Source organism: Lasioglossum baleicum, chromosome 9 (genome assembly GCF_051020765.1).
Source record: "Lasioglossum baleicum chromosome 9, iyLasBale1, whole genome shotgun sequence".
NCBI lineage: Eukaryota > Metazoa > Arthropoda > Insecta > Hymenoptera > Halictidae > Lasioglossum > Lasioglossum baleicum.
Window position 1 is genome coordinate 16,453,067 of NC_134937.1, and position 1,153,433 is coordinate 17,606,499.

The 1,153,433-nt window shown below is 42.2% G+C and overlaps 34 protein-coding genes and 3 long non-coding RNA genes across 71 annotated transcripts in view; 19 read left to right on the forward strand and 18 right to left on the reverse strand.

The window, feature by feature from the left end:
- The first annotated feature begins 300 nt into the window (after positions 1 to 300).
- Positions 301 to 157,734, forward strand: LOC143212325 (discoidin domain-containing receptor 2). Of its 2 annotated transcripts, XM_076430993.1 has the most exons (10): positions 301 to 835; positions 89,249 to 89,292; positions 105,974 to 106,105; positions 120,821 to 120,926; positions 129,579 to 129,810; positions 140,875 to 141,330; positions 146,615 to 146,822; positions 147,211 to 147,762; positions 147,953 to 148,050; positions 148,322 to 157,734. In XM_076430993.1, the coding sequence occupies exons 3-10, from the start codon at positions 106,030 to 106,032 to the stop codon at positions 148,487 to 148,489; spliced, it is 1,896 nt and encodes a 631-aa protein (XP_076287108.1). In that variant the 5' UTR covers positions 301 to 835; positions 89,249 to 89,292; positions 105,974 to 106,029; the 3' UTR covers positions 148,490 to 157,734. The 2 variants fall into 2 exon arrangements, with proteins under 2 accessions (XP_076287108.1, XP_076287107.1); XM_076430992.1 differs by lacking the exon at positions 89,249 to 89,292 and having other exon boundaries at positions 306 to 835.
- A 155,270-nt stretch (positions 157,735 to 313,004) lies between these two features.
- Positions 313,005 to 313,746, reverse strand: LOC143212069 (uncharacterized). The gene is made up of 2 exons (XR_013009599.1): positions 313,592 to 313,746; positions 313,005 to 313,422 (listed from the first exon to the last, which is right to left on the reverse strand). It is a non-coding gene; the product is annotated as an uncharacterized LOC143212069 (long non-coding RNA).
- Positions 313,747 to 345,756: 32,010 nt separating this feature from the next.
- Positions 345,757 to 588,892, forward strand: LOC143211967 (discoidin domain-containing receptor 2). 2 transcript variants are annotated; one of them, XM_076430163.1, is made up of 17 exons: positions 345,757 to 346,441; positions 421,584 to 421,640; positions 465,734 to 465,912; positions 474,354 to 474,459; positions 496,545 to 496,776; positions 517,754 to 517,901; positions 518,674 to 518,981; positions 534,197 to 534,404; positions 548,966 to 549,305; positions 553,354 to 553,544; positions 553,848 to 554,029; positions 563,318 to 563,440; positions 567,282 to 567,391; positions 574,196 to 574,396; positions 575,377 to 575,469; positions 585,582 to 585,723; positions 586,273 to 588,892. In XM_076430163.1, exons 3-17 carry the CDS (start codon positions 465,813 to 465,815, stop codon positions 586,624 to 586,626), a joined length of 2,838 nt encoding a protein of 945 aa, XP_076286278.1. In that variant the 5' UTR covers positions 345,757 to 346,441; positions 421,584 to 421,640; positions 465,734 to 465,812; the 3' UTR covers positions 586,627 to 588,892. The 2 variants fall into 2 exon arrangements, with proteins under 2 accessions (XP_076286278.1, XP_076286277.1); XM_076430162.1 differs by having other exon boundaries at positions 345,757 to 346,108.
- Positions 588,893 to 593,286: 4,394 nt separating this feature from the next.
- Positions 593,287 to 605,909, forward strand: LOC143211963 (small subunit processome component 20 homolog). Its single transcript, XM_076430150.1, has 11 exons — positions 593,287 to 593,997; positions 594,071 to 594,348; positions 594,951 to 600,185; positions 600,269 to 600,524; positions 600,598 to 601,203; positions 603,470 to 604,033; positions 604,106 to 604,288; positions 604,366 to 604,687; positions 604,766 to 605,199; positions 605,267 to 605,536; positions 605,604 to 605,909. The coding sequence occupies exons 1-11, from the start codon at positions 593,953 to 593,955 to the stop codon at positions 605,751 to 605,753; spliced, it is 8,343 nt and encodes a 2,780-aa protein (XP_076286265.1). The 5' UTR covers positions 593,287 to 593,952; the 3' UTR covers positions 605,754 to 605,909.
- Positions 605,910 to 606,364: 455 nt separating this feature from the next.
- On the forward strand, positions 606,365 to 620,852 carry LOC143211987 (putative cytochrome P450 305a1). Of its 3 annotated transcripts, none has more exons than XM_076430203.1 (8): positions 606,365 to 606,872; positions 612,251 to 612,505; positions 613,536 to 613,773; positions 616,092 to 616,251; positions 617,876 to 617,987; positions 618,129 to 618,309; positions 619,044 to 619,300; positions 620,674 to 620,852. In XM_076430203.1, exons 1-8 carry the CDS (start codon positions 606,785 to 606,787, stop codon positions 620,850 to 620,852), a joined length of 1,470 nt encoding a protein of 489 aa, XP_076286318.1. In that variant the 5' UTR covers positions 606,365 to 606,784. The 3 variants fall into 3 exon arrangements, with proteins under 3 accessions (XP_076286318.1, XP_076286319.1, XP_076286320.1); XM_076430204.1 differs by lacking the exon at positions 606,365 to 606,872 and adding an exon at positions 607,155 to 607,248; XM_076430205.1 differs by lacking the exon at positions 606,365 to 606,872 and adding an exon at positions 611,209 to 611,271.
- Positions 620,853 to 621,385: 533 nt separating this feature from the next.
- LOC143211985 (methyl farnesoate epoxidase) lies at positions 621,386 to 632,250 on the reverse strand. The gene is made up of 10 exons (XM_076430199.1): positions 631,564 to 632,250; positions 626,609 to 627,095; positions 625,828 to 626,079; positions 625,436 to 625,724; positions 624,049 to 624,287; positions 623,766 to 623,977; positions 623,485 to 623,571; positions 623,258 to 623,399; positions 622,189 to 622,417; positions 621,386 to 621,938 (listed from the first exon to the last, which is right to left on the reverse strand). Exons 2-9 carry the CDS (start codon positions 626,694 to 626,696, stop codon positions 622,212 to 622,214), a joined length of 1,515 nt encoding a protein of 504 aa, XP_076286314.1. The 5' UTR covers positions 626,697 to 627,095; positions 631,564 to 632,250; the 3' UTR covers positions 621,386 to 621,938; positions 622,189 to 622,211.
- A 1,966-nt stretch (positions 632,251 to 634,216) lies between these two features.
- On the reverse strand, positions 634,217 to 639,099 carry LOC143211980 (uncharacterized). The gene is made up of 3 exons (XM_076430186.1): positions 638,943 to 639,099; positions 636,577 to 636,680; positions 634,217 to 636,118 (listed from the first exon to the last, which is right to left on the reverse strand). Exons 1-3 carry the CDS (start codon positions 638,964 to 638,966, stop codon positions 634,507 to 634,509), a joined length of 1,740 nt encoding a protein of 579 aa, XP_076286301.1. The 5' UTR covers positions 638,967 to 639,099; the 3' UTR covers positions 634,217 to 634,506.
- Positions 638,791 to 694,080, forward strand: LOC143211986 (retinoid-inducible serine carboxypeptidase). 3 transcript variants are annotated; one of them, XM_076430200.1, is made up of 10 exons: positions 638,791 to 639,289; positions 688,855 to 688,977; positions 690,971 to 691,200; positions 691,627 to 691,857; positions 692,102 to 692,212; positions 692,645 to 692,879; positions 693,107 to 693,259; positions 693,346 to 693,423; positions 693,678 to 693,832; positions 693,917 to 694,080. In XM_076430200.1, exons 1-10 carry the CDS (start codon positions 639,184 to 639,186, stop codon positions 693,971 to 693,973), a joined length of 1,479 nt encoding a protein of 492 aa, XP_076286315.1. In that variant the 5' UTR covers positions 638,791 to 639,183; the 3' UTR covers positions 693,974 to 694,080. The 3 variants fall into 3 exon arrangements, with proteins under 3 accessions (XP_076286315.1, XP_076286317.1, XP_076286316.1); XM_076430202.1 differs by lacking the exon at positions 638,791 to 639,289 and adding an exon at positions 688,077 to 688,410; XM_076430201.1 differs by lacking the exon at positions 638,791 to 639,289 and adding an exon at positions 688,077 to 688,262.
- LOC143211825 (uncharacterized) lies at positions 659,885 to 666,741 on the reverse strand. The gene is made up of 3 exons (XM_076429828.1): positions 666,587 to 666,741; positions 662,700 to 662,761; positions 659,885 to 662,613 (listed from the first exon to the last, which is right to left on the reverse strand). Exons 1-3 carry the CDS (start codon positions 666,599 to 666,601, stop codon positions 661,038 to 661,040), a joined length of 1,653 nt encoding a protein of 550 aa, XP_076285943.1. The 5' UTR covers positions 666,602 to 666,741; the 3' UTR covers positions 659,885 to 661,037.
- Positions 672,887 to 677,483, reverse strand: LOC143212013 (uncharacterized). 2 transcript variants are annotated; one of them, XM_076430264.1, is made up of 4 exons: positions 676,293 to 677,483; positions 674,306 to 676,001; positions 673,352 to 673,538; positions 672,887 to 673,219 (listed from the first exon to the last, which is right to left on the reverse strand). In XM_076430264.1, exons 2-4 carry the CDS (start codon positions 674,381 to 674,383, stop codon positions 673,131 to 673,133), a joined length of 354 nt encoding a protein of 117 aa, XP_076286379.1. In that variant the 5' UTR covers positions 674,384 to 676,001; positions 676,293 to 677,483; the 3' UTR covers positions 672,887 to 673,130. The 2 variants fall into 2 exon arrangements, with proteins under 2 accessions (XP_076286379.1, XP_076286378.1); XM_076430263.1 differs by having other exon boundaries at positions 674,306 to 677,483.
- Positions 694,081 to 695,987: 1,907 nt separating the features above from the next.
- LOC143211997 (uncharacterized) lies at positions 695,988 to 698,742 on the forward strand. Its single transcript, XM_076430227.1, has 2 exons — positions 695,988 to 697,517; positions 697,977 to 698,742. Exons 1-2 carry the CDS (start codon positions 696,927 to 696,929, stop codon positions 698,178 to 698,180), a joined length of 795 nt encoding a protein of 264 aa, XP_076286342.1. The 5' UTR covers positions 695,988 to 696,926; the 3' UTR covers positions 698,181 to 698,742.
- On the reverse strand, positions 698,510 to 701,549 carry Gmd (GDP-mannose 4,6 dehydratase). The gene is made up of 8 exons (XM_076430222.1): positions 701,394 to 701,549; positions 700,916 to 701,126; positions 700,518 to 700,760; positions 700,246 to 700,438; positions 699,932 to 700,164; positions 699,633 to 699,848; positions 699,480 to 699,548; positions 698,510 to 699,412 (listed from the first exon to the last, which is right to left on the reverse strand). The coding sequence occupies exons 2-8, from the start codon at positions 700,967 to 700,969 to the stop codon at positions 699,350 to 699,352; spliced, it is 1,071 nt and encodes a 356-aa protein (XP_076286337.1). The 5' UTR covers positions 700,970 to 701,126; positions 701,394 to 701,549; the 3' UTR covers positions 698,510 to 699,349.
- On the forward strand, positions 701,503 to 702,982 carry Prosbeta6 (proteasome beta6 subunit). The gene is made up of 4 exons (XM_076430228.1): positions 701,503 to 701,717; positions 701,907 to 702,096; positions 702,416 to 702,652; positions 702,730 to 702,982. Exons 1-4 carry the CDS (start codon positions 701,620 to 701,622, stop codon positions 702,913 to 702,915), a joined length of 711 nt encoding a protein of 236 aa, XP_076286343.1. The 5' UTR covers positions 701,503 to 701,619; the 3' UTR covers positions 702,916 to 702,982.
- Positions 702,983 to 703,112: 130 nt separating this feature from the next.
- Mbf1 (multiprotein bridging factor 1) lies at positions 703,113 to 704,712 on the reverse strand. Of its 2 annotated transcripts, none has more exons than XM_076430257.1 (5): positions 704,445 to 704,712; positions 704,279 to 704,364; positions 704,141 to 704,192; positions 703,732 to 703,892; positions 703,113 to 703,633 (listed from the first exon to the last, which is right to left on the reverse strand). In XM_076430257.1, the coding sequence occupies exons 2-5, from the start codon at positions 704,351 to 704,353 to the stop codon at positions 703,478 to 703,480; spliced, it is 444 nt and encodes a 147-aa protein (XP_076286372.1). In that variant the 5' UTR covers positions 704,354 to 704,364; positions 704,445 to 704,712; the 3' UTR covers positions 703,113 to 703,477. The 2 variants fall into 2 exon arrangements, with proteins under 2 accessions (XP_076286372.1, XP_076286371.1); XM_076430256.1 differs by having other exon boundaries at positions 704,449 to 704,711.
- A 254-nt stretch (positions 704,713 to 704,966) lies between these two features.
- On the forward strand, positions 704,967 to 708,775 carry LOC143211981 (phosphatidylserine lipase ABHD16A). Of its 2 annotated transcripts, none has more exons than XM_076430188.1 (12): positions 704,967 to 705,011; positions 705,267 to 705,407; positions 705,480 to 705,533; positions 705,753 to 706,063; positions 706,134 to 706,318; positions 706,385 to 706,499; positions 706,583 to 706,718; positions 706,955 to 707,119; positions 707,244 to 707,371; positions 707,449 to 707,645; positions 707,730 to 707,881; positions 707,949 to 708,775. In XM_076430188.1, the coding sequence occupies exons 1-12, from the start codon at positions 704,982 to 704,984 to the stop codon at positions 708,051 to 708,053; spliced, it is 1,719 nt and encodes a 572-aa protein (XP_076286303.1). In that variant the 5' UTR covers positions 704,967 to 704,981; the 3' UTR covers positions 708,054 to 708,775. The 2 variants fall into 2 exon arrangements, with proteins under 2 accessions (XP_076286303.1, XP_076286304.1); XM_076430189.1 differs by having other exon boundaries at positions 705,483 to 705,533.
- Positions 707,887 to 711,680, reverse strand: Rangap (Ran GTPase activating protein). The gene is made up of 5 exons (XM_076430185.1): positions 710,816 to 711,680; positions 710,256 to 710,675; positions 709,393 to 710,183; positions 709,095 to 709,322; positions 707,887 to 709,009 (listed from the first exon to the last, which is right to left on the reverse strand). The coding sequence occupies exons 1-5, from the start codon at positions 710,931 to 710,933 to the stop codon at positions 708,791 to 708,793; spliced, it is 1,776 nt and encodes a 591-aa protein (XP_076286300.1). The 5' UTR covers positions 710,934 to 711,680; the 3' UTR covers positions 707,887 to 708,790.
- A 1,127-nt stretch (positions 711,681 to 712,807) lies between these two features.
- On the forward strand, positions 712,808 to 727,585 carry Erf1 (eukaryotic release factor 1). Of its 4 annotated transcripts, none has more exons than XR_013009584.1 (12): positions 712,808 to 713,060; positions 713,207 to 713,421; positions 714,590 to 714,765; positions 714,920 to 715,047; positions 716,141 to 716,291; positions 717,115 to 717,305; positions 717,378 to 717,507; positions 717,587 to 717,807; positions 717,889 to 718,036; positions 718,451 to 718,561; positions 718,629 to 723,193; positions 724,180 to 727,585. XR_013009584.1 is itself a non-coding variant. In XM_076430208.1 (12 exons), exons 2-10 carry the CDS (start codon positions 713,336 to 713,338, stop codon positions 718,528 to 718,530), a joined length of 1,311 nt encoding a protein of 436 aa, XP_076286323.1. In that variant the 5' UTR covers positions 712,809 to 713,060; positions 713,207 to 713,335; the 3' UTR covers positions 718,531 to 718,561; positions 723,177 to 723,193; positions 724,180 to 727,585. The 4 variants fall into 4 exon arrangements, 3 of the variants coding, with proteins under 3 accessions (XP_076286324.1, XP_076286323.1, XP_076286322.1); XM_076430208.1 differs by having other exon boundaries at positions 712,809 to 713,060; positions 723,177 to 723,193; XM_076430209.1 differs by lacking the exon at positions 718,629 to 723,193.
- A 1,981-nt stretch (positions 727,586 to 729,566) lies between these two features.
- Positions 729,567 to 737,109, reverse strand: Mcm10 (minichromosome maintenance 10 homolog). Its single transcript, XM_076430182.1, has 2 exons — positions 736,064 to 737,109; positions 729,567 to 732,996 (listed from the first exon to the last, which is right to left on the reverse strand). Exon 2 carries the CDS (start codon positions 732,985 to 732,987, stop codon positions 730,822 to 730,824), a length of 2,166 nt encoding a protein of 721 aa, XP_076286297.1. The 5' UTR covers positions 732,988 to 732,996; positions 736,064 to 737,109; the 3' UTR covers positions 729,567 to 730,821.
- A 2-nt stretch (positions 737,110 to 737,111) lies between these two features.
- Positions 737,112 to 806,057, reverse strand: LOC143212016 (uncharacterized). Its single transcript, XR_013009590.1, has 3 exons — positions 800,935 to 806,057; positions 741,865 to 748,154; positions 737,112 to 741,434 (listed from the first exon to the last, which is right to left on the reverse strand). It is a non-coding gene; the product is annotated as an uncharacterized LOC143212016 (long non-coding RNA).
- On the forward strand, positions 751,765 to 770,452 carry LOC143211993 (putative G-protein coupled receptor B0563.6). Of its 3 annotated transcripts, XM_076430219.1 has the most exons (6): positions 751,765 to 751,899; positions 753,699 to 753,936; positions 768,363 to 768,512; positions 769,137 to 769,387; positions 769,608 to 769,895; positions 769,999 to 770,452. In XM_076430219.1, exons 2-6 carry the CDS (start codon positions 753,732 to 753,734, stop codon positions 770,251 to 770,253), a joined length of 1,149 nt encoding a protein of 382 aa, XP_076286334.1. In that variant the 5' UTR covers positions 751,765 to 751,899; positions 753,699 to 753,731; the 3' UTR covers positions 770,254 to 770,452. The 3 variants fall into 3 exon arrangements, with proteins under 3 accessions (XP_076286334.1, XP_076286336.1, XP_076286335.1); XM_076430221.1 differs by lacking the exon at positions 769,137 to 769,387; XM_076430220.1 differs by lacking the exon at positions 751,765 to 751,899 and having other exon boundaries at positions 753,161 to 753,936.
- Positions 782,370 to 824,122, forward strand: LOC143212001 (frequenin-2). 3 transcript variants are annotated; one of them, XM_076430242.1, is made up of 8 exons: positions 782,370 to 782,650; positions 789,673 to 790,124; positions 815,150 to 815,174; positions 815,565 to 815,625; positions 815,681 to 815,770; positions 817,836 to 817,914; positions 818,827 to 818,915; positions 823,519 to 824,122. In XM_076430242.1, exons 2-8 carry the CDS (start codon positions 790,061 to 790,063, stop codon positions 823,684 to 823,686), a joined length of 576 nt encoding a protein of 191 aa, XP_076286357.1. In that variant the 5' UTR covers positions 782,370 to 782,650; positions 789,673 to 790,060; the 3' UTR covers positions 823,687 to 824,122. The 3 variants fall into 3 exon arrangements, with proteins under 3 accessions (XP_076286357.1, XP_076286358.1, XP_076286359.1); XM_076430243.1 differs by having other exon boundaries at positions 782,370 to 782,453; XM_076430244.1 differs by having other exon boundaries at positions 782,371 to 782,650; positions 815,565 to 815,613.
- Positions 824,123 to 836,618: 12,496 nt separating this feature from the next.
- Positions 836,619 to 848,421, reverse strand: LOC143211992 (uncharacterized). The gene is made up of 6 exons (XM_076430218.1): positions 841,373 to 848,421; positions 840,493 to 840,691; positions 839,776 to 840,027; positions 839,624 to 839,692; positions 838,658 to 838,893; positions 836,619 to 838,030 (listed from the first exon to the last, which is right to left on the reverse strand). Exons 1-6 carry the CDS (start codon positions 841,628 to 841,630, stop codon positions 837,878 to 837,880), a joined length of 1,167 nt encoding a protein of 388 aa, XP_076286333.1. The 5' UTR covers positions 841,631 to 848,421; the 3' UTR covers positions 836,619 to 837,877.
- LOC143211973 (uncharacterized) lies at positions 847,005 to 860,564 on the forward strand. 3 transcript variants are annotated; one of them, XM_076430172.1, is made up of 9 exons: positions 848,328 to 848,592; positions 856,839 to 856,953; positions 857,071 to 857,175; positions 857,748 to 858,554; positions 858,647 to 858,810; positions 858,872 to 859,030; positions 859,223 to 859,492; positions 859,574 to 859,825; positions 859,940 to 860,564. In XM_076430172.1, exons 1-9 carry the CDS (start codon positions 848,461 to 848,463, stop codon positions 860,291 to 860,293), a joined length of 2,358 nt encoding a protein of 785 aa, XP_076286287.1. In that variant the 5' UTR covers positions 848,328 to 848,460; the 3' UTR covers positions 860,294 to 860,564. The 3 variants fall into 3 exon arrangements, with proteins under 3 accessions (XP_076286288.1, XP_076286287.1, XP_076286289.1); XM_076430174.1 differs by having other exon boundaries at positions 848,494 to 848,592; positions 856,829 to 856,953; XM_076430173.1 differs by lacking the exon at positions 857,071 to 857,175 and having other exon boundaries at positions 847,005 to 848,592.
- A 60-nt stretch (positions 860,565 to 860,624) lies between these two features.
- Positions 860,625 to 863,761, reverse strand: Hemk2 (HemK methyltransferase 2). The gene is made up of 4 exons (XM_076429985.1): positions 863,508 to 863,761; positions 863,090 to 863,348; positions 862,655 to 862,978; positions 860,625 to 862,601 (listed from the first exon to the last, which is right to left on the reverse strand). The coding sequence occupies exons 2-4, from the start codon at positions 863,239 to 863,241 to the stop codon at positions 861,917 to 861,919; spliced, it is 1,161 nt and encodes a 386-aa protein (XP_076286100.1). The 5' UTR covers positions 863,242 to 863,348; positions 863,508 to 863,761; the 3' UTR covers positions 860,625 to 861,916.
- A 5-nt stretch (positions 863,762 to 863,766) lies between these two features.
- On the forward strand, positions 863,767 to 894,633 carry LOC143211984 (uncharacterized). 5 transcript variants are annotated; one of them, XM_076430193.1, is made up of 8 exons: positions 863,767 to 864,104; positions 864,667 to 865,725; positions 866,668 to 867,270; positions 883,298 to 883,406; positions 890,813 to 891,145; positions 891,464 to 891,696; positions 892,270 to 892,599; positions 892,776 to 894,633. In XM_076430193.1, exons 3-8 carry the CDS (start codon positions 866,984 to 866,986, stop codon positions 893,002 to 893,004), a joined length of 1,521 nt encoding a protein of 506 aa, XP_076286308.1. In that variant the 5' UTR covers positions 863,767 to 864,104; positions 864,667 to 865,725; positions 866,668 to 866,983; the 3' UTR covers positions 893,005 to 894,633. The 5 variants fall into 5 exon arrangements, with proteins under 5 accessions (XP_076286308.1, XP_076286309.1, XP_076286310.1 ...); XM_076430194.1 differs by having other exon boundaries at positions 864,667 to 865,440; XM_076430195.1 differs by lacking the exon at positions 864,667 to 865,725.
- A 1,077-nt stretch (positions 894,634 to 895,710) lies between these two features.
- LOC143212012 (lipopolysaccharide-induced tumor necrosis factor-alpha factor homolog) lies at positions 895,711 to 906,099 on the forward strand. Of its 2 annotated transcripts, none has more exons than XM_076430261.1 (4): positions 895,711 to 896,900; positions 903,004 to 903,137; positions 904,593 to 904,734; positions 905,045 to 906,099. In XM_076430261.1, the coding sequence occupies exons 2-4, from the start codon at positions 903,017 to 903,019 to the stop codon at positions 905,145 to 905,147; spliced, it is 366 nt and encodes a 121-aa protein (XP_076286376.1). In that variant the 5' UTR covers positions 895,711 to 896,900; positions 903,004 to 903,016; the 3' UTR covers positions 905,148 to 906,099. The 2 variants fall into 2 exon arrangements, with proteins under 2 accessions (XP_076286376.1, XP_076286377.1); XM_076430262.1 differs by lacking the exon at positions 895,711 to 896,900 and adding an exon at positions 902,630 to 902,650.
- Awd (nucleoside diphosphate kinase) lies at positions 906,036 to 907,509 on the reverse strand. The gene is made up of 3 exons (XM_076430254.1): positions 907,281 to 907,509; positions 906,639 to 906,740; positions 906,036 to 906,572 (listed from the first exon to the last, which is right to left on the reverse strand). Exons 1-3 carry the CDS (start codon positions 907,407 to 907,409, stop codon positions 906,333 to 906,335), a joined length of 471 nt encoding a protein of 156 aa, XP_076286369.1. The 5' UTR covers positions 907,410 to 907,509; the 3' UTR covers positions 906,036 to 906,332.
- Positions 907,510 to 908,279: 770 nt separating this feature from the next.
- Positions 908,280 to 927,868, forward strand: Sxc (O-linked N-acetylglucosamine (GlcNAc) transferase sxc). Of its 5 annotated transcripts, none has more exons than XM_076430159.1 (12): positions 908,280 to 908,863; positions 911,425 to 912,093; positions 913,448 to 913,562; positions 913,649 to 913,892; positions 914,748 to 914,816; positions 920,026 to 920,222; positions 922,636 to 922,725; positions 922,980 to 923,160; positions 923,733 to 924,850; positions 925,106 to 925,559; positions 926,037 to 926,413; positions 926,606 to 927,868. In XM_076430159.1, the coding sequence occupies exons 2-12, from the start codon at positions 911,880 to 911,882 to the stop codon at positions 926,796 to 926,798; spliced, it is 3,252 nt and encodes a 1,083-aa protein (XP_076286274.1). In that variant the 5' UTR covers positions 908,280 to 908,863; positions 911,425 to 911,879; the 3' UTR covers positions 926,799 to 927,868. The 5 variants fall into 5 exon arrangements, with proteins under 5 accessions (XP_076286274.1, XP_076286272.1, XP_076286275.1 ...); XM_076430157.1 differs by having other exon boundaries at positions 908,281 to 908,863; positions 913,412 to 913,562; XM_076430160.1 differs by lacking the exon at positions 911,425 to 912,093 and having other exon boundaries at positions 908,281 to 908,863; positions 913,412 to 913,562.
- LOC143212005 (uncharacterized) lies at positions 927,430 to 943,350 on the reverse strand. The gene is made up of 2 exons (XM_076430250.1): positions 929,934 to 943,350; positions 927,430 to 929,809 (listed from the first exon to the last, which is right to left on the reverse strand). Exon 1 carries the CDS (start codon positions 942,712 to 942,714, stop codon positions 942,208 to 942,210), a length of 507 nt encoding a protein of 168 aa, XP_076286365.1. The 5' UTR covers positions 942,715 to 943,350; the 3' UTR covers positions 927,430 to 929,809; positions 929,934 to 942,207.
- Positions 943,351 to 956,319: 12,969 nt separating this feature from the next.
- Positions 956,320 to 1,007,778, forward strand: Spg7 (SPG7 matrix AAA peptidase subunit, paraplegin). 5 transcript variants are annotated; one of them, XM_076430180.1, is made up of 11 exons: positions 956,320 to 956,459; positions 984,406 to 984,505; positions 1,004,076 to 1,004,165; positions 1,004,238 to 1,004,534; positions 1,004,890 to 1,005,112; positions 1,005,187 to 1,005,492; positions 1,005,571 to 1,005,739; positions 1,005,936 to 1,006,288; positions 1,006,379 to 1,006,875; positions 1,007,364 to 1,007,489; positions 1,007,562 to 1,007,778. In XM_076430180.1, the coding sequence occupies exons 2-11, from the start codon at positions 984,494 to 984,496 to the stop codon at positions 1,007,691 to 1,007,693; spliced, it is 2,205 nt and encodes a 734-aa protein (XP_076286295.1). In that variant the 5' UTR covers positions 956,320 to 956,459; positions 984,406 to 984,493; the 3' UTR covers positions 1,007,694 to 1,007,778. The 5 variants fall into 5 exon arrangements, with proteins under 5 accessions (XP_076286295.1, XP_076286294.1, XP_076286293.1 ...); XM_076430179.1 differs by lacking the exons at positions 956,320 to 956,459; positions 984,406 to 984,505 and adding an exon at positions 1,003,540 to 1,003,682 and having other exon boundaries at positions 1,003,988 to 1,004,165; XM_076430178.1 differs by lacking the exons at positions 956,320 to 956,459; positions 984,406 to 984,505 and adding an exon at positions 1,003,588 to 1,003,739 and having other exon boundaries at positions 1,003,988 to 1,004,165.
- On the reverse strand, positions 984,055 to 992,028 carry LOC143212015 (uncharacterized). The gene is made up of 3 exons (XR_013009589.1): positions 991,217 to 992,028; positions 984,617 to 985,255; positions 984,055 to 984,519 (listed from the first exon to the last, which is right to left on the reverse strand). It is a non-coding gene; the product is annotated as an uncharacterized LOC143212015 (long non-coding RNA).
- Positions 1,007,779 to 1,007,808: 30 nt separating the features above from the next.
- Nbr (exonuclease mut-7 homolog) lies at positions 1,007,809 to 1,012,888 on the reverse strand. 3 transcript variants are annotated; one of them, XM_076430165.1, is made up of 14 exons: positions 1,012,758 to 1,012,888; positions 1,012,384 to 1,012,634; positions 1,012,170 to 1,012,310; positions 1,011,643 to 1,011,827; positions 1,011,329 to 1,011,567; positions 1,011,082 to 1,011,263; positions 1,010,815 to 1,011,006; positions 1,010,553 to 1,010,750; positions 1,010,318 to 1,010,467; positions 1,009,864 to 1,010,139; positions 1,009,637 to 1,009,785; positions 1,009,255 to 1,009,551; positions 1,008,999 to 1,009,189; positions 1,007,809 to 1,008,928 (listed from the first exon to the last, which is right to left on the reverse strand). In XM_076430165.1, exons 2-14 carry the CDS (start codon positions 1,012,517 to 1,012,519, stop codon positions 1,008,622 to 1,008,624), a joined length of 2,643 nt encoding a protein of 880 aa, XP_076286280.1. In that variant the 5' UTR covers positions 1,012,520 to 1,012,634; positions 1,012,758 to 1,012,888; the 3' UTR covers positions 1,007,809 to 1,008,621. The 3 variants fall into 3 exon arrangements, with proteins under 3 accessions (XP_076286280.1, XP_076286281.1, XP_076286279.1); XM_076430166.1 differs by lacking the exon at positions 1,012,758 to 1,012,888 and having other exon boundaries at positions 1,011,329 to 1,011,564; positions 1,012,384 to 1,012,739; XM_076430164.1 differs by lacking the exon at positions 1,012,758 to 1,012,888 and having other exon boundaries at positions 1,012,384 to 1,012,738.
- Positions 1,012,889 to 1,013,272: 384 nt separating this feature from the next.
- On the forward strand, positions 1,013,273 to 1,018,105 carry Swt1 (Swt1 RNA endoribonuclease). Its single transcript, XM_076430167.1, has 13 exons — positions 1,013,273 to 1,013,448; positions 1,013,561 to 1,013,788; positions 1,013,993 to 1,014,473; positions 1,014,578 to 1,014,784; positions 1,014,993 to 1,015,231; positions 1,015,312 to 1,015,548; positions 1,015,624 to 1,015,854; positions 1,015,931 to 1,016,182; positions 1,016,267 to 1,016,459; positions 1,016,543 to 1,016,658; positions 1,016,743 to 1,016,900; positions 1,016,979 to 1,017,119; positions 1,017,754 to 1,018,105. The coding sequence occupies exons 2-13, from the start codon at positions 1,013,657 to 1,013,659 to the stop codon at positions 1,017,995 to 1,017,997; spliced, it is 2,631 nt and encodes an 876-aa protein (XP_076286282.1). The 5' UTR covers positions 1,013,273 to 1,013,448; positions 1,013,561 to 1,013,656; the 3' UTR covers positions 1,017,998 to 1,018,105.
- A 109-nt stretch (positions 1,018,106 to 1,018,214) lies between these two features.
- Phyhd1 (Phytanoyl-CoA dioxygenase domain containing 1) lies at positions 1,018,215 to 1,036,027 on the reverse strand. Its single transcript, XM_076430245.1, has 5 exons — positions 1,035,821 to 1,036,027; positions 1,020,600 to 1,020,743; positions 1,020,414 to 1,020,527; positions 1,020,177 to 1,020,327; positions 1,018,215 to 1,018,802 (listed from the first exon to the last, which is right to left on the reverse strand). Exons 1-5 carry the CDS (start codon positions 1,035,839 to 1,035,841, stop codon positions 1,018,384 to 1,018,386), a joined length of 849 nt encoding a protein of 282 aa, XP_076286360.1. The 5' UTR covers positions 1,035,842 to 1,036,027; the 3' UTR covers positions 1,018,215 to 1,018,383.
- Positions 1,036,028 to 1,047,715: 11,688 nt separating this feature from the next.
- Positions 1,047,716 to 1,153,433, reverse strand: part of Urm1 (Ubiquitin-related modifier 1) — a 386,421-nt gene continuing 280,703 nt past the window's right edge. For both annotated transcript variants that reach the window (XR_013009587.1, XR_013009588.1), the window contains exon 7: positions 1,047,716 to 1,050,404. The gene's annotated coding sequence lies outside the window, so the exon portion shown is untranslated. The remainder of the gene's footprint in view (positions 1,050,405 to 1,153,433) is intronic.
- LOC143211991 (uncharacterized) lies at positions 1,047,898 to 1,062,951 on the forward strand. Its single transcript, XM_076430217.1, has 5 exons — positions 1,047,898 to 1,048,039; positions 1,059,197 to 1,059,422; positions 1,059,794 to 1,059,961; positions 1,060,029 to 1,060,182; positions 1,060,575 to 1,062,951. The coding sequence occupies exons 2-5, from the start codon at positions 1,059,235 to 1,059,237 to the stop codon at positions 1,061,229 to 1,061,231; spliced, it is 1,167 nt and encodes a 388-aa protein (XP_076286332.1). The 5' UTR covers positions 1,047,898 to 1,048,039; positions 1,059,197 to 1,059,234; the 3' UTR covers positions 1,061,232 to 1,062,951.
- Positions 1,067,808 to 1,118,974, forward strand: LOC143211971 (uncharacterized). Its single transcript, XM_076430168.1, has 10 exons — positions 1,067,808 to 1,068,047; positions 1,077,021 to 1,077,312; positions 1,095,727 to 1,095,788; positions 1,109,687 to 1,109,889; positions 1,111,464 to 1,111,741; positions 1,112,323 to 1,112,763; positions 1,113,668 to 1,113,877; positions 1,114,532 to 1,114,698; positions 1,115,491 to 1,115,615; positions 1,116,754 to 1,118,974. Exons 2-10 carry the CDS (start codon positions 1,077,223 to 1,077,225, stop codon positions 1,117,731 to 1,117,733), a joined length of 2,556 nt encoding a protein of 851 aa, XP_076286283.1. The 5' UTR covers positions 1,067,808 to 1,068,047; positions 1,077,021 to 1,077,222; the 3' UTR covers positions 1,117,734 to 1,118,974.

A 1,153,433-nucleotide genomic window follows, 5' to 3' on the forward strand; every position in this document is an offset into this window, starting at 1 on the left:
CGACCGCATTCATCGGCCACCCCATTTCTACAACATATTTTGCAACCTCACCCCCAAAGCAAGCCTCACCGGGGTTGCCTGTTCGCCCCCACCGTGTGGCCCGCTCGGACCTCCCTCTTTAGCGGGTCCACGTGCTCGTTTCAGCCCCACCGCTGCGTTCTTTCAAGGGGAGGTGGAGGCCCGTACCGGAGAACGAGTTTGCGAGACCGCCACTAGGTGGCAATAGAACGGGTGGGAGGGAGACAGGACGAGCACGAACGCGATCCGACCATCCGTTCAACCAGTGCGAGCGAGACAGTGCTCCGTTCCCTCGACCCTTCGTCCCGCCGGCTACCCACCAACGAGCAACTGGAGGTTCTCGTCAGCCTGTCAGTTAGTGCCGTGGCGCCGTGACGGTACGGTGTAGGTTGCTACGTTGTTTTTGGCTGATCGTTCGCCTCGCGGAACGCGTGTCTCGCACCCGATGGGCAACGAACCCATCCGTGACAGACACCACACCAACAAACACAATCAGTGATCCCGCGAGCAAGTGACTGCGAACCGACCGCGTGTGATCCTTAGCCTGTTCGTTTGTTATTTTTTCTTTTTTTTTTTGACAAAGGGCTTTTGCCCGAAAGTCAGCATACCCAGTTGTAGATAGGACACAGTGCGTTTTGTACATGCGATACGTGCGGGCCGTGATCCAGTGCTCCGTTTCATCATCCACCGTAGATCCCAGGAAAAGGCGGGAACACCGAAGAGCCTGTCTGTGATCGATGATTATTTACGTGCTGTTCGGTGTGTGCGCGTTCGATGCCTGACCGACGTACAAACGGCACGCAGTGCGATCTCTGAGGTGAGCATTCTGCAGATTTCTCATTTCCGATCGGAACCCGCGCCGCGCCGGGATAAGTGACGGGAAGCGCCACGTGAACCTGCCGCTTGGACGCTGCGATGTAGCGTTTGGTGATCTTGTGTCGTGACAACTGCAATTTTTGATCATTGCAAAATTAGACCTTCCTCTTCGAGAAAGATTTCGAAGAGGTTCTTCCACACTCTTCGTTCCCCTAAATTTTCCGATAGATCCGTGTGAGATCAGGAGCCCCTAAACTCCAAAATGTGAAAATTAGGAAAGTTAGAGGAATCTCGAGGTCGTGGGTGCGAGGATCTCTTTTTCCTGAAATTCTGTAAAATATTTTTTCTTAAATAATTCAAGAATATTATCTGGTATCGCGCGTCTCTCGAGTTCCCTTGCAGCGTTCTCCATTGGCTAGATCACATCGACCCCTAAGTGTCCCCGATCCCTAAAACTCCCCGGTCCCGGGAAACAAGAGCAGGGCATAAAGAGCATAATCTCGAGGAGTGTATCATGGATCGTTTGAGCCGCGTGTCGCGTCAGTCGGCCTTCCATAATCCGACTTATTGTTCGCGAGCCGACGGCCGTCGAGCTGGAATCTGATTTCGTTCTTGATTCAACGTGAAAAGGGTCCGGTGTTGAAGTTGGCCGACGTTTTCACGGTTTTCGGGTCCTGGATAACATCGATTAATCCACTAAGCCGCGTTCCCGCGACAGAATCGACAGGGCGAGGAGAAATCGAAGGAGAACGGGCCGTCGGAGATGAAGAGAGAATAAGGTGGATTAGCGAGAAGAGACCCTCGAAGGGATTCGGAGGGATCGTTGGAGCTGCGGCACGCGAAAGGGAGCGGGACAAATGAAATTTCGTCGTGGCAAATTGTCCGAGAGCAATGCCGCCGAAATCGGCCCGACGATTAACGTTGGGGGATCTCTCTTAAGACTTGCTAATTTGCTGGCCGGGATAATATCGGTAGGGGCGATCCATTAGCGAAGCGATCTATTTGCCGCGGATCGTCCGGATCGGTACGTGGACTGGTTCGCGAATCGGTTGGACCCTCGGGATACATCTCACGTCCGGGAGCCCGTGACCGCCTGGAAATGATGCAACAGGCAATGATAGGCGAAAGAGAAAGGGGCAGAAACGGAATTGGAAACGGTCCAAGCGGACATCGGAATCGCGAGAACGCGTTGAACCGGCGGACGATCGGTCTGTGGCACGATCCAGGGCCTAAAGAAAACGATCGTTCTCCGGGATCTATCGAAGATGCTGGGACCAGGATCGATCGTCGAGGTCCTCCTGCTCGAATAGGGGTATTCCATTTTCTGAAGCTTCCGTCGGAAATCGGGCGATTGTAAAGTTTTACGATGAGAAACCGAGAATCGGTCGGTCCTCGTCGGGCCACGATCCCGGCACATCCGATTTCAGTGAATTTAAGCGCAGCCGGGAAAGTAGGTTTTGAATATTGATGAACCGGGTATGAATATATTCATAAGACTAACAGTTTATTTCTGCAGTCGAGTCGATTCGCCTCTCGCATTGATCAATCGACGAGGATTCGTGGAAACCGGGCTCGTAGTAAATTCGGCCGATTAATATTCGTAGGCAGCCGAGGTCCGTCGGTACCCTTGTATACCACGCTTCTTTCCGGCGAATCTGCTCCAGCAATGCCCCATCGGCGAAATCCCTTCGTTCAAGTTTCTCTTCTGGTTCGACGTCTGTCTCGTGAATTCGCGACATCTCGCTCCGCCCCCCGGCGTCTTCATTACGAAATCTCTCTCGGTGTGTTTTACGAGGAGGCTCGCTTGCAGACGAATCGACTGAAAGCGGCACGCGTCGTAACTTATCGTCTAGTTTATTATTAACAGCCGTGACGACAGTTTCACGAGCTCTCTCGTCGAACCCGAAGAAATACGGCGGATCCGCGAGCGAGCGGGCGTCATCGACAAATTCACCGGGCGGAGGGGAGCCGATAAATTTTCGTCTGGCCCGGAATAGGTGGCGTCGTTCGAAATAATCGAAATGCTAATTATTCATTTGCATAATTAACGCGAGCACGATAAAGCGAGCTGCGGCGCGCCGTGAGTGGTCCCACATGCCATCGAAGATTAACGGTAGCCCTGGCCCCTCGCTGTAATGTTCATTTTGAATATTAACTCCTCGAAAATGGACGCGCGGTCTGCTCGTCGAAACGTTGCCGACGAGTTTCCACCGGTCCAATGAATCGCGAATGACGGTCCCCCGAGCGAGCTCGCAGTTGCAAATCGCGACTCGCAAAATCGCGTCTCCTCGTCTCTAGGACAAACCGTTCGATCTTCGAGGAAAACTGTTTTTCCAGACGTTTTCAAACGCCCGCCGTAATTTTCTCGCCCTTGTCTTCTACTCCAATTAAGATTCTAGAAAGCTTCGCGTGGCGGAGGTCGTTTAAATTCCCATTTTTCTGCTACCCTCCGAGGCCGGCGGACGTCTCGCATCGATTCAGCAGAACCCAGCCGTCACTTTCGCCGGCGAGCGTAAATTGACCCGGTCGTTTACGGTCAATTTCCGAAAAATCTCGCGTTCCCACCGTCCCGATCCCGGAAACTCCCCTAGCCGTCTGGACGCCATAACTTCTTCTTCCGTGTCCCTTTCCACGTCTCTCGCGATCACGGCCAACAATTGGCGACGCGAATATCCTTCGTCTTGCAACGATGTATCTTCCCCGAGCTGATTGTATCCAATCCATTATCCGATCCGCGAAGGACGCAGCGATCCACGATCAGATTTATCGGTAAAACTTTTTTCCGAGGCTGTATTATTTGATCGTAATGGGGGAATATATCGGAGCTTGTAATAATGAATTACCATTAGTCTTCTGGTACGTTTCTTGCGAGCGTCGCGACGTTCAAATGTCAAATATTGGTTAACGATCGTTTTTGCTCGACAAACACTGATTTGTGCGTTACTGAATTACTGTTTACTAAATTATTGAATTGCATTAACACATATAGTGAAGTGATGATCGAACGCAATTTTTTTTATCATTGATGGCAGTTCTAGTCTGTTTTTCTATCATTGCCGCCAGTGAACAATTGTCTTTTTTTCTTCTGTTCTTTAACGTCGCATCACTATACCAGTGTTTAGGTTTCATCCCATATGTCTTATGAATTTCAGCAGATCTTCTCTGCTTTGTTTCGAAGTTGTAGATTTCGTCTAGTTCTTCAGGTGTGTCGAATCTTGTGCTCGTCTAATCTTGTGCACAGTGAACAATTTGACAGCGAAGTGTAATAGTCAATTTTTCAAGTCTCTCTATTCATCATCGCCGCTTCCGCTACCCTCTGGCTTTCCTCTCGCTGTCTCTTAATTTCGCACAGTCCCACATGAAATCAGCTGGCGCGCATCGCAATTAGAAAGCCATTATATCCTCCAGCATCGCGCGCGCGTGTGTGTTCATTCTCTGTCGAACGTCCAGAGGGGCTGGATTCCCGTGGAGTTTCTACACCTTCTGTCGGTGGGGGTAGATGGATGTCCAGCAATCAGGTGCACCGACCCCCAACTACCTTTGAATTCGTCCGCGCGCACGGCAGCTGCTTGATATATTCTCGTTGACGCGGTGCCATCACCGTGCCGCCCCGAGCCCGCCTGCTGTTTCCTTTTCATGTTTCGATGGTAGACACCAGCTTAAGAAAGAAGTCCCGGCCCGTTGATCCACTCGGTAACATCGTCGACCCCGAAGATCTCCTCGGAAATTGACCGTGAACGATTTACGCCACGCGTACCAAACGACGCGTGCGACAACGTCACACCCTGCAACTGAGCGTTTATCTGCGTTCCTGCGCTATAGGCTACCCTGCTCTTTTCATTAATCTTCCCATACGATTTTCAAATTTATCGCCTCCGATTTAACATCCCCGCGTATTCCTGGGTTTTTGTCTGGAGTCAATATTAACCCCTCGGGGACGAAGAGTTTTTGAAACGTTGGAAATATTTGCCTTTGTAAGCTAAATGTCTTCAAGTTTAGGAAAAAATATAAATGTGTACTGATCTGTTGCTACGATTTATAATAATTCAATTATTTGTTTGCGACTTTAAAAATATGTAACAAATACTGTAGCTTCAGTAACAGAAGATTTATAGTTGAATATTAACACTAAACCTACCACTGCCAGTCAAATGACCGGTTTTATATTTTTCATCTTACAATGATTGGAATTACGAAGTTGCTTACATGGAAATTGATTCGATATATTTTTTATCCAAGCACATATTGTAACTAAAGTTACATAAAATCTAAATAAATAAAGCCTTGTCATTTTTGTAAGGTAAAACATTTTAATCGCTTTTAGTACTCGGTAGATTTAGTGTTAATGACAAAGGCAGAATTTGATTTCGATTTAAAGAGATAGAGTGACATCCGTGCTTAGTAGATTCTCTTCGAAATTTTCATTACGAGTCTGACTGGATATTGTAATGCAAGGGGTAGTACATATGTATACGATTAGCATTTTCTTTCTATGTTTTTTTTTTTTTAATAAGTTAGAATTTTATCTTTCGTTAACACTGACTACCACACGGATTTTATACGTTTCACAGAAGCTTCACCTGTTTCATTCATAGAAGCGATCAGCGTTATCAATAACAATTGTTATTTACTTGGTAACTCACCTCAGGCTACAATCTAGTTAATTTCAATATTAGTAAATTGATACTCAGTGGCATTAATTTGATGAGAACCATTTTTAAATAATTCCATGAATAAATTATCATTAATAAGTATATATAGACTGCGGATTTTATGCATTTGTGACAAAAATGGGTAGGTGCAATTTAAAACAATAAACCGATTCAAAGGATTGAAGAATGTCAACATATTATTTTCAACATACATATTAAAATTCTCAACAATGCACAAAAATTTGATTTTGCATAAAGATCCGCCGTCTATTAATAAGCTAGTCGCATAAAATTTCGTTAAAATAATGATAATAGTGTGGGCATACATGTGCCACTGGTGAAGTGAAAGGTCAGATGAAATTCCGTTTTCCGTATCGAGAGTGCAGGACCAAAGAGTCACAAAAAGAAATGAAGTAGAGAATACAAGAATTCGACAACATTTTGGAAGATTTACGAACGGGATCAGTCGCACGGAAAGAATCGATAATCGTGGGTCCCGAGGTGTCCACCATTTTATTCCGCTCGTTAAAGGTCTCGTTGGATCCCGGCAATATTGACCGTCCAGGGGATAGTGATATCTCGGACGAGGGAGTACGGGGGCATAACTCTCGCTTAATAAAGTAAGACCGTCGGGCTGCGACCCCGCGGACCGACCGCAAAAGTGGTTTAATCGTCGGGTATCGCGGAGGAAAGAGAGAGAGGGTGGCCGGGTTGCGCTCTCGCACCGATTAGCGGCGATTTCTGTGGGCCGGGCCATTTGTCAGGGCCGGTTGTAAGCGACGCTGCCTTTAACCGGCGTTGTTGCGCTATAATGCACGGAAACGATTCTTTATACCAGCCGCAGAATCGATTCACCGGCCTGGGCTAAACCGATCATAAATCTGAATGGCTTAGACTTAACCCAAATGGCTGGTAGCGGAAGCGAGATGGAGTAACGCGGATAGAGAACGAAAGAAAGAGGAGAAACGTTCGACGGCGAAGAGAAACGTCGGTCGAAAGAAATCGACGGGATTCGACATGCTCGCGTTCCTGTATTGCTTCAATTTTAAACAATCGCTGATCCGTTCTACACTGTCTTCCGAGCTGCTCCTCGAAGAAAGGTGGTGGACCGACGACATCGGTTCAACTTTCGAGTCCTTTGTTTGAATGGAAAAATAGAGAACATTTTATGCACAGTATTTTCCATCGGTAGCTATATCCTTTTCACGTAGTAAGTGGATTCCGCAGATAAAATTCGACTCGTGTGAAGTAATCCAATCGGAAGGCAATTTTTTTATAATAAAAACTGAAGTACTGGTGGGAAACGCCATGTTGGATTAATCAGAATAAAAATCTCGTGTAGTAATATCTGGTGAATATGGCGGATGTGGTAGCGCATCTCGTCCAAGCAGTTCAACGTTTTCTTGACTGGTTTTGCAATTTAGATTGACCGATGATTTAGTAGGATTTAGAGATATTAAAATTTCATCTAAATCCATAAATATTACTAGCAGTCTCACGTTAAATAATTGTTAGTACTTTGGGTGGGACTCATCAATCCCACTTAAGGGCTGATGAACATTCTCAAGTGTGTCTTATTTCCATTTTAAACAATCGTCGATCCGTTCTCCGCGCCTTTTCGCGCAGCTCGAAGAAAAGCGGCGCTGGAGGACCGGCGACACAGCCGAGATAAAATATGCAGCGCATAATGCTACCTCCTGAGGGATACACCTGACACGGGAGAGAGAGAGGCTGTACCGAATATATCCGCCCTTGGGGATAAGCGTGCCGGCCAATAACTCATTCTAAATACTTGTATGCTAATAACGACGCCGCATTGCAACGAAAATTTACCGTCCCCGAGCGTTCCACAGCCACTCGTCCTCGCGGTGTCTCTTCGTTCTCTTCTCCCACGCGTCTCTGTCTTTCCTCTTCTTTTGCTTGCACGCGTTCTGCACAGCGACCTGTCGCCGTTCCCAAACCCCGTGGCTCGCAAACCTAGCCCCACGCCGGAACTCGAAGAACCAGCATATTAGCTTCGCATTATATATGCGCGTCGCCGAAATTTATGCAACGGACCGGTAATCCCACGGAACCATAAAGTCCGCTATCTAGATCGTTTATCCGCGACACCTCCTCGCCGACCTTCGCCCTCCGCCCCACGATTATCTCGGTTCTTTCCTCTCGACCTATCTTCGGGCCTCGTCCTCCGCTTCCAGAAAAGGAAATTGAAATCCTCCTGCTTGAATGACCCGCGAGAGACGAACGGGAGGTGCGGCAACGAATGGCCCGGAAAATTAATGGACAGGTACCTATACCGTGCCTCTCTTTGCCCTTCAATTATGGCACTTGTAGAATATGCCAGATATCGAAATCTGCGGATCGATCCGAAGTCGGTGCTTGGAACCAATGGTCGAAGTTTTTACAGTGACATTTGATGAAATGGATTTTTATGATTATGTTGTGTAGAATCGTGAAAATTCGAACAGATAGAATTTTACTTCCGGTATTAGAAATTTATACTGATAGATACAGGAAAATGGAAGTCTATCGAAGCTTTTTGTTTTAGTATTTTTGTAACTAATTTATTACAATTAATTTAATTGGTACAATCTTCTCGCTTTGAAAGCAAAATTTTCCATGTCAAGAAATTGTCGTCGTGAGACGGTTTGACAAGCTCTCCACCACCTGATAGCGAAAATTCCTTACGACCTGAATGGAAAGTTTGCGTGGGGCGTTTGCGACCCACACGGCACAGAACGAGTGGTACGAAAAAATAAGATTTATTATTCCCTCTTCATGTAGATAAAAGTATGGATGTATTTTCGATTTTAAAAAATCATTCTGCTAAAAGAAGTTCGTCCAAGTGAAATGACACGGTACAGAAGGAAACAGGAAGTGTCTTAAACCCTGATCCTTTCTTTCGTCGGGAGAAAGTAAGCAAAGCAAGTTGGCGTTAAATTTGGAACGCTTCTTTAAGCAGAATTTTCGAGTGTCTTATCGTCGAATCTGCGGGGACAGCGAGCGGTCGAGCGTAAGCGCACGCACGATCGTGCTGGGAATTGATTGGAGCTTATGGGTAACGTTTAGAGGCCGTATCCGCGTCGAGACGACCGGGTCTATAAAGTCGCCACGGCGGAAATTATAACTCGGATGCCGCGGCGGGCCGCGTAAAACGTCCCCTTTTACGAAATAATTTACCAGCCCGACTCGTTAGCGGGGCATTCAGAGTGAGACGCAAAGGAAGAGCCTTGTTAGCCACGCGTACTCGGCCCCCCCCTAGCATCTTGTTCTCCCTTTCTCTCGCTCTCGAACTGGCTCCGAACGGACCAGGATTTTTCGGCGAAACAGGAACGTTCACGATCTCGGCTCTCGCCGCTGGCGAACACTCCCTGCATCCCGATCTTCTTTTATGGCGTCTAATTGATGCGTCGCGATTTGCATAAAATCCGACGGCGGCCCGAGCTGTTGACACCTTCGAGAAATTTTAATGCGCACCCCCGTTACGCTCGTTGATAAAGTGCGAGACGCCGTCGCAGTCTCACCCGCGGCTAATAAAGTCGTTCCCTTTCTTTCGCGACGAAAATTATCCTCCGATTTCATTCGAAACCGCATGCCCCTCCCTGGAGCCCCGGGGGCCGAGAATTACGGTGTTTCTTTCGGTTTAACAAGCGTCCCGCCGCAAATTGTGAGGGCGTTCGAGAAGGGGGTGGGGGAGAGAGCGCCACGAGAGACCTGGAAATCATTTATTGCCGACGAAGCCATAAACTCGGATTCTCGGACAGCTGCACGCTGTGCCTGTGTTACTATTCACAGGCTGATTCCGAGGAATGCCGAAGTAATGCGCTCGTATGGGGAAGTGGCGAGGAAATAACCCGGTTTTGACGCCTTCGATCTCGTATCGGATCGCTCGGGCCGTGTACACTAATTACATCCGCAGGCTCCAATGAAATTATTGCTTCCTATCTTGCGTCACCTTAATCGGATTATGAAGACGCTCAGTCCTAATGAAAATATACCGTAAACGGACGCGATTAGGTGTACAAATTCATTTCTCCATCTCTTCGTGTAGCCACGGATGCGTGTAATGGAAATTAATTTGACGAGCACAAGAACAGTCGCGAAAATAGAGAACATGTACGCATATATACATTTTAATGATTTCAATGAACTTCGAAACATTTTAACCCTTCGCTGCATAGTGTATCATATCTGATACAGTTGACAAATCTGGTAGTAAACTAAGAATGTGTTTCTTACTATTCTACACATTTTATCTCATCTGATAAAATGTTGTTCTAATTTTTTAAAATATTTTTCCCTTGAAGAAAACATAAAAGCCGACTTTCTTTCAATTTTTTCATCCCAATTAAAAAAATCATGCAATGAAGGGTTAATATACACTATTGACGTTAAACCATGACAAGTACATTTTGGGAAAAGTGATTCATATAATTTTATTTCTCATCTTGTCCAAATTAATGGGACTGAAATTAAAGGAGCACTGAATTATTTACGTATCCTGTAACTTCGTGCAAAATTGTATTAAAATGTTCACTTTAAAGAGCGAGTTCTCTAATCCCTTTAATTTTGTGGAATTGAGTAAATCCATATATTGTAATGCCTATTAATTTATTGAATGGCATCAACCTGTTAGTACAATCTCTGATGTACTGAGTTGCTTCTTCAAATTCTGTAATTACATCTGTAGCACGTGTGAAGAGATTGTAGAACGACTACGAGTATCAAGGATATCGATTACCCTTTCAGTATTAGTTTGATCGAGAAATATTTTTAATTAGAGAAACACCTCGAAAAAACGACGACCTGGTGAAATCGGTAAGTGTCGTGGCTCGTTCCGGCAATCGTCGGTGAACGAAGAATATAATCGCGGTCCGGGTGGACGCATTTCTATTCTGTGATCGTTCAAATTTTACGAGAAGCCCCCTAGGGTTCCTCTAACGCGTTCGGGCATGAGCGGCCACTCTAACTTCGAAGTGGCAGCTTGGCTAAAAGCTTTCCGCAATTTTCGAAACGATTATGATTTCGCGAATGGTAATGAGGTCAGGACCGAACGCATTACGCCGGCCAGCCCTGGCAATTCTCGCTTCGAAGTCACGACAGTTTAATTAATTTATTGACCGGACTTTTCTCGTTATAGCAAGTCCGTCGTCGCCCGCTCGGACTGTTTAGCAAACACGAAAGCGCGCACGTTCTCAAGTAATTACCCCGCGCCGCTTGATTTACAGTTATGCCCTCTCGCGCGCGCGACGCGACTTCGCGTTTGCATCTCTCAAACATCTCGTAATCTTGCCCTCGAGAGCGGGAAATGGAAATTCGAGACCGACTTCGAAACACTTCCTCGTTCACGGTGACTCAGACCCAGAGACCGGATGCTTTATTTCGACAGGTACACTGCTAAATGGTCTCTCGTGGTCGCTCGAAAGCTTGGAGACTTTCTAATACTTTTATCAAATATTGTCTTGCCTGTTTGTCTAACTGGCAAGGCGAGGAACGAGCAGGATTTAGGTCCGTCGTAACGTCCGTATAAAGGAAACATCAAACTCGACGTTTACTTTTACATCGTCGTCTTCGAGCGAACGCCGTTCAGAGAATCAAATAGAGGGAGCAGGATAATTATTAGCGGTAATTTTCATGGTAACTTTCCGGTTCGACGTCGGAATGGTCGTTAACTTTGCTTCGAGTGCGACATATTTTACTGGGTTATGATTGTTTATGTCGCAATTCCGCTGTGCGCGGATCTGATTACTTCTCGAGCTTCGTTAATAGACTGCGAGCTTTTATGTGCATATTGCATAAGGGGAATTTAGAAAAAGGAGAGACAAAGCTCATTCGTGTTCTTAAATCGTCATTAATTTTCTCTTATAATAATAAGGTTAGGCACGTCTTAATAACTTACAGGAATATAAAATAAAAATCGAATCATTTACCACGTGCTCTGTCAAGTACTTGAAGAAGCCACGTCTTATTCCGAATTTCCGTGCGCTCCAAAAATCTCGATTCAACCTGCAACGGTAGATCACCTTATTTCTGCATCGCTCTCATCCGCCATTCATCGTGGCACAATCCTCTGCACACCGGCAGCAACAATAAAAATCCCGTTTCTCCGGACGATCTTTCATCTCTCCCGGTCCTCTCGCGGAACAATTCGTCACCCTCGGTTAAGAAGGAACAAAGGGCCCGAATCCGGCGTGAAATCAGCATGCAGGTCGGTGTCCTAAACGCGTGACGTTGTATAAAACATTATCCGTCTGTCTGGAGTGGGGTTAGAAAACGTCGTCGAGTCGCGTGGTCACTGGCAAACGACGACGACGACGAATTTTCAAACGTCAGACCACGTAGAATCGGCCTCTGTCGTGAAGGAATTGTTACCCTTTAATGCATGCGGGTGTCCTTTGTGCCTTTTGAGGATTTCTCTGTTGCCCGGCCCTCCGTTCCCCGTTCGGACCACGGCTCGTCCCCTTTTTCGAGCACCGGCCACCGTGTGCTGCTCACCCCGCATACAAAAACGCGAAAGTAAAGGGACCGGACATACAACGCGTGCCGTGGAGGGTCGAAAGGTGGCGGAGGGAGGGGGCTGCAGAATCGTGGAAGGGAACGTAACGCGAAGCGGGGGCAGACAGGGGGGTGTACCCGTGTGGTGTGGATGAAACGAAAAAGGACGGTATATATGAACAGAGGTGGGCCACGGCTCCGGCAGAGTGGGAACGAGGTGGTAACCACCACCTTGACGGACACAGTACAACGTGGACACAAGAAGCCTCCCTTCATTTCGTATTCCATTTCACTCTCATATTCCCTTTTACCCTGCTCGTCGCTCATTGTCTACTTTTCCCGTGGCCCTGTGTACCTCCTGGACACGCTCTTTGTTTTCCACGCTCGTTTCTTTCTCTTCCGTGTGTCGTGGGAGTTTGATGGACACCCGGCCAGTCGATACCGCTGATTAGAGGAGGCTCGGAGCTTTTTTTTCAAACATGAAAGACCAAAGCGCCGTTCACCGATATCGTCGAGGAGGAATCGACGATAACCCCAGAGCCTCCAGAGATCAGAGGATTCAATCGTGGCTTCAACCGTTCATTTAGATTGAATTCTTTCTGCCTCGTACTGCTGGCTTTCATTTAGAGCCTGCTTATCGCCTTCTGGCTGCGATCGTTCTAACGCTGTGATATGTGATATTACTTTAAAGCAATATTAATTATCAAAGTAACGCTAGGCGAATGTCCGAGTGTCTGTCTTGATGGATTTTAGTCACTAGAGCTTGCTGCAAAGCAATATAAGACATTTTCCCTTTCTCCTTTGTTAAAAATAAGATTATTGACTGTAGAACATAACAATTAATGACAATTTTGATGATATTATTTATTAATCATTTTCTTGCAACCCTAGGAAGGACGTTCGTCCAGGAAGGTTGGACATGTTTCACTTATAGGTTGCAGATTTGATGCATTAAATCAGTAAAGATAAACGCATTCAAATCAGTAAAGAAATTTCAATACGGATTGTGTTCCTTCGACACAGGAATGTTTGATTTTACATAAAGATATGAGCGAGCGAACGATTCTCAATACCGCTAAATCCAGCTGCAGATTTCGACATTTCCCGAGCTGCAAACTCTACCGGAAATGCGACACAGCCGACAATTTTTACTCGGAAAAACGTTCTAAAGTCGCAGGGAAAGTACTGTTTGACATACCGCGTGCTCGAAACCCGTCGTTGGCCCGGGCAGCAACTGTCCCGATTGTTCAATCGCGCACGATGGAAGCGATTCTTGCCGGTTCTGTGGAGCGAGTCGCCGGGCCAGATTTTTTCCTCGGTGCATCGGCGTGCCGGTGAAACTTGGAATCAATTTCGGATTGTTCCCGTGGAAATGGTAGGCGCGGTCGCGTGCGCCGGGCGATCGCGGGGGTGGATACCGAGGGGAAACAATAAAGCTCGCCACGGCGCGCGGAGCTTTAAGAATTCAAAACAAACCGTGAACGCAGCTTCCGCGGGATTATCCGGACGCTTCGGCTTGCCTTCGTCGAGGATCACCGAGGCTCGAACGAGATGAATCCGCTCTCCAAACAAGCGTGAAGCACCGCCGGTTTCAGAAGGACAATGAATTATTCTGTTCGGGCGAACGTTTTCATTCGTCTCCGCTGTACTCTCCGGCGGCCCACGAAGAATCGTGAAAGGGGAAAAGAGGAATAGAGGATGGCTCTCTCTCTCTCTCTCTCTCTCTCTCTCTCTCTCTTTTTCTCTTTCGTGCCCGGACCCCCTTTATACCACCGAGATTCTCTGCTCTCTCGAAGAGGTCGCGGTTGTGTATCGTCAGGCAGTTTTATCTCGCTAACCGAGACCACAAAGCTACGCTGCCTCGACCCCCTGTGTCAGCCGTGTCCCACATTATGCGTCATATGGAAAGAAATTTCCGGCATGACAAACTCAGAATTACACCGATCGAGGGGTGCGCCACGTCTGAGGGAGCTTTTTGGTCGGTCCCTGATACAACCGGCTGATATTGTCAACTTTGATCAACTTAATCTTCCCTGCTTATCAGTACTTTAAACCTAGGCCAGACCCGGTGCCATTTCCCCATGCATTTGTCTCCGGGTATCTTTACAGACGACTAGAATCCCATTATTTATGTTGAAGTCTACCTATTTATAATTCTTTCTGGTGATTATATTTCAGGTTACGTACATAAACTCTTTCAATAATCCCTTGCCGCATCTTTGTTTTTAATCATTTTTCAGTTACTGCAAAAGAAAATCTTTCGGAAAATTTTCAATTTTTAACCTTTGTTTTCCTAAATTTTGTTCAATTCACCAGTATAGGCAATCCTCTCTGATCATCTGTAGGCGGATCCACAAATTTCGATCTCCCAGACAAGCAATGAAAAGAAAACGGAGCGCTAATTCATCGTGCAAGCGATCGATAGACATCCCATAATTCCGGATTAAAAATCCAGGCGGCCGAAAGCGTTTGATTCCTTTTATTCCCTTTCGGGATGCACATTTCCGAATTCCTCTCGCGTTTGAGAAATTATACGGGCGAAAGGTTTCGACGATCGTCGACGGTTTAATTCCACGGAAAGCCGACACCAACGAGGTGGAAATTCGGGCGTGCGCAAGGAAATTCGACGGAACAACAAAAAGCAAACGGGGCTCGCGGAAAATTACGGGAAAAAAATGAAATAAAAAGAAAGAAAAACGGAAAAACAGCAGCGAGAGAGGCGGGGGCACTCGACAGAACAGGCAAAGGCTTTCGTGTAATTGGTGCCCGCGGTACGCGAACGGGCATTTGTTCCGGAAAATGAAGACGTATCTTTTTCGATGTTTGTAAGCGCGGGCATAAAGGCCGGTTCCCTTTGTGGAGCACAATTTTATCTCACCGTGGGGATCACGCGGTCCCCGATTCCCTTCCGCGTCCGTCCCCTATTATAACGTCACGACAGTAGGAAATTTCCGGGGCGACGGTCGCGCATGCACGATTAAACGAAAAATTGCCGTGAACGATGCCCGTTAAACTAGAAAGAGCGCGAGAGAGGGAGAGAAAGAGATAGCCCACCGGCTCGAACTTTTCATCTTTCTTTTGCTGCCAGCTGCAAAACTGAAGCGTGCGCGCGCTCGCCATTGAACCAGGCCAGAGGGTTTCGCTGTTCGAAGAGTCTCCGGTTGATCGACAGTCTGCTTACGAATTCAATTACGCCGGGTTATCGACTTTGTGACTGCGATCCAGTCCAATTACCGCTCGGCTGTTCTCGGAGCAAGCTGCGACAGCGATTAAAAACGAACGAAACGGCGGAGGAACAGAAAAAAAGGAGAGTAGACGAAAAGGAAAAAAACGAACGCGATGAAAAAGAAAAATAAGTTTCTCGCGTCCGGTGATTACAGATCGACGGTTTCAGTCTCCTTCGGATCGTTTGATCTGCGAGACGCGGTCCTTTATGCGTTTCCTTTTCCCTCCTCGAGTCTCCCGGCCGCGCGTATTAAACATCAAATTCGCCGTCTTATCGTCTAATTAACAATCGTTTTTTGTCGTGCGCCCCGCCGATGAAGGACGTCTTATCGATTCGCCTCGTCTGTGTTACGCGACGAGACGCGATTAACCGCCTCGACGTGTTCGTTAAACGAGCTTCTCTTCTCTTTTCTCTTCTGGTTTTTTTCTTTCTTTCTTTTTCGTTCCCGATGCCGGAACGGTGGCATTGTCTCGCAGCCAATTAGCTTACCGCGACGCAGCCGCGAGCATTTAGCCGATAAAGCGCTCTCGATTACGCGGTGGCTCGGGCTCGCTTCTTAATTTACCGCGTCGTGCCGCGCAGCCAGCAATTAGCGACGATGAAAAAACCGATCGGTCGCGCGAGAATTCCAGCGTGTCGGGCTTAGAAAAGCACGTGCACTCTCTCCTCTCTCTCTCTTTTCACCCTTCTGCTCCGAGGAGGTCTCCCCTCTCCTAGCCCCTCCGGTCCCGATCGGATTATAAACGCTCGCGGGGACCTTTATTAATCCTGTTATACGGTTCGGGTGGCCGACAACCAGCGAGGAGGTCAATCAGTAGTAATTACTCTTCCGGTTCGGAGATTCCGCTGAGCGGTGCAACGCGAGATTTAATCCTTGACCCTTCGCGCGCTTAGGTTTCGCCGAGCGATCAGGGGACTCCGGGATTATTAGCCCGCGACCTTGATCGCGCCTCGCTGCCGCGAGTTCATTCAGATTTCATGCGGCCGTCCGATGGGACGTATGCTGTTGCGGTTCATTAACCAATCACGCAGTTGTGTAACTTTATTATCCGATAGGTGGAGCCTGTGTGATGGTCTCCATTCTTCGATGATCCAGAGTTTTGATCATACGATCACTACCCTAGACAAATTGCAAAAACGAATCATTCTGTCTTCATAGTTTGAATATTTATATGATGTATCATGATGATCATCCAATTTACTAGTAATTCCGCTGACGATTTTGACACGACGGGCAAAAACAGACCCGGGCAATGCTGCATTAGGTTTAAACAAACATGGTCTGGGTTAGTAAAATACACGTCAGAATGATTGAATATCCACAAGGTTAGAGGGCACTATAAAGGGTTAAATTGGCATATATTTGTATAGGATGTTCCTAATGGGCAATCAAATTTTTTCTGAATGTTCTGTTAGGTTTTGGATAAAAACCTAGTATGTTAAATACATACGCTTTCCGTCAACCCTAATCGCCGGATTACTGTTGACTCGGTGTTTCGATTTAGTTCAAGCCTATTACATGAAACTCGAATCTTTTAAACTTATTAGGGATGATATGTAAACAGCTCATCTTACTACCCTAACTCTGAGTACGTCGCAGTAACTAGAGTACGAATGTTTGTATGAACATTTTCTGAACATACTCTGCGTAACATTTAATAAATCGAAATCATATTCATATATGTATGTACATTGTACATATAATGAAATGGATTAAAGAGACATTACAGCAAAAGGCGTAGTAAGAAATAACAACGAAGCATAAAGAAATCACAGCAACTATTAAATGTTCAATTCATAACCTAAAAATCGACATTTTCTGTTAAAACGGTCCCAGATCGAGACCGCGATAGCTGAGCTAGATCTACATTCGAATAAAAGATCTGAATCAGCTCCACCGTTGGTTTTCACTTTCCGAAAGCTGCCGGGGGGTGTTATCGATCGTTGGATTGCGGGGCATCGATCTGAAGAACGCGGAAAGAGAGAAGCGGAATGAATGGTCGTCGTCGACGTCGTCGTCGTCTTGGAAGGGGTGGTCCGGAAACGTGGGAGCGTGAAGCCATTGGAGTGTCCCTGTTCAAATAATAAGTCCGAATGGAAGTTAGATTCCGTCGCGATTGCCCGGGGCAATTCCAGAGCGCGGGTCGCAATATCCCCAACCCCGTTTGGTCCACCAGTCAAGATGGTGGCGCTTAGGGCAGAGGTGGAAAAAGGAAAAGCCGGCGAAAGAACTCGCAAGGCTTTCTATCGCGCTTCGCCTCTCTCTCCCAGGGCCGAGCTTTCGGGGACTTTAATCGCTTTAACTGGTTTTTGCGCGTCGAGGGACTCTGACAGACAGGACGAGCGAGCCGAACAGAAGGGATAGAAAAATAGACGAGGCGAAAGTGGCGGCCGAAGAACGAAAGGATAGGAGAGAAAGAAGTGGGTCTCATTGTTGGATGTGCCCGGCGGAGGAACGACTTTTCTGCGGATCCAGAAACGACAATAAGATTGTCACACGTCTTCTCGTTTTTTCCACCCGTTCCTTTCTCCTCGAACGCGCCCTCCCCACCGTTGGCCTCCCGTCGTTCATCCTTCCGTTCTCCTCGTTCTCCTCGTTCGTCTCTGTTCACCCTTCTAGGCTCATCCACCGTCGGATCGTGCCACCGGGCGAGCGTGACTCGTTATTTCGCTGGAGATCCCTCCAGAAGTCCCCTTATGGAACTTCTTTCCCCCGTCCAAACTCGGCTCCATTGTCGGATCATCGCGACCCCATTGAATCGAAACCCTCCACGAAGGAAGTCATCGTTGCCGGCGCTGCTGCTCGACCAGACCCACCAAACACCACGACCCACTAGTTCTCTTCCTCTCTGTGTCGACCACGTAACCCGTCAACCCGTGTCCTGTACTCGATGCAACTTCAGCTCTCTCGCACTCAAGTGACTACTACCTACGTGCATTTGTTTACCTCTACCAACTAGACTCGTTGGACCAAGTATATGTAGACTCGTTGCTAGCAACCAAACGTCCTGGCCGACCGCGCGAGCTGTGCCACGACGGCGACGAAATACGGAAAGGGAGAGCACGAGTTAAATCGATACCACGCTCTCTCGCTCCAGGCATCGACACACCGTCGACTCCACGGAACACCGGGGACAGAGTAATTAGAGGGAACAATCGTGTCAACGGGGCAGAAATAAGCGCGGACTCTTCCGCGAGTTTAGCACCCGAGAGATTGCTCTGGCCAAATGAGATCTCGCGCCGAAAGTTTGCCGATAACAAGCATATTTCACTCCACACGCCGCTGCTCGGGGCCACGATTTCTACGTTTGTGGGACTCCGGTTCGAGAAGGGACCTGCTATCTTTCCGAATTGATTTAAACGTTGGGATTGGTGAAAAATATATGTTGTGTCTATCAGAGTTTTTATTATATTCTGAAGGAAAGAGAGATTTCAATTTGTTCTTCGCTGATTAAACATACTAATTATCGAGACTAAATTCGTTCACAAGGTAACTCCACTGTTGGCAAAAGACAGCGGATGCGATAAAGCTTATCTGACGGAATAGAAAATTCATTACACATGCTCGCGATAAAAAATATGTGGGGGAAGGCGTATAACGATCCCGGTTACGAGCAAGTATATAGTATAGATCGTAAACCGTTAATGAAGCTATGAAACGCATCGATATCTAGTCATAACGATTATGTGTTTAATAAATTCCTAGTAAGCCTAATAACAGGCCTCGTAAAGGACCCATAACTCCTTAATTTTATTAACGCCTACGGCGGAGAAGAATATAGAAACGACCGTAAAAATGCCGTGACAGTATTTATATCGGTGTTATGCAAAATAGTTGCTTAGACCGAGGTAGTTCCGTTTCGATTCGCCGGGACGTCTTTCGCAGTTTCTTTAATATTCTTCATCTCGGCGGGCATGTTTTCGATATTCTATAAATATCCCATAGGTTTGCTCCGTTTCTGCGCCGCGTCCTCGAAGGAGACGCGTTCCGGAGGAGCACACGCTCGGTGCACAAAAGAAAAGAACTCCCTGAAATATTCAGTACGCCCTCGCGTCTCCGACTGTCACCCGCGCCAAACGAAAGAACTTATCCGCTGCACCTGCCCGAACTCGCGCACGGAAGTTTATCCGAGCCGCCCTTTCGGACGAGAGATCAAACGGATATCCCTGATAATCCACTTAGTCGAGGCAGGGAGTCGCGAAAAAAGGGGAAGAGGGAGGACAGAGAGGAACGATAATAGGACGTCCCGTGGAGAGGAACACTCGAGGGCGCAAATCGCAGTCTCTTCGAGCAAACCGACCGAGCGTGAGCTCGCATCGACCGTACAGAATCAAGCCAGGCCCTTTCTCTTCTATCCCAGCTCGTTGAACTAGGGCCCAAAAGTCATGGGGGCTCAAGGGTGGTGAACTAGGTCCGTCGACAATGGGACAGGCGATCACGTAGATCAGAGTCCCTCGGCTCAGCTGCGCATTGTCAACAGGCTGCTGAGAAACTGAAAAGGGGAGCTTTTCGATCTTCAAATCTACATTCTGTCGCGAACAAAATTTTCCAATGTTCTTCGAGGCGTTTCACTGTATAGTACTTCCCCTTCTCCTCTCACTACATCATCATGCCAAACCTGTTCCTGTCCAAATTCACATTAAAGGGATGAAATCAACCCCTGAAAATTCGGCTATTTTTTGACTTTTTTTCTAAGTATATGAAGAATAAATATTTTTAGAAATGTCTTTCACAAATTTCACAAGTTTTTGAATTTCCGGATTCGCGATCATTCCTTGTTAGAAGCTGAATGATGGATTATGAAAGTAGAGGCTCCAATTTTTAAACTAAGCTTAGGTTTATTATTACACAGTATCTTTTAAATAAAATTGTTTAACTGTATGCGGACCAGGAACTTCTAAAATGTTAGAAACATTTTCTTCGACAGTCAAAGTGTCTCGAGGTAGCAAACTGGGTCCGACGACAATGGGACAGGCGATCCTCGAAACTGGCGGGTCCCCCAGATCAGACTCCCCTGATTCAGCTGCGGTGCATTATGAACAGGCTGCCGAATGATTCGACATGGCCAGGAAAGGGGATTTCTCGGCGTGTTTAAAAGAGCCTAGCCGGCTTATTAATTCGCAGCGTGCTCCCTTTGTCCCCGTTCGTTATCCGGCTGCCAACCATGTCTAGGCGTGGAAGTCGGCTTCCCGATCCCGGACGGCGATACCAATCCGTGACTCGGTTTATGCGAGATCGGACGAATCACCATGAGATGGAAGACGCTCGTGATCGAGCGGATTTCGCGCAGATTCGTCCCGCCGGATTCTCATAGCAAGAAACGTGCGCTCGTGCACCACGGGCCATCACGGCTCCATTTCTTGCCTCGAAATCGTGGAATTATTCCGTACCGTCCGTGAAGATCCGCCGTTGAGAAACTTCCGTCAATGATGCTCTATGTTTCTGAAAAGTTCCCACTCTTCGGAAACTTTGACGACGTGTCCCAACCGATTACTGTCTACTGGCGGTTTGATAGCGTGGATTTTTCTCTGTATTTTGTGACGCGTGGTACTTTGCTTAGAGTTTTGGGGATGCATCTAATGGAATCCATTTTTACTTGTGCAAATGCATTATAACCCAGATAAAAAAATTTTTGTAATCGTCTTATGAGACCGGACAATACATCATATCTTCAACAGATAAGTTCGATACCAAATTCAACTTTTACCAAATGTTCCATGATAAATTCATCAATTTCAAGAGTCTTACCAATCCCAACATTTCCAAAACCAAAGATCTGACATCTATAAATTTGACGAGTTTCGTTAATAATAATTAGACTGCGGATTTTATGCGTCTATAACAAAAATGGGTACGTACAATTTAAAGCAGTGGACATATTGAAAAGATTTAAGAACATCAGTGTATTATTTTCTAACGTTTTTGATATTGCATAAAGATCCGCGGTATAATAATGATGTGTCGTGCGTCACAGCGAAGTAACGTGCTCCATCGCCAAACCGTGTCCGCTGAAATTCGCGGTTACGAATGGGAAAGGGTTTTCGCACGAGCAATCTGTAGCAGTGTCGCGCGCGCGAGACGAAGAACGGAAGAAAATGGAGGAACACGTTTATTAGAAATATCGCGTCGGGATATCGCGAGTGGACCTTCCACGACAGCGTGGCTCACGGAATCGGCCGCACGATATATCGTGGAATGTTGTTTCCCCGTTGAAATTCCGAACATCTGGAATCGGGCCAACCATTTTTATTGCCACGGGCCGCTGTGTCCGACGTTTTCCGCGGAGATCGGACGCGTACCTTCGAGACTCTCCCGCAGCAGGTCATGAATATATCTTTCTGTCCCGACCAATAAAATTCTTCGAGCCGACGACGAGACAGCGTGGAAGGTCGGTGTCCGAGTTGCGCCGCAGAGTTACATTCGCCGAGACCTTTTCACGGTGATTCCGGCCACAGTTGAAGATCAAGGGTGCATGGATCGATCGCGATTTTCACGGTGCGGTTAACTAGGACACACAGCTGATGATCGTTCCGGTGATATAGAGCCGACGAGTGAATGCGACGGAGGACGGCTTCGAATGAAAAAGAGGAAATTCTATCGAGAGGCAGATGCGACCGTGTTCGAGCAGAAACCACGCGCACAAAGCGCCGAAAATCCCCCACGGACCCTCCGATTTCGACGGGAGGAGTCGGCGTTAGATATGCTTCAGGGAGCATCGGCGGAGTCCCGAGGAATGAGCTTTTCTAAGCTGGCTGCCTTTCCCAGGGGCAAACTGCCGTTCCTTTTGCCCTCGTTACGCTTTAACGATAATAATTCTGCTCTCTCTCTGTCTCTGACGCGCGGTAGCTCGTCGACCTGGGAAATAGCAACTCTCTGCTCGAAATCTCTGATACTCGACCATCTCGCGTATCACCTCGGATTGTACGAAAGTTTATGCAAAATGTTCGGCAGATCAAAATTCTCGGTCTAATTTCGATAAGAAGCTATCTTCGAAAACTCATATTAATTATCTAAAGAATATGCGCAGAGACAATCAGTGTTAATACACCCAACCTAGCAGATTATTTATCCTAGAATTGTTGAATTAGAAATACTCTTCCATAGGGAATGATTGAATCAATTACTATTATCAAAACAGCAAAAATCTAGTAAAACTCAATCGTGTCAATCTTGTAAAACAACATATGCCAGTTGATTCAAATACAAAAAAATTAAAATGGACAATGGACCAAATAATCGTCGGTAGATAATATGTGAAAACTAATTGAACATGATATACACGATTTGCGGAGTTTTCGCTAAACAAGACGGGTAGAATTGAATCGCGAAAATGGTTAGTTACTTTTTTCGCCGACTTATCTCCGTTAATTCACGGTGGCCGTCGGCGATTCAATTTCGGCCGAAAACTAACGGGCAATTCGCGTAGGACGAGGCAATATCGTGTGCACCGAACCTTATTCGTCACGGCGATTTGCGAGCGTCAACGCATCAGTGGGAATCGTTAACCCGAACGCTGTTCGCTCGAAGTTTCGGTCACAATTTCACCTTTTGTCGTTGCAGTGCGACGAGCAGACGCGGGAGGGTTGGTGCGCGGGTTGGTACGGGGGTGTGCGAGCAGCGGGCGTTGTTGCGCGAAAATTAACCGGCGCGGCCGTCGTTTGGGATTGCAGCATCGCAGCTGGCCTTTTACGGGGACGAATTTGTATGTAAACAGGCTTCGATCGGCACCGGCTATCGGCAACTGGGGCCCGACGATCCGAGTTCCGAGAGCCCGTTCTCGGGAATTAATGTTATTAACCCGATACGCGACGCCTGCCGGTCGCGAACACGCGTCTAAACTTGCCGTCTCTCGTCTCGTCGAGGAGGCGACACGTGTTACTCCCGGTGTTATGAATCCCAAAATCCTCGGGGTTCTCCGGAGTTCGACAACGGGAAACGGGTCCAACGAGGCGACACGGTCGGAAGTGCGCCGCGTGTCGCGAGTTGCAAGTTGCAGCTCGCGAAACGTGACGTTTATCGAACGAACCGGCACGGCTCGACGGCGCGGGAAATCAAGTTTCACCGCGGCAATTGCCTGCGATAGCAGCGCACGTTTCAAGGATCGGACCCACGCGGATTATCCCGTGCACGTAATTTCGTCTCCGCGAGCCGACCGATTGACTTCGCACTCGGCTGCGAATAGAAAATTACCGGCGGCGAATTAGTTTCGAATTGCGTTAGCCGGGGACACACAATATAACCGGACGCATTTGTATGTAAACAAGCTTCGATCGTACCCCTGGCCGGGAGAACGCCCCCGCACAGCCCCGTATAATGGAATCGGAACGTCGCGCCACGCCGCACCAGCGAAGTCATTGACGGAAATTAATGATATTAACTCAATACGCGCGTCGGGCGCCGGCCGGATACGGATCGACATAACTTTCTAGACCGCACGTTTTCATCCCCCCGAGCGCTGTCCTTCGCCCCGTGAGACAAATACGCCCTCGCGGAAGCCATCCGGCTGATTCCTAGCCCCCTTCTCTCTCTCCTTCTTACTCTCTCCTCGTTTCCGCACAACGCGTCGAAGCGAGAACAGACGCCAGGCACCAGCTGCCCCATTTAATAGAGCAATAAAGACGCGAATGGGACTTTGATTTATGCGCCTCCTATTATTAACAATCCCGGCTCGAGACGACCGGCTCAATGCCCACGACTTCGGTTTCACTTTTAAGATCGAATTTACCCCCGTCGATCAGGATCAATGGAATATATCCAACCCCCATAGTTGCTGCCCCTCGATCCGATGAAAAGCGCCGGTTATAAATCCGTTTTTTACGGCGCGCGTCGATCCTATCCGATCTCGATCGTAAATGAACCACTATGCCGCGTGTACATACAGTGATGGACATAATTATATATTGTAACTTTTGATATAATTGAATGTTTTGTAGACTGCACAACAAGGTATGAATTAACACTAAACCTACCGAGCTTTACAAGTAGTTGGTAGATATATGTTGCCTTATAAAAATAACAATATCTGCTGTACTAAATGTGTTTATTTAATTATTAACCGCGGAAACATCTGCATAATTTCAATAATTGCGAATTAAAAGGTCTGGAACCGGTGGTGGTACGTGAAGTGTTAACAAACTCAACGGGTCTTCATAAAATATTGATCTGTGTTCAAAAACCGCTTGACAAGATCGGCGCGCTAAAGCCGAAAATCTGCTAGGCGACGACCTGACACAGCGATCTCCTTTCTTCCACAAACACCGTTCGTTCCCCTAGAAAGTCAATGCCCTTTTTTAATCACCCCGTGCACTTAACCCCCCGGCTGCCTCGCCGAGCTTTTCGAGGAAGCTGCACAGTCAAGTACCCTCACGTATTCTCCGCGGGATACCGATCTTCCTCGTTCATGGAAGAGGCCCATGGAAAAAGGAGACTCTTTATTCGTTCCTCGCGCACCGTTTATCGTGTGCCATCGCTCGTGCTCTTGACCGAGCCGAGGCACGAAGGGTGAGAGAGAGAGAGAGAGAGAGGGGAACGGTCTACCGTATCTCGATCATCGAGGCGCCAGCATGTAAATGAGTCGGGAAGCTCTCGGTAGCCGGGCTGGTAATCGAATCGGTGGCAAAAAATCGACCGATATCGATCCACCGAGCAAACTACCCGTGATTTCGCAAGCCCCAAACCAGACACACCGGAATCATCCTCAACCGAGAATCGGTGGCCCGTTCGACGTTTCCGGGGAGAGCCACGTGGCGCGCCATATTTTTAGACCGGTCGACCGATACACGACAGGTGGATCGTTAACTGTGAGTCTCCCCGTTGCCTCGTCCCTACCCTCGCTCTTTTCACGGTGCTTTCCTGCCTCATGGTCGGTGACGGGCGTCCTGAGAGTCGAGCAGCGCGAGAAGAAACGGTAACGGTGATCCTCGTGCACTTACAGGGCCGAAGAAAATACAGTAGGACCTCGGTAGTTGCACTCTCGATACTTGCATGCGGTAGGAATAGTTGCTTGATTGCAGAAAACACGTAGCACGCGATGGAAGCGAGTCTTCGACATAGTAGCAGTGGGAGATTTCATAGGCTCGTTCTACTTGGCCGACAATGACTCCCACGACTATGTCGGTGAAAACAGAATGTAGATGAAGTAGGATAATTGCGGGAACCTCGATACTTGTAGGTTTGTTCTAATGGGACATTTGATATTATATTCTAATATTTTGTACTATTACAAGAAGAAATTTTACACTAAATTTCTAACAGGTCTTCTAAAGTGAGCACAGTAAATTTCGTATAGCACACAAAAGAAAAGTTAGAGAAATAATATAAGCATTAGTTGATTTTGGGCGAACAAAATGATTCGGCTTCAGGATGCCGATTCTGAAGAAAGACGTTTCTACGAAGAGCGATCTAGATATGAGTAATTAGATGCCATAAGCGAATAAATGGCAACGAAATGGGTTAGGAATGTTAACGAAGAACAGTCGACTTTCTGTGATCAACGGTGATTTGCTGTGCTCAATCGGCTATTAGAACCCGACATTTCATGTGTAGCAATCTACAAGCTTTTAGCAATAATTACGTATTTTTCCAAGCAGGTCCAACCTGAATATTTTTCCAGAGCTAATCAACATTCAAGATAGAGTTTCAATAATGATTCGAGCACGCGATTAAACTCACACCGACCAATTTTTGATTGCCACTGGCTTGAAACAAGTCACTCGCGGTCATGTTGATAGAAGTTGAAAGGGCTGGGCTCGATTTTTATCGAATTACACCGCAACATAGTTTTCCCGAATACAACGTAATTACAGTCGAGCCACGTCGATTAGATCGCTGCGCGAAAACCGCGTCCGACCCGCAATTTTCTGCTAACCACCTGTTTCCGGCGTTCAGCGACCGGTCCACCTACAGCAACGCGTCGACCTGTGTCGGAATCCATTGGTATCTCTTGTTATTTATGCGAAATTACATGGTCGCGCCGACGCGACACGACACGGAAAAAAGAAAAACATCGACATGGATTTACGGGGGAGCGCGTGCGGTGTCTGGCCATTTTATTTCCGTTTAACTATAATTGCCGGGAAAAGGGGAGACTGCCGGAGTAGTTCTGCGTTGTCGAGCGGCGGGGTTATTACGGCGTTTAAATTCGTAATAGACCGTTAATTTCGAGGTTTCGTTTGCTCAGCTGCAATCGATTACAAAGAGGAGGGTTGCTGGCCGGTGCGTGAGCGACCCGCGTTCACGGGTTCGTACTCGACTATACGAGCAGAGCGTTAATCGCCGTGCGTTTTTCCTCCCGGTTCGAACTACTGTTTTCCGATTCATCAATCTCGGGCAAACCTCGTTGAAACGCATCGAAGTCGAAAAGGGCTCCGCCGCGAAAGGGTTCGTCACGGGGCCACGGTAAAAAAAGCAGCATTATTTCCCTGTCCGCCCCTGCTCCATCCCTCTTCGCTCTCGACGATGAAAATTGTGTAAACTGTACTTACGATGGAAGAGGCCACCCCCGCACCACTCTCCACCGCCCCTTATTATTTACCCGCGCATTATGAGCTTTCGTGAAATACGAGGACCACGGCGAGAGCCTACTCTACCGATGGTCAACTGAACGCTCGTTGTGTGCAGACGGATTTAATTAACGATTCGAGTAATGAAAGTTTGTATCTGTACCGCCGCCGTCGCATGCGCGTGCTGCCAGGGCAAAAAATGATGCACTAGACGCTCGAGAAGAGATCACTTTTAATTTAACTCGATGGGGGGAACCGTGCGGCCGCGTCGCATAATTGCTTTCCTTGCGATAATTTACTAATATTCCTTCCCAATCTCTTTTAATAATTCCGCTGCTATAGAAAACAGAGACAATTCCTGTTGATAGAATTTTTTAATTGAACGTTATTTACTCTTAAGTTGTGCCACATTTACTAAGACTGCGAACTACAATTTTGGGGCTTTTCTAAGATTCAGTAAAAATTGACTAAGGTAGTTTTAAGTATTTAATTTGAGACTGAAATATGGTAGCGAAAATAAATGTATAGAAATTTTATTGGAGTCGTGAGAGACCCCAGTACACATTTTATTCATTGATTTTATTTTGAATAAATCTTTTTACTTTTAATCTAACAGAGAATTATGTTTTTTACAGGTATGTCCCCTTCATGGTTTTACAATCTGGCAAATAAGTACGTACTAGCAGTTAGTGAGTAAAGGTCAGTAACATTCATAAATAAGTGAAACAACATAATTCAAAGTAAATGAATTGATGCATACTGTGCAGGTTAGCGTGGCTTGTATAAGATAAAAACGTAACACCTTTCAATATCACAGTGGTTTACAGAACATTTACTTAATTCCTCATTATTCAAGGATCGACTTGTACCATTTTTGCATCGAAGGACTCGAATATTGACGTATTTTCGAAAATCGGTAATTTAGTGAGCCACTGTAGATCGTACAGGAAGGTATGTACGCGCAGCATCGGGCTTGCGAATCAATTAGCGAATGGCCGTTAAATTATTCCGATGGGCAAAAAGTTGCTATCAAAGGCAGCCGAGTAATTTGTCTCGTGGCCACGAAGGGAAGGCGAAGAAGCGGCGATGAATCACAGCAGCTGAAAAATTGTCGCGCAGACGGCAGGTAGACGACGACGAAGGGGAATAAATCCGTGCGCGGTTTATAATCAGCTTATAATTAGAACCTTTTCCGCTGGCTCTGCCTCAATGCCCGCCTCGAGTTGACACATTCGAATCACGTAGAGGCCACGCTTCCTGACCAAAAAAATCCCTCGGCATTGCTTTGCGCGGAAGATTTTTCCCGTAATCCCATTGAGCGCGTGCTTCGCCCGCTTGCTTGTGCTCGGAGCGGGTGTTCGCTCGCTCGTACGCGCTTCGTACACGCGCGTATGCAATAGTATGCATCGTGCAACGAGCGCGGGGCACGTGCCGGTCGTTATGACTTCCTCCGCAACCAAATTTAATTTACAACGACCGCCCATGCCGCTCAATTTTCCTCCTGCACTCCCCCTTTCCTCTCTATCCAAGCATCGTTCTACAGAGCGTCTACCGTTTCTAGCATACTCCTCGCATTTCTCTGTCCAAAGAAACGCCGCTCTTCATAAAGAAGCTAATTCCATGTTTTCCGTCGGAAGGTTTATGGTGTCCTCCGTCGGCATACGAATCGCGGCATTAGGAACAATGAAGAGCGCAAGGGAAACGCTTCTGTGCGCACGCGGAGAAAATGAAAGCATCGTTATGGCACCTCGCTGCAGAGTGCTCGCATATGTCGCGTCGTACTGCGTACTCCTTGCGTCCAGTGCCAGCAATTGGAAGACGATTTTTAGAGCAGGTCGATCACATTAATGATCACTTGACTGCGGATCTTTACGCAAAATAAACATTGTGTGCATCAACTACAAGACACAGAAGTCATTCAGAAATTTCTTGCTTTCTTAAATAATCCTAACAAATTTAACCTAGTACATCAGAATTCTTAGATTCTTTGAATTTTTCTATCGTTTTAAATTCCACCAGACCGCTTTTCTTATAAATGCATAAAATGCCCAGTCACACCAACTTCAAATTAATTTACATCACTGGAGAACAGCAAATATTATCCTGTAGTGATAAGAATGAATTCACAGTTTTGAAAAGAATTGAATTTGGACTTCAAAGTTGCATAGAGTGGAAGAGTCACGTGTTATAACGAAAGGAAAAGAAGTTTGAATCATTGTCACGCAATGTGATTCGAATTCGAGACAAATGCAGACCAAATAAAGGAGCCCGTCGTTTCATTGAAGATCGATTTCACCCGCGGAAGGAGCAGAATTTCGCGTAGCGATCCGGAGAATGTCAATCGTCGGTTTTCCACGGGACGCTCCACGAAATTCCGAAAGTTCACCGAGCAAATAGAGAGTGTCGCGACGCGCGATGATATTTAAATGTGAACGACCGTCTCGAGACACGAATCCCGCGTATCAGCAGGACTGTTGGATTGCTACCCTACACGGGCATCGGCTTCCTAGACCGTGTCCTTAACGGGCCGCCGGTGATCGATTTCCAATAATCAGGAATCGAACCTGGTCGGCTTCAGTTCAGCATCGGCGTCCCGTCGTGGAAGGATGAATCGAGGAAAAGAACCGGCCACGGTCTGGTGAGCACCGGTTACTGTATTTGGCAAACTCGAACGCTGGAACCTCTGTTCTGTTTCCTCCGCGGTGTGCCATGCCGGTGTGTCAGTCAAATCGAGCGGCGCGCGCATTAACAGTTATTAAAGTGGCTGCTGGAATTGGCGCTGGGGCGAAATTGAAAATACTCGAAATACGAGAACGACGGGGTCCTCGGGATGGGTGGAGGGAGATAGTAGGTATCCCAGGGATACGACGTTTCAATTAAAACAGGATGGGGGGAGACTGGATCGGGAGCGATCCGTCAAAATTTATTACCGAAATTAACCGCGCGCCTCCATAGACGTCAATCATCCTCGGAACAATCAGTCGCTGGCCTGGACTCTGCCAAATACACAGCGGTGCCGTCTCCATATCCCAAGAAAATCGAACATAAATCTCCGAACAGAGGAAAACATCGATAGAGGAGAGAGATCGCGGGGTCCGGCAATTGTACATTTCGCCGGGCGAGAGTATAGAAGCGGAGGCGCGCCTACCGCTTAGTCAACCGTGCCCTTAATGGCCAGCCGGGGATCGATTTCCGATAATCAGAAACCGAACACCATCAACGAGCCGGCTGCAATCGGAGATGGTAGAGGAAGAAGAATATGAGAGGGACGGGAGGGAATCAAGCGACTCGAAGGAACCAAGAGAAAGAGAGGCGAGAAAGAGAAAGAGAAAACGGTACGCGCGCGAGAGACTCGGTTACATCAGCTGGGTGTGTCCTTAATCCGAGGAGAGACAGAGAGAGAATAGGGTCTTCGTTTTTCGGCTGCGGCGCCAGGTCGGGCCGATCCGGGCCGTTTAATTAAAACTTTTCCGCGTCATAATTGCAATTTTCGCGAGTCGGACGGAGCCGCGAGTGACATCGAGGCCCGGCGACGTCGTAGATCGACGCCGCGCGACGTCTAGAAATTTATCGTTAATTACTTTTTATTTACGCCGCGTGTCCGACCGAGGCGTTTATCAGCCTAAAGCGCACTAAAAGGTCGCCAGGATTTTATGACCTCGCCGTTCGACGGATTTTACGAGTCGACGGTTATTTACAGTCGGATTGATTCGGACGTTCCTTCGGGGCATCCCGCGCGAGTCTTAAATCCGCGGGACATGGTGTATATCTCGCGAAGAAGATTCGCTTTTGTGCCGGCCTCGTGGCTGTAAATCCTGCGCGACCTGTTAGTTAGTCAAATGCATAATTCTGCAGTACTCGGTGGGGGTTGCTGGAAGGAAAACAAAAAAAAAACATGACACGCGAATACGAATCGCGAAATTCTGGTTTCTTAGCGTCGTAAATTTCATTAACGGCGCGATAAGCGGTCGCCGCTGGCCGCTATCAGACCCTGCGAAAAACAAAGGACGCTATAAAGAGTTTGGCCGGCCGACTACCGGACTGCCAAGGATCATCGAGTGCCTGGAAGAACCGGCTGCCGGCCTCCGCAAAAGTACCAGTGTCCTGTTTGAGATATTTCTGATTAGGAAAAAGTATAATGCTTTGACTACCGTTATCTAATTTGATGCTTGGGTCAAAACATTTTTTCATGTGCAGGATGCTGATTTCTAGAATTATGCTAGCGAGAAATACAAGCAAGTCAGCAAATCTTAAGCTCTTACAATCGGATTCATAATCTCATAGTTATTTAGCTAATTAGCGTAAGTAGAGATCGTACTTTAGGTTCGTGTATTTATCATTGCGTTATTCATTTTGCTCCATTTATTTTGTTTGTTTTCTCACTTTGCTACTAAATTGGAGGATGTATGAAAGGCTTGCTTCGATTTTGGCAAATGGTACCATTTTGTAGACATATTCGATTGTCTGAACCGATAATGTTCGACTTCTTTATCGTCTAAATGCGTTCAACACGGTGGTATAAGATTTGCTTGATTATTTAAAATTCATATACAAGACAATAAACGTGGATTTTTAAAAAATAAAATGGTTACTTCATTTTAAGATGATCTAGCGACTTTTGGACCATCATGTACATCTAAATACTTCAATCTGATAGAATTCATGTGCCAAGAAAAATGAAATTGTGATCAGCTTATCGTCTGTCTAACATGTTGAGATTCTAATTTTAATTTCAACTGTATCGGGGGAGATTTATGAAGTTATTGACTGCACGCTTGTTAGCAGTCCATTACTATCGAAGCTGTGAGTGCATTAGGTTTTTCGAACACGGCAATCAGCGCATAAATTAGTGTTTAAGGAAATGAAACGGCACTAGAATTTTTGCTAGTATTTAGGAGAGACTTAACTGAGATACCAACGGCGATAAACAGGCTGCCGCGATGGAACACGGTGTTCGCGAGGTTGTTCGCGCGTGACTCGCCGCTTCCTCGGTCCATTGCCTTCGAAAGTCATCGGCGTGGCCGCGGGTAAGCGATTCGCGCGTTGTCTTCGCGCGTTAACGAGCAGCTCGCGTAATAAAGTAGTCGGCGGCTTGCAGCCGAGGCTTGTCAACTAGGAAGGAACGGGCTCGCGAGAACTTCCGGTGTTGGCGCGGTTTCCATAACGCATAGTGGTGCACATCATTCCGTAAATTGCTATTGTACACAGAAATAAATGAAATTAAATGTTTAGGAACGACGTCTCTGTGCACTGTACTGAATTCGTACTCCCCTCTCGCGTTCGTCGGAACGCGGTGGTGGGGATATCGATCGAGCGTCGGCAGCTCGTGAGCAATCAGTTGCCCAGGCCTGGTCTATGTTGTTGCTACAATAGATTTCTACGAACTACAGTAAAACATGATGGTAGATGTTCTTAGTTAATTGGAATCGAGATAAGCATTGCTATTTATTATGGATGGAATTATCAATGTTCATAAAAGAACCACATATTTAACAAAACATATTAGTAACACCAACAATGTTTAATTAAAGACTGATAATTTTTCCAAACGAAACGTTCCTTCATGCACACTCATTTCTTTATTTCGTCCAACCAATTTCACTTCATACACTTTGCCTTTCACTCATTGTGTCTCTACTTGGTTTTATTGATTTCATACTTACATCTCATCTACAATACAAACAATAATTCTCATAATTGATTTTCATACATTATACACGCTCACACATTACCTATTATACTTGTATCTTCGCTGGACAGGTGACCCCACGATGATGCGAGGACGACAGGAGACACGGGTCTGGAAAGACAGCGAGCGAGAAACGTTGAAAGCGAAATCGTTGGTCAATCCACTTAATATTCGATGACTCGTCGCGCTCAGGTGCGACAGAAGCTTCGACTCACCTACCGGATATACGTTCCTGTGGGACACGGGTTTACGAGGCACACGCGAACTCTTCCTGCCGCGCGAGTCCCACCGTCCCTGTCCCTTCGGTTTCCTCTCCACCCACGCTACTCTTCACGGGAGCCTTCCCCGTGTCACGAAGAGTCAGCCCACCTACCAGCGGAGTTTCATCAACACCCGTACGCACGTCGCCGCACGTGACGCGCATTTATCCGGCCGGTTTTTTTTGTTCGAGCCAGGGCCAATTTTCCAAAGTCCACCGGGCATTAATCATAGCAGAGACGGGGCTAATAACCGCCACGCCGGGAGAAAGTGAGCCCGGCAAACACGAGACCACCAGCCGCCATTGTCATTACCCAGGGTACACCTCGGGATTGCCGGACATAGTTGCCGGGAACCGGAACGGCCACGAGTTTTCTCCTGTTAATCAAAAAGTCTCATAACCGCCGGACATCGCGACGCTGATCTATCGGATGAAATTTCTAGCCGGTGTGATGTATATCTTCCACTTACTTCAACGCCACACCTAGCCCACTGTGATCCCGAATCAAGATCTACTAGTTCTCAATTAGTATAAACAACTTCGTTAAAAGTTTGACACAAGCTTCACTGTGTACAAAATTGTAGTTTGCAGTCTTAACACATTGTTATCTAAAGACGGCCAATTTATCATGTTTCGAATGTTATTGACAGCAAAAGTGTCAATTACATGGTGTCTATCATTTCGCAAGTGTTAGCAACGCGATAGGGCAAATGGCACTCCTCTATCTTAGTTGCGATTCCAGTAAAAACCGGTGAGCGCATCCGGTCGACAATGTGTAAATAATGACGTGCCTTCTTATAGGAATAGCACTCAGGAAATGAAACAACGATTTGCGAATGCTAATTTCAAGAGACATGCGACTCAAGCGTTCATTCAGTGGACAGGTCACTCTATTACTAATGCGGCAAGCCGACGCCCTTGCTGTCGCCCTCTTTTGCTGGCCCCAGGGGCGGTTTAAGAATGCGTCGACACACGACCCGCACGGATAACGTTCGCGAGAACAGGGAAAGAATTTTAGTGAATGCAGACAAGCCGTGTACGGCGCGCGGTTTGAGAAATGGTGTCTCTTCTGGGCTAAAACCGGAGCATATACGAGCGGACGTCCCGGCGACGACAGCCACGGGAAAAAAAGATCGAGCGTACGACGAAGGGCACGATAAGCTGCCAACCGGGTGATCTGTTAATTGCTTCGCCCGCTTTCTAACGGGACGAGAGAAGAATGCATCACCGGCGTCGTTATTTTCGAAGCTCATTACGCTCTTATAAACGGCGTCGAAGACACGTCCAATTTACCTCGTCATTTTTTCACCCATCACGAGCCCCGCGTGATCTGTTAATTGCTTTACTTGCTCCTTGGAATTCGTCGCCTTGGCGTCGTTCGTCACGAACTCGTCGCGGCCTTGAGCATTATTATTTGTGAGAGGGGCGCCAATTTACCACGTTGATTTTAGGGGGGACTGTGGCTGCTGTAATATTTTTCTTCGAATTCGTAATTATCATATATTAAAGGATTTTGACCTGTTTAACCCACTTAGACCGCCTGAAATTAATTCAGACAAACTTTATGGAATGTTTGTATGGAATAATACCGAAGACTCGTGTATGTCTGTATAAAAGTTAATTATTTTGTTATTTAATGAATTGTGAAACTGCAGACAAAATGTTTCTTATACCATTATTTAAGTGGACCAACAGATAGTTTCTGCTTCATTCAACTGAAACTAATAAAATAGAATTGTTTTATATTCTACGCGCAATCTCAATAAATCGATGCATGGTTTAAGACGCACGTGTCGGTACTCTGAAAAAATGCGATTGGTGTCAACAAATTGAAGAGCTCGGCAACGATCGACAGGGGTTAATATTTCAGCTGGTATCAGACGTTGCAACGGGTATCATCGAAAAAGCACTCGTCGGATCGCAGCCACTCCTTGTTAGTCAGGAAAATGTGTGTTCAACGAAGTATCAGTTCGGGTGTCCACGCCCCCGAATACATCCCTCGTCTCCTGGACTCGATCGAAGCGTCTACAATCTGTTCGTGCTCAATTAACGTTCGAACCTGTTCCCACTTGTCGCGAAACTTTTCCAATATTTTCGATTACCCGAGAGCGGTGACGAGTATGCTAACAAGCAGATGCTCATCGCGAAGTCGGGCTGAGAGCGGTAAAGAGAGAGAGAGTGAGTGAGTGGTTCGGGGGGCGGTGACCCTTTTCACTATTGATTTTCGAGATTTCGAACCGCGAAGGGCCACTCGCCTCCCGCGAGGGTAAATATTGGATCGTTGAGTCTGACGTTGATTACGCGGAAGGGACAAATGTAATTTTAATCGCTCGAGGGGCAAGGTCTCGTTCGTCCGGGGAACGAAAGTTTGAACGATCCTGTACACCCCAGTCGCTCGGGGAGTCAATGAAAATATCGAATTGGCGGTGGATCAAAGCGGTGACGGGGGAGGGGGTGGAACCAGACGACTTATCGAGGTCAGTGGACACATCGCATCGGCTCGCCGCAAGCCGGCCAAGCGACAGACAGTATCGATCCTCGGAAAAATCGAAGCGACCGGTTCCTTTGTTGCCGACAAGAGGCTAGCGACGATCCTCCACATCGGCTGACATTTTGCCTGATCTGTCTGAAACGAGCAGACACCATTCACCGGGCATTTCGATCGGAGCTAAATCGAGCACACGCGTTGTCCTGCGGTCACGTTCATTGTAGGCGGTTTTCTATGCATATGCTAGCTCGCCCCGTGTGCTGTATACTTCAAGTTCTCGCGTGGTGCTCGCGGAAGTCTCTCTACGAGATCGTAAACCACGCGTATAGTTTCCAATTTCATTGTTCACGACACCGATCCCTCCTGATACACGTCGCGGACGATCGAAGAAGACGTGAACGCTCGCGATATGAATCGATACGAGGTGTTCGATAAATACGGACTGAAGTGCCGTTGGCTTGTTGAAGGAAAGCTCCGGGCATATAGATCGTTAACGCGAAAGTGATCGTTACCTCTGGTTCTAGAACCTCTTGCGATCTAGAATATTTTTAACAATTTTAATTGATGATTTTATGTGAGTCGACGGCTAGATCCATTTGAATACTGACGCATCTAGTTTTTTATACATTTCTTCACCTGCTTATTTAATACCACAGCTACCAGTGAAAATGTTCCTAATTTTTTCTTTTACAATTGTTCAAATTACACATAAAACTGCTTCCATCAGAAATCTGTGAACTTCATTATTAGACTGCGGATTTTATGCATTCATGACAAAAATGGGTGGGTGTAATTTAAAACAGCAAAAACATTAAGACAATTCAAGAACGTCCATATGTTATTTTCAATTTATTAAAACTGTTAAACATAGAAATAAATTTTTACATGCTCTCTGTGTCTTGTAATTCACGAAGAAAAATTTTATTTTGCATAAAGATCCGCAGTCTATTCATTATTGAAGCACATGTATTAATAAAAATGGCATGAAGTGTGAATAGACACAGAAATGCTTTTATTGCAAAGCAATATACATCAGGGGAGTGTTTCTTACAATTGATCCAGACGATTTCAAGTTTTTAAAGTTCGTCAGTCTAGTTATAATGCATGGTCGAGTTAGTTAATTGTTTCATTTGGTGAGTAGGGTGTCGGTCACAACAAATTGTCTCCCGTGGTCTGCCCGCTTAGTTCGAGTCTAAGTTAATAATACAAGTTTCGTGAAGGGATACTCCATTACAAACTAAGCTCGCCTTCATAACTAATAATAGTATTACTTACACGTTGGGGTGTCAAATCTCTGTTATGCGATTCCTGTACGGAAGCGTCCAATAACAATACATATACATTGTGACATTTATTTGACATTTTGTGAAACAGTATTTGAAACCACGTTGTCGGCGAAATTTGATAATATTGCTGCAAGGTATAAATATTCGAAACTAGTGAAAAACGAATTTTTTCAATTTTTGTTACAGCCGCAGGCAAAAAAGTTATAGAAAAATGCTATTTACTGTTCTCGATTTCAAATGCAATTTTTACAAAAACGTTAAAAAACTTCAAATCATTTTAACTTATTTGCAAAGAAGTTTTTTTTTTAGGACACATCGAGACTTTTTATTACATTTTCGCTTATTTATTGGAGAGTGTAGACGGGCGAAAGTCGTGACAAGTTTGCTCGCAGCGTGTACTAAAAAGCGAGCAGCAATGACAACGCGAGTATGGTCGTCCCGGGACAAATACGGTCGGCGTAGGAGACGTAGGAATCGCGGGAGCGGAGGTGACATTAACGAGGAACGTGCATCATCGGATATCAGCGCACGCGAATCGCGTAGTCATCGAGCGTGGCCGGTCGCGTCGCGTCTCGCGGTCGTAGCACAATAACCGGGCCGATATTCGCGAAAAGATTTAACGACCGCTTCTGGTCGGTCGATGGGTGCAGTAACCTGCAGGGGCGTGACCGGTAACCTTATGGGCGCAACACGGTATCGATTCTATTTAACGATAAGAGGACAGGACGACGACGGTGGAGCAGCAGCGTGTGTCATATCGAAATGGAACTAACGGGGCTGATACTTATACTCGAAAGTGGACATTCTCGCGATGCTGGCAAATTTTACGATCGGCGTCCCGGTGAGAAAGAAACGAGAGATCGTTCGCGAGGCGAACCGCATAGGAACGGTGCATAAACACCGTTTTCACTATCTATACTTGGTCACTGAAAAGTGAAACATTCTTTAAGACGCCGTCGTCGGTGAACGAATTCGAAAGGTACATTGTGCGTTTTCGAGTGGTTGGATCTCTGAAAAGCGAACGATTGCTTCCATCAAAAGCCTTTCCCGTGTATTTGCAGTTATTGTTTCGAAAGCATTTTCGTCGGTACCGGCAAAGGGACGGCTGTCGAAGGGCTCCCCTTCGAGCCAGTTAAAATATTGTTTCCCCGCGTGGGAAGAAGGCGACGCCTTAGTTGTTCCGTTTTTTCAAATTGAATCGTGCCTGTCCATTCTACCGCGGCACACGTACTGCTCGGAAGAACGTGTAGGAGCGCGAACCTGTGTACAGAACCAGCGAAAAAGGAAGAACGAGCCGAGGAGAGCGGGGCTTCGACGAACAAACAGCTAGAATTCGATTTGTCGATTTGTACGCTCGAAAATCGAGCAGTCGTTCGGGCGATAAAACGGAGAACTCCGCCGAGAAGGAGGAGGAAGAGGGAAACCCCTGTAATTCACCTGACGTTCAAGATTAGTGGCGATCTTCAGAAAATCAATACTTCAGCCCGTGGACCAATCGAAAGTTTGTCTCGAGTCACGCACGGCCCCGATGGGGACCATGATTACCACCCCCAAAACACTTCGTGTTTAACCTTCAAATCTTTTCAAACCTGGAAACTCAACCTCTCGAAAATCTTCTGTCTTCGCAACTAACTAATATCTCTCGACAACTTTTACAAAATTTGTTTTACCTCTGATGTTTCTTTACTTTGCTTCATTTTATTTTGTCTGGCCGAAATGTCTACTTGGATTCATTTTATTTTATGTTTTTCAAAAAACAGCCAACACATTTAACAAATTTAAAGATATTGTTGTATTATATTCAACTTATTAAAATTTTTTAGAAAGGGAATAAACGTTTAGTTGATTTAATACACAGGTAGCTTCTCTTGTATAAAAGTTGAACATAGCAAGTGAATCTCCATTTGTATAAACACTGAAAATTGTGTGTGGTCATTATTTGTTGACCAGGAGCTGCACGTTCTACAGGGTGTTCCCGAAATTAGTGGTACAATCGAAAACAAATTAGAAAGAGGAATAAGATCTTTTTGTTTAATTTTCGTTTTCGAGAAGAACAATTTCGAAAATCATATCGTGGGCTCTAACAGGAATGTGCAGGAAGTAGTCTGCGTCACAGACGAACACTTGTGAGCAGAATTCAATGCGCTAGTAAGAAAGTTTTCTGTGAATATCTTGGGAACCTGTAATTTCCTTCAAAAACGAAAGTCATATTCGTATTCAGCACGTCGAAGCGTTTGACGTATAATAGGTACCAAAGGGGGCAATGGTAAAGTTCAGCCCAGTCGATTCCTCTCTAATAGCGTGCGTATTCCCCGAATTTTCAAACTCGATTTACTCGAAAACGAAGCGTCGAACAAAAAAGAAATGATTCTCGTCTTCCGACTTGCTTCTGCATGTGGAATCACTGACTGCTTGTACCACGATTTCGGAAACACCCTGTATGCGATGTTTGCAAACGAATTGAGACAGAGAAAGGGAGCAACAAGCAGCTTACAAGTCGCCGAGGCAAATAGTGATTCATTACGGGAAAATTCGCTGCATTCAGGCAGACATCCGACGAGCAAAAAAACGCAGATTTTCCGGGGACAGCCGCCGCCGCCGCCGCAGCGTTCGGAACGTTTGTCATCGGCGGCGCAGCCGGCACGTAATCTAAATAGTAAACAGGGCGGGAGCTACAGGTTGAAGAGGCCCACCAGGAAAGAGGCAGAAATGAAAATAAACTTGACTTCCTCGACGCGTTATCGTCGAGGCTGCGACCGGCGAAGTCGCTTCCCATTTTTCCCCCGGTGTTACACCACGCCCCCGGTCTTTTTCGTTCACCTGCCACCCCTTTATCGAGCATCTCGCGAGGCACGTACCGATGAACGTACGCGACCGTTCATGACTCCACCCCCGCAATAGACTGCGTCCGTAGTTTCGTGCGAACAATTTCTCTCCGCGGCGAGAATTTATCGCGCTGCATTTTATAAACCGTTTCTGCAAAATAGAATTTTCATGTCTTCGTTTCCATGTTTCTAATTTTAATCTGAATATTTCATTTTCTTTTTTTTCTGCAAAATACCATCTTGATGTCTTGCTGCGCTGCATCAGTTGTTCAGATTCAGAATATTTTATAAAATCATAATATTCCTAAATTTAATGTTTATCTGTTATCTTTTTTAAATTTGATATATTAACCCTATAATTGACTGTGGATTCCTACGTACGATCAAAATTATCTGTATTAATTTTAAGGTACATAAGCTACACAGACATTTATTTCTTTTTTTAATCATTTTAGTGAGTTGAAAATAATACAGGAATGTATAAAAATACGAGAAAATTAAATAATTTATAATAGTACTATAAGCCAAGGGTATAAACGCAGCTCTAAATCTAAAAATACGCGAATGTGTGAAGCAATTGCAGCAGCAATTCAATTAAAGCGTTGAAAGCGCTGATGCTATTGAGAGATCTTAATTGGCCCGCGATGATCGACGAAACGAACGAGAAATGAATCCGGGAGTGACGAGTGTCGGCATTAAATACTCCAGTATGCCCAACCAATTGTAGTTCACAACTTCCTAACAAAAGATTAAAATATATATTCATTTGCTGGACACACGGTGTTCAGCAAAAGAAAATCGCGACGCGTAGAATCGTCTCGATTCTCCTTAAACCCTTCCATGACAGATTTAACGTGTCCCCAGAAACGGGAACAGGGCCGATCTCTTAATGTACGACCCTACGAGGGTCCCGCAAGCGAGGGGAGCATTATCCCGGTTTTTGTTCGGCAATTTATTCGTCGACAACAGAGACGCTATTTCTGGCCGCGTAGAGAAAGCTCGATCGTGTAGATCCGAAGTGGTTGAAAACAACGGGCGCGCCTTCGGGACCGTGGGGGAGGGGACGATTTCTTGGTAATTGCTCGCCGCCTTAATTAATTTTAACGAAGTTCGCGAATCGCCGTTGTACAACGCGAAACTTGCCGTCCATTTTTCGAAGCAGTTTGCGCGCAGACAGTTCCGAGACCGTTCGCCGGGGGTGAAAGAATCTCTGATGAATAGCCGAGTCGCTAAATAGTCGCGTTAAGTGGATTGTTCGCTGCTTTTCTTGGGGATTGGTGTTTTCAACGTCGTAATTGTCGGCGATTTCGACCGAAATTCGCTTAAGTTTGTTTTGTCGATTACGTGAATACTGTCAACTTCTATCCAAAGAAATTTCTTTCAAACGAGAATCATCTGCTACAGGATTATAATTCTCACTTAACTTTTCCGAAGCTTTCAATGCAGTTCACGCGAATCATATTGCTGCGATCTTTCATTACCTCGAAAGCTGAGATTAACGAGTCTCCAGCATCGAAGCCTCGGAACTCTTATGGCTGTAACCATAAAAGCTAAAAATTCTTGAAATTTATTGCAGACCATGTACTCCCGAGATATAGTGTAGTCGAGTGTGCTATTTCAAGTAGTTTTTAAACAACTGATGGAATCCAGCGTGGCTGATCGCTACGTTAACGTCTTCATTGCTCGGTTACGGATCCCGCAGCACATTGATTCAATGATGCACATTTTCTATTACGTGAGGGTGCGTAATAAGTAGTCCTACGGCGCGTATCCAATAAGAAAAATGAATTTCGCGGTGGTCGGGGGTTATTCAGACCCACGGCAGTCTTGAATTATACGACTTTACGTGGGTACACCCGGTACGCAACGGCCGGAGGCGCCTCGTTAAACCTTTCGCAGTCGCGCATAAATACGCTGTTCGCGCGATGCTTCTTTTTCAGGCCGAGTAAATACGTTGATTATATTCCCGGTGCCACGAATAACGTATCAATTTCTCTCGCTCCTGTACAGGTATTACCGGGGATTTACCAGGGGCCGGCGGAGAGCGTCATTTCGAGCATCGAAACGCGCAATTACGGGCATTTCCTTTTTGCGAAGCCGCCTTAACGATCGATAGGAGACGGTCGTACACGGCCGATTAGTGTACCACGGTTATGTCCGACTACCGGCCGATACGCCCACTAGTATCGTTGCATAATTAACTGTCCTCTAATATGGCTGCGGATCGGAACTGGAAATGAAAATCATTGGGACCGAGATACGCGCGCACCATTACACTCTCTCCCTCCCACTCTTGCTCTCTGGCTCGAGAATTTGTTACGCGAAGATCGCAATTACCAAGACTGATGGTCTGTCACTTTCCGCGAGATTGAGCAGGACGCCAGGATGAGTTTGCGGTCATTTTTTGAACGCAAATGTTCCTCGGAGCACCTTGTAATTATGTGTATACTAAATTATGTAGGCTCGGAAGAAGATACGCGACTCGGCCGGCAACTAATTAAGAGGCATTAATAAACGAGTCGAACATTAAGCAATTCAGAGCAAGCAGAATCTCTCGGGTTGTTTCTCTGTAGAATCTGGATGTCGTTAAAAGAGCGGCATTACACGCGGGAAGTGGATGTCGTACGATTTTTCAGAATCGTTATTACAAAGATGTTACACTTAGGGAAAATAGAGTGTGTTTTTATTATTAATATGGTGCAGATGGCCGTGTAACGTGGCTGCTTTATGGTTGTCATAAATCTAAGATTATATCCTCTATTAAATGTTTCAAGAACCTTGTATTGGAGCGCCGTAAAATCATGTTCTATTGTATTTTATTCTGAGGTTAGTCACACATGATCATCTACATAATAATATTTTATTATTTAGTAGTTATTAAGTCCTCTTTGAGTACATGAGTCAATTTCGAATGTACCTACGCAACAAGCAATAATTATGTTCACTTGGAATAAAAATAAAAAATATTTTGTTGGTAATGTGGCTCCAACAATTTCAGTACCCACTGTATAATTTTTAATAGCTCCGGGAAAGAAGTGAATATGGATGTAAGATAAGGTTGAGGACGTGTAGAATAAAATTCTGCTCGTCTCAGATTTTATTTCCGAGAAAAACCGCCGCGTCGGATCATGACCTGCTGATTCCGTTGTACTTGTCGCAAGCGCACACGAAGCTGGGAGGTGTACAAAGTCAATTTTCCCGGAAACGAAGTCGTATCAAAAACAATGCTATTCCATCTTCACCACTTACTTCTTCCCGTGGAATCATCCTCTTTTTGTAACAGCGTATAAATATTTACCCCGCAGAAACACACAAAACCAAGCACTCGTATTCGGTTCTCGTCGCTTCGTGCTCAACAGCAATTAAATATTTATCAACCGCGACATATTTACCCGAAAATACAGAACACGAGAATGTTTTCGCTGCAGTGAACGAGTTGTACCAACATCCCACGTATGATTCCGCGTTTTATCTGTAAAGTGGAGCACGAGAGTGTCGGCAGTCCGGCAAAAAGCTACATACCAGGAACGACTAATAGAATCGTACACCGAGGAGCAGGGAACAAACGAGCGGCAGTAAATCCAAATAGATTTCCCGCGAAATTCCATTCTTATCTGTCACCGCTTTTTTCCCCCGGGTTATTGCCAGTGTACCAGCTCGGGGGCCTCGGTATCAGGTCGTCGTAGGCGTTCCGGCTGGTTCGTTGGGTACGCCTAAAGTGTCGTCGAGGCTGTGGCGGCGGCGGCGGCCAGCCAACGCTAGGACTATTATGCCCATCTGCCGGCATAACGAGACGTAATTGAAATCTCTCGTATACGAACGCACGGCCAGGCTTTCTCACGTTAGGGCCACAATTAGCTTTATTGTCGCGTCTGCTTGACGGGGCCATCTCCTCGCTCTCTGTTGTGTTCTGTTGGCTTGTCGCTCGGCCAGCCCGACGACGTTCACGAAGACAGAGGCGCCGGTCTTCCTGGTAGGACGAGAAGCAGGCCTGATTGCTCGGTGCCACGACGTTCCCCGGTTGCTGTTATCGGCGAGCCGGTCCTATCGCGAAATCCGATGCCACGGGAATTGCGAGGAAATGGCGGGGGGACGGCGTTGCGTGGCACTTAAACCCCTCCTCGTACCCCCACCCCTCGAGAATTACCTAACTCCGGCTCCCTACGCGATATACGTAATTATCGCGACGCTCCGCGGCACGGCGTCCCTTCCGGGTGGAGAGACTTCGACGATCTGCGCGACGATCAAGAAACGTTACGCGTAATTGAATATTTTTCGAACGGAGTGCTGATGTTATTACGCGCAATGTGATCGTAATGGCTGGCTACTGTGTGCGGCTGCACAGATAGCAGCCTACTATTCATCGCTAGACAGAGGATCTTGCAAAATATACGTTTCCTGCCTGAATCGCGACAAACTGGAATAGGTATCTTTTTTTTTTCATTTTCTTCCTCGATATAATCTAAATTCTTTAATGTTTTTCTGTTTTAAGTTTTAATTACTCGCATATAGTGTACATACAATCTCAAAACATAAATCGTGTGTTTCAATCATAAAGAAAGGTGTGTCGGATACACTAGAAAATACTTATTTTGCATTAAAGTAGTTGTTTTATTGAATAAAAATTTATTCATGTTTGAGTCATATAAAAGTCCATGTAACCAGTTACAGTAAAATAAGTCTCCATACACCCTATAAAACAGAATAACTTTTTTATAATTGTACCAAACGGTTATTCGTAAGCAATTAGAAGCATTGGTTTACTAGATGATGTGCAAAAAAGATTTTCCAAAAATTGTGTAACTACTATACATAGATCTACAAAACATATTTTATATTTTTATTAAGGGCCCAAATAAAAAGGTTTTAAAAAGTGCCTTTTTTATTTTTGCATGCAACCTTGTAAATTGTAATTTTTAGAAAATATTTCTTGCACATCATTCAGTGAACAAATGCTTGTAATTGCTTGCAAAACATCAGATCATTTGGTATAATTATAAAAAAGTTATTCTGTTTTAAAGGGTGTACGGAAACTTATTTCGCTGAGTGTATGTAGAAAAGTAAAAGTTAAATTATACCTACATACTCATTTTTTATCACAGAAGAAATTTTTGATGGTCCTGGTCCTTATAATAGATTGAATGATCATTTTGCATGAAGATCCGCAATCTACGTACATTGTAACTAAGAGCCTGCAAAAAAGCTGCATCCTTGCCGCAGCATTCTCAATTTCAGAAATTGCAGTTTAAGAAATCTGAAACGAGTTGTTCTCGTTCTACCAGCCAGCTAGCAGCAAGCACAGCAGTAAAGGCCCGTTTCAAAGCCTGATCACCACAACCATTTCCACAGAGTATTTCGCATTTGTAGGTGGTCGCTAACGCAGTCGGGTAGAAGATAGCAGAAAATCGGCTCGGCGGTCGCAAACAACGAAATATCATATTACAATTCGTTTCGTCAGACCAATTTCCACCGGTCGATTTATCTCGTTGCGCGAGCGCGCCTGTGCGACGCGCGAGGGGGTTTTAACCAGTCCGCGGCGAGCGAAGTTGTTGTTAATTATTACTGCCAGCCATCAGCGGCCGTAGGTATCCGTTTGGACAGCGGCAGTGCCGGTTCTCGAATCGTAACTCGGTGCGTTAATTAAACGTGAAATTTTCGAGCTCCCGCTTCTGCGGTCACCCGGCCAGTTCTCGTTTATAACGAAAAAAATCGTTGATCTACGGCGGATAAGAGGCGGTTGTGTGTCGGCTAACGGGATTTTTCCTGGACACCGTCCACCGGGGAGGAGCTGCTATGTTATTGTGTCCGGTTCGATCAAGAAAGTTCTCTCTCGTTAGGGCCGGAAAGGCGCGCGCATATGAAAGCGGGAATGCGAGAAACGGCGCGCGGCGTGCACACGCGTTCAGGATCGGAGGCGTTATAGTGATCTCCGGATCGGGTATATCGATACGCATCGGCCGGCACGTCCGCGCCCAGGCGACAATAATCTCGTTAAGAGCGGAATACGTACCCGTTCTCGCCCTGGGGAAATAAACGACACCGGCGCAACCGGGCCCACGATAATTTCGTCACCAAGGAACGTGGCTCCCGACCATCCTCGTCGGCTCCTTGGTAACCAGCCTTGTAACAGACGGGCCAACCAAATCGACGAAAAAAGAGCGAGAGAGAAAGAGACAGAGAGGGACACCGGGCAGACGGATCGTTCTCGAATTTCGTTACACGCTCGTAAATTTGATCCGGCGATAATGTAGTCGTCGACGACGTGAGGCCGACGTTCAGTATGAAAAATGACTGCGGACCAGAGCCACCTCCGAAATCGGAAAGAGTACGCCTGCCAGCGGGACTCCTTTGTGATACCCTCCGACACGTGATTGCGAACCAGCCAATCTCGGCAACCGAAATTTCCGACAGCCTCTTCATGCAATACTCCACCGAGTCAAATGAATCTCGTTAAAGTCGGATTTTACTATCGGTATTTCCGAAAACAAGGTTCAACGTCGTGTACCCTTTCCGTCTGTTTAATGTCACTCGTGATTCAGCTACTGTCTACAAACATTTTGCTACTGCCGCTCAAATGGAAGCACTTATTTAAATTGATGAAACATGAAATGTAACTTCAAGAAATACTTGTGTTAAATACTACGAAATTTATGCATGAATGACTTAAATGAATAATTCTCAACTCGTTAAGTTTACCACCCTCCTGTCACGTAATATCGAATCATATTACTCATTTTTTTAGATCAAAATCTACATATTCTTCTGTTGTGAATACTCACTTAAACATGAATATCAACTTTCTCTCACCTGGAAGGTTAATGGGAACAAAGAAAATCGCGCGACAAGGAGTTAAGAAAATAAATGAAAGTCTATGGAGCGCCTGTATGATGAACAGTAATTGAATTTATATTTGATAAAAATCGGTAGCATGGTAATAGCAGTTCGAGAACTCGATGGTATCGATTTCGCGGGTGGAAGTTATGGCCATTGATTCGAGAATGAAACGTTTCCAAGCAACGCGAGTCGAATCGGCCGTATCATTAGCCGGTCCCGTGGTCTTCGTGCAGCCTTCTTACCACGAATAACTGAACGGAGACATTAGGCACGTAGGTAGTTCGCGTGCTACCTAATGTAGGATCTTGATCTGGTACTAGAATAGATCGACGAGGAAGAATGTTCTTCCGAGCGAGGTAAGTCGCCCGCGGAATGTTAACCAGACGTCGTAACTCGCGTTTATCGGTTCCCGATGTTATTAGTTCCGCCCCGTGGTACTCGGAGAGCCATTCAGCAGACGCTCGTTCCTCCGTTCACTATATACCCACTCCTTTTAATTGTTTACCCGTGGTCTCGGTAAATTAAACTCCGCCAGGGTCGATCGATACCATACACCCGCTTCTGATGACACCTCCGGGATCGTGCGACTAACTTTGATTCCGCAGATATTTTTTTTCCTAGCAACACTATTTCGTCTCGAGCAATTCCTCGGCGACAATGCTACAGCAATCCACGGTTAAATCTGTGATTGAATGAATTTCAGTGAAATTTAACCGTGCGTTATTGTACTATTTTATTTAAAAAAGCTCGCGATGCACTGCCAAAAGGAACCTATCGCTGCTAATCGTTCGACTGCAAACTTTATGCACAATGAACATCTTCAGATAGTCATATATTCCTCACTTAAAATTTACAAACAACAATTTTTATTTAATCGTCGAGAAATAAGAAACATAGTGCGTTTCAAGTTTATCTATCGACAATAGAAATTCTTTCTGCAAACATTGCGTCCGTGCCAAATGGAAATACCTTGTAAGTTTCGAAAGGCTTCGCGCATTCGAATATCTCGAAGTATCGCCCCCAGGCCGTCAGAATTTCAATTACGTTCGACGTTTCTCTCGACATTTTTTCCGAAAATTCCCGACGTAGCCGAGCTAAAAGCCGAGTTTCGATGAAATACCGAATTTCGTAGTTGAGAATGGATTTCTCGAGCGTCTCGAGGTATCCTGATCCCGTCCATATGCTCGCCTCACGTGCAACGAGAGTTCAATCGTATCGAAGTTCCGCCGAATCCCTCTTGGTGCTCGAGAAACACAACGATCGGAATCGAACGGGGAAACTTGCGAACTCGGGATTGTACAGAAGTTTGCGGTGATGGAGTTTCGATGTTAAATGCAGATTTTTACAGCGGCGACCAAACTTTCGATCCAGCTTGCTACGACAGATCCTCCATTTGCCTGTTATGACACTGCCATCGGATTGTAGTTTGCGTTCTTACTTGATTCGGTTACGAATGCACTCCTGTCCCGCGTGTCGCTTAAAAGCATGCATTACGTAAATCATTCTGCAACTCTTGATTGCGTAAGGAGAAAACTCGACGCCACCGATTTCGAAGAAAGTTTCTTTAAAATTCTGAAAAATTCTATCGCTTTTACATTTGCTTATTTCTACGTGTCAGGGTTTGAAATGGTAGCTACTGAAAATGATTCGATTACAATAAATGGGAAGGGTAAATGTATGTTATTCAAATTTTTACATGTATAATTTTACATAATACATTTTCTATTTTAAAAATGCACGAATCACAATTATATACATATATGTATTGTACATTTTTACAGATGTATAATAATATAATTTTAACGTGCTCACATTGAGGTCTACTTTCACCTCTAGAAACGAGAACGAATACGTGCAGAAAAATATGGGATTATTTTCCCTCTGTAATTCCAGTAACGATTAATTAAAATCCACTCGTATCAGCTGACCGATCCCGAAGCTGCAGCTCAAGGTGCTATATTATTAAAAGCTGAGTGTTTGCTAGTAAAACATGTTTTATTCTGAACGTCTATTATTTCTGAAAAAGTCTACCAACCTTAAAATTCTCACTACGAGGATAATTAAAAATTCCCGTAAAAACCCGAGAACATCTACAACATGTGCTGAATATTTCCCTCTGTTCCTGCAGTAATTAATTGAATCAGTTGAATAAATTTTTGCGGAAATTCTTAAGCAGTAATTCAAGCTTCTTCGACAGCAGAAAAATTTGGTCGTTTGGAGTTGGTACGTGAAAGAATTATCAGGTTACAGTGACGGGAGCCGGTGGATCGATCGGGACTCGTTACAGCGGACCAATTAGAGTCGGAAGTCATTACTAATAGGGGGTAGGATTTTTACGGCGATTCCGGCCGTATCTTCTCGGCATAATATCTGCCGTCGGTGACGAGTCCTCGCGTATCCCGGGACGTATCGGTGGTACGGCGTCGGATGTCCATCGCTTCGTAATTAATACCCTCGCGCGGAGACACGTTGACGGCTCGTTTTAACGCTCTGTCGAGTCTCCCCGTTAAAATACAGGATGAGGCGTTCGACTGCGTTCGTCTCGTTTCTCCCCCCGTTCCGTCTCTCGTTTTCTCTGTTACGTCTGCTTCCGTTTAACTCTCGTTCCTCTCGCTCCGCGCCGTGTATCGGTACTCTTTCGTTTTCTGCCCGCTGACTCATCGATCAATCCGCGGAATGATGCCGCGCGTTTATACACCTGCGCTACCTGGCCCGCTTGATTGATGATATAAAGGTGTAAACGGTCCGTTGTCAATCGTTCGGAATGTGCAACGCGGCCGAATGCACTGCCCGAATGCAATGCAATCTGCAGGCCAGACGCGTACGTTTGACCGTTTCCTCCTCGACGTACAAATACGCGAGCGCGTTTCGTGCGGATCGGTTTAACAAGCTTTCTTTTTCCCATCGTCGTCTCGCATAGTTATTCTCCCGGCCAACGACGCGAAACCGATCTATCTGTTCCCCGTTCGATTATCATATCCGGTGACGCGGGCTCGATCGATAAGCGAGAGACATCGGTTCTGACGGAATAACACGATAAGCCGGGGAATTTATTGTTAATCCTGAACGCTAAACGTAATAAACGATCGCCGGTTATAGCGACGCCTATTTTTCGCGTTTCTTCCGCCGCTGCGCGATGGATCTACGGCCTGCAACTCGATACCCGCATAAATTCGACGGGTTTATTCGGAATTGGAGTGTCCAGGACGAACGATAATCACCTACGCAAACGTGCAGTGGAGTACCGGCGTCTCCGACGATGATCGTTCTCCTTCGGATAGAAGTCCGCGACACGCTCCAGTCTCGTGGCACTTGTTCAAACACAGTTCTCGCCAGGAAGACCTGGAGGAGAGAGGACGTCCTGGCCACGATGTTTGCGCAACACGGCCAGGGTTGGTTTCGCCCGCTAACAGGATTCTTACTTTATCAGGTAGAGCCGCGGCTGATTAGTCGGCAGAAGGAAGCGAGAGTAATTTCAAGGCTGGTTGGCGCAGCTGAACCCGGCAGCCTAGATAGCTATGACAAGACGGGAGTAATTACATCCAAGTTTCGGAGCTGGCCTCTCTCTCTTTAACCCGGCTTCCTCCTCTACCACCCCCGCCTCTCTCGCCACAATCGTTTCCACTCTCTCTCTCTCTCTCTCTCTCTCTCTCTCTCTCTCTCTCTCTCTCTCTCTCTCTCTCTCTCTCTCTCTCTCTCTCTCTCTCTCTCTCTCTCTCTCTCTCTATCTCTCACTCTCCGTCTCTCTTCGTCCCGCTGCACCGCGTTTCCGTGTCTCGTCCTCATCCTCGCGATGTCTCCCCGATGCAACCGGTGTAGCTCGACCTCTCCGGCTGCAGATAATGCCCGCGTGCGGTATTATCTGCCGCGAACCCGCCCCAAAACGGATGCCAAGGCTACGAGACGCAGGATTAATCAGCCGAAGACGGTGCCCTACGCGTTGACGGCACGGATTTCGCGGCTGTCTTGCTCCTCTGAGATGTCAGCCAACAGGGTCGATGACTCCCACACAGATATTACGATTATTATGATTATCACCGCCGCGTCTTTAGTATGCAATAACCGAACCCGGACGTTAGCTGCGCCTCGTTTTCACGTTATTGCGCCTGGACCTGCTCTAAACCCTGATCTATTATTGGTCGGCGCATTTTAATGACCTGTCCTGCGGTCTCCTGGTCAGTGCATGTGGGCAGCATCTCCGTTCCAGCTGAGCCGAATTTTGTTGGTCATCTTTTGGTTCATTCAATGTCTCTAGTGGAGGCTGTTAACTGGGTAACTACCGAACCAGTCAAAATTGTTCTTTCATAATTACTGAAACTAGACCAAATTTTTGATCGAAATTTTTCGAATAATATTGAGCATATATTGCAATAAAAATTGTATGAAGTCCGATTAGTAGACTGTGAATCTTTATGCATTTATGGGTTCTAAAAATGTTCAATACGTGCTATTAATAGAATATTACATTCCACAAAATTTAGTACGATTTTTATTTATTCCAGAACTATATACAAAGACTACCACCACTTTCTTAAAATTTGCCTACAAAAATTGAAAATTGCATAAACCTGCGCATTTTACTGATTAGATACAGTCCCGTCAGTATTACAGAGCAACAGAACTATTAGAACTCGGTAGTTCTAGTGTTAAAAGCTAACGGATAAAAAACAACGATATGTCGATCAATACCAGATCATGCAGGGGAAAAAGAAACTTCGGGATTGAGTAGAAGGGGTCGCGTTTAATCCGTGCCAAAGCACGGAAGTCGCCGAAGCTCGCGGGCTAATTGGAAGTTACGAGGACGTCCACGAGCCAGCATGAAGCCATCCGTGGTATTTCCAGTTGTCCCGTTTATAAATCATTCCACCCCTCCCAATGCACCCGCACGTAATGTAGAAGACAATTCTTCCTCGATCGTCCGGAACCCCGGCCACCAGGCCGCCGCTGGTTCCCCTAATTTCTCGGGCTCGCGCGTCCTCCCGTTCGTCGCGGGCTCCATTTTATCTCTTCCCCGCGGAGGACTCGTGCGACTGACTACTTCTCCTCGGGAGCGGACCGGTAAGAGGAGCCCTTTTATTGTGCGCCACGGACTTTGTCGAAGAATTCTTATTACGGGCGGGTCGCAGTGCTCGCGCCCGAAGAAATCTCATTACCTCGTGCGGGGATAGAATTGCGTTGACGAAAAGTTCGAAAGGAGGTGTTAAGGCTCGCGCGCAAAGAGAAAATCGAAGGAGACAAAGTCCATCCGGCTGGACCTCCCTCTCGGAAATCCCTTCTCCCTCAGTCCGTGTCTTCTCGTTCTTTAGCGACTGCGAGGGCGGGGCTCTCGGAGAAAAAGGAAACTCAATTTTCCACGGATAACGGAAAACAGAGGGGTTGTTACTTAGGGACGGAGAAGGGGGAAATTCGGTTTCAGTTTCTAGATGATGCGCGGGCTCGTTAGCCGCATTCTTCGCCGAATTGTTCGTCGGCGAATTTAGGCTTTAACCAGATGAACGGAGCTCTCGAGATCATTGTGCAAGCAGCGTTCATCGCTGATGGGAATTTCGCTCTCGTCCCGTAGCTCCTTCTTTCGCAGACGTTCCCGCGTATCACGGAGTCGTGACACGGGTGTATCGAGGGGAAAATCGATGACCGTGATGGTAAACGTTGTTTAGACACACAATACACGCGGGGGGAAAGATTAATGATGCCGGCGCGGTATCATTGCGCTGGAATGCATCCCGGCGTTCATTCATCATCTTGTTCTCGAGTCGCCTCCATTCTGTCGGTGACTTATTATTTATTACAACGAACCCCGCGTTTTCCGCCTTACGAGGGCCGTCCCTCGCGCGAGAAACGTTTCCCTGGTTCAAGGTGCACCGGGTACCCATAAATAAGGGCCTCGGACCCGTTAACGTATTCGTCACGTCTGCGTCTCGGCCGACGGTAATTAAGCGGATGCCTCGTGTAACACGCTGAGAATCAGGCGATCGTTTTCTTTTTGGGAGGATACAACACCTTCACAGTTTTCTGAGCACTTTGTTATCGTGTTCCAGCGAGAGAAAGATGTTTATGTATCAACAGAAAGATTTATGGCGGAATTTACCGTCAGGATGTTTCATCTGAAACTAATTAGTAAGGACATTTCATTGTTTATATTTATGTTCGCTAAAAATAATATAAAATTGTACGAACTGTCGAGTATAGAAGAAAAAAGAAGTTGACGTTCTCAGTGCAGTTGCAATAAATTTATTGATACATTCGCTACCAGCGTCACGCATGTGTCACGATTTTCGAATATGAAATTAATGTTCTGTGTGCCATCATTTACAATTGTGACACATAATATTATATTCAAAGAATGTCTATGTCATTCACATTTCATGAGAGGATGAGTTTGTGTTTGGCGTCGAAGATCAAGGATTAGATCGCGAGGAAAGTAGACAATAAGTTCCAACGAAGACTGAAAAGTAGGGTGTCGGGAAACGGCTCCGGCATAATTGTGGCTGGCAAATGCGAGTCGTATGCAGGCGCAGCGGGCTTAAAACGATCCATTAAACCATCAGCCGGCCATTGATTTACGTTTCCTTGTTGGCTGCTTATGCCTCCTTATTATCGCAGCTAAATCGTGTCATAAATCAAACGGCGTCGCATGAAGATCCCCCCGTACGAATGTATACGACACCCCGGACCCGGTTCCAACGACGTGGCATAATCTCTTTTGTAAACGCGTCTTCTTTTGTCCGGCGTTCCTTGCGCGCAGGCACCGTCGCGTTCTGTTAAAGTAGTACGCTCCCGTGGAAGAAGAAGCCGGCACGTGAATTACGACTGGAAACGAAATCTCGCGTGATCAAAATAAAATAGCAGGGGAGAATCGTTTCGAATGATAGAACCGGGGGGGAAGGAATCTATCGATGGTGTTCCTCGTTCACGATCGGCTTGGCTCGATTTATTCCAAGCAATAAATTGTATTCGTGTCCTGCGAGCAATAAATTAATTCCCGGTGGGGTTCATTGCCTAATTTAGAAAGGAATATTGAGACAGTTAACTAGATAGGCTAATACCTTCAGTTAAGTAGGTAATGTCACTAGCAGGGCTTTAGTCACTACTTAAGTAGATAATGGTAAAGTTACCGGTCGCTTTTCGCCCGCGATTACATCGTCCACTTTCTGCAGATGATTTAGATGATGCAACGCAGACTTTCCATCACTTACATCTTCTTAGCGACGCGACGAGTTTATTGAATTGATTGGAACGTTCATATTGCTTATGTCTAGCCAGCAAAATCTATAGTACATGGAGGGAATAACGTTGTTTTAAACAGGCTCTTCATTTATTTTGCAGCTACAGTGATTGAAACTGCTTTGTCGTACAACATTTCTTATATGAAGGAGAACATTGATAAAAGGACATACATGTTTAATAAATTGTGCTCAAAATCTTCCTTACGAGTCTGTTCTAATATTACAAACCAAGTCGTTGAATTGTATTATTAATTATACACTCGATTCTTCGTCGGTCAGAGGAAGAAAAGATGGCAGATTTACTTGAATGACATTATTGATCGATTTCCAAGGTCACTCGAAGCTCACTTTAAGGTCATTTTAAGATTGTAGTAAAATAACGTACATAATTGGTGCTGCCTTGTCGCCAGGAACAGGATAGAGTTAAGGAAGATGAAAAGAAAAGAATTCGTTTATGTGGTCGCAGCACATGCAGTTTGGGACATTTGCGTTGGGGTAAATTCCAGGAGCGATATTACAGGTTTCGGTTTCACGAGGTTGTCGTGCGGCAAGATTTGAAATCGCGGGGATATTCGTGGCGCGCTCGAAAATAAGAAACGAAACCGGGGAAAAGCGTATCGGTTTACCGTGGATAAAGGAGCTTTACGAGTAGCAATTCCTTGCGGCCGCGGCGCGCGTCGGGTTTTCATAAAAAGAAACACAGGTGTCGGGCGCGGGGCGTTGGATGCGCAATCTGCGGCACCTGTCGGCGGCAGGAGAATGAAAGAATCCGGGCAACGTCTTCGGCGTAGCCACGATGAAGCTGAAGGCCACAAGGCCCGGGGAATACAAGAGACGTTGCCGGGAGAGGGTGAGGGAGAGAAAGAGAGAGAGAGAGAGAGAGCGATCCCATGCTTCATTTCAGCCCCACCTTATATTCTATCGTCGGCCCTTGGTACAACACGAATAGCACCGTGCCAGGGCGACGCTCTTTCGTGAAGGTGCCGTTCCAGACATCTGTTGCTCGCTCTCTTCTTCCCCGCAACAAGGCATTTGCATAATTATAATCTCGCCACGGCCGTCTCGAAAACTCGAGCTCCGACGCGGACCGACCTGTGCCTCGTGTACCACCTTCCACATCCGTTTCTGGCCTTGTTGGTAGGAAGAGGAAGAAAAAAAACTGGAGAACTCGGGGAAGAACGAGAGGAGGAAGATGAGGAAAAGAAGGAAGGAAAGAACGAATTGCTTCCGCTAACCATCGCGTCCGCCCGGGCTACGTCGTGTCTTATTGAGGCAAAAACAATCTCGGCGCCGGCTAAGGGCAAGTGACGGCTTAGTTAAGCCATTTTTACCGGGCCGCGGAACAGGACATTTGCATACAATCTGTTTACGTCCGACGCTACGCGAGAAACTTTGTCTCGCCGAGTTATTAGCTCGGATGAGAATCTGATTCCGCTGGATGTCCCGACCTCCCTCTGATTATCCTCGGATTTTTGTTCCGTAATTAGGTTCGACTTCTACCCTGATCCCCTGAAAAGTCCTGCTGTGGTGGAGGTCTTCGTTGCGTTCTGGTCTGATGTTCAAATTTTTAATCAGTACTCGAAAACAAGAAACCAGATCCAGCAACTTGTCTAAACTAGTTACCATGTTGATTGCGAAATTACAACTTTCAGAAAATCCAACAAAATCAAATGAATTTGTTGGAACAACTGGAAACTTGGTGTTTGCCCAGAAATATTTTAAATGTGAAGTTGAAGAACAAGATTATATTTTATTTGATTGTGTGTAGATTGTCGGAACAAAATATTTTATTTTTCATGGTAACGTGCTGGCACATTGTCTTGAGAATGAGGACATTGTTTCTAGAGGATCTGACCACAAAGTGGAGCAGGCAAGGGTGCCTTTGGTAAGAGGACTCTGTTAGACCACGATACTTACCCTGGAACCTCGAAAGAGGGTCATATTCTCAGCATACCAAAATTTCCGAGACATTAAACGACTTGTAGCAAACAATGCCCTTTTGTGGTGTTAAATTGACACAACGATAAAAAAAACCAATGTGGTGTATAGACGAAAATTATTGCATTTACTACAACACAGTGAAAACATTAGACGTATAAATAATGAATAAAAGCATGAAGAGGTGGTATGAATTTTGATGCAACTCCCATATCTAAGAGTGAAGCATTCATCCAGTATCAGTGAGAAATATGTCAAACATAAAAAAGACGTTTAAAACAATTGTAGCCCGTTTCACGAAAAATATTAAGAAGCAATCTCCGCCAGCAAAGCGTTTTCTTCATGGCTGTCAGCAAGGGTGAGAAGATCGGGCCTCGATCAGCGGAGCAATCAGCAAAGTGACCGTAAGAGAAAGCCTCTGGCGGAAAGAGATCCTTTCTTTGTGCGTGGGGAAAAAAATCGGCGGCGATTCAGGCGGAGTCTTTTATAAATGGAGCATTTCGGGATCGTGAGAGGTGACGAAGGACCGTAGGGAACCTGAGGGAACCGTATAGACGACTCCGACAATGCGGGGGATAGAGGAGTCGTCCTTCGGGAGGATCCTCGAGAGTGTCGTCCCGTCTTCGGGTTCCGTATAGACGGGATTACCGTCGCAGGACAGCGGCGAGCTGTGCAAACCGGGCTGAAGGCGGAAATGAGTATGAACGGAGGTATTTTCGCGAGGATTTCGCCGGTGTCTGAACGCACCACGGCCGCCGTTATTCGCGGCGAGACCGAAGAGGCCGGAGATTTGACCCTGGCCGGTTGAAACGCTGGCGGGCCAGGAATCGGGAGATGGAGAAAAAGTCGGGTGTTCGAAAAAAAAATAATAAAAGAAAAGCAGAATGAAAGAGAAGCAGCTCAAACGATGGATCTTAAGGGATTCCGGGCGTCGATATAATTTTTCTTCCTCGGCCACCGGGATCGTCTCATTTTCCACGATTTCTTCGCCGTCATATAGCGTTCCGACATTGGCAGTGATTTCTATCTATTGAATTCCTCGTCCCTCTCTTTTCGACCGGCGCGTTCTCGCGGTTCCCCGCTCTCTTCCGTCTCAGCCGGGGTGTCAAATGATGCGTATAGAATAGACTGGAAAGCCGGCTGGATCCATTATCGATCCTTCTTCGCCGGAGGAATTCAAGCAACGAGTCCTAGAAAGAGGAAGAGAAGGAGAGGAGAGCAAGGGTATGGAGTCCAAGTGGAAACGGCGGCGGGAGGACTGACAGGGGGTTGGGGCGTCGATGGTAAGAGGGTCGTCGGGGAAGAAGGAGAAACGAACAACCCCTCGTGGAACTTCTATAGGAGGAGACCGGTTCCCGTGTCGGAGCCGTTGGATGCCGTGCCACCCGGTGATAAGCCCTTACCAGCCACGGAATTGCCTTGAAACATCGACCGGACCTTGCCGATGACGCGGAATTGCCCCCGAAGCTTTCGTTCGGCGAAATTATTCGATTGGCCGAGGAGCGGGGCTGCTCCCACGACGGGAAACCGTCTCATTGGCTTGACGAGTTTTCGGTAATCATCGGAACTCACGCATCGCGGCGCGACGACCGACGTTTAGCGTGACGGAACGACGCGACGCGACGCGTCGACGTCTCGACGAGGAAACGACGAGAGCGAGATCGAGACTTTCGATCGGCCGCGAATCAGGCGAACGAACCGGGTCCTGAAATTGTCGAATTACCGGTCGACAACCGGTGGTCACGTTAAATACTTCCAGGACACGAGGTTCCCCTTTGTTCTGGATTTTTACGCCGACGCGAGCATTGTCTCGTGCAAAGAAAGGTTCTCGGAAGGCCCGACGTGCTTAAAGGTTACAATTCTGACGATCGTTCCCCTCGCCGTTATCCGTACGCCGATCGGAGCAATTTATTATAATCGTGCATGAGCTTCGACGTTCCATATACCGTCGCAATCGTTACGTTTTCTCCCGTTCCTCGTGGTTTCTTCCTTTCTTTCTTTCTTTCTTTCGTTCTCCGGTCTCGGTCGGGCACAACTTCTTTCGTTGTTTAAAAACGGATCCCCATATATTTCCGTGGCAATCCGCAATGACCGGCCGGTGTCATTTGCATTCGACGTTGCATGTTCCATCAGTTTACTCTGGGAAAACATGCAACCGAGGCGACCAAAGCATTTACATTCAAATTCCTTTCTTGTCTGAAACGCATGCAATGTAGAAATGCAAACGTTGCCAACAATTGATCCTCGTACGTCGTTACGGAAATAGGAAGGAACGCTTAAGGAAGAAACAAAGCGAACTAGAGTAAATACGAAGCGTGCCTCGAGAATTCCGAAATAATCGCGCCATACTCGAAATACGAAACCGTCGTTCCCGTTGTTTCGCGTCCGTGCTGCAACTTTCGTCTACATTCCGCTTCCCTACGTGCACAATTATTCCCCTCGCCCCCGTATCGGAGGAATGCGCCAAGAATAATACCGTTTACCCGACATCGTTTGATAAGCGTATCAAAATAAACAGTCAGACAAACGGTTCCGCAGCCGCTCTAGCCAACCTGCTACCCAATTATCGCTGTTGCCTATTGCGCGGCACAAGATTTCCGAATATTTCCCTAACGAACCTCTCGCACTCGGTGCGTAATAACTGAATTCTCGAAGAAAATTCTCAACCCTTATGAATATTCACTAGCCCTTTTTCGTAACTACACCGTCTCTAGAACACTGTAGTTTCCTGCAATTCGCAGTACCGTGCGTTAACGTTCTTATAGAAGGAATGGCGTCAAAATTAAGATACAAAAATATTTAGTTCAATCATAATTAATTATTAGACTGCGGATTTATATGCATTTATGAAGAAATTGGCCGAGTGAAATATAAAACAGTAAAGGATTAGAAAACTTTAAGAATATTACAAAGTCGTTAAGGGATGAAATCAATTTTTATTTTATTCCTGCTTCCCACAATCTATGAAGAACATTTTTATTTCGCATAAATATCCGCAGTCTTATAATTATAAATTCCCACTGTATTTTTTCGGAGAAAGATTGGAAGAGTTTGTGAAGGTTTGCGTCGATGGTTCCGGCCGAGCCTGCTGCGGGTTAAATGGCGGATCGGTGTCGAATGCCTCGAAGTTCATCCGGAGAAAGAAAAACGCTCCTTACGAGTTTTAATTGAAAACCAGGCGGCGGGGTTTATGAAGAAGCCGGTGGCAGTCGAGAGGGCGGAAGGAAAAGGGAAAGCAAACAGACACTAATTGGAGCTCAACCGCCGATGTTTACCGGATTACCTGCGATGCCGACGTCACTGGCCAGATGGTTCCTCGTAGACGAAACTAAAAGGGGAGGCTAGATTTCCCGGTAGACATAATAAAAATAGAGAGGAGGGGTCTGAATGAGTAGAGAGAGAGAGAGAGAGAGAGAGAGAGAGAGAGCGAATAGTCTAACAAGCGATTCGTAGGAACCTTCGACCCCTGGACCTCGTGCCTTGGCATTAGCATATATTGGATTATGTAGATACTGGAAAGGGAATCGCAAAGGGCAGCACTCGGGATAAGCTGTATACAGAACGGAACCGAAAAGAATCAGTCGAGTTGAATGAAGTCAGGCTGCATGAAACGCTCGGAGCCGAATACTCGTTCGAGCGACGAAAGGACGACGGGGATAGTTAAGTTTTATTGATTCGGTAAAAGCTTCCTTCTGTGACGCCCGCGATGCATTCCGTACACTCGATTATGTCTCCTCCTTTCGCGGATTGATCCTTTTTTTCATGTTCCTGCCTTGTACGTACTCGCTGCTGAATCCTAAGCCGGCGAGCATTATTAGCGACTATTTCGTTTGTGTTCTAGACCTTGTAATTCATTTCTGTTATCCTTCTGTGCCTTTTTGTTATGTATAATATTTTTTCAATTTTAATACTACTCCCTAATATCTACTTTCGACGATCAATAATTTTTTGCTACACAAAGGTATTCATTGAATAACTCCTATTATTCTTCTGCGTCTTTTTGCACTCACAAAATAAAATATCTTCATGTTTTAGTGGGACTTTTCAATAGAATTTTTAAGTTAAAATACAATTGAAATTCTATGCTGTAATAAGTATAGCCAAATTATTACTCGTGTAAGAAATTCCATGGATTCGCTTCAAGAGTTAACATGACTCTCGCACATAGTGCCTCCGACTCCGCTGCCATTTACTTATTCAAAATTCCGTCCGACTCATACACATTCCATTACCAAATCCGCTGTAGCACAGATAAATCTGCGAACGAACGTTTCGCAGAAAATGAGAGAGAGAGAGCGAGAGAGACAAAATCTTATTTCGTTCTGACAGTGATTGCAGTAAATGATAAAGCCAACTGCAAGAGAACGTTCATACGCCCCTTACGAGGAGAGTGAAACAAGATAAGCAGCTTGATTAAATGAAGTCTCTGTTGGTTCAGAAAATTAGACAGACAATTCCAACCTTCTCTGCATCATACACGGTCTAATCTTGCCGCCCAGATCTGGAATTACGGCGCGTTCATCATTTTCAGTCCTCCGCAATATCATCGCGAACTTCCCTGCTGTTAGGTGACTGCGTGTCTCCAACGCGAAAGAATTTTTCAAAAATACCGACCGTCTCTAAAGAATATTTTAATCTTTCATACCACTGTGTAACTTTCAGGTCACACGTTTACTATTTCCAGTTTTCAAGTTCTGTTCTATTAACCTATCGTCGACGGTGCCCGAGTCTATTCTAGCCCAGAGTATTAAAATCGTAATTTAATTAGTCAATTTCTGGTGATTCACTTGAGTGAACAGCTCACACATCAGGAATGATAGAAAGACCAATGTATCTACAAGAAGTACATTACAAAAATGTGTTTTAAAAAAATTGATAACAAAGCTGAGAATGGTCTTAAGAAGGTCAATTGTAAAAGTGCGAAAAGGGTCCGCGTCGTTCGAGGGTTAAAACGTTAGAATTTTGATGAGATGCATTTATGACAAAAATGAGTATGCGAAGGACAGTTAAAATCTTCAACCTACTAAAATTGTTAAAAAAAAGTATAATGCTGATTTTGCATAAAGATCTGCAGTCCTCCAATTATGTTATACAGTTCAGGCTTGAAATTGGGTAAACAACTACCAAAAATTATTGACCAGCATCTATTAGTGCTCGAAATAGAACAAAAACAACGGTAACTATCGTAAAGAGTGAAATTAGGTGTTAGAGGGTAAAGTTAGAAGCGAGAACAAGCTACACGAAACGGTTTCTTGCGACCGAAGTCTTCTGGCCGGAGGTGGGCAGGGACGTGCGAGGGGTAACTCGTAAATTACGAGCTACACTCGAGAGAAACACTGTCCTCGTCGGTTTGGCGGCTCGAAAATTGCCGGGAACGCAAATTGGCCCGTTCAAGCATCAATATCGCCGGTCTTTAATTTCGGCTCGGCCCGGGTCTGGTCTCTCGTTTATATTCGCCCATGCACGGTAGCCCGGAAACTTTGTACCCCGGAGCCGGGGCTACTTAAAAAAATATTTGCATTCGACTGGTAGCGACGGATCCGCAAACTTCTACTTATTTTTACCGGGTGGCCGACGCGCGCAGCGCTCTATTTGCATAGATCTTCAGAGTCCGTATAGAGGGTCTCTGTACGCGGCGAATTGAATTTGCAATATTATTTCGCCCCTCGTCGGCCTGCTCTCGTCAACGGGAACCCCGTCAAAATAACCTGTACGGTTCAACCCGAAAGCTCAGCCTGTGATATTTTATTTATCGTGTTGCGATAGGCGCGATCAAGAACCACGACCCAGACTCTGCAAAACAGGAACTTCTTGCATAGATATCGACTCTTCTTCGAAAAACTACTTTTAGTATTTTCTCTGCAGTTAAAGAAAATTTTTCCCGTCATGTGGTGAATTAATTGTTCTAACTTCTCAAAAACATTTTTTTAACAGCATCAGAATATTAACGGAAGTTCCCGTACATAGAATGACATCCTGTATCATTCTTACTTCCTATTTCGTCATTTTGTATCTTTTTTGTATTCTCAGTACATTTTACTAATGATTGTACTAAATGAAGATAAATTTGCTTGACAATTATCCGTCTCTATTACTGTCATTGTATAATCATTCAGGCAACACGCCGCCCTTTACATCCACAGCTCCGATTGGCTCCCACTATCGCATGTCAAACAAGCGCGTCAAATTATAACACAATTAGGTCGAAATCAAACATTGCAGAGCGGCGAGCGGTTGAATTTTCACGCGACGGGCGTGGGTACAAAGGTTAACGACGAATCGTTTTGATAAAGCGCAGCGCGGCGTATCCTCGGCTCGACTAATTAAAACTTCCGGTCATTATCACAGGAAGATAAAAGATCAAAGTCGCCTATTGTTGTCTCGATCCGCGGGCGAAAGTGTTCCCCATTCACCGTTCGCCTCGTTCAATGGAATCGATCGTGGCCCAGTAAATTCTCGCGACTTCGATACATTGTTCCCTGGAGACCTCATTACGTCGCATTAAGCGGCCATAACTTCTAGCCGCGTCGCGTCGGCCTTGGAACTTCGCGAACTTCTAGAAACACGGCAATTTTTCACTGCCGTCTTGTCAGCGTGGAGTTGCGGGGAATTTTTGCGGCTTCTCATTACGTCCCGGCGAAGAGAAGGTCAGAACTGCGAGAGGAAGTTGCTGGTACCTGTTTCAGTGGCGATTGTATTCGAGATTGCCGGGTCCGCGGGAACCTCCCATCGCCTTACGTGTATATTTGCTGGACGAATTCGAAAAATCGACGAGCGGAATACGAGGGGGGAAACGGCTCGATCCGGTCTATCCGATCAATCGTTATAGCGCGGCGGAACGATGTGGTTAAGTGTGAACGCAATTACCACCGCAACCACCTACGGTGGTATCGAATAACACGTATTCGCGAGTAGGGAGGCGAAGAAAGAGAGAGAAACAACCGAGAGACCGGCACTAACGAGCATACCGGCGAGAAGCACGGTTGCAAAGCAACTCTTCGGTCCTCTCTGTTCCCCGCGCCCCTCTCTCATTTTTACCGGGTACACACGTCCACCTCGCTCTTGACCCGTACACCTTGCTCTGTCTGCACCGTGCGAACGCGTTCATCTTCGGCCATTGATTGCGATCTCCCGCTAACGAGCTTACCGCCGGGTGCGAAAATCTTACCTGGGGCACCAACGGCCCCGACCGACCTGTAGCTTCCTTTCATCCTCTTCTGTGTCGCCTTGGCCTGCTCTCCTCGTCCTCTTCGGGCGCCTACCTGCGTGCCCGACGATAATCGAACCAGCAGGATCGCAGAGCGCACCGGCTCTCCCGAAGCGCGATCTTTATTTACAGAATCGATCAGCGAGCTGGACACGATCTTTATTTATGACTGCCGCCGCGACGTGACCGTCCCGAGGAGCAAACCTCGGTGCAGGTGCAGCTTCCAGGTAATCGTGCCCGACTGCTCCGGGTGCAATCGAATCGATCCCGCACGACGGCGGCGAAAGTATCTCCGTTTTTTTGGCTGACGCGCCGCGAATATCGATGACCGGAAGATTACTCTTGAATTTAACATAACCCTCCGATGGAAACGTTTCCTCGAGGGGTGGAGAAGAATCGCAGGACTTTCTTCGGGATTAAAGATGTTCGGTCGCGTATGTGCGATCGATATTATACTGCCACGGCAATGTCGGGACGAGGATATTAACGTCGCGTTAATGGTATCGATTTTCCATTCCGTCTCCCTGTCGCGTCGCCGTCGCCTAGCATTGTCGAAGAAGAAACTAAGACCCGGAGAGTCAAACGAACTGACTCCGGGGTCGCTCTCGTTCCTAATCACGGAAATGGCAAACGCCACTTCGGACGGACGACACCCCCAGGATCGGTTTCAGCGCTGAATTACATTGCCCGAAAATCTTAAGGGGGATGCTCGCGACACAATGTCGTCCACGCCCACGCAGATGGCGCGGCCCGGGGTGTAGTAGTTAATTTCCTCTGTCCAAACAGCGCTAATCCCGAGTGACATAAGCCAACTGACGGCTAGACCTAGTATATACACTCGAAGTAGAGGGGCACGGAGCGGATGGCACCGGGGAGAGGGATATATGGAACCCGGTTTCCTAAACGAAATAGACTGTTGCCACGCCGCGTTTCTCTCTACTGGACCGTTAACAGGGAAACATTAATTTGTCTCGTTTTTTCCCGGCCCCTCTCTAGCTGTTACTCAATCTGGGATATGAGGGTCGCGCGTCTATCTGGTAGGACAATCTTCACCTGCGTCGGCGATATTGTCGCTGAAATTATAGTCTTTAACCCCTTGCACTAAAATATCCAGTTTATGCATTTATGACAAAAATGAGTAGGCGTAATTCAAAACATTAAAATGATTAATGAACAAAATAAATTTTTACTTAGTTCCTGTGTAGACTGCAATTGATGTATACAAATTTTATTTTGCATAAAGATCCGCAGTCTATTAATTACAGTCTAATAGAATTATGAAGATAGAAAATACTTGTTTATTTCTAGTTGTCTGAGGTAGAAATTTGTATTTTTTGTTGTCTTATTCTTTGTTTTCTGACTTATACTCTTTATTTCTCGAGAAATAAAATATCGGAACATTTTCGGCTAATGAAAGAGCCCGCCAATCTCTCTCGATCAATGAATAATTCCAGCACCAGGTACTTCGGCTCCAACGATTAGTTCTGGCGTAGTTCCTAATGCGGACATTCAGATTCAAATCTGCTCGTTGAAACCCCGATGATAAATACCCCGGGAACAAAATCACGAAATTGATTTGCTCCCTCGTCAGCCCTGCTCGCGCGCTCCACTTCCCCGGCACAATGGATGATTTTTATATTTACCATCCGGTTTATTTACCGAGCCGGTGTATTCATACGTTGGATCAGAAGGGGGTACCTTCTGACTCAGCCAGGCCCTTACCCTTTTACCCCCCGCGGTAAATAGAAGTACGCGTCGTAAAAGGATTTATAGGATGCCGCGTGACACGCCGTCATCCCATTACGGATCATCGTAAGCCTATTTGTTTAGGATCCGAACGGTCACGGGCTTAGATCGTCGCCTAATTGTCTAGCCAGTGCAGCTTGCAACCTGACGTTCGATTGGCCGGATCCTCGTTCGCCAGGATCCACCCTAATGTCATCTTGCCACGGCTGACGCGTTGCTTTTGTTGGCACCGTGAGAAGCAGATGCGCTAAATGCTCAGCCTTCCGTCTCCCTGTGGCTGTTTACTTTACTAACAAGACGAAAGCGGAGTCCTTTTCCTGATGAAGACGCGGCAAAAGTGGTGGCACAAGCAGGAAGATGAACTCCGGTTTCTATTTCAGAATCCTGCACACTTACAAATATTTATAGGAAAGATCTTACGGAGTGATCTTATCTCGTACAAAGAACATTGTCTTAATGAATCTACTGATTTCGTTAAAGCTATCTTGGCAGGAGACTGAGACTGAATTTACAATTTCATTCTCTTCCTTGTGCTGTTCCAAAATTTCATCCTTCCTTACAATTTTCTCATCGCGATATGAAAAGTTAAAATCAAATTGAGACATCGATGCAGTTAAAAATCTTTAGCAGACAATTTTATGTTCGAATTTTATGTATTTATGACAAAAATAAATTGGTCAAACACGAGATGATAAAGACATTAGTTTCGATTTTTCAAGTTGATTCAATGAGGAAATACATTTCCATTTAAGTTATCTAAGCTTCTTTAACTGGTCTCGCTTAATAAGTCATCAGACATTATTTACACAAACCAAGGACGTAGGGGGGGGGGGCTACCCTCAAAAACAGATGTAGACAATATTAAAACAAATGGATGATTTCTGAGTGTATCAACTAACGCTAAAGATCATCTTCAGCTACCTAACTTCAGATTTCAAGTCCATCGACGATCCAGAAAGTCCGAAAAGAATCTGTTTCATCTGCCTGCGCAGGTACACGTGTGTAATTAATAGGCGTGAAAAACGACGTTTAATAAGGTGCGAGGTTCGAGCTGTTGCGCTGGTGGACCGTTGTCAGTACAAGACATCGAGCTAATTCACGGCGAAGGATTAATTAAGTAGTAGGGAGAGCAAGTCCGGAGAAGAGCGATCATTCGAGTTGGCTCCGTGTTGGTACATCGGAATCTGTTATCGTTTCTCGGCTGACAGCTGACGTCTTACTAAAGGGCAATCTTCCTCCTACTCCTCTGTTTTTCCCCCAGCTGGATTCCGAGGTGATATATCGATCCAACGGTGCGATCTCGTACGTTTCACCTGGTGGATTCGACACGATGATGGTTTCACCGGGTTTTACCGGCGTGGAGCGCGTTGTTCAGGGATTCGATCTACTGTCCCGGGATTCGATGTGCCTCGTCGATGAAGGTTATCGGGCTATCTCACGAAACTAATTAATCGTGTGTCTAACCACGATCATGCGGACGACCGTTATCCATCAGTTGATCGGCGGGAGGTCAGCGAACTGACATATTGTAAGTTGACTTACTTAACCGGGATCAATCGGCCACGATACGATCGCGGACGGTGTTTTGTCTTACCGGACAGACTGCAGTTGTGCATCGATTAATCCCTTCAGCCGGATAGACAGGTTGTTTGACAGATCCGGTAGGAATGCCTGCGGAGGGATGAATGGTTCAATTTGTATGTTGTCACTGACCAGCTAGACCGTGCTCTTGAAAATATTAATTGCGACCTGGACGATCTTATCGCGGTCCTAATGGAAAGACGAAACGAGCATTCGAAAACCTAAACTCGTTAAGTCTCGCTATCCTCAATGTGGTCGTTCCAGTCGTTTTTTGAATGATCCCATTTAAACCGCGAATTCAACGGAAATTCTTCCAGAAGATCGCTAATAGACGAACATGCAAAACAGAGAGAGGGAAAAAGTTGTGTACAAGTGTTTCCTCTTTTCGAGTAAATTTGTCACTTTGATTGGCCGGGATTCTTTGAAAGTTGCTAAAGTTCAAACTTTCCTAATTACACACCATTACTTTAAGTGCAGCGTCTTAATGATTTCGCAACATCGCGAGAAACGCTGAGATTTTCTTTGCTCGAGCGTCTTAATCAGTCACGCTAATGAGTTCTTCATCCGGATGAACATTCCAGGAAAAAATCTGTGTATATGGAAAGTCCGCGGGTAACTTTTTGCAGAGTGTGCCTTCGCATGCAGTCTGCGGGAACTCTAGGCATGAGACGCGAAAGTAAAATAAAAGTTTGCTTCATTAAGGACTAGTTACCATGAAGACATTCAATTGACGTATCATCTCGGCCGTTTTGCCCCGTCGTCGTTCACGGAATTTCTCGTTTTACTACCAGCATCGCCCTCGGATGGTAAACTCTCGAAAAAAAAGGAGAAAATTCGTGAGAAACTTTTAGGCTACCGAAGTTCTGGAGGAAGAGAGGTCGCCTCCCCCTCCCTCCGGGGGAGAAAGAGAGGGAAACAGAGAGATCGTCGAGGTTGAAATTACAGAGTGCTCGGTACCGCCTAAAATCAAGGAATCCGCCGCGGGTTGCGGAGAACGATGGCCTCTCTCTCTCCTTTATTCGAAACACTCGAGATATCCGTCTAATCGGTCATTAATGAAACCGAGGGATCCCCAGGCGTAATTAATTTCTTAATCATAAAACTTTCTCGAGGGCTTCCGCGCGCGCTAGCAGCGGGCCTTCGAGTTTCGAACGCGTCTCCTCTCGAGTGTCAACGCTCTCCTCGCCTCGCAGAAACGCGTGCAGACGCTCGCGGGCGCAAAAGGCGAACATTAGCCTGCTCGTGACATGGTTTTCGCGAACTTTGCTACCCTAACGCGCGCTCTCGGCTTCAAATTATCTCGTCCGCTTTATACCCCGGCGTTGCCGGTTCGGTCAAAGGCGTGTTCTATCGTCGATCAGACTTATACTCGACTCGAGGAGGGTTTAATTTCGGATTAGAACGAGATGATGAGGATGATGTGCCTTATCGTCCGTTTCGGCGTATGTGTCGACAGATTAAACCGAAATCAATTGCCTCGTAAACGAGAATAATCTGCGCGACAGTGTTCGGTTCTTGATTATAAATAACACGCTAAAAATTTAACTATCATTATACAACTTTGAATTTAATTATTACTGGGTAGGTAGGTCGTATTCTTTTTGAGAGTTCTTCTTTTTTCTCAGGAAATAATCAGATTCCGGTTTAAGTGACGTTCTAAAGTAAATTGTTCGCGTAGAACTTTTATTATACAGATTAGAAAATATTTGGTGCACAAGAACACACTTCAGTCTTCAAATGTGTGGTAGATTCAGTTGCGACAACAATTGTCCAACATTTTTAGATACGTTTCAATTTGCAACAACTTCCAGAAGAAACGTGTGCCTGTTCCCATCTACTGTCACGCAAAACCACCTTACAAAAAAATGATTTAAAATAAACTCGGATTTTTAAAATAAAATTACAGGTGATAAATCCAGGTGCTTGATAAAAGGAACACTTCGTTATTAGTAACGCTATGTCTGACCTGCGAGGTGCAAGCATTCGACGGCCAATTACGCCGAGCACCAGTAGAAGTAACATCGTTCGAATCACGGTCGACCCAGACCCTGTCCGGGTCTCAAAAGTTACGTTCCGATGATCGCCCGTTTCCACAGTCGGCTGGTCGTGACCGGTCAGTAAAGGGAGTTGCTAAATTTAAGCGGTCCCGTCGGTCGTTTCTCAAGCGTCCACGGTTGTCTGGTGTCCGTGAGTCCTGCTCTGACGAACCAGATAATTGTCCGCTGTCGGATTAAGGAATATCGTTTCGAGGCCGCCGGTGTCCCGGTTTCGCTTGCCAATTACAACCCCTGTCTTCTTATCCTTCCCCATCCTTCGCCTTCGTCTTCATCCGCGTGACTTTCTCCATCTGTTCTGAAAGTGCCGGCACTCGGAGAGAGCCGGTAAGGAGGCCATTTGCCCGAAACGATTAGCGAAAACGGTGGCAGAATCTGGCTTGGTCGGGCTCTCTCGCCGGTGTTCTAAAATTACCTTCGAAAAATCCGGCGGAACGGATGAAACCTCGAGCCTAGGGCCGGGGGCCAGAGCTTTGAGGGTAACGTCGAGTGGCGGTGATCTAAATTTACTGCCGGCCGTGTAAACGACACAGGAGCCCTTCTACATACCGTAACATTCACGGACAGACTGTTGCTACGAGTACCATGAACGAGCTGGAGGTGACGGCAGCTTATCTATGCTCCGATTTCTCTGTGTACGCCATTCACGCCGGTCATCGTCTCCCATGCGTCACCCACTCTCGTCGGATAGCAGAGAGAGTTTGTACCCGGTGCGGTGTGTTCTTGTTACCACGGGTCCCCGACACAACGGCAGAGCATCCCTTTCTCCCGGGTATGCTAGCTCTCTCGCAATTTTTCTTCGGTTTTCTCGTCGGTCTCGTCCTTTTTGCTTCACGCCCACCTGTTCAGAGGCAGAGCGTAACGCGACAACGGCCCACCAGGAGATCGCCAGAGATAGAAACGCGATACGGTGCTCGGGCCGAGAGAGCGATGATGGTTTATCGGCGTTTTGACTCGTCCGCGGCCGAATCCGCTCGCTTGTTCTTATCCGCCACGAGTCTCTCGACACCCACCTGTTCAACGGAGACCCCTCCGTCGACAAATAAACGAGACAACTCGGCCGGTGGGACTGAAACACGGGGGGCAAGGGGCACCGTACACGGACCCCGTTATCTGGCTTTCAACGGAGAATGGAAAGAAGTGGTTCCCCGTGATGTTACCGGCGATCCTGACGCGATGGAAGGATCGCCGTGTGCTCTCCGAGCTGTGATAAGCCCCGCCGCGGAATCGCACGGAATTACCTCGACCCGGTATCTGGAACGAGAACTCGGTTTTATGAGCGCGCGAAACACTGTGAGCACAGCCTTTTCGGTATGAGAGAGAGGACGAGGAACATTCCTGACCTCGAGGAACTTTTGTACGGAGATAATCGATGTGGGTGGACCGGGGGCCAGCGCTCGGCTTGAACGCTGCACCGAGTCAAATTTAGTGGAGAATGGACAATTGCGACGGGAAATGAACGTCTTGGACGGCAGGTCGACTGGAAACGCCGGGGAATTGTTCGAGTAGCTTTTACAGGATAGTCCAAAATAGTGAGGGACGAGGTCGATTTGGATTCTCGCCGTTGTTCGGATCTCGACTTTGTTTTATTATGATTAGAGAGATTGCGGTCTTTTTAAAATGGTGGAAATGAGGACAAAGATACTACACTGTGAAGTTCCAAGATTTTTATCTTTTTCTTACATTTGTTAAAAGAAAAGAGACAGTTTTTCTTGCAATTGTTTCGGAAATTTTTATTTTGCACAAAGATCTTGCAGTTTCGATGATTTCTGGATATATTATAAATCTAAACATTTAGGTAGGTAACTGTTCTGCAGTTTCCCGATAAGTTATACTTCTGGGAAACGTGATTTTATACATTTTAATTGCTTCTATGGATCGGTCCGGTTCCCATAATTTCGATGAATGGCGGTACACCGGTTTCCGATTTCCAACAAAAGAGTGTTTATCTTTTCACCAGGTATTTACCTTCGGCGGCGAAATCGAGCAAAGAGGAGAGGGCCGGAATAGATTTCACGTCGAGTCCTTTAATTTCAACAAAAAGATATTTGCCGTCCGAAAAATCCGGGAATCGGACGGCAAGACGCCGTTGTTTAAGTAAAGCTAATCTTCTTGAAGAGGATCGGTCTTCGGCGCGGCCGTTCCCTATTGAGGAAAGCCGGTAAAAGAAAGAAAGGAGTTTCGATCCGTAGAATCGTCGAACGGATACTCGACTCTTCCTCCGTCCGGGCACCAGACTTGGAAACTGACGTCTTAAAAGTCCTTCGTTAGTTTCCCAGCCCACGAGACGAGAATAATCCGATCCGTCGCTCTTTTTCCACCGTTCCTCTGCCAGGAGATTGTGATTGCACGAGGGAAACCCAACGGAATCGACTCGGGAGAAAGGAAGAAAGAGAGAGGGAGAGAGAGTGATCCTCGATAAAAATCGTTCACGCATGAATTTCGACATTAAGGGAGAAAGAAAAAACGGCTGTCCGTATTATTACCTCCGACGTGAACACAGGGGTGGTAGCGTTCCGTCGACAAAAGCTCGAGAAGAAAGAGAGCTCGTGTCTGGTGGACCGTGTTCGAGGCTCGATCCTCTACGTTTTTCGAGTATTTTGATACGTCGAAAAATCCTAAACAATATCCGCGATCGATCGAAACGAAATCACGGGTCCTGTCGTCGCCCGGCTGCCGTCCAGGTTCTCATTATCGACGGACTGTGGTGTGCAGAGAGGGCGAGAGAAAGAGAATGAGAGAGAGAGTGAGAGGGAACACTGGGGAAAAATCCCACGAACCAAAGCAGTTTCCCCGATTCGCGATTGCGTGCACGCTTGATCGACCCCGGAAACGAAGGGGCTCGATTAGTCTGCGCCCGATACAAGGTAGCCGATGGATATTTGTGCCGGTGTTTGGTCCGGCGTTACGCACGGAGGCCGGGCCGAGTGCCGGCAATAAAAATGCCGCGGCCAGAGAAAAGCTAGACACAATGGAAACACAATAAGCAAGAGTGGATGACGATCGACGATGTGGGGAATGAGACAAGAGGCCGGAGAGGGAAAGGGGGCCGACTCGCTCCACCGCCGCTACAATTGGCGGCGGCGGTGGCGGTGGCGCACCAGCCACGACGGTGCAATCTCATTCGCGCTCTCTCGCATGAGCGAGCAGAGAGCGCACTCCGCCCTGAATCCCTTGTGCTTTCTGCACCTACGCCATCCAACCCCACCCACCTCCTAGACCCGTCACCCCTATTCCCCCTTCGCCCCTGCACCCACAACCCCTGACACGTCTAACTCTTCCACCTTCAACGTCTAATCCCGTCGTCTGTTTCCTCCTGACTTTCTAATCCTCCGGGTCGTTAATCATTTCCCGTGAAATTCTGCTACGTCTCGTGATGAACGATGCTCCCTCCCGACCAGACTGCTTTTTGAAATACTACTGTTTAGTATTTATGTTTGTTATTGACATACTTCTTTCGGATTGGTTGCGGGAGAAACAGTTTGTATCCTTTTATTATGCATAAAGCGCCGAACGATCATCCCCCGAAAAATGTAATCAGAGTCACTTCCGAGTCAAAGGTTATCACAGGGATTGCGTCTTCAATTCTTATAGATTGCACGAATCCCAATGAAACAACTGTTAAACCACTTGATACTATGAAACAAATGAATTTTTGAAGATAAACAAAGAATTGTGTCTTAATATTGCTATATAACTTATTAAAATTACTAATGGAAGAAATGCATTCGCGTCTACCTAGTATCCAAAGTCTGATAATAAATTTTCAAAGCCAGTACGATGCACAGACGTGATCCCTAAAAGGTCAAAGGGAGCCCCTGAAGGCGCGAGAAGAATTATTTATACCTAACCGTTAAAGCCCCAAAAATCAAGTTCGTAGCGATGACGTTGGAAGTCTTCACCCTCGACGTATTCGACGACAATCTAGCCGAACGATCGAGTAAAAAAGTTGGGGTTTTACCACGTTAGTGGCTCCAGTCTCCTTTGTGCTGGAACGGTGTAGGGTTTCATGGAGCCTGGATGCTATTGTTCGCCGAAATCGCAGTATAACGTATTGACACCTCGAGTCATCACCCTAGCGACGATCGCGCGCCGCCTGCTTGCCCAGTAATTCGAGACACACCCGTGTACTACCCCTGATCCTGCAGGATCTCGTGTTGCGTTCCGTTTCAAATGAACACGTGTTTGTACACATCCAACTGCTCCCGGAACGTGCGATTGAATATTGTTTCGCGTAGTCGCTCGAGTTACCGTATCCGTTCTCTTGTAAAACGAGTCTTAACGGGAGCAAGAACTCGCGCCCGGACAAAGGGGTTTAAATGCGATCCAGGACGTGACACTGTTCGAGGATACCAGATGACGATCAAAAAGGAACGATCAAATTGATTCTTACTTCATTGTAATCGTAAGCGCTCGATCTCTTTTTATTTCGTCACCCTTTATCTGATCTACGATTCTCTAAACTCTTTCATTGTTTCGTCTTCCCTCCACTGCTAGCTGAATAAATCAGGGCTTTTTGTTTGCAGAAAGGATACTTATTCTACACTTCGCTACTCCCAGGAACGTTTCTTTATCTGCTCTCGTTGAAACTAGTCATGTTAGAACCTACCAAAAATTCGTTAAACAGTCGTAGTCATTTTTTTTTTAATATAACGTAACCAGCGTCAAAAACGACGTGGCGCGAATGCGTTGAAAGAAGAAATATATTTCTATTGAACCTCTGTTTCGCACAACAGATTGTAAAGAAAGGTCTACTCATCACTTCTCATAAAAACGAGCAGGATCAAGCAGCAGGCGTTAACCGGGAGACCAAACAGGCGGATCCGCGCCGGTCCAAGAAAGAATCGACTTGCGTGTCAAGGGTAGCCGTCTGATTAGTAATTAGCCGAGCGTTAACCACGTTCTAGTACGGGAGGGCAGGAGGAAAGTTTCCGCGTGAATCATTGCTCCGCCTCACACCTCGCTCCTAACCAGCCTTCGGCTTCGGATCAGCCTTTTAACCTCAATTAACGCTTCGACTTTGCGCCGGCCGTGTAATCACGGTACAATGGGGAAGAGAACAGGCTTCACCTCTTTACCTCGGACGAAAATCGCGGGGATGGGTGAAAAACACTTCGCGAGGTTCTTCGAAAAAAAGAGTTCATAGGGCAAGGAAAACCGTGGGCCAGTGTCGCGCGTCGAACGTGCCGCGAGTTTTTCCTATTTACGCGGTGACGCGGGCCAAAAATGCAATCGCCGACGCGGCGCCACGCGATGCAATTACGGTGGGAATGCAAGGCACGCGGGGCTTGATACGGGGCCGACCCGCACGCCGCAGATACGCCGTGCCTTTGCACGAAAACAACCCCTCTGTCCCTCGGTGGAAGGAGGCGCGGCTGAAATTCCAGCCGGATACGAGCCCCCAAAAAGCGGCTGCCTCCGCGAGACGATCGCCCATCCGCGTATCTCGATCACCCTTCGCCGGGGCTGTCATCTGTGAAATCACTATTCTGGGACGGACATCGTTAAAACTCTGAACACCTTCGCCAAGACCCGGACAATTCTAAACATCCCTTACGAGAGAGAAATCTGAAGCGACAACTCTCTTTGAAAAGTAACTCTTACAGAACGTAGTTCATGCAAAAATATTAGGTACAGCCAATGGGCTGCCTCTCTACTATCTACTTGACGCGAAATATGGCTTCTCCAGGGACCTACTGTCCGTATTAACTCCTGGAGAAGCTAGCTTCAGACCCTACTGCACACCTGTTCTTTTCATAGAACACTAAACCTACCACCACCGGTCCAAATGACCGGTTTCAGATTTTTTATTTTACAATTATTGAAATAATAAAAATGATTTCATAAGGAATGGTTGTAAAGATATCTTTAGTAGAGCACGTATTACAATAGTAACTGGTACAATAGTACCAAGACTTCTTGTCAGCACTCAACGGTACATACCACCTTGAAAGTACTTGGTGCAGACCACTAGAAGTAAAGAATGATTTTGTGGTAGCTATAACTAGGGCCATTCAATCATACATTAATATTTATAAGGAGTAAAATTGGCAGGTGATGATCGGACACATCAACTAATTCTTATTTAATATCTCATTTAGTAGGAACTTCCTACACGCCATAAATACAGAATTATGTATTAACCACTCAACAAAATGTTTCTCAGTTTAACTTTAACTTAAGTGACGATTAAGATGATGACAAGGAAAGCAAGAGGTCTAGATAATTATGAAAAATTTCGCAGAATATCCTAAAAATTACGACAAATCGGGAGAAACGCGGACGGATGACAGCCCCACCCTCCGTTCAGTTATCGTTACCTGATGCCGATCAATCGCCTAACCGGATCCCCGGAACGACTGCCAATCAATGCGCCTCGAATGTCGGTTAAGACTCCGACGGGATAATAGCAGACCGCCTCAGGATGCTCGATTTCCTGCTCCGCCAGTTGCGAGATGGTGTTAAAGTGAACGGTACAGGGTGATCGGGACCGTTTCCTGTATTATCGCCCGATCGAAATCTACCGGTCTTCGGAGATCGTTTTCACAGATATGATTCCTTTATAATTTGAGGTTTGTTGATCGGCTTGTCGGCCAGGAAGTATTAGGTGTTACTGGATCTCCGAGTGTCGGCGGTTTCTTGTGGAAACCGTTCTGTATTCTATCACTGTCCGCTGTGTTAGATCGAAACGCTTGAAGCAGAAAAAGTTACAGATTGACGTAAATAACGAAAGAAATTTATTGGATAATACAGGGAAAAGGAAGCTTACAAGATTGCTTGTTGTATTTGCTCGTGTGGGAGTCCAACTTTTTGATGATTTGCTTTGAAAATGCAATTTTTAGTCTCACTGATCATGAGTAGCACGAAAGTTTTGAGTTTTGTGAAAATTGGATCTGGTTTTCCTTGCAGTGAGACTATCAAACAATCAGAGATTTCGTGTGCAAACACTTGATACCAAGTTATGAATTTAGAGACCTAAATCTTGTATCTACGAAAAAAGGTTGAAGCTTGCAATATGGTTTGTCTTACTGATTGGGAGTGACAGAGAGTTTCCATTGTTGTAAACATGGTGATTATCCTCGCAGTAAACCTGTCAAGAAATTGGACAGTTCGTGTTCAAACATTGGATACTCAATTATGAATTACGATCAGTGCTGAATGCGATGAAGAGCGCGATTGGTAACACCGTCGATCAAATGGGGAGCGTGAAAGATGCTACTGTACGGGATCGATCAAGTCTTCTCTATTTTCAAGCGGCATCGCGCTGAAGGTGGCCGTCTTGATGGCTGAAACGAATGCTTCTATTGGGTCACGGTGAATAATTCATAGGAAGGTCGGCAGCAGAGTAGCCTCCGATAAATAAATCGGTGGACCCCGTTTTTGGTCGTGCGTTATTGTTGCGATATCGATCAATCATCCGAGAATTATTGACAGGCACTGGCCAGTCCGTTTCAATCAGATACATACACTATTTCGCTGGACATTTCTGTTCCCGAACAGTTCAGTCATTACACTGTGGTCATTCTGTTCGACTCAGGTGACGTATGGACGCTAATCAAAGAAAACAGACACGTGCAGCGTAGAAATTAGAAATACCGAAGCATTTCGTAGCCCTCATTCTATTGAAAATTAGCTGAATAATGGCAGACGTATTTTATGTAGGAGAATATATGTTGATTGTATAGCTGTTACAATAGAATAATCAATCATTTGGTACTGAATTTTGTACTAATTTAATATGTATTGTAATTGTAATCTGCATTTACTGTCATATTACTGTGACTAACTTTTTCACTGTCATTTTTGCCTTGTCTGTTTTTGGCTTTTACCCCACAGAAATCACTAATCCTTTATACATAATGCAGTATAATTTTGAAGTAGCATATAACGAGTAAGTATAATCATATTGGCCTTGCGATTTTGTGGTTTTTATGCTAAAGAAAAAATTTGTCATCATTCAATTATCTTATTAAGTTAAAACTAATACACTGATGTCCTTAAATCTTTCTAATATGACCGCTGCTTTGAAATGTCTAATTATGAGATACATTTTTCACCTTTGATTACAGAGTTTTCGTCCACCTCAATGACAATCAGGTAGCGTTCGCAGCTGCATTTGAACATCGAGATATCGTTAGAAACGAACAAATGTCTGTTTCACCGTATTCAGAGGCTCCGAAACTTTTTAATGCTCGTGCCGACAAGTTTTTTCCCGCAACGGGCGAGGTCTGCGCGGGAATCCTTCGTAATGAAGACCGCGAGGAAAAGTATATATTCTCGACTCGAGATTCACTGGTTGCGAACGGCGTCGCAATATTTATTTCGCGACGGAATAAATGTCTAACGGCGGCGGCCTCCGGTCGCATTCCAGCGACTCCGCTGTTCTCCAGTGTTCTCCCTTGGGGGGTCTTTGTTGAAATGTTTTCCGGCGGCGAAGGCCGGTAGTCGTGCAAACAGCCGCGAAAAATAATGTAACACGGTCCCCGCGCAGCTCCGCGACCGTCGTAATACAAATGGGAAGTTAAAAGGCGGTTCCTCGCGTTTCCTAGCCGGCTTGCTATACCTTTAGTCGCGACCGCGGCCACATTTGAAATCCTCTTACCCGCGGAGTAGTAGGAAAAAGTCGGGTTACGAAAAGGGGGAGACGAGAAGGAGAATCGAGAGAGAGAAAAGAGGATGGAGTTGAGGGCTGTGAAGCGAAACAGCGCTCGATGCCCGAAGAAAAGAAAAGGAGAGACCTAATAAGAATGTCAATCGCAATAAAGAAGGCTTTGCATTTGATAAGCATCGTAAAAAAGCGCCGCGTAAGGTCATTACGTATACGGATCCGCGAACTGCAACAGCCTACGCCTCTCTCTCCCTTCCCTGTCCCAGTCTCTCTCGGAATACCTCGTTTGCCGTAGCTCATCCCGAACACGGTGATCCCAGGCTACGATCGAGAGTCTGCGCTGCTGGCCTGCCTTTGAAAGATCACTTCGGGAAGCCTGTATATCGCTGACTATACACATATGTATACCTCGTCCCCCGTCCGACTATGGGAGGCGCGGAGGTATCGACCCAGTGAAAAAGCTGTCGTAAAAACCCACGACGATAAGCCGGCCCTTTTTTCACGGAGCCTCTCGAAGATTGAAAACGGGGAGCCGTGTTGTTCGATCGGCGTTTAATCCGCTGCTTTATTATACAGATTTAATCGCTGACAAATTGCGCGAGAACGATGATACGATTAGAGCCATCCTCTGGGAGGATGCGGTAGTAGCTTGGGGTTAAGGCTTCGCACGAACCCTGCTGCACATCTTCGAGCTTCGGAATATCGTTGCCTACGTTTTCTTTCCATTTTTACGCCATATTTTATACTCAAGTCTGTACTACACCTCGAATTTTGCGACTTTCTTGATCTCTAGTTAATCAATCTCCAATATGGTGGTGGAAAAATTTCAAAGAGCTACGAATTAATGTGTATACTCATCGAAAACAGTAACCAATGTTTTCAAATATGCTCTATAGAATTCAAATTATTTTGCAACATGAAATTTTTAGTTTTTTCAATGAACGGTAACAATGCTTGAAAATGGGGTACGAATTATCTAATATCTACAAAATGAGAGCATGTAAAAAACCAGCAACGTGTTTGATCTTTTGGAAATGTAGAGCACAAAATGTATAACTAGAAAAATAAGTAAGGAACCAGTACTTCTTGAAAATAACAAATTATAACAAAATCAGAGGAGGTTCACATGCCAGTATTAATGGGCGTCGCGGCACGGAAATGCTGTCGAGGTAGCTACGCAAACGGATCCTTATGCCTCGAGTCTGGCACTTGAAACGGCCACCGTCTATGACTAATTATGAGAATCTAGGGTGGACCGTGTTTCGGGATGTTAACGGGCCGCGCGCCGCGTAATATCCCCGCATCCGGTTTTAATAGCGGCGTACGGAGTGGCAGTTTCGCGGACTCGGTGAATATATTCAGGGACAGTGTTATTCCAGCTGGCTGCGTAGTCATATATCAGCAACGATTCTATGCGCGGTCGCGTGCGGAGTAATTACTTTTCGGTGCGCGCCGGCATCGCTCAAAAGGCAACATTTGCACGCGACGTGGAGTCGACGTGCGGCGAACGCACGCACGCACGCATGCATGCGACTACACACGCACGCAAATACTCTCTCGTCCCCGTGGAAAGTATAAAAAAAAAAACGAGCGGAGAAAAAAGCAAACGGCTGCCACGTTTCGAGGATCGACGGCGACAATGGCTTCCTGTTTCATCCCTGCGGGGCGTCCAGCTGTCTGTCTGGACTATGGTTGCGCGAATGAATCGTCCTCCGACTCCATTGTGCCCGGTTTCCAGTTTTGCGTCGCGATTGTTGTCCGACATGACATCTTCACCGACCGATCCTTCATCATTTTAGCAGACTGTATTTTTTTTCTAGCATCGTCCTCCACCTAAATGGGACGCTTCCATTCGGCATCGTTGACTTTATTCCACGACACCTCCCTCCCCCTCCCCTGGTTTGCTCACTTTTCGGGAAAGGTGCGACCGTATATGGGCCGAGCAAATTTCCGTCGTTGGCAAATACAGACGTTCTGACAAATAGGCGGAGTCGCTGTCTGTACTTTGTCTGACACGTCGATGCGTGAGATATTTAGAGTTCTTTATAACATTTATTAAGTGTAGAAATTAATTGATAGATCCTCATAGAATTTATTGACTATGTATTTGCAAACGATCAACGTATAGTCTCCGCCATTGCGGATGCATTTGCTGTGTCCTACAAATAATTAGTTTTCCAATTCTCTTTTAAAATTGTAATTTTAATATCGGAAGCGATAACAGTGTAGCAGCAATTGTAGAAGTGCATTTCCGTATTTTTACTACAGTCTGTTTCGAAAAGGAGAGACCGGAATACCTCGCATGAGTCAGGAATAATAGCAGCGGAGTGGACAGCTATTACGACCATCTGTACTCTTCAGGTTTTTTCGCAAAACTGTTTAACGAGGGATGACTCAATCCATACATTTAAATACTGTCTTCCGTCACGTGTAACGTATCCGAATAATTCGTTTAAATATCATTCTCAAAACACTAATTCACTTCAGAAAATCAAATTCAAATCTAAATGTATAAAATATGTATAATACTTCCACTATAGTACATTGAATATATTCTTTGAGTAATGTTCCTCTGGAAATCACGCAGCTTCGCATATTCATTATCTAAAGAATAGACAATTAATCGTGACAAACGCGTTAATAATAACGCCTAATGAATATAGTTTCAGTGGGACAAGGAACCTTTGTCGACAAGTACCGCGTACACCTAAGCGTGAAACGATTAAATTAGGAATGTATTACGATTAATTAGGTCCAGAAGAAAGCCACTTTCTTCGACGACAATGCAAGTTTCTCACGCGGCAGAATCTGAATGCATGACTCATTAAGAAACTCTGTTGGGCAACTGTCGAACGAGCATGGTTCGGCTTCCAGTTGAGCGGCTCGATTAGTTTCTTTTCTACGTGACCTCATCGCGCTACACGAAAGCAACGTCTCTATCGCGTTCCCGACTCATTTATTTACCGAAATTAAGTTCTATTAGACGGTCCGTTGGCTGACCCGAGTTAGAACCGGCCCGTGTTAGAGGTAATTCGGTGGCCGCCTAAAACTGTACGTTCTCGGCTAAACGACCGCGGGTGTATTCAATGTTGCTCAACGCTTCGAAAAAGAAGATTGCTGGTCGGTGGCGGGGCGTCTTTAACGCCAACACGTCCGACGCTTAACGTTAATTAGCGGCCTAATGAACGCGGTGGAAATAAAACCGGAGCCATTTCGAGAGAGGTGAGAGCGTTAGAACCGGAAACCGGTGCTCCGAGTGTGTATTCTCGCCTTCCACGGCTGACAGCCGGCCCCGAGGAAAGGTCGTAGAAAAGAAGGGGACAGTTGTTTTACCGACGGTGGACCGGTACCGTGTTCGGGACACTCCTTTTTGCTAATAGCATGCACGCGACCATCCGGACCACACGTGCGCAATAATGGGTAACGCGTGGGTGTGTGCCGGTGCCGGCAGAGACAGCCGGTCGAACGACCGTAACACCATGACCTCTCTCTTTCTTTCTGGCGTCCAACTTTCCGTCGTTCCATCTGCTCCTTGTTACCCGTGGTTATTAATTAGCTTCGCCCGATGCATCTTCCGTCCGGCGATACGGCGTTACGCGACACTCTCTGACTCTGCAACAAGATATCCATCTATCGCGCCGCGACTTCCAACTTCCGATAGATACTTTGCCTCAGACCAGATCGCCGCATGTGTCCCCAAGACCTCACTTCAGGGGCCAGACTGCTCGAACCTGGTGAAAATACACTGGGTCCTTTGGGAATTTTTTTTGTATACAACGATGACGATTTTTCAGAAAAGTTTCGGAATAGTCACAGAGATACGCGTGACTATACATAAATATACTAGGTGAGGCACCATATGGTCTTCGTACGTTAAGTTATGCTTGTTATCTTTTTATTACCTATAATGTTACACTAATCAAAATACATCGTTCCATTAAAAAAAACGACGATGACCTTGAAATATCGGAAAATATGACCCAGGGAAAAAAAACTTCTGAAAACATTTTTTCGTATTACTAAAAACAACGGAGATATTTTTGGTGCGACTCTTTGCCGGTCTTAGTACACCCTGTGTACAATTCCCAATGATACAGCGAAGGAGCAGTACGCAACTTAACTATCCTAAAAATCGTTTCCGAAATGTCTACAGTCAGTCCAATGAGTATTCGTACACCTTTTAAAACAGAATAACTTTTTTATAATTAAACCAAATGACCTGACGTTTGGTAAGCAATTAGAAGCATTGGTTTACTGAATAATGTGCAATAATATTTTCGAAAAATTTTCAGCATGTATATAACTAACATAGATCTGCAAAACATATATCTTAAATTTTCATTGGGGACCCAAATAAAATAGTTTTAAAAAATGCTTTTTTTTATTTTTGCATGCAACCTTGTAAATTGTAATTTTTAGAAAATATTTTTTGCACATAATTCAGTAACCAATTCTTCTAATTGCTTACAAATAATCAGATCGCGTTTGGTACAATTATAAAAAAGTTATTCTGTTTTAAAGGGCGTACGAATACTTATTGGACTGACTGTATGTAGATTACGAATACCTAGAAAAGCGACAATTTTTATCACTTCCCAAGCCAGGAATACGTCGAAGAAGGCAGACCATACAGATATAGATAATCAGCCCCGAGGTGACGTAGAAGGAAGGCGACGCAGACGCGATAGAACAATTAACAACGTCGCTCCCGCCGCGTTTTCCGGTGTCCACGGTGTTGACTGGCAAACGTTTGTTTCTCGCGCGATCTTCCCGCAACGAGACAAAACGAGTGGCTCCGGGGTAGGTTTGAGTTCGATTGTTGTTATTAGGCCAGTCAAAGGGTCCCCCACTCAGCATGTGTTTGTCATTCGGCCGTGATTGTAACCATAGCAAACACGACGTTCTCGTCGAGCAATTGGTCGCGGTGTAATGGATCCGTATCTCCGAATGCTTTTCCGCTTACGTAGTTGGAGAGAACGGCTCTGGCGCAGGAGTCCGCTAAGTCTTAACGAACCGGGGAATCTTTCGGTAATGCCTCGCCGTGTCCGGAATACTTCTGTGGTAGTATCTCAACTATTACAGCGGCGGTAGCAGACAATCCAGTTGTTACGGACCGGGTACAGTCGGTGAGAGGGAGGCAGGGAAAAACTTTTCTCCCATAGAGTCCTGCGCACCAGCGAAACCGACGCGACTCGACGGTACGAGTCGCGACGAGACGGCTTCCGTTGCGATCCACCCCCGCGCAAAGTTCCCCAACTTTCCCGGATACCCAAAACCAACAACTTCTTTGGCCGATCATAAACCGCGAAATCTGGAACGCAACGACGAGGCAGCGGCCCTGAAACGGACTGAAACTACGCGAAACGACGCACAGTGCGTTGAAAGGCCCGTTTTCCGGACGAAATTTCATTACACGACGGTTATAGATGATATGAACAAAAGGGGAGAGTCTAGAAGAGACGATTATTGTATTCGTTTGACCTAGCGGTAACCTTGAAGAGCTGTGTAGAGATTACAATTGAAATTTTGAGCGGGAACTTGAATTTTTGATTACGTATTCTTGAAGAGGTGACACCAAAACGTTTTCAAAACACTAGAAAAAAATTGGTAAAGATTAACGGGCGGGTAGGGGCAGCTGAATCTTGCATAATTTTTGACGAACACATATCTATGTATATGTCGGCCAGAAATCACGATGGAGTTTTGGGGAGTATTTTTTAAAACCTCGATCAAAGCTATCAGCAGCGTTTAAATTGACATTATTAACCCCTTGTTGTATTTTGACGAGTCAGACTCGTGATGAAGATTTTAACAAAGTCCAGCAAATATGAATGTTATGCCTTTCTTTTTAGATGAAATAAAATTTGTTTCGCTTGCAATCAATATTTAAGCATTCAAATAGATGTAGCCATACAAAAAATATAAATTTTCTCTTCTCTTCTACGACATTTTTCGGGATAAAGACGTTCTAATTACTGTAACTGTAAAGGAAAATGGTACGACCAGGGTGTAATTTAGAATTTTAAAATATGAACTTGCACATGAAGCATCCAGGTATAGTTAATACTTATTCGTTGGTTTTGACATCATTATTTACCTTTGTAATAGATGTCTAGGAAGAGTTCCGCGAAGGGGGTTTCACATACCAACATGAAAGTTGCTTTTTGTCCATTGTCAACGCACCGAGCGGCGCGGCACGACGAGACTCGAAGAAAGTTAGCGAGGTTCAGCCAGGCTCGGATCGATCGTCTCGTCGAAGCGTGTCCGGTTCTCTGGATATGGTCCTTGTTGCTCGGCCGCATCTTTCGGGGCCAGTTGATTCGGCTCCGTCCCAACCAGCCCCCAGAACCTCCCGCCGAAGGCAGCCAACAGAGGCTTTCCCGCAGAAATGTAAATACCGGTCGGCCAATCAGCCTGATTGGTCCCATTCGCTCGAATGCTCGTCATTCACCGGCGCATATAGTGCGCCGTAAGGCACGGTGCCGGTGGCTGTTATATGCTCATGGATCGGCCCCATTGTTCGCCGACTATGCATGTGCTCTGGCACATGCACGGACATATACGTCTATGCCTTGATGTTGCGCGCCGGTTACATTCGCATTGCCCGATTCCCGTATCGCTTTTGATACCGTCGAATGAATTTGCGGGTACGAAAATGACGCTGCTAGTGAGCGTGCAACTGCTGACTAGAAAGACTCCTTTTGTCGAGCGCAGCCGAGTCCTCTTCATGTTCGCCACTTGCGGCGGGGGCTTCCCTTCGACCGACGACAATTCGCGGATCGATGCTGCAACGGTGCATGTCTTTCTGCGATTTCGGCTCTCTTGTTGTGCGAACGCTCCTCCGTCGAGATCTATTATCTCGAGCATTTACGTTGCCGCGTGTGTCTTAAATGTGGAACCGTTGCGAATTTTCCTGTGCCAAACAGTCTACGGAACTTTTCCAAAAAGAATTCACACTGTATTTAAGACTTTCTTACGATCTTATTCATCCATTTTAAACTGAAATACAATTTTATTCATCAACCATCAATATCTAAACACTCAGCATAGGAAAATTACAATTTTTTAAGTGAAGACTTCTTTAGGCACACCGCGTACACAATTGCTGGGCAGTGAATTAGTCTGATCCGTCACGCTCCGAGGTGAAACGCTATTCGGGTAAAATCAGGGGAACGTGTTTTCACTTCGGTCTTATGCGCATAGTATTCTCCTAGTATTCGCAAAGTCGTCTATTTATGAAAGTTTTGATACGCACTATTGCAACTACTTTAGAAGTTTAGCACACTATGTTTCATGTAGACAGATTTAGCCTCAAACAGTACCAAGCCTTCGAAATTCGACTTTCGCGAATTTTGAAAATGGCTAGAGCCCCAAAGAAGCCAGTACCAGAAATCGATTTGCATACAGAGTTCCAGGGCGCGGAGGGCGAGGGTTTTCTGCGTACTCAGGAAGTTCGCTAAGCCAGTTCGTGTACGCGGCTACGTCCGTTCAATTTGTACGGTCGTTAGACGGTATGGACGAGGATCGTTCGGGTACGTGGAAACGCGCCGACGCGACGATTCCTCGTGCTGATCCCCCGTGACGGGAATCGTTGCGTGCCGCTGGCTCATTGTTATGGCAATGAGCGTTCCCGCCGGTATCTTACAATTTTAGAGCGCGCCCTGCAAATTGTCTTCCTAATCGCAACGCGCGTTTCATTCACTCGATTACCTGGAAACGTTATTTACGAAATCGTGCGGGCATCATCGCGTGGAAATTTAAACGCGCGCCCCCTCTCGAACCGTAATAGAATAACACCGGGAACATGCGATTTGCAATCGTGGCGATTTTTCCGGGAACGTGGCCGCGACAACAGGAAACCAGGCTCGTCGACGGTGGAAAAACCGAAGCGAGGGATCATGTCGTCCATTCTCAGAGATAACGCATTCTTTCGCGAGCTTGTTTACAAGAAAGTCCAAATCCGGAGATTCACGGAAGAGGAAAGAAACGGTGAGCCCCACTCGAGAAGATGAAGCGCCGTGTCCTCTTTTCTTAAGTAGCCGAGCGGTTGTACCTTTCCTTCCTTGCTCTCTCTCTCTCTCTCTGGTTCGCTCGTTCGCCACCCCGTCGCAGCCCTTGCCCTTTCTTGCCGCGTCGGGTTAGAGGAAGAACAGGCGAGAGAAACAGTCTACGTACCGGCAAGAACGCTCACAGACTGTGCGCGAGTTTCTAATCTGGTTTAACTTGTTTACCGGTCCTCGATAAAGGAGCAACGCGATTCGCCGGTAGCTTTCGCGTCCGCTGCCTCAAATCTGACTCGAAATTTATGATCCCCGGTAAATATAACCCGTGGGAGGGTCGTGGAAAGTCCGAGGAAAGGGTAAGCCGGCGGAGACGACGACGTCGCAGAAACCACAACATTCGTGCCGGCATTCGAAACCGTGGCTGCTCCGCAGGCTCCGGTTTTTCGAAGACTCCGTCGAAGTCTCGGAGCCGGTGAGCCAGCTGGTGTTTTTACGACTTCGCACGGCACCGGTTATAAACCGGCGTTGTCCTAACACCGTTCTCCGTCGGGGCGTTATGGCGGCCGTTTCGAAAAATTTCGGAGATATCCCGCGCCGTATATTCCCTGTCAGGCTATTGAACTTTTAGTAAGAGCCGTGATTTTACACTCCCGTGTACTTCCCCCGGTGAATTATCAGTTTATTGGCTTCACGTTTCCACGTGCTCGCCAATGCCAGCCTGAGCTGGCTTTGCGGAAGTTGAAACCGCGCCGTGTTCGCCTCGAAGTGTTCTCCGAAATACGGATGGCGGATAAATATATCCTGTAGGTGACGAATTTTACATTGGAATTGTGTCTATCGAACATGGGGTCTTTGGACGCTACTGTTTCAGTGAATTTATTTGGAGACGAGAGACGTAAGTCTGTTAGAATTTTTTACGTGAATGCTGAATTTCGAATAATGTCTCAATTTGAATAAAACATTCACGATAATCGGAGTCGAAGTTAAAGAAGAATTTTCAGGAGTCTTACTCTAGATTGCTATACTCCGTATAGCAAAAATAACTGCGATGTGAAACTGTAAAGACCTTAGAAAAGTTTGAGAACACTGCTGTATTATGTCACGTCTAATTAAAACGATTGAACGAATGCATATTTACGGTAAAATAAGAAACTTCTTATTTTGCATAAAGATCCGCAGTCTGATAACATTTACCGCTCGGGGAGTTTGCTCGAAGATAAAATATCTCAACTTAGGGCGACACAGTGGAAAGTTCCCTTCGCGCGGTAAGGGAGTAACTTTGAATGCACGCGAGGAGAACGCGAGCGGCGAACAAAATGCTGTTGCGCTTTCTACCCGGGGAGGTTAATCTTATGAAATCGCGAGTGGTGTAGGAGACACTTTGATGTGTGTACGAGTTCCTTGACTCTTAGTATCACGCATCCGCGGTCACGTGGACCGCGACGACACGGAGGAGACGACGACGACGACGACTCCAGCGGTTTTAGCATCGCAGGATCCGCTTTAACGAGGTTGCTCGAGGGGGTTCATTGAGACGGCGGCTGCTGGTTTAGTAACCATGTGACTAACCCCTGTCCCCCTCTTTCTCTCTTTCTCTCTCTACCGCGAGTTCATTTCGTTCGTTCCTTTTATTATTTGCCTCTTACTCCCTTCTGTCGGACAGTCGTTCTCTCATCGCGTTGCCGTTACCACCGTCTAACCTTTATTTTCTTCTTCCCCGAATTCTCGGCATTATTCAACGGGCGCACGTCTCTCATTGAGGATGCACGCACGTACCCGACTACCTGCTACGACGACGAAGGTGAAGACGAGGCGAACGACGACGGCGACGAGCAGGACGACGTCCTGGAGTCGCTCGAAATCCACGATAAAAACGTCTCTCGCCTTCTCTGCAGCCGGTTCTACGCACATGGGGAGAGAAAGAGAGAGAAAGAGAGAGAGAGAGAGAGACCGGCCTCCCCCGGAACGGTTCGAATTTCTGCATCGCAATGAGCACCGGGAATCGGTCGTTCCTTCCCTCCCTTTTTCTCTTTATCTAACCCACCTCGACGTTGTCATTACGTTTTTCTACTGGCGAACGTGGTTTCGTGACTCGACGCGCTGCGGGACATGTCAACGACGCTGTTACCGATCATCACTGGAATTTAATATGCGACATTAACCCTTGTCACAGGATGTGAAACTTTCTGCGACTCGCAATTACCTTGTATCGGAAGGAACGGTGTGCGTATAAGCGTGAGTGCGTAATTAGTTTAATACAATATGGACGGCTCCTCGTCGCATCCGGCTTATCGCGCAATCTGACAATAACAGACAGTGAACGTGCATTCCGCAACGAAATTCACGCACGCATTCACCCGCGCTCACGCTAATACATACATATACTATTTCAGCCGGTATTTTTATGCCTCGAGTGTAGATCAATTTATAATTGCTCGAGAAAGTGGACGTCTACAACAATTTTGCTGTTGGTCAACGAGATCGTACAAAAATTTACAAACTAATTGAAATTAGATACACAGGTATCCGGATATTGACATAAGGGTTAGCATCCCTTGCAGCTGCCTTCTCGTTTACTTAGTTTTAAGGTAAATATTCACGAAAAGGCAGCCACGAGGATGAAACAATTACAGACATTCATTTTGCAACGCAAACAGAAAGAAAATGGAAATTTTGCGACATCAAGGAACAGAAAACGAGTGAATTTCGACCCTCGGGAATGTGTGAGGTCGAAACAACTATTCCCGACGCATCTATGACGCATTACCCGATTACTAGAGCAACTGGTGCTCGTTTAGTCGCACTAAATTTCCGAAATTCTATTGACGTAAAATACGCTTGCGGTATCGCGGTCGGAAGCGTGATTAAAGCTAACGTTACATAAGCGTTATTATAAATTTTATAGACACGGTTCTCGGCAACGTAACGCGATACACTCATCGATGCTAAATCCCGATTACACGGCCGGCGTTGCTAATTGCACGTATCACATTATAAACTTTAATCGCTTTAATTACTTATCGTATGTAATTAAGCGTTTATTGCTGTTGCTCCTCGCGCTGGCCGTTCGATGATTCTGGTTCAGTGATGCGCTCAACCCCGTCCCCCTTACCCACCCCCACCGCACAACCCCCCATCCCAGAATACTCACCCTTTCGGTTGTTCGCGTCGGTCCGGCCACTAATGAAAGTTTGAATCGCAATTTTACCAAATTAAAGCCAGACTAATAGTCAACGTTATTTCGAGGCGCAGGCCATCGCTATTTTAATTATTATTGTGCCGCGATACGTTCTGTGATCCAATCTAAACGTTCATTAGCCAATTCGAATAACGAACGTTCCGCCAGTCTACCCACACCCTTTTAGTTTAGTTACAATGATCACGTTCGAGCCTGCGAAGTTTTAATACCTTTCAATCTTACCGTTCCATTACAATTAAAACCCTTATGCTCGATCGAAAGGCAATGGGAATATTTTGAGAAATATATTTTATTTGCAACTGATATAATATCATACAGTTTATCATTTGTCTTCTGTTCAGACTTGAACATTAATGCTTATACTTGCACAATTTGCAAATCACAATTTTTATAGTCTACTTTATAAAATGTTTTTTAGAAATAGAATGTTGATTAGAAAATTCTCCATGTTAAAAAGCACTGGAATATAAAGTTTTATCATTTTTTTGTCGTATTGTATAATATTATTACATTGAGAAAAGTTGAAAATTTTTGATCCCCTCAGTGAAAGTTCAGCCAAAATTTAATTTAGTTAATTACTAATTTTCCTAATTAAGGTATAATTACTAAAATTAATTTTGGTTGTCATCGTTGTAAGGTAACATTTGACAGTTGCTTTCAGTAGATTTAATAAGAGGAACACGCAAGACCACAGAAAATTTATATTTCCGTTGATGGCAGGTTAATGTCAGATGATTGCCACTGAATGTTCGAACGTGAGAGCGTCCGAAATTTTGTTTCGGCTGCGAAATAAAGTCACGCGCGAATTTATCAGCCGTTTCGTACGTTTAACGATCGAGACGCACCGAACGCTTGCACGCGTCCCATCATTCCTCACTCCCTAACTCTCCTTCATGGGGTGGTGGAGTGTAATGAGCCCCAGAGGGCCTTCGTCCTTTTCTCATTAAAACGTCAGGAGACGTCTTATTGTGCCTCGCATTACCTTCATTATCGTCGGGCGCATCGCGACCTTGCGACTCAATGGGTGCCCAACATAGACCGGCGCCCAAAACTATTTTATCACTCGCTGTAATCACGAAGAGCCTGAAGACAATCCATTAGTATATGTATATTATGGAGAGTCTGTAGTCCTTAATTTATCATTATTATTTAATTTATTTAATTTATCATGATTATTTAATTTCGTCAAACGTAATTGGGTAGAAGCTGCATCAATTTTTCTTAAATAATCAAAGAACATTTTCTGTCAGGAGAATGTCGATTCTTTTGCCCTTCTGGCATTTGTAAATTTGAATCGACAACTATTATTTCTACATTCTATTATATATTTCCGTGTAATTTTGAACTTACATACTGACACAGTACATAATATTTTTAAGTTCAACTTTATTCCTTATTTAATAAACAGGAACATGGCTATTACCAAATCTTATTCCACACGTGAGTGTGAATTCATTGTTTATTTGTATCCAGAAAACATTTTCATGGTGCATAAAATGACGTTTACCTAAGATAACAAAATGTGCAATAATTTATAAATGTATAAAGATGATTGATTCAGAAGTTCCCCGCTAATTACAGATTTTTATGTTACAGGTGAGCAGACACAAACTTCGTCAAGCTGATCCGTCGTCGAAACCGTAAGTCCGCCAACGAGCAAAATCCGCTAAAATCAGAACGATTCTCGTTCCGCGTTTCTTGCATTCTCGTCCGGGACCTGAGAGTACGCAGACCGTGGATCAAATAAAACATCGCTGAACGCATTTACGTTGGGAACAAAGCGCCGGTAATTTCGAAATGAAGCCCGCGCTTTGAGTTCCCGTCGTTGTTCGTTACATTCCGTTTCGTTCTTTTTTTTGTATATCGCTCTTCCTTTGGCCGGGGCCGTGTGTACGATCGCAGCGTGTTTGATCGTTGAGGAAAGGATTCTAGTAGGAAACTGCTCGAGCCTCGGCGAGTTTTCGGACTCCCGTAGGGATCCCTCTTTTTCCATAGCAGTAAACTGTTTTCTTAGGCATTCGGAGAGCTCTTCAAAAATTCCTAAATATTTACTCGAGCGAAGGACCCCCAGACGGACGACACTTAAACGGTATTCCACGAGCACAGTACACGAAGATGGGCTTAAGCTCACTGAAGGACGGATTAGAGCCCACTCGTGCACATTCTCTCTTTCTCTGTTTCCCTGAGCTTCGTCTCCGTTCGGCTCTCTCTTTTTCTCAAATTTCCGCTTCTCCGACTCACGTGCAGTGCGGTGTTTGCACTAAGGGATGGGAGATCGTTCTTTGAATCGCGTGCACATCCCCGATTTTACATCGGGAAACGATAGACCGCAGCAAATCGTCCGTGAATATTGGAAAACCTCCCATCGGCGTCGCAAACAGACCAGAATAAAACGAGCAATTAGGACCTCGTTTATGCTGTTGTTGTTATTAAGCTTTTTTTTTTAAAGATTGTTCGCTTTCTCCTTGTCCTCCTTTGTGAGAACGATTATTGTCAACCCTGTTCCGCCGGGGTCAAACCAATTACTGCTCCGTGACCTTCTTGTTGCGGATCACGAAAGTGAAGTATATATTCCGAGCTCCTCGGCCACATAAAATTATACGGTAATTGCCGGCTCGCCTTATCTCCGCCCGTGAATATTCGAGACCGGGAACTCCCCATGATGGAAGAATTCACAGAAACACCCTCATCGATCCGCGGAAATGGGTCAAATGTGCTGTGCTTCCATGTAGTTGACCATGACTCAACGGACGTTCCACTCGACGTTCTTATCCATATTTATAAGCGATTGATATCTCGGTAATACTCGCTATGTTACGAGATAAATTAATACAGACAGTAACACGCATTCTATATTTTCTTGCAAGTTAATAAACATGTAGATTTAATGATCATATTTAATTAAGTTCTTCGAGGACGAATGTCGTCACATTGGCAACGTCACGGCCACGTATATTTAACTGTGAAAGTTGCAAAGAAATAATTGAATTGTGAGTACATATTTTTTCCCAGAACTCAAGATTTTGATACAGAATTTAGCTATGTGAAGAAAGTACTTCCAATAGCTCGGTTGTGTTTCAGTGATACAAGAAAATATGTAAGGAACAAAATGATCGTCTCAGAGAGGCAATTATTGTAATAGAAAAGATTTTTTTCTCCAGGTTATATTTTCCGAAATTTTCAAGGTCAGCGTCGTTTTTTTTAGGTAGAATGCTGTATTTTGATCGGTACAATGTCATAGCTAATAAATTAACGAATTGAGCAATATATAATAAATATATTGACCTTTAAATGACCTTCTTAGGAAGTACATCACTCTCCACTTAAAATATATTTTAAAGATTAAAAACAACAGAGATATTGCAGGCGATAATCTTAGATGATTCACTCTGTAACAATTGTAGACCGTTCATTTGCCGCTTAAAGTAACAGAAAGATTTTGGACGATGCTTGTGCAAATCGTTTTCCACGATATTGCCGAATATTCGCCGTTCCCTGCGTGAAGCGTCGATGTTTTCGCCGTGAAAGAGCCCTTCGGCCGAAGGATGGGCCGATAAACGACGGCAAGTATCCTCCCGGCACCCAGGATTCGACTCCTCAGTTTCAGCCGACGTTCTTCTTTCTCTTTCTTTTTTTTTTGCAGCCGGTTTCAGGCCACGCGCCGATGCAAAAGCATTCCCTTGTTCGAAGTTCCCGCGTCTCCACCCACCGATTCCTCCGTCGGATCCGCGATTTCCGTCTGAGAGCTTCGAAAAGTTTCGGCGGCGGTCGGAATACCGGACTGCATTAAACATGAATAAACGATTTATGAGGGCGGAACGGCTGCGGGGCGGAACAGGGAAGCTCCCTAACAAAACGAGGTCTTCCAGATAGCATCATGCTCTTTTTTCGATCCTCCTTTCAGGATTACGCGCACGCGATCTTGATCTCCTCCTCTCTCTTTTTTTTTCTCTCTCTCTCTCTCCCTCTCTGTGTCGGGCACGTCGTTGTTTTCTTCGATAATTAATCGTCGTCGCGGAACACATGTACCATCCAGTTCGAAAGCTATTTTCTTTGACATCGCGGCGAGTAATAACTCTCGGATAATCGATGAGCGCTTGTCGATACATCACGATCGCGCAAATAACGAATTATCCCTGCGCTCGTCTGATCCTTTGACAGAACCGATCTCCGCGTTCCCCGACGAAGCTTTTGTTTCAAATCAGCTAATGGAAAGCCCTGCTCTGAACCGTAAAATATAAAAATTAAAAATATCATGCTGCAAGATATCAATGTGAAACGTACCCGTGCCGCAAAAATAACCGAAACATCGCTGAATCGCAGAGAAATGTTGAAAACGTTCAATTTCGCGATAGATACTTTGATGTATCATTGATACTTCGTCCATTAGGAAAATACCTGCGTACGTATTAAATGTTCATACAGTTTTAAGGGACATCAAATTTTCATCACAAAATTTTTCATTCAATTTTATCAGGTGCTTTAGACAATTGTTCTATTTTTTTCACGGTAATCCTTTGAAATTAAATGAAATTCTATGTGATTAAAGGTACCATATGTTTTTTAAACTTATCATTTGTTTAAGCTCAACAATGATTCTTTTTATAAATTCAAAGACATTGCTGGTAATATTTGATATTAATATAAAGCAATATTTTGTAACAAAATAAACTGTCCGAAAGTTAAAATTATGGCCAAATAAAAATAGCGAAGATCTTCCAGTGTCTAATCAAAGAATTCCATGCAATGCACACTGTAAAACCAGAATAACAATACCATTCGAAATTAATGAGATTAACGGCGCTACCGCTGAATATAATATTAACAGCATTAAACGGGTAGTACAGCAGTATAGTTTCTAAATCCGCATCAAGGATTCCGAGTTCATTCGTCTTCCACCGAATCGCAAGTTTTCGGGATTTTCGTGGTAGAATACCGACGGAGGGCGTTATCGATGGGAAAACAGATAACGAGCGTATAATTCCTCTTTACGACGTCTCTATCATTGGTCGGGACTTAACGCGGCATCGTTCCCGCGAGTTCGGAAAGTTTGCTTTCCCGCGGTTCGCCGCGAGCTAATTTGCGAGCGTCAGCTGCGTATTTCGGCGACTATTCTGAGTTCTCCGTGGCGGCGTTTCGAACCGAGGCGGTCGGGGGATTAAAAACGCACACGATGAAACAATATTTCCGTTTCGCGCGGCTCGTGGCCGGGATTTTTTATGACCCTCTCGTGGCCACACCGAAAAAAATCCGTAACTATAGACCGCAACTCGAGTCGCTGCGAAGTAAACGGGTATATTAATCATTGTGCGTTTACTTAAAAATAGTTGCGAGATTCTTGGTTTATATCTGTGGTTGTCAGGAAAAACGCCGCATTTTACAATTTCAAAAAATTTGAGGTTATGCATTGATTAAGCTTTATAGTATAGGATTTACGTATTTACCAGAAAAAAGTCATGAAAATAAATTCGAAAGCCCCAAAAAACGTCCTATGTCAAACCATTAGTGTTCAAAACTTTAAACGGCAATATCTCGAAAGCGAAAGTATGTGACATGCGGCGTTCTTCCAGACAACCACAGATATTTCGATTGAAAAATATAAAATTAACACATTCGCACAGGGCCATTTCTGACACGGCTACACAATTCACGACACTTTGCACAGTTACGTAATTGAAAGACAGTAATACAACGTGTTGAAAAGTAACAATTAGCAACTCTCACCAATAACATTTGAGAAATGGAACATGCCAATTGGCGTCTCTGCTCAATAAAGTGCATTTTGCATATTGCAACCGATGCAGTGAATGTATTAGAATAAAAATTAATTTTCGAATTTGGACAATTCCATCTGCCATTCTAATTTGATCAATCATGTTCATTACATAACTTGGTATTTCAGACAAATAACGGGAGTATAGGAAAATGAAGAAATTGTTCAATATCTTCATCAGACAATCGGTGCATCTTCAAGTTCTTTCCTCTCCTGATATTTCTGAAACGAAGACGACAATTTGCGGAGCGATTGTGCTCATCAGGATCGAGGCGGCGCGGCGGCGCCGGTCACAGCCAAGAGCAAAAGTTGGACATCAGTCGCGGCATGTAATTAAATTATCACATTCGCGACATCCGCAATAACGACCGCTCGTAAAGGCGCGTCCGCGTCGGAAGAATCGCGCGTCTATCTGCGACACGTCCGGGCGCGTGTTTTGCGTTGAAAAACAAAAGAAAGCCGCGGCCATTAATTCTTCTTCGCGGTGATCTTTTACTGCGTCGTAACCGCCCCACGGGCAAGACGAACGCGCGGATATATTCTCGACGGTCTTGTGCGGTTATTTTTTTTTTCATTTCTCTCTCCGCGGAAACACGCGCGGTTCGACGCGGTCCGAGGAGTCGCGGCCGTTAGCCGACGTTAATTGCTCGGCAGATTTAATTAGCCGGTAAAAGAGCAATCGGCTCTCTCCCCGGAGTCGTTGATTAATTGAGCAAAGAACGGGAAGCTGTTAATCGATAATTAATTTGCGTCAAAAGCTAATGCGCCGGCAGTCGTCGGCCCCTGAGGGATACGGTTGAAATAAAACGGCGCATTCTGTCCCCGGTTAGAGTATCACTTCGACGCCGCCTTGTCAGCAATACGCATTGTTCTCGATATCCATTCCCAATGGAGTGTCGAGGCTCCATCCAATTCCTGGAGCCCCTCTCCATCCTCGACCGAGCCGCTGCTGCTACCGCTGCTCTACAGCAACCTCTACTCTCCTCGGCCAATCGAGCCTCTCGTTAATGCACCGTCTCTGGAGCGACCGTCACTGAAATCTGCATGGGAAGGCAGTCGAGGGAACTGCTTCCGAGCGGATCCGTTGCTCATATTTCGCGCACGAAGGATAATTAGAAGAGAGAGGAAACAGGAAGCCTTGATTGCCAACGAGAAAAAGGAGCAGGGCTCGACCGAGTGTTTCTCTTTGCTTTCTCTCTTTCACCTGTGCTTCCCGCATTCAGCCTCTCCATTCGAGACAGATTTTTCCTAAATACCGGGCTGCTTCGAGTTTATAATGACACAAGTGTCGTTTCTCTTATTTTATTCGTACATAGTTTTGCTGTTATCGATCATGAAATTGATGTAAAGTGGAGAATTATATTTTTAGTATTATAATACCTAGCTAGGTTCGAGGATTTATTTTTACTTGTTTAGAAAATTGTGCCAGCTGTACATGCAGAAAAATCTGTGGTCTAATTTTAATCGATTAAAAAATGTAGCTAACAGAAGAGAAAGGTACCTACATATTAACCATCGAGTAAAATGGATAAGTAGAGTAGGCAACCATAGTCAGACAAACATTTCAAGATGTAAGAATTACTGGACAGGTATTAAGAATAAAGGATGCATTGGAAATTCACGTAAAATAGGTAAGTAGAATAGGCAATCGTAGTCAGACAAGCATCTGAAAACTAGTAGAATTGTTGTACCTCTACTGCTATGAAGAAAAATAAATATATTAGAGAACGAATAAAATGGCGAAGTAAAATAAACGATCATGGTCGGACAGACATCTAGAGTCTAGCAAGAATTGTTGTACTAACGAACCATCACGACCAGACAGGACGATGAATTTCAATTTCTGCTGTATAAGAAATTATTGTTATCGGAATACGGTTCGAACAAACTTCTATTCCCAATTTTCGTACTCGAATCACGTAGTTTTCTGTCTGTAATTGGCCGTTCACTTTGATCGAGTTCGATTTACAAAATATGATTCTAACAATCTCGAGAGCCCCGGGAACCAAATATAATTCCGTTCACTCGACAGAAGAAGGCTCTGAAAGCGGAAAGCTTTTTCAATTCCCGACGCGATGCTCTTCCTTAATTCAATTACGGTCCATGGAACGCGCACGACAAAACAATGCTCGAAATTTACGGCCGAACCGCGGAACGCAGATATCAATCCTCTCGAGCTGCCTCAGCACCAATCACCGAGTCCTCCTCGTGGCTCGTTCGGCGAGGAACTACCTCGAGCAATCTGCATGAAAGGTAGAGAAGCAGAAGTGCACTCGAGAAACATCGACACGCATCCACCGTTCGGTTACTTTCTGTTTGTCTACCGTGAAAAGCAGCTGAAGAGCAAACAGAACAGAACGAGAGATGGAGAGACAGAGACAGGCAGCCGTAGAGAAAGAGGAAGGCAGATCCAAGAGACACGCGAAATCATTGATTCCTCGGTAAAATCGTGTTGAAAAAGGAGAAGCTTTGACGGGGGACTTTAAGACGAAAGGGGGAGAAGAAGAAAAAGAATAATAAAAAGTAGACGAAGAGGAAGGGATGAAAGGGGCGAGAGGCGTAGCGTTTCACTTGTTCCGAACATAAACTGGAACGGCAGACGTGTCGGTATGAAAATTTCAATCGGCCGGGCTAAAGTGTCGGCGTAGCGACTGTCGAGGAGGAGACGGCGGCTACGTTGAAGCTGGAGGTGGCTGGTGGTGGAGAAATTCAGGTGGCGGCGGAGGGAACGGCTGAACGGGAAGGGTAAAGTGGCTCTGGACCGTGCATAGGTGTGCGCTGGTCTCTCTCCGTCCTCTTTCGACCCGTTACCGGCTCGGCTGACGCCGTTTCACAGCCTCCCCCCTCTGGTGGCATTCTCTTCTTCTATCGTGCTAGGCCCTAGCCCCCGGCGAACTGCATAATTCATGGCCCTGCTACACAACGACCGCCTCCCCAGCGGACCCTCTTCTAGAGGACCGACGCCAGCCAGCCAGCCAACCCTTCTCCTGCCTTCACTGCCACCTTCTCTACCTTCAACCTTCCTCCACCTGGCGGGCCAGGGTTAACCTTGGTCGGCCGCGTTATTGTAACGTCACCGCGTGCGACTCACCGACAACCAGGAGGCCGCTAACTAGCCAGAAGAGTGAGGGAGAGAGAGTGAACGCCGCCCGTACTCTCGGATAAAGTTGGCCCCGCGTTCTACGTGCATCCTAATGCGCAGAATGTGGGCGAATATTTCGGCTGAGTTATGAACGACACACACCCCCCCGCCGAGCCAACCGAGACCTAACGAGAGAAGCACGCCGAGGGCGCTTTGACCGCTCTCGATCGTCCTCGAATACCTCCCATGACAGGGATCAAGAGACCGGGGTAATGGATTTTTACGAGTACCACGAGGAACACGGCTCTTCTACACGAAGGGATGCCTTTACATGGACCGCTCCGGCGCGCGTACCTGTCACTTTTTATTCGGCATTGTACTCTTCCGATGCTATTTTAGGCTGTCGGTCCACCGAGCCGAGGATACAGGAGGCTGGTGAACGGGTATCGTGAGATCTCGATGGGCACACAATGGCGGGACCAGTCAGTGAGATGCTCATTCCACTTAGAGATTTTGTAAGGGAACCTTGTGATTTTTAAGTTAATCTGTCAATCTCTGTAAGAAATGTAATCGTGTGGTTGGGTTGGAAGAGTAAACATTGGGATTAGCGAAAAAATTTTATAACATTGTTCGGAGACATCAGGGGCTGCAATCATTTATTTCGATCTTACAATTAGCCATTCAAACACTGTTTCTGTTAAATAAAATAATCCTGAAAAAGGAATAGAATAAAAATGCCACTATTCCTTATTAACATAAACGTTTCCTTGTACTTCACAGATTTGAAAACTTCAGCAATCAATGTCGTAAACTTGATACGCTTTAAGAAGCTGGTACAAGAAGACCTCGAAGAATCGTTTCTACATTTTGCGATCTCCTTGGGTTTCATTTATTCGTAGCGTCCTATCGCACGTTGACAAACCGCACCAGCGCTCTCTCAGAAGTGTCTCGTTTCTTCGCAGCGAGTTTCGTTCAGGAATGATTACTCATCCTACAGCCGACTAGCGAAACTTTCCAAATTTCCGTGACTCCGGCGTGATCCTCCGGCCAGAAAAGTACAAATTGCTCCACTTTATCAGCTGGTACCTCGCGACTGGAGTCTCTTAACCGTCTCACGCGTCGCCGCTTATCAAAACTTCCGTCGCGCGATAATTTAGTGGGTGGAGCGGTTTGCCAGAGTACATGATTACGAGAAAAAGGCGTGTAGTCGAGCGAAGTAGATCTGAGACAACCTCGCGTCGGATCGTTGAAGAGGACAAGCTGGACGCCGCGCCGGTTCGACGTTGAATCTTGATTTAGATACCGACCAGGTTGTCGCCGTTAAGTTCCCGGCGGCGGAATCGCGCTTAGGGTGCGAGCTGTTCAGCCTCCTCGACTGCGTGCTGGCCGATGGAAGACAAAGTGCTGACCCGAAGCTATGCTCGAAATTAATACGAGGCTGGCTCTGGACCGACGATGAACTGGACAGTGTTCTGGTCGCCTGACTGGAACGAGACGAAGATATCCCGGGGGCTGAACCCGCGACTCGCTCGTTTCCTCCCGTCCTCGTGCATCGGCAGAACAAGAAGAAGAAGCGTACCGGTTTTCGCGCTGAATAAATGCCGGAGATGCGCTGCCATCTTGGGCTGCCATCGGTTGCGCTCGAAGATAAACATCAGCGCCGGCAGCGTCGACCGCGCTAACAGCACACGGTAGTCAAAGGGAGCCCTCGTAATTAGCCGTGCTTGCGGCTCTCCTCTTTTTCGCGCTGCGAACGCCGATGCCCACGAGAATGCTTGATTACCGCCATTTGTGAACTGTCTGGGAGCCGATCAAAGCTCCGAACCGCGATCACCCGTGAAAAAGCAAAGAGATCTCGCGTCGAACGCTTCCCTGACTCGACTTGCCTCGATCTTTAACGTTTCCACGCTCCTCTTCTAAATGGCAGCATTTACCGCGCGAAGACCCGTTTGTGCGTCACTTCGTTATCGTGGAAAGAGAACACCGCCCGTAGAATTTTATAAATTGCATGGATCCTGCTCGTAGCAAATGACATTCTGGGATCAGCGATATTGCTTCTAATTTCATGGAAAGGTCTGGGTTCAGAGCCCTCGTAATTAGCCGTTCGTAAACGCCGAGAATGCTTGATGGCCGCTATTTGAAAACTGGTCAGCAGCCAATCGAAATGCCGGACCGCGATTGTTTCTGAAAAGCATCAGCGTTGAATTGAAGCACAAACGTTGCTTCTGAATCGCACCGTTTACGGGCGCAGACGCGTCTGTGCGTCATATCGGTACGGTTTTCATTGGTGTTCGCAATCGGGAAATCGTGGAAAGAGGACAGTACCCGTGGGCTTTTGTAAATTTTATGGATCTCGCTCGGAGCAAACGGCATACGTCCGGGACCAGCGATGTTGCTTCTGATTTCACGGAAAGGTCGGCCGTAAAACCTGTTTGTACGTATCTCCGAGGCGACGTACTGCGACGTCAGTACACCGGGGAGCGCTCGTTGCATTTCCGGCAAGATACTGTAAAGCGGGAGTGACTCGGTTGACCGCCACCGCCGCTCCGTGGAAATGCTATTTGCGTCTGTAGGAAAATCCGGAGAGCGACAGCGAGCCCCCGTCCACTTTGCCCCCCCCCCTCCTGATCCCCAGGCCAATCTGAATTTTGACGACGTCGTCAAAGGAGGCCCCGGTTCGAAAGGCTCCCGCAGTCGAAACGATACGCCGCGGGAATGAAATTAACAAATTGAATTGCCGCGCTCCGGCTTGAGAGCTCGCGAGAGCCCGGCTCGAGTGCCTTCCGAACGGGTCTTGATTTAAATTATGAGATTCGCCGAGTAGAAACAAACTCGGATGTATATTCGAATAAGTTGATTAACTTTATGAAAATTTCCGAGGACCGAGCGGATACTAGGCTACATTATTTCGATCGTTGTTTATCGAACGGCAACGTGACTGACGGGAACTGATTTTTATGACACATTTAGAACTAGAAGAGAAAAAAAATTTATTCTTACCGTGTTCGTGTAAATTTCACGCCCAGCACAATCGATAAAAACTGTTTAAAAGGACTGTTTGTATGTGTTTCATGTAGCAGTGAATGAACAAAAAAATGTTTATAAAGAATGTACACTTGCTGTCATGGAAGACAAGTTTTTGATTGTGTTGTAATTCATGTAAAGTGGAATTAATTTGATAGCAATCGTTTTTAAGCAATAGTGCCAGTCACCGGAAAATCTCGCGGCATCCAAAACGTGCTAATTTTGTTTAGTTTCAGAGGACTGTCGTAGTAAAAATAACTTTTAATCTATTTATTTTAGTAGGGCTGTTTTAGTGCAACGAACTTTCTCTCGCGTCGTGTGAAAGTTTATTATGCACAAAATGAATTAAAGTTCCTCCGTGTATTATTTTTACCTCGAAACCACGTTGGCTCAAACTTTACTTTGTTCAAAAACCGACCGTTTAATTCGGAGTTTGTCTTTGCCCTGCGATTAAAATACACTGTCGAGAGTTCATTCATCATATATTAATTTCTCCTTAATTAACTAGCTCTTTAAATATCTCATTGAAATTCGGAGATTGTTGCTATTTTACTTACTGTTTCCCTAATAAGGTTAGTAACGAAATGATGACACACCCCTTCATTTCGAATATTCAAAAACCATAATTCATTAAATATCTGAAATTGGTTTAGACTAAACACAGGCTATTTTGATATTACACCTATCAATTAAATTGTACGATTTGGACTGCAAATCGTAATCGACTAATGTATTAGGCACAAGATGCACGAATTTTTTTTTTAACAAAAAATCCCAACTTTCTGAACGACCGAATAATTAGGAGAAAAGTTTAAAAAACCGTTCGGACGCCGATCGTGCCCATAAAAGTTGAAGCAAGATCTATAGCTATAGCATATCGAGTCGAATCTGATCCCCGGACCATAAGAGAATCCACGGTGGATTCATAGATCTTCGAGAAACGTTTCCATCGAGAATCCCGGAATTAGTTGGAGGAGTTATTACTCGTCGGCTGGCCGAGCAGGGTGAAAGGAAAGAGGTCCCTCCAGCGCACACGTGTTTCCACCTTCCGCCTTGGCATCCAAGTATTAAAGCGGCGACGGCGGTGTGCGCGCGCGGACCCACCCGCGTCGCGAATTCTCTCTACCGTCGTCGCCGGAGCCATCGTCGTCGACGTCGACGTCGGGCGTCGGCGTCGCCACGAGAGGGTCTACGAAAATAAGTCGCGGCGCGCCCCGGCAATTACGGGAGGACGACTTCGTTGAGTTTTAATTTGCCTGGGCACTCGAGGAGCGAGCGCTGCCGCGCGCGCGCTGCCCGGTCTTTCCGCGAACTTGCGCGCAAATTTATGCGGCCGCACGATGGAAACAGCCGCTCAAAGAACGCCACGCGCGACTAATTCTTTCCACCGGTATCGTAAATCCCCCCCGGGCCGCAAACCGCGCGTTTTCCTGCTGCGGAAACGGACTGTTTCACCTGAACCGGAATTAAAATTAATTATTCTCAACCCCCCACCCCTGAACAGCGTTCAGAATTTCCTGCGGATTTAGATTTCTGTTTCGTCGAAATCCTGCCGGTTCTTCGATCAAAAGCTCGTCGCAACAGTCCATTAGTGCCGGTCATTAGCGTCTGGCTACTTGCTGTGATCTAATCGGGAGCTCAGTAGTATTACAGTAAATCCTCTATAAACGCAAAAGCCCCGGGGAGATTCGTGTGCATTTATTGTAGACGGGACACTATTTTATTTGAGCTTCAAAGGCCGAGCTGAACGTAGAGAAGGACAGCATGCCTAAAGAGAGACCGCGCGCGACCGAAACGACTGTGACTCTCCGCGTCTCTTTCTTTCCCATACGCTGTCCTTCCCTGCGCCCGAAACGGTCATCGTCAATTAAACCACTAAATACAATTGAAATTACATCGTGTTTGGTCTTATTAATCAGAGAAATGTCACAAATATATTGGTGAATGTTTCATAAAAAGATAAGTAATAATATATATAAAAGAGATTTTATATTGGTATTACATTGTGAGGACGCACGGGCCTTTGAACTGAGCCGACGACTGCGACTCTCCGTGTCGCATTAGTAGTGGTTCACACCGATATACCAGAGCCAAGATCAAATTACTACAGTGGAGGGGATACTTTTTTGCGTTTACCGTGTACGACCTCTTTGCGTTTATAGAGGATTTACTGTACTAGGATTGTTGTACGAAATGCTGTGGGAGAATCGTGGATTTATGGCGTGACCTTAAATGTAATTTTTTCAGCTGACGCACTTTCTTGAATCGCACTGTTTTAATCATCTTGATAATCTTACTCGGAGACTGTCCCTTTGTGTCGACCTCGGAGGCAATTAAGAAAGTACTTGTAAAGTACTCCTCAAGCTTCGTTGATTTTGCAGCAGATAAATTACTATCAGTACCACCATGTGTGTGCTTTCAGATAAAGTACTCGTTTAACAAAAGCTCAATTAATTTTGACCGCAAAAAATTCCAAAAGTCACATTTTTTTTCAGATTGTTAACATGACTTCTTAGTTGCACATATGTATTAAAACATAAGCCAAAACTCGTGGATATATTTATATCGAATGGAATAATAGATTATATCATATGTATGTTTTGTAGAAAGCTCATAAGTGTCTCATGGAGTACAATGTGCATTGGATATTTCGGTGGAGGATTCGTGCTCTCGCACTGAACAAGAAAATTATAGTGCAGCGGTTTTCCAGCTGACTGAGAATTATATATTGAAAAACTTGCGGCGCCTGATCCGTCGTTTTGGGATTTATCGATGGCGGGTCTCGCTATATTTTTCACGGCAGCGAAGCCACTCGAGGGTGCACGGAAACTAGTTTGGATACAAATTTTTCGCCTGCGCTCGAGAGTTTCTCGACGAGCTCCGGTTAACGATCCAGAAACGCCGGTAGTGCGGGGGGATGCAATGGTGTACGCTCGTTTATATGCCTGTATGCAAGTACTGTGCACCCCCTAAACCCCTTGCCTACCCCGGCCTCCATTACCAGAGCGTGTCTTTTCAAGAAAATCGCGGCTCCTCTATAAAACGACCGTGCAAACGTTCTCAAGCGCAGAAGAACTTGTTTAATTTTAATTGCATCTAAATTAGGGGCGGGGGTGGACTCGCGCGCTCGACACAGCTGCTTGGAAATTTACGACTTTCCGGCGTGTAAATATCTTGATACGATTAAATTTCCACAATGCCGTTTCCCATTCATTCTGTTTGCATGCTGCCCTTGTAATTGAAAAATTTTGTTCTTTGCACCACGCGGTACGAAAACTTCCTTAGAAAAACTTTACTTAAGGACTCGTTTCTGAAAATTTCTTTGCGCCCTTTCGTCCAGCAAACATTAATGAATTCACCGAGTTTGCCGTAACGCGCAACGAACGAAGACTTAGGAAAATTATTTCTGTACCGATCGCTCCACTACAAATGTTAACACCTTACATGTCGAAAGCCTAGACTTTTTAATGGCTGAATTTTCTTTTGAATAATATTTTCAGAAGTTGTAACATTATATCCAACCAAATAATTTACTAGATTGCGAACAATATTAATATCGTTTGTAAATCGTGTTTAAAAGATCGTATTCTAAAAGACTATTAGAAAAGCTGCAATTTTATTATTTGAACCCATTAAATTACACAATAGAGTAATTTCTAAGAAAGATCATACAAAAAATGCATATACGTCATGCTTATTCCGCAACTGAGCAAGGATTTAAACATAGATGGGTTTTAAATGTTGTCCATAACCTCCGAGAAAGTTCACAAAATGAACTTTTCCGGTACCTACAGGGAAGGGTTTATTTCGCAAGTCTGGCTTGTTTTCGAGATCCCTCAAGGCAGTTATTTATCGCGGGTTGGTCCGTGGCGTATCAGGTCGTCGAATATGTTAGAAAGAGAGGAATCGGACAACCGAAGGATGACTTATTCAAAGGGAAGGGAAAGGCGAATACCGTGGAAATGGAGCGTCCAGAGCCGGGCACAAAGGCACTTTATGTGGCTGGTCCGCGGTAAAAGTCGGCGTCCGTGGTGTTTCAGCGGATGAAAGATGGCAGTGTGCGTATCGTAGGAAGCTAAGAACAAACGAGCCACTAAATCCAGGTGATTTCTCCGTTCCCAGGCAGTATCGCGGGGGTAGATTTACAGGGGATGTAACATCGGCGCCAATGCTGGAAACAGCGCGCGAACCGTGGTCGGTTTCGACCAGCAACTATAACCCCACCCTCTAGTCGGCCCTATCGGACTCGATATACAGTAGATCCGCGATCGAAATTTATAAGAGTCCCGGAACCCTCTAGCTCCCCGAGTGGCTCTAGCTGAATTACGGGGCCGCGAAGAACAGCTCGAGAAATATAACGAGAAACGAACGTTCGAATCGGGACCGTCTTGCTCCGTAATGATGGCGAACTGGCAACGGGACCCGCTGGTAATCAGACAGGATCGATATTAGGGAATCCAACGGTGGGTTAACCGCGACGCGTTCCACGCGGTCCACGTGACCAATGATTAATCATGTGTCACGATAAATCCAAGCAGTCCGGGAACGACTCCGTCTGCGACACGGTCCGCAGACTCTCGTGAGTAACTCAAGCACGGATGCACCCTATGACCTTAATTACTGCGTCGACTAATCGATCCTCGGCATTGTGATCGTGCTATGCCAGACACCAGTACCGACGTAACCGCTTCATGCTGAACGGTATCTTAATTGCCGGTCGGATAATCCGATTCAGCCACTTAATCGATTACGCGGCTTCATGGAGCTGTCGCGGACTCATTCACCGAGTATCCGATGGAATTTCCCATTCGGTATGCCGCCGTTCCCCTTGACCTCAAAAACTCCGGGAACACTGGTGAAACCTTTCCGGACGACTTCATTAAAATCTCTTTCCACCATGGTTCTCGAAAGAATCGCGCGTTTCGGATTTTTTGGTGTTTGGCGGCCTCGGCAGCTCGCGATGGCGGCCCGATATACACGGGGGCCGTAACGGGCAAGAAACGCGTCATCGGTTCTGGGATTTTTTCACGGCCCGCTGAATAACGAGGTACCCTAAACTTCCCCAGATAAGCATCGCGGAGTAGTCGGTAGTCGGAGAAACTGCCGTTAATTAGCCAAAAAGTGAAGGCTCGCCTGTGCATCCCTCCCCCCACCACCTCTTCGGCCACCGTTCGGAGTCTGCTTCGTGCTTTTTTGGATGCGCCACGACGGCACCACCATGAATAAAGTGCAGTCCTCTTTCTCTTCGTGGCCCACCCTCCATCAGCATCCGCTGCACACCACCTCGTCGAACAGAAGAACAACCAGCCGAAGGTCCCCGCGGCGTTCTCCGTTTCATTCCTTCTCTCTGTCTCTCTTTCTCTCCGGTTATCTCTGCTCGTCTTCTTCTCCCTTTCTCTTCGCATCTCTATCTCGCTCTCTCTCTCTCGCTATTTCTCTCTTCCACCTCGCAGCCCGAACTCCCGATCCTAATCTCGATAATGACGCGTAATGGTTGCTGGCGTGAATGTAGCTCTTTGTCCGTGGCTGTTGTACCGGTCGTATATCTGTCCGGTACAAGAGCCGCGCCATTTCACACCGGCGAAAAGCACGGGGCAGGCCGAAACGGCCGTTTTCAGCCTGTTTTTCTACGCTCGTCGTGGTCCCTCCTCGTACTCGTGCTCCGAGAACTTACGTTTAATTGCTTCCTACCCCGGACGACCGACGAACCCACGGTTTGCACAATTTTATCGGTTTCTTATTGGTCGTTCGATGGTTAACCTTTCGACGGGTTAGCGAGCCCGACATGGCGCAGTGCCAACTGTTTGTTTGCCATGGGTTTAACCGGCGAGCACAGGAATTAGTAGCTCAAACTCTGTGATAAGAGTTTCATTCGTTTGAGAAAGGATGTAACATATGTTTGAAGGAAGAAGCTGATTCAGAGGAATTTCATCTGACACGCGCGAGATCAATGAATTTTATTATGAATTTTTATGAATTTTTGTTATGACCGTGGACGGGGAATGGAAACTACGCCGCGCAGACAACAAACAAGTATATGAAGTATATGAACTTCAAAGTTCCGGGTTATGATTTTGAGAGCTGTATTTTAATTATATAGTATGTCAAATATATTGTATTTCAATTATATTGTATTTCAATTACACATCTGATTAAAATACTGAGTAATTGAATTAATTGAAAGGCTTGAATTATGTAATTCAGTTCCGATGTAATTGACTTACAATGTAATTGAATTAGCACAACTCTGGTCCATACTTGGCTACTTTCCACTGCGACATAATTATCAATTAGATATTAGAAAAATGATATGTCAAATATGCTTTTTGGCGTGTTTCATCATAGTTCTTATATAGATTTAAATAATTTGGAATTGTCTTAATTAGATTGTCGAAGGGTCAGACTGTTTTATTGAATAATCGTTTGTGGGTTTTCGTTACAGAAGCGGTTATGAGAGTTCGATGACCACAGGCTAGCCGACCATCCATCGACGCCACCATGGGCTACCTGCAGACGTGCCTCACCTTCTACCTACTGATCCTCTGCACCTCCGGAGGACTGTCTATAGACATATGTGAGTACCCTTGACGATCCCTTCGACGACACTCGCCAGGAACGTTCAAATATTCAAGCACTATGCTCGCCGAAAGTCTTTCCACTCTCAATTAAGCGTAATTGACCGCCAGACGCCGATTCAGGAAAAATGAATGAAGACCGATCGGGGAACTGTCGATCTTAATACATTTTCGTAAACCCCACTGAGATTAAGGTTATCTCGAACTTCCTTTATCCTGGGTTCGACTCTCTAGACTTCGGGCTCCCTAGAGGGTCGCAAAGTGTTCTCTGCCGGGTCACCACTATTATTTTTAATTTCTACGCTTTTTATAAGAAACGATGGTTTTCACTTATTCCTACGGGGCTCATATGTCTACAAGACGCAATATCAATCTTTGACAAATCGAGAAACAGACTGAAGTTGAAATTCAAATACAAGATATCCAATTAGGTAGATGTTGTTACAGTGGAATTGCATTCTACAGAATGCATTCTTGGTACGTTCTTTCATACAACACGTTGTCATTGGTTTTTAAGAGCTATCTAATTAATTTTTGGATTGTAGATTTTTATGAAATTCTTTCATGAAATTTTTACTTCCTTGCGTTTCAAAGTCCTTAACCTCACGATGGTAGGACTTGGGTCCATTTTGACCCAGAGTTGCAAACATTCCAACATTTTAATTTTCTATTGGCCAGTTCAACTCTCTCTCTCTCTCTCTGTTTTCTTATCAGCTATTTTTATTAGACCGATAAGATTAATATTGATTTCAAACAAATAAATTCAAAAATATTTTTTTTAAATTATTGTGTACGCTTTTTGCGAAGATTAATAAAATTGCCATGAAAATAAAGTTTTAGTTTCTTTTAACACCAGAAGTAGCTAAAATGACGGGTTCGAAATTTTTTATTCACAATTACCGAGATTGCAGAGTATATCAACTGTTAAAAAAGTCTGACTAAAAATGTGGTATGTTAGAGGTTAAAACAGGAAGGGGTTGCAAGGTGTTTGGCAGCTGTAAAAAAGCCATGAGTCGAAAAGTTTGGGGGGGAGGGGGGACAATGCTCGGAACAGACAGGTTGTTCGCCTTAGTTTCTCATCGAAGTTACGAGAGATGTTCGAAGGCACGTACTTACATGGCAGGGTACGCTTGTTTACACTCGAGACCATAATTCTCGCGGTGGTAACAGGCTCTGTGCGTTTGGGGCGGCCGATAAAAACCGCAGAGGAATCCCGTTGCCTCGGGTTCTTGTAGCGGGTTGCCACGCATTAAACCACGGGCTTCTACTCGATTTCTGCACCGCGCCGGTCGCTTTCCATCCCATTGACTTCGGATACCCAGGCAAGCAGGGCAAGCAGGCAGGCAGGGCAAGCAAGGCAGGCCCGTAGAGAGTCACCCTCGTGTCAGGTAAACAGGCCGAGAAACTTGCAAAGTATCCGGTAAGAGTTCTGCCCGGGAAAGGCTCTCAGGTACTCGTTCGTGAAATCGAGCTCGAACCCGACGTCGTCTGCGAAACGTATTTCGCACCCTCCCCACCCACGCGAACTCCGTCGGAACCTGAAAGATGGATGGGGTTGCGCTGTTTCGGTCCGGGTTACATGTTTCGAGGTCTATGTACATGTGATATACATAACAGTTTTAGAAAGAAATAAATCCGACCGGCGAGGCGGCGGAATGTTTAATGGACTGGGCGGTGAGAAGGGGAGAGTGGGAGACTGGGAAACGTTTTTGTTAGACCCCCGATGGGGCGCGGCGCGAACCCAACCGGAATTCGAATTTATTGCGCCGCTTCGGTTAATGATAATCAAGCCGGACCATAATTGCCCTGTGACTCCTCCGATGGGAAGAGCAACTCCATTTTAGCGGCTCATCTCCGCTATTACAACTGGTATCAAACATAGCACATTACTATACAGACGCTAATCCAGCAAACTTTCTTGTTCTTAATTGTTTTTCTTTTTTAAACATTTGTGAACATGTTTGCCACGTTTTTCTGATAGAAATGATATCAAAGACGATACTGTTTGAATCACATTTGCTTCTATAATTTATAGAGTAAAATTTCAATTATCCGAACTGACAATATCTGTCTGTTTCATATGTAAGCAGTAGGGATGGATTTTTCGCAAATATCGTGCACATCTCTTGTACACATATCGAGACATTACTGCATATGGAGTTCCATTTTATATATTGTGTTTCATTTTACAATCATGGTAGTAGCTAGACGTATTAAATTGATGTGAAAAATTATAAATAAGGTTTATATGCTTTAAAATAATTTTTCTGATGTCAAGTTGTGGCATTTTAAGCTCCTATAAATTTTCAGAATTTTTAATAATTAAAAGGACAGGTAAAATTGTGTGAGTTTCGCTAAAAAGTCCATGGAATATTTGCAGTAGCTTGCTACAGTAAAGTTTCAGGCGGAAAATTTCAATTTATCTTAAACTTTATTGTGTCCAAATGTACCATCCACGTTTCACCCCGACAGAAACACGATGTAATAAAGTTTTACGAAACTGAAAACTCTTCTGTAAGCTCAGCTATTACGTTGAAAATCAAAAACGAATCACGCCACAAGTATCTCTGGCTCAAAAGGGGTCGGAGGAAGCAACAGATTCCATCACGCCCACATCCTCAAATCCGCAATGACCCTCTTACCCATTCTCCGTGCACCCTTGAGCCCTGCCATCTCTACAAATACATATTCAAAGCGTACAAATCCGCCCATCAGCCGATCCGAACACGCGAGAAGGAATCTCGAAGAGCCGTATCGTGCCGAAAGTGATGTTCCGTTCCGAGCAACAGATACGTGTCGGGATTAATCCTCATGTAGCCATTCATTATTTTACGTTCTTGGATATGATGGGAACATATGCATACCAAATGCATAATCATATAAAGGAAAAATATAGGCATGGAGGATTTGAATGGTGCAAAATTATTGTCTAATATGTTGACTGCGCATGTTATGCGTTTATAACAGAAATGTGAGTGAATATTTTAGATAAATTCAGGAACAGAGAGTACTATTTTATTGTCGATTTATAGAAATCCTTTAAACAGGAAGTACGTATTTAATTAATTCTTGTCACGCATAATTCTTTTCCAAAATTATAATTTTACATATAGATCCACAATCTGCTATTAGATGGCAGAGTTGGGCATTAATCGATTAAAATTTTAATCAAGATTGATTGATTAATGTGTACGATTAAAAAAGGTTGATAAAAATCGACAATTGATCCAATCGATTGATGAAGTTAATCGTCAGTCGTTGATTAAAAAAAGAAATCACCGAAACATCGGAGACTGATTCAATCGATTGATGAAATTAATTGTCAATCGTTGATTACAAAAAGAAAACATCGAGAAATTGGAGACTGATTCAATCGATTGATGAAATTAATCGTCAGTCGTTGATTATAAAACGAAATCATCGAAGAAAAAACGTAAAAGCACGTAAACAGAGTTTGTATTATAGACCAAATACACCTAAACTCAGTTTACATTTTTTTCAGTATTCATATAGTTTTGATTCCGTATTTCATTTCGAAATTTCAGCAGTTAATCATTAATCAATTATCCGATTGACGATTACAATTGAAAGGAATGTAACCGTTAAGAAGAAATTTAACCGTAATTCCCAATTAACGATTAATGAGTATTTAATCGTTAACCTCAATGTTAACGATTGATAAGTATTTAATCATTAATCTCAATTCACGATTAATAAGTATTTAATCGGTAACCGCAATTAACGACTAAACTAGGAGATTAATTGTTAATTGCGGTTAATTGAAGTAAAAATTTATTCTTCAATCGTTGATTAAATTTTCGCCCAACTCTGTCAGATGGTGAGTCGCGCAGAGTATCTATTATACAAATGCGATGTTTATTGGTCGTTGGCTATCTTAATTCCGAATTCTTCCTACCAGCTGTGAGGGCTGTGCCCTTCAGCAACAATCCCCTCCTAAGGAATGTGATTTTTAGCGAATTGATTAGTGGGAGGGAAAATTGCTAGTGGCAATCTTGGAGGGTATTTTCCCGTTTCCTTTAGCCCCCAACTTGCTCGGCATGGAGATGGAGGACAGGACATAGGGTCACCGGAGGCGTACAAGGTTCATGATACGTCACTGCTATTGATTCACGGGAAGAAATCCTTCTTCCTGTGAAATGAGGTAATAAAGCACTAAGAACAAAGAAGTCACGTCCGTGTCGTAAAGCTTGACTAAATGAAATTAGTATGATCTTAACGAACGGCTGCCTGAACGCCAGCAAGCAGATTCGCGTGGCTGGGTGGCCCGTGGCGATCGCAGACAATAAGTAACGATTGGCAAAATATAAACGGTGTTGATCCGACGAAAGCTAGAGCACCGGGTAGGAGTGAGGAGGAGGGACGTCGCGCGTCGGCCCTCCTGCGGTGAGTGAACTTGTGCGTCGAACCGCGTTGATAAATTCGCGGTCGTGTTAAGCGGGCCAGCCGTTCGTGGAGAGCACGAGGGCCGGCTGGAAGGGCTGCGGGGCAGTTAAAGCGCGCATAAATTGCAATGTTAATGTTGCCTGCGATACATAAACATGTTGTACGTCGGTTGGATTGCGGTCTGGCCGCTCTGCGCGGGCCTAGTCTCTGCACGCGTAGCGCCGGGACTACGCACACAGCCGCGCGTGCACGCACCTCGAGAGGGGACACGCGTTCGGTTTCGCGTATTCGAGTGCGTGCACACGGATGGAACCGACCCGGTGCAACGCCACGCGACGACGCACGCCTCGCCTCGCCTCGCCTCGCGTGCACAAGCCTCGACATGGCCGACTCGCGATATCGTCGGCGAGAGGGACGAGGCATACTCTGAATTCTTGGGCCTGGTAGCTAACCAACGCGCTCGAGAATGTTAGGCCCCTTTTTATCGCGGTTGGATCGTAATGGTGTGAAGTCGTTTCTTGATAATCTTAATTGGGCAGGTGGGAAATAATGAGATTTTTGTGGACTCTGAACTATCTAGTCCGGGATTTAGCTACTAAAGTAGTTTTTGTACGGCGATTGCTTCTTCGAGGTACAATAGCTTCTTTAAGTCAGCTTCCTTCACCTAGATGCTAGATGTTTAGTCCTCGGGTTAGCAACTGAGGTATCTTCTTTAACACGTTCACTATCGGGCGTACTTTATTGGTCTTCCCTCCGACATGCAATAGAGTCGCAATACGAAAAATATTTTGTAAACATATGATGAATAATATTACCTACAATGCTGGTAATGTACATTTTTAATTTTCGAATATTAATACTTCAGGGAGAAATTATGAAAACCGAATGTAACAAATATTCTTCATGCTTAAAAAATGAAAGGTCTTTCGTCTAATATAAAGATTGAAACAAAGTTAAATCGACATGGAATGTTAGTAAATGGTGTAAACTAATATTTCTAGGCACCGATTAAGAGAAATTGGGGTGGCACCAGATAAGCCATTTTCAGAGAAAAATACAATTAAAACAGATGAGTACATCGGCCATAAAAAGCACCAGCAGCAGAAGTCAATGTGTGACTATGGCTCACAATGTTCCTCCCGTTTTTTGCTCTTTTACTTAGACAAGAACTATGGCCCGACTTAGCTACATGAATCACCTAATACAGTGCGTGGGAAAGAGGGAAAAAAGGTCACTTTATTTTGAGAATGATGTGCTCAGTGCAGCGCTCGATTCGCTCATTTCCTTCCTGCTTTGGAGATTAATATTTAACACGTTTTACTAACAGGTTCTCACGACTAAATACGTTCATGATTTTAAACGAAAATTTAGTTATCTATTATCTCTAAAAATAAATGTTTCGTATACTTTACAGTAGAATGCGTACGTTTTAGTCAGACGTAAAAAGTACAAAACGATCTTATCGATTTTCGCATATACATATAAACAAATCATGAAACACTTTCAAATGAAAATGTTGTATGCAATTAATAATCAGAGGAAGGACAAAGTTTTAGTGAATGCCCTCTCATTAATTGCAGTGATATAAAACTAAAAAATTCTGTAATGGAATGATATATGAAAACGACTGTGACCAGTGGAAGTTAACCAATTTTTTTACGGCTTTTGAGAGAACCGTACCAGATCTGCAAACGTTGACCCTATCGTACATTTTTCCCGGCGTGTGTGTTATCAATCTAGTAAAATGTTAAAAGGAAGATCAATATGCAAACTAATTCACACAGACATAACAGTCGGGCCGAATTGTGTGCATAACTGAACTCGTATGTTCAGAGTAGTATGATACAACTGTGAACACTAGGCGGGAACATTCACCGGAGGGGAATCTCGTCCATAGTAGAGAATCGTTACGCGAAAACCCTCTTGCGTTATGGCATTGTCATCGGTCCGTTACCTCCCTGGAACCCCGGCGACCCCTCCTTTCCAATTATCCGCAGATCCATTAGGTACGCGCACGCCACTGATGAAATTGTCGACGTATTAACATAACCGAAAGACAATTAAAGCGTTATGGCACGTCTCGCGGCCGGCATACCTCGCTGATTTTCGGTTGGCTCGCCGGAATTTCACGGTAGATGGCATCTTAGGTGTGCCCGGAATTTCGAGTAATTTTTAAATTGCAATGAGTCAGTGGTATTCACCGAGGGACGCGGACGCGTCACGCTTGGACCTAGCCTCTCAGCGGACTCCAAAATTTTCCGGTAATTCGACAAATTTCTCGGTAAGATTAATTTCGCTTAACTCGACCTTTTTGGAGAAACTAAAAGTTTCGTACCCACTCGCATTTTTTTTATCAATATTAACTAATTACTTAAGGAAAGCAAACAGACACATATTGATTTAAACCGCGTATGTGTACAGTGTACCGCGTGCATAGATACATGTGAAGCAAAGGAACGCGAATAAAAGAATTTTATTTGAAATGGATTACAACTTGCTAATTACTCAAGTAGAATTCTCCGGGTTCCGGCCTCCGGAAAACGAAGGCAGAATTAAGCAATCCTCGTTACGGCGCGTTTCCACGAGACGGAAACCACGGGAAAAATATTCCCGTCCGCGAACAACGCTGAATTAATATCGCCTTGAGTTTCGAGCACGACACCGGCCCTTAAGAAAGGATTTTCTCGATAGTCGGGTTGGCCCGACAATTGCGATTGAGAGAGCAATCTCGAAGGGGGTTTCAGCCCTCGGAGGGTGCACTCGAGAGTTCGGGGATATGGTGTTTGCTTTTGCGGGCAGACTTATGAAAATACAGATCCACGGGACAGATTGACGGGCAGAGCCGAGCTGTTGGAGCCCGAAAGTCGTGGATTATTACGGCCGACGTCGACGTCTGACAGGCCTGACGTCCTTTCAGCGCGTCAGCCTCGACGACTGGTCCGATTGCAACCCTAACCGCTCTCGATACCAACGCCGGGTTAAGTCGATTGCACTTGAGATGATTTAGCCGGGGATCGTTAAAGACGAGAAGACATCGGGCAGCTCGCAAGTCCGCGTGTAAACTGTCGCTTCTGGCACGTGATCAAGCACGGCGAGATCGAGCCGCGGAACGGGGTAAGAAACAGATGTCGGGACACTCGCTTGGGAATGTTTACGCGGCGAGGATTTTATATCCGAGAGACATACGACGCACACGTGTACCGGAGCGCGGCCCCCTTTGTCGTTGCCAGCGATTCGACGTTTAAACAAACTCCGCGAAAGTAGCGTTGCAGTGTTAATGACGCCGCGGGATGCACAAAGGGATGACGGATCGCGACGATCACCGTGACGTGTGATTCCCGTCCGCGGACTGTCGCGAAGCCTTAGAAACCCGCGGAGTTTATTACGCGGCTCTGCGAACATCGTTCCAGCGATTATTTCATGCTGCGAGTGAGAAACAGTTCGCTTATAACTGGAACGCGGATTCTTTTACGATCGGCGGGACGTCTACAGATTTTATGGGACCCGCCAGGATTTTTGATGTGAGTAATAAGTGCTAGATAGATCTTATACATATTTACAGAATTCCTGACACGTGAACGATATTTTTGTGAACATCGGTGAGACAATATTGAGCCAATGGCGAAACTGTTTGTGTACTTAATTATTATTTTATATAAATTTTATATAGAGAATATTTGTGACATTTTTCTGATTAAAACAAAACCGAACGCGTATAAAAAAATATTCTTCAGGGATGATTCCTTCAATTGTTATACGTAAAAACTACCCTTTGAAATATAGTTAGTATAACTTTTCCTTAAATATTCTATATATTTTTATATTATACTTTTTATCATATTATACATATTATATACTTTAATTAAACCCAGTGTAAAAATGGGACTAGAGATTGACATTGTTTAGGGGCTACGAAATTCGATAGAGTTTGAAAGCGCAGCCAGTAATTGTTGAAACCTATATACATATATTGAAATGAGAGCTGAAATAAACGGTGCCACGAAAATAAATACAGGCTAAGTGTCAGCCAGAAATGCTTTCAAACCTGGCTGGAAATGTGACTTGAGATTGACGTTGCCTAGGAACTACAGAATTAGACACAGCGTTAATTCCATCAGAACTCTTCTGCGACCGCGACTTCTGTCATTTCGGGCTGCAGCCGCAGAAGTATCGTGCACGAAATCAGCGAGCAAACTTTACCGCGAGTATTTTCAATTAGCGTGGTACTCGCTCACGGAATCACGTCCCCGTTTCCCGCATCACGGGGAGCGTAGAGCACGACATCAAAGTCGTACGATGTCGCGATTAACAAGCTCCGCGAGGCGAACTCGGTGCGATATTCCATGCGGCCGAGGTCAGAAACATAACTCTCGCCCCGGAGCGACGTGGCGAGGTTCGCTTTTGATAAATCCAGGCCACGAAGGCGACCGTAACACATGCTCGCCACGAGCCCCGCGTACCTACAAAAGGGGTTGGAGCCTCGACCCCTGAGGAGTGAGCGAGCAACTCGCTGCACGCAACTCGAGACGGTGATTCCACGACTGCGGGGATGGGTCACGGCTGAGGGGAGGCTAGGAAAGGGTCCGTTATACCGTGCAGAGGGGTGCAAAAAGACTGGGACGTGGCGAGGCAAGACGAGGCAGGGCGAAAGGGAGGCGAAAGGGCCATGTAAAAGTAGTACTTCCGTTTCTCCAGCCGTCCCGGCGCCAGGGAGACGAGCATGCGCGAGACACGCGTTATCTTCCGCCTGCAACCGCTGTTTGTTTTTCCTAAAAGAGACGAAAATGGCTCCCCGGCTCCGACAATACCCGGGGAAAACGGTGTTTCGCTGCTCGTAGCTCTTTCGAAAGGGTGAATGCGCTGTGCCCTGGAGACGGAAAGAGGGAAAAGCGGACCTTCGTCTTCGGTGTCATCCGACAAACATTCATTCTAATTTCGCCAGGGCCTAGATGAGGGATGGGGAAAGAGGGAAAACACCGGCAGGTGTCCACCTGCTAATTCCGTTGAGTAAATAAAACGCGGCGGTCGTTGTCATAATACGGCAATTACCGAAGAGCGCGTAAGCTCCTCCTTTGTTTTGTTTGCCAGCGGCGCGGGTAACGTTTAGCTGAGTAATTCCGAGTAATACTCCGCGGGAAAGCAAACGTCTTCTCCGGTTCCGGGAACGCGCGTTATTCCTGGCTGAATCCGCGGTGAAATTTTGGGATTCCGATATTAGCCGCGCCGTCTCCCGGTGAAAAATAGTGATTCGTAAGTGAGGCTTGATTTATGCTGTAATACCGTGCCGTAATAAGGTGGGGCGCTTAATATGTTTTTCACGAAAGACCCGGCGAGTAATTAATTTACATTCACGCCCGCGCGGAGGAGGAAAACAAGGCGAGAGAGAAACGGGCAGTGGCGGCATGGCGGCACGGCGGCGGCGGCTGCCTGGCCAGAACCGCCGACCCTTGTACATCGTCATTAATAATAATTGTAGAGTTAACAAAGGCGGACCGGGGCGGAATTATTAAATCCGGCGAGATAGAAAATCTCGTTGCCGGGCTTTAAGCTGATCCTCGCCAGCCCCAGCCACGCCAGTCTTTCTATTTCTTTCGCGTGGCACTGCATTCCTGTCCTTTCGCTTTTAATTCGCTTAATGTCTTCTCGCCACGGCCGCTGACTAATTTTTTAACGAGCCCGGATTCGCGATAACTCTCACCCCCGAAATCCCTGATATTTTCGTTTGCTGCTATTCATTATTTAAGTCACCGAAATCAACTTATCCCCCGGACGGATAATGCCTGGTTCGAAGTTCTTGGTTGTCGGCGCATTCCGCGGCTTCGCTGGAAGCGCGGAGCGGAGAAGTCGTCCTCCCCGGAGAAAGGAGCGGTTATCAATTTGACAGTGACACGGTTAAGAGAGGGAGAAGGAGGACCAGGTGACGGAGGGTGCAGGGAAGACGACCGGCAAAGGAGGGGTTGCGAAGGCATTCAATTTCCCTCTTCTCGCGGAAGGAGGGCGGCACACACCCTTCCGTTCGGAGCTGCCACTCTGGGAGAGTTATGGTCGCCGAATGAGTGGCTGGGGCGGGCCAAACGTCGCATAACTTACTTCTTCTTCTTCTTCTCTCGTTCCTCTGCTCTTTTCCAGGATGTCTATAAATACGAGGATCGAACCTGCCTGCCCTGCCACCGGCCGACACGAGTTCCTTCGTTGTCCTTCCAGTTGGGGTGCACCCACTAACGATTATCGTTTAGATGATAATTTAACGGGGGACATTCGGTCAATGACGCGTGCCGATCTTTTCGGAACCTTGCAGAATTGTATCGGACAACCACGAATTTTCCTCTGGCTGGTGGAACTAATTTTGTATTTTAATGGAGGAGGACTATCAGGATTATTCTAGTTGTACCTTTTCCGAGATCTTCATGTCACTATGTTTGACAAGTACCTCAAGGGGTAGTTCTTGGAGTCAACGTGAGACGAAAATAATGAATAATGTTATCATGAAATTGTTATTTTTAATTTTCTTTTTTTAGATCGACTCGATTACTACTTAAGAGAACACCCTGTGTATTTGTAACAAAATATTCCTTAAAAATTAATGTTGAAATATCACCAGAAATTTTAATATTTTCACTTGGGAAAAAGCCGTCCTCTTCGATTCACCCTAATATGATAGAACAGTTATTATTAGACTGCGGATCTTTATGCAAAATAAAAATGTTTTGGATTAATTGCACGAAGCAAAAGATAAATTGAAATTTCTTTTGTTTCTTATTAATATACATATTGACGTGCTTCAACTGTTTTAATTTCTTTACTGTATTAAATTGCACCAACTCGTTTTTGCCACAAATGCATAAAAGTTAGTCTAGTTAAAAGCAGCAGTCTAGTTATTGTTATTAATTTTGTTTTAATCTTTAGATAAGTATCATATATGAAACCTGAACCTTTCGCTTTTGTCATAAATGTATAAAATCCGCAGTTTAGTAATTAATAACGTTATGTATCAGCGCCTGAACTTCATTTGCAGAGAATTTCATTTTCTCGTAGTATTAGCAATATTAATGTATTCGTTTTACATACCACTGTAAAGGCTTTTATTAGCTTCGGAGAGATTCCATTGAAAAGAAATAATTTATGGGTTCTCGTGAGACGTCGCAGCCGCAACGTGTTACTGCAATGGACAAGTTCTTGTTCCGTGGAAACTTCCTATTGTTGGGTTTCAGTCCTCATCTTGAAGCATTTGCTCCACTTGGAGGAAACTTCTCGTATTCAAGTTCGTTTGGTGTTCGAGAGAGTAGTCTTTCCTCTGTCGGGGAATAGTAGAGAGTGTGTTATGGTTGCGCGTCGGGTCCCCAGCCACAAGTGGTGTGTCCAATCTCTGGCTTTATTTTTCTTAACTACACTTGAATTACTAAAGCCGAGGTGTTTGTTCGAACGCGTCTCGTAATCTCGTGACCGTGTTTTCTTTCCTCCCGCTGTTTCTTCGCAACGAGGCTACCCTCTCTAATCAGTCTCTCGAAAACCTTTTCTCTCCGTTAACGCAGCTTTTCTTCCTTTCCTCCCTGGTTCGCTCCTTAAACAAACCCGCAGTCTCCAACGTGACATTCAACTTAGGAACTGCTCCATTTACGTGATGCTTATTCGAAACCGTTCGGCACTTCGTTTATTTTCAGTGTCACTGTTTGACTTCGCCATCTGGAAACCTGACACAGATGTGTCCATTGGAATTTAGGATTTCTGAATCACCCAGTCATTGTGTGCACTTCGAATAATCTTGTTATTGGTGATACGCTGAACATACATCGTTCAATATCTAGATTTTTGTTACTGTTCCTTCAAAAAATGAACACAGTGTTATCGTAATTTTTACTGATTAGAGAAACGCTCTAAATGGTAGGTTGCAAGCTAAAACTGAATGTTCCTCTTTTTTCAAGAAAATCATGCGATTAATTAGAATATATTTATTATACTACATTTAATATACAAAAATTTTAAGTGTGACTCAAATGAGCTCAAATGTTGTTTGGGACAAAATCTCTAGATTCTCCAAAATTTATAGGGCTGAGTGCTTCGAATAGCAAGTACTTTATTCCCACGTGATGTCGTATTGTATAACCACGTACGAAGTACTTCAGCGTACAAAACTTCAATTACATTTCTACTTTACATGCAGAAAAATTTTAGTGTAACATCTGCCTTGCAATTCACGTAGAAAGATACGATTTAACTTGAAGAATCCCGGAAAAAATGTAATTAAAAGCCGATTGATTCCCGACAGGCTCGAATACTACGGTCACAAGAAGATCCCGAACGCAAGCAATAAAAATCGCATTTCTCGTTGAAAGGATTACGTTGTAGTCGTACAGTGTTAGCGTTCACTGGCCGTTCGCAAGGAGGGGGTGGACGAGGAGGAACGAAAAACCAACGGGGCGAAATTTCATGCGGCAAAAACGGTGTTGTACGCGCGTCGCTTCAACTCCCGGGAACAAGTGCCTCCATGTAGAGAAGTTAATTACCAGAAATAAGCGGCCGTCGAGTCGTAAAACTTGCGTGAAGCCGCGACTTGCCGGGAACCCGCGTGTGTATCTCGTTAAAAATTTATTTACGAGGAAAGTTCACCGCCCGTATTAGAACCTTAATTTCGCGAAAAGTACTGGCTCGATATGTCCTCCAATCATTCTTCACTCTCCACGCTGGTCTTCGACATGGCTTCTATCAGCATCAATACCGCATTGTTAATATCCATTATTTTTTAGAAACGAATTCATTCTGTTACAATTAGAAATTCTCTTTCGAATCAGAAAATTGATTAAAATGTATTCTGAATTGCGAATTTTCAGTCACAAATGACTTTTTACTCATTTTCAAAATTAAAATATCGTTGACCCTTGTATATCACTTCCTTCAAACAGGTTTCATACACGTTTGAGCGAATTTAGTAACACGCAGCGCACCGCGACTCCGAATTTTCGCAAGCGATCATCAAGGGCGAATTTTATTCCGCAATGATCGCGAGTTCTCGCGATTCCTCGTGCTTATTTCGAACGAAACACGGCCCGTAGTTCATCGGGCTTTCATTACACGTCTCGAACGCGGCTTCCTCGCAACACGCAGCCCAAGCAGCTCACGATTATGGCCGACGCGATCGGACCCCGGATACGTCGTACGATTCTTCGTCGGCGATAATTGCGATACCGTACCTCGCGATACCGAGAACCGCTTTTCAATAACCAAGTCCGAGGCGCGAGAAACATTTTCGATCATCCGAAATTACACGTCTGATTCGGTCGCCGTACTGCACACGATCGTGTATCACGCGACCGGACCGAGCAGCCTATGTGAATAAAAATGAACGACAGTCCCCGAGAAGCATCATCAAAGCGGATCAGATTTGTTTATCGAGCGCGATCACACTTCCCGGGAATCGGGAAATAATATACGCTCGTTTAGCGGGAAACCGTGTTACGAAAGAAGGGGTTCGCAGTTCGGGAAACTCGATAAATCCGGCGCGGCGGAATGGCGATGAACGACAGCTGCTTCCTGAATCCGCTACGAAAATTGTCGATGATCGTCGACTGGCTCGTTAAAGTGCGCACACCTCCAGCATTCGTGAAGCCTGGCAATTACTTTTATTGCTTATACAATTTTACTACTATTTTACCGTCTGAGGTTAATGTACCGCATTTTTATTCTTACTTCACCGCTGTACATGGAAATCGCATTTAGCTCCAGATCGTTTCTATCTGCCTCTAAAAATGCTAATTTAGACACTTGATAAAATGTAAACCTGTATGCATGAAAATATGTTTCAGAAAAGTGCTAAATTAATATACTATTTACTGTTTCTAAGCGACGAGAATCTTTTATGTGGCATTATTAAGATTTGTCTCGTTGAATGTGTCAAAATTATTATGGCAAGCGATTGCCTTCGTTAAGCGAATATTTCCCCAGGGAAAGGAACAATTTTATTTTTCATTAAATTTAATTAAGAATGCAAAGAAACTTGTATTTGTATATTAATTTTGCTACCGTTGATCGACTTGACTGAAATAATGCAGATTGTATGTGAACGGATTCAGCCCCTAACGAAACACGAAATATTTTTGAACAATAATTACTGGTCACAGTTGGAAAAATTTAGGTTGCCGCGATATGTTCCCCGAGAGGCATTCGCAAAGATATTCCCATGATATGATTAGCGGCGCGCGATCATATCGAACAATTGAAACGTACGAATGATAATTACGCTGCTAGCGAACGAAAGAGCACGGCGGAACGAATATGGACGTATATATAATCAAAGCAATTTCCTTTGTTTGCAGCACAATGCATCGCTCCCCTGGGGATGGAATCTGGTGTGATTCCCGATGCAGACATCACAGCGAGCTCGAGTTTCGATAGCGGAAACGTCGGGCCACATCGCGGACGGTGAGTGAATTACCGTGTATTACCGTCTCGTTTATGGAGCGCATTATGCAGATGCGATGCAATACGCATTCGGAAATATGATAAAATTAACCCCTTTGTGAGCAACGTGGAACAGAGATGCAATTTCCCGAAATCAGCGCGCTTCGTTAAGTGACCTATTTGGAGATAAATGGAAGCCCGTTCGCTGGGAAAAGACACTACCTTGCAAATTCCCCTTGCCGAAAGAACAAACGAATCGTTCCGTGGATTACTAAGAACATTACAGTACGTCACAATCGTTTCAATTAGCTTTCCAAGTTTTTATTAGCTCGCCACCGTACGTAGCCGGCCGCCCGCTGAATACCTCAATTTAGAATCTCGAAACTTCCAAGCCACGGCGAAACGAAACTTTTTTACAGAATTCTCAAACGCGAATTTTATATTACGCATGCCACCGTGCAAGTCATTGTCCTTTTTCTCTCGTCGCGCGAACTCCCTTTTCCCGAACACTGCGAAATTGTTGGCGAGCTGAAGCGGAAAGGCACGAGCAAAGACTAAATATTTTATGGTCGTGGAACTTGAATGGAGTTTATTATTTTTCAATGGACGGTTTGTTCGTTATTAAATCAAACGTTCAGATAATATATGTATATCTGTAATTTCATATTGGCATCTCCTGATTTACCTACCTTTTCAATAATTGTGCTGTACCCAAAAGAAGTTTAAAAATCTTCTTTTATACAATACTACCTTATGAAATGATTAAATTAAATTACTGGGGGTGACTGTTGGTTTATGATTGAAGTTGCTATTGCTGTTCAAGGTACTTTTAAAAAGTCCTCAGCCATGGATCATAGACTATTCAAAATTATGAAATGTGTTGAGAAAGAAAGTAAAAATTCTCTCACTGCATCGATAGGTAAAACCTCGAATATCCACAGAAATTCGAAGTTGTATAGTCCCGTGTTTCGGTAATGATGTTATAAATTGCTCGTAGCTAGATCTATTTTACCCATGGAAAATTGTCAGTCATCCATCAATTTGTCAAGGGCGAGATTCAAAATAAATTTGTTATCGGTGCGGATAATGCATGCAGCGCTCTTCTTCCCAAATAGAAGAGACGATTTGTCAGGATACCGACGGCCGGACGTTTTAAAACGGGCTGCAGATTGATGTCGGGGCAATTGTGCGATGGTGATCGACGACAGCCGAGAGAAAGAGGAGAGAAAAAAAAAACACGGAGAAAGAACGAAAAAAAAAAAGACAAAACCGTCGACCGCGGCGCACGATTACGTTTCTGACTCTGAATGCTTTCTACGGCTTAAACGGATGATCCTCTTCCTGTCCGTCATCCTGTCCGCGGCCGAGATAGCTCACGATCGGGACTCGACCGGTCACCGTATTAATCACCGACTACTAAACTGCACGTCTAATTCGGCCTTCGAGCTGCAATGAGGATTAACGACGCGACCGTGTCCTGCATGCGGAGCCATTTGTATCGAGCGTTCCGAACGTCTTACGCGTCGTTAACGTACAGTCGACGAAATTTCTGTAACGACTTTCTCAATCAAAAATTTAAGCAGAAGTTTTATCAAAATTGCCCAAATTCATTGAACTTGTGGTAGGTCCAGGAGATCTTAAAAACTCGGGGCTTTGCAATCCTTAAATATTAGTTATAGAGGATGTTAAAAATTAGTAACTACGAAATAGTGTGACTGTTGTTCTATCTGTCAGGTGATAGTTAAAGAACACGGTATCACTCTACCCAGACTCCCCTAGCACCGCACGCACTATCGGTATTGGACCAATCGTCGTCGTCCTCGGCCAATAGCAACAGTGCGTGCGATGGTGGGGGAATCAGGATACAATGAGAACGTAAACACTTGGCCCAGCTATCATCTGACGGACAGAACAGTACATTTTAGTTTTTCTTCTGATGTTAATATTTTCCCTTTTGACATTTTCGTGGAACAGAAAATATTTAATTACTGTATACATGTATAAATAATTTCTGAATAACCTGTTACACGTGAGTAGCATTAGGGTGAGGTACATTAGTTGCTTTGTTTGTTCTCGATACCATAAATGATTGTGTCTCTTGTAGTCATGAAGAGAAGATAATTTCAGACGATATGGATTCGCATCACGGCAATAACTATAGCGTCATGCAGAGGTCAGTAGAGCTATTAGGTCGAGTAACAGAAAATATTCCGACATCGAAGGCGCCTTCCATGGTGTCCCCGGGATGAGGAAAGCGAACACGTAATACGAGTTAGATACGCGTATTTTAGGGTAAACGGAGTCGCATGGGGTAAATAGGGTATTCACCGGGAAGCCCGCAGTATCAGGAAGCCATGAGAGTGCCGTTGAAGAAGGTCTAGACAGTCTACTAGCGAAGAGTGCTCGCAAGCGACGATATCGGCATTGCATCGAAAAGGCTTTCCTTGCTTTTATATCACGGTAAAAAGGGAAATATCGCGACAGCTTCTTACACGTCACAAATGATCATTCCTGGATTAACAGTATTTGTCAACGAGCCTTCTCCACCGAGACCGTAAACACCTTCGTATCTTCCATTCAATTTAAAAGTCCAAGGCCGTCGATCGCTATCAAACAGTTTAATCATCATTAAACCGTGCTTCTCGTCCATTTCTAGAAGATAAAGCCGATTACAACATAATAAAATGAAACTCGAAAGAGGTTTAACGTCGACTTCATTTTCATCATCGCCCAGTAAAACCATTCGTGGGAATACTTGCAAATGTCCGGCCTGTTTTTATATATTAATCTACGGAGACGTTCATTTGCATGAAAACGCGGGAACGTGGAGAATGGGCGTAATTGCGTATTACTCATGCATTATCCTAAAACATTAGCCATCCTCTATACACCGAATGCAGGCGTTTATAAAATTTTTATTCCGGCTGACTCAATTTGCAGTAAAACTCGACGAAATCTCATCACCTGCCTGTGGGAACGTGGTAGTAACACCTATACACGGCGAATAAAATATTTCCAGGATTAAAACGCGGGCGTAAATTATTCAGGATTCGTTTAACATTCCGCCGCGGGGCATAAAAACGTCGGATGACACGGCCGTTCTCGCATTCTAATGCATCTAGACCCGGTGACTCTTTCGAAAAACGATCAAACGTTATCGCGGAATTTCAAGGGTCGTTCGACAATATGTTTTTCGAGTCGAACGATTCGCGAGCGCCGGTTCATTAACGCCGTGGGTGGTCTCGTTCGTATCTCGTGTTCGGATGGTGTCTCTAGTGTCGTCTCCTTTCTTCGATGCTGTTCTCGCTTGGTGAAATGGTAATTAGCTGGCACGAATAATCGGAGGATACGCGGCGACTGCAGTGGACAAGGACACTATGATTTACCAAGAACTATGTACCTTATGAAGCTTTATACTAGTTGTAAACGTTATAAACTTCACGTATTATACAATGTTTTTATTAAGGAACGATTTGTGCAATCATACAATTAGTACTCGCTGGTCGAGGTCGATGCGAAATTTCTACAAGAAGTATCGGAACAGTGAACCGCAGTAATATTCGGAGACTTTTAAAAGTATGAGAACTTTTGAAATATTAAATCATGCGACTTGGATGTTTTTTGAGAAGTTAGAGCAATCAGTTTACTACAAGATATGAACAAATTGTTGATTAAATTGCAATTGGTCGGAATTACAGAGAAAATATCTCTATTATTAATAATTTTATGGGAAAAGTATTCAGGACAAAGTTGTAACATTCTAGAGGGCACATCCAGAGACACGGTCATTATTCCAGATATTTCAATATTAGAAATTCGGTTGTGAGGCAATTTAGCCACCGAGTGATCCTGTCCCACGGACAGCAAAAGTCGGCCAAGCACGACGACGTCTTCTCGACCGAACGAAATAAATTCCAGAGCCGCCGTAAGCAATGGAACGCCCTCCTCGGCGTCGTCATTCGTCTTCGCATCTCGCGTGCCGGTGGATGCACGTCGCTCCCGGTCCAGAGTCGACACATTCACGGAAGAAGAACGTTTTCATCAAACGGCTCGGGGTGTCGCGAGGTCAGAAAGGGAGGAAGAAGGGGGGGGCTGGGGCCACTCTCCCCGGTCGCCGTGGGCAACAAATCATCTCCGTCCGGGGGACTCGTAAGTCTAAAGACCCGGGAATAGCTCGAGTGACTGGCTTCGTTCGCGTTCGACAAACCATTCCTCTCGATAATCGGCCTCTTGGTCTTCACTTGGGCCTGGCTTTCGGCGATTCCGCCGACGTGGCTTCTCGCAGGCTGAAGTCGGCGTAATCGTCCGTTCCGAGATTTATCGCGGAGCAGGGTGGCGTGTGCTCACCCACTCTCTCTCGCTCTCGTTCTCTCACGATCTCCCTCTCTCTCTCTCTCTCTCTCGGCGCTCGGAATGTCTTTGATGCCTTAGACTGTATCAAAGTGGCAGCCAAGGCAGTTCGAGCTCTCTTAATGGGCTATGAGTTATGGTCCGCCCTGGATACTCCTCCCTCTCTCTGTCGTGTTCCTATTTACCTTTCTCACTGATCCTCTTTACTTCGCCGTTCGCCTTTTCCGCTCGCCTTTTATCTTCGGTCTCGTTCTTTCCCGATCGGCCGCGGCTTCCTTAACCGAAAGCTCGCGCCGAGACACCGTCGTCGAGCTTTTACTACCATCCGCCATCAAAACAACACTTAAAATTCTGACACTTCAGAGAGCGCGGTAGCTCATCGCTTTATTGCGAACACTTCGCTCGGTGCTCGCGGATTCCCGCAAATGGCCCGCAATGCTTCGGAAAGATCCGCCAGCTAAAGCAAGGCTGCCGTGTGCGAGCTGCTTGTCTGGGGAGCTAATTTTTATGGCAGATTTTATGGCATGACAGTTGCGGCGCGTCCTGTTCCGTCTGACCGAGCTAGTTCCAAAGAAATCAGAACTGCATTAGCAATCGCAGCAGCTCGCTGCATATACCGTAGGGAAATATTTCAACTACGTTTCTCCTCCCTATGTTCTTTCTTGATCTCCAATTACCAGATCTCGAATTGATACGTCTACTTCTACGTACTTTAAATTCACATTATAACATTCTAAGATGGTAAATCTAACTAGCATATCGAGGCCTGAGAGAGGTACAAGATTAAAGGATCCGCTGAAAGTGGCCATTCGTGTTTTAATATTCCCTATAACATCTTCTATGGTCAATTTTCATTACCTCGCGGCGGAAGCTGCTCAAAGAGATCGGTACGCGAGCAACGGAATGTCATCATAGGAAATTACTTTAAACATGAGAAGTACTGTGTATTTAGAAATCATCTTCTACAACCTTGCTCCTCGAATTCGTTCAGCACAGCCTACCAGCTTTTCCGTTTGCACGGTTTCGTTTCGCGTTCAAAGGTGTTGCGCTCCAGATGTCGGTCGCTTTGCGATCTTCGGCGACGGCGCTGCTCGAAAAGTAATCTTTGGCGGAGCGATTTGGTCGTCGTGTATTTTTTTCTCTTCCGCAAACTTCAAATTGAGTTTGGAATACGGCGTGGAGCGAGATCGCGATCCGAATCCTGTGGTGGGGCACATTTTTAACGACAATACTGATAGACTGTTCGATCTGCTGCAGAGACTTTCATTCGTTTTTTATTTGTATTAATCCACTGATCAAAGATTGTAGCAGCTTCCAATCTTATAGATAGATATGTAGATGTTCTTGTCATTCATTCTTCATTTGTTCAGTCAAACCTGTTTTTGTGCGGTCTTTTTTTATGTGATTTTATTGTTGTGCGATTTGTTTTTTATGCGGTATATGAATATCGAGATTCTGTTCGCCATATGTAAGTTCGCCGCGAGGTTAGGTCAATCTCAACCGTGTACCGACTACATGCTAACAAAAAATAAATCAACTCTAATATTTGTCAAGTCACGAAAGCGATTTCGAACCAGTTCATCACAAGAATATGCGCGTTTTGGACTACGACGAGTAGTATTGAATTATGTACATTTTGAGAAATTCTCCGTGTTTAAAATGAGAAATTAAAATTTCTTAAAATGTTTCCATGTCTAATGTAATTATTTATTTTGTGTGGAAAGCACTTTCTCGCTATTTCGTAAAGCTTTGACATATTTTCCAAGTGAAACTTTCGCGGTATCTAAGTGAGAGCGGTTTCTCTCCACCGCATAAAAAATAGTTTTCTTTAATACGTTGTGAAAAATTATTTGTTATAGCTATTTTTTTTGCGGTTTTGTTCTGCGGTCCCTATCTACCGTAGAAAAACAGGTGTGACTGTATTAATTCGCTGGTTAAGGACTGTAGTAGTTCCCAATTCTATGTACATAAAATTTATTCAGACACGTTGAAATGAACGTAGATAATATTAATTCCTACAGAATCGTTGCAGGTAAGTGTGCATACATAGACCTGAAATTTAGATCTGTCCAGGGTTCATTTGAAAATGTAGCCAACACGTCGCAACTGCAGTAATTTAAGGAAAAAGGAAATTAACTTCAATCTTTATTTATGTACAAAATTGATCAGATAAAATGTACAATATCCGAGATCGATAAAAATTGATATGTATTACATGAACGTGGGTCTAACGCCCATCAAAATAATTCTTGGTTAAGCACACCTCGCGGTGAAAATCAGCTTAAAACCGTCTCGTCTAGCAACTACAGTAAAATCAAACGGGGCAGACAAATCGGAAATGACGTGTAGCATGTATCTGTCGGCAAAGCGGTCCGTTAATAATTCATTGTGAAGGAAGAGGTGCCAGGAAGTCTCCGGGAATCGCATCCTCGGGCGAGCGTGTTATCCAGCTCGCTGGTAAAACATTTATAGGACGAGATGCCGGTTAATGAGAAACTAAAATGATAATTAAGCACGGCGAGTGAGACGTCAAACGGAGAAACGAACCGATTATGCACGAACCGTCTTGTCCCCGGTGTTCCTCGGCGGATCGGCTTGAAATCTCAGCGGAATTCTTTTCTCTCGCTATCTCTCTCGCGAGACGCGTTTTTCGCGGTAATCACGGGAGCTTTTTAATGCTTTAGACGAGCCCGCGAAAGGTATGTGCGAATACAATTATTAGCCAGCTCGAAGTGGCTTCCCCGCGTTTCTGGCGGCGCGGAATGAAGCGGAGTGGAGCGGCGGTGTGCCGGCTCATCTTTAATTCATGCCATCCGGTGGCTCGACTCGATCGATAAATTATAATTTCACCCCGTATCGCCCCGGCGCGAGGTGACGGTTATCCGTCAGCCGCGCGGAGGATCACGTATTTATACGATTTCCTTTCTACAACGATGTAACATTTCCGATTATACCCCACGTCCTTTTTCGCTCGGGACTTGTCGAGAAATTTTTATCGGCACGTCGATTGCGACGTCTCGCTCGGCGACGAGTCAATGGGATTTCAGGACAAAAATCGTGTTACAACATCGCTGCAGGGGTGACGTAACTCAAAAGTACAGTGATTCACGGTAATATTCGGCCAGTCTTGAGGCCAGTCTCGTGCGAACGCTGCAAAATTTAATTTAATTCATGAATTCTTTTCACAATGATGCTACAAGACGTGATGTTTTCCCACATTTCCTCTTGTCTATCCGTGTCCTTCGTCTTTTTATAAAACTAGTCTGAATTCGCATTGGATACATTACAATGGGACAATCTAATCACTGAATTTTTGAAGTATCTACTTGTTTGCCTAACTAAGAAATTATGTAATTCTTGGACATAACAACCAAGGACAAACAGGGTGTCTCGGAACGGGTGGTACAAGCGAACGTGGGACGATTCTATTTACAATCAGTTAAAATAAATATCGTCTGGCGCGTCTGATCATGGCTAACCAATTCTACTTCTCCTGAATGGTGGAACAGTGGTAGCCGCTGAATTTTTAAACTAGATTTTCCCGGAAGCAAAGACTCAACCGGGAAAATCGTTTGTTCTTACTTTTATTGGTTAATACATAGCATCATCTCATGGTCGTTCGTACCATCCTAAAACACCCTGTACAGAAATGTGTAAAACTTCAAGTAGAATTCCATAACACTAAACCTACAGGGCCTAAAAAGTAACTAGTACATGTTCTCTTATAAAAATGACAAGATTGATTTTATTTAGACTTTGTGCGGCTCCTACTATAATACGTGCTTTACTAAACATATTTATACAATCAATTCTTATAAAATCATTTTTATTATTTCAATAATTGTAACATAATAAATCTGGAACCATTTTGAACGGTGGTGGTAGGTTTAGCTATAAACAAATGTTTTGGATCTTCGATTTCTAGTCGATTGCAATCTGATACATTTTCCAGGATATTAACACACGTGTGTGCATTAGTAAACAAATAAAAATTTGTGAACTATTCAATATAGAAATTTATTCTTAAAGCGTCTGAAAAATCGCGCAGTAATTTTGATCCGGCCTGTACGGCTTCGAGCGCAAATGCAAACAGGAGATTTCTTTCACGTGGTTGACAGCATCATAAGCCCTTGAAAAAAGAGGAACTTCAGTCTTCTAGGGTTCGCCGCGTGTCAGTTCCCAAGAAACGATTCGACGTTCCATTTTTCCGGGGACTCGCCGTTAAAAAAAGGTTTCTCTTGCTAAGGGAAAGAATGGTGAAGCTGAGGAGGAAGGGGAAAAAATAAACGCCGGTAATCCCAGAGTAAATATTTACCCTTACAGGCTGAAGCAAGAGAGCCACGGAGGCGCCTGGTGCCCGAAGCAGCAGATCACGAGGGAACCACGCGAGTGGCTAGAAATCGATCTTCACACGGTCCACATGATCACCGCCACCGGCACTCAAGGACGCTTCGGCAACGGCGAAGGTGTCGAATACTCGGAAGCTTACATGCTCGAATATTGGAGGCCGAAGCTCGGGAAATGGGTTCGATACAAGGACGTACGGGGCGAGGAGGTGAGTTCTTGTTTCATTCATGCGATAATTGAAGAGATTATTACCTAAGAGGTATCAATTACACCTTGTTTGTCACAGTGAACATTCTCTTTTTAAACACCCATTCTCTTTTTTTAGCCTACTCCAAAACGTTTGACTTCTTCCTGTTTATGCTGTAAAGTGCATTTCTTTAACCCTTAGACCCAATCAAAATTGCTGTGTCATTATCCAAAATATTTTCCACATTATTAAATTCATTTATATTGAATACATTTCTAAAAATGTAAATAACTACTTAACGTTCGATTAAAAATCATTTGGACAATCCAATTCATATTATGCAAAATATGATTTTATTAATGAATTACAATATATGGTGATACATATAATAGTTGAAGTTTTAGAAATTTCTTAAACACAAACAAACATAGCAATGTAAAAATTATTTTAAGTAGCAATTTTGGCTATAATATGGCTCTTTATTGATTCATAGTAAAAATTACATAGCAATGGATTATTATAACCAGAGAGAAATGTTGTTCTCTTTGGAGAACGCGTAATGAATTCCCGCGTGTCAGAAGTTGCGAATTATACTCTCGGCTAGTGAGGCTCGCGATCGATTTTCTAAACGAATACATCGATGTTAAGTTAAACGGAGTTTATGGCGGAGTAGTTATTTCTCGAACGCAAACAGAGGAGCAGACGTACGACAGGAAGTTGTAAATCACTCTGCTCGTATTTGTTGCCTCAGAAAGCATAGTGATCTTGTTGAGACAATGTATGGCTCGAAGGAGTTAATGTGATCATGTAAATATCCTGAGGAATTTTATGCTCTCGCTAGGTGAAACGGAGTTTAATTCTGTATGCGTTTAAATAAACTTTCACAATGTTCTGAGAATCTAAAAAAGGCAAAAATCTATGATTATATTAAAAATATGAACATATAGAATTATCGAGCATTTCAGACGCATACTTTTTTATACTGTAGTGTACTCAATTCTATTCGATAAAAGTGGAACTAAATTCTAATTTAATTTTATCAAAAATAAAACACGATCTCTGTAATACATATGTATAAGATTGTGTAATGAATGAAACCACTTTCTTAAAATTAAACCTGCTATAATAGATGTTATTATTTTAAAACTCAAATTCGGAACAGTAAAAATACGAGAACTAAGAGGACGGTTAAAACGAGGTAAGAGCGGTAAGGTAATTTAAAATGACATAAAAGCTTTATTCTAATTCTGAGATCTTGGATCAAATCGTTCGCCTCTACATTTGGCACGAATGTTCGGAAAACGCGGTGCAAAAATACCGGCGGAATGTGATCGGTAATCCACTTACCGAGCCAGTAGTATAATAAGAGAAACAATGGAGGGATCATTCGACAGTTGATAGGCAGATCGGCTATTAGCGTTTAGGGGCGTGCGGTAGTGTTGCTCGTCGGATCCCCGTTTAGAAGCTGAAACCGCACAGCGAGGAGGCGCATAATTCAATTCAATTAACCGGTCACAACAATTCACCGGCGCGAAAGATCAACGAGGTTACGTGTAAGCGGAATCTCGCGGTTAAATTTAGTCACGGGGCGATACGCGTGTGGAGCTCGTCGGCAGCTTGCTATGGCAGAGAGAAAGAGAGAGAGGGACGAAGTGAGTGCGCGCGGATTATTGAGAATGATTTGTAGTTGTGTCCGCAAGTCCGCGGGCCAGTAACTAAACCGTGACGTTAACAAGACGTAAATCTCGGCGGTAATATGCTGTGGCCGGTCAAAGTGGTTCGCGGCCGATGCAATTTACCGGAATAGATCGGTAACCGTGAACCTACGACTTTAATTAGCAACACCCAACAATAGGGGCGGAGACCCCGTTCATTTATTCCCCGTGTGGGGAATATATACGTCTCCTACCCGTGTTACTCTCCCGCTAGAGAATCCGGTGAATCCACCGGTTCGGGTCTGACATCGATGAATGAACTGTCCTCCGAGCGTACTACGGCCACGCGTCGCCAAACTGCTTCTGTCGCCCGACGATACGCTATTATCGCGCCCCGGATGCTTGCCACAGGCTCTAAATCATTTTGATTTAACGACTTCAGCAAAATTGTTTTGTTTTTGCCGACCGTAAATACTGGCCGATGTGTTTCGCTCAAAGCGATTCTCGAAGGAAAGAGCTCTGCTCGGTGCGTTTGAGAGATTCCTGCTGGCAGAAGTATAGTCTGGCCGACTGAGATTGGAATCGCAACCTCCTCCGAGTCGAAAGACCGAGCGGGAATGAGATCAAAAGCATTACTTAGCCCGGGAGACGCCGATTTTTGACGAGAGATTCTGGTGGAACAGATTCGAAAAATCAATTTCGCTTCGTCCCGATCGAAAGTATATTTGAAAAATGCGAACCTCAATTTTCGTTGACGAATTGATGTTATTCAGTGCATTCGATGATGAGTACCTTTGAAGTCCTTTGTGTTATCCCAGCGTGACTGTTTAGAAGAAAATCATTCATTTTTTGCATTCGCTTGGCTATGACAGGTGCTACACGTCACGCCAACGAGGGCTTGAACGCCACACAGGTTGACATGATCGCACGCTGTACGATAAATAAATAAATGCAGCTAAAAAAATGTTTTTGCATCGTTTGAAGATGTATCTCGCAAGAAAATCCATTCCCATAGTAAAAATAGTTTTCTGGAGAAATAAATTCGTACCAGTTACTTTATAACTTAGAAACAACCTCTTTTCTAATTGAAAATACTTAATTGATGCTCGTAACAGATATTTACTTCACTCTAATCACTTCAGGCCCATACAAGCTGATAATAAATATTAGCAGACTCTTGCTTCAGAAGACAGGCCCGCAGAATTGCTAGTTCGTGTCTGAGTAATAATAAGCTTGATTTTAACCTTCTGCACTCGACTTTCATCTGCAAAACGCCATGAACGTCGGACAATGATTTACAGGCTTATAATTATAACTGATAATACGCGTGTATTTAATAGATTGTGAACATTTACACACAATGTTTAATTAATTATTAGACCGCGGATGTTAAGCATTTACTATTGTATCATTTTAAACTCAATAAAATGATTAAGAAAAGAAATAAATATCTACGTAGCTTCTACATCTTACAATGAATACAAACAATTTTTATTTTGCATAAAATTCTGCGGTCTATTAATTGTAATGTTTCCTTTTATTGATATAAGTACTTAAAAATTCTTAAGAACTTACTTGTCCTCTTCAGCATAGTAGAATGTACAATTATTAATATATAAATAATCTTTTTACAAACATTTCTGAAGATTTCTGTGAACATCAATGTTGCACGCGATAAGTGGTAATTGAAATCCTATAACTTCGTCCGTGCACTTTCGCCAGGCAAACTTTATAACATATTCGTCGTCTATCTCGTAGCGCAAAATCGGATAGAGAGTGAAGACCGTGGACATGTCTCGAAAGAAGTCTAAATTATACCCTCGAGCGGAAATCGCTGTCAGACATGGCCGACAATTTTCATTGAATTCCGACGCTCTCGGCATCCTCGTCCCGAAACAGAAACAAATATAAATCATCTCGACTTAGCGACGTTGTTTTCAGTTTTCCTCGGCTTTATGATTTCCCGTGGAAAAGCGGGTAGCGAACGGAAAGGAGCACGTATCTAGGTGGAGTTCTAAGGAACTTCCACTATTTCGTGATATTTGTTCTGAAGAGCGACGCCGGAGCCAATATAAGTCATTTCGCTCTGCCGACAATAACATTATTTTCGAGTATTTTTATTTTATTTCCGACGGACGCGACGCGAACGTTTATTCCAGGCGATCGTGATTCCCGAGAACAGAAAGGATAGAGGAGGCGAAGAAAGAGGGAGAGCGAGAGAGAGAGAGAGAGAGAGAGAACGAGAAAAAGGAGAGAGGGTGGTAGAAGGAGGAAGGAGGTGAACGTCCAGTCGACGAGGTGGATTTCCTTGGAAGTTAGTACGTGGAGAGAGAGGGTGCTTCGAGCTTATTTGTATAGGAGGGTGGATCAATAAAACGAGAGAAGGGAAAGTCGTCGCGTGCACGCGGGTCAGACGATTTCGACTCACCTACATAGGCGTATACCTGGCTGAATAGTCGAGGTCCTTCGAACCTACAACGCCGCGCATCCCACGAAGGTCGGATTCGACGAAATTTAACCTCCCTTCTTTGACCGCGCTTCCATTTGCATACCGTCGCGATATAACCTTCACCTCGCGGATGCTTCCTTCGCCGAGGCAACCCGACTTCTCCTCTGGATATTCTCAACAATAGTCGGCGAGAATGTTTCTCTAGAGAATGGTCCGTTTCAATTTTCGATATTCGAAACCTTATTCCGTTCCTAAAAGCATTCTCCTGCCAGTTTAAAGTTGCCTTAGTTCAACGTGAAGGGTGAAAAGCTGGAGAAAAAGTTAAGAATTAATTAATTACGATGTATAGTCTTTGATTCCGAACAGAGTGTACTGTATCGCTATTTAGTTACGTAACATCCACTGTATTTTAAAATGACAGTTTACCATTTAATTGTGGTACAAGAATAATATTTAGACGATAGTATTTACAAAATAATATTTATTTATTTTTAGTAGCATTCACACACACACACACACACACACACACACACACACACAGTTCCATGAAATGACAGTCCACCATTAAATTGAGGTGCAAAAATAAGATTTCGAGGAAGACATTCAAAGAATAATACATACTGTGTGTTTATATTTTCTCATACATTTAAATCCAGATAATGAGTAAGATATTTCTACTGTCGTATCACAGAAACGTATTTCCACGACTCAGACACTCCGTTCATTAAACACATCGAAGCTTGTATAAGGCTGCGACTCTCCAGAGGATCTCGAGATCCGAAGATTTTAATTAAAACGTCTAATTAAATTCCCAGGCTTACATCTCAATCCAGGAATTAATATACGTCCGGCGATCGTGCACTGAAGTATGCATAATCCATAACATTTAATTTCAACGTCACATGTTTTACGAGTGACAAATCAATGGTCAATGGCGCCGAATACCGACGCGACGTCCAGACTATCTAATTTGGTATGATAACCTCGGTTTTAATTACCTACATCGTTCGCAGAGACGCACGGTCGAGGATGAGAAATTAAAAGAATGACATTTATGAATTCGTAATAGATTACGGTCCCGAAACCGCGCAGCCTCCCGCGGCTCGTTTTAATCTCGCCCACAAAGCGGTCTAATTGAGTAAACGAGTGGATACGACGCCGGACCGAAAAAGAGCGAAAGGAAATCGAGAGATTCTCGTTAATCGATGGCGGTCATTATTCGTGGAAGCGTGTGCTAGGTGAAAAGAAGTCGTTCGTCGAGCGTTCATTACCGTCTGGACATTCACCGGAAACAGGTACCGGGTTCGTATGAACCGGGCCACCCAAAAAACTTGGTCGACGGGATAAACCGGCAGAAATTCGTGTCTCTTTCCACCCGCTGCGAGGTCCACGCTGTCCCCCGCTTAATTACACAACGACACTCGGCTTATCCGACGAATAATCTCTCCTAACAGCTCGGCTTCGGCCGGACAACGTCGGTGGTACCAGCGCGGGTTGTCAACGGGTCGGCGTTTACAGTCCTCTCTCCAGTGAAACCGACGAAAAAAAGAGAAGGGCAAAAAAAACACTCATCGTGAATCGTCTAATATTTTCAAGCTGAACCGTATTTGGTATGACGGAGACAGGCGCGCGAGAATAAATTGCTGATCCCCGGTGCTGACCTCATGGTCTAGCCGAGTTAATCGTTTCCATAAAATATATCCGCTCGTTCAATATTTCGCTAAAATTCCAAGAGTGTAATTTGCTCGTAGGAGCCGAGAGAGGGTGGTATTTTACGTTTTATCCGGAGAGGAAAGGCGTATTTTTATTGCAAACGCTCTCCGCGATGACGCGCGGTTTAGTCCGAGAAGTATTAGCAGTGGCGCGGCGCTGCGGCGGCTGTCTGTATAATCCTCTTCCGATCGCGTTTATGGTAGTTTTTCATTGACGTCCGATGGGTAAAATATTGTTGTATCCGATGAAGCAATATGCTTTTGTCCTACACTAAACAAACCAACTGCGTCTATTTGCAGAAGTCAATTGACTGGCCAGCTCTTGTCAATAAACGTTATCGATTGAACGAGGGTTGGTTTGCGGAGTGGCGAGGCAAAATATTTGGACCTCTCCGTGCGCTGCGCGTCATGGGCTAATCGAACACTCGGTTTTTGTGAATAAAGCATTGTGGAAACACTGGGTCCACTTTCGTCCTCGATATCTTATAATTGGGGATCTGTATGCAAAATATATAAACAGTTTTTAAAGTTGAAAGTCTATTCTCATTCTCTTAATAATCTTAATAGTTGTGTTGTAACAAGTCGGTGATTCTGAAACTAAAAAATCCAGACGAGAATAGCGTTTCACCTCGGTGCGTGACGCATCAGACTCATTAAAAAAGTTTTCACTTCAAAAACTATAAACGCCAATAAATCTCCCACCATATTACATCTGAACGGGGCAGCACTTTACGTTGGGAACATTCACGCGAAACCAATATAATTAATTAATCGCTGACCAAGCTGCGGGCAATTATAGCGTGCACTTCAACTTTAAATTGACCCGGTTATTATGAAATGGAATAATCCGCGTAGGGCTGGAGAAGCCATTAAAATTAGACCAGTGTCAAGAGCCCTCTTGTTCGACGCGCATAGAATGACATATCCGTTTCTGTCAGGAGCGTCTGCCTTTACAAGAGGGTGGTCCTTATTTTTCAACATTCGATTATTTTTTGTCCTCCTAAATTGTTACAGTCCTCTGTATTTGCTCCAAAATGATGTGTTTCAAATGTGGAAGGAAATTGAACAAACTAATACTTCCAAAACAACAGAACACGATTATGTTGCAAAATATAAAGTGCTAAACAACTATTCAAATTACACAGCTACCTCCACGGAAAATGTTTCGATAAATCTCTTTATTCCAGCACATACACTATGATAAAAATTGTACACAATCCAAATACAGTCTTGTCATTTTTGTAAGGTAAAACATTTTAATCGGTTCTAGTGTTTTGGTGTGCTGTTATTCTAGTGTTAAGCGTGTACAGGGGGTAATTGGACCCCATACATTTTTGGAGAAAAATGAAAGAAAAAATTCGTCTGTATAAGTATTTGTGAAATTTTATTGACTTTTAAAAGATAAGTATACAATATTTAATTTTCCATTCCTCAACTTTTTATTTCCGTTTCTGTCAACCTGGGATGCATTTGCACCCCATGCACAGAGAGAAGGTGAAACACTTCATATCCCACGTTATTCTCCTATCATATTAGACAGGCAAGATAAGAAAAGATCGAAAGTCGAAGGATAAGGGCCACCCTATTTGACAAGCATCGCGTTCGTTTCTTTTTCGATTGGAAGTCAGAAACACGATTGCGTCGGAAGGAAACACGATTAAAAGATGATCGTCGTCGAGCGAACCGGGCACGTTCTCGGTAATTGGGACCGGTAGCTGACACCGTTTTATTTGCGCTCGTTATTCCGACCGCGACGCTGCTACCTGATGTTTAGCACATCGAAAAGCAAACGCGTGGAGAGAGAGAGCGTTAGTGTCGGGCCAAGGCGCGCGGCGCGGCGGGCTGAGCCGGGCGGGCCGGGCCAAGCTCTAGCGAACGGTGAAATACAATGAGCCGACACGTATGAAATTTCGCTGCGCGCCGCGGAACCATCGTAGACAACTACCTCCCATTCTCTACTTCGTTACAAGTGTTTAATGAGCGCGCCGCGGTGATCCGTACTGACCCGGCCAGCTACGCTCGTTAAGAGACTGAAATATGCCCGCGAATGGAACACAGTTCTGAAAGAAGCCCGCTCCAATGAGAAAATAAAATATCGCCGAGGCGGTCGCGGCGTCGGGAAAAATTTCGATGACGTCGCAGCCGAGTCCGTGCATCTGTGTACGTGTGCGCGGAAACAAGCCGTGACGTAAATTACGATCGTGTACACTCGCGCGACGCAGAAGTAATAGAGTAAGCACAATATACGCGGGGGTGTACCTGTTTTAATGGCGACGAACAAAATCGGGGCAACGAGACTGGTTTCTTTTGTACCTGTGCTGTAAATGCAATATAGTTTATACCAATATGAATTAATTCCGCATCCTTATATAAAAGATGAAACAACAATTTTTGAAACATCTATAGAATGGTTAAATTATTAATTCAGTTTACCTACCGGCCATTAATAGGATTTTTAATAGTTGTGCTGTATCAAAAGAAAGCATAGAAATTTTCGTTCACATTGCAATCTTAAATGAAACTATTAGATGACGTTATTGAGGGTGACTTGTTAGTTCACAATGAAAATTGTTGTTGCTGTTGAAGGTTCTATTAAAAAGTGTTTAGCTATGTACCATAGATTTTTCAAAATAAAAGTAGGGAAAGAAAACCACGTTAAAAATTATAGTACAAAACATAAGAGCAAGACATTCAAGTAAAAGTCATGATTACTGAAAGCACAATTACTCGAGTCTATTGAGTATTAATATTGAATTTTACGCTAGCTATAGATACATACGAGGCTGTTAAATATTAAAATAGAAGGATCTACGGGGTGCGTAAATTGCAGTGGGATCTTAAATCAACGAACGTTATTCCCATTGGAAACGGCTAAAGGAAGCTGGAACTTTAGCGAGGTCTTTGATGATTTCCGAAAGGATTCTGCAAATTTTTCGCTTATTCCGAGAAAAGCCGAAGGCGGTGGCCCGGCAAAGCGGGGCGAGCGAAAGGTCGAAAATACGACAGCATTTACGAGCCGTCGACTCGTCCTCCAAGAAAAATAAGTAATCTCGATATTTATCTCCACGCCCACGCGTTCCGCCGCGAAATGACTCGCGATCCCGGGACTTTTCCAACGTCGGGCCGAACGATCGTGTTTCTTAAAAATCATCCAGACTTCCCCCTGTCTCCGCCTTTCTGCCGCAACTCGCTCTCGCTATAGCGGTGTTCCTTGTCACATTTCGTCGCAGACAAATGCCAAGCCTCCGGTCGAAGAAGTCGTAGCAGGGCGTGGCCCACCACCAACGCCCATTTTATGTTAATGTTTCCGTGCGTTTCTTGATCCCGAATAGCCCCGGCCCGCGGACAGCTACCGAACAGAAGCCGCCGTTGATGATGAGTCCCGTGTCGTCGAGGAAGATCGTGACGGATAAGTCGCCTGACGGTTTAATTAGACGGATATTTACGCAACGGGTGGTCCCCGAGGTGTAGCCGCACGAATTTCCTCCGATGCGTCACGTGCTCGCGAAACTCGTTCGTTCGTTGACCTTTTCGAATTTCACCGGCGTTCATCGATTTCGGAGCGAACCGTTCCATCCCGGGACAACCGGAGTTACAAACGCTACACCTGAATTCGAATTTTTTAAATTGATATTTAGAAGTGTATTCACACGAATGAGAAATGCGTAAAGAATTTTAAATATTTGCTTTAAGCCTACGACAGCATAACGAGATGTTGAGGCCCAGACGAATTCTCATTTTACTTTTATTATATTAAATATTAGTATATTTAATACTAGATTTATATCCGTAGCACTGAAACTCACTGTTGTACAATATATCATAAAAATAACGAGAATAGGTTTATGAGTCCCGTAAACGCTAAACTAACATAGCATATTTAATTAGAGACTGTAATGAGTACCTCAGCAATATTTTCGAAGCCTAAGACAATAAGAGATCAATAAGAGCCATATTGCCAGCGGACTGTTAAACTAAAAATCAGCCAAGATCATAGATCAGAGTCATAGTAAATATTCAGTTGACTCGAACGTCAGAAAAGAGACTGGAGAGTCTAAACTTGCATAAATACCGGCAGCCTAATTACCAGGCTAGAATGGCTGCTTGTAGCTGGATGTTATCCGGGCTGAATTATTGTCTCTGTCCCGTCGGTTTCGCGTCCCCAGGGCGGAGGAGGAGCCGGGAATATTTTTAGGAACATTATTACGAGTCGTTAAGGCATACCACGGCGCCGCGATTTCTCGTTTCACGCGTTCTCAGATAGAACAACGGCTGTTCTATTCAGTCCCGAAGGCCGAAACGCGTGTATCAAGGAGGAGGATCGGGAATTTCTCGGACGGCGCGGCGTCTCGGAGGGTCGTCCCTTTCGAAACAAAGGACCTCTTATTTTCCACTTACCAACTTGACAGCGTTTCTCGACCCTGCCACACGAGATTCTCACGTATGCTCGCTTACGTGACCGTGGTTTATCGCGCTCGTGATCCCGACAGGTGTACACGCGTGCACTGTGCCCGAATCTTTATTATTGATACCCGGCATCGATGGTTTATGGCATTTTAATGATACCTTTCGGGAACCATACTTATCCCCTCCGGTGACGCTGCGGAGGAGGAAATTGCTGTAGAGATAAATATTCGAACGATTCACCGATTCGACCACTTTAGCGAATGTTTGCACGTTGGACGTCGAATTTAATACTTTCCTTAAGTACTGTAATCTCTGACTGGAGAACAGCTCTTCGGCACTTTAGTACTCGACTATGTGCTAGTTTGTGTAATCGAAAATTTGTATGTGGTTTTAGTGGTTTATTGTTCTATGCCTATGTTTTGTACTTTTGTTGATGATATCGTAACGTAATGGGTAATATTAACGTAATATAAACCTTGTCCGTTCTTTCTATCAATCTGACACATTTTTCACTGATTCTGGATAAATAATGTATCCCACCCATCGTCAGTGTAAATTCGGTATTACGTCTAATAAGTTGATCAGGTGTAATTCATTTTGAAACATGTTTTAATCCTCCAGTGCACGGATTGCTTCAATTTTCTGTAAATTATCTTGTAATTCATCAATGAATTTTTGTTTTACTACGAGTAATGTTATGCAATACAGCAAGAATAGCGTTACGTGATCAGCTCTGCATTGTTCTTGTGAGGGTTAATGATTCGAAGAGTGTAGAATAAACTCTCTCTTCGATCATGTCAATCTTGTAAGACAGATTGTTGTGCAGAGTATGTAACGAGTGGCTCGATATTGTCTGTTGCAGGTGATCAAAGGGAACACGAACACCTACTTGGAGTCGAAGCACGAGCTAGAACCGCCGATGTGGGCAAGCAAAGTTCGGTTCTTGCCGTACAGTTATCATCAGCGCACGGTCTGCATGCGCGTGGAATTGTACGGTTGTCAGTCGAAGGACGGTATCGTGTCGTACTCAATGCCACAAGGTGACAAACGCGGTATCTGGGAGTTCTACGACGCGACTTATGACGGCTACTGGGACGGCCAGCTACTGCGCGGCCTCGGACAGCTGACCGACGGCAAGATCGGCCCGGATAACTTCAAGATGAGCTATTACGATTACGATCGAGGCCAGGGATGGGTCGGATGGAGGAACGACACCAGATCCGGCCATCCGCTCGAGATCAAGTTCGAGTTCGACCACGTTCGGGAGTTCTCCGCCGTTCACATTTATTGCAACAATCAGATCACCAAGGATGTACAGGTCAGTCTCAAAAGTTGTGGATAATCACTAGACAACGGATCTTTATGCAAAATAAAAATTGGCTGCGTAGGTTGCAAGAAATAGAAACCAAATAGAATGCTGTTTCCTCCCTTAATAATTTTAATAGATGAGAAATCATATATTGACATCTTCAATTTTCAAAATTTTCCTGCAATTTTCAATTTCATCTACTCAATTTTCCTATAAATGCATGAAAATCCGCAGTCTAATAATCACAGTATAATCCGAACAGGGGGTACGAGCTGGATGAGGCAATTATTTACAATTATTTACGTTATCCTAACAGTTTTGTTGCGAATACCTAAAAAAAACTAAGGCGGTAACATGTGTAGGGAGAAGTTGTTCAGAATTTGACCTCGAGAACATATGTATTTCTAGGTCATCAAATCAGTGAGCAGGATCCACTTCTAAATAATTATCCGAGGTTCTACTACAATGGTGCACAAACCATTTAAATCGTTTTTCATGTTTAAGTTTTTCTGGAGGACTTTTATCATCTTATGATAAACACAATTTTTATCATCTTCCTCGCGATTCCAACCAAACGAAATTTTTTCATAATTTTAATTGCACGTCATCTAATAAACTGATTTGTTAACTGGTTGTTAAACACACTGCGATTCTTAATTCCGATTAATTTCAATAAACAGCAACATTCAGCTGCATCATAAAATATAGGCGATAACACATACATATACGACAATCCTGCAGGATATCGTTGAATAAAACTAGTAACAATTTATCTCCATTAGATTAAGAACGAAAGCAGCAAAATTATAATAATAACCGATCGTAATGTAATACTCTCTAGCCTTCAATAGACTTGAAGCTGCGAGGATGTTCAAGAGCAGCTATTTATCTGATAGTACTGAATGATTTACGCGACTTGCTGAACTAGCTCTTACATAGCAGAATATATTTGAATAGAATTTCCATGAAACATATTCAAGAAAACACTTTATACAGGATCAAAGGATTTATGTCACAAGTGAAATGTGGCTTACTATATCAATTCGACACGCCGTTATAGAATCCGTAATATGCTTCGTCGAGGTATTCTCAATTTTCCCATAAAAAATATTCCATCACTTTTTCCACTCAATTTGGAAGAGTCTGTTTTGGCGAATCTCGCGTTTCATTCAATGATTATTGACAGTAACGAAGTTTGGCGTGTAACCTGTAGGAGGGTCGATTTCGGCTCGTGATTTGGCAGGCAGAGCAGAACGAACAGCAACTAGAGCCTTCCCCAATCTTTGCGGGTCGTGATCTTTGTATCCCCACGAATAAACCCTCGGGCAGATTTTTGGCCCCTAGGACAGTCACGTACATAGGCTCTACAACAGACTAATTTAAATTCTGTATGTTGACACTTCATACTAATACTGCCACTCCGCTATTATTCAATTCTTTAAAATATCTGCAAACAAAAAAAAACAGATATTTTCCTAAAATTAGCCATTAACCCTTTGCGGAAACTCTACAGAATTTATTATGTTCAAGTAATATCAAACGAACTTTCATTTACACTTAGAAATATTGGAAATATGTTCCTCGAGAAGCTGAATCCTGCACCATCGTTCTCTGGGAAGAAATATATCGTTACTAAAATAATTAAACTATTTGTTTGCTTTAACTTTAAAAAATAAATACATTTCCACAAATGATTGCTATAGGTATGAAATTTTCATTGACGTACCGTCTAAATTACAATCATCATACACCTTTCTAAAAAAAAACTTACAGAAATAGTATTAACTTGATCCCTACGAATTTTTTTAGTTCACTCAATTTCACGTAGCAACGAAGAACCAGTCTTTTAAATGTGTTTTCCTTGTTCCGAGATAGAAAAGAAAATTGTGCAAGAATGTGTTAAACGCAGCACGTATTCCGTCATTTAACTTTCATACGCTGCTTTGCAGTTCATAATCTCGTTCGGTAGAAAAAAAAACCCTCGGGAAACAACCGAGAAAAGCTCTCCATCCGCGAAGGGTTAAACGTCGTCTTTTGCCCGTCCATTTTTCTAATTTCGAGATCGATCGGGCCTGACTTCCCTTTGTTACGGATATCCATTAGAGGATAGAATTTCCCCCGTAATCTCCTTATCGGCGGCTCGCTTTGAACGCGAGCCCGGCACCGCGTTATTTTCAAATTTCCTGCGTGATCGTTCACCGAATATCCGCGAGGATGTGCGAAAAAATGTGGATAGACGCTCACGCGCGACAGGGAGGAAATTGGAAGAGCCTGCGGCGGTGAGTCGCCAGAGCTGACGATACAAAGAAAAAAAGAAGATGAGGACGAGAGAGAGAGAGAGAGAGAGAGAAAAATAGTGGTACAGATGAAGAGAAAAATGCCAGGCGCGAAGTCGTGGCGAAATGTGCGCGAAGATCTCGCGCCAGTCTTTAATCCATGGCCTTGGGAGGATGAGGCTGGATGAAAGGAAGAGGGTTGAGGGGGTTGAAACGATGGTGCACGCCATGAAATCCAGTTTCCACGACCCGGAGTCAAGGTCGGGCGTAGAGGATGGGTAACGAGGCGCAACAACGCCGGGCCCCTGGGTTTCGAACGGATGAAAAGAGAAAGAGGAAACGAGCCAGAGGGTTGCGGGGGTGAGTCTTCTGCGATGCGATTTTACAGGGTGGCAACAACAGCCGCCCTAGGGGTCGCCGCGGTGGCGCTTGGGTGTTGCCCGTTTTCTCGGTGAAAATTTTCCGGCCCCGCGAGCTTCCGGCCACGAATTTCTATATAATGGCCTCGCCGCGGTATCAAGATTTATTTCAATAGAACCCCTCATTACCCTGGCCAGACCCCGCTCTCTCTTCGTCGCTCTCCTCTCTCTCTCTCTCTATGTTCCATAATCGGCCGGCGAAAAAGGGGCTCGCAACAACAAACAATCCTTGCAGAAAGGAGCAGCCTTTAAGACGCGCAATTTCCTGACGCTGTTCTCGCCGAATACCCGCAACCTCGGTTTCGTTTTATTTCTTTGAGGTCGGATGAAAAATCGTGGACAGGGTCAGAGAATGGACGACGAACATGGCGCGGTTTGCCTCCCCGGTTGCTTCAAATGAACGAACCGTTTTACTTTTATCTTACTTTTATATGAGATCGCGAGATAGTCGCGGGAAATCTCGGGCTGGTTGCTCCCGCTTTTAAACGGAGAATATTGTTCCATTTCCTTCTTTATGCGTTTTGGAAATTCTCGCTGGGTGTCCCGCGCGTTCTATTCTTCTACGTTTGGCATATTAATGTGACTCGGTCTTCGTGTGCACATTGTGCTTCTTTGAAATTCTATACCATTTATGAGTTGTCCAAAAAGAGTTCATACATTCTTGTTTTATATTATACTTTTGCTAACACATTTAATTAAATCATGATAGTGTATTCCTCGACCTCTTGTCACTGACAACAGCTGCCAGTCACAGTTAAGCGTCCCTCTGTGAAGGATAACAAGTAATGATAAACCTTTTCTGTCTAATATTTTTTATATAATACTTGCACCAGCACATTCGCGACACTTTTCTGCTCAAAACGACCCCAAACACGGTTAATCCACAATGTATTAGAGGCCCTTTTATCGGAGCAACTTAGTAAAACATGAGTCTTCGACAGATGAAGGCATTTAAAACTCCGATGGTACGAAGAATTTAAATGAGCACAAGCACGCATTTTCCCCGGGGTTCGTAGATCAAGGTATACCGATCCTGAAGACGGACTTCGGCGCGCAGAAAACGCAAGTTTTCCGGAACGACGTGGCTTGATGCGCGAATCTCTATGTAATGGGCCTCGAAACACTCTGCTCGCCGGTATCAAGATTTATTTGAATGGAGCGCCTCATTACCCAGCTCGGGGCTCGATTGTGTGCCGGAGACCAGGCAAGATGGAGGGCCGTGGAGAGGCAGAAAACGAGAGGTGGCGAAGGCAAGGGCAGCAGAAGCAGCTGCATCGGTTTTCGAGTGGGGAGTTCGCGAAAGAGGAAGGAAGGAAGGAAGGAAGGAAGGAAGGCAGGAAGGAAGGAAGGAAGGAAGGAAGGAAGGTTCGTGGAAGACGGGAAGGTTCTTAGGAGAGCGAGAGAGAAGTTGGCCTGGGTTAGGTGCGCTGACTCTCTCCGTCACGCACAATGGTGGCAAGCAACGAGCCGAAGGAGCAGATACGCCACGTATTCAAATACAATACCGACAGTCTGGCAAGTCGGCAGTCTATGACTGAGGTATGAGAATCCCGAGGAAAGGGGTGAGGGATCGGGCGAGGTGGTAGCAGCCACCCCTAAACGCCCCCTCCTATTAACAAGCGCTCGTTCGCGCGGATAGGACACGTCTTCTGAAAGACAGCACTTCAAAGCATCGCCGGTCTCGCTCCTCGTCTGTCCCACATGCCCTCGCCGTTTCGTGGCCGCCAGTTCGTCTTCCTCGGCTTCCTCATACTCCCGCAGACCGTCGAGCTTCCGCGGGCTTCGATGCCGTGCTCCCTTGAAAATCCATACGCGTCGTCGTTGCGTTCGTCTTCGGGGCTAAGAGAGTTAGATAATCTCAGCTTTGTAATCTCCGTTTCCAAGCCCTCACGCTCTCACGCTCACCCCCATAGACCACCCCGAGAACCCCCATAGACTCGCTACTGTTCCACCCGTTCTCAGCTTTTGCTCTTGCTCTTGTTCGCCGCACCGGTGCGTCAGCCTCTCGACCAAGCTTTCCTACTCTTCGTTTCCGGGCTGGTATTCCCAGCGCGTAACTATCTTACATTTTCCCGGAGTGGAATTAGCATTCCGCGCGACTACGACTACGACTACGACTGCGACTGGAAGCGCGAGTAGCAATTATCGGAATCGTCGGTGTCAACCCACTGTTGCCTCTATAAAGTTGTTCGTTACATCCCGTAATAAATAGTCGAGTATTCGGGGAATCGTACGATGTATTAATATCCGACGGGTTCTCTGGCACGCTCGATCCCATGGGCTCCAATCTCGCGCCACCAGATGGTGATTTATGGATATAGTTAATATTGAATATTAGTCGGTATATCATGTTTAGGAAGCACAATGAGCGGCTTAGTTTTGCTGGCTGCGAGAACCTTTACGAAGTGTTGCGAAAGACGCAGGAAGAAACATGTAAATATGTAATTGTTAAGAGACGATATTAGTGCAAATAAACCTGGAAGTACTATTAAATATAATGGTACCATATATTTTAACTGTTTGTTCGATTAGATATGCTATATTTCACACGGTCGAATGATCAAATTGTTAAACACACACTTCCCTTTCTGTCCGCAGGTATTTGCCGAAGCAAGCATAATGTTTAGTGTTGGTGGCCGGTATTTTACCGGCGATCCAACCGTGTACTCATATGTGGAGGACCGGATCTTCGAGCACTCGAGGAACATCTCGATCAAGCTCCACAATCGAATTGGCAAGTTCGTCAAGTTGAGGTTAAGCTTCGCCTCCCGGTGGATCATGATCAGTGAGATCACCTTCGATTCCGGTGAGTATATTTTACAAACACATTAATGAATAGATTGCTGCAGTTTGCGAATAAATAAATATTTGCCATATCGAAAATATGAATAATTTTTGCCAAGTGTTTCTATGCACCGCGCGTTTCGTCTCGCCGTAACTAAGAGATCGATTTATATTTATCCAAGAAAATAGTAACCTATGACAATTTTACTGCTTTCCAACGAGAACGTAAAGCGAATTTTGAAGATAGATTGAAAACGGTTGCCCGGCTATTGCCGTAAGGGTTAAAACGAGCGATTTACGTAAAAATGCTTGAAAAACGACGGAGCTCGGAGCACAATGCCGTACAGGCTCAGCAGAAATTGCGAGTACGTTACGAGATCAGTGAGGAGTGGTCGATTTGCTATTTCCAGACGTCGCTCACGGCAACTTCACCCCTGAAGCACCGCCCACGACCGAGGCACCCAGATTGCGGGATCGGATCTCAGCGCGTGACAATCCTCTCCAAGCCGAAGTGCCAGTCGTAAAGCAGGACGATCCTACTTACATGGCGGTGATCATCGGCGTTTTAACCGCGGTGATCCTCCTGCTGGCTGTTGCGATCTTCTTGATCGTCTCGCGGCACAGGCAAAGAAAGAACTTCGCCAGTCCGCTCGGCGCGAAGAGCGCGATACCCTCGGGCAATCATCAACACCTGTCTCCGGAGTCCGCGTACGGCACCACGGAGAAGGATCCCTCGTTGATGACCTACAGAGTCGAGGAGCTCGATGACCGATACACCGGAACCAAACTGACGACCTTACCCCGCGATCTGAACGATCGTCTGCTGGGAGACGTCAGGCTCGACGAGTACCAGGAACCTTTCCACGAGAACAAGTATAGGGAACCGCCGCACGCAGCTTACTATGGATACAGTACTGTTGTTCTAGACAACAAGGACCTCCATGATAGCGTTGAACAGTCTGGTGAGTACCAATCATTCTACCAACCTTTTATCTCCCCTGGGTCTTGCGATTTGGCCCTTTCAACCGAGTGACTATTTCATTATGAAAGACAAATCAAATTTTCCCATCCCTGGTTGAAAGGTTAACAAACCTTTCTAATTGTTCGACTGGCTCGAAAGTATAGTTAAAGAAGATCTGATTTTGTTTACAGATGCCACTTACGATTACGCAGTACCAATGCCCGTGCCTAGTGTAAGCAGTGACCAGGATAGCGTATTCTCGAAGTCTTCATCAAGGGGCAGCGCGAAGGTGAGTGTTTATTAACCTGATTTCATCATGTTTTAAATATTTTTTCAATAATTTCAATGTATTGAATGTTTCTCCCATGTCTTGCAATTAACTCGGACAATTTTTACCCTGCATAAAAATCCTACTTCGTTCTTTTCCATAAAAATTGTAAAACTGGTTTAATCAGATTTTATCGAAGCCGTAGCGTTAGCAGGGTATCCTGAAAAATACAACACGCAATTCCAGAGACAGAAAGTAACACGTTTCATTTCCTCTTCTGTTGTTCCGGCAGGCGTGCTTGCAGAGCTTTTTCCCTCCGCCCCCGCCGCCGATGAGCGCGCCGCCCCCTCGAGGTTCCAGCAATCTGACGTACTCGAACCCGCCGAGCCCGGAGCCAATTTCCGAGCGCGAGCGCAGGGGAAGCAAGCGCCGCGAACACTCGTTGCACAGATATGCGTAAGAAGCCCTGCACCCTGCGGAATGCATGCGGCACGCCGCTGGATCAAAGGTACGATGCAGTTTCGTACACTCGAAGTAGAGAGGTCACGCGGTAGATCCCCAACCCTTCAGCATCCACGAACCCTTCGCGAGTCATCTTCGCGTTCTAATCGACTCTACATCGCGTCACAATCTCTCGCTAACCGAAACGCGATCTGTAAATAATATAATCTAAATTATCCACGCAACGATCGATCCTTTGGTCGCTTTTCGACCAACGATCGTCTCTGCGTGATGGAGAAGGCATCAACGTGGATGCTGAAGGACTAGCGAGAAAAACAGAAAACAAGAGAACCGGAGGAGAAAAAAGACAGGTATATATCTCGAATCGACTGCACCAATCCGGAATAAATAGAGACAAGTACGCTCCGCGATCGGAACGCGTCGTTCTCTGCGTTCAAACTTTGAAGCACCCAATTAGATCGTATAGCGAATCGATATATTCGATGCAGTCGATCCCATCGACATCTTTCTCGACGAACACTGCCATCGGCGCACTTTCCGAAGCGTAGCATATAATACTAGCGGGTGTACCTCGAGTAACGTGCTCTAGAGGACTTAACCTACTTCCAACGGGTAGGAGGACGCGTAAACCGGAGTTGTAACTACAATTGGCATATCAGTTTAACGACGGCGCGCGATAGCGCTGTCTCGACTCTTCTGGAAACTCCGATACGTTCGGAACAACCGCGATCCTCGAGCATCGATGCTCCGACCGACCATCTTATCTCCGCGATTACTATTTTCTGCCAGTTTTACCGAGTACAGGGTGTGCATGACCACGAACCAAAAATATTTCCCGCGAATCGCCCGTGCGAAACAATCCATCGGTTTTTTACACGTAAGGGTCGGCGGAGCTTCGGCTCGACGGGTCGAGCGTGTACAATATTGATCGACAAACGCGTTTCACTCGTTGAGTTATAAAATTCAATTGTATCAGGTTTACGTCATTGCTTTTCCACTCGATTTCGTGTCGCTCTTTCATTACGGAATCGAGAGGCGCAAGGTGGTGTCGCAAATGAATATTAATTCAGTGGAGCTATCTGGTGATTTAAGATTTCGCTTGTGCTACAGCAGGTCTGTCCAATTCGCGGCGTGCGAGGCACGCTTGGCCCGTTCTCCCACTTCTTCATTCCGCTCAGGCGGAAGGTGACGTTCCCCCACTATTTATTACGACGGTCGTACCGTCAGAAGTGGGGGAACGCGACGAAGAAGAATTTGGACTCTCCTACAGTATACTTTCTTGATTCCCTTCACAATTGTCAATGGTTTTATTAAGTAACAATGATTTCTATACCTTGCGTATGCTTCTCAATGAGGTAAAATACAAAATGAAGTGGAGCTTCGTTGAATCCAACAATTCACTGGCCCTCGTCGATTTTGGCCGTTCTTAGGAACACGAAGGAGATCTAATTGTTCATGGGAGGCTGTAGCTTTTTTACATTATACAAAGCGAACGACGTAGAGAGATTCGGCTCGACCTAGAAACCTTCTGCAGCCTTTCACGAAGACAGAACTTGCCATGGCAAAATCTCCTTCTTGTTTCGAAATTGTTGTTAACAATTGATCGAGAATTGTCCTATTATCGCACAAAAAAGTGTATGTCGAAGCTTTTTCTACATTTGACCAGTTTACCTCGTCGGGACTACCGAATGCTAATAAAGCGAGCACCCTGTACATCTTCCGCAGACTTCTCCCCCCGAGACACGCGGAAAAAAAAGTTATTTCAACTCTCTCTTAAATTCCAAGCGACGGGTGAGTTACAGGCTTCTGCGGCCCCACCCAGCCTAAAAAAAGAGTCATATTTTTCGTTGATATCGTACACGCACACAGGGCTCGCGTGCTCCGAACGTTTTTCCGCTCACTGCCACAATTCTTTCCACGGCGCGTAACCACGCGCGCGCCAAGCGCGTTCTCCTATCGCGATTCCGCGCGCGGAACAAATCCGCGATAACGGAGCCGCGCGAACCGAACGGATTTCCAGAAGACGTCCGCGGATTTAATGGTTTCGTCTGTTCGGCGCGTATGTGCTACCGGATCGAGCTCGCTATCGATCCGTATTCCAAAGCGGAATGCTTCAAATCGTTTCTCTTTTATATCAAACATGGAGAACTACGTACACCTGGTATGCTTCGAACTGTCTGGAAAATTTTACTGATTTTGTCAACTGATTAATACGCTAACACGTTGACTGCCAAGTTGGGTGTGACATATGTGGGTGAAACAATTTTTCGTGTACCTTCAAAAATTAATTTTGTTCATAGCACAATTCTTTCGGCAGAGCATTATTAGGATCAGTATCATCTAAAAGAGTTCAGGAAGTAAGTTCATTTTCAATTAAGTTGGCGTTAAGCATTCAATTTTGATTAAAATTGATTGAATCCCAATTTTTGGTTAGTACCTTAAGTCTACAGGACTTGGTGAGTTTCAAATTTTCTTACAAAAGATCTGGCATGGTGTTACACAACAAGTGTAGATTATTTTAAAGAGATATTATAATAAAACGAAGCAAAATTAATTTGACATTACTGTCTTATCATTCATAGTGTTCTACACAATTAATGTGCCATAATAATTTGTATTGTGTATTACACTCGAATATATCACTTTATTATGACACGATCCAGATGGAAGATTGAATTTGTTCGTTCATGCAAATCTGATTTTTGTTCAACATTTTCCATACTAAAACTTTCAAAATTTATTTTGACGTTCGTTGATATAATAGCAACTGTTTATAAATATTCATACGCTTTTCGATTTATGTAATATAGTCATTATTAGACTGCGGATTTTATGCATTTATAACAAAAATTGGTACGTACAATTCAAAGCAGTGGACATATTTAAAAAATTTAAGAACATCAACGTATTAGTTTCGATTCAATAAAATAATTAAAACGAGGAAGAAATTTTTATGTAACCTCTGTGTCTAATCGACGTAGACATTTTTTATTTTGCACAAAGATCCGCAGTCTAGTCATTATAGATAATATATTTTGCCAGGTGTATGTAAATTTTTCTATTCGACCGTATCGTTGATTAAAATCAATAGCGTAGATCGGTGTCGATCAGCCGGTCGAACGTGATCGACGAAGATCAGAGAACGCTTTAATTTGGAAAGTCGCGAGAAAAAGGGAAAACGCAATGAAAATTGGCTGGAAATATAGGGAACGTTGGCGAGCTTCGATGCAGCCTCACACAAGACTGATGTCAAGTAAATAATTGAGTGTCCGGAGTAGCACGACTGTGCACACGCGCACATATACTCGACGTATTATTTATTACTGCAGCATATAGCGCCCCGTAACGAATCTTTAATTTATATACGTATACATATACACGCGTATATATGCGATATACATATTATACATATACGACGGCGGAGGATGAGAAGAGCGAGAGAAAGAGAACGGTAGAGAGAAGGAGAATGCGGGAGGAGAAACAAAATATATATATACATATAAATAGATATATATACAAGAGAAAGAGCGGTTGGTAATTATGTATTATCGGCAGATTTTAAGCGTATGATATAACGATATATTGTAATAAGCCCGACTTTATTTCTCTATCACTTACCGACATCGCCTTCATGCAACGAGGAAAATCGAGATATTAACCGACGTAAGGAATCGACAATACAGGGATGAGACAAACAATAATTAATACATGTGTACGTAAAGAACGAGCGAGCAGAAGGAATAACGGGGGAGTGAGGTGAATTGCGGAGAAGGGAAAAATCGACCACATTGTGATATATTAAGCAAATTAATAGTAATAAAGCGGAGCGGGAGGAACGAATCGGCTCGACGGTGGTTTATAAAGAGGACACGCGTCGGAGTTCACGCGTGAATCGATGGGAAGACTTTTCGTTGAACCTCCTTCGAACCAGCAATCTATCGACTTCTTTTTTTGCCCGAACCACTGAAGGATACTTCGATCCGGTTTAATTTCACCGTTCGAGCGCCGTAAGGTCTTAGCAATTGATCGACCACGATTCATTTTTTGTCGGAAAGTCCTAAGCTTGACGCTTTTCAGTATAGCGCGACGATGGCACTCGATCGGTCGAAATCTGTCTTCAGGTATTCTAGCCTGTCCCTGTCGAGTATGAGTTCACGTTTGCCCATTCGCAGCTCGAAGATGTTCGACGAAGACGTTCCCGGTTTCCGGCGCGGAAAGCACGCGTCGCATCTACAACGATCGGAACTTAACTATGTATATTTAGTGTTTAATAGTCGATATCGTCGCCACGTAGAATGTTAAAGTAAACCGTAAGAGTGACTGCTTCGAGTGCTTCGAGTGTAAATATAACCGTTAGGGACCTCGTGACACGTACACGGACACTCTATCTCACACGAACACATACACACACGAACACATACAATACGCAACACACACACATCTGTACACTCCTTTCAAGCGCCTTAAGTTGGGGGGCAAGTAATAACTTCGTCGCAATAATAATCGTCGTTTCCTTTTTCTATTCTACTTTCGTTTCTCGATACTATTTTCACGAACGCGAGAAGAGAGAAAGAGAGCGCGCGAGAGAGAAAGAGAGAGAAAGAGAGAATGGAAGAGAGAGAACATATATCACACGCAAGCGACTATCTTTACGTTAAGGATTCGGCGGCGGACTGATAAGAGAACGGCTGCTTCGGGGCTCTTCGATATCCTTCGATAGGGTAACGATTTTAATGTGTTTCGATCTCGGACAATGGATTGGACGCTCGAGCTCATTGATTTTGCACGATGCTGCTCCGTTCATGCTGTCGGGAATGTCAGCGCTGTCCGACTGAAACTCTTTCAAATCAGATTTGAGACAACGAAGTCCTTACAGAGAATGTAAATACTGCCAAAAGTTCAAAGGATAATTGCATTCTTACAGCATTTATTCAGACTTCATACAATTCTCATTGCAATATGTGCTCCAACAGAGAAGTTCCGTAATTTTTAAATAAGTTTCTGTTTCATGCAACTGGTACAGAACATTTTCGCTTTTCATACACAATTTTCATACACAAATTGATATGATAAAATAATGTGTTCAGATTTAAAAATGAATTTTGAATACTTGTTAGCCAGACACCGTCTATTCTTCATAAGGTTTTCGACGGTTATAATGCAGTTTGGCATAGTTTTGGGGGCGCAGGAGCTAGACCGGCGGTCTGCGAGTCGGAGAATTTCCGTGTGCGACAGCGCTGACGTAAATCTACGAGCGGGCTGTCATTCCGTGGAACAATGGGGGAGTTGACAAGGTGTAAAAGTAGGAATCGTGTCTGGCCGTGATTCACTGCCTCCTCAGAATGGTCTCGAGCGGCCAATTGACTTCGATCCGGCTATAGTCGGAGCCGTTCAGGTTTCGCGCTTCCGATGACAGGCTTTACGCGGTCGTGAACAGAGAAAGCATAGGAGATCCTTATCGCGCGCCGCAATTTTTCACCGAACTTCTGCAATAACCCCGGCACCGAGCATTAAGTACCTTGAACTTCCTGCACTTCCAGTACCTAGGAAGTTCCCCCCCCCCTGGCAATAATCGTCAATTTATCTTAAGCGTGCAGAGGCGGTAGGGAGTGACGTTCACGCGCGGACTATACGTTAAGGAAGAATTAAATCAATAACTGGGCCCGCGGTAGAGAGAATCAAGGGGGGTTAGATTGTAACGAAGAAAAGAAACGGGAGAAGAGAGAGAAAAAAGATAGACAGGAACGGGGCGAAAGAGAATAAGAGGAGAGAGAGAAAGAGAGGATCGTTAAAGCGATGCTGCTTTCCGACACGGAGAGGTAGATAAAGATGACGGAGGAAGGTACTCTCGTGCCTGCTCACAGCGTACTTCTTAGCGATACTTTATGGTTCCTTTGTGCATCGAAGCTGCATGCTGCCGACATGTCAATGACAACGCCAAGTGTGCACCGAGATCGTGGCGATATCGCACGGCCGTTCTAAATCGTTGCTGCAACGCCGCTTATTCCGCGAGTTCCGTTAAAGCTACCTCGTCTAGCGCCGTGATCTCGCCTCCTCTATATACCCACCGAACAAGAAATATCCTCTTGGTTTTTCTGCCTACTGGCCGTGCCAAATCGCTAGTAACTGACTGATTAAACCGTTCGATCAACGGAGAATCATTCCTCGGAGAAGTCGGTCCCAGAAGTTCCGAACTTTATCCTTTATTCTTAAATTACATCGTTCCCGTGTTAAGAGAGTCTTCGTGTGCATCAAACGATCGTAACTTTTCATCAGCTGTCCGAACTCTGCCGAGCGATTTCACGTCTCCGCGATAAATCAGAAGCAGCATTATAGCGCGGAACATCTGTACTTAGAAACTTTCCTAGGTATTTTTCTCTCGACGGGACGCTTTCCTGGAGTTTCGAATCGATTCAATATGTTTGTTGAACATATGATTCGTTGCATTCACATTTTATCTAAACACCAAAGAGTCAATTAATATTCTTTTCTCTTTCCTTGCCCAGTGGTTAGTAGACTGCGGATTTTATGCATTTATGACAAAAATGAGTAGGTGTAATTCAAAACAGGAAAAAGATTAAAAGAATTTAGCAATGTCGACATACTATTCTTAACATATAAAAATCATTAATGAGGAAAATAAATTTTTACTTAGCTCGTATAGTTTGCAATTGATGTATAAAAATTTTATTTTGTAGGAATGGAGTTATGTAGAATTCCATAAGGGCTCCTCCATTGTGGTGTCCGCAATTGATATCTAATTGGCAAATTTAAGTATAAAAATAATACGGCAATATGAAAATGTCTCTTTGAAGTTTTATTGGGGGTTAAATCTGCCGAGCGAAATTCCTCGCGGACGTCTTCTGTGCTGCAGGCTCGCAGCATGTTCGATGCAACGATCTGTTAATACTTAGGGTGACCAATGAGTCAATGTCCAATTGGCAAATTTCGGGGGACTTTTGACAAAGCCGAGACGGCTCGCTCGATAAAAATGTCTGCTCGAGGTTTTATTGGGAGTCGGGACCAGCCGAGCGAAATTCCTCGCGGACGTCTTCCGAGCCGCGTGCTACAGGCTCGCTGCATATTCGATGAAACGATTACCATTCCCGGCGACTTCTGTTTCCTGGCGCGCCCTTTATGAGCCCCGTAATTTTTTCTTGGTGCCGTCGACGTCGGGATACGAGGAGATACGGGAACACGGTCCACCGATATCGGCGAGATACGACGCGATCGGTTCTGCATCGGTACGCACGATACAGAAAACACGGAGCTAGACCGAGGCAGCCGGAGGAACTCCCGGGTATAAATCAGCCGTTACAACCCTTTTTCAATCCGACATGAGAAATGCGGGAAGAAGCTCGCCCCGTCACTGCTGGGGAACGGGGGGACGACTGGCCCATCTTTTATTCGACGACGACGACGACGTACAAGTGCGTGCGCGTACACGCGAGACTTGCGAGGGGAGGACCGAGTAGAGAAAAGAGGAAAGAGGAGAAAAAAAAAGAGGGACGTAGTGCCGTTTGATCGACCGGCCCTCCGGGCTGCATTATGCACAAGTGTGTGCCGTGCACACGGTCCTACGCGTATCGGTGCGCCGGATCGCTGAGAAAACTTCGGTCTAGCTCTTTCACTTGATTACCAGCACGGTCGAACTTGCGAACCAACTGGATTTATCGATCCTACGGTTTCGGAGGAAATCTTTTACCGAACGCTCGAGCCGGGGAACGTTATTCTGTTTCGTTAATTCCCGTTTTCCGGGACCATTTACCATTCAGTTTACGGGAAAAATGTGTTTCAGCTGCACAGGAGTTCACTTGATCACGAAGGTAATGAACGCTAAATGATCGAATCAAGGTTTGCAATTTTTTGAGCCAATTTCTGATACGTCAAAATCAAGGGTTCAAAGTTCCTTGGATTACTGAAATTATAGAGCTGCATTCATGGGGAATTATTCAATAATATTTATTATTTTATTGAGTAATATGAAATAGTCACTTTTGGTGATCTACAGAGCTTGTATTAGTATTCCAAGAATTAAGGAAAATTTAAGCAGCATTATTTAAATGAATTATATTCAACATAATCACAGCGTTTAGAATACTCTTTTACCGTACCAGGTTGTATTTCATTCAAGAATAAGGATAAATTCAAAAATTCTACATCCACCGAAAAAATGAAATTCGACGTATTGGGATAACATCGTGGACCATTGATTTTAAGCGAGTAATTGATATAATCACAGGAAAGCGAGGTAGCGGCACGTTCTGCCACGGTGCCAGACATTCCTCCGTGTGACTGTCAACGCGTGTCCCGTTACTCGTTGACAGTGGCGGTGTCGGTGCACACATTCGGTGTAAAGTGAATCGGATCGATGTTTCGTCGGGATTGGTACGTGGCGCGGTAGCCGAGTAAAGAATTCAGTAACCGAGCGAGAGGTTGTTAAGTTGACCCGCGTTGCACCGGCATTGATCGTATAAATATGAACGAGCAGAGAGAGAGTCGGTTCTGGTTTACGTGGGGTTTTGCTTTGGTGCACGCGAGTGTAGCGCAGGAGAAGGCGGTGAGCAGGTACGGGGTTGGAAACAACGACAACGGGTTTATATCATAGGTTTAATAGGGTCGACAAGTTAGAAACGTTTTCGCCACCCACCCCCGATACTATTAACGCGCCGCATTATCTCTCAGTGTATATAGCGATTGTAATTTATACATGTATGTGTAATACGTATTATAAATACGCCCGTCGAAACGCGGGACAGCGACCATTTTGTATATAATTGTATCATATAGCGTAACGAAAGAATTGTACGAGAGAATGGGGGTAATTATACAAAGTGCGAGAGAGAATGGGAGAGAGAGAGAGAGAGTGTGTGTGTGTGTGTGTGTGTGTGTGCGTGCGTATGCGTGTGTGTTTGATGGGGAATGTAAAAGGGGACGATGACGCCGCTGTGAGTGTAATTATAATTGATCAATAGCATAACGAGTACCGGATGCATATTTGATATTTGTGTGCCTGTATCCTTTTGTATGCTAACGAGATAGACGAAAATAAAAACTATACATATTATATTGTACTAATTGCGAGCGTAGGGGAAATCTACGAGTCAACGAGGTGTAACGTGCACACACACGACTTACACGCAAGAGAAATAACGCGTACAGAACACTCTTCCATTGCATACACGAACACAGACCAGGCTATCTGTCCTGGGTGGACGAAATAAAACTTTTAGCAAAGCGAAACCGTGTTGTCATTCCTCATTCCTGATTCCTGTCTGTCTTATCACCCACGGCGATAGCATCGTTGAAGAACTTCGACTGAATTAACCAAGAAGACCAGTTTTCGAAGCTAAGGACTTTTGCTGGTAAGAACAACAACAGACAGAAATAGACCATAAGTTCTTTTATTCAATTTCACCCCGTGCTGTACAAATTCATTTAATGTTTTAATTCGTTACTGGCTGCTGAAATTTATTCAATTTTATTCAATTATGCAATTTTAGTGATGAATTAACAAGCCATTCATATCTTCAGCTATTCATATCTTCAGCCATTCATCTTTATATTTTAAAAGAAGAGTTTCAATAGGATACTCTCAAGGACCAGGAAGTTTGCGATTTACAGAAATTCTTGAAAGAAATACAGACAACAAATTAGTGCATTCAGAGTAATTTTGAAGCAATTGATGTGGAAGCTATACAAAACCCAGTTACTCGAAAAGCCCTGGGTTCCATTTCCAATGAAAAAGCTCAACAACCTCCGCATCGCTCGCGAATATTGTATTTCGATACACATGTCCCTATTGGGAGAATCTTTATAATCGATGGTATTAACGATAGCGTAACACCGGCGCGTTCCGCGAAACTTTCCGAATCACCGTTCCCAGCGTAAACATTAATCCTAACAGAATCGATTGATCACGGACGGGATTAATCACAGGCGTCGAGAGCGCTCTCGCTCGCGTCGCCCGGAATTGATTCGATCGAGTACGATAATATCAACACAAATGGAGCAAGAAATCGCAGAGCGCAATTGGAGCAGCGGCGGGGTTCATCGCGGTCTAATTACCACGTAATGCTACGATAATCCCACTGGCTGTTTAATACGGGACCGATAGAGCTTCCGTAAACGCTACTTAACCTTAATGAATGGATCCGCGTACGAGCGCGCACCTTTGATTATTTCCCCGTGAATTCGCGGAGCGTTAATTGTCCAAAGGAAAAGAAGGGGGGAGTTAATTGCGAGTACTTCCGTCTGGAAATTAGAGTGCCGGCAGGACGACAGTAATAAAGGTGAAACGATGAACGCGCGCGGACCGCCGATATTTTATTCGCCGTCGCGGAGAGCCGCTGAACAGGCCGCGTCTTTTGGCAGAGATTTTACAAGCGGACTGATGCCGCCGCGTACAGTTCCCGTCAAGACAGCCTCTCCGGTAGCTGTTGTCCTTTCATCGCACTAATTTGGCATCGTCAACGACGTCATTTGTCATTCTAATAGCCGGAACGACGGGCCCCGCGTTTTTAATGACCGCGGACCGAGCCTCCTCGATCCACGCTCCACGCTTTTCCTCCGTTCTCGCGGGTTCCTCTTTAATTTGCCCTCGACACGCTGCTTCGCGATAGCGATGGCATCAAACATGCATCACAAAAATATTCCGGAATCAGCTTATCACGAAATTCAACACAAATCTAGGCTGCTTGAAGAAATTGATTCTTCAATGCACTGTTCTCGTTGAGCTTTTTCTCAATAATCATATTGCCAGGTTCGTCAAAAATGTTACAGATTTATCCATAAATTTTATTTGAAAGTTTACACACATGTCTTCTTGCATGAATGTTTCCTCACATTATAAAATTGCAAAGAACGAATTTAACTGAAAATTTCTATTCTGCGTAAAGATCCCCACTCTAACCATTATAATACGAACCTGTCAATACGAATGTCTATAAGTAAATGAACAGATTTACCAACGAACGAATAATTTATAAATGCATTCATAAAGCACGAGTAGTACCAAAATAAACTTGATACGGCGATATAAACGAGAGTAGACTTGAGGTTGGTCCCATCGCTAGCACACACTCCATCGTTTCTCTCGAATTTTTTCCACGCTCCTTTTCTTGCCTTTGCCCCATTCAAATAGTTTCTTCCACAGAAACGAGATGCAAAGACGAGTCAGAGACCGACGGTGTCTTCTTTTTCGTTTTCCCATCTTTTATTCCTTTAGAAGGCTCCCTTTCAGCGGTTTCGTATTTAGAAAACTAGCTACCGCGCGCGCGCGCGGGTTCTTCTTAAATCCTAGACGCACAGGACGCGTCGAGTGGTGTGTTTAAAATGTATTCTTCCGCGTTGAATATACTCGGGCCCGGGATTGTGCTCCTTTGCCTCCGCCGCTGTTAATTAATTCCAGTGGTTACTAGTGCTCGTTACGTTTCTTTAGAGAACCCTTCGCTCTTTGTTCAGACCAACCTCCCCTCTAACCTCTCGCTCCCCGCACGGCTGACCGAGCCTTTTTCATTTTTTAATTCGTTACACGGATAATTATCGCGTTTTCGAGTTCCAGAAGCGAAAACCGTGATTCTGGCTTAACGGTTTAGTTTAATACGGCGGAAACGCGACTTTTTCACGACCGAATATTGTACTTGCTGTTACTCGAACCGTATGGCACGTTTTGTGTTACGTCGGGCCATTTTCCGACGAAATTACGAGCTCGGGATGTGGTGTGCACAATTTTTTCATAAACTCAAATTCTGTGTTCAACAGAATATCACTGGTAATTTATTTAACAGACAGCTATTCTCCTGCCGTACGATTTTCTTCGCGGGAACAATCATTAGAACTTCTTCGTCTTTTTAACAATTACCTGAAAGATAAAAGAAATTCATATTTAGTCGATCCTTATATCTACTTTAATAATCTTTATCGCCTTCACCATTTTCATAAAGTACTAAATATACTTTGCAGATCTAAAATTCGAATAGCATTTTCGACACAGTTTGCTATTAGTTAAACACTGTAGATGTTTCTTTTGTAACTTCACTTAAGGAAAACACAGATCTCGGATTTTTGTTTCCATTCTGTAACAATCTTGACAAGAATTAATGTTCTCTGTCAGATTCCCGTGGTCGTTTTCTTAATCACTTATTAAACATAATACAGGGAGGGTATAAATAATAAATGAGCGTGGCAAAGGAAAAAAATATTCATTAGGGCACAGAGCTCGGGGAAGAAAAAGCGAGCCATTTTCACCCTCGCGGGAAAGTAAAACCGACGTTGTAACAGCGCTCGCGTTAATGCGGTCGCATTTACTCGAAACACCCTCGTAGACTGCTTCTTGGGTGGTTCGATGGAGGTTCACGAATAGCCGGTAGCCACAATCGGCTCCTTCACCTGGGAATGACGAAAAGGTGGGCCCCGTTAATGCGCTTCCTGCGCAACCCTCTAACGGGTGCCATTATTGTTTTCCATCCATCACTCAGCGAGCAGTGGAGCAAGTGTTGAGATATATATATATATATATATATATATATATACATATGTGTGTATATATGTATATAGATCTCACCTCGAAAATGTTGCTGCATCACGTCCGAAATTACAGTCGAATTCTATGGAGGCGACGAGCGCCTTTGTGCCGTGCTTTGAGTTCCGCTTTGACGGCGCCGTTATCGCGCGTCCTAATTTGCTTCCCGATTAGAAGTTCGTCTCTACCGCTTACCACGTTCCCGGATTGCGTGGATCCACCCTCGGAAAAGTCGAGTCATGCCTCCTGTAATTCCGAACCAACGAAATTTCGGCTCGAATTTAAGTAAAAAAGATCTCCGTTGCCGATTCCTTCCAGCGAACCCGGTTCTGGAATTGAAATTAGTTTGCGTGGACTGTATTTTAATAATCTCTGCAGATCATTCTGCAACTCTTCTCAGTAATTGTCTTACTGCCATGAACGAAATAAGTCCAAATACAACTTCGATGAAACCATTTTCAATTCTGCTGCAATGCACTCTGCTATTGATTTTCATATAATTTGTACAGCTGTTGGTCAGACCGTAAATGAACAATCTATTTGAGGAATTATTACTGTCCTATTAATTTAATATTACCTTATTTATTTTACATTTCTCTTATGTCACTTTTCATTTTCATCCAATTCACCAATGAAGCTAATATTAACTATGTATTAATATTAGCTACAATTAATGTAGATATATCAGGCGAGGATTCTAAGATTCATTTTGAATTAAAAACAAAAATAAAGAGGTAAATGTATTTCATTATATGCAAACAAGATTAATATATAAATGTATGTATTCTTTTTTAAATATAATTTGGGTAATCCTGAAGATATTTTTGATAAGATTTCACTATCTTCTTTAAGCCAAAACATTCTACCATCCATGATTCAAACCGTCCGATAACAGTTCAAGAATTGCAGTAATTTTGCTGCAGAATTTTCAACCACGCACGCTACAGTCCTGACCTCGCGCACAGTGATTACCACATTTTTCTGCATTTCAAACAATAGCTTATCTTACACAGCTTTTAGGATCACGAAGAATTGCAAAAGGGCGTTATCAGATGATTTATACCACAGGTGGAAGAGTTTCTTGAAACTGGACTTAATATGTTATGCGGAAACGTAGTGCATCTGTATATGCTGATTTCATTTTAACTTTAAATCAAAGTTTGCTTAAACAATGAGCCTCGAGTGTTACTTACGCATTGCATGTCTATATTTTATTCTAGCGTTACTGTATAACCGAAAACATTAATGAAAAGTTTATTCAGTAAGCTGCGGTCGACAAAAAGGAATTTCTGTTATTGTATAATAATATGTGTATGCTGATTTTATTGTAGAATAAACTTTTTCATTTTCTGTAGTTTTATTTCTATTGTAAATTAAGGGATGCTTCAAAATCAAGTCTCGAGTATTACTTACGTATTGTATGTTTATTTTATATTGTAACGTTATTATATACAAATACGTGTATGCTGATTTTATTGTACAATGAACTTTCTATTTTCTGCAGTTTTATTTCTATTGTAAATTAAGAGATACTTAAAAATCAAGTCTAGAATATTACTTACGTATTTCACGTTCGTTTTTATGGGAACTCGGTGACAAATACGGGCGCGAAGCAAACAACGGATCCACGAGTGTTGAAGCGTGAGAATGTATTCAAAAGATTTCTATACGATAAGCCTAATACGTACGTTATGCTAACCTCGGGCTAATAGCTGACTGTGCTAGCCGCAAGCAAATTCAACCCTCGCGCTGCCCATGGCGGAACTTTACGAACCGGATGACAGGCGTGAGGTTTAACAATCGCCTGCCCCTGAAATTCTGCGCGCGCGCGAACACACGAATACGAGATAACCACGAAATCACGGGATTCGACGCATGACTTGCCATGCGATTACAATTTTCCCGTGGTAGTCTCGAAAATTTGCGAAAACCCCTGTGATCCTGCAGCGCGCCCCATTACACGAATTTTAAAGGTACAGCTATCTGTCTATTTTATCACAATCACGCCCAACAATAGTAACATCCTCAACTGTGAATTTATAAACACAGAAGAAAAATTTAAAAGCAATGTTACATTATTTTTGTCCTAATAAAATGATCTATAAAAGAAATACATTTTTATTTACTGTAAATAATTGACTTCCTCGATTTCAACAAACAGAACTAAAATAAAAAATTGTTTTATTTCTCAATAGGTTCATTGTATCGAAAACAATACCACAATATTTTTTAATTCTTACATGTTTTTACAATTTTGTGTTTCCTCATTTTTATTGTTGCCTGTGTAGACATCACTACTATTAGTGTTACTGAGAATATTTTAGCTGCATAATTTACGAATGCTCGTAAATTTACAGCATTAATAATTCTATTTCTACCAGGGCTTTCTGTGTGTCCATTATTTCGTGTTAGTGCGCTCAGCCCCTTTGTCCGGGATACGCGGGATTTTGTTTCTAATGCCGTGTACTAAAACGCCACTTAATGAAAAGGGGATTAAGGGATCGAGCGGCTCAGTTGGAGATTAATCTCTTGAAAGCTTGCGCGATGTAATCCAACGCGTTCTCATTATTCACATTCTATGCAGAAGCCAAATGCGTGATACTTTGATCTGTCAAATTATGCTTTTCGTGTCACCAAATCCCCGTATCCTCACGTTAAAAAATATTTAATACATAGAACGTGAACAAAATTTTAATCTGTTTTTCTGCAACCAACATTTCAGTTACATTCTTCTTACTCAATTATACCATTTTATTTTATCTTATTATAATTCTCTGCATTAATTTCAAGATACAGAAAGTACATAGACATTTACCTATTTCTTTTCTGAATAGTTATAAAGAATCTAAACTATTTCATTATTTCCTACTTATTAAAACAATTAGTTCTGTAAATAATTTCACCCACATAAACAGGCTTTTAAAAACATATTTCGAAACGCCCATAAATTAAATAAAAGTCCAGATTGTTGTCACATTACAAAACGCGTGAGCAATGTATGAATAATGTTTGCTTCTGAAATTGTGTAGCAGGTTGGTCGTTCTCACGGTTAAAGGCTTTTTGTCCTCCATTAGGCGACAAAACTATCTTGTTTTCTTGACATACTTATTTCCTGCCGGAAGATCCCCTCTCGGTTCGACTTTTCCTTGTCGGAGGACATCGAGGAGAGTACACAAAGAATCTCATCGAGCGTCCGGCCACCAGGGTGCTATAATATTTCACGCAATTAGCAAGTTCGCGGAGTAACACGTTCTACGGGATCCGCAACGAGAGAAATCGAGAACGTTTCGAAGACGGCGTTGAAGGAGACCCGTGACGATTCTTCAACGCGTTCGGACGCCCCGGAGGAGTATCGGATGTCAAATGGCCTTGGTCGAAGACAAATATCCTCGGGAACGGAGGAAGATACCGACGCGATGTCCGTCGTTGTCCCTCTCAACGGCTCGTTAGAACATCAACCATGGCCCGCGCGACGTTTCGCGGCATTATTTTTGCCCCTGTTTCCCTCCTAATTGCTAGCAGGAAGCCACTACTCAACGCAACGCCGACACTTCGAAGCGGCAACGCCTGCGAATTGCGAATACGTCCTTTCGAAGCCGACGAAAATTGCTCAGCAAATTCGTAACAGCTTTTATAATTGGGCCGACGCCGCTACGGGTCGCCTTTATTTTTGGACCCGCTCGAAAACGGAGCGGAGGCGTCCTCCGCGGCGCCGTCGATATCGCGGATTATTAACCCCTGATTTTTCATCTGGTAAAACGTAAAACCTGTCAAGAATTTTCATTTTCTTCAGAATTCAAAAATTAAGAGAGCTTGGCTGGGAAGTTTTGATGCATCCACCGTATAGTCCTGATATTGCACCATCAGACTACTATTTGTCTCGGTCTCTACAGAACTCTCTTAATGGTGTGAAGTTGACTTCAAAAGATGCCTATGAAAATCACGTGTAGCAGTTTTTCGCCCAGAAATCACAGTAGTTCAACAGTGGCGGGATTATGGTTTTACCTCAAAAATGGCAAAAGGCGGTTGATCAGAACGGGACATACTTGATTTAATAAAGTTCATTTAAAATATGGAAAAATCTTGATCCATTTCTGCATTAAAATACGAAGAAACATTGTCTCCAACCCAATATTTAACCTCTTCTTCGATGAACAATGAGCGTGCACTTTGTACTGAAGGGTGCAGTCAACTTGGGTATAAAAATTGTTCGCAGTCCAATTATTATTTATTGGTGAATGAGGAAGATTCAGGATCTTAACCTATGAGGGTAAATGCCTGAATGTCGAATTTTCTAAAAATATTCGGCGTTCATTTCCATGTGCAGGGCGGAATTCTAAGGAGCCGTGGAACCCTCTCAAGCATTATGAGTTTATATGGCGAGTGTCGTGACGAGGGAGCTGGTTGCCCCAAGTACCCTGCCACTGACATCTAGAGCAATGGAACAAGTGGGTTCGATGAAATTGATCCGATCTGCCAGTCCTCTCGAGGCCACTTCGCCGTGCTCGAGCTGTTCGCAGCGAAATGCTCGAAAAGGACGCGGCCCGATGTCGAATTGGCCAACTAAATTATATCCGCAGCCTGAAGAAGCGGGAACACGATCTTTTTAATCATCCGATCGTACGCTGTCGCACGCTTCATTGTCCGGCATTGCTCCGGATGGGGGCCTCAGGAGAGGCTTGCACATTCAAATGTGCAACCAAGTTTCGCATTCGCAACCGCTGCTGGTGGAACGCTTTGTGGCTGCACGGCCGATTATCTAATTGATCAATTGTCTCCCTGCCGTGATAATAACCACTCATTTGATTAAGGCCACTCGTCGGTGTCGAGCCTTTCCTTCTATTGCTCGGTTCCTGTTTTGAGTTCCTAGCCGAATCACTGTGGCAGTTAGCGTCCCCTTGTAAACAGTTGCCACAAGTGAGGTTCTTGATGTTTTCATTCGCCATGCCAATTTACAAATGAAGCTTCTTCGGGTTTCCGGATGTCAGCTGCGTGGAAATCGCCGGCCATGAGGGCGCAGCCCTCTGTGGTTGATGAGGACGTCGCATTATAATGATTGCTGAGGAAGTGTCCTGAAGGTGCTGTATTTTTTGATATTTTATTCATCATAATTAGTAATTGTTGAGAATGGTAGGTGATAGAAGAAGTGAACGAAATTGGTTGTGCTTTTAATTGGTTGGCTGCGCATTTTTATACAAAATAGAAACGTTGTATATCGTTCGCAAGAGGCAGGAGCTGCGTAGATTTGTTCTTTTAATAATTTTAGTCAGTCACAAGTAATATAATCGAATTTTTAAAATTGTTTGATATTTCATGCGAATGCATAAAATCCGCAGTCTAATCATAACGAAAATACATTTTAACACCATGGCGTACGACTTTCTTTACAGCTACAATGATTCTTCTTTATCCTCAATAATTTCACAGGAGAGGAAAGGAAATTTATATTTCTTGTAAACCTACATGCTTAAACGTGGCTCACAAAAGAGAGGAAGATTGTTTGAAATGTTCACAGCGAGTCAGGCTTAACGTAAAACCACAGGAACGGAAAACCAGTTTATTGATTAAGCCTGAGTTAAAGGATTCGCAGTGAATGCAGAATGGGTAGTTGGTTGCAGCCGGTCCCTGTCGGAGAAATAATACTTCCTAATCGCAGAACGGTCGATCAGCGAGTCAATTAATTGGAGGGTCCCGCGGCAATCGAAATGGCAAACGCATGGGCCGTGCTTGAAATTGAGATTTCACGAGGGAGAAGGGTTCCGAAGCGGGGTCTCTGAAAGAAACGAGATAAAGAATTGCTGTTTGATTGTACGGTTAATTCTTGCCGGGGCTTTTGCGCCGCAACCGCAAAGCGACCAACCGCTGTGCGCTCAGCTGCGGGGACATCGAAACCGACTGGTCGTACTCTCAGTGGCTAACTGGTAAGCATGTCCCTAGCAGCGCTGTGATAATGGTGCCCCGGGCTCGATTAAAAGTACTCGTCGATATTAAGGCTTTCCTGTCCCTTGCTCTTCCACCGGCGCGGAGCGGCGTTTACAAGCGCCGCACACGTTACGCCGAGCATCATCGTTCGAACGATCCCTCCCCCACGGTAATTCCCGGCAAAATATCAACGCTGCACGCTGCGACAGCACATAACAGCGAATACTTTCCGACATTGCTGTTTGAAATTGACAGACGCTCCGGTGAAAAATTCCCCCATTATTGGAACGGCCTCTTCGCACATGTATTCATACATGCATTTTCACGGAAATACGAGATTGATGATATTGTGTTAGAGACATCAATAGTACGTCACTAACCCTTTAATAAATTTTCAAAATTACTGCAGATTGAGAAATAATGAGTATATTCAAAAGTACTACGAATATGTTGATCATAACATTGTATAAATATATAAACACATTTAAAGACAATTCTAGTAGTTTTGGTGGAGGACATCACGAATCAGCATCTTCCAGTATCAACGCTTGGAAAAAAGGTAATTAGTGTCTTCCGTCCGCAAAGTAAATTCCAATTGACTATACAGGGTGTCTCAGCTAAAGGAGGCCACCTAAATATCTTCTTTATCTTTAATGTCACAGAAAATATTTATGGCATAACTGAAATGGTATCGAAGGAGGAATATCATAGAAGAACAATTTTTTTTATTCCATCTTATAGCGGCTGAAAAAATACATGTGAACATGCTTAAGTCATTAACAAGATGGAATAAAAAAAGTTTTCTCCTTCGATACCATTTAAATTATGCTATAAATATTTTTTTGTGTCATTAAAAATAAAGGAGATATGTAGATGGCCTCCTCCAGCGGAGACACCCTGTATAAAAGAAATACAAGCGACTATAAAAAGGAAATTTCGTTTCGCAATATTTTATTTTGATGGAAGATACTCCATGTCCTACTCTTATATAGAGTTTTCCATTTTATTTTTGTACACAGTAGGTACTAAACTATTCTTCTTTCCAGTATCTCGAAAAAAAACTCGTTTGAAATCAGCCAATCTGCTCTAAAGGGTGCGCGATACTTTTTTAACGGACTGTACGCGTATGAAGCAAATTTAAAAGGGACCGGAAAATTTCGCAGACCGCAGGTTTGAAGCGGTATGTCGCAGCAATGTGGGCGACGGAAGTTCTGCCGAACAACTGTATGCCAAGTATTTTCCGGAACATTTCGAAAACATTTTTAACTTCGCTAAAGGAGCGGCGCGACGCGAAACAGATTGCAATCCTAGAATATTCGCTTAGTCAAAAATGAAACGGAACGAGTGCTCGGGGTTTTACGATTGTTTACCGCGGAAAGGGATGCCTCTCTGTGGATCTTATGAATTCTTTAGACGCCAATGGGAAACGGAAGGGTGAGAGCAATCCTGGGGTGGCGGTAGAATAGGAAGGCGACGCGAACTTTATTCGGGTTTATGTGAGGCACCCCGTTGTAAAATTCACCGTTCCTCCACGTATCGAATTTAATCCTGTGTTTTCGGCTTGAGCTCGAAAAGTCGCGTCACGTACAAGCCGGTGTAAACTAACAAAGATGTACGGAGACACGAATCACGTGTGAAGCAACGCGCGTAGCGTTGTAGTCGGTCGCTAAATTGATTAAGAATTACCGATTACCGCCGCAATTTTTATTTCGTTACTTTATCTTTCGTATCTGTGTGCTTATCCTGGATTTTAATGCTGTAGTACAGTATAGTATAGATAAATAAAATTTGCAAATTGTTCCCGTAAGCTCTTGGCACCTGTTATACGTCATTCTACTTGTTCTGATATGTTGAATATGTATAAGACTTTCGTATTTGCTGGAAATTATAATTTACTAGCACATTGAATTTTGCCAATAAGAATATTTGACAATATTTGAAAAAATGAAATGTTTCACTGTATACAAAGAATATCATTTGAAAACTTCGTGATACTGACGATTTGTAGTGAACGTTCCGTGCGACACTGAGTTCCGTATTTTCCGCGGGTCACATATTTAACGAATTTCGTTAGTTCTTACCAGGTATAAAAAAGGCAAATAACAAGTATATTCTTTAAAATAGTGTGCTTGGGTATTTCCACTAAGAAACTGTACCCTCAAAATCAAGATTAGAATACCTGAGAAAAATGACTTTCGTCCAGCTAGATTGGGCATTTTTCCCACGGTGTGTCTTCTTGCGGTTCCCATAACAATATCAGAAAGAAATTGACTGTTTTCCCGGCGGATTTTTCGTCGGGACAATAGTTATTCCGAAATCTGAGGGGACATTTTGGGGTTGCCGCGAACGTTACGAATCAGCCGCTGTCACATTTGGCCGTCGTGTTCGCAGCTCGAGGTGACAACTTATTTCCTCCGTTGCGTTACCCGGTGTCACAGCTTGGCCTTTGTTCGATGAATAATATATGGCGACGGGCGTCTGCATTGTTTTGCGTACTCGCGCACACGCAGGCACGCATGCACGACAGGCAACGACGATGATGCACCCACGCATACACCCTGGACACCGGATGCTGGGTCTCGCTACCTCCGCAGTCTACGCGATTTCCCGCTACGTGTCCGCGTGTACGGCGACGTATCCGCCACGACGCGTGCGAAACCAACTTTGTCGAATCGACGTCTACGGAACATCAAAAGCGCCGCGGCTCTCCGACTTCGCAGAAAATTCGGCAAGATTTCGTGGGGTGGCGAGTCGCGCGTGACCCAACACTTCCGCCCACGCAGCCTTCTGGTGGTATTTTTGAGCCGAGTTCGTTTTCCTTCGTCTCGGTACGCCGATTTTGAATTACGCGCCCCTTTCCCTTCGAAATCTGAGACATTGTACGATCTTCGTACAATGGATCGAGACAGCACTGGTCATTACTAGACTATGGATTGTATACATTTATGGCAAAAATGAGTTGGTGTAAATTCAGCAATAGAAAGTTACAAGAATTTAAGAGTATGAATACATTCCTGAAAATTTAATAAATCGAGTGGAATAAATTCCTCTTGGCTCCTCTGGCTTGTAATTAATGCGGATCATTTTTATTTTACATATAGATATTCATTACAGTAGAGCATCAATTATCCAAGCCACTGTTGCACCATTTCTATCCCCACCTCTACATTACTGTACTGTACGCAACTACTATATGTTTTACTTGTATCCAGTCTATTAAAGTAATATTCGGACACTTTTGAAAACGTATTTTTGAAATTTTGAATACAGACCCACATAAAAATTTGAAAAGACAAGTTTTTGTATTTTCTCTGTAATGTTTTCAAAATGCCTTCTTCACGCCATGTAGTAAACGGGATTTTAATTAATATATCATGGAAGATTTAAAATATTCCATTTGTCTTTCCATTTTGAAAAATATACATTCAAGAAAATGTTCAATTCCTTATCGAATCAACACTATAACTTTGAGTAGAATTATTCTTCATGCACATAATAATTCCTGCATATGCCTTAAAGTTTGAGTAGTAAAGCTACAAAGTTTAAATGTTTATTAGTTCCGCTGCAAAAAATTGTAGTGAAGCCGCCCTTCAAAGCGTATCATTTAAAGGAGTATCTTCGCTAACGAAAATTCTGTTTTCCAAGGCGATGAGGGCGATACATAAATCAACTAATCCGTGAGAACAAATTCAGGGCATATCTCCTTGTACAGACCGTCGTGTTACACCTCCTCCGTGGCATCGAAGATAAAAAGTAAAGATAGAGGGCGGTAAGAGGTTCGGCAGGTTTCACGGACCATCGAATTTTATGGGAAGACGAGAATGAATCGTGGGAATACGTAAATGCGGCGGATTTAGCGGCCTTGTCTGCGAGAAGGGTGGAAGAGGTTCCAATAAATGAGACGATTTTGCTCCGGGACGATGATTTCTATCCGCAAACAGACAGGGACGGAGAGCGAAAGAAAGAGAGAAAGGGGAAGAGAGAGTAGAATTTGTTTGCGTCACTTTCCAAGATTCATCTTGGATTTCCGAAGTCTAGCGGAGAACTTGTTGAATCGGAACTCGCCGCGAACGATCTCGCGTACTTTCCTGAAAGAAGTTCCGGGGTTTTGAAGAATTCTAATTGTTGTTTGCCAGGGATGTAATTTCACAAAGGTATCGGGGGGCTCTCCTTGACTGCTCGTACGGTCCGCGGAGTGAAAAGCACCGTGAAGGTGCCACTCTCGCAGGATGCACGAGACGGTGCTTGAATTATGAATTCATGAATTGTAAAATCGACGCGAGCATTATCGATCCCGGCACGCTACCCACGGCGTCTCTCCACGGTGACATTTACTTAAGAGCTCGTCTCGGTTTCATGCAAAGTAGAATTACCGGCTAAGTGTTGCCGGCTTCAGCTTCGATTCCGAGTGTCACATTATTTTCTCGTAAAATCAAGCTTATGACGTTATTCAGCTCTGTCCTCGGGACATAGAAATTCGAAGGCAATGTCTGCTGACTGGAGTCCCATAAATATCACTGTTTCTGCATTTTCTTGCAGGTTTCGAACAAGAGTTCTTAAACAACTGCTTCACATTCCGAACATTGGTGTGTTGAAACCATCATGGCAAAACAATTTCTGTTTCTAATCTTGCAGCTCTTGCAAATTTAAGAAGAATCGAACAGTTCGAAATACAGCTATTCTTTGAATTTTATTTTATAATTGTTTGAAATTATAACTCATGTAAAATACATCCATATAAAATCGTCAAGAATCGTAATGAAATCATTCATCTAAGAAACAATGATCGATGCCCGCAAAGTAGATTAAAACATAATGAAAAGGAAAGAGCACGTGATAATCGACTCGGAGCAACAATGTCTCTGCATAAATCAATACCAAGCGGTTTCAGAAGAACGTAAATTACCCGTTTCGCCTTTATACGCAGGCACAATTACCATCGGTAAGCCAAATTAACCGGTTATATTTTAATCGAGCGTCGAGCACGGTCTCTTTGTTTATGCTAATCGGAAACATAGCTTTGTATAAATCACCGTTCCACCGTTCCGTAAATAATCAGTATTACGGAACGAAACATCGGTTGACGAATGCGGTCAATAAATACTGTCGATGTGTATACGGTCCAAACAAATCGGTCCGTAGCCGGATTAATATTCATAATAGCACAAAACGTCGCCGCATAAATTATAATAGCCGGCAACGGGGAAAACTGGTGGGCCCGCAGTATGACGAATGATCGATACCGAGCTGGCGACGAATTTCGAAAACTTAATTTATACGCGGATGCGGGACGGTTACGGAGGAGCAGCGCGCGTGTCCTAAGTATCGTTTTCAACCGTCTACCCCGGCTGTAATTCAATTTAAATGACAAATGATACATCACGGCATCCATCAGAATGATTAGTAATTGCTTACGGCTGATGCGGACTAATGGCATCCAGGCAATATCGCCGGGGGTCGACCGGGGACAGACGATTCCACCAGACGCGACGAAAATTGTACATGACGTGTATAATGCGGTTAGCATTTATTTGAACATCGGACTGGGGATGCCACCCCTTCGGATCGGCCGTGTCGGATGATGCTTGAAGAAACATAAACAGCGACCGCAGGGGACCTTCCTCGTCGCATTTGCCAGGAACAGCATGATCTCGTATCCTTATTTACTTTGCTGCTCCATCAAAGCAAGCTTTATCAAAAAAAGAGAGCGCAAGCTATCTTGGGTTACGCTCGACAGAGCTGCGAGCGCCTTTGTTTTCTTTCCACCTGCGATTTTCTGAACCCGCTTGAGCTTTCTGATTTTTATGCAAGTGACCTGCGCTCTTCCTATATAGTATTTATTATGGAAAAGTGTGGACAAGACGTTTTTGATTGTGATTGTGTCTCAAATAATGTTAAATTACATTCTTTGACGATTTTTCTGCAGTGATGCAAAATTCTTTTAAATTTATTTTCTGTGAAGCACTTCCTGCACACAACAAATATAGTTCATGTTCTCATAGCATGTGGCCTACGAACTTTCATACTGTTCCTGTATAGTTATGGTCAGACTAAATGTCTCTAGGTTAATAGCTTGCCTATAGAAGATAGGCTGGCCCGATGATGTAATAAGCTATTGTAATATTGCTCTGAGAATATACTGGCCGATGTAGTCTAATAATAACACAAGACTGTCTGAATACCACTGTCCTTTTTCACAATAAAATTCGTTCATCGATTGAAAATTGAAAAATTGTCGATCACTGTTCAAGAAAGCCGGAGTCGAAACCATGGTTCGACTTTTGAATAAAACAGGATTAAACGCGACGTTCAATAATTGAGGGCAGAACAGTCCAGAGACCGAAGAACGAAGATATCGTGAAATACCATCGTAAGACTGATATTAATACGTAATAGGATTTCGTGCCTTGGAAGACAACCTTCCCTAAGACGATCCCACCCAGCTCTGCTCCTTTAACCGTATCCATCCTAAAGTCAACTTCCACGGCTGTAACTACCGTGCTATGGACCAACTCCGCGGCAACTCGGCTACCTCCTCGTTAATGAGATCGAATTTCAGGTACGAAGTTTGTTAGAAACTTCGAAAGATGGGCCCGCACGGCAAGAAGCCACGCGATAGCCTCTTAGCGAACCTCTTTTTCGGACGGAATAACGATCAAACGGAACCAACCGCACCTGAAATCTTATTGGTACCCTCCAAAATGGTGCACTACAGACTCCTGATCAATATTCATGTAATACTTCAATTCTACCATGCGCGCGTGTTTTATTCATAATCTCGATTAGATTACAACACGAGGGTGGAGATGTAAAAAATTTTGCAGGATTTAACATGCCAAAACAGGCGGATTTCTATGCGAAGGACCGTGTTAGGTTTAATTGTAATTCCACTGTGTTTTATTCAGAATCTCAAATTTTAAACGAATATATAAAATTATAACACAGTATTAGGGAAATTAAAGATTTTACAGGATCTGACACATACACACGGTGAATCTTTGCCTATATCTTATTCACTTATATCTTATTCTCTACTCTCTACTTATTACTAGACTGCGGATCTTTATGCAAAATAAAAAATGTTTGCATTCATTGCAAGACACAGGAGAGCCAAATAAAAATTTCATTCTTCTTTTAATTTTCTTATTAAGGTGAAACTAATACACTGGTGGCTTTAAATTCTTTTTAATGCCTCCACTGTTTTAAATTGTACGTACCCATTTGTGTCATAAACGCATAAAATCCGCAGTCCACTTATTACATTAGATAGTTTTAGTATATCTACTTTTTTACTAAAGAATGTATTACCATCAAGAGTAAGTTCAATCTTGTTCTTATTATAACGAAACGAGTATAAGTCGCGTGTTACAAAAATGTTCATCGAAAATATCCTCGAACAGTGAACTGATTTCACCACGGAAATAAAAATGGAACACAATGGAAAGGCTTGACCGCTTAAAACTATTCTCTCGAACCTCTCCCAGCAACTTCGCAAAAACTCGCTTCAACTGACCAGCCATCCGTTTCCCGTGCAACCTGCAGTGTCCCGCAACACTTCCGCGCGTATTAGCATCAGCATTGAGACAATGATCTTTCTCCGGAACCCATAGTATTCGCTCGATAAGCGGGAACGCGTGTCCGGGGCCCCTTTACGAGGCGTCTGGGTAAACATCGAAGCCGTAACAAATCATTCGATCCCCCACCCTGGCAATTTCCATAATCCAATTTGAAAAAATTCCATTTTCCTAGCCACCTTTAAGTAAATATTGAAATATTTTCTCCTGCGGGATCGCCGGGACTACCGCGCCGAGTGGTTCCCGTGGAAAGGGACTCGAGAGACCAGAGCCAGAAGGGTCTTCGTGGCTGGTGGCGTCGTAAAAGGGACAACCGCACGAGCAGCGGCGTCAGAAACGAGACAGGGTTGTAACTTTTCTACGAACAAACGGGACGGTGCACCCCCGCAGCGGCACGGCGCATAATCTAATTTGTACTTCGACAACTAAGCGCCTCCTAGGTCCCTCTCTCCAGTTCCTGTCTCACTCAGCTCGTCCGACGTCTTTCTTGGTCTCTTTGACTTCGAGACCCCTGTTTTGCTCTTTCTCTATCTCTCTGACTGGCTCTTTCTCTCTTCATCCTTCAGCTTTTCGCTTTATATTCCATCTACGTTCCTGTCTCTTTCTCCGGCGTTCTCCCTCATCGGACGCCCGACACATCTCTCTCTCTCTCTCTCTTGCTTTCCTTCTCCTCTTTCGATTCCCGTCTCGCTCCAGCCAGAGACTCAAACCGACGAGATCCTTCCGCGACTGACAAACGAACAAATTGGCTCTGGTTGACGAAACAAAGCGCCCCGTCGACTACCGCGGGCGAGGGACATGGAAATGATTGTTTTAAACCCTCCCGCCACGCTGCCGGACCAGCATCATACTCATTCATCCGTGTCGGTGTGCTTTAACGACGTCGTTAGAATACCGGCGTCTAAACATTAAGTAGGATAAAGGCAACTGCGACACGGCACCGATGCTGAACAGAGAATGAATATGCATAATGCGTGGATACAAGATCGTCGGCCCGATATGTTTACATTATGATCTACCAGCAATTGTTTATGGCTGTTCGATTTCCTCGCGTAGGACTACCCGATTTACTGTACACCGTGGTTTACTAACGAATTTACTGGTAATGCGTTTTACCTGATTTTGGAAACGAATCGAAAGATTCGAGCATCGTGCTCAGAAGTTACTCAACGTTCTTGGTTGTATTGTAAGTGTGTTGAATGCTTTTTTAGTGGAATTGTTATTTGCATGATTAAGGGTTCCGAGGCTGAGGAACGTAGATCTAGATGAGTGAAGAAGCATGAAATTAGCCCGACTCGTACCGTGTTCAGAAAAGGAAGTCTGTATTTAGGCGCCAAGGAATTTACACGCCATATTTCACCCTCGGGTTAATTTAAGGGTTCTTTTCTACATTCGGATATGTGTGTGTGTGTACGCACGAAATACCTGCAGGATGCCATGGGTGTTTCTTTCTTGAATATATTGGGTTGGCAAATAAGTTCGTTCGGTTTTTGTGATTTATTCCATTTTTAAAAACCGAACGAACTGATTTGCCAACCCAATATTATCAGTAGACTGCAGATCCTTATACAAAACAAAATTTCCTTTATTATAGTATAGTTTCTTCAAAAGGTGTTTTGCTGTCTTTAATAATTTCAGTGAGTTAGAAACACATACACAAAAATTATAAATATTAACGAGACATGCACTAAATTAATTTCATTTTTTCATATATGTAATATACAATATTGTGACAGTCATGTATGTGAGCGTAGAGTTAAAAAGATATGCACAAAAAGTGAGAACATTAAATAGACATACACTAAAGTAAGTTGGTCTTCGTTATATGATATACAATATTGTGACAGTCGCACATGTTTGTCGCTTCAACTCCACAGTTAAAAATACACATACACAAAAATTAAAAATATTAAAGAGATAAACTAAATTAATTTGATTTTCTTCAGATAATATACATACATAATTAAGTAACATATAATGAAAAGCAACCAAGCAAAGTTGGGGCCATCAATAGTGGGCGTTATAGAAAAATCACGGTTACACAGATCGCGAGTTTCATATTAATATAGTTACGAATAATTGTATTCACGTGTCTCTCGTTGTGAAATCACGGTGCATAATTCCGTTGAATAGTTACTCGTGTGAAAAGACAATGCGGTTATACGCAGGCGAAACGCGGTATCGATTCGCGTTTTGAGAAAAAGTCACATTGGTGGACATCGAACGCAGGTGCAATAACAATCAGGCTGATCGTGTGACGATCCGTATGCACATCGATATATCGGGGCCCTGTGAAACTGCAAGCAGGCGACTACACGTTATACTGGAATTTAACGGTTCAATTCCTATGGCGTCCCGTGGGCAGCCCGTAACGTTTTGATTAACGAGAATGGAAGTCAGTGCGTACGATGGTAACAGCTGGATTAAGGGCTAATAACTATCTCGAGTGACGGAGTCGTTTAAATGATTTTACTTCACGCTTCTGCGGTTTATGGTCCAACCTTCGATCGATTACGGGCTCTGCCTCGGCTCGGAAATATTATCCGAGGAATATTAAAACCTTAAAGTAGCCCTAAACAGCATTATGGCATACTTAAATTTTTAACTACTCCATCGTCGCCCATCCCAATAATAATAATTACAGATTTCTATAAGGAAGTTGCAAATACTAACTTTAATTTAATTTCAGCAAGTTTCTTGTAAATAATAATTTCAGAAAAGTACATTTTATTAATTCTAACAGTTTGTCGAATTATGAATGAAATTCTTGTCGATTGTGAAACAATTTAAATTGAGCTCAACTGATGGAAATAAAATGAATGCATTGAATGAAATTCTCAACTACAATTTTATTAGCAGGTAACATACTAAGCCCTTCTAAAATAGAATATACACTATCTTCTGAGCGTTTCAAATATTAAATTTGCTAGAGATTCGTCACATTAGTAGAGGCTAGTTAGAGAGCCACGGTAAATCAGAAAAACAAGAACAGAACAAGCGAGAAAAGGTAACAAATGTTTCGGAAACCGCCGGATTTATTTTCGGCCGGGAGTTCCTGAAAAGTTAAGAAATCCGTTCCCGGGGCGATAGATCTTTCGGTAGCAAACAATTCGGTGTAATATATTTTAAACGCGGTGCCATAATTCCCGTCGTGTGTCATATTTTATCCGGATATCCGGCCCGAAGAGCCTGTAGGAAACGTAAACGTTATTTTCCACGTGTCTAAGCAGCAACTTTATAAACGACACGCGAGCACGCTCGGCTGGTTGTACGGGAGATTGACGTTTCCCCGATAGTTGAAATCAATCGCACGGTACGTATTATTCTCCATGTGCATCCTGCCGCGAACAGAGTCGATAAACAGAGAGAAAACGGGAACGGCAAAGTTCGGAGCTGTACGCGGACGCCGAAGCCGGGCGGTTTTGACCGTGCGCGGACCGGGAACCGTGGACGAAGTGTAATTAACCGCCTTTCATTCGATTCTCCCGATATCTTACTGTCAATTTCCGGCGTGCAATCCGGAAACCGCAGCCAGCAGTTCGCCGATCGTACGGGGATTGTCTCGTCCGTGAAACGGACCGACAAATTATATCGAGAAAGGGGCTGCACAAGCAAACCCGTAGTAATTAAGCCGGTGGTGGGGGTCGAGGGGCGGGCGGTGGGGTGGTGGTCGAATGGTAATCGGGCAACTTTACGAAATTGAATCACAAACTCGGATTAAAGCAGTCGTCTCGGGGACCTTGAATGTTTGAAAAGATTCCATCGCGGCAGGGAAAGGCGTTTCCGCGCCGTGGAAATGATTATCGTTCGTCGCCGAGTGTTTGCCGCACGATAACGAGCGAAACAACCGAGCGCGTCGGTGTAACAATAAAAAGTCGAAGATCGTCGAGATCCACGGTGACCGAAAATTTTCCCGTGGATTTCGAGTGCACGCCTCGAGTGTGCCGCCATTAAAAGTTTCACAACGGTGCGTTTTATCGCGTCTCACCGACGAGATTTCGCCTCGGTCAATTATGGCGGCTCGGCACGCCGCGAAACCTCGTGGCGAGCCCTTCACCCTCTCTCTCTCTCTCTTTTACTCTTGCTGTAATAAAGATATTTAAAAAATTATGCACTCTAAAGCGCTTTATGGCCGTTGCACCGCTCGACGTATGCATCGAGGGAGATCCTCCCTCCTTCGTGTCACCTTCCGCCAACCGCGACTCCGTCTCGCTTTTTCTCGAAAGAGAAAAGCCGCCGCGCCGTGCAACGAAAGCCGACTGGCCTCCCAGCCGTCCCAACCCGTTCCCAGCATCCCCCTCGTTTTATAACCCGACGAGTTTAATACTCGCATCAAACTTTTAATTACCCGACTCGTCTTACAAATTACTAACAGATGGGCCGACGTTTATACGCCGCCCCTTAAAAAAATAACGCGTGGCGAAACAATACGATTCCATGCGGATGTCTTCGGTGCCGCCTTCGATTTTCTCTTTCCCATTAACGTCCTTATTGTCGCTTACTTTTTCGAGATTGTCACTGACAAAGAACTATCAACCTTGAAGTAATACAAAATTGATGCTACTTATTTAATACTTTGATGTTTGATTTTTTGTTATTTTACTGAACTTTGAATGAAAAGGATACTGCACTATAATGTATTAAAAATTGGATACTGTAAATTAAGTTTTAGGGGATTGTTGTAGATCAGTCACAAAAAAATGTTCTAATAATTTTGGAAACGTTTCAATTTGTAATAATTTCGAGGCGAAAAGTGTCTTAATTTTCCAGCTGCCATATCGTAAACGTTAGTGTTAGGGGCTAACATTAATAAATTGTAATATTTGTAGTTGTGTGTGTGCATTACAAGAAGCCTTGTGAAAAATAGAAATTTTAGTTTCCTTCAATCCTTTTTGAATTTTCCAATCTTAATTTTGAAGTGACATGGAAGAGCGTTTATAAAATATTAGTGGAATACAGAACGATTAAATCGATCTCGAAAGAAACCCTGACACAAATTAGACTCCGAATGAAACGAGATTGAAAGTTTTGAAGTATGCATACAACTAAAATTGCGAACGGTACCGGCGCCATTAAAGGGTCGAGCTATAAAAATGTATCCGAGGTGGTTACACGGCCTCGCGTGTAAAAACTGGAAAGATTGCCGTCGTTACAGCAGCATGAACCAACCGTTCGCGGAAGTTTCATTTTCGGCGGCGAACATTAAGCCGACTGCACTGCATACAAAAGTATATTGCGGGATACAACTTTTATACGCGGCCCAGACGATTCTCCTGCGGCGTTCCTGAAAATGTAACAGGTTGGACGGAACGGCAACCGGCGCAGCGCCCTTCATTCCCTTGAATAAAATCGCAATCGGCACGAAAATTGCCGCATCAAAAATACATGGCTCGCGATAAACATGCTCTTGCATAATTGTTCTTGCATAAAAGAAAGAATAATAACCAGAACCTCCGTCTCGATTTCATGAAACGAAGTCTCTTAACTTTTGACTTAATATTTCCATTCTAACTGTGCTTGCATCTCAATTCAAACCAAATGGCAACGATCTACAATAGTATTTGCACAAACGAAGTGAATTAGTGACAAATGTATTAATTATTTTAAATAATTTTTATTAACTCACACTGCACATAGTCCGTTATTTAATACATTTAATTAGAACGATATAATAATAAGTTACCTCCTTTCTGCAAGTTCCGAATTACTCATGTGACATTGTGACAAATGCACGACAGAGACGAAACGCGTCACGTGATCGGACCGCAGCGGAAGCGTGGGGAGTAGAGGGAGTAAGGGAAGGTAGAGTGGGGGCACAAGTCTTACAATTAATCTGGCGACTCTGCGTACAGCGGTGTATACATATACTTTTTTATCATTGATTTTATGACGGTCTACGTCTATGTACAAAACTGACCCTCTCCATCCCTTGTTTTTTCACGCCCAAATTTCGATACAAGCGGGATGCGTCCGCGTACCTGTGGCTAATAGTTGTTGTTATGAGAACGACCGATAAGTTCGATAAATACGCGGCGAATTCATCGTCTTCGATTCTCACCCTCAATGTCTCATTCAACTAGTATAGACGTGCCTTCCTAGTGCGAATTAGAATATAGTGAAGTGAAATAAGTAAAATATTATTTGTGAATTTAGTTAGGACAGTTGCTGTGTGTCTAAAGTATGCACGAGACTTATCGATCACCATCAACATCCATCAATGGATTACGGAGGAGAAGAACAGTGGCGCCACATCCATCCCGATCACTGCAGGAAATTAATTGAAGGTACCCGAGATTCTTTCTAAAAAATTAAAATACTTGATCCAACTAAAGTTTGTATAGTGATTTTGAACGAAGTTTGGTTAGGTCTAGTCAGTATCGCAGAGCGAGCCTTGCAGTCGTAAAATCAATGTCTCCTGGTTTCTCCGGGTTCGCAAAAACCTCGTTACTATCGGAGCTCGTTAAATAAGGTCGCGTAATTAAAGGCTTTCCATAACATCTCGAGTACACGGGCCGGTTATGTCGTGGCAGGGCGCGAATCAGGCGAGTTTCGAGTAGAATTTGTGTAGTTCAGCGTTTTCGCGTCTCGGGGACACGTAGATCGGCGCTCGGCCGTCGAATTAACACCGGGGAACATTAATTGTTATCGTAAACGTGTTCGTTCACAGGCAAGTTTCGTAGCATCGAATAATTGCCGACGATGCATAAATCCTCTGATGCAATCGTCGCCGTGCCCGACGCGTCCCTGCGTGGCCTCGGCCTTGTTTTAGCTTCATTGCCTCTACCCTCTATCTGCATCGGAATTCCCTGTGGCGTTTCTAATTTATGACAAGTCCGCAACGTCCGTGGGGGGGTCCTACAGGAGAGTCGTCTGCGTCGAAGCTGTCCTGACTATCCGATCGTTGGCTATTCGACGGCCAGTAATAGTTTGCGGCATGATTCCTACCCGAGCCTGCCGGGAATTGGCTTGTGTAGATCGTAGATCTATCGAGATCAGACGCGTTATTAGTTCTATCGTATCAAGCGGAACTGTCAGCTTTGTTCATCCGTTTAAGATTCTCATCTTACACGCCCAACTGTTTGCCAAAAACACTATGGCAAAGTGCATTGGACTCTACTGTTTAACAAATTGATTCTGGTAGTAGCAAAATTATGGAGAATTATCTTTTGTTCATCGGATATTATTCTTTAAAGATCTGCGTTCTTAGGGTCTCGTTAACACTATACCTACCGAGCCTCAAAAGTAACTGGCACACACATGTTCCCTTATAAAAATTACAAGATTAATTTTATTTAGACTTTGTGCGGCTCCTATTGTAATACGTGCACTACTGAAGATATCTATACAATCGTTTCTTATGAAATCAGTTTTATTACTTTTCTAATTGTAAAATAAAAAATCTGGAGCCGGTGTTGGTAGGCTTAGTGTTAACAGCTTTATATTTAATTGATATTTTATTTTATTTTTTTATCAATTTGTACAATATTATGTACATCAGAAACATGTTGGGATTATAAAGACTTCAGGTACAATCAAGCTCCTACTGTATATTATACAGGATTAATATACTTATTTAATTATATTTTAATTTAATTTAATTAAATATTTAATTACAGGATTATATTGTATATTATACAGGGTTAATTAAATTGTATTTTTATCTTTGTAAAAGAAGAGCAATCTCGCAGAATATGTAACAAATTTTTATGGACCGTGTTAGCTTTATTAATGGAGTATGTATGTATATTTGCAGTGAATCAACCAATTAGGGATTTTATTGCTATTCGCAACATCTCCGAGAAGTTGCACGGCTCAATTTAATTCTATGGAAATGTACATTCCATAGAATACAGCTGTCTAATGCATGTGCATCTAACGTCGGAACCATTAATTCGTTTCCATGGCACGTACAGTAAACTCCAGTTTCACGACTATCGCCAGTATTCTACCGATATCTTTCCCTGGGATGGTTATCGATGACCAGTACGTGATGACACGCGGCTACTCGAAGCACGATATATTGCTGTCGAACGTTCCTTACGAAATTTGAGACTCGGAGGTACTGTTGCCATTTATTGGAACAGTGAAAATAAAGTTTTATCAGTAGACTCGCATTTTATTACTTTCAAATTAAACACTTTTCTTGCAAAGCAATTGTTGTCTGTGATACTTTAGTTTCATTCCGAAATAATTCTTCTTCAGTGAATCGTATAATCATAGATTTGCAATTTATGTGACGTTTGCAGAATTGTTATTTACCAGCCTAAATTCTTGATGTATTACATGATTTTTAAATTTGTATTCGCTGATCACAGAGCCCTGTAAAATTGTAGATCACCTTTACTCTAGTTTAGTCGACAGCACATTTTACGTTTACAGAATTTCTAAAAAATTGTTAACCACCGTGTTTGATGTTATGATACAGATCGGATTTAGAAAATATGTAAAAATATAGATCCGTGAGGATATAAATGGATCTAGTCATCAGCTGTCACGAAATTATTAAAGCTATCCGCTTCGCGTTAAATATTTCTTAACAGGTTAAGGAGGCACCAATAATAGCGCATAACCTTCTTGTTTCGCTTTCAGGGTGGCTGCAGCTTCCGGTGGCACACTATTTTCTATAACCTGTTGCTGAAGTGGCGGCCAATAAAATTGGGGACATCATCCTCGCCATCATGAGCGAGCCCGGGACAAGCCCCTATGAACCGTTCCGTTTTAGAAACCGTGAACTTGATCTCGCGCGGCTCGCGAATCTTTCTCGGCAGAGTGGTTTTAAGGGAGGAGGCGTGTGTGGCGAGGGCAAGACCTTTGCCTATCCTCTCCCTTATTTAGAGCACGTTGGCTCCGTCGGAGGCCCGTGAGGTAAATTGCATCCTCAATTTTTAATAAAGCCCTGAAGGGGCTAGGAGGCTTTGTTGAACGTCGGTATAAAGTGAACTTCGACGTCGGGCAAGTCAAGCAGCGCGAGGAGAGACGCAACCCCCGAGCTCCGTGAGGGGGTCCGTGGGGGTGGAAGGATAGAAAGGACCCGGGGGTTGGGTTCGAAGACGAAGAGGACAACGCCGGAGAAGGACGGAAGGTCCTTTCTTCGTTTCATTGTAAATGCCAAGCTCATGACTTTCGCCACTGTGCCGACCCTGCCCACGTCGTCCACCTTTCCTGAAATATTGATTGCGGACGCCGTGGTATAACGATAGACTCGTCTAGAATATTCCTCCGGGCCTCGGCCTGCACTTTCTTATTTACTCCTTGTCTTTACTTGCGCGAAACGTTTCCACCAATTTCTCCGCGCCGTCCAGGAAAAAGTGAAAATTTCATTGTAGAGAGCGAGGCTACTGTTTCACTCTGGTTTGTGGATTTTAAAATAGCGTTCTTGGTGTGGGTACCGTGACGGGAAACTACTGATTTGCTTGAAAACACGTGTACAGAAGTTTGCTGATGACGCGGCACCTGTCGATGACAGCTGCTTGGAACAGCTATCCTATACTAAAGGCGTAATACTAAATGGATGTAACAGTTTAAGAAAATAGGATTCATGGAAAGGTATGAAATAGTTCATTGCGTTCGTTAGAGCTGGAATGAGATTTAAATCCCTGCGTTATCATTTTCTCCGTGGCTACAATGATTAGTAGTAGACTGCGGATTTTATGCATTTATTAAAACGGTGAAAAAATAAAAAACGATTTAAGACCGTCCATATGTTATGTTCGATTTATTAAAATTGTTGAAAGTAGAAAGAAAGTTTTATATAGTTTCTATGTCGTGTAATCGACTGAGAAAATTGCTTTTTAACATTCATGTTAACATCCATTGTGTGAATATTCATAACAAATGTATAGAATTTTACATCGATTTAAAGTAAAACAACATTCGCACTTGAGAGACTTCATTTGAAATCTTCAGCAAAGGGTTAGCTGTTTGCGTTATTTGAAATGAGTCAAAATTAGCAGTCCAGTCATAGTCGCAGGCTGCAAGCGAGATTTGTTGTTTAAGAAGGCACCGTTCTCACAATTAAAATGCGAGACGATAATTGTCCTGGCGACCAGGAATTCATCGCGAAAGGCAGATGCTATCGAAAATTAATTCACCCTAGCGGCGTCGCGCGCGCCATAAAAGTTATAAGCAATTAAAAGATCGGCCATCCGGTTCCCATTGCGGGTATTCACCGTTAGCCCCGCTTATAATTATCGCGGCGTGAACGGTCGATAACGATTCTTGAGTTGAACCTCGCGGTCTCATTAACAATTATCTCCGATTGATACGCTTCTAACGAGCCCCCGCGATCGTGTTGCTCGTTAACACCGTGTATCGCTAACACATTTAACGCGTACGCGGTGGAGAGGATAGACCATATCGGGTATCATTTTGCTCTATCATTCATTATATATTCCAGTGTATTAATATCCGAGGCGGAAGATGATATCTTCGCGGCGAGGAGACAAAACGGGCCCGTCCGGCTCGTGGGCCACGATCGATCGATCTTCCTGACGAATGAGCGGGATACAAGATCTGGAAACAGTGTCGTATGAATAAAAGAAAACGTCCGAAACTTTCGGAACGGACGGTGGTCCCTGCTCCTTGAAAACATTCTTTCGTTCCTCCCGAACTTCTCTTCTTCCGTGAAGTATGCGAATAAAATTCAGATAATGGCCGGTCGAAACTACTACAATTATGAATTTTTTCGACGTTATTTATACGGGAATATTTATTGCACAGCTTGTATCAAACTACTTTTTAAAGCAGAATGGACGTCTTGTTAAGATTTGTTACTGTTCTTCAATACGCCATTTTTCTGGAGTAGATAGAAAATAGTATATTGAATTTTAATCATTTCCGTTTGGTTACCATCTTATTAGGCAAGTAGTAGATTTGTATAATAAATATTTTTTCAATCCAGTCATCATTCGACGAAGGACCTTTACCGAACATAAAAATTGTTTGTATTAATTGCAAGATGTAGAAATCAAATAGTAATTTATTTCTCTCTTCAGCGATTTTATTAACCTGCATTAGATGCGTTGATATCCTTAAATTTTTAAAAATCATTTCACTGTTTGAAACTACACCGGGCTATATTTTCCATAAACACATAAAATCTGCGATCTAGTAATTTTTCATTATTGACATTGGGTTTATAAAACAGACTATTCTCCTTTTTCTTACATGAATAAAAAGCATAATTATGATATATTTATACAATATGTGTAAGTATACATAGGAAAGGGTGACAGAAAGTTTATAATTTATAATGAGGTTTCATTCTAGACCGTAACTTTTCTTGAAACTCCCTTAAATTAGTGAGAAGGCCTTTTGCCAATCCAATACATATTAATAGCCTTGCTTCCGTATAGAAATTTGCATGTCTCACTAGATTAAAAACCGTAATTATGAAGCCTTTGAAGCACAAAACCCTTTCCCAATAAACGTACTTCAGTTATTCTAACCCTAAACCTATCAACTTTGGAAAGTAACTGTCACAAAAAAGACATACAAGATATAGAGATTGCAAAGATTCATAAAAAAATTTATTTAATCATTTCTCAGGAAATGATATTTATAATTGCAACAATTATTAACCAAAAATCCTGGAACCGGTGATTTCACCGTTGGTGGTAAGCTCGCCGCTAAACCACTAATTTCAATCACAAATTGTGCAAAAAGTGGCGTCCTCAGACCCACTACACGTCGGTCCATTGGCCAAAGAAACCCACAAAACGTCCAGAAAAGCAGCCGCCTACTGCGCCAGCGGATCAGCTAACTGAAACATCTCTTGAATCGCTCCAAGCAGAAAACTGAAGGTCGCTTTCAAGCAGCGAGCACTCGGGACACGGTCTTCTTAATTATACAGCTCTTACTTTCAATCAAACCGCCTCTGGGGCTTCCCAAGGAAAGCCATCCTACACTTGTCATTTCATCGCGAGGATCCCTGTCCCCAGGAGGGACGGTTTAGTTCTTCGCGATCTTCTTATCGATCGTCGCGGCGCGGCGGGAAGCTCAGCCACACGACTCCGGAAGCATGCCGCGTCGTTTTGACTGCGGCCGCGAAACTACCAAGAAAGTCTCGGGAACGGATGATAATTAGGTACGAATATAAAACAGCGGAACACGTAAAGCTTCTTCGGGGAGATGGTCGCCGCGGGGGTAGACCCGGGGGGTTGATCCTCTTGTTTACGGGTCGCGCGTCATTGCGCGCGGATACACCCACGAATACGCTTCCAATAAAACTGCCATTACGTCGATGGTTATTCGAGAAGTTCTCGTGGCAAAGTACACACAGAACTTGTCCGTGGACGCCCTTATTGTTTCGTCGCCGGCTGTAAAATATCTGCGTCGAACGGTTTCAAGTTCGTTCGCCTTTCCGACTTCTCTTCCGTTCCCGAAGAAGCGATGCTTCTTCGATTCTTATTACGAGTCACCAAATGATGCTGTAGAAGCGACAGGGTGGACCAGACTTTATCAATCTGAATCGTTCTCGTTGGAAAGTCATTTATTGCACGAAATCTGGGTCCAGATAAAGGCTAAATTTTTTATGATAGGTTCGTACTACTTAGGCTTAGAATGATGAAAAAGTGTGTAAAAGCGCTCCATAAAAGTCGTAATAGAATATTTTCGCGAAAAATGAAGATATTAAAGATTAAATATTATTTTTAATCGACGCGATTCACACTATTTCCACGATTTTCTAAAATGATAAAACAGCTATTTCGTTTAGAGTGGTTAGTTTTATATTTTTCATAGAAAAATTAAAATAAAATTTAAAATTAAAATAAAAATTAAAATTTCATAGTTAAATTAAAATCGTAAAAAATAAAATTAATGTGTAATGTATTGTTGTATAAAACTTTACACCTTATCAGTAAAAATGTACTAATTTTAATATACATATTGGATGGCAGGACAAAACGGTTGAGAAACGCTGCCGCAGACATCGTTACGAGTAGATTGCGGATCTTTATGCATTTGTAGCTCGTAAAAATTTTCGTAGACGGTAGAATTCGAAGTTCGATAGGATTTAATATACAGGGTTTAGTGATTTTCATCCTGAAAGTATTACTGAGGGGATAAGAGTCAACAAGAATTTATCTTCGAGAAATTGACTGTAAAGATTGGGTATTCGAGCAAACGACGCAGTTCAGTTGTGGATTATCCATTAATATGGGTGTAGATTTATGATCGTATGGAGTTACCTTATAAGATCGTTCTGATTTTCATACCGATACTAATCTTGCCAGGACACGGTAACTTCATTGCTATGAAGTTCTTCATTATAAAGTTACTGCAGATCCGTGTTAGTGACTTAATGAAAATATTCTTGGTTGGTGTTCTCAACAATGTTCCTGCCTTGAAATTTATTAGTAAAGTGCTGCTCTTTATGCATACTTAGATTTTGAGTATTACCACAAAAAACAAAACCAGGATTTATCTTATTAAATTTTTTTTTAATAATTTCAACTATTAATGCAGAATGCAATATTTCAAGTATACAGAAAGAGAGCAAAATATTTTTTAATCTTGAGGGAACCGTGAGCATCTTGTTTCAATTGGTTTCATGTTTATCGATTGGTTAATTCAAATAGCTAATAATTGAGGGGAACAAATGTATAATTTAGTATTGCTTTGTATTTTATATTGCATTTCCGATTTCAATGATTGAGTTAATTTTGTTAAATTTACTCGAGAATTACGTCACGCAATCTCGTGGCAGTATGTAGGTAATAAACTTGGGAGCAGAATATGCTGAGGATTTGGATGAGATGGTCACTAAAACGGGGGAATCAAGGGTTATTAAAGCACGGGAAATGTACATTCCCCTCTTGAAGGCCGAGATGCTAGCTGCCTTAGTGGTGTGTGATGAAGTAGAGCTGAGAAAGTTTGTTTAAACTACTTCATCTTGATGACACTTCCGCTGGATATACGGTAAAATGCGAGTGTATTTGTTAGTTCTCGTGATCCACAAATGCAGATGTTCAAAAGTGGTTGGCCACAACTTCATCCTTCTTTTTATCGATAGTATTTTATTTGCGGAAATAAATGTTACAACAAGATGAAGACAATTTAAAAATACACTTTAAGTTAAATAGAACAGAAGTACAACAAGAGTAAGAATTAAAATTGAGTAAGAAGTACAGCTCCGAGAAGTTAGGACAACAAAATTAGCACTCGGTGAAACAAGTTATTTAATATGCGAAAATATAGTACATTAAACGGCAGTTTCGAAATAATGAACACGCCGGTATCGCGCAGCCGCGTTTTACGCGCGCAATTAACGCGCGAGCCTTATATGCACTTGAAAAGAACTCGAAGGGAATTACGTGACGTCATTGTTGCAGCGGAATTTACGCCCATCGTTCATTCCCACTCGATAACGCAGTTGTAATGTACTGCCAGGACGAGAATCGCTGGAAGAGTTTCACCGTGTAATCGAAGCTGAAGTTTAGTGGCACTAACTCGCTGCCGTCGAGCTGTAAGGAGCCAATTAATTTAACGAAGTGCGCCATTACCTTCCTCTTGGTGTCGGATAAGCAAAATCAAAGGCCCGAACTGCTCGAGAACCCGAGTTCTTTTTTCTCTTTTCTCCCTTGTCCAGCGCGAACCCAGCATCACGCAACTCTTCGAGTCGGAGACAGAACCGACCCAGGTATTTTTCAGATCGACGAGTGCCTATCGCACGTTCCCCAAGCAGATCCCTCCATTTTTTCGTTCGTTTTATCGAACACACGGGCCGGAATCCCTTCGTCCTTTTATCGTCACAAGATGTCTGCTGTCTGGCTGCCTAATTAGACGCGATATACAATGCAACAGGCTCTACGGTATCAGCGTCTCTTATTCTTCTGATTACAATGTTGCAGCACTCCACGAGCTATACCTTCGCAGTGAAGCTGCTTCCCCATTTAGCAGATATTCTCGATCGATATTTTAGTGGATAAGTATTTTTATCTATTGTCATCTGTCTTTGTGTAATTTATTTTCTAAATACAAAGGCACTATTAAAATGTAGAATCCAGCGCTCGTTAAAAAAGTCAATATTTGCTGCACAGACTCTTTCAAAACACGCGAAGGAAACTGCGGATTAAACATTCAATGTAAACGTAACATCTGGTTCTGTATATACTGTTACGCTCGTCGTAAAATGATCCAGAGGATTTTATTAGAAGACAGGTCGTCTATGTTGGCTATAATAACAGTAATTGCGCGAAGCAGACGCGGGAACGAAAATATAATAATGACTCGTTAACGCGTCAAACGCACTCGGAATCAATGTTGCTTGAACTAAACATTTTCTAAAATTTTATCATTTACTAAGATCTTATTATTAAATAATATCATTTCTTTATGAAAGTACATGTTGCACTTACATCTTTCCACTTTTATGTAGACGCGTTGTTTAAAATTATTAATTCCATTATTAACGACAGAAGTTTCCACGAAATTCAATACAGAGCAACACAACTTTCCCGAACCTAGCATTCACTCACCTCGTCCCTTTTATTCCCTTCCTTATTTACTCGTTACAGCCTCTCCAACTGATTTCCAACGACTTTTCCACAAGCAGCCCTTACGCCAGGCTTCATAATTGCGGGCTACAATATTTTCTCATTGTATCCCACTTTATTTGAGCCAATAAAGACCGATCATTACGAGTTTTTCCATAGCGTGGAGTGCGTGGCCGAGGCATTGAGACGTAGCCAGAGCATCGATACCGTAGCGATAAATGTCAATACGGATTATGGAAATTTATAATGAAAGAGACTCGTAATAATAAGTCTTGTTAGCTGCCGTGCCGTTTCCACCGGGCCACTAATGTTCCATAATACTGCACGTTGCATCGGGCAAGAAACCGTTCGGAAACGATAAGTTTAAGGGGACCCCCGAACCTGGGGGATACGGGGAGAACGTATATTTTACTTAATTCGAGGATCACGGGCAACCGTGGCGTAGTTTTTCTGGTCGAGAGGGGCCGGTACACGAGGGTCCTCGTTAAGAATTTCATTCTTAAAAATCGGCGGCAGCGGCCACTTAGCGGCAGGTGGTCGACCGGCATCAAATCAGACGTGTTACGTTAACTGAATTTAAATTGTCGGGGGGGCCTCTGGGCACACCGTGGGATTATCATAATTTATGCGCCCTTGCGCCTTCAAATCAGCCGCGCGCCACTATACGACCGGGCTCTTTATTATAAATCCAAATCGGCCGCATAATTCCACGAGATATAAACATCTCGCGGGAGCTACGGGGGGAAAATTAGATTACGTGCGATGAAAGATATCGCGGCTCAACGAAAACCCCGCCCATTCGACGCGGGTCTGCATTATAAAAGAATCTTCAATGCACTGTAAAAATAATGTCTCGGAGATAAGCCCTGGTGAGAGGAAACCGGAAACGGGTTAAGAGTTTTGAACATTATCGCTCAGCCGCTTTCGTGAGTCACGATAGACAATGACTGTTAGTCGAATCGAACAGCCTTGGTCTGAATTAGCTCGAACCAGGTCTGGTGCACGCACAGGTGTCAGATTTACGATCGTCGGTCAGCGGGACACGCGTCGAACCGACCCAGTGCAACAATTAAGACAATTTGACCATCGCATTAGCGACTCCTCTAAACTGTGTTTCCGTGTCGAACAAACCTTCAGTTCCTAGTATACGTCTGAGCATTGGGCTCTCTCTCTACCGAGCTACCTTAATATGCTTAGGAAGCCGCAGCAGCGCTCGGCTCGCCGGCAAAACAGTAATTTATCGGGTAAACACGGCCGTAAAACAACGCGGGGCCTGCAACGGCACACCGTGTCACCGTAAATACGGGTTCGCTGGAAACTTTGCCGTCGGATAGCTCTGAATACTTGAACGCCGTCGGTTCTTCACCGCTCGAACTTCCATAGGAATCGACGATCCGGCAAGAGGAAGACAGAGTCAGAAAGGAAAAAAGCTAGACAGAGATAGAGGGAAACCAATAGAGCGGTGATATATTCGTCCTCGAACCGGAAAACGAGTCCCCGGAGCGATGAAAGTGGGTTGTTCCGCGGGTGACGGCTCATTTTTTTCATTAAACAACCTCCATAACCGAAGGACCATTAATTCCTTGTTCTACCTGCTCCGTATCCGCGTTCTCATGACAAACGATCTCATACCATACTGTCCAAAATTTTGAAAATGCTCCTTTGTATCTGCATTTATATTTCGTTGATATTCAATGTTGACAGTTCTAGTGTTAAAACAGCAGTGTATCGCGGTGAGACAACAGCAATACTATAATAATACTTCTTGAACTTTCATTATTTCTTTATGCAACTTAAACCGACGTTTTCGCGATATTCTGACGGTTAAAATGATACCAAACACGACACAATTTGGACCATATTTACTTATGTAATTCGTGATACAGTGGAGCCTCGATTATCCGAACTCATCGGTGACACGTGAGTTTTCACATAATGGAACGGTTTCGATCTTTACGGATTTGTACAATGAAGTAAGTGTGCCTTATTTCGGCCTTTACCCAGTAGTCAGCCAGCCTAAAAATAAATTGTTTTAAAATAAGAGATATTTATTAACAAATTCATCACTTCCCCATACAAATTATTGAGAAAACATTATATTAATAATAACAATAACTTATCCGCTTCCTCTAATTAATCGCAAAATGCTACCACATAAAAATTTTTCCTCAGTAATGACGGTGAGAATTCATCAAAAAGCACGGCGACTATAAAATTTTCGGGCAGCGTAGTTTGCATCGCGCAATAAAACTTCCCGACAACGCCGCTGTCATCGATGAAAACCAACCAACAATGAAACGCCCATTCAGGGTGACCAATTACGGTCGGACCCGCGGTCGGCCGTCTTTTATCAAACACCCGGTAGCAGGTTCTGATCGTTCGAGTTTTCAATTCAGCGTCGATCAGCTATGTCCCGCAAACAAGCCCGTCATCGTCCCTTTAACGATTTATTATCGTCGCGTCGTAGTGACCAGCGCCTACTTACACGTCGTTAAGCTGCTTTCGGGGCCGCGCTGTGCAACGTCATCGTGATACAGCTGACACGATGCTCTCTTGCTTGCTTTCTGTGCGCCACGATTCTTCTGGAGGAGTTTCTGCGACTACCAGCTGTCGCTCTGAACTAGGGAGCCGGCGAGTTACTTAAAGTGTCACGAGTGCTTTTTCCCAGGGACTGACTAGATATGGAGAAAAATGATTGGATCCTGAATGGACCGCCACGATGAACATACACTTTCGGAATTTTCGAGAATTGGTGTTTACCTTCTACTCCATCATTCTTTCTCAACGAGCGTCGGTCATCCTCCGAGCATTGTTTTCGTAGAATTATCGATCCCCTGAGCAGGGGAACAATCGAATAGGAGATAGATGAGAAGCCCTGTCAGGAAATGGCAGTCCATAGAAAATGTTAGAGGGAACCACTTGTTACCCTCGACCAGTCACGTTACCTGGGAAGCTCGTCGTTGAAAATACGGTGTTCCGGTGTTTCTCGGTCGCCGTCTGGCGTGGATCATCGGCAGGGTGTCGACTGACTAATGAGGGTTAAGGTCGCGACGCCTTTTTTCGCTGTGAATCCCGCTCTCGAAACGGATCTTCGCACCTACGGTCTCGCGAGGATCCCCTTTGTGTTTCTTTTTCCGCAGGGCTCCGGTTCCAACGCGCCGCGGGCAGTCTGCTACACTCAAAATTGATTACCTTAATTTATGGAGCGGTTAATCTGAACACGCCGATTGCTCCGGGCCAGTCCGTGTGATTTATCTCCTTTGGCGAAATCGGCACCCTTCGATTGTTAATCCGACCCCGCGAAACCTCGCCCTGCAAAGACTACGCCCGGGGAGCTGAGCAACCCTAATCATTTATTTAGGACGGTTTTTTAATTTGGAAGCGGAGGTCGTGAATCCTGTCGGTTCTTGATGAATGTGGCCTTGATTAGCTGGAATAGGTGTTGAACGGGAAGTAGGGGAGAGAGGAAATTGAAAATTGTTGAAGAATTGTAGGTGTGTGCAAATGTTTTAGTCTTTTTCAATGTTTATGATGAATTATAATGGCTATAATCTTCCGCATTTTTGCTATGGGTGTGTATAAATAACTTCAGTATCGTTCTTAACACATTTACTCATTTATTTCATTCGTACCAACTATCAGCGTTATTAAGAATAATTATTAGTTACTTTTAATAAATTTTCCACTATACACTTAGCATTCGTTTTATGACAATCAGTTGTAATCAGTTTCCGACTGGATTAGTTTGAGGCATAATAGGTTAAGAAATAAGTATTCACGTAAAAGTGTTCTGCAGCGTCTTTAGCAAACTGAAAACAATTTCTCAATACCATACTTAATGGTTTGGTAGAGCCATAATTTCCTGCGCATGTTTGCTAAGTTGGTATTTGATTGCTATGATTAGCGGAGATGGCTACTTCCATGAACCGTCTTTGTAGCCGTATTTAACCCTTATGTCAATAACCGGGTTCTGACGTGCAACTAGTGTTTAACATGCCCTTTCTTCCGGTTAGTAAATTACGAAACCATTTAGGACCCCTACTATTTGAATAATTTTATGTTGATTAAAGTTTGCGGCATGAAAATATAAATCAGACGTTCCACACACGAAAGCTCTGAAGCTTTAATCAAACGCCACTGATAATTTTAATTAACTTCAGAAGATATTTGTTGATGAAACAATAAAAAAGCAAGACATGAAATTCAATCAAATTCGATATCGATCAATACACGTTTACCATCAGAAATCAGGCACGAAAATTGAAAATCAATGATTTTTCTGAGATATATCTCGCTAGAGCATTTTGTGTATAGTAGAGTATATTAGGACGAACTAATTGGTTTTAGAGCCTCGTTCGTTACAGCATCTGTTGGTTCTAGAATATATTGGAGTATGTATTTAGAGGTAATCCGTTCCATACCCATAGTCTAGGTCCCAGGCTCTAGAACAGAGTTACCATCCAGTGCAACAATATATCAGCTCAGAATTAAGTGCTAGATGAAGAGCATAACTGTGAAAGCAACATAAACTTAATTAATCTACCTTTCTTACTCATTGTAATGTCAAAACAATTTTATTTTTGCATCTTTAACCCTTATACGCTGCGTACAGTGATTCATATACATGCTCATACATAAGCATGAAGTCTACTCATTTAGTATAGGGCATAGGGTAAAGAACTAATATAATTTTCTCGAACATGTCCCCTATCTTCAAAGATAGGAAAATTGTCAAAAAAGATAGTTAAATTCTAAAAGACAAACATCATGAAAAGCATATACCGTTCTTCTTCAATTAACCAGTTAACTGTGCCGACCTCTTTTTAGAGTGCGCACCTACTATATGTATACCTATGTGTGGCGAAAATCAATCGATGACGTCAGTGCATACTGGGATGCATGAATCTATCTCAAATTATTTAAACTTTTTATTTGTTCGTTTTATTTCGTCCTGACCTCCAAATATTCTAAACATATTGAAATTTACGAATATATTTTAGTTTTCGCGCTAAAATTACAATTTAAATAGCCAATGGTAGCTAAATTTTACGGATGACGAGTATACTCGTCATGACAAAAAATACTACCGTTTCTCCATGATGAGTATACTCGTCAATCACAGCTAACTGGTTAAATTAGCCGTGATAGTAGCTTATTATATTTAGATGATGAACTTACTTTGTTCATTTTGTAAAGGAAGAAGTCACTACTGAATAATAAATAGAAATAATTTGAATACGTGTTCGCAGTAATATTTCAATTTCATTGCAGCATTTCTTACCACCTTTTTACTAATTTGTAACTCGACAAGTGGTCCCCCAAGTCCTTTTAGCAGTAGCACCGACGAATGTCGTTTCGGTTAGTCGATCGACAGTCGATCGGCTGGTTGTTTCCTCCTCGGTTCTGTTTTACGCCTGGTGTTTTACATGCATTAGCATCAACTTCAGAGTACGTACATATTAGAAGACGTCGTTAGTAGGTACACGGCCATATGTATGTATACATACGGAGAGAACAGCTAACAGCGTACCTACATAGAATACCGCTGGGATTCATAAGCTGGGTCACGGAAAGGAGAGCCCGAGGGGTTGAATTTGGTGCGGCCGGCGGTTTAGGCGACTATGCCGGATATTCGTGTTGCTACGCGCGACTCCGACAACAATCTCTTAGTCCCTATCGTTTAATCTCTTCGTGCTCGGTTTTTTGGTGCTGCTCGGTATGGCGATGATGACGCGAGGAATGCACCGCCAAAAATGCGGCTGTTCCGTTCCCTTTTACAGCCTAAAGCCAGGCATTCGCGTGATACCCAAAGCCATAACTATACTGCGGACCACTTTATAAAAAGAAATTTTTCTGCAGGAATTTATAAAAACAAGCATCAATCAAATTACCTCCTTTACTAGTATTTCATTCGACAATAACTGAGTTAATTGGAGTACTTTTTGGGATACTCATTCAATAAATTAATTAATTCGTGCTTATTTTTTTATTGGTTTTTGTTTTTATTTTGTTGTTGTATATATTTCTCCATATTTGTACATCTCTAGAAATGTTGTATGAAAATCTGTAGTTTATGACCTTTGCTGTCACGACAACGCCACGTCTAATTTTCACGATGACCAACTTTGCAAATCGAATACCATGACAACGCGACTTCTGGCTATTACGACACGAAGACGAGACTTTCTGTGTCATGGCAGTAAATACTGCAATTCACCATTACAGAAAAATGTAACTTTATTATACTCGCAATTTATTGCGACAATAACTGACGAGTAGGAAAATTGTTTGGGCTACAATGCTATTCAATTAAATTGTTACCAGCTTTACAAATCACAATCTTTATTTAGTTACCCCTTTACTTTCATTTGTCAAAATTATCACAGAAGCGATGAGTACTCTTACTTGTGTAATAAATATAACGCATACCATAGTGGCCCGGAAAGTTGCATGATATTTTCATTTTCCTTAAAAACAAGAAACAAAATTAACGCTCTGATTCTTGAAAGGGTTCCTTTGAAGTCTACGTAACCCAAAACCAGCCCGTCGAATGAATAAATCTTCAACAACACACACACACACACACGCCCTGGCTTTTCCACCTATAAAACCCATCTCTCTTCGAAACCCCTAGGTGCGCGTATAAATCACAACAAAGACCAACGTCCGCGGTACCGTTAATTACCCTAATTACTCGCCAACAAAGGCATGGTCGAGTGTTCGTTTCCTGCAACACGTATGCACATTAGGATGGACCTTATTTACTCGTGGCGAAAAAAAATTATTGTGACACTGGTTAAACAAATAATCCATGCAAAATTTTATATCAATCGATCGAACAACGGGAAAACATGCCGTATCGAAACTTGAAAATTTTTTATTTATAAAACTTGGTTTTTTCCATTCTACTACATCATAAATATACATTTATACATCGTTTCCATGCTCTATAACTATATGTATGCATTGGATTAAAAAAAAAATTTTCTTTAGCATTATATTTACTTTGTTGAACAATACAATTTTTGTTTGGCACACATTTTTTCATATTATTTAAAAAAGATTTCTAAATCTTAATGGAGTAACTAATACAAGAATACTAATAAAAGAAAAAAAATTATAGAGGAAAAAATCATATGTAATAATACGTCCTAACTTTCTATGACCTTATTTTTATGTGGAGGCACCGATGCACCCACCTGGAATAGCACTTTCATAATTGTGGGCGTATACAGTGCGTCTCAAAATTCCTTCAAACATCTGGCAATGGGAGATTCCTGAGATCATTCGAAGCAACATTTTCCTTTGCAAAAATGGCGCCCGCGGCTTTGTTGAGGAGTTATTAATGAAAAACACGGACCAATCAGAGGCCCGTCGCGCCAACTGTCAATTGGAAGACTGTGCCAACACGCGTCTAGGTCTCGCTCTGATTGGTCCGTGTTTTTCGTTAATAACTCCTTACCAAAGCCGCGGACGCTATTTTTGTAAAAGAAAAGTTGCTTCAAACGATCTCAGGTTATTCAGGTGGCTCGTCTTAGATGCATCACCCTGTAGTTTACCAGGTAAGGTTCATTTCTAGTTACGCTCCTCGAAATAAACGTATGCTGGACCGAGCCGAGTCGTTCCGTAGCACGGATGAAATAGTTTGGTCCATCTGGGGAGCCTGTTTCGGACAGTGCGCGAAACCGAGGGGGCGCATGGAGAACGGTTGTACAAGGCCGAGCAACAAACTCCCTCTCGTCGTTATCACGTTTTCTCATTCGATCCAGAAGGCTCCTTCTGGAAGGGGGCGGCCATTTCTATTTGTCCTCCAGAGAGCCAAACCGTGTCGCAGCTTCCGACGGCACGCGTTCGCCAACGTCGCCGAACACGGCCGGTCATCGGAGGGTGGACCGCCATTGCCGTTGCCTTGGCAGAAGGGGTGGCAAAGAAGATTCTCGACGGTGCGCACCCCATCTCCTGCCAACTGGCTGTTTTATGGCCGCAGTTACACACCGTGGCCTAACGCAGCTCGTTAATGCGCTGGGGTCACGTCTACGGTCCCGATGAACATTTAACGGTTGTTCTTCTTTCCTCCCCCACGTATTCGAAAATCGAGCCTGCGCAAAATGGGCTTGTCGTTGTTGTTCTTGGAACTAATGGGCTGCGCCTCTTCGAAGACGGTCTCCGTGGAAGTAACGGTTCGGACATGGGATCATTTAGATACGTATCTATGTAGGGTGAGTCATGTCGTTGGGATGCGATGGACATACCTATGGGGGTGCGTGGATGGCGATGGGAAAATATTTGGAAAGAGTTATGAACATGTTTCTATGGGGTTTCTAATGGGACTTGTTATTTCTGTCATTCTTTTTGGATATATCCGTATTCATTCTTCGTTAGGCTATTTAGTTTTGGTGTATTTTCATTTATTCTTCATCGTTTCTTTCTGTTTTGTCGTGTCATTATTTATTCTTCATCGTTTTATTCTTTTCGAGTATATCCTTAATAATTCTTCATGATTTCATTCTGTTTGGCTGTATCCTTTATTCATTCCTTATCATTGTACTCTTTCCGACAGAAAATTTCTTTCCGCAAAATAAATCTGTTTCTTTGAATATACAGGGTGTCTCAGCTGAAGGTGGCCACCTAAATATCTCCTTTATTTTTAATTTAAATGGTATTGAAGGAGAAATGTATATATAGAACAATTTTTTTTGTCCGGTTATTTTGTCAGTTTTTTTAAGGTCATCGTTATTTTTTTATCGGGAAAACTTTTTTTTATTCCATCTTATAGCGGCTGAAAAAATACATTTGAATATGCTTAAGTAATTAACAAGATGGAATAAAAAAAAATGTTTTCCCGATAAAAAATTACGATGACTTTGAAAAAACTATGAAAAAATAACCGGAAAAAAGAAATAGTTCTTCTATGATATTCCTCCTTCGATACCATTTAAGTTATGCCATAAATATTTTTTTTGCGCCATTAAAAATAAAGGAGACATTTAGGTGGCCTCCTTCAGCTGAGACACCCTGTATATTACAGTACTCGCCCCCAATAGTTTGTTATACGAGCTGTACTATCTTCGCTCGAATTTCCGTTCCCGTTTCGTGCAACGACTGTCGACATACCCTCGAGCGAAAGTGTACCTACAAAATGTGCGTTCCTGTTTGACGACACATTGTCGAAATAACCTCGCAAAGTCATTACAACAGCGAGTACGTCGAGAACAAGTACTACAACGAACACCAAACGTCCAGGCTGCTACTTAGCGGTTAAAACACTCGGGTCCGCGTTAATATCCATAATTAATGAATCGGTGGGTATCGTAAAAAGAATCTCGACTTGACCCTGACAATAGAATTCCTCGTGTAATGGCTCGTCCCTCGGAACGCCGGTGAATGATTAATATGCTGCAACCTCTGTCGCGGCGCCTCAAAGGTTAAAAAGAGGAGAAGCGCCGTGGATTCCGGTAGGCGAAGAGATCCAGCGACCATCCGGTGGTAGGGGACCATCTGGAATGAAGTATGAACCTTCGCGTTTCTCGAGTCTCGTGCTGGGAAGGGCAGAGCGAAGAAGGGACTGCCGTAACCTGTCGTGGCTTGTCGGGGAAACAAAAGCCCGCGGAAAGATGGTCTTTCGACAGGAACGATTTCACGAGCTTTGTTTCCCGCGATCCGATCGTTCCTGTCATCTCCTGGCTGCCAGAACGTTTTAGGGAACGTACCAATTTTCCCGCATTTCCCAGAACCCGCCAAAGGTCCAGTCACGAAGGCTCCGTCGGAAGAGAAAGGTGTGGGTGGAGCCCGACGAAGGAAGTTAAAGGGAAGGTGCCCCCATCGATATATTCTTTGACAATACCGGCGCCGATGAATTATTCAATCGGGTAATCACGGCCGTGTCGCGATTGCGAATCATCGTACGGTTGAATGACGGCGGGATACGTTTCTGCGTACAGCGATGCCACGACGGTGTAACTTTATCAAACCGGTCCTCTGAATGCCTCGCCATTTGTATTTTCAACGGGTGACCGATGATTGACTGTTTAGCGACTACTGAATACACCGTTGACCTTGGCTAATTGGACGCCATTGTGGCGCTGTTGTATTCCGATTTCCTGAAGGTGCGGTTTCAAAAAGTTCGCTATGTGTTTAGCTAATGTGACGCTATTTTTCGATATTTTAAAAAAAATTTAGTTATATAGATCGCAACAAGATCTAGGTCATTAGCAACCACTAGAATTTATACGTATGTATACAAAGTCGACTTATTATAAATACATAGACATATAGTTATAAGTACATTATGTGTGGGGAAATCAGTTCGCAGTTGTTAACTTAATTACAGGAATCTTAACAATTGAGTTCTGTTACTTTTAGACCAATTTTTCTCTATTCGTATTTCTTTAACGTTCATAGATTATTTTAATTAATTTTGATTTAGGAATAGCATGTTTTATTCATCTACTGTTTTATCTGTTTCGAAAGGATGCAACCTCACAGAGAACTGCATTATTAAACATTTTAAGTACACCCCATTTGTAACACAATCAAAAATTATTGTATCATAGGTTATGAAAGTCTAAACTGTGGATCTTTTTGCAAAATGGAATTTTTCGGTGTCAATTTTATTTCTTCGGTTAATAATCTTAATATGTTCAAAATAATGTCGAATGAAAGTGACAGTCTGAAATTCTTCTGTTTTTACGCTTTCACATTTCACCTCTTAATTTTCGTCATAAATTGACGAAATCTTTGGTCTATTAATATCGGAAAGATGTACCAAAGGCTGTTTGACAATCTTTTGAGAACTCTCGTAATAACCAGAGTTGTTTTATAATCATTACACGAGACACACAGACCGTAAACAGTACGCGTGTATTAGGTTACTTTTTAGACTTTCCGCATTATACGCGTTGTATGGCTTAAGCATTTCAATATAGAAGGATCAAATTCTTTGGAGTGTCTCGTTAGTGTCGTATATCAGAGCCAGGACTGAAGTTCATGAAGTCGTTATACCGTTGCCAGGTTTGTAACGCCTTCGGGACACCAGGCAAGTATAATGTCGTAAACGGCCAGCCAGCTTCTGTTGCCTGTAAAATGACCAGTTGACACGAAATAGAAAACTACACCTAACGAAGACAGAGACAACGCTTCAACTTCGTTTCCAAGGTACATAATCGGACTTAACAAATCTTCTTACTTTCGCTGTTATTTTCTGCGCTGATAAATTATACAATTCTGCCGGCCGTCCCGAAGTAAAGAATCAAAGTTTCTGGTTGGCTCAAATGACTGTTCGTTTCACGAACATTGGCTATCGATGGCAAAGTATATCGAGTGATACTTATATTTTATTGAATTTTGTACTTCATTTTATATCTCTTTTGCAGTTTGCATGAAAACGTACAACATCTGCAGATCACTTTGCTATCAATCAATCAGAATTAAATTGTTTTTCGTTCCCCCTTTAAATATAAGTCATGTATGTTTTAAATTTATTTACCCTTAACATTTTAGCTACCACTTCAATAATTGTGCAATACCAAAAGGAAGCTTAAACATCTTTTTACATTACTGGGGTTGGCTTGTTGGTTTATGATTGAAGTTGCTATTGCTGTCGAAGGTTCTATTAAAAAAAGTCCTTAACCATGAATCATAGATGTTCCAAAATAATTAAATAAAAGTAAGATTTTTTAAGGGACTCTCGTACAAGACATTGTTTCCATCTGATCACGATCATTTCCAATTCTGCTCACGCCCTTGTAATTTGCATTGGTATCACCGCGAAGACATAGTACTCGTCCTGGAGAAAAATCTGCGCTATCAGGTAACCCGGTTCTCTGCAGCTTTCTCATTATCGCTGTCCAGAAAATCCCGATATCGCGCGTCAGGCTTCTCGGGATCGTCGCGACGGCTACAGAGCACTGGAGGAGAAAATCGTCGGCGATAATTACAGGGTCGTGTTCCGTGGTTCGGTATCAGCCCGTTTATCCAGGAACGTCAAGCTCCGTGAGCCGAGTTGAATCGCATCCCTCACATCCGTCCGTATCGGTTTCTAACTGGATCCGATTAATATTCGTCCGGGTCTGGTCGCTCGAATTAATTATCGGGATGGCTTCAAAGTCAAGAACGCCTCGCGTTTAAGATAAAACTGCTGGGCATTCGGTATCGGGGAGCGATTTTTCCTCAATTAACCGTGATATATATCACCTGTCGGTATAAACGGTCACCGATAACGGGCTGTCGGGTACGTCGTCGCGTCGCGGCGCTCGACCACGTGGGTCTGGCCGGCCGTTTGCGGAAAAATCGAGGCGTGTCAGCGGCGACAACGAGGACAGAATTACTCGTGTTACCATGCCCGGGTGCACCGTATATCTCGGCTAATGGATCCGGTCAAGATAAATAGCCGGGGAAGAGCGTCTCTCTCATAGCAGCAGTGACCAAAGAGAACGCGAGCGGGTCGAAGGGGCCATCGATCGGATCTCGGATGCTTGCATGGACACGGCGACGAAGGCGCAACGTGTCGTTAATAACCGCTTCCACCGGCCGAGGAATGCCAGCTCGGTTTAATCATCGTCGGCCCCGATAGGTGAGAAACTGGCCGCGATTCTAACCGCGAAGATCCTGCCGCTAGCCGCACGAAGCGAATCAACGCGACTCGCCGCCGTGCTAGCTGGACGACGCTGATTTTCGCGGTGATAGAATGGAAAGGGGACTCATAAATATTCATGGCCGAGCGTGTTACTGTGATGCCGCGAACGCGCCTTCTCGGTTTACATTTTTCCCTTCCCTTTCGCGCCAAACGCTATGAATTTTCCCCGCGTCCCGACGCGGAAAGTGTTCCGGCGACGCAGCTCGACGCGACGCGTCATCGCGGATTCGAAAAGCTGTTCAGAAACGCGCTCACGTCGGCCCCACCGCCGCCGTGCTCTTTTTCTTCACCGCTCTTTATTTTCTCGACGCGCGGCGGTGGTGGTGGTGCGGTTCTCTCGCGGCATTTTTATTTCATAGTTGGTAGTCGCGGTGTGTGCTCGCGCACCGTTAATAATTACCCGGCGGATCCCTCCCTGCCAGGTAATCTTGTTTATTCTCGCGCCCCCGGTGCGCTAATAACCATGGTCCCCGCCTTCGATTCAATGTAATCGACGAACGAGAAGCGCACACGATATCGGTTTTTAGAGGCGGACGATACATACACACTCTCTTACCGGTTTACCGGCAGTTTGAACGTAATGAAAGAACGCGTCAATATTCATGGTCCCGCGCGCCATAATCATATGGTAAACGGGCCGCATCGGTTTTAGGTTTACGAGCCGTGAAGAGACCGACGGGACTCGGACGCGATCGCGTTTCACCGCGGGAGAAGATCGACTGCCGCTGTCCTCGCACCGTGTCCAAGGAGGTGTTAATTTCGCTGGGAATCGACGCGATGATCGCCCTGTCAACGTCGTCGACGGTCGACTTGAGTTATTACCGTGTTTTTAAACCGTGACTAAGGAGAACGCTTTTCCATGATCGCTGGTTACCATCGCCGATTATCTTTCTCATATAAGACTACACGATTTTTCACCGGGAATACTGGATTAAATTTTCAGGTTTTTGGTATACAGTTAAATTTCAGTGAAATTCACTGGATTAAATGTTCACGACCCACTCTTTCTCTACCACTTGTTACCTTGTTAGCTACAAAGGAGGAGAATAAATGCAATAAGTGCAAAAAGGACGCTATGCTATTTGTGAGAATTTCGTGAGGATTTGACGATGTTTTTCCAATTAGTGTCATTTTTCTTCTGTTTCAAGCCGTATCGAAATTGTATACCTCTAAATGAGACTTAAATACATGAAATTCGTGGTCTACTCATGTGTATAATTATAATTCCGTCCAACGAGCAGATTTATTGATGCGTCAATTGCATGATAGATTTATTAGTATAGATTTATTGGTTTCAGTTAGTGGAACCCCATTTCACAGAATCTTTGCTTTTGATAAATTCGAACGATAAAGCACACAAAAGGACCAGTGACAAATTAGGTTAAATCATTAATAATTTATTTCCCGGGTCGTTAGCGATTACTGGATGTGAGACCGCACAGCTGATAGCTAGGTCAATGTGACTCATTATGGGAGTCTCCAGGTGGTACCATTTCCGTATTTTACGATTCCTTGATTATATTCGGAGGATTGCTGGCAAACAAATAGAAAACTGTAATATTCTTTTGCATCGTGCATGACCAAATAATTAAACAGGACTGTTTATGTAATATCAATATATTTTTATAAATTACAAGGTAAATAGAAAATTTGAAAATAATTTTTATAGATTAAACATTGCGCCACCTTATTTGTGAAGTACATATACCGATCAAATTTCTTAACATTTAATATCTTATTGTAATATTGAATGTCAAGTAAAATAGAGATTATTAAATTATATGAATATCAAAAACGACGTACTTACACGTGGTCCTAATCAGACAGACTTATCTATAATTTCGCCGGGCAAAATTCACATTACCTTTAACGGATCATTTGCGTCAAACGGTAGCAATCTTCGGCGGGTCGAACGGCGATACCCGAGCGCAAAGGATTACTAATTGCAGCGCGATGTCCTCCTGAAATAGAGACGCAATTAACGGCCACCTACAATCAAGAAACAGTAACATGAATTAAACCAATAAGGAGATGTACAACGAAGCTTATCATCCCTGAACAAACCCATTAGCTTCACGATGGCAGAATGGAGAGCGACTCCGGATGTCCGACAGAACACATTCTCGCGAAGGGCCGGACACAGAAACGTCGTCGCGCACGTTCCAGAGGCGGGCTGGCTTTCAGAGACACCACGGCCAAGATACAATCGAGATTACGGCACGGAGCCACCGCGATTCGCCAATTAAAGCCCATAGAGGGGCCCGCTCGATAATCACGCGCTCGTGAAACACGGTACGCGGCACGTAATACGGTTATCGTTGCATTCGGAACGGCGATCTGTCCTCGGCTACCTAACGCTGAAAGTCCCATGGATATCTACCGGCACCCTGATGAATCTTACGGGCCGACTGCGCGAATCTCCGTGCAAAATATCAGCTGGTCAATGCAAAAGTGTAAAGTAATATTTGTATCCAATCGTAGTATAATTTTAGCATGACATAGAATTCACTTAATTCCTTCTTGTTAATACATTTCGTTTTAGAGAATGTGTTTATGCGTAACATAGTTTTTTTATTCGTTCGAATTACCTGTTTCCTTCTCATTAAGGTATTTCTAAAGAATTTTAACGAACTTACTTCCTGGTTATCAGCGAAGCCTCACTTTAGATAGCTGGTGTGTATTATAAAAAGTGAGTACATACAACCAATTGGAGACAGTACGTGCAAGAATGAGCGGAATCTCGCATCATTTACGTGAAACATGGGTTCAATTCAGCTCTGGCCAAGCGCTTCTTTCTGGAAGTGCTCATGAATCGAAACTATCCAGCGAAATTCGAACTCATTTACGATACTCTCGATCCCTCCTCGGCTTAACGGTCCTCGTGCAACGATAACCGAGCAGTCACGGGGCAGAGGGACGATGCTCTATTGAATACGCACCCTCGGGAAACTGTAAAGGGGTGTCTTTCGGGTGGGCCACGGTTTCCGGAATTTGTAAGGAATTTTGTTCGTTGCATCTAAACAATATCCCGCGGAGCATCGCGTCGGCTGGAGATGTTATTGGGATTAGGGTGTAGGCGTATCTCCGACGACGACAACGACGACGACGACGAAGACGTGGAAAGAGACGGTGGAAAGCCGGCGGAGAGTGGCATCTGTTGCGCCTCCATGAGCAACATTTACATAATCGCCCAGGCTCCACGGTAAGACGAACAGTGGCTGCATACCGTTTCCACCGACACGCGGCTTCTTTCTCCCCGCGCTCCACAAGCAAATCCATCGACTGCCACTCACTTTGCCATTGTGAGCAAGACGGCCGAGTTGATGCGCAATTACTTAAAAATACACCCACTCGCCGGGCCCCGGGACGAGCTCCCTGTAAAACGACGCGACTGCTTGGTTTGCTCCGTTCCTCGCCGACCTAACCAGCTGCCGGAGAATCGGCCGCTTTGAATGACAAACGTTCGCTCCGCGGTGTGGAAGAAGTATTTCGTGGGATAGGACGGCCACGGATCTTTGAGACTCCATTGTTGTTCGCCTCAAAACCGTCTGCTTCGAGTAGCGCGTCTTGGACTCCCCCGTTCAAGTAATTCGGACTGATATGAGAGCACCCAACATTGTTTGAGAACATTTTCGTGTTATTTATCTATCGGGCAGCAAGGCGTTAGTTCAGCTAGGCTCGTGGACGGTCCTCCATCCTTCGTTACGCTCCTTTTCATATTTACATTCCTTTGCATATTTATTTTATCTTCTTCGATTCCTTATTTTTTACATAATATAATTTATTTGTAGTTCAGTTAGGCTCATGGACCGTCATTCAATTTTGTTCTTTAACTTTGCTTCCAATTTTCGTTGTTCTCTTTCTTGTTTCTGTAAGTACTCTAACAATGTGAATAGAAAGGATGGAGGTAAGGACTGGTCACACGAAAATAACGCACGACAACTTGATAAAAAAACAGATTCACCCCATTGTAACCATGTACCGCACGAATGTAGAAAAGCAGGAAAACGAAGGTGAAAATACAACATAAAACTAGACACAGTCCTAATCCCAGGGCCGTACACGAAACAATGAAATATCTAAAAGAACGAAATATGCACATAAAGATGTAACTTATAGAAACGGTAAGACACAAAAGAAGAGGAAGACGAAGAAAAGTAATAGAGATTGATGCAGACACAGTTCAGACTGTATTTTGACAGGAATGTATGACTTGGCACTTTATAATCTGTTAGAAAAAGGTTAAGAATTAATGAAACGTTAATAAATGAACCTAATGCGAAAGAGCTTAATACATTTTCGCTTAATAGAACCGTTTATCGAAGTGGGAGACTTCCATCTGAAAAAGTGACTTAGCATAAAGATTCTCGGTCCAGTAATAACCGAATGACGTTCCCGGTGAAATGAATTCACTGTCACGATGAAATTGGCATTATCAGATCCAAGAGAAGGGAATCGGTTATTGTCAAATGTAAAAGAGGCACTTGGGACGCGCCATTACTTAAAAATCCCGCTCCATTCTACCGGTTGCAGTGGGGAAGGGAGCCGGCGAGAGCATTGATGCCGATGCGGATGGATATTTGACAAGGGAGATCTTCGTTTTAATGTTGAAGAAGGAAGGCTGCTGTTCATCGTTGTACCTCGGATAGCAAACGACGCATCAACTGAAATGTTTTCGAAAAGAGTGGCGTCTTGGCGTCCATTAATACGGGTCATTATACCCGGCGGTTACAGCTGTCTTGTTCCGCAGACTCGCAAGAATAGAGCCAGCCATCTTCAAGGAATCTGTCGTCGACGTTGTCGTCCGCATTTTTGTTTTATTAAAAGTCACGAACTCGCGCGGAACGTCTCGCGGTGTCTTGGAGAAGAAAAGACATTCCAATCTGCTACAATAAATGCTCGCAGCAGGGAAAGATCTTTATATCCCGGCTGCATGGTACACGATCGGTAATTTAATCGAAGCATTAATTGACATGAAAAATGGGGGTCGCCTTATACAGAATATTCAAAGCAGCTGCTGAATATGTAATTCTCACGTACAGAGAGACGAAGCAGGAAGTAGCGTATTATTTTTCTATTGAAACGTTGCGACGTTTATAGTTGATGTGCCGTAAATTTACATTTTATTGCTTTTACTTCTGCATATTCTACCGCGCCCCAGCCTCTTGAGGACTGCCTGATTTTGTTAAACAAGTGCTCTGATAATAGAACCGACTCGTTTCAAATATCATGTACTGAATGCTGTGGTAGAGTCGTGTACTTCTATAGGGTGGCACAAAAGAGTTCAATTTTGGAACCGAGAGAAATAACAAAATACTTATTTCTTAAGTAAACCTTCCATGAAATCAAAATAATTTAATTAATGGGACCGAAATTAGAGAGACAAAAGTCATCATGTTGGTGATTTTTAATGATTAGAATTCCAACAGATCAGAAACATGCACATTTATCACTGCAAGTATTATCTGCAGCTGCTAAATGTCTCGTTGAACCAATGGTTGCAATGAAAACATTAATACAGACATTCGCTCGGTGTTTTTCAAAAAAACGTGGATAAATGATCATACAACAGAGCTGTCCATTCAATTTCGGCTACTGCAAACTACGGAGAACAGGAGCGAGAGGTAAACAGTCATTGTGCACTTAGCTATGCAACATACACATCCCATTCGAGAAGATTAATTTCATTTTTAGCACAATGCTAACAAGACACTTTTATATTCACCTCCGCATCTTCCCTGCTCGCGAGGCCATTTTATTTCCAGCCGCCGTGTATCCGACCGCAACCGGTCCACGGCTTATTTGCGTAAAAGTCCGGGCTATCTCATGGAAGCCTCGGGAACAGAATATTTCCATGTCGCGCGTTCATTGTCCTACATTCACCACCGATCCTCCAATAAAACTGTCAATGGCGGGTAACGAAGTGAATCCCGTTCGAGAATAGGGAACAGTTAAAAACGGGGGTAGCACGAAAACGTCGCATGGCGAAGCGGAGAACGGAGAACGGAGCCGGGACGCGTTAATGGTATCGCTAATCGTAAATCCGATCGGGATTATAATAGAAACATATTTATATAAGCGTGTCGTTATACTATCACGCCCACGGCGGCATCAGGAACGCACGGTAGACGGCAGTGATATGATTTGCATGGCGTAGAACGTCTACCGAGCTGCCTGCCAATTCGCTCTCGGTGCATACCCCTCGACTCTGCCGTGTGGGAGCTACACGCCACACGCATTACCAAGACACGTGTGCCCAGAATCTTTAGGTTCCACCTACGAACCGATGGAGGCGTGCAACGCGCTACACTGCATACGTAACGAAAGCATTTTGCATTAACCGCATCCACCAGCCGAGGTGCATCCCCCACGGTGCAAGCATCGTCGCCGTCATTATCCCGGCTCGCGATCAAGCTAATGCACTCTTAGCAAATTCCATATTTCGGAGCCTGTCCCCACCAAGCCTCCCACGGGCCCTCCGAGCACTAGGGCAACTGTACCGAGTACTGCGGTATCAGGCTTCGGTCGTACTTTATTTTAATATTATTCCTAATTTAGCATGAAATAATGTGTAAGCATCTGATGAAAGAATGATGTGTTCTGAATACAATAAAAGAATATATACAAAAACTTTTTAAGAATCACGCTTATATTGAAATGCACTAAAAAGGAGAAAATAATTTTTTTAGAAACTAGTGACTATAAATAAAAGCGTGGAGCGCTAAACTATATTGGCGTAATCTTCGTGGGCGCTCCACGCTTTTATTTATAGTCACCAATGTCTAAAAAAATTATTTTCTCCTTTATAGTGCATTTTAATATAAGCGTGGCTTTAAAAAAAATTTTTTTATATATTTTTTTATTTTCTACTTTTTAGTCTTTTTTAAATGGAACGCAAGATATAGTAATACTGGTATGAAATAGTAAGATATAGAAACGCAAGATATGGAAATACGCGAGATAGAATAACGAAGTCACTAGCTTCTGTCATTATCCCGGCCCGCGATCAAGCTAATGCAATCTCGGCTAATTCCATGTTTCGGGGGCTGTCCCTAGCAGCATCCCGCGAGTCCTCCGAGGACTATTTTCGGAAATGGTTCGGCCGATCGAATCAAATAAATGGATGCTTCGACAGATGTGAACGAGCCACGAATCGGGATTTTCCCTTTAATGACGGCGCTTTTGTGCGCTACAGCATATCCCATATCTGGAATATAAATGGACCTTTCATTGCGTTCGATCGAGGAAATGTGCACGCTAATTTGAAGGGATTGCGAAGATTTTTTAGTGCGTTTCGTTGGGTTTGTTCTTTGATGGTTTGAAATGGAGAAATGGAGAGGATTGGGAATTATTTAATAGAGTACTTGAGCTATACAGCATGAGCCATTTCTGGCTTATGAAATCACTTTTATGTCACGATTTGTACTTCAGGTAAAGACAATCAAATCAATTTAATGCAGTATTTAAAATTATAACATACCTTATGGAATTCGTGCAATTCATGACTTTTCTGTGTTAACAATTTCTTCATATTTTATAAAAGGATGCAAACATACAATTTAATTATGCATATAATAAAATGTCAGTATATATTGTTCATTTTAACTCTCCTTGCCGTACAAGTCAGACTCGTCGTGAAGATTTCAAACAAAATTGTTAGTAAAAATCGCAAATGTACGATAAACATCAACTAATCATCCTGGTTATGGAGAAAAAGTTCTTAGCACTTAAAAATATTCTCGCTCGTAAAAGCTCCGTAGAATCTCGCGATAATGAAAACTGTTCTCGATAGAAACGATAGCGAGCGCATTAACTAAACGCTTTCGAAAAAGAAAATAAACCAAGGGTCCAGTTACACGTTCGCCGTGGTTTATTTTTCCCGTTTCACAGAAACAGAGCGCAGCCCCGCGATCACGACAGGCGATTCGCTTGTAAAATGTTGCTTTCCTAAACGAATTCCGTAGATATAATCATCGAACCAGAATTTCCAGCGATCACGCTCAATTATAAACATGCTCCGTAGCCCCGCGCCGCGTCGCGTCGGCGCAGTTCCTCGTTTACATCACCTTAACTAGAATTAATGTAACTTTCACCGGGCGTCAATTTATCTCGCCCATCGGCCGATGAATTTTCATTTGGTTTTTCGCTGAGCGGGGCCGCCTATTTGCTTTCTGTTTGACATTTTACAAGAACTGGTCGCGCGCTCGCTGACACTAATCGCACGATCTTCGCGAGTTCACGGCAATAAATATCGAGACTGCACGCACGAATGCCGGGAACTACGGAACAGGTCGTTCAGCCATTAAAAATCCCGATGTTCTCGGGACTTACTTGCCAGAGAACGAGACGGAGAGAGAGAGAGAGAGAAAGAGAAAAGAGAGAAGAGGAGGAGGAGGGGGAGAAGTTGCAGCACGGTATCGCGTTCCCATCTGTGTACGAGTTCCCGGTTGGTTCCCGTTCTTCGCAGGTTAGGCGTGCATATTAGGGTCGCTGCCGCTTTTACGCGACGAAGTTTCAATGAGTCCGAGATTATGCTTGGCGTGCCTCGTCGACGGGATATTAACCGCGGTCGGGCAAGATACGGCCGCGGTGCACGCGCCCGAGCACAATGGAGCGATTAAAACGGAGACAACGGGTCCGTCGACGTTTTCCATCGAATCGGCGACGACAGTTGAAACGAGGGAAACCGTGCAACGTGCAAGTGCGCAGAGCACAAGCCCGAAGACATCGGGGCGACGTTCAACGGCCGCATTAACCAGGCCTTTGTTAACGACGACCATCGAGTGGCTGGAACTCGCGAAAAGAAACCAGCTTCAATAACCAGCGACCCACATTCGCGAACCAACGACAGGTCCCTTCTCCTAGGGGCGTCTAAACATTTTCACGGGGAAAAGGGGAGAGAATGTAAATTACCGGCACACGGCGCACGCTTTCAACGTGAAACTGGAGCTGTCCCGGAATTTGCCTAATCGATTCCATCTTCGATGCAAAGGGCCCGCTTACATAAGCACTCCGATACGCCCCGAGTGCTCTTATCCGACGGGCTCCAAGAAATGTAGGCGAATCCAACCTGAGGAAAATGGAATCCCATGCATGACGACCGGGCGCGCACACCGTTCGTTCGGGGCACCAGTAATGGAAAACCGTGCAACGCTATTTGTGGAGCGACAGGGAATCTGTACTTGGCGAATTGGAGATTATTTAAGTATGGCTGGGTGCATCGCCGAGGCTCGAAGCTTTATCCCTCGGTCGTACAGTTCGCTCTGACCGAAATAATCATTTCGCGAGGAAAGAACCTTTCACGGAAAAATATTAGAGAAAGTGTTGACATTAACATACTTTATTGGGACGATTTGAGTGTACTATGCGATGGGCATACTTATCTTTTCTATATGAAAACTGGAAACTAGTAGAGCGGTACCTCGGTATACATCTATATCACAATTTGGAATACGTCCTGTTTGGACGTGACAAATTTTGCTCGATATACGACTTCTGTTCGGTATACGACATAAATTTTTTGTGTAAATTTTGCGTCACTTTAAAATAATTATCTCGGAGGAAAAACTAAATTAATAATCAATTATATTCGGAGTTGATGTATTATTAACTGACTGATCATTAAACTGCGGATCTTTATGCAAAATAAGAAATATTTGCATTGATTGCAAGTCACAAGAGCCAAATAAAAATGTCATTGTTCTTTTAATTATCTTATTAAGGTGAAACTAATACACTGGTGGCCTTCAATCTTTTTAATACGGCCACTGTTTTAAGTCGTACGTAACACTTTTTGTCGTAAATGCATAAAATTCGCAGTCTACTGATCATACAAGTAAGGACAGTCAAACCAGCTGAGCCTAGTGAAAAGCGACAGAAGACGGAATTAGAAAAGACACCAGAATGTCAGATTTTATTGCAAGGGGACTCTTCTTCCACAGAATGGAATATAATTTTTTCTTTTTGTATTTCACCTTTAAACAGAGTTTAAATTTAAAAATCTATGATAAAATCTCTTTTTTTATTTATGTGTTTAAACAGTGTTTAAATGATTTTACAACTCCATTAATGTAGGTACAATATCAATAGGAGTTTTTTTTACATGAGAACGGTTTACTCATTTTTACATTATTTCTTATGGGAACGGTTGATTTGGCATACGTTCTATTCGATATAAGTCCAAACATCAGGAACGGATTAAGGTCGTATACCGAGGTACCACTGTATAATGGTCCTTTTACTGAAGCTTCCACATAGGCTATGAAAGGTGGTCATAGAATCACAATTGTTCCGATAACAGTGGTCGACTTATGGTACATCGTGTGGTGATTCTACGTGCAAAAATAAGTCGAAAAATAAGAATAACATCTTTTTATCCAAGGCTTCGTTCTCGAGAAAAATGAGTTTGAAGAGTAAGTAGAAACGGTAGGTCATGAACAGACACATCGACAGATTTCTATTTAATTTCGGTTCGTAATCTCTTCCTCTATAAGGTCCGTTTGCGAGAAGAATGAGTTTGAGGAGTAAGTAGAAACGGTACGTCACGCACAGACATACACGCCGATTTCTATTATAATAGCGCGCAGAGTAGTATAGTACTCGGTGAATTTTCAATTTTCCCATTCGCGAGAAGTAAACTCGTGTAAAGCATGTTGCAAATATTTGGCAAATTTTCAGATACGGGAATAGTAAAAGTAAAAAACACCCAATCAGAGGAGACATCACCTAACTAGTACACAAAATCGATATTCGACTGTACAAGTGTACCTCTAACTGATCGACGAATTCAAATAGGGGCACGAATAACAAACTTCCTCGCCAAGACCATCACCAACCATCAGTTACTCTGTTTTCTCACTAATTGGCTGACTGACCAATCCCGATATGTTCTAGCCGATGGTGGCACAGAGTAATATAAAGTTAGACACTTTGTCGAGCTGGTATATCGGACAAACAAAAATGACTGATAGAGGCAAAGATTCAATTTACTTTTCCATTAGTTGCATTTACTTTTTGATTGAGCTGTTTCATAGGAAATTTTACGGAAGGTTAGAAAACTATATAAAACCTCACATGAAAATTGTCTTCAGCAATCGGATTTATGTCCTAATAATATACCTCTAATTTGCTTCAAATAATCGAGTATGATTCTTTGATTTTTATTTTTAAAGACCACTTGATCAAATCGAGCTTGATTAAAACTTGAATAAAATCTATATTTTTCTATTCTCTATAATAGAATGCAACTTTTATTTTTTGTCAAAAGATCCCCGACTCTATTCCTATTTTTATTTCAATATTATCATTCCACGTGTTTTCAGTTTTACAAATACAATCTTTCATGGGAGAGGTCGATTAAATTTACGATATACTAATTTTTTTTTAAATTGTCATCACTTGTGTTCCAAATGATCCACTGCCATCTAAATCAGCCTCGTTCCTATATCATAACACTGCCAATCGATGAGACCAACGTACCCAACCAGACGATCCCTAGAATCCCGTAACACCAGCAGGTATTTCTTCTTACCTGCTCGCGCGGTATGCGTTATTCAGACGCGTTTCGCATAATCGCGAGCGGAACTCACACGGTCGGCCGCAAACATCGTCTGCGGTGCAGCGACCAGTTTAGGCGTTTCCGCACATATTTGCCCACGCGTAGGTTACATCGGTCGCGCGGCCATGGAACACCGTTCCTACTGTACGGTATCTCGATCGTCGACAACTACACAGGGTAGATAGTCCATAGAATAGAAGGGGTTTGTATCAGAGGGAGTGGGATTGAGGGGGGAATGAAAACGAAGAGGATCAGCGGTAGAGAACGGCACGGATAAGGCACGGTCGCGTAAGAAAGTTATTTACGCAGTGATGATCTTATTTGCCGAGTAGTTTCCGCACAATGTCGACGCATCCGCGGAGCGGAATCCTCGGGAATCGGGCGATGCTGCGGGTAGCTGAGTCACGACAATGCCGGCACCCGGCAACAACAACAACAAGAAGTAGAACAACAACAACAGCAACAACAATGAGAAACGAGCCCCGACTAGGGTGCGCGACGGCGGCTCGTGTGTAGCCGAGAGGAAATGCGATAAGAGGCGGGGATAGGGCCCGCGATACGCGACTACGACCGTCTCGCGATCATTAGGTAAATGGAAATGCTATTAAAGCGGTGTTCGTCCGCTCGCGTCAAAACCGCCGTTTCTGGGACGTCGTTAGGCAACTTTATGCCCGGCAAGCACCAACAAACACCGATACACCCGCGCCCGTTGCTCTAATTAAGATAAGAAAAAGGAAGTCAACCCGGTCCGATGACTGACGTCCTTCTCCTCCTCCACCTTCTGCATCTCGTCCCCTCATACTATTTTTCTCTTTTCGCCATGGGATTATACCGTGAACGAGGGGTCGATCGTTACCACGACCTCGTCCCCGCCGCCGATTTATATCCGGCGAATCGCGCCCGTTAATCCCGGGGTTAATCGCTCCGGATCAGCTTAACTCGATTCAAATTAAGTTGAACGGGCTTGTTGCCGTTCCCGGTGTAATTGATTGACGCCCGTCATACGTGCCGGCGTTTTTTCACCGAAATAACTGTTGTCCGATGACCCCGGATAATTGCAGCAACCGAGTGCCGCGCGACGCTGTGTTTGGAATCAATTAGGAGGGTGTTTTATCGGGCTTCGCGAACTGGGAACCTATCACCGGTATTGTTCTTCTGATAAATTTGTCCTGTGCTCGTTTTTTCTTTGTATTAACCTCTGGTCTTTTGGTGGTCTTCAAATATTTCCTGTGTTTAAACAATTAAAATTAGACATTGTGTATGATGAGTAAACTGCGGATTTTTATGCATTTATGAATAAATTGGCTGAATGAAATGTAAAACAGTAAACGATCAGAAAAATTGAAGAGAGAGGGAGAGTGTCCTAATATTGTCTTTAATGCACTAAAGTCATTAAGGAATGAAATCAACTTTTATTATAGATACTCCTGCTTCCCACAATCAATGCATAACATTTTTATTTTGCATAAAGATCTGCAGTCTCGTTATGAGTATCAATTATTGCAAAAAATTTGAGTAGAATAAAAATTGATTTCCTCTCTCGAACATTCCAAGTAGCACTTAAATGAGTAACACTCTAAAATTTTTCGAATGTTTCACAGTTTTGTATGCCAAACGCATAAATGGTTAAGACTCCTCGAGCTTCCAGAATGAAAAACAAGTCGGTTTTCTCTTTTACTTTTGCATTGAAAACTCCTCGCCTATTTAATCCGGTATTAGTGTGATCGCTGCTAGAGCAGGAGCATCATTATGTTAAGGGGGACGAGAAAATCGATTCAATTGAGGCAGTGCTGCGGTTGGTCGCGGGATACAGCGTCTGGACTTTTCACGTGTTAATGGTCTTTAGTTCGTCAGCGTGGCCAGCAATTCTACCGCAACAGATTCCCAACAACAAAGGATATTTAACTCCCGTTCGCAGACACCAGAGCGAAATGAGTTTGGCTAACTACCTGTAAGCCGCTTACGAACTATTAGAGCACACAAAAGCGGTTAAAGGTATTCCCGTCCTCTTTTTGCCCGTTCCAGCGACCGGGCCGAAGCGGCGCGGCCGTCCAGTCGCGGCGCGGCGGCGAAAATTTAAAAACCATTATTAAATGAATCCCTTTTGAACGCCTCAACTCAGCCGTAAAGCTTGTACACCCTCGGATACCCGTGAATCGTAAAAACGTATCGAACGTCATAAAGAATTAAAGGCAGCCGGCGTGAACAGATGATATTTCGCTGATGGAGCACCGTCAATCCACTGTGCTGTTTCGTTACATTCATCGTGTATCTAGCAAACTGTCAACTTTGTGCAGGCAACAACGATGGTAAACCTTGCTGTACCGTTCGTCCATCAGTCTAGGCCTGTCGACGTTAACAAGTAGCCAAACAGCTTCAGAACGTAAAGTTCAATATCTTTACGATTAGCATGCTTTGATGACGTTGATGTACACACATGCAACATCGGAAACACAAATCGATAGGACATGACTTTCAGTGACAGATTCTCCACGTCTTCTATTACGTAAATGCACATGCGACACCATTAGAAAGAATTCAGAAAATTATAATTATTTTTTAATGGAATGTTTACCTACTTATTTTTGACATTATTCTGATTAGAATGAGTGCACACATGACATGGTTCGGAGCTTATTTGCTTGTTTAATTGACAATTCAGTGGAATCTCGATTATTCGAATACATGTTTCACATCTAAGCAATTCAATCGAAAATGATCCATTGGCAATTTGCATCTGTATATACAGTGTCCCAAAATGTTGTATTCCCTTGGAAAGCACTGGCGGTTCAAGTCAAGTGGAGGCCCCAAGCGATAAAAATTTTCGAGCCCTCAAACTCAAGTCAGATATAGAAGTTGCAAGAAAACTCTCATAAACTTATTAACAGAAAAGAAAAGCAATGAAAAATTTCATACCTATACACATTAAATGAATTTATTTAAAAATTCATAAATTTATTTAAAAATCGGAGCCCCACGCGGCCGCTTAGTTCGCTTACCGTTAGATCCGCTACTGTTGGAAAGGGTGATTTCCGACGTCAGGAAAAGTGTTGTTAATATGATCGTAAAAGTTTCATAAAATAATCCTTAGAATACATCGATACTTCGTTATCCATCGGTAACTCGTTGGTATTAATTTCCCACTGGCACATCTTGAAGCTTATGCTGCGTGCGTGCACGCGTAAACAAAGTTGCAGAAAACAGGAATAATAGTTGGCGGTAGGTCGACGAACCGTGAGCGAGCTGAAAGCATTCTAATAGAAGCGACCGGCGAACGAGGAACACTGATACCGGAATTGTTCGTACTCCTGCATTTCCGGTTTAACGACCGGCTGTGATACCTGGCACAACAGCGGTTCTGTACAGCTGCGTTTTTCCGCATTCTGTTCTCCCGACTCGCGTGCACACGGTTGACTTGCAGCATGATCGATCAACGCCGCGATCTTCGCTCGAAGACACGTCGCGTCGGCGCGAAAGATGTTTCGATCGAGGGGTAGTGGCGTCTAATGGATGCTATTAGTCTGTGGACACAGGTGTTAACATCGCCTGGACAATTTTCTTTTATTATTGTTCAGTGACGCTGCGAATTATTCTCGCACGAGGAACGACGCGACGGCTTGGCTTCCTGTGTCTCCTGAAAATTACATAGTGCTCGAAATTAATTGATGTACTCGGTACGTTGTCGAGTGAAATTTCTTTGAGCACCCATTCCAGGAAACGTTTCAGATAGCAGGCGTCAAATATTCGCAATTTTATCTATTGTATTATAAAGATAATACAATCTTTTAATCTGGCTAGCCCAACGGACACATTTTCTCGGAACTTTTCCAGGAGCAAGTACCTAATGTAATTTTAAATCTCCCCAGCGAGCCATGCTCGAGTGACTGCCTAACAGGTAATTAAACTTCGCTCAGGATCGGCAGTATGAATTCAGCGACCTCAACGACGGGTTTACCCAATGGTCAACGCACTCTGTCATGAGATATCCTGCCAATCGCAAAATCCAGCCAGGCGACCGTGCATTTTTCAACGTGAAAAAAACGTTCCTCTCGGCGGTTAATTGTACAGGCAATTAAGATCCTGGACAGTCGAGTGTCTACCAATACTAGAGCGAGGCTGTATACACATATTGACGTATTAAATTACGGGAGCGACGGTGCTGGCGGTCCAGGCGACGCCGGACCGACGACGCATCGCGGAATCGCTAATGGAATACTCTGGTCTGGCGTATTGTCGAATTTCGCCGTTCCGCCGGATAAAAGCCGTTAATTCGCAACCCCCTTAACGGGCCACACTAATGATTCCGTTTTGGCTTGGCGGTTCGAGCTGTCACCGAGCCGTCACGCGCAGATGCAGCATGTCCAGCTTATTCCTCCCTTTCTCTTTCTCCACTCTCCGTCGGCGTATACTCTCTGTGTTACAGTGTGATGCGATACTCTCTACCTCCTATCGATTCGGTTTCAAAATGATTACGAGTGTAGCCGTACCTCCTGTGAAATTTAAGAGGTCTCGTGTGCTCGGAACGCTCGGAGAGGAGAATGAACTTTCATGGTTCCGAGCAGGAGTTTCCATTGTACCTGGAAATTTTAATTCTTCCACCGGAAAATGTATATTTCCCGGCAAGTATATCAGGTGTACGAATTAATTCGCTGAACTCACAGTTAATCAATTGTGGTCTTAATTCTAGTTCAAGTCTTTTATCTACAATAAGTGTATGTTTGAACAAATATTAAAAATATTGCAAGATTTTAACACATCATCTACCGGTGATTATTACATAATTTCTGCAAGTCTATGGCCCATGACTGAGGATTTTTTTAATAGATCTTTCAACAGTTACAGAGAAACTTCAATGATAAACCAACTCGTCCTCAGTAACGTAATATGATAATTTCATTTATTATTGTGTAGAAGAAGATTTCTTAAGTTTCTTTTTGGTACAGCACAATTATTGAAAAGCCTATTAATAGATGAAGTGTTAAGAGTATGTATACATTTCTAGCAACTTACTAAAACCACTAACGAGAGAAATAAATTCTTATTGGTCCCTACGACTTGCAATTCAAGCAAACTATTTTTATTTTGCATGAAGATCCGCAGTCTACTGATAATAAGCACACGAATGATTGTTAAAGATTATGTTGTCTGATGTGCAACTTTTATTGAATGCAATTTAAATCTCCTGGTAGAGACTATTTTGCCATATATTATTTTCAATACATTGTGATGTTTTATATAATACAATACAAATTATAAATAAACGTAGATCAATACACAAACAGTTTTAAAGAAGGAAATCGATGTTGAAGAACCATTGTAATTGTGTGAAGTCATTCAGCTCAGGGTAACGGTGTGAAATGCTTGGCACGAAATATTCTCTATGCTCCTATTCGAGCAATGGACTTTTATTTAGAACGGAACTTCTTCGAGCACCTAATAGTTGTTTGGAGCCACACCTCTCGCAAACACGAGCATCGGTGACCGTTCGAATTCTGGGGCCGGAAACGGAGCAGAAGTCCCGGCCATACCAGTGTTCACCGTCGAATCGCACGGTCGAGGAGCGCGCGACGAGCACAGGACGGTGAAACAATGCGAATAAATATCTGACCAATGTCGCGAGGCAAAACGACGGTACGTAGCCGGGTTGGTTTATCTATATACGCCTGTTATCCCGCAATTTCGAAGCGTCTTGGCGTCAGGCCAACGCCGATATTGCGGACCTCGGCTACGTCCTCTGCCGGACTTCGCTAACCATTGTCCGGCCAAACGGGCTACAATGCGACGAGTAGGTTGCCGGGGTCATTGGAAATTCTGGAAATAATAGTAGCCGGCATCGGCGCGGTGGTTGTCGTCGAATTGGTTTCTCGGGGAATTAACGATAGGCCGTGGTTTATAACGTTCGTGGGAGAGAGCCGAGAGAGAGAGAGAGAGAGCTCAGTATCGATCCTTTCCACGGAAACTCGGGCTAATTCGTACGTTTCAGCTAGCCATTCACGAAAAACAAAGGAATTACATTAATAATCACCATTGTTCCTGCTTGTGTTATTCACGGGTTACCCTGGGATCGTCGACAACTCATTTCACCGACACGATTTGACCGACATTGACTTTCGTCGATACTAATTTTTCATGGACATGGTCAAATCGTCGACATGATTTGATCGACGCTATGTTTTCATCGACACGGTCAAATCATCGACATATGTTTTATCGACAGTCTGTGTTTAGCGACCGGTTTGAGTTTTTTCGTTTCCACTGACACCAAATTCGTATTTGCTAATGTAGATTAATTAAATTGTTATTATCATTGTTATGTTCTCGACGCATTTAGTTGCTTGTATAATAAATAATAAAGAGAATTACGACGCATTGTTATTTAGATCAAAGTTTTTCTGCTACTTTATTAATCAGAATTTCTTCAAACTTTACTAATAGGTACACACAAATGAACAAAAATCATAGTATTTCATTTAATTTCAAACATAACTGTGTAAATATAGGGTTATCCAAAATAGACTATAGGAAGTTTTTTTAAATAAGAAACACTATTATATTTTTAATTTTATTGGCTTTTTTAATTTAATTATTAGGTGTCATCTATGACAATTATGTGTGAAAGACGATTTCTGTCAAATGATCACCACGACCACATTTACAGACATCAATTCGAAGAAATGGACAATTCTTGAGAACGACGTGGAATTGATGTTGATTGGTCATTAGAAACACTTTCACGAACAGCAGCAATGTTTTCATTAGAACGTGCTGTTTTTGGTTTGTCAGACTTTGGTTTATTATGAACAGATCCAGTTTTATCAAGTTTCTTAACCAAATTTCGAATTGTTCTGATGGACGATAATGTATGCCGAAAAAATCACGGAACACTGATTTGCAAAATAAATTTTAATAACCTTAGTGTCAACGAAAATTAGTGTTGGTCAAATTGTGACGATGAAAACAGTGTCGGTGAAATGAGCTGTCGACGACCCAGGGTAATCCGTTATTCACGCCCTATGAGCAAATGGTGCTACAGAAATATTATAGCGTGCCTTAATTGAAAAAAAAATTTATATAAATTTCATATTTATTTAATGAAACTGAAAATTAAGCTTATACGAAGCTATTCGTCAACGATTCAGCTGCATCATCTGGTTTCTTGTAATCTTTGGGGTTTGTAAATATTGATCCTAAGTTCTTAGGAACTGGCTTAAATTGCTTTTATACTTAACGACTTTCTCTAGCTAATAATTTTTAAGGTAACGTGATTAGTTATAACAGCGGCACATTGCAGGTAAAATATATCATTAGTGGGCTGGACATTTCTCTTGATAAAACCATCCGCTAAATAAATAGTTACAACGAGATGTGAAGAAGGTTGCGTACTAGACAATAAATTGGTGAAATAGATGTTATTATTGTTGGTACGGTATTAAAACAATGTATAGCACTGTCAAAGGTGCAGGACACACAGTCGATCGTTCCATTGGCCTCGATGGTTCTCTACTTTTATCGACAGTTCTATCGTGGGGCTCTGTGCACGAGAAAAATCGTGCAATTCTGCTGCAGACAGAAACACCCAGGCGATATTGATGCCGCACTGTCAACATGAAGCAAGCGCAGTTAAACGTACACCAATACACCTATCAAAATCCAATATCGATACTTTCTAAATTTTTTAAAATCCTATAGATACCCGTGTGTAGCGCAATTCGCCTATAGGTCCGCGCAACAATAAAGAATGCCGCAGACGAACTGTCGATGCGAATATTCGCTTTGGTCTGCACCGTGCATCGATTCCCGACGTGTCTAGAAAAAATATCTTCGAGGCATTTACAAGACATTGATCCCGTATCTAAAAATTATATTGTCGAATTTAAATGAATAAAAAATTACAATTTACACTTGTATTTTCTCATCGAATATTTTATTATATCGAATGTTTTATTTCTAAGACAAAATAATTATTTAACGTTTACAATATACGCACATTCTGTAGAATTGGAGATAGATTCACAGACAATATTTTATTGAAAAAGTCTAAATGAAAGACATACGTTAATAAGATATTATTCGCAGATGACGTTAACAGTAAATGTAACTAACACTGGAAGGGACCGACGTGTCGTTTTCAAAAAATGGCAAGATTGAATTCAGTTGGATAAATACAACATGTTCTCGAATGAAAAAATGGATTTAATAATTTTCTAATTATGCGATTAAATATATAGAACCGGCCAATTTGGCCAGTGGTGAATTAAATTCATCTTTATTTCAAATTTCATCTATATTTAGTGATGAAACGTCACGAAATGACAGAAGTGATGTACGATTCGTCGTTTAAATCCACCGAAATTTCTATGGTAGTCCCGGACGCCACGGGGAGCACTTTGCTTATTACGTTGCCCGCAATATTTGAACAGTCGATCGGCTTCCCTCGGTTTCTCGGAAGAAAACTCATTATCTTAGGCAATAATACCGACGTTTCTCGATCCTGGCCCCCTCGCCCCGACGCAGCGGAGCTAGACCCCAAGGAACAATAACGCCCGGGGAAACGTCTTCTTTCAGAGGTAGGCTCAGCTCGGCACCGTCTTGAACCGTATCGGCTGTCCTCCGCATTAAAAATATCAATCCATCAGCAGGCGCCTCCGTGACAAAACACGAAGAAATACCGCCCAAAGCCTTGCCAGTACGACGAGGGATGGTACCCGTGTAAGAAAAGTGGCTTTTCGGTGAGCCACCACCGAGAGGCATATCGGTCGACCCCCTCGTCGCAACTTCGACCGAGCATAATCCAATTTGCGTTCTTCCTTCCAGAGGAACAAATGAAGAACCATGCTCGTCACTATCGGACGACGTGCGACGACTTCTCGATTCGGAGACAATCGGTTTTTCTTTTCTACCCACCGACAAGATGACAGCTACTTGCCTCTGCTACTCGATTTTTCGTACAAATAGTAATGAACAGATTATTTAACCTGTGTAATGTAACAATATTTTTAGACTTCATAGTTCCAGCTGATATTTCTATACTACACTTGTAAATTCGATCAATAGTGGCATAAGAAAGTAGAATGTTTCTATGACAATGAATGAGTGTAGGGCATGTTTGAAAAGCTTGTATAAGTCAATTCTTTTTACATTCACCCATTTTTCTTTGCGTCGTACAACTGAATTAATAAGTTGAAGAATATTTGCAGTTCTCTCACACGTTATAATCTCCATTTTGGCACGAAAAAATATCGATGCACTAAAGGGTTACACGCTGAGTGAACGCGTATAGCGAGTGAATCGATTCTGAAGAACGAGTGGGTGGAAAATTGGCAGATCCTTATGGTCAATGGAGTCTGCTTCCGGGAACGAGAACGCCATCCCCGTCTTTCGAAATATGAGAACATATCGAGTGTGCAAATGTCATCCCGTTCGTCCCCGGTCGACTAGACTAGACTTTACGTCTGCGAAACTTCCAGCGAACCAGCTTGAACATTCATGACACCGTATTGTTTACTGTCTGTCAGCGGTAATCGTGTTTGACAGTACTGGGCTGGCAATCTTCAGCTCGTTCGCAGGTCATTTTATTAATCCTGGAATTAAAGATCAATAATTCGCTGTTTCGTAGACTTCAGCCAAATTTTTCACTAATTTTATTTCTTATTCCACATTATTATTAAAGCATCGATTACTCGTGGAATTAACAGAAAAATTAAGAACAGTATATTCTTAAAACAAAGAATCGTATAATCGATATGCACTAAAATGTTCTATCCTAGTCTTGAGTGACAATGACTTGGAATGAACCCAATGAAACGGGCTCTATTTATAATATTCAGAAAAACTATTAATTTATGAAGCATATTTCAATATGCATCTTCTGTTTGGAGATCAACTTGCGAGAGGATAAAGTTTCTCTGTGTCTTCCACTGAATAGTTGTACACAGCAAGTAAATAAATCTTGCCTTTTTATTCATTCACAATCATTGCAGGACTATCCACGACCTGTCCAACCCAAACTGCGATGGGTTTACAAATTGTAACAGGGAGAATCCTTCATTCGCGTGAAGAAATCCTCGATCGATTTGTCGGCTTAGCGGCAATCACCGTGCGATGAGAGTACGCGGTTCGAAATCGCAATAAAAGAATCGCAGGGAATCGCGTGGCGCGGAAAGATGAGAAAAAGGGAAGGAGAGTGAGAGAGACAGAGACAGAGAGAGCGAGAGGGAGACAGGAAAAAAGGAGCAGAAGACGAAGAAGAAGGAAACCGGCGTTGGTAAAGGGAATATAAAGGGGGATGGTGGAACCCCAGTGTCCGCTTGGAGCAGAATCCAGTAGCCATTGCGCAGTCCATAAAGTTCTCTCTTGCCTTAGAATGGTGCTCTTTTCTCCCTCGAGCGTTAAGGTATACCCCATAGCGAGCATCAATAGGAATGCCATTTGGGACTGCTCTAAAAAACTGCTAATAGAGCGTCGAGCTTCGGAATGAAAAAACGAGGGAAAAAGAAGGGAAAAAGGGGATCGGAATTGCTCGAGGAAGACGAATTCAGGAAATTTCGTTTCGGGAGAGAAGTGTCGAATGACTCGAGGGCCGACACGTTTTGAGACTACATTTTCCGCACGTTTCCGACTCGCCAGGACCATCTAACTGAAAAATAATATTGCCATTTGCGTTCTACAGCGAGGCACATTCATTTCTCGAATCTCGGGAAATGAATTGTCGAGACTCCAAGTGTTTTCCAGGAAATTGATTTAATTAGATGTGGATAACGACTTTAAAAAAAAAAGTGTTTATTACCGGAGACGCTTTGAGAGTCCAATTGAAAGCGATTCTCTTCCCCGAGGAGTTACGTCTGCATTGTTTCGTTAAGAAAAGGGGGATGCTGGGGATGGAGGAGGCCGTCTTCGAATGGCTTTTGTTCCCTCGTAAATCCAGACGAAATCTTACTTTCATGCCCTCCTTTTTTCCGTCACCCCGATACAAAGGTCACTATGCCCAGTCGCCACTGGACGTTCTATAGGACCTTTCAGTGTTCGCCCATTAATGGGACTCGATCGACCCTCCTCGTGGCATCGCTTTATTTCACTGCTTGGACAAGACGCGAGAGAGGGCCCCGGCAGTTATTTCGAGAGGGCAGACCGCTGAAAGAAAGTGCTGCCTTATTCATTGGTCTCCTGCTCTTATCAAAAGGATCCCCGTTCTGTTCCTTTTGTGCCACATTTCTCTGCGGTGAAATTTTCATATTCGAGATAAACGTTGTGTTATTTATTCGCTCCTCTCGGCCACTATTGTATGGGCTCGCTCGCCAAAATACGATTTAAATTATTTCGTGTTTGCGAAGGCGGAAGCAGTTTTCTTTAAATTGTTAGACCTTTAATTGGGTGGACGTAGTATTAATATTTAATTTTTCGGATTATAGCGAAGTCACTATTACTATGCACCCTAGCAAAGATAGAAGTGGAATCTTTTTATTGATTTAATTGAGTGGACAAGGAGTCAATATCTAATTTTTCAGATCGTAACAAATTCCCTCTTCCTCTATACAAAGTCCTACAATTACAATTTCTAGTTTTTAGAATTTTTATTAGTGTTATTTTGACATTTTTATTCACTGTGGGAGGGGGAACGAATGTTTTATTCCATTTGTTATTTATTGGGGAAAAATCGAAGTACAAATTTTCTTATATTTTATTAGAGATTCTGTTCCATTTTTTTTTGTGACAGACACAGTTAGGGGTTGAAATCTGCGAGTCAGAACCGGTCTCTAGCGCCATCTCTGAGAGCATCCCTGAACCCAGTCATCCCCCAGTATCATCCCTCCCGAAAAGTAAGTCAGGGTTGTTTAAGACACATCGTTTACCTGGAATTTACCGCGTTTCGTTCCCGGAGCCGTTGAACGTCTGCTGCCATCTGTAATGACTCATTTGCCCTCGTTTCCAGCAACATGATGAATTATCGAGCGTCAACCAAACATTTTTTCCGCTTCATCCAACAGAAAATAATCACCGAATCGAACGATCAAATATTTCACGAATCGTCCAGCGTTCCACATTGTGTCCCATCTCCGTCGAACCAAATCCATTCTCGTTTATGCAACCGAGTCAGAGATCAAACGGTAATTTCGAAACACGATTTGCATACCTCTCTGACATGGTTTTTGACTTACTTCCGTTCGTTTCGCCCAGTACGGAAAGGCTCGAAGGAGCCAGCACCGCTTTGTGAATAATAAAATCCCTCCCATCGACAAACCACTCCATGTATCACCCTCTGCATCTCAAAGATGGATGCGCGTGTACATGCACATCCTTGTTGCTTTGCATATAGCCTAACTACGCGATACCGATACGAACAAAGAAAGTAAGTCTCCCAGGCAGGAGGGGATCCTTTTTGAAGTGGTCGTCCTCCAGAGCCGAATCGATTCGAACTTTCCAGCTCGCGTACGATCCTCGACACACACGTCCCCTCCTTCAATCTCGTGTTATATCCGAATTCCATCCATCCACCCACATGCCTAACCCATCTCTATCTGACTACCGTGTCACCCCTGCCACGAACAAGGCGGTGCCCTTTTTAAGGCACATCGGCGCGCGTATAATTTCATTCGTCGGCGAACCGCGAACCGGATGATAAACATGCTAGTGGCTGCAAGTTCGAGGAACGCCGAAAGCCTCGGAGAATTCTCGTTCCCGCGGCACGTTTAAATCTGCATGGGCCACGAGTGTACGTCGCCTCTCAAAAATTCCGCTTAACCTTATTCCCTCCGACAAATCAGCAGCAACGTGTGCGAGAACTTCGGGAGCCAAATATCACTCGTGCACAGACGGTATTTCTTACTTTGATTTCTTGAAAAAAATGTTTCAAGACAAGGAGCCATTACTTAACTGGATTTCAAGGTCGTGTGAATTCAGATACAGTAGGACCTCGATTAACCGGCTTGATCGAGAGACAAACAGCCCGGATAAATTAAGCCCGAGGAAATAATTAAAATGTACATTATATTCCACTTTACATTCCATTTTATTTTCGAAAATTTATTTCCCTTCATAATATAATCATATTTAAACGCATATTTGTTTATAATCTGGATCCGATTAATCGAGGTCCTACGGTATGATTGGCTCGGATAATCGAGGTTTTAAACAAGTAATTACGATCCAATTTGTGTCGTGTGTAGGCTCGTTTCAATCAGAAACGTGTCACGAATGTGTTGGTAAATGATTCATAAAAAAATAAATAACAACCAATACAGTTTCGTCATTGAATTAGTATTGTCTAACCGAGAATTTAACGTTACACTTCTCGGAAATCAAGCTTTTGGGCTCCTCAATGGTTGATGGGCATAAATATCGTGCACATCTCTTGCACATATATATCGAGGTATTACAGTACTCGAGGAACGTAACGCAACGCGATTCGACCGCGTCGAAATTAGGTACCGCTTGATTGTCTCCGTTCCGAAGGGAGCAGCTTGTTAATCCGTCAATTTGATTTTCCGCGATTAAATCTCGCGGTGGTAGATCTACCATGCTCGAACGGCCGTGTACGTGCGCGGGAGAGGTTTACGTGTATTATAAAGGTGTACGCGGGGGCTACGTAAGGACGGGCGCGAACTTGGGTCTGTTTCGGATCTCCTAAATACCAATTAGAGATGGAAACTTCCCCTTTCATGTTGATTCCGGCTCTCTGAAGTTATCCCGAAGTTCGCATTGTTCGCTTCTCTTTGGGAGCCTCCCGATCCTCTCCAACTCTCTTAGCTTCTTGCGTCTCGCATCGTGTCCCCATACCGCTACCAATCCGACCGACAGCTACCGCGTTAGGGTTACGCAATAATTGTAAAGCAGAATCTGCCAACTACTTTCCAAATATTGTGCCAGCCCCCATGTCAGACGACGTCAAAACCACCGGGACGACTCGTCCCCGGGAAACGACGAGCGCTGATGGACCTGCGGTTCACATTCTTGCTGGTACTTTCCGGTGATGAAAGTTGCAATCTTATCTCGCTGCTCAAATCCACTTTCCGATATGTCGCTGTAGCCTCTTCCCGTGAGTTTTATTGAGCATAGCTTCAAGGATTCGATCGAATTTTGCTCTTCATGCTCTCCAACTGCATCATTCAATATACGAAAAAGTTTCTCTAATCTGCAGTTCAAGGTCATCCAAAGTCATAGTGTACTATGCTGTTAATTTGCATCGATGACAGTTTTGATAAAATACGAAATTAAAAATAAACAGGTTTGTTTAATAGAATATCGATGATGCTAAAATAACTTGGAAAGTGGTGTGATGTATAAACAATGTTAGAAAGATCAAATTTGTTTGCATTACAATATTCGCTCCACTAGATAATTCAGTTTTTACATTTTCTTATATCTTTAGTATCAACAGAGAGATATTTTGTGTTACACGAAGAAGCAAAGAAAATGCTTTTCTTAATTTGTTGTGGACGTAATCGGACCCCAAGGCCATTTCAAGGTTTAGTAATCTTGACAACAACAATAACGTCATACTGTAAACATAAACACACGTCGTGCTATTTAAAAAAAAATCGATGCACTTCAAATAACTTTGAAGATAACGTAATACAGATAATTTTTGCATAATATACTTTACGGCAACCTAGGCAAGCAGGGGAGGTGCTCTTCCTTTCATTGTTGTTTTTTTTGGGGGGCAGGATAAACTTTGGGACAGAATAAACTGTCAAATTTATCCATATTATCTATTGAAAGTGATGTAACCAATTGTGTTGATTTTAACGAACTGATTATCAATTTTGCGGCAAAAGAAGCTCGAGAAGTAAATATTTAAATAAATATTGCAATCATGTATGCATTAGATTTATAATGCTATTTATATATCAATATGTGTATCTGTTTACTAAATATTTTGTATTTTCATGTAAAAGGTTTTCATGGATGAAGGAGAATTTATTTCACTTTTTATGCAATAATAAAAATATGTAGATGTTCTTACAATTATTTCATTTTTTCCGACATGAAAGTTATCTAGTTGGAGTTAGGGGCCCCGAAATTCTACTTTGCCCAAGGCCCCAACTAGCTCTTATTCTCTTGTGGGATATACTTTAATAAGAAATCGATAAATCCGGGACAGAAAGTTGCAGATCAACTTTTGGAAGGTCATTGTATAGAGAAACTACCCTCGAGAATTGTTCCTTCAATTTCGCGGAGCAGTCGGGGCAATAATAGCCGTCAGGAAGAATACTTTGAGCGTGCCAATTATTCGAGTAATATTTTGTCGGTGGCCGCAAGATTGTCTCCAGGATACCGTATGATCGTCGCGCGCAGTATTTTCATCGCGACACTTCATTCGCAGATTCCTCCTTAATCCCCGGTATGCAGGCATCGCGCTGGGTCGACGATCGTTGATATGATTTCATCGCGGGTTGTAACCGAGGAGAGAGCGAGCAAGAGAGAGAGAGAGCGAGAGTGAGAGCGGAATTTCCGCGAACATTTTCCGAGGACGCTCAAAATTCCCGTCACAGGCCGCGGAATGTGCGGGAGAAGACACTTGAAACATCGGCGAGGTCCCTCTCGCCGGAGAACTTAAATATTCTGCGGTGCTCCTCGGTAAGACCGATTCGAAGAAGATTTAGTTTCGCGTAGGGTAGAAGAGGGGTGGAAGAGAGAAGTAAGACAGGGACCAGGAAGGGTAGGCCAAAGGATGAGCGAAGGGCCGAGGGAGACAAAGGCGAAGAAAGAGACGAAACGACAGCGAACCCCCCTCCCGGTGTGTCAGCTTAATGGAACGGAATTGAAATCATTTGCCTTGCGACAGGCACGGCACGTCGTCGCCTCCTGAGCTTGGCAGTCCGGTCGTCGTCGTCGGTTTGTAGTTCTTTCCTCGGGCCCCTTACTCTCTGCTCCTCTCTCTTCCCTGATACCCTCCTACGCACCGTTTCGTCTCCTATAATTGAAATTCTCGAAAGGAAAAAAATGCGACTCGAGGGTTACAGGGGACCCGGGGAAGAACCGAGAGAAACAGTGGAACCTTTCGAGACGGATAGCGCTACTAATGGAGTCCTGGTTAAGCGTTGGTCCGAGGTACAACCTTCATTACATTTATCTCCCCGGGTTTGTGGTCCTCCCCAAATGTCGGCCCGGAGGGTCTTCCCCCATCGAAACATAAGGCCGTTAAACGATTTAATTCAATTCGCACGGCACGGGAAGAGGCACGAGGGGCTCGCCTCTGTGAATTTAACGCCTCCGATAGTTTCGCGCTTCGCTTCGGAATCCGCTCGCGTCGAACTCCGACACCTTACCTCAGCGCTTTTAACAGATTCTAACCCTAACCGGTCACCCCCTTTCCTTTGACACTACCTGGCTCTTTTTTTATCCTGCAACCCCATCCGACACGGTGCATTCGAAACCGTTTCCGAATAGCTGCAACGTATGGATTTTACCGGTAATTATTGACGCTACGAATTAGGGCCACGTTGGGAATAGCGCGCCCGGGCAATACGGTAAATAGTTTCCGATGATTATCCGATGACTATTCATAGTTATTCAATTACGTTTTGATTACGCCTGTTTCCGGAATTCATTCGGTTAATAGCGTCCGCATTCCATTCATCTTTTGGGATTAGTTTTGGCGATAATGTTGGTTTGGGGATGTTTCACAGCCCATGGAAATAAAAACATTAATGTGGGGTTGAATTTGTGCGAGTTGGTGCGTTATGTGATATTCATTTTAACACACAAGTTAGTAGCGTTAGTCGTGAAGTTGAGAACTTATGTTTAGTATATTCAAGAAAAGTAATTTTTAAAGAACAGATTTCTTGCAGACTTTTTAAAAAGTTTGAAATTTGTCATATTTATAAAAACTTCAAAATTTTATCTCTTAGCTGTCGATATCTCCTACAATTTCTCTTTTATAAAACAACATTTAAACAATTCACAAATGATTTACAACTGGAACTTTTGTTAGTTTTTCGTTCGATTACATATTGGAGAGCTGGTAACACGGGCGCAAAGGGATCAATTCTCCAGGCAATTGCGATCCAGCAACAGTGCGAATGGAAACGAAGTTGTGCAGCCCGGGAGTTTCGGCACCGTAAACATTTCGATTTCATTTTGCCTGGCTAAATTCACTTTTCACGAATCACGGCAGAACTATAAAGATTAAAGGAGAAAGGGCGTATAAGCTTTCTCGAGCGAACGGAGGCGAATGACTTTCCACCGATTCTCACCCTCCGCGAACGAAATCGCCTCCGGCGGGTCCCCTAGATATTAAACTGTTCAACATCGGCCGAATCGTTCGTTTCGATGCGTTTCCCGACGACTTCTCCTGGATATTAAATTTGGTTTCTAAATGCTACCGCCCAGATATACTTCGTAGAAAACTCCGTTCCCGACACGAAGACTGCGAGAAATTTTCTTCCCTGCTCTGCACGTCTGCCATTTTGCTCCTTTTTGTACACAAATACTTACGCAATTCTCTTTGCGACTAAACAAAATAAACGATTTCGAGTTTATTCAATTTTACGGGCAATCTACATTATTAACGCTTCTTACGTATACACAAATCCTTTAAAGGATTTCAATATGAAGGATTTCAATTTTATTAAATCTTAACAAACATTATGTTTGCTTTAATTACTGTGTGGCTATTTTGTTTAACAAATAATACACTTTTGCGTATTTTCGACAAATTGAATAAAACCATGTCGAATTTTGTCGACTTTTCATCTTTAATAACTTCGTAAGAGAAAAATTTTGTGATATAGGACGAATTCGCTACATTCAGTCTATGCTATAAGGGAGGCAACCACGTGAAAATTTTATACCAAAATTAATTTGATTAATGCTCGAAAAGGTACTTTTGTTTGATTAAAATAAAATGGAGTTAATTGACGCTGGACACGGGACGAGTTCGCTAAATTGAGTTTATAGATAAGGGGTAAAACTAAGGGTAGCCACTGTGCAGATTTTCGAATTAAATAGATGTGACGAGCCCTGGAGGAAGAACTTTTGTTTCATTGGAATAAAATGGAGTTAATTGATCCTGGACACAGGACGAGTTCGTCTTTCTCTGAGTGGGCGTAGTTCTGACAGTAGCACAGTTTCCACCCTTTGACCTTGCTGCTGCACTTGTGCAACTTGGGACCGTGAGATCGTCGGCACATGGCGGTCTCGTCACCCCCGAGCTAAATTTACGCAGGAACATTTCCCTCTATCTTTTCTTATTTCTTCGGAACCCCCGCGGCCTCGTCGGCGTCGATCTCTCTCTCTCTCTCTCTCTCTCTCTCTCTCTCTCTCTCTTTCTCGTTTCTCCTATTCAGTGAACCGTTCTCCAGCTCGGCGCGAGAGCCCGAGAGAGCCTCCCCCAGAAAAGCTCGTATATTTCATCCGGCCACGGTGCTTTCCTTTAATGGATGCGGTTAATAATATATCAATCACGTTTATGCCGAGTCGTTAGGAATATGTTGCACGCGCGAAACGAAAAGAGGGTGCTCCCGAACCCGGTCGATATCTCCTGAGAACAATCGCATTTGTGATTAATGAACGCGACAATGTCTGTATAATTTATGTCAAACTGAAAAATTGACATAGTCATCATCCATTAGGAAAGCACGGTGTAGTATCAATATTTTTCATGCATTTTCATGACGCTTTATAATTTTATGTTATCCTGATTTTTTAGGAAAATTGCATGGCTAATGTACGTAATTACATAAAGTAAAAAAAAAATTGATTGCCACTACTGTGTCAACCCTTAATCAGACACGTACCCTGTAACATTGTTTGATTAAAAAATTTCTGCTAATTCTTATAGTTTTACCTAAATTCTAGAGTAATATAAGGGACAAGTGAATGTTTCAGTATTTAATGTGTAATAATTTCTGAATAGTTTTGTTAATTTCTTGCTTTCCTACTTGTTTGATCGGTTTATAAAAGTCACCGTTTATGAATCTATATTTGTAATGTAAGATATAACGACTGAAGCTCGAATCTTTTATTAAAATTTTTATTATACATATCTATGAAAGCAAATTCATAGAATTAGTAGTAAATTCAATGATTGCAACCCTATTCGGCAAATGCAAAACTAGATTTGCTGTAGTTAGCAGCCTGCATATCATGGTTACCTGTCTGAATGCCACGCTCCACACCGAATTCAAAACAGAGGAATCTAAACAGAACCTCAATTTTGTAGTTCATGCCAATCCCCTACAAAGCTCAGATTTCATGGTGAGTTATCAAACAACTAATTCGAAGCCATAATATCGTTAGTCAAGCGCAAGATACTTGTAAACGTACATTTACACTATTACTAGTAATTTAGTTTAGAACTGGCAGCGGTTCCACAGATAAAAACTCTCCTCCATGGTAATGTTAGTTTTCTTGATATTTACATAAAAATTAAACTAATAATAGTGCTGATACTTTCTCGCAGTTTCTGCTAAACGTGTATCGAGGTTAGCAAAACTTTCAGTTTCTGTGACGAAATCTGAGTTGGACAAACACACACACACAATTGCATTCAATATATTAAAATTAATTAATCTTTGGGATTTGAACAAAGCTCTTAATTAAAGTCTAACATAAGAATAAAAGGAATATTAAAATTATTTGAGACCAAAAGCGAGTTCACAGTTTGTAATAAAAATTATGAAGGTAGCATGAACAAGTGAATGTATCCGATTCCCCATAAAATCAATTTAATATTTTAATACGTTGATTTTAATAATGATTTCAAACAGCACTTTGATGCTTCTACGTCACTCTGAAAATACCGGACGTTCAATTCGCCATACCTCGGTTCAGAAATATAAGGGACAATTTAACGGGGAACCGAAGAGAAGAAAAACTCGGCTGCATTATCATTTCAAATACCCGACGATTAAATTGGTCGGATCCGCTGAAATAATAAGGTTTGTTTTTTACGATGGAATTATTCCAGAGACTAATTCGTCGGGCCGGGAAAGGATGGTAAAAGGAATATTTTCGAGAGAGAATGTTCGTCACAACCTGTTCTTCTTCATTTGCGTGAAGTCTCATCTGCTTTAAGGTCATTAGCGACTGTGTAAGCTGCCGGTTACATTCTACCGTTCATCAAGTTATATCTTGCAATTTTCCAGAAAGCATACTATATTGTTTGATAATTTATAATTAGACTGGGAATTTGATGCTTTTATAAAATCCCCATTATGAGTAGATCCAACGCTAAATAGGAAAAACATCGAAAGAAATTAAAAATACTTTCATCACAAAATTATTAAAAAAAAAATGTCTATTTGCATCAATATTCGCAATCACTTATAATTCTAACATTGAATAGGTAAAATTGAAAATAGAAAGAGGATTAAGTGAATTTAATATGTGACAAAATTGTTTTGAATCTTTCAAAATTATTAGATGAACTTTCTATCTTTGGTACTTAACGAAGGGAACGTATATTTTGTACAAAGATCGGCATCCATTATTATTTCTCGCGCATCAAGTATAAACGGACGGAGAAAGGGAGAAGTACATTTGCGCTTTTTCCGCTGACAGAAATAAAAAACAATTCGCTCGCCAGCGAAGCGTTTCTTCATCGACAAAAAGGACGAGTTGGAATATCGATTCCACGAGTCGTTAAAGTGTCCATTACAAACACGTCATGGTTTAATTGACGAGGAGAGCGTACCGACGCGCGACGCGGCGACGCGTCTCGAAAGGTGCAGCCGGAAAATCAGCTTCTCGGGACGGTCGATTTAATTGCATCGTTAAAATTCAACGATCTATCGTTTCCGAGATGGCATTTCCGATTCGCCGGACGGTTTTTTTTTCCACGAAGGGAACCAAGATCGTCGATCCGTCGGGGGCGCAGAAGAAGCCGGGGGCCGCTCTGGTTCCGCGGTCAAAAACGGGCCACGGTTTTTCATGGTAGTTTTGGAAAGCGATTAGTCAACATTGTTTCTGGCGCATAGTTGCTGGCCCGGCTGGCGCCAGGACGTAACGAGCTCCCCGTGACAAAAAAGCTCTTGAAGCGCCGAATGTCTCCGGTCCCGGTAGCGTCATTCATCATCGCGGCCACCGACCATGCCATTAAACCATGCCAAACGATCGTCTGGTGGTTCGACAATGGGGTCGAGTCGGGTCGTCGAAGCTAAACAGAAAAAGAAAGCAAAAAGAGAAACAGGAAAGCCGTCGCTGGCGGACGGTCGGTGGAGATACACTCTTGGACAAAATGATAGCACGTGTGTGCTACCTTTAATTTTTCGAAAACCGCACAGAATTTCTGGATGAAACATGTTGAGTTCCGACGTTGATTATTGGAACTTGTATTGTGAGCTTGAGTTTTGATTGGCTCTCTCTGACGTCACATAATAAATCTAGCTGAAGGTAGCTGAATGGACAATTATTATAACAATTACGATACTGCATTGTTCATTAAGGACGGGCGTTATTAATAGACTGCGGGGCTTTATGCATTTATAGCAAAATCGAGAAGATGAAATTGAAAATTTTTTAAATTGAAGATGTCAATATATGATTTCTCCTTCATTAAAATCATTAAGGGAAGAAATAACATTCAAATTAGTTTCTATTCCTTGCAATCGATGCAGACAATTTTGATTTTGCATAAAGATCCGCAGTCTAGTTATTAATAAACAACACTGTAGTTCTTTTCTGTAGGACACGGGTGTCGCTTATTGAAGCCCAATATGTATCTGATCAGTGTAAAACATAAGTGGGCGGGGCTTACACGATTGATTTTCACCTTTCGTCGTGTACCAAATTAGTTGACATTAACCAACCTAGTAACCTAACCTAAATAAATAATAACCTAATAAATGTACTAATTATATACTGGTTCTTAAAGGGTTGAGGGTGGCATACACGTGTTATAATTTTGTGTAGGAGTGTAGAAACGGTGTCGCGCGCGCAGATAAGCGCTATCTGAGACAGACGTCGTGATCGTCGACGGAACGAAATAAAGCAAAACTGGCTTCGGATCGAGCAAACGGCTCCTGATAAAGCAGATTTATGGACTGTCCCCGTGAAATATGCGTTTTAAACAGCCCGTATATGGGACGAGGACGCACGAGGGTTGGAACAAGGTTGACTTCGACCCTCCTGTAAACAGCGCAGCGCGACCACCGAATTTACGCCCCACGGTAAAAGAACGATCTTCACAAGTCGACAAGTCGACCGGCGACCGTGGGGGTGGGCGACAGAATTAATTTCGAGCGTCGTCGAGAGTATAAACACGAAGGGGTCGAGGGACTATCTATCGCCTCCGGGCGCCGAGGACCTGTCGCTACGCCCCTGTTTCACTCTCCACGGATTACGAGTGTTTTCTTAAGGCAGTGGTCCTCTCCGGGTGGCAATTTGTATTCGAGATAAACCGGTATTGATGCCGCCGATATTTCTCAGTCTTATAAAATAGATGCTCCTGCCCCTGGAGAGGGGGGAGGAAACCACCCCCACGAAGAAGAGTCGCCGAGGAAGCGACCACGAAGAAAAAGTGGCCTGTTCCCACGGAACCACGACGCGCGCTGCTGCCGCGCCGGTGACCCCTGTTACGTGACCCCGACAAATGACAATTTATGCTGAAAAGTTTAGGGGCGGGGCGACGCGCGTGAAATCATTCGCACGAGGCCCGCGAGGGGTAGGAAATGATACACTGGGAACGTGTTTATTACCAACTACTGCAGAAGAATTTTTGACAAGTTAGGGACTGTGTCCTGGAAGACTCGAACAGCGTTGAACTAGTTTTGTGGTATGCGTTTGGATGCGAGGGTGGTTTGATTCATAGGTTCGGAAATGAAATTTTATCCCATGGGTGTGGAGGGATATTATAAATTGAATTATTTGTAAGTATTTGGTTGAAGTATTGTGGTTACTTGTTTTTATTAAATATTAAGTCGGAGAAAATGTTCGAAAATGCGATTTTAACCATGTACATCACAGTTCATTATAACAATCTTATATGAATTTATTTTCATTTTTTTTTTTTGTATTTTTAGACGTCCTTAATGGTATTTATAATATAACGACAACTCCTACAATTCTGCTTCAGTTTCGAGTTTAAATTGGTTAATTAATTGCCTCTCGCCAACCCAGTTGTGAATTATGAAACTTGGAAATTGGCTATTATAAGTTATGGCCAAACGTCACAGAAGAATATCTAATAAGTATATGCAAATTGAATTTATTGTATTTTCTAACCCTGTATAATTATCACCTTATGCATCAAAGGTTAATATTCGGCACACTGCAAATTCATAGAATACTAAATTGTCAACCGTGGAACACGTACCTATTCAACAATTACTGTATTCATTTGTGCACGCAAATAGTGAATACGATTCGAAAAACTTGGAATACTTAAATTGCGTACAATCGAGAGACATGTATATTAATATAGAGATAATAATTACGCAATTAACGGTGAACCGTTCGTGTTTGTAGTTACTAAATATTATTATTGCGAGCCAGGTACAAATTCGAAATTAATTATGCTTCTCCAGAGGAGGTTATTGCCACAGAATAATATTGGTCGAGTTCGCAATTGTCAGAAGATTTGATTCTTCTCTTATTTATTTATGTAATTATGTGCCCTCGTGCTATAGTGTCGTAATATTTGAAGGTATTACGCTGTGTCAATACATCATGCGCAGAGCATGGGGATGGATTTATATTGCGAAGCTAAAGTTGTTTTAATACATATAATTTATATCTGAAATGGTGTATGAAATTGAATAGCAATATATCAGGTGAACAAAATGGTAGTACAAGTTTGTGAAACAAGATCCGCGGCTCTACAACTAAAAAATATTATTTCTCTCACACACATTTGTAATTTCATCCAATAATACCAATCTATTAACAGTCGACATTAAATCCGGAATTACACGATATTACTCTAAATAACGTGGAATTTACATTGAAGATCCGGATCTACCAATAAGCTTATACTAATTGTAAGCCAAGCTATGTTGTGTCACGCCAAGCTTACAAATGATTGGTATAGTAACGTAACTGTTCCACCAAACACAAAACATGTGTAAAATTTAGCATAAGATAACACAATGTTTCCCAAACTATATGTTTCGTAGAACTGAGTCAGTGTTCCGTGAAAAATTATCAAAATCATTGAATCTAGAATGGTTTAAATGCTGCTATGAAAATCTAATTTATTCCCGATTCCAACTAAAAGCAATTTAGTAAACCAACCCCAACATTTAAAAAAGCAGGATGCTTTAAACCATTCTTACTAAATTACAACTATAGACTAAATTATAATATTGTGGCTGATAGCAAAAGTCTTAAGCTATTTAGACCCAGCTAAGAGATAGCAAGACACCGTTTTTGAAGAAAAACCTTTCTACACAGTAGAGTATCTACGGAAAAGGAATCCACTAGCTCGTAAAACGTTTGGAGCAGAGTTGGACAATAATCAACTAATATTTTTAAAAAATTACTAATAGTCTTTTTGAATGTTGGTCATAGCAAAATAGTCATCAGTCAAAAATTTTTGATTAGTTAGTGATAACTAATTAATAATATTCATGTATGTTAATCGCGCAATAGTGACTGATGACTAATCATCAACTACTAATTCACTAATAAGCAATTGCTAACGATTACTTAGAGCTGTGACTAACTATTTGCCATTTAGTTATCACTAACTAATCAAAAAGTTTTGACTAATGACTGTTTTGCTATGACTAACATTCAAAAAGACTATTAGTCATTTTTAAATATTAGTTGATTATTGCCCAACTCTGGTTTGGAGACAGTTGTAGAAAATGGTGGTAACTATACGTATGATTAACAATCCGTTTTATTTTCAAATCGAGCACGAACTTTTGCACCCTTTCAATACTTCGATTTCACAAAATTTCCGAGGTTGCCAGGTCGCCAAAGTGTTAGGCACTGGGCCACCAAATTCCATTACCAGCGTCTCCGTCGGCAGAAAAAACGGCCCGTTACCCAAAGGAGCGAAAGGCCGTCGATAACCCGCCCCCTAATCTGGCCCTAGAGATTAACGCGATCTCGTTTTAACAGCAGCGTATCTCCGCGCCATAATTCTTATTTTTCCGTGCACTTTGTCACCGGTGGCGTCCGTTGCCAGCCGTAAAGGGGCCACATCGGAAATGGCTGAGCTGTAAATACCTAGCTAGCATCCCCGTAAGTCGTAATAAACCTGGAGAGGGTGGGACAGAGGAGGGTGGGTCCGGCAACGTGTTCCCCGTGTAAGGCAGCCGAATTCCCATCGGGAAACAATACGCGGAATGTTAGGTGTGCGGTTTTGTCCCGGAGGGCGAGGGGTCGCACACCGGGAGGCTGCTCTTCTCCTAAGTTAGCGCGATAGCTCCTTATTGGTCTGGGCGGAACGACCTCGAGCAAGATCCGCTAGGTTTTCTATCGCACCCCCGAGCAGGGATATTGGATTACAGTGATTTTCAATTATGAGGGAGCCCCGTAGACGCGCGCAAAAACCAGGCAGCGGGTTTAATCGGGACAGCCTGGAGCGTGAATTTTTTTTCCCGGGTTTATTAAAATTTGTATTGACGCGGACGCTCGGCCGCGGCCCCGAATGAAATTTCCGCGTCGACAGGAAGACGGTAGGTAACGGGTCGCTAGCAGTGTCTCCGGTTTTTCTATTTCTCCGATCGTCGCCGTGGTAATCCGACCGTTTTTATTCGAATGGGTACGTGTAATCGAGATGTAAGGTGCCCGGAGATAACGGGGGTTGATAAATTCATCGGAACGACTCGAAATTTCCGCGAGCACCAGATCCAATATCGGACGAGTAACTGATAAAGAGAACTCTCAGTCGGGAGGATAAGGTGCGCGAAAAACTCTCCCGATGAGGAGCTTCCCTTGTTCGCAGAAGCCTCGAGGTTTCGCAGTTGCTCGTAGGGTGGCAGCACTCTTCAATCCTGCACCTCTGCACAGTGGTTTTCAGCCCGGGGGATGAAAGCTCGACGGGGATCGCTCGCGCACGTCGGTAGAATCGCGTTTGCGTTTAATAATCCGTTATTACCGAGCCCATTTATTAAATAATAAACAATCGATTACATCGCGTACGCGCATTGTTTCGCGTGTTTTCATTACGGGGCCGGCCGGGGCGAATCCCGTTTTCAATTCTACCCCGCCTACCCGCCTACCCGAAACGAGACTACTCGCCGGACACTGATTAATCGCGCGGATTAAAACGGACGGCCGTCAGATTTGTTCAATGACAGTTATAGGCGCGTAACGAAGATATTTCATTATTACAGGCATCGGCCGCCATTACCCGCTGACTCGTCCACTTCGAAATTCCGTGTGACGCTAACAATAAGCGATATTGTCAGGCCGGGAAAGGGGGTCAACGATCGGGCGCCGTTCGTTCTCGTATCGTTGTTACAAGAGTGACAGATTAAAATCGTCAAGCGACGAGTACACGTGTATACAAAAAGCCGAAGATGTCCTGCCCGCCCCAGGATGACACTCGAGACGACTGAGCGTCGAGGGGCGACGTGCTGTCTCGCCCCCTTGAAATAGAAATATCCTGCGAGCGCTGTAAACATTCAATTTATCCGGTGTCCTGTTTCAACGGAGTTTTAAGATAGGCCGAAGCGCTACGCTGACATCACTTTATTCTCGCGTAAAACGATCCGCCATTCATGCTACCCGATCGCGACTCCCCCACGGACGACGACAGGACTCTATTTGCCGGACAATAAATAGTCTTCATGGCTTTAGAGTTCTTCGGAGGGAACTCCTTTTCTAAGTTCAGAGATGATGGAGACGGCGCGAGGAATTAGATGTTGGTTTAAGGAGATGCAAACGTTTGTTCGAAGTTGACATTGTTGAAGTGACGGAAATTTGTAATTTATTGTGTGCTTGATAACAACGACGAGAAAGAATGCTATATTAATTGTTGTTTGCACTATTCTGGTTAGTTACCAGTTAACTAAGTTAAATGAAATTTATTCCCTCTTTCGCTTAGTATTTGTATTTATTTTAATCAACAGCTAAATGCATTGATGATAACACTAAAAAGGGGGTAGAATTTTCAATACGTCTACAATAATAAAAACGAATATTGCAACAGAAAGCCACAATTTGTCACAGTTACCATTCATTTTAGTTCGCTACTGCCGTTTATTTTAATAACAGTCTTCATACGTACGACCTATAATTCAATGCAACGTGTCCTCTATATAAAATATTAAGTTTAAGAGTTATAAACTGCTACAAAGACATTTAACACTTTCTGAATGTAATCTAAAAATTGTAGTTGACATGCATTTCTTTGCGACATAGAAAAATTATTATTGAGCGAACAGTAATTCAGAGACTAGTTCAGAGGAACAGGATTACGAAAACTCACCAGTTTTGATAAAGCATAACACTTCATGAGGGAATAAAATTTAAAAAAAGGTATTGGAATATCATTCTCTATATATTCAACTAACTCTCAAAAAGCAAAAATTTTATAATTTGGACAAAATCTTCTAATCTCCTTTTTGGCCAGCTTTTCCGGCCAAATACTCCACTGTGCACTGTATAAAACCGAGTAACAGAGTTTATCGGAACATCGCGTATTCGGTCATCGACAAAACGCCTGCTTGTTAACAGGAGCCTTATTTCCCGAGTCTCGAGGCAGTGTACAGACCTCGACGAAGACGTTGTAACATCAAACGGTAACGTAACTTCGTGCCGCAGTGTATCGTGTAAACGTTTTCGTTGAATTACATCGAGTCGATGGCGGTCGGTTGCGGTGGTTGTTGGTTCGCTGCGTTAAGAAGCTACCGCGACGCTTCTTGCAACACGGTGGCCGATCATTACGGCGCGGGGCGATCATTATTATAACCGGTATGAAAATGATCGGAATCATTATCGCTGTTAGCCGCCTCGAGACACCGTCGGTGCGACGTTGTAACCGGCCGCGACGTTCTCCTCTGGTCCTCCTTGTCAAATTTGTGGCCGGGCCGAAGGGCCGAAGTAAGTGCAATTATGCTAATCAAATCAAGGTGGGCAAGATGCTCGAAGAGCCACGGCGGACATGGGAAGGTAATGAGAGGTTACATCGCTGAGGGGTCGGAGTGCCGGTATTAGTTGAGGTGAACCTCAAGGTTCCTTCCGCAGAGGAGAAGGAGGAGAAAGCGAGTCGAGCGGCCCGGCGCGAGTAGAAATGGTCAGGTTTCTTGATCCCTGATTCTAGGGCCGCATAGAAGGTAAAAGGCAACGCCCTACCTCGTTCCCGAGACCCCGAAGAACTCTAATTTCAACGTAGATCCGCCATTATCTCGCCGCGCGAACTCCTGTTACGCTTAGCGGGCATCTCCTCTCCCAGGATTCCGATTCTCCTCCCTCTCTCTCTCTCCCGTGCTCTTGCTCGCTTTCTCGTCCTTTTTTCCACCGAGAAAACCATCGAGGGAACTCGTGTTCGTCGATTCGTAACTTTGTAGGGGGATTGGTCGAAAATTGCAGAATGAGTTATGGATGATCCTCGGGAGGCGCACCTGGTTCCTTTGAATAGATGGTCCGGAGTGTTAGGGCGCCGATAAATAGGTCAGACCATCAAGAGTTTCCTTTTGGGATATAAATTAAAATTTCATGTCGAATATCCTCGTGCAATCAAGCAGGTGGAACGACTTGATCGGATGCTGGGAGCGATAAGAAACGTTTTGTTTTGTAAACGTTGCGATGATAGGGGTGATAATACCTAGAACCCGGATTTTTATGCAAGATATTAATTATCAGCATCAATTACGTGAAGCTGAGGTTGTATGAGATTATATGTCTTTTACGGACAATTTTAATAAGATGAAAGTAATTTAATTTTGACCATAAATGAATAAAATCTGCAATCTTAATGAGAAGGATATAAGGATGTTCGTATGGAACTGTGACTTCTTTCGTTAGCTGTGGCTGCACAGTCTGCTTCATATTTATCCGCAGGCATATTAAAGAGGAGACTTTATATCTACTCTCACAAGGTTCAAAAGGTGAATTTAATTCGGAACTAATTGGCAAGAGAAATCCTCTTTGATATTTTGGTAGGTACAACAAGATCCTGTAAATTCACGATGGAACTGCAAAGATGCCAATGTTTTTACTGGCAGGCGTGACCAATAAGTAGAAACGGTAAGTCGTGAACAGACACGCCAGACACTTTGAATAGTACTTTAAGAACTTGTAAACAAAACCTCAAATCAAAAAAGGAAGATTATTCTGTTCTTCGTTAGATGAGTAAGAAGACGATGCGAACAAAAAAGAATTGACATCTCTTGATCTTCGACTTCAAGGTCCAAAATAATTTTGCGGCAACGTTTTTTCAGAGCTCCATCGATTTCGAGGTGCGGAATCACGTCATAGTGGTCGTGACACATAATTTCCTCGCACCCTATACAATAAGTATAAACGGCAAGTCATGAACAGACACGCACTATGAGAATTCATATACGAAATCTTTCAGCAGCAATACCTCAAATAAAGAAGGAAATGTTTTTCGATTTTCTCGAAAACAAAGCTTCGAATGAACAAATATGATTCTACATTTTCTTATTTTATTATGTAGAATTATCTGTATATAGAAAAATAGAAAATACTAATGACTAGACTGCGGATTTTATGTATTTATGACAAAAATGGGTACGTACAATTTAAAACAGTAGAGGTATTAAAAAGATTTAAGGCCACCAGTGTACTAGTTCACCATAATAAGATAATTAAAAGAAGAATGAAATATTTACTTGGCTTCTGTGTGTTGCAATCAATGCAAACATTTTTTATTTTGCATAAAGATCCGCAGTCTAATTAATAGTGATAATAATAATAAATCATAAGCCTCCGGACTTATATTATATCATAAGTTATGACTTAACATTATGAATTGCGAGAGCATTATACTTCAGCTGTTTATTAAAGATCCTCATGATAAGGAAAACAATACGATTTCTTGATAGAACAATGCGAGTGCAGAACAAGAGAAAATAATCTCAATTGTTAGCACTATCGACTGTTCCGTGTTTCCCAGCTCGCCTTTGAATTTGTTGGAAGGTAGAACGAAAACCACACACACACACACACATCGAATCTGTTGTAGCTGTTCATACGCCTGGATATTTTTTGCAAGCCGGAGAACGAAAGAGGAAAATTTTAGATTAAAAATGTTCGTTCAAACAGACTCGCTATTCCGCGAGTTAAAAAACGAAAATTCCGCGCGACGCAAATTCGAGGCTCCGAAGTAACTTCGCCGAGTGAATGCCGGCTACAACTTTGATCGAAGAAATTACCATACTTGTCCATAACTCGAAACCTTTTTGTCCCTTTGCTCCAGTTTTTAATCGAATCAGAAACGCCCTCGAAATTCCCATTGTTTCGCAAACAAGTTGTACCGCGGGGAAGTGGAGAAAAACCGCCGAGCCAGCGCAGCAGCGCGGGGAAAAACTTGCCGTTCCGTTGGAAACGAGATTAAACAGTCGGAAGTGTGAAAAGCCCACGCTTCTCTATGCCTTTTATTCCGGGTGTTCTTTAGACCTTTCTTGCCCCCCGCATAGGGTAAGGGCAAGCTTGCACCGACGCTTTTCGATCTCGCCGAGGAAAGGAGATGGCATAATTTATGCAAAGGCCGAGGTTAATTTGATTCTGAATTCAGACGAAAATAATCTGCCTGGATCCGGCCGTGCCACCGGATGAATTTTACCTTTTCGAATCAGAAAGGTAGACAAGGGGGGAAGGGGGTCGACGACGGTAGAGAGGAGAGGACGGTACGGGGGTTCGACCGGTCAGAAAGCCGGGGGCATGCGCGATGAGCTTTTCTCCGTCGGTGGAGCCAACGAAATTAATATTTAATTTTCTATCCCTCATCCGCCGCGGAAGTTCCTACGGCCCTCTTGGCTTATACGCCACCGTGCTCGTGGTTTTATTGCCCTGGTGGCCGAGCGTACACGGTGCTCCATTGTTTCGCGGCTGTATTATATTGCCACTCGAAACACGGTACTTTCTTCTTTGCTCTCTCCTCTCCCTCTCGACCCCTTGATTGCGCCAACGAGCCACGTACGGCCGAGTGGTGGCACACGGCCGCTGGCGACGAGCCGGACGTGCCAACATGGCGAATTAACGGCCCAGGAACCAATAATCTGACGGTGACCGCGTTCTTGCACCAAGATACGCGATACACAAAGTTTACCGGCGATAATAGTCCAATTGATCCGGTCGTTTAATCTCATTTAAAGCTTCGCTTTTTTAGAAACCACCGTTTCGCCCCGGGCCTTCCATTGGGCTTAACAGTTAGGGTACATGGCGAACTTGTTAGACAATTTGTCGTAAATGTTTTGAAAGTAATTAACGTTTTAATTAATAAATTACGTTATAACTTAATTATATTTTACTTCGCCCTCTTATGGTAGCCATAGAGACCAGCATTGCTCTTAATGCCCAGGAACCAATGATTTAAGTTTAACCCTCATCCGTCCCTCGTGTCAATTTGACACAGTTTTCCTGAAATAAGTTACATTGTTCTGTTATTTGTAGGTGAATTTGTCCGACACTTGGTGACTTTTATTTTTTAATACGAAACATATAACTGCAACCTAAAATATAAATGTTAACTCATCAATTTCAATGAAAAAAACATCAAGAAGTAACTGTTTGACTTATTTTATCGATTTTTTTTATCACTGTCGATTTGACACCGAGGAGCAGATTCAGTTCGTGAAATGAGGGACGGATGAGGGTTAATTCAATTTTGAACTTGGCTTCTTTGAGAAGTTGGAACAATTGGTCGGGACTGCAGAGAGAATACTAAAAGTTGTATTTTGCAAACTTAGAGAGTAAAGTGTATAATTGAAGACTAAATGTGTTCCAAATGTTCTAAACAAGATAAATCAACTTGATTTTTCCAATTATCGTACAAGCAATAGTTAGTGTACAGAAATTGTGCTTGGGTCATGAGTAGGGATGGGATTCAGTTCAATATGTACTCACGAATCCGAGTCAATTTCAATAACCAAGTTTTATTCCATGGGTTTCGATTACTACTTAAAAGCAATAATGTTCCAATGATTATATTTGAAAAGTATTAATTTTATACGAACTGATATCGAACCTCGGAATGAGTACTTACAAGTTTCGAAAAAATACTTATAAGTACTTCGATGTTGACAGGAATCGAATCTTTCACAAGGAAATCAGAACTGCATAGCAGATTTTAAGCACTTTCTTCATTAAATTCGTAACTATTTAAGAATAATATTTCCGATAGATTATGAAATTATAGTTATACATGTTGAATTAAATTATGCATTAGAGGACACCATAATTGATTCTAAAGGTAAAAAAAATAATGATTAGAAAAGTCGGATCGGAAAAGTTTCGAGTCTGTTTGACCAAGATTCGAATATACTTACAAGTATTATTTCCGTTTACCAAAGTACTTGTAAAAGGTTCGAGACTGTGTCTGGCATAGGTTCGAGTATACTTAGGAGTACTATTTCTGTTTTCCGAAGTACTTATAGAGAGTTCGAATTCAATCAATCAATGCTCGAACCTGTTTACGAAGTACTTGATCCCATCCCTAGTCATAAAAGTCCCAGTATAGTTAAGGGTTGTCCTAGCATCAAGATCGGAACATACAGCAAAAGCGTACCGTACCGTACAGGATCGCGACCGCAAGTAGCTCGCGCGATTCATCCGACAGCGGGAACATTAGCGTGCGTCCGGATCGCGTTCGACTATTATGAAGTAAATACGTCGTGTACGTGGAATGCATCGGGGTGGAGAGGGGGTGTGCGGTACAAAAAACACGGGCAGGTCAGCGAATGTTTCCTGTACGCAGCACGCGACGCCAGGCAATGAGAGGTCGGCGTGCCGGGAGGGTGGAGGGACAACTGTCGACGACGGAAATGCAAAAGTTCGATTTATGCTCCGGTACATTGGCGTATGCGTTTGTACATACGTGTACGCGCATATGTACGCATACATATACGTTTGTATACTATACATAGTATACGCGTATACGAATATGTATACTATATCGCGCTTGCATATCAAGGGATGAAGCGTGAACGATGATGCATGATCGTTCCGCGTGCGCCCGAAACCCTCTGTCCCTCTTCTGTTCGATGCTTTTTTTCTCTCCCTGACCAGCATTCTATCAATGTTTCATAGATCGCGTGATACCGGACGAAAAAGTACGGCCGAATTCCGACATCGATAGCGCGTACACCCCACCACCCCTCTCGCTGGATGAAACCCACTCTTGCGGGGCCCACAAACTCGCCGGGGTTCATCATAGTGATGCATCGTATCTCCCGCCAACGATAATACACGCGAGCCCGCGCATATCTAATATCCGCTCGCTCGACGATTCAAGATTTATACCCGCGAAAGGTTTCTGTTCTGTTTCGCCTCTTTTTTTTCTCTATGCCGGTGCTCCTGCGAGGCTGCGCGGTATGAAAATTGTTGCGAGACTCGCGTGCAACCATCGGCAGCCTTCGGGAGCGAGTTTCCCTCCGTTGCTCGGGGATGCGAATTTTTGCGACGGATATTCGCCTGCAACGGGACTGCGGAATATCCGGAGCCTGTTTAGACGTTTTTATTAACCTTCTGCATGTCTTTGATCATTTTATGAACCTCCTCTTCGGTTTTGTTTGTGACTTGCAGGGTAATACTGCTACAGCTTTCTTTCGATAGAAGACGACGATGTTTCTTTCTCAATAAGAAAATCTCTGTCCCCTGGCCCAGAGTAGGGCAATAATCAACTAATATTTAAAAATGACTAATAGTCTTTTTGAATGTTAGTTTAGAATGTTTAAAATATTGTTTACATTACTGGATATGTTGGTGTCTAATCAATTATTAAACATACAATTACTACATGAGATATATATCAATTTCGTATCCAGTAAATTTTAAGAAATCATTGAGAATGGAAATATTCTAGGTCGGAAGAAATGCTTAATTTTCGAGTTAAAATAGCTCCGAGTGCAAAGAGTTAACACGCCGATTTTAATCAAATTTATACAGGATGTAGCTGGATGTGGGAAGTGAAAGTTGGGAGTGAAAACCCTATTTTCGTTAATCAAGCCGAGTAGGTACCGTCATCCGCAATACGTCGAAAGAACATCTTATATCGAATAATCTTATTATTCATACCTTATCATATACTGAGTTGTATGGAAAGTTTGAATAGTTGTGAAAATTTTCTTCCAAAATTTTGTTGGTTTTGAGTGGAATGCGGGTCTTTATGCAAAATAAAAATTGTCTACATTAACTGCAGCATACATGAACCACATACACATGCATTAGTATTTTTAAATTCTTCGATTATGTAAATAATACAAAACTATGAAGATATTACAAGAATCAAGACTGCTATTATATTATTTTGGACTCGTTCAAATTATTACAAGAAGAAGTATATTGTCATGTAACTTGTATTCCATACAATCGATTTAGAAAATTTCGCATAATGATCTTAAGGCTGATTTACTGTGAACAAGACTCGACAGACCAACAACGACTAGAGCTTACCAATTGGTCACTACAGAGCACACGACGTTAAACCAGTCTGTTTATTCGTGAACAAAAGAATTCGGTGGTTCGTCGAAAATCCCATGGTTTTCCCGGCAGCGTGGGATTTACGTCGGACAGAGAGGACCATAAAATTTTATTCAAATGCAATTGCTTGGCGCAATAAATACGATGATTTTCAATATCCGCAAGGGCGCTCAATGCATCTGGATTTCGCTGGAAAACAATGTTCAGCGTGTTCCACTTTCGTGATTTTATTCGAACGGGAAAAGGGGATTACAATTAAAATCACAACGAAAGGGGGAATAATGAATACGGCAACGGGCATATGAAATCCCCGACGAGTCTCACCGGTGTTCGTGTGACGAACGTCGTCTGGAATTTTCGTGGAAATGCTCGATCCCAGGCGATCCGTCTTAATAGTTCCACGCTTCCAGCGGGCAACATTTGTTTCGCCGTCATGAAGTTACACGGGCCAAAGCAGCAGTTTACACGTACCGCAGCTACGTAGCCAGCGAGCGCAGTATATTCATGCCAGGTTTAGCCAGGTTACCTCGTAGAGAGAAAGATACCCGGCCGGGATTGAAAATAAATTTCACTGAGAGCCTAACTCGTACAAATAGCTCCGTACTGATTTTAATGGCGGTACCACCGTTTCAGAGTCAACGCCGTTTTATCACCGCTGTCTCGGAAGAAAGCTGACCGTTTAATGGAGTCCGGTGACATTCTTCAACGTTAATAAAGAACGGCGGCACCATTTCGCAAAATTATCGTCGAACATCCAGGAAACAATTAATATAGTAATGCACCATTCGTGTGTGAAGTGTGTGTTTCAATTAAATCTCATCAAAACTAGATAAGGAACAGAGTGTCACCATTTTGAAAAATTGTCGCTGAACAGCCAGGAAACAATTAATATAGCAATATTACATTCGTGGAAATTGATGAAGAGAACACGCGTGTAAAGATGGCGCGCTGTCTGTATTTGAATTAAATCTCATCAAAACTAGATAAGGAACAGTTGCACCATTTTCAAAAATTGTCATCGGACAGCCAGAAAACAATTAATATAGCAATAATTCGTGGAAATTGATGAAGTGAATACGCATGTAAAGATGGCGCTGTCTGTGTTTGAATTAAATCTCATCGATTCTACATAAAGAATGGCGCCATCATTTTGTAAAATTGTCACCAAATAACCAGGGAACTATTAAGGTAGCACTGTTACATTTTTTACATTTGTGGAAATTATTGAAGAGTACACTTGTGAAACGATGACAAACGTTGTCGGTGTTCGAGTTCATTCTCATCGAAACCAGAGAACTACAGATGTCATTCAGGTCATGAAACTGGATATAAAGCTCAATGGGTCCATAAAGCATGATATAGATCGTATTGGATCCGCGAGACAGTTCACAGTATATCAAGCTGGCCATATTGGATAGGCAGAACTTGATGAAGATGTTATTCGATCCGTAGAACAAAGGATCCACAGGTGTCCTATTTAAAGTCGCGTCACTTCGATATTCATTATTTGCATTATTTCTCACCCGGATGTTCTGCTAAATAATTTTCACCCTCGAACTGTGGATATTGTTTCATTATTTTCCGAAAAGTCTGTCAAAACAGCGGCATATAATTTTTATACGGATTTTCATTTCCGAGAGATTTTTGTGCTTTAGTATCTATTAGAAGTAGAAATAGTGAGCCATGTCGGACACCTCGATGAAGCATTTGGTTTTTTAAAAAAGAGACAATATAACCAATCGACCCTAGTACGTTATCAAGAACGAACAACTAGAGAAGTCTTACAGTACTTTTAAAAATTTAAACAACCTATGTATATCTTTTCTTTTATCGATATCCAGTTTCCAGAATAATAAGGTAAGCATATAGGTGCCCACTAAAATCTAGAAATGGACAACGAGAGAGGCACTACTGTACTCTCAAAAATGAAAATGAACTATGAATTACCTTCGGTGAATTCTTTGCGTCCATTGTGATTTACATCGAGTCTTACGGATTTGAAAGAACCAGGATTGTCAGTTGTACGAATGCAATAATACTTCTTCAAGATTGTGGTTACAATGTGTTCCACTACGCCCTTTATTAGATTCTATAATACGATTTGTATCGAGTTTTACATCAAGAAATTGCATCTTTAAATTCATCGAGTCTCGTAACAAGATCTCCACGGATTTAAGGCGGTCTTACTCGGCTCTACGGACGGAATGACATCAGTCCTGAAGTTTATGAAGCCGATGCCATGCTCTATCGGTTCAATAAAGTGTTCCTCGGATTTTATGACTCATAATGTCCGCGTAAAATTGTATGCTGCTTGTATTTATTGGATTTTACGGATGTAACTGTTATTGTCGTTAACCTAATGAGTTGTCCCAGGTCGTTCCGAGAGTCATTTCAATTACGCAATCCTTATCAGAAGCCATTAAAACTTCTCGCCGAATCGAATCTAAACCGGTAATATTATCCCGAGTGTCGTTTTACAGCGCGATAGTCTTTGCTAACGGTGACTGTACGGCATAGAAGAGTCTCTCTAGTCGTTTCAGAGACTCTTTAGTCCACGCTACGCTGGCTACCGGTTATCATTAGCGCGAGTGGGATCGCGTGAACAGTCGCTGCTGCGATTTCCCAGTCAGATGAAAACGGCACGCAACGAAACGCGGCGAATAAAACAAAACGGTTCGGCTTGGAAGGAGCAAACGGAAAACGAGGAAAGCAAGCACGACGTCCGGGCAATTCCTAGAACCGTTTGTAATTTCTTTTAAGCCATCGTTGAATGCTCTGCACCGTCACGTTACATTTTGTCCGACGCATACGTTTCATCAAACTGCTGATAAAAACTTTATTCTGGTTAGGAAAAAATTATACTGGTTAGGAACAACTTTCAATTGCAACCTCTGCAGGGTTGTTATAAAGGGGGGACTCCAATCTTCAAGAATCTTCAGATAGTACATATTCCATTGAAATTCACTTATATATTTATATACAGTTACTCGAATTAATATTCGGACGCTCTCAAAAAGACGATAACTTTTTGAATATTGTACTATACGGTTTGAACTTTTTTTGGAAGCTAGAGCAATTCGTTTACTACAGGATGTGAAAAGAAATTTTTTCAAAAATTGCAATTCATCGGAATTGTAGAAAAAATACTACAAGTTGCATTTTACAACTTTTTTATGTGGGCCTCTCTATATTGAAAATTAAAAAATATACGTTTTGTAGATCTGTTTGAATTAAACATATTCTGAAAATTTTGTCAAAATCGGTCGACGTTGCAATGAGTTACAAACGTTCAAAGATGGTAAAAATTGCAGATTTTCACGATTTTCGGCCTATATCTAACAATAAGAATTCTTACATCTTTCAATGCCTGTCGTTTTTTCCTGCATCAACCGATTTCGATGAAACTTTCACAGTGCATATAATTGACGCAGACCTACAAAACGTATTTTTAAGTTTTCATGATAAGCCCACTTTATATACTTTTATAGGCCAACTTTTAGTATTTTTCTACAATTCCGATCAATTGCTATTTTTGAAAAAAATTTGTCTTACCCTGTACTAAACTAATTGCTCTAGATTCCCAAAAAGTTCAAATCGTATAGTACAATATTAAAAAAGTTATCGTCTTTTTTAGAGCGTCCGAAATTTAATTTGAGTAACTGTACGTTCATACGTTATGTCACTTTCAGTTTAACTGGCTACATTTCTTCCACTTACAAAAATAAATTAATATGGACCATAGAAGTGGGGCAAATACAAATTGAATAAATCTATAGATAATCAAAAGGACCCGAATCGCTGTAATTCGTCCAACAAAAATGAAATTACTCTTATTTAGAGTTTATGGAAAGAATTAAAAAATGAAATAGGTAAAATTGCTGATTTTTCGTCCATTTCGCGATTGTTTCCTTAAAAATCCTCATTGCAGACGATTATTCGGTAACAGGCAGGTAGTCACAGGCTCCGAGACAGTTTGCAAATCCAAGAACGTTCAACATTTTTTAGTAGAATCGCTGATCGGCACCATCGCGCGTCGTTCTCGCAAACACGATTTTCCCGAGTGCCGATTATCAACCGGTGCTTTATGATCTTTTTTATTCGGCGCCGTTCGTAATTCGCGAGTACAGATTTTCGGGAATTTTCGTTTTATCGGAACATTTTGGAACAACGCGGGACCCGGTACTTTCGATGGCTATTAATAATACTGATACCATTGAAACAGTTGCGTCCGCGTGACTCCGTTCTTCCCGGGTCCCCCTGCCGCAGGTTTTTTTATGCGTCCTCGATAATCCCTGTCAAAATCCAATCGAATATGGACGAGAAATTAATGGAATATTTTCGTTATCGGCCGGCGCACCGTACGCTGTAGATAGGAGGAAGAAGAGTGGCCGAAACGCGGCGAGGAACGAGAAACGAGTTTATGGAACCCGCGGGAGCGACGCTAATTGTCCGCCCCACTGTTTCCGGCGTACTATTACGTTCGCGCCGAATACGCGTTTTGTTTCCAGGCGAGCCTGTCGCATTAAATTAATATTACCATCGCTAAAAAGCCTGAATGACTCCGCCGGACGCGACTCGCAACACCGACTACAAACGCGTTCGAATTTTAATAAACGATTGGCCCGCGAGTCGTTGATACACGGCGAAACATTAACATAAACAAACACGTGCTCGCTCGAATCGACGCGCCCTTACCTTCGCGAATAAATCGATCTTTTCACCGTTTAACGTGCAATTTTATCAGCCGTGTACGGGACCACCTGACGCCTTCATCACGCTCTTTATGCTAATTGCGACTTTTGTCAGCAAGATCATAACGAAACGGCGGAAATGCGCGATTTCATTACAATTCACTTTGTAATAGGTCTTGCATGATGTAAATATATTTACCATGTACACATTAAATGGTAATTAAACGTACGATGTTGGAATATGCTGTAAACGTTAACCGGAGTGATTCAGTCATTGTCTGACATGTGGCTGGAAAATTAGTTGTAATTATGGAGTAATTGTATGGAAACATTATTTTTTAACTTTGCTTTTGCAGTTGACTGCAGATTTCTATGCAAAATAAAATTGTTCCAAGTGGGTCGTTACAAATTCAACAAAAATATATGTCTTCTTCTAATAATTTCAGTATGTTGAAACTAATGTAACAGTCTCCTAAAATTCGTTTGTCTTTACAGTCCCCTTTTTCAATTATCCATTTTTGCCATAAATACTTTGAATTCGCAGTCTAATTATAAAATTTACATTGTCGAAAATTATACGAATACATCACATAATATCTTATAGGAGCAAAAAATTTATGTAACTATAATACTGTACTGTGATTAATGGCAATGATAAATTTTCAGAAAAACTTTTGTTAGAGTATCATAGCTTCTCTCTTCTTCGATGTAGTAATTTTTAAAATATCATTTCTTCATTGCCACCGTCGAGATCTATATGAAGAATTATTAACAATCCAAAAGAGGTATGCGACTATATGAACAAGTTCATATTTACCTAAATTGTACTGCAAATTTTCTGCATGAATGATATGGCCATTTAAAATAGAAGGACAAGCAGGGTTTAGTGCAACATCTCCGTCATTTTTAATTTATTACATCCCGCAACTCTCAAATATAAATTTTTTGTTAACCGCGCTGGGGAAAGTCGCCGGAGCCGGGATTTTCCGCAAATTTAATCTGCATTCCTTTCGCGACATTTAATCCAGCGTGGCCACGAAATTTTTATTTTGCGCGGACTCGTTCGCGGAGTTTCGAGTCCGCGAAAACATCCGCGCCGCCTAGGAGCGAAATTCCCATCTGGAATTTCATCCGGCGAAGGCTGCCGGTTTTCGCTCGTCTCGAACGATCGCGATAACGCTCGCTGTGAAATTTCATGTAACCGGCCGCGAAAAGAAGCGGGGAATAAACGAGACACCGAGCCGGAAAGTGAAACCCAGTAATTACGAAAACACGGGGCCCGGCCGGTCAATACGCGCCGGGGAGCAAATGCGTGAGATAACGCGTGCACATAACCGCTCGGACCCGGTGAGTTCGGTCGTGGAACGATAAGAAATGCCTTTAGTCTCGCGTGTCACGTTATTTCACGTCCCGTTTTGAATATTTATAAGGGCCGTCCCGTGGAAAGGGGGCCGCGTGCATTTTCATTTCAAAGTTGCAGACCTATCGCGGCCAGATTGGAGCGAAGATATTATAAGTGAAATATTAAATTTCTGTCTCCCCTGACTCCCTTTTAGCTGCTCACCTGTCGCGCGACGTCTAAACCACTCCCGTCGTCCCTTTGGACTTCCCGGAAACAATTAAACTGTTTTCCAACGTTTATCACAGTTTCTGGCTCGCGTGGATGCCGCACCTTTTTTTGTCAAACAGCATCCTTCTTCACGAGAGAGCTTTTAATATACTTCTTTAGTCAAGTAACTGAATACATCCACTTTTTTAATTATTAATTATGAAAGAAGATCAGTCGGGTTCGATGTTTCGTAATTCTACAGTCATACGAAACTTTTATGGGGTAAAGGGAAGTTCTTTTAAATTAATGTTTATCTGTATGTACATATTGAATTTTAATTGCAGATTGGTGCATTTTCCAATTACATTATGGCTTTGGATGTAGTTTCAGGAACAATATCAATTTTCACGTTTCATAATTTTACATTTTCCTGCTCACCTTTCACGTTTTCTGAAATGAAATTTTCATGTTTCGCAGCGTCAAGGGTTGAAGCGCGGTGCATTGAATTAAAATCGATAATTCAGAATTGTCGAGGAACGGTCACGTTTTTTTTTTAAATTCGTGTAAAACAATGGAGGTGTATGTGAGTTGGTTATCGTCAAGTCGTTCATAATATTAAGAGTACGAATCAATTTGTGATCCTCATAATTGTTAATTTACAATCAAAACATTGAAGTTTTAAAAATAATCTCCATCAATTTTTATGTAGTTCTACCATTTTTAACCGACTTCGAAAAAGGAGGAGGTTACTCTATTCCATCTGTATGGGCCTTTTTTCGCTTTTTTTCTATGTATGTTCACCGATTACGCCGAGATGGATGGACCAATCAGGACGAAACCTTCTGCATTTTGCAGGGTATGTCTCCCGATTGGTCCCTTGAAAACAAATGATCCATTTTTTCATTCTTTGCGGTTTTTATTGCAAATAACCAATAAGACCGAAAAACCATCCTACGGTGTTCTACAAATTCTGCTCGTTCCACTAAAAAAAGAGAAATAAAAAATTTTATAAAAAAACATTAAACCGACTTCGAAAAAACGCACTAGAAAAATGCACTAAAAAGTATGAAATTTCCGTTTAATTTATGTGAATACACACGAACTTAAAATTAAAATTTTCGACACTGGAAATTACGAAAATCCTTAAATTCTTCTACAGCTTGTGAAACCTAGCTGTGCGGCTGAATGTCCCCCGCAAGGGGAAATCTCCCCGCTGCGCAATGGTTGGTAGATGGAACCTCGCAATGATGGTGAACTGATCGTCACCTGTCAAACGATGCACGTGGCGACAGTTCAGTTAAAAAGTAAAGTGATACAAGTGTATTCACACAAACATATAAACAGTTGTTTTGTATGTTTACTGCTGTAAGAAATAATGGACAGTATGCACTTTTGACGAGGTGTGTGTGTGTGTGTGTGTGTACCTTACCGTTCATATGTTGCATTCTTCTCTCGTCAATTGCAGTCTTTGTTTTTGCCTGCACATTCCTAAGTTTTGGTCAACCGCACTGCTAGATTTGACAAGCTGTGCATGCTTTCACATATTAATGTATCTTCCAATGAAATCATAATCAGCAACATCTGTCATTCGGAAAATTTTCAATTTTGTGCCACCTCCCAAAAGATTGTATTGTATTTAAGTTCGTGTGTATTCACATAAATTAAATGGAAATTATTTCATACTTTTTAGTGCGTTTTTTCGGAGTCGGTTTAATTTTTTTTTTTTTTAAATTTCTCTATGTACATGTGAACCCTGTAAAAAGTTCGGATATGCAGCAAAGAGTAGGTACACCTAATATTTTTGAATTCATTACAGAATTCTATTTATTCTGAATATTATTATATAGTTTCCTTGTTTAAACAACTGCTTCAAAATATAATAATAAATACCGAATTATTGAAGAATAATTGAATTCAATGGAATCTACAATTTTTACAAATACCTGTGCTCGTTCTCGTCACCGTCGAGTTTCCCTCTCGAATCTCGAAACGTTCCGAGTCATACGTTAACGGGATTCAATAGTATAATCCACTTACCGAATCTGTTTATATTCTCAATAGCAGCGATAACTTGCAGAGCGGAGTTAGGGAAGCCAAATAAAGTACCCTCACCATTAAGATCCCTCCCCAGAATGAAAGTTATCCCGCTCGTTGCCGCATCAACGAACAGAATAATACAACGTGTTCCTGTGGCAGTTGTCACGCTGCGGTTGCGATATTTATTCGACTTATCGACTTCTAATGAAATTTCCCGAATCGATTGCGGGGGCTAGGCCCGCGACAAGTGAAACTTCGGCACGGTTGCCGACAGATGGGAAAGCACACGCGACCACCTTACACGTCATGGGGTAGAAAAACATGGGGGATGGGGGTGACAACGGGGAGAAGGACTCTGGGACATCTTGTAGGCAGCAAACCTTAACCACCCTTCAAATATTATTCCCCGGCAATCAAGGGTTCTTTAAAACTTTCTATTTTTGCGAAGCTGACATCGCCTGGTGACAGTGACGGGTACATCAAGTCCTGAATATTTTTCTAACCTTCGGCGATTGCATCGAATGCGTCGCGCTTTGTTTTCACAGAAAATAGCAGCGAAAATTGAACAGAGCCGGCAGAGAAACGCCGTCCGGCGGGCAGCCCTTTCGGAATATTTTCTTAACAATTTATCCGGTCGAGAACGATCATCGGAAATTGTTATGTATGTCCTCCATTAGCCGGAAAAGATAAATACCGGGCCGGCTATCCAAAGCCCATTTGCGGAAACTTTTCACGATGGGTATGTAGCCGTTCTGTGGATAGAACGTCTCAACCATGTGATGATTTTGTTTCAGCCATTTAAGTGCTCTATTTGTGTGTTTCTTATTTTCGTTTCAAACTGTACTGCAAATGGGGAAATTGTTGATTCGGAATCGTACCGGTCGGTCTCTTGAACCGGAAAGCTTTATTTAATGCCTTTTATCTTTTGTTGAGTCGAGCTTCTGCTTTGCCAAGCAGAAAAAACAACGGAAATATTTTTGCTTTAAACGTTTAAATCGTTTCACAAATTCCTTGTAATCAGAAGAGAATCCTTTTTAAGGTTGCAATTCTCTCAAGCTCAGACAAAAAAACTGAGAACCTATAATTAATATTTTACACATAATTCGTGCGAATAGCAAATTTCTCAAAATTTTAATCTGTCTAATTTCTCGAAAAAATTCAACTCGTTTGATCCAAGGTGATGAAGGGTATGTAGAGTTAATTTTAACCGACCATAAATCAGGAAACACTTCCTCACGGTACGAGTAAGGAAAACTGGATCTGCCAATTAGCTCCATCGGTTCCGATTCCACGAAAAGATTTTCCACACAAAGTTACATTATTTACATCCGACGATTGTCTTCCAATATCCTTTCCAGGAAATTTGAAGATCCTTCTCAAATGAAATATCCACGAAAATAGACGTTGTGCGACGGACAATTTCGCCGTTCTGGATCTACAAATAAAGTTGTCAAATCTTGAATATAGTTTATCAAAGAATAAACAAGGATACCAGGAAATGCAATAAGTATGAAACAAGCGGTTCCTCCGGCGCAAGGAAATTGTCCTCGGTCCCGGAGGGCACGCTGCGCGGGGTTCTCGAGCGTAAGGCGCGGCATTGCGTCCTGCTCGCAATTCACCGTCAAAGCGGCTACTTTATTAATGCGAAATCGCTTAATCCGTTGAACGGGAGGGCCGGAAGCTGCGCGGAAGGCCATGGTGTTCCTTTATTTACCGTCCGGTAACGTTAATTCCCCGGAGCGATCTTTTTCCTCGGCGCGGCGTTGTGCATGAGCGGGCGGAATCGATCGGAACCGGACTCCTCGCGGTAGCAGCGCAGCGCGCGCATCATCATCATTCGTCAACATTATTCACGGTCACGATACACGCTCGTAACACCGTAGCAAGGAAGGAGGGGGAGGGGGTGAAGGAAGGGAGAGGACGAGTGGCGCAACATCGTCTAACCCTCGGCGAAGGCGAGTCCCGCGTCGGGACGATTAAATTTCACGCGGCGGCCAGGAGAAACATCCTTCGGACGGTGCAGGGGCTCCCGGGGTGTGAACCCGTCGCTTCCCTGGACCATGGCCTCCACGGTGGTCGTAGACAGCCGCAGACCCTCTACTCTACCCCCATAGCACCATGGCTCTACCCCATGACGCAGCGTCGGCTTCCACGTGAACCCAGCGTAATCTCTCGAGGGCGTGGACGTGTCTCGTGAATGGATCCACCTGCCGGAACGTTATTGTCCGCGACGATGAAACCTTCCTAAAACGTCGGCTTACCCTGGATCATCGATAATTCCCCCTGAAAGGAACGCGACGAGTCATTTTTCGGGTCAACGATACGCGAGAGCTGTCCGCGAGGGCCCGGTACAATGGGCTCGGATAGGGTAATTGTTTACATCTACAAATCCTCATTCTGATGCCATTGGATTATGTTGTCGGGATTTGGCCCGACAATTTTTGTATGTACAGGGTGTCACAAAATTATATGTCGTAGACACCATAGCGCGATTCTACACCCCCGATTTAGTCGAAAATGACGTAAGAAACCCCCCCCCCCCCCCGCAAAATTGACCTTGAACGTGAAAAACAAGGTAAAGAAATCAAAAATTTTTTTAAGGATTAAGATTTTTTAAATTTTTATACCAAAATTTTCTTTTAAAATCTACAATCTTAAATCTTAAAAGAAAATTTTGGTACAAAAATGTAAAAAATCTTAGTCCTTAAAAAAATTGTTGGTTCTTTAACCTTGTTTTTCACGTTCAAGGTCAATTTTGCGGGGGATTTCTTACGTCATTTCCGACTTAATCGGGGGTGTAGAATCGCGCTATGGTGTCCACGACATATAATTTTGTGACACCCTGTACACGCTGTCGCTTGGATCTGTTTTTCGAAATTGGTTTGAAAATTGGTTCTGTAAAAATGGCTGGAATATACAGGGTGTCTCAGCTGAAGCAGGTCACCTAAATATCTCCTTTATTTTTAATGGCACAAAAAGAATATTTATGCCATTATTTAAATGGTATCGAAAGAGGAATATCATAGAAGAACAATTTGTTTTTTTCAAGGTTATTTATCGGGAAAACTTATTTTTTTTTATTCCATCTTGTTAATGTCTGAAGCATATTCCAATGTATTTTTTCAGCCGCTATAAGATGGAATAACAAAAAAATAAGGTTTCCCGATAAAAAAATAACGAATACTTTGAAAAAACTATGAAAATACAACCGGACAAAAGAGATTGTTCTTCTATGATATTCCTCGTCCGATACCATTTAAATTATGCCATAAATATTCTTTTTGTGCCATTAAAAATAAAGGAGGTGGCCTCCTTCAGCTAAGACACCCTGTATATGTATTCGCATGATTGTTGAACGAGTTTCTCTATATTGTACATGATTAAATTCGTCTTAATCTCAAAAACGAACGTATCCTTGACTTTTCTAGAAAAAATTGTGTTTTTACCACTTTTATATTTTTCATTTATTGAATATCGACTGTGACCGCTGAATACGTGTACATTAAAATAGGGACTTCAATACGTATTCCAGAATTTTTTAGGATTTTTTAAAACCTTGAACAGTAACAATAATTAGTCGTGAACGTAAACTATTATATACAGAGAGTTATTAATAATAATTTTTTACTCAGCAATAATATCTAAATGATTTTCATCTCAATCTTTACAGCGTAACGAGACCTTACACAGCATGTAAATTAAAAGTTCCATAATATACATTTTTTAAACGTGAAGTTTTATGTTTGCTCAAACGCAACACTAGAAACGTTTTCCTTTCGGCAAACATCAACCGTTAAATTTAAAACATAATAGGCAAAGGGATTGAGTTTTGTTGGAGCTTTGGTTTGTGTTTTATACAATCGAGCGCGATTGCATAAAATCTGCAGTTGAGGTGTCGGAGATTTCACCGAAAGCTGCTACAAAGGCGAGTTAGCGGTACGCGGTACGAGATTTCACCGTGAAATGTCAGATTCCGAAAAATCAGATAAAATTGCAAATAGCAAATAATCTCACAATAATCCAATGAAAACAGTCGCGTTCAGATTGCCGACAGTACGCTCGGAACATTCGCTTTGACGTTGTAAAAAAGCGAAGTTCGCAACAGTGGCATGAGAAATCTAAAGTTTTTACGATGACGAAAAGGAGGGTCGTAAATTCTACAGTGTTGTATTGAATTCCGTGGACTCAATGGAACATGGTTTTCTTGATTTTCGTCCAGTTTTTTTCTGACACAAGAGAAGCACATTTCGCTCTTTTCAGTGACAAGGCATGGGAATTGACAATTTTTGGGTAGCACCATTTTACTTCGAAGAGTACAATAGCTTCTGCGAGTTTCTATTGACTTTCTTGGTCGATCCACCGCCTCTACAGATATATATACTTAAATCTATTTCTTTTATGCTCATACTTCTCCTTGGGATTCGCTCTTCGAATCTTTTGAGTGCTTCGTTTATAAAATCTGAAACTCCTAAACTTGTGTTGTATACAGGGTGAGTCGCGAAAAACAGAACACGCTTAGAGATCACCTTTCGTTAATGGTATACGTGTTATGAGACTTCATGGCTTAAGAAATTAAATTTCCGTTCACCAAACAGAGTAGTCAAACTGTACCTATTTATAAGCCCAAGGTCATTGGAAGGTCATAGTGTACCACATCATTGAACGTGTCCTGACATCAGCTACAACTAGAGTTGGGCGTTTATCGATTAAAATTTTAACCAAGATTGATTGATTAATGTGGACGATTAAGAAAGTAATTATTGAAAAATGGACGATTGACTCAATCGATTGATAGTCAATCGTTGATTAAAAAAAGAAATGGAAAAATCGGAGAGAGACTGATTTATTCAATTGCTGAAGTTAATCGCCACAAGGTCTATCCATACATTGTAATAAGGAGGGAGAAAGAGACAGAGAGCGGAGATGGAGAATAGCCGGAAATATATCTCAACAAAAACTCAGTTTACATTTTTTTTCAGCAGTTAATCATTAATCAATTATCCGATTGACGATTACAATTGAAAAGAATGTAATCGTGTCAACCGCAATTAACGACTATGCTACAGTAGGAGTTTAATTGTTAATTGCGATTACCGAGTGAAGTAGAAATTTATTTGTCAATCGTTGATTAAATTTTTTTCCAACTCTGACTACATACAACACTATGAAGTTAAAAATTTGTACCGAACAGACAGACAGACAGACAAGAAAGCGAGCTAATAAAAACGTGGTGAAAATATATATAAAAAAATATATATATGTCGATATCATCATATTGCCCGCTTTGAACGGTTTCGTTTCATTCTTGAAACTTTCGTTTATCCTTCACACCAACAGAGAAATTCAGGTGTTCCGTTTTTCGTAACTCGCCCTGTATATGTACACTTGAAAAAACCTCCCACTTCTTTTCCACTTATTTTACTTTTACTCATGATTTACTGTTCGAAAGTAACATGACCAATACCGATCGGAACTTTGTTGTCTATAAATAGCAGGCGGGAGGGCAGTATCGATCTATCATTTTACGACTACGGAATAATCGTTCATTTTATGGAGAAGACACTTCATGGACTGACAAGTGAAGTGTCCGATATAAAACGAACCTTCTAAAGCGTACTTTTTGCATAAACTTATATCGGCAGCCAGTTTAATAAGCAATCCTCATCACGACCTGGAAATGGAACAATATTATTCCTTGATTTCTACAGATAATGTTGAATGACGTCGAGTACTTCATTTAGAATTCCTGACAGAGGAAGGTTTATTATTTACATGCGAATCGTAATTAAAAATAAATGAAACAGTATTTCGTCCCTCTTCATTACAATTCCTGTCCCGATAATTTATTGACGTGATGTTTAAAGATTCTATTTCAATGGTTAAGCACTATGTAAATACGTGAGTTTTGACTGATATTCTTACAGAAATTCGACTAACAATTAATAGAATTTCGTTTGACCGATCCATGAAAGAAACGTGCATTTCAACAATAATTATTGCTGAAATAATTAATACAAATAATAATCATTGTTCTCCATTCAATTTAATTTTCGAATGCACTGGAATCCAAATTAAATTAAAGTTGTGTTGAATTTCCTTTTCAATTATTATTTACTTTCGTGTGTGTAATGCTATCATACTCTATATTAATTAATAACGTTCGAAAGTGGAATCTGTACTACGTAACTACAAACTTCCAACAATGTGCTCATCGTCGACAATGTATATCTTTGAACAAATGTTTACACTCCTTGTGGTCCCTACTTGTATATTACTTCGTATTATTATTTGTAGGAAGCAAATATTTGACTCCGGAAAACTTCACTTTATTTCTCCACAGTTTACCGTCCTCGAAATAATTTAGTTGTCATATTCGTTTAAAATAACGGATCAGCTCTGCAAAATACATACAACATTTTTTTGTGACTCAATCCACTGTAGAATTGAAGATTGAAACTTTTCCAACGACCCCTTAAAATTTGATATATGATTTTTTCGGCTGTTTCATGGAACATAAATCAGGAACAAGATCGTGTAAAGCCCCCATGGTGTACTTTATATTATTGTAAAGGCTGAACACGTTCCCTTCATCACAGCTCGGTCGAACGACTAAAAAAAAATCGCACACCGGTGGATATGAAATTGATATAATACCTCATACAATACTTAAATGTTTAATAATTAATTAGATACCAACATATCCAATAATGTAAACAATATCTTAAATAATGGCACAGCAATTTTTAGTGGCGCCTCAGAGTACTCGAGAGTGCTAAGGGTTAATCTTTCGAAAATCGGTGAGCGTGCCAATACTTTTCGGAGCCACTGTAAAACAATTATCCGCGGCCCTCAGGCTCCCCAAATGTTATTTTTCAATTCACACCGAAAGTCGACGCGACGTGCACGAAACAGGACCCGCGAAAGGGGTTGCACCCCATCGGCGAATGGGCCAGGGCCTCGCCGATAGCTGCAGACGTTTTGAATAATTCAATGAGAAGAACTAATTGTGTTTATGTAAATGGTGTGTAGGGGAGGTCGCACGAGATGGAGAGCGGTGTGCTTGATTTCCCAAGGATGCGGGATGTCAAGATAAGACGTGGCCTCGACGGGAGTTATAACGGGGTTGGTTGTCGACTGTATCGGCGCCCCATCGAGCTTGAAAAGTTGGAAATGGACAAGGAGGCTGATCTGCGTTTGCAGACTTCAATCATACTTCAGTACAAGCATGGTTGCACTTTTCGGTACGGTGGGAGATATTTTCCCATTTGTATTAACAATAGTTGTTTCTTCATTACACTATGTTACAGCTGGCTTTTTATTTTCGTGACAATTTAACTCACGAACGTACTGATTTATTCCGGATTCATTTTGTTCTTGATTTCCCAAGGACGCGAGACCACGAGATAAGACGTAGCCTCGAAGGGGGCAGAAAAGGGGGGTGGTTGACTGCCGTATCGGCGCCCCATCAAGCTTGAAAAGTTGGAAACGCATCGGTACGGTTTGGGAGGGGGGTCGGGCACGCGTGTTTCCATGCAGCCAGGGCCACGAGCATATGCAGCCCCTTCGCTATTTCATGGACAAGAGATCCCGCCCCTTGATTAAGCCAAACATAACCTCCGAGGGATTATCTAAATTGCTTCGTGAAATGAATTAACGGTGCCCGTCGATGATCGCCCTCCCTCCTCTCCCTTTCTCTTTCGTTCTGGATGTGCCGGAGATTAGAGAGCCGCCCGATCAACGATAATGATAACTAAAGGGTAGTCGCCGGCACTTACGGTTTCGGCAATACGCCGCGCGCATTTCAATGTCGAATAGGGTGTCGGCAACGCTCCGTTATTTTTCTAGTGTTTTTTCTTCTAAGCGAGAACGAGGGTAAGCTTCCGTTCGGATTTTTCGTAGATTTCTTTGGGGGTGGTGAGCCAAGGGTGTTCAACCCTTGTGGACTGTTCAGCCCTTATGTCAGTACCAAAAATTTTCTGTGATGATCAATATCCTTTTAGTCTTCAGACTTCATGGTGGTAGCGAAAAAGTAAATTTAATTTAGAATTTAGTGTAAAATTTATATTTTTGTCAACAAGAACATGCGAAGAATGTTGACTCTTCACTACTATAGACGTTGAAACTAATTACTGGAAACTAAAGGTAGATTAATATTACTTACCCTTAGCAGTCGAGGGGTGATCCAGAGTCACCACTAAAAATTGCTGTATGTACCATTATTCACAATATTGTTTACATTATTAAATATGTTGGTATTTAATCAATTACTACTTACTACACATTTAAGTATTGTATGAGGTATTATGAAAAAAATCATACAGAACGGAATTATTCTGGGTTGCGGAAAAAATGTTTAATTTTGAACATAAAATAGCTCCGACTGCGAAGGGTTAATAACTGGATAGTACTTTTCGAATCCGATTTTCTCGAGAACGAGCGGTCAAATGAAAAAAATTTGTTGTATATTGGCAACTTATTTTTTAATGAAGAATCACCCTCTCTATGGTTGTACCACCAATACTAACAAGGGAAGGACCCCAAGTGTCCGATTTCGATTTTGATAATTTTTTGTGAGACGATGGTATATGGATGTCCGCAAAATATTAGGTGTAGTTACTCGATAGTTTTAAAGATATAAACAATTAAGCTTTCATACCTTGTTGATATGCCATGATTTGCAGCTCAATTTTTCGAAGTTCAATTGTTTATATCTTTAAATGTATTGAGTAACTGCACCTAATATTTTGCAGACATCATTAGGGATCCATATACAATTGTCTCACAAAAGATTATCAAAATCGAAGTCGGACACTTGGGGTCCTTCCCTTGCAAGACACCCTGCATGTTAGGAGAAACAAACTCGAAGAATTTCGAACAGCCCGTGGGTATGGGACTGAATTTAGATAAGTACTTGCTGAAGCATAGAATAACATAAAGAACAAGTCCTGAACTAATTGCTGACGCGCTGTAGGTGGCGACGTTTGTACTGGCAAGTTCATAATCTGCAACGAGCGTTTCTCTTTCCCCGGGAAAACCCTCTTAACGCTTCTGCATGGTAGGACAGCGCGGCGTTTACTGTGTGCAACCAGCTCGCGGCCACCGGCGCCGTAAGAAACCGCTGTAAGTGCATTGTCTTGTAAAAAGAGAAGCCTGGCGCAGGTTCAATTAACTTAATGCAAATTGCCTGTCGTAACCATGCTCATGCGCCAGTCGAAAAGAAGAAAGGAAGACCGGCCAGAAAAAACCACGCGAATCCCCTCGAAGGTGTTTAACCGAGCTCGGTGTTTTCCTCGAGCGGGAGAACCGTGATCGGGATGCTGCTCCACGATGTTATTGAAATTTTTGCTTCCGGGAACCCGTTTCAATGGGGCACTTACGGAAAGCAAGATTTTTTTAACAACATACATATTTTTGAATCCCACACGAATTACCCCAGGTACATGAAAGTTGATACGTAACGTACGTACTCGTGGAAATATTAATTACGAATTAATATTGCTATAGAGAGAGAGACGTTGTTTGTAATTGTCAACATAGCATCTTTCGTACTAACATTTCTTCACAATCGAAAAGTATATTTACTCTGAGTAGCAATTTTTTAATCATAAATATTTCTCAAAATCTTTTCATGTTATATCTTCTTGTTAGACTTGAAACGAGGCAACAATTTTAATATTCTTGTTGACTAAATTCTGTATTGCTTACACTAATTTCCGCTACTGCTAATTTTTATACTATCTTTTAGTTTATCGATTATAGCGGCCCTGGGAAATTGAATATTTTATTAGCCCCGAAAAGTCGATATTGTTGTATCAATATTTATGATTGAGTTTAAACGAAGCGGTTCCAACATGGTTCCAGCCACATGCGAATTAAAATAGCTTGATACCATGTTTTCAGTGGTTAATTAAATTTATCCTGTATAATAGGTATGAAATTAAATTAATTTGTGATCACGTTACATTGTCGTAGGAATTCTAGAAAGAGATATTCAAACCGTAATTTGATAACATCATTTCGCCATTTACTATGCGTATTAAATTCCGAAAGATGCTTGAGCAGCTATAGAAACAGAATAGCAGTGTGATGAATATGTTTACCACATTAGTAGATTTGCAGCACGGGGCACGTACTATTCAGATTTAGCACCTTCTCAGGTACTCACAGGTGTCTGTTTGATCAGATGTTTGTCTTTACAGGTATCGTAATTATCCCTGAATCCATTGAGATACGTCCCCCATGTGAACAACTCGTTAACGTTACTAACAATATGAAAACGAGTTGAGGAAATCACGTGTAATTTTAGCAAGCGAATCAATTATTTCAATAACTATCAATAAGGGAATTGAAGTATCAAGTACGAGCATTTTTACTAAAGGAGCAGAACTTCATAACATTTATGACAACGCTATCGATAGGAACCGTTACAAAGCATGAAAGATATCGGGAAAGACGTTTTCCAATATCACCTCCCATTCAAACATATCACACTATGCGAAGAAGCAAACATCTGTCATGGTTTTCCCCGAGAATTTGACGTATGAAATGCATTCGCATAGCGGAATGTCAGACAAATTGATTCTAAACTAGCAGAATACAATTTTTAAATGTATTCTCCACCGCGAAGATGGCGAAGAAGTTCCACTAAATATCGATCTCTCTGCTGCTTGCTTCTCAAACATACCGTTGCAATATTTTTACATTGGTATAACTTACTATTAGTCTTTCAATTTTAACTTGAATTATTACAATACTGAATCTCGTTAATTTTATTATACAAAGTAATGGTCATCCGTCCTAGGAGTAAATCTACACCTCTGGATCCGAGGACATTTGTTGTTAAACAATTTTTTACATCAACAGCTTCTACTCATCGAGAAGAGAAAAAGTTTGAAAGGAACCATATGTGCAAAAAAGTAGTTGTTCAGGTATAAGCTGTTGAAGTTTTTGCAAAATTTGATTGTGTTGAGTTATACGTATGGACATACCACAGTCAACATGACCATGTTGATGAGACAGAACATATAATCACGTTGCGTGCAGCGAGAGAAACGAAATTTAAAGGAACATTCGTTGCCAGGCCTGTGCCAGGTCATTTTGTTTGCCTGTCCATTCAGATCGTTTTAAAGTTGTAAAATAATATGAAAGAAAATATAACTATGTGTGTGGAAAGGATGTTATATAGCAGGCAAAAAATTTATAATAAACTTATAAATCACGCCCTTGACGACCGACGACAATACAAAGTTTCCCACTCCTCAACCTAAAGTTTTTCCAACACACCGGCGTCCAATTAACAAACTATTATTTCCCCACCTAAATCTACCCTTAATCATTCGCGAAAAACTGAGGTGACATTCGCAATACTATTTTGATCGTGGTGGGAGTCACTTCTTCTCGTTCACTGTCAAGATTTCGGAAAGTGGGTTTAGTGATTGTGTAGAAGTGTAGTGTTCTGTGCCACACAGTTATAATACGTATTCGCGTAAATGGCAGTGTCCTATCTATCTGATGAATAAACAGAAGATTCTGAAAAATTTGTGAGTACCTATACTTTACATTAGTGTTCCATAATGTAGAATCCTACATTTCCTTTATGCTTCGTCGAAGAAGATAGTTGCAGGATAACAAGGATTTCGTATATCTCAGTCTATGCATTACTGTTTAAGCTTAAAAGTTTTGGTACACACGATCAGTAAAGTACTCCGAAACTTGTGTTCTTGTTGTTCTGTTAATATTCCAAGTTTCTTGACCTACATAAGCGAACAAGGGAAATGTCGGAATAATTTCCATTAAACGTACTCGTGCTTGACAATCTCGCAACCATGGGAGAAAATATTCTGCTGGCTTGTATACAAGTCACTGTAATTGATATTTCATGGCATAGAAATGCTACGTTCTTTAAAATCTTTCTTTGCGTATTATATAACTGGGATTTCTTATTAAAAAATTCATAATTCTGCTACTTATAATGTTCTTCAACTGTACCAGATTCCGAGGAACTGAATTACATATGTTTGCCTATTTGTTATGGTTACAATTGTAAGGGTTGTTTCCAACCCTGCGATATTAACGATGATGAATAAATGAAATGCTTTATATTTTCTAAAATTCACCAACATTGCATAAAAAATAACAATAATAAAAAAAAACGATAACTTTTTAAATATTGTACTATACGATTTGAACTTTTTTGGGAAGCTAGAGCAATCGGTATACTACAGGATGTGAAAGGAAATTTTTTCAAAATTTGCAATTGATCGGAATTGCAATTTTTACCATCTTTAAACGTTTGTAGCTCACTGAAATGTCGACCGATTTTGACGAAATTTTCAGACTATGTTTAATTCACACAGATCTACAAAACATATTTTTTAAATTTTCAATACAGGCTCACATAAAAAAGTTGTAAAATGCAACTTTTTGTATTTTCTATACAATTCCGACCAATTGCAAGTTTTCAAAAAATTTCTTTTCACATCCTGTAGTAAACGAATTGCTGTAGCTTCCCAAAAAAGTTCAAATCGTATAGTATAATATCAAAAAAGGTTTGGTTTTGGCTGTTCATTGTAGCATATCCTCTGATGGATTTTAAAGGTATTCCTAATATACAATTTTGCCACTTACGTTAGACATTAAACCACGTTATCACGCCTGCGATATGATCGACACTTTCTAAAATTAACCAACAATGCACAGAACTAAACGCATGCTGTTTATTAAAAAATTTTCTTACGAGAAATAACCGTAATTCCAGTTTTATTTTTAAGTATCATAATTTTGTTGGAAGAGTCTGTTCACTGTAGCATTACCTCAAGCTTCTAAGGGTTGCGTATAGCTATGGGATTAAAAATATTATTGCGGTTAGTAGTCCGCGGCTGAATCTAGATTACAAACACGGTAAGCGTATCCAAAGTTTACATTCCCGCAGACGCGCGCCATTACCCTAATGTAGTGAACGTGCAATATTCTGTTATAATGCTATCCAGCGGATTGAAAAAATCCGTCAAAGGAAGAGACTCAAAGAAAGCAAAGGGCCGCCTTTGCGACGATGTCCCTGTTTTCGACTCGATTCCGATGGAAGTCCCACAAGACACAATCCTCCCCTTTCACAGACGAACGCGCGCCATCGCGTCACTGGATCTCTCCTGATCGACAGCATATGCGCAACTCCGATGAATTACATCAACGGAGATTGCGCAAGAATTGTGTTTCCTGTTGACGTCGTCCAACATAAACACCGACCGTCCAGCGCATTTACGAAATTACATCGCACGAGCACTGTGCTTAGGGACACGTCGGCTAAATTCGCAAAGCGATTTTCTTTACTGTCTCCCTCATTCAAATTACAAGTATTTATCGAAATTCTTTAACCAATTTATTTTATTCTAACGCGTGAACATTTAAAAAAAATTTTGATTCTTTATCAAATGGTGGGAAGACTGTGTCCATATGCGCAAAATAGGTACTGGAGTTAAATCATGTGTAATATGTATGTGGACTGTGATGTAATATTTTTATGGTTTCTCATCCAGGTGATTATATACGTCAGATTGTATAAATAATTTAATTTCTCATTTTATAAAATGGGCAAAATAGAGATGAAATTTTTGAAAGTAAAGTTTCTAAACATAATTGAGGGGTAGAGCCAGACAAAGGCACATTTTTTAACAGGAAAAGTTTGCGTCGTCTACAATAAAATAGTATTATGTGTTTTCATCAATACTTCCACAATAAAAAATATCTTCGGAAATGTTTATAATTCATAACAATCCGCAGTCTAGTAATTACCACGCTTATATTAGCTTGCCGAGTTGTCGTTGTCGTCGTCGTTGTATGCGTAAAATCTTGTAATCGAATTTTAAACCACTTCCCGATGAGCTAGAGACTTGAAACTTTAAACATAGCTCAGAACTGGATGACGATGCAATATTAAAAAACAAATTTTTAAAAAAACTGTGCGTCTAGGAGAAAAAAAATTTATTATTAACCGTCACACCTAACAATCACATTTCAAACAGAAATGTGGTTAGAGAATAGGGATACAAGAAGAAAAGATAAATGAATATTTATTATTTTTCTTTTATGCATATATCTAGATCAATCGTTTTGATTAATACTTGATGATTGGTAGAGAAGATGGCATCGAATGCCGGCACGCGAGTCACTTAATTTACTTGAAGGACTCTATCGTTTCTTCGTCAGGTAGCGTGATCGGGAAGCACCCGATCTCCCTGGTTAGGCGGAGAAGATTCTCCCCGACGTCAATTAATGAGAGCTAATTACGAGGCTTAGCCTCTCTGCCTGCGGCCGGAGCACCCAGAATGTTCCCTCCTTTTCTTTTGCGAGCGCTCTTAATTACGCAAAAATACGTCTCTACGATTTTTCTCCGTGATTCATCATTTCGCCGGTGAATAACGGGACGAAATCCGTCTGCGCGGGGGATCTGCTTGGCGAATAAATTTTGTTGACGGATGAATCGCTGTTTTTGTGCCGACGTTTCCGATAGTCTTTCGACGCTCGCTGCTTCATACAATTTTGATACCGTGGGAATTTAATCAATCCTAAACAGATTCATTCTTGGTAGTCTTTGCATTTTTGATCTATTTAAAATCAGACAAACGTAGTTGAATATTTGAAAAGGTCTAACGACATTTTTATATTCGTGATAATAGACAAGAGAACATTTCTTAATTTTTACAACATTATTTTTTTCAACGCAATCCAACATTTTTCAACAGCACAAGCATGTTTGGAAAATTTTAATTAATGCAAATTCGTATTTATCAATTTTAATTACTAAGCATTTATTGATGGTGACATGCTTTGACAGAAAACTTCGAAACTTCAAAAAACTGTTTGACCAAAGTAATATTAAACAGATGCTTATTTTTTTAATATTGCCAGATTAATATTTAGAAACATATTTTCCCTCACGTATTCAGAGGTATTCAATCTCGAGCGTCAGAAGATGCATGCTTTTCTAACGGGAAAAGAACTTTTTTATCTTGGTCTTAAAATGTCTCAAAAACCTCTTCACTCGTGTCTGAAGTGAGCGTAGAGAGTTAAGAAGCGACTGCTTATGTATACACATTGCATATACTCGCATTTCGTCGAATTCTCGAAATATGTAACATAAACAGAGCACATTGAAGCCGCGGTACAGTGACAAGAAGTCTTTTTATTCGGTATCCCATCATCTGATGAAGTGGATTTTTATTTGAATAAAAACTCGCCGGCCTTTTTAATTGATTAAAACAGAAAACGAAGCGTACACACTTAAAAGTTGTCACGAAACACAGTTCCAATATTTTTATCGGCGACTGCGTTCGATGATCGTAGTAACGCATACAACTGTAACAGAAACAATGAAATTTGATGAAATTCCTTCGGACGAGTGACGCGCGTTGTAGTTTGACGAATGAACTTTTTCAGTAGGAGAGGTTCATCGTTTCCGAAGGCTAACGGCGGATCCGACCGATAACAACGGGAATAACGATGGTAATACGATGACTTGCTTGCAAATCCACCGGACGCCCTCTTCCTCATCCTAGGGATCGCTTTTCATCTGGTAACGTGTAATCCGAAATGGCGTGTGTTGCGCTCCCGTGTCCAATGCAATAGACTCACGTGCATACGCCGCGTACTCCATACAGGGAATTATAAATGGGCGAAGCCCAGCTGCCGGATGGCACTCGTGCAAAGCCAAATCGAATGGAGACACGCGACACTTTCTCTCTTACACCGGTTCCCTTATTCGCGCCTGTCCGCCCTTCGTTTCTGCTCCATTCTTCTCGATAGTGCTCCGGTCACTTTTAACGCGACGACGAAACATCGCCGGCAAAAATCGATTCCCTCGGTATCCGTTCCCTTTGTCGACGATACGGATTAAACACGTTTTTTTACCGTCGCTGTGCGAAGACAACACTCGAATAGCACGACTATCGATGCATGTGCAAACTCCAGCACCGAAATTTTACTTATATCGTGTACATTGTTTCTTGGTCTACGGCGTCGAACATAAAAAAATAATAGAACTTGTTCATTACTTGTTCACACTTTTCCGATTAAAATGATTCCAAACACAACACTATTATCCCAACCGGAAAATGTGTATGCATTGACCTGGTCCAGTGAACTGGTCCAGTGGAGCAAAAACGGTATTTTCCAGTTTCGGACAATTACTTGTAACTCTTATAATAATATTATTCCGGAGCGGTATGTGGAAAATAGTATGTTCCCGTAGACGTTCATTGCTCAAAACGACGTCGATATTTCAATATTTGCCGAGCTATATTTTCCTTCGATCTGCTATTTTTTCGTCCGGTAGCCTGACCCGCCGATCCCGCGCCGCGTCGCCTAGAAAAACATCCGCAATAAGTGAATCGTGGAAACAAACGAAACCAATATTCTTCCGTCAATTTCGCGCGGCCGGTAGTTTTTCGGATTCGCTCGGAAGTTCGGTTCTTCTTTTTTTTTTGTTCTCTGAAAATGGGGTGCGAGGGAGGATTGGACTGGCTGGAGCGAGAAACGGAGAAAATCGATTCCGGTCGCCGAGGTTGCTTTTACAAAGCATTTGAGGACCGCCGGTACAAACTCGCCGTCGCGAAAGATTAACTCCGCCCTTTTAATGTTTTTATAGAGGTGATTAACTCTGCGCGCCAACCCCGATCTCCACAGACGACAACCATCCCCCTTTTCGGCATCGGAGCGCCGCACCACCGGACCATGGGCTTCTCGCCACTCGATGCAATTGCAATTGTGCACGAGTGTCGAGTGCCATTTCGAAATTGTCGTTGCGTTCGTGCCCATTAATCCTATAATCGACGCGCCCGGGTAGCTTAAGCGATATTGCTTGATCGCGGCGTTAAAGAGTCACGCGCGATTACTCTCACGCTCCTCCGCCGAGGAGAGCACGTGGACTCGTTCGAAGGGGTGTCTCCGGGACTCCAAAGGGGAGCTTATTCGTTTCGAAGCCCGTTGTTACCCAAGATCGCCGTGCAGATAGAGAACGGTGATCTGCAACCTGACGTTTCAATTTAAATTTTGAATAATGAAGTGCCGTCTATCTTTGAAGTTGCCGATCGGATAAATGGGGTGGTGGAAGGGTTCTCTTTTCGTTTCATAATTAATTAAGTACTTACTGTAAGGACATTTCTTTTCTTCATAGATATTTTGAGAAAACCTTTATTCTTCATTAAAAGACCGAAAAAACCATCCCTGTGTATATATAATATTAGTGTGTATTTTGTGGATACAGAGAGGGATGGTTTTTACCACGCTTATATTAGCTTGCCGAGTTGTCGATGTTGTCGTTGTATGCGTCACAACTTGTAATCGAATTTTGAACTACTTCCCAATGAGCTAGAGACTTGAAACTTTAAACATAGCTCAGAACTAGATGAGAATGTAGTATTAAAAAACAAATTTTAAAAAAACTGTGCGTTCAGGAGAAAAAAAAATGTTAATATTAACCGTCACACTTCGTCGCGCGACGCTTGGTAGTACGCGATCGCGTTCAGCGATCCCCACTTCGCGCGCCAGCGCTCCCTACTCCACTACGCGTTCCACTCCGAGTAATCCCCACTCCACTGACTCATTTCGCACTGAAGGAGCTCAGTCAGTGTGGTGTTCCGTTCATTCAGTTCCATTTCGGACAATTTCGGACTACATCAAGAGACGTCGTCTCTCGGACTCATCGCCTCATTCTATCTCGCGTATTTCCATATCTCGCGTATCTATATATCTTACTATTTCATACCAGTGTTACTATATCTTGCGTTTCATACTAAATACTAAAATACTAAAAAGTAGAAAATATAAAATGTAGAAAAAACTTTTTAGAAACCACGTTTATAATTATATTAAAATGCACTAAAAAGGAGAAAATAATTTTATTAGACATTAATGACTATAAATAAAAGTGTGGAGCGCCAACGAAGATTACGTCAATATAGTTTAACGCTCCACGCTTTTATTTATAGTCATTATATATACATATAATGTCTAAAAGAATTGTTTTCTCCTTTTCAGTGCATTTTAATATAAGCATGGTTTCTAAAAAGTTTTTTTTTTATATATGTTTTATGTGTTATGTATTCTCTCTTTAAAATGAAAGCTTCCAAAAACAATTCAAAAATAGAATATCACTTCAACTGGATAAAAATTACATTTTTTTAATAGAAAAAATGGCCACCAGCTATACACCACTTTACATAGTGTATAAATATGTATGTGGACCGCTGTACAATGTACAGAAAATTGAGTGTGCAAATTCGGTGGTCACGCGTGCTGTAGAATAGAAATAGGCTGACGCGTCTGAGCATGAACAACCAATTCTACTTCTCGCGAATCGGTCGAGCTTCGAACTCGATTTTCTAGAAAACCAAGCATCAACCGAAAAAATGTTGTTAGTTCTTTTTTACTTATTTTCGCATGTAGACCACATGTTCGCTTGTAGCACCCATCCTAGGACGCTTTGTACATGTGTCATTAAATTCTTTTAATCTGAAATAAAACTCTGTTTTTGTGTTATCGGCATTTAGCTGTTAGAAAATATATTAGCATACAATAAAAAGAGAGAGAGAGAGATCAACTTTCTTCTGGTACGAAATTATACGAATAAATCAAAAGGGTTTAATGTGAAAGATTAGCGGTAAATATTTTGCTAGTGCCCAGGCGCAGGATCAAGCACGCTCGTTAGCCTTCACAGAGGGTTCAACCGCTTCCGTGCGAATTAATAACCGCCTCATTAGGAAAATGAACGAAATTTACAATTTTATGTGGAACCGGAGCTTCCCAGGAATCCTGTTTGCCGCGATCCGCTCGCCGAGAAGTTTGGTCTTGACGGAAGCCCTTATCACGGAGCATAGACCCTGAAGCACTCGCTGGCTATTTTTCGCCCGCGGACTCACCACCACCATCGTCGTTGCCGTAGACACCACTGTTTTACGGTGCCGTAATCACGACCTTAACCTCCCGAAAGCTACGGCCGAATATTTCCATTGCTGACGGTTAATATGCTAAACATTCCGTGTGGAGGCCTACAATGCCAGCCGGGAAAACCATTGGTCCCTTTTTGCGGGAAAGTAATGGCGGGACATTACGGTACCCGCGAGGATACCCTTCGCGAAACCACCCCCGAAATTATCGTCGTAATTACGCAGCGCGTGTCGTGAAAGGCGACATCCTGATACACGAGCTCGTCAGGGCCGCCGGACGAAACACCTTTCACCCCGACATTTTCTTCCGCTGTAAAAATTAATCTTGATACGCCGACACGCATTGTCCTCGGGCGGAGTTATTACGCGAGTACGACCTGCGAATTACCGGTTCGTTGGGCACACTAGTCATTCTCCTCGCCTTCAACCCTTGGATCTTTGACTGGTAGGGAAATTGAAAATTTTCCGATTGAATATAATTTTTATTATCCTATAATTTGAATTCGAATAATTAGTTCACCCCCCACTAAGAATAATAATATTAAATTATTTATGCCTCGGTTATATGTTTTCACAATTTTCATGAAACAGTGTGCAACAGAATGCTGGTCGGATATCGTTAATTTTCCTAAAACATTGTGTATTCTGTGTTACGCTATTTTCCGTTTTCAACCAACGTTCAAATAATTCCTTCAACAACCACATTCGCGAATTTCATCGAATATTTTTTTACCAGAGGTAGCATTTCAAGCGTTCGGATTTCGTTTTCATTTATCTTTCCATTTTATGTATGAAAAATTTTTCGTTTTTTCCATTTTCAGATTGTACGCTATATGTACTTCCGAATTCGATACTAAAAAACAATACATAATAAAAAAGGTACACATCTTACTGGTATTTTAAACATTTCCGGGGTAGACGAGAATTTCCATTCGCCACTTCGCTCTCACAATCAGACAGGTTCCAGCAGCCAGGGGGTGAGCGTAGCGCTTTTTGAGACTGGTCCGTGAAAAAAGGAGACGCATAAATTCTCTGGCATAAATCACCCCGGTGAAAGGGTAACTTCTGACCGTCTGATGACAGTGAATTTATTCGAGTTCCCTCATTAACTGCGATATTTTCATATTTCCCGAAGCTCGCGCGGATCCCTGCCGTGAAAACGGGCCTTTCTTCTGGCGTGGCGTGGATAAATTATCGTCACCTCACGGATCGTGTCCTGGACCACGTGTTGGTCGGGTATCTCATGTGATTCTTCTCCAGGGATCAGGTTTCGTAATCTCGCGCGTGTACAGGACCTTTCATCGTACCTTTCTCCGGCGACATGATTAATGACGCCGGTCGTTTCATGCTCGGACAACAAGCGGCCGCTGCTGCAACGTTTTCGGACATCAACGTAGCAGCGCCGTGATTCTTACGACGGAATTGGAATAGTTTGCATGCGTGTCTCTAAACAGCCTGGAAAATGATTTATCAACGGCGGAGGATGGACGCGATTAATGTTGACGGGAGAGATTCGATGAAACGAGCTCGCTGCAAGCGTTCCCCGATTTACATTCCCGGACTCTTCTTCTTAGTCGGTTTCTGTTTCGTAATTTCCCCTTCGTGAAAAATGACGGACGCGTGAAGGCAGGAAATTAAAAAATAGAAGAGCGAACGCGCATACGGATAGTGTGCGCACCGTGTTTTACATAATTCTGCACGGTGAATTTTGAAGAACGCGAGCTCAGGTAGACCGCTGGATGTTGCAGATTTGCGGCAATAACGTTTCAGAAAATTCGCCAAAATTTTTGTTTAATCCTAGGCTTCTTCCCGCAATTTAAAAATTTCTAAGAAAATTCGACAGAAGTTGAATGGAAATGTTTTCCTTCTTTTAATGTCTGTAGTAAGTCGATAAAAGTAGAATATTCCAAAAATCTTGTTACGTCTTCATAGCCTTGTATCTCTCTTATTTATTTTTATCATAAATGCACAAAATCCGCAGTCTATAAATCGTAACTGTTATATATTACTCTCTGAAAATGTATATTTACAGAACAATTTCATATCTAGTTATATTATGTAAATTTGTTGGTTTAAAATCGTATTTTATATTCAGACTCGCACCAGTGAATACATTTGTAATAAATTATTATTTTTGCAAACTCGTGTCACGCACGAACTGCAAGATATTCAAATAACATTAAATCAGCTTCTGCAGGTCTCCGAGTTTCATACGTAACGCATAGAACATGATACGCTTCAAAAAGAATACTTTATTGGCCAAAAAATATATAATGTCCTAAAGGGAATTTCTGATCAGATGTAACCATGAACGTGTTAGCTTTTTAGGTATGTAGACACGTGGGATTTATCAATTGACTAATTAATGATCTGAGCAGCTAACATACCCTTGACTTCACTCTTTACTAAAATTATTTTCAGAGTAATTTTATACACGAATTGCAGAAATTTCATTGTAAATTTTTAACTAGAAATCTGTGCCAATTTTCATTTGTCCATTAAATTACCAGAAATACCAGCTACCGTTTAAACGGCTAAAATTTTAAAAAACAAAGATTGCGATTAAAAAATAGTACTAAACGATGGAATTGCAGTAATGCTTGAAAATGCGAAATGCGTTTGGAACGTATCAGAAGCGTCAATCACAGCAACAAGAAATAATTCCTTAAACTTACTTAGCAAAGATACATACAGGATATTCATTTGAAAACTTTTTTTCTGAACACCCTGTATATTCGAGGGGCCGCATGAAATCGTATAAATTGCATGCGGCATTTCCCGTATTTTTGGAAGCGGAGGAGATTAGCATTAGCTCGCGTAAGAGCTAATTGCCGCTGCATCCGCGGTAGTGCACATTCCACGGATATAGTATAATGAAGCACATACTCTCTTAAATAAAAATAATTTTTCTTTCATCCGACAGGGAGGGGGAAAAAAAATCGCTGCGAACAGTGTAATAGAACATCGTTGCAGGAGAGGGTGCACAATCCTAGGGAATTATCCTATTTAGCAACACGTTATTAATTCAATGTTATTCAGCGAACACAACGAAGCCCCGCGGAAATGTTTCTGCTCGATGGCACCGTTGTACTAAGTAATCAATCCACTTCACCATGAAACGTTTCCATTGGTGTCGTCAAACGGGCGTCGTCGCTACCCCTCGAGGGTCTCGTCTGCGGTGCGACGGCGAAATTTGCGCGCATTTCACCGACAATTCTGCCGCGCTACAGCCGCTGCCCTGCCGAAAGAGCGTGAAAGTAGAGAAAAAGTAAAAAGAAACGCGCCGCACAGAGGAAGGGTAGGAGAAAGATTGACGGTAGAGGGGGAAAATGTAGGGGTTGGTCGGGGCCAGGAGGACGGCGTGGCAGAGGAGGGACGAAAAAGGAGAGCCCACAGGAGGAAATAAAGAAAAGAAAGGACTTCAAACAGTCGCTGCATAATGCATCGGCTGGCTGGCGCGCAGTATCCAGCCGTTTCTTCCCGCACAACCCTTCGAAATAAAAAGCTTTTCCGCCTAAAGGCTAACTTTCGCCGGCAGGTACGCTAACGCCACCCCTCTCGGCCGTGGGCACTTACCCGATGGAACCACTCGTTAGCCAACGACTCAATGGAGGCACACGTATATCTTGAGGGCTCACGCGAGAAGGGGGTTGCGAACCACCCCTCTCGCCACCCCTGCGAAAGGGGTGGTTTTCCAGGCACATATTAGACCGATGCGCATATCGGCGCGAGCTCGCAAACGTGACTTCAATATGCCTTTGAACGCCGCGCGCGCTCTCGCGCACTTCCTCCTACCCGACCGTATTTGCATCGTGTAATCATCGATAATTACGGCAGAATGACGGGGGGGGGCCGTTCTTGCCTTGCGATACGCTCGTTTTGCTTCGACGTATCATTTTGTCATTATACGCTCCTGTGAGCCATCGCGCCCCGTATTAGGGTCGTCACCCGCTCGCAACCGACTCGGGACCAAACCGAGTCCTACGCGATAATTAGCCGCTTCAAATATTTGACATGCGTCCAGATATTCCCCGGAAAATATGCGAAAACTGGAGTGCGCCCTACTAACTCATCGATCGGCGCGTTTGTGCACCGCGAACGTGCGATTCTCTGAATGAGGGGTCGCGTTATTTCTTTTATGAACTGTCCTTTAATCCTCGAAATTGAGATCCAATCGATTCTTCGGCTTCTTTCAGAAAATTTTTTTTCAAGATTTCATCGATTTCAAACAGTCGAATATTACTGGTTTTTTAATTGTTCATTTAAATTTTCTCTGTTTTTAAAATTTCATTTTTTGCATAGAATCACTGTTTAAGGATTACAGTTTTTCAAAGACTTCGTGGTCTAACTGACTTCATCACATAATTTTATGTAATTTTCAATGTATGTACAATGTACCAAAGAGAAAGACAAAATTTAAAAAATTGTCTAGTTCGAGGTACGATTTGGCGATCGCGTCTTGTTAGCTTTATTGCAGTGAAACTCGAGATTCTAAATCGAGCAAAACGAATGGAGAATACTTTCCGGAAAAGTTTACTCACAGCATGGCAACGGGGATCGCCGAAAATTCACAATTCTGCCTCTTCAAAGTAGTGAGAAGCAGCATATCCACCTACTTTTCCACTTTCAGCTGTAGCATCCGTGCCGCAGACTCACTAGAACTTTCTAATTCCTATCTCCACACCAAATTCATAACATGCAATCTAAACTTTTCTCGTATTTCCGATGTAAAAAGCGCTCGGTACTTAATAGGTACTTATTACTAGACCTAGAGACTTTATGCATCACAGGGAATTCGTACAAAATATATTAGAAGTAGGACTGTAGAAGTCAATTTCACAATAAGTATTTTATTTTTCACAGGGGAAGTTACTTTCTGCTTGTCACTCATTCAGAAAAATCAATCTATAAAATTAATTTGGTAAAATCCTCGTTTATTCATAATTTTTAGTCAGCACGTATAAAACTTTGCATTAATATATTTATTTTCAGACCAGGACATGTAAAAACGAGGGAAGTGAATTTATTTTGGCTGTTATGTACTACAGAAAAATTATAATTTTAATTGTAATAATTTTAAATTGTAATTTTTAAAAAATATTTCTCGCACATCAGGTCATTTGGTATAATGAGAAAATGATTATGATGAAATAATGATGAAATATGATGAAATAATGATTATTCTGTTTTAAAGGGTATACGGAGACTTATTTTACTGAGTGTAAAGTAGGTCAGGCAGCAGGGAAGCATGCTTCAAATTCCGTCGGCGGTCAACGAAAGTAAAGGGTCTGGGTGAAAAAACAATTACAGAATGGAGAAGTCGCGTGTGTATTATTGAACGTTCAATATCATGCCCGACAAACGACCGTATTTCACCGCGAACAATACGTGCCGCTCCGGTCCGTGCATTATACATTTCGCTGCATCTCGGCCCGTGCAAAGGGTTAATATTTCAAGGCGGTCATAAAAGCTTCAAGGTAAAGAATATCTTGCCGGGGTATCAGAAAATAAAGGCAAGTAGGAGGAGGAGAAGGAGGAGTATAGTGAACCTGTAGTGACGGTGGGGGTCATGGTCCTTGGTTCGATGGTTTCCTTCGGCTGCAGGGGGGTCAGTGTCGTCGAAAGAGGGTTGGCGAGGGTGAGGTCGCCCATAATCTAATTTGCCGGCACTCTGCAGGCAGTGTTACCGGTTTCGCGCCGATGTTACGCCACCTCTGACAAGTCTCCACCCTCGGAGACTTCGACGAGCCGTTGCAGGGTCGCTGGCGATCCCTCGAGTGCAACGGCAACGCATTAATAGGCGCGGTACACGCGCATAATACGCGCGTCCATGCGAACGTGGGCGCGCACGCTTGTCTAACCCTTCATAAAGCAGCCCGGCCCTAACCTTCTTACCAGGCCCTGGCAAGTGCCCGGAACCCTTCGGGCTCCGAGGGTGAATCTCATCGTCGCTGTTGTCTCTTTCCTTTTCTCTCCCCTCCCTCTCTTTCGCTTTCACTACCGCGGAACGGGCTTTCTACACGATTCTCGCATTACCATGCTGACCTTCCGTATTTTCCACGGTCCGCTATTAGTTAACGAGCTATCAAAACATTCTGTGTTTATCGTACGCGATTACTCGCTGCCTTCCGCCACCGCAGAATCGCGAACATTTCCGGGAGAGAGCTCGAGTATTGATACAGTGACCACTCTTTGTTGTCTTATTGTGGAAACCTTTCTCTAAATTCTCGCGGGCTTTCCAGTGTTTATTGAACGAGAGAGGTGCTGCCTATGGTCTAATCATTTTTGGAGGAACCATATATACTACCCCTGGTCAAAAGTATTCGATCAAACACGTAAAATGTTTATCATTGTATTAATTATTCATATTTTCATACATCATGCAATATTTTCTGATGAGTCAAACAATTCATTATTTCATGGATATTTTTCTAAAATATATTCAATGTAATGTTAAACATCATATTTATTGATCGAACATTTTCTGGTAGGGATAGTATACCATTTAATGAAATATGTATTACATATATCTTCGACCTTCGTTAGAGATTTCTATGAATCGTTTTGTTCTAAAATATAAATTTGACTACAACATAAATTAGATTTATTTTTAGCTGCAGAAAACAACGATAAATTTTCCAGAAAACTTGTGGAACATTCGGAAAAGATAGCTCGTCGACCGAAGGCACAAATGCAAAAACCATGCCCACAAAAAGTATGTAGGACCATACAAGCATTACGTATAAGTTTTCTAAATGACCATAACAAATTTAAAATGTGGACAAAAATTTGACCGGTTCACAATCTGTCACGTTTGGCACCCAAGTGTCCCTAACTATTCAAATTAATGTTAATACGTACAAATAACGAACTTGTTGACGCAAGTAATTAAATTACCCGCGCCACCAACATGCAAAACGTGTGCTAGATTAATAGGAAGTAAGTGGTTTATTAAAATTCGCATCACGAGCCAACAAGCTACCCACCGGAATTCAATTTTATTTCGCAAAGTCAATTGAGCGAGATCTGCATATTTTACAATTAGCAGCGCAATAATTAGTTCAGCACATTGAAACGGTTATTAATTGCCGATTGGTCCGAAATGGTTTGCGAAAACCACGGACCGTTAGTCTGAAACCTGATACGTGAAACAGTACACCGTCGAACATGAAATTTCGGAAAAACTAGAAACACATCCGAACATAATATGGGTAAAATAGCGCGAGAAATGTATTTGCACAGACTCATAGGGGTGCGGGCGTTGTTGTTCGATCGGGACTCGCAAATGGTTATTTACTTGGCGCACGGCGAATTGTAGAAACAAACGGTGCCCGGCGCGGAAGTAATAAATATCGTGTTGTAGCGAAATGTAAATAGGATATTAAATATTACCAAACTGTTGCTGATCTGTCTAACAGAGAGGGTTGACGGTGTCGTTTCCACCCCCGTTCGACGCCCCTCTATTACGCAGCTCGCGAACGCGCGTAACAATGTAATTTGAATAACTACCCTAATAAATGTCTGTCGAGCACCGGAATTATATCTAACGTGTAAAAAGAAACGCGAAGCTTTTCCCGGCGAGACAAGGGAGGCGACGATGAAGCGTCGTCATCGTCGCGACGCGTCGCACCCCGGTTCGGCAGCGCATTTTCTCGAGTATCCAGTTACTCCACGAGGAAGAACTCGGCGAATTCTCATGTCCATTAGCGCGGAATTTTTCTTATAAATATAAATAAGCGTATCGCGACGGGAAAGCGACCGACGGGAAAATGAGATGCAACAGCGAGAGACACCCTCCCGCCGGCAGCGGCGCGTCCCATGGGCCCCCACGATACCTACCGTGAACGAATAAATTATCCAAGCGCGAGACTGCCGTTCGACGGCTGAAAACGTGCAAGAGTGCGCTAATTAAATTTGGGCGTGCATTACCGGATGACTAATGGCGGCCCACGTCAACCCGTTCCTAATCGTGACGATCCACCATTTTCCACGGCAACGTCACCCTCGTCGCGATATTTGCATCGACGCACTGTTACCTAAAATCCCTGCAGACGAACTTTTCACATTTTCCTAGCTGCTTAATCATTCGTCTCCATTCTCCAGATTTCTTCTGTCGAGAAATCCGAGTAGAAATGACTTTGTGCAATATAAAAATTTATCTTAATTGCAATAAACTGGAGTGACAGGTGGAAATAAATATAATATTTTAAAACTGGTCTCTTAAAATATAAATGCATATAATGTTAGAGATGATTCATTCAAGGTTCTCTCGAAACAGGAAAGATAATTACATAAAAATTCCAATTATTTTACAGCTATTTGAATATTTTTATTCGACCCTTGGTTAATGGAGTACAGAATTATGAATCAATTGCATAATTTCTCACTTTATGTGTGGCCCCTCTTCAATCTCTATTATGTACATTTGCAATCAATCATAATCGAGTTCATATTATCATTTAATAAATACAAAAAATTCAATGTGATAGAATATATTTTTGGTTACTATTTATCTGCTGAAGGTATTGAACAAATAGAAACGTGCAAAATCATGCACAGACTACGAACAGCAGATACAACCGAATGTCCAAACATTCCGAACGATTTAAAGGCGTAACAAAAATCAGGAGCAATATTTACAGAGTCGGTTCGGCTTCAGAGAGAGAGAGAGAGGGAGGCCAGAAAAAACAGCGAAAAAAGTCCATAAAAATTTACAACAATACGTGCGCTAATCTCGACGGATTTATGGGCCCGAAAAAACTTTTAAGTCCGACATATTGTTCTGTATATTATATAAAATAATATTCTCCGGACTCAATGCGAGGATCCGAGGTTAATCGGATAATGTAGCACCGCGCGTACACACCGAAGCCATGAAATTCATAATTCACCGGGTGAGCCTATCGTTTGGCCGTGCGAGCGAAAAAAAGGAAAACAGGGAGAGAGAGAAAAAGTAGTCCGAAATTCCGTCGAGTGTAATTCTTCACGCTTAAGCGGTGAGTTTCCGCTTAATCGCGTAATTGAATGAGACTCGCCGGCGCGGCGGCAACGGCGAATTCATAGTTCGCTTGTAATCTCCGTTTTCGGCTCCATTCGCCGCAAGTCGAGCGCGATCGAGTTCGAGAGGGGTCTAATAACAGGGTGTACAAAAGCACATTTTGAATCCTATGGGTCCTCGGGCCAGCATTGCGCCTCTCAGCCGCTGAAAAATAGACCCGACATATATATGTATGTTTGCTCCCTCGGCAGTAACCCTTCGATGGAGGCCAACGTTATGGCGGGTACCTTCGCTCTCGAGATGGGTCTACGCCGCGTCCTTAGGGATTACTAGACGACCCCACTATCCACCATTCGCGAATGTATTGAATATAAAAGTACCTAAGTAGACAGTGCCCCCGGAATAACATACTGCTCGTGCTCCTCCACCGTGGTGCATAAAAGAGGGGAGTTTCGGCTGTCTTCGAACCCTCGAGCGCGGTGTAAACGAATAATAACCACGAATTACCGTCGGCCATCCCCTACGATGCCTTCCCGCAGCCAAGAAAATATGTATAGTACACCATGTGGACTCCTTCCGCGGACCACCATATGCAGCGTCGCGCGAACAGATTTTCCGAGGGTCGAACACGGATACCGGAATACAATTGCCTTTTACGTTAATGGCCAGGATTTCGCGGCTGTTTCGATAGATAGCTGGCTGGACAAAGCTAGAGTGAATAGAACAAATGTTGGCACAGCTTTTTCGAGGAAACATTTAGGTTGTATTGACAGCCATCGTTCCCTTTTTGGGGTAATGCGCAGAATGCAAATTAGGAATGGTTTGCAAGAAAGCAATTCGCGTGGTTAAGCAAAAGCTGGGCAAATAATTATTCCGTTATATTGTGAAAAAATTTTTTGAGATAATTTAATGTGTACCTAAAATAGTAAAAGGTAGTATTTCAATATTTAGTACTTTGTCATAAATAACATACCATTAACAAATACTACACTGAAAATCTTATTCATTTTTTATTCATTATCTTAAGCATACGCCAATGCAATTAAAGTCCCCAGACAAATGCAACAGAAAGAAGAGTGGATGAGAGCATTCCTTTCTAATCTCAGAGACCGAAGAAATTCGCCTCAGCTGCAACATCGATATCAACCTGCTCAATCTTAAACAATGATAGGAGCTACGACGGCAATCTGAGACCCAAAAGACAAGCAGACATCAGCAATCAAGCCGGAAAAATTACTACGTCCGTTTCTTCTGTGTGGTGTCAATTTCGGTTAATTCTTTGAATCAATTAGTTCAGTCGGGGTTGAGTTTCTTCTGAACTATCTTTTACATTCTTCAGCGATGAATAGGTTCAACGGATGTTTCGTTTAATTATTCGCTCGCATATTACATTTCGGATTCTGTGTTCTTAATTTGTTCAATGAAGTTTTAAATTCAAGATGAGTTTAGATTTGAAATGAATCACATGCATTAACAATTCCGTGTATGTAGTCCTCTGCGAAATATATCTTATGGGTTTTCCTTAATTCTATCATACGCAATATGGTATAATATATGATAATTCAATATTAATTATTAATTATAGTATTTGATATTTTATTTCTCGTGCAACATTTTATAAGGGAAAGTATGAAAAGAAGATTGATTTTATCAATTATTACTAATGGCAGGACCACCGAACGTGACACTAGTGAATTATTTATATATTTCACGCACCCAAGCTACTTCATTTCACGTTTTTTAATCGAACCAACGCCGGCTTATAAAAAAATTCAACTGTAACTCATTTTAACCATTTTTGAATGCATTGTAAAAATCTGGTATGAGATTGACGATAATCGGTCTATAGGCATTGTTGTAAAATCCGATTTTCATATGAATAAGATATTCAGAAATAAAACGGAATATATGGTATTCTCGTTCAAATATGCACGTTCTAGTACAGAATTAACCGGAAATTTAAAATCATACATTATCCACTACGTCGCTCAAAACCGTTGGTTTAAATAAATTCATGTTGTGTTGCTGGACATGCAGTTTTATTTAAGCTGCAAATATTTTATAACACAGTTTTCTACTTCATATCTTAAATAATTCGTGTCTGATTCATACAGACGCACTCAACCGATTGTTAATTTAAGATGCAAATATAATTTCTGCAACATTGGTCTTCACTTCTCATCTCAAATAATTTACTGAGATAAACTGAAGACATAGCAGCGTAACTATGTGGCCCCTTTTTTTAAAAGGGTGATCTTTAAAAATGTTTTTTTAAATTTACGTAATTCACTTTTAAAAAGTTTGATCACAGTTCTTTAGACATAGAAAAAAATATTGATTTCGCCCACAACTGCAAGGGTTGTTTTGCACCCTTTCGACTTGGCCGATTGCCGGTGAAAGCCGAAAGCTGGTGGATTCGGAATGAGTAGTCTTTTGAGGGAAACCTGGGGCGACACAGCGGTCGGAATAAAACCGGCATAGAAGGCCGACGAGTAGTAGCAGTTATCTCTCGTTAGGCCGCGCAACAATGCTCGTCGCATTGCATTGTTTAGCCTCGCGCCAACAATACATACCCCTGAGTTGGTTATCGCCGTTGATAAGTGGCATCCGTTACTCCGTGGGTTTATGGCAATTTGAAACATTAATTGCAGATTAAACAGAGGTCGCAGGGATACTGTGCAGAGGTAATTATGCCGCGGTAATCTCCGGCTGACCAACCGCTCACTATGCTTGAGCCAATCCTAAACGTTGCATTGGTTTCGCCGTGCATCCATGCGTCGTTAATGTGGGCTGCTCGAGTGTGTACACACGCGGGACAGTTCTGTGTACGAGTGTCGAACACACGGACGATTTGCCATACGTGATTGACAGTACACACGTGCGAACGTAATGGACATCGACGTTTGCACCAATTGCCAACGTAAAATCGTAAACTGTCGTCGTCCGAGTCTGTTCGTGACAACATGAACCTTGACGCCGGATTTAGGAGCGTCCGGGGCTACTATACAAAATCAGGGACGTCTATCAAAGTTGAATCGATGGCGGACGTTTATCTATACGCGATTGACGTTACCCAATCGACGTTTTTTTCTTCATTGAATTATAGAGAAATCTTCGAAACGAAAATTGGAAGTGCTTTCAAACACTTCAGACCCGAATCGATTCCATAAGCCAACTATTTTTTTTTCCTGTTTTCGTATCGATTACCGATAGTCCGCGAGACACCCTCCACTACCATAATCGCAATCCCATAATCGATACAGCAAACATTTTTAATATCCATCGTTCCGGGAAAGAGTCTCCTTTGACGTTCAACATTAACCCCTTGCTGTGCAATAACGAGTCACACTCGTGATGAATGTTGAGCCTTTTAGTTTAGGACGAAATAAAATTGCACATTTTTGTAACCAACATTTAGGCATCGGAGTAAATGTGGACATACAATTTCTTTCTTGTTGTCTCGAAATTATGAATTATATTTCCGCTTGAAATTATCTAGGATTTGAAGGGTTGATACTTCTGATAAGTTCAGAAAAGTATGAAGAAATGATGGACGTGTCTCCAAATCGTATGCTAAATTAACATAACATTTTTATTACATACGAGTATAAAGAATATTTTTAATCATCGTCGTTTTTAATCATCATTGGTTCCACATGGCTTAGTAAGCTCTCGTTCGAGAGTTAAATTTTCTCATGTTACGCAGCGTATTTCCCGCTTATTCACACCGACAAATGATATCATTCTACAGAATAGCTAATAAGTTATCGATAACTGATCGATATTCATTAGCAGCGTGTCTATCGCGAGCTGGTACGCGACTTTTCAAAGGCGCCTGACCCAAAACAGATTTCAATCGCAGATTTAATCAAAGTGCATCCCCGATGGATAATTTCGCCGGTGTTTACGAATTCAGTGCTTTTGACCGGCTCGGCCTTTTCGAGGCTTTCAGGCGGATGAGAGGCAAAGGTAGAGAGTCGCCGAGGGCTCGTAATACGTGCCGTCGTTCCCCGAGCTCATCAGTAATGATAGCGCGACGCCATAACTGTTCCCATAATGGAATTCGTTAATACGGGATGTCGTTTGAGACACCTCGTTTCCGTAATCTTGCCCCGGCCAGGTGCGCTGTATTCCGGATATACACCCCGGCCCCGGAAAAAGCGAAGGCGTCGCCGAAGCGAAGGTATCGCGAACGGTAAACACCTTGTTTCCACGCCCGATGAGAACGCAATTTTCGAAGGACGCGACAAAAGATGCTGCCTGGTATCGCTCCGGCCTCTGTAAACTGTTCCTAAGTAGACGCAAATAGAAATTTGTGAGCCAGGATAGAGAGAAGCCGACGCTCTGAAAAATAGACTCCCGGCATCTTCGATCTTTCATCTTTTTAACACAAGTAGTGAGCATGACTCTTATATTTATGCCTGTGTTTTACGACGCATCTATCTTTTGCTTGTCAGCGATGGATCGGACTAGTTATTTATTTGTATCGTTCCGTATGGCGGTCATATTTTATTATTATTATTAATAACCTTGGTTATTGCGCGAATCCTTCATACTAGCATCTCCCACCACGAGGTGTTCGAGATTCTAGAACTGGTGGTGGGGATTGTGGTCTACGTCGAAACAAAAGAAGATCGACAGTACGAATCACTATGATTTCTTACGTATTTCTAATGTAGTATAAAATGGTCACTTTCGATATTAAGTCGTTCAGAAAGTCTGCAGATTTTTTGTTAAAAAAAAAATGTGTTCATCTTGTCCAATTGTTTTATTCGGTCACAAATAATAATTTTGCCTGTCTCCTTGCCTTTTCACATATTTATTCCAGAACACCTAATTTGTGAAAAGCGAAAGACAGCAGCCACAGAATATGAACGCAACATAGGCCAGAGCTTTCTATGAGCAATCCGCAGAATCGTCTGAACGACCTAATACTTCTAAAGCAAGGATAAGCGTTGATCCACGAGCCATTGCAGCCGAGATCCCGGCAAAGACGAAACCAGGAGTGTCTCGGGTAAAAGTCACCGAAGAAATCCTCCCCAGTTTCTAGTTCACGGTCCGTAAATGCAATAGAACAGTTCTCGATGGAGTACGAAAAAACTCGGGGGCCGAGATGAACCGGGTGACGCGGTAGCAGACCGTTCTCCGGTGATTCGAGAACACGGTGGCCCGTGTGTGTTGGCAACGATGGGCCACCATAGAGAGGAAGATAACATTTAGCCAGGGTCCTAGAAATATTCTGATCCGCCCCTATCCGACGTTTCACGTCTCGTCCCATACCGTGGCAGCTGACGGCCTCACAAAAGTTCTCCAGCCCCCTCTTTCCTCTCAGCTTCCTATCGTTCCATCCCCCTCGTCTCCCTCTCTCGCTCTCTCTTGCTTTCTTCTCTTTCGACTTTCCCCGTATCCATTCCACGTTCTCTTTCTCCGTCTCTCTGCTATGTCAGCTGAAGCGTTATGCACCGGGGCCACGGCCCTCGACCAGCCGCGAACTCCCTCTTTCTCTCGCCTTGCCGAGCAACAATGAGGGGATTTATTTTATAAACACGGGATATCCCCCCGCGAGGTATTGTGAAGGGAAAACCTCGGGAGAAAAACGTGGAACGGGGAGGACGCGGGGGCGGATCCAAAGAAATAGAGGTTCCCGTGACTCACGTGCCACTTCACGGACCGCTCGCTCGTTCGCTCGCCTTTCCTGGCCAACTCGGCCACGATCGAGCACTCCTTTAAACAGCCCCGGCTACCGATTCGGGGATAATCCCATTTCGGTAAGATAGACGCCCGATCAAAGGTGAACAGATTACAAATTTTTCCGACTGCGCCACGCCACGAATGAAGACGTCTTGAACTTGCCTCGATGGGAATCATTTCGGGCTCCGCTGCACTGTCGATGGAATGAAAGATCCTGAAACGTGGGCTGTGGTCTTTCCATGGGGCACAGTCAATGTTCCAACCTTTCATTTCGATCCCTTATTCTCTTTCATCCAATACTCTTATTATTTATTTGACGGATCTAAAAACGCATATATGCGTCGTCCGGTGCAAATATGTTAACTAGATGTTCAAGCAGTGGATAGAATTATCAATGTTTATAAACGAACCATCTAATTAACGAAACATATAACATGTAACACTTTTTATCGAAGTGCTAACGAAACCAGATATAATTGATAGAACATGTTTAATTTTACTTTATACTTCATTTTAATCGAAAAAAAGTTAGAGAGAAAACTTTGAAAAGTTGACCTCATCAAAAATGGTGTGTAAAATTTTGAGCACACAGTTTCTCAATGAATCGTTCGCTCCATGTCGGCCATGTACAATACATAGGCATGTATTGTTTACAATGTGTCTCGACACAGAAAAGAAAACATTTGCAGTGCCATCAGTGAGACAGCATCGTCCACAGAGCCTACAGCATTGAGTACGCCATCCTGGCCTACTACCCTGCTTTGTTCAACTCTCCTACGTTTGAAACGTATTAACTTAATTAGACAGTACCGCGGTAGTCTGCCATAAAATGTGGATCTTCAGATTCTGATCAATTTGCATCCCACGTAACACTTTTCACGATTTTTTAAGTACTTGCGATAATCTGACAAAAAGATATTTGAAACAAAAGTTGATCATTTCTCGATTCGCTATACATTGCAATAAAAAAAGTTCGAAAATTTACTTTTTGATTATTGCCAAGGCCACCTTCACTTTTTTAACATTCAACTTGTACATTCATTGTCAACAATTATCATTCGCCGTTGACAATTGTATATTTCTTCCTCACAATTTCTTTGATTTCCACACGTTTAAGGCGTCCGTACAACAGTTTCCAATTTCAAGTCTAAAGAGATTGAGAGAACATTTAATTATAGTTTAATTAAAGACCAATGCTGCAGACGTGCCGCTTCACGCCCAGAACGATGCAAAAAGAATACTCTGCAGCGAACATTCGCGTTCGAAGTCCTCCGGAAATGAATACAAGAGAAATCAATCGTACAAATGTACTTCAAGATCGACATTAACAAATTCGAAACAGTATTGTCTTGATTCTTTTATTCTACACAGTTCCTTTATTTTATCTCGAAGAAAATACCGTAAACTCGAGTGCATCCAAAACTAAAATTGATCAAATAGAACGACCTTTATCTAGACAAGTAATTTAAACTTCTATTGTAGATATCGCTTGTCCGCGAGTTTCCAGGAGAAGTCACCCAGATATCGGTTGACGTTTTTTAAAAAAGCAAAATAAAATGAGACGGTAAACTCAACCGAGAAGCGAGGTCGCGGAGTAAAAGCAAAGAGAAGAGCCCATAAAGAATACTCGAACTTAACAGGAGTAAAAACTGTCACTTTAATTTTCGTTCAAACATTTTTAACCCAGCGACAATGGCGCCGGGAAAGTAACAAAACATTTGTAATGCACTCCACGTTGTGCGGCGAGATACACAGTGCCGTAATACCATATCGCCGAAGGGTACAAAGTTTGCATCGGAGCTCTCAATATTTATCGAACACTTTCTATAGAATTGGAATTATACCGCGGGAGAGTTTCGAGTGCGACACTTACGAATTAATTGGCCAACGTTACCGTACACATTCGTTTCTGTACACGGCGAGTCAACCTGCTCATCTAGCACGGACAGCTCTTGTGCAACCTAGGAAGCTCGATTGTGCTGCTAGCGGGCCGAAGATAATCATATTTTTGGCGAGAATGGTGTCCGCGCGAGACATCACCGGTTTTTCTCGGATGACAGCTCGGGTTCTGGGACCCGCTCCACTTCCACACTGTGCCAAATAAAACACTGCGAACAGGCGCAGTCACGAACAACCGCAAGGGTGAAAAATTGTCTGCTTGTTGAAGTTTGGCCTAACTACGCCTAACCCAGACCCAGAGTGTGACAATTTTTCGGACAACCACTTTCTCAATATTCTTTATTCAAATGTTCTGCTTTTGACACTTTATACATTGCAATGAAATATTCAATCCTCAGACGACGAATGATGTCGAATGATGTCTGAACGGATCTATAGTGAAATGCAGATTTCACTTGTATTTCAAATGTGTAAGAATTTAAACTTGCTGCTGAAAGATTAGGATTTAAATGGAGCGTTTATAACCGAGTCAAAATAAACTTCTGTCTTTTAAGATTTTAACATGTTTGTTATCATCCCAGGATCAGTTTTAATATTATACGAAAATTTATGATTAAGCTTACACGGATGACAAGTTCATAAATGGTACATTTGATCATATCAAAATCCACATAATTTGTACGTCGAGGGTTAAATTGAATGGATGTATAACGGAAGTTAAAATTTATAGAAAGAGAAATATAGTTATTCGGCATAACAATAACAGAATCTATGTTACACATACAGCATTTTCCAATAATCGAAGTTATGCAAGTTCCAAGTCCAGATGATTTGTATAATTATTATTATTTAATTCCAATGCAGTGAATTGGAAAATATGTGGAGGTTTGAACGATCAAAGAAGCATCCCGTTCACGAGGGTTAACAGTGAACATAAGTTGATGCTAGTGCTCGTAGCAATCGACCGAAGATGAAAGCAGTTGACATTCGCATAACCGCTTCACCATATCCTCCATTCCTTCCAGTGGTTTTTTAATTGACGAACGCGTGCCTGTGAATGTCTCAGGGACACAGGACCCGATATCGAATGGCCGGTCTACTTTAACAGAGCGAGAAAAGATTCTGCGGATGACACGGGAAGAGTGGGACTATTAAGTTGTCAGGGAACCTGATATCCTTTGACCGCGTCCACTCGCCGCGATGTCCGCGGATGAGCTCATTGAAATCATCCGGGCAACTGTAATGAAAAAGTATCACGATGTCTGGCCGGTGCGGAAGAGAATGGACGCGTCTTTAATGGGACGTAAAAGAAGGTTTAGCAATGAATGGACGTCGTGGCCGGGCAAATGAGAAGAGCGTTTGGTGCGCTGACGTTCAAATAGTCTGCTCGAATTAGCTGCTAGCGACGATTTCTGTGGCTTTTGTGCGATTTAAATCTTAATTGTGACTTTGCGGATCGGGAGACGATTGTGTTGCAGTATTCAGGGAAAAATGGAGACATGAAATTAGCTTGTACAGCTTCACATAATGTGCACTTCTATCCTTTTCTTACAAACAATATGAGAGTACAAATTGGAACACGAACATCATTATTCCAACAACATTTATAATTTAAATGGTATCGAAGGAGGAATATTATAGAAGAACAATTTCTTTTGCCCGGTTATTTTTTTTTATTGTAGTTTTTTCAAGGTCATCGTTATTTTTTATCGGGAAAACTTATTTTTTTTATTCCATCTTATAGCGGTTGAAAAAAATACATTTGAATATGCTTAAGTGATTAACAAGATGGAATAAAAAAAAAGTAAGTTTTCTCGATAAAAAAATAACGATGACCTTGAAAAAACTGAAAAATTAATCGGACAAATAAAAATTGTCCTATGATATTCCTCCTTCGATACCATTCAAATGATGTCACATATATTTTTTTGTGCCATTAAAAATAAAGAAGATATTTAGGTGGCCTCCTTTATCTGAGACACCCTGTATATAAATTATTTGTGATACAGATAAATAGCAAGTTTGTTATAATTATTAAAGAGAGACTCGATGTTAAAAATAAAGCACGAGGTTCAAGAATTCGCAATAGCAGTAATATATTTTATCAATTGAGTTAATCCATTCCCAACGTTAGGGGTTGTTTTCACCCCAGAAACGTAAGAATCAGATTTAAGAAAGCACATGTCGAACATTTTCCAATAATTTGTTACAATAAGCAGCTCCGAAGCTACAGAAAGATATTAAACAGTATCCCAAGTCGTTCTGCTTGATCTTCTCTTATATTTCGTCTTAAACGAAGCGCCTTCCAAGCAATTATTTGCGATCCCTCGGCGCAGGGCCGCATAAGAAAAATCTATTTTCAGAAATAACCGCGAAGACTTAGTTTCCAGCCTAGTGCACTAAGGTAATCCACTTCCGAACGAAGGAACGAAGGCGGCACGCATACCGCTGGAAGTTCCAATTACAGAATGCGACTTATTCAAGAAGAATAATGTCCTTTCCGATAATACGGGAGCTGGTCTTTACTTAACAAGCAATAACTTCGATATTTCTTGCCCGGGCTCTCATTACGGGATCGGCGATGCGGTTCAATATTTCATGAGTCAAATCACAACGGTAATTGTGCCAACTGCGGCGCGGCCCTTCTAGCCTATCGAGGAGCAAAACTATTTGTCTTCGACGGCAAGACGGTTTTCCCGGAGTCCGTGTCCCCCCGACCCCATACGTCCCTGATAAATATTTCAATTGCACCTGACCGGGGATGGAGTGAAATAATGCGATCGCCTCGTGTTTTCCACGCTGCGCCTGACCAGTTTTTGCGTTCGCGGCTTCATATTTCATCGTTCGGTAACGTGACTCGCAAGAACCGACTCCGTAGCCCGCGAGGAACGCATGCGGGTGGTAAGATGAAAATCAGAAAGCGCCATGGGGATAGAAAGAGAGGGGAACAACGTGATGTTACCAATGGGGTGGAGAACGGCGGGAGAGGGTTCGAGGGGAGGCGGTCCCCGCGGATCGTTAATAATAATTACGAATTACCGTGTTGGTCTAAAGCCACGTCGGGGGGATTGAAATCGCCGCAAACGTAAAGTTACGACGAGGATTTATAACGGCCGGCTTGTCGACGTCTCCGCGAGGTGTAAATTGCTCGCGAGCGAAAGAAAGCCTGTACTTAAGCAGAACGGCCGGGCTGGAAATTATATCGGCCGCTACGCGTTATCCGTAGTTACGACTCTCGAAGAACGGATTTCTCGAAGAACAGATGGGAGGGAACAACGAGAGAAAGAAACGGGGAAGGGCGGAATTGTGCGACGACGTAAAAAATATTTTATGGGCTTGGCGAATTATTGTGCCCCAGCTTTGCTTCAAGCTCCTTCGACAAGGTTCAACTTCGAGGTCGTCTTTTATAATGCAAAGATTTTTTAATGTTTCTGTTAAATTCTTCTTTGTTTGTGTCATTCGTCTAGAAAACACGGAATTGATCAAGTGACACGATCTTCCGTAAAGCTGGCAGTCTTCAACAGTTTCTCTTCGGTGGTTGTAGGACGAGCGTGGGTTAACCAATCATGATCGATTTCTTGTATTCTGGTTGATAGACAATTACGAAAAAATTCAAGAACATTCTACCTAAAATAAATCTCAAAAATGCTGATTTTTTGTTAAAGTTATAAAAGTACACTTATATTTCCACAATAAAAATGCATTAACCCTTTAGCTACTGGTATATATTCGCAAATCTGTCTGTCTAAATATCGGTAAATATAAATTTTGTTTTTCTTCTAGGAAATGATTAGACACGAAGAAGATCTAATTATTATAACCGTGAAGTGTTTTAAGGGCAGCAGGACTAAATGGTCTGCATCTATATTCTGCTTGTAAAAGGGTAAGAGATTTAGTAATCGATGTAAAAGTTCTCGAAGTTCCAATTTTGGGGAAAGATTTTCGTGTGGGAGGACCTGTGAAAGCCACGACACGTTTCTTTACACCATGTACAGCGGCTGGCTTCGGAGCCGTAGATTCCGCTGGCTTGCCGGGGTAAGTGGACAGGAAATAGTCGTGGCTCGTTTATCTACCGGTGACGTTCTCTAGAGGCAATATTTTTTAATCCGACGATCAACGAAACGAAACGAACCCCCCCTCCCGCGCGCCGTTACGTTTTAACGTCTACAATTCCCGGCGATGACATTTTTCCGCGAGTGTACACGCGGACGCGAAAGCAGATGGAGTTACACGCAGTTTTATGGTTGGGGTCGGGTTATGGCGGCAGTTACCAGGCCGACACGGTGAAAAACATTCGTCCTGACCAGGCTCTCGTTCGTTCGGGTACAAGATGTAATCGGAGGATGTAATCAGAAGATCTAATCGCATCACCGACCACGAGGTAAGAGAAGCCGGAAAATGGGGCGGACGAGTGGAAACGCGTGTCGAACGGTGTCACGGCTCCTCTTGAAACTAGTTCAAGGAAAATTGTCCCGCTCATCGGCGATCTATATCCACGATTGTCCGCTCCGTCGATTCGCCGAGTGGAACCAATTATTCCGTGATGCACCAGTTGCAGTCCAAACTTCCGCCGTCACGTGACGAAAGTTCGACTCGACGGAGAACTCCCGCTGGGAAATTCGTGCCCGCGAAATTCAGCGACTTTCCGTTCCGGTGTTCCTTGCGAACTACGCGGTGGGGACTCTTTTCTAATTTTCCGTCGCAGAACGCTATCGGTCTTCGCCATCTTGCCCAGGAGAACTGCTGTTTAAACCCTGGCTTTGGAAACGCTTTCGGAATTTACAGGTCAGCGAAAAACTCCTCGTACACCCTTTAATCGGAATAACTTTTTCAAAAAGATGTCAAGTTGATTGAACTTTTTTTGAGATATTAGTAGAACTGGCTAATGTAATTTTTTTTTTAGAATATTAGACTGCTGTTTAAAGGCTTCAGAAATGCTTTCGAAATTTACTGTCGAACGTCACTGTTTGTTAATCTTTCATCTGTGCAATTGATGCACGGTTTTTGTCGAACTTTGTCAGTTATGTATATACATACTAAAAAATTCACCGAAATCGCTTTACGTAGAAACACGCGACAGACTAAAAATCGTGAAAATATTTAGATTTATTACAGTGGTAGACCGAAAGTCGTGAAGAACAGCAATTTCCATGACAATATTAATTTCAATAAAATTTTCACCATACATATAATTGATATTAATCAAATGCATTTTTCAATTTATATCCTCAGATAAAAAAGCTGTAAAGATGTGCGTATTTTCTTAGTAATTTATATCAATTGCAATTTTCTAAAAATGTTATTTATACACCAAAAAGCTCGAGTCATTTGATTTACTTTGTAAAAATTTATTCCATTTAAAAGGATGTTCAGAGGCTCCTTAACTGACTGCGTATTTAATATTCATTATTTAATATCACGTCTCACGGTAAGAATTTATAAAATATTCAGTTGTGCATAATTTGCGTAAATACAATGGTTGTATGAATGCGCGGATTAATATAAATGAGATTTGTACCGTGTTTTTTAACTAGTAATGGTAAAAAATTCAGCCAATTTTACTGTTTCGTATAAATTCGTTTGAGAAGAATCGTGGATTACACTGTGGTCTTAAAAGCGATCTTCTTAATTATCTTTAGCAGCATTACTTCGTTGAGGTTTGCTCCGTTTTTATTACCTTCCGTCGTAATTACAAAAGTGCGTGCTTCAGATTTTCCAGCAGAATATAAGAACAGAGTATAACGCAAACATGGCGCAGGAACAGTGGATGTAATTCTTTTCATACTTGAGGCACGTATTGTTATCCACCCGTAATTATTATACTTTTATCTTGTATATAAATCGACGTTACATATGTATAGTTTTCTTTATGGAACGCTTATTTTACATATTAGTATAAAATTAATCTGATCTGTTGTTTTATTGGATTTCATATTTTAAAGTAAAAGATCATGTTTATAGGAAAATAGCGTATATTGATGATGCATTAAATTTTGCTCCATATTATTTCTGCTATCATATCCTACATCAACTCTCCGTAATCACGTATGTACATATCACATCAACGTCCGTCTATTATACAATGTTTCCAATTGTTATCGACAGGCATAATGCTAGAGTATTATCTATTCTAAATCAATGATGTTGCAGCGAAATGATTGATCAACAAACCTATCACACCACACCATGTTCAGATAATCGAGTATTCATGTTTTAGTACAAGACGATGTTTGCTAACACGTACGAATGTTATTGGAACTGTAATTGTTTAACAGACTACATTGCACTGGTTCAATAATTTTTCTCACATTACTGAATTAAATCAACCTCCATTCTCATTTCGAAAATACTTAAACAGATAATTCACGTAACAAATTGCTCCAGCCATGTCAACAAGATAGAACGAATTATTGAAGAAAATAATTACATGCCACCGCAACACAATCAATCTTTATAAATAGTGCGAGCCGCAGGAACATAGTCCGTGCTCAATCATAGTTTTCAAAATCCAATTTTCGCGGAAACGAAGTCTCGCACGGACAAACATCATTGCACATTCCGGATTTATTTTTACACGAAGTGTCAGCTGCTCGTCATTCGTAACGCGATTCTCGGTACGTTCGGAATATCGATCCATAGACATGCTTAACCACTCGTATTCGAAATAACCAAAAAAGGGGACAACGAATTGAAAACTGTCAATCTAAATTGCTTTTCTCACGAAACAAGCATCGCGTTTTTAACAGTTACGAACTAAAACGCTTCGCCAGTATTCTATTCACTGCGAGAAATATCGAATGCCATGCGATCCGACTAAAAAGTCTCGAAAGAATAGAAATAACCCTATGAATAAACCCGAAACTTGGAAAGTTAGAATTTCGATTTTGCATTAGTGTCGTCGAACGTTTTTACTGACTGTCTGGTATCAAGGAGATCCCCTGGTGGTGGGGATAAAATGTTGACAGTTACGGTGGAGATCTTTGCGACAGTTACCGAGAGGTAACTAGGCTAAGCGCCGCTCTCTTCGCTAGTATTCCAATTAGTATTGCTCGCAGTATCGCAGCTCCGTGGTGCTTGTACTTTTGTTTGATTAATGTGTACGATTAAAAAAGTAATCATTGAAAAATCAGCGATTGATTTAACCGATGGTTGAAGTTAATCGTCAATCGTTGATTAAAAGAAGAAATCGTCGAAAGATCGGCGATTGATCCAATCGATGGATGAAGTTAATCGCCATACGGTCTATCCATAAATTGTAATAAGGAGGGAGATAGAGACAGAGAGAGCGGAGATGGAGAATTAAAAGAAATGTATCTCAACAAAAACTCAGTTTACATTTTTTTCGGTATTCGTAGTCATTCATTCCGTATTTTATTTCAAAGTTTCAGCAGTTAATCATTAATCAATTAGCATCAGCATTAATCAATTATCCGATTGACGATTACAATTGAAATGAATGAATCGTTAATCGCAATTAACGACTAAACTACGAGATTAATTGTTAATTGCGATTAACGGCTGAAGCAGAAATTTATTCGTCAATCGTTGATTAAATTTTTTCCCAACTTTGACTAATAGGGGAGGGATTTTTATCAATCGTAAATTTTGTTTGAACAAACTTGGAATAGTAATATTTTTCGGCGCAACGCAACGGTTCGATCAAATTCTACACTAAATATAATTTAATATAATATTATATTAAAATATTAAATATTAAATATTAAATATTAATATTATAGTAATATTAATAGGTATTAAATATAATATTGCCTAATAGGCACCAAAACTTGGAGTGGGGAGCAATTGTAGAGCTCAGCCCACTGTTCACCTGAATCTGTCGTGTTGTTTTTAATCCCGAAAAGAATACTACAATGCTGTCCCCAGTTGGCCTAATTCCGGCAAGGATCGGAGACGACGGTCATCGCGCGGAATCAAAATCTGACCCGTCGACAGTGACTCGCGGAAGATTCGCGCGGTGCGGACGCGCGTTCGTTCGCCGCACTTCGGCTAATTGAATTATTAACGCCGGTCAGGTGTGAAGGATAGATGCTCCGGGGTTAGCTAATTGTGGTGTCGTAAATAATAGAGACGATCCAGCGTGTTGCAGTTCACCGGGGCGGCGGCGCGGCGTCGCATGGAAAAGGGTGGCTGAGTTGGTCGACGTAGGTAACCGTGGCTGTGGATCCGCGGGCAGAGGGCGGTTGGAGGGGGGGCAGCGTTGAGTGCTCCCTGAATAAACAAATACCGAAGCGTGCTCATTATTTACGACGGTACCGCGTTGCGGGGTCCGCTGCGGACGCCTGACGGACAGGCTCGGTCGGTTATATATCCAGTTGCGGTATAAACGGGGGTGATTTCCGGTAGCTTGGCCACCCTCAAACTCGCAGCGGCGCGCGATGAATAACGAAAATTTCTGCGCGCCGCGGCCGGGCTACTCCTCGCCACGAATTTTTCCGATACACGGTTTCATCGGCCGTAAAATTCGACCGGGGAACCTGTTTTTTCCCCCCCGGTTCCGTTCTATTCCGTTTCGTTCCGTTCACAGCGCGGGCCCGCCGCACCGCGTCGATATTAAATCGGTGATGGATGCCCGGAGAATGTCTGTAAAATCTGGACCGTCCATTTGTTTTAACAATTCAGTTAAAGAGGATTACTACCCCCCGCTTGGTTTATTATTTGGACCATAGTAAACGCGACGGGTTGTACAACGCGCAAGATGCAGCCGACAACCGATGCAACACAATGCGCAAACTGTGCACCCCGAAATACTAGCGCGTATTTTCTGATCCGATAGCCGATAGATGATTCTTATAGATTTTCATGCGTCCCATGCGAATCTGAAAATTGCAACCCCCTCATCGCCCTCGCGGTTTTTTCGACTGGACCTTTCTCTCGATCCTCTGCGCGTTCATACTCTGTTTTTGAGTTCGATTAAAGCTGTATATAATCGAGTTTCTGAACTGTCTTCTTCGTTCTCTCTCTTTCACTCCTCGTTGTCAGTTTATTTTCGAGTTTGATTAAACCTTCAAGGATTGAGTTGTATTATCGGTTTTCAGCCATGATCTTTTCATCCTGGAAATCTGTCTGTATGACGTGTTTTTCGAGGTAGAAATATTCTTTGTAATTATTGGACAGGAATGCTTGGGAAAAATATCATATTCCAACGATTCGCGTTATTTTTGTTTCTACAACTCGTTTTGCTTATACAGAGTGTATATAAAAATGTATATTCTGCAAAAATTGAAATACCTCCGAGAATATTACAACATGCCTCAGCCAAGAAAAGAAAGAAAAGCTTCTAACTAAAATGTTGGACTGTAGTAACGAGATGTTTATACGTGGACTGCGGATTATATGCAAAACACTAAAGACATTTAAAGAATTTGGAAATACTGTTGTATTGTTTTCAACTCTATAAAATTATTACGAAAAGAAATAAATGCCTATGTGGCTCCTGTATCTTGCAATTAATACGGACAATTTTGATTTTGAATACAATTTAATTATTTTCAAAGTGTCACTATACGGGGTACATTTTTTTTTATAATAAGAACACTAATGAACCCTGTATAGTGTATAACAGTGTTGGGCAAATTTTATTTTAAATAATAAATAAACGTGTGATTTTAATTGCAAATAATAATTAAACTTTTTATTTAAATAATTCCAAAAAATCTATTTATTATTTCTTATTTGCAAATAAAAGACTATTTATTATTTGAATTGAGGTGGAAATCAAATAAATAGTTTTTGGTCCTCTCTTATTTCTTGTATTTTGTATATACATACAATGAACACGTGCGCGTTTTTTGTCTGCTACAGCAACCTTTTCAGGTATACCGCCAGTGGTCGGCCTGTAAAAAAATACAATTTAATTTATTATTTGTCAATACAATAATAATTGAAATTGTATTTGTAAATAACAATTAACTTTATTATTTTAAATAATTCATTTGGACTTGCAGAAATAATAAATAATTATACTTGTTTTTTATTTGAATATCCAAATAACAAATAACGTGTTCTTTAAATTTTTATTTAAATAATTATTTATTTCAATAAATTTATTTATTGCCCAACACTGGCGTATAGTGCCACTCTGTAATTACATTGAATTTTATAAAAATCTGTATACATGTTATTCTTCATTATAATTCACAATAATTCTGTGAAATGTCCATAATAGTATTTTCTTATTCATTAACATCAGAGTCTGACCTCCTTTGGAATGGCTCTCTGATCGATTATAATGCTGGCGACACCTTGTAACACCGACCCAATTCTGAGAATCCTTAACACAAAATTTTCAAACTTGCATTTCACTGCATTTCGTAAATTTTATGTCTGCAAAATCTCGTGGATATAAACAAATCAATATTTGAATGTTATTTTAAGGTATTTTCTAGATAGAAAGGGCCAAGTTTGCACAGTAAGGGAATATCGAGAATATCGAGAATATTTTTCTATTGATGCATCATGATATTTAATACGCGGTAAAGAAAGTAAAAGATATTTTCAAATAAATAAAAGTCGACCACATACGATTTGTTTTGTACGGCCATAAAATACTCGCTGGATATCATTTCATATCGGACCTGTCAACAAAGTGTGCTCACATGAAGCTATCGAAAATTCACGATTCGCATCATTTGTTCCAATACGCGTAGGTTGTAATGCTATCCGTTGGATACACGAATGGTACCACGGATTTGCGGAAACGTGAAAGATTTTATTTGTTATGGGAAAATATTGGATGGTATCCTATAAAAAAAAAGTATCTCAGGAAAAAGTAATGATCGGAAGATAAGCGTAAATGATTATACGTACATTTTCACTTCGTGCAATATGTCGCGGTTTACATAATTTTCCGCTTGAAAAAGTGGAATTATGCAGAATTCGATATCCGATATTAATTGCCTCTACAAACAATACGTTAGTAAAACTACATAAAAATTTATCGACTTTTAAATACAAAATCGTATTAAATACGTTGAATTTTAAAATATAAAATCGTGTTATACTCCACTGAATTTTATATTTCATTTATTAAATTTGGAAATATGAAATTGTTTTAAGACCTGATGAAAATATGAAATTATTTTAAACGGCATTGAATTTTAAAATATAAAATTATGTTATACTCCGCTGAATTTTATATTTTATTTAAGAAATTTGAAAATATGAAATTGTATTTTAAAGGCTATATTGAATTTTAAAACATAAAATTGTATTACAGTCTACTTTATATTTGATTTTTTTGGTGTCGCATGCTAAGAGTGCATAAAAATTCACAGTTCAGCATTGACCACTTTAGAAGGACATTTTAGGTAGGACAGGGTCGGATTAGCTGGACTGAGCCAAGGGTTGCAGCCACTGCGTCTATGACGTGCTTAGCACGTTGCTGCTTCGTTTATCTGCACTGACTCAGCTCGTTGAATAAACCCCGAACTTAGGAGAGAGTGATCAAAAGTGACCAGAGTTGTTTAAAGAGCGGAATCGGCAGTGGCAAACAAGTTTAAACTCTTCTTACATATATATTAAAAGTATAAAATTCGGCTATAATTTTCTATGTGCAAGAGGATTGGAAGAATAATTGTTGAATCTTAACTATTCGGTTCCTGTTTCATTAAATAAATAATTCAAAATAGGATCCTTTACGATTGCTGAATTTAATACACTGCTGATTTTGTTATTCAGTATATACAAACAACTATAACAAAATTTCATTCGTCATCGCACTGAAACTCTAAGAACGAAAATTTTATTCCGCCCGAGTTTCGAGAATCTGGACAAGAATTAAATTTTGCATAAAAATCCGCTATTCTCTAATCAGCATTCTCTCCCTCGCCTCGTCACGAAAGTTTCTAATATTCATCCCGAATTTCGTTCCCGGGCGAAATTATTCAATTCTTCCAGCAGGATAATCGAGCGATCTATCCAGGACCAAGTGAATCGTTATATGAACGAGCTGGTATCGATCTAAGTATCGGCTGTCGTTTCTCTTGTGTAACAAGAAAATTATGAGACAGTGACCAAAGAGAATTGGACGTATAACATTCGCGTCGACCTAGTTCCCTGTCACCGTTGTCTCCGCGGAGAACTCCATGAAATTACGTCCCCCCCCCCCTCGACGTTTATTCTTTCTCTGTGCCGTCACGGAGGGTCGTTTTCAATCGGGCCGATTGAAATTCGAAAATTCGAAACGCGGCGCAAAACACGAAAAGTCCATTACCAATTTTCGGTTCGTATTTCTATCGGCTGCGCGGGCTGAATATAAATACATTTTCCTCCTGATATCTGTATCAATAGAGCCGCGCGGATACGAGGATACACAAAGGCCTGACAATTTCACCCGGTTCCATGGAACACAACGCGAAATGTGAAAAATTCAACATCGCGTATCAGATTCCCCTGTCGGAGGATAATTTCCGCAACACGATACAATCGCGAATCGCTGGGAATCGGGGGCTGCGGAATTAGCGAGGCCCGCAATTTCGCGAGACAAGGTCGAAAGTCACTGAGGGACGCCATTAACTCCCATATACTACACCAATGAATTTCCTCTGTGTAAATACTGCAAAATTTTATACAACTGTTTATATAACGTTGATACATACGATGTTGGAAAGGATGAGTTTTATTGAATTAATTCGTTACTGTTTATCACTGATCCAAGGATCTTTATGAAAAATAAGAATTGTCTGCATCTATTGCAAAACACAATTGCTATATAAAGGATTCTTTCTTTCTTTCACAATCTTAATAATTATCCTAAAACTAGAAACCTAATAAAATCACTTCTACTCCTTAAAAGTTAACTCCTTGGCATACAAAGAGGTCTCGGAGACATTATAGGTTTTTATATTTTAATTTTTAATTTTTGTAGTCAACATTTTAAGAAAGTGGAAACAAATAAAATAGTATTTTCAGTGGTAGTACCTTTACAGATCTGATATAAATAAAAATCGTATTAAATTCTATGGAATTTTATATTTTTAAATTAGTTGTGTGAAAATTCTCGGAAGCTATAAACTCATAAAGGTCCGCAGTCTACTTTATGACATTGTAGACATTAACGCAAAACAGTGTTTAATATTTATAACAAATATTACCAGCAACTATTATTATTATATTATTCCAGGAACATATCCAGAAGTTAAGTTAAGGAGTTAAATATTATTATTGTTAACAACAGACTGCGAATCTGTATACAAAATGAAAATTGTCCAAGTCAATTGCAAGAAACAAACATTTTTTTTGCAATATTTTCGTAGAGTTGCATTTCACCTGTTTCTAATTGTCATGGATGCATAAATAATGAATTGGTACGCGTTCATCGTTACATATTTTAAATGACACACACTTATTTAAGGGACATTACAATTCACGGGGAGGAAGACGTATTATTCGAAGATTTTGATTATTAATCAGCCAACGTTAAATGCAGGGTGTTCGGTTGCATGCGATTCTTCGAGGATCGAGCGATGCACCGAGCGATCTTCGATCGAATGTTATACGTCAAGTCAATGTACGACCCCGGAGGATTAAATCTGATTCGGAGCTGTTTGCAGCTGGCACTTGGTCGATCGAGATCGTGATCGAGACGAGACGAATCGAATCCCGTTGATCTTTCGCCTCCGCGGACCTCTTCATCCGTGGATCATTGTCTCCGGTGACAATGGACGGTTGGCGCGTGCTGCTATTTATAGTGCGGATCATTAGAATTTAAACAACGCCGCCGCGGAGCCACGTTGCTGGGAAAGTCATTCATCATCGTTCTTCTATCGCGCGTCGTATAAACGTCCCGTATGACACGAATGTAATAAATGATGCCGCGGCGGTCATGTGTTTTATAACTTTGATTGCGGTCCGAGGCAGTGTTTGCACCATTGAATATGTACCGTTTGTTTTGCCTGCGAAGATGTAGATCGTTATACCGCGAAACGTAATTATTCGAGGCTTATAATACTAATGGAAATGTTAATGATATTTGAACGGACCGGACACGGCGTAAATGGCATCACGCGAACGTGTCCAATATTTACGGCCGGAAGCACGACAGAACTGCTTTATTTATAATTTGTAATTTGAAAATTCTACACCGTGGACAACGCCGGACGGAATCACCATTTCAAATATGTATAGCTGTACGAAAAATAGCTGGTATAATTACCAGGTTGCAATTTGTATATTTTTGGAGTGAAATCTTTGAAATATTTTAATGAGATTTTTTCCAATTCTCTCATTTCTCTGTCAATTAATCGTTAACAGTTTCTGGACATGATCAAAAATTTTCAGTCTACAGATCACTTTATCATAAAGTTCATAACAACAAGACGGAAATAGGCTTTTGTTTACATGATCCACCCTTTATACAAAATATGCTCGATGTCCATGGACATCTACATAACTACTTTATTTATAATTTGTAATTTGAAAATTTCACATCGTGGATTGCATGGAAGGAACTTTCAATATTTATGGAGGTATAAAATTTAGATTACTAGACAGTATATTCTCTGTATATTTTCAGTCAAATTTTTGAATTATTTTAATGAGGTTTTTATCTCCGTCCCCGTCAATTTTAATTTCTGTTTAAAAAGTCGTATAGTGATGTGTGTAAGCAATATATTCGTTGTTTATATTTAAAGGACTGCTTCGTTTATAATTTATAAATTGAAGATTGTTCGAGGCAGAGTGGTATCAAGTTAATATCTTCGGTATCTACAGGTGCACGGTTTTCCCACTATATGATACTGACCCTGCATAGGAGTAGCTCCATCCTTTCTACGTTTATTAAGACGTAGTGACTTTTGGCGCTACGATTTTTGTGAAGAGGAAGTTCAAACTTCTTTCGAAATGCGAGTATTGTAAAAGGTGCAATTCGTCAAAAACTAGTCCGTGAATTTCAAGCATGTTTCCCGCGACGACATTGTACAAACAATCTCGCGGTTTCGTGGCAAAGAAACGGTGAAGAGCAAACGAGTTTTTTAAGCCACGACGAGATCCACCTGAACGAACAGACTCGACGAAAGGAAACTCGTCGGCTCAGTCGATGACGAGAAAGTGAAGCTGTCATGAAATAACAGCTGCCGAAACGTTTCTATTCGGAAACATTTTTTGCTCGAAATCGAGGAGAAATGCTTCTATATTTATAATGCATCTTACAGTTGCACTGACACGTACGAGACGAACAGTTCTGAGCTGTTACGCGAGATTTTGCTTGCTGTACATACAGAATTCTGACGATTACAGTACACTAAATTGATATACAGGGTGTCTCAACTAACTTGAGTATCCTAAATATTTTGCTTATATTTTAGAACAAACAAAATCACTGTCAGCACGAACGCGGAGCCAAGAGTATTTTGTATTCCGTGTACTTCCCATATGCTATGTTTGCTCGTCACCTGAGCTCGCTCTATTTAAATGTATGTATGTATATGATCTATCTCTTGAATGTTCCCTCTCGCTCTCTCTCTCTCTCTGTATTGTCCTCAGTCGTGTCAGTCTAACTCTCGCCGTCAAAATAAACGGATCTAACTTCAAGTAATCGGTGTGCTTTCTTTCCTGTTCACTTCTTGTAACAGACAATCGTCGAACACCTTTTAAAAACTTATAACTTTTTTATAATTGTACCAAACGATCTGATTTTTTATAATCAATTAGAAGCCTTGGTTTACGAAATGATATGCAAGAAAGATTTTCCAAAAAATTATGATTAACATGCAAAAATGAAAAAGGCATTTTTTAAAACTTTTTCATTTGGATCCTTAATGAAAATTTAAAATATATGTTTTGTAGATCTATGTTACTTATACACATGTTGAAAATTTCATCGAAATCGATTAACGCAGGAAAAAACGACACGCATCGAAAGATGTACGATTCTGTGGATTTTAAGCAGAAACTGATCACAAGTCGAGTAAAACTACGATTTTCACCATTTTCAACCGTTTGTAACACGTGTGTATGTTAATCGATTTCAATGAAATTTTCCACATGTGCATAACTAACTCAAATCTACGAAACATATATTTTAAATTTTCATTAAGGAACCAAATAAAAACGTTTTAAAAAATGCCTTTTTTATTTTTGCATGTAACCTAGTAAATTATCATTTTTGGAAAATCTTTTTTGCATATCATTTCGTGAACCAACGCTTCTAATTGATTATAAAAAATCAGGTCGTTTGGTATAATTATAAAAAAGTTATTCAGGTGCAGGCACGACGATCATTTAGGTGCACCGAGAAAGTTTGATGACGGTCAGTTAGAAGAATTGGTCAACGAAAATCCGACCCAGACACGAGAAGAATTGGCAGAAAGATTGGGAGTTACCAAATAAGATTTTAGTACATTTTATGTACGTAAAATTTGAATGTGGAAAAGAAGGGGAGAGAACTTATTTGCACACCTAATACATATAACCTTGAAAAAAAAATGTACAATTGTTGTGTAATAGAAGAAGATAGCAAGGCAGTAATTCTCAAGCAAAAAATTATATCTAGACTGCGAATCTCTATGCAAAATAAAAAATGTTTGCGTTGATTGCCAGACACAGGAGTCAAAAATAAAAATGTCATTCTTCTTTTAATTATCTTAGTCCCGCTATCAGTATTTCTCAAGAGAAGAATGTCGTGGATTAATCGTGCGTTTTCCGTGGCTCTCAGTTCCGGATCAAGTGGCGAGACCCGTCGCGCCGTTTGTCTTTGATCACTCAAAATCGAATCCGTCGGTCTTGTCGCGCAAAGACGCGCTCGAGCCGCGTGCGTCGTCGTCGTCGGTGTTCTCGGCATCAGCATAAAACCGAATAAGAAGAGCACACCCGCGGCATCGGGATCCCGAATCCCCAAACGAGATTGACTGCGTCGAAACAGCTGAGTCTCCGTTACGCAACGAGCTTCCAGGAAATCCGTGCCCATCCACGGAACGGGTGCATTTCTTGTGGATGAGGGATGGCTGAAGTGTCCTTTTCTCCTGCGGCTCCTCCTCCTCCTCCACCCCGGCAACGGCGTGCACACTGGTACGCGTATCCTGTCTCGCTGTATCCAGGAAAATGTAATGGGTATCGAGCGTGAAGCAAGAGCGAAATTTGTTCTCGCGCGCCTCGGCCATCGAGTACAAGAAGACACCCTGAGCCTGTCCTTCCCCCCGCACGGTCGCAACCCCCTATTCCTTTCGCGCCTACACGCATTCCTTTCTTCCTCTGCCCCCCCCCCCTATAGTTCTAGGTCTCTGTTCGCCTATATTCCCGCAGAGAATCGTTCCACGATGCATTGAAAAATAAATCTCGGTAAAAGTCCGGGGTCCCTGTCGATACACCGACATTATGCAATATCTTTCTATGTTGCCGCCACCGGCGCTCCTCGCCCTCCAAAGGGGGCGAGGGTGGCTGCTGGGGGGATCGAAAGGAATGAGCGTAATATCCCAGATGGGCTGTACGTTTCGGATGCTTAGGTAAACCCGGCGCGTTTGTGTGCAGGCTGCGTGAAGCCTCTCGCGCGCATCCTATACACGCAGTATGTGTCTATTACAAGCCCGTTCAGCCTTGCCGTAAGCTCGGATCCGCGACGTTCTGGGCTCCCTCTCTCTTTCTCTCTTCATCTCCTTCCTACTCCTATACATCCTCTCCCTCTTTCTCTCTCTCTCTCTCTCGCTCTCGCTCTGACTACTTTATCCTTATATCACGAGTTTAATTTCCCATGGATCCGCGTCCGTAGGAGGGCCTGTCGGACGCCTGTCCCAGTGTAACGTCGCGCGAGAACTCTTACCCGACGCTACGCTTCGCAGGAACTTTCGAGCCGAAGAGATTGAATGGATTAAATTTTCTTTCGCAAATCTGCGTTCACCTTGCTCTTCCTCTGCACCCCTTTCTCGGCTAACTGCGATTTACTTTATTATGGCGCCGTTTAACCAGGGGATTCGAAGACGATTCCAATCTGCTATGGGTATAATGGTGATTTTAGTTGTTGTTGAAAAGCAGGGATCAGATAGAAACTTGTCCTTTAAAGGGCTGAAAATAATGTATCGATATTTTTTGTTCACTGGATGGAATTATCAATGTTTATAAACGAACAATTCAATTAACGACTGACTAATTTTCCAAACATACACGCTCGCTCATACACACTCATTTCATTATTTCGTTCAACCAATTCACTTCATACATTTTACCTCTCACTCATTATGTTTCTTTCTCATTCTCGCCACACATATCCACACATTCACCACCCTTGTTCTTATTGAATACATACTTGTATCTCATTTACAATAAAAACAATCATGCACACTTTTAATACATGCACCCGTTTCAGGGCTAACTGCGACGCTTTTTCGATTTTACTTTTTATTTGTCTATCCCGGGCTTTTCCACGAGAGGCAGGCGATTTAAAAAAAAAACTTGACAATATCCTGCGCCGGCTTAAATTTCTTATTCACATGATAATTAAAATTGTAACATGTGGCTGTCAGACCGGCTCAGGTTTTCTCTTTAATCTTTCGACGTTGTCGAGTACATTCACGTATTTTCGTAAAAATTCTTGCCAGAGGTCGTTGTAACGTACCTATCTCTAGATTATTTTCTGTAAAACCAGGGCGCATAAATAACATGAAAGTAATTACGCTTTTGATTTGATATCTTTCGAAAATGTCTCTCTCTCTCTCTCTCTCTCTCTCTCTCTCTCTTGAAAGATTAGGACTGAATTTGTAGTTCAAAACACAAAGTCATTACCGCTCGTTCAATAAATATTAACTCGTTTCGACTAGAGATCGTGGTTTTGAACACGTGTATTTACGTACACATACTTTAGTGCGTGTCATTTCACGTGTATTTAAACACACGTGCATTAATGCATCCTCAATTTAATTAGTATAATTTTTAGAACACTGATTATAATGTATGTATCGAGACTATGGTATCGTAAATTCCGCGATTGTTAGTACAACAATTTTAACCCTTTGCACTCGGAGCTATTTTAACTAGAATACATTTAATAATGTAAACAATATTTTGAATAATGCTACAGCAATTTTTACTGGTGCCTCGGAGGGGACAACCAAATGCAAAGGGTTAAACATAATTTTTAAAGTGAAATAGTACACGTGTACACGTGAAATAGAGATCTCTAATTTCGACCCATCTGCTGGACCTTAGAACCAAACAAACAGACACGAATTCGAAACAATCATTTTAAAACTGCAACAATCCCCGAAAAATTTTCTGGTTTTCCGCGATACAGACGGTTAGTCTTATACCACTAATATAGAAAATGGATATTAAAAGCTATCAAAGGGTTCAGCAATTGCTGGACGGCTGATCGAGCAACGATCGTCGAACCGCAATTAATAACGCTAAGAGCGGCGGGCGGTTTGGTTCGACAAAGTTCAGGAGCCGAGAGACGCGCACCGATCGGTTCTATCTCATTTCACTCGGAGCTATTTTTTTCGATAAAGCAGGCATTACCGATGACCTTCGACCGGGGTGCAGAGTATCCCAGGAGTGGAGGTCCCAAAACGTCGAAGTAAGCATAGCGTGATCCAAGGTGGAGAAGCATCCGTGGCGCGGCAGCTGGGTCATTTGTCGTTGACGGCACCCACGGGAAATCACGTGATCGAGTCTCACTCTCTGTGTGATTGCCACTTCGTGGACGATCGATTCCTCCAAACAGCCACAATGCTCCATTTAATATGTGTCAGATGGCAGGCCGCGTCACAATTTGACGTCGGTAACGACTTGGTCTGGGTCGACGTTTTTACGTAACACCACAGAATAGGTATAGGAGTAGGCCAACCCCACCATATTGGGTTTCGTGTCTCACATAGTCAGACATCCAAAAATTTTTATTCTTTATTTATTTGTTTACAGTTTATTTTACTGTGGTCCCATTAAAACAGCGAGGTTAGTAGCGACCACACGGTTTACACTTCGTTAGAACATATTTGACATGTAATCTGTAACATATCGAAAAAACGTAGTAAAAACGTGGTAACAAACGCTGTGGTAAAAATAAAGGTTCGACGAATATGACAGCGAAAGAGGTGGCACGAAAATTTAATGATACCTCCTTTGCTATTATGTTCTCCTATTAGAAACCCCAAAATTTCCGAAAATTTTTAAAAATCTCGATAGTTGAGTTTTGTATTACGAGAATATGATATCGGACAAGCCAGACGGTCAAAAATTTTTAGAAAACCTCGAAAATCGAATTTTGTATTAGGAGAATATGATATCGTAGGAGGTACCACGAATTTCAGTAGTACAAGTGAACGACAAGCCAGGCGGCCGAACATTTTTCGAAAATTCAGTAGTACAACTCGACGACAAGTCAGACGCTCGAAAATTTTTCGAAAATTCAGTAATACAACTTAACGACAAGCCAGACGGCCGAACATTTTTTTCAGAAATTTCCTTATTTTTACAATTCCAAATCAGTAGTGGAACTCAACGGGAAGTCGGGCGTTCAGGAAAAATTGGCGGTTTAATAAATATATACGCAGGTACGTATTTCTATTACATTGTCTTTATTTATTCATTGTAGATTCATACATAAAATGTTTTCACTTTATATGTACGTAACTTGTATTCTCAACATTTATAACAAGAATGTAGACTGGCTCAGAGAAACGCGGCAGACCGTCAGACTTCTACTGCAATACTGCAGACTGCGGTCACAGGCGAGGTACAGACAATTATATTAGATGATCAGTCCATTGCTCTCCTACGTCCTTGCTTGTGCTGTGGCAGCCGATGGATAAATCTGCTAACACCATTTGTCGCAAATGCTCGAGACACTATAATCAGTGTTGCTAGACCGGGGAAATTAAGAGGAACATAGTTGCCTTGTCTCTGTGATTATCGAATATCACGGTCCCCATCCGTGAGCGAGTCCCTGAGGGACCTCCGATCGGAGGAATACTAACCTTAAATCAGAAATATCAATTTTAATATCAGAAATTTTGAAAGTTCAGAATTAAAAGAAATTCAGGAATGGAAATTGACGATGCTGATTGAATGAACAGGTATTCCGAAACAGAAACTGAATGTTTGGATGAAGAACCCTGAAGCATTGAAGAATCATTGGCCCTTAACTCTTAACATTGTTGAAGGTGGGCCGAGGTAGCTCTGGATGACCCCTGGTCAGCCCATGGTCCAGGAGCTCGTCTGCTCCTGCCGAAATCCCCGGCCCGACTGACTGACTGACTGAGCGGTCGTCAAACTCAGGTGCGCACTGCGCACGTGCGCAGTAATGCGAAACTCTCTCCACCCCATCTAATTTCGGTTGATTTCAATCGCCGTGAAAGTAATTATTAATAAATCTATTATTTCTGGCTGGTTAATGTGTATAACAATTCCTTTTGCCAACCATGTCGACAAGCTCTCCCTGGACCATCTTGCCATCTAATTTTTTTTAGTAAAAATGCCTAATAGTATTCTAGACCCAGAGTAACTATTAAAGCATGTCTTGAGCATGTCTTAAAGCATGTCAAAGTAAGCATATTATATTGAGAGCTATACCTCGTCTATGGTAACACAGCGAACTAGACCGGTGTGCATAATGTCGCGACAAGGATGCCTCGTTGGCTGGCACTCGAAACAGTGAAAAATTATCGCGAATAAAATCAGATGGTTATATCCGTGCGAAAGTTACAAGTCGCTGGAGAGGAGCCAGCGAAACCCGCATTTTAAGGAGAACGTTTTGGAAGCCCACACGTCAACGTGAATATTTTTCCATCAGTTCAAGTCATCCAACAGTAAGGCAAGACCGTGATATATCTCGTACAGGTTTGGAGTTCAAACTAATGCTCAATACTAAATCAAGCGATCACTAAATGTGACTACTGCGATAGAAAAATCACAATACTGATGAACGCATTTATAGACCAACGCTATAGGATCCCACATATCAACGCAAATATCTTTCAGAATGACTGGCAATGCCGAATTGTGCAAAAACGATTACAAGATGAATGTTATGAAGTAAAAATTGTTTAATGAGATTGCTACAAGATGAATATCATAAAATAAAAATTGTTTTATGAGATTGCTACAAGATGAATGTCACCAAGTAAAAATGGTTTAATAAAATGACCACAAGATGAATGTCATCAGGTAATAAATTATTAATAAGATAAATAATTAAATAACACATCATATAAAGTAAAAGCCATACAAATAAATAATTATTAATAGTTGCTATATATATAACAATAAGGAATAGTAAGGTTCAATTTGCAATAGCTATGTAAAATGGTAGTAAATCTGCATAACAAATTTTCATTTTTTTTTTTTTAGTGTCGAGAACGACCACAAATATTAAAATTATTTCCGAGGAGGTTAGTAATCATCCATATTAAAGGATACAAGAAACCCTTCCAAAAAATGTAGAACGTTCAACTCTAGTTTCAAACATTCCCTTTTGTCTCCAAAGCAGTAGGCGTGATTCAGAAGGTGTGTGTTTCTGTGAATCACCCTGTATAACGTACGTGGCGTATTAGTAGAAATATTTCGCGTTGGCGTCAACAAACACGCGTGCTTCCGCGCGAATTCCGTTGCTGCTGCAAATATTCGTGTTGGTCTGCAGGTTCCATATAATTTACGCGACGGCTTACGCGTTTGTTCACACCGACGCGTAAAATTTTCGCCAAGACCGCGAATTTGCAGCGTTTCTTTATACGACTAATTTTACTCGCGATTCAAAGCTTTTTTTGCTGGCGCACTAATCGCCGAAAATCATTCTGCATTAACTTTCCTCGTGAACATTCCCAGATCATGAAAAATAACCGAGTATGATATAATGTTCGAAAAAGTAATGAGTATACTGCGGATTTTGTGCATTTATGATGAAAATGACTACGCACAATTTAAAGCAGTGGTCATATTAAAAAGATTTAAAGACATCAGTGTATTAGTTTCAGTTTAATAAGATAATTAAATGAAGAAAAAATTTTTTATTTGGCACCTGTGTCTTGCAAACAACGCAAACACTTTTTATTTTGCATAAAAGTCCGCAGTCTAGTAATAGGATGTGTTTAAAATTATTTTAAAACTTTTTCATTTTATATTTGCCTGCAATTGTCAGTTGCTCAGTTTTGCTCTAATTAGGATTCTTCAATATTTATACGACTCGCGATAACATAGATCACTCTAACGTGAACGTAAAGCAGGACCCTCTATAACGAGCTCAAAAAATAATTTAAAAAGGGAAATAGAAGGATCTCTGTATTAGCAATTATTTTAATCACAACTAGACGTGTGATTAAAGGAGAAAGAATATTTTCCTCGTTCAAGCGGTGCCAAACAGATGAGCACAAGTGAACTGATCAGTGATCCAGCGAGGAAGTTCTTTATTCTCTTATAGTGAGGAATGTTTGCGTTGATCAGCGAGACTTTTTTTAGTTTCACGGACTACATTTCATAGCGGAAGCCGGCACGGTGTTGAAGATCGACGGGTTAATCCTGGACAAGGCCGTAAGTCTCGTCGAGATCACGTCAAAGGCAGTCGAAGCGGAGACTCTAACGAAATAACTCATCTTACGCCCTTCTTACCGAAAACTGTCATACTCGTCTCTCGTCCGGTCTTAACGGATCGCCAGGATTTAGCTGGTAAGTAGCAATAAGCCTCGAGAATTTCGGCTTTTAGGAGAACTCGGGCAACCTGGCGGAAAGTGCACGGTCCCTGGAAACGGACCGACTTCGTCCACGAGTGCACGGTTCCGACACGGCATATGGCGACGTAGAACGAAGTTTACCCTTCCGGATCAGCACAGTTTAGGGTTGCCACGCACTGTGTGTGTTCGAATAGAAGATCGGTATAGTTTTGTTCGACGAGAGAGGACGAAACTTCCCCTGTCCCGTCGCCCATTTCGAAGTCCCGATCGGAGTATCCGGAACTCTGTTCGGGCAAGATCCATTTCGGTAACGTCCAAGTTCGCGGATGCGTCGCTATGAATCTTCGATTCGCCATCGGCGCTGCAACATCGGTCACTCTCGAGGCTCCGGGGGACTTTCGCGAACGCGAACTTCCGCGCCTGGAGAAAATTGAACGAGATTTGCGAAGGCCGGGGCCGGTGGCACGGACAAAAAAGAATGATTTATTATTCATTAAAGAGAAACAACGCGGAAGCGCTTAGCGCGGGGGTCGCGGAAGGAAGTTCTTCATTCTTCGTGGAGGGCGGGTCGAGGGGAAGGGATGAACTATTCAAACCCGTGGCCAGGGATATTCTTCATATCGTTATTACTTATTCCATGGACAAGTAATAGCGAAGTTTGCCGGGGTCTCGCCCTTATAAGGCGTTCTCTAATCCCTTGCATTACTTTGACCCGGTTTCGGCCGCAGCGTGCGCGGCGCTCGCTTGCTAAAACAATCGTAACTTTTCCTGTTTCCAACTACCCAAGGCTCGTGCTACGTATGCAGCCACGCTTCCCCGATGAATATTTCATATTTACGTTACGTTGCCGACTCTGCGCGCGGCGCGACGCGCGGCGGTCGCCGGATATAAAACGATGCGATTTTCGATGCCGAGAGTTAAATCTAAAAATACAATGCCTACTCGAGGTGGCGTAGCCCTGGCTATTCGGCGGCCGCATAAAATGTTTGCCGAAGGAGACGGGAAATTATTTGAGAGCAAATTCTACTTACCCGCGAGAGGGTGGAGAGGGGGGAAGGAAATGTTCCGCGCGGAAGTTCCAGGCAAAGAACTCCGGCTTCCCTTTCCGCGCTACTGTTCTTTCAAAGGATTTCCTAAGGCTTTCGTTTAATTAAATGATAAAACAATACAGCCGAGTCGGAAGTTCGCCACGGCTACGCCTCGCGCACCGCGTTAAATTCAGACCCCCTTTAGTCCCCGTTGCCCAAACGAACGAACCGTTTACACGACCCCACGGCCGTTTCCACGGTAAACAGACAGCGTATGGATGAAGAAGATTATCGGAATGGCGCGCGGTCGCCGAACCGCTCGATCCGGCCCGGTGAAAATGAAAAATCTGCTTACTGGACTGTGAAAAGCGTGTTACTAGTTCATTGTGGCCACTGGACGCCCCTGCACGTACTTTGGCGATCAGCAACAGTCGTTTCCTTGCTTCGATGCAGCAACGTTCCTGTTTCCAGTGGCGTGAGTATGTTATTTGGAAGTATACGGTAATGGCAACATTATTTATGTTTTATGAATTTTTTCTGATGTATTTGCGACATTTTTCTGATTAATGTTCGGATCGTATTAACTTGTTTAATTGACATTTATGTATTTCACATGTTCAAAGGTGTAATATATTCAGATGTAATAGTGGGCATGTATAAAGTGTTTAAAGCGTCATTTTAAGGGAAGAGTGTAAATGAAGAAGTTTATACAACAATTATCAAGAAACAAGACAGTTTGACCGATCTGGTAGTTCCAGCGTCAAATGTGCCGTTTATTTTGAAAGTGGCCTACGTAAGTCCATTTAAGTTTAAATTGATTTGTCAACTGACCACTTTCAAAATAAAAATTTGTATCATTCTATTAACCAGATAATCTCCTTTTTACAAAATCTTTGTGATTTTAAATATATTAGTTACAATTTGTTTCAGAACGAAAAGATAACGTAGAAATGTAAATATGAAAATTGCTGGCTTGATTTTTCTCGAAAATAGACTTAGGCCACTTTCAAAATGAACGGCTGAAATATCGAAAATTTTTGGAAAATTTGACGTACCAACGCTTCTCGTATTCGATAACGAGAAACCACCCCGTGCAGGATTGTAGCATTGCGACCGGAACGCCCTGTGTTTGACGAGCGTGAGTATCGTGGCGCGATATTAGAGCCGTCGGAAGATTAATTCGACATTCCTGTGGTACGCGTCATCAGGACTGGCGCAGGCAATAATGGATTACACGGTCATCGGATAAACTGCGGCCCCCATGGTCGTCGCTCGGCTGGCGCACGGGGTGGCGTCGCGTTAAGCCGCAAGAATAAGACTTTATGATCACGCCGAATGAGAAAAACACCCACTGCGAGAGTGCAGCGTGACTCACTGTTGCGAATATACAAACTCGCAGTCGTGCAAGGGGTGATCAAGGGGTAGCATGCCGGCATTTCCCTTCGCGGGGCGCCCATATCCGTCAATATCACCGAGTGTTCTTAAGCCCATATTACAGATCCTGCTGCACCTGCGTTCAGATCTCTCTCTCTCGTGCCGAAACCGCTTTGATGGGGCACAGAAAAGCCCTGTAGAAGGAGCTGGGGGAGAGAGAGAGAGATGATTGTGCCCTGGAATACCGGGGGAGGGAATTCAATTTATGGGGGTGCATATTAAAGTCGCTCGAATTGTCCAGCACGGCGGGAACCATGGTCCACGGGAACGAACATGCATAGAGTCCAGGATTTTTCTTTCCCCGTGTTCTCCTCGCTTTTTCTTTCCTCGATCTCTTTATACAGAGAACCCGGTGGTGGGTCGCTTTTCATCTCTGGCCACGGATTTTTTACCGGACCGTTATGCGGATCACGATTTTCGCTCAATTTTATGCATCGTTACAAAAGCTCGCAAATGAACGTTCATGGTGGGCTCAATGGGTCGGGTGAATTGGCGCAAACAAATGCACGTGATCATCGTTTACCCGAGATCTGATTCACCGTTTTGTGTCATTATAAGAGTCGAATATATTGGGGATGAACGTTTTATACTGCACAGCAGACTGATGTTTTGTGATTGAAGTAGTCCTTTATGCGATCAACAAATCAAATTTTTAATCGCTTATTGGTTCATCGAAACTCTCACGCGAAGTATGATTTTAACTTTAATTGTAGTTTCACTTTAATTTCAATAGAAACTATAAATCGTATTTTATGGATATTAACGTTATTGATTTTGCTGAAGTTAAGTGAGCTACTTTTCTTTTTATGTTCGACCTTCAGTGCAAACGTGGCTGTATAATGGGTACGGTGAATGAAATCGTGACAGAAATTCTGGGCCAAGTAGTTAAGTATTGAAAGCCTGACTCTTTTGACTTCAAAGAATTTTGCCTCTGGCCAGCTTTCAGGTGAAATGGATTGTTTGAACCTAAAATGAGACGCATTATGTAGGCCAAAATATAATAGACCTTCTGCTGATTGCATAAGCGTGAAAATGGTATTTGGAACCGGATTCGGTGTCAAGCCGCGTACGAAAATGCCTGGGCTCGCTCCGATAGATTAGGCAGAAGAAAGCTTATGCACTGTGTGTGTTTCGTCCATTCACAAATAAAAATTATCTCATCTGCTGATAATGGAAATTTTGCTTCGAGTCTATTTTAGTAATAAAATGTTATAATTACGTCTTGTATGATATATTGAATTTCATATGGTATTTGTACCTACACATTTTAATATGTCTTACAATTAGTTATGATTAATTAAATTTCCACAGACAATAATCTTTTCAATTGCGACGAAATTGAATTTTAAAATCAATCTAGCCATAAAAACATGTTCTCGTATGGTAAAGAATTCAATTGCGGTTATATAATTAAAAGAGGTGAAATATGAAAATTGACTTTTAAAGATTTTCAATATTTTATAATAAATAATGAATTTACAATTGTACAAGCAATTAGAACCTACTAAAGAAAATGAACTGTTTTCCAGGTTGAAGGGCATCTTGCGAATTGTTTCCACATTTTCTGTTACTTTAATCACAATTTTTTTCCTGCAATATACATATTTTTACCGCGTCTTACTGCGAGCTTCATTAAATAGTTCTTGCAACGGGAGTGGTTTTTGTTCACAGTCGGGTGGAGGACTGTTTCGCAGCCGAGCAAACAACGAAGCTGGATCTACTTTAGGTCGCGATAAAGTTTATTACCTTCAATAAAACCTAATCAAACCGTTATGTATTATAATTACTTAGGTTGACTAATCGAACACTGTAATCTTAATAAATTTATCAAATTATAATCGGATTACAAATTTTTTAACCTACAATAATTGAGATTGTAAACATAGGGAATTATGAATTCAATGAATTTGAACTTATAATAAAAATCGTTGGAGCTCTGAATAAACTCATTCTCGTATAATTTTTATAAAGTAATGTAAAATGCTCGCTTCTCTGGTGCTCCGTGGATGTATGTAGTATTAACTCTGCATGGGCAACCGGGGTCGTTTATGTCCGGAGCGGAATTTCACCCTTGAATTTCTTTCTTTTCAAAATTTAAAAATAATGCTTTAAACATTCGACGTCCCGACTATTATATATTAAAATATGGACTCCACTACTTATTCCAGAATTTTGTTAGATTTGTCGAAAGCGTAGAACAGTAAACAAATTATTCGTGAATATAACAACCCAGTATTTTTTCATAAAATAATCAGAGTACTGTTACTAATATGTAGACTGCGGATCTTTATGCATTTATAGCAAAACAGCGTATATGAAAATCGAAGTTGTTTTAAAAATTTTAAAAATTAAAGATGTCAATATATTATATAATTTCTCCTCTATTAAGATCATTCCGGGAAGAAGTAACATTCAATTTAGTTTCTATTTCTACAATCGATGTAGAAAATTTTTATTTTGCATAAAAATCCGCAGTCTACTAATAAGAATATATTTATTCTGAAGAGAAGAGTATTTGCAAAGCGGTTTCGCGTATGTTTCTGTCAGATCAGCCGCAACTTCCTCAGGGTTAAGCAAGCACACGAATCAATATGCTTAAGCATATACAGACATAAACCAAATGCGTATTTCTTCCAATTTCTTCATGGTACGCACGCGAGCGTTCGCATGCGCGGTTTGTCGGTTCGTCGACTCCTTCAATGCGCGTCTCCTCATAAAATCGACCCTTTCAAGTAGATTTTGGGCTCGTGCTCTGCACACCATCTCACAGACATAGAGAGAGAACCCCGCCTAAAATACTGCGGGTTATAAGTGATATTACCGAAGTATCTCCTACACTATGTGTTTCTCGGTCGAGACTCTTTCCGGTTCGACCCAAAGGGCGGACCTTAATCCCCGATTAGACCGGTGCCCGGTTAATTTTCAATTTGTTACGATCATGACTCGAATTTCTGCTTTTCATTCTGTGGCCATCAGTCATAAGGCGTTTACCTTTATCCCTGCTGTCCGTTCCGTCGACTTGGCTGCTCGAATCCCGTTCAATCGATAGCATTTCTGGATCCATTACGGTCTACGCCTTAATTTAATTTGATGCTTTCTCAGATCTAAGGCACGTCGTTTATCACAAATCATGCCCGCTATAACGAATCTAGGGTCTTATAGCTAACCCACGTTGCTTGTGTTCGATCCATTGCCTCTCGTATGCCCTTCCAATATTATGGGTGTACAAAATATCTTGTGGTTTCCATCCATTTTCACAGTGTACTTTAATTTTCCAGCACTGAAATTGGATTTAATTCATAATCTATCACAGACAATTAATTTCACTAAACCTTGTGCAAATATTTTTCTTCTCTACATAATTTAATCAGACCCAAAGAATTATTCATAGCCCATTAACACTTTCCAGCGAGAAGCGTGTGGTAATAAATTTATGCGAAATCAAACTTTCTTGCATCGATTATAAGAAGCGGAAGACAAATCAAAATTTAATTTCTCCTTAAATCGTTTTAATAAGATGGAAATTATATATATATATATATTAACACTGTTACATTCTTTTAAGCTTTCTATTGACCTAAATATCACCTATTCACGTTTCTCAGAAATGCATATAATTCGCAGTCCAATTATGACTTGTTCCAGTTAACAGCAAGCTCTATTTGTGTTTTTATTTGCCCAAAAAGTACATCATTCTTTTTGTACAAAGAGTATTCAACAGTAAATATACGTACAGTTACTCGAATTAATATTCGGACGCTCTAAAAAAGACGATAACTTTGTTAATATTGTACTATACGATCCGAACTTTTTTGGGAAGCTAGAGCAATTAAAAATTTTTTTTCAAAAATAGCAATTGATCGGAATTGTGGGGAAAATACTAAAAGTAGCATTTTACAACTTTTTCATGTGGGCCTATATTGAAAATTTAAAAAGTACATTTTGTAGGTCTGTGTCAATTATATGCACTATGAAAGTTTCATCTAAATCGGTTGATGTGGGATAAAACGACAGTCGTATTGAAAGATGTAAGAATTCTTAGATATAGGACGAAAATTGTGAAAATCTGCAATTTTTACCATCTTTAAACGTCTGTAGTTCATTGCAACGTCGACCGATTATGACGAAATTTTCAGAATATTTTTATTTGACAGAGATCTGCAAAACGTATTTTTAAATTTTCAATATAAGCCCACATAAAAAAAGTTGTAAAATGAAATTTTTAGTATTTTTTCTACAATTCTGATTAATTTTTGAAAAAATTTCGTTTCACATCCTGTAGTAAACTAGTTGCTCTACCTTCCCAAAAAAGTTCAAATCGTATAGTACAATATTAAAAAAGTTATCGTCTTTTTTAGAGCGTCCGAATATTAATTCGAGTAACTGTAATTACTACATTATGCAATCTGTTGATCTTTTGGCCTTATTATAAAATTTACTCTAACGATTATTTATTAAACAGAATTTCTTTGATTTTTCGTAAACGAAGTTCATCCTTAAAAAGGCAGTAAAATGAAAAGGAGAAAGGTCAAATACAAATTTTAAAATTTGATTGGCTTGATATTCGGGTACCGAAACGTTGCAGCATAAATAAAATCGTGTAAGGCTTTGTAGTTTTCTGATGAAGAATAAAATATTCATTGTATTCTACGCGTGAGAGGAAAATTGATGGAATCGTTACGAGCACGCAGTGGGATTTATAGTCGCAAGGGGTAAGAAACGCAAGCGCTTAGAGCGTCATTACGCAACATATTTCCACCCCGAGCCCCACTGTTTAACAATTCACGGGCTTTTCTTTCCCGAGCCGTCAGCGCGCGGCAAAAGCTAATTATCGTTCGCCGCGCGCTGACTGCAAAGTCATTATTTACACGGGTCTGCAATATCAGCCGTATAAATGCCTACTCCCGCTTTTAAGGGGATGGCCGAGGGAGGGGGGACAGTCATGCAGAAAGAAGCCGTGCACGTGCGGCTAATAAGCTTTTTTATCGCTGACACAATCGGCCGCGTTTGTGCGCGCGAAAAAGGGTTTTATTTAATTATAGGAGACATTATATATTATGCGCGTTGCGAAACGTCGCGCGCAGCGCAGAGACAGAGCGCCGATTAATTTCGCAACGGGCTGCTTTGTGCGCCGCGACGTCACGGTCCCGTTTTATTGAAGGGCGGAAAAAACGCTGTCCATAAAACGCCGCCGCAGTGGTACGGAACCGTCAGAACGGGGAAAGGCCAAATTTTCAACTTCGTTAAAAATCGAGGAAACAAAGGGGGTGCACTGTTTTTTAATTTTCAAGAAAGTTTTTTTGAATTTTATTCAAGTATTTAACTGAGGGACACTCTTCAGTCGTGAACATTTAAGCAGATTTTTAATTTCTTTTTTGGCTCATACTGATTAATAAAGGGTGTATGTTTTTCGAAATTTTCATTACTTTTACCTAACCAAAAACACACATATACTTCAAATGCCAATGAATGTGTGCGTAAAATCCCAATACGAGAGATTCAGTAATTTTACAGAAAAATATTCCGTAAAATTCGTGCAGAAACGTATTCTCGGAAACCAGGATATTTATTAACCATAATACTTACATAATTAAAACTGGACAATCTATATAAAAATTGTTACCAGAATCGAATTCCGCGACCTAGAAAATGGATAATGCATAAATGATGAATGAATTTTTCGGCGGTTCTCTTTTTTATTTAAAATTCAGCCAATAAGCGGGGTCCCGGTCTTATTTTGAATTTCCTACCGCGCGGGAGGAATCTTCGTTTCCGCGGGGTTTTAATCGAATCATTTAATTAACACTCTTGCAGTCGGCACCGTCGCGAAAGTTAACTGACAGACGGCCGCAGATTAGATCGAATTATTCGGGATTATTAGATTAATAGCCTGGGTCCCGCCTCTGCCACGCTGAAAAGTTATGATTTCAGCTTATCGGCGGGCGGATACAGCCTGATAAGCCGATTCGAGAGAGCGTGGTTTTATAACGTGAAATCGAATATCAGCGGACTGGCACGCGTCCGCGAATTTTTCCCGGGGTTTCTTGGGGATTCATAGAATTTCATAGCGGGAACGCGGCCTCGCTCCGAAACGTTCTCGTGTGAGCCAACAATCGACTTCAATCAATAAGCCTCATTCAACGGGAACGAACAAAAGTGCGCCGACTGTAAAGTTTACCCCCTCGCGGGGGAGGAGAGGTAGGTACCGCCTACCGTTAACTTTTCCCGTTTCGTAGTATAATTCTCCTATAAAAGCCAAGCGCCAAACATCGTCAACGAGGTCGGCCGGGCCGCGTGTCTGCGCGCGAATTACACCGATTCACGCGAATGAAATTAATTCTAGCCTGGTGCGTTAATTAGAACACGGCGGGTTGGTAATTCGAGAAAAACTTATTACCCCTTTACCTGCCGAGGCGGCAGGCTTGTTGTTCGCCGACAACGGGTATCAAACGGCCGATGCTCTTTCTCAACCTGTCCGAAATTGGATCGTCGATACGCGCGAAACGCGGGGGTTGAAAAACTTTCCGTCTGGATAATTCACTCCGAGGAGGGGGACTATCCGAACGGTCACGCGTGCTACGCGGCTACGTCAATATTCAACACGATTAAATATTATCAAGTAACATTCCGCGAATGCCTACGCTAACGCGCCCGAACGATCCGGACGTGGATGCTGTAGGGATGGTTAAAAGAACGCTGCAACGTTTCGTGAGGATGCTGAAAGCGAGGGTGCGGGATAGGTAGAAAAGGGAGCTGCGTCTGATAGAAGGGATCGAAGGGAGACACCGGGGGTAGTTTCAGTCATATCGACCACACCACTTTGCCCCGCTATGCCATGGCATGACGGTGAAAACACCTGAGCCCACCGGCTACCCCCTTCTCAACCTCCCGCAACCCCTGGCCGTCAGTTGACTCACCGAAGCCAGACATTCGAGCTTCCACCGGTCGCCATACTGGTCGAAATATACTAATTTTTACCGTTCTCGGTGCTCGAACCTTCTGGTACTATTGTCGACACATTTGTTGATGTGATTCTGCTCCATTTTCATAATTATTGATGAATTCGTGGTAGCTGAGCGACTTGATCATGAGTGTATTCCGAATTTTTATGCATTTAACTTATGTCGATAAAGTGTCTCTTGTGTCAGTAAGTGTACAGTCTTTTTAAACAGTTTTTGTATTATATATGTAAATTTACTGTCATAAAAAATATATAAACCTTTGTCTTCTAAGTCTTTGTAAACAGTTTTTGATCGCGTTGCACAGGAGTTTACAGTATCGACGACATCAGGTCCAGGTACATTTAACTATTAAACCTGCAACGAAATACTATAATTTAATTATTGTAGTAACGAAAGATAAGTACATATTTTTATTTTTTCGCTGAACCGAAGCTTTTGATATAGAATTTAGATTCCTACTAAATATATATACAATATTTTAGGAAATATAAATATCCATTAGATTTGAATCATATCTTTCAATATAATATGACAGAATGATAAAAAATATAGTGGAATGATAAAAACACGGAGTTTTAAAGCGTTCCATTAAAAATCAAGAAGCTAAAAATAATTAAATAATAAATAACAAAGCAGCGTACTCGTGCTTTCCAAGAAATAGGGAAGAAAGTGTGAAATATACTCAAAGAGTTGACGGGGGTTAAACAAAAGTTGGAGGGTCCCTACTAAAACAATAATTACCAGACCATAGACAGCGACTTACAGAGTACAACAAACGACAACAAGAAAGTGCAGAAAGAGCAAACCGACAGCTTCCAAAGGATCTATTCTGTCTTGTCCGGCTTTGCTGTGCGGCGAACGTGAAAATACGGGGAGGGAAGTACTTTAATGAAAGAATTACAAGTTGCAAAAGTGAGAGACTTCAAAGGCGAAAGCCTCTTATCTCCAGTTAGATATCGTGGTTGTCGAAACGAAAAACGAACGGGGGTTGGGGAAAAAAGAGTAGCAGGGCCGACTGGGCAAGGAGGGCACTCCGCGACGCGGCAGAAGGAACCGTCGGAGATGGTTGGGAGCTTTCGCGGAGCATTTAATCTACCCCCGGTGGGTGACCGAGCTTGAAAACCTCCGGTCGAGCTTTTGAACTCGGTTCCGCGGCGATTTAAGAAGAGTCACTCGGCCGGCTTCAGCTACGCGAAAAGTATTAAGCCCAACAAGGGGGCACTAATTGGAGCAAATGTCGTGGCGACGTTCAGTCGGGGATGGGTCCTTTAAAGCCCGAGCTTGTTTTCGCGTCGGCAAATGAGACGGAAACCTGGGGGGACGACTGTTGCGAAAAGGGGTAGTCGCGAGACTCGATCGTCGCGGCGAAAGGAGCGTCCAAAGGGAAATTTATTCGCTTCGGATAGTTTCGGCTGGACCCTAGGTATGCAAGGTTCCCCTCCGGCCGGTCTCTTTGTTCTTTTATAGTGGACGAAATTTTTATGAGCACTATGATTTACGAAGAAACATTAACCCTTGGACGACGGACCATTATTACAATTTCGTAATTAATGATTCTTAGGACTATTCACTGCTTGATTTATCCATTTTTTAAAGTACTTCTTGCAAACACGTTAGTCTTTCTACAGAGTATCCCAAAAATGTTGTACTTGATGTATTTGAGGACTGATAAGGTATTTTCATTGCATTTAACAATTACTGAAATGTTTTTTACTTTACCAATAATTTTAAGCTTACATGATGATGTACATCCTTAACCCTTTGCACTCTTTTGTCGAGTGTGACTCGACATCAGAGAAAGAAAAATGTCAACAAAACGGGTTCTTATATGTATTTGGTTCTTAGTTATTTATTTATAATTGTCGTATTTTTTAGATAAAAACAAACATAGGTTCCACGAATATAAATTACAACAACGTTTCTGAGCTATATTTAACATAATTAGGAAACAAAATTGTATAAAATAAGTAGCTAGTCAAGGAACTATCCTTTGAAGTAAATTTCAAATATAAAACACTCAAATAGTGGCAGTTGTTGGCAACAAAATTGAAAAACAATTCGGAGTGCACAGGTTTAAGACATCTTGGGTCTACAACGAGTTTAAACATGTTCGACATTCAAGAGTTTAGACGAGTTCTTACGAATTTGGACGACGAAATTGCTACTTAAATTTTTGATCGAAAACAGTAGTGTTCTTATAAAAATTTCATCTACTGCATTTTCCGTCAAGTGGCTTGTATTTCGCGAGAGCCGACGTCTGTCCAATTTCGCTCACTGCACGCGTCTCACCTGTCCGTGGAGAAAAATAATTTCTCGAGAGGCAGCGGCCGGTAACTACGAAAGGCGTGAAGAGTCCACGCGATTTCGCCTCCGGCCTCTGCGCGAGTGGCCGTGAAACAATACCCCTTAAGCGACGGTCTCTGGTCGGAAGAAGGAAGAGAGAGAGAGAGAGAAACGGAAGAAGAGGAATAAAAAGAAACTGTTTTAATCCATCGGCGGCCTTTCTTTGCCCTCCTCGCCCTCCTCGCCCCCCGATAACCCCCAGCTATTTTTTCCCGTTCCTTCGTTACCGCTTCCTGGACCTCCGACCGGCCATTTTTCTGCAGCCAGGTTTTTTCGAGATGGTTGCATTAAATCGTCGAGTAAAGGGCACGCGTTTCGCCGTAATGCAACCGTCCGGTTCAAGCACGCTCGTACGTAAACGTCAAGGGCCACAATGCGGACCGGCGAGCCGCTCCACGAATGCCTCAATCATTTTTTTAGAACACTGCCTCAAAATTCATTCCGTGGATAACCTGTTCTTCTTCGCCGCCGCCATCGAATACAGCAGTCCTATCCTTGTAATTTCATTATTCCGCCCGGTGAGTTTCTTTGCGAGCGGTGCGTTCACATTTATATTTCGCGCGTTACCCCCCGCCGGCGCGGCGTTCAGCCTCGCAACAAGGACGCGCTGCGAAACCTACAAGAACATAAACGTAATTAATCTGGCTGGAGATGTTAATGTATGGAATTGGAGAGGATTCCAGGTTTATTGGATTAGCATCGCAAAAACTGATATTCTTTCCTCTGTGGCGAAATTAGCCTTGCTGAGAGGTGCCATAAATGTTGCATGCTTTTCGCGACAAAGGCACATGTGTAGATTAGATTTAAATATTACGTGTACTCTTAAAAAGACCATAATTTTTTAAATATTGCAATACACGATTTGAAATTTTTGGAGAAGTTAGAACAATTGGTATGCTACACAACGCGACAAAAATTTTGAGAAAAACTGCAAGTTGTCGGAATTTCTGAGGAAATACTGACAGCTGTATGTTTTCCAACTTTTTTATGTGGGTTCATATGGAAAATTTATTTATTATCAATTAAACATATTGTGAAAATTTCGTCAGAATCGTTGTAACGGGCTACAAACGTTTAAAGATGGTAAAAATTGCAGTTCTTTACGATTTTCAGCCTCCAACTGCACTAATTCTAAGGATTCTTATATCTTTCAATGCCTGCCTTTTTTTCCCGCATCAACAGATTTCTATGAAACTTTTACAGTGCATATAATTGACACAGACCTACAAAATGTACTTTTTCAATTTTCAACATAGGCCCACATAAAAAAGTTGCAAAATGCAACTTTTTGTATTTTCTCTATAATTCCGACAAAGTGCTATTTTTAAAAAAGTTTCTTTTCACATCCTGTATTAAACTAATTGCTCTAGCTTCCCAAAAAAGTTCAAATCGCATAGTCCAATATTAACAAAATTATCGTTTTTTTATTTAGAGCGTCTGAATATTAATGGGAGTCACTGTATCTAAGGAAAGAGTACCTTATTTGGATAAAAATTACTTGATTAGTTAGAATTGAACATAAACTAGTAAACATTAATGTACCTGCCAAAAGATATTTCACAGTACTTACAGTTATAAATTATAATTGAAGACTTTCGTAAAATGTGTTTTTGTTTATATACATTCTTCTTACATAATTGAAACAAGCATCATGAATTTTGGAAGGATATGTTTACCTTTAAGAAAATAAAATCTTGGATATTTAGGTAGATTTTAAGTAAATAAATGTGTGAAGACTGTACATTTTTTAACCATAATTCGAGAAAGCTCCTGGTGATCGAAATTAATTGCAATATTCTTTCGAGCACATAGCGTTTGTCAGTCGTATTTTTTGGATCATCAAAATTGGTAAATAACTAGCTCGGTAATTGGAAAGCAGTTCCAATTCTAAACTCTGAATTAAAATTCTGTTTTTCGAACCCGTCGAGCAATCATCTGCCATACGATAAAAATCAAATGGAAAACGTTATACATATAGATTATATACAAGCATTAAAGCAATGTTTGCATTTAATCACATTTTGTATCACGAACAGTGTCACGTAATTCAATTAACAATACACACAGGTGATACCAAAAGTGCACGTAAACCCCCATCTTTTTAATCGGAATATTTAAACTATCAAAAGTGTGTAGTTATTACCTTGGTTACACTATTTAAAAGGTGTAGTTATTACACTGGTGTAAGTTTAACTGGAGCGTTCGAATTCTCATAAACATCCAAATCGATAACAGGTATGTATCTGAGAGACAGGTGTCGCGCGGGCATTGAAATTCATTCGTAACCATGGTTATAAATATTGGGTTGGCAACTAAGTTCGTTCGGTTTTTGTGATTTATTTCAATGTAAAAAACCAAACGAACTTAGTTGACAACCCAATACTATGTAAATAGTCTACAAGGAAGTGTAAGGTTTAAAATAACAAAATTCCTACGTCATCAACATTGTCAAACAATATACATATTAGGTGTGCAAATAAGTTCCTTCCCCTTTTTTTCTACGATCATAACTTATGACTGAATTCGAATTACTTGCCGATTTTGGTGCATCTGAAAGAGCGTTCTTTTAATTTTAGTGCATCTGAAAGAGCGTTCTTTTAATTTTAAGAAGAGTCGTGATGAGCACTCTAACAAGGGAAGGACCGCAAGTGTCCGACTTCGATTTTGATAATTTTTTGTGAGACGATGGTATATGGATCCCTAATTATATATGCAAAATATTAGGTGTAGTTACTCAATAGTTTTACAGATATAAACAATTAAAGTTTCATACCTGTGAATCACGCAACCTGCTCACACGGCTAATGATATGAAACTTTAAGTAGGTATGTGAGACTAAAGTAGGAGTTTAATTGTTAATTGCGATTAACGATTGAAATAGAAATTTATTCGTCAATCGTTGATTAAATGTTTGCCCAAGTCTGCTCGAGATCCTCTTCAATAGTGGTCAGTAGTTCAGTATTCGGTTCGAAGCAAAAAAATTGTCCCAAGGTCACTTTTTTGAGACTTCGAGACTAGAAGGTAAATGTAAGATTTGAATATAGTCCCAACGCTTCGTAATTAATTTTATTCGGATTATAACCATTCTGAAGGCCCAAGGTAGACCTGCGAGAACTGAAACGTGTGAATCCAAATTATGAACTATTTGAAATTTGCAATAGGGGTTGACAGTTCGAATAGTCCGAAACATCGAAATCGATACCAGGTAAATACCGGCGAGATAGGTGTCGCGCGGGCATTCAAATTCATTGGTAACCTTGGTGGATAGGTGTCCGGGCGGGTGTAGGATGGTCGCGTGTGCCGGGTCGGATGCACGTCGAACGAGCTTATTTTTATACATTAAACCGAGATCCGGGCGCAAAAGGGGGTGCTAGGAAAGCCCGCACGGCTGTCGGAGATGGTATCCTCATCCGGCAGAAAATCCCTTTGCTCGTAACTGAGGCTGGCTGGGCGCAGTAGTAACGCTAAGCTCGACGGGAGATGCCGCCTGCGGTCTCCATAAACAGCGCTTACGCGACGGGGGTGGTGTAGTGCGGAAGGGGGGGGGCTGAAGGGGTGGTATGGGTTCTTCGGGGATGGGTGGGTGTAATGTTCCCGACCCCTTGTTGTGTACGTCTCACCCTGCTACACCTACTACAACGGGGAGGAACACCTCGTCGTTTCGCGGCACCTTAGTTGGTGGCAGCCAGCTCGTGCCTTGCCAGGATACACGAGGCTTTAAGGATGCGCCAAGCGCGAAACAAGAGACGTCCCTTTTCGACGCCCGTGGAACCGATGGATCGTTTCTTGCCTCTGTTACCCGTGCCCGCCTCCTTCCGGAACCGTCACTCGTGATCCCGTTGGGAAAACCCTTCGAAATATTACCGGGTAAAAGTCCGACGCGAAGCCTCGTCGTCTATCTCGTCACGGCGACGTCTGTCTTCGCTCTGGTACCCTCCCCCAGACGATTCTACGCCCTCTCTTCTCGCGAATATAGCTCGACGCGGAAGAAGTCCTGGCGCGGCGCGGCCGTAATTAATATACGAGCCCAGGGTTTTAATTATCGGCCACGGAGAACGAGAGTATCGGGGGGGGGGGGAAGGCGGGGGTCGGGCCGCACGTGTCACGCAGTCGCGTGATTTAATTATGTAATTAAATCGCGGCGGACCCCAACTTATTGGGAATCGGCCGATGGAATGAAGTACGAGCAGCACGAAAGGTTGCTCGACTGGCGTTCCTCCAACTGGGGCTAAGTTTAACGTTTAAAAGCAGCGCAAATACTGGCTGGCGAGAGAGCGCGAGAGATTGTCCTGTTTCTGTTTGCCCGGTTCGATGTTATTTACACGTGTCGTTGTAACGCGATTAATTCCGAATCCGGTGTTAAGGAAACAGGATTATCGCGTCGGTTTTGCGGCCGATTCGTTTAAATATTCGCCCGTTTATCGGCGCTGCTGGAAAATCTCGCTGTCCCGATAACGGGTGCGCGCTCTCGGAAAGAACGGCTCGGCAAAATTAACCGGGGGCACCGTTCCTGCTCGTCGATGTCCTCCACTATTGACATAGAGTTGATTGTACCCTGGTAACAAGGCACGATCGTCCATCTAGCAGGCATTATGCGGACGCTATAGTCATGCCAGGCACAGTAATCGCAGCCCGTACGGCTGTAATGCGGATACCAAAGCCCTTCATCGTCGGAACAGCTACAGGGACACCCTTTCAGAAAGCGGGGCTTGTAAGGCAGCGCGGTATGGGTTGCGTGTTTTTAAAACATCAATTTGTCTTCGCTACCAAATAGGGAGAGATGGGCGAAACGGACGTGTATTGGCACACTGCAATTGTTTGGAAGATGGAGGGTCTTCCGTCAACCCTCGTACGAAAGACGAAGATTCACCATGTGGTATTTTAGATAATGGCAGTAAACAGATTATTCTACTCAAATATCGTCACACGACTTTTTATTCAACACATTTTTTCCTTCATTCGAGTCTGATAATTCTTTAACACTCGGACTTGCAATTTGTTTTATGAAAATTTTTATTTGAAAATTTCATATTTCAGAATTTACACAAACATATTTGTAAAACACACTCTATATGTGGAATATGCAGTCCCGATTGTATTCAGTCATGCTACTTGTACTAGTAAATGAAATCAATCACGATAAAGGAAAAACAATTTTACTTGGGTCCGAACGGACCCAAAAAATATAAATATAAATTAAAACATAAATTAGTATATTTATTGTGATTTTTATCGATCGATTTTATCAGAGATCGAAAAAACGTATTTTTAAAATTTTCAGTATAGGCCCACATAAAAAAGTTGAAACTACAACTTCCAGTATTTTTTCTGCAATTCCGATTAATTGCAATTTTTGAAATAATTTCTTTGCACACCCTGTAGTAAACTAATTGCTCTAGCTTCCCCAGAAAGTTCAAATCGTATAGTACAATATTAAAATAGTTATCGCCTCTTTTGTCCGCTACTATATTTGTATATTATAGAATATAGGTATAGGGACATACAATAAATATATAAACTTTCTTCTTCTAAGAGATTATGAACGACGTTCTAATCACTGCAATCGCAAAATGAATCCCAGTGTATGGGGTTAAATCTGCAACAACCTTGATAATCCAGTCAAACCGAAGTGTTTGAACTTGCAGTTCGTCGAATAAATGTTCTTCGTTCCCAGACCATAAATGCCGTCTCTACGTCGAGGTAGAAATTGGAAGTTGGAAGGGCCTGCGACTTCGTTTCGCCCTATAACCACAGAAATAACCTGCCGATACGTCGTCGGTTCCGCCGAATCTCGGCGCGCCGCGCCGGTGACACGTAACCGCGCAAGGTGAGCAATAATAGACGGACGGGTTGTGCATGTAACCCCGAGGCTGAAACAACGAAGCGTCACACATAGACATAGACACGCCTCGAATCGGCACTCTTTGCGCTCGCGCGCGCTCTATATTTAATGCCCGGCCCGCGAAATGTAGGTCGGGTTCCTGCTTCCAGACATTAAACAATTCAGAAGCCGGCAGGAGTTTCGATCCCAAAGTAGTTCCGCCCGCTTAAGAGAATCTCCTCGAAGCAATGAACAAGGGATCCGTTGGATTCCAGATTGCCCCGCGACCCAGTAAAACTAGCCCGTCAAAGGCTTTCACAATTACACCGTCGGACAGGAAACGCGTTAATTGAAGCGACCGTTTAAACATCCTCGCGCCCCTCTGACCGCGGCAGTGAATCGGCCCGGGGTTTTAAAAGAAGGGGGGTGGTTGGACAAATTCATTAGAATCTGCGAATTGAAAAAGGGGACGAAAGACGCGGGACCCGTTGGTGCCCGGGAACTCGGTCAAGGGATAACGAATAACGACAACCATGTATTACATGACCCGGTGGGACGTACCTTGGCTCTCGAGCGTTTCTTTTAGATCGTGCGATTCCGGGCGTGCCGTTTATACCAGTCGAGTGGCCGTAATGAATTCTAACTACGGCCGCTTGTTTCCGACTCGTCGTAGACGGCACGACGACGCCGCCGCCACGATTTACCCCCGTTTTCAAATCTAATTTAAGTTTAATCCAATAACCGTAGCTCTTTGATCGGTGCTTTTGCTTTCTCTGTCCTACCCTATCCTCTCGTCCTCTTTCTTTGCTTTCATTTTCTTCTTTTTTTTTTCGTTTTCACGGACGCGATTCGCCGACGAAACCGGGTCGAGCGGCTTCTCGCATCCCTATCCCCGCGCGTTCATTAAATAATACGCAGCGGATGTAACCGAGCGAATCCCTCTTGTCTTGTTCCGTCACGGTTACAATGGGTACGCCCCCTGAACCCGCCGCGCCAAGGAATTCGATCCTTTTCTGCGGTTCGGCGGCAAGCGGTCGAGCTAATTGGAATGTTTGGCCGGAATATCTGGAGCACTATACTCGGCGACGACAGAATGCACACTGCGACGCTATCGGCCGATCGCTGACATCACGGACATCCCTGTGTGGCCTGCGAACGGCACCGAAGCCGATCGACCCGCGTCGCGTCTGACCGCCTCCAACGAATTCTTTTTTAAAATATGTATCGGCCCGAGAACGCCGCGCCGGCCGGCACGGAAACGTCAACTCCTTCGAATCCAGAACATTTTCTGGCGCAGAGGAAACTTTTGTCCCGCTTCTTCTTCCTCCGTCCGGCAACTTCCTCAAACCGATTTAAGGAATTTTCACACCGGAACCGGTGTACCCGCCGGACCCATTCTTCGCGTGTTCGCGGCCGATCGAAAAATTTACGGTACTTCGGGGGTGGGATCTGTGTCTGCGACCCGACACGCGATCGAGGCGACGGAAATGTTCGGCTTATGGAGGGTCCCTGATCTCGACGATCCAACGGGTTACATACGAGGGTCAGCCAAATGTAGACCGGATTTTTTCGAAAAATGCCGGCGTGTTATTTTTCTGTGTTTGTTCTGCTACAATCTACACGCTCTTGCCATCGGAGTGGTCATTTTTTTATTCCAGCATCATAGAGAGGGCTTTTGGCCCACAGCCAATTGCACACGGAGTGCTCCACACACCCCTTCGTTACTATTGACATGATATCCGCCTAATGTCTGTTTGAGTGATGATAATCAGAAAGTGATATGCTTAGACACTGGAGGGGATGTTCGGGAATAGTCCGATATAGTTTCTTAATTTTTTCATGTGTTCAAATGGTCAATCAGGCCCTAAATGACTTAAATACATAGTGTCTTGTTTCGATGCATTTGTGTTGGCTTAACCCCTTGTCGTACTTTCACAAACCACACTCGTGATGAAGGTTCTTAACAAAGTCTAACAAATATGAATGTTACGCCTTCCATTTTAAATCAAATAAAATTTGATTCGTTTGTAATCAATATTTAAGCATTAAAATAAACGTAGCCATACAAAAAATATAAATTTTCTCTTCTCTTCTACGACATTTTTCGGGATAAAATCGTTTTGATCACTGTAACTGTAAAAGAAAGGTACGGCAAGGGGTTAATTATTACGAGTCTTTTATATGCAAGGTCACGCGAAGTATTATAGGTCATACTGGGTCATAATGGGTCATTTTTGTCATAAATGCATAAAATCCACAGTCACACACATTATTTTCTATCATCAGAAATAATATATAAATTCTGTTTAGGGGATGCTCGAGTTACATGGAGCAGCCTTAGATCCTCGGAGGGTCCCTGCACCTGTGGGGCGTTCAGTAGTAAAAATGGCAAGACATACCTCATTCATTCGAATTTCGTTGGACGCTTTTAGAGGAATATTTTCAATTTATGCCGCCGATGTATGTAAAAGGTCGATTTTTTGGATCTGCTACATCAGGCTGCTGAAGCACGGAGGATCCGGACTCTTCAGGCCGAATAGACGAAACGTCGGGAAGTAAAGCGTGGATACCTTGTGGCTGGCATCAGCGCAAGCAGGCGCGGCGCAGGGGTACAAACGTGAAAGAGGAGGCTAGGTTCTACGTAGAGTGGATCGATCCGGCTGCCAGGTCAACCCTCGCCGCGGCTCACTCTCCCTGTGCCCGTCCGTCCGCGAGGTATTTTGCGTTTATATCGCGACGTTATTACCGGCGCGGCACACACCGGCACACCTTTGGATACCTTCTGGAAATCGGCTGGAATTAGACGGGTCCTATTCCATTCTGAAACCCTCCGCGCGTAGGGACGAGCGCGAGGTCAGGTAAATTACCTGGCAACGACAAGGACCACGCGTCCAAATGTACCAACCGTAATTTCAGAGATTTTAGTACACCCGCTATACCCACAGCGGATTGTCACATTTTTGCGAAATTTTACAACTACGGTAGAACCTCGGTCGTTGCACTCTCAATGCTTGCATGCGAACCTCATCAGTTCCATTTCGTCAACACGCGGTGGGGATAGTTGGCTAGTTGCGGAAAACACGTGACACGCGACAGTAAGAGAACCGTGGATTCGACATAGTAGCGACATAGTGGAAGTGGGAGATTTCATACAGTTGATTGGGCACCTCGATAGTTGCAGGGACCTCGATACTTGCAGACTTTTGAGCCCCGTTTCAGGCAACTATCGAGGTTCTATTCTGCTCCACTCCCACTATAAAATTTACTTATTGTTGGACCAAGCCTATATCCAAATTTTTCTAAACCGTTACACAAAACCACCAGATCAAAATTGTTTCGAGTTCGTAACATTGTCGAAGCACAGCCGAGTATTAGAGACTTGTAATTCCTGCCTAATAAACTTGTTCTTCCGAGTCTGGGTTTCTAATCTCTGTATTCCAATTCGTCGTGGTCCAAGTACTGTAATTCGCGGACGGGGATACGGCACAACAGAGCCGACCCCGGAAGCCAGAAGAACGACCGATAACGATTTTCGGGCGCAAAACGCTCCATCCAACCGCCAGAGATCGTCGAGTCTCTGTGCCGGAGCAAATCGACCGGGATTGGTTACGATTAATTCATGCTACTTTCGGGCTCGAACCGATATGAACGGCTCCGATCGATCCCACCTGAATATTGGCTCCGGCAAACGAGAGGAGAACGTCGCTTATGATCAATCGTAAAGCTCCGGATGGGACCGTTCCGCGGATTTGGTTATTAGAGGACTTTAAGAGAGGATTGATAATGCGAAACGGTTATTAAATATCGAGGGGCTGTTACGTCGAGTAGTTGTGGACAAAGATCCAGCCGATTACTCGCGACACTGTCGCACGATGTTTCGTGTTAAAGTGTTTCACTCCCGCCGATTCGGATTATCGAGCACGTACGATTTTTTCTCATCGCTGAGTGGCTGTTTGCGCGGGAATTACATTTTAATGAACAAATTCTTCGCGACGATTCCCATCAAGCTAAATATGAAATGAATCTCATTCAAGAATAAAACTTGTTAAAAGTTTATAGGAATTTTCGCGTTCCGCGTGCTTTCGCGTGGCGCGTATGCATTCAGCCCGCGTTATAATTGTCGCGGACATGATGACATGAATTTATTCCTTGGTTCCGGAATTTTTATCTGTTAGACGCTGTACCGGAAACGTTTCGAATGCGCAATGTGTCTTTTAGAATTCTTTCAAAAGTGTCTTTCAAAGAAGAATTTTGTTCTAACTATGCAATTTCGCAGCGAATATCATTCTTTTTGCGACGCAAGTGACTTCATCTGAATGAATTTTCGAAGCGGACGTTCACGGTCCAAGAAAAACTGTATTTTTAAATTCTACCTAACTGATCAGGCATGCTCAGCAGACATCCCTCTACATTAAACATTTTAATTACACTGTTAGATTAAGCTTGTACGTTTCAAATGTAAAACTTGCATTGAATTAATTTTCATTTCAAACACATTATTTAAATTTGTAAAAACTTTTAGCCGGATATTGACGTCATTCATCTCGGAATATTTCCCTCTCACAATGAATACTGAATCAAAAATACCGAAGAAGTACCTTTAAACTAACATTTCAAACGGAACCATCCCTGAATAAATGTGCAGGTTTTTTCACCGAAAGATGAGTCAATATTTGAACAATTCCACGTGATTATAGAAAAATGGTAAAGCAACGATCATCAATGTTTGCGAGGACAGAGTGACCGGAGACATGTACTTGGACTGGTGGTAAGTGTGCAAAAGGAGAGTATAAGCGAGACAAAATTTCGCGAGATCCGTTCGGAATTGGCCAAGGCAGAGAGCATAGTCAATTTCTGTTGACCTAACGTGTACGGTCAGCGGAATCAGCACGTAGAATATAAGTATCTGACACAAAAATATCGAGGTCGCAGCAATACGTGGTATATCTACATCGGCATCGGATTATTCGACGTTTTCATTAGCCATTGACATCGGCCACGGAAAATATCGATTCGCAGCCTGCAGATAGGTGCGCGCACACACGTACGCGTGTATACGTACGTCGCTTTCTCTGGCCGACGCGTTAATATTAATTTTCGAGCTTTTACATCCCCCCACGCCATTCGGTACACTCGTAACATAGATTAATTGAGAAAGCCTGTTACCGAGAAACGAGACAGTAGTTATTAATGGCATAACAAAATATCGAACGCGCACCTCCGGGGCCCACCTTCGCGACTCCCACAATTTTAAAGGGCGATAAGTTTCGGGGTCGGGCCAGGACGGGCCGCGCGAAGGAACAACGAGCGGCCGTTGATTAATGGCTTCCGTTTTTTCAAGAATACAAATTTCTGCCGCACAGATTAATTTTTATTATCAATTTATCGTGACAAGAATTATTGTCCGCGTTGTATATACTCGGCCGGCCGCGCTGGAATCTGAAATCCTTCGTAAATTATTAACATCGTAGAGAATCGTATCGGACGAAACTTGCCGCCTTTAAATCACAGCAAAGCAGCGGCGGGTGCTCTTCATTTTTTAAACGGGACCGGTCACGTCTCGCTCTTTTTTCCCTCTTTCCCGCCTCCTAGCGAAGTTTCTGATGTACAAGCGGAGAGAGAGCGAGTGTCCCCGGTGAAATTATTATTTAACGTACCGGCGATGAAGCATCTGCGCGACGAGTATTACTTAATGACGATCTAATATGAATTAACATTTATATAGAACGACGAACAACGTTCGGACTATCCGATACCATATTTTCAATACTCACTTTTAATGCTTTGCTACATACTTCCGTTGTTCTTGCCGCGTAAATTCGACGAAACTTCGGGGAACGACTCGCTTTTTAATTCGAAGCGGACAGTTTTGAAGGGGAATCTAAAAGCTGTGCACCCTCTTATGGTCGAATAAGCCCCCGGGAACGGTAAAAAATGATTCTTGTTGTTCGCTACACCGAAAACATTTATTTGCGCACGCCACTAAATCTAAGCTCCCGAAAGAAAGGAGGGTGTGTAATGACGGCGTACTTCGCAGGAACAATTCCGGCTTCTCCTCTTCCAGCAGCTGGATAAGCTGAACTCGCCAGCCACTTATCAGGGAGAAATTACTCCGTGAAAATCTTATTTCGCCTTTCTGTTTACATCCTGCGCGGAAAAAGTCGCTCCGCTGAAAACCCGCTCCTGAAACGACGGTATCGGAATTGATGATGATGAAAGCGAGATTATTTGCGTCGCGGACCGACAGCACTTAATTATTATTGTAGTGCTAACACTATGGAAATCTCAAATAGAATGTTAATACAGCTTTATACAATTTTATTAAGACATTAAGTGTATCTATGAATAAATCCGCACACGAAAAGAAAGTAAATCAGTCTCAGATAATTCTAAGAATTTTTTAATATTATCACATAGAGCTTGAACTTATTGCTAAGTTTAGTTTAAAATAAGTTTGTTTGCAAAATCTGCTTGACGTATGCCTCCGAATGTTACTGAAACATAGAAAAAGCGATAAACAATTGGCGATTGATTCCTAATTTTTTCTCGACAAAAAAAAAAATGAAATTAACGCTTGTACAGAATTCTTCAAGTTATCCGGTTGAATGTGGGTCAAGTCACTTTGCATCATATATTTACGATTTTTATTAAACATGTCAAGATAAAGGAATGTATTGTAATTGGTTAAGGAGTGTGCCTGTGACATTTGCATAAACTCGAAAATCGGGTTTTTGAATGACGTCGCTTTTGCAGGCAGGTTGTGTCTCGAATGCAAGTTAGCGGAGTCGCTGACACCTACGAAGAGAGGAGAAGTGTAGTTGAAGGGACAAACGTAAAAATGGATCGTGACCCAGTGATCCCAGGGCGCGAGGCGCCGTTCACGTAAGCTGTCGATTTCACGGTGGCGTACGGTGGCAGGGAAGCTTCTCGGAACGAGTTAGAGCAACTGTCAAAGACGTCGAGTCAAATGGGATTAGAGGTTTATACGTCGTAAGGTCAGCGTACGCTTAAAGTGCTTCAACGATGCGTTCCATATACACGCAACAGAGAGGCGTTGCGCGTGTCGCTCGTACACAAACTCGCACGTCTTACAAGCCCCTTAGACGTTTGCGACGCGTTCGCTGATTGATTCTCTGAAGTGATTTCGCACTATCGACTTGCATTATCATACGCAAGCCAGTTCAGCGCAATACCTCGAGTGGGTACGGTTGATTCATGGCCAGGCAATATTGTTCTCTATCGCGCCACCGCGACGCACGCCGACGTTTCAGAACCGGCCATGCAATCAGAGACGCGAAAATTGACGTTCCGTACCCGAACGTCGTCGTAAATTCTCATTTCGAAATTGGTAATCGAATTATTAATGTTCCCGACTTGCTGATGGTAATTGCTACTGCTTCAACTTTCTTTTTTCTAATCAGAGCGTACATTCCCGTTCGCGGCCGTGCTTCTCTTAACGACCTGCTCCGCGGTCATGATAGTTAAACTAAAAACAAACGATGTGATACAATTGCTTTTTTAATTTACTCTGGTCAATTGTTCCATTCAATAACTGTCTGGAATACGCCGAAATCGTTTATTTTATTGCAAAAATTTCTGAAGCCCGTGACACTATGCATTGGTTATTTAATTGCCAATTTAATAGGAGGAACGCGGACATCGCTTGCTCTGATTGATGAAGGGATATATTGTCCGAATGTCATTCTTATTTCATATCAGCACAAAATTTAATTTTTGAGACTAGGAAAATAATTCTGTCATTCAATAAGGATTAATAAAATCGTAGTCATTCCAGCAACGACAATCTATACTCTATGTAAAAGGTTATTCGGTATGTTTTATCGATGAACTAAAATATTGTATCTTTTATATATTGAATCTTTTCTTGTAACGGGCTCATGGTAATCCTACACCACTATTTACGTTACGAGATTAGCACGGTTCCAGTTGAGCATTAATAAATTCATCGCTGTAATCGGCTTAAACGAACGAATAGGTTTTCGAAGTAGAAACAGACTAGGTCATGCGCAGACATCCGCCATTGACCATTGAGCGTCAGACACTGAAAACTCGTTCCACCAGTGAACAGAGTTGCAAAATTAAAAAACTCATCTTTTCTGTATAGTGACAATTTTTTCAATCATTCACGTTTAAGATTATTCACTGCTTCGTGAATATAATTGGCTTGTAAATGTTTCGATTGGCCCGCAAAGGGAAAAGTTCCTTCAAACACCTTCGGGAATTTCCCCCTTCATGGAAGTACAATATTTTTTAGATACCCTGTATAATAGCGGGTGTATTCGCTAAATTTTTATACTTGATTTACTCGAAAACGGGCTGTCAAACGAAAAAATGTTAATCCTACTTTTACACGTGTTTTTGCATGTACCTGTCTTCTCATTGGCACAAATGCTCCGAAATCGTGCATGTTCGATCTGTTTCATAGGTTTATCGTGCACACGAGCGCGCGGGCACATTTTTGCCCCGTGTGCGCGCAACAATCGATTCGCGCTCCGAAAACTGCATGTCAAAGTTTAATATTTCGTCCATTTTACCGTGTCAAAACATCCTTCACGCCGAGCTGTCCCAAGGTTACATTTTTGAAAGGAATCCTCTTACACGGTCCGTTCGCTCCTCCACAGAGCGGCTGAATGTTCGCGTCGACGTTTGACATTCGTCGCGCCAGACGAACCGAATCAGACCTCGGGCTCTACCGTGAATCGTAAAACGCGAATTGCGCAGGAAGGAGGCCTGCGTGCGACGTGGTCTCTCGTACACGGGGTTACAGTCATGAAAACGTAGTAATATCGGGCCCTGCCTGGGCTGGTGAAACTCGAATTCATTGTGAACGAAAAAAGAAAAATTCGGGAGGGCTAGGAAAACACCGGAAAAAAGCACGGGCCGATCGCAAAATTGTATTTCGTAAAAATGCGTTTGTTGAATGTTGCAAAACAAAAAACAGTCGGGTAAAAATTGTATTCAGCTACGAGCACCGTACTCGAATTTCGGAAATCCTTTGATGGCGAAATTTGTATGGGCGAAATGAAAAGACGAGATTGCTTATAAAAGCTATTTCTCGTCGAGTGATTGGGGTATACATATACTATAATATATACTATAGAATATTATGTTTCGGTAAAATTAATTTTGCATTATCATGTTACGATGTATATACTCGTTTGTTAATTAATGTACATGTTTGTTCACTTTTGTCAACAGATTCGAAAATAGAAATTTATTAATGTGAGTGTTTTTTAAAATTAAAGGAGGTATTGTACTGAAATTGTATTTGATTTCGTAGAATTATATATTTGATGACATTTTTTTAGTAGATGAGTATACATATACCATGAGGGACGAAAGTATTCGTACACCCTTTGAAACAGAATAACTTTTTTATAATTGTACCAAACGACCTGATTTTTTATAATCAATTAGAAGCATTAGTTTACGAAATGATATGCAAAAAAGGTTTTCCAAAATTTATAATTTCGATGAAATTTTCAACATGTGTATAACTAACATAGCTCTACAAAACATGTATTTTAAATTTTCATTAAGGGCCCAAATAAAATAGTTTTAAAGAATGCCTTCTATTTTTCATGTAACCTTGTAAATTATAATTTTTGGAAAATCTTTTTTGCATATCATTTCGTAAACCAATGCTTCTAATTGATTATAAAAAATCAGGTCGTTTGGTACAATTATAAAAAAGTGATTCTGTTTTGAAGGGTGTACGAATACTTTCGTCCCTCACTGTGTACCGTGTACGGGCTACACTTTTTATATTAAAAACGCGGAGAACAAACATTGTAAATATCCGGAGCTCGTGCAGGTAAATACTTATTACAAAATATAGAAAGTCAATAAATGTCGAACAGTCCGTGTTCGCAGTGCACTATTCATACATGACAATGCTATAGCTGCGAACTGTGAATTGCTTTAGAACAATATACTGTAATAACAATACAATAACACGTTCTCAAAAATACGTTTCGTATATTTTAGAAATAAAAGCGGTATATACTGTACGTTCCTGAACTCGTAAATCAACATGAAAAAATTAGTGAAAAATATAGAATGACATTTTCTTAGAATTCCTTTGAAATAACAATCGACGTTAAAATTTGCTTATTCTACATTCTAAATAACAAACTCCCATTGGCGACTATCTATACTATTTTCTTTGCCCTTGCAAGTAAAACTATGCCATTTACAAAAATGTAGATCTATAAAGAATGACAAAATTTGTACAGGGTGTATAGAAAGTAATGGTCATATCTCTGGATCGGTGGAAAAGTTGTAAAATAAACTTCCAGCAAAATTGTTTACAACAAAGAAAATTGTTGGTAAATTTGTTTTTTACATCATCACCTTCGACACATCCAGAAGAGAAAAAGTTTCAAAGAAACCACATGTCGCAAACAAATATTTATTGAGATATAAGCTGTTAATGTTTTTGTAAAATTTGATTGTGTGGAGTTATACGTATTAGAAAAAAGCCTTCTACTACAGTCCACCTGATCGTGTCGATAAGACCGAACATAATCGTGTGCATGCCTCGACACAAACGAAATTTAAAGGGATATTCGTCACTAGGCCCGTACAAAGTCATTGTCTCCCTGCTCATTCAGATAATAAATTTGAAGTTGGAAAATATGAGAGAAAACCTTATACTCATTGTTATACATAAGAGTGCTATAAGTAAAGTATAGGTACTTACAAATTTTTCAGAATCTTCTGTTCCTCCGTTGGATCCACAGCATACTGGTATTTACGCCAATACGTCTTAATAACTATGAAGCACGGAACATATCACATTCTACACAATCACTAAACACTACACATCACACTCCGAAGTGGTTAACGTGGATTCAGGTGGAGAAATGTAGCGTTTGTTAATTGGACGCGGGTGTGTCGGGAGAACTTTAGGTTGAGGAGGGGGAAACTATCAAGGAAATTCCTTTTCCATGCTCACACTTCCATCAAACGTTGCAGTGACATTGTATGTGTCCCTGCTAGCGGGGTTGCCTCCAACGTTTTTTGTAATAATCCTACATCTGTCGATATTTAAGAAAATGTATGTCTCTTGACGGTAGCAGCACTGTCGCGCCGCCCAATGCTTCTCGCGGCTCCGCTACATTCTGCCGAATAATGCAAATTACGCAACGAAAACGCAGAAGTAAACCAAATTGGGATACGTCCCCGCTAGATTGATCTTTTATCTAGCGACTGTGACTACGTAGGGGCCCCAAATGTGTATTAGCGACTCGTGCGTAAACTCGTAATAGCGAGACGTGGTTTGTTAAATGCCGGACCCTTGCAATTCTGTGTACGTATATGTGTCTAGCGGTGTGTGAGTGTGCCACCAAACTCTCGCTCGAAAGCGGATCTACACCCTTAAATAAAAAATGGCTGTATCTCGGGAACGGTGCGTCCTATCGCAAAAGTAACGAAATTTTCAAAAGGCTCAACCCAAAAGCATATAGGGTATGCCCAACTACATGACGTATGTAGTCTTTTGATTTTTTCAAAAAGAAAAACATACGCGTGGGAAACCACGCGCGGCAGAAGTGAAACGTCTTGCAGTCTAATAATGTTTAGAAGTAAATTAAGAAATGGTAAATAATCCTAATGCAGCGACAACAAAATCAGACTGCGGATTTTTATGCAAAATAAAAATTATCTGCATTGAGTGCAAGAAATAGAAACTACATTGAATTTTATTTTTTCGGTTAATGATTTTAATAGAGGAGAAATCACATATATTGACATCTTGATTTTAAAATTTTTTCAACAATTTTTAATTTCATCTATACTCAATTTCGTTATAAATGCATAAAGATCCTCAGTCTAGTTATCTTAGATAAGAAATGTGAAGAGTCAACAAATTACAGTTACATCGGAACTAATTGAAAATTTGGACAGTTTCATTCCACCACAATTTAAAACCGCGGAGCCGAACACCCTATATGTGCACGGATGCTGGTTTAGTTGGCGGTGTCGCCACGGGTCACGGTGGCGCTGCGCCGCCAGCGCGATCCTCAGTTCGTCACGGGGTCGCGAGGGGTACGCATTGCCTTCGTCGATTGGCCGTACCCACGTTCGTTGTTCGTGACGCGCGAAAACCATACGGGAGCGCGCTCGTCTTGTTTTCTCATTCAGTCGAACGTTGAAATCCCGTTGGCGGTGATCGTTTCTTGAATCAGTGCTGTCACTTTGAAATCATCGGCTTATTATTTTTGTTTTCTGTGCGGTGCCATGCGGCCAGGTGGCGGCTGCTAGCGTGATTTATCCCCGGCACCGTTTTGGCCACGGGACGGGACAGTGCCGTGAGGGAGGGAAGATCAAACGAAGGACACTGCGGTACCTGTGACAAAGAGGCTCCCCCCTCGCGCTGTCAACGAAACGTGAGTGCTTCCTTGCCCTCCTCGGGCTTGTTTGACTTCCTTCTGCCTTCTTCTTCTTCTTCGACTCGGTTATCCTTTTGGCTAACGCTTTCGGCAACGTTTCCACACCGGCTGCCGGGACCGAACCCACGCGTCCGAACACGTCCCACCGAGGAAACGTACCTAGACTCGTTACCGACAGGTTCGACAGACTACGCTTTTGACGCGTGGTTCGGAATTCCTGATCGAGGGACGTGCTTTCCTCGCGTGCACGCCGATAGATAGTCTTACTGCGATACAGTTCCACTTCCGGTCGGACCACGCTGACTGTGTTTCATCGCCTACTGCAATCTGGTGAACTGCCTTTTTTATTCTGTTGTTGTTGATGTGGAAACTTTTTGGTTCATTTGAGACACGTGAGTGGGGTCGGAATTACTAGGTAGAAGGTTTCTATATGTGCAGATTCGGGGAATGTTTTGCGGTGATTTTTAGTTCTCGTTTTCGGATTGTTCCCTCACTTTTTCAGATTTTTTTAGGTTTTACCTTGCTACAACATTATTTTCAATTTGCGTTCATTTAACTGTTATATGGAAACCCGAGTATATTCATGAAAATGAAGATTTGATACGTAAAAAATTCGGTACCATTATTCTTTAATGTTTTTAACATGATTTGATGGTGGAAAATTGGGACAGTACGCGCAACACTAATTATATGAATGTTAAATAAAAGTATAGACATTTTTTCAAGTGACGCAATTTCCAATACCACAAACTAGTTATGTAAGTGTTGCATATATTTTTGTAATAATTCACTTACGATTTGAAAATATTTTCCATCTCCATACATGTTATTAGACAATGGATCTTTATGCAAAATAAACTGTTCATGCATTATTTGCATGGGAATAAAGCTAAACAAAGATTTATTTCTTATGTAAATAATGTTAATTGATTGAGAATTAATTTTTACCGTTTCAAGTTTCACCTACTCATTTGTGTCATAAATACATAAAATCCGCTATCTACATACATATAGTAATCTGACAGCAGGGCCTTCTTTTGAATGAAAAGACGACCAAATGGAATTGATTTTTTATATTAATTTTTTATTGCTTTGTAATACACCAGCTGACAATTTTGAAGATCGTATAAAAAGTTTACACGTTCGATCGACAACTTCATTTACTCACAGTGCAACCATGTAATATTATACATAATCTTGTGCAATTACAAATATAATAATTTATATAAGATTATTTCTACCAGATTATTTCATGGAGGAAGTGTAAATTTCTGAACGCTTGTGAACTACGTATGTGTCACTTTTGCGATTGCATGTATTAAATTATGAATAGGCAGCGGATTTTATGCGTTTATGACTGAAATGAGTAGGTGTAATTTAAGACGGTAAAATGATTAAAAGAATTTAAAAATGCTGTTACATCATTTGCAAACTATTAAACATATCAAGAAAGGAATTTAATTTCTATTTTATTCCAGTGTGTTGCAATTCAGGTAGAACATTTTTATTTTCCATAAAGATCCGCTGTCGTTATGAGCTACAATAGCTTCGTGCTGACTATAATGAACGAATCCAGAAGTGGCCCGTTCTTGAAAGACATTACCAAAAGAAAGCACAAATAACTAGAAAATCATGTACCGAATAAAAAGTACAGTGAGAAATGCAGAGACTTAGTTTGCGATCTGCCACGTTGGAACGTGTTATCCGCATTCGTACCGTGTGACATATTCAATATACAGATCATACGTAGACGGGGTATGGTGCACTGCTTTTGACGTTTGCGTTTCACTGTGCGTATCGGAGTCTTTTTCCCCGGTGTTCGCTAGGGTGCTCGTAAAGTTCAAAAGAATCTGAACTACGTTTTAGAAATTCTCGTGAGATCTCGATGGACTTTGACCGATTCCACGCAACGTCCGTCCGATAAGATTAATTTGGAAATAAATCTTGGCTTAAACAAACTCTATTTAAAGACGCCATCTACAAAACAGGGGTTCGAAGAATACTTATAGTATCGGGTGGTTCGTGTATTCGTGGGAGACGATCCAGCTGTGTACATTGTTTGGCTCCAAAGTGAAACCGAAAGTCGTCATTGTTAGGAGATTAGTATTAAACATTTAATCCGTTCGTTGATCGGCGTACTGTGTATTCAAAGCAGGTATCGTTGTCTGATTAATCATACACTCGCGCTGATTTCAAGTTCAATACTCCATACAACATCACTGAATAACAGTGTACAAAACAAACACACGACTCCTGTTTTCCTTTGATTTAGATTTGAAAATGCAATCTACGTCGACGAGATATCGCTTCGAGTGTTTTGTTTCGATTCCACGAAAGATCGGAAGAGTAGAAGGACCTTCGAGGAATGAATAGACCCGAGTGAATAGATTATTTAAATTGATCTGAAAGGGGCAACTCCTTTCAAGCTAATTGCTCCACGTTGTTGCGAAACATTTTTCAGATATATATATATTTGCGAACACACCCAGAGAAAAAACATGCACTTCTGCCTACCACGAACGTATAATTTAGCAGAGCAATACATACATTTCATAACTATTAGCTACAACTATTCCAATCGCGCGAGCTCCATTTTCGAACACAGTCCGAAGTAGAGAACAACAAAAATTCCGCAAACCGAGCGTCCAAAATTCACGGGAACAAAATCAATTTAAGTCAGCAGAGTCGCGTACAATGGAACGCAGAGTTGTAACTCCTGACAATGGGAATAATCGAGCAACAACGCGATTGATACGATACAAAAGGAGTCGGGTACGTGGCGCGATGCTAAAAACAATCTACATCGTTATGCCGACCAGTTTCCGCGTTAACAAGGTTTACAACAATTTCACGGTGGGAATATTCCGTAATGATCGTTGGCCGCGTGCATCCCGGTGCCCGAAATCTGTGCGCATTACGAGGACGATCGCGTTTCGTACGTATACATATACCTACGTGCCTGTCCGGTAATAATCGCTCAGAGACGTAAGCTGTCAGGAGGCCACGTGGAGACTGCACCACTGGTTGCTTTCGCCCGTTAAGTGATTCTCTAACAATACCCTGCACGTTTCTATAACATCTCTGTTTTTGATTAAAAATTTAAGCAGTGATCTCGTCGAGTTTGTCCGAAATCGAAGGAACTCGACCAAACTCACGAATACCCCAACATGTTTAAACTCGTGGTTGGTCCAAGCTGTCTTACAAAGTCGAGACTTTGTGGTCCTCGAATGTTAAACAGCTTCAGAGGATGTTAACTCTTGAATAGTACCCTGGGGTCTTTCGTAACCCCAGCAAAAGTTCACGGCTTTTCTCTGATGCATCGCTAGGTAATTGCAAATATGAAGTCTCTTTAGATTATTTTGAACGTTTGAATCTTGTAGCCCTAAGTGAACCTCTGTGTTTACGGAATTTTCCATTATCCAAACGATAAAGAATTTTCTTTCACATTTAAAGCGAACCGTATGAAACACGACTTATTGCACAGATCAGTGAAGATTTCACAGACATCACTAGTTTGGATAATCGCGGTAAATATGATCCAAATTGTCGAAATGCTAAAAAATTAGTTATTGCCATTACCTTAATACGTCATCAGTGTCGATGCTATTGATTTGCTTTAAAACAAATGCCATCAAATCGGTGACACTAAAATCAATATATTCGTTCTAGAATTAACTAAACTATAGTGTAAGAGAGAGAGAGGTGCTTTCATTATCAAGAAACTAATAATAATCACATAATATTACTATAAAATATCTTCCACTAATTAACAAAGTATGAACAGGAATGCACAACTTCAGTGCATTACTTATTCGTGAATTGTTTTTATAAAAATTTCGTAGTGTATCGGGGCGTGTGAACGCCGTCATTCTACTCATGACGTTCGATGTCAACGACTTCTCGGGAGGCACTCACGATCCATTCACTATGCCGATCCTCGCCTCTCGCCACGCTTCGGCTCGAGAGATTTCAGCCAATTTTCTCAGATAATACGCGTTCCATGGAAATACAGTTTCGCGCGATTTCCCCGTTACCGTGCACTCCGCCCCACTTCCCCGATGCCGATAAAGCCGACCGACGCATAAATAATTAATCGCACGCAATCAGCGTGTTTGCGTCCGCTCCGCGACCACCGCACGCGAAAATTGCCTCTATCTGTCGCGGATCGCGCAACACCGACCACACGTTTTCGAATCGTTCAAGTTTAGACAAGCTCTTTCCCGGCTCGTATGCATGAGAAACGATTCGGAAGTTTCATTCTCGCGCGCCCCGCAAACGCGGTGCCGGTGTGAGGATTTCGGATGCGTGTAATTTGCCGGAAGTTTGTTTCGCCGTTTAGGCGGAGTTTCGAGGGGATTTGTTACTTTTTCTCGTACGGGGAGCGGTCAGAAACGCGTTATTGGAAGCGCTATTTTCGGAAACTGTTCCGTGTTTTATATCTGCATGTAATCTGACCAATTGTAATTTTTGGAAAATCTTTTTTGCACATCATCTAGTAAACCTTCTAATTGCTTACAAATAATCATATCGTTTGGTACAATTATAAAAAAGTTATTCTGTTTTAAAGGGTGTACGGAGACATATGTTACTGAGTCTAAATCTAGAAAATACATTTAAAAATTTTTTGTTACAAGCCCAAATAAAAATGTAAACAGCAACGTCAATATATTTAGTTACAAGCCCAAATAAAAACGTCGTGGACAGCAGCTTCAATATATTTTGTTAAAAGTCTAAATAAAAATGTTGTGAAAAGTAACTTCAAAATATCATCTAGTAATCTGATCCATCTAGCTTGGCAAGGAAACTCAACTCTTTATATTTATAAAGTAGTTAGTATGATTTAAAGTGTGCGCCATCAATTACAGTAAAAATCAATCATGACGAAAGTTGCTGAAGACATCGGAATCCATAATAGTGAAGTAGAGATGATCAGTGTACAAATCGATGAACAGCTGTATGAGGCATTATATCTCTCCAGACAGATAACAAGTAAAGGTTGTTCTCTGATAATTTCTCTTCCTCTTTTTGTTCCTGCGTCTTCCCATCGTCGATTTTTTCTCTGCCCAGTTTCGTCTCTAGCTTTCCTGTTATTCCGGACTTGTGTGCGTAACCGTAGGCCGAACAGGTGCCCATCTTCTTGCTAGCTAGTCACCCCACTCGTGCACAACAGCTTTATTGTCGGATTTCTTGCGCCTCTCCCGTGGATCACCTCACCCCCGAACCGCACAAACACACGGGTAGAAACGGACAGTGAGAGAGAGAGGAGGGACAGAGAGCTGAATAGTACTCGCAACTTGCTTGTTTATTGATTAACCATTAGCTAAATTAATGGTGGTCCCCGGGCACGATACAATGCCGCTATAAAGCTTATGAAGGTGAATTAGATACGGGACACTTGCGCGAATTGCACTTATTCATGCATCGCGTTGAGTAATCGTCGTCGTCGCAACGGCGAATAGAAGATCGTTAATTTATCCGGTAATTTTCATTGATCGATCCTCGCTCGTTAAGGAACGAAATGGTTTCATAACTAACGGGTTTGTCTGGAATGCTAACTGTTGTACATATGTACATACCTATAATATATGAATAAAGAATATAGAGTACATAGATGTTTGAAGTCGGATGAACACGCGTCTTTCTACATATATTTTACATTAATGGATACGGAGCGACTGGCGAAATCGTGTCGGGTGACGGTACCACCTTCCCCACTCGAACTACTGAGCTCATACTACCATTATATGTCTTCTTGTACGTGTAATTGTCTACACTAACGATACGTGTTGTATTAGGTTGCCGAGATGGTCGTGCTCGCTAGGAAATGTGATCGAGGAATTGCATTAGTAGGAGCGCGGCGTGTGCGAAATTGAAATGTGCTTGGCAATCTGTAAAAGGAATCGACACGAATCGTTAGATCGCCGTTCGTATTAATATTTTTCGAGCCTGTTGGAATCAATCGGCGATTTATGGTCTTCATCACAAGTGAAATGGAAAGTCACAGCCGTCGTATTAAACTTTGAATTTTTACAGAGGTGTATCTCTTTTTCTGGCTAACTTGAATTGTATTTAATTCACTCGTATCGTTTAGTGGAAAATGTAAAATTTATTACAGACTTCATTTTCAGTCTGAGATGATACTCGACGTTTTACAAGTGAAATGGTGCAATTTGATTTTTGAAGTTGAACGCACGAGATTTCGCAATTATTTAAATAACCGTAATCTCAGTGACGCGAACGAAAATCAGTTTAAGTTCTAGAAGTATTCATGGTCGAGATTCATAATATCCCGCATGAAAACTGGACACAGGAAGATAGATCTCGTTAAACCAGGCGAAATTTTTTCCCTGCCTTTCCCTCTGTCTTAATTTTAAAAAGGCAGCCGCAGTTCATTCTACTTTCTACAATCGTCCGGACTATATCAGCGTATCACAATTCTCCATTTTCTTTATTTGCTACGCCGGGATTTCTTTCCAGGAATTTCTCAATTTAATTAGCTTCTTAATAGTAGCCCGACTGATCTACAATCTGAAAATTTCAACAAAATTCCCTGAAAATAAACAGGCTATTTATATTAAAGTTCTTAAGAAGTGTAAATTTCTTTCTGATTGCGGCCATTCGTGTAATGGAAATCTGCGAATTCGCGTAAAGAACCTCGAGATGTCCGCGCGCGAGTATCTGCCATTTAAATATTCACTGTCTGTCTCGAAATATATCCTTGATTTCATTAAGCTTTCATTTATAATAATGAGTCCGCAGTCCCGTGCATAAATTCAATTAACAGAGACTTTGAGGCGGCCGACAATTAGCGATTAAATCTCCGAGAAACCGATTTCCACCGTCAAACGAAAAATGGATAAACCGACCCGGAGCGACATCAATCCGGGCCAGCAGCAGCGGCGGCGTCCGTCGACGTGTTATGAGATGATTAAACTTCCGTTATTTCATTTTTAAATAAAGGGAACCGGGGCCGCGCCGCTGCGACGTCCATTTTATAATGGCAAGAATGTCAAACAAGTAGGATGACAGTGCTCCGCGAAGAAGAAAGCAACACTTGACTATTTTATGTGCCGCTCGCTCCTTTTCGCTCGGGACCACGGAACCCTCTTGCATACGCTAGTTCAGTTTCAAACTTTAATTAAAAAGGTGGAGTCGCAATAAGCTTCCCACCGCCCCCGCGTTCAGCTCTCTCTTGCTCTCCCTTGCTAGTCCTCTCTCTCTCTCTCCCTCTCGCTCACTTGTTCTCGTTGTCGCACAGTTCTCCCCCCTCAACGTCACCGAAACCGCCCAGTCGGAGGAGTCGAGCTATTTTAATTTCATTTACGAGAAATAAACAGAACAATCAAATTAACGTAGGCGAGTGAATATGCACGTCCGGCAGTACCTTTGATGCATTCTCGAACTGCGTATTTTCGGAACAACTCCCGACCACCACTCCATCTCTCTCTCTCTCTCTCTTTGTTTTTCTATCTGTGGCCACCCTCACAAATGTATTTCCATCGGGTGTATCGTAATGCGCGAAAGGATGGAGCCACAAGTAGGATAGGAATTCGTGTACACCAGTACGATTTGGTATTCACTTTGTACATTTGCGAATTAACGAGACTCAGCCTACAAAATCTCCCGCCGATGCGATATCCCGCTCCGGATGCTGCCTCTTGCTGTTATTTATTTATTTAACGCCGCGAACCCATTCAGCACACAAAGAGAATAAAGAGTGCTGTTAATGCGATTAACGTAAGATTAGCCCCGAAGATTCCACCGATAATTTTTGTATTTCATGAAATTGCAAAATAGCGGAGCATTAAATGTTCGTCCAAATATCGTTGATTTTTGAACTGTCAGTCGACGTGAAAGCCGTACGATAATCATTCCGGACGCGTTTCAGAGCTTAAAGTTAAAGCCTCCACTTTCGGAATTCCTAATTAAACGGTAGTAATCCTTACTTTTTCCTTTCGATTATTGAAAATTTGATTGAAAATTTTTTTTTATAACTACAATCACTATGAATATGGAGATTAAAATCTCCCTTTTACAGCGACCTTTGAATTCTTCATTTTCCGTAACCATTTCACAGGTAACTATTATATTAAAAAAAATAAAATCGATGAAATACTAATTTTAAATATTAAAGTTCAAGATAAATCAAATTAAAAAATGACCATCATAGAGAAGCTAATTCCTCAAATTCCTTCCTAATTGTACAGTTTTTTTAACCTAAATAGGCATTAATTGAACAAGCCAGAAATAAAGGTAATTGTGCATTGAAAAAAGATGACTCCCACGTGAGTGGGACTATTAAGCGTTATTAAAATTAAACGTACATGCATGTGGGTGTTCTTGAAAAGGTTAAAATTTCAGTGAAAAATTAAATATAATTTACATGCAACTATTCAGATTTCTAATAATAACGACAGGAACATATTTTACTTTGATGAACGAGTAATGGAATATCAATTGCCTCTAAAAATTCAATGCTTCATTGGCATAGATTACATGAAACAAAACAACATTCCGGTCATACATGTGGTCGAGTTAAGGCTAATTAACGGGAACGATTTGATGGGTGATCCGGTGTTTAATCGGCGCATACCGCGGTAATTTCTTTCGTCGAATCAGTGATTCACATCCGAGAAGATGGATTCGAGACGATATTTCCCGGTAGAATGATAATCGAGAAGGAAGTACCGGGGACGCGCGGGGAAACAGATACGCGACTTTTTGCGAGCTCCGCGTGCGTAGAGCGAGGCGCTTCCCCTATGACTCAATGTTCGAGGAACCGGGAGCCTGGATTTATGGTCGCGATAATAGTTAATAAGCTTTCATTAAGGATTCGGGGAAAATCGCTCGCATATCTCGTGAAATATTCGCGAACGTTCAATTACGGGCGTTCGCGATAATAAATTCTCGAGAGCGCGGCGGCTACTATACGGTGTCAAATGGAGCCGGGCCGCGCCTCTGTTACGATCTAGAAATTAAATGAAAATTAGTATCGCGTTTTCGACGTTAGCTAATTAAAAGCGCAATTATTTAAGAGTTAGAACCGGCCGACGGGAAAACAACGAACGCGAAACGCTACGAAATTTCTGCGTTATTTCGCGGAAAACGGCCTGGACTAGCGGCTACTGTTCAACGAGAATACGCCGCTCGCGAATTCGATTCAGCTCGACTTCGCGCACCTAACAATAAGTATTATACACCCCGGAAAACATTTATCGCGAAATTACCTCGTCAACTTCCCGCACGAACAATCGCCGAACAAAAATTTCCTTCAATCACTTCGTCGGAATTAAATTCTTCCAGGGACTTCATATTGCATTTTATGTGCTAAACTAAATTAGTCTAGTTTGCGAACCGTTTCTGTCAAGAAATATCTGAATTTAGTCTTTTTCGTTTGACTATTCTTCTGTTATTTAGGTAGATTGCCTTTTTTAATTGTCTTTTTTAACATAATTGTAGTAATAATTTTTTGATGGAAGAAAATCAGATTATCTCAGATATTCAAGTGGAAATTAAAGAAATTGTAGAATATATTTTTATACATTCTGAACTTTCATAATTCTTCTTAATTCTCATACGTTCCTCGGGCTGGAGATTGCCCATGTTATAAAAACGGTAAATTGTAGTATCTTCTTCCTATTCGTAAGACGAAGAATAAAATAATTCTGTAAGAATTATCATAGAATCCATTGTGCAGCTACTTCTGAGGATCGTACGAGTATTAAACATTTATAATAATTATATCTAATTTGAGGGTGTTAGCATTAATGGCAAAACTGAATGGATAGAAATTAAGATTAATAATGAGAACTCTTCGTTTAACTCCTGTATCTTGCAATTGGCGAAATTTTTCAGAAAGATCCGCGTGCTGTGCACTTGTATCATTTATAAATTAAAATACAAGACCTCAGCGACGCGCAGCTTCGCAAGAAGCAGAATTCACAGATGAATATAGATTAAATCAGGGCGTGTATACCATTTATAAATGAGACTGAGAAATCTCATACATTTGAAATTCGGCGAGAGCGGAGGAGCTCGCAGATTAAACCGAGATGTTTATGCCGCTTATAGATTAAACTGCGAGTCCCAAGGAATCCGGAATCCTATAACACTAGAGGGGCAGTTGTAATTGGATAGTCCTCTTACGAGAAGAGAATTGCTTCTTTTATTAGCGGTGCGCTTCCAGAGAAAGGGCAGCGCTGCTCGTGTCGGAGCAATTATAAGGTCGTCCGAAGTAACGAACGATGACGTCCAGGTCATCGCGAAAAGACGTAGCCGTCGCTCGCAATTTGCTGCCGTGCTTGCACCAGTATTCACCCCGAGAATGTGGACGGGGCTTAAAGTCGTAATCGTTCGAAAACATAAAGAACTCTTTCAACAAACAAATTTTTTAATTAACAATCTCAATGTATGTATAGAATTATAAAGTTTAAAATTATTTAACAAGTCTTCCGATAAGCGTTAAGGAGATGCTTACTTCATTCAGCCATTTGCAATCGCATTCGTGGCACCCCGTTGGGCCAGGGAAATAATGTTGGCCATCGTTTTCGCACAAATACTGTCTTGTATAGTGTTCCACCGTGTTGTGCCGAAATCTTAATTTCGCCCGGACGAAATATTTATCGAGTGTACACCGGGCGAGCAGAGGCGAAGTAATTGCGTGCACGACATCGTCACATTGAAACGGGCCGGGCGACCATAATGAATAATCGGCCTGTTCGCCGAGTGATCACGCGCGTGAGATTACGCTCGCATTTTCTGCACGGTACTGTCAGCATCGCGTGCGATTAACACGTCGATTTCAACCGCTCGGAAACTCGACTTTTTCTCTTTCTTTTTCTCTCTCTACCTCGTCCGGTTTTCCCTCTCGCATTCTCGTAAACATTTTTATAGGGATTTCGCGATAAACGAGGCTGTATCGGCCTCGGGGATCGCGACCCGTTGTTATTACCCCCGAGTAATTCTTGCGTTAATCGTCGCCACCATTAATATGCCAGGCTTCTTTGTTTCTTCCTCGCGTACACGCGAAAATACGCTGTTTCATGGCGATATAATAAAGTGTCTGCTCCGAGACGCGGGCTCCTTAAAATAATTAGAACGTCACGGCCACGATAAATTCTATGGTCCAGACTATATTTAACAATCACTTTTTCTTTTTTTTTTTAATGCACAGTCCCTTATTAATTACGAAAACAGAGAGATAAAGCGAGTTATTATTCCCCGGGAGGAAGTTGTAGCTAGAAACGTGATCCCCGTGCAGGTGTTGTTATCGCAATGCATTCTTCATCGAGCATGCTTTAATGCTTTGATTATTTTAACACCAGATCTATGGAGCACTCGGAGTAGCCATTTTACATTGCTTTATACATACATATAAATAGGAAAAGCTGATTTAATCAGATTTCTAGAAATAAATTATTAAAGAATGTGTAGTTCTAATGTTATAGGGGCGTTTTCATAGTTTAATATTGAAAATATTAAGATAATTATACATTTTTTAAAAATCTAATCTACTAAATTTATTAGGTATTGTAAATATGGAAGTTGTGTAGAAATGGTACGAATACAAGGGGAAAATATTTCATTATTTTTCGTAGGTTACATACTCGGCTAAACCAGTTTTTTAATTGAACTTAAAAAAAAATTATTTGTATGAATTTAATGCAACTCCTCCAGAAGCTGTACGAATTTTTTCCGTGGCGTATTTAATACGCTTTAGAGTTCCGCATAAATAATTGGAGGCTTTATTTGCGATATAATCTTTTGTCGGATTTATTATCAGGAAATTGCGTGCAACAGCGCGGCGCATTCAACAGATAGAAGGAATAAATGCTACGTATACAAACGCATACTCCATGAAAAGCTTTATTTCCAGGTTGCAACAGAACGAAATGTTGTTACCGTACCGTACAATTCAATCAATGATTCATTCCGACATGTGGGCAATTGTTGTCAATATACAATTCATATTGTTGGAAATTTGAATTAATCACTACACAAATTTCATTCCGGTTTTTCGTTGTTTGAGGCAGGCCAATATTTTTTGTTCGAATGAATTGGATGCGAAATTTCTCCGTAAAATCGCGCAACGAAATGGCAACGACGGCGTTAAATAATAGCACAGCTCCACAAATTAGTGAAATAATTGTCGCAAATGCGTTCTATTTCCTCTCGAAATTAACAATTCTGCGGTCTCTAATTTCCACGTATTTTTAAACGCCGCACGCCTTTTGAAGAATTTGACTATTTCCATTTTTAATTTTCCCATTCCATTAATCCGAAAGTGGGAAATTATTTCACTCTTACTGCGTGTGATAAAATCAATAGAGTTACAGTATGAAAGACGTGTATTTTTATAATTTTTAAGCATAAACTTTATAAGAAAAATAATAAGCATGCATTCTAACTGGACATATGATTAAAAGTTTATTGTTTTAATGTAAACTTGTTAATTTGTGCAAGTGTTTCTAATAAGCATTGACCACCCACTGTGAGTGAAAATATTTTTCACAATTATCAGATTTGGGTTAAGTGAGTCAACAGGTCGTAAAATCTATTATAAAAATAATAAAAAATTGTGCATAGCTATATAGACTTCGATTACAAAATTTATCAAAGTGGCTGTAATAATTCAACCATCTGCAGTAAGTCCAAATATTTTTCACAATCAGGTCACAGACGCACCTGTTCCATCTTAAATTCAATTTAGGGAAGAGAATCAGTCGACACTGGATTCGCAGTACCATTCCCCCGAGAATGACAATTCGGGCAGCCCGGAGGGCGTGAAAGGGTCAATTTAATTAACCAAAAACAGCTGATGGCGGACTAGAAACGAGACTCTGTGCGCCCGTATTTTTCCATCGGATAAATGTTTCAAACAATCCGGGGTGGTCTGTTAAACGTTTCCTGGTTGTAACGTAACGCCGATCGGTAGTTGGTAAACGAACGCTGTCGTAATGGGTTAATGCACGCGCATACAGAACCCGCGTGCACGCATTCCCGTTGCGTTTGGCCCGCGATAACGCGTGGGTAGTTCGCACTTAACGGAGAACAGAGTCGCGTGCGTTTTTTATCTGCTGGTGGAGGTTTATGGCACGGAAACGGTATTAGTATCCCGATAAATTATAATGCACTCGGGTGGGTGGCAAAAGTGGTAAGGCTCGTGGCATTTCGGAGATGATCGGCCGCGAACTATCGCCGTCGGGGAGGTGGAGCATATTTCGCCCACCGAGACAAACGACGCATCGCCCTTTGCGAAATATATCAGGCGTGAAAGATAGGGCGCGTACGTCCGACCAGCAGGGAAATTTAACGTGACACCGTCTCGCGAACTTCCCGCGAAGTTTCGCTCGAGACGCCAAGCGCCGAAGATCGATTCTCGCTGCTGCTCGAGAGTCTCGATGCGGCGGCGGCTCCTCTCGCCGGATACCGGCCTTTATGCAACGCGGTTAGGCTTGCGAATCGCTTTCGCTGGCCAGGCCCCCGCGCGCTCTCGACTTTTCCCGGCCAGAACCGCAACTCGAAATAGCGAACAGAATGACGAGCTCGACCGACGGGCCACTCGAAATTATTTGGAAAGCCGCCGAGACGTTAAGTCGACGATCGAGACTGACTTGGACAACTGCTGATGCCCCCGTGAACAGGTGCTTCTCGGAATGCTCGTGAACTGGGCTAAGATCGTCGATCCGCATTGCAGAGCTTCCTCGAACTCGCGGAAAATATTTGCGATATTATTTTAGACTGGCATAGATCGAGACGAAATTCAGAGGATTTCACGCGCGGGTTACTCTTTTGGTAACCATACTTTTTATTGATATTAGAGTTCATTAATATACCACGACCGGTCGAATTGAAATTACAAAAATGCTTCCATTAGAAATTGTTCAATGAATTTCTTCATTGATGCACATATTTTCATAAAAATTTCGCCAAATCGAAATAAATTCAGTCCCGTCATTTTTATAAAACGACGAATAACAGTCATATTTCGTTCATTATTTTCATTATTTTGCATTTCACTCAATTTTCTTATAATTGCACACAGTCTGCAGTTATAATATCTCAACGCTGCAGCTTATCATAAGACTGATTTTAACCCCTTGTGTGACCAGAGCACATTTTTAGCATATCTGTATAATTACACTGCAGATAAGACTGAAATTTTCTGTGCTAATTTCAAAAACCAGAAGCTAAATAGAAAGTTATAGAATACAGACAAATGCAGAAACATAGATCGACCACTATGTTCTGCATAAAGAATGTCGATCAGACGAAAATGACAAATGGATTCAGAGAGTGAAAGAGACAATAAGAGAGAGACAGAGAGAGCGAAAGCTGGAATGCTCGCGAATTACGCGTGAAATAATTTCACTTCAGTGCACACGCATAGCTGTGTGCATAGCTGTTCCAAGTAAAATAATCTTTCAAATAGCGAACAGTCGATTTTCGTTTAAATGTGAAACAGTCTGTTCTAAAATATTATTTAAGCATAGTGTTTCATTTGAAGAGTACCGGGAATAGTGCTGGTTCATTTCGAAGTACATATTTCTATTTAGCTTTGCTGTATCTATGCGAGAGTAACGATGAAAGGGTTTGGAAATGTTGGAAAGTGCTTTTTCGCTTAGTTTAGTGTCATGCAAGTTTTAAATATGTATAGATTAAACTTCTCGAAACATACGTTACATTGAATTTCATTCGAATGGTTCATCGCGGGACCCGTTTCCTCAAAACGTGGCATTAGTTTCCGAATAACGTTTCTTTCATCTCGCATTAACTCCTTATCATGCGATTTTCTTCACAGCTACAATAACCGTTAGTGTTAACGTTACATTCAATTTACCGATACTAGGTTGTCCCAGAAGTTTCTTTAGCGATATGCACGTTTAATACTTGTTCATTAATATTTCATGTTGCACAGGCTCCCTCTTATTTAATGATGCCATTTGCCTAATATTATTGAGAGAAGAAATGAAATTCTACTTAAGTTCCGCTAAATATCTGCAGTCTAATTATAACCATAAATACCGAAAGTATTTGCGCAATGTTTACCAAACTGTCTCAGCATATTATTCCACCTAGTCCTCAGAATCCAGGGTACCAGTGAGGAGAGAAAGAAAAGTAAGCACCAACCCCTAACGTACCATCAAACTGCACCACTCCACCGAATTCCCTGGCCATTAATGCCCACTCCCGTCCCAGTAGCGCAGTGTACGATCCATTCCACTGGTTCGGAACGTCGGTAGCAGCTAATTAGAAGTGCAAACATCGTGTTCGACCCGTGGAGGCCGGCGCCGTTGAAACGCTAGCTTCCGCGAGATAATGCGTTATTAGAGTGCGGGTGGAGTGGGCGTCGCGGAAAATGCTTCAGAAGATGCGACTGGACGCAAACTTCCGAAAGACGTTAACTCGTTCCAGCCAAAATGGCCCCTGGCTCGAAGGTGGAACGGGGTTAAAGGCTACCAACGACGTAGGAATTAATTCAGTGCGTCAATTACTTCGAACCCTTCCATGCTGAAAAGAATAAACCATGCTACAAAATTCTGAATCGTGAGATTACTGTAAAAATTAATATTTGTAGACCCCAGGCATCAGCATCTTTCGAATTGCCACCCCCAAGCATTTGGCAACTGTTACACGTCGTTCTACTCGTTTTAATGTGCTGAATCCGAATATGACTTTCGTTTTTGGCGAGAATTGCTGTAAAAATTAACAGATGCAGCTCCAGGCGTTATAATCTAATTGTACGCAGTCAAGCAGAGATTAATCAAGGGCTTTAATCACTACATAGCTTGCGGATGCGTGTGCATTTATGGCTTCTGCAAATTTTCAAAAAATACTAGATAATGTAACCTTCGACAGGATTTAGTACAATTTTGATATACGGTTTTGATAACAGTTGATAAACACATCATTCATTGCTGTCGCTTGTATCGCTGCCAACGGACATCACTTTGAGCACTTATAACATAAACAGTTAGTTCAAATGTAATCCTAATATTATCCTACAATTTTATCATATTTTTTGGTACTCAAGGTCACCTGAATACAAGTCACCTACAAGATGGAATAAAAAAAGTTTGCGCGATAAAAAATAACGACGACCTTGAAAAAACTATTAAAAAATAACCGGACAAAAAATTGTTCTTCTATGCTATTCCTTTTTCGATACCATTTAAATTATGCCATAAATATTTTTTGTGCTATTAAAAATAAAAGAGATATTTAGGTGGCCTCCTTTAGCTGAGACACCCAGTATTTCTATTTCTGCATATATAATATTCTATTTGGTCCTCTCCCCTTCTTAAAATTCTTCTAAAAAAATGGCAAGTTGCATAAACTTCCACAGTCTATTGATCACTTTGAACATTTTCGCGATGACAAGAAGAAGCCACTAAGATCCAATTTAAAATGTCATGAAAATGATAAATAAGTGAAAAAAGTCGGTCCCGATCGCGGGCAGGTTTGTCCGCGTTTGCTGGCTCCCACACGATGGGAGCACACGTTGTTTCTGCGGTCCTCGAGGGCAAACAGGAAGCCCAGGATCCTTCGCAGGACCGGTCTACCGGTTTGCACCGCTATCTGTCCGCGGCAGCGCGGCGCAAACATTTGTTCAGGACAGAGGACGAAACCGGGACGAAACGCGAACGGCGGCGATGCGATATCAGTAATAAGATAACAACTGTCCGGCGAGCCCCGCCGGTTTCCTCTCACCTTCCACGTGTGAGTGTAACGGGGGCCTCTCTCTTCCCGTCGACTTCTCCGATCGGCCTGTTTCGCCGGCCGATGCCTAACCCGCGCCTCTAATGTGTAGCCGAGGCACGCTCGTTTGTTCAAACTTCCTTATCGAGGACCCTCCAGCGAAAGCCAGCTTAATTCACTGCCACCGGTGCCCCACGGTATCGACTGGCTATCGAACGGATTTTTGTCCAACCTGCGCAAAGTGCCTCTCCACGCAGAAACATTCCAGATAGCCCACGATGTCCACCGAGGGCTCGCCTAACTCCGAAAATAAGCGTCCGCACTGGATCAACCGTGGCTTTTGGTTTTATCGCTAATCCTTCGCGGCCCGAAGCGGACCCACTCGTTTGTTTCTTTCCTCGATGCACAGTGCGTCGGAATGCCCGTTTTTTGGACAAAATTCCATATCTTAAAAACTATAAGTCATATAAAAATACGTTTCAAATGAAAGTTATAGGGCATGAAGAGGAGTATATGATGATTGTATTTGTTTGGTATTGTTGTAACCTTGTGAAGCTCTATGAAGGTCACTTTTAAAATTTCATACGGTAATGTACATTCTTGATTACGTATTCTAATAGGTGAGGTTAAGACATTTTCAAAACACTAGAGAAACATTATTTTTGTATAAACCGTTGTCAAGATATAAGCATCCAAAGTTGGCGTACCGTCTATAGTGATATGGATTATATGTATAACTGCAAGTGAAACAAAAGTCAAAATCGACTGTTTAGTAACGTGTTTATTTTCGTACGATTTTATCATATAAATAATAATGATAATAATAACCATTTCTCGAAAATCTGTGCGTACGTGGTTTCTGGGTATCTTCTTAAATAAATATTTTTTTAAATTATAGGGGAGCAAGCCGAAGCAGAAAATTTTTACAGAATTCGGTAAAGAATACTCCTACGAAAAATTTTCTAGCAAAAATCACAAGACATGTTTTAGCTTTTTTGAGAAAAGCTTAGTTAAAGTTATAAGAATTTTCGATTTCGCGTTTTAACAAACGGATCACTTTGAATCAATAAAATACGATAAATAATAATTGTAAAAACCGCTAGGGAGCCAAAATAACTAGTACACACCTTGAACTAAATGATCCGTCGCAAATTATTCAATTTTTCGCTTTACATTACGTTGTATAATGTTTTCCCTTTATGAGCGTACTTGAGGTTATAACACAACAAAAATGGACGTGTCGGATTATGACGGAAGGAACATGTTCTGTTTCAATCGATGTACAGATTTTTTTTCTGGCGAATGTTCATGAATAAATGGTATTTTTAAATAGATTCATGTAAGCAGATATACATTTTAAAAATATTGATTTTTTTATTTTTGCCCTCTTGGCCGACGCACTGTGCGACGCCGCGTACAATTGTATTCCCATATATTTAACTGTACTAAATTATTTCGAGCAACCGGGATCTACAGTTGTCCTTACATATGTCACTTTGATATTATTGACGTGGTTTTGGTGGGAATTATTAACCCTTTGACTGGGGGTGTTCGAATAACGGTAACTTAACCCTTTGCATTTGATTGCTCCCTCTGTGGGGATGTCATAAATCTAGTCAGCAACTTGGATGTTCCTTCCGAGAGTACAGTATTGTCTTGATGTACGTGCAAACTTCGAGAGCGAAGTGTCACTTGCATTCTGTACAGACACTATTTCTTGATACAGATCCAGATACTGATTTCTTATGATGTTTCTATGAAACTTTTACTAATATATTCGCGACACTTTTCCGATTGAAGTGATACCAAGCATCGCACAATTTGAATTACATTTACTCGTTTAATCCTGAGTACAATAGAACCTCGATTATTCGAACTAATCGGTGGGTCATGAGTGTATCAACAACAGAACACTGTGCTAGATTATGTCCTTACTGATGTGTACATTGAATTGTATGTAGGTGATAATCGTCAAATTGGACAAGCAACCGTGCTCTAAATTATTTAATATTTCGGCTCATTTCAATCAGAAAAATGTTACTAATGTGTTTGTAAAAGTTTCATAAAAATATATTTAAAAACAATCAAGTGCCACAGAAATTGAACTGGGCACGTCAAAAATCTTATGAAATGGCTTCATAAATTTACGAAGTTATTTGTATAGAATAATATACAAATGATCTGTTGGAATTTGCACGAGGATTTGCAGTCTAGCCACACCATCACTTCGGTTTCTAAAATCGTTTCAAGACCGATATGATAATGATTTCTGAACCTCGGAAGGTAGAACGGAAAGGAGAACTATCGCACAGGGCAAATGTTGATCAATCGAGATAGAAGCAGCCGGGAGCTGATTGAATTAAAGTTGGAGTGTCGAAGCGTTGTCGCGATTATTTCGGTATTCCTCCCGATATTGAATACCTGATCCCCGACGATTACTCCGTCTTCCTGCCGGCGGGAACCGTACGGGAATTGAAATCTTTCAAATGCCTTGGATATACATGGTGGCTCGTATCCAATTTCATTCAGAGATTAATAGAACATCTTTATCAAATACGTTATCAATTTTAATACTTTTTTACCACATTGAAAATAGGTTTTTATTCGACAATTATGCGAGCTCTAAAAATGCTGCCATAGAAACTGAGTTAATTCAGTGTTGTTACTTTTATGAGTTTACGTTTACCACCTACTTTTAACCTGTTAACTATTTTGCTTCATTTTGCAAACGTGCAGTTGTATGCTTAATTATTTTCAAGCATTATTTTTCGCACTCTCTTAAATTTTATTTAATCGCAAATCGCGAATTTTTTCCTAAATGATGAGTATACCTACTCGTGATTAGACTAAAAAATTCCAATTTTTCATGACGAGTATACCGGACATAAACAGTTAGGGACTTCATACTCTTCATATGTTCAGCGTTCGCATAGTTGTTTACGGTTAAGTTCTTTGCGTAACAAATTTTAGAGGAAGATCCGATATGGCTCTGCAGTGACGTAATAATTGATCAGGTTCGAAGTTGAAGGGAAACTCGAGATGTTAATAATTTCTCGAGAACGTAAAAGAAAACTAGTGCACAAGAACTTTGCAACGTTGTCCAACAATTTCTTGTATATGCAGTAATGCGAAAAGTAGTCGGAAATGAGGGCTGCATCGCTAATTAAGTAACAATATACTTTCTAGTTTATGATGAAACAATAGTACGAAGAAGGATGTAATTATGAATGTTCCAGCTTGCATAAGAAAATGAACAACAAAACCTTAGTAAATTTCCATTATGATGTTCTCGTTGAAGAAATTACATTCGCCAGGCAAACATTATTCATCATAATTAGAGGTTTGGACTGTAAACAGAAAAATAAAAATTGTATTTGTTATGCTAGGAGTCCCATTGAATTACCAATGAATAAACTAAAAATTCTCACAAATCTTTATTTCAATTAAACCTAGAGTAATCCAAGAATTGAATAAATATTCATGGTCCAGTCGCACTAACCCCGTCGAATCAAGCAATCCGTTCATAGCAATTTCCCTATCAGAGAGGACCTCATTCAAGTATTAGGTGTGCAAATAAGTTCTTTCCCCTTTTGTTCCAAGTTCAAATTTTACGTACATAAAATGCACTAAAATCTTGTCTGGTGTGACTCCCAATCTTTCTGCCAATTCTTCTTACGTCTGGGTCGGATTTTCGTTGAGCAATTCCTCTAACTGACCGTAATCAAACTTTCTCGGTGCACCTGAACGATCGTCGTCTTCCGAATAAAAATTCCCGGCTTTAAATCTTTGGTACTACTTTTTGCATGTTCTGTAAGATACAGCGTTCTGTTCCAGTGCCGCACAAACCATTTCAGTAACTTCAACAGTTGATTTCCTAAGCTGGAATGTAAATACTAAGCAGTGACGCAAATGATGCTTCTCCCACGCTATATTGCTTGAAACTGTTGCATAGGACTGGAAACTCTTAGAGCCCTGATCACAACTCTCCTTAAAACTAAAAGAATGCTCTTTCAGATGGCACAAAAATCGGGTAGTAATTCGAATTCAGTCAGAAATTTTGATCGTAGAAAAAAAGGGGAAGGAACTTATTTGCACACCTAATAGTTTCGAGCACAGGTGACAAACTGCCCACCCCGTATATCGGCGCGCGTACGTGCTCATAATAGCGTTCTCTGGTTCGAAACTCCGTACATGGATATCTGGATGCACAAGAAGAATATATCCGGGAATATTCTTGGTCCGGTCGATCTTTGCAGACTCCCCTGGTCCCGGTACGCACGGACAAAAGGAGAAAAGAAACGATAGTGTACGTGTGCGCACCGACTCTCGCACACGCCTGTCGGGCTCACGCGTGATCCGTTTATAATAAAACAAAAAAGAAGGAGAGAAAGCGAGGAAGAGAGAGAGAGAGAGAGAAAAAGAATGGGGGGAAGAAAACAAGGATCCTTTTCGACGACTTTTTGTAATGGACCGCAGTTACCAACTCTCATCCCCCAACGTTGGCCACCCTCTTCTGTTCGAGCGAGTGCACGCACGGTTGTGCGTTTCTGCTGCCTCGCGACAAGGAAGAGAGGAATGGGCGAAGATTGGCATTGGGTGTTTGCGAGCCCGTACCCGTCCAACCCCATTTTCGTACGGTGTGAGAGTCGAGCATGTGGCAATAAACAATTTGTTACGGCGAGGGTCGAGGCCTGCAGCATACGCTCTCGCGCATTATGTCCGTCTTGTTCTGGTGCACGCATTCGCCCTGCTCTTGCACTGTGACAGCCTCGAGCGAACGCAACAATCAATAACGACGCGTCACGCGTTGTTTTCTGCGATACCTCCGTCCACGGCGATCGTTAACCTTTCGATTATCGCTGCGGACAGCACCGCGATCGACGGTGATTCAGACGATCACGGACAACGCCGCTTATCACCTCCACTCTACCACGCATTGATAATGGAACGCTCCGTGTTTGCGCGTCGGATACCTTAGATTCTCTCGTGTCGTTTCAACGCGATCGCTGTCAACGTTTGCTTCGGGAATACTGTAATGATTAGACTGCGAATTTGCATTAATCGCAACACACAGGAGCGAAATAAAAATTTCTTTTTTCTTTTAACCGTCGGATTAAGCTGAAAACAATACGCTGATGTCTTTATATCTTTTTAATATGTCCACTGCTTGACCCAGTTTTGTCATAAATGAATAAAATCCGCAGTCTAGTAATGATACATGCGGGAACCTCGGCCCGAAATTTTTTTCACGTGGTGTACATATTTCTTGATTTCTTGATATTAATTCTAATGATCTTTTTATTACACTTCCATCAACGCGTGACTTTTTTCTGAGTGCAATGATACCAAACGTGACACGATTTAGATTGTATTTGCTCGTTTAATCCACGATACAGTGGAACCTCGATTATCCGAACAAATTCTCGAAAAATTCTTCTGGAGCAGGTAGCTAACAGCACATTGTTACACAACGAATTTTTAATGAAATATCTTCCTTTTATCGTATCATTTATCCCGCGTTCATATTGCTTCCTCTAACACGTTCATTAACAAATGCCCGAACTAAACACAAAAAACACCTATCCGCCCCGATAATTGATGCAACACGACACATTTGATATAATTTTTAACGAGGTATTTTTACAATTTGAAATTCCAGTTTCTCTTCTCCCAGCCCGTTCGTCACGAAACATTTTCAACCGAAAAACGAAGACCCACGTTCCCAGTTCGAAACCAATTACTAAAAGTTCTCGTTACGACACCATTATTTCTAAAAACCACGCTGCTCATTCGATAGCAAGTTAAAAAATAATAATTTCATATAATAGAAACATCAGTAACGTTCGTTTCCCATCGAATTAACGGAACGGTCGCAGAACGCGCAAGAATGCCGGCGAAAAATCCACTTGACCATGGTTCGCGGGAGGAAGACGGGGAAACGTTGAAAAGGGGAACGGGGCACTCTTTCCCCTTTTTCTTCAGGGGCTGCAGCCCTGGAGCGAGGCGAGCCAGCCGGCGGCGTTTTGCAAACGCAGACGATAACGGGGTAGCGTAAACTAAAATGAGATCGTATTATGTACACCGGTGAAAAGGTCCGGGAAGGGTGGCCTCGCGTGCGGATCATATAGCTGCCGATGCAGGCTCTCATAAAAGTGTTTTGTGTATCACGGGTACGCGTGCACGCGTGCACAACTCCTCGTTTCCGGCGTCGTTTCGCACGCAAAATCAGTGTATGCGACGCGGAATTTGAAGTCTGCTCGTCTCCTGTTTCACAGAGGAGACCGGAGACCCTTCGAATCCGCGTCGACGCGCTTATAAGACGCGTTCTGCGCGCACCTGTCGCAGCCTCTTCATTAGACCCGCGTATCTATTGACACCTAGCCGCCACGCCTCCTCCCCCTGCGTCAATACAGCCAACGACGAGCTTCAACAGCGGATTTTCTTCGCGTATTTTCGAAAGCTAACAAACTTCGCGTAAAAATGCGACGCGCTGTCTACGATTCTCCCCGGCGCGGCGCCCCTATCTGTCGACGACTGGGCTTTTCATCCGCTAAACCATTCCGTTTCCACGCGTTTGTATCGCGCTCCACGAAACTTCTGACTGACGTGGCTGTCGGGGCGACGCGATGGAAACCGCGCGGTAACCGAACTCCATTAATCACACGGCTTTCGGCGCTTAATGAAAGGGCAAAATATCGCGGGCCGAAAACGCGGGACACGGACCGTGACAGCGGCCGCGGGGAGGGGGACTGCTGCTGATGAGTCCTGCTACGTCGAATCGCCAGCAATTTAGCACGCGATCATCCATACTCACCCGGTTGTGCTGGATGTCTTGAGAAATTCGACGGAAAATTTATGTTAATGGGCAAAACAATACTGGGCCAATTGCAAACAGGCAAGTGTAATTTCTCTATTATTAATTCATTATACAGGCTGTCCCAAAATTCGTGAAAATCCCGAAAGGGGGTGGTTCCTGAGACCATTTCAAACGACATTTTCCTTTGCAAAAATGTTATCTGCGGCTTTGTTTAGGAGTTATTAACGAAAAACACGGACCAATCAGAGCGCAACCTAGACGCGAGTTGCCATAGTCGGCCCGGCGCGCCAAATATCTATTGGCCGACTGTGGCAACTCGCGTCTAGGTCGCGCTCTGATTGGTACGTGTTTTTCGTTAATAATTCCTAAACAAAGCCGCGGATAACATTTTTGCAAAGGAAAATGTCGCTTGAAATAGTTTCAGGAACCACCCACTTTCGGGATTTTCACGAATTTTGAGACACCCTGTAGACACCTGCTCGTATATACATATATATACTCAAACTCTTTATTTAATTTGACTATCGTTGTGTTTGTCGGCACCGTTTATATAACATACCGTAACAACTTCACACTAAAGTAAATCCACTATAAACGCAAAAGCCTTGGGGGGGATTCGTTTGCATTTATCGTAGACGGGACACTATTTTTTTGAGCTTCAAAGACAGAAACGAACGTATAGGAGGAAATACGCTGTCCTTCCTTGCGCTCGAAACGGTCATCGTCAATTATACCACTAAATACATTTGAAATTATATCGTGTTTGGTCTTATTTCAATCAGAATAATGCCACAAATATATTAGTGAAAGTTTCATTAAAAAGTAAGTAATAATAAAAAAGATTTAATATTGGTGTTACATTGTGAGGACGCACGTGCCTTTGAACTGTGCCGACGAGTGCGACTCTCCGCGTCGCATTAGTAGTTCACACTGATATACCCGAGCCGAGATCAAATTACTATAGTGGAGGGAATATTTTTTTGCGTTTATCGTGTACAGCCTTTTTGTGTTTATAGAGTATTTACTGTATTATCTAAGTTGAGGTACCTAGTGTTATAGAACCTCGCTCGGGCATGAAACGGGGCCGAAAATGCGCGCAACGATCGAGGTAGCCGATTACACAATTTATTTTTCCACTTCCCGACGCCGTGGACATCATGTAGCCACCACTAATTCCACCATGCGTTCCGGAACATCTAACAACTCGTGGTGGGGATCACTAGTTTGCAATGAACGAGGTTCTACTGTATTTTTATGTATTTTTGAAGTGAGAGCTTCTTCAGGCGCACCGCGTGCACAATTGCTGAGAGGTGAATGAGTCTGATCCGTCACGCTCTGAGATGAAACGCTATTCGGGTAATCTCGGGGGAGCCGATAGTATTGGTCTGTTATTAAACCTGTACTTAAGTACATTTACAACCATTTCCTTATTTCTGTACATATGACTCAATGTCTTTGACAGGAAATAACTGTGACGCGTGTGTAAAGGTTAACAGTTAAAAATATATTAACAAATTCATTCTTTCGTCTAAATCGTACACAATTTGACGCCCAATAAACCATGCGAGTTCGAGAGGAAACGTTAGCATTGGAAACGCTTGCGCAGGGTAAACGAATTGAGCGCAGACTTCGAGCGTCGCTGCTGGAAACTTCGATGATCAACTTCGCCGGTCGGATGCTTTGTTTCCGTTCGCGGAACGGAAGAAACATTGTAGAGGCAGAAAATGCGATCCGCTTAAAGAGATTCCTCGTCGTTTTCTTTTGCCTGGGCACAAAGGGTGGCCCGTTGTGCTTTAGCTTTGTTGCGTCGCTCGAGTCGTTATTCGCTGTTTGTGTTTCTCTGTCGGGGACGACTTTTTGTCCGTCCATTGGAAAATATACATTCATCGACGGTCTCCTTAGCGGGAAATTTATTCTGCGATTGAATTTGAATTTCTCTCTGTCCTGCTCTCTCTCTCTCCCCTTCGTTCGCGACAAAAGAGTCTCTTGTTCCATCGTGAACGTTCGCCGGCACAATGCGACTTCCTCGAACACACTGGCCCGGGAAAATTATATCACTCTACGTTCAGATCTTTACTTGTAACTTACGCTATATAGCGTAAAAAAGAAGAAAGAAAGATCCGTGCACACCGGTAAACTAGGAGATAGCACGTGTGCTTTGGGATTCTATTGAAAAACTTGGAGCCAACTATTTTCATAAAACGCCGGTTGCATGTCGAACGTGTACTTATAAAGGAGCTGCAGTTTGGACGGAAAGTATGCCCGTGCAAATCTAAAGCGTGTGCGTAGAATTTTATTAAATCAGGCCTCCGAAAGTTGTTCTGCGCCGGGTACACACAGAAGCACCAGCCAACCAGATTGGATCAGAGATAGCGGAGACCTCATCAAATAAAAGCGCCGAGAATCCGATCCCCATTAGATTTACATCGCTATAGAGCAAAGTTTGCGCGCAGATTGTTGATATAGACCCCGTGGGTTCATGGAATTCGACGTGGAAGTCATCGTGTTCGACACTGACGTGAAAGAACATCGATATTCAACATGAATCGCGTTTGACCTGTCGGATTGAACAATGATCTCCGTAGATTTATAGAACTCGGCGTATTGAATACAAGCGGCCATACACGTCAATTAGTCCAGCAAACTAAAATTAATAGACGCGAGGCTCGTTCGATAGGAAATGCTCAACTAAAACCGTAGATCACTGGAAGGAACTTCAAAATTGAAGCTGATAATTAGAGACAATTTGAAACAATGTAGCTCCTGGTACGTATAACAGATGCAGAAAATTTGTATTTCGCATAAAGATTTGATCTGGTGATGATAGTCTGGATTCTATAATGAACTATTTTATGGTTGTTAGTTTGTCATTACTATTCGGTAGCATGTGTTAAGCTTCATTCGTATTTTTTCGCTGGAAAAGCAAAGATTACCGTTCAAGTGTAAGCTTCAGTGAAACCTGACAGGGATCGTGTTGGATCCACAGAACTGTATGCAAATTTCACTGGATCTGCAGAACTTGCGGTGGAGTTTCGCAGGTTCTGAATGTCTCAGGCGAATGGGTACTATAATCTCAGTTACCTGCACTTGTGACTCCGTATTCTTCGAATCCCACGAACACTGTGAGACACTTGTGAAAGTTGTGAAACATTTACTTTAGTTTTCTCTGGTTTATTATAGACCATTTTAGAACTATTATACTCGATCTGCATAATAGACACCTTTTTGGCACAATTGTCAAGTCTGTGTCATGTTATTCCTCCACCATATGGATTCAATAAAATTGAGATTTATAAATCCCCCAGCGAAGTTCCTACCAAGTTTTACGGATTCAATGAGGCTTGCCATAAGTTTCCCAGATCCAATGCATCGGTTTCTAAGAATACACTGCATCGATAGACTCTTCCACGGACTCAGCTGCGTCCACAATGTTCTACAATGTTCTGTAAGCCTTTCAAGATCGTCTTATGCCTTACGCTATTGACGTCTTTGCTCGCAACTTGCGAATGTTGACTCCTCAACTATTTCCGGAGTTCCTCTACAAGGCAAAGAAGAAGTTTCTTATTTGCAAACACACAGCTGTTCATTCTTAAGTGAGAAAACTGAAGTGCTCTTACTTAATTTAGCAAGTTTATGAACAAAGTTCACAATGTCCAAAGGGAAAGATATAAGTTCGTAAAATATGTCGGTCAAAAAGTAATTTCGCTTGCCTCAAGAAACTTCAACGACGACGTTCCCTGTATTATATTAAAATTTATAAAGTATATTAATGTCCTTTCACATTGTATAACTTCCTGCCATCTTCCAGATAGTTTCGCGGTTTTGCCCTTGAGGAAGTTCCTGCTTCTTTAAACATTAAAAATTGTGATTTTGATTCTTCGTCGTCTCGCAGATTACAGCTCGCAGTTCTATACAATTGGCTAAAAGTTAATTCGTGTACAATAATTGTTTTACAAGCTGAATATCGCGGTTATTACAAGGTTCCAACCGGATAATTTAACAGATAAAGAAGTACCGTGTTACTTGCGAAAGCAACAGTAGGAAGCCGTTATCTCTGTCGGCGAATCTGGACAACATGGCGGCAGGTTTCCAGCGTCTTGGTCCGACAATGGAACACCGACGATAATGCCTTATTACAAGGTGTACGCGTCATGCGTGCGCAACCCGTTCGCATTGTAAGTTCATTAATAACACGGTTCCGATCCGAGATAACGTTAGAAAATGGACACGGCCGGTCTGTTGTCGGTGGTTTCTCGTTCGTAGAACGCAGTCACGCATGAGCGGGGAACACTTGTCGCTCGGAATCGGTTAATCCATCGGTGTAGTCAACGAAACAGACGAGGAAAATCGAATGTGTTCTATATAGTGCGGGGGAACCAGATGTTTCCGGGAAATTATCGCATTTGCGTCCATGGTCCGCGTATATTTTAATGGTGGTACGCGTATCGGCTACGATACGATGCCCCCATTACTATTCATGTCTCATTTGTATGTGGCTGGCGCGGCGAGCGTGTTTTATTTTCTACGGCGGCGTCCCGCCGATCCCCAGGTACTTAAAAATCGGATTCGGCCCGGGGGATATCTCTCCTCGTGCTTGTCTAAATAAAGCAAAAATTTGTCGCGGCGACCGTTTCGGCCGCCGACGGAATCGCCCTTCATATACATAAAACACGCTGCGACCCCGTACATGCATATGGACGCCGCGGTTGATGACGCGTGACACGTGCGCGTCGTCGTTGGGAATCAATTAGCCCGACATGCACCGCTGCCCCTGGGATACGTGTTACACCTTCCCCGGCGAGTGGTCCAACACTTTTCGCCGCTCCACATCCACGCACACGCACGACCAAGGCAGCTTTAGGACCACCGGTATACGCCGCGCAGATTAACCCTTTGCGGACGACCATTCTTTCGAATGGGGTAGCTAAATCTTATATCAAAATTCTGAGAAAAAAATACACTGATCTTTTGCTACTATGACAATTGTATTATTCCTTTGCGATCTTAATCTTTTCACTGAGGACGGTGTACTAATACGTCATTCGAAAATTTTTATTTTCTTCTCGACGGGGTATTCTGGTTTTGCATTTTTTAAAAATCGGGTTTCCTTTTTTTACATTTCAGAGTTATAGGCGTTTGTGAGAAAATTGAATATATCTTCACAGATTTTTTGTACGATTTTCAACTTATTTAATCGTTTTCAAATAAACACAAAATGGAGATGACAATCTCATAAATACAGAACATATAGGATAAAAAATTTGATCAATGTTTTATTTAGGTAAAAATTGTTCGTTCAATATACCTGTTAAAAATCCGATATTCTATCTGTGGTTGCAAGGAAAAACGCTGCAGCTTCTTAGTATAGGATTGACGTATTTACCAGAAAAAAAAGTCATGGAAACAAATTCGAAAGGCTCGGAAAAATAGTACAAGTTTACCGATGTCCTATGTCGAAGTGATCAAAACTTTAAACGGCTATATCTCGAAAGTGAAAGTGTGTGACATGCGGCGTTCTTCCCGACAACCACAGCTATATGCAATAGCCTAATGGATAAATCCAAATATGTTTGGGAACCTCGAAGTGCAGTTTCTCAAATGGACGTCTGGGTCGAGGTGCATGATCCCTGACAAGGCTGATCCCCCATACGTTTTATAATGAACGAAGTAACTGAAGCCTGATGTCCGGTGACTATCCAGCTCCGGGTTTACGCGAATATGCACGTGTAATCCCAGAAGGGTTTATAGGGCAGCGTCGTCGCATATATGTACACGAAGTTACATACCTCCGGAGTGATCAGCTATGGTAGGTCGAGGGGAATGCGTTGAGGTTTCTGTTACCCTCTCGTGCCGCGCCACCCGTTAATTAAAACCTGCTACGCGAGCGTGAGTAAACAGAACTGCAGCGGCTCGTGTTAAATTTCGCTGATCATTTTTGAGTAAATAATTGGAAAGCCTTCTGGATAACAATCCGCATGTTCGTTCTTTTCTCTGCTTCATTTCCGAGTCTCCCCTCGCTTCCTCCGATCGTAAACGAACCACGTTTCGAAAAATACGAAAAAAATCGAGGCAATTAAACGTCTAATGAAAGATGAATACCGTGGGAGTGTCAGTAGCGGGGAACGTGGATGATCAATGTCTACGATCGCGCACAGCGCTTAGCATACCAGAATGATTTTTCGTCTATCAACTAGATTGCGGTTGGCCCGTTATCCGTTTATGCACCGCAACCAAGTGATACGTGGCCAGCAACAGGGGTCAATATTATCCAATAGCAGAATCGATCCATAATTATTAAGCAAACACAATGGAACGGGTTCCAAAGCATGCCTGGACAAATATGATTACATCGTTGATGTGAACATTCCGATCAATATAAACTGCGCGTCGGTATTCTCTATCCAATTACGCTTATGGGATTCTGTCTCTACGTCCGTGGAAATCAATCCTCGCTGGCCGCGCATTGATGGTATCGCCTAATTAGTTTGATTATCTCGTGACTTCCTGGAGTTACTTGATCATCGAACGAGCGCCGCTGTTCTGCGGTATTTTCGAAACCGAGCGAAAAGCCTTTGGTTTTCGATTATATTTCAGTTTCTTACGCTAGTTTTATCCTCGCCAAGCACGGAAGACATTGACGAATAAAAGACGAAGAGAATGGTGACAAGAAAAATATTCTTTAATTTACTATGACTCGGCAGTACCTAAATGTACCAGGGATCGAAAGTTCAGAATTTCAGAATCAGTTTGTAGAACTTTGGAAATAAAGTTACTAAAATTTATTTCAGATATTTCGGATTTGTCCGGGTGCGAGAAGTTAAACAAAGCTTAAAAATTTGAAACGAAATATTAAAAATTACAGAATGTTGAAAATATGTGTTTTTAATTTACAAAAGCACTCAAATATAATTCCATGCGATTGTTTTTATAGTATTCTGTGAAAATATGCATGGTGTGGCCGGACGGGTGGTACAACCGGGCAGGGGATAATTCTGCAATGTAAAAATCAGTCGAAAAAGGAATATCATTTTTTTGTTTTACGCCTCGTTTTAGAGAAGATAAACTTTAAAGATCCGTTGGGTTTGACAATTCCTATCAATAGCACGTACATTTGCTGCATTTTCAAAATCGATTTTCTCGAAAACGAGGCGTCAAACGAGAAAATGTTATTCCTTCTTTTCGACTTATGTTCACATGTAAAATCATCCCCTGCCTGGTTGTACCACCCGTCCGGCCACACCATGTATATTTTTATATGAACATCCGTAATTAAACGATTTCACAGATTCACAAACAAAAACAAAAGCAATAATCGAAATTACTCTGACGAAATACAAATATGTAAATATTTATTTTTATTCGTTGCCTTTATTAGCGCTGAAGAGGTTCCAGCAACAATCAAAATTTATACGAAATATATGTCATTAGAAAACATTGAAATCCCATATTGACATGAAATAAAATCATTTTATGCAATCTCAAATATAATAACTGTGGTTGTCAGTAAAACGCCGCATGTCACATACTTTTACTTTCGAGATATTGTCGTTTGAAGTTTTGATCCCCAATGCTTTGACATAGAGTATCGGTTAAATTGCATTATTTTTTGTGCCTTTCGAATTAGTTTTCATGACTTTCATAAACTTGCATAAGCTCAAAGTTTTTAAAATTGTGACATGCGGCGTATTTTTTTTGCAACCACAGATATTTCCTATCAGAATAAATGTATTCAACAAAAAAAGTGATCTCTCGTGGAAACAATACTGAATGAGGTTTATTGAATTGCGAATCGCAGAAACCATTTAGAAATAAATTGGGTGTCAGGTAAATACCATCCAATGCGACTGGAATTTCGTTTGATCCGATCATGCTTCTGATAAAATCGGGAAGCTAAGGGATGCTCGAACATGCGTGCGTCACGTGTTTGATCGTGGCAAGATGATCTATAATGATATATGCGATGATGTTTTATGACCAAATGATCAAAATGTCATTACGAACATGTGGTGACAGCATCGATATCATAATCGTTGCCATGGCCGTGACCACTAAGCAGCATAATTCATTCAAACCATTGGTTACTGTCATTGATCATTAACCATAATCAGGATCATTAGCTAAGACCATTAACCGTTACTAATCATCAATATCGTTAATCAGGATCATTAACAAAGACTTTAGACTTTCAACCAAGACTATTCGTCAGGATTATTAACCAAGCTCATCAGGATGATTGATCGGGACTTTTGATGAGTAACCAGTAACCATCAATCATCGATCATTAACCGGGATGATTGATCATTGTCTAGTACCATAAGACCATTAGCGATTAACCAAGATCGTTAACCACCAAGACTATTAATCATTAACCATTTGGCGGCTGTAATGATGTTTTGTTGGATAGGAAAAGGAAGAGGAGCGTTTCGTCCTAGGCCCGCTAGAGGACTCATCGGTAAGGCTATCTAGCGGGCCCTGTCTTAGACGCTGGGATATCGGAAGGCGGTAGAGGACGGTATACAATATAGGGATTGATGACGGATCAGGTATACTCTATCCAAGGAGAGAACAGTACTGTGTGAAGACCAGTTTTCGTTCGTCGCTGCGCATCTTCGCCCTAATTGGTTCAAGAAAGTGGGGAGTGAGAGATGATAGGCTCGCTGCGCCCCACCATCTTCCAAGCTGCGCGCAACGGTACTGTTCTTTCGTTGGATATACAATAGTAGCGAGAAAGGTCTTTGACTATCTGTCCATCTTGTGGCGAGTGTAGGAGGCTAGCCGTCATTAAGCATTAACAGTTGATCAGTAGTATTAGAGAATTCATTTACCATTGAAGATTGGCCAATGCCATTGACCATTGACCATTCATTATTGCCCAGGACTATTCACCATTTACCATTGATTTACTAAGACCATTAATCGTTGTCCGATGCTATGAACCAATGACTACTTACCACTGACACTGACCGTGACTGTAACCCCAAACATGGCCACTGACAACGGCCATTGACTACGGCCGTTGCCAGAACGATATAATTATCCGAGGTAATAATGCGGCAAGACAATGACCATGCTCGTTATCATGTAATAAATTGGAGCGAGCGATAGATGACGTGGAACCGCGGGGCTGGTGCGTGTTTTTGGGCGCGTGTAACGCTATTCATCGCGCGTCTAATTAACAGAGCCTCGAGGTGTCTTGACCCCGGCATTGTGCCGGCCACGTTGCGGAGTCCCTTTGCGAGCCGCGAGCGGTGAGAATTTAATTAACCTGCTCTGCATTTGATAGTCGGCAAAAACTTCCGGTCGGTGTCTTTTGTGAAGTGGTCGTAATTAATATTCGTCCCGACAGAGGCAAAGAGCAGAAGCGCCCGTTGGGGTGGGTACCACCCCCACTCGCGACGAGCAACACGCGACGCTGACTGCCAAAGGCGGAGCAGAAGAATTTTCGGATGACGAACTTGTCGCTTTTCAAGCGTTTCCCGGTGAACCGCCTGCGACGGGAAGAGTTTAATCGGTCGTGCAAATCCATCTATCTGGAATAGCTACGAGTGCTCCTTTCGCTTCGGTTCTCCTTCCTTAAGTAACTGTCTACCACCGGAATGTTGGTATGAGACTACCAACCTCGCGAATTTGCAAAATCAACCGTACATTAGACTTCGCTGGAAATTTCGTTCCGCGCACAGTCTGCACTTCCGTTTTATCAATTCGGATGTTGTACATATTTCTTAACCCTCAGACGGCGTGTCTGAGTCCACAATTTTATCTATCAGTATTTTTGAATACATTTTTGAAGGTACATCTCGTAGATCCTTTAGACTGTGGAAAATGAATGAAATGAAATAAATGAAAAATGATCACGAGAAGAGAGAGAAATCAATTTTTATATAACTTCCTTATCTTTTAATCGATGCACACAATTTTTATTTTGCATAAAGATTCCCATTTTAGATATATCTAATGTAATAACTACTCACTTAGTTTAATCGTCAGAAATCGAGTTCTTAAATGATTCGGATACTCCGGGTAGAGTTAACCCCTTGCCTTACAGTGTCGAGTCAGACTCGTGATGAAGATTTTGAGTAGAGTGTAATAAATATGTATGCTATTTTTTTAAATCGAAATAAAATTCTATTTTGGTTTTGCTAATGTACAGCTATTGGAGAACACATAGGCGTATAATAGATATAAAGTTTCTTCTTTGTTAGGGAATTAAGGATCAAAAAGAAAGTTTTAATCATTGCAATCGTAAAATAAATTGTCCGGCAAGGGGTTACAGATTTAATGAATCTGGTGAAGTGGACTGTTGAGATGAATCAAGAAATATTGTTTAGATAGCGTAGATTCTATTTTGGTTTGAAATTATAATATTATTTTAATGAGATGAGAAGAATGATGTTCGTAAGACTTCTAAGTCCATTAGGATTTCGGGGATTTCATAAGAGATGATTCAGACACCGTCGTGAGCACAAAGCACGCGCTATCAGGATCATCTTCATCTTCTCTGAAGAGGGTTGGAACGGTTTTTGTAAGCACGTAACTCCAGAGAAGAATCAGTTAATTACTTCAGGGCAAACTCGATTAAGTGCCCTTACACCTACCTACAGTGTGTTCCAATAAAAATGCTGAAAGATCAATTTAGACGAAAGTTCAAATCACCATCGACTGTACGTAAAGAGGTTATCACTATTTAATGCAACAAGTTTTCGAAGTGCCTGCCGTCGCTTATTCGTCGATTAACAAATTCCTTTAAAACAGCTTGAAACGTCCAGTCGAATTTTTTTTCATCCAAAGCGTGTTACAATGCTTGTAATTCTGAAGATACTTCACTGAATACAAGAGTTCGGAAACAAAGGCATCTCACTTGTAAATTCAGATAATCTGAAATCATTTATTTTTCAAAGTTCATGCGTACTTAAAACTTCCCCAGGCGCGCACATTGTGCAGCGAAACTTTCGCAAAACTGTCTGGAGTTGTTCGCACGAAATGGAAAAATAAAGTTCACTGTTTTATGTAGGGGACACTCTCCAGTCTTGTTTATACCAATTATTATGCTAGCTCAAAATGCGTAAAAATGCTTTCTTAAGGGATTCTGTTTGGGAGTACCAATTTTTAGAACTATTTTATTCTGGAGAACCACTACACTTCTTAAATTACGATTTTCACACACATTTAAAGGCATTTACAGTAAAATTACACGAGTGATAAAAAGATATGTCCAGTCCTTTTGCTAATCAAAAACAAAAAATGAGGATATGAAAGAAAATTAAAAAGAATTGATTTTTCAAATTAACCAAAATACAGTGCTGACAAGATTATAAACACTTCTGTTTTAATCAATGTTCATGATGCTGCAGTACCTAATACAAATAAAATTCAGCATCAGTATCAAAATTAGTAGGAAGACACTTTTCTGATATAAAATTAAATATATACATTTCCAGTTGTTCATTCACAGCTCAATGAGCTATGTGCGACATTCTGGATTGTAAAGAATTTGTTCGCACACAACAGTTTCCTTTAGCCAATTATACAGGGTGTCTCAAAAATGTTGTTCTTCCTTTGCAAAGATTTCCTACTTTGTTAAGAAGTTATTACCGAAAAACAGAGACCACACACAACCAGAGCGCGGCTACAACGAATCCGTCCGCAGTAGCTGCGCTCTGATTGGACCGTGTTTTTCGTTGATAACTCTTTAACAAATCCGCGGAGAACATATCTGCAAAGGAAAAAATTACTTCAAATGATCTGAGGAATCACCCCCTTCTGGGAAGTACAAAATTTTTGGGACACCCTGTATGCAAATCTTGAAGGAAGGAGGAAAAGCTCGAAGCTAGACTGTAGCCGTAAAGTTTCGCATTAAATCAGTACAATCGAAATTCCTGCAGCGGTGGGCGCTGAATAAAAGAACGGTAATCGCGCGTTCATTGGCCTAACCGCGGGAGTCAGTGTTCGGCTAGGTCCATCGAAAGTGAAATACAGTCGCGTTATGTTCCACCGCCGAATTCCATTCATGCACGGTATGGAAGGAAAGGGTGTGGGTGACCGAAGTAAGAAAATGGAGAGGAAAACGCGGAGCTAGAGTGTGGCGAGGTATGGTTACGGGGGCGGAGGGCGAGACACGCAAGGGTGGGGAAGATCGTATACGCGGGCGAAACACGGCAAAGCAATTTCTGTACAACCACGTTTTCTCGTTTCCGCGAAAGGAATCTTCGCCGAGACGTCGGAGAATTTACATGCGCGTTTCACATGTATGCGGTGCCCGTCTGTGAAAAAGGATGAACTCTCATGAATGGCCGAGAACGGCGCACGGGTTCCGCCTTATTGCGAATTATTCCGTATAGCTTCGTATAGCTTATCGACGCTCTCTCCGTTGGAACCTGACGAGCCCGCGCCGAGGCGAGTGCACTATCGATTTCGCTATCGTTAATGATAATTAAAGCCTGACACGATGAGATTTCGCTAATGGAACACAATATACGGGCACGCGGTATCATATTATTACTCGATTTTCCTACGAAAAGATGCTCGGAGAGCTCGCAGAACAGTATCGCACCCCATTCTTGACCTTGTTTCCCTCTTTCTTTCCTCTCACCTCGCCGATCGTATTTCTCAGCACCTTCCTAACGGATTGTCAGTAATATATCAAGGGTGAACCCGTTTGATTTTATTAATGTAAAATATAGAATTGTCTGAGCGAAACAGTCTCGTTGAGATTGGATTCCCTCGGAAAATACCTGTATTAAGCGCGAATTTTGTGTCTGCGGATAACCTTAAATTCTTGTTTGAAGATCTTTCCTTAATGCGTCGGCGGTCTTGAAAATATTTTCCCTTGAAGCTTCAATTTACAGCCTCATTTCCTTTGAAACTGAATGTAGTGAAAACTTTAATAGAATCCCGTGCAGGTTTATTCAAGAGAGCTGCGTTACTCCACCAAAATTAAAGGATCAGTAAATTATGACCGAAATATTGTTCATCTTTTAACTTCATGCAGAAATGTCGTGTGTGGAACAACGGTTTTTAAAATCCACGAGGCAGCTTAAATTGTCCAAATAGAACAGAAACAGGTTTACAATGTCGTCTCTCGTATCTGCACGAATTAAAAAATCCACCATTTTTTAAAATAATTTGTAGTTCCTTTAATTTTGAAGTGAGTGTCTTTCCTATTTTAATAATTTTGGTGAATTGAAAATATAAAAAATATAAAATCAAACCACCAAAGAAACCAAAACTAGGGATGGGATCAAGTTCAATATGTACTCACGAATCCGAGTCAATTTCAATAAAGAAGTTTCATTTCATGGGTTTCGATTACTACTTAAAAGCAATAATGTTTCAATGATTATATTTGAAAATTGTAATTGAAAATATTATCCACATTTTATACAAACTGATATCGAACCTCGGAATGAGTACTTACAAGTTTCGAAAAGATACTTTTCGATGTTGAAAGGAATCGAATCTTTCACAGGTAGTACTCGAATCTTGGAAATCAGAACTGCATAGTAAGTTTTCAGCACTTTCTTCATTAAATTCGTAACTATTTAAGAATAATATTTCATTTACAATACTTGGTTTTATACTATTTCTTTTTTTATCCATGATATCTTCTGCTTTTGAAAGCACTATTTCTGAAGGTACAGAAGTGGCCATTATACAAAGATAATCACGTGCAATTTTTTATAAAATCGGGTACTTCATTGAATTTTCACGGCGAAATAATAACGGGTCTTCTAAATATTGTGATTTTAGATAATTTTCCACTTCTAATACAGCAGACGATGGAAACATAATGATTAAAAAAAATCAGAGAATTACCGGTATACGATATTCATAAAAGTTTCGAATCTATTGGACCAAGAGATTCAAATATGCTTGCAAGTATTATTTCCGTTTACCAAAGCACTTGTAAAAGGTTCGAAACTGCCTGACATAGGTTCGAGTATACTTAGGAGTACTATTTCTGTTTTTCGAAGTACTTATAGAGAGATCGAATTCAATCAATCAAAATTCGAACCTGTTTGCGAGGTACTTGATCCCATCCCTAACTCAAACCTGAATCTTCAAAATTGCACTTATATAATTGAGTTATAAAGAGTTAATTTAATGTGTATGCTACGTTAAACTCTGACGAATACAAGAAAGTTCAAAGATTACATCAGAACCGCCCCCGATTTTTAATTGTGATTTTGATAGGCGTGCGACAGACTTCAATTAAGCGTAACGCTGCCGTGCAGAATTGTTTTCGAAAATGATAAATTCGCGCGATCAGGTGAAGCCTGCTTATTACGAGTGGAAGCAATTTGGAGCACGAATATCGTGTTCGCGGACTGCGGAAGCGATAGCCGGCAAACAAATGTAGCGAGAGCGTGAAAAGCGTCAGAGCAGCGTGTTGCGCGGCTGTTCCTTCGACAAAACGGGGGCGGGGGGCAGGGTGTTCATGCTCGCGCGGATAGCGGATGAATGGGTAAAGAAACGTGGTTATCGATTTCCGTGAAACGTCCTTCCTACTTTCGCCATTTATCGTTGAGCGATTGGCGCCAGCCGACTTGCCGCGGAACGGTTATCGCTTTTATTAATTGCAGGCTAATCGAGAATCCCGTGCAGCCGTAATGCGATCCCGTGTCATTGGAATTATCGTCCGAGTCCCATCTGCCCCGGTCACTTAACCATCGGCCCGCTTATCAATCCACTCGCATTAATGACGGCCAATAGAAATTAATGGCAGGCGTTAAGGTTAACCGCGCGCACGATCCCCCTTCCGGGTTTCCATCGCTGAGCGCACTTTCGCGCTCGGTTCGATCATGCCCGCGATCGAAGCCTGCGAAAACCGGGTCGACGAAGAAATATTTGCAATCGCGCGGCGAGAAATCACCGAGAGCGCGATGAATATTAAAACCGATGCAAATTGCAGTTCGCGTAACGAAAACAAATACGGAACGCCCGGCTAACGCGGTATAATTAAACCGGAGAGAAAATCCCGGTCCGATGTAAACCCACGGGATAGTTTACCTATGCTGCTTCCGGTCCGAGAAAATCGAATTTCAAAATTCAAGAACCGCCGGCGCGTAATTCGATAATCAGCCGGTCTGTTATTCATTGTTTCCGTGTGCGATCAACGGACGCTCGCCGTGCTTGATCTAGCTCCATCCGCCATTCTACATATTAGCTGCGGAAATGAACTGTCCTTTATTAAAGTAGATGCGACTATTCGAAGGGTAATATTCTATCTTTTCAATTTCTAAACCAGTGATATTTGCATACCACAGTTTATAATATAAAAAAACTTTTTCAAAACCACACTTCTATTAAAATGCACTAAAAAGGAGAAAATAATTTTGTTCCTGGTTCTCCATAAAATATCGAATCTAGTTAAATGATTAATAACATTTTATTATAATATAAAAATAAAAGCGTGGAGCGCCCACGAAGATTACGTCAATATAGTTTAGCGCTCCACGCTTTTATTTTTATAGTAAAATATTATTAATCATTTAACTGGATTCGTTGTTTTATGGAGAACCAGGAAAAACATTATTCTCTTCTTTTTAGAGCATTTACACATAAGCGTGGTTTTTAAAAAGTTGTTTTATACATTTTATTTACTAATTTTATTGTCATCGCGGAAGCAAGTGTGTATACAAAATTTCAGCAAGATTGGGCCATGGGAAGAGTTTCAAAATTCGATTACAAGATTTGACGAATACAAGCGTGGTAGTATAGAAACTGTAAAATCACGATAAAAATCAATTTCTTTATCAAAAAACGTTCCATAATGGCAGACAACGTATTAATTAACAAGTTCGTGTTTACCCACGAATTTCAATTATATCCTATCATAATTTTATCACAATCATACCTATTTCGCAAATTTTCCATGATTAAAGATCACGGAGTGTATCTGCTTCGTAAAGTTTAATGAATCGTTGTCGGATCAAGGTTTGCGCCGATCGTTAATTATGAAATCTGCCCCGGCGCTTTTGACTGGCGCGTACAAATTAATACTGCATCGCAGTCCATATTACTTTATCGTTTTATTATGTAAGAACTCCCCATAAAGCTTTTTATTCAACGAACACGACGTTCCGAAACACTTAGCATTCCCAGTTAAGATAGGGACTGGCATTCATTCGCCCGATGCATTAAGCAATCGCGTCACGTTTGCACCAAGCCGATGCATATTTAGATAACACAATCTAAACTGCGAATAATAATTCCTATCGGACAGCTTTCGCCAATTATTACGAATTACCGGGTCGCGTGGCAATGGAGGAAAGAAGCGCCGGACTGACGTGGAAGAACAGCAAAACATCTGGATTCGCGGGACGAATGATAACGTCCCTACGACGATTCCCGGATGCATATGCATCTCCCGTGCATGAAGACGCGTTCTCGGTAAGGTTAACGCCTGTGTAGTTGCGTGCCGATCGAACTGTTATGCTCGTTGAAAGTAAATGAACGACGGGCTCTTTCCCCACATAGTCTCTTCTTTGTAAAATTGTTTTACTGTTGACACGTTGCACATGCATTGCACAAACCATAGCAGTACCTCAAAGCGAAGTATTCAACGCGTTGTGAACACTGTAAATTAAAAAATATTTCTAACTTCTGTATTTTCTTTTAAATATCTGTTCGAAGCTATATGATCCTGAATTAATCGTAAAATAACTGATTAAATTAAACTCCTACAACAGAGTTGAACCTTCAATGTACAAAATTAACTCGGAACAGGAAAGAAATTCTTTGAAAAGTAAAAAGTTCGATGAACAACTTCCGTTTACAACAGTTAACGGTTTCGACCCTTGTTTTCAAAGGGACTTATTCTTAATGTAAAAAGTTCTGCATTAACCCTCTTAAGTGGACCTCCAAACTGTTAAAAATACGTGGACTCGATTAAATCATATTTAATATTCATCTGTATCGAAATGGTAACTAGATCCAGTAATAGTTCTATAATTAATAATCACATATTAAATAATTATTAACATTAATTTGAGTGGGGCCGCATCGGGCCCAATCACTTAAGGATCAATGAAACACTTTTACCGTGAAATGTCAATAAACTCGGAGGTTAATGGATTTGGTTCGCGAGCGGCTCGATTGCAAGAATAGTGCACCCTACGGAAGTGAAATGTGCGTGCACTCGAAGATCTGGTAGGGCAGACAAATCAATTTGCGTCTGGTCACGACCGAGCGAAAATAGAATACGCTCAGGAGGAAAAACTGGCATTATGTTCGCAGCCGACGCGACGCCGTCACTGACCCTCGACAATGGTCTCGGAATTTCCCCGGCGAGGAGGGAAATAAGGGACCGAGCGAGTGGCACCCTCGGCTTCGTTTAGTCGCAACTTGCTTTAAACGAGATTCAACGAGGAGCCTTATCTCGCCGGTCTATTGGCAAGATCGCTGATTGCTCCGTTCGTTCGTTTAATTTACGATGAATCGCGCGCGTTGCAAGCGTAATAAGGCTGGACGCGGGACGCCGTCTCTCGTGCAGAATGCTCGTAAGCTTACATTCGAGTAACGAGCACGGGTGTCATAATCGCGCTGCGTGTGCTACCGCGAGCAGCAACAGAAGAGAGCCACGATCACACGAGAGAGAGAGAGAGAGAGAGAGAGAGCCGAGAGAACGCGTAAATAAGGAACGCCGGCATGGCGAGTGAGTTATTATCATTTCTTAATTAACTCGAGAAATTCCTATTTACTTCTTCGCCCGCCCCCGGCCTCGGTCTGTCGCGAACGTTTATTATCCGGCCAACGGGGGCAGTAAAACACGCGTTCGAGATACGCAGCCTCGATGAAATCCTCCGTTCAGACCATGGCCCGTCGGTGATTGTGAACGTGGCGGCTGATCAATGGCGATTGAAAAGTACATTACCCGTGGAAATTAATTCTGCCACTTTTTATCCTGTCGATCGCAAAAAGACTTTCAATGTAACACGTTCCCTCGCACTTTCTCTTTCTGGATCGAACTCGGAAATCCCTTCTTTCAAGTGTTCCTTTGTGGCTACGGGAAATTGAATGGGAGACAATGCGTGTAAAGCTGTGTCCACACGGAACCAGTATCGAGTAACTTCCTGTCGCCTCTTGTTGCCTCCTTCTCCTATTATTCGGCATGTTTCTTCGGTGTGGACGTGGTTGAAGGGTCAATCGATAATGTTTCCGCTTGGTTTCTAAAAAGAAATGTATTACAGTTACGGACTACCTTTTTTGAGAATCACATATTCAATTCAAATTCGAAATTCATATTGAAATTAAAATTGACATTGAGATTGAAATTGAAATCCAAATTCAAAGAGGTCCAGTATGCGATCCAAGAGTGGTTACCCTAAAAGTTAAACCTTTTTTAATTTAAGGGATAGAAATACTGGTGGCACGATACGATAAATGTCTTAAATAGAATAGCGGAAATTTTGTCAGACTGCATTTCGTCGCGATGTCACAAGACAATCGCCAAGACTGAAAGATGATTCGACGTTTCCACTTGTCTTTCGTCACCAACCAGAAGATGCGCGATCTAACACAAGCGTGGAACACGCCTCGATTCGTCGAGGATCGGCTGTCGCGCGGTGTCACTCGTCGTCGATTTGCATAACGAGATTATTTCATCCGCGGCGCGAACGGGACGATAATCCCGCGCGTATGTAAATCGGCAACACGTGAAAGGCGTGCGATCATGCTTCTCGAGGATGAGGATCTTTCGTCGCGAGCCAGCACGCCCTTCTCGCGCGACAAGACGGCGACAAAAGCGACGTGTCTGTAGAAATTCAATGACCGACTCGACGATCCATCATCCGTGCGTCGCACAGTGTTTCGAATCGTGGATCTAGCTAGACAAAATCCCAAATTTTACAGCATCTACATAGTAGTATTACTTAAAATATACATTTTTACTTTGTGCGTACGAAGATTACTACATGATTTCTTTAGTTGCTCCTTGTTCGGTATCCCGTAACAGAACATTTCACGATGTCCACCAAAATGACTTTCGTCCAGTTCGATTGGCAATTCGTAGCACCGTGTTACTGAGCGATTGAAAAGTCCGTGGGCGACGAGGAAACAAAGGAGAACACGCTTTGTGTCGTCGCAGAAACCGTCGGGCTAACTCGGTTACAGCTTCGAATGAAAAATAGTAATTAGCCGCTATATTTCCTTTCGAAACGCGATTGTTCGAGACAGCAACGAGCCGTGTCGAGATCAAAGTGGTTGGCGGCGGCCCGACGTTGTTCTTCAAGGGCGAGTTGCGGCGCGACGACGGATCATTAATTCATCGCGAATTGAACAATGGGCGGTTGTCGGGCCGCTTTGCTCGGCGCGCCGCGATGTCAAAAGTTAGCGGAAAGTAGGCTAACTGGCCGGAGGGTCCGGCAGGAGGGTCTGTAATCGCGTGTAAGCTCCCATTTTCATCCCCGTCCGTCCGGATTCGCTGTGAAGAGGGTGGACGCACGGCTGAAAAGGATTTATATATCGTGATACAAGGGATACATGGGGGCCAGGCCCGAGTCACGGATAACAGAAAGGAGAACGAAGGTAGCAAACGGACGTGCGATGGATAAGAGCAGAGAGAGAGAGAAGGACAGAAAGGAGAGAGGCAGGGAGAGAGAGAGAGACAGAGGGGCAACGGCAACATCAAATTCAAGTACCGCCCTTTTGTTCAGCTCGCTAAATTATTAATGGGCGCCACGTTGTAAGAGCCACGCGAGCCCTCGTCCTGTGTTCGTGCAGCTTCTGCATATCCAGCGACGTGAACGGAGCCGGGCGTGACATAAATATGTAACGTAACGCGCTGCCATGAAAAATGTACTCGAGATTATAAGCGAATAGAGGCGACCGGCGAACGAAACACCCGTTGCACCATGGGTAGCAGTTTCCAATGCTAGTCTTGACATTATTTCGCACGTCAGCCTGATGTTTCCCCCGTTGCGTTGCTCCGACGAGCTCGACTCTCAGCCCAGATACAGCACGGATTGGCAGATCCAGCTACTTCGGAATTCCAAATCGAATTTCTCCTTTGCTCGGTAATTGATTTAACCGTATCGCAACCGGGAACCAACCACTGCGATTTAATCGCCAGGATTTTCTTTGTTTCCGCCGATTCACTTTGAATATTTAATCCTCCTCGGAAGGTTATTTATATTCGTTCCATTTGACAATCATCTATATAATTATGTTGTTAATCCAGATTTTTGAGAGATACCGTTAATCTACGATAACATTCGATTTTATGGTAATCCCAGACGCTACGTGTAAACCGTCGATCTGCAGATATCAATTCTCGTGCGCTAATTTATGAAAACTCGAATCAAATTGATATTCGTATACTCCATTAATCCTCGTATTAAGCGCGTCTAATTGCCACGTTCGTATCGATTTCGGAAACTGTGCCGATTGCGATATAATTGAAAAATTTATTGATCTGTAATTGGATTGAAATGCATGAAGAGTTTGGTTGAAAAATTCGAAAAGTTAAATATCGTTTACGGGATTTGTCATTTACATCAATTAGTCTCCAAATAAAATATGAAATCTAGATGCAATTTTCATTTTGTATTTTATTTATTCTTTGTCCGTGCCTTCGATCACTTTATAACAATATAATTTAGGATTTTTAAATAATTTAATTTCAAACGCTTCAATATTAAAATTTTTTAGAAGTAGTGATACAAAATGAAGTTAGGAAATTTTTATTTTCTAGGACATTGATGGTCAAAAATCACTTGTAACTCTTGGACAACGGACGAATTTTAAAGTTGTATACTTGACAATGCTTAGGACCGTTCACAGCTCTAATTAATAATTTTTTAAAATTCACTTTTGGTGATATCTCGTGTAGACAGATTAGTCTTCTTGATATCCTTAACGAAACAGCTATTCAGTTAGTTTAATTGCCACAAATTGAGTACTGAAATGACAATTTGGATATTCCCAGTCAAAAATGACTCCGGCACAGGAGGGTTAATTCATAAATATCAACATATTATCTAAAATATAGCTACACGGATATTCAAAAATTATATTCACTGCAAAAATGAAAACAATTTCAAGACTAATCAATTTCGAAACGTTTCTAAAACATCGATACTAAATTCGAATAAAATACTAGAAACTTTCAGAAAGTTGGATAGAAAGAAATTGCACGTTTTCCACCACGGGTATGATGCATCCTCTGGAGTACAATACCAACTCCGTCACCATTTCCCCGATGCACCAATATTTTCCTACGAAAAAACCACCCTTATATCCCCGACAATACTAATATTCTCCACGCAAAATGTGCCACCTCGGCGAAGTACAGGCATATGTCCGAATAAAATAATCGTGTCGGATCGGTCCCCGAAAAGTGCTGCACATATCCATTAACACCCCTAGACAGCATCCCCCTTTCCCCTTAAAAGCCTAATATTCGAAGATGGTCGAACGTGCTTCTCCCTGCGAAGGATTTTATGACCCGACTTCACCATTCAGCGCAGCCTACAAATCCCGAAAATACTTAAGAACGGTCTGGGGAGGGGGGGGGGGGGATAAATCAGACTCACCCCTGGCCAGGATTCGCGGCATATTTCACGGGGTTAGGCCGTGAGCAGCGGAGTATATATCCGCAGCGCACCTTTTTTCACCGTCCCTAAGTTTCGCAGGGTAATCGGGTAACCCGATATATCGACGATATTTTCGGTGGATCTAATATTAATTCCGCAATAAATCAGAGCGGATGCCTCGGTGAAAGGGCTCGCTCAGGATTTATTGGTTGGCAGGTATGACGATATGACGATATAACTCGATAAAGGTCTGGCACGAGCCTGAAAGGGAGGCGGAGAGACCAGAGGAGAGGAGAGGAGAGAGTGAGGGTTCTCCGTCCTTTTTTTTCGCTCGATGCTCTCGTTCCCCCTTGCCGTTTCGACACTCTCCGATTCTCCCTGTCCCTCCGCTGCACCCTTACTCTTTTTTCGCGGTTGCATCGCGCGGAGATCGGAGGATGGGGATGAGCGCAGCGCTGCACAATGCACCGCGGCAGATGTGCCCTACTGAATGCAATCATGACGCGGTTTCTCTCTCTCTCTTCCCAACGCTCCTCGCAACCCCTGTGCGTTCAGTTCTCTTCTTTTAGAGCCGTCTCTTTTTCGCAGATACGCTGTCAACCGATTCCACCCGCAGCCGAGATGGTTTCGCAGCGTTTCCTCGGCGCACGCGTGCATGAATTAACGTGCTCGATCTCGGCCAAGCACAACGGATACGAAACGACAGCAATTTCGTATATGAGCGGCGAAACGAATCGACGGTATTCGCTTGATTACCCTTCTTCCAGCCATTCCGTCGATTGGCTCGAACCCGTTACGCACCTGGTCTCATTAGCCCCGTTCAATTTGCTTAAACAGTGGGAAAACGAGCTGCCCGCGTAGTCACTTACGGTTCCGTGGCCGGGTAATTTCTTAGAGTTCGATGCTCGTAATCGAACCTCTAGCCGCCGCCACCGCTGCCGGTTATACTCTTTTAATTCACCGGAATGAGTATCGTTCCGCCGGTGCGTGTAATTATCTGCGCGAAGATGTTCTTCAATGTCTCTTCCTGCGTCAAGCCATGGCCGTCATATTTTTTCAACCGCTACGTCGTTATGTTCGTTGTATATTTTTAAGGAAAAAGAACGAGCTCGCAGTCTGTCCGTGTTAGTCTTGTAACCACGCTCGGCGCGCAGGTTATTTTAACTTGTAAATGGCGAGACGAGGACAACGTGATCGATACACCGAACGCCCAGGCTCTTTGAAGTTTGACTGATATTCCGAGGAGTTAATTATCGGTAATAAGTAAATTGAATCCCTTTATATCGCCGCTCTAATTTGTTAATGCACTTTTTAATGGGAATATGGTTAATTGGACACGGCGCGGCGCTTGTTGTTTCTGTGAATCAGCGCGACCGGGAATCAATCCCGGCGAATATTGATCGGCGCGAACGTTTCGTACTGTATTCAAAATTCCCTTCAATTACCGCGCGAATTACATACGATAACTGTGGGTCACCATTACATACTTCTCAACTAGCGCGAGTAGTGTTGTGCGTTCTAAAATTATTTTAGACTATCTGTCTCTACGTAAATAACAAAAGATATAAGTTATAACGTCTGATAATCACTAATGACAATAGATATTATTTGCCCAATTATTATGACAAAAATATACAGACTGTACATATTTAACATTTTACTAATGAGTATTTATTTAGGACACTAAAACAATAAGGATATTATGTAGAAAATGTGAAAAATATGTACTGATCTTTGTACATAATTAAATTATTTATTTGTCACTTCACGACTTAGGTGTACAGTTCTGATGTCAAGGTATCGACATTCGTCTTGACAGTGTCAAAAGTGATCGATACTCGACCGATGAAATTAACTATAGTTACAGAATATCAATTGTCTTTGAAACGAATTTGAAAATATAAAATCATTCTGTCAGAAATTAATCAAATTATCGGAATATATAATATATTTCATAAATTAGTAATTGATTTGAAATATTGTCAGGCTGGGATCGAATAATTCTCGCTGTAAAGAGATTCAGGTGCAAGTATCGTTCGAGAAAAAAGTTTGCGAGTACAGCTAACTTTCAGCAGCGGATCAAATAGCACGCTGATACTGTTACGGGTCGGGTGGTGGTTCACTATTAAATTGCACCCTGTTCATATTCCGGATCGATAGCCGCCGACCAAAGATTTTAATTGGCCAGTCGACTTATTAAGACAAATTAAAACAATTACGACCTTTTAATAGTGAGTCATCGGCCGACACACAACAGCACAGGTGTGACGTTTCGACCCTTTGATGAAGCGGCAATATTAATGAAACGTTCGGATAATTATTTTAAAAGGACATGATGAATATGGGAGAGTCTCGCCGGTGATTATATTAGACTGCAGAACAGTTTGTGCGCGTAAATTCGAAAGATTATGAAGTGTTTGATACTAATTTTATTTAATACTGTTTTATTTTAGTTGCGATTTATTGGGACCGCTTGTTAGAGGTGACTTTTGGAACTCTCTCTTTTAACAGAGTTCCAAAAACACTTGTTTCTATGGAGTTTTTGAAGAACTATTTAGACTTTTTGGTGTACTTTTTACTGTTACAATTTTCATCGAGGCTACAATGACTAGAACTTCTCAATCTACAATGATTTCACAGAAGAGTGCTGGAAATTTATATTTATTGTATGTCTACGTTCGCTTTAATGCTTAAATATTCTATACAAAAAAAGAAAAATTATTACATACAGTCAGTGTAAAAAGTATTCGTACACCCTCTAAAAACGAATAATTTTTAAAAAATTACTAGGTAATGCATAAATAATTTTTTTTACATCGCTATGCGAAAAGACTTCCAACCCAATAATTTGGAGAAATACCAACACAAGTGATGCCAGAAGAATAATCAGTGCGCCCAGAGTTTCGTTTAAAAATTGTTTGTAAAATCGACAACTTATGTAAGAGGTTCTAGCATTTTAACTAGCTGCAGTACGTTCGTCAGGAAACTCGCCCACCATAACCAGCAGCCTAACTTCTGCGTGTGAGGAGCGAAAACGTTAAGCGTCCAGTGTGCAGGAGGGGGCGAGTCGAATCGATTCGATATGGCATGGCGGCAGTCTATGACTGCCGCCGCAATAATGACTTTTTGTTTAGAAACGAAAGGTGAAATAAATTGAAGGCAACAGAGGGAACGGGAGAGCAGAAACGCCCGGTTGCTCGCCACTCCCGATATCAAACACGGGATCGTAGTACGTGTTCCCACTTGTCGTTTGTTCTTCCTTCGGACCCCGACACTTTTTCCCCCTTCAGAGACAGACGTACGAATTATTACCGGCAATAGGAGCCGCGTGCAAGTGGTTCGACTATAATGGACGCGAGGACAGAGAATTCAAAGTGTACGGGGCACTCGAAAAACGAGTGCACCGACGTGGCAAGGTATCGATGCTATGGAACCCTTGCTCCCTCATGGTGTATCGTTGTCGGTCTGTTCAATTAGAAGGACCGTCTGTCGCTCTTCGACGCAGCATCGCAAATTAAGACGGGAATGCAAATGCTCACTGTTTTCGCGAGTGCACCTCTATCCGCGACTCATTATACTGCGAAACTAATTCTTTCTTGGAACCCTTTGAGCCCGAAGCTATTTTAACTACACAATCAAGACATTTTCCTGACCTAGAATATTTCTACGCGCTGTACTTTCATGCATATGGGCTTTATTAGTACTACTCGTACTTGCAATGCTCTAGTTTTTAGAAACTTTTTAAATACAAACAAGGTAATGTTAACATTCTTTTAAATAATAATGTGGTAATTGGTACCATTTGCACCCGAAACGGTTTAGCTACACAGTGAAGACATTTTCCTAACCTAGAATATTTCCACATTATGGATACTACTCGTATTTACAACGCTTAAATTTTTAGAAATTTCTTGGATACAAACATGGTAATGTGAAAATTCTTTTAAATAATAATATGACAATTTTTAGTGGCGCCATTCGAGTTGAAAGGGTTCTTTAAACATTTTTTGATGGTTTCAATACTGTCATTTTCTTTTTTGGTTACAGGAAATATAGTTTTATCGCTCCTAAGACGAAGTATACCTAGATCCATCTACATCCAAAATAAATGCATAAAATCCGCAATCTCTACTAATGACTAGGAGTGCGCGGGTTCCCGCATATACGGGTTCGGGTCGAGCCGGAGAAAGTCGAGCGAGCTCGAGCGAGTACTCGAGACATCTGAATGTTCGAGTAGCTTGATCGCATCGAGTAGCTTGATCGCATCGGGTAGCTTGATCGCATCGGGTAGCTTGATCGCATCGGGTAGCTTGATCGCGTCGGATGCTTGATCGTCACGGATAGCCGGAGACATTCGGATTACATTATTACATAGATTAGCCAAACTCGGACGCGATCTTTTTATACTCGTGATTAAATTTGATTTCGGTTTCGGCTATGATTCTGATGATTTCGATGATTTTTTATAATGTTATACAAATCAACATTTTGAACAAATAATTACAAAAATTTGTATTATTATGTATTATTAAAGTATTATCTATTATTATTCTTTATTTGAACAATTTTTTAAATAAGTAATCTTTTATAATATTTTTAAATAAGTAATCTTTTATTATATTTTTACAAGAACGCTAACAGTCGAATGATTTTAATGGCTTTGTTCACGCGACAGAAACGTGCAATTTCCGCACGTCGTTTGTTTTAGTCTTTCCTTTGTTTTGACGGTTAAAACGACTTTGTTGCATTTCAGATTATTGAGATACAGCTAATGTCCGATACTAGGTGCTGTCCGGGGCTAGGGGAACTCCCCCTATATAAATATATATATATATTACAGATATTTATTTATTTAAATAATCGTTTTGACAATAAATTCTTATTGAAACAATAATTCAAATAATGTAAAATAAACAAGTTTCTATACATTATAAAAATTTATTTATTAAAAAATTGTTTAAATAAATAATAATAAATAGCTATATAAATAATTAGTATACAAACGGATTTGTATACATTATATTTTGCAGCATAAAAATTTATTTAAATAATTGTTTAAATAATAAATACGTATTTAAATAATGAGTATATAAATAAAATTGTAAATATTACAAAAGATTACTTATTTAAAAAATTGTTCAAATAAAGAATAATAATAGATAATAGTCTAATAATACATAATACTTAATACTAATTTTTGTAATTATTTGTTCAAAATGTTGATTTGTATAACATTATAAAAAATCATCGAAATCATCAGAACCATAGCCGAAACCGAAATCCACAACCGAAATATATATATATTGTATATTTCGTCTTATAAAACCGAGTACATAATTTAGGACCGCATTAGTGCGAATTACGAATCGTATGTTTAATCACGAGTATAAAAAGATCGCGTCCGAGTTTGGCTAATCTATGTAATAATGTAATCCGAATATCTCCGGCTATCCGTGACGATCAAGCATCCGACGCGATCAAGCTACCCGATGCGATCAAGCTACCCGATGCGATCAAGCTACCCGATGCGATCAAGCTACCCGATGCGATCAAGCTACCCGATGCGATCAAGCTACTCGATGCGATCAAGCTACTCGAACATTCAGATGTCTCGAGTACTCGCTCGAGCTCGCTCGACTTTCTCCGGCTCGACTCGACTGTCGGGTTCCCGTAAATTTCGGGAACCCGCGCACTCCTACTAATGACACAAATCGTTCCGCAATAAAGGCATTGCAGTGTACGTGATGTTCCAGGTTTACACCCAGAATAGATCATGAAATATATTAATATTTTTTCGTGAATCATTGTGTCCTTATAGAAATTTCGGCCATTGTACGCCCACTCGAAAAATCACAATGATTATGGGGCCATGGAACGCCGCGCTGAGTGGAAGCTCGTGCCGTCATGTAATCGAAATAATGAATTACTCGGCCTACATATTCGATGCTCCATCCCGCCCGACATTCTACACCTCGTTTTAATTAATTAAATTCCGCAGCGGGAGACTCGTCGAAACGGTTTCGTTCTAGACGTTAATTATTTTCCAAATTTTATGGGTTTTTCCCGCGCGACGATCGTGTTTCCGGAATTCCTGCGCTTTTCCGAACGCTAGACAAAGAATGGTGGACGTTCGTGGAACACGGAAATGATCAATACTGGAGTGAAAATGGTAATCGTAATAAAGGTTTCAAGTTTCCTTCGGTAGAGAGGAAAAAGTAATATTAAGTTTCGTGTGGGTGGAACAGAATAGAAAGGGTACATCTATTTTCGCTGGATTTAGAATGTTTCTTGTATCATTATTCGCGGGAAGTAGTTTATTGTAAATAATTTCTTAGCTGGGAAACAAATTACATATTTAATGCGATCGCGCGTTTACTGTACAGGTACAATATTCATAAGCTCAAAGTAATGATTTCCACCTGATTAATTCGGACTGATTCATATTTATTAAACTCTGCGCATTCCGCCCGTATAAACACATGCGCATGCATTGCCTCATTATTATCTACAAAAATACTTTACAATTTTTCCTCCTAACCGCATGCATTTAAATTTTGCAATTATAGAAGGGTCAGTGCAACAGAATTACCACAAGTTGCATAATATGTGCACTTTTAAATGACGTACTCGTTTAAAACAAACGAGTCCATTAATTTTCCATAAAGCTCTTAGACGTCATTGTATTATCGAACTTTTGAAAAATGTATTAATAATGCATTTTTCTATTTTTAATAAAACAATTTATAAATTCAATTATTTATTTTTGTATTATATTGTTTAATCATTCATTTCATTAAGTGTGCAAGAAATGTGATACAGAAAGCAGCCGCGATTTTTACAGTTTGTGTGAGTGTGTGTGGTCTTGTGAGGCTCGAAAAGGGTTTGATCGCAAGATTGTAGATTCTCATCTCGGCGGAGAGCAATGCTCGGCGTTTTATTATCTGTTCGAAGGCGACCTCCCCGAGGAAACGTGCCGTGCTTTCGGTGAAAGGCAACTGGACAGCGGAATAACTCTTTTTCGCAATTACTTCGGTGCCTTTGCCGCGTACGGAAACGCACGGCGACTAGCACGACTGTACACGCTTTTGCGTGGCACTTTACGCTTACGTCGTTGCGTGAGCAGGAATTGAATCGGTCGCGCCAGAATGAATTGCATTAAAGCCGATTCGATTTCGTCGTTTCGTTCTGCCCTCTCCACTGCAACAAGTACTCCTTCGACAACGGGACCGAAGGAAAGAAATTCTGATCGAACCTTTAATTACAATGTTGCACTGTTCGTTCTTCTTTTAAGCTTCTTCTGTCTTCTGTACCAGGGTGGCGCATTTTTGAAAAAGAATTTATGAAAACACTGTGCTGTATACAAGCCTATCTTCTTTCTGAAGAAAGAAGGGTTACGATTAACTATCGATATATGAGAGCCGGCGGGACTAGAAATTTTTTTTAAATGTAATGGACTTTTTTCAAACAGGTTCATTCGAGGGTGTATCTCACAAGAATTTATGTGTCTTGTGCCTTCGGGGACGGGTGGAGTCTCTTTTAATGAATCAAGGTGCACTATAAAGACGTTCGAGGAGAGATATCACGTTAATTAGTCATTCGTTTTGTTATGTCTCTTTGCAGGTGGCTCGCTCAATGCACGTGACAGATAATTAAAATGTAATTGAAATTATGCCAAAACCGTAGAAGGTTGACTCCGTGATATTGCTTGCAAACGTCAATAAACATGAATGCAATTTCAGCGGATAATTAAATTCATTATTTTAAAAGGGGTCAGTGCTTTATAACACACTAAATGAAGTAGTACCTTGTTATGAAATTCCATATCTTTAATTATATATGCACATATTTATTTCACAATTTCAATATTGGAGTGTGTTTCAATTCCATACCTAAGACGCCCAGCTATAACTCTAATTAATTGATTAAAACCGCTGGCCAGTGATTTTAGCAGGTGTTATATAAACGAAGTGTAACTAGAGTTTTCTTTCCAGATTTTGTAGGCAGACAGCAAACAATTGTAACATTAATGGCTTTTTGCAGGAACATTTACCAGATGTAAAGATCTCTAATCCTCATTAGATGCATCGGTTGGTACTTGGCGAGAATGGGGATGGAGATGTTATAAATGAAATTGTCAACGGTTTTGTGAAGGAAACACGTTCGTTAATACAAGTTCGAGCCGGTCGGTTCTTGAATATTCATCCCGCACGATGTTCCACAATGCGCCATTGTTGCATTTCAATAGAATGGTTCTCATTGTTCAAATGTAATGCTTGCACGAGCCGGCCACGAGGGGGTCGCTCATAAACACTGACAAGCGTGAGAACCACGAGGCCGGCTGCTACGAGCTTTCCGTGGTGCACGCTGATTTTTGCACGCTGACAAGCCCACCGAGCACCGTCGAATCTCATCTCTTCCTCCGATTAATTAATCTCTTCGCATGCCGAGACCCGCGAGACACGTAAATCAGATCGTGCCGAAAACCGCTGCACCCAGATCCACGTTAGATTGCTGTAATTACTTGCGGCGGGGTTTTCAACGCGACGCTAGTGCAAAGAAACCGCATTCTCGCGTGCATTACTTTCACGGGGTCGAGAAAATTAAGCAGACACTTTGGAAGAGAATATAACGTTCTAATTAAACAAACAGGAAATTTAAACATTTCAGAAAAAGAAACACTGTCAAAGATGTTGGAGCATAACTTTTTTTATTAATGTGTTAATTTGACGGGACTCAGTGTAGGTCTAGTGCAAAACTCAACCATTGTTGTCAATCTGATTTTATTTATATTTATCACTTTTGACACATGCTTTTTTTTCACTTTCTGACGAATAGAATACAAGGGTAAACTTTACTTTTACCGAACTCAAAATTAGTACCTTTCTCCTACGAATTATGATGTATTTGGTATGTAATCCAGTAGATTTGTACCCGGCGCGGATGCGGATCGAAGTTTCGATCCTCTAGGATCAATAGTTGAGGAACTATGGTCGTTTAAAGTTGAGCATTTTTGATAGATAAGAGCGCCGTCATATTGGTTTGTAGTGACGACCGCGAGCCGCTTACCTTGCCGCCTCCCTCGACCTAATCCTAACCAACTCAGTAAGCGGCGTGCGACCGTCACTACAAACCAATATGGCAGCGCCCTTACGTGTCAAAAACACTGCAGATTGCTCAACTTTAAGCAAGCATAACTCCTGAACCATTGATCCTACAGGATCGAAACATCGATCTGCAGCCGCCCCTGGTACAAATCTACTGGATTACATGCCAAATACACGATAATTCGTAGGAGAAAGGCACAAATTTTGAGTCTGGTAAAGTAAAGTGCAACCGAATACAATGCAATCAAAAAGAATTTTTTACCTGTTGACTTTGAAATTCAAGGTCTAGGTTGGGGGTGAGAACAAGAGATCTAAAGAAATCTTTGCAGAGGAATTTGATAATGTGAGAGATCGATCGTGATACGTTACTTCAGGTTTCTCAGGCAGAAAAAAGCGGTGCGTTAAGTCGGACTCGTCGGCGGACGCGTGATCAGCAAATTGTTATCCGGCTGGCAATCCAGTCGGCCATAATAGATCCTCATCAAAGATCTCACAAATGTCAGCAAAAAGTCCGGGGGAGAATCCCGATCGCGCGCAAACCAGTTCAAGTTGCATCTCGATACCCAGGATCGTTTTATTTTCCCAAGCTGTGGAGGCCTGTGGTTGTACGGGACGATCGGTTTCCCGGTTGTTCGATCGAAATCGCCAGGGCGCTCTCGCGCGGCCCAGCCTCCGCGGATTCTGTGATATTAAATGTAATTGGCCTCCGTGTCAAGTACTACTTTCCTCCGTAAGTGGATGATAAATGATCGCGACACACTCGGTGTTCGTGGTGTGTGTCAGATTTCTCGGGAAACGATTGCGTGAAAGTGGCTTAATCCACTTCGTCTCGGGCGGAGCGTGAGAAACTCGATGCCTCCTCGGTGTTCGGGTAAGCCCAGCAAAGAACGTTGTGGGGAGAGGGGGTTGGATAAAATAAAGGCTGAAGAAAAGAAACTGCTGCTTCCATTTTCGCGGAGAGGAAGAACGGCTCGTCTCGCCAGCTCGTAATAAGCGATCGCACGCTTGGCGGTTTAACGACTGGCGTGCGAGAAACCGGGGGTAGGGGGGGCGCGATTCGTGTCGAATTCACGGGGTCCGATTTCCTCCTTTAACACGCTTACAAGCGGAATTGCTTAATGACGATACTCGTCCTCCCGTTCACTTAGTTTAGTATGATGCCAATGGGGAAACCGCGACATAAGTGGATGGTGTCCTGTGTGCTTCCAAGCACTTCTACGGTTAAGTGCACCAAGGGATGCCGGAGGGTGCAATCACACCACCGCCGAGTGCGCGCTGCCAACGCGAGGGGGCTGCTGCGGCCAGACTGGTTGTCGTGTCGTTTTCGTGGCACTCCTGTTATGCTTTTTCACTACCAGCACCAGAAAAAACCTCCCGAATCTCCGGCATAATGAATCGTAGTTCTGGAACGAGATTCAACTCGTACAACTCTCATTAATATTCCAGCCTCCCTTTCAAAGGGAATAACTTTTTCAAAATTGCATCCAACGATTTGGGATTTTCCGGGAAGTTGGACAGGTCAGTTTACTACATACTTAGAATAAAAATCTTGAAAAAATCGTAATTGGTCGAGTGAAAATTTGATCGAAATTTTAATTGGCGAAGCTGCGAATGGTTATCGATGCTAAAAATCACAGTTCTTCGTGCACTGTTTCTGCATCATTTACACGGAAAAAGAATTGAATAAAAATGTATTTCTTCCGTTAATAATTTCAATTATTTTCATTTAATGAACTGGTATGATCTTGTATTGCTTTTACTGTTTTACCTTCCATTATAATTGCATCGTACATTTTTGCACAGTTCCTCATTTCGTAAATTATTTTATAAAAACTGAAATAACTTATATCGCAGACCAAAAAAGTAAATGTCAGAAATAATGGATAACCACAACGTTCCTTAGCATTCCAGCAATTTGAAAACAGCACAGACACATAAACATTCTCAATCTGCGATCGATCAATATTTATAACGGCAGTTGCCAAAGTTCCAAGCTCATTACATTCTAGCGGAAGTTCCGCACCCATTATCTCCGGCGAGTTCCAAATACAATTCAAAAAGCGCCCCATTGTGTCCGACCGAGGGAAATCATAATACCGGGTAAGTGGTCCCATCGTATCACCAAAAATCTGCTTTATCGCTCTCTTCGTTTTCCCGGGTCTTTTCATCGTAATTAACAGAGAAGCTTGTTACCGTGGGCCCATTGTTTAACTCCTTCCTAAATTAAGCGAAAGAATCATATTAATCTCCCTCGGAGGTAACATAAAATACGCGGCGCGGAGGTTGGGGGAACGGAAATTTATTTCGCGAAAGTTTCGCGAGCGCTCGCCACGCAAAATTATAGCCCTCGAACGACACCGGGGGCAAAGAACGAGACGAGACCTCGGTGGAGTTTTCTGCGGTGCCGTTCGTGCATAAAAGGTCGCCGATACTGCGTACACTCCTGTACAACACGACATGTGTGCTATCTTTAATTTCTCGTAAAAGTAATTTCTGAATGAGACACACAATATCATAATTTTTATGATGGAGAGGGAAGGATCCTGTTCGTAAATGAAGATGGCTGGCTTTTTAAGATGCCAGAAGAAACACAGGCGAAATAATAGCACACTCAAGCTTCTTCTTGATAATATTGTTTACCAATCTGTGAGTTGTCATGCCATTAATAGTTTTACAGTTACAGTTAACCCTTAAGTGGTATTTACACAGATCACGAAGAGCAGGACCTTTCTAAAATTCTATATAAATTTTCTCAGATACTTACCTTTAAGTTTACTCATTCGCAATAATATTAGGTACTCTCAAAAAGACGACAACTTTTTAAATAGTGGACCATATTTTTACGAGACCCTGCGGTTGGAGGCCGAAAATCATGTAAAACTGCAATTTTTAAATATTGTACGAAACGACGCAAGTTAATATGTAGACTGCGGTTCCTTTATGCAAAATAAAATGCGATCAAGTCTATTGCAAGAGACGAATTAAATAAAATTATATTTTCTCTATTAATAATTTTAAAAAATCGGAAATAATGCAGCAATATCATTAAATCGTTCTAAAAAAGCATGAAATCCGCAGTCTATTAATATAATTCGGTAAAAGCTACTGCAGACGATGGAAGGATAGAAATTCTGGCAAACCGTCAACATCATCAGACGGGAAAACGTGAAATTATTCACGTACGCTCAAATTCAACATTGACGTTACAAGAAGTTGCTCAAGCATCAAGCTGCAAACATCCAAAGTGTTTGACGTGTTCTCCGGACCAGTAACAATTACAATGTCGGCGAGTACAATTACGAATTCACGAAATTCAATGTGGGCTTGGAACAATCAGAGATAGTAGACACCTGTGCTATAATTTTGTGAATGTGTGTAGTATCCGCTCGGTGTAGTTACTTTTTGTTCCCGGCGCACACCCGTCTTTCCTTGCCTATTTTTTATCGGCGTGTCCACGTGGCCAGGGCGGAGGCACGCATGCTGTCAGATCAAAAGGATGAAAATGCGGGGGAGCTGCGGCCGGGTCCGGCAGAAACAATGAAAGCAAATACGGGCAATGGAAAACTACCAACACAAAAGAACGAAAAAGCGGTTATTGCAAGTTACAAAGGACCATGCCCGGAAAAGTACTGTGGATATCCAGTTTGCGCAAACACCAAGATGAATAAAAAACAACGCACATACTGATGGAGGACTGCAGCCGGGTCGAGAGAGAAGGAGAAAGAGTGAGGGGGTGGGGAGGGTGGCTGGAGAAAGAGGGAGAAAGGGAGAAAACAGACGGCTGCGCGGCAGCGATATTGACCAAAAACCGCCGACTGTGGACCCGATATATCGACGGTCACAGACGTAACCGTCATGCGCTCCGTTTTACCGACGTAGAATGCGCGTCAGAAAAAAGAAAAAAAAAAGAAAATAACGCGTGGCAGCCCAATAGGCGGGTGGAGATCGATCGAGGCTAAAAATAACGCGAAAAACCCTGCGAACGGTAAAAGAAATTCGCCGGCTGATAATGGAGGGGAGACGGATGAGCGAGGTGCGGGCAATTACGCGCAATTTGGCCCTGCGAAATACCTGCGAAACGCAAACTAATACCGAGGGAGCCGCGCGCCGCTTATCGCGTCAATTTGTACGTTGAATAAACGCGGCCCCGTACAAATTCCGCCCGTATAACTAGATAGCCGGTGTTTGAGCCACAAATAACGGAAGTCTATTTTCACGGATTGGACCGCGGGTGTTGCGAGCCCGAACAGCGAGTGGTCGGGCGCATGATCGCGGAAACGTCGACTCTTCGCCGACGAGTCTGCGGTCGAATAAAGTAGGCCGGAATCAAATCGAGAACTCGATGGCCACGGCGAATGGGAAGACCCAGATGGCCGGATACGGAAGAGGCCGCAGATGCGAGATAGTAACGCGACATTGAGCAACAGACAATATCCACGCGATACCGCACCGCCTCGCCGCGCCGCGTCGAGCTGTATCGCGACTTCGCGGTATTACCTGCCGTTCGATTGAATTTGCAAACACGAAATATTTATGCCGCGAACAACCAACTAGCGAAACTGCATAACCTCCGGTGTACGGTGAAACTTGTGAATAACCTACAGTGGCGGAAAGTTAAATTTTATATTCAAACATTTGATTAGGTTTAATACACTACAGGACCTCCGTTACTGTCTGTTACAACCTTGTAACAAATTGAACCACTTCTTTGTCATTCCACTCCTTTTTCTACGGAGAATAACACAAGATTTTGCGCTGTGGAAATAAATATACGCTTCCATTTTATTAATTGGTGCACTTAAAATGCATCGTTATAATTGCGAAAATATCTTCCATGAATGCAATCCGTTCTGAACAATTTTTCATCTTCCATTTTGTAATTGCTTCGTCATTCCAGTTGCTCGAGTTACACAGTGCTCAAATTTATTGGCTAAATTTTCACACCGAGTCAATGAAATTTTAAATATTCATGTATGAGGAATTACATTGTTTCTATATACTTACGGAGCATTGTAGTGGGTACACCACGTTCTGAGCAACGAAGGGTTAAACATGAAAACATAGAGACGTAGAAAATGGATTTTTAGCTTAGTCGCCGTAATAAATTGAGCAGCCAGTGTACAGTGAATTTCCTTGAGCCGTAATCAAAATCCGCCAATAATCGGAATCAGTGCGGCACGGTTTCGGTGCGTGTTACGGAACACCGGTGACCCGATTGAAGCAGCAAAGTGTTCACCGCCACGAAATTAGTGTAGCTCGTTCCGTTCTATATCCTGTTCGTTAAGCAATTTCTCGTCTAACCGCGAGATGCGTGGTTAGATGAGCGGATGTTCAATATCGGCAGGCATTTCCGCGGAAATGGTGCGCGAGCGTTCGCCTCAAAAGGGTTCCAGCCTATTTGCATCAAAGATCGTCGGGCCGATCGGTGTTGCACGGGAACAACGCTGCCCTAAGAATTTTCCTTAATTACTGACGGGGGGCGGAGGGCCCAACATTGATATTGAATTTCATCGCGCCGCGGGAATTATGAAATTTTTCGGATTCTTCGATTACATGGCCCTGTTACATGTTTACCGAACTATACGGAGAGCGACCGGTAATGCCGGAATGTGGAACGAAAATTTCTATTGATCCATCGCATACCATTGCCGCGACCTTCCTTCGCGTTCTATAATTAAAGAGACCGGCGGACAACAATCGGCCGGCAACAAAATGCCCGTCACGTAACACGACGTGATTTTAATTGCACGCAATTCATCAACATTCAATCGGAGGTAACGGCGAAGCCTTTGTGCGGTAATTAATATCGTAAATTAATTAAGAGATAAATTTCAATAGAGAATAAATCCGCGCACGCGCGTACGTGTGATGTCATTACGATTTGATATTAATATTGGTATTATGTAATCGTGTGTGTTGTGCACGCTGCTCGTTCTCCTGTTTGTCTCGAATCATTTTGCTATTCTCTCTCTCTTGCTCGCTCCTTTATTCCTTTCTTTTCCTTTTCCATTCGCTTGGATATTTAATACGCGAAATTCGTCGTTCGAGAGACATCTACCGAAATATTGTCCGATGCGATTGACTATGACCGAGGAGGTACGAGGGAACGTACGTTTGAATTATTGCCAATATTTCCCGGGACGTAATGCACGGCGGAGCCTACGGACAACGTTAATCCTAACTGACAATTTTCGTTCTCCCTCTACGTGCACCAACACGTGTTCCCATCTCCATACGGGCTTCCTTTAAACTTCGTTTCACTCGACATTCGTTCGACAAGCCAAAATTCATGGCGCGTTTCCCATTAGATCACGATAATCATCCATCAGGCTTTTTCACGACTCATGCTCCGCGTCGGCGTGTTCGTATTCGAGAGAGACGGAAAAATTCTGACTAATGTACGACCAGTCAAACTTTCTTTTACATTTTGTGATGGATGACACGCTGATATGTGTATGCAACTTTATTATACATGCAATCAGTTCTGGAGATGAAAAATGTATGATTTTTTTTAGTCGATATTAATCTTGCGCGCAATTCTCGCATTCGCTACGTCTATGCTTTGCGAATTATAGTGACGTTTATTCCGAGAAAAGCTGCTGAATTATACCTTTCATTGTATTTTCACAATTCAATGATTTAATAATTTCTTTTTCATTGTTATTATTTTCTATCAATAGTAATAATGGTAGATGAAGCCTGAAGATGAGAAAATTGAAGAATATCGAAATCATATCTCATTAACATCTTCACAGCTGTAATTTCTCTATTGTTAATAATTCCAGTGCATGTGCAATATAACATATACATTTAAATTAAAGAATTTTAATTACTATTTCCAATACCATTTTATTTCGAACGTACCTGGCTCCAATTGAAATTAACGGTGCGAAATAAATGTTATCAAACAGGTACAATTTCCCATTTTCATTTCGAATAAAACTTGCCGGGGGTAGACTCTATTTGAAATCTCCATCAGAAGTCCGCCCCGATATTACACGGCGAGTGGTTCCCGCGATCCATCCAGTATTACTGTCGTCTGCAACAATGACATCACTCGGGGTACGATCAGGCGAAAAACTAACATTGGTCTCATTGATCGAAGCGGAGGATAAAGCGTTCCAAGTGACAGAGCCATCGGAAACGTTTTCCCGGTTGGTTTCAGCCAACGACGATTCGTTTCTGTCCGACGAGCGTCAGACATCAGACAGTCATTCTTCGTCGCAACGATCTCGCGTCCAGAGCTATTCATCGTCGCGACAATCGGCTCGTTACGCCCTCTCCCCCCCCCTTCTATCGGCATTACGACGATCATCGCCAGATTCCGCGGATAAAGACGACCGTGCCCGGAATATAATTTACAATTTAATTAGCCGACGCGGCGCGGTGTCAAAAAATATTCCCGACCAACGAAGACATTCAGTCTCGAATGAGACGGTCGTGCGTGCGACTAACGAACGCCTCCTGACTTGTTAGACATTCATCCGGCGTCAGAACGGCCGCACGTTTCGTCTGTCGACGAAGCAACAATCCGTTCGTTAAGCTTTTTCCCGGTATTGCGGCAATCAAGTCAAGCCCGGACACTCGATACAGCCGGATGACGGTGAACAGTCATACGCCCGTGAACGCACCGATAAACCAATGGAAAGCGTCTTCGGGATTGCTTACTGCTTCCAAGAATGGACGGCCGCGTGCCGTAACACCGATAGTTCCCACCCGTGGAACGAGTATTCTTATACGGACCTATAAACGTCCTTGCGTGCCCATACAAGTGATATCGATGTGTCCCTTCGCGCAATATCCGCCACGGTTGGATCTTCAAGCCGTGGTTATTCAATTTGGGTTAGGAGAAAGAGCTGGCAGGTATATCTAAATCTCTGTGTATTAATTTTGACGTGGTGGTTTGTGTGCACTAAATTAATTTAAAACAACCAGGTGGGATTGATGTGAATTTTCAAAAGCGCCCCTATTATATTTCCTTGTATGTATAACATTCTCTTAGCAAATCTGTTAGAAATGCTTTGCAGGATATAAATAATTTTTATAAAATACATAATTTTAGATCTGACATTGATCTTCGGGTTAATAGAAATAAAAGATTGCACAAATATGTGCATCTTAATTGTCTGAGAAAGTTCGAATACTTTGCAGAATAATTCTAGGAATATAATAAAATGTATGTTACAATGGAGTTTCTTAAAATTTCGAACACATTGAAATTTAGCATAAAGTAAATTATTTTAGTAAAAATTAAAGTGCGTGGCTTCATAATTGCAATGGCTCTTCTACATTACTAAATTGTGAGAGAAACGACCGAAATTTCTTTGTCGCGTCTTCTCCACGTTTCCGACAAACCGCACATTTATCGAATTACGGTAAATTGCAAGAACGAGGCCGATTCTCGAAACAATCGATGTCACGAGCGTATTAATTTCGACCGTCGAGTTGACCAGTTTACCCGGGTAACAGGTTAAAGGATAACAGAATTGTTCGACCGCGCGGCCGAATTAATCCACTGTACTTCTTCCAACAAGTGTGGATTTCGGGTAGCAAGCAATCGTCGCCGACGAACCGGTGGTAACAGTCACGGTCATAATACGATTTCGCCGGAGCTGTGTCGTTCTCTCTTTTTCGTGCCGCGACTCGTGATTAGTTATCTGGCTGGAAGTTACGACGTTGACTCGAACCAATTGTTTCCTTCCACAACTGCTCCTCCTAATTACTCGTCGACAGCGAAGCTTTCCTTCGGGTCCGGGACCAACCCCTTCCTCCCGGAGTCAGAGACGCGGACAGCGAAGAAGCAATCAAGGAAAGAACGAGGGGAAAAAGTAGAGACTGGCCAGCCACGGTGAATCGAACGCTAGGATTCGACGGATGAAGAGGAAAATGTGAAAGGAACACGAGGACGAGCAGCCAGGGGAGGAAACGAAGGAGGAGGAAGAAGAGTTCAGCTGCGTGCACAGTACGCTCCATTCATCGTGCCAGTTGCCTTTATACACAGCATAATTACATTGAATCACAACACGGTGTCCGGATGGATTAATGATGCTGGATGTATAGCCCGGTTTTACATTACCGCTCATAACTTCGCAACCCATTATCGTTATAGGTTTCGTTATCCCGGAAATCCGAGTGCAAATTTCATTCTTTCTTGAATATTCAAATATTTATATATGTACAGTGGGTGTACAAAGTATTCGTACACCTTTTAAAAACTAATAACTTCTTTGTAACTGTACCAAACGACCTGATTGTTTATAATCAATTAGAAGCATTAGTTTACGAACTGAAATGCAAAAAATATTTTCCAAAAAATTACAATTTACAAGGTTGCATGCAAAAATAAAAAGGGCAGTTTTTAAAAATTTTTTATTTGGGCCCTAAATGAAAATTTAAGATATATGTTTTCTAGATTTATGTTCTTTATGCACATGTTGAGAATTTCATCGAAATCGATCGACGCAGGAAAAACCAACAGGCATTGAAAGATGTACGATTCTGTGGATTTTAAGCAGAAACTGATCAAAAGTCGTGTAAAACTACGATTCTCACAATTTTTAACCTCTCGTAGCTCGTGTGCATGTTAATCGATTTCAATGAGAATTTTCAGCATGCGTATAACTAACACAGATCTACAAAACATATATTTTCAATTTTCATTAAGGACCCGAAATAAAAAAGTTTTAGAAAATGCCTTTTTTATTTTTGCATTTAACCTTGTAAATTATAATTTTTGGAAAATCTTTTTTGCATATCATTTCGTAAACCAATGCTTCTAATTGATTATAAAAAATCAGGTCGTTTGATACAATAATAAAACAGTTATTAGTTTTTAAAAAGTGTACGAATATTTTGTACACACCCACTGTATTTATACTGTAATTCTCTTTACTCCTGGCAGGGCGAATGTTTTGGACAATTTCATGGCACTCATGGCTAGATCCATTTAGATCTTTAAGCCACAACTTTCTATATATGTTTCTCAGAAAAATTAACACATAGGCAAATGTAAAAGGGCGAACGTAAACCCTTAAGGGGTTGTCCACATTTTCTACTATTATGAAATGGAGAATTTATTGAAAATATTATTATTACTCTCGCTATTTAATTTTTGCTGTATTTTGGTTACTGGATCGCATATCCCGAGCTCGTCGTCCCACCGTCCGATTTGTTACAAAAACAAAATTGTACATTACCACTGACAAATGAACACTGACTGGGAGTGTATTACTTTGCGTAGTATATTATACAAAATTCGCGAATTGCAGGATCTTTCGTCGAGGTGTGAGAACGATTTAGTAACCAGCGAAGCCGACAATCTTATGAACTAGTATTATCAAGATCCTCCTGTTATATGTACCTTGAAAAGTAGCAAAGATAACTTACGTACATAAGGGAAAGTTATTCGGAGCGTTCCAGGGGATGGATAGTATTCATTAAACCCGCGATGAGAAATGTCTACCCAAGTCGTTTTTCATTTCTGCAACTTCTCGAAACAGGGAGGGAAGTTTTAACAAACTTCGCGGTCCGTGGAATCTTTCATTTCCAAAGGAGCATCAATTCAATTGTATGTATCTTGGCGGAGTTGGGTTCTTATAAATTGTTCGATCCGACGGTTCGAAGTGCGTTTCATCGATCTCCTCGCGGGCTATTTACTCTGGTAACACTTTAAGCCGTGCCCTAACGGCCCGGTATAATGGTTTTAAGTAAGTAGCCGAAGAGAGAAACAGTTGAACGACATCAAAGAGGTAAGAATCGAATCGGGGAAGCCCGTGTTGAAAGAACAGGAAGCGTGGAACGGCGTGGAGAAATGAAGAACTCCGAGAGTGAGTACACGTCGGTGTCAAAGTGGTTGAAGGCTGGCAGGGGCTCTTTTGTTGCGCCGCTCGAGACGCTTGGCATTATTAAAATTGGTCCCGCGGAAACACTTAACCGCTTGGCGGGCGGTGGCCAAGCCTCGAGGCGTCTGAATTACGAGCGAATATACATTTCGAAACGGGCTACACCGACGACACTTATTTCCCATTCAACCGGGGCTTTCGCTGGAACTTTGTATCGTTAAACAAAATCGATGCTAGCGGCCGGCTTTATACACTCGAGTGATTTACTACACGTGGCGATCTTTCTTGCCACTTTGAGGAATTTCTGCGATTAGTTTAGACCCTTGTTTGGAATCCGTTCTTTTCAATGAACGATTGTTTAGTCAACTAGCTAACGAGGGCTCGTTTCACTCTTTGTCAATCGTTTCGAACGTTCTTGGAGCTTCGATTTCGATCTTGTATCTAAATATTACCAGTCAGACAATATAAAACAATATAGTGCACACAGGTTGTAAGATTTTTATTAAGCTTCGATTGATTGAACAAGTGTTTATATTGGCCATTTCCCATGGTGAAGGGGCGAAAACAACCGTAAAAGTTAGGGACGAATAATATTACTCCTCGAGGAAACTGTTGAAGCAAAATCGTGGATATGTTGAACATGAAAAATAGAATTGCATATACCCTCGAAAGTTACAATCACTATTTAATATGTTCACCGATAGAATGATCGATTTTTTAGTCAACTCAGTTTCACTTCTTTACCTATCGTTCGAGACGTTCTTGGAACTTCGATTTCGGTTCAGTAGATTCAGACAGTAATAGTCAGACACTGAATATAAAGCGATGTAGCACGTTCAGGTAGAGTGATATTTAATTTTCATGAAGCTTTCATTGATTGAACAAGTGTTTTTATCGGTCATTACGCATAATGAAGGGGTGCAAACAACCCTAGAAGTTACGGGATGGAAAATACAACCCCTGGTGGAAAATGTCCGAGCAAACTTGTTGATTTGATTGTTCACAGAATTGTTTAAGCATATGTTAAACATAAAAATAGTATTGTAAACAAGGTGATACTATATCTTGAAACTGATAGCACCATTAAGACAAGAGAATATTCCTTGCTATCAATTTTCATAAAACTAAACAGATTAACAATCATCATTAGACGCAACTGCAAGTTATTCAACGATCTCATCCCCTATTTCCTTGGGGACACACGGACGGACGTGTACACGCGCAAGTTACATATAATTGACAATAAGTAGAAGAAGAATTATTCAGCATGTCGTTTCTCTCGATGTTTCAAGTTGTCAAGGGAACGACGTGAAAAGAATATTGTAAATCTCGACGTCGGAAATTTTGAATTGAACCCTGGGATTCATTGCTGCGAGTTAACCGTTATTTCGGAATGCTTCTCTGTTCTCCGTTCCCTTTGCTCGTCTACAGTTAACGAGGAGACTGACGCAGCAGGTAATTAGTAGGTGCACTTCTTGGAGGAAAGCAGACGTGTAATGCGAAACTCCAAAACAACAACGCCGGGCTTGTGTACAGTAGTTACCCGAGCGCCGCGCCGTTCTCAGAGGATTTTAAAAACTGGCTGATTTAGTCGGGGGAAACAGTGAAATAATTAGTAACCAAATAATTGCTTTGCCGTTAACGCCTGCAACGACATCCCCATAGGTATTAAACTAATTATCCGTAATTTATTCAATATTTTCAACTTAATTGCAGCTTTTGTAACGGCCTCCGCCGGAAAAATCGTTACGTCGCGTTGACGGCTTAATAGCCTCGTAATTAATTAAGAAACTTTTTACTTGCGTTAAGGACATATATTTCTACAAAAACATTCTGTTATACAATTTTGCTATTTTTATTGGCATACACATTTTTATACTATTATTTCATCAATTCATTGTATAAAAACAATTCATATAGATTTTCGAAAATTATGTTATTCATTTAGCCAGAAAATGAAGATTTAAAAATTTTGTCATGTTTAATGTAAATATATAAATTATATAAAGTCGCGGTTTATTAATATTGATACTGTTGTGTAACCAGTGTTGGATAATAAATAAATAATTATTTAAATAAAAAGTTATTTTTGTTATCTGGATATTCAAATCAAGAGAAGCAAAAATAATTATTTATTATTTAAGCAAGTCTAAATGAATTATTTAAAATAATGAAGTTAATTGTTATTTACAAATACAATTTTAATTATTATTTGTATTGGCAAATAATAAATGAAATTGTATTTTTTTATAGGCAGCTAGGCCCTCCGGTCAGGCCCGACCACTGGCGGTATACGTGAAAAGGTTGCTATAGTAGACAAAAAACGCGCACGTGTTCATTGTATACATATACAAAATACAGGAAATAAGAGAAGACCAAAAACTGTTTATTTGATTTCCACCTCAATCCAAAGAATAAATAATCTTTTATTTGCAAATAAGAAATAATAAATAGATCACTTTTGGAATTATTTAAATTACTTTTATTTATATAAAAAGCTTAGTTATTATTTGCAATTAAAATCACACGTTTATTTAATATTTAAAATAAAATTTGCCGAACACTGTGTGTGACATTAAAACATTGTCGATTACTCGAAATCCCCGTTTTCTTTTAGTTCGCGAATGGGTTACATTACGTTGTTAATTGCGAGTGTCATGGGATAAACGTTTCGACCGCGATCCGCTTTGACAAATAAATGTTACGATCGACATTCAACGCGAAGGTTAAGAGTAGTAAAATTGAAATTCGCAGAGCGGCCGGAGTATTAGCGACGCGTATGAGCAATTCAATCGCATCTGCCGGCGATTTTGCATTTAATATTGCGCCCATTGTTTGTACGCGGTGGGATTAATTTTGCGCCGCGGTTTATTGGTAACGCCGACAATATTGCTGGCTAATTTACTTATTGAAGGGTACCAGACCTTCACCTATGCTCGGTAAACATTATTATGCAATCGTAGATTATATCTGCATAGGGGATTGTAATTGTTCTATTGATAATGTCAGTGATATTGCCTTTTCAACTGGCACTCAAGAGACGATTAGCTTGTCACACAGTTTCATTCGTCGTCATAAGGGTACCGACCACATTTGTTCCTCCTGACCGAGTTTCAAAATTCGAAATACAACAATTCAATACATATTATCACACTGTGTCTTTTATGCATTTATCCTGACCGAGTTTTAAAAATTTGAAATACAACAGTTCAATACATATTATTAGACTGTGGATTTGATGCATTTATGACAAAAATCAGGTATAATTTCAATCGTCCGCTCATTCTATCTCACGTATTTTCATATCTTACGTTCCATTTAAACAAGACTAAAAAGTAGAAAATAAGAAAATATATATAAAAAAAACTTTAAAAACCATGCTTATGTAATATTAAGATTACACGAAGATTACGTCAATATAGTATAGCGCTCCACGCTTTTATTTATAGTCACTAATGTCTAAAAAAATTATTTTCTCCTTTTTAGTGCATTTTAATATACGCGTGGTTTTTGAAAAGTTTTTTTTATATATTTTTTTTGCATAAGATCCGCAGCTTACTATGCATTACTGGGAACTTAGTGTCTCGTGAGTAGAAAGATAATAAAAAAAGGGAGAAAATTCTTTCTAATATAGCTTCTAGCGTTATTACTAGCCATCACTGCACGATGCAGCCCGGAGTTCCAGCATTCCGCAGTTCTGGATCCATCGGTGACACGATAACGATTCTGAAATTTACATTCAAAGGAGGCGATACCTCTCGCTTCGATCCAGTGCAGCGGGCTGACTGCCGAGCGAAAAAAGCTCACGCATGGAAATGCATTTGCACATAATCGCGCGCGCGTCACTTTTTCCCGTTCGTCTTTCTTTTCTTTTATTTTTTTTTTGTCGTTGCACACGGCCGGTTTTAATGACATATTATTAGCGGCGGGACGCGGCCTCTCGTTCATCTTCTCGTCGCATGGCGTCCCGTAACAGCCATGGGGGCGACGGTGTGTGTACCCTTTGGCAAAGGCCGACTTTACTAGCGCTTTTAATGCCAGGTCCGTGGCGCATTACTCACCGCAATGTAAAGTAGGCGAACATGTGTAGAACTCGTGGTCCCGGGGCTGTACCTGGCCTCGAGTCGGTACACAGGTAAGTACCTGTGGGCAGCATCGAGTGTATATCGCATATATCACGGGTTTAAGTACCGAGAGCGTGGCCCTTTCAACCTCTCGCAGCCTCTCCGGTGAGCCCTTGAGCCGGTCAGTCCACCAAACGAAGACAAAGAGCCTATCCTTAGGGGAGAGGAGAGAAAGAGAGAGGATGGCACACTGCGAGAAAGGGCCCCGTGGAAATCGTGACCGATGAAATATGCAACGTTCGCCCCCATGTATTTCTGTCAAAATATTTCTGTAAATCTTCGCGATTCGTGATTCCTGTGACCCCACGCGGGACCACAAGAACGGAAGGACAGCTACGACTCTCGGCGGCTGCCAGAAGATTCAGGATACACCTGGGAGTCGCGGCCCGTATACTTTCGCCCTGGCCACCAAGAGAAACTTTTCCTTCCAGCGTGTATATACTTCGTAAACGAGCGTCTTTTTATTTACATGAAGACAAAGCGCGGCTTCCGGGGAGACCCAGATTTCGTGGAAATGGTAATCCCCGCGTCGCGCGTTTCCGCTTCGGATTTCCAAGGGATGCGAATGCTGATGAGATCCTGCGGCTCCGTATACTCCTCGCTGTGATGATACCGCAGAGTTTTTTAAATAAAATGCACTTACGGACGGATGCCGCAGCCAGATATGCATGCCATTTTTTCAAATGTCGCTCTGGCGGATCTATATCGCTACGGATATACACCGACTCCCATAACTGATCGAACTCGCTTCAAATCGGGATTACTTTTTACAAATTGACCAAACGTCTCCAATTTTTCTGTGTAATACTAGAACCAGTCAGAGTTGTGCAGAATTACAATTGAATTACTCCAGGAATTATAATTACGAAGTAATTGAATTACATTGTAATTTATCTCAGTTGTAATTTATAATTCAGATCTTTATCCAATTAAATTACAATGTAATTCGTAATTGCAATTGGAGTGCAATTACAAAATACTTTATTATCAAATTACATTAATTACGATGTAATTAAATTAAAATTAAAAATTAAAGACTAATAAAGTAATGGGTAAGAAGAGGTTGAAAAATCCATGTGAAAAGGTTCCAAACAGGAATTTATTATTTATAAATTTATAATATCTGAACAGAAATAACTTCTGCGTTACACATTTTTTACATTTCAACCATAAACATGAAATAGCGTTACATATTATGAACGAGGTCAAGGAATAGAAACTACGCCGCACAAACAGCAAACAAGTATATGAAAGAAAAACATGAAAATATATCGCACTTCTTCAAAGTTCTGGGCTATAATTTGGAGAGCTGTATTTTAATTATATTGTATTTCAATTATATTGTATTTCAATTACACATCTCATTAAAATACTTAGTAATTGAATTAATTGAAAGGTTTGTGAATTATGTAATTCTGTTACAACGTAATTGAATACAATGTAATGGAAGTAGCACAACTCTGTAACCAGTTTAGTAGAGGGTATTCGATTAAGAACTGTTATTATGAATTTTAAAAAAAACAGCTTTTTTACAATTCTATTAAAATGTCACCTCTTAATAGAAGACGCTTTAGAAGACGTGTAAAGAACATTTTGGAAAAATTACACTTGGTCGGAATTGCGAAGAAATACTAAAAATTGATTTTCACAACTTTTTTACCCGGGCCTGTATTGAAAATGGCAAGAATGGAAAATTGAAAAAGGAATTCATTTTTAAAATTTGCAATATTGCAGCTGCGGATTATTATGCCAAATGAAAATTGTCTGAATTCATTGTCTGAATTAATTCGTAATAATTTGAATATTTTGGAAACGAAACAACAATATTCTTAAATGCCTCAAATATTTTCATAAGCAAAGCTCAGTGCCCTTCATGCAACGATATCCATTCAGCTTTAATGAACTCGTGGAGAGAGAAAACGAATTTTTCCGTGACAAAAATAATAAACTATTTAATCCAATAATGTACGACCCGCGGTCCGATGCTAACAAACGCCTTTATTGTAAAAGTAGTTTTAGTTCCAAAGGTATAATTCTCACGGTTGGCAAGAGATCCTGGCCAGCCCCGGTATCGGTGTCCGGAAATTAAATCCCATATGTATCTTTCTGAACTTTTTACGAGGGAATAATTTTTGCTTGTGGCAAAAATGTGCTCGCATAAATAACGGAGTGACGGTCGGACGCAGGAAATACGCGGCAATAATGTTGACATCGTCTTCTTATGGAGAGCGGCGTTGCACTTCGCATGCATTAAAATCGCGTGATTATGTCTCTTGGAACGGTTTCTTTTATTCGAGAAAGATAAAGTGTCGGTATCCTGCGTTTACGATCTGTTCTACCAACAACTATATCATTGCTTCCTGCGTTCAATATTTTTAGCTTAGCACTTTAAAGCAAGACGTTCCCGAGCGTATTTCAATAGTACTTTTTACTTTATTTTCGTGGAGAGTGTTAAAAAGGTTGATCGGATTAAACAAATTGATAGTATGGCCGCTCAAAAAATCATCTTATACAAGACACGTTACTGAACATATTATGCATTTGAAAATTTAAAAGTTATCCTATATTTTCATATCTTCTGTCATCATTGTTCTATCAGGTGTACAAATTAATTCGTGAATACATGCTTAAGATGAGAAATTTATTAATTTGTAAGAATTTAGTATATTGTAATCTAGTACATTAGCGTGAAGACGTAATAAAACACTAACAATGTGTTATATAACGATATTAACCCTTTGCACTCGGAAGTATTTTAACTGGAAAATTAAACATTTCTTCCGATCTAGAATATTTCCATTCCCTATATTTTCTGAAATATTATGGATATGTAATAGGTACAATACCTAAATGTTTAATAATTGATTAGATACCGATACATTTAATAATGTAAACAATATTTTGAATAATGATACAGCAATTTTTAGTGGTGCCTCAGAGAGAACAACCGAGTGCAAAGAGTGAAATGTCGACATTGCAAAAGGACCTATTAAGACAACCTATTAAATTTGTACACTATTCCCGTTTCTGAAAATTGATCTGGAAAATTTGTACGTTGTACAGAGATCCTAATAAAGATGACTTGAAGTCGAGATCGCAGGTGAAAAAAATGTGAAAATCTCCTTGGAATCGAGCGGGATGGTTGTCGTCCCGCCTACAACACTCGAAACGAACAGGAGCTAGGAACAGAGCAATCGATCACGTCACAGGTTCCCTGTTCAAAAGCTCTTCGAAGCATTTCTGTCGCAACGGCCCCTTGCCTCGAGAGTCGTTTACAAACACCCCCATAAGGTATCGCGCAGCGTTGAACAAAAACCACGAAAGGACCGCGGTCGGCTGGGTTGGCGGCGGCAAGGGGTTCACTTACGAGGAGAAAAAGAAAGATATGAATAAATGAATCGGCGGTCCCCGTTATGAGCCTGGGCTAAGCTACGGGACAGCGGTAGGGTGGTGCGAAAAAGACGAAGGGATGTATGGGACACGAAAAGAGAGCGCGCGCGAGAGAGAGAGAGATAAAGTGGGAGGGGAGTGATGAAGAGGGAGTACGGGAACGGGCGAATAAAAGCTAGCGTCGAGCAGATGGCTGGTGCGCAGCCATTAGCTAATGGATCCCTAACACCAGTACACCGGAGAGTCATCCGCTAGGAACTACAAACCGGTAGGTGGACCCGTCTATAGGTGACGGTGTACCCGTTGCACCCTTTCTCGCTCGGGGAACCCGTCAGCCAACGAAATCGCGCGACGGCAATCGCGCTAAATCACAAACGGACCGACGAATGACGCGCTTTTCCGTCCGCAGCATCCGCCTTCCGGCGTGTTTCTCCGTTCGATCGACCGTGCACGCATTTCCACCTGCACAGAGACACACTACACGCAGTTGCACCCGTACCCGGCCGAACTACGAAAATTACGGGGACAGCTGCGCATGCGATCCTCGGATGATTTCCAGTCACTTAGCGTGTCATCCCACACGCACCTGCGCTCCTATGCCTCGACGTGGCGCCCAGGCCTTTTTACTCGATACAAGACGGATCCCCCTTCGCCATCCTATACCTACAGCCCGGTTATTATTATGCGGGACACGCCGCGATTAAGTAGAACGCTCGCGCACAGATCGCGCAGTATCAAACGCCCGGAATGACGTGCATGGGCGTAATTGGGGTCGTTATTGAGAATTACTTGCTACCTTGTTTTCTCGTCGAAGCGTGCATCCCGCGACGATAGCTTCTTTTTGCCAGGTACATGTCGTCGACTGAACGAGCCTCCGCTTTTTGTTACTGTCCGGCTCGTTTTTTCTTCGGTTTGCTCGAGAGGTGAGAGAAATTGGTATCACGGAGATGATGTTATGCATAGATACACCTTGAAGCTTCGCGAACGTACAATCATCCAGAATCAGATTGACCGAGGAAATTAATTTTTTAACCGATCCCCTAACAGTTTAAAGTGATCACGAGAAGGGCCTCGCCCTCTAGAATTGCTGTTAACCTTATCAAATCTAATACTGACGATGCTGTCGAAAATAATATCTTCTAAAGCAAGAAAACCCTTTATATTCTATATCAATAGACGGATACTTGGGTGCGTACTCTCAATTTTTCTCTGAACTGTTTCGTACACTTTTGTTTAAAAATATGTTATTGCTTTGAAGCATATACTGAGACTACGAAGTCTAATATTATTTGAACGTCGTTGAACATGTGGTTTGTTCATACAAGGGTTGAAATAAGAGAGCTTTTCCTGTTCTTCCAAATTTCAAGCTTACTCGCTAGAATAATCCCTAGCAAACAACGCGCCCCAATCTACCCCAAACAATATCGCGAAACAACGCGATACGCCGGTTGTAATAACGCAGGTCCCGTGCGCCAGGGCTTCATAAAGCACAGGAGAGCAAGTTTTCGGAAACGAGATCGACGCCAGTCAAAGAGTTTATCGCATTCGCGGAAGTTACCGTGGAATGCGCACACACAGGAACGATATAGCACGTTCACGCGAACCACGCGGTATCGATTGCACGCAGAATCCACTTAGACCTCTGGTGGCTAATTTTCCCGTGAAAAGAGAGTGGGAGGAGGAAAAAAAGAAAAAATATGGATAGGATAGGATATATCTCGGGCGAGTGAAATTATTAATTCGCCGAGAGTTACGATGTCGAACGATTTAACCGTCCGAGGAAGATAGGACGCGACGGCGGTGTGGGTGCAGGGATACGCCGGAGAGAGACAGGGGTTGGTATAAATGGTCGAACTTTTTAAAGCGTGCACGGTCGCCTCTCATTTTTTTCCTCTCTCTGTCCCTGTATCTATATCTCTGCTTCCTCTCTCTTCCTGTTTCCTCGAATCGACGTTGCACGCTTCTGTCAGGGAACGGACGCTCGGCGGAAAATGCGAGGACGTCGGAAGGGTGCGCCGCGATTTCGGGCTCCACCCCCAATTACCTAAAATACACTGGCGTCGCGGCGTCCCCGGATATCTATAATTAACGCGGTGATCGCACGGTGCGCTCGGTGACGCGTGAATTCGGTATCACTTTCCAATTTACGGCTGTTATGCCGGCGAAGAACGAAGGCAGTCGTTACCCGGCGATGATACGACCGCGTCACGGTTCGCCGGCCGCACGCTAATTGAACATTTCGAATTAAAATCCGCGACAGTTGGCGATTCTCGTTATTATTAACTAAGGCCGCTCTACCGGTTCTTTCTATCTTGCTCTCTCTCTCTGTCTCTCGTTGCTTTTCATCGCCCCATTCTTCGCTCTCTATCTCTGTTCTTCTTCACGCGCTCGGTTCTAGCCACGCGCGAACTCAGTTAATTTTCGTTAATAACAGCCATCCCATGACCCACCGCGTTAATTATTTCGCAGGTTGCTTTGTAATTAGATGCGCGAGCGCCACGCTTGATTAGACGCTCATCAAGTCTCCCGCTATAGCCGTAGTTTTACCGTGTTTAGCGCATCCCGAGCGATTATTTCAATTTTCTTGTTATCGTCAGCTGCTGCGTCGTTGCGAGCAAACGCGTTTCATTGTGTCGGGTGAGGACCAGGGCGAAGATCATTAGAGAGGATTAAGATGGGAATTTGAGGGGCTTTATTGTCTATAGAATTTTGTTTTATAGATTGGTTGTTGTTGCGTGCAGATCTTTGGATGGAAACAAAATTGTCTGTTGTGAGAAACCGAAGTTAAACTGTTTTATTATTTTAATCGTCTTAAACAGTCGGATTTGATTTATTAATTATTGCCATAATCGTTGTTAACATTTCCATGTGTATAAAATGGAAATTGTTGTATATAATATTTTTAGAAATAATTTTCGAAAGCTTTTTAAAGCAATTACTAACGATGCATTATTATTTTGTGTTTTAGGTATTCTGTGTCTTAACGGAGATTCACGCACTTCTCGAAAATTATCGTCTGTAAACGGTAAGTCATAAATTGCTGTTTTTTTGAATACCAATGTTATTGTAAATTCAGTTATATAAATATTCAATTCACGTAAATAGTTGGACACCATAGATGTGCCACTCTAATCAAGCTCCTTTCCTTGGAATGAAAAATGCTGGAGACCAACATATAAATTAGTGCATTTTGTTAAGAAATGTTCGATTCTGATATAATTCAAATTTATCATTCTACCCTGAATTTAATTAAAGAATGTATGTATTACATTGTCTGGGTTAGGTCTGGCTTCGATAAAAAAAATTGATAATTAAGGCTAACACCGCTTGGAAGTAATTCAGTAAAGTGTCTTCGTCTCTATGCGTGTGTCAAGATTCAAGCGACCCTGGCTCCCTGAAGTAACTAATTACCAGAAACAATAAAATTTCTTCCCCTCCATTTTCTCCGTACGGTTGGGAGAAAAACGCTGACTGGCAAGTTGGCTCGCATCTTGTACAATATTTCTGGGATAACCTGATCTATACCGTGGCTGGAGCCGGTGGAACACAGTGGGAAGTTGGCTAAAGCGGAGAAACAAAGAAGCCCCGGGTTTTTTAACGAACCGTAATCATACTAAATGCCGTCGGCAAGTTGTAAACAACGTCGACGCAGCGGAACGGTGAATTCCTGTTGCCCGGGAAGTTAAGACGGAAGCACGGCCTGTTACGTCGCGTTACGAAAGGGATGAAACGGTCGGATAAGGAGGCCTGTGGGGGTTGGAGAAGGGTTAACGTTGCCCTGGGTTAGGTATAGTCGCGCGTCTACGAGGCCGTCTTAACGTTTTCAAGCACCGCCGCTAAATATTCATCACGTCGAAAACGTAAGCGTCGAAATGTTCGCACGAGCACCGCGCTTTGGCCCCGTCGTCCTCGAGAAACCGTCCTAATCCGCGGCGCACGTTTCCGCGAACGGCAGAATTAAAATCGCACCGCGATTTCGGCTCGGAAAGGCGTGCCGTCACGCGCCACGGATTTCATCTCCAGACGGGGCCAAGTTTCACTCTCCGCGGCTTCGGAGTCTCGACGGGAAAGAGACGCGCGTAAACTCGTTGAAAAGTTTCGCCCTCTTCTCCTTTTTTCCCCCGTTCCGCCCGTCCTCCTCAGCTCCTCTCGCCCACCTGCGACAGGAATACAAAATTTCAATTCGCTCGTGCGTTCCTGAAGACTGAATTAGACGGATCCGTTTCATTCTTCGTGGATAAATCTGCAACCGCCCGGGAAAACTCGACGCCCCTTCTTTCAGACGCTCCAACTTCGAGCGAGACGCGAAAGATAAAACGCGGCACGTCTGTGACTATCGAAAGAGATTTTTCCATTATTCGTTGACGCCACGTCACTGCAATTTTCTTACTATCACAAGAGAGACAGTTCTCTTCAGCTTGCTAGGATTTTCAACCTGTTGTGAACACACGCGTCTCTGTAACACTCGACACTCTTTGACATAATTCTTTCAGTAATCTCGGCAAAATTTTTTTGTGTTTTTCATACCCGAAATAAATATGTTCACAGAAGAGGAATTCGATCGTTTCGGTTTCAAGATTTTTGAAGACAATAGAGGATGTGCTTCTTTTCAGTAGGATGGCGCAAGTATAATATGCATTCATGAATTTGCAAAGAGTGGAATGGATCGATGAGCCATAATAATAGACTGTAGTTTCCCCGATCAACAGATTGCAGGTCTCCGCATCTAGCACTCAAAGTAAGACGTCATGCGTTATTCGCAACGAAGCTCCAATCTGCGAGAGATTGCAAAATCTATTCCGATTGGAAGGTCTAAAGAAAGAAAATTACAGAGTATAGAGAATACCTTACACGTCAGCTTCCTTGTTCGTTAAAAATTGCGATCGGCTCGTGTCAGTGAACCTGAGCCACTCGAACCCAGAGTGCTATCTTTAAATCGAGTGAATTCTTCATCGGCGTTAGCTTGAATCCGGAAGCTCTGCATTTGTAATTATTGAATACATCACGTGTTAATTGTATCATAAAATTCAATAAATGTTGAAACACATACTTTGCAAGATACGCGGGGTAATTATTTGCAGGTTCCGTGTTCTATGAACTATTAATTCGGCCGATCACGTTGTCTGCCGTTAATACAATCGCGATTGGCTCAGGGGATATCGGAATTTATCAGACAATGGGTGAGATTTGCTTTTAAAGTTTGAAATTACCGGTAGCATGCCGCATTGACGTAACCCTTGAATAAGTTACTTCGCAATTCCGCGCACCATTGGCTGCTTCTACGCCATTGTTTGTATTCATCCAAGGTATGCACGCTCCTTGTCAGCCCCTTTGAGAACTATTGTACCAAAGGTTCTCGGCAAACGTACTCTGATCTGAAGGTAAGGTACCTGCCTAATCTAACTCGATAACCAGTGCCTATATGTGCAGACTGGGCAAACGCCCCGAGCGGGGAACGAAATCCAAAGTGAGTTTTCGAAGGGAATTATGTTCAATCGCTGGACCCTTTCCTCTTCCACCCTTTGTCACTGTTAAATTCATCCTTTCTGGACCTGCCATAAGAACTGCATTGTTATAATTAATTTGCGTATGCCGGTTGGTCGGATTTCTCACTAGAAATTAAACGTCTGTTTTCAATCTTAACTAGTCCTTTTAAATTTAAGGGGGTAGACACGTTTCTCCGGGATTGCAAGGGTGTGAGTTGCGCCTTCTTATTTCTCGATAATGCAAAGATCGGGTGTTACAGTAGACAAAAAGGCTAGATAAAAGATCAATCCAGGCTGCGATCGCTCTCAAAAGTCTTATTTTTACGTTTACGAGGCGTAATTTGCTTTAGATAGATTGTATCCTAGATTGATTTTTTATCTAGCGCTTTTGACTACTGAAAACCTCCATCTTTGCATTATCGAGAAATGAGAAGGCATCCCTTGCAATCCTAGAAACGCGAGTCTACCCCCTTAAAACGGTTGATAGATCAGACTTTCATTTGATCTAGAATGTCATAGAATTATTTACAGAATCACCAATATTTGCTATTCTGATTCACTTGATATTTCACTAAAATTTGACCACGGGAATTGCAAATCGCACAAAAATCCGTAGTGATTAGCTTGTTTAGCAAATCCGTCACGTTTCGTATTCCTCCGGTCGGAGACCGCGCTACACGTTCGAGGTAATCTAGAGCAGCGTGTCGTCGTGCGTCGTTTCGCCGATTTCATCGAACGCTGTTATTTCCCTGGATGCCACTGGAAAATGCAAATAGGAATGCTAAAGAAAACACGGAGCATACGTGTAGATTCTCATCGGGCCGGCGGCGGCAAGTGCTTGTCTCAATAAGAACGACACGTGAATACGCACAACGTTGTACGATGCGACGCGAGGCGACGTGGCGTTTCGTGGCGTGGCAGGGAGCGCAAGAGCTTTTCAAGCCCCGATTCCGTGGCACGTTTCAGACGTTCTCATCCCGTTGCGTTTGTTTAGCCCGCACGAAGAAGCTCATGATTGCTCAGGCTTCCATCGGGGCAAGAAGTCGCGGTCGCAGACGCGCTTCCTGTCTCCGCCCCGACTTCCTCATCCGTGCATACGCGTATTCTTCTTCTCCGCAGCCAACCCCGTTTGGAATAGTAAATAAGAATGGGTCCGCATCCTTCTTGCTCGGTATAACGTTCATTTTAGCGGGGAATGCGGAGAATGACGATCGACGGGGGTTAGAGGACGACAGGAGGAGAAACGCAACGTGGAAGAAGAGGGGAAGGGAGAGACAGAGGCAGACACGAAGCGTTGGAAAGAAGGAAACGGTGGGGAAAAGAAAATGGTGGAACGCGGGGTGGTAAACGAGCGAAAGAGAGAGAGAGAGAGAGGATGGTTGTCCAAGACAGCGGGACATTGTTCAAATTGCGGAGAGTGGAGACATCGATCACCGTGGTGCCGCCGCAGCTGAGCCCCCGGAGACAGACACCAGCGACCTAACCGTCCCTCTTCAACCTCTTCAGCCTCGCCCTCTGCTTCTGCCTCCAGCTCCCGGCACCCTGCTATATAGTATAGTCTAGCTATACTGTAGTATAGTCCGCCGACGCGTTCCGCTGGAAACTCTACCACGTGGTGATCCATCCAACCAACCCCACCTGCGCACCGACGCGTCGCGTCGCGTCGCGTCGCGTCGCGTCGCGTCGCCTCGAACGATGACTGCTAAATTTTTCAACTGCACCGAACCGCCTTACGTTATTATGCTTTTTTCCGTCTACCGGCAATCTCGTTGATACGTCCGGGGAGCAAAGCAGACAGGCCGGATAATCAAAGCAGTTTTACCTTACATCGACGATGCGGCAGTTAACTCTGTCACCGTTTGTTTTCTCTGCTTGATCGGATTCCTGAAGAGAGCTGTATTTATTTATAGAATTGTAGCTATCTCTTTTTTAATTGACATGTGCAAAGGCAGCTGTATTTACTGATGGAAACGAAGACGAACGTAAGAAAACAATGTAACGTTAATATTTGGAATATCGTTGTGTCTGAGATGAGGAGAGGTCTTCTGTATTTTATTTCGAAAAATGAGGCGACCAGCAATTTTCTCCACCCTCCTCAAATATTTTTTATTTCGTCAGTGAATGTTCGATAAGCACACTGCCTCGATCGTTTGCTGCCGACGAATCTCGATGTGAGATTCAATTATTCGTGAAACTCCATAAACCAATGTTGTCCGACGTAATCTCCCCAGTTTCGAGATCCTCTCTATACCCGTTAGTTTCTCTACTCAGCTCGCATTAAACGCCGTATTACGTTGATTCACTATGCACGATGCCTGTCAATGATTCCTGTTGTCAGCAAAGCCGGGTTACCAGCACGGAATTAAAAATTAAATTAAATTAGAAATGTTGTTGCATTTTCAGCTCGTTAAAGTTATTCTGTTGTTACTTGCAATTAATGCAGACAATTTTTATTTCTCATAACAATTCGCCATCTTTTGCGCAAATAAAAATGGCAAAATGATAATTATTGCTTTTCAACCATTTTAATAAGTCGAAAGTAATGCAACATAGCGTTTTCAAATTTTTGGCACAGTTGCAGTATTATGATTTTGACCAATTTCTGTTATAAATGCATAAAATCCATAGGCTAGTGACAAATGTAGAATTTTATTAGTAGAATGACTGTGGATTTTACCACGTTTTTATTAGCTCGCTTTCTTGTCTGTCTGTCTGTCTGTCTGTCTGTCTGTTCGGTACAAATTTTGCAATTGATTTTAAACTAAGTTGCCGATAAGCTAGAGCCCCAAGTTTTTCGTTTTAAATCTTGCAATTATTTTCATAGCTCTTAAAAAGTCACAATTACAAATTTTCAGGACTATTTGTATGGGGTTAGAAATCTGTATGGGGCTAGGGAAAATTATTTTATACTTTTTAGTCCGTTTTTTAAACATGATATTTTTAAAAAATTAATTTTTATTTAAATAATTATTTATCTACAGAAAATTCTTCCGAAGAATCAATAAAATTTTGTGGGATTCTGTGCCGTTACTTTCGCAGCCACTTTAACGTGATGCAACGGCGATATGTCTTTGCCGGGCGGCATCTCGGTCGAATCGAGTTCAAACAATTTAGAGAAGTTTACAGGGGAACGAACAAGTTCTTAGGAAATAAGTAAGTCGATACCTCGGCCGAAAGATCGAACGGGAAATAGAACCCGAAGAAGATTTACGAGGGAGCGGGGAATCGTCGATCGAGACCGGCCTCGGCCGGTCGTTAAACTTCGTTTACAAATCGGCTCGCGCGAGTGATGCATAGCGATCGAACAGCCTGAAATTATTTTCCGTCAGGTCCGGGGATAATTATATTCTGATCGCGGGTCCGTTCGCGATCCAGCTTGACGTAAATTACCTTAGACCATTTCGAAATTTCCGTGTTTCACGTTGCACGCGTGATAAGTGACCGCGAATTAACATCCCGAGCAGCTTCTTATTCATCGTCCCCCGAAATCACCGTCCCGAAGAATATATTTTATCCCACGAGACGGTGGCGTCAAATTTGGTGGTCGGTACGGTGTGTTTACTGTTATCGTAAAAATGTCGTCCGCAATTTAAATAATGTCTCCATAAAACGAGATTGAATGACTTAAATAAGCTGGTCCCATCTTGGGCAAGTATATGGGCCCGTAATTGTTTTAACGATGCTCCAATGAAATTTCGTGAACGTTAATCGCAACAGTTCAATATCATATTTCGCCTGGAAAGCTTAGACTTAATATTAAAATCGTGAAAAATGCTTTATCTCTAAAATTCCATCTTTGAAGGGATTGCGACAAGCATGATATTTAAAACGGTAAAAGAATTTAAGAACATCGGTGGATTATTTTGAACCTGTTAAAACCAATAAAGAAAGGAAGATATTTCCAATTAGCTCTTGTTTCGCGTGTAAGCGTTAATTTTATTCTGGATGAACTTGTAGAAAAGGACACATTTCCCTTTAAAATTTTGTCGGTAGGCTTTAGTTCGCGAGATAATTGCAAACAACTTTACTTGTAAATGTAAAATTAGCATAAAAATTCGCGATCTACTTACAATGGACCAAGCAAAGTAGATGTTCAAAGTATCGTCGAAAGTATGTCCAACGAATAAGAAACGGTAAAGAGAATGCGACGCAAATCGTCGAGGCAAATCGTGCTTAAAAATCAGTTCTGTAGATTTCGTGGCCAAAGAGCGAAAAAGCCGGGAACGTGTTCGTGTGTCACGCATGTGTACACCGATGGACAAACCGAGTGACCAATTTCGTCTATTCTTGCTCATTAGATATTCAGCAGCAGAAACAGGCCGCGCGTCCAATCCTGATAACGCTGAAATTTTTATACCCCGACATCGGTGGATAAATTCTTGGATACCGGCCAATACTTTCGCGATGCGGCCATTCTGTATTCTCCAATTTATTCCAGATCCACTTCGCTATTTATTTCAGTAGCGAATCCAACGTCGATTCCGTTCTCAGACAAATGTTCTGGCCAGCCTCGTATCACTTACAATTTTCCCCCGCCCCGGCCCGGTAACGTTTCGTCTCTGGTGTACGATACTTTAAAGAAACGTGGTTTCCGATATCCGTTTCTCATAGATAGTCCCCGGGAAGTAGATACGCCGGAATCTAGAAACGAAGTTAATCCGAGTGCCCCATCATTTTTGTAATACTTTTCTAGTTTTGCAGATCAGTTCTCAACTTTGACAAAACTTAATTGCTTCTGATAAATGGTAACACTACGTTTAATCCTGTAACGGTACTTTGAGGTATTTATGATTGTTTGCTGCTGCATTGTTGCATAATTTTGTTTCATAGTTTCAATCTCTTGTTGACATCTGAATGTTAAGAGTATTTTAACAAATTTTTGCAAGATTTGTGCATAGTGAAACTAATTTACTATGTTTGATGAAAAACAAGCAACACCTCTAAAATTGTATTTCTAACTAGCAATTCTTAAAGGAGGGAGTTAATTTTATACACATATAATACAAAAGTTTTATGTGTTCAGATTATGAAGAAAATACTTTAACAGTCTGATAATTCCATTAAAATTCGTTGGGAAATATTTATGAACGTGTCGCCCAACTAATCGAAGGCCAGCACCCCATCAGCATCGACGTAATGCACACTTCCGATGAAGCAACGGTGTGAGCGAAGATCGAGGACATTTACCTAACGGTTTACACGTTACAGTCTCGAGTACACCCTTCCCCAGGTTACACATGTTAATCTCAACCTAGTTACGCTTTTCGAAAGAAGGAACGCCTAGGTGTATATGCATAGTCGCAGTTCCTCATCCCACATCGCCGCTTAAATTTTACGAGCCCGGAGCGATCGGGGCGAAGTAGACAGCTATTATAACCGACGATGCACGTCAATTCGCTTCTTTCTAAAAACAAGCTATAATAAAGTCAGTTAGGTAAACGCGGCATTTGCTCCATCATCCAGGCTCCATACACCGAGTATCAGAAGCTAACAGAAGCGAACGCACACATAAGCACACACAAAGAGATCACGCGACGAATAACAAAGCACTCGATACTTCAAAGCATGCTATCGCGTCGAAGCATCCAATAATCCAACACGTGAAACTTTCTACCGGGATATTTTTTCAGAATAACTTTTAACGACTGGCCTGGTTTCGAAGAAACCCTTGTTGTAAAGAGATTTACAGCGATCAAATGGTTAGAGATACTTGAATTTCTAAGCAAATATCTAGCTCTAGTGAATATTTAATAATTTCTTATAAAGTGTTGATATTAAAAAACAAACATTGGGAATAGTGTCTGTCACATGAACAATACTCGTTCTTCATACTGTGGCTCTGATAATTTGATCACCCCCTGTAAAAAACAAAGAAAATATTGAACTTTTTCTGAGATGAAACTCATTCGAAATTATCATTGTGAATACCTCCGATAGCCCTTCAGAAATTGGCTTGAAGGACTGCGTTCAATTAAAGACATTCAAGGTTACTCAAAGTCACAGACAAGATCGTAGAAATAAAAATAAATTTCGGGTAAACTTTACCGGACTCAAAATTAGTGTATCTTTCTCCTACGAATTATGATATATTTGGTGTGTAATCCAGTAGATTTGTACCCGGCGCGGATGCAAATCGAAGTTTCGATTCTTTAGGATCAATAGTTGAGGAGCTATAAGGTCGCTTAAAGTTGAGCATTTTTTACAGGTAAAGGCGCCGCCATATTGGTTTTGTAGTGACGACCGCGAGCTGCTTACCCTGCCGCCCCCCCTCGACCTAATCCTAACCAACTCAGTAAGCGGCGACGTGCGACCGTCACTACAAACCAATATGGCGGCGCCCTTAGCCGGAAAAGAAACTGGAAATATGCTCATCTTTAAGCGACCATATCTCCTCAACTACTAATCCTAGAGGTTCGAAAATTCGATCTGCATTCGCGACGGGTACAAATCTACTGGATGAGGCACAAATGTTGAGTCCGGTAAAGTAAAGAGCAGTCTTTTCAATTGCTTTTGAGTTCGCTTGCGAACGCAGTTTCGCGTGTAAAGAATAAATTCCATCCACTTATTTTTTCACGAAGAACGTCCTTTTCTAAGTTGTCTGATTACTGCACGGGCTAGTTGCGCAAAATGGCCATTCGGAGAACAGTAGTTATAGTAATGGAGGTCCCGGACAACCTGAAATATCCGAAAGCAGCAGAGTTCAGACAGCAACGAAGAAATCTCGCGGAGCGGCTAAGAAAGTTCAGTCCTCTCGCGAATTATACTTCGAGTGTCGGCCAATCTGTCGTAGATGTCCGTCGCTGACGTGAACAACGCGAGCATCTTCCGGCAGAATGGCAAGACGCGCGTTGCAGTCGTGCTCGAATTATGCTCTTGTCTACGGTATTAATGGACGCTGTTAGGAGGCGCAACTCAGCCCCGGCTGGCATGCAGTAAAGCGCTTCTGTAAACTATAGCAACATCTTCGCAAGTATTAGTTCTCCAACCACGGAGAATACTTCACCGACTAGAATTGGTTGTTTCAACACTGAGCCGTTCGACATTCGGCTCTCCTGGCTTTAGAGAGTACTTCAGCCGTTACTCCTGCGCGCGGTATACAAGCTACTCAAGCTTGAGTGGTTCTTGCCAGTCTCACTTTCTCAGCCAGGGAGCATATTTGGTAAGACGATACTCTGCCAGCGTTGGATAACAATGCGACCTCGTTCAATTCTGCTGTTTAACTTATCGCTGCCGCGCCTCCTCCCCCTCCTCCTCCACCTCTCTCTCTCTTGTAAATCAACTGCAAAATTTCGGTGCGTTGTTCTCCGAAAGCCGATTTTATGCATCCACTATACCACCTGGTAACGATTCGACGATCATTGTTGATTTGCGGCAGCCCGTCGACCTGCACCGTCGAACATAAATCCTCCGGAAATGTACGGTACACCCTGTTCTCAAGAAGATACCAAGTGGGTACGTTTTCCAATATGCGGCTAGAATTCTGCAGTAGATCTTGTTCTCTACCGGAGCAAAATTAAATATTTACAGCAGCTTCAAACCCACTTGCTTCCACCTTGAAAAGCTTGTTAAACATTTCTTTGTTTTTTCCTCGACATACACGAGGTCAAATATTACGCAATGTAATATCAAACCTCAAGATTACTTTCTTGTTAAAAAAAAAAAACTTAAAAAATGTAACTACTAATTTGTGTTTGAAACATTTTTTTACACTACAGTTTTCAAGATGATACAGATAAGCGACTGAATCTGTATTATGCTGTTGAACCGTGAATATTGGCCGCGACTCTATTAAAATTCCTACGTTTTCTTTTGAAATGTTTTGCGCTGACACGGATGATAATTGCAGCCGGTCCCGGCGATCCTTTCGCTTCTCTTGATCGAACAATTTGCCTGTCATTACGGAAATTGTAACGGCGCGCCCGGAGCGGTGCCGCGCGCGCTGCCTTCCGGGACGGCACAAACACTTCGATACCCGCGAAAATGCTGAATACACAGTTTAAAGTACGCTCGGAATTAAAGTCAATGTCACGCTCTGTTACAACCAAATGATCCGACCTAAGTCGACCAGCGAAGTTTCTGCCCTGGCGGCGTAGTGTAAATGTACCCTTAAAACTCGAACCCCCACCCGTCCCCCTTCCGCCGTCACCCCTCTGTTCTCCCGACCAGGCGCTGTTTCATTCCCCTTCGTCGAAACTTTCGTCTCGACATAATTCTGTCCCGAGGTTCGGTGTCCTCGCAAAAGTACCTACTACTAATTAATCCTTTTAACAGCGCTTAAATTTAATTAATCTGAAAGTTATGTGGTCGAAACCCGGCTCCGCTCGACGGCCGCTGGCCCTCCGACGCTTTTTGTCCTCTCGCCAGTCGATTCCGCGACGACGACGCGACGGGTGGATGAAGTGGCCCGGGAAATTCGTCGTTGGAAATCGTATACATTAAGCAAGCTTTGAAAATCGGATTTCACGTCGTTTCTTCCCCCCGCGAGACGTCCTTCCAGGATTATTCGTCGTTTTATTCTCGGTCCCCGGGATTCATCCTCCTCCTTCGATCTTCTTCGGCCTTTTGACTTTGCGTTATCGTACTCGGCAAGTCTGTCTCTTAGCAGATTACTAATTCCCCGGGGTTTGCGAAAACGCGTGGACCCGCGAGGAACCGTCGGGAACTCGTCCTTCGCGCGACCTTCGAACAATAGCGATTATTCGCATTCCTCGTCAAGTTGAACGAACTTGAAATGTGTTGTTCAGGTCGCTAAACTACTTTTGTCTTTACGTGTTACCGCCAATTAGTTTCTGAGATATTTATTTAACCCTCTGATGACGAACAAGTGTACCAGTTTTATTTTTTTTTATTAATTTATGTACTCATGTAGCGTCGTTATGCATTTGAAAGTAAAGACGTTTGTAGTATTCATTCTTCTCTTCGCCCGTTTCTAAAATATCGCTCCGCTATTAGGATCGTTTATATGTGATGAAGATGTTGTGTTCATTTTTTCTTCAGCATTTTTCACTACCTTATATTGTTTGCCTGTTGAAAATTATTCAAGTTTAAAGATGACTGATTACTTACTGCGATCTATGAATCCATCGTCGACGAGTCGAGAGCGGCGAACCTAAAAGAAAGACAGCGGCATATCGAAGCCTGTTTCGGCAGGCTGTTCCTCCCCTTCGGTATCGAATAATGAAAAAACAACATTAACAGATCGCGGCGGATTAACCGCGATCCGGCCGCAGAAGCTTATCCGGCTTTGCACGGTTGCCCGTTGTGTATCTTCGGCCGGAGTCTATGATCACACCGTAGGAGAAATTTACGATCTCCACACTTTCTACCCTTCCGAAACTGGAAACAACCATCAGCCCCCCGTCGGCCGGTGGTTCTCTGTGCATTATCGACGCTAGCCCGCTAAGTTTCGCCGGGGAGGAAACGCTGCACGAGCCGATAGGGGATAATCAATCTCGAAACAGAACGTTCCCCCAGAGAGATTGCGGAGCGGAGAAGTAAGGGTGGAGAGAGCAAGAGAGAGAGAGGGGGGGAAGGAGAGACGGCAGGGTACGTGTGTTTGCATTTGCGTGCTAATTTGCCCTAACCTAATGAGAAACCGGCTTGCGCAAACTCTTCCTCGGAGCCGGTTTCACCCCCCGCTGAGCGTTGGACGAGAGTACCAGCCCTCTGTTGCTGCCCACCGGGCATAAACGTGTTGAAAAATTGGATCGCGAAACTTCGTGGCTCACCGGGCTCGTTGTGTTTGCCGTGGCGGCGATCTTTAATGAAACTAAACCCGACACGGTAACTAACGGCGCTGGACTATTTGATTAGTTTTCGGTATTTGCCGATCGACGGTGTTACGATAACAACGGAACACATGCGGCCCCGACGCAACTTTCGAAATTAATTTGTTAACGCAAACCAACCCCTTCAGCGATTGGGTATCGTCGTTTTGTAACGAGCATTGTTCGCCCCGAAACATTTCGATATTTCCCCGTGAATCCTTATAACATCCAATCGTTGAATTATATTGTTTTGGCTCACGTTCTAACAATTACCCGAAACCACCGTACGTTAATTAATAATGGATATTATTCAGTTGATTGCGATCGTTTTGAGGCGTTCTTCCTGTAGAAATTGTTCCGGGAATATCATGTTTTACGTCAAATTAGTCGGTGATCATTTCCCGCGGAATCAGAACGAATCCTTTCGTTATGTCATACATTATTATTCTCTATGCAAGCGTAATTGTTTGTTCGGGAAAATAAATTCGATCTCGAAGGAATCGCGAGCTTCGAAAACGAATTTTAATTTCTCGGAGACTGTGCTACGAACAAAATACAATTCCCACGAATGATATACTTACAACTGCGGATCTTGAGGGAAATTAAAAAATTCTTACATCAAGAATATCATTCCCTTAAATTCTTTTAATCTTTCTCCTATTCCGAATGACTGCATTTATGACAAAAATGAGTAGGTGTAATGTAAAACAGTATAAACATTAGAAGAATTGAAAAATATTGTTATATCATATTCAAGCTATTAAACATATTGGACGAAGTTGGACCAACTCCGCCCACTAATTTCCGATTCTGTCACTAACTGTAACACACCGAAGTTCTTCGGACACAGGGTGTACAGCGGCGGCATAATCAAAGGACGAACTTCACGTGAGCCACCGCGAGGTTCGGGTCTCCGGCGGCACGCGTTAAAAATTTAATATCGCGTGGTTAATAAATCAGGTGTTCCATCACAGTACCCGAGGACGTTCTCTGAAGACGGCCGGCTCGGATTCATTCGCGAGGTTTCTTAAGGTTTCCGAAGGACGCGTCTCTGGTCCGACGGAATTTCTTTTCCCGAACGAAAATTCGTCGGGGAACGAAGTATCTTTGTCAGCGTCGGAGCGGCTGGGTTTCGAAGGGGGTTGAAAATGAAATCAAGGCACAGGTTACCTCGGACGTAATTGTGTTCGGGCCCTGGTACCGGATCGATGGCCGCGGGGCAAATGTTAGCGCAACAATTAAACTGGCAGGAAGAAGAAAGGAGAAAAGGTGGAGACAAGGGCTCACCTCGGTGAATGCGACTGCGCTGCTCCCATAGACGCGCGCGCGGCCGTCATTATGCGGGAGGACGAATGAATCGCGACAAAGGAGGAACGGTAGGTAGTAGGAAACGGGCAAATGTTTTCGAGTAGTCCCACTTCCAACGGATCCATTGTTATTTAACGCGGGCACATTGAGGATGAGCGCAGGAGGCTTGAAAGACGCGAAGGAGACACGCCGGGGAAAGGAGAGGACAGCCGAGAAAGGGAAAGCATTGTTCGAGTTCTGTTAAATACGATCCTCTTTCCCTTGCACGTGCAAGGGTGCTTGATATTCAGCGTATTTCCAACGCGGCACGGTTATCAATCAACCCTTTTTCCTCGCGATAAACGCGGAATTGGACAATACCGACCAATTTCTTGGTTCACGGACGATGGAATTATTTCGACGCGAAGGGGATTCGACCAGCCGTCAACAGACACGTTTGTCGGTTCGGATACAAGATACAACGCCTACTCGTAAGCAGAAACTTTATTGGTAATTATTAAACTGCGGACCTTTATGCAAAATAAAAATTGTCCGCATCGATTGCAAGAAATAGAAACTAAATTGAATGTTATTTCTTTCCTTAATGATTTCAATAGTGAACAAATCATATACACTCATTGTCAGTCCAATAAGTATTCGTACACCCTTTAAAACAGAATAACTTTTTTATAATTGTACCAAACGATCTGATTATTTGTAAGCACTTAGAAGCCTTGGTTTTCTAGATAATATGCAAAAAAGATTTTCCAAAAATTACAATTGATCAGGTTACATGCAAAAACAAAAAAAAGCATTTTTTAAAACTTTTTTATTTGGGTCCCTAATGAAAATTTAAAATATATGTTTTGTAGATCTATGTTAGTTATACACATGCTGAAAATTTCATCGAAATCGGTTGACGCAGGAAAAAACGATTCTGTGGATTTTAAGCAGAAACTGATCAAATCAAAAGTCTTGTAAAACTACGATTTTCACCTATTTTAACCGCTCGTAACTCGTTTGTATGTCAATCGATTTTGATGAAATTTTCAGCGAGTGTGTAACTACTATACAGGGTGTCCCAAAATAAAAAAGTTTTAAAAAGTGCCTTTTTTATTTTTGCATGCAACCTTGTAAATTGTAATTTTTAGAAAATATTTTTTGTACATCATTCAGTAAACTAATGCTTCTAATTGCTTACAAAACATCAGGTCACATTTGGTGTAATTATAAAAAAGTTATTCTGTTTTAAAGGGTGTACGGAGACGTATTTTACTGAGTGTATTGACATCTTCGATTTTTTAAATTTTCCAACGATTTTGTATTTTATCTACTCAATTTTGTCATAAATACATGAAGATCCGCAGTCTAATAATTATACAGAAAAGAGTACACCTCATCGATTCTGATGAAACTCAAATATGTGGTAGAATCTATACTTCTAAGCAACTTTTTCCTGTGCGTGTTATCGCCGCTACTTAATTTGAAACTGGAAGAATACCAAACATTATTATATTAAACAATTTATTTAACACAGGCTTCGCCTTTGCATTTATCATAATCGACTTAAAACAGGTATTTAAGCCAACATTTTGTTTCCCATCACCCAACATAAATATTATAACCATAAAAACATTTAATACAAGAAATGTTGATTGTATAACCCATAGAAATACTCTTACAGAAGCCCCGAGACCATTAAGCACGTCCTCGCAATAAGCCGATTATTCTTTACACCCAATAAACGTCGATTAAACGCGGACTGGAATAAAAACTCTGATTAAACCCAGAGAGCCAAGTAACAAGAAACGATTTAACGCTGGAAAAATGGGGAAAAACAATGTTTTCACGACACTATTAATACAAAATCTGTCCGACAGACAAGCCGCAATTCGGATGAAGCATCTTTCTCTCCATTAAAACGCGAACAAGAAGACAAAAGAATGCAAAATTTCGTTTTTTTTTTTTAAATAAAACTCGATGCGATCTCTGCATGGAACGGATGTAATGTTTCATCGGTCGGCTTAGAGCAGGATTACCATTATGTTTCACGGATTACACGTAGCATCGAATATACCGCGGGCAACGGAATACATTTTTTATCGGAGGGAAAAACAGCGGCGAGTCGATTTTTGTTTTTTAATACACGCCGTCGAGTGATGGCTGAGCGTGCTAGGGAGGACGGTGAAGGGTGCGAGAGGGGGTTGGGAGACCGCTGCGCAGTATGATTTTTATTTAAATTTACAGAGGGGTGTGTGTAATGCATCGTCGAATTGGAAACTTGATGCGCGTCGGCTAAATGAAAATTTGTTGACACGCCCGCCCGGTGACAATAAACTTCTATTTCATTGTATAATGCCGATCGAGCACGCTCCAAAATAGAAATCCCAAGCGTCATCATCCCCGTACTTGTAATTCGACACCGTTCGTTCCGTACTTTCAATTCGATACGTGCATCGGAGAGAGCTCGGACCCGTGACTTCGGTGGTGTCGCGAGAATTATTCAAAATGCAGGGAAAATGACGCGGAACGTAAGTAATCGTGAATGATATGGAAAAAAAGCGGTTCGTGTATCGTTCGCTCGCCATTTACTGCCTATAAAGTTTGAAAAATAGCATTCTTGCGGCTCGGCCTCGGCGTGGCAATAAAAAAGCTGTCTGTACGCTGCCTCGCCTTTATACGGCGCTTTTACGACAGTATAAAAATATTATTAAAAACGATGGAAAACAGCTCCGTGAGAGACCGGAGGGAGTCCGGTTCGCCGGAAAGCACAGGCAAGGAAAATCAATTAGGAGTGTATTATCGCGTGAAAAGTTCGCGATAGAAAATTACTTCATAAAAACAGGTTTCAAGTAATATCGAATAATTATAGCGATTCTACTTCCAACGGGGCATTAAACTGCATTACGATGTTGCATACGAAACCTTTCCCTCGCAGAAGGGGCTGCCGATGCTTAAAACTTTTTGCTGTCCCGAGCACTCTGCAGAGAATTTCTTCCGGGACCTATTAATTTATTGTCTGTTTAATAAAAGAAAGTCGAGCGGTTGAAAAATCTCTCGAGTTATCTTTTGGGTTACCTTTTCGAGTAATGTCTATTTTAAACACATCAGTTAATAAGTTTTTCTTCAATTTTTGTCTTCTCGTTACGAAGAATTTAATCAAACAAAATTTCCTATTTTATTGGTGTAAGAATGTTCGAATTTTGTATGTTGTCAATGCAAAACGATATTCGAGTAAATTTATTGTACAGAAAAGACTTCAAATAAGTCTTTATCTCATATCTTCATCATCAATCTGAAATAGTGAATGATTATTTATATATAAATTAACGAATAAATTATTGTCCTGATGAAAAACGACAGCTGAAATTAATTATCGTTCTTCCACAAATGGAGAAATAGCAGTACATGTCGCGATCAATCCATTCGGGTAGGACTATGATGATCTCGTCCCTAGTCACAAGTAAGACGTTTGATTTTGGGCGTTCAGACTGCATCCGTCTGCAATCAACCATACATCCCTGCATTTAGCGTAGTTTCAAGATGGAAAATAAGCTCATACCTCCAATCCGGACATAGAAAGGAAGTAAATCCCCGCTAAGGATGATCAATCCACATAAATTGCAGCCTATACGATCTCGTAAGCTTCTGATAGCAGCTAAGTAAGATGTTGCGAGGATCACTTGTCAGGAGTTCGAATGTTTGTTCCTGGACGCTTTTGGGACGTATGAACGCCGATAGAGTCATAATTGGGAGTGTGCTCGAATGTCGAAGCAGTTCACTTGTCTAAGATATCATGAATATCCATAAATACATCACCCAGATCATAATTGGGACACTTGGTTCTTTGGTAATAAGTGCTGATATTTAAGCTAATTATAACTTTGTGGAAAAGAGTCGTACAACAATTTACTCTGGCTCGTTTTACAGTCTAAAGCCTCTACTTTCAGGACATTCTATAGATTTGAAGACTGAAGCTTTCCCTTTAAAATAACCCCTTAAAGATATCTGTACGCGATTTTTTGTATCTATTCTATCAAACCTCCTGGAAAGTGCCATTCTAAAGTCAATGAGAAATCTTGTTTCCGACTATTTGTGTCAATTTACGTACAGAAAAGTTACTTCATTATAATAAACAACACAGCCTTGTAGCTTGTTTGGCAGTTAGAGTGGGGCTAGACGTCTCGTACGATCGACAAATGTTTGTCTGTCCGAGTTCATTTGTCCGGTAATTGTGACTGCGTTCGAATGCGTGCCGAAGGCAGTGATTATTCGAGGCAACCCCGTAAATTCTGTTCGCGGTCTAAATGTTAGCGGGCTGCGTACGGTCACCCGTACGGTATATAGATCAGTGCCGAGTGTCTGGTTACCGCAGGAGAGTGTTCGCAGCTATTCAACCGGGGCCGAAGAACCCACTCGCGACTAAGTATTTTCAACGATCCGTCCCTGGGCGTTCTCTCCTCTCCTTGGTAGCTCGGTCAGATATATACGTGCCGTTGAATAACTCGTGGTCATTAGCAACCGGTCCTTTTTACATAGAGTGCCCAGTATGTAACACCCTGACGGAATACCTCTCGCGCCATCCTAGACCCCGGTAGCCTCTCCTCCCACGGTCCTTTACAACCCCTCGAACCTCTTTTCAACGGACTGCAACGATAATGAGTACTATTTCGGTAATGAGGTCGCGCGCCATTGAAAATCGCGGGGAAGCACGCGATCCACGCTCGCAGAAACAGTGCCGAGCGAGTGCTTGGGAGACCGTAAAACTTAATGAACGGAGAAATAACCGTTTCGAAAGAATCCCTGGATCTATTTCCTCCGAAACCCCCGGCCTCGCTTCCTATCCTTTTTACTTCTCCGCCCCCCGCCCCCCGGGGAATTCCCATCTAAACGACCAGTCGACTTTTCACTCGCTGAGATTCGATCTATCCGCCCTCTCCCGAAACGCTATCAACGCCCGGGAATTCCTCCGCTCAAAAACGCCCGCGCGACGGTGTAAATCGACTTTCTTGTCCTGCCCGCGCACCACTGTTCTTCCACTTCCTCCACTTCTTCGTCGTCCGCCGCTCCTCATTCGCCGCACTGCCTTGCTACCCGCCGCTCTTTGTCCGGAATCGAAGCTGCGGTAATCATTTTTCAAAGAGCTTCCGCGCGCGCGCGCGCTCGCGAAAGTTTATTCTCTGGAAAATTAATCGTCCTGTTTAACCCTTATTTCTGTACCCTGGCTTTCCGGTTCAGCGTAATATTTCTTCGTACTTGTGAACGACTCTGACGATGTTTCTTGACCATTCTGTACAATGTCGATTTTTCACGACCTTTTCGAACGTATTCTTAAACATGATAATGTTTTCTGACCATTTGAAACACTGATTTTCAATCTCGAAGTCAGCGATCGTTATTCACGAGATAATTCACATGAGCGAACAAATGAACTCCCGTCATTATCTGGATACAACGATACATTCAAAAGCAAGCTAATAGAAGATCAATCCATCTATGCTCCTTGATGTTCACTCAATCATTCCTAAACCAATCAGAATCCAATTGACCGGATAGAACGGCTACCAGCCTCGAACAGAACAACCCTAATCTTCTCATGCAACACACTGAACGTTGCAAATGCCTAATAACGCCTGACATACATTTTGGTAACCCTCAGCTGGCGAATAACACCTGTACGATTTCGGTATACTTTGTAAAATGAAAAGTCCATCCAATTTCGAGGACCTTATTCGTTTTAATTTTAATTTTAATTTTAATTCTAATCTGAAATAAACTACAAATTTTAACCGAACGCGCATTTGGTAAAAGTAATCAATTGTATTAAGTTTGAACTGTTCCGAATCACTGTAAATATGTAGTGGAAGCTTCTGAAATTTCGCAGGAATTCGAGGCTTGTGTGAATTCGCACGCGTAGTTGCAATCGCAAGATTGTTCGTTCGCGTTGATTATTTCCCTGTATCTGCGTCGAGTCGTCGCCACCAAGAAGAATAGAACAGACGAAAGGAACGCGAGAGAGGGGGTAAAGTGGGACAACGCAGAATCGAAAATCAGCTTCGTAGTACGACGACGACCTCGGCCCTGGAAATTTCCGGGCCGGTGATAACGTTCCGCCCGAATAGATCGTATCTTTTTCGGTGAAAAGTTGACCGAAAGAGGGAGGGAGAACGAAAAGATAGGTTCTCGGCCGTGAGGCAACGACGAAATCAAAGGAGGGATTGTCGCAGAGATTTCTCCTCGGATCTGCTCTACATGTTATAGGTTACCACGTCATTATACGTGAATTGAGTTACCGGCGGCTCTCCGGTGCAAGCTCCTCCGACGCGACGCCTCGAAGAAAAGGGGAAGAGGCGGCGAAGCATCACGCAAACGAAGTGGATCGTTAAAGCCGTCCTTCGATCCTTCCTCTTTCGCGAGCAAGTTTTCACCACCCGGGAATTTAGAGATCAAGACGGAAGATTAATCCGGCCGGGAACATCGCGACCTTTATTTTCTTCAATAAAGTATCTTCAAAGCGATTGATCTAGTTGCAAGTTACCTTTATCGGCCGGCGAACGCCTGTCAATTTTCGCTCGAATTACAAACCTGTTAAGATTTTAGACCATTTTTAAACGTGTCTGGTAAATTTCGAATTGCCACGGCCACTTTAAACTTGTTCTGGTACATTTCGGTCGTTCATGACCATTTTAAATATGTCTGGTACATTTCGAATTGTCACGACCATTTCAAACTTGTTCTGGTACATTTCGGTCTTTCGTGACCATTTTAAGCATGTTCTGGTAAATTTTTACCTTTCGTGACAATGGTCTATGTTCTGATAAAAGACGATCTTTCTTGATCATCTGATACATGCTTTAAAAAATGACGATCTTTCTTGACCATTTTGAACGTATTTTCTAAAGTGACATTCTTTTTTTAACATTTTTAGCGTGTTTTCTATAGTGATATTCTTTCTTAACCATATTGAATGTATTCTTAAAAATCAGGTTCTGTCTTGACCATTTCGAACGTATTCTTAAAAATCAGGATCTTTATTGATCATTTCGGACGTTTTCTTAAAAATCACATTCTTTGTTCTCCATTTCGGACACGTTCAGAACACGAAGATCATTAATAAACATGTTGAACGTATTCTGAACCATGACGATCTTCCTTGATCATTTTGAATCGTACTTGGAGCAATGACGATCTTGCAACATTATCTCGTGCATGTTCTAAGAAATGACGATCATTTTCGTTTATCTTGTTCACGGTTCGAGAAACGGCGACACCAACAACAATTAAATCACTGTCCTGTTGCGAGAACTCGTCCGCTCACAAAGACACCGGCTGCGCATCGTGTGTTTTCAGCGGCGGCGCAGCGCTGTGTGTTCGCCAACAATTCGAGACGGAACCGCGAGTCAAACGCAGTTCGAGTGCGAGCATTAAGTTGCAAATTTTCCTAGGGAGATGACGCAACCGCGCATCGCAGGGCTTGAATTAATTCCAGTGACGTCTCGGGTGGCGCGTTACAAGGGAAATAGATCCGAAGCTCACGCTGACGCGCGCGCGAATCCACGCGCGGCGGTTCATAGTAAATTAGTTAAGTACTCGGGGAACAAGGACTCGCGACATCGCGGGACAACTGCTCAGCTTGTAATCTCTGACACGTCGTTGAACCGGAAAGTCGTGTGTGTGTGTGTGTGTATGAGATCGACGTTGTACATCGGATACGTTGAAACAACGGGCTTGTGTGTCAGTGACCTGGTGCGTTCTATACTCGTAGCTAAAATAAAGAAGGAGTCACGGCCGTGGATACGGGAGGAACGCAGGAGACAAGAGACTCGAAAACGGAGAAAAAAGAAATGTAAGAGCAGAAGAGGAGGAGGAGAAGAAGAAGAAGAAAGGAGACGGTAGGAAACGATGGAGAGGCAGATGTGATAAATGGTAATTGCGCAAAAGTACCGCGGAGGACACGAGTAACACCCGTTCCTCATTAGAGGCTTGTTAGGCCGCCGAGACACAAAGTGACGGAATGCGAAGAGAGAACCAGAGGGCACAGAAGTCGGAGTGTTCGCGGAGGCGCCGTCTTTTCTGTTTTACACGCTTTATCTTCTATCCTTTCACAGCCGTCTGCTCTTGTTTTAGGTCAACTGCCGCCGCGGTGACTCGCCTCTCTCTCTCTCTCTCTTTCCGTCTTAATAACCGATCGCTTTGATCGCCTCGAGCCGCCCACCCTTGTCCGAAATCGTCAAATGAGATCCTACACAAATTAGATTCTCTCACGGACTCTGTCGCGTTTGATACAGTGCTGTCAAAGCGCATGGACACCGCCGGAAAAAATCTTTTGAGAACGCCACTCGTGCAACCCCCTCGCTGCATCTTCTCGTCCCACTTGAAAGATGCACGGAGAAGTTATAACGCTGTTTAGAAACTTTGTAGTTCACTCGTACGCTTGCCGTAGCTACGGCTCCGTTGTTATCTGTGAGATAATATTGCTTGAACTACGCTCGCGCGGCACGGCGAACGGCGGGGATTTTGTAGGGAATTGAATGTGGTGGTTTTCCGGAAATTTTGGGGGAGGTTTCAGTCATTATTTTGCTGATTACGAATGTATTTATGCAAACTTTAATGTCGGAAATTAATCAGGAGAATTTGAACTATTGTAACCTTTGAATTAAAATTACGACTGTATAAATTATAAACGTCGACGAGCATCGTCCAGAAGGATAGCCAATCATGATAAAAAAATCTTCTTTAATGGGCTCTTTAATTTTTAATCTTTTAAAAGACAAAGGGTGCCACGACAATAGATTACAGTAATGAAAGAAAGGAAATGAAGCATCGATGAATCGCGAATTCGGACCGTGTTTCTGCATTGTTCAGCCAAATTGGTCGGTCCCGAAGCCGCGAGCACCGCTGCAGCCAATTTACAGGACAATCGTGCGGTGATTTGAATTTTTATAGCACTTTGAAGAGTTTCATTCGACTCTGGCCAGCGGTATTATTGTTTAGCGCTCGCCGCGGATTTATGGGCCCGACATTTCGACCCGACCTTTCGACCCATCCCTTTTTCCCTTACTTTTCGCGAAGCTCGTTATTTCTTTCGAAACAGCCGCCGCACGGAGTGGCTTCTCCGCGGCGAAGTTTCTCTCTGGTATTTGATTTAATAGGATGCTATAAAAGGGGTGCCCCCCGCCCCGCGTCAGGAGCGCGGAGACGTTATTTTGAAAATGTGGAACATTCCTCGGATACAAACATGTCACGACGCGACGGCGACATGAAAGCCGTAATTTAAGAAGCGCCGCGCGGCGCTTTTGAATGAAAACTTAAATCACTCGGTGCCTTCTTCCAACGTTGAATGCTTTTTCATCGGGGCAGACGTACACCACATTGAGATCCGAATCCGAGCACGAGGACATCTCTGTACACATGAGTCTGAACTTTCGAGGACCGGGGATTTTATCGAATGTGAAGCTTTTCGTGTTTGGGATTGGGGAATTAAACGGGACAAGTTTCAATTAAGCGATTCAACCGTGAAATGTAAAAGCTATGTAGCGTATGTTATTTTATTTGCTATTATGCTCGTGTAGAAAGGACAAAGGTCATTTCAGATCTATTCAAGTGACCTTTTACACATGTAGAAAATGGAATCCGCAACCTTTAAAGAATGTGTTAAAAATATTAATAAAATACGATAATTTTCGAAAGAGATGATGATTTAAAAAAGTTTATACATATACAGGGTGAGCCCGGGTAAGTCGGTTTTCCTGTAAGTGGACGCGTAGAGGACATGTGAAGGTCAACTGCGGTTTTTTAAATGGAGTGATATACAGTCGCCGCGGAAAGTATGTTGACAGCATTGAAAACTCGTAATTGAATTAATACGAAGTTTGATACCCTTTGTTTCTTATGACCTCTTCAAATCTTCTAGGCATAAAAACTGATTTATTATTCCGAAATTTCTCACTTACACTTTGATGTAAGTGATCCCACAGGTGATCAATTAAATTCAAATCAGGACTTTGAGGCTAGTTCGCATTCATGTTTGGAGTTGTTGTTTTGCTGGAAAATATAGTCACAGTGGATGTTCATTTTTATTGTTGAATCTTGTAAATTCTGTTGCAGAACATTTACATACCCTGCTACTGTGTTAATATCCCGTCTATAAAATGTAAATTGCCAACACCATTTTCAGAAAAACAATCCCAAACGTTGATTTAAAGCATTCACCTTGAATCTCCATACATATTTTGTTCAAAAACAAATCACCAGTTTTCTGGAAGAAGATATATTTAGCGACGAGTCAAAATTTGAAATTCGATGTTGTAATACAAGAAAATGTGTATGGAGAAAGCAAGGCGAGTATTTCATTCAAGATCACTGAAGGTCAACTGCGATGGAAAATATTTGCTGGTGTGTAACAAAGTTAGCAAAGTGTCAAAAATGACACAATTTGTTAAAATTGACAAAGTACCCAGAATACACCGTTCCCCAAAAAACCACGCTCCCCAGTTCCCTTTCAAAGACCGCAAACAACACCCCACCGTGCGAATTAACGCTTCAGTCGCAGTTTCGATCGGTCCTGCCACAAATCCCTGAAGAGTAAGCATCCGGTTCGACGTAAAAACTGTAGGAGCGCACCCTTTAATATTCGAAGCCACTTACACCGCCCGTGATTAATGATACAGCATCGGTTCTCGTTAAGCTTTCTTCTCATTATACGATTAATCCGCGCGATGCGAGGTAGCCGGCTCGTTTCTCTCGTTCGGCAAATCTATCAATAACAACGACTCCCCTCGCATTACCGGCGAAACCCGTTTATATTACGCGGATCGATCCGCATGATCGCCGCCGTAAAGAGAACTTATTGCGAAATGAAAATCACTGTTTCGTACGGTCGGAGAGCCGGGTCACGGAGACCGCAGGAAAATTGCGTGCTATTAAGGAAGCGAGAATCCGAAAGAAATTGTGGCGGACCGGATAAAAGAGGAGATACGAGACGTAACGTGGGGAGGGAGAGAGAGAGAGAGAGAGAGAAGGGGGTTCCGGAATAAAAAGAGAGTTCGGGGGAAGCCAGTTTATGCATGTAAATCGTCCGTCCTGACTCGCTGTTTGTTGTTCTTTGCTTCGGCAGAGCGCGTCGGCGTTTTACGTGCGCCGCTGTATTTTATTGCGAAAGGTAACTATATATGCAGATACGTGCACACACGGACACGCGCGCACCCTGTAGCCCACCACCATACATATACATGGGGCCGAGGGTTTCGCTTTTCCATCCCCGCTTTTGTACCATACACCCCGCCCGTCGCCCTCTCCTTCTCTCTGGATTCCCTTCGGCGGATCAACTCGCGGTGCATGCACTTTTCGCAGCCGGTCGATTCATCGAAAATCCATGTATTTGCGTTATGTATATTCCTATAAATAATGGATCTGATATACGGTGTCCGATATCTTTACCGTCCGCGCGGCCCGCCTCGAGCCACTGCCAAAATTGCGCGGATGCATTTCAATTTTGCCGGGGATCGACGGTGATTTATACGGTCGTTGTCGGTTTTCGAAAGGACGACGGACGCCGCCGGTCGAAGACACTCCTCCCCTGGTTACGTTATGTATCCAGGACTGAGTTATCCGGTTATGTCACTTCGATTTCGCCCGCTGCGAATTCGCCGAGCTGCGAGTTTATGACAGCACTCCGGAGAAATTAGTGCGGAACGAAAATACTCCCGAGAGATGTACGACTTGTTATTTGAGCGTAAATGCGGAGAACGAATTCAGATGTTGTAACGGTGTACTACCTTTATCTACGATGAATAGACTGCGGATTTTTATGCAGAATGGAAGTTTCAGTAGTTTATTCGAATTTCAGCATGTCTGTACGTTGCCGACTGTTTCTACTTACACTATACAGTAACTGTAGTATTCATATCTCTGACAACTTCTTCTGAAATTATTATTTAAAAGAAAACTATTAAGCTGTGCTTCTAAGTTCAGCTCAGTCATCAAAAAGAATCATAAAATGTTGGTCGCATGAATACTAAACAACGTTGTATAAAAGAAAGATCGTACAAAAAGAATTTATTTCACTAGTTTAATTGTAGGTTATGTTCAGCTTTTATATTCGTCTATTCTTTTTATGTCCACCTGTTATTTTTATTTGATTGTATGCTCACTGTATGCATTAGAATTTTGATTGGAGTTTTCGGATAAGAGTGGACCGAATCGATCGAGCAGGCATTAAGTCAGTGTTTCCGTGGAATTGTACGGATTTAATGAAATATGAATATGGGTGTTTACGCGAAAATTGCTAGCGGCGCATGCGAAATTACTTGATTTGGTGCCAACGATCGAGCCCCCCCCCCCTCCAAAAAAAAATGGCAGCAACCACCCACGAGTTAAATGTTCCTCTTTCGCTCGGCGGCGATCATTATCGCGTGCGCTCATCCCGCGATGATAAATCACGCGAACGACCAATAAACGCCAAGCGGCGTGTAGGTCAGAAAAACGGATCGGGCACAGCCCGCAAAATTCCCAAGCGCGCGGGATAAATCCATCGCGCAATTGGTTAATTAACGGGGACATCTTTACGCGGCTGCGACAAACGATCGGACCCGAGCAAGAATTATCCGTGACGATTGAACAGTCAGCGGCCGCAGATGTTAGTCCCACGATGCGTCATTTTCAATTTAATCCGCATGATTCTCGGTGAGAACAAATCTAGCGTCTTCAGCACTCCGTGCTCCGTTTTATCCTTCTGTACTCATTAACCTTCAGACGCTTCTCGTTATCAGAAATAGTTGTACACATTTCTTAGCCAACAATTTTTATTCATGATTTTATATTTGAGACATATTCGCGGAAACTAATTAGTTACTATAACTAGGTACTATAATTATAGTACAGAGTGGCCCAAAAGTCACTAGATCATATTAAAATGGAATAACCCTTTCATTTTTTTAAATATACATTTACTCTTTTAGAAATAAATCCTTATCTACTGAATAAATAAAAAATGAAAATTTTCTTCGTCAATTAAAAAGTGCAGGAACCATATAAAAATGTCTTACTGCCTTTAACAATTGTAATAAGTTGAAAATAACATCCAGACTTAAGAATTTTCTTGTTTAAATAATAACATAAAGTACATTTATGAAATTCAGTGATTCATGGAATGCAATGGTATCCATAGCAACAACATAAAATAAACATGTCAACATTATAAATCCTGTGAAATTCGAGACAAAAGTGATTAAAATAAATAACTTAATAATCCAGAAGCAAATGAAGAAATAAAATATGCAAGCAGTCATTCAGACATGTGAAGTTATTAACAAATTCATGATAGAATTTCGAGAGTGATTCACTATCATAAACAGAGTACGTTTGCGATCAATTAAGTTTTCATGTACGATTGCGCAGACTGTTAATAAACGAGATTGGATATACTATCTGATATAATTTAATAGCTGTCATATTTTAGATTCATAGAGAGTATGTGGAATAGGAAATCTGAATTTTTCCACAGAGGTAGAAATATCTCTTACTCAGGACTAAATATTCGTTCCTTGAACCAGGATCGCCTTTTAACGGTCACAAAGTACCGACAAATAGCAGAAAATTGAATTCTAGCAGTTCCTAAGATATGTGGAATGGAAAACAGCGAATCAGTGGCAAAGATCCGAATGTAATTCAACGTTTGAGGAGAATTACGTTTGGAAATGTCCCAACTTCGATTCCTCTCTAGCCATTTTCCTTCCTCTTTTCACTGCATCAGCCGAGTGACTCAGCATTGGTTGTCGCCTCTTGGACGACGTTCGTCTTGAAGAAGACTAATGACTCGGTTAGGTGAGAGATTAGGGAACAGATGAACAAATACCGATGTCACCTGGGCACGCGGCTAAGTCGAATAGTTATGCAAATTTCACTGTGCGTGTGTCGATCATGCAATTTGAAGCATTCCAAACCTCTATTTATATTCTGTAACGCACTTGGTACAATGGCACTTTTACATGGAAAACACAATGTTCCCTGTAGTTACTTATTGTTAGTTATAATTAGGAAGCACTTAATATAATATAATGCATATTGTTATTTCTTGTTGCAACATTTTTTTCAAGGCAGAGAATGGTCAATTGATTTTTGTGAACACCTGATGAATAATGTTTAATGTCGTAATATTGGGAACATAGATCGTTATTTCTTGATGCAACATTTTTTTCAAGGCAGAGAATGGTCAACTGATTTTTGCGAACAGCTGATGAATAATGTTTAATGTCGCAATATTATGAACATAAATGGATATATTAGAGGTGTACAATGTTGTTATTTCTTTTTAGAACACTTTATTGAAGACCAGGAGCAGTAAATTGGTGGACACCTAAAGAATAATGTCCAATAATAATAAATAAAAAATTGTGTGTTGTATAAAGAGATTTCGAAAAAAAATACAAAATTATGGAGACCTTAAAACTGAGATAATTAACATTTCTAAAACTTGTAAGAGATATTTATTGATAGATAACATATAAATAATCTTAAGTAAAAATGAAACTAAACCCGTGTGCCCTGTGGTATAGCTCAAATAAGAACCATAAATACGGTTCACTGGCTTCTGAGGGTTTCGTATACTGTCCAATCCTTATTTCTAGAAGTACAGTTTTCAATTTTCGAGGGTCTCCTTCATTTCTGTGCTGGACAAAGTGTCTCGAGAGGGAGAAATCAGCTGTGGACAGTTCCATAACACTCCATCAACCACTAAACATCTCCTTCATCTCCGTTCCGGCGCGAAACATCGACGTTCTCAGTATATTTCCGGAAGTCCTCTCCATTCCAGAGGACTGGTCGGTGCGTCAAGACTTACGTTCGACGACGGATCTGTTCTTTCCTTCTTTCCCCGAAGAATAATGGACATTAATGGCGGCGACAGCTAAACAGCTCTCTCTTTCTCTGTCGACGGTTCTCCTCGATCTTTTCTCTTCCAGCTCGGTAATCCGAGGGTCAAATAAAATCATTTACGAGCTGAATAAGGGTCTCGTACCCGTGCCACTTTGGACCCGCCGAGAAAGTACTCGGCTTGAGTGCTGATTATAATCCCCCCAGAGAAAATAAGCGCCGGATCATCCAGCGTCATTGTCGAGCAATCATTGTCTCGACTCACCTACGGACGTCGAATACGACGATACGTGTTACACAAGTTTCGCCGGTGTTTGCTATTGAAAGTAGTTCCCGTGGAATCCGAGTCACGTTTGCGCGCGCACGGACACACGCGTGCCGAGTTTAGGGTTGAAAACTATTTATAACGGGACGCCGAGCACGCTAGTCGCTCCAGCGGTTCTTAATTGACTTTCCTCTCAAGCGCCGCCGTCGCCTTTGAACTCACCCTGCGAGGGCAACGTTACGCAGAAATATTTGCTGCAATATTAAATTATTAATCATCGTCGCCCGTTACGTTTGTTACTACCGCCCCTTGCAGCCTTTCCATGAGAGCTGCTCACAATTAAGCATTCCGTGTGCAACCCCTGTGACAATGCCCAACATTTTCTGCGATGTTCAACTCCGTTCTACGTCATTGTGTCGAGAAAATTTTACTTTTGCTTTTTAATGCTCTTCGGGTTCTTTGTCTCATTGCTTCGCGTGCTAATCAAGTTTGTACAAATATGATTAGACTGTGGATTTTATATTTATATAAAATCAGTTTGTACAAACTGTAGAAACATTATCTTTACATTCGACTAATGTCGGTTCATTGCTACATTCTCTTGAATTGATTGCAATTATTAACAGAAGAAATACATTTTTATGTCATTTCTGCTTCTCATAGTTGATCTAGAGAATTTTTTCATAACTTCTGTGTTACTTACAATTGATCTAGACAATTTTTAAAATTAATCGTATACACAGGACTGGTTTAACAACGAATAATTATTTACGAAATACACTTATATTTTTGTAAATTAATATACTCGTTGCATCAGAGAGTTTTGTACACAACAAGTGAATCCTACACAACATTTAGCACGTAATTGAAGAAGTATAAACCACTTTTAGTGACACCGGAGAACAGTTCGATATATCGAATGTATTCGCGAGAAACAATTTTTTCAGAACAATTTTTGGAACCTTTTAAATCAATTTTATGTTTCTGTTGTATAACATACATCGTCGCGTTTGAATCACTGCTGTCAATAAAAAAAAAGCGTGGCACTGTGTGACCATAAACAAAAATCTGGAAAAAGTGCACGTGCAAGTAAACAAAGAGAAAAATGGCAATCCACCATTGCGTTTTGTTTGAGAAACACTGTCGGTTTAAGTTATTTCTTCGTGGAAGCGAGATTGCGAGAGCTCGATGAGGTTCGACGGTGTTTTCGGTCGCAACAAAAATACCGGAAGCTGAAAAGCACTCCGCCATTGTTAATTGTAATTCGATTTGCTCTCGAGGTAGTTACAGTCGCACGAATTGCGGAGGGAGGGAGAGGACGTCTGTTGGCGAGGCGAGTTGGTGAAAACCATAAAAGGGTCCTCTTCTTCAAGACGAACGTCGTCGTTGTCGTCGTTGTCGTCGTGGTCTAGCTCTTTTCTAGGAGCACTCGAGCGGAGAGTCGAGTGGTACCGCGTTAGAACAACGAGTTTTATACAAGTCAAAGTTGTGACTATACGCTCCGACGCATGGCACTTGTCCGAGGCTGCACTTGTATCATGGTTATATGCACACGTGCCCCTGGAAAATCAACCGCATTGCGCGGAGCATTTCATACAGTACTACTTATGCAGTCCGCTTATCTTGGGCTATCAAGTGAAAGGAAGATTCGAATCGACGTGATGGCACTTGCTTTACTGGAACATTGTGCTCCTCCGATCGACTAGAGAACAGCGGCAAACGTGTATAAAATAAAGTTTATGCAGAGAATCAGACATTAAAGTCGTCGAACAACTTTGTCAATTTAGTAGACATTTGTTAGAATTTTCTAATTATAATAGAATGCAATTGTCTGATAACTAGATTTTATACATTTATGGCAGAAGTTATATGGTCTCGTTTCAAACCATAAAATGATTATGAGAATTAAAGGTATCAACACATTTCTTACAACTTAATACAACTACTGAAGAGAAAAATAAATTCTCCTGTTTCGCCAATATATACAATGTGATTGCATAAAAATCCGAAACTGATAACTAGACAGGGGATCTTTATAGAGAATGAAAAATTTTCTACCGGATTAATATTTTTGTCATGAATGCATCAAATCCGCTGACGACTTGGTAACTGATTTTGTCTATAAGTCAATTGTATCGAATAGTACCAGCATTTTAATTAAAATCATGCCCCCTGAGATTTCATGGTCCTGTTTTAATGAATACACGAATAATAATTTTCTGAAAGACCGGTTTCATTGGTTCAATTTTGGTTCTCACTGTATCTAACGCTTTATTAAAGTAATATACACAAAAAATGATCTTCACGATATCCACGTATTAATAGCAGACCTGAATGTTCCATCCATCACAGTATCGTGTCACGAACCTTCACCTCGCCACCAAAATCTTCGGTACTCTCGCAGATTACTTACGAAGTTCTGAGCTCCTAAAGTGCTTCGTCAAAAAGTTTCGCCCATTTAAAATACAGCTTTTCCACAGATAAAATGCTGAAGCGTAGAACGTTCCACGATACACAGAATTTACCGAAAATGTTTCTAAAGCATCTAATAAATACAGAGGGTGGGCCATTTGTTTCCGACCGGTGACACACATTTCGAAAAGCACCGGAGATTAATTTACCGAGTTTTTCCCGGGTCTCTTCCCATTTTTCTGTCAGCCCGGTGGCCCGACGCAGCATAAAACTGTTGGAAAGCTAAAAATGGGTCGCAATATCGAGAACTACGTAATGGTAATTGAACGTCAATGACAAACCGCGGGTCATTCTTCTATCGCTCGCGTGCTCGACGGTGTGGGTGTGTGTAACACCATTGCGTATCCGGCGTCGGGTAAAAGCGATCGGTCGAGATGGCTGAAATATTTCACGGTACATCTCTTTAGCTCCGACGATCAGTAAAATTCTCCTTTCGTCAGCATTGTTACGGAAAATCAGTGTGCATTTTTCACGAGTCGGCGCACAATAGGAAAGAGGGCGGGAGAGGAGGTGGGATATACGCGGAGGCATCCGAAGCCCGGGCTCTCCCATTGTCATTTTTCCATCCGCGTTTTTCTTTCGCGAAACTCCATCCATTTGTTCGCGGGGGATCGAAGTTTGCGAATGCTCCGCAGAGCCATTCGGCCCCCGGAACGCTACAGGTACCATTCTGATAAATGGAAAGTCGAGCGCGGCCTGTACACACAACGCCATAAATCTAACCGTCGCGATACACGATTCTCGAATAAAGCCCTCTATAATTTTCAAGGCGCCTTATCCACCGACGATGTCTGTCGACGCGAAACGATGAACGGGGAAGGCACCGGCATACTTTCTCCATTACTCTTCGACGAGCCGAGTTCACTTCCCGCGTCCTAAGGTAGCCAGAAAATCTTGTGAAATCGCGGGAACGTGTCACCACGCCGAAAAGCAAACCGGAGGATGCGCGACTTTCAATGGGGATCCCCGATCGAGTCGAACTCCTTGCGAAATGTCCCCGTTTTTGTGAACAGATGTCTCTCGCTCTCGACCAAGTGATTCAATGGATGTCGAGGAAAATTACTATCCGCTCCTCGCCAGGGATTTTCACGCTGGTTGATAGTTTTAGAAAAATTTGGGAAAAATCTGTAAAACAGGCTCAGCGTAAACACTGATACTTAAAATTTTTAGTTTTTAGCCTGATTTATGGCTAGCACCACCCTTGGCAGAAAATATTCGACAAACATGGTAAATGTGATTGCCCAACGAATTATTTAAGTCTTTGATATTTTAGAAAAATGAAATGGAAAAAAAAGAAATAGGATGATAAAGCAATAGAACACTTTTTAATATTTCTAACGAAGAAGATGACGATAGACATCGTCAAAAAAATGTTCTAACTGCGTTGCCATAATTAAATCTTTCCTAAAATCAAGAATAATTTATTCGAACAAATTATGCATCAAAACCACAGATTTAAAATTTCATATTCGCAAGATTATACAATACATTCGGATTTACTTCGCGTGTTTCAACGCTTAATAGAGTACACCATTATTCTAGAATATTAATCGGGACAAAACGCACTCAGCAAAATATACATAACCCACCGAATTTACTATAGTTTATTACTATTAATCCAGCCATACATATATTAATGCAGAAACTAACGTTTCATTTAATCTCGATCAGCCATCGGATTTGAAGCATTTATAGCCTAATTCCATAAAGTTCAATACAGTTGAAAATTTAATAAAGTATAATTGAAGATATATATATATATATATATGTATACGTATAATTTCAATAAATTCGCGTGATTAGTTTCAAATCTGCTGCTAAAATATAAACGACCAACGTTCGAAATTGTGTTGCAGTTTTCTTGTTTCTGTTCGAAATAGTTAGCTTCTTCATTAACGGAGAAGCAGAACATGGATTGTATTTATGATTGTTATCGGAGGTCTCGTCCCTCGGCAACAGACCAAACTGTTTACCGCGTAAATATTTGAAGAAAGCGACGCTCGCCAGGCGAAATTCTGCTAAAGCCCGTGTCGCAGGCAAGGGACAGCTTTTCTTTTTTGGGCAGGCGAAATTCTGGGCGAAAGGGATTGGAGTCGTCGAAGCGTGCCTTCGAACAGAACACGAGGATCATGTCGAGGATCAAACCGCAAACTCGCCTTGATCCGTCGACGGTTTTTTGCTCGTTGTAAAATTCCCCGTCCGCGTCGCGAGACTTCTGACATCGTTACGATAAGACGTCGCCGTTAAGAAGGCAAAAAATGGAGAGTGAAGAACATTTTCTTGAAGAGCTCTATAGCAACGCGCGACTTCGAGCTTTGTCCCTATCTACCAGTCAAATCATCTCACGCGGAAAATGTCTGCGGATACTTTAACCCTCGTAAGAAATACTTTTCACGATTTTTGTGGCAGCCATGGCCACGTTCACTCAAATTCTTAAAGTTTCACAGATTTTTGAACCTAGTCCTTTGAGATTAACGTTGATCTTATTATTCGATGTAATATCAGATCGTACCATAGTTATTTTCAGTATTTTATTTTCATTCGCGTAAAGCTGCCGGATTCGTGTTGTTTGTGTTATAATTGTGTGATTGTATAGATATTTTTGTGGAGACATACTAAAACATTTATTAAGATGATTTTGTGAAAATAATCTTATTAAATCTTATTAAAATAGCGCAACAGTGTCTTCAAATTCTTGAACTGTTTTTACATGTTTGTGAAATGTTTTAATTTGAAATAACCTTTTAAAAGATAATACAAATTAATGCTCAGTTGTTCTAGTACTATCAATTATAAAATCGTCGACAATAACTAATTATTATTCGACCACATTTATCAGCATTAGTAACGAGTCACAACTAGATCGTTAAAATTAGAACACATGTGTATTTGTAACTAAAGGATTTTATATTACAACCCAAATGATTTAAACTGGTTGGAAAATTAAAACTCGGTCAGAAAATTTTTAACTCCGACTCAAACTGCACGGCGTCCGAGAGTTAACATATTAACAACCGGTTAAATCTTGCGGATTTACCAAGCGCAGGATAGTATACTGTTCGCTGTAGCATGAAAATTCTGAAAAACTTTTTATATCACGAAACGTTAAAATATTTTTAATTTTCTGAACAAAGGGGACGGTAATGGAAGTTGTCGGAAACTTTCTTCAGTTCCCGGAGATAATGAAACACTCCCACCAACCAGTGTTTAATTCTCGTATTATATATTTTCCGAATAAACAAAGCCCGTCTATTTCGACGTTAATACTTTACTTAATTAAAAATCGCTGTTCTGTATTAATACTTCTGCTTTTAATGAAATCATTTTACATCGAACATGTAGATTTCTATAGTTTATGTTAGACTTTGAAATTATTCTGTTGAATGTCTTTTCCTGGAAAATGGTAGAATCATTAACGAACAGTATACTCAGTGGCTCGTATAACTGTGCCAAGCTGAATTTTTACAAAAAAAAAAAAAAATAAACCTTTCAACGTTTAGAGATAAGTAAAAAAAGAAGTATATTCAACCAGACATAGAAAATTATTAGAGCAGGAGCACAATAAATATAGTCCACGCATAATGCTACCAACATTATTTCTAAATATACTTTTGCATTTAGCAATCATTTATATTTTATACAATAATGCGTCAATGTGCAAATGTAAATAGTTTTTACAATTCGATCACATGCTGTAGTCTTTCAAATAATCTTTAAAAAATTGAAGAGCATTGACAACATTATCTTCAAACATAAAGACAGACAGCTAACTTTTATTTTGCACGAAGATATCATTCTATTGACTAATCATTCTTGCATAAATGACTCTAGCCTCTTTCGATCGAAACGAATTAAAATAATCGACGAACATCAACGGAAGAACGAGTTGGTAATTGATTAAAAAACAGAAGAAAGAATGCTGATCAGATACACGTTAAGGTATATCACCGTCCACGAAAAATGTCGACGAATAACTGTAAAATGCTTGAAAGGCTCGTGTACGGTTCGAGGGTAAACGTTAGAAACAGAGAGCATGTCGGTTTAATTATCAAAATGAGTTCTTAATGGCCGGTCGATCGAGAGATCGGATCGCGGTGGAATCGCCGGTAAACGACCGGTCGTTTTTTCATGGTCGAAATCGACAGGAGAATTTCTGTCTGGGCGCCGTGATTCCAGAAAACACTCGGGCCGCGCCCACGCGTTACAAGCACCGCGCCGGTTCGAAAACGGATCTCCCGCCTCAGGCGTTTTACGGATAATTAACTGACATTAACGTTCCGCCCGGACAGGCTACGCGACTCGTAAATCTCCCTCGCGGCGGTGCTTGCGCGAGCGCATATTTTCGAGCCCGATAAGAATCGCTTTTCCCTCCAGTTACACTCAATTTTTCCTTTGTTTTCTTTAGCTCCCGAACCCGAACGCGGTGCGCGACAGTTTTGATGACGCGGCAGATACACCAATCTCTCGGTTGCATCTTGTTGCACCGGAGATCTCGAAAGCCCGCGCCACCGCGGCGTCAGCTCTTCTCGAGCCATCCGTGTAATTAAGGTCAACGCGACGATCGTCGACGACCAACCCGTTGCAACGGACACGCGGTTTTCTTTCCACTAAGTCGATCCGCAATCGACGAAATGGCCGATGGGAAGCGAACGGAAATCCGTCGCAAACGAAGCGGAAAGACGGTCGGTCGAATAAAACTGAATTTCTACAATTTTATTTTCGATCCTTGGAATTTTCTATATCTATTATTTTTGTATGCTTATTCTTTACTGTTCAAGCAGTGGATGGAATTATCAATGTTTATATAACGAAACATGTATTTAACAAAACATATTAACCCCTTGCCGCACCATTTTCTTTACTTTATCGCTTCACCTTTTTCGGTCGTGTTTTCCACCCTTGTTTTTCCTTTCTCAAACAGCCATACAAGCTGTTTAATGTCCTGTGATAAAAACGGATCAACATAAATACGAAAGCTTTGTACTTATATTATATTTCCTTCTGTGCAAAATCTTTATGCAAATTAAAAAATCTTTGCATTGATTGCAAGACACAGGAGCGAAATAAAAATTTCTTTCTACGTTGAATGATCTGATGTCTTTAAATCTTTTTAATATGTGCACTGCTTTAAATTGTGCTTACGATTGCAACGAATCTTTCCTTCGGAAACTGTAAATAATCGTTTCGCTATCGATGTGTAAATAACATGCTTCATTATCGACCGGTAACATATCTCGTATGTCTTGTATAAATAATTGAGAAAAAGACTATATCTCCTCCATACACCTAATATCTGATAAAAATATCTGTGATGTTCCAGCAGGGAATACATTCGTAAAGCGTAATTGGCCTTTAAAGTGTTATTAGTTCCGAATGGTACAGGTACTCGTGCAAAAAAAAAGCTTTTGTTTAATTGTTATAGATAGTCAGATTTTTATTTTTGTCTGCCGAGATCGGCCATTTCGAGCGTTGCACGCCATGGCAATTTTATCGCGACATCGATTACGCTTCGTCGCCCGTTGCAATGATGTATGGCTCGCGTACCGTGTCCGTTTAATTGCGGATAATAGGAAGTTCGATAAAGCTGTAGAGCAACTTTGGCAGCCTTTATACGTCGCTCGATATAATTAGAGAATTCGTCGAACGATTATTTCACTTTTTCTGTTCCGCTGGGCGTGACGCGTAATTATCGATGAAGGAACGTTTAACATTGATATATTTTATATCGACGGTTCAATTACTTCGTGCTGCATTATAACCAACGTGCTTTTATAATTCCTGTTTCATAACGAGCGTAAATCTCTGTAATATGTTTTAATTAAAAAATTTAATGGAACGGGTAATTATGAAATTCAGGTTAGAGACATTAAAACACGAGATAATATGTAACTTTTATTATATTTTGCTTGAATTATTCTGTCATCCTTCATTACTCGGCAAGTTGAATATTTCATCGAGGAATATTTATAAAACGTACTTCAATATAATTATAATCATTCGTGAAGATTTTATCAGTTGTATACTTGTTGAATATTCGGTATACATATTCTGTCTGTGCTTTTAATTTAAAAACAAACATGATGCGTTGGGAACTGATTACAGGAATTCTCTATTTACATCGAAACGAACGTTAAATCTGAAAGAAAACATTTACTCATGCCCAATAATATTTATACAATCCCTGACGTTTGATTAATTTCTGCACGGAAGCTTCGAAAAGTCACTCATTACCGATGTATGATTAGTAATTTCCCATCACATTAGTATACAAACGGGAAACTTTGATATTAATAATTAATTTATAATATCGTGATGTACCATTGATTGGAAACCGTGCGATGCGGTGAGCATGTTGCGAATACAATACCACTCAGAATTAGACCATTTGGTTAAGATCTTGTACACCTAGCGACACGAGAGCACTTACACAAGATTGAGGGCAAATAAATCGAATTATACGAAGTAACAAGGAGATTGGTTACTATAACCGTTCCAATTGAGTTCTCCCTCCGGTACTAATTGTTTGATTACCTCTGCCAGTTTCTACCTGGCAGCATAATTCAACTATTAACAACATCCAACGAAATTTCATTTGCCGTTCCAGAATCGTGCAAACGACGTTTACCAATTGATTAACGTTTATACATCGGACCATGCAGGAATTTTGTATACATTAGGTCAGTCCACAAGTAATTGTGGATTTGGTCGTTTTAAGAATAAATTCTATCTACTAGATTCTATCACATTTTATACTCTCTTTTTCTTTCCATATTCTTCGGGAATATTTTAAACGCCTTACGTACATATATTATAAAAGGCCCGCATCAAATATTCGCAGCAAAAAGAAAATGACGGAAGATGCCAAAAAGATTCCTATGTAAATTAAGTAGTCTGAGCTCTCGAACACACAGTGATTACGCTAATCACTCCGATATCTTGTCGGAGCTAATATTCTAAGCCGGTCGCCGCGAAATTACACGGCACGGCATTATTCAATCAAAAAGGAGAAAAGTGTGGGACGGGAATCGATGTATCCGATACTTATCAAGCCCCTATCAGGGGACCTCTATCAGATCCCCAGAAACAAGCGGCCCGGGGTCGTGCATTGTTTGATAAAGTCTCAGGCCGACGGATTATAACTAATGGGACATCGAGAAGGGAGACAAATCGTGGGGCTAGGCTTTGCTCGGCCCCGCTACGCTTCGCTCTGCTCAACTCTGCGTTGCTCTTCTCTGCACTACTCTACTCTGCTTTGCTGATCTTTGCTTTGCTCTGCTATGCTTCATTCTGTTCTACTCTGATATACAATGCTCTGCTCTCTTCTACTCTGCTGACGGCTGGTACCTTTAGAAGGTAACTCGGGGAAGTGACCGTGACAACATATGTCCAGGTCAAGGTCATCCGAGTTGTCTCCCCTAGACGTATTATTTGCCGCGATCTGTACTACTCTACTCTGCACTGTTCTACCCTGGTCTGATTTGCTCTTTTCAACTTTTCTCTGCTCTGCTTTACTATGCCCAAATCTATACAAGTATGGTTTGCGATGCACTACTGAGTTCTACTCTAATCAAGTATGGTTTTCGTTGCGCTGCTGTGCCCTATTCTATTCAAGTATGGTTTGCATTGCGCTGCTGGGCTCTATCATGTCCTGGTCTCCTAAACTCCGTTCTGCTCTGCTCCGGTCCGCGCCGTAACCGGCTCCACTCGATCGGGAATCTTCGGCCGCGGCCAATAAAATATGCATGCACGACCGCGAATCCGTGTAGATACCGGTGCTTTACATCCCACGAGACGTTGTACGCGTAGACGTTTCGCGTGTATTAATCTGCATAAACTCATTGCTATGCAAACGAAGAGATTCGACGTCGAACTAGGATATCACGGGGAGCCTTCGCGGCTTACAACCGTGGCTTAGCGGAGCTCTTACCTTCGGCGCCGGGGACTACGGTGTGCAACCTTCCCTCTTTCAGCTCCCGCCAACGGAAACACGCATACGGGGGTGCTGCGAAACGTATAAACAGGAACATCGGTCGCGTCCATAGGCACACGTATAAACACCGCTGTATATTGTTCCGGCAGAGCGTAGCGATCGTAAAACGGACCTCCTCCGTCGCGTCGATGGAATAATAATTGCAAGAGCCCCGGGTATCACGGTGAGCTGAAACGGGCCACCGTAAACGACCAAGACGACCCACGTGTCCCACCTGCCTCTCGGGGGCCATGGTAATCTCCTCGCTCGTCCCGACCAGATGAAAAGAAAACAATCGATGAATAATTTCGCTATCGAAACGCTAGCTCCGCTCTCTCCGAGAGGGAGAAGAAAACAGGAGGACTGAGAACACAAGCAAAGAGGGAGTCCCAGAGGAACAGAGACAGCACCGGAAAAATTGATTCGAATGTTTCGCGGCGAGACTAAGCCACCCTCTGTCTCTCGGATACCGCCTTTTCGCGCGAACGATGAATTGAAAAATTTGCATAGCTTCGAATCACCGGTCCGATCGAGTGCAACCCCTTTGACCGTGCAGCCTACACCCCTCTTGGGCTAAATTCGTCGTTCAGCCCCGTGAAGTTCAGCAAGGTACTCTAAAGCCTTGTCCAGACTGACAGACAGTTGTCCGCAAACTGTCCGCGGACGGTGAGTGAACAGTCCGCAGACAGTCTGCATACTGCACATGCTGTCTGTAGATAGTCCGCGTACAAACTTTGCATAAACCCAATCTTTCAATCGAAGAAAATTAATTTTTGTAGTAAAGCGTGAAACTTGTCAAATCTTCGTGATTTTTACTATAATCCTAGCACAAACTATCCACCTTTAAAAAACTAGTTTACCTTTTAGGATTTATTGATTGATTTTGTACCTATAGGATAATAATAGAATAATAGGATTTAATGATACTATCAAAAATCTCAGACATTTCATATGCACGCACTAGTATTGTCGCGTAGTGTACCAGCGCAGCTAGTTGAAATAGCTACTTTGTTTGATCAGCAATCGTGGCTGACGTGTCTCGCCATTGTAACGAGTCTCCCGGCCAACGGAGCTGAAAGAATTTTCAAAGAGGAGCGCGAAGACGGGGAGGAAATGTTCCGCGGGACCTTCCGCCACGCCGCACCGGCGGAAAGTGCTTGTGCCCTGTAAACTGTGGATTTTCTGCTGCCACGCCGGCCCCGGTCGTACGTTCCTGCATGTATGTTTAATGCGAGCACGCGAGGCCTACGACCCACCGACTTCTTACTACCGTTCGCCATTACTTATTCACTTCCGGCGCAATTACCGCGGCATACTCCATCAAAGTCCAGACACGGGAATCGCAACTTTCTTGCAACAGACCCCTCCCCCTTCGTCCGAGGATATGTGCACGGCCACGTTCGCACCGAAACTATCGCCGTGCTACGACTCGCGTCGTGAACAACAGTGTCGAACTAATAAATCTATGGACATCTTCCGCAACATTGCCGGCGCTCGTGAATTTATTATTTCGAGCTATCGCCTTCCCACGCCATACTACTAGAGCCTGCTCTCCAACATCTTCTAACGACTGCCACGGCTTGCTGTGCTTGTTTTGCCAGTTTTTGGAATGTGTATGTTACTGGTGATCGCGCAGATAGCTGGGTGTCTTTGAAATTCATGGCACGTGCCTTTTTTTGAAATAGGAAGTAACCCTCAAACGGTGTAACTATTTTCTCCAGATTGGGATCTGCTACAATCTTCCTAAAAATTTACAAAATCCAAACGTTGAAAAGAAACTAAAGAAACTTCATATTTGCAAATTGCTATCTTGCAAATTTGGCTGGGGTCACCAGAGACCCCACAACGCCAGTTGAGGGTTAATTTTATTTTATTCATTTTACTCCAGTCTTGATGAAGTGTCACGGAAATAGAAATTTGCACAAGGGAAGAAAGAAAGAATAACATTTTTTATTTGGTATCTTACGTTTGGAAAAATCGAATTTGGATATCTATGGGGTTCAGGTGGCCTACAATAGTATTTGCAGGAAGTAGAACCGGTCGGTCATGAACAGACGCATCAGCCGATTCCTATCTAATGGTACTGGCACGAGCTGAATTTTTAAACTTGATTTTCTCGGGAATGAAACGTAAGAAGTTTACATTTGTTAAACCTCAAAAATAATTTTGAAAGGAATTCGGTTAAACAGTCTTAAGAATCCTATCTAAGACTTAAGAAAATTTAAAAGATTACATTTGTTAAATCTCAAAAATAATTTTGGAAGTAATTTAAAGAATATTACCAGATTATTGAAGAATAAATTACTTATTGGTACACCCACTATTATAAATAAAGGATTCGCGTAAGTTAAATAAATCACGGGCGCAGCTTGCACTTCGAATACTGCATGCAATGCAAATTGTCCTACGGGTCAGAGAGCCAACCATTTGTCTGACCATTCGTCCACGGATTAAAGCATTTTCGTTCCTTGGGCGTATGTACTTTCTGTACATACATTTGTTAAAACTAATGCCCGTTTTGCAGGTACAATTCGGAACGAAGAGAAAACTTTTTAAGGGAGCAGTAATGTTTTTGATTTATGAATGCCTGCTGCCATGTAGCGTTACCTTTTTTAAAAAGAAATGTTCAGAATTTGCACCACTTGTTTTCATACAAAGTTGAACACGTTCCTGCGGAGAATATTGCATCGCTTGAGAATTCCAAATCGTTTTGTTGCAAATGGAAAGTATGTTGGGATCCTGTAACGTTCCCTGGTACACATACTTTCGTAATAGTCTCACTTCCGAATAATATTTTTTAACTTCATTTTAAAACGACATTATTGCAATGGTTCGCTTGCTAAATTAACAGAAACAGTCTGGCAATAATAATATCGTTCATTATTACCAAACTGCGAATTTTATGCACATATAGCAAAAACTAAATAGATGTAAAACTTAATATATCAAGCTTATTCAAATAAATAAGACCAGAAAAAAATTTCTATTTGATACCTGTCCGGCAATTCTCAATTTTTATAAATATATTCAGACTATACCATAAAAATGCTGATGATGATACGCACCTTGAAGGATTATCACCATCATCGAAATTTCTTCGATGAGACACATGTCCGTATAATATTAATCTAGATTGACGATATGAAAAAATTGATTAATATTCAAAATTTTTAAGTACTCGACACAAAGCAGAAGGGGCACATTTTCTATAGGTACCATTTAATAGTACTTTAATCACGGTAACTTTAAAAGCTGCACATGCATCGATGGCAGCGAATATTAATGCGCAGGAACGCGCATCGATCTATCAGAGTCCTGGGGCAGGATAATTAGAGAAGATACATCTATATCGTTTTAACGACACGCTGTCTGGCCGTGAATAAAAATGGATCGGCTGACATCAACGGAACGGCCGCGGGAAGCCTACTGGGAGCTTTTAAAACCCGTAGTTTTCCGAATTGATCCTAGTGATTCCCTTTCTCCCTCTCCCTCTCTCTCTCTCTCTCTTTCTCGTTTTTCCGTTCATAAATCTTTTTTTCTATCGACAACGGAGGCGTTCTGTTTCCATTCGTCGCGCGATTGCGTATAACGCGAAATTCGTCGAAAGTAAAATGAAACGAAGAATTCGACTTGCTGCGCTCGGAATTTCCTCATTCAAGCCTTCCCTTCGGAAGGGGACGGAATTAATACAGACAGAAATTTAAATATCGCTGGGGAACTTTATTCTCTTTCAATTTTTTTCATTCAACTTAAATCGAATAACTTCGTAAATTAAATTGGAAACGCTCGAGGAGCACACGCACTGTTATCGCGCCTCGGGTACTCGGCGAAGTTGCCACTTTAATTTTACAAACCGCGCGGGTACGATTCGACTCGACTAAAAAATGGTCTTTGTTCCGAAGAAAACTTCGCTCCGAGTTTCGCGCGATAACAGTTCGCAAGCGTGGCGCAAAATGTCTGCAGGGTACTGCTTGAAACAGCAGCAATTCAGATGAAAAGTAAAGTCGCCATGTATTTGACACTTTATTTACCGAGAGCCTATCAACATCTTACGAGGCGGGCCCGGATATACTTGTGTTTTCGTGGCCGAACGTTGTCGAAGAACGGGAACAATGTTATTCCATTATAGAACCAATATAATTTTGGTTCTCAGGAATCGTAACCGTAACCAATTGAAGCTAGAATCGATATCTTCGTAACAGTTATAACTAGACTGCGGATGTTTGTGCAATTTGAAATTTTTGTAGACGAACTATAAGAAAGTAAAATAAATAAGAATCTGATTTCTGGTGGATGTAGCCTTTGCAGATCTGAAATAAATAAAAATTGTACTAAATTCTGCCGAATTTTATATTCTACGCTTTTTCAAAAATTTTTAGAAGCGATAAATGCATTAAAATCCGCAGTGTAGTTATAAAATTATTTCTGTTCTTAATAACTGGAGTGTGGGTCTTTATGTATTTATGAAGAAACGGCTGGATGAAGTATGAGACAGTAAAAGACTAGAAACATTTAAGAATATTGTAATGTTGTTTTCAATGCAACAAAATCATTAAGGGACGAAATTAATTTTTATTTTACTCCTGCTTGCCACAATCAACGCAGATATTTTTATTTTGCATAAAGTGTTTAATTAGGAGTGTTTTCAATCCCTGGTTGCAACGCGCTAGTTTCTACTGTGCAAATTCGTCTAGAGGTTTCCCTAAGTTTCTTAATAACCACACCTTTCCCAAAATCCCAGGCAATCGACGTCAAATAGTGATCGATCAGTCTCAGAATTAGCGGAAAGAGGAGTCGCCGGGGACTACTAGGGCAGACCCGTGCATCCCGATTTTAACGAAGTCGACCGTGCTTGTATCGTATCGCGAGTCGAAGGGCTTTGACAGGAAACATTCGACGGAGCGATTCGTCGGCCCCTCTCGAAACCCCATCGTACAAGTTCCACCCTCGAAGAACTATCGTTAGCGGTGGCGTAACGGTCTCGTTCGTTTTTTGTTTCAGGTTGACGAGGCAGAAATGGCACGAGCGGAGTCACGGTGAGAAAAGGGCGAGGGTGAAGCCCTCGCGCGAACCGGCAGCCATGGCGGAAAGCTTCGGTTTCTTCGCCGGGGGTGCGATACCTGCCGTCCGTCTTTCGCTTTTTCTCGCTCTGGCCGGCACCACGAGCGCCGTGGACCTCTGTAAGTACATCTAAGCTGTAATCTGCCGGGGCTTTATAGTTTTCATCGCGAAAACTTCCTCTTATAACTTATTAACGTCCGGTCGCGCCGCGACGCCGCTGCCTCCTCGTTCTCCTAGCGCACGGAGAAACTGCTTGACCGCGACCGACGAACTTCCGATCCGAAATTGACTTTGGCCCCGCACGGAAAAGCTGGATTTACCGGCGTACCCCACCGTTCGCGTCCCCGACCCTCCTTCGCGTCGTCAAATTGGAAACTTTTAGCGGAAAGTTGTATTTAAACAACGTTTCACGGCGGAAAGGGGACGAAGGACCGAACCATGCGAACTCGTAATACGCTCGAGTAATACCGGCTCTCGTAGCTATACGTGCATCGGCGACGTACGGTTTTGTTTGATAGAAATTACTTTGCGGTGATCGACAAACTTCCGATGTAAAATTGAATCGGGCCGCTCTATGGCGGTCTCCGGTCGAACGGAACGTCTGCGGTGGATGGAGCACGGTGCGCCGCGTTCCAAAGTGTCTCGAGTTGCTGTCCCATATTTCCCAAACAAAGTCTCTGCTGGTTATTGATGTTCTCAATTGAAAATTCCGAATTCTCTGTTTGCCAGTTCTCCTGTGACTTCCTCTCATATTTTTCTGCATTCTACGGGTGAAACTAATTTGTGCACGTGAAAGGGTTCTAAGGGAGGAACCACCCTCTTGTTTGTCTTCTTAAACAATCAATATTTCTGTCACCCAAATGTGGGTGATATACAAGGTATTTTATCTAGCTTGACCACCTTGAATATCTTTGTTGTTTCTAAAGATACGTCAAATATCTGAAGGACAAAGTTGAATGGTAAAATGGGGCTCATACGATACCAAAACAATTTTTGTTATTATGTAATTTTTTTAGAGATATGAAGGTCACCTTCATCTTTTTTAAATGGAATGAGGTATTTTTTAATACATCAATCGATGCAGCTGGACATTCGTTATAAAAAAGTATTAACCTATGTATGTCGAAAAGTTAGTAGTTCAGGAGATATTTCTAACTTTTCGACATACATAGGTTAGTACTTTTTTATAACGAATGTCCAGCTGCATCGATTGATGTATTAAAAAATACCTCATTACATTTAAAAAAAATGAAGGTGACCTTCATATCTCTAAAAAAAATTACATAAAAACAAAAATTGTTTTGGTATCGTATGAGCCCTATTTTACCATTCAACTTTGTCCTTCAGACATTTGACGTATCTTTAAAAACAACAAAGATATTCACGGTGATGAAGCTAGGTGAAATACCCTGTACAGACTGCGGATGTTTATGCAATTTTCAATTTTTGTAGACGAATTTTAAGAAAGTGGAATAAGACAGAATCCTTATTTTCCATGGTAGTAGCCTTTTCAGGTGTGAAATAAATTTATATCCTAGCAATTTTTGAAAATTTTCAAAAGCCATAATTGCATAGAGTTCCGCAGTCTAGTGATATAGCATTCAATAAATTTGAAGACAAATGAAAGTCCACTTTCTCCTTTAATAATTGTAATAAGCAGAAAATATTTCACGTCCTTAAATTCTCCTAATGCCTTTACAATTGTGTATTTCAGAATAAGCTATTGTTTAATTCTCGCTTTCATCGATGTCTTACTTTTTAACTCGGGAGCTAGGAACGACAACAAATACTACTGCCCTTTCATAAAACCTTTTATTTGAAAACTAAATACCTTGAGAAATGATTAAACGGTATGAATATTAGTAATTCCATCAGAAAAATTACAACGGACACGGATCGCTATCTAAACTTCCTCCTGAGGGGTTAAAAAGTTCAATTTTAAATTACTGACACAAAGAGGGGAGTGTACACTCGATAATATCTTGTCGAACTTGCAAAGAAGCTTTACATTGTGAGCATAATACTAACATTCCATCAGCGAAGAGGATGAAAGCGACGGGAGTTTATTACTTTTCTTCTCGGAGCATAAAAATCGTTATTAAACATTGACCCGATTCGCGAATCGACGAGAATTTATGGGACGATCCGTTCGAGAAATGGATAGCAGACATTTCATTTCAATTTTAAGGGAAACTTTCGCAATCGCTTGCCGACGATCCGGAATTGGATTTCGAAGGTGCGGGTCGTTTGTCGTTCACTGAGGTCTCCAAACAATTCCGATACTTCTGACGAGTGAACTCGTTACATCGAAAAGTAACGCGGCTGACGGCGACAGATCGTTTAGCGAAACTAACGGGCTCGGTGGATGCTGACTAAGCCACTCCGACATGCAAATCGATGCACACCGGTTTTTCGTACGGGTTGAGAGCCGATCATCGGTCAAACGTTCGATGAGAGTAGCTTGCGAGACGTCCGCCAAGGGAAATTTACTTGGACGTTTATTGACCCATTAAATTCCGGCGCCCTTGTCCCGAGACGGGTAAACCAATCTTCTTTGTTGCAACAGGGAATTTTCTCGACGCTTTGAGAGAAAGTTTCCTCTACCTTCAGCACTGACAATCGATGGGCAACTTGTAAATACAGAAACAAAGCTTCCAGAAATTTTACGGACTGGAGTTCATTCGGTACACTGCACGGTTCGTGCATTTGTTGCATTTTTCATATCGCATTATGAATATGAATATTCGCGTATAACCATTCATTTAAGTCGTATAAAGGTGAGTTTTATCTTCGTTGATATATAATACAAGCTGTTTAAAAATATCATATATTTGTGATAAATGATTATGTAAAAATTGTTACATGTGTACGCTGGTGATTTATTAGTTGAGATTAAACAGAATGTAATCCTGCTTTTGTATTGCGAAGAATAAGCTATTACCGTCAATGCGAATATATTGACATTAATAGAAATTATTATCCTAATGATGTTAATTATAATAAATAACAAATTGTTCTGATTTGACCATGCACTGTATTATCGGGAATTATTACAGGCTCTCGTGGCTATTATTTATTTACGGTTCAGTGACTATGCATTTAGTCTAGAAAGTACAATAACAATAAACCAAACAAATTCCTCCGTTTTCAGTTCTAGAAACTGTCAGATTTGTTGTTTCTAGATTATCGTGTCGCACTTTTTGTTTCCTTCAGACGCGTGTCTGAATAAAACAAAATCGGTAGAATTTAATTGCAAAATAAATATGAACGAACAAATATCAACGAGAGGCTGTCGAACAATTTTCACGAGCTTGAAAGGGTTAAAATCATGAATGCGATTTAATCCAGAGGAATTAATTTCGTCGCTGCAATGTTTTATTTGCCACGAGTTACCGCGGACGTTCTATTAAAATAATAAATCCATTAGTCATTTCGGCATGGGCGATAACAGGGTTCGGATCTCGTCGATCATTCTCGAAGACGCGCGACCCGGAAGAGCCTGAGTGGAGGAAGGGAGGAGGACTATCGCCATAACTTCGGCGGATTTGACCGTCCGTTCAATGAGAACGGTTTTTCATTAAAGAAATGGAAACGCTATCGTCGCGCTCTATCAAATAGCTGCTCCTAATTGCGATATAAATTTTCTCGGCGCGTCGGCGGAAGAAGTGTCCCCGCTTCGTTCGCCCATTCATCGGGGCGTCAATAGAGCAGAAGTAATTAATGATGTTTTTCTTGGAGGCGAGGCGTAACTCGGCCCGGGGAAGGCTAGCGGCTTGTTGAAAGAGACGCCGAACGTCGTGATTGCAGGGGATGACGACGACGACGTCGACGGGCGTCTCAACATTGCACTTTGGATCCCGGAATTGAACGATGCGCCAGGGTCGCACCTCTTCAACGAGGAGATCGGAGAGGAGCGCCGGTTTTCCGCGCCCCCGAACCGTTATTCAGGATCGATTTACGAGCGCGATATCTCACCGGTGGCTCGTTAGGTCGGACGTGCCGACAAAGGAAACGGATTCTACCGGAGAACGAGCCAAGTTTACCCCGCGCGGGGGTCCGAGAAGTTGCACGGAAGGGTCGTGAGAATTCTGGGGGGTGCGGGACGCCGATATATTCAGGCTTCATTAATAATAATAGCACGCCATGTTTGATTCTCGGGCGCTTCCTTTGTCTTACCCTCGAGCCGCGTTCCCATCGATCGCCATCGATTTTTACCGATACACCGCAACCCAGGGATTTATCATCTCCTACGGTTATCAATCATTGCGGCGGAATTCGCGCTACGGAGCTACGATCGAGCGAGGTAATGATTCCAAATGAAAAAAGTCAATTCTCTTCCGTGAACTCTGGGATTTACACGTCTTCGAACGCGACCCTGGAGGACACCGAGGGTGTTGACCGTTCTCCATCGATCTCGCTGGGTTCTCGCTATTGACTTGCATCTGGCTATTGTGAAAAATAAATAGCTGTGTATAGTATGGCAATTACTTGTAGCGGCTCGATAGGTAACAATCGAAACAGGTTCGTTCCTTCTGTGTCCGCTGTGGAAAGACACAGCTAGGTTAACCAATGTAATTTTCCTTGGTAATAGTTTCGATAAACCAAAAATAATCTCTAGTAAATGTCCTTTCACTTTGTAGTTCAGCAATTGGGAAAAGCTTGTACATGTGCGTGTTGATTTTACACGTGTTGATCATGTGCTTTAACAGTTTCCTAAGAGAGAAAGTATACCTTTGTTTCGATGCTTAAATATTGAAAGAGAACGGAATTCATACCCGACAGAATTTGTCTGACACTTAACTCCTTAACCCCTTGCTGTATCATTCTCTTCGCAGCGATAATGATTCTTTATCCCTAATCATTTTCTGAGAGAGAAAGGAATTTCATTTTACGTTGCTTAAATATTGATTCCTGAATAATGAACACAGTTTGGACACAGAGTTTGTCTGACACTTAACTCCTTAACTCCTCGACGTATGATTTTCTTCACAGCGATAATGATTCTCTATCCCTAATAATTTTCCAAAAGGGAAAGTGTAATTTATATTTATTGTGTGTCTACATTTATTTCGTCGAAGAATTGAATTATTTCGACGTAACGGTAATGAGAGAAAATAATTATATTAACCCTTAGCACTCGAGTGGCACCTCACAGTCACCTCTAAAAATTGCTGTACCATTATTCACAATATTGTTTACATTATTAAATATGGTGGTATCTAATCAATTACTACATATTTAAGTATTGTATGAGGTATTATATCAATTTCGTATCCATAAAATAAACAAGAATCATATACAATGGAATTATTCTAGGTCGGAAGAAATGTTTAATTTTCGAGTTAAAATAGCTCCGACTGCAAAGGGTTAAATTATTTTGACATTGAACTCGTTAATTGAGGCAACTTTTACAGAAGCTAAGGTTAAAAGAGAAGAATGCCACTAGCACCTGACAGATTTCCTTTTACGAAAGCTTCGTTACGTCGGTTTAAAAGAGCGGACATAACAGATTCAGTTTGAAATGTTCATCACGAGTCTGACTGCAACGGCAGGCTGCTGTTTTTTGGACCGTCTGGCGTCAATTTAGCGAAAGACAAACAGGTGGAGCAGAGAGCTAAATGGCACGACATTTCGTGTACCATTCCGTATTAGTCCAATTGTGCAGCAAGTTGCCCCATTCCCCTGTCCGAAGCATAGACCGATGTTCTTCCCAGGACAAATTCGTAGTCCGTAGGAATTTCATCTTACGATGATAACGTTCCTCGCTCGAAATCCACCGGGCAGAATTACGACGGAGGATTCGTCCAAGAATGGTACAAACTTTTACTGATATTAATGGCCACCTACATGCCCATTCTGTTTCTCGATGGCTTAGCAGGGATTCCTTCCGTTATAAGCTCGAATTCCCCGCCATTAATTCTCGCGGAGTCTCTGGCTACTCGAGGCAGAAGCCTGCAACCTCCCATCACGGTATTCCGGTACACCTGCACTCGATATCCGGCATTAGGTGCTATCGTTATTTGCCGTGTATTCCCTCCACTCTGTCGAACGATGCCCCAGCAAATTTTACCGTTCCGCGTTTTAGTTGGTAATAGAACTTCGATATGCATAAATTGCAATCGACACGGGCCAACCGTTCCCGCTACGACCACACTCGCCTCCGTCGATAATCGAACCCATTCTCGTAGGCGAACCGGACGGCCTCGGGAATTCAATGTATTCTTCATTGCACCGGCTCGAAATAATGCAGACCCTGTTGCGTGCTACTCAGCCAGCCGAGAATGCGAAACTCTTGATAACACCTCCAGTTAACGGGTTAGGACACAGTAATAATAACACTGTCCAACACCTGTTCCACAATTACTGTTGGGTGGTTCTTATAGAGTTTTTCTGCGCTGATTCCGAATCTGTTCTTAATTTTTCTCCTAGACGCACAGTTTTTGAGAAACATGGCTTTGAAAAAGAAACATATTTTTCAGCTTTAAACAAATATTGTGATGTTATTACAAAAGATATAAAAAATATTATAAAAGAAATTTAAACATGTTTAAACAATCATAATGTATTAATATTGGATATCACTGTATTCGGGAAAGTCTACAGAATCTTTTGCTGTAAAGAACAATTCAATATCTTTTATAATAACAACAACAGTATTTGTTGGAAGTTGAAAAATATGTTTCTTTTTCAAAGCCATGTTTCTCAAAAACTGTGCGTCTAGGAGAAAAATTAAGATTCGGAATCAGCACAGAAAACTCTATAAGAACCACCCAACAGTAATTATATAAAAAGTTGAAATTTGTTGGACAGTGTAATTAATATATTGTTATATTTTTTTACTATCAAGTGAGCATATAAAAAATGCTTGCAATATTTCGAAAATTAATTTCTCTCCATACACCGTTTTGCAGAAATACGTACGTCGATGTTCGAAGGGGAAAATCACCAAAATTTTTATTCTATATGCATCTGGCTACCATTTGAACTAAATAAACAACATATTGATTTCATGTGATTCCATCAATTAAAGTCGAAGGGATTCAAATCAGGAGATAGTATTTATTTTAGAGTTGATTTCCCGAAAATTCGAAGTGTCGAATAAACAAATTCTTCAATTCACCAACCATGGACCACTCGGTATCTTGTGTTATTTTATATCAATATGATAATATCGACGATGCGTAACAGATAAATACTTCATATCCGACCATCCGTCCGCAGATACTAAATCCAAAATCGTGCTCATAATAATGAGATTAACATCAATAAATTCGCGCGAATGCTAATATAATAAAATATAATAACGAATAATATGCATAATTTAATACGAAAATTTGAATGCGAGAAAATTTATACAGAATTTTTGACAGGTCCTAGTACGATACTTCGTAATCACTAGACTTCAGATTTTATGCATTTAATATTAGAAGATTTTAAGAGGCACTGTTAAAAATTGCTATACCATTATGCAAAATATTGTTTACATGACTAAGTATGTTGGTATCTAAGCAATTACTAAACATTTAAGTATTTTATGAGGTATTTATCAATTTCATATCCATACAATGAAAAAAATCGCATCTAATTCATGATCATATCTAATCATTAATATATTATTTTCAATACATTAAAATTATTAGTGAAAAATATAGATTCATATTTAACATGAAACCTACCACTGCCGTCCAAATAGCCGGTTTCATATTTTTTAAGTTTTTAAGTTGCTTACGTGGAAATTGATTTGATAAAATTCTGTATCCAAGCACATATTGTAGCAAAAATTGCAGAAAATCAGAACAAATAGAGCCTCGTTATTTCCGCAAACTAAAACAAGTTAATCGCTTTTAGTGCTCGGTAGGTTTAGTGTTAAATCCCGTGTCTCGCACTTGATGCAGTAACTTTTTATTTTGCATAAAGATCCGGAGTCTAGTAATCAGAATAGACACTGCGCCAGTGAATCTCTACTTTCCAAACCCACTTGAATGTCGATTCGACCCTGGAATTTCCAATACCATGGAATGCGAGTGTCGAATAGGGAGTCCCGAGCAGCTCAGCATCCCAACAAGTCCAGCGAGGAGCATGGTGCCGAGGTGTTTTGAACTTTCCGCGATGCGACGACGCGTGACGGGAACAAAACCGTAAATAACGGCGGGGGGAGTGCTCGCGCTGGACAATATTGTATCAAGATAGTCCGTTCCAGGTAGCAGGATACATTGCGTCCTCGTAACGCTGCCGTGTTCCCCTATGAAACAATTTGATCGGTCCCGGAGATACGGAAACGTTGAGGTAGTCCTTCCTCCCTGGCTCCCATCTCGAAGGAGAGGAGAGACGGTCGTATACAAGAACGTAAACCGGCTCTATCCGGCGGATTCATCTCGGTTAGCTGGTTATTTAGCCGTTTATGATCCAGAAGGGGGGTTTGGACCAACGGAGAGAGAGAGAGAGAGAGAGAGAAATAAAGAGAGTGGAGGTAGAAAGAAAAAGGAAGAGGAGCATCGATATACCCCTATATGTAAATTCGTGGGAGCTTTAACCTGCAGGATCGTTTCGTTTGTTTCAGCCCAATGCATCGCGCCGCTCGGCATGGAATCCAGAGCGATCCCGGACGCGGATATCACGGCCAGCTCTACCTTCGACGCAGGAAACGTCGGCCCGAACCTAGCACGGTAAGCGACGCTTTTTCATTTTCGATAGCACGCTCTCGGCCCGATACCCGGCCATTCGTCATTCGTATCTACCCGGCACCTTCTGTTACGCTGGCTGTGCGCCATCGAATCGCAATCGACCAGACCCACACGCGGGGTAAAGGGACACGGGATACCTAACGTACACCTAGGCAAGGCCGTGCACAGGGCCCTCGAGCCTCGCTTCGAGGGCGCGCACTGTCTTTACGACGGTGTTACACGCCAGCTTGTATCTGCGAATAGCTGTTATAACGATGGATCGCGACGAACGGCTCCGCTCCTAACTGATGGCGGGATGCCGCGAGGGTAAGCTGTTCCGCGAGCTGCTACTCCGATCCAAAGTTTTACTGCCGCTTGTTCAACAGCCGGCCACGTTCTCCATTGAGAATCATGGGAAAGCTCGAGATGTAGTTTCGTGAGAATGAGTATGGGCAATGGGTATGGCCTTCGATCGCGGGCTGTTGAACCTCGATGGATCTGGTGATTTAACTCCGGCGAACATGCGTTCTTTATTTAACCCTTCGACATCATCGCACAAAATTGATTACAGAAGGTCATTATGTGAAGATATGTTTCATGCATTATACAGGATGTGGCGTTATAAACAGGTCACCTGAATAACTGGCTTAGTTTTGAAGATAGACAATTTATTTTTTATTGGAGTTGACCTTGAATGACCTATAATAGGTAATTGTATTCATCTTGCAACACACGATCAGAATGTAAATAAAAACCCATAACTTCATTGACGTCTCCGCCAATAAAAAAATTAGTAACATCAAATTATGAGCGTCTCAAAACCAAGGAGGTTTGGTCTGATGCATTATCTTTTAACTTGCTTTTGAACATATAAGATAATGAAAAAACTTGAAAAATCGTGCAGACATTGCATATTTATATAAGAATGGATTAAGCGGAAAGGAAACTTTGGATGATTTGGTGAATGTGTTAGGGGACAGTGCTCCTTAACATGGTCGTACAGACATTAATGATGATCCACGTTCAGGACGTCCAAGAACTGCAACCACTTCAGAAATGATTGATCGTGTCCATGATTTGGTTTTGGAAGATCGCCGACTAACTGTGGTTGAGTTAGCTGAGACCACAGGCATCTCAACTGGATCAGTTCATGATATCTTAACTAATGAATTAGGCATGAGAAAGCTATTGGGTGTACCCACAAGATGGTGTACCCACATTCGCGTGAAATGTTCTCAACATTTAGATCGTTTGCAAAAAAATGAAACTGACTTTGCGCGTCGATTTGTAACCATGGATCAGACTTGGGTTTACCACTATGATCCTGCATTGCGACAACAAACCGCAGAGTTGCCTGAGCCCGGTTGTTCAGTTCCAAAGCAGACAATTTTTATTATGGATAAAAATCTGCAGTTCGGTAATGCCTATGTCTAGTGTACTGAATTAATTATACTAACTTTTGTTCGTTTTATTTAATCGTATTTCTATCCTCATTTTAACAACTTTGCAAACGAGTGTTCTTTTACTCGCATATCATAAACCTAATATACACAACAAATTGTTACTGTTATTGTTATTACTCGAGCGACTGCCACTAAAGTCATATCACTAACTACATCAAAAAAAGAAGTTCTCCCGCCAGCAAAGTCCTTATCGACACCAGAAACGGCAATAACTTGGATACACTTCATGCGCGAGTCCACGCGGAACTTGGTAACGCTATAATTACTCGCACAAAGTCGTTTAAACGGTAATTTAGCAGATCATTTACGCGGCCCACGTATGTCTAAGGGAGTTCGCGTGAAACCTGGCGCAGCTGAAGGAGCGTGTCCAAGACGGAAAGTAAATCAACGATATCGAGACGAAAGAAGTATTTAATCGTTCTAAGCTGGGGAGGGCAGCGAAAATGAATAGTTCAGTATTCATTAATTGTGACGCGTCCGCTATGAATACTAAAAACGCGTCTGGCCTCGCGCCGCGCCAGTGACTCGTTAATGCCTAAAATCCGGTTTATCGGGTTTGCGTGCGCGCATGGCGAAAGACGTTATCGCCCGTAAACAAAGAGAGCACGGCGCGCAGGGGTAATTATTTCTAATCTGACCGTCGCGTCGCGACTCTTTCCGCATTTATATGCGAAAGCGTGCAGCAATTATTCCGCGTTTCTCGCTGTCGCCCCGCGCAAAAAGGATGGCGGAGGGAGAGGGAGAAAAAAAAAGCGAGAGGAAGAAATAATAAGGAACGGTTCGATCTCGCGCCGCGGCAGCACGCGAGAAAGTTGATGAATTCTAATCGGTCGGTCGGGCGACGGCTAATGCATATTCCAGGAAGAATAAATTCCGCCGGGAAACAACGTGCAATTAAATCATCGCCAGTTCGTGTCTCGCGTTTTTCCGAGACGCGTCCGTTCCGCCACCGACGGTAATTAATGTTTATGTGGAAAAGCCGCGTCCCGAAGAAGCGGTGTTTATCTACGCAACTTCCTTGCAATTAATTTCCCGTTAATAGTTCGATCGAGCGCGTTGATCGAACGCGTGAAAGCGTGTCCCGCGTTTATCGTTATTCGACGAGGGACACGTCCCGTCGCCGACGCAAATAGAGCGTCGTACTCGTTAACCGAACAAGAATACGGTGACGTCTCGCTAATAGTTCATGGTGCCGGGCCACCGACCAGAGGGAGAGAGCCCGAGCACCTCATTAGCCCACGCCGAGCCTCTCCTTGAAGCTACTGGGCCAAGAGAAGGACAGCGTACTGACACTGCCACTGACGAACTGGTGTTACACTCTTACAGGTTTGAAAGTACAGTAATGTCTCGATTTATGTGACGATTTCAGGTTCGAAGTGTCACTTGTATCGTGTACAGACATTATTTTATTGGGAAACTTTTATCGACATATCCGTGACACTTTTCTAGTTGAAATGACACCAAACACGATGCAATTTGGATTATTTATACTTGTTCAATACACGGTACACAGTAGAAGCTCTATTATTATCCGAACTGGTGAGTAAAACATGAGTATCTGGATAATTGAAGGGGTGGATAGAAAAAGGTGTCAAGTAACAAATTGTCTGTTTTCTGAGATAATATCTAATTTCTGAGAAGTATGAAGATAATAACACAAATTTTCGATTACAAATATATATTTATATATATATTGTTATGGTTAATCTCTAATACAAAAAAAGATAATAATTATCTGTGGTAAATGAGTGGGTGGAAATGCATATTTGTTTCATAGTAATTTAATATAGTTAACGATTACATATATGCTAATACAAAAATAAAGAATACACTCTCAACACGTGGCGTCCATAGATCGACTCAAACATAACCTCTAAGAACAAGCACTCCCTCTATACATATACTTCTGGCCTCTCACTCACTCACGCGTGCTCACACTTCCATCTATACTCTACATTCACAACTCTCACACACAATACAAACAATCACCACTCACATTATCTTCATTCATCAAAAAAGAACAACATATTTCGTTAAAAACTCTTTTACAGAAATCAAACTTGACACCTTTATACATCCACCCCTTCAATTGTTACCTAGATACAGAATTGTGGGATTGAACGTTGCTTGTAAGCAACAGAAACTGCCTGACAATATATTGTTTCTATTAATAATTGTAATGAGTCGAGAATAGTATAACAGCATTCTTGAATTCTTCGAGTCTTCAAAACTTAGATTAAACCTGTATGCATTTAGAAAGCGCGTTTGAAATTTCGATACCCGACGGACAAGGCTGGCGGAACACGACAATGGCTCGGCGTAAGGGAACAATTTATTCCGCAAAATCCTTGCCCGTAATAATTACAACGGGTGCCGGTGGAAAGAAACAGGCCATTCGTCACCGAGAAAAAGGCCACATTTCCGTGAACCGTGCTCGGAGGGTTCCGTTCTCCGTGAGCATTAGAAGCACGCCAGCCCGCGGCCCTCTAATACAATTATCACGGAAGGATGTTTGACGTGCTCCGCCGGCGTAAAAAGAATATTACACCTGGCTAGTGGCAAAGGGTTGGCCATGTAACGCCTCTTGTAGCCGACAGTGCAACGCATGAATACAAGATGCGATGGTAGCGCGTGCGCCAGCTCTCCTCTACCCCTTTACCGTCGTTCCTCTGCACCCTGTCGCTGCTGGTCCTGCTGTTCCGTCTCGCTCGCGGTTCATCCCCCTGTTCGGTCTCTCTTTCTCGCTCTCCGGCCGCGCTCTCCCATCCCCGGCGTTTAGATATTAATGCATAGGGTCCAGTATTCACCGTCGGTTGCAGTGCAACAGCGGTTTATACGAATATTCCATCCCACGGGACATATCCGCTGTACAGGCCGCGGTTGTAACTCGGAGCGAGAGCCAAGCCGGCCGAGCAACACAAAGAGAGAGAGAGAGATAGAGGGAGAGAGAGAGAGAGAGCGTCGGTCGGCGGCCCCGCGGGTTCTCCGATATTAATACATTCCATTACCGCAGACAATGACCGGCTGAATGGGCCTCTGACTCTTGATGAGCTCCGGGGCGCCCCCGCATCGCATTCGAGAGCCTCCTTCGCTCTCTCGTCCACGTCACCGTCTAATTTAATACACCGCGACCCCGGGCGAAGGTGCTTAGAATGGCTGATGCGCCGACGAGTTGCCACGCGAGAAAAGAATGCACGAGATGCTACGTACGGGCCGCCTTAGATTCTCCGACAGCCACCATATTGGTCTTCCATAGCTCACACTATGAACCAGTATCATGATAAAGTCGGGCCTTGCAAATGGATCACGCTACTGAACCCCGAGATCTTCAAGCTTAACACGTTGACTGTAGAACAATCACCCCCCGAAATATCCCATAACCAAAAACTATGTACTTCGTGTCTGCGTTCTGTACGCTAATCGAAAACGAAACGAACTTTTCGGGCAACCTAATATTTGCGGGTGAGGATAATTAAATATCCTGGAATGTACAGGATGTCCCACGCAACTGGAACAGGCTGTACCTCCTAAACGGTTGAGAATAGAAGAAGATGTGATAAATAAAAGTTGAATGGTATCAGAAGGTGCATAATATGCAACTAATTGTATGCACTTTTGTGCATCGGTGCATCAGAAAAATGCAACTGCACTTTATTTTTTTAATGGAAGCCTATGTTTTTGACTGCACCAATCGATGCAGTTTCTTGTGCTCTACATAAAAGTATTAACATACTTATGCCCTAAACTTATTCGTTATAAAGTTATCGAAACTAAAATTTCTCTTTACTTTATTTACGTTATGTTCTATTATAATTCAGAGAACTTTTAGTTTCGATAACTTCCTGACGAATACGTTTAGGGCTTATGACATACTTATGTATGTCAGTACTTTTATTGGTGCAGTCAGAGACATGGGCTTCCATTTTTTTAAAAGTGCAGTTGCATTTTTCTGATGCACCTATGCACAAAAGTACATACAATTAGTTGCATACTATGCACTGTCTGATACCATTCAACTTTTACTCATACTTATAACATCTTCTTCTATTCCCAACCGTTTAAGAGGTACAGCTGTTCCAGTTGCGTGGGACACTCTGTATAATCAGTAGACTGCGAATTTGTATGCAAAATAAAAAATGTTCGCATTCATTGTAGGACACAGGAGCCAAATAAAAATTGTATTCTTCTTTTAATTACCCTATCAAACTGAAACGAATACATTGATGTCCTTAAATATTTTTAACATGTCCACTGCTGTAAATTTACGTGCCCATTTTTGTCACAAATGCTTAAAATCCGCAGTCTAATAAATCTGTGATAATCAAATACTGCAAATGCATAAAAATTCGCAGTCAATCAATTATACAACAGAACCGTGCTCGTGATTCCGACAGTTAATATGTACCATGATAAGAACCCCACTACAGTAACCACCCCATCAACCGCTTAATTAAATGATGGCGAACGAAGGGCGTTCAATTTGAATAAAACACAATCAACGCTCAAATTTATTATCCTGTTGCATCCAAGAGATACAGTTCCAATGCACAGCCTTGCCCGAATCTTTGTTAAATTAAACAGTTGTACCTGTGATGTCATGGCAGAAGCTTTGTCAGGCAAACGTAGTTCTGTTTGATGACTTGTCCGAGTCTCACTTTGGCTACACTGCGAGAGGGTTAATTACTTCTCTCTGCTTTTTCGTCTGTCCCCGTTCATAATTGCACACTTTACACGAACACAGACGGTGGGATGCAATTCTGTGTGGGAATCTTTAGGAATTAGAATTGTTTGCTGGACGCGATAGTTAAATTTTCACCAACAACTGGTTTACAGAAGAAGTAATTCTGAGTATCTGACACTTGAACAATTATTAAGCTAATGACCTGAAAATTCTTTTAGCCAAAACAATGACATTTTTCTTCGATTGATCTTATCTCTGTAGAAAATAGCATTTTTCTTTAACACTAAACCGACCACAGTCAAATGACCGGTATTATAGTTTCCAATTATCGAAATTATAAAAATTCATTGATGGAAAATAATGGAATAAATTTCCTTGTCCAAGCATCTATTATATTGAAAATTATAGACAATTTCAATAAATTTAGTGTTACCATTTTTCTAAGGCAATATTTACGAGATACTTTTAATGCTTGGTAAGTTTACCGTTAACTAGATTTTTTTCGCGTTTCAAAAAATTTCTTTTTAAGTATATGAAAAGTCAACAGCATTTTTCTTTGACTAGCCTTACATTTATGCTCTATATTTCGCCAATACTAATAAAAAATGAACCAGTCTGGAAATTTCGGTACAGGAGGTTGCCTCGTAACCGCAGAATTAGCTGAAAGGATATTTCCCAAAATTCCAGCGACATTTCGTTACGGGGCCGAGGTTCATTCGCATATTAAACACGTTCGCGACGTGATTTAATTAACCGGCGTTCCGATATCATTTATTAAGGATCGATGATGGAATGGTAACGTTGCTAGGGTAATTTAATGCGAGCTCCCCGGTTTGGCAGGGGCGGTGATCGATGGACGAATCGCCGAAGACGCTTTTCACACGGTGGAAAAAAATTCGCAAGAACAAAGACGGGGAAATTAAATACAAAGTTTCTCCGGTGGCTAAGGGTGAAAAGCGGGGGCTCTGTGCAGGGAGTTCTGGGAAAATTGCTTCCAGAAAGATCACGAAACGATTCCTTGTCAATACAAAACAATCTTCGAGCGTGCCCCGTCTCGAAAAACTGAGCACTCAGCCCGGCTTTTACTTCTTTCAAGAATATCTTGCAGCTGCCGGTTCTTTCGCGCGTCTCTCTCCGCACTTGTTCTTGCTTCCGCTCGACAGTGTTACCGGAATGGACGCAATTAAGATGGCGGGAAGGACGATGCACCATTCAAAGAAACTGAGCCGGAGTCAAAAGGCGTCCGACGAATTTCGTCCCTCGGACGAATATAGACAACGATTCACCCGGCGAAATTCAATTGCAATTGCCCACTGAAAACATGACACTTGGCGACGCTCATTCGTTCGTTCACCTCGGTTCATTTGTATGGGTTTACCGTTGCGTTGCCGCGAAGAAAAACGAGGTGAACGCAACAGGCTCGGTAAATGCACATTTTTATAACAATTTCCCTATAGTCGTCGCGCTGTGTTCGGGACTCACTGCGAGACTGTACGGAGCACCAGACACGATTTAGCGATCGTTTTATCTTTTCCCTGGTCCATTCACGCATCGCTTCCATTTCATCGCGACATTGGGGAAATTGAGAGTCTGATGAAGTTATTTAGAATGAATGGGGAGCGTAATTTTGTTATACGGTGGGAGATATTTTCTGGGAAAACTGTTAATACTTGAGTGACCGAGAAGAGCTTCCATTATCACGTTGTCGTGTAAATACTTCTAATAATCGGATGATTCTGAAATTATTTTTGTGATGTCTGTGTTGAGGCTTTCACTTCCATTTATTTGAATTTCAATCTATTTGATCTTATCTATCTTATCAATCTTTAATTTATTTTGAATATCAATCAGAAATAGAGTCTTTCTCTTGTAACGTTAATTTAACCCTTCAGCTAAATAAAAATTTCCTGCATTTGTTAGAAATAGACTGCGGATTTTGATGCAAAATAAAATATTGTTTGCATCAATTTCAAGAAACAGAAGCCATATAGAAAATTATTTCTGTCTGTGACAATCTTAATAAATTGAAAATAATATGATATTTTAAATGACGCCAGCTCATTTTTGTTATAAATGCATAAAATCCGGAGTCTAGTTATGACATATAGGGACCACTTAAGAACGATTTTATTTCTATAATAATTTTACTAGATTGATAATAATACATTGTTGCTATTCAAGTCTTTCAATTTCTACGCTGTGGCGAATTGCAGCTAGCCAATTTTGTCATAAACGTATAAAATCCCCAGCCAAGTAATAACGTATCAAATAATACGAAGTTTACGTGTACATGTAGACCCTCTTCGTTGCTGAAGATGCGTTCCAGTGTCCCCTATCTTCCGAAAAGCTGCATCCAATTTTGTCCATAACAATGCTCCCCGAAGGAACTGCTTTATTATCCTCGAAACTCGTGGCCAACAAGAATAAACTCGCATAAAAATGCACAGGGCAGTAAAGTCTTTCGGCAATAACTTTTAAAAGAAGTATTTACGAACACGTCTTCTCTGAGAACTTTTACGCCCAAGATTGTAGTCGCTATCAGGCCGCGGGTTAACGTCCGGCTACACTGTGCGCAATCTGCGGACTTAAACAAATGTGGTTTCCCAGTTGTATATCTTTTGGTTAATAACAGTTTTCCTAGATGCGGCGCGTACAAATCTCGGCGGATCTTCGGCGTCTACCCTTCGCTCTTAAGGTACAAGTACGCGTTGGAAAAATCAAGGCTGTCAAGATAGGCAGTGACTTTGCGGCAGCGATAGAAATACGGCGAGGCAACGCGAAGAACGCGGCAACGTCCATTCTCGCGGGTTTTTTTTTATGCAAGCGACCGCCTTAAAAGCCATTACTTGATACACTGTAATTTAGAAAGCGCAGATAAGACTGCGCTTAGGAAGGCCGCGCCGCTTTATACTCGCACTCGATTACAGGCGAGGCTTTAGAGGGTACTAAAGCGAATACTATTTTCAATCTTTCCTCGGCCAGGTCGGCACGGGGTCAATGAAGTCCATTAACATTCTCAAACGCGTATATTACGCGATCAATTCAAGAAGGTTTTCGAAATTCAAATTCAATCTTCGGGGTAACGGGAAACCGATCTTTACGATAATCAGCTTTGGCCAGATCATGCTGCTGATGGTAGAATTAAAATACGGACACTCGTACATTTGCGATTTTTCTGCTGTTCCTAATGGACGTACGGAGTTTACGTGAATATCTACCGGATTTATTATGCAGTTCTATCACATTGATGTTCAGACTGCGAATTTCACATATCTATATTTTAAGCAAATTGGTGAGAGACATAGAACTGTGTAGACATTGAAAAACCGAACTATAAATATGTTGAACGAATTTAAAAATGTTGTTATATTATTTTCGACTTGTCATCACCAACTGCAGATTAAACAAACAGCACTATTCTTGAATAGTATTGCAGGATAAATCCGTACAAAGGTTAAATAGGTTTCTGAATATCACGCGATCATTATACAGGTATTTCGAAGGGGGCGAGTTCCCTTAAAAAGAAGATTTGCCTCGGAATCCCAGGATCGAACAAAGTAGTAAGATTCGACGGAAGAAAGGAGTCGAGGGCGTAACGGGCGCCATAGATTCGGGGCGAAGCAGTAATTCGGGATTAAGAAGGCCGTGTTCGATTATTCGTTACACACGTTCCGCTGATACGGGATCGAAAACCGGAATTCAATTTGCGCGACGATATCAGATCGCACGGGACGGGACAAATTTCCACGGGGTTCAATAAGCGGGCTCCTGAAATTCCTCGAAGCAATACCAGCCGGCGAATAGGAACATCGTACTGCCGAATGGCGAGAGAGAAGGAGAGAGAGAGAGTGAGAGAGGAGCCAGATAAAACACAGTGGAGAACTGGCTCTTCCCAGCCTCGGCAAAAGTTCGTTTGCTAAGTGCCGGGAATGTCTTCTTGATTTCGCGAGGGAACGCGAACAGACCCTTTAAGGAGACAGTCTGCAAGCGAACGCGTATCGCGATAACGTTTATGGCAGTGGCCGAGGTGCGGCTACGATGTTCCCTCAATCTTCTCTGGAGTACACCCTCTTGGTATCGGGTCATTGTCACGCCGTTCTACTCGAAATTGCAAATGCGTGTCGGCTGATCCGGGAAGATTTGTCGAAAAAGTAGCAGAAAGTCCGCCTCAAGCACGCTATTTAGTTAACGATTACAGGTGGTCAGGCCGAGGAGACGGAGGCAAGGGAAAAGACAAAGGATTATTGTGGCAGGCCGGCTATATTCTTGGTTTAATCTTATCACGGCGATACTCGGACTCGTTATCAAGTCGTTCCCAACGCGTTCGGCTCGATATTCTATCTGAACTGATTCTGGATTCTCTATGGAGGACAATAGTGATTCTTCGCGCGAACACGCGTATCTTCGAAGATACTGTAATGGTTCTCTTGATATTTTTTCAAGATAGCGACTAGAAAACGTGTGCAGAAGCAGCCAAATTTGAAATTGAGCCTGGGCTCAATTTATGAATTACAGTTAATTAGTACTGCTAGTAACACTGTAATTATTTTTCCTCTTCAAGGTATTTAGCTAAAACTCAAAGCATCATTTTAACAACCGTGCCCTAAACGTGACTAATTTGTATCACCTTTTAAACATAACAAAGCTACATTGATCGAGACATTGCACGTCTTTGTGTGCAATGAATGTTCACAAAAACACTTTAACAATCCGAATAATTGTGAAATAAAGATTTTCAGATTCTTAATTTAGTCTACTTAAGATTTATAAAGAATCTGAAATTCTTCATTTTTACTGGTTCGACATTTCTATAGTTAATAACTATCGAAGCATTTTGCTTCCAAAAGTACATATGTAGGGGTTCGATCTAGGAGCTGGTCCAAATTAGGCGATTCTACCCTAATTAGTACTGCCGGCGATATGAGAATGGAGACGTAATAAGCATATTGATAGTCAATCAGATTTTTATGCAAATGCAAGAAGTAAGCGTACGCTTTCGTTAGCAATGCAAATTTTTATACTCACGTAAAGGTTTTTATAGTCTCGAATTTATTACGTTCTGCACGTTCGATTATGAAGGGTGTTTAACGAGAATTGGGTGCTATAAATGCACAGATATTCTTTTTTCTAATCTTATCAATTTAGAAAATATTGGAAAATGTCTACCGAGTGAATCAGTGCTTAGAACATTGTTTTATGAACTCTTTGGATTTCATTTCATTAACTGCACAATTAGATATTTTTCAAATATTTTGGTACACCCTATAAACAAGCATTAACGAACATCTTAATTCTATTGCAATTTTATTCATATTTTCCATGCCGTAACAACGCAGTGAGTCTACTTGTTCATTATTATCGTTATACCACTCTATTAGGTAGAATGGTAGCTACTCAATAAAGTGTAATTTCGATTAAAAGGGAGACAATATTTTTTAAATTAATGGGTGCATAATGATTACACTCTGTGAACGGCACTTAACCTTTTAGAACCACTCGATTGTACCTTGTAACACGTCATTAAAAGGGATAACAAAATTACTGTCAATATTAACCGTCAATCGTATTAACCGCCGTTGAAATAATTAGTAAACTGCGGGTCATTATATGAATTGAAGTTCTTACGGAGTAATTATCGAAAACACGAATTGTACAAAAGCGTATAATTGTAGTAATTGTTTTATCACATAAAGACAAGTGTCATTTTTAGCGGCTGTTGTAGATACATAATTATCACAAACCTAATTAGTTTAAAAATGATATACTGATAATTATAGCCTTCAAATATTTAAAAAAGCATGTCACGAACTTTCATTAACGTTTCTATCAAAATTCATGAAAATTTACGGTACCAAATTTTTCTCTTTTTAATAAATATGTATATCCACAGTAATTATCCTATACATAGATTACCGTACGCTAGTGTTTCGGAGTGATCCACAGTTTCTAATTAACACCAGTTTTTCACCAGTAAATTAATTAACGTCCATAAAGTGTCCGAAACCTTTGGCCGGGTGCTTCAAACGCTCGAAATTTTGCTGGTATACGTAGACTTTTGTAAACGACTGCAGGTGCGCGGTATGAATGCATGAAATCCCGCAGTCCACTCACGACTGCCGCGCAAATCTAATATTCCATTTCGAACGATTTCCATTGAAAACCAATGAGCACAGAACATTTCTACGGATTCTACGGTAAACGTAGATCTAATTTTTCCATACAAATAGCCGAATTCGCGGTCGAACCCTCGAATTTTCATCGGAGGTCAAAGCTCCTAAATCAGAAGGGGCCGGAGATTTAATTTTTCCACGCATTTATATGTCCCAGATGATTTATCCTTAATTCAGGGTGTAGTGATTCTTTCCATTTGTATTTCATCCAAAGTGATTACTGCAGTGACACGCCTAAACATATCTCTACTTTCCTCAGGTCACCCTAACTCATCGCTGTACGTATACAGGTTCTCCCAAAAATGTCTTACTCCCTTGAACAAGGTGATTCCTTGAAGTAACTTTTTCCTTTGCAAAAATATTCTCCGCGGCTTTGGTGAGCAGTTATTAGCGAAAAACATGGACCAATCAGAGCGCGGCTGACGGATTCTGGCTCAGCGATAGTTTTCGCTGAGCGTGGCGTTGGCATTGGCCGATCCGGAGTCGCGCTCTGATTGGTCCGTGTTTTTCGTTAATAACTTCTTAACGAAGCCGGCGGGAACATTTTCGCAAAGGAAAAAGTTTGTTGAGATGATTTGAGGAATCACCCTTTTCAAAAAAGTACACATTTTTTATTCTGCACCTATTTATTATAACTTTGACATGGATATGCCCCGTTTTCCTCTGACCAAATTAACTTTATTCTTCACGGAGATTATGTTGAGAAAGTGAAAGAAATCTAGCAATAAATTTTCCATTGAGTAGCTAACCGTACAGTCCACACTGTCGAAGCTCTACGCCCGGTAAAATCCCGACCACGGCCACGTGTCAATTCGCGCGGCCAACGGGGTCTGCATAATGCAGGATCGAGATGGTGGGCCGAGACGGTGTCACGTGCCCGCTAATTTCGGCGAAGCCGAGAATCGTCCGCGAACCGGAGGACGCGATGGAAAATTTAAGTTCGCCACGGTATCTCCGCGCCGCGGCCGATTTAATGCGGCCCGTCCGTCATTCGGCCGGGACGGCCGGACACGGTTCCACGACAGCTGAAAACAAAGTGGCCCGGTCCCCGTGAAAGACGTCGCTCGCTCGCTCGTCCTTTTTCGACGACACGGACCACACACGGCTCTCGCGATGCTCTCCCGAACGCGGAAACCAAAAAGGACGTCGAACAGCACGCGTGTAGGCAGCGAAACGGACGCAACCGCGACGGAACGAGCCGCGCTGCGGCGTAAGAGTGGAAAAAATGAGTTTTGCGAATGATACATGTGCACGGATTTTTCAGCAGGATTTATCGCTAGCATAGTTCTGTCTGAGACTCGATGAATACGGCCGCACCGGATAATGCTTTTATGAGTAGACTACGGATTTTCACGAATAATGAAAATTGAATTAATTGAATTAATTTATATTAATTTTTAATCATGGTTACTCAATTCGATCTGTATCTGCCTTTTACTTTTCGCTTTTTTTTTCTTTGTATGTTCACCGATTACTCCGAGATGGATGGACCAATCGGAACTAAATCTTTTGCATCTTGTAGAAAAAACATTTTGCATTTTTTTTTATTTCATACGATTTTATTTGCGAAAAATGAATTATTTCGTGTATGTTTACCGATTACTCCGAGATGGATGGACCAATCAGAACGAAACCTCCTGCATTTTGTAGGATATGTCTCCCGATTGGTCCCTTGAATATTTGCGGTTTTTATTGCAAATAACCAATAAGACCGAAAAACCATCCTACGGTGTTCTGCAAATTCTACTTGTTCCACTAAAAAGTGTGAGATAAAAAATTTTACAAAAAAAATTAAACCGACTTCGAAAAAACGCACTAAAAAATGCACTATAAAGTACGAAATAATTTCCATTTAATTTATGTGAATATACTCACGAACTTAAATACAATACAATCTTTTCGGAGGCGGCGCAAAATTGAAAATTTTCGAAACTGGAAATTACGAAAATCCTTAAATTCTTCCACATGCTTTCACATATTAATGTATATTCTCTTCCTGCCTACTGATTTCCAAGTTTATCATGTTCCAATGAAAGCATAATCAGCAAGTCTGTGTGTATTCACATAAATTAAATGGAAATTATTATATTTCATGCTTTTTAGGGCGTTTTTTCGTAGTCGGTTTAATTGCATCCAAGCATATATAATATAATAAAAATCACAGGAATGTCATTTTTACTTATAAATGCCTTAGCAACACATGCCAGCCATTTTTAGAGCTTGGTAGGTTTATTGTTATTCAACTATACCAGTTTTAACCATCTTTCGAAGACAAAGGTCTCGTTGTGCCCACGACTCGAGCAATTTTCACAATTTTACAAAAAATGTATGAACCAGTAGCTAATCAGTATTAAAAAAGACTTTTTCTGTAAAAATTCAAGCTAAAATAGTTCCAGCCAATTTTTTAGCCGAAATATTCTACAGTGTCCTGTGTGAAACAGGAATTACAACGGGGGGAATATCGGTGACTGGACGTTATCACTCGCGACGCTAATAATAAGTGAAACGGTAATGGCGGCCGGCGGAGAACATTAAACCGGAAAATATGAAATCGACGGAAACACGAGCTGCGAGGCATTCCAATTGACCGTGAAGGGTGGAAATGGCAATGTCGCCGCCGAGAGGGTGCACACAGATATTGACGTTAACGATAATGCAAATTATTATGCGGTGTCGAGCCCTACGCTTGTACCTCGTAAAGATTACAAGATATTTCTGAACTTTTCCGTGTGCAGAACCGAAAATAATTTCAGAATCCTTTTACCGAAAAAAACATAATGAAACTATTGTCCCAAAATTTTTCTTCGTTTTCAACCAAGGTGTGCTATGTAAATTCAAAAAGTTGTCAAAGTGATGGTGTTCAGGTTTATTTTAAAATCATTAAAATTATAAAGATACTGTGTCTTAAACTTTACACTTTTTATTATTAAATAATTTAAATGAATGCAGTCTTATATAATTTTTATATAGTAATACAAGATTTATTTCTTTTAGTTACTGGACCATTTTAAAAAAAAATTACCAATTTTTCGTCTACTATCGAACAACCATTCAAAAGCAACATTTTCACAAAAGTCTGATCGCTTTTTCCAAATCGACAATGAAACTTCCTTGCGCTTGGTGTGTTCATTGTTTATCCCCTCTCTAAACCGGGGGCTAAAGTCTCATCGATCGCACGCGTCGCCTCCGAACCTTTTGCTCACACCTGGTATCTCGAGGAGTAAGCATTCTCCGGGTGACGGCAATTAGTTCTTAATAAGAAATAGTATCAATTAACGTTAGCATGGGGAGGTTCACGTCGGAGACTGTCCAGTGATACTCGGGGAAACGCCATAAACCCTCTGCACGTTGCCATTTGTCTATTATTCCGTCTCAGAATTGCAGGTTGCGGTGGCGCGCGTCGAACGCTTACCGTGTCGTCGTTAGATGGTATCGGCTCGCCTCCTTGGCCCGTTGTTCCGACAACGGGGAACCAGTCCATCCGAGCCGGTTGTTAAGGATAAAGAGGTACTTCTACCACGCGAGCTGTAAATCTTGCGAAAGCAGCCCCGACTATTATAAAACGACGAGCCCGGGCCCCGGCGCGTTTGCCCCGGAGAACGCTGCCGCGCGTTATCATTCTCGCATTGATGGCCGGTAAGCACAATTATTAGCGAGACGGGGATCTCTCGCGAGGTGAAAAAATATACAGGACGCGCGATGTTCGAAGGACAAGCCACGCAGAAGAGCGTTAATTCGAACTTCGCTGCAAATTGCCCGACGTCCCATCGAGTAAATAGCGCGGCACGACACGTGAGAAGCGAGGCGAGGCGGTCAGGTGAAACGAGTTTAGATAAACTGGACTCACTCCAATCCGCGTCAGATAAGGGTGTCAATGTTCGCCGCGAACCGATAAAACTATCGCCGTTAGGTCTCGTTCACGCGACAGCTCAACCTGCCGGCGAACGAAGTCCCTGCGAAATCGAGTCTGCCGATGATAAAATGACGGATGGAGGAGATTGTGATAGCCGATTCAATACTTTGCCGATGAGACTATCTTCTGACCGACTGCTTCATTCACCTATGGTTTCAAAATGTTAGAACAACGGGGCGCATGTTCTCGCGCGTAAGTTAATGTCTGAAATCAGCGTTGTCCCAATAAAGAGATGCATATGCGACATTCTTATAAAATTATGTTTTTGCTAAAGTTCTCACTGAACTTGTGCGATGGTGTTCAAAATGATTGAAATGGGATGCACTCCTTGTCCCTTACCATGGCAACACTATAGTTCTACAGAAACTGTAAATTTTATTAAATATTTTCGTGAATTTTGAATAGGTCTTACTTAACACTTCGTTGTCTGAAAGTCCGACCAATGCACAGGACGTTAATGTCGTTCGAGTATCAAACAGGAAACATACTATTTTGCATAACACAGTGTCGGCAATAACCTACTGGTTTTCTAAAGCACTTAAACACGTTTTAAGTAATATTATCTATGGGGTTGATAGCTGTGGTGAAACGAATTTGGATATCAGCACATCATCATTAACTTGCTGACAACTATGACGTTCTCGTGGAAAAGTTTCTTTCTAATTTGTCCGACAAACCTCAAGTTCACTCTACATATAAAAATTGGACTTAAAATTGATGTTGCTGAGGTGCTAGGAAATTAGACACAGGTTTCAGTTGTATAAATCAGAAAACCCGTACACATGTTCATCAGAACATTGTTTCATTAAATTCCGTCAAGCCACTGAAATATAATTAGTGGTTAAAACATCTTTGTCGTAGAATTTCATTCCGGCATAGACGAAAATCTGTTCGAAATCTTCATCAGGAATCTGACTGAATGTTACAGTGGTTAAATATTCAAAGGACTACATTTTCAGAATGAATGCAATTCCATTGACCACTACCGTGGGCACGTCGCTTGAAATAATAGATTCAGCCACTCTGCTTATCACATTCACACCACGGAACATCTCAGTATTCTCTAGCCCTTCGGTCGACGTCCCCTATTTTCCTTGAAGGTTTCCCGCAGATAAAGCTTATTAAAATCAACGCCCCGCTGGCGAATCGTAAAATCCCCGAAAACGCGTCGAGTAATCAGATTTCGAAACTGCGAAAAACTTAATGAACCGTTCGCGGTTTAGTTTCGAGGCTGGGCGGAGGGAGAAGCAAATTACCATCGTCGAAAATCACCGGGTCCACAGAGGGAGGAAGGGATCTTACTGTGGCATAATTCCATCTTGAAAATCACGCGAAGATTGGAGCCCCGGTTCCTGCGGTTCTCGGGAGTCTAATTGGAAAAATTGAATTATCCGTATCGTAATCGCGAACGGTTCGCGACGTCGTCGCTCCCCGGGGCGACAATTAACGATAGGGCAAATATTCCCGGGGTACACGTTGTTAAGGCACGTCTCGAAATATTCGGGTAATGAAGAATAATGCACGACGCTAAAACAAACTCAGAGTCTCCGGCCGCTTAAACCTTGAAGACGCTGAAGGTCCCACCCCGTTCGCCCGGTTTCCGCGCTATTCAGCCCTCGCACCTTCTAAAAGATATACCAACACGTATATAGGTATAGCGTGACGTTACGACGACGAGAAGCTTCTCTCTTAGCCAAGCATTTAAACGGTCCACGCAATTAGGGAAGGCGCTTCGCGCCTCATGTTTTATTCATGCCGACTCGGGTCCGGGCTCTCTCCGCGCCTTGCTTTCGACCCCCCAAAGATTAAAACCGAAGCACGGCAACGGCCGATGCCCCGGCTTACAACCTGGACATATTAAATGGCCAGGTTGCACACCTTCGATCGGCATCACCTGTAAACCTGGGACACCGGTCTCCGCTTCCCATTCTAGCCCCAGAAGAGGGTCCTGGAGTTCGTTTTTCGTCCCCGTGTATCGCCTCTCGACAAGGTAATACCTGGTTCTTCGGTTACTTGTCGTTTACCTTACCATCCCCCTGGCCTATCATCTCTCTATCTTTTTCTCGTAATTTATGACGGCCGCGCGCTTCTTTTCTCTTTTTCGCTTGGTCGTTCCTTTTCAATTGAGGGGGCTGCTCTATTTGTAACGATGACGAGCGAGGGGAACGATGAGAGCGTCCGAAGCCCAGGCAAACTTCCCATCGGCTAGTCCCAAGGGCGAAGAAGTTTCGCGAGGGTGCGAAGATTTTAAGGTGTTATGATTATTCCACTCGTTTTTAATTTCAAATGAGCCCGACGCGCCCGACCGTCCGCTGTTTGTTTTTTAATGACGATTGAAATTAGTTCCCGGACCCGCCGGGAACAACGAAACGGGATTAAGAGTTGCGAAATTGGATTCTGCGAGCCGGACGTCGCACGTCTCTCTCCGCGAAATGCGCGCTTGCTCGGCTCTTTCTGCTTCCGGTAAGATCGCGTTGGAGACTGATAGGAGAACAGTTTCTGGATCGAGTGTCATATTTGATTTTTAATGGAGACGTTATAGTACAGTATAGTATAGTCAAAGTCTTAGACGGCCTATATGGGACCGGACCTCTGGCCGGATAAAAGATTGGATATGATCTTCCACATATTTTACCACGCTTATATTAGCTTGCCGATTATAGTAGTTCGCATCGTTGTTATTGTATGCGTCAAATCTTGTAATTGAATTTTAAACCACTTCCCAATTAGCTAGATTCAGAACTGGATGACAATGCAATATTAAAAAACAAATTTTAAAAAAAAACTGTACGTCTAGGAGAAAAAAGAAATTTTTTATTAACCGTCATACCTCGCCGCGCGACGCTTGGTAGTACGTGATCGCGTTCAGCAATCCCCACTCCGCTCGCCAGCGCTTCCTACTCCACTACGTGTTCCCATTCCGACACATCTCCACTTCACTGGCTTACTTCGCACCGAAGAAGCTCAGTAGGCTCAGTGTGATGTTCCGTTCATTCAGTTCCATTTCGGACTCCATCAAGAGACGTCGTCTCTTGGAGTCATCCCCTCAGTCTTACTATTCATTCTTCTATCTTACTATTTCATACCAGTATTACTATATCTTGCGTTCCATTTAAAAAAATACTAAAAAGTAGAAAATAAAAAAATATATGAAAACACTTTTTAAAAACCACGCTTATATTAAAATGCATTAAAAAGAGACAATAATTTTTTTAGACATTAGTGACTATAAATAAAAGCGTGGAGTGCCCACGAAGTTTACGTCAATATAGTTTAGTGCTTTACGGTTTTATTTATAGTCACTATAATGTCTAAAAAAATTATTTTCTCCTTTTTAATGCATTTTAATATAAGCGTGGTTATTAAAAATTTTTTTCTATATATATTTTTTTCAATCCACTTCTTCGAGATCGACGTGACCATCTTGGACTCCATGTAAATAACTAAGAATTTCAACCAACTGCTGAAGAACTAGACTTGTGGATAGAACGTTTCTAATTCCGGGTCAAACTGCACCCAACCCCGCCGTCCGAGGATTAAAGAGTTCGCGAACTTCTGAAAATTCGAGCGAAAGCAAAGCAATTTGTGCAACACCGGTTTCGAACAACACAACTTTCAAGATTTTGCTATCGCGACACCCTTTGTTGATCGCTGAACCCAAACCTTAAGTGAAATTTAATCAACCTCCGTTTATGCTCCCGCTGGATTTACTGGCACGATAAATCGTTGTCATCGAGAGTATCAGATGTCAACGCTTTCTCTTGTTACCGACAATTGCCATGATTGTAAAGCGATGATTGATTGTTAGCTCTTAGTGGATCCAATGGGACTAAACAGTCTAGATAACCACCTTGTATTTTCTTTGTCATTGCAGATAGAAATGAAAATCAATTAGATTTGAACAGATTTAATTTTCGAACTTCTGCATTTAAAATTTATCTTAATTCAACATGGAGGTTACAAACATCTTTATAAATATGATCTTCCTGAAGTTATAATGCTGTTATCCTTGAAGTAATTCTTCTAACAATTTTTACTAAAATTCTATTTCTTTTTACATTATAAATTTAACTATCACCCCAATAAAATAATTTTAATTAATACATGAAATACATATACTTACTCTAACCCTAATAAAATTATAAAATTCCATAGGGTCTTATCGTCCCTTATATAAATTTCAGCATTTTCCATAGTATTTAATTTTAATTTTTAATATTGAAACAGTTTATACTTCATAGTAAGAAGAAGTTTACGCAGCTGTGTAAATACAGTAAATAGTTATTACCTTCCTTAAATTAAATTCAGTGGCTTCTCGAAGCTCTGTAGCTTCTTATAAACACAAACAAGTTGTCCCATGAATACTCCATACCATTTTATTAATTTCGTGTAATGTAGTAAAGTTCCGACAGAACTCTTTGACTTTAATGAAGACATTCGCGATTCGCAGTCTTCGCGTGGCGGTCGAAGTGTGCTCACGTGACATGATTTGGTAAGTTTCGAAGTATCACTTACACAGCCCTGTATTCAGCGGTATCTCCTCTCGCTTCTTCTCTGAAATTCATTAAACGACTAAAACTCGTGTTTCTTTTTCCCCTGGGGGGAGGGGGAGTGGGGTGGGGTGCTTTGATCGCGGATACGGTACGCAAGATCAAGGGTGCAAGTTCTTCTGGAAAAGTTGCCGGGTTCGAGGGCGCTTAAATTTATTATTGGAAAAATGAAAATATTAAAAGTTGCCGGCGAACCCGGTATTCGCGACGATATTGGAATTTACTTCAAAAAATTTTGATAAACAAGACGTGTGGAGGCGGGGACTGGCTGAGGGACTCCGATGCAGATAACCCGCTGGTTTAATTAATTCGTTACCGTTCAGAAAGTACCGGCGCTGCTCTGGTTGGAAAACAGCCTGATCCCTAAAAGGTCCGAGAATAGATCGAATCGTTAAAGTTCATGGAATGGCCCCAGGAATGCCGCGTCCGATTATTCTTCGCCTCGATACCGAGAACATTCTTCGGGGCGCTACCGAAGTTACGATCCTCCCCAAACTTCTGTCTTGTTTAATTCCTTTTTATACCTTCTTCCCGCCGGGATTTAAGAATGCTACGATTTCATTAACACTTACTCCGGCGAGATGCTGAGATAAGATTTACTTTAAAAGCGAGCTGGAACGCAGCACCACCCTTTTATATCGAAACAGCTCCGATATCCGGGAATAGATGATAAAGATCCTTATTTGGAATCATTATCCTTTCACTTGGTTTAGTCCCTTGCCACAAACTATTAACTGTAAAATTGAACAAATTAGAAATAGAAATGGAATTCATGAATTTATATTAAAACACTCAATTTTTAAATGAAAATTTAGATACACTGAAATATTCATATGTATAGCACCTCGTCTATAAGAACCAATTTATGCTGAGCCTCATATGTACGAACTCTTCGCCGAGCCTCTATTATCCGAACTACAGCCCAGTGTACTATTAGTTACATGAGCGTATTCTCAAGTACATAGAAGTTATAAGATAAAGGAGGTTCCACTATAGTCCTTGACGAAGTATTGATATTCTGACATTTTAAATATACCTTTAGCGAGATTATAACACGGGCAAAAAAATATTTTTCGCATTGTGACTCTAATGATCTGATCACCCACTGTAAGATGTGATCACTTGAATGAACCAATGAAATTATTTTATTAAGTCCTTTTGTTTCAAAAGGTTGCTAAAATGAATATTCGATTACTGAACCATTCAATTTCTGCATGCAATACAGATACGTTGATTGACAGATCTAGGACTCTAAGTGAGACTAATTACAGTCCTGAACTACATGTGTCATGTGTCTCTCATCTGTTTCAGATTAAAATCCGAGAATCTCGGTGGCGCGTGGTGTCCCAAGAATCAGATCACCCAGGAAGCCCGAGAATGGTTGGAGATTGACCTTCATACAGTTCACTTGATCACTGCCACCGCTACTCAAGGCCGTTTCGGGAATGGTCTCGGTGTTGAGTATGCAGAAGCGTATCTGCTCGATTATTGGCGACCGCGCCTCAAGAAGTGGGTTCGATACAGGGATATTAAAGGGCAAGAGGTGAGTAAACGTGACCTAACTTGTCTCATCAATGTCTTACCTTCCAGAGATTACTTAACCCATTTATGACAATATAATTTAGCTTCCCTTTTTTGTACAAGTGCCCAAGAAATTGTACACACTGTTGTCATTGATACATCATGATATATCGTTGTTCAGCACTATAATGAATGGGTTAATCATTTTATTGAATCAGAGATAATATACAGGGCGAGGCACCTAACCTGATCTCTCACCTCGGATAAGTTCTAAATTATTTGTTGTACTAAAAAATTATTTATTTAGTGTGGCGTACATGACTTGGTAATTTTTAGCAAAGCATCTAACAAAGTTTTCTTAGCAATAATCAAATTAAAATATCTGCTAAACTAATAATTTTCCTTAGTTAATACTTTTTTTATTGAGAATAAATAACCGCATCAACCGCTGCATAAAAAATGTATGGTTCGATTTAAAAGACCAAAGTTGACCTTCGAATCTCCTGAACACCTCCACTTATAAAGAGGTCATGTACACCATATCATACACCCCCTGAAACAATGCATCATCTGTAGAAATAATTTTTGTGTAGAACGCATAATTTAGACGTTATTCAAGGTGGTCAAGTCAGATGCATCACCCTGTATATCGAGTATCATAAATGCCTGAAATCCGTATTCTATTTATGCCTAATCGAATGAATGATCGAATATCCGACCGACAACGACCCCAGCAGGGTTCAGACGCAACATGTTTTCGATGTTAGCATTCCGTTCGCAGAATTGGCAGCAGGGTCGCGATCAAAAGTGCACGTCGTATATTGATAAAAAGCACCGTGGATGCCATAATTTATGAGCAGGCCGCGCGGCGCGGCAGTCTGCGCATCTGCTCTCTGTTGGGATCGGCGCGACGGGCGTCCAGCTGCGCCCGGAATAGTCGAAACTGCGTTCGAATTGGCCGGTCTCGGTTGGTCATTGGCCTGAAATAATAATTCCATCCCGATTAAGATGGCGAGATTGTTATTCCTGGTGGTGACTTTCGAAGCGCAGAAGCCGGGCGAGCGTGGCGCGCGCGAGCCCACAAGTTCAAAGCGGGTTGCTCTCTCTCTCTTCCTCTCTCACTCGACGATCAAGAATCGAAGACCAGCCGGGGGATTATCCCGCTCGAAGCGTAAGCCGCTTATCACGAATCCGTAAGCTAATTTCGTACCGGCGATGCACCACTTTGTCGAGCTCGGAAACAGAACCTTTGGGCTTTCTGCCCGTGAGTTTCGCGAACGGATTCTGGCCCGAAACGCGACTCCCAGAGAAATCTCGAGCATTCGAGCTGCCGAGTGTTCGCCCGGCGAAATTAATTATTGCTCGGCTTGTATTAACGCGCTAGACGTCTCTGTCATTACAGTAGCTGCTTGAGCCACTTCCGCAGAATGTTGAGCAAACATTTCCTAATCTATCGCCGGGAAGAAGAATAAGTAATTTTGCTTTGAGTGCCGTGTCACCCAGAAATGCGAAATGGAATTGTCTAGATTTATAAATGAACTTTGATGTTTATGAAGTCGAATGTAAGTATATTTGGTATCTGCAAAATGCTAGGAGGTTGGCAGTGCACTGTCAGTATCACATATCGTAATTTTATTAATTTTATTTAAACTCTTTTCGCCTCTGTAAATTTTATTTTTGTTATAACTAATATCATTTTCTTTCGAGACAAGTAAAGCACTTAAAAACGTAAGGATCGCTCCCACAAGTTCAACTATAAAGTGATTACCAAACTAAAGTACGTAACGGTTATCGGCCTTAAGAACGGGAGAATGTAAATTGGATGATTCGCAACAATGTCCTTACGGCGCGGCGTAGCGCGCGGATAAAAGTTGAGGGAAAATATGACCGCGTAACACTCTTTTCCGCCATTACACGGGCAGATTACCTATTAAAACACTGATGATATAATTAGAAGCTATACTTGGCAGAAGCCGGTCTTCTTAAGGAAGTTTCAGAATGAATTAATCATCCAATTAAGAAGCTTATCGAAGTACCGAGAGTGTTACAGCGGAGAACGAGTGGGACGATAGATACCAGAACAGTTTTAACAAGTACCGGTTGAAAGTGTATCCGATACGCGGGGCGAGCCTGTCGGTGTTCTAAGAGACTCGTAAGAAGCTCGCCAAAGGCGACACGACACGTTTTTGTTGAACTTATCGTCGGTTACGTCGGCCGGTGTTTATGGAGTTTGTCGCGGTGTTGCTGTTACGACGCTTTAAGTCTTAGCTGTGGCGTTGTTCCCTCGGGTACAATTCCGGTGTGACGTGACAGTCATTAATGCACGAACGATCCCGGGGCTCCGGGTTTACGAGAGGACGAGCTACCAACCAACCGGTGCGCGGCGATACGTTCGAGAAAGTCGCGGCGAAAAAGCTCGCCTAACTGACAAGCAAATTGACCGACCGATCGGACGTCTCCGCGTCTTTGCCGGACGGTTAGCATCTTATTAATATTGATGAACCAACTGCGCCAGGATTAACGTGCCAAGGGACAGCGGTCTTGCTTGCCACCCCTATAGTCCGCCAAGTCGCGTGCTCCACTTTGCGATTTCGTGTAAACCCTAATTTCGACACCGAAACCGTCCCCAGCTGAATCACGATTCTTCGGCGATGCTCGTTACCCTTACACCGATGTAATGGCATGATTTCTTCTGGTAATGATTTCTTCTCTTATGCCGGATGTATGCTTTCTATAAAGTCACTGTGTTTTGTAATAAATTCTTATAATTATACCATACCATTGAAATTTGTATTTGGTAGCATTTCGAGATTACATAAAGAAAGCATACACACCGATTTCGAAACATAAGTATGGTATTTATTGATAAAAGAAAACAAAAATATAATTTTACACTGAACAAACTGCGAAATTTCTATAATGTCAGTTTCGTTTTACACTGATAAAGTTGGAATTAACAATTGTTTTTTTATTATTTCTATTTTAATATTTAGCGTACTCTCCATTTTTTTAATTATATTAAAAATACGATTGGGCATTGACGAAACTAACTTTTGTAGCGTTTCTGTTCGAACAAACGCCCACGCTTCATTCACCGCATCCCAGAGTTTGTTAATGGAGTTGTATTGTTTGCAGTTTTTATAAACTTGTCGCGCAATTATACCCCAAACATTTTCAATAGGGTTTATATCGGGGGAACAAGCAGGCCTTGGCAAAAGATTGATATTTCTTTCAAGGAGCCACTGCTTTGTGTGCTTCGACGCGTGTACTGCAGCTTCTGTACTGAAAATGAATAAACAATCAGAATGCTCAGCTCATCGAAGAGCCATAAAACTTGCAAAGACACCATCAACTTAGTCCCCAGTCATAGAAACCTGATATATTTCATAGTCGAGTCAGTGAAATAGAAATAATTAGTAGCTAAGTAGGTGTAATAAAAATATTGACAATACCATTACAAGATAGTAGATGCAATCACTGAATGCAAATCTTTTATGAGCCAGAGAGACCAGCAGCGTCGTCATCTGAAAAGTTTTGCATTCTGCAGGAGCTCGTAGCTCTCGAGGAAAATAAAACTGTGAACCCTCTTCTCTCCGGGGGAAGCAAGCCTTTCTTTTTTAATAAATTGGTTATCGACCATCTCTATACTTCCGCTGTCCAGTTACTGCCTTATTAATATTGATAGACCACTTGCGCCGGCGCTAATGCACTCGGGGACTGTACAACTTCCTTCAGCTTCTAAAGACGTCGCCTCCGTCACGTGTTCAACCTTATGATTTCATGCAAACATCAACTTCCAGCCTCGGCCTCATGATTATTCACTAATTTGCGATCAACCTGTCCCAATTATCGGCCTCGAGCGATCTTCTTCTTCATTTTCTTCGAGACCACGCTCGCCTCACTCGTCCGCTAGAACTCATCTTGCTTGTAAATTGAACAATTACAACAGATCGAACACCAAAAATCGAAAAACACGTGCGGTAATTGAATGTTCAGTTCGCGGGAGACTGTTTTTATCCAACGGAAGTCGCTCGAATTAAAATAAGATCACACGAACGCGTGATGTTGGTGTTCGGGAGAACAAACTTCCCTCACGCGTCGCACACGCTAACTTAATTACGGACAAAAATTCTTGCAAAATTAAATATTCATACCTGACTGAGGAGGAATGTCAGACTTCATGCATGTAAACTACACTTCATTGAAAATTATTTATACAATCTGCCATTTCATTGCTGTTCGGAATTCGTCACCTTCATTACTAAAGAATCATTTTAAATGTTAAATAAAGTCTACGAATATTTTGTTCATATCAGTTTCGAACGTATGAAACATTTTCGTATTTCCACGTAGCAAATCCGTAATCCTCTTCATGGACTTCCAGTCATGACCCAAACTGCAGTTGCAAATTCGACAGCTGAATTTTAATCCCACGTAGACTTCGCTCTTAGCAAGACAGCCAGAAAAATTTCTTAATTACTCTCTGGTGTGCATGATCCTTTACCGCCCGGATCCTTTAGCGGACCCAACGCTTCCTTTTCAAGATCCCGCTCAAAAGAGTCCAGACTAGTTCCGTAATTTGACCTCACACTTTTTACGAAAATCGTATAAACAGCGGCAGAAATATTTTTATGGAGATCATACCCTCGTACTTTTCAGCTTCGTTTCGTCTTAACTACTCTCCTCGCTTTTTATTTACCGATCGGTTGCATATAAATCTTAACACTTTCTCTTTCGCTTCCCAACTTTCCCAACTATTTTATTGTGTTATATTTCCTTCTTTCTATAATAAGTACGAATTGTTCCGGTTTCGAACTTCCAGATCACATTCGACACATTTTTCTGAAAACATTCCCTTTAAAAAAATATATAACTCGTATAATATTGATTATTTTTACATTTAAAAAATAACGCGCGTACTTCAACTATCCATATATGTGTGTGCAAAATCGTAATACACAAAGTCTAATGCTTCTTCCGAAAAAAATTTCTCAAAATTGGTAAATGCGAACACCCGCTTAACCCTGAAGTGGACCTTCAAATGTACTTTAAAAATGCAGTGAATTCAATTATACAGGGTGTATCAAAATTTCTTTAACATCCGGAAATGGGAGTTTTTTGAGATCATTTGAAGCGTCATTTTGAATGAAGCTTTCAATTATTGAAACTAATACATTGATGTCCTTAAATATGTTTAACGTGTCGACTGCTTTAAATTGTACGCGCCCATTTTGTCACAAATGCATAAAATCCGCAGTCTGTTCATCCGTGTCGAAATGGCAAATATAAAGTAAGATAGTAAAACTACATTTAAATCCACAAATGGTTATATTATTAATACATGTTAAATAATTACTGGCAGGATTTCTGGAACTACAGATCATTGTAGCATTCTCGTTGCCGTGCAAATGGAGTAAACTGTTCGTCGTACATCTCACAGGTTTCTACACCTGGAAGATTTCTCTTGTTGTTGTATGGGCGTGTGTGCGCCGTGACACGTGATAATAATTATCACGGGAGGAACGACGCCAGTGCCGTAACTTCAAAAGACTCGTAATTGAGGCTCGGGGCGGCAACTAGCTTCTCCTTTCCGTCTCCGATGCCCCTGCAAGGAGCAGGACCGTTTTTCACCCGGAACCGGAGTTTAATAACGAACAGTCGCCGGCGGATCGCAATTAACCGGCGTTCCGGATGATTTCTGGCGGTTAGATTCTATCGACGCTGCCGAATTAAACGAGATTTTCCGGTGGCCCGCCGATGTAAGTCTCCACGAAAACAGCATGCAATTTGCAAACCGCAGTCTGCGGGAAATGGGTTCGCTCGTTGCTGCACGGTTAGACCGAAGTTAAAGCCGCTACTTCGCTGTTTTACTGTCGGACGGTGCACACCACCGCTCGGATGCCTTTTGGCACGAGAAAGATTTTATTCGGTCGGTGCGGGCAGAATGACGATTTCGTTTGCTGTAAGAATTATTGATGCTGTGTTGCTAGATCCGCCCCGGATGGAAAGATCGCGACTCCCGACTGGCTGGATTCAGATTTATTTGTCTATTACAGATGAAACGGGCAGGATCCGAGAAAGCTCGCTTTTCAACTATTAATAAACGTAAAACGGAGACGTACTTTACGGGGATTATAATATTTGATGTTGTACTTTCAAACGGCCGACTTTTCTTTTGACATTTCGTGCTCGCCAGATGTTCCAGATTTTACTGTTTTATGCGTGTTTCTATGTTTATTTATATTTTTTGTACGTCAGTTTCTCAGAACCTTGTGGTAGACTGAAGATAATGATTATCCCTTAGCAATCGAGGGGTGACATATTCACCATTAAAAAGTATGATGTTTAAACCCTTCGTCATGGAGATTTTAAATAAAGTCTAACAAATATGAATGTTACTCGTTTCTTTTTAAACGAAATAAAATTTGATTCATTGGTAATCAATATCTAAGCATTAAAATAAATGGGTAGCCGTACAAAAAAAGAAATAATCTTTTCTCTTCTGCGACACTTTTGGGGATACAGACGTTCTAATCATTGTAACCGTAAATAAAATGATACGGTAAGGAGTTAATGTGCTTTTTACACAAGGTGATTTTGCATGTCACCATTAAAAATTGCTGTACCATTATTCACAATATTGTTAACATTATTAAATATGTTGGTATCTAATCAATTACTACACATTTAAGTATTGCATGAGGTATTATATCAATTTCATATCCACCAAATGAAAAAAGTTATGTACAATGGAATTATTCTAGGTCGGAAGAAATGTTTAATTTTCAAGTTAAAATAGCTCTCTGACATCAAAGGGATGCACACGTTGCTACAAACATAACGTTCCATTATACAAAGATTCATAATTGGCGCCATTTATCAATTGGCCAATACAGAGATCTTCGTTCTTTGATTCGTTTTCATTTCAAACCTTCACGGTTTACTCAGTCCACATGTCACCAGCATGGAATCAACACGTTATTACATAACCTTTAACAATATAAATTAATACTTTTCATAAGCATGTGAGTTTTACACATTTCTACTTCTGCTTGTGTAAAAATACGTTCATAACCATTTAAAATATTTTGATTAATTTTTACAGACGCAAAACGGAAATTTTTCTATTCTTGAAAATGGTCTAAATTGAGACCGAAAAGTCGAATTAAATTTCATGTAATATTTTGCAAACTTGCTTATATTTTTCCAACTGATCGAACCAGAGCGCCAATAACATTAATTGTAGTTCCGTTATACACTTGAAACTATCAGAAACTCGAGTAAAACGAAATCTGATTTTCCTTTAAAATTGATTTCTTTCATAATACTGATCAATGACTCGCAGAAAACCAAAAATTTCAACAAGGATCGAGGGACTGCAAAATGGGAGAATTCGAAAATCGATGCTGCAATTACAGAGTCGTTATGAACCCTGTGCTCTGGAAATTCTAAAGAATAATTTTCGCAGCGGTTGGAAAGCAATTTTCCAGATTATCGTCGGTCACTCGGTACTTTCCGAATCCGTTTTAATCATCGCGCAACGCGCGGAGGCCGTTAACTCCGCTTTCGCTGTCTTAGGCGAGTAGCATGTGAAAAAAATGGCGTCGACCGACGCGACGCCTAAATCCCAGGAATCCCTCCGCGTTTTTACCTTGCCTACATCATGATAGTTTTTAATGAGCACTGACGTACTTCCCGGTCCAGTTCCGGTCTTCTTTTTTGCGCCGTGCTTCCGACTCGTTATTTTATTTAATGGAAGGTAAGCTGCTAAGGTGGGGATTGCACCATTTAATAGAGGATCCCCGAAGAGGGATGCTAGTAAAAACACATAACCGGTGCGTGGAGATACGCAATGAAACGATACGGAAATACATTCCCATTCCAGAAAATATATATGTATATATATAATCCTTTTCATTTTTTACCGACGCGACGCCGGCGCGGCGCCAGGAAGAATATCATTTTATAATCATTGTCCTCGCGCGAAAAAGCGTCGGAGCATTAATTACCCGTATTTTAATTTGACGAGCGGGAGCAAAGGACGGGCCCTCCTCCTCCTCGGAGAAGGCGGGTTCTCGCAAAAACTTCAATTAATCAGAGTGACCCGGTTTCGTTCTCAAAGGAAGCGACGCGTACTCGTGTACAGCGCCAGTTTTAAAACGGCTCTTAATCATGCTTCCCGGTGGAATACATTGACCCTCCACGGCAGATTCGCCACCCACCCTCGTCTCACCCCCTGACCCCCCGGGTTCACCAGAATTTTTTGCCCGACAGATTTTGCCATGGCGAACTCAAACGCGTTGAATATCAAAACGTCGCTTAATCACCAAACCCCGGGCGACAATGGAATGCTCGTGACATTGATGATCCTTCTCAATTAGCGCCGATATAATAGTAAAATATGATTGTATTTAACCATTGTGTCTCTCAATAACCGGCTACCCAGGCACTTGCAACTTTTTTAAAAATTTCTTTAATGCTTGTTTGGCCAATAGCGAGGTTGTTATAGATTTTTATATTTTTAAAATAAATACATGTATAATAAATTGAAGATATTTCATTTTTAAAATGCAAAGAGTTCGATATTGCTAATATTCAATTGAAAAATCTTGTCTATCCGTCCGTTTCTATACACCAACGCGAAGTGTTGACAACAAAGCACATTACAGTTCAGACACATGATTATTACTATTGTCGGCCTGAATGGACCATATTCCCGCCATACGGTTGACCGCTAAACTATCGAGGGTTAACCTAAACTATGTTCCTGTAGGTGATTATGATAGTGGCCCGAGACATATATTTTCTAGTTTATGATACTTAGGACAGAATTATCAACGCCATTATACGGCGAGATAAGGGTTTTACATTATTATGATCTGGATCGAGGTAATAGAGTGTGGTTTACTTCACATTCACAATATACATAGATCATTTTCTCTACTCAATCTCTGGTACATAGAATATGTACACTGTATACAATATTGTTACCACTGTATGTACAATACAGTAATTCATTGATCTTTATTTAGCTTTTAATTCATTTATTTAGTCGTTTGATCGATTACGAGTTCATTCATTGATGCATTAATTTTTTAATTTGCTATCCATCAAGTTACACACATATAATCTTACATATAAAAATATATTCCATAATTTTCCCAGTAAAAATGTATTTTTTTCGTCAATCGATACACTGAGAAAAAAAAAGTAGTTACTTCAATAACACGCGTGTTATTGTAATTTTTTTACTTCGATGAATATCAATGTATTCTTTTCAATAGTATTTTAGAAGCAAATCGTGATGTATTTGAATTGTCTATCATGAAATGATTGAAAATATTATTCGATTCAGTACCGTACATTATTATTCGTAATATTTCTCTTTTTCCTTCAATCAGATATGTTGTTAAAAAAATTTGAGAAATGTATTGATTTATACTGGAATTGGTTTGAGGCCATATCTTATTTTTTTGAAAACATTGATGTCAAGCTATTCGCTTATATGATTGGCGGAAATGAGTTTTGCTATTGAGATTCGATAGTATTAAATATTAAAATAAGTTCATATGATATTGGCACTATTCAATAGTATTATACATCTTACTGAATCAACATATATTTTTTTTGTTTCGACAGGATTTTTTTCTCAGTGTACATTTTTATAGCCTGTTCAACCCTTATGTCAATAGCGGAATACACACGTACCGATTTCCAGTTCGCGAAGATAAATGTTTATTCGACAAACACATAAATTCCGCTTTCTAAAACAATGATAAATAGACTGGGTTGTATGATGTACAATGCCTAATCTTATCGTAGAAAAATGTCGTGGAAAATTTGGATATTCAGATGACAAGGGTTAAAAGGTAGCAGAGGTCTTGGAGACCGCAATCCCGTCCCATAGTGCATCGATCAGCGAAATTGGACACGCGAGGAGCGTGTGCGCGAGTTCGACGACTTTGGCGAGGTTGAAACTCGTGTTTAAGGGATGCGGCACGGTGGCGGCTCCCTTCGAACCGCTTAATTCGTCATTATCGTGTCACGCGAACAGCCGGGAGGCCGGGGCTGTCAGGTTTTCTCGGTGGGTCGGTCCGTGACGCGGGAATTCCGTGTGGAAATTCGATAATTACCGAAAGGGACAAGCGGAAGGTAGGCTGCGTAGGGTGGCTGCGTGAGAAGACGAATGCGTGCTCGACCGGTTGACACGCAAACCGGCGTTGCGTTGGATCCCGAGGATCCGGGGCTACGCGTAAATCACGCGCGTGCACACGCACGGCAGGCATTTTCAACGCGAGCAGAGAGAGACAGAAAGAAAGAGAGAAGGGGAGAGAGAGAGAAGCGAGGAAAAAATAAGGGTGGCCGAACGGAGCGATATTGCAGCTTGTAATGTTAGTTATAATGTTGCACGCACAGGAAACGGGGCACATTAGCGAAACGTTGTCCGCGCGGGAAATAATTCGGTGCCGTCACGGAATACGCAACGCGGCCGCTTTATCACGACCGATTGTTATTCTAACTGGAACCGTAACTGTTTCTAATGGGCCGGATAGAGCGAAACGCGTTTCACCGGAAACGAGATCCCGCTCGCTACCGGAGATACTGCGGGGGCGAAATATCGAGCTGCGCGCCTGCGGCCCGGCCCGGCCCGACCCGACCCGGGAAATCTAACCACGAACGAGCAACGCTCGAGTATTCCGAAGGGTTTTTCTGTAACTCGTTGTTACGTGAGAGTGGAACCATCTTGAAATCGCGGAAAGGATCTTGTTAGCAGAGAAGATCGCGTGAGTGCGGCTCTGAATGCAGCCTCTGATATTTACGGGCTGATCCGACGGCGAAGTGAACGCGCTCTCGATCCTTTATTCGGCGCATTCGTGTTGCTCGAAATGTTTATTATCGTACGCGAGTATCTAATAAAATTGATCAAGTCGTTTCTACACTGCTTCACAGAATTAAAGGAACACTGAATCAGAAACGAAATATTGTCGACGTTTGGACTGTTCAAGAAAGAACTTGTTTGGCCTCCGCTTTTTGCAATCGATGTAAACAATTTTGATTTTGCATCATGATACGCGGTGTACCTAGTAAAATTTTCGACTTCAATTTTATGTAAAACAATCGAACAATATTCTGGCTGTGTTTAAAGGACGAATTCTCTACTCGGCTTTCTGGGAGTCTCTTTCAAAGATTCTACAAGAGAGAGGCTAAATAACAAGTTGACAACCAGTGGAAGAATCGCAAGATGGTTACAGTTTTAAACAATAAGACTCGGAGGATGCTTCCAGATCATTTTTAATGAACAGACTGCGGACGTTTATGCAGGATAAAGATTTTCTAATCCAATTGTAAGAAACAGAAATTAGTTAAGTGTTCGAAGAGTGTCCTTAAATTTTTCTGTCTTCACAGTCTGATATTTCACTTGGAAATCATTTTTGTCATAAATGCATAAAGTCCAGCAACGAAACAAATATAGGAAGCATATTGAACGATTTGAAAGGATGTCTTCCAAGAAATAACAAATTTTCCTTCAGTCACATGTTATAATCCTTTCCCGATCCTCTTACCTTATCCTGACATGGTCGATTGACCTCAAATACGATATCCGTGCCCCAGTAAAATGTAATCAGCCGAACTTCGAGAGACTTAGTTCGGGAAAATAAGTAAAACGTTCTCTTAAACATGTCATTCTATTGAGGACTGAAAATCCAATAATAGCGCGGAGAAGTAGTTCACGGAAACGCTCATCTGAGAAGCTGCCGCATATACGCTCCGGCACAATAATTTTCCTTTATACGTCGCGTCGATAAGCAAAAACGATCATAAGCGCAAGTTATAGGTGCTTGAAAATCGCGTATCTTAAGTGGAGGACGTCTGCCTCGTCGAATTTTTCCACGAGGATAACTAACCTCTTGAAACGTTTTTCCTGTATTAGATGACGTCACGTCGTCGGAGAAAATGAAATTGGAATTGCTAATTTTTGATCGACAGCTTGTTGCATTTAAGAACAAATTCTTGAACAGATATGACGGTAATTCTCTATTAATGAAAAATATATCATATTTTGAACACATGACTGATTCAACGATAATATATATTATCTTTCATATCATTGTATAATAAAATAATTAATAAACGATTATATAAATATTCTCGAATGCTGCAAGCTTTCAAATGAACTTCGCGAGCTATATTTTCTTTATTTAAACCTTTTGTCAGCTTTCTCCTCGATTTCACGCTTTAGAAACCTTATCAAAGCTATTGTCCTAATCAATAATCCTCCCATTCTACTTTTATCTCCCTGAATACGTTAGTTGTAGTGTTTGACTGGAATTTCTACGAATAATCGAATCGAATGAATGAACAATCAAATGAATAAAGAATATTCGTACGATGAGTTTACAAAATGGTAGCTTTACAGGGGCGTACAATGCTGAATTGATTTTCGTGCATAATTGAAATATGTTTACATTGAATTCCTCTCGTGCAGAAAAGTCACGCTTGAATGGCGATATTATGACAGACATAGCTTTTGTCTCTTATTCTATAACAATGTGCGCGTGGAATGGATATCGCGATTCCAAAGGAAAATAATAACGCTCGTTCGAGGCGAAACAATTGGTTCTCGAGCCTTTCCGCGTCGTTTCCCTATTCAAAAATGAACCGTATCATTCGTCCTCGGCTGTGCCAGACCACAATGTAATTTTACAGCATTTAAGTGATGAATGAAGCGTACAGAAGACGGCGGCTACCTTCCTTCATATTGTCCCGGTGCTCCGAGCTATTAACTGTATCAGCTTCCTCCTTCGAGCCCTTATCGCAATTTCTCCGGCTTTCCATAACAGACATGCTCATTTTTAATAATACTCATCTCCTCCTCGTTCTTTGCACTCTTCAGCGCTCCTCGCGCACTATCCTCCGCTAGAATTGAATTGAAACGCATTTGTAACTGCATGTACTGTTTTCAGACACTTATCCTAAAAATCTTCATCAATTGCAAGAAATGGAAACCAAATAGAACGTTGTTTCTTTCTTTAATCATTCTAATAGATAGACAGCGGATTTTTATGCAAAATAAAAATTTCAACTTCGACTCAAATTTGACTTACGACAAATTGGAGTGAAATACAAATTCATTTCTTTCCACAAATTTCAAACACACTTGTCAAGTTTCATACTTAACGACCTGATATAATAGGTTGAAAATAATATTAGAATATCTTTAAATTTTTCTAATATTTTTACCAATAAATGCATAAAATTCGCTGTCTGCTAATAGATTAAAAATAACGTATTGCCATATTCTAATTATTTGAAGCTTCCCCCTATTTTAAGTGTCATCTACTCAATTTTGTCATAAACGCATGCGGACCGCAGTCTGATCACATAATATAACTGCATACAGCATTCCAGTCTTTGATTGAAATGGTACAGAAATATAATCATAATATTTTCACAGTTTTATATGTCATCTATTCATGTCTGTCACAAATCCACAAAATTCGTAATCTAAATAATACGATCACCAGACGGCGCGACAGTTTGCAAATCGGTACAAAAACGAAATGAAGTCGGTCTTTCCGCTTTCATACGGCAACACACGGTCACTTTAAACGCTCGGCAGATCCAATGATAAGCGAGAATGTATGAAGCATAATCCTAAGCTCCCTCGTGCGAGTATTTCTGCGAAGATTATTACGTTTAATCAGATGTGGACGTCCTATCTGGGAATCATCGTTTTCTTTTTATCTTCTCGCGACTGCTGTCGAGTAATAGAGTTTGTGTGCCCACCGCGCCACTCAATAAAGAAGCGTCAACCCTCCGCAAAGTAGCAAAAACTTCGCTAAGAGACTGACCAAACGTCACGCGACCGATCGAAGTGCTAGATTGCTCGCAATCACCAGAAACAAGTTTCCAGGAGCGAAACGTCTGCGGCCGCGCGTGAAAGGGTGCCGGTGTTAAAAATTACAAATTACACGGGACGCTCGCCGGTTCGACCGTGAACCGGGGAAACCTCGAACAATAACGCAGATCGATATCAGCGATAATTGCTCGGCGCTTAACACTTGACCCCCGTGCGCATGCACTGGGGCGTACGCATGCTGGCACGCACGCGTTCCTGCAACCGAGGGGGAAAGTAAAAGTAACAGGAAATTGCATTAGAAGGGTACTGGCGACGATACCTCGTCGTGTGTGGATGGAGCAGGTAGAGTTGCAAGGTCGTCTAGCGAAGGTCTCACAGTTAGAGTAATGAAAACTGATATCCTTAGACTACGAAGACACCCGTGCATCCGTTCAGTGGCGTCGGACCTCATAAATTAAATTGTCCTCTCCTCATACGCCGAATCCACTGACCAATTAGGGTAAGGTTGCTCAAGTCGTACCCCTTAAGAAAAAAACCGTATAAAACTTAGGATTCATCAAATAAATAGGAATTAAATGTGTTATTAAAAACTTGTGTTAATATTGTTGTTATTTATTACAACGAAATTAGAAAATCTATATGCTTTCACGTAGAATAAACTAAATCTTTAAAAACTTACATCGGTACGACTAAGGGAACCGGTTTCCTAAGTCGTACCACCTATTTATAGCCTAAGTCGTACCTAAGAATTCAATTAAGCAACAATAATAATTAAAACGTATTTTTCATTAATCTGTTTACATGACACATAGGTATTCAGTTAGTACAAACATCACATACAAATTCTTTTGTTCTTTCATGATTTGCATTTCAAGCATTGAATCATGTTTCCCTCCCGATCTTCTCCACAAATAAAACAAAACCAATCGCTATTCTTCTTTTTAATTTTTAATGCCAATTCCTTTTTATTAATTACTGCGTTTCTTTTATGTGCCGCATTGTTTATGTTTTCTTTATTATTTCGACTGACGAGGTAGTACGACTTAGGAATCTCATATGAGTACGACTTAAGACACGGCACAAGTGAAATTTAGAAAATAAACACAACCTAACTGAATAAAATTAATACGATTTCGTTTCGACCAAACGATTATGTGAATTCTACTGAATTTATATTTAATAAGGAACATCATTTTATCAATAATTTACTTGCAAGATTAACTACCAAACATATGCAGAAAATTATAAGAAAATTGAAATGATCTTACTTGATGACAGGATTTATAATGAGGCAATAATACGTAAAGCAACTTGGTTGACTCAGATGTATATTTGGTTGCAGCTGTTGTCGCCGTAGTTCGCTCAAAATTCAAGTAGTACGACTTAAGCACTGGTACGACTTGAGCAACCTTACCCTACATGCACAATCTTCAATTCCCGCCCCTAAAATAATACAAGGTTGGAACGAAAATATTGTTATATGAACAATGATGTAACAAGCAATAATTTCTGCAATAACATATTTCACCTGATTGTTTCTTAAGAGCAAAGCTGTATTCTTGTTCAAAAACTTTCGCCCGCAGCAGAATCAAAAATTGTTTAACCTACAAACGGGAAGAGACACTCCTGTGTCCCCATTGTTATACGCTCATCATTTCAGAATCTTGCCATAACAGAAGCCGTCAAAAAGCGATTACATTCTAGTTGGTGGTAACGCCACTTTTATCTCTCGCGTTTATGTCCCGAGGTAGACGGGAACGTTTGAAATTCCATGTACTTGAGGTACGGGCTAACCATTTCGTTTTTTTACCGTAAATAAATAATTAAGGGTTTTCAATGTTTGAACGCAACCCTTAGGCCATTGGCCAGCATCCCCAAACCAGCCGGCAACCGCCACGCAGGTCATCGTTTCCTCCGAGAAACTACCACTTGGAAAACCCTTCCCAAGGTGAACCCTTAGCTCCCGGTCGGCGTGTACCTTACTGAACCCCGGCTGGCAAACCCACCCCTCTGTCTGGGGTCGATTCTTTCTCATTTCGGGCACCCTGGTAGCACGTTACGCCATCAACGCCGCCACACTTTGCACTGGCGTAGGAGCACACGTTTGTTCCCCGGGAATTTAATGAGATTGCAAAGCGCGCACAGAATTTAATTTCTCGGAATGGATCTCTTAAATCCATCGCATGCTGGGAACGATTCCTTCGAACCTCCGCGCACGCTCTCCTTCTACCTTTGAATAAACCCCGGAATTGTCGAGTTTTTACCGTAGCTGTTACTTTAATGATGTCCTTCCCTCTCCCGACGCGGCAGCGCAAATGAAGGAGATTCGAATGACGGAATTATTCAAATTGATATTTTCCTCTTGATCGGGTTTAGTAGTTAAATATCATGATGAAGCTGTAAATATATGTAAGGGTATATCATTTTTGATCCCTTAGGAACGAAATGTCGCTTTGTTCTTGTGTCGTACGTTTTATAATAATTGATATAATTATGAATCGTAAATTATGAATATTTGCTTTTTAGGAAGCTGAATAAATAAGCTATGAAATAGTCGATAGCTTGCAGCCAAATGCAAATAATAATAAAATAAAATTAAGAAAATTACAGACTCGTGATATAATTTAGATTTGATAAAAATAACTAATAAATATACAGCGGGTGTTTATGCAGGATTTAAGAAGATGTGCTAACTTACGATCATGGAATTGGTCTACGGTACGTCAGGTAACAACATAATTTCGTTTTTATTATAATGCATTGTTAGCAGAGCAGCAACGCATAACCACAAATCGAGCAAATTGCCCTGCCTTCCGATAATGCCTCACCCCATGCTGCAGCGACTAAAACAACATCATTAGAGTTGGAATAGGAAATTCTCCTCCATCCAGCATTACTCGTCAGACATAGTCCCATCTGATTTTCATTTATTCAAATCGATGCAACACGCTATGTCCAATACACGATTTGCTATGCTGAGGTCCGAGCATGAATTGATAGTTTCACTACTTGCTGGGACGTACCATTTTCCAAAAATAGAATCAATTACCTGAGAGTTGGTGAAGCAAACATCTTCGTCTAAATATACATATTTACTCTGAAGAACTTTTGCAAGACACTAATACAATACTTGCTGAATAAAAAATTTGAAGACAGAGGAAGCTTTCTATCTCAAAGTTGTAACGTTACTTTGAAACATGTTCCCATTAACCAGAATTTTCATTAAAATCTCTGTCCTTTGCCCCAAACGTAACCGATCGACTGTGTTTCTACGCTGGAATTTCCTTTCAACAATCCGACAATACCAAAAACAGTTTACCCGCAACTATCCAGCAATATAAACAATCGGCCTGGGAAGCCAACAATCGAGGCGAACAAATAAAAAGGAAACAGCACGCTTTACAGTGTTGCTGATTCATTGCGACTCGTTAATTAACACTTTGTCGGCAGATCTATTTTACAAGAATATAATTGACGATCATTCACAACTTAAAAGAACATGAAGATACATTTTGTAGGCCCATTAGTCTATTGAACCTAATGTATTCTATAATTTTATGTAACTAAATGATATTCTATAATGTATCTATAATTAAATAACAATTCTGATACCCTTGGTAAAAATAGATCCAGACTTCCCTGGCGAAGGATTAATCACATGTAAAAATCTGACGAGTTTCTGCAACTATGTACCTATACTTCTCAAAGGTACACTGTTACTTTGAAACACTTTTACATGCTCCCATTACCCAGAAGTTCCATCAAAAGCCATGTCCTTTGCCTGAAACACACCCAATCGATTGCTCCAGCTCAGGAATCTCCCTTCTCCCTATAGAACGGCACCAAAAACAGTTTGCCCGCAAGTATCCCGCCACATAAACAATAAAAGAGCAAGGCAGTCGGGCGTCCGGGTCAGACGAGTCGAAAAGAAGCAACGCTTTGCGCGGGTGTAGCAAAGGAAGGAACAGAAGCGGTGGTGGTCGCGGTGGGAATAGACCGGTAACAGTAGTCGAAGTCGATGCTTGGCCGCACCGAAAAGAGATAGAGGCCGGCCGATGATACGGAACGTGTACGTTGGGGTAGGGAACGTGCGCTGAATGTGTCGTGCCCGCCGCAAAACGCTCTGTCACGCAACTGTGTTGCATGCTGCACGGCACAGCCATACGCCGCCATATCGGTGTAGCAATGGTGTGTACACCATGGCAAGTGCCAGACGGGAGAACGGATCTGTATAGATATACACATATGTGGAGAGTACGTACACATGTACGGTGGCCACTATGCCTGGTTATCTGCTCGCAATGGGCAACGCCAGCTCGCGTGATCTCTTGGGACCTTTTCCACCTTCAGCTTTCTACGCGGCGTCCACCCCGTGCCAAAGTCAGATAAACCGCTTATTTTATTCATAAACCCACAACGTGAAATCAATATTGCATCACGAAGACAGAGAGGCAGAAATTGTGCAAGAGAGAGGGAGAGAGAGAGAGAGAGAGGGAGATTGCGGGAATATGGTCTCCCGTACCAGGATCAGAGAATGCGGGCGATGGACGTTTAACTCAACCCCATCACGGTCATATTCCTCTGTCTCCGTCTCTCATTGTTGCTCAAGCTCGCCTTCGTGCCTCTGGTTCTCCTCTCCCTCCGACCATCTCTGAATCCCTCATCCCGTCGTCATACCTAACGTGGTGGAATGTGGGATGAAATTAGTCCTTAGCCCCCAGTCTGATGCGGTGGAACGCGGTGTCCGTCCTGTGACGGAATGTCCGAAGCCAGACGCCCGGTATTCCAGCATGTGCCGAGGCGTAGAAACGCAACTTCACGGCGATATAAATGTCATCGAGCGAGAGAGCACGGGGGGGGGGTAGAGCTGTTTTGACAGAACACTGTCACCAGACGAAAGGGTGACCTTGCCGGGGGGGGTTTGACACGAGACGATTACGATTTTTCCTGTCGGCGACACGTCCAACGCGGTGAAAGGCTGTCCCGAAACGCGAAGGGAACGAATGTGTTTGGGGTTTTCGATTCGCGAACGATCGATAGACCCGATATTCGACCGAGCGTTGCACTTTTGATCACGTCAACTGGATTAACTCAAAGCAGGCGGATGGTAAATGTTTGAACAGCGGCGGGGCGTTTAGCCAGTCTCAAAGGAACGAACATTGCCAGCTTCTTGGGCTCGCTGGAGATTCGGCAAGTTTCGATCATTCGAATTGCTACCGTTGAACATTTTAAATTGTACATTATGTGAGAATTTCATGTAATTATTTACGACAAGGCAACACTCTGGGGAGTAGCGCAGAGCTGTTAGTGGATATAATTTACAGTAGAGAAATGTTTAAGAAAATTCTAGAAACACCAATGTATTATTTTCATGTATTATATTTAATGTAATGTATTATTTTCTTACCACAACTATTAACACTAGGTTACGGGCAGTGTTGGGCAATAAATAAATTTATTTAAATAAAAATTTAAATAACGAGTTATTTATTATTTGAGCAAGTCTAAATGAATTATTTAAAATTATACAATTAATTGTTATTTACAAATACAATTTCAATTATTATTTGTATTGACAAATCACAAATTAAATTGTACTTTTTTATAGCCAGCTGGGCCCTCCGGACGGACCCGACCACTGGCGGTATACCTGAAAAGGTTGCTATAGCAGACAAAAAACGCGCACGTGTTCATTATACAGGGTCATCCGTTTTTAAACGGCCAAACGTTAACCAGCTGTAGAGGACCCCAAATGGAACAACTTTTACCCCTATCACTTTTTTTGTTTCGGCCTTGATTTCCAGATAATTGCAAAAAACCATCATTTTTTGAGTTTACATAAAATTAAATATCTCAGGACTCCAATGATGAATCTTGATGGTTTTTCCTTTGTTTAGTTTAAAATGAGTAGGGGCATCTTTTTTATTGAATAAACTGTTTTGTATGACCTTCGGATCATGGTGTTTTTGGCGTGGGGCACACCGTGGAGCCTGAAAAAAATAGGTTGGAAAGTGGCGGTGTGCTCCACGCCAAAAAAACCACGATCCGAAGGTCATACAAAACAGTTTATTCAATAAAAAAGATGCCCCTACTTATTTTAAACTAAACAAAGGAAAAACCATCAAGATTCATCATTGGAGTCCTGAGATATTTAATTTTATGTAAACTCAAAAAATGATGGTTTTTTGCAATTATCTGGAAATCAAGGCCGAAACAAAAAAAGTGATAGGGGTAAAAGTTGTTCCATTTGGGGTCCTCTACAGCTGGTTAACGTTTGGCCGTTTAAAAACTATTTATTTGATTTCCACCTCCATCCAAATAATAAATAATCTTTTATTTGCAAATAAGAAATAATAATTTATTTAAATAAAAATTTAGTTATTATTTGCAATTAAAATCACACGTTTGTATATTATTTGAAATAAAATTTGCCCAACACTGGTTACGGAGCACTAAAAATGGCTATTCTACATTATTTGATCAAAATAACAAGAATATGTTTATTCAAATTTTTAGCCGCTTTATCAATAATATATACCCAAAAAAATAAATTTGTTAAATAATTACTCGTGGATGCATTTTTACAATATCTCTCGTTGGTAAAGGATATAATATGACATGGTACCCTTTTGTTCTGGCACTAAGCGGTGTCGAGCGGACAACCTCAAAAGAAGAAGAGGGGATGGAAATTTCCTATTGTTAAAGCAAACATTGATGCCGTTTCACGAGACAGAGCTATAGTCACCCCTGGTGCTCCATAGATGTTAAACATGTTCGAATATTTATGATCGGTACAGTACGTCGTTTGCTAATTGTTAGACCCCAAGTCCAATCGTGGCCTCCCAAAAGGATCGGTGGAGGTCGGCCGATCGATTGAATTACAAATTCGCTATATTTGTCCGAGCGCAAGTTCTCCACAGTTCGATAAAGTCAAGCAGAGCCGAAGTGTCTCTGACAATGGGTCGTCCCGCCGGCTAACATTGGCACAAGTGTATGCGCTGTCTATTGTAAGGGGGAATAAAGAAATCAATGTTTTCCTGAGCAGGGGGTGTAGGGGTAGGGTGAACAGCAAAACTCAAAGGGTAGACCGAGTGCCCGGAATTGTCCTGGTCTTTAACCAACGTTTCCACGGTTCCAGGTAATACAGGGTAACACGAACACGTATTTGGAGTCCAAGCACGAGCTGGAGCCGCCTCTGTGGGCGAGCAAGATCCGTTTTCTGCCCTACAGCCATCACACGCGGACGGTTTGCATGCGGGTCGAGCTCTACGGATGTTACTGGAGCGGTAAGCTGTTTGCACTCTCCAATTTTCGTAGAACTTCCCACCGCTTAGAATACTCGCCGGACTGTCCATTAACCCTTATGCCGTGGCTGCGTGCACAAATTTGCTTTTCGGAATCTTGCTTGCACAATTATCCCTTTCTTCCTTTGACGGATCAACATCGAATTAAACGTTTAGTCGAACGGATGGTTACACACTGCGTTACACGCCTCAGTTGCGTTTACACGCGCCACGCCTCTATAAATACAAACCATTGTGAATTTAAAGCTAACTAACCCGTCTGCGAGGGGGGCCTCTCGAAAGAGGCAACTGTGTACCTTGCCGATCGATCGGGGACGCTAAACAATAACATTGGTGTTGTTTCATCGTCGCCAAAATGTCATCTGCATCAGTTATTACTCATTTCGTTATTTGCACGGCGCGACGTGCTCAAACTGCTCTCAGACTGATTTTTTACAGACATACTAGCAGCCCCATGTATGAACTTACAATTTCCTTGTTTAACAATGTTCATTCGTTCTTTATTATTGAATCATAATAAATTGCTTGATTTTATACGTTGTCGCAATTACAAGAATGCCTGCTCGAGGACAACGCGCACAAGTTAGTCGTCGTTACAAAAAGCTTAATTAATTATCTGAACGGGTTTAAAGATGTTTGATCAGGATCACAAAAAATTTCCAGCTCGAAGTCCCAAATGGGTTAGGAAGAGAAGGGTTAAGAGACCATCGACCCACCTCTTCGATGACTATACACCTTGACCTTTTTGCTGTAGATGGGGTGGTGTCCTACTCGATGCCCCAGGGCGATAAAAGGGGTAATGGATGGGAATTCTTCGACGTCACCTACGATGGTCTATGGGACGGAGAGCTGCGCCGCGGCCTAGGTCAGCTGACGGACGGCAAAACAGGGCCTGATAACTTCAAACTAGGATATTATGATAACGATCGCACCCAGGGCTGGGTCGGATGGAGGAACGATACACGTACCCAGCCAGTCGAGATCAAGTTCGAGTTCGACAAGGTCAGAGAATTCTCGGCCATCCACATCTACTGCAACAACCAGTTCACCAAGGATGTCCAGGTTTGTGACGATTGCTCCGTTGATTTTTATCTTAGATCTCGTTTCAATGTAGTAGCTGCCGCGCCGCGCCGCCTCAGACCTTTTTTCCATTCGACTATTTATTGCTGACGCCTCGAACATTCCCCGGTTCGATCTGCGACCCCATAAAATATCCAACAGTTGGACGATCCCTCTTAAACCGCTCGAAAATATCGCCCAGGTGAGAGGTAAATTCCGGATCGATCGAAGAAAGTCTCGAATTACGATCGTGCCCCTGCCGCCCCAAAAATCTCATTAACATTTAACTCTTTGAGCTCGAAGCTATTTTAACTCGAATGTTTCTTCCGATCTGAAATATTCGAAGCGTGTTAAACGTTGGCCGTAGATTTTAATCCTTTAAAGTGAATTTCAATTGGTTCACGAGTTAAAAAATGTTCCAGGTTGTCTATAAAATTGTCAATAAATTAAACGTCTTTATAATAACGCCAATTTTACATTTAGCATAGAAATGAATATTTTTGATCATAAGTTTTCAGCGATTTGTAATCAAACAAATTTTGATAATGTATAAATTGCTTTGACTTATGGTCGTTTTTAGTGGTCGCTCATAGTTGAAGGGTTAAATTTACAGTGTTATAGCCATCAAGTTTGTTACACGTGTACATAAAGTATTACGCAATGTGTTTACATTTACTAAACTGCTGCCTCATGATTTATTTCGTCACCACGCTCGCAAGGTTATATACTCGTCGTAAATGCATGTTTACTTTTAAAATTATATATTCATACGCGTAGAATAATATTTGCCTTCAACTGATGCGAACTGAATAATATTAATATTTGTTAAATTCAATTTAGTTTTCACCGTGTGCTCGATATTATAAGTCAAGGGGTTGAACGTTATAAATGTTACAAACGTGTAATTAAATTAATTTCAGCTTGATCAATAATTTAAAATACCGTTGAAAATGGTTTGATTCTAATTTTAAATATTAATTACAAGTCTATATATATACATTAAATCTTTGCGATAAAATAAAATTAAGCAATGGTCGGACCACTTTGATATTTCAGCCCGACAATCCAATATTTATCACGCAAAGTTGAATGGAATTAAACTTGACAATGAATAGAATTTGGAAATATATTTCGGTGAGATTTACGTTTCCACGAAAAAATGTCAAGTCACTTCAATGTTCCTTTCCAATATCCAATATTTTTCCAGTTGAAAATATAACAGCATTAAAAGTAGAATTATAAATTAAAATAATTTTGAACAATTTTTTACATACTTTATGTTTAGCAAAAACGTGCTTTCAATTTAAACATGTCTATGTTCCTTTCCAACCTTTTGATTAACAAAAATTTCGTACAATGAAAAATCGATAGAATGTTAAAAATGCTTGAATATGCAAAAGGTACATTTACGTTAAAAACAATGGATGCCGAAACACTTTTGTGTTTCTCTTCGATAATCCAATATTTCGCCATATGAAAATTTAACAGAGTTAAAAGTAGAATTACAAATTCATAGAATATGATAAATACTTGAATGTCCTCAAGAAATACAATAGTTCTTTTCCGATAATTTAATATTTCACCTGATAAAAGTTTAGCAGAACTCACAGTAGAATTAAAAATTGATAAAACCTTGGAAAATGTTTAAGTGTTCGCGTGCCGTAGTAATTGCAGGAAGTAGAATCAGTCGACAATGATCAGACACACCAAGCTCCTATCTAATATCACGCCTACTCCTTGAATGTTCATTCTCGATTTTCTCGAAAACAAAACCTTAAACGAACAAACATCATTCTTTTTTCCCGACTAATTTTTCCATGTAGATTCGCCTGTATCGTTCTGTAGACCACCAGATCGGTGGCACACTGTTTATTCAATAAATGTCGGATCACGTCCGTGTACCTTTGGCGTACAAATCGTCGGCAAAATAAAGACGGATGGAGAATCGGGGTAGATCCGAAGGAAGGGATGGCTTTCGCATCTAATTACCCGTGGTGCAGCCCCGCACAGTCGGCGTAAATACGCAAAAAGCGGGGAATCGTTTACCCTAGCTATTGGCGACGTTATTCCTTAGTCCTCGCGAGGAATGCGCAAGCAGCGTCGATCAACAGGCTTACCATCCACGGTTGCTCGGGATCGTTTCACCGTCACCTTCTTCCCCAGACCATCGCGTAGCATCTTGCTGGCGGGATGCTGCCTGCCTGCCTCTCCCCGCGTTCTCACCCCATGGTTGATTGAATATTCTACTCGACGCTTTATCAGCCAGACGCCCGCTGAATATAAATACAATCTGAAACGGTAATTCCGGCAGTTCGATATCTTCGAACGTGGCTTATTGGCCCGATCGGATCGTGCCGTTGCATCCAAACAGGAATAATCGCGGCGGACGATCTTTGTTATTAAACCGGAAATTAACCATTCGCTGGCCTGTTTTACAACGCTGATTGCCAACAGCTACGGCACGCGAGGCGTACGATGTTTCCCTTGGTGTTTGCCAGATGAAATTGATAACGGTGATTCGATATGCCTTAATCTACGCCTGGGGTTCCCAGGCTTTTGTGAGCGACCCCACGTCACAATAAGAGGGGTCTGTGGACCCTTCTTTAGCATGCACTCTTCAATACACACACTTTCTGTAGGCTTTTCTTCTTCTTTTGCTTCGGGGAATATATGTAGCAAAAATTGTACATGATAGTAAACTGTCAATATATAGTCATCGGAGAACATACATTCAGTAAAATAAGTCTCCGTACACCTTTTAAAACAGAATACCCAAATAAAAAAGTTTTAAAAAGTGCCTTTTTTATTTTTGCATGGAACCTTGTAAACTGTAATTTTTAGAAAATAGTTTTCGCACATCATTGAGTAAACCAATGCTTCTAATTGCTTACAAAACATCAGGTCATTTGGTATAATTATAAAAAAGTTATTCTGTTTTAAAGGGTGTACGGAGTCTTATTTTACTGAGTGTAGAACCATACCATAGATATACATTAAGAACCGAAAAATCAATGATAAAGGGTGATTTAATTTAAGCACATTACATTGAAGGAAAGATACACGTAGGGATGATTTTGAACATTTTTCATACGTTTCTATTAATTTTATTTAATCGATCAACCCCGTTGGGAATCCGAGATCTAAGGGATGATAACAGAGATTCAGGGATCTAAACATACTTGTCGGTGAAAATTACAAACTATGAAGTGGTAGACTTTTTATAAGATAAACAAAGAAAGTGAACATAGGGATTGTCCATTTTTCGTAATAACTGAGTAGGATTAAGCGAGCTCAAAATATTTTTCACCTCGAACTCGTGAACAGTTTGACACTTGTTCGTTCAGAGAAATGTGTTTGCAAGGAAGGCAGCCAACGGTGTATAAACAAAAACCGGTACAGCCATGAAGTAAGACGTGTCCAAACCACCTAACCAACCAGAACCAGACTCAGCCTAAAGAAACCCAGCCGGGGTCCACCGAGGGTTGTTCAGCCTGATTTCGTTAACCGTACATGACCCCAAACCGCGAAGGATTAATTCAACCTTGCCCTGAGGCGCCGTACATCTGCGAAGCAAAACAAGAATAAAAACCGAAAGCTCGTTTATCCCGTCCATGTTTCTGTAATTGATAAAGCATGCGAAACACTAAAATAAGCGCCACTCGGTCCCCTCCTGTGCGATATTAAACCGTTCACCTGTCGCCATTTTTTTCGAAGGGGCTCCCTCCGCGCGAAATTAATATAAATCCACAAATCTCTAATTCTCAAGCGGCGAACAGAAAAAACGCTATCGCTGGCCATTCGAGCGCAGCTACGAAAGTTTTCGCGTCTATTCGTTACGTCCCGTAATCCCATGCGTGGCGGACGCCGGAAATGAGTTCGCAAGCTCGGATTATTCGAATTGGGGTGGGGAAAACGGGGACAGGGGGTAGACATTCTTCGTCGGAGAGGCGACCAATAATTCGATCCCTTGTATAATTTCCGTTTCGCAACGATTCGCGACCCTTCCACGTCGTTCACGCTCGAGCCTCGATAATGTAATGCAAATGCGCCCTTTCCCTCACCCCCATCGCACCCCTTTTCGCATTGATATAGATACGATACAGACGGACGCACGGCTCCCATGCGAAATCATCCTGACGATGCGATTATTTCCGTCCGTCGAATAAAACTGCCGGGAGATCAAACTCCGGATTTATTAATCCCTTAAGGACCGAATTATTTGGCAAACATAGGTCAAAATTGCCCAAATTTCTTTATCGTGCAATTAGGCAGTGATCATTATGCTCAATATCAATAAAATTACAAAAAGGTGTTCCGCTTGGTTTATAATATCTTGCTTTGTGTTATAGAAATTTGTAGTGTTGTTTTTACCTTATCTGAAGATTTTAATAGATTTATTATATTTTAAGAATTTAACTAAACTGTCCGCCTCGGCTTTATTAAGGAGTCATTAACGAAAAACACAGACCAATTAGTCCGAGAGTCCGGCTCGGCGGCAGGTGCGGTTGAGCGTAGCGTTGCTGTCGCGCCGTGGTGAAGAAGTAAACAAGAGAAAGAGCAAAACTTTATTTATTTAAAACCCACTTATTCAGTCGCAAATGCACTTGCTGCTTCGAGATGCGTATCAATGGGACATTCGGAGATGAACTGCACAGCTGACTTCAGGTGTATGGCATTGCCGAAAGCTAAAGCTGACTATACGTTCCTTGAATAAGTGAATTTGAATTAATTTTTGCTCTTTCTCTTGTTCACTACTTTACCGCGGCGCGACGCCATCGCTACGCTCAGTGAAACCTGCCGCCGAGCCGTCCGTGTTTTTCATTAATAACTCGTTAACAAACCCGAGGCGGATATTTTAGCAAATGAAAATGTCCTCCTTTCAAGGTTGAACGACATTTTTGGGGGGCCTTGTATAGCGAAGCAACGCCACGTCGAAAATAAGAGAAATATTTGCAAATGTATGCAAGACAATCTTTTAGACGAAATTGAAACTTGTTGCACTTAAGCGAAATCTGTGGTTCCAATTAAACGATTGCAAAGACTGAGCGTATAATGGCGTTTTAAAAGACCGTTACAGGTCGTTTTAATCCGACAGGCTGATTTCCGAGATAAAAGTGGAATTCTACTAAAAGGTCTTCGTTAATTGGATAGCTCTACCTCTGAACTTCAAAATTTGCATCTCATCGGTTTCATTTAATTCAAACAAATTCCAAACAAATTAATTTCAATTTAATTTCTCAAAATACTGCATAAATACTATAATATTATATATCCTTAGACAACTAAACTATAATGCGTGGAAATAAAATTATAAACGCTGTTCATCTATTAACAAAAATACTTTACTTTACTTATAAGTGAAATATAAAAATTGCATTAATTATTGAATTTATTAATTGAAACACTCCAATGTTACAAGATTCAGATTTGCTTAGCTTAGAAATTAATTGGTGAAATTGAAATTAGCTTAGAATTAATTGGTGAAACCTTTATTACGACTCATTACACGCCCGTAAAAAAAACAATAGAATGAAATAGTTTAAAAGCACTGGTATTTCTGGAGGTTCTGCGTATCAAAATACAATAGCAAAATTGCGTAAAACATATTATTCCAGGGTGGGTTTGTTTTCCCCGTGGACGAAGCCGGTCGGTTGAAAAGCTCGGCGGTAGCACGGGTTTCCGCGGCGACTTGGCGCAGCGGCTGTTATTATATTTCTTTTATAGCCGAGGAAATATTTATGCAGGCATATTAACAACAACGGCGGCGGCACGATAACGTGAATGCTTGAAGCGCCAATAACGCTGGTCTCGAGCGCTCGCGTATCCCCGGCCCGGCCCGCCGTGCTCGTATCAAATCCGCTTTAAACTCGCGCGAGTGTTTTGCTCCGCGGTATAGTGCATTTAAAGATTTGCCGGCGCGTGCGGTGAAATATGCATGGACGATTATTGAACAGTACCATAAACGAGAGCCCCCGAATTTTGATTCGGATAAAAGCGTTCCCCGGGACCGTTCCCGTGCACGCCAAACTGAGGGACGCGTTTCGACGTCCAATCAATATGGCGGAATTGTCCGGCTATTATACGGTACAATGGTAAACAAAGACCGCTTACTCACGTCCGGCCGGAAAATACGATAATCACTGTAATTATTATTCATTAACGTTTTGTCCACCGACGAATGCTCCAGCACATTTGTCCCCGCTTATAAGCATAATGCCGAACGTCTAGCGAAATTGAATCATCGTCATTACGGTCGCAAGATACGCTTCAGATCCTGTTAGATCGTTGCATATTATATGCCAGATTTTTAACAAGTAAACTTATTGATCAAACAAGGCACCCTTGTAATCGACGTGTACTCTCAATTACTTACAAGTTTCTTGATCGTATTGCGGTAGAAATTAAATTTTTTGGTAATTCTGGAGATTGTCGTCTCCATTTTGTAATTTCTTTAGCGATCAACGAATAGTCCGTTGGTTAATCACTTTTTGAACAAATATCTGATAATTCTATCAACAATATGTTGTTTAGCCACTCATATAAAAAGAGCTCACGACGATCTCATCGACTGACGTTCAAATAAAATTTATTTAATTGTAAAGTTATAGATTTATGATCAGCTTTGTACCTCACTGTGATATAAAATAAACCAATAGACTGTAATAGTATTTCTTGATCAAAACGCTTTCTAGCATTTGCATTTTAATTGCATTAAATAAATCCTTGAGACACAGTAAATTCTGTCTCTCATACCTCTAGCCAAATTATAATTCACAGATACTTGTGTAGGTACCTTTTTAGATTAAGCAAAACATGATGTGCTTTCAGGATTAGTCCTTACAATACTTTACGTAAACGAATTTAGCTATTAATATTCTCTACTATTGTTTTTGTTCGACGGACGTTTTTCTAAAAATGGAAAGTACAAAAGTATAAACAATAGTAGCACGCCGATATTTCTATGACACGTTGCACACAATTCGGTATTTCTCGTGAACATGATGGACTACAAACGAGGTTTGCCATTGCATCCGCTCAAAGGATTTAAAAGTTTATTCCGAGACCCCTTTATCCCGTGATCGGGTTGATATCGGAACATTTATCCGAATGACACCGTTTAATTGAACTATTCAATCGACATCTGCCAGAGGAACACACACGAGGAATCTAAATTTCGGTATCAGCGATTTCGCGCGAGCGAGCGAGCGCGCGCGCGGCCACAATAAAGCTGACGACATTTTATCCGGGGATAGGGCAGCAACAGCGGTGGTTGGCGAAAAATCATCGGGACATTTCGGCGAGTTTGCCAGGTAACCGACGTTTTTTTTACGAGCCAATTAATACGAGGATCGGGAAACCAGGCGAGAAAAATGTCGAGCGGTAGGGAAAACGCGTTCACCGCGAAACGCAAACTCGAACCCGAAACTGCGGGCACGGACGATCGGCGAAAAGAGCGTTTCCGCTTCGATTCTCCGGTCACAGAGGTTTTCCTCCGAACAAACGCAACGAATGCTTTTTCGACGGTCACTGACAGGATTCGAGCATCGGAAACGTCGAATGCACAATAGCATTGCGAGCTGACTTGAAAATAGTAACAATATTTACAACCCGATGAGACAAAAGACAACATTCAACCTTTGTTATTACCACGCTTATATGTATTGACTTGCCGAGTTGTCGTTGTTGTATGCGTCAAATCTTGTAATCCAATTTTAAACCACTTCCCGATAAGCTAGAGACTTGAAACTTTAAACATAGCTCAGAACTGGGTGACAATGCAATATTAAAAAACAAATTTGAAAAAAAACTATGCGTCTAGGAGATATAAACTATTAAAAATTTAAACATTACACCTCCCCGCGCGACGCTCGGTAGTACGTCATCGCGGCCAGCGATCCCCACTCCGCGCGCCAGCGTTTACCTACTCCACTACGTGTTCCCACTCCGACTCATCCCCACTCCACTGGCCCACTTCGCATCGTAGGACCTCAGTTTACTTATTGAGTTGGTTAGAATCAGGTCGGGTGGAGGGCGATAAGGACCGGCGATTCTGCTCGGTAAGCGGCCCGCGATCATCACTACAAACCAATATGGCGGCGCCCCTACCTGTCAAAAAGACTGCAATAGTTCCTGAACGATTGATCCTACAGAATGGAAATTTCGATTTGCAGCCGCCATGACACAATATTTTTCCTTTTACAAAAGATGGTTGAATTTACAGGTTGAAGGGGTAATTAAAATCGATTACAAGATATGTAAAGACTAAAAAGTAGAAAATAAAAAAAATATATAATATAAAGAAACTTTTTAAAAACCACGCTTATATTAAATTGCACTGAAAAGGAGAAAAGAATTTTTTTATACATTGGCAACAATAAATAAAAGCGTGGAACGCCCATGGAGATTGCATCAATATAGTTTAGCGCTCCACGCTTTTATTTATTGTTGCTAATGTATAAAAAAATTCTTTTCTCCTTTTTAGTGCAATTTAATATAAGCGTGGTTTTTAAAAAGTTTTTTTATATATTTTTCTACTTTAAGTTCCACTTTAAGTTCTAGGTTGTTGTTTCTACTTTGATTCTCTACTTTGATTTTGTTGTTTCTAAGAATCGATCTTTTCTTCAATTGTCTGTTAATTACTGAAAATTTACCGGTTGTACAGGGTGTATAAAAGGTCATCCGTTCTAGGGGTGAATCTACACCTCTGAGTCGGTGGACATTTGTAAGAGAAACTCGCCGCAAAATTGTTTATAACGATGAGAATTGTTGGTAAAGTTGTTTTTTACATCAACACCTTCCACTCATCCAGGAGAGAAAAAGTTTGACAGAAGCGACATGTCGCAAACAAATAGTTATTGAGATATAAGCTGTTAAAGTTCTTGCAAAATTTGATTGTGTGGAGTTATACGTGCAGACAGAAGCCTACTACACAGTCCACCCGACCGTGTCGATGAAACAGACCATGATCGTGCGCGTGCCTCGAGACAAACGAAATTTAAGGATGTTCTGGAGGTATACTGACAATGAGTCTAATAAGTATGTATGTTATTAATTTCGTCTCAACCGAAATTCAATTCAATTTTGGTTTTGTTAATGTACAGCTATTGATAAATTTTCTTCATTTTTTAGGAAATTACGAAGTAAAAAAGAGTTCTAATCATGTTGTTTCGTAATTCCTTTATTGTATCATTGTAACCTCATTCAGTGGCCATTCCTTTTGAACTGTATATCATTGGAAAGCTCTGAATTTTGCGATTGATTAGATATAAAATACTCGTGCTTAAAAAATATATATAAATGTGTTTGTTTGAGAAAATATGGAAGTCGCGAACTTAGTTGCCAACCTAATAATTCTTCGTTTCCTCTGTTCTTTAAACCACTAATTCGAGCGCAAGTAGATCTCCCATTATTTTACCATAAAGCGTTTTTCATTTCCTCGATATACTTTCAAAAAATATTACGAACCGTGGGACACCTGCAGCTGCACATTCCATTAACAACGCCGACGAAAAATTCCAGCAGCGATTATGTTAATCCGTTTAATTAAATTCTCTCCGGCGGGGTTAGTGGAACGTTGTTCGAAGGGAAAGTTTTAGAAAAAAAAGAAGAAGAGAAAGAAGTAAGGAAAGAGGATGGAATCTCCATTTTCAAGGTCCCGAAAGTAAGAGTAATTACGAAGTTGACGATTCCCAGCTCCTTTCACAGCTCCTCGTAGCTAATTTCGTCTCGTCTTGCAAGACGGCGTTTCCTTTTTATCCGCGGCACGGAGGCCGCCCCTTTTGGCAGCGGTGGCATAAACGCGTGGGAGGGCTCGAGGACCGTTTCGTATCGCAGTCTATTATCGCCCGTAGCCGGTGTGTCTCGCTGGTCTGGTTCCGTCGAAGGGGAAAATGTTATTTGGATATCAAAGATGCGCCCACGGGCGAAAGCCACGGCTACGGCCATTGTTGTGAGGGTTCCGGTTTATGAGCTTGCGAAGCTCCCGGTTCACTCTGTATATAAAATCTGCCCGCGTGGAAGGGAATCTGGTGGACGATCGAGTGTTCGGCTGCTTCTGTTTCGAAGCCCGACCACCAAGAGGGCACTAACATGGCGGTTTCGCAGGAGCCGCTGCGTCAAAGACCGACCCGCCGTTTATAGTCTGGCCGGCGTGTTTGTGTGCGTCACTCCCTGGCCCTTTATACTTAATATTCTCTCTCCCCTTTGCTCTTCGTATTCCCATATTTATGCCCACTTAGGGTTTCGATGGCTGATCGGATTTCACGTATTTCATCTTGCACTCCGCGACGCAAACACCCTTGAACATGATTACAGTAATGCCTCGATGTATGAGAAAGAGATGCGCACAATATTTGCAACGTATTGAATTTTTGTTGTGAATATTCGAGACACTTTTCTGGTTCAAATGACACCAAACACGACACGATTTGGATGGTATCTACATGTTTAATCCACGATACCGTAGAACCTCGGCTATCCGAACCGTTGATACCCATTATCCAGGTACTTACACGTTTCACGTCTAAACAGTTCGATCTATAGCGATTCCTATACAGCGCTATTCATAGCACAGTTCAAAATACAAGACAAATTAATTAACAAGCTTCTGTAACACCTAACTGTCAATCTAACAATAAGTTGTAGCTGATAAACTTGCTATTTCTGTGGTTCTAAGGAAAAACGCCACAATTTCAAAAATTCGAGTTTATGCATTAATTGAGCTTTATTAATCGAAACTTTAAACGGCAATATCTCGAAAGTGAAAGTATGTGACATGCGGCGTTCTCTCGTACAACCACAAAATGCGACATTAAATTCAAACCAAAAACACAATAAACGGAAAAATTGGCGATCAGAGTATAAAGTAATATAAACATCTCACAAGTTCCAAGTGACCGATAAGCGTGCTCAAAAGAGCTCCGAGCATCCGAGAAGAAAGAGTCGACGGGTCGCAGTTTCCGTCGCACGTCCGCCTGCATAAGTAACAAGATCACTTTGCAATTTTCTTGTATACCCGGCGAATATTTGACATCGCAATGTAATAAACGTAACGACCGAGACGTCTGCGAGTCAATTTGCTTAGCCGTTCCCGTCCCTGTACGGCCGGAGAAGAAACGGGGACGAGACGGGTCACGGTTATGTCTGATAAGATCCTGCTGCGCGTCGTTTCCGGCAGTGTGCAAATACTTTTCGTCGCTCGTATAACTACCAGGCATCCGCGTCCTATGACCTAGCGCAGTTCGCCAAAGTGCATAAATTCCCGTGATTGCATCCGGCAGGCGATGCACCGGTTCTTCGCCCGTTTCAGTTACTTCGGCGTCGATTTTATTTACCAATGCTCTTTCCGACTCCATTTCAATTCCCAGAGCCTTTCGACGGCCGTTCGTCCATGGCATAATGTATAGCATCTCTAATTGACAAAATGATCTGCAGTAGTGATGCAACGGCGGCTGCACGGTGATCCGACATCGGCGAAACGAGGATAAAATTCATTGCGTTGATATTTAGCGGATCCAAAAAGTAATTAACATTTCCGGAGCTCGACAAATTGTAATAATTTCGTGAAAACAAGTGGTATAAGCCAGGACTCATTTTGTGTTCATTTTCCTCTAACAAGCGACATTACCTAATTGTAAGTGTAAAAAAAATCGTTGCCCTAGACCCCCAAAAATTGGATTTTCACCCTCAACTTCGAGGGATATTATCACCCCCTTCACACGAATGTCAGCAGCTAGAAAAAACACGTGTCAAATATTTTAAACAAACTATATCCTCTATAAATTTCATTAAAATCGGCGTGTTACACTTGGGTAATGTCCCTTGTAAGATATTTTTACACGAAGACGATTTTCCTAAAAAAAAATGCTACAAATTCAAACATCTCCAACATTTTTACTCGTAAATGAAACTGCCATAGATTTGAAGATCGGAGCATCTACTTTACAAAGTCCTCAAAAATTGTCGAAACCTTTGTGTCTCATATGTCTACCTTACTTCAGATCCCTACCCCCTATCTCTAAAGCTGCGCTGCCCGAAACAATAGAGCAAGTACACGACAAAGGGAGCTTGCGAGGACTCTGCACCACGCGTTCCGACGATGTTGGACTACTGCGGGGCGACTGTTTTAGTGCGGATCGAATCCAATTCCTCGGGCCATGAGTTTTTAAACGGTGCCGTAAACGCGACCTCGGCCGTCATCGCTTAAAGTGACAAACGTCGACGCTGCTAATTGCCTCGTTTCCGTATTCCGTGGTGGATCGCGATTGAAAGGGTAAACCCGACGCGAAGGTAATCGGGACGAGATAGAAGGAACGGGTGCGCTGATGCGAGCCCCGGATGAGAACGGTGACGCGCGGTCGCGATCCTTTTAAAACGTTTACACACGTGCCACGGGTTTGTTGCGTCGTCGCAGTACGGTTTAGAACCCCGAAGTAACATTGCTCTTCGAGTGGCAAGGATCTGTTTGCACGGTGCAGGTGCGTCGCGATGCAACCATGTTCCGCGGTGGTCTCCGGACAGGGAAAATAAAAATGTCTCGTTCGGAGCGCATTGGCTTCCACCGAAAGCTCAATTTCTCTCCGTTGAACCGTGCCGATGAAAGGGGGATTTACTTCCAGATCAGTTATCGCGCTTCATCAGGTATATTATATCGGATAAGCTGAACGGTTCCGTCTCATCGTGTCTGATTCCTGGTGGGCATTCTCGCGTACTCGCTTTAAACGTGTACGTGTCTGGTTCCACTACACCTGTCCCCGAGTTTCGATTGAATATGCCCTGGCGGCGGACTGTCGCTATCGACACGACACGAGAAACGAGGGAGAAGCAAACGAGTTTTATGACGACCCACCACCACTGCCGCCGCGCCGCCTACACACTGACAAATGTACCGGGACATCAATACCGATATCATCGGATAAACGCCTCGCCCGTCACCGGGATATCGTTTCCGAGTCCCGCCGGGCTGGGAACGAATCTTTCGTAATTGGATTTACATGACACGAATTACGATAACGAAATCTTTGGGAAGCCGACTCGACGCCGCCAGATCCGCTCCAGATGTTGCCCTGCGGTTGTCACAATGACGTTATCGACTTTCGACCCGTGCCCCAGCTATCTAGGGGAAGTTTTCCTTCAACGGATAATTTGATCACCCCCCTGTAGCCGTGAAAGAGATCTCGATGCTCGTATTGTTTGACGAAATCGGGGCCCGCGTCGATCCAGATCACGAATCATCCTTTTTGCAGCTCGTATATTTGAACGCGATTTGCGTGTGCAGTTGTTTGATCCGTAAATCACTGGGTCGTTCAAGGTGTCTTGACGAATCCAATATAATTAATCTTTGACTAATGGACACCAAATAGACACTCCGGTACTTGCGGTATGTATTGATTTCCCGAGGCTCAGCGCTAACGACGTACATAGATCTCTTACATTCCGATATAAACGTCATGCCGTCATTTAACCAGTTTCAACCCCTAGAATCTAAACTGCGGCTCCTCTTCGGTTGATAGGACACCGAGCGACCTTGTTTGAATACCTAACCACTTCAAACTTTGCAGAGATCAAATTTTACCAAATTCGTGGAAACGTCCAAACTCGTTCCTATCGAACGTTGAGCTCGTGGCCATCTTAAGAACTCGGGACTTTGAGATGCTCGAATGTTAAAACAGCTGTAGAGGATGTTGAAAGTCGCAGTAACTAGCCGTCGAATTTTCTCATAACTACCTTGAGCAGTTGAACAAATTGACATAAACCATATTAGAGTTTTTACGTGCTTGTGCAAAGTCGAATCTGTGCAAACTAAACTTCTCTAAAGTAGCATTTGCGAGTTCTGAAACATTTTTAATGGCTCCTTGCAAGTTCGAATTATTTGAATGAGGACTGGGGAAGTCTTTCGCTAAGCCTAAAATAATTAGTCCCCAAGTATACGAACGTATCCGACGAAGTTTGCGCGAACTCGCAGAGATTGTAATCAAATCTGCAAGATTTCGTGTGTTTTTGAAATTTTACGAACCGCGTTCTAAATCATTTAATCGTTAGAATACAGATTGCGTAAACCTCGAACGTCATTAGCCGGATATCGGTTATTTCGATGTTCAATGTTATCTGCATTATTAACTCCTAGACAGATGTCATTTATGTTATCTGTGACTTATATATCTGGCGTTCGTGCATTGTTGTCTCTGGAGTTTAACACAGTTCGTATTGATTCGAGCATGGTCCAGAATTATTTCTGTCAAACCTCCATTCGGCTCATTTATACCCGCGAAGAAATTGCGAACCGGGTCATAAAATGCACCACTCGAGACGGCCAACAGGGTTATGCGAACGTAACCCCGTTATACTCTAAATAAACCTCGCCGTGATCACGGATAATGTCTCTGATTTATGATCTGATCTTGTACCGTGTCGAACTTTGAGGACCCGTGAAACTTTTATAAGGTCCTGTGCAATCACGCGACTCTCATTCTCTGTTACACCGAGGACCGTATTTTACGGTATTCGGAAATCTCCTTCGACGAGACCTCGTTTCAAATCGACTCTATCCATCAACGTCATACTTCGTCTATGTCTGTTTTATTTCATCTACGCGCGAGCTTATTTAGGTTCTCCGATGTGTTTTAAGGCTGCCGTGATCAATCTCTCGAGGTTGCCACAAGTATAATAAGAATGGATATTTATTTCCCCCCTTTTTATCATACTATGCAAATTCTTGATCTTAGAAGCTATCGCGAGCAGAATTTAACTCTGTTTTCTTCTGACCCGGTGCCGAGCTATCCGTAACGTTCATTTATCACGCTATGATTCTTTTATCAGCCTTCCAACGCTGTATGTCAACGGTAACGAAATGATTCATCTGAAAGAAATTCAGAAATACTGCTAGCTCGTAACTTAAATGTTTCAGATTTTCCATCGCTCTTGTTAGAGAAACAGGTCACCATTTTCAAGATCTATAAACTCCAAAGAATAATAATATCAGAGCTTGCAGACTCACCGACCTTTTTGTACATTTAATACAATTTCTCAGTAATGTAATTGATTGTTCGCTTCCGACCTTTCGCGTTCATAATTGCCGATTCGCAGCCATTTGTCTGCGAGCAGCATGGTTTCTGTTAGAAGGCCGGTGGCGTCGCATAAATTCAGCGTAGATTACGTGTTAGACTGTAATATTACCAGGTGTAAGGTTAACTAAAACAACTTTCAATCATGTGTTACAGGTATTTTCGCAAGTCGACATACTGTTCAGCATCGGTGGGAAATATTACACCGGCGAACCGATCACGTACACTTATATGGAGGATAAAATATTTGAGACATCACGGAACATTACCATCAAGCTTCATCATCGGGTCGGTAAATACGTCAAGCTGAGACTCCACTTCTCGGACAGGTGGATCATGATCAGCGAGGTGACCTTTGACTCCGGTGAGTAAGCGGGACCGATCGTTTTTATTCAAGCTACGGCCGCTCGACAAGAATATATTGGATTCTTTCCCAAAGAAAGGCCGGATACGCGGAACGTGTAATTCTTGCATGATATACTGCACAATCTTTGTCGAACCGTTCCACACGGCAGTCTGAAGCGGAGAACGATAAAACGAATATACACTCCGGGACAAAAGTTTCGCGCCGCGTATCGGTGGCGCTCGAAACACGAGAAATCTTCAATAGAGAAAATATATAAAAAAGAAACTTTTCAAAAACCACGCTTATATTAAAATACACTAAAAAGGAGAAAATAATTTTTTTAGACATTAGTGAATATAAATAAAAGCGTACAGCGCTGAACTATATTGACGTAATCTTCCTGGGCGCTTCACGCTTTTATTTATAGTCACTAATGTCTAAAAAAATTATTTTCTCCTTTTTAGTGCATTTTAATATAAGCGTGGTTGTTAAAAAGTTTTTTGTTATATATTTTTTATTTTCTACTTTTTAGTCTTTTTTAAATGGAACGCAAGATATAGTAATACTAGTATGAAATAGTAAGATATACATAGAAACGCAGCATATAGAAATACGCGAGATAGAATGAGGGGATGACTTCGAGAGACGACGTCTTTCGATGGAATCCGAAATTGTCCGAAATGGAATTGAATGAACGGAACATCACAACCACGTTGAGCTCCTTCGGTGCTAAGTGGTCAGTGAAGTGGGGATGAGTCGGAATGGAAACGCGTAGTGGATTAGGGAGCGCTGGCGCGCGGAGTGGGGATCGCTGAACACGATGACGTACTACTTACTACCGAGAATCGCGCGGCGAGGTGTGACGATTAATATTAAATATTTTTTTTCTCCTGAACGCACAATTTTTGTTTTTAATTTGTTTTTTAATATTGCATTGTCATCCAGTTCTGAGCTATGTTTAAAGTTTCAAGTCTCTAGCTCATCGGAAAGTGGTTTAAAATTCGATTACAAGATTTGACGCATACAACAACAACGACGACAACTCGGCAACCTAATATAAGCGTGGTAATAAAAATAAAATAAATATTACAGTGGCCAAGAACTGATCGAATTCGGTACGAAGTATTATTTTGATAGGAACAAACGATTTTTAAAATTTTAACCCTCTATGGACGAGCGAACCTTCGTTTTCAAAATGAAAATAAGATTTACAAAGAGAGAATCACAAATCTACCTATATAATCATTTATTCAAAGCAATTTATTCACACTTATTTAAATAAATGAATGACAGTGAGTTAATTATACAGTTCTGATTTAGACATCTGCGATGTATCCGTTCAACGATCATTTTGCACTGAAATGCCAATCAAATGAGCTCCAATAAATGATAAATTAAGTGTAATGATAGTAAATGAACCGTGATTGCATTGTCTCAAATTTAATTCGATGCAGTTGTTATAGCTCAATTAAATGCAATGTTCTTGGCACAAAGGAACATGTAATTATCACATAGTATCTAAACATATCACCCATTCATTAGGTCAAATCACAAATAATTTCCAGAGAGTTAATACAATTAATTGTATGTTCGTAATTATTTGCACCGAGTTGCTGTCATTTATCAGGCAACTCAAACATGACGAGTGAAATACAGATCCATGTGCAAAATTTAAAATGTCCTCATCAGTTATGAAAATCACTACAATTTGTTCTTCATAATTAACTAATTATTAATAGATGCATCATAGTTACAGTGAAGCCCATAATCGATCACTATGCTGCGGATCTTTATGCATTTATAAAGAAATTAGTTGAGTGAAATATAAAACAGTAATAGATTAGAAAAATTCAAGAAAATATTGTAATGTTGTTCTTAACGTGACAAAATCATTAAGGGATGAAATGAATTTTTATGTTATTCCAGCTTCCCACAATCAATGCAGAATATTTTTATTTTGCATAAAGATCCACAGTCTATTTACCATACACACTTTAAACAGAATTACTTTTTTATGGACGAAACTACTTAAAAGTTCGGTGAAGCTAGAAGCAGCAGAGTTTATTACAGGGCGTGTAATGAAAATTTTAGAAAAATCGAATCTGTAAAATAGTTATTCCGATTTAACGTGTGCGATCAATTGTGGTAGTGCCTGTATATTGAAGTACCTGCACGTTGCATAATATTTTTGAGCAGTACTGTACACCGCGTATTGCGAACTAAGGGGACCAGCCAGGTAAAAAATTGGCGTGGCGCATCGGACCGCGGTTGAAACTTAGAACGAAAAATTTCTGCATGTGACGCAAAATCGTTTCGGGGACCGGGCACTGTGGAGCGTATGTATGTCTTTTTGCAATTCCTCGCCTTTCGTACACGATTTGACGTGACCGGTCTGCGTGGGTTTCGACGATTCCACCCTCTTTTCAACCTCGAGCCCCTCCACGCGATTCCGACAGCTCGGCTACCGACTGTCAATCACTGGAAAATAAACCCGAAGCCCGGCTCGTATAAATTGATACACGGTAATTGACAACGGCTTATTATATATCTGTCAGTCGGACGTTTTCGATTAAGTCGCCCAACATCCACCGGGGGGAAAAAAGAAAGGATTCGCTTTGATAGCGCGCAAAGACCGATCTAAAGCTGGCATCGATTCTGATCGTTGACCATTTTATTAGAGAAAAGGCGAGTAAAATGCTCGATTTTTTCCTCGTGTTTCTTTAAAATATGTTTACAGTATTATTAGCGGTATTAATTATTACACTGCGGATTTCATGCATTTTTTGTGCATCAATACAAAACTGAACACGCGTTAGAAGAGTCTACGGATATTTTCGACTTTTCAACATGATTTAAAAACAATATACATTTTCAATTAACTTCAGTTTCTTATAATTGATTTGAACAATTTTTATTCTGCATAAACTTTAATTATTACGTTTAATCTAGTTCAATTAATTATGTATCTAGAGGCTGATTTAGATTCATCTCCTCCCTCCTACATTAAAAACATTTTTAATTCAATATGAAAACGATGCAATAAATCTATTCCTTTGGATACATGTTACGTCTAGTCATGACGTGACTAGTGTTAGGTGATCACTACACTGCCGAGTTTTATGCAAAATAAAAATTGCCTGCATTAATTCCAAAACACGGAAGCTGCATAAACATTTATTGACTTTTTTAGTCATTGTAATCAGATGGAAATAAGTCAACAGCAGTTTTATATTCTATAAATGTTGTTCCCATGCTATCATCATTATTGAGAAAAGTGTTCACACATAATCTTGACCGGCAGTGTACGTGCAGAATAAACGTCGATGAAGTTTGATGGTCCCAGTAATCAAACTTTCACGGCGGAGAAAATTGAATAGGATACGCGATTCGTTCGGCGCGCGTGCACCGATTAATACGCAACTGTACAGTGCATAGACAGCCACGTTATCGACTATCATTCCTATTTTAGCAAAAGAACAGAGATATTAAAATGTCCGGAGCCCACCCCGTTATCCTCTTTCTGTATTCACTTGATTTTTCCGATTTTTACATCAACGCTTCATATTTCCTTTCCACGCGACTGGAGAGTCGCCGGGATCTGTACGAGGTAATGCTCTCTGTTTCAATAGAATTCAACTTGTCCGTATCGTCGACGGTGGAGGAGGAGGAGGAGGAGGAGGAGGAATAACATCGCGAAACGTTAGACAGGGGAAAGCGCTTTATCAACGGTGATATATAAAATCGCGGAGCACGTCGCCGTTCGGAGGATTGTCCTCGATCCTCTTCACTGAATATAAGTTTCGTCCGATTCAAATGGAAATCGTTTCCTTATGTCGAGTTTACCCGTATTTACGGAAGATTTCCTGCCTGTACCCCCGGTTCCCGAATAAAGAGGATTTATAATAGGAACGATACCAAGAGCTGCTGCGCGGATCCATGGAAACAGGAGCTCTCTTTGATTTTAATACGAGGAGCGCCCGGTTGATCTGCGCTCCAGCGAAATATTTGCGCAACCTCCCGGAACTAATCGATCGGAATCAGAATTACAGTTCAACCCAGCCGGCGCGGCGTATCGAGAAATCGTCGCCGCGGTGAAAATTATTTTACAATGCTAAAACAATTTTATTGCCAACGTTGCGACGGCAATCATCCTTTGTACTCCAACCCCTGACTCTGTGTTGGGTGTCTCGAGCGCCTTGTTAGGAACAATTCTTTGTGACTCGTTTTGTCAGCTATATTTAAAATATCAATTTTTACATTATGCAGCTCCCGTATTTTGCAATTAACAAGTCTATTATCATCTCAGAAAAGTATTTGAATTTATACGAGAATGCATTGTTACCCAAATACTAGTTGGAAAATAAAGAGTATCTTTAGTCCCATCGAATTTCATTTAATTTGTGTACCAAGTGGTTGAGACAGGCAATTTCTATGTTGCATAGAAGTTCGCAGTCTCATCATTATGTCTCGGGGAGCGGGGTGCCGTCCAAGAAAACAGATCGGAGAACTTTATTAGCCATCAAATATCGCAACGGTGAAACTGTTGCGCTTCGAGTCGAGGCGAGGCAGACTTGCTGCTTTGTTTTTCGACGAATTAGTTCGCTTTTCCAAGCGATTGAATCGACGAGCGGGCTCCGGTTCGGCGCAGCTACGTAAAGGAAATCCAATTAATTCGAAGATGACGTACAAAATACGACGAGAGAATAGGGCGGTCAAAAAAGTACGTGATCCGAACGACCTTTGCCGGAGTGAAAAGGCCGAACAACAAGAACGAAACGCTCTAGAACTCTTCGTTTCCAGCTAAGCGAGCACAGGGACCCCTGTGAAGAAAGATTCTTTGTTGGCCGGTACCGAGGAATTAAACGCAACGGCGCTCGAGTCACCAAACAATTGAACAGGGAAGTTTGCCCTCCGCGTAAAAACCGTGTCACGAAACTCAACTTTCGAGCTTTATCATTTAACCGGAGAATGCCTTTAAATAGGCATCAAAGACGTACCTCGAGCGGAAGAATCGATGCTCCCGAGAAAAAGAGAAGCGATCGAGCGAACAACTGCCCTACGCGACTGCCACCCGCAGAGTCGCGCGTGAAAAGGACTCGACTGATACATCAAACGTCATGATTTCAACCCTTTTTCCGTTTTTTTTTCCTTTTTAGTTCTAAAGAAACGAACAAAATTACGAATCGGACCCGACGCCATCGCAGCGGTTTAGAGGAAACATCTTAGCATTATACAAGGCATCCTCCGCACAAAGAGTCCTTTGTCAGCGAGATTTGCCGACCTAACAACGGGCTCATAAAGTGGGCATGAAACTTTTCCAGTCTGCGCTCCACCAGCCGCTGTTTTTTCATCTCAAAGGATGTACATGGAAATGTACCCCAGACAATTTCCCCGTCGAGCAAATAGCAGCTGGAAAACCGTGGAACGTTGACGGAGGCGGAACGTATGATCGCTGAATCGATGCGTCTGCCACCACCGACTTCCCTGGATGCTCCATTTCGACGCTGATATTGTTTGTAACCGGTCCAAGTCGAATGCAAATTAATCGGATGAATATTTATACGGTGAAATTAATTACCGGGAAATATAAAGTGGACATTCGATGATCGCCTATTCGAACTGTTGCTTTTCACAACATTCTTCTGTACCATCAGTAAATCGTGAATATTTGTAGGAACTGTGGGACTCTGGCTTATCTTGTAGTTTCCTCAACGGCAGCTACTCTCTACAGTCCTTACTATGTATTATCTTGCGCCCCACGATTTTCGTTTTAAATCTTACAAGTATTTTCATGGCTATTAAAAATTCACAATCACAAATTTTTAGAACTATCTGTACGGGGTTAGGAATCTATATGGGGCTAGGAAAAATTATTTTATACTGTATAGTCTGTTTCAAAAACGTGGTATTTTTAAAAAATTTATTTTTATTACTAGGTGTGTCGTTCAAATTTCACATTTCTATATTTTATCAGTACTCTCAAAGTTACTTCCCTTAATCGATAAAGCAAAATAAGACAATACATATGTCTTCTAAATCGAAAACTTAAAAATCGGAAAGTACAATGATACCGTGTTATTGAATAAATATTTCCAAAAACTGCAATCTAAGAAATGGAGAAACAAATAAAAAGTACGAAAACATGTTCACAATAAACACTGCAACATTTGACGAGAGTTCGTCATTTCAGAAACACATTTTAGACATTATAGAAAACCGAACTGTCGAAGGGTTATAAAATACTGCGGTACGCAGAGCTAACTGTTTCAATAGACTTCTACTATCCACTAAAACCGTTCCTGCGGACATAAACTTGATCAGCGTCTCTAAAATTCTCAATGACAAATTAAAACCACTAAAACGATCCTCTGTCCGCGAGCGCGCCAAACGTATGCATTAAAACGGTAATGAGATCACTGAAAATAGTGTTCGCATTTGTATAATATTTCCGCGGGAAGTTGGATAGCATTGTATGATTTAGCTAGTGGCTAATAAAGTTCTCCGTCCGCGGATAACGAACCGGCAGAAGGCCACGATTAATTTCATCCCCTGTTCGCGAGCTTTTTCATGCAAACCATGCGAGTTAATCTCGCGAGGCAACGGCCCCAGTAATCGGATTATTAACGAGACAAGTTTAGGGAAAATTTTTCGCAGCTGGGGCCCGTTCCTCTTTGTCGATTAATAATTGAGTATCCGAGATCTTAGGGGGTGGCTGAATTGAGTCGTTAATTTAAAATAAAAATTAAATATCTACGTAAAGATATCAGCGTTGTACTTTAAAATAGTTCAGAATAAACCTGTGGACTGGAATAGTCTTTTTACATGAAAAAACTTCGTTACATTTGCATTCTACAATCGGACATTTCATATGCACTACCCTAATAAATGGGTGAATGGTTTTTTGAAAAGATATTTTCGTGAATTCAATTTTGCACCGCGCTGTAGATAACCGGAGCGGCGGGGGTGAAAAGGGGATGAAAAGAGGGTGGAAAGGGGGCACGCATCCACCTGGCAAGGCGATCCGCGCACGGCTTCTCGTATTTCCCTGACCAATTACGTCTCTCCGAGAGGAGAACAAGAAGGAAGAGTGAAATCCCCGCAGGACCGTCGCGAGCACCGGATGCCGGCTGAAAGAATCGGACCGAGCGCATCCATTATTTTTTACTCCGTCGCTTTCCGGCCCTCCCGGCAGACGTGCTTGCCGACAGATCGAACGATTGTCTTCAAAGAGATTGCGAGGAAATAAACGGGATAGAACTGTCGCTAAACTTTTTAACGAATCCTTTCGCCGCCGACGACGGGAGTGTTTGAAGGGCTGCGAGGCGCGATTGCTACATTTCCTGCCGAGACTTCGCCGGCGAAGTGCTCGTCTTCGGTTATTGTTGGAAGTTGAACGTTTTCCCGGGAATAATCTCCATCGCTAACAACCCGATGTCTTCTCTTCGATTTCTTTTCTTTCCGGGCGAAAAGTACAGTAGTTCTCACTTAAATTCGACTAAATATGTCACGATTAAATTTTCACTCTATCATTTAGTCTAGGAAAGAGAATAAAACTGTTAGAGGGCAGGAAACAGACGCAGGTACTTCATTTTCGTCTTACCTTCTCAAACGTAGCGGCAGTAGATTGTTGAGATTTTTCTAATTAAAATGAGTCTAAGCACGGGGTAAATCGGACTATTTTTATAGATGTAAAAAACATTTAATAGAAATAGAAAAATTAAGGTCAGGATTGCCACAAGTCTGTGAAGGTAGTTGGATGTACGGCATGTCTAGACCCATTTCAAGGGTCGGTCACACAGATTGGTCATGTTCGCAGGGTGCGTCGTCGGGTCGAATCAGTTTTTCTCGGGTCCGCCATTTCCTGTTGCTCGCGCGCGCGTCCCCTTGAATCCTCCTCTTTTCCTTTCGAAATAAATGAACGCCCGGCCGAATCAACGAGCATGAATTTCACGCAGCGCGCACGAATGAGATCCGTATGAAATTATCTGTCTGGAGGGGGCCGATACGGTGTGTAGGGACTTTCGAGGAAAGGGTTGCTGCGACGCCGTTGAAAAGGGGTGGCGTGGCGAAGTTGTTGAAATAAAGTAGTCCGGCTGACGCGTCATTAGCAACAGCCCGTTGCGAAAGCTCCTGTTTCGGGTGCTCACAAAGGCCTCCTCCTTTCAGCCGCGGCATTAATCTGCGAATCCTTTCGAATCCGTTTCGTCACGGCTGCGATTCGTTCACCTGCGTGAAAAACAGTTTCGACAGACCTCCTCCTTTCGGGTCAGGATGTGAAAGGATGAAACTTGATTAACGAGGGGGTCCGACATGCTCGCCGCAGAGATCATTTATTTCCGACGGAAAATTCCGACTAATCGATAACTAATCCTTTATTAGTTCGATCCGACCAGCAAAAAAGATCCTTTTGTTCCCCGCACTCACCTGTTTTAGTTGGACCAGTTAGCCGGAGGAACAGGCTTTTTAATCAATCCCTCGACTTCGTCGAAGCTCCTGCAATTACTATTTTTGATTAATTAGTTCATCCCTTTCCGAATCGTTAGAACGCGAGTCGAGTTTGCCGAGGTCCGCGCAAACATTTTGTTTCTTCACATTGTCAAAATACAAGTTACTCTACTATTGAAACTTTTCGCGAGATTTAGCAGGCTTTAATGTGGAATTAGCGGAAATTATTTTTGAACGAATAAAAGAATGGAATACAAGATAAAAGCTTTATATTCCAAGAATCTTAGCATAAACTGTGATGACTGCGGATACCTAAAACACTTTTAGTGCTGGACCTACTTATATAGCGTTCAAACTTTGTTCATTACCTTGTTTCTTCAAGGATATTCAAAGAAAAACATGAGTATGCTCGTGGCAAACTGTTGAAAGAGAAGCCAACACACATAGTATCCGGGAACAATGAATATACTGACAATTAGCAATATGATCGAGAGGATGTCTGCGCCATCGCGTAAAGGGGCAGTTTCGCGTCAGAAGCGAGCTGTTCGACAGGTTGATCATGGAGGAGCGTTCAGCGGACAATGGCCGCGATGTCGGCCGATAAATAAAAATAAAACGCGAGTCGGGACGCGTTAAGGCAATGCTTGGCCGGGACGTCTGACGTGCTCGAAGCACCGGAAGCATCCATTCGCCAGACAATCCCACGGTGGCCGCCTCACAATGGCGGACGTTCGATTAAGCCCGGACCGGTTGAAAATGAGGTCGCGGTTGGAACGAAGTTCCGCGGCTCCATTTCCGTTTCGAGCGGTAAATCAAAGAACGCTTGAAAATTTCCGAGCCTCCTTTTTCCTCCTATAGTATGCCGGCGTACTTGCGTTCGCGAAGATCAAGAAGCGCATTAGCGGCGTTTGACGGCGAGCGTCAGCTGCACGAGCCCGCTACACGTGCATCATGCTCGTCGCGAGCCTGGGTCGTCACCTCGACGCGAGAAAACGCGGCAGAGAGGGTGGAGAGAGAGAGAGTGTGTGTGTGTGGAAGAAAAAGAGAGGAAAGAAATAAGGACCGTGCAAAAGCACGCGAGGAAACCGCGCGACGATAGACCTTCTTACCGAACTCCTTTCCGCTCTCGTTCTTTCATCGATTTTATTTTTCATTCCCGCCAGCGAAGAAAGGCATCCCGCTGCATCTCTACGCCGCACGATGATTTATACGCGGAAGATCCACCTACGTAAGTTATGGCCCACCCTTGTCGCAATCGCGCGGCATCCTGATCCGATCGTAAATCTGGCCACTACTGTACTACGGCGACTGAGTGGATGCCGAGCGACGGTACAGCGACTCTGTTATTGTTTTGAATGGCGAAGTAATCGCGCCTGCAACCGGGCCTGCTATAATTAAACGGGGATTCGGTATCGCGGGAGGTCGGACCACTTTCGAAAATATTTAGTCGAGCCTCGGCAATGCGTGGCGTCGTTCGAATGCTGTCACGAGCTGCGCTTGTTAGAAATTGCTAAGAACTGGAGCGTATAGGATGATTGTTCCAGTAGACGATCTATTAATCCTTCACTAGCATTAGTGATCGTTTGGGGCCAGGCGAAAATTTCTTTGTTGAACTTCTTCCTTCGAATTTTGATTTTTATTGAAAAATAAAATAACACTTAAAATACTATACATTATAATTATACATTAAATTGGAGACCTCGATAAGTATCTCAGAGTTGTTTCATATTTTTTTAGTGTGGAATAGTAAACATTTAGGGCGAAGTGTTAAAGTACTATTTCGTAAAAGATTTGTGTGAAAAAATGAAGCTACGCATTGGGAAATAGACTGTTCATTAGACTGCGGATGTTTATGCAATTTTCAAATTTTGTAGACAAATTTTAAGAAAGAGGTACCAAATAAAATTCTATTTTTAGTGGTAATAGCATTTGTAGATCCAAAATAAATCAAAATCGTACTAAATTCTATCGACTTAAATAATCCAGCATTCTTTGAAAATTTTTATAAGCCATAAATGCATAAAGATCCGCAGTCTACTGATCATTCTATTGATTCATATTGTATGTATACAGGATGTCTCAGGACAGGTGACACAAGCAGTGCGTGACTCCGAGATGAACAAAAATGAATTAAAAAAGCGAATAACATTTTATCAGTTAACGCTACGTTCGAAAATTGAATTTGAGTTATTTGAGAAGTAAAGTTATGTATAAGCTGAAGAACAGAGGATATCAAGCAAGGAAGAATACAGATATGATAAACAAATGATTACCGACGTTGATTGGCGTTACAAAACATGAGAGTGAAGTAGACATTGTTGCGAAACAATGATGATTATTATAGCACGTTCCTACAATATCGATAATCGTGAAGATTGAACAATTCATTGGGTACGCTGAACAAATGCGGATACGCTTCATTTCCGAATACAAAAGGATTGCAAACACAGTAACCACATTCGGCGAATGAACAAACACTAAACATTCATGCAGGGTCCTACATGATCAATTTTAAATAATTGTGTTCATTAAGAAATATCGACGAATTTTGACAATCGTTTGATGTACGGAAACAAAAGAATATTTATATTACAGTCCAATTTGATTGGCAGAAAATTCTGTGTTTTTCGGTAAAACGAGTTCCGAGATGAAACTTCGCTGATCTTCAACAACTGATTAAAAAAAGATCAAAGGATTGATCTCGATCACAATGCAACGCACTTCTTCCGTGCCAGAAATCTGACGGAGCCTTTTAAATACTCCAGCGTGTAGACTCAGATCCACTTATTTACAACGTGCACGTTATACACTGCGCAGAATGTATCAGCGAAAAGGAGGGGGAAAAAAAATTGTTCGATCAATCGCAGCACACAAAGCAGTCGCAATTCAGCACACAAGCACGCGCTGGTGTAACGAACCCGACAGATAAAGAATTTAATTGGAAACTCAATTCTCCGATTATGACACTCCAAGTCCTTTGCAGGCGCGTAACCGTGACAAGAATTTAATTGTAGCACAGACCGAGGACATTGTTTAACTTAACGCGTTGTTTAGCACGGCATATGCGAGACTGTTCCATTTAAATCGGCCAGGCACGCTAAAAATTCCACCTCTTCGGGATGCGAGACAACGCGGAAAAGCCGAGCTCGTTGTTCAATTAGGTATCTTAATTTTCGCGACGTCCGCGAAACCTAATTACTCCCACTTGAATTGCGTGAAATTTGCGACAAAGCAGCGGCTAATCGCGTCGACACTCTTTTGCTGTTCTCTTGTCTGCGTGATTCACAATTAAACTGCATTTTATGCATTTATTATGAAAATCAGTGGATGCAATAGACAGATTAGAAGAATTGCAGAACATTCGTTTTATTAAAAAATTTTCTATCTAGTTCGAACAATTTTTATTTTATATGAAAATCCGCAGAATTATATTTTTGAGCAGCATAATCTTGAAGTACTGAAAGGAATTTTTGGTATACGAAAATCGTGTTTCCTTCTAAAGTGCCTCGTTTTCGATCATTTCTACTTGTATTATTGATAGGTAGAACGCATGAAGATTAAATAAATAAGAAACAGAGGTGAATAAAGTGACACGTAACACGAACATTCGTAATTAGACTGCGGATTTTATGCATTAATGACAAAAATGGGTAGTTGCAATTTAAAACAGTGGACAAATTTAAAAAATTTAAGAACATCAATGTATTAGTTTCAGCTTATGAACATTATTAAAGAATGAAAGAAATTATTACTTGGTCCTTGTCTGGCCAATTTTTATTTTGCATAAAGTAAAGGGGCAAGAAAAGAATGATTAACAAGCCTACTATAAAAAGGTTCTTATTGCATTAAATTATATTCTTTAGTTTTATAGTGTAGTAATATTTACTACAATCTCAAACTAACAATCTCAACAGCACCGAATGTGTACTACTATCTTCCCTATAAAATCACCCTTCGGATCCAGGCGGATTCAGTAGATTGTTTCTTGACAGGCCAGACGGTGGTCAGCCGACTTCGAGGCACCTGTGTGTTTGGGTGGAAACTCATTCTCGTTAAATTGCGAACGAGCCGGTGGCCATTAGTGGTCGATGGGGCGGTCCTTGCCACCTGTCGGGCCCGGCCTCCGCGAAACAAAACCCCTCTTCACAGTTAACCCCCGTCCCCTCGCGGCGAATGTTTAATATCAGATTTCATAGGGGGCACGCGGGGGACCGTTGGTAGCAGACGGTTTGTCAGAGGTGACAGAGGAGAACGCGACGTTCGCCAAGGCCGCGCAAAAGCCGATATCAAACGCGACGACAGCTTTGTTTCGCTGCGAATAATCCTGCGAGGGATCCACAGAGCGCCGCGACGCTCCGTGCCGTGCGACCAGTAAAAAGCTCCCGTGAATCGAGAGAACCCGGAGAGAGGAAGGCTTCATCGGTGAAACCCGCACAGACTTCAACACACTTACCACTCACGATCGTCCTTCTTCTCTCCACCGTGGCTTTTTCCTGTCGCGAGCCCAACGTTTTTACCGCTCTGATGAACGACCCAGCGCCGCTAGAAAGCTCGAACGTCTCGCCAGATTTTATTTAACGACACTGACAGAGCCAGGATTCATGGACATCCGGGCTGCAGTTGTCCTCGCTCGAAGCTCGAAAAAGGATACGAATTGCGTTGATGTCGATCGAGAGGTCGCTCGAAGATGCTCGATAACGTTGAACCTTGAGTGACTTTTTTGACTAGCGGGACCTCGGTTAAGACGCCAAGTCCTAGTATACAGGGTGGATAGTAACTGGTGGTACTACAGGACATTATTCTATATTAAAAAATAAATTGAAGATGTAAAATACAATTTTTTTATACGCGAATCTATTTCCGAAAAAATCAAGTTTAAAAATTCGGTTAAATTCTGCAGTATATGGACTACATCGAATGCTCAAGATAAAATTATTATAACTGCAGGAAGTTCCAGAATGATTGTAAAAATCGTTCATGAACAGAAAGTTCCACGATCATCCCTCGGTGGAGAAGGTCGTTTACGGTTGTCAGACTGAAAATGTTTCATTATTTTCTTTCGAATATTGCGTTTACTCCATCGTTTTAAACTCAAGTTCCACAATGAACAAAACAGATTTATGTGTACGAGAAAGAACGACTTGTTTCTAGAAGAATTTCTCCCTTCGGTCTTGTCTCTCACCGGTACATTACACAAAATGGCGCTCGCCCAAATAGGATGGCTACAATCGTCTAACGAAAACAAGGTTTCGTCTCTTTTACGAATGCTTCCTTGGAAATTAGATTCTAAAAATTTCTTCAAGAGATCGTCGAGGCTTACGGAAACTGCATCAAGAATATGACGAAAATATCAAAGCCAAGAAAACCTCATAATAATGAAAAAAATCAATATCGAGACAAAACGAGATAAAAACTCATTTGTTTTTGCACAAACGTGAAAAATTTTAGCCACCCAATTCACACACCTGACTTCCTGGTTTTTCAAAAGCGAGGTATCACTTGACTCATTTAGCATTATTAAAAATTCCATTTCGGTGCGTCGGGGAAACCCGGCAGAGAACAGTTCCGTAATTAGACAACCGGATCGTTGAACGGCCCATCGATCAAGCGGTGAAATTCCGCGAATCCGTGTGCGCGCACGCTCGCGGTTTTTTTCTATCGGAAAGAGCGCGCAGCTTGATTATGCGCTCCACGTGCACTCACTCGAGTGCCTTCTTTCCGCTTAATGATTCCGCGTACACTCGGCGGCTCGTACCCCGCTAATAGTTTCTGCCCCAAATGTTCACCGTAACAAGGCCGTTTAGTCATGTTCCGCCCCATGGCGCGACCCCATAAAAGAATTCCTGATCCTCGATGTCTCTATCTCTCTCCGACTTCGGGAGAGACCGTTTTTAATATTCCGAGGAGAGGCAAGCAAAAAAAAAAAAAAGAAAAATGAATGTCGAGCGAGGGACGGCATTCGTCGCGACATTTTCAGTGACCCAATTTCGAACAATTTGCACGGTCGCATCGAACGACGAGAAAAGCGAACTCGTTTAATCCGCTGGTCCCCGCTTTTTGAAGTAGAAGTAACGCTTGTTGCGGACCGTTCTGCTTTATTTTCCTCATTTTTTTCTGTCTCTGTATGTGCGCAGACGTGGCTCACGGCAACTTCACGCCGGAGGAAGCACCGACAACCGAGTCACCGATTCAGAGCGACGTTTTCGTCGAGAAAAATGGCGCCGCGGAGGGCGAGCTTCCGGTCTCCACGGCGAAACACGACGACCCGACGTACATGGCGGTCGTGATCGGAGTGCTAACTGCGGTGATACTCCTGCTGGCCGTCGCGATATTCCTGATCGTCTCCAGACACAGGCAACGGAAGTGTTTCGCAAGTCCCATGACCGGAAAGGCGCCCTCTCATCTCGGATCCACCTGCGCTACCGTCGAGAAGGGAGCTGCGCTGATGGCTTACACCTTGGAGGACGACGAAAGGTATTCCTTCAATTTTTTACACTATACAGTAGTGCGCGCTTCAGGTGGCATCTCCTATGCGCGTCTGGATATTCCGTTTTGCAATCCTGGGGCCTCTTATACTCCATTCGTCACGAACGCAAACTTGTGCGTCCAGACGTGGAGTATGAATCGCAAAACGCTGCGTCCAGACGTGCTTAGGAGGTCCCACCTTTAAGCGTCCGCCATTAACCCCCCAAAGTCCAAAACAAAATGGGACCTCGGGCTTCGAACGGACCGATTGAAACTTGTTACGTAGGTACTCACACTCACGCTAACTGGACCGCGGATTTTATGAATTGGCGACGAACTTGTGCAGATGAAATTTGAAATAGTAGGAAGGCTAACAAAAAGTAAAAACCATCTAGCTTTACAGATGAATTCGCAGCCACAGATTTCATTGCATAAAATGTTCCAAATTCCGGATCGACAAATGCTTCCTCTGTGAAAAAGAAATATTTCGCGGACATGTTCTTTTGTCTTTGCACGCGGTGGACCGCACCGTCAGCCATATTCTGCATTTACGTTTACGTTGCAGCTTAGTTGGTCGAAGCAGTCGCCCGGAAAACGAAAGATCCGAGTGCAACTCTCGGTTCTTTTCTCTGCGCGGTTGTAAAGCAACAAATGGATTCCAAAAAATATCGTCAGAAACGTTTCATTTTGAAATACTTTCATACAACGTTCCAGCATCAGTCGTGGCTAATTGAAATTTCGGTAGAAAATTGAATTCATTCCGTAATGGATTCTTTGAAAAGTAATACGAATGATTTGAGTACATATTTTTGAAAATATTTGTACTCTTACGAACCACGTTTTTGATACTCGTCTTGTTGGTATAAAAAAGTGAGCGATATCGTTTCTGTGTGCTGAAGCTATCGTTTGTGTGAAAGAAAACGACGCGGATATGAAGGATTTGCGGCTTTCCCCGTTGTAGTAAATATTGCTGTTAATAATATTAGCTTTCGAGATAGGCCTACGGTTCCGTGTCAATTTCGTGTCGACCGTTCACAAACATCGTGGTTTACCGATTTTAGAGCCATGCTTAGATTCCAATGAAACACTGTTTGCGAACTGTCCGCATGAAGGCAATAAAGGATCGATACAATCGCCTGTTAAACAATGTTCACAGACCATTTATAGACAATCCTATAACTACAGAAAATCTTATGTTTAATGCAGGACACAATTATTTCAAACTACTCCTTTGTTATGATATAAAATATCGTTTCGTGCACCTGCACTTTACAGCGGAGACTGTACAAGCAATCGCAATCAAATATTTGAACGTTGTCGATGGTATCGATATTGCACTTTTACAGTAACACAATATTTAAAAAATGAAATGTCGTGTTTGTGAAAGGTAAATGACTCCGATGTCCACGTTCATTATTTATTTATTTATTTTATTATTATATTTTTTGACAGACATTACGTCGAAGGCTGCAGTCCTTAAATAAGTTTTATTTACGTAGCATAATTTGTTGAGAGATTTCAACTAAATTTATAATACCGTGTTCACAGGTAATCTTGATATCTCCAATTGTATTTTTCACATATCCGAGATATTTTATATTTTTCACATCCCAGATAAAGCCCGGGCAACTTTTTCCCCGCTGTCGCATCACGACTCCCACTGCCAGTGTACCAGTTCCGCCACTATCAACTATTTCATATTGCCCCCACCGTGGCTCGCGTGACTGCTAGTCTAATCTCCTCAAACCCCTCCTGCACTCCACAGGAATTTGGTAGAGAGTTCTATCCCAGATCATAAGATTGTAATCCGTGTTGGGCAAATTTTATTTTAAATAATAAATAATTAAATAATAAATAAACGTGTGATTTTAGTTGCAAATAATAACTAAACGTTTTATCTAAATAATTCCGAAAGTGATCTATTTATTAATTCTTATTTGCAAATAAAAGATTATTTATTATTTGGATTGAGGTGGAAATCAAATAAATAGTTTTTGGTCTTCTCTTATTTCTTGTATTTTGTATATACTTAACAATTAACTTTATTATTTTAAATAATTCTATTTAGACTTGCTCAAATAATAAATAATTATTTTTGCTTTTTATTTGAATATCCAAATAACAAATAACTTGTTATTTAAATTTTTATTTAAACGATTATTTATTTATTGCCCAATACTGATTATAATTTATACAAAATCAAATTTCCTCTGTGCAATTTACAAAAGCTAGAACGCAAATATATATCTTAAATAAAAGGAAACCTTTGATTAGGATATTTAAGATCTAGAAGAGCTGGAGAAGCAATTCTTGCGACAAACCTGAACTTTAGAGTTTCAGTTTTATTAACTAAATTAGTTTGATTTTGCGTGATTTTTTCATTGCAGTCGCGTGTGAAAGAGTGTTCAAACGTTAATGCGAGTCGTTGTATTTCCTGAACGGCAAAGGGCTTGCTAAAAATTTGCTAATAGGAGACGTCGCGACCCGCGACATCCTCCCCCAACTTTCGAAGCATTCACGGTACTCCGCAACAACGGAAGCCACCTTCCAATAAACTTTCTATCCGCCGTGCTCGTTAGTGGATGTCCAATAACGTCCAATAACAGACATCCTCGGGCAATATATCGAGTTTGTATGGCACGAATGTCTCCAGACGAGATCCTCGATCCGTCGTACCTTGGCCGCGCGTCGCGCACGTTTCAACATTGATCTTCAGCGTTGCCGTCGCGCCGCTTTGTACAACCTGATATCGCCGTTCCGAGGGAGCATCCGAAAAAAGATCGGCGCGCTTTTTCGACTACGTGTACCGCCCACCCCTTTGACGAATATCTAACATGCACTCGAGCTGAACGACGACGTAACTTCCATGCAGAAAGGAGTACCCACTCGAAAAATGATGCACTTCCGCCGCTACAGAACGCGCTTTAAGGTCCGATATTTTTTATGTCGCTGCATCATACGTATTCCCTTTGCATGGTTTCACTATTATTCTTTCAAACGACTCATAAACTGCCGCCGCTTCGCGCAGCCGTAAACCTGGACCACACAGGTGACAACAATCCCATTCGAAGGGAGGCCATTTAGAAATACGTGTGCGTGTGGTACTTCCTGGCTGTGCTATGGCAACTGATTGTTAGTCATTGTACTAGAGAACTGGTGCTACGAATTGCAGGTGTATTGACGTGTTACAACTTTTCATAAAAATCATTGCGACCTATTGTGATCAATAGACTGCGGATTTTATGCACTTACGACAAAAATGAGGAGGTGTAATTTAAACTAGCAAAAATTATATTATTTTCAACCTAGTAAACATGACAGGGGAGAAAATAAATTTCTATTTCACTCCAGTTTGTTGCAATTCAGGTAAGAAATCCGCAGTCTAGTGATCACCATCTCATTTTCAGAAACTTCGCAATTTTCTTTTTGATTCGTCGGCTAATTCTTTTACGAGAAAATTTTGTTCACTTTTACTTTACTATTTGATGAATGATACTATCTGAAGAAATGTTAAATATTATTTAGACCCAATTTCTGTCGATTCGTCTCTAATAATTTAAAAAATGGGACAGCTGTGATCATACATCTGCGGATTTTCTGCATTTATAACAATAACGTATATTTTCACGATCCTATGCTTGTAATTAATACAGATAATTTTTACTTTGCACAAAGATCGACAGTCTATGACAGATAAATGAAGCAAAGGTAACGCAAATCCCAACGATAATTATCCAGATAAAATTAGCCACGGTTGTATAGCGTTGAAACACGTATTCGGAAATATCTGAACGAAGCCGTTTGAGCAAACACCGTCGCGCGGTTATTTCTTTTTAGTCAGGGGCGCATAGTGACCAGTCAGTTAAGCAGAAATTCTCGGCGGGTCGTCACGGTAAAGAGATAGGTACTGTGAAATATGAAATATCTCCTGGCATCGGGGGAATTCAGTTCCCGGTGCTGAGAGCATTTCCCATCTTCCATCCGCGGTCCCGGGCAATATTAACGCGGATTCCCGCAGTGGTTGACGGTCGGAAACGAGTTCGTTTCTTCTTTCTAGATACGCGGGCGGTTCGTTGCCGACGTTGCCGCGGGACCTGGGCAATCGTCTCCTGGACATCGTGAAGCTCGACGACTACCAAGAACCGTACCAGGCACTAAAGTACGCCCCGTACTACAGCTACAGCACCGTTGTTATGGAGATGCAAGACATGATGCTGAACAACAAGAGCACCAACATCAATCACTCAGGTATGCCGCGTTCGTGCACGCCGCCGCGCCGCGCCGGACCGGTGTTGTTTTACACGCATATATGCTCGCGAGCGCGCGGGCGCAGGCGAGCGCAGGCGAGCGCTCACGTGGCGCTCGTATATTTATACCGGTATACACATTAAACGGTTGCACCACGAGTACAGAGCAATCCCTCGGTATGTAGTATACATACGCGTGTACCAAACAACAAAGCGTTCGCCTGACCGCAATCAATACATCGCGTGCCGCCCGTTATACCCCTTCTGGTCCGTGCCCGTTCCTCCTTTGCTATATCATCCACAGCGGTGTACGCGAACGGTGCAGTTGACACATCGTACGATTATGCGGTACCGGAACTCGGCACGGTGCCCCTGCTCAACCAGGACGGCACAGGACGAGGCCCTGCCGTTTCCAGCAACGCCACCGACCAGGACAGCCTCTTCTCCAAGACCTCCGCTCGCGCCAACAAGACCGAAGACAAAAAGGTACACGCTCAATCTTTACCGTTCAAGCTCGCTAATCAGCGTCCTAACCCTCGCGAGGCTTTCGACGATTTCATGGCAGCCGCTAGATTCACTCAAATCAATGTTTTTGAATATACTTTATAAGCTAGAGGACACACCAAGGTCAACTATAGTTTATTAAATGGAATAGTGTATTTTTCCATGTACTATGTAATAGGGCGTTTTGAGACGCTTAGAGGGACCTACGAGTCTAGGTCGTTCAAGATCGTTGAAGGTCATCCGCGATAGAAAATATTTTACTTCGAGTTGACCTTCATGCGGATGCCATTCTTCGTGGGTTGATCAGCCATATTCAAAATAGTAATGAATAGACTGCGGACCTTTACGCATTTATATTAAAATTGAGTAGATGAAATTCATAATTGTTGAAAAATTTCTAAAATTGAAGGTGAGAAGGAATGACATTCAATTTAGTTTCTATTTCTTGCAATCGATGCAGACAATTTTTATTTTGCATAAAGATCAGCAGTCTGGTAATGAATATTGAATAAATTACAATTATTGTGTAGCCGCGAAGTAAATCGAAGGGCGAAGGTTTAATCCAATGAGTAATCTCGCTGCTAAGGTGTCTACTAATATTCTCTGTCCAACACGCTGTTGTTGACACCAGCTCGCTCTAGTTGCCTCAACCTTGCTCTCACCTGCTCCAGTTTGCTTTGCATCGTTCCCTACAATCCTAACAGTGTACCCCAACCTGCTTCAACCAGTTCCATTCTGCTCTAGTCAGTTTCAACACGCAGCAACTCCCTCGAGAGTCCACGAACATTAACAATTATATGTAAATATATGTAGCAGTTCCATATTTATCCAGCTGCCAAATTATAAAATTTTAATTATTTATATATAATGAAACACACGGATGCAATCAAACGTGCTTTCGTCAAGCGACTGCTGAAATATTAGAGTACCCGAATGGTGTAGAGGTACTAGGCGCTCCACTGTAACATTTTCCAGGTTTAATTGATTTTTAAATAATAATTGGAACGCGAGCTCGGCGTTGACATGCCGGGAAATTGCCACTCGCGTTTTAAATAAATAAACAGATTTAATTTTAAACAGTTTGAAAGGCCGTTGAAATTGTCGAACATACAATTATTCATCAAAGCTTTCACGCTCGTTGAATACTTCAAACGCTTTCGGCGCGAGCTGCAAAGCGACTCTTTAAATGGTTCAATCTTTTTCTACGCGTACAGTCTAATTCGTTCCCGCGGCACGAACTTTCCAGCGAGGACGACAAGCATGGAAACGCGAAAATATATACCGCCGACAAAGGCGGTGCTTAACAAGGAGGAAAAATAATCGCAACGTCCGATCGAGAATAAAATAAACGAACGGGAGAAGCGTAGGAGAGAGAGAGTAGCTCGGCTACGTTATCGTGCCGATCTATAAATAATGACCAATCCTTGGTGAAGGTAAAACGTACCCGTAGTTCCGCAGTAACCATTAAACGTTCCCCTCATTCGTCGAGAGAAGGTTCGCAATTAATAATTTAAATCAATATGGCGGAACGAGTGCACACGAGTTCGAGCCGGCTATATCTCCCGCGGGCATAGTGCTTTGAAAATTTCATCTCGATTTAAGATTTCCGCGAAAGAATTACACCCCCCTAGAAATTCTGGCGCGAACGCCTTGCTCTCGAGCTCCCTGTCTGCGCCATTTTCTTCCCTTTCGAGGCAATTTCAATCTGGTCGCTATCCTCAAGATGTCTTTAAGCAGACGCCACTATGATACAAAGAGATAATTGTAGATGTAAGACGATGATAATAGAATAAACGTCTTTGTCCTCGTCGACGCCTCTGGCACGTGCACGCTAGCCCAACCTTGGAATTCTAAACACCTAGTCCATCCTTCTGCGGCTTCAAGGAACAAATGGCCACGGAAAACGCATTGGGTGTTGTCATTGTCTTCAAATCAAGTGCCTTTGTTTCCTATTCTGAACATGGACGATTGCCTTTTGTTTCTTTACCGTTACCATGCTGATGTGCTTCACTCTTCCGAAAGTAATATCGGGACTAATAATAGTATCATTTGCTTGCGGGCACAAAATTGAATAGGGTAATTTCGGGAGAGATGTACTACATTTTGTTTTCTGCATATAAAAATTTTATTAAAAAGAATTGAAAGTGTAGACAGGCATAGTTGAATTCTTTATTTAAATCTCTTTAATAAAATATTATATAATGTTACATGAGTAAAACTTTTGTATTGATATATGTATTAATATACTGTTTAAAAAAGGTCGAAAAAGTGCATCTCTCCCTACGGTCTGGGGTGAGATGCACTCCTTTATTTATAACTTCTTCTCTCTACTTCTATTCTTTCTTTTATCCACCACACATTTTACATAAAGTAGTATACATTGTACATGTTTCATGGAGCGTGCACAAATACAGAAAATTTAGTTCAGTACTAGCAATAGTTTTTTTGCGAATATCTCGGAAACTAAAAGGGATCCCCATATATATGAACAGGTAATGAAAAATAAAGTGTATGATGTCAACAAATAGTGTGTCAAACAACAAGTCTCAGTTTTAATTTATCGCGTTGTAATTAATTGAGAAAGGGTTGCTCCTGACGAAAACGACTGCTTAGTATACTTACATAAATTACTGGTGCATCTATTCCTAAATTGAGGGAGAATCGCACCTATACAAAAACAAGAACCAGTGCAAAACATTTTATCATAACACGATGAAAAATCGTAAAGGAGAAACCATTGTCTCTATTTAAGTCGATACTGATAGTTAAAACCATACAATAAGAACGTAATAACATTTGTACTTACCACTGACAAAAATACTTCGCCAGAAGTTCGGAGTACTAAGAAGTTTTTATGCTTCTGTTAAACGCGTAAATGATTTGATACAATGATAAATTGTAGCTTGAATGTTGAGAACTGGGGAAGATATGCCTACGGCTGTGACAACTATAAAAATTGCCACGAGGCGTTATTATCCTTAGGTAGGTGGCAATATATCTACAGTAAAACAAATCTATATCAAGAATATAAGAGTAGTTGACAGGAAAACTTCCAGAAGCACAAAATTGAATACTTCGAGAAACAATCTACCTAAAAATGGAAGATATGGTTGCAGATAGGAAAAAGGTAAAAGCTCGCTGGGGTGACCGCGCGTCGCGTGAACTTCCACCGTTTGTAGATTTCATAGTTTCGGAAAAGTAGCAGTATTTCTACGGTAAAATAAACAGACCTCTATCAAGAATATCAGAGTACTGTGCACAGGCTTCTGTGGGATGAGCGAAAAGGTAGAAGAGGCAAAAAGGGGAAGAGGTACGCACGGTCGACGTCAAACGCGCTAGACGTTCCCCAGGGCTCCCTTTCGCATAAAAAATTACCAAATTACGACTAAAGGTCAATAGAAGAGCGCCGGATCGATAGCGAGCCTCCTTCGAATTGGTCAATACTCTTTCGAGACCGATCTCTCCCGATATCGTTATGTATATCGATAAAGGTAAAGGTAAAGGTAACGATAAAGTTAAAGTCATGTTCCCCGCGTTGTACATGGCGAAGACTTGCTGAACTTCATGTACTTACAAATTCCAGTGAAAGATGATACAGCTTCATTTTATTCTCAACTTACCGGAACCATTTCTGAAGAAAATAGAATTACGTTTAAGATCTCTTAAATTGAGCCCATAAAAATGCTGCGCGAAGTTTCTGCTGTTTGGTGATGACGTATCGTAAAGAACAGCTGCAAATTTTAACTCGCAATTTATTGCGCATTTTGTTGATGTAACAAGCTTGCTGGTTATTGGTCCACGGAAAGAAGTTGCCTAGATTGCAGGAAGTGTTTCATTTATGCTGCATTCTTTCCCGAAATAAGTTTAGAATTACCTTTCTTGTCATGTTGTGGCTAAGAAATTTACTTTGATTGATAGTATTTTGAAATGATTGAAAATCAACGGTGGACGATATGATATATTTATTGTATAATTATTTCAGTAAATTCTCTTCTAAAATTCGTTTAAAATGATTCACGATAACCTTATCGAACAATAAAAGTGACTAACGTGTGTTGCTTCATAAAAATGACAAGATCCAATTTATTTAGATTTCGTACGATTTTTATTATAGCACGTGCTTGAATAATATAATTTATTCTTATATTGTAATATAATATAATTATTATATTTGAATAATATTAATTTATATGAAATCATTTTTTAAAAGTTCAAGAACGTCTTCGATTTTATGCAACGTCGTGTTTGTTTAATTCACATTTCGAATAAATAGTGAATTCATTCTTTTCGTTATTTGTAAACGACTCCAGTAGTTTACGTTTAAATCTCATTTTATTTACACAATTAACAATCATTTATCATGACACTGATTTGGTACGAGTGTGTACAACAAATGAAGTTGCGAAAACTGAGAACGAACGAGGCTCGAAACACAAAACAAAAATAGTGAAAAATCAAAGGAGTACCGCAACCATTTTCGGGGGGTGTGTACGCGTGTTAAACGAGTCTACAAAAGTACAAACACAGACTGGATAATTAAGGTCCTGGCTAACCGAGCGAGCCACCGCGTATCAAAATAATGACGCCGGCCACAATAATGAGTGCCGCGAGAAGTTACCGGCCGGCAAACAAATAAAGTATCGCGTATTCGGCACCGCTTCCGCACAATCTGCAGAATCATTCGATTGATCGATTCGCCGATATATAAACGAACCGCCGTCAACGGGATATGCGTCGAACCCTTTCGCGGATACCCTCGGAGCAACCCTCGTGGAATGTATCATCATTACGCGGTCCGGTGCCTTCCGGGCCAGTTCGCTCTGTTAATTGCGGAGAGAAAGCGCATCGTGTAATCACGTTTGCAATCCTATCCGGCGTCCCGCTCCGCCCTGCCCCTCGCCCGATGGCCAGGTTGTTCCCGTTTCATCCCCCGGTCTTCCTCCGCTTTCTCTCTCTGTCGGCTCGCGTGCCGACATCGCAGGAATATTACGCGATTCGGCAACCTGCGCCTAAATCGCGCCGCCGCGCCGCGATCTGCCGGAATAAAAATACGCCACGCCAAATTTGTAGCCTCCCAGTGATTTATATCCTCCCGGCGCAGCGGCGTGCACGCAGAGACCCACGTATTTTTCGAGAATACCGACGAACCCGTCGCGCGAATTTCCCAGCGCATAGCGGCTCGCACCGTCCCATCAAGCTTTAAATCAACGACTTCCGCCGCGGGGGAGGAAGCTCGACCAATCTGCACAAAAATTCGAATCTTTCACTTCCAAACGTCAACCTGACGGTCAACTTGTACGAAACTTTATTCTGGTATCGTCAGATTAGCGAGTTTGCTCCACTCGTATTTAGCAAAGCTCACCTTTAACCTTTTAACCGGGGATGACGAGTTAACTCGTCTTTCGTGTTCGTTATTACTAGACTGCGGATCTTTATACAAAATAAAAATGTTTTGCATGGATTGTGGGAAGCAAGAATAACATAAAAATTGATTTCATCCCTTCACGAGTTTGTTATATTAAAAGCAACATTACAACATTCTTGAATTTTTTAATTCTCTTACTGTTTTATATTTCACTCAATCAATTTCTTCATAAATGCATTAAGATCCGCAGTCTAGTTATTACCATTCAGGAACTCTCCATTTTCTCCTTCATTCAATGAGTAACTCTTTTACCTCGTTTTGTCATAATTAGATTGCGTACATTGTCCGGTCCAATTTTAAAAAAGTTATTCGTTTTTAAAACATGTACGAATACTTTGTATACCCATTCTATTTTCTTTTTTGTAATATCTTTAGTAGGCTGAAAACAATACAATATTTTTACTGTTCGCAGTTACACCTATTTATTTTTGTCACAAATGCATAAAATCTATAATTAACGAAATATACTTCCTTAAAAATCATTAATTATACAGGGTGTCTCAGCCGAAGGAGGCTACCTAAATATCCCCTTTATTTTTAATGGCACAAAAAAAATATTTTTGGCATAATTTAAATGGTATCGAAGGAGGAATATCACAGAAGAACAATTTTTTTGTCCGGTTATTTTTTCACAGTTTTTTCAAGGTCATCGTTATTTTTCATCGGGAAAACTTCTTTTTTATTTCGTGGCCTCCTTCAGCTGAGACACCCTGTACATGGATGCATATGATTATATGAGAAATGAGAAAATTAATATTTTTGTTCACCTAATACCGCTTAACAAGCTATCATATTTTGTCGAGATTGTTCTATTCGAAAAGAATTTCTGTGAAACGTGTTCAACGAAGAAGAAATTGAGAGCGAGTCTGCAAAAGGAGACTGAAATGAAACTTCTTCGTATAGATCCCGGGTTCTAAACTGAATAACTTGGTGTCTAGGATATCGATCGGCTAAGTAGCCGTGCTTTCACTCTTGCAGCTTCTCCAAACCGGCAAGAAGCTATTCAGAGCGTCGTCGAATTGCTTCCTCTAAGCCTAATATTCGAAAATGACTGCCTTCTACTTCAGAAATCCAGAATCGATAGATACTCTACTAGTGGCTCGATCTCCTCTTTGCCAGGAAGGCTCTTACATATTCACCCGGATGAAGAGGTTTCGAAATGGTCGCGGGATTTCCGCAGTATGCAACTATATTGACTTTAACACAATGCTAGGAAAGTGTTCGATTACGGTGATGTTCTTGAGTCAACGGAAATTTATCTTACCGAACGCAGAGAACGAACGAATATGTATCTCTGATGGGCGGACTAAAAAATATAAAACTGCGTTTCAAATAATGTAAATTATCATTAAATAGAAAAGAGAATATTATAGAATCGAATTAAGTCCACAAGTAGCACTTTAAATATGCGTTTTCGTATAATACAATTAATAATTATGAGTTATACTCTTTTGCTTGTAAACGTGATTGAAACTAACAGCACCGAGCAGAAAAATAGCTGGTTCTGAATTATTTGCAAAAATGACAAAAATGAGTACTGATTATTATATTAATAGATAAACTAATAATAATAATATGTAACTACTTAATACTTAATAATAATAATAATTAACCGCTTATTGCCGCTGGTCTGATTTTACTGACAAAAACTATCTAACAAACCACCGCATTTGCGTAGACCTACTCTACCAGATAATTATAATACATAATTTGTTGCACAAATGCAATTCACTTCGGACCACATCCGCTATATTTTAATGTTATGTACCGTATTAACTGGTAATGGAAATGAATAACTAAACAAACAGAATATACATTCAAGAACCGAAACACAAAGTAGATTACTATCTGAATTGAGGACGTATGAACATGTTGCAGGTAGGGTCTGGACAAAGCATAACAGTATCAACTAATACACTTTGAAAAAATAAAGCATAACAGTTTGTAGAAAATTTAAAGGTATATATCTCCATATTGTTATTACTAAATTTTAAAGTGGTCCACTCCGCATGATTGTGACGGACACCATAAGGCAAAAGGTTAAAACACGAACATACAAAATATCAGATGTCATCATCTCGAGATTCCTTCGAAATCGTATCAGCCACGCCAAAAAGAATTTTGATCGGTCCACTAATACCCAAAATATTTAAGATGGTCTTAGGTGGTCCACGTAGGCTTACATTTATATGACTCAAGCGTCGGGCAACTTATGAACGATGACACCTCCCAGTAAGAAAGTTCGATTCGAACGAGAATAGCCGAAATCGGTCACGCGATACCCGCGGCGTGCAGCTGGATTGATTCGAGCACAATGCTCCGAAAGTGGTGGTCTGCGTCGGGACGTCTGTAGGTGAGTGACACCCGACAGCACCACTCGAAACAGTCAAAACATTTCGGGCGGACTTGTCGGGCCTGGCCTTGACGCATCCTAGCTACGCCAATCATTGTCCCGGCGTGATCCGTCATTAGACCGAATCGGGTGTGCTCGGAGAACGCGGCGCGGCACGGCGGGGCTATCGATGTAGCTTTACAATGGGCCGATGTCGAAAGTTATACCCGTCACGTACGATTGGTCCTTTCGGTGGCCCCTCGTCGCGATCACGGTCTCCATTTTTGTGCCACCGTGTCCGGTAACAACGAACATTATGGGAACAATCGGTGTCGTCGGGAATCGTTCCACGAACGACGAGAATCATTCCCACCGGATCGAAATCACTCGAAACAAATCTAGACGCCTTTGTAGGCGTGAACGTTGCGTCTCGAACTGCACGAACTACGCTCGGACACTTAACTGATGCTCTAAAGTGACGCTAAACTTGCGCTAAACTTTGTAAAATGAAAAATGGAGAAGATGATCTTGCTTTGAAATTAATCTCTTAAAATTTTCCAAGAAATAAACAACACATTAGGTTTTTAGTTTACACAGTTCTTAACACGTTTGTCATAGAAATACAGGGTGTCCCAAAACTCCTTCGCATTTGAAGGGACATTTTTGCAAAGGAACGAAAAATCGTAGAGGAAAATGGAAGGAACACAATTTTCAACTTTGGGACTTTGTTTGGACTAGTTAGAAGGTAAACATACTAAAAGTCCCCACTCCTAGGAGGTGAGCGGGGTGCAGGGGGCACATAGTTTCCGAGATATAAGCGGAAAATCGAAAAAGGGATCTTCTACGTGCCCCCTGCACCCGCTCACCTCCTAGGAGTGGGGACTTTTAGTATGTTTACCTCCTCACTAGTCCAAACAAAGTCCCAAAGTTGAAAATTGTGTTCCTTCCATTTTCCTCTACGATTTTTAGTTGACTGGACTAATGACGCGGGATCCCGCATCGCGGGATTGCAATCCCTACTCAGGAACCTCCCATTTCCGGGAAGCGAAGGAGTTTTGGGACACCCTGTATTTAAAAAATGCGAGTTACTGTCATAGAAAATTTTAGAATAATTTATAGTAAGTACTAGTAAATAGTAAGGATTTGAGTGAATCTAGCAATGGTTGCCATTACGCGATCTTTCGCCAATTTGAATCTCTGCTACCGTCGACGAGACGGGACGAGTATGTTCGCCCGGGATCCCGTCACAGACTTTCCGTAAGGAGAGGTCGGTGGGAATTTATAGCAGCAATTTCGACACTTAAATTATTGTAAGTCTGACGTGATCGTGTAATAGATCAGCGAGGATTTACGGGTCCGGAGATCAACGGAATAATTCATCCGATGACTGGGCCGCGCCATGCCATCCCCCTACACATATAGTACCCCTACGCTCGTGGCGCGGTTAGCGTGATCATAGATCGTTGATTATCGGCTGATACCACGAGCGATGCATTGTTCTTTTCTGTTCCAGTCTCCGACTCAACAGGAGGTACTGTCGGCCCTGAAGAGACGTCTGGAGCAGACGAGCGTCCCACTCTTCCCACGGCATCGCCTCCGCATGCTCTCGAAACTTGCCGAAGGGGCTTTCGGAACGGTAACGACATTGTTATTAGAGTTCGACACATATCTATTTGAAATTAGACACGCCCGCCGAACGCTCGGCTCTCTGCGTTCGTCACGGCCAGTCTGATAACAATTTATTTCGCGATAATTCACCACCTGGTACACCTTGCATCGCGTGAACCGATGGTTACGCTCTCCATTCGTTTGTTATCCTCTGATCTTCGTAGCATAACTTCGCGAGAACCATTCAGATATTTTTGTCGAGCTTGCATCAATTGAGGTTTATTACGTCAGCATCTGTGGTGCAAATAATAAACACAGCAAGATAAGGTACATGATGTGGATTTGAGAACTTGAGAGTAGTTTCTACATTTTAAAATTTAGTCGACGTACCGGGATACAATGATTGTTAATGTAGATCAGGTCCGAGCAACTTCTTCGCCGCTGTCACTTCACGATTCACACTACCAGTGTATCGGTTCCCCCACTATCAACTATTTCATGTTGCTCCTACTGTGCTTTACACTCCAATCTTATCAACCCCCTCCTACACTCCATAGGAGTTTCGTGGGAAGGACCCTAGGAGGAGGGAGAGGAGCCGCAAGTTGCCCAGGCCAGAGTTGGGCAAAAATTTAATCAACGATTGACGACTAAATTTCTAATTTAGTCGTTAATTGCGATTAACGATCATTAATCGTCAATCGGATAATTAATTAATGATTAACTGCTGAAATTTCGAAATGAAATACGGAATCAAACAAACTGTATGAATACTGGAAAAAATGTAAACTGAGTTTATGTGTATTGTCATTTGGTTTATAGTTTATATATGTATAATACAAACTCTGTTTACGTGTTTTTATGTTTTTGTTCGATGATTTCTTTTTTTAATCAACGATTGACGATTAACTTCATCAGTCGATTGAATCAATCGTCGATTTTTCGATGATTTCTTTTTTTAATCAATAATTGACGATTAACTTCATCAATCGATTTAATCTATCGTCGATTTTCCTCTTTTTAATCGTACACATTAATCAATCAATATACGAATAACTTCGTAGCACGAGTATATTATCATATTATGAAAATGACAGAAGCCTACAAACGATGTGAAATGACACTTTTCCTAAGTAGCTTTACGTTCGAATGCTGCAAATAAATCTGTGAAACAACGATTTACTCGAATTTCGGCTAGGACAACTGCAGTACACTGGTACGGATAATAATTATTTCGGTGGGAAGGGGCTTCTTCCCGGCCTTATATCGCATTACATTCGAAAATTGAGTACCACCGTTCGCAGCAACTTCCAAACCGCATCATCACGGTTTCGCAACGTCAAAGCATTCGCTCCGCGCAATTTCCGCAATATTATCATAATACACTCCCGGCTTCTGAAGTGTCACTTTACCACGGTGATCCAGTGCATCAGGATACTGTAATGTCATCGAGCCGCAGAGGGTTGAATTACACGCAACCGATGTTACAACGAACTGCAGCGATCCCGCAAACGGGGTAGAGAGTCATCACCGGCGCGGCGCCGATTCGACTCGCAAACGTGAATCCGTGCAGCGCAGCCGGCCAGGGCTCGCCTTCGCCGTTTGTTAAACGACGACAGAGAAATCAATCCGTTTGTTGGCTACACGCAGGCAACTCGCCACCGGGCACGCGACAACAATACGTCGATTAACGAAGTGTCTGCTCTGTTATTCTTCCCCGTCACAATAGCGCCTCGTCTACCCTCGTCGAGGATAATTAGTTTAGTGCGCGTTAGAGCGGCTAATAATTCTCTTTTGTTTCCTGCACGGGCGCTGGCACGTCGTTAATGATTGGCCGAGAGAGACGCCTTGCCCCCGATTCGGCCTAGTCAGCCCCGAGGGCTGCATCCGCAAGTCTGCATGCAATTCGCGACTTCCCCGCCGATCTCCGATACAATTGCAGTCCTGCAGTAAGCAGTACGCTTTCAAATCAACGCTCGAGCATGCTGTGCAGTCCTAATTTTGCGTCGGGCTCGCACCAGCCCCCTGCTTACTTGCAATTTTGCGGATCAAGCTGACAAAATTACTTTTTCTACGTCTCTCAAAAATGTGTTTGAATGATGAATGAAGAGGTTTCGAAATGGTCGCGCGATTTTCGCAGTATGCAACTAGATTTACTTCGATTATATTGATGTTCTTGAGTCACCCTAAATTTATGTTACCGAACGCAGGAAACGAACAAAGATGTATATCTGGTATAGGCGGACTAAAAAATATAAAACTTGGTTTCAAATAGTATGTATTATCAGTAAACAAAAAGGAGAATATTTCGGAATCGAATTGGATGGGATTAAACACGTGCAGTCCTAATTTTGCATCGGGCTCGCACAATCGTCGGACTGCACCAGCACCTGTTACTTGCAATTTTGCGGATCAAGCTGACAAAACTACTTTTTCTATGTCTCTCAAAAACATGTTTGAATGATGAATGAAGAGGTTTCGAAATGGTCGCGCAATTTTCGCAGTATGCAACTAGATTTACTTCAACACAATACTAGGCGGAAAGTGTTCGATTATGTTGATGTTCTTGAGTCATTTATGTTACCGAACGCAGAGAACGAATGAAAATGTATCTCTGGTTAGCGGGCTGAAAAATATAAAACTTAAGTTTTAACAACAAAAAGGATTTTGACACATAAAACAAAAAGGAGGATATTTCGGAATCGAATTAGATGGGACTAAACATGTGCAGCCCTAATTTTTTGTCGGGCTCGCTGCCAGAGTAGGGCAATATAATCAACTAATATTTAAAAATTACTTTTTGAATGTCAGTCGTAGCAAAATAGTCATTAGTCAAAACTTTTTGATTAGTTAGTGATAACTAAATGTCAAATAGTTAGTCACAGCTCTAAGTAATCGTTGGCTATTGCTTATTAGTGAATTAGTAGTTGATGATCAGTAGACTGTGGATCTTTATGCAAAATAAAAAATGTTTGCATTAATTGCAAGACACAGGAGCCAAATAACAATTAAATTCTTCTTTTAATTATCTTATTAAGGTGAAACTAATACACTGGTGGCCTTAAATCTTTTTAACACCTGCATTGTTTTAAATTGTACGTACCCATTTTTCTCATAAATGCATAAAATCCGCAGTCTAATGATCAGTCATCAATCTTTAATCATTAGTCACTATAGTGCGATTAACATACATTAATATTATTAATTAGTTATCACTGATCAAAGAGTTTTGACTAATGTCTATTTTGCTGTGATTAACATTCAAAAAGACTATTAGTCATTTCTAAATATTAGTTGATTATTGCCCTACTCTGGCCCCTGCTTACTTGCAGTTTTGCGGACGAAGCTGGCCAAATTACTTTTCATACTTGTCTCAAAAGTATGTTTCAAAGACAACAATTTTGTCTCCTATTCCGATGATTCGCGTCTTGCAATCTCGCTCGTACTTCTCGGAGAAACTTAATCGAATACAACTACAGCAACGAAAGTTTCACGGTACAGATATATGTATAACACGACTCCGGAATACAGAGAGAATCTTAAAAGACCAGGAGATCGAGGTCAGTTTCCTTTCGACGACCCAGCGCGAGTATTAATCGTGCCCTCGACTTCCTGCCGGAGTGGGACTTTAAACAGTCGGGGTTGAAAGTTGCGCTATAAATTCACGAGCGACGAGTAATCGAATTCAGAGATCATCCATTCTCGTTAGACGAATTTACGAGTAATAACGAGCGGCTTGGTTCCCCGACTTTTATACCGTAATAAACGCACCGGTGCCAAAGCCCGTTGTTCGGTCGCGGATTTTTCTTCATTCGCCTGGACAACGTATAAAATGATTCCGGTATAATGTGAACAAATTTCGCTGTGCGAAGGTGTACGTGGCGGAGGCTGAAGGGATTCCTGAATACGGGACGACGACCAGCGTCGGAAAGCGTCTCGTCGCCGTCAAATTTTTACTGCCGGAAGCCAGCGAGAAGGAAAAGTAAGTACACACGCATACATATACGTATATACAATATCCGCACACAAAGATATACCAACGCGCACTATACATATGTATAGACACACGCGACTGTATCGCTCGAGCAATTTGCATTCCGTCCCGTTGTTACAACGGCTCGATCGTGCCACCGCCACTTCCTTCGTCTCGTTCCTCCTCCGCGCGGCGCGATAAACATTTTACAGTCGTAGGGAACGCTCGGTTACACGGGACGTGATTTTACGCAAGATTTGTTCCGCCATCCGGCAAAGGTGGACCATTGGAAAGTGAAACGATTGTTAGAGAATAACGGGGGAACGAAGATAGCGGCCGGCGAAACCTCGATTAAGATTCCCCGTTGCAGTCGCGAATTCATTTGCCGCGGTGTCATTCGATTGTTTTATCCCCGAGATAAAACCTTACGGTCTGCGACACCTGAAATCCGTATTGTCGGCAGTGCCGTGTTGCTCCGCCGTAGTAGGACCGTAGAAAATAGAGGGTAGAAAAACTCATGCGCGAACTTCGAAGTTCATGTCATAAACGCGGTTATGGGACGTTCCGCGTGTTATTGCAATTTTGAGACTTTCCGTCGTTTTCACTTCGTTTGTTATTGCATTGTATTATTGTGGTCGTTCAGTACGTATTATTATACTATTTAATGGAAGTACATATAAATAATGACAATAGTAGACGCTCGGCTTATTTGGTCGAATAATTTTTGCCTGGCGTAGAAAATAAAAATTTTCTACATCCATTGTGAAAAGCAGAATGGAAATATATTTCCACCCTTAACAATCGTGATACATGAAAAATACCAGGACACAGTGGTCTTTCAGTTTTCTCTGATATTATACATAGTACTGTTTTAAATTATATCTACTGACCTTTTTATAAATGCACAAAATCCACTAGTAATGTACAATGGTCACTTTTAGTATTCCTACTTCATACAAAGCGACTGAATAAAAATCAGGGCAAAATGTCCTTCATAGCAAAAATCTACACAAAATGTCCAATAATTTTAACATGAATTCAAGACGCGTCACAGTGTGACTGGTATTTCCACAAATATCTCTTTTCAATTTCTTCCGAGTCCGCGCGCTAAAAAATGAAAGGATTACGATGCAACAGGGCTGGCGTAACATCGCCGGAGTATGCAGAGTACGGGTGGCTTAAAAGATAAAAGAAACGAAACCCATTACCGGAACAAACGAGCTCCATCGTTCGGAAGGAAACGGGCGGGGCACGATAACCCCGGAATTAGTTACAAACTGCGAGGGCTTAAAAGTCTTCGGGACCGAATCATCTTTCCGTACGCTTCCGGCCCCCATTTCAGCGAACATCAGATAACTCATTCGCGCCGATGCGATGGAACTTCACTTTCGTCCTCCCTCGGCGCGGAGAGTTTCTCGCTCACAAAAGGCTGAACTGCTACGATATCCGATCGACGTCGTCGATTTTCGCTGGATGGAAGCTTTGTCATCTGCTTCGCCGGATTCGACTCGTCGTTCCTCCCTCTGGCAACCCTCTCTCTTCAGGATCCCCTAGATTCTCTCTTCGGATTCTTCCTCGCGTCGTCGCCACGAAGCGCGACCGAACTCTCTCTCTATCTTTCTCTCTCTTTCTCTCGATACCCTATCTCACCGGTCATTGTATGCAAATCTATTCCATTCGTGGAATCGAACTGGCCTTTTTCTGATGTCTAGCTTGATAGCCGCGAGAACGATCGTCTTCGCCGGTATATCTGGACGTTTCACCGCCGTGGGGTTTCCTCTATAAACAACACGCCATGCTGCGGGGGACCGTGTACCCCGGCTTTCGGAAGAAACCGGGACATTCGGTACCAGACCTATGCTATGAATTTTATGTCCAGCCATTTCGGCCGGACGCCGGCCTCCCGATGCAGTTTGAATCGCTCGGTATCGAGACCTATGCTACTTTTTGCACGACTCGCAGAATAGATTCGATTCCGTTGCCACCGTGTCCCCGTACCATTCAAGATCCCCTCTTCGTGTTCGACGAAAGCTATTTCAACGGAAGAACCCCGGGTACAGTGTGGCCAACGATGAACCAGAGCTGGGACCATAACTGTTGTCATCAGGGATCGACAGAAACGGTTTTAGCATTTCTTTTTTAAATCTACTTTCGTCCAGGATTTTACAATTCCTCATCAGTGAGACTATGTTAATCCTGAAATGGTATATGTACCGTTTTCTCAGTAAAAAAAAATACTGCACTTCCTAAGAATTCAATAAAAATTCGTTAGAATACTTTCGGGTGTGTAATTTGAGATTATAAAATTTAAATATTCAGAAGTTCAAGAAATTTCGTATTTACAATTGTCTCTTATAATGCCAATACGAAAATCAGGATATTCTCAATAATTATAAAATAAGTTGAAACGGGCCAGTTTAATTAATTCGTGGTGCTAGGATTGAACATTTCACTCAATAATTATTTTTAGAACTGCATTATGTTTATCGTTCCTCCTGATCACTGAATACTTACAAAAAATAATATACTATTACAGAATACTATTACAAAAAACAAAGCCATTACATCATGTTAATTAAAAATGAATGCTTCATTAATTAAATGAAAGCATCATTATCTGCGAGAGTAAGCGGTAACGAACGGGAACTTGTTCAACGTCTGTGACGCTCGGAAACTGGAAACTCACGAGCAAAATGGCAGTGTTCATGTTCGAATGGTTCCCACAAGCTTCGAGCGGTCGTGACCGAATAGATTTCGAAACTCGCTCTCCCCGTTGCATTTCGAAAAGACGTGCACGATTTATCACGTTAACCGATCGTTTCTGTTAATGTACTCTGCCCGTTCGGTACGGTTTATCGTCGGTTCCTGTAAATATCGGTGTGTTCCGAGTGCCGCGGCTCACGCACCCTCATAAATAAAAAGCAAAACGATCGGATCCATGGCGTTTCCACGGGTTCCTCGGCGTCTGCTCACGCAACAAGTCTCCCGCCGCGAGGATGACTTATCGCGCCCCTATCGTGATCGGAGTTTGCTCCATTTCCTCGTGTCCTTTTCCACCACTTACACCGTCTTCACACCCTCAAGGACAAAGATGCGGTTCTTCCACTTCCGATCTACAGGTTGAACCGCGGTGATCGATAGACGAAGGATCTTCGTGCGAACGTTTTCTGCATCTATTCCAAGTCTGCATTTTTCGAATCCCTCTGTAACTCACCCGGAACGAGTTCCCAAATTGATTTTTTTTAGTACATACCATGTAATTTGAACTTCTATTGGTGCCATACAATTTTCTTGTTTCGCGATGTTCGTTTATTCTTAAGCGGCCACTAGACGATCAATATTATTGTACAATATCAATTATTGTGCTGTATTTAATAGCTAATTATTGTATTGATGATAATATTGATCGTCTAGGGGCCGCTTTAACTATTGACTTGATACGTTGTAAAGTTTTCTACCTGAATTACAACAAACTCGTGTGCAAAAATATTAATTTTATTTTTTAATGTGTTTAATAGATTGAAAATAACATAACAGAATTTTGAAATTCTTCTAATGGCTTCACTGTCTTTTACACCTACTCATTGTTGTTATAAATGTATAAAATCCGTAATCTAATTATAACAACTCAAGATAATCTTGAAGAGTATGTATAATAACAATGTAGTATACTTGTGTTGAAGTTCTCTTTGAACCAATTTATACCAGATAAAAACATTCGGACGTCTTACTAACAACGAAATAATTGAAACTCCGCGTGTAAAAATAATCTCGAATGAATTTCACGTAAAAATTTCGCATATTTTTCGGAAAGAGATTTTTTAAAATTACGATTTTAATCAAACGATAATTTATGGCTCTTGCGGATGTTTTGAACTGAAACTGGATAAAAACCTTCGCAGGATATGCACTCATAAATATTAAAAACACCTTGCTGTTTTCCAATTTGGCTCTTTAACGAAGTATGTAAATTTTGCTCTACATACATATCGTCAATATCACTAACGATATTTGTTGGAAAAACATTCCTAAATAATGAAACATTCTACACGCGAAAACCGGCGGGCAGTGTTCCATTCCCCGATATCAATACGCCAGGTTTCCGCAGCTGTTTGTGTATAATATTTACGTTACTTTTGTCCATATTTGGTTCGTTACGATAAAAAGCTCAGTCATTTCATGGGAACCGACTTTAGTATTAACAACGAAACATTTCGCGATGCTGGAAATTTTCGCGATTATTCGGCGCATGATTCCGGCTGCTCCGCGGCATTGTCCGCGTAGAAAAATAACGAAGAAACTTTCTCATTCGGTTAATTAGAGTTTTGGAAATAAGGTTTTAATTGAATCGTGCACTCTCCGTTTTCCGCGAGCCGTGTCCTGTTTTGTCCGTCAACATCAAGCGCGAGAGCTGATGAGACAAACGTTTAAATAACCCAAATTGCATGGCATTCGTTCTGTCCGCAGGAAAAACCTTGCGCTCCGCGGTTTCTTATTTCGTGGACATGAATATTCATCGGAAATGTTAATTGTCCCGCTCGTATTCAGCGTAACGAAGATCGCGCCAATGAAATTGATAGAACGATGGAATATCAATCGACGACATTGTCGAAACGTTGTAGAAGATCGAATTTCAATCGGAAACTTGCAATTGGGACGTTCCAATTGAATTTCGCTGTCGACCACCGCTTCAATTCAAATAAAAAAGTATTTCAAAGAATTAACGGATTATCATAGATCTTCATGCATTTATGGCACGTTCTAATTTTAGAAATACAAAATTTTTATAAATTGGTACAAAAGTTCGTTTTTAAATTAAAATTCAAAGATTTAATTAAGATATTTATTCAGTAACATGTTTTCCGTTCTGTTCTAATTACGTTTCGCCATTTTTGAGGTAACTTATATTATTGAATAAATCGATGAATAAATACCTTAATTTCTCAATGATTTATTTTCTTTGCACGAAATCTTATAATTCTAAATGAAAATTTTAAAGATGAATATCGATTAAAAATATCTATTTTCGACTCTATTAAATCCAAATTTTCGTAAAAATTGAGATACATTCGTGAATCTCGTACAGTTTACAATATCTTGGGACAAGGACGAAGTAAAACAAATTCATCCACTTCAAAAAGTGTTTACAAACTATTGGCAGCGTGCTTTAAAGATCGGGCAGCACACCTAAGAAGCTAATACGAAACACCTTGCGCCTTAAGCTCGGCGAAGGCCGTAGCTCCGCCCACGCGGGGGGCTCGAAGACGGTGCGGCGATGGTACGCACCAGAATTCGCAGTTTATGGGGAATCGATACCGGCGCCTCGTAGTTTTGTTAACAGCCGCATTAAGCTATCACGCGAGAGTGCCATTACCAAGTCGATCGTAAGTAAGCTCGAAGTAACGATGCTGCGTGGAAACGCGCGCGACCGTTGCCATACGTGTACCACTTCTGGAACGCAGTGTGCTCCTTCAGGAGAGTTTCCATCGGTTAAAGGAACGCACGGCCGGGCCCCCCGGACTAATCGAATCGACCCGAGGTCGTTTACTTTGCGCTAGCATGCAAACGAGATGCCGGAACTTCGCGCGAAAATCTTACGGTTATTTCGCAAAACGGACACCGTTCGGTCGAGCAAAGTCCATTTCCTTTAACAATCCCCCCTGGTTTTCTCACCCCGATTCTGTGTACGGTATTCCCTGCGACTTTGTCGTTTCGAACCGAATGAAAATTTGCCGAAATTCATGGAACTGCGGTATTATAACTTTTATGCATGGGGGGAGGGAATGGGACGGTCTGGTATCTTCAGAGTTCAGATTAACACTTGTATCACCATTCTACCTTCCCCTTCCATGAAGCTAGTCCTCACGCTTCCGCCACGGCCCGGTCACGTGACGCGTTTCGTCTCTATCGTGCATGTGTCCGGTACTCGCAGAGAGAGGGAAATTGTGTGACTCCTCGTTTATGGAAACTTCAACTTTCCTACTACGCTTGCAAATATAATATATTACAGTAAATCTTCTATAAACGCAAAAGCCTCGGGGAGGTACGTTTGCATTTTTCGTAGACGGACACTATTCTTTTGAGCTTCAAAGGCCGAGCCGAAAGTAGAGAAGGACAGCGCGTGTAAAGAGACAGCGCGCGTGCCCTCTTTCTTTCCCACACGCTGTCCTTCCTTACGCCCGAAACGTTCATCGTCAATTAAACCACTAAATACAGTTGAAATTATATCGTGTTCGGTCTTATTTTAATCAGAAAAATGCCACAAATATATTGGTGAAAGTTTCATACAAAAATAAGTAATAATAAAAAAGATTTTATATTAGTATTACATTGTGAGGACGCACGCATTGTAAAGATGTGTTGAAAGTGTTTGGTGATTTCTACGTTGAGTGTTGTGACTTGTTGCCCAAGTTCCCAGCCGCTTGGGTTTATTACTAAACATGTTAGGTGTGCCAATTCGTGGCCCTCACGTTTAACACGTTCCGGGCCGAGCCGTTTTTCCTCGATTTTTCATTCAGGCTATTTGCTTTGTTCTATACTTCTATACTAAAGTTTTTATAATGCTTCATTCTTTTTGGTGGGAATATATTCTACAGTCTTAAACTTCTTATAAAATATCTTTTTTTAGCGCATTAAATAAATATGTCAGTGTGTACCACCAGCGGTACACGCGGTCTGAAATTTAACGTGGCACGAAACACTGTAACTTTATTTTAATACCAATTCTTTTCCCTTCTAAATTGACGATTTATTATATCTTTAAAGATTTGAAAAATATTTATTTAGTAATATTATTATTGTGAATCTCTTCAGGTTAGACTTCCAACGTGACGTCAGGATTTTGGCAGCCCTGGAGGATCGAAATATAGCTAGAGTCCTGGGAGCATGCTGCCGCGAGGAACCATACTGTGTGGTTATGGAGTATCTGGAGCACGGAGATCTCTGCCAATTCCTAAAAACGCATATCACTGCCGAAGACGCTCACTCCATGCCAATCGGTGTCAAAACTCTCAGGTAATCAACAACGATCTACAAATTACAATTTCCGGGACATGAATTTACCTATCACTCGACTGACTGCACGACGCTAATTTTTGAATATCAACATAAAGAAGGGGTTTATTTTCGTTTTGACGATCTAAAAAAATTCACTTCGTGTCCTGAGATTCTTTAAGAACTACATCGCCGACAGAGAATATTCTTTTCAAAATGAAATAAATTAATTTTAATCGAGACTAGGAAATGTGTCCAAATATTTTTTGAATTATACCTTTTCTGGGCCGTGTTATTTCAGAATCGTGTAATATTAGATTGTATGTTAATCCTTTGCAGTCGGAGCTAGTTCAACTTGAAAATTAAACATTACTTCCGATTTAGAATAATTCCATTGTATACGATTTTTTTCATTTTATAGATATGAAATTGATATAATACCTCATACAATAGTTAAATGTGTAGTAATTGAAAAGCTTCAGCAATTTTTAGTGAGACACCCCTCGACTGCTAAGGGTTAAATTGAAACAATTAACACAACCGAGAAAGAACACAATTTTGACTATTTCTGTGACACGATCTTCGACGCCGGCATTAGGCGGCTCGGTAAAATTAATCAGTCGCCGGGAGAATTCCAAAATAATTCCCCCGCGGAGCAACAGCTCCGCTGGCGGGGCTCAAGATTTACGATTAGTTTCATCCGCTGTGGCAAGGCGTCGCGTCGCGAAGTTAACACCCAATAAGTTTCTCCGGGGCCGGAGTTTGAAGCGTTTATTAATCGTGAGCGACGTAGTCTTCGTGCAGTCACCGAGTCCTCGGCGTTTCCGTCGTTTCTACAACCTCTCTCCTCTCTCTCTCTCTCTCTCTCTCTGCACCCTTAAAACCCACCCCTGGAAAACCCAGCGCCTCCCTTGTCCCCGGGCTCGCCAACCCCCCGAAAACCTGGAGAATGCGACTACAACTTTGTTCTCCGGGCGGCTCACGTCGTTTCCTCGTTTCAGTTTCAACTGTCTCATCTACATGGCGGCTCAGATCGCATCGGGCATGCGGTACCTGGAGAATCTGAACTTCGTGCACCGGGATCTGGCTACTAGGTGAGTACGATGGAAGTTCGCGCGAACGTATCAGCCGCGGATCTGCCTTTCCCACGAGAACGAACGGGCATCTTAGCGACGAGAATCCTCTCACACTATCCTCTTCACCGACACACGGACAGTTTTGTCGTTCGGAGACACGTAAACGTTGTTTCGACTTCTCAGCCACGCCAGGAATCGGCTAACGGGCGATGGAAATGCGCTAGAGACTCGATTATCCGAACACCGTCTCGGCTAAACGGGCGCTCGATTAGGCGAGCGACGTTGCTCGGGATTGTTCAGCCGAATTTCGTGGTGTTCGCGTTTTAACCTACCCACGCGCGGCGGCTTCAAGGTTTACTTTGACCCAGATTATCAAAGTCGTCAACTTATTACCGAATGTTTGTCCATTAAATTATTAGTTATCGGAATAAGTTTCTGCCGTTTACTAGTAGTCGGAATGCTCGTAGTACTTGTATGTAATTTGAAATGGTGGAGCATGTAGACGATAATACAAACGATCTTTAAGATAGTACAAACAATCCAACGCTCTAAAACTATTACACAGTGATTTTAATTATATGTATTGCTTTCGACGAACGTCTAAACGCGATTTCGATTAACAAAGTGAATTCAGAACGTCATTTTATTGGTTTTACGGAATATCGTTAACTCTTTTATTATTACATTTGTCCAACATCGTATTCGCGATTTTAATAAAATATTCTCTGCTAGGGCCGGTATACCTTTATTTGATTTTCATTACAATGAATCCGATAATGCGGAAAATAATTCTTGCTTTATCGAAGTGAATTCATAGAAATATTATCAATATAATTTAGGATTTGGAAACATCTTTAAGCGTTTTGTTTTTCCCTTTTTTCAGTAAAAAATGTTTCCATCAATAATTGTTAAATAGAAATTTGAAGGTTCATACAATATTTCATAATATTTGCTCCTTTGCCATTTTAAATCGAAATTTAATGAATGTACGAATATTCTGCAATATATTCATGAACTGGAAGTGGTCCATTCCATTGGAATTATTCGGAATATATAATAAAAATCAGTAGAAAAAGAGTTTAAATGATTCCTGATCCGTTAATTAACTGTTGGTACCAGGGTCGAATAAAATTATACGTTTACTCACTAAATACAGATATTATGTATTTAATTTAATGAGGGTTTGCAGACTATAAAGGTCCGCCTCAATTAAAAAAATTAATCTTTTTATATTTTTAATAATTTGAAATTCTCGTCTACATAATTAATAAATGTAACTACGTTACATGTTAATTAATTTTAATGCAAAGTCCGATAGTAAATTGGCAAAAGTGAAGCGAATCAGGGTGATATTCTCGAAAGATAGGATCACGTTCTGAATTATAATACCCCCACATCGTTGTATCAAGCTCACCGGAAGTTGAGGAATAAAGTTTTGTAACGCTCGACGAACGTCAGTCTTCTGAAAGTTCTAAACATCCATTAAAACGAGACGAAACTCCGCCATTGAGCTCCTCTGTTGTACGCTTACGTTGAAATTAAATTATGGCTTTCCCAGGGTGCATTTCCATAAGCCCCAAAACAAACGAAGCCGGAAACCCACATGGGAAATCAACGATTCGTTAGTGATCCGTCGAGCGGAAAACAGCAAAGAACACCGGCATATTTTCGCCGAAAATAACGATTAAACCCGAATTTCCCAGTCATTATTGATAAGTTTGTCAATGGCAAATAATCCCAGTTCATTACGAGAAGCAATTATATTCGTTCCTTTCTTCGGCATAACCTGTAACATATAAATGGTATATATGATACAAAATCAAAATAGTTTTTAATTCTCTATTTATCACAAATTTATATGTAAATCATAATCAAATTTTTATATTAATTATAAATGCATAACGACAAGCATTCATTGAATTTCAATGTCATAAAATTAAATATATAATTAATCTGTTTTAGTGCCACTAATAGTGGTCGGACAATTTTTCTAGTACATATAATTTCTAGTTAATTACAAAATAAATTGTACAGATACAATAAGAATTCGTCAGAAAAAATTGATGCTTTAATTAGTCAATTTAGTAATTCAGTTAATTTATTAATGCAATCGCGCAACGATAACAACAAACATACTGATTAAGAATCATACACAAGATTTTTAAACATGTACGAATAGCTAAATCAATTACAAGAAAAATTATAACGTAAGATTAACGTACGATAATTGTTTTTAAAGTTTACATGCCACCTGAAAAAAATGTGAAGAATGCTGAGAGATTAGCTTGTTCCGGTCTAGTCTGTCGAGGCCATGATATCCGGCTCTACGTAAGGTGTCCAATATTCAGGATCGGGGACTCTTGACTTTCGCAGACAAAAGCTTATAGCCGGTATGCAACGAAACCCATCCACGTTTCTGTTATTGAAATGCAATGGCCATTCCGTCGAATCGATGGGGGGAAGTGTAGATGCACATATGTGCATATGCGCTCTACATACATATTCACGCTAACCGCGGCGCTCTTACAACACGTGGAACCTAGTTTCCGGTTGACCAGTGTCTCTCAAACGACCGCTCGTAAATCTTAATAGAATACCAGGATGCGCTTCCTGTGCGCTCCCGGCGCGGTATTATTACGGCGTTGCACGTGCCTCAAAATGCCCGTAGGACGATTTAAGTCGACGATTGTACCACCGGCCAGAAGTATCAAACCACCTGACTTATTATTGTTACCTTTCTCTAAGAAACGGCCGTAATAAGATTCAATCTTTCCGAGAGCGGATTATATCCATTTCATTAAACGCCCATTTAATAGCCCCCTCCTGCCTTCTAACTAACATTTTACAGAATAATCTTCGCTCCAGATAGAAAAGCAGTTTATACATTCCCGTTTGCATCCCGTTCACGAAAACGCGATTTCCAAACGAATTTGTTTCGCTCGAGCACGAACTGTGGTATTTCTCGTTTGTTTCTAAAGTACCATAATACTGTTGAATGCAGCGCGATTTCAACAGATTTATTAAGAATTAAAAAGAAATTACTCGCGTTCATTGAACTTTACTTCGAAGTATAACTATTTTATGGTTACTTTGTTATTTTAAGCCGTTAAAACCATTTTACGAGCGCCCCGTTATTTCTGTGCTCGAGGACCGTTTTATGCTTCCCGCGGTGTTGTATTTGGAGTATTTAAAAATTATAGGTATTTATCCGATATTTTCCATCTCGGCGTAAAAAGTTACGTATAATGATTAGTGATGTATAATCTTCGAATGTATTTGCGTCTGTTTTATGAGAATTTAGTATAGTTTATGGGTGACTATTCATCACGGTCGTTAAAAAGTTTACGTTACGTGCAAAATTGCGACACGCGAACGGATTTCACAGTCGAGGGACAATTTTGCGAGAGTTTGCCGACGGATCATTAGGGGGCCACGCGAAAATATGGCAGCGGCTTTTGCCAGGCCGATTGACAATCCGACCAATCCGTTGTAACTGGAGATCACCGCAAACACGGCGAATCCATTTGCGAAGGAACTAGAATTTCACCGGTGGATCCGGAATTTAATCAAAATGTAATGCCGACGATAAACGCCTGACTCGATGATAGGCGTCAGCGTGACGAACTGACAATTTCCCGTTGAAACATATGACTCTGCGGGAATTTCACCGCGTTGCGTAAATTCTTCGTGACTTTGGGGCTCGGAAAGAGAAACGCAAATACCCGCGACTACGCACGCATGATCCCTTTTGTCACGCGACCACCGCGTTCATCTATCGTCAAATATTTCGAATAGTCGAACCATTGACACGAGAAATTGAATCCATTGAACCAGCCAAAACAGTGATTTTTTCGGACAATTAAGTCTGCCAGAATTTTGTACTTTCACATTTTAGCTAAGACACAGGGGGGTAGACAACTTTCAATGAAAACAGCGAACATATTTTCAAAAACTTTTTTCTTCGTTAAACAATGATTGCAATTGGATGTAACCAGCGAGCATTAAACAGCATTAAAGTAATTGGTATATAGACTGGTCTTTTTATGGTACATCTTTATATTCAATAATAATTATAACCCTTTGAAGTCCGAATTATTTTTCAATTTTATTGCCAACAACTCGTTTCAACAGCGTTTTATTTGAAATTTATATTATTATTTTATTTTTATTTATAATATATTTATTATTTTATTTATATTATTGTAATTTATATTTGTTTTAAACTGAAAAGTAAGACAATTAAATAAATAATGGAAGAACCAAATACATTCAAGAACCCGTTTCATTTACATTTTTCTTTCTCTGACGTCGAGTCACGGTCGACAAAGGAGTGCAAGGGGTTATATGTTCATTGTAATCCTTCCTTTGGAGTCAAAATTAATGTTTTCAATTTAAGAAACAAGAGGATACCTGATAGCAGAATCGTAATCTACGAAAAAAACTCTAGAAGTTGTCCGATTGATATATCTAAACAATTACGAGATTTGTGGATTTAGTCCCGGCTTTTACGATGTCGGAGCACCGTGAGGGAACAGGCGAGCGAAATCGGCGTCGTTCAAAGGGCATGGAATAAATTCGAATGGTCGGCAGCCACGCGTATGTGTCAACGACGTGGACGTCGGTCTCCGGACGTCGGCGCCTTATTTTATTCGGCATCGGGGGCCGTATAAAGTCATTCTCGGCGCCGGACCGAGTGGAAAAGAGGAAAGAATCGATTGCTGATCAAACGGTAATGCAATTCAATTGGCGAGGTCCGAGAAAGGAAGAGGGCCGGGGCCGAAAGGGTCGTTGCCGGGGGTTGCGGTGTGCAACGAACGCGTGTCTATATTCACGGTCGTTCGGTAATAGCCGAGGAAAATGGGGGTGAGAGAGAGAGAGAGAGAGAGAGAGAGAGAGAGAGAGAGAGAGAGAGAGAGAGAGAGAGAGAGAGAGAGGACGTGCGTGTGATCGCGGATAAAAGTATACCTTACAGTATATACATATATCGGCTAGGGCTGGGCGTGTGGGTGGAACACTTAAGGGAGGAGAGAAAGACGATGAGGTTGAAAGAATCGGCGGAGACGCAAGCTGACGGTTTTCGACGTGGTCTAGGCGATGGCTGTGATACCGGCGGTTGTGCTGGTGTTGCCAGAAACAGTGATAGTGGTCGCACACGCCGCAGGAACGTGTAGCCCGACCGTAGAGAGCGACGAAGACTCAATGTAAGTACTCCGCCGACCGAGTACGCCGCCTTTGTTCCGACTTCGATTACAAATGTAGAGAATGGCTTTCCCTGCCTCGCCATCCTCCCCCCTCCCCTTCCCATGCTCTTACCCTTTCTTCTTTTCCACTCGTCCTTTTCTTTCTTAGATCGTTCAACCCGCCTTTAACTCCTCTCTATTTCTCACGACGAATGCTGCTAACCCCCCCCTTCGGTTCACCCCCGCACTTACCTTTTCGATCTAACGTTGAAGCATCGCGAGGTCGAAGTCCTACCAATCACACGTGACCGCACCACCATGAAGCCCCTAACGCGGCTTCTAACGCTAAAGTATCATCGAGGATACACTTGATCGCACTCACAATCGATAATAGCTATAAGAGAGACTCTCCTCCACGTTGTCGGGGGAAATGATGGGAAAGTGGGCACTTTCTTCGGGACGATGTCCTCTACGAGACCCCGTTCTTTCGTGTATTGTCTTCTTTGCTTCCGGTTCGCAACTGTCTACTGATTATTCGTTTGCCAACGGTTACTGAATTTTTGCACGTGATGTCGGTGACGATTCGATTAATATTGATTACGAATATGCAACCTCGTTGTTATTACTTGAAAGGCTGATCAAAAATATTTCTGGACAGTAAAAATTCACAGATCAGTACTAGGACACATAATTTTGCTACAGAATCTTCTCCATCCCTTGATATTTACTAGATTTACAGCGATTTAGAAGAGTAAATTGTGCAAATCTATTCCGAGATCCTCCAGAATTCGAACTAGCCTAAGATTAATTTTCGACTGTAAAGGTTGTAGTACCATCGCACGAGTGACACATCGATCAAAGTGGCAAAAGTGTCGAGTTTGCTTCCAGTTCGATTGAACGGATCCCGAACCGAGCATTACCGGGCTGCACTCGATTATTCGCGTAGGGATATTCATTTGCATTAAGTATACTCGACCGGTGAAAGCCGTATTACTCGTAGGATGACGCTCGGTAAGTCACACAAAGGTTTTCGATAGGATCCGGCGAGAGCGAATATTGCTTATTGCATTAAGGGTCCTGACCCGGGGACTTTGGTGGATCAGGTCACCGTCGTCGTCGCCGGTGAATTCGAAGAGCGTGGCACAGCCAATCACAGTGATCGATAAAGCGCCGCTAATTACCAAGGTTCTGCCTCCAAATTGGAGCTTTGTTCCGCCGATGAAATTAATTGACTCCATTCACTCGATAACGCTGGATACTCGAACACCGTTCGGTTGCTCGTTTGTCTCAGCTGAGAATTATAGTTCGTCTTTGAAACCTGGGAGGCAGTCACCACCTCACGAGACCAGAACCGAAACGCTGTCAGCCAGATACTTCACGGTGCTCGACAGTCCTCTGTCAGGCCACAAACTCGTTTCATTCCGACCGGATGCTGGCCACTTTCCTGTTTCATTATTCCACAATCGCGTCCACCATTCACGCGAACTTTAAAACTACGTAGCATGTCACGCAATAACCTCTCAGTTTTTAACTTCGGTCCTTTGTTAACGTTCCTGCCGCTAATTCTACGGTTCGAACCAAACTTTGGAACAGAAACAATGCTGCAGAAACAATTGATTGCGGAAACAATCGATTTCTTTTCCTCGCTGGAGAACAACGTGGTTTTAACCCTTTGCACTCTGGAGAGCTATTTTAACTCGAGGATTTCATCCGACCTAGGATTATCCCATTCTATCTGATTTTTCAATTTCATGGATATGAAATTGGTACAATAACTGGTATAATAATTCAATGTTTAGTAACTGATTGATACTAACATATTTAATAATGTAAACAATATTGTAAATAATGGTACAGCAATTTTTGATGACTCTTAGGTGACTCTTAGTCAGAAAGAATAAAGAGGAACATGTTGTACAGAGTGATTCAATTAGGTTGTTGCATATTTAACAATAACGTTAACCAAACGTAACCTCGTTCTACGTAATCTTCTGGATTAAAGTAAACATCATTCTCATCAGCATATTCTGTCAATAAATTACAAATGGTTCTTCATTCTATTTCTACGTACAATTTTTTGTACTTTAATATTCTTAAAATAGAAATGTTGTGTCAAAGTAAAATGAAAGAGAGAGAGAGCAGCAGACAGGCAGCAGAAGCGAATCCATCATTGGCGAATCCGTTTACGTGTCGGTTAGGAGTTTGCATTTCGATCGTCGATCTGAACCTGGCGTGACTATGGCCAGCTCATAACGATCTCGAATGATCATTCAGCGAACCGATCCGGTGTTGTTGGGATGGTAAAGTTTGCTGTAAAGTTACGTTCGATTGTATGGGGTCCGAGCGTGCTTGTACAGGAAGCGTAGCTCATCCACACGTACGTGCAAATGCAGCCCGCTGGCAGCCATTCCTGCTTCCGGTCGGCTGCGATGCACAGAATGCGTACGCGTATGCAGATTGGCGGCCGCGCTATTCAGTCGACATACCGGCCGAGAGAGAGATCGATTTGATCCTGGCTTTTTCATTCGAGCTGAATCGATCGGAAAAGTATTCGGATTCCCCGGCTGCCGAAGTCGAAACCTCTTTGCCTCGTGTCTGCGGCCCGGTCTAGAATTATCCGAAAACGCTCCCCTCCGGTGTAGTTTTCCCTTTGAGGCGCGCGGAAAAAACAAAAGGCTCCGTAAAACCGCCGATAGAAACGGTGGTCGCGAGCAAAAATAAAACAAGCATCCGTACGAAAAGGTAAAAAAACGGCGCAGTTCACCAAAAATGAGTCGATCAAATCGCCCGGTCGAGGAGTAAACTAGAAAATTATTAATCCATTCTGTTTATGGAATATGACGTTTTGACAATTTGTTTAAAAACTATTTTCCCAGGTACTTCTCGTGGATACGTTAATCTTTCTGTTGTTCCCGATACAGTGGCTGTTTTTCTAATTAATTCGACAGAAACTACATGATTCGATGCCAATTATGATACTCTGGATCACATTAGACTCGGACTCCGCCGTCGAAGGGTTCAATAATACGCAGTGGCACGTTACCCTATGGCCAACTTGCGCAAATGGGGGCCCCGAACACAAACCAAGATCCAAGATCCAAATTCTACGTTTATCTCATAAAGTTGTTTAGTTGGGCTTAGGGGCCCCGGAATTCTATACTTTGCCCAAGGCCCCAATTAGTTATAACGCGCTACTGATAATACGACATGTTCACCTGGCAAAGTTGCATCGCTCGGTATAAATGCATACACCGAGTGTTCGACTACAGGTGGGAGAAAATTTAAGGGGTGGTTCTCCACAACAATGTAAGACGAAAATGAAGAATTAACAGTCCGCCTGAAATACGGCAACCCGACCAACAGAGGTGTACATTACGTAGTTCGTCGTAGAGGCGCGCGACGGTTACCTCTGTTGGTCGGATTGCCGCATTTTAGGCGGATTATAATTATTAACGATTGATAACTAAAAGACGAAGCCGAAATCGCAATCTTTTTACTCTTCATTTTCGTCTCACATTATCATGAAGAACCACCCCTTACGTTTTCTCCGAAAAGTAGATTTGTATTTTATATGTGATAATACTATGTACATGTAAAAATAAGTTGAAAAAAAGGAATATCATTTTTTAAAGTTCCGCCAGGTTCGCATGCTTTAGTATATGCACAAAGTAGAATTGGTTGATCATGGTCAGACGCGTCAGACAATTCCCATGCAATAGCACGTGTATTCGCTGCATTGTCAAACTCGATTTTCTCTAAAACGAAGCGTCAAACAAAAAAATGTCATTCCTTTTTTCGACTTATCTTTACATGTAGTATCATCTCCTGCTCGGTTGTACCACCCGTCTGGCCACACCCTGTACGATTACAGGATGTTAATTTTAACTCGAACACCTAAATTATTTCCACTAATATTGAAAGTAAGAAACAATAACTAAATAGGATTACATGATTTTAAGGCGTAGGTACATCAGAAAAATCCTTTGGAGGAAATTTTAACAGTTTTTTCAAGGTCACCGTATTTTTTTTGCATATTAACATGTATTTTTCATAATGCATTGTGGTAGTCGGCGTCAAGGTGAGTTCAACGACCTAAACATTATGACCTTGAAGTGACCTTGATGGCGAAAAAATCAGTTTCAGTTTGGAGAATACAAAAGTAATAAAATGAAAAGGATAATATCACGTTATTCATTACTATCTGATACACGCCTTAAAACCATGTACATCCTATTTAGTTATTTTCTCTTACTTTTAATAGCAGCGGAAATAATGTAGGTGTTCGAGTTAAAATTAACACCCTGTATATGTCATATGATTTCACAGTATTAAAATATGACGTTAATACAGTAATGCTCGGTTACATGTACTTACACAAGTCAGCTTCACTCTTCCCCCACGAATCACTTGTCAGTGTCTCGAATTCATCGAAGCTACCTCAGCAGAGAAAGATAGAGGTTGAATGCAGTGTAAAGAAAGAAGACAAAGAAAGGCGACTTGCTCGCGAGAATTTGACTGCTGCGAAGTGGTGCAAATACCGAGCACTGCTGTAATAATAAAAGCTCGTAACAACGATAGAATTCGAAAATGCTCCCCCCCGATGCGTTTTCCCTTTGTGGCCCCGGAAAATACAAAAGGGAGGAACTGCGAATCCGCCGACAGAAGCGGATGTTGCGAGCAAAAAGAAAACAAGTATCAAATGAAAAATGAAAAACGGTATCGTTGACCGTTTCCGATCGAACGACAAACCTGATGGATCCGTGCTTTCCACTTCGGTAAAATCGCCGGTCGACGATCGAGGAGTAAATTAGAAAATTGTTAATAATAATAAAAGCCTGACCGGCGACGTTTTCGAAGTTAATTAAATGGCGGGTCCCGGTCGAATGTTTGTAGATTAGAGTGGAACCGCGACACGGTCGCGCTCATCGATATCGTGATTTTCGATTACAGGAATTGCTTGGTGGGCAAAGCTTATCACATTAAAATCTCGGATTTCGGTACGGACAACGAATTGTACGCGTGCGATTATTACAAAGTCGATGGCGCGGTGCCGCTGCCGATACGCTGGATGGCCTGGGAGTCCATATTTCTGGTAAGCTTCATTCGAACGGTCCAATTAGGACGCTTACGCCATTAACACGGCCTGCATGTGTATTTATCTTATTCTATATATATCGATTATTTAGTAATTTGCCAAATGGTCCGCATATTGTGCATGAATAAATTTGTGATTTGTCACGATCATGATTGCGGATACTCGGTTCGAAGTGTATAATTATTTTATCATTGTTAGAACACCGAAGGATGATTAACTGCTAATATCGATGTGATCGGTTCATCAGTGGACTGCGGATTTTTATGCAAAATACAAATCTCCTGCCTCAAGTAGAAATTTATTCCTTAATCATTTTAATAGGGTGAGATTAGTGCAATAGCATTTTTAAATATCGCTATGTTCTGCTTAATCCGCAGTCTGTTTATCAGTTTTTTAAAAATCACGTCTAATTTTAATCCCGAAATTTTCGAGAACCCATCCCAACCCGTCATATTGAGGTATTCGCACGCCTATAATCGTCCCGTCGCGAGCTGTAGCCTGCGACTGATATAAGTTTCGCCTGTCTAACCGATACAATCTTCGCAGGGCAAGTACACGACGAAGAGTGACGTGTGGGCGTTCGCGGTGACCCTGTGGGAGATACTGAACCTGGGCAGACGTGCCCCGTACGAGCACTTGTCCGACGAGGAGATGGTGCAGAACCTGCGACGGCTGCACCATGCCGCGGACTGTCCGGACAACAACAGTGGCGAGAACAACGACTGCAAGGAGAACACCGACAATCGCTTCGACTATTTGCCGCGGCCCACTGCCTGTTCCAAGGATATTTACGACCTGATGCTGGAGTGCTGGCGACGGGAGGAGAACGAGCGTCCGACCTTCCGGGAGATCTCGATGTTCCTGCAGCGAAAGAACCTCGGGTACGCGCCCACGTCCTGATACTGAACGTTCCGCGACGTCGATCAGCATGATGTTCACGGCGTTTGTCGCTCGTGCCCGGCCAAGAGTTACCTGAACAGGGGACCGGAAACTGTCGATGACGCGCTCTACCCTCACTGGATCACCGTGAGGACCAAGTTCTGATTGCCCGAGATGACAAGCGAGCCTTCTCCGGTGGCAGCTTCCGGAGCTCTCTTAGAGCACATCAGAATGAGTGAGCGCAACGACCTTGTTTTCCGGGCAGAGAACGTTCAGACTCGGCCTAGAAGATTTCTGGTAGGTTGACTCGAGTCCCCGGGACAGTTCGGAACTGTTTCGAGAACCTGACGAATCACCATAGAACCCCTATGGATCTTCTGGCACACGCGGACAAATGAGAGACGCACGAGATCATCGAAACGCAACGACGTCGGAGCAAACGATACGAACTGTTTCTTAGATACGTAAGATCTGTTAGGGAATACAAACGTGAAACTGTGAATTCGACAATCGAGCGGGTGAACGCGGAGCTAGCTTCGCGAAAACGGGGATCGGTATGATTCTTTGGAGGACGCTGCTCTGCGGGAACTTCCCTATGCGAGGAACCCACGGGATTTACGCGGGTATCTCAAGGACTTCGAGGGTCCATAATGATCGTCGAAAATTTAGGAGCAATATCGTGTAATCGTAATAATAGCTGTGAACATTCCTTGCATGGTTTAAATATATCCTCGCGGTAAGATAAGGGATACTCTCGGTACTTCAGCTATCGGATCGTTGTCCGATCTTTCCGTTGTGAAAATGGAAGAACGAGAGAGAGAGAGAAAGACGACGAGACCAGTATCCCCTAAGAATCGTATCAACGTATGGCAATACGGAAACTGAAATATCAAATTCTTCCTCGGAAGAAGCTATTGATAAGGAGGTATACATATGAGAATCGAATGAATGCGTATGCCTGTGAACTGTGTAGCTGGGTGTAGTATCATGATCGTTAGGCGTTCGGTGGACATGCCTCGATTCACGAATGTACACGACAGAGTCGTATCAAAATTGTGTCCAGTATGTTGTGTTTTTGTTGATTCGCAAATTTCGATTGACAATGGCGTCGACTGAAAACGAGTAGAGAGGACTCGGAGGTGAAAACTCTGGGCTTTGAATGCCTCAGACTTTTGCGATAAATGAAATCGAATGTTTGTAATTGAAAAGCTGGTTTCCTTTGTCGAGATAGCTTTGTACTATTATTTCTGCAACATCGTGATCTTCATCCAAAATGAATTTCAATGATTTTTTAAATGATTTCTACAGTCACGCATCAGGAAAACAATAGCTACTGATTCTCTTCAGTGGTGACGTCTGTACACTGACTCTGACAAATATTTAGAGATTGACTGCACAAAATCAGATTATTACTCGCGCGATACGATATCTACGAAAAATATATTTATAAACAACAGGCAAACGTACAGAACGAAACTGATAAATTGGCGTGACCCCTGAAGAGTGAAAGAAAAAACAGATGTGAATGGTTAAACAATTTTCCGTTGTCGACGAGGTTGATTATGGTCGTGTGATTACGAGGATTCGACGGATATCATACTTGGTGATCGGAACGGTATACATATTCTCTGTTAAGAAGGGACGGTGGTGATAAGGGCCGCGACTATGACACATCATAATTGTAACTTTACATGATAGGCGGGATCAATACAAACACAAAATAAAAAAAAGCAACTAGACTATTGTACATATAGGCGTACGTCGAGAGGTAAGGGGCGTTTATCATTATGCTGGCACGCGAATGGGACGGAGATTAGCAGCGGAATCGCACGGAACTTGAATTCGAGATCTGCTTCCTCTATGGGAGGCGGTATATCGGCGAAGACCAAAAAGCAAATCTGCCGGAGAGCGGAGTTTCGCCAGATTCGCACGTGAATACTAAAAGCACGTTCATCGAGGCGACGACATATCGAAGACACCTCGTTTCGCGCGGGAACGAGGAACGCAACGCCAGCGAGGGACTTCGACGTTCAAAGCATTCGTTCGGCGACACGCTGTTCTCACGACATTCGACTAATTAATCACTCGAGCCGTTATGTTCCATGTATTTATATCAGATGAAATAACTATCGATAGCATTCGCAATATCTAGCGTGTAGGTAATGTTACCGTTACAACATTAAAAATACTATTTATATATCTTAATGTAATTTTCGCCGCGTAAGTAGTAGATAATCAGAGACATAGCCGTTCGTATATATATATATATATATATAAAAGTGGAAAACACAGAACCGTACGTCCGTTGAATTTAAACGTAACAAGAATCGCGCTTCTCTGCCGTTGAACCAAGAATAAAGAACGAAAACGAAAGGAAAATAGTAGAAAGAATCAGCGAAGTGTCACGGTGGAAAAATTGTCGTAGCTCGTAATTTATGGGATTATCGATATAAGAGATTTAGTTCGAATTGTATTCGTAGATCGATTCAACGATTTAGCATTTTATACGGTGAGATCCGCAGGCACGTTGTTCAGATAGCGGTAATAATAGTCGCCGGATCGTTTAGGCGTTTAACAAAAGAAAAGGAAAGCGTACCAAAAAAAAAAGAAAGACAAACCGATGAAAAAAGAAACTGCCGAGAAACTGCGCGCGCGTTATATTAGGAAAATGAATCGTAGTTGCGTTTAGATTCATCGATGTAAGCATATTGCTGCCTTTGGCTGTATCGTTGCCCCCCTCCCCTTCCCCCACCCCTAAACCCACTACTGCTAACGAGTAACTCAACTTGTCTACTCATGTGATAATTTAGTATATCTCTACGTACCTACCTGTACCTACCGGTTCGGAATTCTCAGTAGCAAAAGAATTGTTCATCTTGCGCTGCGCTGTTCGATCTCTGTTCGAAACGCGATCCAGCGATAACGAGAAGAATCGAATCGAATCTATTCCTAACTATCAATAACCAGGGATATCAACGAAAATGGACATCTAACTGGTCCGGTTTGCTTCTGTTCGCAAAGATTCGAGACACGCAACCCATTCTCTGCTGACAAGGAAATTTGCTCTCTAATTGACTGTTTCTATACACTTTCCTGGAAACAGAGGTCGTCTTGTTTCTCCGCGAAGGAGAAATCGTTCGAAGCAGTAATCCTTTCAAGAGCTACTTCGATGACAAGCAAATCTTTTCTCCTGTGATTTTGAATACTTCGTCGTTTCTTTCCGTTTACGACAGGCTCATCCAATGACGGGGATCCTCGTCATTGGTCGAGGACACTCGGTGTTTCAAGCAATCTAATGTTTCATCGACGTCGCTTCGCGAATTCTAACGTTGATTTCGATGATCCACTGAACGTGAATTGGCAATCGGTGAACAGTTTCTACGCGACAGTTGTTGTTCGCCTGGACTTGGTTGCGGAATCTTTTGCGTTTCCTTCGCTAGCGTAACGATCGACAATCACGCTCATGCCTCGAAGGCTTCCGGGATCGTTCAATATTCCATGTTGGTGCTGTCGCAAGTGCCATTGACACGGCGAACAATATCGTTGACAGTGGGATTATCGTCGAATTAGGATTTCACGGTTCGCTCGCGATACATTCCTAACTGAAAACACGATCGAGTGCGTTTTACATGACGCGTGGTGACCAAAATTCTCTTATAGAGCGCAATTCTCGCAGGAAACTTGATTTGTAAGACGTGGCCGTGCGTGTGATCCGCATTTGTACACTTGTGAAAACTGTTTATCGCGATGCAATTTCTGGTGCATCGACGACGTAATATTTTCACATGATCCTCACAGGAAAATCAAACAGTTGATTTTGAGGAATATTATTTGCTCTTTCGCTACGAACAAGCAAAGTGTGCACAACAAAACGATTTTAAAGTGAAGCTCGAGTCTTATTGTATTGCTTCTAAAAAGAAAGTAGTAAATATTAGTGAAAATATTCTACAGAACAAAATTGAGGCTTCTTCTCCACAACCTTTCATTCTTGTACTTAAAAGTAAATATACTATAGCTCTTGGAAACGCATATCTCATTGACAAAAATCAACAAAAAAACGTATGTTTAACAGTTTTCGGAGACACCGTTATAGAATAGAGTTGAATCGCTAAATTTTCACCACGACCATCGAACCACACCATGTAAAACGACCGGCCCAGGAATACGACTTGTTTTTAAGCGGAAAGTATAGCTCTAGCTTTTTGCGATCGTCGAGACAGATCTTTCTTGTTCTGCGGATTTGTAGAATCTGATTTCTGGCACACCCGATTGTTAACCTAACGTGGAATTGAGAGAGAAATCTAGAGATAATCGCGGAAGACTGTAGAGAGCTCACCTAGCTGTATCTTCTATTCAGGCACGGGCAATCTCTGGCTTTTTCATTGCGGTGTTTCGTAGCCGCGTTGTTTGGCGTTCGTTTTTCCTATCGAACAATTTCTGCATAGGAAAAAGATGTATTGGTAATCGGAATCTCGGTACGATATAATAGCATAGCAAACGTTTCGCTACACGAAACCATCAGTATTATTTCTATCAGCTTGCTACGTAGCCCCTATCTGTTTTACGATGCAGTTAAAAATTATTTATGAACGAATAAAGTATTATCTATTGTGCAATTGAATAGAATCAACGTGATCGATAATCGGTATTCTTGCAAGGTATAAATAATCACGTTAGCCCACAATCGTTCTCTGGTGATTATGTGTTATAATTAGAGTGCAGATCTTTATACATGAATTCATGGCATTTGCGAATTTATAAATTACAAGAAATCGTCTGAACAAACTAATAATATTTTCGTTTTCATCACAAAGACTTTTTCTCCTATTACGGTCTTCGTAAAATCAGGTATAGCCATGAAAACAAAGATCCTCAATCTAATTGTAATCAACAGCTTAATTGAGGATTACTGATGTTCGATCTTTGACTTACCATACCGATTCAAATAGGATTCACAGCGAGGAGGATACAACGCGAGAAGATAAGTTAATCGAATATATATAAAGTCAGAGAATATTTTACAATTATTAATTATATTTCGTGTGGTGAAGACTTGATTGCTGTACCCTGAATGAGACGTAAAACGATGGATTTGGGGAACGTTCCTTCGTTCATATTTATTGTTTCTTAAAAGCGGGCAAGGACTTTTAGATGCTACGTTAGTTATCGAATGATATACGATTTTTATAGTTCAGTTGACCGTCGATGACCATCTAGATGGAATCGTGATGCTGATCACTAGTGATTGCTGATAATGTTTGGTAATCGATGAATTTGTAAATATTCCATTCCGAAAGCCGGTAACAAATTAATGTTTCTTCCAGATGATTATCGTCGAACAGGTCTCTGAAAAAAAGAGGAGATAGAGAAGACAGGAGTGAGCGAGAGAGAGGGAGAGAGTGAAAAAGAGAGAGAGAGAAAGAGAGAGTGGGAGACATAGAGAGAAAAATCGTTGATAGGCCGTGAAAGGTTGCCTAAGCCTGCTCTACGCTATTGAACCTTAATCGTTATAGTCATAAAATTATTTTGTACTAAGAACTGTTTATAATTTTGTATCTAATCTCTGTAAATATCAAGCAGATTGTCTATGGCTAATAAAGCTTAAACAAAATCGACATAAGTAGACTATGTAAAGGAATATATAAATATATAAATATATATATATATATATATATATAGGTATTTATATTTTAATTAGCAACTAAGAAAGCGAACGAGAGGATGTAATTAAATTTCACATAGGCGAGGACTGGTAATACACCAATGTACAACGATCTAGGAACTATTTGTATTATACAGGTGACAATTTAAGGGACAAATCAGTAAAAAAAAAAAGTATACATGTTAATCGATAGCCACGTATGTGTACAGGGCATCGTCATCGAATATGTATCTTTTAAACTACGAAAGAAAATTTCTATGGAAAGTCAGTGTTTTCATTGCGTGTTATCAATTCGATGAAATATTTGTAAAGTGTACTTCTGGAATTCTTTATCGTATCCGAATCTATCGTTGTATTGAGCGTCGGTATTAATATGTGAGCTGCAAAATATAATTTCTTTAATTTATCGTAAAGCAATATTTTTTGGAAAACCCTGTACAGTATTACGGCGTAGGATGCAACTAGTCATTTATGGCACTCTACATATAACGATTAAATTAAAGTGTACCTTCTACGTTAAACGTGACATGCGAAACGTTTGTAAAAAAAAACAACAAACAGGAAAATTATGTATAGAGAAATGTGCATTGAGTTTCTTTCGTTTATCGTTTAGTTGCAATTACTATATATATATTTGTACTTTATTACTGATAAAACAAAATAATCATCGGTTGCTCTATTATTTTTACTTTCATCAATCTGTCTCTGAATGCGAACTACCATTTAAACATTACTGACAGTAATCTAAGTCTTGTGAAAGATAATTCTATTCATGTATCTTATATGTATGTCTCGTAAAAGCGGAAGTACACGTTGTAAGTTCAAGTATGCGGGAAGCACAACGATAAAACCTATTTGTATCGAACAGTCAAATGAAATGATATTACATATTTCAATGAAAATTCATGATCTCTCCGAAGTTCTCACCTTTCTTCCCTACTACCAACGATCATGCAATATTTCGAAGATGCAAGAAGTATTGTTTTCATTTTTGAAAAATATTTTAAGAAATTTATTTAAAACGCTATGCTTCTGCAAACAGGTCAGGTCCGATCCGGCTGAAATTGTGCAAATACTTAATTTTATATTAAAAAAATTTTTTGAGGAACATTGTCCATTTATTTTAATTTGAATTTGAATTTAGAAGGATAGTACGGTGATAGTATCTCGTCGATGTTGAAACCAACATCGTCTTAGGGTACTCGCACAGTGGACCCGTTTCGGCCGACGTCCGACGTTGTGTCTCTTTCTCGCACGCTTGAAAAGAGAGACAGATGCGTCGAACATGTGCCAAAGCGGACGAAAACGGGTCCACTGTGTGCGTACCCTAAAATGTATAAGATGTGTCCCGGCTAAAGATGATGTACGATCTGATCCAGGCTAAAGATGATGTAGGATCTTGTCCATACTAAAGATGATGTATATAGGAGCTGATCCAAGCTAAGCACTAGAGTAGGGGGCAGCACTCTCACTTCTCTCATTTCCTCCCTGCATATACTCTCTTGGTACTTTTCCTCTCTGGTACTATTTAGTAATGTATTCTATGATCATGTGCTACACGTGTTAGACAATGTGTAATACACGTGAGTGCGGTAAACATCAGTACAATTTGTTTTTTTTTTAATGTTCTTTGTTAATGACAAATTTAATTGAATAAACGTAAAGTTTATATACACTTTGTCATCATGAAGAACAAACCAATTCGTCATAAAGAATGCAACACCTTTCAGGTATACACATAACCTACGAAAACAACAACCGCCTTGTTTGTGAAGTGTTTATCAAGTATTATTTCTTTTATAGTTTAAGCCGTTTTCCGAAAGGATAAATGAAATTGACGTTGATATATTTCACCGTGTCACACATCGAAACGAGGAAGATGATGAAGTCGAAACATATTTCCATCAAACTCTTCAGAAATGGAATCTTCTTAACCTCACAGAGGGTTATTGTAGCTTTAAGAAACAAGTTCGTGACATTATCACGCTTGCCCAGTTGATTAATCAGAAACAATTTGTCATTGACACGCTATTAGAATACTTGGAGAAGAAGGATGTTCTGTTCCTGCAGCCAATTTTAGAGTAAGTAATTTCTCCATTTGTTAATTTTTCTACTGTCATCTATGTAAGTACTACATATGACGATTTATCACTAACCGTACCGGGTACAAAATGTTTTATAAAAATGACAAGACTGAATTTATTTAGATGTTTCACAAATTTTTTATTAATACCTGCTCGAATAAAGAAATTTATTGAATAATTTCTAATGGAAGCAGCTTCATAATTTCAATAATTCAAAAATGAACAATGTAAAGGCGTTTATTTGACTAGTCGCTGTATAGTTAGTGTTAATGAATCATTTATTACGTAAAGATAATGTTGACAAACAAAACTCAATCAATCACACTGATGAAAATATGTACATGGTTATAAATAGACTGCGAATGTTTATGCATTTTCCAATTTTTGTAGACAAATTTTAAGAGAAATTGGAATCAAATAAAATCCTATTTTTAATGGGAACAGCCTTAGTAGATCTAAAACAAATAAAAATTGTACAAAATTCTATCAAAATTTATATTCTAGCTTTTTTTGAAAATTTTCATGAGCCATAAATGCATTAAAATCCGCAGTCTATAAATCTGTTTCAATGAGTGTTTTACATGAATTTTTCTTTGTAGATTAGTGGTAGCTGTGTCTAAAGATCTGCAGAAAGATTTTTACGAGTATTTCCCTCGGTTTTTGTTAGTCATCACTGATTTATTGCAAACCAAAGACACAGAACAGCTAGAGTATGCTTTTACAGCATTGGCATATCTGTTCAAATTTCTATGGCGTTATCTGGTAAAAAATATTAATGCTATACTGGATCTGCTATTGCCATTATTAGCAGATACACAACCAGCTTATATAAATAATTTTGCAGCTGAAAGTTTTGCATTTGTAGTGCGTAAAGTTAAAGATAAAGATTCTTTTTTAAATACTGTGATCACTATCCTAGAAAAAAATCCTAATGCTGTATCAGGCTGTGGGAAATTATTATTTTATGTGATTGCTGGCACACCAGGACAATTTCACTCATGTGCAGAACAAATGCTTTCATTATATTTGAATGCATTGAATAACGATGATGTCAATCAAGATTTAATGTTTAAAGTATTGAAAGAAATAACGAATTGCTTTGTGCAAAATATACATCCACACAAATGTCAAATATTCTGGTCCGTGTTATTAAATGTTATGGACACTTCTATCGAGAAGACTAAAAGCTTCCAACCAACAGCTGGAAAAGAAAAAAGTTTGATTCTCATAATGCAACTATTGTGTACAGTTATTAATTCTAAAAATGGAAGATTCGTCTTAGAACCAGTGCCATTGATAAAGAAATTAGTACAGACTTTGGATATTTTCGAAGATGACAGTGACGTTCTGCAAGAGACTCTAAATGTAGCAGTTGCTATTCTTTTAACGGCCAATGTTAAATTAATGCAAGAAACTTCAAGCCAGATATTATTTAAAATTATGGCTGTAAAGGATGTAAAATTATTATACAGAGCTGTTGAAAGTTTGATGGATTATTCGGCATTTGAAGCAATGATATTACCGCACATATTACGACATAGTGTCACTAATCAATTCACAAATGATTCCTTACGATTATTTGCCAACATAGTGAAAACAAAAGTTCCACTAAGCATAAATGGAATTAATTTGAATAAATGGCAGAAGTATGTTTTAGACATTCGAGGTGCAAAATTAGAGACAATTGACTTTTTCTTGAAAGAATTAAAAGGTTTATCAGATAATAATGTATCAACTAGCACATTGCAAATGTTAATTGTTTTACCACATTTGAAACCTTTACCAGAAAAGCTCGTAGACGTTTTAAAAGAAGAGATATTTTCTCTGTATGGACGAATATTGAATGATGCTAATACAGAAGATGATTTAAATAAATTATGTTTCAGTTTTTTATTAGCATCTGAATCAGCAATCCATATTTTAGAGCCTGAAATTTTACATAACTTCATGGAAACACAGGCTATAAAGATACCGGATCTTTTAGCTAAATATCCTGACAATAAATTCATTTTGAATGCAATAGATTTATATATAACATATTTCAGTATATCTGAATATAAAGAAATGTATATAAATGTTACTGTCTTCGACAATATAAACAACAGTCTTGCATCGAAATTGAGTTCTCCTTTCAGCGATGTTCGACTGGTTGTAACTCATTTGTATTCTTTATATTCTAATATTGAAGAAGTTAAAGGTTCTATAAGTGATACCGAAAAAAGCCCCATGGAACTTTTGTATTTGGCAGAATGTGAGCCTATAACGGTTCAAACTTACAGAAATAGATTACTGCACCTACAGGCTTTATCATTTGAAAGTACAACACTGTCGAATTTAAAAGCCAAGTATAATGATATTCCGCTTAGGTATTTATTAGGATGTTTGTACATAAACTTTTCCATACTATGGGACCATGTGAGTAAAATTATTGCTACGTACGCGAACAAAGAATGCGAGCAATTTTGGCAAGTATTCTTAACAGAATTGAAATTGTGCCATAAGGAGGCACCAGACTATAAAACATTGTACGAGTGTGATATTATTTCTGAAATAGAAGTGGAAATACAGAAGGTCAAAGACAAGCCTGATTATCAAAATCATACAATCCTGTTGTGGAAGTGTATGGGAAATTTCTCGCATTATTGTGAAATGAAGAACAGAGACATAACAGGAATATTTATCGATTATGTAAACGAGAATTTCTTCAAGACAAATTCCGAAGACGGCAACTGCTGCAGTATCTTACAGACACAAGTGCTGGACACTCCCGATAGCAAAATGGAAGTTGATGCGGATGATGAAATTGATCCTGAACTTGAAGAAAATGAGGACGAGAAGGATGAAGCAGAACAGAAAATGGAAACAGAAGAGAAAGAAGTTCCTTCTACAAATAGAAAATCGAAATCAGCAGACGCAAAGTCGAAACAAATGTTTATGCCGAGTCGGGTTTACAAGGCGAAGGTTTTAATTTCTCAATTAGAGATATTTGGCAACATAGCAAATCCGAGAACGCTGTATAGGGAATCAGAGATGCAGAAAATTTACTTGGATTTATTGTCCTCGAAGAATCCTGACATTCAAAAGGCTGCCTTGAATTGTCTTCTCACTTATAAGCACAAGTATCTACTACCGTACAAAGATAATCTCGTCAGTTTAATTAGTGAACAGAATTTGAAAAACGAATTGACACGATTCAAGATAGATGAAGAGAGTAGCATGATACAGAGCGAACATCGTAAAGATATTGTACCCATATTAATGAGACTACTTTATGCGAAAATGGTATCAAAGACAGGGATGAGAACTGGTGGTAAAGGAGGCGGACTTATAAGACGAAAATTAATTCTGCGTTTTCTAGCTGGCACTCAAGAAGATGAAATGATCATATTCGTAAAAATGGCGTTTAGACCCTTTAATAAGTACATGCCGTTTGAAGTCGATGAAAAAGTTAATTTGGAAGAGTTAACGCAAAATATTATTAACTCTGTTAACCTGAATAACGTAGTGCCACCTAAACGTTTGCAAAGCGCTATCAATTTACTTGGAATTTTAATTGAACAGTTCGGCAGTAAAATGGGACAAAAATTGTTACCCTATTTACTTGGTTTGGTCATATGCATTTTAGCGGAAGTAACTGGAATCTTGCAGAGATCAGATAGAGTTCATGTTGGCTACTTACCATCCATTAGAAATGTACGAAGAAGTTGTATCTTAATATTAGTACGATTCTGTGCTCACTATGAGGACTATGACTGGAGTAAACATGAAATGGACGCTTTGTTTAATACAGCAGTCTTTCCATGGCTAGAAAAGTTGCCTATCGAGGGTATCCACAGCCCTACTCCTTTACTAAAGTTGTTTACCACATGGAGCCAAAACTCGCGTTATTATCCGTTATTTATAAAGTATCGAGCTGACAATAAGACAATCAGTCCTCTACCATATGTTATGCGTCTTTTATTGGGTCCGAAGACACATCCATCTGTAATTAATGCAATACTTGAAATGATTGAGAGAATGGTAACGTTGCAGGATTACGGGAAAAGAAATGAGAATGATATGGAAACTGATGGGGCCTTGGTTCCTTTAACGCCGATACTTACTAATTTACTAGAAACAAACGAGGAAGCTCTGTCTAGCGGTGTCAACTTTGGATCTACTATACTTTTACCTCACGTTTTCAGTATTTTGGAGTACATTAAAAAGAAACTGGAGAGAACAAACAGGGGAGTCAACAAGACAGAGTTGGTTATTTTGTCACGCATCTCTGAATTTGTGAAAGACGCCGACGCTTGTGATACTCTTCTTACTCTCATTGTACCAATATTAGTTAGGCGAACCGGCGCTAGAGACGGAGAGGAAACGATTATTGAATTAATCACCACTGTCATAAACCTCATCAAACACATTAAAAAACCAGAAATCCATTTGCGTGCAATTTTACCGCTATTGGGTACAATTTCGTCCGTTCCTGCACGCAAACTTTTCTTGGGCCTTTACCAGACTATTGTTGAAAGATCTGCAGAAGAGTCTCGTGAAACGCTAATGCAAAATTACAATATAATAAATGCTTTAAATGCATGGGATCGAAGGTGGCTTGATCAGCCAGATTTCCAGAAGAGGCTGGACGCATTCACTGAGATTAATAGTGTCGTGGAGAAGGATGAAATTACGTTGGAATTTGGAGTAGCAGTTATTTATAATTGTTATTATTTTCTTAAAGCCGATGCAGATCTGGCTATGAGGGATTATGCAGGACAGTGTTTAAAACTTATTGGCCCGAAATTGGCAATGAAATACAGAGAAAACACAGTAGATAGACGTTATCTAATGGATGAAACAATTTTAGCGCTCATAAAGAAGGGGATTGTTAGTAAAACTGAAGCTGTACGACTTAATTCAATAGGTTTTTTGGGAACTATGTCGATGGAGTGTGCAGAAGTGCATCCTGTCTTGCGTGATTTATCACTTTTGACCAACAAAATAGATCCAGAGGTGGACTTCTTTGAGAACATGCAACATCTACAAATGCACAGAAGAGCTCGTGCACTTCTCAAATTTTGCAGCTTAGCAAAAACGCTGGATAAAGCTCCAAATCCAAGAACATTAACACAATTTATTTTACCACTTGCATCTTCGTATTTATGCAATGAAGCTTTTATACACAAAAACAGTATTGTCGATGCTGCGATAGAAACAGTTGGAACAGTGTGTAGACTTCTACCTTGGCATCAATACGAGATTATCTTGAAATATTACTTGGGAAAATTAAGGAATTCTATTGAATATCAAAAGCAACTCGTTAGACTAATCGTTGCTATTCTAGATTCTTTTCATTTTGACCTATCAAAGTACAAATTTGTAGACGAGTCCTTAGGAGCAGGACGTAGAAAAGAAATGACAGGAGATAAACCAATTTCTTCTGAAGAGGAGCAGAAGGATAAAAACGTTGCCGAAACACTCGTTAGCAAAAATGTTAATGAAGAAGATAACTTAGATGATGCTTTAAATTCTGATAATGTGGAGAATTTTGAGGAAATTGTAGAAAAGGAGCAAAAGGAAGCACAGCAAGAGGAACTTGTGATGGAAAAGCAAACAATACTATCGCAACAAGGAGCAAAAAGGGTGGTCTTTAGTATATCCAGAGAATTATTGCCTCAGCTTCATCGTTCTATTGTGGCAAGAACTAGTCGTGAGAGTAGTCACAAGGTTAACAAAAAGAAGGTTGCAGCAGACAACGAAGAAGAAGAATTAATGAGAGTTCCCATTGCACTTGCATTTGTTAAATTATTGCAGAAATTGCCTGAATTTATTTTAAATTCCAACTTACCCGGGTAAATATCAGCATAACTTGCAATAATAATGTAAAAATTAATAGGAAATAATTGCTGTTATAAAACGACTCACGTTATTTCAGAATCTTTATGAAATTGTGCACCTTCTTGAAATCACGCCTAGAATCGGTGAGGCGAATTACTCGAGAGGTATTGCAGAAGATCATGGTGACTCTGGGTCCAAAGTACCTTCACTATTTGTTAAGAGAAATGAATACATTATTAACAAAAGGTTTCCAAGTTCATGTACTTGCATATACAGTGCAGTCAGTGTTGGTTTCTTTAAAGCCATATTTCCAGAAACTTGATATCAATGAAAACCTTCAGAGCATATTATCTGTAAGTTGTGTCACATGTACGACCAAAAACAGTAGTGTTAATAACGTATTAATAAACCCTCTATTTTCATTAGGTGTGTAAAGTAGATCTGTTCGGTTTAACGGCCGAAGAGAAGGAAGTTATTGGAATTGTGAAAAATGTGTCAGAAGCAAAGTCTACGAAAAGTTTCGATATTTTTCATATATTGGCAGAGTACATTACAGAATCATGTTTGGTGGACTTGATTTTGCCGTTGAAGGAAGTACTAATCAGAGCACACTCGCATAAAACGATTCAGAAAGTGGTGGAGTGTTTAAGGAACGTGGTATTGGGTCTAGCTGATAACGCTTTTATACCAATCGAACAAATGTTGATATTTCTTTATGGTATAGTTTCCGAAAGCATTCCCCAATTGCTGCCTCAGAAAAAGGAGAAAGAATATACAGAAAAAGAAGCGGAAGTGTTAGCCAGACGGAAACCAGACTTGTATATCATACCACGGCAGCCGAAAAATAGAATGGGCGTAAAAGCAGTTTCAAAAACATCGAAAAATACTAATGTACATATCATTATGGAGTTTGGCTTGAAACTCTTTCATATATTGCTGAAAAGAGACAAAATATCTGGTGAAGCGTTTGCACCTTTCATAGATCCGTTTGTACCAATTACTAGCGATTGTTTGAAGTCTCAACATGTTAAGGTAAGTTACCTCAAATATTAGTAGATTGCATAAATTCGTGCCGGATTTGGAAATAAAATTCCATGGTTAAATTTTAAAGAATGCAGCTTTATTAATCAATTATATAGTCACCATTCTTTTCTACAATTAGAACATTTTTTTTATACTCCGCCGTGCAGTATAGTTTACGACATTCAAGCAAATCAGGCACGAACTTTTGCAATCATCTGATATTACTATTGGGTTGGCAAGAAAATAGTGTCAGTATTTTAAGGTGAAATAGAGCCCAATTTTTTTATTGAAGCAATGAACTTTAATATATTTCCTTTTGTTCGATGATCTTTTGCAAAAAAGAATAAATAAGAAAATATTTTATTGATTAAAGTTCATCGTTTGAATAAGGAAATTCTATTTTATTTCACCTTAAAATACCGAAATTACTTTCTTATCAACCCAATATACAGGGTGTACCCGTTAAGTTATGTCACCATTTTTTAGGCATTTCCGGTAGTACAATTAAAAAACGTTTTAGACAAAAGTTTGTCAGTACTTGGTGAGCTACATGTTCGCATATTCTTAAATCTGAAAAAATGCTTTTTACGTAAAAAAGTAAAGATCACCTTGACTTTTTTAAATGGCACCACATGTTTTGGACATCACAGGATTGTTGCTGACGTCGAAACGAACTCAACATTGCATTATCCCATAACCTTGAAATGACTTCAAACTCGAAAATTTGCTGCAAACTTAATTTGAATGAAAAATTATTTCTTACAAAATAAATCAAGTTACGTCAGATATCCGAACTGCCGATACATCTTCTATGATACAGAACTCCGCTCTTTGTACTAGATTTTCCGTGATATAATTAGGGCGTTTCGGTTTATCATCCTGTAAGCGATCTAATCAGCTTATTGACAGTATACCTTTAGTCATAGTTTACTGTATCACGATTTGATCTTTGAGAATAAGTTAGTTTCCAAATACACAGAAATATGTGATATGTTATCTGTTTTCAATGAATGTGGAAAAATTGCATGCACGGCGGAAGATTATACAAAGAACGATTACCAAGTAGAATTTGTCCTTCTAGAGAAACGTTTAGACAATGCAATATTAATGCTAAGTTATTTTGAAGCCAATCCGCACGCATCTCTTGAACAACTTGCAAAAGAATTGAATATGTCGGTCACAAGTATTAATAGAATTACGAATATATTAATATTAATAGAATTACAAATATTAAAAATGACATTAGTTCAAGAACTGCGTGTTACTGATGGACAGCAGGCGATTAGAATTTCTGGCGTGGCTAGCTACTGTCTAATGAAGAGGATCCTGAAATTTTTATGAAAATTATGTGGACAAATTAATCTAAATTTACATATAATGGTGTTTTCAATCGACGAAATCAGCGTTATTGGTCAAAAGAGAATCCACACTGGACACGAGATCGCAACTTTCAAACTAAAGTTAGTGTCAATGTTTGGTGTGGTATTTTAAATGGTCACTTAATCGGACCATATTTCTTCGAAGAAAATTTGAAAGCTGCTCGATATTTTAACTTTTTGGAAAAAAAACTTCCACACTTATTGCAAGTCTATATGTACCTTCAACAAGACGAGTGTCCTGCCAACAATGCTATTATAATTAGGGGATATCTTAATGACAAGTTTAGAAATCGTTGGATAGGAACGTATGGTCCAATTCGTTGGCCACTGCATTCTCCGGATCTGTCGTTGGATTTTTATCTTTGGGATATCTGCAATTCGTTGTATACGACACAACAATCGATAATGTTCAAGAACTTCGGAATAGCTTAACAACGGCATGTAATAACATAAACCAACTAATACAAAGAGCGGAGTTCGGTATCATAGAAGATGGATCGCAGTTCGAACATCTTATGTAACTTGATTTATTTTGTAAGAAATAATTTTTCATTAAAATTACATTCGCAGCAAATTTTCGAGTTTGAGGTCATTTCAAGGTCATAGGATAATACACTGTTGAATTCGTCTCGACGTCAGCAACAATCTTATGATGTCCCAAAACATGTGGAACCATTTTAAAAAGTCAAGGTGACCTTACATTTTTACGTAAAAAAATTTAAGAACACGCGAACATGTAGCTCACCAAGTACGACAAACTTTTGTCTAAAACATTTTTTAATTGCACTACTGCAAATGTCTAAAAAATTGTGACATAACTTAACGGGTAGACCCTGTATACAAAAATTGTGGCAATTGTAATTTTCTCTTCTAACGATTATTAATCTCTTTTGCAGTTGAGCACACTAGCTCTACAATGTTTAAACTGGCTGCTCAAGATGAACCTATCATCGATACAGGAGTCAATCTCTGAAATTTGTACATCTATCTTTAATATACTGCACAAATACGCTGCAGCTGGTTTGAGTAAAGGAGACAATTTTGATCTCGTTATGGCTGGCTTCAAGTGTATGTCCGTAATCGTTCGCGATGTGAAACATTATACAATTACTACGGACCAGCTGAAGGCTCTGATTATGTACGCCGAACAAGATATTCACGACAATGACAAACACGCGACAGCATTTGGACTGCTGAAAGCAATAATCGCCCGCAAAATGAATTTCCCAGAAATTTATATTGTCATGGAGAAAGTTGCCACTTTAAGCATCACATCCGAGTTGGAACACGTTCGGCAGCAGTCTCGTTCTGTTCTTTATTCGTACATAATGGAATATCCTCTTGGAAAACACTTGAACAAACACATTGCGTTTTATTTGACGCAGTTAAACTATGAGATGCAACCTGGTCGACTGAGCGCATTAGAAATGCTTCATAGCATAGTTACAGGATTTCCAGTGGTAGGTAAAGTCTCTACTATATTTCGAAATTGATTTTCAGCTATTTTGATCATTTTTTATATTTTCAAATAGAGAACTCTGGTTCTGAAGTCGGGTCTCATATTCGTAATGGCAAGCCCGAGTTTGGTGAACGATGATGACCCAACCTGCCGCAAATTGTGCGCTAAATGTATTAAAATAATGATTACTCGTATACCTTACAATAAAAGGAGCAAGCTTTTTGACATTGTTCTAGAGTGGTTAAGAGATACCGAGGTAATTACCAGAGAATTATTCATCCTGACGAATATTGTTTTACGATTTATTGTCACAAATAAAATTAATTGTTTTAGGTATCGCACCGTTCTCTGGCTGCTCAATTGTGCGGAATATTTGTCAGTGTAGAGAAAGACACTTTCGAATCTCGTCTGAAGGAAGTGTTACCTCTTGTATTGAAACAATTTCACGCGAAGTTCGACGACAAAGAAGAACCTGGACGTTTCGTGAAATTGCACACAGCTGCTGAATTAAAAATGCAACCCAACATCAAAGATCCAGAGAGACTGAAAGATCATCATATGTTCCAAGTTCTACAATTGTTGTTGAAAATATCGGCGAACTGTACAGCATTCCTCAAAACTGAGCAGTACAAAGAAGCAGTTTGCTCATTTGCTGGTAAGTTTGATGCTCTATTTTACGACCATGTAATTATTATTTATATTTTATATCAATGCAATTTGTTATACATTTCAGAATACAGTCAGTCTTTATTGGCGCATCCTCACGCGTGGGTTCGTCTAGCAGCGTCTCAGATGATCGGATTCATTTTAGCCGCACTTGATATTGACAAGATCCTAGATTTATTAGAAAACCCGGATAAATGCAAAGCAGAATCTGGCTACATGTACTACGATCCTGCTAGTATTATAAGAAGCTTGAGTTTAGATTTAATCGCGCAATTGTTACCAGATACAACGTTTGAAGATCTGGTAGACCAAACCGTTAAGAATTTAATTTTTATCGCGAGAATTCTAAAATCTGTTAATACATGTGATGATGCGATCGTCGATAAAGATAACGAATTGAAAGAAAAAGACAAGCACCAGTTGTCTCTTCCTTGGCTGCTTAGAAAATTCAGAAAGTCTGTGAATGTAGAAATAACGCGGGCGCCAAAATCGAAATCAGTGGTACGTATATGAAATGCTAGTTCTTTTATTTTTTCATTATTGTATTCTAACGAATGGTATTCTTCAGAGAACTGCTTTCTTGAAATGGGTAGCCGGGATCGTGGCAACCATACCCATAGAACATTTGAATGGAGTACTTTTTAGCATAATGTCTCCGATAGCACGTGAAATGGCATCGACTGAAGAGCATAATATCGCTTTACGCCGATTATCAAAAGAAGCAGCCACAATGATAAAGAAACGAATGGGTAACGAAGAGTACACTAGGTTACTCAGTCGTGTACAGCAAAAGTTGGACATCAAGAAAACCGAAAGGAGGAAGATACGCACGCAGCAGGTACATTTTCATATTTATCGTAATGTTGTAAATTATAATGTGTATACTGAAACACTTGTCGTTGTAGTACGTAACGGATCCCGAGCTTGCTGCGAAACGTAAAATAGCTAGGCAGCAGAAGAAGAAAGAAGCTAGGAAGAGGAAAACGAGTACTATGAGAGGGAAAAAAATGGTAAAGAAACGACCGAGGAAAGAGGTTGATTTAGATATCGTATGAAACGTTTAGTGTACATAAAATAAGGAAAATATTGCAGAAACGATACTTTGCAGTACCTTGTGACGTCTGTATTAGATTATTTTATATGATGTATTTATGATACCTTTTTTCTGACAGTAATTATTGTAAATAAGAGAGATAAACCTGTTAAATATGGACGTATATTTTTTTTATTCCTTTATGACGGTGTTCTGTAAAATAAATCATTTTGTGAACGGAGATAACATTTGACCAAACCAACAATTCTTCAATTATAATTTCATTTTTACAATCGTCAAAAATGCCCCGTGACTTGCGAGGAAGCAAATTGAAATAAAAAGAAACGAACGATTTATATTACTATGCTAACTCCTCGTGGTTCATTATAATGATACATTATAAAATTACTGCAATCTTCCACGTGGATTCAATCCGCGTTTTTTGTGCATCGATAGCAAACCTGAGCGGGTGAAATACAACACGGTAGAGATTACAAAAGAATTCAAGAGTATACTAGCCGTAGCACTATCATCCGGTTAAAATGAAAAGAAACAAGGTGGGATTTTCTACTTTAAAAATTCGTATTTCACGTAAAGACACGCAGTGCGTAAAGCACATGTAGTCAGAAAAACGTGTTCCACCATGAGAAGTGGAGAGACAGAGCCGAGGCGCGCGGGAACATTACTCGACTGTAATCGACACCGAATCTGATGTGATAGCCCGGAAAAAGTTGTCTAACTATATCCGCCATTGAAGCACCGCCAACTTTCGTGTCTTCTTCTTTTCATTGACGTTGACATGGACGGGGAGCAAAGGAGAGTGACAAACAGCTCGTAACCCGTGGCTGTCGAGCTTATCGGAGGAGCCACGTTATTGGCAGCGGTTCGAACGCGATATCAATCTAAACGATCGTTGAGCCGGAAGTCCAAGTTGGGCTTTAAAACGCTTCGGATAGTCGCTGCCCGACAATAGCCGTGCGTTAGATCGTCGGTAAACCATTAGGGACCACAGCCGAGAGAGCACAGAGACCTCGTTCGTCGACACGCTACAGAATGATCATGGTGACACTGATACTGCTGATCGTGCTTTTCACACTACTTTACGCGCTGGCCAACAGGCGTGGGCCCGACCAACCCCCAGGTAAGCGGAAGCTGCGTCCACCGGTGTTGCACCTGGTTTGCAACCGATCGTCGACGCGCTCGATGAGGTCAATATATCGATCTTCATTCACCGACTATTTCTCGCTCTCTTTCGCTGTACCTCTTGCTTTCTCTCTTACTAAATTAACCACGCGCGGTCGAAATAACAAGCTGGACTATAGGTAGCACCCGGCTTCGGTCAAGCCAAGCCTCTGCAAGCGGTAGTATACTGTTCTACAACCGCTAACATGAAATGCAGCTTGCAATACGTACGTGACACGTGAATCAAAGAGTTCTTATGTCTCCATGTGAAAGGAGTCTTCGGAGTAACGTGCCGGATTTTTTAACGACACCGCGACCGCTTACTGCCGCCTCACGTGCGCGACTTTGAGTTTCATGAACTAAAGACTTGAAATGAAAACCGGGATAAGTACCAAAATCATAGTTTTCAGTTATCCTTCTTTGAAAACTCCAATATAGAAAACCATGTTAAGTGCCACAGAGTAATATACGTGAAAAGTGTGTTAGCATTGTGTGTGCATTAGAGCTAGCACATAACTCGCTTTTCAAGGTTATTGGCGATAGAAGTTAGAACGGTTTTAAGTGAAGAAATTTTTTTTTGTATTTTTGGCACTTATCCCGGTTGTCATTTCAAGTCTTCAACTGTTTGTATACCAACGTTATTTCATTTAGAGTTCTGAAAATGACGTGGCCAGGCCAAGGTTCGAATATGATGCGGCAAGGACAGAGGTCGAGGATGGGACGGAATTTGAGGATGAGTCAAGGATGAAATCATTAGTTTGTATAGTATTTTGAGTGAAAAACAGCAAGCCGGATATCTACAGTGGCCCACAAAAGTGTTCGTATGCCCTTTAAAACAGAATAACTTTTTTATAATTGTACCAAACGACCTGATATTTTGTAAGCGATTAGAAGCATTGGTTTGCTAAATGATGTGCAAAAAAAAGATTCCAAAAAATTATAATTTACAAGATTACATGCAAAAATAAAAAAGGTATTTTTTCAAACTTTTTTATTTGGGCCCTTAATGAGAATTTAAAATATATGTTTTGTAGATCTGTGTTAGTTATACACATACTGAAAATTGCATTGAAATCGATTGATACACACACGAGCTACAAGCTGTTAAAAATTGTGAAAATCGTAGTTTTTCACAGTTTTGGATCAGTTTCTGCTTAACCCATTTCGATGAAATTTTCGGTATGTGTATAACTAACACAGATCTACAAAACATATATTTTAAATTTTCATTAAGGGCCCAAATAAAAAAGGTTTAGAAAATGTCTTTTTTATTTTTGCATGTAACCTTGTAAATTATAGTTTTTGGAACATTTTTTTGCGCATCAGTTAGTAAACCAATGCTTCTAATTGCTCACAAAACATCAGGTCGCGTTTGGTACAATTATAAAAAAGTTATTCTGTTTTAAAGGGCGTACGAACACTTTTGTGGGCCACTGTAGATATCCGGCTTCCTCTTTTCACCCAAAATACTATACAAACTAATTATTTCATATTTTTCCTGAAATTCCGCCCCATCCTCGACCTCTGTCCTTGCCGCATCATATTCGAACCTTGGCCTGGCCACGTCATCTTTAAAACTCTGACTTTACCATTATAGCCCTTGCAATTCCTATACACCCCACCATTCAAGTTAGAACCTATATGTAGATTTATTTTTTCCCGTTTTCCCTCAATAGGGCAGATTCTCTGTTCTCTGAAGTACACTACTGTGCAAAAGAAAGAAGTACCCAGTATAATTATAAGATATAGTGACAAACAATATCTTTATGTAGAAATTGCGTATTGTACAACGTTTGATTTATTGCATTTAAAGTATAAGATAATATCCGCAATAACACATATTTCTCAGAACTATTCAATTAAACAGCGAAATCCTTTTTCAAAACTTATGGCTGGGTTCTTCTTTCTTTTGCACAGTAGTGTATGTACTAGACAGCGGATCTTTATGCAAATTGAAAATGTTCTACCTAAATTGCAACAAATTGTAAAATAGAAATTCATTTTCTTTCTTGATATGTTTAATAGGATGAAAATAGTATTGCAGTATTTTTAAATTCTTCGAATATTTTCACTATTTCAAATTGCACTTACTCATTTTTGTCATAAATACATAAAATCTGTTCTCTAGTAAATATCTACTCATTTCGCGCTCGATTGTCTTAGGCTACTTCATATTCCGCTAATGTACAATATATACAGGGTGAATCACCTAACGTTACCACCTCAAATATCTTTGTTGTTTTTAAAGATACTGAAGGACAAAGTTGAATGGGGGGGAGTTCAGTGGGGCTCACTTGATATCAAAAAAATATTTTTGTTTTTATGTGATTTTTTTAGAGATATCAAGGATACCTTCATTTTTTTAAATGGAATGAGGTATTTTGGACTTAATAGTATTATAGCCCGTACCTTCAAGTACCATTTTAAAGAATGAAGGTGGCCTTCTCAATTACTTGCGATAATCTGTCAACAAAAATATTTTAAACAAAAGTCGATCAGTTTTTGATTGCTTATACATTGCAATAAAAAAAGTTCGAAACAACAAAGATATTTGAGGTGGCAACGTTAGGTGAATCACCCTGTATACATATATTGTCACGTGTTTTCGATTAAGTTCCGTTGTATCTTATGAATAACATACTAATTAACGGAATACAGCTACCGATTTCGACCTCTTCGTTGTGCATTTGTTCTGAATACATATATAATTGTTTCCGAAGGCAATTACATATACTAGGCGGGTTCACTTGTTAAGTTACATATTTTGCGTAATCGTGCAATGTCTCGATAAATGTGACCTTCGTCTTTTTTAAAATGCAATGCAAATTAGTCAGTTCACGGTAATTCTAGTGTTATTATCAAAATGCGGATTTTATGCATTTATGACAAACATGAGCAACTACAATTTTAAACAGTAAGAACATTACAAGAATAAGAATATCAACACATTAACTTTGTTCTATTAACTGTATTAGCCCTCAAACGACCACAAAAAAATGTAAAAAGAGGATCCAACAGACCCACATATAGAAATTGTTGAATAAAAAGAAGTAATCAATTTTTGTATTGCAACAATTTCATTTAAACTGATTTGTAATCTCACATTGTCATATTTTTTACATAGTATTGATTTTTGTTTAATGCTTCGAGCACTTTTACATACTTATGTAAGGTTTATTACTGAAACGTATCCGATGGACTCTTCTCGTCGTATATTGTCAGTTAAAAAATGAAAGAATTTTTGCACAAAAATCCGCAGTTTAGTTATTATACAGTCTGTACTAGTACACTTGTTTTTCATGTCTTTTCATGATTTCAACAATGCAACAACTTCCTTAATTTATACATTGTTGGTTTGCACCAATTGGAAGTAAATGTTGCTTTTAGGATATTAGACTCATTATGAGATGAAGAATAATTACTATTAAACAATTATTAGTTCACGGGCCACGATAATCCATATAAGGGTTAAAAATTTCGTTATCTGAGGGCTAATTTTGTCCATTGAACAAAATGCTTGGGAAAATGCTCCAACAATACAAACTGGAAAAGTTCCGCGACGATTAACTCCTCAATGTTCTGTAAATGAGCGATAGCGATCGGTTTGATTAAACCAGCAATGGGTCCGGAGGGTTTCAATTAACGCCTACGAGACGTTCCACGAATGAAAAGAAATTAACTCGGAATTTGATATACTGCACCTCGAAAATTGTTGATGACTATCTTTTATAGTTATAAAGTTACATGTATACAAGCATGATAACTAGACTGCGGATATTTATGCATTTATAATATGTCGAAATATGCAAAATATATGCAAGATGTATGCACTTATGCAAGAAATATGCACTTATGCATAACATATGAAATTTGCAAAATATGAAAAATAAAAATTATATTTTTAAAACCCTCTAATGACAAAACAAATTTCTGTTTAGGTACCAGTTTTTTTTTATCTATTTTCGATAAAAATATGCATTTGCATAAACATCCGCAATCTGATGGTAACATCTTCATTGAAATATTATTTCAGTCAGTTTAGTTAAGTTCCGTTAAATTGCAAGTTTCTTTATCATTCATGAATTATTTATTGTACAGAACGTTATGTTATAATATTTGCATAAATTACATTAGCAAATATAAGCACATACTGTTCCAACACGATATAACAAAAATATAACAGAAAACAGTGCTTAATGGAATGCAAATTCTAATATTTTAAATTAGCATAACATTAGATTAGATGAACGTGGACAGAATGGTCGGCTTCCTCGGTTTTAGTTTTGGCGTCAGCCATTATTTCTGCATCGATTTAACACTAAACCTACCGACCAAACAAAAGTGACACTAATGTATATGTATGTGTATGGTATTATAAAAATAACAAGATTGAATTTTTTTATATTTTGTGCGATTTTTACTATACTGCATGCAGTGGGTGCAAAAAGTATTCGTACACCTTTTAAAACAGAATAACATTTCTATAATTGTACCAAACGACCTGATTTTGTATAATCAATTAGAAGCATTGGTGTACAAAATTATATGCAAAAAAGATATTCCAAAAATTATAATTTACAAGGTTACATTCAAAAATAAAATCGGCTTTTATTAAAACTTTTTTATTTGGGCACTTAATAAAAATTTCAAATATGTGTTTTGTAGATCTAATGTTAGTTATACACATACTGAAAATTTCATCGAAATCGGTTGACGCAGAAAAAAACGACACGCTTCGAAAGATGTACGATTCTGTGGATTTTAAGCAGAAATTGATCAAAAGTCGTGTAAAACTACGATTTTTACCATTTTTAACCGCTTGTAGCTCGTGTGTATGTTAATCGATTTCGATGAAATTTTCAGCATGTGTGTAACTACTATAGATCCACAAAACATATATTTTAAATTTTGTTTAAGGGCCCAAATAAACAAGTTTTAACAAATGCTTTTTTTATTTTTGCATGCAACCTTGTAAATTGTAATTTTTGGAAAATCTTTCTGCACGTCATTTCATAAACCAATGCTTCTAATTCATTATAAAAAAATCAGTTCAATTGGTACAATTATGAAAAAGTTATTCTACTTTAAAAGGCGTACGAATACTTTTTACACCCACTGTATGCTGCAGTCAAAAAAAGTATTCAATCAATTCCCATGATAACACCTTTACAATCTCAATAATTATCAAATAAAAAATCTAAAATGGGTCATTTGACCCCTCGTGGGAGGTTTAGTGTTAATAACAGGAAATAGTGAAATTGTCCTGATTGTTAGATTTTATTCTATAGAACGTTAGCATTTTTATTGTCCGCTTTTCAATTTCGAATTATTTTCCAGGTCCATTTCCCTGGCCGATTATTGGCAATCGGTTCTTAGTGAAGAGATTAACGATAAAATATGGGGGATTGCATATGGCAATACGGAAGCTTTGCAAGGAATACGGTGAGAACGTACTAACCTTGCATATGGGTTCGGAGAAGGTGCTAGTCGTTTCTGGAAACAAACTGGTCCTTTCTGTGCTGAAGAACGAGCCGTTTGATGGTCGGCCTTGGAACGAGTTCATCAAGATCCGTAATTTGGGAAAGAAGCAAGGTACGTGCTAACGTCAACATGTTCTTCAATGAAACTCGAAAAGTGGTTGATTTAATGCCAGTTAGTCGATACCGATTAGCGACGGAGAACTTATTTCAATCGGGACACAAAAAATACATTTGCGTACACCCAGAAGGGGTAGTGTGGGATTCAGGGGACACAGGTTCCGGTGTCCCCAATACCCACTAAAAAAACCACACCTCCAGGACTGAGAGTCCTTTTCTCGCTCTCTAATGTCCTTGAGGACAGTCAGGGCCCGCGCTTTTTGCATTTCTCCTGACTGCCTCTTTTGACGGACTCACTTCCACTCCTGTTCTTTTTTAGAAAAGAGCCTGATCCACACCTAGATATTTATTACCAAAAAAATGTCTCATATGTCATAAAAAAAAGGTAACGTAGTTGAGACGTTAAGACACGTCACTGTTTCTTTTCCTCGTACATCGAATTACAGCGCGCTCGTGAATAAACAAATAATTTCGCAGAATTTCGAAGAGGTAATATTTTAATGATTTTCATTTGAATAAATAGCGTTTTAATATTTACAATTGTGCAGCGAGTAATGTAATAATTAGACAGCGGGTTTTTATGCAAAATAGAAGTTTTCTACCTGAATTGCAACGAACTGAAGTGAAATAGACATTTATTTCCTATCTTAATATGTTTAATGGGTTGGAAATAATATAATAGTATTTTTAAATTCTTCTAATGATTTTACTGTCTAAAATGACACCTGTTCATTTTTGTCATAAACGCATAAAATCCACTGTCTAGTAATACTAATAAGTTTATGTAATAACTAGACTGCAGACAGTTGTGCATCTATGAAGAAATTGGATGCATGAGCCATTATAGAGATGAAATCAATTTTTATTTTATTCCTGCTTCCCACTATAAATGCAGAACATTTTTATTTTGCATGGAAATCCGCAGTCTAGTAATAACTAAATATATATTGCATAAAGTGTTCATATTTTGTTCACCGATTATGCTGTCCGATGGTTAATCGTCGCGAACTAATCTTTCTCGCAAGGCATTTCGATGAACGATGGACAGGACTGGAAGGATTTGCGCGGTTGGATGGTTCATACTCTGAAGGACTTTGGCTATGGGAAAAGCGCGATGTCGGATATGATTATAGACGAGATGAACGAGGTTCTGGACAAGCTGAAGGGCGGAGGTGTGAGACGATTGAAGCCAATATTCGCACCTGCGGTGATAAACGTTCTGTGGCGTTTGTCGACGGGGAAGCGCTTCTTGGAGGGTGCGAGGTATTTATACGATTTCTCTGCGACTATGCACTCACACCTGTCAACTATCCCACGCTGTGCATTTTACCAATGCATTGTTACACTTTTCTCAAATCTTTTCACTTTAATTTTCAATTTTTAACCCTCTACTGGCAGAAAGTCCCATTTCTTCGTAATTTTCAATATTTTTGTCGTAAAAGTGTTTAAGTATTTGCTTTGCGCATTAAATTAGTAACTAAAGTATTCCAGAAATTTTCCAAATTTTTTTGAAAGCTCAAAAAGATGAGGAATCAGGCTAGGGGTGAAAATATCCCAATGGATATTTATTAAAAATATGTATGGCATAATTTAAACGGTATCGAAGGAGGAATATCACAGAAGAACAATTCTTTTGTCCGGTTATTTTTTCATAGATTTTTCAAGGTCATCGTTATTTTTTTATCGGGAAAACTTATTCTTTTTTATTCCATCTTATAGCGGCTGGAAAAATACATTTGAATATGCTTAAGTCATTAACAAGATGGAATAAAAAAAATAAGTTTTCCCGATAAAAAATAACGATGACCTTCAAAAAACTATTAAAAAATAGCCGGACAAAAAAAACAAGTGGTTAATCATTTGAATATTCTGAAGATAAGCCTCTAACAAGCCTTAAACAAGCCTCCACGAGGGTCAAAAGAACTTCATTTTAGTAGATACAGCTTCATTATCGCGCAAACCTCTACTTTCAGTATTATACAGTAGCAAGTTATACATTATCTTGTCCATTAAATTATGTTCTGAGAGTTAGTACTGACAGTTAGCATTGACAGTTAGCATTGAGAGTTAATCTGTCGATTTACATACAAAATAATCATTGCCATTGTTGATTACGAGATAAAGGGACTGCGCAAATATTCATTTTTTTTTTAAAATTTCAAGAACTCGAATATTATACCACAGTGTTTCTTAAAATTCTTTTAATATCTTCGCTGTTTTACATTTTACATACTTGTACGTTTTGTCACATTTGACGTGTCCGTCACAAATGACATTTTTGTCATAAATGCATAAAATCCACAATCTACTAAACTAATAGGTATGATAAAATTGTCCTCGCCAGCTCCGATCACTCTATGTAGACTCGTAATTTACGGATGACGGACTATAAATTCATTTCTTTGATAAGCATAATTGCCTCGCATACTTTCACGCGTTGAAAATTATTTGATGTTCGCTTTTCTTATGAAATAGATCAGAAGAATTAATTTAATTAATTTTTAATACAACCTCTTACCATGAAGAACTGTCATGAAACAACAAATTTTTTGGTTGCTAATTATTGTGAGTTTGCCAAATATGTTACCGCCGTTTGTTCGACACTCGAAAAAACGACGTTGAGCACAGTGCTGGGATATTGCAAGGGTTTCACGTGCATGTGCGACGATTTTTAGCATCAGTAATGTAAAAGTGTGGCAAAAATGAGGTACAAGTAAATCCTCTATAAACGCAAAGACATATCCCCTCCACTGTAGTAATCTGATCTCGGCTCGGGTATATCGGTGTGAACCACTACTAATGCGACGCGGAGAGTCGCAGTCGCCGGCACAGTTCAAAGGCCCGTGCGTCCTCACAATGTAATACCAATATAAAATTTTTTTATTGTTACTTATTTTTTTCATGAAACTTTCACCAATATATTTGTGGCATTTTTCTGATTAAAATAAGACCAAACACAATATAATTTCAACTGTATTTAGTGGTTTAATTGACAACGAATGTTTCGGTCGCAAGGAAGGACAGCGTATGGGAAGAAAGAGACGCGGAGAATCGCAGTCGGCTTCACCCGCCCGCGGTCTCTCTTTACACGCGCTGTCCTTCTCCACGTTCGGCTCGGCGTTTGAAGCTCAAAAAAATAATGTCCGTCTACGAACTTTGCAAACGAACCTCCCCGAGTCTTTTGTGTTTATAGAGGTTTCACTGTACCTTGATCACCTCGCACAATCTCGCAAAATTTCAAGATTTGATTTTGAAATATGAATATAATATTATATATAAACTTCTGAAATCTTCCGGTACTTTCCTACCAATAATAGTTCCCCTCTACTTTCCACACAAACTTAGGACGTAGATACGTTCCTGCATTTGATCGCGCATCCTCGTGAAACCCGTGCAATATCCCAGCAACTGGTTGACCATACGCGTCGAGAATCGCGAAACCCGCGGCAAATCTCGAACAGAATTCTAACGACTCGCGGCAAGCGTTTAGAAGCGACTCGCAAGTCGCAAGTAGGTCTTATGTGTTCGATGTTCATTCGGCTGTGATCGTTAATTGCTGTCTTTCGAACGTCGCCCCGCAGGTTACAGTATTTTATAGACTTGATGGAACGGCGGGCGAATGTCTTCGACATGGTCGGCGGGCTTCTCACCACTTTCCCTTGGATCCGTCACATTGCACCCGACGCCTCCGGCTACAATGTTCTCCTCGAGCTGAACAAAGAGCTTAAGGGCTTCTTATTGGTGAGAATCAGTTAAACTACGATTTTCTTTGCGTCGGACGAACCCTTTATACAATAATAATTTGCATATTTTGATGTGCAATTGAATTACACGTGTTGTAGCAAGTTCTGAAATAAAGCAGAGAAAAAACTTCGGTTTGCAACGAGTTAAGAGATCAACTAAAAAGACCAACTTTACCAGGAGACTTTTATATAAAAGACCGCTATTATACTATTATACAATAGTTGACCAGTAAAGAAAAATTCTCTGCGTGAATAATAGTAAATGCCTTTTGTCCGTGTCCTAGATCAGCGCTCGGAATTATTTCATCGCGGCGGCCGAGAATCGAGGGCTACGCCTCCTCGCCCCGACCGCGCGTCTCGCTCTCCGTGGCGGCCCTAGTTCTTCTAGGCGCCACGAATAGCGAATATGGAACGCGCCTGAGGAGCTCCGAACTAGGGCCGGTACGGGGAGCAAGACGTGCGGCCGGGTCGAGGAGGTGTAGCCTTCGATTCTCGGCCACCGCGATGAAATAATTCCGAGCACTGTCCTAGGTCAAGCCCGGGCAACTTCTTCCCCGCTTCTTCTCTAGCAGTAAATTCTTCTCCTAGACTCGGCAAGAGTTTGGTGGGGAAGATCCAGGAGTAGGGAGGGGAGTCGACTGCGGCTCGCAAGCCACAAGTTGCCCAGGCTTGCTCTAACTCTTCCGATTTCAGCGACTATTTTGTCTCCTGGATACTAGAGTGCTTGAGCCACTTTCTCTTTTTCATAATTGTTAGTGGAAAAGTTCGATTGATTAAAATGCATAAATATTCGTAGTTCAAACATTTGATTATACATATACGGGATAGTCCACCTAAATGTAACCACCTAAATATGTCCTTTGTTTTTGATAACAACAAATTTGCTTAATTCAAAATAAATGGTGTTTTACCGGAGTTTCCAGGGTTATCGATATTTCTTTTCTTGCAAATATGTTTTTTTCCTTGCATATTCTAGTTAGCATTCGAACGCATTTTGGTATATCATTAACAATGCCCATGACGCAACCTCTGACTTATAAAATTGAAATTAGATATGATATTCGTCATCGATAATACTGACAGTAGCGACAAGCGAGAACCTACAGATGTGTAAGTTTGAAGTCTTATGTCTTACAGTTTATTTTTACAGCTAACAGTCTGACAGCTAATATATTAAATTTCCAAGCGATATATTACTGACTTTTTAAATTTATCCTGGAGTCTTCCAAATGACATCCTTCCACAGATGTGCATAGTTTAAAACAATCGGTGACAGACTTTAATGCTCTTTCGATGGAAGTCAGAGTTCACTTCAAGAACATGTTACTAATATCTCTGAATGCATTTTAAAATCGACTAGAATATTCAAGGAAAAAGATACGCATTTACGATAAAAAAATATCGATCACCTCGAAAACTCCGGAGAACATGATCTTGAGAAAAATATAACATTTGCAAAGCACATCTTGTGATACCATTCACATTGCATTTTGAACATTTGTTATGCCATCAAAAATTAAGGAGATGTTCGGGTGACTACTTTTAGGTGGACCACCATACTGACTGCTCGACCGAATTCGTTGTTCAACCAATCATGTTATATGTATAATGCTTTCTCCTAGGAAAACATCAGCGAACACAGAAAGGGCTATATCTTAGGTAGCGAGGCGGACTTAATCGACAAATTTCTCTTGAAAATGTTGGACGTGAAAGAAACCAGTAATGTTTACACAGGTACAGTATCAGTTACACAAAATTCTTTTGTATGTAACATACATACATACATCAAACATTCTCTTTACACGTATATCATAATTTACGATCGAGAGAGATTATCGGTGATTTATTTTATGCACAAGGCTGTTAAACTTTCAGAGGACCAATTAGTGATGGTACTGGTCGATCTCTTCCTTGCCGGTTTTCTAACCACCACGATAACGCTGGAATTCCTATTCCTTAATATGATAGTGCATCAAGATGTGCAGCGGAAGCTACAAAAGGAAATCGACTCGATGATTCCAGCCGATAGACTCCCGGATATACCGGATAAGTTTAAGTAATTAAATCCTAAATTATGATCGCGCAAGCATTAGCATTCTCGGTGAAACGACATCAAACGATATTAGGTTGAACATTTACATTATTTTAACCTCTTACTTTACGATATTAATTTTTTTAATAGAATAGAATGCGGATTTTACGCTACATAAATACTGTTTGCGTTAGTTGCTGAATACAGAAGCTGCAAACATATTTCTTTTCTTCATAGTTTTAACAAGTTGGGAATAAATCAACCCCTTGCCGTACTTTGTCGAGCCAGACTCGTGATGAAGGTTCTCAAAATTTGATTCGTTTGTAATCAATATTTAAGCATTAACATAAATGTAGCCATGCAAAAAATATACATTTTCTTTTCCCTCCTACGACATTTTTGTTCATAAAGACGTTCTAATCATCGTAAATGTAAAAGAAAAGGTACGGCAAGGGGTTAAATTCTTGAAACGTGTTGATTATTTTGTATTCGGTTTACTAATTCTTGACACGAATGCATAAAATCTGCAGTCGAATGATGAAGATCGTACAAGATCCAAGTAAACTCAGTTCCAGTTACTTTCCTAAGGCAACCGGCTACATTCCATCTGCTTCAGGCACTCGATAGGCTTAGCGTCGCTAAAGTTCTCATTAGTATACCTTGGATTTCGCGGCGATGTGTGTCGCAGTAACAGTGAAGTGCGCGCAGGGTTAAAGAAAGGCAGCACACGAGAAAGCCGAAATTCTTTATTGTTACAGGCTACCGTATACGGACGCTGTAATGAACGAGTCGCAGCGTATGTGGCCTGTGTTCCCTGTGATCGGACCGCGGCGAGTTCTGCAAGACACGAATCTCGAACACTTCAAAATACCGAAAGAGTCTACCGTCCTAATCGACATTTACTCCGTAAACAGGGATCCAAACTTGTTCCCAGATCCGGATGTATTTAATCCCGAAAGGTACTTCAAGGACGGGGTCTACGAGCCAGATTCGAAATCTTTAACTTTCGGAAGAGGTATGTCCGAAGCAGACAAATTTCAACCGAAATTAAATGAACGTGCTGTATGGCTGTTGAGATTAGTATTCGCAAAAGCTATTGTTAAAAGTTTAAAACAATGATTGATGGCTACAGCTGCTATTAGAAATCTTATATTAATGGACAGAGGTACACCAGTGAATGCTAATTGCACAAACAAACTTATCGTAGGACCATTCAACCACAAAATAAGAATTACTGATCTCATAATAATAATACTTTGAATACACGGGATGTCGTTTGAACAACTTCTAAATAAATTAATGTGTGGACCTACAATAGAATTATTGCATTTTCCACATGAAGTCTCATAAATAGACATCGGATCTTTATGCAAAATAAAAATTTTATATCTGAATTGCAACAAACTGGAGTGAAGTGGAATTTTCTTTCTTGATACGTTTAATAGATTGAAAATAATGTAACTGTGTTTATAAATTTTTCTAACGGTGTTACTTTTTTTTAACACTAAACCTGCCACCACCGATCAAAATGACCGGTTCCAGATTTTTTATTTTGCAATTATTGAAATAATAAAAATGATTTCATAAGGAATGGTTGTATAGATATCTTTAGCACGTATTACGATAGGGACCGCACAAAGTCTAAATAAAATCAATCTTGTCATTTTTATAAGGGAACATGTACCAGTTACTTTTAAGGCTCCGTAGGTTTAGTGTTAAATTGCGCCTATTCATTTTTATCATGAATGCATAAAATCCACTCATAAATGTTAGTTTTTCGTTTAATACGAATTGTGGTCATTCAATGGTCAGCTCACCCTAGTTATGTGTGTATGGAGACAGTCTGTCGAACGTGGCAGATTTTTTTATTTATGGTTTCTAATCGTGATAGATCAGCATATCAATACCATGAAACCAAGAAACTTGATCTGAACGGAACGCGAGCATCGAGGTAACCAGTTTATCGAACCAAGAATGGTCGATACGTGTCGGAATCGTTTGTACGCGCGAATGTCGCTTCATTAAAGTGCCATTGCACTGCAACAACTTCGGTAGAATAACACCTTGTCGTCGATCATATCCGGATATCCTTAGGAAAGCCGGAAACATCACGCGAGAGTAAATGTCGTTGAACTCGTTAATTGGCCCTGTCGTTTGCCGACTTCGCGATTGAACGCGTAAACACTGGTTACGAAAAAAAATTCACGAATAGAATTTTCCGGAGGAAATAATAAAACGTTACGAAACGGCTGAATTCTGTTACTCTGTGTTTTACACACACACACACAAATAACTTTCCTAATAGATCTTATAGCTTGTATTGATTGTTATCGCGTTATTATTTAATCTAACTGTTAGAAAATTGTGTAATATTATAATTGTTTGCAGGCAAAAGACGATGTCCAGGTGAAGTTCTCGCCAAATCTGCGACCTTTATGCTATTCGCCGGTGTGATGCAGAAGTTTACTCTACTACCGCCCCCTGGCCAGGAGCTGAATTCCATAGAAATTGTTCCTGGTCTTGCAATATCGCCGAAACCTTATGATGTATTACTTGTGCCACGATAATATTGCGATAAAAACCACTTAGCCAATTGTAGATATCATCTATTACTATCTGACAATGAATAAAATATTTTCTAAAGTAATGTTTCTATCTCCACTAAGATCTCCGTGACATTCTTTTGCTAAATGTTTTCTAAACACTGTAATAAAGTTAGACATATTAGGTTGGCAACTAAATTCGAGACCTTTTGTTTCGTAATTCTTTTATTGTATCATTGTAACCTCATTCAGTGACCATTCCTTTTGAACTGTATATCATTCGGAAGCTCTGAATTTTTCGATTTATTTGATATAAAATACTCGTGCTTAAAAACATATATATAAATAACTTTGTTTGAGAAAATGTGGAGGTCGCTAACGTAGTTGCCAACCTAATATAAAATCAAAAATTTGTTTGTCGCGATATTTTATTCGAACGATTTAATTGATATAGTTTAAATACATACTAGAATATCGAATATGTTTAAGGACTATGTTTTGACTATTAGCGTTTAAATACTGGATTACCACTTGTTATTACTAAATAAAACACTTCCTCCCCCGAGCAATTGTCTTCAATATCTAACCCTCAACTTAAATTATTCAACTTCAACAAGATACGTCGCGTCGCACAAAATTTCGTATTGCTTTTAATAATTTCTAAAAACTATTGTGTCAAATAATTTTCGTCACGAGCATCAGAAATAAAACGACACAAACTTGAAATTACTTTTACTTACGATAGCCAAAATTATTTTTGATCAGCCTATGATTTTATGAGGTTTAGTCACAGACACAATTGGTGTGAGTGTTTGTACTTAATTGGTGGCAATGCTTCTCGAAACACCAATGTTTCTGTGTCTCCGTGCAGCCCAAGTTCGCGGGTCGAAGTAGCTTCGGCCGCAGATAGACGCCTGCTTGTTTAACTTCAACAAATTTTTCTCTCTGATATTGTTTATTGTTTCTGCCGCGTGAAAGTCGTTTTACGTGTTCGTCGAAATCATCTCGTTTCGCGGAAGTCCAAATGTACGTACGGTCGGCGCGCCACGTGGCCACGTTCCGTTCTCTTACATTGGTCCCGAGCTTCGATTTGTAAATAATTCCTTGAAGCTGGAAAACAGACAACACGCCACTGTTAAATGTCCACACAAAGTGTGTTGACAGTATATATTACACAATCAGAAAATGCTGACGTCGAGTAAAGAAACAATAACTAATATTCAATCTGTATTTTCACATCAAAGAAAATTACTTTGGTACCAGAAAATATTGTTAAAAGCTTTCGGTCGAATGGCTAAATATTTTTCTTTAATTTTCCAAAAATCAATAAAGAACAGTAATTTGTAATATATGTACTCACAACTATCGCCAAACGAGTTCCGTTTACGTGTTATCCGAATGTGGGATGTCCGATCTCTTCGTGAGTTTCAAATAGTACGGTTTCGGCGAAATAGCAAACCCATCGTAGCCATTCGGGTCGGGTTCGCCATGCTCCGGAGAAATTTCGATGTCGAAGTAATGTATAACGTAGGCGAAGAATAGGAATATGGTACTGCGTGCCAGCATTTCTCCCGGACATCGTCTTTTGCCTGAAAAAAGACTTCTGTATTTTAAACATTTCAGGACATGTTTATGTGAAAATATGCGGAATTTAATTCGCCCGGGAACATTCCAGGATAAATTATTATTCAAATCCGCCTCGTAATAATTTACGATGCATGAATCAGACAACTAGTGTCTTCTTGGAAACGTTTCATGGCAAAAATGTTTTACGCGTTTCACATTTGCATCGATTATTGCATAAACGCCGGTAGCCTAATGACTAGACCGCGGATGTTTATGCAATTTCCAAGTTTTGTAGACACATTTTAAGAAAGTGGGACCATATAAAATCCGATTTTCATTGGTAATAGCCTTTTTAGATAGGAAATAAATAAAAACCGTACTAACTTCTATCGAATTTGATACTCCAGTATTTTTTGAAAATATTTATGAGCTATAAATGCATAATGATCCGCAGTCCACTAATGACTATGCTGCGGGTCTTTATTCAAAACAAACATTTCCTAATCTCACTGCGAGTCGCAGCAATTAGACAGAAGTGAATTTCGTTTTCTAACCATTATTAACAAGTTAAAAATAGTTTAAAAAACAGATTAACACTAAACCTACCACGAGAGGTCAAATAACCCATTTTAGATTTTTTATTTGACAATTACTGAAATTGTAAAGGTGTTTTCGTGGGAATTTATTAAATATATTTTTTGATTCCAGTACACATTATAGTAAAAATCGCTCAAAATATAAATAAATTTAATCTTGTTATTTTTATAATACTATACACATCAGTCACTTTTGATGGTCAGTAGGTTTAGTGTTAAGTAACTTTAAATATCTTTGTGGAACGATTAAAGTATTGAAAAATTTACCTAAACTGAAAGGTATGCTCGCGTTGTTTTGCACGAACTTGCCAGTTCCATCTAGAAATCGTTCCGGTCGAAATACCTTTGGATCATCCCAGTAAGCTGGATCGTAGCTGGCGCTGCTTAAATCGAGGAGAATGATCGTGTCCTGTGAAACAGCGAATACATGAATATATTTAACATCAAAACAGTACTACTTTGTCGGTCATTATTTATTTTCGAGTGACACACACCTTAGGAATATGGTATCCATTCAGAGTTACGTCTTTCGTTGTGTTGTGTGGCAATCCGAGAGGCGTTAGGATCAAATACCGTTGTATCTAACAAATTTTTAATTCAAATTACGGGTTCTAATATTTATAACTTGTGATTATTGAGATTGTCAATAATCCTCCATGAATTATTCAAAACATGTATTTCTTTGGGTATATATTCTAAAAAGGATGGCTAAAAATAGCTAAACCTAGTGTTAAAATTATAAAAACTGAACGAACGCATTCACGTGTTCGGTTACCTCCGCTAGGAATGCTTCCATCATCGGCAACGACGGCAGATCCTCCAGAGCTGGAAATCGCGATCTCCCAACAACGTTATCCAATTCCTCCTGCAGTATTTTAATCCATTCCGGATGCAACGACGTGAACAACATCATAAACGCCAATGTGTCAGTGGTGGTTTTCGATCCGGCTAGAAAGAGGTCCAAGCACAGGACAAGCAGACTTTCTCCTGGTAATATTGAAATTCTCTTTTAATATCGTTTCAATGATTTACACTAGAGATACTATAAAATTGCTCACGATCGAAGATCGTGTCGTCACGACCGCCATTGTTGGCCGAAATCTCCAAGAGGAAAGCGTCGATCAGATCCTGCGGCTGATTTCCGGTCAGTCGCTTCTCGTGCTCGCTGATCTCCTCGTCCAAGAAGCTCCACAGCTTCCGAAGGATTTTCATCAGATCATTGTAACCCGATGACTCTGGGATTATGAAACGCAGGAACGGCATCTGCGAAATTATTCCGCCCATTGTGTCCATCAATCTGCAACAGGAACAAAATGATTAATTAACCCCTTGCCTTACAATACCGTGTCAGACTCGTGATGAAGATTTTGAACAGTTCCTGATAAAAATGTATGCTATTAATTTATTAATAGAATTCTATTTTGGTTTCGTTAATGTACAGCTATTGGGGAACATATATCATGAGCCAGGTAGAGGTGTGGAGAGCCCGAGCCGAAAACGAGAGAAATGCGAATAACGGGGCCTCGGACTTCAACGGCTTGGGCACTAGGATGAATAGAGGGGCGCCTCATGAGTCGTCCCGGGAGTGGACTGGTTTTTTTAGCGGGTATACACTACGTGCGTAAGGCATTTTTTTTAACACTCCCTTATAAAAAAAAAGCTATTGGGGAACATATAAGCGTACAATAGATATAAAATTTATCCTTTTTTAGGAAATTAAGAATCACAAAAATAGTTTTAATCGTTGAAATCGTAAACTAAATCGCAAGGCAAGGGGTTAATAGAAGTCTGATTCTTTAATCATTTCAATAAGAGCTGAAACTAACGCGCGCATTGATATTTTTAAATTCCTCTAATCAGTCCACTGCTTTAAATTGTGCTTACTCATATTTTACCACGCTTATACTAACTTGCCGTATTGTTGTATGCGTCAAATCTTGTAATCGAATTTTAAACATTTTCAAAAGTAGAAAATAAAATATATAACAAAAACTTTTTTAAAAACCACGCTTATATTTATATGCGCTAAAAAGGAGAACATGATTTTTTTTCCTGGTTCTCCATAAAATACCGAATCCAGTTAAATGATTAATAATATTTATCTTCGAAAGATAGATATTTTAGACACGCTTTTATTTATAGTCACTAACGTCATGATTTTATTTAAATTTATATTAAACTTTTCTATCTGTTCCGACACTAATTTTATAACAGAAGAAATTTTGAACTAATTGCTTAATTACTAATTGATTAACTTATTAATCAATTAACTGAATTCGGTATTTTATGGAGAACCAGGAAAAAATTATTTTCTTCTTTTTAGTGCATATTAATAGTTTTTAAAAAGCTTTTTAATTTATTTTTCTGTCATAAATGCATAAAATCTGCAGTCTATATTAATCATTCTTGGCGGTAGCGAGACTATAACTTGTGTTCTTGGTTTACCTGAACGCGTCATGAACAACGTGAAGAATCTCCTTCAGCTTCTCGTTTTCGTAGTCGAACCTGTGACCCGCGAACATGCACCAAAGTGCATTCAAAACTGCAACGTCGAAGGCCGTGTGCATCAGAACTGGACCTTTCTCGTTGGCATGACAGAGGTAATTAACCAAGCACTCCGCCTCGATTCTTGTATGCTTTTCCATGATCGTTTGTCCGAATCCGAAAGCTCTAAGATGCCGCATCGTGAAACGACGATTCTGGGACCATGATAGGCCTTCCGCGAACAATATACCTGACACAAGAGATACAGATTATTATTATCGTCTACTGAATCTAAGAAAAATTCGTTTGGTAACCGTCATGGATGTTTATGGAAGAAATTCTGTAGCGAGTACCTTTGTTTTTTCCGAACGCGCGAACCCTGAAGAAGAATCCGGCCGGTCTGCCATTGAACTCGTCCCGAAGGAGAACTTTCTTCACCAGATCGTGCGTTGAAATCACAACCACCTTCTGGTTTCCTAATTTCAGGCCCAAAATCGGGCCGTACGTCTTCGCCAGCTCACGGAACGCCAGGTAACCGTATCCGTGTTTTTTCTTCAGTCGTTGGAACGTGAGGAAGCAGCCGAAGAACGGTAGCCATTTTGGACCTACCCGAACGTTAAACAACATGACATGAACATGGAAAACACCTTTTGCCATATGTACTATGGCCACAACTAAAAGTCATACTAAATACAAATGGTTACATTATGTCCTATAACAATAAAAATATAAAATGGTGGATAGAACGATATTCTTTGAATCAAAGTATAAAATGAAAATAGGCGAAACATCACCTGAGAATTGAGATAGCTTGAGGCTAGAGATTGTATCCTTCAGTAACAATAAAAATAATCTCAATCCTGAAATCTTTCTGAACGTTTTTAATAAAATTATGTTTAAAGAGAATTAACTTTTTGAAATTGAAAATTGGATTATTCTCGTCCTCCTCAACTAAAAGTCAAATATTTTACAATGAATGTTTATCCAAAGGATATTTGCTAAAGAGTAATATTATAAATTCATTATTCAAAGAATAATTCCTCCACTACAAAGTTAAGGTGTATAACGATGCAATAATGGATTTGAATTGTTCTGTGAGTCAATTTGTTCCAAATTCACAGCACGACAACGCACCCGGTGGAAAATGGCGCGGCTTGAGGCAATCGTAGACGCAGAAGACACAGATCAGAAGGAAAAGAAGAGAGATCGTCACGTACAACATCTTCGGATGCACTGATCCTTCACTTCGTGGCTTCGGATACGGTTACTAATACCAGTCATATATACGTATGGTAACAAAAACGTTTCTGGTGCCACCCTGTGATATTATCGGCTTGACACCCATGGCCTCCGACAAAAATATCTTTTTGTGTGGGACATCCTTTTCATGGAACTATTCTTGCTTGCAGCCATGTTACAGAACTCTCCATCTTCTTTTTTTTACTATGAGGCTACGATACACCGAAATTCGAAAGATGGATTTTACACTCTTGCTGGTCGGAAGGTCAAGATTATCTTCCTGTCAATAGTGATAGATAACTTCCTTTCTAAATTCGAAAATTCGGATATTTATTTAACATGTGTAGAATAACACCCATACGGAATAATTTTGGCACCTTCTCTGAAATAAATAGGGTACTTTAATTTTAAAGGGTAATTTAAATGGTATCGAAGGAGGAATATCATAGAAGAACAATTTCTTATGTCCGGTTATTTTTTCATAGCTTTTCAAGGTCATCGTTATTTTTTTATCGGGAAAACTTACCTTTTTTTATTCCATCTTATAGCGGCTGAAAAAATACTTTTGAATATGTTTAAGTCATTAACAAGATGGAATAAAAAAAAAATGTTTTCCCGATAAAAAAATAACGATGACCTTGAAAAGCTATGAAAAAATAACCGGACAAATAAAAATTGTTCTTCTATGACATTCCTCCTTCGATACCATTTAAATTATGCTATAAATATTTTTCTGTGTCATTAAGAATAAAGGAGATATTTATATTATAGTGTACTCCATAAATGTAACTTTCAACAAATATATATTTCTATAGTTAAATGTCACGCAAATGTAATTAGAATATTCCTAAATTAGACAGAATATAAAATTTGCGTATAAAACAATTTCTATAAATATTTATAATTGACGCAATAAGACAGATCAAAAATAGAATTGCTAGTTGGAGGAATATTATAATAGCAACGAATTTCACAAGGAGGTTATAGTAAAAGTTTGGACACGGCAGCATTGCGAAACATCTTTAATTTTCTCGTTATATTAATTTGCTCATTCACATGCAAGCAATTTATCCACTGTGCAATTTCTGCCTAGAATACACAATGCATGAAACAATGATCGGAATAATGCGGAACTCTTTTGCATACTAGAAATTTCACTTCATCAGAAGATGGACTTCCGGTTGAGTGCGACGATTATGGCTCCGATCGAAGACTACGCAAAACCGAGATTTAAAAAAATAAAAGATAAGTTCTACAATCATGCAAAATAGCTCTGCAAAAATCTATTCGATGAACTAAGCTACTAAGCGACAGAAAACTAAAAAAAAACAGCTCGCTTAACAAACAGGATTATGAATATTGCGCGACAAAAGAATCGTTTAAAAATCTTTAGTGTACGATAACTTCAATTTGCTATATCGTAAAACATGATCCGTTCGAAACTGGCAGACTAATTAGAAATCAGGATTGATTATCCAGCGACTTTGTTGCAGGCCTTTCCCGGTATCTTATCGATCGACGTCGACGGAAAAAAGGGTCGCGAGAAAAAAAGAAAAATCCAGTTTGACCAGGAGCGGCACGATAAGAACAACGCTTTCGAAGCGGTTTGGAGATTATTTCCTGGTTGCAGCTGAACGATGGGAAGTGATCCGACCGGACTGGTACCGCTTTTCAGTGAACCTGAGGGGAAATCGTAGCGATCTCGCAAGTTCAACGGCGGCCGGATCATTAATTATTGCATCCGGCATGCCTCGTGATTTATTTTCGTGCTATTGTTGACCTTCCCTAACGCAAAACTCTCGATATCCGACGGAGCATCTTCATCTCTTCTTTCGTCTTCGAAAGTTGTAGACGAGATGATCTCTTCCTTTGTTATTTGACATTTGTCGACGATACCGAATTGTTTATCACATTTTACTGGTGCTTGTAGAAGATTTAATAAGTCATCTCCTAAAAGGAAAATGTTACAAACAATAAACAGAGCAATGTACGATTAAAATGGTAAACAAAGCTATTAGATCTCCTAGCTATTTAGAAAAGAAACAGTCAAGTTGTTTCACCATGTACACAATTTTTGTAATTACTTTTCACTCTTCACTCTTCGCAGTGAAAATTTCCCTTGTTATTTAGATACTGCAGAATGTTTAATTTCTTTTTGCGTGTACTGCAAAGTATTCTTTAACTCGTTCGCTACCAGGGTCTCATGGGAAAAACGTCCACCACAGTCCATGATTTTTTTCGAGATTATATGACACCAATTGGAATAGACTTTACGTATATAAATACGTAAATATAATATAAATTCAGAACATTCCAAAAAAGTGAAATGAACATTCTTTTAAACTGGCACACATATGTGTCACTGGGCTATAACAATTATGTTCAAAACACAAAAACGTCTGTCACATATATGTGACGACGGGCTCTCATAGCAAACCGATTTGTCACACGATTTAAAGTGTAAAGCAGAAGTATATTACTGAGGAATGACGAACATAAAACATAAATTTTACCTGTAAAATTGTATTAGGATTCCGTTCTGTCGTCGTTCACATTAATTTTAACGAAAATCTGGGTTACCAACATCTGTTTTCTTGTACAAGCGATTCTGTTCCGAATAATGGTTCGTTCTTTAATATTCATGAGCATGGGTGTAGAACAACCACTGGAACATCTATCACGAGTGGTGTTCGCGATCACGACTACACTTACGTAAAGTGAGTCTTTACGTTATAATATCAGTACGCCCACAGTGGAACCTCTATTACTATGAGTTTCCGTTATTTCGATGTTCTACTATCTGTACGTTGCGCTATTTCCACATTTTTCCGCACGTTAGGAGCAAAACTAATCACACACACTTCAAAGCAGAATAACTTTTTTATGGATGGACCAAACGACTTCAATTTTCCTGTAAGGCTAGAAGAATTAATTTAGTAAATGACGTCTAAAAAATATGTTGAATAAATGTATTTGATCGGAAGTGTGAAAGACAGTAGTAAAAATTGATTTTTACGACTTTTTTATCTGGGCCGATAACGAAGATTTAAAAGACGTGTTTGGTCAACTCGTATAAATTAAATACGGTTTGAAAATTTCATTGAAATTGGTTAATTGTCTTACGAGTTGTAAACGATCAAAAGTGGTAAAAATTGCAATTTTTCAAGATTTTCGGCCTTTTTACCACTTTTGATCGTCTAAAGTCTTAATCCATTCTCTCCGCAATTTGACTTTTAATTCACGAGCTTGTAATTAATACTTTTCATCACTGTTTAATTCCCCATGCAATTGCCATTGTAAGAAGTACAATAAATGGCTCCATTGGGACAACAAGCTATTATTATTTGATTATTGTCGCTTTCTAATGCTACAATGTTGTACGGTAGAGAATCGCATTCGTTTCGACCGGCCAGTATTGAATCCGCGCGAGCTGACTCCGGCTGCGATTAAAGGACAGAGAACGAATCAAAAGCGACTCTAATTGCGCATTGTTGGCTCACGTGCGGCCCTCATTTCATGCGTCGAAACCCGCTGTTAAAGTGTAAAATTGATCTTTATCGTGGTAATCGTCGGCGCATTCAACACGCAGGATTTCCATTTGAATGTGCGCACGCATGGAGACGCGTAGAAAAGAATTTTCTCGGGAGAGAAACGACCTTGAACGCGCGGACCATCATCGCGGCAAAGAGAAAATCATGAACGTGGAGAGAAAAGGCGAGTGAATCGTTTGACGCGTCTAACGAAGCCTGCGTAGTCGTAAACGCCAGCAGAATTTAATTGTAGTCCACAGACTTGTGCTGTTACGAACGGTTACCGGTGCAATTAATTTCTCTTTCGGAACTTTATGGTCTCAAGTCTCAAGTAGATTTACACTCGGTCTTCCAGGCTTCCAATTGACTCAATTAGAATTTGTACAAGGTTCAAGAAGCTTGAATATAAGTTTCAAGGTTTCAAGGTTCAAGAATCTTAAATCTTCCACGTACAGTGAGCCACGAAAGTATTTGAACGCACTTTAAAACAGCTACACCTCTGGATCGCTGGACATTTGTAAGTGAAACTTGCCGCAAAGTTGTTTATAAAGTTATTTTTACATCAACACCTTCCACTTAATCCAGAAGAGAAAAAGTTGGAAAGAAGCCATATGTCGCAAACAAATAGTTATTGCGACATAAGCTTTTTGCAAAATTTGATTGTCTGGAGTTGTACGTATAGACAAAAGCCTACTATTACAATCCACCCGACCGTGTCGATGAGACAGGACATGCTCGAGTGCGTGATTCAAGTCAAACGAAAAAATATTTCATTTTAAAAATTTCTTCTAAAAAAAGAAATCCGTCTATTTTTAATTTCATTAAATAAAATCATTTTTAATCAATAAAAATTTTAATTCGTCACTAGGCCCGTACCAAGTGATCATCTCCATGCTCATTCGGATCATAAAGAAGTTGCAAAATGTAAAGGAATACCTTATATCCATTGTTACACATAAGAATATTAAGGAAGTGGACTCGTGTTTCCAGGATTGCAAGGGTGCGGGATACGCGGTCTCATTTCTCGATAATACAAGAAGGGAGTTTTTCAGTAGTCAAAAACGCTAGATAAAAGATCGATACTACAAGGCGTAATTTGCATTTGCAGTAGCTATTTTCATAAAGCCACGACAGCTACATGCTACCGAATAATGCAAATCGCGCCTCGTAAACGTAAAAATAGAACTTTCGAGGGCGATCGCGGCCTAAATTGATCTTTTATGCGCGAGAACGCGTACCCCGCACCCTTGCAATTCTGGAAACAAGTCTACCGCCTTAATCCTGCATTACAAATAGCTAATGTCAAGTATAGGTACTTACAAATTTTTCAGAATTTTCTATTCCTCCGTCGGATCCATAGGACATTGCTGCCGTTTGCGCGAATACGTCTTACAAAACACTACACTTCTACACAATCACTGGATCACTCCGACCACGGTCAAAATAGTTGTTCGGGATTCAAATCGAGGAGTTTACCGGTCGATTAAGATCTACTGACAAACGTCGCTACTTATGGGTTTTCCCTATATGTCTCAAGACGCGTGAAGAACACACGCTGTGTGTTATTATTTTCGACGCCGCATTCGCAACGGCTCGCTGTCGTGACCCGTAAACAACCTCCATTTGAATCCCGAAACAATCGACTCTGCGATCGATCTGCGCCAATCGCGTAACACCGCGTTCGCCGAATCGGCGTCTTTTGGGGACCCCCTTGGTGAAGCGGATTCTCATTCCGATTCTTTCATTCGCGCTCATATATCTTTCACGCTGTTCTCATTCGCTTTTCTGGGAGTAACTCACTTCAGCACATTGGAATCTCAAAATACAAATATCTTTAATAAAGTGACGTGCGTATTCAAGCGAACTCGAGCAGTTCTCCGCGCGTTTCATTTACTCTCCGTTCCGTGAACTTCACATTTCCTCGCGCCTGTTTACTTATAATATACTGGATATGAGGTATTCTTTCACATTTTGCAACTTCAAATACGATCACTTGGTACGGGCCTAGCGACGAATGTCCCTTTAAATTTCGTTTGGCTTGAGGCACGAACGCGATCATGGTCTGTCTCATCGACACGGTCGGGTGGACTGTAGTAGTATACTTTTTTCTATACGTACAACTCCACACAATCAAATTTTGCAAAAATTGTAACAGCTTATATCTCAATAACTATTTGTTTACGACATGTGGCTCCTTTCAAACTTTTTCTCTTTTGGATGAGTGGAAGGTGTTGATGTAAAAAATTTCGCGGCAAATTTCTCTTACAAATGCCCACCGATCCAGAGGTGTAGATTCGCCCCAAGAACAGATGACCATTAGTTTTTAAACACCCTTTACAAAATTGATCCAGAAACTAGAACGTTTTTGTGGGCGGCGGAGGCCCAAAATTATCTGCGCCGAAGAATTTGATGAGTTAGGACCGAGCCGCTAGGTGGTAGGGAACGCGGAAAGTGTGATGAAACGCGCGGAGAGAAAGAGGACCACTAGGAAAGTGAAAACCGCAATCGACAGGGTCGATTAGAAAATACACATACGACATTTCTCCGGCTGTTTCTTGATCGAACGATAGGTACTCCGTGATGAAAAGTCTGACCCCCGACGGCTAGATCGGGCACAGTTTCTCTCTTGTCGGACTTCGCAGCCGATTCTGTCGCGAATCCGCACACGATCAGCCGTTTGACGCCGCGAGGTTGCGCCTAGCGATGGGACCAAGTTTTGTTCAATCACTCGCAAAAAGATAAGTCTTGTATCAATCCTGTTCAATAATTAATTAGAACAACGTAAAGGCTTGACTTGCTCCATCCAGCCTGGTCACTTTCTTGGGTAACTCATGCATAGTTCCGTAGAAAATTCTACAGAAGTTCCTTCAAATGGAAGTTCTGTAGAAAACTCTACAGAAGTTCCTTTACATGGAAGTTCTACCAACGCCTGCCACTCACTTCACAATGTCTTCGCTTAACTATGTTTTCATCATTACAAAAATACTCTCATACATTCAGGAATCGCATAATTCAGAGCACAGAAGCTCAACAAAAAAAATTAGATTTTATTTTGAAGACCTAGCAGTACCTGTTGGCTAAAGTATCATTGACTCCTCGAGGTCCGGTGTTCATGACCAACTTGAAAGACATCGATATTATCCTGAATAGCAATTATATATTTCAGTGATCATTTTTGTTCGGATCAATCGATGTGCTCGATAGAGCATCCTTTCCATTTCTATGAGGCGCGCTTGGTCCCATCGCTGGTTACACCAGCACGAATTAATTTATGCCAATGGCACCCATGTTTATGTGTAGGTGTACGGACACTTTCTCCGTGGCCTGGGTCTCCCCATATACGAGCTCGGCTTCCTTCCACGGAACAAATCTCAACTTTCTCCAGTTTCGCGGCCGGACCCGCGTTGCGTCATGTCGAGCGTGGGCATGACGATGACTAGGCGAAATAATAATGCGGAGGTGTTAACGAATTTATTATCACCGGTTGCTCGTAACACCGGAGATTAGCCGGTCGGGAATGTTAATGCTGGTAATGGCTCGAATCGCGGCGACCGATGAAACGAGAAGAAAGTTGTAGACAATGAATCCATAGAAACCGGAACTTCCTTCGTCTCATAAAGTATTAGCGTATCATAATTCAGCGTATCTTGTGTCTTAAAAGTACGTTTTGCTTAATGCAAAAAGGTTTGAACAGTCTAAAGGAATGCAAAGGGACCTGAAAGAGTATGTTGCAGATATCTGATGTTTAGAGTCCAACTCTTCATACGATTTAGTAAATGTGTAGTAATGATGTTACCAGCAAGTGACTTCCAACAATATCTTCTTATTCATAACGAAGTACATTTTATGTACAGGTTTCAGTGAAGACATTTTTTTTCGTCGACTTCTTGCTTCTATCCGAGCGTCGCCCCTGAAGAGTTCAAGAAAAGGTCGCTTTTGCTCGACGAAGATGGACACACGAAGGAACACAGCGTTTAACAAAATATTCACTAACTTTATTCTCAACGGCATCGGTTAACAAAGTAGGGTAACAACAACATCGTATAAAAAGAAGACTATACATAAAGGACACGTTAGATACGAGTCGATCTCGTCGAAGGAGATAGTGAAAGGGTCGTGTCAGTCGATTAATCGAAGAGAAACGCTTAACTCTCTAAAACTTATTGTAGACCTACGGTAATATATACAGCGGCTTATTATACAATACTATCTCGGACAACTCTTTTGTACAAGCATCCTATGGGGGGGGGGGCGATGATGTGTTTAATGATTGGGGAACGCGAAATTCGCCGGCGTGCCATTTTGTTTAGTCGTTAACGGCGGCGGAACCAGGTCCTGGCTGAGACCGGGGCCTTTGTCGCTGGGTTTCGATGATCTGTCCCACCTAATTTTGTTCTCGTCTACTTGACGCTGTCGGGCCGCGCCGTTTTGCTTCGAGATTGTCTCGGGACTGTTCGGAACAAGTTGCGAACCTTGAACCTGGTTATCCTTCCGATCCTCCCATCCGTGATGATGATGGTGGTCCTCGGACGGGAACCATTCCGATATCCAAACTGGCTTCCAGATCTTCTTCCACGCAGGCACCCAGATCTCCTTCCAGGCTGGCACCCAGATTTGCTTCCAGGCCTCCTTCCACTCAAGCTTCTTATCAGGGACCCACTCTTGCTTCTTGTCCGTCTTCCAGATCTGTTTCCAAGCCTCTTTCCACTCGAGCTTCTTGTCAGGCACCCAGATCTGTTTCTTCGATGGCTTCCAAATCTGCTTCCACTCCTCTTTCCAGACTAGCTTCTTGTCATCCACCCAAATCTGCTTCTTAGCGGGCTTCCAAATCTGTTTCCAGGCTGGCTCCCACTCCAGCTTCTTGTCAGGCACCCAGATCTGCTTCTTCGCGGGCTTCCAGTATTTCTTCCACAGCGGTTTCCAAATCAGCTTCTTCTTCCAAAGGTCGTGGCTCGTGTACTCCCAGCCGTGGTGATCTTTACCATGGTAATGTTCGCCAGGGATGCCGACCTTGACCCATTCCGGGATCCAGATCTTTTTCCAAGCCGGTACTTGAATCTCTTTCCACGCGGGAACTTGGATCTCCTTCCAGATCGGCTTCCAGATCTTCTTCCACGCGGGTACCTGTATGTCCTTCCACGCCGGCACCTGGATAGGCTTCCAGACCGGTTTCCAGATCTTCTTCCAAGCTGGTACTTGAATCTCCTTCCATACAGGCACCTGGATCTCTTTCCACACAGGCTTCCAGTACTTCTTCCAGACTGGCACCTGGATCTCCTTCCACACCGCCTTCTGCGTCGGCACCCAGATCGGCTTCCAGATCTTCTTCCACGCGGGCTTCCAGATCTGTTTCTTTGCCGGCTTCCAGATCTTCTTCCAGCCTGGCTTCCAGATCAGCTTCTTCTTCCAATAGCCCTGGTCGTGGTGATCATGATGATGATGATCGTCGTGATGTTCTTCGAGGCCTCCGCCGCCACCACTGCCACCCGAAGGACCATAACCACCGCCGAGGTCTCCGCCACCGGAATGACCTAACGCGCTGATATCTCCGCCACCGGAATGGCCTAAATCACCGCCAAGGTCGCCGCCACCACCAGAGTGACCAAAACCACCGCCGAGGTCGCTGCCACCGGAATGGCCGAAACCACCGCCGAGGTCGCCGCCACCGGAATGGCCGAAACCACCACCGATGTCACCGCCACCGGAATGGCCGAAGCCACCACCGAGGCCACCTAAGTCGCCACCGCCGTGTCCACCCCCTAAGTCGCCACCGCCGTGTCCACCCCCTAAATCGCCACCGTAACCGCCAAAGTCACCACCGCCGTGGCCGCCACCCAAGTCATCGCCCCATCTCTTCTGGGCCGCTGTTCCATATCTGAAAAACAGAGTAATGATCATTAATAAAATAACAATAAAATCATGGCAAATAATAGCGAACGTATAATTAACTTATTTATTACGGCGATAAACAAAATTAGTGTGCTCAAACGAAAATTATTTATAACCTGACCCGATGGATATCTGCAGAGATAAATTGTTTATTGTCTCCGCCTTTCCCGTGCTAATTAAGACAGTGAGAAGTTAATTAACTCGAGTATGCACTGCTTTGTTCACCTCGTACGTGCATCGACGTAAACTTCCCAAAAGAATTTGATTTCGCAAACAATGAAGACTCATTGTCAGACCAATATATTGTCCTCTAATAATACAAACATACAAATTTTGCCAGCAAATGTGAGAACGTCTCAAAGTTTCAATACGTTTCTCGCGAGATTATGGACACCTCACTGTAATTACGGACATGTCGATCTTTAATTAACGAAGAATACGTACGGTACTTGCTGTCGAGATTGTTGCGGAGACTGCTGCTGCAACTGATTCTGATCTAACGCTTTGCTCGCCACAAGAACGGCCTGCAGTAGCACAACTAGTGCAGCCTGTGAACATAATTGCGCGGAGATTGTAGGGTTTTGCTGTTGAACGACGAACGAGTGACAGTAAACACATGAGGTGTTCAACACCATCAGTTCTTCTTTGGTTACGGTGTTGACAAATCGAACGCGCATGTATATATTAAGCCTCTGCACACCAGTTTATTTGCGCCAGTCGAAAGAATCACTCTCTTTTATTGAAACAGTTGGAAGCGAGCTACGCTTGCGGCTCGTCGCTTTCGAAACTCGCTGTTGATCGATAATCAAGTTATACGTTTGCCGATAAACAGCGGGCCACAATGAACCTTGCAGTTCTACTCTCGAACGCTTGCCTCATTTCCGGTCTACGGCTAGAAACAATTTTCCTAGAGATTTCAAAATTGGAAACGTTACAAACAATTTAAAAAATATCTAAACACGTGTCGAACTTGTTGAAGAGAAATTCTTCAAGTTAAAGCAATGACTAAAAGGCAAACAATTTATATTATTGGTTCAGTTTAATAAATTTTCCTGAATGTATAAGTCACATGATACTATTGAAGAATTTTGAATTTTTTGAAGACTCAAATTGCAGTGTACAAAATGAACAAAAATGATGTATACAGACATTATAGTTAATTAATATAGAATATTTATATTCGATAAAGTTTAGTGGAAGCGAAAATTGCCTTTGGACCTCAAACATTGGACCTCGACATTTAGAAACGCTTACAAAAAAAGGATTCTATTACGGTGTGACAGTCTACATAAAAAGTTTGGAATTTAAAGTAAAAGAAAGTGAGTACTTTCGCGCATTAATGGCGTTTACGATTCTCCGCGGAGGAGCAGTTTTCAAAAACAGAGAGACTTTCGATTTGGAACGTTCCCGTGGTCGTTCGTGAACGAAATACGGTAGCCCGACCTCCAAATTTTCGCAACGGGTTTCACCGATTTGTGTTAATATATTTGTATCACGACTGCCCTCAAGAAACACGGGGAGGTACGTTTGTCCTCGAATAAGGAAACAGGCATGTAATAGGAACAGAATGATGCTGGAATAACAAATGTACTCGTCAGAGAGTATCAAGAAGTTACCACTGTGGCCAAAAAAAGTGACGAAAGACAATTGACAGATATTGCGTCAACTAGAATACAAAAAAATGATAATTTATAACTCTAGAATTGGAATTGGAATAAGTGGTATGTTTAGACAAATAGAATTGCAGAATTCCCTGATAATCGTTTCAGTTTCTAACAGACACTGAATGGATAAACGAAGCGAAATAAAAATGGCAACGAATGGCAACTGTGTCCTGAAAATTCAATGAAAAATAAGATTATTATAATTTCTTCGAACAAAGTATCTGGAGTACCCGGCGAATTACTAGAATGAGAAAGGTACCATTTCCAAGCAGGGACATCGACAGAACCATGAGCCACTTGTCGATCGAGTCACTTGTTACAGTAATGTCTCCATGTGTGCACGATATTTGTGAAAAATTAGGTACGCCTTAAAGTGACCGAAAGTGGCCGAAAAATGTTACAAGATAAAAAAAAATAAGAAATATCAATGAGACAAGGCTAATCCGATGACAAAAGTTTTTTGTGTTTGATTATTTGTCTGTAATACTTTTACTAACACATTTGTGACGTTTCAATTTGGGTCACATTTGCTTGTTCAATTAACGATTTAGTAGGTCCTCGTATCCGATGATATATATAAATTCTCAATTATTACATGTCTAGATACGACATGCTCTATTATACAAATCAATAAAGATTTAACTTAGCACTGTAGCTAGACAACTGTTACATTGTCCGACCACTAGAATTCCACTAAATGTTTCGGATAATCGAGGTTCCACTGTGTCTCGCGAATTAATCAAGCAAATATATTCCAATGTCACGAATACGTTAGTAAAAGTGTCACAAAATAATATTTAGTTTTGTCTTTAGTGATTAGTAGTGTCTCACAGATACTCTAGTGTCTAGTGTTTTGTTTACTTGCTATGCTTTCAAGGAATGGAATAGTAGACGATGTATGTGACATGTCGGTTCCGTGGTTTCTCACATATATCGAGACATTACTGTACTTACTCCAGATACAATGTCTCAAAGCTTCGCCGTGTTCCGCGTGCCAGAACGGTACCGATAAATGATACCGGGATGATGCCTTCGCTTCGCGTTCGAGGAGCGAGCACGTGGACGCGGATGATGACAGAGATGATTCGCGAACGGAATAATCGAGAACGATTGTTGAAAAAACTTATTTGAATATAGTGAACTGACCGCGCATCCCGAGCGGATCCTCATATTTCTCGCAATGCCGCCCGTCGGGCTCGGGCCGCGTACTCTTGTTCCCTAAGTGCAGGAAAACGTATCTTACTTCGTCCAATCAGCGGAACGCCGTAGTTATATAGGCGCGTATTCTCCCCCGGTTGGGAAGGTTGCTAGTGGTGTGCCCGGGCCAGGTGGTGAAGGTGGTGGTAAAATTGACCAAGTGGAGGAGGCACGCTCGGAGAAGACGGTGATGGTGGTGGCGGTCCCAGCGGACGTGCGTTACGGAAACCTCGTACCTGCGTTGCGAAGCGATGGGTCCGATTCGGGCCCAGCTGAAACACTTCTTCAATCAACAGGTGAGACTAGACCCCCGCACAACACAGTCAAAAAGTTTAATGCGAAAGTGGTGTAGGTCAATATTCGTCTGTTTGGTTTGACACCTCGTGGATTTAATAACCGTTAAATAAAATAATTGTAATATAATTTTACCGTGGCGCTTGCACAAAATAACATCCTTCAATATTTTTATTAGGTATTTTTTACTTAATTCCTCATTATACGATGGTTAACTGTTTTGTCTTGCACTATTTTTGCATTAAACGACTCGTATATACCATTTTTATTATGGAATGTGATGATCTATTATACCAAATATTCGTCAGTGTGAATTTCAAATGCCGGATCTTGACGAGATTAAGATGTAAAAGAAAAGAATCGTAAATATTCTGATTCAATTATACAATACATATACTTAAATGATATCCAAAACCAGAGGTTGGGTACACTAAACTGTAATATTTATTAGGTAATTCTTCTGTCCAGTATTTCATGCAAATGAATGGCGCCGTCTGCCGTGTAAGGTTCGGAGAAATACACGACATTCCTGATTTGAGTTTTACGCGAAAAGAAATGTATACTCGAAATGCAAATGTGTATACCAGCTATGATCACCTAGCTGAAATGATTCATCAAACAATAATAATCGTTATACTATTCGAATTAATTCGAATTAATGAAGGTACTCAACACTGCTACATAAAATAACGATCCTATCTACAGAATGTTTATAACTACATATTATTCAAAAATTAAATTTCAATTCCATAGAATGTTCAACAGATTTGGTATCTAAATTGATCTATTTCCTCTTTCCTAAGTATTCCCCATTTTTGTAATTTTATTTTTCCAAAAGATTTACCAGAAAATATTAGGACCTAGACATTTCAGCAACTAGGCTGTTTTTGCGGACAATATTGTCATAATTAGGGACCACGAGGTGGTCCTCTTCTTCCTTGAGAAATTGATATTTTATTTTCCCAAAAAGTTTTCCAGAAGAAATTAGGACCTAGCTCAGCAGCTACACTGTTCTCGAGGACAATATTGATTTGATTAGTGACCACGAGATAATCGGTTCTCTTCCTACTCGAGAAATTAAGATTTTATTTTTCCGAAAGGCCATCCAAAAGAAATGAGGACCTGGTCACGTCGATTTCTGGAGTGTTCGCAAACACAACATTGTTGTATGCTACGATAGCTCTTCTTCGACATGAAACTGCCACCACATTTTTCCGGAAAATTTTCCAGAATAAATGAGGACCTAGACATTTCATCAGACTGTTCTTAAGGACAACACTGCCTTGCTTAGAGATCACGAGGAACTCGGTGCCATCGCTGGGGCCGCTCTCCTTCCTCCGCGGCAGTGTCCACCTCCTACGAACCTGGACGATCTTTCTTTATACCTTGGCGGCCCATCGTTCCGGAGAAAGTGATCGGGAACGCGATCCGGTCGAGCGAGTCAAGCGGTTTCGTTCCCCGTGGGTATTTACGCGATCCTGTCCAGCGAAGGCGAAGTTCATGGCGCGGCAAGGTTATGCATCAAGGTTATACTTCTCGTGCTCCAGATCAGAGCACAAAGATCGCTTATAGTCGGAAAGGAATCGAATTCGACGATTTATTCTCTGCCCAAACTTCTTTCTTCTCATCTCGCGAACATTTTAATCGATTTCTGAACGGGTGTTGGTCTGCCGCAGTTTCTCTTCCGGCTGGCCCCCAGGGCTGGACCATCGTCGCTTTTCCTTTCACGCGCGCCCTCTCCGTGCAGTAATTGACCCCCAAAAATACCCCGGGGCGATAACGAGGAGAAAATTCAATGTATCGCTCCTGATAGCTGACTTACAGTATGCCTGTTGTCATAGGCTGTTTCGTAAGCGATGGTGAAATCTTGTTCACCATTTGCGCCGGCGAATTCCGATCGGAGTTATTGCTAAAGTAAATAAATAGCTAAGAAATGGAGCGATGTCGATGGCCGCCGGAATCGGACACGGAACTGCAGAAAGTTGTATAACTCTCGGTGGAGCCTCGGAAGTAAGCTTCTTATTTGCATACTGACTGAGTCGCCTACTTTTAACGCTTTTTTTCGCGAGATATAATCTCCCCGTTTCTATCGAACTCTTTGAGTCTCGAGCGACCGTAAATAATCTATTTAACCGCTCTAAAGCAACAGGATATCTTTAATACTTCGCTATTTATGCGCTGATGTGAAACTTCACTTTTTATGGTTTCTCGATTTACTTTCTTCTTCTGTGTTAGAATACACTATGTGAATACAACAATGATCCACGTCAACTATAAGAAACAGGGGTTGCATTAAAATGTATTTCTTCTAATGACTACACAGTTTGGTATTTACTATAAATTCGTAAAAATCAACAGTCCGGCCATCACACACTTGAGAAATATTTTTCCAATTCATTCTCGATTTGAATTGATTCAATCTTGATTACGAACAAGCAGAAATCTGTCCTTCAACATTAAAATATGAAAATTGTTTTGAAAATAGACTTTTGGATAAAACTCGATTGAACATCGAAAACGTAACTGTCTTATTATGGCACTTTTAATGAATCGGAAGAAGAACTATTTTCTCCTGCGCGTCCTACACACGAAACCCCGATTCCACGATCCCAATTAAACGGAGAAACGAACTTCACGGTGACGAAAGTGTCCGTACAAAAACACCTCGAGCCCCGAGCCGTACTATGCAAAAACTCACGGAACTAATTGTTGCTTCTAATCACAGGCGCGCGGCGCCCGAGTGGAAATAAATTTCTGTCGTTCGTAGGATTTCTAACGGCGCGCCTTTCATTAATTACACATTCGGACAGCCCATGCGTACGATAGCTTCCGACTGAAACGCGTGCGATTCTATCCCAGCGATTTTATTGCTCGTTAAATACGTTGATTTTTACACGAGACGCGTAATCCCTTGCATAATCTTTGTCACAAGGTCGTCGTAGTTCGATTACGCTGACCCTGGAAGAAAGAATTTGTGGCATGCGGTTTGTAACAATTTCATAATTTCGTAACACGCCCAAAATCAAACCTATGAAATATTGGCCGAATCAAAGGAGAATCTTAAAAATTTGATTGAGAAATTTTTCGTGTCTAACTTAAGTGCGACTTCCGGAATATCTTCTTTAATTTTGACGAAGTAGAACATTCTTTACGTGCAACGTTGAGAATAATTTTAAAATTTGCAGAATTGTGCTTGTTAGTTAAAATTGGATCAAACCTATGCGCCGAAAACATTAATGAAAAGTTTATTTAATACCGATAATGCTTGTGAAGGAAATAAGACTACTTGTAGCCAGTGTTCATAAGTGTTCCCCGCAAGATAGCATATTTCCATAAACTTTTGGTCGACTTATTATAGTTACCGTTTACGTCGGAACGATCGCGTAAAATCGCGTGACCCTCCATAATCGCGGCGCATAGGATGGCGTGCTTGTACGGAATTAACCGATTTCCGTGCGAGGAAAATGCAAATCCTCGGAGCATAGTTAGAGTCCAAGTTTGTCGATCAGGAGCTGCTACACCGACCCTGGAAACTTTCGCGAGATTGAATCGTCTTGAACGACGCAACAAGGAGGTTACAACCGACGTCGGGTTCTACTTGAAAAGCTCGTAAATTGTAGATGCCTGTACGAGTGAAAGCACGATAGCCGACAAGAAGAAAATTTGCAGCACAAATACTGAAACCTCGTGCACTTTTACCGCAGAGGTTACTAAAAAATTGAATCTCATTGGAAATCGAAGTAGAATCGCTATAAGCAGAATCCAGGACGACTAGGACGGCTCCGCGTGCCGATTACATTAATAACCGTGCTACTATTGCACAGGTATTACTTTGTGTGTTGACTTAACACATTCTTCCTTGTTGTTTATATTATGCAAAGAAGCTGGACTAATTTTAAAGATTGGGCATTTACTTGTTGATGATTGGCGGTGAAACAAAATAGAGAAAGCTAATGTTAGACACAGCGTGTGTCAATTAAACATATACAAGACGGAATAAATTATTATTTAATAAAGTATATATAAAGTGATTTCTAGACTGCAGATTTTATGCAGTTATTCAAAAAGTGAATAGACCAAATACGAAACTGTAAGCATGTTTAAAGAATTCAAAGAAACTGTTGTATTATGGTGAGTAATGATCAAGAAGAGATACAAACGTCTCCAGCATCTCGCAGTTAATGGAGAAAATTTTTATTTGTCGTGGACATCCAGACTCTAGTGATCTGGTTCGAAGTAAAGCAGTTAAAGATAACCTAAAAGTTGTTGTAAAAAGATAGAAAGCTGAAAAATGGCTTCGGTGTTTGTCCCGTTGCTCGCAAGCTCTGTCTCGAGTGTGTTGGTCGACGTAGAAGCGATAAGTTGTTAAATTTCATCGACACACGCATACGTGTTTGCGGATGAAAGTGAATTCTTTGCTGTACGTTAGAGAACGAGACGTCTGGGTGTTCATGAAACCGTGAGGATACGTTCGCCGCCATTCTGGCGCGTAAATCATCCGACCGTGTGCTCCAGATTTTCGAATTCAAGAGGCCCGAACGATCCGGGCCGGTCGTGGACGTTTCACCTTTCATCGTATCCGGGATATTTCCACCTGACATAACTATTTCCCTCCGGCGAAAGGATTAGGCGCCTCCTGAAAGTCTCGATTCCTCGAATTTCGCTTACCGTTTATCCTCCGTCGCGACTCTATGCCCATGAATAGACTGGAACTTTAGACAAAATACAAATCTTGCATCACAATTCTATTTTCGAAAATAATATATTGATATCCGTTCGTTTAATATTTTCACTATTTTCGATTTCACCCACTCCGTTTTCTAATAAATGCATAGAATCCATTGCTGAAGAAGACTTTCTTTGACTGACGTTGAATATTATAATTAGACTGCGGATCTTTATGCATTTATGAAGAATTGATTGGACAGAAATATAAAACAGCAAAAGATTTTAAAAATTCAAGAATTTTGTAATGTTGCTTTTAAACGAGCAAAGTCGTTGAGGGATGAAATCAATTTGTATGTTATTCTTGCTTCTCACAATCAATGCAAAATATTTTTATTTTGCATAAAGATCCGCAGTCTAATTATAATTAATTGCAGTTGTTAGTGTGCGGCTTTTTCAATAAGTTTTCACAATTTTTGTAAACTATTTTATAATAATCACATTGATGGAAAAAATTTCTATCTCCAACTGGATTTCTTTGAAAATCTTGTCAATTTTTTTTCCGGATAGCATTGTTTTCTTTAGGTTCGGGATTGATTAAGCTGTAATTGCGACATTTTGTGACATTTTGTGGCAAGTGTTGTGACAATTTTTCTTCACAAATGTACAATATACATTTTCTACAAATGCATAAAAATGGACAACGCATTTATCATAAATGCCAAATGTGATTGGACGCAAGTTTTGAGTCGCCCTGTAAAAAAGGGCGGCCAGTTGGCGCCGGATAGCTACGTAGATACGTAAACGGATAGAAATGAAACAATGTGTGTTTACTGTGTGACACAAGCCGTTTGCGTGGGCCGAACTTGACAGACTAGCGTTTGAAATATTTCAAAGGCGTGACGGCAAATAAAAGACGAAGACATTCGAGAAGTTAGTGTTTGCACTCCAGTTATTCGGCACAGTACCTGCGGTTCGCTTTCTACAGGACTCGGCCCTCGACATACCTGCCGATTCCGCTTTCCGAACCTTTTTCCTCGATATTTAGGTCACATCCGAGAACAAAGAAACGTTTCCTTGTTAGATAATGGTTAAGAACTGGAACGTGAACATTGACAACACCGCGCAATAGTTACACTAATAACTTCATTAAGAACCATCACGTTCTTAGCAGTTCATGGGATCCGCGCGCTTTTAAATCGTACTAATTAACATGCGAAATTAAGGGGACTCGTTGGAAATTAATGCGTATGAAGATGCACGGGTCGCAGAATCTCAGGAGCAGCGAAACAGAACAAACACGTGACTGAGGACATTCTCCCGTGACTCATTAATTTCCGACGTCATGTTCGCTTATTATGAAACAGCTTGTACATTGCTTGTCATTATATGATTCGCGAAAAGCCCACGCGAGGTTGAACTGCAAAATTTCACCTTGGCGAGACAAAAATCTGTGAAGCAAGCGGGTGTACAAAAGAAAGTTTTATCTCGTCTATTCTGCCCGCGATACAGATCTCCCGCGACCGCGGTTCCCTCTTGCATCACGAATGGACCTGGTATTTCACTTTCTACCATAAAAAACTAACACCTGCTACAGTTGAGGACATCTGAACCGTAAAAAGAGTGATCCTCAAATTGCGAAAGGATTAGCTTCAAAACGGGTTAAAAAATGTATGTAGTAAAACGAAAATGCTTGATGCAAAATTGAGTTTGAACGAATCTATTCGTAGCAGTGATAAAATCGTCAGAAGTGCAGATTGTCGTTAATCAAATAAGGTTTTTGTTTTGTTTTCTTAAGTGAGTGCCTGTTATGTTCCCAGCTTCCGTTCGCGAGTCCATGAAACCCTGTATTTGCATAAACGCAGCTAACCGGTAATTCTTTAAAGCCGTTTTTTGAAAGCCTCAAACTTCTTGCCCGCGTAATTTCGCGCGAGTGAAAGGCGCCCGGAGCGATTTCGTCGGAACACACGTACCTACGCGTGTACACGCACGTTCGCATGACCATATAAACAAACGCTATCGTGTTACCTAATCGCCACCACCCGCCGTCCATCGACAATCAACGCCTTTTCACAGTTTTCGCCAATTAATGCTCGCGGGAATCCATTTCGCTGCTGCTGCAACAGCGGCGGATTCACTTCGTGGTCAAAAAATCATAAAAACAATTTAAATTAACCACTCACGAAAAAATGTATTGTATAAAAATTTTTACACTTGCTCTAGTGCAACAATAAATATATAATTCCATTTTAGATTTCAGATGATTAGTGCTTTTTCTAATCCTATAAAAGGCTGGACATTTAAATTAAAAAAATATGCATCTGACAACGTATACATGGTAAAGACAAACGTGGAAGTTGAATATTAAAAATGTTTCGTCCTTGCCATGTTGTACGCACTACAACAGACTATTTTGTAGCTATAACAAATTAATCATATTCAAGCTTCGACACGCAGCATATGATAAAACGTTAAGGGATTAGACTCCTTTTTCCAGGATTGCAAGGGTGCGGGATTCGCGTTCTCATTTCCCGATAAAACAAAAATGGAGTTCTTCAGTAGTCAAAAACGCTAGACAAAAGATCGATCTAAGGCGCTATCGCCCTCAAAAGTTTTATTTCTACGTTTACGAAAATTATAATTTTTTGAAAATCTTTTTTGCATATCATTTCGTAAACCAATGCTTCTAATTGATTATAAAAAATCAGGTCGTTTGATATAATTATAAAAAAGTTATTAGTATTTTAAAGGTGTACGAATACTTTGTACACCCACTGTAGCTATGAAAATAGCTACATGCGGAGTTGTATGCTTCCGAATAATGCAAATTACGTCTCGTAAACGAAAAAATAGGACTTTTGACGGCGATAGCGCCCTAGTTCGATCTTTCATCTACCATTTTTGACTGCTGAAAACCCCCATTTTTGTATTATCAAGAAATGAGAACGCGAATCCGGCAGCCTTGCGATCCTGGAAACGAGTCTACCGCCTTAATTGAAGATTTACCGAAGCTTATGATTAGTAGAAACGTGCTTTGGTACACGTAATTGTTGTGCCACATCGACGATCGGCTGTCGAATGTTGCGTTACTCAAGCAGGGAGCTGTTTAGTGTTCGATTAGCGTGTCGACGATGTTTTCGTTCATTATACCGAATTCGTTTCGGCATGCGACGTCCGTCCGTCCGTTCGCCTGCGTCTACACATGTTACAGCCGAGCCCCGGTACCTCGGGACATCCGTTTGGTTTCGGAGTTCAAGTGAAAGTAACGAGTACTCGCGAGCCAATTGATGTAACAGCCTCGCTCTGGACTTTGGTCTCCATCTCGTCATTCCATTTAGGATCGCGACGCCTCCTCCCTCTCGAAACAGAATGAATTGCTCGCTATTAATAAGTGGGCGCGTCGGTGAAAGGCATTCGCCCGTTCATCTCCGGAATCCGTGGCGTCAAGCAGAAAAATACAGGGTATCGTTCCGATGGCGATACAATCGGACATTTTGAAGAAATCGACCTTAAAAATTCGGTTGGTACACATCTGACTGACACCGGTTTTCACTTCTCCAGAAAACAATATCTTTAATGCAATTATTATATAATAATTTTTATGCATTAATTTATGGATAATCGGATTGAATAAATTCAATCGAATAATTGAAATACAACACCCTGTATGTTAAGGTTCGAACAGAGTGAAAGATGTACAAAATAGAGAAAATCGTAAGACAGTACTTAGAATTCTCGAAATCATTCTAGTTAATTGAAAGAAGCGTGTACAATTGGATAACTGTTAAGAAGCTTCGCGCTGTCAGATCTTATAAATTTTAGATAACTTTCACTTTCAACGCTTGTTAGAGACGTGTATAGCTACCATAAACGTTTAATGTTATCCGCGTCAAGGCGCCCAGATAAATTTTAATCCGTGGAACAAGCGTGACTTATGAGGATCGAATTAAATTTTAAAAAAGTACTTCTTCTTGGGACAGACCGATACAAATTGAATCTGCTAAAGAAACACTTAGAATCGTGCAGTGTAGAAAGTGAATGACAAGTGGCTATAACGTCGATCATTAAAAATAAAACCTGATGAATGTTAGCGTCAAAAACATCGCTGTTGCACTGTGCATCTTGCAAACTTTTACTTTTACAGATTATTTTATGAAGACCAGACTGAGGCCAATTTCACTAAATAAAGAATTCCTTATCATTATTACTAGACTGCGGGTCTTTAGGCAAAATAAAAATTGTCTGCATCGATTGCAAGAAATGGAAACTAAATTGAGTGGTATTTATTCCCTCAATGATTTTATAATAGAGGAGATATCATATATTGACATCTTCAATTTTCCAACAATTTTGAATTTCATCTACTCAATTTTACTATAAAAGCATAAAAACTATTTTACAAAAGTCCAGAGTAAGACAATATGATTGAAAAAGGAATTCCGTATGGTAAAAGTAAAGAAATGATTTTTAAAGTAAACTTAAAAAACTGAATGTCACATATGCACAAAAATCTACAGTTATTATTACTTATGCAACGATTGATCCTTCACTCCTGTTAGAAAGTGTTAACCGTTAATTGTCGCATCCTCGTTTGAAAGTGAATTGCTTGGATTTTCTTCGGGTATATGGCACCAGCTTGCACATGTTCGCTTTGAATTCTTGGCACGGCGTTACGTAGGTACCATAAACACAATGGCCCTCACGTATGTGGCAGTCGGATGCACACGAAAACGGAAGTGGTTTGTTAGGATCGCGGAAGGATTTGAAGGAGGATGAGATCTCATGCATCTGACGCGGAATGAACAAAGAAAAGCGACGGCCTAGGCCGGAAGACGAAATTGTCAAAGTTCACGCTGGAGAGTGTTAGGATACGCTAATCGCCAATCCTGGTGTGCAGGCATTAACTTTCTCACATTATAACGACTCTATGATTGCTAGAACGTTCTCACTGAGCAGGAAACGTTATTCAAATCGCTGTGGGATATCTGCTGTTTAGTGTACCTTGGCTGATTTTCGTCGGTAATTGTTCTGCGAATTCGAGTACGGAACCAAAATGGCGGACCGCATCGATCATTCTCGGTTTCGAATGTCTTCACCATTTTATTTCGACAAATCTCCAAGGTGTTGAAAAGTGAGTAATATAACTAGAAAATTGTCATGTCTGAACAATTAAGAATTAGGTTTTAGGAAGAATTAGGTAATTAGGAATATTAGGTTGACAACTAAGTTCGCGATCTCTCCACATTTTCTCAAACAAAGTCGTTTATATACAGGGTGTTCATTTGAAAACTTTCCAGCCGAATATCTCGAAAAGTATGAAAGGTATTAAAAAAGTGAAAAACACGTGTCCAAGGATTTCGAGGGGGAAAGAGGGGGGCGGTGTCAGTATTTTATTTGGGTGGCTTTTTCAAGGTCAACTTTGTTTTTACAAATGGAAACCTATATTTTTTATTATAAAACGCCACCCAAATAAAAAACTGATACTACCCCCTCTTTTTAATACCTTTCATACTTTTCGAGATATTCGGCTGGAAAGTTTTCAAATGAACATCCTGTACATTTTTTAAGCACGAGTATTTTATATCAAATTAACCACAATATTCTGAGCTTTCCAATGATATACAGTTCAAAAGGACTGGTCACTGAGGCTATAATGATGCAATAAAAGAATTACGAAACAAAATGTCCCAAATTTAGTTGCCAACCTAATATATGATTTATAAGTGGAGTGATTATTTCTCAATTATCATTGCAAAAAGTTAATCCACTATCTACTTGAAGTGTAACAGTACTTTCATTTGTTAGTGGAAGCTGTCGAAGTCGCTTTTAATTAAAGCGTAACACCGGTATCTCGGTGCAAATCTTGTTAATTAAGTAGGCGTCAGAAGAATATTTATTGGACTTAAAACACCGCAGCAAAAACCGTAATTCATCGGCAGGCATAAATTTTCCAGCTCGCGGGTTGAGAATTTCTACCTAACCCCTTGACATTTCGTACAACGTGTAGAATATATTACAGGCGGGAAGCGATCGGTGATACACTCTCCTCCCACGGTATCGAGATGTTTCATCTTTGTGGACAACGTAAGTATCGCTCTTTGTAAAATTCCCGTTCTCTTAAACTTCGTCTCGCAAATCGTGCGTACCAGAACGCATGAATATGGTAATTATAAAATAGACAGCATCCGAAGTTGAGTTTTTACATCGAGATAAGGATTATTTACAACGGATCATGCATTAGCGAAAAAGCGGAACATTACAGTGTAGACTGCGGGATGTTTATGGCATTTTGATAGTCGAGTTGACCAAAACGAGGCGCGCACAGAGAAACCTCCGTTCCTCCGGTAAAAGTTCCATGAATTTTGAGAATACAATAAACGGGGACTTGTATAAAACATCATTAAAATATATTTATCTCGCGTTCTCGAAATTCTTGTGCAAACAAGAAAATAACGGACCGACGTCGCGTCGGAAGGAATCCTCTGCATCCTCGAGGTCATCAAGATCACCGGAACGCTCTTTCCCCGTGCGACTCCGTTGGTCTCTTCTTTCCTGGTTCCTGAGCTGCATCGCGCAGACTTCCTTCGCGGGAAAGTCATGGTCGCGGTGCATCATGTACAGAGTGTCCCGGTTGAAATGTGCACTCCGAATATCTCCATAATCGTCGATTATGATGGACGTGTATCCGTGAAAGTCGCTTGAACGAAAATTGTAAGTCCTAAACGCAATTTGACGTAAACTCGACGATGTAAAACGCACGACCCCGAGGAACTTCCTTGTTGCTCCGTAGAAATTTAATAACCTCGTTAAAGGCATCGTCTTGAGGCGATCTTGACGATTTAATTATACAGCAAAGCCTGCGTTCATGTCTGTCTTTTTATATTTGAAGATTACACACTTTGAAAAAGATTATAATTAATCTTATAGATCATTGCTGTTATTATTATTTGATACATTGATTTGTCATCATGAATATCGTTTTTTGTTGCTTCTTCTTATATTCCCTGTTATACATTATTTTCGTGACAAGCAAAAAATGTATTAGAAAAATGATCTGTACAACACAAAACAAAACAATTCTAAATTTGACGAAATTCATTAATCTCTTGCAGTATGATTTTCATTGTATATTATGATTTATTATTATTATAATTTCATAAAAGAAAAACGAAAATTTACATTTATTGTATTTGTTGTCAATATTGACAACACAGAAGAAGAAAGTTCTAGAATGAAATTTCTTTGAAGGAAGTTTATAACACTCATGATTTGAGATGCCTTATGTAAAATTGAACACCCTGTGCGTGTGCATCATCCTGTAGCCACGAAGATGCAAGTGCAGGAGAAGGCGACTGATGCACGAGCAATGGGTTCCCCACTTGTAAACGAGCAAGCGCGCGATCATGCTTCCGCTGTAATGTAACGAACGAGTAGAGAGCTGGAAGATGCATCGGTGACGAACCTTTTAGGTCGGGAGTGAAACTACTTTTCGATGCAGCCGCCTGATCGAGCCAATTAAGACGCGCTGAGAATGCTCATGCGGGTGTACGAGCTTTTTTAAACCAATTTTTCCAGAGGAACCTACCATAACAGATTTCTAATTCAGATTTACCAGACCTTCAAGCCGCTGAACGAGTTATTCTGGATTCTGATGCGTTAATCAGAGGTTGATCTTGATATCTATAAACGGGACAGACATCTATAGGCTGCGGATTTCATGCATTTATAACGAGAATGAGTTAATTTATTATTATTATTCTCATGCATTTGTAACAATGAATCTTCAATCATGTATCTTCAACTTCTAATTGATACAGCAAATTTGTATTTTGCATGAAGATCCACAATGGATTCATGCATTTAAAATTTCAGTTAACAATTTTGGGTCTATTTTGACCCAGTTGGTCATTTAATTGCACAGTTCCTGGCAATTCAATTCAATTGTTGTATTAGAAAGATTAACGTATCTACAAGAAGTACCTTCAAAAATACGTTTTAGAAAATTGATGATAAATTGATTGTTGATACAATCTCTCCAAAGATATTCTACTGTTATCCAATTGCTTGATATATCATTTTTATCAGAACGCTTACTTTGTGGAAACAGCGGAGAAATGTGATCCATGGATCGAATAGATGCAGTTGAATCGTTGCATAACTCGGAGTCACCGAAAAAATGGGTGCCCATCTCCCTTTCAAGTTTATCAGAGGTCAGCATAGTTTACCAGAGCATAGGGGCCAGAATTTCCGGAAAAAGACCGGGGACAAAAGATCGCTTTCTCTGGAAGGCGCTCATTAATAATGCATAAGCTTCGCGTGATTTGCAAGCGGACGCAGGCTTTTTTCTCATGTTCCCGCAAGATTATAAATCCGCGAATTACTTATATAACGACGTGCACGATGTCGGCTTGTCAAGCCGGAAACTCTTCCGTAGGCTCTGTGAATTTTCCCGTGGTGATTTTTTTCTGTTGTCCATCTCGGGCCAATTTTTAAAGACACTGGCTAGGAAGTCGAGGACTTCCGGTACCGACACGGATGAGTATAGTTAAAGTGCCGCGCGAGTCCCATCGTCCGCGGACGATGCATTCGAGACGACTCTAATTCGAAAGTGAAACTCTCGACTCTGTAATCAATGATGGTCCCGCGCGACCAGTGAAATCTCGATTCGATGTCACGGGACGTCCATCCATTAATGGGTTTGATCTAGAAATTCTGATCCGATCGAGTGTTTGCATGTCGCGAAATTTTGCGAAAGGCTTCGCTGGAAATCTCGGGACGCTCGAGGAACGTTCTTCGCCAGTCATTTTTCGCTTTCATTGAAGATGACGTACTTACTAGAGTCAATACAATCTAACAGACTCAAACTACTGTAAGCTTTAAATAAAGTCATTGTTAACCCTGGCACTCCGTTGGAATTTATAATCTGCTGCACTGCTGCCTAATATTAGTAATGGCTATAGTCTTATTTATGTTAGAATACAGCGAACCAATAAAATTTTCTCTTTAGAATGAAATGTTTGTTTCGGAAATAGTTCATACTGAATTTGACGATTTTATGGAAACTATTGAAAATCGACGTTTAATAAATATAAAGCACAAGTAAACGAAGTAGAAAAGAAATGCAAACAAACCGGTCGGTGATCTAAAATTCATGGTTTCTAGTTGAAGTTCACTGCCGATTGCGTGGGCACAGTACGTAATACTGCACGGTCTGGGTTAGGTGTATAATATCGATGTAAAAACATAATAACAGGTGCAGAATGAGAAACGAGTGACGTGACATGGAGCAGCACATGACTGGCCAGGCAAGATGCGTTCGATCCCAATTCGAAAGTGAAAATTGTTTCGATCCGCATCCAACGATGCGCGTTATCTAGGTGAAATTACGTTTCTAATAGGCGGCGTTCCGAGGCCGTCATTATCCGACACATTGACCTGCATGTTTCATTCACGTTACAGATGATTTCATGTTACGTACCGTGTAAAAGCAAATAGTGTGCTATTCGCTTCGCCGCTCACGTAACACTTCTATACCCTTCGCCTAACCGTTGCGATGCATGAGTGCATCTCAGATTGAAATTTTGCATTCGAAAATTTTAGTGGGAAAATGGGAAGTCCGAAATTATTAGGACTCTAAAACCCTAGAACTCTAAATCTCTGAAATTCTAAGCTTCTAGTACTCTAGAATTTTTTAATTCTAGGGCTCTAAATCTCTCGAGGGTCTGGAACTCTGAGACTTTCAGACTCTGGAGTTCTGAGGCTCTAGAACTCTAGAATTCTAAGACTTTGCAATTTCTAAACTCCAGAAATCTAGAATTCTGGAATTCGAAGACTTTGCAATTCCTGAACTCCAGAAATCTAGAACTCTGGAATTCTAAGTTTCTAGAACTTTGGAACTCTGGAATTCTACGACTCTGAAACTACAATTCTAGAATTCTGGAGTTATAATATTTTAGAGCTGTAGACCTCTGGAATTCTAAGATTGTAAAACTTTAGAACTTCGAAATTCTAAATTTAGAACTTCGATTCTGAAACTCTAGAATTCTTGTCCTCCAGAATTCTAAGTTTCTGGAAGTTTAGAACTCTCATTATAATAAGATCCTCATTAGATAAGATCCTAAAAAAGAATTTTATAACGTGGGAAATCGACAAAAATTGCAGAACTCCAGAATTAAAAAATTCCAAAGTCTAAACTTGTGAAGCACAATTGAACACGTTACCCCAAGCCCTTTTTGCATACATCGTTTTTACATGTTTTCAACAAATGAAACCAAAAATGTTTAGCACTTTCACAATGTATTTTAAAGTGCATTTACAGAAGGTTACGCACACTCTCCTTGCGAATAAAACCTTAATCGCTCACGAAACCGGAACTGTGAAGTTAATGTTGGATTTCTAGAAATACGGAAGGTAGAAAAAAGGTGAATAGAGTCACGAAATAAAGGAGAGATTCACGGCGAGGCAAAAAATAGATTGACAGAGACATAGTTGAACCTTGTGCTCGTCTTCGTGGCAATCTTCATGTGAAAGTGGCCTTCTGCATAGACGTCCGAAAAATGACCAATCATTTAAAAAACGACATGGTAATCTCCGACTTTCGACGGAAGCATTCGGCCAATTCCTGGTCACACCGTGCAGTGATAGAGGTGTAGACCGAGAAAGTATGCGAATTATCAATTAATATTCTGCAAATCGAATAGATTCAGATGGCTGCATCATTGCTAAAGAATTCGAAGCACTGGAAAACTCGTGTTTGCTGCGATAAACTCAGAACTGAATGTTACAACTCAAACATCGTAGAAAATGACGAACTATATAATCGAGTATTATAAAGCTATCAATTTCATAATAACGGAGAAATTTACAAAGATTACTGTTCTTATCGAATGCTTGACGAATTAATTGATCAATAACGCAGAACAATCGAAACCACAGAACGACGACGAGCATTGTCTGGTCTGGTCATGACTCCATTAATGATGTCTGTGGATTACAAGTTGCTGCAAATCGTACGAACGATTCACTTTCTATTGGGTAATACATGTGATCGTATATGCCCCAGAGGCGCGGCATACATAAAGCATGAACAACTTTCGATCATTCGACTCGCTACGAATAGACCGAGGGTGCAAGGACACTCGATTCATCGCAATAAAGCTATTACTATTACCATTAATGATGTACTAATCATATTAATGATATACCATTGACCAATAGTGTTTTTCGATGCAGGTAACGTTAATGAATAATTTAGACACAAATGATATTCTCTGTTAGCAATGTTCGAAATAATTTATATAATCAAAGAAACAGTGTTTTTCGATGCAGGTAACGTTAATGAATAATTTAGACACAAATAATATTCTCTGTTAGCAATGTTCGAAATAATTTATAGAATCAAAGAAAAGATCTGCAATGTTTTATGCATTGTTATTATAGCAGCCTTGCTTATTATACCAATTCTACATTTTTTGTCCGTTCTACTTTTGACCATTTTTATATAAAAACATTTTCAAATTAGACTAAAGTCGTTTCATAAAATGATTTGAAAAATAAATTTCTGGTAACAGAATATTGATAATGTATATGTAACAGGAAAATATTTTTAAAGTTTCTTGAGCAAGAATATTAGTCAAGGAAAACAGATAAAAATTGCAGAATTATGAATCAACATATTAGGTCTGTGGAATTTTACAAAATATTAGAATTTTCACATAATCAATTTAAAAGATTCAGGAATTTTCCGTTCTCATAGCTCCTGCGTGACATAAATAATAAGTGACAATCGCATTGTTTTCTCCGTTACCTCTCGTTCAAGTACTTCCCCCTACCTAGAAAGTTTGGCACCTTAGAAATTTAAATATCTAAGCAATTCAGCGAACGTTTACGAGCTTCTGGTTACGAAGCTGTCAACACCTTTTATTCATAAATTTCTTATTCGATAATGGTGGTCCAAGCGGTACTATTTATGGACACTATTAAATATGATTTATGTAACTCTCTCAGTTGTCAACAGATTTCCACTGTTGACAACTGTTCGTTAAGCAACAAAAGAATTTGTAACTTTGCCCATAGTTTTCTTTAAATCGTTTTAAACTATTAGACGAATTGGCCCCTGGCTTAATTGAAAAGTGTTCTTCATAGATCAACACGAAAAAACCGATCCCATTGTTATCGATCTCTAAGTATTATTATCAAATCATTCGGTTAGTTTGGCTCAATGAAAATAAAATTATTACTTGAGTAACGATATTTTTATTGAGCATGCAGCTTTATTAAGCATCATATATTTTGTGATTATTAGACTGCGGATTTTTATGCATTTATGAAGAAATTGGCTAGGTAAAATACAGAATAGTAAAAGATTATAAAAATCTGAGAATGTTATTATTTCAATATATCAAAAGTATTAAGGGATGAAAACAATTTTTATCCAGCCCCTTCTTTTCACAATCGATATGGAATATTTTTATTTTGCATAAAAAGATCCACCGTCTAGCGATGATTTATAAGAAACTTGTGCGAGTAAAATTTAAAATAGCAGGAAGATTAAACAAATTTAAGAATGTTAAGAACTTTCTTTTTGATTTGTCTTTTGCATAAAGATCCACAGTCTACTCATCCATAATTCGAAAATCCATTTAATACCCAAGATGGCCGAGTACTTGTGCGATCTAACGTAGTCGTGCTCGATCCTCGATCGCGCGAGCTCTGAGCCCGACAGCGTCCGTATCTAGAATATATACATACGAGCAGCGGAACTTTCACTTTCCGCGGAAAAATTCGATGCTTGTGTGAAACGAAGCTTTTCGTCGAAGCTCGCTGCACGCTATTCGACGTACAGTAGGGGTCACTCGAGTTTGCAAAGTTTTCCCAAAGGATGCCGCCAGCGTAAAAGGAGAAACGCGCAGCAAAGAAAATTTAAAAATCAGTCATTTTTGTCTTATTTACCTTCTCAAATGTGGTATTAGTGGTTTGTTGACATTCTTCCGGTTTGTAAGATGAATTAACTAGAAATTTTGAGATAATCTCCAACACATATGCTGTTATCGCAGGTACCCTTTTCCAAATCTGTCAATTTTTCTTATTTTTATATCATGTTAAAGGCCGAAAAATATTTAAGAAATAGGTAATTTAAAAGTTCAGAGTGCCACAATTTCGTAAATATAGGTTTTGCCTTTACACCCCGCCTTTGTCACCCGTTTGCAAATCAATTTCACTTATTTGTAAATCAATTTCGCCCTTTTTTAAATTAATTTCACCCTTTTGCAAATCAAATTCAACCTGTTGCAAATCGATTTCACCGAATATTTAAAATTAATTACACTTGAAAGCATCTTCAGTGCTGAGTGAATTAAGTTAGGCACTGATTGACTGTGTGACATAAGACTCAACACTCAATTCGCTTCAATAAATGCATATGTACTCTCAATTCTAAAATTTATCAATTAGAAATTACTACAATGAATATACCTATCTACACGCAGTTTCCATAGATTATAAATTTAATGAATTGGTAATTGCTTGATGTAAAAGTTTGCAATAAATAAAATTTTGAATTTCTTAACAATTAATTAACATTTGATTTGATTTTTTCCACAAAAACTTACTTAAAAATACTGTATTTACAAAAGGTTGAATTTGATTTGCCAAAGGGTAAAATTGATTTTTTATTCGGACCATAACTTTAAACATAATATTACATTCATGCTCATGGCTGTCGACACATGTTTTGCAAAACATATTCTATAAAAAACTATTCGATTATTATATCTATAAAAGACATTTCGAGTATTTTTGTACTTTTAAAAAATCACACAAGTACTTCAAACAACAATAAATATGTGTGCAAAATGTCAATACAAAAAATTAGATAGTTTTCCTGAAATAAATTAAAATTGTATCAAAAGCAGTCTCAAAAATCAGAATATCCCCTTAAATGTAACAGTTTTAGCAAATTGAAGTGACCATTACCTACTGCAAAAGTTTAGCCTTGTCGAGGTGTTTCAAGTCGCTGCTACCACCTGTAGGCGGACGATCGAAAGCGGATTTCCTTATCTCACGCGCGGGCATCGTGAATTAAAGTTACCGTGAGATCGTGGCGGAAGAAAGTAGGGGAACCGATGTTTGTTATTAAGGTCGAGGTAATGAGGAAGACAGAGAGAAGTGCGCTCGTCTTCATGACCGACTTCCATTTACCTTTAACCGCAGATCACGTATTAATCCTTCGACCATCTTGCCGATAAAGCCGCATCAATGCGATCCTTTGTTTTTTTTCTAGAAAACGAGGAATCGGCGAGTCGCTAGACCGTGGATTTATACCTTTATGATTTACAATGCGGGTATGTACGGTTTTTATGCAAATGTAGATCTGTATGGGAAGGTTTCACCTTCGTACGGCCGCTGGAATTAGCTGGAAACCTGTTTCGCGCGAAAATTACTTTTTTCAAGCTTTTTATTGAGCACAACCCCTTAATGATTTTATTATAATCCACAGAAGTTGAAAAACGTGATTATTGTAAACATTTTGTACATCGACCTTTGAAAGATTATGCGTCTAATAAATATTACTAAAATTTAGTTGGCTCAATTTATTCCTTAGAAGTCAGCTTCTAAATCTAAGATTTTATCCCATCGTGTACTAAAATTTAAGGAAGGCATAGAATCTCAGTCGTTGAAATAACGGAACTTGCATCCGTAATGGTGACTGGAATCCGCTTCCTGTTCGGCAGCTAAAATGTCCAAATGATCAATTCAACGAGGTAAAATGATTAAAGCCTCCTATTCGGCGATAAAAACGTACAAACGATCGATCGATCAAGATGGAACGACGCCGACAGCGGAATCCTCTGCAGACGATGTCTTCTTCGTCGTGGAACTTTCTTCTCGTTACATGGGCTCTTCAGCGCGATCGTGACTTCTTCCTCGATCGATCTTCTTCCGCGTGGGACACACACACACGCGACTGCTCCATTAATCAGCCTTGGGAACTTTCCTTCTCGTTATTTTCGTTTACGCACGCTTCGAAAAACGTCGAGTGATAGACTGGCCGTGTGTTGTTTCCGGTGTTCCTCTTCTATTCACCGGTTTGTTCACTTACGCGAGCGCGTTCACCTCTCGTCCCACACTTTTTCGTGCACGGAAAACGGAGAAAGTAAAGGTCGCGAGTGCGAGAGCCGCGACCCTGAAGACCCTGGGACACGGTGTGTCTTTCCCTTGAGTCTCGTCTTATCCCTAGAAAGCATCTTCCTTCATAGAAACTGCGCTTTCATCTGTGAATTAATGGCTGCCCAAGGCGACGAGTGACTCCTACGTGTCTATGGCGCTTCTATTCCCCGGATCACGAGGAAACACACGGTTGTCGCACTTTTACTTCGACTAATTTGATGGCACAGTCGGGAGCCGAGGCTGAGAACTTCGATCGCATCGCGCGATCCTGAGAAATGAATATTACTTTAATACCCATTACCGTTCCCAGGAGTTCTTCAATCTTCGTGATTAACTTCAATAACGCTTTAGTCATAATTACAAGTAATTACGTTAATTACTTCATTTCAATACCTTTCATTCTTGATCGCTGTTTTATTTCTGCTTTTTTTGTTATTTTTTAGTCTAGCGACCACAACTGTGAAGTGGAAATTGATTTGTTTGTAATGTTTGAATTTGAATCCTTACGTTGGTAACTAAGTACGTATTTAAGATTCTATGAGTCGATATAATAGTGTCCGAAGAATGGACGTACTTAGTCGAACGATTTTATGATACTTTCTAAAGAGCATAGAAAATTATAGTAAACAGCTACCCAAGTATAGCCAACGTAAGAGCTTATATAAAGGCTTAACATAAAAATACAAGGACTAAATAATGATATTTGTCTTCTCCGCAAGAATACGCAATTGCGTGGGCAACTGGATTAACTGGGAGAGTATAAATAAAAAAATACGGTATTTTATTACGACAACATACATAAACATCGTACAAAAATATCGATAGGCGTGTACCTCTGAACAACGGTTATTTACAAGTGGGAGCTAATTACATTCGTCGAGTCGTAAACGGATTGTCCACGGTGCAGACGTGTAGCACGATCAACGTACAGCGGGCTCTTCAAGAATAAAGAAAATGGACTCGCTGTCACGATTATCGAGTTCGTGGCTCTCATCGCCGGCAGAAGAGAGAACTCTCTCCTCATTTTTAATCTACACTACTTCCCGGCGTACCACGAAGACGTCTCTCTCTCTCTCTCTCTCTTTCAGTTGTTTCTTCTTCCATGGTGTTCCCGACCATCGGTCGCCGTTCGATTACTTTTATCCCACGGTTTCGCGACACTCGGGCTCCATCGCAGCGAAGACCGTGTTCTGGATTGTGCGACGAATTTCCAAGTCGATCTCCGATCCCCGACGATGTATACCATAGATGAAACAAGTACAGTACCTCTTTAAAACGACCAGAGGTCGAGGAATCAAAGGCCTCTCTAGCTTTTGTAGTTGGTGGACAAGGCGTTGGAAACTTATACAATTTTATCTAGCAATTTTCACAGGATAATCTTGAAGTTGGTCCAGCTGGTTAGAAGCCACATTAGGTCGTGACAGACTTCTATTTAACCCACTATGAAAATCAGCGTTTCCTAAACTGGCATTTCGTGTAGTAAATCCTGGCGAGGTTTTATCTCGAGACACCTGGAGTTTAGGGTAGCTAATTGTACGAGTTTGCTATGTGCCATGCCCTAGAAATAAACGAGTCCTGAAGTAAACAGGCAATGTAGCATTGCTGTCAACCAGCGTGCTGTCTCGATCCATTTTCTTGCTGGGTCTACAGTAACGAGGCAATGCACGAGCAAAACGTCACAGCTCTATCAGCCTTAACGAGCCAGCAGAACGCGACGCACCGCTTTCCCGAAAAGCAATTTCGGCGGCGATTACCTGCAGGAGGTACGGGCTCGCAGGGGGGACCCTAGAAAGTCACTGGACTTGTTCCGCAGACGATACACCGGGGGGAAACGGAAGAACGACAACGACAACGACAACGACAACGACGGTTCGCCGCCCGGACGAGTGGGATCGAGCAAGATCTCACGGCAGGAATTTACTTGTAGCCGTGGTGCTCGTCATGGTGGGGCTCCGCGGGTACCCAAACTTTCTCCCAGACGGGTTTCCAGATCTTCTTCCACGCGGGTACCTGCACCTCTTTCCAAATCGGCACCCACTTGCTCTTCCACTCGTCCTTCCACACCTGCTTCTTCTGCGTGACCCAAATCTGCTTCTTCTCCGGCACCCAGACCTGCACCGACTCCTCCTTCCAGACTAGCTTCTTGTCGCTCACCCACACCTGCTTCTTCTCGGTCTTCCAGATTTGCTTCCACTCGGCCTTCCACTCCAGCTTCTTGTCGTTCACCCAGACCTGCTTCTTCTCCGTGCGCCAGATCTTCTTCCACACCGGCTTCCACACCAGTTTCTTCTTCCAGAGGTCGTGACTCGTGTACTGCCACCCGTGTTGATCCTTGCCGACGTACTGTTCCCCGGGGATTCCGATCTTAACCCATTCCGGTACCCAGACCTTCTTCCAGTCGGGCACTTGGACCTCCTTCCAAGCTGGTACCTGGATCTCCTTCCACACCGGCTTCCAGACCTTCTTCCACGCCGGAACCTGGACCTCCTTCCATGCTGGCACTTGGACTTCCTTCCAGACTGGCTTCTGCACCTTCTTCCAGGCTGGCACCTTCACCTCCTTCCACGCTGGGACCTGGACCTCCTTCCACACCGGGACTTGGACCTTCTTCCATTCCTGCTTCCAAGCTAGCTTCTTCTCTGTCTTCCAGATCTGCTTCCATTCCGGCTTCCACGTCAACTTCTTCTCATATCTGCCTTGGGGCTGTGGCGGCCCGTAAGATTGAGCAGGGGGTCCATAAGACTGGGCCGGGGGACCATAGGATTGCGACGGAGGGCCATAAGAACTTGATAATCCGCTATCATGACCTCCTCCTCCTCCTCCACCTCCGAAGGATCCATGACCATCTCCACCTCCGAATGATCCGTGACTATCTCCGCCTCCGAATGATCCGTGACCATCTCCGCCTCCGAATGATCCGTGACCATCTCCGCCACCGAATGATCCATGACCACCACCTCCACCACCATGTCCACCATGATCGTCACCGAATGATCCTCCGCTGCTGTAGCCAGAGTCACCGCCGAAGGATCCATGACCAGATGGGGCACCGTAGCTCGACGAAGGAGCCCCGTATGAGGAAGATGGAGCCGATGGTGCTCCATAGGAGGAGGACGGAGCTGATGGAGCACCGTAGGAGGAGGACGGTGCTGATGGAGCACCGTAGGAGGAAGATGGCGCCGATGGTGCGCCGTAGGAAGAGGATGGTGCTGATGGCGCGCCATAAGAAGAGGATGGTGCTGGTGCACCGTAGGAAGACGATGGTGCTGATGGCGCGCCATAGGAAGAGGATGGTGCTGGTGCACCGTACGAGGAAGATGGTGCTGATGGGGCACCGTAAGAACTCGACGGTGCGCCATAAGATGAAGACGGCGCTGCCGGAGGAGCGCCATAAGAGTTCGATGGTGCGCTATAAGAACTTCCTACGTTTGGCACTCCGTAGGACGCTGATGGTGGACCATGTTGATTCAAAGGAGGTGGACTTAATGGTGCTCTGAAATTTTTAGCTTATGTTCAGCACTGTTTTTATGGCTTCTTGATTCAGATATATGGGAGCATGCACAGATTAAGTATACTCACTCTTTCTTCGTCCTTATGGGATCTCCAAGAACGGAGACGAAAAGGAAGCAACCCAATATTAACTGAAAAAAAGATCGAGCAGACGTGTTATAATTTGAATACATGTGCATGTACACATCTGAAGTAATAAGAATGGGATAATGAAATGCCTTCTCCCGAAAAAAAGTACCATAAATATTGCGTACAAAATGAATAAAGTGAATTCATTCGGTATTTATCACTCTGTCAAATTGACACGTAAGAAATACCTTGTACGTAATAAATAATCATTATCACAAGATTGACCCTTCTCATACCTCAGGCCAGCTGTACTACCGTCGGACTTGACTTAGCATTCTTTATTTCTATACACGATAGAAAGATGTTCGACACGGCCAACGAAAGTCGTTGAGTTAACAGAGAGGAGAAGAAAGTATGTCAAATGAGAATCATGTTACCAGTTGATAGGAATAAGATGGGACATTTGTCCCATCCCAACGACAATAGTCCGTTTGGGATGAACCCGATACCAGTTGCCGGAAGAAAACACGCTGTTCAACCAGCCAGAAATGCAAATGAGACGATCATGGCACGCTGGTCATGTAGGTGACTGCCACAGCTCCGTAATTACCTAGTAACACAGTACCTGGCCAGGAATTCCGTGAACGCCGCGATACGATCTCTTGTATTCTAACCGAAGTAGCGCTTCATACACGAGCATTATACTAATTATTAAATCCCGATTCCGATCTATACTACACACGGCCTTCACCCGTTATCTAACTTTCCGCTCGCTACGAACTTGTACATGAAATGAACTATACCTCGCGTGTCCCGCGTTCGCAATTGCGGAGATCCGGAGATAGTTCCTGGCAACTCGAGATCCACCTTATCAGATTGAACAGGAAGATCGAGTTACAATGCTGCGTTTTATTTTTAACCGTTCGGTTAGATTCGGTTGCTAATTACTCATCCTTTGTGCGATTCTTATTCTCTAGTTAACCCTCTTTAAGTTAGTTACCCGCTACTTAACCCTCGTGTGCTGCTCAGAAACTGTTGCGTGAAGGATCCCAGGATAACACTTCGCCCATTTTTGCTTTAGAATTTAAACCAAAAATTATGTACCATTTATAATATCACATTGCGCGAAAGATCCTTTTGTAACTATGATTTTTGCTTTCTACTTTAAATGATAAATCATGTTTCATTTATAATGTTGCATTTTAATATTTAAAATAATCAATTTTAATAAATAAACGTGTTATGATATTATATATAGAAAAAGGAAATGAGAAACTCAAACTCGATTCCGTGAATCGCCTAAGCGTGAGCAGACTCGCTACCGCATCTTACCCACATACTGTCTAATTGGACACAAAAATCGACAGAATTAACCGAATAAGTAGACCGTGAATATCCGTACAGTTCCAGAACACGTTTTGTACTATTTATATAAAAAGTCTCTACGAAGACAATAGCTTTCTATCATCTTCATTATCTTCTGCGTTGTATAATCAATTAATTTTTGAAAATAGAGAATTGCACAAGCATCCGTAGTATAATGACAAATGAAAAGATGCAGTTTAACGAATAATCACCGTTATTAAATCTAATTCTGGTATAATTGGCAAAAAGTGCAACACAAGAAAGAGATGACGGATTGCTGAAGAAAATTATACAAGTTAGAGATAAATACTCTTGGATCTTTTCAGATGAATAATTTTTACACGTCCTGATTATTTCTACATGATCTTATGTTCTTCCGTGCAAAAGGGCACTGCCACGAATGATGCATTCGTGATTTCCTGGAAATGGCACCGAACCTTCCGCGATAAAAACGGAAGCGTAGAGAGAAAACGGAGAGGCCAAGTTTGGAACGAAGGTCTCAGAACCACTCTTTCCCATCGACATCTTTCCGGTTTACGAGCGCGTCTCTAAAAAATGAAAGTGTCCGCGTGCGAACCGCCGCGCCGGACAAGCGTAAAACGTAAAATGTCCCCGTGAATTGGGTCGATAGCGATCCCTGTTTTCTTTCCCGAAGCGGAGGCGCCTCGCAAAACTCGTTTCAGGGTCGCGTGTTAACCGCGCGAAAGTGGTCCTCTCGATTTCGTTTCCCTTTTCAATTATTTCGACCGCCCGCTGCCATTCTGCTTCCGACAGAACGGCCACCGGCGAACCAGGTGTCAAGATCAAGGACCGAATGTAGATGGGAACATCGATACGAGGCCTTCCGATCCTCGTTATACGCTTGTCGAGCGGTCTATCGTCGTTGGCCATCTAACGTGCCGGAACGAGTTTAGGCGACCAGGATCCACGAAGAATCGAGGAATCGATAGAAAGCGGCTCCCGGCGATATTAATTTTGACGACGTAAAAGGAAAAGTGTGACGCGATGTTCGGTGTGTTAGACTGGTCTTCGAGAGTGGACACATGTGCGAAAATTATTGTTATACAGTAGCCAGTAAATTAATCTATCTAACATCTTTAGAAAACTGAAGTAAATTAAACTATTTTGTAATAAGTTTTGAATGATGCGTCAACTTTTTTTACTGTAGTTGCCAATTTGCTATTTGAAATGTTAGAGATTCTGAAGATATTGTTTTTCAGTACATTTAGTTTTAGAAATTGATAGCGACGTCTCTGATATTTTTGAAAATATATGTTCCGATAGAAATTGCTCTTGATTCGACACATGGAGCTATGACCCCGAAAGAGAAGTTCATTGTCGGTAGCTCGGTAATCTAGAAACTTAGTGGTTACGTTACACGAGGCCGATAATTGAGTTTATAAAATCAATGGTATAGTTTCACAAAACGTGATTATTCGTGGCAAAAGCACACTGCTCGGCTTTCCATTCTACACTGGCGAGCAGCAGCAGGTCTGCCTTGTTGTGATTTCTGGATCGAGAAAACCTGTATCGAAACTCATTTCGCGTGCGATAAAGGCAATGAACGAATAGAACAAGCAATACTCTCTGCAGGAAGCTGCTAGTCAGTCACCTAATATGGCCTGTTTCTTTCTGACCATGGTTAAGTACTGATTTTTATTATGGAACCGCGTCACTTCTTTCAAATAATTCATTTTTATTGCAAGACTGTAAAAATATTTCATGTCACTACGAAATTGTAAGACAATCCATTAAGAGTAAATTAATATTAACACTTCTGTTATAACGCCATGTATGTGTGGATGAAACAATTTGTAGCTTTGAAATGACAATTAATTTAACTAAAAATTTTGTTTGACTATAAAAATCTTATTTAACCTCGCCAGGGCCAGGAAAATGAAGAAAACAATTCTTGCGATTAAACATCTTCAACTTCTACGTAAAAAGGGAAATTTTGTTGAGATCCTCTAGTTTCACAACTTGATCATTGACCACGCTAAATGAACGTATACTTAAGAGCCACAGTGTGACCCAAGGACGAACATGGACCAATTCACTTAGGTTTCCCAATAACCTCAGCCCGGTGGTGGTACGACATCAACGAAAACCCCGTCTCGAAACGGAAAATCTAATTCCACTAATTTCACTACGTCCTCCAAGGCAATGGTCCCGGATCTATGTATCACAGTGGAGCACGTGGTTCCGGCCCACGATGTACTCAACAGCAAAATCAAAAGCCTAACTCCTGCGACAAAGGAATCAGCGAAAATCGGAACGAGAAGTAACTTTGATCGATCCACGTGTCCGTGCGTGCCATAAACGCGTGAAACCGGCGACAGTAAACAACGGTAGTTTGGTTTGGGTGGACCTAAAGGGTGGCCCAGCAATATTTCGCGGAATCACCACCGGGCCCGATCACTGGGTCCGACGCGCGAAAAACGAAGATGATCACTACAGTTCACAGATGCACCACGGACACACGTGTTCGTTGATGGGATATCAGGATTCGCTTGTACACTGACCAGGCTAGACCGCATCTTCCGGCTTTTTAGGGGGTCTCGATCACCGCTCGAAACGAAGATAAACGGCAGAGGCCGCCGCCTTTTCGGATTTTTTTCACGTCGTTCACGGTTTGTCACTTCTCTGACGAATTCCTCGTGGCCACGGGGCCTTTTATAGCGAATCCTCCTCCGTCTAAGCGGCTAGTTGTCCTAAGCATAGAAGCATTTCGTGGGGGGGCACCATGAGCGGCACCACGACGCTATATGGGGGTTCCAGCGGCTACATCCTGAACTCTCCTCTGGTGGGGACCACGATCGCATAGTAGACACCTCGACGGTTCTCAAGCAAGCATTTAAGGAGGTGCTACACACGTGGATTCTTTCCTTTCTTTTTTTTCTAATAGAATTTGTTAGAACGCCGGCCGGAGGGCCGCTTTTACTTGTGAAAATCGTGAGCCGAAGCTTTTCGGACCGTTATTAGACGATTTTCCCGTTCCCACGGGAGGATCACTTTCCTTCTCGAATAATTATAAAGTCGGTTTATATAATCCCGGGGGAGAAGAGATTGTGCGATTGTTTGCTATGTCGATGGTTTGCAGAGCGCATGCACTTCCGTCGTTAAAGTTATGGTTACATGACCGACGAGAATCCTTGAACAAAATTAATGGTTGAGAGAATTTCAAGTGAATTTTAAGATATAGTTGGTTGGATTCAAACTACACAACATTTTTAAATATGTAGCTGATGATGTGATTAAATATATGAATATTCGTGGCCACATTAAAGTACCTTGATTAAACGATACAGCAATTTTGCGGCTTTATCGACAAATTTCAAGAAAGTGAAATCAAGTAGAATCTTATTTTCGCATTCAATTGTATTCAATCCAATAAAGTGAAATTGATAAAATGCATTAATAAGGTACTCTATGAAAGGGCATATTTAAATGCATATTTTTGTGTAGATAAAAAAAATCTCGTGCACCAGTTGTTTGTACAACAGAATGCCGTTTTGTTAGTTCAATGAGATAACCACATAAGTATGTGGTTATTGAATCCCCACATGGTCTATATCATCCAGAAATGCTGGTATCCACCGGTAAGCACTCTAAAGCGCGGCTTGCTTTCACTTAAGCACGGTTATAGAATTTTATGCAATCGTACGCTAGTCAGTGAATCTTGGATTTGCATGTAATTCCGGGAAAGCGTTAAAAGGACCCGCCGTTACAAGCTTGATACTCGTCTCGTTTCCGATAGCCTGCGTGTCGCCTCCATTCTCCTTATCGGACGAAAACGATTCAATCTGAAGAGTTAATTGAAACCGACTCTCTAATGTTCCTGTATCTCCTAACTTCGCCGATGCCCCGTCTACCCTAACCTGTCGATGATAACGAGCAAGGCGTTCAACGTACCCATTCTTTGAATAACGAAACGTCGCGGCAAGACTGCGGATCTTTACGTAAAATAAACATTTTCTGTTGCAAGAAAGAGAAGCTACTTAGGAGTTGCTGTCGAGTTATTCCACCAAGATTGTTGGGGAAATGAGGAGAAACATAGCAGCAATTTTCTCCGACTTTCTTTAACACTAGGTTTACGGGATCCGTCAAAATGACGGCTTCTAATATTTTTGACACTAAACCTACCGAGCACTAAAAGCGATTAAAATGTTCCACCTTACAGAAATGACAATGCTCTATTTATTTAAATTTTGTGCAATTTTTATTACAATATGTGCTTGGATAAAGGAGTTTATCGAATCAACCATGTAAGCAACTTCATAATTTTAATAATTCTAAGATGAAAAATATAAAACCGGTCATTTGACCGGCAGTGGGAGGTTTAGTGTTAATTCACGATTGTTAAGATAGTAAAGATGCATCGACGAGAGATTATTTAAACAATTGATTTCTTTGGATATATATAATTAAAAAATAACATAATTATGTTCAAAAATGAAAATGCAAATGGGTCAATGATTATTCCCCCAGCTGTCAGAAATGTCGAGAAAAGGGAACAGAGACATACTGAAGGCTTAATTTCCAAAAAATTACACAATTATTATAAAATTGTTAAAAAATTAGGCAAAGAAGAGGTCAAAGATTAGGAATTATTTCTGCTTCATAAGAATTATTATTTTTAGAAAACAATGTACGCAGATGAGTTGCTTATCCTCCCTCTATAAGCTGGAATAAATTTGTTCTCCAAGAAAATCCTCGACTGGATTGTTCGGACTTGTCCACTCGCCCCAGGTGTTCGACTTTCTGTAATCACGGACATTTGTCAAATCACGTCTCTAGGTCGTGATGAAGGCCGAATACGTTCTGTTGGGTCCACGTGTCGAGATCGGGTTTTGTACATTGCCCAACTGGATCGCCCAGGGCCTGCACGGATTACGCAACAGAGGAGATTCGGTGCAATGTGAGAGTTTCCCCGTGAACGAGGAATGGGGACAATACAATCGGTAGCAGGTGTGAAATATTAATGGACGCACGCTCGCGAAATTTGCTTGCTCGCCACGGAGATCGTGAACGGGATTGTCGCATAGTACTTGGCTCCCGAAGCGAGACTATTTTATTCAGTCTCATGCAGATTATTAGTTGCGTCACACCACCTTTTCTCAACTCGTTAAACAATTTTCTCCTATTTTGTATTTTGAATTCATTTGAACAACCACCTCTAGAAGAAGTGCCTCCAAAAATATGTTTTAGAAAATTGACAACTAAAGCAATGAATGGTTCTAAACATCCTCAATTATACAGTTATAAATAGACTGTAGATTTTTATACAAACTTTTCTATATTAATTTGATTCTTTCTTCAATTATTTTAATTTTTCTCTTGTTTTAAATTGCACCAACACATTTTTATTATAAAAAATCAACATTAAATTATTCATTTAACAAATGAGACCAGATATGAGTCCGTGTCCTGTTCAGTCTATCTGAGTTCAGTATTAGTTTACGAGAAGAGCTAGTTTTAGCCTATTTCGTGACATGAAAATTCTTGACTGAATTCCACTGATTTTATAGGAACGGCCCACTCTGCGCGGTTTTGCGGTGAAACTTCGGTTTCGGCTTGGAGAAGAGGATCCTTGATAGAGAAAAGAGAGAGAGAGAGAGCCAGCCGGGGCCCGGCCGCGCATAGACGGAGAAATTGTCGCCAACGACGATGGAATTCGTGTCGCGGCTGAATTAAATTTGATTTACGAACGGTCCTGGCCAGGTCTCTCCGGGTCTCGACAATTTGTCCGATACACGAAAAACCGGGATACTTCAATGTGGTAACCAGCATTGTCGCCCACGTATTGTCGTCATCAATATTCCTCCATAGCCGGTGACTCGATCAAGCCGTCGATTATTGTAATTTATGTAAAGCAAATGGTAATGGCGCGATAACACTTGGTTAGGAATCACAAGCTCCGATTTCGAGGATAAATGAATGAATACCGCCTACTAATTAGCCGGGGTCGTTGATTATTTATGATCGTGAGTCCAACTTCCCTAGATGACCTACTGCCTGGACCCGGCAGCCATCGGTCCTTTCTTCTTTCTCCTACGATGTTGCTCTTTCACAATCTCTTCCTGGGAATTAGAAAATACGCACGATGAATACCCGGTTTCACGGCCGACACGGCGTTCTTTTTATTGGCATTATTGTTAGAGTTGCTCCGGTATGGCATAGTGCATTAATTGAGCTGCCTCTCACCTTAGAAGCGGTGAAAGAATGCGTTTCTGCACTTTTATGGCGCACCGTGGACCATTACCGTTTTCGGAGAAACGCGACTGATTATGATACGCCTGATCACAAGGCTGCCGTGAGGCAAACTTGAAGAATATTGCTGTTGTAAGAAACAGACGGGTCATCAGTCTAGTTGCTGCAGAAATTTTGAGGCTAAGCATGTAATGACTAGACTGCGAATGCAATGATGACAAAAATGAATACGCGTGATTTAAAACAGTAGGAATCCATTATATACAACTTCTTGAAATCATTGAGAAAAGGATGAAATTTTGATTTGGTCCCTGAGTCTTGCAATTAATGCAGTGCATTTTTATTTTTCATAAAAATCCGCAAACAATGACACATTAGCTATGAAGTAACATGAAATAAGTCCTATGAAATAATATATACTATACACAAAAATTTGAATAAATGTATGAAATTACAATTCATCCAGAGAGAAATGAAACATTTCAAGGTACGGTAGAACCTCGTTAGTTGCAACCTCGTTTATTGCATACTAGCAACTCCCACCACGTTCAAGATTCTTGACCTCATAGTAGGGATTGTGTGGGTACGTAGAAACAAAAGAAAGATCGACACTACGAATCACTATGATTGGTCGTTCGTTGCACAACCTCGATTTTTGCTCGCGTTTTCGATGTCGTGTCGTGCAACGAGCGAGGTTTTACTGTATTCGGGAAGCAGATAAATTTTCGGAGCAGCGGAGCGTAGAATCAATTTAAAGAAAGGTATGTTCTTCAGGGTACGATGATCTTTTACATTTAGTGTCAAAGAAGTGTACTGGAACCTGCAACCTGGAAGTGCATTTGCCAGCCGCAGAATGTAGGTAAAAGCAGTCGCGGAGGTGTGCCGGGACGCGTCGGAGCGGTGAAATGCATCGTGATGCGCGGGAAAAAAGATGCGTGGTACATCGACTCGGTTTTACCGGTTGCAGAGTCACTTTGACTTTCTTTCGATTCCAGTCGGGTCTGTTACGAGCATCGATTTTATACCTTTCACCGTGCCATCCTCCGCTTCCGCGATTGTTAGAACGACACCGGAAGTCGCTGGCGACCTGTCGATCGAATACAGATCGTCGCATCAACGCAGAATCGGCCGTGACTGGGTTCGGTTTCGATACGAGAAGCAATTTGCAACGAATTGAGTAGCTCGGTCGTCGGAACGCTTTCGTACGAATGCGGTGGCAACGATTTTACTGTCATTGTTAGTAAAAAAATGTGCGCACAATTGAAAATTTTAAATAAATCTATTAATGCTTTATAACCCCTTGAATTAAAATATCGAGACTAGAAACATATTCTTTTAAATATGTAAAATATGAATGTTATTAATACAAAAGCAAGTCGTTGCTTTTAATTGTAATTATCCTTGCTGAAATACTATGTATATGTATATCATTTTAATTGAATGTTATTTATGGATCAACTGATTTCTCAAAATATAAATGCACAAAAATAATGCACATGTTTTAAAACGAAATACTTAAGGATTAAAATAGTGTGTCTCTACAGCTACATGAATTAACACAATTTGTTAAAGACAAGAGCTTTTTGATCATTATAACTATACAGCGGATTTGTATATACACAATACAAATTTTCTGTGTCAAGTATGAGAAATTGAAGTCGAATAAAAGTTCCTTTCCTTTATGTTCTTTAAACAAAAGCTCATTGATAGACTTCCTGTAGGCGAAATAATAAAAATGGCGAAAGGAGTCAAGGAGAATGAATAGAATAATAAGGCAGCAGAGAATAATTGCAATCGAATCCGAAAGGACAATCATAAAGCTCGTAAGACAGCTTAATAGCTCGAAGCCTGCATCGCTTTCAATTTTGACGTAGAACCATGAACGATCTGTCGGAGGAAGATCAATCATTCAGCGATTCCAGGTCACGAACCTGTCTTTTTTCCCTAGGAAACTTGTTGGAGATGTATTATTGACCTCCGAGTCGTATCCCGATGCGCCGCCAGAGAAAACAGCGCAGAATAATAACGCGAGTTTCTCGCTACCGATAAAAGTACCGTTGACCCTGCGATCATCTTCATGTCGTACGAAGAACACCGTGGGATACCCGCTCGCGCATCAAATTTCTAGTGAAAGTGAAGATATGAAGTATTACTTATTCCTGGTTCATAGAAAATTCTAATTAAACCGGCTCCGCTAATGTCTTACACTAATGCGTTTTGCCAAGCCATCCATTTATTTCTGATAATGTAAAAATCCGCTAATGCGTCTTGCCAAATTATTCCTTTTACATTTTTGATCATATAACATTTTATACGATTTTACTATTTAAAAATCAATTTGTTAATAACAATGTAGATTTGGTAGATTGTATGTGATATTTTATAAAAATACACACACACACAGAGAGAGGGGATTCGAACATCAACATCGTAAAGAATATAATAAATCGTGACGAGTAATCTTAATAGTCTGTTAAGTCAATTAAATTGTGGTAAAAATCTTATTTTTCAACAATTGTTTTTACCAATTTTTCTTGTAAATTCGTTTAGCTACATACGCCAATTTCAAAAATGGGATTCGATTGACGGACATGTTGATCCTAACAGAGTTTGGTTTACTTAAAACATTGAAATAAAAATGATCAAGTTTGATATAAAGATGACGTCCTATACGAGGTAGACAAAATGCGGTAAAAGAATTCAGAAACTATGAATTGTAGCTTTTCTGATAACGTGATACCAGAGTCGTCAGATTAAGACTTGTGTCGCTATTAACTTACCCCTTCTACGACGTTATTCCCCACGTTTCCGCCGTGGCCTAATCACATGACGCGTTTCGGCTTTGTCTTGCATGAGTCACAATGTCACGTGACTAATCCCGGTACTGGCAGAGAGAGGGTAACTTTTTCCCCTCAATTCGTGCTCTCTCTCCTCATCTGGCGAGTCTGCGTGATACCATTACCATTTGAATATGAAGTATTAACACATTTCGGGCGTAGAGCACAATAGAATTAGGCGAATTAGTTTCGGAGGTCAGTATGAAATGCACACCGCTCGTCGCTGAAAGTTGTCATTACCGTTTATGATCGGGCCAGTTTGACTTTCTTTCGATTTAGGGTTGCAGCTGTCTTCTCCGCATTTTATATTCCAAAGGATAATGTTACTTTCACTGTGGCTGGAGCGCGTACGATTGACAGTAGCGTTTGAATCATTTTGCGAAACAACCGAGAAATCATCGTTCTTCGTAGTTGAGCGCTTCTTTTCCTGAAGAAAAGAAATAAGATTAATCATTTACAATCTCGTTCGTTTTTTTTTGTTCTTTTCTTTCTTATGTCGTAGTAAAAAAAAAATGATTTCGGCAGGTGCGGTGGAACGTGAATAACGATTCTTCCTTTCGGTTTGATAGTTTGATCGATTATATTTGACGTAACGATTACGAAACGCGTAATATCTATTAGCTGTTGAAAGACCGTTTTAAGTTCCACTTTCGAGCTATGAAAGTAATGGCTCGACTCGTTTTTAGTAAACTTAACGAGTATTAAAATTGAAAATGTTCTGGAACTTTGTTGAATTCCGTTGAGACTGTTATTTCATCTTATTTTGATCATTTAATGAGCTAGTTTGCAGATCCACAATTTAATAGAGATTCATTACGAGTTCGTTGCGTGCCACGATAGATGAATCTATTTTTTAATAGAAAGAACGGGGTCTGCATTTATTTTAATCAATGCTATCTGCGCTCGGAATAAATGCATTTTCACTTGTACTAAACCATTAACTTGTCATTTATATTCGTTTTCACTTTCCAATAACTGTTACACGTCATACCATATCCGCGCTGTTTCGTAACGATAATGATTTTCTCTTATAATTGTTTAAATTTCTTAAAGGGCGGAACTTCGTCTCGCTGGTTGTTTTATCGCCATTCTATAATTTCAGATACCTAACAAACTGACGAAAACATTTCGTAAAATGAAGAAGTACCTACGTGCAACTTGTCAAAAAATAATTAGCACCGTGACAAATGATACCTTAAAATTTATTCTCCGATTAGTCACTGTCCTGTATACAAATTGGACGCTCGTTCGATGTATTACACATTGAATCATTGCTTTTCGTGCGCCATTTGTGAAATTCACTCTCCGCAAAAATATACATATGTGCAGACGGAACACAGCTTTCCAACAGAACCAAGAAAGAGCATTTCCTTCGGCGAAAGACTACGGACAAGTTGAAGACACTTGGAAAGTTTGACTAAATATACACAAGTGGATTTTAGACCCCGTCTGAAAATATCTGAAGCAATAAATTATCTAAAAATATTTCGGAATTTTGTCTTCCTTTTAATCCCCAAAATTCACTTTTGAATTCTCAATAGAAACCCGTAATTCCTTCGCGAACGAAAACAAGAAAAAAACGATAAAGAATTTTGAGTGTTTCCTCCTCTCTGCGGTGGTATTACCATATACATAATATTCGCTTATGGTCGATAAAGGAGCCTTTGATCGACGTCGAGCACCGCTAGAAGCTGCGAAACGATCGGAGAAAGTAACTTTTAACTAATCCTATTTTTGATGTCCACGCAACGTCATTTCGACGACAAGAGAATATGAAAAAAAGTATTTTACATATGACACTGTTTTTTACCTGGTATCTCCCACGGAAGAAATTCGATACTTTCTATCGACAAATGATTTTGCAAAAATCATGACGGGCCGATTCGTCTTGTTCTGCAATTTCAATTTCTTTTAATCCTGAAATAGACGTCTTATGTAACATTCCTTTTAACAATGTAAAGAGCGATCCATAGTTTTTATACGGGTATTCTTAACTAGACTGTGGATTTTATGCTTTCATGATAAAAATGAGTATGTCATATGCGAAACAGTTAAAGCATTTAAATAACTTAGAAGTATTATTGTATTATTTTACTAAGTGTTTATGTAATTCCTGTATCTTGCAATTAATGCAGACAATTTTTAATCATAATCTGCAGTCTATTTTTTTTCATTCAAACAATTTTAGCCCTTAAGTGTACTTACTGTAAAAATTTTCTAACTAGGTGAGACTGTACAATGATTGGCACCCTAAGCCAAAATCGTAGTAAAAATCTTTTTATCTTTTTTTGAAATCTCTAAACGACCTTAACTTTCTATGATTATAAGCTAATAGAGATTTTTCAGAAAAATCAAACAGTTTTACGAGTCATAAATCTTTTATTACCACGCTTATACTAGCTTGCATGCGTTGTATGCGTCAAATCTTGTAATTAAATTTTAAACCACTTCATGAGCTAGAGACTTGAAACTTTAAACATAGCTCAGACCTGGATGATAATGCAATATTAAAAAACAAATTTTAAAAAAAACTGTGCGTCTAGAATAAAAAAAATGTTTATATTAATCGTTACACCTCGCCGCGCGACGCTTGGTAGTACGTCATCGCGTTCAGCGATTCCCACTGCACGCGCCAGTGCTCCCTACTCCACTACGTGTTCCCACTCCGACTCATCCCCACGCCACTGGCCCACTTTGCACCGAAGGAGCTCAGTGTGATTGTGGTGTTCCGTTCATTCAGTTCCATTTCGGACAATTTCGGAGTCCATCAAGAGACGTCGTCTCTCGGAGTCATCCCCTCATTCTATCTCGCGTATTTCCATATTTTGCATTTCTATATCTTACTATTTCATACCAGTATTACTATATCTTGAGTTCCATTTAAAAAAGACTAAAAAAATAAGAACATATATTTAGTGAATAACAATCGTAAGACAAATAGTACAGTCATTGGCACATTTGCTAGCAGTCATATGTGGAACTCTGTTATGAAAACTTGCAACTTTGCTTTGAAATATAAATAAAGAGCAACAAAAAATGATTTTCTATACCAGGAATTCTTAATATTTGCCGTTTAAATCAAAGATGTCAATAACTACTGCAGTGCCAGCAATAGTACAGTTTACCCTAATACTAAGCAATCCAAATGTTCTAAACAGATTTATATGCAGCTTTTACTCACTCGTTGTTGATCTTAAGACCTGTGTTCTCACAAATCAGGTACTAGCAGAGAGAGAGAGAGAGTAACTTTTTCCCCTCGATTCGAGTCAATTCCCCTCGTCTGGCAACTCTGAAAGAACACAAGATGCGACGGCTGAATGAATCGTGTACAAATTCAATGTCCTGCATGGATTTACCGTTTCCACGCGGAACAAAGATGGCCATTTCTACCATTCTCCTTTCACCGGTGTGGAATTATTAAATTCCGGCGCATCCGCCAGCGAGGAATTGTTTATCGCGAACATGTTCGCAAACGAATTAACAGCAGATGCATTTAATGTCGCGAAAGAAGATCTCCGGAACAGTGGCCACCGTGAACTGTTCACTTTCCTTCCGCGTTCACCTGACATTAATCGCGTCTGGTAATTCGTACGACGAGAGAGACGCTAATTGTAAGATTAATTTGCGAGTATTACGAGCACGCTTCCTGCGGCTTGCAAAACGGGTGAGGATTACCGAGTCGTAGGACTCGGTCAACTTAGGCGAATATCGGATACATTCTTGGTTCCAGCCATTAACCGTTCAGGGACGACGCCTGATTCTCAATTTCTTTCTGTAGAACCAACATTATGTGGTGTTATAAATACTGCTGTAGTATGCTGATTAATTCGATAATTCTCGTATTCGTAGCTGTTTTTAAAGTTAATTTTCAGATAGCGAATGAACATATTTCAGAATGCGATGTCCGCATATTTCCTGCACACCCTGTACAACTCGAAGAAAAAAGTTCCTGATCTAACTAGGAAGTTGAAACAAGAGGAATTCGACAGATTGCTCGGTTTCGATTCGCCGTGTATCGGCCGTTTCTGCGGGCGATTCTGCTGGCAGGTTGTGCAACTCAGCGACCCGTTCGTTGTGCACACATGCATACACGGTAGTTCGTCGTATTTGCAAATGAATGCAAGCCATTGTCCCGGAATTGTTGATTAGACGAGTCCTCCGACCCGCTTCCTGTCTTAACTCTTCCCGACGCGACGATCGTACGAGAAACATGAATTCTCTCACCTGTTCCGAACACAGAGACGATTCTCACCTGCAAACCTACACCAAACTCAACCCCAAGTTTACGAGAAATTTAACCCTTAGTCTTCCATGTTTGAGGCATTTTTTAACGACTAATAGTTCTTTAACACTAAACCTAGTAACACATGTATTCCTGCCTTTATTTACTTTAAAACAACTAATATTTTTTAATATCAAAATATAGTTTCTTTTATTTAGAAGTATAAATTCATGCTTTTTGAATGTCTTGACATTTTGGGGATGAATATTCAAAGGATAAAATAAAAACTACAATATAGAAATGTAAATTAATCAAAATTTTGTTGGTTTTGTTCACTTTTTTGAAAATGACACTAATGAGACGTATTACAGCATATATTAAACAATCTGGAAAAGTTTATGTAATACTGTAATTAATATTGTCACAGTGATTTTGACGATATTATATTGTAAATTGAATGAAGTACAATACGGGTGAAATCACCAGGACACGAATGACTCTTTCACAGTTTAAGGATTAAGCGATACTAGCCAAAATGTTAATTTAACACCAAACCTACCAAAAGCCTTAAAAGTAACTGATACACATGTTCCCTTATAATAATGACAAGATTGATTTTATTTAGACTTTGTGCGGTCCCTATTGTAATACGTGCTTAAGATATCTATACAACCATTCCTTATGAAATCATTTTTATTATTTCAATAATTGTAAAATAAAAAATCTGGAACCGGTCATTTTGACCGGTGGTGGTAGGTTTAGTATTAAAGCAGCGTTTTGCACATCCAAGCGAATTACAATTGCGTGAAACTATAATCTAATTGCACGCGAATTAAATGTGAACGTATTAAATATGTAGATGGTCTGGCGAACGTAATAATTTAGTTATTTTTTCGTGAGCTGTGTGTACACTAGATTGGCAAGAGAAGGGGAACAAATGTCTATTTAATCGTCTTTGTAGTGTGCTATTAAACGACGTTTAGTCTTCTGGTCTTTAGGATGGCTCGAGAGGAGGCGGAACATCCGTCGGGTCGGTAGCGGTAAAGCGGAAGAGGTGTCACCGCAAACATTGTTGCGCTAACGACCACTTAAGGATCTCGCTGGAATTAGCGGGTTGGCCATAGGTGGCTCATTTTATCGTGCTAGAAGTCGCGAAACGAACCTCGGCCCGATGCTACCGGACAATTATGCTTTCATGTAAATGTGCCTCATTAAGATGAACGAGACGAGATGCCTAATCGCACGCTGTCCCTGCAAATTAATCCTGAACTGACGGCGAACATTAATCACTTATTCTCACTTAAATTACCCATTACGCGGTTAATTCTGTCTTCCTGGCCATTAAAGTGCCAAGTCCTTTCTCGAAATTCTTTTCCCCGATAAGATTTATGTATCGCGCGGAGTTATAGACTGATCTGTGATGTCATTGGTGTCCAAATAAAATCATTTTCAGAAAGCTGTTCATCCTAAAAGAAACGAATAACGTCCACATTTGGTAGACGATGTTTACTATAAAAAATTTTGTACTATTTAGATTTTATTTTCACTTACAATTAGTTTAAAGCGCGCAGCTCCAGATGAATATTTCAGTAAAATTTTACAAAAGGTCCTATTACATTGAATAATAAAACTAGTCAACAGGAAATATGACTGCTGGACATTGCAACCTTCATTTTATACGGATTTGTACGGCTCTTGTTATAACGAAGTTCGTTAAAAAATTTCTGCTGTTAATGTTTCATAATCTCTGATTATAAAAGGAAAAATTCAGGAACAGTCCAGTAATGTTGATGAAACAAATAACGTTTTCTTAGAAGCTAGTGTTTCGGATTTCAACCCTCCGAGAATGCAAATGCACATAAACACCTGCAGCCCACTCATAAAAGCCGTGCGTCTTTCATCTACATATGAAGAAGCGATAGAACTTTCGACAAGCAGAATAATAGTGAATCAGGAGTGGGAAAAAATGTTTAAGAAGTGTAATGGAATTTCAAGCCACTTTCTCGTTTCGCAGCGCAAGTGACTCGATCCCTATCGCGTATTGTGTTCGCGTGTAATGCACATTGTACGAGTCATTTTCTCGCTCTTTATTACATATAAAAGAATAGCGTTAGCGGCGCACGGTAATTGCCGACTCCCGTGGCAAGATTCTCCAGCAAAGATTCCATGTAACAAAGGTGTAGATATTGACGGCTGTTGATACGATAAAAGGCAATAAATCAAATTCTAGGAGAAGTTTCCTAAAATTATTGCATTGGACCTGGTTGTAAAATGAATTTCTTTAAACGGATATAGAAGCTTGTACGTCATTATTATGAACCTCATTATTACGAAATAACATTGTAATTATCATTCATACTTGTCCTTCGTGTAAGATTCTGAGCATTATGTGTAAATATTTGAGAGGATGGTCGATAACTTATGCAAATCTTTGTACATCTGTGTGATGGCGTGCTATCTGATAATATTTTACAACAAAATTAATTTCTTTCTAGCCCCATCGTGAAGATCATTTTGTGAAATTTTCATAAATATCCACTGTGTACGACAAATATTAATTCTAGAAACATTATAAAATAGCGGAGACTTCTCGAATCCACCAACCAGATACATAATAAGAAAATAGTGGATGATTGTATGAATTGTTAATTATTAACCAGCCAATCGGGTGACTTTTCAGTTCTAAATACTTACAGAGATGTAACGCCAAGCAAATAAAATAACAAAAATTCTCAATTCTCAAGAGTGGTGAACTGGTAAAAATGTAAGGAGCAGAACATTCTTAATGAAAAATAGGAATTAAAATATTTTATTATTTTCAACTGCTCTCTCCTTTTCGGGAGACCACACCCAAAAATCGACACGTCTGTTATGCTACACCCTGTAGAAGCTTTTGTTTCTATGGAAGGCGTGTCTGTCGGAGCACGCGATGCTAAACGGTCCCGCGCCATTCGTCGGCCGGAATAAACAAACGGGTCATTAAAATTCGCCGAAAATACACGGGCGATCCTGTTCCGAGTTTTCGAGGATTAAGTCGAACTGTTGACACAGCCGGTTTATAAGTTTACTGGAAACCGATGCGACTTTCGATGCCCACGACTATTTTTAATCCCGTCGTGCGGAAAAACAACCGGCGAGAAGTGAACATGATCGATGCCCGCCGATCTCCTAATCCATTTCCCTTGTCTCGCGTTTCGCCGGGACGTTATATAATTATTGCAAATCCGTAGAAACGTGTTAGAAATATACACGGACGCTGTTTTGCACGCAAAGTCGCGCGGCTCGCGATGTGTGCAAACGGCGCGTACCGTGATTTCAGATTCGATCGGACACACGTAAGCGATTCGCGTGACCGGAATCACAATTGAACCAAAGTTGCGACAGTTTTGGTCGCTACCCCTGGATTTATGGGTTTTACTCAAAATTCAGGCGAACCGCTCAGTTTTCATTTATTATTTTGTGTCTCTCTGTTTCACAAACATCTTAAAGTTAATTGGATTTATTAGAAAAATTCTTTGTAAAGAGGTGTCATTATTTTTATACGAATATTTCGAAGATCTCCCTTTAACCCCTGATTTTCATGTAATAGTGAATTGAACATTGTCGTGCTCGAGTATGAATAAAATGAAAATGTACAGGAGGGGAGAAATTGTTTTCAGATTCGAAAGAAATCGTTTAATTGTCAGCATATATTGTAGCCCATTCGGAAATCGAGGGGAGACAAATATTTGATCGACGCGGTTGCGTAGAATACAGGAAATACGTAGAGTGCGTTACGCAAGGTAACGCAAGTAGAATACATTTTCGAAAGTGCGTAATGAAGAATCCGTGTACCGCTGCATTTCAAAATCGTGTAGAAAATGCCAAAGTTCAAGTATACAGGAGTCGTAATCGGAATGTAGACCCGACATTTCTGTTACTGCTGCTTCGCGTGCATCGGTGAATTTCGAATTGACGATAAACGTTGTACCACTTTTCTCGACCGACAAAAATTCCGAGCGGGTCCACGAAGCGTTTTCACCGAAACACGATGATTTCACAATTGTACGCTAACATTTACAATTACAACTTTATTGGACGTACCATGCTATTCTTAACACACATTAGCGTACACTCTTTTTCTAGATCCTCGGAAGCATACTTTTTCTTTTAAGTGTTCCTTTCCTGCCACGTGAAAGTAGATAAAGAGATAACTAATCAAACGAGAGAATTTGTCAAATAAGACTGTTCTAAAAATAAAAAAGGAAATTCATTTTATCTGGGGAAGGGAGTTACCAATTTTTAAAGCTCAAGAATTTTTCCATATTTTTGTTAATGTTTTCGACTTCCAAAAAGATCGGGGAAAATTCTAGGATGCTTATTTAAGTCTCTACCATAATACTACTATCAATAAAAAATAAAAATTTTATTAATTAAATCTGGAAAAATGATCCCCCCGCCTTCCATTTGAAAGAATTGAAAGGTGAGCCCACAGAAGTGTTAAGTTGCTCCAAGTTAAATTAAGATCATCTTATTGACGTATTCATAGGTTTGCTACAAACGGTATTGTGGTTAATAACTTTGAGTCGCCTTGATCACGCGACTGCGATTAATTTCATTGAGAATATGCATACAATATCGCCCTTGCTCTCACCCTTAATTCGATTCTGAAAGAATCGACATTTACGCATGACGGTCGCATCCAGGAACACGCAGAATTCCATCTCACGATCCTCGAGATCGCGACTCGTCCCTCATTATCACCCGGCACCTGTTATCTCGATCGTCGCATCCTGCCAACCATTATTCTCCATTATCTCTACTACTTGGACTCATCCGAACGGAACGCTCAAGCTTTGATCGATCTTTCTAATTACCGACGCCGATATCGAATCAATCTCGCCGATGACTCCGTGTTATCATTGTGCCTGGTCACCTTGTACACTTTCTTAAACGGCAACTCAAGTGAGAACCTTTAAAAAAATCTCAAGTGTTTTCACTATTTTCGCAAAGAAGTTTCAAAGATGCGCAAATTCTTGTAGCTGAACTTGCAAAATTAACGAAGTTATGACTAGACAGCGGATCTTTACGGAAAATAAAAATGGTCTACCTCAATCGCAACAATCAGGGGTTACATAGAAGTCAATTCTTGAGAGTTTTAATGAGTTAGAAATTATGCAAGAGTATTCGCGCGCGTTTTTAGAAAAGTTAAAAATCAATTTTCAATTCGGCGTGGCTTCGCACTGAATATGGCTGGCGTGTCTGATCATTATAGACTGTTTCTACTTACAATGGATACGCCCGAATATGTGCATACAATGAGATGTTCGAAGTCCACATTCTCTTTCAAGAATAAGGTTGTTTTACATTTTTCATTTATTTAGATATGTGGTGATCTTTACAAAATTCTTCTCGCATTTTTTTTTTGGAAAGTTTCAAGATAAGCTTCGTTATATTAAGTGAAATATTATCGAACTGTGTGTGGCCAAACGTTTTTTAATGTGATTGATTAGCATGACCTTCAAAATGATTCTACTTTATTATCAATTCTATACACCTGTACAAAGTTGACCAAAAGTCACATTTTCTAATCAACTTAGAATATTTATATTAAACGAGCGTTTTTCAACGTTCTTAAATGGAGCACGAGGTTTTATTTGAAGTCGTGACTAGTTCTAAGAAAATATTCACAAGCGCAAGTATCGTCAAGGAACGTGTTAACACTCGTAGAGATTCTTAGTGATTGAACACAAAAGAATGAATGAAAAAGGAATCCGTTCAAGTTCTGTATAACCGAGTCGTACACGTGTCGAAGAAACTAAAAATTCAGCACCAAACACAATCGGACAGTGGTCGTGGTCAAAGGCGTACATTATTATCCACTTTGCGCTTAGAATAGCTCCTATCAAAAGAGACGTAAACGCGTCACTTTAAATACAGGTGTCAAAATCTCCAGCGAAGATAAGTATTGAAAAATTTCAAAAAATAGAGCAGAAAATCTAGCAATATATTGACATTGTCGTGATACTCGTCTGAATCATCACAAATTCTAATATATAAATGTTCTCCTACGATCTCTCTACCCTATTAAAAATATTCTAAAATTCAGACTCTAGTCTTCCTCGTTCTAATCATGCCGATATCTGAAAAATGTTAGAACACGTTAATCGTTTGGCAATATTTCCATATTCATTATAGGATGCTTTCACATGACTTTTATCGATTTCTAAATTGTAATGATCATACTCTTCCATGTACGCTCGTTGATTATCTAAATTAGCCTGCTAAAAGCGTGAATTGTTAATTGCGTCAATTAAACGGCAACGCAATCGCATTTCTCACGGTGGAAATGGAATACAACCGTTTGAGCTGGTTCTATTATACACATCTCCTACACATGTACGACGATCATTGAGAAACATTTTTTTTTAACGCCACCTCATCGACGAATGCTCAACCGATGACGCTGTCACTTTCTCCTTCGTAACTATTTTTTCACTTTCAGCGTACGTACGCGTTTGGCGCGCAATAGAGAGCATTTCGCCGCCGTTAACTATTAATTTATACGATTTAACACAAAGCGATCGGCGACTGGAGATTATTATCGTTGATCACGATCGTCGCGATGACTCTACTTAAAGAGGAAATTACCAACAGGCCTTCTCCGATGAGAAAAATTAACCAGCCTCTTGAATGTGTATTATTTTACTACATAGGAATCGAGCACCGATCACTATCGGAACGATGACTTTTGCGAACCCGAGCGAGTTTATCTTCTCGTGCGTTCGGATTACAGAGAAACCACTGCAACGAGGATTCACGTAATGATAATCACTTCCATTTACTTTTATATAATTTTTATTGTTCTTTTTATTCTTTTAATACCGTGATACTTTGTCCGATGATTTTTCGTTTTTAGAGAAAATTCGAACTTGCAATTCCTATTTTAAGGAAAATTCTTACAAAAGCGTTCTCGCGTAACAGATATTTCAGAATCTGTATAATAAAAGCTGCACAGGTACAAATTACTAAGAGAAATAAATATATAAATAACATTTGACATTTTTAATATACTTTAAATGATGTGTGTATTAAGAAAGAAAGATATTATCTTCACATTAGATTATACGAATATTTCAAATGATATTTTGAAAATCAATATATCTGTGATTCCCAAAGAAAAAATCAAGGAAGTATTAATTTTATTTAAACACACAACGTTTTTATATTTTCTAGTTAATGATTTATGTACGTAATGATTAGTGGATCGTCTGCAACCAACAGTGAACAATAGTTCTATTATTCAAAAGTGGAGCAACAGAACAAGATAACGAGTTTCCACTGACAGATCCATTCTCTGGTTATTGAGGACCGAGTGCTGCCGGGCAACGTGTTACGCCCGGTAATAAAATGGCTATTGGAAAACACATTCAGTAATTTCTCTTTCGAATTCTGTGTTATTAGATTTTAGGTGGCCGACGACGGCTTTCACTTTCCTTTGTCAGTGCGCGGCGTCCGAAGGACAGCCTCGGAAGGGGAATAGTAATGCCGCAGGTAGAAAAGAATAAAAAAGGTCTGAAACTATGAAATATGCCGTTTCGAATCTGTCGAGATGATTACATGGTTCAGGTCAATTGCCACACTACGCCGAAGTAGGAAGGAAGGATTGCATTCCGTGGCAACGGGACAGAAGGATGTTCGTGACTTGGATTCCTACGACGACGCGACGCGGCCGTGCCTCATTTCTTTCGACTTCGTAACACGCGATTGTGTAACTTATTACCAGGCGTCGTCTATATTGTGGACGGGCTACAACGGGTCACAGGTTGTCCCAATAGAAACGCGGATAAATGCACAGAATCTGTATTGGAAAGACACGGCGAATGTGCACTTCTCAGATTTCTCCTGTTCGGAACACAAGAAACAGTCGATGGCGCAGAACTTCGCGAAATTTTCTGCAACCTTGACGTCTCCTTGCGTGAGAGTACAGTGGACGGTCGAATTGTTAGAACCACATAGATTAATGATTTTATATGAAACAGTCAATTGTTAAATGGAAACCTTGCTGCACTGAATACTTATTATTAGACAGCGGATTGTATGCACGTAGGACAAAAATAAGTAGTTTGTAATTAAGTAGTATGTAATTTAAAACCTATTAAACATATTAAGAAAGTTTGTTGCAGTTTGTTGCAATTCTGGTAAAAAGATTTTTATTTTGCATAAAGATCCGCTGTCTGCTTATTATACTAGATTGCAGACTTTATGCATCTCTGACAAAAATGTATACATAGGTGAAACATCGTAAAAATATTAGAGGAACATAAGCATATGGCACGTTACTTTCAAATAATTAATATTATTAACCAAAGAAATGAAAAATTCCCATTTAACTCTCTTACAAATGATGTATAAATAATTATATTTCGTCACGAGGATGAGGAATATCGTTTTCCTAAAGTGGCTCTCATAATTTAATTGTAGTTGACAAGTCGATTGCAGCACAGCTTTGTAAAAGTTCTACATAAACAAATTATAAAATCAGGAAACCGGGGTCTTTTGAAAGTAGCGTAACTTAAACGATATCATATCTCCACTCGACTGGAATCTAAACCATGTAAAAAGTGTCACCCGTGTGTGTTAAATTGGTTTCCGTAGAGGCCCGTCACGGAGCGTTCCATTTCCCTGTGACAAGGTGAAGAACAGGAAACGAGATTTCACTGAAGTCATCACAGACGTGTTAATTAGTGCGTTTGTCTCGGTCACTTTCGCAGTGGCCGGTGTGCTTCCACCTTGGGAAGTTCCAACGGGACGGGAAAGATCGTCGAGATAGCGATAAAGTGAAAACGCATCTTTCGCAATTATCCCCGAAATCCTTTTTTTCTTCTCGGTTCGCATTTGCATACGGTAACGCGGACAATTCGGCTGGAAGTCGGTCAACCGGGGCCACCGTGTATGCAAATCACCACGAAAATGACGGTCAAACAGATTTATTCGTATACTGAACTATACTCGGAGAGGAGTCTCGGAATGTCACGTGACAACCTCTACCTAATTTTCATGGAATGACACCGTTCGACCGGTATCAGTTCAATCAGAGTTGTATTTCTTTATTTTCACATTGACAAATGTTCCTGGGCCAGAATTTGTGTGTAACCATAATGTACACGCAGCTACATAAATTCCTTCCACTTCGATATGTAGAATTTGTTCCTAAGCCTTTCACCTTTCCAAGAAGCTGTGACGAAATGATCGAAATGAGTTGATTGTTTGACAAGGTAATCACAGTTCGATGCCTGACAATTCTAGAGATAAACAATGCACCCTATCATTGTCTGATAAGCGATAAGCAACTTTCATGGAAAGTGTTAAACTCGTGGAATTACAAATATTATTTGTCTCGTTCACAGAAATATGGCGATAAAACTGTCGAACAATCTGTCCAGATTGATTATATCAGTTGTACACCTCTGTGCCCGGCGATAGTAAGTTAATTGCGCGCCTGATAGGAATCGAAAAGAATCTATTGATAAATCGGTTATCCGAAATAATCAACCAATACGTAAGAACTTGTTCAACATGTCAGAAAATTAATTATAGTACTTCGAGATTAAGAACTCGAACGAGTAAAAGAATCTTCGAAATGTAATTCGACACGATTCTTGATGAAGAAATTAAATTTTCGAGTTACCTAAATTATTCAGTAAACATTGTAGGAACTTTTAATTAATCTAAAAAACGACCACTCATGTATAAACCTGTAGTTGCTAATGATCGCTAATTCTCGAACTTAATTTTCTCTAGAATGACATAATTATTCTCTATGAATCTTTATCTTTTCTATGAAATATTGAGAATTATAAACATCGTAAAATTGTATAAAATATGTGATGCTACTTTTAAGCCGAATTATGTTGTTCTAACTTGCACAGGTGGTTCATTAACATCTCGTTAGCATCAAAATTCTCTATCGGCACATTTCCTCGAAGTCTCTTGATTATGTTAACATCATCTGCGACGAGAAAGAAGTTGTCTCAGAACTTTCCGCAAACTTGACCTTCCCGATTTCACGATCTTGTACAAGGCCGATTTGTCAATCGCGACGATCGATCATCGCCTCGCGACTCCGCCAGTCCACATAAACGTCCAGGAAACCGGTAATTTGTCATTCACGATTTACCGATCCGATTGAATTACGATCACCAGCAAAAACTAACAGCCAAAGATGTCCACGCAGGAGGCGATCGAACTTCAATCGAAGAAAAATGATCGAACGCGTCCCAATGACACGGCTTTTCACTCGTGAAAGTCTCTTTCTCTTTTCCTTCGGTTTTAAATGTTTTCGAAAGCGTCGAAATCCAAGAATAACCTCTGCCTGAAAAATCTATGCGCTATGACCAATAGAAATTAAGTAGGTAGTTTAATTAAAAGAAACACTCGCTTTACGTTCGAAACTTCGTTAAATTAAGGAACTAATCGTTAATTAACTCGCTTAATTAAAGATAAAACAGCTTATTGTGTAAATAAGGATAAAATATTGGAACATCTTTGTTTTTTAACAATATAAACATTAAAATTGACCGGATTGTATCGTCTCATAAAAATAAGAGTACATTGATTCGAATTTGACGTGGTTGTCATTACAAATTCATTTATATTGCGTAATGTTTATCGGCGAGTGTAATACGCAAAACACGATAAACTCGCATCAAGTTTCAAGGAAAGCCTTCTCATCATTATACGAACTCTTCACAGAGAAAGAAAATGAAAGATAGCGCGGTCTATCATTCCACGAGTACAGTTCTGTAATTTCCCTTCGGCTGCTGTCTTCAGTTTCAGAAGTACGAAAGCTCGAGCATCCATTTGTATTTTTCTCGGCGCGACGACGGGAGACTGGAAGATAGCACACACAGAAAAGATGGATTGCGATATCGAAGATACACGAGCGAGGTCTTTAATTATTTTCTAATGTCTTCCGATTGAAAAATAATTAACAAGGAACAATCGTATCCGTCTTTCGATTGCGACAACGCGATTGCCACAGGAACCGCAAAATTGAGAAATCCCGATGAAAGAAATCAATCGGCAATTCTATACGGTGTGTCATAAGTTTTTCCATAAATTATTTCCTGCTAATTTCTAAACTAAATAACTATTCAATTTGTTCAATAGCTCCTAAAGTGCTCTTTACGATCGTGTGTTACTTTTGATCCACAGCATCGTGGAAAGTTTGTAATTCACTTCTATCATTTTGAAGTCCCACTTTCTGTTCTCGTGATCCTTTTTAAACAAATAATGAGAGTAAGACTCCCAATTGATCAGTATCATTTTATAGTTCCTGGAATATCGTGGAACTTTTGATCGATTGCATAATTCTTTTTAAGCAACTAACGAGAGCAGAACACTTGATTGATTAGTTGAAATTATACTCGAATGGAGTCCCTTCACTCGCCTCGAAAATTACACGAAAATACTATACAGGAAACACGTGACTCGCCTTAACATTAACATATGAATCTAATCGCTCGCTCTTTACCAACAGATAAGACGCTGCCCTGTCTGACAGCACGATCGTTTAGTCTTCGGGTACCTCTGATTCCGGTGACAATGACGGGTTTCTCGCTGTTCCTCCTCTTGGCGATTTGCCTCGCGTCTGGGGCTCACGGTAAGCACAACTACATTTCTCAACAGCGTTTCGGAAATTGCCTAACGCGATTTGTTGCAAAAACGGGTCGAATTTTATGGCAGACACGAGTAAATAATAACAGGTAAGAAAATACACCGCGCCAACGGAAAGGGAAAACTAAATGATAGCCTCACAGTCGTGAACCAAAATGTCGGACCATCGAGTTTGACCGCAAAAATACGAAAGACTTGTTCCATTGAAAATTATACGGATTTTATGAATTTATTATATACTTAATATATGTTTAAGGGTAACAATATAGTACCATCAACTTAATATTGTTAAAAGGAGAAACAATTATTTGGTTTTAGTACCTTACACCGATGCATTTTATTTTATATACAGGATGGTAGTTAAAATATTACGATACGATTGCAGAGATTAGTTGCCAAAATACTAGATTGTGTTTCACAACAGATGTGAATGATGTGATGATAAAGAAGCGATAATAAATAATACAGAATTCGGTAGGGTACAAAATAGTAGAGATTTATGTGCGAGAAATAAATATTGACATTACCGTTTCCGGGTTTTGGTTAAATAACAGTGATTGAAAACAATACGCCAGTGAGATTAGAAACCTAGCGTTATAAATCTTTCGATTTTAATGGTATTTGCACACAAGAAAGTTCAATTATGAAGACACTGGGGTCGTTTCATCTCGGAACTATTGCCGTAGAAATTTCGCAAACAAAGCGCGCAAGTGTAATCCATAGGTTATCCGTCGTTGTACACCAAGGAATTTCTCGATTCCAATTTTAAAACTCCTCAAATACCGGGTGGTTCACGACAAACAGGCCACCTAAATAGCTCCGTTAGGATTAGGGATAGAAGAAAATGTTAGAGAGAAAAGTTGTACAGTTAAAGGGGGTAAATATGGTGATATAAAAAAATGTTCCGATTGTAGTCGTTTTCAAGGTCCTTTGAAGGTCATCGACGATTTTTAAATAGCACCATATATTTTTAACTTCACAGTGTTGTAGCTGATGTCAAGACGAGTTCAATGATGTGGTACACTATGACCTTCAAATGACCTTGGACTCATTAATAGATATAGTTTGACTACTCTGTTTGATCAACGGAAATTTAATTTCTTCAGCCATTCGGTCTCGTAACACGTATTCGCAGATATCCATCTCGTTCTACTTATTCAAATTTAGTTAAAAAGTTCCGTGAATTAGGCAGTGTAGGACGGAATACGTGTTACGAGACCTAATGGCTGAAGAAATTAAATTTCCGTTGATCAAACAGAGTAGTCAAACTATATCTATTAATGAGTCCAAAGTCATTTGAAGGTCATAGTGTACCACATCGTTGAACTCGTCTTGACATCAGCTACAACACTGTGAAGTTAAAAATATATGGTGCTATTTAAAAATCATCGATGACCTTCAAAAGACCTTGAAAACGACTACAATCGGAACATTTTTTTATATCACCATATTTGCCCCCTTTAACTGTACAACTTTTCTCTCTAACATTTTCTTCTATCTCTAATTCTAACGGAGCTGTTTAGGTGGCCTGTTTGTCGTGAACCACCCGGTATACCTAGACGTCCTAGCAGAAATACGCGTTGTTTGAGCTACTTGTATTTACGGTGCTAACTTTCGTTCGTACGTCGATCAGAAACTCCTCGCAGAAAATATCTCGTTTAATTATGGGACTAATGCTTCTGCAAATACTAAAAATTAACAACATTCCACGATTTTAAATATACGTGATCTGTGATGCAACTTTTAATGATTACAGTCAGAATTGCTGATCCTACAGGCATCTATCTTTTATAATAATCAGTTATAGTTAATGTGACCCTCGTTTGTTTTCATTCGGACATTGAACATCTCTGTTTCAACATTTTCTCTAACCACGCCCTACACGCATAATCTAGGCGTTTCGATGTTTGCACTTTCTTTTAACACATGCTGCATTTTGAAGAGTTAGTTGCTACTTGAATACTATTTTTACTTAACAGCGAAAAAAGGATTCGGTCCTGGCGAGCAAGAATGGGGCTACGTGAAAGTACGACCGAACGCGAACATGTTCTGGTGGCTTTACTATACGACGGCAAATGTTTCCTCGTATTATAATAAACCGTTGGTGATCTGGCTACAAGGTGGACCGGGTGCATCGTCCACTTCCTACGGAAACTTCGAAGAGCTCGGACCCCTCGATCTAAACTTGAATCCGAGGAATTACTCCTGGGTACGGAAACGATCCAATACATAACGAAAAATCGCTTGATACAACTGCGAAACAACAGTGTCGAACAGTTAGTCCAAACAACAAAACAAAAAACATTTAAAAAATAATAATTTGGGCTTTCTAATCTAAAACTATATACCTATAAGTATTTCAGGAAATTTTTATTGAGTTTTTATGAAGATTCCAATGTGCTACTTCTTATACTAAGGAAACGGTATACCACTTCAGGGTTAAGTAAAAAAGAATGAAACTAAACGGTTATGGTTCAAATAAATTGAGAAAATTAAGTTTACACCGATTAGCTTTTGAAGCCATAACAATAGAAGCTTGTCAAGTACATAAATCACTTGAGGAATGGAAAATAAATGACTGATAAGCTTCAAGGTGTTGACTTTCTTTATCAACTATTGATCGATACTTCTACAGGTGAAAGACTACAATGTCCTCTTCATCGACAACCCAGTCGGCACAGGCTTCAGCTACACCACAACGGCAAACGCCTACGCAACAACAAACGCACAGATCGCCAGCGATCTCGTAGAATGTATGAGGGGTTTCTTGAAACAGCTGCCGAAATTCGCGAATGTCTCCACTTACATCACAACCGAGTCCTATGGTGGAAAAATGGGCGCGGAGTTCGCTCTTGCTTGGTACAAGGTGAGAGTCCCGAATCTAACTAAAATCGTGACTTAATTGAAAATTTGCGATTACTAGATTGCGGATTTTGACATGACAAAAATTATTAGGTACGATAAGAGACAGTAAACCTCCAGGAAAAGGTATTGAAGCGATTAAAAGTAATCTCCCTACATGGCATTGACGAAGAAAATTGTTACAAAACAGAAACGAACAGTTCGCCGTTCCGAATACTAATGTTTTAACGTGTTTGTTGAAAATGCAGGCACAGAAGGCAGGGACCATTAAAAGCAAGTTGAAGGGAGTCGCCCTCGGCGATGCCTGGATCTCCCCCATTGACTCCGTGATGACTTGGGCACCTTTCTTACTCGAGACGGTAATATTTTTAACATTAAAAACGTCAATATTCCAATAGTGTGCACAAGATTGTGGTTAGATAAATTTTTACTTTGTGAATAGAAAAATGTGCAATAGATAAGGTAGGTAAATACGATAGAAGACATGTGTGAAGAGAAGTGAGTGGAAACGGGTGCTCTATTCCTAAATATTGTTTAACTTTATATTTCAAAAGCGGTGACTAAGAGAGTGGCAATTAAAAGACTACACTGCTATAATTAAACTGTTCGTTATTTGCTGCGCTCTCGGTAAAAATTCGTCGCTTCTGAAAATGAGAAATCCTGTCCGGAAATCATAAAGCTTAGAACCCCTGGTCCTTAATGAAGATAGGCGGTTAAGAGCGTTCGCGGTCGAGCGTGATAATTTTAGATTAAGAACTGTGCTTTCGTTGAAGGAAAAAATGATTTCATAGGGAATGGTAGACACAGCCGGTTACAGGCAGATCCACGAAGCAGCGAACGCGACGAAGAAAGCCGTGGACACCAAAAAGTGGAGGGAATCCACCAATCTCTGGAGTTACACCGAGAACGTGATTTTAGAAGCCACCAGTAACATCGACTTTTACAATATACTGACGAAGACGAATCCCGTCTACACAAAAGACTCTAGTGCAGTGAGGCTTCTGTCGGAGCCAACACTTAGCAGAGGTAACAGAATACGTTATAACTAGACCGCGAGTTTTATGCATTTATGACAAAAATGAAGTAAAACTATTAGTATAGATAGTAAAGCTATTAATGAAAGAAAATAATCTTTATTCGCCTCCTGCATCTTTCAATTGACGTATACAATTTTTAGTTTATCTAGTAACAACATAATATACATATATCAAACTACTATTGAGCAGCTGTATTACGATTGTGAACCGTTTTAGGAGATGTGATGAGCACCTACGACGTTAATCTAAACAATTTAATGAATGGTCCAGTGAAACGAGCGCTTAATTTGACGTCGACTCATAGCACTCAGTCTGGAACAGTGTTTAACAAACTGCAAGTGGACTTCATGAAACCTGTTATCGACAAAGGTATTTTCTAGCAGAGTGAGATCCGACGGTTTTATTTGGCAAGGTGAGAATGCAAATAACTAATGATCGTGTCAATTTCTTCGCAGTGGAGCTTTTGCTGAATCAAACAGACTTGAAAGTGGTGGTGCTCACTGGACAACTGGACCTCATCGTGGACACTCCAGGTACGTACGCCCCATTTTTAAGAGATAGCTCATTTTGCATTCCTCTTTAGAACTGTACGCGCAAATTACAGTAATTGTATGATTTTATATTTTCAATCATTTTAAACTTTGATTTTAGATAACAGTTAATGTAATTATTGTTGGTAGAGTAATTTAGTTTTTCTATTTGCCAAATATACAACAACTGTTTGCAAAAGCGATAGTTTTCTACCACTTTCGAGTGCCGATTGTTTTCTATTGATACAACTCTCCAGGTACGCTTATCTGGGTTGAGAAGATGAAATGGAGAGGCTCTAACTGGTGGATGAATACTAAGAGAGAGCCTTTGACCTCGCAAGGAGTGATCGAAGGATACGTGAAATCTTTTGGAAACTTCTCCTTCTATTGGGTCAATCGAGCTGGGCACATGGTAGTGATGTTTTTTAGTCATTAATATCGCGTAATCTGAATGAGAGCACAATATAGTTTTCAATGATTCTCCTATTTTTTCCAGGTTCCCAAGGATAATCCGGCTGCAATGGCACAAATCTTGAAGAAGTTTGCTAATTAACAGTCGCGGTGGAAATCAAACTAAAATAGAGATTAACCCAAACTTATATTTACAAGCTTTTTGTCAATCTACGTAACTAAAATGCGTATGGATATTTAGACTTCTAATTTTGCATTATCTTTCTTCTTCTAAAACATCTAATCCCATCACACAAACAAATACTTCCAATTGAATTCCAATAATTCCAATTTTACATTCCCAAAAAATAAAATGATTTTCACACTTCTCGAGAAGTCTAAGAATCACAGTTACTAATTTTCACGATTCTTAATCGTTAATGAATCTATGAAACAGGTTTTAAATGTTCATCACATTTCATCTAGTAAACCAATCCTTCTAGCTTCGCAAGAGAACAACTGAAGTCCACTTTTAAGAAAGTTATTCCGATTTAAAGTGTGTTTGAACATTCGCGTTATGGGCTGAATCTCGCTGCTACTTCCCCGCAAAAAAATGGATTCGGGCAGGCTAATCATTCTCCCTGTTAACGTCGCGAGTCGTGTAGAACGCGCGGTCCTCGTTGTTTCCGAGAAACATGCGGTTTTACGAGGACCGTCGGTTTGTTTTGCGCGATCTAGTCGATCCGCGAGCATCAATGGCGGCGGAACGGTTTACCGAATGGGTGTCGGTGGTCTGCGGCCGCAGTGAATTTTCCCACACTCGTAAAACGCCGTAGAAGCAACAATCCGAAAAACCGTGGCCCGCAGACGGCCGCCGATTTTGTCAATAAGGAACGATTGTTTACATTCGGCCGGATACGAGGCAGTAAAACGGAACTATCCGCAAACAAGACCGCCTGCGCTGACGAGGCATTTCGCTCGCGAAGAGCAAAGGCTTCTGCGGTTCCACGGGCTCGTAAATAAAACTAGCAAGAAACTTTCTTCGCAGCTACGAAAAAAAAAACATATTGCGCCGATTTTTCAACCGATGTTTTCGACTCCGTTGCCGCGCGCGCTCGAATGGTACAGTACAATCTCGATTATCTTGGGGTGCAATACGCGTACATATAACTGAACCCTTAAACTATGTATAAAGGGGGGCCATTAGCTTCCGAACGATTTCGAACTATTTGTAAAATTCCCATATATTGCTTCATACAATATCAAATATTTCAACATTTGTCAAAATCATAGTAATATTCATAATTTAGGATGTTCGAAGGTACTATATGTGTATTTTAAATGAATATGAAAATCAATAAAAAGCGTTTAGTACCCAAATACTGGAACCGCTGCGAGAGAGGGGGCTGCCTTTTAAAAGAAAATTATTTTTACCATCTGCTCGACCTTCTGTAAATGTTGTTCTTAGTTGTACCAGACGAAATGATTTAAGGAACGCGAAACAGGAGCACAGGATTCAAGACCCGTGTTTTCGAAGAACATTCCGAGGAAGTTCCATCCGGACCTAAGTGCCGCCGTCTAAATACTCGAACGACAACTAATCCGCTGGTTCCTTCCACCGCAAATCCACCATGATTTGTTTCTTATTATTTCAAGACGACGACGTCCGACTACGAACGACAGCGGCAGAAACGGCGCACAAACAAATACCGCTCCTTCCCTTAATCTTTCTTCTGTTCGCAACATCAAAAGCTTCGAATCCTGTTCGCGTTCAGAGACTGAACACAATTTACCAGGAAAATACAAGATCTTTAAATGAGCCTGACTCGTACGAGAAATATTTTTAAAATTCATTTTTTAAATTCTCGACATTTTTGTGGGACATTCTAGACTACGTATATCTATCGAAATGTTAAATAGAAACGTTAGTGAGATATCTTGTTTATAGTCACACAATAAATAATTATTAGCATTTTGAGTGGGGCCCCGTGAATTTGAAAACTTTTGCTGCACATATACGGCAATGAAATTTCGGAAAATAATTCAGTACTTCTGTGGGGTAGTTCGATATTTCTCGAAAATGACGGGGATGGTGGCAGACGAGAGGTAAGGCGGGCCGAAGAGGAAGACAAGAGCGGTTCCGAGAAGCGGCACGGTTTCGGTATAATTACCGCAACTTTGTTTACGTATCGGCTCGTTTACTGCCGGCGTGGGTGTTAGAACAGCATATGTGTAAACAGCAATAAAACACGCACCACCGGCTCCCGTATAGGTAACCGCCTCCCTCGCGTGGTAACACGCAAACGGGAGTTCTCCGGAAAGGCAGAATGGGCGGAGCTGGACCATCCTCCGGATCGTCCGTGTCAAATTAAACACCCTTCGTTAAAGAATTACTCCTACTAGCCGCAAATCGTACTGAGAAATCAGTTCACCGCGGTATCGAACGCGAACTAGTCCGAGGAAGTTTTAGTCTCGCCATCGAAAACGGTCCTCGAGCATCATCGACGATGGCCACGACTTCCCTCCGAACGATCTGAGAGATTCGTTCTGACATTTAAACAGCAAATCTCGTTGAACGGTTGTCTCGATACGTGCCTGTTCACAATGAAGTGATAGCTCTGTCTGCAATTGCGGTTCTCACGTTCGTTTGAAACGAAGTGGACACTCAGCCTTCCATCCCCTGTTTCGTAAAACTGTGTTCGATGGCCGATTTAATGTTAGTTCTACTATGACCAAATGTACAGTGTGATATAGTGTTCTGTTCGTTAAATACTACAGAGTGTAGTAGAATTCCACAAATGGGGGAAAGGAGAATAAGAATCTGGTGATCCTTGAAGCAACTCAAGCCTCCAAACTAATTCGCAAAAGGAAGAAGACTCGAGAATAGAAGAAAAATACAGCGGAAGTGATGTCACTTAGAAAATTGTGCAACTAACACTTGTCAACGTCTTCTTTCTTAGCAGCCTGAGGAGGTCACAATGTGTTAACGTTTACTTTGTCAGCAACTCTACAGGACTACATTTCTCAGCTACACTGACAGATACCGATCACAAAGATACAAGCGACGAAGTACATAGAGCAACGAGTTTACAACCGCATGCTCTAACCACCGACCAATGGAGCCAAGTAGCAGCTGCCAAGACTATCCTTGCAACATCTCCAAGGCCTACGGTTGCGATCTGCGAAGAAGTTACGAATTATGGAATCCAGAAGAGATCTTCCCGACCATGTGCCCCCTGCCGAGTTACTACAGTCTGGTACCGGACATGTTCAACTCGAGGACACTGCCATTTTCCTGGAACCTCCCTCTGATAAGATACAAGCCCCAGCCTCGATACGAGAAGCCGCCGTATTCTTATATCGCTCTAATCGCCATGGCTATCAATTCCTCGCCTAAGCAGAGACTCACCCTTTCCGGGATTTACAGATTCATCATGGACAGATTTCCTTATTACAGAGAGAACCGGCAAGGTTGGCAAAACAGCATCAGGCACAACCTTAGCTTGAACGACTGCTTCGTGAAGATACCGAGGGACAAAGTCGTCGGGGAGGACAATGAGGAGGATCAGGTTGGGAAAGGTAGCTACTGGACCCTGGATCCATCAGCTAGCGAAATGTTCGAGCACGGGAATTATAGGAGAAGGAGAATGAGGAAACAGAGAGGATTCACGCAGGACAAGCAAGAACAGAATCATACGATCCTTCCGGTAAACGAAGACGATAGTTCTATCAACGTGTACCTAATATCAGAAATGAAGCTTGCATTTAAGTAGTATAAAACGTAGAAAGTAAAAACAATATCTTAGAAAGGGTGATATATGTACAACCCCCTCAAATTTTGATGATATTTACTTATAATAAACGAAAAAGGAATCGACATGTACTTGTTTAGCAATCATGCATTCACGTTCAGAAAATAGTTAGACCTTACTTATCTTATTTTAATTTTTACATTTCAAATTGAAATCGTTCGTTTCAAGCGTGCAGAAGGAATAAAAAAATACAAAATCTAAAAATAATTATCAAGTTGTTAGGCTTCCCCCTTAAAAAGCATTGTCTCCTGATTTTGTAAGTAAATAATATAAATATAGCTTGAAAATAATTGTTAATTCGATAAATTTAGGTGAATATTATTTAAAATGTATAACTATGTCTTGGTTCTTCAGGTTTCGCCGGAACAACTCCCTAATTTGAAGAGGCGGGAAAGGAAGAATGAATATAAAATAGTCAGAGCGAAGAACGACGAAGAAGAAGCACAGACCACGAAAGTGAAATACGCGGAAACCCAAGGACGCTGTGTGAAATCAATGATGTTCACTATCGAGAATATCTTACGGAAATCTACCCACGAACCTGCCACTTACAATTAGCTATTCGCATTCGACGAATCGTGTTATTAATTTTCACTTTTTGAGAAATCACAAAAATTTGTTGTTCTCTGACATCACTTATGGAATTCTTTATATACATATAGGGTGTCTCATGTAAGTTTCTCTTATGTAAATTAATAAGGAATAAAGTTCATTTAAAACCTAGCATAAGCAAATATCTTTTTATACTAAATGTTAATAATTTGAAAGATACAAAAATTAAATGAAACTTTATATTTTCATAAAATCACTTTATTAATAAATAGGTTTACTTAAGTACGTTTGGAGTAACATCCAAAAACGTTGGTTACATCAGACACCCTGCATATTAATACTTCGGCAATTAATGCATTTAACTGAAATGAAATACAAATTTTCCAATACTGATAAAACCTAAAGGAAGCATAAAGTAATAAAAATTATCTTCTTAATGTCCTCATTATTTATTACAAAAATCTTTGCGTTTTATACATTGGACGTAGGTGTATAAACTTCAAAATTCTATTTAACCATTACTCCGAAATATTGTATACAAAATTATGAATTAACTAACGCACATAGAAGGAAGACATTTGTATATATGAATTATTTTAATAATCTTGTGCTGTTTGTCCAAAAATAAAAATGATCAAACGTAGATCAATTATGTTTAAAAATTGAATTTCATCAATTCCTTTTCGATTAAAAACGTATTTTTTTATCTTCATTCTCAAATTTCTTAAAATCTGTAACTAATAATATTAACAAAATAACAATAAACGGAGAGTTATTATTTCGCTATATGTATTAATACATAACGGTATATATATATATATATATATATATTAATATATATATATATATATATTGATATATACACATGTCATTTGCTAAAGAAAAATTACAGTAAATGTTTAATACAAACTACATACAACATTATTAAGTTTGATAAGAATGTACGTATTCCGGATCAAGTACTATATAGACAAAGCTATCTGTTTTTAGCACCTTAATCATTTACTTAAAGAATCTGTCTGTCCTTAATCTCAGGAAAATGTAGTTTTACAAAATTACATACAGATTTGTGTTAATGTCGTAATTATATTTTAATTATATATACTACTGTCTCATAGAGACATAGAATGTATTTTAAGAAATGCATTGAGTTACTTCAAAGATAAGAAATAATATTAAGCGGTTGGATCCCTTCTCATTAATTCTAAGTCGGCATCCATCATATCTTTTACAAGCTCCTAAAATGAAAACGTTTAATAGCAAACTGACAGCTCGTAATCGTATATGTAGACATAAAATAAGCACCTTAAATGTAACTGTAGGCTTCCAGCCTAATTTTTCTTTTGCTTTGGTAGCATCCCCCAGTAAAACGTCCTAGGTAAATAAAGAAGGTAATTGTTGATTATGTAAGAATCTATAACATGTAGTTACATTCTATAAAACAAGATTGATGCGTACTACTTCTGTTGGACGGAAATACTTGGAATTTATTTTAACTAATACTTCTCCCGTTTGTGCATCCTTTCCTGTCTCATTTACACCTTCACCTTCCCATTTAATTGTGCGGCCTACATATTGGAAAGATACTTCCACAAATTCCCTAACACTGTGTGTTTCTCCCATTGCTACCACATAATCATCTGGAACAGGCTGTTGCAACATCAGCCACATCGCCTAGAAAAATATTGAATGCGCTGCATTAAAATTTTGTAATGTTTCTTACAAGCCGCTAATTTATATATTTATATACTCTTTACCTTAACATAATCCCTTGCATGGCCCCAGTCCCTTTTGGCATCTAAATTTCCCAGTTCGAGAAAATCAAGTAAGCCCAAATGTATTTTTGCTACTGACCTAGTCACTTTTCTAGTAACAAAATTTTCTCCTCTACGAGGACTTTCATGATTAAATAATATTCCATTACACGCAAACATGTTATATGCTTCCCTATAATTTACTACAATCCAGAAGCTATATAATTTTGCACAGGCTGAAATGCCAAAAATATGAATCACTCTACTTCAGAAGTAATGTACTTAACATATAAAATAATAGTTGAATAACTAATTACCATAAGGGGAACGAGGATAGAATGGTGTTTTCTCATTCTGGGGTACCTCTACTACTCTGCCGTAAAGCTCAGACGTTGATGCATGATAAAATTTCACAGTTTTTTCTAAACCACAGGTACGTATTGCATCCAACAATCGAACTGTTCCGACTGCGTCTACTTCAGCAGTATATTCGCTTACTTCGAAACTTACCTACAAGAATGTATTATGGCTATACAAAAAAAAGTGATTGATTGTTTTAAAGTTCAAAGTTGAATAATGTTATGCTTACCATAACATGACTTTGAGCAGCTAGATTATAGATTTCTGTTGGCTGTACAAGACTAATTACTTTAACTAAACTACTAGAATCCGTCATATCACCATAATGTAACTTCAGTTTATCCTGACGATGACTTTTTGGATCCGCATAGAGATGATAAATACGAGCTGTATTAAAAGAACTGGCTCGTCTAATAATTCCATGTACATTGTACCCTTTTTCTATTAAAAATTCTGCTAAATAAGAACCATCCTAAAAGAAATTACACAAAACAAATCATTTCATTTATATTTACTGTGTACGTCATCACGTTTGTTGAACAATTTTATCCACGTGGCAAAAACCATTTAACGTTTTGAAACACCAATGAACGAAATGAAAAAAAAAGTATGAACTGTCAACCTTACCTGTCCGGTAATTCCCGTAATTAATGCAACACGTCTCTCGCCGCCGGTTGCCATTTCAAGGGATGCTCGAAAAGAAATGATTTTTCTCCTTTATATACTTCTGAAAACTGTCAGGCTTTACCTAACGTGTAACACCTGATAAGGCAACACTTTTTACGGTTGATTTGTTTACCATACATTCGGGCGTTATCTTACAACTTCCCACAAACACCTGCCGAAGGAAGTTCTATAACTACAACAAGCTCTAAGAAACTTCATTTTGAATTGCGAATACACGCAGAACAGCGAAAGTGGCTATAGAATTCGATTTAAACATTTTAAATGAATTAATCGCGTACTTCTATTGTTTTATCGATACTTAATCATTATTTATTTATGAAACTATACTGACTGTTTGGCACTCTCCTTAATATATAGTGGAAATTATTTTAAAATATTTCATCTTTTACACAAACTTAAAATTTAAAAAGAAACTTACTGATATTGCCACGTTCTTGGTGAAACAAGTATAAACTAACCAATCATTTATGTTACTATATATGTAGGAAGTCATATATACATGTGCGTGTGTGCATGTGTGTATGGCAAAGAAATTATTTTGCATTGCTGCCATCGCCATCGTCACTGATCGTCACCGCAAAGTGTAGTGTCATTCACAGCGAGAAGTTTTGAGTTCGTTGTTTCTAAAGAGAAATTTGATAAACATGGCTCTTTCGTGCGAAAATCCAAACCGATCCTTGCCTGATTATGAGACACAAGCTGCTAAAATGAGGAGTTTCAGTCCATATGCAGACAACGGAGGGTAAATTTCAAATATAACCTAAAACCCTTAACGATGATGTTTAAAAACACAAAGAGATCTAAGTATTTCACTGTAGTAAGCACGTTATTTTAATTTTCTATGTTATTTCTTAAAAATTGTTAATATTCTATAATATTGCCAATATTACACAAGTTGTTTTTAAATGGATATTCTCCTTTTTGATTGCAGGAGTGTCATAGCCCTTGCAGGAGATGATTTCTGTGTAATAGCAGCGGACACGCGTCTTAGCACAGGATTTTCTATTTACACCAGAGAACAACAGAAATTATTTCCTCTGTCGAAGACGACTGTCCTAGGATGTTCTGGCTGCTGGTGTGACACGCTCACTCTGACTCGTCTTTTGTCTGCTCGTATGCAGGTAAACTTTCTAAATGCATCTAATTTTCAGACTGATTATTTATATATACTTATTATTAGACAGTGGATTTTATGCATTTATATGACAAAAATGGACACATACAATTTAAAGCAGTGGATGAATGAAAAAGATTAAGGAAATCGGTGTATTAATATTTCAGCTTAACATGACCATTAAAAGAAGAAAGAAATTTCTATTTGGCTCCTGTGTCTTGCAATCAATACAAACATTTTTTATTTTGCATAAAGATCCGCAGTCTAGTTATTATATTTAAAAGTTATGGAATTATTCATTACTATTCTCATTTCTCCTGACATAGATGTACAAACATGAACACCAGAAGGAAATGTCAACACCAGCAGTAGCACAAATGTTATCGACAATGTTATATTACAAACGCTTCTTTCCATATTACATTAGTAATATTGTTGGCGGAATAGACAATGAAGGTAAAGGTTGTGTGTACTGTTATGATCCAATTGGACATTGTGAGGTAACTAAGTATAGAGCAGGTGGTTCTGCTGGTGCACTTTTACAACCTCTTCTCGACAATCAGGTATAATGAATATACTGTAAAAGCGTGTCTTTCATTGACTATATTTTAGTCCATTAATTGCATTATGTTTCTTGCAGGTTGGATTTAAAAATCAGGAAGGAGTTGAACATGTTCCCTTAACCGAAGAAAGAGCAGTTTCAATAATAAAAGATGTGTTTATTTCGGCTGCAGAAAGAGATATTTATACTGGTGATTCTATAAGCATCAAAATTGTAACAAAGGATGGTATAAAGGAGTCGAGCTTTGCATTAAGAAGAGATTAATTAAATAAGATAAAAGTAATGTATTACCAGGTTTCTGTACGAATAAAAATAACACTGAACAGTGTAATTAATGTTTATTTAGTAATTTCTTTTTATATACAAGCTACTGTATGATGTATGATGAAATATTGCTACATTATAAATTAATATTTTAATCTCTATATGCAAATATACTGATATACGATGCTTATGAATGCATATGTCTATATATATATATAAATTCTATTTTTTAACCATTATAAAATTGATCACTGATCTATATGTATATACATAGCAACAACCTCATAACGTTATTTGCATTAATACAATGTTGTTTAGCCTACCTGAATCGACATTCAAGAAGATGAAATAATAAATCTGTTTTGTAATAGAATCAATGGCGTGTATTTAAAAATATAACAAAATGGCATATAAAGATAAATTAACAGTTTTGTCGACAGTTCCAAGTGTTAAGGTGCTTGTAATTTTCACACAATAGAAATCCTACAATATTTTTTACAGTTCTGTTTAGGGAACGATGCATAAGGATATAAAGTTAAAATTTGTTTCCCTCCCCCGAGATTCACTTTTTTGTCCCGGGGGCTGTTACCGGTTTTCCACGATCTTTTCCACGCAACTTTATTCCTAATACTCGCTCAATTTTACCAATTACCATTTGGTTGGGTATACCACGACCTGCTTCGTAGTCATTGATGACTTGTGCCTTTTCATTTACTTTCTATATAACAATGATAAAAGAAGTATATATGTCTAATACGCCCACGAATAGAAATACAAAGACATTTGAATATATGTAAATAATTACAAAATACTTACTGTCGCAAGATCTTTTTGGGACATTCCTTTATTCTGCCGTCCCTGCTGAATTAATTTACCAAGGTCAAGTGGAATTTTGTCATGCTTCAATTCCTCAGTTTCTCTGTCTAACTTTGCAGTGTTTTTAGTCGTTACATGTTGTCTGTTTGCACCTCCACCCCCTATAAAAAGTATAAAATATATTTTTAGTTTCTTTCTTTTCTCACAGAAAACAGCACAAAAATTCACTTCTTTATATATTTATTGTTGCATATTGCGTCGTATTATCTTTATATACACACTGTTGCTTCGTTGTCATTGCCACCTTTTATAGTATTTCATGTATGAATAAATCCTTTGCAAATCAAATAGCACTCTGTACTACAGCTTTTTTTATTTCGTAAAAATCCTTCAAAGAAACTGTACTCACACTTTGCTTGTGTTTCAACCGCGAATCCTTGACGACGTGCAGCATTCACCGCCTGTAAATAAACACAATTACACAATCATGTGGTTACTGTATGTTTCGAAAACGAAATACGCCGAAAATTTAGTGAAATACTATTACCTGTTCCGATTTAAGTACCGATGCCTTTGGTGGACGTTTACGAAGAGTAATAGGAGCCGTGTCCCAGTCTGACATGCTGCACGAGTCTGTTATAATAGCAACACTCAAGAATTATATTATCGATGTCGCATGTAATGCATGTAACTACTGTGCGGTAGTATTATACTTGCTATGAATCTTCCAGTAAGTTCTCTCTACGTTCCAAAAAGCACGATCTAATGTGCGACCTAAAATCGACCCGCACCGAAATTGTCCAATTTTCCGCAAGCACTCTTGTTGAAGGTGTCTCTCAAATTTGTCATTCAATGTCACGCTCGTAAAATGTTCCGTCGATGCTGTTAAATGTCAGTTTTCACAATACTTTTTGATTTTTTCTCATACAAAACAATTTATTGAATTGTAATTACGATCCAGTTTTTACATTTTATCAATCTAAGTCGTGGGACCGCGACATTTGAAAAGTACAGATATATGTATATTATATTATTTCGAATTTATGGAATGTTTGAATGTTCGAATGTTTGGAATATTTTTCGTCAGACATCAATCGTTAGATCATTTTTATTGATACAGATTGTTTGTCACGAACGTTGAAAACATGCAAAAGATACAAAAAAAAATGTAACAAATAATATATATATTTAGATAAAAACTGCGATTTTGTCAGACTACAAGATTCTATTTGCATATTTTGTTTACAATTATGATGCGGCATAGCAAATATTTATTGAAAGTATGGTTGTTGTATATATTTAATGTTCGCAAAATTTATTTTATTTTATACTGTTCCCCGGCAATGATGTTTTCACATTTTAGTAGAATTGACATTAATTCTGACCAAAGGTTAATCAGATCTTTTTTCCTTTAACCTGTTGTACTGATATTTAACGGTTTACGTCGTTAATTGATGATAACTTCATAGTTCGTTTTCTCTTGTCATGCAAGCATAGTGATCGGTTAAGTCGCTCTTACATCGTATTTTGCATAGGTAATTCAAAACGCAGGCTTTTTTGAAGAATTCTATTTAAACCAATGCGAGATGTCTTTCATTAGTACACTTTGGAAATGTACATTTAGCCCTCGGCTTTTTAAAGTTTATGAAATAACGTGGATCGGTCGTTTAGTCGACGTAAGTATAAATACTTTATACGGGATTCGTTAGTTGTTGCATTTAGGTTATGCATCTTTTAATTGATTTCAGAAGTCATATGAGCCAAAGAGCATAGAACGATGGAGCGATCACATTGTAATTTGTGTAAGTATTTTCAAAGAATTACAATATTTCGATTAAGTTAAATATTGTTTAATGCTACATCAGTTAAATCATCTACTAAGCTGTTAACGTCAACTATGAGATTGCAAGTGACAGTTGTAATGTACAAGTCTGCTTTTAATTTTACATAAAAATAAATTTAATTTATTTGGAAATAATATAATAACACGTGTTAATCTTATTGAATTTGTTTGTTTTCAGTTTGCAGCAATTTGGTCCATAAGCCTATACACAATACCATTAGTTGCCACCTTTTTTTACCAACGCAACAATCCTTTAACAGATAATGTGTATCTACTATGTAAATTTATAGCTGGAGCTGGTATAATTTTAGTTGCATCTTTGGCAGCACGTGGCTGCTCCAGAGCAAACAATCCAACATACTTGAAATTTTTAAAAACATTGAATGATGCGAATGCACGATATAACACAGAAAATAAACAGGAACTTCAAAAATATGAATTTGAGTTTTGGGCGTGGCCTGTAGATTTCAAAATTGCAGAGGTGGAAAGGTAAAATATTTGATTTACTATAATAATAATAATTCGATAAAGTTCTTTTCTAATTCTAAATATTTTTCAGGGAGAAGCCACGTGAGAAGCTAACATTAGAAAAAATTGCAGTATCCAGTGGTCGTATAAAGAGGCAAACTAACAAAGAATTTGTATTTAGATTACCTTGTAAATTATTATCGTGTATTGTAGCTCATACTTTTGCTATTAAAATGATATATCCTGGAAGTATATCAGTTATTAACTGGGCATTTCGTAAGTTGAATCTATATATTTTGCCATTACGTTACTATTCTATAACAATGTTCATTACTATCATAGGTTCTACACTTTTAAAAGGACGAATAGATTTAATAAAGCAAGGTGGGGAAAGATACAAACTGTTATCAGCAGATAACAATCAAATTGACACTATGTTGGTTGATAGGCGGAACAAGTAATATAAACACTAATAACTTCTTTTCCAAAATTGCATTTCACAAAAGATTATTTTGAAATAATTCATTTTCCTGTCTGCAGAACAAATGAAGGGCATATATTGGTAATTACATGTGAAGGAAATTGCAGCTTTTACGAGACTGGCATTGTATCTACTCCATTAAAAAAAGGATATTCTGTGTTAGGATGGAATCATCCAGGCTTTGGTAACAGTGCTGTAAGTGTTGTTTTTGCAAATAAATATTTTGCATTTCATTTATGGTAATACTCCGATGAGAAGAATTGCTGTTACTCTTATACACCAATATTGCAAAGGTGAAATTTTGGCAATTGTTGCAGTTAATATCAATGATATATGTATATTAACTATAATTGAAGTAATGGCAAGACTTCTCCTTCGGCCAAACTATGATTATAAAATTGTAACAGTAAGACATGAAAATGACTACAAAGGGTGCCCCGTATCCTCTGCAAGAAGAGAATGCTATCGATTGTGTAATGCGTTTTGCAATCGAATACTTAAGGTTTCCCGAGGAACAAATAATTCTTTATGGCTGGAGTATCGGTGGTTATACTGCCACTTGGGCTGCAATGAACTATCCTTCTATTAAATCTCTAGTAAGATCACATATATATATATTTTTTTACTATTGTTTAAATACTCTACAGATTAGTTGTATCGTAAAAAAATATAAAATATTTCGAAAATAATTGTGTTAAAATGCAGTAACGCATATTCCAGGTATTAGACGCAACATTCGACGATGTACTTCCGCTAGCCATTATGACAATGTCCTCCTCATTAGAGGGTATAGTACGGAACATTATCAGGGATTATTTTAATCTAAATATCGCGGAACAATTAATTAGGTACATACATCATAGCATTCCATGAAAATGTTTTCTTTAGTAATATCATTCTGTAAGATGATTCTGTTTCTTTGCAGATACAAAGGTCCTGTATTGATCATAAGAAGAACAGAAGATGAAATAGTATGCACACCTAGCAATTCTTTAGCAGGAAATCGTGGTAACATGTTGCTTACAAAACTTTTCATAATACGCTATCCGTACCTGTTCTTAAACGAATCACTGTGTGGAGAACTTTTAACACGATTTTTGTCCGCCGATGTTGCTACAAGAAGTAAAAGAAAATATTAACATGTTTATTACTCAAATTGATGTTTGTGTAGGACAATGTAATATGATACCTTTGAATTTGTTTCAGAATCAATCATTGATATGGTAGAGATTGACGAAAAGCAGTGCTTAGAATTAATCGCGGAAGATATACAACAAGCCGGCGGTATTGTAAATTATCCTTCTACACTTGGGCAAGACTGTCATTGTAAAATAAAACAACAACTTACACTCTTTCTTGTAGGTATAAAAATAAATTTAATTTTTTATTCGATGCACACATTATTTTATATATTTGATATTTTAGGCAATGATGTACATGAAAGATCAACCAACGACACATTGTTCACCATTAGCCGTGGATTTATTTCATCCAGGATGGCATCCAACAACCACAACATCCGTGAAATAGCGAAATAAAGTTCCGTGATGTTATAATTATCTAATTATTGGGAACTTTCTTTCAAAGTTCTAATTTGTACACTAGATGACACTTTCAAGAGTTACGATAATGTAGGGCTCAAGGTTTTAAATTAAGTACGAAATGAGTTTATTTACACTGTTTCTTTAAACACGTAATAAATATTCACGGAACTCATAAAACTATTAATGCATTTGATCTTGTTTTTACTGTTAAAAGTTATTTATTATATATGAATTCCAAACTATGTTTCGTATTCCAAGTTTATAAGTGTAATTTTTATATTTACTTTGAACATTCTAGTCTAATCTTCGTACACGTTTAATAATTAAAAAGCAGGTTTATAAAAATTTAGATATCTACAACGACAAAAAAATTGATTAAAATACGTGTATCATTAAACCATATAGTTATGTTAAAAAATTTTGTTTTCATTATTCATTAGAATGTGACAATTAGCGGTACGTCAATAAAACATTTTTATTTTCAAACATTTGTAACTAATTTGAATCTATTGATGTGTAGGTGTTATGTGAATAATTGTTATAAAATATAAATTTCGCACGGAACACTTAACCATTAATAATCTGTATACATTGCATGACATATAGCCATTTCTTTTTATAAGGCTGTATAAAACCATGTCTGTTTTACAACTTTCAAAGTATGTAACAATAAATAGGTATACCTTATATCAATGTTTTGCAAACCAATGTATGTTACATTTATTATGCATTCATCGAACCATTTAAAGCTCGTAAAAGCGAATCTTTCGCTTCCTGACACGAATCTACAACTTTCTTTTTATTTTGCATTGGTTTATCCAGAAACAGCTTCAACGTGTTTCGAGTATCATCCAAAAAGTAATCCTTATAAATAATCGTCTCCAATGCTTTAAAACAACCTTCCAAGTCCCAATCAATTTTTCCACTTTGTTTGTTTTCACTCTGAAATTAATTATGTATTTGAATTTGATTTGTATTAAAAACAAGTATGGAAATCAACGGTACATCCATCCTGAAAGATACTCACTTTAATTAAACCTAAGTTGACTAATAAAGCATTATTCAAAATAGACGTCTGATCGTTTTCCTTTGCAAAGGAAAATAACTCTGAATACAAAGAATTTGTTATGACTAGAGCTTTCATTCTAACATCAACATAGCCACACGAACATAAAGATGATACTTTCATAATTGTAGTTGTGAATTCTTCTATGAACATTTGCTCAGAAGATGTATCAGCTTTTTCCGATACTTTCTAAAACACAGAAGTATTTTTAAAAGTCATTAAAATATTATCAAATAATTCGAATGTTATAGGTGCTTACTTTAGCCTGATCAATGAAATGTTGCACAATATCTTCTTTCGATAATAATAATTTGTCATACGTTGGCGATTTTAAAAACTGTGTAACAGTTACTGTTGATGCTGTAACATTATTTGGTATTGTATTGCCATTTTCAACTGCAACCTCCTCTTCCTCTTCCTCGTTATCTTCATTTTCTTCACTGGCACTGTCGGTATTGTCATCTTGGTCTTCATCCTCATCATTATCCGTTTCATCCTCCTCAAATGGGCCCAATGAATTAATTCTTTTAGAAATAGTAAGCAATTCTCTCAATATAGTTCGTCCTTCATTTCCAAACATATTGCCATCTAATTGTAGACTCATCAGGCACTCTTTATCAGCCATAGCAACAGCTATTGGATTAGCACCCTCTGTGCGAATTTCATTAGAAGTGAAATTGACTTCCTTCAGTAAAGGATGGTTACCCTCGATTCCCAATGCCTCCGCAAGAATTATGCATCCTTGTGTTTTAATCAAACAGTCTCCTAAATTAAGCTGTTCCAAATTTTTTAAATTTGGTAATGCTTTAGCTAGAGCTTGAGCTCCTTTCACACCAACTGTATTATCATTTAAATTTAAAATCTTCAATCCTGGATTGGCTGATAATCCAGTTGCAAGTGCTGCAATGCCTACATGATAAATACCATTCTGGGGCATTACAACTTCCTCTAAACTAGTCAATTTCTGAAAAACTTGTGCCAATGCTTTTGCACCCTCGTTTTCTAATCTGTTCCTGCCTGCTACAAATACCTTCAATGCTAGAGGCGCTCCTACAGATAAAAATGGTAAATTATTAATCGATTAATATTTTCTAAAACTATCATGTCAATAAAATAGCTTACCTGTTTTACAGCTATTTTCATAGCAATCAGACAATGCTTTCGCCAACATATTACCACCTGATATTCCAAGCCCATTGTTATTCAACCTTAATTCACGAAGAGTATAACATGTATTGGAAGTCAAAAATGAGGCTAATCCTTGTACACCAATAGGTCCAAAAGCATTATCGCTCAAATCTAATTCAATTAAACGAGTACCGGCAGAGCATAGACTAGAACCAAGGAATTCAATGGCCTTTGGTATTTCAGACTTCAAACGACCAGTGAACATATCTTTCCAAAGTGCGCGTTTCAGAAAAGAACCTTTTTCTTCCAATATCTTAGCCACTGCTTTGGCAGCAAGTGGCCCCAAAGTGTTACCTTCTAAATCCAAAAACTCTAATTTGGGGCATTCTCGTATTGCATTCACAACTTCCACCGCTGTTAAATAATAAAACAATTAACGCCTACCTTGGATAACCTAATATAGGCTCACATAATTGTAATTTTGTATCGTACAGCTTTCGAAACGTATAAAGAAATGAAACATTAAACAAATCGAAACACTTAAAATTTCTTACCATCTACTTCAGAATCAAGCTTGAGTGACCTCTTCGCGAAAGATACACCGGTGCCGGTAGAATTTTGAGTAACATTTTCCAGTTGACTTTCGAGCTCACTTAAATTAAACGGTGTCATATTTCAATTTGATTATACTTAACTGCACTACGTAATAATAAATTCTTCCGTTGTATTCCTTCACAATGCCTTGGAGCAAACAGTACTATAAATATTAATTTGTTTTTAGCGGGAGATAAAGGCCATCATCGAGAATCGTTCGTAATGTTGATACAATGAGAAATGAGACGCGTCACGCACGCGGTAACGAACAACGAATATTGCAATGGGCCAATGGGGATGGGGCATGGGGAACGAATTTTTCGCGCATGCGCGATGCGCGCCCAGAATGGCCATTCGCAGTGACGTATCTATGTCGCTCGTTTTGATCTACGATCATCTACGACCTACGATGCCACAGAGTTTGGAAATAAACTTTCTCTGTATTTCAAATAGGTTGATCAGTTGACAATGGTTCACAACGAAATTTTGCGAGAGAAAGTCCGTGCTGCCCTTTACTCTGTTCCTTTTATCGGACCCCTGGTTCCAGAATGCGTCGATGGTGGGGCGTCGTAAGGTCCAATCCGAAGGGTAGTCTCCTCCCCTAAGTTTGCGTGGGAGGATATTATCAGATATTATACAGGTGTGCCGACTTAGCATTGCTTAGCATCTCTGTAACGTTGACGTTTGGTGATAGATGGGTAGCACATGTACACGCACACGTACGGAACCAGTACGGAACCTGTAGCACCGACGAGATATAAGGATAGACCCACATAGACCTATCACCCAATGTATTTTGGTGGCCATCTTTGCTGAGGCCACATGGCCTCCTTTTCTTGTCATTTCCTGTATTACCAACTCGGTTTTGGAGCCCCAGGCAGGATCTCGACGGGGCTGACAGCTAAAATAGGCTGACAGCACGAATGGGATATAGGAATCATATTCTAAGAAATAAGAAAAAAAAGAGGTAAAAAAAGGAAAAAAAGAGGTTGCTCGTGTGCAGCATGCCACGTGCGTTTCAATCGCTGTTCGATGTCCTCATAAGTGGCCTCTTGTTCGGGGGTGACTAATTTATGTCTTCCAGCTTCCAGGTTCTTGAGGAAGGCTGTGGAGCTGTCTTCTCTCGGGTCTGCTTTTCCTTGTTTTCCTCTTACAGTGCGGCCAGATGAGGTTGCCGGCAACCTCATTTCCCCCTCCACGTTATCCCCTTCCACTATCCTATTCCACCGTTCAGTCCCTATCGCGCACGCGCAACGTGTCTTCCATTCGCCTCACTCTGCCTCACTCTATTCTCGTCGCGCAACGTGTCACATATTACTCTGGTCATCAGAGAGGGGGTACTTGTATTCCCCCCGATTCCTTTTCGATTACCCCTGTCTGGACACACTGTCCTCTTATCTCGTCGGTGCTCAACTGGCTCAAATAAACAAACGTGTTCCTTCTTTGAAGGTTTATTCAAATCTATTTCTTCAATAGAAATTCGTTGGTAGGAAACCAAACGAATGAATATTAACAAACAAATGCATATATACAAATTAATCGAAACTATTTTACAAAATTTACAATGAATCAATATTTCAATGGAATTTACATTATCGACATCTGTCTGCATTATCGACATTATCAACATCCGCCACACGACTTCTTGATTAGGGCGACATCACACGCAATGGGTAGCCAATGGAAACGCGGCTGCGCCAGTGATGCCAGATGCGGGGAGTCACGGTGAAATGATGTACCCCCTCTCTGATAACGAGGAATGAGTGGGGGCAATGGGAGACATGTTGCACGTGCGCGATGGGGACTGTGGAGTGTGCGCCTGCGCACGGTGCTGGAATGGAATAGTGGAAGGGGTAAGGAGGAGAGTACATGAGCGTCATTCGGCGCTCATTCCAGCTCATTCTGGCACACTGGCATGCACTGGCATCACTGGGCTGCGCTCGTGTACAAAATACGAAAGGCGGCCTCCAGTCTCGAGGCGCTGGCGCTGGCGCTGCTCGCGCACCAACTCTTCAATCTTTTTGCTTCCCATTTTGTACCCTACGGTCACCTACGGTACAGTACGTCCACCGAAGTACTGACGTTTCGCTGTGCATGGCCGACGTGTGCATTCCGAGGTTCGCATTCGCGTGGTACCTGCTGTGTCAGAATAATTGCATTTAAAACGTTAGGATCGCGGCAAACACCGACATCGCTGATACGAGAGTGAGTGGAAAGCAAGGATCCAGAGAGTTTCGTTTCGCTGTAAAGCAGAACGAGAATTCGTTTCCGAACACGTTCTGTCTGACATAATCCGGTATAAACTGGATTGAAGCAGATGCATCGATAAACGGATTGATCATTCATTTCAGGAAAAAATTCGTGAATTCGAACTCTCGCGGCCACTCGAACCACCTTTCTGGACCTCGTTCTTCGTCGGCGGTGGTAGATTCATTTGGTAGGAACCCGTAAACCACGACCACGCGACAGAACGCGCAGCAATGTCCAACGAGGAGACTTCCGCCGACCGCAATGTCGAAATCTGGAAAATCAAGAAACTTATAAAAAGTCTTGAAATGGCTAGAGGGTAAGTAGGTCGAAATTTACGTTGATGCGTCTTCTCGTTATCAGCTGTTCGATTTTCTATTCAAACATATATTTTCAAGTCTATGTGGTAAGTCGAAAGTACCGGATTTCTCGCCTTTTCTTTTGAGAATGAATTTCACGTGATCCCGTCAAATACAAAATTCGATCTCCAACAAACACGTCTGTGCTTCTTTTATAATTCTATTTTTTATTCTATTTTCCATCATATCCGAAAAATATGCTTTTTATCTCATTGTCAGTGTTATGTTATTTGCTAATACAACCTTACGCAAGCATATTTTCCTATAATTTGCAAAGGATATTTCTAAAGTTCTGGAAATTTGTTTTGTAACTAAATTTTAGCAGTTAAGCTGTTTAATAACTGTTCGATGAGAAAACGCCAACGAGAGGCTAACATTACTCTCAATAGTACAGAGCGCAGAACAAAGCGTGTTCTCATTGAACGCTGTTAGCTCTCTGCCAACTGGTAAGGAGCTTTTTTAGTGGGCGAATCGGTGACACATGAAAACCATTAAAACGAGTGGAGAAATACTCTATCCCTCGAGAGCAAGGAGAAAGTTTCTTCCACTGCTGAGGGCGTTTCAACGGTCGAGCCTAGGTTCTGGCAATCGTCGCTTTTACAACCAGTCCTTTGGCCTGACTGCCTAGAGTACGCGCTTAAGAAAGATGGAATTTCCACACCCGAAAACTTCCTCTTTCCCATACACCGAGTCCGCTATGTTTCTCTACAAGTTTCTCATTTGTTTACATTTCTTTAGAATTGATACAACATTTTTTAACGTAACCTCCATCGAGATAAAGACAGTTTTCTTAGACTGTCTTCGTCTTCGTCAGAAGTTTTCAATTTGTTTAAACAATGAAAATGGGCTTTAGAATGGTTTTTCATTTCTCCAAATACATAATAATTAATGTTACTAACCGCTAAATGGGACAATTAAAAGCAGCTGATATGTTTAATTAGTAAGCATATTAAGACTCGTTTACACATGTGTATGTTTCATTCGCATGTATAGATTAAATAGCAGAACTAGGACTAGAACTTTGGAAACATCCTGCATGGTATTGTTTACTTACAATGCGATCCTTGCATGATATAATATGATTTATTATAATTATCCAGTATTACAGAAAAATGTGTTTGTTCACAGGAATGGGACAAGCATGATTTCACTGATCATCCCACCGAAAGACCAAATATCCAGAGTAAGCAAAATGTTAGCAGACGAGTTTGGAACGGCGTCGAATATTAAATCACGTGTAAATAGATTATCTGTTCTGGGTGCAATCACATCAGTCCAACATAGGTTAAAATTGTATACTAAAGGTAATTATATTTATCGAATTGTTACAATTTTTCGTAACTATATTCTGTGTTAAGAAATTATAAATCTTTTTTTATACACTAAACATATATGTATAGTTGTGAAGTAATCGTATTATGCTCTTTGGTTATATAAACTGTTTATTATCCATTTTAGTGCCTCCGAATGGCTTGGTTATATATTGTGGTACCATCGTGACAGAAGAAGGAAAAGAAAAGAAAGTCAACATTGATTTTGAACCTTTTAAACCTATCAATACATCTCTTTACCTTTGCGATAATAAGGTACTGTCTGTTATACACGACGATACGTATAAATATACAGGGTTTATGCGTTAAGTTATGATCACCATTTTCTGGCATTTCCAGTAGTGCAATTAAACAATGTTTTTAACAGAAGTTTATCAGTGAGCTACATGTTCGCATATTTGTAAATCTGAAAAAATGCTGCTTACGTAAAAAAGTAAAAGTCACCTTGACTTTTTTAAATGGCACCATATATTATGGACGTCATAGGATTGTTGCTGACGTCGAGACGAATTCTCAAACGTAATTTTAATGAAAAATTATTTCTTACAAAATAAATCGAGTTACATCAGTTCGAACTGCGTTACATCTTCTATGATACAGAACTCCGCTCTTTGTATTAAATTTTTCGTTGTCGACATAATTAGGACGTCTCGGCTTATGTTTACTTTCGTCGCTTCCCATATTATGTTTGTATTTATCGCGTATGATTTAGAATCATCAGTTTGTTGCTTGTGTCGTAGGTAAATCGTAGTCATGATTTGATCTTTCAGGATGAGTATGTTTTCAATCACAGAAAGTTGTGATGTGTTATCTGTTTTCAATGAATGTGTAAAAAGTGCACGCACGGCGGGAAGATTGTACAAAGAATGATTTCCAAATAGGATTTGTCCTTCTAGAGAAACGTTGTCAATGTTTGGTGTGGTATTTTAAATGGTCACTTAATCGAACCATAATACTGCTCGATATCTTAACTTTTTTGAAGAAAAATTTCCATACTTATTGTTTGAGGTCATTTCAAGCTTATAGTATAATACACTGTTGAATTCGTCTCGACGTCAGCAACAATCCTATGACGTCCAAAACATATGGTGCTACTTAAAAAAGTCAAGGTGACCTTCACTTTTCTACGTAAAAAGCATTTTTTCAGATTTAAGAATATACGAACCTGTAGCTCACCAAGTAATTGATAAACTTTTGTTTAAAACATTTTTTAATTGCACTACCGGAAATGCCTAAAAAGTGGTGATCATAACTTAACGCGTAGACCCTGTATACAATTGTCGTAGGATTTTGATCGTAGTTCAAAGTAATAAACCAAATTTTACACGGATATTTTACTACTTTCCAGTTCCACACCGAAGCTCTCACAGCATTGCTTGCAGACGACAACAAATTTGGTTTCATAGTAATGGATGGTAACGGGGCATTGTTCGGTACTTTACAAGGAAATACTCGTGAAGTATTACACAAATTTACTGTAGATCTTCCAAAGAAGCATGGTATATAATTAATTAGTAAAATTTTTCACTATTTATATCGGTTGTTCCGTCTAACGCGACACGCGATTTTTCACCCACTTGCAGCCATCTGACAAAAAAAGTTGACGACAAGAGTTGCAGGGTATGGAGTGCACAATAGATTTCAGTCAAAAAATTTATAATAGTTTTTTTTATGGTTTGACAAATAAGAACACATTTTTTTACCATATTTAGAGGACATCGAGATGAATTCAAAACATATATTACATGATATTTTTACTAACATATTACTCGACTTACAGTAGTGGAAATGTGAAATATTTAGCTTTTCGTAACTTGTTCGCTAACAAATAATGTTTGCACTATCTTAAAGACGAATAAGAGGAAAAGCTAAATATTTCACATTTCCACTACTGTAAATCGAGTAATATGTTAGTAAAAATATCACGCAATAAGTGTTTTAAATTCGTCTCAATGTCCTCTAAGTATGGTAAAAAAAATGTGTTCCTGTTTGTAAAACCTAAGGTGACTTCGATTTTCGAAACTTTTTTTATTGATATCTATTGTGCACTCCATACCCTACAACTCTTGTTGTAGACTTCTTTTTGTCAGACGGCTGCAAGTGGGTGAAAAATCGTGCGTCGCGTTAGAAGGAATACCCTAAATATAGAGTAAAAGAAACTGCTTTTATTAACATTATATTAAAGTCGTAGTCTCGTTTCCAGTATCGTTTTGACTACTGAAAAACCCGATCGCATGCATTATCGAGAAATGAGAAGACGCAATCCGAGAAACGAGTCTACCCCCGTAAGACGTTATGATAATTCGTGAAATTCAATTTTAGGCAGAGGTGGTCAATCCGCGCTCCGTTTCGCCCGGTTACGTATGGAAAAACGGCATAACTACGTTCGAAAAGTTGCAGAAGTGGCAACTCAACTCTACATTAGTAACGATAAACCTAATATTGCCGGTTTAATTTTAGCGGGTAGTGCAGATTTTAAAACAGAACTTAGTCAATCCGATATGTTTGATCCAGTGAGTTTATACGATTACCGTAGTATATAATTTTAATGTAGATTAGATATAATTATGTGTTTCACTTTTTAGAGGTTGCAAGGAAAAGTGATAAAATTAGTAGATGTTTCATACGGCGGGGAGAATGGTTTTAATCAGGCTATCGAATTAGCTGCAGAATCCTTACAAAATGTAAAATTCATCCAGGAAAAGAAATTAATTGGTAACTATATACTTGCCATGGTAAACAATGGGTAGCAGTTTCTTTCGAATGTTAACGATATATTTTTCGTATTGTATAGGTCGTTATTTCGACGAAATCTCACAAGACACAGGAAAATATTGCTTCGGCGTAGAAGACACACTAAGAGCACTCGAGTTAGGCAGTGTGGAGACCCTGATTTGTTGGGAGAACTTAGATATCCAACGATACGTTTTAAAGAATCATACAAACGCGGAAGAGAAAGTCTCGCATCTAACACCGGAACAAGAAAAAGACAAAACTCATTTCACTGACAAAGAGGTGTGTTGAAAAATTTGATTCGGATACCAGTACACATTTTGTAATAAATAAATAATATTGAATATTTTATGTGTGATTCAGAGCGGGGTAGAATTGGAACTGGTGGAGTGTCAACCTCTACTCGAGTGGCTTGCAAACAATTATAAGAGCTTCGGCGCCACGTTAGAAATTATTACAGACAAATCCCAAGAAGGTTCACAATTTGTAAGAGGTTTTGGCGGCATTGGAGGTAAGTTCACAGTTCTATTAATTCCGTAACGTTACTAACTTTAACTGTACTGAGAGTAACGTACATGTGAAACAATAATTTGTATTCGTCTATTCGATGTGTGTACTAACAGAAAGCTGGCAGATTCCACGTTAACTAACTATTCACTAAACGTGTGCAACTTAGCGATTGTATATATACAAATGTTTTTTAACATCTCGTAAAGTGTAATTCAGAATTAGGGATTATTCTTGAACTACTTTGTTGTTAAGTGTCATATTCTAACCGTAGTCCGAATAGAAAGTGTGCTGTTGAAAAGTTACAAGAGAGGTTTTAATCAAAACATTACACGAGTTCATATAATATTGAAAAAAATGGTATTGAGAAAAGGTTGGAAACATTATTATTAATTATGGAGTATATCTTGATGCATAGGAATCCTCCGCTACAAAGTTGATTTCCAGTCACTGCAGGCTGATGAGCCTCTTGATGATGTTGACCTCGATGATTACTAATTTCATCTGTGAAATACTCAAAGTTGACCAGGTAGCTCTTTCTCTGTCTTGAGTGCATTCGTTTATATTTCGTGTATCATAGAATATATTACTTTCAGAACTGGACAAATTTATCAAGGAGAATTTTACTTTTCTTATTAGTATATTATATATATATATTGTATATATATAAAATGAAAGAACCGAGTAATTGTACATATTACTATTACTGTATGTATTCTGTAATGAAAATTTATGAATTATCACACGTTTGTACATTCGTTGGTAATTAGTAAGTTGATCAAACATCATGTGTCTATATTTTCAATGCAAATACAACATAATGTTATACTGCAACAACACTAATAATACTCATCACGAAGAAATCCATATTTCTAACCGAGATTCTAATGTCTTCTTCATATAATCGTGATTACCGAACTGTGTTGTATCGTTAATATTTATCACAACAATATATCGTAAATATACTTGATAATATACTTATGTGTTATACGATAAATTTGTCCAAAAAAATTTGCAATTTCTTCTGTTGAGTTTCTCACTAATAGTATAGTCCAATACTTCTGTGCAGATCTGTAGTATATACGTTTCTTCTGATGAGTTTGAATGTGAATATAGATATGTTTAGTTGAACAGTCCGAGGTATAATATTTATTTTCACGAATAAAAGGCCTGAAAATCTTTGCTGTCTTTTTTTCTTGGTGGTACGAAAAGTTCAGAAAATCTTGTATATATATGGGATATGGAATATTTTTGTATTTTGAAGGTGGTGAGTTCAAATAATCTGTAATATATGCCACTTTTATATTCTTACATAATATTAGGTTCGTTCGTAATACATAAGAATTATACAGAGTGTACCGCGGTAAAGTGTTACAAGCTGTTCCCTCACAATCCAATGAATTGTGAAAGACAGCGGATTTTACGCATTTAAAAACATTAGATGAATTTATAAATACTGTTACATTATTTTTAACCTATTAAATATATTTTGGCAGAAAATAAATTTCTATTTCATTCCAGTATGTTGCAATTCAGATAGACAATTTTTATTTTGCATAAAGATCTGCTGTCTACTAATGAAGATGTCGAATTAATTTTTTTTTAAATTAAATGGTTAAGGAGGGCTAATATTTTAGTATGTATTAAATTTTTTCGGGGGATAAAGGTAGGCCCCCAACATTTTCTTAAATGGAAAGTATTATTGATTTGTCGTTATTGCGATACCTCTCATTAAACTCAGTAGCAGAGTTATAACTAGACTGCAGAAGTTTATGCAATTTGCTATTTCTCGAGACGATTTTGAAGGCGAGGCATTTAAAAATTATTTTCAGTGGTAGTAGCCTTTGTAGTTCTGAAATACACAGTGCGGTGCACAAAGTATTCGTACACCTTTTAAAAACGAATAACTTTTTCAAAATTGGATCCAACAGCTTGAGCTATTTTTCAGTCGTTAGAAGGATTGGTTTGCTAGCTAATATGTAAACAATTTCCTTTTTTAAATTGTTATTAGTCACAATTGCGGAGGAAAAAATGAATAATGAAAATTTAAAACACGTATTTTGTGAATCTAAGTAAGTTATATACATGTTCAAAGTTTCATCGAAATCGATCAAGGTTGTTTTGAAATATAATTAATTGAAAATAACGAAAATTGTAAGAATCTGCGATTTAAATGAATCGCATACCCAAAATTTTAAGATTTTTACGTCTTACAATGCCCATAGCCTTTTTATGTGTCAACCGATTTCAATAAAACTTTGTACGTGTACATAACTGACTTAGATTTACAAAATACATGTTTTAAATTTTCATTACAGGCGCAGATAAAAAATGTAGAAATCGTGACCTTTACTTTTCCCTCAGCAATTGCGACCAATAGCAATTTAAAAAAAAATTATTTACACATTAGCTAGTCAACCAATCCTTCTAACGTCTAAAAAAACTCAAGCTGTTGGGTCCAATTTTGAAAAAGTTATTCGTTTCTAAAAGGTGTACGAATACTTTGTACACCAACTGTATATCAAAATTTGACTAAATTCAGAAGCCATAAATGCATAAAGATCCGCAGTCTAATTAAAACGAATGATTTGTTGTAAATTGAAACGTTAAAGAAACGAAAAATATAATAATATTATCACATACTACATTTTATTAAATGTTCAAAATGATGTCCTTGGACTTCTAAGCACTTTGTAAGTCATCTTTCTTCGTCCTCGCATTACCAAGTTGAATGTACAGTATTGTACAGTGACTCCCACTAAAATTTTTATTCTTTTATAATAGTAGACCATACGATTTGAACTTTTTTCAGAAGTTAGAACAATTCGTTTGCTACACAATGTGAGAAAAATTTCAAGTTGTAGGAATTGCAGAGAAAATAATACGTTCAATAATACGTTCCATTTAAAAAAATGTTGGGTCCCATTTAACCATTTAATTTCAAAAAATAAAATTAAGTCTATAACTTCATTAAATTCCGAGAAAACTTGTAACACTTTATCTGGTACACCCTGTATATTACATGATTAGCAAACAAAGTTAAGGATATAGGTGCAATACATAGTCAGCATAGAACAAAAATACAGTATATCCTCTGTAAACACAAAAGCCTCGGGGGGATTCGTTTGCATTTATCGTAGACGGAACACTATTTTTTTGAGCTTCAAAAGCCGAGCCGAAGGTAGAGAAGGACAGCGCGTGTAAAGAGAGACCGGGTCTCTTTCTTCCCATACGCTGTCCTACCTTGCGCCCGGAACGTTCATCGTCAATTAAACCACTAAATACAGTTGAAATTATATCGTGTTTGGTCTTATTTTAATCAGATAATGCCACAAATATATTAGTGAAAGTTACATTAAAAAATAAGTAATAATAAAAAAGATTTTATATTGGTGTTACATTGTGAGGACGCACGGGCCTTTGAACTGTGCCGACGACTGCGACTCTCCGCGTTGCATTAGTAGTGGTTCACACCGATGTGCCCGAGCCGAGATCAGATTACTACAGTGGAGGGGATATTTTTTTGCGTTTATCGTGTACAGCCTTTTTGGGTTTATAGAAGATTTACTGCAGTTCTGTTTAATTGAATAAATACATTATTCTCATTTTACACTTTCGATTTGTCACGTATAAATTCAAAGTCGACTACATCGCAAGTTATTCTTTCGTTCGAAAGTTATTATTAGTATAAGTAATTTTAAGGCTTTATAAAAGTATAGACATTTGGTGTATTAGAGTGATATATCGTAATCTGTACCAATAGTTGCGATCATGCTTATTAATCAAAACGAAGAAATTATTTGATAGAAATTCGTAGTGTTCTATATGTATAACGTATCTTCGTATACTCAGACATATGAACCAAATACATATTTAGACCGTATATATGAAAAATACGTATATATATATATATATCTGATTTTCGACATAATAGAAAAACCACTGATTCTTATTTCATTCTGCCGTAGACGTACCTATCTTGGAAATTTGTTGTCATTTGCATGTAAAGCTTCTTAGTATTTATACACTCAATGCTGAAAAGTTTTACCATTCATTCTCGAACATCATTTTGTTATTGTATGTTAAACATATATATTTACTCGTTTTATAAAACATTTACTTCTACTTCGTCATATTTTTCCCCAACATTTTATGTATATTTATTGTTTGTTATTCGAGTAGGCACTTATCAAAGTATCTATTTATTTATGTATATATTCTTTGAGTCATTGTATTTAATAATACGTCTAATATATTTTTAAACTCCTAACAAATAAATTATCTTCTAAATATTAAGTACACGCGATACGTGTGTTAACTACTACGAAAGTGATCTAAGTGAAACATTTCAAAATATCAAGTCGTTTTTATAATCTAAAACTATTACAATAATCTAAAACTGTTTTTTTTACTTCATAGCATCGATTCTTATGTCATTGCTAGACTGTAGATCACTATGCAAAATAAAAATGTTTCTCATTGATTGTGGAAAGCAGAAATAATATAAAAATTGATTTTATCCCTTAACGACTTTGTTACATTAGAAACAACATCACAGCATTCTTGAATTTTTCAAATATTTTTAAAATATTATTTCAATTTCTTCATAAATGCATAAAGATTATAATTCGTATTATTTCGTATATCGATGAATCTTTCGAACAATATGTATTTAATATGCATATACTTATGTCACTTTTGTAATCTAGCAAACATTACATTATATAATTTAATATCTCTCATATAAAAAAATTCATAATCTCACATTTCGTAACAGAATTAGAAAATATTTCTTCAAATTGCGTATCTAGATTATTTTTATTTGTGAATGCTTTTTATTACCGCTTATTTAAAAGTACAAGAATAATTATTGCTTGCTGCATGCTACGCAATAGGCAAATAGTAATTTCATCACCAAAGGAAAGGCTATGCTTTTCTGTTTTTCAAAAGTTCGTGTAAATTAGTAAAATTTTACGCACTTGTGTGCACGCAATTATGACAAAGCTAAATATGGAATACAACAGTTTTTGGTGATGGATATATAATCAGTAACTGACTATAATAAATGTTTGCCTAACAAGTAGCTAGGCTTTATAGTGTATTTGGTCAAGCATAAGTTCTAATTGATGGTTTGTTTTTATTAGCTTGCATATTGGGAAAGGTATAGTAATTGCTTCCTACTAATTTAGTGGTGACAAGAAGAAGCAGTGAACTTGAGTCTATATTAAGCCTTTCTACTGCATTTTTTAAATCATTAAATTTATTATTTGTGCTTTAGAATGTTATACATTGTATATACGAACAATCATTTTATTTCGCTAACATAGTGTTCTCCAATTTATTATTAACATCTAGTTACTTATGTTCCAATACCGAACTTTCTATCGTCTATTTTTCTTATAGTAAAAATGCTAAAAAATATCTAGAAAAGTAATATATTTTATATTGAAACATATCGACATTATTTTACTCGAATAGTATTTTATTATCGCATACTTATTCCTTCCTTATAAGAACATTAATTTTTTTCTCTGTAGTAATTTTTTTATCCAGATTAGAACCTATTGCTTGTCGTGCGAATAAATTTTACAAACTTTCTTTGACTATGACTTTGAAATTATGACACTCATTACATGTATAACATTCATTTAGTCTTACAATATTATTAACTATATATTTATATCTCTATGTGTGATTTTGTGTTGCGATAGCAACCATTTACTTTTTGTTTAACTGCATTGCATAAATGTATGCATTGTTTTTAACGACAGTGTTTTTCACAAATATGTACGACCGCCGAGTTTCATTTAGATTTAGATCTTTTCCTAAAACGCGCGCGCGCGTATGCTCGTCAAATCTGAAAATGAACAGATTGCATTTCGAATATTGAAAGACACTGTAAGCGATATCTCATGCATGATCATTTATTATACCGAAGCTATTTGACATTATATTTATACAAACAATCATAAATTCTACGTTATTATTCGTTTCTACAGAAAAAACTTGTCCGTCCTATAGTGTCATCTGTAATATATTGTTACAATATTTTGATTTTTTTTCTTGTGTTCATTGATTATAGATTAAATAATCGAAACAGTAATATCTCGTCCACTAAAGCAGTATTTTCAAATATGTATTTTGCAGGTATATTGCGGTACAAAGTGGACTTCCAGAGTATGCAGCTGGAGGATGTTGAGGTTGATAGTTTTGATCTGGACGACTATTAAATCTGTGCAACAACAAACAGTTCTTTTAGCCTCCGAAGAAAACATCCGTATATGTTCTCCCCTGATAAATTAACACACGATGCAACAACATGTGTAATACAGACATCCGCAGCAGACACACATACGGACACAAATATATGTACACGCGAAGATAGATGCACACTTGACACACACACACACACACACACAATAATACACACACGCATACATACATCATGAAATTATTCATTAGAATTCATTTAAGCACAAGATGCGGCGCGCCGATAATCCATGTCCATGAAAATAAAGGCAACTCGAAGACTGTGACAGTTAATTAAGCCAGCTTGATACCTGCCTATTCTCACACAACATTACCTTGTATTACAATTATAGTCTTTAATTATTCACATGGATTTACTTCAATAATTACACGCGCTATTGTGCCGAATACGTTTGTACAGTACATGATTTAAAACAGGCCAGGGCAACGCCGGCTCGCGGAACAGATACGGTTGTTTCTCCTCTTCGTCTGGTCAGCGAATCAGTCCCCACCACGTACACACCGACTCTACCTTCATTTTGCTCACACTACTACGTGTATACCTAGTAAGCAAAATGCTCGATTTTGGACGGGCATCTGTGTCCGCAGAAGTATTGCTTTCTGCTGGCAGAAAGAGCGGGCAGATGTTCGGACAGTACTGCCCTCAATTCTGATTCTGCGTCGCACTAATATTAGCGCCACAGACGAGGTACCTCCTGGGTATAACTCCATTCGCCGCATTAGTGCGACCGTGCTGCCCTGTTAAACGAGGGCACATTTGAGGGAAGTACTGCCCGAACATCTGCCCACTGCTTCTGCCGACACACCCTGCCAGCATAAATCATACTTCTGCGTCCGAATAAATATCGCTTTATGCTGGGAGGGTGCGCTGTCCTAAATCGAGCATATTCCGAGCATCGTCAGCTCCGAGCGCGTTCTGACAGCGTAATGCTCACCATCTGCTGGCATCGTACAATTGCAGGCTGTGCTCGGAATCTACTCGAGGCAGGCCTGGCTGACTGGGTATGTACACCCAGCCGATTCCTTTAATTTTTATGATAGGGACCATTCTCTCGACTCTGCGAATTCTTTACCTGTACCTGAATCGTCTCTATCGTAAAAATTAACCCTTGGCACTCGAATGGTAGCTCTGAGGTGACACTAAAAACCATTATTCTTCATTATTTATGTAATATCTAATCAATTACTAAACATTTAGGCCCGCTACGCACATCCGTTTTTCTAACGTACGGCGACCGTGCGGGGCCGGAATTACAGTCTGAAATACTATGGATTCAATAGGCGCTGCACATTTGTTTGAACCGTAGTTGCGGCGCCGCACGTTATAAACACCGCATATGCGTCGCCGCACGTTAGGCAATCAGTTGTGCAGTGTTGCCAGAAACAACCGAAACCGTTTTTTCCACTTTTCCTTTTAGGAAAAGTGCCAGTGCCGTGTATACTGGTCTGGTTATCACTGTATTCTCCTCGATTTCCTTGAGCTAGCGACACTGGTGTTGTATGAGGTACTATACCAATTTCATATCCATAAAGTTTAAAAAATCATAGGGAATTGAAATATTCTAGGTCGGAAGAAATGTTTAATTTTCGAGTTAAAATAGCTTCGAGTGCAAAGGGTTAAAGGAGTCAGTAAATATCGTTGGTGTCGGTTCCAGCAAGGATCTTATGTACATTTACACGTAGAAGTGGTGAGCAAAAATGAAGGAAGAGTCGGAATGGACGCGGTGGGGATTGACTCGTCGAGCAGGTGAAAAGGAGAAGCAGCCACATCTGTCCCGCGGGCCAGCGTTGCCCAGACCTGGTTTAAAACATCATGATTTTACAGAAAATTTATGTTTGTCATTATATCGTGAATTTTAGGGTGGAAAAAATATAGAAGCTAAAAGAACAGAGCACTCTAACGGCGAAGATGTAGCGTTATTTTTGTTCAGACACAATCACAAATAAGCTGTAATAAACTGATTATTATAAACTTGAAGTTGCGTATCCATGCATTCTATACCGATTACTAAATTCATATGAATAATAAAGAGTTCTGTACATAAACTTAAATTTTTAATGGCACTGTTGCCTTAGACATAAGTTAAGGTCGTGTAATATCCCGGAAAAAAATAAAATCTTTCCGTCTGATCGAGTGATACACATATACATAAACATAAGAGATAATTTTCGTAATCTATATTAACTTCGCTGGTCCCCGACTCTTATATTTTGTACACTCACAAATGTATATAAGAAACGCTTCGCATGTGTATCAAGATATCTTTTGATTGTTACAAATGGTGCACTCTATTAGCGAAAAGGAAATAATATCTTCTGCAATATTTACGTGGCAGTTACTCGAAACCAGAAGAAGAAAGAGAACACAAAGAAAATGTTACAAAATTATTTTAACACTGTTAATTTAACTGGCTTATTCATATGATGCCTTTGTAATAAACAATAATATGTATGTATAAGTGTGAGAAGAATGAAACGTGCAATTTTGGTGAAGTATCTTTTATGAAATATCGCTGTATACTGTATAGTATAAAAGAAGATTCATGTGAGTGTTGTGAACTCCTTTGGTCAAACTATTCATTTGTTAATTGATAGTACACATAGATATTATTTATACCGTTTCACCTAGCGGCATGAAGGGAGCAAAGCTTTACGGATAAAACTTCATCAAAATAGAACGTTCAGGAACAGATGATCCAGCTTATTTATGGTATGTGCACAACGAATTCCGAATCATGGTTTTAAAAAGTATTGTATCTGTGTATTGTCTTTCTGAAACTGATGTGTTAAATGTCGGCTTAATGTTTCTTGGAACTTTTATATGTAAACATTCTTTCAATAGGTATCTATAGGTAATTATTTATTACTATGTCGGTGCGATTATTTCTTCTGCTTAACAGAAGCTTGTTTTAAGTACGCAAGTCCTAGTTCTGTAAGAACACGATAAACAACACTTCGAGGGAGACTAGGATAAGCCTTGTAATCTATGTATTCATCTTTCATTTTCGTTTGTCTCACGACGTCGTCCATTACATTTTATTTAAACGTGTCAATGACGTACTTAGATTATGGCTTACCTATGATCTCTTCAATAAGCATAGTTGTATAATATGCTAACAAATTCATAACTTTCTCTTCCTCTTTTTTGCTAGTTTGTATCTCATGTATTGCACTACCAAAATATTTTTCTTTCGTCAAGAACTACTTATTTATATCCGAGAAGGCAATACAAAGATCTGATTGTTACAAAATTTTGATTAATTAAACTTCTTCAACGTACGAATTTAATACCTCATATTTTGTATATGTATTACCCAGTCAGCTGGGCCTGCCTCGAGCGGACATCGAGCACAGCCTGCAATTGTACGATGCTTGTGTAGTCAATCGGGTACCCACAGTATTTCTTTCAACAATATGTTAATTAAAATTTATCTGAATGTCCATTCTTCACTTTGTGAATTTGTGCAAACATGTTAAATATAGAAAGGTTTTAAATAATCTATACATTCCCAGTCAACCAGGCCTGTCGTAGTGGCCGAACGTCGCTCGAAGCACACGCTGGCTCGATTCTGGCCATGGCAGCAAAGCTAGCATGGGCTCGTATTCTGCCCTCGGCACCAGGCCGGCACTGCTGCCCTCTTAAAATGGACCGAGCGGCCAGGATTCTGCCGGGATGGTGCCGAGGCAACAATACGAGCCCACGCGAGCTTATGTGCCATGGCCCGAATCTAGCATTTATACTTACTGGGTTTTGGTTAACTACACAAGGGATATTATCCGACGTCCGCCACATTAGGGAACGCGCACAGTGGACCCGTTTTCGTCCGATGTTTGACGCATCTGTCTCTTTTTTTCAAGCGTGCGAAAATGAGACACAACGCCGGTCGTCGGTTGAAACGGGTCGGTCCACTGTGCGCGTTCCCTTAGTGTGACTATGCTGCCCTCTTAAAGGAAGGGCCGAGCTGCCTTTATTCTGCCCTCAACTTGTGCTGTCCAAAATCGAGCATGTTTGCTTACTGGGTTATACGCGTAGTTAAACACGTCAGCTATGTTCTAAAATATACACAGAACTTAGTGCGAAGAGGATACTGTAGAATTATGGATTTCAAGTTCTGCAGTTTGGAGCTGGACGCACTTTCAGATTCAACTTCTATTTTAAAACAATAATGTTCTGTGAGGTGATAAAAAGGGATATTGAAATAATGTACATAATAACCATGAGAAAGTCCATATATAAAAATTCTTGTTATCGACATTGAAATTATCATCTTGGAAAAAGATACGTCTCTATACGTTATTAATTAGTCGATATAGTTGTCTTTGCTATTAAATCATATATATTCGTCAATGTACAAAAGAAATTTATTGCCATCTTTATATATATTTTTGTAATTATTTCGACATACGAAATCCCTTTTAAGATTTTTCTTTTTATAAGAGAGACTTGATGATCTGTAGTTTAAAACCATGCTAGTATTCCACCTTAAAACTGAACATTATTTCTAATCCCCCTTTTTTCACGCGCGCATTACTTGAAATTTATACGAAAGAAAATGAACATGTCGTTAGTGTCAAAGTTTAATTATAGAATCTGAATAGAGTTAATATGAAGAATAATGAGTAAGTGAAAAATACAATCTATGTTTCTCATGCAAATAAGTTGCTATTAGGGCCCGGAAATATACAAAACATATGCTCCCACGGAGCATTTTAAAAATGAATAATTATAAATGTTTAATATTAGGTTAATTGGAAAGTTCCGTCCATCTAGTGTCGAGTAGCCGTAGCTAGAACTGTCATTAACTAATAATGTCTAAAGTAAAGTTAACTTTTTAGTTTAGACATCTTTCAATAAAATTCAATACATAAAAATATACGCTTGCATCAATAACATGGACGAATGGAACTTTCCGATTGACCCAACATAGAATATATATATATATATATATATATATATATATAGATTTGTAATTATATATATATATACAGGGTGTCCCAAAATTTCTATTACACGGGATATCTCTTTATCCATCGCATTTAGAAAAAATACCTCAAAGGTCTATAGAAAGGTGCATTTTTTAAATATTTTATTTGACGTGGTGAAGGTGTTTTAAGGTCAAGTTCACTTTTTTAAATGGAAACATAATTTTTTTATTACACCAACGTTATTCTATAAGAAAAAACAAGTTTTATTCGAAAAGTTTTTTAATTCGACAACTTTTTAAATTATTTAATGATAAAAACACCAGAAGAAGTGCATAGAATAACTTAAAAAATTGTTGTCGAATTAAAAAACGTTTCGAATAAAACTTACTTTGTTTTTTCTCAAAGAATAAGTTGGTGTAATAAAAAAATTATGTTGCCATTTAAAAAAGTGAACTTGACCTTAAAATGACCTTCATCACGTCAAATAAAATATTAAAAAATTTCTATAGAGCTTTGAAAACCACACAATTTTTATTAGAGGTATTTTTTCTAAATACGATGGATAAAGAGATATCCTGTGTAATAGAAATTTTGGGATACCCTGTCTATATGGTGATATACTAAATAAATGATAAACAGTATTTATAGTGTGATTACTCCGTGATGGAATTGTGATGAGCGATATTTCCAGGCTCCAATTATAACGACTCTCTTCGCATTTGCAATTTCATTAATATTTCCCTTTTACACGTATAAGGATGAGACTCGGTTGCATACTATAGTGAAAAGAATGTGTCGTTAATTATTGGTAAGACATGTTCACGCGTGTTACTAAGTGCAGTTAAATAGAAAGGTTGCCCAATCCAGTCTATTATCGAACTTTATTCGTATTGGTAAAACAAAAGGATATTAGCATAATATAATAAAACGGAGTTGCACAGTGGGACATATTTTATACCATTTTTATACCTGGTTGTAGCTAGGATATTTTTGCTTGGTATATATGTACGTTTAGACGATTATAGTTGAACATATATTTTCTCTTTTAATATTGCTTTGAAAATAATATTAGTCTTGTACAAATCTGAAATACCTTATGACGTTAGGATTTTTTTTATATTTGTGTATCTTGTACAGGATGTCTCAAAATTCCTTGAACATTCGGAAATGGGAGGTTGGCTGAGATCATTTGAAGCAACATTATCCTTTGCAAAATGACGTCCGCGGCTTAGTTAAGGAGTTATTAACAAAAAACCACGAAGCAACCAACACGCGTCTAGATCGCGCTCTGATTGGTCCATGTTTTTCGTTAATAACTCCTTAACGAAGCCGTGGACGCCATTTTTGCAAAGGGAAATGTTGCTTCAAATGATCTCAGGAACGTCCCATTTCCGGATGTTGAAGGAATTTGGAGACATCCCGTATAAATCACAGCAAATACTCGTATTAAGGACAATAAAAACGAAGAAAGAGAATTACCTATATTATAAAATAAAGTATAACAGTTTCATAGATATAAAGGTTTAGACACAACGTCACACGATTATACATATATACATATATAAAGTTTTACTTATTACGTATGACATGATATTATTTGCCATCTGTCTCTGGAACTAAGAGATTAAGACTGGCGTCTTTAATTGCCGAACCTAAATGTGATTCTTCGTCGCCGCGTATAGACAACGGAATAACATGAACATTCGTTTTTCTCTCATCCATCATCGCAGTCTTAATCCAATTTGAACTGCTGCATTTTATACAACTATGCGTAGGTATTCTATCTAAGCTTACAGTTCTATTTCCGCAATCTGCACACTTGAAGAATCTCTTTGTTGCATCGGTAACACGCAACGGATGCTTTTGCTCTTTACACATTTCCGAAGCAGAAAACGATGTGTATTTACAAATTAAACACCTCACAGCTTTACAAGACACCTTATAAGTAGTTAACATCTTTTCCTCCATCTTTTCTTTCATTTCCGACTTGTTGAAATATTTCTCCTTTTCCTGTTCGTAAGACTCTTCGATCAGGTCGGTATGAGCAGACTTGGCTTGCAACATTTCTTTAAATTTATCCGATAACACGTTCGGCCTTTTCGTTTCTTGTTCCTCACAATCTTCTTGTTCCCTCGCTCGTTTTTTCCCCTTTTCTAATTTTTCCTCTTTGTTCAATCGCGTTTTATTAGGATTCTTAGCTCTGATCTTTCCATTTTCTTGCACCCATTTAATTGCACTACTCTTTGCTATATTCATTTGTTTTTTAGTTATCGGTTGTGACAAATCTATCGTTCCACCGAGACAGCCGACACCTAATCGTGGATTAGCTAAAGGTGAACCAGAAAGCATGCTCGAATCTTTTTTTCCCACGTCGCTCGATCTACCCGCATTTATCTTCAATAAAGTAGACGTTATAGTCACAGGCTTTTCAGTCGACGATTGAGATAGTACAGCAGCTTTCCAACCCCTCGATCTATTTACCTCCTCAAAATTCTTTTTCATGTCTTGTCCTGGCGAACCGATAGCTTTACATTTTTCATTGTCCATGGGTTTCGCACCAAAGTTATCAGTCTTTTGACTACCCGAGAGTAAGGCTAAGCGCTTGGCATTTTTCTCTTCTAATTGTTTATTTTTCACTGCGACAACAGCATGAAACTCAGGCATATTATTATTACCACTAAATGGCTTTTTCTGTTGATTCTTATTCTTCAACATATCTATGGAAAATTTCTGCGTATTACTACACGCTTGAAGCTCTGCTCTACGAGAGCACTTCTTATACTCCTGCTGAACATGATAAACACAGAATTCACAGCGACTAGTATTCACAATTGAATTACACGACTCCCCGTTCTTTTTCACTGATTTACATTTTCCAAAATCCTTGGATTTACCGAGGATCATGATTTTCTGAGGATTATCAACGGACAATGTGGCTAAATCGGTGCTATCTTTCGATTCTAAGATGTTCGGATTAAGAATACCCACCACAGTCCCGACGGTGGTTTTCCAGAACGATTTGTACGCATTGCTGAACATGAAAACACATACTGTATTTATATTTTCAGATAAATCACTTATTTTCCATATAGAATATGCGCTTCCTTTCTGGGAAGTCTTTGTTGGAGATTTATTTACTAATACACCTGCAATTACCCAATCAGTATCCGTTTTTCCTGTGTTAACGTAAAATTTAATTCTCGATACCGTCACTGCTGTTTTATCGGTCATACGTGATTTCAACTCTGCGGAGGATATAGTCGGAGTAACGATTCTCAACCCAAAACATGGATCGCTATAAACATCTTTAAATGTAATACTATTGTTAGTTGAATTGCTATTGTCAATTGTTCCATTTACATTCGTAGTTTGTTTCACTGCACGAAAGTCAAATGATCTTGAACTTATTTCACGAGCTGCAGTCTTGTTTTCTGTCTTCTTAGTAGCATCTTTTTTTAACAACGATTTTATATCACGACCATAACTAGAGTACTTTTGTTCCTCGAAGTAACGTCTGTCTTCTTCATCCGAAGAATCAAGATTATTGTCGTAGACTTCGCTTTTCCCCCCTAGATTAAGCAATTCGCTTTTATTAGCTGTTTCAGGTGTACTTTCTAAAAAATTATAATCTAACTCTTTCAGTGCTGCAACTTTTGGTGGACGCGGTGACGATGGTTCTTCCTGAGTTTCTTCGGCGTTACCGTTAGCTAGTAGATCATTTAAAATATCGCCTACGTCGGAGTCACTGTCGTTATCCATTTTAAATGGCTGTAAATAAAAATCACTCGGTCAGTGTAAATACAATTATTTTCAAATATAGGTTTTGCATTCTAAATTCACCTGTTTGTAAATCAATTTAACATTATTTCTTATTTATTTAGATTAAATTACATGAAGGTGTTGTTACTGCGAGTTTACACAATACACAGTTTTCATATATTACAATGTTAAGGAATTGGTAATTTGATGTATTTTTCCAATAAATAAAATTTTGAATTTCTTAACAATTAGTTTACATTTAATTTGATTCTTTTTACTTGATTTTTTAAAAACTTACTTGAAAATACTTTACTTGTAAAACCCAGATAGTACACGACGTCTTAAAAACGTCCATTTAACGTCTATTTTAGGTCTGAAAGTCTTACGTCCTAAAAAGATGTCTTTAAGATCGTAAACAGTGTGGTTTTTATATATAGCCATAATCTAGCAGCAAGTATTAGCATTGGTATTATTTGTTCGAGTTAGTGTTATGGCTTGAATTTCAACTTCAATTTTATCTCTTCAATTTCAATTTTTCAATTTCATCTTTTCAACTTCAACTCTCCAACTTCAATTTTTCAATTTCAATTATTATTGTAATTGTAATTTTTATTATGATTTTAATTGCAATTGTTATTTTTATTACACTGTTTATGTCAATTCCACAGTTGTTTTTCTAATAAAGCTATTTATTGGTTTAACTTTAAACCCGTTTTTGTCGAAATCTATTTTTACTTTTCCCTTCTTTTAATTTAATTAACATTTATGGTCCTTTAAGACTTCTTAGGGACGTCTTAAACACCTCCCGAATGTCCTACAAACGTCTCCTGGACGTCTTTAAGACGTACCGTTTTCTAACACAAGACGTTCAGGAGACGTTCGTAGGACATTCGGGACATCTTTGTGCTATCTGGGAAGAGTGTACTTGACTTGAAAAAGGATAAAATTTATTCACGAAAGGATAAAATTCATTTGTGGAAGGTTGAAATTGATTTGCAAAAGGGTGTACATATTTAACTTGCAAAAAGCTAAAATTGATTTGCAAAAGGGTATATTTGACTTGCGAAAGGGTGAATTTCGAGTGCAAAACCTGTAAACTTTCAAATACAGTGGGTTCCACATAATACGATCGAAGAAATGCTTAAAAGAAAAATTATACATTTATACACTCCTGTGTGTACAAGTCACCGGACAATTATGCAAGTTTGAATGCAGACGATTTTGTGTTATTAAAGGACCTATATTATGAAATCTAAATGTTACTTACTAATTTATTCTAATTTAAAGAACATGTAAATCAAATCTGACCGAAATATCCTACATCTTCTAAATTTTAATCATTATTCTTATATTTTATAATTTTTCAAATTTAAGTGGGGCAATTGTTTCCCAATTTGGTTTCTAGAGTTGTTCATAATCATCCTACAATTTCTCAATCTCTGTTTTCCTATATTTATTCAATCAGTATATTGCCTCTGGCCAGAGGAACCTCTGTCCTCTGTAACGGTAAAGAAATCTGGAAATACAGAAGGCGTAGAAAGATGAAATTTGGTACACAATATGTTTTTATCCCAGAAATCCTTCAAGATCAAGTGCTAAAGTTAAATTAAGTACATTTTCAGTAGATTATCGCATTTTATTAGAGATGCTAAAGTCTAATAGTTCCCAATTGCTCTTAAGTATCGAAGTTCAATAGAGTTCTTGATATATCAGACATCAAAAAGGTGAAGATCTGAATAGAAAGTGCACACCGAAGGAACACTGAAGCACGGTGGTGGTTGTGTAATGGTGTGGGCATCATTCACGCGAAACAGTCCAGGATCAATTCGAAAAATGAATGGTATTATGGGAAGGTTTCAATATTTGGACATTATAAAGGAAACCATGATACCTTATGCATGTAAATATATGGAAGACAATTTCATCTTCCAGCAGGATAATGATGCCAAACATACCTCTAGAATCGTGAAGCAGTGCTTTATGGAAGAAAATATTACTGTTTTACCATGGCCATCACAATCACCAGATCTTAATCCGATCGAGAACTCGTGGAACATTGTTAAAAAGAACGTACAAAAATATAAATCTAGAAATTCGAGTAACCTTTACACTGCAATTGAAACAGAGTGGAACAAGATTTCAATAGAACAATGGGTAAAGCTAATTGATTTGATGCCACAAAGATGTACCGCAGCCATTAAAAATAACGGTTATCCCACGAAACATTAACTTCCAAAGAAATTATTGTTACTTATATTAACATAAACACCTTTCTCATAAAAAAGTCTTAAATTAATGTCTGCAGCAAATACAGCATTGAAAGTTTCATGCGTATTCTGCCTTAACACTGTTTATGTTTCAAAAGAGTCCATGTAGGTTGCTCGTACATAGAGTGCAAATATATGTGTAAATGTTAAGAACAATTGAGGATTGTTCAATGTTTAGTACCTCTAATATAATGCGATAATCTACTGAAAAGATAGTCGTCTTAAACTTCTGTGTCCGCTTCTATATTTCTCTGTCCTCTGTAACAGTAAAACAAATCTTTAAACATAAGGCATAGGAAGTTGAAATTTGGCACACAGGTAGACGTTAGCCCAAAGGGGTGCACGAGTATGTTATTGTGTCGGAAATCCTTCAGGCTCAAGTGCTAAACTTAAATTAATGTTATTTCTCCATCTTCTGTAACAGTAGAACAAATCTCGAAACACAGAAGGCATAGAAAGTTCAAATTTGGTACACAGGTGGCCAGTAGCCCAAAAGGATACACAAATATGTTTTTATCCCAGAAATTCTACAGGATTAAGTGCTAAACATAAATGAGTGGCATACCTCCAGAAATAAGCCAGCCGTTGATTTTTCAACAGGAATTATGCTAGTTATCGGTAAATAGCTACATCTAATCAAAATAAAACAATAAAATCAAGCTGAAAGCTTTTTTGCTGAAGATAAGTGTCCGGTGATTTATGGATGGGAGTGTATACAGGGGTATATAAATAGTCGTAATTTCTTGATTGCGTTTTATGGGAATCCACTGCACAGTTATCTATTCAACTCGTAAATAAATCATACTCACCAAATTTCTTTATACTTAAGACGTAACAAAAATATAATATTAATTAGTAAACCGAATTACAGTTTCAAAAACATTCTTAACCGATTTAATATGTCACTTTCCGCACCGTTTCAGTAAGCACCAGGCTTCTCGGTCACTGTCACGCCGTTAGGCCATGTATTTGGCCATTTTCCCGCGCTTTCTTACAGAAAGAAGCTATAGTAACGTATCTATCCTATGTATATGATATGCGCAACTATATATATATATATACTATTGAATATCTGTCTAATTTTATCTAATCTTATCACAGAATTTTATTCGAAATCTACCATATATTGATTAACTAAATATTATTCGAATCGAAATTTTCTGATCGATCGAAAAACTAAGAGAATAACTAATATAATGAAAAATTATTCTATTCATTTTTTAAATTAACATAGTTATATCCATAAATATATTATTAGTTGATTAACCTTACATTATTATATGTATCTTGAATCTTATTGAAATCGAACAAAAAATTAATAATTAAAATCTGATATATAGAAGCATCATTTATTATTTGAATAATTAATGGGAATTATACGTAAATATATATCAATCTAAGATTTTTGAGATTTATGGACGTTTGAGATATGTAAGTCAACGTAAAACGGAAGCCAGTATAGAGTTGCTAATTGTAACCAACGGTTACGTAGCAACTCTATTTAGCAACGTATTCGTGTAAAAGTTGACAAGTTTTCAGCTTGTCAGTTCTATTCGTTCTATTCTCATAAGCTGGTAGCGGTGAAAATTGACCGCACTTATAAAATATTCACTTCATGACGACTGCAAAGGAGGACGTAGTACCGAAACTTTTGTATAGATGGATTCGCGACGCATTTCTTCTTCTTTCTTTTATGAAGGGGGATGTGTCGTAGTTGTATATGTATACAATATTTTCCAATATTTTCAATTTTTATAATTAAGAGTTGTAATAAAACTGAATAAATAGTTGAAATATTGTATTAAAGTCTAAGAATATGAAACAGATAACTCTGATACAACACAACACGATTGTTACTCTCTCACTTGTAGATACGTTCGGGCATCGTCAAATTACGGAACGCAAATAATTATTTATTATTTGAGCAAGTTTTTAAATGAATTATTATTTAAAATAATAAAGTTATTTCTATTGACAAATAATAAATTAAATTGTATTTTTTCATACACAGCTGGGCCCTCCGGACGGGCCCGACCACTGGTGTATACCTGAAAAGGTTACTATACCAGACAAAAAACGCGAACGTGTTCATTGTGTATACAAAGTACAAGAAATAAGAGAAGACCAAAAGTTATTTATTTGATTTCCACCTTAATCTAAATAATAAATAATCTTTTATTTGCAAATCTTTCTATTATACATATAAAATAGTTTTGTAGTTTCTGTCACGCTAAAACGCCGAGCGGGTTGCCTTCTGAAGGGAAACCGACAATTGAGAAGCGGGTTGCCTTCCGAAGGGGAACTCAAAATTCAGCGTCGTGACAGTGTGTACTTTTCAGAGAGAGGGGAAGATAGATTTTGTGGGATTTCGAGGTGGCGGTTCGCCAGTGAACGCTTTAACAGGTCGGCATCGTGTCGTAACCTGCGTGATGGGGTTGAGGATGGTAAATTGCTCGGCGCAGACGTCCCATGGGTAGGAATCGAGAAGATGCAGCCTCGCTCGAATGATCTATACTTTCTAGGCACGGCGAAGCGCATTTAAACGAAGACGTTCGCATTCCGGGCCGTCGTTAACGGCAGTTCGAACGTTCGTGCGGCTATTCCATTCCGATTATTATTACTTGCCTGTCCTTCTCAGAAACATTTCATGCTACGATCGATTCTACATGTATTAGGTTCGGAAATTCCCTCTTTATTAAGGCTATTAGCCAAGGGGCGAGGCGAGAGGAGACAAGTTCGAAGCGAGATCATAGATTCATTCAGAACTGGATGGAAGAGGGTTAGGAAAATTTTCCGGACACCAGGAACAATTCAATTCCTGTTAGGTTCCGGTGTCCTGGAATAGTGACGGGACCTCTTTTGCAACAGAGTCTGGATTCTCGTGGTGGGCCGAGCGAGGTGCTCGAAGGAATTGTTCTCGAGGAATATTCGATTAAAGCGAGGCCGAGTGAGTAGGACAATTACCCGCACTTGGTTGCCGGTGTTGGCGGTCGTCGATCAGCTCTCGATTGCGAGGCGAATGAAAACCGGGCCTCCTCGAGTGTCTCTCGATGATTAGCTTGCTTGCATTCCATCAGTCGTTTCCCGTAGCGCGACGCTACGTATCCTGGAGCATGCGTCTCGACGTCCCGGCGGCGTCCCGGCGCGGCGAGCCGGCGTCCGGCCGGTGCGGTTTGCCCACTCGCCGCGAACGCGAACTTCTCCAGTCGGCATCGCGACGCGCGTCAAACGACTTTCCGATCGTGTTGTCCTCTCCTCTGTGTGTTTCTCTCTCTCCCTCTCTCATTCGTCGTCGCGAAATCGGCGCGAAAATCTTTGCGAAATTGTTGCCATCGATCGCCCCGACGAGATCTATTCTTCCGGTTCGGTGTTTCGGTATGTTCTGACTGCGAGCGATCTGGAGCTATCAAATCTGTCTTAGAAGGTAAGTGGTCATCAAGTTAGGTCATCTTGTTCGAAGTGTGAAATAACAGTACGGTAGAAAGTCCCATGTTCGTGTCGACACATTGAATGCCGCACGCATGTTGCGGGCTTCGTACAGTCTCATTTGTTCCGATCATAGAAGCGATCAACGTTATTGAGGACAATTGTTAGTTACTAGATAATGAAGTTCTCACTTTACGCTATAATCCAGCTCATTTCGACGGTAATAAGTCGATGTTCTACAAACTTCCAATCAAATCGAAAAAACCAGGAACACCAAATTGCAATCATTTAATTTATAAGTAAATTTCAAACGTCTACGATGTTCATGCGATTATGTACTAACCGGATAAAAAGAATGGTGCAAGTCACCGGTGACTACTATGGCGTTCAACCTGTTAACAGAGTAATAGAGCAATGGTGTAATAGAACACTCGATTCTTTTTGTAATAACACGTTCACTACCTCGAATATTTCGCAGTTTAGGGAACGATGATGTGTACTATACTTTAACAACGTGTATAGAATGGTACTATCTTGTAAATTGGGGGATTATGGGTTTCACAGTGCCTCCCATGAATATTCGGAGACTCTTAAAAAAACGATAACGTTTTTAATATTGGACCGTATGACTTGGATTTCTTTGAGCAGTTAGAACACGTGAAAAAAAATGTTGGAAAAATGTCAATTGGTGGGAATTCCAGAGAAAATACTAAAAGTTGTTTCGTACAACTTTTTCATGTTATATTGAAAATGTAACAATTACCTTTTGTAGATCTGCGCGAATGTAGAGCAGGGTAAAAATTGCTCAATATTATAATTTGAATAATTCTACACTGATAAATGAAAACAAGTAATTTCGAAGCACCTGGTAGCAGTAGGCTTAATTACCAGTACAATCGAATAGCATCAAGGATTAAAGTATGGTGAAAAGAATGAGAATGAAGTTGGAAGGGGGAGTTTTTCATTTGTCAATCGTCCGCACGGCGGAAACTGGGATGAGCTAATACAGGCCTGGCCAACGCGCGGCTCTCGGGCCGCATGTGGCCCGCCATGTTAAATTGTGCGGCCCGCCAGGCGATTTTATATTTCTATTGAAACTTTTGTTTCTTGTTGCATGTATACAAAAAATATTAACACATTACCGACCGGTGATTATCGCTTAATTTTGAAAAATCTATGCTTCATGGCTAAACACTTTTTAATGGAACCATTAATAGTAACAGCAATTTGCATTATGAACTAACAAGACACCGTCAATAACGTCAACTAATAGTTTCATTTAAAATTGCAATGTAAAAGAAAATTTCTATGCTTTCTTTTGGTACAGCAAAATTATTGAAAATCCTATTAATAGGCTTCCAGTAGGTGAATTATTAAATAAATCAAGTGTCATTGTTACAGTGCGCAAGTGCGACTACGAACTCCAGTTCTATATTTGATATCTTTGATGTAATTGAGTTACAGTGCAACAATGAAATGAAGCAAATTTTTGCGTCCACATATCAAAATTTAATGTTTACAATACTTATATTACATCCGAGAGATATACCAACTCAAGATATTTTGCACAACGAGTTGTAAGTTGTAACTGCTTTTGGATCCACATATGTATGTGAAACATTTTTCTCGAAGATGAAATTTACAAAGTGTTCATCACGTGTTTCATTAACTGATGCCAATTTAGAGAACCAGCTAACAAAAGATGTGCAACGTCGAACGTAAATATAGATTCACAAGAATTAAGTGAAAGAAAGGATAAATCTCGTTAATTAGGACTCGAGAGTTAATTATATTGAATTATAGTCTATATAAATAAAAATCAAATGCTGTTCGTTGGTAAGCGCATCACTTGTGAACGGCTGGACCGACTTGGCTAATTCTTTTTTTAAAATGTTCGTATTAGTCCGAACGAAGTTATAGGATAAGAAAAATTGGAAAAGTATCGCGGAAAAATGGAAAATTCGGGAAAAACTAAAAGTGCTTTTAGAATTATATTTCAATACAACAAAAAAAAAAACGAACGTCGTAGCTTTTAATCAATATTTCAATAGAAATTTACATTTTCGTTACGTACGCAAATGTCGTTTGACAGCTTAATAACCCTACTTGCGAAGCTCGCGAAGCGAGCGAGCAACAACTCCCCTCTAGTGTAACAATAATGTTTTATTTATTTTGTATTTGTGTTACATTTCTTAAAACCATGTTTACCTAAAGCGCGGCCCGCTGTAACGTTACGCGTCATCACAAAGTGGCCCGTGAAACCATTTGGGTTGGCCAGGCCTGAGCTAATAGAATGCATCATCGCCTGGCGAATTCCGCGTTGCCATCTGTTGCAACTCGCGACACTGGTTTCGCGAGAGGATATTTGAAATAGAGAGAAAGGGAGAGAGAGAGAGAGAGAGAGAGAGAGGGAGGATAGGGGGGCGGGGAGAGGACGTTAAACCCAGGCGATAATGTAACTCCACGAAATGTCTCGTTATCGCTTTATCTATCCTCCTTGGTGGTAAATGGGCGCCGGTCGCCGGACGGACGGACACACCTGAGCTGTGTAGCACGGACGAGACTGGAATTGAACTTTTGCAATCGCTACGGCTAGTACCCGCGGCGGGTACTAAACGCATTTACGAGCCAAAGCTTTGGTTTCCGGAACGCGTATATACCCGTCCCTTACGACCGATATACCAACTTAGTCCCTGAATATGCAGGTTCTAGCTGAATAACTCCGGCGCGAGCCGAGCATCAGGTGATTCCCTCCTAAAAAATAAAAATAAATTTTTAAAAAATACCACGTTTTTAAAACGGACTAAAAAGTATAAAATAAAATTTTTAATTAAAACGTACTAAAAAGTATAAAATACCATATTTTTAAAACGGACTAAAAAGTATAAAATAATTTAATCTAGAACCATACAGATTCCTAACCTCGTACAAATAGTCCTGAAAATTTGTGATTGTGAATTTTGAATAGCTATAAAAATACTTGTAAGATTTAAAACGAGAAACGTGGGGCGCAAGATAATATATACTAAAGAGTGTAGAGAGACAGAGAGAGTAGCTGCCGCCGTTGAGAAAACTCGCACAACAGTTCATATAATTTGCAGTGCAATAAAATTGTTAGAGATTTAGGTGTTCATGTAACAATTACCTATTGCATGCGCCTCACGTTTTTCGTTTTAAATCTTACATGTATTTTCATAGCTATTCAAAAAATAGCGCCGTGGTAAAATATCAAAGATAAAGGTTCGACGGAGAATTTCGGTGCAACTGTTCTTTCGCTTGGTAAACAAACATTATAGTATAATAATACGTAGTAACTTTGTAAACACCGCACCGAGCTCAAACGCACACTGAGCTCCTTCGGTGCGAAGCGGGTCAGTGGAGCGGGGATGTGTCAGAGTGGGAACACGTAGTAGAGTGGGGACGCTGACCGCGAAGACGTACTACGTCACGTGGTGGGGGGTGCAAAGGTTCAAATTATAGGGTAAAATATAATATAAATATAAGGTAAAAAATTTTTTTTTTAATATTACATTGTCATCCAGTTCTGAACTATGTTTAAAATTTCAAGCCTCTAGCTCATCGGGAAGTTAGTTTAAAATCAATTGCAAAATTTGTACCGAACAAACAGACAGACAGACAGACAAGAAAGCGAGCTAATAAAAACGTGGTAATAATAAAAAAAAAGAAAGCGAGCTAATAATGAGAACATTTAAGCAAATCTCGAGGAGAAAGAATTGGACGAGGGAGAAAAATACCTGGGAATAACGTTTTTCCGGCTGGAGCTGTTTTTTACCACGCTTATATTAATTGTTTTCGTGATAGCCACGTTGCGGATGTTTTTTCGACCGTAATTTAACTTGTCGCTTTAATAACTGAATGAAAGCAGACTGCTCTCTTAAATAACGGGCCAGAAGACGCACAGCGTCGTTTATAAACATGATGAATGTTGTACGGGATGTTGTGCGCACGGGAATTATATCTTACCGGTGGATTATCAAGGGCGAGAAAATTTCATTCTGTCGGGCCAGGGGAAAGTTCGTATCTGTGTATTCAAAGCGCGAGCCTCGAGACATCGTTTCGCCCGACGCTGCGACTGCCGCGTGAATTTCGCGCGTTTCATACGAGTCTTGCCTGTTACTTATAATTATTATGACTTATTTGATATAATGAAGTTTATACACACCTTGTAGTATACTATCGTTCATTTCAAAATTTTAAATTGATGCTCAGTGCCATCATGACAGTCGCTTTTAACACGTTAACTGGAAAGACTGGAAATATTGTACGGAGTCAGAGTAATTCGTAGAAGATCAACAGATCGCTGTGAGTTCAGTAAAAAAAGTTCGGCGCACATAAAAATGACAACAAAGTGGCGGACGTGGTAAAAGTTTCTGCGCGCCATCCGTTATTTTTTAACGAGTTGGCAAGGCAACCTGAAACCGTGCGTTATCTCGCGAAGAGAAGTACTCGCGTGTTTCTTCTTCGCAAGCGCAGTAACAAGATTTTATGAAAACCGACAGGAGGAAGTCGCTTTCTTCTGGTGGATATATATATCGCGTCGGGATACATATACTTCGTTCAACATTTGAACATTTTTCCCTTGTCCCACGATTACGAATGGTAAGGTAAAGAATTAAATGCGTTATCATTGTGTTTCGTCGAAATATTTCTGGCAAAGTAGTAAATTTCAACCGAGAATCAGGTTGCCCGATAATGTTTAAAGCTCTGAACGGTGTAGCAGTATTTTCAGTATATTATTCGAACTTCACATTTAAAGCGTCAAAAGGGGACGCGATTTATGGGAGTCGTAACATATGGATACACGAGAGAAACGATTCGGTTGGCTGTTCAAACACGGCAGACCTTATTATCATAGGATAATAGAATTTACCGATGGGATGCCGAAATCAAAAGCGTATAGCGAAACATCTTTACGAGGCTGTAAAGGAAAAAGAGTTTGCCGGTATTGTTCGGGACAAAGCCGCGTTATTACCCGGACGCATTGTAATTGCTTGTGCAGAGAAAGAGAGGGAAAGAGGGAGAGAGAGAGAGGGTGGGATTCGCGTGTTGCTCGGATGGAACGCGACAAGAATCTCAATGACCGTGTTTTCCATCGGTCCGAGGGAAAAATAAGTCGGTCGGGTCCGGCCGAGGATTTCGACTTCGGTCTCCGAGTCTCCGCGTTATCGGCGGACAGTGAAAGAACATGATTTCGCGGAGTTATTACCGATGCGTTCCCGATCCCATTCCGAATCTATTCACGAACACCGCGCATCCGAGAAAAAAACAGTGCGGGTTCCCGTCGAACTTAAATTAAAAATGTTGCGCGCAAGCGACGTGACGGGAATAATCGAATCGGATCGGGTCAGGATCGAATCGAGAGTCGAATCCAATCGGTCGCGACATCGCAAAACGTCGACGACACGACGTGTCACGTTCTGTCGTCGACCCGACGACCACCACCACCACCACCACCACCACCACCACGAGAACTATAATATTTACGACCGCGTTCGTCGAGACGAAAGAAACTTGACGCATGGTCCAACTTGTCGAGCTGAGAAACAAACTCGAGCGCAAAACTCCTAGCACAACTTCCTGCTCGTCGAGCGCTGTCCATCAAATTACTGCAAGTATCGCGAGTTTCTTCTGTGTACCTTCTCTGGCCATTGTTGTCTGATTTTTTTCCGGTTTTATCGTTTTGTTCTTCCCTTCCTTCCTGCCTTCCTCTCTTCGGATCTCGAGGATTTCATCGTACCCATTCCGATGATGCGCAAACTACTGTCGACGCTGTTCCGAACACAATTTTATCTCGAAAATAAACACATTCGTTACATATCTCTTCTCCTTCCAATTCTTTTTAGTACGGATCTGTACCTGTGTTCCTACGAAGTGTTCCGCTCTTTCGATTTTGTTGTTTTGTTCATTGAGATCTTCGAAGCCCTACGTTGCTCTATTTAGCGTATAAGATATTATCAAATGATTACAATCTTTGAGATAATAGTATTCTTTTGAAGAATACTTTGTCGACATAAGGAAATCTTGATCGAAGATGAATGATTTGAAGAATTTCTTAATGAAATTCTAATCGCAGTGGACGTAAAAATAAACTATAGCACACGTGGTTAATATCGTCGAACTGTATTTAATATTTACTATTAAAGGAAGAAAGACAGAAGTTGTGAGGTGGTTGCTGTATCTTGCACCGAACGTAGGAAGCATTTTGCATAAAGATCCGCAGTCTAAGCGAAAGCGACTGGTGCGTCAGAAGCCAATACGTGGTCCGTATCGGGCGTTATCAGGAAACGTGAATACAAAATGCGTTCCGGCGAGACGATTTCCCTAAACATTCAGCGTGTCAGGGATTTCCATGAAAAATTAATGCGAAGATCTGCCGGGGGAGCCTTGACACGGATTCAGACCTCCGCAGATTCCGTCCTGGTTTGACGTCCCGGAAAGAAATGGATCCACTAATGGGATCGAGGTATGGTCGGAGATCGAGGGAATTTTCGGCTGATTGTCGTTGGAGATCGCTCGCGCAGAGAGTCGCAATGAAAAACTGTCCGTGCGACTAGGTTAATTTCTTTCATCCGGTCTCTCTCACTTCCCCACCTCCTCTCTCTCTCTCTCTCTCTCTCTCTCTCTCTCTCTCTCTCTCTCTTGGAGGGAGAATTCTCTCGCGATACGGTCGGTCGTGGTTGGTCCAACACGTCGACGTTCTAATTTCGAATGTTCCCTTCGGAAGATCAGATTCAGACCTCTTGGAAAGGAACCACTTCCCTTCCGTTCCGCCCAAGCGAATCCTTTTAGCCAAAATTCTATTTAGATCGTTGCTACGATATAATTATTTTATTTATATTCTGAGAAAACGGGAATATTTTATTTATATACTGTACGATCTAAGAAAAACGGATGTCCCCTCTACTGCAGTGTATATCCCGCATATAAAACTAATTTATATTTAATTTATACGTATTTACAGATTGCTTAGATATAAATTAGATTTTATATGCGGGATATACTCTGCAATGGAGGGGATATCCGTTTTTCTCTGATCGTACAGTTCCCGTTTTCTCAGATCAAGACTTTACGCCGAAGAAAGTATGTTGAGACGTCTCAAAAATGCATATTTTCTATTTTAAATCAATATTTTAAGAATTAATCGAAAATATATATTATAAGTAAGTTGAAAATTCGCAATTAAGTGTACTCTTAACAATAAACCGACATAATTAATATGGAGTTTGGTACCCTTTGTTTTTTATGACCTCTGCAAGTCTTCTAGGCATACTTTCAAACAATTTATTTATAACATTTTCGTCAATACTGTTCCAACCACTCACAAGGGAAGGACCCCAAGTGTCCGACTTTGATTTTGATAACTTCTGTGAGATAATGGTATATGAATACCTAATTATGTATGCAAAATATTAGGTGTAGTTACTCAATAGTTTTAAAGATATAAACAATTAAACTTTCATACCTTGTTGATATACCATGATTTATTTGAGCTTTAGTTTTCGATATTCCATTAGCCGTGTAAGCAAGTGAAACTTTAATTGTTTATATCTTTAAAACTATTGAGAGACTACACCTAATATTTTGCATACTTAATTAGGGATCCATATACCATATACCATCTCACAAAAAATTATCAAAATCGAAGTCGGACACTTGGGGTCTATCCCTTGTCAGTTGTGCTTGTTTAAAAACTGATTTATTATTCGAAAATTCCTGATTTACACTTCGATCTAAGCGATTCCACAGGCGATCAATTAAATTCAAATTGAGACTTTGAGGGGGCCACGGTAACAATTGAATATTCACTGAAATATTTCGTCGCTAGTTTGCATTTATGTTTGGGGTGGTTACCTTGCTGGGAGATATAACCACCCCGTGGATGTTCATATTTCTTATTAAATCTTCTAAATTCTATTGCAAGATATTTACATACCCTGTTAATATCCCGTCTATAAAATGTAAATTGCCGACACAATTTACAGACAAACAACCCCAAACGCGCACTGATCATCCACCATGCTTTTCTGTAGGCGTTATCACCGTTGATGTAAAGCATTCACCTTGCTTTCTCCATACGCATTTTCTGCTATTACAACATCAAAGTTGAAAATTCTCACTCGTCGCTAAATATATCCTTCTTCCAGAAATCTGGTGACTTGTTTTTAAAGGAAATATGTATAGAGAAAGCAAGATAGAGAGGCAGGTACAGAAAGCAAAGCATGGTGGATGATCAGTATGCGTTTAGGGTTGTTTTTCTGCATATGATGTTGGCAATTTACATTTTATATGTAGACAGGATATTAACAGTAGCAGGGTATGTAAATGTTTTACAACAGAATTTAGGAGATTCAATGACAAACATCCACGGTGATTATACCTTCCAGTAAGATAACGACCCCAAACATAAATGCAAACTAGCGACGAGATATTTCAGTGAAAATGATATTCAATCGTTACCATGGCCTTAGAGTCCCAATTTGAATTTAATTGATCACCTGTGGGAGCACTTAGATCGAAATGTGAGTGAGAAATTTTTGAATAATAAATCAGTTTTTAAACAAGCACAACTGAGTGATTGGAAGAGTATTGACGAAAATGTTATAAATAAATTGTTTGGAAGTATGCCAAGAAGACTTGAAGAGGTCATAAGAAACAAAGGGTACCAAGCTTCATATTAATTACGTCGTTTTACTGTTAAGAGTACACTTAATTACGGATTTTCTGTCGTTATTACAAACTTTATGTCATCTTTGGTGCTACACGTACTAAACGTACATAATATATATATTTTCGATTAATTCCTAAACTATTGATTTAAAATAGAAAATATGTATTTTTGAGACGTGTCAACATACTTTCTTCGGCGACTGTATGTGTGTGTCAATGTCTCAATCACAAACTTGAAGTCTCTGACTCAATACAACCCTCAACATACCTCGGCTGTGTGGAAAGGAAATCATCGCATCGGAGGGGTTAATAATTCGCATTCGCAGGAACCGTTCTGCCCATTTGTCAAGTTTTCCGGACAGCATGCCTGTACCAAAAACAGCTCAGAAGGGAGGAGAACGGTTTCCAGAAATTGGCTGTAGCAGGTCCACGAGGAAATATTTTCGAAGAATGTCCGGCTGGTGTTACGTATTCCGAGTCCCCTCGGAGGAGGAACGTGGATTCGAATCTCGTTTTTTTTTTCCTTTCGTGCGTAAACGAAATGCTCGAGGGAAATGTCCGCGTAGCCGACGTAATCGGACTGTATTATCTTTCGCGTTACACAGACGCATTACAGAAATCTAACGACGCGGTTGAATCGAGGGGCAAAACGGCCCCTGCCGTTAGATAGCGTTTCCACAACAGAGAGGGTCGCCTCTTCGAAACGATCCGAATCTTCTAAACCCCTTGCACTATCGTTTCTTTCACATCTGCGACGATTAGAACCCCTTTGCGATCAGTAATCTCCTGGAAGAAAAATCAAATTAATATTTGTTTGCATCTACATATTTACGCTAATTGATCAACTGCAGTAATTCCAATCAAATAATACTTTATTACTAGACTGCGGATCTTTATGTGCAAAATAAAAATTTCTTACCTGAATGGCAACAAACCGGAGTAAAATAGAAATTTATTTTCTTCCCTATTATGTTCAGTAGATTGAAAATAATATAATAGTACGTTTAAATTTTTCAAATATTTTTGCTATTTTAAATTACGCCTACTCATTTTTTTCATAAATGCATAAAATCCGCAGTCTACTTATTACTTTTGTATTCGAAAAGGAAATTTCCACACCTGTTCGAAAATTTAATTAATGAAAAGGAGCTAGAAGGGTAAAATTTATTAGAATGGACGCTACTTTAACCCTTCTGTATTCGAAAAATGAATTTTTCTACACCTGTTCACAAAATTAGTTCATAATGTTCATAATGTATGCACGTCTTTATGAAATATTCGTCGATACAGAGCAAGGGGCTAACGAGCCTAACCGTGGATATCAGAAATCTACGGCGACCCTCTCGTATCCTGGAAGATACGAAAGAACAGCTCGTTTCGAGGGGACTGTAACTTTGTTGTTTATGCCTGGCCCCATACGTTCGCGTAAGGGCTAATCCATGATACTGGAAAAAAAGAGGGTGCAGAAGTAGGAGGGGTCTGTCGTAAATTCGGAATAAAAAATGGAGAGGTTTGTATCAGAGGCTTGTGGCACGCCTGGAGTCTTCGTTTTCGTTTAGGTGATTTGCCAAGAACCGCTAAAATAATGGGTTTCAAATTTTTCCATGTACGATTACAAAATATTTTATACATTTCTATCATTTATTTCAGTTCACTGTGAGATTCATTCAGTTGGGAAAAAATGAGTAAGGTGAAGTACTCAATAAATTAATTGAGTTGCATTCGTTTCAGTCGCGCTAAATATTCGTGCAAACAAGAATTCCATTGAGATTTGCAGGATTCAAGGAACGATCGCCACGGTAAATTGTAACATTTACTTTGTTTTTGTAAGATTTTCCGGGTCGGTATAGTTGACAGTCAACGCGTTAAGCGGATTAAATTTGGAAAATATCGTGGAGAAGAAGCGAGTTTCCCGACAGGAATTCGTTAGCCAGGGAGATTCGTGGCGTTTACGCGGCCACGAACACCTGTTACTTTCAACTTGTTTTTCGTCCTTGTTAACGGAATGCCCGGAGAATGCTGGTATTCAACTGCGTCCGACTCTCGAGGCGTTCGGGACGCAAACCCTGAAAGAAAGTTTGCAATTTCCGTATTGCACTTGCGACAATTCTCGCGAGTTTTCTCTGGAGTATGGCGCCGGTGCGTTGTTCAGGCCGCAGCTGCGCCCGATACATACTCGGTTCTCGATACTCGACCCTCGACACTAGCAGTCAAATCTTTGCCTTGGAGTGTATATTATACATTCGCATTCGTTTCGCAACGCTTTCTTTTAGTAAGCTCTAACCAGAGTGCAGCTGTTCTGCATATTCCATTATTCTATTAGGAATTCCATTAGTATTGTAGAACTTGGCCGTCCATGATTTTCTACAAGAAAAAAAGAGAAGCTTTGTATTCCTATGCAGAAGTGCATTCACTGAAATTATGAACACTAAACCTACCACTGTCGGTCAAATGATCGGTTTTATATATTTTTTATTTTACGATAAATTTCTTTATCCAGGAACATATCGTAATAAAAATTGCACAGAATCTAAATAAATAGAGTTTCGTCGTTTTTGTTAGCTGAAACATTTTAAACGCTTTTAGTGCTCGGTAGGTTTAGCGTTAAGAGGAAAAGTTCTTTTTTACGCAATTTATATTTCTTACAATTGAATTGGAGGCTGGGACAGGTGGAGGTTGATACAAAGTGCAAATTTTACAGGACAGCAGGATTTGATGGGAGAACAATAAAAGCTAATATTAAAGAAATCTCACTTCCAACGTTGTTCCAGCTACCAATTCTATTGTCTCGGAAAATTTTGCAAGACCCATATTGTAATCCAAGCCTGGGCAACTAGTGCTCCGAAAGTTGATGTAAATGCGTCGGGGTAAACAACAGTGAACTGGTCAACAGTTTCAAGTTTGAAAATACAGACTCTGTATTAAGGAGTCCCACTCTGCTTCAACGAAGTCCCGGAGTCGTTGCAAGTGAAATCCCGAGTTTTGCGCACCTTTCCAAACCGCTGGAAGAAGGTGTGCGAGAACGCAAATATACGTGGCATTCGTACACCCAGCACACCTTGACTATTCCGAAGATACTCGGAGAATAGCTGGGAAGTATTTCGAAAATTCGCCTCGCATCGCGTCGCGTTTTCCAGAGCAAAGCCGGAGTTCGTGCCTGGAAACGTTGAAACAAGACGTTCCCCGGGAAAATCCGAAGTTACGATAATTCGCGACCTTCCTTTGTGCGACGGGATTCCGGATGCAATCGTCGCACCGGCGCGGCGCGCGTCACTCCTGACAATCATTCGAGTTTCAGGCAGGAATGTTTAGCGCCGTCAAAGGCCGGCTTTCCGGTCTCGCGACGCTCGATCTTGGACCAGATGAATTCTTCCTCGATCGTCGGATGTGACGGAATGATCGAGTATCGGAAAAATCTCAGAAATCAAAGCCTCTAACGTGAGTCCTTTTTAATTGAAACAAACATTTTTGGTCCCGCATTTCTTAAATAGACGATGATCCCTTTTGCGGGACTATGCGTGTAATCAAAATTGCACGAATGACGTCGCGCAAGGCGAACTATGTCGATGTTGCATTGATACTAACTATTCGACCTGCAAGTGCAGAGACTGAAGAAGCTTTTCCAAGATATCTTTGTAATGACTAGACTGCGGATCTTTATGCAGCAACCAACATTTTGTTGAAGGAAAAAATTCTTCCGATTCACCTAGGCAATTATTATATCATATTGTAAATTATCAATTTTCAAGATCGAAAGACAAATTGTGTGTATGTATAACCAACATTTTTTTGTAGCAGACGAGCAGTTCAAACTTTCAATTTCAGACGACCGTGTGCGAAATTCTACTGTTCCTCTGTCCGATTGTTGAAGGCAGTATTTCCGTGCACATCTTCGAAATGAACATTCGGGACGGTGGTTTTTACGGCGGAAAACTTTGTTATTACGGGCGAAAGGTGAATTATATCCGTTTCCGTCTGGCGTCCCCGGTTTTTCCGTGGCCACAGTTGGCCCAGCACTCCCCGCGATTTCGTTGCCGTAACGGGGAACACGGGGATGATCTCGGCGCGGCGCGGCGATCCGTCTTCGTGTCGATTAGCCGACGCGACGAACCGAACGACTCCGCCACGAAAGCCCGGAAAAATGTGGAAACTCGCCCGGGCAACTTATAAATGAACTTTACCATTTTTGCGCGTGATCTATGCCCCTGATCCCCCCGTTCGAATCCGGCCGAATGGCATTGTTAACGAGACGATTCCTTTCTAGGAGATGAACGAGATAAGACTGGCGGCTGCTCGATGGGAAACGGCGGCGGCGCTCCAATTATTTGGAACGCTGTGGACAGATACACCGTGGAGATAGACGGACCGGAAATCGTGTCAAGGTCTTCTTTGGCGGTTTCGGACGCCAGTAATGAACGGGAGATGGCTGTCGTCGGACCTGTTGCATCCGGACCCGCTTCTTCCGTGATATTTAACACGTTCGCTGCTGTCACGTTGTATTTGGCTGGCCGGGATCGCTCACCCAGACTTGGTAATGAAATTCGATTTAGCAGTTACTATTGTTTCGAGTGCAAACAGTTAACACATTATCTATTGACGATTATTCCATCATTTTTGGAAGTATACAGGGTGTGGCCCTGGACGGGTGGTACAACCGAGCAGGGGCTACATGTAAAAATAAGTCTAAAAGAAGGAATAACAGTTTTTCATCGTTTGACGCATCGCGCGTTTTCGAGATAATCGAGTTTATAAAGTTCCGCCAGGTTCGCGTGCTTTAGTATTAGTATATGCACAAAGTAGAATTGGTTGATCATGGTCAGACGCGCCAGACGATTCCTATGCAATAGCACGCGTATTCACTGCATTTTCGAACTAGACTTTCTCGAAAAAAAATGAAGCGTCAAACAAAAAAATGTTATTCCTTTTTTACCACGCTTATATTAGCTTGCCGAGTTGTTGTTGTATGCGTCAAATCTTGTAATCGAATTTTAAACCACTTCCCGATGAGTTAAAGAGACTTGAAAGTTTAAACATAGCACAGAACTGGATGACAATACAAATTATATAAATAATAAAAATTTTTAATAATTATCTAAATAAAAAAAATTATTTTTTTAAATATACCACGTTTTTAAGACGGACTAAACAGTATAATTTAAACAAAAAAAATTTGTTTTCAAAATACCATGTTTTTAAGACGTACTAAAAAGTATAAAATAATTTTTTCTAGCCCCATACAGATTCCCAACCCCATACAGATAGTCCTGAAAATTTGTCATTGTGTGAATTTTTAATAGCTATTAAAATACTTGTAAGATTTCATTTGTTTTAAATCATTTTTATTCTTTTTTATTGTTTTTTTTTGAAGAAGTTTATTTTTAAACTTTTAACTTTTTCTGACAGTTTTTATGGTTTTTTTTTTAACAAATACAATTTTCTATAGCATTGAAAAAGTTTTTTTTATTCGTAGCTGCCTATATAAATTGTAGCACCTTTGACGCTGCCCTACGCGCCTTAGTTTGACATATTCATGAACTAACTGTATCAGTGGCGCACCCAGGGGGCGGGGGCCAGGGGGCCAAGTCTCCCCCCAAGAAAAAATGTTTACCTTGCAAAAATAACATCGCGGAACAGCTCTCGACAGAGAGAGATATGTTTGCTAAAAAAAAACAAACAAAAAGGTCATTACGCAAAACCGAGGGCTGGGTTCAGCTCGCCCCCCCCCCCCCCTAAAGATTGCGTCCTGCGTGCGGCACTGAACTGTATAACGTAGAAAAAACAAGAAAATAGTTTTTGCCAGGTTAATACCGCTCTGTGCGTCGTCGCGTTCAAAGATCCCCACTCCGCGCGCCATCGCTCCCTACTCCACTACGTGTTCCCACTCCGACTCATCCCCAACCTACTGATCCATTTTACACCGAAGGATCTCATTGTCAGTCAGAAGTCGTCAAGAGACGTCGTCCCACGGAGTCATGCCCTAATTCTATCTCGCGTATTTCCATATCTTGCGTTTCTACAAAAAACGAAATTACTTTCCGAACAACCTAATAGTATCGCTCCCTGCTCGGATGTACCACCCGTCCGGCCCCACATTCTGTATAATATATCCTTCAACAGCAACAGAATCAGAAACTTCAATAATAAACCAACAACTCACCCTCGCTATTTAATAGTTTCAGGTATTGTGTGAAAGAAGATTTTTAAGCTTACCTTTGGCACAGCACAACTGTTCAACAGCATATTAATAGACTTCCGCTAGATCAAGTGTTAATAGAAGCATTAGAAATTCATTTTTATTCGTGGTTCTTCATTTATATTTTGCCACAACAGACAGGGAAACCGGGCGCGAGACTGTGTGGCGAGATGAACAGCACGGAGAACTCGACGGAGATACCAATATGCTTCTCGCTGGAGGACCTGGAGGATACTCGGAGCGCGGAGCTCAGGAGGATCAGCTACGGCATTATCCTGCCCACCGTCTGTTGCTTGGGAATCGTTGGGAACATATTGAACCTGGTTGTGCTCACCAGACGCAACATGCGCGGCGTCGCTTACATCTACATGAGAGGTAGGTTGTTCATCTTCGAACTATACATCTCTAACGTCCACCTCTAACCCTGATTTAACACCTCGCCTGTCGAATGTCAATCCCCCAATTGCTAAATCGACATGTTAAATGCCGCGCAAATTGCGCGCTTCGCGCGAGTGCCATCCGGTATGTTCGTCACTAAAAGTGGCCATTTAAAGGAACTTCCGTCGCTTTCCACGAATACGTAGTTGAAGTACTATGTATAATTGAAATACAATGTAATTCAATTGTCTAATTGCATTACAATGTAATTGAATTAGCACAACTTTGATTGCAGGACACATGAGCCAAATAAAAACTGTATTCTTCTTTTAATTATCCCATTAAGCTGAAACTAACACATTGATGTCCTTAAATATTTTTAACATGTCCACTGCTTTAAATTGTACGTGCCCATTTTTGTCATAAATGCATAAAATCTGCTGTCTAGTCATTACAAACTTGATATCAACTGGCCACTCTCGGCGGGAAGGTTAATGGAACTCTCCATAATTTAGCCGCATTAAGAGCTTAAGACGACAGACAAACGAATGATTGACCTATTACCGTCACATGTGATAATTAATACGGCAGAGTGGAAAACCGGGATTATCCCAGACGGTGATATCGGCCGATCGTTTGTCAATCGTACAGCGAACAGCAGACAATTGCAGTGACGCAGTTACTCGTTTCGGAAGAGAAAGAAGCCTGATCGGTAAAAGTCGAGACAAGGAGAGACCAAAATCGAATTGCCGAGTAATTTCCCCCTAATGTACCGTCGTCGTCGGACCGGAAACGAGCGTGGACGTGTCGGGGACGCCTCCGCAGCGTTTCGGTTCCGTTCGCCGTCGTCGAATTTAAGAAACAACGACGATCGTCCAAGGAACCCAGTCTCCTCCAGGTTCTTTTGCCCTTTCCCGTTCTATTTCTCGCATTGAAACTCTGCGCGGGTGCTCGCGCGGGTCCCATCTCGAGAAGAATCTTTGCCGGAAGGTTCGCCGGGGATCTTCATCGACGACAGAAATCGACGAAAGTTTAAACGTTACGCGAACTCCAGCCATAACGCGGACTTAGGCACGAGCTAAACCGGTAATGGATTCGGGAGGACTGTGTTCAACAGATAAGCCGCGAAATAAAAGCCCGGTCAGGCCATCCAGTTTCGGCGAGCTTGCCTCGAGCGGCTCGAGTTTTTGGCTCGGTGTCAAAGCTTCTCTTTTGGCAGCGATCTGTGATTTTTCGCGCGCTTCCGCGTTGACAACTTGTCCCGATGCGACGGCTCCAGTGGCCAAACTCGATGTCTACCGCGCGCGAGGATTCAACCAAAGAAGTTGGTTCACGACGACGGAAGTCAAGCAAACATCGCCCACGGCGAGACCCTTCCGCTGGAAGTTATCGATGGATTCCGAAGCGTTGCGGCTTCGAATAATATTACGTAAACACGGGGAGCAAGTTTATCCGAAGATATCGCGCCCGGTGCGATCTGCTAACGATCCTACCTCTCCGATTCCGCGTCGCTTCTTCCGGGTGTTACGTTCGACTTTACGCCGTCGACGATAATTAGGCTAACAGCTCACTGACGTTCTCGATAGTCGTCGGACCACCGCACCGTCGCACAGTGGGCTATTTCCACGATCTAACTAAACGAAATTCAATTTCGATAATGAACCAAATGTATGAAATCACATTAGAATTCGATAATAGAATGTCCACATTTAGTCAGGAAATATAAAAATTACTTGCTAGATTGGCATTTTCGTCCAAAATTGTTCTCTGTTAATTATATTCATTAAACGCAGAATGTGGTTTTAGATACTAGTTTCAGGTATGACTACAGTGGCCGAAATTTCTATGAAGTCATCTTCATTTTCATAGACATTTTAAAAATATCACCCTTTTTTGTTAATTTATCGTATCTGGTCTTGTGCCTTGTTGACACTCGGATAAAGGGACTGCCCCCTCTGGACCGCTATCTTTACTATTTAAGTTTGTTTTAATTTCTTTTTATGTGGTGCAGAACAGTGCGACGTTTCTATAAAGTCACTTAGTGTTTCTCTGTATTCTGAGCGAACTACGGAAAATTGCAAATATTCTAAAAGTATTATTATTATTACTATTATTATTATTATTGTTATATACGGACCGAGATCCTTTTATACAAATGTTGAAGCATATTCTAACTGGGGAAGTATTAGTCATAGAAATCCTGTTTATTATCATTTGATTCACGTGTATTAGAATGCCAAGAGGAGAAGTACTAACAAGTGAAGAAAAAGCATCAATCGATGCTTAGAAAGATATGGGCTTCTGTAATCGCGCAATTGTTAAGAAAATTAATCGGTCGTGCACTGTAAATATAAATTTTCATTGGTATTGTATAATTATAAGAATTCATTACAAAACACAGTGATTTCGTAGAAAGTTCGGTGAGTGTAGAGCAGCTAAGAAAGGTAGCTAGGTTTCTTCGTGGATCAAGCACAAATATTTGTGTGCCTCGAATGTAAATCAATTTCTGTTTCTATTCTAAATTAATCAAGTTTGTCGATCAATTTTGTCTCGGGGAAGCAAAAATCTATAGGATTGATGTCACTCGTTGGAGCTTGATTGTTCAGAAAGCTGAGAAGAGTAATACCTGCGAATTAAGACTCTCTGGATGGAATCTCTCGATTCGGTGGAAGGGAACCGAACGTCAGCTTGGAGAATCGTTCGCGAGACAAGTTCGAGCTAACGACGCGCGACGGCTCTTCGGAACCGCGGCACGTATCTTTGTGCAGGGAAATAAGTCATACTGGCTTGTCTCTGTTTTCCATGGCATAGTCGACGGTCCCGGCCGTGGCGTCTCGGTCGGTGCAGGTAGCTTTCGTCGTTTCCGAGCACGTCTTCAATTGCATTTCCTTACGCACAAATTCTTCCAGCCCAATATCTCCGGGATTCGCAATATTTCCATGCTCAAAGGCATGTCCTCCGCTAGTCCTCGTCGACCTCATCTTCGTTCCGGGGCTCACCCTCGTCATCAACGCGCACCGTGCATATCGATAGGCTTTCGGGGGCGAGAGAGCGTGTGGCGAACTTCTCTCAGAGAGGAGCAAACGTGCTCTCTTCGTTCTCCTTCCTCTTCGTCCTAGCCGCTCTTCGCTCTCGAGATCCTCGATTCTCAACGAGCTCCAATGGACCGCAAACGACGACGCTCGAAAAACCCGAGAAAGAAAAATCCCTTCGCGAAATGACCCCGGGAACGAGGTAGATCAACGGCTTGCTACCCGATGACCTGGCTTGATCCATTTTGACTCGGCTTTACGGAGGCATCGGCCTCGACCATCGAGCTATTTTTCGTCCAGTCAGACCGGAAGCTGTTTAAAGAAAATTAAACCCCATAGTTGCACTTGAGAGGTTCCCGCGAACTCTTGTTTGTCAACGCAAACAGAAGGAAAACACGCGGATTGTATGAATTTCCGAGAGAAGTGAGCCGAAGAAATTGAAAACAGTTGTAATTCCAGTAAAAAGATTAGAGGACATATGTAATTTTCAACTTTTCAAAATTGTCAAAGGAATCCCTAAGTGGCTACTGTGTTGTGCAATTAATGCAGACAATTTTTATTCCGTACAAAGTCTAGCGATAACGTAACGACAAAGTGTAGGTGACGTGTACCGATAAAATTGGCCAATTTTGCGAAGCTGACAAAATCACAATCGACGGCGAAGTTCCGCGAATGGCGAATCGACGAATGAAAATTGTCTGAAATTAACAAACTCGACCGACGACAAAAATAAGCGTATCTCGTCAATTTTCACTATTGTTTACTGTGTGAGGAACGCAGCATCAAAGAATTTTACTTTGCCAAGCACCGTCAAAATTCGGCTGTTTTCCAACGCGGTGCCATTCATCTTTTTGGAGGTACATAGTCTCTCTCCATCGCGCCGCGTCGTTCCCGCAACGATCGAGCGAGCAGCATCGATCCTCTGCCGGCGGCGCATCAGAGCGTATTATCCGCGCGACAGCCCGTGGATTCGAAAAATAGGTTCGACTCGTTCCCGAGGAAAATGCGGCAATCGTAGCGGCGCGATGCGGCGCGGCGGTCTCTAACCATCACCGTTTCGCATAGCGTGCAGATGCGGCAGGCAGAGAACGGTGTACGGACGATGAAACACGGAGAGGATAAATTTGCTAAGCCAGCCAGCCAGCCAGCCAGCGTCTAGCCGTCTTTACGGTAAGGTGGATTAGAGTTCCTCGCTAAATATTGGATCGGAGCTTCAGCGATGAAAGCTCTGCGATCGCGATTAAAGCGTGAAACGTATCGGGAATCCTCGCAGTCGTCGAACACAAGAATTAGCGGACCGGAAGCTTGACGACAATCCTCGCTACAGAAGGAACATCGACGACGACGAGCGAGCTATAAAAAATGTAGAGACGAATAATGGCTCCTGGAAGAAGACAGGTGAAGAAAGCCAAAGGATGCATGTATCCCCGTTAACTGTAATTAGCGGACCGGAAGCTCGACGACAATCCTCGCTAAAGAAGGAACATCGACGACGACGAGCGAACTATGAAAAATGTAGAGACGAATAATGGCTCCTGGAAGAAGATAGGCGAAGAAATCCCCAAAGGGTGAATGTATCCCCGTGTTAACTGTAATTTATTAGCGGGCATCCGCGCGAGCGTTCATTAAATAAAAGGAAATTAAACGGAGGAGAGGAAACGCCAAGCTCTGGGACCAGACGAAGATACCAACGAGAACAATGAGACGGCTTCTTTGTGGATAACGAATATACAAAGGAAGCAAACGAGAATCTTTTCGTCCTCCCTTTATCTCTCTCTTTTTACGACCAAGGCCCGAACGTCGTCGTGGGGAAACCGCATAAAACGGAAATTTCGTGCGATTTCTTCGGCGTCCGTGAATTACCATCCCGACGCCGCGCCGTATCCGATCCAATCCGATCCGATACGACCCGAACCGAGCTTCCCCGTGATTTCCCGGATTTCCGGCCGCCGGATTACCGCGAGACTCGCGCCCCGAATACCGCGACGAGAAATCCTCGAGGACAAACTCCCCCGCGTCGCATGCACGCCACCAGCAACGTCTCCTCTGGATAGCCAGACAAATGCTATTTCAAATCGCGGTTATGGTTGCGGTTCTCGATCGCGAGCGACACGTACTCTCCGGCCCTCCCGCTTCTTTCGATGCGCACGATTTTCCGAAGAATCCAATCTGCATCGCCTACAGTGATTTCAAGTTAGAAATCATTTATAAAAGATATTGGTAATCATACACAGAAAAGTGTACACCTCATCGATAAAAGCAATAACAAGAATTACTCGATGGATCTGAGTCAAGAAGAAGAAGAGACGAAATAATTGGAAGTTACTGTCAACAAGTTAAATGGAAAATCGGGGCTAGATGCTGCTTGCCAATCGCAAAAGCCGCTCGATTCTGGTAAACGCAGCAAACGAACATATTCCATCGAAACTCTACTATCTCGAGGGGATTACAATGGTTTTCACGTACACATATTCGGCGCATTGACAAAAAGCTGTTGCACAGGTGCACGAGAATCGTCAAATCGATACACGCGGGAAATAGGAGCTCGGCGAGAAACACAAAATAAATGAAAAACTTTCGTAATCCAAATCGTTAAATTGCTTAATGCCTTCGAACATCAGATGCATTCTATGGTGTTCCGTTCCGGAAATTTTTTCAGCGTAATATAGCCAATTTCCAGCTTACAGGTATCTCTTACCAAGGGGGGTAAGGTACACTGAATATAGAAGCCATGGATCAAGCATGATTTTCGGAGAATCTGCTAAATGTTGTCAATCGCTACGAGAGGACAGTGCTCGACGTGGAAGTAGTTTTAAGAAGGAGTAGATTAAACTGAAAACGGTGAAAATATTACAAAAATTTTAAATGCCCTTGCGTTATTTCCGACCTATTAAAAAAATTAAGAAAAGGAATAAATGTGTATGCAGCTCCTGTATCTTGCAATGAATATAGACAATTTCTATTTTGCATGAAAATCCGCAGTCTAATGATAAAATATAGTAAGAAATTACGTATAAAAAGATGATAACCTTAGAAATTTTTAAAATTTCTAGTTCCTTTCTCTTATTGTTAATTTGTTCGAGAGGCCCGGCGTTAACTCGAACTGCGGCAGTTTTCTAATCCGGGGGAAACGAAGCGTGCGCGAGGTTCCTCGGACCCGTGGTTCTTGAATCCGCCGCGAACCTTTTTTCGCTCTGGAATCCCATTACCTTCTTCCGGGAAATCGAGCACGCTCGACCCGGACGAAAAAAATTCCCCGTTCTGTCGACAAGCTTTCCTACTCGGTATCCGCGGGTATCGTCGGTCTATCCATTGGTTATTACCATTTAGAGAGAGTCTTCCCCCGCAACGTCTATGTACATCCATACTCTGTTTTTCTCTCTCTCGCTCTCTCTGCTTCTTAGTCTCTCATTCTCGTTTCTTCGGTTCGCATCCCGGCGATCCGTTCCTTCGAACGTTAACGTCTACTTTCCTCGAGACTTTATGAATATTAACGAGCACGCCGCCACGCCTCTGCTTGTCGGCGCATTAAACGCCTCACTCGGAACTACGATAGAACCTCGTTTATTCGTACCCGAACCCGGGGGACAACGTTCGCATAACAGAGGCTTACGTACCAACGGCATTTAACAGCTCCCCACACCGACAATTTACATTGCTCGAATCGACGCATATTTTCTGTGGAGGGAAGCTTCGTAGAATACGGCTGTATTTTCTCCAGTAGCATTTTGTTGGGCCTTGATTGCAATATTGGTTGTTCAACCGTTAGAAATGTCGCCTTTTTATGCAGGGGGCCAACGACCGTCGCCGACGAACGGCCATATGGGCCCGCTGACATATTATCAGCGCGAATACCGAATCGCGAGCGTTACCAAATATTCCAGGGACATCGGAAAACCGTGGATCCACGTCACGGTTAAATTGCAAAGACCAAAAATATTACTCGGATCCGCAAGGTGGTCGAGACGCGAGTTGCCTCGGTGGTTTGGCTTCGCTGGCTTAGCGGCTGAGTTACGATGGCCGGGGACAGCTTCCTACCGCTTGCTTAGCCGGCAGACGCACCCCGATATCTTCACGGATATCTTCCGGAACCGCTTCACCCACCGGTTTCATTACAAAATTCGTTTTATTGCTTGTTCGTGATTTTTATAAGTGCGCAGCTTAAAGCGATCCAAGTGAAAAATCATGCATTTTTGGCATAATTTCTGAGAATAGTTGCTCGTGCCACCTACGGAGAAACGTGATTGATCGTCCCTTCGTGTTTAACCGATCAAGATTACCCCTTGGCAGTCGGAGCTGTTTTAACTCGGAAATTAAACATTTCTTCCTGGCTAGAATAATTCCATTCTATTATATTTTATGGGGATATGAAATTGACATATTACCTGATACAATAATACTTAATGAACACTGTCCAACAAATTTCAACTTTTTTTATGTTACTAATTACTGTTGGGTGGTTCTTATAATCCTTAATTTTTCTCATAGACGCACAGTTTTTGAGAAACACGGCTTTGAAAAAAAGTCCGAGTCACCACTCGGGTGCCAAGGGTTAAGAAATCTGGCGAACGACGCAGGAAGTTTATCGATCTCTAATCAAAGGGAGTATGTTCGTGAAACAAAAGGTTATCTCGTTAGAAGAACATCTGTGGAGATAGGTGCTTCAAGTTCCGAGAGGGTTGCATATCCAATGCATTTGAAGAGACAGACCACGATATCATGGACGCGATGAACACGCTCGAGCGACAGGTCGGTTCGGAAACATGGAGAATTATTCGTTTCGGAGGGGAACCGGTGACAAACCGTCAGCAGGAGACGCAGGAGCCGCGAAAAACGCCGACCTACTTTCGGGATCTGTCGTCGCTGGCGGCCGGCAATCGACGTAAAATCATACATCCAATTTCTGACGAGTCCGAACGCGACGCGAGGCGCGCGTTAAACTCGAACAACGCCGCCAACTGGATACCTCTTTATTGGAAAACGCCGGGCAAACTTTCCGTGTTCCATCGTTGCGAATACTTTCCTAACTGTTGCGAAATTTCTGCCTTAATTTCACACCGGACCGAGGCGAGGGCCGCGACACGACGTATCTGTCCTCGAATGGCGCTATAATAACGACTCGCAAGGGACATTACCCAAGCGTAACACGCCGATTTTAAGGAAATTTATACAAGATCATTTGAAATCGCCGACGTCGACGAGTAATGATCGATTTGGCGTGAAAAGAGCTGGGATTGATTCCGAGTTTGATCGAGATGGCGGCTTTTTAAGGACACGACTGGAAAAAAGGGAATCGTCGCGAGAGAGAGAGAGGACGGTGATATGGCTGACGGGAAACGGCGGTGGTCCCATAAAATTTTTCACCGCTGTCTTATAGTCTTTACGTCTTTACCCTCGGGAACGTCTGGTCCTGCGCTCGGAATCGTCCTTTTTCTCGATAGACGACGACGACGACGACGACCGGCTCGTTCTCGCGCCGAGGTTGCTACGTTGACGACCACCCTTATTAGGACGGATGCTCGTTCCAAACACACACAGCACACGCTCGCCCATTATTCGCGAGAATCCGCGAGGAGGATTCGGAAGATGAAGCATTGGAAAACCGAGATGAAAGAAAGGACTCATTTGCAGGGTCAGCGACGTCCCCCGGCATGCTTTTAGCGATAATACAGCTACGGGGCAGATACTTGTAAACGACTTTGGATATTGCGAGCGTTTACGGCTCTCCACGGAGCCTCGACATCCGCGACTATATTAAATGCTTCCTACCGTCGCGCTGACGACGATCGCGTTACTTATACGGCACCGTGGTAATTTTATTTACGCGCACGGCTACGAATTCTGACGGGCTGCTCGACCTTCTTCGTTGACTCGCCGTCTCTTCACGACGTCGTTAATCTTTTTCTTGCTGCGGGCCTGGCTAGAACTGTATACGTTGGTAAAACACAGTATTACTTTTGAAACGGTTCCTGCAAGATTAAATAACGTAGCAATATCAAAACACTCCTTACACGTTCCCTACACATAGGGATCACCTCGCTAACCGGTTCGAACTTTGATTGATCGAACTCGAACTCTCTATAAGTACTTCGAAAAACGGAAATAGTACTCCTAAGTATACTCGAACCTATGCCAGACAGTTTCGAACCTTTTACAAGCATGTACTTTGGTAAACGGAAATAATACTTGCAAGTATATTCGAATCTCGTACCGAGAGTTCTCTGATTTCTATAGTCCTGTAAGGTATAATTCAATTCAATATGTGTAACTATAATTTCATAATCTATCGGAAATATTATTCTTAAATAGTTACGAATTTAATGATTCGATTCCTTTCAACATCGAAGTACTTATAAGTATCTTTTCGAAACTTGCGAGTAGTGATTCCGAGGTTCGATATCAGTTTGTATAAAATGAATACTTTGCAAATATAATCATTGAAACGCATTATTGCATTTAAGTAGTAATCGAAACCCATGAAATGAAACTTGGTTATCGAAATTGACTCGGATTCGTGAGTACATATTGAACTTGATCCCATCCCTACCTACACAATCCTCCATTTAGTCCTCACTTATTGCAATCAATGCAAACAATTTGTATTTCACATGCAGTTCCGCAGTCTATCGACAACATGAGCACTGACAAGTAAATACGGTAAACTCTTGAGCAGAGAAAAACCCTCGGGTCCGAGCTGTTTCTTAGATCGTGTAGCAGACTGTTGAACAAAGTTCTGATATGAATGGCAAGGGAAGTGGTCCGCGAGAGTGCAGACTTTTTCCGAAGGTTCTCGTTGCGTTCTCGGAGAAAAATATCGGCGGGCGTGTCTGCGGAGAGTAATCGAACGCGTAATTGCAGTCTTAGAAGAAAATAACGCGGAAAGCTTTCACGGCTCTTCATGAATATTTATCGGAGGTAGCGTGCTCTGTAAATTTTTAGTACACCGCTCGTTGTCGCCGTCTGGGATTCGATTAAACGCGCCAGTTCGATAGCCCGGTCCAGGCAGGTTTACCTTCCGCAAACGAGGAAGAACGATCTCCGAGCATCGATGGATCGATCTACCGACGAACACCTTCTTCGAAACGTCGCGTTTCATTATGGATCATAAGTATATATCGACGATCCCCTAAGTAGAATAAATTTCGCATAAAGTTTCCCCGAGGAAAACGACAGGACAAATTCCGGTTATGGTGTGGAAGGAACGCGAATCGGTGGACACGAAAAGTCTGAAAGATACGAAGCGCTTAATGGTATCTCCTCGGCCCGCAAACTCCTCGAAGGACTCCCCGGTGGCTCGCCAGAGACAATTCAGAAGAGTCTTCTTCGATTTTCGTTGATTTCGATCGAGTCTCTTTAGATACTATTCGGACAAACCAGCCACAATAGGGAAAACTGCTGCTACAAAGAGCAATGCAGCTTTTGCAAGTTCAAGGGCAACGTGTGGAATATTTAATAAAATTATACGTGGCTCCAATTTCTCTTTCTTATGCATGAAGGAGCTTCCTCTGGTCCAGATACTTCTCGCTCTGGGCACGAGCGCAATTTTCTGGGTGATTCGCAGGCTCTCGTGAAACTCGTCAATGTCGACGTTCCGGGGAACGTGGCCGAGTAGAAATTCGACAGGCGCGCGCGGTTAAGGTCGTAAGGGAAAGACCGGGTTACCGCGCGCATAAGCGGCTCCGAGGGCCGTTCATTTAGGGCGTTCCGCGAAATTTGCATGACGTCGAGACGGAAGGGTGTCGCGACGCTGCTCGTCGTCCTGCCGACGCGTTTCCCCCGACTGCTAACGAAGCAGATTCAGTGGCCTCGATCTTAAGGCACCTCGAGACAACGTATTCGAACCCGCGATTCTTCGCCCGAGATTTCATTCTCCCGTGTCTCGCAGACTCCGTCCGGATGTCTCGCGCGAGATTTATTCCGATGTTTGAGGACGAGTTAGCCCGGGGGAGCGGAAAATGTTACGCGCGGGAAGAATACGCGATTCAAGTAGATATTTCCGACGTTACGGTGTGGCTATCGCTGCACGCAATGTTTCTCGATCGCGAGAGCAAGAAGTCGCGGCCAGTGGCCTCTCTCTCTTTCTCGCTCCCGTTATCCTTGTTCCAGGCGAGGCCTCGGGACCCGCGATCGTTTGTCTCGCGACATTTATCTCGCGAACGATATCCTCCGCTCCCGACTTGTTGTTTTTGTGGCGACGGCGTCTACTTCGTTACGCTTTCCATTTCCATCCGTTCGCGAGGTCGTTGTTTTACCAGCGTGCATTTGTTTCAACGTACCTGCACGTCCCAGCAATTCCAAGGCAAGGAATTCTTCCCAAGGCTTAACGGGGAGGAGAAGTTGTCGCCCTGACCGCGAAACTCCGTTTCGCTCGGATTCTATTCTGATCTCTTCTTAGACGACGCACTTCTCTTTCTGATTTTCGATGATCGAGCGGCCTCGGGAATTTACAGTATGGAGCATAACTGATTCCACACACTTTAAATCAGAATCACTTTTTTAATGAATGGACCGAACGACTTCAATTTCTCTGTAAACCTAGAAGAATTAGTTCAGTAAATGACATGTATCGGGTAGTTGACAAAGAAGGTACGCTGCTGTTTTGTTTATCCGACTCGACTCGCTGGGGAGCGGCTGTTTGCTTCCGGATCGAGAAGGAAGGGAGTCTCTACCGTTCATCAAGGACGATCGCTGCCAAATATATCGAGGACGAGACCGCGTAATATGCATTAATCGTGACGCCGACAGGGTATTTCCCAGGGGGCCGCGCGATCGCCGTAGACACGCACGAATTAATTCACTTGGCACGCGAACGCGTTTTTCTACGTGGCGCACGATTCTTCTCAAATATGGGACAACAATAGGAAAAACAACACACATCCACGTATTGTTTCGAGTAATTTCAACTTAGTTGTAGGGTTTTAAGCGTTATCGATTTTTGACCGCAAAAACAGCCGCGCCAGTTTTTATAAAACTTCTCGCGTCGTGTCGGAGCAGTCACGTAACGATCCACGCACCGCTGCTTTTCGAGCGCTAATTAATTATAAACGCGAGGCAATCCTTTCGTTGCCATTGCTCGGCCGTGCCGCGGATAAATTGTTTCAGGACGACTGATCAATCTTTGATCCTTGACAGTCGAATTGGTTTCGATCCGATGGGTCAAAATTTTGGGCAGGGAGGTAGCATGATTCGCGGTCTATGGTGGACCAGTAACAATCTTACTTATCTCGGTAGAATCTCACGGAAACATATTTATAAAACTTTCGTTCTTCACGATTTTCCCAAAATTGTCCTTCTCATATCATCGCTAGCAAAGTCCTTCTAGCTCCTCCGAAAAATTCAAGGAATTTTCTGCAATTTTAAAAAAGTTAAAGTCGACCAAGTTCTCCTCAATTTGTCAAAGGCTATGGGGCGTCTGCTAAAGAATATACGGCTATCGATTAATGAAGAATATCGATCTTTTCGACTGGTTGGTTGAGACAGCCCCCGTAAATCGATTCCGGTCGGAGCGATCGCCGAGGGCAAGGAGATGCGGCGGACAGAGGACGACGCGTTTCATTAAAGGCTACCGATATTCCGGCGATACTTTGTTCCGCAAACAGAATCCGGCGGAAGCGGATCGGAAAGGAGGGTGTTTCTCGGGGCGACGCGTGACGACGCGCAAGTCTTCCGGTCGTCCTTGCCTCAGCGGAACACAGACGTTCTCTCTGCGCAGCTTCTTTTTTCGTTCGGGACTTTCCAATCAGAATGTAACGACGCGATCGGTCGCGGGTGGGGCGGGTGAAAAGCAGCTGAAAGGGAGCAGAGACCGAAACTCAATCAGCAAGTTCGGTAAGCTGTGACAAACGAACCGAGATATTTAAGCGAGTCGGTGGCAGGTTAATCCGGCTCCTCCGGTATTTGCGCGTGCTAACCAGCTCCAGCTTCGCGTCTCCTTTCTTCCTCGTTAGAAACGCGATCCGTGCCGGAAGCGAACGATCCGCACCGAGGCGTACGCGTATATTAAGCTGCCAGTCTTAATCCTTTGTGTTTCGGACAAACAACCGTGTCCACGAGGACTGGACGAGAACGATCGAGAGCCTTCGGCGTTTTCGAAATGTTCCGTATCCGAGCAGATTTTTTAAGTACGTTTGAAGGGGCTCTCGGCGAGAGACGTCGAGAACAGTTTGCCACGGCCCAGTCGTTGCTCCGGCAACGCGGAAGTTGAAACGAGTTCGAGCCGCTTTCAGGTATCTCTCGTTAAGAAAGTATAAAAATCGATCGAATAAAGAGAGGACACGGCAATGGCAATTGCGACAGACGAAGGGTAATAAAAGTAGATGCACCTCGGATAGAGACGGCCGGCGTCGACAGCGACCACTGCGCTGGACTATCGTAATTTAAACGTAACGCGTAATCCGGTTCCAATGGAAGTGGCAAAGTCTGGTCGAGATAAAACTTTTAGGAGTAATTCCGTGTGACACGTGCGATGGCGATTCCATTTGGAACTTGGCGGAATGCTCAGATTTTCGTTCCTGACGACTAGTCTGCTGGTGAGAATGTCGATGGGAAATTGGTAATTGAGACGTCATAGTTTTACCATTTACAATTGAGAGTTTATAAACAACGCTGCGCTGCGCTAGAAATTCTGGGCTAGAGAAACTGGGCGGGCGTCTTGGGACCTCTTCGGGGACCAGGTCCAGGAGCTCGAGGGATGCTGTAGGTGGACCCTCCACCTTCTTTAAATCCTTTCGTTTCCTGGACCCTACATTTTCCTTCGATGCTCCACCTCTCCTAGACCCACCACCCTCTAGTCCCTTTCTTTGCCTAATTCCTCGTCCCTGCTTTTTCCTCCTAATCCCTAAACTCTTGCCTACGGAGTCTCTCCAGACAGTTTGACATCAGAGAACTTCTGAACATCGGTTGCTAAGTCTATCTTGTACCTGTCGAAACCGATAAGGCAGATTTTCCCACCCCCGGCGTTATCACGGGGGAGTCTTGTTATCGACGGATTATCAGGTGAAGAGAAAGCAGATGCCTGTACCGTTTCCAGCGTGCATCGACCGCAGTGTTTTATCAACGGTTGAACACTGCATCGATAACTAATTGAAGCAATTAACGAGGGAAGTTCATGTACACTTCTTATACATCCCCTACCTTTCGATGCTGCTTACAGTTAACAGTTTTTCAACCAATTAATTCTCCCCGAGAAGAGGACGAGGGGATTAATCCTCGATTTCTACCCTGGTAAAACAGTTACTTCGATTACGGAAGATAACGTGGATAATAATAAATGTTTACTCTAGACCGGTACCGTAAGGAACATTCGGTGGAGTATACATCCAGCTGGCTGGATTATTAGATCAAGCGATACAGAAGCAGGGGGAGGCTAACTTTGTTGCTCCTTTGTTGCAGGGTACTCGATGGCCGCTCTTCTTGCGATTTCCTTTTGCATCCCGTTCGCCCTCCGAGTTCTTAATCACAAAGAGGGCGGCCGGTGGACTAATTGGGTACAGGCCTTCTACCATGCTCACCTCGAACTGTTTCTGGGCAACGGATGCTTGGGTATGATCTCTTTTATCGTCTCGTGGCACTCGCCCAACCCGTCCTATTCATCTTCTCCCTTCTGATCTATCCTTACCCTCAACCCCCTCTCCACCATGGACGAGATATCTCGCCAGAACAATGGTATTTTATTCGATCGTTCGTTAATCCTTTACGTTCGAAGCTACACATATAAGTCCCGCAGATCTGTCTCTAATCATCGATATATTAAGCATCGTCCTCAGTTCGACGTTTCACGTGAAAAGACTGGGTGTCTGCCCTATTTCGAAACTGCTCACTGCTCATCTTCCAATATCAACATTTGATTGTTGACAGAGATGTACAAGAGACGACCCCCTCGTTCCTTAGATTTGTTTGTAGTCACTGACATAGCAAGCATCGTTCCCAGTTCGAATGAAAACACTTCTGCCCCATTCCGAAACTTTTCATCTTGCAGTATCAAGACCCAAGTTAGTTTCGTGCACGCAAAACATGTGTTCCGTGTACATATACCCACGGTAGGGAGATATCGCGGCCATGGTTCGAACGGTGTCTCGCGTGTCTACGTGCTCTCCTCTTCCTAAACGGTTCTCCCAGAAACTCGAACGACCTTTAGCAACATTAAATGCACCTTGGTCGTTGCAGGGGTTGGAGTGATGATGCTCGTAGCGCTAACGGTTGAGCGTTACATGAGCGTCTGCCATCCTGGCCAGCACACTCATCCACGCTGCGGTCCTCCGCGTCTGACAGTGATGCTGATCACCCTGGTAACATTTCTGATCTATCTGCCGAGCGCGTTCCGCGGAGAAGTTGTCGCGTGCCTCGACGGACCCGGCGGACCTATCATCTATCAGAAGCAGGAGAATCAGTTGTTCCTCGACTCGCTGTTCTATCAAGTAACTCACACGAAAATACACCCTCCCCCGTCTCTATCGTTTCAAGCCTCTATACCGCGATCCCCTAAATTGCTTTCCCATCATTCGAACTGTTGGATAGACGAGAAAGAGAATCGCACGTATTGCATGTCTGATAGAAGACTTGAAATGTGAAACATTCTTGCGAAATCCCACTAGAAGCTGGCATGCCGCATATCTAATTCCTAACTGGTCCCTTCAGATATACAAGGTGGCGCTGGAGGCGATGTTCAAAGTGGCCCCGACGATCCTGCTAGCAAACTTCAACCTTCGCATAATGATAGTCTACAGACGATCCTGCCAACGTCGGAGGAGGACGACGCTATCGAGAACCCCCAGCAACGACGGAGACACGAGAACGTTCGCGGAGGAACGAAGGCTGATGCTTCTGTTAGGCAGCACCAGCCTCCTGTTCCTCGTCTGCGTCAGCCCGATGGTGATTTTGAACGTGACGCTGCGGGAGAGCATTCTCAGCCACTATCCCTACCAGGTCTGAGATCCCCGGCGTTTAAATAGACTTTGTCCGCTTTGATGGCGAAGTGCCCGTGACCACCCAAGTTTCACTCGAGTCGTTCTGGCTACGGTGTTTCCAGGTGTTCCGGGCGCTGGCGAACTTGCTCGAGGTGACCAATTACTCGATGACGTTCTACATCTACTGTCTGTTCTCCGAGGATTTCCGGAACACCTTGTTCCGGACATTGCGATGGCCCTGGGGACACAACAGCCAGAATGGAAGGGGTCTTCCGACGGAACGTTCTCCCCAGCCGAGGCCCACGACCACCACCACCAACTCGCCGCCGCTGATCACCGTTACCACTCCCGGCCATCTCTACAGAGCCAACGTTTAGGCGAATTCGTGACACCGGGAAGATCCCGACAGATCGTGCTCGGATCCCCCTTCTTCGACGTCGCGATTGTAATCGAGGTTCCAGCGACTGTCGAGCCTCACTCCTCCTGAAATCAATCTTTCAACCTTTTGAACAGAGAAAGGGGTGGTGCCTGAGGTCCCTCTGTGTTTTCTGTTAATAATTCGAGAAGGAGAAAGGTGCTTAGAATCATCTCAGCAATCACCCCTTTCTTTGGCCGACTCTCTTTTTGGAACACCCTGTACAACAGCTGGGTCATATCCAAATTTGAATTTACAGTATTTTATCGATAAGTGTCCCAAATGTCTGTCCGACAATTGCCCCAAAACTATCCCCACTCCTGCGGGCTGTACCCCCTTGAGGGGCCAAGAAGCTCGAGAGGCCTCGGTCGCCGAGAAGTATGACATCATACGGCTCGAGTATATCGGTGTGACCACACTGATCCAATGACAAAACTTCGTTATTTTTCATTATTTTTTTATGGAACTTTCACCAACATATTCGTCACATTTTTCTAATGAAAATGATACCAAATATGATATAGTTCCGATAATATTTACTTGTTTAATGAACGATGAAAGTTTCGAGCACTTTCTTTCCCGTACGCTGTCCTTCTTTGCGTCGAAAACTTTCGTCGTTCACTACACCAGTATAAATATAATTGGAATTATAAAACCTTTTAACACCCCATTCACCTCTATAGAGTTTTAATTTTATGTCATGTCGCCATCTTAGATTTCAAAACCCCTTTTCATCCCGTTAGGGGTTGAATTTTTTGAAATGCAGAAATAGGTGTTTGATAGGTGATTGATTATTTTCAAAGAGCATTAAGACCAAGTTTCAAGCAAATCCGACGAGAAATATAATGTTCCTCACACAAACGTTGCAACCCCTTTTCACCCCCTTAGGGTTTGAATTTCGAAATATCCTTTCTTGTTCCTTGTATAGATTATAAAGGAAACCTCTGTGCAAAATTTCAGCTTTCTAGGTCCAAGGGTTTAGCCTGTTCTTTTTATATATGCATAGAAGATTTGGTATCAATTCCATTAGAAAAATGCCACGAATATGTTGCTGAAAGTGTCATCGATAAATAATGAAAAATAAAGAAGATTCGTTATTGGATTAGTTATGTTTGCACTTCTCGGCGACCGAGGCCTCTCGAGCTCCGCTGTTCTTTCCTACGTTCGACAAAAGTCAAATAATAGTATCCCTGGCGGATAATTGTCCCTGGGCAGACCCGTGTCTGGGACAATTGTCGATAAAATACTGTAATTCGAGAAGAATGACCCGGTTATTTTCGGATCCGTTTCAAGCCACGAATGAGATTATGCTCGTTTAACGTTGTTAAAAGTCGGACATTTTATACAGAGCGACTTGAAATGGTATTTTCTGCCACCGTTCACTGCCCGATGTGTGAAGTGTTGTTCTACGAAGTCGTTGTCATTCCTATTGTTGCTATTACACTGCGGGTCTTTATGCGAAATAGAAATGGACTTGGTCCGCCTTGAATAACCTTAATCAGTTGGAAATAATGTTTTGCATCGTGCCAGCTCGTTTTTGTCATGGACGCATCAAATGCGCAGTCTAGTCTATGTCCACGGTGTTGTTGCCATTATTTGCGTAACCAGCCGCAGAATGTAGCTCGGTAATTTGTTGAGGGGAGCGTAGGCAGCGCTGACTCGAGCAGAGTCGTTTCTCGGGTGTTCGCTCCCACGGGCAGACTTCCACGAGTCGAGTGACACTGACACTGCCAGGAAAACGGGAATACAAGAATATAGTGGAAAGGTAGCGTGGTCGCGGCATGAGCTGGTACTCACCGGGCAAATTACACTGCCGATTCCAATGAAATAGTTCCGTGCTGGTATTCCGCGGGTGGCATACTTTCCACGAGTTCCTTCGCGAGCATTTCCGCCCACACGCCCCGGAGAAATTCGAATTAACGCGTGCCGTCTTCGCTTTTACATATTTCGTGGACCAAAACGATTCGCGTGGGCGGCGGCGAGACGTTTCGCTTGCGTTGGACGGCCGGTGGCACTGTCTAATATGAATTGTAATCTATAATATCCCCTGGGCGATCCCCATGCGAGCTTCCGGAACTACTTCGAAAATGAACCCGTCGATTTTGACACGCACCGTGGATTTTGTTCTTTACTTCCCAAGCCTAGATAGAACTGTTTAGCGCTGTTAGTTGCGCCGCAATATTCTACAAGGTGCATCGACCCCTTGCTGAATCTTTTACACATTTACACCAGCCTGCAGTTGCATAATTTATCGAGTATGTATACTATTATGTCCGGGCAACTCTCCCCTACGTTTTAAACACAGATAAAACTGTCTGCCGTTTTTCCGATCTTCGCGCGATACTGTATTTCTTTGCGAACGGCAGGCCTCCGTGAATATTCGTATTTTTCAAAAATCGAGAACGATGATGTACATCTCCGAATTTGCGTTTCAAATGAGAGGCTCTCTGTATCTCCCAACCGACGTCACAGATTGACGAAAAAACGCAGTTTGTCGGGACAGTGCGATCGAATTCTCGCGAGACTGATTTTCCGCGAAATCGTGTTGCGTGACTGCGTACGTGTGCGCGCACGAGAACTCGCAGCACACGTCTTAGCTAAGCTATCCCCTCGTTCATGTACAAATGTATTCGTAATGCAGAGAAACCGACTTAATGAAAGGTATTTATTCCCCGAAACCTCGAACTCTTCTGCCCTTTCGATTGGAACGTCCTCCCCGACTGAAAAAGAAACGACACGCTAGCTATCCGATAATGAATTCTGATCCACCGCCGCAGACAGTCCGCAGACTGTCCACACACTGCAGATTATATGGTACGCGCGCTACATATACACAGACGCCATGTGCAGTATGCGGATCGTGTGTAGACTGTGCGCGGTCTGTCGGTCAGTGTGGACAGGGCTTTACGCAGATTCGAGTGCACGCGTGCGAAACGGACTTCGATATTCCCGATACTCTCTCTCTCCCGGCAACTAAAGCCTTCGCACGGAACGATTTGATTCCAGGTTTTCGATTTTCTTTCGCAGAAACCCAATCGCGAGATAGGCAAGGTAGGAGAATTCTCGTCGAGGCGACGAGGATCGATCGTTTCGAAATTCTCTGCCTCGGGATCGACCGGCGGAATTCGACGGGCAAACCTGTACGAAAAAAAAACAACGACACGCGTTGTTACCGACGCGTTACCGCCGCGATCTCCGAGCAAGGAATCTACAGGGTGTCCTGCTCGCTCAGATCCCCGAGAATATCCTGGAAGTCGTCGAGCACGCTGGGAGATGCTGGAAATTGAACTTCGAGGACCGTTTGTAGCCTTTGATACTCATGATTGCAGGAGACGTAGAGAACTTTTGGAAACAGCTTTTCGTTTCTGCTTGTACAGTGAGGAGCATAACTGATTCCACACACTTTAAACCAGAATAACTTTTATATGAATGGACCAAACAACTTAATTAGTAGACGTCATTTACTAAACTAATTCTTCTAGCCTTACAGAGAAATTGAAGTCGTCTGGTCCATTCGTAAAAAAGTTGTTCCGATTTAAAGTGTGTGGAATCAGTTATGCTCCTTACTGTATATGCTGATAAACTCTATTTCAATTTGGACAATTGGAAATTCTAGAATGTATTTTAGAAAGCATAGGAAGTTTAATTTTCTTCGTCTGTACTTTGGATCCTTGGTGACGAGAAGCATCAGGATCCGTGGTGGCCTAGCTTCGTGGTGACCTAACTTCCTGGTGACGGTGGCGGCGATGGCCTTGTTGGCGGTGGAGGAATTGTGCAGCGGTGAATGATGCTCGCGGAAGATCAGTATGACCAATGACTGCAACAGGTCCCGAGTTACCAAGCTGGAATTCATGGTCATCCGAATAATCGGAGCAGGAGAAGGCTCTGCTCGTGCTCGCCGGTACAATTGCAATAACTTACAGACACAAAAAATGATTGACGTGTAATGATACCGGTTGGACGACCTGTCGCGGCAGAGCTACCTAGCTACAGTGGGTTAATTACGCCGGGTGACTTCCTTACCGGTATCGAGGCCGCAGTTCGGCTAAATAAGAAAAAATTTGCGGCGGGGAATATTCAACGAGCAAGAGACAGGAGGGATGAACGAGTGATGAAAGAGGGACGCAGGACGCGGTGTGCATCCTATCGAAATTTTTGGACTGCGTGGCGCTGGTGGCGGTAGACAGGGTCATCCATGGTGGGGATCGGTGTTTGGGTGGGCGTTGCTGGGTCGATACAGGGTGGCTTCGCCGTCGGTCGCACCCCGGTGTTGCCCGACCGGGGAAATTGAGGGGAATACGGTTACCCTCTCCCTGTCACTACCGGATTGGTCACGTGACATTGTGATACACGCAGGACAGAGACGAAACGAGTCACGTGGCCGGCCCGTGGAATAAAGGTGGGGATGATCGCGGGTAATGGGGGTACGGCGTCGTAGAAGGGGAAAGGTGGAGTGGGAGAAATAGTCTTGATCCGGCGAAACTGGACTCGCATCGCAAGGACAGCACCGTGGAGCCGTACGAGCCAACGTTTACTCTATCTCTTTTCTCTTGCTACCCTCCTTCCCGGTGACCTTTACCGTGCAGCACACGGCGTGTATTCTCTCCTGGCATCGACGTCGGAAGGTGGACTACTCTCATCCACCGGTCGCCGCGCATCGACGAGCAGTGTAGACATTCGTTGCGATTAGACTGCTTGCAACCAGTTGATCGAAAGTGCCTTCACCCATCGCCACTGTCTATTAACGATGAAACTTAACACTTTATTTACCAGAACTCCATCGTTTAATAATGATGCTTCATCATGATCATTTTATAAGAATAACGCCAAACGAAATTATCAGTCGTGGATCACAGATTTCCACAAACGATGAGATAATCGCCGGTAGGTAATGTGTTAAGAATCACGGTCGCTAATCTAGACCTCGCTGAAACGAACCATCAAACCGTGCCAGCTATTAAAAAGACTCCCTTCGCTAGGCTCCGCGTCTTGGCTGCCCCTTAATCAAGAAGAATAATAAGAAGAAGTATTTCGAAGTTTCAAACATTCGTCTCCCGAGGTCGATTGTTCTTTCCTCTCGAGGTCCCGACAGTGGAAAGGGGTAGAGTTTTCGGTGGCACAGGATTTCGAGAACCGTCCGCCTCGGGAAGAACGCGTAATTTTCATCGAGGATCCTAGGACGACGGGACATCCTTCCTGGTTCATGGTAAACGAACTTCCCGGTAGTTTGCTTGGCACCGAGCGCGCTCTCGCACGCGGCCAGAGAACCGGATTACCTGTTTCGCGGCTCTCGCCGTTAAAAGTTAACGGGGGGACTGTCGGAGGTACTACGTATTCAATCCGAATGCGGTGTTTCTTGTTCCTCGAGTTCTTTCATTGTTACCTGTGCGGGAAAGTGGAGATTGAATTCGCCACCGAAATTCAGCACGGAATTGTATTGTACATATTTCGACAATTAAAAGCCAGGAAAATCATAGAGAACGTAGGTTTAAGTCGGTACGCATTATACACGGTTGCGTGGCCGAGCGATTGGTCGAGCGATAATTGAACTATGATACGCAACGACGAGCACGTGCATGTCGAAATAAATACTTTTATTTTTTGGAAATAAGGAGAATCATCCATTGTTCTTTCATACCCTCGAACAGTTTCCCAAATAAAGGGTCTAGCAGACTCAGCAGCGGTTGCTGCCTGTCAGCCGTCGGTCGATGAAGAACGTAAGCTAACGATTTGCCTTTAATCGACTCAGTATCGGAGTAAGGCAATAATCAACTAATATTTCAAACTGACTAATAGTCTTTTTGAATGTCTTTTTGATTGATTAATGGCTATGTTGCTATGACCAACATTCAAAAAGACTATTATGTAGTCATTGTTAAATATTAGTTGATTATTGCCCTACTCTGCTCAGAATAATATCATATAGCACCTTTTTGAATTTGTCTCAGTACCTGCTATTATATTATTTTCTGAAGAAAAAATACAGTATTCTATTAAAAAAAAATTATTATTATTATGTTCCACCAATCCGATCATCTTGAAACTTTTGTATATATTAGATAGGTAACAGAACATTGTTCTTGAATTTTTTGGAAGTGGTCACTCGAAGGGTTGCTTGCAATCCCCACCCCCAAACAATTAATGATTTTCTTCTGCCCTTGATAATTTGATCACAATTGTGAAAAAAATATGCGATATAAAGGAGGTAAGTTCGAGTATTTTCGTTTTTTTTCTGAATACAGGATACAGTCAAGGGTATTTACCCTCAAATCATCCTTATATGAAGGGGGGCGACTACAAAAGATTTAGACCTTGCCGAGCAAGAGCCAGGTAAGTCCAGCTTTCGAAAATTGCTTAATTTATAGTTCCATATAGAAACGTGTAGAACTTCAACAAGTGCAATTTTACTAAAAAGGGGCTCGAGCAGTGTTTGCACGAAGGTCTTCAATTATTTCGTGCTCTGTTCTCCGTAGCTCGGCGCCGCAGGAAAGGAATTGCAGGCAGCCCACGTGGAATTCGGACGGAGGGACGCAAGGTGGCAATCTTCTCGTCGCAACTTTATTACACGCGTCTGCGGTAGTTTCCGCGAGACTTTGGGGCAAGATACGCGTCGAGAGACAGCGGAGACGCTAATTCGGCCGGGAATCTCGCGGAAACGTCACTCGCAGGATGAGCCTAGCCGAAAAGTTTCATCGTCCTCGGGAAATCAGAGGGCCGTCGTCGACACGGTGGCTAAGTGGTTCTTAATTCTGTCGCGTCGCGCGTCGTCGCCGTGGTGTTCGACGAAAAGTTTTATCGGTTCGGCGCGGCGTCGCGTCGCGAAGCCACCGCGTTTTCGGTATCAGGGAAAGTTGTCGGTATTGTTGGAGGCCCGTTGCCGGACTGCTGCGTCCGCTCTTCCACTTGCCTCCGACCTTGTTTCCTTTCTGCCTTTTCCGAGCGTCCGTTCGGCCTCGAGAGCCCTCTGCTCTCCTCTCTCCCCGAACTCCCGCGGCTCGATGGAAAGTGAGCAGGCATCGATAAGAGGGACACAACGGCTAAATCAAATTGTTTCCTTTCTGCCCGCCGTTCGACTCCACAGACGTCCCTCAGGATTCGCCGATGTGCGAGAGAGACGCGGGGACGCGAAAACGCGCGTGTCCTCGCGACTGACTATGCGCGCTTTCGAAAATACGCGTTGCGGCGAACGGTTTTCCGGAAAAGCACGCGCAGATTCGCCCTCTTCCACCTCGCACCGGGAAAGTCCGAGCTGTATCTTCGAGATATCGGCTTTATCGGAGGCTAAGAATATCAAACGAAGGACGGTATCGTTGGATTTTCAATGATTTAATTTTACACGGTGCTGGCAAGTGTCTGTCATCTACTCGCTTCTTCTTAACTGTCATCTGTAGACTGCAGATCCTTGTCCAAAATAAAAAATGTATCGATCAATTGTAGGAAAGAGAAGCGAAGTGAAAAAGTTCTTAATTTCCCTTTGTAATGATCCAGGCAAATCGAACGATCCACGCTCCCGATATTCCCATTCTAATTAGTCGGGCGTGTTCCCAAGATCGCGCACACCGAAAAAATCGACTCTTCGAGCTGTAAAAATGGCGAAACCCGTTGAGACGGAGGAAAGCGAACGCCGAAGGGACCGCGATCGAGTACAGCCGCGACAGCGTGCAATTACTGCCTTACCATTAATACTCGGGGGAATCGCGTCAGGTTGAAATGTTGTCCGTTATCGTCGACGTTGGTTGCCCCAGCAACCCGGAGTTCTTCGTCAACGAGAAAGAATCCGTTGGAACCACGAACGCGGAAAATTGGACGGTTCTAAATACCCGGGAGTGATTTTCGCGTTAAGACCGTCTCGAGCAAAAGAGGTTTTCTTTTATTCATGAGCGGAGAGCGGCGTCGGTAGGGCCGATTCCGGGGGCTCGTTTTAAATCTATCGATCCGAATCAACCGCCTGAACCCAACGATTCGTCGCACTGTGGTTTAATATGCGATTCCGGCTGCTGAGCAAACGTATTTTTATTCCTAGATATTCATGGTTGCTTTTCTCTTGTTTCCCGCTACTAGCGAAAAGAGATCCTTGTGTGGATATGAGCGGTGTCAAAATGTATGAAGTGAATACGGTTGTGAACGAAATAACGAAATCAGTGTGCATGAGAGAGCGGTTTCCTTTGGGAAAATTTCCAGTTGTTAGTTGAACATTGTTTATGTTACCCGCAACGTTTTGTTAAATATATCACTGTTTCAACGAACCCCACTCTTCAATTTATTTAATCTTTTCACTGATTAGTTATATAACTAAATCCATTTATTAGGTTGGCAACTAGATTCTAATTCTAATTCTAGTAATTCTTTTATTGTATCATTATAACCTCATTAAATAACCATCCCTTTTGAACTGTATACCACTGGAAAGCTTTGAATTTTGTGATTAGTTTGATATAAAATACTCGCGCTTAAAAAATATATTACGTCAATTTTTGTTTCAGTACTATGAAAAACATAAAAACATGATCGAGTTTATAATTATTCACAACACTGTAGTTGTGCGGGGTTAAAAATTCTAGAATTAATCCTCACTCTTCAATTCGTTTAATGTGTGCTCTCATTAAAACTGCAGCCACTCGTTTTTGGTATAAATGCATAAAATCCGTTTCGTCATGTAGGATTGAAACGAGCATTATTCTTCGCACAAAGGTCCGCAGTATACCGATAACGATCTAGATTGGGTCCACAGCGGAAGAGCAAATACGATTATAAGTACCCGGTTCATTTCCCGGTATTTCTCAGCTGGAACTGGATTTGAAAGCAACGCGAGTCGCCGGGAGACCGCAGTTCGACAAGGGCGTCGACAACGGCGACGGATAGTTGCATAAAGGCGAGCGAAGTCGCTTCGGCAAAATCATTTTCATAATTCAATACGGACCGGTAAGGACGTGCACGGGTAACGTTATTCCGAGTGACGGCGACGCGGACGATGCTGTTCTTGTGTTCTTCTATCCAGCCTTCGACGAATAGGACCGCGTCTCCGGTCTGACTGAACGCCGACCTATTCTACTTCCTCGCGGCGCGGCGGCGACTCGAACGCCGACAGTCCCTCCGACGTTTTCTTTTCACGGGAACGGGCTTTCTGTGTTCCATGTTCTATGTCGTGTATGTATGTACATATATGCACGCGTGCAGTCTCGACTTTCAGTTTTAATCGACGTTTCACCCTTTTTGTCCGTATTGCGATCTGCGTCGACGCCCACGTTTTTCCTTTTTTTTCTAGAGTGTCCTTAACCCTTACACCGGCACACCGTTTGCGTCAATTTATACAAAGTGTCTCGGGTCAAGCCTGTAGCGATGGCGTTCATACGTTCACCGTCGGTTCTGTGTGTTGTAGGCAAATTGTATTTTTAATCATTTACGGCTGCGATGTCTGCGAATTCGTATGCAAACTGAACATTTCTAATTCATCCCTTAATTATTTTAAGACACCGTGTCGAACCAATACGGTTACTCTGCTTTTGTCGGGCGTCGCGGATAGAATCGCAAACCATCACGAACGCAAAATTTGCACGAGCGACCATGTGCTCATTTAGTATACGGAAAGCGTGCAACGTCGACCGGCAATGGCCAGCTTCGGCAAGAAAGGGTGCAAAGCGAGGTAGCTCGATTGCCAGCATGTTAACGCGAACGAATTCGCTCGCATTAGAATTCGAAAAGCTGAACAGCGAAACTCCATTGAGCGTGGACCGTGGAATCGGGGGATTTTTCAAGGGGATGCGTTTTCAAGGGTGCAGGTTAAATCGTTCGACGTTGCTGGACGCGGTCTATTTATACCGAAACAACGGTTGATCGGTTCAGTGATTGCGAAAGGGTCGATCCGAACAAAGACGTACAATTGACTAGGAAAATTTATATTTTTAATAGAGATCTGCGGTCTGAAACTAATTGGAGAGAGAAGGCAATTTCGAAGTGACTCTTGTTTCTCGCGGCAGAAGCGGACAATTTGTATTTTGCAGAGAAAACCGCGGTCTAATTGTTAACCTTTTGAAGTCGGAGCTATTTTAACTTGAAAATTAAACGTTTCTTCCGACCTAGAATAACACCATTGTAGGGTAAACTGTACCTTTGCTGGCACTGCAGTAGTTATTGGAACTTTTGATATAAGAGCTACTCGAAGAGGGAGAGTTCAGCCTCGTTTCCCGAACCAGTCTTTTTGCAGAGGCTTTGAAGGGCCGTCGGTCGGTCAAATTAGCGTGGATCGTCGATTCCGTTGGCATAACGTGGCCGTTTGAATATTTCCTTGGTCGTCGAGGGGTATGCGCGACGGTCCGCGCGACTCGCCAACGGTCAGGTCGATAAATCAACGAAGAAATCTCTCGGCCCGTGTCCCTTTGTGTTTACTCGCGCGCGAGTGAAAAGCTGGCCACCCGCCGCCGGCCTCTCTTCCCGACGGATCATAACTCTCGGTTCGCAAATACCATTAGGTTCTCGGGTCGCGTTCTGCCACGGCACATCGGGTACCCGAGCGGGTTCATCCTCCCTCGTTGCCCGTGACCCTCGATCATCGGATCGGACACGAACGGATCGCTAAACCTCTCCCGTTTTTCTTTTCATCGCGAGTCAACGGCTCCTGTCCTGCAATCTCCGTTCGCATTTATCAAAGCGAAGATCGGCCATTTCCTCTGGTTCCAATAATGCGGAGAATTTCGCATAAAAGCAATGTATCAGAGAAACAGGGCGAAACAGATTGGACTAATCCGTTGGCTGAGAATAACAAACAGATCGGTTCCCGTACTCGTTACCCGAAAGAACCTTGGCTCAGGGGTTGTTTGCGAGGCACGCTCGCTTTGACGAGCACGATGCTCTTAAAACGAAAAGAAAAACAGCCAAGGCACGCGCATCCGTTTATGCGGGCGTCCCGGTGCGGCGAGGAGGAAACGCGGCGCGCGAAGAAAAATGAACGGCGCGTTTATTACAGGCACGGAAGCGACTCGACGCGGCTAAGAGTAAGCCCCGGAAAAAATGTTGCGAGGCGGTTGCTCGGGCTATCGTCGGTCTAACAAACTGCGAACGACCAAAGCGACTCTCCCGACGAGAGCACCGGAGGAAGACGAGCGCGAAAGTGGAACGAGGGACCGTGAAAAGAGACCAACCTATGTATGTGTGGGTATACGTGACGCGCCGGATAAATGCCCGGACAGATGCCAGATAATTACGGGGCCGTTGTCTCAAAGACATCAGCGGCGGGACGATATTTTTCCGTTTTTCGGCTGGCCCGAATGGAACGGTGGCCATCTTGAACCTTCCTCGCCGCAGGCGTTTCTCTAATAAATTTCTGCATGGAAAACTGTATATCGCGAAGTGCACGGTCTCCATAAAAATCGTTATTTAAATGCCCTCGCGTACTTTCCGTAGTGAACGTCGAGTAGAAGCTAAACATGTTGGGTTACCCCCGGGGAAAAAACGACAGGGGTTGCTCGAGTAGTTGCAGCCTTAAGAAGGCTCGGGACGCCAGACATATTGCGCGAGGAAATATGCATAAATAATTGATACTTGCGCGACGGGGGCAACGTTTCGATCCCTCCTTCGCCTACGTTCTCTCGTAAGAAAAAGTCGCTAAAGTAATCTGACCCACGGAGTGGCACGGCGTTCGTCTACGGGACGATGTGTCCCGTTAACGAGCCGCGTTGTCCGTCGTGGTCCGCGCGTCAAACTGGCCTTGAACGATCGGAATCAATTCGCTTTTGCGATTTCAAGGTTCGAATAGGGAGAGGAGAGAAGTCGGCAGATATCGCGGCGGCGGCGGCTGGAGGCCCGATAGATAGGAAACCGGGTTCGTATCTGGGGTACGAGGGGGTGGAAGCGCAGAGAGGGGGGCACACGAGGTTTTTGGGGTGCAAGGGGGGAGAAAGAGAGAGGGGGGGAAAGGAGAGACGGAGAAATATGGCGAAGGGTGCTTCTGCTAGGAGGGGAGCGAGCGAGAGGGCACGATAGAGGACGAGGGAGGAAAGAAAGAGGAACGATCGAGAATTCTCCGGCCGGAGGTGGTTCGCGCTTGCGCTTGTCGCTAGCAACGTACTGGCACGTAATGCCTTCGGTGAGCCAGTCTGACGCCAGGCGCCGCGACGCTATGACGTCACTGGTCCGCGTTCTCTCAGCGATCGTTTCTCGACAACGGTGAAGATCCGCGAATGAAAAACGGCCGCCGCATCCTTCCGGACGGGCCTGGACCGAGAGTCTCGCGACTCGAAAGAACCGCGAGGGACAAAACCGCGCGGGCTCCGACACCCGTTGCCATAGTCGAGCCGATTGCCAGCCGATTCGCAGTGACCGATCTCTCGCGATTCCCAGAGACACCGGACTCACCGAACACGGTATACCACGGGCCACATCGCCCCCGCTTACACCCCGTGCACACCGCAATCTAATCGGTTCCTTTCCATTTCGCCGATCTTGTCGATCGCCTCGGTCAAGCGCGTCCCACGCGTTCGTTCTCTCTCTCTCTCTCTCTCGTTTCTCGAGATGCTAAGTGCACCGAAGCTTGCGTGTCTTCCTGCTAATCGATCTGCCGATTTTCCGCAACCGGTTTGCCGAACGACACGGGGGCGTTTCGATTCCATTGCATTGTACAGATCATTACAGATTCGATGCCTGGAACCGATCGACTCTGCCCCAGGACCACGAAGCCGTCTCTCCTTTCCCTCGTTTTACCAGACGTCGACGTCCTGTGACCGATCCAGATGATCTCCTATGCTCCCCACGTGCGAGAATCTCGACGAGGCCAGTCGCCCGATAGGAAACTAAAAAACTATTCGACTCGCAAGGATAAGAAACTATGAGAGAAACTTTGTTGCTGGTATTTTTTATGAATTCTCTCGAATAAGAACGGATAGGAAAGTTCGAGAGAGAGAGACCTTGCCGCCAGTGTCTTTAATTAATTCGCTCGTGATCGAATGAAAACGGATAAGGAACTTTGCGAGAGACCTTGTCGCCGGTGTCTTTTATTAGCTCTGACGGTGTAACGGCCGTGTCGCATGAATCGGAAACACGTTCGCAGGTTCCACAGGCGCTTTTATAGATTATAAAGCGTTACAGCGGCGTTACGGCGTGCAACGAGTGGCCCCGGGGCAGACACGTACAGGTACAAGTGCTCGCTTTTACCGTGAAATATGGATGAAAATGCATCGATAGGGAAAATCCGGGTGCCAGGGATTAAAACGGTTTGACAATATTATTATTACCGTCTGCACCGTGTATTACAGTCATTATTCCTTGGTGTTCAACGGTTAATTTTAGCATAAAAGGGCTATAGAAACGATTGCATCGAGTCAAATTTTATGCGCATTATGCAAATCAGAATTTTCATAAGTACTGCCACCTTGTCTGATGCTTCAGGCACAACGGCTGAAGAACGTTTCAATTTCAATTGATTACACGTGCTCGGGATAATTAGATACAACGATGCACGATCGTCCAATTTCATTAGTCGTCCATAATTACTGCAATCAGCGCATCGGATTCCACACCATCAGTCCCATGAAGACGCGTTTGCTCGAAGCGATCCGTCTCGACAGAAATGAATCTTTAAAGACGACGCGCGTCAACGTGTTAACAAGCGCGAAGCGTTACCAAACAATGAAGGCTCTCGCAAAGTTTCCGAGTTGCGAAGTTTCTTAGCAGTTTCCAATTCACACCTTTTCTCTTTGAACAATCATCTCGCATGAGTCATCGAGAAGCAGTCCTCGCGAATGAACTATTTTACAGAGACGTAGAAATTGTCTGTATTAACTAGGAGCTACACAATTTTGTTACGAATGCTGAAAATCGAAAGCGAAGCATCGAAATCGATGCAAGCGCATTTAATAGATTCGCGTCTGTTCCGGCGACAGGGCCGACGTCCAGCGACGTGCCGCCGTCGCTGTCTGCGAAGTCTATTAAACCCGTCGATAATTGGTACAATAATTTGGACGAGTCGCATTATTGGCGCGACGGAGCAGCGTGCCAAGAGTAGGCAGCAATCGCCTTTACTTCTGGGAATATCGGCCAATAGACCGGAATATCCAATAATCCGATAGCTCCCGAGTCACGGTGCCGGACAATCAGCGTTCCATCATGCTCCAACCGTTCGCCGCTAGTCTTCTCTTACTGTTTCGGTTTGCGTGGAAAGCGTGCGTCTATGCTCCCTCTCGCATTGGCATCCGAACCGTACCCCGTGTTTCCTCGTTGACGCGCACCTTCTCGATGACACCTGTTCAAGTCCAACGTGGCCGGATTTTTCCAATCAACGTGCGATCGATTCGAATCCTATCGAGATAAGAATTTACGAAATTCGAGATCATACTTGCTCGAACATCTCAAACAAATGTGACGAACATTTCAATCAGATCGTCCAGAAGGGTTCGAGTTTTTCTCCGAGCAATTTCTCCGGATTTTATGCATTCATGACGAAAATGAATAGATCGAATGAAAAGCAAAAAGATTTTTTAAAGTACACGATAGACTGTTATATTATTCTCTGCAGATTCTGTGTCTCGCAATTAATGCAGACAATTTTTACCGTGCATCCACAGTCTAGTCATATTTAAAGATTTAGATATAGCTGCGGAATAAATGACAATTATCTTTTTGCCCCAAGGAATTATTGCACACAAAGAAATCGTAATCCTCGTAACGGCGAAGAGAATTGTGCGGCGACGAGTTAAGCATTATTCGTTTTCCCAACTTCTTGCTACACAGTTTCTTTCGCAGCTTCGATAATTGGAATTCCTTCGCCGCCGTTAGTCCCGTGAAAGAAGAAGGCGTTTATCGTATGCCCGCGTTCGCCGCGGCAGCTAAATATTCGCAACCAGACTGCGGACATTTATGCAAATTCAAGATTTTCCGATGAGCCAGAGTTGAATAGAATTTTCGATAGGATTTCAGTGGGAAGTATTAACTTGTCCAACAAGTTTCCTCGCTCTACTTTGACTCTTCTAAACTAACAACTCCGGCGAGCGTAAAGCGAGTAATATCCGTATTACAGTGAGCTCGGTGAAAGTTGCCTTCAAACAGTATAATACACGAGAATACTTTTCGATCGATCTAATACTATTGGTCCTTTATCATATCGTAAATCATAGTTTTACACGACCTCCGATCAGTTTCTGTTTAAAATCCACAGAATCGTACATCTTTAACGAAATTTTCAGTATGTGTATAACCTAGAGTATAACATAGATCTACGAAACATATATTTTACATTTTCATTAAGGACCCACATAAAAAAGTTTTAGAAAATGCCTTTTTTACTTTTAATGTAACCTTATAAATTATATAATTTTTGGATAATCTTCTTTGCATAACATCTCGTGAACCGATTCTAATTGATAATTAAAAAATCAGGTCGTTTGGTAGAATCACAAAAAAAGTTATTAGTTATTTTTAAAAGGTGTACGAATACTTTTTACACCCACGGTACATATGCTTTCTTCGCTGCAGTTAGATTACGACGAAAGGTCGAGTGGTCGGGGAACCAGGCTGTAGAACTTATGTAGACTGTAGATCGACGGATGGACAACGATCATTTTCCCGTTTGCTGTTTTACGAGGGGAATACAGCCGGGTAGTACGTTCGAGCGTTGCGTCGGATCGAGCCCCGTCGATACTTCGTCCGCCTTGTGAATGGACTGCACGTACCGGAAAACCGACGCGACGATCGATAGGCAGGTATTTCTACGGATCCGAGAGCAGAAACGCGCGGCCGTATTTTTCCGAAGTTCCCGACGCGATGCGGCGCGACGCGCGCGGCCCCGGCACGGTGGTATGGGTTGTTTGTTTTTCCCTGAGCGAAATTTCGATGCGGAACTCCGACGCGTCGCGCGTCGGGCGACACCGGAACCCCCCTGTTACTCGGACCAGCAATTACAGTCTTCGGAAAATTTCATTCAGCAAAGTAAACTCGCCGTCGGACCGTCGAATAATCCCCGTTAATCGAGTCGCGAGATTTCATTCGATTTCCCGGACGCCATTTACTTCTACGCGCTCGGACCGCGAACTTCCGGTTTGCAGCCTTCGATTACCGCTTCGCGCTCGAAGCTATTTGCACCGAACACCGGACATTCCTTTCGGCCCGGAATACTCTCATTGAATATTTAAGTAATTCGTAAAATGCAAACATATTTGGCAATGTAACAAATATTTTGAATATAGAGCAATTTGTAGCGACGCTTCAGAGTCGCGAGGGTTAAAAATTATAATAATGTTCGACTGATGAGAATGTCATAAGCTCGGTAAGATAATTAGAAGAAGGGCGAAATTTTTATTTGGCTCCTGCGACTTTCAAGCAACGCAAACACGTTTATTTTGCATAAAGATCCGCAGTCTAGTCGTAATACGACATTCTATTTCCAACTTGCTCGCAGAAATTTCTTGGGCTTGCTCAAGTGCGAAAAACAATTTAGTCTTAGTCTTTTCCAATCCGTCCCACTGGGGAGACCCTCGAGTTTCCGGGAGTCTGAGTGAAGGAAGAGTGGCAGGCTTCGAAGGGCTCGAAAGGGCGTCGGGGTTCAAGGACACGCAGAGGCCACTTCGCAGGTCAACTTCCACCCACGCCCTTCCGAAGTGCACGGTTATACCTGGGCCGGAAAGCGCGGCAATGGAGAGCGTGTCCGACCCGCAGCGACCCGCTTCGCGATCGAATCGGGTCACCCAGTCACCCGACGCCTAATCGCTCGTATACGACGAAACCGCGACTTCCCCCGGCGAACACGAGAGGACGATTCCGTATCGACGCGCTCCCACGCAAACTTCCGGCTGAACGGGACTTGATCACCGTGCGGTATCGTTTCAATCATCCATATTGTTGCCTCTCGGATCCCTCTCCCAAAATCGGACCGAACGACTTCAAACATCCTTCGTGAATTTCGAAACATTCCACTCGGAGACTTTTCTAGAAAGTGAGATCAACATTTTCTTTTGCTGAAAGGGTTTGTTCGAGACCTCGCCAGTTTTTTTTTCGTCATTCTACTGTAACTGCTTAGCTTACCCGGTACGTGTGCGGAGAAACCGCCTACGTAATGTCACTCTGCATTTAACGCGAACTTCCTTTCATTATTATTATCCGTTTATAGACGCACCCTCTTCCCAGTTTCCAGAAGCGTTCTCTTCTTTCCACCATGAGAGTATCGTGTGGAAGACAGATGAAGGGAAATTCGCATTAATCACAAAATGATACGGCACAACGTTGTCAATTTTCCAGGACAGTCGAGTTTTTAAAAATTAACAAAGGATACTTGATCAATTACTCGAGAGTGAACGGTACTTTCTCATACCGAACCTTCCTCATTCGAGTTCCGCCCTCGACTAGCAAGTGGAAGACAGATGGAGGAAAATTCGCATTAATTACAGACTGACATTACGCGGTAACCAGTCCCCCTAACGAACAACAAAAGGATAGTTCTCGCGAATAAGAAATTGGCGGATGGTGGATCGGCCCGGTCGGCCTTCAAAAGAGAAACGCAAACTCGACCGCTATGTAAATGGTAAATGAATTGCCTTCGCGCGGTTTCATATCTCGTTATCCTACGGTGAAACGTTGCTGAATAATGCAACGAGTAACGAAGCAATTATTCCCAGGGAGATTAATGTAATAGCGATGAACCGGCGTTAGGACTGTAGAGCTATCGGGATCCTCCGTGTACACAGAGAGTCTATCGGATGTTCGACGAGAGAAACAATTCGCTCTTTCCTCTCTTCTCTTTCTCTCTGGGAATGAAAAGTCTGAAGAGTTCTCTCCCCGATTAAAGTTTACAGAATCGCGCGTTCCTCGAAGCTTCTTTCCTGTCCTTCTCTTTTTTTTATTCTCGCGGAGCCGTGTAAAAGCGTCTTTCAACCATCATGCCGGAGTTTAATCGTCGATCACGTTCAACTTCGGAACAATCGGCCGCTGCTTTAATTCTTTCGCCCCGTGATCCGAAGTTCCGCTTTCCTTCGGTCCATTTATCAACGACAAACCCTCTCCTCTCTCTCTCCTTCGGCCTTTCCGCGTCCGTTTTTCACCGGCCGACGTTCGGGATTTACTTTCTATTCGCACATGTCAGCGTCCGACGATAATCCGTTCGCGCACGTTCGATCGGATATACCCACGTACGCGCGTCTTATGCCAATTTACTTCCTTCGGCGATCCCATTTACCGAGAATCAAGCCGACGCGAAGTTACAGTAAATCCTCTATAGACGCAACAATTTCTATACGATAGATGCGACCAAGAACATCCCCCCCAACTTAGTAATCTGATCTCGGCTCGGTATATCGGTGTGAACCACTACTAACGCGACGGGGAGAGTCCCAGTCGCCGGCACAGTTCAAATGCCCGTGCGTCGTCACAATGTAACACCAATATTTAATCTTCTTTATTTTTCATTATTTTTTCATGGCACTTTCACCAGCATATTCGTGGCATTTTTCTAATGCAAAATGATACCAAACACGATATAATTTCAACTGTATTTAGTGGGTTAATTAACGATGAACGTTTCGGGCGCAAGGAAGGATAGCGTATGGGAAAGAAAGAGTCTCGAAAAATTAAGAAACCAAAACGACGAAACGCTGGTCTTGAGAGCTGATCGAAACCGAGCCGTTCCACGGCTCGATGCAGTCGTTCTATTAGTTTTCTGTAAATATCAAAAAAGTTGTTCAGAATCAAAATCGGCGAGGTGTACCCTCTTCTGTACAATTACCAGAATTTGTTAATAAATCATTGATTCGCTTGTCGTAGTACAATTTAGCCATTGTTTAGAGAACGCAGGCGTAAAACAGATACATTTCCGTTTCTTCGAAGTAATAACGGACGACAAAGAACTTGTTCTCCACCCGCGAAATAAATAATTAGACAAGGGATTAATGGAAAGAACGCGTTTGAAAAACACCTGGAGGGTTCGCATGTATATTTGAGAAACGCCTTACGCGTCCGGCACCGAGAGAGAACTCTCCCCCAGTTCGCGTTACATAATTAACGAGCAAGATCCCGCAATACCAGCGGCGAGGCGAAACTTTCGTCGGCGGTGAATAAATGCAGCTCGTCTTGAAAAGGACGCTCGGGTTTTTGTGAGCGGCGGCCGTGGCAGGGGCGATTCATTTAATAAATCCGGTGACATTTCGAGTCCTCGGCGACGGGTAGTTTCTCGGGGCTATCAGTCGGTAGTCAGTCCGGGCGACCTTTGCGAGGCTTATAATAGCCCGGTCCCGAAATTCCGCGGATTTCGTGCACGAGAGGGAAAACGGAGAGCCTCGGGAAATTCGTGGCGAACAATTTCATTCGCGGAGCAATCCCTCGCGGTTCGTGGCTCGAAGGATAACACGATATACCACGCCGCGAGATCGAAACCGCATTGAGTCCGACGGGTTTCGAAATTTTCCAGACGGCAATCGTGGATGGACTGATGCGGACTCTCGACAACTCGATAGATTAGGGGACGTCGACGGTGTCGGAGTCATTGAGAAAATCGAGAAGGAGCATCTTTAACTTCGCTCGAAGCTTCTTGCACGGGTGAAATCCCGCGAAGAGTTAGCCTAAAGGATTTCGAACGTGTTCAGCTCGCGATTCTCGAGGTTTTGTAAGAATTTCCGAGGTTCGCGAGGTATTTCGCGAGAGCTTGCTTGAATTCCGAGGATCTTTAAACGAAGATGCGGGCCGAGCGGTGAGACCGTTTCCGGAAGCTCGCAGCCGAGTACAACTGAGAAAAGTCGATCCAGATCGAGAGGGACACACCGTTCGAGCACCGGCCACAGGCAACCCCTACGAGAAACATGGGCAAGAAGAACAGCAAGTTGAAGCAGGACACCATCAATCGACTCGTGAGCAAAACCTATTGTGAGTACCGACACTTTCGCCCCATTGTTGCTACCACTGTTCCCCATCCATCCCCCGCCCTATTTCACGATCGGCTTTCACTATTTCCAACGCGGAAAAATGAATTTATACCGTTCCATGCTTGTCACGTTCGCGATTCCGTATTTAACCCGCTGGCCGCTAAAAGCGTACGTGTTGCTTCATAAAAATGATCCTTATGATCGTTGCGCACTTCGAATTCACTCTTGCACAAAGTTCGCCTCTTTCAAAGCAAATTCATCTTGTGAGCAAAGTTCTGCAGAATTACAATTGAATTACTCCAGGAATTATAATTACAAAGTAATTGTATTACATTGTAATTCAGTTATATTGTAATTTATAATTCACATTTTCATTCAATTAAATTACAATGGAGTACAATTATAAAATACATTGTAACTAAATTACAATGTAATTCGTAATATTGCAATGGAGTACAATTGTAAAATACAACGTAGCTGAATGAATAATTGAAATACAATGTAATTCAATTGAATTAGCACAACTCTGCTTGTGAGCTACTCGAGAGTCAACAGAAATGTGCCATTCTGTTCGAAGCTGCTGGATCAAAAGATTTCGGTCTCTTCGTGCAATTAAACTTTCTGAATCCTCTCACTATTTCCAACATTCACTGAATTGTAGCGATAAATGCGTGAAATCCGCAGTTTAATCGTGATCATCTTGTGGACAGTTGCGATTGTATGTTTCGGTAGCTTTCGGAATTGGGGGACAATGATATCGGGGATGAAGCGAGTGTCAAAACGAAAGAAATATATCGACAGGAGGTTCCTCGAGGGCCGGCCGTGTGCAATGCGCAATCGATCGGCGGGACGCCAAAGGGCGTAAAAATACCGACAGGAAAAATAGAAACGAAAGGTAAACGGTCGGCGCATAGCAAATCGAGCATCGCCCAGTCGACACGCGACAGGTGCACGATCCGTTCGCGGATCGAAAAAGTGGGGAAGCTTGTCGAGAATTTATGGAAATCGCGATAAAGCGCGGCTCGGCTCGAACGACCCTCTCTCCGATGCCGCGAGCGATGACGAGCTTAACGGGAAATCGCGAGCTTACAGAATACGCTCCTCTACAGAGCGACGATACACTATCTCGTCTATTTCGATCGGTTGATTTTATATGAGCGCGGCTCGCACACAGTCGTCGACTTTTCGAGGACTTTCTCGCGGGCAGGTTCCTTCCTTTATTCGCAAGTTTTATAGGGATGCCTCCATCATTCGAAACGTTCTTCTTCTGGGAAGCTTCCCTTAGACGAGCGATATTCTTCCCGAAAAACTGCTACATCTAATTCGATGAAACGATTATGCTCCGAGCAGCACGCGAGCGAAATGCTAATTCTGCGATTTCGTGATGCCTGCGGGTACGCTGGGCTCCCGCGCCCTTTGGCAACTGGCGAAACCGGTTCAAAAATATCGATTTTCAATATACCGTGTCCGGAAAATGTGCCTCGAGTTGCAGGCCCGATTCCGGTGCACGGCCACTTTTGTACGATCACGGGATCGCTGAATGGGACGATCGAAGCGCTGCATTGGAGCCAGAGGTGGGCATTATTTGGCGAAACAAATATTTCAAATACTATTTAATATTCTAGATTTTATTTTGCTTAAAGAAAATAGTATTTTAAATGAGATTTGGGCACTTTCCCCTACCGACTCGTTTTTATCATAAATCCATCAAATGCGTGTCCTCGGAAGCATTATCGATAGAGGGTTCGAGAGCGCACACATCGGGCCGTCCGTAAGAATTTTCCCGGCAGGAAACATGTATATTGTAACCACGGTGTTGAGAGTTGAACGTCTCGAAGCGATCTCGTGTTCTCGCGACGTGTTCGCGTCGGTCTTGTGTATTCTACCTACTTTCGCGGCACTTCCGGTTCCGAGACATGCCACAGAGTTTCCGAAGACCGTGCGGCACGCGTCGAAGAGGGTATCGATCATCTCGACGAGCAGCCGTCGACACGTCAAAAAGCTGATAACCGAACTCGAGACATCTTGACCCACGGAAAAATCTATACAGCAGCGATTCGATCTCGACGCGGCGGTTTTCGTCTACGAAACGCGGAATCCGGGCCGGTAAAACGAAGAACGTTCGGCCAGAGATTGTTTTCCTGGCACCGAGGGGCCCCGTTAGGTTGTTGCGTATGCAAAGGTCGGCGGCAAATTGTTAATAAAACGCTCGGTAGACCTTAAAACGGCTTTCCAACACGTAACCGACGGTAGAGGATCTAGTTAAAGGTCGTTTAAGTTTTTAATAGCGCCGTTTCGAACGCCATGACTTGAGGCGTGCTGCCTGGGGAGAAAGTAGATTACGCGGCGGCACGTAAATCATATCATAACGCGACCCAAACAACTTTGTACGCGTCGACGAAACGCTAGAAACGAAAGCATAGTTCCACCTTTACGAGAAATAAACGGAACCCCGCGCCGCTCGACGCCTACTTTGACTTAATGTCGTGATTAGGATACCAGATTCAGGACTTCCGCGGAAACAACACCCTGTGACAGATTGAAAAATCGATTCGCTTTTTCACGTCGTCCCCATTCGTTGCTCTAAAATCACGTCTCGGAGACGTCATATCGTTTCCGAACCGATCGATCGCCGTTCTCTTTCCGACACTTTCTTCCCGCTTATAATAGCACTCCTCTGCGTTATTTGTACGAGTTTCCTGCCTCAGAACCTGCTATTTTTGTAAGTATCGCTGCGGTGGGTTCAGTGGAAAGTTCGTTCTGCTCGGATAAAAATGGAAAATTGATAAACGAGTGGAATGAGTCGGTCAGAAGCAGAATGCGTCAGTGAAAGAAATGAATGGGTCAAATGTGTGCGAGAAAGTATAAAGACGTTGGAATGATTTTGACATATTGCAATTATTTAAATCTTTCCTTTATTCCTCATAAACATTCGATCATAATTGTTCCAAAGTGGGACTTCGGTTGACCGGTTTCAGTCTCTTCACTTCTTGCGGCGATGTTCGTTTTTCTTAGATCGTGTAGTTCCCATATTTTCAGATGAAAAGTTTACTGCAGATGTAACCATGTAATTTTCAATTCGTTAATCACAAAATTAGATCAGACAATTTTTGACTCGTTCCGAAATATGTTCTCCACGTTGCAACTTTTCTGGACGAGTTTCCACGATCGGGATACGCGGAGCGAGAGTACAGAGGCTCGGCGCAATGAAAAATCTTGCAAATACGAATCGTTATTTATAGGCTGGCAGATCTCGGATGGAGTCGGCTTCGCTTCGAAGTATCTAGACCGGAAACTGTTCGCGATTCCGTGCGCGGTGGCGTGGACAGGTCGCTCGGAAGATTCTTTTGCCGGAAAGGCTGGATTCCACGGAATAAAATACGGTCGCGTGCACCTACGCACCTTGAAGAACGACCGGAAGAACCGGCGGGAAAGATGCGCCGTGTAATTTCGTGGCAGAAAATATTACACAATTTTTTGCGGCCAGTATACGCGCGTCCAACGGGAAATCTGATTACTGTGTGCGCGACGTAACGATCTGGTATCAAGCTTGTTCTACAAAATTCATTGCCGCAGATACGAAACAATTTATCGTCCTTTATTCCCATTTTATTTTCCTTCGTTTTTGGGACACGCCAGTCGAGACCATTTTGCCTGAGTATAGCCAGATATACAGTTCAGGGAGTCACCGAACATTTTCAACTGAAATATGTACTATTTGACCTGAGGACGAGGAACATTATGACGACGTCGCGTCGGTACACCGTACCAACTTTGACGAATATTTGAAAATTTTGATTACGTGTTATCAAATTATTCATACTTTGGTTATCTCGATGTAAAAACGAAAATAGTATTTCAAATGGTAAATAGCAAATAATCCTATTTATTTTAAAGTATGTGTACAACACTGAAAATAAAATAAGTTATTTGGGGCAGTAATTTTTTTGAAAATTAGTAAGATGAAAGTTACTAAGATCACTGAAGAAGGAATCGATGCAGATAATTTTTATTTAGCATAAAGACCCACAGTTCTCTAGCGGTAGCCAATCAACGCTGTTCAGAACAAGTCTCGTCAAACGCAGCACGCTACGAAAATTTGCCCGCGACATCGAATCATGCCCGAGTAGATCGCAAAAAGTTTTTTAGCTGCAGATCTAGGTTTAGTCCGCCCGTAATAAATTCCGAAAGACGCCTGTGTGTAGAAAAACCGTACTGTTTCGGTGGGACGAGTGCGATAACCCGGCGTCGCGACGCCACGGCACGCCACGCCATGCCACTCGGAATCGCGAGACGCCAGGCGCGAGGACGATATTACGGGGTGGTGATAATTTCAGCCACGTGGCCGCCTCTCTTACTGGTCTATCCGTGTCACGCTAGCGGAACGTCTACTCCACCGAACGAATAATTTATACTCTCCCCGCCCCATGTACGCGGGACAGCTGCTGCCGCGCCGGTATAATTCCGAGGAACTCTCGACTCGTAGTTTACGATCGCAATTTGCCCCCTTAAGAGTCAGTCCGACGGTGTATCGTGTCACACCTACGTTTTCCACTCCATAATTTGCGTCCTGTCGCGTTCGACGTCACCGGAAGCGAGTCTCCGGTCGAAATCGAAGGGAACCTCGACTCTCGAAGCAAATTCTAATTTAACATTTAACAAGCTAACTTAGACGTCAACGAAATTATGATGTCGGAAAAAGTCAATTATTACTTGAATGGAACTGTAAGTTTAACACTAGAACTACCACACCAGTCAAAATCACTGGTTTCACAATTTCATTTTAAAATTCTTACTTCATGTTACATCTTTTTTCCGCAATGACGTGACATGACTTTTACAGTGATAACTACAGGTGTAATATAATGAATTTTATTCTTGTTTATCTAATTTTGTATCATGGCTATTTATACCAATACCACTCATTTTGACTGGTACTTCTCCAAGTGGAAAATATCCAATGATCTGTTTAGCGAACACGAAATCGTTCGTTAGATATTTAGATAGATTTATTGATGTTTTATTATTAAATTTTATCGCACGCAACGTGTTATTTTGGTGCAACAACATGAACATAAACATACATAGAGCTGCGATGCAACGTAACATAGTTATCGATGTTGTTTCACGCGGTCATTTTGTGTACCACAGCCGTTGGAATAGGACCTAATTTTTTTTTTATGTAACGATATTTTACTAGCCCTAAAAGTGGCGAAACGATTGAAAATCTCTGTATGTATTGCTGCAAAAAGTGAACAATATATCAATGGAATGCTCTGATATCGAGGATGGCAAATTGTACGAGCATAAAGAAAGTAAATCAGAAGAAAATAAAATTGAACTATATAATGATAATAGTAATCACGAGATTATAGAGACAAAGAAAACTCATCTTCAAGTTCTGAAGATGAACATGAAAGTAACAAGATCATCAAAATGAAACCATTCAAAAATGGTTTTAAAGCGTGGAATCTCTACTTTAAAAAGACTCTTCAAAATCGTAGCTGAACAGCTTCTCAACAAAGTTATAATCTTTCGACTAAACACATGGAACGATGGATATTTTTATAAATTTCGTTCAGCTTTGCAATGTTGTCAGAATCGAATTAAATTTTTCAGACGAATCGCATTTATCCCAGTGGGTAGTGGTGTTACTTTTCTGTATAAAATCAGCGTTCGTTCATTATCGTGGGATTTTTTTTTAACAAGTTATTCAAGTTCGAAGAAAACTGGTCCTTCTAACTTTCATCGCTTCTGGCAAGCGAAGAGATCGTTATAGAATATTCAACAAAGACGGAGAAGAAAGCTCGGACTTCTCCCTTCAACATTTTCCGATTACATTATCCGGTGAAATCTGAAAATACTAAACATAGCGAGAAATCGATTCGCGTTTCTGGGACGGAGCGTTTAATTAAAAACAATTGCGTGTCGGGGGATCAAGAGGGATTGTCAAGGGTGGGAAAAATTCATTTTCACGGCTATGGATCACCGTGCGCGTTGCCTCGCGACAGGCCGGCATTGAATTTTCGGCGTTAACCGAGTTCTGCGCCAAGTATTCCTGCTCGGCCTCGGGAACGTTTGTAACTTTTCCCCCGAAGCAAGTTGCCCCGAACAACGTACGCTGCAGATCCATGGAACGTGTTAACTCGCTTCTCAGCCAAGTTTCAGCTATTCCTCAAATTTAACTTGCCCGCTGCAACGTCGTCGTCGGCGTGTTCTTACGCGGGTCGACGCGACCCGTTGCTCTCGTTGTAATCTCTTGAACCGAGATATTCGCGAAGGGGACTCGTGATTCGCTTACCGTAACGCTCGTCTATCCGGCCGCGCGAACAGTATCTCAGAAATTCGCGGACGAAAATCAGGCAAAACTTGGTTGGTTTTCCTCGCGTCGACGCGTCGCTAACTAAAGAGAAATGCACGTCTCCGTAACTTCTTCCAACCGATCGTACACACGTTGAGCGTGGTCCCAAGCGAATAAACTAACGCGTCTTAAATGCGATCGGTTAGGTCGTTGGAAAAGTTCCGCCGTTTTTATCGGGGAACTTCGGAGAAGCAAGAAAAGCAAGATAGCGATGTAACTGCACTGAAACTCGGTAATGTAATGAACGTCATTGTCTATTAAACACTTCCGGAATTACCCGGCGGTGCTTAACATCTCGTGACGAGTGCGGCTCGTTATTCGACGTTAAATTGAAGTGACGAGTCCGTCTCCTTTATGATAAGATCGTTCTATGAACTCTCCCGAACACGACAGTACACTTTTTCATAACATTACTAACGTTTAAAAATATTAAAATAATTTTCGAAGCGAGGCGATCCTTTTTTAACTTCTCGAATTTTCTGTGCTCTAACCTTTGAAGCTACGCAAATGTTTCTCGCACAGAACGATTCTATAGACTCTGCTAAATACAGCCATAATTTTTTTATGACATTATAGACGGCTGAACGCGTTCGAACCGCGTCTATAGCGAGCGAGGCGCCGTTATCGATATATTTGCACTGGATGCGTAAAAGCTCAACTATGAAAAGATAGTCTTCTAAGAAAGAGTATCTTGACGGGAACATCGTGGGCATCGTTCGGCGATCGGCTTCGTGTCGCGTTTCGCTTTTGACAAACGGCGCATAAGTAATCCATCCACCTTGTCACATCGGCGACGCTCGACTTTCATAACCTTCGATAAATTTGCGCATGGTTTTCGAGGGAGCACGCAGTCACTGGGACAAGGACGCCCCGCTTTTCGAGAAGCCTTTCGGAAGAGAGCTACTACTCCGCGCGTTCTCATCAACGTTTCCATCCCTTTCTTTCGTTTCCCCTCCATTTTCCCCATCGACGAATCGCGGGCCGCGTCGAGGGCGCACTCGATAGACCGAACCTACGAAGAGGAATTATGCTTCTAACACGCGTGCCCGATTCGCCTGAGCACTGTGTAATCCGATCGCTTTTGTTCACGATTATTGCTCCGCGATGTTAATGTCGGTTCGCCCCGTAAACTCGCGTTCTAATTCACGAGCGTACCCGGAACTATTCATTTACTGGGAAGCTTACTTAACCCTACACTGCTTAATCCTGAATAATTTAATATCGAGTTCTGCGAATGAAGCACCGTCGGCGAAAAAAGTTTAAATGCATTCGAATACAGTTTAGGCGGAATTATTAATTGACTGAACGATTTTCTAAAAGGTAACTTCGCAAAATGAAAACAGAAAAACAGAATTTTTCACCTGAGAGAACTGATAAGTAATATTACATTTGATGCGCATTTTCCTCGTCCATAGTCTCCCGGAACAAAAGAAGCATTAATGAAACCGCACACAGTCCCAGCGAAACGCAAAAACTGCCGGCTGGGTGAAATACGAAGGACCAATGCTTAATTAACCAGACGCTGTGCAGACACTAATATAGCAACTTACCAGATAATGACGTTACTTAGAAACTTATTACGCGGCCTAATCTCCTCAATTTCCTTCCCAATCTCCCTCCGCAAGGTCTCTCCCCGTCTTCCATCGAGATCCAGCCATCCAGCTAACCGCCGAAAACGAAGGATGCTCGACACGGTATTCGATTTCGTCCTCGCGGTTTCCATTCGAAGAATGCAGAGGCGACAATGCAGCGAGCACGTCTGAAACATCACGGCGGACCGGTGCCCACAATTCGCTCGTAACGACTCTCGCGTGAACACTCCGCCGCGAACAAAAGCATTCGGAAGGCTGCCAGTCTATCGTTGGATTACCATGAAATTTGCGATCCCGTCTGATGCAATCCCGTCGTCGCGGTGCAGCGTTTCGCCTTGAACGGGTGCACACAGTGCGGAGAAAGGATCGCGGTAATGCTAATCGCTCTTTCCTAACCGGACATCGAGTTACCTCGTCGCGCCCCCGTTGGGAATCAATCACTTTTTGACGCTGATGACGCAAATTTTGGTCGAAATGAAACGTGGTACCTTGTAACGAGACTACAATCAGGGGGACTTTAAGTCATTCATTTTGTTCACGAAATACGGGCCTTCGAGTCTTTCTAAAATTTTTGCGAATGGCAGTAAAGTCCAAGAAAATTGGAACTGTATGATCTAAGAGAAACGAATATCCGTTCGGCAGAACGAAGAACACCGACAGAATTCTTCCGGTAGACTTCGCCTCGAGGCACCCTTCTCTGAAACTGAAAAACGATCGGATTTTCGAATAACGAACGGCGGCGTCTCGCCCACTCCCGCCTTTTAGAGCCGCGTCGGTAATCGACATAATTTAGTCGGAGGTACGGGAACTTTCCTCCGAAACTTCCTGGAGCCGGGGCGCAAGGAAGCGGAGGCAACGAAATTCATCGGAACAGGGGGTGAAAAACTCGCCGGCCAGAAGTTTTTCCCGATGGCAGCATTGTTCGTGAAAAACGCGGCGAAGAAAAGGTTCGATCGATGCGATGCTCGTTCCCTGTGACGGATGAAATCGCGTCCGAATAACAGCGGATGCAATTTCGAAGCTGCCCGTCGAAAACTGCACTCGTGCAGCTCGAAAGTTGGTTCCCGCCCACGTTATTATAATACTTCCCCCCCCCCCGGAAAAACTGGATAATCCGGCAGCTGACGCGGTTATCAAAACTTATCGTCGAAATAACGCCGAATAACGGTGAAACAATTTCGGATCGAGAGTGCGCGTTCTCTATCCCGTTCAGATTAAAGGAGTTTGGCAGCCTCGATGGCCACCATTAATCTCGCGATCGGCTCGAATCGGCCAAAATCTCGGACCCGTAAAGCTGCCGGCTCGCTGATAAAAAAACGTTGCAAGTCGAATCGATAGGGTCCGACGCGATTTTGCCCCGTTTCTTTATCGCTGCTCGCACAGCGTCGCTCCATCGAGGCTAGCACAATTTCCCATGGCAATATTTTTCTGGGCCAACCGGATCGATTTTTACAGCGTCGTCGTTAAAGAGGCACGCCGTCTTTTCGAGGATAAAGGCTCTCGCGGAACGATCCTCGTGTCTCGAATTTCAACGGTGTACACTTCGCTCGAACCTCTCCTGCGGGAGCCGAACGTTTCTCGAATGTTCTCTCTTCGGGACACTTTTTTCTTGGATATACATATAGACAAAGGTTTCCTCGAGGCGTTCAGAGCCCAACGTCAATTATTATAGGAACAGCCGCAACGCCTCGACATACTCGTCGCTCGTTTACACCGGTTAATTTTTCCAGGGTCGGCGTCGTCGTCGGCGTCTCGCGTTTCAAACGAGCTGTAAACAGAGGTCGGCTTTTGTAACGCATCGCGTCGCTTCTGTCTCTGGCGTCTCGTAGCAAAGCTGAATCGCGAGAGGCATTGTTCCGCGTAATAAGGAGCTCCCGGGCATCGTAGTTGACTCGCGAACGTCCACGGGGCACGCGTTCCGCGAAACGAGAACACTGGCTCGCTTTTTTCGCTACAAAGAACGATTACCGAGACACTGGGACCGGCAATCTTCCTCGTTTCTTTCGCTCAAACCAGCCTGCACAACATTTGCATTCAGGAACGAATAAAAAATGAATTTTTGCCCGGTATCTAATTTTGTGCACTCTCGCGTCAACTTCAAGCTTTATATCCGACGCAAGATTATTTGTATTCATTGCTTGACTCAGGAGTCAAATAAAAATGTCTTTCTTCCAGGGACCATAACTTTTACAACCAAAAAGAAAATAAGTCATAGTATAACAAGTATTTTTTCTCCTGTTGGTGAATGTTATCGTTGAGAGAAATTCATTTCGATCACGAAGAAAGACAAATACGAATAGCACAACATGTTTTAATCCGCAGCCATCGCAATTCCCTGCAGAAGAAAATTGTTTCTCCGGGAGAAGATGCCCGGGCTGCGCAGGTTCGATTTCGGTAATTCTCCGAGTAAATATTTTCTGTTTGGTTACACGTGCAAACGTTGTTCCGTGACGCTACGGTTTCCTCGCCGCGGAAAGGCGAACAAATAACGCCTGTGTTTTACCATGTGTCGGTCGTTCCGACTCGGAAAAATTTGCTCGACGCGTTCCTCCAAGGAAATTCTCCCCGGCCGAGGAGAAAATCGGTTCTCCACACCCCCTCACTGTTATTACACGTCGGATATTCGGATCGCCGACACGGAAAACTTTCACGTTGAAATTTATATTTACCGCGTGGCTGCGGTGTATCTTAATAACTCGGCCGAGTTTTTGCTTGCGTATTTTCCGGCGTGATGCTTTCGCACAGTTTCGCCGCGAGTTTATATTACGGCGAACGCCCGGCATTTTTATGGCGCTCGGTTCGAGTCACGACAGAGTCGGGTCTGTGCTTTCCGCGGAAATGTCGTTAAAAGAACTTACCTCGAGCAGATTCCATTGTCTTGTTTCCGTGCGAGTGGTACGAGTGGTACCAGTGGTACGAGTCGAGCATTTTCACGACCGAACGGAGCTGCTCATTCTCCTGCGGCTATCGGCAAATGCAGAATCCATCTGGACACACAATTTTCATCGATTTATATTAGAAGACTTGCAATTGTCTTTTCTGGAAAAATTCTGCTTGATAATTTAGTGGCTACGCGTGTCCTAGTATTCCGGAGAAGTAGAATTGGTCGGTCATGGTCAGACGCGTCAGCCAATTCGTATTCAACAGCACGCGTGACCGACGAATAATTTCAGAAGTTGCAATACCAGACTGCGAATTTTATGTATTTATGATAACTAGACTGCGGATTCTCAGAATTGCTGGAGCATCAAATTTGACAGAATTTAATACGATTTTGACTTAGTCCCGCCCTGCAACGGCTGGTGCTACTGAAAGTAAGATTTTCTTTGATTCCACTATCTCTCAAAATTCGTCTAGAACAATTACAAATTGCATAAACATCCGCAGTCTTATGATAACAACGAACAGGTCAAATACAAATTAAAATACATTAGAAAAATGTACGATTAGTATTACATTATCTTCGAGTCTTCGAAAGGGTGAAATAGAGGATACATTTTTATTTAACGTCAATTTCTTGTAATTAACTTGGACGATTTTTATCTTGTATTAGATTATGTAATTAAATGAACAAAATTAACTATGCTGAATTTTCTTAACACAAGCAAACGAACTAATGAGCGCAAAGAAAACACGTCGTTCAGGTTTAAATGTCACACGTCCAGTGAGGATCACTCGGGCCAGAAAGTAGAGCGATGCATCAAACAAACAACCAACTATTTCATAGACAAACTGAAACATACCAATATTGAATCATATCGAATCGATTATACTCAAACATTGGATTAATTTTGACATATTTCTGACACAGTCTGTACGTTACATCTAAACAGTTTGCTGGATTAGTTTTTTTCCAATAATTCATTAAGAAATTCTCAACCGTCGATCGTCGGTGAAATTTTCTGCAGTTGAAAACTTTATATTAAAAATTACACGTCGGAGCGCTGAGCCACTTTCCGAGGCTCTTCCTCGCGAAAGAGCCGGGCGTTTCGCCTAGGCCATCGATATCTGCGGTATTCCTCGCGCCCGAAGAATCGAAGCTTCAAGTTCGAGCGAGAGGCTCCGCGGCTGGCTTTATTTCCAGTCGTCCGCGCGTTATTTCCAGGGCCATGTTCGCGGAGCGTTGTCATTGTTTGCGCGACGCGACGATGGAACGTTAACTCGCGGTCGTTGCGTCGGAATGGACGGCCTACATTTTCGGGAATTCGGGCGTAGCTATCGCGAGAAGTTCGTTTCGCCTTTGGGAACTGGCTCGTCGGAATATTATCATAAAAGGCGGGCAGCTTTTTATCGCGCGCGACTCCATAAAAATGTTGTCGGGATTTACGAGTAACCGCGAACAGCCCAGCTGCAACCGAAGATACAGGGATAACGACTCGACAACGACGCCCGTGTGAGCCTTGTCGCGACCCAACGGTGAATTACATTTTCTTTTTTACTCCCGGCAACGAGAGATAATAAACGAGTTAAACGTTTGTTGTACGCGTGGGCAGCAGCCTCGTCCCGATACGTTTCATTCTTCGAGGACAAAAGCGACGATGTTCGATCGGTTTAACTTCGTGGAAGCGATCTCGAGCGCAGCTCTCTCGACGGCAAGTCGAATAGAAAATTCCATTGGCAATCCGGAACCGGCAGGAATTTACTATGCCGGGAGTATTCGCGGTATCGCTTGCCGTCTGATTTCTCTCCTGAGTGCGCTCGACGAACTTGCTTGATCATTGTTCAAAGTGGAAAGCCTCCGGCCAAGAAATCCTTTGTCCGTTTATGAAATTATTAGACTGCGGATTTTATGCATTTGTGAGAAAAATCGATGCACCGAATGTGCAAATCGGTGAAAACATTTTTCAAGAATTTTAATCAGAGAACCAACCGTTTCTATTCTATTCTAGAATATTCGAAAAATATTTCAAATAATGATACATACAGCAATTTCGTTAAGGGTTAAGAAAATATCATCTCGCATAAAAATTCGCAGTCCACGAGTATGTAATAAACGATGCAACGGCATATCATGGGTTCCGAAGGGGTTCATTTCCTTCCTTGGTAATCGCGTTACGGGGGTGGAAGACATCCGGGATATCCGGGACGCGACGTCTGCGCTCTATGGTGGAAACCGAATGCGGTGGGCACGCGACGCATAGCCCAGACCGCTGGTTCCCTTGTCCTTTGGTCGACCAGAGGAAATTTACGAAGCTGGAGTTCGCTACCCTTGCGGAGATGCGGACAGAGTGGGAGAGAGAGAGAGACAGCATGGAGGAATTATGCGAGTCGCGTTCGCCGCGAACAGTAAATCGCTTCTACGCCGCCGCCGTGCTCTCGGTTATGCAAATTACCAACGGAAATTGAAAAGCTATGCGACGCGACACGGCGCAACAGACCTACGAGACGAGAGAAGACGGGAGAGACGAGAGAATTCGCCGGCTGGGCGACGAGAGCTATAATTCTTTCGAGAATTCTGCTAGACACGGTCGGGTAAACCAGGTTTTCCTTCTGAAAGCTTTCCCGCGGCCGATATTTCAGCGTCGTCTCCGTTTCCGGATTTTCGAGAGGAAATTAAAGCGAGAGGCAGTCGTGCTCCGTCGAATCGAAAGATCGTTATCGCGTCGTTGGAGTTCGATAGGGCCGTCGTCGAGAACGCCGAAAGCCCGATTACCAGAGTCAATTAAAGACCATTAACCGAATCGGGCCTCGATAAATCGTTTCGGCCGATGCCGAACGCGACTCATCCATATTTCGCTTTCGTCCGAACTCTCGTTCAACACACACACGCTCGCCTATCTATACCAAGACACACGTACACACACGCCTGGCAGGTTCTCGTTAAGTCGTGCTCCTCGTAATACCGTGGATATTTGATTTTCGCCGAGGCAATTTCCACCTTATTCCGTGTCAGTGTACGCGCATCGAACGTCGGAACCTCTGAGCGAATTTCCGGGTTATCGCGCAAACTTACCCCCAACCCTTCCGCTCGCCGATTCCCAGATCGAAACACAGCCCTCGAAAATTAACTCGGCCCTGTGCGATCGCGAGTCGTTCCCGGAATTACTTTCGATCGTTATCGTCCTTGGCGTTTCGTGACCCGGGGAACTTCGAGAGAAGAGAATCTTCAAAGGATTCTCCAGTCATGCAATCTCTGTATATTATGTACTATGATTTTAGACAACAACATATATATAGAATTAATTTGGCTAACGTAAATTCGGAGGACGTCATCTGTGACAGGGGTAGCGAACGTGTTGAGCCCTTGCTCTCGTGAATAGAGACTTTGGGGAAAGAACAACGAGAGGGTAATTGCAGGGGCCGCTGTCGGAAGCCGTCGATCGGTTGAGCAGTTTCGAAGCGATAGTAGATTAGCGAGGACGAGGCGGTAATCGGTGCGCAACAACCTATTTGGAGCGCGACGCGTGTCGCCGAGCCGCCAAGATACATCCCAGAGCTGTCGTAAATTCTGGCTGGCTTCTCCCTTCTGGGTTCGGCTTCCCCTTCGAATTCTCCCACGAATTTCTAGTCGCTTCGGCAGAGCCGTTAACGTCCAACCCGTTTGACGGGGGATCGCGAAGCTCTCGAACTTTCGGGACTCTGGGCGATCTCGTTTTGCACCGAGTGCGGTTTTGCGCCCGGAAAATATTTCCGCTCTATTTTACAGAGCGAACCGAGCAACTTCCAATTGCGATGGATTCTGTCCACAGACCGCGGTTAGCCTGTTCGTCCATTTGCGTCATTAGCGCACCTGCACGCGCCATTTTAGTGAAATATGAAGTCTCAACTTCGAGATGTTCGAAACTATTCTACCTACATTATCCGTACTAATAATTTTTAGAGGTTTGCTATTGGAACGATTAGAGTCCGTGAATAAGAGCGTGTCAGATAGGGCGAAACTAGACAGAAGAGATTGAACGTTCTCACAGGTAATTAAAATGAGCCAAGCGCGCGGAGTAACGACGCGTGTTACTTGCCAGGGAAGGTGAAAAACTTGCTCGCCCCGGCGATTATCACTGGAACGGGAGCGTGCGACGCTCGGGAATTCTAATCGTGAGGATAATGGACGCGTCGACGTTTGAAATTGCGCCGCGGTCGAGCCCGGAGGGTTGTCTCGCGACACTCGTTTCCGTATTCCTTCCGTGGCTGGCTCGCGATTCGATAATTGAGCCCGAAACGAACAGGCTGGCGCCGCCGAGGGCGATTTATCGCGTTGCGAAATGGCTAGTTCGCGCGAGCACCGACCAGCTGGAGTTGTCCAACGGCGATCGTGTTTCGAGCCACGCGACTGCTCGTTCCCCGGTTAATTGAATATCCTGTTATAAATTCAACTCCGGTGGCGTTAATTCGACGCAGCTCCGATTCGATTTGATTCGATTCGATTCGGATCCACGAATCGGACTCATTTTCACCGGGTGTCGAGCAATGGACCATTTCTATGGATAAAATCGGTGGGGTTGATTGAAAAAATTTTCATGCCACGAGGTGGAAGGTTAGAAGAAAATTGTTTAAACACCGCTTATAAGGGTAGTTTTATAATGACTTCTCGTTCCATAATTAGATTCTGCGATCCGAAAAGACCGTTCTATGTGTAATAAATAATGTATAATTAACAGTCATGAATTTTACCCAGCTTTCCGCGATTCTGGCACACCGTGGCGTTGGCTCGCGGAAAATTGGGATAATTGAATTATCAGCGACACGCCCGACGTTATCGGTGTTATCGCGGCCCCCTATTCGGCCATAGTTGGACGCGTTACATCGCGGCCGACACAATAACTATTAACTGCTGACCGCCACTGATAAACGACGGCTTCCGCCCGTGGAACGATCCGACGCGGTCCATTCGACGGAATACTGGACATTTCCTGACCACGAGATACTGGATATCGTGTACAGGATGATCCGAACCTCCAGGGATTAATCTACTAGCGATAGGTTGTGTAAAGTTTGCCAAGACACGCTTGGTCGTAGAGCTATAAACAAATATTTCGTGCATGAAACCGAGTATTTTCCATTGGAGCACACGATACGTTTACTATGTTTACTATATTATACGCTTATATTAAAATGCACTAAAAAGGAGAAAATAATTTTTTTAGACATTAGTGACTATAAATAAAAGCGTGGAGCGCCCACGAAGATTACGTCAATATAGTTTAACGCTCCACGCTTTTATTTATAGTCACTATAATGTCTAAAAAAATTATTTTCTCCTTTTTAGTGCATCTTGATATAAGTGTGCTTTTTAAGAAGTTTTTGTTATATATTTTTTTAAATATTAGTTGATTATTGCCCTACTCTGTTATCAGTATTCTGAAAAGAGCGTGCCTAAAACATACCGAGATGCTACGTTATGTCATATTGGGTTATAATTTTACCTCGAATCGGTAATTTCGCCATTTTGCTGAAAGCCGACGGAGAGGTTCTTCGCGAGATTTAAACGTGCAAGTTTAATGTCGCGGAGGTCGTATCACGAAGAAAATCGACTTCGACGATAACGAGGAACACAAGAGGGAGGAGAATCCGCTTAGCTCGCTCCTCTCATGGCATGTAATACTTCGTGGTATTTATCGTCCCCGGATAATAGCGGATAATCGGTGGAAGGAACGTCCGTTCTGAAATAACTTCGTTATCGGACAACGCTAATCTTTCCGCGGGCTACTGGTTCTATCGTGTGCGGGCTCGGAATCGCGCTCCTAAATTTCAAAGACGGAAACGCGACGTCGAGTTCCTGGGAGCTAGAGAAAACTAGACTTTTGCGTCCTCGGTTACAAATGAAATTGGTACGACCGGTCATCGAAATAAAGAGGTATCTCGAAAACGATTCGAACTTTTACCTCTCGTTTAGGAAGCTTCTGTGGGAAGAAATTCAATTCTATCGGAAGAAATGTTGTGAACAGGACATAGTGAAAGGATCTGCAGCGTTACAGATTAAGGAACGAAACGTAAATGTATATAAAATGAATTTCTCTCTGAAATTTTCACCGAAAATGCATGGAATCCGCAGTCCAGTAATTATGATAGTTAAACTGATAAAGTGATTAAAATTAATGAATGAACGGGTGTATTTAACATTTCATCTTCCGGAAGCCTGTTAACAGGATCTCCGGTAATTGCGCCGTACGAAAAGGAAGCTTAGAAACCATCTTTCACGCAACAATCCCAAATGAACTGATTCGATTGTGTTACTTTAGACAGCTATTCCCATTAAAACTTGATTGCGCGCTGCGTAATAAATTCTGTAACGCTCGCTACAATCAATACAGTGTGCACAGATGTCTCTGAACGTTTAACGTACGTCGGTGAAATTACAGTGAACGATGTGAATCGCGATGAACCAAGCTGCCGCGTTGACGAAGTGGAAACAGCAGTTCCGTGGAAATTGGTTCTAATTTTTCGGATCGAAGGGATTTCCCCGTAAGCAAAGAAGCTTCGCGACAGCAAGGTGGAGTTTAACCGGGATTCGTGATCAACGTTGCGATACCAATCGCATTTTCCAATTTCCGAGTGCGCGCACGCAACATTTGCTACCGGCAGCTGCAACCATATTTTCTCCCGCGAACAGTTGTCCCGAATTCCTCGGCGTCGCGCTCGATAAAGTCCGGTTGTTCCCGAACATTTCGCGTCGATTCGAAACCACGGCTCTGGGGAAAATGCGGGAGAAGCAGGGACGAACAGACGAAAACACAATGCACTTTCGAACGAACGTGTTCATACGCGCGCTGCTTCGGTGATGTTCGATGCGTATCAATCAACGTCCGAACAACTGAACCGTCCTCGGACCGTATTGATATTCGCGGCGTCCCTTCATCGACAGTCGCATGAGGGTCGCAAATGTAAACCCATCCCTAAAATTAGAATCCACGACGATTCCCGGCACGTTTCTTATACTACATTTTCTTTCGTTTCTTACGGTAACGTTCGAATCGTTGATCTACCCGGGCTCCGCGTGCTGCGGAGCAAAAAGTTCTCGGCTTTTTCCCTTTTGCGGTAGTGCGGCATACTGTCTGGATTCTTTATTGGACGGGGAATAAAAAATAATATTGAGCTGGGTGTATTATACGTCTGTGCGTTACGTGTCTACTGCGAATAATATTGTTCGATTTGAATACGTTGCCTACCGGTGAGTACTTCATCATTTTTAAAAGACTTTTCAATGGATCCTTCAACAACAACTTCAATTATAAACCAACAAGCTATGTAACGTTATCCAATAATTTCATTTGGGATTATAATGTAGAAGATATTAATTAGTAAAAAGTTATTTGTAGTTTATAGAAAGGTTTGTCGTTCACATTGACATTGGGATGAGAAACCATGACATAAAGCTATAACAGTTCATGTACAGTGAGCCACGAAAGTATTCGAACGTCCTTTAGAACAGAATAACTTTTTTACAAATGTACCAAACGATCCGATTTTTTGTAATCAATTAAAAGCATTGGTTTACGAGATGATATGCAGGAAAACTGTTTAAAAACTACGCTTATATTAAAATGCACTAAAAAGGAGGAAATAATCTTTTTTCCTGGTTCTCCGTAAAATACCGAATCCAGTTAAATGATTAATAATATTTTTCCATATTTTTTTTCTAATTGATCATAAAAAAAGATCAGGTCTTTTGGTACAATTCTAAAAAAGTTATTCTGTTTTAAGGGGTGTTCGAATACTTTCGTGGCTCACTGTAGATTGTACATAGATAGACGGATTTAAAGAAGAGGAGGACGTTCCCGATGTCTTCATTTAACGAATCTAGCTCGTTCCAAAGAAAATCTGGGCCATTCGAGTAGTGATGTTTTATTTAGAAGAAGTTACTAATTGTCGAACCAACAAGCGCACTGCCTAGAGCCTTTTGGCTTCAATATCTGACTCGCAATCCGAGTTTTGTAAGCGAATACATCATTAAGTCGATTGGTCTGGATACCCGATATTTTGGCACGGAAAAAGCAGTCGTTCAATTACCTGTACCTTTGTTTCCCCCTGTTGAATGAAAGGATTGGTGGTTCTATTCTGTTTAAAGACGAAACGGTGAGTTCGCGGTTCAGAAGCACAGCAGGTTTGATTGTTCCGCGAAAGCTAGTCTTTCCAATTGGTTTAACGTTTCATCGTTGAACGAAGGATATCGAGCAGGCTGGCCTTGTCATGGCCGAGGGAAGCTTGCGCGCCGGTTCGTCTCATTATTTCCATCCACTCGACGTTGATTCGTGTCGGTAGCGCGTTCTCGACGGATGCAGTTTCCCTTCTTTCGTTTCAGTAATAAAGCTCTGAAATCTCCCGTTTCGTAGAGAACGGAGAACCAGAGGTCGTAGCGCGAGAAGCACCGGAGCCTCTTCTAATCCTCGGCTCAACGAACCTCGCAAGGGCTCGCGCCAAGAAGTGCCTGCGGACCACTATACAGAAAAGCCTAAGGGCGGGAGCATGTTTTCGAATATTCTCCGATATTACTTTCAAGCCACTGCAATTTCCAATTTGGTCTCGATTCCTGTTTTAACACTTTGAATCAGATCAGCAATATCAAAAATGCTATGAGATAGAAATCATTCTTTCGACGAAATGGAAAGTGAAATGTTAAGATGATGCTGAAAGTACTCCGACACCCTTCTAGTGTTTTGCAGGTTCATTCACGAAGAAATTCATCTGCAAACCTAGATAAATAATCTTAACACTTTATCTACCGGAAACCTATTAATAGGATTTTCAATAATTGTGCTGTACCGAAAGAAAGCATAGAAATATTCTTTTACATTGCAATCTTGAATGAAACTATTAGATAACTTTGTTGAGGGTGACTTGTTAGTTCAAAATATAAATTTGCTGTTGTTATTGAACGCATGTACCATAGATTTTTCAAAATTATGCAATAATCACCGGTCGGTAATGTGTTAATATTCTTCTCCTGCCTCGATCAAGGTCACCAGATTAACTAACTTATCCTACGATTTACTTTACGATTTCAATGATTAAAACTGTTCTTGTAATTCTTAATTCCCTAAAAAGGGAGGAACTTTATATTTTTTGTACGCCTATATGTGTTCTCCAATAGCTGTACATTAACAAAACCAAAATAGGATTTGTATGTCCCCACCCCTTGCCCTTCTACGTTTCGCCGCGCTGTGCAGAGGGTGTCCCCTGAATTGGTGCTCCCTCCCCTCATCCGACGACTCTGACCCCGATTTCGATTCTGGTCTGAATTTTCTTCTCGATTTTTTGTCCCGCTACTTTTAGTATTTTTGCCTCGATAGCGTTTCGAGGCTCGCCTCGACCTGAAATTTCATCTGTATCTCGAATCCCTCTATTTCTGCATCCTTCGTTCCCCCTTTCTGCTCAAGTAACGTGTTCGCAGATTTCCGAGTGCCATCGAACAATCTCGCGGAAATAACGAGCTCGTTCGAGTCGCCTCGCTAACGAACACCCGGGACGAACGATTACGCGACCGAATCGAATGTTTCTCGTTCCCAGGATCGTTCTCGAAGCTCGAACTTCGACGATAAACGAGTCCACGTCGTCAAGTTTCCCTTCGGTGTTGTCGGCTGACCTCTCTCCCGATTCGTAAAATTTCGAAAGAGTCGACGCGTTTCTAGCACACCGCAGCAGAGCTCGGAACCTCGGTCAGCGTGATATACGCTCTCTTACGTATTCTTTGTCGGGTAAACTCGCCCCCGGTTTTACTGGCCCGATACCGTAAAATCGGCGAGAGAGCAAACGCCCTCGGAGTGCAATTCCGAAGAGGAACGGGGAGACCGAGAGTTCTTTTTCATCCGTCGGACGACCTACTCTCCTTTTTTATTCCGATTCGTCTAAATAGCGAGCTCCCGCCGAGCGAGGAGCACACGGCTCGAAAATAATCGAATCCCGCGCTTTGTCGAGCGTGAAAGGTAAACACGCGGAGCGAGCGGACATAGCGATTCGGAATAATGAAAAACCGATCGCGTGCTCCTCGCTTATTTTATTAAAAAACCCCGATAAACTTTTCCGCTGCCTACTCGCCGACGAATTCTGCCCGATGCTTTTCGAAAATACCGCTGCTCCATGCGGGGAACTATTATTACTACACGCAGATGCTAAAATCGAACCAATGATATCGGTACCAATATTAAAAACCCCTTTCGCTGGAACCTTGCAAATGACACATCACACAAAACAAAATTTTCCCAAGCTGTATTAATTTTTGAACAAACTTGACCCCAGAATCTTGTAGGGAGGAAATGCATCTACAACTGGTAGTCTTTTGGTAGTCAAAAAATGACATCAACAAAAAGTGGTTCGTATTTGGGCACTTTACCCTATAATGATAAAATATTTCAACAAATTATTTATCGAAATCGATCTGATAATCTCAATTCAGGACGTTCGAAGGTGCTGCATGGTTTTTCAGATTTTTTCAAGAACTGTTACGCGCTAAAGATTGCGTCAGACATGAAACTTACTTAAAAATTGTTCTTTACAGTCGATTCCATTTGGGAAATTACACGTTCTCTGTTCAAATTTGTTGAACCGCGCGAGTCTGTCGACCGATCCTCCATCATGAAGGAATCGATGGCTGCCAGGAGTTTTCCAGCGTACGTCCAATTTCGATAACGTGAAAATTGCGAGGGGAAAAAGGGAGTCGGCGAAGACTCGGAGCAATTAACTGGTCCGGGTATTAGATCGTTTTTCGATAACGAATCAAGGTCACGCGAGAAAAAGACTGCGTGGGCCATGGGTGGTTCGAGGGACGATCACGGCAATAAAGCATCGTCGGCGCAGCATCGGTATCCGGTTTGTTCGCCGAGCTGAAAGAGTCGGCCGCAATGCAGACCGCGGTGCACCGTGCATCGCGACAGTGCATCGCGTCCTATCACCAGTAAATTCACTTTATTCGAAACCTGCCGGAACACGGGGAGCACCGATCGATACGGCCGAGATCCTTTGTCGGAGGACTAACAAAAGTTTCTTCGTCCTCGCGTTATCCTCGATCGCATTGTGCCCCCGTATCTTCCTCGGATCTGAACTCGAGGATCTGCCGAGGATAAGCCGATGGCTCGCCTCGATTCTTTCGTTTGTAAACCGAACCGTGGGACGAGGTCCCCGAGACTGTTATCAAAAGCGTTTGTCCGCGAAACTCGCTACATCCGCGAGATTCGCGAACCGGAACCAGAGAGGGAAGAGAAACTGCGCGCGACAGCTTCGACTTCCGCTCCTCCACCGTCCCGTAAAAATGTCAGTCGAATTAAACGACCCGCACGAAAGTCTCTGCCATTTTCGCCCGTGTACTCGTGACCGTGCGAACTTCTCTAGAACTTGTAAGTCATACGAGACGTTTCCGAAAGCTGCTCGCAGCTACATGCACCGTGAAAAATTCAGTCGAATATAAAAATTTTCATTTCCTGGAAGATCATTTCTTTTATGAATTGTGTACATGCAGCATCTCGTGAAAATGACGCATCAGCATTTATTCAGATTTTGTGCCATCTTTATTACAATGGAAGCATCTGTACCTTCAAGAATTGTTTAATGTTGAACAAAAATATTAAGGAATGGTAAAACATATTTTGTGAGAGTGTATTTCGAATGTTCTAGGTACAATCGAATAAAAATATCTTCTTGACACGCTAAGGTATACGTGCCCCTTAAACATTTGTATCATGAGATCGTATTTTTCCGAAAGTTAGCGTCTGGCAGCGTGAAGTGCATCTCTTCGGTTGGAAGTGCATATAATTTGAAAGGGACGCGAGCGTCTCTTTAAGAAATCGCTCTTCGCGCTCCGCTATTTTATGCTGTTTACGCTTTGTAAAACGGATTCCACGGTGAATCTTACAGGGCAGCGCTTGTCGCAACCTCCTTAGAATGACTGTGCGAAAGATTCCCGCGGGAAAAGCTGCAAGAATTTAAGTTACAACGATATATTAGGTCCGCCGGGAAGTTCCGTCAGTTTATCGAACTTGAGTTCGCCGTGCTTAAAGATTGCTCCATTTTCTCACGCCAGGAGAATTATCGTCCTGCGATGGTGCAACGAAACGGTAAACGTAATTTCTGTTGAACGCAGTTTCCGAAACTGGCTAGAACTTTGGATAAGGAGCTGTATCTCGCAGATCCATTTTCATAGTCCGCTTAAGATTTACGAGCTTGTTATAAGTTTTGGTTAGGAGGAATCTTTATCTTAGCAAAATAAAAATTGCCTGCATCTGTTTCGAATAAGTTCGACAACTACAGCGAAGTCTTGACCTAAGGAAAACCCTCGGGTCCGTGCTGCATCTTAGATCGTGTAGTTCTACTATTTCATTGTGTTCTCAGTACATAATTGTACACCGATATCAAGGTTCTCCATTCCTGCTTTAATCAGAACTATCAGGTGGAAATTTCAACCAGGTACATTCAACAGTTCGAAGCCCCGGCGAACGCGCACGTGCAAAACGATCGATGGATCAATCGAGGTACACGATAGTCTCGTCTCGCGTTGATCGACAAGTCAATCTGCAAACGCGTAGATCGGATTACCCGTCGGAAACAAGATTGCACAATGGAATTGGCCTGGGGGACGAGTCTCGACGGATATTACAACCCATAAACGACGGATCGTTGCGTTTATGTGGCCACCGGAGAAACGAAGGCAGCTATACTCGATACTCCACCCCTTCCACCGTTCGCGTATTTACTCGCGAGCCGACAAACGCTCAGCCCGTTATAGTCCGAGACCACACGTTCGTCTAATAATTAGTGGCACGAGCCAGTTGCTCGACGATGGGACTTCTCTCTTCGCCGAAGAATTTTCCCCGTGGTCGAGAGGAAAGTTTCGAGGTGACCACACGACTCGGGTTTCCAAGCGAGTTTCTCATGGTGAACCTCCTCTGGCTCGTAATTGGTACGAAGCCAAGTGGGTTTAATTGCCCCCTCGTCTGCTTCCCAGTTCTTCCTCCTACCATCCACCAAACTCGAGCTTTAATTGTTTCTTTCGACTATCTCCCCCCGCGGTTTATCTAGATCAGCTTCCCTCTTCCGGATGGGTCTCCTCGTGAGAATCATGCGCGAGCTTTTCTTTCCACTAATCTTTCCCGCAACTTTTCTCCTTTGGCTTCTCCGGCTGAGAACTATCATTCGAACAGTCTTCTTCTCGAAAGAAAAGATGTTGATCCAGGACTTTAAAAGATTCGTCGAGCTACTCGGCTCCTGGTGATTAATTCGACGGTGCAGAGGATCATCCGATGTTATAAGATTCAAATGTCCCGATCGTAACTTTTGACTAGTTTTTCCAGCAACTTTCTTCTTCGGATCGATCAACCACAGTTCTCCCAGCTTCTCTTGCTCGCGGTATTCTTCGCCAATGCTTTCTTCAGCCATCCAGTCTTTCAGCTGAACGATCAGGTCGTTTGTAAAGCTCGGTCCTTTTCAAAGGGGAAGATGTTGACCCAGAAGATCCGTTACCCGGTTCCTGATGATTAATTTACCCCTTTGCACTAACCGGGAACGTCTGTCAGCAAACTATGCGTCGAACTTTGATCAGAATAGTTTCGAAAGTTGTCGTTTCCCGGATTTTTGGTCCATCGCGGACCGAGCTTTCATATTTCTCGAAAGTTTCCTCTCGTTGCCATGTTCCCGTCGAATCCCATTCTTCAAGGTTCCTTTTGGCCACGAATCTCGAGGTTCCGCGCGGCATGGTTTAAGCGGTTACCCCTCTTACGCGGAAACGCGGCGCAAAGGAACAGGAACTAATCGAGAACCGGCTCCGAAAATTCCGACGTACAGTTTTCTCTGGGAATAACAGGAATTCATCGATCCGCGTGTATTCTCTGGCCGGTCGTAAATTATACGGCAAGATTAGCCAACGTTCGTGTAAAAACTGCAGGAGGTGGAATAGTCTCGATAGAACCGCTCCACTTTTGTTCCGCGGAAACTGGTGCGGAAACGCGACCTTCGACGATTGTTTTAGAGCAGTTCTATCCTTAACAACAATGTTTTGTAATGGAAAAATTCACGGAATACTGCATCACAGTTTGTGTCGAATTTTCGGGAAAATCTATACTCGTCTCGGCTATCCTCATCGCCCTCGACCTTCCACCATTTTACAGTGTCTTTCTTCTCGAGTCTAAACGATTCTTTTCGTTTCTGTTTCAGTTACCGAGGATGAGATTCGAGAATGGTGAGTCCAAAGGAACGAACTTCCCTTTTCTTTGTGCGAAAAGAAAAATGATCGGATGAACGTAATCGGAGATCGTGCTATTCGTTTCGAAATCAATCTCGTCCGAGATTTACCGCTTCTGAGAACACCAGATGATTGATTATTAGAACGTGTCGTGTCGTTTTTCGCACGTAACACACTTTGAATTTCGAGATTCGACATTTAAATTCGTTAACGCTAAACCTACCGAGTTCTAAAAATGGCTGGCACGTGTTGCCTTATCAAAATGACATCATGGAATTTATATAGACGTTCTGTGATTTTTATTATATGTGCTTGTAGGTTTAGCGTTAATAATTCGTTTTGCGAGGAAACGAAAGTGGATAACACGTTGAACGACTGTCTGTTTAGGCACAAAGGATTCCTGAAAGACTGTCCCAATGGCCGACTAACGGAACAGGTATTTAAAAAGGTATGTAACCAGCGCGAGGCGCTAATTGAACGAAAATCGATGCGCATGATTCCAGGTGTTCATAAAGATCTACAAGCAGTTCTATCCTCAAGGTGACCCCTCGAAGTTCGCCATGCTCGCGTTTAGGGTTTACGACGAGAACAGCGTAAGTTATCCCGACAATAGCACTGTCCAACCCTCTAATTTCACGATTCCGTCGAAAAATACACCCTTCGAAATGGAGTAACTTTTTCCAAGTGAGCGAAGATTTTACATTAGAACATTAGAACACACATTGAAAACGTTATTTCGTCGTGAAGCGTGTACAGAGACCGACCGTAAGTCTTCGGTATTGTTATAAACGAATACGCCATTGCAATCGTTGAATCGTTTCACGCGAGAAACATTTGCACAGCACTCGCGGTCGACGGGCGAAAAATCCCGCGTTGCAACAACTTGCAAAAACACCTGTTGGTCGACGGAACGTGTAGAATAGTTGAAATTTGTTGGATAGTTTAATTATCGACGTGTGGATAACCGCTTTATCGGTTCGAGACGAAGCTCTCTCGAAAAAGGTTCGAAAAAATCAGCTTTATTCGAAACTCTGGCCGCAGCGGACCGTGATCGTGTTCGCTTTCGGTGCAACTTTGTCCGATGCTTTTCGCGGTACCATCGTTCGTCAGGAATTCGCGACACGCGACCCTCTTTCACATTTTCGCAGAGAGGAATGTATCCACTCGCCGCCGTGTTTCACCCTGCGTCACGCGAGAACTTTCCCTCGACAACTTCGGGCCGGGAAAGCATTTCAATTTTCCAATTCGCGAGGAACTGGCGAAACACTGCCTCTAGAGCTTGAAGTCTGCGGAAACTACTTCGGTAAACATTTCTCGATGGAAATTTAAAGAAACACTGCCTTTAGAGTATTCGGACTAGAAAATAGGAAACACTGCAACCAGAGTGGTCGCATAAAGCTAGCGGAGAAGAAGCTTCGAGTGTCCATAAATGTCTACAAAGCAGCCATTCGTACTCGCCTATCTTCGGCGTTCGCGATGCAAACGAGTAGTTGACATATAAAACGAAAACAGAAGTTCATCTTACGACTAGAGCTTAGGGTGCTTCTTGTGGTGTAACTTGCTCTAGCGGGAACCGATTGCGAGACTGGAGGCTTTAAAGCGGATCTAGGTTTACGAGCGAGACCCTCTTTTTCACGATATCGTAACAGTTGAAACATCGTCGGTTTTCGGAGCCAATGTGAGTAGCTCTCAGTGTATTTCCCGGAGCTGACGCGTACAATTTTTATCTTGCGTAAAGATCCGTCGATAGAGGCGAGAGACCCCATCGTTTTAGACGGCTGGTTCGCGTTTTATTGCAGAGAAAAGTGGCCATCGAGACGGGAATAAAACCGCGACGGCATTCGGTAATAGAATTTCGGAGCCCTCGGACGATTCACGATGCTCGTATCGCGAAAGAGAAAGCGCGTGAAAGAGGGGGAACGAATACGAGACACCAATTTTATTTTTTAAGACATAAAATACTCCCTCTGTCCCATAATAATAGTAACAAGTGAATATTTAAACTATTATTGGGAATTATTGGCGAATGCAGCTGTAAGTTGATTTCGAGATATTTATTTTCTTCTGTTACTATTATTATGGGACAAATTAAATTCATAGTCTGCTCATATTGTTATGGGGCAGAGGGAGCGTAAAATATGCTTCCGATTTTATAACTGTTTTAAATTAAAAAATCTGAAAAGAAATTGAAATTAAGAAGTCTTCAGCCACGAGCTTTCAAAAATTATGGAATAATCGCCGGTAGGTAATCTGTTTGAAGTGTCAATATTGCGTATTGGTCAAAGCCTTGGTGTGTCATATTTTTACCGTTTCCTCTACATTCCCGTGTTTTTCCCATTCTCGTTGATCCACTCGTGGCATTGTCCACCGGGGACTGGAAACAGACAGGAGCGGCGTCGTCTGCGCGTTTAATGGCCCGCGGCTTGAAACGTTACGTTGCTTGTCGTGGTGTCCTCGTGTCCCCGCCGGACGATATTTCACGATTCTTCGCCCCCGCGATTTTCCTCGTCGTGGTAAACAGTTTTCGGCGAACGCGAGAACGTTTTACAAATGGCTGCTTTCGTAACACGCCGGACAATCAATTTTCGCGATGGCCCACCTCGTCGCCTCGATGGAGAGACGACAATGTGCCATTGGATCCGGACCATTCTCTTGCAGGACGGCACGATAGAATTCGAGGAATTCATAAGAGCGCTCTCGGTGACGTCGCGGGGCGACTTGGACGAGAAACTGCACTGTGAGTATGACAATCTACATTCAATGGCGCCTGCTGATAGTCTATTTGTTAACCCTTAACGCTGAGCCTGCCAGCGCCAGTCACATAACCGATCTCAGATTTTATTTTCTAAGCGGTTAAAATGTTTTAGCTTATACAAATGACAAGGATCTATTTATTTAGATCTTGTGCAAGTTTTATTATTATACAATACTAGAGGGGAGTTGTTGCTCGCTCGCTTTGCGAGCTCGCGAGAGGATTAGTCGTACGCATTTTATTTGGTGTGTGACTCTCCTGGCGAATGTTTATAATGTCGATAATGCAAACAAACGTCGATAATGTAAATTTCTATTGAAATATTGATTAAAAGCTGCGACGTTCTATTGAAATATTGAAACAATTTAGCAGAAGGTACCGATGCGACCCTATTATACTATCCACTACGACTTTCAATGTCCACATAATTGCGAGATTGATGTATCTGGATCATATTAGTTTTTTCAGATCATAATTTTATAAAGTTCAAAAAGCTCGCGATCATGAATTGCTCTTTCAATCGCCTTGCATTTTATAGTTTGTGACACGGGTGCACTGTATGGCGCGCTCGATACTTGCAAAAAGAATATTCTTTGACAGTCTTTCAACAGCGAGCACGTTGCATATATTTATTGACCTGTTGCATTTTCAAAGCCCATTATGTGTGAAAGTCCACTTAGCGCTTAAAATTGATTTTTATGAAATCGCGCATTCACGGGAGACGAATTTGCAATAATTTGACTGCGGATCATTATTGCAAAACTTTAATGGATCATTTTATAAAAACTAGGACGAGGAGCCGGGTCAATTTATCAACTAAAAAATTACTAAAAAATCTGCTAGCGATCATTGTTCAGCACATCGACCGATTACAGAGAATCGATTTCTTGGTTTCAGGGGCGTTTCGACTGTACGACGTGGACAACGATGGTTTCATCACGAGAGACGAGATGTATAAGATCGTGGAGGCGATATACGAGATGATAGTGAGTACACATTTCTCCTTCGACAATGGTCTCGTTATCGTCGCTCGGTTCTCGCATCGGAGAGCCAGCGGCTCGTCCCTGGATCTGCGAGAGAACTCGGGTGTTTCGCTCGATCGACTGTAAAAACTCGTCGACGGGACGCGATTAACCTTAAACGGGCACTATCTAGCCAGCCACCGTCGACAACGGCTCACCGGATTGCGCTCTCGACGATTGTCTCGTTAACGTTGCCGGGAATCGGCAGCCGTGAAAGCTCCGCCGAAAAACCACGGTAATCCATTCGATCGTGCAAAAACTAACAATCAAGATTTGGTCGTTGTCAACTCCTGACAGCATTCGGTTCGCTCGCTGTGTGAACGTTCACTTTTCCCGTCTGGACAAACCGATAACGTCGTACAAAGAGCAACCCATTCGATCGTGCAAAAGCCGAACAATCAAGATCCGGTTGGCTCTCACTGCTTGATAACATTCGGCTCTCTCGATCGCTGTATAAACAATATTTCAGTATGCACGGAAATAACGTTGAAAAAGATATTCATGAAATACATACTTTTTTGTCGACGTTGGCCTGTTTCGTGCGGCGCGAGGACTTGCCTTTTCCTTTTAACAATTGCTTGATGTACTTCACGATTTTCAGAAAAATATGGAAACACATGTTAACCTCCAACGCTCTGTCATTGAAATATACAGGGTGATCAACGCGTGTAACTCTCATTTGTTTACCACATCAGAGCCTTCTTCTGCTTCGTCTGTATCCTCCAAAATCGCATTTGCTACGAGCGAAATGGCGATCGCCTCGCGTTCTTATTAAATAAAACACCGAAGGACGAATGGATAGCGATAAAAATCGATTTTCGAGTCTACCGCGGCGGTCGGAGCGCAATTTGTTTCGGTTTTGGCCGCGTCGCCCGCACATTTCGCAACTTTCAAATCGCATTTCCGGTGACGGATGGTGATCGCGCGGTTTCTTGGGACTCGTACAGCATCGACCTGTCGATATTTCGCAGGCTCGCGTTAAGTGAACACCGCGCGAATTTCGAGACAGTAGACAGTGATCGGCTATGGCACGCGAGAATAATCATTATTTATGCGACCGGAGTTTCGGTGGTAGACCGGCGCATTCTGCAGCGAACTGTTACGGTCGTTATCGCTGCCGGTGCACGGGGTGGCACGAGACCGTCAGGGGTGCTAGAAGCCACTCGGAGAATCATGAACGTTTCCCCGTGTCCACTCATTTCGCAGGAGACAACGTTGCTCTTGCGGTCCATTCATATTCGTTAATCGCGGTTGGCCGAACGCCAGCTTGTTTGCCCCCCGCCATTCCAAACCTATAAAATATCATGCGCGCGCGCGCATTTGACGGCTATCTCGCGAGATTTACGAGCGAGCGAGAACCGTGGTTTTTTCTTAACGGAGGATTACGCGTATCACCTTTTGGCCCGTGCAGATAACGCCCGCGCGACCATTCCTGGTAATTGCCGTGTCGTTTGTCCTCGATTCGACTGGCCATGTACCTGCAAATTGGCTACAGATGCGGCTCGACTCCACGGAGAATTACACCTTCATTTGTCACCGAAAAATTGCGGCCCGTCAATTACGGACAATCGTTTGCAACGAGAACGCGTCGAGCCCGGAAAGCACGCGACGCTTCGCACATTTGCATCCGTCAGCGCAATAATCCACACACGATCGCTTGTTGCCAATCATACAATAATTCACACGTGCGACGGTCAATTGAGCACGTCGAATATAAAAAGTTTAACAGTAATGGACGTCTCGTTTGGACTTTGCAAAAGATATTAATCCTCACGCCGATGTGTGCCTAATTCGCGTTTGTCTCTCAATTTCAAGTTCCTTTAATTTACTGACTATTAAGTAAGTCACTCTGAAACGTGAAAAGCTTGGCAGAGCAAACTTGGAAGATGATTAATTGTTTCGGTTTGCGAACAGGTCAATTATTACTGCGGGAAACGAAACTCCGTTTGCAAGCTGTTTCTTGTAATCTACAAACACGAAGCTTAAAGCAACAGTTCCATTCGCGTGCTCGATCGCAAATACATAAAAGCCGCGACGGTATCGCGTTCAGAGTAAATATTATGAATAAATAAATGCTGCACAGCGTGACATTATCCAATCCCACGGGCGGTAGTTCTGTTTTGTGAAGCACTGTTATGTCAACTCTGCGGACCTATGAAGCGGAGAAGATCGATGCGACTTTACGAGTAAACAAATTACACGCAGGACGTGACCTAATCGAACGGGCAATACTACAGTAGAGTCTTGATGTCGGAAGAACCCTCTCGGAGGATGTTACGAGGCAGCTTAGATGGTGCAATTCCAGTTTTGTTGGATCGTGACTCCGCTGTATCTCTGTTAGAGTGTTCGGTGCTTTGAAAAAGCACTAACCCAAAAGATATGAAACTCCGATAAAATTTGAAAGTCTGCGGGGAGACTAATTTCACCGGGGATTAACGTTGCCTCGACGAACACAACACTCTGTTTTGTGCCGTTGATTTGCTATTCGTTCTCGTGCTCTTATGCCGGAGTATCAGGGGCCGACATCGCGGCGATAATTGCTCGTGATTTCAGCCTTAGCAGCGTTAAACCGCCGATGAATGTTAAACATTGAAGGAGGGAGAGCCGATCCGCGTGCGAGATTTCTTCCGAGCTTATCATCTCGACACGAAAAACTCCGATTAGCCGCCCTCGCAGCCCGATTGACTTTTTAAAAACGGACGGGACCTTCCGGCGGACTTAATAACTACACTGGGGTGACCATCGTTTGTTTAACGCACGGACAGCGGGTCTTTTTCGCAAGTATATGGTTGACGCTGGGGACCATTAACAATCATACGAACGAGACACATCAGAATTCCTCGCGAATATAGATAAAATTCAACTCATCGGCGTCATTAAAAACAGATTTCTCTGCTTGGTTCCCGTGTCGTCATCCAGACGATTTTTCTTCCCCATAAAAATTGGCAACCAACGACGAAACGAGCTCGATTCTCGCGCGACTTCAATATCCCGCGGGAATTTCAGGAAACGTCGATGCCGCGCATAAATCCTTGCCGGCATTGTGATGGTGAAAGAAAAATGGCGCGGCAAGCCAATTTCCCTTCGCCTGGATCGCATTAAACGATCTCGCGGCTTCCACGAGGCAGCAGTATCGCGGATCTCTCGCGTTTCGCGGCCGCGAAAGAGGAAAAATCTGCCAGGGCGTACGCGTGCGTCGCGATACAACGATAAAACTCGGCTCGGCTCTGGCGGCGGCCTGTTCTATCTCGTTTTAAAACAGAAATTGTGCCACGTTGCTGCACGCTTTGCCGCGAGAAATCATTGAATAAAAGTCCGCCTTTGTAGCCGGTGTCCCGGTTTCGATGCACGTTGCAAACGTATCGGGACTCCGGGGGATTAGAGCGCGGCCTGCGCGCCCCGTTCTCTTTAACGAAAATATAAAGTACGCCCGAGCTTGGGAAACGCGCAACTTCGCTTAAACTCGCATAGTTTGCATAGCGACCGGCTGCTGTCGCAGCTTTTCAGCTTCCCTTGCTTTTTCAAAAAACCCGCCACGCCGCGTTCCTGTCGTTTTTCATTTAATGCCGCGCGCTCGCGTCCAAGTTCACGACCCACTTTCCGCGATTTTTATACCGCCGAGAATAGACGCGGCGCCTTTAACTTTTAGCTTTCGCCCTCGCCTCTCGTTACGTCGCACGATCGCGTTACCGTGAGTCAATTCTTCCGCCGAACTAATGCATCGTCACCTGTCATCTTGATTCATCGCTCGACGTGACCGTCAATCGAGCTGTTCGCGAGCCAGAGCGATTAACACTGTAATGGTACTCGAGGGACTGCCATGACCTCACTGAAATTTATCGTATACTGCTTCGCGCTGTAGTGCCGGGTAATTTAATTAAATTGAATGACGTGCTCGCAACACCTCCGAAACATTCGAATTTTTTTTTTAGCTACAACTGGATGCGTGCACTTTTCATCGTACATTTGACATGTTCAAATTTGTCTGCACAACTTGAAACATTTCTTTCCCCTCGCAAACCTCCCTAGATTCGAAGTCTTCTCTTTACATCAAGCCCGTAAAAATTTAACTGAAATCTTCAGTTACAATTTTAGTCCACTTTGACGGAGTAGGTTCGAGTTGGTTCTCTGACAAACTCGAACGTCCGTATGAACCTCAAAAAATGTTTTTCCTCACTCAACCCCTCGTAGATTCCACGATCGAAGCTTCTGCTTTACATTGGTCCCCTGGAACTCGATGTGCCAATTTTTTGGTCGATTTATAGTGTCCGGAAGGAGACCCGGGCTCTTGCATTTTCGGTAGTCAGCAATTTCGAGGAGTCTCAGAGGCTCGATTTCGTTCAGTGAATTCGCACAATGCAGCAGTTCACCCAAAGGTGGAGTTTCTTTTGGGAAAAAGACTTGCGAAGGGGATGCTGGAAGGCAAAAAGAGAGAGAAAAGAGGGAGAGGCAGATAAAGACTATAGAATGTACGTCTCGATGGCGATGGTAGTAGATAGCTGGAATTGGACAAGTAGGAAACGGTCAGAGGATCAGTTTAACCGGGGTTTTGCTGGGAATGTTTCAGGGGCAGGAACCGCAGGCGGGGCACACGGACACGCCGCAGGAAAGGGTGGACAAGATCTTCGATTTCATGGACAAGAACCACGACAACAGGCTGACGCTGGAGGAGTTCCGGGAGGCCAGCAAGGCCGACCCGAGGATCGTGCAGGCTCTGTCGTTGGACTACGCGTAATGGGAGAGAATTGGTTCTGTCCGTTCCCTCGTTGAGAGAACAGAGGAGGATCGAGGACAAGGATAACCTCGACTGCTAAGGATAAGGATGAGCGAGGAACCGCGCGATCGATCACGCGCGACCAGGTACCTACGTACACCGCCTCTCGATACGCTAAACGACGCCGAACGACGTCGACAAGACGACGCGACACGGCAAATCGCATTTTTCGAAACACTTCTCTTTATCCTTCTCTTCTCGCAGACAAACGGTTTTATTCCTATTGGCACGGCCGTTACCGTTCCGACGACCGTGCGACGATATTCTTAGGACTCGTAGATGTTTCAAAGAGTAGCGGAAGTCGAGTAGCCGCCGATCTATCCTAGCTCTTCGTGCTCGACTCTCGATCCTTTCGTACGAACGACGCCGGCGAACACCTCGAACACATCGTGCGAATTGTGAACGGTGAACTCTGCAGAGAGCAGTCCGCGAAAATCGCGGACGCACGGCTATTTCAATTCGACGGTGCTCGCAAAAATGCGGGAAAAAGCGCTTCCCTGTCGGGGAAATATTCCGTCGGAATCGCGAACGCCGATCGTCGAGAGATTGTTTAGAATGTGTGCTAAAAACGGGGGAACAGTTTTGTGTACACTGTCCGGGACGAAATTGCACGCTTCTCTTTCGGTTCGGTTGTTGTAGACGCAACTGTTGTTTTCTCTAGCGAAATGGTTGATATAATATTTTCTCTATACGCGTTTCACGATTGTGTTATTCATGGAGTGGTTTCTCGGTACGGAGACACAAATGTTCGTAGACCGCGGATCCTTGTGAAAATTAAAAATTGTAACTTTGAAAAACCAAAGTTGAATGAAAATTGAATTTGGCTATGATTGAAAGAAATTTCCACTCTTAAATTCTTTTAATGTTTTAACAGTTTGAATCGGCGCCAGCTCATTTCCTTCATGAATGCATCAAGTCCGTGTTCTACTTATAATCGACGCCGACGTGCACTGAACTCGCGTTCTGCACAAAGATCCGCGGCCTGGTTGCACCGGCAAACGACCGATCCGTCGAACGAGATATTTTTCGCGAGAGATAGCGGAGATCCGATGGAATCATGGAGAGAAACGATAACGACACCGTTTCGAGAGAACTGTGCTGTCGCGCGGTTCCCACGACGCGACGCGACGCGGCGTTCGCTGGAGGAAACGAGATATCCCGGGGATTAAAGTTGAAGCAACGTTGGCCAAAGGGAGGAAGTACTCGTCGAGGATAGACGAGTGCAATTGCGTTGGCCGCTTATCGATCGGACCCCCGAACGCTTATGCGTTCAGCTTCACCCGGAAGATTTATCTGGGATCGGCGCATCGAGTGCACCGGGTGAAGCGAGAAATTTCTCGCCTGATCCGGCGAACGAATCAAATATATTAGGTCAACTCGTTCTTTCTGTCTGTTCAAGAAAATATTGAACGCTCGAGTGCCCACAGGCCGACCTAATACTTTCCGATACGGTCGAAGGGTTGAAAGAAAGGGGAACGGAAGGGCGGCGATGAAAGAGGCTGGGAAGTGATTAAAGTAAGAGGGAAGTGGGAAGGCCGAGCGTTTCCCGAAGCGGTTTTCGCTCGCGGCCGCGCGTGGGCGGAACGGAATCCAGCGGATTCGTGGGCAGAATGTAACAGAAAGAAGACTCGAACTTTCCCCGGGGCAGAAATATACGAGGAACGGGCTGCCGCGGATCGGCCGACTAAATTTTCCCGACCTTTCAACCGGCACGCGCTAATGCCCGTTCTCTCCACGTTTTTCCGTTTCTCGGTGCTCGGTTCCTGCCCCGAGCAAGACAATTTCGCTCTCCTTTCTCTTCTCGCGCCTCGTCTCGCGCCCGCGAACACTCAGTATTTCCGGAGCTTGCAAATTTCATTTCCATTTGCGCGATCAATGCTCCTTACGACGCCAGAACAACCAATTGCGAGTCGAGTTCTTCCGTGGAATCGCGCGATGTTCCAGGAGAATGCTGCTGTTGTTGGTGCATTCAAAGCTTGCTGTTTCCTTGCCGATCGATCGGGGAAACACGTGCCGTTTATCGCGCGTGAACACCCTCGGCGAACAACGTAAATTATTGTTTGAGACTTCAAATAAGCCTGTAAGTGAGCCATTTTCTTATGTTCTGCTCTTTCTGGCCATTAGAACTTCGATCATATTATCCATCGATTGGAATATTTCGTAAGGAAATGCAAGATAAATCGTGTTTGAATTACCGTGGGACAAAAGCGTGTACCGGACAGACTTGCTCATTCCGTTTCGGTTTTTCCGTCGCATTATGTATTTACCGCGGCCCGAGGCAGCCCGTCCCTTTAAAGAATCATTCGACAGCATTACGCTTTAAACGAGCTTCCAGCAGACGAAGGCTCGTTAAAAATTCAAGGCTCGACAGCCAGCAGCTTTCGGGGACAACAAAAACGAGAAGCAAAGATAGATAGACGGAGACAGAGGGACGAAGGGAAGCTACTTGTTCGGTTCTCCGGTATTCGGTTCGCCGATCGTAAAACTGTACGGGAAACATTCCGCGATGTCGGCCTCCTCCGTTCCGCTCTTTTGAACCTCTTCGAAACTCACGCGGAAAATCAGAATTTCAAATTCGCGAGACCCGACTGGGGGGTGGGAGGATTGTTTTGCAGGGCTGTTCAAACGGAAATTCAATGGAAATAACGAGCGGCGAATTGGAGAGTCCCGATTTACCCGGGGATCGTTGATCAAAAATTAAAACGACCGGTCGACGGCAAATAAAATTTTATCATGTTTTTCGACGCGAGGTCCAGATTCACGCGCGGTTCGTTAACAAGCGCCTCGTTGCCACGCTCGTTACATCTCGCGAGCTCCCATCCCCCGCAAACTGCTCTTTACAGTCGGACGTTCGTGCTTTTCTCGTCTCTCTACCAACTTGTCTCTTGGCCCTCTTCTTTGACCCTTCAAACAAAACCCCCGGCTATTTATTCCTGTGAGCTCTCTTCAACAATCTTTAAACATTCTTGCGGAAATGTCTCAGCGAGACTCCTTCGCTCTTCGCGTCTTCAAACGTTCCTTCTCGTAAATAAACTTCTTTCTTTGACTACTTATATTCGAAAACTATACGAACACATTGAATGTTTCATAATCAATATTTTTTGAAATTGATCTTGCGCAACCATTCTTAAGCGTTCGACTGTACCATTGAATGTTGAAACCGCGTGGTTAATTATGCTTCAGCGAGGACGAGTGTGCTCGACGTTAAATAAAAAATTGCCATCCTTTCACGACGAGTATGCTCGACGGGAACATCGAAAGGGTTGAGAAGCGTAGGAGGGTTAACTGCAGACCCTTGACACGAAACAGAAGTAATTATACGGCAAAGAACGAAACAGACGATTTTAAAATAGAAAGCTACACGAAAGAATAGTACAATTGTCGCAGAGTGGCAAATGCAACATTAGAAATTTCTTTTTTAAATTGACGAACGAAGCTGCAAAGTTGGCAAAATTGTAGAAAATTGCTGAACGAAGCTGCGGAAGAAACGCGAGCCTGTATCGGCGCTGGGCCGAGTCGAAAATTTTGGGCGATCGATGCTCGATTAAGCGAGACTAATTGTTCGTTAACGAAATCGTGACGGAAGCGTGTCGGGTTCCGGTCCGGCGAAATTCTTTCGCGTGTTCGCCGAGTCGACAACGAAATGCACTCACCGTGGAAGGGTTAATTAAACGGCATCATGGGCCCGCGTTGTGCAGCGAGCGCCTTCGGGAGCAGCAATTAATCTCGAGCTCTTCCGTCCTAGAAATAATTCTCGGAGGAATTTCCGCCGCGCGTCACCGGCCAAAGGACACCTTTCGCCGTGCCGTAACCGTGCTATTTTTTCCTTCCCCCATAGCTCACCGTCTCCGGCGAATTCCAACGAAGCGTGCCGTTAACACGCCGTTTTCTCTGTCAAAGTCAGCCCCGGCGTTCTATCTTCGCGAACGAAGAATCCTTGACTCGAATTCGCAACGACCCTATTCTTCAACCTCGAAAATTACGTCTCCGGGACATCATGGGGCGCCAAACTTTATTACTGCGTCGCCGTTCAGACGTTTCCGGTCTGTTAGCCTACAAAACGCCAAACAGAAGCAATTTATTCAGGACTGCAATTTTATTTGCATTTTTTGCGCCGTTCTTCGAGAACGAATTCTTTATCACATTGCAAATGTGAATAATTACAAGGTGATTACAGTTGATTTGATCGATCGAGCCATTTCTGACCGGGGTATTGCATTCGTGGCAAAAATGAGTAGAAGAGACATCAAATAATATTACCGATACATTATTTAATGATAATCCATTTTTATATTCTTTTCTCGTAATTGATGCAGACAAGTTTTATTTTGATGGATATCCGTAATCTATTTATTACATCTTCTCTTGCATTCCATACATAATAAGCAAGTTCTCGACAGTCTATCTGTCACTACAGAAATGAGTTTTCAAGGGATGAAAGAATACAGATTAGTTTATTTCCGGGCGTGACGCGTGCAGAGCACCCAGCGAGATTAAACAGGAAAGATCAAAATTAAATAGGGCGAGAGGTTAATTCGCTGAGCCGCCATTTTCTCCAAGAGCCAAGCCGCACCCCCATAAATCTCCACGCTCGTTTTCTCTGTTCTTTTCTGCCTTAATTCCGCAAATTGTTGCGCAGCAGCATCCTGTTATGGTACACACTGTTCGAACTGGTAAAACCACCCCCTTCGTGTCCAGCTCGCCCACTTCTCTCTGTAATCGGGCTGCCTAACGATCTTACGCAATGATAACGCGTGCACGCACGGCACGGGAATCCCAGAGAGAACACGCAGACTGTCTTGAATGCAATATTCGTAGATTGCATCCCTCGCTTTTCCACTTCGCGTTTTACGATTCTCTCTGCCGCGAGTTACGATCCGGCTAATCCAAATACAGGACGATTACACATCCGGTGCGGCGCGGCATGATTAGCGTCGAGAGGTTCCCCGGTTAATCGTTTCATGTATTATTTAGCAGGTTCGCTCCAAGTACGGTCGAAGTTCAAGCACCGTTTCAAAGAAAACTTGTTTCATTCCTCGGATAGCGAACCATTCTTATAATTAGACGGCGAATTTTTATGCAAGATAAAAATTCTGTGAATTAATTACGGGGTCTACGTACACATTTCTTTCCTTAACAATTTCCATGGGCTGGGAATAACACCACCTCTAAACGCCTTCAATATTTTCTTTGTAATTCTAATGGGACCGCAGCTCATTCTTTTAATTCACCAGAAACTGGCTAACGGAGATTTTGATGCTGCGGGTCACAATGGACCCGAACCTCGCTGTCAGAGGATTAACGTCGAGACTGGTAACTTTATTAAAATTCAGGAAGAAATATTGGACGTCCGACACTCGCGCAACCCTTCCGTGAAAATTCACCTCCCGCACTTTTTTAAAGTTTCATAGCTTCGGTAAATTAGTTCAAAGTAAATTACTGGACAGAGAATTTTACGCCAAAAAACGAGAGCGTGATTTAAAAAAGTAAGAACATTAGAAGAACTCAATTTTAAATGAATTTCTGTTTCACTTAAGTTCGTTGAAAATTTCGATGTTGCTGTCTACGAATTACACTTTGTCGAAAATATGAAAAATTCGTCGACGAAAGACGTGCTGTCGAAGTTGCAGAACTCTTTTGGAATTGCGCAACGCGCGGCAACGAGCACCGTACTCCAGAAACGCGGTTTCCGCGCACGAAATATCTCGAGCAGCCGAAACAGCCGAAAAACTGGCAACTCTTCTTCATCCTGGCGCAGCAGCCTTGTCGAGAAGTTTCCCTGAACTTTTCCTGATTTATGATGGCAACGCGGCGCGCATGTTTCGGGAAATTCATTGGTTGGCTGGTATCGTAACGTCGAAGCGATCGGCCCCCGTTATTTTTCCAGGAGCGAACGCCCACGAACGTCGCCCACTATTCCACACACACACACACATACAAAAGTCTAGGAAGAAAATTATCCGCGGATTAATCGAGCGTGGTGCGTGCCTAGATTAAAACCGTTCCGAAACTTCGAGAAAGGACGGGAACAACGAAGCGGATTTTCCCTCGTTCCTTGTAATTTCCCAGACTCCTTGCCCGGCTCCGAACATCCGGGGAATTGCTATTCTTGCGACAGGAGCTCCTGTTAGGGCTCGGGATAAATTTCGCAGAACGTCGAGCACTAACTTTCCCCCGTTTTTAATTTTCCTAGAATTGTCTCGGAGGAAGTCGGAAAAAATACTATGGTTTTTCGATCCCTGTTTCTGGCTAGATTTTTTACTTTGTTGTGAATTTGTTAATTTGTTCTTTCCAATATAATTTCTCGGGCCGCTTCGACGTGTGGCGCGATGTAATTTTTTGCTCGGGAAAATCTGTATGTCGGTCGTTGCGCATTCAAAGTTGGCTATCGGTCGGATCCGGCAAATATTTGACGATCAAACTGTTGTTCGCGCGAACGGACACACGCGATACCATTCCTGGAACCCTTCGCGCAACTCTCATCGAAAAATCCCACGTATTGGCAGCGTTCCCATATTCTCAGCCATCCCCGCCTTCTTCTCCTTCTTCTTCTTCTTCTTCTACCCCCGTTCAGACCGATTTATCTTCGGTCCAACTTATTTTATTCGATTAACGGGACTACCGAACCGGCAGCCATAAAAATACCACCAGACCGAAGTTAATTTATTTAATGGAACCAAAACTGAGAGTTCGAAATTTATCGTACGATCACTTCATCTTCGCGGAGATCATAACTTGACACGCTCGATATATTAACGGAACAGGATTCATCTTGAAGTTCCGACGAGTCATTACATGACTCGTAGCGGCAACGCCGTTCATTTTGAACCACCGTGCTCCGACAAACACGCGAAACGATAAAATTGTCAAGGGAATGCAACAATATTGCTGTGATAGCTGTCGCGACACGAATCTGTGACAGGGTAGCATGTTTTAGCGGCAAATAACATGCTTTAACTGTAAGTTACGTTTTTGTATTTGTACCTTTCAAGTCTCGTTCTCACGTTATCGCCGGAATTTATTGTGACGATTTACTGTTGCCGCGCCGCCATTACGATTTTGCAGCTGCTCGTTCAGAGGAAAATTGAAATTAACATTCTCTCAACTAAATATATATTCGCGTTCTACATCCATCGCAGGGGATAGAAGCCGGATGCCTACTTTATCTTTCAATTGTCGGAATTTTTCTCCGGTTTTAAATTGCACCAGCCTATTTCTATTATAAATGCACAAGTCGCGACTGAATCGGCGAAACTAGTCACTTAGTTCTATTTAAACAGACAAAAGGAAACTGCGAGGGAATAAGGGACGCGCGCCATCACTCTGTTTCGACTTTCCCGTGCACTTTCCTGGAAGCTGATCCTAATGCGACAGTTATCGAGACATTACCGTATTTACCGTAGCGGCGAGTTCGGCGTTTTCATCCGGAGATTAACGTCTCCGTTGGTTCGTATCGGCCGGTAGCCGGATCGTGGAAAGAAAATGGTTCTCGCGGCAGCGGAACGCTCGCGTGATACCTTTTCCGTGTCGATGGTCTTATGTAAATTCCAACGAAGCGATATAAAGCGACAGAGAAAAGAGAGAGAGAGAGAGTCAGCGAAAGGAGACACGGGGGCGAGTAAGCAGAGGGTAAACATCTGCGGCGGGGAAATGTGTGCGGGGGCTTCGAAATTGCCGATTCGCAGGGATCTTCTCTCGAATCTCGAATATTTCCCTTCGTTCCGTACAGTTTGCAGAACTCTCGTTGCCAGGCGAAACACGTCCGAGCAGATTCGTTGATTCTTTGCCTCGCTCGATAGCCTAACTCTAGCCTGTACCGCGGTTATCCAGGAACCTCAACCAGATTCTCCTTGACCATCGAAAATTAACGTGCTGTCGATTGATTCGATTGTTGGCCCGAAGCGAGGAAACAATCTACACACGTGTGTTCCTTTATGTCTGCTTATTTTGCGAATCCCTTCAATTTTAATGCACACTTCTAAATATACATATACGATTCCAATGAGATTCTCAGACATTTTGCGGACGTTGTCTGGCTAGGTTCTGATTAGAACTGAGTACATAAAATAATGCTTCTTCTAGCCCAATACTTATGAAAGAATCAGGGAGTATACAGCCGGTCGTTTCACTGGTAGGACGCGAGAGATGTCGCGAAATAAACGTCGCTCGCATCGGCGCGGCGATCGCACGGTACAGGAGTCGCAGGAAGTCACGCAAAATTTCAAACGCACCGTGCATATCAATGTATGCACAAGTGCCATGCATCAGAGCGAAGCTTTGCAGCGAAGCTTACGTGCCCCGGTGCGACCAAAGGGATAACGTTGGCCAAGCGTCATCGGTTTGATTTAATCGGGGTCAATACAGGGAATCGCTGCCGGCTCTTTCGGAAAATCGGTGGCGTATCGATTTCCGCTGTTTACATCGCGCTCTCGCCGTGTCCTTCGTTCCCCGTTGCATTAACCATTAATTCTTTCAACCCTTCCGAACTGAAACACAGATTTTCGGAAAATCGCGGAGGGACAGCCGCGCGGCGTTCGTGCGCCTAAGTAATGTTAGCGTACCAGACTCTTCTTTGTGTATCTTACGAGATCTCTAGCTGAGAAACAGAGGCGTAAACACGTTATACCGTACGAATTAGATCATGCGAGGCGTATACGTCGCGTCGGAGGGTTCAGACTTCCGAATACGTGTTCGGGAAAAGGAAGCTGATTTTCCTCGACAGGCGTATCGACGAGGCGACAAAGCGTGCGACGTAGGTGCCTGTGATATACGCGCGAGATACTACTTTTTCGAGCACATTTTTCCAACTCGAACGCGAACGTTCTCCGGCGATCGTCGAGACGCCACGGATATATTCCGAGTGGAATGCGTCGACGCTCGATCCGACGCCGCGCCGTTCCGCGACGGCTCGACGATCGGACAGACTCGGAGAACGAAACGAGAGCAAGGTGTACACCGGTACGGCCGGACACCGATCAACAGTAGCAATAATCGAAGAACTTTGTTAGCGACGTTAAGAAGACATTTCAAGAGGTCGATCGTGAGAACATCACGGAGGACTCGAGACGAGCAGCATCGTGTATCTTGTGAACAATTGGATGAGGTTTAAGTCAGCATTTTCCGTAGTTTGTTTCGAAAATAAGGACCTTCGAGTTCGAAATTTTTCTCATTTATAATTGTCAATGTTACAAACTGTTCGATCGAACGAAAATTTGATACAATAGACGGAACCTTTCCGCTCGAGATGAAAAAGATTTCAAGTCGTTCGGACGAGCGATTTCCGAGATAAAAATTCATAAGCACGTCCATTTTCGCGGCAATAAAAATCCAGGAGAGATTGAATAATTCAACAGTCTGTATTTCGCGAACAAATCCGAATGTGCTGAAACGGTGACATAAACCTGACCTAATTTCTCGAGTACTACACCATGTTGTGCCCGCCGTCGCCGAAACTTCGCGACATCGACGAGGAAAAATCGATTCGTCGCAGGATGACCGTGGCTCGGATACCCCGTACCCTTGGCGATAGAAAATGCCGACGGACGTGTCCGGGTAGAGCGCGGAACCACGACGATCTTTCGAAACTCGTCCTCTCAGCGACAAGCCGGCGTTAGAATCGACAAGTCCGGTTACCGATTCGCTGGAGCAGAGTTTTAACGACCTTTCGCGTTGTTTAGCAAACTCGTGTAGCTCGCCGAGAGAAACTTTCGAGATGAAATCAGCTTTGCTTCAGAACCGAAAACGGAATTACGAATCGCGAGAGAGGCGAACGCTGACTGGCCCGGTTTGTCACAGCCAAATGGAAAAACAGTCAAATATCCTGCTGAAGCAATTTTTAGTTTGCTCGACTGTCGCGTGAAGATCACGCCCCTCAAACAAAGAAGCCGTTCTATTTTTCTATTTGTTCCGATCGTTGCCGGAGGATCGTCGTCGTTCAAAGCCTTGGTCAACGCCGGAACGCCATTCCGCGCCACTCGCGTCACTCATTCCTCGCCTGATCGCCATTTTGATGGTCGCTGACGCTTCATCCGACGAGATGATCATTTTCTCTTCAACCCTAAACTCAATTCCATTTCAAACAAAGAAATTCTCTTCGATAATTACACTAATTCACGCATTATATTAATCCCAAAAATTTGTGAAATTACAAATGTCTCCTTGGAATCCTCAAACATTGCTCTTCGCTTTAGAAAAGACAATTAAAAGAACTTTCTGATAAATAATATTTCACCGATCGACGAAGCGTCAAGATGGCTAAGCGTTTCAGAGGACACCGTAAGGAGATCGACGATCGTTATCGAAAGATTAGCGATCGCAGCCGAAGTCGCGAATGTCTCTGCGACAAGATTCGGGATCGACGATGCTCGTGATCGTTTTCGCGGGCGATCCACGATTGATCGTCCCCCGTGCGCGCGCTATCTGCGTGCCGCGACAAACTCGACTCTCGGAAGATTCATCGAGGCAAATCGATTTACATTTACTTATACTCGTATTGTAAGCGGGTCACGCGAACTAACAATTGCTTTAAGTAATTTTTACATTTTCAAGGGGAATTAATAATGGTAAGAGGTCGATTCCGCTTAGCGTGATTTCTAGGTGCTTTCCGTGTAAAATTCTCGTAATTAAGCTTCGTCGAGCTAGAGTGTCCTCTCTCTCTCTCACACACACTTCTTTCTGTCCCTCTCGACTTGACACCTGGTTGCGGAAATGTCCGATTTTGTGAATCCTGTTTTACAGAAACGAAGTGAAAATATTTTGGAGATTGTACGGCTTCGGTTATCAACCAAAGTACACAAAAATTGTCTCGACAGTTCAATTTTGATCACGGCTTTCGCTGGTGACATTCATTTAAAAAAAAAAGCAGTCGGACGTTTCGGCGTAGCAGGCCCGCAGGAGAAAGTGCTCGAGGAGACAACGTAAGCGAAAGGAAAGGGCGAAGGAAGGAAAAAGGTGACCTCGGTCTGACATCTCGCGGGAATCGCTAATGAGCCGAGGAGAGAAGAGTTGCCGGAGGTGCGTTAATTATTATGATCGCTCCCGGGGAACGATTAAAAAGCGATCGGAACAGAGTTTGCGTAATCGAAAGGCGATGAAAGCGAAAGTGGGGGAAACAATGCGACTTCTCGTTGATTGGTCATCGCACCGATCCGATTACCCTCGATGAGACACGTCTTTCCTCGTTGAAAGACTCTCGGCGTCGACTCGATCTCCTTGGACGTTTCCGAGCGCGGAAAGATGTCGTACCGATGTGAAATGGGGCGAGTTCGGGATTGAATTCGAGCGACGAGATAGAGACAATTTCGACGCCGATCGCCTCTTGCGATTCTCGCGTCGGAACGAGAGGAAACTTCTGTCTTGATCGGTACGGAAATCAGACTATCGAGACCTTCTTTCTCTCTTTCCCCCGGCGCCTTTCCAACCCTCTCCCACAACCCTTTTCTCTCTCTCTCCCTCTCACTCTGTCACTCACTCACTTTCACACATACACCTTTCCTCTCTCTCTTTTTCCCCACACACTCGTTCAACGCACCGACGACGATTTGTCCAAGGAGAGCTCTCTCCTTGCGCGAGCATAAAGTTCGAAGGAACTGTTTTACTATAGCGTAACTCTAAATATCTTGAAATGCTGCAGATTTAAAGGGGCTACTCTCTAATGCGTGCCGTTATACTTGTATCGCTACTCGCATCGCTGTTATTACCGCCTAGTTCTAAATACTTAACGCTAATCTACTGTTACTGTACTAACGAGCAGCATCGTGACAAGTTTTTTCCGTCTGATTACGCTGCGACCTGATCGCACGCACCTGAACGACCGGATCGTTGTCGACGCAACGGTATCCATTGTCAAACGATTACTATCGAACTGATCCGAGCATTATTCCTCCGTTCATTCCCCGAAATGTGCAGTTAATAATTGGGGAAAGACAATACCCTGCTCGATCACTGTTGTGAACAGGATTGTTGAATTGTTATTAGCGCGTTAACTAGTGGCAACCTGTGGACGAAGCTTAACCAGTTTCTCTTAGACAATAATCTCAAGAGAAGTTGTTGTAGTATGTTACTCGAGATACACCGTAGATTTAGTAATGAAGAGACTGCGGATCTTTATGCGAGATAACAAACGCGTGCATTCATCTCAAAACGTAGGAATCAAATAGGAATTTATTTCTCTGTTATTACTTTCAAATTATTGTAATCTTGTTGTAACATTGTCGTTCGAAGTTACACCGATTGTTCCCGGAAATGCATAAAATCCGCAGTCTAACAATCGTTGTTGCTGTGAAAACAATTTATCGAACGATCCTCGACTATTAACAAATGACTCTTTACTAAATATCAAATGCATTGTCTATCCTTATATAAAAATTATAAAAGTTACGTAGCACGAGCCAGCATCGAAACAGTTTTCGATGCTGCGAACGGAAGATAGCGATAAAACTTGTCTGGCAAGATTTCCGGAATGCTCGGAGGTGATCGACAACGAATTGGTTTCGATTCCAAGCGATGTAATCGACAAGCACAATCCTGAAAGCAGTTGTAGAACGTGCCCCCGAGTTCGTCGAGAATGATTTGGTCGTCGCGCGACGCACGATTAGGGCGCAGCTAAGAAAAACGCGTTTCTTGTACTCTTTCACTGGACTAAACGGAAAACGCGAAGGATTTCGCGTCGGAGAATAGCAATGGAAAAAAGACGCTTCTCGAAACAAGACACACGTACACGAAAACACACAGGAATACACGCACAGGTACACACACACGCATCGTGAGAGAAACACAGAAGGAAACACTTGTGATCTGCACACAAAGACACATACACATACACAGAGAGACGGCACATGCACACTAACGAGACAATGATAGACACAAGAAGAACACACGATGTGGTACATGTGTACAATTTACAAAAAACGTCAAGGTCATTGTTTTACAAACTTTCTGTGATAATTATTAACAATCACTAAATACGAGGAGAATCACTTATTGCGAGGACGACGCGACGGAGAAACGGCTGGACGGATATACGTAATTGTATTATGGTAACAGGGCAAAAGCGAATAATAAAAATAAAATGTTACAAAAAAAGAAATGGAAGAAACGAAGAAAAGAGGAAGAAGAGTAACAGAGTCTTGTTATGTGATAAATCGTTACTGTTCCGTAGCTCGTTGACGATCCGCGGGTCCGTCGATGACGCTGCGATCGCGATCGATATCGGTCAACGACGGACACGCGCGCGATGAGGAAAGTCGACACGCGACTTTCAAATGATGCTCGGTTACCACGGAAATCTAAGCGCATTGTTATTTTGTATGGTTCCATGCGTTTTTTCTAAATGTCGACGACGTCGTAACACACGATAACCGGTGGTGATTAATAAAAATAACTTGAAGCACACGCCGCCGCGCCGACGCCATTCTCTCTCTCTCTCTCTCTCTCTCTCTCTCTCTCTCTCTCTCTCTCTCTCTCTCTCTCTCTCTCTCTCTCTCCTTCCTATCCGAACCTGAGAAAGCGATGTTTCAACTGAAATGATTTTTTCCAGATTCAGAAGGCGATTTTGTTAAACGTGTAAGAAGAGTGTAATTTTTTGTGACATTGTTTTACTCTGATTGATATTCTTTCCAGGTCCGGAAAAACGATTTCCCCCCGTTCATGATGAGCGATTCGCGAAATTGCTCGTTTTTCGAACAATTCTCTCGTGGAAGTTCCGCGCGTATTCGCAACAGATTGCTCTCTAATGGAGCCGTAATTAGACTGCGGATGCTTATGCAATTTCGAACTTTTGTGGGCCAATTTCGAACAATTCGGATCGAATATAAATTTGTGTATTCGATTAAGTTTCCCATTAGAGTCTGAACGAAATACGAAGTTTATCAAACTTCGTCCAACTTGGAATTGCGTTTGCCTGTAACCTAAGTGAATTACAATAGTTTTCTTTACTGAACCGTAACTTCCTTATTAAGTTTATCTCTTAGCATAAAGACTACAAGCAGCTTCTAGAATGGATCTATATTAGTAATAAATGTCAGGCAATTATGGTAACTAAAGATACAATCCGCAACCTGAGTATGATACAGTGTACGATGAGCGATTTTTCACTGGGAATTAACCGGTTTCTTGCATTTTTTAATTCTTCCGGGAAGGTTGTCGTGAGATTTTAAAAATTCACGTTCCCAGCTGCTGCACGCGCCAAATTTAAGCGATAGAGTTCCTCCGCGCGTCGCATGTCCTCGCGCACGGCTTTTATCCTGAGCTGAACCTCCTGAACCCCCATCTCGGCGATCTTCACCTTCAGACGTTTTTCTTCCGTCTGCAACGGAAAATCCTGATCTCAAGCGCAATCCCCTTCAGTCTGTTCAGGGATCATCCCGATGCGACGCTATTTTTCCCTGCTTTCACGGAGGAACTGATTGATTCAACTTCCACGAGTCGTTCAGTACAAATCAAACAATGTTCCAATCTTGGATGCAGCAATGAACGGGGAGAAAATTGTAAAAATTGTAAAGAATTCTTAAAATTTTCCAAAATTTTCACCGTCGCGTCGGAATGACTCCTTCAAGAGAGTTGCGCCACTTTGAACATCAGAAACAAAAGTTAACAATCACACGACTGAAAAGTGTATGATAAGAGAAGAATATAAACGAGGAGAAAGCTGACTGAAGGTAAAGTATTCACATTTTATACAGAAAGTATTTGAAATAAGTGTGGCACAGCTATTCAACTAGCTTTTAATTAATGAGATTCTATTCGCTATGTCCATGACAAAATATATGTCCATACAAAATGAATTATTTCAATGTCATTATACTGTTCAGTCATATAATAAAGAGCTAACAGCGGCCACACGTTTGTTGACCGCGCAGTGACGAGTGTTTCTGGTTGGACGTTCCAGGTGAAAAGTGGCGTAACCCGGTAAGTATGCTGTCGTTCCACAAACTTCGAGCTGCTGCAGAAGCAGCCGGTGCTTCAACTTGTTCCGATAGTCGGTCAAGAATACGTAGCCCCTCTTCGAGCCGACAGAATCGTTCCTCTCAACGTCCCGTTTCGTCGAAACAACGACCGCTGCACTGCTCTCTCCACTCTCGACGGAAGCAGACGTCGTCGGAGGGTTTCTTCTCTCGAATTCGTCGAGACGTATCCTGTGCTCCGACGATTCGCGATCCTCGTTACCTGCTTCAAAAGAATCGTCGTGGCACGAGACACCAAAGAACTTTTCTCCCACGTACTCGACCTTCATACTTCTCCCTTCACAACCCTTTCCAACCCTTCGGGAAGTTTCTATTGTTCCACGACCCTCTTAAACTGTCTCTATTATCAAACTTTTCGAATGTCTCTGTGCACTTTCTAGACCTTAAGAGGCTCAATTAAAAATAGAAATTTCAAAAATGCAATGGTACCTTGAAGTCTCTCGTATCAGTAGACTGTGGATCTTTAGACAAAATAAAAATGTTGAACCTCGATTCCAATTTAGCTGGATTTTTATCACAAAATGCGCTTAAATCAAAAAATTCAATCCCCATAATTTTTAATAATTAAAGAATAATCAGATTTATCGGAAAGATTGAAGGAATCGGAGGATATCAATGTGCAACGTTCAATCCGAAGAAATTCCCAAGTGACTCTTTTATTCTGCAATTAATGCAGGTTTTATGTAGCATAAAGATCCGCAGTAGCAGTGAAGCCAGTCATTTGGAAAATGACGGTGCGTTCACAGATTATGCAGTATCTCAGCGGAGTTTTGCGGAATTTCCGTGGAAGATCGTGCCGCAACAATTCATAATCTGCCGGGGCAGGAACCATTGCAGAGTTAATGTCCCTTAAGTGTCGTTAGCGCACACATTCGGGAAACTACGGACTAACGCCCCTCTCGAGCGAAACTAACAATCTGTTTGCAGGTCCTTACTTGCGTTTTGCGAGTCGGAAGAGTCCTCGCAGGTGCGCCTCCGCTCCCGCGGTTGCCATAAAACGTCCGCTAAAATCCGAAGAGAGAATGCGCCGTTTAAATTCCTGACTTTCAGCCATTCGTTTTCCACAATTACTAACACTGCTGCTTACTTGAGCTCGGGAAGAATTCGGTTTTCGCGGGTCGTTCGTCCTCGTCGGGATAGAGGACCGACACTGTCACGCTGTTATCCGAAATCTTTGCGCTGGACACCACGATACGGTTTCTCGTTTTGCAATCGGTCGATGGGGGACGATCTAATCCGGGGATCTCTTTCCTCTCGTCTGTTTCGTCTCTTTCAGGACTGACGTGATCGGTGAACGTTGCATCTTCGTCCTCTTTCTCCGTTTTTACGCAAGAGAGATCTTAAAGTCGGAGGTAAGTGATCAATGTCTAGTGAGATTGCAGCCAGCATTGTTGCTTAATCAACCGCAGTAAAAATTCGAACAAAATTCACGTACATACTGTGAACCTCGTCCTACAATCCTCTTATACTAATTAAATATCAAGTCAGCTCCATATAAGTTCTAAGCTCAGTCTAAGTAAGTCGTAAGTCGTTTAACATGAATTTTTTCGAATTTTCATCCCACCTAGTATCGGAATTGCCAAATTAAATGGCGATCGCGACGCAGAAAAAGTATGGCCGCTCGTAATACGGCGATGTACGCGTTACATTCGCATTACATCGAACGGTAGCCGCACGTGTTCGCTTTACTATACTTTTACGATACTATAACTTCTTACGAGTCCCATTCCCCTAAATTCCCTACGTTCTTTCACGTGAATTAGCCCGAAACGACAGCAGTTCTGACAAATAATAATAAAGATACCGATCACATCTTCCGACGAACGGGCATCTTCCTGGGCTTCCGTAGACTCGATCGGCGAGGCTTCGGAACGATCTGTAGCCGGCTGGGAGGCGTCCTGGATTTCCGAAAACTTGGACGGAGGCCGATTTTCGACCAGGACTCGGTATCGATTCCATTCGGGGGACTCGCTCTCCGACGAGTTTGCGCACTTTTTGCTCTCCTGCAATAATTCGCTTTTAACGAGGCGCAGGTTCGATCTCCAACCATCAATTTTTATGAAACTTCACCGAAATGTAACTACCGTACCAATATTGCACACGTGTCTTACATTTATCATCCAACATTTATTTTCAGAGATTGAAAACTCAATAGAAGTTTCCAGGCATGTATTGCTAACGTATTACATTTCAGTCCGAACATTAATATGTTCTTTTCAATATCAACAGAACAAATATCGAAAATACATAGGCAAATACAGAGATGGAAGCAGAACGTTCCCGAATAATATGCAACTTAAACCAACTAAATTTGTGTATAATTATTCAGTATTCCAAGAACGAATCAACCAGTGAATTAATTTTAAAAATATTTCGATTGTTCGTAAATAATTAATAAATCGACGAATTAATACGATCAGGAAAAATGCGATAAATCTACACGATCGAGAAGCAAGATATGAAAGAGAAGCTGTGTGTGGTCTGAATGAAATGCGAAACAAAACAAGTAGCACACTGGATATTTCTGAAAAGACGCTTAATTCGAGGCGGGGCTATTTTCAGGTTGTCAAATGAATCTGTCACATCAACCGAGGTTTTCTTTAGCTTCCGAGAATGAAGGGAGAAAAGAAGAGAGAGAGAGAGAGGTTTGAAGAGAGCAGGCGATTGATTAAGAAAACGAGTACCTTCCCGAGCGCCCTAGCCTTCTTGCAATGATACTTGTAATTCTGCCAGTACTTCTTCAGCTGCGCGGAGGTTTTCCGCGTGAATCCCATCTTCTTGAACTCGTTCTCGATGGTGGTCCAGATCTTCCTCCGGGCAAGGGTCGAGGTGCTCTTGTCCAACAGCGGAGCATACTGCTTCATTAGGGACAATAAATGAACCCGTTCCTCCTTATCGAATTGATTCTTCTTTCTGTCGGTCTCCGACAAATTACGCGGCATTCTTGAGCTGCTGCTCTATCGGAAACCGATACTGGAAGTCGAACGATACACAGACTATACGTATGGATACTAAATATATCTCTCGATGTTGATTCTCTCGCGATTCTTCGGGGTCGCACGCATTCGCAGGAGAAGCGGCGAAATCCGAGGCTTAAGACCGTAAGATCGTTTCTAGTCGACGACAGAAGCACGAGCGCTTTTGTTTCCTGCGACAAAACAGATCGGGCGAGAGCGATTCGCGATTCTTTCCATCGCTTTCCATCCTAGGCAGCTTTGTCCCGTCTTGTCTTCGTTCCCTCTCGGAAGACAATCGACGGTCTACTCACGAAATTCTATCGTTCCGCCGCGCCGTCTGTTCTCAGCTCACACGAACTTCAGACCTCTGTCGAAACCTGCCATGAATATTTTTCCGATAACTGACGAGTCGATCCACGTTGAAAATCATTTATAGAAACAGCAATTGATTTCGGCACCGTTTATTCGTGGAGACCATGTCGAACGTCTTCTAAAATGTATTCTTCGCATCGATTTTTACCTTGCCATTTCATATCGAGTCAATCTCACAATGGACGTTTCAATAAGAATTTTCCTCCTCTCTTGATTCTCCTTTAAATCGAAAGAAAATTCTGTCTCTTTATAGTCGACATTTAGCCACTTGAATTGATGAAGCCGCGCGATAAATGTAAATTTTCTGTTCGTTGTAGGAAATCGTTAACGTCAAAGAAGTTCTTGCTCGTCATCGTAGCTGCGAAAGAATTAGCAATAATACATCTTGCTTCTTCGCTCTAAATATTTATGAAACATATAGTCTCACCGAGTGACTGCGTAACACGCAGACTCTATACACTTTGATAGTTCATTTTCATTTGCCAATGATTCGTTGGGTAATTCGAGAGGGATCGATCGAGATTCAGATCGCAGCACGATCAGGACGTATCCTCGAACTTTCAAAGACAGCACACGCCGCACGAAACCTCCGTGTTTCCCGGAACGGGAAAGATGTTTGCACTTCGGCGGACGGTTTCGACTCGAACCGCATGATTTCTAAGAGGCCACCGCGATCGAAACGCATGGTCGAGCGTAGCCACGGTTGTTCTCCGTATTTGTGCACGGTCCCGGTTGCGGCTGGCAATTACTCGTAATTATATAGACTGAAACCTCTCGACTTTCTACCGTTCAAATTTCGCCGCATCTCGTTTGCGATCGTTGCCTCGATGTGTCGTTCGTTGCGCAATGTTTACTCGTTGCGCTGGCGCTAGGCGACGACCGAGTTGCATCGTGGCGCATCCCATCAGATCCTTGAAAATGCAGTGCATACATTGTGCCGCGGGACTACGTTGTATTATATTGAACGCTGCAACGGTTCCAGAACGCTTTGGAAATTAATTACGGAGAAAAGGGCGAACCGACGCGACGGCAGAGAATTGTAGTATTAACAAACACTTTTCGTCGGATCGAATAAATCGATCGCGTCCGTTCTAGTCGTCCAGAAGGAAAATCTTGCACACGAGGATCTGGATTAGGTGATCGAGTGGAGCAACGATAGGAAATCGGTCGAAAGATCATTTCCCGGAAGCGTTATCGGTTGTCCGCGGAGCCTTAACAAAGCGATCGCGTCGCGAACAAATCCGCCTGAGCCGGACGCGAGCAGCCTGGAGCCAATTAAAATTAATTAGCGGCTGGGATCCGCTTACGCGCATATAGACTCGTTAATTTCCCGCGGGACATCGTTATCGTTTACGTTTATTATTCGTGCGCACGCCGCGATATGGCAGGCGGCGTGGCGGAGCGCGCGTGCCCGTTTATCGTCGATAGATTATGTTTCCGATTCTCATGGCGGGACGCGAACCAGAAACCGGCCCGCGAATTCGCAAGAACCTCTCTGTATGTGTACGCCTGTGTGTACGCGCGTGTTGTTGGATAACGTATCTGTCAGCGATATGTTCCTCACCGGATTATCTCATTACGAGTCGAACGTCGAGCTTTATTAGTAGACTGCGGATCTTCATGCACAAATGAAAATTGTTTGTGGGCCGACTGTTCGATGTTCTTACATTAAATTGTACCTGCTCGTTTTTGGAGAAACGACAGAATTAAGAACATTTCGAAAACTGCATGTGCTTTGTTCACTTTCGCCCAGATTTCAATAATGCACCCGTGTGCACGGGTACGTGTCGCGGCACCGCCCACGCGCAGAATCCTCTTTAATTGATAATCCCGAGTTTCTAGGCGGAGGCGTAAGTACGCAATCTCGCCGCCGGCAGCCGGTTAACCCATTAAGGAACTGCGACTAGGAGGATCGCATGATTAATGGATCATCGTCGAGATCGTCGCGCGATCCCTCGCGGATCCCCGAAACTCGAGCAACTGTCGCGCGAATCAATCTTTCATAGCCAGACTGCGGATTTTATGCATTTATGGTAAAAACGACTAGGTGCATTTTAGCACAGGAGCTGACGTAGTCATCATATTAGTGACCGTGAACGTAAAGAAAGAACGAAATTTCTGTTTGGCTCCCGTTCTTATATCGTTTATTGTCGCGGGACGTTTGAGGCGCTGGTTCGAAAATGGTTCTGCAAATAATTGATGGACGTTTCCCACAGACTAGTGTTCGGACGTTAAAAATGCTCGCGAAAATACGTTGCAGCATGCGAACGACCGCGCAAATCCCCCTCGTTAACGCAGAATTCGATTTCGCACCGTTTTCAAACGCCAAGCGCGCCGGGAGACGTCGCAATCATGCATCGATCGCAATGAATATAGCGCGCAGAGACGTCGAAATAAACGTTCCGATCTGAAACTTTAATCACGTCGCGCTCTTAAAGCACAGCTTTCGCAAGTTTTTTTCCATTTTCGCGTAGACGCCCACCTCTCCGCGAGAAACTTTCTCTATTAACGAAATCTCCGGGCGCAGTTTTTCGATCATGAAATGTTCGATAGTAAATAAAGCAAACGAAATAACGAGAAACTGAAATTTTATCGGCCCTCTCGATCTACTGGCGCCCACGCTGCGGCAGCTGGGAAAACTCTGTTTTAAAAGACTGCACCGTTTCAGACCGGGGAAATTGTTTTTAGCAATTTTTCTGGCGAAACCAGAAAGTTCGCGGGGAATCCGTTTTAAACCCTGCATTGTGTCTGTCTCGAGGTACACAAAAGTCGTTTTTTATTTCGCATTGCCGACAAAATGGCTGCACCGTAGCTATTTCAATGGGGCTACTTTTGAACAACCGTGACACCGGCCGACCGAGAACAAAAAACGAACAATTTTCGGTTGGCTCCGCTGAAAAAGAGCGTGGGAATTTTTCCAAAAGTTCGGTGAGAGCGTCGTGATAAAGTTTAACATGCTCTATGTTTATCTAACTTCTCGCACGGACTAACCGCATCTCTTCGTAAATCTGAAAACCGTCGTTTATTATTCGTAATTAAAAAGTTTTCAATCTTTCTTACCTAGCCTGCAGATTTTATGCATTTATAGCAAAGGTTAGGAAATCAACGGTGAATCAAAACAGTGGAAACATTGAACGGATTTAAACATTTCATTATTTCCGACTCATTAAAATGTTTAAAACCGAAAGTAGATGTCCACGTAACTCCAGTGTCCGGCAATTAATGCAATGGATTTTCATTCCGCATAAAAATCCGTAAAACTACGATAATCCGCACGTCCGACTGACCAGAAACGTAGAAAGTTTCCAAATCGCCGTGCAGAGCAGTTATTAGAAGGAACGTTAGAAGAATTGCGAAGGAAACCGAATCCTCCGGAAAGGAGACGAGCAAAGTGCAGGCCGCGGATGTTATTACGGTAAAAGTTAGCGCGCGTTCGTACTAGTTAAGTACTAATTAGGCGTCCTTAACCCGAGTGTGATCCTAATTCCGAAGTGGATCGGCTGGTCGTTCAATCTCGTCAAAAGCATGCTAATAATTTAACGAGCGTTCATCGACGTCGCTTCGCGCTGTTCATTTTCGAAACGTAAACTAATGAACGCTTTGTTGCGCGTGCAGGATCCGTAAATCGCAGGGACAAAATCGGATATCGAATCGTGTCAATGCGATTCTAGAACGGGACGGGAAAGCCGGCCGAATCGATCGCGCACCTTTTAATTAGAATAGCTGGTTCGTGACTGCGTGTGCAGGTGGCACCAGCATACCGGAGCAATTGCAATTTTCCATCGAGCTAGATTCCTCGCTTACCAACCGATTTCTGTTTACTATCGCATCGATCGTTTTCGAAATTTGCGCGCTCTTTTTCAAACTATTCTCATCTAGTTTCGACAGTTTGGGGATCACGTTCTGCTGGATGGTTTTTAGAGGCTGTTATCGAAAGTATCCGCGGCTACAAGCGCGATTTCCCTAGTTCGCCGCCGAAAAAACAACGAATTGAGGATCCCATTGATCTCGCGTCCCCCCGGGGCCTGGATCCTCGGTTTTGCGCAATACTATTGAAATGTGTAATATTAAACTTAACCGGAGGCATGGTTACAATCGCAGAAGCTATTTCGCCGCGCGACTTTCTCTCAACGTCTTCTCCTCGCCGTTTACGTCTCCAAAGGTCATTTCGTTCCGGGGCTCTTCTATCGAGTACTCGTCGCCTGCCGAAAATCCTCGAATTCACGAAAACAACCTTGCCTCTCGCACATAAACAACTCCGCGCTTTTGTTCACTTCTCGCGAATCGACCGACGAAGGTTTCCACGCGAAACAACGTTTCTCTTTGCCGGAAGATAGCAACGTGCTCGTGGACACCTAAAATCACTCCGGGAAAGATGCAACTGCTGTACGTTATTTAACTGAGACTTTACGCCGATACTCGCCGAGCAACCGATTTAATTACCTGTTATTTTCTCATTAGTCCATCTAATACGACTGCCGAGTAATTGCCGAGTTTCGAACAGACGCCGTGCTTTCATAAGCACGGATTTTTATCGTCGCTCCGCGAAGTCTGGCTCTGTTCGCTGGTGAATTTTAGCGATCGGTCATCTTGACGGATGATGAATGGACTTTTGGGAAGCTCCTTCAGTTTTAATAAAAGGAAGAACCGTTTTAACTCCCCACTTGTTCGGCGCTGCAATCCCTGACACTCGTTTTAGCACAGAGCTGTAAAAACGTCACGGGGATTTGAGGATACTGTCACGGTACTTTCAACTTATTGCAATTGCTAAGAGGAGAAGCAAGTTTCTTTTCGATTCTCGCTTTCTTAGGTTAACGCGAACACTTCTTATTCCGTGCAGTGATCTGCAGAACGGTTTATATGCATTCAAAAAAAATGTAAGACGATCAGTCAAGATTGTTTGTTTCTGCAGTCCAGTCGTTGCATTTGGGAAGAGTATAAGGATCAAGAACAGTCCCGGAATTTTACGATCGAGAAGTTCGAGCGAGTATTCGTGGACACGGCTTGGCGATCGTTACTCTTTACAACTATTGCTACCCGATTACCGTCGACCCGAAAACTATATGGATTTAAAGGGAACTGGGAGTCGAAACTTTCCGCAGTTCTGCTGAATCCGTTCGTTCTATGGGACCGGGTAGCGCATCGATGCAGTTGCAACCGTGCAACTTTTCTTTCCTCTTGAACCTCCCTCGCGAAACTACATCGCTACCCTCGGAACCTCATTAAATTTTTAGAACGGACAACATTTCTGTATTCGAATGCGTAATTTCAACCGTGTAAAGTTCTACATTTTATTCAGTTAATTACTCGTAACCAGACCGCGGATTTTATGCAGGTATTTTTGACTTTATACAATTTTTAAACTCGTAACAAGTTTCTATTGGGTTGACGCAACTTTAAATATGATAAAAGAGAACTTGAGGAGCGATCGCATTTTCCGCGCGAAGAATCATGAATTCCTGAGGGTCTTTTTTCGTTCATGATGAGGAGTATGGTCCACTCCCCACCAGGAAAAGTATGGTCGCTCCTTGTAAGGGTGGCAATGACGAAACTGGCGCCTCGCACGCGCTCGAACATCTTCATTATCGTCGAACGTGATTCCAAAGGATTCCGTCGTCTTTGCCGTTCCGTCCACGGGAAAATACGAGGCGACCATAAATTACGTTATTCGCCAACGTGCCCTCACCCCTGGCTTTGTCGTCCAGCTTAGGCGACCAGGAAGCCGAGCGTTCGTTCGCCGAGACTGCGTTTTTAAGACGCACGCGTGAAACGAAACCGCAATCATTCTTTCCCCCTCTATCCATCTGTTATCGTGCTGTCGTCGCTAAATTACTTTCAAATTGTCGAATTTCTCGACGTGTTGACATTCTCGCAGACTTTCAAAATTTGTTCATATTATTTTTTAATTGTTCTGTGTCCTCGCTTCCACTGTGGCTTTCGTAAATTAGTTTTTCGAATTTTTCGACTCGCAGCTTCCGCAAAAGGACTTCTCAATCGTTCAATAGCCTATTTTCTGCTCTGCGCAGGAGATTTCTCATTTCACAATTATTGGATCTCCGCGGAAAGAAATATTTTTGTCCGAGCGGACATTAGAATAAAAATTCCGTAGCAGGGAATTAAATAGAATATCATAATTTTTAGAAAGTAGCGCGTACCAGTTGCTTTGAGTACTCGGTATATTTAGTGTTAACGACTTCTGCCACTTCTTAACGACTGCTAGCACTTCCTTTTCGACGACAGACGTCTCGCTACGAGATCATGCGAAGATGTGCCGCAGCAATTTCGAGAGATTAATGATAAGAATACGAAACGATCGTGAAAAGCGATCCACCTCCGTCGGTTGGACCCGGCGTTGATGATACAATTACAGCGGACGACGGTGATGGCACGCTCTTTCTACAGACTGGCTAAGGAAAGGGGGTACAATACCTATATAAGCTTGAATGAAGATGCTCCCAGCTATTCACTCTCACCTTTCTCACAAGCGTGCGCACGACGCGAATCTTCCGGTCGAATCGCGAGGGAAGATCGACCTCGTCTTCGTCTCCCGTCGAAAGGATTTTCTTCGCAGCGAGGTGAGTCTTTTCGCAATTTGACCCCGTGTCTTACCGCTTGAAAATCGAATCATCCTCTCGAGTACTTGCCACACGAACCACCGAGACCTCCCGTTGTGTAGGAAATGAAAAATTGTACGGAGAAAGCGACATCGATGAATATTCCGCGGTCCTGCTCGCGGAGTCCTTTGATATTCGCTTCGATCTTCTTGTTAATTTCGATCCGTTCTTCATCGTGATCTGCAAAACTTCTTTCGAATCCTTCGAATAAACTGGTTAAACAATTTCTCTCTTTCGATTTCGACTCGTTCTCCATCGCGATTCTGTCTAACAAAACAATTTTCCTCGGAGAATAATCGGAGTTCTACTCGTAAGATCCTTTGGAACTTCCTTCGATATTCTTCCTGTCGATTTCGATTCTCTATCGCGATCCACGGTCTTCTCAGAGGAACCCTCCGAATAAACTGGTTTCCACTCCCTTCCTGTCGATTTCGAATCGTTTTCCATCGCGATTTACGAGTGAAAATGAAACTGAACGCGACTGATTGATCGTGAAATGGGGTTTCTAATCGGAAGATAAATTCCGAGTCGATTTCAACAGAGAGACGTTTTAAGCCGAGATCGAAGGAGTTATGAAACTCTTTGATAGGTTCTATGTGGAACATGAACCGTGGAAGTTTGGAAAAAATGTCCTCGCATTATAAGTTTCGATGGGAACACATCAAGAAAAGTTGTTGGAAGGGTTCGTTCGAAAAGATCTAGTAAAAGTTTCTGAATATTAAAAATGTTCCTCGTCATTCTGGAAAATATTTCTACTCAAATTAAGTAATTCTTGTCTGGATAAGGTGTCTCTCTTTCTCAACAAAGATTCTAAAGCAACTGGTTCCCACGGAACGTCTTCCACACAGATTCTAAAACAGCTGTTCCACGATAACGCTTTTCAAAGAAGTTTCCACGAGCAATTTTTCCTGCGGAGAAAATTTCATCAAGCAACTTCGTCGAAGAACTGGCGTGCCCTTAACCCTCGGTACGCTCATCGACAACAACTAAGTGGAACTTTATTTGTGTCTGTTTAGCAGTCCTGCGTTCGATTTCCAAGTTTCCGTAAACCCGAGCGCGTATTTCATAACGCCGTGTAATTTTTAATAATTACCGTGAGCTCACGACAAAGCGGAGAAAGCGATCGATCGTTGCGTTAATCTCGAAGCCGAAAGAAAAACGAGTCATCGCGATGAACGCGCGTGGCAAGGTCTCTCACCGGTGTTGCGCTCGCCCACGGCATGGCATGGTAGGCAAAGCCAATAGAATTACTCTGAGAATTGCGGTAAAAGTAAGAGCGAGAGATGATGACATCCCGTTTCAGCGCGTCGGAAACTGCACTCTCGTTGCATCGCGTCTCTCTCTCGCTGTTCCCGAGGATCGAATTGTGTTCGATAACTCTTCGGTCTGCGAGGAGGACTTCGAACGAGAGCTCGCGAAAGCGTCCAAGAGTCTTTGCGATGGCAAATAGCGGTAAATTCACGTGGACGATGGAAAACAGTCGTGAGAATCAGTCGGGCTCCTTTTGGAGACCGAAGAAAGCGAGCAAACAGAGTCGGCACGCTTCCGAGCGCGAGGAAAAGGATTCCGCTTTGGACCGGCGCGCGAAGATGTACATTAGCTTGTTGCACATACCGTAGAAATCATTTTTAACACGTTACGTCGCTTGGTCAACGTCCACGAGTTTGCAAACTGCGAAATAGACCTAATAGATCAGCAGTCTAGGAGCTATGCAAATTACCTGGCGTAAGAAACGTTCAAGGTCTCTGTCCGATTGGACGATCACACTGAATTCGAGCGACATCGGAAACGCGTATGGATGGAAGCGCTCGGTTAGACGCGCATAGGCGCGGCCTGCGGGAAATATTTGCCGTTGATAAAAATTCGTGGCGTAACCTCCCGAATAGGAAAAATTCGAATCCCCGGTGTCGTAATCGTTCGCCTCGGGGGTTTACTCGTATTCGAGCGTCACACACAGGCTCTCTCGAGGATGCGACGCGTCTCACCTTCAGCAAAGATTCGCTCTCGCTAGAAGCGAGAGAGGATTTTTTGATTTATGAACGCTAGTCGAGGCAACAGTTCAACGAACATCGTTTGACACGCTGCGAAACGCATTTGTACCTCGGTTTTATTATTCCGTTTTGCAACCCGAAGGTGTTTCGGCAATCTAAACGGTTTAATACATGTATGACACCGTGTTACGATACACTGATCCTAACGACAGCCTCTTAAGGACTAATGTCGACCGAACACTCGACTTTCTAGCCGGGCACATTGCGAAAAAAGATGACCATGTTTATTATTCTAATCGGGAAACCTGTTATTTGATTCGCCGAGCTCGCTAAATGTCAAACTTTTATGCTTCTGTGGCACCGGCCGAAGAAATAGAAAGTTATTTCTTCTCTCGATAATTCTAATTAGTTGAAAAGGAGGCCTCTCTTTGTGATGAATTCGCGCGGTACGCACGCTGCGATCGAGAAACGACAGCGGTTTCACTTTCTTTCGTATTTCCGGAGAATATAGCGCCGATTCTATTCGTTCGTTTACGCCTTCGACTAATTCAGATAACATTGACAGCAAGACTAAATAACAATTTTCGTGAAAACAATGCTGATCCAAAAAAACTTGTGGTATCTTTCCGTCAGCTTACAATTAGATGTTTGGTCCTTCGAACAACGAGATAACAGGCGACGATCAGGATAATCGGACAACGAGGACGGCTCGGGAAAACAATTTGCGTCCCGAAAGGCTCTCGGCCGTTCAGCAGCTTGACCCTTGCGGCGTTCGCGAACGTGGGACAGTGCGGTCTCGGCGAATTGCGAAACACGATTTAAACGTTGTCGCAATTCGTCGGGGAAATGATCGATCCCCGAGTCCTCGGAAGAAAACGTTTACCTCCGATAGTCTACCGGACACAGGGGCTACAGACGCGACAATCCTCGCCAGTATAAGCGAACTCTGCTTTCGTCGCACTGACAAATTGCCGTGGCTAGGGTATCCGCGCCGCTCTCTATAGAAATGCTCGTTACAAGGCATGCTTTCGCCCAGCGAGCATGAAGACGATCCGTTTTCCGCAGTCGCGAAACGAGACGGGCGCGTGAGTCTGTCGACGCTATCGATCCTGATCTTGCCTTGAAAACTATTATCGTTTCGGTCTTGGTCCTGCGTTCCTTCAACCCTTGCCCTGCTTGAAATTACACTCGCTCGTCTTTGCCAGAGATGCATAAAGTCTGCTCCACACGAAGTATATTAAAAAAAAATATGTCTAAAAAAATTAATAAAGTATGAATCATTGTAAGGATCAATTAAATAATAAATAGAAATTGTCCAAGTCTACTGTAAGAAACAGAAGTTAAACGAAATTTCTGTTCTGTTAACAATTTTAATTCTTCTAATGTCTTCACAATTTTGTACATTGCCAATCCATTTTTGTCGTAGATGCATAAAATTCGCAGTCTACCGATGACTGTTGACTTTGTGCCGGTTCATTGCCGCTCAGGATCGATAAAAGTAGACGCGGTTACGATTGCGGCAAGATTCGAGACTCCATTCATTGAAACGATGAACTCGATGGGATCCAGGCGGCTCGATCCGACCTCCGCGTTCTACCAAACCACTTTTTCTCTCTCTCTCTTTCTCTCATTCTCTCTCTGGATCGGCTGGCATTGCGAAGTAGAAACCGCGAGCAAGACTTTTCTCGGGCTCGACGCGTAAGGCGATCGATGTCCCCGTAACCCAGACCTATCGAACGTAACAGTTTTCACTAGCAGATCTTCTCTCGCAACCATATTTAGAGGCTCGTTCCCGATTAGCACGCTTATCGGTACCGGGCTAACGCGACCCATTAACGCTCCTAATCGAACCGTTTACAATGAAGAACGTTTCTTCCTTCGTCTTCGCTCGGCTCGTTTATTTGTTCACTTCGAGTGCGTACCTCTTCGCGAATAGCAAATCAAGTGTGCCCGTGAGAAAGCAGTGGGACTCGAGGAAAGCGAATGATTCTAATGAGCGTGCAGTAACTCCTGGAGCTGGATAGATCAAACTGCGTTTTTGCGTCTATCATTGCTTTCAAGTGGATTTTGATGAATCGTAGAAGAACTATCTAGATAGATTCTCTAGATCCAGAACCTCTGAATTCTTCATTTGTCATTTGCTTTTGATAAACCATTTTTAATGTATCAATAACTGGGACCTATAACTGCAACTTGTCTAGATGTAGTACCTAAGGAGACAACGCCGTCATATATATTGTATATTCTCGTCAATTCTTCATTTGTCTTTTAATTTAATTCATTGAATAATGGAAAGTGGCTTTATATTCGTGGGCACATTTTGCGCAACCTTTTAACACGTCTCATTTAGTTTCACACGATTCTATTAGCACATTATTGACCGGCGATTGTTTCACAATTTTTGAAAGTCTATGGTCCATAGTTAAGGATTTTTCCTTGGTCAACACGACACTCCCAGAAACGTTGTCTAAGCGTTTCAACGAAGAGTAAACAGTGAAAGGAGATTTACAATGATCGAAAATTATACAAAAATAAATGTAAGTCCTTACTAAAAAATCATTTTCGAAAGTAGCTCCACGCAACAGAACAATGTTGCCCGACTCGTTCAGCCCAGTTTTCGCAACTGCAACTCTGTCCAGCCACCGAAACAGTGGATTCGAGTCGAAGCGCCACCCCCAATCGTTAACGCATTAGAAGACGAGGCTGTCTTCCCTGCTCATTATGCAATCCGGATAATAAACGACTAACTACCGGCACCGTCTCGTTATTAAGATCCCGCGCCTCGCGCGGTCGAAAACATCGTCATCGCGCGACTTGGTCGCGACACACCGCGTTTCAACCCGCTGCATCGAACGAAAACCGCAGCTTCTCAAGTGCATGCTACGAATTGCCTAACCGTGCCCACCGCAAACAACCACCTTACGCGCGCAACTCTTTGCAAACTTTACGAATCCACCGCGATAATTGCGCGGCGGCGACGGCGACGGCTACGGCTATTTTCGACAGCGTGTTGTTCCAGCTACGGGAAGGATTTCCACGGAGTTGCCGAGAAGCCTGATTGGCTGTTAGGCACGCGTATTTTTCCCATTAGTCGCCGCGATAATGTCAACGAATAAAATTGTGCAACTGACTGCTGGTGTATTCCTGTTTAATTCAGCACGGTGTAGAAAGTGTTTCACAATATGTAGAATTTGTTACGAGAGTAGACATGAAACGCGAAAGCACTTTAATGGGATACATACGTATTGACACTGAGCGACATATTAAGGAACAGCTTGTATAATACGATCACGCGTTTCCGCATCGATCCTCTTCGCGGTTCAATGCCGCCGTCAATTTTAATCGAGGTCCGCGACGGCCACGGTCGAGCAAAACCGAGTTTGCGATTTAAAAGAGAAAGGTCGATCAAATTCGCCATTACGCCGGGGTAATGCAGATGACACCGAGGAAACGTCATACCACCCACGGCTCTTCGCGAAAACGCATTCTCGTTTCCGCGATCGCTATCTCTCCGCGGCTCCAGGAAATTTGGCTTCCGGAAGTTCCACTTCCATCGAGAGCACAGGTCAGCCGTTTTTAGCGGTCGACTGCGGATCTTTTAATTGTCTGCGTCAACTTCAATTCTATTTAATCCCCTTCCGGTCTTTGAAAAAGTGCGCCGATGAACGTGAATCGAATTTATACGAATTCATGACGGAAAAGGGAAATTAAGAAGACCACGTGGGACGAATCGAATCGGACTTCGATCGGCGGTGTTCGATCTTTTCGCGAATCTTTCGTTCATAGACAACAAGGTTTGCGCAATGGAAACTTTCACATATTTTCATCCGTGCGATTCGAATTCGCGCGTACGCGACCGTCGCAACCTTTTTATCCGGGCAGATCGTTTAACAAACTCGCACGATTCTAATTAATTCGGTGGCCTATTTGTTCGAGTCGATTCCCCGCGTGCGACGCGTTTCTCAAGCGCGTTGTATTATATTTTAATGAATGCGACGTGCGACCGCGGGACCGTGCAACGCCTGCACTGTCTCTAATATTAAAGAGCACTTCACAGGTTACAAAGTGACGTATCACACGGACTAATCGGAGCACTCGGTGCGCTTAAAAATTAGCGCAAACTCGGCTCCACATGCGCGCAAGAGAATACGGTAGCATTCGGCGAACAGCTGAGGAAACACTAATTTATAAATTAGTCTGAAGACGATTCGGTATTGATCATCTACCATTTCGATTTCAGGAATTGCTAGCAGATAAGAATCCGCGAGGAATTTCCCGCGCGGGAACCTCGAGGAATGCGAGACTTTCGAGTGAATAATGACCCCAAAGAGAATTTTATTAGTTCGTACCATCGCGAAGCTAGATAATAGACTGTCAATTATCCACCATTCCGATTTCTGAAAGAAAAAGTCGATCCAGAGAAAAGTTTCGAAGATCAGTGACAGATAAGAATCCGCGAGGAATTTCCATGTGGGAACCTTGAGGAATGCGGGACCTTCGGGATCTTTCCCTCCGGTTCTTTAACTAACTTTTGCGAGCGTACACCACGTGTCTGGTTGCTCGCGAAGCATCGAGGCAGCCGCGACTTTCACCTTTCACCTCGGCCGAGCACGATTCCTCGGTTGACTTCTCGAACTTTTGCCCGGCGAATGAACAAACGGCGTTCGCTGCGATCCGCGATCCACGGCGGCAACGAGCAATGGATCGTTCCCTCCCCGAGGATCGGAACAGTGTCACGATTCGGTTTCACTGGCGAGGCATACTCTGGTGGCCGGCGGTGGTCGATAAAATCGAATACTCGCCGTGTCGTGCGGATGGAAAGCCGCGGAGAGGATGGATCTAGCGGGACACGTAGCTCTCGTAGGTTCACCTTGGTCGAAAGCGACAGTGCTTCGGGTTCCCCCGGTCGAAGGCAAAGTCGACGGGAGAGCCAGAAGGCGACGAAGAAGAAGCATCGGAACCGTCTCCGCCGGAACTTTCTATCGCCGACGGCTCAGGTTCACGGAGAAACCGCGGTGCCGCGAGTCGATGCACCGAAATAAATCGCGGATCTCCTGTTTACGAGATCGATCAGGAATCTGCGTGACTGTCCACCAAGGAAACGGAAGCTATTAGCAGCTATTGTTCCCTTATCTCTGTCTCTTTATCTTCGCGCCTCGTGTCGCTGAAATTACCGCTTCGACAAACCATAATCGCGCAGCCATCGTCGCACAGTGTCTTATGAGAGTCGGAAAATTAATAACTTCGTAAGCAATCTGTTGTCTACCTAATACGCCTAATACTTTCCAGAAAAAGAAGAAAATTTAAGTGATCTTTATCTTTCTATCGAATGAAAAGTGCTGGTTTCTTTCATTAAGATCTATTACCGTATAATATTACTGACCCAACTTTTGTTCGAAGAATCTGTTCATCAGGTTTTCGGAAATGGGTGTAAAATCGAAATGAAAATATATTTCTAAGAAATGTTTGTGAGGTCTGAGTCTCCTTCGAAGATCGGACTTTTCAGCATTGTCTCGAGCACTGCGCGTCGTCATCGTCGAGAGACACGGCGCGTTAATTGGCTGCGAATCGAGTGCTGTTCCAGAGTTTCGACGGCCCCCGAATCGCGGCAGGAATTAGAGACACTGATTGCGGAGGAGCCCTCCGTAATCTGATCTGACGAAACGCTCTCGTGCCGATGTACGTGAGAAGAACGAAACAATCGTGGAAACGGCCTTTCCCGGGACCAGAAAACTGTTTAGCGATTGCGCCTCGCTCGCCTCGCCGACTCGTTAACCTCCCCGTCGAAATTATGACGAAACAGAAGGGAGAATCGTTTTGCCGTCGATCGGAGGATAATGAATTTTCCGTTCGTGATCCTGGAGTTTACGATTGACGACCGAACCCGGCTTCGATTAATTAACCTCTCGTGCCGAAGGTGATCCAGCTAATTGCTCCAAGACTTTCTATTGTTTTTGCGTACCGCGAGAGTTCGCAGCCTTGGAACGAGCCCGCCAAGTGTTCAAGGTTCCCTTCTTCCTGCTCCGACACGCCTTCGCGCTGCCAAAATCCGAAAACGTACAAATTGTCCAGGTGTCCAGAATATGTTAATTAGGAAAAGATCACGTTAGTTTAATGTTATTGTCAAAAATCAAACGCGAATCAAACTTGCCTCGTCCAAGATCGATCGAGGATCGTCTGAAGTATTATGGTAGCATGACAAGCAGGAAATTGCAGGTCGAGAGGATGAAGGGGACCGCACTGATCCTGGTGCTGACAATCCTGGGCGCAGCCAGGAGCCAGGAGCACGGAGGAGGCCATGCCCTGTTTGTCAGAACATCACCGTCGGATGGTAAGAGAAACCTAGTATAGTCTAGATCGCAATCGATCGAGCAAGAAACTGGACAGCGTGGACAGACGTCGAAGAGCGATTAAGTTTTATAAAGGATAACCGTTTAACATCCACTAGCACACTCGAGAGTCCAGCGAGCTGCTCCAGCGTCGCCCGCGGACGTGATGGCGCAAAATATCCTAGAGTGGATTCAAGGGATCTACCGGCAGGGCGCACGTAAAAGTACGTTCTCCAAAAGGGACACCTTCTCTCCCTTATAACGTTCAAGTCCACGCGTTCTTCTTCTCCATTCTGTCGCACGATATTCCATTGTTATTGTACTCGTTGTTAGACTCCGGAGAGAGTTTAGCGAGACTCCGATAAGACGATCGGAGACCCTGATTTAAAGACAAGTCAGTGGCCCAAACGTAACAAAGTCGCTTCGAGCAAGCGCAATAACTGACGTCCGATTAACCATCTTCTTACGTGGTTCCTGGATCGCACGCTTCTCGAATGCCAACCTTGTATTAATCTACTATCCACAGGGGATTACTAATACACTGTTACAGAGCTCTCACTCGACCCTCCTCTATTCCTCGTTCTTCCAAGTGATTCGTGGACACTTTGAATGCCCAACTACCAGCCTCAAAGATTCCATAAAATGAAAATAATCGATTAGTGAGATAACGAGGGGTGGACGAGGGTTACCCTGAGGACCCAAACGTACCACTGGTCGTCTAACTATGGAACACCAGACCCGTGCGATTAATTACGGTGAAAAGCAAAGTGGATTTTCAAGGCCGCTCTTCTTGCAGTTCGCCAACAGTCGGACCCAGCTGGTTACCTGCCACCGTACAGCACGCAGAGGCCACCTGACCGACCGAGACCGTTCCAGCCAGCAACAACGGGTCAGCAACCGAGCTACTCGTCGCCCTCTCAAAACGAGGTAACGAATTACCCTTACCAGAGGCCGTCCACGGGGTTCTCTCCGACGAACGTTGGCTACCCGTCGGGGCAGCCGTCCACGGTTCAAGCTCCACCGTTCTCCAGCCAGAGACCCTCCACGTACCTTCCGCCGAACAACCAGTCGCCCTACGGACCTTCGACCTCCTACAATCCGCGGCCAACCCCGCCATCTTACTCGAACTCTGGATCTTCAGCTTTCCCGCCGTTCAGCACCACCAGAAGCTCCACCACCTACCTACCACCTTCAACAGGGTACTCCACGACGAGTCCTAGGTCGCCATCCCCTGCCCAAACAGCTGGGCTCTCCACAAACTATGGATACTCGACGCCAAGTGGATTTTCCGCCACCTATGGTTACTCGACCCAAAGAGCTAGCCCTGCTTACGGACCCGCAGGTGATAGCAGCGGTTCCAGTGGCAGTGGGGCCGTCGCTGGCTATCCTGGAGCCAGTGGATTCACCACTTATGGTTATCCGACCGAGAGCCCACGGCCACCCTTCCCCACGCCTGATGCAGGATCGAATTCGTACGACCAAGCTACCGGGTACCCATCCTCGCCAGGGTTTCCGTCGTCTACTCCTGGAGGAGCGTTTCCTCCTATGGAAAACACTGGCGGGACCAGTGGTAGCTCTGCTGTTAAGCCTACCGGTGGAGAAGGTGAGCAAACTGCATCTGTTTCTGACCTGTTTCACTTCTAAATAAAGCGAATGTGATCTCTGAATCTTATAATCTCGTACCCGTCATCGCAGCAAGTACCGGCACTGCGGTGATGACAGGGGAAGGTGGTGTAGCCGAAGACGATGACCTGAAACACCCTCCGCACATCCACGCTCTAGATGTCGTGTGCAGCAAGACCATGATGACCATCAACATCGAGTTCAACCGAGCCTTCGATGGGGTCATTTATTCTAAGGTAATCTCCGAGAGTGAGACTCCCAAACTGATCAAACTGATCGAGACGAGAATGTTCACAGGGCTTCTTCATGAACCCGGAATGTAGATACGTCGAGCAAAACTCGGGGCAGACCAAGTACTCTTTCACTGTGAGCCTGGACTCCTGCGGTACCCAATTCATCAACGATTTTGCTGGCGAAGCTGGCCAGGCGTACCTCGAGAACGTGCTCGTTCTGCAGGTTCGTTATTTGCAGAGAACATTTATTTTGCACGCGCTCCTCGAAGAACAACGAAGAGATTACCCGACCACTGAATTTTTCTGAAAATTTTCCTGCTCACGTTTACCGCGTTCACTTCGTGCATTAACAGACGATTACTCAATCGCGAACCACAGGTAGAAATGCACTTTCTAAGCGGCAATGTCTGTTTAGAACGAGCCGGGCATCCAGGAAGTCTGGGACACGGTTAGACGAGTCAGGTGTCTCTGGGAAGGAAACATCAATAAAGCGTTGACGGTGAACTTTTCCGTGGACATGTTGAACCAAGAAATAGTGACGTTCAGCGGCGACACGGCAGTCGCCAAGTTAGATATACAAGTTGGCAGAGGTCCATTCGCTGCCGCAGCAGATGGTCTCGTCAAGATCGGCGAGACCATGACTCTGGTCGTTTCTGTCGAAGGAGACCCGGCCTTCGATCTACAGGTAGAGAAGAAATCTAGCGAATTTTCCAAAGGTTCGACAGTTGCTATGAATCTAACAAATCTAATGATGTGATGGTTTAAGGTGCGCGATTGCATCGCTCGCGACGAGTCCTCCGCCAACACGATCCAGCTGACGGACGAGAGAGGCTGTATCTTGAAGCCGAAGCTGTTCGGAGCGTTCCAGAAAACGAACGACACCGGAAACACTGGGGCTTCGATCATCGCCTACGCGTACTTCCAGGCTTTCAAGTTCCCGGACGTGATGGATCTGTTCATCGAGTGCAACGTCGAGCTATGCAAGACCGACTGCGAGCCCTGTCCAGATATGAACCAGGTAGGACATTATTTTAATCGAACAGCCCAGAGTAGATTCTCTAGGGACAGAGTCCTCGCTCTATTAGTCCTTACTCCCTAATGCTAACAGACACGTTTCTATGTCCTCTTTAAGCAAATCGAGCCGGGCAGACGACGTCGACGATCGATCATGCTGCCAGCGCCCAGCAGACCCATGAACACCTCGTCAGTGCTTCTCGCAGACCCGATTAGAGTGGCCAGAGGGTTCAGAGTCATCATGGTGGACGACCTGAGCGAGGCCAGCAGCCAGGTGCTGGAGAACCTCGAGCATATCGACGTCGAACAGGTCGCGAAGACCACGACGACGACGAACGTTTGCATGACTTACAGTGGCTTCTTCGTTGCCAGCTCGTTCATGATGAGCACCGTCGTCGTGACAACGATCAGCGCGCTGATCTTCTACGTGAAACTGCAAAGAGTTTACAGGTCGAAGGGCATCAGCTCGTAAACGATCAAATCGTTTGCGATCGGCGAATGTGGGAGTGGTAATCGACGAGCGAAAAGGCTAAGAAATTTCTGGGGATCGAACGGAAACCCGAGGAGACTAGGGTCCTGGGGCCATAGAACAATCGATACGGTGGCAACAGGTGAGAGGACGCCTAGCCGCCGTATCGTTTTCTAATAGCAACGCTCGCTTCTTCGTAGACCAGCCATACTCAACTTTTTGCTTCTCGAGCCACAAACATATCGGGCCGCGCATAAAAGCTTGGCGGACCGCAGTTTCAGCATGGCTGCTGTGGACTGTTTCGTCGATTGCTACCCTCGCTACACACACTTCGTACCTTTGCAGAATTTTATTATAAACACGTTTAACACTTGCTCGACTGTACAGCCATATTTCATATATCTACAATACAACCGGACCGCGGATCTTTATGCGGCGTGAAATTTTCTCTCGGTGTAATCGACAAAGACTGAAGTCGAACAGTTTCTATTCGTTCCATGGAGGATTTTAATACGATCGCGTTCAAGTAGAGATACATTGTTGAATTTGATTATGGCCTCTTGCGCATAAATATCCGCAGTCTGTATAGAACTTGACGCATTTGACAGCGGTCGGAAAAGTTGTTTTCGCGTAACCGTGTATCTGACGTTTTGAACTGAACATGAAGCGACAACAGAACCGTAGACCTTAGACAGATTTTTGTTAGGTGAATCCGAATAAATTATGTTTCTTAAAATCTGACGCCTCGTTGTTATCTGCACCCTCTTTAGCGATACACGCCGCCAGTTGGCACAAAGGGGGTGAGAAGAACTATTTTCTGTAAGATTTGCGTTGATTGACCAATCAGCGGTTGCTGCGTAGCCTACGATACTCTACGACTTGGGGTTTTCTTAAAACTACACAGGTCTCAACAGAAACAATAATTCCTTTACTTAACATAAATGTAGTCGATCACAACTCTTTAGATCAGCAGAAGCATCATCGCAAACTGAATCATACCCTTCGCTACCAGTCGAACTCAGACTCATACTCATACTTAAACTTCAGTATATAGATACTCGTACAATTTAGAACCAAGAACTCAGATACTCACTCCACTTAAATCCGAGTGCCACGATACTCATTCAATTTTGATAAGTGTACTTACAGCTTGTCAAATCTAGCTGTGCGGTTGACCAAAACTTAGGAATGCGCAGAAAAAAACAAAGACTACACTCGACGAGAGAAGGATGCAACATTTGAACGGTAAGGTACACACCTCGTCGAAACTACGTACTGTCCATTATTTCTTACAGCAGTAAACACACAAAACAACTGTTTATATCTTTGTGTGAATACACTTGTGTCACTGTACTTTTTAACTGAATTGTCGCCACGCGCATCGTTTGACAGGTGACGATCGGTTCTCTATCGTTGTGAAGTTCCGCCTATTTACCACTGCGCAGCAGGGTCATTTCCCCTTGCGGGGGACATTCAGCCGCGCAGCTAGATTTGACAAGCTGTACATATTCGCCCAATTTTTATATGCGTACTCACGTACTCACTCTACCTAGATCCGAGTACTAAGATACTAACTAAATTTTGATAAGAGTACTCAGATATTCGCGTAATTCATGTATAGAACGCTCAAGTACTCACACCCACGTCCAGTGCTCGGGCCTCATACGACTCTGCGATTTTTTGAAAACGTAAAATATACAAATGCTCACCCCTGATCCTCCTCTCCGCTACAATCGCGCCCTGCATGTTCATATTCTTAAAAATACGCAAAATGTCCTCCGGATTGTTCTCCTTAATGATCAGCAAGTAGAACGTCCCGGTCTCCGAAAGGATGTCAGGAATTTTTGGGAAAACTCGATCCATAACTTTTCTACCATTGAAACCGCCAGCCCAGCTCTTGAACAGAAGCCTTTCGTCGAGGACTTCCTGGTCACTGGTTACAACATATGGCGGATTGAACACCACAACATCGAAAATGCAGCCACTGCGCATGCAGCTCAGCAAATCCATTTGCAGAACGTCTATATCCGTCGAGTTCAGTCTGCTAGTATTTCTTGTAACTCTGCAGGCATTGTTATTCAGGTCGATGGCAAGATGGTAAGTCCGACAGTGCTTGTTCAATGCCATTGCCAGGGCAGTGATCACTACGCCTGATCCGCTGCCGATTTCTAGACACATAACAGGCTTCTTAGCTTTCAGGTCCTCTAAATCAGCTTCCAAAGCATCTATCAACAGGAAAGAGTCCTCCGAAGGCTCGTACACTGTTTCTAGATCAGTGTCCGACAAGTTAGTTATTGGAGTATCCATGATGCTTTAGTTAAAGATGTACAGGAACGTCGGTATACATCGTGCAGCATTAATTACTCTTGTCCCATAGTTGTTGCAGTTCCTTTTTCCAGTTCGGGCTGATCTTCTTTGTCTAATGTGCTCATAGGATTACTATAAGAAGAGCTATGATCCAGTAAGGCTTTCCTTTTTGTCGTGTTCTTTTCTACAGCTTGGTGGATCTTGTTCAATCTCTCCTGGGTATTTTGCAGTATGTTACTCACGACCGTTATCTTATGCTTGGCATTGATAAGCTTTTTTACATAGGCATCTGTTTCTAGCGGGCACTGTAACGCATCGTTAATCCTTTGTAATTCTTCTCCCAGAGATTCGATTTGTTGTTTCAATTCTATCTGGCATATTCTATGTAAATGACAAGTATCGATTTACAAATAGGAAAATTGTATTACAGTATAAACAGAACGAACGTTGGTTATGTGTATGTATTTTCGAGTGGAAGGAAAGCTTGCGTACCTTGTTGCACGGATTCTTTCATCCAATTGATCCACTGTGGGCTTCAGCAGACTCATCAAACCTTCTGTCAAAGCATCTCTGGTCGGATTTTCACAAAAATCATCTATTTTGTCATCTATCGACGTATTATCACTAGCAGTGTCCACATCCATCTTTTCACTTGCTTCTACCACCGACGAGATACTACCGTCTTTAGTGTAGACGGCACCACTTACCGCTTATCGCGTCATTTTGTCTTATTTTTCGGAACTTGTCGATTCTTTGCAAACAAATATTTGTAAGTGGAACGTACCATAACTTTGAAAAAGATTCCTGAACATCGATCAATTTTTCAAGGTTTACACACACACACACACACACACACAGGCAGCTCTCTTAAACATAAATTTAAGCGTGCGCAACTTTCGCGCCTTTTTACCTGTCAGTAAAATCGCTACAGCGATTGTGGCGGTTGTCGACAATGTAGATTCCTATATTGTCAAGATGTCGTTAATCGTTCATGTTCATTCGTGTCTGCATCGTTTTCTATCAACGAATTACTTTTGTTCAGAGATCCAAACGAACCTTCATGGAAGTTGAGAACGTTCCCCACATAAGAGGACCATCTATGCCATTTGCTACAAAATCCTCTCAACAAATTCATACGCAGCGCCGCCTACAGCGATCTGCAACAACCAATTCTTTATTAACAGTTGTTCCTATACAAGTGCTCGGTGTGCCCGTGGTAATCGCTGGTTCATTGATCCCCTGTGAAAGACGTTCGCAGGATCACGATGGTCCAGTGTTCTTCGCACTGTAACGCATTCCTCGCATCAATCGGCATTCTCAAGAACAACTCGGCGATCGTTAGACAGTAACCATGCCCGCTCAAACATGGACTAACCTCTTTCCTGCAAAAAGCATTTCCCACACAAGATTCGAGGAACCGGGTCGTGGTGTTTAACCTGCCGGATGACTTTTCCAATTTCCACACACTTTACCAAGAAACAGATAAAAGGTCCTAACGAAAACCGACGTAAGTACCCACGTAGAATGTTCCAACCTAAACGCTATGACAATGCAAAAGAATTATGAAGATTTACAAGCTGGTATTGGAAATTGCTTTTCAGAAAAGAATAGTTTTCGAAGTAAATGCTCAGTGCTAAAAAAAAATCTTAATTTCACCCGGTGGGTCTTCGTTTTTATGAAAAACGAGTTCACGGTTTTGTTAACTTTTGTTAAAAATAATATACACGTAAAAATGGAACACATTACAAGGTGTCCTGATGGCGCTAGTATGGTACTGTTTACTTTACGGCGTTGTAGATCCCGACGTTGAATCTGTTATTTTATTTTTTACATACGCATTTTCATACAGTCAACCAATTTTCATTTTATTGCAAAAATAATATTCATATAACACTATATACCGGTGGCTATTTCTTAATTTTTGAAACATTGCTCCAAAAACACCGTCAAGATTTTTCGAACGATTAAAAAGGCTCGGCGCAGGATAAAGAAGGCTGACGGTAGTAAAATATATTATAGGGTAGAACGAGTTTTGAAAGATCGAGTAACCTTGTGTTCCCGGTTAACAGGTAAATTCGATAATGGCAGTTTAAAAAAGCCTCTGGTTGGGAGAGAAGCGAAGAAAAAAGGAAGGAAGAAAGGGCGGGAGCGTGTTGGTTAGTAGAAGGGCGAAAAAGGGGCTACCTGCGACCCTATTCCGCGCAAGCAAGGGCCGTTGATTGGTCAATGCCGGCTCGTACCTGCGTGGCGCGCGCATAGTATCGGGCCAGGTATGCGTCTATCCTTTCCCGCACATGCCCCTTCCTTGCAAAAGGACGAGGCGGGCGGCGTGTTCGTTGGTGTTGGTTCCCGTTACGGCACTCTCCGGTCGTGGCTGGCGAAAGAGAGGTCGAGAGCCGTCGAGGAACCCATCGGAGAAGTGGCGAGCAGTGGCAGAACCGAGTCGTTGGAATTGCGGAGTTGTTGGAGCCGCCGCGAGTGTTCCCGGGATCCACCAGTGTCTCGTTAACTCGGGCCGCGCGAAGTCGACGATTCCGTTGGCTGACGAATAGAGTGCGTGCCGTGTGTCGTTCGCCGCGCATGGTCCGTCGAGAAGAACCACCCTGCTCTTTCTAATTGCTTTAATTACAAAGAGACCAGCCCGTACGACGGGAGTGCGTGTCCCGGACCTGTTCCGAGTGGTGCTCTCCCTCTCTCTCTCTCTCTCTTCGTCTCCGAGTCCTCCGTGGGATCGACGATCGCTCACGACGACGACAATGGCGGCGTGAATATCCTCGGCCTCGATTGGACTCGTCTCTCTCTCTCTCTCTCTCTCTCCTCTCCGGCCAGGTGGATTCGCCCAGGTGAATCTCCTAAGGAAGATCAACTATATCCCGATAACGGTGTGATCTGTCGTCTTCACGTTTACCGACGCTAGTGTGTCCCCTTCCCCTGGTCAACAATAAACAAATACCGTCGGTAACGCGCGTGCAACGGACTGACACACGGTCCGTTACCCCTCGCCGGTCCACTGTTACTACCCCGAGGAACGTGTACGTCGAGCAACAACATATTTTAAGTTCACCGAGTTAGACGAGAAAGTGTCCACACCGTGTTTTCTCGTCCTGAGACAACGGCGGTCTTTAAAGGTAATCCCCGTGTTACCTAAACGTTTACCGGAGCTCTCGCGGAGTGTTACGTACCCCGGGAAATCGCGGACGATCCGATCTGCAATCAAGTAGAACGGAACGGACCGGCGGAATATACCGGTGGACGCGCCAACCGCGGATGAATGGGTTACCGTTTGGAAATTTAGTAGATTAGCGTTATCGCCTTCAGTTGCGCAACCTTTTCGACACCCGTGATCGGAGATTTATGGGATTCGAGTTTGGAGAGACGTGGGTGAAAGGCATCCTACTCGAGCTTAGGTAAACGACCCTTTTGAGGACCCTTCCGTAGGGAACTGATTGTTTACTGAGCTGATCGTGGGTATAAGATTGGACGTGTAATAACACTTCGCTTCTGTAGATTTACGGGACTAGATTTCCTTTGTTATATATTATAAAGAATGGCTGGAAATTTCGACAGACACATTCTCATTATTTTTGTACAGTAATGATAGAATTTATGATTTCGGCGCCAGGTTCGATCAAATTGATCTTATACTTCAATTCCGATCGAGAAACAAACTTCACCTTTAGTAATGATAGAGATTGTCACCGGTATTGAACGTTCACCGATAAAGCTATGATTCACGAAATCTTGAAACTTGTTAGCACGATTCCGTCGGATTTCAATATACATAGATTTAAAAATATGTTCACGAGAGTGCTTTATCGACCTGTGCGTGCTACCAGCGGCATTCTCGAGATAGCTGACCGAAAAACATTGATAAGTCCCCATTAAACGATAACGACTTCGCTCATCCGTCCGGCGAAGTCTTTCGGTAAACGTCAACACAAACATTCCCATAAGAATCGGATTCATTTATTCCCGAATTAACATTTTACGAATTCCAGAGAAGATCGCGTTCTCGCGGCATGTAAAATAGTGTATCGTTAATAACGAAGGATCTTCTCGGTGTTCCGCAGCGAAGGAGCGTGAGGCGTAAGCTCCGAAGAGAGACGAACAAACTTAGGCAGAGAGAGAAAGGAGCAAAGATAGCACGAGATGAAAATCGGTGAGTCTCGGACGTAGTCGAATGAGCGGTAGCAAGAGAAGAGGGCTTGTCCGGATGGGAGTAGTTGCTGGAACGTCAATTCCTTCGGGCAGCTCGAGGTCGCGGCAAAAGAGGAAGAAGGAGAAGAAAGAGGATCGCGGAGAAGGACAAAGGCGGTGTGTTGTTGTTCGCCGAGGCGGGACGTGGAAAAATCGTTGGTTCAGTGGCCACTACCACAAGGTGGTAGGATGGCGGCTACCACCGGGAGATACGGTGGCGGTATGGAGATGAGGCACTCGAGGAGCGAGGATCTCCTCGGCGTGATATCCGGCTCGCGTTCACCGAGCCCCAGCGTGCCATTGACAAGCACCGCGTCCGAGGACGATCTGATCGCGGCCAGCGCCCTCCACGAGGACACCAAACCTCCGTGTCCTTTGTTGTCCTCGAGAGTCGTCAGGCCGTCGGGTGTACCCGCGGATCGCATCGACCCCGAGGATTCCATTAGGGACATCGTCACCGAGAATGATCTTTACAGGTGAGTACACTTTGCTTATCACTCCACTCCGCATACAGAGATCACCGGCTGCCGAGGATCTACAAACTGAACCTGTGCGAAACGATACATTCATTTTTTTCTGTGATGGAGTATTCGATATGTGACGGGTAACTCCACTGCACTCCACTCTAAAGTACCGTGGAAAAGTAAATACGAACCGCGCTCGGAAACGAAACGTGGTTGAACGCGGGTTGGTTTTCCATATTACAATGCCCGGCCTGTTTGCCCCCTTCACTTGACAGCCGGAAAGTATGCGACCCAGCATGCTTGTGCGCTTTATTCATAGTGATTTACTCCTGAACACTTCGCGCAGCGTTCCTTTGACTCGCGCGTTTACTTCTAGCGACGAACAAACTATTTTATTCAGCGGATTCGACATTGTCGAAAATTCTCGGTAGTAATATCTAGACTGCGGGTTTTGTGCATTTACAAAAAATATTTTAGCACATGAATGTGTGCTAGTTTCAGCTTAATAGTATAATTAAAAGAAGAATACAATTTTTATTTAGATCCTGTGTCCTGCAATCAATGTAAACATTCTTTATTTTGCATAAAGATCCGCAGTCTAGTAATATCATATGGCATTCAATCCTGCTTACGTATCTTCTTGAAAGACTGCAAACTTTGCACACGACAGAATCATGTTTTCTTTTCCCGTTTGCTCTGTAATCTGTTTCTCGATAAATTCTACGAGGCTGAAGCTCGATAGAGGTTTCCAGAGCTTGATAAAAATAAAATTCTAGCAGATGTGTTTCTCGGAAAAATTTCAAAGAGCGCGATAGAATGGTTTGAAAAGTCGCTCCGGCGTAAATCCTGCCCCAGTTTTTGATCCTCGCGCAGAAATGAAAGAAAGTGATGGGAAAGGTGTGGCAGTCTGTGCCAGTATCCGAATGGTCGTCATTATATCATTCGCGCGTTTGAAAAGGAGCGAGCGTCGCCGGTCGTGTTCTCCGCGACATCAATGTTTTAGCATTCCGCAGAGCGTTTTTTTTCTAACCGAAGAAACTGTCTTTCACTGTCCTTTATAGCCGGCGTTACGTGCGCTTTTTTCGATTCTTTTTTTACCGTTTCGCGCGTCATCGTCGTCTCTTCTTCTATCCTGTACCTCGACCGTGTCGATCTTTCGACCTTAACGTCGACGCGAGGCAGGTTTGCTTCTTGTTTGCGTCGCGCATGATGTCACCGATTTTTATCGATTTTTCCTGCGAATGACGTGCCTCCGATCCGTCAGCACAGTGTCCAAATTTTAAGTCTAGCTAGCCCGTTATCTCCTCGGGTCAGCTCGCTCAACCGTGACCAGAATACACGGGCTCGCTTAGCGCTACACATTTTTTACATTACCGCAAAGTTAAAATGTTGCGAGAATCCTGTTACGACCAGGAAACAGATTAACTCGTTACTCCGTTTAACTTTTTACACTTGGCGATCTTCGACGGATCACCGGTCATTGCACAGTTTACGCAATGGTAGAAAATTTCAGTGGTACGTGACGCAATTCTCGGTTTATCTTTAACTATCAATATTTTTCGTGATACAGTTGCTCGAACCGAAGCTTGGTTTTCTGATTTTCTCGACGACAATTTTTATCGTGTATGTCCAACTGATTTTTTCCGACTGGAATGCAAGAGTATTTTCGAAACGCCCGGTATAGCGACCGAACTAATATCCTGAAAACTGTGAGAGCAAGAAGGGAAAGCGCCGTTGCTTACGAGAATTAAAGGTCGCCATTGTTTCGTAACGTGTTAGCCGAGCAATTTTTCGATCGTAAGCGTGTCTGTACATAGAATTAATTAATGAAGAATGAAATCAGTCTAATGAAGATTTCGTTGCGATAGACAGCAATAGAACGGGGTTTATATCATTACACAATGAGATAGAATCGGAACAGATTCGTACCGTAAATTTCGTACACGCAGACTGCTTTATCCACTGGAAAATTTCGAATGAAATTTCTACGGTCCTTGATCGCTTGAGAACATTTTGATTTTCCACAGAGTAGACCGGATTGTATACATTTGTCAGAGAGAACCAGTAAAATAGTAAAAACACTAGAAGGACAAGAGAATATTCTCGAATGATTAAACTTAGATTTTACAGGATGATATACAGTCTATTTTTAAGGCAGCCGTTTAGGGAAACGATGTACGTAGCGAGAACTGAAAATCGGGAGAAAAAGAGCGAAGTACATGGATGTACTATTTCCGAATAATTTACGAGCCGATGTGGCTCCTTTCGAGGCTGATATTGCAGATTTACAAGTCGTGCCACCGGAGATCCGGGATTCGAAATATCCGCGTTGACCGTAAATGCAGACGAGAGAGACCAGTTACGTGGGTTTACGATGATTTCTCGTATTTTACGACGGACATAAAAACACGCGAGTGCTCACATTAGCAGTGTATCCTCGATCTAAATGTATCTACCCGCTCGATTGCATTTATTAGTCCGTTGGGCGCAGGATGAAATCAGTGTCTCTTGGATCTCCACTTTGTTTTTCGCTTGGCATCGATCGCGATCATCTAACGATCCTTCGGAATCCTTTCTAAACTGGCTTGTACAATTTCTTTCGATCCTGGTTAGACTATTTCACGATTTAGATTATCTCGTTTAGGAAACGCGATCAATTTCAAGGCCTTCGGCGAATCTAGAGATCGTAGATCCGTCGTAGATCGCAGATATATTGATTTTTATGGGCCGCGAAGATTGGATTAGTATCTCTCGATCTGATCAATGTTATTTGGAATAATATCGAGGTTTAGAGGATCTCGTGTCTGCATTTGCAGCCTCGAGAAGTTTCACCGGAAACGCGTGCAATTCGGTTTTGTCAGCAGCGCGTCAAAGTGTCCATCAACGGCGATGCGACGCCAATAAAAGATCTGCAATAAAAATTTTGCAACGATCACAACAGGTGTCGGGTTTCCTGCTGGCGAGTCGTTACAGTCGGCGCGAAATGTAACACTCGGTGACTCGTGCAACGTCAAGATCATCGCGATGCGCAGAAATGCTGTAAGATGACAATTGTTATTAATATCGGGAGAGGACAGGGAACACGCGTCACAAAATTAGAAGCTATACAAATGAATAATTATTATCATTACATTCCTCTCTGAATTCAAAGAACTCTGTATGTAGCTCCCGCGTTCTAAAAGTGATGTAGAACATTTATCTTTTGCATGAAGATCCGCAGTCTGGTTATGAGTCTATAATTTCGAGGCTACGGAGTTAGGATCCAGTTTACGAAGCGTTCCCAACTGGAAATCGAGCGACCGCCTTGCATTTTCATTGCGGTCTGATATAAATACCGGCGCGCGCTAATTATAATTCTAATTCGAACCGGAAGTACCGTAAAACTGTGTCCCGCCACGCACAATGGCCGCGTGGAAGAGAACTCGCCGTTTCCGACTCCATTCTTCCATTGTGCCGGCTTTGAATCAGACCAAGTTAGTTGAATCATTGACGAGCTATTTTAACGACCGACATTTTACCAACGTTCCTGGTTCCCTTGAAACGCTTTAGGCCGTGTACACACACGCGCCGTTCATCGGATATCGATATGTACACCCGACGAAAATTTCACCTTGCGCGAAACTACTTTGCGAAACACTTCGCTCCTCTTGCTTCCAAATACAAAGATAAATTCCCTCGAACAGTTTTAAATCGTCGGAAATATTCTCTGAAAAATTAGTAGAACTACTACACGATCTAAGAAACAGCACGGACCCGATGGTTTCGCTTAGATCCAGACTACTGTAATTAATGAACACTGACTTTGAGTTCCACAATGAGCACATTTTTTCATTCACTTTCTGACGCGAAGAGATCTCTCGCGATGATCGATGATTTATAACAACTCTGCCTCGCGTTTCTCTAATTTTCATAACCCGGCTCCGAACGTTTCCTCGCGTCCACATAATCGCGAATGAACCCGGGCGAACAGGAACTAACCGCGAACGAGTTTCCTCGATCGTTAGCCCATCGAGACCAATCGTAATTCAGCAAAAGTCGGTACGCATTGGTACTCGACTAATTAGCTAATCCAGGAAACCGATTTCGATTTACGCGTGCATAAACGTATCCGTCCGGTCTCCTGAGCAGTACACTTCCTCGCGAGAGCTTGAGAAACATTTAAAATTATATTCTGCGTTCTCTCGCTGTTCAAGCCTGAACAACAGTGGTAGCCAACAGCGTTTCGCGGGGTGTTATTAAATCGTTCTAGTATTAACATAAACAGTGCTCCCTCTCGTTAAACTTCTATTACACACGAGGAGGCAGTCATTACTCCGTACGCGATACGACGGTTTAATTAAATCTGGCAACTCTGTTACACCTGCTCGCGTTTGTAGTCGCTCGAGCTATTTTCGTAAGAGTATCTCCCCCCCCCCCCAGACGCACCGTGCAACAAAAGAAAAGAGAAAAGACACGAAGAACGCGTGTTAGAGACAGGAAGGAACGCGCGCGTTCAAGTTCGGTGTTGCAGAGGCGCCTCGAGGTTCGCCTGATAATCGTTATCTGTAATTAAAAGCAAAATCGTTCGCGGAGTTACTGTAACGAACGCCGCGGACTTGATTAATTGCATTGATTAAATTGCGCTTTAACCCGGACGCCGCGCGAGAGCTGGTTTAACATGCGATTCTAGATCAGCTAACTTATTTTTATTTCCACTTGCTCCCGTCGATTATTTTTTTATTGTTTTCACGAGCGAGCGAATAACACGGTGTAAGTACATAGTCTTTCAATGTTCACGAGACCTCGAAATATTTTTACAATTTTTTTTCGAACCCCATCGTGATGCGGTTCGAACCGCATCGAATTCATTTAAGATCGTTATGTTGTACTTTGTTATTTTTTATGAGGACCTTACTTAATAAGGCTGTCTTTCTATCAGGATAAAAATTTCTGAACTGAATGAATAGATTTGCGGGTATTTTTATAAAGTCGTGAAGAAGAGGGACTTTTGATGCGGCGTAAATCCGGTGTTAAACCAACGTGCAACGCTTTGCATCGAACGGAGAGCTGCTAGTAATTTCCTTTGAAGCCGATTTCATTGAGAACGCACACCGTGACGCACCGAACGTGCGTGTACACACACGATCATCCGCCGCGGAAGCCGCTCCTTCGTCATTAAAAATGGAACGCTCTTCGCTTTCCGTTTTTAAAGGCGTGCGCGCTCGCGCCGCGCCGCCTCGGCTCGCGAATACTTTGTCAATGATTCAACGTCACCCTAAATCAAGCCGGGACACGCTCACGCGAGAGCAATCCTAGCAGGAAATCTGCGTGTAAAATTTCTGCGCCGCCGCACGGAACCGGTGCGAGAATCTGCTCTCCCGAGAACCATCGTTCCGTCATTCATCTCTCTATCTCTTTTTCTCTCTCCCTTGCATACTACCTGTTCCCCTCATTTTCGTTATTCAATTATTCAGCATCGCGCCAATTATTATCGGACTCTAGATTTCATTCCCATTTCCATGAGTTTCATTAGTGAAGAGTTTCATGTATTCCGCAAAAATCGAATAAAAAGGCATCTTTAGAAATTTTTTATGGAAAATCTAGAGGTTGTATCGGCTTCAAACTTGGTGGACAGATTCGTTAGTCTTCAGAGAATATGCCCAAATTTGTTGCACGTGAAAATTCTGATTGTGTCCAGAGTTATAGCATTTTAATAATACTGAACCAGCAAGCAATTGAAAACCTTGAAGCAGATTTGTAATCTGTGCAACAAAAACGAATAAAAAATATTGGGAAATACTACTCAATGGAAAAAAAATGTAAAATTGCAAGTACACAACGGGTTGGAGAATAGTATTTTCTGAAGGAGATGGAGAGAGGCTTCCCGAATCGTTTGGGATTCGCGGAACCCGGGCCAGACGACCCGCGTTCTCGGATTTTCGCGTGTCACGGCTCGCGAAAGCTGAGAGGCGTGTCCGCGCATGAGACGCTCATGCTCTCGCGGTTGGTTATTTCGAAAGCACGCGGTTCTAAATAAAGCTGCGTCGCGACGGAGAGCCTCGGAGGGGCTTCCTTGTTCCGAGTGGAAAGGTTAAGGGAAGCAGAACCTGGGAAATCGGGGACGACTGTCCATCTGTACCCGTATTTCGGTTGAGGTCGAGCGTACACAATGGATAAAAGCTGGGACAGAGGAATAAATACGTCGGGACGGTGCCAGAGATATTTCGGAGACGAAATATTTGAGAGGGGTGGCAAGGGCCGGACTTTTGGCAATTCCTTGAAAGCTTCTTCTTTTGCTCGGCGTTTCTGTTCGATGATAGCTTGCTTGGTGCAATGGTTCGTTGGAGAAGAGACAGATACGTAGCTGTGAGCGTGCTTGGGTCCTTTATGGCTTTGTTCATTTATTCTTTGCAATATATTGCTCAATATTATATTCCGTCTGTACTTACTAATGGCAATTCTTTGAAGACTCGTTCAATGCTTATGTTGAGTAAAAGATAAAAAATAAAATCGGATGTCACCAAGTTCAACCGTAATCGAGCTCAGTTTTCACAAAAGGTTATTCATCGGGGGGGGGGGGGGGTAATCGATCGAAACAGGACGCAGGCTTCAGGGTTGACCGGAGGAAGAGGGAGTTGTCCGAATGTCCGCTATCTTTAGCTCGATTCTTTTCTGTAGGCTAGGCTGTTAGTACAGCTCTTTACTCGCACGAGTCAATGGTCACGCGTCGCGGAACACGTTGATTCGCCGATTCCGAACCGTTGGCCTGTGCCGGTGGCATTATATTCCTATTAAGACCTCGAAAAAAACGTCGTCGCTGTCGCCGATGGCCGCGAAATCCACGACGAGGGAACTGGGACAGGCTTACTTTCCTCTCGGGGAATTCCTCCATCCTCTCGCAACAAAACGTTTTCGCGGCGAGCCGCAGCAAAAAAAAAATATCTATAGCTAGGTACTCGACAAACTAATCCCGGTGGGAGCGGAACGATCCACGGAATCGGAGCAGTAGGCTAAACGATCGAGCCGGTGAAACGGAGCAGCCTCTTCGACGCGTTTTATCGATCGACGACGCTCGCTCGAGACACACCGGCGCAAAAATAGTCTACGATCTTTTTCCTCTCCCGCGTTTGCACTCCGCTGCGTTTCTTCCGTAAATAAATTGAACTTTGCGCGATCTCGCTCCTCTCGGACGACCATTTGTCGTCACGTTGGTCCCGTATTTACAACCGAGAAAGCGAGCTATCGACGTCCTGAGGCCGGTTGTTGCGAAAACCTGCGACGTTTACAACGCTTAAACACCGAACCAGTACATAAATCGCTTACGCTCGTCACATAAACTTTTATCCCGTGTGTGTCTCGTATCGTTTTAAAGCGTCACTCTTCTGATCGTTATTGCACAGTGCGATTTATTAACAATCGCATTTCGCTGTACCTTATCCCAGATTTCCTGTTAATCGAGCTCAATCAAACTTTTAACTCGTTCAGCAATCTTGCAGCTCATAATTGCGTATATTTTCATGTCGCAAAATAAAAATTTCATTCTTTCTCGAATCGTTTCAATCAGCTGACAATAATGATGCTTAAAAGTACTTTTGAGTAAAAGCTAATGATCATTCACGAAAGTAGAAGTCTATAAAACTTTACAAGAATACGTGACACGCTTTTACAAAACCGTACAAAATCGTTTTAAGAATTGTTTAAAATCCCGACTTCTCCTGGGGTCAGCAATGCGCAAAAACATGTAGAACTTTACAAGTTGAATTTTACTGAAAAATTGTTTTCCCCGGGTTTCCGACAGATTCTTTTTTAGAAGGAACACGGGTATCCGTATATTGATACGAGAGTCGAAACAGCGAGTTTCTGCGTAACACGTCGCCGTAAATATTTTACGGCCCCCATCTCCGCATAAGGATCGAACGGCGAACAGGTTGCCAGTAAATTCGCGAGAACGGTTTTCCTGCCGACCGAATTCGCCACTCGTACCGCCGGCAGAACCGTATCGAATCCCGATCGAGAAGAACGCGGTCTTGCCAAAAAGTCGAGGCTATTTCTGGGTCACCGGTGTTGTGCCCGTATACTTTTACCGTTTGACCGTGCGCATCAGAACTTTTCTGTATATTCCGCTCGAACGGTTCCACCTTCCGCGAATACCGTACGCTTCGCAGTCCGAGATTGCAGATTTTCCATTTCGCGTCCGCGGCCGTGCAACTTGTAATTTCACAATTCGCGGACCGATAATGGCGGACCTCGCGGAATGGACGCGATCGGAGACGCAGATGATTACTGGAGAAAGGGACAGCCGTTCGACGACTGTTCCTTAACACATTACCGGCGATTATTTCATCATTTTTCAAAGTCTGTGATCCATGGCCGAGGACTTTCCAACTCCGTAAAATTAAAGTAATTCGTTGAACAAAATAGGAAATGGAAACGTGTTGAATAAAGTGTTGCAGTCTCGTCGGAGAATTTTACGATTGGAATTGACTGGTTCGCACGATTTGACCCAGAAGTATTTTCAGCCGTGATTTATAAAAGATTTCTAGACAGTGGCCCAGAGAATCGGCCACGGGAAAGTAAAAACGCAAAGACGATCAGGCCTGCTATCAAGTTTCTCGAACAACGTTAATGACGATACACGGCGCTCGCACGTGTTCGCGATCCGGTATTTAATCCCGTCGGAGGAGGAACACGATGGAATTCATTACGCTCGATAATTCGTACATTTTTCAAACACGAACTGTTCATCGACTGCCTGGACGGCCGCGGTCTGCTATTTCCAGACGGATTTATTTATTTATCCCGTGCAACGGCGCGCTAAATTCCAAATGCCTCATCGCTGTGAAACAGTTCCCGCTAATGTTCTCGCCCGGGTTGCCCGGTGTATTGAACGCGTTAATCACGATTTTCGTTCGAAAGAGAAGTTTCACCTTATCTGCTGAATTCGCGGAGTATTTGTTCGAGTCGAAGCACAAGTCGCTGCTGCTGACGATAAAAATTTCGTCGTTCCACAGTGTAGCTAATAGACTGCGGATGTTAATGCAAAATAAACTTTGTAAGAGTTCATTTCTGTAGGAAGTACAGGAATTTTCTGCAGATTATCTTTTACGATTGCAGCTCGAGTCCATAATTCTTCGTACGGGAACTGCATAAACTGCATAAACGATTCAAAGCGTACAATGGCTCATCGGAAGAGTAGATTTCCTCGGATCTCGCTTTCGCTGGACGCCTCCTAGAGGCCCGGGGTCGCATAAATAAGCGTTTCCTCGTGAAAAGGGAAACGCGCGAGCAATAAATATTTTTGTCAACAGTCGACGCCCGTAAATCAGTCCCGGGCCCCGTCAATGGAGAAACTGCATGTAAATCGGTTCGACGATTCTTCCGAACAACACCTGCATATCGCAGCGATTCGTTCTTCGACTCGTTTCGTTCGTTCGTTCGTTCGTTCGTTCGGCATTCAGTGGGCGTGCAAAGAGGATTTTCAGGCAACTTTCTAAGCCGGGTATATATCCCGGTGAAAGGGTTAATAACGCTGAATAACCGCAGCCGAAGGCGCGCGAACGACCGATCACAAAAGGGCTCGGCCCCTTCCCCCATCACCTCCCCCACACGCCCTCATCCATCTCATTACCGTTTGAAAAGATCGGTCGATGGACGAGCACAAAAGAAAGCGAAGACTCGTTTCCATTTCTCGGCCCGTTTTCAGCGTACTGGGTGTCCACGAACTGATGAACGAAACCAATGAATCCCCATACACTCCACACCCCATAGGACACACCCCTTGGACAACCCTCAAACCCGCAAATCCATTATCGTTCACTGATTATAATTTACTTTCATTTAATACAGCCAACACAGCCCGACTAATTCGAATTTATTTGTGTAGCAATCCTTTCAACTTTAGTTAATTTAATTGCAACATTACGAACATTTAAATTAGTTAAATTAAACATTTTTAAGTGATTTTTAACGCGTGATTGCCGCGTCAATTTTGTACGTTTCGCAAAGGTCTTGCGTGGTTCCATCTCCGCAATTTTATGATCAGTTGAACGGTGTTGCGCTACGGCGCGCGGCGCTTCGCCGCAGAGAATCGTTATAGCTGATAAAAATGGTTGTTCATTGTTGACCTAACGGTCGTCGTCGGAGCAATCAAAGGAGGCGCACCCGAGGGTTTCGTTCGCGCTGGATTTCATGTCACATGCTGCGAATGCGCATCGAAATGTGCACGTGAGTAGTCACGCGAATGGCAAACCGTAGCTTTCTAATGTCCATTTCTTTCGCCGAGTGTTTCTTTTGTTAGCGATCCTAACGGTTCCCCCGTACAGCTAAATATTCATCGATGCATGTGCATCGAAAAGTTCATCTTGCCAGCGCGACGCTGTATCGAGCATACAAAATGTGATTAGAAACAGTGAGACGTGACGATATAGTGGTACGCACGATTATAATGAATCTTGACCTTTCGGTGTTTTTATGTACCATTCAATAGAAATATTGCATGAATGTTTTTTGCGAGAGTTGATTAGACAACGAGCGCAGGAGAACAATTTGACGGATAGCCCGCGAGGTTGCTCGTGAACGCGCCTTTCATTGCTCCTTACGAAACGCGTTAATTAAAGTTCCCGCGACCTTTAACCAACAGCCTGCATTGTTGTCTTCGATATTTTCGTTACTGTGCCGCATGAAAACTAAAGAACGTGATTTCATTGACCGTATAACGGCGTCGGGCCTTGAAACCACCGGGAAGAAGCTTCATTCCAGAAGGAAGTCACGTTCACGGCGAAGAATGTTCGGCAGCGGGAGTTGTTTTATTACTGACTTTCGTTTCGGGTGCACCTTGAATATCTGATTCGCTTAATCACCTCTTTAGCGCACCTTATTAAGGCGCGATGGGCGTGCGGATGAGTGAAAGATCGAATCATTCGAGTGCCTTGAATCATCAATCAATTGTTGGCGATCAACAAAGAATCTTAGCGGAACACCAATAAATTTTAGAGACCGGGGATGGGATTTTATGACCTAGGAAAAAGGTGGTAGGGTCTACCAATAAACTCGAGGGTTTTGGGAAAAGCTTATCAACGAATTTTATGGCCTTGGAATATATATTCTTGCCTGCCAACAATTTCTTGGACCTGGGAAAAAATGTCAAGACGTACAGAAATAGGATTAACCTAATCCGAAGAGTACCGAAGACAGCTTAGTTACGTGGGAGTGAAGAAGGATATAATTAGATGCTTATTTAATCTCTTTAATGAAAGTATTGACTCAACTCTGTCATATAATCATCAAGAAAGTCCCGTTAACATGTATAAATGATAAATTACAGGATGCCGAGCTGTGAACGAGGCCTCGAGCAACAAATTTATGAAACATTGATGCGCGTGCAAAAGCGTAGCCTCAAAGTAACGCAATAGTTTTGTTTGTCCGGTTAGGCGTGTACGGAAAACCCGTTTCCACGCTGACAACATTTTCTATCGCGTGATTAATAACGGGTCACATGCTACACGCATGGAAGAGTGTTCCCTGTCGGTTGTTAAATATTTTCCGCTGCTCTGATCCGCAGGAAGAGATAACGTCGCGAAATAGGCTCGATCTTCCGCGCCTACTTTCGTTCGAGGATGCAAATCCTTGCAATGAGGTCAGCGTGGTCGGAACGACAGCTTCGAGACGTTTGCTGTCCTATAAATTATAAGTTAATGTACAAAATATATTGTTATGAGATCAATAAAACAGTAGATTCTGAATTTTTGTCTCAGGATTTAGTCGCCCGATTGAGTCGAATATTTTTTTCAATCTAGTCCAGAAAGTTTGCTTTACAGCAAGAATACTCTCGCCAACAGAGTGCGTAAACGATGACTTAATCTACCCCTAATTTCTCGTATATTACACTGTGGTCGAGTTTGGAAGAAATCCCTACCCTACTGTTACCCTCGTAGCCAGAGGGGGACGCTACCCCGTGACCCAGTTGGTTCATCCCAGAAAAGATCGATCGCCGTTCAAAATCAGAAGTAGTCCACATCCGATCGATGAATCATGCTCGTCCGCTTTCGAGGCGGACTCGATCGGGGCCATCTCGAATTTGAATAAAGTTTCGCGATCGGATCCGGAGCAGCGGACACGCTCGATCGACACGGTCTCGAGGTGTGCAATCGTCCGGATCGAAGAATCCAGGGACATTTTGTCAAAAACGATCAACTTTCTCGCATCACTCCACTGCAGCTGCACCATTGCACTTCCTCGATGTCCATCAATCTCAAAACTTGAAAGACATCATCTTAGTCGGAACATTAATCTTGGTTCGAACATTAATTTCATTTTCTTTGCGATCTTTTTCTCTATTGCCAAAAAATAAGCGAGGTGTTCACAGTGATCGATAGACTGCGAATCTTTAGCCCGATGCACTTGAACCCTCACCATTTCACGAACGATATTTTCAAAGGGACTTCTTCGTCACCCATGATATCCTTAGTGTCCGGTTCTGCACGAAAGTTACATAAAAACGTGAACAGATATTTTCGATTTGAACGTCGGAGCTATCGATTGCAAGCGTCTCGCAGTGAGCCGGATCCGTCACCTTCGTGATCGCGCTAGAATTACATCGGACAGGTTCTCCTGACGTCGGACGCTGGGAAAATGAGTCTGGGAGGGTGTGCCGGGACTTGGCGGGCCCAGAAGCCGGGGCATAGTCGTCCGGAAGCCTTTCGAGGGATCGACTCGTGGATCTCGAGGCAACTCGCGCGCGTCTTTCGGATCGTGAAAGCGAAAGTTCCGAGAGCCGGAGAACGGGCCCGTCGTGCGAGTCTGAGAGACTGAGAGACTACGAACCGTCCGAGAAGAGAAAAAGAGCAGGAGAGAGGAAGTTTCGGGGACTCGAGGGCCCGAGGAGAACGTCCGGCCCCGGAGAAATCGACCAGAGAGAGGATCCGAGCGCGCAGAACACCTCGAGGGAGCTGGCCACCATGACCGAAAGGTCGGATCGTTGCTTTTTAAGCTCGTTATGCCTCGCTTGGATTCCATTCCGTGGGACCCAGCCGCGTTTCCGGTTTCCAAACGAGAGATTACGATCATGGGACTTCGGCGAGTGCTGGGTCCTAGGCAAATGACGAGCGCAGTGAGAACCGAGATTCGTTTTCGGGATTGTTCTTCTCGCTGCTGACGATTTGCGAGATCCTACTCTCTGTGTATGCTAATTTGCTCTGTTGCAAGCGAGGAACAGTGCTCGTGACAGTATCTTGCGAAATTTATATCGTCGAACTGGATGTCCCTAAAATTCAATGAAATCCAGAATCGTTGCAATTCTCTAAAAAACATTGTTCTGTTGTAGTTAATGGAATAGCGTTATTCGTTTTTGTGAAAGTATCTTGGAAAATTTATATTATTTTAATGACCTGACTGTTCGTGAAAACGCATTGGAACTTTCTCGGACCTAATCTAAGACTTCCCAATGTTATTTATTTGTTTATCGTTGCGTCTGTCTAAGAAACATCGAAGCAGTCGTATCGAAGAAGCTTTATCTTGTTCATAGAAAAGCGTTGCTCGTTATCGTGAAAGTATCGCGGAGAATTTATATTATTCGAACAATCTAAGTGTTCATATAAATTGATTAAAAGTTTCTCGAATCTAAATCCAAGTCTTTCAGAGATTCGTTGCATTTCTCTGAGAAGCATTAACTATCTTATCAAAGAAGATTCACCTCATTTTTGCTGACATTCTTCCTCATTTCTGAAACGTGCAGAAGAAAGAACTCGCAGAGTCATTTATTTATCTCGCGGAAAAAGTTTTACATTTTCCGCAGCCTCAATTTGTATGTCTGAATTCCGCGTGTAAACATCGATCGAATATTTTTCCGCTGGGCGTGGCAGCGCTATTGGTTAATTGGTAGCTGCTCGCGTTTACCGCTTAATTAGATTCTTTCGAAAGTCCACGAATAACTCGGCACACCGGATTGGAAACGACGTATGCCGGGATTCTTAATGTTTCATCCGGCGTACCCTCGATTATCTGTTCAATCACCTCTATCCCTCGTAGCCGGCGGGGCCATTACTAGCGACGATCATTTTCTCGCGGACATAATCGCGCGGAACGTTTCACCTTTCTTGCACTGTGGCAATCGTCAAATTGTTTCCTCTTTAGCGTGTTTTGCCGTGGTTCGAACACGTTCGGCGCGTTTCTCGCTGGAAATGCGCATTCTCGGACGACGTGGTCCTCAAGCCAAACTCTCCAACGTCGCAATCATTATAATCTATTTGCGGACATCTGCGCGCGCTCAGGCCATTTATCAATTTTTATATCAACGCAGAATAGTGACCAGACGAAATCAAAATTTTCCACGTCAATCGCATTACATATTATTGTTCGCGGACATCTGCGCGTGCGCTCGTGGCGTTTATCAATTTTTAAATCGGCGCAGAGTAATGACCGGACAGAATTAAAATTTTCCGCATCGATCGGAACAAACTGAAGCCAAATTGAAATTTCTTAATACATCCCGAATGTACACTGCTTCATGATCAATCTGCTAATGACTAGACTGCGGATTTTATGCATTTATGACAAAAATGGGTACATGTAATTTAAAGTAGTGGACATGTTAAAAATATTTAAGAACATCGATATATTAGTTTCAGCTTCATTGAATTATTAAAACAAATATACAACTTTTATTTGACTCCTGTGTCCTGCAATCAATGCAAACATTTTTTATTTTGCATAAAGATCCGCAGCCTACTAATGACATTTTTTATTAATCTGTAAACTTCTCCGGCGCGTGAAACCATGTGTGGAAACAACATGAAAGCCGCACTTCGGTCGTAAACGAAAAGTGGGAAAAGCGATTGCAGTCTGTGTGTACATATTATCCGCATTACGTTTCGCCGATTATCTCGTTAGCCATTGTGTACTGTCAACCTTGTCCACAATAATTAATCTTATCTTATCGTCGTCGAGCGTGTTCGGCTATGGCTGTTACCGCTCAGTTGCCAAAAACGTTTCAAGGACGTTGCGCAATTCGCGGTCCTTGACTCCTCGAGCGTAAACATTTTCGCCTCAGGTGACCAGGATGTAGATTCCGTTTCGAATTCCGCCTAATCGCAACCTCGTAGACGGAATACAAATGGGGGGATCGGATTCTTCGGATAATATTCAAAGAACAATTTGTTCGATTCAGCTTCGAATAAATTTCGAACGTGAAAAGATAATCCAGAAAACAATTTCAGTAATCTAGATGAAAGAATTGCAACAACTGGACTGAGGAGTTTATGCGATTACAGTCGGATTCCAAAGTGCAGTACGCAACAGGCCACAGTCTACAACGCGATTAAGCATTCTCCTACGACCGCCTGATTGTATACTGATTTGCTTAATGATTATACAAATTTATTTGCAACTAAAATCTGCATGCTATTGGATAAATTGATATTTTCTAACACCTTTAAAATGATCATCATTAATAGACAGCGGATCTCCATGCAAAATAAAAATTTCTTATGTGAACTACAACAAATTAGAGTGAAATAGAAATTCATTTCCTTTCTTAATACGTTCAATGGGTTGAAAGAACTGTGATAGTATCTTTAAATTTTTATAACATGTTTACTGTTTAAATTACGCCTGCTAATTTTTGCCGTAAATGCATAAAGATCCGCTGCCTACTCATTAATGTATTCTACCATCTTCTTCAAAGTCAAAACTGACAGAAATACATAAAAATCCGCACACTGACGCCCGCACAGGCTCGAAGCATCGCTGTCCAAAGTTTCGCCGAGAGAAGTCAGCGATGATTCGCACGTTTCGAGCGCGGAATTTTTCATCTGGTCGGCGCGCGGTGTTACAAAGACCTCGGGATCGTGCAAATAGGTTTTTTTCCCCGCCGAGAGCACGACTCCGAACGGAAGAAAAAGCGAGAACGTTCCCATAAAACTCGTTCGATCGGTTTCCGGGTCTGCGTCCTTTGCGCTCGAGAGCACGCTCCGGGGCTGATTGAATGTCCGCGAGCCGGAGCCACCCGTTCGAAAATTACGTAAATGTCGAGGTGGTTGACACTGGACGTGTTTTCTGTTCGTAGGTTCGTGTTGTTCAAACGCCACTACGACAAATACGTCGCCCTGGCCGCCAAGTACGAGGAAGCGAAGGGGATCGCGTACTACCTGGAAGAACGGTATCACGAAGTCAAGGTACGTGGAAAACGGATTATACCGATCTCCATCGGCCGAGGCAGAAGCCCCGTAAATAAACGCTGTGCGCTGGCTTTAATTGCGTGGAGACAGGCATCGGCGAAATCTAATCGCGGTATCTCTCGAAATAAACGCTGTCGAATTTCCCCGAAACGGGAAATCCATCAGCACCGTATTTTAAGCGGAGTCTCTTACCCAACTGTTTGCTAATTTGTATATTTTTTTATTATTCGTGGGCTACCTTTTAACTGGCAAGACTTTCAATAAGTTTTGATCATTGTGCACCGTTCAGGGAATTGGGACCTTTATATCTGATGAATTAGATCGGATGAATATTCAATTCTGGAGAAGATCTAGTCAACTTGCATGCAATGTGTACGAACAATATACAGGGTGTCCCACCCGACTTCGACATCTTGATTTTCTCGCTGTTGTTACTCGCAGCAAAAAATGTTTCAGAGGAGGCTTGAATGGTATCGAGTGGAGCATATTCTGATGTTATTAGTTTCTTCGTGAGTGGACGCGTAAAGGTCATATAAAGGTCAACTTTATTTTTTGATATGGAATGAGGTATTTTTTAATTGTATTTTATTGTATTTTAAAGGGCGTACGAATACTTTTCACACCCACTGTATATATTTAAGCAAAAGAATAAACACTTTAAGACACTCCTTATTGTTTCATGATAAATATAAATTACGTCGTATCGGTGTTGATTGGGGCAGAATTTTTGTTACGTCGATTTGATTCGTCTCGCGTTACGTCTCCGTGAATGTTCACGATTAGAAAGTCGCTCGGTTAAAAGGTTAATAATCGTAACTTAAGAGATCTGCAATCGGAGGTTTGTTTCTGGGTGGTTACACCGTCGAAGAAATTAATTCGTTGAATTACATTTTCGTAGACAATGCAGATTCCCAAAGATAGCTGTCGAGAGAGTATACAATTTGTTCCGCATTATCATCCGAACGAAAATTGGATAGGACTGGTCGAACGATTGTGAAAAAAATATGAAACAATGGGTGTTGTTGCGTGGTATGTGTCGGAGGTGCGAACATCCCATTAGCCAATGAAACGTGGCGGATTCGTCAGCCTGGGAAAAAGATCGTCGTTTCCTCTCTATTGCTTCGGATTACGTGTACAGCTAAAGTAGAATATGTCGCAAGATTAGACATCGGATACGTTGAAACGGAGGCACGTAAATGCTGAAACGCGACGAAGCCAAAAAAGCGACGTCGATCGTTGGCTGTGTGCTCGTGTTCTCTTTCTCTTTCTCTTCCTCACTGTCAAAAGAGAGACAGAGGGAGAGACTGGCTGCCGCCATTGCTGTAAACGCCGTTGATTTCGTAAACTCTAGTAAAACGGTCGTCGAGAGACAATTATACAATGTACAAAGCTCCTGACCGAGCTAGTTAGCGACCAATTCGAAAGCATTGGCAACCAACCTCGAACTAAACTCGAACTAAAACTCCGGGATTGCTGCTTGACTGCAAAACTGCAACTGGATTGCAACTCGATCGAGTCTGGATTTTTGTCGCAATTGAAACTTTCACACGTGCCTACAGAGAAATTAATGTCTCTGTTGACATAAGTTAATTTTAACAGGAAAGGTCTTTCGCCTAAAATTTATTTCTCATTCTCGTTTACGTACATCTCAAAAAATATATAAATTAACCCCTTGTCGTGGAAGAGGAAAGAAAATTTACATTTTTTGTATGGCTACATTTATTTGAATGCTCAAATATTGATTAAAGGCGAAACATTCATACATATTTGTCAGACTTCGCTTAAAATCATCATCATCACGAGTGTGACTCGTTAAAATACGGCAAAGGGGGTTAATCTTTAAATTCGTCCTCGAGCAGGCTACGGAAAAATCCTTAAAAAAATCTCACCCGCTCGAAGATAGATTAATTTAACAAACAAAATGCAATCTCCATATTTCACGAATGAATAGTACAAAAGAAAATTCACGTCCGCTGAAAACTTCTATTCAATTGTCACGAAACAAACTCTCGTCTATCCACAAAGGTTTCGAAGATATTCAATTGCAGGTTGACTATATTCCGACGCCGCGCGTGATTCGCACTGTTTTCGAGCCTGCGAATTGTTCGTATTCGCAACGAAAATACCCTTTGAAAGCGTCGCGGCGGTAACGAACAATAGAGCGAAAAGGCGGATAAAGCGTCGGAGACAATGGCAAGGCTTTGGAATTAACGCGCGACGAATCCCAACCGGTTTTCGAGTCTCCGGGACCCTTTCGTTCCAATTCGGCGAACCGGCTCGCAGAAATTCGCGCGAGTGCCGCGTAATGGCGCAATTAATTCACGACGACGATTGCGGAGACGCGAGACGGTTCTTCTTCCGCGATCTCGTTAGTCGGGGCGATCGTTATCCGAAGACTGTGTGTGTGTGTGTGTACCTCGTTTCTGACTCTGACGAGCGCTATACTTAATATCGCGTCCCGCGAACTTAATATTATAATGGCGAGACCTGAGCGCGGTGTGATATTTCAGTCATCCAGGTGAAAATAATTCGGTTTAGATAACGATGTTTTAAATCGTGTCACGGGAGAGAGTCGTCGCATTTGGGCTGGCGGCGTCCATGCTGAAATTACAATTTGATTCGTGTCTACGTCCATCTGCCTTCTATTAAGTATGCCGGTGTATAGCAATAAATTTAATTACGTGCCACTTGAACTAAAACGTTTTCGAATATTAAATCAAGAACAAGATGTGAGCAATAAAATATTTATATTAATTAAATTTCGACTTCGAAGTAGTCGAGGACACCATGAGCGCGCAGAAACGTGCAGTTCAGCGATCAGATATTGCTAACCGATACCATAAACGTCGTGTTAGCGTTTATCGGGGCCTAAATCGCATTCTTGATTAATCGCGGCTACGTGAAAAGTCATGGTCGGAGTATCATCCAGTTAACTATCGTTCAATTTGATGGGTCGGCGTGGTAATTACATTAACACGGCTATTTTTAGCCGACCATTAGGGTAGGGCTCCGCGGCTGGTGCATCGGTTGATCGAGATAAGGGTTGAAAAACTGCATGCTTCGCGAGCAAGCATTGCACCTTAATTTTCTCGTGGATCACCGTCGATTGGGTAGCTGCACCACAGCTTTAGAAGGAGAAATCTCCCTCCCACGCGCGTTCGCAGTCGTAGCTAAAGGTCTCGAGCGTTTTTCTGGGGCTTTCGCACGCTCTTCGCGGAGAAATTTGATAGCGATTCTGTTCCGTGGAAACGGAGGCCGCCGCACGCTAACATGGTTAACCTAATCCAGATTAAACAAAGATTTGTTCGATGCATTCGATACCCTTCATCAGCTATAGAATTACTCGGGGAAATGTTGCTGTGCTCGAAACAAAAATCAGATTTCTACCTTCCCGGCTGACGCGTTCTCGAAGATTCTAGAAAATTAGTTGCGGATCAGTTGCATTCTCGGGAAAGTAAAATCGTAGGACCCATAACAAAGGTTGTGCGCTTACGAAGAAACGGTGGAGCCAGCTGAAAAATTGTGAGGTCTGTAGAAACACGCGAAATGCGAACCAGTATTGTTAACAGTTAACCGGGGATCTGTATCTGTCGTGACATGTTATTTATTAGGATAATACTACGGAAATGATACGAAATGACAGTACAATTATTTATTTTAATGTCAAACACAAGACTCCGCTTCCCAGAAGGAAAGAATAACTCGCAGGTAACGACGCTTACTTTCCGGTCGACCTAATATTGTTTCGCCGTGACTCGGATAGCGCGCAAAACATTGTACTTGACGGCTTCAATTTCTACCCCCGAGTTCCTCGGGTTTTACGGCACGTCAATTACCATCCAGGTTATTCCTCGAGATCTTCCTTCCCAGATACCGGTGCTCGGGTCGAGTGTTGTTCAGAAATAAATTGACGGATGCCAAGGTAAAGAAACTTGCCAATTTGAGCCACCGAAATAGGGGATGAGTCACGTTTGCTGAACCGAACGATACCTGACAGCGTCCCTAGCTAGCTTCCCTAATCCTCGGATCAAGCTAAAGAAGATAGACTATTCATTTCCGCAGACTTGTGGGACTCCCGGCTCGGTGACCCGACGCCTTCCTCATTGTGAACTCCGTAAACAGGGTAACTCCGTTCTAACAAGCTACCTGAATCAGGAAGCGGGGCTGTTAGGGCTCGGTTGACATACCTCAGATTTGTTGGCCTCTTTACAATGTGCGAACAGGATTTGCCAAATTAGTTTGCGATTGCTAGATCCTGTAGTCGGTATCTTGCAGTCCCACGATTAGAGCAATTTGTGCATCCTCGTGTAAATGCATCCGTGTAAACCTCCTAGGACAACGATGGTCGACGTTCTATGACATATGTTTACGGTATGAAAACATTATGAAGTAGCGAAATGATTCGCTGATAACGAAGAGACCGGTTCACAGCATGAAGAAGAACGGCTCTACAGAGCGAAGCCATTTCCGAAGGGTCGCGTTTGGCACCTGCCTGAGAGCCTTGTTCCCCGGTTATCGCCCCCGCGGCCACCTTTTTCCCCTTGGCCTTCCTTGGCCAGCGGTCACTTGTACGTCTGCTGATCTGTCTCGAACCGCAGGATTTGCTCGCAGCCAGCAAAACCAGCCTAGCCCCGAGGATCGTGGCTCGCAGAGGGGAAAAAAGCTTAGAACAGACGAATCGGTTACGTTTCGTTACTCCGCTTTTCCTTCTGCGGTCTCGCGTCTTGTCTTTCGACGTGTCTCTGATCCCTACCCCTTTTGTTTCTCTCCATCTCTGTCTCTCTCTCTCTCTCTCTGTCTCTCGACTGTGTGTTTGTTTCTGTCTTTTTTCTCGTCTTGGAGACTTTCTTCGGTTTCCTGGCGGTCGTTTCCGTTCCGCCCGCGAAACTCTTCGCCGTCTACACCGATCCAGCCCGTGGATGGCGTTCATCAACCTCTCGAGGCTGGCTTACCCACCTAAGTTGACCTACAATGCGGCATCTAGCGCGGTGCTGCTCGAGACTCGAGTAGATTAAGCCGAATCCACACTTGGACGCCGCACTATGGGCCAAACCGACGAAATCTGTGTCAAAATCAAAGAACTCTCGATAGAAATGAGATAGAGAGATGAAATTTTTTTTAAACGAAAGCTGAAACTTTGCAGAATATTGGATAATTATGGAGATCGTGGTACGAACGTTTTTTTAACCTTGAAAGAATTCGTTAAACTTGCACAATTTCAAGAAAATTGTTGAAAATTGATCGCTGAAACGATCCCGCGACACCTTCCTCGATTGCCTTTCGAGAAATTGCCATTCCATTATCCACAATAATTTTTACACGATTAAAGTTGTGTAAATTGTGTACTACAATTTTATAGAGAATTCAATTCGTTTCGGTGCTTGTCGTCAAATTTTCTGTCACATATATTTCTCTCATATCTGACAAGCAGATACGTTTAATAGAATATTCTAATTGTGAAGAGTATTGCCGAAAGCGTGCAATGTAAAAATACGTGCAATATTTGCGCGGAATAAGAGCGACCGGTGTGTATGTACTCGCCTTAATCGGGAGGAGCGGCACGCCGATTGATTCCTCGCCGTCTTGTTTGAAGCCGTGTTAACTCGAGCCAGACGTGGGCCGCCGTCGTTGGCCATCGTCTAGGAGGATCGAATCGATGATCAATGACGACCTGTTTGCGCTCGTATGCGACCCGGTGTCTTCGATGATCGATCGTCGCTCATTTACGCAATCCGAAGAACAAGTTTCACGCGATTCCGAGAGAACCCTCGGCGATGACGCGACGATTCCTCGATCTATTAATTATTCAACAAGGTGCCACCGAAGAATACACCTCTTTTAATCACTCCCCTCGCGTGTCGGACCGATCTTCCGGTGCGTAAACTTGCTCGGCAGATCTGAGGAATAATTTCATCTAACAATAAGAAAAATTAGACCAGTTCCCTTCAACGCTGTTTCCAAATTCTTCGGATCGCTTGACGATCTGCCGAGTGTAATCGTCGACACGATTGCCATCGGATCGACCTGCAGAGGTCTGCAGAGAGATCCGCAGACTCGATGACGCAAGCCCGATTTAATTGCACGTTGGTTGCGCGTTTCGATCGGCGCTGCGGGGCGTTCTAGTGATTCATCGTGCAGAAATACGCGGACACGCTTACGCGATCCGCAAAACACTTCCGAGAGGACTGCTCGGAACAATGGAATCCACGGTCGGAACCGGCGGAAAGAGCCTCTTCTCTCGGAGGAAGCCTCTTTCTTTCTAGCATGCAAAAATGCAAACATTCGCGCGCGCGCGCGTGGAGGCTTCTTCCTCGAGGAGAGCAGACGCGGATGCATTTCGAGGCACCGGCCATGAAATTAGATGCAATGCTGGATATACCGCGTTCTCTACCATCCGCTTTTTTAATTGGGTCTATTAACTCGGTTAACTCGCAGCTCTAATCCGCTCCGCGGTAAAGCAACACGGTTGACAACCGCTGCTGATAACGTTCGCTTCGAGATTCTCCCAGCTCTCTCGGATTACGCCGGGGAATGGTCGCCCGGCTCTGTCTGTCTCGCGATATCTAATCGAGCAGGCGATATAAGCACCTCTTGAATTTTTCGTCGGACTTTCTTGCGCCCAGATCGATGGTTAAATATTGTCAGAGGGAATATTGAACGGCACGGACGCAATCGGTCTGCCGGAAGTGAGCGGTGCACGATCTTGTCCTTGGCGCACGAGTTGCCAAGAATAGGAAACGCTTCGATCTTTTTAACGCGAGCTTGCTGCCTGTCTGCGCGATAGTACTGCGATATTTTTTTTTATGAAAATCCAAGTTTGATGAGAATTAGCGGATAATCTTAGCCTTTCTTCGACGAGCTGCTACTTAGATGTAATTTATGACTGTAAATTGTAGTCGAGGAATATCGTCGAGCTCTATAGGTAACTCCAGTCGCGCTGATACGAACGGTGCCGTTTTCGATTCGCAAACTAGGCGAGGTCGCCTAAGAAAATGAAGTCATGTTCGTTACGAGGTCACGTTGCAAATGGTGCTCTTGTTAGACGATACGATTTAAGAACTGGGTCGTGGCTTGACGACATCTTTCGTTATCAGCCTGCGGAAGCTTGCGAACAATCGCATTATCATACATGAATTGTACGAGCTATGAAAACGGGGAACTTGTGGACCCCGGGAGAAAATTGTAGAGCCCGCGAAAGGGAACCAGCACTCGCAGAAAAACTTTTGGTACCATAGCAGAGCGTATAACCTGAGAAAAAAAATTGTAGGAGTCCTAAAAAAATGCCAGTATATCTAGCAATAAAAATTTCGAGGCTCACGAGAAGATAGTGGGAGCCGCGCGAGATTAGTTCGCGTAGGCGAAAAGGCTTGATTTTTTGACGTTTTCGTTTGGTTTGTTTGCAGGCCGAGAGGGACAAGCTGGAGGAGACGAGACGCACCCTGGAGAAGCGATTGGAGGGTTGCGAGACCGATCTTCGTGGCAAAGAGGATGAGCTGTTTCTGCAGTTGGAGCGAAGCCTGCGGCTCGAGGAAGAAACGGAAAGAGCGAAGAGCGAACGGGACAACTGTGTGGCGGCGCGGGATCGGCTGGACAGACAGCGAGAGGTGGCTTTGCGTCGGCTGCAGATGCAACTGGCGCAGAACGAGATTACGAGACAGACTCTCGAACGGGCACGACAGGATGTCGTCAGGCAGGCCACCGTGATTCGCGCCGAGCGGGACGCTCTCGAGAGAGAGGTGAAAATAAGGCCACTGTGTTTTAGTTTTAGATAAATGACCGGCCGGCAGCCTTCATCGAGTTCGATTAGCTGTGAATAAGCCGCCGGTCTCTCTCCTTAATCGCGCTTTGTTCGCCGCATTGTCGTCCCATCTTCATCCCAGCCGCGGATAGATTGTTGCAAACCTATTAGCAACCTCTCGAGTAGCTCTACCGATACATCTGACAATGAGAGAAGCTCGCGGTCATTTTCCTTTGAATACCATTCTTAAAAGAAAATATCAAAAGGTTCAAGGGATTTCTTCTGGAGTAATGAGTTTCTCGTTCTCTATTTCTAGAACGAAGTGCTGAAGGAGAAGCTACGGGTGGAGCAGGGCGAGTTGGGAGAAGAAAGACGTAGACGAGAGGAAGGCGTCGCAGCCCTGACCCGGGAGACGATCACACTGAGACACGCTGCGAGGCATCTGCGAGCAGCGACTCTTCACGCCACGTCGTGCCGCCGTCGTCGCCGGTGTTCCGTTTGTTTGTACGCGCGTCGCACTTTCGCGGAGATTGATGACTATCGCGACGAGTACGTCCACCCCGTTCCATCATTCTTCCTTGCTCTTCCAGCGTCCTGTGACGCTTCTGGAATTCTCCGCGAGTAAATGTGCAGCTTGACCTTGCGCTGATGCGCGCTGACTTGCAAAAGATTCGAGAAAAAAATTGTAGGCGTGTGGAAAAACTTGCAGAGTCCAGGGAGAAATTGTAAGGCCTATAGAAAGCTTGTAGGCTTCAGGAAAAAGTCGTAGAGCCGGTGGCATCTTCTCGCCGGAACATAAATTTCAAATTTCTCAACTATGTATGTCCGTGACACGGTGCATAATTTCAAATCACCTTGTTAACAAATAGAATATCAAGCTCGATTCTCCAGTTTTCTACCGTGGGTAAAATGGCCGCGACGAGAACGTAATTACCACGTGTTATGGAAAATGGGAGCATCATGTGAGTCAACGAAACGTAGGAATTGATGTTGCACTTTTTCAACGGATAATTAATTGCCGCCTAGAACTCCAAAAGCGATACAACTGGAGAGCGCCGCGTATAAGTCGTACAGGATTAAAAGTTCGAACCGGAAGTTGAAGTAAACGTTTGAACGTTTCAGCGGCAATCTTTTCAAGTGCCTTCAAGCGCCGCTGCAGGATCTACGCACCTGGCTGCGACCCAGCGCAACGCCGACATCGACATCGTCAACGTCAACGTCACGCGTACAAAGGACCAGTTCGCCGTTGGCCGACAGAGAGATAAGCTTCATCGACGATTCCAGCGTGGACAGCAGTGCTGTTGGCAGCAACCGCAGCAGTAGTAGCACGACCAGCAGCAACAGCGCTTCGGACGACGAGGCGTACCCCAGCACACCGGTCGCTGAGATTTCGTTGTCGTCGGCAAATTCTAGCGCTCCAGCCACGGCTAGAGCCTTCTCGTCCGATTCAGGGTTCGTGGTCTCTCAACCCTCCTCGACAATTGTACAGGGAGAGTCACCTACCAACTTTTATCTGAAATATTTGTTCATACACTTACGTTAGGTGACCCGCCTTATATAAATCAGGAGTAGCTAGGAACCTATGAATGGTTGAGCCGTTGTACTAACACGAGACACGATCGTTACAGGTTCTCCTCGGAAATCGGGGATCGAAGATCGCGATGCTACGAGAACGGGGGTAGTAGTACGAGCAGCAGCAGCGGCAAGAGCAGGAAGATCAGTGAGTCGTTGAGCTGCAGCGAGCCGGACGAGCAGCAAAGCGCGGCGGCGTTCATGCGGTCCAGATGGACCTCATCGTTTCGCAAGCTACTCGGCCGTAAGCCGAAGAGCAAGTCCGCGTCCGATCGTTCCTCGTAAAGAAACTCGGAAGACTGAGAACTGCGTCGAGGCACCGTGCACGAAACACGTAGTGCGAAATCACCGTGACATTTAGTGCCCCCACTCCCTCTTCGACCCCTCTGTCTCTCTCTCTCTCCCTCTATATTATATCTATCGGCCTCGATCCATCGAAATCGTCCGCTTTGATCGGTGAGAGAGCACCGTCGAACATTCCTCGCGAGTACCGTCGAAAACGTAGATACCAATCCGACAAACTGCCAGCGTATTGACATATATTCGCATCGCGAACAAACCCTTTCTATAGCTAAACCGAGCGGAACTTGGGTCTGTAGCGCACATGTGCCGCTGAAACACACTGGGCGTGTCCACCACCGCCCATTTGCTTCGGAACGTTGCCATTCGTGCACAAGCAAGGCTATTGCTTCCAAAAGTGTTTTCGGTTGGCCGCTACAGCGCCGAGCCGCGATGTCATTAGTTGTACTTCCCGGAAACTCCTCCTATCAATTTCCTAACTAGGCTCACCACAGTTTCCTTTAGGTTCTTCCACAAACTTTGAAATCTTCAGGCAACACAATAGCATGTACAATGAAATTTGCTTATCTTCTGCATGAACTTCTCTTAGTTCGGTGCGCTAATTCTCTGTAGCTCCTCCTACGAGCTTTGAGCACGTTTTCAACTCCGCTCACTAGCCCCCTCTAGCTCCTCTCTATAATCTTCGAGTTAGCTAGGCAATTCTTTTAGCAACCAACGTAAATTGCCCACGAACTTTGAGCATGTTCTTATCTCCGCCCAGTATATCCCTGTAGCTCCTCCTCCTACAAACTTCGAGTTCGTTCGGTAAAGCTGTAGTTATTAATATTCGAGAACGCGCGTGAATGACCACAGATTTCGAGTGACACTCGATAGAAACTTTTCCTCGCAGATGATCGTCGTTCTTCGATCGTTTTACTAATAGGTTTACTGTCCGTAGGTGATAACAGTTTGGCCAATTTGTGTCAGCCAGGTAAAAATCAAGTAGGAATTGAATTTCGGGAACGGTTATCGCGCGAACGAACAATTGATCGAATTGATTCCAGCGCGTAACGATGTCAATCGTGTTCTTTATGGATCGAAGGGTATGTTGATTGAGATTAAAGTTTGTGAACGGAAATTTTTAAAACGACTTGTTTCCAATTCGATGTTAAAACGACGTTTATTGTTCACGTGACACGTTTTACGTTGTTGTCTTTGTACTGTTGTTGTTAGGGTGAGTTGTTGTCTTAGCCAAAGAACATAGTACTGTACGGTAAGGGTACGTACGCTGAAACGTAATTAGAATAATTGGACGACCGTCCGGTTCTCTCGATAGATCGCAATGTTATCGAACAATGTTGAACGGTACGATCCTTTTTGCTGGCGTCGAGTGGAATTTCGAAAGCTTTTGTTCCCGTAGCGAAGTGTTGTCCAAGAAGGAATTTCGATGTTTTTGTATACAACGGTATACGCTTGTAATGTTAATACCAAATAGATCGTGTTAACTCGAGAGTTTCGAACGAAACGAGTCGATTAGAGCGGGAATTGAACGGTTGCATAGGAGACTAATTGAACAGAAGCGAATTGCACGGTGATCGCGTGATTCAGGGTAAACAGCGAGAGCAGTTTTGTGTTTGGTGTCGTTACAAATTAGTTTATCGATCGCCCCGAGCGAGCATTTCGATTTCTGCTGGGTTCCTTCGCAAATTACGCTCGTTAAGAGATTTATCGCATATTTTGTATATATTTTTGTATTCTATTTATGATTCGGATGGAATAGTTCTTACAAATTCACAGAGGAAATTGTCAAATTGAAACGACTGCCTGAATATACCTTAAGTTTTGATGCAACAACAATCGTGGAAACACTTAGCATAAATAAATCATCAAATATAGATGAAATACTGCAATATCGAGTTGTTTATTCGTTCTCCATCGGCAACTATAGATAGAAATGGTTATCAATTTATACATCCGTATCGCATACTTTTGGAAATTATGTATAACGATTCGAACATAACTGATAAAAAGTGCAATTTTTCAAGATTCTTGGTCTTTCTACCACTTTTGATCGATTATAACTCGTAAACCAATTAACCAATTTCAATGAAATTTTCAGAGCGTATATAATTTATACGAATTGACCAAACCACACCTTTTCAATTTTCGTTATTGGCCCAGCTATAAAAAAATAGTAAAAATCAATGTTTACTATTTTTCTTCGCAATTCCGACCAAACGCATTTTTTCAAAATATTTTTTAGGCGTCATTTACTAAACTAATTCTTCTAGCCTTACAGAAAAATTGAAGTCGTTTGGTCCATTCATAAAAAAGTTATTCTGATTTAAAGTGTGTTGAATCAGTTATGCTCGTTAGTGTACGTATATACCCTCGCGGTACAACACAAGGTGAGTAAATGAAACATTGACGCATTGATACTAGTCATAAAATACATATCATTCGTTATCGCATCTTACAATTAGTCTTATCCATCATTCGTTGGAACGCGCATACTTGATGTATTATTCTTGTCAAGCTCATTCATACAGTTCATTGTCAGAATTCTCGACCCCAGCTTTTAATTCCTTAAATCCCCTTTAATTCTTAGTTATCGATATGTACAGAATTCATCAAGACACTTTCTATATTTATACAGAACAATGATTTACATAATCAAGATTACAGAGTTCTAATCGCAAAATGTGATCATTATCTATTGTACGCTGCCGGTTTCGAAACCACTTTCCGATTATCGATATCAACGCGATATTATATTTTCTCGGAATCAACTTCTGCGACTTTTAACGAAATATCACATCCATTCGATGAAACTAACATACGGTACACATGTATTCGTATTGTTGATGACTAATTCAATTTCACGGGAAAAAACGCGAGTACGTTCAAACTTAACTAGCCGATCGTGATTACGTACACACGATTTCCACCGATGTATCAAATCAACGTTCTAAGACTTGTGTTTGCTAAATACATATTGATTTCTAGGGTCGAGATCAAAATTTTAATCCACTGGGTTATCGCAGTTTATTAATAAAACATTAGCGTGAGAAACTGGATGAATTTTTTATTCTAAATGCTCGCATAAACGCAACACGAGAGAAATAAAACTCGTGCATCAACTGCTTTGTTGCAATCAATATAGATGCGATGCAGTTTACACCAGCATGCATCGTACGAAACAATAAAGCGAAAAAATGATTGATTAGTTGCCGCGAAAAATAATTCTTTTGTACAAGGAAAATATTGATAATATGTACCTCACAGTTTCCTCGACATTTTCCTGGAACAGAAAAAACGTATCTTTACGTCTACGTTCCACAAAATGGAAAATTTTGTCACCGCGTCTGGCAATGTTCGGGAGAGGGGGCGAGACGATAAAGTCGCAAGAGGAAATAATGCTTTGCCATCCAGTTCTGAGCTATTTTTAAAATTTCAAGTCTCTAGCTCATCGGGAAGTTAGTTTACAATCAATTGCAATGTTTGCCACCGAACAAACAGACAAACAAACAAACTCTTGTTTCTCTCTCGCTTTCTTAAGCGAGCTAATAAAAACTTGATAAAATAAGGAGCAGTATTTTCGTGGGGGAAAGATCGGCCATCCGGAGGAGAGATCGCAGACGCTGCGAAACGTACGTGTCCCCGGTACACAGCGTGGGTTTGCGATTCTCAGAACAGCGATTCGAAACAGTGACGCCTCCCACCTTCGGACGCCGGCGATAGCGTGCATGGCTATACATATAGAAAATTTGAGCAGCGGGAAAGCGATTGCGAACAGACGACGCTGGTCAGTGATCGTGGTTCTACCATCGCGACCGCGTGCATAGTATACTAGCTCACTAGCCTAGCCGCGTGTATAGTGTGTGCATCGTTCCCTGCAACAGGTAAGTGCTACGTGTATACGTGCCGTTAATTTTAGACTGTAACCGGCGCCGAATTGTCAGCAAGAATCGAACACGGTTTCCTTCTGTTCGACGTCGATCTGTCGATGCACCGAAATACACTTCGAAACAGTGGCTCTCGCATGCGGAAGAAGTCGGTCGCCGTTTTCCTCTCCTTATACGACACTTCCGGTCCCGGAAAAGTCGCGTCGGTTTACACGCTGAGTGCCCCATGCCTATATCTAGAAAGATTGTTACTAAAAGTTGATTTAGAAATTCAGCAAAACCATTGTGTCTTGAATCCGATTCAAAAAGTGGCTGTCCTTGATTGGGTACCGGTTCTGACTCTGTTTTCAGGCAGTCGTGGACTGCACCACAGTGGTCTTTTTGTAAGGTCGCGGAGCGCGATAACATTTACCGAAATAAATAGCAAAAACACAATGTGTACTACTGAATGTGTACGAATCGACGGTTATATAACGGAGCACCTTCGAAATTTCAACCTTGACAACCTTTAAACATTTTCGTTTTGATCAATGATAATGAAATATATTTAGCAAATATGGTTGTCAAGTATGACGTCATGCCGGTGCATTTCGATATTTCGGTTTCTAATAAGGATTATCGTTAGACTGCGAATTTTATGCATTTATAATTGAAAATATTTAAGGACGTCAATGTAATAATTAAAAGAAGGTATTTAGCTCCAGTGTCCTGCAATCGATACGAACATTTTTTATCTTGCGTAAAGATCCGCAGTCTTGTTATCATATTATCGTATTCTACAAACTGGCATAAGTGCCTGCTTGAAACAAGAGTCTATATTTTCGAACGGTATTCCGTCAAATTATTCCAGAAAGGAGCGCTGCACTCTGAAAACTGTACGGCCTGAAATCGAGTATTTACTCTTTGTGATAACGGTGTGCGGACGTGTTTCGTCTGTTCAACCGTCTCGCGTAGATTAAAATTGGTGTCGCAAAGATTCTAACCGATAAACTCGGTTGGTTTCGCCCTGGCGCGACGCAGCTACATATTGAATTGTAGACCTTGAATACGAATTGTCGCGTTAACGTCAAATTGTCAGAGCAGAGCATCAGGTTCTATAAAAATAGCGGCGAAAACAAAAGAGCAGCTTCTCTGGGCGAGCAAAACATTTTCGTACGTTCTTCGAGGATCGTAAACAGAAATCTCGCGGGTGGTCAGAAGGCTGGGATACAATTTCTCCATAGGGTTGTATTCCGCGTGGAAATATTGGTTGCCAACAGAGTCGTCAGATTGAGACTTGTTTTCCACTCCACCCATCCCCTTCTACGATAACAGTCCTCTTCTACAATAATAATATTACTCCTAGTTTCCGCCACGCCCCGGTCACGTGACGCTTTTCGTCTCTGTCGCGCATGTGTGACAATGTCACGTGACTGCCACAGGGAGAGGGTAACTGTATTTCCCTCCAATTTGAGGGAATTCCCCTAATCTGCCGACACCGGTTGCCAGGGCGGTCAAGCAAGATAGACGAAAGTATAACACGCAAAGTTTATTCTCGAAGTTCGTATTTGTGTTAATTAGAGTGTTCCACGAGTATAGAGTATCGCAAAATCTACAGAAGTCTGGACAGTTTCGTTACGTCATTCTGTTTAGTATTTGTTTCTATCACGCGACATTTCTTTTCGTTCGCTTTCTTCCTGTTTTCCCAGATTCTTCTCAACTATCGATTTATCAAAAGTCGTTTATCTTCCTTTCGCGGCGCCAACCGGCTTCGATAGTTCACCGTGCAAGAAAACGTTCCATCAAGGCTGAGGGTTATCGATTTCTTCCTCGGTCTTTCCGTATGGTGATACATTCTTGTTCAGTATACAAAATCTCGGCTGAATCTGCAAGATTATCGAAGCAGCAACAACGTATTTTTATATCGCCGCAAACGATGTCCTCTGATATTCTGCAATTTTTTAAATCTCGCTGGAAAAAGGGCAGATGTAATGGCAAAGTTCAAGATCGTTATCCTAGCGCCGTGACCATTATCCCCGAGTGCTACGTATACATCTTCAGCCACGTGCGTCACTGTCGGAAAAAAAGAAAATAATAAAAACCTGTTTCACCACGACGTTTTATTAGGTGTAATAAAATAATGCATTCTGTAAATTCGCGCATTTCTTCTCTGGGCGAGTATGTATTGTAAACTTTTATTGAGATTGTAAAGATGCCCTTGTGCAGAATTGGCCAATTCGATCTTTCCAGAGCGTCATCCCTGTTTTATAGTATCATACAATAGCCGTGGCCCTTCATCACTCTCGAAAACAACTAAAAACCTGTTTCACCGCAAGGTTTTATCGGGTGTAATGAACGAATGCATTCTGTAAATTCCCGCATTCCTTTTCTGCGCGAGTATTGTAATAAACTTTTATTGGGATTGTAAAGATGCTCTTGTGGAGAATTAGCCAATTCGGTCTCTCCAGAGAGCCACCATTCCTTGTTTTATAGTACATGTCCTCGAGTTCTATGGATCTCCAGCCTGGCGTGTCACTGTCGAAAACGACAAAAGTCTATTTCGCCGCAGCGTTTTAATTTTATGGGGATTGTAAAGATGCACTTGTGCAGGATTGCCCAATCCGAGACACTTCTTCCCTGATCTGCAAAATGTGTTTACGACCAAGATGGGCGAATGCAGTCGACGATTAAAAGGATCTAACAGAAGAGTACCGGACTATAGGCTTTGAAAAGTCCAACAAAATTCTCTGGAGTACGTGTCGGAACATAAAATGTTCAACTCTTTGTCGTATTTTAACGAGTCATACGCGTGACGAAGATTTTAAACAAAGTCTAACAAACGTAAATGTTACGCCATTCTTTTTGAATGAAATAATAATTCTCTTCTACGACATTCTTGGGGATAAAGACGTTTTAATCACTGTAACTCTGAAAACAATGTTACGGCGAGGGGTTAAAGCGTTAATGGGGGGAAAATAAGTATGTATCGAGACGAAAGAAATTCAAGAGTGAAATTTCGTCCCAGTTTATAGAAGGTGGGCTAAATATTTTCGGTGGCCGGAGGGAGAGAATTTAGATCGGGAGGCAACGACGAAAAATGTGAGAATCGTTGGACTTATCAGCGCGAAATCGTAGCACTTCCGGCGCACGGTATCGCGTAAATGAATTTCAAACACGCGGCGTGTTGACAAGGAAGTAAAAACCGCGAGGCTCGTGTGCAACTGCGATCGATCGGCGATAAAATCGTGTCTCAACGAAAACGCTCCCTCGTTCGGGAAACATTTTGACGAGCGAGTTGCTACAGGGAATACGTAGGAAGCTCGACAAGTTCGAAAAACGTGACACTTGTTTATCCCCTTGTATCTTATCGACCTGCTATCACCTGTATCCTTGGTAGCTCCGTCGAAACAGATAACGAATCTCCCCGATGTGTTCCAGGGAAAAAGATCCCATCGAACATGCTCCGATCGATTAATGATTAGACGGATTACAGCGATCGATTTGACCTCGCATCTTTACGAACTGCAAACGATTTATTGCGAGAATAACATCATTAATCGAGAATGAGACATTCTGCGTCCATTTTGAGACTGGCTTATCTGCAGGATGCTCGACGATCTGCCGAATTTATCTTGGGCTGATTAACACCCACGCTCATAAGTATTTTATTGCTATGGTTATTATTGGTTATGGGAATGCCATTTATACAAATGGCTCTTGTTCTTGGAAAAAATGCGTCGAAACATCTAAATAAATTCAATACTGGTTTCTGTGCTTCATTTCCAAAATACATATAGACTTGTTCACAGCGGAAGCTCATTAAAATAACCAACACGCATAGAATTTCAAACACCACCGGTTGTTTCTCAATTGAATTTCATCATTCAAACAATCCACTTTCTCCAAGCCTGTTCACCGAAGCAAACGTATTGCGAGCGGGGCATTGTCTTCAAAGAATTGTCAATATTAGAATGAATTACTCTGACAACGCCGTATTCGCTGTGAAACGTTTTGCATGCTGATTTATTACGAAACACGTATCCCCGTCGGTTTAAATACAAGTTGTTGCAGCATATTATTTACATATTTAGTAAATGTCCACCGTTAGGAAGTAGAATCGTATCAATGGTTGATTGTTGTAAATCGTAAGAATACGTCGGATAAGAATATAAAATTTATACGATAAGTTGATTGTATTTTTTAATCGATAATGCGCGCGAAGGTACAAGAGGATTGCGGCACGTTATCGAGATACTCTACGCTAATTGCAGCTGATAATTCGACAAACTCGAAGGATGACGTCACCGTCAAGATGGGAAATCTACTTGTTGCATCAGTGTAGATTTCTTTTTGAAATTATATCTGGATACGACACACGTCAGCGATAGTGTACATTACATTGCGCAAGAACCGTGCAGAGCAGTACCAGTCTAAAGAAATAACAAGAGCTGTGGACTTTTATATTTGAAAAATGATTTTTTAAAAATTTCGAATCTCTTGAATTCCGACAGCAATCTGTACGATCGACCGGCGATGAAATCTTATCGATTTTCACTTTCGATTTCTGAAAATCGATATGAATTCATATCTGCTTGAAAATCTGTTAACCTTAGTAACTGAATAATTCAGTAAATCTATTAACTAAACATATCTGTTGAAAGTCTATTATGTAACGATATTAGTCGTTAGTTCAATTTTTGCAACTTTGTATATAAGGGAAATAAATGTTTTATATATTTATATTTTATATATACTATTACTGAATTTATAAAAATTCATTTATATGGAATATAATGAAATAAACGTACTCGTCGTTGATAATTGTTGTCGATAATTACGGACAATCCCAATAAATGCAGTGTTGCCATTTTTATAAGTAGACAGCGGATCTTTATGCAAAATAAAATCTTTTTCTACCAGAATTGCAACACAAACTGGACTGAAATGGAAATTTAGTTTCTTGCTTAATATGCTTGACAGGTTAAAAATTGTACAAGAGTATTGTTAAATTCTTCTAACGTTATTACTGTTTTAAATTACAAATCCGCTGTCTACTTATTTTTGACAAAAATGGACGAGTACCATTTAAAGCAGTGAAGATGTTAAAAATATTTAAGCACATCACGGTATTCGTTTCAGTTTAATAGGATAATTAAAAGAAGAATATCATTTTTATCTGGCTCCTGTGTTCTGCAATCGATGCGAACCTTTTTCATTTTGCATAAAGATCCGCAGTCTACTTATAAGGCAACACATTTGCCAGAAACTTTTAGTGCTTGGCACGTTTAGTGTTGTAGAATCCCCTGGTCGATGCTTCAGCACAGAACCGCGTTTACATTTCATTAGAAAGTCGAATGAAATGCATAGGGGAACGATCAGGTTATCCTAGTATCCTATTTGCTCGATTATATCTACACGAAGCCCCGTTCGCCAACAATGCAACAGATAGAGCAATCAAATACATTTCGCAAAGTATTTTATGTATTTTGTCGTTGTTGCTGTGCAGGTTGCATCCATAATTCCGATGATATGGAACGATGAGTCACACTGCTCTATCGCGAGCTTTGTTAGTCACTCGTGTTATATAAATCCGTCTGTATTAGTATTACAGACACTGTTATCAGTGTTTTCCACCACACGTTTTCGAGCACGTCAGCGTGGCGACTATATATTATAGCCACAACTTCCTCCTTAATTGTTCACGCTGTTCATCTGCTTCAATGAAGGGTTCAAATTGTCTAATCTACGATTATCGAGACTGAAAAACTGTACGTTCGTACATTTCTTTAAACATACAGTCAATCTCATAATTGATGGCGCGCACTTTCAATCGGAACAACATTTTTATGAATGGATCCGACATACGTGTGAAAAGCAACGTTTACTACTTTTTTTTTAATGAATGAATGAAATGAATGAGACAGAAATGAAATGAATGAAACAGAAATGAAATGAATGAAATGAATTCATTTAGCTTGTGTGTGGCAGAAAAGCTGAAGTCGATTGGTCCGTTCGTAAAATAGTTACTCTGATTTGTGCGCCATCATTTACGTATACATTGTGTTTAAAAATCTCGCAAAAATGCTGAATATATTATAACGAATTTGTTTATTTCTTTCAGATAAACATTCGCCATGGAGAAGAGCATGCCACCACCCCCACCAGGTTTCACAACAGGACCACCACCACAATCATCTAATTATGGTGCTCCGCCAAGTTATACTGCTCCACCAGTATACATTGATGATCAGCCACGTATGTGAATGATATCTAGATTTTCAAAAAAAATCCACGGTATTGTTACTTGTTACCGATCAAAGTCAACTGTATATGTATATTTTCCATTATTATGTAATGCTGGTAGGAAGGGAATATACCCAAAAGATAGTGAAAATAGACATTTTCAAAAATATGAAACAATTAGAAAGAAACTAAGTGGTTACTTAGAATGCCAAGATTCGACGGCCAGTTCATTTTGATCCAATTGTAGATAGCACTCACGCGTAATCCAGAAGCCGATGAAGCGCAAAGGCGCGTAAAACGAATTATGGAAACCTGACCCGATCACAGTTTTAAAAATTTGATCCATTCTGTTCTTCTAACGTCGATCATACTTATCGCACTTATTTTTATTATTAAAATTAGGATGTCTTGATGAAAAGCATTGTACAATAAACGGGAAGATTTTTCAGCACGAATACATTAGGTTGGAGTCAAAGTTCTGTCGTATTTTAAATAAGCAGGTAATATTGTTTTGTAAATCGAAAACACATGTTGCTAGTGAGGCAGTGGGAAACATTATATATGTTGTTACAAATAATGTGGAAATTATATCATCGAATAATATGAAACATATATTTTTATAAATTGATTCAAATGTTTTCTTTAAAATACGACAGATAACTTTCCCTCCAACCTCCGTCATGTTTCAATGAAAAAAATGAATCTATATAATAAAAACTTACCTGCAATGGCAGTGACAAGTTTCACCAACAGAATTGTGTGTGTGAGAAGTGGCTGAAGTTATCAGATCACTCACACACACTTCTTATTAATTGGAATATTGTATCACGAGTACGTGCGCAAGAATATATGCTAAATTAACCTCGCTTCACGTAAACGCAATTAAGGCGATGCAACGCGACGGTCGAGTTTACTCCACCCCCGCTCCACGTCCACAACCACGTAAGCTTATTTGTACGGTCCCAGGTAGGGCCAAAAACTTTTAGACAAAGGCGAAAAACGCCATATACTATATGTACATATACATATGTATATTTATATATACTCTGCCCCCCCCCCCCGTTTGCTTTGCTCACCGCTCGTGGTTTTTGCGTGACAGAACTTTCTTATACATATAATAGGAAGATATACTTATATAAATAAATATGTTGTTATATATGTCTTATATGCCTTATGCATGAGAAGTGAACATCCTAGAACGTACGAAAATCCTAAGGACGGCCATAAAAGCGGACTTAAAAAATAAACGTCCCACGGACGTCCGCAAAGGACGTAGTACGTGTGGACGTAAACTGAACATAAAACGGACGTACAATGTTATTTGGGAAAAAATTCAGAAGGTAGAATCGACAAGTAATGTGCGGACGCTTTTTAGTAATAAATACTTGTGAAGAACGAAAGAATTTAGCGATCTGATAAAATGTAACAGATTGTCGCATTGCTTAAACAATTGTTTTAATGTTGCAGGTGTGGTCATCGTACCTCAAGCATTTGGTCCCACGTCGCAAACGATGACCTGTCCCCATTGTCGTGCGCAAATTAGCACGCGAGTAGAAAACGAATCCTCCACGAAAACTCACTTGTTCGCGCTGGTTCTCTGTCTATTCGGGTAATTATATTACTGCTACAATTAATTTTTTCCACTCGAGGACAATGATTCGTTATGATTCGACTGCGAAATATTAGAATACGAAATTCAGTAGAATTTGGTATGGTTTTGATTTAATTTTGCATTTACAACGGCCACTACCACTGAAGATGAGATTCTATTTGATACCACTCCTTTCAAATTTGTCTACAAAAATTAAAAATTGCATAGACGTCCGCAGTCTACTTACGATGGATGCATCGTTGCAATTTGTTTCTGACTTTGCTTAGAACTGTTCAAGAAATCTAATTGGATTCATTTGTGATTGCAGATTATGGTGTTGCGTCCCCTGTCCATACTGTATCGACAGCTGCATGACGCAGAACCACTACTGTCCGGCGTGCAACGCGTATCTAGGGAACTGTAATAATTAATTCTACGCCGACGTACGCCAAAGCATCAAACGACGAGATTCACGCGTAATTGCGTGGGCGATTATATGACGCAGATACGAAAAAGAAAGTCTTTCTTCTGCATCGATTGACAACGATTTCAAGAACAGTCGAAAATTCGGTCGCACACTGGACAGTGTTGAATTTTTTCGTACGATGCACGCATACACTGCACGAACATAGCACATTTACAAGAAACATGTCGCATACATCTTACCAATATACTATACGTTCCTGCAGAGTTCCGAAACGAGTTGGATAATATTTAATGCAATAATAGCTTAGGAATTACATTTTCTTCTCTCGTTCAATCTCAATTATCTAAAGCAGCTGTTTAATCATCGATTAGATCGACGATTAAATTAGCCATTGAATTCTGAGGATTTACTCGATTAATGCCCAACTCTGGTTCTGAATTAGTATTTGTACAAGCAAGTTACGCAACAACGTGCATTTACTTTGCCGAGCTCATTCAAGAGGTCGGGAATCCATTCGTTCATTTTTTTATCGCTAGTTTAACTATTTAAAAGTACTATAAATATATATATATATATAAAATGTTCGGAAGAATCCTTTTGAAAAGATAATACACTATTATTTTGTATCTGTTTTAACCTTCGACTACGAATCACACGAATGCCAGCCTTGCTGCCAGGAAATTCACAGGGCGCATCGATAACTATATTTACTTTGAATTACTTGCCATTTCGGTTGACCTTATACAGCCTTGAGAGATAGATAACTGAAATCTTCCAGTATAAGATAGAACAACTCTCGTAAAAGTATGAAAATGGAGCAAGTTATTATTCCACCGTATACACATACAATGTATTCCGATGAAATTTTTGTACGCTATTTGAACTTGCAAAATATTGTTAGTGAAATTGTTTATTTTTATGACATTGACATAATAAAATACAAAACAGCTCTGGCACTTAACTATTTCTATACCAATCAATTTATAGAAGGCGATGATTAAACTAATCTACATATCATTCTTTTAAGAACAATTTATACGAGTACCCGATTTATTAATCTCAAACAAATGTATGTACATCGACTCCTCTTTTTATGTTGCGAATGGCAGTATGCACGGTTAAGACTCTGTTACGCGAAAGAATGGTTGCAGAATTTCCAACATTTCCTATATAATTGTTATGTACAGATTTATTCGTAGATCCACTTCTCTGCCCAGGCAGCCCAATCGACAACCTCAGACTTCTTCTCCTCTCCGAACCACAACTTAATTTCCTTGTTCGCCGATTCAACAGAGTCGGATCCGTGAATAATGTTGCGGCCGACTTGGATGCAGAAATCGCCACGAATTGTTCCGGGTGCGGAGTCTTTAGGATTTGTTTCTCCCAGCATCACACGGCCAGTCTTTACTACGTTCAAGCCTTCCCACACCTGAAAGATAATAAATTTACTGAAAAGTTCAACTACAAATATGTTAGGTTAAGAAAAGAAAATTACCATAGGCACAACGGGTCCAGAATTCATATATTTAACTAAACCTGGGAAGAAGGGCCTGCTCGACAAATCTGAGTAGTGTTCCTTCAGCAACTCTTGGGTCGGCTGGTAAAAATAAAATACAGTATTTCATTGAAGCTGTTAGATATATTGAATCATTAGTTTTATCTTCGGGCTATATGCCAATATTAAATTACAATCGATCACTTAACGATCTGTTACTTAACAGTCCTTCAACGATTTCATTTGAAACAATACGTGCACAAAAATATAACTGAACTTTCTGTGAACATAGTACAAACACCGGAACGCTTCCAATAGCTAAAGTGTTGAGAAATTAATTCAAATAGCATATTAAAATTGAATTAGGAGGCTTCGCATATTTTGCGGACGATTCGCAAAGAGTAGAGCTCCGTTCCGACCATTTTATCTTGACGTGAAGGATTATAATGTCACGAGGCCTGTTAACGAAGGTCACGGAAGCAATTACTACTTGCTAGTCGATCGAGGAAACACGACAGGTGTTTGAAAAAGCTGACACGCGAAAAACCGGCATATCCACGTGGCTGTATCGCCATACACGTATGCACGTCTTTTTATCGCAAGCGATAATCGAGTACCGGTTAAATAAATCGCGTTACTCACCCACACCATCTTCATCGCAACAAGCTTGAATCCCTTGTCCTCGAAACGTTGAATTATCTTGCCGACGAGTCCACGCTGGACACCGTCCGGCTTTACCATAATAAAAGTACGCTCTTTGTTTTCGGCCATAATTAATTTGCAAAACTACTCGAGGTAAAGGGAGAACGTCGCGCCACCAACTGTAGCGAATGCAAGCGAATGTCTGAGAACGAGGAAGCGGCACGAGCATTCGCATAGCGGTGCAGACCACTATCGATAGTGCTATCGATAAGTATCGGTGGTTGTCGCTACCGGATACTATCGATACTAAACGAGAATCATTTGAAATTGTGGCGCGATGTTCTGATTGATATTTTTGGGAAATATTCATAAAGCATTACCACAGACGAGGTATAGGAATAAACCAATCAAGCATTCTATACTATATCATTCATCTTCTACTTGACGAGTATCTCGTCGGTGGTAGAACTTTTAGCGATGTGGTATTTCAGATCACTGTAAGTTCCACGTTATCCTCTCGGTTCGCTACAAGTTTGAGCGTTTTACCGCTGCTACAATGGCGCTGTACGGACCCTCGACCGGAGACTGGAGCAAATGATTCTTATCGGAATTTACATTGTGCCTTATGGGAGAAGCGGCAAGTATCATATGCGTCTGCACAAAAATAATGTTAATAATATAAATAATTGAAACGGTGGTGAAGGACTAGGTTCGCCTTTTGAACAATTACTTCTGTTTGACTACTAGCTCCGATTTACGCGTTTTATTTTCTGTACGAAATTCTGCTCGCAATCTTTGAAATGAAACAAAAAGCTACGACTATATTTTGTTCTTGCGTGTCTTTCGGATGCGTCAGTAGCATAAGAATGACTCTGAGCTCTGGCTCAGAGGTCCAGATAAGATTCTTCACTGAATCTCACGTTAGCCTGTGTGAACTATTTGAATGCGCTTTGTGTTTCCCGCGCGCGAGGCTGCACGAGTCTCGAACCCGGAATCCGTTCATCGATTGGATTCTCGCTGGTCGGGCCGTGTTACGTGTCCCCGTGGCTCACGTTATGCTCGAGTTTTCGCCTCGTTGACTGCTGTCATTCGCGGAACGCTGATCGGATCGTGACCCCGTAATTTCTTCATTGGACAGTCTCGAACAACAAAACATCGAACGCCCGAGCAATTACTCATTTACGTAATTTCTATATCGCGTTGAGACCTGGCCAGTGTGTTCGACGTATAGTGCCTTGAGAATCCATGATGGCGGACGTTAAAAGATTGCGCTAGTGCATGCCTACGTAAGAAACACCGCGTATCTGTGTTTTTGTTCTCGGTTTCATCGAAACCGCCGAGTTTCGTGTTCAGATCTCCGTCTGAGCATCCGTTGCGCCATCGACACGCTAATTATCGTGTCGAATTCTCTCTCGCCCACTGTCCGTCGGGCTGTTATGTTTCGAGCATAAATTTTTTTATGGTGGCCGTGATCATGCAAGCTCAACAAACGCAGCAACAACAACAGCAAAACCATCAACAGATTGCCAGTACCGGCGTCATCCTCAAGATGAACGACATACAGCAGCAGCTCTCGACAGTTGGTACGTAGTCTCGCTCTCGATGATCTTTGCGAAGTTCTGCGCCAATGGAACCTTCGATATTTCATTAGCGAAGTTCAAGTCGATAGTCCGCCTAGCCCCAGCCTGTATTTAGATATTTATTTCGCTCTCTGCACGAGGTCTTTACGCGCGAACGATCGACACAAATATGAAACAGTATTTCTACAGGTTTTACAATTTCCGTTGCGTACATACTTGTACTCTTTGCCATCTGCACAATTTCTCATACTTCGGTCGAGTCCATGATTCGACAGTATTGTCTAATTTTTCGAAATCATCGAGATAACTGAACGCGGAATTTGAGAGACAGATGTCTCGCGAATTTATAAATAAAAATCAGGTCGCTGAATAGCGATAATCGAGCAGAATTCTATACGTATGGAAAGTGACCCGGTATTTCCAACGATCCATGCATATTTACGTTAATTACGTAATTAGAATCGTTTGTGCTAAAATTGTAGCGTTGATACTAACAAGTTCAAAGTTGGGAAATCGTTGAATTTCAATGGTCTTATACTTTACATTTTATTAGTCGAAACGGTCCCTGTTTCACTATAGCTTATTGTAATTTTCTTCGGTGTCTCTACCTGCTTTCCCTGAAATATCGTCGTACCGTCGGCATCTATAGAATTCGTCTTTGTCCACCTATTTCGAACGGTACTGCTATTATTGAAACAACTACATACCTTCGAAAGGCAGTGTTCAACAATAGGGTCCGAATAGACCCACGCATTGGTAGCCGAGGGTTAAGCCACCTTCTTTAGCCTGTCGCTCCCCAATATACCGACTCCCCTCTCCGTTAAAATGACGGTGGAATATTCCACTCCGTACTCCGTACCTATTCCATCTGCTTTCCGCGCGAGAGAGTGGGGACAGCCGTCCCTTCGTAAACCTCAGTGGTTCTCCATTATACTCGTTTTTACTTCTCCAATTTTACGAATTTTAAGCTCTTGGTTCTGTTTCAATTTTTCCTTGTTTAATTTGGCTAGGGAAGAGTTATAAAACAAACGAGGAACTCGCTTACAGTAAAAACTACTAAATGGTCTTAACAAATTCTATGTATACCGGACCATTATTACTTCACCTACCGGTGGTTATTTAATGGTCTTTTAAAAACGAATAATTGAGAGTCACGGTTACAATCGTAATGCAGCAAGTCATTCGTAATAACTAGAAATTAGCTAAATTGCGAAGCTAAATTACTTCTTCCCAATCAGGAGAAATCATATATTTCGTCTACTCAATTTTGCTATAAATGCATAAAGATTCGCAGTCTAATGATAGCATTGTGTGATCGTTTGTACAAAACTTATTGTCCTTCCGCACCGCGGACGTAACTGAATAAATGTCGCCCACACTGGATAAAATAAAAATGAAAAACAGCTAAGCTTGTCATATATCGTGACACGATATAAATTAGCGATATTTTTTCGTATTATACCTCGACATTTAACACTTCGATAACCGTGAAAAATAGGATTCCCAAACCGAAGTTGAGAACCACTAATTTGGTTTCTTTGTTGCGTACCCAGTCACGTACAACGAGTTACACGCACCCCGAGTAACTCTGAATTTTCTTGTTGAATTTTCTTTTGTTCAATAATTCCAAGTTATATCTACCACTACTTATCTACCACTACCACCCCAATCAGAATCATTATTTCATAACGATTTAAAGCAAAAATGGTGAAATCACAAAAATAGTTGCGAGGGAACTTTAAAAACAAAATCATTCATTTTATATTTTGCAATATTTCTCGTCATGACCAATAATGGTGACAGAAATCGGATGAAACACCCTGTACCCATTAGTTGTAATCACTAATGTACATTTAATTACATAACATTGATTACGAACGTACAATTCAACGCGGATTAACCAGTTGCACTCGAATGGTGAGTTGGAGGCGTTAATTAAAAATTACAATTTGCATTTCGTGTGCAGAATGTAAAAAAGATTACATCTTCTATAAATAAAAATCAAATGCTGTTCGTTGGTCACGACATCACGGGAGAACGGCTGGACCGATTTGGCTAATTTTTTTTTTTAAATTCGGGAAAAACTAACGCTTTTAGAATCATATTTCAATACAACAAAAAAACGAACGTCGTAGCTTTTAATCAATATTTAAATAGAACGTCGCAGCTTTTAATCAATATTTCAATAGAAATTTACATTATTGATGTCTGTTTGCATTATCGACATTATAAACATACGCCACTTAGTTAATTTCAAATACAATTTATTTTGGCGAGCGAGCTACAACAATCCTACTCGCGAAACTCGGGAAGCGAGGGAGCAACAACTCCCCTCTAGTAATTACATAGAACATAATTACATGTTCTAGGTTGAAAGAAACGTCTTGCAATTAAAATCGGTTCGAGTGCAGAGGGTTAATTCTAACGTGGAATTTATTACACAGAAGACTGTACCGATTGAAAACAGGTGTACGAATACTTTTCTGTATGCGCTGATACAAACGATGAAACAAATACGCACAAATTCCCGGTGGAAAAATTGTACAACAAACGGTCTACGTTAGTGTCCGAGGAAGGGCAAGGGTGCCGGGTTTGGTATCGCCGTTCCTGAGCCGGGTGTCTTCTTCTGTTCCCTCTTCCGTCTTCGCCGCAACGACGCAGGAGTCCGCCATAGTAGCGAAACGGACGAATCAGCGAGCCGCTCGCTGTGGCAGGGATAACCTGGTCGTAACGTAACTCGTAGAGGACCACGGCTCGACCAGTGTATACAGAAACCAGAAGTACGAACGCATCGAGAGGAACGTGACAGTGAGGATAAGTGGGCTACACGCTGTGGAAAGGTGGCATTTAAATACATAAACAATTAAGAGTGTATTTCGGCAAGTGGCGGTCGGAGTCTCTTGAAATTAATCGAGAACTCGACTTTGCAACTGCGTTTGGACTACGTGCGGCCGTGTGCACGCATGCCGAAACTACCGGGAAGGTCACAGCAACGAACCGAGAGGAACTCGCGAGCAAAATGAGCCTTCGACTGGTGGAGAAAAAGGAGACAGTTCTCAGGAGTACGAATGGGATCATCGGCACCGTTGTGAATACCTCAGATGAGATGACGAACGGGACCGGCGAGTGGCAGAACGGACAAAACCTTCTGGTCGTCACCCAGGACACGCAGGGCAAGGAGCTAATCGCAATCGCCGACAATCAGACCATAAACGTCGCCGTTGATTCTTACTGTTCGTATCTATTCACCTATCTGCCCCCCCCCCCGTACAGCTCGAAAAGAAAGTATTCATACACCACCCAGCTTCTATCGTAAAACACCGACACAGTTCTCCACCGTAGCTCTCGGAACTTTCTCCGAACAATTTCTGTGCCGAAAATTCCCGAGAAAACGATGTACGAATACTTTTTCCTTCCACTGTGCTGTTTCCACCCCTGTTCCGCGTTCTCCGTCGCCGGCAACCCCCTCGGGCATGCGTACCGCGGCCATAATATTTTCGTAACATGTCCGGCTGTTCTCCTCTCGGACATTTCTCGTCGAATTTCAAGTACGAGTTATCACGGGTTTCTAAGGCGATAGAAATAGAAAAATAAAGCTCGTCGAATATTTCGAAGGGCCAAACGCGACCCGTCATTGGCCGGGCTAGAGTTAAATGGAAATCGATCGTCCGAGACGCACTCGCATGATTTTTCTAGGGATTTTTACCCGAAACTCTGTTAATTGCGAACACTGGGCGAAACGTAATTCGAGACACGCTGCGACGGTGTACGAATATTTTTTTCTCGCATTGCTCTCGCAGTGATGACCCTGTCTTATTTTTAGTTATTTTTTTTTCATGAAACTTATAGTTACATTTCTGTTATTTCTTTTACTATTAGACGAGTAAATATCGTCAAAGGTTGCGTAAAAAGTTTCGTCATTGAGTAGGCATTGTTTCGCCGGTGCGCCGGTGTCGATGTTTTTCTCACTTGTTGTTCCTTTTTTTACGTTTGACGATAACGGCAACAGATCGAAGACCTACATCCCCTGCGTTGATAATAAACTACCGATTTATTTAGCACGGAGCCATTGAAATGTGACCGAAATTCTAGAGAAAACGATGCACGAGTACTTTTTCTTTTCGCTGTATTTTTCCCGTTCCGTTCCGCGTCTCTCGTCGCCGGCAAACTTAACCCTCGGGCATGCGTGTTGGAGACGCTAACGTTTTCGCAACACGTACGCCGCTTTCTTCGCCGAAATCGTGCAGGATTAAAAATGAGGGAGGTGTACAAAGAATTGTAGGACGAGGGAATTGGGGGGGAAAAAGCATGTTGAATATGTTGACGGGTCGAATGCAAGAGCTAAATGGAAATCGATCGTCCGAGACGCGCTTACATGATTTTTCTGGGGACTTTTACCCGGAGGTTTGCTAATTGGGAACACTGAGGCGGAATATAATTCGACAAGGGAAGCACCCCCAACTGCTCGACTACGATTTTAACGAGCTCTGCACGTACATTGGACGTTCGAGAATTTGCGGGATGTAAAAATGGTTCGAACTCTATTTCCAGGGCTGCTGGAGCTCGCTCATAGGGAATATCAAGCAGGGGACTATGAAAACGCAGAAAGACACTGTATGCAGCTTTGGCGGCAGGAGACAAACAACACAGGGGTTCTTCTGTTACTGTCTTCGATTCATTTCCAATGCAGAAGGCTAGAGAAGTAAATATTTTGATGAAAATTTTACAAGATAAATTGTATTTCGGTGTCCGGTTCGTTTGCAATAAATTTCCTTCTGAATTTTCCAGGTCAGCCCATTACAGTAGCTTGGCCATAAAGCAAAATCCATTACTGGCAGAAGCGTACAGCAACCTCGGTAACGTTTTCAAGGAGCGCGGCCAACTGCAGGAGGCGTTGGAAAACTATCGGCACGCGGTTCGATTGAAACCAGACTTTATCGACGGTTACATTAACCTGGCAGCCGCGTTGGTCGCTGCGGGAGACATGGAACAAGCTGTTCAAGCTTACGTGACCGCTCTACAATACAACCCAGTGAGAAATCTACGATAACGTTAGAATCTCAAATCCCTGGAGCGATCTGTTTTGAAAGGGTATAGCACGATGGCGGGGTCGAAGGTGTAATTTTATTGCAACTAGAGATTGTTAACACATTGTGTACGACGCACAGTAGGCGATTTGATCGAAACTCGATTCAAAATCAAAGAACTTTCGATAGAAATGAGGTAGAGCGATGGAATTTTTTTTAAATCAAAGCTGAAACTTTGCAGAATATGGGAAAAATAGGGAGATTATGGTACGAACGTCTTTTAACCTTGAGAAAATTCGTTAAACATGCAGAATTTCAAGAAATCGGGTTTGCAATATCCTGAGGTCGTAGAAAAATTTTGAGATCAGATTTGAAATCAGCGTGAAAAAATCTACAGGAAATCATGTATAGCATGTTCAAAAAAAAATTTTCCGCGCGTGGTATTGGGAAAACCACAATTTTCTTGAAATTCTGCATGTTTAACGAATTTTCTCAAGGTTAAAAAACGTTCGTACCATAATCTCCCTATTTTTCCCATATTCTGGAAAGTTTCAGCTTTGATTTTAAAAAAATTTCATCGTTCTACCTCATTTCTGTCGGAAGTTCTTTGATTTTGAATAGAGTTTCGACCAAATTGCCCACTGTGCGGCGCTCGCTCAACAGAGCCTGCGATGAAATGATTTTTTAGCGTTAAACCCGACTGATCTCGTGACCCGTACGCAATGTGTTAAGCTTTTACAACGAAAAGCACTCTTCACCCCGTTAAACGGCCGTGTCCCGCGGTTTCAAACGATTTTCGAGGGAGATTCCCATCGCGATGGTACTCGCGAGACTAAGAAATGTATTCGTCTGTGTTGCAGGATCTCTATTGCGTGAGGAGCGATCTTGGTAATCTTTTGAAAGCATTAGCAAGACTTGACGAAGCGAAGGTAGGTTTGTTTCTCGATTGGCACTAGGTGTACATTAATTCAACGTGTGATGCGCATACTCGGATGCATCGGTGCCAGGCGCAGCTGAACGTTCATGAGAGATGTTCGTCGACGTGTTGATTCCTCGCTTCACGGACAACACCAGTGCACCGATGCATTCCGCACTATGCGCACGAGCGCTAGTAAGCAGCTCTGCGGAATGGTCAGGAATCGATCCGACTATAAATCGCGCATCATTCTCGCGGAGAGCCTTTCTCGTCGCAGTTGAGAAATAGCGCGCGGCGCGCGATGCTGCGCTATCGCGACAACGACAACGCGCGGTATTTCCTGAAGGAAAAGAGATGTCCGATAGCGCGCCAAGCATCGCGCGCGCTCTTCCCCAATCCCGATCGATCGACGATGTCGCGTTTGAATCGCCCGATCTGTCCTCTCGATCGTGGATCAGCGTGACGGAAACGGCATCAAACGCGGCGCACGAGATCTCTGATCGGGAGTCGAAGCTGGAAACAGTTTGAAAACCCCTCCTGGCACTGCGCAAAGCGTCTTGCAATAACACCCCGATGGGAAATCGACCGAAATCTAGCCGCCACGGTGTTATTGCAAATCCTGACTGAAAAACTGCCGGTCCTATTACAGCATGATGTGTATCGGTATTTTTTTCTTCTCTCTCTCTCTCTTGCCCTTGCTTTCTTTCTCTCTAATCTCGAATTAGATTCTGAGAATGCATAATGCTTCTTTTTGGTTCGCGTACTTTTTTTCGTTGAAAACGAGGCAAGCTAGAATAGGGCCCGCAGAGCGCGACCGTAGCTGGTAAGCTCATCTCTCATTTGAGTCAGCTCATTCTGAATGTGTATCTGCCTCTCTAGGTATACTGATCCGTAACATATACGTGGACACAAATGCGACCTTTTCTTTCCAACAACTCTTTCCAACTTTTGAGAGTATACCGAGTCTCTTTGTGTGTACGGTGATCTATATATACATATATATATATATATATAATGATAAATTGCGCGAGATCACTTGACGAATTATATGTTTTTTTCGCTCGCTTATCGCCCGCCCGATAACAGTAATATAAATAAATTTCGACGAGTGTTTTCGTCGTCTTTTCGGCTGGAAACTCACGGGATTCTCTCGTGTCCCAAGAGTTTCGCCGACGTTCTAGCTTGTTGATACGATAGAAAAAAAAAGAAATGATCCGAATGGAAGGATCTATCGGTGGTAAATTGATAAGAGTCAAGTGGTCTGCTTCTCACAGTGCAGCGCGGCGCGGCGACTGCCTACGAGCTTCCTGCTCTCACAGACGGTACACTTTAACGCTCGTAATATCGGCTCGTTTGCCTCGAAACGGTCTTTGAGCCGTTCTCTGCCGCGGATTTGATCGGAAGTTCTGTGTAGCAGGGAAGCTCGTCGGCGGGTATCAAACGCAGACCGTCGAGAAAGGCCTTCCGCTGAATTTCCTGCCACTCTTGAGCGCCGTCTAGTCCGCTCGTTCGTTTGTTCGCTCAGTACGTTCCGCCACCAGTAATTCACATCCAAACACACAGAAATAGGCCAGTCCGCCATTTAAATAAAACGTGCTATTCAAACACCTGCCTGTAATTGTTTATTTATGAAGAAATTTCGAGATACAGTCAGGAACAGGAAATAGTACACTGTATTCACTTCACGTTTTACTTACCATTAGTTACCAATTCTGCTTTTCTTTGTTGAAGATTACTTGAAAATCTCTAACTAATTACATCTACGTATTCCAAATGGTTCACTTAATCCCTGGAGTGTTTTATTTAATTTTGCGCATCCGCGTATCTAATTGTTTCGAACGATGCAAACGACAAATGAATCTAGTTTCATTTCTAGTTATAAAATTGTTGATGTCCGTTTACCTTGATTCGTACCTACACTTTTGTGTCAGACTGTAGCGGTACGATCGCGCTTGATTAAATACGGGGATCTCGATCGCGTTCGATGCGTATTATTTAAATAAAACCAGTGCCCATCTCTGTGTAGAAAAAATAGTCGGGGATTTCGCGCGAAACGAGAATTTTTGGGAAGTTTGAAAAACAATCGGCAAACAGCACCGATCCAACGGGAGAAAAGAAGAAATTTAGTTTCACCGGTTTCTCGAGGAGAGTCGATTTCGTTGATTTCTTATATTAGAGATGTATGTTCCGATGTATGGTGGCTGGCGATCTCAGCGAAGCGTGCCCTCGCAGAACACGGGGCACGCACGACTTAGGTACCTCTGTGAAAGAGTTGAAAATATAACATAAGAGAAAAAAAAAGACAAAAAAATTGAGGCGAAGAGTATCAGTGAAGAGACATTAACGCAGCTGTCTTATTGTTGTGGATGGGATGATCAACTCTAGGAGGGGAAGTCGGAGCAATGTGATTGGTCTCGGTTACCATGGGTTCCTTCGTCAAACGGTGAATCTGAATGTGGTTATTCAGTAACACACTGTCTCTCGGTCTAAGTTTATTATGAGAGCTTGCGAGCCGTACCTACCGTCAACCTACCGAAGGGTACTCTGCAGGTAAAGTAATTCCCGTAGGCCGGTCTCTGAACTATTCCGTCAGACACATCGATGTTGTTCCGAATGATTCCGCGAGAAACTTGAAAGTTGGATATCTCCCTTTGATCCGCCCCGGGGTTTCACAGTTGTTGTTTTTTCTTTGCTTTTTCCAGCTTCGTTGGCTCCACTTTCGAACTCTCCAGGGCTGACCAATCTCTTCCACACTTCTAATTCACAAAATGCGACGAGCAACGTCACGCTCTAACATAATAGAAGATCGTTGAACGCTCGGTGAACAAAAATATGCCGAGGAGAGGCATTCTTTAATAGTATACGAAACATAATCGAGTCATATCTTTCAGGATCATTAATTGTATAAATATTTTTAAGCTCTTTTTGATCTACCGCAGCCAGCGCTTCAGTTGATTCAGTGAATTGATTCAGTCACGAGACGATAAATCCGCGTAAAGACCAGTTTTCGTTCGTCTTTGCGCATCTTTGCTCTAATTGGTTCACGAAAGTGGGGAGTGGGTAGTGCTAGGCTCGCTGCGCCCCACTATGGGCCAAACTGACGTAATCTGTGTCAAAATCAAAGAACTTTCGATAGTAATGAGATAGAGCGATGAAATTTTTTTTAATGAAAGCTGAAACTTTGCAGAATATGGGATAATTATGGAGATTGTACTACGAACGTCTTTTAACCTTGAAAGAATTCGTTAAACTTGCACAATTTCAAGAAAACTGTGGTTTTTCCAATACCACGCGCGGAAAAAATTTTTTTCAACATGCGACACATCATTTCCCGTAGATTTTTTTACTCTCTCGTAACGGCTACTATAAGAACATTGCAGAGACATAATAGCTTCTCGCTCAGAGTCGATCAGACGTTGAGCATACATTTCGAAAGCACAAGGTGACCTTCGCGATAAGAAAGCAAAATATTTGAGGTATTAGAAGTGGTAAATTTGGTGGGTTACCCTCGGTTGGTCAACAACTCATTTCGCCGACACTGTTTTCATCGACGATTTAACCGACAGAAACTTTCGTCGACACGATGTTTTTATCTACACGGTCAAATCGTCGACAAATGTCTTCATCGGCACGGTTTGACCGACACTAACACGGTCAAATCGTCGACGAAAGCTGCGTCGGCGAAATGATTTGTCGACCACCCGAGGGTAACCCAAATTTGGGGGTGGGACAGCCCGTGTACGCTCGGTTGGTCAGCCCTGTAACGCGGAATCAATGGAGAGGGTCCAGAGAAGCCATAATTCGGCTTGGAACTCTGAAACGGTGTCTAAAGCTCATCCAACTTCGTTTCCGTCCGGTTTCTCCTGGTTGTTCCTCGCTGCAAAATCGACCGACCCCCCCCCCCCCCTGAACTCTCCAAGCCTTTCTAACCGTGTCCCTTAAGAGATCGGCCGACTGTAAATGCCCTTTTACTTATTGTTTAGGTACGGATTACTCTGTTTTACATGATGCAGCCCGCCTCTCGACACGCGCGATGCACATCCCTGCTTGACCCTTAGGAGCGTCGTCACGTGTAAAATGGAAATTCGAAAAACGTGCTTCTATCATATTTTTTTCCAATTGCTCTCGAACGAGACCGATTTCGATTATTATTGTATTTTCTCTGTGCGTTTAACCACGCAACATATATATATGTAGATTTGTGTAGCTGGTAACGGGGACACGCGGATGATGACGATGATCACACACGATACTTTCAACACACATGTTTGTTCAAGCTCTCAACAAAGCAAGACGGGAGAATCCTCGACGGGGTGAATTGGCCGAGTGACAATGATGACTATGATGAGAAAATGACGATGGCGAACACGTCGTGTCACGTGCCTGTCGAGTCCACCGGACGCATTCCGGAGAGTCGACGGACACGAGACGAGACGCACACGAGTCGCTCATACGTTACCACGATGACGTTTCTAGCGCGCACCTTGATTACCCTTCTTTCCCGACATCAAACCAGATCCTCCTCCCAATAACACGACTCGCAGAATGGGATCTTCGTTTTCTCTGTCTTCGTTCCGGACCAACGCCCCCCATCGCCCGATCGTCGATCAAATCACCGGAAATCAATCAGCACAGATCCAAAGGATACTTTTCAAATTAGACGCGCGCCGGACTACGTCACGAGTCTGCTCTTAACGCCTAAATGGACACTTCGAAGAAAATGTGTTGGTCACTTCGTATATTTTCGACAAAATTATTTTCCAAATGACAGTATAGGGGTTAAAATTATTTTCCAGTGCTACGGGTTAAAAGAATCTTTTCAATATCGAAGTAAATATAAATACATAATATTTGCTTGGAGTAGCAATTTTTAGCGACCATAAAAATAGCATGTCGCGGTTAATTGACGAAAGAGTTCAATTAGAGCGTGGTAGAGGACGACTCTGTGGAAACCGGTGCGCTAAGAACGGTTATTCAATCGGTCCACACACCTGTTGATACGGGAAAATGGAATCAGGGGCGACGGGGGGGACGGTAGGTAGCAGCGAAGGAAGACAGACAGGGCGAAGGTGAGAATAGATGTGTTTTGTGTTCTCTGAGGTTTTCGAGGATGGTGAATTGTGTGAAAGCTGCGGCGCGGCGAGGAGAGGTCGGGCAGTGCGCGCGGCGCGTCCCTGACAGTACGCGAGTCGGAGTTCCTCTAATACGTGGTTTGTCTGTAGGCATGCTATCTAAAGGCGATCGAAACGCGTCCGGACTTCGCGGTCGCCTGGAGCAACCTTGGCTGCGTGTTCAATGCACAGGGAGAGATCTGGCTGGCGATCCATCACTTCGAGAAGGCAGTCGCGCTGGATCCGAACTTCTTGGACGCGTACATCAACCTTGGCAACGTTCTCAAAGAGGCCAGGATCTTCGATAGGTAAGGCCTTCTTCCTCATCGTCCCAGCCTTAGACCTCTAGAGTGCTCGGATCGGTCGTTTGGCTCGGTTCCCCGGTGTTTTCTGAACGTTTATGCAGCAATTACTCAGCCATTACTTGCACGATACAGCCTGTCCATTGTGCTTAAACTGTGGATAGACCTGGTCTTGAGATACTTATTGTTTGAACGCTGGAAAATGGTTCTGTGCACCTTATAAAGAGGATTCCCATATTGTTTGAACATTGTCGTTAAATATCCGAGTTAGTTGATCCATCAAGATGCTGGAAAACAACACAAGAGCTAGCAAACTGTTGAATTATAAATGCAACGGCCCAGACGAACACTCGGTTCTTATGAAGTGTAGAGCACGATATACATATGTCATTGCAACGTTTCAGTTCGTTGCAGGTTTTTAAAAATTAGTTGAATTAATTGGTGTATAGTAGTCGAGACGATTAGCTCAACGGGTGAGGCGCGTGCTTGTCAAGCAGAGGACCCGGGTTCGATTCCCTATTCCGACATGCTGTTAATCAGTTCCCTTTTTCTGTCCTATTCAATCCTGATCTGGATGCACAGTTTGATCGATCGTCGTCTTTGATCTATATTGACGTCGGTTTTAAAGTCTGTGCTAGAGAAACTGACTTTATAGTTATTCCGTTGATGGTCTGTTTGGACCTTAACGGTAGTAAGGAGTCGTACAAAACTGTTCCCTAAATCTACTCGGTTGCGAAATTTTTGTAAGCCTATCGAATCATTTCACTATATATAAATTTTATAATTTCTGATGAAGCATTCTGGTGAAGTATTTTACTTCCGGCGGAGGAAAGTCACGAGAGATCGCGCAGAGCAGGGTTTTACGTGTTCCATCCCCGAATGCGTATATGATAAAGTAAAAATCACGGTGTATCTGGTGCGCATGAGTCAGCATGTAAACAGGGAATCGATATTCATGCAACGTCCTTTCAAGTTCATCGTCCCTTGTCTCTCTTCAGAGCGATGCCCGCGATGAGTCTTTCACTCAACACGACGCGTGTTCTCGAATCTTACCAGAAAAATAAATACAAATTATATTTTCCCGATGACAAACCTATTATCCTGCACCCTTGAAAATCTAGATAAGGTCGATGTAGTCATTTTTATAAGACAACGTATATCAGAGATAGAGCGTAGCCAAAGTGATATTAAAAAAGTCTCTACGTCGTCGAATATCTGGAACATTCCAAGAGCGGTCTAGACCCATTGCCACCCCCTCGTTGTCCTTGAGTCCACGCACTTGGTGTTGCAACGTCTTGGCAACGGGTAGACTCGGCTGCCTACGATCCGGATTCCTTATTCGCACGTAGTCCACGGTCCGAAGCTGTTTCTCGGTGGTTACGCACAACACAGCGGGAGAAACTCGGCGTGCTATCGATTCCAACACTCGCTCCGCCCCCACGAGGGAGAAGAACCCTTTACTACTTGTGGGAGGAGAGGGTGCACGGTCCTTAACGGGGGGGAGTTGGTGGATATTACCAAAAACGTAGTGTCTCCCGGCTTCAAGTTTTCTCGAGGCGTCGATTCCGTCCGAAACGGTCCATCCTGTTTCCTCTTCGCTCCCGATCGTGACAACCGTCGATTTCTCGGGACAAGGCAAGCTTTCTCCGGAAGAAAAGCATCGAAATGGGGAAGGAATGGACTGCCAGTGCGTTGTCGTGTACACGGTGATCTCGCCCTCGGCCACGATCGCACCTCCTTTACGCGCGCGATTAGAGCGAGCCCTCTCGAGACCCTCGAGCCCCGGATGCATCTCTTGGCTTAGACACACTGTCAAAAGGTTAATTCCGACTTGTTGTCTCGCTACCAGCTCTCCCTCTCTCTCTCTCTCCCTCTCTCTCGTAATCGTATCTCCCTCTCTCGCCGGCCGGTGTGCAGGTGTCACTCTCTATAGGCGCACAACCAGCACGTGCTCCATCCGGGTGATATTCACCGCTCTCCCCGGAGAATATACAGGCATACAACAAACAAAAGTTTCCTTTTTCTTCTAGAAAAAGTCGTACTCACTGCAATTATAAAATACAGGCTGACAAGAAATAACGGAGTTAAACATTTCTTATTATAATTCTGTCAAATCGACGAATTTTGAAAAACCTAATGATAACAACCATAACATAGACCTCTGTAAATCGTAAGGTACTAAGAATCTTTTGCTACATCGGGATTTTAAATCGGATCTTTTGCCACGTACGCAATTAAATGACACGTTTGCAGCTTTATGACTTAGTCCTAGTGCCGTCTGTATGTCAGACATTGTTCTTTGAAAAAGAAGGAACTTCCTGTTCAGAAAGGCTTACGAAAACAGTGCGAATTCACGCGAGCGATATTATTAATGTTTTATTAGAAACATCATTTAACGACTGTTTTCTTTTTTAAACAGAGCTGTAGCTGCCTATTTGCGTGCACTGAATCTCAGTCCCAACAATGCGGTCGTTCACGGAAACTTGGCCTGCGTTTACTATGAACAAGGGTAAGGCTCGCTTCTCTTAATGCGTTACGATTATAGTGGAGCAGCGAGGTGGGCTGTGCGGTGAACAAAAACGGATAGTAACGAGGAACAAAGAAAATACATATGTACTTTTTCTTTAGTATGTGTCGAAATGTTGTCACGAATGTTGGTTTCTTTTCACCGCGCCGCTATCATCGATGCTCGCCGCTCCACTATAACCGCACCCTTACGCTTCTACGCTGGAACGATGTTAATTACTGATTTTCATTTAACAGGCTCATCGACTTGGCGATCGACACGTATCGTCGCGCCATCGAATTGCAACCCAACTTCCCAGATGCATACTGCAATCTGGCGAACGCGCTCAAAGAGAAAGGGCAGGTGGTCGAGGCCGAGGACTGCTACAATACAGCCCTTCGCTTGTGTCCTTCGCACGCCGATTCCCTTAATAATCTGGTAATTGCAGATACTTTGTTAGAGTCATTGGAACAAGGCATTCTGACTTGTCTAGTAATTTTCTAGCGTTAACACTAGCTTTACGAAGCACTCTGTTATTAAAAAATGCTTTCTCGTGCACTTGGTAAATTCAAGAATCTTTCTGTATCCGTTTGCGAGCCCGTATCACAGAAAAAATGCTCTACGGCCTTCTAAATAGAATCGTTTATAAATATGTTTCTTCTATCGATCGTATTTGCTGATAATAAATTTTTAAATGTTTTCAGCGCAACGATTCGATCGTTTATTACGAATTATAAAGCAACTTTGCTAATTGTCAAACAAAATCAACGTTTCGTCCTAGTTTGGATCTTTTTCAAGATTTTTTTTTAATCGCGTCTGTAAATTAAATATGTTGTAGTAATTTTGAAAAAAAAACAGAAATATTGAGTGACAATTAGCAAAGTTGCTTTATAATTCGTAATAAACGATCGAACCGTTGCGCCGAAAACATTGAAAAATTTAGAATCTTTTATAAATCTGTAAATTTCTATGGTAGATTTTTTGTAACGATTGATGTGTTCTCGTGGCAGGCCAACATAAAACGGGAACAAGGATACATAGAGGAGGCGACACGACTGTACTTGAAAGCGCTGGAAGTGTTCCCCGAGTTCGCGGCGGCTCACAGCAACCTCGCTTCCGTGTTACAACAGCAAGGAAAGTTAAACGAGGCGCTGATGCATTACAAGGAGGCCATTCGTATTCAGCCGACTTTCGCGGACGCTTACTCGAATATGGGTAACACCCTGAAGGAGATGCAAGATATCCAAGGGGCTCTACAATGTTACACGAGGGCTATTCAAATCAATCCCGCTTTCGCCGACGCTCATTCCAATTTAGCTTCGATCCACAAAGACTCCGGGAACATTCCCGAGGCGATCCAATCGTACAGAACCGCGCTGAAGCTGAAGCCCGACTTCCCGGACGCGTACTGCAATCTAGCGCATTGTCTGCAGATCGTCTGCGATTGGACCGATTACGAGGCTCGAATGAAGAAGCTAGTCTCGATCGTGGCGGAACAATTGGACAAAAACAGGCTGCCCAGCGTGCACCCGCACCATTCCATGCTCTATCCTCTTTCGCACGATTTCAGAAAAGCGATCGCGGCCAGGCACGCGAACCTCTGCATCGAGAAGATCCATGTTTTGCACAAACAACCGTACAAATATCCTCGCGAAGTTAGCACTCGCCTAAGGATCGGCTACGTGTCGTCAGACTTTGGAAATCACCCCACCAGTCATCTGATGCAATCGATCCCGGGACTACACGAACGACAGAGCGTCGAGATATTCTGCTACGCTTTGAGCTCCGACGATGGAACCACTTTCAGAGCTAAGATCGCCAGAGAATCAGAACACTTTATCGATCTATCGCAGATCCCGTGCAACGGGAAGGCCGCTGATCGTATCAACGCGGATGGAATACACATTCTAGTAAACATGAACGGCTACACGAAAGGCGCCAGAAACGAAATATTTGCTCTCCGACCGGCACCGATTCAGGTGATGTGGCTGGGATATCCGGGAACGTCCGGAGCCAGTTTCATGGATTATTTAATCACGGACGAGGTCACCTCGCCGGTAGAGCTTGCCAGTCAGTACAGCGAGAAGCTCGCGTACATGCCGCACACGTACTTCATTGGAGATCACAAGTAAGTTAATTATATTTATTTAGACCAGACCCCTGGGCGACGCTGGCTCAGAAAACACATGTTGCTACTACTCTGGGACTGTCTCACCGAGCAAGAGAAGGAGAGAAATAGCAACATGTGTTCTTCGAGCCAGTGTCACCCAAGTCTGATTTAGACTGTCTAGGACTTGAGACTGTCCTTGAGAAGGTCGTTGGAATCTGTGAAATCTGTTATTTCTTCAATGGTTTATTAATTGTTTGAATTGTCCTCTGTTAGGCAAATGTTCCCGCATCTCAAGGAACGGCTGATCCTGACGGACAAATTGAACATGAAGGGCAAGGTGGCGGACAACGTAGCAGTGATAAACGCTACCGACTTGTCCCCCATGATCGAGAACACCCTCGTGAAGGAGATCCGCGAAGTAATTGTACCTGATGCGAAAAATAAACCTGTTGAGATCTCGTTGAAAGTCGCGGAATTGCCGACAACCACACCGATCGAAACGATGATCGCTTCCGGTCAGTGTCAGATGTCTGTCAACGGCGTTGTAGTCCAAAATGGCATGACCACGACGCAGGCGAACAATAAGACTGCAACGGGTGAAGAAGTGCCTCAGAACATTGTGATCACGACGAGACAACAGTACGGTTTACCCGAGGACGCGGTTGTATATTGCAACTTCAATCAGCTGTACAAAATTGACCCGCTCACGCTTCACATGTGGGCACGAGTAAGTTTCTCTCATCATTAAACTGCAGATCTTTACGTAAAATCAAGATTTTCTACTGAGTCCTCAACGCTTGAGCTTGAAACTCAAAGGCTCGAGTCTTCTGTATTAACTGGGTGTGTTTGAATATTCCGACGTAATATAATATGTATACACAGCCTAGATGCGACTGTGCCCTCTGTGACAAATATTATAACATAACAGCTGAGAGCTGAGCGTTGAAGCTTTGAGTCTTAAAGCTTTGAAAGCTTAAACTTTATATAATTGTAGCCTTAGAAACTTAGTCTTTAAGACTGAGCTCTGGAGCTTCGAAGACTCGAGCTTTATACAACACTAGTTGTCAGTCACACAGTGATAGATGTGGTGTACTGAATACACCGCGCGGGTAGTTATGTGAAAATTCAGGGCGCGGGTAGTTAAAGGTTAATAAAGAACACCAGCCGAACGTCAACGTCGTTACAATTTACTGTTAATTTCCAGATTCTGAAACAAGTGCCCAACTCGGTGCTATGGCTGCTGCGTTTCCCAGCAGTCGGCGAGCCAAATCTGCAGGCTACAGCTCAACAATTAGGTTTATCAGCCGGCAGGATTCTGTTCAGCAATGTCGCAGCGAAGGAGGAACACGTTAGGCGAGGACAATTGGCTGATGTCTGTCTAGACACGCCGCTCTGCAACGGTCACACGACCAGCATGGACGTTCTGTGGACTGGAACACCAGTGGTCACACTGCCAGGAGAGACGTTAGCGTCACGTGTCGCTGCTAGTCAGTTGAATACCCTGGGATGCCCCGAATTAGTTGCACAGACGAGACAAGAGTACCAGGATATCGCGATTCGTTTGGGCACAGACAGGGAATAGTAAGTGAATTATTTTATTTTGTTAATCGGAAACGACATCCTGCAACATTTTTGACACTCTCGCACGGGATGATCCCGAACTTACATCTTCAGATCCTAATGTAATGTTGGGAGGGTGTAGTTCTCGAAAAAAATAATTTTAATAAGGAAACGTGTCTTTCAACCGAATTTTACATTACGCTTATTTTTCAGCTTGAAAGCGATAAGGGCTAAGGTATGGAAGGCCAGGTCCGAGAGTCCCCTGTTCAACTGCAAATTGTACGCGTTGGGCATGGAGATGTTATACAGGAAGATGTGGGAACGATACGCGCGAGGTGAAAAGGCCGATCACGTGGCGGCTGTAGATAAGAACGAAAGGGAGAAGCTGCTAACGAACTCTTCTTAAGGCGACTTATTACATTTTAATTTATATATATAAATATATACATACACACACGCTCACACACAGACACACACACACAGAACTACACACAGCTTTAATTCCGTGAACATCTTGTTTTTGTGGGGGACTTAGCATTTAAAGACAGATGATTATCGACATCCTATTTCACCCAAGATACGATTCACATATGAAACTCCCAACCGCGCTGGTAATTACTGTTTTGTACGATAAAATCATCGAGCTTAGACTACTTACTGTACGTAGAGAATATACAGATAGGTCGTGGGTGCGCGAAACTTCGACTCGGCACCTGAAAAACAAGTGATGGATTTATTCTTCGATTCGACGTCACGAGTCACGAGAGAAAACAATTACGCTTGCTTCCTACGTTGTTTATCATCACCGTGCATCATTCACCCTGTTATATTTATATATATTACAATTTTTCGCATGACGTTCTCGACTTGACTTGTAAGAAATCGCAGTCTCTCGTAGTCTCTGTCCTTCGGTGGTTAGCAACGGAGTTTCAGAGGACAGAGACCAAGTAATTATTTTACGCAAAACGGTGCACAAGCATACGAGTATAATGGCGAGGTTCGTATCACTGATTTTATAACACGCAGCTGACATCGCCGTTTTTCATTCGAAAGTCTGTGCGGATTTCGACGAATTATTGACGCGTGTCCCAGTAGTCTTTTGAGGAACTACGAGGATGATTTTTCTTGTTGTTATTCGCCGTTCGCTACGCGTTATACACGCGTCTCGAGGCTGTGTAGAGGGAGAGATGTTAAAGAAGTAGGTTCTACACGTCGAAGATGTTAACTAATTAGCAACTGCTGAGAGCAAAGAACGCAAGTTGTATTATATACGAACGATTAATGATACACGTGTAAATATTAAAAAGAAAAAAAAACAAAGAAGGTAATCGTTAGTTATTACTTTAGTTTGATATAGTGAAACTGCGTAAGTTAAGACCGAAATGAAAAAGAAGTTGAGTGAGGTAGCGAGGTGTTGACTGTAGCGAAAAACTTCTGATGTACGTCTATAGAATAAAAAGAAACAGTTTAAGAGAATCTGATTCGAAAGAATGTGCAGACGATGTGTATTGTCAGGATGCTTCGGTGAATAGGTATGTAAAGTTCATTTATTTCTTTCGTTTCGTTCCGCTTGGTTTTTCGTGAGACCACTTTACTCGGCTTTTCGGTATTATATCCGGCGTGTTCTTGACTTTGGATAGAGAGGAAAATTATTTCTTGAATTCGATTGTCCTCCGTTCCTGCAGGCTGACTTTTTGAAGAATGGAACGGATCTCTCTCCGTTCGCTAGGTCCGTTGCATAGTCCAGAAACGTTTTAGACGAGTAGGAAGACAGCGTGATATCCTATTAAATTTTTCTGTATGTGTGACCTCATCCGCCCACTGTGTATTATCAGCATTGCACGTTCTCGATAACGAGTAACTGTCCCATTACGCACAATTTGCGTCGCGGATACAGATTTAACGGTATAGCTCTAAACAAAAATCCTCCTGCTATTCTACTGGTAGGATAACGTTCGAACAAATCGTAATATGTACTTCGATTCCGAGCTCTAGGCGCTGACTTTAAAAGTCGATAACGATACCCGGCTTTCTAAACCGACTAAACTCTGAAACATGATTTCGATTCCGAATTGCAATATCAACATTGAACGAAATTTCACCGCGGTGATGAAATTCTTTGCAATTTATGCTCAACGATATTTTAGAAATATAAACAAGACAAGATATTTTTGGTAATGCGAAAAAGGAATCTATATAAATTATCGTTTCGGAGAAAGAGATTGTTATCTTCTGTTCCATCGTGGTCGAGAATAAACAGTTTGTACCTTACGCTGCCCATCTCCATTAACCACGCTCTCCCCGTTAAAAGTCTACGCCTATGAGTCGCAGTACCCCATTCGTTCCGTCATTGATCGTCGATCTTTTTGCGAGCATTGTCCTGATCTTTGCCGTGACTCGGTTCTTTGACGAGAGACGTTTCTTTTGTAACGTTCGCCGACCGACACGTCCCAAATAGATTGCGGATCTCGTGCATTTGTAAGAAATATTGCTAGATAAAATATAACAGAGTACAAATATGTACCAGGAGAGCTTAAATGTACTAAATTATTTCTGCAGTTTAACCAGAAAATATTTATTTCGGAATTTCTGCTAATATACTTTGTGAATATTTATTATTTCGAATGATAAATCAATTAACCCCTGAAGGGCCAGGTTGAGAACCCCTGACTTGGCTGCAACCGTTCCGTACCCTAATTCATTATACGCGAAAGCTTCTGGATCAAAATTTCCTGGATTCTAAAAACATTTTTCGTACTGCTAACAGAGTAACATCTATGCGAATTTCTCTGTAGCGAAGTTTTGCAGGTTAGAAGCTGGCGCGAGTCTCGCATTCGCGAGGCTGAACGAGGCTCCATGGAAATTGGATCGTTTTCGCGAATGGAGATTATAATGGGAACTAGGTCATCCATGAAAGCGATGCAGGCTAGGAAAAAGGACGAAGGTAAACGCAAGGAGAATGGTCGCAGGAGAAGAAAAGTGATGTCATTCGGTGGGGTTTTAATTGGAGGCTCTACGAGGTTCTGCGCAAGGCTAGAGCGGTAAGTTTCGCGGCGATAGAGCACGACAAGGCATCGTGGCCCTTAGCCGCAGTATCGATTGCTTGTGACGGTGCCACCACCATGCGAGGGGGTGAAACTGGGTCGAAAGCATCCTCTCCACGGGTTCCCTGTTCCCTCGTCCCGTGTCCCGTTCTGCCAGCTCTGAAAAGAGCACCGGGGCTCCATCTTCAGTCACTGCTTGTCACTAGGCGATGCCCATTATTTAAATGCCAGCTCGTAATCCAACACAGCCGTCCCTCGATCATAACTCGCTGCCTCGAGCTGGTATTTCCTTTCGAAAGACGCTCTATCCTTACAGAAATCGTAGCCTCGTTGCGCCGATTCCCATAAATATGCATGGAAACTCGACCGCCTACTGTTCGAGGAAAGATATCGAACAGAAAACAATATTATCGTACGATATATTGATTTTCCAAACATTTACAGAATAATTTCACAATCATTCTTTTACGGTATATTACACTTTTCAATTGTATTACCTTTATTTTTCATTCGATACTAGAGTAAACATTTATCTGCTTTGGATGTTTACGTAATTCATAAAACTCTGGAACATTGGAAGATGCAGAAGGCGATTTCCTTTTGCTCAGCCCTTATAGAATTTTCTTTTGGATGAAATATCTCCAGAACGGTGAGAGATACAGGAAAAGTGTTCCACTAAGAATTTCACCCCTTTTCAGCATCTACAAAACTGCAGCCCCGAAAACAATCTTTCCTGCTAGAAATGCTTTCTTTTGGACAAGCTGCTCCTGTAAATATTCTGGACAAAGTATTAATCTATCTGGGCCAGTCACGAACGTCTGATAAGTAGCTGATTGATGTTTACAAAAATTAAGAAACAATTTTCTTTGCGGTGACAAAGCAGAAAGATCCGCGGTACGCCAACACCGCTGATCAACAGCCATCGAGACGAACAACAGAGGAAAGTTGTAGTCCAGCACGCGCGGCAGAAAGTGTCAATAAACGGAAGGGCAGAAACCACCTTAGGTTCGAGTTAAATTGGGTTTCTAGGGTTCGGTTTCAGAAGCGTACAAAGGATCGAAAGGTTCGGACGGGACCGAGTCTTGTTGAAAACTGCGACACGAAAATCCGAATGCTCATTGCTGCCAGCTCTCGTTGGGGTGGCTCGCGTTTGAGTTCGCGTTTCGAGCTTCGAGGCAGGAGGGGATCCTTGACATAAATAATCAGCAGTGGAGCACCGCGGTACTGCCCCCGTAGTCATGGTAACACCATCGATCGAGGCCTACTACGAAGTCGAAACTAGCTACCCTCCTCGCGCCGCACGCTTCTTTCTCATCCCCCATCCCCTTCCTTCTACCTTGTCTCTCCTTCTCTTTTTCTCTCTTTCGCTCTCTTTTGCTCTGTTCCGCTGGCGCGCGTTTCTTTCGACTCCTTTTCCCTCGGTTTTCTCACCTCCACCCCCGGCTTTGTCGCTTTTTCCGCTTACACTGCGATTCTTTCTGCTTCTTTTTTCTCTCCATTTGTTGCGTTTCCTCCCAGTTGGATGCATTCCCTTCAATTTCCTTGTGCTCCACTTTCCCGGACTTCTTCCACGCCTAACCCCCTTTACGTTCTCCGGCTCACCTTACACCACTTGCGACGGAAGGACCCCGTCTGTCCCACTTTGATTTTAACGAGCTTTCGCACGACCCACATTGGCCCAGAATCGTAAGAAGCTCGACAGAATCCGTGTCTCTGTTTATTATGCATTATTAATGACGAATTTATTATAAATTGAGACCACACTAGAAGAATTATTCTTCTTGTTTTTATCATTAATGCATAAAACTCGCATTTATCACCGTTCTGCTCTGAAAAACCGAATCCTCCTGTCTCCTGACAGCGTTTCACCATCACTGTCGATTTTGAATTTTCCACGAAGGGACAAAGCAAATATGAAATGCGCTTGAAACGCGTTGCGCTCGGCTTGTCGAAAAAGTTACAGGGAATTTTGCCTCGCAAAACAGTGTGAAAAGGAAGCTACGGGAGGCGAGAGCTCGTTCGCGAATTCGTCGACGAGCTTTTTATAAAGCAGAGCGCAAATTCGATGTAATTTAGATCCACTGCAAATTAGAGGGAGCTTGGAAAAATCAGCGAATGTTACGATTGCTCGAAAAATACGATATAAATTGCGGTTCTCGTTACTCTGCTATTATCGCGTTCGATATTCTCGGATTCATGATCGTCTACCAAATGAATATACGCTGGTTCCGCAAACGTTAACCCTTGGACGGCGCTTTTGTCACTGTAAGCATGATTCGTGCAGGGTGCATCTAAGCAACATAATCGCCGGGATCGTTAAGACGTTGGTTTTACGAGTCTGGGTCAATAGATGCCGAGGAAACTGGATTTTGTGGAGCAGTGGGGTAATTCAGACGTTATCGCCGCTAAAAAGTTTCCCATCGCGTGACAAACAACCCCCCGGCCGCCATTACGCTCCATTACGTTCCTGCCTATGTCGTAAAATCGTCCAACCTCCGCTCCTCCGATAATAAAATAAAAGATACGGTCTGTAGTCCGCGAGGAAGATCGGTGCTCGATCTGTCGACCGTATTTCGTCTTCACCTTTCGCTTTTTGTTTGCGACATCCTGTCCGGAAGCTGCGAGTGGGGGCGAAAATGATCCCTAGGGAAACCTGTCTACTTGATCAGATATTTTCGAATCTAATCGAGATCTAAACTGAATCGAGATCTAAACTGAACTCTGTAATTGTAGAAAGCTTTATAGAATACGACTCGGTTTAGCATTAGTCGCTTTTCAATCTCGCCGGAGAAAATTCCGTTTCCACTGCGGTTTTTCTCGGTTCGCACTCTCGATACATCCTCGTTAACACCTTTGCCGAGCGCTCACCTGTGTACAGGTACTTCTCCTTCCCTCTTGCGGTCCTCGTTAGTCCTCGAAACCTAGTCCGGGGTTGCGTAACGTAACGCGTGTGCCGTAACGCCGCGATTATAGCGCTCTCTCGCAGGATACTCTTCTCGATTAGGGCAGGGAGAGGGATAAGGAAGAGGAGAAGCCGGACTAACGAGCGGTATGTACAGGTGGTTGCAGCCTGCGGTTTTCTCGAACTATTTAGCCCGGTTTACTTGGGAAATTCACTCCCAGCGAGCTACGGCCTCGCTCCTTCATCCAAAATGCTTTTGGCGAATTAGGGGAACGGCTGGATGTGTGGAAAACGGCCCACCACTGTCTCTAGCCTTCTTCTATATTATACTCTCTTGCCTGTAGCCTTCCTCTTTACGTTATCCAAATTGTTACAGAGATAACGTGAAAATTGCTTATTTGCACAAGCATTTTGCAACCATCTGCGAGCTTGCGAGTACATAGAGGCTGTTATGCTCGCGATTTTGATGCTGTTACGAAAGACTCGAGACTCGGAAATACGAGATGGATGTTACTTTAAGGACATTGTTATTTTATTTTTCCATTGAATTCGTTCTACGATACGTCGCGGGAGCACTGTTACTTTAGTTTCGCGTTTCTACAATTCTCAAGGCATAGACTATAATTTTATTTTTACAATTCTTGAGACGTGTAAGAAGAAACATTGATCGATTTCAGTAGTATATTTATAGTATTTAATTTGGAAGCATGTAAGACCCGGCTTGCCTAAAGATTCGCGCATTCCACACGCAACAAACGAAGTTATACTGTTTCAGCGAGGGTGATCGAAGAGCCTGTTCGGTGCACAGCTCGTTTCCACGGTGTTATACAACGTCTGTATAGTTTATGGTGATTTCTGCGAGCTCACGGATGACAGGGGCTGACTCATCCCGGGTTAAGCGAACGGTCAGGTGTAACCTGTCGGTCGGAGGAGGAGGAGCAGGAAAAGGTGAAGACGCGAAGGAAAGGGCAGAAGAATTCTCTTCGGAGGAGGAGCATACAGGTATTTCCGTTGTTGTACGGTCTTCTATCCGTTTGGCAGGTTTATCGGAGGGCATGCGCTGTGGTTCGCGCGACATGTGCCCATCTACCCACTCGCCTACACCTATACCTGGATCCTAGAGTGGCTGGGCCCTGGTTGCCAGCTTCGGCCTGTTCTGCCTGCCAACTTCGCCTGCCTGCCTGCCTGCCTACCGGTTTGCCTTGATCCCTTGAATAGCCAGGAGGTGGGTTGGTAGGTAGGTAGGTAGGTAGGTATACGTCTTTCTTACGTAAGCGCCCCACTAGAGAGCGAGTTATCGCGGCAGGGTCGAGCGGACGAGCCGGATCAGAGGGAGAGGATGGGATTTCGAGGGATCCAACGAGCGGACTCGACGGACAGAAATCCCTCCGAGCAGGAACTAACGCCAATGCGGTAGCCCCCGGTGATGCCGCGATCCTTTCCTCGCGAAACCTTCCTCTACTGTACTCTGCAAACTGATTCTATGTACAGGGTTTTTCAATAAGGACATAACAACTTTAAGTTTAAATAAAACACAGAGCACGACAGCAGCAATCGATTCTTTGAATCCAATTTTCAACTACTCTCCCACACATATCAGCCGGAATGTTGGTAAATTCGTGTTCAATATTGTTCCTGAGATCGTCTAACGTCGTTGGATGGTTGGTGTAAACTTTCGACTTAAGGTAACCCCACAAGAAAAAATCCAACGGCGTTAGACGATCTCTATTTCACATACGTCTCTACTTGATTCTAGTCTTTTTCCGAATTCATTGTTAGCCGTTCAGGAACGACCACCATCCTACAGATATTTCTACAATTTGTTCACGATTGAAACTATTTGACATTCTCCTATACATGTCGTCCCTGGAGAGTTACGTGGAAGTTCTTGAAAATCCGCAATCGTTCAGCAGAAGCTTGCCAACACGAAGGCTGTCGATGGAAGAGGCATTGCCAATCAAATAATTGTCGGAGAAGTAGGGATGACCCAGAGGCCGGTTCGATCTAAAATAGAGATCGCAGGCGTCGGTTAGGTTGTTTATTGATCAGCGTCTCTGCCGGAAAGTAGGATTCGCGGGATTTATCGCGTGTTCGCCAAGGCTGCGTGTCTCCTCGAGTGATCTTACTCGAGTTTCTCGGGGGTGGCAGAAAAGGGGAGGCGGAGAGGGAGGGTTTTGGAATTGATGGATGGTATTTCGGTGGTCTGCGGATCGCCGCGGGTTCGCAACCGGGCCAAGAACACCGCTGCGAATCGCGCTCGGCAGAGCCGGGAGGCACTTTGCGCTTGTGCAGTGACACAGATATCAAACCCTCTCCCCAACCCCCTTTGCTCTCGTATCTGCTGCTTCTGCTGCTGCTGCTGCTGCAAACTGGGCCAGCGCATCTACCAAACGGACGCGCAAATTTACTGGATCAACTTTAGCGCTCAGCTCCGCGGGGTTGAATATTAGGGTCGCGTTTCTCGACTGCTCGCCCGTAAATTGCTCTTTTCCCTTTCCTTTTTCTCCGTACCCTATCCCCTCGTTTCTCCCTTTTCCAGCCGTGCCCGAGCCTCGTATTTCTCCGATGTTCTCTGATAAATCCCAACCCCCGCGGCTCGCGAAACGCGGGGTCAAGTCGCGAGGAATCGCTTCCAGCTGCGACCAACCAGCGACGCTTAAATTCTTTGGAAAATTGTTCTTTAGCTCTTACTTTATACCGTGGGGATATATTCACTTCTAATTCCAAATCGACGAAACTTCTGTGTCTCGCGATCGATAAAGACAATTTTCATTTTGGTACTCAACTTGTTTCTGTAGAATCGTCTCCTTTTTCTGCTTCTGAACCAAATCGGAGACAGGTTGTCTAGGCGAATGATGCGAACGGGTTAACGAGAGACAAACAATCCGAGCTTGAGGTCTTCCGAAAGACGGTTTTCGACAGGACAACCTAGTTCGCAACAGTTTCAGGGAGAAATTCCAACCGGAGAAATAGCTGATTCGAGAAAGAGAGAGAGGGAGAGGAAGAGGCCGGTGATTACGCGAGTCCTTTGGAAGGTAACGAACGCACGGGAAGCAATTACGTTCTTCTGCACGGTGTACTTGGGAAATTGTCGGCAGGTCGGGGGCCTGGAGTGGCAGCCATGGCTCCCGGAGGGAACGCCATGCTAATTTCTCAAAGAATAGCTCGGGCTCGGGCTCGGGGAGGCTCGGCCCGAGTCAACCTCCTCTCGGGGAATGTATAATGAACACGGGAACCAATATGAATACTTTCCGCGCAAATAATGGTATTGCCTTTTGTTTCACAGTCGTGCTCGCCTTTCCCTCTCCGATTTCCCCAGCGAGCCGATCGCGAGTCGAGAAAAATCGAAACTCGTGCCGCGGACCCGTGCAATTTGTATTAAACAACCGGGGATTTTTAATCTCCCCTTACAACCGATTTTTAAGCTACTGTGTACAAGAGAAAATTAGACATTGTTGAACTTCCTTGTCACAGTGAATGTTTGTGCATGTTGAATAGTGCATTACTGTCTCGTAATATTCCGGGAACATTTGAATTTTTCCAATGGACAGAGTAGCAAATGAACGAGACTTACGAAAACGTAGACTTTTGTGTAATCTGCGTTGAATAGTGCATAATACCGTGCTCTACTGTCTGGCAATATTTCGAGAACGTCCGAATTTTTTCCGATAGAAAGCACAGCAGCCGAACAAGCCTAATTGAAGATGCAAGCCCGATATAGGATCAATCGGACGCGAGCGATAAAAACTGCCCTCTTTCAGAGGCTAAAGAGCCCGCTGGTTTCGAAATAGTTTCCAGGTCAGTTATTCTGTAGGGTCTCGATTAAACGGCTTAATCGGAAGATGGACAGCCCGGATAAATCGAGAACTCGAGGAGAGAAAAGAAGAACCACGATGTTCATATGTACATACATAATAGCTGTTTTATTTGGGGAGCGAAGCTGTGACCTGCTTGCTTCCCGTTCAAAAATTGATCGAACTGTTCTAACAATAAAAACACTAGGTCGAAAGGTACGCGAGGGAGTCGATCTCGAGGGAGAGAATTCTCTAAAGTGAATTTTTCACGCAGAGAAGACATGCTTGCGTTCTTTTCGATAATAGAAAATAGTTTTTCGGAGGGATATGCAGAGGTGCATTCCGAGCGCTCCATTTTGTACGGAGCCTTGCTGCACCGGATAACCGCATAACCCGCATAACTAAGACCACGAACGATCGAAGGGTTAATCGAGGTCCCACCGAGCATGCAACATTTATAATCCCCAACTATAATACGTATAATTCACTGGCTTCTCGAACAAAGTCACCGCACGATTACTGCTTCGATCGTTTTAAAACCGTGTGCCCAACATTTTTCGTTACAGGACTCGAAAACTGAACGTTTACAAATCTCTTGTAGCAACAAAATTGATTTTCAAGATCAGTGAAAAGATTGTATCGGTCATGTGTGACCGTTTCCAGCATGAAAGTGTGCTGTAAAGATGAAGGGAACATTACCAAAAATTATTGCAAGAACGAGAGAGTATAAAGACCGAAGCGGTGAAATTCTGTTCACCGAAAACGAATTCAAACGAACCGGGATCAAGCCGATCAAGTCGCCCCATCCCGTTCAGTTCGAAAGGTTTCCGAAGATTCTGATATACGCCATAACCGCAGAAGGATCCGCAGTCTAGCCGTGATCAGCACGCGGCTCACGGTGGTTGCGTTAAAGTATATTTCCTCGTAAAGATACAGTAAATAAAACCCGGGTGGAACGGTTTGCATAGGTGGCCGCCACCCCGACTGGCTAACCGAGATCGGTATCCTATTCACGATCGTGGTCGCGTATGGCAGCTATGTGTGTACCTACGTAGACACATACAGTGGTGGCGGCGCGCGTTTCCTCGCCATGGGGCGATAAGGGAAGGCGACCGATAAAATTCTGCGGTCGATCGGCGAAAAGGCGGAGAGCTCAGACGTGCCTCGCCTTGCCTCGCCTTGCCTCGCCTCGCTGCGATTAGGCTTGCGCGGAACACGACGACGACGAAGCAGAGCAGTGCCGAGCCGTTCGACCCAGTTCGTAAAATAACGCGAGCCGGTAGGCGTACTTACCGAAATGTGGGACAGCCGTATTCATGCGCAGGAAGCGACATAAGCAATTATGAATACGCGAGGCCTACCAGCGACGCAGGCGCGAGACCGATTTCGATTTGAATCCGCCGCACACTTGTAGGTCCTCCGGAGGAAACATTCTGGAGCCCTCGAAAAACTTGTATGGGACTTTGAAAAAAATTCTAGGGTCCCCAACAGAAAAACTAATGAGGAGGAATGCGCTCAATTAAAAAGGGGACAGTTTAATAACACGTTGCACCGAGAAAGAAGAGCGGGAGATCGAACAGAAAAGTGCATACAGCCCCCAAGAGGTCTTTAATGTTTCCCTGGTTGGTACAGTAGAGGGACTAAAAAGTGGGGGAACAGCTCGGACGAGTCTTCCTTCGAAAAACAGTCTGTACAGCAACGTACTTGATGATCTGGTACAAGTCTTACAAGTTGTTAGACCTGAATTTCGACTGGCACCCGGAAGCACGAGTAGATATGCATCGTGGACCATTCCGGAGGAAGCGGGCTTTCGGGCTGGCTGGCGGTTCCGAACCGCAGCGGATCGTCGTTAATTTTCGAGGGTAGGGGATCCATCTCTCCCTCTTTTTCTCTCTTCGTCTCTTTTAACGAGCATCGATGAGAACGAATTACTCTCGCTGCCTACTCCCCGTAATTATTCCACTTTTCGGTTTTCCGTCGTCTAGCGCAAGCTCGCGATCCTCCTGAACGACATTAAATGCTCGCGGCTTCGTTACCTCCCCATTACCACGGCAATTCCCCGCTAAAAATGCTTATTCCTTCGGAAACCAACCTTCGCTTAAATGTCGACCCCGTTCTACTCTCCCGGAAGTCGACCAGCAAAACTGCGGATACTCTTTCGCGAAACCGTAAATCGGAATCTGCATCGATGGAAACCTTTCCGTTTAACGTTGGACGGATTTTGATGGCGGTTTTAGCATCGCTACGGTGGAACAGGTTCTCCGACTGTGCCTTAAAACTCCCAATCGATTCAGGTAATTCTTCTTTCGCGATAATTCCTCCTATACCTACAAACGATGCCTTATCAGCCGACTACTTCGAGTTTGTTCGGTACTTTTCAAAGAACATAAGCTACTAAGGTATTTATTGCTACCGATTTGCTGGCGATAAGTCGCAGGAATTATTAAAAACTTGACAAAGATAACAAGCGTTCGATCAACGATATCAAATCAAGAGAGAGATCTCTGCCCAAGATGTTCAAAGACCGAAGCGCCTGCAGAAGGCTGGAACATCGGCCTCGCAACTTTGTCAGCCACATAACCCACTCCGAAAAAGAGTTCTCGCTTGCCGCTCGACGAACAGGTTCTCCGACAGCCAATTATTCACAGCGATCTAGCTGGGTATTTCATTTTCTCGAGTACCGAGGACTATTGTCCGCCAAAAGAGACGAGCTACATCATCCTAGGGAGGAGTCAATAGAAATGTTACTTTGTCGATGATCGTAGTGTTCGCTCCCCCAAAACCGTCTACAATGTATCTCGCTTAGCTGGTCGTCAGCGATCGCTGCAGTCTTGCTAGGACAATTACAAACACTTTTCACGTAGCCGTCGACAACCTGGCAGCGACACGAACAGCTCGGACGTTGTGCTGGACGCGTCCGCAGCTGTATGTTCCACGTGTCCGACGACAAGCCACGTGGGAACGCGGCGTAACGGTATGCGAGCATTGCGAGCCGACAAAGGAGCTGCCGGGGCCACGGTTTCCACCGAGAAAAAACCTCCAGCGATTTAGAGGAGAGCAGAGAGCGAAATTTCGTACGTGTTCGCGCCGTACTAGGCCTCCGAGAGCAATTTTTCGCGTGGACGTGATCGCTGCTCCGCGCGTGTACGCTGTACATGTACGGTCCGGGGCGAGCCAACCGATTCTTACGTAAGATAGATCTCGACTTAACGAGAGATTTCGTTGCTTCTTTTTCTACGCCGGACTCCAGCCGTCGTGGTCCCTGCGCAGGTGAATAATCGGTATACAACGCGTCTGCCGTGGATCAGAGCCGCCAGACGCGCCGGATCATCGTTCCCCGATGTCGTCAAATTGAAAGTAATGATCGCGGCGCGTGCTAAACGAAGCCAGAGACCGAGTCGCACAATCGCTTAACACGTTCTCCACCGCCATTTGTTTCGTTGCCTATTTTCATCACTCAAATATTTTGCTAAATGCATCCAACAGTAGATTCCCTCTTATCCAACAATGGACTTCGACACAAGACAATCAACAACACATATATGTACACATTTATATTATATGTATTTTACTATATTACATCTAAATCGTGTGTATACAAATTCACGTGAATAACACCTGATTCTAAAACAAACTGCCTGCATTTAAACCGCGACAATTTCGTAAAAAAAAGAGGATCTCGAATCGGACGTTTCGGCCGTGGATTCGCAGGCGATTTCCCAGAGTTGGGTGCAGCTAATTGGAATCGGAGGAGGCCGAAACCGCAGAGAGCGATCGGCGGACACGCGATAGGAAAAACTGCCTGACCACGGAAATTCCTCTGCTCGTTAAGCACCGTTTTCAGGAAGGCATACGCCGCGCTTGCGTAGCGGTAAGTGTGTACCTGTAACGCAGCTGTTGCGAGTACGCGAGAGCACACGCGGATTACATTTGCCGATCTCCGCTCATAAATTAATACCACGATTCCAAGTGGGCGCAACACAACCACCACGTGTATCGCGTGGTTCTACGCGCGCACGCATGCACGCTCGCGCGTGCACCGAGCCGCAAGCGATCGTAGAACAGCGGTGCTCAGCCGTGTGTCGACGGTTACCTGTTACATCTCTCTCCAGGAAATTCGTGATAGCAACCTCTTCTTTCCTGTAAGACATAAATCGTTGGAGTTGTTGGAAGAGCTAGTACAGCGCTCCATGGAGCAGTCTACGTTCATATTCCATCTAGAACGATCCGCAAGAAGTTCAACCTCTAAAAATTACGACTTCTTTCTGTTTAACGATCTCCGAGTGGGCGTGGTCTTGTTGCTCTTCACTTGAATGGAATCAGGCCAATGCTACACAAAGCAATCTATGCCCACGCCTAATTTAAAATCATCTACGCGAAGCTGAACCTCTTGAAATTACACCAAAACCCTTGAGGTAGATTATCTACTTTGCTTTCTTCCTATACAAAGTAGTCTTAATAGGCGTGGCCTTGTTGCTATTTACTTCAACGAAACCGGACCAATGTTCCACAGAACAATCTTTGCCTACGCCTAATCTATGTAGAATGATTCAGTATATCCTTGCAGTATATCTATCTTTTTCTCTTCTTGGATAGGCGCGTCCAGGTGGGCGTGGCTTTGCGGCTCCCGCAACAAACGAAGCAGCATAGCAAACAAAGATTTCCATCGTTCCGCTCCGGCAGAACTGAGTAGCGCAGCAACTCGACTCGGTTCGCGGACCGTGGAATCGACTGCTCTCGGTCTTCTAGTATGAAGTCCACGTCGGGGGTCAAAGATAACGAGCTCTCCGTTCTCGGTTGAGTTTGATCAACGGATCCACAACGGCGCGGAGTGTCGCGGTTGAGTGTCACTGTTATAGAGCGATCATGCGCGCTCTTCCAGCTCTTCCCTGTCCCCGCGGCTTGCGTCGCCCACGTATCCTTCTGCTGGTTGCGTAACGCTGCAGAGTCATGCGATAGGATAGCTTCGGCGTGGCGCGAACCGAGCGACGAACACAGACGAACGGGAACGAGAAGAAACGGTTCGGAGAGGAAACGAAACGAGAGGAGAGAACGCGAGAGAGAGAGAGAGAGAGAGAGAGAGAGAGAGAGAGAGAGAGAGAGAGAGAGAGAGAGAGAGAGAGAGAGAGAACGATGACGAGCGAGATGGAAGAGCGAACGATCGAGGAGATCGAACGAGGATAGCGAAGGACAAGGCGGAGAAGAAGAAGAAGAAGAAGGAGGAGGAGAAGATGGCTGGATCGGTCAGAGCAGGGCCGAAGAGGTCGGGTGAAGACGAAGTGCAGAGAAGAGGCGGTGGTTCAGCCTTGAAACACGCCGCGCCGGCTTTGTCACGAGTTCCGTGCACGAACGCACCGCGTACACGGCTCCGCGGATTACGTCGAATCGGTTTTCCCGATCTTTTTCCCACGTCGACGGCACGCCCCGGCTATCTCCGCTCGCGGATCCCGATACCGTTACCGTTTTCTCCGCCCTAATCGCGATTCTCCTGTTCCGTCGGGGTCGGGATCGACGGAGCCGCTCCACGCTTGGCCCCGAACGCCCGGCCTTCTCGCCGTTCGCGTTCGTTCGAACGGTCATCGATTTTTCAGGTCTCGTGCCGCGCGCTAGAGCATTCGAGGCGTCGCGACGACGACGACGTAGCTAGGCAACTACGTGGCCGTCGATCGGCGCCCCTTCTGCTCGAGTTCCGGCAATTCCAACGAAAAAAGCGAAAAGAATGCTACCCGCGTGCTGGCAGGTTTGTTCCCGGAAACCGTCGACACGATGTGCAAGGAAAATCGCACTGCAATGTACTTTCTTATCCTAACGCGTATCAGAAGCAAGACAGAACTCCTACACAAACCTCTTTTAGATCAGGTACGAGCATAGTCTGCTCTCTAGAGCGCTGTCTTGGCTCCGCAGAGGTCGAGAGCCACAAAGCCACGCCTACTCAAGGCTCGGTACAGTGTGGAGTCGACATCGATACAGCAAGTTCCACCGATACATGTCCTACATTCAACTTGCTCGCTTGCAGGGCGTGTTTTTTGAAAAATTCTGACTCGACGAGGTAGCTGGACTAAATTGTTTTCAGCGTCAAAGCTCGCCGCGTAACAAACTTTTCCAACGCTGCAGCGTTTCGCGTTTCTCGACACACGCAACAGCGTCCGGACACGTTCTTTTTCCCGTAACGTCGTTGCGCAACGTCCCTTTGATGCGACGGCGAAAAATCGGCAGTCGATCGAACGCGTTCACGTGCGCGACAATGTTGCAGAAAGCGGCGCTCCCGCACACTCGATTAACTTTGCAGAAAGTAATGCTGACGCTCGCGTCGGTATTCAGTTTGTGACTCGGCTGGACAGAATTTTTCGAAACTCCATATTCCTGCGAATTTTGTACGCGCCGTTTCAGTGGCGCCTCGATCGAACATTCCCGGCTACCGTACAGGATGTTATTTAAAATTAGAACGTACAGCACGACGTTGCCCGACATGGGCCGGGCATGTACTCGTTGAATTCGTCCAATTTCGATTGTAAATCTGGATTTGCAGCAAGGTCTTCGATCGGACACAACGCAGCGATGCAACGGCGCGACTACCCTCATCGAGGAAAGCGTTCGCAGAAAGCGTTCGCAGACCAACACCGATATGCCATCACTTTTATCTATTTTTATCTATCGCCGCGCTTCTCGGAACCCCGTACCCGATATGCTGTACAAGAAACGTTGCTGCGATCGCGAATATCTTTTTCGTGGCCAAGTGTTGCTAGAACAAGAACCGTCCAACATGGCGGAACTTCACGCGAAATCCGGAGTCGATATTGTTCTCATCGGCACCACCGGGAATGATTGCACGCCGCGTGTCCATCCGATACGAGAGCTGCTCGATAAATTAACCGGCCGGGCTATTAATCGCCGATATCGTGGGCCAGATAAAACTGCCCGGAACAATAAATTAACGTTATTTCGGCCGCGCCGATTCCCTTCGTTTATCGCCGCCAGGAAACTCCTCGCGCTGCCACCGAGAGCTGATTCAGGATGAATCGGAACCGCGATACTGCGGCGCATCCGATCCGCAACTTTGACTTCCGAGTACGCGGTGGTAGACTGTGAGAACGCAGTGTGCATTTGTTCCTCTTCGTTTGCACGCTGAACAGTGGTTTCAATGGTTAATATAAGCATGATTTTGGAAATTCCAGCAATCCTGAAGAGTCCACAGGGACACTGAACGAGCTCTAAGGATTCGTAGAGATCTTAACGATAATTATGTCTACCATCGATCTGTTTATCGCAGGTCTGGCACCTACCTAGAGCTGACTAGTGTCCGCTTCTAGTTCAGACCTCGGCAAATGAATAGAATCAATGCTGACCGTAATTGCGGCGGCAATAAGACGCCAAAGTGCCGGAACCGCTCCGTGGGAAAGCGTCCGGAAACAATGAAAAGCGATTGGATCTTCGGACGCGAACCTAGAAAGGTGTTCGTGCTTCGTACGGGCTGAAGCGTTTCGCGAAAAAACTTTTGTCGAACAACGAGGAATTCTTGAGACTGTAAAGACACTAGAAGAATGTTGTTATATTTGACTGATTGAGATGAGTCACATTTATCGTTTCATTGAACCATTGCTCCTTATAATTGAACTGGACAATTTTTCTTTCGCATAACGATCCACAGCCTGCTAATCATTAATTATAATTATCAAAGGCATGCAGTTCGTCGTTTTTTTGCGTTTCCGGTCCACCGTGCTTCGCTGCGATTGCACGGGGCTTTGAACAACGCCGTTCGTGTTATCGAAAACGGTGTTCCTGTCCGTGACAGTAGAGCGCAGGATGTTACACAACCGCCGGTTATAATATATTCCGCATACATCGGAATACGCGAGAGAGCCAGCCAGTCAGCCGAGCGCTCGTGTTTACTGGGACGAGCGCAACGAAGAGCCGGCAGGTCGACGAGTAATTAGGCCAGTGAAACGGGTCGATCGATCCCGCCCCGAAAAAGCTTCTCCCTGCTCCGAAAACCCATTTCAGAGAGCTCGAGTACAAAGACGGCGCTACCACCGCACACACTCTCTCCCTTCTTTTCTCCTTCCTCTCTCCCTTTGTCTCTCTACCATCTACATACTTACTCTTCTTCAATAACAAGCCCTCAACGAGCCCTAACAAGCCCTCAACGAGCCTCGACAAACGGGAATTCCTCGGGAAAAAACGATCCCCGAATGAACTCACTGTGCGCATCGCTATCAATTGTGACATATTCGACGGATATAAAGAAATAAAGACAGACAAAAAGTGTACCGGATGGTGTTCGATCAATGATGAAGACAGCTGCAATGCGGATGGCACGTTCGTGCAATTTTGTTAGATTGAAGATAGAGCTTGTACAAGTTCGTGAAACACGCATTCCTGTTGATAAATAGCACACTTTCTGTGGAAAATGTTGAGCATGGACATAAGGGTTGAACAAACAACTTCATCGGAATTTTAGGACCTAAAACAGCAATTTTGTAACGAGACCACAATCGTACAAACTAACGGCGTCTATTATTATTCTGACAAAGGGAATGGCCGTTTCGGAGCGTGTTTACCAGCAATATTCCCGAAACGCCCACGCAATGAAGAAAAAAAATGGAGGTGGACCGTATCGCTGTCCTTCTGTCGGTTCAGGAAGACGAGCACGGGAACACGAACGAATTAACGCGACCCTGACGAGCCGTGGCGTTACGCAATTTCCGGGAAGAAGCGATCGCTGCCTCTCTCGGCGGGTTCTCATTCTTCCTGAAGGAGAGTTGGGGTATCGGGGGCCGTCCTTGAGGCGCCCTTGGCTGCGACGAGCGAACAGGATCGGCTCGCTCTCGGCGGAAAGCTCGGGTTTTGCCGAGGGTTGGGCGTGGTCTAGCACAGCAGCAGCAGCAGCAGCAGCTCGCCCGGTGACCTCCTAGCCGGCAAGGCGGCCATCTTTGAGCAAGTCCAATTGTCCGGGCTCTGCGAGGGTGAAAGTTGGGGTGGATTTTCGGCGAGGCTCGAACCACGTCCACCACCATCGCACTCCGTGCCGTGGAATCCTCCCGCGTGCCTCCATTGTGAAAGGAGACGCCCTCAGTGCCCTCACCCACGTATCACCGTCCTTCCCAACAACTCTTCACTTTCGTTTTCCTAACCCTTTGGCCCTTTGCCCTGCTGCGCAGACCTTACATTTCCACCTTTGAGGACCGTCTTTGGGATTGCAGTCTTGTCCGATTTATTTACAACAAATATTCGAAGCACCACTAGTCCAGTCAACAAAATGTTGTAGAGGGAAATGGAAGAAACACAATTTTAATTGTTTAGGAGGTAAACATACTAAAAGTCCCCACTCCTAGGAGGTGAGCGGAGTGCAGAGGAGCACATAGAAGGTACCCTTTTTCGGTTTTCCGCTTATATCTCGGAAACTATGCGAGATAGCGAAAAACTGAATGCAATTAATCTTATGGCACATTTTGTCAGCTTTAATTTTGTATAGAATGGTCTTATCGCTAGGACGCATAGTTTCCGAGATATAAGCGGAAAACCAAAAAAAGTTCCTAGTTCGAGTTCTACCATGCACAAACATTGCAGCTCGCCTGCAGAGCACTGCAAACAGCCTTCGGAACGAGGAAGATGACAATGTAGATTCGTTACGCAACATTCCGATCGGCTCTTCCGATGACCTTCGATTTAATCTGTTCGACATCGAAGACGAGTTAGCTCGTCTTGCCGGTCGTTATGTTTACCGACGAGTTTTCACTTTCCTATGCATGAGTCACGCTGGGTACGATGCACACCACCGTGTGCGGTTGACACGTCGTTTTAATTTGTTTGCAGCGAGAGCGCGCGGGCGCGCGTGGACTGTCGCCTGAAAAAGTTGTCGGTTTAACATATTTGGTCGAGAGGGAAGAAATAATTGATTCGCGAGCGTAAAACTGTCGTTCCCGTGGGCGTAGTCGAGTGGCTCTGTCGAGGCTGTGGGCCGACGATAAAACCCGGGACCCGGGACCCGGTCTCTCGGAGGACGTTAGGAGACCGGCTTTATTTCTTCCGAGTTCGAGAAACGGCGAATGGACACGCATACGATCGCGAAAATATCAGGCACATTTGAAATTTAAATTTCGTTCCGCGGGTCCAGCGAGAACTGGCGCGAACTGCCGATCGATACGCGGCCACGTGCATGAATCTTGCGGCACGATGCCGTACGCTCGCGATTAGCATCTTTTTGCACCGGGTTACAAACGACGCAGCCCGGAAAACGGAATATGCAAGTTCACTGTTGCACCGTGCACTCGAATTTAACCCTCGAATGGTACCATGCTTGCTCACACGAGATCGAAAAATAATTAGACCGCGGATTTTTATGTAAAATAAAAATTGTACATTGTAAAAGATACGTGTACCGTGTAAACGGAGAATTGGGTGTACATCGTCGACAAATCGCCAGCAAACTTGAGCAAACTGCAGAACAAAACACTCTCTCGCAATTCGCAAAATTAGCGTCGACACGAGATTACTTCTACAATGATTTCACCATCGGGATTGAATAAAAAGTTACTCAATTTAATTCTCGTTTCACACATTATATTCGACGTACCTGCACAAACTTCCGCGATCATAAGCAATTAGCGATCACGTCGTTAATTGTACAACATGTTCGCTTTTTAAATCGTGTGAAACGAGTTGGAAGATTAACGATGATAAGTAATATGTATCTCCTTTGATGTTTATACCTCCAGTGAGATGCAGCAACGCGTTTGATAATGACGCCTATATTGTTCATTCGACAGTAGTCATTCCTTTGTCTTGCTGCTATTCCCGTGTTAGCTCGCTAAGCTCCATCCGCGGATTCTTCTGACGCATTTCCGGGAAAATGACGCGTCCGCTGAGCAAACTAAAGACGACCTTCGTTTCTCGATGAAACTGAAGGTTATTAAAAAACGAATTGCAGTGTAAGTGCTTACAGCATCAATAATAATCTATTACGCAACGGCAGTTGTAACTACGAGGAAAAAATAAGATGATCCGTAATAATTGTTCAACTAAACCCTTTGCAGGCCAATCATTATTTAAGACATCGATACATAATTGTGTTGTTAGAGGAAAATATTCATGTTGTGTAATAATTAGACTGCGGACCTTTATGCAAAATAAAACATGTTTGCACTGATTGCCGGACACAGAAGCCAAATAAAAATTGTATTCTTCTTTTAATTGTCCTATTAAGCCGAAACTAATACGTTGATGTCCTTAAATATCTTTAACATGTCCACTGCTTTAAATTGTACGTGTCCATTTTTGTCATAAATTCATAAAATCCGCAGTCTAGTAATAATTGTACATATACCGAAAAAGTGGTGCACAATTCGGTGATAGAAAAACTGTGCAAATATTTTCTGTAATATGAATCGAAGGATGCACCAAAGTTTCCACCACAAAGAGACCGAGCTCCAGCTCTTCTAAGGGGAACGGTGTCTCCACGTGACTGACATGGCAGTCAAAGTGTTAAACGATGGAGGCAGGAGACGTGGAGGGATGCGAGGGATCGAGAATTCCTGGTCGGAGGAATCTCGGCCGATTTTAGCGAAACATTATGAAGTGGCAGTAGAAACAGCATAGTCGAAACCCCGCCGCCTTTTCTTCTCTTTTGCCTCGTCAAGGCCTCGCTTCCACCCGTACCCTCCCTACCGCTCGATTCTCGTGCTTATATCTATCGCATCATGGTTCCATTCCCCGTCCCTTCCCCTCCGTTTCTCTACCCCACCTTTGAAGCAGCTTTGCGATTTTTCTGCGCCTAGACCCCGGCCGTTCTCTTCTCTCCTCGTCTTTTTTTTCTTCCGTTCTCTCCTTCCTTCTCTCCCGTTTCGGGCTCTCTCGATATCTATTAGGTCATCCTGCAAGTTGTGCCGTTTCTCATTGCACCCACGTGCACCTCAGCGTTTCATTTAGGCCGCATTTTTATGGAAACTTCTCGGCCGGAGCTATTTTTCTTTGAAAATACTCTTTGTTAGTCTAAAACCTTCTAATTTTGACGATTTCTTTTCAACCTGTTCCAACGCGAAAGATGAAATCTCGGCAACAATGATTTTCGAACGAAAACGCAAACGGCGTGCGCGTTGTATGAAAAAGATGCGATCGGCATGGAAATTTTCCTTGGTTGCGTGGAATCGTTAGCCATGAGTCACCTAATAATAAGTCTTAGCACACATTTGCCTGCAATCTCTTGCACGCAAGAACGTATTTAGAGTCGCGGATTCGACCGGAAAACAGGAAACGAGGAATTACCGAAGTTTCCAGGTCTGATCTTCCCCGACGATTTCATTGTTTGTTAATACTCGTGCAAGCGGACGATACTCGGCTACGCCTGTCGCATGTTTCGTAGCGCCTCGAAACACGTTCAACCCATCGCTAGTTTCGCCTCGCCTCTTTCCCCTCGGCTCTCGCCATCATTCTCCCCCTCCTGTTCGCGATGATCCACGATCTTTACGGATGCCCCTCGCGCCCCGTCGACCTCCCCAGCCGTTTCGCAATGATGTCATCCGCAACATTGGCGCAGACACCGGCGAATTTTCAAACTGCGACCGCGCGGAAAATTGGATTTCGGGGACGCACGCACGGACTCCCGGCTTCCTCGGCCGCCATTTTTTTGCGGAACCGGGCCGGAAGTCAACTGGGATTGACAATCAAATTGGTCTCGGCAAAATTAGGCTTCCACAGTGCTTGAAAAAGAGTTTTAAAGATATTGATTAAAAATGATGCACCGTCCGAGTGTTAATGCTCGTTTTGCAGCATTTTTCGGGATTGAAAGTTCGTTGTTGGACGGATAAAAATTGTCATAGGATCGAGAGCGGGGCTCCCACCTTGCGGATTAAACGGAAACCCGAAGTGGACGGGTCACGCTTCGCGGGTATCGTCGTTTTAGATTATTCGATCCCTTCAAAAGGGGTTTAACCCCTTCTCGAAGTCGCTAATGCGATTAACGGAGACGAGGGTTCGGGCGTTACTCTTAACAAGAACGAAAGATTTCCGAGCTTCTTGCGTTGTCGTGTCGGCGACAAGCGAGACCGGCTAATTGAAACCTGGTACTCATTTTGATTCCCAGCGTGCATTGTTCCACGGCTGAAAGAAAACGCTCGAGATAAACGTCCGAGGAACCGATCGAAAATGTATGCAATTAGGCTGTCTCCTAGTCCCCAGCTAATTAGAGGATTCGCTAGCGTTAATACGCGAGAACTCGTTGATAACTCGTGATACGCAGCGGAACCTGATCCTACGCAAGAGAGAGAGAGAGAGAGAGAGATTACTAGGCGCGTTTAGTTTTAATTCAATTACGCCCTTTCTCCGTCGTTCGCTTTCGCAAAGTGATTGGATTACTGATTCTGCGAAAGACACGACTCGCTTTACAGGAGAATTTAGTATTTAGTCGGGATCTGCAATATGCAAGAAGGTTGAAGATTGTATTAGTCTTTCTAAACAATCTTTCGATCGCTTTATATGGGAGTCTACTGTATAAAGTTGGGGCTATTGAAATGGTAAGTATAGACCCTGGACTTTATGCATTTACAGTAGGAAAGGTCGAACAGAATTCGAGGATAGTGTAATAGAGTCATTCGGCGAAAAAGTGAACGAGGCTGGGAGCAGTTTCTTGCAACTGCCGCGGAAAACGTTTGCATAAAGGTCCGCCACTCGGTAATCAGTTTATTAATTACACAAGAAACACGAGCAACACTGTCCGTATCAGATCGGATTAAGTGCCGTACGTGTGTCTACGAAGTTGAGGCAATTGGAGTGATAAGTTGGAATTGGCGCTAAAATAATCCAGCGTCGAGAGCGACTCGTCGTGTTGATTTCAATTAGAACCGTGGCAAATGAGTTCGAGCAAAGGCGCAGGATAATTGAGCCGCTGATGGCGAAATTATACATAGAAAGAGGTGGTTTCGGTGATTGTGACGTTGATACAGGTGTCCCTGTCGCAATGGGATGGCGGGATTTTCGATCTCGGTCACGGAACGGCGGATTCGTCTATTCGGAACGATAGTGATCGCGCGAGAGACTCTTTTTGGAGACAGGTACCAGCACGCGATGAGCCATGGCGAGCGGATTCGAGGCCAACGAGTAAAATTAGACAGCGCGTGGATGGAATCCGAGCCAATCGAGCTGCCCAAATGGAAATGGAAACGCTTCGGGTGGTGTTCAAGAAAGATGGCCGCAATGGGACACGGTGGCCTCCTATAAAATGGCGGTTGTTGACCACCCGCTGCTCTCGGTGGCCTGCGCGTTTCCCAACCGCGCTTTTACCCGAATAATCCTTTTTCAGGCCTCGACTCCCTTTACGGTCCTCCGGACTCGCCATGGCTGTCCGCCATTTTGGTTCTACGATCCAAAAGGACCGACCATGCTCGAGATCGATGATAAAAATGCCTGCGACCCGTGGGTGGCACTGCCGTTTGCTGCCACTTCCCTAAAATGGCCACTATGCGGGCGCCAAGAAAATTGTTTGATGCAAAATGCAAATGACGAAAAGTAAACCGGGTCCTCTAAAACATTTCTTGCGTGTTAAGATACACGTATAAAAAGAGGGCGATGTAATAACAAATGCTGAAAGGTAATACTTAACAATTCAGAGAATTCCTCCTTAATGGGTAAGAATTCAGAAAATTCTATTAATGAACCGTGCACGCAGCGCGGCAACGTTTATTGCGTTAGCTATTTAAACAATGCGGTCAGAATGGCCGTAATCATTGGCAGAGAGAACTGCAAGAAGATCGTATCGTTTATAAATGAATTCGCCTAACCCAGACCTTTTCAAACGAGGCAATTACGATATACAAGAAACATCGATAAATTGTATATGTTTATCGGGTTGGGTTTTTCTGAGCGTGTCTGGTATCGCGCGGGGCTCTAATGAGAGTTGCTCGGAGAATTGCTGGTAATAATGTAACACGTGGACGATAAATTAAGATATTTGCAGGCACAGAGTGAAAGAAAACGGTTCGAATAAGCTGTGTACACGAAACGGAACGGGTGCAATTACGCGTTTGAAATAATCTCTAGAACGGAATTAACGGTGTGGTGGCGTGTGTGGGCCCGAAGTCGATGGAACTGGCGGATAGAAAGAAAGAAAAAAAGGAGAAGAAACGAATCTGGGAATATTACGAGACCGGTACAAACTATCGAGACTACAATCTCGATAGCGGTGCGTACGTACAAAGTGGCACAAGGCAAGCCAGTCCCACTTCCCTTTCCTCCTAGCGTGTGTATTATACGCGGGCACACACCACCGCGCCGCGCGCGCCGTGCCGCCGGCACACACAACAGTATGTATAACTCTACACACTGTATCTCGTTCCATCATTCTGTCCCTCCTACCATTCTTCCCAAGGAGTGGTAACTTTCCAAACTTCTCGCTTCTATTTCTCCTTTGCCGTTTGATCGCCCGTCGATAGGACCCGAGGAATCCCGAACGATACACCCCCCGGGCGAACATTTCTCCGCCAAACGAATCTCGACCGAATCAAACCCACCTTTACAATACTTTACACGATTATTGAAAATATTTTCACTAACGACAAATGTAAACATATTAATATCATTTATTTAACCTAGCGATGACCTTGGGACGTCCTCTGAATTGTATACTTGCTTACTTTGTCTATAATTTTAATAGCATGAACACAACAAGGGATTGGTTAGGGGTTGTTGGGTCACCTTGGGTTTCTTAACCTCTGTCAAACAAGGATTATTAGCAATAGCCACAAATACATACATATGTTTCTCGGGGAACCAGGTCATGCAACAAAGACTCAAATGCAGAGGAAAAACAAAGAGAAATGTTGTTTCTTCTTTGAACAATTAAATTATTTGTCCGCGACCGGGGTTCAATCCCTGAGCTTGATCACGAATCAATATAGCGACATTCGTTCTCAAAGGGTTACATTCAAAGCGATTGTTGCTCATGGTAGAACGAATTTTGTTTCTTTGAATTGAACATACTCGAGGTGGGCTAATCCGTGAAACAATTTGTTAAATAAAGAGGTGATTCGTCTCTGCTTACCTTTTTCAAAAGTTGGCAATTCACACCTGTAACGTGCGCCGCGTTAAATTAGCAGTTGCGAAACAAACGGGTCGCTCGATTCCTCTCGACACGGTTTTCTCCTGGTCGACAGCAGAGTACAAATTACACAGCGAAAACAAACACGTTCTTCTATTTACAGAAACGACTGACACGCGGTCCTTTAAAGCGAGACCTGACGTCTTTGAATTGAAAACCTCTACACTCGTTTCCGATCTTCTTCGCGATTCAAATTGACACAGATCTCATCGCACGCCATTTTGGTTCGACACTGGAACTATCTACTGCACCGGTCAAAGGAGTCTATTTAATAAATACCTATCTTACGACTGTTAAAATCGTAAAGCAACTATTACCGAAAATAATTAAATAAATTAGTTTATTCAACCTGAATATTTCAAGAGCCACGATATCTGTAAAACAGGTTTAGTAAAATTTCGTTTAATATAATAAATTAGTCGTTTGAACTCGGTATAACGGACCAGCGTAGGCTCGTTGGATTCTTTATTTACGTGTCGGCATATTTTATGAGATTTCATAAAGCAGTTGTTTTAACTCGCGCGGTAGTTTTAATTGTTATAAGTCGTGTCGGAGTGTAGTGTATCAGTGAAGTTGATTCATGCAAGATATTATGGTTCTCATAAAATTAGCCGAACGATAGCGCGTTTTAGAGGCATTCTTCATGCTCACACGGTTCTCATCTCGGAATTCAAGTCGTAGAATGAGGTTATGCCGCCTTTCGAAAGATGATTCACGATATCTGCCTGGCATACGTGAGGCCGCGGTGACGTGGAAAGTCGATTCTCGCGAATCGCAGGGAAAACTTGATTCTACAAACAGGACTGTCTTATCCAACAGGTAAGTTGGGCACAGGTGCCTGCGATAAAGTATTCTCGTCGACAAACTGAAAAATCTATGTAAACGCGGTCAAATGAAGAACACCATAATACGACCCCGTTCTATGTATAGCACTAGAGAAGCGTGACTAACTTACTACATACAAACTTGGCATCGGCATAGGCATAGGTTATGCGCAAAGTGACGTCTATCGAATCATGCGACCAGATTGTAAATTCCTAGTACGGAATGGCAGCGAGTGTGCAACGTTGATAAGTGCTATAAAAATAAACTACGTGCATGCCGAATTCCTGTTACCTCGTGCAGCGTTCTCTTTACAAAGAAATGTATCCACGATCGAAATCGATGAGAACAATACCGTAACATCGATTACACGGGAAACGACCACGGGTCGTTATATCGACAGGTTAGGATTTTTTAAGCGTCCCGATGAAAAGTATTCACAGCTAAATAATTCTCAAATCCAATTTTCCAGGGTCTCGACAAAAAGTGTACAATTCTGAAAGGAGTCAAAAATTATGGAATTGCACAGTTGCAAACGCGGTCAACATTCGATTAGGAAAAGGAGGCTAAATTCCACCGAAAGAGCAATTCTTCTGAAAGAAAAAGTGTACAGATCTGAAAGGAGTCAAAAATTATAGAGTCGCAGTTGGATACGCGGTCAACAGTTGGACACAAGGTGGTTTTAAATTCCACCGAAGAAGCAAAGTCGGGCTGAAAAGATTGCAAATAATAATCGTGCAAGTTCGAGGATACACTGGAAGTAGAGTCGATCGCGCGGCGACTTTTTCCGCGATGTTCATAGAAAACCGGGCTACTTTTTCGCCTTTCACGGTGTCCTAACCTCTTAAGAAGTCGGGGGAAAAATATCGAGGCCCGTAATCGCGGCAACGATCCGGTACACGGCACGAGGCGGACGGTATTTGCCAAGTTACGAAAGTAAGCGGCTTTAGAAAGTATAGAAGGCTCTCGAGGTGAACGGCGCTCTAACGGCGGGGATTCTTGCACGGCAATTACAAAGTTGCTTTGCAACGACGACCGTGCTCTGCTCGCCGTGTTACACGTAGCAAAGGCGAAGCGAGCAAGCTGGCCTGCTGTTCGATGTAGCAGGTGCACACCTTCCGATTTACGACATACGTGTCGCGGGCCCGGTTACTAAAAACAGGCGACATAACGGTCGAAATGCCGCGGCCTTGTCGCGAGAGCGGGCTTTTCAAGAAAGAGAGAAAGAAAGAAAGAAAAAACAAAGAAAGAGAGAAAAAAGAAAAATACTGGACTCCCTCTCTCGGGCAGGAGAGAATCAGCGGCGCGAATTGACTCGGTAACGATTCACTCTTGGACCGAGCGGAAAAGCAATTTACGTGCTGCGAGGAACGACCTCGTTTGCGCGACTGAAAAACGAGAGGGAACGACAATGAAGGATGACGATGCTCGATGAACGGTCAGTACTCGCGCAGTGTTCTCCGTGATCCCAGAGCCTTTTCAAGATATTGCGTTACAGCTGGGGGAACACGGTTTTCACTGCTGAGCCCGTGCTCTCCTACGTGTATACAAAATACCAAACGTAGTCCACGCAACATCGTTGTGGATTCTTCTGGAACGTGTAGACAGAGACAGAGATAGAGAGCCCACACGGTAGTACGTCAAAGGATATGCCGCGAGGCCGATAGGAGAGAGAAAAAGACTGACTATCTGTGCACACAGCCAAGCCAGTTTCTCACCCCCACTGACCCAGCGACCGAGAAAAGATCCACGGGGTGCGTGGCGCGCATCGGTGGACCGGATTCGTGGCAGCTCCCCGATAACGAGACCCAGGAGAAAAAAGGAGAACTATTATATTCTCTCTTCTTGCCCTTTCTGCACTCCAGCCGTTGTTGCGTATTCTCCACCAACTGCCGTAACAAACGTTAGATCACACACTGGCCCAGCGAGAGCGGAGCCACGGTTTGATCACGTGACGACCGGGTTGCGTCACAGTCGCCCCTCTCACCACTCAACCAACGAACCAACGAACGACCGGACCGCCATCTTTACCCACTGAGAGCCAGAAGAAACACGAACACGAACATCGCGACGTACGAGCAACGTTTCCGTTTTTCAATTCCTCTTTCTTTTCCAAAAACTGCACGAACGGACACGAAGCCGCCTCTGCCCGTTGGGAGAACCGGTGCGCGCCTCGCGGAACCGACTAAAACTGCAAACCCGCCGTTACCCGCCCGCGGATTTACCTTCGACTATCTATAATTAGGAAAACCGTTCCCGGGTGCCGCGCTGGCACTTGCTCTCGCTTCGCAAACTTCGAGAACCGAGAATGGAACAATTTTTTCAACGACGACCATTTACGACACGACTCGAAACCGCGGAGAGATATCGGAAGTGCGATAGGGGGAAAAAAAAAGAACGATAAACCCGTACTAGAATCGCGGTGACCTACTTCCATTTCCGGGGTCAAATGCTCGGAACTCGATGCAGCCCGCGAGGTACGATCACACTCGTCGAAGAATAGACTCGAGATACACACAAGTGTTAAACGGCGAAGTCCAAACCGCGTGGTTCCACGGTCTATGGTTTCGAGATACTGGTTTCCGGTTGCGTTTGGTCTTGAGGCCACGCCACGACGGCACAAAATGAGGACTCGAGGGACCGTGGTTCGCGGCAGACACGAGTTTACGTACGCGATGATGATGTATCTTCTGTGAGAGCTGTCGTCGGTTTCCCAGGAACGGACGGTGCGTGGTGGTACAAGTCGGCACAGAACGCGGCTGGATCGGAACTGAACCAAGTCGAGACTCGGAGGAACCGTGTTGGCACGGTAGCACCGTGATGATGATGATGATGATGATGACCGGTGTGTATCGAGCGAGTGAGAGAGAGAAAGATAGAGAGAAAAAAAAAGAAAGAGCGAACGAGAGAGAGAGAACGAGTAAGAGAGAATGCAAGAGAGAGAGACCGCAATCTAGCAAGTGAACTCTCCGGTGGGCTTCGGGTAACTGCCGGTGAGAGAGGAGAGAACTCGAGAGCGTGAAACACGACCGACTCCGAGGGCGAGCAGCGACGAACGAGGATGCGCTCGAGCGCGTAGCCTATGCCGCACTCTCAGTCCATCCCCACCACCGTCCGCGATCGTACATCCGGTGGCAACAGTGGCGCGCATTCGCGAGCACTCCGGCCCGTTGATTGGAGCGCGGCCGTTGCTACTTGGCCCGCGATTGGCCGGTTCTACACCACGGATTCCCGCGACGTTCACTATCCACGGGGCACGCACACGGTCACAGCAAGAAGACCGACACCGTATGTATAAATGTATATGGTGATACACATGCACGGAGCCAGCGCGCACACGAGGACACTCGAGGTCTCACACACACGGAAATGATCAACGCGGGACGAGGACACCGCGCGTCGTCGTCTACATACACACGTGAGTATATCTCTGAGTATGTCTCTCTGTACGTATAGATCGCGATAGTGGGGGGACACTGGAAGCCGGAGAGAGAGGGAAATATGCGCACACGTGCACATACGGTCTCGTGTACTCGCGGGAGCTCTTGTACGTGTGTGAGGAACGCGCGCGCACGCGGTCGCGGATCTGTGTCTCTCGACGAGCGTCGAGGTGTGTATGTGTCTCTGTCTCTCTCTCTCTCTCTCTCTCTCTCTCTCTCTCTCGCTCTCTCTGTATGTGTATAAGTGTGTACTCGGTACTGGGAGATTCCACACGCCCGCGCCTGGCTACGGTCGTATGACGGTCGAACAGGAACTGGCCGCTACCCGCGCGGAAACGCGCTACTTATGCTGCCGGTGGGAAGAAAACCGACGAATCAAGGCAGCCTTTATACCCACCGCCTTTGGACTCGATCCTCGACGAGTCCGAAGGGCCGGCATATGTAGTGGTGCACAGAGCTTCCCCGACACCAACCACGGGGATGGATGTCGGCCAACCGCCCCTCTTGCCGCTATGCGCAAACTATGATCAATCCGATGTACCGGCCGCGATTCTTGTCCACCGAATGACGCGATCACCTATGAACTTCGGGAATATATTAGAAAGAATTACCGCGATCAACTAACGTTCTTTCCTCCATCGCGTTGTACTCGATTTTGCAATAATCAATGTCTAATTGCGTTTTTTATTCGGAAGTCTTTCTACGTGCTTTTCTAGAGGAGATACAGTTATGTACTCGCGAAAGATTTGCAAATTAACCCTTGGCAATTGGGTACTCATTTATGTACTGGATTTCCACTTTCGCATTTTTTACGTAAGCAAGTTGAGGCAGTGAGATATCAGAAATTTGTCGAATGCACAAGGTGGCCCTTCTGCGAATTACGGTAGAGCTATCGATAAAGCATTGTAATTGCGAGGAATTGCTGACGAAACAAATGTCGAGAATTGCCCTATGCAATATTTACGGTACAGTAGTAAAGGTAACCAGACTATCGTTGCCACTACTACTCACGCTGAGACCGGCGTCGAACCTTTGACCCATTTTTCTATCGATCCTCTCCACGTTTCGCATATAGGGCGCCGCGGTGGCCCCCGGCCATCAAGATCCGCTATTCCGGACACTCGAGCTTCCGCGGTGACCTCGTGTCGGTCCAGCAAGTACTACCCCCGGTAAAAAATATTTCCTACCTCGAACTACATTGCAGATGTCACTGTAAAAATATTTCCATCGATAACAACCCGGAAGGTCGAGGATGAAATACTATCACAAAAATACATATTCATTCCTGCGTATCTCCACCACTTGAGCAAAATTTCTACGTTTTTGAGTGTTTAACTGAAGCAATGTTCATCGAATACGAATATCGTCAAGCGCTAGCAATGATCCCGTTCGCAATTTCGATCACTTTTCGCGAGGGGTAGTACAGAGTTCACCCTCCATTCTAGCGCGTTCGCTCCTTCTACTTCCCCGAGCCGAGCATAAAATCGTTGAAGACCGTAGACCGGGTTCGTGGATCCACGCGTCGCGTCGATTGGATGTTTTCTCAATAATCATCGTTACGTAACGGCGGCGGGGCGTTCGCTCGAAACAATTTCCGCGGAACCGTTTCTCCTGGTACGACAAATATTTAGCAGTAGATCTCCAGAACCATGGACATATCGATATCTACCGGTATCGCGAATAGAACAAATACATGGCGGTGCATATCGGCGGGATCGCGGCGAAGCTTCGTGAACGACTGACTCTCAAGCCGGATCGAGCCAGCCGAAAGATCGAGAAAATTTCATGGATCCGAATGGATCTTCGTCATTCGAAGTATTAAACGCGTAAGAACGGTGCTGCGCGTATAGCGGTTAGTCGATTAACGAAGCTCGCTTACTACTGTAAGGGGGGTGGAGGGGAGGAGAAATATGGGGTAAAGGGGACGAAATGCTCTCGGCTCGGCTCGGTTCGGCTCGACGGGAACATCGGGAGAGCCCGACTCGTCTCGATTCGACTCGACTCGACTCGACTCAACTCGACACGACTCGGTGTGTCGTCCTATTTCCACGCTCGGGAAGGTTCGTGCGGCAGAGCCGATCGCGCACGAACCAACGGGGTATAAGTAGGTCGTTCGGAGCCGCACGTGTCGTCCTTGACTCACATAGCGTGGCGCGCAGGCGCTCACCGTTGCCGCATTGCTGGTCGCTAGGGCTTTTTCTTTGTTCCCCTCTTTCTCGCGTGTGTGCGACACCACTGTGTGCCCGCGCGAGCGCAAGCGCTCCTTACCAGCGCAGCGCGCCACTCCGTGTATGTGTGTGTGTGCGAGCGTGACCATCGTTACAGTCGTTACACGCGTCTCTCTCCGTGCTCCATGCACTCTGCGAAATGAGACAGCGGCTGCGTAATCCGTCTATCACGCCTCTAACGTCGTCTATGTATTCGACACGCTGAAAAGTATTTCTGCGGTTTTCCGATTCGGACAAACTCCTGCGGAACACTGCCCGCACCCCTAAACGACAAAGAATTAGTTGACCCTTAACTGGCCGGTCGAAATTAGACCTTAAGGATGTTCTGGAGGTATATAAAAACGCAACAAAATTTTTTGAAAATTTGACAATATATAATTCTTGCTAAATTAATGCAACTACCAAAGTTTGGGTTCGATTCACTGTACCGTTTTAGAATTATAGCAACTTAAATTTTGCACATCCTAACACGTCTTCTTATGGAGAATTCATAAAATTCCACTTCAAACCCTATTTAAACCTTGAAAAAACGCAACTGGAAACTGCAGTTTCTTTTTTATATGTAGTAAAAATTATGTAATTAATTATGTTCAAAATTAATTAGGATTCACCAAACAGTTACAGAGCAAAAAAATTATAAACTGTTACAAAACGTCAAGTTTATCGTGTTGTCTGATATCTATAGCTACAGAGGGTACAGTATTCGCAAAAGTTTAATGCAAAATATACTAGTGAATGGCTTTCATTGCCAATATATGTATATCGATGGATTTCGAATTTCTTGTACTTTTGTCTCCCATTGTACCACCAGAACATCCTTAACGTGGTCGTTGGCTATCTTTGCTTCAGCTACAGGGTTTTTAGACTGCGAATCTTTATACAAATTAACAGTAAACCTACCACGGTCAAATGAATTGACTTGTTATCATTATTGTACACATATCAGTATATTATTTTCAAAGGATCTTAACTTGGGAGTCCCGAGACTTGTTGTTTTGGACGAGCAACTTTTATGGATGAAGCGGACTGCTGCAGTGGTTAGAAATACTGCAGTGGGTGACACGTTACCGGCCCCCTATATGGGTCACAACAATTTTACAAGTCGAGATGTACAAGTTGATAACAAAGTAGTTCTGGACTTTCTAAAAGTTCTCAAGCTGGTAATAAGCTGGTTTAGAATTTGAGCCAGCCTGCGCGTGTTGGTCTAAGTTGACCTCATTAGTCAGCTCGACGGGTTTTTCATATTTTAATGAATCCCGTTCAATTTTCCAGCGTGGACACTTTCCTTGAGAACCCGTTTCTCGCATAATGCCGGGTAAGCTCGTAATCAGTGCGAAGTACAAAATGTTCTATAGCCGCCGGAACAAGGTTGAATAGGACAAACGCCGCGCGGGAACTATACTTCGTGGGCTGGCCCGTCCTTGAAGCTGTACCCACGTATTACGGCCCTCACGTTTAATCGCCAAGGGTTTTTGAAGACCGAGTTGCTAGTGTAGCATGCTAGAGGAATTGTAGCAGTATACATACACAGTTCATTCAACAAAGGGCGTCGCACGACGGCGCGGCGTCTAGCTTTAGGCAGCGGGGTGGACTCTGCTTATAGACAGCGAGTAGATGGCAAGTTTTATGTTGCCGTGGCATATGCCGTTATGCAAATTACGTCAAATACATTTCTGGCGATTCCCATGCGCCGCGAATAGCGAGGAATGAATTCGCGTGGGACGTCCGAGAACGTCGAGTTCATGGCTGAAATTGGGGTTCACGGTGCTTCAGGTTCAAACGTCTGACAAATTATTTGAAAATATTCCAACGGTCTTCTTACGAAGAACTGTGTGGAATCATAACTTTTCTTATTCGTTTTTATTGAACGTTGGGAATTCTTCTGGAATTTATCGAAGCAGTTCGATATCAAAAATCAACGTTTCAAGACTGCTCTGGCGCCGGAGTGAGCAGTGATTAATCCGACAAGTATTCATAACAGTGTAATCCACACTTGAGCTATAGGGAAGATTGAAACGAGCGAATATCTTAAGCTGATAAGTCGGAGCGACCGCGGAATAGTTTTCGATAAGAGTGCTGGAAAAGTTTCAATTGCGTCTATCAGCTTTGCAACAAAGTTTAATTCTCAGTTATCAATATTCTTCACACATTTTTCTGCCTACTTGTTCAAGATCATGCTCGATCCTCCTACCAACGAAATTATTAGATTAAGTTATTGGGGGTCGGTTGTTGGTTCAGTATGAAAATTACCGTTGCCACTGAAGGATCTAGTAAACAATCCTTATCCATTAGACTTCCAAGGTAGATGCGAAGCTTTCCTCAATAAAATTGAAACAGTCAGAAACGCTGTCTAGTTAAAATATTCGGGATTTTACGGGGAAATCGGAGGAAGCATGGGGGATTGTAACAAAGTATGTAGCATGCGAGCACTGTGTGTAGTCGGGTTAAGGTCCGAGCAATCTGGCGTTTCGATCTTGTCCACGTCGAGGAGGTAGGATTCCGTGGATGAGCTGGATCCACGATCCACGATCGAGAAGGTCGAGAAAACGGGAAGCCGTGTGGTTGTGCAACGGTCCAAGGCGAGTGAGCGAGGCAACAGCACAGTCACGGTACAGTGTAGCATATCGCATCACAGGGAATACAGTTCTTACGTATGTACACAGCAAAGCACGCGTGTTGCGCGTTCCTGCGTGCCCCGTGTGGACGCATATGCGCACGCCCGATGATAATCGACAGAAAGAGAAAGGTCATCGGGGAGCGAGAGAGCAGCCCCATCCATCGCTTCCTCTTCCTTGTAGCGATTACGAGTAGGTAAGCGGGTATCCGAAATTGCGGAGAGTGACGCAACGCGCAGCTGTACGTACGGATTCTTGTACGTGAAACGCTCTTTTGTGTGCGCGCACGCAAACTCCCCATACAGGGTGTCCCGAAATTCCTCGCATGATCGAACCGACGGCATTAAACAGCTGTAGACCCCCTTTCATACGAACCGTTCACAAAAACGCTGCTACTGGGGAGATTTGCCTTGAAACGTCTCCCAAAACGATTTTGCTAATTATTTAAATCTACATTCTATTAATTTTGGAAAATAGTTGCTTACAACGAATGCTCGTAAATGTTCTTGGAATGATTAATTATTGGAGAAAGAAAGTTCTGATTTGCTTGGACCTGTTTCGTTCTGGTTTTAGAAGAGAATTGTGGTCTGATTGGTCGAGGTTGGGTATTTTTGCACACCCCGTGGATTCGCATGCGTGTGGTATATAGTATAGTGTTGAATTCGCCGGCGGAAGCACGGTGCTGTACGACAGCAGGGAACGCTTTCTTGCAATGGAGCGCTCGTTCGTTCGTATGCAGTTGATCGATGTCTCGAATTTTTCTAATATTATATTTTTAGATCGTCTACCCCCGGCCAGAAAATCTCATGATTGAATTGACATTTAGATTTGGTACAAATAATGAAAATATTCAAATAAAACATCTGAATATAGAAGAGTATATCACCGAATATATGAACGAGAATATTTTATCGTGTATTCGAATATGTTTTTCCCCGAACAGTATCGCTTTTCCTCGATCGCCTCTTCAACGGAAACCGCCAGGCGTTCGAGGAAACGCGTTGCAAGTTTCCAATGATTTCACACTTTTTACTTCACCCAGTTATCACGGTCAACGTCACGATGACCGGTGCTTAAATCCGACTGCAATAAGAAGAATAACATCGTATATGCAAACTTGTTAATATTATACTGAAATTGATAAAAATTTTCCTCAACGTGGCTGTCACTGTTCACTGGCGATCGTACAGAAGTCTTTCAGAACATTAAAATATCTGGTAGCTTTCACCCTCATTTTCTGTGCAATCTTTTTCGAATTCGAACACGAGTGCGTCAACTACGCCAGGAAATTCTGCTGACAAAGACAGCGTAGCTAAAGAACAATCTGAAGAAAGAAAACCAGTGAGACAAGCTCGAAAGTCCTGTTGTTTCTCAACCCATGGCATTTCCTAGGACGCGCAGATCGTGTCCCATGCGTTTTTCCGTAGAACCCGCGGTATAGCAATTTCCCGGAATCGCGAAGCACGGCGTCCAATGATGAACGTGATCCACGGGAGGCCGTGTTCCCGGTGAATTGCTATAACACTCAAGGACAGCGGCGAAGACCTCTGGCGAAGTCGAGCAGCGAGCCGAGAGAGTCGGTGTTGGCTTTGGCATCGTGAGTATTGATCGCAACTCGGCAACTCAAAGGGGAGGCCACCACGTTAGGCTATTCGAACCCCCAATTGGATCGACCTACCTCGTGGCTAGGGAACGGAAGGAAGAGGGGCCTGACGAAAAGCGGCCTATTTCTTCCCCGTCTCTACCATCGAGAGTTCGCCGACGAAACTGTTTTCACAAAAGATACTAGTGACACCTTCACCGTCTAGATCCAGCCGATACTATTCGCCCGATTCCGTAATAGCGAGTCCTTCCGGAAGTACGAGGGACGTTCAAATATAACCGGGTCGGTTTTCTGCCAATTTTCTGGGTCAGCTATATCGGCCGGTTAATGAGGGCAAAAATAGAAAATCGTGAAAAAGTGTAATCCTCATCATCCTTAATCGATTGTGGGTCTTTACCATTTATAAACGCGTTTTTTTAATACAGAAGAAGTTTTTTTCTCAATCCGATGGTGATTATAAAATTAGATATTTGCATAAAGATCCGCAGTCCATTAGCGAGTCCAAGAGTCTAATAATTATCTCAGCCTTTGACTCATGCTCTTTAGAGGATTATGTTCTGGATTTATGTACTAGCCTCTCGATGATGTACTCCGAGTTTAGAAGGTGTTCTCTTTGATATCTCGCAATTAGGTCAATCGATTTCGGACGTCTGCTTGGACAAACAACATTAGACCCGGTAAAAGCGGCTGTCAACTTAACGTTGTATCTACCAACTAATACCTAAGAGCCTCTCAATAATTCAAAGAAAACTAACAAGTCGTCTCGAGTAGTCTAACAATTGTGACAATGTGAACTATGAATAGTATATGAATATAATTCACAGCGTTTTCAAAAACAAAAATATTTTTTAGACGAACGTAACAGATGAAGGCTTGGACTAGGGTTTGACCGAGCCCAGCGACCAAAGGTCAAGCATGAAAATGGCGTCTTTACGCAACAGCGTTCGAGGAGACTGCGCTCAACATCTGCATAAGAAAAGTCATGACACCGGGGCTGGCACAGTGGCAGAGAGCCGCGTCGTCGCCTAACCTCGCAAAAAGCCAGATGACGCGCCGATGACCCAGCCTGATTTTTAATTCGTTCGCTATAGCGGAGAAACATCGGGTTCCCTCCGTCGGTCTGCCACTGTGCAACACGCAAGATGCAACGTGCGTCAACGACGACGACGACGACGACGACAACGACGACTTTAGCCGGCGCGTATTTTTGGCGAGTGGGACTCGGGCGCGCGCGGTCGGCCGCAGGAGGGAGGCCGACAAATTGAGAATTTCAGGGCAACGATTATTGCCAGTTACGACGAAGACCTTGAAGTTAATTCCTTTCGGCGAGAGGAAACGGCCGACCGCAGCGCTGCTCCGAATTTTTTCGCGAGGCGAACGAACTTACATAATTCTGCGGGACTATGGGAGGCGTTAGGCCAACGAGGCGACTGGCAAATGGGCTTTCCGGTCCGTTTACGCTTGTGACAACAAACAAGACCGATGCGACCGAACGCTCCAGATTAAGAAGATCTAGGCGAACTGTAGAGGCTTGCAATTTCAGGCGCCGTTGTTCCACAATCTTGTATGCTAGGTTTTATTTTCAAACCTGTGGCTGTGGATCATTTTTAATACAAGCGTTTGACACGTTTTTATGAAATTAATTAGACTGATAGTGCAGACTAAAGGAATCGAGGAGTCTTCTTTCTGGAAATTGAACAGCGTTCGAACAGCATGCCTAAATCATTGAAGTAAGAAGGAATCTCCTCGAAAACGTGTCACCCAATTACCAGCGAACGTTGGTCACCGCGTTAACATTTCGCCCGAGTGCTCATTAACGCCTGACAAAAGGTAAGGCGTAAAATTGTCGTCGTCACAACGGTGTCCCCTCTTTCTTGAGATTATTTGAACAGCGTATAGCTCCGACCAAGGACCATAACAAAGTCAACGTTGCGCGGTTCGCAGTCGTTGCATAACGGCCAGCTTGTTCCGAGCCGTCAACGCCGTCAACTGACGAGCCGTTGCTCATCGGGCGAGCAACAATAACGCGGAATGAAATAGCATCGGCGACGTAAATGCGAGGAGAGGCAAAAAAATTAGAGATTATCTCTGCGGCGGCCGGGCGAGCGTGTGTTCGGCCGCGCTCGACAGAGCTCTATGTATGTACTTTACGGTGCACCTGTGTGCAACAACGCCGGATACGTAATCGTTGTTACGAGCGCGAGGTTCTTTTATTCCTCTCGGTACCGACTCCCGATACTTATCGCGGGAAGGACAAATTTTTCCGCGAACACCGCGACTGTTCATCGAGGCTGGCAAACACTTCGGGTTCATAGTTCACCGGCTTTGCAATTCCAAGCTGCTCGGCAAACTCTCCGCGTTAATCCTCGCCAACCTGCACTCTTTTTTCCTCGTTTCATCGTTTCGTGTTCCGTTCCACGGGTGTCGTGAATGAAAATTGACTGACAAGGCCGCCAATTACGAGCTAAATTAAAACGTCTACGAGCTGGACTGCATTGTAGGTGGCCAAGCAAAACGCTGCCCACAAAATTGCCGTCTTTCGAGCTGTACAGTCAGTCGCTAGAATTTCTTGTTTTTAAAGAATATAGCCGAGACTCGTTCTACCTATTCACATAATTGCTTCGCGCAGACACGCGAGAAGGCAGTGGTATTTAGTGAGTCGTATTTTCATCCTTGATAACTTTGTTATTTCTACACTGCGGATTCTATGCGTTTATACAAAATGTTGATATAGAAAACATTTAATCGTAAAACTGCTGTCCAATCACTTGACAACAACATTGTGCTCGAAACATTTTTCGTCGCAGGGGAATGATTCTGACAGCGATTTGTTAAGCAGAGCAGCCAGTAAATTTCGCAAAAACGTAGTTCCGCCATACCGATTCCGCTTGCGCACTTTCGGATCGTTCGAGCCGGCTTGCAAGCTACGGTTCTTCAGATAAGCACGTTCTTATCTGCGCTTGTACTTACGTAAGCAACGATTCGCGCGAGCCTTTAGCCTCGGCTCGCTCTCTTCCTCTTCCGTCCTCTCGCAAGCCACGTTCCTCTCCTTTTTATTTTTTCGCCGACTCGCGCCTCTTCGCCGATTCACCGATTCGCCAACTCTCCTCTCTCTCTCTCTCCTCTTTCCAGAATCGTATTTCGTTTTACGCTAACAAGTCAGTCAGCCGGCTGCCAGAGCTATTCGTTTGATTCAGCTCTTTCCCCTTTCGACTCCTCTTTCGTGCCTCCGGTCTGCGTTTTCGCAATCCTCGCCAATCTGCCTCCTCGAACGAGTTAACTCGTCCTTTGTGCTCGAGGTTTCCCTCTATCGTTCAAAGTGCTTTCGCGGAGCCATCCGATTTGATATATTAGACCCCCGACAAAATTCGCCAGTTTTGTCCCGTGCCATTCTCTTTCGTTTCTGCAAATGTTCGAGCAGAAACGTTGCTGAGAAATTGACGGTAACGCTGTCGATTCTAACAGGAAGTATCTTGGTTAAACGTTGCTAATGATGAGGTATCGATAAATCATATTGTTCGCAGAATTAATTGTCATGCTTGCAACGTAAATTCGTTTGGTTATCATGGAATTATCAAAGGCTTAACAAAAGACTTCTTGCTTTCCCTCTGTGTAGCTTGCGTAGGGGCGCGGCTTTGTGGCCCCTGCGCCACACCACTGCTCCGAAGGGCAACCTGTGTCCCGAACCTAATTTACAGACTCCACGAGGAAGTTGGACCTTTTGTCTCTGTTTCTACATTGACATCGTCCACGGATAAGGGACCCTGGGACTGGTTCTTCGATAAAAGGATATCGCAAGGGCCCGGATATGGGGGCCAAGCGAACAATTTCAAGCAGAACGAGGTGAAAACAGAAACACGGAGAGATAAGAGAGGCAAAAGGGCCGGTTCGACAGTTTATCGAATGCAGCACGTGGCGTGGGACACGTGCCTAAAGGTCGTCGCCCGTTATACCGGATTTTGTTTGATCTCCTTCCCCCGTTCACGCTCTCTTCACTCCCACTCGGCCGGCTAATCATCGTGCCCCTTATCCTAATTCCAGTCCGGCTTGACCAACTAATAGAAAACACACCGAACTTCGTCGAGAAATTCATTAGAAAACTTTTACGAGACTCCATTTGATCTCCGACAACAGATGCCACGGTACATACTATGATACATTTTATGGTGTCAGGGTCGCGTAAAAGGCAGAAAAGCGGGCATAAACGCGGCGACAGAAATTAGGATCAAGTACAGCCGGGTCGAACAATTTTTTGCCGCGCGCAAGACAGATGAAAAATGACAAGACCGATTGCAGAATCGGCTTAATCGATATTTAATCTGTGCGCCTCGCGAACAGCTTTCACCTTTATTAATTTACCGCCGATGTTGCAATTTTTCTGCGCAACGGTATGCACACGCACGCGTTTCCGAATTACTTTGTACGCTAGCTCCGTTCAGCTCGGAGCCATGGGGGTTGAACGGGGCGCACATAAACGCCGTTAAACCGCAAACGGGAAAGCTGTCGGTGAAAAGTCGATAGCCGGGCAATAAAAAGCAGGCATTTAGGGACCCGTTTTAGAATCGTAGCGTGGTTTAATGGGTCCTCCAGTCGATCCCACCGTCATAAATTATGGTTTCGAAACGGCTCCCGGGATCCGTCCTCCGGAAATACTAGGAGAAACTCAAAGTTAATGCCCGAACAAAGTATAATACAAATTTTCCCATTGTCAATCGCCACTGTACAACTCCGTAAATTTCTAGCTAAAGGTCGGCGGTTTTCGGGCATCCTCGTGATCGAGCCGGTGCTATTACGTAAGTACTGCGGTAATTTACGATATGGACGGAGTAATTCTTGACGGAACGGTGAACCGGCTGGTGAGTTACGCCGAGGCTGGAACACTGCAATCCCCACGTGAACCAACCGCTATTAATAGGAACCAGCCGCACCTATTTATCTTACATAGGAGAGTCAAGTGCAGCTGGCCGACCAGCAACTATAATACCGAGCCGACAACCAACCGAATCGATCAACGATTCAGAGTTGCAATCCAGCTGTTTTCCGATATTTTTCCAACAGCTCTTGAAACCTCGTTCTGAGCTTCCATCGGCTTTGAACCGTTCACATAGCATCATGGTACTAGGATATTATGTTACAACAATAGTGTTAGGGCAGAGCTGGTGTGTGAATTTGTGTGGACCACTGCCTATCAGAAATAATTGATAACGGATTACCTCATCATTTTCATTTCTTTTCAACTTTGTTGCTACAACATTTCGATTCGTGCTTTAATTTTTACATTTAATTCTTTGCCAGCTTCAGAAGCTGAAGTCGTGTGGTACAGTTTGAGAGAAGTTATTCTCTTTCGGTTGGAAAATGCGGAGTGCGTGGCCCAGTTTCCGAAGCCGGGGCTCTTTGTCGAGAAAGATCGATATCGGATTCGGAAGCGATGAAAGGGAAGTTACACGGGGCCCGCGTAATTAGCGTGCGGCCGCTATCTCTCGTAGGAAGTCCGCGTCTCTCCTTCGTCTGACTCTCGAGAGTCCACGATCGGAGCAGGAAACAATGAAACCGATAAGAACCCGCTCGTTTCGTTGACGCACGCGTAAACCCTATCTCTCGCACGCTCGAATTTCTGTACTGCCGCGCACGCACACTCGCACTGCAACCCATACACGTGTTCCGCACCGATAAGATAAAAGGTGACACATTTTTTTCGAGAGCAAGAAACGATCCGTTCCGTACGCTTTCTATGTATCTATTAAAAAATCTATATCGCGCGCGCGCCCACTGCGGGAACACGCGGCAACATCGCACGTCTCGACCTGGCAACGCCGCGGACTCTTATCGAAAAATTTGAATCGTCGATTACGCTCAATAGACGCTTTATTGGGTGTAGCGGCGAATTCTTTCCGATTTCGACGTGAACGTTTCCTTGAAAGAGCATTCAGAAATGCTTCCGGAGTGTATCCTCGACATGCGACAGCATTGATTTATGCGATGAAAAAGAAATCGAACTGTTCGACCCGTTACTTGAGCCTCTCGCCTTGAACGAAAGGAATAACATTAATACTTGATACGAAAAAATCGATTTCCTCGTTACACTAGTCTCCCCCTTAACATAGCGTCGACTAAGAATACCGAATATTATATTTCACGCGATATTTCGCGACAAGAAAATTTTTCAATCGATTCCACCGATTTTATAGAGACGGCCCACTGCGCGACGATTTCCGCGGGCGTGTGTACCGAACGGGCCCCCGGATAAGAGAACGCGTTGCTGCGCCAATGCGTCCCCGGACGGACGTGCGTGTACACACCACGTGTCCTACCCTCGCGTGACTCGGTACCGGGAGCACGTGGCCCCCCACCACGTGGTCCCTAGGGTCCACCGATCGCTCCCGGAGAAAAAGACGGGGAAAAGATAGATCCTAGTAGGGAGGGAAGGAGAGATATAGGGGCAGAGGGAGGAACAGTCTGAAAGAGAAGACGATGGAAATCGGTGAGAAACGGGTGGAGAACTTCCACCACCGGGGATGAAGAGGGACGACTGTGTCGAGGGTGAGATCGAGGAAGAGGGTTGCAGGGAATGAAGACAGAGGACAGCTAGAAGGGGAGGCTAAAGAGCCATCGCCCCGCGAAGATGCTACGAATTATTCAAATTCGGGACTAGCCTTTGTTTCTGCTGTCATTCACTCCCTTTCTGATCGCTTGCGAACCTCTGCAGACTTCTCAGGGTGTGCACCACGGCTAGAAGGTGCTCGAAAGTGTCTGGAATCTGAGTTCGGACTTGGACTATTTCAAGTTCACATTTTTTTTTTGACATTCAATTCGTTTGTTCGAATCGGTCCGCCGCCGTGCCGACTATAATAGCAGCCCGCGACTGTGGATATAATATCCTCTTTGTGCCTAACCCTTTGGACAACGGGAATAGTCATGTCTTTTTAAGAGACCGACGATATCGGGGGCGCAGATAAGCGTCGTTATCACGCCAGACGACTTCTATCGGTTTATTTTTTGTTCCGGGTATATACTAATCGAACCGTGATTTCGATCGGCGTCTGACAAATCGTCAGGCTTGTGCGACATCGACCACCTCGAACCGGTGCTATGTATGTGTGTACGCTATTACAAATTGCGCTACGCTCGCTGGAAAGCGAAGATAAATGGATCCCCATCCCCCGCCACGGAATCTTCCACTTATCATAGGCAGTGGCGCAACGACACACGAAAAATATCGCGTTCAACTGCACGCCATCCGGCAACTGTGTGTGTGTGTTGCCAGAACTAGCCGGGGTTTTAGTCGAAATGAGATTACAAACACAGCCGTTCGAAATAATGAATTATTACGGATACATTAATTATTGTTGCTTGACAAATGGTATGAGACAGCCAACTTCACTCTGACGTGCGATTCGAATCATTCTTTGTTTCGGTTCAGCCGAATACGATAGAACAAGCAGTTCGAAGAGTAAGAGGTTGTTGAACTAAATTAAGTTATTTTAATACATATTTCATGCACTCGGTACTGTTCTTTCCGAACCGATTTCGAAAAGCAGGTTTCGAGGTTTTCGCTAGGAAATTGGTTAAAGCACGCAGGTAGATATCAGTGGATGTGACACGGAGGGAAAATCGGTATTGGACGGTGTTATTATCGATCGGACGAGCGGTCGTCATTACGTCGGCTACCGACACCATTATCGAACGTGACATCGATTGACCCGTTCTAATTACAATATTCTTACGCGTTGCGAAACACGTCTGCAGCGGACAGTTCCATCGAAACGTCTGCGTCACGATCGTCGACGGATCGCGGATGGATCGAGGGCCTAGCTTGATCATACAGGAGAGATTTGTGGAACAGGAGTTGTGCGGGATCTATCGGGGAGCGGGTTCGCCGAGGATTTATCAACGAAACGTGGTGGCTCGAGGAAGCCGTCACGTATCGACGAATGCACCTTGGGATTCTTGTTACTTGGTTCGCTCCTTTGTTACACAACCGGCTCTCCCGCCAACTCGGCCAACTATCGACCCCACCAGCCTCTCTGCCCCCCTTTTTTCTTCCGTTTTTTCTCTCTCTCTCTCTTTCACTCTTTGAATCTATCTCTTTCTCTCTCTCTCCCTCTCATACACACACACTTCGTTTCTCACTGCCTTTCTACCCGGTGCTCCCCTCAGCCTCTTTTATTCCAACCCCATCTCTCTGTTCCTTCCTTTCTCTTTTGACAACCTCCGTCCTTCCACTCTTTTCTGTCGGCCGCTTGTCCTTTCTCTGCGGGCTCGAACCCTGCGTGTCACTATACCGGAGCTGGACGTACTCTACCTTGTCCGAAAAGGACCTAACGTTCGCCGCGCTAGCATGAACGTGAACCTGTTGACCCGGTGGTTTCGGCGATGCTGAATACAGCTCGAGGTCCCAGGGAGGAAACACTCGGACGGTTTAACGCGGAAGAACAGCGCTAACTCGTTCGATCCTTTGACAGGTCGATCGGAAATAACGCTGTCTGTTCAGAACACGCTTGATCTCCCATGTTGCTTCGAGACGAACTAGTTTCATCAACTCCCTCCATCCCGATCGTAGAATTTGATTTCGATTCATAGGGAATTCATCATACTCCTATGTAGTAGACTCTGTGCGAAATGACAAAAAAGGCTGTCAAAGACGGAGACAGCTCGTGGGTGAAAAGTATTATTCGATCACGTGGCCTGACCGCGTGTCAGGAAACAGTCAGGCGATACGTAAAGTTTGAGATCTCGCCGAGACGATAAACTGTAGCACGTATGTACGTCTGGATAAATAATGCTCTCGCATATTTACTCGTGACGTAAATCACGCCGACGACGACGCGGGATAATACGTTGCCGCGGTACCAGCGTTGCAGACAATTATCGAGAGTCGGCTCGTTAATTAGCGGATTATAAAACGGTCCCTCTCCCCCTCTCTCTCTCTCTCTCTCTCTCTCGGGAGAGAGAACGAACATACTCTGTCAGGTTCGCGGCGGAAAAGCTCTCGCAGCTTTTGGCAACGCTTCGCTTACCTAACCGCGGTTTCCCAATCTTCCAAGAGACCTTCCACGGATTCGAGGAAGAGGGATCTAAGTTGGTCCCTGAGAAACCTTCGGGCTCTTCGAGACGTTACGTTCGAAAGATGGTAGATCATTTAGTTAGGGTAATTGTTTATTCTTATGTGGGCAACCTGATAACATTTTGTATGTATTTTAATTGGGGATGAGATTGAGATTTAATTGAGAATCATGTTATCTGATTCTTCACGCGACCGGTATTCATTTCAGTAATTGAGAGCCGCGAGGCCACGCCCATTTCGTACAGAGAAGCAGATAAAATATCGTGTAATTTGCTAAATTTTGTATTTGGCAATCCAAACAGCATATTTGACATTGATTAACAAAAGGTCGATTTGTTTAAATAATATAGTAGACAATCAACAATTGCTCGTGCCATTTTCCGGTCAAACGCTGACCCATTTCTTTCCGCGTTACAATGTTACAGTGTAGCAGGGTAGTTTGTAAACTGGAACGCGGATTTATTAATATTCCGTGCTCGCGTTTTATTGCTTAACGCAAAGGCTACAGGCAGGAATTAAACGGACGAAGCTCCGGGGAGCAACGGAAAGCGCAAAGCACGCGGGTACGCGAGATAACCGAAAGGCTATTTAGTCGGACGGCAACGCGGGCCCGGATTATATGTATTGTATATTTTTTCTTTTACGTCGAATGAAAAGTTAATGAAATTTCGCTCGATCCGCCGGGTACTTTGTCGTCGCGGACGGGCAATTATAGTCGGCCGGGACGCGCGCTCGCGCGAAAAAGGCTATGGCGTGCCAGAGAGAAACAATGCCATGACCTACATCACTGTGCAGCTTTTCACGCCGAAACCGCACAATTACCAGACACCGTTGATAAATTAAACAGCAAGATTGATGTCCCTGCGGCGCCATTAACTACCATCCAAGAATACCATTCAACGTTTCCTCTTTTGCGACGCGTTTTTCGGGAAGTCCTTCGCCCGTTAACGAACCGGAATCGTTAATGGCGGTAATAAAGAGAGATATAGAATTACCGCTGTCCCGATCCTACAGTGCTTTCGAATCGAACGAATATAGTCGCGTGCGCTAGCCGATCCATAGTTCCTACGATATACCTTGACACGGCGAATCCATCGGGATCATAAAGACAAGCCTCCCATTGATTCTCGGACGCAGAACCACCGCTAATTAAAACGGAAACTCCAGTTTCGAGATATACGTCTTCCCCGATGGCCATGAAATTGCATACGGTTTCCTTAATGGTAAAAGAAGACACACATAGGTCTTTTCAATCAAGCAAGCGGTTTTATCACGTTACGAATAAATCAACAATATTGTCATTAAACATTCTGTTTCACCGTCGGTCACTCTAATATTAAAAACTGCACATAAAGCATGGCCTCAACATATGTATACTGCACGACTCTCCAGGACTTCACGATCCTGTCGGGTTCCGAATGGATCATTTCGAATTTATGGGAAACTAGCTTTTTCCCGCGGCTTCGCTCGCACAGAAAACCGTTTAATGCCCTTGGAAATTAATATTGTTTCTCTATAAAACCTTTTAACCCCCCATTCACCCCTATAGAGTTTTAATTTTATGTCATGCCGCCATCTTAGATTTCAAAACCCCTTTTCACCCTCTTAGGGGATCAATTTTTAAAAATGCCGAAACAGGTGTTTGATTATTTGTATCAAAGAGCATTGAGACCAATTATGAAGTAAATCCGACTACGTACAAAGTATTCCTCATACAAAGGTTGCAACCCCTTTTCACCCTCTCCGGGGGTTGAATTTTTTGAAATGCCGAAACAGGTGTTTGATTAATTATATCAAAGAGCATTAAGACCACGTATGAAGTAAATCCGACTACGAACAAAATATTCCTCATACAAACGTTGCAACCCCTTTTCACCCTCTTAGGGGATCAATTTTTTAAAATGCCGAAACAGGTGTTTGATTAATTATATCAAAGAGCATTTGGACCAAGTTTCAAGCAAATCCGACCACGAACAAAATATTCCTCATACAAACGTTGCAACCCCTTTTCACCCCCTTGGGGATTGAATTTCAAAATATCCTTTCTTATCCCTTGTATAGATCATAAGGGAAACCTCTGTGCAAAATTTCAGCTTTCTAAGTCCAAGGGTTTAGCCTGGGCGTTGATAGGTGAGTCAGGACTTCGCTTTTATATATATAGATGAAAGTTTCATAACACACGGTAATGGCGCTTCTAATGTTTGCTCAAATTTCCAGTGAAATGGGCAAGTTTGGCTTACGTGATCCTTGGAAAGTGTGCAGGATGCACGGGACCCGTTTCTCGACCGAATGTGTTCCATTCGGCTCAATTCATTTCGGGGCCGTCGCGTCGTGCACGCGTATATCACCGTGTATCGTTAACTTCGAGTGTACATACGTGTACTCCGATAATTGCCATTTGTTCCGTTGCGAAAGCGTGCATAGAAGTAAGGACATCGGAGCGGACGTAACGACAACGCTATAGCAACCTCAGCACGCTAGTTCTGTAGCTGCACAATCGTATCTCGCTTCTCTAGCTGCCATTGAGGGAGACACACCTTGACTGTTCGAATTTCTGTATTAACCCTTTGCACTCGAATGGCGAGTCTGAGACGCCACTAAAAATTGTTCATACCATTATTCAAAACAGTTTTAACGTTCTTCAATTTGTCTGTATTCTATAAATTGTAAAAAGCTCAACTGTTATATAAGAAAACAAATTCAACTTCGTGTGCACAATGTAAAAAAGATTACATAGAACAAAAATGACACCTGGGTTGAAACAAATATCTTGATTTTGGAGTTCAAATTGCTTCGAGTGCAAAGGGTTAATATTGTGCTAACCCGCGGACAGTGTCACCATCGCCGCGAAAGGTGCCTTGTTCATACGAGTTTCTGTATAATATTATACTCACCCGTAGTGGTCGTCAAAAATTTCACACTTCCATTGCTCTCGTAAACGCGTAAAATCTATTTCGGTCTATTTCAAACAATTTACAAAATGATGTGTACGTGCTTGGGAATTAGGATGGGATGCAAGATGCTCGAGAGCACGTCGCAGCGAAACGAAATTGTAATTTTATGGAGAAGACAATTAATTCCCGAGGATTTGGACACGAGCCAGCCCATGTATATTTAATTTCGCCGGTACAATTGAGCGGAGTTGCACGCTGATTAAAGCATAATTTGCCCGATCCATCTTTCGACCCCGTTTCGGCTGGTCACGGATAACTCAACGCAGCCGATCATTTTCCCACGGCGTTGCAGGGCGCATGACTTACGGGGGACCGCGATAAGCATTGTTTGGGAGATCCGGATGAAGGAAGGAGAATAGAGAGAGGGTGGTAAGAAAGAGAGATTAGGGGTGTGTAGGAGGGTGCAGGAGAAGAAGTGGAAAAATTGAATTGGTGATCTCATACGGGGAAATCCCGTGGCTTGAACTCGGGAACACTGCCAAATGGGTCAGAACTGGTATTGAGCTGGTACAGCAGCTACAGCGTTGTACTGCTGACCTCAGCCCCCCTCTCGTCCCCCCTCTCTCACCACCCACTCGTTCGACCGACCCCCGTTTGGCCCCCCGTGGCCCCGCCGGCCCCTAGACGCCGATCTAGAGCGATTCTAGAGCGAGGCCAGCGGCGGAGAGCGACTATTCTCTCGGCGCTGCTCATCTTATGTCACTCGTTTCTCCGCTTCTATTGTTCCGCGAGACCATCCTCCTCGGCCATCGGTCCAGGCTTGCACAAACTAATTCAATGAGAATTAACTCGGGGGTGGATCGCCTACTCTAACGAACTCTTCTATCCGAGTCGGGCTCTGCCGCAGCATCCCTGACATAGTTTATCCGAAGCAACCTCGCGTTGGCGCAGTATTCTTCTCGCGAGGACCTTTAGCATTTTGTTTCACCGATTTCTCTGTTCGTTTTCCTCGACGGAGGCGCTCTTGAATCGATTCTGGCTGAAGAGACAGCGGATCTTTATGCGAAATAGAAAATCTTGTATACCTGAACTGCAACAAATTGGAGTCTCATTTCTTTTTAATGCTTTTGCCGTTTTAAATTGCACATTTTCTCGGTACAGTTCGCCCGATGGTCGAGGTTTCCACGCGACGTTCGATCGCCAAAGTGGAAAAGTTCCCTCGAAATCCGCGATTCCACGGCACGATATACGCAGAGAGCGGGCCCGTTATCGGCTCTGGAGACCACGAAAGGAAGAATTAATCGCGATAAAATATCTGCGGCAGTCTCTCGGAGTGGGCAGTTTTAATGCGATAGCGGCAGTAAATATACACCACGCGTCGTCGTCGTCGACTACCGGCTCTCGTTGGTATGGCCGATCCGCTATCTAATCATAGAGGCTCGTATATTTGCGTAATCCCTTCTTCGTGTTTGAACTTTCGGAAACAGAAGCGTCCCAGAAAAGCTCGACCCGGTTTCACCGCGGCTGGAACGGAACGAAGAGAAACGTGAAGCGATAGACAGAGAAGGAGATGGAAGGAGTCCTACAAAAGCTACCGGGGAGCGATTGTCGGAGGGTTAAACGAACGAGCGCATCCTTTCACGGAATCTGACTTGGTTTCGTTCGGTTTCAGGGAGACGCTTCGAGGCCTCCTTTACGCGGAGAGGTTCGATCTGCCGACCTGGGATTTCGCGTTTTCAGGAGAGTGCGTGTTTCTATTGGTTGGCAAAACCGTGGGAGGACTGCAGGCACGTGTTAACGTGACGGAGAAGGCGGTCTGACACGGTGATAGTTCGGGATCTGCCGGTCGAGAACCTTCCCCAGGGTCCACCCGAAACACGATTTATCACGGACCTTGTCCTGTGCCCTTTCTTTTCAAAATGCATCCATTTTCTGTCTCGCCGTTGCGGGAATCCTCCTATCCCTTTCGTTCCACATTCTGTGTCGGCTACCAGTTAAATGTGTGACCTATTTCTCGAGACGATAAAAGGCAAGCGAAGTAGACTAAAAATGCTTTTGCCGAGCCTTATCTCGGCAGTCATATGTACGAGTCACTTTAAAGCACTAGTACTGCAGCCAGTTTTTGTTCTAACATTTTTAGAAGAACACGAACAATTGTCAAAGGAATAGCGAAGTGTGTTACCTGGTCGCTAAGATATACCGAGCCGTGCGATATTCATTGAGAACCACTCGGTTTCGAAACGTACATAAATATGTCTTATCGCAGGTCAATTGACTTCGACTGTAATCTAAATTGTTAGTTAATGGGGTGTTCGCATTTAGAGTCGTCAATTTTTTGACCATATCTATAAGTTTTATTTCTAAATACGTTATACGTGTGTAAAATTTGAAAAAAGTTTGTTTTTCCGCAATATTCTTGTCCAGGTATTGTATAACAAGACCAAATTCTAACGACAACAGCGAAAACATAAATCAAACATAAGATGCTAAAACGATCATAAATAATATCGTATATTTACGACGCCCACCACCTTGTAGCTGGCACGAAGATACAATTAATTTCATGCAACGCGCTCTAATTTACGCGAGGCTAGTTAATGAGATTTCTTCCGTATCCCTGCTAGCATTTCGAGAGGGGTATACGTCGCGCGTTTAATAGAAACTTCGCAAGAAAGCCTCAGCATTTCACGTACATATACAAAAATTACGTACATTTCTCCATGCAATTTCCTCCTACCACTAAAAACCGTCTCATTAAAGAAGAGAAAAACATACCTCTCGTACAGAGAGCGAGAGCGAGAGAGAGAGAGAGAGAGAGAGAGAGAGAGCCGATGCTATTACATGTAGCATACATCGCTTAAGTATAATCCGCTGATTTTAATGATGTAGGATACAGTTTGCAGAAAAATATTTTCCATTTTTAGCACGTTCGCCACCAGCACTTGATTCGTTGCTCACCTTCGCTGTTAAAATGCTGTGGTGGTCTCAATCTTTCTAGTCTCACACAAGAGCATATACGCTACTGTTACAAAACAAATCTTTTTTAGAAAAGTGGTTCTGACAAAAAGAATTGCACCACGTTACTCAGAGTGGCTCGTGAATTCATGTTTAATATGTAGACTGTAGATTTTATGCATTTATAAGAGAAAACAGTGGAAGAAATTTGAGCGCATCAATACGTAATTTTCAATGTTTAAAAAGGTTCCAGAGCGTCTGGCAATGGGTGCAGAGAATTTTCATTTTGCACAAAGATTCGCAGACTAATGATCAAAATTGATTATCGATAGTTCGAGCGGTTTTAATAATGTAATATGTATTCGACCACTTTCGAGGGAAGCGTCTTCACAATGTCGCTGATCGCGAGAGACAAAGAAGCTTATCATTCGATCGGGATAGGTATAGCGTTAGGCCGAGTCCCTTGTCAGGCTCGGAAGTTCGCATTCTTCCCGTGTCCCCGTTCCGGCAGGGCAGCAGGCCGATAAATCTGGCTCGGATGGGCGGCGATATTCGGTTGTGTGGCCGTCATCGCCGCAGCCGCCGACGCCGCCGTTGAAATCAATCGCAATTGAGGCTTTAATTAATCGGAATGTAGGTCGGCCGGCCTCGTGGAAAATTCAACAACGGGGGGAAAAAGACGCGCGCGCGGTTTATTTCCTTCGCCGCTCCTCTCCCGCGACCTCAGAGACCGAAACTAGACCACGCGAAGCTTTTGGTAAATGTGTCAACTACCCGCCGGCACGGGATCAATACTTGCGCGCCCTGGTTTGCTCCTCTCTTCTCTTCTCTTCTCCTCTCCTTCCACCACACTCTCCCCTCCTCCCTTCTACTCTCTCTCTCTCTCTCCCTCTCTCTCAGTTTGCTCTTCCACACGATTCTCCTCTCCCGTTCGAGAGACTCGAGCTCGCTCGCACCCTTGTCCACGGTGCTCGTGGCCTTCTCTCGTCTCTCTTCTCTTCTCGCTACCCCTACGATTCTTATACCCCCCTCTACAACCCCTCCCACCATTGCCGTGCAACCCCCATTGTCGAGCTTGTTACGGAACATTTCGTCCCGCTTTTCCGCGGGGCGCAGTCTCTAATTGTCGACGCTGTCGTCAGGCAGAAATTATCGGTCGGGCTAAGCCGAAGAACAATCGGCCGCGTTCGATCGCCGACCAGAGATACATGCACCGAGATCTTCTTCCTATGAACCGCGAATTCTGCACGGATATCTGCATTTTTCAGGACCTGCATCGCGCGATTGCTACCGGTCGGCGGATTCCGTGTATTTCGAACGTTCGCGGGTCGATGCGATTAAACTTCTTCTATTTTGGAATTCAGTTCCTTTTTAACCATGATCGAACCCTTGCACTATGATCCCAGACTCGTGTAGATTTCGATGAAACTCGGAAAACTGACGATTCCATCGAAATGTGTACTGTTATGCCGAGGAATACACGATTATTAAAATATATAGAATGTCTACTAAACACAGAAAATAAATAACGAATGACTTGAATGCATTTTCCATTCCCAAACGCCGAATACACGGATCAACTTTCTTCGCGTGTAACGTTCATTCTTTTCGTCGTCACATTTTGACCAACCATTTTAAACTCACGTCAGTTTGGGGATGCATGTGGAGTCGCGAATGGTCGACCAGGTTAAAATCGTTCGAATTCGGTGTTTTTCCTGTCGAAGTGTCGCCGGGATCGTTTTGTTTGCGGGAATAACAATTTACTGTTGCTCGTCTCTCTGTTCCCGGTTCTTCCCACTGTTTTCGCTTCATCCCCCTCGTATCCCCTCGCCTCCCTTCAACGCCCGATCGTCTCACCCCTGATGCCACCTGCCTCCTGGAAGGGAACGGGCTCAATAGAGGGACGAGGGGTGCTCGAGGGGGCTGGATTTCAATGGGGCAAAGGGAATCGAGCCCCGGATTCACCCCAACGACTGCTCTCGCGCATGCTTCGGGCCTCGAAAACGTGCTTCCTACTACCCTTCCAGGATCCAGTGTGCCCGTGCGTTTCGTCCTGGCCAGGACCCTGTATCCTCCTCCCAAAATCCACGGAAACCGCTGCGATCCTCCGCATTTTTGGACAACTAATTGAAAAATGTCCACAGGGACATCTAAAGCTTGTGATAACAGATGATGAAATCTTTCAACTCCTTAATTTCAATATCAAATATGCACAACGCGACCATTTATTTCTTTCCTCAAAACGGGACATCTATTAATTTTTAGGTAATAGTACGTGTACTGGAGAAAACGCATATTTCTTTATATGTAGTTTCTATTTACTGATGAAAAAAACAGGGATGAACACGTGAAGATAAATAATCGATGTGGTCTTATATTTTTCTGAAGAACGAACTCTTCAGTGTATGTACTCTCGCAACCGAGGAGCGAGCGAACTATACCAGGCTTCTGTCGACTTACAATGTGTGAGACTTATCGGCATGTCCTAGGCTAGAGTAGAGACGCTACCGTCGGATGATTTTTCGATTTTTCGCGTCCTTTTTTGAAATTGTTACCGTGGGTTGCTCTCTTTGTGAAAACGGGACATTTCGGCGTCCCGAAGATTTGCTTGGGGACAATGGGACAGACTACCTAAAAGCGGGACGTATGGTCACATTAAATATGCATAAAGATCCGCACTCTAGTTATTAGTACACATTTCATTTCTCAATCTCCGACGCCTGCAACAGCAAGCTCCAAAAAGATAATAAAAGCCTGTGTTCGTTCTTGCGCACGCAGGAAGCAGATGTTTTATAAACGATGCTCGCTGTCACAGTTTCGATGCTCGTCGGAATGACTCAATTTCGCGAAAGCTAAACATTATGTGTACGGTAGAAAATAAGCGAAATTTGGTATTTAAAGTGACGCTTGTCCGAGGCCGTGACGCAAGGCGGTAGTAATAATAATATGGACGCGAAGGACAGGACAGAATTCGACATTGGCGTTGCCAAGGCTCGGTATCTCTCTGCTTGCCAGTCACCGTTTCCGCTGGCTTCCGATTTTTCTGCAATTATGTAACCGGGGATGAGCAAGTGCCATCGGAATTTCACTATTCTTAGCTGGATATTTGCCGGTGTGTTACGTCAAACCTTGGCTTGTCAGCGGCCGCGGAGGTAACGGGCAGACTTACACCGGCGAGATCGATTTTCTCGCTCGATAGAGCCTCGATCTTGACATTTTGGCGAACGCGCTCGCGCGCGCTCTCCTTTCGCAATCGATGTCTTTATCTCTCGAGTTCTCCCTGCTTCCTTTCGAATCGACATTTCAATCGGCGCGTTCATTTTCTTCCTGGGGCATTAACACGCTCGTTACGATATTCGAACTGTTACGATATCGTAAAAACGAACCGTAAAACTATAAACCGGGACTCGTTTTAAAGCTCCAACCCTCCTCTTTCGCAATCCACCCGTTCTTTCCTCTTTAAAACGTTTCTACGTGATACAGCAGGTGGTGAACCGAAGATCTACTCCTTCTCGAAAATGCTACAAGTTCAAACGTATCTGAAGACTTTGAAAAATGTTTTCTGCGACTGAATCCAACGCAGATTTGCACACTGTTTTATGAAGCAAAACAGTGGACCAAGTTCGACCGCTTATATCGATGCAAATTCTGCGGTGCACTCTTCATTGAAAGTGCAATAGGTCGGTGAAAAAAAATCGTATAGCCAATTTTGAGGTGTCGTTGCAAAGAGGAAGGCTCAATCTTCAAATCCATGGTACATTCATTCTCGTGAAAAATTTCTCAGAGTTTCTAGAGGCGTTCAAATTGACGTGATATTTTCTTTCATGTTTCGTGAAAGGATACACAACTATGAAGACTGTGATACACACCGGCAGCCAGCGTATTAAATTGAATTCGAAGTGTACGATGTATACTACTTTTACTTTTGCGCGTAAAAGTTAAATATCGCTTTACGATGTAATTAATCTTGGCTCCATAAAGAGTGGCGACACATTTCCATAGTTTATTCCGGGGTTTGGGGTTTCACGTTCGTTGTATATGTATACATATGAATGCAGCCCCGAGCTCGGTTTCGGACATTCTCGCAAAAAGTTGCGGATCGATGCAAAACGCAGCCAATCGCGTGGTTAGCGACCTCATTCATCGAAATGAATGGCGAAAGTCCGGCGTTGCTATGCGTTTCTGCTGTTACAAGCTTGACGGTTTGCAAAAACGAAAAAAAACCATCGTTTTCCGCCGCGATCGTGAAATACTGCGACCGGCGAACGAAATAGAAATTCTGCTAAAAGATCGAGAATGAACGAACTGTTTCTTCGACGGTGTGCTGCGGGAGGGGGCCATAACCGAGCACGAAATATTGTTCCATAAATCTGTCATTAGGAGACAAAAGCACATAAATCACGCCGAGACAGTTCACTTTCAAGATATTATTGCCTGGAAGTACTTATTCTCCGTCGTTGACTTCGACTTTGGTGCAATTGAGTTTTGACGCGGTTCGAATGCGGACTGTATACATATGTATACGTTTTATGCATTTGGTGCAGGCAAAGACTTAGTAAAAAAAAATTAAACCGACCTCGAAAAAACGCACTAAAAAAATGCACTGAAAAGTATGAAATAATTTCCATTTAATTTATGCGAATACACACGAACAAAATTGAAAATTTTCCAAATGACAGATGTCGCTTATTATGATTTCATTGGAATATGATAGACTTGGAAATCGGTAGATGGGAAGAGAAGATACATTCATATGTGAAAGCATGTAGGAGAATTTAAGGATTTTCGTAATTTCCAGTGTCGAAAATTTTCAATTTTGCGCCGCCTCCGAAAATATTGTATTGTATCTAAGTTCGTGTGCATTCACATAAATTAGATGGAAATTATTTCATACTTTTTAGTGCGTTTTTTCGAAGTCGGTTTAATTTCTTTTTATGGAATTTGTTTATTTCACTCTTTTTAGTGGAACGAGCATTAGTAGAACACCGTAGGATGGTTTGCAAAAAAATGCAAAATTTGCTTTCAAGGGACCAATCGGGAGACATATCCTACAAAATGCAGAAGGTTTCGTCCTTATTGGTCCATCCATCTCGGAGTAATCGGTGAACATACATAGAAAAAAAGCGATAAAAACAAAAAAAGGCACATACAGATCGAATTGAGTAACCTCCTCCTTTTGTGAAGTCGCTTAATTATTACGGAAAGAATCTAGAATCTAGATTTTAGAATTCAGAAATTTGGTGGAACGTTCGTGAACGTTCCGGGCAATAATAGAGTCCTGTAAAAATTAATGGGAGCAGGTGTTGGAAGCGGGGCCGGGTCATCAGGTTAAGGGGGCAAGAGCAGAAATTTTTTGAAAACAGTACTTCCCTCGTTTCGCTGTTCGTTTACAGAAATATTCGTGGGAGAGGAGGCGCAAATAGCCAGTCAAATTCGAACGGCGTCGGCTCGTTACGGAAATATCCGTAGTCTGCGGGGGTGAGTTTCCCGTGGCGGTCGACTCGTAAATAATTAGTATCGGCCAGCTAGATCGTTGAAGCAACAAAGACGCAGACAGCGCAAGGGGTGGGGACTGATCGAAAGGGCCGAATCTATTGGGTGGCTCCAAAAATTCTGATGAAATCATACACAGTTCGCGGTTCTCTCAATTATGTGGGGGTTGAGAACGATTCTTACGAACCTTCACAATAATTTGCTAAATAAATTAATAAACGGCCGATGAAGGGGTGCAACAAAACGGTGTAAAAATAGCCATTTTCTTAGCTAAACATTCCACGGGTATTGTTTTTACCAGCCATCGCGAAGGGGTCTCTCTGTACAGCTCTGAAAGTTAAGGGTTGAAATACATTTCTTGACGTACCTCGGAAACTAGAGGTCGTAGAGCAGTGAATTTTTTTTTAGATTGCGTGTGATCAAATGGGAATTTTGTCATGGATGTTATTTGGTGGTAGGATGATGGGATTCGTTAATTTTCGGAAAGATTGCGGAAACTTCAGCAGCCACCCAATAGATACGAAGACTCGTCCTCGTCCTCGTCCTCGCCCTCGCCGCTCACTAGGCGGCTGAATTTTCAATAGTGGGGCTGGATCGATGGCAGGGTTGACCCAGTGACCTGGAACCCGCCGCGCGCCGGTTAGTTTACGAACTGCAGCCTCGATCGATGCGGGATATACTGGATACCCAATCGCAATTACATTCCCGCCGCCTTCGCCCCGCTCTTCGACAGCGAAACATTTTTCGTTTCGTTACGTTTCGTTTCGTTCGCGGCGGTTCTAATGGAACTGGCCACGGCCAGTAATTCAATTATATCAGCCGAGAATTTTTCATAGTAATTACTCTGACATCGAATCCTCAAGAGCGTCCTTACGAGGGTTGCGTCCGAATCGTTCGTATCCTTTTCGTCGTCAGGGGTGAGAAGCTAGTGGATAATAATAACAAAGATGTTTCGATACGTCAGAGCACCGACATTTAATTATTTACAAAGTCCATTACGTTTAACATTTTGAGTGATAATACAAGATTAACTACAATGATTATACTCGAACAACATTTATGGGTTTTCCAGGTAACGATCGGCTGAACACGCATTACCCATTAATGAAGAAAAAGAAACTGATCGAACAGAAGACGCATGCACCTTCGTCCGACTGCAAATGCCCATCGAGGTGAGATCCTTGAACTTTAAAAAAATCAACGCTGCGAACATTTCTTTTTGCAATATTTCCTACGTAATCGGCGATCTACATTGACTTCTGAATTGTCACATAAATATTTACCGGGTCACGATAAGATAGTATTGTTTTTCCCGGGACGATTAGATCCTTATTTCTGGCGTTCGACAATTTCGACGAATTAATTCTTATCGATACCATTTATAAAGCTGAATCATCGGCATGTATTTTTAGAGTGTGTTGCGCGCTCGCGTCGTCCTGGCAGACATTAAGTCTATAACTATCGCGGAGATATTTTCGCGACTGGCAATCGCGAACACGGCGAAGGACAGATGTCGTCCAATTGCAGCAGGGAATGTCCAATCTTCTCCCACCTGTTGCCGAGCACCCTACACGCAAATAATAAGATCGTTTATCATTAATGTTGGTCGATTGTGTTGATGTTTATTCAACAAAATCCCGCTGTTCCCGCAACAATCGATCGCCGAACGGTGGCACACGAATGTGCTTCAATTGCTCATTCATTGAAGCTACAAGTCGGTCTATACTTTCAATTTGTACAGCCTTGCCTTTTTAATTATATATTTCTCGTGAATATTTAAAGGAAGCCTCGGGGAAACGTACTCGATCGATCGTCGAGCTTCCTGTTCGTCTACAGAGCCAGGAATAAGTTTCAATCTCTCGTTTATTGAAATCAGAAAATTTTCATCCTTCTATTTTTGAATTTTCCCGTTTCGCCAAGCTCTGAAATTAAAAGTTCGAAAGTGAAGGAAGCCTCGAAAAAGCAGCATTCATATTCGCAGACCGAAAGTTTTTCAGAACGGGAGAATTGAAAATAAAGGTTGAAACAAAATTTTTTGAGGAAATTTATAGAATATATGCACCAGCGAGAAGACTGAGATTTTATTCTCGAGACTATAATTATATTCCTGTTCCTCAGGGACCATCTGCAAACGCGGAAATTTGCATAGACATCCGCAGTCTATTATTAGCGAACCTGCTTCGACCTTAACACATAATTACAGTAAAAGAAACGCTCGCTTCTAGACAAGCAAGCACACAGAAAAGAAGTTTGTCGGACTCGAAAACTCACTTTTCAGAGAAAACCTCGGGGCGTTGAACAGTTCGCAAGCAGGCCGCGGATGTTAGCGCAAAATTCGCAGATGTTTGTTTGCTTATTGGGTGTGCACCGCTAAACTTGATTAAAGCATCAAGTTTCCTTGCTTCGGTCGCATCAACATCCGTGGTTTCTTTATACGTAAGACGCAAAGATTTTAAACATGCCTGTCAATTTGTTGGGAACCTTCAATAACAATTTTCTCGAGTTCTTCTTCTCTACATAATTATTTTTCGAAAATAGGTCGCAATTTTTCTTGAAAAGGTCGGTTGAGATCTCCACTGTGTTCACCCTCGCAAGGTAACGTCTGATTTAAGGTCTAATCTAATTTACTTTTCAATAAAATCTCCACATAAAATTAATTTTTCATAATTTTTAATCCTAAAAAAGCTTCCTCATTTTTTTATTATTTAGTCTTTTTAATGCAAAAATCAAGTTATTATTATTAATTCGAGAGATAATTTTTACCTAAGTAAAAATCCCTTATTTTTAGTTTCATTAAACATATATGAAATTAATATAAATTTTCCAACTTATTATATAATATATAATTTTCAAAACATTTAAAATGAAACCTTAATATTACACCCTTCATAATATTAAGCCTTATTATTACATTAAATCTAAATAACTATTCAATACTAAATACAATACAAATAATATAAATCCATTAAATAATATTAATTCTACAATATATAAACAATATTAACCCTCAAATATTATTAATTCTATCCAAAGCTATAATATTAACTCCTCAATTAATATTAATTATTCAATAACATTAACTATTCAATAAAATTCATTAAATAATATTAACGCTCAAATACTATTATTATTAATACTAATATTATTCCCTCCTACGAGGGAAGGACCCCAAAACAAACAGATTTAATTTTATTCTTTTCAAAAAACTGAAGCTGTGGTCTCTGAGGTTAATTGAGTTGCGGGGGTGCAGCAGGTAATTAGAAACTTTAAGGGCAGCCACCCCTTTCCTACTAAGCTTCCATTGGTCACTTTGCGCGTACGTGACATAAACAAACGGTGAAAATGACTTTGTAATCCACGTTGATTACAAACTTCCGACACGAAGAAACTCGCGCGCGGAGGAAGAGAAGGGAGCAAGGGGCGACGGAAAGGACACGTCGAGTAAGATTGAAAGTAGCGCCATAAATCGAGCATTGACCCTCTTTTTGGGATTCTTCCGCTCGGCTGGGAAAAGTGGATGGACGAGCGCGCGAGCATTTATACGACCGTTGGAGACAGTTGTCGCGTTAGAAAACCAACTGGGAATCACGCGAAGACAGACAGGGAAGAAGGGCGAAAACTGTACTCTTCGTCTTGATCACCATTTTTTACTAACAAAATAAATATCCATGAAAAACGACCCTCGAAACACCCATCGTTTTTCAAGAGCTCCGCCTCGAAGGGTGTCTTGTAGAATTTTTTTTAGGAGAACCTATAAAGATTTTCAAACCCGGTTTGGTGCACTTTATTGCTCAATGTTCAAGCTACGATTGAGAATTTTTTTGCACCAGAAACGTTAGTCTTGAATTTTCTGGCTATTTTTTTAATAACTCTGTTAACCCATTGCACTCGAAGCAATTTGAACTCCGAAATCAAGATATTTGTTTCAACCCGGATCATTTTTGTTCTATGTAATCTTTTTTACATTGTGCACATCAAATTGAACCTGTTTTCTAATAGTATAACAGTTGAGATTTTTATAATTTATAGAATACAGACATTTCTATAAACAATTTGGCACGAACGAATCCACAGAATAGGAAACGCTTCCCACAGAAATGCGCTCTAGAACTGCTAAAACCTTGCGTTTGCGATTGCTGTGCTAAAGTATACAGCTTTAAAACGTGCAATGCAGCCGAAGGCTCATTATACACGCTACTCTAAAAGCTACATTGTTTCCACGCGCCTGCTGCACGTTCTGCACACAATACGTATCAACTTTTACCGAATAAAATTAGTCAGCCATCAAATTTGCAATGTTATTAAGACCCATTACATGCAATAAAACTGCCAACAGCTACAATGTTACGTGCTGTGCACTCGCCACACGTTTCGCAGTCAGCGTCAGCTTTCACCAAATAAAGTCAGTCAACTGAACAATGTGCAATACTTTCAAAGAATCATTGCACACGATAAAAAGCTACAATTATTACGTGCTGTGCACTTGCTGCATGTTCTGCACACAGTATCGACTTTCACCAAACAAAGTCGGTGAACCGTACAATGCGCAATATTTTCAACGACTCGTTAATAAGCAGTAAAAGTGCCAAAGCTGCATTGTCACGTGTTTCGTGTATACGCTGGATGTTCGGCGGACAATATTTTCGCGAAGGCTCGTTAATAAACACGAAAAGTGTCGAAGCTGCATCGTTATGTGCAACGTGTTCGGTGCATCTGTTTCGTGGGCCGGTATCAACATTTCCCAAACAAAGCGACACACAAAGGCGAAGCACAACGTTCCCACTCGAAAAGAAAAAAGAAATCACGGAGCACGCACGTGTCGCGTGGAGGAACAACACCCGAAGTTTCTCAACCTGCGCGACCCGTGGGATGAGTCCTCATGAATCTCTGAGTGTCTTGACCTTTTTTTAAAGCGCGGCCCCACTCGAGAGCCTCGTGTAAAGAAGAAAGTTAACGGGAACGTTGAATCAAAATGACCAGATACGTCCCACAGCCGGTCGACACTGACTTCAACCATTTATTTATTTGTCTTGTTTTATTTATCTTTATTTACCTGCACTCTTACCTGCACTTCTCGTGTGCAGAACGCTACGTGAACGAGGATAACGCGTTGGGCCAGAATCACATTATCCATTTCTAGCAATTAATTTACTTGCAGTTCCATCAGGAGCGATTGGGAGACCGGAACGTTGCATGCCTCATTCAGAACCACTGAAGGTAAGGTTAACGACTGGACTGCGGATTTGGTGCATTTATGACGAGATTGAATAGATGCAATCTAAAATAGTGGTGAGATAAATAGAATTCTCAAAAAGGAGAAACAGTGCAGGACAGGGTCAACTTCTGTCCGAAAGCGAAGCGGAGCCTCGTGAGAGATGGAATCGTAAGAATTAGGGTTGCGGGTTCTCGGAGGCTAATTGAAGTGTTACGTAACTGGAGGAACGAACGGGTACAGGGTTCTGTTGGAGGGTTCCCCGGGTTCAAAGGATGACCCAAAGAACGAACAATGGACACGGTCGGGCTGGCACGGTCCGTCTTGGTCGTTGGTTTCGTTATGTAAGGCGTTCTTCTGTAGGGAGAGAGAGAGAGAGACACACACACACACAGAGAGAGAGAGAGAGAGAGAGAGAGAGAGAGAGAGAGAGAGAGAGAGACATGAGCGCGCACACAGCAAGCACAGCAAGCAGGTGCGGACTATAGCGGCCCTCATCCGCCCACATGAAAATCATTCGATCGGACGTGGAAAATTTTCCCTCTGTTTCGTGGACGAGGAGAGGCGAGGCAAGACGAGGCGCGTGTGTTCCGCGGTTCTAATTCGATCCGTTAACTCGTCTCGCGTCATAAATCATGATAACAATGCGGTGGCAGGTAGAGCCACGGGACTGTCCTCTGCGTAATGAAAATGGCTCTACCTGTGCGTGACCTAATTAGAACACAGGCCGCGTTCTCGGCTCTCTCGGCTCGAGACGCCACGCCACACCACGCTGGGAGACCGAGCCGAGAATAATTTTCAGAAACGAAAGCGTAGCCTCTTTTTCCACGAACCAACGACGACGATGCGACGATCGACCACCGCCGCCACGTGTTCCCTCTATCACGAGGAGCTTAGAAAGTCTCGAACATTGTAGAACCGCTCCCTCGCTCCCCTGTGAATGACAGCGGAATCCTGGAATTGGTAGAATTATGATGATTTTTAACGGTGCCTCGGACCAAGGGGACAGTCGAGTGAAAAGAGAGTGAAGAGTGTAATAATTTCGCGGAGGGTTAAATTCCGTAGACATTAAACTGCATCGCGAGGGGTTAACCGGTGCTCTGGAATCGCGGGTTAATTCCTGGGGAGCGGCGTCTTGCAGGGCAATCCGCTAAATAAATTAATAGACTGCAGAGGGAGGAGTGGGAAGAGAGGGAGGAAATGGGTGGGCGGTGTGAATTGTTTACGGACGAACGGAAGAACGTTCCGAGGAAAGCGTAGAAGAAGAAATTGCAGTGGACGGAAGAAGGTAAGAAGGGAACTCGGAAGAAGAGGGTGGTAGAGGGAGCAGTGCAGGAAGAGGACTCAGGAAAAGGAAAAAGGTGAAACGGTGGTTAGGCCACTAGAGGAGAAAGAGAAAGAGAAAGAGAGAGAGAGGAAGTGGGAGAGAGGAATCCTCGGTCGCTGGTTGGCTCGGAGGTACGGGAGGGCTAGAGCATTTCGTTTCTAGGCGATAGGGGGCTAGAGGAGGACAGGGTCGACGACCCTTGCACGTGGAGTGCTCGGAAGTAGGCCACACCGTGACATCACGCAAAAGCAAGATGGCAGCCGGGAAACGGGCACATTCTAGTATTCGGGCACGCTCGCCGTTCGCCGTTCCCCCGTTCCTCGTTCAACGTTCACCCAAGCACTGAGACAAGCCGACGCCCGTGTGCACTCGAATCTTTTCCTCCGAGCGAGGGTGCGTTCCGATATTCACCGTCTTCTGCCTCCGCGACCTCTCCACACGATCCTCTCCCCCACTCTCTTCTCTCTCTTCTCTTTCTCTTTTTCTTTCTCGACCTCTCTCGCTCTTTTCGTCTCTCTCTGTCGCCCCTTCTGCGCTCCGTCGTGTTGCACATACAGGGTGCTCTCGCTATTACTAGCATCTTTCCTCGTTCACGAGGAAAGTCTACGGAGAAATTTTCGTTTGACCTTGCTTGACTGCGAAGGTCATCGCGTAGAATGTGCACGAGTTCGTCGCAACACAAGCTTTCGTATTGTATACAAATTACATTCCAACGAATACTCCAGACGCGGATAGCTCGTATTTGCTAGTAACTTGTATTTCTTTCGATCCTGACCTTGTACGACTGCGAAGGTCATCGCATTGCACATGATTGAATCTACGTTGACATACGCTTTCGTACGATGTACAAAACATGCAGCGTGTTTCAGTCAGAAAATTTTGTGTTTCAATCACAAAACACCTAATTAAATTCATTTATACAACTGCTATTAGGGAAATAGTGCACTTGGTGAGGTCTATACTCGTAGGGCCGCCCTTTTGGGCCCTCCCCAAGGGTGAGGGTGACTGTTTTCGAGGTACCCAAGAGGTACCTAAATGATCGCGCTGTGCCTCTCAGATCAGTTGCGCCCGACGGAAGGTTAAATACTCAGCTCGCGAAGAATATTACTAATTTTTCCTCTATTGTTGAGTTCTTATGTTTGGTATATGTGCGAACACCCTGTACAGTCGGATAAGAACGCCGCGATGCGTGCCAATGCTCGCGATGAATATCGGAACGCAGGGATTCGGTGCAGCTGCCAACGGTGTTGCATCAGCGCTTACCGACTCGCGTCCCTCGTCCAAGAATTTTCCTCCTCGCGGAAAATCCGCTCCGCCACTCGTCGCTCCTATTTTTCCACTTACCTCTATTCGTTGCTCTCTAATGAATCGATCGCAATTGCCCCCTCCCCTACTTCGTGTCCCTCAATTTCTCCTTCTCGGATTGTCGATGTCGAATTTGAGAATCGTTCACTCTTTCGATCTTAAAGATGGCCATAATTGCTTAACGATTAGTGTTTACCGTATCTAACGGTGACTATAATCACTCAATGTCTGGTGCTTACTGTCTTCTACGTAAAACTATAGCTTCCTAACGCCTAGAGCGCATTGTACTGCAAAGTCAACTATAAGTAGACTGTGGATCTTAAAATAAAAATTTCTCGCGTTAATCGCAAGATGCAGATTTCTCTTTATAGTGTCGATATTCTTAAATTCTTTGAGTGTTTCTCATGTTTGACATTTCACTGATTTTTCTCCAGTGATTATAGTTGAACTGTAACAAAATGAAATAGCTTGGTGGAACTTCGTTCTCGTCAGAGATATCACAAACTACCGCCATCATCGAAATAGTCAAGCCACTGCGCGATAATAAATGGCACGATATTCCAACTTACGCAACACTATTTACCACCCTGCTGCGCAGATACTATCGTTCTCCAAAAATGGTTTCATTTATTGCTCCATTACGCCGCAGTTGAGTGACTGCTATAATCGTTCAACGCTCCAAAACGTGCCTCCTATTACTCGTCAAAATTTCGCATTAATTAACTCCGAACGAGTTCGCCGTTAAACTCTCTCATTGCTTCAACGAGTATACTTTCATAATTCATCCGGCGTACATGTATGTATATGTATGTATACATATGTATATTAATATGATCTCGGTGGAACAAAAATCCAATACTTCGTAAAACCCGAGAACGAAAGTATCTCTCGCAACAGGGAAATAATTAATACAATCAGAGCCCGTAGCGACGACGAGGACCGGTGCTCGCAGGCACTTGATTTTCAATATTTTCGCGGATTCCGCCAGCGCGAGTAAATCGCGAATGAGTTTCATCTGGAGCCATATCTGGGAGGATTAAAGCAATCTACGGAGAGCTTGTGCTGCCGGGAAATTAAGTCTGGAACGTGGATTAACCCCTTGTCCTACGATGGAATCCCGATTTTTGCGTATCAGTACATTCGCTTAATTTCAGTCGACGGTGGACGTGGAAATGATTTTACTTTACACGAAATAAATTCAAGAATGAAATTTCGATCCGGACATAAACGGACCAGGTTACGCCGCGTTTCGATCGAAGATCCACCGATCTAGGGGAACCTTCGATTTGAAAATAAGCCGGTGCGGCAGATTTTTCGCTCTTTTTCGCATAGTTGCCGGCGCATCGATTCGGTAAGCGGCACGCGTTGTCGATACATGCAACGAAAGCAATCCACTCTACGGGCTAACGACTGGAATCGTTGGAACTGCGGCTCGGCGGCCAGAGGAAAAAACGCGAGCGCAATTACAGAGCTCATATCGCGGCGCGTCGGCCCGGAGCGGGCTACAGCGGGCCCTGGTAATCAGCGTTTACTCGCGGCGAGGCGCACTCGACGCAGAATTGCCTCGCGATTACGTGTTATACAATCGCGGGTAAACAAAAACGCTATCGGCCTGCGTCGGTAGACAATCGTAGAGACGTGATTGTCCGCCGATTGCATTTACGAGCGCGAGGGTCCCGCGAATCGGTCGACACGGACCCGGAACATGCAAGAGACACCGACGCGAAGACATCAAGCTACTCCCGGACAAAGAAAGAATTCATTGAAGATCCTCCATGCAGATAATTCGACGTTTAACCGCCACCGGGTTGAATAATTAACGGACGACGCAGTGGGAGGAGAAGTCATCGGGACACTTCTCTTCTCGTTCGCGGGACAACCGTTAGTGAAGTAGCGATTTTTTCATTTCGCGAATGTGAAACTGGAAATATCACATCGTACAATCAAATTTAAGGTGAAAGCACCGATAGTTGACCGGTTAAGACTTTCGGATCTTTATGCAGAATAAAAAATGTCTACGTCGATTCCATGACACAGAGGTTACATAAAAATTTCTTTCTTGTTTCAATTATTTTATTGAACTGAAACTAATACGTTGATGTTCTTAAATTTTTTAAATATATGTCCCCTGCTTTAAATTGTACGTACCAATTTTTGTTAGAAATGCATAAAATCCGCAGTCTCGTAATAAATGCCTTTTATCCTTTATTAAACAGAGAGAAATGCGTGAAAATTCTATTCGAACTTCTTGCATTGTGTAACGCAGCTAACTTTTTAAAAGTAATTGTATTATTCAAATTTTATAGAGATTTTTGAAAGTTCAATAATTGTGCCAGAAGTTGACCATCCTCGAAAACGAGAAAACCAGTGGTGTAGCAATTTTTCAAAAATGATTTCGATATGTTTGCGTCAGTTGCAGCATGGAACTGTCCATTGATTGACTTAATTTGTGTCGTGGCGAAGCAAACGGCCCCCGATCGAAATTTCGACCGGAAAGGAGGCGCCGATCGCGCGCGGAGACGTTCGCGAGGACAAAAAAGCTGGCTCGGCCGAGGAAAACTGCGCGCATACATACATATATCGCGGAGCGTGCTTACGTCAGCGTAATTAAAATGCAGGCAGAAATCGCACGGGCGGACGGACGCGTATTTCTGTAATACACCGCTCACCGCTCGCCGCGGACGCTAAAATAATGCAAGATGGATTTGACTTTCGTCCAATATTCAGCGGTGTCGTATGCGTGCTCACGTTCCACGTGGTCACGCGTTCCGAATAAAGAACGCGCGTATACATAGTATGCTCGATGCGCGCGGGCTGCATCCGTGCAAAGCGCACCAACACGCGGCGCGAGCACTTGCGTAAAAACCTCGCCTCGACTCGACTAGGAGGCTCCTTTATGCGAAGATTCAATACTGTTCAAGTATAATAAATCGAGGTCTCGCGTTGCACTCCACCTGTTTGCCTCTGGGAACTCGCTGAATTCGTTGATTGTCTCCTTTCTTCTCGTTTGGTCGCCTAAACTCCGATTAGAATACTATCTTTCAGCTCCTCATGTTGTATAACAACTTGCTGTTTTAGCAAGTGTTTGTTGTCATTGTAGTTTTAGTCCTGTTACGGTGTTTCTCTAACGGAGACTCCGTTCAAAATGTCTTCGTAAACCTATGGATATGTCTGCAATTACCATCAGCGAAATAATTGTTCAAAGTGGGTCGCGAGTAAACAAAAGAAGGAAGCTAACGATGATCAATCAAGATCTTAAAGAAACTATCTTGATAACAACACGACACGTCGTTGACTAGAGAAATTTCGTTAGAGCGACGCAAGCCTCAGAAATCGAAAGTCCCAAGGACACGTTTGACAAGCTTCGAAGACCATTAGTTACCTGTAACACCCGAGAACTGAAAAACGAAAGCGTAAACAATGAACGTGAAGAAACAGTGGACCTTTAAAACAGCAACAGTTTCTCCACCCTTTACTTGACTTGAACGAAAAGTAACGTAGATATTTAGGTGTTCTGTTTCTACGGACTCACCCTGTATATTACTAATGTATGTTTATTTAATGCGTGATTTTGTTTTTGCTAATACATTAATTACTTCAGAATAATTACATTAGTTTAGTTCTTGATCGTGTTGGGGCCCTCTCAATCGCGGGGCCCCGGTGCATAGCATCCGCCGCACCCCCCAGATGGCCGGCCCTGTCTTTACTCGACTTGAACGATTGTGACTTAAAAAAAATGTAGAAGCGGTCATTCCGAGCGATGTCGATGGTTTCGCGTTGAAAACGAAGTGCGGTGCACTTGAGCAATTTTTCCATCACATCGGGGCGATTAGTTGGTTCGATCGAGTGCTGTTTGCCAAGGGTAGCCGATACGGTGTATCGCTTGAACATCGGTGCATTAACGTAACTGCACGAACGAGGTTAGTACGTCACCGTAATGGAGGTGATCCGTAGGGCTTGACGCACGCTCGCATGGTGGCCGTTTTAAAAATGTTTATTTGTCCCGCGCGCGCTGTGCAACGATGTTTTAGCATTCTGATGTCGGCGCTGATATTACATATTGCGAAGATAGGAGCCGCAAAGAGAAAAGAAAAAAAATAATGCACACAGCCGAGCCGCGGCGATGAAACCCGGCAATTGTTGCACACACAAAGTGCGAAGTCTATACCCCGGGCCCGTACATTATACGGCCGCGAGAACCGCGGATTCGTAGTTGTAACGCGATTACGATGATGTAACGCGCGCGCGCACACTGCCTATCTTATCGGAAAATTCTGTTCGCCGCGTGGAAGCGAGCGTTCAATTTCCGAGTTTTCATAGTATTAAAGCGTTTTCCCCCATTTCGACGGCTAATAAACATCTGGTCCCCGAATGATTCTAGCGAAGTTCCGCGAACGTTTTAAAAATTTTACGACGCGCGGAAGTCGAGCAATTAACCGGGTATGCGACTTTCCGAACAGAAGCTATTCTAATCCCAGCCTATTACTGAACTTCAAGCGCTAAAAAGTTTCTCCGGTAATAGCGCGTTCGCATGGACTGTAGAAATGTATTTCAGTTCGAAACACTTCGGAACTCGCGGATGGGATAGGCGATAGGCAATGGTGTGACTCGGGCTCGTCGCAGCGTACGCTCGTCCTAAATAAACGGATGTGACGTCATGGCATCCATATAATCGAATTTACTTTGATACCCTTCTGCTGCGACGTGGCAGCAAACGAATAGCCAAGCTGTGTTTCGGATTTGTCGATGGAGAACGCGGTGTTCTGTTCGTGTATAAATCTTTGTGTTTTATTCAGAGGCACCTAGAATTTTGGTATCGATAAGTAATAATGCTGTGTCGTGAAAATAAAATTGTGACTTTGTTAGCAGTCGACAGAGTCGCGTACCCTCGCTTTAAAGCGAATTTGGTACAACTGCTGGCACCTAGCGGTGGTGACAGTGCAATTTATATTTTTTCAATTTAATTTGATGTAAAAGTCGATGCGAGTCGTCTTTCTCTTTTGAAAAGCTAATCATTTTTAATTATTTATTTAAGTTTATTAGAACATATTATTTGAATGTGGCGATATTTTCGAAAATGTAGATTTAGCGCCATTAGCATTTAGCGCCGTATTGACAAAACGCTGAAACTGATAAACAATTAGGTACCGACATGCGATAAGTTTGTGAGAGTGAACTTTCGACTGTCGGTCAAATCGGGTTGAGCTAAAATTTTGCACATAGGATTATTTTGTCCCAAAGATTTTGCATGTAGAATTTGCATAGATTTTGTAATAAGAACTGTAGACCGTGGACTGTGACACGGACTGTGCTGGGAACTTTCGTGCGACCGCTATGCTGACGAACGATAAATGTCGGAACTAGATCCACGAGAACCTAAGGGTGGATTTATAGTGGAGCTGCGAGCATCGATGATAGCGGCGCGGTGAAAACAAACCAACAATCGTGACAACATTTCGACACATACTAATGAAAAAGTACATATGTATTTTCTTTTTTTTTCACCGCACAGCTCACCTCGCTGCTCCACTATAAATCCACCCTTAGACACAGACGTGATTTTATTAAAGACTGCCAGCCCCCACACCTGTGCTATTCAGCGAGACCAGTAAGCGGACGGGACTAGGCGCGGGGATAACGTGGAACTTACAGTGATCTGAAATACCACATCGCTAAAAGTTCTACCAACGACGAGATACTCGTCAAGTAGAAGAAGAATGATATAGTATATTTACCCATTCTGTAATTGCCTTATAATACCATCACCGACGAAATACTATCCCGTCTCTTTACCTAAATAGAATCAGACGATATATGACATTGTTCACGCCCGGGGCAAATCAGCTTGGATAATACATATATTTTGATCTGAAGGAAGGTAAAATTGCAAAATGTTGTGAAAGACAATAGGTATAGGAATAGAATTTATTGAAAAATCAACATATTTATTAAATGTGCAGCCATTAGCTCGATATTATCCTTTATTCATAAGACACTAAAAGTTCTTACAAATAGAAGTTAATACCGATTGCCCAGGTCTCACCACGAGGAGGTTGCTGCACGAGAGACCCGAAAGGGAGTCAGAACGAATGCAATATTCCTTCTGCCTCCCTTTCTTACAACAACGGACTTATACTAAATTACGCAAGTATGTATGTCGAGTAATTATCGCGGAGCAAAAGGTGTGAATCGGAGAAGAAGTCTCCGATCCACGGGGGATTAAAGGCAAATCAGGCAGAAGGCTCTGATTCTTTCAAAGTGAAAAATAAGAGCGAACCAGAGCAGAAGGCTCTAGTTCGAAGGTGCCGCGGCGCGTACAATGCTTGCAGTGCAGCTCCGGTCAGAGCCGATACCTGACGTGTCCTCACCAAGAGGAATGGACAGTGAGAAGTGATCAAACGTAACACCATCTCTCTGCCAACTACCTGCCACCAGGCAACGCAATGCATTGAGATGACGTGGGTAGGATGACGAACAGAGAATTTCTCTGCCAACTACCTGCCACCAGGCAACGCAAAGCATTGAGGTAACGTGGGTAGGATTACGAACAGAGAGAATGGCAATACGAGTGAACAGGTCTCAATGAACCACCCCACTCAATGTATCGACGCCGAATACCGGCTCCAATCGGTCTGGTACATACAAGCAAGGTCCGACACAGCAGAAGGCTGTGCCGGAGTCAAAAATACGAGTCGAGTAAAGTGACGTTACGGCAATAATTACTCGACATATTTAGAACGACGATATACAATCTTAATAACTAACGCACGCAAGTCGATGGAATTATACTAAATTACGCACGCAAGTCGAGCAATTATCGCGGAGCAAAAGGTGTGAATCGGAGAAGAAGTCTCCGATCCACGGGGGTTCAAAGGCGAATCAGGCAGAAGGCTCTGATTCTTTCAAAGTAAAAAATAAGAGCGAACCAGAGCAGAAGGCTCTGGTTCGAAGGTGCCGCGGCGCGTACAATGCTTGCAGTGCAGCTCCGGTCAGAGCCGATACCTGGCGTGTCCTCACCAAGAGGAATGGACAGTGAGAAGTGATCAAACGTAACACCATCTCTCTGCCAACTACCTGCCACCAGGCAACGCAATGCATTGAGATGACGTGGGTAGGATGACGAACAGAGAATTTCTCTGCCAACTACCTGCCACCAGGCAACGCAAAGCATTGAGGTAACGTGGGTAGGATTACGAACAGAGAGAATGGCAATACGAGTGAACAGGTCTCAATGAACCACCCCACTCAATGTATCGACGCCGAATACCGGCTCCAATCGGTCTGGTACATACAAGCAAGGTCCGACACAGCAGAAGGCTGTGCCGGAGTCAAAAATACGAGTCGAGTAAAGTGACGTTACGGCAATAATTACTCGACATATTTAGAACGACGATATACAATCTTAATAACTAACGCACGCAAGTCGATGGAATTATACTAAATTACGCACGCAAGTCGAGCAATTATCGCGGAGCAAAAGGTGTGAATCGGAGAAGAAGTCTCCGATCCACGGGGGATTAAAGGCAAATCAGGCAGAAGGCTCTGATTCTTTCAAATTAAAAAATAAGAGCGAACCAGAGCAGAAGGCTCTAGTTCGAAGGTGCCGCGGCGCGTACAATGCTTGCAGTGCAGCTCCGGTCAGAGCCGATACCTGACGTGTCCTCACCAAGAGGAATGGACAGTGAGAAGTGATCAAACGTAACACCATCTCTCTGCCAACTACCTGCCACCAGGCAACGCAATGCATTGAGATGACGTGGGTAGGATGACGAACAGAGAATTTCTCTGCCAACTACCTGCCACCAGGCAACGCAAAGCATTGAGGTAACGTGGGTAGGATTACGAACAGAGGGAATGGCAATACGAGTGAACAGGTCTCAATGAACCACCCCTCTCAATGTATCGACGCCGAATACCGGCTCCAATCGGTCTGGTACATACAAGCAAGGTCCGACACAGCAGAAGGCTGTGTCGGAATCAAGAAAACGAGTAACGTGAATTTAAGACAATAATTACTCGACTTACTCGGGTGCGGCCTATCGGCGATTCGGGTACCCCGGGGACGCGACTCCCCGTACTCACTCACGGATGCGGCCGTGAGTGAGCCCCTGGGGGACCTCCCTCGGCGAATAAAACTACAACTTCGTGGTACGTCCTCTTCTTGGTGTGTCCTCTTCTTGGTGTGTCCTCTTCTTGGTGTGTCCTCTTCTTGGTATGTCTTCTTGTTGGTATGACTTGTTCTTGGTGTATTCTAGCTGAAACAGACTAATAATATAGTTAGACATAACAATACATAACCCTGCACACGAGTGCAAACCTAATACCCGCTCACAAGAGCCAACCTAATACCAGCTCACGAGAGCCAAACAAACCCCGCACACGAGTGCGAATCTAACCAGCTCACGAGAGCCAACCTAACACCAGCTCACGAGAGCCAAACAAACCCCGCACACGAGTGCGAATCTAACCAGCTCATGAAAGCCAACCTAATACCAGCTCACGAGAGCCAAACAAACCCCGCACACGAGTGCGAATCTAACCAGCTCACGAGAGCCAACCTAACACCAGCTCACGAGAGCCAAACAAACCCCGCACACGAGTGCGAATCTAACCAGCTCACGAGAGCCAACCTAACACCAGCTCACGAGAGCCAAACTAACCCCGCACACGGGTGCGGCCTATAGGCGATTCGGGTACCCCGGGGACGCGACACCCCGTACTCACTCACGGCACCATCCGTGAGTGAGCCCCTGGGGGACCTCCGATCGGAGGAATACCAATTTCAGACAAGATATGAAAATGTTTCGAAGCGGGACTTGTGAAAGTTCCGATGCAAACAATTGGAAATTCAATTCAACAGTCAGAAGACCAATCATAATTCTGCACATGAGTGCGAATACAACCAGAGAACCAGCTCATGAGAGCAATTGTAATCCTGCATTCGAGTGGGACGCTCAAAATGTAATTTTTATAAAGAAAAAAATTGATAAATTTGAAGAAGACTCAATAGTCATCATTGAAAGTCTCGATAAAAATTTCAAAAGTATGAAGGACGAGTTTAAAAAGACAAAAGAAGTTTTGAAAAATATTAGTAATCAAACTTACCGTTGTTCCTTGAATTGACAGTTGAAGGTAGGCCAGGGTAACTGTAGATGACCTCTAGTCCACCTCTGGTCCACCTCTGGTCCCTCCGGTTCTCCTCGCGCTCCTGGTCCCGCAGCACGTCCGCTCACACCGCTTCCCACGCCCCGACTGACTGACCACCGGTGGGCTCTCGCCGATCTGCCGAGCTCGAGCGGCGCCCCCCACTCCGCCGAATATCGATCGATGTCGATCGCCGTGACAATTATTGAAAAATTTATTATTTCCAGCTGGTTAATGTTTATAACAATTCTATTTGACAGCGATGTCCACAAGCAATCCCTTGGCTATCTGACCACCTAATTTTTTAGTCAAAGTGGCTAATAGTTTTCGTGATACGTAATAACTTTTAAACCATGAACATTCGCACGCATTAATTTATTCGATACAATTCACAGATAAAATTATTATATCTGGCTGTTTAATGTTTATAACAATACCTTTTTCTAACGATGTTAACGAGCACTCCCTTGACCACCTTGCCATCTAAATTTTTCGTAAAAATAGACAATAAAACTCGAAATATAGAATAACTTTTAAACCATGAACATTCGCACGCATTAATTTATTCGACACAATTCACAGATAAATTTATTATATCTGGCTGTTTAATGTTTATAACAATTCCTTTTTCTAACGATTTTAACGAGCACTCCCTTGACCACCTTGCCATCTAAATTTTTCGTAAAAATAGACAATAAAACTCGAAATATAGAATAACTTTTAAACCATGAACATTCGCACGCATTAATTTATTCGATACAATTCACAGATAAATTTATTATATCTGGCTGTTTAATGTTTATAACAATTCCTTTTTCTAACGATGTTAACGAGCACTCCCTTGACCACCTTGCCATCTAAATTTTTCGTAAAAATAGACAATAAAACTCGAAATATAGAATAACTTTTAAACCATGAACATTCGCACGCATTAATTTATTCGATACAATTCACAGATAAATTTATTATATCTGGCTGTTTAATGTTTATAACAATTCCTTTTTCTAACGATGTTAACGAGCACTCCCTTGACCACCTTGCCATCTAAATTTTTCGTAAAAATAGACAATAAAACTCGAAATATAGAATAACTTTTAAACCATGAACATTCGCACGCATTAATTTATTCAGAATTGATTTTTATTATATAGAAGATAATGCCATGAGACATTTATTAATTCTAGCTACATAATTAATGTTTATAATAATTCCTTTTGCCAACGACGTGGACAAGTACTCTTATCTTAAGAGAATAACTATAACCCCGCACACGAGTACGAAAACAACCAACGAAGCAGCTCACAAGAGCAATTATAATCCTGCATACGAGTGGGACGCTCAAAATGTGATTTTTATAAAGAATAAAATTGATAAATTTGAAGAAGACTCAATAGTCTTCATTGAAAGTCTCGATAAAAATTTCAAAAGTATGAAGGACGAGTTTAAAAATACAAAAGAAATTTTGAAAAATATTAGTAATCAAACTTACCGTTGTTCCTTGAATTGACGGTTGAAGGTAGGCCAGGGTAACTGTAGATGACCTCTAGTCCACCTCTGGTCCCTCCGGTTCTCCTGGCGCTCCTGGTCCTGCAGCACGTCCGCTCACCCCGCTTCCCCCGCCCCGACTGACTGACCACCGGTGAGCTCTCGCCGATCTGCCGAGCTCGAGCGGCGCCCCCCACTCCGCCGAATATCGATCGATGTCGATCGCCGTGACAATTATTGAAAAATTTATTATTTCGAGCTGGTTAATGTTTATAACAATTCTATTTGACAGCGATGTCCACAAGCAATCCCTTGGCTATCTGACCACCTAATTTTTTAGTCAAAGTGGCTAATAGTTTTCGTGATACGTAATAACTTTTAAACCATAACATTCGCACGCATTAATTTATTCGATACAATTCACAGATAAATTTATTATATCTGGCTGTTTAATGTTTATAACAATTCCTTTTTCTAACGATGTTAACGAGCACTCCCTTGACCACCTTGCCTTCTAAATTTTTCGTAAAAATAGACAATAAAACTCGAAATATAGAATAACTTTTAAACCATGAACATTATTCGCACGCATTAATTTATTCGATACAATTCACAGATAAATTTATTCTATCTGGCTGTTTAATGTTTATAACAATTCCTTTTTCTAACGATGTTAACGAGCACTCCCTTGACCACCTTGCCTTCTAAATTTTTCGTAAAAATAGACAATAAAACTCGAAATATAGAATAACTTTTAAACCATGAACATTCGCACGCATTAATTTATTCGATACAATTCACAGATAAATTTATTATATCTGGCTGTTTAATGTTTATAACAATTCCTTTTTCTAACGATTTTAACGAGCACTCCCTTGACCACCTTGCCTTCTAAATTTTTCGTAAAAATAGACAATAAAACTCGAAATATAGAATAACTTTTAAACCATGAACATTATTCGCACGCATTAATTTATTCGATACAATTCACAGATAAATTTATTCTATCTGGCTGTTTAATGTTTATAACAATTCCTTTTTCTAACGATGTTAACGAGCACTCCCTTGACCACCTTGCCTTCTAAATTTTTCGTAAAAATAGACAATAAAACTCGAAATATAGAATAACTTTTAAACCATGAACATTCGCACGCATTAATTTATTCGATACAATTCACAGATAAATTTATTATATCTGGCTGTTTAATGTTTATAACAATTCCTTTTTCTAACGATTTTAACGAGCACTCCCTTGACCACCTTGCCATCTAAATTTTTCGTAAAAATAGACAATAAAACTCGAAATATAGAATAACTTTTAAACCATGAACATTCGCACGCATTAATTTATTCGATACAATTCACAGATAAATTTATTCTATCTGGCTGTTTAATGTTTATAACAATTCCTTTTGCTACTGATGTTAACGAGCACTCCCTTGACCACCTTGCCATCTAATTTTTTCGTAAAGATGGACAATAAAACTCGAGATACAGAATAACTTTTAAACCATATGAACATTCGCATGTTTTGTAAATAACAATTGACTTTATTATTTTAAATAAATTCATTTAGACTTGCTCATATAATAGATAATTATTTTTGCGTTTTATTTGAATATCCAAATAACAAATAACTTGTTATTTAAATCATTATTTAAATAATTATTTATTTAAATAAATTTATTTATTGCCCAACACTGTGCTGGTCGGTAACCGTAGCACCGACGAGATACTATTTTAGACCATATACATATATGATCTACAGAGAGGATCTAATTGCTGAAATATAAGCTGTTCTCTGTTAGAACTGGTTAGAACGTTAGAACCGTTAGAAGCATAGATGAATTTATGGCCAGACGCTTGAGTGATATAGGTATATTTTAGTCTATTATAAATGATTATAATATTTTGACGAGTGGAAGTTTAAAAGGTACAGTCCGTGCGTTTGAATGATTTGTGGATAATAAATTTTCTTCGACAATTTTTTATTTTTTCATTATCATAACATACCGTTGCTTTTATAATATCCGTCTTTATTTTTGATTTATTAGTAATTTCATGTATATATATGTTTCTGTTTATTTTCGTCGAAATAAATCCAGTTGAAATCGATGACACAACTCTGCGTAACCTCTTATTAGTTTCACTAAGTTGAACGATGTGTTTATACTATTTTAGTTCATACGATTAAGGTATGCAAAATTTAATAAATTGCCCGAAGCGACGATATGTCGTTTCGCAAAGACTTATTAGTTCATTATTTAAGTATAATTGGAAGAAACATGGAGCTAGCAATGCTGTGTTATTAAATATCAGTAATAAGGTAAAGAGGTTATGTTTTCCGGCATCACATCGCGTAAGTAATCAGCTTATTGCCTTATTTTCGCGACGATTGCGTGATGTAATTATAAATAGATGTTTGTTTCAGCTTTACATAGATGTGTGTAGAGAATTCAATTCGATACGATTGTTGCTTCGCAAAAATGAGCCGGTTAGAATTTATTGTTCTCCGTGGATGGTTAGTACAAGAAATTTTAGCACAACCTCGAGATTATCGGATAAAAATAAAACAAACGGAAGATCCTCCGAGAAGTCTTCTAAATCTCCCGATGAGAAACCCGACAGAGATCCAAATTTTGATATGTTGACAAGCAAAGTACTGCTTCTAGGCTTTGTTATCATACTGTTAATCATGGCCTACAGATTTAGCATGGAAACATCAAAGGTTTGTTGTTTACACACACGTGAATACATGCAAATATCGAATACATTTACAAATTGTTTAGTTCACTTTTACTAGTACATTCTGTCGCCTGCGTGTAATTCAATCTTACCAATACTAGAGGTGTATAAATGCCTCTAATTTTCTTGGATGCTCTAGTTAAGATCATACATATTTTACAGAGACAAATTGTGCACCATTTGCCATATATATTCGAAAACTATACTAATGTAATAAACTTACGCATTTTCCTTAGCATGTACAGTAAAATGTATAGTCAAAGTTGGCCAAACAATTTGAGGATTATATTGCATAATGTTGTAACTTATTTAACCGAGCTTTTGTTGATGTATCTCAGAATCATTTCGATTGGAATGATTTCGTAAATGAAATGCTTCTAAAAGGAGAAGTCAAAGAAATTCAGATTGCTGGACCTGTAGTAACTGTATTGCTTCACCCCGGTGCTATATATAAAGGACATATGACAATGAACAAATCATTCACCGTGATAGATTTTAATTATGCTAATACTATGGAGGATAAAATTAGGGAACTGGAAAAGAAAATGGGTATTTCAGCAGGTATAACATACATGTACACGTTAACATTAAATATTTATTTGACCATATATTGAAATTCTATGTTAATTGTACAGAGAATGGAATTCCAATTCGATATATTCGAAAAGAAACTGAAAACTCGATTTTTGGCTTGCTCTTTTTCGGAGCAATTCTCTATTTATTAGTACGTATATTCCGTACTCAAAAATTTCGGAATCCAATGGATTTCATCACGCAGAAGAAAAGTGCAAAATACACATTAGTAGAGCCATTCTCTGGTAAAGGTGTGCATTTCAAAGATGTAGCTGGATTAAACGAAGCAAAGACAGAAGTTATGGAATTTGTCGATTACCTGAAGCATCCTGAGCGGTATAAGAAACTTGGCGCTAAGGTACCCAAAGGTAGCTTAAAGTTTCCAAACTCTACCTTCTCATCCTGTGATTTTACCAACTATCTTTTATTACTGATGTTGTTTTTAGGAGCGCTGCTGTTAGGACCGCCAGGATGCGGCAAAACACTTTTAGCTAAAGCAGTTGCAACAGAATCGGATGTTCCATTTTTGTCGATGAATGGCTCCGAATTTATTGAAATGTTAGGTGGACTAGGTGCTGCACGTGTGAGAGATCTATTTGCACAGGCTAAGAAAAGGTTCGGTTGTGGTCACGATTTCATATTTAAACGAAAAGCTTAGAAACTGGAGGTGTGCGAGAAACCGAAAATGTCAGGTCGAGGCGGGTCAAGAATTTTATTCGGGATCGACCATCGGGTACTAAACATTTTCGGGTTCTCGCACACCTCTAGTAGATGCTGTTTCAACACCTTCTCACTTCACCTATTTCAATAGAGCACCTAGCATTATATACATAGATGAGATAGATGCAGTGGGCAAAAAACGATCAGAAGGAAGGGATCAATTTGGCAATAATGAATCTGAACGGACATTAAATCAACTATTAGTAGAAATGGACGGAATGACAACTGCGCAAGACGTTATTATTTTAGCGTCGACAAACAGAGCAGACGTTCTAGATAAAGCGTTACTGAGACCTGGAAGATTCGACAGGCACATTTTGATCGATCTTCCTACTCTAGATGAAAGGAAACAAATTTTCGAATGTCATCTGAAAACGCTGTCTTTGGAAGGGAAGCCTAATCAATATTCTGGATATTTAGCATATCTGACACCTGGTTTCAGTGGTATTGTATGGAATTATTATTAGTAAATTCCCCATGTTACTCTACCTTCATCTTTTTCCCTTCTCTGTTTAACAAGTAATACATTTCTAGGCGCTGACATCGCAAACGTTTGCAATGAATCGGCGTTACACGCAGCGAGAGACAAGAAAACATCGATCGGTAGTAACGACCTTTTATATGCAATCGATAGAACAATAGGAGGTATAGCGAAAAAGACCGGTACGCTAACACAAACTACGAAAAAGGTAGTTGCTTATCATGAAGCTGGACGCGCATTAGTGGGTTGGTTATTGGAACATACCGATGCTCTGCTAAAAGTGACGATAGTACCAAGAACACACATGAGTTTGGGCTTCTCTCAGTATACCCCGACAGATCAGAAGCTCTATAGTAAAGAGCAACTGTTTGAGAAGATGTGTATGATGATAGGTGGTAGAGTCGCGGAAATCTTGAAATTTAATAGAACTTCAACCGCAGCGGAAAACGAGTTGAAGAAAATAACGAAAATGGCATATTCACAAGTGCAGCAATTTGGTATGAGTCCTAATGTGGGTTTAATCTCTTTCGATGAAGAAGCTACAAGCACGGTAAGATTGATACACTTTACGTTACTATGTATAGGTTTAGCTGACCACGTAAGAATTAAAAAAGTGTTAACCCTTTGCACCCGAAGCAATTTGAACTCCAAAATCAAGACATTTGTTTTAACCCAGATCATTTTTGTTCCATGTAATCTTTTTTACATTGTGCACATGAAATTGAACCTGTTTTCTTATATCTATAACAGTTGAGCTTTTTACAATTTATAGAATACAGACAAATTGAAGAATGTTAAAACTGTTTTGGATAATGGTATGGACAATTTTTAGTGGCGCCTCAGACTCGCCATTCGAGTGCAAAGGGTTAAATACTTGTAGAAGGTGAAAAGTATTTATTCGGACACACAAGTTTTATTAAAAATTTGAATGTTTACTATTGTATAAATTGATTTATATTCCATGTATTTGATCAGCAAGAGGCACTGTATTTTAACATTGCAATAACGTATCAAATATTGTATGATTTTTCCTTACAGAAAGTGAAAAAATTATACAGCAAAAGAATGGCAAATTTAATGGACGTTGAAGTACGAAAGATCGTTACAGAAGTGTACAAAGCAACAGAGAAGTTACTAATAGATAACGATAATAAGTTAGAACTGGTATGTACACAGCTATTCGTTACTTTCATTTTTGTGTTCCAGTATTTTTCATTTCCTTTTATATATTTATAGTTGGCTGAAGAGCTACTGAAAAAGGAAACATTGACATACGACGATCTAGTGAAATTACTTGGACCTCCACCACATGGAAAGAAACGACTTGTTGAACCAGCTGAATTTATTGCAGATGCTGCGAGCACTTAAACTGATAGCATTGCATATATTCGAATTGATATTTATATTAACATGCGTATCTATACTATTAAAAGAGAAGTAATTTTAACACAGATCGTATTGTATTATTTTTCACAACACAATCTCTGGAAAGGTAAAATGGTTTACAACTTTATTCGACGATTCAATGGAAACGAAAGGTTTACATAGTACTTCCTGACAAAAAGAAATCAATGAAACTTAAAGCGTAAATATATATAAAAGTAATTATAGTCAACAGCAAGTATGTTGAATTAGCTCGCTTTTACATAACAAGGTGAAGCATCTTTTGTCATTCAAAACTGTATAGAAGCTAGTAGTATGTTTTTTATACTTGTTGAATAGATCTATGTATTATATATAATACTATTATATATTATACGATAAGAATATGTTGCATGAAAAATAAATTGTATTATAGTTTCAATATCTCTGTATGAGATTCCACAACTGTACGTAAATAAATATATTAGTAAGTAATACAAATAAGAAAAGATGTACAGTCATATACTTTTGTATGTTTGCATTGTGTATCATTTTTCACACAACGTATCGAGAACACTTTCATGTATCATGTAACTTTCCTTTTTCTACGATATTAAAATCTTGTTTACTAATAAACAAACAACTCTCTTACATATAAGAGAGAACAACATCAAAAATAATACTATACGTAACAATAAAGATAAAAGAAGAATTAAATATCTTTTTCTCACAACATATACTAAATTAACTAAATTCTCGGATATACTAGAAATGTTTTTAAAATAAAAAAATAGCAATTTTCAAGGATAAATATAATAGTAGATAACATCATAGGAACAGTTGTCACTGACTCAAACCAACGAATATAATTTTTGATTTGTGCATTCCCAGATTTTGAGTACAGTCTCGACGCTATATCACATATAATTACGACTTAGGCATCAACAATAAGGTCTTTGTAAAAGTTTAGAGTTTTTTCAAATATATGCCCTAGACCATTTACTTTTCCGCACCTCTCGCAGACGTAAAAATACTTTTCTGTTTTTAAGAAATCTGGCGATAGTTCATTCATTCTAATTGCTACGTTATATTTGGTCGTAAACGTCGCCATTTTTATACAATTAAAACTTAAGGTCCATCGTCGATCGTCTATTTTGTCATAGTTATAACTTTTAATAGTTGGATCTGTGTCCTCGAAAAAATAGGTACACTTCACGACCTCCCCTTTGTTTTTCTGGAACCTAATTATAAAAATTGATTAGCATCGCTGTCGCGCTTATTAGAATATTTTAAATAAAATTTACGACGAACCTCTCGTAAAGTTGTTCCAATATCAATTTCGGAACTTTCGTGAATTCCTTGCTATTGCAAACTTTGCAATGGGAAAAAATATCCTTTTCATAAATACTAATTCCGAAATGATGTAAAATTTTTCTCAATTGGGTTTCATACGAATCCGGGCACACAAAATATTTTTGGTGACGCGGTAGATGTTGCGAAAGCTGTGTAAAACAATTCTATTAGCTTTATCCGAGTATTATTATTACATTTGTGAGATAAATCTTACCTTCTGATAATGTGAATATTGCGTTAAAAATATTCTCCCATCTTTTTTAGCTATGTTTATTGCGTCATCGACTGACGCACGAAGGGTATCACAACCACATATTCGAAGTTTCGTTATCAGTCCACCTAGGTTCGAATCGCAGACAACGCGCCACTTGTAAATTGGTATTTTTGGTTTCTTAACCATTTGCGAGCAATAAGGTGTACTTGTAGGATTGCTCATTTTCGTAACAGATCCCGACGGCTTAGAATCATTATACACATGAGACGTCAACATCCCAGTTTCAGGTACATACGGCTGCATTCAAATACGTACAAACTCATATGGGACCAACATTTACGCCAAGAAAAGTGATTAGTTATTTCGTCATATTAAAACTTACCTTATCCGCACATGTTTTTGTACTTTTTCTCGCTGTTTTATACGGCATTTTCTGCACCTCCAGGCAAATATTCGCAAATGGAATATTTAGTCGAGCGCATTGAGTCTCGAAAACGTTATATATTTCCAATAAGCAGTACGCGTCTAACGCTGTGATAAGATAATTAAGATATTATTATAACTGTTTTTTTTCAGTAGTTAGATACTAGGGAAAAAATGAGTAAAGACCCGCATATATTATTTGCCCTTCTCTTAAGGGCCGCTGCTCCCAGTTCGAAAATTGGTCCGATTTATTCAACTTTTTTCCAAAACAAAGCTCCACGAGTTTGCTTAAATTCTTTTTGGAAAATTGGTCGTCGACTGCGTACGTGTTTGGGAATACAAATTGGTGCTCTATCAGTTTCTTCCATAAATCGACGATATCCAGAAATCCCTGAGCCTGGATGTTTGAGAAAAGCGGCAAACTGTCGCGTATCATTTTTAAGTCATGATCTATTCCGAACCCTGTAACACATTACAATTGCAGAAAAATATTAAACTAATAAATCAAATAAAGTGGTCAGCATGTAACGATTACATGCAAAGAAACACGAGTAAACTCATGACGAGTCGACAATATGTTAACATGGTATTTTTAAAATAGTGCCATACAGTAATGTTTTTAATTACATGAAATATTTACCAAGTTTTAGTATATTGTTGTTTTGCAATAAGCATATGGCTAACTCTGTCCATAATGCCTTCGACCTGTTTGCCATTGTAGTCAAATCTAGAATGTAAACTCGGTCCGGTGTAGCTATCTGTATCATAGCTAATTCGCTTTTTTTTGTACCTAATAATCAACAGAAGTATGAGATTCTTGTTTTGTTCGAAAATACGCAACATCAGAAAAGTAAATGCTTAAATGAAGATATTACTGAAATTCGGTTTCCATTCAGTATCTATCCCGACAATACCGACATTTCTCAGACCACAATCCAAAAAGTTCTCGAACTTTTCCGCATTATCTACCACCGTAATGGAATCACGTGGTAAACGTAATTCGTGATAATTTTCACAATTATCCCAGTCACTTGTCTCTTCTACTCTGCTAGTAGAAGCTTCCTCACTGTTTTCTAAACAAGACAATTTTATAAATATCACATTATAATTGAAAGGTACATCGAGACATTTGATTACCATTAGCTTCCGCTAATTCAGCTTCATATACAATGGGCCCTGGCCATTGTTCCTTAGGCATCTGGAATCTTCTCACCCAATACAATCCTTCCTTCCCATCTCGTACGTTGATGAGAGATCTTATTAGATCATTTTGTAAGTTTTCATCTTGTGATACAGTTTCCTGTACCATCTCCCGAAAACTATCGAGACCTAAATTTTAAAAAATGAGTAGAAGTTTATTTCGATTCTTTCAGTGCTGCATCATTGTTCAGAGAATGAACATACTTAAACTGTTATCCATGTATCGTTTGCGAATGATGAAGTGCAAAGCACCTTCGTTTCGCTTTTTATTTACATTTTCGCACATGGTTAGGGGAAGGTTATGTATTTTGACAAAACGTGCTATCAATTTACTCAACGGTTTCCTGTCCGTTGTGGAAATCTTTACATCTGGTATTTTCTGCTCCCTGTAATACGTCAAGAAATATTATTCTATCTTAACGTTTATTTTTGTTGAACTATTAAAACTTACAGTATGAATTCTTCTAATTGCCTGTGCATACTTGTATCCGAGGCAATTAAATTGTCCAAGTACTGGACCAAACACTTTTGGATTTCTGGCTCACCAGCCAGAAAGTCGTCGACGATCGATAGCTTGTTTTGCAGAATAAGCGGCAACAACAAAACCTGCACATCTTTGAAGCTTTTTTGCAACTTCAACACAGTTGCATATTGTGCAGCTTCTTTAAACTTCTTTGCTGCGATCATCTTCTAAAAGAGCATACACAGAAAAATCACTTCGTTAGTTGAATTATTCCAATTACATTACGCGTTTCATAATTGTACCTGTGTGAAAGGAATAAATAATTCCTTATGCTTTACAAACTCATATGTACGAGCGAATAATTGGAATAGCTCCATACTCTTTTGTTCGACCACTAGTCGAAATGCAACTATTTTTAAGTCTTCGACTAACACGTCTTCTTGCAGTTCTTCCTGCTTCTTTCTCCACTTTTCAAACTCTTCTATGACTGTAATAAAAACGCAAACTGCTATACCCATAGTTTTCATTTTATACTTGCAAGAGTTTAACAACAGCTATTTGTAGAGTGCAAACTTCATGAACTTGCGAAAGATGAGTTTAATATTACAGGTACATCATTTACAACCTACAGAAATTATAGAGAGAACAAATCAGTTTTTATGTAACTCCCTTTTTTCGTAATCGATGCATTTTGTTCGAAGTCAAATTATATTCTCAACAGATCATACAAACTTCAAATGCATTCAAGAGTAATCTGCAATCTAGTTATAGCAACGAATGACAAACTACTTGTACAAAGCAATAATTAGTCTTAGAAAGAAACATAAACCTGTAAACGGTAACGACGGTTTCCGTTTCGCATTTTTATAGTCCGAGAGATTCACAATAATTTTCAATGTGCTCACGTACGGATTAGGAGCAGTTGCAAAATATTCATTCAGTATACAACTTATGCCATCGCACTTCTTCCCTGTATAAAACGATATTAATAAATACAGTAATAAATATATATTGACATTTTTTTACATGCATGTTATACTTACACAATTTCCATACGTATTCTAAGTAATTGATCCATTCTTTCGTAGGTTCATCTATAGTAGTGAAAAACTTCAAATCATCATCGTCGAGGTTGTTATTTACTATTCGGTACATTGGTTTGTCTATTTCGTTTGCCATCGCTCGTGCAGTAATATATGCAAAAGGGAAACGTTTGCGTTTCACGCTGGTATGGTACTACGGTTTGGCTTACGATTTTCTGTGCATACGATCGTGTCTTTTTTTACAACAATTACTGAAGACAGAAAGCAAATGAATTTCTAATGGCGAAAGACTGGAAAGACAAGAACCCATCGGACTGTGTTTCCACAGCAAGGGCGCGGAGTGTACTATATAGAAACGAAACTCTTGTCAATACCTGTAATGTTCGTGTCTCGAACATAGGTGTCCCTGGACTTATCATATACAAATATACATTGGGTCCATTCCGATTCACGCATGATGCGCATACACTGTATAGTGTAGTATAGGAGTCTCATAGGAGTCTCTATGCATACACTATACAGTGTATGCGCATCATGCGTGAATCGGAATGCACCATTATACATTATATATACATATATCATATATATATGTTGCCGTTTCTTTAAGTTTTTCCTTGGATTTCTTTTTCTGGACCACTGGACGAAGTAGGAAGAGGAGACTGTACATGAAAAAATTAGAAATGATTTATATATGAAAAAATGGTAGGAAACAACCATGGAAACAACAGGAAAGAATTGGAAACAATGTTTCAAATTCCCTAGAAATTTCGACGTCACCTGGTCGCAGAGTCGCCAAACTTGTTTCTCCACTGTACCCACTGTACCTTCCCCTTCCACACTTCCACGACGCTATTCCACGCTTCTGGACCATGTGTCATGTGGTCATGTGATACCTTTCACAAATCTTGCACAATGTCTCACCACCTCACCACCACTGAGCACCACTGAGTCCAACACTTTCTTTATTTTGTCTCCATAGTGATTTTCTTTAATAGGACATCTAAAAACATAAACAAAGATAAATATAAGACACTTTGATAGATAAGACAAATATATATGAAACAGGTAAATGAAGTGTTTATAGAAATAGTTTCTGTTGTTGAAATTGAACGTTTTGGAATTCGGAACATTCCATAACAAAAACGTTTTGTTTGTGATGACACTATGTTTATTTCAGAGGGTATGACATGTGAATAGTGATGACGCGTAGTAACGAGGTCGTATTTTGTGTATTCGAATCGATTTGCGGTGAAGCTGAAAAGGATTTATCAAAATGATGAAGCAAAACTTGCCAAAAAATTGGATTGTTCTCAATTCGAAAACACATCCGGATCGAGTGTACTATTTCAATGTGAAAACAAATCAGTCTTCTTGGGAGGAACCGACAGAACAGCAGTCGGAACAGGTAGCGACAATTTCCTAATTATTGACATTAATCATCTTAAATTATTGTGTTTTATAACACATGTTCACATTCTAACCTTACAAAATAACTGTTTTCGGATGTATCGAATATATACGCATTGCGAATAATAGAAAAATGATTATCTTCGAAAGCGACTTTGTTATATTAACGAAGAAAAGAAACTATTCCTGTGCTTAATTTTAGGTCGGAAAGAAATCGGAAGAATCGAACAGAAGACGTAAAAGTGTTCAGCCTTCCACACCAGAACACGATGTACCGGAAACAGAGATTAAAAAACGAAAGAAACTGGTTGCTAGAAGATCTCTCAAACAATCATTGGTGACAACCAATGAAGAGAAAGAAACTCCACAGATGCGGATTATTCGTGAGAAGATGCTTGTGAAAAAAGAAAAGGAAATGACGTCTAAAACGCGAAGCCCAAAATGTTCCAAAGATAGTACAAAATCGTCAACACAGACAACTAAAGAAAGTACCCCATTGTCGTCTCCGTCTAAAAGCAACGGAAGTTCAATGATGAATTATACGCCGCAAATGCAAGCGATTTTTCAAAAACTAAAACAGAAGAAGCAGAAAAAGAAAACTAAATCACAGAAAGCCGAAGATGATAAGGATAATAGTACATCTTCTGAAAATCTTCCAGTTAAACAACGATTAAGAAACAAAGGTATTCTCATTTATTTATAACAGAATTTAGGCAATGTTAGCGTTACGAATTAATTACTGTCGCGAAAGTGTAAATATTATACTTATGTAGTATTTAAATTGCAGAGAAAAGTGACACGAGAAGGAAAACATGCGACCCAAGTTTAATTGCGACGTCAATCACAAAAAGAACCCGAAAATCTTTGAGAAAGAATATGGGAAAAGAACGTATGGAGCAATTAAGGAAAAGCTTAACACTGGAAAATAGTACTACTGAAAATTCAGATAGTGTTATCGATATATCGCGGAGTCTCCCTTTGGCAGATAAACATGGTACATAATACTCTTATTATTAAACTGCGGAAGTTTATGCAAATTTTCGAGACGATTTTTAAGAAGGGCTAACTAAATAAAATGCTATTTTCAGTGGTAGTAGCTTTCGTAGATCTAAATTCTCAGAAGCTGTAAATGCATAAAGATCCGCAGTCTACTTATTATCTTGTCAGCGTTATGAATTTGTGTTTTATTTGGTGTACTATAGTTGTAGGGGGGAAATTACCAAGCCTTTACAAAAATATAGAAGTTAGATTGACACGTTTAAAGGACAAAGTTTCCAAAGATAAAATCCCAATTAATAAAGCTTCTTCTATTGAAAAATCAAAAGTATTATCTGTGGAAACTGTGACGACAGTGAATGATTTAGTGAAACGATCCAACGATAATTCGTTTTACGAGGAGATGGATTGGGAGCCATTGGAAGATGAAAAAATTACATTCGAGGTAATGTCACATATTTTACTAAACATTTTGCAAGTTTGTATAAAATGATTTTTAAGATTCTTCTTATATATTCCGTATAGGTCCAAGCTGTTAGAACACAACTTTGCACAGTGAACAATACCGATGTGTCGTGCAGTGTACCGAATCACAGTTTAAGTCATCCGCTAGTATCAGGACAACAAGAGAAAAAGCAGCTGTACATCGTTGTCGATACAAATGTGTTTTTATCAAACATTAATGCTATTGATTTAGCGAAAGAAACGGTTTTTAAGACTTTCGATCAACCTTTCATTGTTATTCCATGGACTGTTATACGTGTAAGCTGAGTATTAAATAACACTCTTCGATATACTTTTTTATAAAAACTTTATAAAGAAATCTTTTTTTAACAGGAACTCGATTACATTAAAAATAACAATGGTAAAACCAAATCAGCAATACTGTCCGCGAAAGCAAGGAAAGCTATCAACTACATTAATCAATTGTTTTCTTCTAAACATCCATATGTTGTTGGACAAACGCGGGAGGACGCCTCAAGAAATAAAGAAAAATTTTTTATCGATTGTCCAGATGATGAGATTTTACAAACGTGTTTACAAATTCGCGAATTGGAGAAATCTGTAGTACGTACTTAATCGTACAAAAAGTATAAATTCTGTTTGGAGTAGTTGCAATTCTAATTCTTCTGTCTGAACGTAGGTGTTGATGTCGTATGATATTAATCTTTGCAATAAAGCAATGATTTACGACATAGCAACGCTTGGAAGGAACGATCCTCTTGAGAAAATTGATTATCTTAACGCGACGAACTGTACGAACAGTTTGTCTTCCAGTTTGAATGAACGAAATAAGGATGGATTGAGCTTAGACCCGATTTTAAATGAGGAACGCCACATACCAAACGAAATATTTAATGACGTGAAAATGACTATGAAAGAGTTTTTAACCGTGGTAAGTATATCATACGAGAACATATGTATGTTTAGTACACGATAAAAGAAGGGACACTGTATTTACAAAGTATTTTAATTGCAGATAGTCAGCAGTGAGATGCATGTATTATACGGAGACTCTTGGGAAAGACACGTTATCATAAGACCACCATGGACAGTCGTAACTGCTCTCCAGTGTGCGATAAAACATTGGATAGCTGCTGTGAGCGAGTCATTTCTGAGAAAAGCGGAAGTTGTTCTAAAGGAACTGCTACAAATATTTAGAGATGTGTCTGGTAAAATCCAATTTTTGCTGTAGCAATATTATAGGATAAAATACGAACAAACTTAATCCATCATAAAAATGCATCTTCTCTAGGCGACAGAACAATAACAGAAGTCATTTGTATCTTAAACAAATGCAGCGAACTGACTCAAATGGTTAATGTAGATAAACATCCCGAATTAATGATACGTGTCAGCCACAGGATTGACGTAATTAATACAAAATGTGTTTCGTGAATTTGAAATCGAATCAATTCTCAAGATAAGATATTGTTCATAATGTGATATTTGTAGGAGTTGAAACAACAATGCCGTACTTACGAGAATCGGCTAAATGATCAAAAGTTGCGGGACGTGATTGGATTCGAAGACGACGTAGCGGCTCGGGAAAGGAGGGCGCAGAAAGCTCTCCAGTATTTCGAGGCAGCATACATTTTCGCTCGCGATATGGGGCAAGTTTTAACGTTACATACCAGAACAACATAATCCTTTACGTAGAGAATTAAAGAGTTTATGGTTTTTGTGTACAGTGGATTCGCAGCCAATACGGTAGGAATGCCATGCAGTTTTCACTTCAATTTTCCAAATCCACCTCCATCCCCGGACTATGTGAAGCAAATACAGCCGGAGCTTGCGGCAAATGTAAACCGATTGTTGCACAGCCTAAGCGCGTACGTTACTGAAAATGATAATTACAGTAATTCTTCGATCGAAGTCCTGGGTATCCTGTACAATCTAAGTCCAGTGCCTACTCACTCCACTGCCGGCCAACGCTGCGCCGCACAGTGGGACCTTTCGTCCAAATCGGAGACAAAATCAAAGAACTTTCTTTTATATTTTAAGTTATATCTGTGTGCACGCCACAACATTGACTCGAGTGAATCGAATGCTCAAACTTCTTAATTTTAATGATCGGTTTATGGGACTTTCACTAGCTTATTCCTGGCATTTCTCTGATTAAAATGATACCAAACACGATATAATTTCAACTTTAGTGGTTTAATCGACGATGAAAGTTTCGAACGCAACGAAGAACAGCGTATGCGACATTCTTTGAACTGTGCCGGCGACGGCGACACGCTTCGGCCACGCGATCCTATTTCATTCTGTCCTTCTCTATGTTCGGCTCGTCGTTTGAATTCTCGGCGCAGTCGGGTGGTAGACGCAGTCATAAAAATATAGCCACTCTATACTATTGAATTCCGTTCAAAACACGGGTGTTGGGACTTCGATCGGAGAAAATTACTGTACTCTCGAAACTTCTTTCAACCGCGTGCTATTATACAAGCGACCGTTTTATTACAGTGTACTGGAACAAGTGAAAGATTCTTGTGCCGATTATCGATCGTTGGACGGTCTGCATCAAACATTGGTAACGTTCCTTCCGGAATTGTTGCCTATAACAATGAAGTTACCCGACGAAGATCTGTCGCCCTTGGACATATACTGTTGCGTGAAGCTGAAGGAGGAGATGATGAAAACGGGTTTGCGCCAGCTACAGGAGCTCAGCACACATTTCTGTAGATTAGCGAGTTATAGATGTACATAAGAGCATACTACATATGTATAAAGCAGATGAAAGAGTATTGTTGAATCTTACCGTATCTTAAAAAAGTATGCATGACTATGTATATATATATATATATATATATATATATATACATAGATGTTTCGTTAAAAATAACATCTTTATCGCGGGTGTACATAACATTGTTTGGTTGAGCCATGTACATGTAAAAGAAGATAAAAGTGGCGAGACAATGATGTATTCAACAGTCTGTTTTTTTTTTATTAACAATTCTATATATTACAAGAAATAACTTTTGTATAATGTGGTATAATAAAATAAAAACGGCCACAGCCACAGTAACAAGCGGTGCTGCATCGTTGTATTCCCCATGATATTTATCGAGCCATATATCGTTCGGAACGCGTTCAATTTCTGTACAGTTTCGGGAATCCTTCCGGCGGTGGTTGCAGCCAGTTCTCCTTCGGGTAGACCGTGTCCTGCGTCTCGATTATGTGGAAAGTGTACGCGTTCCGCGGCTTACTGCTCTTGTTCGGGTTCGAGAAATGCACCACCTGTCCGTGGATCACGACGCACGTGCCCTTCTTCGCTGGCACCGGCCGGAAGCTGCTCAGCTGGTAGCACGGCAGCCCTCCGTCGTATATCAACAGGTCCTTCGAGTCCGGGTCCTTGTTTCTGATGAAACGACGGTGGACACCGCTCGTATGGGAGCCCGGCGCAAACCATAGGCACCCGTTCTCCTGAGTAGCGTCGTCCAGAGCGATCCAGATACCGACCACCGAGACCGGGTCCGTGTACAAGTACGACGCGTCTTGGTGCATGGATCCTGTAACAAAAGTTTCGTTCAATTCGAAATTGTTGGAAGAAGTAACCGTTCAATTATTTAGTTACTATTTCTTGCAATCAATGCAGACAATTTTTATTTCGTATAAAGATCCACGGTATTTGTACAGAAGAAAATGCAAAGAAATCAGTACAGGATGATAAGAAATAACGGAGTTAAACATTTCTTATTATAATTCTGTCAAATCGACGAATTTTGAAAAACCAACTGATAACAACCATAACATAGACCTTTACTATTCATATATTTAACCCTTTGCAGTCGGAGCTATTTGAACTGCAAAATTAAACTTTCTTTCCGATCTAGAATATTTCCATTCCTTGCGATTTTTAACATTTTGTAGATATGAAATTGGTATAGTACCTCATACAATAACTAAATGTTTAATAATTGATTAGATACCGATATATTTAATAGTGTAAACAATATTTTGAATAATGGTACAGCAATTTTTAGTGGTGCCTCAGAGGGGACAACCGAGTGCAAAGGGTTGAGAAGTTTCGAAGTGGCCACCCTTTGAGCCGATTCAGAGGCTCAAACGTGTTTTGAAATTTTCTTCTGACGTCATTCGGTCCCACACCCGGCGCAGAGATTTTTTCAGCGACTCGAAACTTTTATGGGGCTGAGCACAGGCCCTGGCCTCCAAAATCGACCAAACGCTGGAGTTCATAGAGTTGAGATCCGGTGAGTACGGCCGCCATTCCGCAGATGTGATGAAACCTGGAAAATGGGATTTGCTAGGGTTTTCGTGGATCAAGGGGTCAAAATCAACCAAGAAGTGTATCGACGGGACATTCTCGAAGCCGTCGTACTTCTGTGGGCCCAACAGCACCTCGGCGATCCGGAAGGACGTTACAGCAGGATTCCGCGCCGGCCCACAGGGCGAAAACGACTCAGGAGTGGCGCAAAGCCCATTGTCCAGGTTTCATCGCATCTGTGGAATGGCCGCCGTACTCACCGAATCTCAACCCGATGGACTACAGCGTGTGGTCGATTTTGGAGGCCAGGGCCTGTGCTCGGCCCCATAAAATATTTGGAGTCATTGAAAAAATCTCTGTACCAGGAGTGGGACCGAATGAAACCAGAAGAGCAGCGGCCCATTGCCGAAAATTTCAAGACACGTTTGAGCCTCTGTATCGGCGCAAAGGGTGGCCATTTCGAAACTTCTTAAATATATGAATACTAAAGGTCCATGTTATGGTTGTTATTATTTGGTTTTTCAAAATTGGTCAATTTGACAGAATTATATTATAATAAGAAATGATTAACTCCGTTATTTCTTGTCACCCTGTAGATCAACTGCAGAACGGTAAAAACATTCAATCCAATACGTTTGTCTGGTAAATCATCCCTTACTTTGCGTGCCAGTGGACGGGTTCTTGTAAAGGATCATGGATTGACAAATGGCTGGCTCTTTGTAATCTAGCTGGAACATCAGTTCCTTGATCCTTTCGTCGAACGAGTATTTCTTGAACGTAGGATGCTGCCAATGCACCGCGTGACCGACCTGTTTTTGTTTCAAATTAATTATTATAATATCAAACTAATATTGGTAGTTGAAGATCGAAGAGTTGCAACGTCCGGTTATGTTACCTTGTGCAAAGCTACTTCAGGTGCCACCTGCAACTTGCCCTCACTGTTCAACGTGTCTATTTCGTAGAACATTCTAACTGTGTTAGCGCTCTCCAGGAAATAATTATCATTAGTCTGAAACAATTATTATTTTCAATTCTAAGTTCGAACTATTGGCAATGGCGATACGAAAGAATTTTGTCATACCTGTTTCGACGTATCCGTGTTGAACATGAATCGCTCGTTCTCCGGCGGCATGTTTTTCGGGAACTCCGCGACTGCGGCTTTCATTTCTTCGACCTCCTCCGGTTTGAAGAAATCCTCCAGGACGACGAAGCCATCTCTCTCGTACTGCGTCACACAAAATTCTTTTATTAGACTAGTTTGTATACTGTAAGTGTGTGTGCAGACGTAATTGATTTAAACCTTATTTACTGTCGACTCAAAGTACATTGATTTCTGAATAGAAATATAAAAAGACAATAGAAGACGTTACTTTTTAAGTCGATTGAAAGAGTTTCTTGCAATTGACATGGACAATTTTTTTTGGAAGTTGAAGAATTAATAAATGAGTAATAAATGAACTCGGACAATGGTGTCTAACATCATTCTCTGCCTCCTGGGATAAACAGGATTTCCGAAGCTTCTCCTTCGCTCTCTATGTGCCCACGGAAGCGCATTAAAACGTGTTTACTTAAAATCTTAATATACCAAATTTCTCCGGAGATGAATCATTTTTACTCCCTCCTGCCAGCGTACCAATAAGTCGTTTAATTGAAATTTCGCCGAGAAAATTGGAGATGTTACACCGCGCTACATGTCCGCTGGAGCGAAATAAACAACTTTTCGTCTTAGAACGCAATATGAGAGTCACCTTGTTCGTTGTGTGTATATTATGCTAAGTTTTTCGATGCCAGAAAGTAGAGAGACAATAAAACAATTTCCTTCTCGAGCGCATTCTTCGTTCATTTAATTCAGATCTACGGACGATCAGTTTAATAAACAATAATCTTTCAACGTGAGCGCTGAGGAAGGACAATCGAATTTCATATCCTATTTGACTTCAGTTATGTTTTTTGAATAATCTCATTCTAAATTTAGATCGGAGAAATAATTATTTATCTTTCCATCACATATTGGTTTCTCACTTTTTTGTCAATTTGACACCAAAGGACATATCAACTTGCGAAAACGAGGGACGGGTGCGGCTCGAAAGAAGAAACACGTCTCTATTTAACTTCATGTTGTTATTATAACCGATCAGACTGCGGATCTTTATGCAAAATAAAATTGTTTAGCATTGATTGTGGTAAGCAGGAATAACATAAAAATTGATTTCGTCCCATAAAGAGTTTGTTATATTAAAAGTAACAATACAACATTCTTGAATTTTGTTAATCTTTTGCTGTTTCATATTTTACCCAACCAATTTCCTCATAAATGCATAAAGATCCGCAGTCTATAACCGATATAGAAAACTGTTATTTCGCATTAAGATCCGCGGTCTAGTAATTACAAACGGATGGATCGCGGAAGCCAGCCTCTCGGCCGTCCTTGCAGTTGGAAAAGAACGTGGCAAAACAGGTTCTAGTCGGATTGTAATGAACGCTGCTACCTACGTGTTTGGAAAAATGTGCCGAGCACGTGGTATATTTAGCGAACACGTCGTCGATGTCCAGCTGTAAACAGGCCAAACGTTTATATTATCCATTGTCATGGAAACTCGACACTTATCGTCTTTAGTCTTTTCCTCTCTTTCTATATCCACTCTCTGAACAGCACTTTGTCCCAAAATTGAAAAATATTTTTAGAAGAAGGATCATATTTTATAATTTACAATTTTGAAAAATCTATGGTACATGGCCAAACACTTTTTAACCCCTTGCCGTATCATTTTCTTTACAGTTACAGCGATTAAAACGTCTTTGTTCTCGTATAATTAATAAAGCAATTAAAAATTATTTAAATTCAATATCTTTCCCGTAAATACATGTTCTGTATTTTTATTTTACAATTAATTAATTTAATTAAAATTTGTTGGCGTGGTGGAACCGTTTTTGAAAATGTCGCTCGGCAGCGAACGTGTTAATAGGCTTCCGATCGGTAAAGTGTTCAGAAGTCAGACATTTTTATTTTTTGTTTCGGAGTTGCGAGTACGCATATGAATATTTTCTAAAAAATATCTTAAGAATCAGTTTCTCTGTTCGTTACTTTTTTCCCCCTTTATATATTTTCTGTCGGCGTGGGCGGTTGGTTGCACGTTTGTATTTACTGCACGATGAAGTCCAATTTTTCGTCGCGTCGTTCATGACGATCGTTAAACGCGATAGATAAGGATACAGTGAGGAACGGTTATGCTCGATAGTAAATCTTTCTGGCTGGTCGTTAGTATAGCTCGAGTACCCGGTTCTCGAAAAGTAAAGGCTCTATTGGCTCTCATCCCTCCCTCCGCTTACCAATTTCATTGGCCCCTGGCGTCGAATTGACACAATGGCAAAGAAAATTCCTCTGAGAATGTACGAGTGCATTATTGCACTTTGTACTATTTTATTAAATATACTAATAAGAAAGTTACTGTTCGAACAAAATCGTGACACATTTTTTTTCCCAACCCTTCTTTAAAATTCATCGGCAAACGGCAAGATTTGTATTCGTTTCCAGAAGGAGTATGTACCTACTGAATGTAATAAAATATAATGAATCTAGTTATAAATAAATTGAGCCCTACTGTATGTACATTAGATTCTACTTGGCTCCAATTCGTTTAAATTATTCACGCTGATTCGGAACCTCGTCTGCTGTTGGCCGAGTTTATGGCTGCCGAAGAACCCTCGCTGTTAATCTATTTATTTGCCTGCATTGTTTCAGCATTAATTGCTTCTTTAAAATTTACGTGCTCATCAATCTTCTTGTCCCAAGAACGAGGTAACAGCGACAAAAGAGAAAAAATCGTCCCAAGAAAGCGGAGTAATCGTGTCATGGGACCGGAATCAAACTCTTGCATGTCGATGAAGTCGAGCGAAAATGTGTTCTGCACAGCTTCATGCACGAAAATAGGCGCGTAATCATTCGACAGGTGGGCGGAAGAGACGTGTGGTCACTAGTACCGAAATAAACGAAAACACGAAACATTATAGAAACGTTTAGCCCCTTCTGCTTACGATTTGTACCGATTATGCCAGACTTGTACCGCTGCGGAGACTCAATTCGAAGAAAGAAATTAACGATTTACAATGGCTCCTCTGTCTTGCAACAGATGCATAAAATGTTTACTTTGCCCATCTAGTTGTTGGTAAACATTTCCTTCTTCAATCATTTCTGCAGAATGCGTAATAATCGTCTGTTTAGTATAGAAAGCTCTTTACGTATTCATGGGAGAAATGAGTAGGTGAAGTTCAAAACAATTTAATTTACAATTTCAAAACTTTACCTACCGGAAGCCTATTAATAGGACTTTCAATAATTGTGCTGTACCGAAAGAAAGCATATCTTCCATATTGCATCTTGAATGAAACTATTAGATGACTTTATATGAGGGTGACTTGTTAGTTCACGATGAAAATTGCTGTTGCTATTGAATGTTCCAGTAAAAAGTGTTCAGCCATGTGCCATAGATTTTTCAAAATTATGCAATAATCACCGGTCGGTGATGTGTTAAAACTATGTTATTTTCAACTTTAAACAAGAATTTTGTACCTGGCTACCGTGCCTTACAAGTGATAACAAAATTGAAGCCATTCAGGGATTGTTTTCTTCCTCGATCATTTCAGTAATCGAAAGTAAAATATCAGATTGCAATAAATGCATGAAATCCTGTAGTTTACTCGTGACGTTTCAGAGCATACTTTTATGCCTCAAACATAAATTAATCCGTGACCATCCGAGAATATGAAAATCTAGAATAATTGTGTTACTTGCTAATGAAGGTATTGAAGGAGTTAGGGGCTAGTAGAGTAGGATCAGAATGTTTACAGACGAATTAGCGAAAAACGGGAAAAAAAGAAATGAAGTTTTTCGGGAGTATTTCGAGTCCGGTGAATTCGATTCAACAGTCTCTCAAAGCCGTCCTACATACATGGATCCAATTGTTCCGTGGGCACTGTATACAGGGAATTCTTTAAAAGATTTTCCCGATATTCGTGGATGAGTCAGGTGAGCGCGAGCGTGAATCGACCAGTCGAGAATAGAAAGGCGCTCGCAGCGCGCGTGTGGGCGTTCATTCTTCTTCGTGAATGGACACGGTGCAGTCTTTCGCGTTTTCATGGGTCCGCGAGCCCGGGTTTCACGTGCTCGTTAGAAGAAAGTAACGACCAAACCTCGGGACCGATTGTTCTTTCGCGAGAGAGACCGAGCACTATCTCGGACAACAATAAAATCTTTAATCGCGACAAATAACGCGACTAAGGCTTCTCAATTATTTCACCGGTTATCGTTTAATCACTGCTGTTACAGCTTGTCTGTCGTGCAATTGTAACTGCAGTGAAATGTTGCGTAGCTGCGAACGACTCTGTCGGGACGATGCAACTTTTAAGGGGGCAGAATGATGAGCATAGTTAATCGCTTCGTTGGCGATCACAAAAGACTAATAGTAATCTACTGCGGACTTTTATGCGAAATAAAAATATCGATTGCAACATACATGAGCTAGCTACACATTTACATTTTGTTTTAATCATTTAATCAATTTATCCAATGTGTGTGGAACCCTTTGCACTCGAATGGCGACTGTAAGGCGCCAGTAAAAATGGCCACACCGGTATTCAAAACAGTTTCAATATTATTAAATTCGTCTGTTTCCTATAAATTGTGAGAAGCTCAACTGTTACATGAGAAACCTGGTTAAATTTCATGTGCACAATGTAAAAAAGATTACATAGAATAAAAATGTTCTCGGTCGAAAGAAATGATTTTGGGTTTCGAATTAAAATTGCTTCGAGTGCAAAAGGTTAATTGAATATCTCAGAAATGAATGATGGATGGATTTGTGATTTGCGTATTGCAGTAAATAATCGACTAGCTTCTTTAGATTAAAAGGAAATAGTCCATGAAGATCAACGGGAGATGTAATCATGATTTCGTGGAAAATCTAAGAAAGAAAATTATTGTTGAGGCGGGCAGAAGTTAGTCAATGGAGGTGAAATCAGAAATTCGAAATATTACGTGTTAAATTCGAATGTTCTAATTAGAAAAATAGAATGGATATTTCTGGCGACGTGGCCGAGTAACCCCGAAAATCGGAGCACGAATTCCAGCCTAAGAAAAACGAAAGAAGCTCGACACCCCTGGGGGGCGATCGAGAAAGATGACGGCAAGACTAGGACGCTCTGTATTTTTAGTCGAACACTGTTTACTAAGGACAGGGACTCGGTGATAAATTATCGAAATGTTCCGCGCGCACTGATCTATGGCCTCGCGATAATCTACGTTCCTTCGACTCTTCCTCCTTCGGATACTTGCTTATTCAGCGAACGAAGTGCCGGTTGTGGATCCGTTTCGACCAGATCAGCGAGTCAGATCTCATTTCACACTCTTCGGGGGGGTTCTCTCAATACCTGACTTTTCTATTTACGAGTATCGAGATTGTAAAGTTATTACTAGACTGCGGATCTTTATGTATTTGAAGCAAAATCGAGTAGATGAAATTCAAAATTGTTGGAGAATTTTCAAAATTCAACATGTCGATACATGATTTCTCCTCCGTTAAAATCATTAAGGGAAGAAATAACATCAAATTTGGTTTCTATTTCTTGCAATCGACGCAAGCAATTTTTATTTTGAGATTTTAAAGTACAATAAAACTGTAGAAGATCTGTAAAACTGGACACACAACTTAACCGTTAATTACATATATTGTTTTTCAGACGCAAAAAATGTCTCTTTGAGAATGATCCACATAAGGATCGAAACGTCGAGAAGCATGTTTAATTAATTGCACACATTTGCTGGTTTTCTATAAATCATCGAACCCTGCGCCGAAATCATAAAATTTATTATATATTTAATTTTCGATCGAGAAGAGTTCACCTTTAACCGTTAATTGCACGAGTCAAATGGAAAAGAAGTATCGCGACTTCAGTATGAACATTTTAGAAAAATCATGTTCAATTTGGTGGTGTACAACGTTTAGAAACTGGATTTCCAGTAGGTGCAAGATTGAAACTACAGGAAAAAATTGATCGATATCTCGTAGAGGAGCGAATAACGATTGGAGTATGATCTATATGGGGAAAGGATCCACTCTATATCCTGGCGAAACGTTGCGCGAGTGAATATCTCGAGTAATCAAAAGTTTGTCCGAGTCCGCCGATAAATATTCGCAGCAACAATGGCGCGACACAACGAGCCACGCGCGCGCGCTCGCCTTTCTCGTTTTAATTTCGTTTATTACAAAGCGTGCGCGGGATTGTTTCAATAAAAAGTGTCTCGAATCACCGCGCGGCGCCCGACTTCGCTCTCGTTACATGAAAATTTGCATCTGGGGAGGAGGAGAGAGGCTGGCAGAAAGAACTGCAGCGTAGATCGGGTTGCAACGCATTGTTCCGTTCTCTCAAGTGGATTTTTATATGTTCGCGTGAATAAAAGAGGAACAAGGGGTGAAACGCGGAGAGGGGGGACCCCCGTAAGTGTTTGAACGCGAGCTACGACCAGAGGAGAGGGAACTTTTAATGAAGAGCCCTGTGTAGTGCACAGAATACGCGTATTAATCTTTCCCGGTGGAAAGCGCGCGTCATTTTAATTGCTCCTCGATGCTGCATCGTAATTGCAAATGTTTCAAGGGACGGGGAAGCAATATTAAGCTTTTCCGAGGTTCGACATTTTCGTACGAGAATTAAGGATCGAATCTGCTTCGCTAATTTTGAAAAATTCATCTTTTTTTCGGAGTAAGTGGAATCGGTTGACCATGATCAGACGCGTTAGCCGATTCCTATCTAATGGCGCGCGTGTTCGCTCAATCTTTCAATTAATAACTGAAGAATTATCTAATATATATGTATATTTTGGGTTGGCAAGAAAGTAATTTCGTATTCTAAGGTGAAATAGAGCCTAATTTTTCATGCAAGTAATGAATTTTAATGAATAAGTTATTTTCTCTTCTGTTCGATGATCTTTTGCCAAAAATAATAAATAAGGAAATATTTGATTGATCAAAGTTCATCGCTTGAATAAAACAATTCGGTTTTACTACATCTTAAAATACCGAAATTGCTTTCTTGCCAACCCAATATAATATTAGATAGGTTTTCAGTTCTTAGCATTTTAAAAGTGTAAAAACATGTACAAAGAATCAGAGTAATTAATGTCACTTGTCTCGGTTGTAAACACTTTGTGATTCGGTAAATAATAATCCAATACTAGTATGTACAACAGTTAGTACATTAAAAGATTTTGTACAATGAAATAATACTCTCGCAGAAAACGAACAACTGTGGTTACAAAATCGCACAATGATTAGATGTGAATTGACAATTGTCGTTATCTTGGTTTAGCAAAAAGAAGCGGACGTTGTTTTTACTTCGATGCAATAGATAGCTCTGGTTCACATTAAAGAACACTCGATTGTTGCCACAAATAAACCGTGATCACCAGTTTCCTTCCGAGTCGAGAAGCTAAGTTTCCAGAAATATTGAACTTCTTTCGGTTTATTAAAAGTTACTTCTCTTCCATGGTATCGGGTTGGCTCGCTTTCTATACTTGTTGTGCGGGACAACTTCTTCAATTAAGGCTCGAAAGAATTGAAATTTAATTAGTCTTCCCTTTCTTGTTTGTATCAAAATAGATTGTAAAAGAATCCAAGGATCCATTCAAGAAATATATCCTGTGCCTTCGTTCTTTTCTCTTGCCGAAAGTAATGTAAAATTCTTTTCCTTCAATTTCTTAATACTAATCTTCTATAAGATAAAAAGAGAATTTATAGTTTATCTACTTTAATGTCCTAATAGTTTCATCTCGTGTTAAAATAAACGAGAAAGTTTTAGTTAGTTCTAAATAAACATTGACTAAACATTTTTCTTCGAATTCTCCGTGAAATTTCCGAATATTTAAATATCATATCGTAGATAGAGCGTCGGCGAACAAAACGAATATAAGAATAAAAAGAACATAAGCGTTCAGGCAGCTATCGCGCGATTCCCACGTCCCGTTCCCCGTAAAAAGAAATGAAATTCTTCCGTTTTCTCGTCGGACTCGCAGGGCCGCGTTTATTTTAAGGTTGCGTGGGAGAGTTCGAGGCGTCTTTTTGCCGTCCGAATGCATAGATAATGTGCGTTGGCCTCCCTTGGCCTTCTAATCGTCACCTAAACCGAAATCTAAAAATGGAACCTCGATGCCATGCCGGCCGCCGACACTGTCGAAAAGATGGACCAGGGTTGGACCACGTGTACCCGATTGCTTGCATCCTCTTCGACGAGTTCTATATCGCGGGAGGTCGTCGACGAGTCTTATTTCGAAAACGATTTCCGACGTCTCGCTTTCGCTTGCCTTGCCCTCCCATCCCGGTCCTTGACCTTCGAAAATCGATTCGCCTGTTTTATCCGACGACAATGCGTTATCGCCGCGACGCACGGTGCGTTCACAATGGACGAAAATGAAAGAAATCAAATTTCGTGTTGCTGTTTCAAACCCTCCTAGTTATGTATTACCAAGGGAAGTAATGACTAGACTGCGGATTTTATGTATTTGTGACAAAAATTAGTAGATGTAATTTAAAACGGTAGAAAAATTAAAACAAATGCAGACTAATTTTAATTATGACACGGCTATACTAATTTTAATTTGTTAAAATTATTAAAGAAAGTCTTTTTATATTTTTCATTTACTTTTTTCGGATACATATAACAAAAAGTTGCTTTTTGTCGCTTCGATGTGGAGGTTGCTTAACGATCGACGTTCGAGGAAGTTATCGCCGCGGATCGTTCGACCGGAATGTATATCGTGCTCGAAAGTTTGACGATTTTGCGAATTCGTTCGGTGTAACGCGCGGAATAAAGGGAAAACGATCCGCGGGCATTATATCGGCACGCATATCGGTCGTATGAAAATATCGGTGTAATTAATGAGACGCTAATCGGACCGTCGATAATTTCAGTTAATAAAACGACGGGATAAAATGACAGTGATCCGCGCAGGTATCGCAAATATTGAAAATACCCATGATCGAATCGTGTGCAGATAATGAGCGAATTAGTAACACTTTGCTTAATAGAGGTGCAAATAAAATGGCGATAATGTTATCGCCGATATGTTGCGCCCCGAACGACAGCTGACGTCGCTGCTGAAATCGGCCTGGTAAGTCGATAATCATTTCTGCGGTGTTCCGCAAATCGATGGAATCATTAACGCTCCACGGAAGAAACCCGTGGGATAATAGTTGGCATGTTTTAAATATCAATATTGATAACCGAGTGTATAACCCGGCGGTAATTTATCAGTGGGATATCTCTGCGAATTGAAAAGTGTTTCAACAAGACAAGAATTATACTAGGAAACATCTAAAAGATAATCTCCATTCGAATAATTTTTGCAGGCTTTTGCTATTTGTTGTTAGGCTATGCTTATGCAAATTTGTACTTTATCAATGTAAGTTTCTGTACGACAAAAATGATGTCCGAGCTGTGTTCAATTTGGCAAATATTATTTGACCAACACTTTGCATAATATCTTGTTTATACTAGATTCTATCGTTATCTACTTCTCCGTGACGTCAATACCCATCGATATTAGAATGTCAATATGGAAAGTTTTCGTTATGGTTGTTTATTGTCGTCGGTTATCACCTCACTGCGAATTTTATGGGCTCGTGATAAAAATGGGAGAGCAATATTTTCAACGGTGGAAAGATCGAAAACTGATAACACGATGCATTGAGAGAAGATGCAATTTTTATTTTGCACGAACAACTAGAAGCACCGAAGAATCAAATCATCTTGCTTCGAGATTTCGATTGACTTTGATCTCGCTATTTGCATGAATAAACCAATTTGTCGAGACATGAAATCGAATTGGGCTATTGTGACCCGTCAGGTGGTTCTACGATTAATTAAGCGATCCTCTTGAGATAGTTTGAAGGCAATTAACATTGCTAGGCGTATAGAATTTATTAGCTGGTTATGATTATCGTCGTCTCGTAGTTTTAATGAAACTAACAAGCCCATAGTTTCTAATATAAGCTATAAGAGTGCGTTTATAGAAATTTCCTGAACGTAGAAAAGTCATTCAGAGTCAACTGGTTAAAACCCCGATGTCGAGAATTTTTGTCACATAGCTCTAGAGTTAATTAAGCAAGTTTTTCACATCAATCTCTATAAAGTGTCTCAGTTATCAAATTAGCAAGCTTGGGACTGAAATTGAGGCATTTTAATCTTGACTGAACTTAGAAAAATGTGGAAACGAATAATTGAATTGTTTTAATCCGTCAGGTGGTTGCAGTGCTAATTAAGCGATTCTTCAAACGATCTCTATAAATTTTCTTGGTTATCAAACTGACAATTTTCTAATGGAAATGAGCAGGGTGCATTTACCGAGATTCCGATCTCGACTTTGATCTCGGCGTCGTCCGCGCGAATAAACCAATTTGTTAAGACACGGAGCCGAAACGGCCGATTGCCAGCCATCAGGTGGTTCCAGTGTTAATTAAACGATGCTCTAGAGACAATTCAAAGGCAATTAACGTGGCCGGGTGTCTATATAAACATGTTTGGGACGCAGTCCGCAACAGTAGGATGCTGACCCCCACGAATCGAGAGGTCGGGCTCGATTATGTCAGTCTTCTTCGGTGACGACACCGACGCGCGACGACGCTCGGGCATCGAACGGTGAACAGTCCATTGGTCTCTCGTTTCTGATTTCGTCACCTGCTCGAGAGACTGCGATTCGCTTTTAGCGAGACCGTATATAGCGTCGCGATCGATCCAAGGATCGTTTAAGGGGGTATTCTCGTTTTCGAGGCCGTTTTTTCCACGAATTTTTCGGAATTTCTTTCAGGACAACTATCGAACCTTCTCCACCGGAATTTTCCACGTGTGTTCACCGGTATTCGGAGTACACGTGCGATTTTTTTCAAGTTTAATTAATCGAAATTATACGAGTTATACACTAACGAGCATAACTGATTCAACACAGTTTAAATCAGAATAACTTTTTTATGAATGGACCAAACGACTTCAATTTCTCTGTAAGGCTAGAAGAATTAGTTTAGTAATTGACGTCTAAAGAATATTTCAAGATTTTCGGCCATTTTACCACACTTTTGATAGTTTATACCTCGTAAACCAATTAACCAATTTCAGTGAAATTTTCAGAGCGTATATCATTTATACGAATTGACGAAACACATCTTTTACATTTCCGTTATTGGCCCAGCTAAAAAGTAGCGTAAATCAATTTTTACTATTTTCTTTTTCGCAATTCCGACCAATTGCATTTTTTCAAAAGATTTTTTAGACGTCAATTACTAAACTAATTCTTCTAGCCTTACAGAGCCTTCTTTGGTCCATTCATAAAAAAGTTATTCTGATTTAAAGTGTGTTGAATCAGTTATGCTCGTTAGTGTATATATTTCTGTAGAGCATGTTTTGAAAATATTTTGAAGTGGAACAAAAAATCGAGTTATTTATTAATCAGTGTGAAAGCGGTAATGGTCCGAATTAAAATAAATTAAAAATTTCGGTTTTTTATCTGATTTGATTATGTATGAAATGATGCTTGTTTGTCTGTTGATACAAGCTGCTATTTTCGACAGTGGAAGCAACAAATTACACAAGAAAGTTTCCAGTCGACCCTTGACACGAGATGTCACTCTTAAACAATCATAGAAATACGTTTGATAAGAGCAGACTTCACAAGATGATTACTTTTCGTGCATTGATACAACCTGTTATTTGTAAACAAAGAGACCAAAACATTTTGATAGTGGCTTAAATAATAACGTCAATATTTTGGCGGGGCGGTGAATGCAGATTTTATGAGATGATTACTCGCGTGTTGATACAAGCTGTTATTTTTACGCTAGCAACACTTCGCTAGTGGAAACAGTCGAGATTTTATGTAACCAAATTTTTGTTATTTCTCAACAAACTGTCAGACCTTCGCGGATTCTGTAAATATTGTATTGCTCGACGTAAATTTCTATTTACAAACAAGGATATCGGACTTCGATAGCGGTTGACACAGAGACTGGAAAAGATAATCTCCGAGCTGTTATTTATAAACAAATAAGTGTATACGTGACTGTAGAGTTGCATCGGCGGATTCCATTGCTGTAATCGATATCAGAGAACCAATAGAATCTCGTAAGACCCTTTTAGTGAGATTATTCCATAATTTGATTCAATTGTAAGGCTCTCGAGGTAAGAAACAAATTGGTAATTAATGTTTCCACGGCAAGCGATTTAATCGAGCTCTACGAACGTATTATAAAATACTGTACCAACCCATTTCGAAACGAAAACTTTAATTAATCGTGTACACTTAGACATCGACATCCATATTCGCATTAACGTCGCGTATCTCGATCGAACGCGCGTTATTAAAAATACAATGACTGCACACTGCGGTAATACGTGAAATTTTTCCAGCGGATCGCTTCATCACGTTTCAGTTCTATCTGCATATTTCGATGTTCCGCCATGCACGCGATAAGAGGACTCAATTTACTGTATCGATCGGAAATTTTTTAGATTAACCAGAGCATTTCGAAAATTTTATTCCACTTTTACCCGCGTGCCACAGTTATTTTCTGCGATATTGCACATTTTCGCAGTATCGACAAAAAAAATCCGCAAACATTACAACGATTTATTTATCGCAACGTTCGAGCACGCGAATATAAATAAATATTGAAACGCATTGCAAGACGAGAAAGAAAAATCTGCGCATCATTATTTCGCTTATGGAGAACCTCGTCGTCCGGACGTTTATTCCTCGCTTTAAACAATCGTTGATATTTACTCGTGGCTTTGTAAATATAGAGCAAACATTCGATGGAAATCCATTTCGATTATGAATTAACAAATCGGTGTTTCTCGCGAAGAAATTTCAGCAAAATTGCCGTGACTAATGGCATTACGTGTCGAACGAAAATTATTGTTCGGAATCACGTTCCGCGAGCGCGGACGAATGACTATACTTTAAAAATAAAATAAAACGTTGCACGCGGTCACGAACAACTTTTGATGAAACATTTCGCCGACCGAAAATTCGAGGGTTAGAATAACAACGGAACTGTTTACCAGCCGCAACTCGATGCACTGGTTGCCAACATGTAGCAGCGCGCGATAGATAAACCGTTCAACACTCGAGTCTATCTACGTATCTTATTAGGTCATCTGGAAAATTAGCTGTTTCGGGTGCAGCGGTAATTATGACTTTTATTTGCGGCGGCAACGGGAAGAGTCACTTTTCCGAGCGCGATCGCGTGGAGTGTATTTCAATAGGATTGTAACAAAAATACAGTTTTTCATCCGGGACGATCCATATTCATCAAACATCGCCGCGCCAAAAGATCAATCATCTGGCCCGCTGAAATATTTCGCGCAACCGAAACAAAAAAAAAATACACGGCAGAGTCATTGAAAAATCAATCGACGAGAGTTCTTTTTTTTTACAAAACGTGTAACGTCGACGATGAATTTGTTTGAATACAAGATACAGTGGACTACCGTGTAACGCGATCGGAGAAATTGTTTAGAAAGACTGTGTCTATACGTGTATTTTCCGTGGCAATCAATGTACAAATAATTTTGTGAAGGGACACTGTCACAGGAGATACATACAGGATGTCCCAAAAATTTTGTACTTCCTTGAAAGGATGCCCGAGGTCCTTTGAAGCAACTTTTTCCTTTGCGAAAATGTTCTCCTCGGCTTCGTGGAGGAGTTATTAACGAAAAACGTGGTCCAATCGCGGTCAGTGGGGCGTGTCGCAGAGCCAGAATCCGCGCTCCGATTGGCCCGTATTTGTTCGTTAATAACTTCTTAACAAAGCCGCGGAGAACATTTCTACAAAGGAAAAAGTTGCTCTAAAAGACCTTGCAAATCCTTTCAAGGAAGTACGACATTTTTGGGACACCCTCGGTCTTTTTAAACAATTTTTTGATCGTAAAATGTTTATATTCTAACGATATTTATTCTCTGTTGACATTATAAATTGTTCTGAAACGAGAAAGTATGGGATGCGAAATGAAAATTGTTCTCAGCACACGGTAGAAATTAAATATGATAGTTGAATTTAAATTGAAGTCGACACTTCCAAGCGCGGTGCCAATTTGCAACTGTTACACAAAGGTTTTCAGCGGCAAATTTATTCAACGTGAGAAGAGATTGTAGACGAGAAGTGAAATTAAACCGACTTCGAGAACATAGTAGAAATGAGTAGTTGCATTTCGATTGAAGTCTGCATTTCAAAAGTGGAAAATTGAAATTAGATATTTTGTCAACGTATAATAGAAATCAATAGTTGTGTTTCAATTAGACGACGTAAAAATGTTTTAATTAAAAATTTCAGGGGAATGAGACAACAATTACGTGAAAAGCATGCCAGCAGCGTTCCTTTGTTGTTCTGACCTAAATATTTACTTTTATTGGAGCCATTAGACATTTTAATGACCGACGATGACTACAGACACTGCTATTAAAAATATATTTTGGGAACTTCATGAACGTCCAAAGTATAATACATGAAAAAATTACAGTCTGCACATCTTTATGTGAAAATACGAATTTTTATAAGTTCATCTGCAGAAAATGGATTCGAACAAAGTCCATTACTGTATTGGTAAAAAACACACTTCATAAATGTTAAAAATATACGTAACGAATACACCGCGGATTTTTATGCAAAAATATAAATTTTTTCCAATCCGTAGAAAATGGAATCGAACCAAATTTATTTGTCTCTGTTGATAAAAATCTACCGTCTCTCCTACCGCCTTGTACTGCTATTTATTTTGTGGTTGCAGTGATTAGAAATTCTTCGTCGTGCAGAATTTCATGGAAAAAGAAGAAACTTTATGAATCTTTGAACTAGTTCAAATTACACTTACCCATATTGTGCATATCAAGTTTGGCCTGTGAGGTGCAGCAAGCGCACAGACAATTTCGGGCCTTATCGTTTCTTTATGAACGGGCAATTTGTACACCTAATGTACATACATATCAAGAGCAACGCGATTTCGTCGACGAATCTAAAAAATGCGTTCCGAGCCGCATGCAAGAGAAGCTTCGCGCGAAAATGCGAATGACGAGGGAGCAATTCGTTGGTCGGGGTCCAAGAAACCCGGGATGACCGTGTCTCTGTGCTGTCAAGATTCCGCGGTTTCGGCGTTTCCACGTGGAGCTGTGGCCAGGTGATGGTTGACGGCCGTGGGCCTTGACTTTAGGTTGTTGCGCGGGTAACGGGGTCGGCGGGACAGTGTGTGGGTAGCTAGAGAGCTCACCTGTGACCGGATGTCCTTCATCTTGTTACGTCTGTCGAAGAGCCGGTTTGGTGTTTTGCTGTTCTGGGTCCGTTGGCCGGGCGGCTGCTTGTCTCGTCGTGTGCCGGGCGAGTTTCTCGTGCGAGTACGTCCGCGGCCGATCGCTCCTACGAAATGACTAGGCGAGCCGGCGCGGGCTGTACACGAAACCTCGGGCCGGGTCGGGCGGAGTCGAGCGGCCGAGTCGTACGTCGTCGGATCGGACCACACCGGACCGGACCGAGTTCGAGTCAGGTTCGGGACAGGGTCGTGAGTCGGGTCGCGCTGTGCACTGCGCAGTCGCCAGATTATTTACCCACCCGCGCCACGGCTTTCCCGCGCGCCTTCTTCTACGCTACCGTCTCGCTTTCGGCACCGTTGGAAAGTTTCGACACCGTTGAGTAATCGTCCGTCAGCTGACCGGATCTCATCTCCGGACTCGCAAGCCGTTTCGCGAAGATAATCGCTATCGAGCGAAGCTGGAAAAATTTCGGATTTGTTGCGTGTTGATGCTCGCTGAAAAATATCCTGAAACCCCCGTACCGGCCCCCGCGCCGGTACCCCGAACAAGGGTTCGCGATTTCGGAAAGTTACCACGACGCCGCGCCGCGCTGATCGGTGATGATGATTAGTGGATCTTCGTGCGAAGTTGAACGTGTCCGAGGGGAACTCGAATTTTAGAGGACTTCTATCTCTTCTTCTTCGTCTTCAGGAATTTTTTCTGTGGATTTTAGTAAACTTTTTTAAAGCGAATACTCTGATCGAAGGTGCACAGTATATTGTACGTCTTGTACCACATAATTCGTTTACAGCAGAAAGCATTGTCTTCGTCAGAAATCAACAAATTCACGAAGAAATAAATTGTATGATATTTGGAAAATATTGTAACTTCGACGACGTGATTGACTTTTTACACAAAAGTGTCAAGAATAAAACGGAGAGTTTCCTGGAGGGAAATTAGTTTCTGTGAATCGTCTTCTTTGGAAACGGGCAATATTAATAAAGTTTCATTTCCCTTGTTTTAAGCAAAACGCAGTGTAGTCGCAGTTGTCGAGCAACGGTTGGACCACCTCGGTAGATATGATTTACCGTAATACGATTGGCATATCGCTCTTCAGTTGACAGCGTTCAATGTAGGTCTTTAGGTCTTATATTGAATTTCGAATGCGTTGACGTGTTCCGAAAATATTCCACAATACGATACTGTTTTATTTAATTTCGTGGATCTGCGTTTTTACTCTGATAAATTGCAAGCCTCTTAAGCAATACCAAATCTTATAAATATGAAAAAGGTATTTATATTTCTATAATACAAAATATTATTTCGGGGGGTCTGTGCCACCTGGGGGTCTTCCCATCTTACCAACGCCGGGTTAAAAAGAATTAAATTTCTTCAAATCTTTTTATATCGCCTTATCATCTTATCATTTTTGTCATACATGCACAAAATCCTACGTATCATTAATAAATTTCATCTTGTATAGCAGTTTTCTCCAGCGGTTCTTGGTCCCATCCCTTTTGAGGGTTGACTTTTTCCCCCGCAAAATTAACGTGACAATTTTATGTTGTGTAGGATTGGACAAACGGATGAGGGAACGAGTATGCGTATCAACGATCAACAATGCGAAATTGAAAACGAGTCTCGCGTGGCGGGGATGCTGTTTTAGGCGTCTCTCCCGCGAGAGGTTGATTCATGGCGCCTAATTAATCGCGGACCGACGTGACTGCGAGAATATTCGCGTCGTCGGAAGAACGGAGATGATATAAGAGGCCCAGTGACGCGTCACCTGTACTGATATAGTACGCGCTGGCAATATAGTAATACCGCGATAAGCGACGTAATATTTTTCCGGCGCGAAAAGTCCGCGTCACAGGACAGATAAATCGCCGTTCCGCGCGATTTGACTCGGATAAATTATTTCTTTCGGGGAAATCAGCGCCACGCGCCGCGCTGGGACGGTTCTAATGCACCCCTGGAAACGAACTGCGGCCTCGTTACCTTGCTCATTTTTGTGAAATTCCCCTAAATTCATCCCCTTGGTCGTGGAAACGGGGAATTTCGTTTGTGATTCGCACAGTGGTCACGCGAACCAAATTTTATCGTAACAGTTAAAATAAAATATAATTGGAAAGAGAACTTCTTTGACACGACAATTCCAATTTTGTTCGAATTTTGCAGAAAACGTGCCACGAATGGAGGCAGGCGTCATTTCGATGCCCTTCACATCTTCGAAACTGTAATAAATATTACAATTTAATTAAATCGAACTGGAAAAAATTTTTCAAGAATGTTTATTCTCTCGTTTCGTCAATAATTTTCTCGGAAGAAATGATGAAAGCTGCTTTAATCGAAAACTGAGTTCACAAAAATGTGACGAAAAATGTGAACGGTCTCAGTTCGGAGATTTTTGGCAGTATACCGATAGCAAGAATCAATGTAGGTCGATGGTAAATGTATATTCTTGTTTAATTTGAACTGAATGGAAAACTGGGAACTGTTGTTTGTAATTTGTAATTTGTAATACACGCAGCCGGAGTCACGAACCGGAATAAATGAAAAATTCGATTCATAATTAATTTTTTCAGGCGATTAGTGCAAAGATTATATCTGAATTAAAACAGCAGCTTCGTTGTATTAAATAATAATTGGATTCGAATAAAATAATTCGCAGATTGTCCTATTGTCAGCCAGGCATTCGTAACCTGAACAAATTGGAAAATATATACGAACCCCGAGGGATGAGAAATTAATTTGTTTATCTCCCGTGAATGCATTTTTAATTAAAAACTGATTTAATCGTGCGTTCCGCGTGTTTTCTCGTTTCTTTCTCTTAGCGAACGGAAATAATGCAGCGAATGTTCTTCCGGTTTATGACTCCTTCGATGGGAAGATCCCCGGAGGGAGCGAACAAAGGGAGGAAACCCGAGCCAGAAAGTTTGTTTCGCGTAACTCGTTAATATGTTAATCTCGGGAGCAAAAATCTTATTTTATTGGCGAGCTCGGGTGGGACGTTTTGTCGCCGGAGAAAAAAAACATAAACGATTATTGCGAGGAGATAAAAACACCGAACCCATAAAACTCATGGGTTTCCAACCCTTCCGTTCTGCAGCGTTTTTCTCGTTTGCCGGGCAGGAAATACGAAAAATCGGGAAACGAATTTAACAAACATTTATCTTTATATGTACATATATTTGACGTTTTATTGTTTCGTTTATGAACAAATGTATTTATCCAGCTTCTAACGTTAAATATTGTCAAAGTGGTCGTTTGTGCATAAAAACCTGTTAATAACTAAAATGCATCTGAAAGTGGCCGAATAATTTTCTTACATAATTGAACCGAGTTAGTTGTAAAAACATGTTACTATTAACATGTCTCGTCGAAAATTTGTCATGTTCTTAATTCAACAAATAATATTTTCACTTTATTGGCAAAAATGAGTACGAGTTATTCGAGAATTTTTTATTTTTGAGAAAGATGCATTCTGTATTGATAATTGAAGGGTCACTCGGTTAAACAATTAAAAGATTGATTAAGAAGCCCTCGCTTGTTAATCTTCTATTTTCAGAATACCACTTTTCATTGCCAGTGAGTAAATCATTAAAATTTCAGAAAAATACGTAACACTATAAGTATGTCACTATAAACGAGTCCAAATAAAAAATGTTCGAGAATGTCCAAGCGAAGTAAAGATGTCTTCTCCGATGTAATTCAGAAAGAGTGTGATGTTCTTTGAAAGGGACTCCGGATCGACGCGGTTGCTCGTTAGTTTTTCCCAGCCCCTTCTTTCCCGAGCATTTCCCGGGGTAACATACTTCACGGATCGGCACGAAGATCTCACCGTGAATGGAAGAACGAATCATTCCCCGGGACTCTTTCGCGTGGGCTTGTCGTCGTCATCGGCTTGCAATTCGGCCGCCGTGATTATCAACATCGAGTTCGCTTGAATCTCAAAGGAGAGTCTCAATCATGGGAAGAGCATCCTCGAATATCCGCTTCCAGCAATCAGTTCCGAAAATACTTCGAACCCGACTTGAATTGTTGGAGCGTCTGCGGATGATCCTATTGCATCGAGTTTCGCATATTTAGCGTGGATATGTATATCTCCCGAATACACGTGCGCAGAGCTTGTGTTGCGGATGATTAATAGAGTTTTATTCAATTAGGCCGCATAGTTTCCTAGTCCTTCTGATGAGCCAAGATTCTGCTCGAGTATTAGTAGAAAAGTTACGTTCATGTCTCCCACATTCCAGGCAGCTCAGCGATATTCTCTTCATCCTGATCTTGCTCGATGACCTAATCTGAGTTCTCAGTTCTAGGAGGGTTCTCTCGCTGGTTCGTTCCAGGAAGGTTTGTATCGAGTCTCCCAATTGTAGGGTCATCTAATGGCACTCCCTAGGCCCATCGCAACTTCAATCTCGCTATACTCATTTCTCACCGTGACCTCTCGCAACAAAACCTCGAGCGGCACTCGTTGCGACACGAGGAAGGCCGTTTAGGCAGACGGTCGCGGGCAGAGAATCGACGGGAATAAAGTCCGCGCGGGAATGGTGGCACGGCTGCCATTTGACTGCTGGCCAAACCAGACGTCGACTTAGTTTCTTTTTAGACCGTAAGGCTTACCCGTTGCATCGTTATTGCGCTGGTAATTCCGGGCGTTGCTCTACGCGCCGCGAAAGCGGAACTCAACCCTTCCCGAGCTGCATCCGGAAGTTGCGCGCGTTTCCGGCGAATCTGGATAACCCGACGCGCGAATACACGCTCGCGGAATCTGTTCCTGGTGCTCTGCCAGCCGCACCCTCTGCGAATCTTAATCGAACGATTAAAATAATTATTTTCCAGGGGTGTTTCCCGTGGGAGGCCGCGATCGATTTTTGAATATCGATCGAGCATAATTTTTGCATACCGTCTGTGGACTTGTCGTTTAGGGATGTTCGTGTGAAGCAGTAAAATCAATCCGTTCGATAATTAATATATTGTGCGAGGTGTGATATACATGTTCAGGTTGTTAAATGTTGTATATAGTCGGCAATAACACAGCCTAATATAAATTTCGTACGACAAGCGTTGGAGGGTCCGGAGGGGAGCGAGAACCGGCGACGTTGAAATAATTATGCGGATTAATGCAGCGGCTAATAACACGATCTCCGAATTATAATATTTACTACCCTATAAATTCTATTATATCTATCGTATTTCACGGTGAAACGGCGCAACTACGATGTCGATTGGCGCCCTTCGCCGAAAAACGGATTAAACGACACGGGCGAATTTCGAATCGGCACGCCGAAAATATAATACCGGGGAGCCGTTCTATGCCCAGCCAATCGGCGCAGTTTAAGCGAATTACTTGTATCGCGCCAGTTTTTATTTGACGAGGTTTCATCGGCAATTTTCTGTAAATAGATTTGTGATTTTTCGAGGGAGCGGGGGTGGGACGATTTGGTGAATCGCGAGGGGTGAAATTGTGGCAGGGATTTAATGGCCGGCAATCGGAAGTGATCCTTGTTTGCACGCCGAGCGGAATTGCCGGCCGGGCCGCATTTCGAGGCCAATGAAATGAACATTGGCCGACGCGTTCTGCTCGCAAAAATTCCAGATCCCGCTGGAAAATGATCCCCCAAGCGCAGGCAACCGGCTCGCGCGTCTGCCGCGAGTCGAGCCGATTGTCATTGCCCAGGCGTACACTGTGGCGATCCTATAGCAACCCTTTTCAATTATGTTCCGCAGTATTTTTACATTTTGCAGCACTGTTTAATGATATAATGAGGAATAGACAGATGCATTTCAGAATAAAGTAATATAAAAATCCGAGCACGAAGCACGTATCTGAACAGTGTATTACGGAAATAAAGAGAAACGTCGCCGGTAGCACCGTATGTGCATCATCGCGTCCAGATTTATCACAATGTCAGGGTCGAAAATTTATCTTCTGTTTCACATCATAAAATAAACAACGGCCAGTTGGCAGCGCGAGTCGACGAGCATACCAGCCGAAGGAAACGTGACATACCTAACATTATTTGCATCTCCTATCTTCGCTGCTCCAAAACGTCGCTATCCGAGCGGAAGATGGCTCCTTGTCTCTGGTAAAACCCGACCTTTCGTATCGTCTTCAAACAATCGAGTCAGCCGGAACAAACGCGACCTTTGAGAGCTGTCGTCGCTATAGTTTCCGTGGAAAACAATCGCGGAGAGAGCGTAACGATAAAACGGCCCTTCTTAATTGTTCCACGGGAAAATAAAACTGCTTGGCGACTGACGATCTTACGATCTCGACGACAATAACGGGTCGAGATCGTTTCACACGTCATTTATTCCCTGTGATCGGAGCTTTTTGTTCGATCGTGAATTTCCGGCGCAATTCGTTGAATATATTGATCTTGATCAAATTTCTAATACGCAATTATTAAATATGTGGGCATTTTTTAAAAGAAAGGCTTCGAGTATCATAATTTTTTGTAAATAACCAATATTCGAAGAGCACACCAATTTTGTCATGCTGTAATAATCATTTTCCTAGTTTTCACAGCTTGCATTGGCAGCTTTAGGGTTCAATTAACTTGTAATGAAATAATAGTTATCGCTAGACTGCGGATCTTCATGCAAAAATAAAAAATGTTTGCATTGCCGCAAGACACAGGAGCGAAATAAAAATTTCTTTCTTCTTTTGATCATCTGATTATGCTGAAACTAATACGCTGATGTCTTTAAATCTTTTTAATATGTCAACTGCTTTAAATTGTGCTTATCCATTTCTGTCACAAATGCATAAAATTCGCAGTCTAGAGTTTTATCACTATTAATAATTCTAACTCCTTGTTACATCGAATGGAATGCACAGGGCGTGATTCATGTGCAAGCAAAGAACATGCCAAAACTGTAGCAATATGTCACTCTTGTTTCGAAAGCAGCGAGAAGAGAGATCTGTCAATGTAAATACAATATGTATTTACCTGTATTTACATACATATCCAAATTACAAAAACGATTAAATTTGTTTGACAAATATGCCGAAACTGTCACAACTGGACAGCACATTTTATGCAGAATCGTAATTTCTTGGATCGATTTAAACAAACACGATTTTCACAGATTCCTGTTTTTAAGACCTTAACACATTACCGACCGGTGATTATTGCTTAATTTTGAAAAATTTGTGGTACACTTTTTAATGGAATTTTTGATAGGAACAGCAATTTTCGTTGTGAACTAACAAGTCATCCTCAATAACGTCATCTAACAGTTTCATATAAGATTGCAATGTAAAAGAAAATTTCTATACTTTTTTTTGTTACAGCATAACTATTTAAAATCCTATTAATAGGCTTCCGGTAGGTAAAGTGTTAAGTACATTAAAAACGAAATATCAACACGTTCTATTCTAGAACACTAAACATCCGATTCTCGAAAAATTATGGGGAAGAACATTACACGCGCGCAGTCGTACTGGTGTAGACATAAACGCATAAACCGTAAATGTAATTTGAAGAATTAATCGGCCACGAACTCCCGGCGAAATATACGAGGGTGTTTTATAGCACGTCAACATAACTTTTGGAAACACGTATAAGGCATCGATATGCGCGCAGGTATAATGCAGCAGCGCGCAGGCTATTTTATAATCTGTAATCAGAAGCTTCGTGAACCGGTCGGCCACACGGACACCATGAATAAATTGATTATACAAACGTAATGAATTTACCGGGAGAAATTATGACCGCAAGTTATTTTACGACCAGTACAATTTATCGAAACGAAAGATACTGCCTGGAAATCGATAAACCGCAACGAGAACTTACAATGCACTCGGAGAGCAGCCGCATCGATTGTAAACAGAGACTGTCTGCGTGTTGCAAATAAATTGCAACTTTCCGCGTGCGTAGAAAATTATTGTTACTGATTCGTTATCGGGGTACTCCTATGTTTATACAGAAGACGATCTATTCACTAATTAACACATTCCTTTTATTGAACTCTGACGCGTGTATATCTTTCGTTTTCTATAATCCACTCGATTCTTCATATTCAGTGTCGTACGCTTTCCTTAGTTATAAAGGTGGAAGACCTTACATAATCTTGTTAAGTGAAAACAACACAGTTCACCGTAAAAAAAACATGTGAATCGCTGTATTTCCCAACTGATTCCTCTCTTTATCAAATAAAAACAAACTGGAAAAGACTAAATAAAAAGACTTTCCCTTTGTGTCGGTACAATTACAGTTATAAGTCAATGCGAGAGTGAGATACATTTGTCCCGCAGTTTATTGTTGCTGAGAATAAAAATATTCCCTTGTTAATCTGTATTTTCAATAGCAATGTTGTTGTGTATATTCAAATTACAATATCCCTAACTAATAAATAGCCTGTGGATCTCTATGCAAAATATTCCTTCTTCATTTAATCATTTCGTGGAATTGAAAATTACATATTAATATTCTCCAATTCTTCTATTCTTTCAAAAATCTAGAACATCCATCTAAAAAAGAAAAAAGAAGAGATTTAAGTTCTGTTCCAAATTTTATCATAGTATGCAATGAGAAAACTCGGCACGATAATTTCAGATGGAACACTCTGTATAATTTCAGATCGTTTTGGAAAATTACGTAGTTGCACTCGGAAACCAATGGAAGTTCTGCTTATCGAGGCTCAAACGTCGCTGCCAGGTGGAGGCAAGGGATAACAACCCTCGCGAGAGGAATAAATTCTTTAATCTCCGTGGCATCGTGATACCGAGAGCTTGACACAATTCCTCAAGATTATCGGGCTTAATCAGGCGGCTAACGAACAATCAGTGCCGCTTTTACTTCGCACGTGATCCACGGCGGACCGCACGTGCGTCCAGCACGTGGTTACGGATGCAAAAGCTCGGTTCACGTGCGTCAGACACGCAAGCTGACAATAAGCCCAGAAAACGCCGCCGGCCGGACTGCACACGGGAAATTAACGTCGCCATGCGACGCGTAATCGTGATTAATCAACGGCCGACGGGATCGCGAATTATTACTTGGATCATTAGCCCTTCGCGACAACGAAGAAATTGAAATTGTGTCGCCGGAGACGCGACTCACCCCCGAACTATGTGTTCCCTCTCATTCCCTACTATAATTTACTTTTGCTTAAAATCCGCACACTACCCTCCGAAATAATTTTATCGAATTTCTTGCAACTGATCTCAAACATTTATATTTCTTTTAATATGTCCAGCAAAGTCCGATTGTTCTGTGTAAAAAACTATTAAAATTGAGGAGATGATTCCTTTAATATTATCATTCTCGAACTATTCAAATGGAAAGCACCGCGCGCTTTCCATAAAACTCCGCGATACGCAAGATGCACTCGGATCGATCGATGAATACATTACCCGGAAAATTTGCAACTGTTTTGAAAAAAAAGACCTCATCTTCGAGGATCTTTTTTCCGCGTGCAACATGCTGAAAGTGCCGCAGTCTCTCTATTCGCATATCGAGCAACGCCGCGATTGGTTTATGCATCATTTATAACGAGAAACGGCGGCGTTAGATTAACATTATCCGACCGCGGAAGTTGATGGAATTTTGCATCTTTGTGGACAAATTTGAACAAAATCGAGCCACGTGAAATTTGAGTTTCCTCGCACGCGGGTTCAGCGAATTAGGCTACGTCCACACTGAAGCAACATCGAGCGACTTTTTGTTGCCGTCTCCTTTTTTTAAAGATATAGACTTTAGGTCGAGGCTCGCGCGTTTCAGCTTTATTTAACTAGCTAACTCTTCAGCACAATTAGCGAACTTTGAGCGCGAATATCTCGGAAACTATGCGAGATAGTGAAAAACTGGATCTAATCAATCTTGTGGCACATTTTGTCAGCTTTAATTTTGTACGGGATGGTTTTATCGCTAGGACGCATAGTTTCCGAGATATCCGCGCTCAAAGTTGACTAATTGTGGAAAAGAAATTTTTGCAGACGGGAAGAATTTCAAAGTCTAAACATTCTGCAAGACACACGGTGTCTCTTGACCTCTCAGATTATGTCAGTCGGCCTTCGAGCGGCTGTTCTGATAGGGACACGTGTGATGTGTTTTTACGCTGTCACACTTACCGACAGTTTTTGCAATTTTCTGTTTCACTGCTTATTATCGATATTCGCACGATACCGCGCGGGAATCCGTTGTAACGTGGCACAATGAGAACATGAGAAGTTTATCACCGCGATTACCGTCTGGGAAACGTTAATGTATATATTTACTCGTTCCCCATTCCTAACACTAGAGCGTTAGAAAACATCTACTGGTGAAGAAACTCTAGCGAATAATATTTACAACGATACTAAACTTCCTATTTTGCAATGTTAAACGCATTCGTGATAAATCTAAAAAAATAGTTTTCTTTACTAATTAGTTTCATCCCATCCCGATGCAGCGCGGAGTACGCGATACTTTCTCAAATCCGCGAAACCACGCTTCCCCCCGAAACTGATCGTGCAGAATATTTTTCCTGCCTTTTAAAATCACTGCAAAACAACATCCAGCCAGACAGGGCCGTGTTTACAAGCGGGGAACTGCGATACAGTGGGACGTTAAATAAATAAAAACATATTTGTGCAATGTTTTACTCGAAGCTGTATACGTCTATTCTAAACCCAATTTGCAGCATAAAAATATCCGCAGAATTTAATTTTATTTTCACCCGGTGGCGGTCGAGACCTACGTTGGTAAACAACATTGCAAGATGCTCAACAATTGCTAAAACGATACCTTCATACAGTCCCAAAATGTGTCCAAAAAATGTCCAACCTTGAAAGAGGCGGTTCCCGAGGTCGTTTCAAGTGAGATTTTCATTTGCGAAAATGTATCGGCTTTAAGGATTTATTAACGAAAAACAAGAACAAATGGAGAGAGCCGGCTCGAAGGCAGTTTCCGCTGAGCGTAGCGTTGGCGTTACGCCGCGGTGAAGTAGCGAACAAGAGAAGCAGAAATTGATTTAAATAAATCTCACTTATTCAACCGTAAATGCAGTTGCAGCTTTGAAATGTCACTGAGCCATTCGGAGACGAACTGCACAGCTGACTTCAGGTGTACGACAGTGCCGCAAGCTGAGGGACGTACGGCTAGATCAACGAACTGCACTTTCACTGTCAATGTCTAGTCGACAAATTAATCGCGTATGTTCACATTTGCCAACACATAGCTATGCTCTAATCACAAATTGTTACTATTAAATATTAATATTAAATCCCACTATTAAAAACACAAAGGTGAATTCTTCCCGATCGAAAATTTATTATATTAAAAACACATATTAGCAACCGTGAGCTTTGAAAACTGACAAGTCCTTACAGATAACAGACGACACTGATTTTAGGCAAGGTTATTCTGAAAAACTTAGGGACGGCATTATGCGAAAACAGCAGAGGGACCGCTGTAAGACTAGAATTTATGGCAATCACATGTTTCGGGTTTTTTTCTGCGGGTTGGGCGGAGTCGATGGGTAACTGTTCGAAAAAAAGTTTGTCCCTTTATCCAGCAAGAGGTAAGGGGCCGATCAAGCAATGTTGCGCAACATGAATCGTGAATAAGCCCCTGTAGTTAAGAGAGAGAGAGAGAGAGAGTCTCTATCGTTCTACATATACCTCCCTTAAGAAATTTTCTAAGAGGACAGACTTTTTTCCTGGATCGTTGGATCGTTTTCCAGAGTAAGATCTGTGCATTTATTTTCGATGGTGTCGCAACGACACGCGGTGCAAAAGCCGAAGAGAACCTCGTGGTAGGGAACTGGAACCAGTTGTTCTAATCTCATTCGATTGGCATATCGCGAGTTCAACCGCGGTAGTAGTACACTCGATGTCATCGTGGACGTTCGACGCTGTCTTCCAAGTCACCACCTTCAATTTCACCAACTCCTACACCTTTGTCTTCGCCCTTTCATCGTACGAAACCCTTCGACACAGCGAAAACCCTTTAACAAATCGCGCGCCGTTCTCGGTTCGACCGAAAGTTCGTTGTTCACTGGGAGACTGTTTTCGAGGCTGTATTAGTTATCTGGTGAACGGGCATTGTTTCGTTGATCCGCTTGCATTTTTGGACGATTTAAATACGCTCTCGAGCATGGACCACGACTCGGACAAGCGGAGGAACGTTTGTGTCCAGTGAATTAACGTGATCGTCTGCGCAGAACATCCGGGAAAACTTATCTATCCTGTTCCCGAAGGATCTCGTAAGGTAACTAGCGATTCCTGGTTTGTTCAGTTATTTATAACCGACGCTTAAACGTAACTGGTGTATGTTGATTTATGAAAATGACAAGGGTTTGTTTAAACTTCGTGCGGTTCTTGCTCTGTAACGTGTGCTCTACTAAAAGTATTTATTCAATTATTTCCTATGGAAGCGCGTCTTTTTAACAATTGAATAATCATTTTAACCGGCACTGGTAGGCTCAGTGTGAATATTGTTAGATATTTTAGAAAATTTAGAATACTTTATAACAAACAAATGGTTTTCGTTTTGAAGCAATTCTTCGAATCAAGTTTCCAATATGGCGCCCACTGGCAACCATACACGTTTCGATACTCTGAATTCCGGGAAGCTAGTTCGATATCTAAACTATTACACCGACTCTACCATTTGCAAGACGAATTAAAACTAATCTATCATTTCTGCAGCAAATTAGCTCCTTAGAAATATGCATTACATTGCATTAAAAATAAGACAATAATCATTCTTGTTTTAAACTTCAAATCAACGAAGTGTGCTCCGTTTGCAACGTCACATTTTAAAGACATACATCTCGCATTCTTTCACAATAGAAAAACGTAATTAAACGTAATTGTCGTACGTAATCATAAATATGATGCAAATTCACACAATTTTTCAAATCGTTTCTCCGACTAAAAATGTAATAGAAAACTCGGCCAGTCATTGTTGAAGCTTTTGTTTATTGGATTTTTCACGGCGAGCTAATAAGCTTGACGGGAAATCGCAATGGTGTTCGGTATTTGCGGTAAACATCGATCAATCCGTGATTACTTTTATAAAACGGCCTCGTTTTTGCGGGTGTTCTTTTATTATTTTCCAAAGACACCGGCACGAGAAAAGAGAGAAAAATGGAATACCGTAACAGTGCGTGGAAAGCCCTGCACTGGCAGAACGCGAAACAGAATAAATTGCGGTTTGATTGAACGCGAACGCGAACGCGGACCACGCTGAAAGAATTTTCAAATTGCTCTTGGTTTCGCCGTGAATGAAAACTAAATTGGATCAGCGCGGACCGGCGGGTCTCGCCTCTTAATAGAAATGCAGCGGCGAGGTTAAGGAACACGAACTTTTCCACGAGTCTTATCGAGTGCTTTTTTTTAATCGGGGCCTCGTGTACGGCATTCCGTCGCGAGCTTGTCACTTCGGGGTCAGAAAAATATCCCGGTGTCTTGGAAGGTTACCGACGCCGGTTACCGTACCATTTTTTGATGTTGCCATGAAGTTGCACTTCCACTTCGAATTTCCCTACAGGATCGTTCAAAACTGGTGCCCGCGAAATAGCACATAAGGTCATGAGTCCACGCCGATGGTCGTACTGTTTCTTTTTACGAAATGATCGCAGTTTACGAGGGCCTCGTGAGTCACCCGCCAGCGAAAGTAAAGAATCGCTCGCGATTCGATCTTTTTCTAGTTAATTGTGTGGCTGGTCTCTGATTAACCGGTCTCACGGCTCGCGGCCGCTAATTGTTTATACTCGAATGGTCGTCCGATATAACTGCATCGCGTCGCGACGTATTTTTAATGGTCCGTGGGCGTGCTTATAAATAGTATGTCGTGCCGATAACCCGTCCTCTCTTTCTCTTTTCTCGGGCCGGCCGTCTTGTCCGCGTTCTGATCGCACTCCCGTGACCCTACTACGTACTATCGGTGTTGTTACTACCGCCACTCACTCGTTTTGTTATTACTGGGGTTGTTTATTAGCCCCATTCTCCCGATTTTCCGCCTCGTACCATTCGCGATCAGTTTGCATCGCAAAAAAAATTCTCCCTTCGACCCTTGCAGCCATTTCTCGTTAATTGTCACGTCAACAGTATGATTTCATCCATGCGATTTTTCATGGAATCGCATAACCGTCTAAATTGGAATCAACCAATTTTTTCCAAGCTTTCTGTTCACATCAAATATATTAGTTCACGATCATAGAAAAACAAAAATTGAATTAATTCACACGGTGTACACGTTGACATTACCGAAACAGCGTCGCGCAAATCGTCCAATTAAAGCTCGCCTAATTTGCCCCCTATTAATGGAGAACCAGCATGATAATAATCTCCGTTATCTGTATTCAAAATTCAAACTAGATTTCTGCGTTATTAACAAACCCGATGAATTATTCATCGACGCAGCTAATATCGCTAAATCCTGCAATAATTAGTCCGCGAGCAAAGTAAATACTTCATCGAATTAAAATCCAATTAATAGGAGACGCGTACTGTTGAACAAAATGGAGACGCAAACCACATTTGCTGAAAACTAATTATCTTGAAGAAAAAGTGGCGTCGGGCGGCTTCCATCTTGACAGGGTCGGCATATCGGCGCCTCTTGAAATTCCCTGAAAACAGATAAAATATCAATTAGCCGTGGCCGCGTATGATTAATAGACAACGGTTAATAATTAAAGGTGATTAATAGCCTGTGAATGGCCAGGAATTCGGAAAGCGTCGTCGACGGTGGCCACGACGAATGGAGAGGCTCGCGGCGACGTTCTCCGAGCTGCCAATAAGTGGTGGCCGTATTATTAACGCAATTACAATAATCGATCCGTCGACGGACGTTGCCCGGGCCCCGATATAGTCATCGCCGTTAATAATGCCATTATTACGGTAACACGGTGGCTACGATGTAAGGTGACGTGTGGCAATCTGTCAGAGAGGACGTGCGCGTTCCATTCGGTGAGCGAGCGGAAACGCCTGAGAGTATGGGCTGTGTACGTACACGGGTCGGCTTGACATACCGACGATGACGAAGAAGACGAAGACGAAGATGTCGACGTCGCAACGATTAAACGATGACGATTCCACGGGGAGGGTGGGCAACGCCCCTGAACAGCTGACGAAATCCGAAAGCACTGATTTAAGGAGGATCCGTCGCGTCGTCGTCGTCGCCGCGACGCGCTTGAATGCCGCGATATTGTTCCCGCACACCGGCGCGGCATCCAACCGAGATTTCCCGAGATAATGCAACCCGGAATGGTGACACGGTTTGATGAATCGCTCGGATCGTAGGTGTCTGCCGAGGGAATCTCTGCTCCGCATTCTATCCTCCTTTTTCCACGGTGTTCCCCGCTCTTGATAGAGTGTATCGGATCACCGGATGATTGATTTTTACGGCTGACTTTTTTCGGGCACGATTGCGCCCGCCAAGTCTGCTTCCGTCAGGGAGCTTCGTGTCTGCTCCGTGCGAATAGGCGCGCTTGCTGCTTTTGCATTCGGATTTTTCGGGAAACTGTCTTAAAACGTTGTACTCATCTTTTTCTGGATTTTAGAGCTCCTTGGTTTTGAAGTGGCTGAACAGATTTCGGGGGGATGATTGTGTCCTGGAAGTCTGACAGATATTTTAGTGCTGATGTCTATTAGTCTAATCCAGGGGTCGGCAAACTTCTTTTGGAAAGGGCCAGAATGTAAAATTTTTAGGCTAAGGGGCCGGGTAGCAAGCTCGAAGATATTTACATGGATAGGTAATTCTACTCAATATATTTGTAATGATACAATAAAAGAATTACGAAACAGAAGGTCGCGAATTTAGTTGCCAACCTGATAGTATTATATTTATGGCTGTCTACGTGGATAAAATGTGTATGAATTTTTCTTGAATCGAATTAACAGACTGATGAAATGAGGTTTGTAGTAATTTGGCTACATTTACGACGTGTTGCTCGTATAATTATGGCCTCTTTTGTTGAAAAGCGTCTTTACTTCCAAGTTACGTTTCCCCGAGTTTACAATGGTCACCAGGGGGTAGGTACATTATGTCGCCTTCATGGCGACAGCTTTACAATTCGTGCAACAGAAACAGAGGTCGTTTCTTAGCACTAGAAGCACCGCAGCAGTCAAAGCGATTCATTTCGATTTTTCAGAAAAATCACGTTAGCACGTTCGTTACAATTTTATTCGGTTTCATTGTTTCCTTGTACAAAAGCACGAAGTTACGAGTCGAAAGAGAAAATTTCGAACGAATCAATTTGACTTCTTTTGTACCCTACCTTGTTGAATTTATAGAATACAATTTTATCGAGACGAATAAATGGATCTGCAAGCGATAAATAAACGTCCAAAGGAAGAAATAAATTGCGACGAGGAATAAAGAAATGAAACACGGAGGAGGGAAGAAGCGAATTTGAAATTCGCAATATTATTTCAAATGTATAGCTCAACCGAGGATCGCAGCCGGGGTTAAAAATGGCGACCCAATCTCGATTCACGGGATCGCGAGTAATATACTCCCGCAGAGTATACCTTTGAGGAAGTCATCGATCGAGTTTCAATTTCCAATGGCGGCCACATCGTTCGAGCAAAGTGTTCGAGGTGCGCTGGCATGCTAAACTCGAAATCTAACAGGAGTTATTTCTTATCAAATGAATGAAGTCTGATTTTTAGGTAGGCTTGCCGAACGTTGTCTTCATTTTTATTCCACAAAACAGTGAAAAAAAAATCGTACATCAAGTTTTTTTGTACCGTTGTAAAGCGGAGGCTTCAATATTCAAATCTGTGGAAGATCATTGACGATAAAAATTTTTTAATGTTTTTACGGAGGTTTGAATTGTAGCACTTTTGAGAAAAAATGCCTATTCAGTTTTTCATCTGCTACATCATGCAAAAGTATCTTAGAGAAAAAAGATTAACGGCGTGCCAAAGTAGAATCTTCAAGCTTCGAAACGAGTCCAAGTGTATTGTTGTACGATTGTTTTTAACGAAACTACAACGGGTTAAGTATCGTTAATTTCTCGAGAATCAGACATTTTTACAGAATTTTTTACAGAATTTATACGGATGAGTTTTTGTACGGTTTCGTGGGTGAATATACGCAATTAACGGAGACATGAATTTTGTCCAGGTTTATGTGATTCTGGGCCATTGTGCAGCGCGACGATTAAGCAGGCGAATCGAATTCGCGCGTTTCAGCGGCCGCGCTGATATCGGGGAACCGTTTGTATCTAAACAATGCAGACCTATTAATACGATTCCACGTTTTATCATGGCGTCGACGCTTCCTCCTCGAGTTCGCGGCACGGCTCCCGGGTAAACACGAGCTTGTTATTCGAGGAATATCCCCGTCAGATAGGACGGCAGGTCGTTCTTCCGAGTCGTTGCCGATTTTTCACACTGATCGTGGCGCCGCGTTAATTGCATCGCTGTTTTACCCGAGGAAAATGTCCCCTCGATTTTAACGGGCTCCGATCGTCCAAAATATTCACAGCGGAACTGATCCATCTCGCGCACCTCGACGAAAATATTCCATTTCAATTCTAATTATTAGACTGCGGATTTTATGCACTTATGACAGAAATGGGTACGTACAATTTAAGACAGTGGACATATTAAAAATGTTTAAGGCCACCGGGCGTATTATTTTCACCTTAATAAGATAATTAAAAGAAGAAATACTCCGGTAGAAATACAGTAAAGCTTTGATCTAAGAGAAAGCCTTGTAGGCCGAGGGGATATTCGTTTTCTTAGATCAAGGCTTTGCCGCAGTATTAAAATGATATTTCATTTGCACCAACCTACTGCATTCAATACAGTCAACATATATTCAATTTACGAAACACCGTCATCGTTTCAACTTTCTCTGCATTTTCCAATTGTGTTACTAGCCCCAGCTACACTCGTACTACATCAAATAAATTGTTTATGCAATCATTGTTCGTGTCGGATGAGCAAAACTGCACCGGATGTACGCGATCGCTCGCAGCAACGTCAGCATTCATTTTTTTTTCTCGGTCGGAAAGTTTGGATATATATTGTTAAAACAGAGGTGTACGCAGAGGTTCAGCAGTAAAAGGTTTTGCAGTTTTATAGGAAAAATGTCCGTCCGTAGACTGAAATATCGCGTTGCAGACCAGAAGGGTGCAACTCCTTTAACGTTCACTGTGTCGGACAATTCGTGATTGAATTTTGAAACTTTCGGCAAAATTGCGTGTGAACGTTGCCTTTGAATTGCAACATTCTCCGGTGAATTCTCTATAGTATTGCTACGGTGTTACATGCAAAGCCCCTCAGTTCTGTGGACTTTGTAAACAATTTGCTGGCTTTAATTCCCTTGTCGACGAACTCCGTACGTTTCTATCAGTCGGCAAGAATAAACCTCGGGGAGACTTGCACTGCACCATCCATTATTCCACGGAGGTTCCAATGTGGTATCCATGGTCTTGATCATTTTTCTGGAAACAATTTTAATATCCGACACTCGTTTACCAAGTTTGCGTTCGGTGAATCATGTTTTTCAAAATTTAACCAAGTTAATAAAGAAACTTGATTAATTTCAATGGAGTTCAATGGAGTCCATTAAAGTGGGCAAGGTTCTCTAGGTTCCCAAAAAATTTTTTAAAATTCTGGAATACGTATTGAAGTCCCTATTTTAATACGCAGTGCGTCCGAAAAATATATGTTGTACTTTGCGAAAATGTTCTGCTAATTAAATTTAATTAAATCGCAAAGAATCAGATCACTCCCAGCGAGTAAACTGTTGCGATCGATTAAATTGCGTCACGGTTTCCGAATCGTGTCGATCAGAGAGGAAACAGTTTCCTCGAGGATTGCTCGAGAGAATCGGCCGTTGAAATCGAAAACGCGGATTGTTCGGCTCGGTCGGCGTGTAAACAGAATCATTATGTCATCTGGAACGACTGGCCGAGTCACGTGTCGCTCTTTCTCCGAGCACGTGGAAATTATTTCTGCAGAGGGCGGTCGGGCGCTCGGATCTCTTTGATCTTGGTCAACAGGTTTCTCCGTTGTCTATGACATCGCGCCAGCTCGTAAATAAACCTGGCATCGTTCCGCCATAAATAAATCGCGATGGATTCTCCGGGGCGACGTGGAAAATGTGCGGCCGATTCGACTCCGAAACCTGAACCTGAATTTATTATCGCGGTGCGTTACATCGAGAAACTGGGACAGAGCCCGTATCTGACGGTGTTTATGCACGACTCGCATTTTTCGGGGCAAAGTATGAAGAATGGGCGTCGCGTAGACTTTCAATAAAATCGCTCATGCAAAATATCTCACGCGCGATTCGTTCTTCGATCGCTCCGACGCTTCTACACATAGAACGTCGCGAGTCTTCTCGGGGATTGCATATGTATTTCAAAATGCTTGAAAATCAAAGGATATTCGATCATTTTTTTACCACGCTTATATTAACTTGCCGCGTTGTTGTTATTGTATGCGTCAAATCTTTTAATCGAATTTTAAACCTCTTCCCATAGTCCAATCTTGCTGCAATTTTGTATGCACACCTGCTTCCGATGACAATAAAAGTAGAAAATAAAATATAGGAAAAGAACTATTTAGAAACCACGCTTATATTAAAATGCAATGAGAAGGAGAGAATAATTTTTTTCCCGGTTCTCCATAAAATACCGAATCCAGTTAAATGATTAATAATATTTTTCCCCAAAATTTTAAGCGATTAGTTCAACATTTCTGCTGTTATAAAATTAGTATCGGAATAGATACAGAAATTTAATATAAATTTAAATAAAATCATGGCATTAGAGTGACTCTTTGTGAGATCTTTGAAATATTTTAGTACAACGCAATGCATTTGGTGGAATAGATTGATTCGAATTCGATTACAATGCATGAGCTGCAAATCGCTGATCGTAATTGAATGTAGATTGTTCCATTTGCTACGGTGTTGTGGTTTTATGGCTGACTGTGGTGTCATTCCTGATTATAGATAGCTGTAATTGGTAATTACGCTACTCAGGGACAGCCAGCATCGCGGGCAAGATGGCGGATTGAATTTTTGGTCGAATTGACTTCGAATTACCATAATTGTAGAAGTAACTAGCTAATTAGAGTCGGTACGCGGGCCTCCGTATGCTCCAATTAGTAATTCATACATTATGCACAGTTTTATCATAAAAATTAAACATGGCTTCGCTGGCGTGACAAAATTTGCTTCTTCGAATTAGTTTGTAGCAGTATGAATTTATATTTAACAGGCTTAGTAAGTTGAGAAGATAATGAAACAATATTTATAGTTTCTTTATGCAAAATAAAAATGTTTCGTGTCACTTGTGAGAAATAGAAATTAGATAAAAATGTGTTTGTCCTTCTCGTAATTTTAATAAGTCGAATATCGTGTACTAAATGTCCTAAATAAGGTTTAGGTTTGTCCTGAACCTAAAACGTCTTCACAATTTGTCTATCTATTAGAAAAATGGCTTGTAAAACACAAAGAGCACGAGTTCGAGCATTTCCTCGCGAGTCAAGTGACTCCGTCTAATCGGGAGTTGAAGATCGATCAACAACGTTCGGAAAAAATCGCGGATCCACATCGATTCGTTCTCTATCCGCGTCGCGTCGTCGGCTGTGCTCGAAATCAATCGTATTTACCCCATTTAACATTTAAAAGGGGTCAGCGTTGCGTGTCGATGGAACGGTTTGTTTTCCACCCATTTTCCTACGATCTATCTGCGCTGTACCACTTTGGCCGCGATAACGGGCGAATTATCATTGTTAACTCGCTATTAGCGGTGTCGTTACATTCCCCTGGTATCGTCTAGCCCGCGTTTATTTAAACACTGGCCGGCCCCCGGTCGTTTAATTGCCGGAATTAATAAACCATCGGCACAGAACGACCGTGCGCTTCCCCACCTCTCTCTCCACACGACTTTAATTATTTATTATATAAGTGGAGCGGCGGTGACGCGGCCGGGCTCGTTCGCCAAACTGTCGATTAAAAATCGCTCAAACAGCCCGACGAAACTAATCGGCGCGGGCACGGCGAGCCTGAATTCATTTTCCGGTTCTGCGCGCCCGATTTCTGTTTATTATAAACGGCGGAACGTTAAATAATCCCGTGTGCAACCCCGTGCCGTTTAATCGACGGTTAACCGATTTTCCATGGAGAATTAGCCGCCGCTCTGCCACCAGCGGCCGCGTGAAATTTTTGCTGCATTATAGGCTTGAAAGTTTGATTAATGGACCTCGATCTAACGATTCCCAGCCCGAATACTGACAGATTCATTCTCGCCCCTCGAAACACCCTGTTTCACGCCAGTTTCGCCAGCTATATCGCTTTGGATTAGCGTACTGTTGTGTTCTCTTTCAATTAGCTAGCTGTATTTGCAACCACACCGTGTTCCATCCGAGATCGACAACCTAAATATATCCCTTATGATAGCACCGTTATGGAAAATGTCTTAAACATATTGTGATTGTTTTGTTCGGATTCTTTTTTCCATACGGCGCATCCAAAAAGTATTTGAACACTAAATTTCCGATTCTCGAGAAATTGTCGATATATGAACTTCGATAATTTCAACAATAATAAATTTGGACTCATTTCAAACTATAAAATCATCAAATCATTTATTTCTGAATGAACCCATTACAGCTTTGGAAATTAAATCTCCTGCGAAGACATTTGAATTTAATTTTCTGAGTTTATCGAAAGAAAAAATTAATTTCTATGCCGTTCGTACCTCATACAACTTTCGTATCAAATATTGCAACTACCGTTGAAGTCGTTTTTCTCCGATTTTACAGAACTGCACACGAAACAACAAACGGATGCACACGTCCGGTAAAAAAATAAACATTGCAGCACGGTTACTATTATTTCTAGAATATTTCGAACACAATGGAACACCGTGCGGAAGAAATAAGTGCTTCAGGTGCACGCAGGTAATAGAGGCGGACTCGAAGTTTTAATTTTCTTGCTGCGAGAGCTAAGAAACTGGTGCAAAGGCTCGGCCATTGAAAGAGCCGGGTGTCGCCGGCATTCAAAAATGTTTCCCGTCAAGTTGCGAAAGCGCCGCGAATTTCTTCGGAATTTCTTGGCCTGCATTTGACCCTGGCTTCGTCACCATTCACTCGGCTGTCACGATTTATGAGAGAATTTTCGCAAAACGCGTCGTCTTCCCGTAACGAGGTCCTTTCGAGGTCTTCGAGGTTCTTTGATCTCGAAAAGATTGCCGGTCCGTCGCCGTCACCGGAAGAAACTCCGGTCGAAAGGCTCGCCTTTCAATTTCGGGAGAAAATTAAAATCACTGCGTTGCAGTTTTCTCCAATGCAGTCTTCGTCTTCGCGCGACTCCGCGCGCAACTAGTTCGCTAAACTTCGTTCTGCAGCGAACAATCTGCTTCGGGATTGCCGATTCAATTAGAAACGAAGCGTGGCCGGTGGAATATTTTTGTTACCGTCGATCTCGGTTCATTTTTCGGTGTGACGTGCTTCGTTAAAAATTATTCGATCGCTTATTCTCGATTTTAACTTTGGAAACGTGAATGTGCGAAATGAAATTGTTCGGTCAAATAAAATTGAAGCTGTTGATGTATTAACGTAACACACATTACAACAAAATATTTAATAAAAAGCAATGAGCACACACACTTTAATGAAATGAATTTAAAAAATTTATTTTTTAACTTGCATTTGATCAGTTCAGCTTGTGACGCCATTAGGAACGGATACATTTTCCCGCGTTTTTAAAGTAATTTCAAAAAGCTCACTTCATTAAAAAATTTTACAATTCCATATTTTAACGTTCAGAAAAGGGATGAAATTCTACCTGTTCGTTTTGGAAGTATACATTTTTTTTAACGAGAAAAAAGCCAGTGATTTCAACGTGGCTGCCATTATTATAATGGTTTCTGGCTAGTTCCACTTCGACAGAGGCAAAACCTCTCGGTAGAAGTCCCGTGTTTGAAACCGTAATTCGTATTTATGGCTCGGCAGTTCCGTGTGAATTCGAAAGATTTAAATTCGCCTGCTTAATAACGAAATTTATTACAAAACTGAATTATTACCCGTGGAAACATCTCTCGAAACGCTCCCATTACCTCTTCCGTTATTAAAGTGTACCGTGATTTCACTACAATTAAGAAACCGTGAAATTGAGCGTCAAGGCAAGAGAAACTTCCTGCAGGAACTGATCTTGAATTCGTAATCAGCGCCGGGAGATTACGTTTTTCTTTCGAGACTTTGAATTTTCACTGATTCTAGAACATTTATGATTTCCGTTTTCTTCTTTCTCGCCGGCTTCTTGATATTTCGAGGAAGAAATATTTGACTCTTCAAAGAGAATCTAGGACAACAAATATAATAACCATTGGTTTTAGAAATACGTTTATCAAAATATTAATAAGTTTAACACGAACGATTATCGATATTGCAGACGTTTTTGTGGATGCAAGGGCACTTATTCGCCGGAAAATGGAAATGAGCAGGGGCCATTTTGTCGGGGCATTTGTGCTGTTTATCCTGATGCTTTCGACCACTCAAGCTTTCCCACGCAACAAGGAAGACTCCTCAAAGAGGAATAGTGTGTCCGATGATTCGGACTTCAAGGAGCTCCAGTGCCTCTTCGTGGACACTAAACTTCCGGTCTGCGACCCAAAATGGTAATTTTATTAACATATTGCCACTTCAGAAGCCTAGTTAGCATATGTTCGCTTTGGAACGATTTCATTTTGCCCTAATCGTGCCCTGCACTGGTCTACACAATAAACTTTTTACTCGTTTAGTCTTCTGTGAAGTATTCAGAAACGAGAATGAACATAAAACTTCACGATCTAATCATCAGGTGAACAACTCTTCGCGTGGAATCTAAATTGAATAATGATTTCGAGAAGAATCATTACGGTATCTTAAAATAACTTGCAGATTCGTAATTCTAATTAACTATTAAAAGATTGGCTATGAGTTGCTAGAATACAACATAACTGCTGCTAGATAAACCGTTAATAATCCAGTATTATTGATCTAACTACAGGTGGTCGAACTCGAGCGGAGAGTTTATAAACAATCGAACAAACAGCGATTCCGAGCCATCTATTGATCAAAATAGAGTGCTGCGCAAAAGAAGCATCGTTGAAATTGCACCTGACACACGTATCGTCGTCTACGCATTCAAAAATTGCCTATTCACGGAGCCTGATAGGTATGCTTCTAATTCTTCTACTTTGTTCAATTAAATTAGAATGACACACCGTGAAATTGTTTGGTAGATTGCGCTTCCTGATGCCATTCTGCGAGGACGTTATGCGGTCTGATCATTACGATAAGATCGTTCGTGTAGAACTGTTCGAGCCATTCGTGATAGAGGGTCTGACGGAGGCGCCATACTTGTTTCCAAGTCGGCCGAAGCGTCCCAGCTCGGACGTGAGTAAAAGAATTCAGTAAAACAAACACGAAAAACTTTTTTCCGAAGTGTTTGTTAAAAATACATTGAGTTACTGAAGCTTCCTTTTGCGACACATGTTCACTAGCACATTGTATAACTTTGAAATTGTTCAATATTTTTCAGTGCAAAAATTATGAGGTGCTAAAATCGGTCTTTCTTTAATAATTTTTGAGAGAAAAGAGAAATTTCTAATAACGAGCCGGACAGACTTAAACTTTTGATATGCACATAATTAAATTACATACATATGTCCAACTTCGGAAAGTATATCTAGCATATAAAACCTTCGACCTTGAACTTCTGACCTTAAACCTTTCACCTAATTTTCGAACTTCCCAGGATTACGATGTCCCTCGCATTTCCGTTTCAGACAAGGCATCGCGTCCCCGCCGAAAAGGATCAAGGCCACGAGCTTACGAAAACGACGTCGAAGGAAACGATACTAAACGGGATCGCCAGCAGTATCTCATCCTCGAGCAGGCGTGGTCCCGATAGCCGGGCGAAGCTTGCGGAAACAATGGACACGGAGAGGGAAATAATCGCAACGTCCTCGGGGCGAAACGACTCGCGAAATCCTTCCAGCGAGAATACGAGTCGCAGGATGATCGTCCAGGATCGGCGTAACTCGAAATCGCTCGGCGCAGAGTCGCGGAATTTCGGCGCGAAATTTTCGGACGAGGCTGATCGCCGGCAGATGATCGTCATCGACAGGAGGAAGCCGAGCGAGGAACCGAGCGAAGGCGAGGAAGAGGATCCACTCGCGATCCTGGCAATTCCAAAGGCTCCGACAACTCCGAGTCCTTCGAACGTGCAGAAATTGAGCGTAGGAAAGTTGATCGTAGGGAACTCGGCTAACAAGATGGCAAATCGTGGCGACTCCAACGATCTTCTTCTGGGACCCGGCCCGCAAAGAGTGCAGAAAAGCAATGGGGGAGACCCGAACGATCCGCTGACCTCGCCGGAAATGATCGCGAAGAACTTCAGGAGGACGAGAGAGACCAAGACTATCGAAGCTTCTAGCCTTTAGATATTTCCCGACGCCACCGATGGACAATTTTCATTTTTCTCCTTAACCCCTTTTGCCTCACAATTTAAGGGGGTAGTTTCACCTAGAGCTGTCAATTTGAAATTTTTCAGATCGAAAATGGCTAGGTTGTTATTGGATTAATTACAAGACGCGGGAGCTATGTGCATAGAACTTTGTTTTGTTACAATTTCGTGCAATAATAAATTTTTAAATGTTTTCGGTGTATTACATTCAATTCATTCGATATATTTCTGTTTCTTCAAAATTACTATAACATATTTAATTTACAGACGCGATTCAAATAAATCTTGAAAAAGATCCAAACTATAGGATCGAAACGTTGATTTTGTTTGACAATTAGCAAAGTTGCTTTATAATTCGTAATAAACGATCGAACCGTTGCGCCGAAAACATTTAAAAATTTATTATCAGCAAATACGATCGATAGAAGAAACATAATTTCATGCAATAATCGTGCAAGTAACAATAAATCTAATGGCATAAAAATTAGACTAAGTCATTTTTTATTGTAGCAGGTAAATTGTTTAAAATTGACAGCTTAGAATGGAGGCAGCCCCTTGATTCTGAGGTTTCAGACAATTCGAATGTCTCTCCGTGGCGATATTCGGAACTTGCAAACAATTTCACGTCCTCCCTTTGTTCGCAGCTCGATGAAATTTGACAAACTGATACACGAGGGTGCGGGGAAAAAGATGATGATACTACTTACAGATGATGATGACTTAAAGATGTTGATGCTACTTAAAGGAGAACTATCTAATCAACATTACGCACTCGATATTGTACCAAATGTTCGTTCATCGGACAAATTGCAACGAATTTACAGGGTTGTGAAAGAATTCAAGAGTTAAGGAATCGAATTCTTTTACGGTCGACAAAGGGGTCGTTGACCTTGATTGGAAAACGGATCGGGCGAGAAAGGGCGCAGGAAACAAGAGGCATGAATTTTTGTGAACGCGCTACAGAAATAGTACGGTAAATAGATTCGGAGAATTTGCTCGGGCTCGCCACGTCTCCGATCCCGTTTGAAATTTCGAACGAAATTTGTCAGCGGAAGCGAGCTGACAGATTGAAAAGTGGTAGGGTTCGAGCCGATCGCGCATTCGTTTCTTCCCCGTTTCTCCCTTCTGCTTCTCAGCCTTGTACATCCTCCAATCCCGACGAGCCACGGAAAATCGGGCCGACACGATTCCTTATTCTGACAAATCGTGCAAACTTCCCTCCTGAAAATAATAACTAGACAGCGGATCTCTTAATGTGAAATAATATTGGTCGAATACTTTGGCAGATAAATGTCGAGATTAATTAACTGATTAATCGTGAAGGTAATTACTGTATTCGAGAAATAATCGTCAACGTGTATCGTTAATGCTAATTTCCTTACGGCTCCAACTTCTGCCCTCGCTGTCGGAACACGTTCAGGTCGGAGTGTCTTCATTGATCTCGGGAGACAGGGACGTTTGCATGAATTTCAACGTTTATAGATGTAAGATTTCCTTCTTCAGGCGCGCGTCGCGTCGTCTGAAGAGGTTTCATTTCGATCGTGAACGTAAATTGCATATGTGATACGTACGTTAAGATGTTAGATGCTAGATTGTAGATAACTGTTGTTAGGTGTATATTAGAGATAACGTTATGTTAAGGATCACTAGAGTACATCCTCCGACACCATTGAATTGTATATCTTCCAAAATTTTAATAAATGTTGGATTTATTTTAGAAAATCCGATGTGATATTACTACATCTCTACACCGTGAAATTCAATCTAAATTCGCAAATAGTTATATATTATTAGTAGTCACACATTAAATAATTATCAGCATAAATTTGAGTGACGCCGCATCAGTCCCAATAGTTCGCTTAAGGGTTCGGCATAATTATTTCGGGAAAAAAATTGGATCAGGGAGGAAAATGATGAATGGGCTGCGCGACGGCGCGGCCGACAAACTTCGCGTTCCGCGCTTCTATGACGTATTACAGAGATTAAATCACGGTGTGCGGTGGTGCCTACAGTTTTTTTCACACTTGAATACCTATCTGCATATCGCTCATAATCATTTACTGGGCACCGTCACGCTGTCAATTTCCCTCGGTTTTTACTTTTCCATTTTCAGGTTCGATCGGCCCGACAGGATTCGCGAACAGGTCACCGAGCAATCCCGGCTTTTCCGTGGGCTTTGCCAAGGATTCCGCGTCCACGTTATCCGCGGGCCGCGCGCTCTCGAAAATATCAAGCAATCCCGGGCTGTTTGATATATTGTTCTCCGGCTTATGTAGAATATCCATGATCGCCGGCTTCTCCATGATCTCTATCACCGACACGTTCGTGGACTCCTCTTCCACATCCGATGCTGAAGATACCGAACTAGTCTGGACGATCTGGGTCGAAGACTCGGGCCTCGACATCGCGCATTCCCTCTTGCGATTAAACAAACTGATCGGTCTGAAAATATTCCCCAGAAAAGCTGAGCCCTCCGATGATCCTTCCTGGTGACCTGGTCTTTGCAGAAAATTCTGCACCTTCTGCACGATGCGCAACTTCTACGCCGCGTTAACGACGTCATGGACCGTCTGGACGATCGAGTTCTTGCTCTTCTTGTGCTCCGAAGACTCCGCTTCAGGTCCAATACCTTCGATCTCGTGGGATCCAGAGTTCTTTGATGATTGGGTATTGAACGTAGTTATCAGCTGATCCAGTGTCTGAGAAGCTGCGTGAGGCCTCTCGTCGACTGCTTGACCCTCGATCTCAGATCCAGAGTTCTTCGACAGTTGGATATCGAACTCCGATTTTATCTGCTGATCCAGCTGAGAAGCTGAGTCAAAATAGTGGAACGGCGAGCCGCCAGTCGCTTGGACAACTTCACCCCCGGGTTTCGAGATGACGACGTGCCCGAGCTTCTCCGAGGCGACGCCATTTTGGACGCAGGAGTGGCAGACTGCCTGCACCGAACTGGATTCTGGTCGCTGAATCGGTCTTCTGGTTGGAATCGGCTTGACAACGGGATCGTGCAAGGTGGTAGCGAAATTCTGGCTGTCGTGGAAGACGTGATTTGGATTTTGACAATTGCCTGGTTTGTTACTGATCGTTGGAGTCCCAGTTTCCGCCGGCTGCGAGTCGAAAACTGGTCTCGAGGATTGAATGGGTTGGTAGTCCTGGCACAATGGGATTCCGATGTCAGGTAAACAGCTGTGCGCCACCAGAGTGGCAGTGATCGGCGCGTTTATGACCCTGGAGACGTAGATCTGCTGCGGTTTCGGCGTGTTTTCTCCTCGGATGCCTAGGTATCTTCCTTCTTCGATGTTGTCCTCTGTCAGCGTCAACTCTGGCGTCCTCGATTGCGATCTGCCGATCGCAGAGCCTTCGGAGGATTGCAAAGTAGCAAGGTTGCTGGCAGAAGGCACATCAGACCCCGAAGATGTCAGCACTTCGTCTCGCGATGATACACTTGATCTAGTTTCCTGGAAAACACCTTTCCCACTGACACTGTCGTACTCGTCTTGAAGCTTCCGGAGTCCCAGGTAGCAAGGCGAAACACCCTGAGCTGGCATCAGGCACACAGGCTGACGCCACGTGACGATTTCAATGCGTCTAGCAGGTTCCATCACGATCGGCGCTTGATTCATCCCCCAGAACTTGCTCAGGTCCAACATCAGCCCGTTGGAAATTAGCGTTAAGAATATCAACGCGATGCTCCCTGCGCTCTTCATGATTTTACTCCGATTCTTTCTGCGATATTCTTCGGTGTTTGAAACTAATCACAGATTTCGACGGAGCTCTCGAGGACGATCACAGACTAAACCGGTCCAGCATGGTGCAGGTGCATTTATAGTCGGAAAATGACCAGAGGTAGATAGAGAGGAAAATGTATGGCTTTTCGAGGGGCCCGCTCCCCTGCCGGATAAACTGAAGACCTTTCCGGAGACTGCCGACAACCTGCCCGACGATTAGGACAGTCGACGAACATATCCGAGCTGAAACCAATTTTAGGGCACTTTAACTGCCGCCACTAACTTCGCGTTAATTACCCTTTGGGGACGCTCTACGTTTATATGTGGACTGGGCGAGTCAATTGTCGGACTGATGTGATGGGAGTATGAAAGATTTTGTCGATAATGACGCTCTGAAACTCCATTGCTCTTTCTCTCGAGATCTTCAATCAGCTTTGTAATTAATGTCACGAAAGTCTGTAAGCGTTTTATCGATCGCACGGTGTGCAGTTTTTTGGAAATTCTGTAAAATGTCTGTCTACGAAAATTTCATAGATATCCTCTTTTGTGAAAACACCAAAATTAAATTGCATTTGACATGGTTGAGAGGCTGAAGAAATATTTTTTTAATACAGGGCTCCATTGATTTATATCATTTAAGAAATTTTTAAAAACTAGACTGTCAACTATTGTTTTCTATAAATATAAATCGTAGTCGTTAAACAGCGAATGGTTTTATGTAAACTTGCATTTTCATTTATCATCTTTGTAAACGCGAACGAGATTTTACTCTCGTCGATTAAAAAATATGTTCTGGTTAGAAAAGAGTTCAAATTCAAATTTGTAATACCTGCATTAGTTCTGCAGTTTAGTAATTATTATGAATGTATTGATGTTCGCGTGAATCCGTGACAGTATTTTTAGTTCATTAATTGGGACAGTATCTTAATAGGGTCACGGGAAAGTGTTGATGCTATTAAGTAATGTTACGATGGTTAATGTTAGTTCCGAAGTGCCTGTGAGCACGCAACACCGCCGAGCCTCGTGTTTTCGCGTTGCGTACACTCAGGGTGCCGTGAATTCTGTGTCCGCTAATTTCAATAAGATAAAAAAAATGACTTTCTCTCGGCAAACGAAAATATTTGTTTTCATGAACTTCAGTAATTACTTTCAAGGCTGAGAGCATATTAATTTAATAATACGTTCGCAGATGGTGCATTCTTTCGAGTATTTTAATATTTATGATGGGCTTGCGTGTTTCGCGCGATGCGTGTGAAAGTAATTAAAACGCGGTAATACGAAACGTTACAGATATCTCGTAATGTTCTATTTTCAGAGTTTTCCATACGAGAATACTTTTACATTATTAAAAAGTTACGAGTATGTCAAATATTTCTTATGAAATAGTCTAGTGTATTTAATAGTTTATTGTAAAGGTATTTGAGCAACGAGAAAGCTTGTATTTCATCGACGGAACTTTACCGACGTGTCACGAACTATTTCTTGATCCGATGCAGCTGATGAAGCGATAAATTAATTCCCGCATGTCGTTAATCATTCCCGTAGATTGTGTGAATATTTTCTTATAGCGCTATAAACAACACCGTGGTAAATTACACACTGATTGCGAGGCAATTAGAAAATATACTGGAGAGAGAGAGAGAGAGAGAGCAGAGTAGATGATTCGTTGAAATTAGTAGACGAACAAAAGTTTCAGAGTATAATTCGAAAGATATGTTGGGCTTAGAAAAGTGCATCTATGGAAAAGGCATGAACGCTTCGAACGAAGAAAAATGCTCCGACAACCGGTCCATTTAAATTCCGTCTAATCTCCATTCCCTCATAAAAAAACCCCCGTGGAGCATGATGCATCCAAGGAGTAACCGGTTTAAACACTTCCGAGATGGTCGAGTCACCGAATATCCCCGCTCGAACAAAATGATCGTCACAGCTGGGGATAACAAACGGACAAGATAGAACAGTCTCTCGATCCAGCCTAGCTTTTACAAGTCATCCATAAAAACGTATAGTTCCATTAACAAAAAAAAAAGATCAATGATCCTGAAGTCTTAAAAAACATAATTTATTGCCTACCACAATAAACAAAAACTTTCCTTCGAAATGTTCTGTATTACCAACAGGAAGAGCGATACTTAGGGTCCTCAAGTTGGATGAAACACTCTGTATAATCAAGACTAAAAACCTGAAGAGGATTACTATCAATATTACCCTCAAACATTTCCTCAATTACCAAAAACAAAAACTGCAATTTTCTCGAAATTGTGGAAGTTTAACGAATTTTCTCAAAGTTATAAAACGTTCGTACCATAATCTCCCTATTTTTCCCATATTCTGCCAAGTTTCAGCTTTAATTTAAAAAAAATTTCATCGCTCTATCTCATTCCTATCGAAGGTTCTTTGATTTTGTCTCCGATTTGGACGAAAGATCCCACTGTGCGCCGGTCGAAGCCCGAGTAGTGCCCGGTGGACGGTCCCGTCCGGAAAGAAGCCGCGGGAGAGTCCGGATTCTTGCTAGACATTATCTGGGCCTGAGGTGGGGGCCCGCAGAGAGGTGGAGGGGAGGGTTTCCAGTACATCTTGGAGTAGGGAGACGGAACCCGTGCGAGGAAGAGTGGGGAGGAGCAGCGGAGGCCGTGGGGCCCGGAGGTGGATTTCTTCGGCGATGCTTGGCGGTATCGCTTGCGCGGAGGCTGCGGTTAGAAAGCCTTAAGCCTGGTGCACAGTGTTGGTGCGATGTCCGCGACGTTACGGGGACGGGCAGGGACGGGACGAGACGGGACGCATACCACCTGACCGTCTACGCTGAACGATACCACGCAACCTGTCCAGCATGCACGGTCCTCGCGTACTAACAGTGCCGTACGCTTGACCGACTGGTACCAGTACGGTACCAGTTGCCAGAGCTGGCAGCTGCCGCGCGAGCTGTCCGCGTGTGTGTCCGCTCCGAAAACCGCTTTTCGGTTCGTCTCCCCGACAAATGGTCCCACTCGACCAGCCACAAGGCCGACCGATCAGCCAGGACATTCCCCGGATTCCTGCGGGAGTCTAAGGACGTCTAGCAAGAGGTACGTGGTCAGGGGTCTAAGCTCCGGAGCTGGCAGGAGGTTCTCTCACAGCTCGTCGTAATTTCTACCTAGCTGCGTCGACGCCTCCTCGATTTTATGCCCTGGCGACCCGGTGATCTTGAATTCCTCCTTGCATTCCACCTGGTTCGTGCCCCCCTCACTCCCCCCACCCCGCGAATTGTGCTCCTGCGGACTGTTTACCTGTGAACTGGTGTTGCATAGGGTGCTCTTGGGCCGCGATCGGTGCTGAGATGATCGTTCCTCGGTGTTTCAAGTGATGATTTTCACGAGAGGATACTGGTTTCTCTTGATTGACAAGGATCATGTCTTGCTTAGAGACATTCGGGATTTGTGTACCGGTTCTTGGTTGCTGTCCGAATTCAGTGGTTGAAAGTGGTCCTTGAAGATTCGCTGTTGTAACTGTTAGAGATCGAAGAAAAGTTTTGCGGCTATTGGAAGGAGTACGTTGTGTCTCGAAGTTCGGTTTCTGTCTTTGATAGTTCCGTCTTACACAGCCGAATTTTCCGAAGCTAATTCTAACCCCACGAAGTGAATTTGGGCAGTAAAAGAAAATTGCGCAATGCACGCCTACACGCGATACACAGCACACACGTAGAACGGCGATTTCTGCCTCCAGACAACAGATTAAACGGAATGATTTGCATATATCGAACCGCTCGAACCGAATCTAAATTGATTTTTTCCCGTACACGGACACTTATGTAAAGATGAGTAGGTTGATGCTTGCGTTTCTCTCGGTCACCGCGGGCACATACTAAATTTCTATTCTATCAATATTCAAATTGCCCGTGTCCCAAAAAATGGCACAGCTATGTCATTATTAAACTGTTCGTGTTAAAATGTTGCAACCTATGTGACTATGCAAAACAGGCTGAAACAAGCGTCGCCACAGGTCTAACAGTGTTTTTAATTACCGATTTGATCTTCTTTACGGGCACCGAAATTTCATATTCCGCGTCCCACTAATTACGACATTAAAGTGCCATTTGGGACAAATGATTACCGTCTAAGCAGACTCTCCACTTTCTACGATTATTTCAGGCAGAACAACAGTTTTCTATTGTTCAAGCGTTTACTTTCGAGACATGCTACTGTCGCTTTTGCTAAATTCAGGATTCTAGAAATTTATTGAGAAGCTGTCTAAAAATTTCGACTCCTGAAACATGCTGTTGCGGCGCTCGCCGACTACGCTAATCACAGTCGAAAATAGCTTGTACACGGATCCCTGATTGTCTCGGAATTATCTTCAACTCGGTACGTAAATAGATCGTTATCATTCGCGATCTCGTTGCGCCATATTGGACTGTAAATTTTTCTGCAGGCATAAAGCTGCTGTAATCGCATTCAAATACTCGGAGCTTCTTCGGCGGGCATCTGGGTCCCGGAGCAACCTCCATAAAAGATTTACGATTTTCTCACAGATCCACCGATCATGACGATCATGGTTGAACGCGTCCGGGGCCGCGATTGCATAAGCCGGCCATTGTTGGACGCCAAAAATCTTGCCGATCGATCTTCTGCCGATGTTGCGATGCAGGTGCAACTTTCGATGCACGATTTAGAGTTAGAAAGTGCGACCGGGCGCCCGCTTTGTTTCGCTAGTCTCTCTCTCTCGTTTCCACGGCTGCGCACCCACGTGTGGCGGAAACGCCGCGTGTTTTGGATAAATCGCTCGCGTGCGCTTAATGCCTGTTTGTTTTTTTCTGTTTTTGCCCGCCCCTTCTCCGCGCAAAACACACTCACGGAATGGAGATCGTCGGCGAAATCACTTTTCGATTCACTCCGGTTTCGAAATAGGAGCGAACGCGTCACGAGAACGTGGAAAGTCAAAGTTTCTTTGAGTAGAACCTCGATTATCCGAACACGTCGTGGTACAAGACCGTTCGGATAACAAAATAAAAATTATTATACAAACAAAGTCCAAGATTGACTATCTCGAATAGAGAATTTTTTTAAGGATCAGTGAAAAATTCTGGTTTTTTACAGTGATATTAACATCAATATTCACTGTGTTCTCCATTTTTTTCGGAACGAAATATTGAAAACTGTTTTTGAGACGGCCTTTTATTGGTACGTGCATGGACGGCCGCCATTGCTAACACAAACTGAACCGTCTGAAATGAACAATTTTGTTTATTCTCAAACTAGAAGGTATCGTCTAAAATTATAGCGTAGAATTTTGAAGAAATGCATATTAAATGTTTTTTTTTTTGTACAATTGTTAGAAAACGCAATTTTTATGAATACGATTTTCAAAGGCCTGTATGAGCGTTAGAAGAATGTTGTTTTTATGAACAAGATAGAAAAATATTGTCAGCTTTCTGACCACTAGCTTTTCGTGTTTGTTATAGACATTCTGGCCCAGTTGGTTTTTAGGTGGGCGTCGCAATAAAAATCGTGTTTGACGTTGCCCATGAAAACTAGAGTATTCCCAGAAATGATCGTGAACCGCTGCAGACAAGGTGGTACGGAATAATTTGCATGGTCGTCCGCTGGCTCCGCTAAACTAACATACTATTTACGCAACCTCGAGCTCTCTATTTACTGGCTGGAACGTTACTTCACGTGGTCTCGACAATAAACCCGACTTGGAAAAACTGGAACGAGGAAAATTACGTAATATACGTCAACCAGAATGTTGTGACGCTCTCGTCGTTAGGTTTAAAAGACGTTGATTAGCTTCGGGACAGAGGAACCATAATTAACCGACGGCTACCGTTAGAATAGCGAAATCTGTGTTAGCATGTTTAACGGTAGCAGTCAAAAGAGACCATTTCGAATCATTTCACAGACGTCGAAAGTAGAGATACCTCCGTGACATATTATTGAATAGATTTATTCGAACGCGAACTGTGCTCGTTTGGAATTGCAATGGTAATTTTGTTAACAAAGCAGTCCTGAAAACATAGCTATTATTTACAATTTACAATTTTCTATCATAAAAAAGTTGGAAGATTGGAAAAGAAAAATATGAAAGTATAAAAGTTAATCTATATAAATAAAAATCAAATACTGTTCGTTGGTAAGCGCATCACTTGAGAACGGCTGGACCGATTTGGCTAATTTTTTTTTTTAAATGTTCGTATTAGTCCGAACTAGGTTATAGGATAAGAAAAATTGGAAAAATATCACGGAAAAATGGAAAATTCGGGAAAAACTGAAAGTGCTTTTAGAATCATACTTCAATACAACAAAAAAAAAACAAAAGTCGTAGCTTTTAATCAATATTTCAATAGAAATTTACATTATCGACGTCTGTTTGCATTATCCACATTATAAACATTCGCCAGTTAGTTAATTTCGATTACAATTTATTTCGTCACGTACGCAAATGTCGTTTGACAGCTTAATGTAGTTTACCCTACTCGCGAAGCCCGCGAAGCGAGGGAGCAACAACTCCCCTCTAGCAGTTAATAAAAATAAGTTGTGTGGCGTTAAAAATCAGTTTTATCTGGAGGAATTTTCTAGTGTCGAATTTGGGTGACTCTTTTTTTATTGGAAGCCCTTCGTATTAGACTCGTTTAGGGGTTGCAGTAAATTTTCTATTTGAGTAAATGCTTCGTAGAAATTGATGTGTTCATTTCGGATTAAAAAGAGATCTATCGAAGAATTGTTTCCAAGTCTGTGCCCAGCACACTACAAATCATTTTCAACTGGACATGTAGCACCGGTATCCAATAACTGTCGTTTCTACTCTCCGGAGTAAAACTCACGGGAGTCTACCCTTAACACTTTGTCAGCAGCTGCTGTTGTCTGGCCGCACTCGAGAGTTTCTGACAAATCGCGAGATATTTGCAAACAAATTGAGTACAAACATCCCAACAGGTCGACGTGTCTTCAATTAATTCGAAAAATTTATAATTCCAGCAAATTAGATGATATACTATACTACCTCGAACGGGTACAGACTTTTGCAACCGACTGTAAACATTAGAGCCGTTGTGTTGCAGTTAAGCGGCGTCCTGTGAAATTCGGTGATAATTTGCAGTCGTATAAACATTTATAGTCGAATGGCGGCTCGCGAAGGTTATCCTCACGTGGCCACGCAGCAGAAGCGTCTATGTAGATCCGGTGGCAGCGATAAACGCCAGATGAAGAGAAGCGACTAGTGCCGAAGCAAAGCAAAGCAAAGCAAAGCGAAGCAAAGCAAAGCAAAACAAAGCAAGTACACGGTGAACAAGAGTCACGTGTAATAACATGATTATGCGTTGCACACAATCGCGTGTATTCGCCAATTCCCGCGATTGCGATGACGTGACCATAGTGTCGTAGGTGCTGCTACACGTGTGCGTTCCCATTACGAATACAGGGGGCTCACATACCTGTCCATTCATGGTGAGGACGTTGCGCGTCGACAGAACCACTCTCGATCCGGAATTTCTTCTTCGTTGTTAGCCCTTAACTGGACCTTCAAAATATATTTTAAAAATCCAACGATTCGCAGACAAAATTAAGGGATTAGAAAATGGCACCTTTTTAAATGACAAGTACCATATTACACGAATTATTTACTCCTGGGAAAAATCATGGCTTTGCTAAGCAGTTCTTTGAATTAAATTATGAGTTTCTTTATGTCCTTATGTGAGGACGCCATGACGGAAAGGGCTAGTATGAAACATACGAAACACAATTTCATAAAATATATCCATATTATTTACTCACAAGCTACAGCTTTTAAAACGAGAAGTAGAAATAAATATTTCTGTATGTATTCACGTCGGATAGAATTTCCAAAAATTTCGTATAGTTGAAAGCCTGATAAATTTTAGAGATCCTTCGAATTTATTATTCCGATTATTTCGATCCTTAATATACGACACAGTTTTCTTTTTTATTTGCCTAGATATTCGCAAAAGTACGATGCATACGATTACACTTTTACTGGAAATATATAGTAATAAATAAAACAGCGTACATTTAAATATCAACCGCGTTGCATAACCAGCGTCATAAATACGGGATTAAGAAATTCTGCAACGAATTCGCGAGACTAGCCTGAATAGGCAATTTACATTTTTGACAGTGGAATGCTTATGGTTTAATTAATTTAGCGGGGAAAATATTGCAGTGTCACTCGGTTCCTCTTCAACGAAAAATCTCGCGCACGGCGAACTCGATTGTGCGGAAAATGAAAAATCACCGCGATCCGAATTGTTCGCACGTCGCGCACCGCGGAACAGAAATCCGGCTCTCCTAAATTTCAACCAAGTTGGGCAATTTCTGTGCAAAAACAAAAATAAAAAAAGTGAAAGAAAATTTCTCCGCGCAGGAAATGGAAAATCCGAGCGTCTAAATTCCTGCCAGACCTATTTTCATACTTTTCCTTTTCGACGGAAAGATCGAAGCCCATAAATTGCCGTTCCTTCGTTCCACCTTATGAAGCTCAAAAACACTACCGTCTCGTATCTTCATAAAAATGTATGATAGGTATCTTTCTCTCATTTTTATCGAAACGATCACAGTTTAGAAGTTGCCGTGAAATTTGCTGCTTCGCGATGAACATATTATTTTCCAACGGAGGTGACACGTGACAGATTAAAATTTATTAAACAATTCGCTGTTTCAAAAATTGGAAAAATTTCATTAGACAAGTTAATACTGTTGGAAGCCTCTTAGTAGCGTTTTTAATGATTCCGCTACGTCGAAAATTAAAAATTTTCTTTCAAGTAGAAGTGTCAAAAGGAATTACCGAACGATATTAGCGGAGATAAGACTGAAACTGTTGCTGAATAATTTATTAGAAAATCTACGAATATTTTCATTTTTATTACCACGCTTATATCAGCTTGCCGAGTTGTCGTTGTTGTTGTACGCGTCAAATTTCGTAATCGAATTTTAAACCACTTCCCGATGAGCTGGAGACTTGAAACAATGAATGACAATGCAATATTATTAAAAGAAATAATTTTTTTAGACATTAGTGACTATAAATAAAAGCGTGGAGCACCCACGAAGATTACGTCAATATAGTTTAGCGCTCCACGCTTTTATTTATAGTCACTAATGTCTAAAAAATTTATTTTCTCCTTGTTAGTGCATTTTAATATAAGCGTGGTTTTTAAAAAGTTTCCTTTTATATATTTTTTTTAGAGAACTAGTCCTCACAGGTTTCACGGGGTGAAAATTCACTGATATTCCTTTTTTAGGAGGGTAGAGGTGTCTGCGGCTCGCGAACCGCAAGTTGCCCAGGCCTCCTCCAAAACGTGACATTATAAATGAAACATAGTTTGCTAATTTCGAGCGCAAAGCAAAAACGGTGACTGATATATTTTCCGTACCGTTGTAATTTTTTGCGTGGCGAAAATACCGCAGGGATTATTTAGGTGCGAAATCCCGCAGATGTGTGCCAAGTGTGAAAAAATATCTGCCATGCCGGAGGCTTCGGGAGAATCACGTTTCAAATGCATCAAAATCCGCAGTCTGGCTATTGCGGATGCAGCAGAGATCGGCGTCAGCGAATGTCTTATCGCGATGCAGGAATAGCTTAACTCATGGGCTCGCATATTTTTCTGTGTTACGCTCTGGATCTGGCATTGCAAATTCGCGTTCCGTTCGTCGTCGCGGTGGAACACGGTTCACGGTAACGAGAGTACGACTTTCAAATGCGCGGGGATGATTTACAGCGCTCGATCGGTGAAGCATCGCCGCTCTGTGATTTCACGCTGTTGTTCCCTCTGTAAATCCGCCCTGAACTCCTTCATTCTACCGCGTGAGAACCAAAATTTTAAACAATTCCCTCCGTACAAAATAAAATGACACGGCATTCGATTTTAGGTTTCTCGAATAGTTACTTGAAAGTTCAATTAATACGATGCAGTGTATACGTATTACGTATTAGGATTAGACTGCGGATTTTATGCATTTATGGCAAAAATGGGTAAGCACAATTTAAAGCAGAGGACATATTAAAAAGATTTAAATACATCAGGGTATTGGTCTCAGCTTAATCAGATAATTAAAAGAAGAAAGAAATTTTTATTTCGTAAACCAATGCTTTTAATTGATGAAGAATGTCTAGTAATGGTATTTATAAACGATTTGGATTGAAGGATGAAAGAATGTTGGTTGAATAATTTTTTCTCCGGCGATATCGGAAGGAGGAAGTAACGCGTGTAATATTTTGCAAGTGGTTGGCTCGGAAAGCCCCCCATTAATTTTCTTGTAGTCGTTCGGCGCGAAAATCGTTGGATACTGTGGGCGAGCGATGACGTTACGCGTAATGCACCGTTAAAGGGTGTGTTCCCGGCATTCTTTGGATGATCATTGGGTAGAAGGTCACCTGCCCGGGAAAAGATATAATGCACGGCATGGTTGAATAGCTGGGAGTGTGCTATGCGGCAATTCACGGCGATAGCATTAACACCGATAAGAAGCTTCCTTTAGAAAACAGACATTATAACGACTACTATAACTTACGAGTCTGTTTCCGCGGAAACTTATTGTACAAAACTCGTTAACAGTCTATAATTTGAGATACCAGCGATTTTCAAATAAACTCCGCAATTTCGAACGCTTAGAATGGGTTTTCTCTAACGTAATGAGCCTTTTCAACGACATGCTTTTTGTTAGCCATAAATAACGGCTTACACAATAGTATTATACTGCTTTCAAAATGGTTTCCAGGTTAACTGTGACCCTCACCTGTGTCCGACTTTATTAACTCTTTTCTTCTGAGAATCTGTGAGTGTAATTCTCGTTGACCCATTTCCGAAAAATCTTGTGTAAAACGCAGCTCGAATATTAGCAAAAACTAGACTGCTATTTATTCAGAAATTCTAAAGAAGACGTAACAAAACAGTATTTCAATGATAAAACAATAGACAGGCGACCAAGAACACATCCACAGTTGCCAATTTGTACAGCTGATATCAATAAATAATGTGTCAATGTATATATACCATATTTTTTTCTACCAAAGAATGACTGTCAATATCGCGAACTAATGTTTCTCCAAGTAGCGTGCATTAGAACTGCATGTATGCATAAATGTTCACGGTCTACATGCGACATGTTGATTAATATATCGAAGGATAAGAGGATCACTGACGTCAAGGTAGTCGTAACGCAAGGTAGCCATTGTAACCCTCGCGAAGGCTAATAAGACACAGTTCGCTGTAGCAGAATGGCTGCAATAACTCAGAGGCAAGGTCAAAGAGACTGTACACGTTCACATAAATTTATTTTATTGTCTCTAAGTGCTAAATCGACTTCTTGGTAAGGTGTTTGCTTGTTGCGAAACACCTATTTGACTATAGAAACGATACTTTTCTGATTAATTCTATGATACCAGATTGTGCGTCTAATTGACTGGTCAAATTCTGATACGATGTTCTCGAATGGTTTCTTCTTAAGTGGAGAAGCGATTTATTGCTTCTACACTAATTCAACGCACACTTGCGATAACCCTTTTACAACGAAGCTAATCGCTTCACAAAACGAGTCTTTGGGTTCACGGGAATTTTCAGTGTGATCATACAGAAAACATTTTATATGCTAAAATTATTGTAGCATTGCGTCACAGAATGTATAAATGAATTTTTCTTTTATAAAGTTTCAGTATGATCGTTCAGAAGACAGTTTTTTAAACAATTGACATATTGCAGCATTGAATTATTTAGTCACTGAATTTGTAAATGAATTTTTTCTTAAAAATGTTGTAAACGAAATTTAAAGTTATTTTGCTCGAAGTTCCACAGACTAGTAATGATCGACGAAAGGCACCGGGTCGTAAACAAATGTGGGAAAGTTTGCTCCACATAGGAGCGGGCTCTTTTCGGCGAGCCATAAAACTGGGAACGTCGTTCGCTAGCTGTCCCTTAGAATCCCCCGATCCCCTAAATCACGGGCACGGACGGGGTTTCCGGTCTATCTATCGATTTATCGCCTCGAGTTGTCGCCGATTTCTCTGAAATCCGATTTTTTGTTCTCTATCTCTCTCTGTTCCGTGGGCAGGTGGCCGTGAAAAGGTCAACGGGCGAACGTTCGCGAGGAAGAGAAGAGACTCGCACCGGTTGCGGCAGGTCACGAGGAACGAGTCTTCAGGATGGCCTACATTATCCGGCGTTATCGGTGAGAGAACCGCCGGAGCACGGAGAGGAAATAGAGAGGCGGGAGAGAGAGAGAGGGCAGAGATAATAGCGGGACAGGAAGAAAAATGGGCCAAGCCTGGTGCAAGGAGAAGACCACGAAGGCTGAGGACTCCAAGTCCCCCTTGGACCGGGTCTTCGTGCGATGCGCGCATCGGGTACGTGAACGAACACTCATCTTGTCTTTCTTTATCTTCGATCGCGCCTTCGCCGAAACAGCATTCTATTGCGTTGATGTATCACTTCTGTAGCGTATGCTTTAAGCGGATACACTGGTTCTCGAGACCGTTTTTGCTCGGATCTTTAGCAACTTTTTTCAGAAAAACCGTCGAACCTTTTACATTAAAATTTCGCACAGGAATTCATCGGTATTCATTCGGTATTTTTAAAACGAAAAGAGAAAATATTAAAAAAAAAATAAAACAACATTTTATCAAATGGGATAAAATGTGTAGAGAATAGTAAAAGACACATTCTTATTATACACTATGCAGCGAAGGGTTAAAGAGCATTTTTCTCTCTTAAAAACTTCTGAATTTCATAACGCATTTTCCGATTTAGTATTCGTAAACTTATTATCGCGGTAAAACGTTTTGCTTTCAAAATAGAACCATTATGCGGAACGAAGAGTGACACACGGGTGTAAAAATAAAGTCTGACGCTCCGGTATAACAAGCAGATAAAAATAAATATTTTTCTCGTCGACGTAGCGTAGTTTACGATCGTCGTTACAGATCGGAGAACGAGTTTCGAAACTACGCACACGCCTATTAAATTGTCCGCAATTATTACACGATTTTCGTATAGTTGACTCTAGGAAAACCTTTCCGCGGTATTTTATTCGCGGATGCAACACAAATATTAAGTAGGCGCTCGCCCGTTGGTGCGCCGCATTTACATCGATTACCACAATTATCATCGATTTTATCAGTTATAACCGGTGGACGCGTCGCAAAAGCCAGAATTTACCGAGCAATTCCGCACATTAGCGTCGCGCGTTGCAAGGAAAATTTAAATAACTCATTGTTGTATACACTCGTTGGGGACACTTATATGCGTGTGCGCGTCCCGTGGATTTATCATTGTGCATCGGACACGAACATGTCGCTCTAATTTGGAATCCGAGACACGCAGATATGCGTGTAATTGCTAATTAACCAAGTGACGGGCATCCCCCACCCCCAGTCCCCCACTGTTGCACATGGACGCGTGACCGTTCGTAAAAAGTAGCCGAACTCGCGAAAACACGTGCCACCCGATGCTATTTGAACACGGGGACCGATTATTTTTGAACGGACGGTATTTATGGCATTGATTCATTGCAGGTGAAACATAATGAGCTGAGTAATTGGCGCAATTAACGTATGAAATATCATTATTGGACTGCAGACGTTGAAGCCTACTTTTACCTATAATTAATTAGACTGCGGATCTTTACGCAAAATAAAAATTGACCGCATCGATTGCTAGAAATAGGAACTAAATTGAATGCTATTTCTTCCCTCGATGATTCTAATAAAGGATAAATCATACATTGACATATTCAATTTTTTTAATTTTTCAACAATTTTGAATCTGATCTACTCAATTTTGCTATAAATGCATGAAGATCCGCAGTCTTACTTATAATAAACGCTGTTTTACTTATATTTCATTTTCATGTTTATTCTGTCTTGTTTTTAACAGATTTATTTTTTTTATTTTTTTGCGTATATATTCTTCCGTTTTTATATTTTCGTGGTAGCATGCGAATGATAATGTAACCGGTGACAGATAAGGATAAGTGAACGTGAGAAGCTGTTGCACGGTAAGCAATTTTCTTGTTAGCCGCGAGAAGAATATTTGCCGACCTCTCTATAAACGCGCGAGCGTAATCCTCGCGTTGCATAATCGCTGTTTAACGAAAGGTATACAAAGCTGTCTAGGGGACTGGCTCGCGGATATTAATAACCGTTGAAATTGAAAATTTATGTATTCATCGTGGATCAACAGTCATCTATTACCGTTAATAACGAGAACAAATGGCTTGACAAATGAAAATTTGTTACGTCTTTCCGGGTATAATTTTCTAATTGTCGCTGTTGGATTTGATGGAAATATAGTGGGATCTTACCACAAAGGTAATAGAGAAGTCTGCTACCCTTATCTTCAAGACTAGAATTATTTTCGACGCAAAATCGTCTCCTCTAAACGCAGCCATGCTCATTCTTTCTGGCGCCATTGATTCTTTCCTGAAATATGCTTTCCTTAAAAGTGCTTTATTTTTCATTACATATTTTTTTATGGGACTTTCACCAACTTAGGTCGGGTATTTTTCTTTAGTTGTTTAAGTATTTAGTGGTTTCATCGACGGTGGAAGTTTCGGACGCAAGGAAGGACAGCGTATGGGAAAGAAAGAGACACGGACAGTCGCCGTTGCCGGCAGAGTTCAAAGAATGTTCCATACGTTGTTCTTCGTTGCGTTCGAAACTTTCATCGTCGATCGAACCACTAAATACAATTGAAATTATATTGTGTTTGGTCTTGTTTTAATCAGAAAAGTGCCAGAAATAAGTTAGTGAAAGTCCCTTAAAAAAATAATGAAAATTAAGAAGTTTGTGGTGTTCACACCGACATACCCGAGTCGAGATCAATCGGCAGTGGAGTATTGGTAGGCACTGGACAGCGTTCGCACAGGCGACCCCGGACAGCAAATCAGGATTTACTGTATTGTACTCAATTCTATACCTGGTGCTTAATAAAAAAAGTAGGCAACGATAAAGTAATAGAAGGAAAACAGCAATTTTGAATAAACAACTGTAAAACATCTTGACATACCTTTTTACAAGGAAAATGTTCACGACAGATGAATAGTCATGGGGAAGCGAGGAACATTCGGCAAGGAGCACAGAAAAGAAAGTTTAACGCTGCGAATTAGCATGAGCGTACACAATCTACAGTGGTTATCGCTTCGGCTCGCCTCCGGCCCCAGCGTTTCCTCAATCCCATCAATTTCCCTCGGCGAATTTCTCTAGAACCGATTAGTTCTAGTGTCCGGTACCGTATCACAGACATTCCACGTGACGGGCGAACCAGCCGGAAATTTCAGCTCGCCGAGGCTCCATCGTAAATAGACGCCGGTGCACCCTGGGAAGGATGCATCGCCACCGTAAAAAACAGCCTCCTCGTTTCGCTTACCTGTCCAGAAATACGTGTGGCGTACGCGTTTACGCAATCTCTGTGTTACCGGGGCAATAAGCAAGAGACACGTCATTCGCACGCGTGCCTCTGTTTCTTCTCTTTTTCTTCGTGCAATCCCCCTTCTTCACTCCCGCGCGTCCTGCTCTCGAGAAATATTAACATCGTCCCCGGACGTGTTGTGTGCTTAACGGGCTTCCGATGCGAAGTATTCCGTGGAGAAAAGCGGAACACCGAGTACTCGATATGGCCGACGACGTGTCAACGCCATTTTGGAGAACTAACGGAGACGCTTATCTAATTTTCTAATTACATAGTTTCTTTGAAGGATCAACTGGTCGCACAATGATCTGATTGAATGCGAGTTGGTAGCGGTGGAGATATGATTTATTTATCTAGCGAGTAGAACGACGTTTATGCGAATAAGAAGATTCAGTTAACTTACCAGGACGGTAGGGTCTGCAGGCAATAATCATTAGAAAAATTTAGAAATCAACTGGGAGGTTCCTCGTTAGTTTAAAAATTTTAATAAATGGGAAAAGTAATGCTCATCTACTCAATTTTTCCATAAATTCAATCTAAGAGTTTTCGGTTGTAGAACTACTTCTTTGATCGATTTCTTACTGGAAGACCTCGGTCATTTTGCTGGCACCTAACATAGTTTATTGTTAACTAGTCCAGTACAAATCTCCTAGTATTTTGAATCTTCAATTTTGTAGATCTCCGCGAGTTATTTCTTTCCGTGAATTTCCATCCTGTGCGAACGCACAAAGAGCCACAGTGTAGGACTCGCGACGTCGACTACTTCATTATGTCGGGGCACAAACATCTGGCAGAAACGTTTTCTTCAGCCGTCCCGATCGTAATCAGTCGCTGTCTTGTCGGGTATGACGAATGAAATTTGAATGAAGCCTCCTTTACGCTGTTTACTAGCTTCGTTTTCTACTGCGTTGCGCCTCTGAAGCGGTCTTTGAGGCTAGGCCTGGGTCAAGACGTCGTTTACGGCACGCTCTTGTGTAACAAGAAGCTCGTTCTTGAAACCTGTGCCCATAGCCGATTCGTTTCTTACACTTGCCGCGAACAGCTTTCTTGGAAAATTGGTGCCGGAACGCCGATGTCAAGGCGACGACGTTGGCCAAGACGCCATTGTTATTGTTCCCGTGTCCTTTATACCGGATCCTTATCGGAACTCTAGACTGTAATCACCTTAATCTTGGAATTCTCGTCGAAATCTCTGATACCGTGTACTATGGAAAAATGAAAGCACGTAGAATGTTAAATCTGCTGTGCTTTCACTTCGTTAACCCTTAAGTGGTACACTAGGGGTCTCTCATTATTTGTGAAAAGCATAAATCAACGAAGAATCAGAAGTAAATAGTGGACCTGATTGTCGCAGCATGTTTAAATAAAAGGATCTAGCAACAGCAATGGCGTGTGGACACCGGTAACGACCGCCATATTGGATACTGTCTGTGAAGTAAGAATTTATAGCAGCAACTGCTACATACCTCGCACATAAATTATTTCAGACCATATTTATAGGGCATTTCTGTCTATATATTATAGTCGTTGACACGTAAAAATATTTTGATTAACGATCAAGGAAAATGCATTGATAAAACCTGTCGAGCGTGAAGAAAATGTTGATATGAAAACAAATGTGTTCGCTCTTTTTATACAAAAAGAACTTTGTTCAAGGCTAAAAAGATGTTAGATTAATAATAAATGCAAAACTATCGCAATGGATACTGCTTAAATGAAGAAAAGAAAAATATTTGACATGTTAAAGAAATAGCAGAAACCACTCGAATGTAAATTACTTCGGAGTCTATTTGCGGGAAATTTCAGTCCGCGTTTTATGGTCGTCGGGCTTTTATGAACATACTCTGAACCTGTTCGAGGCGACGTTCAGACAGACTGTAATGATTGAGACGTGATGCAAGTCTCCGTCACTTAACGTTGACAAGATTCAGTGTCAATTGCAGGCCTCCGAGCAATTGTTCTATGCGATTGTGCACACAGCCGGGTAGTTATATTTACATTGAATCGGACACAATAGAATAGTATTCATTTTGAATATTTATAGGAGCGCGAATGCTTTCTGGTCGCGCGGCCACCGCACGTTTGCGATTGTTCTTTTGATTGCGCGCGTGGAACCTTTTTCGCGTTGATCATTGCGAGCACCCATCGGGCGGGTTGATTTATCCATCGATTGACATTAATAGACTGCGGACGTTTGCGCAATTTACAGTTTTCGAAAGCGTCGAATACAACAATCGCTTTCTTCCTAAATCGATTCACAGCTACGCGAAAATAGTGAAAGATTGACAATGCAGTTTCGACGTCGCTCGAATGTATCGTTGCATGAGAAATATTACTTTCTTTCTAAATAAAATTTAATGATTAAGGCAGCCATCATTACATTATTCTGTATTGTGGAAATTAAACATTTTGGTCGTTCATTCTTTATAAAAATTTGTAAATTGCACCTACTCATGTTTGTCACAAATGCATAAAATCCGTTCTCTACTCGTATGCGACAATCTAATATCTAAAATAAAATGTTTTGCGAAGCTGTTGCGGATCGTTACGTAAGATCTTCTAAACAAAACATGCAAATACGTCTTAAACGTTATTCGGTGTATAATTGGTAGTGTCATAAGTGTCGCCAAGATGTCGGACGCTAAATAATAATATTTGCAACTACATGGCGCGTCGTCGCGTTAACAGAGATCCGCTAATGAACCGAACGAGGTCGGATCTAGATAGATCTTCCGCCGATGATGAGGACTCGGTGTTGTTTAGCACGAGTGGTTTACTTCGAGGAGATGGATACGGCGATGACATCATATTCAGATCGGAGATTGTAATCGCACGAGTCATCGTCGATTTTTATGTTCGCAACAGGATCGTTGAAAAAGGAAATCGACTCCGGAAACGATTGGTTAAACTAGGATATTTGCATATTATTCTAAAGATTATTGTACTCTGCCAGTTCGACTATAAATGGAACGTAGAAAATGGTTAGAGATTAAAAGCAAATACAGAATTAGCAACGTCGTAAAAGCATTTACACAAGTGCACGAGGTTATGGCTGCTCACTTTCTCGTTCGCTGACTACTATTTCGCTAATAACAGCGTGCAATAGAAAAAACACAGATTGTTACTCTCGCTGCATCCTCAATGAAAGGAACATGAAATTACTAAATGACATACTGCCGTCTCCTAATCGTAGCGTGTCTAATAATGACTGCCGATATCTATTCACAATCATTATTGAATACAGTGATGATGGTGGAATTAAGTTCCCGCTCCTGGAGAACGATTTGGTGATTAATTTTTAAGACGGACGATCGCGTAATAGAACTTCCTGTATCCTAGTTCGCTTTTGCAATTTCCGACTTTCTATCGGTTTCATTGTCACTTGTCCCTGATCTTTTCGAATTGATGCAGTCGTCGTCTCCGATCATTAATAAATCATCCGACACTAACAGGACCTACGAAGAGTCAGCTATAACTTCGCAAAAGTTAATTAATAATAAAAGAAATTGATACGTTTTTACATTGCAGGATCATAATGACAACTGACTACAGCAGAGAATATGCAGGATGCATTTTCTATGGAATGCATCGCACGTATACACGTTGTTGCCACGGTGCGGTGATTTCATGCGACTTTTATCACGAGGAATGCACGAGTCTGTAATGAGAAATTGCGAAGAGCAGCGGAGATAGGTTGAGAGAAATTTTCTTTTTCTTTGACCCACATCACTATCGAGATTTACTCGCGTGAATCATCGTTGTGTGTGGAGCGCGCAATGTTTCTTGCGCGTAACCTGTGTCGGTAAAGTGCGAATGTCGGACGCGATAAGGAGGTTGGCGAAGACCGGAAATGGTTGTAGATTTCGCACAATCTGAACGCGTCCTCGGCGAAGATAACGGAGAATTAAAGCCGTCCACGACAACAGCGTCGATAAGTGCTATCTGCTCGGGACAATTGAGGTGTGTTTGATGAACCAACACCTTTGTGTCGCCCTTCACGCCTTCCTATAAATCCTCTGGCTCATTCGGACCACACCATAAAATACAGAGTGTTTCACTTAGCCTTATCGTTTCAAACATTTTTGTTACAATACAGGAAGGGTTTTTATCGATTGAAATTTATGGTTTTAATAATAGTAATAATACTTTTCGCGGCGCTACGGTTTTGTTACATGTTTTTTGTTACATGTCACCGCGGGCCTTCAGCTACATATGATATTTATTGTACATGATTTATTTGAAGTTGATAAAAACTTTTATATGTTTCCTGATTTAGCTTTAGTGCTATTTAAACATGATTACAGACGTTAACATTAATTGATGATGATTATGATTAATTGAAAGATGGTTATGATTAATTGATGGAACTCTTTAAATGCCGAGAAAAAATTGCTATCCTCTCGAATAACATCTTTTTACATGTTCCCTGATTTAGTTTTATTGCTATTTAAATATGATTACATACGTTCACATTAATTGATGGAATTCTTTAAATGCCGAGAAAAAATTTGCTATCCTCTCGAATAACATCCTGTTTTCCGTAGTTCACTAAAAACACATATTAATTTATGCATTGTTACTGCTTTGACAATTTTTTTGAGACCCCAGATCGGTGACGCGTTGCCTATAATTTGCCCTCGGAAAAACTGAATCAACTCTGAATATTGCAAAATAGAAGCCAGCCTGTTCCAGCCGGGAAACCGGTTCCATTATTCATGTCCGACTACTTTGTTGCATCATAGAAATAATCTGTAGTTATTATACATATACCGACGTGCGATTTTACCGAACACGTCGACGGTCAATAAACAAGAAGCGCATTTACTTGATCGATAAATAATTCATGGCATCGGCGCCGCACGGTGGTTCGAATGCCGCAATTGGCTAGGCACAATTCGTTTTCGAATCGACAAAAACTAATTGTGCCGATATGATGTACAATAACCATATGTATCGAACGTACGTTACAAGACCTCGAATCTGAATTATTAATGTTTACAGATCAGACAAACTTCGACGGCGAATTTATTCGATCGCATCGTTATAATTCGACATGATTGAATCGGATTTTACGACGAACACGAGCGGGTGTAATTTAAAACATTAGAACAATTAGAAAACGCCGTTGTGTTATAAAGGAAATGCCTTTCTATTTCACAGCAGTTTGTTGCAATTCAATTAGAAGATCCCGGTGATAATCTTGCGAATTGATTAAAGTGCACTTAAACCCGTTGGATGCTATTCAAGCAGACCCTATTTACAGGAAATCGCGTTCCAGAATCGACGAAAAGAACGAGCGCCATGACAGGAATATAATCAAGAAGAATATTTCGAGAGTTCGTTCCTTAATTGATTCGGCGAATGAGAAGCTGCTGTTAATCGCGAAACAGGATCAAAGAAACGAGGAAACAATGAATTACAGGCGAGTCCGTTCCAGTTCCTCGAATGCGTAATTAAGAAAATTAGTCGAACAGACAGGAGGAATTTTACGGCGAGGCGTTTTCCCTTCGTTTTACATCGCGACGCCCATTAAGACTATACATCGGCGCGGGACAGTCTGGCAGCGAGGGCCAGGAATCGCAGCGAAAATGATTTAAACGAACGAAAGAACAGTTCGAAGAGTGTCTCCCCGGGAAAGTATATTCGCCGGGCTCAAGTTCGCGCAACATTTTCTGAGCTGCAACGAATTGCGTTAATGAACGCTCCATAAATCGCCCAAGAAGCTCGCTTTTCTCGTACCGCTCTGAAACGAGAAACATAGTAAGAGAGAAGGAGAGAGAGATAGATATTCTGGGACACGGTGCCGGCTGGAAAAGCGTCGCGGAATCCGATTAAAAACTGCAACATTAAAGTTTGTTTTGTAGCGCGCACCGACGCGTAATTAACCTTTAACAGCGGCGAGCACTTTTTCCGCGGGAGTCCTCGCAACATCTGCGAACGGCGTTAAGTGCGAATTATATAAGAATGACTAATGGCCGCGACAGCCTGCGGCGACTCGCAGACGCGAGCCGATACCCGGTCGAAATACACGATTGTAAAATCGATTTATCTTTCGAGGGGGCGAGAGGAACCGGCACACCCTGCGACATCGTCCACGCTGCCGGAAACTTGAAATTCGCCGCGCGCCATTGTCCCGTTGCTGGTCCTCGTTTTATGCATTTAGTGCCTCGATTTTTTAATTGATCCTCCAACAGCATTTTAAGCTTCCGTTTGGCACGGCAGAATTATTGAAAAGCTTATCGATAAGCTTCCGATAGATAGAATGTTAATTACACATTTCCTTGCAGCTGGGAATACATATCTAGCGGGGTCCACCCACTAGAGCAACGAAGAGTTAATTTAGGTTTCTATGTCGCATCAACGACTAGATTATTAACGACGCATCATAACGCAAGGTCTCTCTCAGATATATTTTTATTCAACTCTGTTTCTTGCGGTTCATGGAGAATCTTGACGAGGACTGTGAATATTTATGCATCTATAGCAAAAACGAATGAGCGAGATGCAAAATCGTGAAGGCACGACGAGAATTGACGAGTATTATTAACGTTAAAAATGTCGAGAGAAATTTGCTTTGTGTTCTTCTCACTTTGCTGCATACGAGGGAAACTGATAAGAGCATGGATGAGCCATTTTGAAATAATTACAATGATTGAAAGGAGAAATATTTAGAGAGCACTTAGCGCGACAGGAAGTTGTTAAACAAAACTGAATAAGAATTCCGAGTGCAAAGGGTTAACGGGTTAGTTATCTAATTAAATCGTCGCGATGTCGCGCGAAGAAGGAAGCAGCAGGAAAGATCGTTCGTTGGAACGTCGAGGAGGGGACTACTCGGTGATCGATAGATCGCGGTTCGACCGGCACGGAGGGAAACTCGTGTTTCGCAGTCTGCGCGCAGGATCAATTAGACGTGGCGCGATAAGTTCGCTGCTAAATGAGAAAACGCGGCGTGGCAGCGCGCCGTCAAGGATTTACGATTGTGCAAGACCCGACGAAGGAGGAAAAATCGAGCCCGAGGCCGGCACATGTTTATTAACTGTTCAACCCTGCCTCTCCTTCTCGTCCTGGTGCCCCTTAGCCCCGGCGCGTTTTTATCTCGCCGCGCCGGAAAACCCGCGATTTTTCTTCACGGCGATACGTTTATTTACGGTTTTGCATTCCCCGTTGGCTAATTCAGTGAATTTTACGGTTCCGGGATTCCACGCTCCTATGGATGCAGAACCATCGGGCTGTTCTATAAATAATTTCATTCCTTATTTATCGTGCTTGCCGAGCACGCTTGTCCCGTTTGTTAATATTATTTATCGCCCGGCTAGGCTACTGGTGAATTTTCAACCGTCTTATCATATCACGAGTGCGTGTCTGTGCGTGTGCGAAATTTCCTTTCTCGTTGTTCTAATTTTATAAATTTTACAGATTTTTCTTCTATATTTAGTTCATATCTTATCATAATTCATACACGTGAATTATTATACTTGGTTTAAAAAGCACGGCGAAGTTTTAATCGTCGTTTTCAGTGTTTATTGTTGTGTTCCGTGTGTTTTTATTGGTCCTGATTTTCCATTCTCGTCAATGTTGTTCGTGCAAATCCCCAAAGTCCCGTTGACCGAATATGATATACGATATTATACCGGTAATGCAATTAGAGATGCGAGGTATGCAATCGTTCCATTGGCTGGCCAGCTTCTGTGTTCTCCTCTTCTCCGGCTACCATTGCCTCTTGTCAGAAATGAAAGAGGATCCACGTATCGCTAATTAGTCTCTGATACGGTGGAATCGTACTACGAGCAAAAGCCGTATTTACAAGCTGGAAATATCGTATAATTACAATCTCGTTTACATTGAAATTGTGCAAAAAATTGCTGCTCCGTTGTTAATCGGGCGATTTTATCGCGAATTCACTGTTAAAAATCACTGGAAGAATGAATTCACGTTGCAATTAATATTCAGACGCTTCTTAAAATTGAACCTGACGAGAAAGTCCTTTCGCCTTTGTTAGACAAAATGTAAAATTTTGAAAAAACTGCTATAGGTTGCTATTTGCACCCTTTTCCTCTTGAAAATTTGATATATCTCATCGAAATTGTTGAAAATAAAAAATGTTTGCATTGATTGCAAGACACAGGAGCCAAATAACAAATTCATTCTTCTTTTAATTATCTTATTAAGGTGACACTGGTGGCCTTAAGTCTTTTTGATACCTCTACTGTTTCAAATTGTACGTACCCATTTTTGTCATAAACGCACAAAATCCGCAGTCCAATTATAGCAAATCGTAGTTTTTCTGCAACATTCAGCCTACAATCATCCTGAAAACTCTAACATTCAGAGTGCATCTGTAATGCACTCCAATGCATCTGATTCCGCGTAAGCATAAAAAATTCGATCGCGTCACAAAATGATATCCTCTGAAATTTTGTACAGCGTCGAAATTTTCGAGTACCGGAACGCACGACAGAAACGTTAAAAAAACGGGGCTCGGGGGTGTGGGAATGAAAACGTTCGTGCGAACACTATTCCCACAGTCGTGTGCACGCATATGTTTAACGGCGGTAAAAGAAACCACGAACGGAATGCCATTGAATCGGAACGAGTCGGGCGTGAAACAGCCAGCGGACTGTGCAAAATGTACGCGAATTGTATTTCACGTAACCGGGCAAAAAATCGTTTTAACTCCCCCCCACCGCTTCTCCTCTCGTTACCCGTTGCAGAACCAGAAAAATAACGAAATGGATCGGTAATGGGTGAAGTGGGGGAGTGAACACGGGATAGTTATGCGAGTATAGTGTGTGCTAGCATATACAGAGCCCGGCGTGGCCCGAGCTCCTTAGAGCCGCTAATCAAACCGATACACGTGATAATTAATTAGTTTTCATTTGCAACGGGGCCCCATTATAGCCGCTCCGCATTTCGCATGACGGGTTACGTAATGGCGATCGTTACGCGTGTGTTGGCTCATTAGCATGCTCGTTACTCTTGCATTAAACTTTTTAACCACTATTAAATCACGTCCTGTAAATGGCGGCCGAGGTGGTATTTTTTCACGGGCCGCGGTCGGATTCAACGAAATTACCCGACCCCCCGAAATTTAGAGTAGCTGGCGGCCGAGCCTCCAGGCATTAATACTTTTCGAGTGTTACGGAAAAATTAATAGAGCAACTGATGTTTCGGCGAAACTATTGCGACGGCCGATGGTATTTTTCGAAGAGGAATTTATTGAAAGTTCTACTGAACGATAATATCGAAGGGTGTTACTTTGTTCTTGTGCGAGCGCGCCACCTGAAAATTATATTGCAATTATTTAACTTAACGATGATTAGACTGCGGATTTTATGCATTTATGAAATGGTTGGTGTATTATAATTTAAAATAGAGAAATTTAAACATACTATTATATTATTCTCGACCTACTGAACATAATAGGAAAAAAATTAATTTCTATTTCACTGCAGTTTGTTGCAATTCGTTGCAGTAAGAAATGTTTATTTTGGCTTAAACAATGGGGAAATAAATAATATTTACCAATAGCATCTAATTAATCAAATTACTACTGAAAATAAAATTGCAAGAAAATTCTTCATTATCATTGGACGCAGCTCGAATAATTTGTCCATAGTTATTTTATTACTCGTTCCACTGCGAGGATCCGCAATGGGATTAATCAAAAGTCCTGGTGTATTTGAATTCCCGATTTTGTGGGACCACGGTGGATCGTCTGCTCGCAGCACCGTGCATTACACGGGACCTTTGATCGAGACATAGAGCGCTCCCAGCACGGATGGGTAATTGAATCGTTACCGAAAGGTGTAAAGTGCAGACGATGCCGATGTAAGGGGTCCCTCGATCAGCCCACGTCGTTGTATTATTAATAGCCGGTGAAAGTTCCATTGTAACTTTCCGTGGAAACACGGTGAATGGTTCGCCAACACGGAAGAACGTAAAGCGTTAATGATTACCGAGCCGGTCGTAATACGCGAGATTGATTTAAGCTGCTTAGGCGCCTTTATTGCCACTAAACGCAGCGTCCGAGAACGTCGGCTTCTTGTCGCAGGTTAAACATTACAGACGAACGATGTAACTACTGTCTCGTGGTACGTTCCTCGCTGACGGTGTGCAGAAACGGTGTGTGCCTTTTTTTCATAAGCAAACAAATTCCTCGAACACGTCTCAACGATGTTATCTCTTTCGGTTTTGTAACGCTGCCGCGTTCGCGGGCTTCTATTTTCATTCGAGAAAATCTCGTTGTTCTCGCAATTTACACTTGTGTAAGTCCGAGTTTTATTCGTAATTTAACGCGGCAATTTTATTCAAATTTGTTGCGTTTGCAAACTCGACGTAAGCTGTTCTATGTGACAAGGCGCAATTATTTCTTAATTTATCACTCGTGCAGGATTAACCATGAATTTTTGTTTAAATCCGAAACAGACATGTTTCTGGGATGATAATAGACATGTTGTTTGTTGATTGTTAATATTAAATTAATATTGAACAATATTTTACTTCAATGTGCACAATAATTCAAGTATGTAAGTAGAACATGCTCAATTTTATACAGCATCGCAATCTAAAAAAGATCGTGGAGCCTTCGTATACTAACAGAAAGAGGGTAGTTTCACCCTTAGTCTAAACCTTACCTGTTCCCAACACTCAAATACCAGCAGAATGTATGCAACACTAGTTGAACACCGATTAAACACATCGAACCTTTCTCATCCTGTTTCGCAAGCCGCATCGATGTTTAATAAGAGTACACCTTGTTTGCACGTTCCTTCGAATGTTAAAGGGCAAACTCGGATGATCGAGGAACGTCTAGCTGGCATTCTATGAAAATTTTACAGCACGGAGTTCCCACGTCCTTCGAAATTTCTACACGCTCCCCAGTAAATAATAAAGTTTTATGGTGGAGGGACTTATCGCTTTTGAGCATTCTGTCGTGTAAGTACTTTTCCCGCGCCGCGCCGCTTGCAGAACTTCGGCTCTATCGGGCTGTTGGAAATACTGTCAGTTCTCTTGAAATTGTGCAGCACAGCACTAAGTGAAACGTGGAATAACGCTTGAAAAGGAGGGAAAATTCAGCTTCCGGTCGCGGAGGATCATCGCGCTAGGTACAATGGCGCGCGTCCCCCGGAAAAACGAGTAAAACCACCGTTCGACGATCATCGAACGTAAACGTCCCACGTTAATCCGGCGCTATGTCGCCCGCCATTTTATTGCCCTCTCTTCGCGACACCTTTCCCGACTGGTTATTACCTCGACCTTATTATATCCCGCATTCGACGACATCACGCTGAATTCTTTTCTCCGTGACCGAAATGCCAGCCCGAGTTATTACCCCGGATCCCTGGCACCGAGCTGAATTTATTTCGACAATGCTTGTCGGAACTGGCTAAAATAACGTGGTCGACGTGCCATTTATTTGTTAAGAATTTCGTTAACCCGGCGTTAGTTAGGTGGGGTCTCACAGACCCCAGAGATTTTAGATTGATTGTAACATTGTAACAACGGGTGACAGTTGTAAAGTATTTTTGAACAATAAAAATGTAATTTCGCGGATCTGCGTTTTTACTCTGATAAATTACAAGCCTCTTAAGCAATACCTAATCTTATATTTATGAAAAAATATATTATTTCGGTGGGTCTGTGAGACCCCACCTTACCACTTAAGATACATTTTCCCACCTTACCAACGCCGGGTTAAAATTATTAAACTTCGGAGTAACTAACCCCTTATAATTATAGTGGTGTCACGCGTCTTACCCCACCGTATGTACAAGCGCGTCCTTTCTCCATGGCAACGGCTACTGGAGAGGGATAGTGAGCGTGACGGTGGGGACAATTTTGTCTCGATTGAGGCAAATGTGCCCAGCACTGCTCTAAGCAAATGTCGATGGATTTCGAATCAGTAATTGATTCATTAAGTGAATCTTCGTCCTAAGGAACGTACGCGGATTCAGAGGAATTTTAATGCTATATTTGAGAGAGGCTTGCTCATTTAAAAAAAAAATAATAATCACAAAAAGAGAAGGATCGTATCAATACAAGTAAGTTCTTTTCAATCATCATAATTTTTTATCATTAACATTGTACAAGATTTACAAGATGGAATAGATACACGCGATGGAGATTATGCTTGCGAATAATCAGCAGATTCGCGAAGAAAGGCACGAATTCATTCGTGCTTCTAATGGTTTAATGTTCTGAAAGAAAGATAATAGCGTTTGTTTCGTTCCCTGGAAAACCGATCGAACCCAACGAGCACCGGAACAATGAGAATCCCGGGAAATGAATCAAAACAATGTCTGTAATCCGCAATGGAAACCGGTGCGGTAATTTAATCGGCGGAACAACTTTTGCCCCCGGCTACGTGCAACGTGTCGCCGACGACAACTTTCCCGACGAATTTGCAATGTAAACCGTGCTCTCCGGAACGACACGTGTACGATTCAACGGGTACGATTCGTGCAACGGGTCCAGCGATTATGTTTGCGCGGGTGTGTCGATAAAAATTCTTGCGCTTCCGGAATCGCTTCGACGTCGTCCTGTTTCTCCAGCTAACGACACGGTGCTTTCAATATGGACGTAGCTTTAGGTTTAAGATGTAACGTGGGCTTTTTGTGGAAAAATTGGAGAACTCGATAAAAAATTTGTTAGTTCCTCTGTCGGAGCGTTCTCCAGTCCTTCGACCATTTAAAAAATACTACTGGAAATGAAAAAGTACCATGTCTTCACTGTATTCGATCAAATTCCATTATTCCGTTCGCTATCTGTTCATCGGTTCTCGCGAATCAAAATCGACGTAACAGCGACGTATATCTCATCCAATTAAGCAATAATTGCGGGAAATCTCGAGCCGTGCCATACTTCGCATCAACAGGAAAGACTTCCTTCGACGACTTCAAGATGGCGGCGCTCGGGACTCCCGATAACCTTACTAAATCGGAGATAAAACTGTCGATGTTCAGATTTCCAAGTTCGGTCGTTTTTTTTAACGTTTCTCAGGAGTAGAATTATTTTTCATTGTTAAACTGCGGATTTGATAAATTTATGACTAGAAGGAACTAGCGAAGAACATTATTTTTAACGAATTTTCTGACAATTAGCTTACGGAATTTATATTTTACATAAATGTCTCCGCTGTCTAATCATGGCGGCGGATTAAACGTCGAAGCATCGTTTTCCATCCCTTTCTAACCTTCGATCCTTGCACACGGCGACCGAATAATCCCCCGATGATCGTCCAAAGTGGAAAGCTGTAAATTCGGCTTTAGAAAATTGGTTTTCTAGGAACGGCAGAGTTTCGCCTCGCCGTGAGGGTCCTCTGCGCCCCGACTAGGAAGAGAGAACAGTCACGTTTCTCGCAGCGTAATCGAAGGTGAAAATGGTTTAAAGGTCGATCGCGAGGACGCTGAAATCCTGTCGAGATCGACGCGAGCTCGAAGCCAGGCTCTACGGTCCGCGTGTGTAACAGCGTTTTCGTGCTCGCGAACACACAAAAGGGAATTATGCAACTCGCACCGGCTACGTGTGCCCGGTGATTGCGCAATCCTTGGACAAGACCGTCGGGGATCAGACGCAACTATGTTCTGCTTCCTGTACACGCGGTTTCGCGGCGCTCTCTAACCGCGGAGTTAATGTTTCTATCTCGGAGATCCGAAGGGACGGCGGGTCTCGCTGTTTACGTTAACGGGAAACTCACGCGACCGGTTGAAAAAAAATCCGGAGGTAATAGTTTTTACGAATGTTCGTGCCATAAAGAAAATTTTAAGTTCAGCAGACCGAGGCCTCCCGAGCTTCTAAGTGGGGATAGTTCTGGGACAATTATCGGCCAGGCATTTGCGACATTTATCGATAAAATACTGTAACAGATTTTGCAAATTTAAGCGAAATGAAGAAGTTCACGATAAACAAAAGCGTCGTTGATGGAACGGTGCGGAGCGATCTCGTTTATTAACATTGGCGGCAGGAGCGCATCAGAGGAGAGGATGGCCGGGTATTCGAAGCCGATCATAAAGTTGATCGGCCGCCATAAAGACAAAAAGCAGTTCGATAGTTCACCGTCGACGTTGCGTAAAAGATACGGTTATTGGCCGCGGTCTGGGAACTTTGAAATATTCAGCGGCCGGGATTGGTACGGCCATGGACTGTATGAATATAATTCCAAGTATTGTCCCAGAAAAATTGATTCCTTCACGCGTGCCGGTCGGCCGTCCCCCTAACAAACATGAAAAATTAAATCCACCAGCGGCCGGTACGCCGCTCGGATCCCCCCCGGCACACGTACAAATTAAATTGGACTTACAGGTGGCATTGACGGACGGACACAGATAATTTAAATTTTAAAGTGGACCCGCGTGGCTGTCGCGAAATTCGAGCGTCCTGCGGAATCGGCCAGTGACTATCATTTCCACGGTGTTTCATCCCCTCGTTCCGACGTTCATTCATCCCTCGTTCGCCTTGCGATCATTCCGCAGCGAAATTTTTTCAAATATTCACCGACGAGCCAACTTCAGCAATATTTATTTGTACTATTCCAATTTCATTTCTACTTCTTTTGGCATATTTGTTTCGCAGGATTTTCAAAAATAAAGAGGCTATTCTTCTGCGAATGTGATGATGATTGATGAAAATTGTTACGTCCCTTTTAAAGTAACTTTTGTTAAAGATGATATATTACACACAATTTTTGATTTCAACTAGTTAACATGACACTTCTCTATACAATTTATGAAAATGATTACGGCTTGCAATGTTCGCAACAATTGCCTCCAGAAAGTAACAGTAGTTGAAAGATCTAAACCATTCGACATCGGACCGAGTCATTGAAAAATGGCTGACATTTTGGGCCCCGAAACGGTCCCAGCAGCCCAACGATCCAATCGTGGATTAGCTCGCATCGATCCTTCCTCAGGGTCGTTCGTCTATACGAAATTGGCTGAGGATTTCCCATAGGTTGGACACGCCCCACCGTCTAGGTAGTTAATGACTTGTCTAGGTTCGGCCCTGCCATCTTTAAGAGACCGATCGCGTCGGTTAGAACCGATATGCCCGTGTAATCTCGGCCGGCAAATGGGAAAAGGTTGAAGAAGCTGATGCCAGCGGAGAATATTTCAAACGCAACGACACGGAAGAAAATTACGCGGGTTTCCGGTGGTCTTGAACGGCGAGCATCCGCCGGGAGATTTAAACGAGCGACCAGAGACACCGCGCTTCTCGAAAAGTCTTTCATACGTTTAGAATAGTGGAAAATCCACTGTCTTCTTTTATCGTTGACAGATTCTTACAGACCCCCCAGACCCAAGATGTAGAGAGGGAGAATGAAAGAGTGAAATAAAAATTGTCTGTTTTTGTTTCAGATTTATCCTAGTTTGAAGGAAGAAGGGTCCGTTCTCGGGGGCGCAACGCAAAGGGTGACAAGGTACGTGGTCAAGATTTTAATGCTCTCGAGCCTTCCCTTAATTCTAACATCGTGAACGTAGCAATTGAAGTTGCCGTATAACTCGATCCAAAAATCGTTTAAAAAATCTGTGTATACAATATACCCTCTATAATTTTGGTGTGCGTGCACGTAGAATTACTTTCGCTCGTGCTACGATTTCAGCAACACCTCGTGTGAAAATACTTTCGGGCGCAATCGTGTATAATTTTTAATTAAGTGACGCGCGATTAAAAATGAAGGGCGAGAACGAACAAGCGCCGGGAATCGTATAGCGAGAGCGGGGCATAAAAGAACAACGAGCCGAGGAGAACGTGACGCGTGTCGTGACAGACACACGTAGTTTCGTTTCGCTTTTTATTCGGCCCGTTTTACTGTTTTATTAACATTCAGTTTTCGTCGGGCCGTGTCCCCGGCGATATGAATCACTCGGCCGGCGTGTTCGTTTAAAATATCACGGATACGTAGACAATTAAGTGGATCGGTGGCCTGTACGAGAGCTTTATCGGTGGCGCGAAACAGGATTTAAGTGTCGTTTTTAAGAGCCCCGGCCCGCTGGAAAGTTGCCCGCCACCTCCTCGCTGGAATTGCACCGCTGTTAATAACACCCGAGGACGAGTACAAGCGGAGATAATAAGGATTCGGAATAGCTTGGCTCGACTGTCCATTAATTGCACACTTTTATTCTCGCTTTCGGTCCTCTTTATGGTCGCCGAGAGCTTCGGCTCTCGCGCCACCCGCGATTGTTTACTTCGCGCGAATTTCGCTCTTTTCCGCGGCGTCGCCGCCACCGACACCGATCAATAGCGAATATTTTACGACTCGTGCGAGAATCCCGAGCGCAAACCTAGCACGTATCTACTTGATTAAAAAACGTGCAGACTCCGCGGCGCAACAGATGCGATTCGATTCAATGCAGCGTCGGGTATTCAATCTATCAACGAGAAACCGTTGATGAACATCGAAGAAAGATCGATGATGAACAAATCAGCAAGATCAGGCTTTGGAAATAACTTTCAAATAAAATTTTTCATCGATAAATCAGTAAAAAACGTCGCAAGTGTCTAAATCATGGGACAAGTGGTATGAACCACTTTATCATTTTGGTGAGGACCACTTCTGTACGAAGACAAGAATCAAATTTCCGGGACACAAAAAGAGAAGGTGTTCTGTTTCGTGTGAATCACTGTTCCCCTATAGTCTTCCCTGTGTAAGAAATCTTCACGATCTATAAATCTAGTAGTGTTCTTACCAAATTCTTTAGTTCTTGTACATATTTTCTGCATGAAAAAAACGAGTTCATAAATCGCGAAATAGAGGAAAATTTGAAGAATTTAAAAATACTGTTGCGTTAGTCCTGACTAATTAGACGTATTTAAAAAAGAAATCAATATCATGCAGCTGATGCAATTAGTGGAAAAGTCTCTTCTTTTTTAATCATCTTAAAAGGTCGAAAGTAATGTAACGGTAAAATTTTCTGATGTTTTTCCCGTTTCGTATATTTTATGCATTAAAATCGAGCTCCTGAAATTTAAAATAGTATGATCAAAGAAAATTATGTTCTCAAATGTATTGAAATTATTAAAGAGAACCTCTTATCCGGCTTCTGTTTCTCGGGGTTGATGCAGAAAAATTTTATTTTCAAATCCGCAGTCTGTTTATAATTATCATCGAGGTTAATAAAATAGCCGGGAGTATTCAAAATATGTACGATCAAGAGTTTCGGAAGCAGCTTGCTTGCTACAAATAGTATCGGGCTCCGCAAAATAGCTGCGAGTATTAAAACCATAATCAAGCATCCTGAAAGACACTCTGCGATCCTCTAAATCGACTTTCCGCGGTGTAAGCAGCTCAGAAAGGACTAATCAGAGGGCGTATTCGACTCGGGCAATTCGTTCGAGCTTCGGAAATCGCTTTTCATCGGCGTTTAACAGCTTCGGCTTTTCCCCGGCCATCATAATTTCCGCGAGTATTTCCGCGCGCATAATCGGACCGCCACCGAGCTCTCTCGGTTCGTTCCGCTTTAAGTGCTCTTCCTACTTTGATGTTCGAAAGATTATTCCATTTTTCGGAATTTGCCAGACAAAATTACTCTTCCTGTTTCAACAGAGCGAACACGTTTTTTTACGGCACCGTACTGATTGTAGCCGAGATTATTACGATTCTCGAAAGTTTGCAGTAAGTCAACTATTATAGTTGCCTGCGAGAGAAAGTCCGAACGAATTTATCGATTTTTATGCAAATTCGTATTTGCGCGAAGAACCATCACGGATATAAAATTGAAGTATTTTTGGAAGAAATCAGTTTCTTTACTAGTTGGTTCAATGACTGAAGAATGAAATGAATCTATTGCATTCAGCGTTGATACTTTACAAATTAATTATAAAAAAATGTCGGCAACAAGCCAGCAACGTCGGAATTTTACCAAAGGTTTATTCGCGTTAGTGTGGGAGTATAAAATAAATAAATTGTGGGAGAAATTTGATTTTTCGAGAACGTCAGGGTAGACACCCCTCGCCGGGGATCCGGGGAGGGAAAAATGGAGAGAAAAGAGGATGTTCGGCGACACGGGGATTTGAAATCGCCGGTTTGTTCGCCGACGATTTCCACGAGGAAAAAGTTGACGCGGCGCGACGGAAAAAGAGAACCGTCCGGCGTGTGGCGCTTGCTCGCACTGAAATTCTTTAAACGCGCGAACGATTTTCCCGAGGAAACGGGGGCCTCTCGCGTTCGGAATGTGTCAGCGATCCCAACGCGACGGAGCCTTTATTTTTTCGGCTCGGCGGAAGGAATGATTTCGGCCGGAGCCTTTTTCAAACGTCTTTTGAGCGGCCGACTTAATGATCTTCCGTCACCGCGCGCCGTTTCTCTGAAAGCTTTCACGGAGATTCGACGGTTCGAGCTTTCCTGCCAGCCTGATGGAAAGAACGGTCTTCCGCGAACGCGGTCTGTGATAGAGTAATTATCTTTTCATTGGGTTGTTTATGCTTTCATGTATATCATTTTTAAAAAAAATACAATATATCTGCTCATGTACAATGTGCAATGATCAGAGAATGTTAAAATGAACGTATACAATAAAGAAAAGACACAATGGACTAAATCTTCCATTCCACGTTTCGCATATAATTAATTTAATAAATCCGAGTACAGTAAATTCTCTATAAACGCGAACGCACCGGGGGGATTTTGTCTCGTTTTTCGATCGTGGTCCTACTTTTTTCGAGCTTCAAAGGCCGAGCCGAACGTAGAGAAGGACAGCGCGTGTAAAGCGAGACCACGCGCGGGCCTTTGAACTGTGCCGGCGACTTCGACTCTCCGCGTCTCTTTCTTTTCTATACGCGCTATCCTTCCTTGCAGTTTAAATACCATCGAAGGAAAACTATCGAATCGGAGCGTTTGCATGCATCAGGAAAAGACACACTTTTTGTAGTTTTTGAACTGTTTTAAGTAATGTACTTAAGATTTATTCAAGATTTATTTAATTTTGTTTCTTATCAAAAAATTGTAATGGAGCGAGCGACGCGCGTGACTTGACACGGTGTTCGGTTTTGCGACATGATCGGTCATAGTTCATCGCGTCTTTATATTTGCGAAACCGAACGTTAAACATCTGGCACTCCGCGCGGCAATCTTTTTAATAGGTTTTACCGTTAATCCCGACATTACCGTCGAAAGTTTAGTTACTTTATGACCACCGTAACGCTTGGCCCTCACAACATTCTGTTTTTAGGCGATACAACAACCAGTGCCGTAATGAGGATATGAAGTAAACCAATGTGTAATGACAAAAAAATAATATAATAAAAATATAAAACAGTTCAGCATATTTTATAAAGTAATTTTTCTCGTTTTTTAATCTTTGCATAGCGTCGAGATCGCAATTTCTCTTTCTTTTTCATGTTCTAAAGTCACTTCATATGTACGTACCGTCAATTAAACCACTAAATTCTTTCAAATTATATCGTGTTTGGTATCATTTTAATCAGAAAAATGCCAGAAATAAGGTAGTGAAAGTCCCATAACAGAATCATGGAAAATGAAGAAGTTTGACTGTTGGTGTAACGTTATGATGACTCACGGGCGTTTGAACTGTGCCGGCGCGCTGCGACTCTGCGTCTCTTTCTTTCACATACGCTGTCCTTCCTTGCGCTCGAAACTTTCATCGTCAATTAAACCACTAAATTCTGCTTAAATTATATCGTGTTTGGTATCAGTTTAATCAGAAAAATGCTAGAAATAAGGTAGTGAAAATCCCATAACAGAATCATGGAAAATGAAGAAGTTTGACTGTGGTGTAACGTTATGATGACTCACGGGCGCGTTTGAACTGTGCCGACGACTGCGACTCTCCGCGTCGCGTTTGTAGTGGTTCACACCGATATACCGAGCCGAGTCAGTGTATTAGTTTGGAGGGGATATTTTTGTCGCGTTTATCGTTGAAAGATTTTCGCGTTTATAGAGAATTTACTGTACTTATAATCTACAATTTTGTAGAGACGAATCGGACAACGTTAAATTTAACTCATTTTAAAATGTAGAGCCTCGACACAATTTTATTTCAACATACATTCCATGAAGCCTGTACAGTATTTTCTCGTTCGTTGCGAAACTGCCGGGGGTTTGAGTTCGCAACGAGCGAATACTGAACTGTTTTGTGATTTATGACTGCGTCCAGATACACGCCGAGCGCGCCGAGCGAGACTTCAATAGGGAGCCGAACATAGAGAAGGACAGAATGAAATACGGATCGGGTGACCGAAGCGTGTCGCCGTCGCCGGCACAATTTAAAGGCCCGTGAGTTCTTACAATGTAGTAATGGCAGTGATGGAATTGTTCATTTTCTATTAGGCTTTTATGGGACTTTCACTAACACATTTCTGGCATTTTTCTGATTAAAATGATACCAAACACGATATAATTTGTCCAATATTTAGTGGTTTAATCGACGATGAAAGTTTCGAACGCAACGAAGAAGAGCGTATAGGAAAGAAAGAGACGCGCGGACAGTCGTCGCCGCCGTACGGAGCGACTCGGCCGACTCGGCGTTGACAGGCAGTGGAGTGGGTAGGCACGTCGCAACGAGCGAATACTACATTATTCGCAACGAACGAGAAAATACTGTAGTGCCTCAACATTATCAATTCCAATTACCCAGTAGTATCAATCGTAATATGAATCATAATATGATTATCATATTGTTTGGCAATGTAGCCTCTTTGGTTTACAGCGATCTAAGCTAATTCATCAACTGCATAAAATTAAACTTCAATTACCCTTAAGCTTAGAAATATTAGTTGCCCGACCCAATATTAAAGTTTGTTTTCTCATTTTATGTAAACTATGACTGTATGAATATGTATATACGGTAATTTACTTCAGTGCAGCAGAAATAGATCTCAGTTGAGATCTGAAATGCTTAAAAAAAAAGAGAAAAAGCATATATTCTATGTGAATATTAGTATATTTAAAACAATTTTGAAATTTTGGGACCGCTGTTCGAATTTGCTTGGCGTACCCAAATAAACCGGATTTTAAAAGCGACAAAAGGCTCGTATTGAAAATTCGTCGCATTGGGATTGTCAATTACGAGATTGTTCGCCGTGTGTGGGACGGGCGGGCGGGCGGGCGCGCTCGTGTGCGTGTGTGGGAGACTTCTTTGACCGTGCTCGGCGGTATAATTACGGACGTCGGTGTAGCACGAGCAATATCGTAGAACCGATAGGATGTCTCGTCATGCCCGTTGATCAAAAGTTATTTCGCGTGTCGCCACGAAACGCCATTAGTCCCACGGCGATCCAATTCGTGGCGACGAGAACACGAATGACCGAAACGCGGCAGAAATTACGTGGTCCGAGTGGCACGTCGCACCTAGCCACACCAGAATGTGACCATTTAAGGTCGACTTCGCGGCTGACCGACGTTCTCCGACCTCGAGTCATTGTTTAGATTGGATTCACGTACGAGAACGCCCCGGACAAGGGTCCTCCTTGAAGGATCCACCCAGGCCACGGAAACCTCACGGAAAACCCGTACAGAGTACAATAGCGAAACAGATCCAATCAACCCCCCTCCTGTAAAAATTCCCACGAATTTTAAATCCCGGAAAAAGAAGACACTCTCTATCGGAATAAAAAGCTTTCGTTTCCATCCGCGAACAATTCCGCGGGTCGCGCTATTATCGCGTTTAGTTTTAGGATATCCAGCCCGCTGTGCTGATTCTTTCGACGCGATTACCACCCTTTCGTAGAGCGAAAAATATCATTGCGACTGCAGCCCTCTCTTCAGATCTTTTGCCTTAATTGCGTGCTGATTTTTACATGCAAAAAGCGGCACGATTTTTGGAGGGCGAGTTTCAAAGGGGTTGAAAGGGGCTGTGCTGCACTGTGATTGAATATTGAAGATTTGAATCCAGTGAAACTTATTAGTACTGACAATCTTGATTTTCAAGAGGAAGGGAAATTTGTAATGAACGTTAAATGCGAGAAAAAGAAAATTTTTGAACGAAAAAAGAGAAGGGAATACAGAAAAATATACAGAAGAAAATACTAGATTTGACTAAAATTTTCTACAGCTAAAAGAACAAACTCTGAGTTATTCCTTCTAGAATTCTATGCATTCGATCGTCTTTGTTAAAAATTTTGTAAACACAATTACACTGTTTTCGAGATCGCTTTCAGCCGCCGGAAAAACTCTGGGTTCCAACGAAATTGTTCGGGATTCCGTAACTGCGGATACATAATTGTTGCGCGTTTCGCCAAGCTGACAGGGGCCAGACTGCCGTGAAATGGCAGCCATTAGCCTCATTTGCGATTTACTCAGAGAGGCAACGAGCCGATCTTTCGCCGTTGCCGCGCGTTTCGAGTTTCTTTCCGGGGCGAAAGGACACTCGAGCTAACGAAGAAAACGTTCTAGCAAGACGGCGACAGCGGCGGCGGCGGCTCTCCTTTTGCCAGACACGAATTAGTTCAGCACGCGAATTATCATCCGGCTCGATCGATAAGAACCACCAGCGGGTCCCAATTACGCGAAAACGCGTGGTGTTCCTCGCGAGCATGTAATTTCTCCCTGCGCGCCGCGCCGAGTAGAAGCTAATTTAAGATGTGGCACGGAGAGCACGGCTAATTGGTCAATATTTGATGTTTCCCCGGGAAACTGGAATAACACCGAGGCAATTTGAATGAAGAGCTAAGAGCCGCCCTGTGAACGGCGATGCTGAACGTCATCGAAATCTTGAGGGCTCGAGACGAGATCTTGTGGTTTTTCACTGGCACTTCTGGCGATACTGATAGGAGCACATTCCTCCAGTCTGAAACACGACTGGTGGACTTTTCTTTTAAGCGAGAACGTTGTTTAAAGGTACATATAATAAGTTTTGAAAAAAGTGATTCAAGCAGAATCTACTAATATAGCATCTTAAAAAATACATATTGCGTTCTGTCAAATTAATTTTTGCATTCTGAAAAATTACTTATTCATGAATTACCGATATTTAATGAATTCAGTCCTAAGTCAACGAAGTACCCTCAGAAGTATCACAGAAATGTTATTTTTTGAAGCAATATTTGCAACAATGGATCGAATAATCCCAGTAAGTAAAGTCTAGTGTTAATTAGTGTTAATAAAATCAATGTATCGGATACTTTGTAATTCTTCGATCCAAATTAGAGGATTGATTTGGTGCTGTAGTGGTTGCAACGGAGGAATTCCCAAAATGGCGTCGTCCAGTAGCTTCTTACGGCCTTCTTATTTTTGGACACCTGCGGGCACGCAGTTCTCGTTCCATTGACCTTAAAAAGGAATCGCCTTGGGGCCTCGGGATCATGGCGTGGGCGTACAAACCAGCCTAAACATGGCCCACGCAAGAATCATGCCGCGGATTCGGTGCAGCCATACCTAAAACTTGTCTCCATGTATGTATATGGGAACAAAAGCTGTCACGCGATCGAGATCTTCATTCACGATAGCGCGGACCTGTCCTGGCTCTTGTCCTTTACTGGCGCCTTTATCCTTGCGCTCGACAATTCTGATTTATACTTTTGCGACAGAAATTTCCTTGACGTCACTGCTCGCATTTCTTTCCCATTTCTTCTGTTCCAACCGACACGAAAAATCGACAACTGTCTCCCTGACTGAAACGCGAAATTAAACGACGTGGAATCAAAAGGCGATGTTTGAGATATTACCGAAGAACATAAATGTCCAAGAAAATTTCTTTCAGGTACTACGGTGGATTTCAAATGTGTTTGAACACTAAAGTTCCGATTCCTGACAAATTGTCAATATTTAATCATGAATTTGGACCCATTTTAAAGCTCGAAGCTTCTACTTGAAAACGAGTCCACATATATTGCTGTATTATTTTTTTCAACGAAATGATCACAGTCCAAAAATATAGACAATTTCTTTAAATTAAAAAATGCTTACGCAGATTAAAAAATTATGGAATAATCACCGGTGGATAATATGTTAGGAAGCATGATAGTGGGATATTTTCATTTCAACAATATCCGCGCGCAGCGCAGCAACCGTGAAAGCGAAAGAAACGCCGGAAAACCTCGATAACAGAACTCCTTCTTTTCTCTCGGAAGAGAAACACGCAAATCGTATTGGCGGCAATCGAATAAAACGACTACGAGAGGCTAAAAGAAACGGGGCGAAATAAAACGCGGAGGCAAAGAGAAAGTCGAGCGTGGGCGAGGCATAGCGATGGATGAAATTAGAAAAATCGGGGTTTCCCTTGAAGGGGGAGAACGACTGTGTGAAAAATGGAAAGGTGTCGGTCAAAGAAAAACGGCCGCGATTTGCGAACGTGCGCGCGAACGAAACGTCGAATATTTCACTTGTAAACTTGAGTTTTTGAAACTGGCCGTTGCCGAGGAGCGAATTCAATATTTCCTGTGGCCGTGAACCCAAATTTGGGAAGATCGAATTTGCTTTTTACCGTTTCATCTTTAAAACTCGTAAAATTTCGATATATTCCAGTGCACCTTCTTTATTTTCCCCTATGTTTATGCTCTCGAATACGGTTTTCCGGATAGAATAGAATCCGTCCAATCTCCAGGTGGGTGCAAAGACAGAATACTTGGAAAGTTGTTAATTACTTTCGAAATTGATTACAATTCCCGAAGACGCTCCAAGGGTCCATTTAATTCGAGACCTCCGAATTAAGCGCTGAAAATAATTGCTTAATTGCTAATTCGCGTGAGCCTTTATCCGGCGGCGTAGTAATTCTCAACTTTCGTCGCGTTTCGCAGGGCAAATTGCCAGTTTGTTGGAAACGCGGAAGAAAAATGAAATCCTCTTACAGGGAAAAAAAGGGGGAACGTTTTCCTTTTGCTGCGAAACAAGTGGGTTAATGCATTTTTAAATACGCCACCATTTTTCTAACGAGCGTAAAATGGAAATTACAGTAGAACCTCGCTCTGTGCAACCTCGTTTATTGCACGGAAATCTCGTTCCACTTGTTTCGGATTGTGGCGGATACATAATACTTAGGAGTGGAGAACAAGTGATCGGTTCTCTTGCACAACCTCGATCTTTGCATGCAATTGCGGTCCCGTTCCGTGCAATGAGCGAGGCTCTACTGTACATCGTTTCCCAGCAGGCGAACGGATCACACGCGTCGTTCCTGTAACAGAAATAAAGTGGAAACCGTGTTTGCCGGTAAGAAAGGTGAAGAATCGCGTTGGGACGCGTATCGAGAATCGTTTTTGTTCCCGGTAATGCTAAATAAAACGCGGCGGGCAAAAAAGCTTGGCGACGTAAGATGGCGCTCTCGGTAAAGGTCGTCGACAAAAACGAGAAAGGTGGAAAGTTCACCGAAAATAGCTCGATGGTCGTAACGTCTCTGCGTATAAACATGTTACTGTACACCTGTGCTTACACGAGATGAGATTCGCGATCGGAATATAAAACAAGCGCATCGTAAATGCGCGTACGCGAGGACGAGCCAGATTACCAAGCAGTCGGATCCGCTTTGAATCCCAAAGTGTACCATTTATAATGCGCGGATTTTCAAATCGAATTACGACATTTCGATGGGTCCGCGGGAAAAGGGAAATCCTGCTTTCTAGATGGCAATTATTCATTCACTTCGGAAGACACTTTTTTCGTCGAAAATAATGAATTTTGTACCTATAAATGTACCAATAAATGATGTACCTGCCATCCTTGTAATATAAGATATCTCATTTTTGCTTCATAAAACAGTAAAAAAATCGTAGATTAATTTTCAAGCAGTCGTTGTAAAGGGGAAGATTCAATCTACAAATCTGTAGTAGATTCGGTCGGAAAAATTTTTTTTGATGCTCCCACAGACGATTCAGTTTCGACCATTTTCGACCAAAAACGCGTCCTCTTTTTTCCCCTTGCTATATCATGCAAAAATACCCTAGCAAAAAAAATTAATATTCGCCGCGAAAGTAGAAGCTTCGTGCTTTAAAATGAGCGCAAATTTATTATTGTACTATTTTTTTTCACGAAACTATGATTGCTCGAATATCGACAGTTTCTCGGGAATGGGAACTTTAGTGTTCAAACACTTTTCAGATCCACCGTATACATTCGTTTCCGGTCACGTCGTTAATCCCCGTGAGCCGTGTATGGATTTTCGACGGTGCAACAATCTAGCCGAAGCTCGCGTGTGCGGCCAGAAAACGATCTACAAGCGTAGTTATCTTCGCATAGATCTTTCGCGCAGTTATTACACCGGCATTCCTCCGGTGTCTCGTTACGTGTCACGATATGCGCGAGAGTAACGTTACGCCTCGAATGAACGCTCCGGCTAGCGCGGAATTGAAATTGTTGCGACGCGCCCGTGTTTATAGGGCACCGTAATTTTTGAAAGTTCCAACGGCGCCGACGGACAGGTTCATAACGAACCTTTCGGTGCTCCGATCAATTTCGCTCGACTTCTTTCCGATTTTTCGACGTTTTTCGAAACTCTGCACCTCGGCCGAACGTCCCCGTAAATCGCTTCCTCGAAGATAAACCGTGTGTATGTGTGTGATAATTGGACGAAAAAAATTCTGTTTTCCATGAAAATGAATTGACGACATTCAGAACAGTGGAAGGATTAAAAGAATTTAAGCATAATCTTAAAGAAGTTAAGGATAATCAAAATAAATCGAGAGTATTCTGGAAATGTTCTGGATGAAACGAGACGATTGGAATTCGAATCTGAAAATGATTTCAACCATGCGATTTCCACAGATATATGTTTATGCCCGATAATCCTAGTGGGGATAAGTTTGCAAAGAAATTGAAATCGTGATCGACAATTTCTAAAGGGAGTCTTCTCGACGGGATTGCGGAAAATGAAGAGCTAGGAAAACGGCAATATGGTAACTATTGCCCTAAATCCCGCGCATGATACACCGCGCTGATCCCGGTAATGCCTCCTAACCGATTATTATGCTACCCCATGCGCATAAACGATCCCTGTTTGGTGTATCAATATGTAGAGGTCCGCGATTGGTGGATCGACGCCTACACGGACGTGCAACAACTATCGACACGTGCGCTTCGTTTATGCACTCCGTTAAGTCGGGTTCACCCGAACTGTCGCGTCGTCGCGACCTAATTTACGCGACGAAACGATGCGACACTGAACGAAGCCGCTCTGCATTGAACCGATACGTCATTCTCATAGTTCTTGCCGAATTATGTTAGACCCGCATTCACGGAAAACTTCATGTCCATTTATTCAAAATTAAATAGCAATTTAATCAGAAATGCAAACTTCAGCAGCGTCTACACATTAAAAAAAATAAGCAGCTACCACCATCGTGTTTTCCAAAGGCGATACATATTTTCGCACGGATATTAAACTACTTCTAAGATGAGCACTCGTTGACAAGGGTATATCTACAGAAGTATCCCGGCATGGTGGTATTATCGCCGATAAAGAAACTCTTGCGAGGTAGCATGGGAGATAAATCGCGAGGTAAGGGGTTAAATAAATTACGTGGATTTTATGAGACATTTATGGTCGCAGGTTCGGCGTGTTAAACAATTCGCGAAAGGAATAAGTAATAAAACGGCGGAGGATTAAAAGATGAATGACCAAGGAAGGAAGGAAGGAAGGAAGGAAGGAAAAAGCAACTGACAGAGAAAGAGAAAGGGCGGAGGGGGCGAGTACAACACAAAGACAAGGAATTTAGCCGCGTTTTTATTTCGATCGTCTTTTTCACAGGACAATCCGATCCTCCGGATGGGGAAGGAATTTCTCGAGCACACGGGCAGAACAGGGGACGCGCGGGTAACAGAATGACGGGGGTGAGAGGTGGGTGGGTGGTCGAAAAGACGAAAAAAGAGTTAATCGATGGAATTCCACGATTTTCGTCGATATTCTCGAATCGTTCGCGTGCGTCAGAGCGTTCTGCAAGAAGTTAAAAGGAACTTTCGTATAAAAGGAAGAGACTGCACAGAGGGTAGCGGAGGAGAAATTCCAGCAACGTTCCGCGTCTCCGAAGAGTTATGGCTCGGGGGACACGAAGAAACACGGCATGCATTTGCGAGTAACCGTATAATAGAGCCGCATTGTAGCGATGCCAAATAATTTTCGGCGGGTCAAGCCGAAATTTTCGAAATACAGAAATTGCGTCTGAATCAAGCCGGAAGTGACGGCGGCCGTGAACCCCCCCGCCCCCGGGAACGTAATGAAAACGTGGCGAGGGGAAACAGAATCTCGGAAATTATTCTCCTGGTTTCGCATTTTCGTTATCGACGCTGATGAAACATATGTTCGTCGAATTACATAGGTCGTTGGAAGTATTCTTTCCGAGCGCGGCCAATTAAAAGTTACGTATCAAACCGATAATTAAAGTTGGAAGAACAGCGCGAAATCATAACTTCAGAATTCGAAATTAGGAGCTCATTTAAACGTGGAGAGTCGAGCACTTTGTTTAACCTGTTAATTCTGCCGCCACTGTTTTCGGAGCACTAGAAGTACCTGTTTTATATTACTTTCTGAAAATAACGAGAACGTATATGCAAAGAAATAAATTCTTTTTGATAATTATGACAGTCAAAAATTAGTTCCGGAACGCAGAATAAAATCTGCTCCTTTGATACCCCGTTTTCGAGAGGAAAACCAATTTGGAAACGTGTGATACGGCGGCATCGGGTTATTCTACGTGTGGAAACAGATAACAAAAATGTAGAGTAACATTTTTCGTTCGAAACGTGTTTTCAAGAGGAATCTAATTTGAATATTTGTCGGATACACACCTGTATGTTTGCATAAATCTCTGCGGAACAGAACTCGATTTTTCAAACATTTGAAAATGGAAGTTCAAACGGGAACATTGTATCCTACTTTTTTTATATCGATTATCTCCATCATTTTCTTGAAAAACAGAGCCCCGGACGAACAAATTTTATTCTATGTTTTTAATGCAGTTTTCTATAGGTTGGTCAATTTACCTTGGACCCTGAAAGTGTGTACAATTTCATACAGAGTCGTGAACATATATTTTAAAAAATAAAACACAATTGAATTAATAAATACGCGACAGATTCGCCTAGAAATACTATTGCAGCCTACAGTTTCATTCAAAAAATATCAAATCAATGTCCCCAAAAATCTTCTCTGGGTGGACGAGCTAGTCAAAGGAGATGCTATCGTGGAAATGGTAAATGGAGGTCGACGCTGAGAAGTTGAAAAGCGAAAGGATGATAGTCTTATATAAATGATGAACCGCATTGTTAAAAATCAGGCGTTCCACGCGTAACAACCTGACAACCGAAGAGGGAGGGGGTCCGGAAAATCGGAGGATGAAAAATGATCGAGCGATCGGAGGGCGTGCCGCGGCGGGAGGTTTCCCGGGGTTTACGGGTATGGTTATTTATGCGGGCCTTTCTCGATTTACTTTCAGCTCGGAGATTGGGTACGCTGGTTCGCCGCCAAGGGAGGTGCTCACGAGGGGCAGGAGCATAGACTCCGTGGACAGGCCTTTCCATCCGAGCGACTGGGTCGACGTGAACCTCGAAGTACCGAGCACACCGAGGCCGAGCTCGGCCCTCACGAATTTAACCGTCGACACGAGCCTCTATCCCGCTACTACGCCGACGTCCAGCTGTAAGCTCACAATTTATCGTTAGCTCGTACTGCAAGCTGTATCCTTAACGAGAACATGCCCCGCCACGACGTGCCAGCTGATAAGGACCCGGCACCCGCGGCCACCCCCGCCCCCACCCACGGCTACCATCCCTGCCACCACCGCGCCGCGGGGATGCCCGGTATTTGTCCGTGTTTTGTAAATAAGCGGTTCCATCCGGCTTCAGCCCCCTCAACGAAAAAAAGACCAGCAAAGGAAAACCGTGCGCGCGGCTCGTCAACACGACGGAAAACTTTCTAGCGGGCGCGACGCGGCTCGAATATTCGTCCCCGAGCGCGCGGGCGGCTAAAAGTGCTGGCACGGTGTCATCTCTACGGTATAAATGTTCGTAACCACCTTCAAAATCGAGTTAAATAATTTTTTTTTATATTAGCTGCGCACTTTAATTACTGACATTCCTTGATTTTCATCATTAGATTGCGGATCTTTATGCAAAATATAAATAATATAAACATTGATTTGATCCCTTAACGACTTTGTTATGTTAAACACAACATTACCGCATTTTTTGAATTTTTATAATCTTTTCCCGTTTTATATTTCACCGATTCAATTTCTTCATCGAAATCCCCCCAAAAAAGTTGAAATTTGTTGCACCGTGACAATCGATATATGCTAGAGTTTTGAAAATAATCCCCACAAATTGAGAAATTTTTAATTTGCATAATAATTAATTTGACAACTTTTAATTTGCATGAAAACTCGCGGTCTAGTAATCACAGTTCATTCTTGTTAGAATATCCTATGTAGATTGAGGGTAAAGCTGCTTGTCGTAGACAATGTTAATCTATTCATATTCAAGATAATTACGGTAGATCGTTCTCAAACTAAGAATCTGGCTCGGGAGACCTGACGTAGAGGACTTCGAACTTAGAACACTTGATGCAGACATATTGTCAGACACAAGGCGCGTCCTACACTACGACCCCAGACTCTCGAAGCCTAATGACAGATTATTAGCATCACGTTGCACATGATCGTAGTCAGCACTCTCTGAAATATGTTCGGAAATCTGTAGAATTACACCATCAACACTGCAAATGCATATTCAGCAGTTCTTTACATGGACGATTAAAAAAATATGCATACATATTTCTATACGAATTTTCTTTCGTTCAGATTCTATGATACAGTTTGTTAGAAAACATTTGATAGCTTAGAAATACATTTTTTAAAGATATCTCAGTAACTAGAGGGTGTAGAACAATACAAATTTTTTAAAAGTTGCATATTTTCGAACGGAGAATATATCAGGCTAGGAAAATTTTACGCAAAGTCATTCTTGTTTAAACAATATTCCACAGATTTGGTTTTTCTTTGGTAATGAAATACGTTGGTGTAAAGTGACGTCAAAGTGATTACATGTGATCACGAACAAAATTGTTATCGCCATTGGAAAATTGATAACAAGGTCCTCAGTTATTAATTGTCGATATAGACTGTGAAATCGTCCTGGACAGATAAATTTTTAAAGTCCAAACCACTTGAGAGTTGAGTGCTGTTCCTTGTTAGTAAATTATAATTTTCTGAAAAGGTTCGAATCTGAAAGAATCGGCTCCAGTTCCTCCCCCAAGGCGGAAGAAGAGGAACAAGGGCAGACCGTTGCCCCCAAAGCCGGACGAGACGGCAGAGAATGCACCTGCGAATTTGAAGCGTTCGGTGACAGGTGACGAGCCGTTATACTCTTCGGTGAAGTCTCCGAAGAGCAGCGGGGACGACGAGGATGGCGAAGAGGAGATCAGGCCCGACAAACATCGACTCTGCGAGGACGCGCCGCGAGATGGAAGAAAGAAGGAGATTTATGAACACAAGGCGAGTAGAACGACGTTTTCGCTGTCGGCGCATTTCCATTGTAAATTCGAATTCGATATTCACGAGAATATTTACACTCGTGTAAAACGCGGCCCGATTGGGCAAATAGGGGCTACGACCGCGCCGCGAATCTGTGAAACAAATATCCGCGACATTAAAAAATATTTACGGACCTGGCCGCCTTGCGAATCCGACTCGCTGTTTGCTATGCGGCTGCTTCAGGGAAAAATGGCGTTGCTCTTGTTGTCGAGCTTCGATTCTCCCTGACGAGCTGACTTGAAGGGGTCATTTGTTTTTTGAAGGTTACTACTGACTTTTACGTATACAGAATCAAATTGCGTACGTGTAATTCAAATTATGTATGTGCAAAATCAAATTATACATGTGCAAAATTAAATTACGTATGTGCAAAACAAGGATTAACACAAGATGAAAAAAATGACTACAAGGATTAGATAATATTGCAAGGATTAAAAAGGGATAAAATAACCGTAAAAATGGCAACAAGAATTAAAGAGGGAGGGAGGGTGAAGAAAATTGTAAAAATGGCCACAAGGATTATAATATTTTGTTGGAAGCAGGTGAACGGTACTGGAAGGATAATATCGAGCGACATGGTGTCAGGCAAGAGGAGCTCGCACGTCGAGGACAGGAAAACCGGCAGGGAGATCAACCAGAATCATCGAAAGCCTCACGAGACCGAGGAGTACGAGAGATTCGCGAGAAGCAGGAGCAGCAAGGACTCGTCGACGCCTAATCGTGAGGACAAAAGGTGGCTGATGGTGCCCGAGCAGCAGATCAAGGATACCTCGAGGGACGCCGAGAAATCGAATGGTCACGCGAGGACCAAGAACTACAGCACCGTCAGTCTGCCAAATTACGACGAGCTGGACGTGGCCAGGCATCAAACGAAGGGGATGAAAGGACAGCAGGCTGCTGGGGACAGAACAAAGTCCCGGAGACCCGTCAGGAGCAGCACTGGGTCGCTTCCGGCTGAAGCCTTCCTCGCACCCTTCTCCGAGGTATGCCATTTTTTGGTTGAACCACTTCGCAAATTTAGGGTTTAGAATTTCTTATTTTGCCTATTGAAATCGCTGGCTACGATGCTCGTATATATTTCATTGCGAATATATAATTCACACACATTTTCCAGATTTGAATCCATCAACTTCATCAACCCTTTCAATTCGATTAATTAAACTCATCTATACAAATGTGTCAAATTCGATTTTGAAAAAATTTAAAAAAAAAAATTAAACCGACTTCGAAAAGATGCGCTAAAAATAAAAGAAAGCAACATTTTTTTCACGGGACCACCCCGGGGACATACTCTACAAGATGCAAAAGGTTTCGTTCCGATTGGTCCATCCATCTCGGTGTAATCGGTGAACATTACTGAACATACATAGAAAAAAAGGCACATACGGACCGAATCGAGTAACCTCCACCTTTTTCTCAGTTGGTTAATAAATGAAGACATAAATGGTGCTCAAACCCATTACGTTCTTCAACTTACAATTTCTCAAAAAGCTTCTGTCGCCATAAATGCTTCCGAGAGTTGATCAACCCGCAAATCCGCTTCACGTTTTTCACGTTCGTTTGATTCGCTGTGCGACGAGTCACGATTCCTAAGTCTGCGGGTACAAAGTTGGCGTTGGTACATCCCTGGAAACGTCCCTTTCCCTCAACTCAAAGAGCCCGACGAAGTCACGAAATCCGGGGGACCGGCGTTCAGCAAATCCACAAAGACGCTCTATGAGAAACCGCTCGGACTGCAAACGGTCCGTGTAGCATAGTCGGCGTCGGAAGTCTCGGCGAAAGGATTAATCCGCTGCAAGGAGCGTGATTGCGCCCCGGGATATATGTATACACATATATATACGTTATATATACATATATACCACACGAATTTATTCTAATCCCCAGAAAACGAGCGTGCGACTCGAGGACTATATTCCAAGCCGCGGCAGCCCCGATAACCTATCGGAGGAACTGGACCTGGAGAAGTTGGAGTGCGGGGGCGACACGGTGGTCGAAGCCGAGTTCCTGAAGTACGACCCGAGTAAATCGGAGGATTGGGAACTCGGTGGCATCGATAATTGCGAATTGAGTCACCAACGCCGGCTATCCTTTGAGGTAAACGCTCCGACTTTCTACTTTTCGGAAGAATCTTATGACTAGTCTTTGGAATGTGGGTCTTTGTGCAGAATAAAAATTGTCCCCGTCAGCTGCGAGACGTAAGAGCTAGTGTTACTTCCCCCCCACTCATATATTTCATAAGTGCATAAAATTTGACGAATTAACCCTTAGCAGTCGAGGGGTGACTCAGAGTCACCACTTAAAATTGCTATACCATTATTCACAATTTCATATCCATAAAATCATATAGGATAAACTGCCCAAATATGGTATAGTCGCCTATCATGGCACTACCTTACATCTTGTAAAGGAGAAGTCGCACTCTCGTGAGAAAATCCTCAAACAATAGTTTACCATGTTTACTCAAATGTGTGCAGTGCATATTAAGAGCCCCTTTCACTGGAACCTGCAGAAGACACACCACAAAAAAATATTTTTCCCAAGCTGTATTAATTTTTGAACAAACTAGACCCCAGGAAGTAACTTTAGAAGAGTCTAAAGTTCCCCGCACAATTTAATATTTATAGCGTTGTTTGAATGATAGTCACTTTACCGTTAGCACCTTCTATTGAGCCAAGAATTCGCGAATCAGAATGGATCGGCGGGTGTGCGCTAGCCAAGGTGTAAGAGAATCAAGCTTTTCTTTATCAGGAGCCTCGGAGGATCAGTAACGGGAACGACTCCGGCGAGGGTGAGGACAAGGACGTCGTCGATTATGGACGAACATCACCGGTGTACATGCAGAAGCCCGAGTCTTTTGGAAAAACACCGTCCCCGGCACTTGGCGAGCCGGAATATTCTGAAGTGGATCCAAATAGGTCGGTAGAGATAATCCACGGTCGGCGTTCGGGAGATTAACTGGATTTAATTGGGCCCCGCCGATGCCAAGTGGTGTAAGCCCATATTCTGATGCTTAGGGTGACCCTACTCATTTTTATTAAATATACCCGTCAATTTATAATATCCCCTCTTTACAGTTCATTTCAACGCTTCTTTCTTTCGCAAGAACTTTCTTTTGGTGAACACCTTGATGAATTTTTTATGAAGAGATAAATTACGTCAAGCCATTTGGAACTTTTTAACTTTTCAATTCCGTTTACTTAGAAATACAGTTTGTAGTGCATTGATGTTCTCCAGATTGCCTGGCATTAAGAATTCTAATTCGGCTCTGTTTTATATACGCCCAGTTATTGTGCGACCTACAGTATAACAATTATTCTTGGGGAAATGGCGACTGTTCAAACTGAAATGTTCGTTTTTATCTTAAAAATTCAGGAAATCTACAGAAGAAGCTGCAGAATCCGTTAATTTTTTTTAGAAATTCGATTGTATTGTTTTCAGCTCCATAGAAATAATAAAAAGAGAGATAAGCGCTTACGCAGTTCCTACATCTTGTCACTTAGGCACAATGCGTAATAATACTACCACCACTTTGCGTCGATCTTCCCAAGCAAGAATCGACTTTGCATTTCATATTTTCTGAATGATTCGTCTTTCGAAGAAGAGAGTGTTATGTATATGTATAACACGTATTTGTGTGTTCAGCTCGTGTATTCGTTGCCTCGGCTTTTTTCTAGTTTTATTGTCAGGTGAATGCATTGTTTCCGTAGGACCCACTTGAGGTACTTCAAACCACCCACGCTGGAGGACAGCTGCAGAAATTCGACCGCCTGCGAGACTTCTGCTTCCACGGAGCCGTTTTATCTGGACGAGGCGAAACATCGTTCAGCTCTTGGTAAATAGATCCGAAAGTCGTAGTGCCCCGATGCTCTCGTCGACGTTGACGTTTCCCTTCGCTCTCGATTCCCAGACCGCTGCTGCACCTTGAATAACATTCTTGCAATTGTGCAACGTCGCTCCATTGTCTTCCACCTTTCTCCCTTTACCCCCGTGAACTTTCGTTAAACCAAATTTGCCACATGGATTAATGATGTACGCTCCAGTTCAAAGTAGATGGTACTTGATACTCTCAAAAATTGAGCAATGTTAAAATTTCATAACATTTTTTAAATGTATGACTTTATTTAGATGTAGAAATGATGTCCCTTAACCCCTAAGTGAACTATTACGGGCGATACGGCTCCACTAAAATTTATGTTAACACTTTACCTACCGGAAGCCTATTAATAGGATTTTCAACAATTTTGCTGCGCCAAAAGAAAGCATAGAAATTTTCTTTTACGTTGCAATCTTAAATGAAACTATTAGATGACGTTATCGAGGGTGACTTGTCAGTTCATAATGAAAATTGCTGTTGCTACTGAAGGTTCCATTAAAAAGCGTTTAGGCATGTATCATAGATTTTTCAAAATTATGCAATAATTATTTAACGTAACTATTTTCAGACTTGGACGAAATTTTACTATCTCGCTATGTGTTTCTACGCGCCACTTCAATAGGGAGATGAATATTAAATATAAATATAATATTAAAAATAAATTAAACGAATCATTCCATTTTAAAAGTACATTTCGAAAGTCCACTTTTAAGGGTTGAAACGCCACGTTACTCCTTCCAACGAGCAACCGCCCGAAGATTGGTGGAATATACTGGTAGCGTACGAAAATTCTAGAAGTCTTAATCAAGGTAAAAAGCCTCGGTCTGATTTGAGCGAAGGCAGTGGCACCGGTTGTGCCATCGTCCCAATCGCATTGGAAGTTTGCTCGGTGCAGGGTCGCTCATAAATCCCGAGTTGGTAGTCGAGGAGTGAAATTAGCGCGGTGTGGCCGTCGGTGGTGGTCCCTGCGGGTCGCGCGGGTAGATATTCCCGTCTGGGGTTCGCTTCTGACACGGGTAATCGTCCCGGGTCGAGTAGAAAGGACCCAACTATTCCCGTACGTGACTAGTTAAACCGCGGACGTTCCATTTCCCAGATACGATCGGAGTCACCGGGGGCAAGATGGAAGCGGATCGATCGGACCAGTCGGGTATGATCTTCCGGAGCAGCCTGACGAACGAGAGCGAGCCGGAAGAGGACACTTACGAGCCCAAAGAGTTATCGGGTCGTCCTGCCAGTCTGATCAGGACGATCTCCGAGGAATCATTGCCTCGGGAGATGCTGGAGCAACAGGAGCTGGAGAACTTGTTCGACGAGAAGCTGGCGAAGGACACCCACAACAAGCTGAGGAAGACCCTGGATAGGAAGACGACCACACCGCCGCCTAGTCCCGAGGCCAGGATCAAACCGGAGCTGTTGGACAACGATCACTCGACATTGTTGAAGGTCCTCAAGGACGAGACCGCGGAGGAGAGTAACGTGAGCTCGATGACGCCCAGCCTGACCGAGTTGGAGGCTGCTCTGTCCGACATGCTGGAGAAAGAGGACCCCCAGGAACCGGCGAAGGACGAGGCCAAGGCGGACAAGCTGCTCGGCCCGGACTCGAAGATTGACGATGCGAAAGTAAACCGGAACTCGTCGGTCGACGTCGCGGATCATCCAGTCCAGGGATCCGCCAGTCAGCCTGCCGTGTTCCTGGAACAGATCCTGGAGAACAAGAAGCCGATTACCAGCAGGAAGGTCTCGTTCTGCGCATGGGAGGAGACGCTGCTGGAGACGGATGATCGGGACGATCGAGAATTCACTGAACGTCCGACGGATTTAGATAAGAACACCGTTTCTCGTCGGAACGAGGGAAGACTAGGGGACATCGGGGAGGACTTCGCCTGTCCCACGGACCAACCGCCCGAGAAGCCCACCAGGATGAACAGGAATCTCGAGGACTTGATAGAGGACGCGGGAAACGTACCCACGCCGCCCAGAAGGAGGCACAGGAGCCTCGGGAAACGGGACGAAGAAATCGCACGAAATGGATCCGCGGTGCCCGAAGCTTACCCCAACGACAGACTCATCTGATCGCCACGCGGCCTTCGTCTTTAAGTACTTTAGACTCCGGGTCTTGGCTGTAACTAGGAACATGGTTGACGATGGTCGATGATCCTAGGCTCCATGAATGATGGGACTCTGCTTCTGCGTGATCTTTTTTCGGTTACTGATAAGTGTTCGAAGGTTCGCTGTTCAGAGTGATAAGCTTGTCTCTGGGTTGATGATGGTGGACACTTGCGTTTGTGTTACCGCGGTGCGCTACTGGAATGCGTGCTAGATTATTAGTAGACTGCGGATCGTTGCACGAGATCATTTTCTGCATAGAAACGGTAGCCGTTTAGGAATTTCTTTAACAAATTTTGAAGGTGATTTTAATCCTTTATTTTGGCGTTTTTACTAATTTTTGTCGTAAGCACAGCAAATCCGCAGTCTATTTATTATTCTCGAGAGAGAAGATGTTCGATTTTGGTTATTGTTTACGTCGTTGGTATTTGTTACCTGACAATATATTTTATTTGTTACCGAGGCCGTTCAAGTCTTCGTACATCCTGTGGCTGTCGTTGTTTTAATCATCGGCGAGGCGGAGGTTTGTTGTAATCGAACTGTGAAGTTGTTTATACTTCTAGAGACAAAAATGTTGATTAATAATTGTAATCGGTTGAAGACAGTAAAATGAATTTGTACAACTTTTGCAAAATTTCCATGTGCAATCCAATTCTAATATTGTAAAACATGACAAGTTGATGGGCTGTACGAAGACATTTTAGAATCAAAACCATCTAGGCGTTTCTCGAAGCTCCCGAAGCGTAAGAGATGATTACAGAAGTGTGAAATACATTAATTTAAATAAGATAACGTCCAAACTTTCTGTTCATCGAATGAATTATTTAACGTACTTTCCTTATTTAATGTACTACAGTTCTCGAAGTTTCATATTAGAAGATGTCGCTAGTGTCTGCGGTTGTATTCGTCGCGCGAGAGAGAGAGCTTTGGTATGATCTCCATTTCGTCTCACTACCTCTTCATCGTTCCATCCTCGATCATAGTACGGTAATAGATTTTTAACCAATCCGCACAGTAACTAACAAATTCAGTTATCGAGGTCGCAAGAAGGAACACATGAATTATGTATAACTGGGTTACGAGGCCGCCATGTTCTGCCCCCCCCCCCCACCCTCTACATTACCTTCCGGAAACCATTGTAAGGAACTAACGTTTCGTGTAAGAAGAGTATAATTTCACGAACTAAATACAGTATTTCATGAAGCACAGTATGCATTTACACAATTCCCACCTCGCTGCACCTGGCTCGATGGTTTTAATCAAAAATTTAAATACAGCCACGCTGTAGAGGCGCGCTGTTATTCACGTTTAACAGGACGATAACAAACCTGGCTTCATTCTGCTTCCAGCATTCACACCACTTTCTTCATATTGTGTTTTATGAACAAAATGTGCTCAGATATAAAAAAAAATAGCAATTCTGGACACCGCTCTGTCTAGAACAAAATTAGCTAAAATATTTTTAAAATTCCATTTTAGGTGTTCAATTAAAAAGAAAGTATTGGAACAAAAATAATGTAAAACTGTGGCTGAATTTTGTTCAAATAATTGTATATCAAAGAAAAATAAACAGAAGAAGATAAAGAGCATCGCCATGCCCGATCATTGAGGCCCGATAAGAGAACAGTGGGTTTCAGATGCTTGTATGCGAGTTTGATCATGCGAAGGTTAACCAACTCGTTCGGCCATTTCCTTCCGGACGCTAAGTTCGTTCCGCAGCGCTGGAAAGGATATCGAAGTGCTCGTGAGAATTTCTCCGTCTTTCGGTCGAGGCTTTCTTCCGCGCGCACGGAACTTCTTAACGAACTTGCTGCTCCTGGAGGAGAGAGGACGCGCATCCTACGAAAATCGCGAAACTTCGTTGCGAAAGTTCCTGATCGATAGGATTGCAGGTGTACGCGCGTTGTTCTTGTCCGTCGGCGCGTCACGTCGTTTGACCTCGATACAACATTCCGCCAGAAATTGTTGTTCGGCTCAGGTCTTGCCCAACAATCACCGAACGTTACACCGAACGTACTCCTCGTTTCTGCACCATAAAATGGCCCGAAAAGATCGTAGAAAATTTAAGAATAACTGTTATTTTTGGTTCCTGGTTCAAAGAAATAATTCTTCTGAAATAGGTTCTAATCACAGTGCAACCGTAAAATAAATGGCAGTGTAAATGTGGTTGATAATCCGAGAGGACGCTTACGATTGTTTCACACGTCGCAGTGATTGCTTCGAAAGAGCCAATCTCTGGGCGTTCAAGCCCTCGCATTGGTCCGAAGCGCGCTTAATAATTAATTAACATCACGGAGGGCCATAAGTGAGTTGATACCTCGCGGAAAACCTCGGTGGTGGCCACTTATCCGTGCGATCCCGTCGTAAAGCAAGCTTAGCCGGGAGTTCCAACGAGGTCCGGCGGATACCCATCATTATAACCGAAACATGGTCGCCGTGACTTGTCGTTGAAGGCGGTCCGCTGCGGACAGGTTTCGGCTTACCCATTACTTTTTTAATTATCTCTCCCCGTTCTATCGTTACGGGCTCAACGGACCGATCTTAATCGCCTTAAGGGCCGGCGAGCGACCAGGGGAAACGATCTGGACCGGGGTTCCTCCGGCAGGAGTATAGCAATCCGCGGGAGAACGCGCTATATAGAGAAGTTGCTCGGTCTAATTATTTCGTGTTTCATTAACCAGACTCTATCTTTCCTTCCCCACCCCCCTCTCTCTCTCACTCTCTTGCTCTTGTCTTCGAGGCGCGCGCGAGCCGGCGATCGAGCCTGGAAAACTTTCGAGATTACAGGGCTGCCAAGCCACCCCCGGCACCAACCCCCGTCAAGCAACGCTGAGAGGTGACTCGCAGGAACCTCTGCGACTCGAGGTTATTGTCCCACTTTCGAACTCGACCCTCGAAGACGCGGATATTTGGATAGGTAAATTAGAAACTCGGACGTGGGCTCTTCGGTTGATGTATGGGGGCTGACAAGCTTCGCCATACCGGGTGGAGCGGGAAACAAGGAGCAGAGAAGGAAACTCAGTCCACCAGTTTCTTCGCGATGGAAGCTCACGACGGGTGCCTCGGTAGTTGCACTCCCTATAGGGTAGGGTTGCTCAAGTCGTACTCCTTAGGAACATAATTTTATCAATAATTTATTTGCAAGATTAACTACCAAACACACATATGCAGAAAATTATAAGAAAGTTGAAATAAACTTACTTGGTGACAGGATTTATAATGAGGCTGGTTTATGGCAGACAATAATACGTAAAGCAACTTGGTTGACTCGGATGTATATTTGGTTGCCGTCGTATGTGCTGTTGTCGCCGTAGTTGGTTCGAAATTCAAGTGGTACGACTTGAGCAACCTTACCCTACTTGTGGAATACAGTAGAACCTCGGTAGTTGCACCCTCGATACTTGCACGCGAACCTCGTCAGTCGCGCACACGCTGGGGATAGTTGCCTAGTTACGGAAAGCAGACGCCACACGATAGCAACAGAGGATTCGATAGAGTAGTGACGTAGCAGAAGTGGGAGAGATCTCATAAAATATGGAACAAATTTCCATAAAATATGGAAATTTTTAGTAATGTGCATACCCGAAGCTCGTTGAGGTATAAAATTCAAAGTGAGCATAACGAACGCGGGAATGACAGAAATAACGGTCCCATTCTTGTCACTCGTCTCTTGTATCCAATGTAATTAATTCGCAGCCCTGTAATGGCTGAAAGACTTCTCACTCGTTTTAATGCATCGTATGCCCGTACACAGTGGCGTGTGGAAGTAACGATCCACGGAACTTTTTACAATTAGTTTTAATAAATATCTGGTGGCACAGTTTCGTCGGCAGTGATTCTCGCACTCCGCTGCACCTATTTTACAACTAGATCATTAACACCGGAGCTGCACGCGATTAACGTGTGTATATTTACTGCACCAGATAAAATCGATTCGAGATAGAAGCTAATTAACTTGTACCTTGCAAACCTGAAGTGTGCAGCTGAAAAAGTACCGAGGTACTTATCGCAGTCCCTAATTTAATGCGCAAGTGATATCCCAGCCAAATGTTTAACCCATTCTTCCAATAAAAATAAACATTCGATTGGGCAGCCGCTATTTATCTCAGGGTGACTCGATGCGAAAAAAAAGAAATTCGCACTGCTTATGGAAGGAGCTTTACGAGGGCAGTCTCCGGACACCGAATGATTAGTGCAGCCACCTTGTGGTAGTCGCAAGATTGTAGGCGCGCCGTGTCACGAGCACTTAGCTTCCCCGAGCGACAACAAGATTAATCTCGCTCGAGGGTTCGGCCAAAGCCACCCCCTTTCGTCCACAGCCCTCTTCTGTCCCGACGTCAGCCATCCGACGGTGTGGTGAGAAACTTCGTCCTCCTGCTGGTCCAATCACGTTCCGCTTTTTCTTCGAACAAGCTGCTTCCTGAATTCCAAAGGCTGACCCCGAAGAATCGACGACGTCGGCTCGTCCTCCCGCTGCCGCTCGTATATATTCGCGGCGAGTATCCGATTGCGATAACGCTGCGAAACGGCCGTCTCTCGTCGTCTGCCGCACGAAAACTTCCCGACCGGGCGACGAAATTATTTTTAGGGGCTCTTCCGGGAACGCTGTTAAATCAAACCCTCCGACAAGCCTTGCGAACCGATGTCGAACGCCCCCCTCGGCGCGAACTGCCGATAAAAATTTACATCCACTTTGCCGCTGTCGCGTCGCTTCGATCTCTGCGCTCGAAAATATCTCGGCGACCTCCTCGAAAGCTGTTTCGCCTAACCAGACCTGTTAATCTTTAACTGGTACACTGGGGTTTAACGAGTCTGAAGACCCATTTTCGTAGAAATTGCTATAGATTGAAACCTCGGCGAAAACATCAAACAATTATTTTCGAGAATGAATTTGCTACAGGTGTAAAATTCATGTAAGGAAAAATTTGTTCAAAGTTCCACTGATTTGAATGAAATTTAACGTACTTTTTTAAAAGAAATAATTAGCCACAAACGTTTCCTTCTCCAGAGGTTGAGGGGTACTTTCTTAGATGGAAATGAATGAATGCTAGTCGAAGTAGAATCCAGAAAAATGAGACTATGTTCGTTGTTGTACTATTGTTTTCGACGAAATGATCACAGTTAAAATTTCTCCAGAATTTCTTCCATTTAATCAAATATTGCTCGATTCTCTGTCATACTTTTTTCCTACCTGCCTCTCTCCATTCCAAGCGGGCAGAGCGAACAAAAACTGTCCGTTCACCGTGTCGCTTTTATTTTATTCATACAGCGTCGGTGGTGTAACCGAATTCGCTCGCTTAATTCTATAAATATTGACTTTATCGAAAATTGTTGCAGATGGAAATGAGTACCGTTTGTCGAGGATCTGTAATGGACTGTACAAACTTGCGTTCCATCCCCCGCACCGTCAATTTCAATACTTGATCGGATGTATGTCTTCAAATAAAACCTCGTACTATTACTCACGTACTCTGTTGCTAGTCGTACAAATGTAAAATAAACAATCGAGCTGATTTTCAGGACAAATTAAAACATATTGCAGCATTATTCATTGTAGAACTAACAATTTTTGGCGAAATATCAGGTTTCACGCATTTCCAATAAAAATGAAAATCACAAGCATTTTGCATTGTTATTTCGAGATTCCGAATGAATAAATGAGCTGTCCGCTATCACGGCCTCCAGAGGTTTTAAAACATCGTACAAAACGTTCCAGATAAAGAGACGAACCGCGCATTATCGGTGCCCCGAGTATATTTTATACATGCTATAAATAAATAATATCTGAGAGGAGGCACTATTCGTTGCCACTGTGTCGCGATACTTTCGAATAAACGATTTTCATTTCTTCTATCCGGAGATTATGCACTTGTATTTTCAGCATTTTTATAAATCATGCATAAAGGGGTCTAATATATTTTTAAAAGAGGGATAACATTTTGTTTGACACATTGACGTCGAATTTCGAGAAAATTCAGTTCGGACATCCGTCGCGTCCGCGTTCTCTAGTATTATGGTGTAAGTAGAATAGGTAGGTCATGATCAGACGCGTCAGCCGTTTCCTATGTAATAGCACACGTGTTCGCTTAATTTTCAAACTCGATTTCCTAAAAAACGAGGCGGTAAGCAAATAAATGTTATTCCTTCTTTTCGACTCGTTTTTGCATCTACAGGGTGTGTAAAAAGTAATGATCATGCGTTCTAGGGATTAATCGACATCTCTGTATCGGTGAACATTTGTAAGAGAAACTGGTCGCAAAATGACCATTACATTTTATACAGCCTGTACAATCAACACTGAATTTTCTGAAAAATTCAAAACCGACGAAACTGTAATTATTTTTGCAGCAACCTAATACTATTTACACAAGATTAGCAACGAGCCCCAGAACCATTTTTCTCTGAAAATTTTCGTGAAACCAGCAGTCCTATTTAAATATCGTTCCAGGACATTTCAATTCGTTCTCTATCGTACCCCAGCGATTATACCAACAGAGAGACGCGATGATATTCGACTGTCGCCTTAATACCGTTCCACCGGAAATGTCAATTTTATCCGCAAACCTAGACCAACGGTTCCGTCGATCGAGAGAGAGAGAGAGAGAGAGAGAGAGAGAGAGAGAGAGAGAGAGAGAGAGAGAGAGAGAGAGAGAGAGAGAGAGAGCGTTAATTAAATGCATCGCCTCTTAGGAACCGGTTCCCACGCGGCCGCGATTATCTGTCCGCGGTTTTAATCTCGCGCCGGACGCCCATCATCGACACGGTATCGCAATTTATTGCAGTTTCTATGAACGGCTTTCATCGGGCCGGTTGGAACAAGTTGAGCCCGCTCTCTCGCAAGTAGGACACCAAATATTCGACTAACGAAGTCGCCGGATATCGATGGCCCCGCGAAAGTCGATCGCGGAGCAGTTCCAACTTGCAAATTGCTCGAATAGCTGTCCACCATGATAATGGCCTGAGATCATTATTCGATCCTCGAGCCGTAGCACTGCGTCATTAAATCGAACCTGATCGTTTCTCACTTATCGAATCCTTCGCTAACCAATCCTTACTTCTTCTTTCTGATTCATTGGTTAATCAATCTGAAACTTTTCGTACACGTTTTTCGTATCATGCCGGTGCTCGAAATTCTTCAGTCTTATTTTTTCAAAAATTCTGTACAGTGGTAGAAACTCTGATTGTAGCTGGAGAAAATAATAATCTTTCAGAAGCAGTGATAATAAGATTTAAGAGGACCACGGAGAAATTTCGGGGGGCCGATCCGGTCCGACCACACGGACCTGATTCCACGTTACACAAGTCTCGCCAGAAGGGAAAATCGAACGGGAAGAAAAGGGACGGCAGCTTCCGTTTTCTCTCCCCGGCCACGATACTAATAGGAGTGTCACGAACAGACGGAACCTATAATCCGTTCGCGCTAATTTCGGAGTATGCCGGGACCGGCGGATTTTATAAGTTTATCGGCTCCGCGGCCGATCGCCAGTCTTCGCCGAAACTTCCGTTTTCCGGTTCAGTACGCGGGACGAATGAATTTTTTGTATTGTATTAAGACGAGCTTCGACGTTGTTCAAGACTTTTCGAATTTGAATAATTCTACTTTTGAATAGTTTGACGAAACTGTAATTATATTACAATTATTTTATTTAATGAAGATTAACCCGTTGCCGTACTATTTTCTTTACAGTCACAGTGATTAATACGTCTTGACGCACAAAAATGTCGTAGAAGGGAAAAGAAAATGTATATTTTTTGTATGGCTGCATTTAGTCTAATGCTTAATATTGATATAATATTAAATATTGATTACCGATGAATCAAATTTTATTTCATCTAAAATGAAACGCGTAACATTCATATTTGTTAGAATTTGTTAGAAGCCTTCATCGCGAGTCTGGCTCGTGAAAATATGGCGAGTGTTGTTAAATGAAACAGAAATATTGACGTGTATGTATAACTAATGAATATTATCTGGAAATGAAATTGTTGGGGCAAAGACGTTGGCGATGCTTGATCTTACAGGGGATCTTTATAGGCAAAGGACTGCAAGCCGCAATGCCTCGGCATAATTAGATACGCGTCCCCAAAAAAGATTCCGGTTAGAAATGGGACAAAATTAGCGTAAGCGTCCTCGCGAAGCTTAGTGTTTGTACACTAGAAAGTCGATTGCCATGATAAGGACGGGACAATGAGCCACTTTGTCCACAGGATTTAGCTTAATCTTCGACGACGCGAGACACTGTCTTCGAAGCTAGTCCTCGAATGTTTCGAGGAGGATCTTCTTTCCATCGTGACCTTCTCGAAGCTTCTTGCGCGTTAACTGAAGTTTCCGGCTTTAGTTAATCTGTTTCCTGGGATGGCCAGATGAAAGAAAACTCATTTCGTACTATTACTCGGAATATGCACCGTGGACGTTCGAACAATTGTAATTTCACATTGAAAATAAATGGACAACGAGGACAATGACAATGATATATATTCAAATAAAAACTTCATATGTAATGGTAGTTAGGAATTATTTTTGTTGAAAGAAGCAACCGTTATAAATATATTCTGCATTATTTCCCATGACTCGGCACTTATCATTAGAATAATATATCAATTGATTATACTTGATTTTATCATCGGAAAAAAATCAAATTAAATTTCTGCACGTTGTCAGCAGATCCTTGACGCAGTTAACACAAATCCGAATGCCATTTGTCTTCGTCAATCGGCTCCCAAAAATTTCCAATTGCACCATATTTTCTGCCGGTCGGATCACACCGTTTGGAAACACGGTGCACCGTGCACCATGGGCCACGCAAGGGGCGGTAGAATCATGGGGGGTGGAATGGTGGCAAGCTCTGGCGGGTCGGCACGGCTCGGTATTAAGCGGGAAAATTTATGGACTCGGCCAACTATTTAGATAGGCCGGATAGAAGTCGAGCGATTTCGCTTTTTGCCAAGGGACGACTGGCTGGTCCCCCGGTTCACCCCGTTCTTCCTTTCGCATACTCGTGGGGGGGTTAGCAGCCGGTTCTCGTGCAGACTGCTTGTCCACCCCTTCGCCCCGTTTCACGGTGCAGTTGGTAGTGCAGAACGAAACGCGGACACGCGCAAGCAACGGGAAAGTTGAACCGCCTACACATCCAGCGTGAATATTTCCACGAAGACGTCGTCGTTTCGGCCGCCTCGCCACCACCGCCGCGCCGCGCCGGTATTCCGGGCTTAATTAGTTTTTCGTCGACGGATAATCCGTGCCGGGCGATTTGTCAGCCTGGACTGGAAGTTTACGCGGCTGGAATTAAGGCGCGTCCCCCCTCTCTCATCCCTGTCTCTCTCTCTCTCTATCTCTATCTCTCTCTTTTCCGACCAATGCGAACGACGAGCGGATAGAAACGCCGGTGGGGACATCGGGAGGGGGGTGAACGGGCTTTAGACAAACCGGCGCGAGATTAAGACGATATTTAAACGGTTAGGCACACGGTTAGGTTCCGCTTTCGAGTCCTCACTCACGACCAGGCCCTTCGCCCGCCCTCTCTTATCGTGGATTTATTTTATCGCCGCCCGCGAATTCTCGGCCCGGCCAAGAAACTGGCAAACGTAGGAGGGGGTAACGATGGCTTACATCCGGCCCCTTAAACGTTGCCAGAAGTTTGCCTAGGGTACACGACGCCTAGCCAACAGGAGACCGAAGGTAACGAAGCGGCTCCCCTCGATCGAACCCCCGGCAACTTCTGAAATGTTTTGTAATTGTATGCGACCGGGTTCAGCCGGCTCAAAGCTGCGGCAATCGGGGGGACAGGGGCCGGGGGGATCGAGGATCCCCGCCAGCCGGTGATTAATAAGGAATTAGGGACGCTGCGGTAGCGGTGACGTGAATTCGTGAGTTCGTAACGAAGTTGCTGCCGATTCGCGTTTCGACAGGGGCGAGGGGGGTAGAATGGTTTGATGTTTCAACGTTCGCGTGATTTTCGGCTCACGATTTTGCCAGCACTAGGAACTTTCGTTACCGATGCGAGGCGTTCTTTGTATTTCCCGGTTCGATCGATTCGGTGATGGGTACACCGGCTTCATATTAATAGATTGCCCGTCGCGTATCTCGTTAGTAGGTTGGTGAAAAAGAGCGTTTCCGGTGACGCACTGTTTTGAGAGCCGGACAGGCTCCGGATCTCGCGGTGAGTGGCCAGAACATGCGAACTGAAACCTTTCAACCTTTGAGGCAGGAAGAGGAATGCGGGTTTACCTTTGGACTCGGTTACATTCATGCATGGTCTTTGATTGCGTCATACGTTTCTCGATCGAATGTTTTCGCGCGTTGTGGTTGTTATTCTGTTTGGGTGGAGAATATTCTCAATTTTTAATAAAATATTGTAATATTAAATTCCCGTCTGATTCTACCTGACTCGATTGGATGTTTCCATTTTATTCGTTTGACAATAAACAACTAGTATTTCACTTCCCTAATTCCATGTCAATTTTGTTCAATTAATTTAATTATCGTGGAACAGTGAACTTGTTGACCATACCGTGTTATATTCTACTGGTGTGACAGAAAGACCATCTCATCCTCTCAGGTTGGTCATGAACCAATCCTATTCTACATGTCAGATTACATATCTAAGATCTTGCACAGTGTAAGACTGTAAGACGACTAGCCTCACCATGGATCGATCCTATTCCACTTGCCAGATCATACAGCTACTTATTCCACTTGATCGACTAGCTTTATCATGGATCGATCCTATTCTACTCGCCACACCACATGCATCGTCATTCCACTTGACTGACCATATATAGGATCCTATTCTACTAACCTGATCGTGGATCAATCCTGTACTGTTTGTCAGATCAAATAGCCATCTATTCCACTTGGCCAACAATAGGATGAACTTGTTCTACTAACTTGATCATCTATCGACCCTATTCCAATCAGGCGATACAGCTATTCTCCTTCCTTCATCGATGACTCTCTAACTAGCCTAACAATAGACCCATTCTATTTATCTAGCTCTCCTATTCCACTTGCATAGGCATAGTCCACTTGTCTGATGATAATCTATGCTATTCTCCACGCCAAGCAGAATAGCTCCCCATTCCATTCGGCTGACTATACTCAAACCCACTTCTACTTGGAAGACAATATAACTTTCTCGACCCCTTTCTTAACCGTAGAACAATCCTATTCCATTTGTCTGATGGTACGTCTACCCTATTCTACTTGCCACACTGCATGGCTCCCCATTCCATTTGGCTGACTGCGAAACGGATCTATTCTACTTGCCAGGCAATGTAACTCTCGATTCCACTTCCGTAACCATAGAACAATCCTACTCTATTTGTCCGATGGTACGTCTACCCTATTCTACTTGCCAGATTACATAGCTCCTCATTCCACTCGGGTAACTATAGAACAATTCTGTTCTACTTGCCAGACTATCTAGCTTCCTATTCAATCTACCTGACAATGGGACTGTTCTAGGATCTACTAGCCTGATCGTGTATTGATCTTCTTGTTAATGCAGTCATCTTCCTGGATCTATACATTTGGCATATAAAATTACTTTCATACATGTATCATCCCTAACATATTGGGTTATCCAAAATAGACTATATTTTTAATTTTATTGGTTTTTTAATTTAATTATCAGGCATCATCTATGACACTTATGTATGAAAGGGATTTTTATTTCTTAATTATGTGTCATGGACGAAATCACGTAATTTACGATGGATATTTCTTATTGAACACTGGTGTTTGCAACGTAAAATTTTATAACTTTAACACGCTCTTCAATCTAATACGACTCCTTTGTTAAAATCGTCGTAAAATGGCGTTTGACAGATATTCTCATTCAACATTCTAAAGGTACTTTTTGATAACCCTTTACTTAATTCCATCAATACTCACGCCTGACCAAACGCCGACCCTGACTACTGAAACTCGTTCAGCCTTACAACAAACTTTCCAACACAAACACAATCTGTTCGCTTTACAAACTTCATTTTTCCCTCTCCACTGAAACACGTCTCCGCGACTAGGAAAGAAAACATTTTAATCCCTGGTTCACGGAGCAAACACTCGTAACCTGTTGGCCAGAGCGTGCAGAAACAATCGAAAGGAGTGAAATCGATTTTTCTTCGGAACTCTCCGCACACACACCGACTTGCGAGAAGAATAATACGATTCAAAGAGCCACAGGGAAGCCCGAAGTTCCAGCGACGACTCCTCGCCGCGTGTTAATTTATTTCGAAAGTGTTTTTACGAGTAGGGCAAATGATCCGCGAGGGCGGCCGACAACGGTCGCCCAATGACTGGAACCCGATCGATCGATCCTTCCGGCAACCTAGCCCGAAGTTTCATTGCGAAAGTCCGATCGCGTAAAACCCCCTTTTACGACGGGGCTTAACACCGGGGGAAACCAGCCGAGGATTCCACACCCGCCGGGTTTCCTTTCTCTTCCGCCCGGCGGCGCAGAGACGATCGCGAACTTCAATTACACCCTTACGATCCGCGTAGGGTCTCGTAAATTTTCCGAGCGGCCGCGGCAAGATTTGAAACGGGGCGATGGTTTCTCGATATCGTGGGAATGTAAGTAAATTACTTCGAGCTCCATCGCCGGATTCCCTTCCTCGCTACGAGTTTATTCCCCGACCGATCTTCTCCGACGTCCCCGCGCGAAAGGCCCTCCGTGGAAACCCCCTAAGTGGTTATCAATTAAATACGCGCGGCGACCAATTTTTCAAGGACCATTCTAATTTCGTCGGAATTTTACTTTCATGTACCGCGAGAACAGTTTTCTTGGGGGACTATTTGCGTACGATCTGCTCGATTTTTCTTCATAATAAATTTCTCCCACCCTTAAACGGTTACAGCCCGTAAAGCAATTAACCAATACCAATGAAATCTGAGCACGTGAATAATCCATTCGAGACCACAATTATAAATATGAAAATCGACTTTTACTATTTCTTTGGCGATTCCGTAAATGGCAGTTTTTTGCACCTCATCTAATAAACCAACCCTTGTAACTCTTCTCAAAAACACTAGAGCCATTTGTTGTAATTTAAAGAAAGTCATGCTGTTTTAAATGGTGTTAGACTTTTGCTCTCGAGAGGGTGCCACTGTCAAAGGGATGGAAAAGGTTCCTCGAGGGCGAATAAATCGCGAAGCGCAAAGGGTTGACAGTGTGGCGTAGTTGCGATCACCAATTACAGATGCGCTGTCAATTAGACGGCGGAAGAATCGAAGTAGCGGGAGGGCGGGTGAAGGGGGCTAAACGGCACAAAGCAACTACCCGGACAGAATATATTGGGAAGTCAGTCAGCACGAGCTAACATAAAAGTTTGAGTGCGTTCCTTAATGCGGTATTCGCATAGGAGGAAGCCCGTAGGATGGTTGTTGCGACGAGTCGAGTCTCACGATGATGGAGGGTGGGGAAAGAAGAGAGGGTTCGCTCGAGAGAAAAGTCGTAACTACTTTGGTTCACGACAGTTCGTTCCGCCGTGCTTCTACCGCGCTTTTCTCTCTCTCGGTTCCTCTCTCTCTCCTCTACTTCTCTCTTTGTTGCTCGACCTGTTCCCGTAACACGGAGACAGGTCTTTTACCGGATCCTTCCATGCCAGTGAATCTCCTCGAGGCTCCCTTTCTTTTTTTTCTCTTCGGGACGCTCCGGGGACGCGATTTTTACTATTTACACATAGGGGCAAAGCTACATCGATAACGACGCGTCTTCAACAACCTTGTCTCCCCGGGGACGTTGTCGCGCGCCCGTTTACACGCCCCTGGAACATCCTCTTCTCTGCTGCTGGATCTTCCCTCAGTATTTAACCCTTTGCTGCCCGTGAGAGATAACGTGTGTTTTAAACAGAGACGACGCTTTGTTGCTCTAACGTCTCCGATATTAATTAACACATTACCGACCGGTGATTGTTGCATAATTTTGATAAATCTATGACACATGGCTGAACACTTTTTAATGGAACCTTCAGTAGCAACAGCAATTTTCATTATGAACTGACAAGTCACCCTCAATAATTATACTTTATATTTTGTACTTTATACTAATTGATTGCAGTTCCATTTGAACACATTCACTGCCGCACCAATGAACACAGATTGTTCCGCACGATGGAATCTCGTTTAAAACGCGCGTCTCCACCGACACGATCAAGTTTCAAATTCGCAGACAACGAATTTCACCCGGCGCTTTTCCCCGATTCGACGGCGAAACGTACAGATCCTGCATTCTTTAATTCGCACACGCGGAGCCATGCAAATTCGACGCCAATGAGATATTCCAGAGCGTGGTTTTACTGCCCCGAATTCCACGAATCCTCGTGAGTTTCCGCCCGGCTTCGATTCAACTTTATTGTCGCCGATTCAGGGAAAAAGTAGAGTGACTCGTTTCACTCGTCCGCGTTTTGTTCAATTAGGATCTCGGCTGTTCCCGGATCTCGTCGATTCTTGTCGATGATTGCACACGCGGTCGCCGAAATTGCGCCGCTTCAACAGTATTTGCGATTTAAATTCCATGTGAACAATAACCGTTTGTAGTTTTACGATACTGTGGGGTTGCGCGTAAACGTGCCGAAACTGTTCAATCTATTTTTCAATTGTTTGCGAATACCGAGGAGGGACGTGTTTTTAATCAGTGAAGTCATTTCTGGTGATCACTGTGGTTATCATAAACCTAGCAGTAATTAATAAACTCTGGATTTATGGCAAAAATGAGGTGTAGTTTAAAACAGTGGAAACATTAGCAGAATTTGAGAATACTTTTGCATTATTTTCGACCTACTAAACATCAAGCAAATTAATGTTATTTCAAAATACAAAATTTAATATAATTTGATTGAATTCTTGGTTTTAACTGGAAATATATAAATGTCCACAGTTTATTATAATTATGCATAAAATAAAACCACAAGCATCAGCCGTACTGTTACGTTCCTTTCCGAATGAAATATTTTGCACGGGTTTATGTTTCGATTAATTAAAAAGTGACACGGAACACAAAGTCACCGACTAGCGGAGGCTCCAAAGAAATTATTTTGCGCTGAATAGTCACAATCGACGTCGACAAAATTTACAGCGGACCGGTATAGACTTACAAAATGATCTAATAAATTCGACAGGCGTGTACGCGATGCATTCGCGGGAAACCTGTCCGCGAAATTCGGCGAATAACGAATTCGAGGTACAAATTGCAAGAACGTGTCCGGAATATCGCGGGCGGGACGCTCGAACGGATTTCACTCGCAGCGATAATACGAATCGCCGGATGTAATTAGCTGAGAAACAGGCTGGCTGTTGTCCCGTTTTGTATCGCGGAATTCCCTGAAATTCCTTGGGAATTTTCCGAACCGGCCCGAATTCTGTATTCCGCGCGGCATTAGGCTGATTACTTTCCTCGCGGCCCGGAAACAGTGTTTCGCCGGACTCCTTCCGCTTCAACGATGCCTCCGCTGCCATTCAAGATTTTTTGGCAGCGCGAAAGAGAGTAACGAGTGCCGGAGACACGCAAATTTAGGCCAGTTTTACGACGTGACTTCTTCGCCATTTTTCGGATTAAGATCCTCCGCGTCGAAGCCTTTCGTTCGTCATTACGGAGAGAGCTTCAAATGCTAATTTAAAAATGTGATAATTATATTTTAATTTTAATCAAGATCGATTATTTATGAGTGCCTACAATTGAAGGCAATGAATTCAAGTATCAGGATGCTTGTATACAGTGCTATGTCTGACCACAGACAAACCCATTCCACTTATCCAACCAAGGACGTTCTCTTTGATCATTCTTCATATCAGTAGTCCTCAGATTTCATGCATTTATTATTATACAATAATGGGTAAAACCTAAAAGAATTTAATATCGATATATTATTTTAAATGTACCAATATTATTGAGTAAAGAATAAAAATTTCATTTGGCCCCTGTTCCATGCAATCGGTGCAGAAAATTTTTATTTTACATAAACAATAGCTATTTATGATTTTCTAAAATTACAGAGATTTAACTATGTGAATAAACACAGTGCTACGTCTGACCACAGGCGATCCTGTTCCACTTGGCCAGCCGTATTACGGAATATTCCACTATTTTCTAAAGTCTGCAGAGCAAACGGTGCGAATTTCTAAATAGCAGCCGACCGGAAGGTGTCCAGCGGCCCTTCATTAACGGGCGATCGGTAAAACCGATTTCCCGAAAACTTCGTTAAACGCTGTACAAACTGTATTATCGTAGCTTTCCATCGATGCGCGCGATGCGACATACATATATATATCGATGTCCCTTGTTTTTCCGTATTAACCCTGTACAGCCGAGCTCCGTGCACGGTTAATGCGGAATCACCGCTTCAGGTGCACCGATAAATTAACGACCAGTGGTGGAAACACGACGAACGAACGCGGACCGCCATGCCATCGCAAACTAATATCGTACGACATTATTTACAAGCAGGGCCAGCGTCAATCGGCGGGTCGCTTTATCTCCGGTGTTTGCCGAGTGACAGAGGCTTACGCTGACAGGAAATGGGTTCCTGCCCCACTTTTCATTCGTCACGATCGATGGTGTCGGGACGCTAAGCGCGTATTACGGGCTGATTAATTTTACGCCTCTCCTTTGTCTACCGCCCTTGTCTCTCGCTTTCTCCTTCCGCTTTCACACCCTTTCTCCGCGCACACTAACCCCGTTCGCGTTAGAGGAGCCCCCGAGAACCCCCCCCCCCCCCCCCCCCCGTGGACCAAACGTTCGAGTGTACTCCCTCGGGTTTTACATTTAAATCGATACTATGTACTCGCCCGTCTTTGCTTCCTGACCACTTGTTAGCTACCGAGTGTGTCGGCGATTTGAAACTTTCAGGGTTACATAGCTTCGCATGCTGGAGCTTTTCGCGTCCTTTTCGCATTGTTCGTTTTAATTGCTTCGATTGAAAAGTCTCTTTCGATTGGTAGGGAATGATGTCGAATATCCAGTATACAGGGTGAGTGTCTCGTAACAGCACGATTTGAAATAACTCGCCAGTTATTGGTGCGAGTACAAACAAAATTTTATCAAACGAATGTTGCAATCTGTTTTTGGTTACTTACAGTTACTAGAATTAATATTCGGACGCTGTACAAAAAGACGATAACTTTTTTGATATTGTACTATACGATTTGCACTTTTTTGGGAAGCTAGAGCTATTAGTTTACTACAGGATCTGAAAAGAAATTTTTCGAAAATTGCAATTGATCGGAATTGTAGAAAAAATACTAAAAGTTGCAATTTACAATTTTTTTTATGTGCGCCTATATTAAAAATTTTTTAAATATATTTTGTGGATCTATGTGAATTATATGCACTGTGAAAGTTTCATCGAAATCGCTTGGTACAGGAAAAAACGACAGGCATTGAAAGATGTAAAATTTTTTAGATATAGGCAGAAAATCTGCAATTTTTACAATCTCTACCAATATTTTTTCTCGAATTCGGATAAACTATAAAACTCTGCGTAGAAAAGTATGGTACATACCAAGCAAGGCTTCCGAGGCGGGGTACGACTTATGGTACACCCTGTATACAGGGCTTTGCTATAATCCTTATCTATGTAATTCAATTTACGGGGAAGACACCCGTTTTCGACAGTAGTGTGGGCCACGTACAGTGCCAGTAAAATTGCGATCTTTATCATCGAGCTAGCGTGTAGTAGTTATTGTCAAAATGTTTCGACAATGGGCGACGTGGAGAGCTATTTCGGCAACTAATTGGAAGCTGTATTGGTTTTATCGATGTATAGGGTGCTCTTAAACGAAGACCGTCGAAAAGATAATATCACCTCTTACACATATCGGAAAGTTCTCACAAACAAACATCATCTATCAACATTACTACCGACAAAGTAACTACCAAACTCGAAAGACTCTTTTATGCAAATGCAGCTCAAAGCCGGCAAATTTTAGCTAATTACGCAGCCGAACCAGAAGCAAACATTATTTTAACGTGACCCAAATTCGAATTCTCTGATTTCTGCTATTTTCCTGAATATTCACATAATTATTCGTACATTATCCACAAAATGTTTTCGCCTGGTTCGTGCTCTCTGAAAAGTTTGCGTAGAAAAATGTGTATGGAAAACTATAAACTACTGCGTAATATTTCTTGGCTGTTTTAAACATTTGAAAGTGTCAAAAATTTCTCATAGTTGTATTCCACGCGATAATACTTCGAGCGTGGCTCAAGTGCGGGGAAATTATTTTTATTGCTGGATGTTTTTTATTTTCGATTACAATTTATTACCTATGCTACTTTCCGAACACCCGGTGCACACGCGTGCACACGTACACGCTGGGTGTGATCTGCCGCTCGTAAAATAACCCAATAAATACCGCGATAAATTTCGTCGCGAATACATATATTTTTATTCGTGCGGCTCGTAAATTTATTTTGTCCGCGAGCCGCGCAATCGGAACGCCGTTTAAATATGTTTTATGAAAGCGACGATTACATGGAACTTTATTCCGCGACTGGTTCGAAGCCGTTATCGTTCCTCGATATCTTCGTTCGCGGTTAATATAGGGGGTGGCGGACTGTCGAAAACAGGAAGAATTCACCCGATTATATATCTTCTCCACATCCCATTAATGCTACCGTTTTTTAATGAATATTTTCGACATGTAATTACACGAGCTTGCGAGAGAGAGCAACATCGAGAAGCTCTTCCCGGAATATCGGACCGAAAAATATTAAAACGAGAATATTAAAATGAAAATATTCCGCAGCTCGCGAAACTATGATCTACAGTGGATCCGGAAAGTATTTGAACGCTAAATTTCTCGAGAAATAGTCAATATTTGAAATATTACCTACAAAACGTATCTTTTTTAAATTTTCAATATAGGTCCACATAAAAAAGTCGTAAAATGCTACTTTTAGTATTTTTTCTACAATTCCGTTCAATCGCAATTTTTGAAAAAAATTCCTTTTCGCATCCTGTAGTAAACTAATTGCTCTAGCTTCCAAAAAAAGTAAAAACCGTATAGCACAATATTAAAAAAGCGGTGTAAAAAATGGTAAATTGTTGCGTTATGTAGCAACAGCACGCGTTCAGCAACGTTCCCCTCCTTAGCTCGCGGAAACGTGTTCCAAAATATGTTGGAATCGTCGTGAATCCCGGCGATTGATCGGCGCGTTTGAGTGTCCAGTCGCGGGCCTGTGAATACGGGCCTTTACCGCGTTAACGAACGCACAATGCGACGCGTTTCGAGCGAGCTGTCGCCGCGGAAGTGAACCTTGCGCGGGCGTTTGCGAGTGACACGTTATTATCGGACACGTTTCCTTTTTTTCCCCCCCTCCCCAACAACCACACGAGCCCGGTGTTTTGTCGCTGTTGTTGCCGGTACGCGAAAACAGTGGATCGCGCGCGATTAATTCTTTCCTCGACGAGCGCGCACGCGGGATGCATCGGCATCGGCCGTTTCCGGAAATGGGAAAACCGGATGTCCGGATCGCGTGGCGGTGGTCACCGGGAACCGAATCGACAGGAGATCCCGTTCGAATCGATGCCCTGTAACGAATCGCCCGAGTTACAACCGATTGCCCATTGTTGCCGGTTAATGCGACGGCGGATCGCTCCGAATTACACCGCGCACATGCTTGACATTTTTTGTTTACAGAACAAACTATTGGCGCCCTTCGAGACAATGCATCACGTCACGTTCCTACAACTGTCCCACCAACCTATCAATACACAGGGTGACGTCACAACAGTGTGTCCAGACAGGGGTAATCGAAAAGGAATCGGGGGGAATACAAGTACCCCTCTCTGATGACCAGAGTATAAAATGTGACACGTTGCGCGACGAGAATAGAGTGAGGCGAATGGAAGACACGTTGCGCGTGCGCGATAGGGACTGAACGGTGGAATAGGATAGTGGAAGGGGATAAGGTGGAGAGCTTGGAGGGGGAAATGAAGTTGAAACCAACTTCATTCTGGCTATACTGCGTCACAATCCGTACTGTGAGTGGCATCGCACGATTTTAAGAAAAATTTTCGAGTCAATTGTGAAATGTATTCTCGTTGAGATTGTAGAAAAATCAATAAAACCCGATCATCAATATGAAAAACATTGACTTGAATTTAAAAATGAATTTTGCAATGTTTTATATATAGTAATATATTGTTTAAAGATCTCTTTTTATTTTGGGAATGGTGCTCCCCAGCAGTTAGCGATCTAATTGCCCCTCGCCCAAGATAAGTCCCGCAGTAATGGGATCAGTTTACGAAGAAGAATGTAAGCTCCGGGGGCAGATTCTCTGGCAGCGAAACAGGTTTTGGCGAGCGCCGGTGACCATTCGTTAAAGCAACGCGACATCATTCGTTAATCTTCCCCCACCAAACCGCGAAATTAAACCAGCTGGACGAATGGCGGCCTCCGGAAAACCCGCGCGGCTCTATCTAGATACACCTCGGGGCTTGGAAGCGAGCAGACGGCACGCGGGAGGTGTAAAAATGCCGGACGGACGAGAGGGAATAAGAATAACCCCATTCACGACATAGTTCCGGCCTTTCTCCCTCGGCGACAAACAAAAGCTAATGCACTTCTGCCGGATAACTGGCAGCGCATGCCGCAGGAGGCTCCTGCAGCCATCTCTGCCACCCTGTTTGCTCCTTCCCGCGTCTTTGCTGCTCCGTCTTTTCATCCCTTGGAAATATCGTCTGACCCCCTTTCTCGTAATATCCAGCCACTTGGCCGAAATTGCGAACAGGATCTAGTAAATATTTTTAGGATCTACTATAAATAAAGTAATGGAGGCTTAACCCTTTGCACAGGTATTTTAACTTGAAAATTAAACAATATTGCGAATAATGGTGCAGCAGTTCTTTTAGTGGTGACTCTGATAAGGGTGAATTGTATAAAATTGTATAAAAAGTATTTCACCATGAAATTTCCGATTCTCGAGAAATCGACGATACTTAACCTGAAGTAATTTCGAAATCTGAAAATCCTGAAAGGTGTCTATTCACGATCAAGCATATTGCGCAGCATGATGCAGAGTTGGGCATTAATGGATTAATATTTTAATCACGATTGATTGATTAATGTGTTCGATTGAAAAAAGTCGTTAAGAAATCTGAAAAAAAATATCGAGCTCTATAGCTAAGTAAGAGTCACCCTGGCGTATACCTGTCGCGTGTTTACGTTCACGCGACACACGTGGCTGGCGCTTCTGCGACACAGGAGGGCATTCGTTAGGTGTAGAAACGCGGATTGGGGGGAGGGAAGGGCGAGGAGAGGTGGATCGTTCGTATGGGCCGGGCCGAGTCAAAAGAGCCCGCGGGAAGAAGAGTACGGCCGAAACGTGTTGGAGGAGGACACCGGCAGAAGTTCGGAATTCCGCGAGCTTCGTCGCATACTTGTCCTTAAGTTATGCTCTCATAAACTCACGGGGACATACCTACGTGTCTCCCGACGACTCCCGGCTTCGAAGTTGTATCTGCTCTCCCATCCACGAAAAGGGGAAAACCCGTACGGGAACACGTTATGCGGCCTCCTCCGCGGGGGTGTATATATCAATTGCAACCCCCGAAGAGAGGGCCGAAGAGACAGGCCCGCGGAACAGCTATAGGAATTAGTGGCCGTACGGAAACGCCGCGCCGGATGGAAAGTATGGCCGGGCCGTATTATGCTCGAGCAGTTAAAATTAGCATACTGACGTACCGCGAAAACCATTCGTATCAGTTAGCGTACAGCCGGAGGAACTGCCGCGCCGCGCCGAGTTTATGCGCGCCGCTATTCTTCCACTGTCTGCCGCGAATTAACATACTGTGCTGTCACTCCTTCCCGCTTCGCTCTTCTTTCTTACCACCGGCAAGCCATTTTTTAATAATCGTACTACCAACGGTGGCTACTTTGTGACCAAGAAATATGTTCTCGGACCATTTTAAGGTTGCTCTTTACTTTACCAGACTCAAAATTTGTGCCTTTCTCCTATAAATTATGGTGTACTTAGCATGTAATCCAGTAGATTTATACCCGGGGCGGCTGCAGATCAAAGTTTCGATCCTGTAGGATCAATGGTTCAGGAGTTATGCTTGCTTAAAGTTGTGCAGTTTTCAGTGATTTTGACAGGTAAGGGCGCCGCCATATCGCTTTGTCGTGTCGCGCGCCGAGCAGAGCTGCTAGGTGATAGTCGGTTGGACATTAAGCGGCTCGCGATCGTCACTATAAACCAATATGGCGGTGCCCTTACCTGTCAAAATCACTGAAAACTGCACAACTTTAAGCAAGCATAACTCCTGAACCATTGATCCTACAGGATCGAAACTTTGATCTGCAGCCGCCCCGGGTACAAATCTACGGGATTACATACCAAATACATCATAATTTATAGGAAAAAGGCACAAATTTTGAGTACGGTAAAGTAAAGTTTACCAATTGTCGTCGTAACACCGTTTATCTGTTAAATAACACAACGACATTTTACTTCCTGATAAACATAATTGCAAAGGCGTCGGAGGATTTCACTACAAAATAAGAAATATTCGAATTCTAGATTCTAATGCGCGTTAAAACGGTAATATTTTTCACTGATTCCTCCACCGATAAAATTGTTGAACCATCAAAGAAGAGAAGTTGTTAGAAAACAGCGATGTAGACCCCAAACCGTGCGCCAATATATGTACCGTGTCAATGAAAAGTTGTCGCGCACCACCTAAAATATTGGAACGTTCGAACTCGCACGGAACATTTTATAGCAAACAGGATTTATTGCGCGATTCAGTTTTTGATTTGTACAATACGTCTACATTACATTATCGAACGTTTGGAGACCCAGCTAAACTTAGTAATTCTAGTGATTCATGTACCGGTTAATACTAAAACCATCGAGCTGTCGGAATGATTTATCAGCAATTTCTCACAAAAATTTCAAGACCAAAGTCCCGCGCGCGGTTTCTATCCTGGCACGATCAAACGAATTCATCTAATAATGTCCCGCGAGCTGACGGTTTACGATTTCCGCTGGTTGTGAAACAGAAAATTCGGAATAGTTCGTTTCGCTCTGTCCCGTAACCGTGGAATGCATAATTAAAGTGCGGACGTTGGTATACGTATAGCCTATATTCGCTGTTCATTCTCGCAGAATTCCGTGCACGCTAAAGGTACATTAAAATCAGGTACGCGCCGTACATGATCCATGTATGGATACTTTGATGCAAATACTTTGGTAACTGCCCTAGATAATTTCCGTCTTGAGAGCGGATGTCGTCCGACGTCGAATATTGCATTTTTTCAATGCAAATATTCCTTAATTCCAACATTTACTTTATAAAGAAATACCTATGGCTACCACGGTTTCCGGAGGAACCCGATATATCGATGTATCGAGCGTATCACGAAGGGGCCAATGTAAACGCTGCAAAATTTTACAATTTTCATGAATTTTTTTAGAGTGACGGTGAATCTTCTAATTTGTTTTTCTTGGACGTTTTATTGCGTGGATGATTCGGAATCGCAGAGTGGACTACAGTAAAACAATCAAGACGATTCTGAATTAGTATGCAAATAATTTGTCTTAAATATTTTAATTAACTGTTTACCTTGTTATTTTATCGATTTTTAGTCGACTAACATAGATCTACAATTTTTATTAAGGGCCCAAATAAAAAAGTTTTAAAAAATGTCTGTTTTATTTTTGCATGTAACCTTGTACATTATAATTTTTGGAAAATCTTTTCTGCATATCATTTCATAAACCAATGCTTCTAATTGATTATAAAAAATGAGGTCGTTTGGTAGGTCGTTTTTACGCTCACTGTATGTGGAATAGCTTGTCAAAATTTTTCCAGTGAATCCAAGCATAATATTTTGGGAAAGTATTATGGTCCTACACTCCGAGTAAATGCAATGAAAAAATCGTTTTTGTGACCCGTTTACACGAGACAGCCCCCTTAAAGCGCGTCGCAAGGATTCGGTGCCGTGGCAATCGCGTACAGTCGAAAAAGTCGATACCGGTGACCTGAGGCGTAGAAACTAAAGCCCTTGTTCCCTCGTTTATGGCACACACGCTGTTCGTGTAACCGTGTAAACGGCTCTGTTTAATGCGTTCACAAAAGGGACTGAAATTTCCGAAACGCTAGACCTCGTTTTCCATGAGTCTTCATTGCGGAAAACGTGAACTTTTGTGCCACGCGCGTCACATCTCCGGCAAAAAGCTGCTCCGATCGACGGAACGAGACCAGCGAACGGTAAAAAGAACCAGTCAACATCATGTCAAAAGCATCCTGTGATAGTTGCAAATTTCTACCTGGAACGAAGCAGTTTTCGTTCCGTTCATCTTCTAACCGGAATATTTTTAATACTTCATTACTGTATAATTAAGGTTTCTGAATACTAAATGTAATTCGAGGGAGATCGATTGGTTTTAAATAGACCAATCAGGCTTCAAAATTCCTAAGATCCATTTTTGCGGGCCTCAGTAATTCCTAATTTGTGTCTCAAGCTTCAAAAATCCTCTAATTTAAGTTAGTGGGTCTCACAATCAGTGATTTCTAGCTTGGGTCTCAGGTTGCAAGAGTCCACCAATTTCATTTTGTGGGTTTCACTAGACTCTTCATGTATCTTCAATCTTAACCAATTGGTCCCAAAAATCTTTATTGTTATTTATCAAGTTTGTGGGTTTCAGCAATTCTCAGTGTGCGCTTCAGGCTTCGAAAGTCCCCTGATTTATATATTTGTGGGTTTCAGTGACTTCTGACTTACATCTCGAGTTCCCTGTGATTTCTAGCTCGAGTCTGAATGTTGCATTCACACGACACCAAATCCACTATCAAATGCGCTATTAAAATAAACCTTTCATTACAGAAGGATCCGAATGGAGCTCTGCATGCTGTTCCTTAGCTTTGAGCCCGCGGGACTGACGAACCGTGGACCGTCAAAGGGAATTGCCGATACGTGTGCCATTCATTTTTAAGTGTATCTCCGCGCCTGGGAGCACGGGACATATCGGGGTGGTTTTCGCGTAGAGTCAGTCGGTCGGAGATGGTAGGAAATTATTGGCACGGGGTCTGGCGTTGACTGGGTGTTAATTACTCTATCACTCTGGCCCGGTTTGCTTGCCTGCTTGCTTGCTTGCTCGTGGCCCATCCTACTCCCGTTTTCTACTGCGGCGCGGTCGTGGAGCCCTCGCCCCGTAATTATGACAGCCCTTCCTCATAATAAGGTAATTTAAACGCATGACTTAGGAGGCACAGCACGGATATTGGTCTGGCCTGTTCCTACCCGGCAGTTTCGTCTGTTCTTGGCCAGGCTTATGCGCGAGTTCGCACGCTTTACGAGCTATAATCATTACGATACCGCGCGTCCGACCTTAACTTTCTCGTTTGTGAAGGAATTCGTCCCTCGTCGCGCTTGTATACCAGCCGGCTTGATGGCAACGGTTTATGGAAGGATTTTCTTCTTCCTGCTTCTCGTTCTTCGGGCCGACGTTCGCCCGAGCCCTCCGTCTCTCTTTTGTCTGATGGACTGGAAGATTGCTCGGATCGATTCCGCTGCTACGGAATATTAAGAGCACAAAGAGGTTTCCCTAATAGACGGCGCGGGCGCAGTTTTTGATGGTCGAAACGCCACGCTACCGATCGCCTCCTCTCACGGCTCCCTGCCGATTAATATTCGAGAAATTGCACCGGGACCAGCCGATGCACTTTTTGCTTCACTGATATCTGTGAAGTCATACCCTCTCCTCTACAGCTGGATAAGATCCTCGGAGATAAAACAAATTAAACGGTCAATGAGCCGAGGTAGAGCATCGAGCAAAAATTTGTCAAATTTTAACGCTATATTTCGAACAGGAGGGTAGCTATGGTGTAAAATGGAAAAGATTTTGGTCCTTTTTCCCTGTCGAGACGTTACTCGAATGAATATTCCGACGCACTAAAAAAGACGATGACTTTTTTAATATTGTACTATACAATTTGAACCTTTTTGGGAAGCTAGAGCAATTAGTTTACTACAGGATGTGAAATTTTTCAATTATTTTGCTTCAGTGAACTCATTGAGCAAAACGCTGTTACATCAGCAACAATAATGCATCCACAAGAAGTACCTCCGAAAACATATTTCAGAAGCTGGAGAAATGATGCAGTGAACAGTTCTAAACATCATTAATTAATGTAATCCGTCCATGTAAATCGTCCGCCGTTCGAGGGTTACAACGGTTGGATTGTTTGGATACGGTAGTTTTCAAGAACCGGAAAGTTCCGAAATATTGTATTCGATAGGCAAACAACTTTCTTCGGAATAGAACGCGAGGAAGGAGAGAGGAAAAGAGAGTGAGAGAGAGAGAAAGATAGAGAGCGGGCAACAATGGCGGAAGGCAGCGGACCGTTCCGTTGCGGCGCGGTTTGCCGACTTTAAAGGAACTCGATTCACCGTTGATTACATTATATACGTTGTTACGGTATATAGATCGAAATTACGTTCGAGCGGAAGAGCAGAAACGGCGGCGGCGGCGGCGGTCTCTCCTCTTTCGCTTCGCTCTCTCGTTTCCACGGGATTGGTTCTTTTCACGATCGATCACCGGTGCCGCGGCTCCTGCCCGCACTTAAACTGTATCTACCGGGTCGCACTCCTGCAGACGGCGGAAAAATGTTTGCGTCGGTTAATGACCGCGCCGCACAGTGGGGTATTTGGCCAGTTTAACCCGCCAAAAGTCAATATTTTTAGTTTGTTCAAAATGACTAAAACTTTTTTCTCATAAACCTGAATATTCCATAGAGAGTGTACTATCTAGTAACATTCAGATACTTGAAATTAACATTTCTCGTGACCAAGAGAAGTGTCGATAAACTTGTGTTAAAGAAATGATTTGTTTCACAAGTTTAGCGTATAAAATCGAGATAGGACCAAATCTAGGACGTAAAGAAAGGTGTATAGATTAATTTCATGACATTCACTGCACTCGTTATTAATGCATAAAAGACTTACATAAACATAAAAAGTTTCTTATTAAATCATGCCTTTATTTTTCGTCGCGGATGTCCGTCTCTGTCTTCATGTATCACAAAGTCGCGTTATTAATCCGGTACTGATAGAGAGGGGGTAACATTTTTAACATTTTCTCCTCGATTCAAGTAAATTCACCACATCTGGCGACTCGCAAAAATTGTTGGCGCGTACATGTTCGCATTGAAAAAATGCCGGAGCCGGGCCAATTACTCCGATTCCCGAGTTCCATCGAGAAACGTCGACCGGCTGGCAGCCGGAGAAATGTCTCCTCGCTGGTCTCTCGCCGACCCGCAATATTTTCCGCCGATAACCGATCGACCTCGCTGATATACGATCGGTGCCCACTTTTCTCATCGCGCGCACGTCGCCTCGTAAAGAGTATACCCACGAGTATCGGCCAGGAGAAGATAAAGGGCGGGCCGGGAACGGGACGTCGCGTCGGGTCGTCTTCGGGGATGGACAGAGGAAAAACGTATAGTTATAGCGAAACCGGAAGTGTCGGGCCCGTTGAATTGACTCGGATAAGACGCACGGCCCTTTCGAAATATGCTTCCGGAGTGCTCCGTCGTGTTTTCACGTCCGATTTCTCCCCATATTCGGACCTCTAACTCGGATGGATTCTCCCGAGTATGCTTCAGATTCTTCGGCGAACCATTTTCTCTCCGATGCTGATCTCAAACGAAACCGAATGATCGTTTTTATGTATATTATGCTGCAAATAACTATTCTGTTTTATTTGTAAGGTCGCGTTTTGGAGAAGTATGGATCTTCATGCGGAATGACAGTTTTTTAAAATTAATTTCAAAACATACGAGACAGACATACATTTAATATACGTTTTTTAAAGTTTTAAGAAGAAGAAATAAGGAAAAAGTTCGTGTGAAACTCTGATGGTGTAGCTCGCACTGAGGGGTAGGTTTAGTCGCGAAACAAATTTCCCAATGGTTTTAAAGACGTTTCAATTTTTGATCGGCTTTTACCGCCGCACTGATCGACGCTCCTAAAGCCTGTATCGCAGCTTCAACGTAAACGCACCCTACTCCGGCAGAAAGCGTCGCTCCACAGCGGAAGATAGAAGCGGAAAGGGACTTACCAGCTCGGCTTTGAATTATCCATCCCGAGCTTCCGAGAAATTTATTTATGCGACGAGACGAGATAATCCTATAATTCATATGACGTTGTAACATGTGTGTCTATTGTACAGGGCGCACTATAAAATATGGGCCACCCACTTCGAGGATTAATCCTGCGGTCGAGGACAATGGACGCAGTTGTCTCTGCGATAGTGTAAAGACACTCGCTGTTGCGTTCGGGAATTTATTTTGGGACTTATTTTGCACTTAAGTGTATTGGAACGTGTGGAAATGGTCCCTAAGAAGATCATGACTCAATTTTGTATAAATCACGATTTATTCGTACTTCTGCAATTATTCGGGAAATTATGTTGTGTTGTTGTAACACAGTATTCAAAGAGTACACTGAAATATCATATGTGATTTTGTCCTTTGTACATTGAAAATTAAGAATTTTTGCGATTTTCATTTTAGCTTACAGAATCACCCCTCGTAGTATGTGACACATCTAATCGAACAACTTGTATGTTGGACTTATGTTTAACTTTTCCTTAAATTCTTTTAGCCCTTATTTATAATTACGAATGAGTATATAACGCTCATTTTTTACTCTCCCAAGATAAATGCAATGGCAGTAGTAAATATTGGGTTGTTACAAAAATAAATAAAATGTTAATGAACAGATGACGATATTGTTTGTATATGCTCGTGTTATTTAACAATATTAAACGTATAAATTGTGAAAGAGAATAATGTGTCTCACTCAGACTTGGGCATTAATCGATTAAAATGTTAATCAAGATTGATTGATTAATGTGTGTTTAATTGTCGATTATAATTAAAAGGAATGTAATCGATAATCGCAATTAACGACTAAAGTATAGAAATTTAACCGTTATTCCCAATTCAAGATTAATAAGTATTTAATCGTTAACCGCAATTTTTTAGCAACTGAACTAGGAGATTAATTGTTAATTGCGATTAACGAATGAACTAGAAATTTATTCGTCGATCGTTGATTAAAATTTTGTCCAACTCTGGTTTACTGTGTACCAGAATATTGACGAAAACAGAGACGTCCAAGTATCTCCAAGACATAATGAAAAAATTAATAGCATTGGGGTACTGAGCGCAGCAGTCCGTAAACATGTGTTTGACCCCCCGTGACACACTGATTTCTTCTCCAGCTCGTCATTTAACAAATTTTGCTCGAGTTCAGGCTGGAAACTTTCAAAGCGACCGCTGCGGTAATTAACACGGTCAAAGCGGCGCACGAATTATCATAGGCGGAATGAAAATCGAGCCTGGAATAATCGTGTCCGGGACGGTTAATTGACGTTACACACCAATTAACCCATCGACTCCATTAGCGATAGGTTGCTTCCGTCGCGGCCGACGAGCGTTCAACGAAAACTCGTTGACGCAAGTATCGCCGATATAAACGTCCCGGTATAATGTGTTATTACCCTGAGAGTGACGAGATAGTGTTCGTCCCGCCGGCGAAGCGACCGTTACTTCGTTATTTAATTTCCCTTTCGTTGCTTGGAAACGAGCACTGCAACTTAGGCTCACCTGTTTTTGATTGCTGCTCGCTCCATGCGCCGACTTTACTCACGGGTCCCAAAACAAACATCGGAAATCATGATGTGTGTATTTTTATTAGAAGCAGGTTAAATTTTCTCTCTTTTTTACCATTTTTTACCTTTCTCAAACTGTTGTGAATTTTATTTAAGTGGTACTTCATACTTTCGAAACAATAAAGAGTGCTTCCTAAATTTTCAGTGTCAAGCCTCTTGGTTTCCAAGAGATATTCCTTCAGGGTTAAATGTCTTTTACAAAATTATAATGATTTAAAGTGTAAGGGTCAGAAGTAAAAGTTGGAGGAGTGAGTGGAAGTCTATACTCTGCTCCAGTGAGTTATAAACTTACAGACTCGTCGGTTTAGTAGAAAGGAGCTTGTCGTCAGCGTTGGTTTTTCCATGACCAGCAGTTCCTGTTTCTGTCGTGGAAAGGGAACAATGGGGTGCAAAAGGTAAGCGCAGGACACCGGTAAGGGTTGGTGGCAAGGTCCCGGGCACACGAGCAGAATACTTATAACACGTTTACGTGAGTTGGCCGTGCGAACGGCAAGTCATAAATATCGGGAGAGCCGGCTGAAAAGTCTTTCGGGCATATCCCGTTCGGCGTGAGGCCCTTTAATCATGCAACAACCCGCGGGGGATGAACAGTCGAGGGTGCCGCTCGTCTGGGGGTTGATAACGCTCGTCGGATCTCGGGTAAAGTCTTCTCGATATATCTTCTTCGCGCCGTTTCGAAAATTTCTTTTGAAATCAATGCGCCACCCTTGCATCGGCGACTTTCGACGATATTTATCATACGTAAATAAATATTTTAATTTTTATAACGAAGCTTCCATAGCCATCGCGACGTTAAAGAATTGTTCAAAGTGACCTCTTGAAATTTTCGAGGTGTGCAAGTTAGGTGGTTCACACCTTGTATTTAAGCTATTGAAGAAATAACTCTGCCTTCTTCTGCAAAGAAACTATATGAACGACAAAGGAATTCTGATCACTGCAATCGCGCAATAAATCTTAGTATACAAGGGGTGAACGGTTGTCCTTGAAGGTTTGAATGGAAGGACGAGAAATAAGTGATCAAACAAACTTTCCGGGCGTCCGTCGACGCAGCTCGCAGGCACATTTCGAGGGTGGTTCGGCGAAAAAGTGTCCGAAACGGGGAACGAGGGTGGATCGTTACGGCTCACACGGAGCTTAACGCCCCGGCATAAGTTAGCGGGCTTTAACAACAGCCGGCCCTGGCCGGACACGCAGTCGGATCTAATAAAAGTTGGTCAGCGTGAAACCGCGGCTTTAACGAGAGACGGGGAGAGAGAAAGCAAGAGAACGAGAGAGAGGGAGAGAACCAGAGAGATCCTCTGGTACTGGCGGCGGCAGAAGGCGCGGCCGTCCCGGTTCCAGCTTATTAAAAGTGAAACGGCCTTAATAAACAAGCTCGCGAAAGGTCTGTCGGACGTTCGGGGGGGTGTGTGTGGCACAAAATTTCAACCAACCCCTGTGTCCCGGCCGGAAACGGGCGTGAAAAGCACTCGATACCGAGCCGACGATTACACTTGGCCTCGTCCCCAACCCCCCACAACCCCTTGCAACCCCTCAAAACCTCCCACGCGCCGTCCTTTTTCGGTGGCTCTTCAACCGGGCTGAGTTTCGAGGGCCGAATAAATGACAACGATCATTTCGCCGCCACCTTTATGACGGTCTACGATTTGTTTATTCTTCGGTACCTCTCTCTTCCCCCCCCCCCGCCTCTTCCCTTTCACACTTGTTCTCTCTCTCTGTCTCTATTCGACGCTCCGTTTAACCCGCACCCTCGATTATGGCGCGATTTAATTGCGCGCACCGTTTACGCTCTTGTTTCCACCCTTCGAGAGTTCGTTCCGTCGGATTTTTGTTCCCCGGAGAGGGCTTGTCATGATTAGAACCGGTTTTATGCGATTCGACTCCGCTCGGGAGAAATTAGGCGGTTAGGTGTTGTGTAGACTGTTTTGGTTCAGAGACAATTGGCTGTATTCGCATTGTTCAAGATTATTTCCGCTCTTCGTGATAGAAGAATGGTTCCAAACAAGAACATTTTTCTTAAAAATTATATTCCGGATTTTATGCATTTATTACAAAAATGTCGAATACAAGTGAAGACATCGGAAGAATCGAATGAATTCAGTATATTATTTTCGATTTATTAAAATTATTAGAAGAAGAATGCACTCTTTTTTTATTTAACTTCTCTGTGAAAATCTATATACGTACTTCGGACCACACTTTGTTGAGCTTAACAGCGCTATTCGGGATGACGACCCGAGCAACCCCCTAAAAAATTATCGGAAGCAGCTCTTTTTGCCAAAATGTGGGGGGAAAAAAAGCTTCGAATCCTCTGGCGCTTTCACATACTCGTGGAGCGGCGGACAAACAAACACATAATGCCTCTCGAGAGCCGGACTTCATGGCGTCGTTCGGATCATCCAGGTATATTCTCGGTAATTCTAACGTTTCTCGCTTATCGCCAGCTACGTTCGCTTCGATAAACAACAACAGTCGTGGGTGTGGTAGAAAAAAGGGGGAGAGGGGGGCAAAAGAGGAGGAGAAAGGAGAAGGTATATCGTGGTGGCAATGAGCGTTTAAAAGCCGGTCGAAAAAAAGAACGGGGCGATTAGGGGAGGGCATTATGAAACGCGCGTATCAGATAACGCACCGGTATAAACCACGGAATGATTCCCGAAATATAAAAGTGTCGGTCCGGACAGGGCGCGGCAGGTTATGCGTATAAAAGGGTCGTGCATCCTCGTTATCAACCCCGATTGTCGTTATTTATGCTGCTAAAGGTAATTAAGTTATCTAAGCGTCCGGCCGCGAATGTATCGGCTGACTTATGGGCCGACGCATCCACGAAGCTTTTTCTGTCCATAAAATCCTTGATCCTCAGCTCTCGGAGCCAGCGCGATTCTCACGATTCCACGCGTTCGTTTTAACGTCGCTCCGTTAACGTTGCCCCGACCGTTTCCCTCCCGATTTCCATGGACCGCGTCCTTGCGACCAATTGTGATTTGTGGGAACACCGTCGCGCGTCGCTGAACAACTTCGAAGCGTTCGTAACAACCGCGGGTGCACCGATAAAACGCGAGAAGTTCATTCGCATTTTTACTTTCGCCAAGATCCGATAGACTCCTGCGAGATCCATTTGCGTATCGGAGAAATTCGCTCTTAATCCTTCGTATTATCATTTTTTTCGATGTTAAAAGACACCTCTTAAAATCTTGAATAAAAATCATTTCTAGATGTACTAATACAGTTAGGAGCAAAACTGATCACACGCACTGTGTGTGTAAATCAGAATAACTTCTTTATGAATGGACCATAATTGAGGATGTTTTAAGATACTGTGTGTATTTTTCAGATTTTTTAAAGGACTATTACACACTAAAAACTGCATCAGAAATGAAAGGGCCACTTTGAAGTTTAAGGGTACCGTAAAACCGTTCACTTGTATAATGATTTAATTCCCGAAGTTGCAAACATACAAATTAATTATGCATATTGGTAATTTTCCCCAGCATCTTAGTAATATTTTTATTGGTTTAAAAAATCCACAACGGCAAAGGGTTGAAGGTACAGCTCCCTTTGCAGTGACGTCTACGAGCACCCCCAGCCCAGTAGCAATCGTCCGCAGGCCTGTTATACTGGGAGGGAGGAAGGATCCTCGGTCTCCTCAGCATCAGGGACGCGGGGGGTGGCTCCGAGGGTGACTCGAGGGGTGGTCCGGGGGCTTATTAACGCGCCGAGGCATCGCGTCGTTGTAACGTTTGCCCATTACGCCTATCCCGGCAGTGTAATGGTCCTCGTAAGGCCTACTTAGCGGAGACACCGTCGAAATTCTCCGTGTAACCTGCCGTTGCACCGTTTTGGAACGGTGATCGCCATCGGATGGGCGCACGTGGCGCGGGATCAGGGACGAGAAGACACGGTGCGGGGTCTGATCTCGGGACCGAGGCCAAAAATATTATTCCGGAACGACTACGACGGACATATCCGCTGTAGAACGACATCTCGTGCGAGACGAACTCCGCGAAAACGGGTCGGGCACCGGGCCACCCTACAACCGACGACGCGACGTTTCCCAACGCGTTCTGGCTTGCTTCGTTCGCCCGCAATTTCACGGGGCGATTATTATAACTGCGCTTCGCGGATTAGCGGTCCTCGGCGGGCCTCGCTGCTCCGGATTTTTGCTAACCCAACGGAAATAAGCGTCTCGCGAAACACGGCCAAAGTGAAACTCTTCCGGTCGGCTGCGGTTAGGCTGCTTCCTCTATCGGCGAAGACTTCTATTTTGTATTTGTTTTTTCGACAGCCTTGATTTTTAAGAGAAAGAGTTTTAAGAACGATTTTTAAGGAACGATTCTTCAGACTTTCAGATTCTATCGACACTTGAACAGGTTTAAACAATTTCTAAAACGACGTGAGCATTCGAAACACTTGGACATTTTGAGATTTACATAACTCTTTGATACAATGTTTCTACTTTATCATTTATTTTATATAGTATTTTCGTTGCTTTCCTTATCGGACCTAATAGAAATAGCTGCTACATGGAACGTTCTGGGTCAAAATCGACCTGAGTCTCGCCATTCGAGTTATCCTGAATTATTAGATTGCATTATCAGAAGTGACACGATTGAAATCGCTGCTGCCATCGGAGAATTGATTCGGAGATCTGCATTCATGAATAAATTCGGAAAAATGATTGAATAATCGCCGGTGGATTGACATTAAATTTCCCCGGGCAAATTTATAGAAATTGTAACTGAAGGGGCATTTCATTAGCTATTCCATTAACGGTCCTCCCGCGTTAGGAAGATAGAAGGCTGATTAAACTTCGGCGAACGTTTACGACGCCGTTTTACAAATTGCATAAAATCCCGGTCATATCAAACTCGGGAAACATTCCAAGTCACATCCATTCGCATCGTCTCACCTTAAAATTGATGACTCGTAGGAGATTCCCAGGGCACGGGAGAGAAGGCAGTACTTAGGAAACTTCAGCGAGGTACGAACAATTCTCGAGACTTCGAAAAATAATTGGAGTTTCCTCCGTGTTCCGTCTAAGACCACCTGCGCTATCGGTCTCAAAAAATGCCCCGTTTCTCAGGATTCTCTTTGATCGCGTCCGGGATGCTTGGACAAACGGGGAAATACACTTGCTGTAGCGATCGGAGGAATTCTTTCTATTGGTTTTCAAGTTATTCGGTAATCAAGTATGGAAGTATGGAAAAGTATTGGCAATTGATACCGACACTTGTCAAAATAAATACTGAACAATACTGGTATACCAGTTTTTGATCTTATTAAGTGAATGTAAAAATTGTTAATAAGTTCGGTTTTTGTCTTATTAAGAGAATGTAAAAATTGTTACATTTTTGTCGACTTATTAAAATTACCAAAGGAAGAAACACATTTTTAGTTGGCTGGTTGTCCCCACAATTGACATGAAAAATTTTTATTTTGCATAAAGATCAGCTGTCTCTAGATGTTTTGTAATAAATAACAAAATTTTTAAACGAAAGGCTTTAAACGAAAAATTTGTGTTTAGCTCCTGTGACTTACAATTCACTAAGAAAAGTTTGCTCATCGTTAACATAAAGTTCCAGAAGTGGTTGACCATGTTCGAGCTGGCTGTAACGTGTTCGTCGAACAAGAGGTAACGAGGAAACGAGTCGAAAAACGTAAAAACTGAAGGGACAGGTGGACGGGGGTGGCGAGAGGCGGTATGGGTGGGGGGCGAGCTTATCCTAATTGCCGGTAATAAAAGCTTTTTATCGGACAGAGTTATGCTTTCGTTCGCTTCGCTGGCCACCATTATCTCACGTAGCCCCCGGCAAAAAAATAATATCTGACCAACACGCGGACAGACGCTGGTAATGTTGCTAGACACGAGTCCGGTGGGGACGAATGTTGTCGCGAATCGAAAGAAAACCTCTATGGAGATCGTAATCGACGATAATTTGTCACGGCTGAAACACTTTCTCTATGAAAAGCCTGTCCGAGCACTAGATAA

Bases quoted from the DNA above. Each gene is read 5' to 3' on its own strand.
- Rangap (XM_076430185.1), bottom strand. From the start codon at position 710,933: ATGACACCGTTTAATTTAAGTGAGCTCGAAAGTCAACTGGAAAATGTT. The intron at 710,184-710,255 runs GTAAGCTATTTT...TTTTATCTGTAG, and splicing joins TGAAAATAGCTGTAAAACAG to GAGCGCCTCTAGCATTGAAG. The intron at 709,323-709,392 runs GTAAGCACCTAT...TCTGTGTTTTAG, and splicing joins ATTTCATTGATCAGGCTAAA to AAAGTATCGGAAAAAGCTGA.
- LOC143211981 (XM_076430188.1), top strand. From the start codon at position 704,982: ATGATGCGGCATAGCAAATATTTATTGAAA. The intron at 705,408-705,479 runs GTAAGTATAAAT...AATTGATTTCAG, and splicing joins GGATCGGTCGTTTAGTCGAC to AAGTCATATGAGCCAAAGAG. The intron at 705,534-705,752 runs GTAAGTATTTTC...GTTTGTTTTCAG, and splicing joins GCGATCACATTGTAATTTGT to TTTGCAGCAATTTGGTCCAT.
- Prosbeta6 (XM_076430228.1), top strand. From the start codon at position 701,620: ATGGCTCTTTCGTGCGAAAATCCAAACCGATCCTTGCCTGATTATGAG. The intron at 701,718-701,906 runs GTAAATTTCAAA...TTTTGATTGCAG, and splicing joins CCATATGCAGACAACGGAGG to GAGTGTCATAGCCCTTGCAG. The intron at 702,653-702,729 runs GTATAATGAATA...TGTTTCTTGCAG, and splicing joins AACCTCTTCTCGACAATCAG to GTTGGATTTAAAAATCAGGA.
- Nbr (XM_076430165.1), bottom strand. From the start codon at position 1,012,519: ATGGCAAACGAAATAGACAAACCAATGTACCGAATAGTAAATAACAAC. The intron at 1,010,468-1,010,552 runs GTAATATCTTCA...GTTGATTATTAG, and splicing joins TGAATGGAAACCGAATTTCA to GTACAAAAAAAAGCGAATTA. The intron at 1,008,929-1,008,998 runs GTTCGTCGTAAA...TTTTATAATTAG, and splicing joins TTGGAACAACTTTACGAGAG to GTTCCAGAAAAACAAAGGGG.
- Spg7 (XM_076430179.1), top strand. From the start codon at position 1,004,004: ATGCAAAATTTAATAAATTGCCCGAAGCGACGATATGTCGTTTCGCAA. The intron at 1,005,113-1,005,186 runs GTATAACATACA...TTAATTGTACAG, and splicing joins GAAAATGGGTATTTCAGCAG to AGAATGGAATTCCAATTCGA. The intron at 1,005,493-1,005,570 runs GTAGCTTAAAGT...TGTTGTTTTTAG, and splicing joins TGGCGCTAAGGTACCCAAAG to GAGCGCTGCTGTTAGGACCG.
- Mcm10 (XM_076430182.1), bottom strand. From the start codon at position 732,987: ATGGATAACGACAGTGACTCCGACGTAGGCGATATTTTAAATGATCTA.
- Gmd (XM_076430222.1), bottom strand. From the start codon at position 700,969: ATGGCAACCGGCGGCGAGAGACGTGTTGCATTAATTACGGGAATTACC. The intron at 700,761-700,915 runs GTAAGGTTGACA...AATTTCTTTTAG, and splicing joins TTACGGGAATTACCGGACAG to GATGGTTCTTATTTAGCAGA. The intron at 700,439-700,517 runs GTAAGCATAACA...ACATTCTTGTAG, and splicing joins CTGCTCAAAGTCATGTTATG to GTAAGTTTCGAAGTAAGCGA.
- LOC143212005 (XM_076430250.1), bottom strand. From the start codon at position 942,714: ATGAGGGTAGTCGCGCCGTTGCATCGCTGCGTTGTGTCCGATCGAAGA.
- LOC143211987 (XM_076430203.1), top strand. From the start codon at position 606,785: ATGATCATGGTGACACTGATACTGCTGATCGTGCTTTTCACACTACTT. The intron at 612,506-613,535 runs GTACGTGCTAAC...CTTTCTCGCAAG, and splicing joins TAATTTGGGAAAGAAGCAAG to GCATTTCGATGAACGATGGA. The intron at 616,252-617,875 runs GTGAGAATCAGT...GCTTTCTCCTAG, and splicing joins AGCTTAAGGGCTTCTTATTG to GAAAACATCAGCGAACACAG.
- LOC143211825 (XM_076429828.1), bottom strand. The intron at 662,614-662,699 runs GTGAGTATACTT...TAAAAATTTCAG, and splicing joins CCCATAAGGACGAAGAAAGA to AGCACCATTAAGTCCACCTC.
- LOC143211985 (XM_076430199.1), bottom strand. From the start codon at position 626,696: ATGTTGTACGTGACGATCTCTCTTCTTTTCCTTCTGATCTGTGTCTTC. The intron at 626,080-626,608 runs GTGCGTTGTCGT...ACGTTCGGGTAG, and splicing joins GCCGCGCCATTTTCCACCGG to GTCCAAAATGGCTACCGTTC. The intron at 623,978-624,048 runs GTGAGCAATTTT...CAATATTACCAG, and splicing joins TGACGACACGATCTTCGATC to GAGAAAGTCTGCTTGTCCTG.
- LOC143211991 (XM_076430217.1), top strand. From the start codon at position 1,059,235: ATGGAAATGAGCAGGGGCCATTTTGTCGGGGCATTTGTGCTGTTTATC. The intron at 1,059,423-1,059,793 runs GTAATTTTATTA...ATCTAACTACAG, and splicing joins CCGGTCTGCGACCCAAAATG to GTGGTCGAACTCGAGCGGAG. The intron at 1,060,183-1,060,574 runs GTGAGTAAAAGA...TTTCCGTTTCAG, and splicing joins CGAAGCGTCCCAGCTCGGAC to ACAAGGCATCGCGTCCCCGC.
- LOC143212325 (XM_076430993.1), top strand. From the start codon at position 106,030: ATGGGCTACCTGCAGACGTGCCTCACCTTCTACCTACTGATCCTCTGC. The intron at 106,106-120,820 runs GTGAGTACCCTT...CTTTGTTTGCAG, and splicing joins AGGACTGTCTATAGACATAT to CACAATGCATCGCTCCCCTG. The intron at 147,763-147,952 runs GTGAGTACCAAT...TTTTGTTTACAG, and splicing joins TGATAGCGTTGAACAGTCTG to ATGCCACTTACGATTACGCA.
- LOC143212012 (XM_076430261.1), top strand. From the start codon at position 903,017: ATGGAGAAGAGCATGCCACCACCCCCACCAGGTTTCACAACAGGACCA. The intron at 903,138-904,592 runs GTATGTGAATGA...TTAATGTTGCAG, and splicing joins ATACATTGATGATCAGCCAC to GTGTGGTCATCGTACCTCAA. The intron at 904,735-905,044 runs GTAATTATATTA...TTGTGATTGCAG, and splicing joins CTGGTTCTCTGTCTATTCGG to ATTATGGTGTTGCGTCCCCT.
- LOC143212013 (XM_076430264.1), bottom strand. From the start codon at position 674,383: ATGATTCAATGTGTAATACATCGAACGAGCGTCCAATTTGTATACAGG. The intron at 673,539-674,305 runs GTATCATTTGTC...TCTTTTCTTCAG, and splicing joins ATCGGAGAATAAATTTTAAG to GAAAAGAAGCGCTCAACTAC. The intron at 673,220-673,351 runs GTAATGACAACT...GGTATCACGCAG, and splicing joins AACTGGCCCGATCATAAACG to ACTCGCCAGATGAGGAGAGA.
- LOC143211973 (XM_076430172.1), top strand. From the start codon at position 848,461: ATGAAGATGCTCCCAGCTATTCACTCTCACCTTTCTCACAAGCGTGCG. The intron at 858,555-858,646 runs GTGAGCAAACTG...CCGTCATCGCAG, and splicing joins TAAGCCTACCGGTGGAGAAG to CAAGTACCGGCACTGCGGTG. The intron at 859,493-859,573 runs GTAGAGAAGAAA...TGATGGTTTAAG, and splicing joins ACCCGGCCTTCGATCTACAG to GTGCGCGATTGCATCGCTCG.
- LOC143211984 (XM_076430193.1), top strand. From the start codon at position 866,984: ATGGCGGCTACCACCGGGAGATACGGTGGCGGTATGGAGATGAGGCAC. The intron at 891,697-892,269 runs GTACGTCCACCC...TGAACGTTTCAG, and splicing joins ATTGATGACTATCGCGACGA to CGGCAATCTTTTCAAGTGCC. The intron at 892,600-892,775 runs GTTCGTGGTCTC...CGATCGTTACAG, and splicing joins GCCTTCTCGTCCGATTCAGG to GTTCTCCTCGGAAATCGGGG.
- Awd (XM_076430254.1), bottom strand. From the start codon at position 907,409: ATGGCCGAAAACAAAGAGCGTACTTTTATTATGGTAAAGCCGGACGGT. The intron at 906,741-907,280 runs GTGAGTAACGCG...TATTTTTACCAG, and splicing joins TTGCGATGAAGATGGTGTGG to CCGACCCAAGAGTTGCTGAA. The intron at 906,573-906,638 runs GTAATTTTCTTT...ATTATCTTTCAG, and splicing joins CTGGACCCGTTGTGCCTATG to GTGTGGGAAGGCTTGAACGT.
- Hemk2 (XM_076429985.1), bottom strand. From the start codon at position 863,241: ATGGATGTGGACACTGCTAGTGATAATACGTCGATAGATGACAAAATA. The intron at 862,979-863,089 runs GTACGCAAGCTT...TCATTTACATAG, and splicing joins GAAAGAATCCGTGCAACAAG to AATATGCCAGATAGAATTGA. The intron at 862,602-862,654 runs GTAATTAATGCT...CTTTAACTAAAG, and splicing joins GCAACAACTATGGGACAAGA to CATCATGGATACTCCAATAA.
- Sxc (XM_076430157.1), top strand. From the start codon at position 911,880: ATGAGCCTTCGACTGGTGGAGAAAAAGGAGACAGTTCTCAGGAGTACG. The intron at 914,817-920,025 runs GTAGGTTTGTTT...GTTTGTCTGTAG, and splicing joins CAAGACTTGACGAAGCGAAG to GCATGCTATCTAAAGGCGAT. The intron at 923,161-923,732 runs GTAATTGCAGAT...TTCTCGTGGCAG, and splicing joins CCGATTCCCTTAATAATCTG to GCCAACATAAAACGGGAACA.
- LOC143211997 (XM_076430227.1), top strand. From the start codon at position 696,927: ATGGAGCCAAGTAGCAGCTGCCAAGACTATCCTTGCAACATCTCCAAG. The intron at 697,518-697,976 runs GTAAACGAAGAC...TTGGTTCTTCAG, and splicing joins AGAATCATACGATCCTTCCG to GTTTCGCCGGAACAACTCCC.
- LOC143211992 (XM_076430218.1), bottom strand. From the start codon at position 841,630: ATGCCGCGTAATTTGTCGGAGACCGACAGAAAGAAGAATCAATTCGAT. The intron at 840,028-840,492 runs GTATCTTTATTA...TCCGACTTTAAG, and splicing joins TTCGTCGGAAGATGTGATCG to ATCTCTCTTGCGTAAAAACG. The intron at 839,693-839,775 runs GTAAGCAGCAGT...TTCGGATTTTAG, and splicing joins CGAATTCTTCCCGAGCTCAA to CGGACGTTTTATGGCAACCG.
- LOC143211986 (XM_076430200.1), top strand. From the start codon at position 639,184: ATGGTGGTGGCGGTCCCAGCGGACGTGCGTTACGGAAACCTCGTACCT. The intron at 639,290-688,854 runs GTGAGACTAGAC...CTTTACCAACAG, and splicing joins AACACTTCTTCAATCAACAG to ATAAGACGCTGCCCTGTCTG. The intron at 693,424-693,677 runs GTACGTACGCCC...ACAACTCTCCAG, and splicing joins CCTCATCGTGGACACTCCAG to GTACGCTTATCTGGGTTGAG.
- LOC143211963 (XM_076430150.1), top strand. From the start codon at position 593,953: ATGAAGAACAAACCAATTCGTCATAAAGAATGCAACACCTTTCAG. The intron at 600,525-600,597 runs GTAAGTTGTGTC...TATTTTCATTAG, and splicing joins ACCTTCAGAGCATATTATCT to GTGTGTAAAGTAGATCTGTT. The intron at 604,688-604,765 runs GTAAGTTTGATG...TATACATTTCAG, and splicing joins AGCAGTTTGCTCATTTGCTG to AATACAGTCAGTCTTTATTG.
- LOC143212001 (XM_076430242.1), top strand. From the start codon at position 790,061: ATGGGCAAGAAGAACAGCAAGTTGAAGCAGGACACCATCAATCGACTC. The intron at 815,626-815,680 runs GTATGTAACCAG...GCATGATTCCAG, and splicing joins CGGAACAGGTATTTAAAAAG to GTGTTCATAAAGATCTACAA. The intron at 815,771-817,835 runs GTAAGTTATCCC...ATTCTCTTGCAG, and splicing joins GGGTTTACGACGAGAACAGC to GACGGCACGATAGAATTCGA.
- Mbf1 (XM_076430257.1), bottom strand. From the start codon at position 704,353: ATGTCAGACTGGGACACGGCTCCTATTACTCTTCGTAAACGTCCACCA. The intron at 704,193-704,278 runs GTAATAGTATTT...GTTTATTTACAG, and splicing joins CGGTACTTAAATCGGAACAG to GCGGTGAATGCTGCACGTCG. The intron at 703,893-704,140 runs GTGAGTACAGTT...TACTTTTTATAG, and splicing joins GGTTGAAACACAAGCAAAGT to GGGGTGGAGGTGCAAACAGA.
- Erf1 (XM_076430207.1), top strand. From the start codon at position 713,336: ATGTCCAACGAGGAGACTTCCGCCGACCGCAATGTCGAAATCTGGAAA. The intron at 714,766-714,919 runs GTAATTATATTT...TATCCATTTTAG, and splicing joins GTTAAAATTGTATACTAAAG to TGCCTCCGAATGGCTTGGTT. The intron at 717,508-717,586 runs GTAACTATATAC...CGTATTGTATAG, and splicing joins CCAGGAAAAGAAATTAATTG to GTCGTTATTTCGACGAAATC.
- LOC143211971 (XM_076430168.1), top strand. From the start codon at position 1,077,223: ATGGGCCAAGCCTGGTGCAAGGAGAAGACCACGAAGGCTGAGGACTCC. The intron at 1,077,313-1,095,726 runs GTACGTGAACGA...TTTTTGTTTCAG, and splicing joins TCGTGCGATGCGCGCATCGG to ATTTATCCTAGTTTGAAGGA. The intron at 1,095,789-1,109,686 runs GTACGTGGTCAA...ATTTACTTTCAG, and splicing joins GCAACGCAAAGGGTGACAAG to CTCGGAGATTGGGTACGCTG.
- Phyhd1 (XM_076430245.1), bottom strand. From the start codon at position 1,035,841: ATGAAGGACATCCGGTCACAG. The intron at 1,020,328-1,020,413 runs GTAACATAACCG...AAACAAAAACAG, and splicing joins CTGAAGTAGCTTTGCACAAG to GTCGGTCACGCGGTGCATTG. The intron at 1,018,803-1,020,176 runs GTAAGGGATGAT...CTTTTGTTACAG, and splicing joins CCCGTCCACTGGCACGCAAA to GATCCATGCACCAAGACGCG.
- LOC143211967 (XM_076430163.1), top strand. From the start codon at position 465,813: ATGGCGGAAAGCTTCGGTTTCTTCGCCGGGGGTGCGATACCTGCCGTC. The intron at 534,405-548,965 runs GTGAGTAAGCGG...GTATGTGCGCAG, and splicing joins CGAGGTGACCTTTGACTCCG to ACGTGGCTCACGGCAACTTC. The intron at 549,306-553,353 runs GTATTCCTTCAA...TCTTCTTTCTAG, and splicing joins ACCTTGGAGGACGACGAAAG to ATACGCGGGCGGTTCGTTGC.
- LOC143211980 (XM_076430186.1), bottom strand. From the start codon at position 638,966: ATGAGGATCCGCTCGGGATGCGCG. The intron at 636,681-638,942 runs GTCAGTTCACTA...TTATGTTCACAG, and splicing joins GGATCCGCTCGGGATGCGCG to GCTGCACTAGTTGTGCTACT. The intron at 636,119-636,576 runs GTACGTATTCTT...TCTGTTTTTCAG, and splicing joins CAATCTCGACAGCAAGTACC to ATATGGAACAGCGGCCCAGA.
- Swt1 (XM_076430167.1), top strand. From the start codon at position 1,013,657: ATGATGAAGCAAAACTTGCCAAAAAATTGGATTGTTCTCAATTCGAAA. The intron at 1,016,183-1,016,266 runs GTAAGTATATCA...TTTTAATTGCAG, and splicing joins TGAAAGAGTTTTTAACCGTG to ATAGTCAGCAGTGAGATGCA. The intron at 1,016,901-1,016,978 runs GCAAGTTTTAAC...TTTTGTGTACAG, and splicing joins ATTTTCGCTCGCGATATGGG to TGGATTCGCAGCCAATACGG.
- LOC143211993 (XM_076430219.1), top strand. From the start codon at position 753,732: ATGAACAGCACGGAGAACTCGACGGAGATACCAATATGCTTCTCGCTG. The intron at 769,388-769,607 runs GTAACTCACACG...TGGTCCCTTCAG, and splicing joins TCGACTCGCTGTTCTATCAA to ATATACAAGGTGGCGCTGGA. The intron at 769,896-769,998 runs GTCTGAGATCCC...CGGTGTTTCCAG, and splicing joins TCAGCCACTATCCCTACCAG to GTGTTCCGGGCGCTGGCGAA.